The sequence below is a fragment of the Cnephaeus nilssonii genome, assembly GCF_951640355.1.
Source record: "Cnephaeus nilssonii genome assembly, chromosome: 1".
Lineage (NCBI taxonomy): Eukaryota > Metazoa > Chordata > Mammalia > Chiroptera > Vespertilionidae > Cnephaeus > Cnephaeus nilssonii.
In genome coordinates this window covers 80,081,613-81,235,045 of record NC_137072.1, presented here as the reverse complement: position 1 = coordinate 81,235,045, position 1,153,433 = coordinate 80,081,613, and the positions used below count along the sequence as shown (strand labels likewise).

Below are 1,153,433 nucleotides of genomic sequence, written 5' to 3'. Positions count from 1 at the left end.
TCTGTGTCTGTTGCTGCGGCCTCTTCTTTACTCCCTGTATCTAAATCTGACTCAGGTCCCAGGATGCTCTGCGCTGCTCCTCTGCAGACAACAGGGACCTCACCAGCGCTGCCATAGTCACAGTATGTGATGGAATAAGGATTTCTCTCCCAGCCCCACCAGGTCTCATCTGGAAAATATGCTTTAGATACCATAAAATCCCTTTTATGTTTTAGAAACTTAGAAACCAAGTTATATGGACCTATTATCTGCAGATAATAGGTTTTTTTTTCCCCTAAGGCATTTCTCATGTACTTTGTTGTACTAAATATGAAGAACAATTGCACTCTTAGCCCAGATTATAAAGCTTGACCAAAAGACAGACCAAGTATATGGAATTACTGAAATATCAACAGATGTTTTATTTTTTAAAGTTTATTTTTATTGATTTCAGAGAGGAAGGGAGAGAGAGAGAAAGATAGAAATATCAATGATGAGAGAGAATCATTGATAGGCTGCCTTCTGCACTCTCCACACTGGGGATTGAGCCAACAACCCTGGCATGTGCCCTGACCAGGAGTTGAACCGTGACCTCCTGGTTCAGAGGTCAAGGCTCAACCACTGAGCCAAGCCAACAGATGTTTTAAACAATCTTATCAGCTCTGTCATTGAGATGAGGCGAGTATGGCAGTCATCCTTAAGTGCAATTCCACCTTAAAAATGTACTTGCAACCAACAATAATTTAATAAATTTGTTTAAAAAAATAACTTGCTAAGCAAGATGTTATTTTAATGCATATACTTTCAAATTACTCTAGAGTTTAATGTAATGTGTCACATTACCTTTTTGTAGTCAACCCCACACTGGCCGTCCGCTGCAGGGAGAAAATGGGCTTTCTATAATTCCTATAATCACTGATCTCCGGATCGTTTCTCCTTCTCACTTTTATGCCTCCTGCAATAGGCACAGTAGGGGCTTCCTGTAATTATTGAAATTTAAGTAAAACCACATTTACCCCCTTTTGCTTCTCAAATCCTTTCAATACTTTTATCACCAACTTCTTGCAATAAATTCTTCTCTGTTTGAATATGTATCGTAGTTTGTGGTTTTGTCTGGACCATGACAGATGCGCTGAGGCAGTATGTGGGTGATAACTACCGTCATGTCATCTATATACCAAGAGGTTAAGAATAATATTTGCTAGTGTAAAATTAAATGGATTTTATCTTATTTGCTTACAAGGTAATTCTCCCAACACAATTCCATTTGAATCTTACAATGCTTGAAGAATAGGGTAATAAGTAATATTTACAAATATGTAAATGTATATGTATGCACCTCAAGATATTAATTGATCTGCTTAGGATCATTAAGCTAATTCATTTATGGAATAACTATGGTATCAAGCAAGGTCCTTAGATGTAAGCAAATGAAACTGACCCTGGATATTTTAAGTATTAAAATAGTGTATTAAAAGAATACTGGGTAACTCATAAGATTACTAGAAGGCTCTGGAACCAGGCTTGCAAGATGGGTAGGAGCAAACAGTCACCCCCTTTAAAGTCTATACCCCATTTTTGTTCTGTCACATCTGGAACTTCTCTTTTCCTGGATGGCAAATTGACTAAGCCCTCAGATACCAAAGCCGTGCTACCTGGACTTGAATTTCAACTTTGCCACTTAATATCTGCCTGATTTCAGGCAAATGGCTTGTTTTTCTGTTTCCTATTACTTCATCGGTGGAATAGGGATAAAATAGTGCCTACTTGAGGTAATTTTTATGAAGAATGAATGATTGTAATCAATACAAAATGTCTCCAGAACAGTGCTGGGGCCACAGGGAGAGCCAGTAAATATGAAACTGAACAAATGAAAGTCTTGCCAGGCGGGAGATAACAACCACTCTGTCTCTCTGCATTGGTTTCTACACTTCCCACCCCAGACGCTGGAGGCTGCCCTGGCACCACAGCACATCTGCAGTTGGGAGCCTGTGGCGTTCCCCTCCACCACAGGACCAGGTTGAATGCTCCATTTCCCCTGCCCCCATTGCTAAGCCCTGATTGCTGGTAACGAGTCACATATATATGCTTCAGATGTCATAAAGCTTAAAAGATCTTGCTTAGGCTCTATAATTGCAGATAGGCCCTTCCCAAACAAGGCCCATAGAGTAGAAAATACTCCAAACATAAGAAGGGAGTTTTTATGCTGAGCAGACCAAAAAAAAAAAAGAGAGAGGGAGGAGGTGGGAGGGAGGGAACAACTGTCCTCTAATGTCTTCTATAGCTACTTGGTACCAAAGACTAGGTTTTATCTGAGGATGAAAAAATAAGCAGTACCTTATTGCTACATCTTATCAGCAAGCATTTTGAGGGTGGGAATGGTAGATTACTCATCTTATACTAGTATATCACCAAAACATGTAATTCTAGAACCAGCCTATACTTAGGGATTCATATCCAAGTTCTGTTATTCTGTACCTGGATAAACTTTGAACAGATTAAACTTCATTTTTCTTTTTCCTTATCTCTTAGTATCTACCTTTACTCAGTTACCCCATATTTTTGGACTCTAATAAAAAAAAAAAAAAAGAGCTTATGGATATAGTGAGTCAAAATACAGAACTCTATTTTTCTGTCAGGCAATAACCAGTAAATTCAGTGCAATGGGTATAACTGCTGGGTCATATATTATTATTTCCTGGAAGACTGTTTCTTTACTTCAAAGTTTTCAGCCCAGATGAGTTTTATTACACATAAATAGTGTTGAACACCATTCTCTAATTTTATTCTCTTTTTTATCCCTTCTCTCAATATATGAAATGGATAAGGAGTATCTTGCATTCATAGCACATGGACATAAAACAGGACTCTATAAAGATGAGTATGATTTACATACAAACACAGTGGGCCTTAAACATACACAGAGGTGCTAACAGGCACCCCCTTTAAAGTCTATACCCCATTTTTGTTATGTCACATCTGAAACTACTCTTTTAAAAATTGACATCTTAGCCCTGGCCTGGTAGTTCAGTTGGTTAGAGGGTCATACCGACATGCCAAGGTTGTGAGCTTGATCCCCAGTCAGAGTTCATACAAGAATCAACCAATGGATGCATAGACAAGTGGAACAATAAATGGACATTTCTTTCTCTCTCTCTCTCTCTCTCTCTCAAAATCAATGAAAAAATAAATAAATAAATTATAAATTGCCATATCAATAAGTTTAGAGCCTATAAAAATTATTTTCTCTAAATTACATTTTTATTAATCATATAAAGATAATACCAATAATATAACTTTTAATTTTACTATTTATTAGACTTGATTGTGAATAATTTTCCAAAAATATGTAACCCATATTATAAAAATGATTTTTTCCACTAAAAAAAAAATGGTTAAAAAAAAATAGCCTTGCCTTCGGAAAGAATTCCTAAATAATTTTGCTGTGTGACTTTTTGAAACCGGTCCATTTGATCACGCCATATCATGTCATTGTATTACTCATAATATATAAAATGAATCTCATCACCTTAACACACATTTAATCTGCAACTGATTCAAGGTCAGATTGATTGTATCTGTCTAATCAGTTCTGTTAGTCCTCGTTTCTTGTTATCTAGCAATGCATACTTACGAACAAGAGAAAAATCTCATATATGGCCAGAGAGAACAGAAAGTGGAGTAGATGAAATAAATGATACAGTTCTACCATTAAGTAGGCAGCTATTTAACCCTAGAACCTTCACGCCTCCTGGCTGAATTTCTCCGAGAGACAACATCTTGAAAACTAATTCCATTTCCTTAGAACTCTCTAAAAGCTTCAATTAAATTGTGTACATACACAGAAGCTGAACCAAAGGTCACCTACCCAAGCAAACAGGGAAAACACATAATTGTAAAACATTCAATAAATGTGTTTTAAACAACTGCAGAATATGCCAGGTTAACTTCCAAATTACATAGTGGAGTAAGGACCTAGCCTAGAAAACTGGCACAAATTTGTTTTGTTCTCCTTCAACCTCCCTGTTTCTAATAGAGCCTATAATGTTTCTTAATCATTAAGAAAATCCCATTATTATTTAATGTGCTTCTTTAAATTCCAATGAATCATGTTCATTAGCTTCACCTAGAAAGAACATTAATGAATATAATTTTAACTGGCTTTGGACTTCTGAAACAAACAAAGAAATACATTAAATGAATATTTAAGTACCCAGTGTTTCATATTGTGCTTGGGTCACTGAAATATGAACCATGTTATAGACAAACAAAAACCCATTTCAACAAATTCAAGAGGAAAAATATAAATGACTAGGTAGAAAAAAACAACAATCTCTTTTCACAGCATTTGTTTCTACAATATTTGTAACATCAGAGAGCTGGCACTTTCTCCAAGTTTATTTGCAATATTTCTGTAGCCAAGCCTATTTTGTCACTTTATTTGTTGATGAAGTATTTGTTTTTACAAGGCCATGACAATAAAGACAAATAAAATATAACTATAATGCATCACTTTATAGGCCTACTAATTTATCATCTCACATATGACAACAGAAATAGAGCTTATATGTTAGTAAGTTAATCAATTTTTCATGGTACATAAATATGGGCAGTTTTATAAGCAAATATTGCACAGTTATTGTCCAATTACTAGAAAAAAAATGTGAGATAAAGTGATTTGGGAGGGGGGATAAGTAAAACTTTAAAAATAAAATCAAAGCTTAAATATGTGAAAATGAAAGATCACATTTGAAATTGATATTTTCAATTTAGAATATATTCCCTGAAGGTTTTGTTGATAGCCTGTGGACCCCTGTATGTTGAGTAAAAGATCACACAACATAATAATAAACTTGTATAAACTATTTTTCCAGAGAAGCCAGAAAAGAATGTAGACTTGAACCAGGAATGAAAATGAACAATACAAAAGAAATTCAGCAACAATGGGAATGACAAACCAGTGGGGGGACAGATCACTTTCTTCAATAATGTGTGCTAGAGGCAAGAAGAATGAGGGCAATGTGCCACGAGGGGTAAGGACAGAAAGAGATAGCAGGAGGAGGATGGAAACAGAGGTTTGCAATCTGTTTTTTCCTCTCCCCAGCACAGACCTCTGAAAATCTCACTGGGCCATTTCACCAGCCCAATCAGCAATAGCAGCCCAGATATAAGCACAGAAGTCTTTGGGAGAATTGTCAGGTAAGCACAAGCCCTGCTCCCAACCGACACGAGAAGTTGTAGGCACAGGAGAGCATTGACCACAAAACCGTGAGAATTCACTTCCCTTCAAAACCCCAGAAGGTCTGGATAATGATCTAGAGACAATGGCTTCCACGAAGTTGCTCTCTCTAAGGATTTATAATGATACCTAAGACAATTATTGGCATGTTGTGGCTATGGAGTCATCCATCCTAACACTCAGTGCTTACTTCCCCATAAATTCCACGAGACCAACACAGACTGATGACTGGCTTTAGCCTTTTCCAATATACAATCCCAACAGTGTGGCTGATAGTCCTCCCTAGAACGGCATAAAGGCACAGGTCAAAGTACATGGACACCTGAGGTATACAACTACCTTAAATATAAAATAACTTACAGGAAAGCATATTCAAAATATAGTTACTGAAATGAACACAATTTAAAATAATAATTATATGTAGTTTATTCTTAGGAAATAAGAAAAGATGAGCAATATTAAATCATAAATAGTAATGAATCAAAAAAGAAGAAAATTATATGAAACAAATGAAACACTATACTGGATAAGTAGTAAGGTGGAGTCAGCTGAAGGACAAATTTTAGTGAGTTAGAAGGTCAGATGCATGAGCTCTCCCAAAGGTAGCAGAAATGGATAAAGAGATATAGAGGATATACAGAGAAAGAGACTTGCAATATCAGATAATAGAAGTCCCAGAAAATAAAAAGCATAAAAAACAGACTGATGAAAGGTGAAAAATCCCAACTTCAAGTGATCTGTACATTGACAGAGCAAATAGTTAAGGTAAAAACAAAGATAAGAGATTCTAGAAGCCTACAGGGAGAGAGATCACCTACAAAAGTAAAAGGATCTTGTTCAATCTCTTTAGTTCTATGAGGTAGGTAGTATAATTACCCATTTTATAAATGAAGAAACTGAGACAGAGATGTTGAGAAACCTACCTAAGGACACACACAGCTAGTAAGGAATTGCACTGAGACTGTTTGGCTCCAGAGTACATGTTTCTAACCACATTATGCCAACTCTCCATTGATTCTAGGCCCCCACCCAATGCTTTTGTTGTTGTTGTTATTGTTCAGTGTTTTTATAGTAAACTAGAGGCCTGTTGCACAAAGATTTGTGCAATAGACCTTCCTTCCCCTGGCTGCTGGCACCAGTTTTCCTCCAGCACCCAGGACCCAGGCCATTGCTCTGGCCACCGCCCTCTGGCTGGAACCCTGCTCCTATAGCTCCCTCCACCCCCTGCCTTCGCCCTCATAGCAGGCGTCCTGTCCCGCCCAGCTGCCCCGCGCCTGCATGTGTGCTGCCCAGAGGCCCAGAGTGGCTGGGGGGCGGGGTCACTGCCATCTTTGTTGGGGTAATTTGCATAGTCACTCCTGATTGGCTGGTGGGTGTCACAAAGTGATGGTCAATTTGCATGTTTGTCTTTTATTAGTGTAGGTATCCTACATAATAAAGAGGTACTATGCAAATTGACCGTCATTCCAACACACAAGATGGCCGCCCCCATGTGGTCAAGGATGGCCTCCCCAAGATGGCTGGCAGGGGAGGGCAGTTGGGGGTGATCAGGCCTGCAGGGGAGGGCAGTTAGGGATGAAGAGGCCAGCAGAGGAGGGCAGTTGGGGGTGACCAGGCCTGCAGGGGAGGGCAGTTGGGAGAGACTCAGGCCAGCAGGGGAGGACAGTTAGGGGTGACCAGGCCTGCAGGGGAGGGCAGTTAGTGGCAACCAGGCCAGCAGGGGAGGGCAGTTAGGGGTGACCAGGCCGCAGGGGAGGGCAGTTAGGGGCAATCAGGATGGCAGGGGAGCAGTTAGGCGTCAATCAGGCTGGCAGGGGAGTGGTTAGGGGGTGATAAAGCTGGCAGACAGAAGTGGTTAGGGGCAATCAGGCAGGCAGGCAGGCGAACGTTTGGGAGCCAGCAGTTCTGGATTGTAAGAGGGATGTCTGACTGCCCGTTTAGGCCTGGTGGGATGGGGCCTAAACATGCAGTTGGACATCCCTCGAGGGGTCCAAGATTGGAGAGGGTGAGGACTGGGCTGAGGGACCCCCCCCCGTGCATGAATTTTGTGCACCAGGCCTCCAGTTTTATAATAAAAGTCAAGAAATTTTTAAACAGTACAAGGATCAAAGAAAGTCAGATATCAATGGATACAAGAAAGTATAATATTCCTAAAATATTAAAGGAAAAGAATAGTGAGCCAATCATATGATATGCACATGGACAGCATAATAATAAAAATCACAGACAAGGCCTTAAAAATGCCACACAGAGAACTGAATTAGAAATACTTTTGGAATAAAGACTCAACTAATAAGGAAACTCAGAAAACTTAAATATTTGAGCTGGTTTTTGAACCATAATCCATTTGTTTATAAAGTCCTGTTCTTTTCATGCCACCATACTGATTGTAAATTGACAGTAATATTATTTACTAGAGGCCCGGTGCATGGATTCGTGCACTGGTGTGGGGGCCCTCAGCCTAGCTTGCAGGAATCGGGCTGAAACTGGCTCTCCGACATCTCCCAAAGGGTTCTGGATTGTTGCAAGAGGGTGCAGGCCAGGCTGAGGGAAGAACCATGGTGCATGATCAGGCCTGGGAGGGACCAAGGGAGGACTCCAGGGTGTGTCTGGCCCATCTCACCCAGTTCCAATCGGCCAGACTCCAGCAGCAAGCTAACCTACTGGTCGGAGCATCTGCCCCCTAGCGGTCAGTGTGCATCATAGTGACTGGTCAAACAGTTGGACACTTAGCATAGGTTTTTATTACATACTAGAGGCCCGGTGCATGAAATTCGTGCATGGGGGGGGTGTCCCTCAGCCCAGCCTGCACCTTCTCCAATATGGGACCCCTCGAGGGATGTCCAACTGCCCGTTTAGGCCCGATCCTACCGGGATTGGGCCTAAACAGACATCCCTCTTACAATCCAGGACTGCTGGCTCCCAACTGCTCGCCTGCCTGCCTTCCTGATTGCCCCTAACCACTTCTGCCTACCAGCCTGATCACCCCCTAACCACTCCCCTGCCAGCCTGATTGATGCCTAACTGCTCCCCTGCCAGCCTGATTGCCTCTAACTGCCCTCCCCTGCAGGCCTGGTCACCCCTAACTTCCCTCCCCTGCAGGCCTGGTCACCCCCAACCGCCCTCCCTTGCAGGCCTGGTCACCCAAACTGCCCTCTCCTGATGGCCTGATCACTCACAACTGCCCTCCCTTGCAGGCCTGGTCCCTCCCAACTGCCCTCCCCTGCTGGCCATCTTGTGGTGGCCATCTTGTGTCCACATGGGGGCAGCCATCTTGTGTGTTGGAGTGACGGTCAATTTGCATATTACTCTTTTGTTTGATAAGATTAGATAGGATAGAGGCCTGATGCACGGGTGGGGACTGGCTGGTTTTCCCTGAAGGGTGTCCCAGATCAGGATGGGGGTTCTCTTGGGGCATGGGGAAGCCTGGGTGAGAGGCCTGTGGTGGTTTGCTGGCCGGCCACGCCCCCTGGTGACCCAAGTGGAGGCCCTGGTATCTGGGATTTATTTATCTTCTATAATTGAAACTTTGTAGCCTTGATAGGAGGCAGGGCAGGCCAGGGCAGGCAGAAAGCTTGGCTTCCTTCATTGTTGAGGAAACCCAAGCCTCCTGCTTGCTCCGTGGCAATAGCCATCTTAGTTGGGTTAATTTGCATACTCGCTCCTGATTGGCTTGTGGGCGTGGCTTGTGGGCGTAGGGGTATGGTCAATTTGCATATTACTCTTTTATTAGATAGGACTAGAGGCCCAATGCACAAAATATGTGCAAGGGCTTGGCCCTCGCAGCCGCGGTGGCTTGCCTCAGCCCTCGCAGCCTTGGCTTCATCCAGAATGTATCTGGATATCTGGAAGGACGTCCAGTCTAATTAGCATATTACATTTTTATTGTTATAGAGGATACTTAATGTCTTAGTATTTAAAGCATGGTATAAAAGCAAAAACCAAGACAGTGGTTTTATGTTCCTAATAGGAGTTATATATAATTATTTAAAATTCAATATATGTAAATTACATAATTTCTTTACATAATAATCAGAACACCTTTCACTATATTTATATGATTACTAGAGGCCAGTACATGAAAATGCATGCACTGGAGCGGGGGGGGGGGGGGGGGTCACTCAGCCCGGCCTGCCCCCTCTCACAGTCCAGGAGCCCTCAGGGGAGCAAGGCAACCCAGCGATCAGGGAAAGGCGATGCCCCATCATACCTCTGCTGCTGTCACTTCTAGCAGTGCAAGCCTTGAGTGGCCCTGGCTACCTGAGCCTCGGGTGGCTCTAGGTGGCTGGGAAGCTGCCTTCTGAGACTTGCCTGCACCTCTGGCCAGCCCTGGATGGCTGGGAAGCTGACATCTGAGGCTTGTCTGTGCCTCGGGCGTTGGCTGGGCAGCTGCCATTTGAGGCTTGCCTGCACCTCAGGCCAGCCCTGGGCAGCTGGAGGACTGAGGGGACTGGGGGACTCTGGCCTTTCCGCATGCCTGCTGCCCCAACAGGGCTTAATGGACTGGGTGCCGCCATATTTGAAGGTGTGGCAGTCAATTAGCATATACCCTCCTTATTGGCTGTGGGCGCCGCCATCTTTGAGGGTAGGACAGTCAATTAGCATATTCCCTCCTTATTGGTTGTGGGTGTTATCTTTGCTTCTACAGCAGTAGTCTTCTCTTTTCCCTCCATATAGACTTTCCTTCCTTCTATGTATTTCCTCATGGTCAGCTAGAGTAATCATTTGAATACTTTATCAGAGGACAGCATTCTCCCACTCAGTCTTCTCTGGTGGTTTCCCCTACATTGAAATGAGCACTTCCCATGTGCACAGCACTGTCCTAAGTGCTGCCATGCACTCACACATTGGTTCCTGAAACAATATCTATGCTTTTGTTAATGAATTAAAGCATAAAGATATGAAGCTTCTTACCCAAAGTCACCTAATCAGCAGGTGGGAGTCAATTTGGAATTCATGGTCTTTCCCTCTGCTTCAGTTCTATCCAACCCCTGATTGATGAATGCATGGTCCTCCAATATACTTTGTGTGCTGCCTTCTTAATAGTAGACTGCCATACCTAGAGGATCAACAGCATGTGTGTATGTGTGTGTGTGTGTGTGTGTGTGTGTGTGTGTGTGTTTAATTTGGATGCTTCAAATTTATGTACATATTGTCTAGCCTCTCCTGGGGCTAGTTATGGTCATGTGCCTCTTACACCATTATGGCCAAAATGGTGTAAGAAGAATTGTTCTGAGGAAGATAAAGGAGAAAGTTCCTCACCAGATGTCTGGAGGGTGCCTTTAACCCTTCCTTTCATTTTCATCTCTTTATCCTTCCTGATTGTGGAGATGCAAACATGATGGCAGGTGCTTGAGCAGACATCTCAGCACTGACAGAAGAAACCTACACTTAAGGATAAAAAAAGAAAGTTAGAAAGGGCCTGGGTACCTGATCATGACAAGTCTTGGATGTCCTACGTCCAGACTTTTGTTACTTAATGGAAAAATAAACTCTATCTTGCTTATGCACTGTCATTTGTGGGTTGTCACATGTGGCCAAACTAATCCTAACTCAAAAACAGTCAAGCAGATATAACAATTGAAGCCATTTACATTAGATATAAGATATATATATATATATATATATATATATATATATATATATATATATATCCTATCTAATAATAGACAAATATGCAAATTGACCATACCTCCGACACACCCACAAGCCACGCCCACCATCCAATCAGAGCGAACATGCAAATTAACCCAAACCAAGATGGCTACAGCCACAGAGAGCAAGGTTTCCTAGGTAACAGAGGAAGCCAAGCTTTCTGCCAGCCGTTGCAGGCCTAAGCCTCCACTCAAGCTACAAAGTTTCAATTATAGAAGGTAAACAAATTCAAACAAATGGCGGCAGAATGGAGCTTGAGAGAGCAGGCCAGGGTTGCCGCCGGCAATAGGGGAAGCAAAGCTTTCCACACACCCTGGCCGGGCCCACCCGCTTAAGGCAACAAAGTTTCAATTATAACCCCAACATAAATGGCTGCAGGCCTCGGAGGGAGCCCCAGGCTTGGCTCCGCTCCAGGCTACAAAGTTTCAATTGTAGAAGGAAAATAAATTCCAGGTACCAGGGCCTCCGCTTGCATTGCCAGGGGGCATGACCGGCCTGCAAACCACCACAGGCCCCTCGCTCAGGCCGCCCCATGCCCCAAGGGAACCCCCACCCTGATCTGGGACACCCTTCAGGGCAAACCAGCTGGCCCCAACCCCTGTACCAGGCCTCTATCCTATCTAATAAAAGAGTACTATGCAGATTGATCATCACTGCAACACACAATATAGCTGCCCCCATGTGGTCAAAGATCCTGCCCCCATGTGAACACAAGATGGCCACCACAAGATGGCCAGCAGGAGAGGGCAGTTGGGAGGCACCCAGCCTGCAAGGGAGGGCAGTTGAGAAGGACCAGGCCTGCAAGGGAGGGTAGTTGGAAGTGATCAACCCTGCAGGAGAGGGCAGTTAGGGGTAACCAGGCTGGCAGAGGAGGGAAGTTGGGGGCAAACAGGCTGGCAGCAGAGTGGTTAGGGGGTGATCAGGCTGGCAGGCAGAAGCGGTTAGGGGCAATCAGGAAGGCAGGCAGGCAAGCAGTTGGGAGACAGCAGTCCTGGATTGTGAGAGGGATGTCCGACTGCCCGTTTAGGCCCGATCCCAGGGATCGGGCCTAAACGGGCAGTCGGACATATCTTGAGGGGTCCCAGATTGGAGAGGGTACAGGCTGGGCTGAGGGACAACCCCCTCTGTGCACGAATTTCGTGCACCGGGCCTCTAGTGTGTGTATATATATATATATATATATATATATATATATATATATATCTATCTATCTCCAGGCTATACAAAGATGCAGAGATACTTTCAAATATAGGTAATGAATGAATATTTGGAATGGAGACAGAGATCATTATCACATCTATATATATAAAAGCCCAGCAACTGGAACAGCAAATGACCAGAACGACTGGTGGCTATGATGCCTACGGTGGCAGCCAACCAACCTGATCCAGGCCCCATTCAGCCCTCAACAACCTTATCCAGGCCCCATTCAGCTCCACCCCCCACCAGCCAAACCTCTTGGGCCCCTATCAGGATGGGCTGACTGGACCCCACCCGTGCGTGAATTCATGCACTGGGCCTCTAGTTTCTTAAACCAATTAGATGAATGGATGGATGAGATTATGATGTTTGGTTATAGTGAGATTCAGGATGTTTATAACATCTTTCCAACTTCTGAGATTGGTATCAAAGCTAATAATAATAAATAATATATATATTAAGAACTTATCATGTGCTGGGTACTGTTACACATGTCATAGGGATGTATTTATTTTATAGTCACAGCAACTGTATGAGGTAGTAGTATTTTTATCTTCATTTGTGAGATAAGAAATTGAGGCTCAGAGGTGAATAGCTAACCAAAGATCTAAACATCTGTAAGCATTGGAAGCTGGAGTTGAACCCCAATCAGCTGGCAGTGGGTACATACATATTTGATGCCTGTCAGAGACTACAGAACTCTTTTTTATCATTATTGCTTGTTTAGTGTTGGCTTTTCTTTCATTTGCAATATTTTCCAGGCAAAGGAAACAAACCTTATGCAGCAGTAACTTAAGAGTTAGTGAAATGCCTGACACTCAGGAGACACTGAATAGATGTTTTTGAATGAATAATGGAATTAACTGAATCCCAATTCTCAATTTCTTAAATATAGCTAAAGAAATAGGTTCTAAAGCCTTTTCTATTCCTAACATTAAACCCTTAAACTTTCAACATTTACATTATTTTTTTAGGCTGCAGTAAATCCATTCCTTACCACCAGAGAAATGAACTAACAAGTAACTCACATAGTACCCTTGCCTGACACAATCAAAATATTATCCTAAAATTTGTATTTAAGAATGCAAATCTGTAACCTTAAGCATTAAAGTCTGATTTAAATAAAAACATGTTCCTTGATTGCAAGATAATGTAAAGAGAAAATTTACATACATTAGGTTTTGGTTTTGTGAATTTGAATGACACATTGGCTTTCTTCCTCTTCTGAATCCATTTTTGTTTTTTTGTTTTTTTGTTTGTTTGTTTGTTTGTTTGCTTGCTTTGTATTGCTTTGCTTCATACAAAGGTGAGTTCATTTACTCCAGCCAAGATCTGAAAGATGCTGGGTTTTTTTGCTCATTGTTGCCTATTTGCTCAGCTTTATACCCACTTCCATGCATACATCCACAGAGACACACAGCTAGATTTTTGGAGATGCCAGTAAATTGCATAGTCCCTGCCTGGTAAATAAGAGGCCTCATACCTACGACTCACTACTTCCTTCTCTGCCTTTTTTGCAGAGTTGCTTATGGGAAAACAAAGATGACCAGTTTGTGTTGTCAAAAGTCAAATGCTTTCAAGCAGTTGCCCTGGCTCAATTCCTACCTCCCAGCAGATGTATGAATATTTTCTCAGCCCTCCATTACAAATCAGAACCTGCATACTGCCAAACAGAGCCAGACCCAAATTCCAGACCCAAATTCCAGAAACTGCAAAATGAGGGGATTCATGGAATTGAATAAAACCAAACTAAGGTTCCCAGTTTAATCCTTAACCAGTTTAACCTGAGCTATTCCAGGTAGAAACATCACTAACAAGTGCCAGGGACACGCTGGCAGAAGTAAAATAAAAGGGCATCCCACAACCCATTCAGAAAACTCTAATAACATCCTCATGACTTCTATTTGCCAAAACACAAGCATGATGAACAAATGTGATTCATTATACACATTGAGACAAGCAAAATTTCTAAATATGAGACTAAACAAAAAGTAGAAGAATGGGTTGCATGGCAAGATTTTTTTTTTTTCATAATAACTTGTTTAAAGTTGTGAGTACCCTATGATTACCAGATGAAAGACATTTGATTTCATTCAAGACTGGATGTTTATTTTCTTTCCTATTTTTTTTCCTTTTTCTGATTTATACCTTGAATATACACTGCCAAACCTCCACTAGTATTATCACTCACACACTTCAGATTCCCCTGAGGGACCCCTTTCTAAAGTTTTCTGAGCGGATCCATACCTAACATGTAGTAGCAACAATGCCTTTTAACACCAGCTCTTTCGCACTACTATTGTTTAGATGAAGTCCTAACCACAATTACATATGTTTCACCAACCTCTGAAAGATTGAAGCCAAGAAGTATCGAGGAATGAGTCTAGGCCTCCTCTGGCAAAAGAAACAACAATGGAAGGGATCTCTTATTAAGCACTTACAATGTGCCAGCTTCATTCTAAGCATTGTACTAAATAATCAATCCTCTGACAATCCCAGTAACAACAATATCATTGTTATTGTGATAGGTTGTTTTTTTTCAAACGAGGAAACTGAGTCCCAGAAAGTTTAAGCTAACTGCCTAAGGTCATAGCAAGTGATGGTGGATCAGGATTTGCATCCAGGAAGTCTCACTCCAAAGCCTGGTTTTTAACTACTATACCCTGTGGCCTCTCATTAATAATGATAGCTAACATTAATTAAGCACTTTCTAGATCTTTCCCCAATGCCTTATAGAAGTGGGTCATGGATAGCATTCTTTTTTCAAGGTCTCATCAGACTGGGAAAGAATCCTCCTGGTTATTCAGGTCATGTTAAAGTGGTGGAACCTGGTAGAATTGTCAGTCAATTCTTCAACATTGGATTTGAAGAATGAAAAGGCATATGTATAAAAGGTGTGTCCTTGGTTCACATTCTTCAAACCTTCCGTTAACCATGCCCTTTATAAAGCTAAGAAAAATAGTACAAGATTAGAATTTAATTCACGGTGATTTACTAATTTGTTAGTTGTTTTATACCCTTTGGCAATCTCTACTTGCATGCCCAATTTAATAGTTAAATACTAGAGGCCCAGTGCACGAAATTCATGCATGGGGGGGGGGCATTCCCTCAGCCCGGCCTGCACCCTCTTGCAATTCAGGACCCCTCTCACAATCTGGGACTAATAGCTCCTAACCACTTACCTGCCTGCCTGCCTGATCACCCCTAACCCCTCTGCCTGCCTGCCTGATTGCCCCTAACTGATCGTCTGCCTGCCTGATCACCCCTAACTGCTTGCCTGCCTGCCCGATCGCCCCTAACCACCTCTGTCTCAGCCCTGGCCATGGCTTCATCCAGAAGGATATCCAGAATGACGTCTGGAAGGTCATTCAGCTGTCTGGTCTAATTAGCATATTATGCTTTTATTATTATAGACTAGTGGCCTGGTGCATGAAATTCATGCATGGGGGTGGGGAGGGGTGTCCCTCAGCCCGGCCTGCATCCTCTCCAATCTGGGATCAATCGGGAGATGTCCGAGTGCCAGTTTAGGCCCAATCCCACAGTCAGGTCATCCCTCTCGCAATCTGGGACCACTGGCTCCTAACCACTCGCCTGCCTGATTGCCCCTAACCACTCTGCCTGCCGGCCTGCTTACCCCCAACTGTCCCCCCTGCTGGCCTTCTCGCCCCCAACTGCCCCCCGCCAGCCTGATCACCCCCAACTGCCCTCCCCTCCTGGCCTGATCACCCCTAACCGCCTCTGCCTCGGCCCTGCCACCATGGCTTTGTCTGGAAGAACGTCCAGAAGGTCTCCCAGTCTAATTAGCATATTATTCTTTTATTAGTATAGGTAACAGGTTACTACTTTAGGCCATGTGAAGGAAAAGCTAATCTGAATGCAATGTGGTTCATGTTCACCACTTTTTATACTGAGATTATTCAATAATGATTTAAATCACTGAGTTCAGAACTCTGATTCAAATTATAATTGGGATGAGGAAATGGTCAAGGAATCTCAACAAATAGGGAAAAAAGAGGTAAGTATATAACTAGAGATGTAGCAGGATCAAGTATTGCTTTTAAGGAAAGAAAATGGTTTTCACTGCTTTTAGTATAGTAAACACTTTGTAGAAACTTGCTGACTCCACATTAAGTTGAGAGTCTCAGGTCTATCTGAGCATGACTGAGAGGCAAGACACAGGAGATGAAATTTCTCTGCCTGAGGAAGTAACAGCAACAGCAATGTGGATGTTTAGAGTTTTGTAGTTCAGTGCAGTAGCAAAGGGTATCAGGTAAAGGAAGAGGCCCAAGGAGATGGTGATAAACTGAGGTCTATAGGAAACAATATAGTCAGCAAGAAATTCCCTTTGGCATGGAAGAAATGATAAATTTTTAGGACAGTGGTTTCTATTTAAATTTGAAATTTTTTCTCCTTTGGGCTTTAATTACCCTTTGCTACCCTTTGGTAAATGTCCATAATATGCAATAACCTCATGCGAGTGGTGATTTAGGAAAAACGAGGGAAGGATTAGCTGGCTGGGTCTAGCTTGATAACAGCTGCAGGACTTTAGAGTGATGATGAGAGTGAACTTAAAATGGTAAAGGCAGTTGCAGTGTCATCTTAGATGATTGTAGACCCCCTGAAAGGGATGTGATATAGGAGCGACCTCAGAAAGGTAGACTGATCTATCTATGGAACGACCCCCACTCCAAGAAAAGACAGAGGGAGGGGAAATGAGGGGGGAAATGAGACTATGAGAGAGAATATTCTTTAGAGAATTTTGATGATTTTAACAAAGGTGCCAAAAAGGAAGATGCCCACCCTCTCAGCTCTCCCCTCCCCTACAAAATAACTATAGAAAGAACTGAAATTTACACTTGCATTTAGCAGTGCAGATGGTTCCCACAGTAGTCATTGCACCAAAACAGAGACCAAGATCCCAAATGAGAAATGTGATTATCACATTATCATCTTTTCTCTAATACAAACAATGACCTCAATCCAGTGGTTTTATTCAAAATAGAGTGTGGAAAAAAAATAATGCATTAGGCCTGTAATTTGTTTAGTTTTGTCTGCCAATAACAAATAGTAATATCATGTACATGAATGAAAGGAAACAAACATTAAATAGAGTTGACACTTTTAAAGTCTAGCTGTGTGTCAGCTTTCATTTAGTGATCAGGAAGCCCGTGAGCACATGCATAAATGGAATAATAAGAATACATTTTTATCATATCTATATGAGAAGATGGATAGTAACTGAACCTATTGTGGTATCATTTCACAGTATATGTAAATCAAATCATCATGCTATACACCTTACACTGACACTGTGACATATCAATTATTTCTCAATAAAACTAGAAAAAAATACATATTTGAGCTGATGGTAGGAACTTTTAGGTATATTACAAAAAAATAGTCATGCACAACAGTTTTTATCTAGGAGATAAAAGGAAGGGAGAAGTACACAGTGTTATACAGAGGTGGGGCAGAAGTAGCTTTACAGTTGTTCATATGGAAAATAGGACAATCACTAATAAATAATGATACAAGAATAAACTCTTTGTTTCACATACTCACAACTGTTAACCTACTTTTGCCCCATGTTGTATTTACAGGGTCATGAAAACTGGGAGATATACCCCTAGCCAGTTTGTCTCAGTGGATAGAGTGTTTGCCTGAGGACTGAAGGGTGCTGGGTTCAATTCCAGTCAGGGACATATACCTTGGTTGCAGGCTCAATCCCTGGCCCTGGTTGGGGCAAATGTGGGAGGCAGCCAATCAATGTGTCTATCTCGCTGTCTCTCCCCCTCCCTTCCACTCTCTCTGTCTCTCCCCCTCCTTTCTATTCTCTCTAAAAATCAATGGAAAAATATTCTTGATTAAGGATTAACAAAGACAAACAAACAAAAAACTAGGAGCTATAGATAAAAACCTAGCTTTATGTATGTGTTAGACCAAAATAATAACTAGAATAGGCCATAACAAATAGACTTCCTGAACTCTATATTCTCTATATTTGAATTAGAATTGCATGGCTTAGACATCACCTTCCCCCCCCCCCCCACCCCCACCCCCACCCCAGATTGATGGTGTGTGTCTTAGCCTGTCTGTGCTGCTGTAACAAAAATAGCACAGACTTGGTGGCTTAAACAACATTCATTTCTCACAGTTCTGGACACTGGGATGTCCAAGATCATGGTACCGACAGATTGTGTCTGGTGAAGTACAGCTTCCTGGTTCATAGACTGCTGTCTGCTGCTGTGTCCTCACCTTGGCAGAAAGAGCAAGTGAGCTCTCTGGGGTTTGTTAAAAGGGCACTAAACCCATTTAGGAGGGCTCCACCCTCATAATGTAATCACCTCCCAAAATCTGTTTCAAATCATAATCATGTTGGGGGGCGGGGGTGTCAGGATTTCACCATATATAGTTTGGGAGTATACAAACATGCAGTCCATACAGATGGTGACGTATAAATTGACATGAAGTTACCATTTTCTAATGAAGGAAAATGTAGTTGAGTCAAAGGCTGACCTACCAGGGATTGCAGGACTGCCCATAGCATGGAGGTCAAACTGATTATTGAGTGTCATGTAACCAGGGACCAGGCCCTTCCTAACTCAGAAAAAACATGCCACTCAGTGGCTATAATTTTTCTTCATATTTCATGTTATTTAAAAATGATAACTTATATCCTGTCCATGTCCTGGCTCTTCCTTTGCTCTTGTGAGTGAGTGTTACAGAAGACTTCAGTTTCTGAAACTCTAAGAGAGTGCTGAGTACAGAAAAACACATGCACACTCTCTTTTCCAGGCTTCAAATATCATATACCAGCAGTTTTGTATTCATCAACCCTGGAAGGAATTAGTGTATCTTCTCAGTATATAAGACCTATGTTGATCACCTCTCTACACATGGTAATTTAAAAAATTTGTTCATGATAATTTAAATTTTATTTTACAAATCAATAACCACATATGCTAAAGCTACAGACTGTATTTCTGCCTCTGTTATGTTTAGGACTGGTTATGTACAACCACTTTGAAGAAAGATTTGGCGGCTTTTTATAAAGTTAAACATACACTTTCCCTATGACACAGCAATTCTATTTTTAGGGACTTTCCCAAAAGAAATGAATATATAATATGCCCAAATATTTTTAAATGATTATAGTAGATATATCAAAATTTTTGAACCAATGTACACAATCCAATGTCCATGTGGTACAATCATACAACAGAGTATTGCTCAACAATAAAACAACAACATAAATAAACCTCACAGACCATTATGCATATTCAAAGAAGCTATATCTAAATGATTACAAACTGTATGGATCCTGGTGCCCGTAATTATTGAAATGAGAACTCAACTGGAACAAGCATGCTTAAAAGAGGGAATTATGATCTATGCTTGAGGTATAGCCTTCTCCCCTATTCTTCCATTCGACATGAACAAATAAACATTACTTTCAATATTTCTAGCAGCCATTTTAAAGAATATGATGGGAACCAGTAACAATGTGAAATCTATGATTACGATGATAGAACAGAAAACTAGAAAAAGCTTTGGTGGTTGGACACAGTCTTAACTATTAACTCAACCACCTCTGGAGACTGGCCTACGCTGTACTACTTCACATAGGAACGTAGACACTTTCTTATCTTTACAGCAGTCCAAGATTATACTGCTGTAGGCAGCCAAAGCATACTCAACAAAATGATTCCATTCTCCATTGGGATTCCTGTGAAGTTATTTCACTAGAAAGATTATGGCATACATACAGGTTTTGCTATTTTATCCTGCCCTATATAATATTCCCTTGACTTCAAAAAACTTTTTATGCCCAAAACTTTTAGATTATATCCTACCCCAATCAATTACTAGACAAGAATGGTGGGAAATTTAACCTCTGTGACTTGAATTTAACCTCTGTGACAAAACCGGGTTGTCTTGAAGTTTTCCTCATCTATGTAAATGGAAGTATATTTTTATACTTCCACTTGCACCTGCCAAAACGTTTGGTAACATCTTTGACTCTTCCTCTTACATCCCACAAACAATCCATCAGGAAATCCTTTCAGTTCTACCTTAAAAATATTTCCATATTATTTTTATGCAAGCTATTCTTAGGAGCTGTACACTGAAGTATTTAGGAATAATATGTCATGATTTTTCTATGAGTTGGGGAAAAAAGTTGAATGTGTGTCTATGCATACATACATATTTACACATATTCTAAATAGTTACAGGGACATAAAGCAAGTATAGCAAAATAATAACAATTGGTAAATTTTGGTGAAAGGTATATGGTTGTTTACTTTACCATAATTTCAATATTCTATAGGTTTAAAATATTAGAATATAAAGTATAAGAGAAATGTTATATAAAAATATACAATATTTTCTAGAATCTAACTATTTCTCACCACTTCCAACAAGCCTACTTGCTGTTCTTAATAATTGTTTCCTTCTTCCTGGGCTACTGAAACGACCTTATAACTCTTCTCCCTGCTTCTGCTCATGAGCCTCTATAATAAATTAGTTGTAGCCATATTAATTATCTTCAAAACTATATTACTTTGCTTTTATGCTTAAAAAATCTTCCAATCGCTTCTTATCTCATTCAAACTAAAAACCAAGATTCTGACCTTAGCTCAAAAGGCTCTAGAACTCTACCAAAAGCTGTTTTCCTATTCTGTAGTGTAGTTGTTGCTGTCAAGTGGCAGCCCAGACATGGACTGCATTTCCCAAGTGCCCTGGCATTTAAAGGAACCATTGTGATTATATAATACTCAATGAAATGAGGGAGGGGGTAAAGTGAGGTTTGCCATCTCTATGCCTACCCCATAAAATCTCCTGTCATGCTCAAGGTAACATTGGCAACCACACTTTGAATATAGTAGAGCCCCCATTAGGCTGGGTCTCTGAATGACTTCAAGGAGCATTGTACCCACCCTGGCTGGGTGCAGCAGCATCCAGTACACTGAAAGGCTGTGGGTTCAATTCCAGGTCAGGGCACATACCTAGGTTTCAGGTTCGATCCCTGGTCGGGGGGCATACAGCAGGCAACAGATTGATGTTTCTCTTTCATTTTAATGTCTCTCTCATCTCTCTCTCATCTCTCTCTCATCTCTCTCTCTCTCTCTCTCTCTCTCTCTCTCTCTCTCAGTCCCCTCCCACCCATCTGCGCAAGCAGCTCCACCTGAGTTGTTGTGATGCAGCCTCCTACTGAGTGGTCATGACTCCTGACTAATTAGCACATTCCCTGTTTATGTATATAGATATGTAATACCATTTTATCCTTCTCACATTCCTTAGAGATACGTGTTATTTAGTAAATTCTTCAGGATCCAACAGATGTTAAGTGGCTGTGCCAGGATTTATGACCTGATGTGTCTGACTTTGAAGCCCTTTTGCTAAATACTTGAGAGTGATTTTCTGGTATGGTGAGATATGATGAGCCTAAGGATTAAGGTAACAGATATCTGTATGGAAAGGAGATAATTGATTAGATTATATGGTAAATTTGTGCTACCACTGGCAAATTTTGAAGAATAATTAGATATGGGAATAAGATACATTAATGTCAAAGATGACCTTGTTTTTAACCAGAATAATTATAATATCATTGGCAGAGATTACAAGAGAATAAGGATTAAGATGATGGAGGTGAGGTGGACAATGATTTAAAACATGTTTCTCAAAACATTCATTTCTGATGAAGTGAAGTGTAAATTACATTACAGCAGTTGGAGAAAAAAGGCAAAATTGAAGAAATGGAAGAGAATAGCTTGGGATACGTTAATAGGTTACATAAAGATGAAAGAGATATAAAACATAAAATTGCTCAGATAATGTACTTGTGCCTGTGTGAAGAGAAAAACCATAAATCCATTCACTGAAAGATAGTTTATAAGATGTACTACCTGACAAGTAGTATGAATAGAGTAAATGATCTATATGATATTTGTGGTTGATAATAATATTATTTGGGAAAAAATAGTAGTATCTATATCCAATATTTTCTTCTAAAGACATCCTAGGAATAAAGATTTACATTTTCCTCTCCTCCAACAAGCTCTGAATTCTAGCCTTAATTTTCTGGTAAAACAGCTCTTTAGTGATTAGACTTAAATGTTTTATATGTATAAAGCTAACTCATTGCTCAGGTAGAGTGTTAGGTCATATCCCCTCAGCCATAGGTAGCAATATTGTACAACAAATGCTATTTCCACACACTGATACCAATGTGCCCTTCTTAGTCAAACACGACATACATTCTGGCTCTTGATCTTGCTTGCCCAGGTCCATCTGTCATGATGGCAGTGTGCCCATTCACAAGACATAGCTGGACGAAGGTACATAGAAAGGTTAGAAAGAGAGTTTGTTAAAATGCAAATGGACATCCTAAGATAAGAAAATGTGCCTGATCCTTGAAGACACCGCATCTGAACTGTGAACACTGAAAACATTTCACACCATTTAGTCGGTACAAACAATAGCCATCAAAAAGCTTAAAGATCCAGTTTGTTCCCCAATATGTTAATCACAAGTCTCTTTCATTAAAACTGCAAAAAATTAACTGATGACTCTTCAGCACATCACTTTAGACATTTAAGAGCAGTAAGTCCTTGTAAAAGGAAATTTTTCATAATAAAAGAAAAGTTAATCTATAAAAGTAGTAGTGCCAAAGAAGAAAACCAGAAAACTCAAAATTAGTCTTTTTTAAAATTAAATATTTATTGCTAAAATTATTACATATGTCCCCTCCCCACACTCACTAACCCCCGCACCAGCCCTTTACCACTCTATTGTCTATATCCATGGGTTATGCATTCATGCATACAAATTCTTTGGTTGATCACTTTCCACCTACCCATCCTCCCCTGCCTTACAGTCTTTTTGACAGTGGCTAAATGATAGTGTTCAAACACTTGGCCATTCTGCATTCTTCAGCTTGTTCATATTGCTCTTTAGAATCATATTATTTCTTCACCCTGTTTCTCTATCATATGAGAACATAGGAATTCCACACTATAGAGATGTCACATAAATTCTAATGAAAATATAAACTTCACTTGAGTAATGTTTCACTGGAGACTCTAGTTGTCTGAGAGATGACCCATCCCCCTTTCTTTAAAAAAAAATGATGTTCTTTATATTTGGATAGAATAATTACATAGATAGCCAGTTATCAGAAATAAGTCATTATTGCTGGTCATCAGAATTAGATTTTATTGACTGAATAGCCATGAATTTCTGCCAAACTATAAGTTTTACTTATTTAACTGCTTTTATTTAAATATGTTAGTTTACATGTGATTATAAAATTTACCTAAATTTCTTAGTGTACCAAACACATTTTTCACCTTCAGACCTATAGAAAATTCTCATACTCTTACTAGCTAGCTTCTTTTCATCCTTCAGAGAACTGTTTCTGATCTAAATAGACTTCTTTTATTGTCGTTTCATCTCACTGAATTTCTTCATAGCTAATTATGTGAACAACTATTTGTTTACTAACTTGTTAATTATATCTCCTCCAATATATTTTAACTTCCATATCTAGGGCTGAAGTCTGTTTTGATACACTAGTTTATGTGCAGCATCTAACTCAATGTCTTATGCTCAATATTTTGAATGGATATATATATAAATAAAGATCTTATATTAAGAAAGTATAATGAGGCTCCTTTCTTTCAATGTTTAAAATTGCTACATCATGATTCCTATTATAGATAACAGAGTCCATTCTACTTGTTTTAACCAGAAGAGCTCTTATTAAAGATTACTAGAGGCCCGGTGCATGAAATTCGTGTATGGGAGGGGGGAGTGTGTCCCTCAGCCCAGCCTGCTGAGGGATGTCCATTTAGGCAGTTGGACATCCCTCTCACAATCCAGGACTGCTGGCTCCCAACTACTCACCTGCCTGCCAGCCTGATCACCCCCTAACCACTCCCCTGCCAGCCTGATCAACACCTAACTGCTCCCCTGCCGACCTGATTGCCCCTAACTGCCCTCCCCTGCCAGCCTGGTCACTCGTAACTGCTCTCTCCTGCCAGCCTGGTTGCCCCTAACTGTCCTCACCTGCAGGCCTGGTCACCCCCAACTGCCCTCACCCGCTGGCATGGTCCGCCCCAACTGCCCTCCCCTGCAGGTCTGGTCACCCCCAACTGCCTTCCCCTGCAGGCCTGGTCACCCCCAACTGCCCTCCCCTGCAGGCCTGGTCCCCCCAACTGCCCTCCCTTATAGGCCTGTGTCCTCCCCAATTGTCCTCCCCTGCAGGCCTAGTCGCCCCCAACTGTTCTCCCCTGTAGGCCTGGTTGCCCCCGACTGTCCTCCTCTGCCTCCCAGTCACCCCTAACTGCCCACCCCTGCATGCCTGTTCGCCCCCAACTGCCCTACCCTGCAGGCCTGGTCCTTCCCAACTGCCCTCCCCTGATGACCTGATCACCCACAACTGCCCTCCCCTGCTGGCCATCTTGTGGCAGCTATCTTGTGTCCACATGGGGACGGCCATCTTTGACCTCATGGGGGTGGCCATCTTGTGTGTTGGAGTGATGGTCAATTTGCATATTACCTCTTTATTATATAGGATTAGTAATTTAAGTCTAGGGAACTAAACTTGATGATCAACAACCAAAATGATCCAGCCATCATATATTCCCAATGCTACCACCAGAAACAGCACTGCTCTTTGACAATTATGAAAAGCAAAGATTCATACATTCATATATCAGATGTTGTAGGAATAAACCTCACAGACTATGTTCATGAAAGGGAACAACTAGTCTTTGTTCCCAGTGTTGATATTTTGCCTTCCTACTCTTATTTATGTGTGTCTATTTATTGGGGAAATGTCTCATTGGAATCCTGATGCACTGAAATCTAAGAAATGCAATCTTTGGCTTTTTAGCCTCTGGTCTAAAGGAAGGTATATGCTACTATGAAGATAAGCGGAGTTGAATGAAATAATCTACAATACTTTCCAGAATCTCTGTGACTGAAGAGAATATAATGCAATCAAAGAATGGAAAGAAAGCCAATGCAGCTGACACACTAGAGTGAGTGTGCTCTCTATACACATCTTCTCACAAGATTCTCACCACAATCATCTACATCAGGTAATCAACTATTTGAACCTATCTATTTGACTATAAAACTGTGTACCCCAAAACTCACCTGTATTTCTTTTACTATGATTGCCAAATATTAAATAGCAGAGACATTTAGCAACTACTTTCGTGTTACCACAGGGTTGGCAAAAGTAGGTTTACAGTTGTGAGTACACAAGTTTATTCTTATATTATATGTTTTTCCATATGAACAACTGTAAAGATACTTTTTTCCACCCCCTGTGTATAATATAGAGAGGTAAATGGATATCTCAGGACCTTAATAACCTTAAAAAATTCTCATAATATTAGAACTCATTTTCTAGTCTCCTAGCTGCCCTTAATTTTAGAAACTAAAGTTTAAAATCTCCATTATGCCCATTTGTAATGCCCTAAGTAGTCCCACATGATTCTAGAAAATTAGCTGTCAATGTTAGTTTGTCTTGTGGGAAGCAGTCCAAAAGTATTCTGTTGGTCTACTTAAATTTGGTCATGCATAATTTACTGGAAAATCACTAGTGTCCTAATCAATATCTCTATCTACCTACTCACTAATCCAGTTCAAGAACTATGTGATTTACATGCAACAGATTCAGGCCTAGCCTTTGGTAAATTGAAATCAGTCTCTGTTTACCAACTATCTTTTCCAAACTCAGACTGTGTTCTCATTATATTTAAACCAAAAAATGACTTCAGAGTTGTTGTTTTCACATCCTCTCTCTCAATGTGAGGAAATCAAAGGTAATAAAGAGTAAATGACTAACCAAAGGTCATTATATTAATGACAAGGTCAAAGGTAACATTCTATATCTAAAATATGCTGTTCCACAGCCCATAAAACTGCCCATGGACCGTCTGTGAGTCAGGGTCAGTTCTATAACATAGATCAACAGTTTAAAAGAGAAAATAGCCGAAACCGGTTTGGCTCAGTGGATAGAGCGTCAGCCTGCAGACTGAAAGGTCCCAGGTTCGATTCCGGTCAAGGGCATGTACCTTGGTTGTGGGCACATCCCCAGTAGGGGTTGTGCAAGAGGCAGCTGATCGATGATTCTCTATCATCGATGTTTCTAACTCTCTATCTCTCTCTCTTCCTCTCTGTAAAAAATCAATAAAATATATTAAAAAAATAAAAATAAAAAAAATAAAAGAGAAAATAAAATAAAAAATAAACCTTGCCAGTGTGTGATGGGATAAGTATGGTTATACCCATTCATTTAGTTCCAGCTAAAGAAATACACATTTTCCTTAAATCAGCTTTGAAAAAATCACTGAGTCTAGTCTGGCACAGATACTAACCAGTTCTTTTCTTGAGCAAGTAACTTCATGTCTCTGAGCCTTAAAAAGAAATTATTTATAAAACAATGAATTGAAAGCCTTTGAATTTCTTTTCAGCTTAAGAAATTCATTAAGCAGTAGTATTTCTACTATACCTATTAAAGATGACCTCAGGCTGCCAATGGCAAATTCACAGTATTTTACGTATGACAACCATCTGTCCTAGTTTGACCAAGACTGTGTTAGTTTACTCCTGTTGTTCTCATGTAGTTAAACACTTTCACTACAAAAATTATTCTGGTTTTAAATATAAACTGTAAAAATAAACTTATACATGTAGAAGAGGTTAATATTGGGTCAAGCTTATATATTTATAAGGCAAGTAGAGTAGTGATAATGATAACAATTTTTACACTTACAACAGCAAAGGAAGTGCTTAGACATTTTTTCTAAGTTATGCCATTCCAAAATGCTGTGTTGTTGCTATGAGGATGATCTCTTGGGTCAGACTGCTGGAATCAAACTTACCCATACATCCCAGAAACAGAACATATTTATGGAATAAACATTATCATATCAGAACATTACCACATTCAAGAAGCTCTTCTTGTGCCCTCTCTAATCACATGTCCCCTACAATGGCAACCACTATCTTGACTTCTACCACTACAGTATAGCTTTACTTGGTTTTGAATATTATGTAAATTGATTCTTACTGTATACATTCATTTGTGCCTGACTTCTTTTGTCTAACATTATGTTTGGAAGATTCATCAGCCTTGTTTCACTTTCTGGACATCATCTCAGAAATGCATAATCCTTTATGTCCACAAATACAAACAATTCTTATTGTTTGCACTATTTTTGTTTTACAAAGTTACAGGAAAAACAGAAACCATGAATACTGAATCATTTACCTCTAAGAGAAATTCAGAATTAGGTTCCTGTGAGCCTCAGATCACATTGTTATTAATCAATACATAACCTTGTATTATTTGTCTTTCAGTTTAAAGACACCTTATTTAATATATATTTTATTTATTAATATTAAACTTAGCAGCAGCATTATAACTCATACCTGAATGAATACATATCCAACACATGTATTTTCTCTTAGGACATGCAATAGCTTTCTTCCACTTAGAAATAATAGGCAGCATTTCAACACTACACCTAGGAATTATTTCAAACAATGAAATCACCAAAAAAAGGCACAAAAATATGCAAAGCATGGCACTCAAAGACCATGTACAGAACAGCTTTTTACATTATGAGAGCTGAAACCAAAAGGCAACTGAGAACAACTGTTTGACCTCATTTGGTAGTATAACATTAGGCAGCTCAATTTTTATTGTTGATGGGCACATGTGCATATCCTTGAATGCCATGAAAGAACCATGAGTATTAAATTTTAGTTGCTAGGAAAATCTACAAATACAGAATCCACAAATGAGGACTGACTATGTCTTTTTTTAAAAAATCTCTACTCTTTCATCATGTGAGGTTATAGCAAGAAGACGGCCGTCTATGAACTTGGAAGTGAGCTCCTACCAGGCATTGATTCTGCCAGTGCCTGGGTTTTGTACTTCCCAGCTTGCAGAATTGTGGAAATAAATTGTTGTTTAATCTACCCATCCCATGGTATTTTTGTTATAGCAGCCCAAACAAACAAAGACAGTTAGCATTCAGGTTTCCCACAGGTACCTCTAACTCAATGTATCTCCTCCAAACTCATGTCTTCCTTGGCATGCAATCTTATTACCCAAGACAGCAATTTGGGAGTTTCTCGATCTCTCCCTTTTCCTAAACAAGTTAATTTTATCTGTAACCTAGTGCTATTGATATATGTGAGTTTTCTTTTTCTAGTCTTCCTTTTCTTCATCTAAACTTTTACCACTAGCTCGACTTCCATCATTTCTCACCTAAATTCTTTCCAAGGTCTCTTAATTGCTTCCTCGTTTCCCAGGAATTGCTATTTATTTTCTTCTTACTGTTCCTGAAGGTAAAGATGTTCAGATAGCTTAAGAACTAGTGGTAGCACACAGATGTCATACTTAAGACTCCTAGACTCTCTTGCTTGAAAATAAAATTCACTAGCATCTCTCTTGTGTGTCTGACTCAATGTCACCCCCAAATATCCCCCCACATTCTTTTAGATTCTAACATAATTAAAGTATGGAAGTTATTATTTTACTTTTCAATTTTTCCTTTGAAAATACAAGAGAATATACTGGCAGCTGACCTTTTTATTCCAGGGCTAGTTTTTCACTAACCTTTCTTACATTATAGCATGTGTCATAGAGTATGTTAAGTCCTTTTAAAAAACAAAAACAAAAAAACCCACAACCTGTTTATCTTTATCATTACTGTATGATTTTCTTAAAGGCAAAACGGCTTTCCAATTTTATTTATGTGGCCTAGTTGATTATCATCAATCCTACCTAATAAAAGAGTAATATGCAAATTGACCCTAACTCTGCTACACCCACAAGCCACGCCCACCAGCCCATCAGAGCGAGTATGCAAATTAACCCAACCAACATGGCTACAGCCACGGAGAAAGTAGGAGGAAGGCTTTGGTTTCCCTGGTAACAAAGGAAGCCAAGCTTTCCACCTGCCATTGCAGGCCTAAGCCTCCACTCCAGGCTACAAAGTTTCAATTATAGAAGGTGAATTAACCCCAACAGAAATGGCTGCCGGCCATGGATTGAGCAGGAGGATTGGCTCCGCTCCAGGATACAAAGTTTCAATTGTAGAAGGTAAATAAATTCCAGATACCAGGGCCTCCGCTTGGGTCACCAGGGGGCATGGCCAGCCTGCAAACCACCACAGGCTCCTTGCTCAGGCTGCCCCACACCCCAAGGGAACCCCCACCCTGATCCAGGACACTGTTCAGGGCAAACCAGCTGGCCCCCACCCCTGCACCAGGCCTCTATCCTATCTAATAAAAGAGTAATATGAAGATTGACCATCTCTCCAACACACAATATAGCTGCGCCCATGTGGTCAAAGATCTTTCCCCCATGTGGACACAAGATGGCCACCACAAGATGGCCAGTAGGGGAGGGCAGTTGGGAGGCACCAGGCCTGCAAAGGAGGGCAGTTGGAGGTGATCAACCCTGCAGGAGAGGGCAGTTAGGGGTGACCAGGCCATCAGAGGAGGGAAGTTGGGGGCAAACAGGCTGGCAGGGGAGCAGTTAGACATCAATCAGGCTGGCATGGGAGTGGTTAGGGGGTGATCAGGCTGGCAGGCAGAAGTGGTTAGGGGCAATTAGGAAGGCAGGCATGCGAGCAGTTGGGAGCCAGCAGTCCCGGATTGTGAGATCCCCGTGGGATCGGGCCTAAACGAGCAGTCGGACATCCCTCGAGGGGTCCCAGATTGGAGAGGGTGCAGGCTGGGCTGAGGGACACCCCCTGCCCCCGTGCACAAATTTCGTGCACCAGGCCTCTAGTAAGTATATAAAATAATAAATTGACAATGAAGAAAATTTCCAATTTTGTGGGTACCATTTTTTGTCTTAATTACTCCCACACACCAAAATATAAACCAAAAGCAAAGGCCAACTTCCAAGGACATCTTTTACATAGATTTTTCCTTTGTACAAAACTCCTAGAATTTTCATGTTCATATAATTGTACTTGCCCAGTCTAATTACATTTTAAACCAGAGAGGTAAAACTTAACAGTTTTAGGGAGAGAAGTCTTTTGTACTAAGTATTTCAGAGACACTTTATACAAAGGAATAAACCTTTTTTCTTTTAGAAATTTGTTTTAATCCATTAAGCCTAAATTTCTATTTACCTGCTTTTCCATTGTTCCAAGTTGTTTCAATCCCTTAGTGTCTGTTTTTAAATTAAAACTCTATAATGGACCACTAGGTTTAAATTCTTTCCAGTTAGCATTTTCTTAACTCTGGAAGTTGATTTAAATTGGTAGAAATCAGCAATGCTCTCAGACAAGGTAAATGATTAGGGACAATAGCTAGTTGTTCTCTCATGTAACATAAAATAATACAAGTAAAACTGTGGAGGGAGAAACTTATGTAAAATAACAGAAAGAAGTATTACTAAAAGTTACATGATAAATATATTTTATAAGCAATTAATGCTATAGCCTGGAGTCAAAATTCTGGAGATATTTGGGACATTGGGAGATTGAGCATTCATCATGAGAATTAATTCCCTGGAAACTTCAATCTCCTCAAAGGTCTTGGGAGATTTCTATTGCCTCCATTTTCTCACCTCTCCCCAAGAGAATTTTAAACTCTTTCCATTTAAATGCTAGAGGCCTGATGCATAATATTCATGCAAGGGGCTTGGACCCCACAGCAGCTGCCTCTGCCTCTGCCCCCACCCGCTGAGGCTTCATCCAGAAGGACTCCGGAAGGACATCTGGTCTAATTAGCATATTACACCTTTATTATTATAGAAGTTAATCTGGCATGGTCACCACCATGATTTCTTCCCACTCTCATATAACATGAAGTCTCTGCTACATTCCTTTAGGAACTCTCCTTTCTTAGTTGTCCATGACACCAAATTCTGCCCTTTCTGGTTCTCTTTTTTAATTACTTGATTCCTGGTATGCACATAGTTATCACTTAAACTGCTTTCTTTTCCTTGCCATGCCCATAAATATTTGTATTCACTAATGTACCATCCTCAATCGCTCTTCATTCTTCATTATAAATTTTATCACTGTGAAATCTCATCTACTTTTGCATATTCAACTACCACAGATATGCTTGAGGCTCTTTCACAAAACACATAGCTATATTTAAACTATCTATAAATTCTCTGCTGAATGACTCACAGACATCTCCAATTCAACATATCCAAAAATTAGTTTTCCGTTTTTATTTGGGGAGGCATTAGAGTGTGGTGATTGATTAAAAGCTTGGTTCTGGAGCAACACCCCATCCATGCTGTTCTCCCAGCACTAGTTTGTTATCACCTTGAGCAATTTTTAAACTTGCTAGGCCTCAGTTACCATAGCTGCAAAGTACAGAAAGAATAGTACTAACTTCATAAAGTCATCATGATGTTTCAATAGCTTAATCCATATAAATTGATTAGAACAGTACATGTTAAACAACTCATGAAAGAGAGCCATTTTTATTGTTTATATTGTTAATTTCCTTTTTCAGTGAAAACCATCAATATCTTCCCATATGCCCAAGCTGAGACCTTGAACTAATTCTACCAAATTCCTCACTATCCAGATATCCAGTTGCTTACTAAATACTTCCACTTCCAACCATGTCTTGTGGATGTTGTCTTTTCCCCATCCTATTGTTAATGCCATAATTCCATCACTTCCTTCTAGCACATTTTTTTAAACTGTATAATCATGTCCTCTATATCCAGTCTCTCTTCTTCCATGAGTGTGTTATTTCTCAAATACAAGCTAATTCTGTTATTTTTCAAAACTTGTTCTACTGATTACTATAAAACAAATTCTAAACTTCATAACATGGTATATAGGTCATAATCTGATCTTTTCCTAGCCATTAGCCCCTGTTTCTATCAGTCCTGTTCACTTGAACCATGCCCTTGTAAGTCCTCCATGCCTAACCACTGTCTAAAGTGCCTTGCCTGCCTCACAAGTCAAATTTATTCTGTAGGCCCCATTCCAAAAATAGCTCCTTTCTATATAGCACCCTGACTCTCTGGACCACCCGCCCACTCTCACTCAGAAAAGTTACTTGCTTATCTGTATTTTTCACCCTATTAGAATGTTTTTCACATTATAGCATCATTATTATTTATTTTTTACTTATTTTGCTCTAAGACTTTGGTCTTCCTAAAAGACATAAAGAATGACTTCAGTATAATTTAGTAACTAGTAGGTCATTTGGCATTATATTGTTACATCTGTAATTAGTTGATGGTTTGGATTAATCAAAACAAATAGTCCCAAATTTAAACAACAGCTCAAACACAATATAAGTTTGTTTCTTTCTCAAAAAGAATTTTCATGCCACTAGTCAGGCTCTGCTCCACACATTGATTTAGGGACTCATATTGTCTGGAGTCTTTAACTCATGGCTATAAAACTGGTCATGGAAAAAGCACCCAACTGATAAAAAGGGAAGGACATGAAAAACTTTAAGAAAGTATCTTGTTTTTTTTAAATCACAAATCACTTATGCTCACACCACATTAGCTAGAATTTAGCCACATGACTACACCCAATGCAAAGGAGGCTGAGAAGCGCAATTTTCTGTTGAGGGCAATAATTCTGGTGTGTAGGTGCTAGAATTTATTGCCACAGAGACATGGTAGACATAGACACACACAAAAAGAGAATTACTTGAATGGCAAACTAGTCCTTCAAATCAGAATCTCCATGGAGCTTTTCTTAGAATACACATGCATAAGCCACTATCTGAAACCTTCTACACCTAAATATCCAGCTACAGAGTTAAGAAATCTGCATTTTGTAATTATTTCTAGTTATACAGTTGATTTTACTGTACAGACAGGGTAATCATTGTACAGGTACTAACTAACTAGTTTATCGAATAGCCATTAGAACATACAGAAATGGAAATAGTCATTATGGCACAGACTAAATCAGAAGGTTTAAAAAAATAGGTTAATTTCTAAATAGAACACATTAGTTGATCTATCTTATTAAAAACTCAATAAAATAAATGTTAGATTCAACACTACATTGTTTTGTATATTTTCTTAAATGTCATATTGTAACAAATACATACTACACATAATGAACTGAGTACAGACTCTTTAAGAGGACTTTTATTTTCTTCTCCAACAGCACCTCCAGCAATAATTAGTACTTTTGGGATCAATAAATATCAAAGGATCAACTTCTATCATTTTCCCTTTGCTTTGCAATAGGTTTGATTACACATAAATTAGTGAATGGCTTGAGAAAAAGGATAAGAGGCTTTACTTAACTAGTAATAATAGCCCCTTTGGTTACATTATCCATATGCAAATAAGCCTTCATATTTGTTTCAGCTTTAATCTGTGTTCCTCAATCACTTAAGGGCCACCTAATTAGTTTATAACCTGTAATCATTTTAGCCTTTCATTACCCAATGTGAAAATATTTATTCACAAGTGGTAATGATTAGCGAAGTCATACAGAATACTCCACTTGCCTATTCTCTGTGCGCTAAGTTGTCTGGCCTTTGGTCAGTTAACAGGAATACATTTAAAATTTGCACACAAAAATGAAATTTTTAAAATAACTAATTAAGCATAAGATAAGTTGTTATGTACAATCCAAATAATATTGTTTACTATACTGAAAACTATGAATCAGTAACAGGTTTATTTGCAATACCAAAAATGAGCTATTCAAATTTGCAAAATGATTATTTTATTTTTTGTTATGAGCTATGTCAAAGACTTCTACAGCATCTCTTTTTTTTAATATCTTTTTATTGATTTCAGAGAGGAAGGGAGAGGGAGAGAGAGAAACATCAATGATGAGAGAGAATCATTGATCGGCTGCCTCCTGCACAGCCCCCACTGGGGATTGAGCTATAACCGGGGCATGTGCCCTTGACTGGAATCAAACTAGGGACCCTTCAGTCTGCAGGCCGACACTCTATCCACTGAGCCAAACCAGCTAGGGCTCAACAGCATTTCTTGACATGGGAACATTTTACTCAGATCTATACTGCTGTTTGGATTGGTCCCAAAGTTACACACAGATGGGGTAGATCAGGTCCTTTGTGAAAACACTGTTAAGATATCCTTGTTTCATAGAGATGTGATATTGATTTGTCATTGAAGTTTGAAGACTTACATGGTAATGGATTTCTACTTTTTAGTCTAGATGATACTAAAACTGTGATTATAGAGACACTTTTTGTAAAAGGCTAGATGTTAGCAATAATGAAAAGGCTAAAGGAAATTGTAAAAAGATTACTGTAATAGAAGAGAGTCACATTTATAGTACATCTACGTACCAGGCTTTAGAACAGTGTTTGTTTTGTTTTGTTATTGTTTTTTTAAAACAGTTGCAGTTATGATGAAATGAGCCAAAAATAATATCTAAGGAGACTAAATAACACTCTGTTGAAACTTGAGGATGTAGAAGGACTTTGGTTAGTTTCCTCATTTAAAGATCCAGTCTTCAGCTTTGCATTTCCAGAAATTTTGGACCAAAGAACTGAGCAAGTTCACAGAATTTACTCTTGAAAAACAAGGCACAAATGGTAAATGAATAATAGAATCAAACTATTTTTTTCAATAGCTATAGGTGCATGAGTACAAGGCAATTAAAGGGATTAAAAATATTTTCCAGAATATCATATGGGAAGTATATATATATTATTCTTCATATATTATTGGTACAACTACTTATAAAAACTGTCACTGCATATGAAAATTGATCATAATATACTCAACCAGCCAGCAAGTCCACCTTTAGCTATTTACCCAACAATAATGTATGGATATGATCAACAACAACAACAAAATGTCAAAAATGCTCACAGCAGCACTATATGTAAGAGTCAAAAACTGAAAGCAATCCAAATTCCCATCAACAACAGAACTGATAAATTACAGTATATTCATACAATAGAATATTAAACAAAACAGAAATCATATGAGCAAACAAGTTACTATATAAAACACCATGAATAAATACATGAACATATGGTGAACAAAAAACTGAGACATAAGGGAGGACATTTTGTATGATTCCATTATGCAAGTTTAACCAAAGGCAAAATTCACACATGGTATTAAGAGTAAGGATACAGATTCCTTTGAGAACATGAGGGGGCTTCGGGAGGCTGATAATATTTAACTTCTTGATTGAGATTCTGAATATACATACATACAGTGAAACATACAGTGAAATGTTTTAACTTGTTGAAAAATTATTGACCTATATATTCATGATTTGTATACATCAATAAAATGCTTTAAAAAATGTTAATAACTTTGGGAGTATGTGGATGTAGGAAGGAAAACAGATAAAACAAAATTGACCATGAGTTGATAATTATTGATGAGGGTGATGCAGACATGACAGTTCATCACACCACGTTCCATTCTTTTGTATGTTTTAATATTCATAATTTTTAATGAATATCTAAAAATTAAATAAGAAAAAACATAGTAATCTTTGCGAACTGAGTTAGGCATTTATCTAAGCTATATACAACATCAGGAGTACAATTCATTAAAAATGATAAATTAGACTTTATAAAATTAAAAACTTCTGTCCTTTGATAGATTCTGTTAAGAGAATAAAAAGACAAGATACCACTAGGAGAATTTATTTGTTAACCATGTATTTAATATAAGACGTTTGTCCAGAATGCACAAATAATTCTCAAAATTGAATAATAATAATATTATAGACAAAACAACTTAAGAAATGGGCAAATTATTTGAACAGATTTTTCAACAAAGATGACAGAGGGGTGACAAATAAGCTCATCAAAAGATGTCCAACACCATTACACATTAGGGAAATGCAAATTAAAACCATGAGATGCCACTACACATCTATAGAAATATAAAATTAAAAATATTGAACCTACTAATGTTAGTGAGGATGTGGACCACTGGAACACTCCTACATTGCTGAGAATGTCAAATGTTACTACTGCTGGAAAACACTTTTGAAGTATGTTAAAGCATTATATATACCTACCTTTTAACTCAGTGTTTTCAATTTTAGGCATTGAACGAAAAGGGAAAAAAGGAAAAGCATGTCAGTATGCAAAGACTTGTGCATAAACATTCACAAAGTCTTTATTTGTAAGAGGAAATAACATAAAAATCAGTCAACAGGCAGATAAATAGAAACACAGTGGTAAATCTGTAAAATGGAATATTAGTCCACTGCAAAGAAATTAATAAAGTACCTACACATGCAACATAGATAATCTCAAAATAATTATATGCTTTTTAAAAATCATCTTTATAATTCCATTCATGTAAAATTATAGGAATGGACTCTAATGATGTTAATTAGCCTGGATGCTGAACTACACCCAGCTGCAACATGGAACGGAAGTTCTAAACACTGGCCTTGCTTTTGGCTCTGCTGGAACCCCAGCTTCCCCTCTTTCATGACTGGTTTCAGGGGCTTGGAAACTTACAACATGAGGAATGTAGCTCCATGCAAATAAAGCCTTTTCCTACATCTCATTCTCCCATGGGGGCTTCTCAAAATTCTTATTTCAGCAGTACCCCCATGAACCTCACTCTCACGAGCGATGGGGAAATTTGATTCTCTGGTAAGACTATCACTTTGTTATAATCATTTGCATTTTTTATGACATTTCTGAAAATACATTACAAAAACACTTGAAGAGGATGAACTACTAAACTCTATGTGTGGCAAATTATATATATTCTTATTCTTTACAGCAAATCAAAAGCATGTTTTGAAAACAAGTATTTGGAGATTTAGAAGACTCACAGATGTGAATCACCATACTCCATTTATTTCACTCATATGTTAGGTAAGAGGTAAAAAGATCAGCTACATGATCACATTTCCAGAACCTCCCTACCAGCTATAGCTGCTGTGTGGCTTTGGGCAATTCACAGCCAAGTTTCCACCTATTAAAATATGAGACAAGAACTAGATGTTCTCTAAGTTATATTAAAACTTAAACATCCTCTCCTGACTATATTACTTTTCCTATTTAAATAATATAAAATTAGCACAACTTTGGTAATTAATTTTATCCCACAAAATTAGCACTCTGTAGGATGATAAATTAATCTATGCCAACCACATTCACAGTGCCTACTATTGTAGAAACATAGTGAGTTGGCTTTTTCAGGTTAGTTGTTACAGGATTAATACTGGGCTGGGCAATTTTGAGTTTTGTTCTATATTTTCAGTGCACAGGCTCAAAATTATCAATTCAGCCAAAAGAAAACAAATCCCTGGATTAGATGAACTCTATAAAATTTAAACTCTGTAATGATTCTCTTTTCTGCAGCAACAAATTCTCTTATGACAGCAGTGCTGGAGGCATACAAACAACCTTGAATAAAATAAACCCCCTCCTATAATCACTACCTCATTTCCCTCCTCATTGGTCCTAGTATCACTTCTCTGTGTTTATATTATGTGGCCACTCAGCAGTATTTGGCTATCCTTTCTCTGCTGTAATTTATTTTTCTTCCACAAGCCCAGGATACCTCATTCCTAGCCCTCCTCTTCTCCTGCCTACTCCTCAGTCTCCTGTGCTGGCTTCACTCCAAGACCTCACCCTGTTCCTGGGTATGACCCAGACCCATCCTTTTCTCCATATCTTTGTTGACAATCTCATTTACCTCATGGTTTTAAATACAACGGTACTGGTATATCTTTGACCTCCAAGCAAACACATTCAGGCTTAAGGTCTTACACTTGAAACTGCAGCCTTCTATACCTGGCTGTCTATGTGATATATCTGTCTGGGTTTCTAACAGAACTGTCTTTACCCTACTCCAGCCCCACTGATGGACTTAACCTCTCATCATCTTTGCACTTCTCACCAAGCCATCATCTTTCATCTAGATAATTGCAAGAACCTTCTAATCTCTCGGCTTCCACTCTTTTCCCCTCCAATCCATTCTTAAAGGAGCAACCAGAAGGACTTTTTCAAAATATAAAGCAGATTGTATTATCCCTTAGATTAAAACCAAACAAGACCTTCCCTTTACACTTAGATAGAGTACATGAACATACAGTAGACCACAGTATCTATCCCCTGCCAACTTCTGCCCACATCTACTATTGCTCTACCCCTTCCTCAGTGCACTAATTTACTGACATTCTTTCTGCTCTTCAACTATATCAATATCATTCAAATCTTAGGGCCTTACCCTGGGATATTTAAATAAATGACTCCTCAGAATGATGTAATCAGTTTAAATATTATCTCCTCCAGGAGGCCTTATCTGTTCATTTATTTTAGCACATCCTCCTGTTTTATACTCAACATATCATATCCATTATTTTGTATTTATCTATTTGCTTACTGTCTGCCTTCCCCACTAAATATAAATTTTAGGCAGAACCTTGTCTATCCTCCTCCATTGTTTACTCCTAATGCTTAAAACAGTGTTTCCCTCATAGGAGACTTTTCACACATGTGGAAGGAAGGAAGTGCAAATATCTGTAGATGTGGCTATTCCCAATAGGCATGAACCAGCATCAGATAGTTGAGCAGAGCTCAGATACTCTTTTCAGGAAATTAATGAAATGGCAACTTGGCTTAGGCTAAAAGTAGATATATGTAATTTGATAATTAACAGAACTTAATAATTTTTAGTACCTGTGAACACCTTAGGACTTATGAAGTCTGTGTCTTTAGAACATGTGTATATTTTCAGACAGTAGGTCTCCCCACACCAAAGCAACTCTAACAGGGAAACAGCCACTAAAAACAATAGGCATGAGGGAAAAGCAGTCTGGAGGTCAAAAAACTGCCGGCCTGTTAAAGTAGGCACATGCTGTGACTTCTTAGCCAGGTAAGTCTGTGGCTCTGATTTAATTTGAACAGGAAGAACTGAATAAGACAAGCTGGCCCTCCCATTTCTACCCAGATTGCTCTAAGCTCAGTTTTGGAGAGCTTCAGGCACAGGCCTGACAGTTCCCGTTATTTCAGAGGTCATTTATGTGGATACAGCACAAATCCTGGGATTTGCACTAAGGCTATATTTCCTAGGCCAATAGTGAGTTCTTCTATTGTTTTTGAAATATCTAGAATTGACACTAATCATTTATGCCAGGCATATACTTAAGGATTATTGGTATTCGAGGACACTATTTCCTTAGGAAACCCCCTTCCCTGCTGTGTAACTCCTAGCCACACTTTGCAAAGGAAAACACTGGCAGAGAAAGGTTAGTCTTTAGCGGCCTGCATCTTCCAGGTACTTGCTTAAGTGACAGTCATCAGACAGAAGCTGCATCCCCGAGGGTTCCGGGACATTTGCCTACTGGCATTCTCAACCCTGCGGATGGCTCACCGTTAGACCACCATTTCCTTAAGGGTAACAGGGCATGGACATCCATCTTTTGTTTTCACTGAGAAATTCTCTTCCTCTCCTTATTCTTTTCCTCCCCAGTAAAATGAACCTGCTAATGACACAGTTCTTTAACAAGTCTACCCTCATTTATCAGTACATGTGATCTCATTTGGTTTCTTTAATTATTCTCCACTTTGCTAATTGTGATTATCCAGAGTACCACAATTTATCATATTTCTCTACCTCTTAAAAGACTCATTTACAGTTCTTGTTCTTTCATGGATTCTTATTAGCATTTTTAATTGCATCTGCTTTAGAGGAACTTTCATGCTTCCCTGTTCTTCTCAAAGCATAGCAGTATTTATCTTTAATGTCCCTAATCATTTTTACTAATTTATGCTATTCTCTGTTGCCTTTGTAAGTGTATTTCCTTAATCTAGGCCTTTCTACAAAAGAAATTTAAGTCTGTCATTGATTTTCTGTTAAGACAGTAATGGCATGAATGTCACCTTGTAGGAAAGTTAAAGCAGATAACTTCAATGTTCATTTAGTAACTAATAAAATGCACTGGACTCAATTCAATGAGTTAGATTAAAAACAGGCCCCAAATAAATAAGTAAATAACAACTAAGTTCTGCAAAAGAAACATTTATCTTACAGAACTCAGCATGCAATGTTTCTAATTTATCTTTCTTGACTTTTACCCATATCTATATTCCAGAAACAGATCATTTTCACTAATGATATTTAGAATGCTATTTTAATGGTGAGAAAAACCATAGATGAGTTCCTAGTTTAAATATATACCATCACATAGATATAACATAATATATAGAATAATACTGGAATATTCAATATGCCTTACGAAGTCAGCAAAATTTCTTCTAACTAGGAAATCATGGAAGACGTTGGAGAAGAGGAGACATTTGAGTTGGACCTTTAATAAGATTTGGAATATTTGGCATTGAGAGGAATATGACTGCCTGTATAATAAGAAAACTAATCTTATAGGGAAAACACCAGTTGAAGACTATTCTAATAGACTAAACTAAGCATGAACTAAGGTGCTAGGAGGGGAAATGGAAGCAAGCTTGATTTAATACTAAATTTAGGAGATAGAATAAAAATATTGGTAACTAATTAAACAAGAATAAGGCATAAGCCAAAGCAAGTCCAAGATTCTGCAACCAAATAACTAACAATAAAAACAATAGTATCAAACACTTACAAACAAGTTGCTAAAATTTAAGTGCCCCAAATGTATTGATTTATTTAATTCTAAAGACCATTCCTATGTAGCTAAGAAACTAGTGTACCATTAATAGAAATTAGAAAATGTGATGGGGGAATAGATTTGGAGTGAAGTATAAGGAGCTCTGTTTTAATTTTGTGGTTTTAGATATAGTTTTACTCAAAATAGGGTAAGCTGTGCTCCAGCAAGTTGTCCATCATATCTTAGAAATCAAACACAATGGAGGCTTATTTTTTCATGTGAATTAAATGTCCCACACAGATGTCTGGGGACTCTGCCTATATAATCCCAGGCTGATGAAGGTTCTGCCCTCTTTTAGCTAGTATTTGAAACCCAGAGCCTCTTAAGTTTCCACAGAAGCAAAAATAGGAATGGAGTAGGCACATACATTTTACTGCTTTAGCCCAGACAGAACTGACATCATTTCCACTCACAGTTCTTTGAACAGAACTAACCACATGGTTTTAACATAATTGCAAGGGGAGTTAGGATATGTAGGGGAACACATGTACTACTTGGTCAGCATCAAATTCACTACTTGATGAGCCACAGACACCATCTGTTCCTTTAAAAGACATGGTAGGGTAATAAAAATGGGGTCCAGGATGAAGTATGGGGTCCAAACTAATTTTTCCAACTATGCTAAGTTATTTATAGGTCTCAAATCTCACCATTTTCTTCATTGAACTCGGTCTTTCACCATTTGCTGAAAATTCCTTCTCATCCTTGTCTCTATAGTTAATTCCTACTCATCCTTCAAAATATAATTCAATATAATAAAAATGGTGCTGTGGTAAAATTGGTTATCTATATCAAAGGGAAAACACTCATCTCAAATAAAAATGGATTCTTGGTAAAAATAACAGTAAATATCAATTCAAAATATATGAAACACTAAAAGAAAACAAGTTAATATTTTGAGTACAGGTATAGGAGAAAAACACAAAAAAAGATCTAACTACATTTATTTCCAGATAAAAAAAATATTAAAAGATAATTATGAATAGAAAAAACACTTCAGAAAAAGTAAATATTAAAACTATTTAATAACCCTAAAATAAAAATTACAAATTACAAGCCAACTCATTAAATAAGTATAAATAACCACAAGACATCTTTAAAAATATAAAAAAAGGCTTACTATTAAAGAAATTTTAAAATGCTCATGGCAATGAAGTTTATTTTTACATCTCTAAAATCGTATTCAGAATTCTAGAGAATGTTTCTGAAATATATTTATTAAGTTCATTAATTCATTTCACAAATATTTGCATACCTACTCTGCACACTGTTGAATATACATCAAATAAAATAATAATAAAGAAAAAGAGTGTGCCTTCATGAAACTACACTCTAGTTGATGTCTCAGTTTGGATTCCCTCAGTAGCAGATGCTGAATAAAGTACTTGAGTGAAAATAATTTATTTAGAAGTAGATGATTTATTTAGAAGTAGATGGAAGGTATGATATTAGGCAATTAAATTAGAGATAAGATGGCTGCCAATCAAAGATGAATTGTTATGTCAATTATTATGATGGGCAACTCTCACTTAGTCTTGTACAGAAATTCTGGGAGAGAATACAAAAGACAACCTGGAGAATTATCCACAAGAGGAGTGAGAGAGCTGCCATATTTTCAAGACTAACATAAGATGGTTGAGAGCTGCTTTGAGGATGTTAATTTCTTTACACACTCAGTCTGCCACATGTAGAACAGCCTTCTATATATCCAAAGGGAAGACATAGAGCCCAGAGATGCAGATATTGGCACTTGGTCTACTAAGTGTAGCTAGGACATTGAGAGATATACTGTATTAAAAAAGACAATAAAGAATAAGCATTAGCCCAGCTGGTGTGGCTCAGTGGTTGAGCATTAACCTATGAACCAGGAGGTCATGGTTCTATTCCCAGTCAGGGCACATGCCCGGGTTGCAGGCTTGACCCCCAATCCTCAATGTGGGGCATGCATGAGACAGTTGATCAATGATTCTCATCATTGAGGTTTCTGTCTCTCTATCCCTTCCCCTCCTCTCTGAAATCAATAAAGATACTTTAAATAATAAAAAAGAATTGTATATCATTATATAAAAATAAGTGACAGATACAGTAAATGTTACAAATGCTATTGGTATAAAGAAAAGAAGTAGAGTAAGGTAAGAAGAATTGGTATATCCAGGCAGAGGAAAAGCCTATTTCCACTATTAAATGGAGTGAACAGGGTAGATCCCATTGGGAGGATGGGACAAGACTTGAAGAGAAATAAACCAAATAGATATCTTTGTAGAATTGTTATAGGCAGAAAAGACATTTAATCAAGGAACCACTGGATTTTGCCTGGGAAGTTTAAGGAACAACAATGAGGCTAATGTAATTGCAATATTGGCAACAGAGGGGAGGATAGGTAATGGTTAGGGAAGGATAGTGTGTGAATGTGTAGGACCTAAGAGGACTTGTAAGGCTGTTTACTGTAATGGAAATGGGGATCCACAGCAGGGTTTTGAATAGAGGGAGACATAAAATGTTTCCTCTTACAAAATGATTGCTCAGAACTTTCCTCTCTGATCATGAGAAAGTAACTAGTGTCAGACTTACCCTCCTGGAATAAACAAATAAAACACTAGACCAAATAGATGAGGTAACTGTTTTCATACATTAAAGAACAGGCAGCACAAGACCATGAATCTTGAAAAAAGGAAATTTATAAGTGCACATAAAAACACTTAGGAATGAATTTAATGAATGTCAAGTACAACCTCTACGCTAAAAACTACAAAGCATTGTTAAGAGAAATTAAAGGAGACCTAAATAAGGGAAAATATATACCATGCTCATGGATTGTGAAGCTCAATATTGTTGAGGTGTCACTTTTCTCCAATGAATCTATCCAATTCAATATAGTCCTAATCAGAAGCCTGATAAAAATTTTGGGAGCAAGCCGAAACCGGTTTGGCTCAGTGGGTAGAGCGTCAGCCTGCGGACTGAAAGGTCCCAGGTTCAATTCTGGTCAAGGGTATGTACCTTGATTTCAGGCACATCCCCAGTAGGGGGTATGCCAGAGGTGGCTGATCGATGTTTCTCTCTCACCGATGTTTCTAACTCTCTATCCCTCTTCCTTCCTCTCTGTAAAAAATCAATAAAATATATATTTTTAAAAAATTTGGGGGAGCACTTCAAAAGCAAATTTAAAGTTTATATATAAATGCAAAGCTATAGCATAAACAAAAAGACTTTAAAAATTGTTTCCAACTTTATTGAGATATAATTGACATATAACATTGTGTAAGTTTAAGGTATATAGCATAGTGATTTGATGTATCCATATATTGTAAAAATGATCATAATAACATTAGTTAACACATCCAACATGGTTACAATTTGTGTGTGCTGAGAACTTTTAAGACCTACTTTTAGTGACTTTCAAATATACAATACAGTAATGCTAACTATAATTATTATACTGTACATTATATTCCTAGAACTTATTCATGTTGTAAATGGAAAAACTTTATATATCTATAATAATAAAAGCATAATATGCTAATTAGGCCAGACGTCCTTCCGGACGACCTTTCGGACAAAGCTGGGGCTGCAAGGGCCAAGCCCCTTGCACGAATTCCATGCATCAGGCCTCTAATATATAGAGAGCTTTCACTTCCTGATTTTAAGAATTTTTAAAACGGTATTACAATCACACAGAGAAGTATTGGTGTAAGGAGAGGAAAAAAATTAAATAAACCCAAATAGTTCCGAAATAGAATCTCCAGAAACTTGATTTCCATCAACGATGCAACACAAATCAGTGGGGAAAGAGAATTCAACAGATGATACTGGAACTACAGGATAAACATATGAAATAAGACTAAAAAGATACCTTACACAATATACAAAAGTTAATTTGAAATAGATCACAGACTGACCCATAAAACCTAAAAATATAAACTTTTGGTGGAATCTACGAGAAGGTATTTATTACATTGGAGTAGACAAAAATTTCCTTGAGAGACTATTTAAAGCTATGACCATTTAAAAGAAATAATTTTGGTTTCATCAAAAGTAAATACTCAAATTTCTGTTTAAATATGAAGTATCACTACTTTGGAAAACTAATCACCTACCCTATGTCCTAATAATTTCACTTTTAAGTAATTCACTCAAGATAAATGAAGACATCCTACCTAATAAAAGGGTAATATGCAAATTGACCGCACCTTTGCTATGCCTAAGCCACGCCCACCAGCCACGCCCACCAGCCAATCAGAGCAAGTATGCAAATAAACCCAACCAAGATGGCTACAGCCACAGAGAGCAAGGTTTCCCAGGCAACGGAGGAAGCCAAGCTTTCCACCTGCCCCTGCTAGGCCTAAGCCTCCACTCAAGCTACAAAGTTTCAATTATGGAAGGTGAATTAACCCCAACAGAAATGGCTGCCGGCCATGGAGCAAGCAGGAGGCTTGGCTCCACTCAAGGCTACAAAGTTTCAATTGTAGAAGGTAAATAAATTCCAGATACCAGGGCCTCCTCTTGGGTCGCCAGGGGGCATGGCTGGCCTGCAAACCACCACAGGCCCCTTGCTCAGGTTGCCCCATGCCCCAAGGGAACCCCCATCCTGATCTGGGACACCCTTCAGGGCAAACTAGCTGGCCCCCACCCCTGCACCAGGCCTCTATCCTATCTAATAAAAGAGTAATATGCAGATTGACCATCACTCCAACACACAATATGGATGTCCCCATGTGGTCAAAGATCCTGCCCCCATGTGGACACAAAATGGCCACCACAAGATGGCCAGCAGGGGAGGGCAGTTGGGAGGCACCAGGCCTGCAAGGGAGGGCAGTTGAGAGGGACCCAGGCCTGCAAGGGAGGGAAGTTGGAGGCGATCAACCCTGCAGGGGAGGGCAGTTAGGGGTGACCGGGCCGGCAGAGGAGGGAAGTTGGGGGCAAGCAGGCTGGCAGGGGAGCAGTTAGGCATCAATCAGGCTGGCATGGGAGTGGTTAGGGGGTGATCAGACTGGCAGGCAGAAGCGGTTAGTGGCAATCAGGAAGGCAGGCATGCGAGCAGTTGGGAGCCAGCAGTCCTGGATTGTGAGAGGGATGTCCGACTGCCCTTAGGCCTAAACGGGCAGTCGGACATCCCTCGAGGGGTCCCAGATTGGAGAGGGTACAGGCTGGGCTGAGGGATACCCCCGCTTTCAGTGCACGAATTTCGTGCAACAGGCCTCTAGTCTGTACATAAAAAGAGTTATACAAGAATGTTTTTAGCTGCTTTATCCATAATCACAAACTAGGAACTACAGAAACGTCCAACAAGTAAATGGACAATATAGGTGGTACATGAATACATTATAATACTACTGAGCAGTTTACAAATTAACATCTAATTTAATCAACAACATGGGACAATCTTTAAAATGTTATTTTAAACACAAAAAAATAATGAACTATATTGTGATTGAACAATAAATGTGACAAGAAGGAATAAACTATCATTATCCTATCTAATATAAGAGTAATATGCAAATTGACCATCACTCCAACACACAAGATGGCTGTCCCCATATGGACACAAGATGGCTGCCACAAGATGGCCAGCAGGGGAGGGCAGTTGGGAGGGATAAAGCCAGCAGGGAAGGGCAGTTGTGGGTGATCAGGCCAGCAGGGGAGGGCAGTTGGGAGGGACCAGGCCTGCAAGGGAGGGCAATTGTGGGTGATAAAGCCAGCAGGGGAGGGCAGTTGGGAGGGACCAGGCCTGCAAGTGGGGACAGTTGGGGGCGATCAAGCCTGTAGGGGAGGGCAGTTAGGGGTGACCAGGCCAGCAGAGGAGGGAAGTTGGGGCGACCAGGCCTGCAAGGAAGGGCAGTTGCGGGGGACCCAGGTCTGCAGGGGAGAGCAGTTGCAGGGGACCAGGCCTGCAGAAGAGGGCAGTTAGGGGCAATCAGGCTGGCAGGGGAGCAGTTAGGCATCAATCAGGCTGGCAGGGGAGTGGTTAGGGGGTGATCAGGCTGGCAGGCAGAGGTGGTTAGGGGCAATCAGGAAGGAAGGCAGGCAAGCAGTTGGGAGCCAGCAGTCCTGGATTGTGAGAGGGATGTCCGACTGCCCATTTAGGCCTGATCCTAGGAGGGGTCCCAGATTAGAGAGGGTGCAGGATGGGCTGAGGGACACCCCTCCCCCGCCCCCGCACGAATTTTGTGCACAGGGCCTCTAGTAATTGAATAACATGTAAAATAAGAAGAAATGTCTGTGGCCTAAATTTCCTTTCATTGCAAATCTACACAAGAAAGGCAGAAGATGGCTCTCGAGTACTTTATAATGTCCTTTCAGATAAGATTATTCATATTACAATGTTTCTCATTCTGCATTTATGATGCCATAGAAAGCACTGAAATGTCTAAGAGAAACATAGAGTTATATGTAGTTTAGTTGCTTTCTCTCAGTATGACAATATTTCTGGGCTTCTTCTGTGTCTAAAACCAACTTTGTCTTCTGAATATAATTTAGGAGATGACCAAAGGGACATCTTTGTTGATCTGCAGTTCCTGATGCACACACGGAGGGTAGCAGAGAGAAAAGTAGGAAGGGGCAAGATGAGGAGTCCTGAGAAGAATCAGGACTAAGTGTTGAGTTTGGACTTTGGCATTTACTTGTTGAGGTATATATGCTCCCATTAACTCATCTCACCACAATTCATGTTTGGGTTGGTGTTTTCTTGTTTTCTTTGGTTGGGAGTGGGGCAGTGTGTGTGTGTGTGTGTGTGTGTGTGTGTGTGTGTGTGTGTGTATGTGTGTGTGTGTGGTGGAATGTAAAGGAAAATATCTGCTCATGAGCCTGTGATTCTTTCAAAGTTCTTATCACAAAATTGAATTCCAGATGAACAATGTGGCATTTTTATAAAAAGAAATGGCTGTTGAAGTTGTAAACAAAAGTCTCTAGTAAAGTCATATTTATAGTGCTCAGACCTATATTCCTGCTAAAACAGGCAAATTTGTTACAAATTAAAACTTCCTTTGCAGCCACTGTCTTCCACTTGAACCAAAGACTTGAATTAGGAGGAGCCATAGTTGATATAAATTATCCTAAACTCCTGGGACAAATCCTAATAAAAGGGATCATTGGACCCTTCCTTGTCCTGAATATATTCTTCTCTAGAATCAAGAATTCTCCTTCTATTCTTCCCAGTTTAAATAACTATAAATAGGGGTTGGAAGGTAAATGGATACTATTTCATTCTGTGGCTCTGCCTTCTGAGGTAAAAAGCCTCCAACTGAGGACCTCAGTTATTTATACTAATATATAAAAAGCCAGGAGCCGTCATGACCAAAATAACCGGATGGACAACTGAACAACAGGGTGCGTGGGGCAACAAAGCCCGCAGGGGGGTTAGTGAGGGATGACCAAACGACTGAACAGCAAGCTGCATGAGACAACCAGGTCGGCAGGGTGGTTACTGAGAGACGACCAAACAACTGAATAGCAAGCTGTGTGAGACAACCAGGTCGGCAGGGGGGTTAGTGAGGGACGACCAAACGACTGAACAGCAGGCTGCGCGGGGCAACCAGGCTGGCAGGGGGGTTAGTGAGGGATGACCAGGCCAGTGGGGGGAGCAGTTGGGGATGACCAGGCCAGCAGGGGGGGCAGTAAGGGGAGACCAGGCCAGCAGGGGGGGCAGTAAGGGGCAACCAGGCTGGTGGGGGGGGGCAGTTAGGGGCATCCAGTCCAGCAGGGGGGGCAGATGGGGGTGACAAGCCTGGCAGGGGGGCAGTTAGGGGTGATCAGGCAGGCAGGCAGGTGAGCAGTTAGAAGCTAGCAGTCCCGGATTGTGAGAGGGATGTCTGACTGCCGGTTTAGGCCCGATCCCTGTAAACTGGCAGTAGGACATCCTTCGAGGGGTCCCGGATTGGAGAGGGTGCAGGCTGGGCTGAGGCCCCTCCCCCCCGCCCTGTGCACAAATTTCACGTACTGGGCCTTTACTATATATATATATATTTCAGAGAGGAAGGGAGGGGGAGAGATAGAAACATCATGATGAGAAAGAATCTTTGATCAGCTGCTGCCTGCATGCCCCCTACTAGGGATTGAGCCCATAACCTGGGCATGTGCCCTGACTGGGAATGAAACCATGACCTCCACACCAGTCTAGCAAGATGGCAATTACTTTTAATTACAGAAAGTTTGGTCTGTCCACCATGCCCATTATCTCCCAATTAAAAACCTTTATTATGGTGAGCCTCCAGAGGAAGAGCACAGAATCCTAAAAATTTAGGCAACTGGGACTTGGCTCTCCAAATTGTAAATTCTTAAAGGAAAAAAAGAAAACTCACATGGGAAGAAATCAGAATGCAATGCTGCAGCTGCCTATAAAACCTGGGAAAGTATGTTAAGTGGGTGTCCTAACAAGAAGTTAGGTAGAAACACAAACTGTGCATACAACAGGATGTGCTTTTGATTTCCATGTAGTTTCAGCTATTGCTATTTTTAGGCCCACGGATACATACACAGGTGTTGCATCGAGGAGCAGCTGAACCAGAAGGGGTCCAGGCTCACTGGAGTTTATCAGTAAGGATCAGAGCTCCATGAACAGGATATGGAATTTCCAAGGGTTTATGACTGTCATTGCTGGAGCTTTCAGAGGCAAGCTGTTCATCTTCTGATGCTTCTCTTTCCGTTGTCCTAGGTTCCTTATATTTTGGGAATGCAAGGCCACTGTCATTGGTGAACAACATTCAAGGTGATTTATTGTTTTGCTGCTGATATTTAGACTTTGGCTGCTGTGTATTGTTGTCAAAAGCACAGATTTCTATCTGGCCTGGTGTATTCTGATGCTCAAAATGATCTGAACCAGAAAGACAGGGGAAAGTGGGTAGCGATGTGTCGTGGGCTGTAAAAGACAATTTTAACTCCATGGTAAGGGGCTGCAAAAGTTCATCAAGATCATCCTCTTTTCTTGAAACACAACTTAATCTGAAAACTTTATTTCTCTCATAATAAAACATTCTAAGGACTTTTAATAATCAGAAAGGCTATGTATAATCTCTTAGCAGTCTCAAAGCCTCCATCCCCAGCAAAAATTAAATTTCTTCCTCTCCTCTCCTCCTGCCTGTCCCTTCCCTGATAAAAGTGTGATACAAGTGTTCATCATCTCCATTCTTTCTCTCTATCACTGCCTCTTTCACCATCTAACATACACCCATACACAATTCTGCTAAAATATCTTGTAATATTTTCTCTTGAATATTGGTAGTAGAATAGTAGTAGCCTCAACAACATTGTTCTTTATGAAGTACATCTGGGAATACATATATATTATATATTAAATTATAATATCTATATATTGTGTATATAGATATACAAACATATCTGAATATTCTCTTTTCACTGCAAAAAATACAGATTTTCCCCAGTCTTTGCATGTGCAACACCAAACTCCCAATGGCATTGTTCTGGTTTTCCTCAAAAGGGGGCGGTAAATACAATGCCATCATCCTTCCTGTTCACTGCTCAATATTGTGCTAGGCTAAGACATATTACACAAGGGTGGGGATGGGTAATGGTGCCTGATCTTGGCCAGTGTGGATCCCATTACAGGGGATTAGGTTGACACTAATGGGGTTGATTCTGCAGCCTGTTCATCCTCTGTCTGCCAATAGTCAGAGTGAGCAGCCAGAGAACAGAATATCTGAGTGTTCCTGCCAAGACAACTGCAATAACTGAGGCTTGCTGCTATCAGTGCCTCTTCAGAATGGAGGCAGAAGGTAACTCGAACAAGAGAATGGCAACAGCAGGGTTTTCAGATACACCTGGTGCCAATGGGCAGAGAATGTCATGTGTCTTGTTCTGTGGTAAATGCCTCTTGTTTTGGGAAAGGTTAATGCTCACCCAAATATACCCCTCAGGCTATAAAGGTTGACTTAAGGGAAAGCCCAGAATTATCACATGTTTAATAAATAATATTTCTGCTAAGCTCATGGAGACTTTTCCCTGTATTTGGTGTGCTACAGATAAAATTGCATTGAGGTTTGTTTGTTTTGTTTTGTTTTTCCTGGCACAAAATCTAGCAAAGATACAGAATTTGTGCCCCAAATGAAAAGACTTTGTGTGCTTCCACATGAGCGTCCTTTGGTTCTATTTGCTGCAGCCAGAGCTGGTACCCACTACAGATACCAAGGGCCAATTCTCAGAAGCAAGAAGGAAGTACAATAATGTACAAATGCAGCTTCTAAATGGTTAGTCTCCCAAACTCTCAGGATGTAACAGAACTATTTGACAGCCCATACTCTTTGATTTATTTTCTAAGAGAGAAAAAAAAAGTGGCTTGTCTCAAAGCCAGAAAACCAAGATGCTAGTGTCTTGATTGGATAATTGGCATTTTAGGTTCAGGTCCTTCCTTACATGTCATTGTATTGTCCCACCTGCCCAGCCTTGATAAGTAAATAAAACTGCCACCCTGTCATATTAGTGTTTCTTCAAATAAGAACAAAATGTTAATAGTATTAAAAAGTAACATTTTAATGTTTTTAAAATGTCTATTATATACCAATTACTTTATGAAGTACTTAAATGTCATTATTTTTGGATGTAAGTATTTACATATCATTTCAGTATTTTACTGGAAATTTCTGAGCCCCCACTCAACTTTTGGATCAGTAATCATGACCATGACAAAACACCTTTATCCTTATGATATACAGTGTATTATTCAAAAACTTTTAATGAGACAACCACATCATATAGAAATTCATGCTGTATATATATATGGCCCCCCAATGCACGAATTTGTGCACATTGAAAGGTAATTAATTAGAAGAAATATTTTAATATCGCTATTTGCCCTTTCTCTATAATAGAAGTGTCAACCAAATTCATGATCAACAATGACAGATCTAAACACACGCATGCGATTGGCGCCAGAGAGAGCTTTATATGTATCACGCATGTATGAGTCAACTTAGCCTTTAATACATATTAAATAAATTTGCTTAATTAGACTTGCTTTCTGATGTAGCTAAACTTTTTCCAGCACAGTGAAGCACCCCAACTTCTCTTTCAGGTAATTGTCAGCAACACAGCAGTAAATATCAACATGAAGCAGATTATTATTGTAAATCATGCAGGGAGAACAAAGGGTAAAATATTTAACTGTAGCAGTGTTTGACTATGTTCTGCACAGTGAGAAAACCTGAAGTCATTTTCAAGGTCCACCATTTCTTACTTCTTTTCAGTCAGGTCAAGTTTCTAAGCTTTCTAAATCTCCGTTTTCCAGCTAATGAACAGAAAATAGGATTCCACTGAGTCTTCTATCTACCTACTCCAGGACTTCTGTGAGGATCAAATGAGATAAGGCATGGGAAAATGCTTCACAGACATTTGTTTAAAGTGTAAAATGTTTCCACCTGGCTATAAAGCAAGTCGTGTTCCTGGGCTGAAGAAACTCCAAGAAGGCTAGTCGCTAGGGAGAGGAAACCAGGTGTTGCTATGTGTCCCACTTGGGGGAAGCTGAGTGTTGCTTTGTGGGTGCCAGGTCCATGGTAAATTTATTGTTAAATGGCCTGTTGCTAGGGAGAGGAAGCTGGGCGTTGCTATATAACATCATTACCTGGTGCCCACAGCCACCATTTCTGGGCCAGGCTAGTCTGTTGGCCACATTTTGCGCCATGGGGTCTTGGCAGTGTAGGCCGCTATTTGGTGGGCTGTCGCTCTGGGGTGGTGGCGGGGCCTTTGTCCCACTTGGGGGAACTGAGTGTTACTTTGTGGGCACCAGGTCCACAGTGCCATTTCTCTGTAAATGGCCAGTGCATGTAATGGCAGCCCCTGCGTTGAGAGTCTGCCCCCTGGTGGTCAATGCACATCATAGCGACCAGTCAGACAGTTGGATGGTCGGACACTTAGCATATTAGCCTTTTATATATACACTAGAGGCCCAGTGCACAATTCGTGCACAGGTGGGGTCCAGCCAGCCCGCTCTGATGGGGGTCCATCAGGCCGAGCCGGCTGGTGGCGGGGGGGGGCGGTGATTGGGACCCAGATAAGATTGGTTGGCTGCTGCAGTGCATGTCATAGCCACTGGTCATTCTGGTCATTCCGCCGTTCCAATTGTTGGGTTTTTATATATATAGATCTGTGTGTGTGTGTGTGTGTGTGTGTGTGTGTGTGTGTGCGCGTGTGCGCACGTGCACGCGCTCATTCAATTGGGAGAAATACATTTGTAGTTCTTGTATTTGAGGGGAGAAGAGATTAACACAGTCAACAAAAGGTTAATACTGTGCCTACACCTGTTCTTGCATACAGTTTTAATTCTTTAAAAAATTCACATACACCTAAATACCTTTTATTAGTGCAGCAATTTCTATTCCTCAAAATATTTTTAGTTAGATAGTTTCCTATTTCTGTCAAAAAAACACATCATATAAGTAGGGCAAAATTACTATTTTACTATTTAAAGAGAAGAAGAAACAGTCAAATAAAAATCAAACATACTTGTATGAGTTTGGGAATAGCCCATACGACTGACTCCTTTTTTAATGCTGTAATCTCTTCATCATGTTTTCTTCTGCACTGCAGTCTTACTATATCATATGCCACTCATTACTCTATCTGGTCTGCAATAAAGAACCTCACTAAACAATTCCAGAACATATGAATGTGTGGCTAGAATGAGATCACTGTAAAGAAAGAGGTTGTTTGTTTGTTTGTTTTTACTAAAAAGTTGAAATGTGTGCCTTTGGGATCAACATTAAAAGACCACTTAACTTTTTCCTCCCATAGTTTTAAAGACTCCATTAGCAACTAAGATACAGCCGTGTCATTGCCTTAGACATTTTAACTGGCCAGTGCCAATGATTCGGTCCTACTTTGTTAGAATCCAGTTAGATAGAGACCACACAAGTTATAACATCTGATATGAATAATCGTTACGCAGGTATTAAAGAACTGGAAGGAAAAAACAGACACTGAAGTACCATGAACTAGCAACTGCAGAAGCAGATGCTACTCCAGCACTGGGAGAAGTTAAGGGCAAGGCTGAAATAATTGAAGCAGAATCTTGGAGAAGGGGCCCCGTGGCACTGGGACTCTGAGAAGGGGGCACTGCTTGGATATTATTGGAGCCTCAGGACCTCAGGGGAAGGTCCCTAAGGAGATGGGGTTCAGAATTGGGAGAGATATTGCTAATGAAGCTGGTTCTCTGATTGCTGCAAACACTAACGTGGAATGTGCTGCTTCAACTGTGGCAAACTGCTGCCTTAGTGAGGAAGCTGCATAGAGATGCTAACAGGAATAGAAAATGTCTTCTGCCTCCAACCCTCTAGTCTCCCTGTGGCACCCCCGCCCCCATTGGAAGAACCTGGCAATTTTACTCTTAGGGATTCATTCTAAGCTGCAAAGAGAAAACATGTTTTGTGGTATCTCAGTCCTAGCATCACAGAGTGTGAATGGGTGGGTTTGAAACAGAGGGACCAGAGCTTATTAACTGTCACACATGAAGAGAAGGCAAAGAAATTGTGAAGATATTCTGCTAGGTTATTTCACCAGTATTTATTCTCCCAATTTCCCAGAGGGAGGCTCAATTCTGCAGCTGCATATCTAAGGGCACAAAATACTTACTAATGAATTTCTGTGGTTTTCAACCCTGGTTAAAGATTATTAACCCCTGAAGTACTTTTTTTTTTTTTTAATGTGAGGGCTCACTCTCAACAAATAGAAGTGTGACCTAGGCATTATTGTGTTGTTGTTTTTTTAACTTACAAAGTAATTTTCATGTTCAACCAAAGTTAAGAATCATTGCTAAAACTAGATCAAATGAAGAAATATAAATTGTCAACAGTAATGCAACCTCAAAAATAAATAATACATAATTCAACCTCAATTATAAAGAATTCAAAATGTACAAGATATTTTTTACCCAACAAGTTGACAGTATTTCTTTTTAATGTAATCTCTTTTATTTGATAAGGATTTAAAATATATATATATATATATACTATCATTTATTGAACTAAAAGTTAAGACAATACTTATGAAAGAAATTTATCTGTTATTTTACAAAAACAAAACAAAACAAAACAAAAATACTTAAACTGTTATAATACTTGAACCAGAGATTTTACTCTTAGGGATTCATTCCAAGAATGTTCATTGTTATTTACCAAATTTTAGTGAAAGACTACCATGTGCTTGATGGAGTTAAAAGAACTGGGAACATAGCAGGAAAAACAAAGATAATGTCACTAGCAATATAGAGTTTGTATTCTAGAGGGCAAAGGTAGAAAAATTCAGTTCTATTCAGATAATATAGCACTTTAATGAAAACCATTTCAAACAGTGGGTTCAGAACAAAGTTATATTAGATAGGATAGTCAGGGATAGTCTCTGAGGAGCTGATATTTGTAAAGTCAATCCAAGCAAATTTGTTACAGTTGAAGAACAGGAAGAAGTTTAATGTGGCCAAATTCAACAGAGGGCAAAAGAAGTAGGAAAGAAAGAGTTATTTAGGAACTAGCTCAAGTAGAGCCTCAAAGGCCACCATAAGGAGTTTGAACTTTATTCTAAATCCAATGAGAAATAATTTGGAGAGTTTAAGAGGAAAGTGGCATAATCTAATTTTAGTTTTAAAATGTCACTCTGAATGCTGTGATGGGGAAGAAGGGGGTGGCAAGTGTCAAAATAGGGGAACTAGCAAGAACAATTCAGAGCTATCCAAGTGAGAGATGAGGGTGGTTCAAACTAAAGTAGTTGTTGCAGAAGTGGAAAAAGCGGACATATAGAACGTATATTGGAGCTAATGGATTAGATAATGAATGAGTAAAATATAGTTATAGTTATCAATTATGGTTTAAATAATTAGATGGTGTTGCTGTTTACTGAGATGGGATACTAAAGTGGGGGGAAAAAGCTTTAGAAGAAAAATTAAGAAATTGTACTACAGAATTTATATTTTGGAGCATACCCCAATATGATCACCCATAAAATAGTCTGGCAGTGGGGAGAGCAGAGGGAAAAGCATTACTTTGGAGTCCTTAGAAAACAAGGATAATCAAAGATACTAAAAATATCTTTACAAAGACATTCACTGTAACATTTTTTGTAACGGAAACCTTTGAAAATAATACACATAAACTAATTACTAAAATTCTGCGTCACACCAAAAATATATATTGTTTGCCGATCCGACAAAAAAAATAGGTGTAATTTTGATTCATTCACATCAGAAGGCTGTTGTAGTGTTGGCTATTGCATTTTTAAATTTGAGAATCCAAAGCAAAAGAGGTCAGTGACTATTTAGTCAGGGATTGTATGTCTTAAAAATTCTTGTGGCTGTAATTCTAAGCTGTAAGATTTCTAAAATAAATAAATAAAAAACATGCCTCCTGCATATAAGGAGCTATCAAAAAATAATAATGAATTAATAACTAGCTAGTAATGAAAATAATAAGTACAGAAATAAATTAAACATGGCACATTGAAATAAATTCAGGATTTAAAAGACGAGTTCTTTTTCTGATAGCATTTCATTCCCCCTTCTCGCCAACCTGCCTAAATCAATCTTGTTGTAAGAGAAGACGAGGGGACAATAAGAAAGAGAGAAGGAAAGAGATAAAGTAGGAGAGAAAGTTTCTTACTTATTTGATATATTTTGAGATAGCAAAGAAACAAGAAAAACAGGGCAAAACTATCTTCTTTATACATTATTCTCTCTTTTTCTAACACATGATTTCAAAAACACAACTAACAATAACTTCATTAATTAATCTCAGGGCTCATGAACTTTACTTTAGATATATTTCCTCTAGCTTGCAAACAATATTTATGAATAATGAAGGCCGCATGTTCAAGCAATCTACCATCGACCTGCAGCGATAGTTGGAGACTCACCTGAATGAGGCCTTTGCTGACACCAAGTCCTCCGCCGTGCTTGTGGAGCCCGGCATGAGCCTGCCTAGTGCTGGCCTCAGTGCCCAGGAGCAGTCCAGTGGCCCTGGTGAGGGCCTCTGAAGCTGGGCCCCTGGAGCCAGCTCAGCCTGGGTCTATAGTATAGACTCTATACTCTCACGCCCACCCTTCCCCTTGGGTGGCCTGGCTCCCACTCCTTGGTAGCTCCATTCCCTAGCCCCTTACAGTATGCTTTTTACTTCTGTGGATTTCACAAAAACTTCAAAGTGGCCTCACGTTGCAAACAGAACTATTTAATTCCTTAAATTAGCCCTGCCTCTCTATCACATATCAGATATATGAGTTTTCCTAGAGACACTTTTTTATATTCTTCTATATATTGAAGCAAAAGGAATGAAAATTCTGTATAAAGTGATTCAGAAAGAGAATGTGACAGTCTCTTCATTATATCAAAAATATTGAGAGATTATCTTTCATGTATGTGCAGAAACTATCTATATAATATAAGCCTAAGTGACCGTTATGGCGGAATGATGAGAACAACCGGTCGCTATGATGCACACTGACCACCGGTGGGCAGACGCTCAATGCAGGAGCTCCTCCCTGGTGGTCAGTGCACTCCACAGGGGGAGAGCCGCTCAGCCAGAAGCTGGGCTCACGGCTGGTGAGCACAGCGGTGGTGGCAGGAGCCTTTCCCGCCTCTGCGGTAGCACTAAGGAGCAGCGAGCCGAACAGTAAGGAGCAGCTAGCAGGCGGGTGGTAAGGAGTGAGGGGTCCCAGACTGCAAGAGGGCACAGGCCGAGGTGAGGGACCTCCCACCCCCGCCAGTGCATGAAATATACAATAAATCCATGAGCAGTAGCTCAGTCCCACAATTCTGTAATAGTTACTAATTCTCATCAATTATTACATAGATCCTTTAAAATTCTGGATTCATCCCAGGTTTATGAAAATACTGTCACAGTTCTCTTAATGTAGTAGTGTAAAACGGTGTTCGACACACAAAAACCTCATAGAGTGTGGAAGAATCTGCTCATGATATTTTAGAGCTACTTTCATCAACTAACGAATGGAATAAAACAAAATGACTGGGAAAAGAAAGAACTGAAAAACAATTGCTCCTTAACTCAGCTCAAGCTCTTGAAATTGAAAAAAACAGAGAACAATTTAAGTAAAACTTCCAATAGAAATGAAATATCCATTTTATTCATTCACTTGTTGAGTGAATTCTATAGTGACTACGGAGCTTATTTTCTGTGCACAATGTTATGAAAAACACAAAGAAGTCTTACTTCATTTTACTCTTAAGAAGTTGAAAATCTGGCTGAAGAATCTAAACATCTATATATAAATAAAAACCTAAGCAACGGTCCAACCGTTCAACTGTTCCACCAGTAGCTGTGATGCACAATGACCACCAGGAGGCAGATGCTCAATGCACAGGCATGGAAACATGGGACAGACTGATGAATCTCAGAGGGAAGGAGGAAGGGGAGGGTGGCAAGAGATTAACCAAATATCTTATATGCATACTAGAGGTCCAATGGACGGATTTGTGCACTGGTGGAGTCCCTTGGCCTAGCCTGTGGGGATCAGGCCGAAACTGGCCTGGTGCATGGATTCATGCAGCAGTGGGGTCCCTTGGCCTGGCCTGCGGGGATCGGGCTGAAACCGGCAGTCTGACATCCCCCGAGGTGCCCCAGATTGCAAGAGGGCTCAGGCCAGGCCAAGGGACCCCACCAGTGCACGAATCCATTCACTAGACCTCTAGTTGGAACATAAATGGATCAACTAGAAACAAAACAAATAACTGATACCATAAAAAAAGACACATAAGTGTATAAACTATAAAGAAAAAGGTGATTATTGCAGATTGAAATTTAAAATAAAAATTATTTTTGGCAGAGGTAAATATAAGATTTATTCATTCATATAACCTACCTCTTTAAGTATACTTTGATATGTTGTAGGGTTTTTTTGTTTGTTTGTTTTGTTTTTGCTAATCCTAGATAATACCAAGATGAATAGAAGACTATCATCATTGATGTTTCCATCTCTCTCTCCCTTTCCCTTCCTCTCTGAAATCAATAAAAATATTTTTTTAAATAAATAAGTAAAAATAAAGAATTAATAGGAGTTTTATTTTAACCATAACAGTGAAGGAGGGAAGAGAATGAATTTAAGAGATATTAAGAAGATAGACTCAACATGGCCTGGTTACTGACTGTATGTGGAGATATTAGGAAGAAGGCTAGAGATGCTTCTAAGACGGTAGTCTGGGTGACTTTTTAGAGATTAGTGCCATTAAACAGAATAAAAAAAATATAAGAAGAGGGGCAGATTTGGAATGTAGAAATGTATAATTTTAGATATAAGATCATTTATCATTGAGACAGAGCAGTCAAAAAGATTATTGGAGTCCTGGCCAGTGTTACTCAGTGGTTAGAACTTCAGCCCATCCACTGAGGATTGAGGGTTTGATTCCCAGTCAAGGGCACGTACCTGTGTTGCAGATTCACTCCCTGCCCCCTGGTCGGGGTGCATGTGGGAGGTAACATATTGATGTGTCTCTCTCATGTCAATATTTATCTCTCTCCCCTTCCCTCCTTCCCTCCCACTCTCTCTGAAAAGCAATGGGGAAAATATCCTCTGGTGAGGATTAAAAAATATATAAAAATAAATAAATAAAGATGATTGGAAATGTGAGTATGGAACTCAGAAAAAAAATGTTTAGTTTAGGCACTATAATTTGGGAATCATCAGCTTTAGACAGCCAGGTGAACTCAGAGGAGAAAAGGATGGAGGATGAAACTCTTCAGTACTCTATTATTAAGGAACATAGAACAAGGAAAAGTCAGAAAGAGTCTTACAAACAGTTGCAAATGAGGAGTAAAGAGAATAAGAAATAATATAGGCTTGGAAACAAGGAAGGAAGGGATTTCAAGAAGAAAGGAATAAACTATGTTAAATATGGCAAAGAGATTAAAATAGACTGGAGAGTGTGAACTAGATTGAACAATGATGTCATTGTTGACTTAACAAGAGCATTTTTAGAAGTAGAATATGGTTGGGGGGAAAAGCCCATAAAATAAAAATAATAACTGGAAAAATGAAATGAGCCAAGAAAACTAAAATAACAAGTAGGCAAATATGTATGGAACAGGCATTTCCCAATCTTTCTCCCTCTTGTTCCATCAAGACTTCCTCCACCAGTAACTTGCAGACACTTTAAAAGGAAGAGAACATCCAGGCTGGGAAACCCCTAATTTAAAAAAAAAAAAAAAAAAAAAAAGCTCTTATTGTTCTAGAGATTCATTACTGCTATTATTGGCTTTTTTTTTTTTTTTTTTTTTTTTACCTTCTATTTCCCACAGACAAGATTCCTTGTTTTAATTCCTTTATGGAACTGGTAAAATCAGGAAGACTTACCTATTGTTTCACTTTAAAGGTATATACCGTATTTCCACTGAGCTATTAGTCCATGGTATTTATCTATTTATCCATGGGGAATGTTTTTACAGAACACTGGGAGATCTTTAGCCCCAGAGTAGAGCCATATTAAGATAGGCAGAGCCATTACCCACAACTACACTGGGATATATATTCAGGGTATGCATGATACTCAGAGCAAACAAATCTCAGCCACCACCTCCCTACTTTCCCCTCCACTTCTTACACCTCTAAAAAACCCAGCATATTTATCTTCATCTTTTTTTCTTTTTCAGGACATCTTTTGCTTTTGTGGTTCTCATTCAAACAGTCCTGTCTCATTTGAGGATGGGGGGCTAGTATCTAATCAAGTAATTAGAGTATAAAATAAACAGAAATATAGATTAACATCCTGGGAATAGTTTTGTTCTTTACAGGCAAGGACAACATTTCTTATTGAAGCAAAGGGATTTCTAGTATTTTAACATAATTCAGAACAATTAAAAGTATCTTTATGGAAAGTGAATTTCATAAAAGAAATTATTTTTATGATCCCAAAGTTATTTTTAAAGTACAATTAGAGAGGGTTTTATTCTGTCAGTGAACACATTGGATCAATTTGGATCATTATTGTGAGTAGTGTAAATAAAGAAGAACATTAAAGAATTCTTATAAAGTTTTTTTTCCCAAGAAAAGCAAACCTGAAAATATCAATATGTTAGAAACTATGGATAGGGCATGCAGGATCAAGTGTAGTAATTTGTAATGAGTAAAATAATATTGTTAGCTTATTCCAGAAAAAATAAAATAAGATGGCCCTGATCTATAAAAATATATTCGAACATGTTCTGAGCCTCTGGCAAAAATGAGAAAGAAAACCCAAAGTAAACATAAAATAACAAGAGAGAGATATCGGAGAAGCACAATACAGATATTTGACCTGCTCAGGAATGAAAAAGAAAACTAAATCCCAATAGTTCTAAATCATACTAAACACTAGAAGTCTGTCTGGTTCAATAAGAAATGTAGATCTTGCTTAATAAAGAAAAAGCATAGTTCAAATTTGTGACAGATATACTAGTATATCTATCTATAGATAGAAAGAGATAGAGATAGAGATAACAGATAGAGATAGAAATAGAGATTATAGAGATAGTGATAGAGATATAGAGATAGTGATAGAGATATAGAGATAGAGATAGATATATTGCCAGCTTTGCTCATTAAACTAAGGCTAAAAAAAATAATTTAAAAAATGCCAGTGTTGAGGAGTTACTTCTAGAAGGGTTAATTAAGGGTCTCCTAAAATATGCCTTGTGAATATGGCTGCAAAATATTCAAAAAATACTAGGAAACTTTATTCCACTAACATAAAAAAGATTATACATCATAACCAAGTAGGATTTATGCCAGGAATGCAAGGTTTGCTAAACATACAAAATGAATCATTATAAAACACTATTTGACTAAACCAATATATATCAATGGATACAGAAAAAAAAATCATTTGAAAAAAATCCAACATTCTTTCCCAATAAAAACACTGAACCAACTAAGATTGATTGATAAAAGAGTATTAAGGAAAAACTCACAGCTAGCATCATAGTTCATACTGCAAATTTTCTAACTACAATAAGGAAAGAGAAGGGTTTCTGTTCTCACAACTTTTATTAAACACTAGTGGCTCTGTGCACAGATTCATGCACATTGAAAGGAAACTAATTAGAAGAAATATTTTAATATTGCTATTCGCCCTTTCTCCATAATAGAAGTGTCAGACATGAAATAAAATTAGTAAAGTGTATATGAAAATAATATATAAATTCATTAATAAATAAACAATAACAACATGATATAAAAACAACAAAAACATGATATAAAAACATTGATAAAAATAATGACTGATAAATTGATTAAACTTATTCTAATATCTCCCTGTATACCACATTAAGAGTAAAAACACTTTCAGAGTGCTTGACTAATTTCCCTTGTGAAGTATTTACAATTTTAACTTTAACATCACACACTCTTCAAACTGACTATGTTTGAAAACAGGTTCAGGTAGGAATATTTCTATTCTGTCTAGACTTAGTCTTTGTGATTTAATAGTCATGGCAAATACTGGCATCACGGGAAACTGTCTTCAAATTAATTTAAATGGGAGGCCAGTGTCAGATGGGGACAAATCAATTCTTGGAATCAGAACAACCTCTCCTTCCACAGATCCTGTGAATACTTCAGCTTCAATTACATTAGGTCACAATCTTTTGATAATAAATCTAGTACCATTACAAAGACCCCATTTACTATTAAGATTTCTCAGTAGCATGATGATTTCACCTACTTTCAATTTTAATTTATGACACGGCATTCCCAAAGGAATAATACTATTAAGAAATTCAATGGGAAAGTTTTCCTTTTCGGCATCATTCATTGAATCGATGGAATCATCACTCAACTAGGTGTGAAAATCTCCATTGAGTATATGCAAAATTTCTTCATTTAATTTATGAGCATGCTCATTTTTAGGACAAAGAATCACATGTTTAGATATATTTTTAATATTATCTATAGATATACTATTTCCAAAGGTAGCTTCCATAATAGATCCATTACAAATCATTTCACAGGGGATTTCAATAATATCCATTCCAAGAGCTTTATATGTATCATGCATGCGTGAGTCAATGTTTATTTTTAAATTGCCATTGTGCGTCATATGTACCGGCCGATGAGTCAGTCGGACGGTTGGACGTACATATGGTTGCTAACTTAGCCTTTTATATATATATAGGTTGTATTAGAGGTTCTAGCCAGGGCAGTTGAGAAAGAAAACTAAATAAAAGACATCTACATTTGGAAACAAAGAACTAACATTATCTCTATTCAGAGATGGCATGATCTTGTATTTAGAAAATCCTAAAGAATCTGCACAAAAATTGTTAGAACTAATAAACAAGTATGACAGTGTTCCAAGGTGCTAGAACAATTGTATTTTCTTACACTAGCAATTAACAATCTGAAAATAAAATTAAGAAACTAATTCAATTTGCAGTAACATCAAAGGAGTTAAAAATTGGGAATAAATTCAATAAAAGAAATGTAGAACTTAATCACCAAAAACTACAACACACCATTGAAAGATAATAAAAACCTAAATAAATAGAAAAATATTCTATGTATATAGATCAGAAGACCAAATATTGTTAAGTTAGTGTTATGGTTTTAATTGTGTCTGCCTAAAATTTCTATGTTGAAGTCTTGACCCTCAGCACCTCAGAATATGACACTATTTGGAAATGGGTATGTTGCAGATATAATCAGTTAAATTAAGATGAGGTTATATTGGAATAGGATGGGGTCCTAATCCAATAAATGTGGTGTCCTTATATTTTTAAAAATCTATATAAAGGGAAAGAGATACACATAGAGAAAGACATTGTGAAGACACAGGGAGAATGTCATCTACAAGGAACCTCATTGATATGAAATGTCTAGAATAGGAAATACATAGAGACAGAAATGTAGATTAGCAGTTGTCAGGAACAGGAAGAGGGGTGAATGGAGAATGACTGCTAATATATAAGGGTGGTTTTTTTTCAGGGTGATAAAAGTATTCTGGAATTAAATGATGATGGTTGTATAATTTTGTCAATATTCTACATTTGTATACTTAAATCATACAAATGAATTGTACACTTTAAAATCTATACTAATAAAAGGGTAATATGCAAATTGGTCAGGACGCCCTCACAGTAACGACCGATCAGCAGACTGCATGGGGCGACAAGACCGGCAGGGGGTGGTTAGTAAGGGACGATCAAACGACTGAACAGCAGGCTGCATGGAGCGACCAGGCTGGCATGGGGGGCAGTGAGAGGTGACCAGGCATGGTGAGGGGCAACCAAACGACCAAACAGCAGGCTACATGGGGTGACCAGGCCAGCAGAGAAGGGCAGTGAGAGGTGACCAGGCATGCAGAGGGGGCAGTTGGTAGCAACCAGGCTGGCAGGGGCGGGGCAGTGAGGGGCAACCAGGCTGGAAGAGGAGGGGAGTGAGGGGTGACCAGGCCAGCGGGGGGGGGGGGGGCATGAGGGACAACCAGGCCAGCGGGGGGTAGTTGGGGGCAACTAGGCCGGCAGGGGAGGCAGTTGGGGGTGACCAGGCCAGCAGGGAGGGCAGTAAGGGGTGACCAGGCCAGTGGGGAGGGGAAGTTAGGGGCAACCAGGCGACAGGGGGGGAAGTTAAGGGTGATCAGGCAGGCAGGCTGGTGAGCAGTTAGGAGCCAGCAGTCTCAGATTGTGAGAGGGATGTCTGACTGCTGGTTTAGGTCCGGACATCCCTGAGGGATCCCAGATTGGAGAGGGTGCAGGCTGGGCTGAGGGGACATCCCCCCCACTATGCACAAATTTTGTGCACTGGGCCTCTAGTTAATAAATAATAAAAAATAAATAATTAAAAAATTATTACGACATTGAGCACTACCCCAAACCCATGTAATCAGAATTTCAAAAGGTTTGCCAATTGTTAACTTTTTGGCAGCTCATAAATAATTTTTTTTAAAGTACCAGTAGCTCATTTCCTCATATTCAAATGTATAGAATGTCTTACTACATAATTACTTTGAGATACCTCCTTCCTAAATCAAAGTTATTTTTTATCTTAAGGGAAAATAATTATAAATGCTCAAAAATATTTATTTACTCATCATCCCACTATCACAACACAATTATTTTTATTTTAACATCCACTTCGATCCTTATCTTTTTCCATATATGTGCAATTATGGTATCTACACTAATAAAAGAGTAAGATGCAAATTGACCGTACCTTCGCAACATCCACCAGCCAATCAGGAGTGAGTATGCAAATTAACCCAGCAAAGATGGTGGGTTAATTTGCATACGCAGGCGCAAGTGGCCGGGGGCAGGGCGGGGCAGGATGCTGGTGTCATCGCCATGGTGACAACGCAGGCATTCCGCATTGCCCCAGCCGCTCTGGGCCTCTGGGCAGCATGGGAAGGTGGAAAGGCAGCTCTGGCCGGAGCGAAGGCGGTACCGGTAGCCAGGGGAAGGAAGGTCCATTCTTGCACGAATCTTCGTGCATCGGGCCTCTAGTGTGTGTGTGTGTGTGTGTGTGTGTGTGTGTGTGTGTGTGTGTGTATTACTATGCAATTATAATGTGCTGAAATTAATAAATAAATTTGCTACTACTAATCAAGTTAATATTTCTGTATTAAGCTAATGCTAAAATTAGAATCTCAGTACACCCAGATTTTCTTTCAGTTCTAAAATTTTTCCTTAAAATTATCTTCCAGAAGGGAGACTTTTGAGCCAAGTGCTTCACTATTTGTATGGCACAGGACTTTCCTTTCTAGAAAGAGTGGTACTAATATATATGACATTGGTGTTTATGTACAAATGTTGCTACCCTTCACAAGTATGTTATATTATCATGACAAAATTTTTGTAGTTTAATGGTAACAGTGTTTACAGGTCAAAGCTCTCTTATTTGTTTTGTTGTTGTTTATTCATGAGTGACACTAGGCCCTCCTACAGGATTGCTCACCTAGTGCCAAATGATAATATACAACCATAATAGTAGGTTAATTAAACTAGCAGTACTCCAGAATAATTTTTAATACCATCTGTTTTGAGAATCATCACAAACCTTCCAACCTACACACTACATTCACTAAATCTTCAGTAATGGGCCATGTTAAATTTATCTGATAGTCACCCTGTGGCATTCACAGAGTAGTTGTGAGTAAAATTAGGAAAACTGTAAGAATTGACTTCTCCCTAAAGGATCCTTTCCCATTTAGTGGCCCTCTTTTCTCACACTCTATTTTTCATTTTCATTATTTATTACATTTCATTACAAACCCATACATTTTTATTACAACAAGTAAAACAATGCAAAAATATATACATTTTATAAATTTTAAAAAACACATTTCTCTCCTTCTCCACCATCATGCCAGTCAAATCCCAACTGCATGGTGACCATTGTTAATAGCCTCGTGTGTATCCTTTAATTCTTTCCTTGATGTTCATACAAACATATACAAAAATATTTAGCATCTTTTTTTCAAAGACTGCTAAGACTCCCATAATCATTGCATAAGCTCCCTACTTTATAAAGTCCTTATTCTTTTCATTTACATGAATGACTAACTACTTAAGGCATTAATCTTATTTATTGTTAATAGGCCAAAAAGCTGTAAATTAGACATTAAATTCTAACAGCAGAATTGCAAGCATTGATCAGTGGGTAAAAAAGAATTGTGGATAGTTGGAGTCAGGGAAGGAGCAGAATATGGCCTTCCAGAACCGCAAAAATGTATTTGACTTCTTATTCTTTCTTACACATAAGGCAGTCTTTGAACAATTCTTGTTCATTAAGTGTGAGTGATCTGGAAGGTTTCAGTTTACTGAAAGATTTTGGCATAACCTCACACTCACACACATACATAAATATGTACCAGGTTGCTCTTTTATCCATTTATGGAATACACTAGTCCCTGCATGTTAATGAAGAGCTATACATGTTCATCAATGAAAAGTGTCTTTGTTGTTTATTCCCTGACTTTTAATATGAGGACAAACCAAGTGGAAATAACATGTAATGTATTAAACAATAAAGATCATTATGAAATAATAGAAAATAATGAGGAAAAATGAAGTAACACAACAGCAATGTTTAGGCAACTCCTCTCACCTCACCTGCCCCAGGTAATATGTGGGAGGAAGGAATGCAGGGGATATCTAAGCTTTGCTTTATCTGCAGCTTCAGCGTTCACACCTGCTTATTATACCGTTAAACACTGTGCTATACAGCTTAGGTGAATCAATTACTTGGGATTAGAGAAAAAAATAAACCCTCACAACACTATATACAAAACATCAGCAATTTTCTTTGTAATAAAATCAAAATTCCAAAATACTGTGGTTCTGGAAAGAGTACTGGAGATAATTTGAGTACTGAAATGAAATCTCATACAATGTCATTGTTTAAAGTCAAACAAGAAGGATAATGTTAGAAAAGAGATGACGACTAGTAACATTTCATACATTCCTCTAGGAATGTTTTTTACTTACATTTCTCTAGAGAAGGCACTGAAACCATTTCATGAAATAATCAACTAATTTATTGTACCACCATAAAATCAATATAAATATTTCATATTATAGGGAGCTGAGTTCAATTTGCTCATATACGTTTACATTCTAAGTACCACACAACACTGGAAGACTGATTTAATTACCTGTATTTTGCCTCTAAAAATGTTGCTGGTTATTGTGATCTTGCATTTATTTTTCTCGTCTTTCTTGCTTAATACAAACCTACTTTGGTTCAAGTAAACTAGTCAAAATCATAGTCAAAGAGGGACGCCAATGATGTAGACAAGAGAAATATTATAGACTAAAACCCAGGTGTAAGGGATGAAATAAGACCCATGACATTAACAGTGTTCATGATATTAGCAGCCAAAGGTTTTGGAAACAGGTTGGGATACAGAGCATAAGGCAGAATAAAGTAATAGTTAATATTGGTGACCGGGTTTATTATAAAAGAAGCAGAGGATGGATTTTAATGTCTGGCAGCAAACAGCCCTGGTGGACCTTCAAGGTTAGCATGGCTATAAAACTGGATTTCTATGTTAAATTAGGGCACTATTTGTGAATGCCCACTATTAAGCTTACTTGACCTAATAATTTATAGTCATTAGCATATTAAAAATTGATTTATTATGTAAGCTTTGAAAATGGAGCACAAAATAGGTGGTAGAGGTAAAGGTTAGGGCCAGAATATAAATCATACTTTAAGTGAGATATCTAAAATGTGGTGCCTGGGAAATCCTGGGGCAGCATGAGGCAATTGGGATCTCAAAGGACAAAATGTCAGCATGATTACAATCATCTTTTCCTGCACAAAAAATTAGATTTCATTCAACGTGTTCATAATAATAAATTTTCCTGAATAATTTTAGAACTGAAATAGGCTTAATAAAAATATGATTAGATCACAAAAAGAAAGAACTTGGAAAAATAATATTTTAAAAGAACATTGACAAATTTTTAAATACAAGTTTTTAAAAGATCAAGTTTCAGAATTACAGATATCCTCAAAATTTCAATAGAAAATATTGCAAAGATTTTAATGTTATTACAAATTGTTCTTCAAACAAAACAAACCAGAAATATGCACAATATCTAGTATAAATTCTAACTGAAATTAGGGAGGTTATGACTTAAGGAAGTATATACTTTAACTAGAATTTACCTGTCTGTCCACAGTCTTCATGCAAAAAAAATATGTTAGCATTATGTTTCACAGGAAAAAATTTTTTAAAATCTATTATTTCCTGATGAAATAGATGTAATTATCTAAATTTTAATTTACTCTTATCCATGGGAGGTAAATGAACACCCAGAGGCCAATGAAGAATTATAAGAATTAGAAATGTTTAAGCTTTGACACAGTTATCAGATTTTAGACATTAATGAATGGATCACATTATAAAAAAATAGGACTTGTATAATCTCTTAAGCAAAATAAATACTAATTATACAGAGCAATTATTTAACCTGAAATATTTCCAATTTTGATGAGCTAAAAAAGTTAGTATGAATGTGTAGAACAGCAAGTTGATGTTTCTTTCTCTCAAATCAATGGATTAAAAAAAATATTATTGAAAAATATTCAGTTGTATAACTTTTAATAAAAAATAACAAACTAAGTTAGCAAGAATTGCAGTTTATTACATTTTTTTAAAAATGTATTTATCATACCAAAGAAATGATCCTTTTACTCTTACGGTCTGATTATAATGAAATTACCTAAAGTTCTTAAAAGTAGTGGTGGTTTTTTTTTTGTTTTTTTTTAATTTCATTTTTTTTTAATGGTGAGTTTTTTAATGAGGGTATCAATATGCTCCCTGACACTGCCTTAGGCTATTTGCTTAAGGCTAGGCCTGGTACAGAAGGTCACAAGGGCAGAAAGCCTGGGTGCCTAGCAACAGGCAAACTAAACACAAGTATTGTAGGGTGGAACCTGGTCCCTTGGGTGATCTTTCCTACCCTAGCATACTGCTGGCCATGGGGTTTAGACCCCTGACCTTTCATATAGCGGGTTCTGAATTTCTGACACTCCCCTGACCTTTCCTTCCCTGGCATGTTGCCAGTCATGTGGCGGCGGGGGCGGGAGGAAGGCCAGAGAATAGCTTTATATGACTTCTATATAGGCCCTTGCATGACCACTTTCTTAAGCATTAAGCCCTAGAGAAAACATCTAGGCCTCAGTTGTGTTTGAGCTCCAGGTTCAGAAAAGCAGCAAAACCAGAAGGGGGATGCCATGGCTGACATCAGGACCTGCTACAGTAACTAATGACCCACACTGCTTCTCACCTACCAGTAGAGACCACGATGCTGAAAGACACACACCTGGAAAGCTGATGAATATTCTATTGAGATCTTCCCAGAAACCTCCCCTAAAATCCCTGCCTTTGGAAACGAGACAAGAGCTCTTCAGATGAAAGACTTTTTTCTCTCTCTCTCTTTCTCTCTTGAGCATGTCTGTGCCTTTCCCTTCTTCTACCTCTGTTACTTCGTAAATAAACTTTTGTTTGTATTTGAAAAAGAAAAAACAAGAAAACGCCTCTTCACAGGATTTAATTTAATACTTGTTTTATTATTACAAACAGAAAAACTTAATGGAACAATTGGTGCTAAGTCAGTCATGATATAGCCCTTGTTCCCATTACTACAATGAAGAAGCCAAATGTCATAAAAAAGGTCACTGAGAGAACATGTGGGAGAAGCAATCAGACCCAGGCATTCTTATTGTAGTTTGCTGTAATACTTTGGTCTCGTCACTTAATATTTGACTCAAATTGTTTTCATATATGCAGTAAGTGAATCGGATAAGAAAATTTATTGGGATTCTTCCAGCTAAATTGATAAAGTACTAATTGATGAAAAAGTATTGTAATAGGCTACTATTTGATTTAATAGTTTATTATACATCGATGACTTAATAAATCAACCAAGACAGGTGGTAATAAATACAATGTAATGTAAAACTTAGGCTTAAACTTTGATAGTTGCTTGGTACTAGTATATGTTTTAACTACATATTAAGTTGTCAGCTCTGGTTAGTACTATTTGACTGTGAGATTCTTTAAAATATTTAAGATAGAGGTTAAAAATCAGCAGCCTGTAAGTTAAACCTCTTCAACAGTTGACATTTAGTGCCCACTGGGTTTAAAAGAAAAAATATATACACTTTCAAATAGGAAACAGAATTTCAAAAATATGAATTTGTAACTTCTTGGGGGAAAATGGAAGATTCGGAAACACTAGTCCACTCATTAGTACAGAGAAACAATTATGTGGTGGTGAGTAGCTGAGGCCCTTATAGAGAGCAGGAGTTCACACCTCAGCCCCCACCCAGTCTCACTTTCTCGTTTACTCTGTAGGCTTTTGGTTTGTAAATCTTACCTTTCTGTTTCAGTGATTCATCAAGAAATTAACCGGAGTTAAGAGAATAAAATACCATAAGACTTGGTCCTAGAGCATTTATTTAAGGGGAGCTATGTCCTTCAGTAATTCCAGCAGAAGATTTGAAATCAGAACCTTGACTCTTACCTTTCTCTATGAGCCAACAAGAAACATATCATGCTAGTAATATGTCATCAACATTTCTTCCCCCAAATATGTGCAGACAAAAGGGCATTATCCCATTTTTTAAATTTGTTGGATAGAATATACAGTGGCTGAGCTGTATATAGTGTTGAATTGTAGCAGTAAAAAATTAGCTGTGCGAACAGGAACCAAGAGACAGACTGTGCACTATATTTCCTGCTCATATGTTGTCTCAGCTGTTTTGCACTTTATAGTTTCAGCTGAAGAATGTCCATTTATCACGTAATGCTAATCAGTTATCATTCTACTCTCCATTTTGTACAAAACATTGCTGGGAAGTCTGTTCTGGATTTGATGGATAGCCAGAATGGGACAGCACATAACCAAAAAAGGCATAAATACTCACAGATGTCTGGTCATACAGATGAGGTAAAAATCAAAGAAAATTAGAGCTGGATAAGACAGACGTGATCATAGAGCACATCAGGGGAACGTAAACTTGCTTTTTCTTCACCTTTCTCATCCAAATGGGGTTTCTTCTCATTAAAATAAATATTCAAACCAGAAGGTCTTTCATTTGTTTCCTTTAACTAGTAGAGTTTCCCCCCCCCCAAAAAAAAAATGTAAACCCCACATCATGAAGACAAAAAGCAGAAATCCTGTTTATTACCAAAGACATCCAAAAAGCTGTCCAAAACCAAGTTAGAGCATATGGTGCAAATCCCCCTCTTATATCCTTCAGCATTCCTTACCTCACCCCCTCATCCCTCATCTCTTCTGAGAAATCTGTTTATATTTCCTTATTCAAGAACCACTGAATAAGTCATTTTTGCTGTACCAAAAAATAATTATGTAGCTGAAAATAAAGCAGTACTTTCACTGTTTCAGATTCCATTAGTGATTTTGTATTTTTGTCAAGTGATACTTGATTGTAATAAATGTCTCTCATATGCTATTTTTTATTGTTGAATATTATTCTTTTCATATATTGTCATCTGCTTATCAGCCTTTTGTTTGTTCAGTCTATTGGTATCCTTTTCACATTGCCAACCACCCATTACTCTCATAGCACCTATTAACCATCTTAACTAGACTCAGCCTGAGCATATTTCTATAGTTTTAATATTTTTATCTATAAAATAATAAATTATTACTATTTTTCTCTTATAACACTTTAGTGAAAATTTATAATAAATGGATAGTAAGTGGTTGTTTTCTTCTTGGGAATTGTCCTTTTACATTGTGATACTTCAAAGTGCAAAGTAATATATTTTATTTGCATACTCTATCATATGATTAATTTTCAATTCACCCATAAATATAAACTTAGCCTTCTCAAAGTTGTATTAATTTTGAAATTTCTTGGTAGATTTATACCATAATAATATTTTACTGCATAAAAGATAACTTTAAAGTATTGGACATTTGTATAACAAATATCAAAATGTCAAGATTTCAAATAAAATGGTAATGGCAATCCAAAATAGAGAGTTGGAGATTAGGATTTGAACTCGCAACACTAGATTTTGAAAAGGCAGTCTGGCCACTGCAGCAGACGTGTGAAGACCAAGGGAAGCGTTATGTCAGAGAAGACAAAGTAATCATACACTTCAAATATTTGTTTTCTGAAATAATTTCTCCGCATAGATTCTGAGATATAAATTTATTTATATATTTTTTGAGTTAGAATTGCTAGCAGGACATTGACTTTAATTTATATATGACTATGCTTTTTTTCCAAGAAAAAAAAAAGCAAAATGCCATCACATTATTAAGCAGAAAAAAAAGTATTATTTTTAAAATCTAGCAGCCCCTTCCTCACATATGAGACCACTAATTCTATTTTCATTCTTGAACAGAATTATACAATTCTTTTCAATACTTTTAAGTGATTTAACAACTAAAGACCATCTCTTCTTCAAATTCAAATATCTCCCAAAAGATTATAAAATGTTGATGGCATATTCTACCTTGTGGATAGCAAATGATAAACGTAGGAGATAAAAAGAATCATATAAACATCTAAAATAAGCAAAAACTTTTGAATTTGACTCATCTTTTCAAATTTTTAAAATTTATCATCTGATAATTTATATAGAAATCTAAGACAGAGCCCACTTAGTTCATTTATTCATTTTTAAATTTTATTCAATACACAATTACTGAGTAACTCCTAAGGCATTCCAACTAACATGTGAGAACATGTTATTAGAACATCAGGCTTTTAGACTCAAGCAAATCAACTTTAGCTTGATTTAAGGGCACAGGGAATATGCCTTATTGCTTGTCAGTCAACAAAGAGTAGGTTTGGAGCAACCAATAACATAAAGTTAAGATCAATGTTAATTCACTGGTCCTGGACATACCACCAATAAAGGCTACCAATGAGCAGAGCACTATTTATCACAATATTGAAGAAAAAACAGATAACCTCAATGTTCCATAATAATGCCTTTTACTACTTTGAAACATCTTAAATGTATTAATTCATGACCAATTTATTTTGCAAAGGTTTATGGAGCATCTATGATGCATCATGTTTCTGTGCTGGCTGTGGTGAATAAGCATAAAGAGCCAACAAACCAGAGAGGAAGACAGACAAGAAAACAGGCAATCTATCTATATAATAGCCTAAGTGACCATCACAACTGAACGGACGACTGAACAGGCTGCATGGGGCAACCAGGCTGGCAGGGGGGCTAATGAGAGGCAACCAAACAACCGAGCAGCAGGCTGCATGGGGTGACCAGGCTGGCAGGGAGGCCAGTGAGGAGCTACCAAACAATCGAACAGCAGGCTGTGTGGGCAACCAGGCCGGCAGGGGTAGGCAGTTGGGGGTGATCAGGCTGGCAGGCAGAGGCAGTGTGGGGTGATCAGGCCGGCAGGGGGGCAGTTAGGGGTGATCAGGCATGCAGGCAGGTGAGCTGTTAGGAGCCAGCGGTCCAGGATTGTGAGAAGGATGTCCTGGATTGGAGAGGGTGCAGGCTGGGCTGAGGGGACCCTCCACACCCATGCATGAATTTTGTGCACTGGGCCTCTAGTTTCAATATAAGATAATTAATCAAGGAAGAGATCCAAGGGAAGTTGGAGAGGAGGGGTCATCCCTAGGGGTTTTAGATTTTATCCTGAAGACAATAGGAAGACACTGAGGGTACATAAGCTGTGAAGTAACTTGATAAGTTTTTTTTGTTGTTGGTTTTTTTTGGGCACCAGGACCAATGATCACCAGCCACCCAGGTACTAAAAAATTAGGCTTTTGAAATCTCTTGATGTCAATTCAGCATGTAGAGCAATCAAGCTGCCCTACATGTGCCACTCACAACAAGAGCCTTTTTTGATATGTTTTGTATTTTAATAAGATCACTCTGAAAATTTGAAAAAATGGAAAAATATACTAAAAAAATAAGACTGGAAACAGGAAGACAAGAGAAGAATTCTTTCAGGAAATAAAATGGAAAAGAAAAGTGTCTTGAATTAAAACCATTATTCTAATGATAGAGAGGAGAAAATTGATGCAAAGTACATCAAAAGAGATAGAAAAGAGATGATATATTGATTGATTTGATGTTGAGGTTGGTGTAGAGAATATTAAAGTTGACATTGAGAAATCTGCATGGTAATTCAAATTTACTATCGTAAGATTCATTCATTAACATGAACTCATTATTTCTATACCTGAAATTATCCTACTAATTTGATATATATATTATTCCACTCCCAAAATTCAATTCTTCAGTCATGCATTTATTTAGTTATCAATTTTCAAGTATTTATTGAGAATATCCTTAGTATTTCACACTTATTGGGATACCTAAGACATAACCAGTAGAAACAGACAGGTGAATAGAAGTGAAATTGGATATAAATGTGATAAGAGGGATCCAGCATGTACAATGAACTAAAGGAAGGTAGAAAATTAGAACTGAAATGCAAAGGATATATGATGCAAGAAAGAGTTGCTAGAGAGGCCATGCTGAGTCTTATAATCACTACTAGAGGCCTAGTGCACGAAATCATGCATGGGTACGTTCCCTAGGCCAGGCCGGCAATCAGGGCATCCCTTCCCCGGCAGCCGGCTGTTGGCCGGGGCCTTCCTTTTTTCCACGCCTCTCCCCAGTGGTCAGTGCACATCATAGCGAGCGATCAGGCCCCTGGTTGAATTCCCAGGGGACAATTTGCATATTAGGCTGTTATATATAGAGATATTCATCACCACTAACCCAAGAAAAACTGGCAACTTCAAAGAATCTTAAACAGAGGAGGAAAGGTAGTACCATTAATATATTTGTGTTTTCTAAAGGTTATTCTGATTGCATTGTGAAGAAATGGAGGTTGTTAAGAAGATTAATAAGAGAGTGCTTATAGAAGACATATTTACTGGTAATTAGCAACAGGATAGTGAAGTGAAGAATATGGAGCAAAATCAGTAAAAATATTTAGAAGATAAAAGCAATAAAGCTTATGGGTGAAATAAAAAAGAGGGGAGGAGAAAGAGAATATCAATATTTCTGGCTTATAATAGTATATGAATAGAACTACCATTCACTGAAATAGGTAACATTGAAAGGAGGGAGTTTTATTTGGAGAAAGATGGGGAAAGAGCATACTTTTGAGATTCCAGTGAGATCTAAAAGAAGAAAGATCTCATAGACAGTTGGATACAGTGTGTTCCAAATAGATTGGTATGTTTGACCTGAAAGAGATGAGTGCTTCTATTTTCTCAGTGATGTGGAAGATAAGGTCAGAGATGGAGCAGGAAATAAAGAGAATTGAAGTCTGTGAAGAATTTTTTTAAGTTTTATATAGTTGAATGAATGAATGAATGAATTGGCCAGAGAAATATAGTAAGGCTGACAATCAATGCAGAGGTAAGTGTCATGCATTTATAGTAAAACTTATACTCACTGGATTTGCTCTTTCAGTGCTGGGATACAGACAAGATATAACTGGGTTCATCCATGGTTGGGGAGTTGCTAAACAACTATAGTAAAAGAGAGAACGAGAGCGAGCGAGAGGAAGAGTGAGAGAAAGAGAGAGAGAGAGAGAGAGAGAGAGAGAGAGAGAGAGAGAGAGAGAGAGAGAGAGAGAGGATTTAGTATATTTGTAAAAGTACAACTGAAATTATTATGCATGAAATTTAATTTTGATAAGCGGAAAAATAAAGGAGAAAGAAACATAAATATTGGTGAAAATAAAGTTATAAGTGTTTTCTAATGATGCTGAGGAAGCATTAAAATGGGAATTGTAGAATAAGCAAAGTGGAAGAGAGAAGACTGAGATTTAATTTAGAGATTTTGGATAGAACAGTTATGGGTGACTGGAAGAAAGGAGCTAAAGGATTTTAAGAAACTGTATAAAACAGAGTATTGGAAGGTGAGACATTGATATGACTCTGAAATTATTCCAAATGAGGGCAAGATTTTTAAAAGGTGCTTACTCTTTTGCTAAATAAAGGAGAACAATCAAGTCAGATATCAAGAACCAAGAGAGAAACAGGTTGGCAGAAGCTTAATTTTCAAAAGTGTGAGAATGGGTAGGAAGGTGTTGTGGGCTGAATTGCCCTCCATGCCAAAATTTATATGTAAAAATTCCAACCCTCATTATTTCAGAATATGGCTGTCTTTGGAGATTAAAGTTAAAATAGGTCATTAGGATGGGCCTAATCTAATTGACTCAAGTCCCTCTGAGAAGAAGCTATTAGGTCACAGACCCCCACAGAGGGAAAATGATGTGAAGATCTACTGAGAAGACCGCCATCTATACATGAAGAATAGAGGCCTCAGAAGAAACAACTCTGCCAACATCCTGATCTGGAACTTCTAGCCTCCAGAATTATGAGAAGATACAGTTCTGTTTAAGTCACTCATACTGTGGTACTTTGTTATGGCAACAAACTAATACTAGGGAATTAGAGGAAGAATGGCCTGAAGCAGCAAAAGAGAATTACCAACCTCTCTTCTGGACGCTGAGGTTCATGAAATATGGCAAAAACCAATATCCATTTAAACATTATATAGGGAGAATTAGTCCTCAGGGTTTCAATTATGTAAAGGAGGCAGAATAGTACTCAGTAAAATGTTTGAGGATATAGAGCAGTGGTTCCCACAGGGGGGCAATTTGATTTTTAAGGGGGCAATTTGAGAACAGTGACTTTTTTTGCATTTCTTATGGTTCTACATGCCTCTTATACAGTATATAAATATACACTGAGTGGCCAGATTATTATGATCTCTGAATGCATAATAATCTGGCCACTCAGTGTATATCCTATATAATAAAAGTCTAATATGCAAATTGTGCCCTCTACCAGGAGTTCGACCAGTAGGCAGGCCGGCCAACCACCTATTTCCCCTTCCCCAGGGCCAGGCTGGCCGGACCCCACCCATGCACAAATTCATGCATAGAGCCTCTAATATAAATATATATACACTGAGTGGCCAGATTATTATGCATTCAGAGATCATAATAATCTGGCCACTCAGTATATATTGTAACATATTTATGCATTTCAGTTCTCTATTGTATTTTGAAACTGTATTTGCTCTTTTTATATCACTTTATATTATTATTATTTTTTAACAATTTCTTAGTGATTTCTTCCTCAGTACTTCAACTGTCCTTTCTTTCCTTTATTTTTCTCTTTCAAGGATGCCTTGTTCTTTGAAAGCTTGTTTAGACCTTAATGGCCTTTTAGGCTTCCTCCATGTGAATAGGAGTTCAGTTTTTGAATAATAAGAATTATATGTCACGGGTGGGGGGTGGTAATCAGGATTTTAGAGATGCTTAGGTGAGGCATGGCCAAAAAAAGGTAGAGAACCAGTGATCTAGAGGGTAATATGGCTAAATTGATCTCGATTCTGAGGAAGAAAGCAATCAAAGGAAATCAAATCCTCCTAGCATCTTAGGTCAAGATATAAGACAGTGGACATTAAGACTTCCAATAGGCACTCCTAAATACAATCTAAATAGTTTAATTAAGTGCACAATTTAGATCAATCCAGTTTTAGATAAGCAACTTAGATAGCAGTTGGTCTGGCATAGAACAGAGAAACCATTTCATAAAGTAGGCTGAATTGACTTCCCAAGAGGGAAGCAAGATGAAGAAACATTTGAGACTCTCTCTGAAAGCATAGGAAACCACTAATGATAGGAGCAATTGGGGAACTTATTTTTCATAATGAGTCAACTTAGTTAGATGATAATATATTTGATAAACAAAAGCTAGGAAGATCAGGGAAGAATTCTACTGATAACACTTACTTTATAGTTTCAAAAGGATTGAGTGATTGTACATAGACAAACAGTTGTGCCCTGTGTGAAGGTTAAGGAAAGGTGGGAAGAAGATATAGGAAAGACCAAATCCACTAAAAAGAAACCAGATGAAACAATTTGTCAAAGCCTATTATAGAAGTCTATTTCCTGTACAAAAATGCCAGAATCAGGAAGAGGATAATGGGCAGGTGTTTTGTTTGTTAAATACAACAGATGCTTTGGAGCAACCTACTACTCTTTGGCTCTTGAAGAAATGGACAAAGCAGAATATAGAAGAGTGTGTACAGGGAATAAATATTTAAACCCAAAACAAAGAAAAAGGAAAAAAAATTAAATCTACCAGCAATATGGTATTTTTCTTGTCAAAGACAGAAAAGAAATATTTGCAATTCAAAAGTAGATTGGATATTTTTAAACTTAAACTTTTGGGAGGATTAGGGTAAATCATTAAAAAAATGGAAGCTTTGAGAAAGAGAAGTTTTGCTTTAGAAGTAAAGGAAGTAGAAAGTGTTGTTGTTGTTGTTGTTTTTAATGCCGCAAAAATAACTAATAAAATATATTATGGCTTGGAAAATTAAAATCCTGAAGGGAATGTGGAGCAGCAATAATCTAATTTTTTTTCATCCTTTGAGTTGCTGACCATATTGTAAATTTAGAAATGTCAATAACAGCCCTTTAATCTGTTAAGAATGTCCCTCTAGTTAACTCAGTGAGGATACCAGAAAAAACAACCTTCTTGGAAGGTAGCAGAAATAGGCAAGAGCAAATCATGTGTGGAATCTGGGCAATTAATGTCACTCAAGGTGTTGAATGCTACAAAGGTGAAATACACTACTCACAAGTGAAGATAAAAACTCTGATATCAGATCTCACAATAAATCCAGTGCTGGAGTGTGAAGCAGTTGCAGAACTGTTTGATTTCTTGTTTACCCAGAGGGATTTGGGAACAGTGAAAAACAGGAATTAGAATATTTCCCCTTAGGAGAGAAAGAAAGCTCCCTTTCTTTCATTAAGTTACTAATGTTAGCATATAATTAAGACTTCTCTATTGCCAAAAGGGGTTATCAGTATGGATAAATTCAGGGTTTAACATCTTTGAAATTATATTTCTCCAATCTGGAAGGAAATTTCATTTTGTGTTATAATTTCTCACTGGAAATGTAATAATGAGGTGTGATTCATGTTGTTAATGGCCTTCTTTTACATGTCATAATTGGATTCATTTCTGGGCTCTCAAATCTGGTGGAGCAAGATGGACAGCAAGCTCTTGCTTTTTTTCAAAAGTTTAAATATTTAATCAAACAAGAATTAAAATTTCTGCCTAATCTACACTATGTCTTTGAATTTATTTTAATTAATGTCATATTAAGATATATTTCAAAGACACCTGAGAACAATGGAAATACCCATTTTAGTATTCCCAAGTGTGTTTGTGTGTGTGTGTGTGTGTGTGTGTGTGTGTGTGCGCGCGCACTTTTATCAATCAGAAGCCTCAGGTGGAACCAGGACTCCCTTTAAAGACTACCAGCCTCAAATATAAATAAGTAGATAGACAGACAGACAGACAGATAGATAACTATTGGCTTTTCTCCACTGTGCCGTGCCAGCACGGCCAAGGGTGAACGTGAGTGGGGGCGGTGAAGGATTTAGAAAAGACAGACAAGAGAAGAAAGCTGGGTCTGGGTGGGACGCTGCCCTCTCTGATGGAGAGAGACAGTGCCACAGCCTCTAAGCTGTCTCTTTATTTTATAGCCAGACCCCACAAGGCAAAGTAAGGGCGTGGTTACAAAGTTCTCGTGGGTTTCGAATCTACTCAATTACATGCACCTGAACTCTATCGAGCCCACATCACTCAGACACCTGGGGCCACGTGTTTGGACCATAGGTTCAAGCTTACAACTATAGCCTCTGGCTATAATTGTGCTGGAAGGGATCTGCCCTCCAAGCTGGGACTTGCACGTGGCAATGAGAGGACTGTGCCCTCTCATTAATCCGAGGCTTGAACCTGTCCAAACACTGTAGCCGCTCTCCACACTCCACCATAAAAAAAGTACCAAATTCTGGATAACCTTTATGAGTAATCCTAATGAGCTAAGCAAGTACAGAATGTCAGGGAATAGTGGGGAAGAATTCTTTTGTCCTCTCATAGCCTAGCAGAAAAGCCTGGCATAGTAAACCGAAACATAGTTATGATTCCAAGTTTTACAACTCACCAACTTTTCAGCCTTAGACAGGTTACTTTAGTCTCCCTCTGCTTAGATTTTTCATCTTCAAAGCAGGATCAATAAGTGTCTGCCACAAATAATTATCATGAGAATTAAATGAAGGTACCAAGTGTGTGATAAGGTCTCAAACAATTTTAAATACCATTAAAATTATTTTCTCATGTCAGATTAAACACACCTTGTGTCAAGCAATGCCAAATTCTTTTTCATCTGTTCTACCCTCATATTCTCCACCGAAGAAAAGTACGTACAGCAAAATGAGGGAGAGCACTGGCTCTGAAACCAGACAACCTAGATTCATACCCCAATTCATACTATGAGTTGGGGGCTGATGTCATTATTGGACCTCAGTTTTCTTCTGGCTACTTACCTAGCAGAGTTGTTATGAGGATTAATGAGTGGCTATATATGAGGTGCTTAGAAGATTGCATACTTACATGTTTTAGATTGCATAACATACACTATTTAAGCATTACTTTCCTCAGTATGATTGATAAGAACCTGCATCTGGTGGCTCTCATTTTACCACTGTGCCTTAAAGACCAAGGTTTCTGCTCCACCTTTCCTCTCGGACTTTGTGCACACTATGGTGGCTGTGGGGAAAATGTTCCTAAGTCCCTGACTCAGTCTCTCTCAGGCCTCTTTTGCACTCTGGGATTTCAATAGCAGTAGGAATATGGAAAAGTAGGAGATCCCACTTTGACCTCCAGGCATATGCCAAGGTTCTGACTCAGCCTTTTCCATAGTGACCTGCCTTAGAGGATTAGGAAGTTACACAGCTATTGAATAGTCGAGTCCAAATAAGTAAATAAATTCATTAAACAGCTCCTGTAGGAACTTCGTGGGGTTGAGGGAGAAGTATTTGGTAGGATTCATGGTTCAGGCATTTGTGAGGTTCCCAGGAATAACAGTACAGCACTAAAATCTCATCCTTAACTTTAGCTAACACAGAATCTCTGATGTTGAGCACATTTTTTAAAATTTGTAAAATTACGAAATCCCATAGAGGAAACATTGTATAAAATGGCACATAAAGTTAAAACCGCTAATAAAACAAACTTCCAGCCTTCATTATCTATAAAAAAAAATAGAATAGAAGGACCCTACATAACAAGATTTTAGCTAGTTTTCTTGAAGGAAAGGATACCACTTTCTCATCATAAAACTTTCTCTCCTTTTCTTTTTAAAAATGAAATGATAATGTTCAGTATTAATATATTCCTAAGTAACATAGTCCAGTCAGACCATTGAAACATACTCTGGATTTCAGTTCTTGGTGTAAACATAATATGCTCTCGGAACAAATTTCCCCAAATGATGCTATCCTTCTCTGCACATATTTTACACTTGAATCAGTAAAATCCATGCAATAGTCAAAGAACATAGTAAACACCTTCCATACTAACAAACCCCGTGGACTTCTGAATAGTTAGCAACGTGTAAAACCAAAGGTCAGTTCACCTCTCCGAGCACTGCTCCCTTGAAGTTTCTTGTCTGGAGGACACTACTTTCACGTTAAACCTCCCTATGTACCAAATAGACTCAAGAGGTTGAAAGGGCACAATCCTTTGTGTTCACCTGTGTAAACTGCTTTTACTAATTGGTCTCAAATATCCAACAGTTCTCAAAAGGTCTTCTTCCAAAAGACCACTGAGAAATATTTTGCACATGGAAGTGGAAACAAGGGGACGCTTTCTGGAGGGAAAATCGATCACAAGTAAAAAAATTAGCATTATATATTTCCTTGACTCTGTAATTCAAATTACAGGTGTTTTAACTAAATTAATACTCAGAGAAACGTGTGAAGAGATATATGGTCATCTGTAGCAGTTTTGTTAGTTTCACTACTGTTGTTAGCTGACAAAGTAAAAATAGACTCAATACCTATTAATAAAAATTTGGTTCATTAAATTATCATGCCTTTATACACCAAGATGCTACATACTAGTTAAAAAGAAGTTACAATACTTATATAATCATTCAAGATAGATTAATTGAAAAGAGAAATAGAGAACATATATAGTATGATTTCATTTCCATTTTTGCATATAGGAAAAATTATTGAAGGGTAGACATTAAACTGTTAATCGATGCTAACACTCGGAAATAGAACAATTTGAAGACTTCCACTTTTTTTACATTTTTATTGTTTAACATCTTTTAATTACGTGATTATATATTCCAACAGAGAAGAGAATGGGTCTCTGGAGATGAGCTTCTTCAGTCTTTTCATAGTCACTGCCATTCCGACACGGATTATGTAAAATTAACTGGTCAAAATTTAAAGCAATTTCATAATCTCAGAAAGATGGAGGAATGTATGTGGAACAAGTCAATGTGCAAAAGGTCAGGAAAACTGAATATTGGCTAGTCCTTGGTGAAGAAGAAAGGAGAGACGTGCGGTGGTAAGAGAAGCTTTGAGAATAATGTGTTGACACCCAATTTTTTACTGGTAGCTAAGCTTATTACTTAAATGTTGGGGTGTCTTACAACATGTTAAGGAACCTCTGCAAGCCAGAATTAAGAGGATGGGCTCTTCACATCAAAAGTATAAGCTGATGTAGCTCTCACCTATTTATCTCACACTAGTTTAAAATTGTATAAATTAATATCTTGTTTTTGTACCTATTAATAGAATAACAATCCAATTCCTTGCATTTTTTTTTTCTGAAATCCAGAATTAGCACATAGCATTTCTGCAGGCAGTTTCAACAGTAAAATGACATCAAGCAAGGTAATTGCGGCTTGGAAAAGCCAAAAGATACAGTTAAGAAAAGAATCGCACATGCGAAAAAGCAAATCAGGGAGAGAAAAATACTCTCCCATCCAACAACCAGCTTCTCACAGTTCACTTATGTTCCCCTTCCGTGTGGTTATCCTACCATCTAAAGTTCTATGTCTGAAACTCAACCTTAAATTAAACTATACACAGGCCACTAAATGCATGTCCTAATTTACCATGACTTCCATAGTTTAGGAATTTTCCTTTTTAACAAATGGCTTTTATTTGTACTATGAAAAATTGAGTTCTCATTATTAATCACTTCAGGTGTGTGTGTGTGTGTGTGTGTGTGTGTGTGTGTGTGTGTGTGTGTGTGTGTTTAATTTATTGCATAGAGTAGCACCAGGCATTAAAGAAAATTGTTCTGTTGGTCATTAAAAGCCACTGGCTTTAGACTAAATGGTTAATACATTTGCCTGTATGGCAAATAAACTTTGACTAGCATTAATTGATCTTTTCAAGATCTACGCATGAACTAGTCCTTAAATCTGCTTTCCCATTGCAAACCATACAGATATGCAAACGGTTTCGTATTTGGAAAAAGGGAGTGCATTACCGGGCAATATTGAGCTGCCTATGATGTAGCCAAAAAATACAAATAGTTCCACTTACTGAGACCTCTCCAGAGGATTTTAAAGACCACAATTTGCTGCCTTCTAATTCTGGATTTCTGGCATAAAAATAAGACATCTCTGGACTGGGGGAGGTTTATAATCTATCCATAAGTCTATTGCCAGAAAATAAAGAATATTTAATTTCATTTAACATTGAGAGTGGCATTGCTTTATGAGAAATTCAGTCCTACTGAAATTACATGGCAATATTTTGTTGAGTTTAAATCCTGTAGGAAGAGCTCATTCCACTGTGCATTCGTCTAATTGAATATTTTCCACTGACAGTCAAACCAAGATTGTATTATTTGGCCAACAGCCAGATGTAAACTTTTGAAGTATTGGAAGTGTCGTGTCAGAGCACTCCAAGACTGCAGTAAATTTATGAAGCCAAGTTTGCAAGACTAACATGGGTTCAGGAAATCTATTGTTGAACCTTAATGATCTGCCGTAACTTATACTCTATCCTCAAGATATGAGCTACAGGACTCTAGACAAAACTGTTTGCTATATCAGGTGATTGTCATTAGAGGTGCATTTCAATAATTAAAGGAAAGTATGAATTTTTCTCTCAGATGCACATTCCTGAACCACAAAACCACACTCATTAGACACACACACACATCATATATCGGTACCCATATGCACGTGATTGATGGAGCATTACATGGGATGATGTCAAAATATGTTTATACAGTGTGTGTGTGATTCATTATATGTTTTAAAATATACATTACATGCTCATATACATATATGCCTATATATGCATAGGGAATTTTGAAAAGACAAACTAGAAGTCATTACATAGAAAATACTCTGGGAAATATGACTAGGCAATAGGGTATTTATGAGAGAAATATTTATTTTTACCATATGCTTCTCTGTACTGTTAATTTTAAGTAGTATTTATAATTTCATAATTTTAAAAGCTAGTCATAAATACTTATATACAGATTAAAGAAAATATGTTATGAATCTTTATTTCTTACAGATGGGAAAACGTAGGTGTATAGTTATGAGTATGAGAAACAGTTTATTTCTATATTATTATTTATTAATTATTATTTTCCATATGAACAACTGTAAGCCTACATTTGCCCCACCCTGTATAAATATGCAATTGATTTTTATAAATATAACTCAACAAAAAATAATTCCTAAGAACAATTTCTGTCATATTTACAGATCTAAATCCACAGAACAAAAAATTCAGGGTCTGCTTTTCTCATGTTGTATATATTCCCTCAGTACAAATTTAACTTTTATATAAAACTTTTAACTTTTTTGTTGTTATTGTTAATCCTCAATTTTCACCTAAGGATATTTTTTCCATTGATTTTTAAAGAGTGGAAAGGAGGAAGGTGGGGAGAGAGGGAGAGAGAGAGAGAGAGAGAAAGAGAAACATCAAATGAAGAGAGATATATTGATTGGTTGCCTCCCACACACACCCAGAATGGCTGGGGATTGAACCTGCAACACAGGTAGGTGCCCTTGACCTGGAATTGAACCATGACCTTTTGGTGGGTGGACTGACACTCTAACCATTGAACAACACTGGTCAGAGCTAAAACTTTTAACTTTTCATAGGATATTTAACCTGGTGGCACAGGTTCACACAAATAAATATTTTGTCATATTTATGACAACCTTATCCTGCTCTCAGCTCATTTAGCAATATTATGCAACAGTGGAGTAGATACTCTTGGTCAACCATGAAAACTTCATCTCCTTGCAGAAGACTCACAAATGAATTAATGAAAACCAGTAGAGTTCTCAAGATAAAACTATTTTAATAATCTGAGGATAATTACCATAAGAAGGTGGCACAACAAGGGGGTAAATATGGTCAGAGTTGGGCTACAGCTGCAAACTCAAGGTCTTTCAAATATTTTAATAAAATAGCCTCAAGGGTAAAGTGTACAGAGTCAAGGGGGTTTGCCTCAATTTCACGGAATATACTCTGTGCTTTAAGGGATCATTGCGGGACATTAAAATGATTTCCCTTCAGATAATCTGTGAAGAGAGAACCCAAAGTACAGTAACAAAATACTGAAGAAGAGTAATATTCCATAAAGACAAGAAATCAGGCTCTATTATGATTCTTTGCAGCAAGATTATATTCCCCTGAAACTCAACCTAGAGACTAACTCCTTTGTCAGAGTCCAGAATCTCTGTGTCCGTCCAGTGGTTAACTCTGTGATTACAGGATTATTTCCAACTAGCAAGAAGCTACATTGATGCACTTTTTCTTTTCCAGAAGATTCCCTTATAACCCTTTTCTCTCCCCCCATCACAGTTTCCCCTACTATTAACAATGTGCATTAGTGTGGTACTTTTGTTACCATTGATGAACCAGCATTGATCCATTATTATTCGCTAAGTCCACAGTTTATATTAGGATTCACTGTGTTGTGCCTCCATGGGTTATGACAAATGCATGATGTCATTTATCCACCATTGCAGTATCAGACAGAAAATTTCACTGCCTTAAAAATCTACCCATCCATTCCCTCTTTCTCCCTTCCTTTCCCAAACCTCTGGCAGTCACTCATCTTTTAACTGCCCCTATAGCTTTGCCTTTTTCAGAATGTCAGATAGTTGGATCATATAGCATGTAGCCTTTTCAAGTTGGCTTCTTTTCCTATGCTCGTATGCATTTGAGCGCCTGTGTCTTTTCACAACTTGATAATTCAGTTATTTTTATCACCGAATAATATCCTATTATGTGGCTGTCCCACAGTTTGTTTATCCCTTCAGCTGTAGAAGGACATCATGGCTGTTTACAGATAAATGCACTTTTAAGTAAAATTGCCTTTCTGCCAGTCCTTTTTTTTGAGTTTAACTGCTGTTTCAGGTGGGTGACTGAGGGCTGCATGCCTCTTCTTCCTGCCTTTTGTTGGAAAATTGAGTTACGGGTGAGGTAGCTTTAGTTTCTCACGTGCAGTATTGGCCGTGTTTTCCTCATCCTTCCTGCTTTCTGGTACCGCCTGAGTAAAAAGACCTCCGCTGGATACACTTGGACCTCTGCCTGCTCCACAGACCACTTCCCTGCATCCTCACACGTTTCAATCTATGCTGGAGAATGGGGTAAACCTGCTCTTACAATATTCATGGAAAGAAATATGAGAACTCCTAATATTACCTTTGACTTTCTGGATTTAAAAGCATTCGTCTATGCTCACTGAAAGCATAAAGATAAGTCTTAACCTTGGATATTTTAAAACAAGACTGTAGAGTTTGGACAAAAAAAAATTATAGAAAAGGAAGTAAAAAAGAAGTAGCATAAACGTCAAGCCTTTCATTTAGATTTTAAATCAAAGGAGTTTGGGGCTTACAACCCTTGAGAGAAATTGGCCTGATGATAATATTTATTTGTCACTTAATAAATACCTATGAAATGATAATATATTTTAGCATAAGCCAAGTTCTACAGTAGATGAGATTCTATAGACAATTTTTAGTTCTGTTCTTAATGATTACCATGCAAATTAATCTATTAAGGTATTCTCTAATTGTTTTTAATAATTAGTATGTTACATATTAATAGTAATGTCTTGGTCACTATGGACACATTATCCTACATAATAAAAAGGTAATATGCAAATTGCATCACTTTGCTACGCCCACAATTGGGCCGGCTGGAGGCGCGGGAGGCGGGACTCAGGGTGGCCGATTGGCTGGCGGTAGGAGCGGGGGGGGGGGGGGGGGGGGCGAGGACTCGCGAGTCCCCGCCCCCCACTCCTCCCGCTGGCCTAAACTGCCGGCTCTGCGGAAGGACCCATGGGGCCAGCGGAAGACGCTGGTGGCGGAACAGAAGATGCTGGTGGTGGAACTCGGGGTGGCTGATTGCGTGGCTGCCGGCACCAGTTTTCCACCAGCAGCAGTTTTCCTCTGGCCACCCGCCAATCGGAGGGATTGGAGTTCCTCTCGGGGGTGGCCGATCGCGCTGGCTGGAGGTGCTCTGATCAGCGGGTGGCTAGAGGAAAACTGCTGCTGGCGGAAAACTGGTGCCGGCAGCCAGGTGAAGGAAAAGTCTATTGCATGAAACTTCGTGCAACGGGCTTCTAGTTATAACATAAGTCTTTGTACATATCCTCTACTTAAAATTTGTCACAGGTTGATGTGAGAGAGTTCAATCAATAAATATCGATGGCTTAGTTATCCTTTAGTTCCTGCATTTAAACTATGCTAAACAAGTAATAGTGGCCTATATTTGGAAATCAAAAATTTCCAAATACCAAGAAATCAGAAAAAAAAAAATCTGTTCATATCTTATTTTCTTATTACATGACATCACTCAATAATAGGCAAATACAAGAAAATTTACAAACTTTGGAAAAGGGATATGGTAGGCAGAATATGCACCACCACTACCCCTCCAACGCCCCTGCCTCAAAGTGTCACCAAGTTCTCATTTCTTGAACCTGTGAATCTATTACCTTACAGGGCAGAGGGGCGTGACAGACGTGATGAAGTTAGGGATCTTGAAAAGGGGAGAGTATCCTGGATTGTCCACGTGGGCCCAATGTAATCACGGGAGTCCTTATAAGAGGGAGTCAAGGCAGTCAGCTGTAAAAAAGACACATGAGGATGAAATCAGAGATCAGAGTCGGGCAGCCATGAGACAGGGAATATAGATGACTCCTAGGAGCAGGGAAAGGCAAGGAATACATTCCCCTCTAAAGCCTCCGGGAAAGCGCAGCTCTGCTGTCACTTTCCTTTTAGCCCTGTAAGACCCATTTCTGACTCTGACAGCCAGAACTGTAAGATAATAAACATATGTGATGTTAAGCCACTAAGTTTATGACAATTTGTTAGAGCAACAGTAAGAAACTAATACAAGGAGTAACGGCACCTGTCACTGATGTGCTTCCTTGCTCTCAGAGCCATCTTAGGCCTTACTCTATGTCCAGCTCCTTTTCCCCCAGTTCTGGGGAAATGTAGCCAACTCAAGGGAGGGTGTGTAGCTGGAGGGTGGGAGGAAGGGAGGATCCAAAGAACCGCCCTGTCCGATCCAGGAGAGCTCCCTCTGGGCTGTGTCCCTCTAGGGTGCCAGCTCCTGCTGGGTATTCTTTCTGTCTACTTAAAACTAGAAGTGATTATTCACATATTCCAGAAATATTAATACTTTGAGAGCAGATACTTTAAGATATTTGTACATTTTTAAAAATCCTCACAGAGGATATGTTTTATTGATTTTTAGAGAGGAGAGGGATAGGGAGAGAGAGAGAAACATTGATGTGAGAGAGAAAATCGATTGGTTGCCACCTCTAGGGGCCCTGATGGGGGGCCAAACCTGCAACCTAGAGATGTACCCAAACCAGAACCTTTTGGTGTATGGGACTATGCTCCAACCTACTGAGCCACCCAGCCAGGGCTATACATTTTTTTAATACTAGTTGACCAGCTACCGACTGTATATTGAAACCAAAGCAAATTGTGAAAACCTGCATGCTTGGTGACTTTGTTCAAAATGTCCCCTCAAATTTATCCCAGGCTTCTGCAATCTGCTACCGCACCAGATCTTTCATTATTCCAAATTCAGATTCTTGTGCTACCTAAGGTTGGATTTTTTAGAACTTGTTACTATTTTTCAGCTTGTTTTAATTTGAAATGTCCAACAACTGTCCTTCCTAGTTGGATCTGAGCTTCCATAATCTAGCACATCCCATCTCCTTTCCTCTTTAATGCCACCTTTTAACGGTCTGATGTATACCTCGAATTTGACTTGGCAACACTTTCAGGCTTCCAGTCCACTGAATATTATCTCCACCTTTCATCTTGGATGCTCCATCTAGGCACTTGGCCTTAAAAGCTATAACTCATGAAATTATTAAAAAGACATACAGTTTTCAAGCTGTTAATGTAAGTCTAGAGCAAAACACCCACTAATCTCATAAAATTATGATAAATTGATGAAAATGTACCCTTAAGTATTTCTTGATATTTTTACAAATAACTATTAAATAGGTATCTCTACAGACATTTTAGTAAAAAATAAGAACAACAAAAATAAAAGGCAGTAAGTCTGCAGATGTCAATGAATTGTCCAGGCCCTACATTTTGGGCAGCTTACTTGCCTGGTTTCTTTAAAATAACTTTTAAAAAATCTTAAAGATATCAATAATTTTGAGTAAATTTTACAGAACTCTTTAGAAATGAAATATTTTTTCCAATAATTTAAATGAAACATTTTCTACCAGATTTTTCTACTATAGGAAAGAATGTATTTTAAAAAATAGTTAATTATTTTATTTTTCTACTCACAAATGACTATTAGCCTTCCCAGTTATAAATTAAAATTCTATATTTTTAGCCCTGGCCAGTGTTTCGCAGTGGTTAAAGAGTGGTCCTGCTCACCATAGGATTGTGGATTCAATTCTATGTCAAGGGCACATACCTGGGTTGCAGGTTCCATCCCGGAGGCCCTGGTTGGGGCACATGTGGAAGGCAACCAGTCAATGTGTCTCTCTCACATCGATGTCTCTCTCTCTCTCTTTCTCTCTCTCTCTCTCTTCCCCCACCCCACTCCATCATCCCTTCCACTCTAAAAATAAATGGAAAAAAATATCCTTGAGTGATGTCTATATCTTTTTAAAAAATATATATTTTTATTGATTTCAGAGAAGAACGGAAAGGGAGAGATAGAAACACCAATGATGAGAGAGAATCATTAATTGCCTGCCTCCAGCACACCCCCACTGGGGATCAAGCCCACAATCCCAGCATGTGCCCTGACCGGGAATCAAACCATGACCTCCTGGTTCATAGGTCAATGGTCCACCATGTAACCACATTGGCTGGTCGAAGAATATATTACAGACTAAATGCATCATCAACAACCTCCACTTCCTTTCAAAGTGATCTGAGATTTCACGTAATAAAATCTCAAAAATTATTTTTTCCTTCATAAACCTATATGACTATATAATTGCAAAAAATAAAAAGTATCATTAAGCTGTATTCAATCTGAGTCCAATTTGAAGAAAAAAAAAGCTGAACAAAAAGTATTACGCCATTAACATAGTGCTTTAGGAAAAGCAGTAGGATGTCCAAGTATGATTGAGATTGGTCCCTAAATCACAAAATTACGTCAACTCCTGGAGTTATGGTTACTTTCAGCAGAAAGGTGAAAGTTGCCTGCTCAGTCAGATTACTTTCAGCAATATGCCATCGCTTGTTGGCCATATGTTTCCAGTTGTAAGATGTCCCGTTAGAGTTATGGATGCAGTTCTGCAGTGGAAAAATGATAGATTTCTCTCCCTTGAAGACATTAACTTTATCCCACTTTGTTCTAACACTGTGTGCAGACAATGAGAATGATATAGGAGTCCCCTGTTTTCTCAATGAGCATAATTCAAGAAGAGCCTACTGCTACATTCTCACATGGCTTCTGTCTGACCTTATGAATTCCAACTTACCCTCAGCCTTGTCTTCTACCGGTGTTGTCTCACAACACTCTCCTACTCATTACTTATTTATGCAATAATAGTGAATTACTCATTCAAGAATAAAGCATCATTTATTATTATTGCATGCCAGAGAAAAATATTCACCAGTTCAACTAGTCATACTAGACGTAGTGCACAAGCTAATATTAGGTATAAACTTAAACAGATGTCCTAAATCACAATTTGTGATCATTTTCATATAGAACATTTCACACTGATAATGAACTTTCAAAACATATAGTTGTTTTGATACCATAATTTGCATTTACATATTAATTCATGAGAGCATCCTGTCTTTCCATTCGAAATGCTGGAATGAATTTTTAATTCAAATGGACCTAACCCTTTAGCTTACATTCTAGGTCTTCCTAATTATTCATTTTCAAGCAGACATGCACTTAAGGATTTCTTGACCTCAGGCAATGCCAGCTCCCTTATCTTTCTATTTTACCTTAACATTTTCTTTCACTCTGCTGCACATTTTGCTTCTTTAGTGCATGTAAATTACACTGGGAATTTTTGTTGATTTTTTTTTTTTTTTTGCTATACCCTAATATAAAGATTTATCTCACATCCCCATCTTTAGAGAGGTACTTAATTGACAAAAATTGTATATCTAAATTGTACAACTTGATGTTTTGATATGTATATACTATATTTCCTTTTCTTAAATAAGGTATTTGTATTTGTCAGTATTTGTTTTATCCATTTAAAATCATAAACAGCTGAAGAGCACAACCATATATCAATTTTCCCCTTAGAGTCCACGTTTTAGCAGGTACTTAGTAAATGGAGCATTATTATGGTAAAAAGCAGCCTTTGGAAAGAATGCTGAGTCATCGTGAAGTTTGATTTATTCAACAATTACTGAACATCTGCTATGTGTCAGGTACTGTTAGAAGCATGGCACACATGGCAGAGATTATGCCCTGCCCTCATAGAGCTTGCATTCTTACATTCTAGTTGTAGAAGACTGACAATGAACAATGACTCACATAGAATTGCCACACACACAAGTTCAGATAGTAATACATCTTTGAAAAACATAAAACAAGATGTTGCGATAGACAGTGAATGGGGGTGGGAGACTACATTAATCTGAGGATGGAAGGAGGAATCTCTGAGAAGATGACATCTAATCTGATACCTGAATGATAAGAAGATGCCAGCTGCACAAAAATCTTGCAAATGAACATCCAGATATCAGGAAAGAACCTAAGGCAGAAGTAGTAGTACTTTTTAAAACAGCAACTGAATACAAAATCAATATATAAAAATCTGCTGTGTTTTTATACCTAATAACAATCAGAAAACAATCCCATTTGCAATTGCATTAAAAGAATAAAACCCTGCCCTGGCTGGTTTTGCTCAGTGGGTAGAGTGTGGGCCCAGGGACTGAAGGGTCGTGGGTTCTATTCCAGTCAAGGGCATGTATATTGGTTGCAGGCTCCATCCCTGACCCCCATTGGGGCAGGGGCGGGAGGCAACTAATTGATATGTATCTCTCACATTGACGTTTCTCTCTTTCTGTCTCTCCTCCTCCCTTTCACTCTCTCTAAAAAATCCATGGAAAATATCCTCAGATGAGGATTAACAATGACAACAAAAAGAATAAACTGCTGCTCTGGCCGGTGTTGCCCAGTGGCTAGAGCATCAGCCGACGCACCAAAGGGTCACTAGTTCAATTCATAGTCAAGGGCACGTACCTGGGTTGCAGGTTTGATCCCCAACTCTGGTCAGAGTGTGTGGGGAGGCAACCAATCAATATGTTTCTCTCACATCTCTCTCTCTCTATCTATCTATCTATCTCTATCTCTATCTCTCCACCGTCTTTTCCTTCCTCCCTCTCACTCTTTGTAAAAATCAATAGAAAAATATCCTCAGGTGAGGATTATAAAAAAATAAATACAATAAAATGCCTAGGAAATAATTTAACAAAGAAGGTAAAATATCTGTAAATTAGAAACTATAAGACATTAATAAAAATACTAAAGAAGACACAAATAAGTGCAAAGTTCTAATGGATTGAAAGAATTAATATTGCTAAAATGTCCATATTACCCAAAGCAATTTACAAATTCAATGCAACTATCAAAATTCCAATGATATTTTTCACAGAAATAGAAAAAACAATCCTAAAATTTGTATGAACCACAAAAGACTCCAAATAAACAAAGAAATCTTGAGAAAAACAAACAGGAGGTATTATGCTTTCTTATTCCAAACTGTATTACAAAAGTACAGACACATATATCAATAGAATAGAGAGCTCAGAAATAAACCCATAGAGATATGGTCAAATAATTTATGACAAAGAAGCCAAGAATATACAGTAGGGAAAAGACAGTCTGTTTAATTAGTGTTACTGGGAAAATTGGACAGTCACTTGCAAAAGAATAAAAGTGGACCACTATCTTATACCATACTCAAAATTAATTTAAAATGGATTAAAGACGTGATTTAAGACTAAAATCATAGAACTCTTAGAAGAAAAACATAGGCAGTAAGCTCCTTTATATCCTCCTTGGTGATGATTTTTTGGATTTAACACCAAAGCAAATGCAACAAAAGTGAAAATCAACAAATGGGACTACATCAAACTAAAAACTTTTGCACAGGAGCCCTGACAGGTTTGGATCAGTGGATAGAGCATCAGGCCCTGGACTGAAAGGTCCCAGGTTTGATTCTAGTTGAGGGCATGTACCTTGGTTGCAGGCTTGATCCCCAGTAGGGGGCGTGCAGGAGGCAGTTGATTAATGTTTCTCTCTCTTTGATGTTTCTCTCTCTCTCCCTTCCTCTCTGTAAAAAATCAATAAAAATATATTTTAAAAAATAAATAAATAAAAACTTATGCTCAGGAAAGAAAATCATCAGCAAAATGAAAATGCAGCCTCCTGAATGGGAGAAATATTTACAAGTTGTATATTAGATAAGGGGTCAATACCCAATATATATATATATATATATATATATATATATATATATATATATATATAAAGAACTCACTTAATTCAGTAGCAAATAAAAATTTCCAATTAAAATATGGGCAGAGGCTCTGAATATATTCAGATGGACGACAGGTACATGAAAAGGTGCTCAACATCACTAATCCTCAGGAAAATGCAAATCAAACTCACTCCTATTAGAATACCTATTATAAAAAGGATAAGAAATTAGTGGCAAGGATATGGAGAAAAGGAAACCCTTGTGCACTCTTGGTGGGAAGGGAAATGGTGCAGCCACTACAACAGACAGTATAAGGATCCTCAAAAAATTAAAAATAGGACTATCATATGTTCTAGAAATTCCACTTCTGGGTATTAAATCCAAAGAAGATGAAAACACTCACTTAAGAAGATATATGCAACATTCATCATCAGTGGATGAATAAATAAAAATCTTCCTATATAATAAAAGCCTAATATGCTAAGTGTCCGGTTGTCCAATCGGCCATTCAATCAAGCAAAGCATAATATGCTAATAATATGCTAAGGCTGCTCAATCTCTCGCTATGATGTGCACTGACCACCAGGGGGCAGAGAGTTGACTGGTTGACCAGTCGCTATGACATGCACTGACCACCAGGGGGCAGATGCTCCAACTGGTAGGTTAGCGGCTGATCTGGACTGAGCGAGATGGGCTGGACACACTGTGGAGCCCTCCCTCGGTCCCTTCCCGGCTGGCCCACCTCCCTCATGTCTCTATCTGTCCCCAGTCGTGCACCAGTGGGGTCCCTCAGCCTGGCCTGCACCCTCTCACAATCTGGGACCCCTCAGGGGATGTCGGAGAGCTGGTTTGCTGCAGGCCAGGCCGAGGGACCCCACTGGTGCACAAATTCATGCACCAGGCGTCTAGTTTTATATATAAAGTGTCAAAGGATACAAACTTCTAGTTATAAGATAAATAGTGATGTATTATACAGCATGACTATAATATATATAATATGAGAATATTATTCAGCTATAAAAAAGAAGAAAATCTTGTCATTTGAAACAACAGGAAGAAAACTTAAAGGCATTATGCTAAGTGAAATAAGTCAACAGAGAGAGAAAAACAAATACCATATGATCTCACTTATATGAAAACAAACAAACAACTAGTTCATGGACTCATAAATACAGACAACAAACCAGATTCATAATTGCCAGGATGGGGGAGAAATAATCAAAAGGTGTCAAAGGATACAAACTTCTGCTTATAAGATAAATAGTGATGTATTATACAGCATGACTATAATTAATAATTCTGTATTGCATATTTGAAAGGTGCTAAGAAAATAGACCTAAAAGTTCTCATCACAAGGAAATAAATGTAACTATGTATACTGAGGGATGTTATATGGACTTATTGAGGAGATCATCTATATATATAAAAGCCCAGCTACTGAATGGCAGAACGACCAGAATGACCAGTCAACCAGTCATTATGACATGCACTAACCACCAGGGGCAGATGCTCAATGCAGGAGCTGCCCCCTGGTGGTCAGTGCACTCCCACAGTGGGAGCGCTGCTTGGCTGACCAGGATGAGTGGTGCTCCCACAGCGGGAGCAGCTGCTCAGAGAGCGGGTCCACAGTTGCTCCACTGACCGAGATGAGTGGCGTGCCCACAACGGGCTGATCCCCACAGGCCACGCCCCCACCAGTGCACGAATCCATGCACTGGGCCTTTAGTTTTACAATAAATACAAATATCTAATCATTATGTAGTATACCTGAAACTAATATAGTGGTGTATGTCAATTAATACCACAATCAATCAACTGCAGTATCTAAGGCAGGGAAAGAAAAATACAACATTAAGATTGGAGGAGTGGGTAGATAAAGTCCATAGTAAAAGTATTAGTCTAGTCTAAATGTTATAAGAAGCCTTTAATAAAGTGAGGTGAGATGATTTGATTGACTTTTTTAAAAGGTCCCTTTGGAGAATGAAAGATGTGCTGGCAAGATTGAAACAAGAAGTTCAGTGAAGAGGTGATTATAACAAACTAAAATTTCAGGTACAGTAAGGATTGAAAAAGAGTGGGAGAATGTAAAATACATTTCACTGTAACACTTTTCCAAAGTCTTTAAATCCTCAGCACTTGACCAAATTACTCTCTACCTTGGAATAGTTTCATTTGTTAACCTACTGCTAAATCTTCTAAATCACAAATGAAATATTTTCCCTTGGTTTATATATTTATCACTGTTGTTGTTATTGCTGTTTTTTTGTTGTTGTTGTTTAGTTAAGTAAACAGTAGAATATGCATGTCATATTGATTATATTTTAAAACTCCAATCTCATACTTTCCTCTGATGCAGATATTTTTCATTTGTGCAGTATATGGAATCAGTTAATGACAGCAAATCATGGGCAAAGTATGACTGAAAAGAGAATGTCCTACTCAGTCTCAGCCTTCAAGTAGGAAATGTCTACCATACTTATTCACATTTTAGAGTCATGTTCAAGACCCAATTTTGTCTATTTTTATCTAAACATTTATATATTTTATAGACAAACTATCAGAATCCTTATTCTCTCTGTTAAGCTAATGTAGTTACAATTAAACTAGAGGCCCAGTGCATGAAATTCGTGCACTGGGGGGGGGGTGTCCCTAGGCCCAACCTGCTCCCTCTCCAATCTGGGACCCCTCAGGGGATGTCTGACTGCCAGTTTAGGCCTGATCCCACAGGGCCTAAAAAAAGCCCAGCTACCGGGATTGGGCCTAAACCAGCAGTTGGACATCCCTCTCACAATCTGGGACTGCTGCCTCCTAACTGCTCACCTGCCTGCCTGATAGCCCCTAACTGCTTTTATCAGCCAGTCTGATCACTCTCTAACTGCTCCCCTGCTGGCCTGATTAACATCTAACTGCTCCCCTGCTGGCCCAATCACCCCCAACTGCCCTCCCCTGTCAGCCTGATCTTGCCCCCAACTGCCCTTCCCTGCTGACCTGATAGCCCCTAACTGCCTCTGCCTTCCTGATCACCCCTAACTGCTCTCCCCTGCAGGCCTGATCTCACCCCCAACTGCCCTCCTCTGGCCACCAATTTGGTTCTGATTGGTCGGTTTCTATGCCAGTCAGCGTCAAAAGCTCTGCCTCCTAGGCATCCATTGGCTTCTCACAGTTGACCCAGATTTGGTTCTGATTGGTCGGTTTCTATGCCAGTCAGCATTAAAAGCTCTGCCTCCTAGGCAGCCATTGGCTCCTTGCAATTCACCCAGATTTGGTTCTGATTGGTCAGTTTCTATGCCAGTCAGCATCTCTGGGCCTGATCATAGAGGCGGGGCTGATTAGCGGCCACCCCAGGCTGCTGGTGAGTGGCTAAACTGCTGACCTCTGGGAGAGAGAGAGAGGCTTGGCTGCTGGCGAGGGAGAGAGAAGCAGGGTCTGATCACTATGCTTCTCTCTCCAAGCCTTGCCAGCAGCCACTGCTGTTGCTGATCAGCCCCTCCTCTCTCTCTCTCTTTGAGAGGTCAGCAGTTCAGCCTGCTCGCCTGCTGCAAGCGCAGCCTAGCAAACGGTGGAGCCTCCCGGTCATTGCGGATGTGATGGACCCAGGGTTTTTATATATTAGGATGATGTTTTTATACAGAAAATATTTTCTTATAAATTGTGTTCTTAGAAAGAAATAGATCTGCAAGCAAAACAGGGGAAAACTGGTTTTGTTTGGTATTAGATCTAGAACTCAAGCTGAAGATAATCATATTGGTTTTATATAATGACATCATTATGCCTTCAAAACTCAAGATTATTCATTTATGACTTTGAGGGAAAGGAAAGTGATTGTTCATATATAAATGCCACTTATAAACCTGAATTTTTTTCTCAACAATTTAACTTTCTTCTGAGGTTAGTTTATTTTCTTAAGGCAGTTTGATTAATCAAGGATTAGATCTTGAAACTGATGTGAAGTTTCCAACTTTTGTTCAAATCTTCCAATTTCATCTGACACGATGGGGAAATGAGGCAAGCTTTGTATAAGGCATAACGCCAAGACCCTCCCTGACATTTACAGTGATGACTAAAGCAGAATCAATTTCACATCCCTGCTAGAAGAATGGAACTGAGTAGAGTGGTATATTTGGGAACGAGGGCCAGACGGAGAGGAAGGGACTTTGTAGTGGAGGAACATGTAACTGGATTTAGTTACAAAGCTCTAATGAGGGCCAGGAGTCCAGGTGGAGGTCCGCTCTCAGGAGCAGCAATAAGTTATATCACAAGATTGCCATTGCCTTCTCTGTGCTGCTGTAATAAAGAATTTGCTGCAGCTAAAATTCAAACGAGATTGAAGTTACTTGGCCTCTTCTGAGACCCATCATCACTCTCTTTTACCTGACAGATACTCGGAACCCAAATTCTTCCATCCAGCCCACCTAGAGCGTTGACAGATGAGGAGTGGAGACATTCCCCATTCTTAAGTTCAACAGTTTCACGCAGATCTGGAGGAAGCTGCGCAGAACTGCTTTCCAATGAGGCAAGCACCTCAAGTTCAGAGCTGTCAGCCCTGAATTTCAATATACAAACACAACCAAGGGGGTTGTTCATTCACCCTGTTTGGTATTTTATGTTAACTCTTTTGAAAGAAACTGATAAGAAGGAAGACAACTTACAGGACCAGGTTAGTTTCATCAATTTGCTTTATTTAGAAGGAATGAAGGACTAGGCTGGTGACTTGATTCTGTTTTTAATTCATTCCTGAGATAAGGGTAAGAGAAACAAATGCTTCAACTATTTTTTTTTTCTTTTTCTCTAATTGATGTTGGTGGGAAAGGAGCCTTATGAGGTCCTACTGCAAATTAGTTGCTGAAACAGTGGTGACTAAAGTCGGTCCTGTTTTATAATAATAATAAATAAGTTCATAAAATTATAAAACCAATGCTCACTCATGGTGAGATAAGGTACAAAGGTGTATACAACTTTAAGGAAACATTTTCTTCCTTCCCTACTCCCTTCACATGACCTCTACTCACATATCTAATGGTAGCTATTAGTAGCACTTCCTAGTGAGTTCTTCCAGAAATTCACGATGCATGTTTGACATTTTAGAGTCATTCTTTTTTTCTGGAAATAATTAAATTAAAAACAGTACTTTAAACTTGCTTTTTTTCATTAATAACACTTAGAAACATAAATGCTCCTATGTTTCTATTAAACTAAACGGCCAAATAAGAAGCTACATTTATTTGTGGCTCTATCAGGAAGCAATGTTAGAAATTCACAAATGTAACTGAAATAAAGATCTTTTCAATATTTAAGACTGTATGATTTTTTTTTAAGTTAGTAAATCAGCTGAAGGGACAAGAAAAGAGTTTTGAACGTTTGGCCCAGAAAATACCAAAGAAGAAAATATAAAACTAACCCCTTGCCCACCATATGGCAAATGTGGAGATAAGTATCAATATGGAATTTTTTTAAAAATACTATTTTTACTGGGGTTGAAAAATAGTTAGCTAGAGATGTTGGCGAAATGAAGTAAGGAAAAGCTAATGACTCTACTGGTGAGATCCGCTAAGCCCATAAGTTCCTCCCCAGAAATTGAAGTGATTTGACAGAAGCATAACTCAGCATCCTGCAGCTGGAACACAGTCCCCGGAGCAAAATTTACACGCAGGATTTCTGGCTCACCATCAAGAAAACTTTTATCCAAATAAATAAAAAAAAAATTTATAGTGCTGGAAGGGACAATAAAATTCCCCCAAAGAAATGGAGACATTCCATAACTTCCAAAGGCATGTATGTGCCTTCTCTGCTTTCCAAAATCACCAGTGTTGCTAATTCTCCAATATCTTTGCGTGATGATGCAGTCCATAACCTCACGCCCTTATGCTTAGAATCAGATGGCTTTCTGGAAGTCTAATTGCAAATTATTGCAGCCATAATTCAGTCGATTCCTCCTCTGTTGTTAATGAAAGAGAACTGAACACAACCTCGCAGTTCATTTAGTCTAAGAAGATTATTTGCATGTGTCAGTCTGCAACATTCCCTGGAGAAATGTTTTTCCCAGTTTACCATAATGCAGCTTACAGTTTGAGCAATAGCTTTATACAAAAGCGTCAGCATTATTTGCATGTGCTGTATGCCCCTGGGCGAAAACGCAGTTTGGAGCCCTGCTCTAGTATCCCTGACATGGCAGGAAGCAAGAGAGAGCAGATAAAATGAGAGATCTCATCCCTGCCTGAGATCTGTTTACTCTGTGCAAAGGAAGAGGTAAAAGTCATTTTGAAATGTTTGCTGCTGCCACAGAAGAAATAAGTCTGAGATAAAATAAAAACAGCTGAAGAGCTTTCATTCTGAATGGAATCTGAATCTGTTGGTCCCAAACAAAAATTCTACACAAGGTCCTTCAAGAGTAACCAAACAAACTCCAGGAGGAAAAAGGCACAGTGGGATAAATATGTGCTCTGCTAAAGGAAATACATTGAAAAACAGAGTTGTAAGTGGAATAGAGCCGAGGAGCAAACATAAAATATTCATGGGTTGATTTCAGGGAATTCAAAGAAATAAACTTTTATGTGAAGTTGTAAATGAGCCATATGAAAGACCAGGGAAATGGAGAAAATGATCAAAGACCAAGAAAAAAAAAATGGTACGTAGGATATTAACCTTGCAGAAACAGCCTGTTTGATTTAAAGAACACACGAAAGCGATCCAGTAAGTAAAGGCAGAAAATGAAATGGGGAATACAAAGGGCAATGAGATAGAGGATAAAAGGTTTTTCAGATAAATAAAGCGACGATAAACTTATGAGAGCCACTGTTGTCTCTTGAGAAACCAAAAAGGAACTGGGTAATGGAAAAGGGAGAGAGGATGGGATGTGTTAACCCCCTTTACTCCATCAGAAAACATGTTGAAAGTAGACTCATTTCTTCCAGAGGAAATGAGACACTGAGAAAAAAAAATAATGAAAATTGAGAGTAGCTAAAAAAAAAAAATGTTTAAAAAATCACAAGCCACCTAAAACTAGAAATCTGAAAGGAATACTAGTGAGAGAATAAATATTTGCATGCACCGGTTAGAAGAGGAAAAGAAAATATGCACTTAAAGTATATTTTTATATGGGCTAACATTTTTTTCTTGCCATTAAACATAGTAATATATATTTAGATACAGTATGAGATGGTTTGTTAGTCAAAGAAAATAAAGTTTCCTTCTATTTGAAAGAAATGGAAATGAAGAAAAGATTGATGAAACATGTTATAGATACATTATTTTTTGAAGTTTCCTCATGATATCATTTGACTTCCTAGTTAGTACGCTCTAATTTTAACAATCTGGAAAAAGAATTATCAATATAAACCTTGCAGAGATGTCATGCAGACATGCGTAGCAAATATCTTTGTTAACTGCTTGCTAAATATTATTTCTATCACACTAAATTGTTTAGAAAAAAATCTCTATAAAATATCTGAATACTCTTCATTCCTTAATGTTCCACTTTAAATTCATTACAAATAAAAATAAAGGTAGTCAATACTGTATGTCAGTACGGTGAACTATATAAAAATATAGTGGCTTTTATTTATTGTGCTTCATTTCAGTCAAATCCATGCAGAGGACCAGAAAGCAATTATGTAGTTAAAGCTAAATTGCCAGTTAAAAGTCAGAATATGTTCTTTATATGCACGCTCTCTAGTCCACATCTCCACACCTCGTAATTTTCTGTATCTGATAACATCACATTTTCCTCTTCGTTTTAGAGGAATTAATTGTCTACATTGAATCCAGTGCTATGCACAAGCCTTATTTGATCCACACCATTGAACCCAGACATGTAAGGTTGTCTTCATCACTCTTTTTCAGCAGAAGCAAGAAAGAGATAAAAGGTTAGAAGTTTTCAAATCCTCACCACTTTTTCATATTAAAAAATAATTTATTACCTCATTGTTATATCCTATAAGTCCAAGAAGAATGTATTACATTGCATTCTGATACTTTAAATGAGAAACATCCATAGCATTCTCTTCATGACAGCATGAGAATACTGCAGACATATACCAAGTTAGCCGAAAACGGGAAAAGAACTCTAACCTATTCTCTAGAGAGTCACTTCAAGTATCTGCAAACCATTATCTGAAGGATGGGCTCTTTTTTAAATGATAAATTTTACATGCGATACAGAAAATGCTTTTGATTGCAGAATAATTGTAATAGAATCACAGGTATCAGGACATCAGTCCTTTCATCTCTCAGCCATGAATAATCTCACTAATGCTTGGAAGTGTCGCACTCAAAGAGAGGACCTCTGTTGACCATTCAATCTTAAATTATTTCCCATCGGTAAGTGCTCTATTAAGGTAATACGATTTATACAATCTACACTGCGGCACAGTGTTGATTCTAAATTGATTCAACTGTATAATGCATACATTACCATCAAAGCAAATATCCCCGAATGGATAGACTGATATAATGCAATGCTCTGTTGATATAATTAACAATATAAACAATTTACCCTGCCATGCCTTGCCATGCAGCTAGTAGATTCTGAAGGTATAAACTGATCATCTTCTGTAATGAAGAATGAGCATCTGACTTCCACCAAATATAGCATTGGTTACTGTGCCCAAATGACACAGAGTGCGGATTCTTTAGTCATCTTTGTTTATCAATGAGCTTACTCTCAGGAATATAAATTGTTGAGAAAGTTGTCTTTCTTGCAGTGGATGGTGTTGTTCAGATTTCTGATTTTACTTTTCTTTTTAATCAACAAGTTTCACTCGAGCTTGTAAATCACCTATTTCTAGCTTCTATCAGTTTAATAAGATGTGATGTAAGGCTGGCCTTGGCAAATTACACAAGAGGAATTATTTAGAAGAATACCAAGCAATTAGGAGCGGAATATTTTATAGTTTATGAAAAAAAGTTGCCACCCCCGCTCTGAGGAATCCAGGCACCTGGCTCTAAGGACACTCAGAGAGCCCTGAGGAGAGGCCAATATGGAGAGGAACGGAGTCCTCCGCCCACAGCCAATGCAGACTTGCTGGCCATGAGGGAGCCGCTTTGAAAGTCTCCAACTCCCCCTTAGGTCTTCAGAGGACGCAGCCTCAGCCGGTATTAGCCTGTCTCTCATGAAAGACACTGGGCCAGAACCATGGAGGCAAGCCACTGCCTAATAACAACCCACAGAAATGATAAAAGATCATGACTGACCCACAGAAACCAAGTGATTATTGTTGTTTTAATAATTCCTAGAAGTAGGCAGAATATAAGCATATAAAAATCTTCATCATCACATTGTACCTGCTGATTTCTAAGCTTTGCAGTTCTCATAAGATTTGAGGCATCACATTTCAATAAATGTGTAATAATCATTTTTTTTTAAATGACTCAATACTTAGGGAAACAAATAAAAAAACACACAGGGGTTTCTGGGGAAAAAAAAGTAGATATTTTTTGTTAAAGCAAAAGTGACCATCATCCGTTCGTCCGTCCGGTACATATGACACACTGGCAATTTTAAAAAAAAAATAAACGTTGACTCACGCATGCACAATGCATATAAAGCTTTCACTGGTGCCAATGTAGAGAGAGTAGGAATATTCCTACCTGAACCCATTTTCGGACATGATCAGTTATATGTTGCTTTCTCTTGAGTTCGAAGAGCATGTGGCATTAAAGTTAAAGATGTAAATACTTCATCACAAGGGAAATTAGTCAAGCACTCTGAAAGTGTTTTTATTCTTAATGTGGTATACAGGGAGATATTAGAATAAGTTTAATCAATTCATCAGTCATTGTTTTTATGAATGTTGTTTTTACATCATGTTTTTGCTGTTTTTATATCATGTCTTTGTTGTTATATCATGTTGTTATTGTTTATTAATCAATTTATATATTATTTTCATATACATTTTACCAATTTCATGTCTGACACTTCTATTATACAGGAAGGGCGAAGAGCAATATTAAAATATTTCTTCTAATTAATTTCCTCTCAATGTGCAGGAATCTGTGCACTGGGCCAGTAGTATTTAATATGGTAATGTGGAATATACAATCATGTCTCTTACAATGTCATTGAAAATTAAGCACATCAGAAATAATGCTATTAGCTGTGGGGGAGACAATAGATATTGTCTTACTTTGCATCAAATTTTATCCTCTTTCGCTAGTATCTAGAATACCCTACTAATTTTATATCACTACTATCTTTGGACGGATGTACCCACAAATAAGCAAAACAAAAGTGTGTTTACCCCAGTAATGTTTTAAAGCCCCAAGCATCTTTACAGTATGAAGCAAATCCAGGGTCCAAAATATTGCAAGAATCTCTCCCACTGATGGGCTCCTTGTGGTATGAGTCATGTTACCAAACATTCTATAAAGAGGCCAAATAATTATGGGTTGAACAGAAGCATATATTTTAATTCATCAGATGAATTTTAAGAAACATTTCTGTGCTATTTCAAAAATTAAAACTGTTGTTGAATGGGAACACCCTGTATTGCCTTTGACATTTCAAAGGCTGAGTTCCACATTCTGCATACTATGCTCAGCATATAAAATCCATGAGTAGAAAAGACCAGATTAGCTCTTTAATACCAGAGGAGCAGTTACGAGGGAAACCATGGTTAGATAAGTAGATAAGGATAAGATAAAGGTAGAGACACATCTAGGCAGTTCAAAAAGTACATATTGAATACATAAATAGCATACACAATTTCTTCTAAGCTAAATCCATAGAAAGTGCCTGGTGATACTATTTTTTTCTTCCCAGAGATTTGTGGTTAAAAGTATTCATTTAACATAAGTCTAACTTCCAAATGCAAACATGGAGAGTGACATTGTTTCCAGATGTAGTTTTAGTAGATCATGTCCTGAGTAATTAAGCACAGTCAGATCTGAAAAGACCAGTAATTGAAGCGGCATAGAATACAATTTATTGCCAAACAATTCCAGACACTAGGAGGAAAGTAGAATTAAAGTACTTCAAACATCAGACCCATGTTCTTGGAAGCTGCTTTTATGCCTTGAAGTAACAACATTCAGTTTGTTTTAATACACTGACACACACACATACGTATACCATAAATAAATAATAAAGTTAGTTGACTTGAAAAGATAGGGGAAGTTCATGGAAATATATCCCCTCCTGGGTATCCACTGTTTTAGTGTTACTTTGTTTTGTTTTGTTGTACATGTATATACAATATTATTTAGTGTCGTAATTGCACATATAATGAAAACTCTTCAGATGCCCACTTTACCCTGCCCTGCTTGGTCCAAAGGACAGACAGTTTGACTCCAAACTTGAACATCAGCTCTTAGCTCTCAGCTCTGATGTGCTCAAAATAGTTTATGCCCATGTATAAACTGAACCATCAGAAATAGTTCCTCAATCAATTAAAATGTCAGAAGATTAAGTTCACAGTGAGGCAATGGCTAAATTTCCAAGCCCAGAGACTACATCATTGTCAGAGTCTCCAGATTATTTAGGTGAGTTGATTTACTAATATGGCAGCTAACAAGATCTGTGTTCTTGGAGGTTGCTTTGTAAATTGAATTAATTGTGTTCCACACACTGTAAATAATATCTACTTAGAAACAAATATATTTTTTAAAGTTTATTTTAAATATTAAAACAAAACATACAGAAGTCTCCAAATATATTTCTTTGTTAGCGGGTAGATGTAAAAGCCAGGCAAGATCTGGTTTAATACATTCTCACTGGGAGGACCAAAATGATGAAAATAGATTTTTCTATTCTTTATAACTTTAATGTCTCATCTTAAAATGAGAACAACCTGCAAATAAAAGTAATCACAAGAAAGATATCTTTAAAACACAACTGACCACAATAGAAAAAAAATCATCAGAAATATATTTTTCTTCTACTTTATTATGCTCTTAATCATTCCTATGATTTTTAGAATTAAATATTAGTATCTATGAGCTTCTGGGAAATCTAGTTTATCAATTCAATGTATCATTGCTACTTATATAAATCTAGGGAAATCTGAGAATTTCTGTCCCATTATGGAAATCCAAGCATGCCTAACAGGTGTAGAGGAAAATGAAATCTTTATCATTTGTTTGAGCCCCTAGATCCAGGCATACCCAAATCAAATCCCTAGCTTATCTCATTATAGTAAACAATAAATTTCAATTTTTTTGCTCAGTAGTTTTTGTTTGATTCTTCTTATAACTGAAGGGATTTTGACTTATGCTATTATTAGAATACTAGAGCCTGGTGCATGAATTCATACACAGGTGGGGTCCGGCCAGCCCACCCCGATGGGGGCCCATCAGGCAGGGCCGGGGGTGGGCAGGCACAGGTGGTTGGCCGGCCGGCCCCACCCCCAATCAGAGTGTTGGGGGTGAGGCTGGTTGGGCGGGGGGCGGGGGGGGGGGAGGGGGAGAGGAAGGCGATCAGGGCCCAGATCAGGCTGGTTGGCTGCCGCAATGCGCGTCATAGCCACCAGTCGCTCTGGTCATTTGGTCATTCCACCATTCCAATTGCTGGGCTTTTATATATATAGATTAAAGGCCTGGTGCATGAAATTTGGGCATGGGGGGGAGTCCCCTCAGCCCAGCCTGCACCCTCTCCACTCCGGGACCCCGAGACCCCTCAGGATTGGGCCTAAACCGGCAGTCAGACTTCCCTCTCACAATCCGGAACACTAGCTCCTAACTGCTCACCTGCCTGCCTGCCTGATCACCCCTAACTGCCCCCCCCCCTGCTGGCCTGGTCACCCCCAACTGTCCCCTGTGCCGGCCTGGTCACCCCCAACTGTCCCCCTGCCAGCCTGGTTGCCCCTCACTTCCCCCCTCTGCCAGCCTGGTCGTACTTCATTGCCCCCCCCTGCCGGCCTGGTCGCCCAATACAGCCTGCTGTTCAGTCATTTGGTTGTCCCTCACTAACCCCCCTGCCAGCCTGGTTGCCCCAAATAGCCCTCTCTTCATTGATTTGGTCATCCCTCACTAACCCCCCTGCCGGCCTGGTCACCCCATGCAGCCTGTTCGGTCATCCGTTCAGTTGTTTCGGTTACGACGGTTGCTTAGGCTTTTATATATATAGATATGTGTTTAAGTGAACCGTCCAAAATTCATTTGTATTCATGGCTCTGCTCTTTGGTCAATCTATTGTGAGCTTCTTTTGTGTGTTTTTGGGATAGCATACATCACAAGATAGAAGGAATCCAGGAATGTACTCTTTCCATAATAGTTATTGATTTCTATGAGCCAAGGGAACTCCATCAACATGATCTCTGGTCTCAAAGAGTTTACGTTACAGAAAGGAAGATAGACGAAATAAAATTTTTTAAAAAGTAAGCAAAAAAAAGTTAATTTTGTAAGTTTTATGAAGTAAACAAGCAAGGTGTGTGTGTGTGTGCTTAACAAAAGGAAGACCAGTAAAGATCTCTCTGATGTATTAATATTCAAGTGGGGTCCTAAGAATGAGACAGAAGTCACCACTTGAAGAGAGAGGAGAAAGAATATTGTAAGAAGAAGGAACAATGTATGCCAATAGACTAAGGCAAAATCAAGAGTAGCTCATTGCAGGAACAGAGAGAAGTCTAGCATGATTGGACATGATCAGCAAGAGAGTGAATAATAGCAAGGGATGATTTTTGGAAAGAGTACAAAATTCACAAATCAAGCAGGATTTTGTAGAGCATCCATCATTCTTATTTAGGAATAACTTATTCTTACTATAGTACAAAACTCTTCAAGAATTTTAAGCATGGAAAACATGATTACTTTTATGTTGAATAAAATCACTCAAAATTGTGCAGGTGAATTTTAGTAAGTGTAAAGATAAATGAAGCAAGTCATAAAACTGTTTCATAATGGGGGGGATGATAATTTTCTAGAGTAAGGAAATAGCAGGTCTCTACAGGAAATATCTTGAAGATGAAAGTAATGGGACTTGTTCATGGACAGGGATATTAGAAGAGAGGAAACAATAAGGACCTAAGCTTCTAATTAATATAATTTTTGGGATTCAGGTACTCAAACAGAAAATACTCGGTGAGCGAAAGATTCAGGGGACAGGAGGTGTGTATGAGAGAAATGCAATGTTAGACATGTTAACTTTTGAAGTGTCTATAATTATGAATTGCTTACTATGAACCACATAAGCTCAATGTTTATATTACAGTGAAGAAAACAAAAACAAGTATACAAAAAATTAACTGAATTTTATAAATTTTATGAAGAAAATAAAAATGTATGAGGTTGGGAAATAGAGAGATATCACCTGAAGATATAAATTTGAGGGTCAGTTTAAGAGATTTGGCCTGAAGCTATAAATCTGAGCATATTCATCATCAAGATTATGTTTGAATTTGTGGCACTGGATGGGGTTACATTGGAAGAATGTGAACATGGAGCAGAAAATAAGCATAGAATGAAATAGAGAGATACCAATGGAAAAACTGCATATCACACCCCCACTAAGTCTATGCAATCAAGTACTTTTCCTGCCTATATTTCTGTTTTGATAATCCTGGAAATATCAAACAGTGAACTCTTTTGATAGAAACTTAGTCTTATTCCATAACATTTTTATAGACAATCTTTAATCTTTGCCCAATTAAAAGATATTTTAAGTATATTATTATCTGTGTATTTGACATGTCAGGTCCATATGAGTCAGAAAGGAGTCAGAACTAAGAGTTCCCAGTCCAGGTGTGCGGTATCAAAGACCAAAACATGAACTCTGACAACTCACTGTAATGTATTCATTGCCTAGATCCTATCTGCTTTTGAGCACCTTGTCATGCCTCCATTAAAGAGAACCAGATAATAGAATCTAATGAGCAGAATTAAGGTTCACTAAGCTCTTTATGAGATACAATTGGTTATTTTGTATATCCTATATAATAAAATGCTAATATGCAAATTGTCCCTTCGGGAGTTTGACGAGGAGACTGGGAGTTTGATCATTTGCTATGACATGCACTGACCACCAGGGGGCAGCGCAGAACATGGCGGGCGACCAGTGGCAGTGGTGGGGTGCTGAGGGAGCGAGGGGAGGAGGAGGCAAGGAGGCTGGGAGGTGGGGAACCTAATTGGCCCTGATCACCGGCCAGGCCTAGGGATCCTACCCATGCACAAATTTCGTGCACCAGGCCTCTAGTTTACTTATAAATTACTAGGCCCAGTGCACGAATTCGTGCATCTTGAAAGGAACTCTGGGCCGCAAGTCTGCGGTGGGCACAGGGGCAGGTCTCGGCCCATCCTCTGTGCCCCCACCCAGCCCCTCCCGCCACAGATCCCAGTCCCTTGTCTAATGGCAGCCCCACTCCCGCTGCTGCCGCTCCCACACTCTGACAGCGCTGGCCCTGGTCACACCCACTGATGGTGTGGAGCGATTGGGGCCGGTGCTAGCAGAGGGTCCGAGTGGGGCCAGCGCCACCAGTGGGTGCGAGTGGTGGGTGCTGCCCCAATCACCCCTCAGGAGCAAGAGGAGGTGGAGAAGCCCTCAGGGGCGATCAGGGCCAGCAGCCGACGCTGGCACCCACTGAGGGCACCGAATGATCAGGACCAGTGCTGGGAGCCAGCAGCAGGTGTGAGCAGCGGCTCCAGCACCAGGTGCGGGTGCGAGCGGGGCAGACACCAGCAGCAGGTGTAAGCACTGGGAGCAACCGTGGCATGCGGGAGCAAAGAATTTTCAGTAACCACCAGAGGCTCGCCCCAATGACAGCAATCGGTGCCCCCCTTGGTCTGGCGCCCTTGCTCACCTGTTCCACCATCCCACCACGCCCAGCGGCCACCATGTTCCATGCATGTCCCGTGATGGTCATTGCACGTCATAGCAACTGGTTGTTCGGTTGTTTGGTTGTTCCACCGTTTGGTTTATTTGCATATTAGCCTTTCATTATATAGGATTCTGATTTCTATATTTATAAATTGACAGGTCAATGGATTGGTTTCTGAACGTATAGTAATAATTAGGGTATATTTTTAAATATACATTATTACTAAACCACCAAATATATGTATTGACAGTATTGATACACACTTTCACTTCTAGCTGAGAACACTGAGGCACAGAAACTTTGCAGAAAGATTTGAGCATGAGGTCACATGTGGTAAGAATTATATTTAATTTTACAGTGTGTTACTGTTTAAAATGTATTTTATTCTAATGCCAAGTTTTAACATGAGCTATTTTATATATAAAACACATATAATATGTAAGCTATTTAGGAGATATTAATATGACTAAGGCTTATAGCATGCATTTTTTAAGAGATACAATTTTTTCTTCCTTGATATGTCTATATTTAGAAAGCCATTACCAAAACATCTTCAGTGTAAATAAATAAATATTAATAAATGTGGGCTAAAATACTCTAATTTGTAGAATTATGCTATAAAAACAGGATAGTGACTTTTAAATTGGATCACACATATTATAATTAATTTGTTGATTCTCATTATTGATAAATCTATAAATATGAAGCCAAATTAAATTATGTTTTCAGAGAATTCAAAGGAAGTTTTTAGGTTCATATGATGTTGGATAAGGCTTTATAATAAGCTAGTTCCCATTTTCAAAAGTACAACAAAAGATATTCAGCATAATATTTTAAAAAATTATCCATCTTCCACTAAAAATGAAACTAGCAAATGGTAGGTAGTGCTGGCTATTGTTAAGTATACCCTTCAAAAATTGATTTATAATTTTTACTCTTATAAAAAGACTAATAGAGAGCTATGATTCACTTAGGAAAGTATTGGATATCAGCACTAATTTACTTTCATTATAGTCTATATTCTCAGAAAGTCAACTGAGATATTCCAATTAAGACTCTGGCAATGACTATTTCACACCAACATGTCTATGTCTTGTTTTTTGATGAGTAAAATTCATAATGGTTTAATTCCTATTACACATCATCTAAAAACATCATTATAGTTTAGATCTGTGTAAAACATGACAACTGAGGACACTAAGATATAACATCAATTCATTTTTAAAAATATTTTTTATTGATTTCAGAGAGAAAGGGAGAGGGAGAGAGAGATAGAAATATCAATGATGAGAGAGAATCACTGATCAGCTGCCACCCACATAGCCCCAACAGGGATCAAGCCTGCAACCAAGGCATGTGTCCTGACCAGGAATCTCCTGGTTCATAGATCAATGTTCAACCACTGAGCCATGCCGGCCAGACAAAACATCTATTCTTGATGCTGATTCTGATAAACTTGAGGTATAAAGTTACTTTGACATGCATCCTAAGTATAAGACAATATCAAAATAAGTTTCTATGGCAAATTAGATGTTGCCATGAACACCAATATAAAATCCATAATGCTTTAAAACATTATAACAGCATACTGTATATTGCTTTTTTGTTTTATACTTCTTAAACACTGGGCTCATTTTCTGAGTCAATGTTCTTTACTCCTTTATATGCCTTTGGCAGATATTTTTTCTTCATGCTACTTACAAAGTAATTGCTGAATTTCCTTGTCTTTGAGATTCTTAGTGATTTTGTTGTTGTTGTGTGTTTGTTGTTTCCGTCAGTCTTTTTTTATTAAGAAAAAAAATGTTGAATCTGGGTATATTTGAGCTTATATAATGAAATATCTTAATGTCTTGGTTATAAATAGATACCTAAAATAATATAGAATACATTTAATCTATGAACACATCAATATGGTACATAGTTAGGCATTTATTCTATTTAGCATATAAGGACATACTTCTATACATTTTGCCAAATTCATCTTTCTCATCACACTCATTGACAATGTTTACTTATAATCTCTTATGCAAAATCTATTTTCTCACTTTATTCTCATCAAACTAAGCATTAATTATTTATGCAACATTAGTAATTCTAAATCTTATTTATGCTGTTCCATAGCAGTATTACCCCTGAGAACTTTGACTAATAGTGTTGTGTTCACAGGGAAATGCTGAATGCTGCAACATGAGAGAGGTGTATGGCGAATATCACTTCAAAGATGAGACCTAGAGACTTACCCAGAGTGGATGCTCAATAATATATTGCTATTATTTGTTACTACACCACATTTTATGTTTTATAATACTGTAACATTTATTATCTATCTTTCCCCCAAAAAAAATCCTTGTTATTTCATATGTTTTTGAAATTTTTCTGAAACACAGAGAACTATATATTCTGTCTAGATTCCCCGCCCCCCATTAATCCTCCTTGAGGGTCAATATTACAGGCAAGGACATATCTCTATCACCTAAATACATGATCAGTTACAAGGTAGTTGAAAAATCAAGCAAATGAACTTAATTGAGGATACCAACACATAGAAAAACAGGAGCTTTGTTCAAGATCACACTATTAAAAAATGAGAAAGCCCGAAGGTGATTCCGGAAGTTCAGACACCCAACTTCCAAGATAAATCATTTATCTGTGGGCTGGGGACTGAGGAGGGTGCTTAACATCTAAAAAAAAAAAAAAAAAAAGTATTTCTCATGTCAAAATCTAAGCAAAACAAAAACTGTGTTGTCAACCTACAAAATCTAAAGTAGAATTATTTTTAACAGTGTGTTGTCTCCTGGTGAATTAAGGGTACCTTATCAAGAACACAACTATGGTTTGGGGATTTATTTTCAGCTGATCGATCCACCCCCAGGTTGGTTGACCAGGGATCTGTCTCTAATTGTAAAGCATCTCAGCAGTCTAACTCTCCAGTAGGCTAAATCGCTGTGGCTGTATTTACATTATGGTCTGTGCTGCCTCCTCTTATTGCCCATTCTGGGATTGTTAAATTGATTAGAAAGTTGAGACACTAAAGAATTGCTCTTTCCATCACTTTGAAGACACTGGTGTCACTAGGACATTAGAGAATATACAAACTTAAAATGTGTTTACTTTCTCTTCATTTTCATTGTGACTTCTCATTTAGAGAAAATAACGTTATTCACTTTTTTTTTTGGTCAAATTATACCTTTAACTATTATTTATTAAAATATAAATTGGTGTTTTTAAGGGTCAAATATATAATTCAATCTAATATATTTACCCAGTGCCTGCTGAGTCACTTTATATGTATCATATAGCAATAATTACGATAAGAGCGTTGAATCTGAAATTAGACTGCCTGGGTTTAAATATTGAGTCTTCTACTTATCTAGTGTGAATGTCAGCATATTACTAACACATGTTTTATGTTTCTTCAATTTTAAAATGAAAATAATAATAATTCTTACTTTGTATGAATATTTTATATGTTAAATGTGTTAAAACTTATAAAGCAATTAAAACATGCCTGGATAAAAGTATTTATTAAATATATTAAATATATAATATATATTTATTATATAAATATATATTTCTAGAGATATTAACCCCATTTTATAGATATAGTAATTGATAACTTGACCATGAGTTAATCCAGTCCTTTATCAAATCTATATTGAAACTTTACATTCTGGATACCATGGTTAATGAAAGGATTTTACAGACTAGTGGAGCAGTTAAGATATGTGTTTAAAAAAACAAACAAACAACAAACTAATTTTATGAAGAATATGAGAAAGAAGCACAGAAAAAGAGGTAGTCTGAACAGCAATTCAGAAAACAATGCATTAAATGTTATAATTCATGACCTTTCTATTTTCACACAATTGCCAGAATATTTGCCTATCTATATTTATCACAGTCTAAGTGGTTATTAAACAATGCAGAAATGTTTAAAAAAATGGGCCTCCTGTAAAAAGGCCATTTTTGTAAACTATCTCTGAACATGAGGGCAGGATCAATGATGAGGGAAAATAATATGGTGACATCAAGTTGTACTCCTATAGTTGTATTTTTCTATTTATTTTGTTTTCTGAAGAGAAAATAATGAATTTGAGATCTGCTGGGGGTGGAGGGAGACAAGAAAGCTAAATGATTAGTGGCTGAATATGCATTTATTTAAAACCAGTGGTTCTAAAGCTTTACTCCCTGGGTTCAAGACCTAGTTTTTCCATTCACATGCTGATTGGCTTTGAGCAAATTAATTTACTCTTCTGTGTAGTTGTTTTCCCAATTGTAAAGATGATGATACTGATAATTAGGTTCTTTTTCTTTGTTTGCAGAATGGTAGAGTGCCAGATATAAAAGAGGTATTCAATAAATGACAAACAGCATAGCTTAGTTACTAAGAGCTTAGCTTCTGAAAAATGATTGGATCCAGCAATTGCACAATATGAAAAGTTCACAAATATTACTTAAAACCCTACAACTAGCGACCAAAATATTTTTTAAACCTACACATTACAAAGATTATTTTAAGGGTAGAGTGGAGAATTTTTATTTAATTTATGTTGAAAGAATCATTCAGCTCCAGTTCATTAAACTACAAAAATGATTCCATATTTAGTAGCTTAAACAGTAATAGACAAGTTTCTGGAAGACCATGTAGGATTGGAAATGTTGCTGAGACCATTTTCTGGACACTATAATCTACCACAGTCTACCTCTGTTCATAACAATTCATACCCCTCTCAAATGCAAAATACAATCACTCTTTCCCAAGGGTCTCCCAAAGTCTTATCCCATTATGGCATTAGTTTTAAGATGGAGGTTTAGGATCTCATCATCTAAATCAGGTCCAGTTATAGGTGAAGCACCTCAAGTGCATTTGTGTAGTATAACTTCTAGATAATAATTCCTATTGGTATGAAGAGCTGTTAGCTAAACAGTCAAGTTATCTGCCTGCCCCGCCTCCAACCCCAACACACCATGGTTAGACATGATGTAGATTTTTCTGTTAAAAAGGGAGGAAAATCTTAAAAAACAAAGGAATCACAGAAATTTTAAATTCCAGCTCGGTGCACATTACCATATTTGATTCTCCACAGATGTTGGCTTTGTTTTCTAGGGTTTTGGTATCATTCTCTAAGTTATTCTCCATTTGCCACAAAAAGAAAAATTGTTGGTTTTTGCAGATGAATTTTTTTGTTTGGTTGGTTTATTTTAGCTTATTTCCTACCTCAGAAGTTTGAGAAGCCAAAGGCTTCTTTTTCATTGGACACTACCTATGTCTTTTAGTCTAAACTGGCAGTGTTTCCACCAATATTATTCTCTTAAAGAGTCTATGGATTTCTTATAAATCTTATTGTAGTTTACTCCATTAGATAAAATCCATACTCATTGATCTCCTTGAAATAAGACTTTCTGTATTGTGATTTTTCTATAAAGATGTTTTAGGGCAGTGTCCTTAGTCTTAGAAGCCTCATTTTTCAACAGAGAGAATCTCTGAGATACTAAAAGGGGTTTCTGCCTGATTACTACTACTTTAAATACTTCTGAACTCTTAACAAAGGGTTATTTAGTTACATCCTTGTCTTTATCTATAGATCATGTTTTTATGACAATATATTGACACACTCTTTCTTAAATTTCTTAAACCTAGTATTGTTTTCATCTGGAGAGGCTGGGGAAAAGGAACAAGTTTATTTTCAAACCACCAAATACTTGTTCATTTGTATTTACTAGCTGCTTCTTAGCTCATATTTTTCCTCTTGAATTTTACAATAGGCAGTAAGGAAAGAAAAGAGGAGGAGGAGGAGGAGGAGGTGGAGGAGGAGCCAAGAAGAACCTTCATCACTCTGCCAGAATTTCCTTAGTTAGGTCATCAGTTCATTAGTTATATTTTCTGTTTCCACATCACTGCAGGCAACTGTTGAGAAACTTTCTACCACTACACAAGTTTACCTTGGCCTCCAGCTTCCAATAACATCTGAACTTACTTTCCTTTAAGCTATCAACAGCCAACTCAAATGCCATCAGGCTTTTTGCCTTTGTTCTACCAGTTTTTGCCTGCCCCACAACCCTAAATCTACATGACTAAGTGTGAGGTTTCATTAGATCAACACTTCTGAGGGGGGGAAAAAAGTATACATATATAACTCACAACATAATTATTAATTACTTATAAATTATAACTTATAAGTTATTGTAAATTATACATATACTTTTTATAATTATAATATATATTTATTTCTGGTTAGCTCTGGGGTCCTCTATTGACCATAAGTATTTATTTTTCTGCATTTTTATGCTCTGCCATCTGGGGCCCTGCTGTCTTCCCTTGGAGATGTTGCTAGCCAATTCCTAGGGATACTAAATAACTCAGCCTTGACTGTGCTTTTCAAATGCAAATTAAGCAACCCAAAGCCTACACTCCCAAACGGAGCCACCATTCCTCTTATCTAATCACCCTAGGGCCAGGTAACAGACAACTAAGGATGACATCTCTGCAGCAGAGCCCAAGGAAATATTCAAATTAGCCAATCTTAAACCTGCCTACCCTGCCCACTGCTTCCTGAGGAGCCACAATCAAGTCTCTTGCCCACACTTTCTCTGTTCCTTCCACCTCCTGCAGACCCTACTGCCTCACTGTGTGGCCCTCCGTGGCACGGACTGCCTGCCTCTTGGGAACTGTGTGTATAATAGTCTTTTCAGTGGCAATCCTCTCCTGATCTTTCAGCCTTGCCATACCTAAATAGCCATAAAACCTATATTTTAGAAGTTCCTTAACAAACCATACCAGGGTGGTAGCTTAAAACCACACACAAATTCGCTTGGTAGTTTGGTAGGGCCCATTAATTTAGCTTATAAATTACTAGAAGCAGCACAGGAAGAGTCTGTGGTGCCAGAACAGTGAGGGAGGCATTTCTGAGAAGTAATATCACCAACGTGGGTCACAGTTTGATGAAAAAGCTAACCTAAAAGATAAGCTATATTAATCTCCCTCTCCTGGTATCTCTACAAAATAAGTCAAGTAAGTGCTTGATATTCTTTGTCAAAATAATAATATTCTTAAACATCTGATATCTAGACTATCGTTAAATTTTGAGTTAGAGCAAATTATTATGGTTCATGAGACACTACACTCCCCTTGCAACCGCCACATCTACTTAATGTTTCAATTCTGGGTGTTTTAATCCAACACTTTCCCCCGTACTAATATATTAGATCATTTGTATACACTGGGAAAACTGTCCCTTTGTCACCTATATCCATATTAAGAGCTAGAAATAACTTTTATATATAGGTGTCCCCAAACAATGTATATACACTTTCAGTAATAATAAAGTCAGTGTTTATTAACATACAGTTCATTTTCAAAATTTAAAAGAATCTACAGAAATGAATAATTTTTTGTCAAGACCTGTTTTCAAACTGATGACCAGTTTGAAGCAATAGAACTGCAAATATCAAGAATGGTTGAGCTTTGACCCATGAACCAGGAGGTCATGGTATATGATTCCAGTTAGGGCATATGCCCAGGTTGTGTACAGGATTCTCAGTGGGGGGGATTGCAGGAGGCAGCCAATTGATGATTCTCTCTCATCATTGATGTTCTGTCTCTCCCTCTCCTTTCCTCTCTGAAATAATAAAATAAAAATAAAATAATCATTTTGTTCAGTATTTGTGCGCCCTCAATTTGTCAACTGTTGCCAGTTTTGTACCATAAACTTTAATCTTTAATGTATTCAGAAGGCTAAAAAGTGCCAATTCCAATGTAACCCTGATATTTGGGGCTAGTGATCTGAATCCAAGCCAGCAAGCTCAGTGTACATTCCTGATAACCTATAATTAAGTCCCTCTCTCCTTCCCAGATACTGGTATTGCAGAACCTGTTATTGTGAACAGTGCACTGCCCTGGAGGGAGGGTTATTAACGCTGGTGCCAGGCCAGACCATCAGATATGGCCTGGAGACCCCCAACACCTAGGGGCTTTCTTGCAAGGCCCCCCAAAAAAGACCGAAAGCATAATCCATGTTTGTGGGACAAAGACCACAGGGAGGGAGATATAAAGGAAAGCCCCATGGGTGTTCCGGCACTCAGATTTGGAAGGCTGTTCCCTGAGTCCGCCAGCGTATTAAACAGTGTCCCTCCTTTTTTTCTCAGAAGCGTCCTTGGTTTCCTTTGGTCTTCTGCAACAGCATCACCATATACAAGTCTAGTGGATAAATTGTCTTTGTTCAAAACTTAGTCTGACTTCACCCATTATTTCAAGTCTGTTAAACCTGAAAAGAAGTGAAAATTAGGTGAGTTATCAGCTGCTAAAGTGTTTATACAAAGTGTGTATATATTTTGGGGGACCATTGAATAGTTATAAAGGCAGTGTTTGTATTTCCATGTCCAGTAGCATTTTAGAATGAATTTCCTTTCATCAAAGCTTAGTCTGGCTGAAAAGAAGAAACATCAATTGGGCTATTAGCTGTTAAAGTGTGTACACATGTTTCTGGGACACCCTATATTTTTTCACTTAATCCTCTTAACTACCAAATTATTTTTGTGCTTCATTTTTTTCATCTTCCCTCTGGATTCACAAATGCTTATTATCCAACTTTGTCCAAAAATGTGATTCCATATAACAGAATCTTCCTGATAATTAAAGTTTCACCTCAAATGCTTTCCATTCATTTATTCAACAGGTGACAGTAACCATGTAAACAATGTTTTTCCTTATAATTTGGTACCTAGGATTATACAGATTATCATAGTTGGTTTTATTTTAACTCTGAATTCACATTTATCTATTAAAAATTTTGAGATTTACAGAGGTCTGATTTCAAAAGTAGTCATTTGATGCTGTTATATTTTAATTGGATTTAAGTTAACTTTTCCTGAAAAACTTGTGGGAATTTTATTTCAGCTCTTGAAATAATCAAACATCTTCTGGAGTGTGGCAATTGTAAGGTTCGAGGTGCAGGAAACAGGAGTTAGAGACCAAGACATATTAAAGGGGAGGTTTATTCCACAGTAACGAGCGAGATTCATTACGGAGGAAGTAGAGAAACGAGGATTAGAGGAGTGGGAGGAGAAGAAGAAGGGACCCAACCAGACTGCCTCCTGCAGACTGGAAGAGACAGTAACACGTGCTTGGGAAGAAACAGAAAGGGGTTGGGCCCAGGGCGGAAGGAGAAGGGGTGGGCCCCAGGGCACTCGGCACGCGCTGATTGGTAGTTCAATATCTCGGGGATGTGTCGGTGGCAGACTCAGGTAAGGACATAACTCCGCCCACCAGTTGGGGGGAGGGAGGACCTATCAGCAATAGCAATCAATTAACCATTTCTGAAATTACTATTGTGATAAAATTTTAACTAGTTTTTGTCTCTTTCTATCATCAGTGGTTGCTAGTATGATGATCACAATAACCTGTAGATTCTAAGATTTTTATTTACTCATATTTTCAAGAAGTATCTGGGATAAAGCAGTGTTCTGATTAGGCAAAACATACATACTTTTTTCTTGAAGAATTCTACATTTGTAAATTGTTTACTTTTAATGATGAATGCTAGAAAGATTCATTCAATTCGTAAGTTTAGCTTGTAAATTAGAAGTGAAATAAAATGGAAAAGAAGACTTTTTGATATTATTCCTCTACTCAAGCCTGAAAAAATAGCAATGAAAAACATAAATGTTGAGTTCTTATTTTGGGTAAATAAAAACACCTAAAAAGGCTTGAAATCATTATAAGAACTCTGATTTAAAGCTATCTACATACAATTTCTTTAAAATTATAAAATCGGTTGTTGATTTCTTTCTGGGATTTCCTAGTGGTATTTGGAGGGTTGAATTGCTGTTATTTTAAAGTATATACAGAAGGGGTAAAAATCGTTTTTTAAACAATAGAAATCATTTATTTAATTTGCAGGAGAAGAATAACACAGGCAGAAAACAAAATACTGACCTTTACCTATGAAGAGTAAACTGACGCAGAATGAATGGTATACTACCAGTCACATTCAAGAATTTAGCACAATGTGAGCTCCATATAAGATAATGAGTGCAAATCATGATAGCTGAGCAAGAATGTTAACATACCATGTCAATAGAAGAACCTTTGTTCCTTTTATGTGGGATCAATTTGTTTTGGGAAATTCATAGCAGAGAAATTGATAAATCAGCTTGTATTCAGGCACTGCTCTGAGCCAAATAGTTATACTTTTATTTCAGATGTGGTCCAATGTAGCTAATATATTTTAAAAGAAAAAAATCTCACTTATGGATACTGAGGGAATAATAGTTTCCTAATTATTTAAAATATTCTAGAATAACATTACTCTATTTCGAAACACAAAATAAACATGGTTAATGATTAAAAAATTAATTTTCTCATTTTTTTTTCTTGAAAATCTTCCTTTTCCTGGGCTTTCTTGAAACTACACTTCCCTCGTATTGGATCTATGACAGCAAAGGCCTGTTCTCATGCTGTTGCCTTGTGTTTCTACAAGGAATCTCTAAGTGCACTTATTTTCAAATATTCAAATGGAGGATATTCTTGTTTTATGTTGACATGAATGAGGAGAGCATTCACAGAAGTACAGATAAGCCATGTATAATCAAATACTGCATTTGAAGCAACCTACAGAGAAAATCCAACAATGCTAAATTTAGCAAAAGAGTCACAAAATCCAACTACCTTACTAAATCTCTTGATTATACCAAACCACTCTTCAGACCCAAAATTAACACCAATCTGAAACTTAAATCACTTTATATTATAGAACCATAGCATACACACTGTTCAGACTAAAGGAGGAACTATTTCCTTAATGATTTATAAGGAGTCTACAAAAACACCCCCAAAATCATGGATATAAAACTAAAGATATTCAGCTCAAATGTAATCATGTTACTAACCTACAGCTGCAAGAACTGGAAAGAAACCAAAATCTTACACAAGAGACTGGATGGCATTAAAAGCAAGTGCAATGGAAGATATTCTACTGGAATAAAACCAATTCACTCCAATAGATAATCTACGGAAATAATCATTGAGAAAAATGTCCCTACCAGAACTAGCAACAAACACCAACTTATGTAAGCCAACTATTCCAGATGTCCACCCACGGGCACAGAGCCGCAAAATCAGATGGTATGACCTGAGTGCCAATGAAAAAACCTTAAAAAGCACCATGAACAGAAAAAAAGGGCAGTTGATCTTAATGCCACACAACAGATGGCAATAGAATGTAGAAACAATTATTTTTTACACCTTGTGCCAAGGTTGGAGAAAAAAAAGGAGTCAATAAACATTCCCATTTGTGGGAAGAGAATATATTGTAGTGTCAAACCTAGAATATTCTGCAGCCCTTTTCAAAATAGAGTAAAATACTTGAGAAGTAAATCTTTATTTTAAACCAATCATGTATTTTAATTAAGCAGATTTATATACATTGAGGTCACATTTCTTTGCCTACAATCAAGGCATATATGTACAGGGTTTGATGCCACTCAGAAAACCATCTCTTAAATGTAACAAGTAACACAATGAGAGGAAAAGTGTATGGAATTTACTCTGGCCATAGGACAGATGGAATTTTTGATTCAACATTTTACTTCTTTACTTCATAATTTTTATAATATATTTAGCACCCATGGCATGCAGATCTCAGTACCAAAGTTTCTGTGTTGTGTTTTTTATTGTTCACTGCAGGTGGGCAAAGCCATACCACAGGCGCAGATGGTGCAAGACTACAGAGGGCCACTTTCACACCATCTTTGCGTCATTTGGTAATATGGATTGACAGGAACATACAATTTATTCTTAATGACCCAGATATGATGTGTCCTTGGAATTATTTAATAGTGCCCACTAATACTTTGGCACACAGGGTACTACCTTCTCTCATCTGTTGGTATCTATTCAAAGAAAGAAAAGTAATGGTGATATTTCTCAAAGCAAAATATCAATAGACAAATATAGGTACACTAGAGGCCTGATGCACGAAATTCGTGCAGGAGTAGGCCTTCACAGCTGTAGCGACTGCCTCAATCCCTTCCTCGCAGCCGCGGCAGCTGCCTGGATCCGGTGGCTACAGCCCCGGCTTGGTCCGGAAGGTCGTCCAGTCTAATTAGCATATTATGCTTTTATTATTATAGATAACGGCTAGACAAACACATAATGCATACCAAAACAAAAGAGCACAGCCTTCTGATTTGTCTGTTACTTTGATTATGTGCCATTGTTTTCCAGTGTGTTTCCTAATTAGTGTGTAATAATAGCAGACACAGTACAGGAAATGCTTCCTAAGTGCCACAGACATCATCTTTATGCTCATAACTATTTCTTTCTAGAAGAGGAAACTGATCCTTATTAAGATTACATAAAATGACCAAAGCAAGATAACCAATAAATCACATGCAAGATATCTAAAATTATCCATATATCCTATTAACCTAAGGAAAACTCAGAAACCTTCTATGTACCCAACTCTGAAATAATGACTGAGACCGGTTGTGTTTATATTATCAGTGGCAGCATGTTGTTAAAAATCGTTAGGACATCCAGTGGGGATCATTAAAATTCTCCCCAAATATTTTACCAGGTATCAATATTAATGATCTGTTAGGATATATATGGTTTGGAAATTGAGTTTTGTCCTTGAAGACTTAAATAGGCCAGATGGTTGATTCAAATGGACTGAATTTCTAAACTGAAAAACAACCCATATTCTTATTATCAAAAGTATCTCTTGGGCAAAATAAACTAATAGTGATGCCCCAGAAATGAGAGACTATAGGAACACTGTCTGTGTACACAAATAGCTTATGAGAAATTTAATGTTGTAATATTTTGCTCTATAAATGTCATTGCTTATTTCATATTTTAACATCTTAAGTAGCTTTGCAAATTGAAGTGCCTTATATTTACAGGCAGGAAATATTAATATGTAAATGGCCTGATATCTTATAATAAGGAGTGGTGAATATATGTGTTAAGCCTAAATAATACTACTCAAGGTATTTTTATCATTATTCTTAACTAATAATGCACAAATAATATAATATATTTATATGCAACACATATTACATATCCCATAGGTATTAATCTCATTTTACAAATATGTTAGTTAATAACTTGGCCATAAATTAATCCATGTATCCATAAAATTTTTTAATATTTACATTCTGAATACCATTGTTCCTGGAAGCCCATCCAGAAAGATAATTATGCCTTAAATGAAGACACCGCAAATAATTTAAGGATCTGGATATTTTATGAAAACTTCATTTGATTATCATTTGAGGTTTATACTATGCTTTCACTGTATACCCATATTTGGTATAATGCCTTGAACATCATAAGTTCTCAATCTGTCTAATAACTTATGTAAACATTTAATTGGTCATCTACTATGGTGCAATGCTAAGGATTAATATCAAGTTATGATTTACGAACAAAAAGGCGATATGCCAGCGCCATATATTCTCTAAAATATAATTTGTTCAAAGATTTCAGTGTCAATAATTTGGTTATGGCATTCACCAGAATATATTGGAAAATACTGAATAAAAAATTCTGAATGCTAAGGAAGAAGAGAATATAATAAATTGGTCTCATCCCAGTAGGTGCTATTTTATTAAGTATCATAACTTGTAAATAATTCAGTTCAGAATAGGCAATATAAGGTTAGAAGACTATAATCTCCCTGTTGATAGCTCTCACCAGTAATTGAAGCCTGCTTCATTCTGTACCATCTGTAGACTCCATGTGGTCCTAGAACATAGAAAGCAGAATTGGACCCTTAAGCATGGATTAATCAATGCTCCTCCATGGTTTGTCATAATTTACTGCAGGCACAAATGTTATGGCGGAAAACTGGTATTAAAATTTCTTTTTCAAATAAAACACAAAGCCAACATTATAAAGAGCAGTACTTTAAAAGCATGCCTGCAATTTCCAGCACATCTAATCTCTAAATTCTTGGAATATTTTTTCTGATATGTCGATTTTGTGTTTTCATAAAGTAACATTCCCTATTCCTCCTGTGTTTCCCCCAGCTTAGATGCCAGTCAATGCAATCAAGTTGGTTCGTTTCATTCCTTTTGTTCTAATTGCTGGTATCAAAGTCAGCTTTATAACAAAGGAAAAGAGAAAAGGTGACTGACTGGGAAGTTTGGTTTTTAACCCCCTTTGTGAAAGCTCTCATCTATACTTTCATTGTTTCTTATAAGAATAATCAATTCTCTGCTAAAACCCAGTACTTGTAACTCCTCATGCACACCCAGAATGGAACAGCTCATAACTACAGAATTTTACTTGGGATTCCGTGAGAAACAACTGCTCCCACTTGAGCTATTCAGAGATGACTACAATTATTAGTCAGCTTATTGGACTCCACAAGTTGCAACAATAAAAGAACATTCCACAACAGCTTGGAAAGTGAAAATATCATGGAGATCAGTTTGCTCCCTCTGCGTTTGAGTCCCTTGGGAAATTTTGGTCAAACACCCATTCCTAGCTAAAACATTCCTCCCACAGAACAATCACCTGGATAATTGCATTTCCACTCTGAAACATGCCAAAGGAAAACAACAAAAAGTAACACACAGTAATTCAGTCATTGAAAGAAACATTTCTGATTTTCAGTTTCATATTTACCATCATACTTATAAAGACCTTGGATCTTGAGTTAAACTGCATTGAAGCATGTTTTTCCTTTATTGTTGGAGGCGGGGAGGCGGGGGGCGGTGATGCTGGTGTTGCCAAGACATTGAATATGATAAATTACAGTAGGTAGACTAAAAGGAAAAAAGGAAACTTTTTTTACCATTTAAGTGTTGGGTGGATCATCATGAAGGGGGGAATTTCTCCTGCTCCAAAGAGGCATAGTAACCACAGGCCTGATGAGGAGACAGTAAACAAGCCTGCCTCTCATAGGCTGAATTCTTCCCCAGCAAGGTCTTAGTGAATTTTTATTTTAGTCCAGGTGCAAGCCATTACCCTGTTTTTGACAACAAAATGTGATTTTAGCCTGAATATTTACAAACGAGTACAGGTGGCATTACAAAATAGGCTTTGGAATAGATATTAGGAAGCAGAAAAACAGCAGTCTGTCAAAGAGATTCACTTCCATTGTTTTACTTACAATTACAATCTTTTGTTATTCAAAGACCAAACTTTCTGCCTGAAACCATTATCATTATTGACAACATTATTATTACATATAATTATTTATCTTATCATTACAAAAGTGTACACCAAAGCCATCATCAGTTGTTTTCATTCTGTTTATACAGATCAAGAAAAAGTTGCAATGTAATAAAATCAGAAATTTAGGCCAGTTTGAATGACTAGCCGTTTTTCAAGGTTATTAATCGTGCATAGAGCTTTGTTTCAACATAAATAATTTGAAGATATCAAAAGAAAAATAGAGGAAATAAATATCAGAAAAATGATTTTAAAATGGAGATCAATCATTGACCCCAATCCCTGTATATTGTTTTTTACCTCTTATTCTTCATCCATCGAACCACATCATAAATGTCTCATATAAAAAACTGCCTATCACTGTCCCTGGCAAATAGTTGTTGCACTACAGATATTATTAGTTCTTTTGCTCCCAAAGGGTATTATTCACATATATCCAGCTTTAATTTTTCCAAAAAATCTAATAAAATGTTCTTCTTTTAAAAATTTAGGAAAGGGCCCTAACCGGTTTGGCTCAGTGGATAGAGAGTTGGCCTACAGACTGAGGGGTCCCAGGTTTGATTCCGGTCAAGGGCATGTACCTTGGTTGCGGGCACATCCCCAGTATGTGCAGGAGGCAGCTCATCGATGTTTCTCTCTCATGGATGTTTCTAACTCTCTATCCCTCTCCCTTCCTCTCTGTAAAAAATCAATAAAATATATATTTTAAAAATTTAGGAAAGGTAATAGACAAAAAAGAGACAAAGACTATGTCTTTGTGTTTTAGAGACTTTACTAAAGATTATCTGGAATTGAAGGTGTATTGTCCAACTTTGACCTATAAATTTTCTTGAGAATCTAACTCAACATATTACACTACTATGAATATTCATATCTAAGTTTATAAAACTATTTATAAAATAAATGACAATGTAAATTAGCCCCAGACTTATAAATTTTGTTTTAAATTATGTTTAATGTCTGGCTAAGATACCACATTATTCCAAGAGCAAAAAAAAAGTTGCATTTGAGTAACTTTTTGAAAAATTATGGTTTTCTTCAAACATAAAAATATTGACTGCTCAAAACTCTGGATTATAAAATCTTAAATAAAAATAGTGCTTCACAGCTTGTGTGGGTCAATGGTTGAACATTGATCTATGAACCCAGAGGTAATATTTCGCTTGCCAGTCAGGGCATATATGTGGGGCCTAGGTTGTGGGCTCAATTCCCAGTGGGTGATCAGGAGACAGCTGATCAATGATTCTCTCTCATCATTGATGTTTCTCTCCCTTTCCCTCTCCCTTTCTGTCTGAAATCAATACAAATGTGTGTGTGTATGTACATATATATATAACATTAAAAAAAGAATAATGCTTAAAACTTTATAGCAAGACTCATAAAACATAAATTTCTAAGTACTGTTATATTAAGTAAACACTTTGTCTGAAGTTGACCTCCAAAATAAATACTTTTTTTATAAAAGATCAACACTATCATTTAATTTTAAAATTGCTAGAAAGGGCTATTCACTTTCTCACAATTTCTGGTTTCTATTTTTTATGACAAATATCTTTTAGATATTTAATATTTCTCCAAATGGTATGAAAAGGAACTTTTCAAAATGCAAAGGCACTACAAATTTTGAAAATCTTCTAAATAGCTTAAAATTATAATGTGTTCACATTATCTTTCTTATAATTTTAAAATATAAATATATGACTCACAACATAAATTAAAAATGAACCCAAATCAGAAGGTAAGGAGTCTAAGTAAACTCAGATAATTAGAAAAATCTCTCTCTCTTTTTTTTTATGATGCAACTTTTATTTAAATACATGAAACATGTGTTACATTATACATCATCCCAACTGACTCTGATAACAAAGACATTGCATAGAAAGCTAAACTCAGAGACTATTACAGGTATTTTATATCAAATTATCATTAGTTAGTTCATCTATCAACAAATGAAATAAATCTTATCTGTATTTCTATAAGGAGAAAGACCATGCCTTCCACTTAGATTTGTTCTCTTTCTTCGTTACATAAATGCATGTGTATCTCCACATTTATAGACAGAACTAGAGACCCGGTGCATGAATCCATGCACCAGTGGGGTCCCTCGGCCTGGCCTGTGGGATCAGGCCAAAACCAGCTCTCCGAAATCCCCTGAGGGGTTCCAGATTGCGAGAGGGCACAGGCCAGGCTGAAGGACCCCACTGGTGCACAATCGGGACAAGGGAGGGGCGTGGGAGGTTGGCCAGCTGGGGAGAGACTATGGGAGGGCTCCAGGGCATGTCCGGCCCGTCTCACTCAGTCCTGACCAGCTGGGCTCCAGCAGCAAGCTAACCTACCGGTCAGAGCATCTGCCCCCTGATGGTCAGTGTATGTCATAGCAAGCAGTTGAGCAGCCTTAGCATATCATTAGCATATTACACTTTGGTTGAACGGCCAACTGGACACTTAGCATATTAGGCTTTTATTATATAGGATACCACCAATTCCTTTCCACCATGATCATTTTAAAGACATTTTAAGAGGGTATAATCTTGATAAAATTTTAACAGAAAATACCATCAGTTGAAAATATCCATATTATTCAAGGATAATGCAACCAATGGCCAATAGTATATTTACATTAACAATAGCAACAACAACAAAGACAGTATACAACCCAGCAATTCCATTCCTAGGTGCGTATCTAATGAAAACAAAAACACTAACTGGAAAACATATAAGCACCCTTATGATCACTGCAGCATTATTTATAATAGCCAAGATATGGAAGTAACCTATGTATCCATCAATAGATGAATGAATAAAGAAGATGAGATACATACACACAGAGAGACACACACACAGACAATGAATATTACTCTACAATAAAAAGAATGACATTTTGTCATTTGTAACAACATGAACAGACTTAGAGGGTATTATGCTAAGTGACATAAGTGAGGCAGAGAATGACAAAATATAGTGTGGAATCTAAAAACAAACAAACAAAATAAACTGAAACAATCTCACAAATACAAAAACCAAACAGATGGTTGCCAAACAAACAGTGTAGCTCTGTTGGTAGGAGCATCATCTCCTATACCTAAAACTTTGGGGTTGGATTCCTAGTCAGGGAATATGCCTAGGGTTTTGGGTTCTGTCCCCTATTGGGGTGTATAAAGGAGGCAATCAATTGATGTTTATTTCTCTTTCTCTCTGTCTCTCTCTGTCTCTCAAATCAATGAACATATCCTTGGGTGAGGATTAAAAAACAACAAAAAATTGATGGCTGCCAGAAGGTGGGAAAGGTAAGTGAAAAAGGTGAAGGGGAATAAGAGGTTCAAACTTTCAGTCGTACAATCAATAAGCTACTGGGATGTGAAGTACAGCACAGGGAATATTATCAATATCATAATTACTTTGAATGGTAACAAATGTTTACTAGACTTATGGTGTGATCACATCATAAGGTGTAACACTGTGTTGTATACCTGAAACTAATATAATATTGTTTGCCAACTACACTTTAATAAAAAATACAAATTATATTAACCACAGCACATCTCACAAGGAAATTAACATTACTAACTGAATAGTTATAACAATAATATAAAGACCAATGTATAAATACATAAATTATGAGAAATACCGGTTAGAATAAAATAAAATCAACTATTCTCTTATAATTTGTCTACAAGATTTTCTAAATATTTTTTAAAAGTATTATATATGTTTTTATTGATTTATTGAGAGAGGAAGAGAGAGAGAGAAATATGGATGAAAGAGAATCATTGATTGGCTCCCTCCTGCATGCCCCCAACTGAGGATTGAGCCAGTAACCTGGGTATCTGCCCCCACCTGGAATCAGGAATCGAACCAACAACCTCTTGGTGCATGGGATGATGCTCACCAACTGAGCCACACTGTTGGGCTACAATAAGTTGGCTTTTTTTTGAAACTTACCCTTCAAATATTTATGAGGTTCAAATTCTTCTCAGCTGCAAATTTTATATCTTCTGCTGTACACTACTGTTATAAAAAAATTGATGAATTTACAAGTTTCCATTAAAATTACTAGCTGATTGTAACAATTGATATTTATATGAAATTATTTAACATATTTCAATTCACTTTTTACTATTTTGCCTTATTATTTCAAATTTTATATTCTCAGAAACATGAAGATTTTCCCCAATATGTAGAATTTGGAAATGGAGTTAAATAGATTGTAAAAGAACTACAGTAGAGAATTTTCAATTTGTCATTGAATAAAGTAAAAATAAGCCACAGTAATAACTTGAAAAATGTTTGTATTGTTAAAAAAAAAAAAAAGTGGGAATAGAATTTTTTTTTATTGTCTAAAGATTTACATATGTGTCCTTTTTCCCCACTTGACACCCCCCACCCAGCCATTCCCACCCTGAGAAAGCCCCCACCGCCCCAGTATCTGTGTCCATTGGTTATGCTAATATGCATGTATACAAGTCCTTTGGTTGCTCTCTAACCGCCCCCTGCCCTGCCATTTGTCTCTGGATCTATTCTTGTTCATCAAATTACTGTATGTTAATCATTATATCCCACATATGAGTGAGATCATGTGATATTTATCTTTCTCTGACTGGCTTATTTCACTTAGCATAATGCTCTCCAGTTCCATACATGCTGTTGCAAATGGTAAAAGTTTCTTCTTTTTTATAGTGACATGGTATTCCATTGTGTGGATGTACCACTGTTTTTTAATCCACACATCTGCTGATGGGCACTTAGGCTGTTTCCAAATCTTAGCTATTGTAAACTGTGCTGCTATGAACATAGGGGTGCATATATCCTTTCTGATTGATGTTTCTAATTTCTTAGAATATAGTCCTAGAAGTGGGATCCCTGGGTCAAATGGGAGTTCCATTTTCAGTTTTTTGAGGAAACTCCATACTGTTCTCCACAGTGGCTGCATCAGTCTGCATTCCCACCAGCAGTGCACGAGGGTTCCTTTTCATTGTTTATGCCTGTGTTCCTTCTTCCCTTTCTATTTCTTCTTTTTACAGCAGTCCCTTTAGCACTCCTTGCATTATTGGTTTGGTGGTAATAAACTCCCTTATTCCTTTTTTTGTCTGTGAAGCTCCAGATTTCACCCTCAATTTTGATTGATAGCCTTGCTGGGTATAGTATTCTTGGATTCAGACCCTTGCTTTGCATGACTTTGTATATTTCATTTCATTCCCTTCTGGCCTGATGTGTTTCTGTTGAGAAATCAGTCGATGGTCTGATGGGAGATCCCTTGTAGACAACTTTCTGTCTCTCTCTTGTGGCCTTTAAGATTCTTACTTTGTCGTTGGTGCTTGCCAATTTAACTATAATGTGTCTTGGTGTTGGTCTTTTTGGGTTCATCTTGTTCAGGACTCTGTGAGCTTCTTGGACTTGTGTGAGGTTTTTTTTCTTCCTAATATCAGGGAAGTTTTCTGTCATTATTTCTTCAAACAGGTTTTCTATTCCTTACTCAGTTTTCTCTCCTTCTGGGACCCCTATTATATGGATGTTGTTTCGTTTTGTGTTGCCCCAAAGTTCCCTTAGGCTCACCTCCTGTTTTTTACTTTTTTTTTTCCAATTGCTGCTCTACTTGGGAATTTTTTCCTACCTTGTCTTCTACCTCACTGATGCTGTCCTCTGCTTCTTCTAGTCTACTGTTGATGCTTTCTATTGTGTTCTTTATTGCAGCGATGTCATTTTTCCTTTCTTCTTGGTTCTTCTTCATTTCCTCTTGGTACTTACACATATTGTTGAATTTGTCTTCCAACCTTTTCAGTGTCTTTATGACCATTGCTCTGAATTCGTTCTCTGACATATTGCTTGCCTCTATTTCATTTACTTCCTTTTCTGGTGATTCCTCATTTTCTTTCATATTGGGGCTGTTTCTTTGTCTCCCTATGTTCTCTCCTCTCAGGGTTTCTGGTTATGTAGCTCTGTCTCTCCTGCATTGACTCTCTCCAGGCAATCTCTGACCTTTCCATCCACAGATTGCCTCACCAGCTGTGTTTAATTTGCCAATTCTGGGTGAACGTTATTTGATTCAGCTGTTCCTTCTATCTGGTCTGTGAGAAGGCACAGGTTCCGTCCACATATTCAGTGCCACTATGTCTCCCCCTGGACAAAAATTGTAGGTGCCCACAGCTGGGGAGGCTGGAGTCTTGGTGTTTGCAGCTGAGGCAGCTGGTCCCTGGGTGATGTAGTTTTAGGGTCCTGTGAGGTATCCAAATTTTCCCCAGTTGAAGGTAAGGCTGGGCTTCCAATCACAGCTGCTTTCCCCTTCAAGATGTCATGGTCTCTGTGGCAGAGCCGGCCGCTCTGGGAGAGTTTTTAGCAGTAGTAGAGGCTGCCCAGCCAGTGGAGCCTGGTCCACCAATCCCCAACAGTCCTGTGAAATATAGCCGTCCCTCACTCACAATTACAGACACTCACTGCATGTCCATGCACTCTCCTTTCGCTCTCTCACTCACACACTATCTTTCAACCTGCCATCCTGTTGGCCACCATCTTGGTTTGAGGTCTGGCATAGAATTTTTAATTCTACATTTTAATTAATGAATACAAGTAGAAGGTTATATAAACAGATAAATATTCCCTGATCTCATAAACTAGAAATATAAACCAATAGCTAATTTATCCCACAATTGTTGACTAGCATATGCTGTGCTCTCAGTTACATTTTTAAATAGTGTGTTTTGTCCCCGTTATATAAGGAAAACTTCTTCCTGAGGTGAGAAAATAGTGACAAATTCTGGAAGGAAGCAATACTTTGTCTATATTAAACTTAATCTGAAGGGGGGGGGGAGTTCAAATATCTATTTGCTAAATTTTAAAATTATAATCCTAGCTGCATACAGTAAAAAACATGTCAATAAGGAGGATGTGTAAAACCCAGCTACAAAAGTAAAATTATCTAGTGATTTATATATACATCATCTGCTCCCTGGGTAGATTTAACTATCAGTTAGCTTTTGGTGCAAAATAAACCTTCTAGGAATTTGGCGGCTTAAAAGGACAATCCATAGTTTCCATGTCTGTGGGTCAGCTAGGGCTGAACACAGCTAGACAGTTGTTTAGATTGCAGTTGGGCTCATTCACATGTCTGCAGGCAATGAGGCAGCTGTGCTCAGGAGGGTTGAATGCTGTGTGTGCATGGTGGGGGTGGGGGGTTGGAAACAGGGTATGCTGGGCCATGTTATCCTCATTATCCAGCAGGATTTTGATCAGTCTTGTCCCTGTGGTAACTGGATAGGTTTTCCAGAGAGACTCTTGTGTGTAAGGCCTTCCAAATCCTGTGCTGAGAACTGGCACAATATTGCTTATGTCACATTCTCTTATTCAAGGCAAGTTACAATGCCAAGTCAGATTCTAGGAATGGAGAATAGAGACTGCAACACATGATAGGAAAAGCTACAAAGTCATATTGCAATAGGTGTGATACAATTACAGAAAAATTTCTGGCCAATTCTTTTGCAAACTACTATGTTAGAGTACATATTTTAACTATCACATAAAGACTTGTTGACTGACTAAATGAGTGCGTAAGTGAATGTTCAATGGTGAAGAGAAGTAATCCACTTCTCAGTAATTCACTGGGAATCTTATAGATGTCAAAGTTGTTTACAATATTTTGTAGTCACTCTTTATATGAATAGACTGTGTTGACTAAATTTAGTAATTGTTTGCTTTTTCTATTTTATTTACATGCCATTTTTTGAGTTTTCATTTTTGATGCTGGTAATTCAATGATTACCAAGGAATATTATTGTTCAAACTCCTTTCTGAATAAAATTTTCAAACTTTTGTTTTATAGTAATTGACCTCACTGACTTAATCCTAGCCTTTAAATATTTTTTAAACTAAAAACTAATAGGGAAAATAGAACTATTATTTATGTTTTAAACAAGACTAACTGCTATCAAATGTAAGAAGTCTTCCATTATAAAAACTTACTTTCAGGCAAGTTTTCCCTATATTTTCAATATCTACTCTTCCTTCTACCACAAAATAAGAATTATTTGAATAGGACTTTTTAATCTAAACCATATCTTCATTTCTATTGGTATAGTTTTTTACAAAATGAAGAGTATTTAAAAAAAAACACACAACTGGAAATCATCCCAATTAAACATCTGCCACGTGTAACACATCTCAAAGGAAAGGCACAAATGTGTGAGGGCATAAGCAATGCAAATATAATTCAATATGTCAGTAATTCTCATATTAGCTCCTGAAATTTTGCTGCATAAGACAATGTAGACCTCAAAAGTGTGATGGTAGATACCGTTCAAATCCAAATGTGAAATGCATTAGTTTAGAATACATGAAGACTGTGAACTTGATTTTGGCTGGCATTCTACTTTGGTAGGTCCATATGTTAAGTTCAGTCTCATAATTGCACCTGCAGTTAGCATGGCAGCACAAAAAGATCAATGTTAGGTTATGGTTCAATCGCAGACAAGATACAGGGTTTTATTGTCTCTTAGTTTGCTTCACTGTGTGACGCTATTAAAATTTCCACAGAGCACAGCATTATACAGAGCTCAATCAGACAATGGGTAATGCCCTTTTGAGGGAGTTAGCTCATTTTCTTTTGGTTGTAATGTGTGTGGTGCCAAGCCACTGGTTTCATCTTAATTGCTTAAAAAAAAAGAAGTTCATCTAAGATGACAGATAAATTAAAAATGCAACTTTACCTACTGTATTTTCCAGCGTATAAGATAACTGGGCGTATAAGACGACCCCCAACTTTTCCAGTTAAAATATAGAGTTTGGGATATACCCACCCTATAAGATGACACCCGGCGTATAAGATGACCCCCAACTTTTGAGAATATTTTCCTGGGTTAAAAAGTCGTCTTATACACCAGAAAATATGGTACTTTTTTTTCTTCTGCTTTTCATCTATGAAAAAATTTAGTTTTGTGGTATAATAATCTTCTATTTGTTTTATTTCGCTGTAATGGTACCTCATGGCTGCCTCCTATGCCCTAGAGATGGTAGGGAAACAAAATTTGAGATTAGAAAGAATCTTAAAATTCTCTATCAATGAACCCATTTGAATTAAAACTTACTAGGAGTAACAAATTTTTTACAGAAACCCTCTAGAGAAACTATATATGCAGGCTATTGATATCATTCAGAAGTCCTCTCTGGCTACACATAGTGTGTGTGTGTGTGTGTGTGTGTGTGTGTGTGTGTGTGTGTGTACAGGTAGCACTACCTATATATACAAATTGGTGTTTATACACAGCAAATGCTCATTAATTTATTCCTTTACTATGGTTACAGACCTATGACCTCATGATTAAAAATGGAATTCTTCCCTCTAATTAGAGCTATAATATATTTCATTTACAATATGTATGCAAATGAATATATTTCTACTTGATAACCCCACTGGGGAAATTAATAATTTTAAATAAGTGAAGAAAAATTGTTCTATTAAATGGAATTCTCTGACGGTACCCACACAGGAATGTCAACCTGTGAGAAATAAGTGTATATATGATTGTTATTTTTTCAAAGAACTTGGAAAAGTAGACATTTATTAGTCTTTACATATGATGATTCTCTGATATGTGATTTCTCAAACCACCCAAGAATAAGTAATCAGAATTCCCTCTCTTTGCCAACCAAACTTTTCATTCAGCCTCACTGCAACAATCTGAAACATTGTGTTATCAATGTCATCTATGCTTTGCTTTTGGCCAAAGATCCGAATTACTTCAAAGCGATATTACTTAACATAAAATATCAACTTAATAGCTTTTTAACAACAAGGAAGAATATATTTTAGACACAGTATGTATTAGTTTATATAAATTATTAAAATCTATATTTTATTATATTTATTTTCCCCAGATTTATTGATTTTTAACCGATAAATAAAATGTAACTTTTATTATAAATGTTAATTTTCCCAAGCAGAAAATGATTTTTTAAAACATTGGGAGACAAGGAATCTTCAATATTGAAACTAACTACATATATTACCTGCTTGAATCTCCCATCCACTCTAGAATTCCCTTATACATGATCCCTAATTTCTGCTCTTAAAAATCATCTGGGAACAGGAGTCCGTTGTTTAGTTAGGAAGACCCTGATACTTCACTATTAAGGTCTTATATTGAGTTAATCTTAATCACTTTAAAGCCGAATGTACCATTGATAGTTCTGCCTCTGAAACTAGTTAGAGTTCTTGATTCATTTGCACATGAACCTCTTTCCAAATATTTAGTAGCAATTGTGTTAGCAACAATAATAGTAACTAAAATTTATTAACACATTCCAGGAAAGGTTCAATGTGCTTTGCATATATCTTTTAATGCTAACAACAATCCTACAAAGTAGACCCAGTTATTAATGCTGTTTTGCAGATGTGCAGAAATGGAGGAAGGATGTAGAAGTAATTTGCCGAAAGTTAAGCAACTTATCCAATGGCACTGGATCAAACACAAAGCCTGGTTCTACGGCTCTTAAAGCTAACTATTTTGCTGTAATAATACAACTTATATGTAATCTTTAAGTCTTTCCTTCTCAACCAAGTGCATTTTATTCAACCTCTTTTCATATATCAAGAATTAGAGTTTATCACAAGGAAAAAAATTGTAACTATGCATGGTCAGAGATGTTAACTGTAGAGAGCACCTGGGAAGGCACACGAGCATTTCTTTAATTATTGTCAGCTGAATCCAGTGGCATTGGCAGAGCCATGTCCTGGAAACATGCCTTGCCAGAGGCAGGAGTGTTGTCAGCTTGACCTTCAGCCCAGGTGCCAGGGGGTGGGCTTTGTTATTTAAATCCAGCCAAGCACCAGGAATGAATACGACTCGGGCCCACCCAAGAATGCACATAATCTCCTTTGTCTTGACTTTTAGAAAAACTTCCTAGTTTTTGCTGTGTAAAATAAACACGCTGTATTGGCTCTGGGTCCCTGTCTCTCCATCAGAGGACAATGGTCCCACCTGGCCCCAGCTTTTTCTTTCCATCTCTGTGTCTGTCTCTTTCTTTCATTTTCTCAATCCTCAGCAGCCCCTACTCAGGAACCAGACTGCTCTCTAGCCATGCAGGACATGGAAAAGAGAGAAATATTTACAGTTAACTAGACTTATTGTGGTATTCACTTCACAATAAATACAAATATGGAATCATGTTGTACACTTCACTAACACTTTGTATTTTCCTAAATAAACTGCAACTTTTCAGATTTACAAACAAAAGGTCAGATGCTGTGTCTCTGTGGTGCAGATCCTTGAGAAATGATTTTTCCCATTTAATGTAAGGACTTATACTAGTACTAATGTAGTTTAGGATGCCATGAGCTTAGGTTGCCAATTTCAGGAACATTGTTGCTGTAACAGGGTCCAAGAACAATGGTAAACCTCAAGACTCATACAAACTTGTGCCAATCAGATCACTATATCTTTTCTTTATAGTTATATTATTGGACCTATAAACAATGCTATATATAATAGATATGGTAAATTTTATCCCATTCAATTAAACCTGTCAAAAGCCTTTGAACTTGGTTCTTTCATCCTGCAATATCAGCTATCTTTTTAGCACTGTATGGTTTACCTTATTATCATTATCATCTAACAATTTCTGCTCATAAATATTTCATTCTTGAACTAAAACAATATTTTCAGTCTAATGGTCAGCTTAAGGTTGCCCACATATCTTATGTTTTATTCTCACAAAAGCAGTCAGGCAAAACTTGTTAAAGCTTAAAACAGTTTTGAGCACTAATTTGCCTCTCAAACATTCACTTTCCATTAAAGTTGCAAAGGAATAGCTTACTTGGTCAAGACTCATTTTCTGACTTATTTACCTATTCTCTTCCAATTCATTAGATTTCTAGATGAAGAACAAACTTCTCCTAGCAGGGAATAAATGTGGTTTCATCTAAAAGTAGGAAACTCTATTCTCACATGTGCTTTTATAGAAACCAACATTAAGGTTAGTCACTGTGACTGAAGAAATGTTGCTGGCTTTGTTGTTACAAACTCTCCGCAGAACTCCCATTGGCATAGTCATTTTTCTTTAAATCACTTGGAACTCTGATTACTTCTGTGGCCCCTTTCTGAGATTGTTTTAAAATACATACCAGTATGAGAAATAAAAAAAGTAACAAAACAAAAAAAAATTTAATCAGTATCTTGATCAGTTAGCATCCCATTTCCAAATTCTTTCCGTAATACTTTCAAAAAACATATTCATCTTATTCCGATGCTAATTCTTGGTATTCACCAATTAGAGAAAGAAAGATGTCAAATGCACTATCAGAAAATACAGGATGGTGCGGGAGGACCAGATTTTTATCTGATGTGAACCTGGCACACATAGCAATTCCTCATTGGATATAGAGGCCTAAAAAAATAAGCGACAATCCAAGTTTTAAATTAATGTATACCAAGAGCAATCTATTTTTTTGGTAGAAACTAACCTTGTGTAAACCCTTTAATAATATAATTAAGAATTCCACAACGCCTCTGTATGTAATTCACAGTTCCAAATGTCTACAGCTCTGACTCTGACCTTTCAAAACCCCATTAAGCTATGTAAATACAGTACAAAGAAATGTGCACTGAGCATAAACAGAATTCTAATGTCAACTACACAAGGACACATGGCCTCGCTCTGATTCTCAATACTTATAAGGGCACTATAGAGGCATTAATACATTTTGCTATTGATCTGTATATGACAGATCTACCAGGGGACTCATGTTTTGGCTTTCCTGCTCAATATGTGGTTCAAGGGTGACCCCTATATTATCCTGATATATTAGGACAGATTGTGATGGTTCATTTTAGGTGTCAATTTAACTGGGCTCAGGGATGTCCAGATAGCTGGCAAAACATTATTTCTGGGTGTGTCTGTAAGGGTATTTCTGGAAGAGGTTAGCATCTGATTCTAATAGACTGAATGAATGGATGGGCTCTCTCAAACATGGACATCATCCAATCTGTTGAGGACCAAATACAACAAAAAGACAAAGAAAGAGCACATTTCATTTTCTGTGTTCTTGAGCTGGAATGCCCATAGGTCCCTGCCCTAGAACACGGGGCTCTTGGATATGGAGCCTACAGCAGCTGCCCCTGGTTCTCCTTGTGCCTTGGAGTCAGACACAATCACACCACTAGCTTTTCTGGTTCTTCAGCTTTCAGAGGGCAGAATGTAGGAGTCCTGGCCTCCTTAACTGTGTGCTCTGATTCCTATAATCAAGCTCGTCTTATATATATATCTATACACATTCTCTGGGTTCTGTTTCTCTGGAGAACTCTGACTTATACACAAATATTACAAACATTTAGTAGTTCATTAAAAATAGTAACAGTGAAACATTTTGGAAAGGGAAAGAATAGTAAAGGTCCAGGACCTCCCATTATATTTCATAAAATTCTGGAAAATATTTGGTATTTTTGATGATTAATGAAATGTAGGTGATTTATATTTTTAAATTTCTTACAGGAAATAGTCATTGTGTAATTGTTACTAACATTTTGGTATTTACCTTGCAAAGTGTCAAAGCCTCATATGTGTATATAGTGTGTGTATGCATATCTGCCCACAATAATGTAAACACATATACAGAATAAAAATGAATCAGCTTTGCCCGGCCGACATGGCTCAGTGGTTGAGTGTAGAACTGTGAACCAGGATGTCACGGTTAGATTCCCTGTCAGGGCACATGCCTGGGTTGCAGGCTCGATCCCCACTGTGGGGCATACAGGAAGCAACCAACCAATGATTCTCTCTCATCATTGATATTTTATCTCTCTCTCTCCCTCTCCCTTCCTCTCTGAAATCAATAAAAATATTTTTATTAAAATTTTTTTAAAAGTAATAATAAGTCAGCTTTTTATGAAGATGGCTCCAGAAGCAAAGAAGGAAGCCCCTGCCCCTCCCAAAACTGAAGCCAAAGCAAAAGTTTTGAAAGCAAAGAAAGCGGTGCTGAAAGGCACCCACAGCCACACACAAACGAGAAGATCCACATGTCACTCCCCTTCTCATGGTGGAAGACACCGAGGCTCCGAAGGCAGGCTGAATATCCTCAGAAGAGCACCCCAGGAGAAACAAGCTTGGCCACTAGGCCATCATCAAGTTCCCCTGACCACTGAGTCTGCCATGAAGAAGATAGAAGACAATAATACACTTGTGTTCATTGTGGATGGCAAAGCCAAAAAGCACCAGATCAAACTGGCTGTGAAGAAGCTCTATGACATTGATGTGGCCAAGGTCAACACACCCTGATCTGACCTGATGGAGAGAAAAAGGCATATGTTCAACTGGCTCCTAACTATGATGCTTTGGATGTTGCCAACAAAATTGGGATCATTCTAAACTGAGACCAGCTGGCAAATGATAAGTACAAAATTTTACACTGAAAAAAATGAATAAATAAAAAATTATAAATCAACTATTAAATATATTTAGAACCTTTTAAAAAAATATGTTTTTTATTGATTTTTAGAAAGAGACGAATGGAGAGGGATAGAAATATAATTGATCAGCTGCCTCCCACAGCCCCCCACTGGGGATTGAGCGACATCCCCAGGCATGTACCCCAACTGGGAATCAAAGCAGGGACCTCTTGGTTCACGGGTTGACCCTCAACCATGAGCCACACTGGCCAGGTTAGAACCTTTTTTAAAAAAAATTAACAATATATTGGAACATATTTTTAAGTCAAGAAATATACTTCTAAAATATCATTTTGATGGATAATCCATATTACATTTTGTGTGTATCCCAAGCAAGACTCCTTTTTGTCCTGCCTTAAGGTTTACCATGTCATGTGATGGATTCAAAAGAAGCAACAAGTAGATTTTGTTAATGACTTGGCAAAAAATGTAAAAAAGATACCATTTTTGCAATTGTGTTAGTTTTCTATCTCTATGTAATAAATTACTATATACATGACAACTTCAAACAACACTAACCTTTTATCTCCTGGTTTTGATGAGTCAGGACTGTGAATTAGTAGGGTCCTTTGCTCAGGGTCTCAAAAGCTGAAATCAAATTGTCAACCAAGCTGCATTCTCATCTGGAAGCTAGACTCAGAAAGAACCTGCTTCCAAGTTCATTAGGGTTTAGGCAGAATCCACCTGCTGACACCTAAAGAACTGAAACCCTCATTTCTTGTTGGCTATTCTGTGGGTTGCTCTGAGGCCATATTGTTTCTTGACACATGGCCCTCTTGTGCAGTTGGAAACCTGGTGGTTTGTGTTCTCAAGGCCAGGAGGAATTTATCTCTCTGACTTCCTTGTCTGCCAAATGTCAAAGATAACTCTCTGCTAAAAAATAACAATAATAATAATAAATAAAATTACTTGATTAGGTAAGGCCTAATCTAGATAATCTAATTTTAGCTGTACAAATGACATAATCATGAAAGTGCTATCTCATTGTATTCACAGGTTTCACACACATTCATGAGGAAGACATTATATAAGGATGATGGTTATTGGGAATAATCTTAGAATTCTGCCTAATACAGTATTTGCTCAACTTACAAATAAGATCATATCCTATATAATAAAAGCCTAACATGCTAAGTGTCCGGTTGTCCGGTTGGCCATTCAACCAATCAAAACTAATATGCTAATGATATGCTAAGACCACTCAACCACTCACTATGACGTGCACTGACCACCAGGGGGCAGATGCTCCGACCGGTAGGTTAGCTTGCTGCTGGGGTCTGCTGATTGGGACTGAGCGAGACAGGTTGGACATGCCCTGGAGCCCTCCAGCAATCCCTCCCCAGATGGCCAGCCTCCTGTGTCCTACCCTGGCCCTGGTCATGCACTGGTGGGGTCTCTCGGCCTGTCCTGTGCCCTCTTGCAATCTGGGACCCCTTGAGGGATGATGAAGAGCCGGTTTCAGCCCAATGGCAGAACGACCGGTCGCTATGACACACACTGACCACCAGGAGGCAAACGCTCAACACAGGAGCTGCCCCCTGGTGGTCAGTGCACTCCCACAGGGGGAGTACCACTCAGCCAGAAGCCGGGCTCATGGCTGGCAAGCACAGCGACGGTAGCAGGAGCTTCTTCCCATGGGGAGCGGGCCTAAGCCATCAGTTGGACATTCCCCGAGGGCTCCTGGACTGTGAGAGGGCACAGGCTGGACAGAGGGACCCCCCCCAACCCGCGCTTGAGTGGATGAATTTCATGTACCAGGCCTCTAGTACATATATAATAAATAACTGGATATATATGCAATGTAATTTTACCTAAAACAAAAAATTCATATATATTCATCAACATTTTAATGTGGGGTCACATTATCTTTTTCTTTTTGGGAGAGTGGTTTGTTAAGGTATTCATTTTTTTAATTGAATTTATTGTGGTGACATTGGTTAACAAAGTTATGAAGATTTCAGGTATACAATTTTTATAATACATCACCTGTAAACTCTATTGTATGTTCACCACCCCAAGTTCCCCCCTATACCCTCTTCTAATTCCTCCATGCCTCCTTTACCTCTGGTAATCACCATGGTTTTCTGTGTCTATATAGCACATTATCTTTTTATTGATTTCAGAGAAGAAGGGAGAAGGAGAGAGAGATAGAAACATCAATGATGAGAGAGTATTACTGATCGGCTGCCTCCTGCACACCCCCTACTGGAGATCGAGCCCACAACCTAAGCACTTGGCCGGAATCAAACCTGGGACCCTTCAGTCTGCAGGTGGACACTCTATCCATTGAGCGAAGCCAGCTAGGGCACACACTATCTTTTTAAATAAATTATGCACATATCAAATTCTGAATGCTTTAAAATGAAGAAAAGCTTATCTTGCAATTAAAATTATAATTTGTAATTTCTTTTTAAACCAATAGATTTTTTGTCTTTTTTTTTCAAAATTAACTCATAATGTAACTGTATGATACAAAGCATGACTTATACAATCTTGAATTTTTATAATTTATTGGCACTTTCTTTGTGGCCTCAGAAGAAAAAACTTCATAAATGTTGTGCAGATGTTTGGAAGGGAAATGGAATTTAGGTTTTACAATAAAAATTGAGTTAACCTATAAAAGAGTGCTTTCCAATTACATAACAAATTTGTTATACATACTGCAGTATTATGACCACAGTAGTAGGTTAAAATAAATATATCTTCTATCTGGCCAAGCACTTTCAACACCCTCCTTTTCATTTACTTGTCCCTCGTTGTTTGTCTCCCACTGTCTATACTGCTCAGTCCCCTGTCCTCTGTGATAGCAGTGGAATGATTTTTAGGTGTATAATCTCTATTTTATCTTTTTAGCATTTGATCATCTGTTAAAAAACAAAACACCTCTTTCTCTTGTTTGGTTTCTCCTAGCAGTATGCGGTCCTCCTAGGAAACCACCACTAAATCTGACTTGGCTACAAATATTTGAGATCAGTCAATATCAAATGACTAACTGCTTGCTTATTTTCTAAAGAACCATCTCCCTAGCCATATACTATGTAAAAGACTCTCTAAAGGAAAAAAACAATATTTATTTTTTGTAGCTTTTCTCAGAGACCCGTCTAGCTATATTAATGCTACTAGGACTATCATTGCATTTCAACAATCCAAGAATTCTGAAAATGACAAAGCTGTCTGAAAGAATTTCACATTCTTACATAGAATTCAGTGAGAACAAGCAACTTCACACTCTGCGGGATACACTAGTACATCGTTGGTAATGTTTTGTACTCAGGTCCTGTGTATTATAACTCTATAGATGAAATGGGACTTTAAGACGCTATGGCTTTTGAATCATCTGCATATTAGGAATATTACTTAATAAATTATGAATGAAATACAAAGCATGAAATTGTGCTACTACTTGAATGGCAAATATGAAACCTCAAAACGGACTAGTACAGAGTTTAAAGTGTAAACTCAGATATGTTTTCCATTAAATTAAAGATGAGGCAAGAGACATAGTTTACTTGTGATTTTAAGGTTAACTGTCTTTATGCCAAGTACCCAGAAACAGACTTTGACTTGAGAATCTATGTGCGAGTGATCTGTGAGTTCTCTTGGGGAAACCATTAAGGCGTGAGGGGAAGCAGGAGAAGGAAGGGTAGGCAGGCTATTCGAGTCCATGTCCCAGATTGGAAGCTTCCGCCTGCCCCCACAGAGATATCCGGGCGTATAAGCTCTACTTTAGAGTGGTCCTGAGCCGAGACAAGGTGCTAGGGGCTGGCTACTCCAGCCCCCATCAGTCATTAGTTCAGGAGCATCATGCAGATAGGCAAGGCGGCCTCAACATGCAAAGGCAGTCCTCCTTAAACACCTCAAGCCACTGAAAGCAAAAGCAAACAAAAGGGTGCTTTCCACACACACACACACACACACAAACATGAGAGAACGGAATTTGAGGAGACAGGAGTGAAGCATGCAAAATTATTCTTATTTGTATTCTGAGAGGTAAATTGGGTCAATTATAACATTTTATATGACTAAAATTAGGCAGATAGAATGTACGAAATACTGCTGAAAACCAAATAATTTCCCAGTGGCTATTTGAAATATATATGTACATAGAGTTCTGTTCTCTCTCTCTCTTTTTTAAACAAGTAAAAAAGCTTATAAATCTACCAAAGACTCCAAAAAGGAAAGATATGATCAGATGTAATTAAGTTGTCTGTGAAACACAAATCAGTAATGCTCTCATGAAAAAAAATAAACACTATTAAATCACGGAATTGTTCACTGTGGTCTAGCTTTAAAACATTTCAACAATAATTTTCATTTTGAAACTGAAGGTGCCAAGGGAGGCATAGCAAGACAACAGCAGAAGCATTTGTCTCAGTGTTGGCCAGAGAGCATCATGAGCTTGACTTGCTTGCTTATGTTTAAGTTTTAAAATTAGTATGATTCATGTTATTGGTAACAACAGGGTCTTTATATCAGGCTGTTCGCAGGCACCTAGTAATTTATGTTACACTCTCAGCCCTAAAGGAACCAAAAGAACATAGGTTGGTCTGGCTCATTTTGACTTCCAGAGCAAATATGAAAAGGATGTAAATTTGTGAAGGCATATTTGCAATCAGAAGGAATATACTGAGCATAGGAATGGGCAATTTACTTTAGTTGCCTGGAAAGTTTTTTCTAATTAAGTAATTTTTAAAAATTATTTTAGAATTTATTTTTTCCCTTTCCTCTTTCTCTTTGATTACTCTAACTCCCCATTCTGTCACCCTGGCCATTCTGTATTCTTTGCCTCAGAGAATAGCTATAATTGCAGGTAGCGGAGAATAAGTATGTCTCTTTCTTTCTTTTATATTTCCAAAGTGTATAATTTAAGAAACCAGAAAAAGCACTTGATTGAGAAAAAGAAAAATGGTCATGCAGATGATAGCATATATAAAATGTTGAATAAATAGAGGATAGATATTCGAAAGCTTTTCAACATAAAATTTGATTAATAAAAGTATAGTACAGCCTGGCCAGTGTGGCTCAGTGGATGAGGGTCGACTTATGAACCAGGAGGTCATGGTTCTATTTCCAGTCAGGGCACATGCCCAGGTTGCAGGCTCAATGCCCAGAAGGGTGTGTAGGAGGTAGCAGATCAATGATTCTCATCATTGATGTTTCTATCTGTCTCTCCCTTTACCTTCCTCTCTGAAATCAATAAAAATATTTTTAAAAGTACAACACATAATTAAAAAGCCCAGAAATCTAATTTTTTTTTTTTTTTTTTTACTGTTGACACTATAACAGATGGCCCCCATTCCCCCTCCTCTGCCTCTGGCCATATCATTTTTGTTGGTTTGAATTCTGAAGTTCCTAACCATAATGAATTTTAGATATAAATGACTCAAAATGTTTATTTGCTAAAATGACTACCCTGTTTTAAACTCATGTTTATATACATACACACACAAGCACACACAGGCATAAACACATGCACATTTAAACTTTGTACCCAACAGTTAGAGAGTACATATTATTTTCAAGCCCAAGTGAAATATGACCATAAATTGGCCATAAATATATTCTCAACAAATTTCAAAGACTTGTCATAAAGATCACGTTTTATAACCATATAAACAAGGTTGGTGTGATGATTAATTTTAGGTTTCAACTTGATTGGGCCAGAGGTACCCAGACATTTGGTCAAACATTATTCTAGGTGTGTCTGGAAGATTATTCTGGAAAAGTTTAACACTTGAATGGGAAGACACAGTAAAGCAGATTGCCTTCCTTAAGGTGGGCGGGATTCATCAAATAGGACGAAAGGGCTGCTCCTCCCCTTAGTAAAGGAGGATTCTTCCTTCCTGACTGCTCCAAGCTGGGATGTGACTTTTTCTCTTTTTTTTTTAATTTCTTTATTGATTAAAGTGTCACATATTTGTCCTCATCCCCCCATTCCCATCCCAAACCCCTCCCCACGCATGCCCCCACCCCACTGTTGTCTGTGACCACTGGTTAGGCTTTTATACATGTATACAAGTCCTTTGGTTGATCTCTCCCCCTTACCCCCACCCTCCCCTACCTTCCCTCTGAGGTTTGATGGTCTGATCGATGCTTCCCTGTCTCTGGGTCTGTTTTTGTTCATCAGGGGATGTGACTTTTTCTGCCTTACAACTCCACTAAGCATGGGCTCTCCTGAGTCCCCTGCTTGCTCACTCACGCTGCAGATCTTGGAACTTGTCAGCCTCCAAAGTCACGTGATCTATACATACATCTTTTTTTGTTCCCTTTATGTGGAGAACACTAATACAATTAGATATTAATAACAATAAACTATAATTTTTAAAAATCCTCGTACATTTACAAAATAAGATATACATGACGAAATAATTCTTGAGTCAAAGAAGAAATCATAGTGGAAACCAAAATACTTAGAATTAATGATATAGATGATATCATACACCAAAACTTAGAAAATAATTGTGAAAAATTCTCCACTTTTTCTGGGCATCAAAATTCACCAAAGTACAAAAGTGCCAATTTTGTTTTTTATTTTAATGACCATATTTGTAGCACTTCAAAATATCTCCTCAATAATTGAATATTTGTTTCTAATTTCCATTGCTTGCTTTAGAAAGAACATGTGCTCCTATGCTACATTTTACTCCATGTTCACAGATTTTAAGCTGTCTGCTTTGTGTATTTCTTACTAAGAATATGAGCTTGACGAACTTGGAGTTAAGATTATGAATTATTCAACTTCTTTATCACAGCACCTAGCACATAGCTAAAACTAAAGTTAACTCACTTAATTGGACATAACTATTTTAAAATTATTAAAACATTATTCAGTCCTCTTGGGAGAATTGGGGGAGGGGCAGACTTGTGGGATGTGGTAAAGTCAGTACCAATGAACAGCCTTACCTGGTTATATTCTAAAAGGAAAAGATAGAAAATAAATTAAATATATCTAATAAAAGATACCCAAGACCAAGAATAGTATCTTTCTGATTGGGATGAGGGAATCATTTTTAAAATATGACTACCCACCCCCAAAAAAAGCTATAAACTTGACTACGTATATGAAACTCAGTTTGTAAAAAATACACCAAATAATGAAAAAATAAGCTACAAAGTGGAAGAAGATACTTGTGCAATAGATAACTGACAAAGATTTTAGTATCCAGAATAAAGAATGCTTACATATCATGAGAACAAGACAAATAGATTCCATTTTGAATCTACTTGCTTGGCAAAATTTTAGAAGGTCTATATTTGGAAAGGTTGTGGATCAATGAAAACATTTATACATTACTCATGAAATGCAATGTGGCATTTTCTGGAAAAATTGAGCGTTCACATACCCTACTATCCAGCAATTTGATTTCAAGACACATTCCAAGAAACTCATGTACAATATGGATTACAAAAATGTATAAAATATGGATACAAAGTAAATGTCCATAAACAAGAGAATAAATTAAAAATTACAGTATATTCACATATGGCATATTAGAGAACAGTGAAAATAAACATACTGCAGTCACATTCAATAGCATAGATGAACAATTAAAGCCTAATTTGGGGTTTAAAAATAAGTTTTAGCAAGTTTTGTACATACCACATATTATATGAGAGAGAAAAAAAAGGCACATACTTGGGAAAAACATAAGAAGGAGATTAAGGAGAGAGAATGGGTTCTGGTAGAAAAGAAAGTGGGAAGGGGTGGAAGGGATGCTGCCCCTGGAAGGAGAATTAATAATGAGACGTCTTTCTCTTGGCTATGAAATCTATGTTGATATTCAGGAATATAGTGTTTAACTCATGAATTTTAAAAGTACAATATTTCCAACCAGCCACTTAAACTGAATTACAGTGCACAAATTACTTAAGCTCTCAGTGTCTTCTTATCCCAGGCATAAGATGAGACTGATAACCGTATTTATCTACCAAGACTGTTTTCATAATTAAATAAGGTAATATATGTAAAGCCCGAAAAACAGTGCCTGGAATATAGAAAATGTAGGATAATATTATCATTGGTAAGGTAAGTATTTATATTTGTACCCATATTCATTCAACCTTTACTATGGTTGTTTTTGTTGCTGCTGTTATTATTAAATAGGGGTAAACAATGGTATACTTTCTTCATAAATGCTAGTTTCATCTATACTAATAAAAGGGTAATATGCTAATTAGACCGGGTCCACCAGACATCTTCCGGTCGTCAGGTCCTCCTTCTGGACAAAGCCACGGTGGCAGGGGCTGAGGCAGAGGCAGTTAGGGGTGATCAGGCAAGCAGGGGAGAGCAGTTAGGGGCGATCAGGCAGGCAGAGGGGTTAGGGGTGATCAGCAGGCAGGCAGGTGAGCGGTTAGGAGCCAGCGGTCCCGGACTGCAAGGGGGTGCAGGCCAGGCTGAGGGATCCCCGCCCCTGCCCCGTGCACGAATTTCATGCACCAGGCCTCTAGTCTGAAAATAAAAGGGAGGAGACTAAGCTATTTTTGACTTCCTTCTCAATCTGGTAGAACCCCTTTCACACAGGAAGCATCTATATGTGCCCAGCAGGGCAAGGGGAAAGCCAGGCCAACATGTTTCATCCTTGTCTGCTGTGTGTAGTCATCTCACTTCTGTTCATTCTTATATTTTTGGCTAAATAAATTAAGAAGTGATAGCTGGGCCTAGCCGGAGTGGCTCAGTGATTGAGTGTTGACCTATGAACCAGGAGGTCATGGTTAGATTCCTGGTCAGGGTACATCCCGGGTTGCAGGCTTGATCCCCTGTGGGGGGCATACAGGAGCCAGCTGATCAATTATTCTCTCTCATCTTGATGTTTCTCTCCTCTCCCTTCCTCTCTGAAATCAATAAAAATATATGGGGGATAAAAAAGAAGTTATAGCTGGTGTGTGGACGGTCCCTTTCTATCATTCCATACTCTATCAGATACATATTACATATGTAAAATACTCTTCTTAAAATAGTTGATGTAGTTCCAGACTTTGTAAAGGAGAAGTACTTTTTAAAGTCATAGCAAAATAATCTAAGTAAATATCTCTGAGTTATTTAAATTCCAGGATTTACTAGGTGGAGGTAGATTTTACAATTTTAGTTGCAAATATGCATTTATATAAAACTTTGCAGCTCAAGAACTCATGTGATCTCCCTAGTCCTTAAAAAGGATATTGATCCTTTACAGTAAAATAATCTCAAAGAGTGTAGTTTGCCAAATCACAATTTCTTGAGAGAAACCACCAGCCTCAAAAAGAGTAACTCTTCTCCATTATAAGAATGGTTTGAAAAACAGGACCCCCTTTCCCCAAGACTGATATAAAAATAGTAACTCTGCTGCAGCATGAGTAATGCAGTCAAGTTATCTATGTTACTAAATGGTGCTGCCTCCGGTTTTCAGAATTTGCTCTGAACCCCCAAGTCCCCTCAGCGGCCCACTTGATATTTTCTCTCCTACAATAACACTGGGAATAATTACACTGTTAAGAAGATTCATGATGAAGCAACAAAACACAAACCAATGCCAATATTTTATGCTCATTCTTATTTGCCTTCATTAGTATTTAAAGGTCAGAAAAACATTTACAATTTGGAAAAAAAGAATACAACATAAATGCTAATTTCCTCTTGGTTCCACTTGGGAAAATATTAACATTGTTCTGAAATGTAAACACAAAAGCAATTAAAAACAAGTAATAATCTTTAGGATTAATGTATGATGTATCATTCATTTGCAATTTTCAAAATTTTAAACCAAGAGCAACCATGATGCTAAATTAAGAGAATGGTAGATTTTAACCCTTATTCTTAAATAATCAAACAACTTCCCTTAAGTGTTATTTAGATTTGAGGTACACACGTTTTTACATGGCTGCTAGGATTTACATTTAATATGCTAACCTTTTATTGCCTTATTCAGATAAAGGCCATGCAGTCTAGGATAAAGAACTAAAAAGCTCCAGGCAAAGTGGAAGTTCTTGGTTAAGTCAGGAAACCAATAATTCCATTACTGATTTTGAAGTCTATTTCCTGAAATTTATTTCTCCATGGGTTTACTATCCCTCAGAAGCAATTCATTTCACTTGGGAGAAATTTATCAAAGACCTATTTCAATTAATACTGCTAGATAGTAAATGAGGTCAATTTAAAATGGCTTGTTCATAGCAAGCACTTTCATTCCCAAGTTATAATATATTTCTATATATAAGAATAAAATTCTAAACAAATTTCCAAAAATCACATCAGATGCTGCTTTTTTTCTAATTTATTCTTAATCTTTCTTTTGAGTACCAATAATATTTTTCTACTATATCTAATATATAATTATTCGATGAAAAACAAGCCACAGAATTCTACTGTGGGGAAAAAGATACATCCCAAAGTTAACGTAAGCATCATAAATTTTATTAACTCTACAATCCCTTTGAATTTTCTTAGAAGGAATTTAAACTGAAATTTATCTTAGTTTATCTACCCAATCCTGTTCAGATTCTATAAATGTATGGCATAGACAAAATAACTAGGGATTTTTTTAAAAAGCAAATCAAAGACCTTATTTTCAAGAGTTTCTCTAACAATTTACATATAGAAATATGTTAATTACAATATTTTTCTAGTTATCTATTAAAATAGTTCTCCAGTGGTTTGCACTCAGAAAAGTATTTTAGGCTAGTCAATTTTTTTCAGTTATTCCTCTGGGTAATTGCATGCCTCTAAAATTAAAATACTGTGTTCCTTTTCATTTTTGCCTAATTCAATTTTTAATTTATTAAAATGACCTTTACTACAAATCATCCTCACTGAAGAGAATTTTTATCAAAGCACTAAATAACACTTAATCTTCTTACTAGAACAGTTAAGAGTAGAAAATGTTTTGGGCCATTAAGGACACTTGAGGGTCCTATTTATTATTATTAGATCTGTACTACAATAACTAATGCCTTCTAATTATTGGACTTTTTCTTTTCTTTTTTTAAAAATATTTTTTATTGATTTCAGAGAGGAAGGAAGAGGGAGAGAGAGATAGAAACATCAATGATGAGAGATAATCATTGATCAGCTGCCCCCTGCATGACCCACACTGGGGATCGAGCCCACAACCTGGGCATGTGCCCTGACCAGGAATCAAACTATGACCTCCTGGTTCATAGGTCAACCACTGAGCCTTGACAGCCAGGCATTCTTGAACTTTTTCTCATCTCATTATGTCTCTTAGAAAGCAAGTCTAAAGTCTATTTGATTCTGGAACACAGAAAACCCACATACAAACCTCAAACAGCCAAATTCATTGCCAGTGGCTCCGCGCAGTCTTTGTGATGGCTAGTTTCATGTGTCAACTTGGCTAGGCCACAGTACCCACATTTTTCATTCTAATGTTTCTGTGAAGATGTTTTTTGGGTAGAATTAACATTTAAATCAGTGGCCTGGAGTTAGATTCCCTTCCATAATATGAGGTCTCATCCAATCATTTGAAGATCTTGAAAAAAAGACTGACCTTCACTCCACCGCACCCCTCATCCAAGAGAGGGAATAATTCGGCCAACAGAACACCTTCAGGCTTGAACTCAACTCATCCTTGGGTTTCCAGCCTGCAGACTTACCCTGCAGAGTTTGAACTTGTCGGCCTCCACCACAACCACTTGAACCAATTCCATAAAACCTCTCTCTCTCTCTCTCTTTCTCTCTCTCTCTCTCTCTCTCTCTCTCTCTCTCTCTCTCTCTCTCTCGCACACACACACACACACACACACACACACACAAAGATATATATGATGATTGTGTACACATCCTATTGCTTCTGTTTTTCTGGAGAATGCTGACTAGTACAATCTATAAAGGTGGGAAAAACAATTTATAAGAAAGTTATTTCACTATCCTCAGATATAATTGTTTTAAAAAGTTATTTGATTATATTAAATTGCATATTAAATTATATAAAAATGTACTGATCTTTTATCATTAGCCTATAATTATTTGTAATTATTTTAAACATATTTTAGCAAAGTTAGATTTTCCTTTCACCATATGACCATGATGTGGAAAAACAGTAGACTTAAAGCCTTTTATAATTATAAAATATCAGAAACAATTAAAATATCCAACAAATAAGTGGAATGGTTAATTAAAATTTGGACCTTCCATACAATAAAATATTTAAATGTAATAAATAATTAAAAACTATTTAGCAAAAAATGTTGATGTATTACATACAAAAGAGGCATTCTAATGTGTATGTAAAGTACAACCTTAACTCTGTAAAATATATAGGATATATATATATATATATATGCATATATATATGAAATTAGACATAAAGAACAGCATGTCAAAATTTAATTAAAAGTTATATCTAGATAACACATGATATTATATGTGATTATTCTTCTATTCCCTTTTATATTTTCCAGGTGATTTTCTTAACAAATTCTCCAATGACTTCAGATGACTCTGTCTTTCCATAGTATTTGTCATATGCCGATCTATGATAATCTTTATCAAGTGTACTGTAGTCATCTATCTATATATCTGTCTTCCATTATAGTCTATGAGTTTTGTCCGTGTATGCCCTCAGCACATAGCATAGTTCATAATGCTTTCATGATAGACAATACATAATGCCCACAGATTTTTAATACTACCAACTATTGAAAATTAGTAATTGAGTCATGGCTGTCATCAACAGTATTATCTATTTTCCTACCCAATAGTACCTTTCTTATTACAGTCTGCTGTTTTATGAAAAAGTACACAAGAAAACTGATAGTGGTTGAAGTAATCCTTAAATGATCCTCCTCTCCCCACCCCATACACCCATGATTTCCCACCCTAATTGCCAGGCATGGGAATGGGAACATGATGAGATATAATGCCTGTAATTATGTTTGGGTACATGACAAAAGCGATTTTGCAGATTTAATTAAGGTTACTAATCAATTGACTTTTAGTTAATTCAAAGGGACCAAATCGAATCACATGAATCCTTTAAAAGCAGAGTTTCCTTTAACTGGTAGCAGAAGAAGAAATCAAAGAGATTCAAAGGATGGGAAAGACATGGTTTGCCCTTGCTAGAGTGAAGATGAAGGAGGCCACGTGAAAGAATGCAGGTAGCTTCCAGGAAGAGAGTAGTCTTTGGATGACAGCCAGTGAGAAAACAGGTACTTCAGAACTACAATCCACAAGGAACTGGATTCTGCCCTCATTCTGAATGAGCTTGGGGTGCATTTTTCCCTATACCATCTAGATAAGAGTCCAGGCTAGCTGATGATTTAATTTCATCCTTGGGAGATGAAGCAAAGAACCCAGTTAAGCTTGCCCAAGCTTCTGACATACAGAACTATGAGCTAATAAATTTAGATTGTTTTAAGCTGCTAAACTTGTGATGATTTGTTCTAAAGCAATTGAGCTCCAATACACTAATAAACTATCCTTATTTTAATGCAGAGGTTTCCAATTATGAGACTGTTTTAACCTGTGAGTTATATTTTGCTGTGGTTATAGACCCAAATGAGTACAGAACATCACATAAACGTGAAATTTCTCACATTGTGCCTAGAGGTACATAGAAAAAGTTAGCTCCTGTATTCTCTAAACCTGGTCTAATCTTCTACCAAAGCGCATCCCGCATAGACGAAAACTTACTCCTGCCAAATAATAGTATGTCAGTTTCCTATATTCCTGGTTGTATACTTTACAGTCCAGATCCCTCAGAGAACTATTTTAAAGAGTTTTGTGTGTTTTTTTACTACTAAGAATTTCTAGGTCCATATTCCATCATTTAAAAAAATATATTCTTACTGATTTTACAGAGAGGAAGGGAGAGGGGTAGAGGGTTAGAAACATCCATGAGAGAGAAACATCCATCAGCTGCTTCCTGCACACCCCCTACTGGGGATGAAGTCCACAACCAAGGTTCATGCCCTTGACTTGCATTGAACCTGGGACCCTTCAGTCTGCAGGCCGACACTCTATCCGCTGAGCCAAACCGGTCAGGGCTATATCCCATCTTTACATTCTGCCCCTTTACTCTTTCCTTCCTCAAAGTGGGATATGAGTATATTAGGAGGCTCTCGTTGCTTTTAGGACAACAGAGTGAGGGAGTGCTGGAATGCTCTGGGTCCTTTGGCTCCTCTGGGTTCTGAGGAGGTTTCTTATGTGTCTGGCCTCTGCTCTCACTGCTGGAGTCCCCTGCTGTAATTCATAGCCCGGGTTCTGCAAGGCTTCCAAGACCTAGTGGCGAGGTCTGACTCCTAACGTCTCACCTCAGCCCAGGCTAGTTCTGGGAATCTCTTTGAATCTCTTCTACATCTGCCATCCAGAGCCTTAATTAGGCCACCCACCTCTAACCTCTAACTACTGCAGTGGGGTCATATCGCCTTAAAACTCCCCACTGGGAGCAGGGTCATGCAAGAATATTGCGTTCTACTCACATTCATAGATAATACAAGCAACTCAGGAAAGCTAAACCATACCTCTTCTTCAGCCTAACCATGCTGAGTTCCAAAGGTTAGTTTTTAATGGCCATCTGAGGAGCTATCTCCTTTCAGTTTCAGAAATTAGTTTAGGCAAGTACTCCTAGTCTTGGCAATTGTTTCAACTTATATAACAAGGTGTCCTTACGTCCAAGACAAAGTCTGAAAATGGAGATTGGGGACCAGGTTCTTCACTCCTTCACTTATTTGCCTTTCTCTCCCTTTATTTCTCAAAATTCCTTGGGATCAAAAAGGGTAGGCTCTGTGCTATCTATCTACTGATATTACATCATATCTTCTTACCATGGGTACCAAGACATAATGACAATCCATGGAGGTGGAAGTCGTGCCCTCTCTATATTTAGAGAAAATTTTTAAGAATCTGTGCCCTTGATGTTTGAGCATTATCGGTAAGTTAAGAAAATGTACATCATACTTACTCCAAGGTCTTCTTTCAAACCCATATTTTTTTGGAAAATTCTTTTTTGGTTTTCTGAAATTAAACTTTAATTCTATCTTAATCTTTGCACACCTGCTATAAAATTCCTAATCCCACTTACCCACCCTCTGAAACCAACAGAAGGTTCACTTTAGCTAGATAGACATTGTTATAAACAGAAGCCAAAAGACCATATCATAATAATAAAATCAAAATATCACCCCAGATACATGGAACACCAAAGTTGAGAACATAAATGATTTTTAAAAAATTTTTCTTGTATTTGATAGACATGAACCAGTTTACAGATTTGTAGAAATAAATTTTACCCGAATCTTACTGTGTCACCGGAGGGAAACAAATGTTATTTTACTTAATATCTACACTAAATACTGTAATGAGACATAAACCTAGTCTTCCCATGGCATTAATGACTTCATCAATAGTAACATTTAAAGAAATTTTCCATAGGATGATTTATAATTGATTTACATTATATCACCACTAGAGGCCCAGGGCATGATTGAATCATGCACTTGCAGGGTCCCCTACACGCTTTCGCTTTCGATCGCAGGGGAGCTGGGTGCCTGTCGGCTGGTGCACCAGGCCTTTCAGAAGCCTCCGTCGAGCCGGAGCGGACAGGCACCCAGCTCCCCCGCTTTTGATGGTCCGCGGCGGGACGTGAGCTCGCTGCCCCAGAGGCCCCTTCTGTTCCGCAGCATAGCCATGGCGCAGATGCTGAGCTGGCGCCGCCACTGGCGACGTGAGCTCAGTGTCCCGCTGGCCCAATCGGCTACCCCCGCCACCCCAAGTTCCGCCCCCTGCGCCTCCTGCTGGCCCAATCGTGGGCGTAGCGGAGTGATGGTAATTTACATATTACCATTTTATTAGGTAGGATAATATATAAATGGCCACCTTGGAAAAGGCTTCCTTCTCTAATTTAAAGCAATGGTAATATTTCCACATACTCAGGAGCCTTTACAACATCCAGGGCTACCATTGTGGACAGATAACAGCATCATGTGGGGCAGTTCCCAGCTGATATAATCTTGGATTGTAACTAAACCCTGGCTTTTTGTGAAATTTAAATGCTTATAAACTAAACATGTTGCTTTTACAGATGTTTCTCATATAGGTAGTGTTCATCCAGCGTTTTAAATAGAAACTTGGCTGAAAATATAATATTAAGAAACGACCTTTTCTCTACATTACAAGGCTATTAGTGTAAAAATACAATGAAGTAATGCATTGCCCTAATTTGTTTTTAATCCACTTGTGTGATTTTTTTTGTAGGACATTGGACACACCCTAGAGAGCTAGAATTCTGCACCACAGCAGATTCAACCCTGCCATTTACTCATGTAATTCTATAATTCTGAAGTTGCAGTATCTGATACTGCCAGGAAGTTCTCACAGTCTTACAGAGTTTGCTAAATGTAAAATCCCATTTGGTGCAGATAATTCCACTTTCTATGGAGAAATTTCAGTAACAACTTAATTTCCTCCTGTTGTGTGAATATCTTTCATCAACAAAATGTTTATAATCACATCACATTTTAGAATGCTACCTTTGGTTTAAACAGACTGAGGAGTTAAGTGAGAGAAAGAGCAAAGGGAATTGGAAAAAATTAATTGTGTGATAAAGAGAGATCAGTGACTACTAGCTGTGTATGAAAATGAAAAGTGTTTAGATGAACTGATCTGATACCATTTCTATCAGTCTCATTTATTAAAGCTGTAGAAAACTGTTTACCCTGCTGGTTAGCTCTTGCAAGAGTGACTCTGATCTCATGGATGTCAGCACTTGCCTTCCAGATTTCCCCGGCTTTCAGCCTGGGTACCTTTCTTGTCCAGCTCTTCAAAGCAAATAAAAGAAGAAAGGAGAAGGGAAAAAGCATCCAGTGAGAGATTACAACATCCTCCACAGGGAATCCCTCCTGAGATCTGCTGATTGTAACAACACATTGAGAGGAAGCTCAGTGTGCCATAATCCATTCTCAATGCGCCTGGAAGCTTCTGTGCAAGGTGAACCGAAGGTCACTCTGATGTCAATACAGAGTCCAAAGAGAATCCATATTTTGCACCTATAATTTCTTATTGTGAGAGACAAAGTCATTCTTTCATAAGGTATTTCTAATTTTTGCCAAATGAATTACAGCAGGACAAAATATTCACCTACAAATATTTTGTCAATAATATATGTGTGTTTTTTTTAATTTCAATACTTGTAAAACAACATCCAGCTGCAAGAATGTGTAACTAGATTTTGGAGTAATGTTTTAGGTAATCTCAGCTCTAGAGAACTCTCTAGAAAACTTGAGCAGCTTAATAGCTACCTTAAGGCAGAATCCATGGGACCATATTCTTATGCCATTCAATCTAGTTATTATAAGTCTACTTTATCTGAGCCCATTTAGTGAGAGGATATTTTATTACAGAAGGTTAGTCACTCTAATAAGAGAAGAACAAATCATTTTTAGGCAAATGTATACGTATAAGACAAATGTAATTGATTGGCAAATTCTAAGTAGGATATTTATCCAACAAATTGAAATATTAATCCTTTTTTGTTATGTGTCACTTCCATGTGTTCATTTCTCTTGTTCTTTTTATAGCATGCTCAATTTAAAGCTGTGTAATCTCTCACAATTATTTCAACAGCCCACTATTGAAACTAACTTCCTCCTCTCCTCTGTCCTCTCTTCATTTCCCACACCTCCACGCTGACACCACGCAGCTTTCTAAAATGTAGTTGTGATATCACTTCCCTATTGAATCTCTTATGGATTTTTGTTTCATACTAAGTAAAGTCCAAATAACCCACCATTCAAATATGTTTTCACAATCTCTTTGAACTATCTTTTCAGACTCCTCTATTCCTTCACAGCCACCCTCATTTACAAACTCCACTTACAATATGCTCACTCCTTACAACGTGCCGAAGACTAGCTTCTTTCAGTTACTTCACAGTTTTGCACCAGCAGACACCTTTCATCTCTATGCCTTTGCACATATCTTGCATACCCCAAATGCCAGCTACCTTCTCATAGTCTTAATCGCTACTTTTAGCACAAATGTTTTCACATCCCGCCCTGACCACTTCCTTCGGGATGTATTTCTCCCACTCCTATGCCCACTCCGAAGGTAATTCTTAGTTAGAGACCACACTCCCCATAGACTCTCACCTCCTTAAATCAAGGGGCTTGTGTTGTTCAAGTTTTTAAAATAGGAATTGTAGCAATGTCCATTGAATAAAAACATTTTAAAAATCTAGTAAACTAATATCTGATATTAGTCCCTGTGGATCTATCCATTTCAAAGTGTCAATACTAACTCATTAGCTCTAAGACAGTGTTAACTTCCATTAATACCTGTGATATAATTGCTGCATACAGCTATACTGCTCTAATTCCATGGAAATAAGTAAATTACAATCATACCATCTGTGATAAAAAAAAAAAAAAGACACCAGAACTGCCCTCACCAGTTTTCTTAGGGGTTAGAGCATGGGCCCTCAGAGCAAAGTGTTGTGGGTGCAATTCCCAGTTGCAGGTTCCCCAGCCCAGGTAGGGGCATGTGTAGGAGGCAACCAATCCATGTGTCTCCCATCTCTCTCTCTCCCCCTCCTTCTTCCTCCCTTCTACCTTCTCTAAAAATCACTGGAAAATTTCCTCGGGTGAGGATTAAAAAAATTAAAAAGACAGCAGAACTTTGCTGAGATCTTATTATTTCATTAGAAATTAACTAGAGGCCCGGTGCACAAAATTCATGCATGGAAGGGGGGGTTCCCTCAGCCCAGCCTGCAACCACTCCAATCAGGGATGCCTCAGGGGATGTCCGACCACTGGTTTAGGCCCGATCCCTATGGGTGGGATCGGGCCTAAACCAGCGGTCGGATACTCTCTCACAATCTGGGACCACTGGCTCCTAAGCACTTACCCACCTGCCTGCCTGCCCGATCACCCCTAACCTCTCTGCCTGCCTGCCTGATCACCCCTAACTGCCTCTGCCTGCCTGATCTCCCCTAACTGCCCTCCCCTGCCAGCCTGATCGAGCCTCCAACTGCTCTCCCATGCCAGCGTGATCTCACCCCAACTGCCTCTGCCTGCCTGATCACCCCTAACTGCCCTCCCTTGCTGCCCTGATCTAGCCCCCAAATGCCCTCCCCTGATGTCCTGATCTCACCCCCAACTTCCCTCCCCTGCCAGTCTGGTTGCCCCCAACTGCCCTCCCCTGCCAGCCTGATCACCCCTAACTGCTTCTGCCTGCCTGATCGCCCCTAACTGCCCTCCCCTGCCAGTCTGATCTCGCCCCCAACTGCCCTCCTCTGCTGGCCAATTTGGTTCTGATTTTTCAGTTTCTATGCCAGTCAGCGTCAAAAGCTCTGCCATTGGCTCCTCACAGTTGACCCAGATTTGGTTCTGATTTTTCAGTTTCTATGCCAGTCAGTGTCAAAAGCTCCACCTCCTAGGCAGCCATTGGCTCCTCACAGTTGACCCAGATTTGGTTCTGATTGGTCAGTTTTTATGCTAGTCAGCATCAAAAGCTCCGCCTCCTAGGCAGCCATTGGCTCCTTACATTCACCCAGATTTGGTTCCGATTGGTCAGTTTCTATGCCAGTCAGCATTTCTGGGCCTATCAACGGGGCCTGATCAGAAAGGTGGAGCTGATCAGCAGTCCTGTTGGAAGCCGGAGAGAAATGGAGGCACATCTGTTGGCCAGGCCTGGAGAGAAAGAGAGGCAAGCCCTAACCAATTTGGCTCAGTGGATAGAGCGCCAGCCTGTGGACTGAAAGGTCCCAGGTTCGATTCTGGTCAAGGGCATGTACCTTGGTTGCAGGCACCTTCCCAGTAGGAGGTATGCAGGAGGCAGCTGATTGATGTTTCTTTCTCATCGATGTTTCTAACTCTCTATCCCTCTCCCTTCCTCTCTATACAAAAGCAATAAAATATATTTTAAAAAAGAGAGGCAAGTTCTGATCAATGGCTGCCACAGAGGCTACAGATCAGACCCTGCCTCTCTGCAGGCCTCTCTCTGGGCCTGAACTGTAGTCCCCTAGGCAGTCAGTGCTGGGTAAGGGTGCTGGCAGCGGCCCCAGTCAGTGCTGGGTCACCACAGCAACCCAGCAATTACTTCCGGTCTGGTTGAGCCTTTGGTCATAATGGTTATTATTATATAGATTAGGCTGAGCTGATACAATACAGGATTTCTAGTTAGCAGCATTTTTCCCTATTTTTGGCAACATTATGTCGCTTTGCCTGAACAGTTTTCACAAATCTTAAAACATTATTAAGAACACCTACATGAAACAATGAGCATATATTTTTTAAAATATATTTTATTGATTTTTTACAGAGAGGAAGGGAGAGGGATAGAAAGCTAAAAACATCGATGAGAGAGAAACATCGACCAGCTGCCTCCTGCACACCCCCTACCGGGGATGTGCCCACAACCAATGTACATGTCCTTGACCGGAATCGAACCTGGGACCTTTCAGTCCATGGGCCAACGCTTTATCCACTGAGCCAAACCGGTTTGGGCACAATGAGCATATTTTATGATGTTTCACATCCAATGCTTTACAGATATAAACCTGTCCCCCTTTGAGGATAAGTTTTTTACAATCTCTGGTAAATTGAAGAAAAACACTTTTTTTTCTTCTATAATTGTATAGCTAACTATCTTCACTGTACTTTCATTTCAAAACATGGAGTCCATCCTATTAATATACAACAAAGGCAAAGTAAACAGTAATAATTATTTTGTTTATTAAATAATCAGTATTTGTTTTGAAAATTTTATTTTATTGAATTAACTTCTAAATTTTTCAACTTATTTCAGATTTATAAATAAGGATAAAGCACACAATATTTTTCTGCTACTTCCTTCTAGCAAAAAATTCAGTGTCATTTGATATGTAACTTTAAATATATTTGAACATCCATCTGAGAGAAGTGTTTAAGAGACTTTTATAAAGCTGTTTTAAAAAGCAATGTTATTGATCTTTAAAAAGTGGCAAATCTATGAAATGCTTACCAAATGATAAAGGATTTAAATTCTAGGAAAGACAGTCAATATTAAGACAATTAAACATGGATTTTTAAAAGGCATTCTACAATCCTCCTGTTTCAACTTCAAACTAAAATCAGTGACAGTGAAAAGTAGCAAAGAGCATGTTTTCATGTCTTTTGGCCTTCTGTATGTCCTCTTTGAAAAAGTATCTGTTTAGGTCCATTTTTTGATTGGGTTGTTTATCTTCCTTTTGTTAAGTTGTATGAGTTCCCTGTAAATGTTGGAGATTAAACCCTTATCAGTGATAACATTGGCAAATATATTCTCCCATGCAGTGGGCTTTCTTGTTGTTTTGTTGATGGTTTCTTTTGCTAGGCAGAAGCTTTTTATTTTGATGTAGTCCCATTTGTTTATTTTCCCTTTAGTTTCCATTGCCCTAGGAGCTGTATCAGTGAAGATACTGCTTCGGCATATGGCTGAGATTTTGCAGCCTGTGGATTCCTCTAAGATTTTTATGGTTCCCCATCTTACATTTAAATCCTTTATGTACTTTGAGTTTATTTTTGTGTATGGTGTAGGTTGGTGGTCTAGTTTAATTTTTAGCATGTATCTGAACAATTTTCCCAGCACCATTTATTGAAGAGAGTGTCTTGACTCCATTGTATGCTCGTGCCTCCTTTGTCAAATGTTAATTGAGCATAGTGGTTTGGGTCGATTTCTGGGTTCTCTATTCTGTTCCATTGGTCTATATGTCTGTTCTTGTGCCAGTACCAGGTACTAGTTGTACCGGTTAATAATGGCGATTTTGTAATCAAAGAAAACACGATAATTTCAAGAGAAACATCAAAAGTGCTTTATTCAAAGTAATGTCCATCACTAGCTACACATTTCCCCATCTTTCAGGTAATTTGTGGATACGTCCCGATAGAACTTTTCTTGTTTTGAGGCAAGCCATTCAGAGACCCCATTTTCCACTTCTCCATATGTTTTGAAATGCTGCTCAGAAAGTGCGTGTGCCATGGATCTAAACAAGTGATTATCTGAAGGAGCAAGGTCTGGTGAATACAGTGAGTGGGTTAATACTTCCCAGGCAAGATCTTTTAATGTGTCTTTAACTTAATGTGTCTTTAACTGGTTTTGAAGTGTGTGATGGTGTATTATCATGAAGCAAAATTACTTTGCTGTGTCTTCTGGCACATTCTTGTCCTTTCACAATCAAAGCATGGTCCAAATTGATTATTTGTTGTCAGTAGTGATGAGTATTAATGGTGTCACCTGGTTTTAGAAGCTCATACTACACCACACCTTCCTGATCCCACCAAACACAGAGCATTGTCTTCTTTCTGAAGCGATTTGGCCTTGCAGTCAATGTTGATGGTTGACCTGGATCAACCCATGATTTAGTGCATTTGGGAGTCTCAAAATAAATCCACTTTTCATTGCCAGTCACAATTCCATGTAAAAAAGACTTTCTTTCATGCCGTTGAAGCAACATTTTACTGACGACTTTTCAGTTTCCCATTTGTCTTTCGTTCAGTTGATGTGGCACCCATTTTCCTTCCTTTAAAATCTTCCCCATTGCTTGTAAATGATTGGAAATTGTTTGCTGAACAACGTTTAATCTTTCTGCAAGTTGTTTTTGAGTTTGACATGCATCTTCACCCAATAATGCTTGTAATTATTGGTCTTCAAACTTTTTTCAGTTGACCTGGAAGTTCTTTGTCTTTCACATTGAAATCATCATTTTTAAAGAATTTAAACCAGCGTTCACAAGAATCTTGAGATGGAGCATGTGCACCATAAGCTTCCCGAAGTATTCAGCAGCACTTTTCTTCAAAATAAAGTAATGAATTAAAACTTCCTGCAAATGCTCTTTTTTTTTTTTGGCAAAAATTTGACATTTTTAAGCATAAAAATATCTACGATGTTAACACCTTCAGAAAATTTGACATATGAAGTTTTGAAGTGTGCTGTCAATACAACAAAATAGCATACATATCAAATCGCATATATATCAACATATCTGTAACTCCATCTATTGAAAAAAATCTGCATTATTAACTGGTACACCTACTAGTTTTGAGAACAGTGGCTTTGTAATACAGCTTGATATCTGGTATTGATATCCCTTCTACTTTGTTCTTGTTCAGGATTGATGCAGTTATTTGGTGTGTTTTTTTATTCCAGATGAATTTTTGGAGTGTTCGTTCTAGGTCTGTGAAATATGCAGTTGGTATTTTAATGGGGAGTGCATTGAATCTATAGATTGCTTTGGGTAGTATGGACATTTTAATGATGTTAATTCTACCAATCCATGAACACGATATGTTCTTCCATCACAGTATTCCTCTATCACTTTTTTCAGTGTCCTGTAGTTTTCTGAGTACAGGTCTTTTACATCCTTAGTTAAGTTTATTCCTAGGTATCTTAATTTTTTTTGGGGGGGGTGCAATGGTAAATGGGATTGGTTTTTTTGTGTGTTTTTTTTGTTTTGTTTTGTTTTGTTTTACTTTCTTTCTGTAAGTTCACTATTGGTGTATAAAAATGCCATAGATTTCTTGGCATTAATTTTGTATTCTGCTACATTGTCAAATTCATTTACTAAGTCTAGTAATTTTTTGATGGAGTCTTTTGGGTTTTCTATGAACAGTATCATGTCATCTGCAAATAATGACAGTTTTAATTCTTCTTTTCCAATTTGGATACCTTTTATTTCTTCTTCTTGTCTAATTGCTATGGCTAGCACTTCCAGTACTATGTCGAGCAGAAGTGGTGAAAGTGGGCATCCCTGTCTTGTTCCTGTTCTTAGAAGAAATGAAGTTTTAGGAATCCACAGACAGCAAAATCTCAGACATATGCCAAAGCAATATCATCACCAATACAACTCCTAGGGCAATGGAAACTAAAGAGAAAATAAACAAATGAGATAGAAAAAGCTTCTGCAGAGCAAAAGAAACAATCAACAAGAAAGCCCACTGCATGGGAGAACATATATGCCAATGTTATCTCTGATAAGGGTTTAATCTCCAACATTTACAGGGAACTCATACAACTCAACAAAAGGGAGATAAACAACCCAATCAAAAAATGGGCAACAGACCTAAATAGATTCTTTTCAAAAGAGGACATACAGAAGGCCAAGAGACATATGAAAATATGCTCAAAGTCACTAATAATCTGAGATGCAAATCAAAATGACAATGAGGTACCATCTCACACCTGTCAGAATGGCTATCATCAACAAATCAACAAATGACAAGTGCTGGCGAGGATGGGGAGAAAAAGGAACCCTCGTGCACTGCTGGTGGGAATGCAGACTGGTGCAGCCACTGTGGAAAACAGTATGGAGTTTCCTCAAAAAACTGAAAATGGAACTCCCATTTGACCCAGTGATCCCACTTCTAGGAATATATCCCAAGAAACTAGAAACACCAGTCAGAAAGGATATATGCACCCCTATGTTCATAGCAGCACAATTTACAATAGCTAAGATGTGGAAACAGCCTAAGTGCCCATCAGCAGATGAGTGGGTTAAAAAACTGTCGTACATCTACATAATGGAATACTACACTGCTGTAAAAAGGAAGGAACTCCTACCATTTGCAACAGCATGGATGGGACTGGAGAGCATTATGCTAAGCGAAATAAGTTAGTTGGAGAAAGATAAATATCACATGATCTCACTCATTTGTGGAATATAATTAACAACATAAATTGTTAAACAAAAACAGAGACAGAGAAGCATTGATCAGACTGTGAAACCTCAGAGGGAAGGCTTGGGAGGGTGCGAGGAAGGGGGAGAGATCAACCAAAGGACTTGTATGCATGCATATAAGCATAACCAATGGACACAGACACTAGGGGGGTGAGGGCATGAGAGGAGGTGTGTGGGGGGCAATGGGGGAATAAGGACACATATGTAATACCTTAATCAATAAATAAAATAAAATAAAGTAGCAAAGAAAATTATAGTTTTTATTTGCTATTTTATGTCATTAGCATATCTCCACCAATTTTTCAAAACAAACTTTGTGTTACCTGTCAGGTAAAACATATTTAAATGATTATTCATTTATAACCAATCCATGACTTCTTATAGGATCATTATAGAGGGTGTCTCAAAAAATGTATATGCACTTTGAATGATTATAAAATCAGTGTTTATTAACATACAGTTCATTTTCAAATTTTAAAAGAACCTACAGAAATGAATACCTTATATGTCAAAGCCTGTTTTCAAACTGATGACCGATCTTGTCCAGGCACTGCTGAAAATGCGAAGCAATGGAATCGCAAACATGAAGAATAATTTTGTTCAGTATTTGTGTGCCCTCAATTTGTTTAATTTTGCCAGTTTTGTACCAAAAGCTTGATCTTTTATGTATCCACATAATAAAAAGTCTAGTGGCACTTTAGGAAAAATTTTATTTGTTCAAATCATTATTTCAAATCAGTTAAACTTGAAAAGGAGTGAAAATTAAGTGAGTTATCAGCTGTTAAAGTGTGTATACATTTTCTTGAGACATCCTGTATTTTCCTTTCACTTCCCCCCCTTTGAATGCATTTCTTTTTGTAATCTAACAGAAAATATTAAAGATGAAATATTTAAAAAATAAATGTGTATATCACTTGGTTATTAAAATAGAAGAACTCTATAATTTTGAAATAATACTGCAGGTTGGATGAAATCTAATTTGAAATGATACAATAGTTGGACCTAAACTACCCCCAAGATTATCATCACTATTAAGAAATACAGGATGGGCAAAAGTAGGTTTATAGGTTTCATGAAACAGGTTTCATTCTTGTATTATTTATTAATTATTAGGTTATTTTCCATAAGAACAACTATAAACCTACATTTGCCTCACCCTGTATTTATGAAACACTTGGGAGTACATGAAGCTACCCCTTTGGTTTCACTGGAATTCTTCAAAAGAAGCAATCTACTTTTAGGGTCACCCACTAAAATATTTTATTAGAATAACAAATGCAAGTAAATTAAATAATAAGTAATCAGTTGATAAACAAAAGGTTAGAGATAACTAAATTAAATCAAAGCAAAAAAAAATACCTTTAAGAATAATAATCAGTAGTAAAGAAGAGTTTTAAGCTTGAAAAAATAGTATGAGACATTTCAAAATGTGATAGGCATTTTCTGTGCATTTGAGAAACAGGGTATGTGGTGCACCTGTGCTTAAGCACAAATATATCTCTCATTTCATTTTCTATAAAGAAGACAATCAAATTATATGATAACTAGAGGCCTGGTGCATGAAATTTGTGCATATGAGGGGGTTCCCCTTAGCCCAGCCTGAATCCTCTCCAATCTGGGACCCCTCAGGGGATGTCCCACTGCCGGTTTAGGCCCAATCCTGGGAATCAGGCCTAAACCGGCAGTTGGACATCCCTCTCACAATCCAGGACTGCTGGCTCCTAACTGCTCACCTGCCTGCCTGCCTGATTGCCCCTAACTGCTCCACTGCTGTCCTGGTTGCCCCCAACTGCCCTCGCCTGCCAACCCGGTCATCCCATGCAGCCTGCTATTCAGTCATTTTGGTCGTCCCTCACTAATCCCCCTGCTTGCCTGGTCACCCCACACAGCCTGTTTGTTCAGTCGTTTTATCGTCCCTCACTAACTCCCCTGCCAGCCTGGTTGCCCCACACAGCCTGCTGTCCAGTCGTTTGGTCTTCCTTCACTAACCCCCCTGCTGGCCTTGTCGCCCCACACAGCCTGTGTTCGGTCGTCCGTCTGGTTGTTTCGGTTGTGATGGCCCCTGGCTTTTTATATATTATGATTTGCATGAACAAGAGCATTTCTCTCTCCTACTAATTTTAGTAGTCTCATCAGACTAATAAGAACCTTTGGAGCCAGAGCAAGTCAAGTGGCAGAATTTATTAACCTGGCTATCATAGTTGAACACTTCTTACAATACAATTTATCCTTTAACCAATTTCTCGTGCAATCATCATTCTGCATTGTAAATTAGCAATATTCTGGTATCTCTTGTATACTAAGTTTTCTTCATTATTTCCTTTATAATTGACTTAAACTTAAAACAGTTTTTTAAAGTTTACTTAGTGGTATAATTCAGTAGGCAACACATTTTATAGATGGACAAACTGAGGGACATGAATGTGGAGTCACTTATAGATAAATTTAGTTAACTCATCCGAAACTTAGAATTAGAATTCTAGGTTAAGGATAGAAAAATAATTAGCCCCAATGTCAGCATCACAAATGAAGTGAATAGGCAGCCATTATACATACTATATTAATCATTTTTAGTTTTTCAGAGTAATTTAATTCAATTAATAACTAAAAAAATATTTTTGGCCCAGCCGATGTGGCTCGGTGATTGAATGTTGACCTATGAACCAGGAGGTCACAATTTAATTCCTGGCCAGGACATATGCTCAGATTGTGGGCTTGATCTACAGTAGGGGCAAGCAGGAGGCAGCTGATCAATGATTCTCTGCCATCATCGATCTCACTCTCTCTCTCAGTCTAGCTCTCGCTCTCTTCATCTCCCTTCTTCTCTGAAATCAATAAAAATATATTTTTAAAATATTTTTGGTGAGAGAATGAGAGGGAGGCAGATAAGTGAGGGTACAGAGCTACTTAATTGTTTTGTTATAAATGTAGGGAAAACAGTAAGAATCAGGTGGGACTACTTCAGGGTTGTTTCAAGTCTTGTCTATAACAGCCTATTATAGTTAACTAGTGGCCCTGTGAATGAAATTCATGCACATTAAAAGGGAATTAATTAGAGGAAATACTTTAATATTGCTATTTGCCCTTTCTCTGTAATAGAAGTGTCAGAGATGAAAGAAAATGAGTAAAATGTATGTGAAAATCTTCCTCCTGTCAGAGTCTGGGGCTCACCATGGGACCCAGAGTCAAGACCCCGCCCACCACCCCCACGCGCTTCGAAAACGCAGGAGACCCAGAACCAGCCGGCCCCACCCTATTAGGTGAGATCCAGACCCAGCTGGCCCCACCCCCGCCAAGCCCCTCCGGGCCAGGGGTGCAGCCTCAGGTCCCCCAGCCCATTGCCGAGCAGGTGGCATAGCCTCAGGTCCCCTGGCCCGGCACCAGGTGGGGGCACAGTCTCAGGTCCCTCATCAAGCCCCGCTGGGTGGGGGGGTGCAGCCTCAGGTCCCCCAGCCCAGCGCCAGGTGGGAGGGCGCGGCCTGAGGTCCCCTGTCAAGCCCTGACAGGCAGGGGGCATGGCCTGAGGTCCCCTGGCCCTGCACTGGGGCAGGGGGCATGTCCTGAGGTCCCCTGTCAAGCCCTGCTGGGCGAGGGGTGCAGCCTGAGGTCCCTGTCAAGCCCTGCTGGATGGCAGGCATGGCCTGAGGTCCCCCGTCAAGCACCACCAGGCAAGGGGCGCGGCCTGAGGTCCCCATCAAGTCCCACGGGGCAGGGGGCACAGCCTGAGGTCCCTCACCCCGGCCAGGCGCCATGCAGCCTCAGGTCCCTGCTGTTCGGAGGTGACGTTACAGCATCTGGGGTAATTTGTATATTCCTCTATTATTAGATAGATGATTATCTCTAATACTCTGTAATTATTTTCTGCATTCTTATCAGTATGGATCACAAAAAAATGTTTGAACACTTCAAATTTATCCATTTCATAGTTACATCATCATTAGTAGTACCTCTCTGGTCCCTTCATTGATTACTTTAAGTGTTGAATTATTTGCTTTATTACTTTTTCTTTCAAGGTTACTTTCCTTTGCACCCATCTTCTTCCTGCCACTGAGACAACTTTAAGTTAACTCTGTCCCAAGCTGGGATCATCTTCACCTTCACCTACATGATTTTAAGGGTCTCTAGTTTCACAATCATAGGATTCAAGCACCCAGCTTTTAAATAGGTCCTTTAATTCTAGTTCTGAGTTATTTCAGAGGAAGTTTTTTTAAAACACCAAAAATAACTAATATAAATCCCATGTCTAGGATTATAGTATTATACCTTAATACTATATAATTATAATTTGTTATGTTTTCATAGCATAAAATTGAATATTTATAAATATGTAATTTATTTTGAAAATAGGTATTTTATTATAAAATTATAAAAACATTGCTCTAAGATAAATGATTTGACAAATATTTCTCTACATAATTAGAGGGATGCTGTGAAATTTATCATATCTCCATTTGTACACATTTATTATTTATTTTCCTTTATGGATGCTCATAATTTTTTTGAACAAACTATGGAGTTAAACTTTGTGCCTGAAGCTTTTAATCTCAAATCCTTTTAAATTTTAAAGTGCTAATAATGAAAACAGTGTCAGATACAATAGCAAATTCTCAAATACAAATGTTTAATAACATATATTTTGTTACCAAAACCTTCCTCTTTTATGTTAACATCTTAATATAAAGAATGTTACAACATTAATCTCAAACTGTAGAAATAGAGAATGATGAAAACTGTCATATCTTATTATATGAAGTGAAGAATTATTTATTAAAACAGCAAAATGAAATTCAGCTTTCAAATATAACTATATGGAATCAAGACTTGCACATTTCAACTAGGTTCTTACAAGTCTACTAAAAGCAAATACCTGCTGCATTTGAAACAATATTAAATAGAAATTAATGTTACAAATGGATAAATACATAGATTCCAAATTTACCAAAAAAAAAGTCAAAGAAGAGGTGGAAAATTATAGTCACACATTTTGAAAGAGCCTGGTGCAAGAGTGGGCATACAGGCATATTGACAGAAATCTTAACCTATTTCTAGATACTTCTAATGAAAGCCATATAACAGACTTTATGACAAAAACTGAAGGGCAGGGTGATGTTAAATTATCTTCTTTATGCTTTCTAACATTAAAATTCTCTTGTTTGAATTATACCTTTCAAAAACCAAAAGAATTATGTCATATTGAACATATAATTTTATATGGGTAGGGTGTTCTTCATCCATATTTTAGGTGAAATCTGCCTAATATCTGACTGATTTTATGATAATTTGGGAGGGGGCATTGTCTATTATTAAACATGTAGGGAGTACTCTAAAGTTTTAGAAGAAAAATTAGTCTCAAATTAGGTGATTTTCAATCCAAGCCAAGGAAAAACAGAAGTAATATAATGAAGAAATTGAACTTTCATGAACTTCCCACTACATGACATTGTTCAGAGTATTTTATAAATAGATCTACTTTATTTTGTTTCATTTTTTCATTGAATTTATTGGGGTGTTATTGGTTAATAAAATTATATAGGTTTCAAGTGTATAATTCTACCAATACATCTAATTTAAATCTTATCATAATCACGTGAAGTTTGTACTAATTTTATTGTCCCCAATTTACAGATGAGGATTTGGGCACAGAGAGGTTAAGCTGGCCCGCAGCACACAACTAGTGAGGAACTGATAGGTCTGACGTAGGCAGTCTGGCCCTGGAGGTCATGAGCCTGGTCAGTACAGGGCTCTGTTTCGTGTTATGAAAAATCACAGATACCAAAGAAAAACTGCAGTTTGCATCTGAGTATAAACATCAAGCTGCATATATTTTATTATACATCATAAAATCCACAGAGCACTTTATCTCTCCCTCTCTTAAGGCATTTATTTTACTCTATCTAGTACTATAAATACATTTTACATATCTCATCTCTCATAAGTTTACATCAAGACCATAAGCTCCTTGACATAAAAACTGAGCCTAACTTTTTATATCCTCCAAAACCCCTAGTAAATTCTTATATATTTGTTATGCCTTTGTATAGCATTTTAAATGATAAAAACACAAATATGTCTCCATTAAAAAACAGAAGAGAAAAATAGTTAACATAATGTGCTACAGATCTGGATTAAATTTTGACTCTCCATATAATTACTTCCCCCCAAAAAAATAAATAAATAAATAGAAATAAATATCAACTCTCCCACCAAGACTGAAGGCACTTCATGAAAACTGAGCAATATTTAAAAATATAAACTTTTAACCCAGAGTGCTCTTGTTTTTAATTTTTTGTAATTTTAAAAATTCAAAACCTACTATGTTTAAAATTTAGTACACTATTATTTAGTCACTAACTTCCAGTTTTCTCAATTTAACTGGTAAAAAGGTTTTAGAAATCATACAATTTTGGCAACATTTGCATTTTCAGTATTTTGGCACACAATGATAGGGAAATGGCTAAGGCCAAAGGCTAACCCAGATAGAAAATAGAAGTTAGAAACATCAGGAAGTCATGTTAATAATATGGTAATAAATTCATCATTTGGATGGTATGTAAGGAAATAGTAGGAAGTAATAATGAAGTGGTAGAGATTAGGGATAGAGATAGAACTGGCATTTAACCTCTTTTAATATAAAGACAGACTTTGAGTATTAATTATGCTTCAAGGGTGAGGGGATATATATGCAAAGGAAAGGAAGATATGGAAAAAGAACTCATTGGCATTCTAGCTTAGGTCATTTTTTAAAAACCAAGTTAACATGATTTTCAGGAAATAGGTAACAAGAAAGATAAAGTTACAAGTACTATAGAAGAATAATGAAAGTGAAAAGTACTCAGTTTTAGTAAATAAACATTTTTAAAGACTGTAGAATGGCTTTATTTGAATTTGGGAAGCTATATCATGGCTGGTAAAGAATGAGTATTGTATGAGTACTGAGAAAGAAAAAAATATATGTACAGATTGCTTTTTAAAGAAAGATGGTGATTGAGTGGTCATCCTAGAAGTATGCAAAATCATGTTCTGAGCATTAATAACCATTGTTAGAACTCCGATGAGAAGGAAAAGGATTTTAACTCAAAAACTTTTAAGTATAAACATTCTTGAGGTAGAAGTCATTGCAGTTTTCCAAATATCCCCCCATGATATATCCGATTCTGAAATACTTTTAAAAGGTATTACCTTTAGAAATATAATCTTATATTTATGTAACACTTCTGCTCACAATAGCCATATATGTAAGGAGAAGAACTGCCCCACCTTTTCCAATGAGGAAATATGTTTCCTGAGAAGTATTATTTGACCTCGCAGAATTGGTGGCATTGCTTGGGCTAGAACTCAGTGCATCGAATTCTAGAACTAGTGGTCTTTCTAGTAAAACCAACAGCATTCAGGAACAGTCGCCATCAAAGTTTATAACCAAGACGTGACTTAAAATACCTGGATAACTCAGATATGTGTAAATGTAAAAAGTTAGATACCCTTTCAATATTTCAAAGCAGTCACTGGCCACTCGCTTCTTATTTTTTAAATTATTCTCTCTCACAAAACCATTACTTGAGTTGATATAACAAGTGCTATTTTAGAGCAGAAATAAACAGAATAAGTTATTTGTATAGGTTCACAAAACAGGTCAGTGGCAAAACTGGCATTAGAATTTTAAAATCTTAATTTCTTATCCAGCTGCTCTTACTGAACAACCCTGTCCCTCATAAAACTAATTCTATTTATCATAACAGGTTTATTACCTTACAATGAATATGTGAATTATTATGTGCACTGGTACATGCATATACATTTATCAAATATTTGATTGTGTATACTTGAATCATGTAATTTTGGATTTTCAAGCAATCGGGAGGATCAAAAATTCTTCCCCTCCTAACCATACAAAAACCAAGAACCGAAACAGGCTGTCCTTCATTTTGTTACTTTAGTTAATGCACCCTGTTCTGATTTTGACTTTGCTGTCCATGAAGCTACATAAGCTGTCAGAAGAGCTAGTGGTATACTCACTTCAATGTGAGTGGAGGAGAGAAGTATGTAAATATGATAGATATAAGGAAATATAAGATAATTTAAGCTTAGACATTAAGTATGATTTCAAAATATAAACAATGTGGGTTCAGGTTGTCTGGCTCCTCATCATTATCTGGGGAAATAATGGCTCCCTGTAAGCATCCAGGACCCATGAAGTTGTAACAAAATATTGTTCAGAGACAGCTACTGATTGTAAAATTAACTTCATGGGGGAAAAACTGAATGTCTATTGCACCAAAGACTGAGAAAGCATAAAACATATCATATCACATTTACAGGGTACATAAAATCTTATTGGGTCAGTGATAAATATCTGTGCTTCAACAAGTTTACTATTTTACAGGCTAGCATCCTTGAGAATATTTACAAAGTACATGGACAACTTATTCATCAGTATTAAAACATAATCTGAAATCCTACAGCATGAAATGTGTGCAAAGCAGCCACTCTGAAAAATATTTAATTAATGGGATAAAATTCCATTAAAAATTATTTTCTTGGAATAAAATTCTCTTCACAGAGAGACAACATTTATGAGGTACATGGAGACTGGAAGGCTCTTGTTCAGAAAAGAATGTTATACAAATAAAAAGTGTTTTGCTTTTGATACTAATCACATTTTAGAATACATTGACATACACATTAAATATTGAGTAATAAGTTTTTATTATATATGACAGCCAGCTGCATTTATTTCTTCTGATTCCTGAAAATTTAAGTACATTGTTTTACTATTCTTAGTTCTTACAATTTCTGCCAATCAGGTTCTATTCTAGTGTTACTGGTTCACAGAATGTCAAGGAGCTATTTAATTCTCCATTTAATGCTCATGTGGTTAATTTGGAATGATGAGAGCATGCTTGTTATTTTATAAATAAATTATTCATTACTAAAGACAATACACCCATTAAAAAGCAAGTAGTGTTAATCAAGAAATAATTAGGGTCATAAAGCTCTCGTAAAAATAAAAAGACAAAAAGGAAGAAAATGCAAAACTTTTAAATGCAAGTAGCTGAAAAATGGGCAAAACCCTACATATCTTGAATTCTTCCTTAACAATCATGTATAAGTCATGACATCTCACAAATCTCACATTTCTAAGGATTTAAATTATTCTTTTACCATTAAAACTATGTGGCCATTGTATTAACAATCACCTCAGCCCACCCCAACATTCAAAACTAAATTTAGCTTCTCATGTCTAGTTTGGATTTAATAGAATTGTGACCCATGTTCTCTCCAAAGCAAATTCTTTCTAACCAAGAAGGCAGAACAATAGCTTGAAATATATTGATACCTGGTTATTTGGATACTGTTATTCAAATTGAATAACAATGTTAAATTTTAGGTAGCTAAACAATTTTAAAACTAATCCAAGACACTTTAGGCCATACTATTTTTATTTGTAGCCAGGATACAATGATGATGATGATGATGATGATGATGATGATGATGGTGGTAGTGGTGGTGATGAGGGTGGTAGTGGTGATGGTTAAAGCCATGAAAACTCTGCATATATCTTTTGTCATGTAAGACCTATGAGATAAATATTATGTCTGTTTTCCCATTGAGAAAATAATAGTTCAAATAAAATATGTAAGCTATCTATATATATAAAAGCCTAAGCGACCGTCGCAACCGAAACAACTGAACGGATGACCAAACAGGCTGCACGGGGCGACCAGGCCGGCAAAGGGGTTAGTGAGGGTCGACCAAACAACTGAACAGAGAGCTGTGTGGGGTGACGAGGCCAGCAGAGGGTTAGTGAGGGATGACCAAATGACCGAATAGCAGGCTGCGTGGGGTGACCAGGCTGGCAGGGGTGGCAGTTGGGGCAACCAGGCTGGCAGGGGGTGGGCAGTGAGGGGTGACCAGGCCAGCAGAGTGGGGCAGTGAGAGGCAACCAGGCCGGCAGGGGGGTGGAGGGCAGTTAGGGGTGACCAGGCCGGGGGGGGGGGAGTTGGGAGTGACCAGGCCAGCAGGGTGGGCAGTTAGGGATGATCAGGCAGGCAAGCAGGTGAGCAGTTAGGAGCCAGTGGTCCTGGATTGTGAAAAGGATGTCTGACTGCCGGTTTAAGTCGGACATCCCCCGAGGGGTCCTGGATTGGAGAGGGTGCAGGCTGGACTGAGGGGACCCCCGCCCCCCGCCATGCACAAATTTCATGCACCGGGCCTCTAGTTCAGTGGTCGGCAAACTGCGGCTTGTGAGCCACATGTGACTGGCAAGCCTTGGTTTGCCGCTCTATTGACTAATGAGTTTGCCGACCACTGACCTAGACTCTCGATTCCAATAATTACAGGCTGTTGTTGTTCCTTGTGATTAAGCCCCTATCCCAGTGGTCGGCAAACTCATTAGTCAACAGAGCAGCAAACCACGGCTCGCGAGCCGCATGTGGCTCACCAGCCGCAGTTTGCCAACCACTGCTCTAGTTTATTATAACACTATCAGTGTGAAACTGATTCAATATTTGAACCAAGATCTGTTTAACTGAACATACTGCTTTAGTTTCTTTTTATTTTGATGACCTATTTTTAAGGGGCTATAGTATAAGATCAAACATGGTAGATTAAATAATTACATTTATCTTTGCTCCCTCCAAAATCCCACTAAAATTACAATAAAGAAAAAAAAAAGCATAAACTCATGAAGACAAAGAGCACAGAGGAGTGAGATAATGAGAAGTAAATATCTGGGAAATGAAAAGCAGATGGAGGGGAACTGATATGACAGCTAGGCAAAAGTAAATTCCTCTTGGAAAGCCCAGAAAATATTAAAGCTGAAGTATGGGTCAGGGTTTTTTAAAAGATAATTGATTTAAAAAGGTTGAAAACTTTTAAATCCTCACCTTTCCCCTCACTTCCAAATCCCTTTACCTACATTTCCCATTTAGGAAATTATTCCGTCTCAGCCTAGCAGAGGACTCTAGTTTTAGAGAAATTAAACTTGAAGAAAATCTTCTCTTGAGAATGTTAGCACAATTTAGGGTGGAAGAAAGATGCAATCCTGAAAAAAGGGAGATAGAGAATTCACTTCCGAAATGATGAAGTTCCTCCCTGATGCATCTACCTGCAAGCTCTCAGAATGTTACCTAGGAAGCTTAGACCACACCAGTACCACCAAACCTGGACCCACCCTGTCCCAGGCAGGAACTGGAGTATTCCTCTCTTTTGGATAACTGACCAGCACCAGAAAAAAGCCCTTCAGTTACTACAATTTGTTTCTTCAGGAAAACAGTAGTTATAGTCTCTCTTTGGTTTTTCATCTATCAATTTATTTGTTTCAAGTCTTTTTCTCTGATTGTAGAATAATCAGTTTGTTTCTCTTATGGTTGCTATTTGCATGATACATTATTTACATCCTTTTATTTTCAGCCTATTTGTATCATTAAATCTAAAGTGTGTAGATAGCATATAGTTTGTCTTTTTTCATTTAATCTGATAATATCTAACTTTTGATTTGATTATTTAACCCATTCCTATTTAATTTTTTGTTACTATAGTTAGATTTATACTTGCCATTTTACATTTTTTCTATGTGCTTTATATCATTTTTGCTCCTTCTTCACTGCCCTCTTTGTATTAAATGGATTTTTTCTAGTAAAATTTTAATTCCTTTAATAATTTTAATTATATTTTACATTTATTTTCTTAGTAATTGCTCTAGGAATATATGGATAATCTTAATCTCCAAAATTAACTTCAGGTTTATATTAACTTGATTCCTGTAAAATATAAAATCTTTACTATTATATAGCTGCACCCTCCCCCATTATTTTACTGTTGTTGATATATATATATATATATATATATATATATATATATATTACATTGATATATGTTACAAACCCTATGATACATTGGTATGATCATTACATTTTATAATATTATTTATTTTAAAGAGAAGAGAGCAAATATATATTTATATAGTTTGTTATATTAATATTCTTATTTATCATTTATTATTCTCTTCATTTTTTTCCTGGGGATTCAAGCTAACATCTGGTGCCATTTCCATGCTCAAATAAAACTGTATTCATACCCGCCACCTTTGTGCTGTTTTTGTTAAATACATTACATTTCTATATGTTATATCCTCAACAATATAATTATACCAGTATACATATTGTTTTATGCAATGCTTTTAAAATGAGTTTTAAAGAAGGAGAGATAACATGTATTACACTGTCATGTATAATTACCTACATAGCTACCTTTACTGACACATTTTAGAAGTGTGTGTGGACTTGAATTACAGTCTGAATGTCACTTGCTTTCAGCCTGACATATTGCTTTTTTTTTTTTAAGTAGAATTGCTAACAAGAAATTCTCTCAGTGTTTGCCTATCTGAGAATGTTTTTATTTCACTTGAATTTTTGAAAGATAGTTTTGCTACATATAAAATTCTTGGATGACATCTTTGTTTTATTTTGTTCTTTGTTTTGTTTTTTTTTTACTTCATCACTTTGAATATATTGAATGTGCTGTGCCACTGCCTCTGACATCAATTTTTTAAGAAAAGAAGTTAGCCTCTGTTGACTAATGAGTTTGCCAACCACTGTCCTAGGGTAGTCTTTAAACAAAGCGTCAGAAAGCTCCCTGGCGAGAGGATTAACCGCTCCACCCTCTCTAGCTGCCAAGTCTTTCCACACTAGAAGCAGAACAAGAACCCCCATAGTTAAAGATGACAACGACACTCTTTTTCCTTGAGCCTGATTTTAAAAAGTACCTTTTGACATTTTAATTTCTTTATAATTTTGCCTTTTGATCAAATTCTTCCCCATTATGGCCTGGCTTGAAACAAAAGACATTCCCGCCCACTCTGGATCACGAATTCCAAAGCTTGGTAAGGGCTTTACACGCAGTGAATCTCCCCACCGAATTTTCTGGTGAACCCACCTTTACCAGTGATTAACTTCTTTTCTTCACTCTGACCATCTTCTTCTCCAGATGTCCCTTGTTGAGGTGCCATAAATGCTAGGGACTTTTCACTGCTAAGGTTCAGGAATCTGGAGAAGGGGCTGTGCATAAATGGATACACTAGACATGAAATATAAATTTGGGAGGCATGGGGGAGCCAGGGGAGGCTCCACTTTCTAGTGAAGGGGCTCCCTGAATCTCAGCTTTTTATTTGCTGGAAAAAAACATTGGCCCTTTAGGAACGCAAACAAGTAAAGTTTGATAAACAGGAAAATATCAGGTTAGGGGAAATTCCTTCAGCTATGCCACCAGCAGCAGGTAAACAGGAAAAGATTATCAGGTTAGGGGAAATGTCTACAGCTGTTCAGCAGCAGGTAATAATATGCATATTTTCAGCCCTGCTGAAGCCCTAAGATCCATCAGCCTTCTGATGAACTTCTTGCATAATTAGGACCTGCTGGAATTTGCCACCAGCGGTGGCCACAATCACTATCTGACGTATGCAAAGCTGATATCAACAAAAGATATGAAATAAAAATTTTATTTTGATTTACAATAGAGAGTATTTTCAGTTAAAAAATCAAAACACCTATAGAAATTAAAATTTTTTCATAACATTTCAAAGTTTTGCACTGTTTAGTTTTGCACTAAACATACATTATATATCTCTTTTTATTGGTGAAGAAAATGGAAGAGAAGTTGGAGTTCAAAATCTTAACAATACAAAAACTGAAAACATAAGAAGTTATATTATCACTTATGACTTGACTATAACTATCAACTCTATTTTATTTCCCTTTATTTAAATGAAAATTATTTTCTTAAAAAAATAAATGTATAAAAAGTAATATAATCATAGCTAACTAGCTCAGCTTAAAAATGAATACTAACACAGGGTGCACTTAAAGGAAAGTTTCCCTGTGTCCTAATAATGGTGTTACAGCAGTTCATCATCAGCTTTTAAGAAGCCCAATGCCATTTATCCCCCATGCTAAAACAAGGCAATTAATAAAAGCCTGTTACATAAAATGCATTGGTGAAGTGATGTTCTTTTTTTTCTCTCTCTCTTCCTAAATTCTGTATTAGATTGTATTATTCCTATGCTTAAATTCCTGAATGGCTTTTCTTAATTTTAAAAACAATTTGAAAGTCTTTGTTTAGCATTCAAAAACTTCTGAGATTTTTACCTATTCCTACTTTTCAAGGCTCACTTCATTCTCTGCTCCCTGCCCCATACACTCTCATCACCAGTTATATAGTGAGCTACTCATGACATTTCATATCCCTGCACCTTTGCACTTGCCATTCATTCTGCTGAAAATATCATCACCAACTCTGCTTCTCTAATTTTCACCTGTTCTTCAAATCTCCACCCAAAATTCACTCATCATATTTCTTGAATAATAAGTAGCAAACAGCACCTCTGTGCCTTTGTAAATGTTTTCTAGCTCAATAAGCAATATTAAGATCAGTTTCCCAAATTCTAAGACTGGATATTATTCAAGATTTCTTCCTCTCCTCTATGCCACTCATGAAATCAAGGTTTAAATTCCATCAATTCTACTGACAACATCTCTCCATATAGTCTCTCTTTTTCCTATCTCAATTGCCTATCTCAATCTCAATTTAGAACACTATCATTTCTCCTCCAGACTATTACAGCTCCTGTGTCTTTATTCCTGTCTTACCTCCTGTTTCAATCCATCATCCATACTAAAGTAGAGTGTTAAAGGGATTGTATGTTTCCTGTTACCCCAGTTCAGAGGGAAATTTCAAACTGACCACATCTAGTCCTATGCTGGACATTAAGCAAGTCTTACCTTTCATTTTGCCACTCCCACCAAATTGTCCAAATCTCCAATTTCTGTTCTAATAGAGGGCTCAGTTAAAATTGCCAGCCAATCTGCTTTTGGGTTCTTCACAAGTAATAGTATGATGGAGCTGAGGAGAAGCAAAAGCTGTGAGGCAAATGTCACTTTGAATTGATGGCCAATAGGGTGACTGCTATTTAATTCTCCCTGGACAGTTACAAGAATTGTCGGTCACTGGGTCAACTTCCAAGTAGCTTCCTAGTATTTTGTACCCTTTGCTAACTCAAAGTGAGGTCCATAGACCACTAACAATTGCATCTCCTGGTATCTTGGAAGAAATGCATATTCTCAGGCTTCATCTTAAGCCTACTCAATTAAAATATGTGTTTTAACAGTGTATCATGTGATATGTATATGTACATTAAAGCTTAAGAAGCTCCTCTCTAAAAGAAAAATTCTCTACTAATGGGCCCTGCCCCATGCTGCCCCCCCCCTTCCAGAATTATATGACATTCCTTCTCTTTCCATTGTCATGGCTTCTCCCTCACTCTCAATCCAAATCCTATCTAGTATCCAGATGTAGAAAAACTTGCTCTGCTAGCAGGCACCTCAATCTTCCCGTCTGGAACTTTGGGCAGAATCTTCTTTTAAGTCTCTGTTTGTGCTTCCAGAACCCATGAGTCATACTCATCAGAGTGATCTGGCTAGGGAAAAGGCCCTCAAGCTGCAGGTGAAAGAATTCTGATTTTCCTCAGAGTCACCATACCTCTAGACTCGTATAGTCTAGTATTAATAAGTAAAAAAACAACATATTGTAAGTGAGGTATTAAAAATCAATAAAGAAATTATGCTGAGAAACAAAGAATGTTGGGCAAATTAGCTAGCAAGTAGGAAAAATTCCCAAACAGATCTTCACCTCACCTCTTACAACAAAATAAATCCTAGATAAAGTTGGTAAATTTAAAAATTCATATGAAACCAAATGTTTACCTTCAACATAGTTAAATACATGTAAATTGAAACAAAAATGTCTTTTTTTTAGTAAATCTTTGTACAAATTATACTCTTCATTGCTGGAATATTATGTAAACAAACACAATGATATGCTCATTATAATATATTCTCCAATGATATAGGGAAAATATAAATAGTTACAGACAATTTTTTCAGAAAATGATTTTTTAGCATGAATAAAGAGGTTCAAAAAAGTTTATACCTTTTTATGCAGAAATTTGCCTTAGAGGAAACCAGAAATATGTACAAATATGCACATGCAAAAATGTCTAATGCTCTATAATTTAATATAGATTTTTTAAGTCTAAACATCCAAATATAAAAAATTAATCTTACAAAAAGAATGTAATACTTTCATTAGGACAAAAGTTATTAAAATAATTGAGTTATTTGAATACTTAAGTACCTCCTACAATTTTGATATATTTAAGTCATGCACAACTAAAATACCACCTTTTTAGAGAATGGTAATTTTGGATAGTTTAGTATAAGAGATTAAGTTTTTAGCTACACCATTTACTAGTTTGGGGACATTATACATAGTGTTTCTGCTTTCTGGGTTCTATTTTCCAGTAAGTAATGGGGCGGAGGGGAGAGCTTAACACTATAGTAGTTTTGAAGATTATATAAAATGGCTATAATAGACGTTCGCTATACTCCTCATACACTCCTCCTGAGGTTTTCTCTAGAGTTGTATCTAATAAAAATGTGTGCATGTGTGTGTGTGTGTGTGTGTGTGTGTGTGTGTGTTTTCCAGTTGAGTTGTATTACATTTACAAAGCATAATATAAAGGTAGACACCCAATTTTACTTAGGAGACAGTTGAGACCAAGAAAAATGATGATTTGTTTATGGTCACACAAGCACAAAGCAGCAGATCTGAGATGCGGATCCAGGCCTCCTGGATGACAGTTTATTGCTACAGAGCACCCATAAAATATCAATGCTGAAACTGAGGTAGCCTGTAAAAACCTGAATGCCCAAAGGATATCCTCCCACATTGTAACAATTACCTTCTTGTTTCTGGTATCTATGATGCACCCTGACTTGGATGTGCCCCAATTTATTGTCTTGGTTCTGTTGTATTTTTAACAGGGATTCCAATGCTGGCAATAATAAAGCTCTCTGATATTTGAAATGCAAGAGTAGACTTTTCTTGACCATCTAGATTAGGTACCTTTATAAGGAGGAGAATAATAGTAATGGAAAATGAATGCAAAAAAGGACCTAAAATGTATTTTAAAAACAGTGGGTGAACTGATCCCTATCAACTAAACTAAATTAAATTTAGAAACTGAATAACCCTAGGAATGTATTTGCTGAACATTTTAAAGGATCTTTTTTGACCATAAAGATTATCACAGCAGCAGCATCTTTGTATCTGCCTACTTATATTTTAAAAACAGGGATATAAAACTAAAATAAATTGTACTTCCTTCTGCATGATCTGTATGATTGTTTTGAGATGTGTGGGAGAGCCATGTGTGTTCTTTCTTGCATATCTTTGTAAAAATATATTCCAGTGATCCTGTCGGCCTGAGGAGCGGTGGTGTAGTGCCATGTGGAGTTAGTAGTGTGATGTGGGAAGAAAAGCTGTAGGAGGCTGGTGTGATATGTCGGGAACATGAATCGGTTATGAGTTAAGGATGAGTCAAGAGAGTTCCTAACAGTCAGTAAAATCTTTTGCTCAAGTGGGGTAAATTTTATTCTGGGTATACCTTGAATTAGATTTGAGCCCACCCATTGAACAAATCCAGGGAAATGCTTCCAATAGTATCTTCAGAGTGAAACATAAAGTGGAGGTAGCCATAGTAGCACAGGAGGCACTAATTTTCAAAGACATGGAAACTCTTCACTTCCATCATGTGGGAACCATGCCAGGTCCCCGGATAGTCAAGGCCGGTGGGAGCACAAAGGCCTTATTATCAATGCACCAAAAGGACTAAAGGCCGCTCTGAGCATGTGCCTAAAGGGAATGTTCAAGGACTCTGAGCCTGGGAATCCTAATCAGGCCAATATACCATGCGCGGGTGCAAAGACACATGGTATACTGTGCCCTTCAGTAGCCAATATGATTGATGTAACTATTGGCATGAAGCCTTCTTTGTCTAAATGGTATAAAAGTAAGTTACTGGCCAGCTAGTTGGCTGGAGTCGGCTGAGGATGGAGTGAGAAGAAGTCTGCTGGAGAGAGCAGCTGGGCAGGAAAGACAGGAGAAGCTGCTGAGCCAGAGAGCTCAGGTACTGCTATGATGTGAGGCGGTGAGTTCAGGAGGCAGCATGCGGCTGCTCAGGTAATAGCTGTGGGTACAGAGACTGATGCTGCTTTATGGGAAAGATATATGTTCACCAGCCAGTGTCCAGCTGCCTGCCTGCATGGACTTTGCTGAGGACTTTTCTTGTCTGATGGCTATTTGGCCACTGGCTTCTTCAATAAAGACTCTTTTTGTACACCCTCAACCTCTCATGGCTTCTCCGTCTAAGACCCGGTGTACTAGGAGGCCCAGCACCAAGCAGAGGGGCTCGGACCTAACACCTGTTACTAGTGAGCAGAGGGTAAAGGAAGAACTTGAACTAAGTTCCCAACAGTTAGTATAGCAGGCAGGGTTCGAGAATAACCAGCCCTGGCGTAGTCGGATAAGAGAATTTAGAAGAATACATGGACTCACTGCCACTCAGAGCCAGTCAGACCAGCAAGCTGTGTGGTGCTCTTGCTGCTGGCTCTGACACATCACTACTACAGAATGAAAGCAAACTTCCTAATTTACCTCTAATTTAGAAGCAGTGCTGTGTTTTAACATGCTGGCCACAAAAGAGCCTCAGTTTAAAAAAATATATATATATATACAGATGTCAAATTATAATGTTGTATACCTGAAACATATATATATATATAGAGAGAGAGTATACAAGATAAACTCAGAAGAATTTAGTATAGAATTGTGTCCATCTTAAACATTTAAAATTGGCTCTTAAAATTATTTCACATGACAAATCAATAGAAAATATACTTTAAATTGTTCATTACTACTAATAATATTGCTCAGAATTTATTCATCAATGTATTACACATTAATTGAGAGCCTTTTAATTGTTACTAGGTATCTATATATATAAAACCCTAATATGCAAATAGATTGAACATCAGAAGAACCGGTGGCTATGACGTGTGCTGGCCATCAGACGGTGCATGCACAGAACATGGTGGGTATCATCAGTGGGTGGTAGAGTGTGGAACATGGTGAGTGTCGGCTGCAGCAGGATGGTGGAGCAGGTGAGTGGGGGTGCCAGACCAAGGTGGGCCGCTGGTTGCTGTCATCGGGGCGAGCCTCTGGTGGTTACTAAAAATTCTTTGCCCCATGTGCCGAGGTCCCACCCACTGCCAGAGCCAACCCCCTCACACCTGGACCCACTGCCAGCATCTGGCACCAGTCCCAATGGCCCCTGAGGGCTTCTCCACCTCCCCCTGCTCCTGAGGGGCAATCAGGGCAGCAGCCACCACTCGCACCTGCTGACAGTGCCAACCCCACTTACACCTGCTGCTGGCACCAGCCCCAATTGCTCCATGCCATCAGCAATGGCAGCGGGAGTGGGGCTGCCGGTAGAGAGGGGTTGCCAGTGGGAGGGGCAGGGTGGGGGCAATGAGGATGGGCCGAGACCTGCTCCTGTGCCCACCATAGCCTCGAGGCCCACAGTTCCTTTCAAGGTGCACGAATTTGTGCACTGGGCCCCTAGTAGGTATATAAATTGAATAACATATTCTTCAAGTCCCATAGCCCACTGTAAATAAAATAAATTTTTAGTTTATATTTTTTACTGCAGCCAATAATCATCTCTATGCAAATATTTCACCTAAAATATTAAAATTTTAGTTTGCCATCTCTTTCGACAACTAAGATGCAAATTTTTGAGAGGAGGGATGATATAGTTTTGTTGGTATAACACTCAATAAACATTGATAAATTGAGTTCAAATAAAATGAATATGTAATAATGAAGATAGGAACTATGAAATATCATGAATGTAAAAAAAAAAGGAATAGGTAGACAAGAAATTATTTATTTAAACCATAGAAACCTAAGTCTTGATGGGTGAATAACAGTTTGTAGTACAAATCTTTCAACTCATTAGTCTTCCTGATACACTATTATATTAATTCCTATACCAATCTCTCAAACACGGTGCTCCTATCTATAGAAAGAAGGTATTTGGTAGTTGACCTTACTGGCTCCCCCATGGAGATAGTTTTCTGGAAGGAAATGTGTAGCAATGAGTCAATATTGAAGAATAATGTGAAAAAAAGCCAAACTCACTTTTCAGCCTTCAGCCACATAAAAAAGATGTCTCAAAATAAAATAAAGTAAAAACATTCTAAACGTTGATACACTAAATAATAATGTCTTACTTTAGCCATTCATTCATTTGACAAAATACATTATGCCCCTACCATGTACCAAGCACTATTCAAGATTAGAGAATGGGGAGACAGTTCTTTTCAAACTCCTTTTATTACTTTCTGAGGGCACACTGTGGGCCTGGGAACAGCATGCCTCATTCAAGACACTAAAGAGGACACATTTCTCCCAGTTTTTGGTAGAAGCCTTCTAAAAATTAACAAAAATAATTTCACAACAAAGACAAACCTATAAGCAAAAATGTATAGATGTTACAAATGTTTTGCCCTCTTTGCAGTTATCTAACCAAACTTGGGGGAGGGGGAGGACATCTACAGATCCTGTTTAACCTATTAAGATCAATAGTTAGTCCACTCAGCTTTGTGACATTGCAACTTTGAGTGACTGAAAATCTTAGTACCCACAAGGAATGTCTCCCAAGGTCTTCCCATAGCTAGATCTTATTTTAAGGACTCCTCAAAGTGACAATTCAATGAGCATACCAATAAGAAAAACCCCCAAACAACACACATCAGAATCGCCTGTATGTACTAGTATAATCTCAAATTGTATAGTGAAACACGCAAATTAGATCATTTTGAAACTTGCATGCAATCAATCCTTGTATAAGTCTAAGGTGTAGACCCATCATAACTGAATTCTACCACACGGTTGACACTCATACAGACATTTCCAAGTAAATTTTGTAAAAGTTGTACCTAGAACTTTCTGCTGGATTACCTTTTGGCAGTTTGGAAAGTCTCCCACTTTTATACTCATCCCAGTGCCACAGGGTCTGAAAGCCTGAGGACTACATTTCCCAGAATCTCTGGGTTATTTCCCACAAGTGACAGGTATTCCAGGAGATTCTGAAGGAAGAAGGAAAGCAGAATAGACTTTGCAGAAGCTTCCCGCGAATCATCCTGCTCACTTCTGGCTGTGATCATCACCAAGTAGTTTACTGCACATTTTAAAACTTCCAAACCAACTCAAAAACAATGCTATAATTTCCTATAAAAAAAATCCCCTGATTAATAAGAAAGATTTCTTGAGTACCTCCTCTATGAGCCAGGTATGGGCAAGGATCTGCTGACACAAAATTGACTAAACATTTCTATGCCCCAAAGGTGCTTATTATAATTTTTATAACTATATGACTACAACGAAAGACTCAAATGTACAGAGATTGATTTTCTCCCATTTGCAGATGGGAAGAAGAGGCAGTGCTGGTGTTCCTTGCACTGAATACTGAATGCAGGAATTTGATCCTGCAAAGTTGCCAAGGGGATGCCAACTGTCTATGACAGCATACGGGGGTAGACAGACACATATACAGACACAGTGATTTTGAAAGCATCCTTTATAAGATACCAAACTAAAAATAAAAGTTTTCATCAAGACTATATTTTATCACATTAAAATAGCCTAATTTGCCAGGCTTTGGAGAAGAGATGCATACCATTTCCGGCTGTTTGAAAAGTGATTTAAGTGTATTAGAAGATGCGTTTCTTTTACCACATGCACTTCAGAGTTTCCTCACTGAATAGTATTGCAGGTAGCATAAAGAACAGAATACTAATGTTTATCACACTCTTCATTCCTACATTACTTAATGGACACCCACTTCCTCATATCAAACTGAAGAAGACTATAATGAGGAAATGATGAATAAATCATTCAAGTCAATTACCTTTCTATATATAGTTTAAGATATGACTTTAAAACTAAAGTGCTCATAATCCGAAAGTTCTCTGGGCTGCACTCGGGATGTCAATTCTACATTAAATTCAAATAGGAGACACAGAGTTGTTTTTATAAAAGACAGACTGAGATAGCACTAAACTTTTGATGTCTTTTTACTGAAATCAATGAAGAAGTCAAAAGGAAACAGAATAATTTTTTTTTCATTTTGTATTTTAGTTTGCACATTTCTGTTAACAAAATGCTTTTTTCTTTTACCCCTATGACACCACTTAAACATGAATATTATATATAGAATAATTCATTAGGTTAACAAAGAGAATTAACAATAATGTATTCAGGAGAACTTAATGATAAAGAAAACCAGGGCTCAAAGTAATATCAGCCAATATAAGTCATTGACCTTTTCAGAACATAAAATTTCTCTGTATTAATGGCTCTGTGTGTTCTCCAAAGCCTTGTTCTAGCAACAAAAACCCTGCATTTTCCTTCTTCAACTTGTTTAGAAGGATCAAAACAATCACCTTTTTATTTAAAAGCAAAGCCAGATATACTACAAATCTCTAATATGTCAAGGTAAAAATGAGTCATTACTAACAAATTGGAGAATGTATCCAGGGCAAGTAAAAAAGTTTAGCTTTAAGTTATTGCAAAATAAAACCTAATGTTCTTATAGAATAATACTGTCATTATATGATATAATGGAAATATAATCACCAAAGGCAGGGATATATGAAAAAATGAAGTTCATTTCATGGCCATTGGATGGTTATAGATAATACTACCATAACTAGTGCCACAAGGTGGGTGCTTGGGAGATTAATCAATGCACTGCCATGATGCTTCCAATGAAGGCAACTCTCTTTAGTTTGATCCCCAAATGGAAAGTGACATTGCTTACTACAGTGCCTGAAATAGTAATGAATGGATGGATGAATAAATAAATGGATGGATAGATGAATCAATGAATGAAATAGTCCAAGAGCACACTGATACAGAAAATAGCAACCAACGCAAATGCTGAACAGCACACTCCCATCAGAAAGCAGCCATCCTCAAGTTAAATATTCATAGGCACTTTGCAGGAAATATCTTAGGGAATAAATATCCATGGAAAACTTGTGATAAAAACTCAGTGCCTGAAATGAAATATTATCAGAGACAAAAAATATGCTAAAAAACTGAAAATAAGAATGCTAACATAATAGCATGGACAATTCACAAAGGACCCTCAGAACGGCTGATTAATGCCCTGCTTCTCATCCTCCAGTGTTCATCAAATGCTTGGAGATGATCTTTTAAAAAATAGATTTATTAATATTTTGGAATAGAAAATGGCAGCTGAATAGGCAATAGTGTTGTGCATCTCCTCCTAGGGCCAGGCCAGAAAAGCAACTAAATCAGAGAACATCCACCCTGAATTAACAAATTAGACACAGCTGAGGAGACAATTTTCAATAAGGAAGGGCAGAGGACAACTAGAGAACGCCGCTTGCGAGCCATAACCCACCAGGAACCACCGCTGTGCCCTGGCAGTGAGTGGTGCAGTACCTCCCGGCAGGCTTCCCGATGTCTGCAGGGAGCACACGTGCTGCCAGAGTGAGCTACCACACCAGGCCTCCTCAGCAGCCCGCTGGGATCTGGCTCCAAGACCCCGCAGTGAGTGTAAGCCAAAGGGAAGCCTGTGCCCCACCCTCACCCCAGACCCCAGAACTGTGCTGCTAGCCTGAAAGGGAGCTACCCAACGCCTGCTCCACCCCCAAACCCAGAGCAATTCAGAGCATGCCCCAATCAGGGCCACAAAAGAGCGTGGACTGTGTGACCCAGAGCAACCTGTGTGACCCAGAGCAACCTGTGAATGCTCCACCAAGGCCCCCTGAACAGCCCTGCTGGCGTGACCCAGGAGGGGTGACCCAGAGCAAACCAGTGCAGGCCACACTCAGGGCCACAGGGGAGCTCTGACTGTGCAACCCAGAGCAACCTGCACCCACTCCACCCTGGCCCCCAGGATAGTCCTCATAGGGCTATCCTGAGCAACCCATCATGCACCTCACTCTGGGCGACAGGAGAGCATGAACTCAGTGACCCAGGGCAACCTGCTCCCACTCACACTGGGGAGGGGCAAACTGGAACAATCAAACATGCCTCTCACTCCAGGTGACAAAAAGTAAGGACTGAGCAACCTGCGCCCACTCCACCCGAGCCCAGGGCCTTGCTGCCGGGGGCAACCTGGAGTAACCCAGCATGCGCCCCACTCAGGCCACAGGGGAGCACTGCCCAAGCAACCCAGAGCAAGCCTGTGTGCCTAGCCAGGTGCCATAAATGCATTGCCAGAGGAACCTAAGGTATAAACCTGACACAGCTTCTGGGGCCACACAGATAATTGCATGCCAGAGGGCACTGGGTCTTCACAAGGAGTTGCACACCAGAGGAACTATGCACACACACCCACCACCCTGAGCATCTGAAGCAGACAACTGAGGGATCAGATCTACGGGATACAGGGATACAACTCAGAGCAGAGACAATAAAGGCGTGAGACAAAAGGCAGACCTGGCCTCTGGGCTAACGATTTCCAGACCATTGCCATGATTGGTTCTTCAAACTCTCAAACCCCAAGCAGGGTGCTCAGGGCCAGAAAGAGAAAGCAAAAAATGGAGAGAAAAAGAAACAACCTCCCAAGGAAAGAAAAGGTGGAATTGCCAGAAAAGGAACTAAATGAAGTAGAGGCATGCAATATGTCAGAAAAAAATTCAGAATAAACTGGATGGATGAAAAAAGCAACAACTTATGTAAGAATCATGAGGAAATAAAAATGATATAGCTATAATAAAAAACACAATGGAAGGTTTCAACAGTAGACTAGAAGAAGCAGAGGACCGAATTAGTAAGTTAGGAGATAGGGCAGTCAAACACACCCAATCTGAACAACTATTAGAAAAAAAAATTAGAAAGCAGGAGGAGAGCCTAAGGGAGCTTTAGGACAACATGAAACAAAGTAACATATGTATAATAGGGGTTCCAGAAGGACAAGAAGAGGAGCAAGGGTTAGAAAAACTATTCAAAGAAATAATGACAGAAAACTTTCCTAATGTGGGGAAGTAAAAGGTCATACGAGCACAGATAGTCTCAAACAACATGTACCCCAAAATACCCACACCAAGACAGATCGTACTTACAGTGGCAAACGTTAACAAAAAAGAGAGAATCTTAAAGGCTTCAAGAGAAAAACAGAGAGTTACCTACAATGGATCTCTCATTAAATTATCAAATGATTTGTCAACAGAAACACATCAGGACAAAAGGGAATGGAATGAAATATACAAAGTGATGCAAAGAAAGGGACAGAATCCAAGAATACTCTATCCAGCTAGGTGATCATTCAAAATTGAAGGTGAAATCAGGAGCTTCACAGACAAAAAAAAAAAAAAAGACTAAGGGAAGCTATCACTACCAAGCTAGCAATGCAAGGGATGCTAAAGGGACTGTTGTAAAAAGAAGAAATAGGAAGGGAAGAAGGAACACAGGCATAACGAATAAAAATGGCTACAAACAAGCACGTATCGATATTAACCTTAAACGTAAATGGACTTAATGCTCCAATCAAAAGACAGAGTGTGGCTGAATGGATAAGAAAACATGACCCATATATATGCTATCTACAAGACACCCACCTCAGACAAAGGACTCACACAGACTGAAAGTGAAGGATGGAAATATATTTTTCAGAAAAATTTAAATGAAAAAAGAGCTGGGGTAGGAATACTTACTGGTATATATGACAAAATAGACCTCACAGTGAAGGCCATAACAAGAAACAAGGAAGGGCACTTCATAATACTAAAGTGATTGATACAACAAGAGGCTATAACTCTGGTAAACATATATGCACCCAATGCAGGAACAACCGAATACATAATAAAATAAAATAAAATAAAATAAAATAAAATAAAATAAAATAAAATAAAATAAAAAACCCACACATCTGGAAGATATCAAGGGGAAGACTGACAGCAATATGATCATAATAGGGGATTTTAATACCCCATTGACATCACTGGATCCCATCCTGGGAGTCACAGAAGCCTTTAAAAGAGACACCAACAGCAAAAAGATGAATCTGGGAGTTGATGCCTACCGGGATGATAATGGAAAGCCTTACGTGTTCCCTAGTATCGGGAAGGCAGAGGCCCAGATTGCTGCAAAAAACCTGGACAAGGAATACCTGCCCGTTGCGGGACTGGCGGAGTTTTGTAAGGCACCTGCAGAGCTGGCCCTGGGCGAGAACAGCGAAGAGCTGAAAAGCGGCCGTGCAGACCATTTCTGGAACCGGGGCCTTAAGGGTGGGAGCCAGTTTTCTGCAAAGATGTTTCAAGTTCAGCCGAGATGTCTCTCTGCCCAAACCGACCTGGGGCAATCACACGAAAGGATGCCTGGGCTGTGTGCCACTTCATCGAACAGGACATTAATGTTTGCCTCTGCCAGTCCTATGCCAAGAACAGGGGCTTATACGGTGAGCGTGTGGGAGCCTTCACTGTGGTCTGCAAAGATGCCGATGAGGCCAAAAAGGTGGAGTCACAGTTAAAGATCTTGATTTGCTCCATGTATTCCAATCCTCCTATCAATGGGGCCCGGATCGCCTCCCCTGTCCTGAACAGCCCCGATCTGCGAAAGCAATGGTTGCAGGAAGTGAAAGGCATGGCCCACCGCATCATTAGCATGCGGACCCAGATGGTCTCCAACTTCAAGCAGGAGGGCTCCTCCCACAACTGGCAGCACACCACCGAACAGATTGGCATGTTTTGTCTCACAGGACTGAATCCGGAGCAGGTGGAGCAGCTGACCAAGGAGTGCTCGGTCTACATGACAAAGGACGGCCGCATCTCTGTGGCAGGGGTCACCTCCGGCAACGTGGGCTACCTTGCCCATGCCATTCACCAGGTCACCAGTGATTTCCCTGATGAGAGGAAACAGAGACCACCTCCCTGCCGACCTCTGCTGCTGTGAGATGCACAGGGAAGAAGAGGGAGGGTGGGTGGTGGTGGGCGGATCCTTTCTTTCAACCACAGTGCTTAAAACTCAGCGTTGGAATGGTTTCTCCGCAAAGGATGTGTAGGGAACTAGGCAGAGGCATCTGTGGCTGGTGCGTGGAACTTTGTGGCTCTAAACCAAAATCTCCCTCATCTGTGTATCTCCAGCTTTTCCGAAAGAGTTTACATGTACAGGAACGTCTCATAGCCAAAAACCTGTCAATCACACCATTGCAATATTCCAGAAGTTTTAACCGAAGCACTTGATGGTGTCAATGCCACGTATTCGAGCCTCTGTGAGAAGACCTGGTTCCAGCAATAATGGTCAGCCTCACATTTGTGCTCCCGGATTGAGCAGCCTCGCCAACAGACCACATTATGGAAATCGTGCTTCGTGAAAGCCAGCATGTTGGCTGCCACTGCAACAAGGAACAGGAAAAGATGCTATTTCCGGTCTTACTTAAGAAAAAAAGAGAGGAGGCTCTCCCTCTTGTACTTACTTGGGGGCATTTTAATGTCCCCTTCTGTTCATCAGCGCTGTTCTTTTCCATAGGCACAAAGATCTATAACCAGCCTAGATTTTCACCTTCCTCTACTGCTTGATTGACCGTCAACCCCACCCTATAGCACTTACTCATTTGAAGAATGAAGAACATAATTTACTGCTCACCCCACACCCTCACCTTTCTCAACAAAGAATGGCGGAGAATGGTTAGCAGATTATTGCAGCAACCTCTTCAGTGATGGCTTGTCTCCCGCGGGGATGTTGCCTCTGCCCAGTTGGACCTTGTACCGGGTGATGCTGGGTTGAACCAGGCAAGAGGATATTCAGGTTTTGGTTTTAACCTTTGTGCGTTCCAGCTGGGCTCGGGCTTCATTCACCCTTTAGAAAGATAACCACCATCTACTCTAATTGTGTAGACTTACTGCAGCCTGGTTTCTCTGTTACAATAAAGTTACTGTGACCATTCCCACCCACCCCCCCAAAAAAAAAAAAAAAAAAGAAATGATCAATTCTGAGGCCGCAAACATGAAAACAAAGGCAATCTAGTCTCTCTGGGGAAAGGGTTGGAAAATTGTCTGGCTCCCTGGCAGGAAAGCATTCTCAAAGGCCAAGGAGTAAGGGGGTTCCACCAATAGGCAGGGTCGTTCCTACCCCAGCCACAAACTACCACACACCTGCCAGCTTCCATGGCGCAGATTTGGGGAAACTGTGGGTTTCAAGCCAGAAGAACTGAGGTGGGGGGGAAGGCAACTCTTACCGAAGTATAGGAGATTCTAGAAAACTAATTGTGGGGGTCCAGGTCTAGGTCCAACCCTGTGATATGTAGGGTGCTCATGGGCCACATGTAGTGGTTCTCCTGGTGGCAATGGTGGCTGAAAGGAGGGACATGGTGGGGGAAGGACTAAAGAGTAAGCCCAGCAGAACCATGCCAGCCACAGACATGCCCGTCAGGAACCAGCAGTTAAAGCACTCCTAGCCCTTCAGGCTCTTGGCCACTGAACTGTTCTCGTAGATTCCACAAGTGTCCCAGCCGCTGTTCTCCTGGATCCAAGGCTCTAGGCGGTCATTCAGTAAGTGGCCTTCCAAGTTGCATCCGACTCAGCAATACCTGCATCTCCTTGTCTGTGCACTCCACCCGCAGTGCCCCGCCCAGGGAGGAAAAGGCCACCATGCGACCCCAGGTCACCCCATCCAGGGAGGGTTCACTCACTGTTTGCTCAAAGCTCTGCTACGCTGTCCCTGGGGTGATGTGGAGCTGGGATGTCAGGTCACCAAATGCCCGCTGGTACTTCAGTTCAAACGCATTGCCTGCCCCCCTCAGGGCTGGCGTCACCACTGCCATGAGAAACATTCTTTGGGTTTCATTAGTATGACATTTTTCAACTTAGAAAAGTTTGTCTCTTGTTAATAACTTAGCCTAAAATTACAATATCAAAAGAATGTCTCCTGCAAAATATGCATTTCATATGTGTTCATGTTTAAAAACAAATGTCAAAAAACCGTCAAAATATTTTAACATTTAGGAGATATTTGTATGATTGGCTTGAATATATTCTGCTTAGTCAAAACCGCCCGGGCATCCAAGCTCCTGCTGTGGCCAGTGGCTCCCTTCACCACGGGCTGTCCGCCAGGTGCCAGGATGGGCTGCCATCGATGGCCCTGGGGTCTCTGATTCAGTCCCTTCTGGGCCTCAGTTCTGTTCTTTTCCACATCACTACACTGACTCCAGCTGCACTCTTTCTGGGAAAGCTTGAAGGAGAGCAAGTCAAGCACCAGCTCCCGGCTGCTCTGCGACATGTTTGTAATAGGGACGGGCTCCACCGGGCCAGGGTCCAAAACACGTGCTCACTCACTGAGTCTGGTCTCTGGTTACTGGTTGTCTTCTGAGATCCAAAGCCAAGACAAGGTTCTGAAGGGAGAGAAAGAGCTGCAAGCCCAGCGAGCCATGGGGGCCACATTCCGCTCCCCCACCAGCCAGGTCGTTTCCAGACACTTGAGAGCTCTTCTCGGCCAAGTTCTGTGCCCACTGACCCAGGCCAGCCTACTTGACTGATGGCTCCCTCCATCTCTTTTGAACGAGCCGGCCTCAATTTCCCCTGAAGAGACCAGGGGAACTTGCAAACTCAGTCACTTCTGGTGCCACGCACAGCACCGCGCACAAGCCCCTGTATTTCATTACTGTAGACAATATAATAATCACAATATAATTTAGGATGCTGTAACAGAGATATACCAAAATGAGGTAGAAGCGTGTTTCTCTTTTAAGTAATAGCCCAAAATACAAGCTTGTACATTGGTACAGAGGCTCTGCCATGTCTGGTATCCAGGCTTCTGTTTCCCAAATATGCGAAGGTGGTAAGCTTTCTTCTGTATACTCAAGGGAAGGGAGGAAGGGGAAAAAATGACAGGATGTCCCTACCATTTAAAGCACAACCAGGAAGGTGCAACCACAATTTTTACTCATACTCTATTTAGCTAAGATTGGTTACATGATTATATATGGCTGTAAAGAGGGCAGAGAAATCTAGTGGTTATTGTGAAAAGCCTTGGCCCAGCCAAATCACGGTTTCTATCCTGTGAGAGAGAAGATAGTAATAGATATTGTTTCTTTGTTTTGGTTTCCCCCAAAATAAATGCTGATACAGAAGGGGATTTTAGATAGTGATCTCAGGAAGCAAAAATAAGGACATGGGAAAAGTAAGAAGAAAACTTCGAAATAATAAAGCATCAGTAAGCAGTTCACTTCTATGGACCGTGGGGTTCTAGTCCTCTGGGTACACTCAGAGAAACAATATGAATCATACCCCAGAGTCATCCCATCTGAGAATAAGAGGCTGAGGCAGTTATTTCCGACACCCATTCCCATTGTATGACTGTTGCCTGTAAGGATATTCACGTTCTCATGCGCCCATGTGCCATGGAACAAGCTTGCACCGTGCCACAGAACATCCTCAGGCAAAGAGAAAAAGAATAACATCCAACTGAGGTAGGAAGCCAACAGCACACTGGACATTTTACTGCTTTTGCTGGTAATCTCAGGTGAGTCACTGATATGGAACTCCAACAATATTTACAACAGGCAAAAAATGAGCATTCTTTGGGTTTCATTAGTATGACATTTTTTAACTTAGAAAAGTTTGTCTCTTGTTAATAGCTAGCCTAAAATTACAATATCAAAAGAATGCCTCATGCAAAATATGCATTTCATATGTGTTCATGTTTTAAAAACAAATGTCAAAAAACCGTCAAAATATTTTAACATTTAGGAGATATTTGTATGATTGGCTTGAATATATTCTGCTTAGTCAAAACCAATTTTATCAGGCAGTCACTTTTTAAGAGCAGAAATTGCATATTCTAGTACTTTTGAAAATATGACAAGTATGGTTTCAGAGTTAATATTAACTATCATGCCTTTATTACAGTTTTCCCAGCATTCTGATCTGTACATATTAATACCTTGATGTATTATTATATTATAATATTATTATAAAACATTTATAATATAAATATTCTCCTATTATTATAAAACATTTGAGGACAAGATAGTTGTTGTATAACATTTCTAATACTCATGGAGAAAAATCTACTCATTGTTCTCAATGAGTATTCAATTAAGGCTTGCAAAACTGAAAATGATCTCCCATTTTAAACTTCACTCACAATGAATAATGAATAAAATCAAAATCCTACCTCTGCAAATAGAAGTCTCTGACAGTGAATAATAAAGTAACAATAATATAATAATAAAAATACTATTACTTAAACTCGTAATACAAGCATAGAGAAGAATATTTTAAAAGAAAGCTTCTCCTGCTGAATTTTATCATTCAGATCCTGCCCTAAAATTAGTTCCTTAATGGGATTTGGTTTACATGTGGACATGATATTCCTGGCCACCTCTGCAAGTCATTATCATCATGCAAAGACCAAATAAATGGACTAGTATTTAGCTTGGAATCAATTAGCTGTGAGAGAAACTTACATATCCTCTACAGAATCTATAATAATAAAAGCATAATATGATAATTAGATCGGACAGCCGAATGACCTTCGGGACATCCTTCTGGATGACCTTCCAGACGAAGCCAGGGCTGTGAGGGCTGGCCGAGCCCCTTGCATGAATTTTGTGTATAGGGCCTCTAGTATAATAATATCAGGATAATCCAAAAAAGATTTTACATGAAGAATTCAATCACAGGTAAATCCATCTTGAATTCTATTCAAATCTTATTAGCTAAAATTGCAAAATGATCTTTTAGTTATGAAAGTAACAGGACATCATGGATCTGGAACAATACCATTGGTACTGCAAACTATAGTACAATTTTTTTTCATTTCTTTCTATTCTTAAATTGACTATTTCTAACACTATATGTTTTCAATTAAATTCACATCTGATTAAGAAATGTTCCATACTTTATTCACAATCCGACTCTGGGCTAGTAGGTAGTGAAATATATAGACAGGTCTCATGTTAAGCAGGCAAATAATGATGACAGATTATAGAAACCTATATAATAAAAGCCTAATATGCTAAATGTCCTGTCATCTGGTTGTCTGTTCAACCAATCAAAGTATAATATGCTAATGATATGCTAAGGCTGCTCAACCACTCGCTATGACATGCACTGACCACCAGGGGGCAGATGCTCTGACCAGTAGGTTAGCTTGCTGCTGGGGTGCAGCCAATCGGGACTGAGCAAGATGGGCCGGACATGCCCTAGAGACCTACCGCAGTTCCTCCCCGGCTGACCAACCTCCCGTGTCCATCCCCAGCCCTGATTGTGCACAGTGGGGTCCCTCCACTTGGCCTGCACCCTCTTGCAATCCAGGACCCCTCAGGGCATGTTAGAGAGCTGGTTTCAGCCAGATCCTGCAGGCCAGGCCGAGGGACCCCACTAGTGCATGAATTCATGCATCAGGCCTCTAGTCTATAATATTTATAGAACTGGGTCTCAGCCACACTCTATAATGGAATCACCTAAAGAACTTTTTTAAAGTACCTTAATGTCTGGTCCCCATCCCCAACCAAAAGAATTAGAATCTCTGAGGTGGGGACTTATTACTTTTTTGTCAGACTTCCCAGGCTATTCCAATGTTGCAGGCAAGGTTGAGACCTATCAAATTGGATAGAAAAAACAACTACCAAAAAACATAACATATTATTAAAGTAACATCATATTTCATTACAATTATATTATAAAGTTACAAGGATGCTATTCTATGATACAAAAGAATATTAAGCATGAAAATATAGAATGCAAAGTATCATATGAAAAGGTAAAACATGGAATGAAATAGTCTAATAATAGTTTCTTAAGGAGTAAATCTTCAAATTTTTATTATTTTCCTTGTGTTATCTGTTATCAGCTAGATTGAATTATAAATAACTAACTTACCTAGAGGGCTCTCAATAGATACGAGAAACTGCACCATCAAACAAGATGAGGTAATAGTTCTTAATGAGCAGTTTTCAGAAGTAATAAGTAAATTCAATCACAACATACTTTTCACTCTCCCCTTCTTTTAAGAATATTCAAAGTTTTACTTAAACAACCTTAAAATGAGAAATCAAAGTTATAAATTTATCTTGCATGTCTTTTCTTCTTTCAAAACCAGTGTTTATATTGTTTTAAAAGCTAAAAGCTATATAATCTCTTTTTATTTTTACAATATTTTTATTGTGTATCCATATAACTCAAACTTTTACATGTTTTTCTATTAACTATAACTCATCATATATATGAAATCTTAGGACTAAAGGGAACATCAGGTTCACTCCTTATTTTTAGTTAAGGGAAAAGTTAAGGATCAAAATAATGTCCTCAAGTTTACATAGAAGAGGAGTTCTCAACAAGGAGTCTCAGTACACTGTTGTCATTAGAAGTTTTGAACCATAGTGCAAGAAATGTGTCATTAATAATAGGAAAAAAATAAAATGTATGAATGAGTTTCAGATGTATAGAGCAAAGAATTTGTAAGCTTATATCTACACATACATTTCTCTTTCACCTGATAGACAATATGGTATTTTGAGTAGGTACAAAATATGAACTTTATGACTAGGATGCTAAAAATTGCATGTGAGAATGTAATTTTTATTTACTGTGTACATTTTGACATAACAAACAAAAATGTTGAGAACCTCTAATACAAAAAAAAATTATTGTATATTTAAGCTCAGAACAGAAGTTTCCGGATGTCTAATCAGTCATTTTTCTACTTTGATAAGTGATAGTCTATACTGTATATTTCAGTGTAGCATCTTAAGTGTATCCCTGTAATAGAATGCTAAAATTGAAGCTTTTGCTGAGACTCTAAGATAAGAAGTGTCAAATATCAAAGTAAGATGTCAATCTATATTCAAATCTCAAAGTACTTGGTGAAGAACCAGTTGGATGACTCATTGACACTGAAAATATAAAAGGGCTTCAAGAGTGGTATGCAAAGGAAAAGGGTTTTATTAAACAAGGTGTTTTTTTTCAAAGAACTTTCGGCATACTGTGAGGGGGAAAAAAAGTCCTGGAAGTTGTCCTTTAGCATAGATTTTGTCTCAGAACTCATCATATGTTTACAACCTGCTAATCAAGTGTGATGGAAAATCTGCCATGAGAGCCCAAAGAAAACTTTGAACTTGGATGCTGCATGTTGGATTGAGGTTCTAAAGGAAGGATCTTGCCCCTCACTAAGGTAAACTAAATTGAATCAATTCTCCCTCCGAGCAAAGACAGCAGTGCACACAACACCAGAGTAGACCCCTATTAAATTCTTTCTGTTTGATTGTGTTATTAGACAATAAAGACTATTTTACTGACTATTCTCTCCAGCTTCATATAATTCTGGAGGCCCAGTGTATGAAATTCATGCACGGGTGCAGTCCCTATGCCTGTCTGGCGATCGAAGTGTGAGCATCTGGCATGGAAGGGCAGGTCCCAGCTGACCTCTGGTCCCTGGGCAGCACCTGGGCCCCCGCTCGCACCTGCCTTGGCCTGGCATCACCCGCTCACCTGCTCCACCATCAAGCTGTGGTCCCTCTCTTGTCGGGGCCTATAGGCCCAGCACTGCCAGCACAGCATCACTGACGCCCACCATGTTCCGCACTGCCCCCTGCTGGTCAGCATACTTCATAGGGAGCAGTTGAACTCCAGGTCTCCTGGTTGAACTCCCAGTCAAAACACTGCCCGAGGGGACAATTTACATATTAGGCTTTTATTATATAGGATGTAATTTTGATATTCATATAATACAGGATATTAATGATTATTTTGAACAGGACAGGGCTGAGGGCACAGTTGTGTGGCATAATGTTAAATACATTAACAATACCTTCATATATTAATCAGATCCTCTAGGGAAAGCATTTCAACTACTATATTTCAATAATTCTGAGACATATATTTTTTCATCTTAACATACCCAAAATCAGAATAGTGGCTCATAATTACTGTTGGCTGGGCAACAATCAATGGTGTAGTTTCATTGCCAACTCTTGTAAATGAGCAACATGGAAAGTTTCAGAATGGGCAGCAGCTGTTTGGTAGAAAGTTCTGGAGACAACAGTGAAGGGCTATTTGATAATTACTGCATCACCAATTCTCTTGATGCTACAGAGGACAATATTGTGTGGAAAACTTAGACCCCCACTTTCTGGGCTAACTGTGATTCTGAAGAGTCAGAATGAGAAGACCTTTTAGAAATAACTAAAGAAATAAGGTAATTTAAATGTTTGCTTTAATATAAACATAAAAGTAAAATATGAAAAAAAATCTGTCAAAAAATAAACTAAAACAGCTTTTTCATTAAATATAATGTAACACTTCTTTGCAATAAGAAAGTATTGTGTTATAGTAATTGAAAATGCTTTTATTTTCTTTCTTTGTATTATAGGATGAGGAAATATACAACTAATGATATCTTAAATTCATAACAGATTTATAATATAAGCCTATATATTAATACTATTTTACTATTTATTTATATGTAATGTGTAATTACATATAGTGAAGGATAAAAACTATATGATAATCTCAATAGATGCAGAAAAAGTATTTGAGAAAATTTAAACCCTTTCTTGATAAAAATTCTTAGCAAACTAGGAATAGGAGACCACTTCAACATACTAAAGTTGCTATCTGACAAGCCTCAACTAATATCACACACAACAGTGAAAAGCTGAAAGCTCTTTTTCTAATGTGTAATTACATATAAATAAAATATAATATAATAATTATATTAAAAATAAATTAATTGGTAAATAATATTGTTTACATCACACCCTATATAATACAAGCCTAATATGCAAATTGACCAAATGGCAGAATGACCGGTGGAATGACCGGTCGCTATGATGCACACTGAGCACCAGGGGGCAGATGCTCAACGCAGGAGCTTCCCCCAGCCCGCAGGCCCCAGGCCAGCCAAGGTGGGAGCCAGCGGAGGCCCCCTGATCACCCCATCAGTCGCCCCAAAGATCAGTCTTGATCGCTGGCCAGGCCTAGGGACTCTATCCATGCACAAATTTTGTGCACTCGGCCTCTAGTATTAAATATTATAATAAAATATTTATAAACAAATATCTATATTATATTTATATTATAGATTAATAAACTAAGTCCAAATTAATCAGAAGTAGTAAATAGTAACGATTAGAACAAAAATAAACAAAGGAAAACATTAGAAAATCAACAAAACAGATTTTAATCAACATAATTAAAAAACCTTTAGCTAGACTTATATACATGATTCAAATAAATGAAATTAGAAATGAAAGAAGAAAGATTACAACTGATATTACAGAAATAAAAAGAATTTTGAGAATTGGCAATTACATGCCAAAAAGTTGGCTAACCTAGAAGAGATGAAATTTTTTTTTTAGAAACAACCACCTACCAAGACTGAATCATAAAGAAACAGAAAATCTGAAGAGGAATAACAGATTTGAAACAGTAACCAAAAACTGCTGACAAAGAAAAGCCCAGGACCCAATTGCTTCACTGAAGATTTCTACCAAATAGGGGGAAAAGGAGCACATATGTAATACTTCAAGAATAAAGATTAAAAACAAAACAAAAGTTAGTTGCATGTCTGTATACTAACAACTAACTATCGAAAAAGGAAATTAAGAAAACAATACCTATGTATAAACTTAAACAAAAAGACAAAAGATTTATACACTAAAAACTATAAAACATTGCTGAAAGAAATTAAAGAAAATACAAAAAAATAAAGAAATCTGTTCCTTTGAACCAAAAGATTTAATATTGTTAAAATGTTCATACTATCCAAAATGATCTATAAATTCAATGGCATCTATGTCATTATCCCAAAGGCAATTTTCAAAAAAATAGGAAAAAAAATCCTGAATTCATAGGTAATCACAAAGGATCTAAACAGTCAAAGCCATCTTGAGAAAGAAGAACAAAGCTGGAGGCATCATACTTCCTGATTTCAAAACATATTGCTAAGCTACTGTAATGAAAATATTGTGATCCTGGAATAAAGACAGACATGTAAACCAATAGAACAGAATAGAGAGCTTAGCAACAGACACATACATATATGGTCAAATAATCTTACAATAGTGACAAAGGCAACATGATGGTGAAATGCTAATCTCCTTAACAAATGATGTTGAGAAAACTGAATATCCACAAGGAAAAAAAAATAGTTGGACACATCTCATTCCACATACAAAAATCAATTCAAGTTGATTAAAAATTAAATGTAAGACCTGGAACTATAAACTTCTAGAAGAAAGCAGAGGAAAAGATTTATGACATTGGTTTTAGCAATGATTTTTTAGATGTGGCACCAAGAATACAGCTAACACAAAAAAATAAAAAGCTTCTGTACATCCAAAGAAACAGCAACAAGTGAAAGGCAACCAACAGAATAGGAAAAAATATTTGCAAAACTTACATCTGATAAGGAGGTATATCCAAAATGTATAAGGAACTCCTACAACTCAATTACCAAAAATCAAATATTCTGATTTAAAAATGGGCAAAGGAACCGAATAGACATTTATCCAAAAAAGACATACAAATAGTCAACAGGTATATGAAAAGATGCTCAACATCAGTAATCATCAAGGAAATATAAATCAAAACTACAATCAGGTTTCACCTCACCCTTGTTAGGATGGCTATCATGAAAGGAAGGAAGGGAGGGAGGGAGGGAGGAAAAATAGCAATAGCTAGTGTTGGTGGAGATGTAGATAAATTAGAATATTTGTGCACTGTTTGTGAGAATATAAAATGGTACAGCTGTTATGAAAAACTGAATGGAGGTTCAGTTTAAAAATAGAACTGCCATGAGATCCAACAATTCCACTTCTGAGTATTTACTCAAAAAAATTGAAAATAGATTCTCCATGAGATATTTGCATTCATTTTTCATTGCAGCATTACTCACAATAGCCAAAAGGTAGAAAATACCTAAATGTTCATCAATAGATTATTGGATAAAGAAAATGTGGTATACATGTACAATAGAATATTATTCAGCCTTTTTTTAAAAAGAAGGAAATCCTTGCCCTGGCCAGGTAGCTCAGTTGATTAGAGTATCCTCCTGATACACTGAGGTTGCAGGTTCCATACCTGGTCAAGACACATACAAGAAGCAACCTATGACTACATAAATAAGCGGAACAACAAATTGATGTTTCTCTCTCTCTCCAAAATCTATAAATTAAAAAAAATTTTTTTAGGAAATCCTGTCATATGCTACAACATGGATGAACAAAATAAGCCAGTCACAAATCCTATATAATAAAAGGCTAATATTCAAATTGACCAAACAGCGGGACAACCGGTTGCTATGATGTGCACTGACCACCAGGGGGCAGACACTCAATGCAGGAGCTGCCCCCTGGTGGTCAGTGTGCTCCTACAGGGGGAGCACCACTCAGCCAGAAGCCGGGCTCACAGCTGGTGAGTGCAGCAGTGGTGGTGGGAGCCTCTCCTGCCTCTGCAGCATTTGGACATCCCCCGAGGGCTCCTGGACTGCAAGAGGGCACAGGTCGAGCTAAAGAATCCCCCCCCCCCCGAGTGCACAAATTTCGTGCACTGGGCCTCTAGTAGACAAATAATGCACAATTCCACTTATATAATTCTCTGCAGTAGTCAAACTCATAGAAACAGAAAGTAGAATGGTGCTTTCCAGGGCTGGGGGTTGGGGAAGTAGAAATAGTGAGTTGCTATCCAATAAGTATAGAATCTCAATCAAGCAAAATGAGAATGTCATATAAATAATTATACTATTAATGCTTAATATTGATAATTGATTGACCATTATCAAGTGTCAAAGATGTTAGTAAAGCAGGTAACTGATTAATTGTTTCTATTAATTAAACCAACAGTAACATTAATTAATTAATTGTTTCTATTAATTAAACCAACAGTAACATTCCCCAGTGGGGTAGTATTTTGAAAGTTGCACGATGGTATCTTGGTAACCTACTAATCTATTGTCATTGTTAATCTTCGCTGAAAGCACCTGGCAAAAGATCTATTACTATTATTTATTATTTCCTCATACACTAACATTCAATTAAAACTGTTTTTCATACCTAATATCAATTTTCTTAATGACACAAATAGTAAACTGACTATATTAATACCATGCAACTATGTAGCATTAACTGAGATTATACATAGCTACTAAAACATGATCAAGAACATTTGGATTCTAGTTTGGATTTTCTCTCTTAGCTGTGTGACCTTGGGCAAAATACTTAACAAAATACTTCTCTTATTGAAAGGATTAGGATGAAAAATTGAGGTGCCTTCCAGGGCTAGTGTTTTTTCGTAAGTAACCTGAATACAACTGGGCCTTCTTGCTTCTGCCTTATGGCATTTTTCCATACACCATCCCATTCAACTGATACAAGGCCCACATTACAAATGCACTGAAATGTGTTTTTATTCAAGCTTCTTAAAATAGATGAGACATACATTGCAGGACACAGAGCAATATGCTCTAAAGTTTCTCTTTGCTACTTTTTGTTCCCAAATATCCACAATGGCTTGCTAAGAAAATCTCAAATCTCTTTTCTGACCTTAATTGATTTCCCAAAATCTTTCCTTCCAAAACTCCCTTTGGTGCATCAGCATTGGCTTTTATTATTATACGCTCTCTCTGCACCCCTCCAGACTAAGCTGTATGTTCTGTAGATCAGTTTAGCCTTTTTAGATTTCAATCAATTCTTTTTACCCATTATTTCCATCAGTTCCACAGAGCAAAGTAGGCAAACACTTATAACTTAATTCTTTTCCTTTTATCTGTATGAACTTTTCAAATGTTGCCAAAAATTCACTGTGTCCCAATTCTGATCCAATCATGCATAATCCCTAGGAATATCCTTATAAAGAGACTCACAGTTTTGGCAGTACCAACAGTAGCATTACTGCCAGACACAAGATGTGTAATTAAAATGGATGACACAATGCTTTTCCTCTTAGGCAAAAATGCTGGTTGTTGAAAGAGTACATTGCAGAGCCCAGATCCTGGCTAAGAAACAGAAAATAATAAGTGAGTTAGACTTATACTTTCTTCTGTTTGCGTGGAATTCTTCAATTGTGTTTTGGGCTCAAGATAAGATACCATCTTCTTAACCAAATTGCTTTTAAAAATGAGTTGCAACATTTGTTACCAAATATCACATTAAGCAAATTAATGGTACTTTTAAAAACAATCTTTCTCAAAATAGTCATTGAAAATAGTGATTGTCTAATCACTATACTGTATACCTGAAACTAATACAAAGTAATATAAAATATATAAATTATATACTTTTGATTAAATGAAAAATTTTGAGTATTAAAATTTTTTAAATGTAAGAAAAAATAATCTATCATTTGGCTTCTTTCATTTTCATATATTATGTATTTATCAGAAAACTGTTTAATTACTATTACCTGTACTTAGAGATACAGCCTTTAAAATAGAAATCCCAATGATATGGAAAAACATAACTGACTAGAATCATTAATCATGTTTCACAGAGATGAGCTATGTAAAGTGTATGTTGAATGGCTAGTACCTACATTTCCCCCACACTGGCTAATCTGGTTAAAAAACACTACTAGGTTTAATGCAAGTTTCAAAGATATTTTCAAGACAGTTGACATTTCTAAGCATTATTAACACTAGTTTTTGTTGAAATTGAAAATTTACCAAAGTTACTTCTAAATTATCATGAACATACCTTTAATCAATTCAGCTATTCAATAGTTTGTCCTTTAACAAATTGAGGAGGAATTTACAGACTTCTCTAAACTGCAAACTATTTTCTATCCCATGCCTAGAATTTCAGACTTCTGAAACAATACATGCTTTTCTTCAATAGTACAGCTTAATAAGCAGAAACACACACACACACACACACACACACACACACACACACATCCCCATTTCCTCTTATTCTCTGAAAGGATGTCTCTTTTACTCTCAATTATTCTGATTTTTTAAATTTCTTATTAGAAGTATGTACTAATCAACCAAAGGAAAAATGCCACAGAGCTGTGCCAGCATGCCAGTCCTGATGGCCAATACTCCCAAGGCTCCACTCATGTGAAACCCTTCTACTCACAGCTCCTGATGAAGGGGTGGCCCTAGATGGCCTTAAATTATACAATTTGCCTTAGCTCCTTCTTGGCCGAACCAGAAACAGATACTTAATTCAAGTACAGCAATAATCAATAAGCTCTTAGTAACCCATGAGGTTGCTGCTATTCAAGGTAAGGTCAATTAATCTGTTTTTCTCTGGCACGTCAGCTTTGAGAGAACTAAACAATAGATGAATGGACTAATGCTGAACAATTGCCTACAGCTGATCAAGAATTTATGAGCAGGGCTTAGAGGTAGGGAAGTTGAATCTGGAAATGAGCATCACAGAGAGCCAAATTCATGAGAACACAGAAGCTATGGGGCACCAAAAAAAGGAGTGGAGGAACAGAAATGAAAACTGAGTCAAAGCAAAAAATAGAACAGAAATAAGGAGGGTAAATGAGTAAATAATTAGACAGAAGCTAGAAGCTAGGTAGTGAATAACTAGATAGAAGATGCATGCCCTTTCCTATGTGGGTTACTGCAGTAGCATCCTTACTGCAGCCCTGTTGTTATGCTTGCCCTCTAGGATCCGCCCATTCTCCACACAGCAGTCAGCGTAGTCTTTAAGTCGCACATCCTACCACTTGACACCCTTGCTAGAAATCCTCCAAGAACTTCCCAGTGTATCAAGAATAAAACCTAAGGTCCCACATGAGCTACCCTGTTCCTACTGCTTCAACCCATCTTGCATCAGACTTCCCTCTTGCTTGCTTAGCAATTGTACCTGAAATGTTTTCTCTCCAGGTCTTTTCTTCATTTAGAGATCTAGTAAAATGTCAGCTCTTCTGAGAGGATTTCCCAGATCGCCTACTCCAAGGCATCCCTCCATACCCCTCAACCCCTCTCATAGTCACTCACCTATCACCTGGTTTTATTTTCTTTTGAGCACGTGTCCCTAACTGCAGTTCTCTTATTTGTGTGCTGGTTAAGGTCTATTGCCCTTCCCCTCCACAAGATGTAGGCAGAAACCTTGCCTGTATCCCCAGTGCTTAGAACATGGTAAGAACTCAATAAAATATTTAAGAAATATCAGGTTTTTTTTTTAAATGAAATGAGTGGGGGGAGAAAAGAAGGGAGGGAGGGAGGGAGGAAGTGAGGGAAGGCGAGTGTGAGAAAGAAAGAAAGAAGTTCCTCTTGAAGAAATCCCCGGTGCTGCTCTTATTTTAAAGGAAGTCTCTTTTATTTTAGATTCTGCTTTTCCTCCAAGAGTCCTTGGAGTTTTCTGTGGTTCCACAATTCCTGCTTTGTCTGGGACCTGATCATATTTTCCTGGTTGTCTGATTAACATAAAGCTTTATAATAAACAGGTATATGAATTATCTTGTATAAGTTTCAGTTCCTTCTTAATGAAAGAAGAAAAACCCTTATAAGCATAGCAATAATGGCATAGAGAAACTGATCACTTTAGGGGATAAAATTGTTCTAGTTATTTCTTCACTAATTAATAAGAACAAAAAATTCAATAATTATATATGTTTTTAATCTTTAATATCCTGTCAAACAAATTATTTCAACTATTAAGTTCCTTCTTAATATAAAAATGTGTTCATGTTGACATTTAGAAAATATAAAAAAGCACAAAGAAAAAGTCAAAACCTACCATAATCTTACCACCAAGTAAAAACTGGTAATGTTTTGGCATGCATTTTAAATAAAAATGAAATCATACTAGCCAGAATTATTTGTAACCTATTAAGATATTTACAATATTCTATGTCTTTAAATATTCTTCTATACCCCCTTTTTTCATGTCTGCAGTTTACTATATTTCACACAAAATGAATTATTTTATAGTTGCCATTATTTTAAATTTAAATTAGTTATAATTTTCACAAATATAAACAATGCTAAGATGAACTTTCATAAAATTAAATTTTTATATGTATTCATTATTTTTCCTTAGGATAAATTCAAAGATTTATTTTTTGCTATGTGTTATTTTATCTTCTGAGTCACAATCATCATATAAGTATAAAATACAAAAATTCAACAATCAAATGAAAATGAATTACTTATTGTTTAAAAAATTTAAGGGTATATTTGTATACATCATAAAATAGCTGGCTTTTTTTTTTTAACAATATAGTGCAGGTTAGATAGTTTGGGAAAAATATACTGCGCCAAAATATGCCCACAGGAGATATTAGCAGGACCTACATAAGCATTTTTAAATTACTTGGGTTGTTTTTTTTAAAAAAAAAAAAACATGGTAAAGAAAGAAATATAAAGTTAAGTTGCCAATCCGGTAACATATCGCAAAATTCTTGTTTACAATCATATATACATTTAGGGTTTGTTCATCAGCATATATTACCAAAAGTTAAAAAACAAAACAAACAAACAAAATAAAATGCTGAACCTTTCCACTGGCCTAAGATCACTGTCTATGATTCTTTAAGTTAGACAAACCAGAGGAAAGAAAAAAGAAAACAGATGGGGAAAGAAGCTGTCTTTTCCATACATTTTTCAAAGAAGCTCTAGGTTTGAAATCCAGTGGATGAAGAACTGCCTTGCAGTCTGAGAAGAGAATAGGCTCTCCTTAATCAGAGATGACACAAAATCAAGACTTTTCAGGGCAATACCTGCAGCAAAGGGTAAGTATTCTGACAGTGTCAGTGTCTGCAAACATCTCCTAATGCCACCAGGTAAAAAATAATCACCATCAGCAGTATCCAATGCTTATTCAGCTAGTCATGGACCTAAATGACCCTTACTCAGATTTCTGCTGCAAGATTTACAGAGATCAAGAAGCTGAAATTCAGCTAAAAAAGAAAAGAATCAAAATAGGATATATGATCACCAATAATCAATGGTTCCAAACTGTCAAATAGCAGGCAGTAGGTGGTAATCTTCAATTTACCATTTCGGATCTTGTTACGTGTTATGAAAAGCATTCTTCACATACATAGGTGTTATATATATATATATATATATATATATATATATATATATATATATATAACCATTATATATAATCATTAAACCTAGTAGAGTGCAGAAGTCAGCATGACAATTGATATTGACTATCACTTCCTAACTCTGCCTCTTTAGCGACATCATGTTGGCAGCTAGAACTTGTCCATGGCAAGAGTATTTAATTTATCAGTACAGGCCTTAAAAATTAATTATATTTTCATGAACTATATATTTAGATATACAGACTCTTCTGATGGATAAAATAAAGTATAGAACAAGAAAATAATTTGTGGCAGGCTATGCTAGTTAATGATGTTAATATTAGGCCCAGAAAGCAAACTTGTAATACAAACCATCAATGTAAGCAAAAGGGCACTTGATTTTTGCTTATCTACACTGTTTGCTAGAATAGTTTATAAATGTTATTTTTATGCTAATCTTATTTTACTGAGGTATCTTTAGCATAGAGTAAAATGCACAGGTCCTAATACAGTTCATGAGTTTTAACAGGTGTATAACCCATGCAACTAACAACAAAATTAACATTCCCTTCCCCTCCCCTGCACACGCTGCCCAAGCAACCATAGTTCTGATTTCTAACATCATAGATTGTCTTTATCTATTGAAGAACATCATCTAAATGGAATCATACAGTAAGCACATTTTTGTGCTTAACTTCCCTCACTCAAGATAGTATTTTAGATTTATCCTTGTGTTTTATAGCTGTTATTTTAAAAAAATACTTTATTTGGAAATAATTTTGAATTTATAGAAAGTTTACAAGAATTATTGTAAGAACACAAAAACCTGTATACCTCATTTGTGGATGACATTTATTTATTTGTGTGGGCTCTCTCTCTTGTTTTATACAAACACACACATACATATAAACACATAATGCATGCCTGTATAGAAACACTGTATATACATTTCATATATTTTCCCAAACATTTGAGAAGTTACACACATCATGGTTCTTGACCAGTGTACACTCAATAATCTACCTAAAAGAGATAGTCTCTTATAACATTACTAGAGGCCCAATGCAGGAAATTCGTGCAAGGGGCTTGGCCCTCACAGCCCTGGCTTCATCAGGAAAGTCGGTTGACTGTCCGGTCTAATTAGCATATTACACTTTTATTATTATAGATACTTAATAAATTTAACATCAATAAGGTTTTTAAAAAATACATATTTATTGATTTCAGAGAGGAAGGGAGAGGGATATATAGAAACATCAATATTGAGAGAGAATCATTGATCTGCTGCCTCCTGCACAACCTCTACTGGGGATTGAGCCTACAACCAGGCATGTGCCCTGACCGAGAATCAAACCATGACCTCCTGGTTCATAGGTCAGTGTTCAACCACTCTGCAACATCGGCCAGGCAAAAAGGTTCTTTGATGAAGTATACCATATTCTGATTTTTTAAAATAGACTCCATTATGTACTCTGCACTATCTTTCTCTCCTTTACAGGGTCTAGTCTAGGATGAAACTTCTTTTCTGAGAGAAGTATTCCTTTGTATGACATTGAAATTGCTCATTCTTTTGTTGAAGGACATTTGGGTTATTTCATATCTAAGGCTGTCATGAATAAAGCTGTCATAAACATTTTGTCTATGTTTTTTGAAGACATACGCTATCATTCTCATAGATAAATAACCACCAATGAAATTGTTGAGTCAAAAGGGTAGGAGGTGTTTGATTTCATAAGAAATTACCACACACTTTTCTAAAGCAGTTGTCTAATAGGCCCCAGAAATATATGAGCATTCTGGGAGTTCCATACCTTCACAAACATTTGTTTTTGTCCATCTTTAAACAATCTAGAAAAATATGAAGTGTTATCTTCTGTGGGTCTATTGAGCATCTTTCATGGCTTATTGGCCATTTTTTATACTTTCTTTTGTAATGATCTGCTCAAGCCATTTCCCATTCTTTTATTGATGTGGCTTTCTCTTTATTAATGACTTGTAGAAGTTTTTTATAAATGCTCATAAAAGTTCATTGTCAGATATATAGGTTGTATTTGGGTTTTTATTTTATTTTTGTTTCTTGGGTGTTTGGTTTTGTTTGTTTGTTTGTTTTTGTAAAGGTGTCTTTTGATTATGAAGTTTTTAAGGTTAATTAAATATATTTATTTATTTTTATCTAATTTTCCTAAGAAATATTTGTTTAATCTAAGGCCTAAAACTTTTTTTAGATTAAAATGGTTAGACCTATAATCTGTCTTTAGTTAAATATTAAAACTGGTATTCAAGAGTCAACACTCTTGTTTTCTTTCTTTTTTTTCATAGTTACCCAGTTGTTTCAGAAACATTTGTTTTAAAAGCTTCCCTTTCCCCTTTGGATTGTATAGGTTCATTTGTTTAAAATAATTTGATCCTATATAGTGGATCTATTTCTGTACTTCTACTATATGCCATTGATCTACTTGTCTGTGCTAATGCCAGTATCACATATCACACTGTCCTAATTATTGCAGCTTTAAAGTAAACATAAAAATTAGGTAATGTAAGTCCTCTTGCTTGTTTTTATTTGAGATATTTTGTTTAATCTGGGGCTTTTGCATTCTCCTATACATAATAGTATCAGCTTATTCTTCTCTAAAGAAAAAAGAAATCATTTACTAGGAGATTGTAGGGTTTTCCTTGAAACTATAGCTAAATTTGAGGTAAATTTATACCTTATATATTCAGTCTTCCTAAAGCAAACATAGTATATCTCTTCATTTATTCAGTTATTCTTTAATTTTTCTCAGTAATGTACTATACAGTACTGGGCAATGCAGCAATGTACTGTTGCTGGTATATAGAAATGCAATTATTTTTTATAAATTGATTTTATATCATGGGAAGATGCTGCATCTAATCTTTATGTTCTTCATTTTTCTTTTTGAATTATTGGACTAGTAGAACTTTCACAATAATGTTAAATACAATAATAAAAGCAGATATTCTTGCCCTTTTTCCTGATCTTAGGGAAATGAGTTCAAAACTTCATTAAGAATTATGCTAATTGTAAATTGTTATAGATGAGTTTTATCATATTGAGGACATTTCATTCTATTCTTAAATTGCTAAGAGTTTTTATTATTAAAATATAGTGAATTTTACCAAATCTCAAGGTTTTCTGGTGTAGTTTAGTTTTTTGTTTTGGATGTGGGGGTTTTTTGGTTGTTTTCTGTGGTGTTTTTGCATCTATTACAATGTCTATATGATTTTTCTTCTTTATTCTGTAAATGTGGTGAATTACATTATATGAATACTAGAGGCCCAGTGCACGAATTCATACATGGGTGGGGTCCAGTCAGCCCGGCCCCAATCGGCAGATCAGGGCCAGTGCCTGGGGGGTCAACCATGGGGAGGGGCTGTGGGCGGTAGGCCGAATGGGGCTGGGGGAGGGGCCATGGGAGGTTGGCCAGCCAGCCCCACCCCTGATTGGTGGGGTGGGGGGTGATTGGGGGTGGAGCTGGCTGGGGGGAGGGGCCGCAGGAGGTTGGCCAGCCAGCCCCAGCCCCTGATCGGCTCGTTCTCTGGCCACAGTGGGCATAATAGCAACCGGTCATTCCAGTCATTATGGCATTCCAGTCGCTGGCTTTATATATATATATAGATAAATAGATGATAGATAGATAGATAGATAGATAGATAGATAGATAGATAGATAGATACTCTGGGATATAACTTACTTTTTAAAAATCCAAAATTTAATTAGTTTGATCAAATATACTCAAAACATCATATAGCAGTAATCACAATAATAATATAGAACATTCCCATGATCCCAAAAGTTGTCTTGTGCCCCCTCCCTGCTGGAAACCAATTACTGTTTCACTAATAGAGAGATGTGGACAGGAAGCCAGGAAGGCTGTGAACAACATTAAATTGCTCTAACCACTCACCCTTTAGATTAAACATTGTTAGCTGAAGCAGCCTCCATCTCTGTTTATCTTTTGTATATTTCTTTTATTTCCTGCCTAAGATGTTTTCCCCATAGCCTTAATAAAAGGGATAGCAGGGCTAGAGCAGAGTAGTAGTTCTCCCGCTAGGGTTGGACTACCGCCTGGCCCCTCATATCGCCAAATTAAATTTTTTCTAGTCTCTTTTCATTTGTGTGCAGCCCTTCTCCAGAACTCGAACCCTGAACCGGAACCCTGGACCACGTGGGATGTGGAAAGGGGATCCCACACCTCCCCTCCTATCATCAAACTCCACCCTCACTTCAGGCTCTGTTAATCACTGACTGGTTTAGAATTTTATAAGTGAAATCATACAGTTTAGAATTTCGTGTGTTTGGAGTCTCTTATTAAAATAATAAGAGCGTCAGTGGTTGAGTGTCAACCTATGAACCGGGAGGTCATGGTTCGATTCCTGGGTTGCAGGTTCCGATCTCAGTGTGGGCATGCCAGAAGATGATTTTCTCTTTTCATTGATGATTCTCTCTCTCCCTCTCACTTCCTCTCTGAAATCAATAAACATATATTTTAAAAAATAATAATGCTTTTGAGAGAATACTTCCTTATCAAATTGAGTTGGCACATTTATAAAAAAAAAAACACTTAACTATACATGTGTGGGTCTGCCCTTTTCCATTTATCAATGGTATCCTTGCACCAATGCCGAACAGCCTAGATTACTATCATTTTATTTTCTTTTTTTTCATTTTAAAAATAATCTTAGAATTACAGAATTTTAGTCCTCTGACTTTGTCCTTCCAAAAATCATTTTGCAATGTCTAGAGCCTTTGCTTTTTCAAATAAATTTTAGTATGTACTTATCAATTTCTATTTTTAAATTTGCTTAAATTTTGATTAGGATTTCTTTGAATCTATAGATCAATTTGCAGAGGATTGACATGCTAATAATAGTAAGTCTTCCAATTTATGAACCTAGGATATCTCTTTGTTTAGTTAGGTTTTTAAGAATATCTCTCAACTATACTTTGTATTTTTAGTGTACAGGTACTTCTCATAGTTTACAAAATATTTCAAGGAAATCATATTTCTATGCATACTTACTTAGGATTGTTTTCTTGATGAACTGATTTATCATACTGAAACTTTCCTCTTTATCCTTGGCAATATGTCTTGTCCTCTTCTACATTGCCCAATATTAGTCTGAACAGCTCCTAATTCCTTTTGTATAACCTCTCCTATCATTTACTTTCATTCAGTCTTTTCCTTTTCATTCAATCTGTATCTGTATTTGTAAAGTGAATTTCTTTTAGCAGCAGCTAGATTTTGCTTTCTGTATCCGATCTGACAATTTCTGCCTCTTAATTGGAATTATAGATCTTTTACATTAATGTAATTATTGATATGAGTGGATTTCAATTTACCATCCTAATATTTGTTTTCTATTCATACCACTTGAACTTTGTCCTTTTTATTCTTTATGTTCTGCCTTCCTTTGGATAAATTGAGGACTTGGGTTTTATTTTCTCTCTACTATTCTCTTATTAGTGATATACTATTTTTGTCTTGTTTTGCTTTGTTTTAGTGATTGTCCTTGCATTTGTAATATATATATAATATTTTCAATTGTATGTTACATTTATTATATTATTTTATTAGAATTTTATATTATATAAATTTTATGTATGCATTATAATGTTTACATAATTTATATATCACATAATTTGTAACAAATATATTTATTTATTGCAATAAATACACTTATTATAGTCTCCCTTTAAATAATACTGTAGTTCTTGAGGTTTAGTGTCAGAACCTTACATTACATTTCCATTTTCTTTCCCCATCCTTTGGCTCATATTTTCATACATTTTACTTCTACATATAATTCCCACAATACTTTATTGTTATTTTTCTTTAAATAGTCAACTGTCTTTTAAAGAGTCTAAAATTATATGAAGATAATTTTTATATTTATATAAATATTTACCTTTTCCAAAGTTATTTTTTCCTTATAGACTCAATTTTCCTTTCTGACATTTTTCTTTTCAGATTGATAAACATTCTTTGGAATGCATTTCTAATTTTTAAATGTCATTTACCTAAAAAGTCTTTATTTGTAGAAGACAAAAGTTCAGTATACATAATTTAATTTTTTATTTTAGCAGTGCAAAGATGTCATTCGATTGTCTTCTGGCTTCCATTTCCTTTTTGTATGGTAAGTGAAACACGATTCTTCTCATTGCTCCATGGTAATATGTCCTTTATCCCTCTGGCTACTTTCAAGTGTTTCTCTGTATCTTTGGTCTTCAGCTCTCTGACTATGGCATTTTTATATGTATATTTCTTTGTATTTATCCTGCTTGAGTTTGGCTGAACTTCTTCAATCTGTGTGTTGTTATTCTTCAAATTTGTAAAATGTTTAAAAATAATTTTCTGCTTCATTTCGATTTCTTATCTTTCTGAAATTCTGACTATGCATACATTTGACCACTTGTTATCATCCCACTGGCTACACAGGCATAGTTCGTTATTTTTAACATGTTTTTCTGTGCGTTTGAATTTATAAAACTTAATACAACTTATGTATATATTTATTTATATATTTTACTATATACATGTATATATAACTTATATATAAATATTATATATAACATATATGAAGTGAATAATACACTACAATATCATTGCATTAGCCAGTGTTCAAGTTTACTGATTCTTTCTGTTGCAGAGATGTTTCCTCTGTAAATATAATCCTATCTAATAAAAGAGTAATATGCAGATTGACCATCACTCCAACACACAAGATGGCTGTCCCCATGTAGTCAAAGATCCTGCCACCATGTGGACACAAGATGGCCACTACAAGATGAACAGCAGGGTAGGGCAGTTGGGAGGGACCAGACCTGCAAGGGAGGGCAGTTGGGGGCAATCAAGCCCACAGGGGAGGGCAGTTAGGGGTGACCAGGCTGGCAGAGGAGGGAAGTTGGGGGTGACCGGGCCTGCAGGGAAGGGCAGTTGGGTGGGACCCAGGCCTGCACGGGAGAGCAGTTGTGGGGGGACCAGCCCTGCAGGGGAGGGCAGTTAGGGGTGACCAGGCCTGCAGGGGAGGGCAGTTAGGGGTGACCAGGCCTGAAGGGGAGGGCAGTTAGGGGCAAACACGCTGGCAAGGGAGCAGTTAGGCATCAATCAGACTGGCAGGGGAGTGGTTAGGGGGTGACCAGGCTGGCAGAGGAGGGAAGTTGGGGGCAAACAGGCTGGCAGGGGAGCAGTTAAGCATCAACCAGGCTGGTAGCAGAGTGGTTAGGGGGTGATCAGGCTGGCAGGCAGAAGCAGTTAGGGGCAATCAGGAAGGCAGGCAGGCAAGCAGTTGGGAGCCAGCAGTCCTGGATTGTGAGAGGGATGTCCGACTGCCCGTTTAGGCCCGATCCTGGTGGGATCGGGCCTAAACGGGCAGTAGGACATCCCTCAAGGGGTCCCAGATTGGAGAGGGTGCAGGCTGGCCTGAGGGGCTACCCCCACCCCCGCCCTGCACGAATTCCGTGCACCGGGCCTCTAGTTGTAAATAATATGAGATCATTTAACAAGAGATAATACTTTCAATTTGTACCTTATGATAAGTGGACCTTCTACTCAATTACTGATACCTTTTTAACCTATAAATATGGGTTCAGATATTTTCTTCATAGCCCATTACTACACGAACCTGTGTTTACCTCACGTTCCCTTTCCCAAAACAATTCTCTTTTCCTTCCCTCTTTGTGTCACTCCTGCTTTTTCCTCAGTCTTGCCTGTAGCGGTATTTGTTTCTCATTTTCACAGGTGGAGACTGGAAGCCTGGGAAACTGGGAAGTACTGGATTTTGTTTTACCCCCTAGGTATGTGAGGCAACTGATTCCTTTTCTGCTGCAGGGAGTCTCTAAAGTGGGAGACCAGCTGCTATTTGCACGTCTGGAAGCTACTGACTGTCAGTGTCTCTGGGAACTCCCTGCTGCATCAAGGGAAGTGTGCAGGGCCTACTGGGAAAGTGTTCCTTTTCCTAATGATGAAGTGGTTCCCTCCAAAATACATTCAGAGATCATTACTACCGGCTAGTGCTCTTCTCAGGAAATGGAGCTTTCCTTTCAACAGGATAACGACTGATACAGATAAATAAACTGGTTTCTCATAAAAGGACTCCATAGGGCTTGCAAACTTTTCTTTATTCGGAGTGATGGAAATTGTCAAGTTAACAAATGTTCTGATAGATGAGCATATAAAGTCACTCCATTCAACTCAACTGGTATTTATGAAGTATCTGGTACATCTTTAGAATCGTGTTAAGAGGCAGAAGTAGTTACAATTTTAAAACTGTTAATGCCCTGGAGCCAAACTTCCTATATTTGAAATTTAACACTTCTCTTTAATACATGTGTAAATAGGCAGCTTTCTAAGCCCCAAACTAATCATCTGTAAATAGAAATTATGATGTTACCTAATTCATGGGAGAAATATATATTTTACATAGAGTCATTATAATTATTATCACTTAAAATGTTTTCTAATATTGGAGAATTGTACGAAAATTTTCTGCCTTCAAGAAGCTTGAATGAAGCAAGAAATCACAATAAAAATAATATTTTATATATTTATGATATATTTATTAAAATTGACAGGCCCCATAAAATAAATCTTATAAATTATAGCACTATTAATATGTGTAATAAAAACATAGATAAGCACAAATTAAGTACAAAGTACATAAATAAAGGCAGGATATATAAGAAGAATTAAAATATTTGAGTATTTTTATATCTAAAAAATTCTAGGTTTCCATAAGAAGATATATGGATTTTAAAAAATAAATAGTCTATCATCAGTGAACTCATGAGCCCTAAATATCATCACTTTTTAAAAATATAAGTAAAGAAGGAAATGAAAAAGTAAGTAAACCTTGTTTACTGCTTCTTTAGTGAAGTCGTGTCACTATCTGATAGCAGAACAAAACTCCCTGTGTATATGGGTAAAGGTGAAAGTACACCAAATTATATATGAGCTAAGTGCTTGCAAAATGCATTGTTTTAGCACAAAGAGCTATTATTTATTCTCTGGTGCTTTAGACAATGTGTTTTGCTTGATTTTGTTTTATTTTTATGAACCATATCACATCTCTTCACTCTGAACCAATTACACTAAAACTCTTTGTTCTACACTTCCCTAAATTTTGGAGAATAGAAAGTACCCTTTCTAATTTTGAACAATTAGTAAACCAAAGTGAAATTAGAAGAAGATATGATTCATTTTTCCCACTGGTGAAATTGCCCCTCTCCTGTTGACTTATTAGTGGCTGCTGCTGGTGTTAGGTGACCTTGAAAATGATATAACATATACATGGAATGATGCCCATTCAGAAGCAGCTCTGTCACCTGATGCCTTCCTGGGGTATAGCTTCCTTTTTTCTGAAACTGACCGCTTCTTTCATGCAATTTAGGTGGGACAGTCCTTGGACAAGCACTGGCATATGATCTATACCAGGCCAATCACAATTTCTCTCCTGGGTGTTTGTGTCTTGAGCAAAATGACATGAGTTAAAAACATAGTTGAAGTGGTCACGTTTTTCTGCCACTGCGGTGTGTGCAGTTGATTCCATTCTTCACCATGTCTTCTCATGAGACTTCCAGGAACTAGAGATTGCTGGACAACAAATAAAAGCAGAATCATCCTATTCCCCAATGAAATCAGATGAAAACCAGTAATGAAATTGCATACAACAACAAGACAAGAGGTTGAAAAAGAAGTTGCTTCTATAGGGAATCTATACTAATAAAAGGGTAATATGCTAATTAGACCAGATAGACCGGACGTCTTCTGGACGTCCTTCCAGACAAAGCCGCGGTGGCTGCGAGGGCTGAGGGCAGGCGGCCACAGTGGCCGGCAGTGGCAGCAGCAGCAGAGTGATGGGTGCGGCACCTTCCCTTGATTGGCCCAGTTGCCTCCTGCAGAGGGAGGCCAGACTGCGGCTTAGGCCCGCTCCCTGTGGGCCTAAGCTATCAGTAGGACATCCCCTGAGGTCTCCCAGATCATGAAAGGGGGCAGGCCGGGCTGAGGGACCCCCCCACCCCAGGGCATGAATTTTTGTGCACTGGGCCTCTGGTTATATGTAAATGGCACACTATTTATATTGTATTAAGGTCACTAGCATCTTACCATAACAAGTTGAAAGGAACTTGAGACTTTCCTGATGCTTGAAACTGCCCTAGTTTCTATTCTTCCCACAGCTTGGTTGTTACAAATTTTCTGTCAATTTTGTGAGCTTCTCTATGTATTTTCAACAAACTAATCCTTTACTTAAATTAGATGAGTCAATTTCAATGTTTAGCAACCAAAGAGCCCTAATTGCACGACTGTACAAAGAATGTTTCCAAGTGTCAACAGAAAGCAAAAAAGAAAACAGTCAGATCGTTTTTATAAATAATGTCCAATAAAATGCAAACCTTGGACAAACAAACAAACAATAAATCTTATTCATGGCTAACATATAATATTTCATTGTGTAGATACAGCAAATGTTATTTATCTATAAATTAATTGATAAACATTTGATTTGTTTCTTACTTTTTGAGTGTTATGCATAATGCTACTAGGAATACTCATATTCAAGTTTTTGGGTGGAGCTGTTTTCAATGCTCTTGAGCACATATCTAGGAGTGAAATGGATGTGTCAGATGGTAACTCTATGTGTAATTATTTTGAGGAGCAACTAAATTGTCTTCCAACATGACTCTCATGTTAAATTAGAGTGGACCAATCGGTCTCTGAAATGATGCTTGCAAATGCTAGCATGTCATCTCTCTCTGATCCATCTGACCCTAAAGGATTCCCAGAAGACAGCTGTAGTGTTGCTAGAGTAGCTTGGTTCTTTTTTCTGTACCTGTCAGGAGAGGCCTTACAAATGAGAGACTCTTAATCTCTGTGATTGATCAAGTTCTCAACAACAATTTTCTCTTCTTCCTGTTATGGGCAGTTCTGAACATTAGATAGCTCTTTTTCCCCCATGTAATAAAAAAGTACCTATGTATTTATGATTGCAAATGATCAGAGTAGGAGGTAGAAATCAGACATTGGCAGTTTATCCATTTTCATTTGTTTGTGGATTGTTAATATCAATGTATACACATAGGCATTGATGCAAGTCAAAATATTTCTGTGAAAAAGATTCAGCAGTTCAACTTTATGATCATTATAAATAAACCTGTTAATTTTTCTGGACAATGCCAGCATTTGGATGATTTTTTTTTTTAAATCAAATTTCATATTGGTGGTAATCAAATGGTGTTTATCGCATTTTTATCATATAGTAGGTTTCATCCCTTCACTGTACATTTTTTTGAGTTGTTCTACATGTAAGTAGATATTTTTAATGTTGTCTGTCTTCTGTTATTCTTGTATGTTTGCTATCTATACTAATAAAAGGGTAATATGCTAATTAGTCCTACTGGACATCCTTCCGGACGTCCTTCCTGACAAAGTTGGGGCCCAGGCAAAGCCGCCGGGGATCCCGGGTGCCTGCAGATGGCCAGAAGGAGGGAGGCCTGGGTCCTGGGTGCCTGTGGCTGGCCAGAGGGAGGGAAGCCTGGGTCCTGGGTGCCTGTGGCTGGCCAAAGGGAGGGAAGCCAAGGTCCCAGGTGCCTGTGGCCAGCCAGAGGAGGGAAGCCTGGGTCCCGGGTGCAGGGGCCAAGGCAGAGGCGGTTACGGGTGATCAGGCAGGCAGGCAGAGGTGGTTAGGGGCGATCAAGCAGGCAGAAGTGGTTAGGAATGATCAGGCAGGCAGGCAGGAGAGCGGTTAGGAGTTAGTGGTCCCAGGTTGCAAGAGGGATCCCAGATTGGAAAGGGTGCAGGCCGGGCTGAAGGACACCCCCTCCCGTGCACAAATTTTGTGCACTGGGCCTCTAGTTAAAATATATTTAGCTATAAAAAAAGAAATCAGGTAGTATAATTATACCTTGTGATATTTTTATGTTTTAACATTATACATTTCATTTGAGTAAGCAGAAATGTATATTATAAATTATAATTATATAGTCCATCTACATTTTTAAGATGAACAATTTTACTGAATGACATTTAATATTCTCCCTGACTTGAAGAGACAACAAACTTTTCCAACTTCTAGTATACCTTCAAGTACAGGAAAGTAACTCTTCTAAACATTTTGTTGCTAGATATTTTACATATATGTCATATCTAAATAAACTCTAAACTCCTTGGTTGTGGAGGATGCAAAGGTAAGATTTAATACAATAAAGGGAGCACAGACCTGGGTAGATAGTTCAGAATCTGAATCCAGAGTCTGTTTCTTGCCACCTCAATAAATGTGGTCATGCACTCAAATTCTCTGATCCTCAAATTACTCAAGGATGCCAGGTATGCAATGATACCTTCCTCAAAGGATTAAACCTAAGGTCTTAGGGCAGTTCCTTGCATGGTAAGCACTGTATGCAGAATGATATAGTATTTCTTTGTAATTTTTTTAAAATTTATCTTTATTGTTAAAAGTATTACAGATGTCCCCCTTTTTTTCCCATTGACCCTCTCCACCCACACCTACCCTTCCCAGGTCTGCACCATGCTATTGACCATGTCCATGGACTATACATATCCTATAATAAAAGCCTATGTGGTCGTGACACCCTCATGCCATAATGAGCGATCACCAGGAGGCTGCGTGCACACGTGGGTGGTTGGAGGCTTGATGCTGTGTACGTGGCACAGAGGCAGGTCCCACAGCTCCATGTGGTGAGGCCGGGGGTCCCGCAGCTCCGCGTGATGCAGAGGCAGGTCCCGTGGCTCCGGCCTACCACTTTGGGGCAATCCATCGAGGAGCCCCAGATGGGTGGGAGGGGCCTACCTCTTTGGGGCGATTGATTGCGGGCTTCCTGCACTGTGAGAGGGCACAGGCCAGGCTGGGGGACCTCCCCCCCCGCCTTTAGTATGCATATAAGTTTCCAGTTAATCTCTCCCTACACCCCTACCCTAATTTTTCCTCTGAGATTTGTTAGTCTGTTCCATGCTTCTATGTCTCCGAATCTGTTTTATTCATCAGTTTATTTTATTCATTAGATTACATATATGAATGAGATCATGTGATAATCTTTCTCTGACTGGCTTGTTTTGCTTAGCATAATACTCTCCAGGTCCCTCTATGCTGTCTCAAAGGGTTAGAGAGCCTTCTTTTTTACAGCTGCATGGTATTCCATGGTAAAAATGTACCACAGTTTTTTTATTCACTCATCTACTGATGGGCACTTGGGCTGCTTCCAGATCTTAGCTATTGTAAATTGTGCTGCTATGAACATAGGGGTGCATACATTCTTTCTGATTGGTGCTTCAGGTTTCTTAGGATATATTCCTAGAAGTGGGATCACTGGGTCAAATGGCAGTTCCACTTTTAATTTTTTTCCTCAGTGGCTGCACCAATCTGCATTTCCACCAGCAGTGCACAAGGGTTCCTTTTTCTCCACATCCTCACCAGCACTTGTCGTTTGTTGATTTGTTGATGATAGCCATTCTGACAGATGTGAGGTGATACCTCATTGTCATTTTTGTTTGCATATCTCTGATGATCAGTGACTTTGAGCATTTTTTTCATATGTTTCTTGGCCTTCTGTATGTCCACTTTGGTGAAGTGTCTATTTAGGTCATTTGCTCATTGTTTAATTGGGTTGTTTGTCTTCCTTTTGTTAAGTTGTGTGAGTTTTTTATATATTTATCAGATGTATCTTTGAAAAATATGTTCTCCAATGCAGTGAGCTCCCTTTTCATTTTGTTGATGGTTTCTTTTGCTATGCAGAAGCCTTTTATTTTGATGTAGTCCCATTTGTATATTTTCTGCTTAGTTTCCCTTGCCCTAGGAGATGTGTAAATTTTGATCTCACAGGTGTATCATCACTAGTTCATTAGTAATTACTTTCTAAATTTTTTTCAAAGATCTTCAAATAGTTGCTATATTTAATGTGTCTTTCTGAAACTATTAATGATTAAAGTCAGTGATCCGTTGTCAAAAATATACTATTTTTAAGAAAAATAATACTTATTTCCTCATCAAAATGTACAACATAATTTTAGTACTTACTAGTGTGGACTCTAATATTTCTTATTCTTCTCTAGAGAACGAGGTAGAATTATACATCCCTGCCTCCTGGAAGTTAAATGTGGCTATGTTTTGGCCAAACAAATGTAAGCAGAGGTGGTGAGAATCACTTCCGGGTAGAGTTTGAAGGACAACACGCAGTTTTCCCTGTGCTCTTTCCCTCTGCCCTGACACCAGTAGCATTTGGAGAGCAGTGGTTCTCAAATCTGCCTGTGCCACCTCAGGGGTCGCTGGCAATGCCTGAAGACACTATTTGGTTGGCATGACTCAGGGGGTGGGGGTTGTTACCTGTATCCAGTGAGTAGAAGCCAGGTCTGCCCTAAATATTATATAACGCAGAGGACAACCCTGACTCCTCCCACTCTGGGCAACAAAAACTTACCCAGCGCAAATATCAATAGTGTCACTGCTGAGACACCCTGGCTTGGAGATAGGAAGACATGAGCAGTAGTTCCTAGCTGTCCATAAATAGACAGGAATCATACGCAAGAAATACACCTTGGCTGTTCTGGGCCATTAAGAGTTTCAGATTGTGTGTTATCACAGCATCACCTAGCTTTTCCTACCTGACACATTTATTTTGTAATTTAAGTAAAATTGGAACAAATGGCTAAAACATCATCTGTTGAATATCGGTGCTTAGGTTCTGTGCCTATGGAGGCCAGACATTTCGGAAACTTGGTAGGAAATATCAAAGTATCAGAGCAGGTTGGCGCTTCTAAGTCCTCCATAAGGTGCTGCAAAAGCAACATGCTTTGTTCTAAGGCAGGGGTTCCCTAAGTGTGGTCTGGGTCCAATAATATCAGCATCACCTGGAAATGTGCTGGGAAAGGAAATTCTCCAGCCCCACCCAGACCTACTGAGTCAGAAATCCTGGAGGTGGGGCCAAGCAGTGGGTGTTTAATAAGCCCTCCTGGTGATCGTGACACATGCTCAAGGTTGAGAACCACTGGTCTCAGGCACTAGTTCTCAACCCTAGCTGCTCATTAGAATTACCAAGGGAACTATAAAAAGTAGGGTTGCCATGGCTCCATCCTCAGAGATTTCTAGTTAATTGTTATGTTGTAGGGGCAAGCATTTTTAAAAGATCCCCAGGTGATTCAAATGCACAAACAGAATTGAGAACCAAAACTGAGGTAATCCAAACTGAAAGCAGAAATGGAAACAGAATGGAAATTCACTACAAAGGACTTCTTTTTTTTTCTGTCTTGTGGTCCACAACCCAAAACTGCTGAAGGTCAATCATGACTTTGGATGATGATAGTAGTTCGATTCCCTGTATCATTTCAAACTCCAGGTGAGCAAGAACAAGGAAGAAGGAATTCAAACAGAAGTGAGAACTAGATCCTTGATGGTGCCAAGAAAGTGAAGATGTCTGAAGCTCCTGGCCCAGACCACAGCGCAAGGCTCCGGACAAAGCCTCCCTGAGATTCACCCGGGGATATTGTTCCACTAGACTCCATTCCCAACTTTGCATGGCTCACTGCTCTCTGCTCTGAGGAAGAAGCCAGGGCAACGTGTCAGGAGAGTGTCACGTGCCCAGACTCAGGAGCCACAATGCCACTGCCTTTTATTAGCCCTAGAACTTGGGAAAGTAAGTGAATTCTTGTATGCCGCACTTTTCGATTCTAAAACGAGGTTAATACTATTTTACCCACCTCATAGGGATGCTGAGGAGGAAGAATGAATGAATGTAAGACACTTAAACCAGTACTTGACCCCTATTTTAATTAGAAATAACATTAAAAACAGAGCCTGTGATAGTGCTAGAAAACCAAAAAGGTAGGACAACGTTAAATGATCATGAGTTAAGCATTGGTTACTAGCTATAAAAATAATTATACATGCATTGTATGAAGTGTATAATTGCATGATTACAATATGTGTTATAATTATATGTGTTATGGTAGATAAAATATTTCAGACACCTCTCTAGAAAACAACGCACAAAAGAGAGAAAGCCTTATTGTGAAAAGATTACATTGTAGCATTAGTGGGGTTACAGAAAATAAGTAAGCAAATAATACATAATATCAGGTAAATATAAGCACTATGAAAAAAAAACCACACACAACATAAGAAATAGAGGGTGACATTTGAGGAGCAACTAGAAAGACATAAGGAGAGTCATGTTCACAGCTTGAAACAGACAGAACCAAGGAAACAGCGGCACAAAAGCCCTGAGGCACCATGACCTTAAAGTGTTCTTTGATGAGCAGCAAGAAAACCAATGTGGGTGGGATGGGCAGAGCAAGGTGAAGCCCACCAGAGAGAATGAAGTTTCAGAGAAGGTCTTGGCTCAGACATAGAGAGCCCTGCAGGATATGGCCAGGATTTCTAATTTTGCTTTAAAATAATTAGAAGACAGGCTTGTGAGAACAGGGAATTTTCCTTAATCTGATAGTAGATTTTAAACAAAATCTGTGTTAGCTGCTATGTAGTGAAATTACAGTGCTAGGTCAGGAGCAAAGGTGGGAGGCTAGTCTGAAACTTTTGCATAGGAACCTTCGAGTCCAGGCAAGAACCTATCCTGGGACCAGGATGATGGCCGTGTAAAGTGGTTCTAAGCAGCCAGCTCCAGAATAAAGTTGGATTTGTGGACATGACTTATGTGAGTATTCAGCCTCAATCACAGAGCCAGATACTAAGATGTGTAAAGACCCACTGTTTTGGCCTCATTAAATTTATACTTCCCAGGTGGAGGTTCTAAGGAGTTTGAAATGCAAGTCTGTTGCCCAGAGGAAACGTGTGTGCTAAAGACATTAATCAGGCTTCGCAACTGTATTTAAATCCATGAAAATACATGATATCAACTAGCAAGTAAGTGTAGATAGAGGGAGAAAATCCAATTGATTAGCAACCAATCAGTTATCTTAGTGAAATATTTGCCCCCAAGCCTGGCTATCAGAGCCTCTGACGACTTAATCCCCAAAAGCAATTCCAGAATTTCCCAAATTCATACATAAGAAAAGGACTCCCAAAGTGGCATTGTGCACAGTTGGGAATCGTCCCAATTTCCCTTTGAGGAGTCCTCATGGGGGACTTTGGGTGAGTAGGCTCTGACCCTTTTCACTTTTAGAAAATAACTATGGCTGCTTTCTGTAGAGCTCACTTTTCAGCCAGGGGAAAAAATAATTTAGCAACCATTATCTACTACAATAAAATCTGTATTCTGAAGTTCCTATCATCACATATTGCTTTCCATTTTTCCTCTTTCTAAAATGAAGGTCTAATTATGTTTGTCCTTGGCTTTTATTTTGAAATGGATATGTATAGGCGGTTTTACTTACCATTTTTCCCATAAATGGCCAGATCACAAAGTGGCCCATCCAGGCCTGATTAAGGAAACTTAACATTACCCAGAGATTCTAAATTCAGTAACTGAACAAGATTCTACGTGGTGTTCCAAGGGAAGAGAGTAAATGTGTTTTCAGTTCCATATGAATAAATTGTCTTATCTTAGCTATGGGCATTGTTGCAAGTTTATGTATTGGTGAAAAGGTGTAAATATGTCTACTTTTATTTTTACCAGTTTAGAAACTTCTCCCCTCCCCTTTCTGTCCCATCCTCTTTCCTTTTGGGAACTACTCCTTCAACTCAAAGGAATTCAATAACCCACCTTCCAGATTTAAAAGGTGGGCATATGCCCAGCCAGCATTGATCAGTGGTTGAGCATTGATCTATGAACCAGGAGATCACGGTTCCATTCCCAGTCAGAGCACATGCCAGGGTGCTGGGCTTGATCCCGAGTAGGGGGCATACAGGAGGCAGCTGACTGATGGTTCTCATCATTGATGTTTCTATCTTTTTCTCCCTCTCTCTTTCTCTCTGAAATCAATAAAAAATGTATTTAAAAAAATAAAAGGTGGGCATATGATCCAAGTCTAGATTCATTTTGACAATTCCCCTGTCAAGAGTGGTTGATCCAGGTTTGTTATATAATCTATACAGTCCAAACAGATTTCTTTCCTGGGGTTTAGTTAGTTAGTTAGTTAGTTAGTTAGTTAGTTAGTTAGTTTAACAAGAGGAAAGGGTCATTTCTCTTGAGGTCATGGAGTTTGAAGAATGTGAATTGGGGGCTACTAGCATTCACTGCTTTTCACTCCATATGGGAAAAAGCTGTCTGAAAGAAGGGAAAACGAAGCAAAGCAGAGGCAATCCCTGATGAGAGGAAGTTGGACAGAGCACCGACAGTGTCAGGCCTCTCATTCTGGGGTCTGACATGCCTCGATTTCATCAGCTGATACATAGCCTTGTATAAGCAAATTTGAGCTGCTTTCCTGGAACTTATAACTAAGAATTTTAACTAATACAGGTTAGTTATTCTTAATTCTATACATCAATCTATACAACTGTCCTTAATTCTATATTTCCAGTGCTGAATATACTGTATATGTATATATTCACTTTAAAATTAGTATAGGCATCTGCAGTGGTCATATTCACATTCATGTTGAAAGTCCTTATATGAGGACTGGAAAGGTGAAATACGTAACAGAGATAGAATGTGACCTTGATTTGGAATGCAAATACCCTGATTTTATACTAAACTAGTGTTTCCCAACTAGTAGCCCCAATATCAGTGGCTTTTATAAGATTATATGATGTGCTTCCAAAAATTATTTATTGGTTATTTAAATCTGAGAAACAAAATTAAACAAAGTTTGAACAAAGAAACATTTTTTTTTCTGTAACTTTTTCCCCCCAAAGCTTCTAATTGCACTATAATTCTTCGCTGTGGTGTAGAATAACCACAGTACCATCTATTCAAAGAAAACCATATCGTTTATTAACATCCCCACAGAACACAATTTGGGAAATACTGGACCAGTCTTATGTCTTAGGGAGGGAAAACTGTCCTTAGGAATCTTATTCTTATTGTATTTGTTCTGATTTAAAGTCTTATAAAGAAAGAAGAATGGAGCCAGTAGGAAAATACCATTTTTCCCCTGTGCAAAATACTCCCAGATAAGGATGCAAGCAAATTCAGCCTCCAAGCCCAACTCCCAGGTTGTTAAAATGAATCACAGAGAAGCAAAGCCCTAAGCCAAATAAACAAATCTCTAGTGATGGAGCCATAGTGACTTGGAGAGGCAAATCTGGAAGTATTTACAATAAAAGAAATTCCCTAGTTCTAAAAATGACTGATAGACCTAGATTCAGCAGTCTATGGGCCCTAACTGATAAACATCAATGCTCTGATAAATAGAAATATATTCAAGCTGTTTTAGGGGTTAAGGATCTCCTGATTGCTATATAGTTATGAAATGATAGTGATTTTGAGAGAATTGTGGTATCTTTAGCTTCTAGACTAATCCTAAAATATAAAGTAATCATTTTTAGTTTAAAGATAAACTAAAAAGAGATTAAATCGTAGGCTCTCAACCATTAGGTTTAGTACTGGCCTGAAAGCATGAAGATAGACTAAGAGCCTTAAAAATCCTTGTGATCAGTTTTCTAAGATAAAATGCATTGGTATTTTGCTTTTGATTGATATTTAGGTCACTTATTTAAGCTCTGCCCGGTTTTTTAAAGGGGTAGGTGGTATTTGAGAAGGGGGGGGGGAAATGAGTTGTACACTTAGAACTTGTGCTTGAAGGTATTAAATTTGCTCTAAGATTCCAACAATAAAATCCATACAAAATAAATGTCAGTAGCTTTGGTGGAAATAAACTCAGAAATTGTCTGTCTGTATATGTGTATATGTGTGTATATGTGAATGATAAAAGGAAAAACACACACACAGCTAAGTTGACCTAAGTGATATTTCAGAGAAGTTGAATTGTAATTTTCAAGTTTAAAAAGTGGGAATCAAATAAAATAGTTAGGAAAAGATTTGATGGAGAGAAATATAATAGCAGGATATAGGAAAATTATTCCAAAACAAGACTTAAGTTTGCAGTGTTTAAAAAAGCTACTATGCAGGTAAATCCCAAAATTGAGTAGATATCACTCATCAGTGTTATCTATGGCCCAGAAGAAATCTCTTCCAAATCATTTACTCTGACAGTTGAATCTATGCATAATAAGTCATGTTTGGATTACCACAATGACTTCCCACATATAACAAGAGGTGCTGTAATCTGAATAGAAGATGAAAAATAATCCAGTGTCAGGAAATGCCTATTTTATATGGTAACGTAATACATTCCCCAGGCCCTCAAGTCCTGGGTATAAAATGGGGACATCTTAGCAGTACATTTTATTAATTCTTGTTCTCACCTTCAGTTTCTCTTATTCTTGACAGATTTTTTTCTAGTTATATTGGGAATGCTCCAGCTGTCTTCATGTGCTCACACACAATTTTCCTCAGGAACCATGTGACAACACCATTTGTATGTTATTTGTTTTGGTTTGCCTCCAATCATGACTAGAGTTAACACCTCTTTCCCTGCTGAAAGGCAGGAAGGCACTTCACCACTCTCCAAAGAAGCAAAACCCAAGTTAAAGGTTCTTTTTAGTGGTGTTTTGGGAGAGTGCTGTTATGAGACGTGGGATAAGAAACATAGGACAGAGCATGAGGAAAAACTAAGCAAGGAAGTGTCTCAGCTGGAGACTAGCTTCCTTCAGTGAAGTTCTAAAGTTTGAATTGTACTACTGAGGTAGCCCTACTGTAGGGCAAGAAGCTGCCCTTTGACCACCCATGTCCCACAGTCATTGGCCAAGGTCCACTTGCAAGAGGTTGGGGGAGACGGCTTCTGTTTAGACAATAATGATTCCTGGGAGAAAGGGAGGGCTATGGGTTGTTCTTAGCCAACATCAGAGCAGCAGAAAGATGGGTATGTGTGATAGCAAAGGGAACCGGGTGAGGCACCAGCAACACCCATTCCTTTCATGACTCAGATCCACTTGTTTGTCACATTAAATGTATTCCATGTGGTCATAGCTTCTCTAGGATTCTGGTTAGTCTAATTTTCTGAGAAAACTTATAAAAGAAGGGTTAGTAGAATGAACTGCCTCTCCTGCTGCTGCAGCTGATCCTGAACCCATAACTGGAATCATAACTGAACCTAGAAAGGGTGTTACATCAAACACCATTTCTAGGTCCTCTTGCTTGCCAGCATCTCTGCTTAGCCTTGTGATGACCCTGACTGCCATTCCTGAAGGCCTTGAGACCCTTGGTTATTACACCTTTTTTCTTGGTTCCTTTACTTGCCCATTTTCAGTTACAGCTATAGAGATGTTCAGTGTTTAGTAGCAGCTAGGCCTCCTCATGATCAGGGTCAATGATCCCTGCAAGTAGGTTACTTCCTTTATTTGTTTATTTATTTACTGTCTTGAGGTGTGAAAAGAGACCTAGTAGTATCTGTAGGGTTAAGTTTGGTGGGAATCTTACTGTATCCTCTAGTAGAAGAGAGCCCTTCTGCAAATCAGAATCTCGATATCCATGGAGTCTAAAGTTGCAGGGAGAAAAATCTCAAATCCCTAAATAAGTCACCAGTAAAAAAGTTAGGCACTCTTGTTTCCTGTAACTATGTATTTTAACTATTGGATACACAGTCCACATATTAGTCTTTAGATTATAACTTAATCTAAAGGTATCATCTGAAGAACTCATCTCCAAACTGATTCTGTTAGGCCAGCACCTTTTGGGGGGTGTGCTCTGTGGATGCCATGGCCAGGATGCCATTGCTACAACTTCTTTATATAACATAAGTCCCTTGGTCCAAGACAGTGTTCTACAAAATCCCACATTGTTAGATCAGACACCATAAGTCCTTAAATAGTATTGTGGACGAAGGCACTACAGGAAAGAAAAGCAAATCTATATCTGAATCATGTCAATCCTAGTCAGAAACATTTCCATAGTGTGGAAGGTCTGTTATAAACCACTTGACAGCAATTTACTAGTTGGTCTCCTCAAGGAATGGTACCAGCCTAGCCTGTGTGGCTCAGTGGTTGAGCATCGACCTATGAACCAGGACGTCATAGTTCGATTCCCGGTCAGGGCACATGCCTGGGTTGCAGACTAGATTCTCAGTGAGGGTCCTGCAGAAAACAGCCGATCAATGATTCTCTCACATCATTGATGTTTCTATCTCTCTTTCTCTCTCCCTTCCTTTCTGAAATCAATACAAATATATTTTTTAAAAAAGCAATGGTGCCATATGGGGGCTCAGTGTTATCCGTTTTTGTGGGCAGGTTGAATATTCAGCCTTCATGAGAGGGAGCCCATGCTGTTAGGCCCATGCATAGTGCCCTTCACTTCACTGCCACCATAGTGTACAAGCACCGGCCTGGTCAAGAATAGACGCTGGCTGGTATCTACTAGCCCAGACATTTTGTCCACTTGGCTCTTAAATGCCTCTTCTGCAGTAGATCCTTTTTGGTGGGCATTAGCATGGGCTATAAAATGCTCACCCTTTGTGCCGACTCATATGATTTTCATCCACATGCCTCTTCCCCAGATCCTTTTGTACCTAATCTTCCAATCTTGCTATTCTAAGCCACTGTTCACAAGCAAAGCAATTTGAGACTGGTCAGGCAACTATATATACATTTGCCTCAGAACATGTCACTCTTCACAAAGAGTGGATGGGGTGCTACTCTTCAGAGTCCAGTATACACTTTCAACCAATGGCAGTTATGTGGTGATGTGTCCCTAGTAATTAGAATACATGGGTCTGGGAACCAAGGGGTAGAAGTCGCAGTGACCCAAATGAGGAATTTGTTTCCAGAAAGCAAAAGGAAGGAGTTACCATATGGACAATAATTGGCTGTGATTATGAGCTACTGCTCATCTGCACCTGCATATTAGGAATAATGAGGGATATGTTTGGCTGAGGGCAATTCTGCAAGTAAGGGAGCATCTGTGAGTTGAAATCAGATAATACTTAGTAAGTGGGAGATGTGTGTGCTAACCAGTAAACAGAAGCTGAGAAAGGTGCCAGCAGCATCTACTACCACTGCTTCCCAGAGTTAGAGAAAAGCTGCCCTCCACCTGTTCGTCCATTTCTGCCTGATACACCCTCTTCCACTAGGCATTGTTACCACTTTGAGTGCATACTGACCTCCATGCTTCTTCTAGGCAATGCTCCTGCCTCTGATATATCACCACTTCCACAGGCCACTACCCCATCTGAGACCACCTCCACCTCTTCTTCTGGATCCTATACTATCACCTCACCCAAATACTGCTGCCTCTTCGTTAAATACCATCAATTTTTTAAGGAAAAACTGATTCTTCTGGCATGTATTGATGTCTCCCTTCCCAATACTGTTGTTACATGAGAGTCCTTGAGAAGCCAAAGCTTTATCACAATCTTTGGCTGCAAGGAATAAACGTCTCTTCCCCTTTTGTTTCACATGTTTGAATATCTGGTTCCACTCTCTTCTGGCTTGTACAGTTTCTGTTGAGAAGTCAGATGATATTCTGACAGGTTAACCTTTGTAGGTCACTTCCTTCTTTTCCCTGGCTGCTTTGAGAAATTTTTCTTTGTCATTAATTTTTGACATATTTAATACCAAGTGCCTTGGAGAAGGCCTCTTTGTATTGAGGTAACTAGGTGTTCTGTTTGCTTCTTGTATTTGAGGATCTAGTTCTTTCCTTAGACTTTGGAAATTCTCATCCACTATTTATTTGAATAGACTTTCCATTTCCCTATTCCCTCTCTTCTTCTTCCGGAATGTTTATTATTCTAATATTGCTTTTTCTGATGGAGTCAGATAGTTTTGTAGAGCTCTTTCATTTTTCTCTATGCTCAGCTCTCCTCTTTTTCCCTCTGCATTATTTCTAGATTCCTATCTTCAATATCACTAATTCTTTCTTCCATCTGGTTGACTGTTCTCTATGTTCAGTAGTTCATTCCTATTCTCCTTAATTGCATGCTTCATTTCCAGGTTTTATAATTGATTCTTTTTTAAATTTTCAATCTCTTTGGTAAAGTACTCATTTTATTTACTGATTTATTAGAGGCCCGATGCACAAAATTCATGCAAGAGTAGTCATTCCTTCCCCTGGCTGCCCTCTGGCCTGCGGGCTTCCATCAGAGCCCCAGCTTCATCTGGAAGGTTGTCTGGAAGGACGTCCTGTATAATTAGCATATTACCCTTTTATTAGTATAGATTTTCTGAGTACATTGAATTGCCTGTCTTGTATTTTTTACATCTCAATGAGTATTTTCAGAACTACAATCTAGAAATCTATCATTTATATCACATATTTTCATGTGTTCCAGCTTGCTTTCTGGGGATTTTTAATTTATTTTCTGAGCATCCTCATTACCATGGTTATTCCTGGTATTTGGTGTTCTCCTTTATCTAGGCATGTAATTATGTCTATATGAATGGCCCTTCTATAGTAGCTTCTCTGAAGAGGTCTTTCTATTATTTTCCAGTAGATGGTACTGAATTACAAGATTTTTAGCTCTGTGATCCTAATTTGTACCTAATCTTCCAGTCTTGCTCTTCCAATTTTTATCTCTGTGATCTCCCAGACCTGACCTCCATGTCTTCCTTAAGACAATACAGTTGCTTTGTTTGGGGTGGGGTTGGTTTTGCCCTCATGGTAATGGTGACCCTGGACCTCCATGGGGTCCTGCCCTAAGGGCTGGACCTGGGAATCAGTCACAGAGGGAAACTGGTTCTACTGTAATAGCTCTTGGTTTACAGATAATGTGCTCCTCAACTGGACACCAAGAGCTATCTGAGATGAGTTTGGGCAGTCCAAGGGGCGTTAGGGCTCTGTGGTTCCCTTTCTGGGTCTGAAACACCACCACCAAATAGTGCACAGCAGTGTGGCAGAAGCCCCTATGCTCTGTCATGTGTCTGCTGGCTTAGTCACTGTGTGCTCTGCTCTCCCTGCTAGACTGCCCCCCTGCACCACCCTGCAGCTATCTGTTCCTCCTGGCTGAAGGAAACACCTCCTACCACTGGCTTCCCCCCACCTTCCTTCCCAAACATCTAGCTCCCTACTGCAGGGCTGAGTTTGTGGTCACCTGAGCTTTCCTCCCTTCTTGTCTCCCTGTTTATTCCCAGTTGCCCACCTTTAGATGTTTCAATGTGTGGGTCTTTCAGGCATTCCTCTGTATAGAGTAGGGAATTCTTTATTGAATTACAGTTGGTTAACTTGTTGAAATTTCAAGGGGAGAGGCCAAGGGATATATCACGCTGCCATTCCTCTTACATCACCTCTGTTCACCAACGTTATTTTTCTACTTTCTTTTTATGCAGCCAAATTTAGTCTTGAATGAGGGCTCTCACAGAAAGCAGATAAGCTGGGTTGCCTCTTTCCTCTACCCAGTGAAATTGATAACTGGAACAGTGGGCTGAAGTGTTTTTTTTTTTTTCCCCAGGTTCATGCCTGCAGACGCCGAAGAATGAGATCCATGGACCAGAAGATTTAAGCAAAAGTGTGAAAATGTATCATAAGCAGATTCCGTATGGGGAGGGGAGCCCAATGATGGGCTGCCCCCTTGAAGCCTTGTAGTCTAGGGGTATATATTTGCTGCAAGCCTGCTCTATATCTACCTGTGTCCTCACCTGACTGATTCCCTCAATTGTTCTTGCTCAGCAAGGGACCTGAACTTTCTCTGTTTCTTTGCATCAATTCACCTTATTGTTCAGACCCTCCCTAGTTTCACATTGCCTCCCGCGTTGAGTCTAAAATCATTTTTGTTATTCCTGCATGGTTGGTTTCTGTGGTTAGGCTTGCTCAAACTGCTGTGTCTGCCTCTGCCATGTTCCACCTGCCTGTGTTTTCCACCAGAACTCTGCCCTGCCTGCATGTCAAGTTAATTCCTCTCAAAATGTGGCAAGATCTGAGACCCATGTTATATGGAGAGAATGGGGGAAGGAGATGTGAAATAAAGCAGGCATTGTCCCATTACTTTGGTCTGAAAATATCTACCTTAGTAAACAGTAGTATTCCAGTGATCCAGTTCAAGTTATTACAGGAAAGGGATCTGGCCCTTAGCAGGTCCGGGGCTGGCTGGTAGTGACTCAGTACAGGAAAGATTTCACAATACAAGTCCAGGTGATTTGTTTTTATATTTTACTTTTGTTTTTTTAATTTTTCCACCCTCACCAAAGGATATGCTTATTGATTTTAGAGAGGAGGAGGAAGGGAAAAAGAGAGAGAAAACATTGATGTAAGAGAGAACATTTATTGGTTGCCTTTCTTACATGCTTTGACTGGGACTCAAACCCGCAACCTTTTAGTATACTGGAAAGGTTGTGGATTCGAAGGTGAGTCCACGTGATTTTTAGAGGATGTTTGTTAAAGTTGGGGACAGTGAGACAAGAAAGGGCTGGGGAAATGAGCTTAGGCTGGTCTGCTTTGGCTCACTAAGAAAGCAGAGAAAAGGGGGCTTTGGAGATAGGTTCAGGGGTTTAACCAGTATGAATTGCCACTGCCTATTTCTTCCCTGGTGGCAAGCATCATAAGGTCCTTTAGAGATCAGGAGATGCAAGCCTGTGGGCGAAGGGAAGGAGAGGGAGGGGAAAGGTGCAAAAGGTGCAGGTGTGTTCCCGGGAGAGCTCACACTGAGACCTTTGTTTTGAGGGGTTTTAAAGGCTTGAAGTTTAGGGGAGGTCTTAGGGGAGGATCTCAACAGAATATTCATTAGTTTTATGCTGATGTGCCAAAATGAGATGTATTCTCTTTTCATCTGTCCTTGGGTGTGGTTGGCAAATGTCATTAATTGGATTTTGTTGTCTGCCTGTGTAGGGTGATTTAAGCTATTTACCCTTTGGTTGGGGAGAAGTGCAAACCATTTACTCTTAAGTGTCCTTGGTTTAGGGAAGACAGGATTTACTAGATGGCTGCAAACTGCTGTTTAGCTATCTGTCTCAGTTTCCCTAGTCCACTTGCCAATGAATTTTTCTAGCTTCTTACTATCCTGACTCAAAGTTAACCAACTTTTCTGCATTGGAATTTAGGGAAAAGACAAATTAGAAAATTTGTTTTTGTTCTATTTTTTTTTTCCTGGGGATGGGCAGCCGGATTTGATATTTTTGGGCTCCTTGTTCATAAGGTCATTTAATCACTTAGATGCCTCCTTTCCTCTCCATAGCCCCAGAGTCTCACCAGGACTCTTTCCCTGAAGCTAATTAGAGTTGCTGGCACCTTGTGAGCAGGCAGTGTTTCTGATAACATACACTAAAGACAAGGAAGTTCTCTTTAGTCATAATAATTGGTCAAAAATATTCCTTGTGGATGCCAATCAGTTACCAAAAATAAAGAGGGTATTTTTAAATATATATTTAGAGTGAAGCTTTAAATAGTTCAGAATTAAGCAAGAAAGTTGAGAACATTTATCCAGTTTGATTTCCTAATATGAAACACTAGAAGCCCGGTGCAAAAAATTCATGCACTTGTGGGGAAGGGGGGGTCCCCTCAGCCTGGCCTGTGCCCCCTCGCAGTCCAGGAGCCCGCAGGGGATGTCCAGGACTCCTTGCTCCTTACTGCCCGCCTGCTCACTACTCCTTACCACTCGGCTTGCTGCTTCTTAGCGCTGCCTTGGAGGTGGGAGAGGCTCCCGCCACCACCGCTGCGCTTGCCAGCCGTGAGCCTGGTTTCTGGCTGAGCAGCACTCCCCCTGTGGGAGTGCACTGACCACCAGGGGGCAGCTCCTGCGTTGAGTGTCTTCCCCCTGGTGGTCAGTGCGTGTCATAGTGACTGGTCGTTCTGCTGTTCGGTCGATTTGCCTTTTATTATATAGGATAAATTTACCACCAAATGGATAGATCTCAAAGAACCAGTAATTATAACAAGTAGTTGTTTCTTAAATGACCATAACTTTGCTGATTTTCTCCACTGAACAAGATTCACTTTGGTTATGTGTTCCAGATAAATACTTCCAAAATTTGCATGGGAATTATAGGTCTAATCATAATGAATGATGATATTAGGTGAAAATATCTGGAATAGATATAGCTTGCCTATTCTCTAAAAATGTTAATTTTAAATACTGCCAATAGTGAGGACTTATTTGTAGTACACTTGGTCAACCCCTTATCAGAAATAATATTTCTTATCATTTTAATTAGCAATAACTAACCTCGTGGGATTCAGAAAAATCCACCAATGTATGGATCTTCTGTCACAGAGAAGACTGTTTCTGTTTTTTCCCTAGAGAACAAAAGTGGTGGAAGCTGGAGAGATCATATTATTTGAAAGACATGAAAAAGGTCCTGCCTAATCGAGACTGCTATATTCATAAACAGAATGAGACTGAATTAATCACTCCATGATCATAATTCAGTTGGTTATATAAGTACCCACTGGGCTTAATGGTATGTAGAAGTAAACCATCCTGAGAAATAATCTATAAAAGGGTGGGTCACACACTAGGGGAAACTCAAATTCTAATAAAAGTGACCAGGAGACATTCTCAAGGGAGGATACCTAAACTAATTTCCATGTCTAAAGCTGAGAGAAGAATGTGCTAACCCCAGGGAGATGGCCTGCATAGTTTAGAAAGGCCAACCCAAAGAAAGAAAAGTTGGCATATTTATGCAGTGTTTCCCAGGGAAAGTGGAAACTAGATCTGACTAGAGAAAGAATCCACTCTAGTCAATAAAACGCATGTTCAAAAAAAAGTTTTCACCCTATTTCATTTAAAACTCAGTACTCAAAGAGTTAGCAAGTTAATATTACTAAAATAAAGAGGAGGGTGAGATAAATGCAGTCTTCAATTTTATCCAAAGGCCACACCACTGCTTTGAACTGAGAGTCATCATATTAAAAGAAACTAAGAGCAAGTAAAGGACTAGAAACCAAAAATACATTTGGCAGCAGGAGAGTGAGAAGTGTCTAACTGCAAAAAGCAGAAATGAGGTAGAAAGTAGTATATTTTCAATACAATTGTATCAGCACCTGTCTTTATATCCTATTTCTATTACTTGGACAGAGAAGAGAGATGTAATTCAAAGGGTTATGAGTAGAGTATTGTATATATAAGGACATCCCCTCACCCTCAAACATACTGGGTCCAAACCCATGTACAGTGAAACTTTGATATAACGGACTAATTTGGGTGAGGAGGTGTCCGTTAAAGCTGAAAATCAATTATAAAATAAAGTAGGTTTTCCAAATGCATATGTTAAAATAATTGACAAATTAGTGAGTCTACTTATGTAGACACATTTTGTGTAATTAAAATGAAGTATGTATGAAAAGTTTAATACACAGAAAAGTTTTCTATATGCATTACTGTAATCTTAAATATATACTGAATAGGTCTAGTAAATGGGTGCATTCACCAGTCACCGTGACTAAAGAAATGCACATGGCTGGGGTGTGGCTTGGTGCATATGGAAACATCGGCCTGCACACATTCAAGCTGCTGCAGTGCCCTAGCCAGTTTGGCTCAGTGGATAGAGAGTCAGCCTGCGGACTGAAGGGTTCTGGGTTCGAGTCTGGTTAAGAGCATGTAACTTGGTTGCAGGTTCCTCCCTGGCCCAGTCGGGGCTTGTGCAGGAGACAATCAATCAATGTGTTTCTTTCACATTGATATTTCTCTCTGTCTTTCCCTCTCTCTTAAAATCAATGGAAAAATATCGTCCTGTGATAATTAAAAAACAAACACTGCTGCAAAAAGTCATGCCACATGACAACGGACCAATTACCGAGAATTGCTGTGTGATCACGTGCTAATCATTCCCCGAACATTATTTATGAGTGGTGACTCTTGGATTTAAATATGTAGACTATAGGTGTAGATATGTAATATTTATTTATGTCAGCAAAATTACTACAGTGGTGTGTTTTTTTTCCAAATATATGGCCTATTCGCTAAAATTGGCGAAGTTTAGCGAATAGGCCATATATTTGGAAAAAAACACACCACTGTTAATTTAATTATAAACAAATCTTGGTTAAAAGCATTTTAAAGTTAAAAAGGTGTTATTTTTTAAAAAATATATTTTATTGATTTTTTACAGAGAGGAAGGGAGAGAAAGAGGGACAGAGAGCTAGAAACATCGATGAGAGAGAAACATCGACCAGCTGCCTCCTGCACACCCCCCACCGGGGATGTGCCCGCAACCAATGTACATGCCCTTGACCGGAATCGAACCTGGGACCTTTCAGTCCGCAGACTGACGCTCTATCCACTGAGCTAAACCAGTTTCGGTGAGGTGTTAATTTTAATATATGGCATATAGACGAAATTTTGTCCATTAAACCTGAAGTTTATTAAATCGAGGTCTGCAATATTGAGGGTTTACTGTATTAGACTATCAGAATGAGAGAGAGAAGGAGGAAGGGGAAGGGAGAGAGAGGAAGGAGGGTAGGAGGGAAAAAGAGAATTTAACCAGTTTCTCAAGTATTCTGATAGTGAGGAATTTTGTGAGTAATGCAGTATTTGGATCTCATAATAAATTTCTTAAATATAATATTGATTGATTAATGTTTGCTTTATGAGATTAGGTAGCATGGGACCCCACTCACTGGAAGTCACTGGAGGGCAGGATCTGAGTCCCATTCAATATTGTTTCCAGCTGTGGTAGGCAGAGTAGCTGGAATCTATGATAAGTTATTTTACATAGCAAACGGGAGTTTACAGGTGTGATTGTTGTGGGTTAGGTAGGTGAGTCCCATTTAATTACATGAGTCCTTAAAAGGGGAGAACCTTTCCTGATTCGGAAAGTTGTGATAGAGATATTCCAACACAAAAGGCAGCTAAGGCATATAGGAAGACTCATCAAGCTGAGAACAGCCCTCAACTGATAGCCAGCAAGAAAATGGCAATCTCAGTCCTACAACCGCAAGGACTGAATTCTTCCAACAACTGAAATGAACAAGGGAACATTTTCCCCAAGAGCTTCTAGCAAGTAAGGCAATACTGCCAACACCTTGATTTTAGTGTAGTGAGACCCATGTCAGGCTCTGGACTACAGAACTGTATGATAACAAATTTGTAAGGCTTTAAACCTCTAAGTTTGTTGTCATTTGTTATGACAGCAATAGAAAACTAATGTACCAGCATTTAACATTTTGTCTGGCATATGAGAAGCATACAAAGCAAACTTTAATTAAATGAGTCATTCATTAAAAATATAAGAACATCCACTCAAGTCCCTTTACTTCTTAAACTTAACAAATATTTTCTAAAGTGATGTTGTTCAGAACACCAGTACCAACAAAGATTTTGTGGTGATGGGCAGGATTATAAAATAAATTGAAAGAGAGAAAATCCCCATGGATGATTCACAGTTTACATGAGCATAGTAAAACTCAAAGACATCCTACAAAAATAAACTTTATAAACACTATTTGATTTCATCTTTCTCAAGATTACTTGAGCTCAGAAGCTTCTTTTTCCCCCATAAAAGTGTGTGTGTGTGTGTGTGTGTGTGTGTGTGTGTGTGTGTTTAATAGGCTCTGAAATAAAATAAGGTATTGTCATCTTAAGCAAAACACTATCATTTGTCTAACTTGAGTCTCTTTTTTTCATGCTATAGGAGAATCAATAAACTTTCTTAGTAGAAAGAATCATAAAATGATCAACATACTTAGCAATTATAAAGGCCATATGGTTAGTAATAATGCCAAAAGGATAATGTGCTAAAAGAGCAGACTATAACATGGCATGTCCATTTGGTCTTTCAAAAATATCAAACCACAAAACCATTTATCTTTGACCTTTCCTTGGTGACAATTTTCTGTTTCTTGATAAATATACAGAAATATTATTATAATACCAATAAGTTAAGCACTTATAAAAATCCATGTCCAGATCTCATGATAATATTTTGTCACTAAAGTGTCTAATTCTAAAGGTTGAGAATTTTATAACATCTCAAAATGTGATAATACTGCACCAAAAGCAATAGACAATATTTTCCTATTTTTGTCTCTTCCAACACACATGATGATTTCTATTAGGAAAGGAAAGTTAAATGATATAGGTTCAAAATATGACACTATTTTTACAGTAAAAACTTCAGTTTGTTTTTACTCATTCATTCAACAAGAGGGGTTTAATTTGAACTAAATAAAATAATACATCGATCTGGTCTATTCATCAGACTATTAAATGTTAATTTTAATTTATAAAATAACTTGAAACCCAATGTATTGAACTGGAAATCATAAAAATGAAAATCTATTCCATGATGTGTTTTACAGTAGTCTTGCCTTCTTCTAAAGCAGATTAATATAATTGAAAGACAGAATTTTCAACTACAATTTCTTTCTGCCACTGGACTCATTTTACAATTCTAGATTCCATAACAAAACATTTATTGGCTGTAGTGGGGGAGCACCAGGCCCTCTCTCAAAAGTTCACTTAGACAAATATATTGTAAATGTAAGTGTTATTAAATATTGAAATTGTATTAAAGTCATTATTGCCCATATCCCAGAATTCCACATTTAATGCTACAATAATAGCATTAAAAATAGTACCAGAAAACAAACAAAAAAATACCAAAAGAGAATTTCAAATTAAAGACATTATAGAGAGATGGATAGGTAATACATTATATTCCAACAGAAATGTAACAATAGAACAGAAAAAAGTATTCATTTCTAAATTGAAAGTTTTTATCACAATTGCTTCAATTTTACCTTAGCCTGAAATGTTAGCCCCTCTTCTGTTCACATCACTTAAAGCCATGGTCGGCAAACTGCAGATCACAAGCCACATGCGGCTCTTTGGCCCCTTGAGTGTGGCTCTTCCACAAAATACCACGGCCTGGGCGAGTCTATTTTGAAGAATAGGCATTAGAAGAAGTTTAAGTTTAAAAAATTTGGCTCTCAAAAGAAATTTCAATTGTTGTACTGTTGATATTTGGCTCTGTTGACTAATGAGTTTGCCGACCATTGACTTAAAGTCCTGTCTTTACATATGAAATATATAAATTGTGGCAATTGATCCATTATTTCAGTCGGGATAACAGCTGATATCAACCACTCTTAGGCTGATGTAACCTGCATCAATCACGACAATGGCTAAAATGGATGGTTTTACCAGGACCTGGTGTCCTGATCAGAAGCTACAGAAAGACATGGCTGACTGTGGAGACTTGAGTGATCTAAGTAATTTCACCTCCAGACATGTATAAACTAAAATTAATTAAATTGTGCCTGGGAGTAGATTTGGATGATTTGGAAGGGACAGTTATTTTAAACATCTCAAAACATATTCTCTGAGAGACTGTAATTAACTCATATGGAAAAAAATCCTTTTTACAGATAAGAGAATTATCAGTCCAAGAATCACCTTTAGTCCTTGTTTCGTACAATCTTGACAAAGATAATTTAAGGATATCGAAAGGTTATCAGGGTGACTTTTTAAAAAAGAAAATTCTCTCAGAAACTTTATATTCCGAACACACAAATAATCTGAATCACATATTTGCCTGAGTCATTACGAACACTCAAGTTGAGGATGGCCATTGGACTTGCCCTTTCATCGCCAAACTTTCTGCTCTGCCTAAACAAGGCTGCACTGATGAGACGTAGCTTAGTAACCTCAGACAGTACTTTCTGTTTTTCTTATTTGCATGAGGGGTCAGGATTAAACTGCCTGTTCAGCTTCAGGCCCGGCTCCCAGACCCCAGGGAATCTAGCTCCAGCTGAGTGCTTACACCAATTAATCCTGGTAGAAAGTGGATGTGGCCTACCAGGAACTTAGTCCACTCACTAGCCACAAAAGCTGTTGGAACAGGAATATTGAAACACAGCCTCCCTGATAACAGCAAGAGAGGGTCTGGTGCTCCCCCACTGCAGTGATGGAATAGGGCTGAAGACCAGGGTTTGCCATTTGTTGAGGTTGCATCCCAGCTCCTGATTGTGCACGCAATGGAAGGGACTGGTGATCTCTCCTTAATCAGGACATTTAACAGATACAAGCCCACCTCAGACTTCTGGCAAAGACAGGCCTGGTTAGCTGTCCTTGAAGGTGATTGTCAACAGTAGACAACAGTGGCTCTGGTCTCTTTGAGTTTCCTCATGAAAAAGTTTCAAAGGGTCTATTCTCAGAATGCTATCTCACCACTCACCTTGTTTACCCGACTCGCCCCGACATCTGAAGTACCCTAAGCCTGTCTTGGTTTCTTGCAAGCTGAAAGCACACAATTTATATAATATTGTACGTAGTTCAAAATGAATGAAATTTCCAGACATTTTGGATGAAAACACAGCTCTTGCCAACAAAATAAATATTGGCAACAAAAAAGAAAGAGCTTCAGATTTTACTGGCAAAGTTTAATTTTAAGAACCTGACATTTCTCTGGAGAAATGTTTAATATTTTGGGTCTTTCACCAGAAAATAGTATGTATTCTCTTTTACAAAGCAGGAGGCAAAAGGATGTAGTCAAAAAAGCCCTGGATTAGAAGTCAGTAGACACAGATTGCAGACCAGCTCTGAAAACAAATCAACTGTATTACCTGGAGCAAGTCACTTAATCTTTCTAAAATTGTTGAAAAGAAACTTTGTAAAAGAAAGAGCAAGAATTGGCATGGCAAATGTGTAGTATCCATTCATCTACATTCAATGGCTTAAAACTTTGAGCCAATAGAGAGTGTATATTAAACAGTCCACTATGGCCCAAGAGAGGCACCCAGATATTTGTATTTTGAAAGACCCACCAATTCATAAATATAATGAAAACATTTATTTTATCATCGCTAGTTTAATATCTATATATCTAGTGCTGGATGAGAAAGCAGATAAGGACTATGTTAAAACCTTCCCCTGACATATAGAGTATATCCTGAAACTTCACACAACAAAATTACCTTGGGATTAATAAAGTTAGTGCATTTTTAAAAGCATAAAGATAAACACAACAAATAGGCACTGTCCTTCAATTATCACCTGACATATTTTGAGAAAATATTTAGATGCAAAGAACTTTTAAAATGTGTCCACTCAGGCTCTAACTGGTTTGGCTCAGTGGATAGAGCGTCGGCCTGCGGACTAAAGGGTCCCAGGTTCGATTCCGGTCAAGGGCATGTACCTTGGTTGTGGGCACATCCCCAGTAGGAGGTGTGCAGGAGGCAGCTGATCGATGTATCGCTCTTATTGATGTTTCGAACTCTCTATCCCTCTCCCTTCCTCTCTGTAAAAAATCAGTAAAATATATATATATATTTTTTTAATGTGTCCACTCAAAATGTAGTTACTCATTAAGTTCATGTGCCATTTTGTTTTTCTAAAGGACTCAAAAATACTTTGTAAGATTCCATTCATTCATTTCAAAGCTTTTGTTTTCCAAAAAGGAAGAAAGACACCCAGATATAAAATAGCTATCTTCGGAAAAGATAGTAGTAAGTACCACCTGAAATCAGGATTTCCATCTTATATTTTCCAAAACCATTATTTGGAGTCCTTAGAAGTTAATGATTTTCATATTTCTTAATTAATAATAGCAATAATAGCAAGTACTAAGTTGTTTATGTTTTAATTTTTAAAAAATATTTATTGTTGAAAGTATTATATATGTCCCTTTTTTCCCCCATTGACCCCATCCCTGCCCCCCTGCCCCAGGCCTTCACCACACTATTGTCTGTATCCATGGGTTATGCATATATGCATACAAGTCCTTTGGTTGATCTTTTTCCATCCTATTTTTGTTTTGTTTTAAATTAGAAGATTTGTTTAGTTTTTTGTTTGTTTGTTTGTTTTTTATTACTCATGGGACTAATTTCTCACTAAGAAGTATATTAAGACAGTTTGTTTTATTGACATTCTGGATATCCTCATACTCTTTGTCTTTTTTTTTTTTTTTTTTTAACCAGGAAGGTGGAGGGTGCAATGTAGACAATGGAAGTGGTGATAGCCAGCATGGAGTGAGAAGGGAGGACCCAGCGGTATCTGAATGTATGTGTATGTTCTCACAGGCCTTTGTACCTGCTGGTTGTCATCTCCTTTCTCAGTTTTCCTTTATCCAAATGCCATCTTTCTGCCGGTCCTGGCAAGGTCACAGATGTTTCACAGGCTGAGAAACACTGGGAAACAGCAGTACAGAGAAACACTGGTGTCAAGAAAAACAAAAACACACCCTGAGGAGGAGGACTCCTGTCTTGTCTTGACAAGATGGTGGCAGTACAGATTGGTTCTGTGGATCTTAGAGAACAGTTCCATCAGTGTTCCCGAATGGTCTCTGCATGGCATTAGCATAATATTTTCTGACAATGTCCATGTTAGTCTTCCCACACTGTTATTGAGTCCACTACCTGAAGTCCTTAGAAGTTAATGTTTTAAAGTACAGATTTGTTGTTTTTGTTTTGTTTTAAATTAGAAAGTCTATATCAGCTTACCAAATTAAACAGTATTCCAAAAACTTACAAAACACTATGAAATATATTTTCATATGTATTAAACTGAGTAGCATCTCTCCAGTGTCTTGTTTTAGTTAGCTTTTTGTCTTAATTCAAGAGTGATCATTTTATATAGTTTTATCTTTAACAGGAACAATATTTTATCCTAGGAAGACAACTGAGAAATGAATCACATTCTTTTATTTTGGAAGATATAAAAATCATCTTAAATAACTAATTATGTAAAAAGTAAGTAGTAGAGTTCTCAAACATATTTATTTCTTTAGAAGCCTTAATTACTAAGTGATAGATAAGCAAATCCTTTTTTTAAAAAAAATTCAGCGTGCTTTCAGAACACAATAATTTACTTATTTTATTTTAATTTCTTTTTTTTTAATTCCTGACCTGAGGAGTGAGGATATTTTTTCCATTGATATTTAGAGAGGTTGGAAGAGAGGGGAGAGAGGGAGAGAGAGAGTGAGGAAGGAGAGAGAAATATCTATGTGAGAGAGATGCATTGATTATTTGCTTCCTGTATGTACTCCAAAGGGAGGGTGGAGTTTGGGGGCGGAGATGGAACCTACAACCCAGTAACAGTACATGCCCTTGACCAGGAATCCAACCCACAACCCTTTGGCACCCAGGCTGGTGCTCTAACCACTGAGAAACACCAGCCAGGGCCACAATAATTTATTTAAATTGAGAGCTTCTTCTCCCTATTTCTGTATTGGCCAATTTATTGGTTCATTATGAAAAATACTGAGCACATTTGTCTGTACAAAGAACTATATTAGATGTCAAAAGTAAGAAACAGACTTTAGCTTTCAGAGACTTAGTCTCCTAGGCAGAAAGACAATAACATAAGATAGGAATAACTATAACAAAAGATAGAATGCAGATGCAGACACTAAAACATGTTTTAAGTGATAGAGAAATGATTAGAGAAGACTGATCATTTTTCATGATTCACCCAAAATATATTCATTTGGATAAAATCACGAAAAACTAACTGAAGTGGGTCTGGAAATACTGATATAATTATGCTCTCTTCAGATAGATGATAGAAAGTATTCTAAACAGAGGACTGAATGAGCCAAAGCTTAGAAGCAGTAAAGAGTTAAGCACTCTTATTCTACTGTGGGCCAGACACTGGCAATGAAATGAAGAATATTAAGGCATTTCCACCTTGTAGAGTTCACAGTCTGATAACAACCTGAGAAGAACAAGTAGAGAAGTTTTGCCAACAAGACCAGTAACACCCAATGGAAAGGAAATTATTCAGTAAAATGCTAGTGTGTGTGTGTGTGTGTGTGTGTGTGTGTGTGTGTGTGGCGTGTAAGAGTAAGCACTTGCACATATGCACGCAGGAACATTTTAAGCAAGCGGGAGACATTCATAGTTGTGAATTAGAAAGATTAATTTGGTAGAAATACTGTGAAGTTGGGAGAATGGAATTAATGAGGCCAGGAAGGAGTTTACTTTTGCATCTCAAGTTCACTCATTTTTTTTAAGTAAGGTCTTAGCTCTCTCCTCTTTAATCTTTTTTTTTTATTATTTGTTTGTTTTTTGGTTTTTGATTTTTAATGGGAGATGGATGAAAGTGAATACGGTCTTCTGCCTTTTCTTCACTTGCCACCTGCTTGGGTTTCTCTTATCAGATACCTTACACGAGCTGTCTGCTGCTTCTCACTGCTCGTTCCTGCACCATTGTTTCTACTGTCATCTGCTTTGTCCCTGATGCCAGTCCCCAGCATTCAGACACTGGCTGAATATATCACTGCCCACTTTCAAACTCTGATCTTTATGTTCTTGTGTGGGGGTTTCATCGTGGTTGGCAGTTCCATTTATAATAAGCAGAAATTATACTGACAGACTCATATATGCCGGCCTTTTCATTTTAAAAAATATATAAAAGAAAAATACTCTGGTGCCTCAGATAAAAGGGCTCCCCAATTACAAGGTGAAATAGGACCAGATGTATGACTGTGGAGAAAAAGGATTAGGAATCATAGTAGATAAGATGACAATGGGTCACCGGTGTGGGACTGTAGTTAAGAAAGGGAAGGTGATAGTGGGATACATGAGTAGGATCATAAAATGTAAGAACCATAAGGTACCCAGCATTAATCAGATCTGGGCTTAGCATCAAAAGAAGTGTGATGACAGGGCCTGCCTAGGGCACAGTTTCAAGGTAGTGAATTTGGCCTCAGCAGCTGCTGACCAAACTTTTCCACACCCAGCGTATCCCCTGAAGGAAGTTAGCACTCAGTGCTGCCACATGTGGCCCACGGCCTGGCGCTCTCCCACACTGCAATAAATACCATTCGGCTCTCTGGCTCTCGGTTCACTTTCCTCAAAATTTGGGGTTGGGATCCCAGAACTCAGAAAACTGCTTCAGAAGAGAAAGAATTTGTGTTTTCAATGGAGAGCTTAAAATCATAAAACAAGCCCAAGACAATAACACTGCAATGGTGCAGTTTCAGACAGGGTAGTACACAGTGCGGAGATATAGTGGGATGGGGAGATGTAGTAAAGAAGGCTTTATATCGTCTTGTTCTATAAAACATATTTAAACCCAAACTACATTATGCATGTAACTATCTACCATAATACATAAATCTGGCATATAATATTTTAGAATGCTTTAGGCTACTAAATGGGTGAAAAGATAACACAATTCATTTATTACTAAAGCATACTGCTCTATACCTTTTCTTGCTGAATTTTAATCTGTTTATGACCAGTTCTTCAAGATAATAAGGAAAATACATACAGGTTGGGGTAAAAGAAGGTTTACAGTTGTCAGTCCACAAAGCACAGAGTTTACTTTTATATTATTATTTATTTATTAATTACTCTGGTAATTTCCATACAAACAAGTGTTTACCATACTCTGTATATGAAAGTAAATATATATAATTTAAATATGTAAATATATTAATATATATAGTCACTAATATATTATTCAGTTTTAAATATGGGTCATTCACTAACATATTTTAAAACAAACTAATTCGGAGAGCAGTTGGTCTCATTCCTTTTTTCTAGACTGCAAAATAGGACCATACCAGTATACATGGAAACTCAAAGCCAAAACTCTCAAGACTTTTCTATATATCTCAGAATACACGAAAGTCTTCAGAAATATATTTTGGAAGTTTTTTGTATATATATTCACTTTTTTTAATTTTGGAGAGAAACAGAGAGGGAAAGAGAGATAGAAACATCAATGATGAGAAAGAATCATTGATCGGCTGCCTCCCTGCACACACCCTACTGGGGATCAAGCCCACAACCTGGGCATGTGGGCTTGACAGACCAGCACTCTATTCGTTGAGCCAAACTGACTAGGGCTGGAACTTTTAATCAATAGGGAGATTCCCATCACATCTAAGGAAAACAACTGAGAATTCCTTCTAAGTTCATGATCATTACAGCAGGTTCCATTTAAAGGTGACCACCAAAAATAGTTTGCCTTTATTACATTTTCTTACTAGTTAGTCAAACCTGCTCTATAAATATCCAAATTTATTAGCCAAATTTTTGTTTAATGTTTCTATATGGCAGTATAAATAAGATCAACAAAGTCTTCCCTTTCACGAAATTTAAATTCTAGTTGAAGAGGAAACAAAATGAACAAATACAATAATAAATATCATATGAGGATGGGTGCTCTGAAGAAAGTGAAACACATAGACAGGACAGTGAGTGGATGATGGGATGGCCCAGATCGGAGAGCAGCAAGGCCACTTTGTAGAGGTGACCTTGAGAGGAGACCTGAATTTCACCAAGGATCTAGCCATGTGAGGATCTGAAGGAGGAGCATTCCAGGCTCAAGGAAGAGCAAATTCCAAGTCTTTCAAGTAAGAACAAGCTTAGAAGATTTGAAGGTTTAAATGAAGGCTAATGTGCCCCTGGCATAGGGACCAAGGAGGTGAGCAAAAAGGTGATCAATGAGTCACAAGAATGGGGCAAGTGATGTAGGGCTTTTAGGTCTTGCTAAAGAACTCCGCTAAGATTCTGAGTGACAGCAGAAGCTAGTGGAGAATGTTAAGATGGAGAGTGAATTCCCTTTTTTCTTTTAAGGTTATTCTACCTTCTGCGTAAGGCATAGATGCAGGAGGTCAGGAGTGGTAAGAGGGACCAGCGAGAAGGCTGTTGCCGTTCTCAGGGAGAGTGTCAAGGTGGCTCAGACCAGGGTAGTAGGAATTGAATTGGGATAGAGGAAAATGGAAAAAAAATCAGTCTACATTTGGTGGTAGAGCAAACAGGGACTTGTTTTGTATTAGATGGAGGAGGGCAAAAAATCAAGTTTAACTCTAAATCCCAGTCAAGTAATGGAATGTATATATCTGTCAAAAAAGTAAAAAAACACACAAACAAACAAAAAAAAAACTAGATCATATTAAAGTCACTTATTTAACTAAACCTATTGGAAACAAAAACTCTTTTGATTTTAATACAATAGAATTCAATTCAAAAATATATGTTATGAGCCTACTATGTGCAAAGCACTTTGATAAGCCTTTCAGATGACACAAGAGATGTCATTTGTGTTCTCAGTAACCACTGAAAATAGGAGACGTATGATTAACTAGAGAACTATTTTTTAGATAATGCTCTCAAATCAAGTAAAACACTTATTGAATGCCTACCGGTAGTACAGCGCTGCTAAGAATAAAAAGGTGATTACACACAAGTGAACAAAATGTGCCACTGGCGGCAAGTAATTGAAAACCTAAATGAAAAACACAATTTCTCCTGGAATTAGCTACCAGAGATCATAAAGTCTACATCTATCCATTCTATCTTTAATAAACTGGGAATTATCATTGTATCACTTTCCAAATCCATCTCTCTACTTGCCCAATGATACCTAGTAGCCATATTCCTTTCCACTTTTATGTGATGGCTCAGCAAAACACACTGAAGGGACTACAGCAATCAGCACATTGTTTTCTTTATAGTCATAGTTTGCTCGCTTCACGCTGTTTTAGGTAGAGAAGCTGCACTGCTAAATTAAAAGGCTATGCACTCACAGCAAGTGGATTCTGATGACCTGAATGATCGGAGAGAGAGTAATTTGCTACGCCACCTGAACTCTGAGTGTGCAGAGCGGAGTCACGCATGGAGCACCGCTCTGCTTTTCTGCATTCATGCGCCAGGATTTCCCATTCCACATAATTAGTCACTTTATATTAAAATAATTAATAAGGATTTTAGTGCCTCACATGTTACTAATGGTGTGTTGCCACTAGCATAACAATGCTTCAAATGTATCTCTGGAATGCGAAAGTGTCTCGACTTAGCATGCAGCATTTTGGGGGCTGGGTGGGAGAATAGGGACAGAGGGTTTGGGCTTTCCATGACTGAAATGACCTCATCTACTACTTACAATTGTAGGTGTTAAATGCCAATAGTCTGTTTTCATTTTGAAGGGAAGTTTTGTATTATGTCAAAGCCAAAAGTACGTTTATATTCATGAGGTGTATGGCAAAGGTTGGCAGAAGTGCTTAAGGAGGGTAATTTTTGCAGACGGAAGCAATTGAAGGGCAGAACAGAATCATATAGGACAAACCTACTTTCAGAGGTTCTGCGTACAGCTGACTTTTCTGAGTTCAGATGAGTATCAAGAGGCTGGATCTGGCCCTCATCGTGATAAAAATAACATGCTCACACACTTATAATGATAGACACCTGTTATTTAGACAATTTCTACCAACTGCAAAAAAAAAAAGCAAAATTCTCATTGCCAGCACTTCCCTGTTCACAGCTGCTTCTTCTCCATACTAATCACAGCAAAGCAGACACGCATCCCAAGATTGACCAGAGAATGCAAATGGAAATAAAAATCTTCAGTTACGCATCTGAATATGATAACTGTCTGGCAACAGTGTTTAGGAAAAAGGGAAACATTTAAAAGAAGAAAGCGAACTGAAATGGAATCAGAAAAAGATAAAGTTTAACACAGTACAAATTGGTAAGTCTGTATTCAGATTTAAATGCCCTATACGTGTGTAAAAGTGAAGTTAAAGATATCTGAGAAGACATGTCTGTTTATCTTTTTCAAGATGACATTAATTTATTCACTTAACATTTAGAGAGTGCCTACCTGTCATGACAAAACAGAATTTGTTTCTTCTTGTTAGATTGGAATGTGGAAATAATGACATTTGTCCTGGGTCTTTCAAGAAGAACATACATATTTGTGTAGGAGAAAACCAACAGCCCTTTCCATCCCGTGGGCAAGTAAAAATTGATCAGGTTTTGGTGACCGCCTCAATCATACTTGGGGAAGCTCAATCATACTTGGTCCTTTCTCCCAATAGAGCTGGTACTGACTTGCATTGGCCGATTTTCCAGCAGCACTTGCTTTTGAGTTACCTAGAGCTGTCTGTGCCTTATGGCTAGGATTGTGCAAATCAAATTTCCGTTAACATTCTCTCCTGCCTGTTCTGAAACTGTCCAAATTGAACTTAGAACAAAGCAGGTGCTCAGATAGTCTGCTGTGTTTCACTTTTCACACGTGCCTCACCCAGCATGTGAGAATTATAAACATGGAGGTTTCAGTGATCACAAATTGGGCTGTTCTAGGACCAAGTTGTTGTTTGCATTGATCTTGTCTTACCACTTGGTATTCACCAAAGTATAAATAATCTGGTGTCATGGAAACATAGATGGTGAGCAAAAATGACTACTTTATAGATGTTTTCCTTAATATGGGATTTACTAAAAGTAACTTGCAAACTAAAAAATGTTATAGGAATGTAAAAGAGTAGGGACCAAGGGGCAGTAACATCATCAGGCTGTTGAACTTCCAAAGGACAAACCTACTTTGGGTCTCTCTACTTTTCATTGATAACATAGCATCAATAGACAAGGCATGTATCTCCACATGGTGTTCACATGTTATAGCTAAACCCTGCTGGCCATGGGTAGAGTTTGGCTGCTGCCACTTCAAAGCACATTTGACTCACTGAGGTCTAATTTATTAAGGTGGTAGTTGATCATAGCAGCATAGATGCTATCTTAATTGGACCTCCTCCCTCTAACATCAGTGAAGGGAGAAAGAGCTATGTGTCAATTTCAGTCACAAGCTCACAGAGTGTTGAAGGGACTTGAGACCACCTAGCTGGCAGGTTCCAACATGGGACTTGCATAGCCACACAAATTTTCTAAAAATGTTGAGAGAAACTACATTTTTTCCATGAATTAATACTACATATGGACACAAAAATAAATTACTTTGATTTGCATTTGAATTACACGAATATGTGAAAAAGAAAGTAAAAAAAATGATTCTTGTGTGATTTGTGATCAATTATTAACTAGTTTAATAGTTGCTTTTGAAATAAATCAAGTTACTAAATTACTAATTTTTAAAAATCTTTATATCTCTTATTTTGCCTTTTTCCTAATCCATTCTCTATGCTGCTAACACTATGACATTTCTAAAAGAACAAACCTGGTCAAGAGCCTCCTTATTTATTAGTAGACTAGTATAACCCATTAATGATTCTCCCTTGCCTAAGGGACAAAGCCCAAACTTCTTATCAGAGCAGACGAGACATTCAGTGTCCAAGTGCCAGCATGCCTTTTCAGCTACATTTCTCATCTAGCTTCTCATTTCCTTCCACCCCCTCACCCACCTACACTTCTCAATCTCAGACCCTATAAAACTGCAGGACTTGCAGTTCCTCAAAAAACGCCAGGATATTTCAGCTGCCTTGCCACTGCTTCCTCTGCCAGGCAAACAAACACCTACTCATCTTTCAAAACTCAGCTCATGCATTATCTTTTCTATGAAGAGTTTCCAGACCCCACCCTCCTGATTGTCTACCCCAGTGGACTCTCCCATCTATGGTGTACATATCATCATGTCACATTTAGCACCTGGCGCACATCCTCATTTACAAGTCTGCTCTTGCACTCTCTCTCCACTCTAACCCCCTTCCCACCACTGTGCTAAGGTCAGGAAATGTATCGTAATTATCTTAGGATCCCCAGTACCAGTGCCCTGCTATTCAGTGCTTGTGGAAGGAAGCAAGAAGGCAGAGAGGAGAAGATAAGGAAGCAAAGACAGAAAATCCTATCAACTGTACTAAAAATATATATTTCACACTAACAACATCTCAGCTGCTGACACTCTCACCATTGCCACTCTTATTCTGTAACCAGAGGCCCAGTGCATGGATTCGTGCACCGGCGGGGTCCCTCGGCCTGGCCTGTGGAGATGAGGTAGAAATCAGCTCTCCTACATCCCCCGAGGGATCCTGGATTGCGAGAGGGCACAGGCCAGGCCCAGGGACCTCACCGATGCATGATAGGGATGGGGGAGGGACCACAGGAGGGCTCCAGGGTGTGTCTGGCCCATCTCGCCCCGTCCTGATTGGCTGGACCCCAGCAGCAAGCTAACCTACCAGTCGGAGCATCTGCCCCCTGGTGGTCAGTGCACATCATAGCAACTGGTCAAATGGTTGGACACTTAGCATATCAGGCTTTTGTTATATAGGATACACCTCTTTCTCTGGTCTTTTTGCTTCCACTTTTGCCTTGTTTGATCCATCCTACATACAACTACCAGAGTAATCTTTCTAAGAAGCAAATAAAATCATATTACTTCTGTGATAAAATTTTATTTCAGACACAAGCTTCATATTAAAAAAAAAAAATAAGCAAAAAAAAAAGATCTTCACAAGCCACCTTGCCTTTTCAATCTTACCTTGCACGGTACTTCTCCTAACCCGGTACCATGCAGCCACATTGTTCTTATTTCTTTCTCACCAAGACATCACAGTTTCCCTGTTTCAGGCCCTTTGCACTTAATGTGTTAAGAATATTCTTCCCTAGATCTTCCTTAACCATGATTCAGGGTGAAGTTCAAATATAACTTCCTAAAAAAAGTCCTCCCTGACCACTCTGGTATGGCCTCCATTCCATTCCCAATACTGTAATCATCTAAAGGAAACTTACCACCATCTAAGATTATCATTTATTATTCACTTGGTTATTGCCCATGTCCCCCACTGGTAGGATAAAAAGAGCTTCATGTTGTTCAACACTTGATTCAAGTCTTAATAGCTATGCTTCCCAACACAATCAAGGGCTGAAGTTCCAGTTTAAGAAAAAAAATATATATTTCAGATTTATCCTACTTACCCTTAGATGTGTTTGAAAGTCACAGTGCCAACAGCACGTGGTCTAAAGATGATAGTGTTTTTAAGTTTAAGAAGATAAAAGATAGGTGATCTATTGAGGTGCTGAACCTAACAATTATTCTGAAAGGTGACCAATTTGCAAGAGCTGCTCTTCATGAAGTCTAGGGCTCTCACTATGAATAGAGTTAAAAGCTTCCCTTGCTTTCTGCTACTAAATAAGTAAAACAGAAGAGTAGAATGCTCCAACTGAAGAGCTGGGTCATCATCTGGTTAAATATCCTCCACAGCTATTCAGGAATGGAGCTTGAACTCAGGCACTTCTTCCAGTCCAGAGCTAGTGCCAGTATCCCCTAATGCCTCTTCCTAGGTGCATGTCCATCTTTACATGTACAAACAGGGATTATGAATGCGGGTTGTTGTTAACTGACGAGAAACCCGTGTTTGTGTGCAATGCAGGTGTGAAGAAATGTCACATTTTCTCCTTGGAAAAATAATATAGTGCCTCTGGCAAGTAATCCAATGTAAGTGTATTTTACCTAGAATTCCGTTGAAGTGCAACATCAATAGTGTTACAGCACCTAATCACCATTCGTAAAAGTACCCCTGTATGAAACAGTTCACAAGATTTTAACTCATTGAACTGAAGACACCGCAGCACCAGCTCTGTACACAAACAAAACAAAAACCAAAAAGTTTCTGCTGTGTCTACACAGGGAAGGTACATTACATGCAACATAGCCCCCAGAGTGGAAAGTGCAGCATTTCCTGGTAGTTGGGAAACTATGCTTTAATAGGTTTGCTGACAAGGCATTATCATTGACAGAATAATAGTTAATTATTTTCATACTTTAAGGTTTTAAAATATTTTAAAATAAATGCCAAGGTTCTCCTTAATTGGTAATATTGAGTACATTATGCATTCATTCTCTACTATTTCAGCTTTTGCATATGTGGTAGGCAGAACATTGCCCCTAATCCCCATATGTCCCAGTCTTAATTCCAAAAACTGTGAATATGTTGTCTTACCTGGGAAAAGAGACTTTTCAGAGGTGGCTAAGGTTAAGGACTTTGAGAAGAGCAATCATCCGGGATTATAATCATAAACTCATTATAATCACATGAGTTCTTAAAAACTGAAACCTATTCCCAGCTTTAGTCAGAAAAAAAAAACAAGGCTATGGAAATAGGGTCAGAACATTGAGACAGAAAAAGGACTCTACCCATTAACGTTGGTTTTGAAAATGTTGGAAGAGGCCACCAGCCAAGGCATGTAGTTGTCCTATAGATGCAAGGAAACAAACTGTTCCTTAGAGCCTCAGAAAGAAGCCCAGCCTGCTGACCCCTTTGTGTTAGCCCAAGGAGACCCATGTCAGACTTCTGCTCTACCTACAGAGCAATACATCTGTGTTGCTTTTAGGCCACTAAATATGTGGTAACTTGTTATGATAGTGATAGGAAGCAAATACAGTATTCATTTAGAAATATTTTTCTCACTAACTGTACACCAGCTATCACCTGGGATCTCCCTGTCTCTTAAAAATCAAGACTGTAAGTGCAGATCCCCAGTCCACTGACTGTAGGAGCCAGTCTCTCCTAAGGGTACTTCTCATGGCCATCTCCATCTGTGCCTGTTAAAACAATTCAGCATGGGAACCATTTCATCATTTCGCTCATCTATTCCCATTTTATACATCACAAACCCAAGTGGAATTTATTTGTTGTCCTATATTTCCACTAAACTATTTCGTATAAAATTTTACTGAAGGCACAAATCTTATGCTACAGAAACACAAACCAAATGAAAGCAAATGTGTTGTTGTTTTTTCAAAAACATTCCTTTATCTTTTCTTCACCTGAAATTTCAGAATCTAGTCATGTTTCTCTTCTATCAAACCCCGTTCTAGAGTAGTGTGTGACCCTTTATCCTACTGAACCTTACAAGTCTCAAGTCGGGGCCCTCTTTTCTCCACCCAGGAGCTTATCGAGAGCTTTCTCTGAAAAAAGATTTTGCACAGCAAAAGAAACCATCAACCAAATGAAAAAACAACCCACTGTTAGGAGAACATATTTGCTAATGATTCATCTGAAAGGAGTTAACATGCAAAATTTATAAAGAACTTATACAACTCAACACCAAAAAAACAAGCAATCCAATTAAAAAATGAGCAGGGGACCTGAATAGACACTTCTCCAGAGGAGATACAGGTGGCCAATAGACTTATGAAAAGCTGTTCAACATCACTAATCATCGGCGAATGGCAAATGAAAACCACAATAAGACATCACTTCACACCTGTCAGGATGGCTATCATCAGTCAATCAACAAACAAGTTTTGGCAAGGATATGGAGAAAAGGGAACTTTGCTGCACTGGGAATGCAGGTTGGTGCAGCCACTGTGGAAATCAGTATGGAGGTTTCTAAAAAATTTTAAAAATGGAACTGTCTTATGACCCAGCAATTCCAATTCTGGGTATACATCCAAAGAAACCCAAAACACTAATTCAAAAGGATATATGTACACCTATGTTCATTTCAGCATTATTTACAACTAGTAGCCCTGCGCACGAATCTGTGTGCCAGAAGCTCGCCAGTAGCTCGCTGCCACCCTCCAGTAGCTCTCCGCCCACTGCTCCACCCTCCTGTAGCTCCCAGCCCCCCCCCCAATAGCTTGCTGCCCTGCCCACTCCTGTAGCTCTCTGCCGCCTGCTTGTAGCTCGCTGCCCCACCCTCCTGCTGACCCATGATCTAGTCATTACGTGGTCAGTCATTACGCTTCATGGCGTAACGACCATTTGCATATTACATCTTTATTGGATAGGATAGCCAAGCTATGAAAGCAACCCAAGTGCCCATCAATAGATGAGTAAATAAAAAAGCTGTGGCACATATATACAATGGAATATTATTTGGCCAGAAAAAAAATCTTACCATTTGCAACAGCATGGATGGACTTAGAGAATATAATGCTAAGTGCAATAAGTCAGTCAGAGAAAGACAAATACCACATGATTTCACTTATATGTAGAATCTAAATAAGAGAATACATGAACAAATAAAATTAAAACAGACTCATAGATAAAGAGAAAAGACTATGATAGCCAGAGGGAAGGGAGATTGAGAAATTGGGTGAAAGAGGTGGAGGAATTAAGAAGTACAAATTGGTAGTTACAAAATTGTCACAGAGATGTAAAGTACAGCATAGGGGATATAGTCAGTAATACTGTAATAACAATGTATGGTACCAGTTGGGTACTGGAAATATCAGGGGAAACACTTTGTAAAGTATATGGTTGTCTACTATGTTGTGTACCTGAAACTAATACAAAATATTGAATATAAATTATAATTGGAAAAACATTTTTCAAGAAAAATAATTATTTAAAAAAGGTTATATAATAGAAAAAAATAAAAAATAAGAGTTTTCTCTAACAAAACATTTCTTCCCCTAAGAACTGCAACTAAGAGAATTATTTGTTACCCTTCTACATAAACTTTGACTATTTAATACATCCTCTTCCATAATCTATCTAAGGAAATATTCTCCATTCCTACTTTTCCCCACCTATATAAAATAAGACAAATATGTTATGGCCAAAGCTTAAACTAGGGAACCATTACGTTCTAATGATATCATGATTACCTTTCTCATGAAACAATGAAGGAAAATAAAAAGTTTAACTCTAGAGAGCTTTTTATTACATTGATTTTCTGTTGTTTTAACTTCACATACAAAAAAATGTTATCTATATTAATCCCCAATATTAAATTATGCCCCACTTGATCTATAAAGCAACTCATTACTGATTTGTAGGAAAAAGAGGCAATTTTATTATCAACTATGTACCAAGTACTTTTCAGGAATCATCTAATGTAACCAACACAATAAATAAAAATTATCAAATAGTGTTTGATACCACAAGCCAGCACAGTATTTTCTTTTTATTAATAAATTCATAAGGTCAATACTAATATCCTCATAATATAAATAAAGAATGTAAGGCATAGAAGATTACATCATTTTCCCAGTGGCAAAAAGTGATGAAACCAAGATTCATGTCCTGGGATGCTTGACCCAGAAATTCTATCCTGTAGGTTATAACATTGTACAATGGAGTTACAGAAAAACAAACTGAAATTTCAAGAATTCAGACAAGTTTCATAGAGCCCAACAACTAATGGGCCAAGGACTAGTTTTCCAAACTCAGTCCATGCAGCATATCAAACTTCATGCACTACTTGCTACTTCTTTCATCTGCACAGGTTAAGTACTTGCAACCCCAAGCAGACAAAATTTTGACTGAAAGATAATCACATTTTTCCTCCTCAGTTTTTGATGCTACGATATCTAAAACAAATATGAGATGTAAAATAATATGTTGGAGAGGCATCGTTTTATAGAGACAGTAAAAACTTTGCGGTGAAAAAGACCCAGTGTCATATTTAGCACTTACACAAAGTATTTCTGGAAGGTCCACAAGAACATAAACAAGTTTTGAGTCTAAGAAAACAAAAGTGTGTCTGAGAGATTAGGATATAAAATGACACTTGCACTATAGCAGTTTATAGTTTTAGAATTTCCTGTAATAGACCGATATATTAGCTACTAAAAACATTAATTTTAAAAGATATATTTAATGTGAAATATCTAGCATTGTAAATGGCACAAAGTAAGCACTTAATCAATGGCCTTTCCCCTTTCTGTCTTTTTTTAATTTTGTGTTTGTTAATCCTCACCCCAGAATACTTTTTTCCCCCATTGATTTTTTAAGAGAGTGGAAGGGAGGGGGAGAGGCGGAGAGAGACACATCGACTGGTTGCCTCCCACACCAGCCCCAACACGGGGCCAGGGGTGGAGCCTGCAACCCAGGTACCTGCCCCTTGACCAGAATCAAAACCAAGGCCCTTCAGTCTGCAGGCCAACGCTCTAACCACTGAGCAAAACCAGCTAGGGCGGCCTTTCCCTTTTCTGTTTTTTTCTTTGAAACTGTTTATTTTTTATTAACCTGATTTCTATTTTTTTGTTTAAGAGTTTGTGGAAGAACAGCGTCTGACCACTCCGCGGTCGCTCCTACCTGTCCAGTGGGCTGAGCAGTGGGGGCTGCGGAGCGCTCCAGCCTCCAGGTGGGAGCCGCTGGGTAGGCCCGGAGGCACCTGCGCTTCAGACCAGGCTGCGACCCCAGGTCGAGCAGCAGCGGCGCATTTGGGAACTGGAGCCATCACAGCCTTCTCAGGAGCGGCCTTCCCTGTGTTCACAATCTCTTCAGGATCGCTGCAGAAATAGAGATCAGGTGGGACCTCTCGCAGGTGCTCACAGGAGAGGGGGCCGCACATGCTCAGAACTTCCCGGCCCTGCTTCGACCACATCCGGGCCACTGAATGAGCTCCCTTGCAGTTGAAAGTGGAGGCAAGCTCCACCTAGCCCGGAGGAGAGTGTGACACACACAGCAATGGTAGACAGGTCAGCATTAGCCGCCTCCGTGAGAGGCTGGTGCTCAGCCCTGGGGTCGGTAACCACCAGGAGTCTCTGCCCCGAAGGCTGCCTGGATCTGGTTAGTGAAGGTTCCAGGGGTGAGGCTGGCAGCAGGAGGGGTGGCCCCAGTGGCAGCAGCAAACTTCAGCGCAGCTCGCCGGTGTTGCTGGCCAAAATGCCACTCCAGACACCAGCGGGGCTTTCAATGGCAACATGGCACGAGCTGCCAGCAGCGGCTTCGCCCAGCTTCGCTTCAGATTTACGATGCAGATGCCACCACCGTTCCTTTTGCAGATGTTCCATGTGGGTGTCAAGGTCGGTGCCACCTAAACGGGTTTCTGCTGCAAGGAATTCCAGGACCTCCTCCTCCTTCATTTGCAGAACAGCAAGATCTCTGGACATTGTGAAAAGTTTTCCTTTAAGTGCCAAGGGGAACCCAGAACAGTGTCACACCCCTCTCTGGTTATCACAGAAAGCTCCTCTTTTTACTCAGAGATGGGCAATATCGCCAACAGGATACAGAATTCCGAGAAAGAATTGTTTTAGAGCCAAATCATGCTCTCACTCCACAGATGCTGCTACTCAATAAAGGTTTGCTCTTTCGTCCCATACTTTTAAAAAGAGGCAATTTCTTAGGAATAGAGGTCTGAATGTAAAAGATGAACTGATCTTTATTTAAGAATCCATACTAAACTAAACACACACAAAAAAAAAAAGAAAAAAGGAAAAAAGAAAAAAAAGATGCAGGTTTACTATGTCCAATTATCACTAGATTTCCCATACAGACAGAATGAAAAAAATGCTTTTATGGTCAGGTTATTTATGAGACATGTGCTGAGTTGCTTAGTTCTTAGAGCAGATTTTCTCCAATCGGGTAGAAAAGAATAGTGAAGGTAGAAAACCAGAGCAAAAAAGGTATTATTTAGCTCATTAAAAAGAAAAGTCACTGCTCTACTTAAACAAAGTTGAGGTAGAGGTACTTTCAGAAAGAAAACAGAAAAGATAAAATATGCTTCTTTGAAAAACAATTCCCAAGAGACTAAATGTGCATAAAGTCCTTGAAAAAATAGAAAGAACAGTGAAGAGTTTCATATAATTTAGTAGTCATATGGCATGTGGCCAATCACCCTAATTATGAAATAGCCGATCCATGTTGATTCCTAAAGTGAAAGTCCTTTCAAAGACTAGGTAGCATCTAGTGTTTTTGCTTATTCAACAAATGCTTATTGAATATTTTCTAAGTCTGCGGTACAAGGAAAGGTGCTTTGAGTGATAGAATAACACACCATATCTAGTCCCTGACCACAATCACCAACAAAATCAGAAGAATAGGACATTATTTTTGCTGAAATGCAACTTAAATCCTAGTAGGGCAGATAAGAGAAGTAAAATAATTACAATAAGAGGCAGTATTTCAAAACTGTCTAATGACTACAACAAATAGTCTCCAATAGATGCTCAAAAGTAGGATGTAGCTAGATGAACAGAAAAAGCATAATGGAGAACAAGATAGGAGGCAAAGTATCAATCCTGCCATGGGCTTTATCAGCATCCCCTCTTGTGAGATGATAGAAAATCTTGGATTTCAGAGTATGATCTGGCTTGGTTTGAATGCTGGTTCTGTTCCTACTTGTGCAAGTGGGTAACTTTCTTATTCTCTATGAATTCACTTCCTTATTTGTATAGTTAAACAACATTCACATGCCTTTTAAAATTCCTTGTAGGGATACAACCTTCTTCTCTCTCTTTTTTTAAAAAATATATTTTATTTATTTTTCACAGAGAGGAAGGGAGAGGGACAGAGAGTTAGAAACATCGATGAGAGAGAAACATCAATCAGCTGCCTCCTGCACACCCCCTACTGGGGATGTGCCCGCAACCAAGGTACATGCCCTTGACCAGAATCGAAACAGGGACCTTTCAGTCCGCAGGCCGACACTCTATCCATTGAGCCAAACCGGTTAGGGCCAACCTTCTTCTCTTGATCATTTCCTAGTTCTTATCAGTCTGGTTTCATTCCACTTTAAAAAAGAAAAACTTTATTTTAGAGAAGGAGAGAGAGAGAAACATCTATGTGAGAGAGATACATGGATCGGTTGCTTCCTGCATGTGTCCCAACTGGGGATCAAACCCGCAACCTAGGCAGGTGCCCTGACCAGTAATTGAACTCACAACCTTCCGGTGCAGGGAAGGATGCTCCAACAAACCAAGCCACACTCACCAGATCTGGTTTCCTCCAACTTTTGATCACTGGAATCAGAACTGCAATAAGCACCCCTTAATTACCACTTTATGACTAAATGAATCTGAGGTCTTTTGACCATTACCTTTATCTCTCTGATTCTTTGTTGTTGTTTTCGGTGGCGGGGGGGGGGGGGGGTAATTAAATAATTATTGTTGAAAGTATTACATAGGTTCCCCTTTCCCCCCTTGACTCTGCCACCTCTTTGACTCCCTTAATCACTCATTGAAAGTTATTCATCCTAGGTCTTAATGACACTACACTTGCAGCTATTTTCCTTTGTAGAAGCATGTCTCAAAATACAGGTCAAGACTCACTAGTGAACTCAATTAGTAGGTCATCAACACAAATTTATTTTTTAAATAAAATAAAATAGAATTGACTTGAAATCAGATGCATCACACTAATTATAATAAGAATTGCTTGGTGACATTTATTTCAGGAGTGTGGGGGGAGTATGTGCATATATATTTGTATAGATGGGTTACTGTGTGTTTATAAAGTATATATTCCTGGCCAAAATATAAAATATATTTCTCATTCAAGTCATGTTGAAAATTCTGCAAGCCATGGTTGTAGAGCTATTTTTTCTCAGTTTAATTTGTTAGTTCCTATTCTTATACCCTCCTCTTTAATATTGATTTTCTTCTTCTCTTCTAACTAACTACACACCCTAATTATCTCTTTGGTAGCTCTCTCTCCTGAACTTCACAACCAACTTTTCAATACCGCCACCTGGTTTTTTATAGATACCTAAACTCATTATATATTATTGATCATTTTAATTGAGTGACATGAAGAAAGTGATATGTTAGCATGCTTAATCTGACAACAGGGTGAAGGTAGTTTTGAAGAAGGGGGACTGGAAGCAGTGAGGGAGTTATTGCTGTGATCCAGGTTAATGTGATTAGGGAATAATCTAAAGACAACTCTGATAGATACCAAGTCTAAATAATAGGAAGATTAGATTACTTTTCAAAGTTTGAAACCTGAAATGAAAGCAATTTCAATAATAATAATCACCAGTGGTAATACCATGTTTATTTTATTAACTATGCCACTTATGTAGGATACCACACCTAAGCAGTTAAAAGGCTAAAATCTACCCAGAACTAAGTCCAGTCCACAACTTATTTCCATAGAAATTTTAGTTTAATAAGTACTATATATCTCTAGTTAGATTTAACTTTGCACATCTATAATAATAAAAGCGTAATATGCTAATTAGACTGGACATCCTTCTGGATGTCCTTCCGGACGATCTTCTGGACAAAGCTGGGGCTGTGAGGGAAGCCCAGGTCCCAGGTGCCAGAAGGAAGCTGGTGCCGGCAGCCAGGGGGGAAGGAAGGCCTACTCTTGCATGAATTTCGTGCATCGGGACTCTAGTAGTTAATAAAAATAAATAAATACATATTCAGCAAAACTAACTCCTCTGAAATTCTAGTGCTAGCTGAACCCTTATATCTGTATTTGTGTCATAATCAAATATGTAAATAGGTCATAAGTTTTAAATTTTTCCAATAGTTCTTCACTTTATAAAAATTTGAGTGTAAAAATGGAAAATTTAAAATATTACTTGGATTTTTACACTCTACACTTATGTGTAAAGATTTTCCCCCAGTGCAATCCCCTTTAAATCACACTAAAAAGTCTCTTGCTCTTTTCTAGAAATCGTTTAACTTCCAAATTATGTGTCAACAAAAAAATCTGTGTTGCTGTTATGTCAGATAATTAATTCCTAATTTTCTCCTCCTTTTCAACTAAACTTCATAAAATGCCCTCTAACAATACTTTAACAGGGTGATGACAATTTGATTAGATCAAGACCTCAGCAAAGAAAAATCATGATGGAATTGAAGACAGTTATGGATTACAGTTTGAGGTTTTGTTGCCATTCTTCAATGAGTCCAGCAGCTACATAAAATGACTACCTAAAAAGTCAATGAGTGCTTATAAATTCATGTTTTTACTTTCTCACCAGTAAAAGAGTAAAAGAGAAGATACCCATCTATTAATGCACAACATCATTAAAAGAGAAGTGGACTTTAAAACACAACACACACACACACACACACCATCAGAGAGTTGGTGTGTGTGTATGTGTGTGTGTGTTGTGTTTTAATCTGAGTTCATCTTTAGTTAGTGATTTGGCCTTAAGGAAGTCACATAAAGCTCTCTGAAGCTCACTTTTTTTTCATTCTTTAAAAAATTAATCTATTTTACAACCTAAAAAGCACTGACACAAAAAGCACATAAATAACAATATTTCTCAATGTTTTCTGCAGAAATTCTCTATAAAACAAGCCTAAGGAAAAGGAGACAGACCAGCAAGTTAGCCATCAGTTATAAGAAAGAAGGTAAGGGAAAGAAGGTAATGTTTAGAGAAGTTTACTTAAAAATGATTCCTTGTGAGAAAGGCCAGGGGAACATAGTTCACACAGTAGCTCAAGGTACCCAAGATCAATAAATAAGAAAGGTTTTTAAAAAGGGAAGGAAAAAGAGGAATGGAGTTCACACAAATTCTTACATTGCAACAGGAAGCTGCATGCAAAAGTGCATAGCAAGCACATAACAATATAATTGGTTTCACAAATAAGAGATGCTACCAGTGGCATTGTTTCAATGTGGATATGTAAAACTATGTAGCTTATTTGAAATCATTTAGGAAAAACATGAGATTATAAGTCAAAAAGTAGGTAGACATAAAGTAGGAATGCTGTTGCAATGTTTGTATCCAAGAAGAATGGCATTACAACAATGCAGATGGAATATTATGAAAGACTCATATAAATTATATTTACGACTTGCTTTCTTATATTCCAGGTATGTATTGTGAAATGCAGAGTAGAGAATGCACTGGAGCATCAAACATCCCATTCTTATATAGCCCTGGTCAGTTTGGCAACTGATCAATGTTTCTCTCTCTCTCTCTCTCTCTCTCTCTCTCTCTCTCTCTCTCTCTCTCACTGCTCAGGAAGGGGATAAATGCACGTCTGCATCATGCTCTCAAAAATAGAAATAATCACCAGCACCAGGTTCACCATTCTCCTGAAGCACTCGTCTAGAGAGAAATATACTTTCTGGCGGCTAGGCTCCTCAAGAAAATATTTCCCCCCCCCAGAATTTTTAACATTAAACATCTCATTCCATAAATGATGTTGTTATCTGTATAATTAGCTAGTTATCCTATATAATAAAAGGCAAATATGTAAATCGACTGAATGGCGGAATGACTGGTCACTATGATGCACACAAACCACTAGGAGGCAGACGCTCAATGCAGGAGCTGCTTCGGGTTGGTCAATGTGCTCCCACAGGGGGAGTGCCGCTCAGCCAGAAGCCAGGCTCATGGCTGGCGAGTGCAGCGATGGTGGCGGGAACCTCTCCCACCTCCCCTGCAGTCGGGCATCCCCCGGAGGGGTCCTGGACTGTGAAAGGGCACAGGCCAGGCTGAGGGACACCCCCCCAAGTGCACAAATTTCATGCACTGGGCCTCTAGTTAATAATAAAAGGAAAATAGTGAAGGGAAGTCAGACATTGTAAGCATGGTCACTTAGGAAGCTTCATGAGGAAGCTACAGCTTCATATAGCATTATTCCTCCCAAGGAATTAACACCCCTCCCTTCCCCTATCTGGTACTGGGTTGTGAAGAGAAGGGGGACAGAGACACATGCACAATAGAAGTTGGGGTAATGTAGGGAAGGTGTTTGTCTGCTAGCCTAGCCTGGGGAACCATGGATTGCCTAAGGGGTGAACCTCATCAGAAGCAGGAGAAATCTTGAAAAGTTCCCTGGTTAAGCTCTGGTTAAACCCAGACAAAGGAGCTTTCACTCTCAAGTTTGCTCTTGCTCCCTCTTGCTCCCTGACCCACGCTTGCTTGTGTGCTCACCTGTTCTCTGTCCATAGTCATGTGGCCTAAAGCAACTGCAGGGCCCATGGCCGTGCAGACCCCACAGGCAATGGCCTACAGCTGAGAACACAAGCTAAGCTAGCCAGATGCTAGACTGGACTGAACTTTAATATGGAGCAGAAACTATGGTCTGTGCCTTTATTCTGGCCCTGCTGAAGACAAGATTACTTCTTCCATGGCGAGATGGTGGCCTCAAGAAATTCTTTTTTCTCAAGTCACCCCAAGAACTTCACTTCCATCGATAACAATGTGAGGTTGCTAAGCCCTGGGGGAACCTTACAGGGGATCCTTTTACCAGTCTGTCTATAATTCAAGAACATATATCCTTCCTATGAAACCAGATGTCTTTTATCTTGCATTGCATCTCTTGGAAACATAACTCAAAAATTATTTTAACTGCATGTTGAATGATCTTGTCCTCAAGGTAAACATGATGAACAAGAAGCAAGGCCATGGAACAAGAGTAGGAAACAAAGACTATGAGAGAGAGAGAGAGAGAGAGAGAGAGAGAGAGAGAGAGAGAGAGAGCAAAACAAAACAAAAAAGAAAGAAAGAAAAACCCTGACATTTCCTTAGGGCAAGGCTCTGAAAAACGGCCCAGTGTACAAAGAATAGTGCCCAAAGAGGCCATGGTTTGTACCAATAACCACCAAAAACTAAAGGACTCCAACCAGGCAAATAGGAACACAGAAATGGATTAAAGAAGCAGGCAAGACCTGAAATCATGTCTATAACAGGTTTCTGGTAGCAGGCTATCTAGCCATTCAAAAGATAGCAAATGGATAATGGCTATACCAGGAACAAAATATAGCTTCTTATGCTATGGCAGTACCATAAGCTAATCAACTTGTTAGAATTATTTTTAGGTACAAAACTTAACTCCTGGAGAAATGTAGTATTTACCAGTACATGAAGGCAGAATTGAGCCAACTGATGAGACCCCTATGGAAGATATTGACTGAGTAGGCAGGTAGATCTAAGAAATTCCTTGTAGACATATAAAATCCTGAATGAATAATATAAAAATATTTCTAGACCCTACCACATTGGTAAGATCAAAATAACACGTGTTCCTGGTATTCATCAACATGAGTTCGGAAGTTACATCTTCATAAAGAGCAGAAGAAAACATAGCTGAGTAGGAATAGGAAAGGCAGAAATTGCCATCAGCCCACATTATAACAAAACCTTTCCTTGTTCTAGGTCAGGAGATCCTTCTTATCGTAGAAACCTACATCCAGAGGAAGAGAGAAAGTGATAGAAAAAGAGGAAAGTAAGAAATTCAAGGTGTCCATCTTCTCTATATTTTTTTCTTTTCCATTATTGATTTTTTCCCCAAGTGAACTAAGTGTAGCCCATTCAGTTCATGTCCCTGAATAAAACCATATCATTGCAGACTTTTACTAGTGATGTTTCTAAGTTACATTGTATCTGTTTCTCTTGTTAAACATACTGTTTTTTATTCAGAAATATTTATGATAAAAAACTTTTAATTCACAGCATTTATACTAAACAAAGCAGCACAGTTCTCTTTAAAATGCAAATGAATTAAATATCTTTATTTTGTGAAAAAGGTTAACAAATTTGGGACCATGTCTGACTCTTGAGACCTTAGCAATAGAACTTTAACTTAGCTGGACTCACTTGTCCGCTAAAGGGGAGTATTTGTCACAGCTGTCATCATCTTTCTGGATACTTCTCATTTTAATCCTACTCCTCACAATTCTTTTTTTTTTAAATATATTTTATTGATTTTTTACAGAGAGGAAGGGAGAGGGATAGAGAGTTAGAAACATTGATGAGAGAGAAACATCAATCAGCTGCCTCCTGCACATCCCCCACTGGGGATGTGCCCGCAACCAAGGTACATGCCCTTGACCGGAATCGAACCCGGGACCCTTCAGTCCGCAGGCCGACGCTCTATCCACTGAGCCAAACCGGTTTCGGCTCCTCACAATTCTTAATCTCTGGTCTATTTTACTTCTACTATTTCATTTCTACCCCTTAAACTTTGTCATTTGTTTTCTACATTTTGACCCTTCAAAATTTTAACAAAGATTCTCACTCCATTCCTCCCCTCCATGGCTCACTCAAATACTTTAGTTCATCCAATGTTGAACTACTTATAATTACTATGTTGAAGCCCTAACCCCCATAATGGCTATATTTGAAGTAAAAATGTAGTTGAGGTGAAATGAGATCATGACAGGGCCCTGATCCAACAGGATCAGTATCCTTTAAAAAGAGACAGGAGTGAATTCTCTCTCTCTCTCTCTCTCTGCATACACACACAGAAGAAAGGACATTTGAGGACAAAGGGGTGGTCTTCAAGCCAGAAAGAGAGTTCTCATCAGAAACTGACCCTGCCAGAACTTGATCCAGGACATCTATCCTAGAAAATCATGAGAAAACAAATTCCTGGTATTTATTTCACCCAGTCTGTGGTATTGTGTTATGGCAGCCTGGGCCAACTAAGGCAGTCCTGGATTTGAAACACCACACCTAGACTTCTCACTACCACCCCACAATTTTCCCAATATGGGTCTCTTAAGCAAAATATGGAAAAGGGGAGGGGACTCACAGACAAAACACAACTCATAATATCAGAAACCATCATATTACATGTATTTTCTTTTTAAAAAAAGTTTAGTTAGTTATTTATTGGGATGCATGTATTTTCTTTGTTACTAAAGGATGCCAGATCTTTGGGAGAAAGCAATGCAAAGATCTCTAATTAAAAAGTGAGAGTTTGCCCTCCTCCTTCAACATTGCAATCAGGAGATAACAGTATCAATAGTGTGACTTTTATCTTTCTAGACATATTTTTGAAAGTCAAGAATTAAGAAATCAAGTGAATTTTAATAGTTTTCTAATTTGTACATTTGTAGGAGTTATCAGGAATTCTATCTTACAATATAGATTGTTGTGATTCATCTTTAGAAATTCTAATTCAGTAGATCTGGGGTGTGATCTAAAAATCTGTATTTCAAGTATCCAGTAGTTCTGATGATCAGTTCCAAGACCACATTTGGTCAAGCACTAATTGAAATATCCTAGCTATGGGTTCTATGTTTTTATTAATATTACTATATGTTTTAATATTGTTCAATTACTACATTTTCACCCTTCCTAAAAAAAGTACTCATTTTATGAGTTTCATAATATATTATTTGTGTAACAATCTCGAAACATTTATGATTCCCTTCAGAAAAATAGAAAATCATATTCTAATTGAGCTGTGAACTTGGATGCAAGCCTACTAGAACTCATAGGAAAAGGTGTTTCTCTGTTTTATTTTCCTTTTTATTAGTTTACAGTCACCAATTACCTATTTATTCCCACATTTTATAGTTGAACTAATTTGATCCCATAATCTCAAGGCATTCATAAAGACAGAGAGATTAGGCAAATAAAAGACAACCAAATGTGTTTTCCCCCCCTCTGATGAAATTTAAACTAGAGCAACTGTAGTTTATTGTAAACTGCCAGTGTTAAAGAAAAAATGCACTAGAAATTCATTTTATTAGGGGGGAATAGATAAATAGGAAGCACTCTGCTCCCTTGTAGTCACCATTGATACCTTTAAAGCAATTTAAAAATAGTCTATTAACAACTACAGGTGATTTGTAATGTGAGTTGAACATTGTTGTCATTGGGGTCAGTCAAGATAGATTTTCATTCAATTATCTATGCATCTTACCTCCCCAAGGATACTTGAAGGAGTCATCTGTACCAAACTCTTCAGTGATTTTTTTTTACTTGAAGTTTATTAGCTCAATGGCAGACTGATGTATTGCACTTAAATTACACTCAAATGTCATCTCTTTAAAAATCTACTAACACAGCTTTACACTAAGGAGTTAAATTCAATCATTCAATTTAGCTTTTGATTCTTTAGAGAAATTACTTTCCTTTATCAAATTTCAAGCTGCAAGGCTGCTAGAAAAGGTGTTAATCATGTCATTTGATACCATTAATGTAAGCTTTGTTTTTATCCAGTTCTCTGCTCAACTTCCTTTTGCATCATTTATTTTTTAGTAAGAGTCTTCCACTGTATAAATACTTCTGAAGAGAAACATATGTGCATTAGGAAACAAACTAAACAATCAATCAATAAATATTTGTTGAATATCTACCATGTTCCTGAAGAAGATCTGTGCCCTTCACTCAAAGAATTGATCATCTTATTGGCAAAATATGATTTACATACATGAAATGATTAGAGAGCCATAAAATAATGTGTTAAATTGTGTGATTTGAAGAATTATATGCTACACAAGGAGATCAGAGAATTTAAGCTGGGCTCTAAAAAAGAAGCAAGGTTTTGGAGGAAGAAGAGAAAAATGGAAACCATTACAAAAAGACTGAAAATGGAATGAGTGCAGAAGATGGGCTCAGAAGCAACGAGTGTGGTCAATGTGACACAGAGTGATAGGCCAGCCAGCCCAGACTAGAAGCTTTATGTCAGAAACAGTAGGAAAGATAGACTGGCTAAAACAGGAATAGCATTCATTAGACTGTCCTGCTGTAAAACAAACAGAAGAAGAAAGACTATCTTTGATCTCTAAAAGGGTACATTCCTTAGAGAAAGATAATATTTTAAGAATATTCCATCCTTGCTTCTTCAAGTTATTTGCCTACAGATTTTTTTTTCTACACTTAAATTTGATTCATTTCCCTCCATCACTTGATTGGCAAAGTACCAGAGAAGAATTTAAACTCAACTTTGTTTAAGCTTATTTCCCCTTTTTCTTTTTAGGGTAGGAAGTGATGGATTCAGCTCAATATAATCAGTCACTGACTGGGCATTATAATAGCCAGACATTTGTTATGCTCCAAATTCTGCATTGTTTTGAATACAGAATAACTCCCTGTGAGAATTATAAACTGAGAATTCTAGCAAAGAGGAAATTAATTAAGAATATCTCAAGCATACTGGCAATGAATTTACAATGCAAAAAGTATAATATTTTAAAATTTGGGAGATGACCATCAATTTCTCCTTTTCTTAGGAAGTTGGGAAAATCTCTTCCTGCCAATTCTTTTTTCACTGTCCTCTTTTTGAAAGTAAGTTTTGGTTTATTGTTCTTAGTTTCTCTGTTCTATTTTCTGTCCTGGTGCCATGTAGGAGGTTTGCAGAGACCCTTGACAGTGATGCATAGTCTAGTTAATCCTGACATTTGGGCTCTGTGGTCTCCCTAAGAATCCCAGCCACACCATCACCCCCATTCTCACTCTCCTTCACACTCTCTCTGGTACTGTTTTCATTACATGTATGTGTTAGGTAAAAGTGTTGGTTGCCAATTTAAACTATTTATTGTTTTCACTGATTCAGCTGCCACTGGATTTCTGAACGTTATCTGCCAATAACTTCCATGCAACACATGCTCGCTGCAGTTTTCACTCCGGTTGCCAGTTGCTGAACTCTTTGTACACATTCGCAATTCATTGTGTTCCCCCCTTCGTGCTGTTTCTGGCATCTGCCCTAACTGCTGGATTTTCCTGTATGGAGAGGTTCAGCAATTCTCTTTACAAACTCTCTGCCCAGTGGGAGGTGCTATTATTTTACTTTATTTGGGGAAATTGGCTATTCCCCCAGGAAATCAAACAAAACCCTTGTCTTTTATACTTCCTCATTTTCTCACTCTGACTAGAGTCAAAAGGTATTTCACCCAGGGGCTATGAGCATAGCAGGGACATTTATTTGTTTATTTTATTTAAGCTCCAGTCTTTCCACTAAATGTGGGTATAAAATCCAACTTCATGGAGTTTAGAGCTAGCTAATAGCTAATGTTGCCTGAGCACCTAAGTGCCAAATAATATGCTAATGATTCACATGATTTCTTTCAATTAATTTCCACTACAAACCTTTGAAATAGGTGCTATGATCCTCCTTATTTAGTAAGTAAAATGAAATTTTAAAAGCTAAATGAATTTTACCAAGTTAACAAAATCTGACTTTAAATATAGGTAGGTATAGGTAGTAAAGAAACTACCAGATGCCAATTTCTTTTACTTCTATCTTACATTGCCTCTCAGACCATCCATGACATGAGGAAAGAATCAGTTTAGAATGAGATCATGACCTCCTTGTCCAGCACCATTATTATTAAAAACAAACAACAAACAAACAGGCAACATTATGAGTGCCCAGGGCAAGATTAAATAATTTACTTCATATTATGCATATGTATTAATTAAAATAGGTAAAACTAGAACCAAGTTATTGTTACAAATAGAACCAAGCTTAGTTCAAATATACCAGAAGTTCATTACTCACTCACTTAACAGTCCAGAGGGAAGAATTTCGGTCAGCTGGGTAGATCTCCTCAGTCTGTTACTCAGGGACCCAAACTGATAGGGCTTAGTTATTTATCACAACAGTGTTTTCAATGTACCTGTAGTCACCTTTGAGTATCAACATTCCACGACAACAACAACAAAAATGAGAAAGGACATGAGCGGCACGCCTGGAAGTTTTTATAGCCAACCTCGGAAATGGCTCCCATTACTTCTACTCTGACAGAACAGTGGAACCATTGCAAGAGCATAGTCTCGTGACCAAACCTAAACATAAGGGAAGTTAGGAAACACTGTGTAGCTGGCTGGCCATATCCCAGACCTTCAATTAAAAGGAAAGAAAGAAGGAGCAGATTCTCAGGGACAGATAGCCATCTTCACACCGTCTACCTCTCTGACAATCAAACATCTGTATCTAGATGCAGTAGACTCATTCCCTTCCCAAGGAGACAATTCAAAGTCTTATCCAGTTGCTGCATCCAGTTCAAAGTCCCCTATCTCTGGAATGTGAAGTTTCTCTGCCAGGGCTACATTTTCCCCCCATAGCACAGACACCGAAATGAAGGTGTTCTGCTTGAGTCCCAGTCATTATATGTTGATGGAGCCGTATAACCATAATAAAAATCCCTGTTAAAAAGGAAAAGAATGTGTAGAGAAACAGAAACACTCTTTCATTACTAGTAGGAATGCAAAGTGGTAAGGCCATTTTGAAGACAGTTTGGCAGGTTTTTTTTAAAAAAGTAAACATCTTCTTACCATATGATCTAGCAAATGAGTTGAAAGCTTATGTCTACATTAAAACGTGCACATGAATAATTCATACTTGCCTAAACCTGAAAGCGGACAAGATGTCCTTCAGAAGGTGAATGGATAACAAACTGCCACTCATCTATACAACTAGAACATTATCCAGTGATTTTGAAAAAAGGAACTATACAGACATGAAAAGGCATAAAGAACCCTCAAATGCAGATTGCTAAGTGAAAGAAGCCAATCTGAAAAGGCTACACTCTGTATGATTCACTACAACTATATGACATTCTGGAAAAGGCAAACTTATAAGAAAATTAGTGGTTACCAGGGGCTGGGGCAGGGCAGGAGGTTAGGGGGTGGCCTGAGGCGGAAGGGAGAGATGAATAAGTGGAGTACGGGGAATTCTTATTGCAGTGAAACTATTCAGTATTATATCATAATGATGGATATATGTCATTACAGATTTGTCAAAACCCATAGAATATATAACACAAAGAGCAAGCCCTAAGGTAAAGTATTGAATCTAGTTAATAATGTATCTATCTTGGCTCATCAATTGTAAAAAATGTCCTACGCTAATGGAAGATATTAATAATAGGGGAAACTGTGGGCTTGGGAGTTGACGTGAGGGGGAATATGGGAACTATCTACATTTTCCACTCAATTTTTCTGTAAACTTCAAATTGATGAAAAAAAAAAGAAAAGAAATCTTTATTTTTTTAAGAGAAGACCAGCAAAAATACAGCAATGGTAATATTTGAAATGATATATTCCTGCTGGGTGGGCATATTGTAAGACCCTGTCCTGGTATTGGAGGGCATCCCAGACAGGCGTGATTCTCATTTGTGGGTGAGGCTTCAGTGTCCAACATACTCAGAGGCCCTGGGTTTGCCCTCTGAGAGGTTTCTCCTTCGCTGCCATCCTCCATGGCACATCTGCAATGAACACTGAGTGTATGCCCTTCTTACAGGTCAAGGAGTCAAAAGCTTTCACAGGTGAGGCTTATAGTTTTTTTTTGGCAGTACATTTCCCTCAAAAACTACGTAAGTTTGCCCTTGATGGTTTAGTTCAGTGGATAGAGCATCAGCCTGCAGACCAACGATGAGAGAGAATCATCGATTACCTGCCTCCTGCATGCCTTCTACTGGGTATCGAGCCCACAACCCGGACACATGTCCCTGACTAGAATCGAACCTGGGGGTCCTGGATTCGATTCTAGTCAGGGGCATGTGTCTGGATTGTGGGCTCGATACCCAGTAGGAGGCATGCAGGAGGCAGGTAATCAATGATTCTCTCTCATCATTGGTCTTTCTGTCTCTTTCTCCCTCTCTCTTCCTCTCTGAAATCAATAAAAATATATTTTTTAAAAACTAAGTAAATTTTGGGACAATTTATTTCCTGTCCCTTCCAAATACCAGTGGTTATATTCAAAATAATTTCTTAGACATAATTCTTTAGTCTGCTCCTTTTTTTAACTACCCTGAGGAGAGTGGATGTGCATGTGTGTGTGCGTATGTGTGTGTGTGTGTACATGCACAAGCACACACACACATACCTGTGTATAAATATAACGGACAGCAGCTACCTTGAGTTGGGTGGGAAGAGATCAGATTTTTGCTGGAATGGTAAGTACCTTACTTGAACTTAGACATCTTATTGGGCCTTTGCATTTGAAGCCTTTTTAAGTCTCATTTCCTGTTTGGGTTTCAGAAGCAGTTGGTTTTCCAACCCTGTGAAGCCTGTGAATTCTCTCCCTCCCCTTCCATCTCTGCACAAGCAAGCCAATTCTTGCAATACAGTGCCTTACTTGAAGCAATGAATAGCAGCCAAAACGTATAAACATTCCAGCTCTTTTCCAACCACTACACCTAAAACTATATGAGAATGTAGTCCGCATTCCAAGTCCTAGTTGGAGATAGTTTTAATAAATGTCAGTGTTTTGCCATGATATCATGTTTTCTCCAACTTTTCAGCCTGTGACACCGCTGCCCAAACATTACTTTCTGGATTGGTTACAACAGGCAAATTGGTTGAAACAGACACCAAAAATTCAGTTTAAAAAATATGTCTTTCTCACATAAAAGGGGTTGCAGGCCAACTCTGGCTTTTCTCCATGCAGCCATTTGGGCATTAATGTGATGCTGATTCTGCCCCTTAAATCACATGCAAGTCCCAAGATCTCTCTGGTTATCATCATGCCCGTTAGGTAGGAGGAGAAAAGAGCATGGCAAATGATCAGGGGGCTCATAGGCCAGGCCTGGGAGTGGGTCACAGCACTTCTGCTCACACCCCACCAGAGATACCTCAGTCATATGGCAATGTCTAACTGCAGAAACGCTGGGGAAAGTAGTGTACCTGGCCACCCATTTGCCCGACACTTCAATTCCAATGCCAAAGAGGAGAATGTATTTTAACAGGCAACAATATTGCCCTAATCCTAATAAGCCTTCGCTCCACTCCAGCCTACTAGCATGTGATAGTGACTGACTCTTTCCCCATCACCACTCAGGAGGGTGCCAATCCGCTTTCACCTCTAGGCACCCACAGTTCTTCTGTCAGGGCAAGAAAAGACAATGCCCCTTCCCCTTCACTTAAAGCGAAGCGTGCCCATTGCCCATCACTTCAAACATGAACGCTTATATTAGCCTTTGCTTCTAATGATAGTTGTAGGTGGGAAGGTTCAGGAACAGGCAAACCCCTCAGAGCAGAGGAGTGCAAATTACCATGTCCATCATGTGGAGAATAATCATGTGGAGAATCAGCAGCCAACTCCATGTTGCACTTGCAGCCCTGTACTTTCTACCTGGTCCTCCTACAAGCAGCAAGGATGGGACTTGGATTTCATTTTGCCATCTTCTTTCTCAAAGTACCCACCTCTCTGGGGAAAACAAAAATCCATTTACTGGCACAGTGTCATCTCAATCCAAAAAAAAATATTTATTTTTAAGAGCCGTGAGATTTCAGTATATCATCATCACTAATATTAAGTCACCTTCTAGGTGTGAGACACAAGTCAAAGAGGTTTCCTTGTAGTGTATTACTTTGATCTTCCCAGATATTATTGTCCCCATTCTACTGAAGAGGAAACTGAGGCTGAGAGAAGATCACTAAGCAGACACTGAGACAAACCATACATTGACAAAGAGTGCACAGTCCAAAATGTTTTTACTTGGATGAACAATTTCATCACATTTTTTTCTCTAAGACCAATGTATAACTCATAGGTGGTTCTTGCTTTACTTTTGTGCAACGAAAGACCCATTGAGGTTTACCCAGATTGAAGGAACAGTCAGCTTCAAAGCAGTATTCACGTCTTTACCCATTACAGAAGTTGCCTGTAGCCTTTACATGACAGTTTTTATAGCTCCTACCTACCCAGATTGCAGAACACACTGTTCGGGAACCTTGCAAGTGTACAGCGTTGCTCAGAAGCAATCTGAGCCTCACCCTACTTAATATTTGAGTCATCTAAAGTGACTTGTTCTAATTGCACACTTAGGAGGCAACTTTCTGATTTTGAATTGGCTTAGCATGTTATTCTACAACAGGAGAAAATGTGGTGACCTAAAGGATTTAGAGTATTTATGGTTGCAGTAATTCCTTATGGCAAAATTAGTAAGTGGCTTAAATTACAGAGTGAGTTCTCATGCCCATTGCTAAGAGACAAACTGCTATGATCATGCAAACTCAGGTGCTCTCGCCAAGTAATAATTAAATTTATCATTGAAAATTAATAACTTGATATTCTTGTATCCAGGAAAGAGGATTGAACATAGAAACCAGAAGTCCTCACTGGCTATATTATTTGGTTCAAAGATACAAGGCTAAGTGTAAAATATGAAAAAAAAGGAAAAGAAAAGCAATGAGAATGCTAGAAATTAAATTGTGCAGAATTCAGGTTTCATTCAGATATTGATTAGGAGGAACTATAGGATTTTAAGGAAGATGGGGAGTTGGCAAATTCAAGAAAGTATTTTTTTTATAATTTTACACCACAAAAGAGAAAATTTTTAGAAGATAATCCACAACAAATTAATTTGACATTTCCTGCATGGTGTTATTCAGACTCAGGCTCTAAGAAGAATGAAGAAATTGAATTTGACTGAAATCAATGCAAAGGCAAAAACTCAAGAAGCAAAGGCTAATGTGAGAGTTCATGTTTGAAAGCTATGGGAAATGGGTATGCTTCTAACAGGGGTAAAAAAGTCAAGTGAAAAGAAGTAAGTTTTTGTTTTCTGCAAAGCTGGGCCTCCCTCTGTTCAGATATGGATAGAACTGATTCTGACAGATGCCTGATGAACACCCATCTAAGTCTGGTGCTGTACTAGGTGCTGGATAAAATATGAGAGAAACATGTAAATGGTTCCTGTCTATATGACACTTTAAATATTACTGAATAAATACATCAATAGTTTCTCAACAAGACTGTATAAATGTGTGGTAAAGATTGCAAGCTCGGCTGCGTCCGGCCCATGTTCTCACGGCCATTGTGGTACATGGAGCTCCATGGAGACAGCACCAGGGCAAGTGCAAGTCAGATGGGCACTGGGCGACTCTGTGGTCGCTGAGGAAAGTAAGGAGACACGAGTAAGGGAGTTGCTAAGAAGGCCAGTGGCAAACTGTCATCATACGCTTTCTTTGTGCAAACTTGCAGGGAGGAGCACAAGAAGAAGCTCCCATATGCTTCAGGCACCTTCCCAGGGTTTGCTAAGAAGTGCAGTGCTCGGAGAGGTGGAAGACCTCCCTGCAAAAGAGAAAGGAAGAGGCCCTGACCAGTTTGGCTCAGTGGATAGAGCATCAGCCTGCGGACTGAAAGGTCCCAGGTTCGATTCCAGTCAAGGGCATGTGCCTTGGTTGCAGGCACATGCCCAGTGGCGGGGGGGAGGGGGGAGGGTGCAGGAGGCAGCTGATGGATGTTTCTCTCTCATTGATGTTTCTAACTCTCTATCCCTCTCCCTTCCTCTCTGTAAAAAAAAAAAAATCAATAATATATATATATTTTTTTAATTTATTTTTTTTAAAGAGAAAGGAAGAGGTGAAGACATGGCAAAGGTGGACAAGGCCCGCTTGAAAGAGAAATGAAAACCTGTGTCCCTCCCAAAGGGGAAACAAAAAAGACATGTAAGGATCCCAAAGCACCCAATCAGCCTTCTTTGGCCTTTCTCTTGTTTTGTTCTGAGTATCGCCCCAAAGTCAAAGGAGAGCATCATGGCCTGTCCATTGGTGATGGTGCAAAGAAGCTGGGGGAGATGTGGAGTCACACAGCTGCAGGTGACAAGGTGCCGAATGGAAAGAAGGCTGAGCTGAAGGAGAAATACGGAAAGGAGGTTGCCGTGTATTGTGTTAAAGGAGAGCCTGATATGGAAAAAAAAAAAAAGTCATCAAGGCTGATAAAAGCAAGAAAAAGGAGGAGGAGGAAGACGAGGAAGTTGAAGAGTAGGATGAGGATGAAGAAGATGAAAATGAAGATGATGATGATGATTCTACAGCAGTTTTTTTTCTTATGTATAAAACATTTAACCCCCCTATACACCTATACACAACTTACTCCTTTTTAAGAAAAATATTGAACTGTAAGGCTGTGTAAGATTTGTTTTTAAACTGCACAGTGTCTTTTCTTATATGGATAACACACCACCGAATGTGTCTTTTGATAGCCCTGTCCTGGTGGTATTTTCCATAGCCACTAACCTTGCCTGCTACAGTATGGGGGCTGTAAATTGGCTTGGAAATTTAAAGCAGGTTTTTGTTGGCACACAGCACAAATTAGATATATATGGGGATGGCAGGGGTTTTTTTAAATCTTCAGTTGTGTCTGATGCAGCTTATACAAAATAATTGTTGTTCTATTGATTGAATACCACACTGTAATTGCAAACAAACAATCAAACAAAAACATTGTAGCTGTTTTGTTGACATTCTGAATGCTTCTAAGTAAATACAATTTTTTTATTTAAAAAAAAAAAAGATTGCAAGCTCATTAGATATTCAGATATGAGGACTTCAAGAAAGATTTTAAGCATCAGTATCACAAGACAAAAAAGCCCAATCTTGTAGCAGCTGTGGGAGAATGCTTTGGGACCACAGCCTGCCCCTCGACCCCAATATTTATTATATATAACTAGAGGCCTGGTGCACAGGATTTGTGCACTGGTGGGGGGCATGGCCTATGGGGGATAGGCCAGCTGTGGGAGCGCCTCTCAACCCGGTCAGCCAAGTGGCGCTTGCACTGTGGGAGCACACTGACCACCAGGGGGCAGCTCCTGTATTGAGCATCTACTCCCTAGTGGTCAGTGTGCATCATAGTGACTGGTTGACCAGTCGTCCTGGTCATCTGGTCGCTGGGCTTTTATTATATAGGATTTTATATAAAAGTCATATATATATATCCTAATATGCAAATAGACCAAATGGCGGAACAACCAAACAACCGGCCACTATGAAGTGTGCTGACCACCAGGGGGTGCACGCAGAACAAGGCAGGCATCAGCAGCAGGCAGCAGAGTGTAGAATATGGCAGGCATCAGCCATGGTGGGATGGTGGAGCAGGTGAGTAGGGGCGCTAGACCAAGGCAGGGCGCTGGTCGCTGTCATTGGACAAGCCTCTGGTGGTTACTGAAAATTCTTTGCTCATGTGTGTCGCAGTCCCGCCAGGTGCTCACACCTGCTGCTAGCGCTAGCCCTGCTCACACCCACTGCTGGTGCCCAGCACCAGCCCCGATCGTTTGGCACCATTAGCGGTTGTCAGCAGTGGCGGCCGGCCCCAATCTCCCCTCAGGGCTTCTCCACCTCCCCCTGCTCCTGAGGGGCAATCAGGACAGTAGCCGCCACTCGCACCCACTGACAGTGCCGGCCCGCTTGCACCAGCTGCTGGTGCTGCCCCCAATCGCTCTGCGCAGTCAGCATGTGGGAGTGGTGTCAGCGGGAGCAGGGCCGCCAGCAGAGAGGGGACCAGGGGCCATGGCGGGAGAGGCCAGGCGGGGGTGCAGAGGATGGGCCGAAACCCACCCCTGTGCACACCACAGCCTCACAGCCCACAGTTCCTTTCAAGGTGCACTGGGCCCCTAGTATTTATTATATATAATAACATACAGGGTAGCCAAAACCAGTTTGGCTCAGTGGATAGAGCGTCGGCCTGCGGACTCAAGGGTCCCAGGTTCGATTCTGGTCAAGGGCATGTACCTTGGTTGCGGGCACATCCCCAGTAGGGGGTGTTCAAGAGGCAGCTGATCGATGTTTCTCTCTCATCGATGTTTCTAACTCTCTATCCCTCTCTCTTCCTCTCTGTAAAAAATCAATAAAATATATTTTTAAAAAATAACATACAGGGTAGAGCAAAAACAGGTTTACATTTGTATGTGAAATAGTTTAATATTGTATTATTTATTAATTATTATATTGTTTTTCATATGAACAACTGTAAACCTACGTTTGCCCCACCCTGTATATATATCCTCTTATTTATGTATGTAGAAACTCCTAAAAATTATTGTCAATCAAAAAGTATATCTAAGAAGTAGGGATAAGTGACTGGAGATTCCAATAGATATTCTCTAATGACCATCAATTATTAGAAGTTTGAGGATGGTTATACTGGGTGCCGAATTTGCTAAAACACACACATACCTTTAGAAAATAAAATTAAAAACCTGGAGCACAGGTGGTACAGTAGCAGCCCTCCCCAATAAATTTCAATTGTCTGCCAAGATGGGACCAATAAAATCTTAACATTTTTAACTGGTTTCCAACATCTAAAAATCAGAATGGATTGGCTAAAAATTCATATTCCCAGCTTGCATCTTTTTTGAAAATCTGAAAACACTGTATCTGCATTCCCACATGTAACCAACCCATCCTTTCATTTATCAAATATTCACAGAGCTCTGACGATGAGTCAGGCACTGCTCTAGTTTCTGGAAGTATATCAGAGAACAACAGGGGTAAAAGGGAAGAAAGAAAAGTAAAGAAAAGAGTCCATAATGTCACAGAGACTGTTTCAGTAGACCCTATCTACTTGAGCTAAGCAGCAGCTGCCTCCAGGGCCCTGCAGCTCCCATAGCTTTAAATTGGAGACGGAGAGACAGAGATTATGTAGAAAAGTAAATTAAAAAAAAAATTAACTCATGCCCTTTTTTATAAAATAAAATGAAATACTGATATCCCCCCCTTTTAAAATCTTTTCAATTGTTTATAGTTCTTGTCTGGTTCGTGGGACTCCTAGCTTTGGGAATTGTAGGATTCACTGGTTCAAGAGCTCCTACCTCTTACCTCTTAGAGACCTAGCCAAATTTGGATCTGAACCTTCATCTTTGAGCCTGTCACAGTTTAAAACCTTCCCAGCAATTTCTGCTTGTTGCTGCAACTTATTTAGTCATGGTTTTCTCTTCACCACGTCACATCTTTAAAAGTCCGACCTCTTGCCTTGAGACACCCTAGACACAATTCAATCTCTTAACCAATTTCCACATAATATCCCTTCACGTTAAGCATGTCATGACTTCAGCAGGCTTCATTCACGATTTGGAGGAGAGGGCCAGCATTAGAGGGGATCTGTAGTCCCTGGCATCATGGACTGTGCCCTGCTTCCCAGAACTTCAGTGGAAACCTCAGCCTCCCCATCAGCCATGTCTTCCAAGTGGGGCACTCAGAGTTTCAAAGAGGACCCACTGGGGTGGACTCCATAGCAGTTAACAGACTTAGTGCTGTGTCTTCCATTGCTTTGTTAACACTCCTTACCTCATCTCCCTAATTCTTCACATTGGACAGCTAGAATCACTTCCCAATAACTACTTACACCAAAGGTTGTGCCTCAGGTTCTTGTGTTTACTTTCTCTCTCTCTCTCTCTCTCTCTCTCTCTCTCTCTCTCTCTCTCACACACACACACACACACACACACACACACACACACACACACACACCGTTGTTGTTGGGGTGCAGGGTACTGAGACTATGTGTCATGAGTAGAGGTCTCATGACCATGACTTTGCAGCAGCTCACTGATTCCTCTTTTCTTCTTTTGCTCTCCCTGCCTTCTCTGATTTCTAGACTAGTCCCGCTCATTTCCTTCATTTTTTCAGACTCCTGTTCTACTTGTAAATATTTACCTGGTTTTCCCCAAATAAATATAGATTATTTTCCAAGAGAGATTTAGATGCCAACTGTTAATTACTTTTCCCATTTTATCACAAATAGTAATTGTATAAATATAGAAGCAAACAATATATATACACAGCTTGAAGCTGGCACTAAAGTCGTGAAATTCAGAAAAGATCATGAAATTCAGAAAAGATAGATTTTGAACTAGAAAATCTTGTGTATGATGCTGGGAGAGGCCACCAAGTCAGATTTCAAAGACCTTTCTGATTAAAATAACTTCTAAATGAAAATGAGTGGTAGAGGTAGTACTCAATTGGAAAAGTACTTACTTGAACACTGACCATAAAGTAGAAAATAACTTAGTTCAGCCTTTCACTGGATAGAAATGAAGCATAGGCAAATAATTGCCTCCTGGTTAAAATTACAGGACAAACCAGCCTTTCTGAGGAGAAAAATTAAGAAGAACCTGAAAAAATACTATACTGAGCTCACTGAATAAAGTTAGATGATATGGACTAATTTAATAATTTCTCTCTCTTCAGCAATTGTGAGTGGACCTCAAGATTCTTCACATTGAGGTAAAAATAAGTTTGTTCATTTTCAATGGCATATGTAACTTAGAGGAAAGAGATTCCTGGGGTAAATAAAAAAAGGGGAGTTGATTTCTCCTATAACCCCACCTACTTTACCTGCCCCCACTCCCATTCCTTTCAAAAGTTTTCAAAGAAATGTTTTTCTGAGCACTGGGATGCAGCTCATTTCTATTGGGGAGGAGTGGATGTGGCATATAGTGAGCAAAGAAAAGGGAGCTACTTTTAAAGACAGGACACACCCACAGATGTCAAGATGATTAAAAGGAGTACTATCTAAAATACAGTTGTTTTCAATGGGGAAAAAGGAAACATATGTAACACTTTCAACAATAAGAAATTAAAGAATAATAATAAATAAAATAAAATGCAGTTCACTTGCTCTGTAAACACTTTTAATGACTATTTAACAAGCAACAATTATATCTAGCAACCTCCTGAATTTCATTGTGTGCATTAAAAATACAATAAAAAATAATGGATAAGATTTGCTTGCCACTTCTAGAAAGATTACTGAGCCTCAGATCCGATAAACAGCAGTTACTTGGGGAAAAAAAAACACACAGAAAAACAAAGAACAAGTCATTGTGTGCCTGAACTAAACTACTTAATACAGTTTAAAGGTAAATTTGGAAATTCCCAAAGTACAGCCTACCTATGAATTTCTCATATATTATGCTAATAATATGGGTATATTTTGGACATTTGTCAAAATAAAATAATGGTAAGTTATCAGTTTACCTTTTTGATGTAGAGCCTCCCAGACTTGTTTCTATTCAAGTAAACAAGCCCATTCCGTTCCAGAAGCCACACCTCAGTGACTAATATGACCAGCAAACCAGCTACACGAGACAAAAGCTTGAGCTTTTGTGGAAGCAATCTTGAGCATCTCTTTCTTCCCTTACCAAATCCACCTCCACATTCTGTCAGTTTATTTCCTGAGTAATCTATTCACTTCACTCCATACCCACAGACACCACCGATGCCCAAAATCGTTGTCATCGCCTACCTGAAATAGTGCAATAGGTTTCTAATTTCCAGTTTCCTCAGCTACACTCCCACCCATTAATTGCATCTCTCTGCAACTCCAGAGCAACTTTTAAAAGATCAATCTGGTCATTTTATCCTGAATTAAAAATAGTCCATGGCTTTGCAAGGCTATCGTATTAAAGACAAAATTTCTCAGTAGAGCCTGTAAGACTTTGTGAGATCTATCCCCCAATTCTGACCCTATAGCCACATCTGAAATCCCATCCTCTTTCGCTCACAATTTGCAGCTACACTGGAGGCAACTTTCAATTAGAAGAATATGCCATACAAACTCCAACCAGATTCTGACACTGCTTATTCTAAAGGATCTCCTTTTTATTGCCATCTTCATTGTGATATCTCAGAGTGCAGAAAAACCTCAGCTTTTAATAGTTCTGATCCATGTTCAATGAATGATGCTTCTGGAAGTAATTAGGTTCAAAGCATTTGATCAAGAATGATTTACCTAACACATTAGAACTATTCCACTTTTATCTAAGGATAAAGAAGCCTAAAATGTACTCAAAATCACAATATCTTAGGCAGTACTCAAAAATCACAATATCTTAGAATTCATTCCTTTTTGTTGATAAATGTTTTGTATCTGCAATAAATAAACTTAAACATATAACTAATTTTAAGGTGATGAGAAATAGCAAGAAGTCACAAAGTTGAGTAATTTACAGTACATTTGATACCACTTTAAACTTCCATGTTCTTCAATTAAAAAGAAATAGTATTATCAATAAAATTACATTAAGGTGAATAAAAACTTGAAAAGTCTAAACACGTTAAACTCATGTTTTAAAAATACTAATATGCTGACTACAAATGAAACCAAGGTTAAAACACAACCTGAATGATCTTGGAGAAAAATAAAATGCCTTTTGAAATTTGAATTTGCACACTAAGGCTAGCAATCATATACAATATTGGAAAATCAAAGCTATCAAGCAAGAAAAAAAAAAAAGCTTTCCATTTGGAAATAATGTAACAGACTTTAAAAGAACACATTCAAGGTTAGTTAGGTGATTTTTGTGTCCTCTCTAAAGAGTTGTTATATTGTCAGACTCTTTCCCAAAGAAATACAGATATTTTATTCCCAATTTATCCTTTCTCTAGTAGGAGAAGAACAGGAATGGAAGAAAAGTAAGATGGTCCTGCAGTTTTTTTCCCAGAAACATGCCATTATACCTGTCTTCTAGCTCCTCTTTATAAAAGGAAAATCTAGCAGGTAAGTTGCTATTCTTCTTAAATCTAAAGGCATCCTGCATGGTGGGTCCTTGCAATAAAACTGCATTATTTGGGGGAAGGAATTATCAGTGTACTTACAAAACTTAAAATACCATATATATATCAATGTTTGGGGCATTTTTTTGTTCAATGTAAATAAGAAGACCACACCTTACTATATGTTAATGATAGATTAGATACATGAAATAAAGTGCAACATGTTAGGAAATAGGACGTGAATAATGTAAGTTGAATAATTAATGTGCTACTAAATCATGGCACAACATTTTCAGGCTTGCTTAGCCTAAAAATTGTTTGTACGATAGGAATGAAAGAAAAATATTCCTAAAGGAGGAGTGAAAACTCAATTCAGTCAGAAACCACTTTAGTGCTAGTCCTGGATCAGCTGCTCACTGTTTAAAACCCTTACACCCTGAATCTCAGATGTCTAATTCCAAAATGATGGACTCTGATAAAAATTATATGATAATATAATAATATAATATTTTGATAAGACCATTTTTATATGTGGCAAGGGCTTTAAATGTCTTAAAAACTAATTTAGGAAACTTGGAAATTTTAAAATATTTATAACTAAAAAGAGGACCAATTATATGGGAAAACGTCATAAAGTAATGTTTGTAGTTGTGTTTTTGACTCATTTGGAATAAAACATGTGTATTTGAGAGGGGAAAACTGCCCTCTTTAATATAATAAAAATTTAAGCACAACACATAGTTTTATTTGCTGTGTCTGTGTTTATTTTTATTTTACAATAAACTTATTCAGCTATTGTCACAATGGACTCACTAGTTACATCTTTCTGTTACAAACTTCACCAGTAAAAGTATAGCATTGTAGTCCCTACCACACAGTTATTCTTGTTGCTTAAATTTTCTTTTTTATTAGTACATATAAATCAGACAGTAATGTGGGTTTTCCACCCTTAAAAATAATAAAGATATACCAAACAGCAGACACTATGTCCTGTATTTCCAGAAATTTTATATAAGATATTTCTCAATCAAATGAATGTTTGGCAATATTATGTATTTTCCACAGAGAGATAAATAGTTGTTTTACAATGTGAGAATATCAGAGCTATATTTCATTCATTTAGACAGTGCAGCACAATCAATTCTTTGTGTAACATAGACTGGTTTAAGATTGATTATTCCTTTTATTTTTCTTCAGCAAAACAATTTGGTTCACTAGTCCAGCAAAAAGCATCTTAAGACCAGGCAAAATGGCTAACCCACAGATGTGAAAGGACCTCAAGCCCCTGGTAAAACCTTTATACCTAAGGTGACAGTCAGCCTTCAAGATGACCCCGAAGGATTCCCACGTTCTGGTGTCCATGGCCTTGTCTAGCTCCTGCCACCCTGGATAGAGCTGATACACGTGTGCAATGGGTATTAAGAATACGACAGTGTGAATGTCAAGACGAGCTGGTAAAAGGCATAGTGGCTCCTGTCTTCACTCTCTCAGACTGCTTACCCGGTGAGAAGCGAGCTGCCACCTTGTGAGGATACACATGCAGCCTACGAAAAGATCTAAGCTGAAAAAGGGGAAACAACCTGTCAACGACCGGTAAGGAACTAAGATTCCCAGATAACAGTTGCACTGGATGAATCACCTTGGAGGTGGATAATCCGGCCTTCAGATGACTACAACCCCAGCTGACATTTTGACTGAAACCTCCTGGGAGACCCATGTCAGAGCCACCCAACTAAACTTCCCCAGATTCCTGAACCTCAGGACTCTGTGAGGTCACAAATGTGGACAGTTTTCATTAGCTAATTTAAGGGGTAATTTTTTAGGCAGCAATAGGTAATAAATTACTTCATGAAGTTTTCCCTTATGAGAGGTCCTCTTTTTAGTTATAAATATTTTTAAATTTTCAGGTTTCCTAAAATAGTGTTTAAGACATTTAAAATTCAGGCAGCAATAATAATAACCTTTGACCTTTTATTTATAAAAAATATCTTGTCATTACTACCTCACCCCACACACACACACACACACACACACACACACACACATTTGTACACATACAAATGGAAACCATATTTGAAAAATTATTTTTCTACTCCAAATGCACTCAGAAAATATTCACCTTCTCTAAATAATGCCCTCTTAATTACTTTCAATACACATTAAACATTGCTACGATAACTTAAAACTATTGCTTTTTAAAGACAGGAGTTTATTCTACTGTTAAATATTTGTATATTATACAAAACTGAATTTAATCTAATAGTTGGCAACTACTTACCAAGAATAATTAGCCTGAACTCTATTGCATAAATGTATCAATAAAAAAATAAACCACTTTTTTTTTAAAATAAACCACTTTCACTCTCTCAGACATTAGGTGTTCCCATGACTCAGACAGTTTATGCTCCCAACAGAGACTTTCTTATTTTGACACACATAAAGGTAGTCTCAGGAACCACACAACACTTTGCACCTGACACTAAACATGTAGGTAATGTTTGACGTCAACACATTACGCTTCTTGGCTAAGGCCTCTCCCATAGTACATCAACAAATTTATAAAAGTGGGTTGTTTTTCCTGCTTCGGCTGGTTTGCCTGCTTGCCACAAAGAACTCCAAAGTGCAACATCTTGAAGACGTTCCTTATATTTAACTCCACAGGAAACCACTTTTGCACCTCCAATTTATTGTAATTTTTTTCAAGTGGGGGCACTACCGATTGGAAAAGCATGCAAGGGTTGTTTGCTTCCCACAAACTGCCCATCTTGCTGTGAATGAAGAGAAGCTCCCATCTCGAGCTTGTGCAGAAATGCACTGATTAGCACTCTGCTGACTCGAGCTTAAGCACAGCCGGCAGAAGCCTGATGGTAATTATTCTTGCTCCTGCTCTCTGTGCAGGCATCAGGTGCAGCAGGGCTCTCAGGGATGTGCTGTTCAGTATCAAAACCCAGCAGAGTTGGAGAATTCCCCTCACTCGTTCACTGGTAGGCAAGGAACACATTTAACATGGCTAAGTTGTTTGCAAGCCAAGTCAAACACAGCAGCGCTCATGATCGGAGCCTCGCCAAGTGCTCATAGTGGGTGGTCAAGGCACATTTGTCTAATTTAATAGAGTGATCACAGAGAGTTTTAAACTCAACTGGAGCTTTGAAAAAAGTTTCCATTATCGGCACCAGCTTTTAACACTAAAATATGGTGGCAGATTATGATCACATTCTCCGAATGTGATTACCAGGGTATTTCTGGAAACTTCCAGTGGTGTAGGCTATAATTAGTATCTGTGACCAGTGTGGTAACAATGGAAGCTTCCCACCAAGGTGTTTTAGTCCTCCTAGAATGAACTATCCAGAATCCTTTAAATAAATCCATTCTCTTTTTCAATTATCCAGAGCTATTGCTGTTTCTTAGCAGTGAGAATTTTGACTAATACAGAGGTCCTTTTAAAAATACATACATTCCAGAATTTTAACCTTTCAAGCCACTGAAAAAGAGAAAATAAAATTGCATACAATCAATGTGGATCTGGCAAACACATCATGATATTGGAATAGGATATTTCAATGTAATATTAATTTATATAATATTATAATACTAAAAAAGTAAGAAACAAAATTCTGAATTAGAAATATCTTTACATTTATGAAATTTACCTTCATGGCAAAGATAACAATTTTTATAGTGAAAATAAGGATTTGGGGAAAAACTACTCTAGAACATTCAGCCAAGGGTAGATTCCAAACTACCCCTCACATGCAACTTGTAAGCTACCATCCTATCTAATAAAAGAGTAATATGCAGATTGACCATCACTCCAACACACAAGATGGCTGCCCCCATGTGGTCAAAGATCCTGCCCCCATGTGGACACAAGATGGCTGCCACAAGATGGCCAGCATTGGAGGGCAGTTGGGAGGGAACAGGCCTACAAGTGAGAGCTGTTGGGGGCAATCAAGCCTGCAGGGGAGGGCAGTTAGGGGTGACCAAGCCGGCAGAGGAAGGAAGTGGGGGGTGACCAGGCCTGTAGAGAAGGGCAGTTGGGAGGGACCCAGGCCTGCAGGGGAGAGCAGTTGGGGGGGACCAGGCCTGCGGGGGAGGGCAGTTAGGGGTGACCAGGCCTGCAGGGGAGGGCAGTTAGGGGCAAACAGGCTGGCAGGGGAGCAGTTAGGCATCAATCAGGCTGGCAGGGAGTGGTTAGGGGGTGATCAGGCCAGCAGGCAGAAGCAGTTAGGGGCAATCAGGAAGACAGGCAGGCGAGCAGTTGGGAGCCAGCAGTCCTGGATTGTGAGAGGGATGTCTGACTGCCCGTTTAGGCCCGATCCCGGTGAGGGATGTCCCAGATTGGAGAGGGTGCAGGCTGGGCTGAGGGACACCCCCTCTTCCGTGCACGAATTTCGTGCACCGGGCCTCTAGTTTATTTCATATTATCCCCCCACAACTGGTCTCCTTTCATTCCTATGTAAAGAAATTATAATACACTTAAAAAGCATATCAGTCCATGAGATAGACTAGGTTAGAAAAATTCATTTTAAAAGAAATAGATCCAAAAATTTACCTATAGAGGCAATACAACTTCTATCAAAACTCAACTGGCTTTTTTTTTTTAGAAATTGGCAAGCTGATCCTAAAATTCAAAAGGAAATGCAAGGAACCCAGAATAATAATTAAAAAAAAAATACCTTTTGAAAGAGCAAAGTTGGAGATTTTCCACTTCTCAATTTAAAAGTTTACTGCAAAGTTACACTAAATAACACTGTGTGCTACTAACATAAGTATTATATATATATAGATTAATGAAACAAAATTGACAGTCAAGAAATAAATGCATACATTTATGGTTAATTGATTTCTACAAGGCAATTCCATGAGAAAAGAATATGTATTTTTTCAATAAATTATACTGGAACTACTGTATAGCCACATTTAAAAAAAAATTTGAACACATATCTCATACCATATGCAAAAATTAACGAAAAATGGAGCAAAGAACAAAGACCTAAAAGTAAGAGCTAAAACTATAAATCTCTTAGAAGAAAACGTAAGTATAAATCTTTATGACCTTGGGTTCAATAATAACATTCTTAGGTATGACACCCAAACTAAAGGAAAAAAAAGTAAACTGGATTTCGTCAAAACGTTCATGCTTCATAAAATACTATCAAGAAAGTGAAAAGACAACACATAGAATGGGGGGGGGGGACTTTGAAAATTATGTAGATGACAATGGTTTATTATCCAGAACAAGCACTGACCAACATTCCACTGGTTATGGTTGCATGATTGCTTCCATTTAGAAAGCCTTTACAATGCTATTTGGATCGGCCCTATGTGTGTACCGCTTATTGGTCAGCCTAGGACTTGAGTGGGAGTCTCTTAGTTCAGTTTTCAAAGTCATCGGTACGCTATTTAAGATCAGACCCATGCATACACCCCTCAGGGGTGATTCCAAAAGTTCATAACACATTTATGTGGGTTGGTTTTTCAAGTTCCTTCCTCTTCATGATTTCCCTGGTACTTGCCAGCTCCTTAGAGCTACCCTTTTCAGTTCTCCATCCAGAAAGCTGGGGTTATATTTACCTCACTCTGCCACACCCTTCCTGTGAATGCAGGAGGGTCAATGTAGGATGGAGAGATACCCAAAGCAACAAGGATTACCCCTCTCTCTCTTGAGAGAACAATTCCTTTGATCAAAGAGAAAATGTCCCATCCCTCTCAGTTTTAGACATCAGTGTGCCCCTGCTATCACCATCATTGCTGAAAGATCTCTTTCTTGCTCATCAACTGTGAAATAAGGTGCTTCTACATGGGAAAGAAAAAGATTAATATTTTATTGTTTGCATCAATAAAGAATTATTTCATTCAAGACTCGCTCATGTCATTATCCATATCAACGATGAGGGACTAAGACAAAATCCATATGAAAATAGGAGACTATAGGAGGTATCTGGACAATCTTCTTTATGATTATTTTCTACCATTATTTAAATCTACTCCTATAACAATTGTCAAAAAACATCCCCATTAGTTTCCTTTAAAAAAAAAAAAAAGACTATTAACCTAGATTTAAAAATCCCAAACATTTTACTTGGGACTGTATAATTTGACCCAATATTATAGAAACACCTAAGTTTTTACTAATAGCTTCCTTTCCCTTCTATTCAAACTAAGTTGCTGGGTGAAATTACTTCTTGTAGGTTTAGAAATAATTGCAAATGTCAATGTTTGTCTCAGTAATTACTGAAATCGTTTTAAAAATTTAAATCTAAATTTTTTAAAATATAATTTTTTATTGATTTTAGAGAGTAAGGGAGAGAGACAGAAATATCAATGATGAGAGAGAGAATCATTGATCAGCTGCCTCCTGCATGCCCCCTACTGGGAATCAAGCCCACAACCTGGGCATGTGCCCCAACCGGGAATGGCACCATGACCTCATGGTTCGTGGGTTGACACTCAACCACTGAGCCACACAGGCCGGGCTTAAATCTAAACTTTTTAATTGGTTCTACATGAATTCCAGGATAGTAACAGTTTATAAAAATAGAGCCTTTAAAAGATGACACTTCCACGCTCTCTTGGACTAAAACTATCTTGAAGAGCCCCCCAACAAAGACGTTGTTTCATCCTACAGCTGTATGTCCCTTGCTATAAATGAAAAAGCAAATCTCCATAATACAAACAAAAAGGAAACATGTAATAAAACTTGAGTAATGTATTAAAAAGGAAACTGCCCTTTAGAGATAATGGATCTATTCTCTACTCCATGCATGAATGCAACTCTCATTAACACTAATGGAACTTACGCATAAGCATCAAGAAAATATACCTGGTATAACGATTTTCAAAATTGGTAATAGCTTCTAATCTGTTCCTGGCATAGTTATGTCTTTATACAGCCAAACAAAAGTACTCTTGAAATTTGGGGATAGAGATAAGCATTTAAGCAACGTATTTTAAAGTACTAAGAAACTCTGAGAACACAGCAGTATCTTTGCATTTTTCTTCCCTCTTAAAATACTCCTGCCAATCACTTTGATTCCCTCTCTCCTGCCATTGCATGGATTTTAAGAGATTGCTTTCAATCTTTTTTTAAATTTTAAATATATTTTATTGATTTTTTACAGAGAGGAAGAGAGAGGGATAGAGAGTTAGAAACATCGATGAGAGAGAAACATCGATCAGCTGCCTCTTGCACACCCCCTACTGGGGATGTGCCCGAAACCAAGGTACATGCCCATGATCGGAATCGAACCTGGGACCCTTGAGTCCGCAGGCCTACGCTCTATCCACTGAGTCAAACCGGTTTTGGCTAGAAATCTTTTCTCTCTGAATACAAAGGTTCCTGGTTATAGATTACCATTGGTGTTTTAGTAGCTTAAGTTAGCTGCCTGAAGCCTTTTTACTGCAGAATTCTTAAAAATCAGATAGTCAAACATTCACACAAATGAAAAAAATTTAATTAGCAAATTAGAGATATAATTTATCTAATTTATTGAAAATAGTCAAGTTATATATCAACAAAAATTTCCAATGAACAAAATATACGTTAAAAATCAGGGCAGTTTTGTTACTCCTTCACCTAAGTATCTTCCATGATTTCTGTCCCAGATGTAATGTCAGAGTTAAACATCAGTCCTTATGTTCAGAAACACACCAAACAGCCTTGCTATATAGCTGGTCTGTGTCCAACCATATGACAGAAAATAACTAATTGTTTTGAAATAAACAACCTCACAGCAAATGAGCCTGGGTTTTGTTTAAAGGATTAATTACTCAGTTTATCTTAATGAGTTTTTATCCATTTCATGTATTGTTATTCCTACTGAAATTAAGTCTCAGAAGCTTCCCACTCACATTTCTTGCATCTTTTTCAATAAATGGGAGCTGCTTCTGGTCAACATGTAGATCTCTCTCTCTCTCTCTCTCTCTCTCTCTCTCTCTCTCTCTCTCTCTCTCCATCATCTCCATCTCTATCTCCATCTCTATTTCACTTTTGCCTTTTGCTTTCCTCCCTGTCAACTCTACATATGGAGTAAGTATTTCTCCTCCCCTTCTCCCACCTAACACGGTGGAACAAGTTAATTCTATTGAAGTTTTCAAGAATAGTGTATAAGATAGAAACCAAACTGGCTTAATGCAGGCATAAACATCTTCATGTTTTACATGAATAGAAATATACCATTGAAATGTTTTGAGAAAGAATGAAGCCATGCCTTTTGAGATAATAAAAAATTTGAGAAAAGAGGAAAAATTAGAGATTCTGACATGAAGTCTAAAACAGCAGAGATCAAACAAGTAGTGAAGGAGCTGGCAAGAAGAGAGCTAACATGATTGAAAATTTCTTATATGCCTAACGCTTGAACTATTAAGCATTGCTGCCATACACTTAGTATTATCCAAAGACATTGAAGCTCAGAGATTTCATAAAATTCCCTGAAGACTCACATGTTGCAATTCTTGGTGGCAGAAATCCTTATATACAAGTACAGGCATATGATTTTTTGTAAAGCCACTTTGGAGCAAAAAGAGTAGGCAATTATTACTATTATTATTATTTTTAACCAATAACAATTATGATTCTTTTTATATAACATTTTTTGGTGTGCTGCAGAATTTTAGTACTTAGTTTGTGTGCTATGAGATGAAAAAGGTTGAAAATCATTGCCTTAGCCAGATGTCCCCCCATTTTGATTAGTGTAATGGAATTCTGAGTAAGCCTAACAGAATTGCCTCCTGGTCTACTCTGAACCCACCTTGTACTAAGCCATGTTTCCTTTCAGATCTTAATAGCTAAACGTTGAAGTTGATGGATTAAAGCAATGCTTTTTTTATTAAAAACACATACTGAGAAATATAAACTTAAGGAAGAATAAAGATTGCTCTGAAAATTGAACACATAAAGCACATAACACAAAAGAGAATGGAGTTACATTAAAATGAGTATAATTTAAAAGTCAAATTTAAATATATGCAGAAAGCATATTGAAATTATGTGTATTTTAGCCATCAAGAACAGACAATATTATTTGCCTCAAAATTCTTAAGTTTCGGTAATGAAATAATATAATGTTTAAAATATGGGGAAAACCACTGTAAAAACTGAGTAGTGTTCCTATGGCAACAGAAAACCATTTAACTAGTCTTAGGCTATGAAAAGTGAAAATGGATTCTTGCTCTATGAGAAATAATATTAAAGAGGGATATGCAACATAGTAGTTGCACTTTGACTTCATAAATATTCTAGTAATATTTAAAAGCACATTTCGTATAGAAACATTACATTCTGAGTCTTTGGAATTATTTTTTTTATGAAGAAATGATAGCTCTAAAACTGAAGACAAAATTGATGTTTCTTGGGATAAGAATGGTACATCAATTTTTTTTTTCAATTTTTGCCTCATTTAACATATATTTATTAGCCTTCTATTATGCACTATGACCGGTACTGTGAATAAAAAGTGAACAACACACAATCCGTATTATCTTAGAAAGAAAAATGAAGTAAAAAAAAAAAAAAGACACTGAGCATTTAATCATATATATAATTATATATTACCATACAATATTTATGTATGTTGTTCCAGCTGATGGAAAGAAGGATAGAAAAAAAATTCCTGACGTAGGGAGAATGCATAGTAAATTCTGGAAACTGTTTGAAAAAATCCAATAGGGGCCCAAACATACAGGATCTTGTAAACAAGTAAAGGCTTAGGCTTTAGAAGGCAATAGAAACTATTGAAGTGCTAATTAAGAAATTAAGTGCTTCAGTTTTCATCTCAGAGAAAATTAAATTTCAGAATACATTGCTCAGTTTTGTTGTGAAAACAAACATTAAACGCTTATAAAACAGCAAAGTGTTTGTATGTGACTGGCTGCTGGTCACCGGCGGCTCAGTTCTGCCTGTCAGGCTACAGGCTGCTTTCCAAGAGTTTTTCATTTTTAGATCAGGCTGGAGGAGCAACTCCTATTTGGGACATGCTTTTCTTGTGGCACATCAAACATAGCTCCCAGCAACCCACAAGGTTCTACAGCATCTGGAGAAAGTGAAACCAGATCTTTTCGGCTCCAATTTCATTGGCTCCCACTAGTCACACAGCCAAGAGGGGTCAAGTTTCAGAAAGTGTAGGTACCTAACCAGATGACAGGTATGGCATGGGGATAGGAGGGGCGATATATAATCCTTCACTCAAGAAGGAATAGAATAGTTAGGAACAATTAAACAATCTGCTCAGAGAATTTTATGATGTACCCGTGTTTAAATACACTTTTGCAATACTAATCAATAAAAGCAAGATTATATAGCAAGGTTATATCATTCTTCAAATCACCTTGCTTGCTACTTAGTTATAAAGATACAGGTGGTAGATTTATCATGAAGTAAGCATTTAGAAGAGGTATTCAAGGATGACTACTTCAAGCAATAATTTGAAGGCATATGACAACTTTACAAAGTATGCATACTCCAATAAAAAAGAAAACAAAATTTTAAAAATCTCAGCAAACAGATTTCAAAGCTTGCATTTGTGACTCAGATGTATTTATAATTTTATTTCCTCCACATCAAACAATTTAGTTTTAAATATTTCATGACCAGAATATTAGGGCTTACCTCTAATTGTTTTGTCCCATACAGCACTATCTCATGTAAATAGGCATTAAAACTTAGCCAACCACTTCTAATAAAATGAATGTAGTTGATTCATGAACATAGTGAGTGTAATCATTTGATACTTAAAATATTAATCATATTTTATTTGAGAATTTATACTTTAGCTTCATCAGAGATAGATAATAAAAATATGTGTACTGACTAAATTAAATAATTTCTTCCTACTGTGTACTTTTTAATGATGAGGGAGTTTCTAAACTCGTATACAATTATTCCTTGCCATTGAAAAATGCGCCTAATGATCTGTCCTCCTGGGAATTTTACCAGTCTGTCTAGAAATTTGAACACCTCCTCTTTGATCAAAGTGTCCCAAGGACAGGAATTTTAATCTTTCTAAAAAAATACCTTAACCATACTAATAAATTCTAATTTTTGCAAGTTTTATTCCATGAAAGTTTGTTTTCATTAAGTATGCCCTATTAAAAATAACCTGATAGATCCTCCCTTCCCCCAACTGATGGACGGAGTATGACGTAAACTCCACCTGCAGCCGGACATTCCTGAACACCTTATATGGACTGTACATTGAACCACCAATCAGCACCTGCCATATACCCTAAGCCCCCAATTCCTAAATCCATAGGTGCCTAATCATGTGCCTTACATGACACCACCAATCAGCGTGTGCTGAGTGCCCTAAGCCCCGTCCCCTCTTTTCCTCCCCTTAAAAGGCACTCTCACCCCGGCACTCTCTCTCTCTCTCTCTCTCTCTCTCTCTCTCTCTCTCTCTCTCTCTCTTTCCCCTCTGGAAGGCGGCCAGCAGGGTGATCGCCAATAAAGCCTGTGTCCTGGTATCCCATGGTCTCCGGCCCTCTGTTTCATCTTTCATAACCCATTTGTACTGTAATTGCTTTCTATTGCTATATGTCATATTACTACAAATTTAGCTATTTGCAACCATATGTATTTATTGTCTTGCATTTTCCTTGGGTCGGAAAGCTATGTACAGGTTAGCTGGCATGTATGCTCAGAGTCTCACTAAGCCAAAATTCAGGTGGCAGCCAGCACTGCAATCTCATTTTAGGCATAAGGTCATTCCAAATGTTGTTGGCAGAATTCAATGCTTTGAGGCTGTAGGGACATTTCTTGCTAGCTGTAGGTCAGAACTCCCAGAGGCCACCCTCAGGACTTTGCCACATGCCCCCACCTCTTAAGCAGTTCACAACATCCTAGTTTGCTTCTTCAAGGGCAGCAGGATAATCTACTGTTTGACTCTCTGACTTCTTTTAAGAGCTCAACTGATTGTATCAGGCTCACTCGGAAAAATCTCTTTGATTAGTTCAAAGTCAACTGATTAGAAAACTTATTTATATCTGCAGAATCTCTTTTGCCATATAAGGTCACATAATCAGAACAACAATAGCCCATCACATTCACAGGTCCTTCCCACATGCAAGGGGAGGCAATGATTCTTCAGGACCATCTTAGACCGCTTCTGACCACAAATGGTTACAATTTTTTTAACTTCTATTTTTTATAACTGGCCCTGCTGATTCACTTAACATTCTAAAAGCATAAAAATACAACTTAAACTCAACACAATTAATTATAAGTTCAATTTGACAAATGATATGCCTGGGAGATACTTTAGGGGGAACAATCACAATATATACCATATTGAGAAACCATCTACAATGAAAATCTCACTTCCTATAAACCTATATTTTAAAAATTTTTACTATAAACAGTGAGTGAAACAAAGAGGTCCAAAAGGGAACTAATATTGGTTCTTTAATCATTCCACTCCCGCGAATTCCTACATTTCAGTCCTGGCCTTTCACTTATGACCTTTCTTCTAAAAATGATCCTGCAGGAACAGCAACAAGGCGAATCTCCATTAGCAACCTCTGAAGACAGGGAAATTAGTAAAAAGTATCATCTCAGGATACTGTAGATTTTCAATAAGCAAGCAAACAAATCAATAAAAGAGAGAGAAAGAGAATATGAGTTGGCAAACCTAATCATACTTCAACCAATGTAAAATTCTGGCATTTGTGTTTTCACCCGAATGCTCAGCAAATTCCAGTTATATTTATTTTCTTCTGTTTTAAATTCTTAGAATAACCTTTAATATTGAAAAATATGTAGATAGCTGAACCAATTTTTTTCTTTCATTAGGAGTAGAAATAGGTGAACATTGATAAATGTTAAATGATGAAGGAAATGGTTATTTTTGAATATAAGTAAAAAAGTTCTAAGGCTAATAAAAAATAAAAATCTTTAGACACAGTTAGAGTTGCCATTTTTGATGAAACAATCATCTAATTTTAGCATGGTATAAATTACAGTATAAATATTTAATTGTTTATCAAAACTATTCAAGGGAGAGATGGGCTTTTAGGTGGATTCTGCAGGCAGGCATAAAGAAATGCTGAATTACCCAATTCGATTAGAACTTGAAAGCTGCACACCGAGATTCACTGCCCAGGTGAGTGGATTGACATTTCCTTATTTTTCTGTGATACTTTTTAGTGTTTATAAGCTTCCTTCACTTTTATATAATTTACCCTAACATAAAATATATGAATTGGATTTTAAAGATTGGAGATCTGAGTTATAAACTATAGTTTTATGAAGTTGAATAAGATGAACCTGAATATACAAGAATAGAAAAAATTAATCAAAACATAACTTAAAAATATTGAACATGCTACCCTCCACAGTGGCAGAAATATGAAAAATGGATAGTAAAATACACTGAAATCTCACTATAATGCTTTAATCCTGAAAACTCACAGAAAAAAATCATCCTACATTTTACCAGAGACGTTTGGACGGTAAAGACAGAAAAAGAATCTGAAAACTGAAGTTATCTTTTGCTCTGATCCCTTTAGGCCTGTGTTATAGGAAGATTTCACAGTATCCTTTCAGTCATCAATAAAATGAACAGATATTTAAAGATTCCTGAATTTACTCATACTTCTAAGAATATTTTATCAACTCTTTCTACAAATCATTTAAACATTATTTTACCACTTAAAATAAGAACAAAAATTAAGACATGGAACTAAAAATCAAATCATAGTTTTAACCTTTTTTTTTTTCACTTTGCAAATTTACTTCAGGAAATTTTTGGTGTTTATTTCAAGACATTGTAACACACATACAGATTCTGGTAACCACCACACCAATCAGGGTTCAGAATAGTTCCATCACCCCTCAAAAAACTCCTTTGAGCTACCCTCTGTAGTCACAGCATGCCCCAACCCATGCAAACACTGACTTGCCCTCACTACAGCTTTGTTTTAATATCAGAATTTCATACAAATGAAATATGCAGTACGTAACCTTTACACGTGAAATATTGTATATTGGTATAAACAAGAGTAACCAAAACACACACACACACACACACACACACACACACACACACAACATAACTACAATCATGTAGAATTCATTAACAACTTTGTGGAAATATAGCTTAAATGTCTGCCCGCAGGTGTGGAGTTGAAGATACAACTAGTTCTGTAATACATGAGGGCAGAATGAAAGGATAGAGGGGGGCATCTGTCACCAGGCTAAGACAGGAAAATGTAAAGCTGTCCCCCAATTCACCTCTCAGTAGTATTTATCTTTTAGATATGTCTTACTACTTCAGAATTTATTTTGAACTGGCTGTACCCACTTCCCCCTTTGGCAGATGGGGCTACGCTACATCCACATGTTAGGGTCAATTAATTTGTGAAAGAGCTCCAACAGCTTTGACCAAAGCTCCTTTCCATTTATTAAGGCATCAGAGAGCTGCCATATGTTAATTGCTAATCCATTCCTCAGAATAGTGAGACAACAAAAAGGCATAATTTACATAGCATATTAAATTACTGTTCTTTTTCAATATAAGTGGATATTTCTATAACATTAAGGATAAGCTTTCCCCTAAGAATTTATTTTATCCCTTATTTGTGAACTTGTTTTCTCTAATCTAGTTTTTTAAGGGAAAAAATTATATATATATCCTATATATTATATATATATATCCTATATATTAAAAGGCTAATAAGCAAATCAACTGAATGGTGGAACTACTGGTCGCTATGATGCCCACTGACCACCAGGGGGCAGATGCTCAATGCAGGAGCTTCCCCCTGGTGGTCAGTGCTCTCCCTCAGGGGGAGCGCCACTCAGCCAGAAGCCCTGAGCCAGGCTCACAGCTGGCGAGCACAGCAGCAGTGGCGGGGGCCTCTCCTACCTCCGCTGCAGTGCTAAGGATGTCCGACTGATGGACATCCCCCGAGGGCTCCCGGACTGCCAGAGGGTGCAGGCTGGGCTGAAGGAACCCTTCAAGTGCACTAATTTCATGCACTGGGCCTCTAATGTGTGTGTGTGTGTGTGTGTGTGTGTGTGTGTGTGTGTGTGTGTGTGTATATATGAAAAAAGGACTTTCCAATGACTTTTTTTTTTTTTTTGAGCTAGCATAGAAAGATTTATTTCTGTGGACTTATGCCCCTGAGTTTCCAAGGTCCCATTTCCTTTTGTCCCACCAAGGAAAAAGTGTAGCTGGGGCTTCAATGGGGCTAGAATCAGGGGCAGCATGCTGAGTTTCCTTTCCATGTTGGAGCCTAGTCCCGTCCAGCATCAGGCTAGCTTAGCTTGTGCTCCCACTGCAGTCTATCAGCCCACTGCAGGTGAGATGGGCTGACAGACCGTCCGCAGGGCCACATGGCTTGGAGGAAACACAGGCGAATGCAAGGAAGCAGGAACAAGAGAGCCCCACAAGCCAAGAGCCAAAGTCATAAGAAAGTGAACTCCTTTGTTTGGGGGATTAGGTATCCCAAAATTTTCAGGGGCTCGTAGTGGCCCTGCCCATTCTGGCCAATGATCTCCGTTTCCAAGTTTGACTGGCAAGCACCTTCCCTAGTTACCCCAACTTCATTGACTTTTGATTCATCTTTAAAAATGGATTGAAAATCATGGTTATAATAATTTATAATATAGGACAAATCCATAAAATTAGTTTATGATGGAAAATGCATAACTTTATATTAATTAAGAGTTTGTCTTATTAGCTAGGCCAGTGGTCGGCAAACTCATTAGTCAACAGAGCCAAATATCAACATTACAACGATTGAAATTTCTTTTGAGAGCCAAATTTTTTAAACTTAAACTTCTTCTAATGCCACTTCTCCAAAATAGACTCGCTCAGGCCGTGGTTTTTTGTGGAAGAGCCACACTCAAGGGGCCAAAGAGCCGCATGTGGCTCGCGAGCCGCGGTTTGCCGACCACTGAGCTAGGCTGTTCAGCTAGTAAAGTGATGGAGTAGACAAACTAAATAAAATTATTGCAACTAGCTGGGGCTGTCACATCTAGAAAGTGATAAAGAAGGTTTCACTGGCAGGAATGCAGACTGGTGCAGCCATTGTAGAAAACAGTACGGAGATTCCTCATAAAATTAAAAATGGAACTCCCATATAACCCAGTGATCCCACTTCTAGGAATATATCCCAAGAAGTCAGAAACATCAATCAGAAAGGATATATGCACCCCTATGTTCATAGCAGAACAATTTGCAATAGCTAAGATTTGGAAACAGACTAAGTGCCCATCAGCAGATGAGCAGATTAGAAAACTGTGGTACAGCTACACAATGGAATACTATGCTGCTGTAAAAAAGAAAGGATTCTTATCATTTGCAACAGCATGGATGGATCTGGAGAGCATTATGCTAAGCGAAATAAGACAATCGGAGATAAATATCACGTGATCTCACTCATTTGTGGAATATAATGAGCAGCATAAACTGATCCAGAGACATAGAAGCATCGAACAGACCATCTAACCTCAGAGAGAAGGTGTTTGGGGGGCAGGGGTTAAGAGATCAACCAAAGGACTTGTATACATGCATATAAGCATAACCAATGGACACAGACAGTAGGAGGGTGAGGGCATGTGCTGTGGGGTGGGATGGCCAGGGAGAGATCAATGGGAGGAAAAGGAGACATATGTAATACTTTAAACAGTAAAGAATTTAAATTTAAAAAAAAAGAAGAAGTTTTCAGTCTTATTTGAATTTATGTGTTTCATTGGTTGGATGGTTTGAACAAACACATTGAATCTCTAGCCATAAGGAAAGTTAGTGAGAAAACCTCCAAAGTGTTTGATGGAGATAAGGCTTCTTATCAATTACAAATGTACTAGTATGTTTAAAAAATCAGTGATTGAAGAAAGGAATCAAAATTCAATTTATGCATCCTATTTTCTGTCAGTGTCTCTTTCCTAATATAAGACTTTAAAAATCTACCAGTTATTCATCCTAGTATTTACACATTGGTGAGACTATACTGATTCACATATACTCCACTGCCCTGGAAGGTTGTAAAGTATTAACAATGAAAGTTGCTCATATATAATAGCAAAGCTGTGTCCTGAAACATTATGTTTTGATCCTTGCAGCTTAGAGAGCTGTCACACAAAATTTCAAAGGCTAAAATCTGGCCCACAATCTGCAAGGCCTTGGAAAATAGCTATTTCCCAAATAAATCTCATAATAATATTTTTATTTTGTTCTTGTGTGCTACATACTCATGCTACAGCTGGTCCATTTCTCCACTAAGGACAATTAGACAATTCATGTATTTTCCTCTGTTGGGTCTTTTATTCCGCAAACTACTTGAGAAGTCATTGGCCTTGATTAAGAACAATAAACATTCACTGAGCCTCAGCTATGTGTCAGGTGCTTTATTAATAACACCTTTAAAAGAAGAGAGTCCAAAGCAAACATACCCAGTTAGAACCCCTACTTTCAATCCCTCTGAGGATTGTATCTGTCCAACCACTTGGAACATTCAGAACCTGTACCTGCTCAGTTGATGAATTTTGTGCTGCTGTAAATAGGATACAGAACAATCAGCATTGCATCTGCAGAGCTATCAATGTTTAGTAAACTGTCAGGAGTAAGTGTTCTTTAGGCGCTTACAAGTCAGAAGGTAACACCGGAGTGGAATGGGACTACGACAAAGGAGGACTGGGTTTGATCTGGTGAGGAGAAGAGAATAATCCATCCCGTGCAAAAGCATGAAGTGGTGCATGTTTTAGTGTCTGCCACTCCACGTTGCATTCCCTTTGGCTCCATGGAAACAATAATTTCTTTTCACTTCACATACCAGCAACTAGCATTTCTCTATCCACCCACTAAGAAAATTTGTTCTTGAAAAGAATATAACTTCCTTCACTCTAAGGTGTAAAATATAAAACTCTTCACATTCTATCCCATCTGTCAAGCAAATGCTGGAGATGAATCGGTGTATAATGTAAAGAGCACCCTCTGATCCTGCCACCTCAGGTCTGACTGCCTTTGCCTTCAAGATAAAAAGTTTAGCCCAACCGGTGTGGCTCAGGGGCTATGAACCAGGAGTTCACAGTTTGATTCCCGGTCAGGGCAAATGCCCAGGTTGTGGGCTCAATCCCCAGGATGGGGCGTGCTGCAGGTAGCCGATCAATGAGTCTCTCTCATCGGTGATGTTTCTATCTCTCTCTCCCTTTCCCTTCCCCTCTGAAATCAATAAAAATATATTTTTTAAAAATGTTTTTTAAAAAGAGAAAAAGTGTATAACCCAACTCAGAGCATCTTGTTCTCTTTTGGGGAATCTGGAATCCTGGGAAGAGGAAATAAACCAGTGCCAGGGAAAAAAAATAGGAGAGAGCAAAATATTAGACTTTTAATTATTCTTCTCTAGTGATTTCAGTTTTATCCCTGACTTAATTTTGGCTCTTGGTCCTATGCAGCTAACCTAGCATCAAGTCACTGTAAGCTCATAAACGCAAATCACAGATGACCACCAGGCAACGATGCAATCCCTGCATCCCTCTCCACGTGCAGTTTCTAGCCTGCCTCCTCGCACGATAGGCTCCTGGTTCCAAATTCTTGATTCCTAATGGTAACTTGAACACATGCCTCCAAACTTCACCCCTCTTGTTCTGGTTGGCTGGTAAACTCTAGCCTTTTGAACCCTAGTGATTCTCTACTGTTTTTGGAGTTACCTGTGGGCAGAAAAGGGTTAACTCAGCAGGCCTAAGTTATTGAAACCTTGGACATTCCAATGAAAGGCCTGTCTTCAGGACAGACCCTCTGCTGGCTCCTGTAAAATAATCTCTGAACGCCCCCCACCCCAAAAAAAGAGGTGCTTTTGTTAAATAGAGTTTTAATGGGCAGAATGAAAATAAATATCCATAGTAAAGTAGCATTTAAAGCTTTATACTCTAATCTATGCACGGTTTTTGGTTGTCTCTCACAGAATTTTGCTACCACCCCAACTTCGTATCTTTCTTTAGCAATAAAAGTTTACTGTGTACAAAGATATGCTGCCATGCCTCTGTGTCTCTGATCATGCTATTGCCTGTGTTTGGAAAATCCTTCCTCCTCTTCTTTATCTTTTGAAATTTTATTTATCCTTCAAAACTCAGTTCAATATAACATTTTTGATGACACCCCTCATAAGGCACCAGTTAAAATTACCTCTTTACTTTGTGCTGATTTAGGCAATCAGTTTACACTTTAATTATGAACTCACAGTCTTAGAGTTAGTTGTGTGTATCTGCTGTCCATCAGCAGATTAAAGATCAGGAAAAAGCCCTGGCCGGCATGGCTCTGTGGATAGAGCCTCCACCCATGCACTGGTTTGATTTCCTATCAACGGTGGGTGCCTGGGTTGCAGGTTCCACTCTTGGACCTGGTGGGAGCACATTGATGTTTCTCTCTCTCTCTCTTTCTTCCCACCCCCACCCCTTCCATTCTCTTTCCTTCCATTCTCTCAGCAACAGCAAAAATCAATGAAAAAAATATTTTTGGAGGAGGATTAACAACAACAAAAAAATGGGGGGAAAAGTCTTTTATTTATTTTTCTATTTACTAATTTGTGGCAGTACCCACGAGTAGCTGGAATTGCAGCCCCTACCATGATTTTTTCACTGTTCCCCATTTGTACCCTCTCAATTTATAATCTAAGAAGAAAGCAAAATTTTTATCCAAAAACAGTATCAAGACAAGGCTTCTGGCCTCACCTTCCCACCTAACTGCAACCAGTAAGCACAACCCATGTGGATATTCTGGAATCACTTCGAATTCTAGTGTTTTTTATCCTAATAAACAGTAAATATTCCAATTAACTTTGATCGAAGCAAAAAGATACCAAGTTACCCTTAAAATATTCTCGTTGACCCACAACTAATCATCCTACTAGTCAGTTGGCAAGTTGTTGAAAATTAGGGTTTATGTAACAGGTGTTTAGTCAAGATTGTAGGATGAGAGTATATGTAAGCATAGAGATAGATTTAATTCAGATACTTTATATATAATACAGAATTGCTTTATATGCAGGTCTAAAGAGCAGAAAGAATTCATCATTTGTCATGAATAAATGAATTATACACTGAGTGGCCAGATTATTATGATCTCTGAACGCATAATAATCTGGCCACTCAGTGTATATCCTATATAATAAAAGGCTAATATGCAAATTGTCCCCTCGACCAGGAGTTCGACCAGCAGGCAGGCTGGCCAACCACCCATGTCCCCTCCCCCTGGCCAGGCTGGCCGGACCCCACCCATGCACAAATGCATGCACTGGGCCAATATTATATATATATATATATATATATATATATATATATATATATATATTACACACACACACACGCACACACACATACACTGAGTGGCCAGATTATTATGCGTTCAGAGATCATAATAATCTGGCCACTCAGTGTATATTATACACGAAGCTATGACAAAGGTCACTTTTTTAAAAACAGCATATTCATAACCAGCATAGTTAGTTCTGTGACCATACCTATTGCTGTCTTTTCACAGAACTGATGACTGGATCACAACCAAACTTGTCAGCTGAATTCCAGCTACAGAATTCATGTTTCTCATAACTATATGAGAGGAAAAGGCGCACAGCCTCACTTCTAAGCCATCAGCTGAGAACACAGTGTCAGTTGGAAAACGATAAGATTTAACCTTTAAATGAGTTCCTTCTATATAAACCACTTAGAAAACATAAATATAAAACTTTATTTTCTGATACATTTCAGATTTCAGCCAAAGCTAGAAAGGGAACCTGTAATGTAACAGAAAAATTTTTCCTGCCTGCTGACATGCATATAGCTGTCTAAAATAATCTCACTAAACTGGTACATATCATGCAGTTACAGATTCTCATAACATAAATATTCAGTATACAGCAAAAATTAGCACATCAAAATTTTAAATTTAATTATTTAAATCATTTATTTTTGCCTTTACTTTCATATTTTCCCCCAAAAGCTGAAATATATCCTATTACATAGAAAAAAAATTTAATAAATATATGATGGATATTTTACTTTTATTTTTAGGTTCAGTCCTAGATTTGAAGACCTTTTTTGGGTTATAAATTTGTTTACCTTTTATAAATGCTGGTTTTAGAAAATTAAACAATAATAATGTTTAATTTTTAAGCATGTAGATGCAAAATATACCATTTATGGTCTTCAATAGCATGCCTACTAAATCTTCCTACCTCAACTTTTCTCTACTGTTGTAAAATAACAGGATGATTCAATTACATTGACCTCAGATTACTGTATAGTTCAATGACAATGTCTTTTGTATGTACTCTAATGAAAATCAGATATTAGAAAGGTTCAGACATGCAAATATCTGAGTTCAAATACCAGACCAATCGCTTAGTAGTTATGTAACCATGGCAATCTACTCAAACCTCCTTGTGCCTACTTTTCCTCCTGTATGATTTGGTGATAATAATAGTACTTAACTCACACAATTTTTATGAACATGAAATGAGTTAGTCTATGAACAGTGCTAGACAACTTGCAAATGCTCAGTAACAGTTACTTGGTGTTTTCGTCCAGCTTTGTCACTAGATAATGTGGATCATCAGGCAAGTCATTGACTCTCTTTTGTTGCCACTGGGGAATTATAACCCACCCACCCCACCCCTCGTTTGACATTGTTTCTGTAAATGCAGAAACTGACTAATATGTAGCTTGTAAATAAATAGCAAGTTTGTATAAGAATCCAAGAAACTAGGTACAGAAGGTACAGAGTCTGACCTTCGGTCATCTCAGTTTTAGGAGAATTGCTGAACTTCAACAATAAAACCAGGATTATGAACACCAGGATGACGCACGCCAGACTACCCCTTGACCAGTTTGAGATCCTTATCAGAGTGGACTGTGCTGGCTTGCACATAGAGAGCTTTTTACATCCCTCCCCTTGAGCTCTTTGTTCTGCTTTCCCTCTCCCTCCTTAAGAAAAGCTCGGCCTGCGCGGAGATGTTGAGATGGGCTTTGGACAAGAGTCTCCCATCTTCTCGGGTGGCTGACACTTCCATAAGCCTCTTTCCTTTTCCACCAGCATCTGTCTCACAGGTTTGGCTTTTGAAGCATCAGGCAGAGGAAACTTGGCTTCAGTTACACCCTCAGTGCAAGGTTTAAAAATTTCAGTAATTTACATATTAAATTAAAAGTATCTTTTAAATGTAAGTGATCAGTCTTAAAGAAAATGAAGTAAAGAGAGTTTAAAATGTGTTAAAAGGCCCGAGGTTGTTTTTCTCAGTGGTTAGAGCCTCAGCCCTTGGCCCGGAGGGTCATGGATTGGATTCCTGTTCAGGGGCACATATGGCCTGTGTGGGAAGCAACCGATTGATGAGAGACACATCGATGTTTCTCTCTCCCCCTCTTCCCTTCCTTCCACTCTCTAACAATCAATGAGAAAATATCCTCTAGGATTTTTTTTTAAAAAAAAGTGTTAAAAGTAGGTATAACAGTAGATGGAAAATATGAGAAGCAGAAAATAAGAGTGAGAGAGGATAAACAAAAACAGTGTCTATTCCTGAACCTGGAATTCTATAAACACTGAAACCAATGTGTGAAACCAATGAATGTATATCTTCAGATCTTACAATGTGTTTATTTTTATCTCCAGTTTACTAATTGGAAAACAGAAGTTCAGAAAATTTAAGTAAATTACCCAAGTTTCACAGCAGAACTACAATAAGGTTGGGTTGGGCTTCAAACTCAAGTCCTCTGCCAATAAATTTGTGTTTTTCTCTAAGATAATAAACTGCCTCTCAGTTGTCACTAAAGGTAGTCGGAGTGCTGGGGCGTCTCCTCCCCATTGGCCAAGATAGCGGCAGGGGGAGGTTCTTACACTGAGCGCACCAAAAGCTAGAGTATGAATGGATAGGGCCTGAGTGCGCCAAAAGCTATATGTGTGAAAGGATGGGATCAGAGCAACAGAAAGCTGGGAAGATGAATGGATAGGGGCCTGAGGACCCAAAAGTTAGCAAGATAATTGAATAGAAAAAAAGCCCTCCCCTCCTTAACCCTATAAGAAGGGACGGGATTGAGCAGGAAGAGGGAATTGGTCTTCGAGGCTGGAGTCTACCATTCTCCCAGGTCTTGTGCCTCTTGAATAAAACTTCTTTCCTTTTGTACAAGCACCTGCAAGCACGAGTTTGGCTTTCCTTGAGTCAGGCAGCCAAACAAAATCGGTTACAACAGTTGCGTTAAATCACATCACGAAAGTCTGTATGAGATAATGGTAGTAGCCTAGACTGAGCTAGCCAAACACTTCAGAAAGACTATGTTTCTTTTCCATTAAACACAAGTGGAACATATGGTTCAGGTAGCCAGACAAATTTAAGTGGTAACGGTGTCATCGGGATCCTAAAGGAAGAAGCTGAATAATAAATTGCCACTAGAAAAAACATTAACAGTGCAGAAGTTAGGAGAATTGACATAATCTTCTATAGGTTTGTATAAGGTCAACTATGTATACTGTATTTTATATTGTATTGTGTTGTATATATCAAATTGTATAAGGAATTTTAAGAATAGTTTTGGCAGGCACAATTTTAACCTTTCATATTGGCTTTAGAACCTAACATTACACTTCCTATCCACTAGTGAGAAGCAAATTTAATCTGTTCTCCCTGTGACACTCTGCTTCTTATATTTCCCACTAGAGGCTTGATGCACAAAATTCATTCATGGGTAGGGTTCCTAGGCCTGGCTGGCGATCAGGGTTGATCTGTGGGGTGACCAGTGGGGCAATTGGGGGGGGGCCCCACTGGCATCTGCCTTGGCAGGCCTGGGGCCTGTGGGCTGGGGGCAGCTGCTGTGTTGAGTGTTTGCCCCCTGGTGGTCAGTGCATGTCATAGCAACAGGTTGTTCTGCTGTTCAGTGGATTTGCATATTAGGCTTTTATTATATAGGACTAGAGGCCCAGGGCATGAAATTCATGCATGGGAGAGGGGGTGTCCTTCAGTCAGCCTGCACCCTCTCCAATCTGAGACCCCTCGAGGGATGTCCAACTGCCCGTTTAGGTCCGATCCCATCGGGCAGTCAGACATCCCTCTCACAATCTAGGACTGCTGGCTCCCAACTGCTCGCCTGCCTGCCTTCCTGAGTGCCCCTAACCACTTCTGCCTGCCAGCCTGAGCACCCCCTAACCACACCCCTGCCAGCCTGATTGATGTTTAACTGCTCCCCTGCCAACTTGTTTGCCCCCAACTTCCCTCCTCTGCTGGCCTGGTCACCCCTAACTGCCCTCCCCTGCAGGCTTGATCGCCCCCAACTGCCCTCCCTTGCAGGCCTGATTGCCCACAACTGCCCTTCCTTGCAGGCCTGATCACCCACAACTGCCCTCCCTTGCAGGCCTGGTCCCTCCTAACTGCCCTCCCCTGCTGGCCATCTTGTGGTGGCCATCTTGTGTCCACATGGGGACAGGATCTTTGACCACATGGGGGCAGCCATCTTGTGTGTTGGAGTGATGGTCAATCTGCATATTACTCTTTTATTAGATAGGATAGATGCCTGGTGCATGGGTGAGGACCAGATGGTTTGCCCTGAAGGTGTCCCGGATCAGGGTGGGGGTTCCCTTGGGGCATGGGGTGGCCTGGGCGAGGGGCCTGTGGTGATTTACAGGCCAGCCACACCCCTCGGCAACCCAAGTGGAGGCCCTGTTATCTGGCATTTATTTATCTTCTACAATTGAAACTTTGTAGTCTGGAGTGGAGCCAAGCCTTCTGCTCCCTTCGTGGCAGCAGTCATTTTTGTTGGGATTTATTTATCTTTTATAATTGAAACTTTGTTGCCTTAAGTGGAAGCCTGGGCCTGCCAGGGTGTGCGGAAAGCTTGGCTTCCTCCATCGCCAGGGAAAATCAAGCCTCCCTTCTGCTCTCTCTGTGGCCGCAGCCATCTTGGTTGAGTTAATTTGCATACTCGCTCCTGATTGGCTAGTGGGCATGGCTTGTGTGTGTAGCAGAGTGATGGTTACTGTGCATATTACTCTTTTATTATTTAGGATATTTGTGTAAGTAGGCTAATTGCATAGTCCACAAATGTCAAAATTTCAGCAGCTTACCACAGTGAACATTTATCTCTCATTCAAAATGCCTCAAATAGGTTTTCCTAATTAGTGGGTAGTTCTCCTTCAAGCTGAGATCCAGGGACCTAGGCCTCTTCCTTATTGTGAGTGGGCTCTTTCATCTTCTCCACTTGGCTTCTTCAATCTATGGACCATCTGCAACAAGGTGAACAGCATGAAAAAAGATATCATAAATGGGAGGCTTCATGCACCTCTTCTGGAAGCATTTCTACTACATATACATTCTACATTGTATACATTACAATGTATATGCAATATACATCCCTTTGGCTGGAAAGCTGTTACATGTTTACTCCTATATACAAGAGAAGATGAGAAAAGCAATCTAACTCTGAGCACAAGAGGATCTGCGAACAAACTCTCCAGCCTGAGACATAGACTCTCTACCTGAAGTTAATATCTCGTTCTGGAGTTCCACATATCCATGTTTTGAGGACCACTCCAAATGCAAGCTTCCTAAGAAGCTTGCTGGGCCTCCCCAACACAGATGTTGTTTCTGCCATATGTGAACCATTAAACAAATCTCTGGGGTTTTATTTTGTTTTTACATTGCTCTTAAGGAATTTACCCTGAAGGCAAAATAGAGAGGTTAAAGATGTGATTCAGGAACCAACATCACAATTTCAAACTCCAACAGGTTTACATATAAACTTCATGACCTTGGAATTTTACTTTAACTCTCTGTGACTTAGTTTCCTTATCCATAAAAAATACATATTCAAATCAAAGATTGGACAAAAGAGTCAGTTGGTGAGATACACAGATATGCCTTAGAGAAGTACCTGGCACATGGTGAATATTCAATAAATGTTATCAATTATCTTAAGTCTGTGATTTATTATCCATTTATTTATCTCATTACCTTTACTAAACTATAAACCTCCTGAGGACCATTATATACCTTACTCTCTTTAGGGTTTTTTTTTTATTATTATTATTATTTCTATTATACCTTAGAAATATTAGGCAATGAAATACTTATTGATGTAAGAAAATATTTTTTTGTTTTTTTTATAAAAAATTTATATGCACTGTCATTTTTATGTGATGAAAAAGATAATACACCAAAAATATATAATAATGCTTCATATTAAATTGTAAAATATTAAAATACATTTATAATTCTCCTTATTACTTCACACAGCTTAGTACATAAATGTCCACCTAAATATTAGGGTAGTATTTATGATTGCGCTTTACCCTATGTGCCCTTTATATTAATGTAAACTCTTGAACAGTGACCAAAAATCATTACAGCTTGATGTCTTTTCTGCAGCCAGGATGAAATGAATTGGTCTCAGTCCAATTCCTAGTGGACAAGTGTCTAAATCAAAAAACACCACCACAATTAGCATTACTTTAGTTAATAGTTTTAACCACTGAGGTCAAGGATAAAATGAATAATGAAATTTGAACTAACCTTGCAATGCAAGTTATAACTCCTTCCAATATATTGTTAGATAAGATTAAAGGAATATCTGCTAACTAGCTAATTTGCAGAATAAAAAGAAGACAGGGACTCCAATTAATCTGACTAGGAAGTTAGGTAGGTTTATGAAAACTAATTTTCTATAATAATCATTTATTTTACAAACTAGCGTTCCCATTGCAGGAAAAATCCTGCAATAGGGTTTCCTGCTGCACTCTACCCCGCCCCGCCTGCTCTCCTCCCTTGTCCCCCGGCCCGCCTTCTCCGCCAGCCCGCCCCGCTCTCCTTCCTTCTCCCCCAGCCCCGCCTCTGCTCCTCCCTTCTCCTCCCCCACTGGCTTGCTTGCTTCTCCGCAGCTTTGCTCCCTTCAGCATCTCTTGGCTTCTTTCTAAGCTGTCTTGATATGCAAATTAGCCGCAATGGTTGTTGGGGTAATTTGCATACTCGTCCTGATTGGTTGGTGGGCGTGGCTTGGCTGGTGGGCGTGGCTTGGGCATAGCGAAGGTGCAGTCAATTTGCATATTTGTCTATTATTAGGTATGATAGCCTTTAAAAATTTCCTTAAAAAAAAATACAGTTCTGTTTGGGTACTGGAAATATCAGGGGGAATACTTTGTGAAATATGATTGTCTAACCACTATACTCTACACCTGAAACTAATATAAAAATAATGTTGAATGCAAACTGTAATTGAAAAAAATTAGAGAAATTTTTTAAATCTTTAACTTAAAAATCTATATGAAAAATATTTAAAGTTCTACCCAATCTAACAAGAATTTTCTACCTACTATAAATTTTTCAAGTAAAGTTAAGAACTTAAATACAAGCAATTTTGTTTCATTTTGAAGTCACCATGTAGTAGACTCCCTGCCAAATTTCTAATAATTAGGAGATACACAAATATGCCCTAGGTTCCTTGTAGAAAACTAGGAGAAACTAAATGCCTGGATCCAAAGAAGTTTATCTAAGGGCTTCACAATAGAAAAGCTAAAGGTTTCTCCAGTAGCAAAAAGGTAAAACCTGAATATTCACCCCTTTACAGAGTGATGGGATTTTCTATATTTTAACAGATTCCAGATTTTATTTTTACATATGGGATAATTAAGATTCTTATAAATTGAGTTGATTTACCCAGTGATACACATTGATTTCCACTCTTTATATGGTACTTAGTATCTACCCTAAAAGATTATGCATGAATAAAAATTCTTATTTATGTATACACTAGAGGCCCGGTGCACAAAATTTGTGCATGGGGGTGGGGGTGGGGGAGTGTCCCTCAGCCCAGCCTGCACCCTCTCCAATCTGGGACCCCTCAAGGAATGCCCAACTGCCCGTTTAGGCCCGACCCTACCAGGATCAGCCTAAACGGGCAGTCGGACATCCCTCTCACAATCCAAGACTGCTGGCTCCCAACTGCTCACCTGCCTGCCTTCCTGAATGCCCCTAACTGCTTCTGCCTGCCAGCCTGATCACCCCCTAACCACTACCCTGCTAGCCTGATTGATGCCTAACTGCTCCCCTGCCAGCCTGTTTGCCCATAACTGCCCTCCCCTGCAGGCCTGGTCACCCCTAACTGCCCTCCCCTGCAGGCCTGGGTCCCTCCCAACTGCCCTTCCCTGCAGGCCCGGTCACCCCCAACTTCCCTCTTCTGCTGATCTGGTCACCCCTAACTGCCCTCCCCTGCAGGCTTGATTGCCCCCAACTGCCCTCCCTTGCAGGCCTGGTCCCTCCCAACTGCCCTCCCCTGCTGGCCATCTTGTGGTGGCCATCTTGTGTCCACATGGGGGCAGGATCATTGACCACATGGGGGCAGCCATCTTGTGTGTTGGAGTGATGGCCAATCTGCATATTACTCTTTTATTTGATAGGATAGAGGCCTGCTGGTTTGCCCTGAAGGGTGTCCCAGACCAGGGTGGGGGTTCCCTTGGGGCATGGGGTGGCCTGGGTGAGGGGCCTGTGTTGGTTTGCAGGCCAACCACACCCCTCGGCGACCCAAGTGGAGGCCCTGGTATCTGGGATTTATTTATCTTCTACAATTGAAACTGTAGCCTGGAGCGGAGCCAAGCCTCCTGCTCACTCCATGGCGGCAGCCATTTCTGTTGAGATTTATTTATCTTCTATAATTGAAACTTAGTAGCCTTTAGCGGAGGCCAAGACAGGCCAGGGCTGCAGAAGCTTGGCTTCCTCTATCGCCGGGGGCAACCCTAGCCTCCTGATCTCTCCAGCTCCGTGGCTGCCACCATTTTTGTTGGCATTTATTTATCTTCTATAATTGAAACTTTTTAGCCTTGAGTGGAGTCCTAGGCCCACCGGGGTGTGTGGAAAGCTTGGCTTCCTCCATCGCTGGGGAAACCCAAGCCTCCCTCCTGCTCACTCCGTGGCCACAGCCATCTTGGTTGGGGTTAATTTGCATACTTGCTCCTGATTGGCTGGTGGGCGTGGCTTGTGGATGTAGCAGAGTGATGGTTAATTTGCATATTACTCTTTTATTAGATAGGATGTGTGTATGTGTTTAACATTGTTCAAAGAACTGGAAAAAAACCATTAATAAACAAAATAGGCAAAACTCCTTGCCTTCATAACAGTGATGGGACAAAGAAAATAAATAAGAAATATATTTAATAATTCAATAATACTAGTACCAGGTCAGGGAAATCAGTTTTCAGTGGGGTGTATTAGTTTTCTAGGGTTTCCATTAAAAATGCCACAAACTATGAAGCTTAAATAACAGAATTTTTTTTTTTTCCTCACAGTTCTGCAGGCTGGAAGTCCAAGATGAAAGTGTTGGCAGGGTTGGTTTTTTCTGAGGGTCATGAGGCAAGAATCTGTTCTAGGCCTTTCTCCTTGGCCTGTAAATGACCATCTACTCTCTGGGTCTTCACATAATTTTCCCCTGTGCATTCATTTTTGTCAAAATATCCTCTTCTTTCAAGGATACCAGTCATACTGGTTAGGTCTCACCCTAGTGAACCCATTTTAAATTAATTATCCCTTTGAGGATCCTATCTCCAAATACAGTCACATTCTGAGATACTAGGGTTCAGAACTTCAACATTTAAGTTTTGATGGGCTCACAATTCAGCCCATAAAGTGATATTGGAATTTGAAATGGAATGATCAAGTTAGGGTTCAATGAAAAGGTTATATTTGGGTGAAGGGATGAAGCAGATAATTTACAAAACAAACAACTTAAGTTGCAACTTTGTAATAAAAAACAAATTTGAAATTAATGAGAACCAATTATAGCTAACTAACTAAGGTGAGAACAAAGTGGAATCTCAGAAAACCCAGGAAAGGGCCTTAGCTCAGCTTCAGGAAGGCTAAAATCACAACCCAGAAAGCCTCCAAGAACAGGGGCAATGCTATGTCTATCCACCCTTCCCCTCTGCTTCCCCTCTGATCATCTGCTTTATTTCTTCCTGCAGACTTCTCTCCACATAGTTGACAAAGGCTCCCCAAGGTTCACAGTAATACAAATCCTATTTTCAGCTGTTTGTAGAGACTTACTAGCTATTCCTAAATGTTAAATCCCAGTTCCCAGGAGAGGGAGTCCCATTGTCCCAGCTGACTGTGGACAAAGACCGAGGATCATGCAGAACAAAGATAGCTGTGGATCTCTTCTCTGTGGAAAAAAGATGAGGGTATGACTTGTGGACTAAGTAAATGCTTCCAACATATTCTGTAACAGACAGTAAAGGTTTCTTTGTTAGATGGCACATTATTATTATACTAGAGGCCCGGTGCATGAAATTTGTTGAAATTCATGCATGGGGGTGGGGGGTGGTATCCCCTCAGCCCAGCCTGCACCCTCTCCAATCTGGGATCCCTCTCACAATCCCGGACCAATGGCTCCTAACTGCTCACCTGCCTGCCTGCCTAATCGCCCCTAACTGCCCCCCCCTGCTAGCCTGGTTGCCCCCAACTGCCCCCCCTTTCAGCCTAGTTGCCCCTCATTGATTCCCCCTGCCAGCCTGGTTACCCCTCTTTGCCCCCCCTGCTGGCCTGATCACCCCTGACTGCCCCCCCTGCCAGTCTGGTCACCCCACACAGCCCACTGCTCAGTCATTTGGTCGGCCCTCACTAACCCCCCTGCCGACCTGGTTGCCCCATGCAGCCTGTTCAGTCGTCCGTTTGGTTGTTTCGGTTGTGAGGGTTGCTTAGGCTTTTATATACATATATACAGATTTTTAGAAAATTCATTGTTTCAATCCTTTTGCCTTTTACCACTCTCATACTTCCTTTATCAAAATTTACCAATTCTCTGTGAAGTTATTCTCAGAATTTCTTCTTTGGTGAGGAAAGGTAGAAAGCACACAGAAAGGGGAGTCATAAAATTAGGGAAAATCCTAAATGTCACATTACATAGCCTTATGATCTTGAACATGCTACTCTAAACCTCTCATCTGGAAAAGACATATCTTTTATCTCATTGCAGTATAATTGCTTGTTTATTTGAACCTCCAACTACTTACTCAAAATTCATTAAAATACATTAACTTTTTAAAAATAATATATTTATTATATATGAAATATATTTATAATATTTGTAAATTACAATAAAAACAATTTACTAATTTCTCACCGTGGGCCAGACACTCTGATAAGACAGAGTATCCAAAAGTGGGGAGGAGGACCTGACACATTATCAGCCCTTAGGAATTACAATAGGTTGAATGTTTGTGCCCACCCCCCCAAAAAAAAAAAATTCATAATCCCCAAGTAATAGTACTAGTAGGTGTAGCCTTTGAAAAGTGATTAGGTCATGAGGGAAGAGCCCTCACAAATGGGATTAGTGACTTTGTAAAAGAGGCCAAGAATGTTCACCCGATTCCTTCATGTTAGGTTACAGAGAGAAGAGGGCTGTGAATTGGAAAGCAGGCCCTCATCAGACGATGAATCTCCCAGCATCCTGAGCACCCTGATCTTGGACTCCCCAGCCTCCAGAACTGTCAGAAATAAATGTTGTTTATAAGCCATCGATGTGGTATTTTTGTTACATCAGCTTGAATTGACTACGTCAGAAATTATTATTATTTGCAACTTAAAATTCCAATCTGCTTTATGATAACTCTTACTTATTTCAGTAAAGTTTGCAGCAAGACCTGCCCATTAACGTGAAACAAAGGAAGTGGGGATTGAAACTGTAAGTTTCTAGAGTACAGGGGTTGAATCTTGCTACCTTAAATACTCAGGATTTCACAGTTTGTAAAATGACTAAATATTTTATAGAACGTGTATCCCATTCTTATATCTTGTATATATAAGCAACATAAGGAGGGACATTTCTGCTAAATGGATAACAGTGTGAATCCATGACAGACTAGTGAGGGATAAATCAACATGAAGATAGGACTGTGAGAGAACTGTGAGTAAGAGCATTGTGCTTATCATATACTATTCGTTTCATAACCTCTTTTAAACCTCAAGAGATGTTCAATCTCTTTACCTCTATATGGATTACCAAAAATTTCACATATGGTGATGGTTTTGTTTATTTGACCACTTATTTCTGCCTCTAACTTCAACATTCAGATCTCCCAAATGTAAGCAATCCATGAATAGCTACATAATTTAGGGTTATTAATTAGAATAAAGTTGGTGGTTTGACTGCAGAGTTCAGCCTGTTTTCTTGTGATTCTTTAATGCAGTTGACTGCCTGCAAACATTTAAATGATTCCCCTGCCACTTATCTATGTATTTAAGCAAATAGACTATTGCAAGAACAAAGACCTACTTGGTTTTCTAATTTGACGGAGGATAAAAGGCTTTTGCAGCTTTGTTTTATTTCTGAACTCATTTAGCACCAAGTGCATATCCACTTAGACTTTTTTGGAACAGGCTCATTATGAAGATAGTCTAATAACAAGTAGCTGGACCTCAGATTTTATCCACCCCTAAATGAGCCCAGCCTTGTTTCTCATCATTTCTTTGTTTTATAATTATGTTCTCTTTCAGCCTATTCTGTGGTCTCCTTCTAAACATGCTCTCTTTTGGACCGTTTTCTTTGATTGTGAACTTCTCATTAGATGTAGTAATTTCTGTTGCCGTCCTGACTATAAATTCATTAACTTGTCTCTACCTAGAGATCTCTACTTTTCTTAGATAACCCATTGACAATTTATAATATATGGGCTCGCTCAAAACCTATTACTCGTATTAAGGAAATATAAGTAAATAAGCCATTAAATGAAAAAAAAAAGAATATAAAATATAAATGTTTACAACCATGAGGCTGAGCTTTGTTCAAGCCAAAGGCTTGCTTGAAGGTTGTTTGTTGGGAATGTGACTCCAGGAAGCAGATCTGAGAGGCAGGGACAGGGAAACATGGAAGGAGGAAAAGTAATGTAAGATTACAGACATTTAAAAACACGTCCTCCTCTACTTCTGTGTAAGTGGGACCTTTTTTGTGGTGTCCTACAATTACCTTATATGGGCTCTCAAGCGATGATTGTTAATTTAAAGGAGTTTGGGAAGTTGGTTTTCAAATCATTGGTGGTTTGAAATTGGTCATGGTAATCAGCAAACACTTCTCATTAGGGAATTAATTTTTTCTCCTTAGGAATACCAGCCTCATATTTTTATCTGCTCTCTCTGGATCCACAGTATACAGTCACATGTTTGTCAAAAATGTTTCGTTGGAACACAGCCACACCCATTCAGTTATGCATTACCTGGTTACTGCTTTCACACAGCAAAGTCAGATTAGATTTGAGAAGTTGGGACACAAATTTTATGACCTACAAACCTTAAAATATTTACACTATGACCTTTTATGGAACAAGTTTGTCAGTCCCGGCATTAAATTAAGCAAAGTGAATTTTCTGCCTTAATAATACAAAATTCTACCAATTTCATTTACATCTTCGCTTCGTTTATCTGTGTGATAAGAGAAGCTACCCTTACTCTTCCCTGAATAAGGTTCATGTACATTTATCCCAATCCTTGTGCTTGGCTCCCCGTTTCTTGGTTTCCTAAATTTATCTGGCAGTTATGGAAATATTTTAATTAGTAGCAGATAGTAAGCTCACAGACCCTGGTATAATGTTCCAGAAAAACGAAAAACAGTGTAACACAATTCTCCATTCTGTGGATTTCGCCCCTTCCCCCCAGCACTGTATATATTTCTTTTTTGTGTAGCTGCTAACCTAACCTATGCCTTCATCTTAGCCTTCAGTTTTACACCATCCAAGGTCCCCACTACTCCATCCATTGCCTCCAGTATGTCTCTGATCCCAGAAAGCCAGGGGGGAACTTTGATCTTCAGACCAGTGATCTTAAGCCTCTGCTCCTTTACTTTTTTCTAGGTCTTTGTTGAACTCAGTTTCACTTCTCCTGTTTCTTATGTCCATTATTCCACCATGAAAATAAAATAGGCATAGCTCATACAGACCTAAGCAACATAGGAAGCTTTCCCTGTATTCTTAGGCTTTTTCTACATTTCTTAATTCTCAAGAATTTTTTTTGAAATGTCATTTAGTTCCATACTTGCATACCTATATTTGTTATTAAAGTATCACCGTTCTTTTCCATATTTAACTATTTCACTTCTTTACTGCCAATCCAAATATTAATCACAACAGCTGATCAGAATTTAATAAAATTCAAAAACATGGGAAAACACTTAAAGAATTAGATGCCAATGTAACTCATGCTGTGATTAAAATCTATTATAGTTTTTCAAATATATTGAGAAACTACATTGATCCAAAATGCAGCCCTAAAAACCAAAACTAAAAACACACATTAAAAATATGTCCCCCACTAAGGTTCTAAATAGAAAAGTGCCTCTTCCTTAAATTACTATGAAAAGAAAAAGAGGTGGGTTACTTCTGTTTTCATCATCAAAGCAGATTTTAGGTATTGCAGTTGTCAATAATCATGCAATAAATAAAAATACAGCTTAAACTAAGGTAAAAAAAAAAAATGGAAATAGGTCCAGCAGGGAAATCTGAATATATTTACCTAGATCCAGGAGTTTCTCTCTCTCTGTCTCTCTATCTCTATTTCTATCTCTGTCTCTATCTCTATCTCTATCTCTATCTCTATCTCTATCTCTATCTCTATCTCTTATCTCTGTTTCTTCCTCTGTTGGCTTTAGTCTCAGGCAGATTCTCTACATGAAACAAAAATGATATCCTATAACTGCTTTAAGCTTACATTTCATCTGTTAGGCACCAAAGAGTGAAACAGCCTCTTGACCAATAGCTCAAGAAAATGTGTCCCAGAGGGACTTTGACTGTCCCAGCCAAAAGACATACTTGTCTTTTCCTGACCCAATCAGTGTGACCGTGGAAAATGACACATTGTGATTGGCAAGGGCTGGATCACATGTTCTTCCCTGTGGTATTTGAAATAACATCACATATAATGCTCAAATAATAGTGGATCCTGTTAAAAAGACATAAACAACAGGAGAAGGGAAATAAAGGATGTTGTACCTACCAATGTCTTCTATAGACTATAAAAGCTGCTTGTTTCTAATGTGAAAATTCCCACTATGATGAAGTTGTGTACTGACATGAAATATAACTGAAATGTGAGCTTTGTTGCTCCTCTCTTACAGGGATTGCAGCAGTTCAGATGAAAGAATCATAAATAGGTGGATGAATGATTGAGTGAGTGATTAAGCATGACTCATCTTCTCTGCCGAGGGTAATTCCTACATTCAAGAACTTCAAGGTCAAACTGACCATCTGTAAATTCTTAAAAGAGGTGTGATCCACTGGGGGTTGAAGTCATATGTCCAGTCTTGTATCCACACCCTGGGATAGACTCAGAGAAGCCAATAGAGGAAGTTTGAGCCTAGGGAAGTGGCCAGGTTTGAACTCAACAGCAAAGTTCTCAAGAACATGGACTTTGAAGTCTTTCTTCAAATATCCCTTTAAAGACCAAAAGAGCTATCATCTGACTCATCCTGGATTTTTTAAATTGTCACACTTTTTGATGACTTAAAATCTCAATCACAAAAGACTTTCCACAATAAAATTCCTTACCATTTAATTGAATCAGCACAGAACATTCAATCACTAACTCATTCAACCATTTTTTTTGCCATGTTACTTTAAGCAAGTCATGAGTCACATTATTATTATTATTATTACTATTATTATTATTATTATTGGTATTTTTAAGGGCCCTAGATATTGTTTGCTATGATTTCAAATTCAGAATAGTAAAACTTCTCTTTCATTGACATGGGTAAGAAAACATTTTCTCTTTCTTTTTCGCTAAGACATAAAGGGGACTAGTATATTCTGTGGATAAAGGGAAGAGTAGAAAATGAGGCAGAGATATTTTACATCTAATGAATGTTTACATATCATTTTGTAATCGATTTGATTCCATATGAAGCAAGAAGAAAATATAATGTTAACTTAAGAAATCAGAAACTGGAAAACTAGAAAGTTAAGAAATTTAGGGCAAGTTCATGAATCAAGTTCATACATGAGTCCAGCCTGTGATATGTAGCAGGATTATAATTACAGAAAAGTTTTCCAGTCTCCTTCACTTACTAGTATTATTACATTACATTTAACCAGAAACATCACCCCTTTAAGCATCTTTTTTTTTTTCATTTTGAAGTAAAGGTTAAATGGCACCTACCTATTAACGTCATAGTGAGAAAAATGAAATCATTCATGGAAAGCCTGCTCAATACAATAGTGTTTGTTTTGTAGCCAGCAATCTCTGACCTCACTATGCCATCCTGCCTCATTTAAGAAAAAATGTTTGCCTAACATAGTAAGTGCTCAGTGAACAATAATGGTTAATTTTCATTTGAGCCAAATTCACATTGCACCCCTCTCTTTATGCAGATTTATGATAGCGCTTTAGTTTGACCTGAAGGTCAATTCTACTTTGCCATAGAGGGTTAGAAGTGTTGACTTAAAATAAGAATTTAACTTGGTGTACTTTGATGTATAGTTGGTGGATTGGTTTGAAAATAAAATGCTACATTGATTTCCTATTCCTAAATTATTTTATATTTCTAACAGATTGACATAAATTAGGTGGGTGTTATATTTGTAGGCTAACTACTAACAAATCAGTTTCAGACCACAATGAAGAGTTTCTACCCTATTTAAATATAGAATCAAAACCAAGAGATGTGTAAACATTCCCATATTGATTTTTGTTATCAGAATTCAATTTTGAAAGGGGCCACAAACGCTCTTTTCCAACCTCTGCTGGACCAGAGGCTTCTTTGGGAAACCATTAGTTTTGTCTTCCGATAAACAATACCAGCTCTATTAAATACCCATTTGAATCAGTGCTCTCTATAAAACAATGAAGCCAATATAGCCCCTGGGCTTCTAGGAGCCTTAATCTCATCTGTTATTATTATACAATATGGTTGGTGATTTTCTTCCTTTATATATAGACTGAGTTTTCAGTAATGTTTTTTGAACTCAATCTTACTCGATACTATAGAAGGCACTAATAAATTATACTTCCTTATGTGCAAATAACGACAGACATCTCCCTGTCTTTCACCTGTCCACCCATTACTGGATTTAGTATTGGAGCTGAGCTTGTGGCCATCTGGAACCACAATGATAGAATCAATTTTTGTGTGGGATGGCTGTGGGGGGTGCAGATTTCAAACAGTTATGGGGAGGTGTGCAAAAAAATGTGTTCACACAGCAGGCCTAAGACTGCCACCCTTACAAAGGCCTGTGTGCAAGGCCATTGGCTGTCATCTAGGAACTTGGATTTGGGGGGCGTATTTCCACCATTCATTAATTGATTAGAGTGGCTCGCTGTTCTAAAGGATTTGTGCTAAGTTCTTGCTTTCTTTCTGGGAATCTGGCAATTTGTTTTCTGGTGCATGCTAGGCAAAGGGTGCCGATGTGACTAACCCTCAATAAAAATCAGAGTCTGGGTGGCTAATGAGCTTCTCTTGTGGACAGCACTTTATATGTTTTGTCACAATCAGATGCTGGAGAAAGTAAGTGCATCCTGTGCGACTTCTTGGAGAGAGGACTCTTGAAAGTATGCTCTTTGTTTCTTGTGGACTTTGCCCCATGCTCCTTTTCCCTTTGCTGATTTTGGTTTGTGACCTTCAGGGTAATAAATCTTAACTGTGGGTATGACTTAAAAAAAGAAAGTTTGCCTAGAAAAGGTCCAGTAAAAGTGAAAAATACATATGTTGACATTGCTGAATAGAAGAAGAAACACACTAGAAAAATCTGCCTGACAATTCAGTCTGCAGACCAACAAGAAGTGTTACTGGCTGAGAATGGATTGGTTGCCATAGGAGAAATGGACTTGTGGCTGAAGATGCTGAAGTAGCCTCAGGGTAAGTTGATCAGGAACAGAATGCATGAACACTGAATGTCATTTCCCCTGAGACACTTGCAAAGAGGATGATTGAAAAAGTAGCTAGGACCCATGCTGGCCAATGCAAGGAAATTTTTACAGCCTCATAAAAATTTTCTATATTCAAATGCTAATTTTAAGGACTAGAACATTAAAGCACAGATTCTACAAAATAAAATTCTGGTAATATTGGTGCACTTTTAACATTCAAGTTGCTTGATATTTACAGACCTTTAACATTGGAAACCAAAAAGTCACTGCAGACATTTGTATGAGGTGTGAGGAGAAAGTGTAAACTAAGTATCTTAAGGTCTGGGTTTGCAATTTAGACAATTTTTCAGAGTCCTCCAAGCTTATAAGTGTTACAACTATCCATTTCGTTTAATATCCAATGAATGTTAACTTTAGATTGATCTTAGCTCTCATGAATTAACAGTTCTTCCATTTTAGAACGAAAATACAGACATTTTAATTGTTTCTCAGAGTTTATTCACATGATGTTCTTGCTGTAACTAGAAAAAAATTAATATCCTATCTAATAAAAGAGTAATATGCAAATTGACCATACCTCCACCACACCCACAAGCCATGCCCACCAGCCAGTCAGGAGCGAGTATGCAAATTAGCCCAACCAAGATGGCTGTGGCCACGGAGCTGCAGCAAGCAGGAAGCTTGGGTTTCCCTGGCAATGGAGGAAGCCAAGCTTCCCTGCCGCCCTGGCCGACCAATGCCTCCACTCAAGGCTACAAAGTTTCAATTATAAAAGATAAATAAATTCCAGATAACAGGGCCTCTGCTTGGGTCGCTGGGGGGTGTGGTCGGCCTGCAAACCACCACAGGCCCCTTGCCCAGGCTGCTCCATGCCCCAAGGGAACCCCCAATCTGATCCGGGACACCCTTCAGGGCAAACCAGCTGGCCCCCACCCATGCACCAGGCCTCTATCCTATCTAATAAAAGAGTAATATGCAAATTGACCATCACTCAAACACACAAGATGGCTGCCCCCATGTGGTCAAAGATGGCTGCCCCCATGTGGACACAAGATGGCTGAGACAAGATGGCCAGCAGGGGAGGGCAGTTGGGAGGGACTAGGCCTGCAAGAGAGGGCAGTTGGAGGTGATCAACCCTGCAGGAGAGGGCAGTTAGGGGTGACCAGGCCGGCAGAGGAGAGAAGTTGGAGGCAAACAGGCTGGTAGGGGAGCAGTTAAGCATCAATCAGGCTGGCAGCGGAGTGGTTAGGGGGTGATCAGGCTGGCAGGCAGAAGCGGTTAGGGGCAATCAGGAAGGCAGGCAGGCAAGCAGTTGGGAGCCAGCAGTTCTGGATTGTGAAAGGGATGTCTGACTGTCCGTTTAGGCCCGGGATCAGGCTGAAACGGGCAGTCGGACATCCCTCCAGGGGTCCCAGATTGGAAAGGGTACAGGCTGGGCTGAGGGACAACCCCCCTCCATGCACAAATTTCGTGCACCGGGTTTCTAGTCTATATTAATAAAAGGGCAATATGCTAATTAGACCGGGCGTCATTTGGACATCCATCCTGATGAAGCCAGGGCCGGAGGGGAAGCCTGGGTCCTGGGTGCCGGAGGAAAGCCAGTGCTGGCAGCCAGGGAAGGAAGGCCTACTCTTGCATGAGTTTTTGTGCATTGGGCCTCTAGTGTTTCTATAAAAGCATTAACTCACTACAGTAGAACAGAAGTAGGCAGACTATGGCCTAGGAGCCAAATCTGGCTCCTGCATGTTCTCTTACCACTCACAGAATGGTTCTCATTTTTTCAGTAGTTGGAAAAAATACCAGAAAAAGGAATTATATTTCGTGACATGTGAAAATTATGCAAAATTCAAACTGCAGTGTCTGTAGTAAACTTTGTGACAGCACACTCATGCATTTATGTATTGTCTATGGCTACTCTCACACTCCAGGCCAGAGTTGAGAAGTTGGAACAGAGACTGTATATGGCCTGTAAGGCCTACCATTTTTACTCTCTAGCCCTTTACAGGAAAAGTTTGCCAACCACAGCACTAGAGCAAAAACATAACAGAACAGAAGACCCCTCTGCCTCTGTCAGTTCCATGGATGCACATTAAAACCAGGGAAATGTGTTCAGTCTCGTGGACAGGCTGTATAACTCTGGTGGGCAGTTCCACAGGGGACAGCAGAGCACGGCATGGAGGCACAGAATTAAGTTAAAATGGAAGTGATTTGGAGTAAGAAATTCGTAAATTCAACTGGAATTCATGACTCCTTCAAAATCTCCCAGATTCTCCTTGGCGGTAAAGGTAGAGCAGAAGAGGATCATGGGAACAAATGCAAAGCTATCAGGAAAGTGCATCAACTAAAGAAATTCAAAATGAGATACAGGCATACATTTGATAAACCAAGAGAGATATAAGTTTATCTTTCGCTTTAAAGGATGAAATATCCCAGAGGGCTGAAACAAACAGGTTCTCCAGCCTTACTCAGAGGACTCCACCAGTTAGTTACAGGTTAGGATTAGACTTAAAAAGAATCACCAGGCTTGCTTTGCTGTCCATTCGGAACTCAACAAGGGCAGAATTAGTTACATATTGTCTTTTCCTTTGGCAAAGACAAGCATCTTTCAGTGGTAAATAACTATTAATATCATTACAGAGTAAATTAAAATGTCTTTGTCAAACTACTGTTCAGTGACACCTGGAAATGAGGGAAATAAATGGTTAGTCCCCCTTCCCAGTCTAAACTTAAAAGAGTGGGACTGTGGGGAACCCAATAAGGTTCTGCTTGACAGTGTTCCTGGAGATTTTTGAGATGAATCACCCAGCCTCTGCCAAGCCCTCCTCCTCTCCAGCCCCCAGTAAAAGCGTGAAAAGAAGGCTAGTCAATGTGTGATGGTTTGTCAATAAAAGGACCATCTGAAAGTCCCATTTAAATATTGGATTTGCCTGTAAGACTGACCAGGGTCAAAAGGGTGAAAATTTTAACTCATTAATTTCCCAGTCTTTTTAACCTCATTAAATAAAGAGAATGTTCTCTTTCCCTGTTTAGTTTTCTCCCTGCCATTTACTCTTGTACAAAGTATGTCTTTGTCAGAATATCATGATGCAGAATCACATAATAGGCAAAAAGAAGAAAGAAGCAGATAAAGTAGGGGGAAATCTTTTATAAAACACTAATTACCTACAAAAGTAATTAGAGATTAGAAAATAAAGAAAAAAGCTGCATTGATTAGGAGATATTGAAAAAAGGGTTTATTGTTTATTTACAATCAGATATATTGTGAAGCATTAATTTGAGAGGAAGACAGACTTCTAAGCAGCATAGAGTGCCAGAGAATTGAAAAGAAGAAGAAAGGGGTTGTTATCATTTATTTACACTCAGATATATTTTGAGGCATTAATTTGAGCAGAAGATAGACTACTGAGCCATGTAAAGTTCAAGAGAATTGGAGAGAAGAGAAAATGAGAAGAGTTCCAGAACTTAAAAACCAGAAATAATCATTCCACTTAGGAACCTGGATACCTATTTGAATATGACCAGGAATAAGAAGAGATCTGAAGTTCTAGGATCAAAAAGTTGATCCTTTCCTTGGGATAACACCTCATTCACAGGAGTGAGTCTGATTCACAGCCTAGGTAACTGTTCATAGGATTTTACTGCACACTAAATATTTGTAGTTGATCTGATTTAGCATGCCTTCTCAAGCATTCCATTGCTTTCTATATTAGTGTTGACAAATCAAACTATTTCTCTATAACTTTCCCTCTAATGTGTAGACCTGTAGCAATAAATCCTCATTTTTCAGGTGACACAATGACTATTCACTTCTCTGGAAAGACAGTAGAGTAAATTTCCTCTATTCTTGAGCATATCTTGACAGCATATTTGCCTCTTAGGCTCCAGAGGGATGGCAAATCTAATCAATACACAGTGAAATATTTATGCGTGCAATTGCATTCCTAAAGCATTATCAAAATATCTGTGAGCTCCACTTAAATAAAAGTTTAAAACATTGTGTTTCCCTAATCAGACAAAGAATATGTCACAAAATCTTTAAAATGGCAAGGACTAGCCTGTTTGTGGTAGCATTTCCAGATGCTGGTGCTGCAGGCAGACAAATCACCTCCTGACAGACCTCCCACAATTGAGAAGGTAATTTACGCTCAAAGATAAACATTTTTTCCTCCATCCTGAAAAAATAATGTTTTAAAAATTGTCTTTCCGAGGTATCCTGCTACTAAAAAGAAGAGTGAAGAGCAAAAGTTATTCCATTTTACTATATGTTTGCTCTTCACAAAGTGAAGAGCAAACATATAGTAAAATGGAATAACTTTTGATGATTAGCAATTACTCCTTCACTGAAGAGAACTATTACATCAAAGAATCAGCAACCCGGGATCCACATGCACACATTCAATTCAACAATCATTTATTGAGTGTCTTCTTTATGAAAGGCAATGTACTAGGTATTTGGGGTGCAAAGAAGAGAAAACCACAAGCTAATGTGAAATTAACATGTCAGTTTCTCCATGTTAATGACAAATGTGCTAGAGTGCCACAGTGTGCTACTACTGATGCGGGAGAAAATGTACGCTGACTGGAACTGAGGACAACTTCATGCCACAGGTGTGTTTAAGCTGGGACTTTTAAGACTGGTAACTAATTGTGACATGGAGGGGAAGTATGGGAAAAAATGGAGCATAAGAAGAAAAGTTCACAGGATAAGAGGTAGGGAGTATAGGTGTGAATGGACTAGAGGAACTAATTTCAAACACACTTCAGAGATTGAATTAATAGAGCATGTGACATAGTGGCATAAGATTTGGGTAAAAGAGTCACTACAGCTTTCTGCAAAGTAATGTCGTTAAGTGATACTGAAAATTCAGAATAAAAGGCAAGTTTTCAGGATAAGGAAATCAATTCTGTTTTGAACATAGTACATTTGGGGTGACTAGTACCAACAACTAGAAATAGCAAGCAAGCAGTTTAAAAATCCTAGTCTCTGGAACATTTCACTTAATTATTCATTCCTGAATAGGTATTGAGTACCTATAACGTATCAGGGACTATAGTGGAAACAGAAAGTATAAAAATTAATCAACCTGACCCCACTCTTTGGAAGCTTTCAAGCTAATGGTAGAGTTAGAGCTGCAAACACACAACTACAAATCAATGTGCAACCTGTCTCCTAAAAAAAAAAAAATTATGTACAAAAGGCAATGAGAAGGAAATGGGTAATTCCACCTGAGAAGAGAAGGCTGATTTCAGGATGAAGCAGGGCTAACTCTTTAAAAAGATGATCCTGTCATCTCATTCTTTGTCAGCCATCCTCTTTATGGACCTCGTTACATCCTGCTAAGAACTAGCATCAGGGTACCACTCCAAGGTAATGCTCCTTCATTGACTATATTTCTAAACCCATCCTTATCTGAACAGCCACACCTACCACTTACAATGAAAATCTTTCTCATAAGACTAAGGTAGGTAACAGTATATCAAAGACTATATATTATTTCAATATACGGTTTCCACCCCACCCCACACCCTTGAACTCCAAACTTGTACATATAATTGTCTATTTGTTATATTTACTTGGTTTCAAACTCATGATATTCAAAACAATTTTTTAAAATATATTTTACTAGCGTTCCCGTTGCAGGAAAAATCCTGCAATAGGGTTTCCTGCTGCACTCTACCCCACTCTGCCTGCTCTCCTCCCTTGTCCCCCGCCCCGAGATCTCCGCCAGCCCCCCTGTTTTTCTAACTTCTCCGCCAGCCCACTCTCCTTCCTTCTCCCCTGGCTCGCCTCCGTTCCTTCCTTCTGCCCTGGCCCTGCCTCCGCTCCTCCCTTCTCCCCCGGCCCCGCCTCCGCTCCTCCCTTCTCCCCCGGCCCCGCCTCCGCTCCTCCCTTCTCCCCTGGCCCCGCCTCCGCTCCTCCCTTCTCCCCCGGCCCCGCCCCTTCTCCCCTGGCCCCGCCTGCTCAACTTCCTTCTCCCCCGGCCCCGCCTCCGCTCCTCCCTTCTCCTCCCCCGCCCCCTGGCTTGCTTGCTTCTCTGCAGCTTTGCTCCCTTCTGCAGCTCTTCCCTGCTTTCTACGCTGTCGCAATATGCAAATTAGCCGCCATCTTTGTTGGGATAATTTGCATATCCATCCTGATTGGTTGGTGGGCGCGGCTTGGTTGGTGGGCGTGGCTTGGGCGTAGCGAAGGTGCGGTCAATTTGCATATTTGTCTATTATTAGATTAGATTGATTTCAGAGAGGAAATATTTTTATTGATTTGAGAGAGGAAGAGAGAGGGAGAAATAGAAATATCAATGACAAGAGAGAATCATTGATCAACTGCCTTCGCACGCCCCCTACTGGGAGTCCAGACAGAAACCTGGGCATGTGCCCTGACCAGGAATCGAACAGTGACTTCCTGGTTTATATGTGGATGCTCAAGCACTGAGATACACCGGCCTGGTGAGCATTGCATTTTCCAAGGTAGTTTACAGAGGTATCCATGCTGACATTCAGAGAGTCTTACTCTCAGATCTTCCTGTCAGAGCTTAAACTAGATGTAGGATTGAAATATCAGAAATGTTGAAATTAGAAAGAAAATGCATATATTATTTAATGAAGAAATCAAAGAGGCAAATTTTGCTTAAGATCAATTACCTCCTCTGTTACATTGGACTTTTCTCAATTATCAAATTAGAAGTAATCACTCCCTTTTCTGTTTTCCTAACATTATTTTTTTACTAGAGGCATGGTGCATCAGTGGGAGTCCCTCAGCCTGACCTGTGCCCTCTCGCAATCCAGGACCTCTCGGGAAATATCAGATAGCCAGTTTCAGCCTGATCCCTGCAGGCCAGATCCAGACAGGAGGGAACCCAATCCTGTGCGTTGAGCATCTGTCCCCTGGTGGTCAGTGGCGTTGCAGCGATCGGTCAACTGGTCATTCAGTCGTTCCATCGCTTAGGCTTTTATATTTATAGATAAGCACCTTATAGTAGTTCTGGAAGCCAGAATAACTAATTACATATTTTCAATTGCTTCTACCTGACTGTTAAATAAAGAGGGCAATGATAGTGTATCAATTCTCTTCCCAATCTAGCATACTACTTATGACATAGTAAGTCCTCAATAAATATTTACTGAATTTAATTGCATGGAGCATAGATAAATGTAAAAACCAACCTTAGAATTATAAATATACTCAAATTTAACTTTAGTAGGAGCTTCTATACCTCCTTCCCTGTCCTGTCATTTTGGTACAGTCAGATTTAAGTGAGTGATACAATCCTATATAATAAAAGCCTAATATTCTAAGTGTCCAGTTGTCCATTTAACCCATCAAAGCATAATATGCTAATGATATGCTAAGGCTGCTCAACCACTCGCTATGACGTGCACTGACCACCAGGGTGCAGATGCTCTGCCCGGTAGGTTAGCTTGCTGCTGGGGTCCGGCTGATCAGGACTGAGTGAGATAGGCTGGACACACCCTGGAGCCCTCCCACGGTCCCTCCCCGGCTCCTATCATGCATGGTGTGGTCCCTTGGCCTGGCCTGTGCCTCTCACAATCCGGGACCCCTCAGGGGATGTTGGAGAGCCGATTTCGGCCCAATCCCGCAGGTCAGGCCAAGGGACCCCACTGGTGCATGAATTCATGCACTGGGCCTCTAGTAAAAATATAAAAATATACATAGTCTTTGTAACCATGCCCTCAATTTCTCAGTCTTCCAGAAATAAAGGAGAGAGTTGGTCACAAAAAATGTATAGCTTTATCCTTAGAGGGACTGTGAGTTCAGAAACATCAATTTTCAGTCTCAAAACAATGTATGAAATAAGTTAATGAAAACAGGTCAATTAAAATTCTGATTATGCTAAGTACAATGGGACTATTTATAAGCATCGTTATATATTCAGAAACTCATTCTGGTTCCTGGAATTATTGCAGTGAGATACCTAAAACAATTTATAAAAATAAATAAAATTTTTGAATACTTATGTTATAAGGATATATATCTAATTGTCCAATGAATGAATGGTGGTCATTTTAAATTTGAACCAAAATTATTTTCCCAAAATGTCCATTTACCAAAACTTCCAATCCTATATAATAAGAGAGGAATATGCTAATTAGCCAGGATGCCCTCATGGGTAACATCCTGCAGGAGCAGGTGGGCGTGGCTGTGTGCCGCATGAGGCCGGGCACGTGAGGTTGCGTCAAATAAAATAAAATGCGTTCACATGCCCGAAGATGACAGGGTTCAAGGAGGAAGGGCTCCAGTTTTGTTTTCTCACACCCAGCTAGGAGGACTCCCTGGGGTGGCTCTTCCCTCCGAGCCCTGAGCAGGACGGGCGCTCCACTCCGGCCCGGGAGCCCCGAAGGGAGGCGGAGCGAAGTGCTTTCCCTCCTGGACCCCACTCTCCCTGGGAGTCCAGCACGGAAGGCGCTCTCCCTGGGACCCAGAAATTTGCCTCCTGGGCCGGTTGACCCTTGGAAAGGTCGACCTACCCATGCTGTTGTGTATGCTGGCAGAGGCCACACAGCTGCCATAGTTGGAGTTGTCCTCAATGGAGGAGCAGGGGTAGCAGGGATCAGAGTTGGCCATGTCGGCAATGGAACCCCAGCTCCATGCCAAATGACTAGAGCACACGGACCTCAAAGGTCCTTGGTCACTTCCTGAGCAGCAGTCAGCCCCAACGGGGGATCAAACCTGAAACCTAAGTAGGTGCCCTGACAGAATGGAACCCAAACCTTTGCTGTGGAGAGGAGCTCCGGCCCACAGCAGGGGCCAGGGCACGCCAGAGGGGTTTTGTTGAGGGGCCCTGACAGGCAGCCCGCAGCGCAGTGGTTTAGAACCTCCTCCTGATACAGCAAGGTTAGATCCTGGTCAGGCACACACAAGAAGCACCAAAGAGACCATAATAAGTAAAACAACAGACTGGTGTTTCTCTTGCTCCCTTCCTCTCTCTAAAATAATCAATCAATAAAAATTAAAATGAAAAATAAACCCTCTGGCCCTAACCAGTTTGGCTCAGTGGATAGAACTTCGGCTTGTGGACTAAGGGGTCCCAGGTTCAATTCCTGTCAAGGGCATGTACCTTGGTTGTGGGCACATCCCCAATGGGGGGTGTGCAGGAGGCAGCTGAAAAATGTTTCTCTCTCATCGATATTTCTAACTCTCTATCCCTCTCCCTTCCTCTCTGTAAAAAATCAATAAAATATACTAAAAAAATAAAATAAAAATAAACCCTCTGGCTTGCAGAGTTGCTAAAACAATTAGAAAGTGAAGTCCCATCCCTTCCCATTCATTCAACAAATACTTCATATGCTCCTTCAATAATCACACTGGGAATGGGTGTTTGTTTGTTTGCTTATTTTGGTTAATCCTCACCTGAGGACATTTTTGCATTGATTTTTTTTTTTTTTTTTTTTTTTACAGAGAGTCCAAGGGAGGGAGAAAAACAGAAACTAATGTGAGAAACATCAATTGGTTGCCTCTAGAGACCCAGCCTGCACCCTCTCCAATCTGGAACCCTTCAAGGGATCGGGCCTAAATGGGCAGTTGGACATCCCTCTCACAATCCAGGACTGCTGGCCCCCAACCGCTCGCCTGCCTGCCTGCCTGCCTGCCCCTAACCGCTTCTGCCTGCCAGCCTGATCACCCCCTAACCACTCCCTTGTCAGCCTGATTGATGCCTAACTGCTCCTCTTCCAGCCTGGTCGCCCATAACTGCCCTCCCCTGCTGACCTGGTCGCCCCCAAATGCCCTCCCCTGCTGGCCCAGTCACTTCTAACTACCTGCCCTTTCCTTATTAGATAGGATGTTCACAGCCCTTCAAGTGGGTCTTATTTTCCTATTTTTACGAAGGAGCACAGATGAAAAACAGATTCCATAGTCTGCAGCTCCGGCTCTCAGTCCACTGTAATACTACACTGCTTCAAAGACAGCAAATATAAGAAACTGTTTACCTCTCTGATCTTTTCAATAATGAACAATCTCCTGAAATTAAGAATAACACAAAGGATAAGCTGAAGATAATTATTGCAGTGCAAATATTAATGTGACTATATGAGATATTTGTGACTATATTACATATTGTTGTGAATATAAGACATTGGTATTGCTCATCAATATATTCCTTGCCTTTGGCATTGTGCATGCATATATATATATAATCTTAGGCAAATAAAAGCTAAGATTTCTCCTAACTATAGTTTATCTGCATGATCTTAGGCCCATTCTTTCAAAACACATTTACAAGTATGCTTTTACATTTACAAAATACAATATCTATACTTTCTTCTCAAATAAGTTTAAAATAAAATCTGTGTATATGAGGATAGTTATTATTGCAGTCTTACTAAAAGCAAAACCTCTCCTTATTTCTGCAAAGATTTTGTGGATGGGGGGGAGGGGAAGAGATGGGATAAATTGAAGATTTTAGCATTACAATGGTTATCCACAGAGCTAAGATTAAGAACCTTTGTAAAAGGAAATTCAAAATGAAATCTTTCTGGGGATCCGAAGCTAAGAAGATATCATTTGTCTTAAGAAGACAATGTCTAAAATACTTACTAGACTAGTATGTGCAGGTAGCACTTAATAAATACTATTTTAATGCCATGATTTGCAATGAATTTCAATGAGGCTTGCTATAAATAATGGGAAATTTTATATCTGCTTATGGCATTGTCACCTAAATGCCTCACTTTAAGATTTATAAAACATCTTCATATTATTTTATTCTGCTTAAGTATTGTTTCTATAGTGTGCTCCAGTGCAAATAGGATTGAATGGTACATATTTTTTTAATTGCGTACGTGCACATAAGGCATTTGGCATATATTCCTATGAATAAACACAGTACAAAAGTCAGATGTTCATATATAATGCACTGAATTCAACTGAGCTATAAGGATATACATAGCTAGAAAAGAAATTTAATTTAATTATTCTTTTTTTTTCAATTCCCTATCAAATTAATTATATGTATATGGGATAAAATATTGTGGCAACTTGCTTAGAACTAACTACTTTAGAACTTTAAAATAAGGCCAAAGGATCCTAAAATTCTGGCTAATAAATGTTACAGGCTGCAGTAGAGGTATAGAGGCTTCCACCCACACAACCTGGGGAAATGCAAGAAAAATTAATATTTTCTTACTGTATTATAACTCCAGGACTTTGCCCATTTCCTAAAAGTATATTAATTATCCCACTGACTGAGTTTGTTGAGAGAATTCATTTATTCCAGTGTGTACTCATCTTTTTTAAATATTTGTCTGCTTTCTAAATACAATTAGAGATATTTTTATTATTAATTGAGGCTTCAATTTCATTTGTTGAAACTGAAATTTATTTTAAATCCCAAAGTCTCAAAATCCCAACATCATTTTATACATATGTATTTGTGATGATAAACATTCATTTTTAAAACATTATACAACTATATAAAAATAAATGCACTAAAGCCCAACACAATCATATCTGACAAAACCAGCATTCTAATATAATGAGTTATACAGAGCCAATTACCAAGCCAAGTAATCATGAGATGTGTTTGCAAAATCAGTTTTTGTTTAGTGAACTGTGAGGTCATGTACATATAGAATTAAATCACTGGTCACTAATATCATTATAATTAGAAATTTATAGCTCAAGGATTTAAAAAAAATTGATAGGACTGTGTGCTTTTTTAATACATTTTTATTGATTTCAGAGAGAAAGGGAGAGGGAGAGAGAGATAGAAACATCAGTGATGAGAGGGAATCATCAATTAGCTGACTCCTGCACACCCCCTACTTGGGATCGAGCCTGCAACCCAGGCATGTGACTTGCCTGAGAATTGAACTGTGACCTCCTGGCTCACGGGTCGATGCTCAACCACTGAGCCACACCGGCCAAGCTTCTTTGCTATATTTAAAAATGGAAGGGCCAGCAGGCAGTCTCAAAGAACTAAGAGGAACCCCTGGGCAACATACCTGGGGCAAAAATGTTAGAGACGTCTGACCTGCAACTGCAAGCAACTAGATTCTTCTAACATCCTGAATGAGCATGAAAGCTGATCCTTCCTTATTCAGCCCTCCAGAGCAGCACACAGCCAGTGGACTCCTTGATGTCAGCCTGGGGAAACAGTGGAGAACTGTCCTGCTGTGTCCACACATCTGACTACAGAAATATAACCTCATCAAGGGGGTGCTGTATTAAGCTGCTAAACTTGTGGTAATTTGTTTTGCAGAATTTTAAGCAATGACAGAAGGCTGAGCGTCTTGTTACTTATACTGATGAAGGGCCATTGCACAGAGAAACCAAAAAAGCTTTTGGTGGGGGACTTTCTAGATCTTTAAATGGGTCGCTAGTTTCTGTATGGGATAGGGTACTAAAAATTACGTGGTAAACCTTAGCAGTGAACCAGAGGCAGACAGAGCCTTATCAGGGTAACAACCTGCCTCTACTCAGTAAAATCCCTGATGAATTAAGGGACCACTTTCTTCAACTAATGGAAAGGGTAAGCCCTTTTTCAGAGAAAGATAATATCACTTGGAATCTGCACAATATCCAGCAATCAATCAAACATAACTAGTCACCCCAAAAGTCAGGATTACTTGGTTAAAAAAAAAAACAACAGAAAAACAATAGACAATTAATAAAGATCCAACAGTGATACAGATGTTGGTTAGTTAACAAAAATATTTAAAGTAACCATTATTAATATGTTCTAGAAAATTAATGAAAAAGATAAAGTGAAGAATTTTACCAGAGAATTAAACTATGAAAAAACCTAGAAGTTTTGAACTTAAAAACATACACTAACCAAAATAAAGCATTATAGATGGTCTTCTATTATCTATGAGAAAATTCATGTCAGAGCTCTCTAAAATGGTTAAAAATATCCAAATACAGTAGGTCCTCGGGTTACGTTGGAGATCCGTTCCTATGGCGGACATAACGCGATTTTCGCCATAAGTCGGAACCCACCTACATAAGCACCTACGTCACTCACATGGAGCACATACACAGCAGTAATGAAGTGAAACAGTAAAAAAAATGTAAAAGAAAGATAACAATTCCTGACCTTTACTTGTGGTAAATAAATAATAATAAAAAACATAAAGCACATATGTACACACATCGAAATGACGGAACTTTTTTTTTTTATGAACAAATGGGAGATGGTGATGTAACCACAAAACCATGTACGTTGAATCCGACATAACCTGAGGACTGCCTAGTCATTTCTCAACTTGATTGTGTCATTTTAAAAAAATCTTTATTGTTGAAAGTATTACACATATCCTCCTTCTTCCCCCCATTAACCTCTTCCAGCCCACTTCCCCCGCCCAGCAGGCCCTCATCACCTCATTGTCTATGTCTACAGGTTATTCATATATGCATACAAGTTCATTGGTTGATCTCTTCTCACCCACCCTCCCCTGCCTTCCCTCAGAGGTTCAATAGTCTGTTCATGCTTTGTATAATGGGATTTTACCAAATGCCCCCTAAGAAACAATTTCCAATTCCTCATGGGACAAGGATCAACAGTGGTTGTTAGTTAAAAGATTTATGTCCAACTATACACTTGGGAAAAGTTTACTTTTTTGTCCTTCAAATCTGGAAAATAAAATATCAATTAACCAAGAGAGTATCCAACCCTTACCACTAAAGTTACTGGAATACAGGAGGCACAAGAATTCATATATTGGTAAGGTTTAGGAAGTCCTATAAGTCTAAAGCTAAGCTTTTCTGAGGACTTCAGATAAAAAAAATTAATTAATTAATTAATTAATTAAAGATTCAATGGCTACCTTGAAAGATACTCCTAATAACTGTATTTCAAATTCATAAAGCTTGTCATAAGGGTCCTATTATGAAATATCTCTTATTTCATTTCCCTCAGAAATGTGAGAAACTGGTCCAAAGATTAATGCCCAGTCATAAAAGAATTCAGAAAATGCTTCCAAATAAATAAGCAGCTCCATGAAAATTATATTCTACTTGATCCAAGAAAACAGATATTCACTTACCTATGAGGTACTGAATTCACTTACTATATACTAATTATTTTTGTTTTATTCTTAAATATAACATTGAGATTTTCTTTGAGCATGTTAACTAGCTAAACATTTTACATAGGCTTACAAGAACACGTGTACATTAACTTTTTCTTTTTTCTAATTCAGACATTTTTATATAGCCAAAATGATTTCAACTTCCTTTTGAAAGATTGGTTTTTATGAGTAAAAAACTATGTGTTGCAGGATTCTTGAGATAGTGTGCTAATAATGAGTATTAACTACTATTATTATTACAGATTAGACAGTATTAATACCCAAATAAAAATAAATCTGGGCAGCAATTTATTGACATTTAGTAATCAATCAATCAATTAACCAATAAAATATTTGCATGCTTTTAGTCAACTTTATCCCACAGGGTTTTAAAACATATTTTATGTAAAATAAAATTGTAAAAGATATCACAATAGTCAAGTTGAAATCAAACAAAATAATTTTAGAAATCATAACAAATGTACGTTTATAGTAAATTGTTATGAAATAATGAGATGACAGATGTGTTTATATATATGAATTATAAGCATTTATCCTTAAAACAAGACAATATTTTCTCTTTACAGCTACTATTGAATATACAGATAAGTCTCTGAAATGGGGTAAAATGAACTCTTTCTGCCACTGCTTCCTTTTTCAGTAGCAGTCATTAAAATGAAAGAAACCTGTGAAACATTTAAGATCCAAGCTTTCGACATCACTATGAATTACCTTTTCTGAATTTTGAACCCTTTCTATAATTCAACACTTTGTATTTATTTCAAGCTTGGCCAGTGTAAAATTTCACATTGGTATGTGAATGGTTTTCATTTCTGAACTAGATCTTAAACTGTGTACCACAGGTGTATGCTAAAAATGACTTGGCAAAATAAATAACACTGAGGTTTTCAGCTTCCCAGATCCTAATTACCAGGTTGAAGAATGACTAATAAACACTAAATAAATGAGAGAATATCCAAGAAACATATTACCCATATTTATCATGATTAAATATGGTGTATGGTTTATGTAACTTTCATGTCTGAGATGCCTAGGGCTTGCACTCTGTTCTACAGTAGGCAAGGTGAAGAAAAAAATGACATTTCGGTTAGCCTGAGCCTCTTTCAACACTTGGGGAAAAAGTACTTCCTTGGATTCAGCTTAATACAGATGAAAGAGAATGAGCTGTGGAAGAGACAGATCTTTGTTCCACTCCTGCTCCTACCCCTTGTTATTTCTGGAAACTAAACAAGTTAATTTGTTTTAGCCTGAGTTTCTTTATCAGTAAAATGATATACATGTATGTATTCCTACCTATTCCATATAATAAAAGGCTAATATGCAAATTGACCAAACAGCAGAGCAACTGGTCACTATGATGTGCACTGGCCACCAGGGGGCAGATGCTTAATGCAGGAGCTGTACCCTGGTGGTCAGTGCACTCCCACGGGGGGGTGGGGGGGGGGAGCGCTGCTCAGCCAGAAGCCAGGCTCATGGCTGGCGAGCGCAGCGGCGGTGGGGGGAGCTTCTCTCACCTCCGCAGCAGCACTAAGGATGTTCAAGGGCTCCTGGAATGCAAGAGGGTGCAGGCCGGGCTGAAGGACTTCCCTCATCCCCCTGTGCAGGAATTTTGTACACTGGGCCTCTAGTATAGAAACAGATATAATATGTTTAAAGCTATTGGCCCTTAATAAGCATTCAATAGATGGTAGATATTCCTGGATACCATGACCTTCCACTGGCAAGTATTCTATTCAGTGGTTCAAAAGAGTTAATTAGCCAAAAACATTAACCAATGGTAATCTGAGGTATGTGTAAGATGTCTAAACCTAAAATTTGCGGTATGCTCTGCCTCCTAGGACCAGTCCCACAATGAACATCTCTCATCTTACTTATGAATTTTTCCACAATGACTTTCATTGTGAGCCCTGCCAGGTCTTATCCTATAAACAACTCATGCTTTTAGGCAACTCAAGGCACTTTTACCTGAGGCACATCTCAGCCTTAGATGAGGGAAGCCTTTCTTTTGTCTCATAACATTACTGGATACCTTTGTTTTATCCTCCTTGCTCATAAAAATTAGAAAATGGAAAGCATGTCTAAGTGTATTTCTCCTTTCCAGCCTCTTCCATCACAAATATCAGTCTTTACCTTCTCTTTCAAGGAAAATCATTTTTCCTCAACACCTTTTTTGGCATACTTTGAAGTGTATGTTACTTTATTTCCATCATGGTTTTTATCTCTGATTTGGAGTTCATTTTCCAGATTGAGGATCCATACAAAATTTCTAGGGACCATCATGAATGAACTTATGAAATTATGTAAAATATGTGTTATTGCTAAATCTGACTCACTGAGTTCAGTGAAAAGGTCAACTCAAACATATGTTTCCTTAATCAGCCCAGCCCTCCTCTGAACTCTGATAGCAATTTATAGCATTTTCAGTTCACATCATAGTTGGCCTCATATGTAGTTTTTTATATGCATGGCTTCAGGTTTGGTGTTGTTATTGCTGTTTCAAGTACCTGGGAACAGAACGAGGGAGAAGAAAGACAATGGACTTTGGATGTCACACAAACTCAGGTTAGATTTCAGCCTCACAGTCACTATGTGGCCTTAAAATAGTTACCTTAATATTAATCTTGGCTCAATTGCTCACTTACGTATGACAGCTAACCTCTATGTTTCCTGGCCTCCTCATCTGTAAAATGGAGATAACAATAGTTTTCATTTTTACTATACAAGTGTTAGGATGAATACATCAGATATTTTCTATTGTGTTTAGAACAGTTACTCATACATGGTAAGTGCATAAAATATTAGCTTTTATAGTAATAATGACAATATTATATTATAACTAGAGGCCTGGTGCATGAAATTTGTGGACTCGGGGGGGGGGGGATCCCCCCAGCCTGGCCTGTGCCCTCTCACAGTGCGGGAGCCCCGCGATCAATTGCCCCAAAGAGGTAGGCCCCAGCCACCTATCCGGGGTTCCTCGATGGATTTCCCCAAAGAGGTAGGCTGAAGCCGGGGTCCCACCTCAGTGCCCACGGAGCCACAGGTTCCCTGGCCTCACTGCGCAGAGCTGCGGGACCCCCAGACCTCACCGTGTGGAGCCACAGGACCCCCAGGCCTCGCCGTGCAGAGCCGTTGGACCCACCTCCACACCGTGCACGCAGTGTTAAGCCCCTGCCCACCCGTGTGCGCACGCAGCCCCGCCCACCCGCCTGCACCCACTGTGTATGCAGCCTTCTGGTGATCACTTATTGTGGCGTGAGGGCATATGGTGTGAGGGTGTGACAACCACATAGGCTTTTATTAATAGGACTAGAGGCCCAATGCACTGATTCATGCACCAGTGGGGTCCCTCGGCCTTGCCTGCAGGGATCAGGCCGAAACCAGCCCTCTGACATCCCCCAAGGGGTCCTGAATTGTGAGAGGGCAGTTTTCGGGTGACGCACCCCAAAATCTGGCTCCCTCCTCTCTGGTTCCAGGTGCATCACCTGATAACTGCAGCTGCCAAGTCACCGCAGCTTGGCAACTCCTGCATTGAGCGTCTGCCCCCTAGTGGTCAGTGCATGTCACAGCTACCAGCCAGTTGGCTGGTTGGCTGGTCGGTCAGTCATTTGGGCTTTTATATATATAGAAAGTATCATTATGCTACCTAAATTTTAACTTTTATAATATGCATGATGCACTTCTCTTTAGGTTTATTATAGGAGTTAAGTGTGATATTTTATAAAAAGAATACACTAATTTCTGAAACTTAATGTGTATGCTGTAAATACTGGTCTATCTTCTATCCCAAACCCCAATTAAAATCTAGTTTTCTTCAGACCTACTTATTTCCAAAATTCCCAGGCTTCTTGTACATAACGTTATGTTTTTTTTTCCTTTATGTACCAAATTTTAATTATATTTTTATTCTTTTTTTCATAATGGTATTTCAATGAATGTTTGTTTAATCATATAAAATCAAGGCAGGGGTGAATGAGTGGGTGGAAAGAGATCAATCAAAGAACTTGTGTGCATATATGTGACACAAGCAATAGTGTGGTGAAGGCCTGGGGTAGGGGTGGGAGCAGGCTAGAAGGGGTCAATGGGGAAAAAATGGGACATATGTAATACTTTCAATAATAAAACTTTTTAAAAAAGCAAATCAATCAATCAAATTGAATTGAATTGAATTGAATTGAATAGCATTCTACCAAAAAAAAAATTGTTGGCGAAGTTGGTTTTTCACAGCAATCTTCAGTGATTTACCTTTTCAGATATTGAGAATTTGAAGATCATGACAAAAAGTCCTAATATTCACTATCCACATTAAATAATTTGAAGATTTTTCCCTCTTTCTCCAGATATTTATAGAAATTGATCTTAATCTTAAATTTCAATAGATAATCTATTGAAATTAAAAAATAATTTAGCTCTAGCTGGTTTGGCTCAGTGGATCGAGTGTCAGCCTGTGGACTGAAGGGTCCTGGGTTCGATTCCAGCCAAGGGCACATGCCTGGGTTGCAGGCTCAGTCCCCAGTGGGATGCATGCAGGAGACAGCCGGTCAATGATTCTCTCTCATCATTGATGTTTCTATCTCTCCCTCCCTCTCCCTTCCTCTCTGAAATCAATAAAAATACATTTTTTTAAAAAAGAGAATTTAAATGAAATTTATGTTATGTATTATACAACAAAACCCAGAAATACCTAAAGGAAAAACTAAAAGTTTCACTATCAAGTGAAGAAATTTTAATTCATTCAACCAAATGTTCTTGAATTTGTATTGTATTTACTTAGGTGCTAGACATTATAGGCCACAAATGCATATAAGAAATGATCATATTCACTTTGTAAGTTATCTAAATGTCTAATCACTATATTATACACCTGAAACTAATATAATAGTGTATGTCAAAAGTAATTTTAGAATAAATACATTTTTTGAAAAAGAAATAATTATTTTATATATTTAATAGGTAAGTTGTATTTTAAGTGAAATACTTAAAATGAAACTGAATGAATATTATATGAAGGAGCTGTTGACTTATAAGGTAGACAGAGAACAAAGTACTCCATGAGTTCTGAAAATAAGAGTATCTCTAGCCGAAAGATGAGAAAAGATTAAAACAGGGTGGTACCTGAGCAAAGTCTTAAAGCAAGTATAAATGTTTTGCTAAATTGAGATGAAGAGAAAGGTATCATCAAACTTTCAGAGTGAAGATAGTCTTAGTGCATTGAATTATGTTCCCCAAAAAGATATGTTCAAGTCTTAACTTCTAATACATGTCAATTTGACTTTATTTGTAAATTAGAGGCCTGGTGCACGAAATTCGTGCACTCAGGGGCTCTTCCAATCCGGGAGCCCTCGGGGGATGTCCAACTACCAGCTTAGGCCTGCTCCCCATGGAAAGAAAGGAAAGGGGAAAAAGGGGAAGGGAAGGGAAGGGAAGGGAAGGGAAGGGAAGGGAAGGGAAGGGAAGGGAAGGGAAGGGAAGGGAAGGGAAGGGAAGGGAAGCGAAGCAATATTTTTACCTCACTTTGCATACTTGAAACTTGGATTTTACAATACCTCTCTTTTATTTTGTGAATGCTAGTCATCCTCATGTCATCCCAGTAGAAATTCATTGAGAATAGCAAGCAAAAGGCATTATATAGTCCCACTTAATTACAATGCAAAATATTTCCAGATATTATTAAGTCAAAACAATGTTTCAGCAATGATGTGTGACAAGCAAAATAATGACTCAGAAGAAAACAGTGAAATGACAAAAATGGACAAAGTTATTGTCTCTTTTATGTAACTGATGTCATCCTGGAAATTCAAAATCCAATTTTTATAAAATCACTGTGAGCTAGTCCTCAATGTAATATAGAAAATCTCTGTTTAAAATAAAGATTCATTTTAATTATTGTTGAAGTAAGCTAAAAAATAGTCAAGTGACAAAAGCAGGAAATCAGACTGAAAACATGGAAGCAAAAGTAGTAAATTATATAGATCAGTAGAAAAGTATGGCGACTTAACATGAAGAAGTAAAAAGAATAGTGTATGAATCAATTTTAACATTTTACTGGGTCTTTCATCAGTTAATGAGTTAAATAAAATATTTGACACATGTTCATTTTATATTTCCATGACAGTCTTAAATTTATACTCTTAAAAACGCTCCACCAAGATGCCCAATGGTTTCAAGTGAAAGACAGTCAAAAAAGTGCTGCTAGACAATTGCACACTTAATGAATAGCTTAAACCCAGGCATATATTTTCTTAAACCCCAGATGTAAATAACAAGCATCAGTATAATTTTTCTATTCTCTAGCTCTTCTTCTCTGCTAAATTTTGTGTTTTATTTAGTTTTCAGTTTGCTCACAGAGGATAAATTATTACCCATTGAGGGCAGCAGTGATTGAGAATTTGGTTTTATGGTTTGATCATTTCTAAAAGTGGATTAATAGATTATAGAGATTTATTTTCTGTTGGGTGAGAGTTGACAGAGAATTGGGTTCATATGTCTTCCCTTATTTGTTTGTTTATACTGAGTTCAAATAAGTATTTCACGTCCACCAGAAGGGATGACAACACCTGAGTTGTATTTTGTGTTTCTTGTGTCTCTTTACCTGAAGTTAAAACTGCAAGTTTTGTGCTATAAAATGTCTCTGCCTGTTTATATGTCTGCAATTCAGAAAGAACTTACTTTCTTGTGTGAAATATTTTTCTATTTCCAGAGAGTATAAATAATAAGATTATAAATTATTTAAAGGAGCTCTGCTCTGATTGGTTTATAGAGATAAAATAGTGAACATACAAATTAAATATTACTAAAATTCCTAAAAGAGTAAGAAAATTTAACTTCATTATCTTAAATGTGCTAGACTTTAAGGTCTTCTTACAGAAACTAACTGGTAATATTTTAAAAATTCAAGTTCATATACTGGTAATATTTTAAAAATTCAAGTTCATATAAGGTTTACTTTAAGTATATGAACTTGGTAAACTTAAGGTAAGTCTCTGGCAAACAAGACTAGTTTAATAATTTTGATTTAAAAAAAACAACTATCTCTTTTCTCTGACATAGTTTTCAAGTATTGTCTGTTTTAAGTATAATGTAAGGATACATTTTAGTCTACTTGGGCTTGCTTTTCCTAATCAAATTTTACTTTTTAAAACCTGGTCAAAAAAACTAACTTTACTCCTACAAAATGTTTAAGATTATTAAAATGTAAATTTGTTTTAAACTAAAATGAATTGTTATTCTGACACTTTTGATTTCAACAGTAGTTATATTTTATAGTCTGTTAACTTAAAGGTAGTTTCCAAAATTGTTTAAGGTAACTTAAAACCTTAGATTGATATTAAATTAAGTTAATGATGAATATCTATTGGATACCTAATTAAATTATAAGGTAGAATACTGAAACATCTAAAACATTGATTCATACTCATAATTTAAAATTTATATGTTTTACTTTTTTTTCTATACTATAGAGAGGCTATGTCTTGGGTGATATTAACAAATGTTCATTTTTGCTACTTTAGGAAAGTGTAAAAGAGATGTGTAAATATCAAAATCATCATTATGTATTTATATTAATAAACTTTGCTAATCTATTAAGATGTTTTTGCAAAAGAGACAGTTCTCTATTACCCTCTGTTCGATTCACCCAGTTCTTTCTGTGAAATAGAAGTTAGTTTCTTCTGTTAAAAGTTATAATAAATATGAGTAGTTAAGACAACACTAGAATTGAAACTAAAAATTCAGCTTTTTTTGTTTTTTATAGAAAGAGTAATTTGTCCCAAAGCAAGAGTTTCTCAAACTTTTTGGTCTTCAGATGCCTATACATTCTTAGGTATTATTAAGGACCCCGCAAGAACTTGTAATTATGTGAGTTATGGTTACCAATATTTCCATATTAGAAATTAAAACTGATTGTATTTAAAATATTTATTTGTTACTCAATTGAAGATCGTAATGATGAATATACTGCATCTTGACATAAATAAAATATTAATATAGTTATGAAATTTATTTTTAACTGGTGGATTCCCTAAGGACTATCCTAAGGTAAATGTGTCAGTTCTAGAATATGAAAAAGCATACTAAAGAACAAAACTTGGAAGGCGCATTTTATTTGTCTTGAATTATAATACCTGGGTCTGAAAATAAACTATGAAATATATTAAAATTTAACAGTTTTTTCAACCCTGACTGGCTTGCTTACTTGGTTTAGTGATAAATACCTTCACCTCAATATGAAAGGTAATTCTTTACCTTCTGTGTAATCTACCTATATTGTAATATTCTACATTTCACCAAAATAGTTTTCTGTGCTTTATATTAACTTTATTATATCCTTAATTATTTAAGGGGGGGGGGGAGAAGAAAACCAAAGTTTTCACTTATCAAAAATTAATTTGGTTTACAAAACTATCATCTAAGATCTTTAGTAGATTATTGTCATTTTAATTAAATAGGTAATCATTTCTCAGTACCCATGATCCTATCTCAATCACATATCTAAATCTCCTCTGATTTTTTTTTCCTTTTACCTTTGAAAATCCAATTCTACATATAAAAATATAAGATAAAAATTTCTGGATCCTTTTACACCTAAAACTACCATAACAGGCTTTAATCAGAGGTTCCCTGAGAAATTATAAAGATTTGTTCTTTCACCTCTTAAAAATAGAAGCTAGAAGTATCTAATTAGGTTTATGTGATGACTTGTATGGGAACTATTGCCAAATCAGAAGAGACACTACACTAGGTCTTCTTCTCCTTTTTAATGTATACATATGCTTATTGATAAAGTTTTGGGTTTTTTTTACACTAGGTCTTCTTAAAGTTAAACTGATATTGGAAAATGTTATTAATGTAAATACTTTAGGAATATCATGCTTTATGGGAAGTGTTTGGGTATTTGTTAATGCCTTGCTTTCAATAATGTTTTAACTTCAGGGAAAACATTGATCAAAACTTTTAAGAAACAGCTTTTACAAGTTTTCCTATATTTGTCAGAGTTAGTGCTTTATCTAAATACTAGAGGCCCAGTGCACAAATTTGTGCACAGGTGGGGTCCCTTGGCCTGGCCGGTGATCAGCTCCTGCATTGAGCGTCTGCCCCTAGTGGTCAGTTATCTTCATAGAGACCAGTTGACCCATCGTAACAGTTGCTTAGGCTTTTATATATATAGATTAGTCAACAACAATATGATGTTAGCAGTCATAGTTTTACTTATTACTTAAAAGGTCCATAGGCTGTCATCATACTTCTTTAATTTGAACCTAGCATCTTTTGGGCCAGTGGTTCTCAAGAGTGATACACATCAGATTAATCTATATTTTATAAAAATACCGATATGTAGGTCCTACTCCACAGTTTACTTGATATTTTTGGTAAACTCTTGATATATATGCTATGTTTGAGGGTTATTATATGATACATCTCAAGATTTCTTTCATCTATAAAAAAATCCATCCATTTTTTAAAAATCAGAAGTCACTGACTTCTTTAAAAACAAACAAGCAAACAAAAAAATCAGTCTCCTTCAACAAAGGATAGTCTAAAATGCTCTTGAAAAGGACTGTACCAGGTACTAAAGCTATTGTTACTTTAAAGAACAGAATGTTGGGAACACTTCTGACCTGACATTATTTAGATCACTTTTAGACTTTACCAGTGGACTTTTAGGAGTCCCAGAACTCTTTTTAGTTAAGAAACAAATAGCTTCATGGAAATGTTGATGCAACATTCAAAAGAATAAGAATTAATTACAGAGGACTGACTGAACTGATGAGGGAAATTTTAATGTAATTCTTTTTTTTGGGGGGGGGAGTAAATATTATTAATATTACTTTAATGTTCTTTTTCCTAAATATATAAGAAAGTCTTTTCTCTTTGTTAAGCTATCTGAAACCAGAACTGAGTAAACTCTGCTTTTGTAAATTGAAATAAAGTATTTTAAATCATACTTATTCTCATTGATCACCCAATTCAGAAACTCATCCTACTTCTTCTTAGTTATTTTTTTTTAATTTTTTTAAAAATATATTTTATTGATTTTTTACAGAGAGGAAGAGAGAGGGATAGAGAGCCAGAAACATCGATGAGAGAGAAACATCGATCAGCTGCCTCTTGCACACCCCCTACTGGGGATGTGCCTGCAACCAAGGTACATGCCCTTGACCGGAATCGAACCTGGGACCCTTGAGTCCGCAGGCCGATGCTCTATCCACTGAGCCAAACCGGTTTCAGCGTTCTTAGTTTTTATGACAATATTTATTTGCATAGGTTTGATCAGAAAAAGCTTACTTCTTACCAGAATATAATAGAATAAAGTGATTGTGAAACCATGGCTTTATGGCAAGAGCAATGCTCATTTAATCAGAGATGACAAGCTGCTTTTCAGAAACAAAGGCTTGATACCTTCCTGCTAGGTCAAGAATCTTAGAAAATTTGGAGCACTATTAGAGAAAAAAATCACCCAAAGTTAGACCTAGTACAGGTGAAATACTATAGAGAGAATATCTTGGGCTTGTATCAGAGTCAAATCTGCGATTACTGATGAAAATTTCCAGACAAAGTTAACCTTGGGTGCTTGTAATTGTTAAATACTATCTAATCTAATAATAGACAAATATGCAAATTGACTGCACCTTCGCTACACCCAAGCCACGCCCACCAACTAATCAGGACGAATATGCAAATTATCCAAACAAAGATGGCGGCTAATTTGAATATCGCGACAGCGTAGAAAGAAGCCAAGAGCTGCAGAATGGAGCAAAGCTGCAGAGAAGCAAGCAAGCCGGGGGGAGGAGAAGGGAGGAGCGGAGGCGGGGCTGGGGGAGAAGGAAGTTGAGCAGGCGGGGCCGGGGGAGAAGGGGCGGGGCCGGGGGAGAAGGGAGGAGTGGAGGCGGGGCCGGGGGAGAAGGAAGGAGCGGAGGCGGGGCCGGGGGAGAAGGGAGGAGTGGAGGCGGGGCAGGGGGAGAAGGGAGGAGCGGAGGCGGGGCCGGGGGAGAAGGAAGTTGAGCAGGCGGGGCCGGGGTAGAAGGGGCGGGGTCGGGGGAGAAGGGAGGAGCGGAGGCGGGGCCAGGGAAGAAGGAAGGAGCGGAGGCGGGGCCAGGGAAGAAGGAAGGAGAGCGGGCTGGTGGAGAAGTTAGAAAAGTAGGGGGGCTGGCGGAGATCGCGGGGCGGGGGACAAGGGAGGAGAGCAGGCAGGGTGGGGTAGAGTGCAGCAGGAAACCGTATTGCAGGATTTTTCCTGCAACGGGAACGCTAGTATGGATAATGATTAGCAAAAAGTTTAAGAAGGCCTGTGTGGTAAATTAATACTCTTACAGCACCTATGTAAATAATCTGAACAAATCTAGTGAGACCAGTTTTATTTTGAAATCAAGAAAATCTTGATTTTCTTGGTAAGGGGAGACTTGTGAAAGAATTTAAAACGTACCACAGTGCCCAACCGGCATGGCTTAGTGGTTGAGCATTGACCTATGAACCAGGAGGTCACGGTTCCATTCCCAAGGGCACATGCCTGGGTTGCAAACTCAATCCCCGGTGAGGGGGCGTGCAGGAGGCAGCCAATCAATGATTCTCTCTCATCACTGATGTTTCTCTCTCTCTCCCTCTCCCTTTCTCTTTGAAATCAATAAAAATATATTTAAAATAAAAATAAAAATAAAAGGTACCACAAAAATTAGTAGGTATATTCCATGAAAAGCTATGTATTGTCTATAGCACAGCCTTCTGGGTATCTGATTCTATGGGGTTTACACTTTTCATAGTCTTTGACCTGCAGTATTTCTCTCTTACTCCAAGACCCTCAATGGCTGCTTGAAACCTCAGACAGCATCAAACCCTATACATACTCTTTTTTTTCTATACACACACACATATACCTATGATAAAGTTTAATTTAAAAATCAGGCACAGTAAGGGGTTCACAATAAGAACTAGTAATAAACTAGAACAATTATAACAGTGTACTATGATAAAAGTTATGTGAATGTGGTCTCTCTCTCTCTCTCAAAATACCCTATTGTATTGTCCTCACCTCTTCACCGAAAAGAAGCACTTTCCATCTCTTTGCCATACCTGAATTGTGACCATCACTAGTCTTGAGGCCATTCTTAAGCAAAAGAAGGGTTACTTGAATCTAAACACTGATGCCCAGACAGCAGATCTGAAAGCCCTCTGCTACGTAAGGGGCCAGAAGCGTGTCCTGGGTGGACATGTTGGACAAAGGGAGGAGTCATGTAGCTGGCCAGTCAAGACAGCCTGGGATTGCATCACACTACTTAGAATGGCACACGATTTGAAATGTTTATCTCTGAAATTGTCCACTTAATCCTTTTGAACTGTGGTTGACCGCGGGTAACAAACTGAGGAAAGTGAAACTGCGGATAAGGAAGGATAGCTGTATTTTATAATTTTGTAAATTGTAGAAATCAAAATAATGAGAATGATTTTAGTTAGGTCAGATAAAAAAAACTGAGTCGATACCCCCTGCCCTGGAAACTGGCCTTTGGACCACTTCACCAGGAACATTCTTTTTTGCTTAGATCGCATTCCACTTGCCAAAACCATGATCATTCCCCTTCGAACATTCCCAGATTCTGGACCTGCCCAGAAAAACCCCCGCCTAGAGTCCTTTAAAATCTCTGACTCCCAGTTCCTGGGTGCTGGCACCATTTTGGGGCTCAGCCCATCTGGTATCCAGATGACCTAATAAATTTATGATCCCTTCCACCTTGGGCCTCATGCATTCCTCCTTTGGTGACCCTAACATTTGGTGCTGAAACCTGGGAGGGTTCCATGAGGAAGGGGAGCCGTTGCCCAGGTTTTGGTCACCCTGAGTTTGCTACTCGGAGAGCAGCAGGCAGCAGCAGCTTGCCCTGGGCTTACCTAGGAATCCTACTCTAGTGACATGATCACAGGCCTCAATTAGGCCTCCCTCCCTTACGTAATCCCCCTCCCCCAGGCAGCCAAGGAGGACGCTGGATGGGGAACCTCTCCTTCTCCATTGCTGACCCTCCATCCCACACCGGCCAATCTTCTCTAGGTGAAGATTGTGGAACAATTTCCTAGTCTCTAGCCTTCTGCCCACTCACTTTCACTGACTTCTCGAAAGTCCTCTCGTCTTGAAAGTCCTTGTGCTAGGTGCATTCCTCTTTCAGTGACCTTAACAATTCTTGACCATGGAAGTGCAAATTAATTAAGTTTAATGGAATGTAAGTAATTATTGCTCTGTGGATAGTGACCAATTTTACATCTAATAAGCAAATTTATTTGAACATTCATTATGGGTTGCTCTTTGAGTTCTCCTGAAAACTGGTTATAAAATCCTATTGGATCACTCATTACTAAATAATTTATATAGCATTTTTTAAATGTGTTCCTTTAAAATATAAGTAGGTTATGAAAAGTACAATACTTGAAGAATAAATATGCTTCAATAAGCAGGAAGAGAGTGAATATACTGCCACAGTTTCAACATAAAGCATCTTAAATACATTTCAATATCAAATGTATAATTAAGTCTTCATTTTGATCCCACAAATGCTATGAAGAGAGAAGCCATTTAAAAAAAAAAAAGAGCTTAGATTTTAAAGTTTTATGCCAGCACATTTTTTATATTTTTATTTTCTATAAATTGGTTAGCCTATCTCTCAGAAACTACTTTTATGCGCCCTGTTCAGTCACGTAGTTTTATTGATTTAAATTGGGTAAAGGCGCAAGGGTGGCATTTCTGAAGCAGTGCAAAAGTTCTGTCACCTAAAAAAACACACGATATCTCTGAAATGAGAAAAAGAAAACTCCATATATTGGGTAGTGCATTCTTGAATAGATTTCTAAAAAACAACCATTTTTTTCAGACCATGAAATTTCATATTCCTGCTCTTGCTTATCAGTGCCATGACAAAAAGCGCCCAATGTAGACACTGCCTATGGTCTTAAGGAAACTTATGCTAAGACACCATCTATCAAAGTATAAGAGGCACTCATTTTAAAGAATGTTGAGAACTACTTCATGCAAAAAAGAATTCTGCGTCAATTAAAATTGGGAAAAAATATTCTCAATGAAAATCAGAATATTAGAAGTTCCGTGTATTCCTACCATTAAAAATCATACCTGTGAAATTTTAAGACAAAGTTTTCAAACCTTTGTGAGCATTTTCCTCCACAGATACCTATTAACAGTATGAAATAATAATGCTTAGAAGAATGGTTTAGGATATGCAAATACTATGTCATGAATCATAGTTTAGAGTGTCAGTAAACTGTCAATAAAACCTCAAAAAATAAGGTGTTTTTAAAGAAGGAAATTATAAAGGTTTATTTAAAAAGTATAAATATAGGCAAGAATAGAAATTTAAATCAGAGGTAATCCCATTTTTAACACTGTGCCATTTTTGTACATATTTCTTTCATCTTTATAAAAGAACAATCACACTGCATGTTCCTTTCCATAACCTCCATTTTTTATCATACACAGTGCAAACATATTCCTAGGCTGTTAAATATTCTAAAACAATTTTAATGGCTTCATTATATTCTATTTATGAATGTACCATAACTTTTTAGGCTAATATTATTAATGGGCATTTAAGTTGGTGTCAGTTTTTCACTACCATAAATTCTGCCATGGATATCCTATGGCTTTATCTGGGTACATCTATAATTTCTTCTTTAGGATAAATTTCTTCTCCAAACCGAGTGGATCAAATATATGCAAAATTCTGGTGCTTTTGATCCCTATAAGTGTTTGACTTCCAACCTAACTTGTGTTCTCCAAGCTGCATACCTGTATTATGTTTGTATTTTACTATGAGCTCCCCTTCCTGTGTTTTAAGATGATTAAATCATGACCACTCTATTTAAATCGTCAATTCTATTTCATCTCAGTCAGCTGACTCTATATTCTTCTTTGGAGAAAAATATTATCTTAACTTGCTTACCTAAAATAATTCTGTATCTTATTTGCATAAACAACAATCTTTTTCACTTTTCCTCAGATTAAAATGTAAATTTTTGTCCTTGGTTTTATTCTTTTGGGCTTTTCAGGAGTCCTTCATGTTCACTCATTTATCTGTTTTCTATTTTGCATTATGAGACATTGCTTCTCTACTGATTTCTTCACAATATGTTCTCCCAAATAAAAATATTTAGCACCACAGTCCACTCCAACTACTGCCTCTGCTTCTCCCAACAATCAAATTACTTCAAAATGTTGTCACTTCTCACTGTCCTCATTGTCTCACCTCAAGTTATAGCTCATTGCACTACAAGAATGACCCACCTCCCACCTCCATGACTCCTGAGAAAGTCATGTTTTTACTGATAATTCTAATAGAAATTTGTCATTTTTTACAATTTCATTTGCCCTCTCTGCAATATTTAACACTCTTGATTACTCTCCCTTTGAAACATTCACTTTTCTTGGTTTCACAAAAACATACTGTTCTGTTTTTCCTCCTACCTTTCTGATTCCCTGGATTCTGAATTCTGAATTTTTTATATTCTCTCTCTCTCTCTCTCTCTCTCTCTCTCTCTCTCTTTCTCTCTCTCTCTCTCTCCCTCCCTCTCTCCTCTCTGGGGGAAGCAAAGCGCCATGCTATAAAAGCCACATGTAGACACACAAATGGGAAGGAACTGATACCTCCACTCAACAGTCAGCAAGGAACTGAGTTTTGCCAACAGCTATGAGTTGGAGGTAGGTCCTATTCCACTCAAGGCTCAAGATGACCTTAGCACCAGTTAATAACATTATTGCACCCACATGACATAGCCTGAGTCAGAGGACCTGGGTTAACAGCTCAGATTCCTGACTCACAGGAACTAAAAGATAATAAATATGTGTTGTTTTAAGACTATATGGTTTGGAATAATTTGTTATGCAGCAATCTGTGCATATAAAAGCCTAAGTGACCGGCCAACCAGCTGACCATTCTACCGTCTGACTGGTGGCTATGATGTGCACTGACCACCAGTGGGTAGATGCTCAATGTGGGAGCAGAAACCACAGGCATGGAAACATGGAACAGACTGATGAATCTCAGAGGGAATGGTGGAAGGGGGAGGGCAGGAAGAGATTAACCAAAGATCTTATATGCATACTAGAGGCCTGGTGCACAAATTCGTGCACCAGTGGGGTCCCTTGGCCTTGCCTGCAACCTTTCACAATCTGGTACTCCTAGAGGGATGTCGGAGAGCCAGTTTCGGCCCGATCCCTGCTGGCCAGGCCGAGGGACCCCACCTGTGCACAAATCCGTGCACCGGGCCTCTAGTAGATAAATAATAAAATATCTGATTGGCAAACAGCAAAGATATTATTCTATCCAAAACTGGCATTCTGATGGAAAATAACTCCCTTCTAGATAAAGAAGCAGCAAAAAAGGTTTACTTGTATTTCTTCTTGTATTTTCCCTTTGGCTAAGCTCACTTCCTGCCCTTCAAAAAGCACCAGACTGCTAAATCAGGAATTCTCCTGTCTCTTATCTTGCTTCTCTAAGTTCTTAAACTATCTAAATTGTGCCCAACTGTCCCTCCATGATAATATATTTAATATTTCTTAATAGATTATCTTTACCATTAATGTTTAAAAGTACTTTCAATAATATTGTTATCATATAAGTAAAATTCATATTGATCATAGTTAATTTAGAAAATACAGGTAGTTAAGAAAGGAAAATAAAAACCACATGTGATGACATAACCCAGAGATCTATCATTAACATTTTGATGTATATCCTTCAAGCAGCTATTTTATAATTACTTAGGTATTCCAGTTTTCAACAATTTAGAAATAATATAGTGCCAAGTATTTTCCTAAATACTTCATATATATTAGCTAATTTAATCACCACAAGGGCCCTTTCTTATTGCCCCTGTGTTACAGATAAGTAAACAGAGGCTTAATATATGTACCTTCACAAACATTGTTTTTCTCACTGAGCAAACTGATATAAAAGTTGCTAGTATGAAACTCCTTAACACATCATTAAGCATATCTCACTTGTTTACATTTTAACAAAAGCCTTCTGGTGACACATTACGTCACACTCAAAGGTTTGAGTAAATAATGAAAGAATAGTAGAAAGCCTGACAAATCCTTAATTATTGCTTTTAAAACACACACACATTTCTTTCATTTCTGCATAAAGCCAGTCCGGAGGTCAGCATTTCTCTGAATTTACCCTGGGGTCTAGCTGCTGGAGAAGAGCATAGACCTATGTTAACATCAGCTAATTTCAGTAAAGGCCTGATGAGTTGAATCAGAGAAGGATAATACATCCATACAGGTTCATCTAATCAACTGTCAATTTAGCATAAAACTTCAAACCAAACTAAAGGGCTATCTACACTAATAAAAGAGTAAGATGCAAATTGACCATACCTTTGTGACGCCCACCAGCCAATCAGGAGTGGGTATGCAAATTAACCCAACAAAGATGGCAGGTTAATTTGCCTATGCAGGTGTTGAGCAGCCAGGGGCGGGGCGTTCCGCACCCCCCCCAGCCACTCCGGGCTTCTGGGCAGCGTGGGAATGGGGAAAGGCGGCTCCAGGCAGAGTGAAGGTGGTGCCAGCAGCCAGGGGAAGGAAGGTCCATTCTTGCATGAATCTTCGTGCATTGGGCCTCTAGTAAAGTAATAACATAATTTAAAACCAAAACAGATTATGTAAAAACACGAAGGCTACCTGCCGTGGGTTAAAACTGGCAGTGATGGGCATGTAAAAGGTACCTTGCAAAGAAATAATAAATAAAAGTCTGTCAACTAAAATATGGGGCAGACCACAGAAACAGAGCAGATAAGTGGTTAGCATTAATGTAAATACATACCAGCACTTCCTAATGGACTTTCTTAATTCTATTAATACTCACGTTTGTGAAAAATGTGTGTACATACAGGTGTGTATTCATACATATAGCAATAGACAGATAAGCAGAGAGGCTATACATTTAGATTTGGGGGCATCAACTCAATGGTAACAAGATCCCAGATGTAGATATGGCATTCAGAAGGACTGCTCCAATCTGGGAGGAAGAGAAGTTGTAGAAAAAGTTTGTCAAACAGAAAAGTAATCATCAGAGAGGAAGGGGGTGGGGAGAGGATGAATTAGGTAGAATGGGTCAAATATATGGTAACCAAAGGAAACAAGACTTTGGAAGGTGAGCATACAATAGTTTTTCCTGATTTATTACTTAGAAGAAATTTCAATTTTATGGTTTACCTTAAATTACCAGCAAAAATTTTTTTCTTATAATTGTTTAAGGAAGTTTTTTAAATTAAAAATTCTCCTTATAATATTTATACAGATATCTAGTTATACAACAGAAATTTATATAATTTTGTTATTCAGTGTTGCCTCAATAAATATAAATCTTTTAAAAGTTTGTCAAAATAACGGAATACTCCATCCCGGAGGAAATGAGTTATAGAGGCCTGCAGCTGTCCCAGCTTCTCCGAGTTGGATACAGAGCAAGAACTTGTTCAATGAATCAAGACAGAAATCATTAAGGTAAACTGAAGTAAACAGGGCAGAGCCAGGCTTGAAGCAAAACTGATGAAATGTTTAATGTTCTCACTTCTTTCTCTTTCAGCCTCTTTCTCTCTTTTTCATTCTTACCTTCAATGAGAAAGGGAGGCAACTCATAAATTAAGGTCACACATGACAAAACTGTGACATCATTTAAACAATGACAACAGACAAGTAATGATGAGCACAATAATCACCCAGACAATGGAGTCTAGAAAAACTATTTCTACTGTGCACAAAACCAAATGCTTATCTTTTAGGCATTCAAAGTAAAAGGGGAACATAATAGGACACGTTGATCTCAATAGCTAATAAGGTAGAAAACCAAGTTATCAGGAAAGAGATATTTCCCTAGCTCTGAAGTCTGAGAAGAAACAGTGGGTCTACAATAGGACGTTTTGACTCACACAGATAATATTGTGAGAAGGTCTTTTAGGAGAATCAAAAAAGAAAAAGATATAAAGAAACTTTGGAGAAATAAAGAATTCAAAGAAATAAGATAGAAAAAAAAAATCATCAATGCCAGTGAAGATGAGACTTATAACACTAAAGGAGACAGGTGAAAATAATCACAAAAGGTAAAGAAACACAGAGAAGATAAAAGCGGTAGAATTATTTTCACAGTTGACCTAGACATGACCAAATATAGATGTAAAAATGATGTAAAATCACATGGAACCCTATCTGTCACTGTACATGTCTACATTTTCCGTAAAAATGTATTCATCATTTCATATAGGTCTCTCTGGCAGGAATCATTATGGTTCAGAATTCTTGTTTTAATGTAGTAGTTACTGAATTAAAAATTTAAGCTATTTTATAAAAATTCATTATGTTATCTTTCAATGTCTTGCTTCATTCCTAAATGTCATATTACTTTGCAGAGTTGATCTTGTGCCCATGTGAAGAGGTAAGAGAGAGAAGGTAAGTTTTGGAATTAGACAGATCTAGGAATGAATTTAGCTCTTCAGCTTATTGGCTGTTTGACTTTGAGTGAGTTAATCAGCCCTGTTGTTGTTTTACTTATAATTTGGAATAAATAACTCATATCTCTGAATTGTTAATAAATGATAAATAACTCATCTATTTAATGTCCTCATCAAATTTTTAGGCAAGTAGTTAATAATGGGTCTATCCTCTGCTCTGAGGGGTTAGGGCTCCACATCTTAAATAGGTAAAGGACATACGTACATATCAGTAGTAAAAAAGAGACCTTCAAAAAAATTTCCTAAATATTTATACAATAAAAAAAAAAACTAAGAAAATAACCTATGTCTATCGTTTTTAAATTGTTTCACATTCAACAGTTTATTCATTGAATATCTACTCAATATGAAAACATCATGCTGGGTAATATATATACTAAAATAAATTGTGCATGCTTCCCCAACAGTCTAATGAAGGACAGACATATGTAACAAAATATTGAGTATTGGTCAAGTTCACAGGAAAACATGATACTGTTGAAGGTAGAACAAATGGCAAATTTCACAGCATCTCCAGAAAGGGTCAGAAAATAACCATGATGTTTCCTGAGCAGCTGTACATTTAAATAGTCTGCATATTATTAAATGTATGCAGCATTGTAATGATGTTTTGCCTCCCATAAAATTATATTTCCTCTCCAAAGGGCTTCAATGGTCACATTTTATCTGAAGAAATTCCTGAGTACCATGATTCTTTAATACAAAATAAGTAATATTTATACCCCTGCAAATTTCATTTCTGTTTTCCCAAATCAAATAGAAGGTATGATCTTTCCTTTCCTCATAAATACAAATCAAATTCAGTCATTCTCTGATCCTCACTCTCCCACCTGAGACCCACCAGCTTTCAAAGAGTTTAACAATTTTTTTCATTAAAATAAATCTCTGTAATGTGGCAACTGCCACATTTTAGTTCCATAAAATTATTTTTTTCCTAATGTATTTTCTTACATAGAAGATATTTCAATATTATGGTGGATCTCAAAGTACCAGCAAAAATTTTTTTCTTATAATTGTTTAAGGAAATTCTTTTAAAATATAAAACAAATTTTCTCATAATATTTGTAATAACTTCCTGCCAGATCATAGAACTCTTCAATGCACCAAAGTGGGCTACAGAGAAGTAATTTCTCCAGCTCACTTACCACAAGCTTATTATAAGCTTGGGAGCCATAGTTCCCAAGAGTTGTGTTTGGCTAGAGGCCTGTGGTTAGCTCACATGTTGGTTAACCTACTACAGAATTATTCTTGAAGTTTTCAGTGTTGAAGTGGAAATAGAGCATTCTAGATTAGGCCACACAAACCTGTTTTACTAAGAGATGAAAAATGAATTCTAATGGAAAATCACAATGATTTTTATCCATCCAGATGTGCAGGAAATGTTTATTGAGCATGATGATATACCAGGACCTGTTTTACTTGCTGGAGAAATACCAATGAGCAAAAAAGGACCAAGGTTTCATCCTCCAGGAGCCTCCATTCTGATGGGGAGTCAGTTATGAACCAGGGCCAACTTATCCATTATACGCAGAGCCTAAGGCCCATGATACTTCCCGGGGCCCACAAAAATGTTTTAATTTTAAGTTTTTTAAAACCAGAGCAAAAAAAAATGATTATTTTAATAATGAATCCATCCTGGATATTTTTCTTTATCTCAATGCAGCCATAAAATATCATTTTAAATATTATTTTTTTATGGAGGAAGAGGCCCATTAAGGCAAAAATGCACTGAGACCACAGAAGTCATATTGTAGATGTGTATAAACACAATGAATACGGGAATTATGTGGTATATTAGAAGGTGAGAAGTTCTGTGGAGGAAAAATAAAAAGGAAGTGTGCTCGAGTGTGGGATAAGGTTGACTGTAATTTTAAGCAGTGTTAGAGACAGCATCACTGAGAAGCAAAATTTGAGCACAAAATGGAAGGAGGTTAGGCAAAGAGCTGTGTGCAGGTCTCTAGGTAAAGAGCATTCTAGGAGCAAAGATAAGCAGATGAAAGGCCCTGGGATTGTGGAGTACCTGGCATGTGGAAGGAGGAGCAAGGATGCTATGATGGCGGCAGCACAGTGATCTGGGGGAGCAGAGCTGAGGCTCAGGGCATGGAGGTGCCAAGCTCAGACTGTAGGGTGCTTTGCAGGCCACTTTTGGTTTACTCTGAGTGACATAGGAGCGTGTGGAGGGTTGGGGGCGGGGTCACTGTTATGAGTTGAATTATGTACTCCAAAAATTATGTTGCTGTCCTAACCCCAGGTATCTATAAATATGACCTTATTTCTAAATAGGGTCTTTGTAAATATAATCAAGATAGGGCCCTAATCCAGTATGACTGGGGTCCTGATAAGAAAAGGCACCTGATGGGAGAATGCCACCTGATGACAGAGGCTGTGTTTGGAGTGATGGAGTTGCAAACTGAGGACTGACAGCCACCACCAGAACCAAGGAAGAGACAAGGAAGGATTTTATTCATTCTCAGAGGTGGCGTGACTCTGTTGATATCCTGGTTTCCAACTTCTAGCAGCGCTGTGAGAAAATAGATCTCTGTTGTTTTAAGCAATCCGGTTTGTGGTACTTTGTTACAGTAGCTCTAGAAAAGGAGTACAGTCACTCTGTTCTAAGATCTTTCGGGCTGAGAATGCACTATAGCAGGGGTGGGGAACCTTTTTTCTGCCAAGGGCCACTTGGATATTTATAACATCACTAGTAACCCATCGCGCGATATCACATGCAGTAGGCCGCCTGCGGCTTCTGTGGGAGCTGGGAGGGACCAGCACCGATTCAGAGGGAGGGAGCCACGCTGCTTCTGTGGGAGGTGGGCCCACCATCTCCTCTCCTGGCCTGCGCTCGGTCGCGGAGGCTGCGGGCTGGCCCCCCTGTCCCCCAGAGGCCCCGGCTTCTCTGTGCCTGCTGCCCAGAGGCCCTCCGCAGGGCCAGGGAGGAACACTGTGGCAACAAAGCTAGCATTCCACCAGGCCGCTCATGCTGCCCGCTCTCAGCGGCTGCCCCCCCCCCCCTCCAGGACTGGGGGACTCTGGCAAGGCTGAGGGAACTGGGCGCCGCCATCTTGTGGCTATGGGCACCACCATCTTTGTGATAGAGTGATGGTTAATTTGCATATTACCCTTTTATTAGATAGGATTTGCTTAATATAATTCTCTTACTATAAATTTATGTTGCTATGAAAATATCTCCTGGATTTATTAAATTTTTGGTCCCACTGGCAGTTGCCTTGGCAGAGCCAGACCAAATGATTTCTCGGGCCTTAAACGGCCCATGGGCTGGGCGTTCTCCACCCCTGAACTATAGCAAAGGCATGGGTAGGACGTAGGAGTCTACTTTGGGTCAAGTATCCTGGGAAGCAGATTCTAAGACAGAGAGTTGCAAACAGGTTTATCGCAGAGTGCTCTCAGGAACAACACATGTGGGCAAGGGGAGGTGAGGAAATGAGGGACTCAGTCTTGAGCAGATGGAAAAGTGAAACTGAAGTAGAGCCCTCAGGCAATCCAGTGGGGGCTCACTGAGCTGGGAAGGCCCTTCAGAGTCATCTAGAAGTAGGAAATGGACGTACTACTGTAAGTAACCTGTGGAGGACAGGTATCCAACGTGGGCTGACTCCCAGGAGCAGGAACATAATCTGAGTATGTCATCTCCCTTCAGCAGAGGGAGGGAAGTACTTGAGGAACTCACCTGTGAGCATCCTACATTCCTCAAGTGGTGGAAATGAATACTTTGGGCCTGGGGAGAAGGAATATGCATGATGCTTTGTAGCATCTCTAAAAGAAGATATTGCATTTATAGATATTTCATTTATAGGCAATAGTGTGGGAAAATTTGGGAATTAAGGGAGAGCACATGGAATTCTGTGTGTGTATATGGTGTAGGTGTGTGTGTGTGTGTGTGTGTGTGCACGCGTGCGTGTGTGTGTGCATCCTAATAAGGATCTTTCATTTGAATAACACTCTAAATTTATAATATAGTTAATTTGGTGGCCACAATAAACTTGTCACATAGATAGGACAGATATTTTAACATGCCAATTTACTGATGGGGGAAATAAAGACTAGAAATATCAAGTGGCTTGCCCCAAACACAATGATTTAGTGATAATGACAAGACTGAAAAAGAGTCTTCTGAATCCATGTCCTGAGCTCTTTGTACCATGTCATGGAGCCTAAACATTATTTCAATTATGTGGCAGCTATTGGTCTACACAATTCTGCATATTCTTTTATACTTCATTATTTCCAAACCACCAAGAAAGCAAGTGGCAAGAACTGTACGTAGTAGCTGTTTATCAAACTCATATCAATTTCTTCCTGAATCCAAAGCTATACTGTATTTACTGGCCTCTTTTACAGTTTGGTGTGGCCATATGACTAGGATCTTATGAATGGAATCTGAGTGGAAGTGAGAAGAATCATGCAGGCCCCAAAATAAAATGCTAAGAAATCATCCCTGTTCCCCATGATCTGCCCAGTACAACCTCAAAAGCCATGTGTTTTATAAAGACGGAGGAATCTTTATTAGCCCTCCTAATTCCGGTTTAAAGTCCTGATCCCAGATTATCTTAATCATGAGAGAATCAGGAACACAGTATGAATGCCTTAGTGTAAGATGTGCAGGATAAAGTTAGAATTTTATTTCATGACATGTATAACTAATATATTTTATTTAAATCTAAAATCAAATAACTTAAGGTAAAAATATACCAAGCTGTTGGCATGTATATGTGAAATCTTTTCACCATTTTGTGACATGAAGTGGGAGAAAAATTTTATTCTTTTTTTCTACTTGTTAAATCCCTGAGAGACAGTTTGGAAATAAATACATATATACATATATACATACCAGTACATACATACCAGTACATACATACTTCAGATTTACTAGTACACCACTGCCACTTGGAAACACACTAGAAAAAGAGGGAAAATACCTATATTTCAATGTTGATATATATTTTTTAAAGTGAATGGATAGGCTGGCAGAAGTTATCTGGCACCAATAACACATCGCTCTGTAAAGGTGATTACTATATTTAATTTGGCCTCATCATTCCCCTTCCCTATGTGGGTTGGATACTACAATGGATAGATCATCACCAATACATAAAGGGAAGAGAGAAAGATCACCCAATGAAGAGGCATGCCTTTTCCAGAAGTAGGAAGAGAGAAATGACCACACAAACCCCACTGATAACTACTCCAAAGTTGTGCTGGCTTCCTCAGAAAGGAGTGTCCTGTTGCACGAGGGCTGTTTTTCAGAAAAATGTAAAGAAATGTAGTTGGATCTCGGGAAGGAAATAGAAGCAGGGTCCAGAAATCCGCCAAAATCTCTGTCTGCATTTCATCTAGGCTCTTGCCAGTGCATGTGTTTTATGCTTCTTTCTTCAGATTAGCATTCTGTTCACTTTTGCTGGATATCTAAAAGCAAGTTCTACTGATGATAGAATAGTCCTTGTCCCCCACTGAGAGTGAAATACCTCTGATTGTTGAATTAATATAGCAGGGAGAAGAAGGCCATACCACAGCTTATGTTGGAACTTAGATATGGATGCAAAAGAAGAGAGTTTTCTGATTAAGGCAAGCAGGGTTATTAAAATCTGATTGAGTTTTTCAGGAAAATATTGTACCAAGTCAGGTTTAGATAGCTGCTTATAGCATAAAATGTGGCCATGAATAGCTACTGTGCCTCTTCCACCACCAGGGATGCATGGAGACCCTTTGCATAATGTAGTCTGAAAAATCCTGGGGAAGGATTCTGATTAGCCAAGCTTGGGTCAGCTGCCCTTGCCTGGACCAACCCACCACGGCCAAGGGCAAGGCAAAAGAATATGAACAGAGTCATCTCAGACATGTATGTGTAGGGACCACTCTCAGAGAAGGGAAATAAATTATGAGTCAGGTATCTATCTACTACTGGTATCTGGTATATAGCCTTAAAAGAGCAGGGCTGAGGGGCAGAGCCCAACGAAATGACAATAATTTACAGGGAACAAATAAGTCTATTTCCTTCCTTTCTAAGCCATGACCGCCATTATTGACTATCTCTGATTGCTCATGACATTTCATTTGTAAAATACAAGCACATTGGCTTTTATAAAGTGTTGGGTTTTAAAATATTTTCTTATTTCTGGAGACTAGAATCTAGACACTGTGATGTGATGCTTTTAAGTCCACTATGTTTGTGTGAGTGCTACTTCTGCAAAAGCCAGTGTTCTATCACTAACACTTATAGTAAGTGGCTGAAAGCATTCGGTGTCGAAACTAACTTGGAGTTATAAAAGGTAATTTAATTGTGGATCTTAGACAAAGTTGGAAAAGTTGCAGAAAAAAATAAAAGAAGAAGATGAATCTCGTTCCTTTCACAGTCATCTAGAACTGGCACGCATGTGTGCAAACATTAGAGAAATTAGGATAAAGAGTTTAATGGAGATGCTTCCATTGGGAAGAAAAAATGTCAGGATGTGAAAGAAGTTAACCATTTAGTTAGGAGAAGCTGTTTAAAAAAATATCTAGTTCTAGATTCACCTTATCTAGGTCTATAGGTAAGCTTCCAGGTATTTAAGAATATAGAATACAGCCAAGCAGGTGTTACTCAGTGGTTGAGCTTCAACCCATGAACCAGGAGGTCAGGGTTCAATTCCTGGTCAGGGCATGCCCAGGTTGCAGTCTCAATCCCCGGTGTGGGGCTTGCAGGAGGAAGCAGATCAATGATTTTCTCTCATTATGAATGTTTCTATCTCTCTCTCCCTCTCCCTTCCTCTCTTTGAAATCAATAAAAACATATTTAAATTATATATATTAAAAAAATATAGAATATACAGATCCTCTTTTGGATTGAAAAAGAATAAGGGTAAATTGCTTGAAGCAAGGAGACAATAGGTGATACCAAATTAGCAAGAGCAATATCTGGATAAGATTTTACAATCTTTATAAATGGTTCTTCGATGTATATTCTGGGGAACAGAGAGCATATCTGGGTAATTCTTAGACGTAAGCTATTCCATAGGGAGGTCAAATATGTTCTGATAGTCTACATAATCTATATTTGAGTCATTATTCCGAGTCTATTTAATCTATATTTGAGTTATTATTCTAGTGAACATAAGACCCTTTATAATTCTAATTATGCCATGGCATACTGGAATCTGAGTACTATGCTTTGCAGATGTCGTTTAACCCTTATTACCTTGGTTTGTCAGTGTAGCTAGGCCCAGTAATGTTTAAAATAATAGCTGTCTGCTGATACTTGATCAGGTATTAGGGAGTATTTTTCTTGATGGAAAAAGCTCAGTAATTATAAATCTTGTGAACATTTACATCTGGTTGAAGGTGATTTTGTGAGAAGATGGCATTGTCTGTGTCTGCATTAGCCCTTCATTTGGTTTCTGAAAACCTATTGTATGCAAGCTCAGCCCAGGGTGGAACATGATGTTAAGTCATAGGCTGAAGAAGGGCTAAATCATGAAAAAAGTCCTAATTTTCTTTTGGACACATGACTTCCTGGAATCGTCAACCGTTCCCATTAACCTTGTAGCTCAGTGTTACCCCCTCACCATTTCTGAGGATGAAATGAAAGGGGAAGTGGGATGTACAACTTTAGAAAAATGTCCTTGGATGTGAGTATGACTTTCTCTTCCTCTGTTGCTTCTTTGATCCTGCCGTGTAGACATGATTGCTAGAACTGGACTTGGGAATAATGGCCATAGGTGGCTGAGCAAGAAGATAAAGGTGGTGCCTGTTTCACTTTGTGATGCTTTGGAGGGCCATAACACCCCAGGATCACCAACTGCTAGACTTTCACTTGAGAAAAAGAAATGCACTTCTACCTTGTTTAGCTTGTTGTTATTTTGTGTTTCTATTGTTTGCAGCCAAAATAAATCCTAATTAATACTGAATGTATGAAACATTTAAAAAAATATTTTTTGCCTTAACCAACTATTTTTCTCATTAACTGAATAACTACCAATTCCAATCAGATAAGAAGGCTTTTACTGAGAAGAAAAAACAAGATCACTCGGAATGTCTACATACCTTATATATTCACTCCACTTACATAACAAGTATGACTGAGATGCATATCACTATGCAAAATTTTTGTCCATACCTCTGTTTTTTTTTTTTTTCATGTAGAAGTGATATCTGTAAAGAGAAATACTGGGTTAATGACATATATTCTATAAGGCAGTTGATACATATTGTCAACTTTCTTTCCAGAAAAAAATGTGTCAGTATACATCAACAGCATGTTAATGGACAGGTGGTATACCTGTCTCAACAAACTTTTGTTAGTCTAGTACTGTGGTCGGCAAACTGCGGCTCGCGAGCCACATGCGGCTCTTTGGCCCCTTGAGTGTGGCTCTTCCACAAAATACCACGGCCTGGGCGAGTCTATTTTGAAGAAGTGGCGTTAGAAGAAGTTTGAGTTTAAAAAATTTGGCTCTCAAAAGAAATTTCAATCGTTGTACTGTTGATATTTGGCTCTGTTGACTAATGAGTTTGCCGACCACTGGGCTAGTACTAGGGCACTGTTACTTTTCAGCTAACTTAATGGGTGTGAAAAGGCAAAAGGATAATTCCAATGTAACCCTGATGTTTGGGGTGGGGGTTGCAGGGAGGACTAGCAATCTGAATCTGTGCAATAACCTAATGTACATTCTTGATAACCTATAATTAAGTCACTGCCCCTTTCCTCCACAATCTGGTCTTGCAAAACATGTTACCTAAATGCTCACATTTTACAGAGGCCATAAACCATGAACAATACACAACCCCTGGAGGGGGTTATCACCACTGGCGCCAGGCCAGGCCCTTAGATATGACCTCAAGACCCCCATCCCAACCCACCGGGCTTTTTGCAAAGCCCATGAAAGGTCTGGAAGTCCCCATCCATACTTGGGGGAACAAAGAAACCAAAAGGGGATAAAAGAAGGGCTTCCACCATGTTGGTTTGCTCAGACTCTGGAGGCACTCCTCTGAGACCGTCGGCGTAATAAAACTGTGCAACTCCATTTCTCTAAGCGTCGCTTGGGTTTCTTCGGTCTTCTAACAGGTGAAACATGAAACATGATGAATCTGGTGATTGTATCTTTTTATGTATTGGACTTGTATAGGCAGGACATATTTCCTTAGTTTTATTGGCCATTTTAATTTATCTTGTAAACAGATATCCATATTCTTTTCCTAACTTTCATGCTGTTGGAAAACTTAGTGCATTTCTTTTAATCTGAAAAAAATATTTGGTTAGGAAATTTTGATAGCTATTAAAATATTTTAATTTTGATAATCCTATTTGATTAGAATCACTTTTTTAAATTTTGAGAAGTTCTTTTCCATTTAGTAGATATTTTTTTTTTTCAGTTTTAATGGAGTTAAAACCAACAGTGCCATATTTCTCAAAAATCATTCTAGCACACAAAGCGACCATGTATAATAGCATCTTTACTCAAACATCTGTGATGCTATCATGTCCCTGAGAAGGTGTTAAATATAGTTGTGTAGCAAAGAAGGCATAGGATTTACTTCACTTTATTTTTGTGGGAGGTTTGCCTTAAAAAATATTGGCAAGGGTAAAGGATTTACTGACAATAAAGTGAGATATTTTATATCTTAACTACTAAAGACTATGCTCATTAGATTAAAAATGATTTGGAAAAAGTATGACGTTTGAGACAAACATACAGATAGCTACAATAAAAATTGCTATCTTAACATTTGATTAAACCATATAAACAATTAACTTATTTTCTTTCTTTCCCTTTTTTAACCATTCGTTATTTTTACTCATTTTTATTTTTCATTTTTGGTGCTTTTGCCTTCTTTATTCTGTTTGATCTTTTTTTTTTTTTTAATTGCTTATTTGTGGTTAATTCCTCTTTGGTGAATACTTTTAAATACATATTTAACTTAAATGTTTACTTTTCAGTTAACATTTCATATTTAATTGTTTAACTTAATATGATTAGTTTTCAGTTAATATGTTACATATTTTGATAAATATATTAACTCCTTTTCCATATCCTTCCATACCTGTAAAGTTGTGATAAGGTTGATTTTAAAATTGTCCTATAGGTATTGTTTATATTTCAGCTGCTACCTGTAATAACATTTACTATCTATACAGCACCTTTCATCCTACATTCTATTATTTTATACTTTTCTACACATATCCATTTGGGAAATGAATTGAGTCGTTTCCATGTTGCTTTCTTTACAAATAAGAGCTTCTTGTCACAATTGGCTAGAGTCTCCTCTTTCCAAAATTATTCAAGTAACAAGTGACTCCAGCTGTCAGCTTATATTTTCTTTAAGTACTCAGGAGAGTTTATGGATGCCCTATATTAGGCAAATTCAAGTAGGCTAACTTGAGCCTGTGAAAATCTAGTTGGTCAGAATTCAACAATATTATAAACCCCCCTCCCATAGTTTTAAAAAAGGAATGACAATGTGCAAAATACTGTGGATACAGAGTACTATGATGTTATAAAGATGATTCTGTAATCTGAGGAGGCATATAGACATGCAACTATTTCAAGAAAAAGGTAGAATGAAATAGGTGGTTATTGTAGAGATACCACCAAGGTGCTATGGGAGTATAATGGAAGAGGTGATGATTTTAATTGGGGCCGATGAGAAAGGCTTTTTGGAGCACCTGGCACTGGGATTGAGCTCTGAAGAGCGAATGGGATTTTGATAGTCACTTGTATTGTGTATGGTCTGTGAATTCCAATGAGGTTTTAGGTTCCTCAGATACTCTGCAGTTACCTCCCTAAGAGCTCTGGAAGGGTATTAGATCATTCAGAATATATATATATATATATATATATATATATATATATATATATATATATATATTCCAATACAACTTGGATATAATGTGCTTGTTGTATGCACATAATACATCTTAGTTTCTCTCATAATCACACCATTAACTAGAATTTACTGATACAGAAAGTAACACCTTAGCCATTTCAAACCATAAAATTTTAGGTCAGGAAAAGACCGTAGAAATTATCTTTCGTTTACAAAGAAGGGACAAAGCCGTTCAGTAACTGACTTTAGGCAGACTTCTTCTATCGGAAGGCATTACTTTGGAGTTGGCACCTTTCACTGTCCATTATGATAATTTTTGGTGATACTGTCAAAGAAAATCATGGAATCCCTACATTCGATGATCAGAGGAGGGCACTTTAAACTCTGCAAGGAACTTGCACGTTGGGATAAGTTTGAAGGGACAGAAAATGGACCAAAGGCAGAAAACGCTCGGGGGCTCGGTACTCGCATAATGAAAATATGGAATAACCTGCACCTGGAAAAAGAGACACCGGCCGTCTTTTCCATCGGATGTCCTTTACTCACCTGGGGTGGAGTGGAGGCGGAGGAGGAGAGAGGGAAATGGTGACGGAGAGGGAGAGGGGCCGGAGAGGGACGCGGGGAGGTGGGGGAGAGATAGAGGGATGCCTCAAAACCGCCCGGCAGAGGTACCCTTTGTTTGACAAACCCTGAAAGGGAAGCCTCTAGGAGCAGCCCTCGCGTTCCCACTTCCTAGCGTTTGCCGAGCTGCTAGGTGGAGCCCGCGTGGCGGAGCTCGAGCCGACTCCAGATCCGGGTTTTGCCTGCCACCCCCCATTCCCCCCGCGCGAGCCCCCTCCCCGGCTCGGGGCGCTCTCGGAGCTCGCCCGCCCGCGGCTCATTCTGGCCTTGGCTCCGGCCCCGGCTGCACCCGCCGCGCGCAGGCTGGACAGTCCCGGCGAGTCCGCGCCCCGGCCGGCTCTCGGAGCGTCGCCCGGCCGCCCGCTCGCTCGGCACCGGCCGTCCCCGTTCCCGGGAGCGGGGATGCAGATGCTGCCGCTGGCCCGGGTGGGCGCCGCCGCCGCCGCCGCCGGCTCTTCCCGGACTGCTCGTTGCCTCGGCTCCCGCAGCTGCTGCTGCTGCTGCTGCCGCCGCCGCCGCCTGTGACTCGCCCCCTCCCCTTCCTTTCTTCTCTCTCGCCTCCGTCCTCTCTCTCCGGCGGTGCGCGCGCACGGGTTGCACGGTGGGCTTCGGCAGGAGCCCTGTCGGGGGTGCGCGCGGGTGAGTGTGCGTGTCTGGAGAGCGCCAGAGCCTCGCTCGTGCTCCCGGAGTCGAAGAAGAGAAAGAAGCCAAGAGGCGGCGGCGGCGGCGGCGGCGGGGCGCGGAGCACGGGACCGCGCAATGGAGCGCCCACATGCCCACAGCTGTCCGGCCCGCCCGGCCAGCTAATCAGCCATCCCCCCCGGGCTCGGGGCTCCGCGGCCCCCGGGACGCAGCCCTCGGAGGCCGGGCGCCCGCTCCGCCCGCGCGCCCCCGCCGTGCACCCGGGAAAAGGAGTTTGCGTGGCCCTCGCTCCGGCTCCTGACGCAGGTTGCGGGAGCGAAAGGAGACCCTCGGCGGGGAGAGAACCTCGAGCAGCGGAGGAGGAGGAGGAGGAGGAGGAGGGTTAGGCGGAGGAGCCACCCTCGGCCCTCTCGGCTCCCACTGCCTACTCCATCGCTCCCGCTCCCAGACCGGAGGGGGAGGACGAGGAAGAAGAAGAAGAAGAAGAAAGAGAAGGGGGTGGGGTGTGGGAGAACTGGATGTAAAGATCGGCTGGCGGCGGGGGGGGATGGTGGGAGATTTTTGGTCTCCTCGGCAGCGTCTTTTCAGAAGCGGCGGCGGCGGCGGCGGGAGGAGAAGCAGCCCCGGCGATGACTGCCGCATGTTAATCGCTGCCGCTCGGGTCCCTCGGCTGCTGCGGGAGACGGAGCTCGACTCCGAAGTTGTGCAACTGTGGACCGCGGGAGGCATCTGAACCCCCCTCTCCCCGGACTCGGCGTTTGGGCGCCTGGGTGCGTGCGAAGCCGGGACGCGTCCAGGAAGACCAGCGTTTGGTTCTTCTTCTCCCCTCACCCTCCATCCACCCCCTCTCCGTTTTCCATGGCTGTGTAGCAGAAGAAAGGGGTAAGGAGAGACTTTTTTTTGTTGTTGCTGTTTCCTTGACTGGGGTTTCCACCCTCCTGCTGCCTTCTCTGCGCTTGGGTTGTCCTCCTTTGCCGAGCGCGGCGGGGGCGTCCTCGCCGGGGCCGGGCGGGCTTGCGCCCCGGGCTCCATGGCTGGATGGTGGACGCGGCACCCAGCTGCAGGTTGTTGAGCCACTGATGGGACGATCGCAGGGACCTGCGGTTCCGGAAGGTAATTTATTCTTCTTACTTCCTCATAGTGGTGACCGGCGTCCGCGGGGCGGGCTACCTGGGTGGGTGGGTGGGTGGGGGGTCGTGGGGGATTCACGCACCCTCATCCTCCCACTCACACACTTGCACACACACACACACACACACACCACACACACACACACACACACACACACACACACACACACACTCATCCGATTGTGATGCGGGGCGGGAGGGGAGTCTCTTGGCTGGTGGGCGCTGGGGTTTGGCACCGGTTTTGAGGCTTTTCCAGCTCTTGGGAGATTTGGCGGCCAAGCGGGATGAAGGGGAGAGCAGACCCGGCGCCTTCGCAGTCCCAAACGCGGGGGAATAGGAACGGTTTCCACCCCGGGAATTTCCCCTCCTCTCTCACCCCAAGTGTCATCCTCTGGAGGGGGGGGGGGGGCTGAAAGCTGACCAGGGGGCGCCTTCTCTCCGCCTGCCCGGAGCGGGTGCCGCTGGAGGCGGGAGCAGGCTAGAGGACCCACAGACACCCGGTGAGGAGCTGGGCTCCGGGGTTGTGGGGACCACGGGGTGGCCAGCCTGCCGCGATCCTGCCTAGACACCTGCCTCGGAGCATCCTTGGCTGGGCGGCATGTGCCCCGGTCGCGCCCCGGAGTCGTGGAGCTGAGCTGTCTCCCCGCACCCCGCCCCTTGGGTCCCCTTCACGGCAGTTTGGTTTAGACGCGCTTGTCCAGGCTTTGTTAGGCGGTTTGGTTGGAGGAAGGTGCCACTTTCTTGGGTGGCCCGCGGCGGCGCGGTGTTGGGAGTGGGCACGGGTTGCGGGGGGGTGGGGGCTGTTGAAGGAATCCGGGTGGCGGGGGCACCGGGGCGGGATGGGGAGAGTATTGGTGGCCGCGGTCGGCTGGGTTACAGGTAGGACGGTAGGCGCCACGGAGGAGAAGGCGAGGCTCCAGCCTGCCTCGAAGCGAGGGTGCCCCTGCGCCCCCGCCGCTGGAGTCTGGAGCTAAGCGTGCCAGGCCGCCCCCCCCCCCCCCAGCAGTATAGGTGGGTGGGCGTGTATGTGTGTTTCTGGGGGCGACCTCCCTGCAAGGGTTAGTTGGCGGCGGTGCGGCGTGTGTGCGTGCGTTTCCGTGCGCTCAGGGGAGGGCCGGGAGGTGTTTGCGGGGATGGCAGAGCTGGATGCTACTTGAGCGGAGCTTGCTTGTCAAAATCTCCCGGGATCCGCTTAACTGGAAAATCTGGTTTGAGGAGGCCGCGGGGGCCCCGTGGGGTCTGCGGGGACGCCTCTCGGTGTCCCCCTGTCCCCTTTCCGCCAGCGAGGAGCACCTCCGCGGGATGCGTGCGGCGCGGGAGAGTCTCTGGTGCAGCGCGCATCGCACCCCGGACTGGCCCCGATGGGGACCAGCGGGTAGTGTGGCCATCTCTCTGGCAGACTCAAGTAACCGAGCGAAGCCGGCACAACCCCCGGTCCCTGGAATTCTCCGGCCACTTTCCTCGCTCAGATGGAAACATGTGCTGCTTTATTTATGGCCAGAGATAGCCTAGCAATTGGGCGAACTCCAGCGGGTGAGCCACCCCTGGGTGTCTCCTCCCGGTGCCTGCCTGGGATCCTGCCTGCAGTCCTTAGAGCACATTGTAAACAAGGGTGCCAGCAGCCCTGCCCCAGTCTCCTTCCCAGCGAACCTAGTGGTGTGAGTTGTGTTTACTTTCCTGGGTGGATTACTCATTAGGAAGTATAAGTCTTCTTGCACCTCTGATTTTTACATCCTTCCAGCCGGCGGCTGCTGGGGAAATGAGGAGACGCATAGACTCGGGCAGGAAGAAAAAAAACTGCCTTCTGTGTTTCGCTGTGAAGTAACTAGGCGGTCTGCTAATTTAGTGTCCTAGTGGGCTAGCAAAACTAGTTAAAAGAATGCCATTTTAGAATCTACAAAGACACGCTTCTTTAGTAATTGTTCACTTGGAGAATGTCCTTTATTTCCCTATGAGATTAAACAGAATTTAGCCAGTTTCCCCTGGTACATTTTTCAATCTGTCATGATACTAAATGACCTGGAGTTCCTAGCACCCAGTTTGTACGTGGATTACAGATAGACTTGCCAGTTCTTTTATAGTATAGCCCAAAGAGGTTTTCAGATAATTTGTGTGGAAGTTAAAAGGATATTTTCATGGAAAGATCTCTTAGCTTTGTTTCACACTATCTTTTTTTTTTTTTTTTTGTAACCAAAGCAAGGGTTAACAATATACAAAGATAATCAGTTTTTTAAAACTTGAAACTGCTTTTTAGTTTCAATAATTAAAAGATTAAATGCCTTAGTTGTAGATTACCTCTGGCTGCTTGGGTGTTTGTTGCAAATGGCTATGCTCTATTTTGTTCTAAAAACATAGCACGGCAAATCTAAAAGGGTACTTTGTTTCTAGGTACTATAATGTCTACACATTTCTTTCTCCTTAAAATCTTGACTTCTTGAAAAGCTTAGGTTGCAAAAAATAAAACATAAACAAAAAGGAATACAGAATCCCTGATCCCTGATTTTGATTGTTATATTTTTATGAGTTATTGTTAGTGGTGGTCACCTTAAAAGAAAACTTAAGAGAATTGTGATTCAATTCATGAGAATCCAGCGTCCTATATTTGCTTCATTTCTGGAGGGTAGGTGTTAAAGTCTTTAAACTTGCAAACATTTCTGAAGATGAAGGGATACTTGTCCTCTCATTTTAGGAGATCTAATTGCCATGATTCCAAGTCCATACATTGGAAGATTTGGTCAGGTCTGTTCTTTGTTTCCTAGCAGCATGTTTCCTAGCAGTCCTACATTCCACAGGTCCTGATGTCATGAGGACTGTGTTTGTCCGTGTACTGTGCTGTCTTTAGCTGAAGGTGAACATGTCAGAGTGCTGGGTTGCCATTCCACAGCACTTCTTGATCACTAAATGTCCAATAGCCTGCTCTATTGGTGTGCATGGGTAACTGGACTATTTCTATGAACTCGGGGTACAAGGAATGATTTGTGTAAAGGTTTATGTGAACTCTTTAAATCTTTCCGATAGACATGTTAGGTTGCATCGGGCATCCCTGGCCTGAAGAGCAATAAGCCAACATGGGATTTGTATGATGGGTAAATGCTTTTTAATGTCTCATTTTAAGTTGCTTGATCTGATTATCCTTCAGGTTGAGAGCTCTCCTCACAATATGAATGGAGGATGTTTTAGAAATGGTTGTCTTTATAATGATCTTCTTACATTTTGGAGATTTAAATACTCCTTTTCACTGGGAATAACAGTATGAGATTTACTGGCTCCAGCTACTATGCCTGGCATTGTTTCTGGTAATTAGGCAACATTTGGATGAATTTGATTATCTTTGATTCCTTGGTTAACTATAGCAAAGGAAATCCTAACTAGAAAATAAAAAGCTTATAAGGTCAAAAGGATTGAAGTTAGTCAAATAATATACACAATGCTAAACTGAATTGGTTTTCTGGTCTCATTTGGACCACTTTAACCACTTTTTAAAACTGTTTTTGAAAAGGAATGCCAAGTAGGAGTGACAGTTACTATTAGAAGTGGGTCATTTTTGCCTAGAATTCAGGAAAACTGGTTGTGATTTTTGTATTTAAGAACAAAGAGTGATTTTGAGAAATGCTATGCAGCCTTAATTTAGCATGGTATGAATGGCTAGAGCAGTTGGACTTAAAGGAAGATGCTCTTTCCTCCAATTTTGCAAATGGCTATTTTCCCTTTGATTTCTTAGATTTGCATTACATTCAAAATATGAATTTGCTCACATTGACAGAAGCTGTATTGTAATTTAGCATTTGTTTGCCTTCAAGGACATATTTATGCTTAGATTACTATTGCATCTTTGTCTTTTTCTTTTATGCAAATGCATTTCTTTATAGAATACCCAATTTTATAATAAAATGTAAAACATTCAAATTTGAGTAAGGTCCTTCTGACATTTATTTCCCCTTTGTTATCTCTGTGTGTGCATGTGTGTGCGTGTGTGTGTGTGTGTGTGTGTGTGTGTTGTTAGGGAGTTGTTTATCAGTGGGGAGAAAAATCTAGATTTTTTCCTTCATTGTGATTTTGATATTGTTGTTTATTCATCAGTTTGAGAAAATAGGTAAGTATGTGTCTTGATATCAATTATAAGTTCTAAGATGTGTATATTTCTCCCAACCATTTAATGATACAGTATTACCCTGGTCTGAGTGTCCATGTGGATTAAATGAACTCTACTACTGCAATGGTAGCAGGTGTACTGTTTTTTTCTCTCAGAATTGTGAAGTGTGTTGATGTATTCATGAGTACAAAATATATTTAAAAACTGGCTGTCCTACTCTGAATTAATGAACTTCTCCACTGTTTTAGGGAGTGGGTGAAAGGAGAGAGTTATTCCTATATTTGATCATGACAGATTCTATAGATCTTAATAACTTACGTCTTGTTCATGTCTTGTTGACACTGAAAATAAGAATTTAATGTTAAATGTCTTCATAAGAATGACTACATATATTAGAGGAAGTTAATATTTGGTCCATATTATTCAAGAATTTAAATAGAATGTTGTTGGTGGTAATCTTATTTATTATGAAAATTATCTCTGGGATGGAAAAATAAATCACCGAATTGAATATTTCTGGTAAACTTTTATGGCAGTTATTTTGTAGAGCAGACTACTCCTCTTCTCAATTTGTGTTCTGGGGAAACCTGTGGGTCCCTCTAAGACGCTTTCAGGCCTGTCAGGAGAAAACATTGTCATAATAATGCTAAGATGTGATTGGCCTTTCACTTGAACAAGTGTGTGTGTGTGTGAGGGGGGTGGGGCGGGAGGGGGGAGTTTCCAGAAGGTACATGATATGTGATTACATCATTGCTCTGATGGCATATGCCATGTATTTAAAAGTTTCCTCACTTTATGAATGCATAAGTATTGATAGTTAAAACCAACGTAATCTAAAGTTGTTTTAGGTCATTAATTTTTAAGCATGTAATAGGGTCTTGGGACCAGGGAGTCTGAGAAGTGTTCCAAGATCTGCCTCCTTGTACTCACAAGTCTCACCCCATGTAACCATATAAGAAGCCATCTGGAATGAGAAAACAAGTGGATGGTTCAGTTTTAAAAAGACACAAATAGGTTGGAGGTTTTATTATTTGTCTGACATTTTCATTATTTTCTTTCCATCGTAGAAAGCTTGTCTTGAACTGTTTTGATCCCCAGTTGGTGAAACCGAAGCTTTAAAGCTGCCACATCTCCAGCCTGATGTCCTGACAGTAGCAAAGGAGCTACTGGGAAAATTTAAAATCTAGGCCCCAGGTCTTGAAATTCTGATATCTGGAGAGGCAGAATGGTGTGGTGGTGAAGAGAAGGGTCTCTGGGGCGTGTTTGCTTAGGTTTGATAAGTTATTTGACTTTGGGCAAGATACCCAATCTCTCTATGCCTCAATTTCCTGATAATGCTTTCATGGGTATAACAGTTGTGCCTAATTCATAGGTTGTTGTGAAGATTTAATGAGAAGATATATACAAAGTGCCCCTCGTGGTTCTGGGCACATAATACATAGGCCCCTATTTGCTGCTGTCATTAGTTTTATTATTATCATTATTATTTACTAGGTCTCATGAGGGCTCCAAGAAACATTAATCAACTCCTCATGGGATTCAGATACGTGGTTATGTTTCGCCTCATTGCTTTGGAGCATCATTTAAAACATTATTAAATTTGAAAATTTCAAATAAAAGATAATCTTGGCTTTATTTTTACCTTCCCACTTTAAAAATAATGAGGAGTTGGTGGGATTTAAAAAAAAATATTATGAATTAATAAAATACCTTCCATAACTTGGGCTAAGTTTGCAGTTGGGTAGAGTAGGAATGCCCAATTAAAACTAGATTTCAAAGACCCTAATTGAATATTTATGTATCATGGGAATTATTAGGGAGGAAATCACTTTTCTAAAGTGATATCAAGACAACCCACTACACTCTTAGTCTGTTAATCACTATCGATGCACCACAACAGGCCATTTTCAGGGAGAAGGACCCATGGGGTAATTATATACTGTGGCTCCGTTTATTTGTGAGGGGTAATAAGCCTAATGAACAACAGAAGCTCCACACAGAGATTAGTTTTACTAGAATCTTAATTTTAAAAGTGAACTGTAATACTTCTGAATGGGACTTTGACATCTATTTGAAAATTTATATATATATTTATAAATTATATATTTGAGTATATTCACGACTAGATATTTCCCTTATCCCTGCAAGTACCATAGCACTTGTCTTTTCCAGCTCTTTGGTTAATCTTGATTTACAGTTGTGAAAACAAAATTATATTCTTCAGATGGGCATAGCTGGGTGTTGTCCCTAGTTATGAACTTTTCAGAAATGGCCTTTGGAATGAGAAACAACCCATAACTCTCTAACTCTATTGTTTTTTGTCTATAAATAAAGATAATGGGCCGAAACCAGTTTGGCTCAGTGGATAGAGCGTCGGCCTGCGGACTCAAGGGTCCCAGGTTCCATTCTGGTCAAGGGCATGTACCTTGGTTGCGGGCACATCCCCAGTAGGGGGTGTGCAAGAGGCAGCTGATCCATGTTTCTCTCTCATCGATGTTTCTAACTCTCTATCCCTCTCTCTTCCTCTCTGTAAAAAATCAATAAAATATATTTTAAAAAAAGATAATGGCATCTTCTTTGCTGGTTTGGGGTGAGGAATAGGAAGTAAATAGAAATGTACCTGATAGATTGAGCATTTAATGAATGGAACCTGTTATTAATAGTCATAGTATTATTAGAAATGTCCTTAACTACCATTATTAAAAAATAGCTAACTCAAATATTATTTTCTAAATTGAAGAGTTCTTGATGAGCCAAGAAAATTAATAGCATTTTCTTAAACAGCTGAGAAAGGTTTTATGTCTTTTCCAATTTCCTTTTTTTAACCTTTTCTTAAGTACCTATTTCTGAGCTATTAATCTTAAAAAGTTATGCTCTGCTACTAATTCCCCACCAAAAATCATAATCCTGACAGAAAAAATATTTTTGACAGCCACCAAGTATCGTGTCTGAAGATTGACTTAAATCACATATAAAATGAAAGTAGCAATTTAACTTAAGACATTTTAAATTAAACTCCTGATCATCTTTTCTCATGGCATCAGTAGCTCTTTAAGTTTGAACTGCATCAGAATTTTACACAATATTGTCACCAAATCAAGTCATCATAAACTTTTACGACTTAGGGATTCCAATACTTAAAAAACTTATAATTCCAAAATTCATGTCTTCATCAGAGTGTTATAAATGCAGATGAAGCCTTAAAATTCAGACCCCAAAGTTGCTTTAAAATAGTACAAGTAGGGACATGGTGATAAATACGTCTGAATTTTAGAATTAACATCCGTATTTCAGTGACAATTGCCAATCGAGACGTTCCTGAAACGTGTGACTTTTACCTATTATTACCCAGCATTTCTGTTAAAATGGAAAGTGTACAACATGGTAGGTGGTAAAAATGAATGAAAACATAAGCTGCACATTGGACAGCTGACTTGCTAAGTTGTACCAGACTTAAGTGTTTTAAAGTATAATTCAAGAAAATGAAAGTCAAGTAGAAAGGATACCCCCTTCTGTTTGATCAGTTTGTGTTGGTGTTTATACGTCCCACAGAGGCAGAGTGTGTTACTATTCAATCCAGCCCCAGCAACTCCACAGTAGCCTGAGCCTGTGAGAATAGGGGAGAGACTCAAGCCCAGTTTTTGATGTTCTGCATGGGTGGGTAACCTGAATACTAAAATGCATTCCATTGACAGCTGACCCTGGAAGAGGTTTTTCAACAGTCTCCAGTTTTGTTTTGGTTTGGTTTCTTTCCTCTTTTCCTTTCCTCAAAACTCTTCCAAATTCTGTTGGGTAAGAGGAATTGGTCCTGATGGGCGTCTTTTGTATGAGGTTTTATGTCCGGCATGAATGGAAGGGCTCAACTGGTTTACATTGATATCTTTTTGTTTTTTCAAATTTTTAGTGTTTTTGATTTGTCAATGGCTGATGGTGGTTGTCTGAATCTTGACTCAGAATACTGATCATGACTTCAGGAAGCGGACAAAGAGTCCATTGAGAAATAGTTTTGTGTTAACATGAGGCATGTGTATATCTAGACTTTCTTTTTTATATTGACTTCTAACTGTTGAATCTGTCAAGTTTTAATCATATTATTAACTGAAGTTGACTTTGGAAGAAGGCCTTAGGCAACTGTTTTCTTTTAAAATAACACACTCATTTTTAAAAATTTTAGGCACTTTCAATAGTTAAATTTTACTTCAATTTTTAATATTTTTTTTATGCACGACAGTTAAATATTATTTTACTGTCACTCCAAAATGCTCCAACATCTTAGTTGTTGTATGGACTTCAATTTATAAGATTTGGTAGACTGGGGGTAATTCATTGTTCTTCTTTTACTTGCAAAGACAATTACAACTATCTTTAGGCCAAATGATCAATTTATTGGGAGGTTATTATTTTTCTCACCTACAGAACCTTTGGTGAATGATGGAGGTTCCTCTAGGCATCAAAAATAAAAATAGCATCTTGACTACCACTAGGATGCTGCACCAGTTGCATGTTCCGACCCACTTTTCCTTTCCTCTGCCTACTAGATTCTTTCCCTTTCACCACCATCTGAATTAGGTCCCCAGTTTTAGATCCATCTATTATCACCAGCTTAGTGGGGTGGGTAAAGATATTGCAATTCCTCTGTGCATGGACAAATAGCTTGAAGAAGGAAAGGCTCAATTAATAGAGGGATCTTGTACACAGCAAAAAGGCAGAGGGGCTGATAAAACCTCAATGTCCTCGACAATAATCCTTTGTTAACCGAGACAGATCAGGCGTTGGAGAATTGGTTAGGAAAATCATTACAAATGGGTTTACTCTTCCTGTAAGCAGCCAATGTGATCTTGGAAAATGTTTTCTCAGTTGACCCAGAAAATCCAACAAAAACATGCAAATCAAGGGATTCAAATCTTCAGGTTCAGAAGCACCTAAGGAACTGCCCAAGTTATCAAGGAGGCTGTGCATATCTGAAAAGCCACGAAATATCTGCAAGATGTCATTATATAACAACATATACCATTCCATCACATGATGATGGTGGAGTTGCCATTGTACCAGTGCCAAATGGGCACTGGACACGGGGTTGGTGGTGCACAGAGTGCTGAATTTTTGCTACTCATGCCAGAAAAGGCAGAGAGTAATGCTGGTCTGACACGTTTAAATGTGGATTATTTAGGCATTGAGTACCTCCAGGTGAATAAAGCCCCTGAGATATGCCATTGGCTGTAGAGCTCATGTTTTAATTAAATCATGTGTGAGTTCCACCAGCCAATTTATGATGACACTTGATGGAAAGGAGCAACCAGAAGTGGAGGTTGCACAGAAGAAAAAGTTATCCCAGATGAAACTAAAGAAACAGAAACCTATTGAATAAGAATAAATGCAGCCCTCGCTGGTTTGGATCAGTGGATAGAGCATCGGCCTGCGAACTGAAAGGTCCCAGGTTCGATTCTGGTCAAGGGCACATGCCTGGGTTGTGGGCTCGATCCCCAGTGGGGGACTTGCAGGAGGCAGCCGATCCATGATTCTCATCATAGATGTTTCTATCTCTCTCTCCCTCTTCCTTCCTCTCTGAAATCAATAAAAATATATTAAAAAAGAATAAATGCAGCATAAAATAAATGCGGATAGAAGTAAAAGAAAAAATGGATTTGTAGGTATGAATCTATCTATCTGAGATATCTATTTGACTCCGGCTAGTGTACTTGTTATGTCATGCTACTGATGGGCATATGTATTTGTTCAAGTTAATCTATGTTTAGAGACAGAATATTCAAAAGTACATCAAGTAGGATATTTTAAATAATTGAGTTTGGATAACTTTATTAGTTATCTAAAGAATCCAGTGAAAACATACTCCAATCTATCTAGTAATAATGTTATTCAAATGGCAGACCTATAATATGGATCCATTATTACAAAATCTAGCATCTGGGTAGTGTTTTATGCTGACACCTGACTAGTTGAAGTGAAATGGTGTTTTAGAGATGTTATTTGTATAAGTTGGGAAACCTCCTTTATTTATTTATTTTTTATTACTCACAAAATTGTGTTGACTTTTTGTTTTTATTTGTAAGTGCCAACCCAATATAAAAAGTAACACATAATATAATTTGGTGAATTTTCAAAGGTTAGTTGAACTCCCACGTATCTCTCTTGCAAATCCTTGAAAAAGAAGGAGCACTAAAAATTAGAAGGCTGTCAACATTGTACTTTCATGATTTGGCATTATTAAGCAAACTTTGCGAGTATTTCTTTTTTTAGGTGCATTTGATTAAATGTGTGATCTTATCTTGGTGAAATAGCCTGCTGGGCTGCCGACAGTAGTGTTCAGAAATGAAATTTGCTGAGAGCCTCTGAGCAGACATTTATTCAAGGAGACCTTTCTTGAATAATGGATGATAGTGAGATTGCAGTGCTACGTGTGTGTGTTTTATTCCTTGAATATAGGGGTGTTGAGATAGAGCAACAACAACAAAAAAGTAATGGGATATGAAAGAAAACATTAGGTTCATAAATGAGAACTTAACCTACTTTATTACAAATGAATGTTCAATCTGTATGAGGGACTCATAGTATCAATGTCAGAGGATGGTATGCTAGTCCATCTGTTTTGTGTTAGTAATCTTTCTGTGTTATTTCCTGTCCTGCTACTCTCCCTTAGCTTGGTAGATATTACTCTGGAGTTCTTGCTGCTATCCCAGTGTGTATCATTTATGCAGCTCTTTTGATTCCACTTGGGTACTACTAATAGTTTAGATTCCCATTCATTCTTCTCCATGCAGCTTATTCTAGTTGAATGATGATAATTTAGTATTTTTTATTTCTGATTGTAGTAGTGCTCATCCTACCTAATAAAATGGTAATATGTAAATTACCATCACTCCACTACACCCAGGATTGGGCCAGAGGGAGGTGCAGGGGGCGGGACTCGGGGTGGCCAGGGTAGCCGATTGGGCCAGTGGCGGCGCGAGCTCAGCATCTGCACCATGGCTGTGCTGCGGAACAGAAGGGGCCTCTGGGGCAGCGAGCTCACGTCCCGCCGCGGACCATCAGTGCCTGTCTGCTCCGGCACCAGGCCTTTCGGAAGCCTCCGCCGAGCTGGAGGCTTCTGAAAGGCCTGGTGCACCAGCGGACAGGCACCCAGCTCCACTGCGATCGAAAGCGAAAGCGTGTAGGGGACACTACACGTGCATGATTCAATCATGCACTGGGCCTCTAGTGTTCAATAATTGTGAAATATAGAGATACTAAAGAAAAACAGAAATCATCTAATCTACATATATAAAAGCCTAAGCGACCGAACGACCGGTTGACTGGTCGCTATGATGTTCACTGACCACCCAGGGGGCAGGTGCTCAATGCAGGAGCTGCCCCCTGGTGGTCAGTGTGCTCCCACAGTGGGAGTGCTGCTCAGGTGAGTGAAGGGCGCCAGAGGCAGTGCTCACGGCTGGTGAGCACCTGCTGTGGTGGCATGATCCTCTCCAGATCAGAAATGACTAGGCGCAAGCCCTTGGCAGGCCCAGTGAGGCCTGGATGAGTGGGAGCAGCAGGCTAGAGTGGCAGGTGGCGATGGACTGCACGTTTTGGCCCTATCCCCACAGGCCATGCCCATGGACCCCATTGGTGCACGAATCTGTGCACCGGGCCTCTAGTATATTATAATACAGTGGTACCTTGCATTGTTCACAGAGATTATTTCACACATATTTTTAACTTGATTATCCATGTATTTTATTCATGAAATATCTGTATTTTATGTGTGTTTGTTTTAGTGGAATTAAAGTTAAATTAGATATATACCCAGTTCTTATAATTCTCTCCTATTTCCCTGTGCCATTATTTTTGAAAGCATCCTTTTTAATATTGTAAAATATTTCATCATGTGGATATACTGTGATTTATTTAAGCTTTCTTTATTCCTGTGGATTGTTGTATTTTGCAAGGATAAGCTTGGCCTATTCTCTGGTGATTTCTGTAGCACAGATTCCTTGAAGTACAATTACTGGGACAGAGAGTAAATAATTAGTTTGACTTTAACTACTTGGGTACAGTGATTCCCATGCATCATTGTCCTCTGTGTATATCTGGTCCTCCTAACTTTTTGGAAATTTTAAAGAATGCTAACTCTCAGTTATGTATAGGGAGAAAAGATTAGTAACTTAAATGGTGTGGCAGTTCTGAAGAATTACTAACTCATATATATCAATATATAAAAGCTGAGATCAGTAAAATAGTAGTAAAAATGAAATTTGCTAGCTGTTAACATTTTAAAATAGGATGGAGCCTAATGTCTTTGAATTTAATGTAATATTAAAACAAAACTATACAATGAAACTGATTTATGAAGAATTAAGAAATCCACCATCCACTTTATGTCCCCATAAACTTTCATAGTTAAGTCCTCTGCTCTGAATGGACGTCTTATCTCTTAAGTTCATCTAAAACATGAACTTAAAGTTCTTAACCAAAGCGCTTATGGAACAAGGAAATTGGTGGGCTTTGTTTGGGCAGTTCTAAAATTTAAGTACAAAAAGTAGGAGTACATTGTCAGTAAACACATAATAATTGAAGGTTGTCTATAGAATGAGAGGTCATAAAGAAAATGAAACAGAACATTATGGCTTATAATTAGTAAATATGACTCAACTTTTGCTAAGTGTAAGTTTAGTTAGAGATCTACCCATAGGAATAAGAGTGAAGTACAAAATATGAGGTGTTTAGTAACTCATAAGTCAAATGGGAAAGAAAAACAGCAGGTGTATAATGTGACTTTTTATCATTTCTACAATAATTAAGTACCTACTGTATTTGATTTCATTAGTTCATTCTTTGGCCAAAGAGACTAACAGTTATATTTTAAGCAGAATCTTTGTGACTTCTGCTTTCAATTATAAAGACATGTATTTAAGGTATGTTTCCAGCATTCAGATTGGAAGTCTATTCTTCTCTTTCTATATTTTCTTTAAATCTGCATCAGAACATATTTATAGGACAGTTTAATGCTTGATTAAGAAATGAGTGTATAGCTGGATGGATGTACTTCATGGACCTAGAAGAAACAACTGAATGTGAAAGCAGTTTTTGAAGTTACTATTGAAAGATAAATTCAAGTGCCATTGAAAATTGCTCTGTATCTGCTTGTGAAATAATGAAGGCATGGAAGGCATCTTAAGAGGCACATACTTGCACACTCATTTCTTAAACACTTTAAAAAATATTTTTAAAAATTTAAAAATGTCCCCATTTGCTAATCAAGAGAAATAAAATTTCATTTATGCAAGACGAGTAATTTCTAGAAATCTGCTGTATAATTCTGTTGCTGTAGTTAACAGTATTGCATTATATACTCATAAATTTGTTAAGAGGGTAGATCTCATGTTAAATGTACTTACCACAATAAAAGTTAAATTAATGTTTCAAGAACTGTGGTAACTTGCCCAAAAGGACATGGTTGGTTTATAGCTTCTGCTTTCAAGGAATTTCTGTCTTGCCCTTGAGGATTCCCATTTCTGATTTCAGGTATGGCATTGTCACTAAGTAGCTACATCACATCGATCATATAACTTCTTCAGTTTCTTTTGTAACTAGGGGATAGGCCTTGGGGTTCTTTCTCTCTAAAACAGCCATAAGATAAAATCCCATATAATAAAAGGGTAATATTCAAATAGACCGAACAGTGGAACTACGGGTCACTATGATGCGCACTGACCACCAGGGGCAGACGCTCAAAGCAGGAGCTGCCCCCTGGTGGTCAGTGTGCTCCCACAGGGGGAGCTGAGCTCAAGGCTGGGGAGCGGGCCTAAGCACATCCCCCGAGGGCTCCCAGACTGTGGGAGGGCGCAGGCCTGGATGAAGGACCCCCCCCACCTCACCCAAGTGCAGGAATTTCGTTCACCAGGCCTCTAGTAAAATAATAAAGCTCATTATAGTAGAATACCTCTGCTTGAAAGTTTACTTTATCAAAAATCTTAATGGGCAGTTGATTTTATAAAAAAATTCATATTACATCCTTGTTAAAGAGCTAACCCACAGTACTGCCTGTGGTAATAGCATATTTTAACAAGATAAAATAGGTTAGACATTTCTTTTGGTGGAAGTTTAAAAATAAATTGACACTAAATTATTTTACATTCTTTTAAAAAACATTAATATTCTAGCCCGGCCAGCATGGCTCAGTGGTTGAGCATTGACCTATGAACCAGGAGGTCATGGTTCCATTCCTGGTCAGGGCATATGCCTGGGTTGCGGGCTTGATCCCCAGTGGGGAGCATGCAGGAGGCAGCCGATCAATGATTCTCCCTCATCATTGATGTTTCTGTCTCTCCTTCTCCCTTCCTCTCTGAAATCAATAAAAATACATTAAAAAACATTAATATTCTAATAAAGTTTTCTCGCATTCCTCTACATTATAGTTCTCTACTATTACACTTTTAAAAAATCCTCACCTGAGGATATGTTTTTATTGTTGAGAGAGAGAGAGAGAGAGTGACATTGATGTGAGATAGGAACATCTATTGGTTTCCTCCTTCACTCATCCTGAACAAGGATCTTGCCCAGGTATAGTGCCCTGACCAGGAATTGAGCCCGAAAACTTTGGTGATGCTCCAATTAACTGAGCCACCCGACCAGGTTTTGTTTTCTTCCTTCCCTCCCTCCCTCCCTCCCTCCCTCCCTCCCTCCCTCCCTCCCTCCCTCCCTTCCTTCCTTCCTTCCTTCCTTCCTTCCTCTTTCTTTCACAGTAAATGATTATATGATTTTATATATTTTCTTATAACATCTTTCTTTTCTTTATGTTTACAGATAAAGTAATTCTATGCCCTGAGTTTTAGGTCGAGGGCACTGTTATCTTAGAATAAGACAATTACAACGTCTCTTCATTTATAAAACAGAAGTGTATACATTGAGTATTGAATACTCACTGTTTTCTCCCCCCCCCCCACAATTGAATTTACTTATATAAAATTATTACATATTATTTTAAGGTTTAAGGACCAGCTTGCATTAACCTAGTAGTTCTACATTAGATGATTTTTACTGAAAGTAATAAGAACAATGTAGAGAAATATAACATATAAAATAAAATGTATATTATTGAGAAGCAAAGAGTAAAGAAGAAGGGAGCCTAAGCTCCCTCTCTGTATGACCCTGGAAAAGTGACTCGGCCTCCGCATGCCTCAGTTTCCTCACGTGTAAACTGGGAATACAAATAACACTTGCCTTTCAGAGTTATGGTGAGGATGATCTGAGATAATGGACATAAATCATATAGCACATTGGTAGCTTTTATTGTTTGTGTTAATTTTTTTTAATCTGTTGTTGAAACAGATATCCTCTCCCAAATGGGCCTCTAATTGTTCTGCTTTTTTTCCTGCAGTTCTCTAAAGATCAGCTTCATTTAATCATTGTGTATTTTTTTTTTTCATTCACTATGTACTTGTTAGCATCAAATGCCTGCAGGATGCTGGGGATATGGAACATAGCATGGCAGAAAGAGCCTCTGATTTTATAGGAATTGCAAAATCATGGAGATAAAGAGATATCAAGCAGTGTATCTATCATTAATTAATTAGTTAAAATTGTGGCAAGTGCTACAAAGGTCAAATCCAGGATGCTATGAGAGTTATAGCAGCAGGATCAGACCTTGTCTGAGCTGGGGGGTGAGAGGGATATGGAAATACATCCCAGATCAAATAACATTTGAACTGAGATGAGAAGGTTGAGTAGGCAGCCCTCGAGACTGTGCTGGGTCACTGCTCCCTTCAAATTCTGTCATCGGAAGAGCTGATCCCAGTTCCAAGCCCGTTCTAGCCAAGGAGGTTAATAGAGCTGAGTAAAGGGAAGAAACTTGAGCATAGTTGCCTTGATTTGTCAATCAAGGCAACACACCTTCAGTTGTCATTTTACAGAGAGAGTGAATCAACAGAGTATGTTTTAATTATCAGTTTCCTGCCTGCAATATTAAATTTCAGAATTATCATCAAACTAGTGGCCCAGTGCACTAAATTCGTGCACATTAAAAGGGAATCAATTAGAGGAAATATTTTAATATTGCTATTTGCCCTTTCTCTATAATAGAAGTGTCAGAGATAAAAGAAAATTAGTAAAATGTATATGAAAATCTTCCTCCTGTCAGAGTCTGGGGCGCACTGCAGGACCAAGAGTCAAATCCCTGCCCACACTTCAAAAACACAGGAGACCCAGACCCGACCGGCCCCACCCCCATTGGCTGAGACCCAGACCCGGCCGGCCCCACCCCTGTCAAGCCCCTCTGGGCAGGGGGTGCAGCCTTAGGTCTTCCAGTCTGGCTCCGGATGGGGGTACGCAGCCTCAGATCCCCCGGCCCGGCACTGGGGTCGGGGGTGTGTGGCCTGAAGTCCCCTGGCCCGGCGCTGGGGTGGGGGGCACGACCTGAGGTCTCTAGGCCTGGCGCTGGGGTGGGGAGCACAGCCTGAGGTCTCCTGTCAAGCCCCGCGGGGTGGGGGTCATGGACTGAGGTCCCTTGCCCCGGCCTGACGCCATGCAGCCTCAGGTCCCTGCTGTTCGGTCATGACATTATGGCGTCCCAGGTAATTTGCATATTCCTCTATTATATAGCTAGATAAACTATTAGCTGACCATAAAGAATGATCAGACACTGTACATCTGAGATGAGAAAAATTCTTAATATCTATAAAGCGTGCTCCCTCAAAATGTATACGCACTTTGAATGATTATAAAGTCAGTGTTTATGAACATACAGTTCATTTTCAAAATGTAAAAGAATCTACAGAAATGAAATATTTTTTTTCCAATGCCTGTTTTCAGACTGATGGCTGTTCTGATCCAGGCACTGCTGATAACTGGAAGCAATGGAATCGCAAACATCGGGAACCGTTTCACTCAGTATTTGTGTGCCTTCAATTCATCGACCTTGCTGATTTTGTACCATAAACTTTATCTTTTATGTAACACCATAAAAAGAAGTTTAGTGGCACTTTAGGATAAATTTTCTTTGTTCAAAGCTTCACCTGTTATTTCAAATCAGTTAAACCTGAAAAGGAGTGAAAATTAAGTGAGTTATCAGCAGTTAAAGTGTGTATACATTTTTGCGGGACACTTTATCAATAAAGAAACCAAGATTTAGTCTTGGAGATATGAATCTGTGTGTTTGTGAATGGGAGGGAGTTTTACTCTAGATTAGAAGATTGGTTTCTACTCATTCTTATTCTGACTTCTCCCCACCCCCATTAACTTATTATGCGTCTGGTGTCTTCAGTCCTGAGGAACTCTGTAGAAATGGAGGAACTCTTTAGGAATACCGTTGCTAAAGTTTGGCAGTGTTATCGTTGTGACTTTCTACTTGTCAAACGACAGTAGTAAAGTATCAATCTGGGCCCTGGCCTAGTCGCTCATTTGGTTAGAGCGTCGTCCTGATATGCCAAGCTTGCAGGTTTGATCTCAGATCAGGGCATATACAAGAATTAACCAATGAATGCATTAACAAGTGGAACAACAAATCGGTGTTTTTCTCTCTTTCTTTTGTTAAGATAAATGTGGTATTTCCACCTAGTAGAGATAGTAGACTTTGTCATCTCTCCACTGCTAGTATTGAGCTTATTATTTAAAATTTTAGGAGACTTTGTCATCTCTCCACTGCTAGTATTGAGCTTATTATTTAAAATTTTAGGATGCTTTCCACAGCATGTCATAAACAGCTGATTCCATTATTATGTAGAATAAATCATTTAATACTAATAAAATAATGGCAAATTATGGTCTAGAAAAGAGATGATATTAGTTTAAGAGTTTGAGGAAAATGATGAATAAGTGTGGTTTAAGAACATTGTCTTACTGGAATAACATTTTTACTAGTAATATAGGAAAAATACTATAGTGAGAAGATAGTACATTTGGAATCAATCTTTTTCATCCATTTATCAACAAATATTCTTGCATGCTTCCTATGCTAAAAATATTAAAACAAGTGTGATAGATATTAGAAAAGGGAAATACTGAATTTTATGAGAACATTTGACTCAGAGATCTCAGACCTTCCAGATGAGAGGTTTTCTCATCCTGCTAAGCCCTAGAGGATATGCAGGAATTAGCCAAGGCCTCGAGTAAGAATGAGCTTAGCTCACGTGAGAAACTCAGAGAAGGTCCTAGTAGTTAGAATGAAAGGATTGAAGGAGGCAGTGACATGAAATTTGACTGGGAAAGTCAATGGGAGTCCAGGATTCGTAGTGCTTTCTTAAGGTAAATTATTTTGGACTTTATCTTAGGAGCAATGGGAAGTCATTAGAGGTTTTAAGCAGGGCAATAATAAGATCAGATTTTCATTTTACAAAGATCATGTTAGCTGTTCTGTGTAGATGTAATTGGAGGAGGCATCGGTTGGGGATGAGGAGAGACCAGTTAGATGAGTGCCCAAGATCCTGCCATGCCCCTTCTCAGCTGCAAAGTGTAGGCTAGAGCCTGCCTCTTTCTGGCCTCGGTGGGTTCATGTATAAAGAGGTTTGCATTCAATAATATCCTTTTCGACTCTGATATACTGCACCCTAATTTCATTAGAAAGACATGGAGGAGCTAAGTGATAGTGATCATTGTTCAAATGACCTTATCTGAACTTGTTGCTTTTACTGATCTTCCTATTGATACACAGTTTTAATGCTGTATCCAATTGTTTAATCAGGTTTATTTTTTATCTGAAAGTTAAAATTCATTCTTTGGAGACCTATAATATATGTACCTAGAGTTGATATGGAACGTTTGTATTTTACTTTATTTTTTATTTTTGTAAGCCTCATCTGAGGATATGTTTTTATTGATTTTAGAGAGAAAGAAAGGGAGAGGGAGAGAGGAGAACATTAATGTGAGAGAGAAACATTGATCGATAGCGTATATTTGTATTTTAAATGCTGCATACAAATCCAACAGTCAGATGTTGGAACTACAGTTAATTTGGTTAAGAGGGTTCAAACTACAGTTCTTTTCTTTTGGCCAAAGTGACTTACTTATAAATCCTCATTATTGAAGTCATTTAAAGCCATTTCTATTTTCACAATATCTGAAAAGAGAATAACACACATCTTAAAACACTACAGTGGTCTTATAGTCTGAGTGACAGATGCAAAAACGTTGATTATATATTATTTAAGGAATTCTAAGACATTTTACTCTTATATCTTTCATTAATAATTTAAATATTTTATCTTCCCCTTGTGTTCTGTCCTCTAATTCCTCGTAGCCCTTTGTTACCGTATATGTCTTTTATGGAATTATGACAGCCTACCATGGCTCTTGATTATTTCTCTTGCTTTATACCTCTATGGAAATGTAAATTCATTGAAGGCTGATGCTGCTTTTACTCTTCTCATAACCTGGAGTCCCAGGTTATGTAAATGTGGTTTGTGTTTTATGTTGATAGGTTGTTTCTTTTTAAGGTGGGGTGTATAATGTGTTAGATAAAGCATTGTACATGAAATGCATCTTGTACCATTTATTTATTTATTTAATATATTTCTTTATTGATTTAAGAGAGGAAGGGGGGGGGGAGAGAGAGAGGGGAGAACATCAATGATGCGAGAGAATCACTGATTGGCTGCCTCTGGCATGGCCCCTACTGAGGATTGAGCCCGCAACCCAGCCATGTGCCCTTGGCCAGAATCGAACCTGGGACCCTTCAGTCGTCTGCCGGCTGACTCTCTATCCGCTGAGCCAAACCGGCTGGGGCACATCTTGTATGACTTAAAAAATTAATAACACAGACACTATTAACTTGGCTGTGTTCATGAGACAGTAATTTAGGACATGAGCGTTAGGGTCAAATGAACTGGAGCCTAAATCTTGGAATTATTATGTAACACAAGTGCGACTTTTGGTAATTTTCAGAGTCTCAGTTTATTCTCTGTATCTTTGGGCTAATGATACCTGTTACACAGTGGGGTTGTGAGAATTAAATTAGTTCCTGTAATATAATGCACTGCCATAGTTTTGGTTATTATTTATGAGAATCAGATGAGAAAAACTAGGAGCGGAAAACAGTGACTCAAGCCATTTCCTTTTTTCCTTTGCTCCCCAACTTTTTGTGAGATTGACACCACATTTTATATCTGTTGCCTTCCATCTTCATGGTCTTCCATTTGGAATCATTTTGTCATGTTACTTCATGTAATCCACGCTATCTTTTCTACCTCTGACATATTCTGAAAGGAATGATTATCTAGCAATTTATGAGATACAAAACAGGCACTGTCAAATAAGGATGCAGAAATGCCTTTATTACTTACTAGAAACCTGGTGCATGAATTTGTGCACAGATGGGGTCTGGCTGGCCAGCTCCGATGGATGCCCATCGGGCCGGGCTGGCGGGGGGGGGAAGGGGCTAGTGGTGGTTGGCCAGCAGCCCCCCTGCCCCGATCTGGGTGTTGAGGGCTGATCGGGGGCCAGACCAGCCAGGGGGATGGCGATTGGGGCCCGGATCAGGCTGGTTGGCTGCCGCAGTGTGCATCAGCCATTTGTTGTTCCAGTCGTTCTGGTTGTTCCACCATTCTGGTTGCTGGGCTTTTATATATATAGATTTCTCATACACACACTGAGTGGCCAGATTATTATGACCACCCCATCAGTACTTTGTTGGGCCACCTTTTGCCTTAATACTGCGGCGATTCTTCTTGGCATTGACTCCATGAGATGTTGAAAGGTATGCGAGGAATCTGACACCATGCCTGATGAATAGCACTGTCCAGTTCTGTGAGATTTGATGGTTGTGGAACCAGCTGCCTGATGGCTCTTTTAACTTCGTCCCACAAATGCTCAATTGGATTGAGATCTGGTGATTGTGGAGGCCACTAAGCAAGGTAAAGTCTCCCTCATGTTCTTGAAACCACTCTTGCACAATATGAGCACTGTGGCATGGCGCATTGTCTTGTTGGAAGAAGCCATATCCATTGGGACATGCCATCAACATGATAGGATGAACTTGATCAGCAACGATACTTAGGTATGTTGTGCTATTCAGATGTTGTTCCACACGAATTAAAGGGCCCAAATCATGCCAGGAAAACATGCCCCAAACCATAACACTGCCCCCACCAGCCTGAAGGGTTGTACTCATGCATGTGGGGTGCATGCTTTCATGCTGTTTCCGCGAAATTCTTACTCTGCCATCTGCGTGATGCAACTGGAAATGTGATTCATCAAACCACATGACTTTTTTCCAATGCTCGACTGTCCAATCCTTGTGTTCCTGTGCGAATTGGAGATGTTTTATCTTGGTAACTGCAGACAGCGAAGGTGTTCGAACAGGCCTTCGGCTTCCATATCCCATACGATGTAGTGTACGGCTAATTTGCCTGCAAACATCAGGTGGTCATAATAATCTGGCCACTCAGTGTGTGTGTGTGTGTGTGTGTGTGTGTGTGTGTGTGTACACACTAGTGGCCTGGTGCATGACAATTCATGCATTGGAGGGGGGGTGTCCCTCAGCCTGGCCTGCCCCCTCTCACAGTTCGGGAGCCCTCAGGGGCGGGAGGCGACCTGGCGATCAGGGGAAGGTTATGCCCCATCACACTGCTGCTGCTGCCACTGCCAGCAGCACAAGCCTCAGCCGGCCCTGGTTACCTGAGCCTCAGGCCGGGCCTGGGCAGCTGGGAAGCCACCATCCGATGCTTGCCTGCGCCTTGGGCAGGCCCTGGGTGGCTGGGGGCTGAGGGGACTGGGTTCTGCCATCTTGTGGCTGTGGGCGCCGCCATCTTTGAGGGCGGGGCACTCAATTAGCATATTCCCTCCTTATTGGCTGTGGGCGCTGCCATCTTTGCGACAGCGTGAGGATAATTAGCATATTCCCTCTTTATTAGATAGGATAATAAAGTATAATTTGTATACTTAGTATTTCAGGTCAGACATAGTCTTCCCTTTACCCCAATGTGCATTACCCCTTAATCAACTATATTTAGGATTTGGAGAAAATTGCTTATTTGAAAAAAGGCAGTTTAAGAAAAACACTATTACCATCACCAAAAGTATGTTACAGAGGATAGAGTATGAGCTCAGAGTCCTTTATCTTGAATAAGTTTCTCTCATGTTGAATGGAGTTCAGTTTTACAAACATATATGACACAAGGAGGAATACTAATTAAGTAATATTAAGCATATTTATTGGCAATTTTAGAAAAAAAATATACCATTTACATGCATGATAAAAATGGTATAGTTTTACAAACGATTTGGAAGCCAGGTGTTCTGAAAGCAATTTCAGATGTGTGTGAACTAGGACTTGGTGCCCTTTGTACTTGGCCTGTGCAAACTTGCTCTTCATATGTACAGATATACTCTTGTAATATGATGTCAATATTTGTGTCCTCTTGAAGAACTGCTACTTCATTATAAGATATTCTCTGTTCTCTAATTATAGTATGTAGAAGAGATACATTTTTAAACCTCTCTTGACAGCTGAAAGGGCTTTTTGAAAGAACTTAAACACCCTTAAGTTATTGTTCTGGCTAACCAAACTTTACTTATAATCCTAACTTCTCTAACAGCGAATTAGTAATTTTTCCATGAGCTTTTGAGCCTCTTATTGGAATTAATACTTGCGTAATTAAATTGTCTTATTTTTTTCTGGATGTTGGTTTAAAAATTATTGTTAAACACAGCATGATATAGTTAAACATATTTTAAAAAACTTATTTTGAATGATTTTGGGTAATTGTAGCAAACCAGATGTTGCTAAATTCTTATTTAATTAGAGATAAAACATATTCTCAATATAGTTTTGTCTAGCTGTCAGATTAGATAAATGAATCCATTTCAATCAGCATGTTCCTAGTGGAAAAAAGGGGGGATAGAATAACATTTTTCTAGCTACATTTGTTGAAAATAACTATTCATCTTATATGTGGTTAAAATCATGCTGTGCCAATTCTATCATAACCAGGATTGCAGAGAAGCCTTTTAGATTTTTTATTTTTATGAATTTCACGTCTTTTTATCCTTCTGGAGGCATTGAATTAGATTCTACTTTTCATTTAGATTATAGGCCCATGTAGGTTTGTGCTAATCTTAAAGTATTTTGAAGCTACTTGTTGAGACACTATTGTGTAGTTTACTCTCCAAATATAACACTGTGCATAGTCAAGATTCTTTTTCCTCCCAAACCTAAACCTCTGTCTTTACCTTTCTTTTAAATCTGTTGTCATTCATGGGGGAAATTTAAATATGAATATTTTATGCATCCCCTGTTCTGTTTTGTCCTATAGCATTAGCTAAGACAAACTGTTTCCAGAGCTGTGCTTACTGGTCAGAAAATTGTGCATAACATAAAACACTAAAGGAAAACAAAACCCATACTAACCAAACAAAGTAAAATAAGGTATAAGGCCAAAATAATGTTAATTTCAAGCTCCATTAGAAATGCTAGTGAGAAGAATGGCAGGAAATCATGATAGGTACAGGGACTAAGTTGGTAAGGAATGAGTTTGCATATTCTAGTCTTCTTATTGTGCAGTCAAAAAAAGTGGGAAGGAAAACACACACCAGAAAGTGAGTATTCCCCTTAATATAGTATCAACAACCTCACTTTTTTTATAGTAATAAGAATTTTGAATTTAAATAGTCTTAGGGGCCTCCAGTATTGTTATATACAAGGGGTGTTATAGGTGTTTGATATTATGGGTGTAAGTTTTGTTTTTTTGTCCAGTGTACGGAAAGCTTGTAGGGAAAATGGTTAGCATAGCAGAAAACCACAATGAGCTGTGATAATTACCAGAGCTAATTGATTGTTCCAGTTTATGTGGATGTTTATCTAGGCTATTTACCGAGGTAATATAAGAAGTAAAGATTGAAGTTGGAATTTTATTTCCACCTTTAAGAATAAATCCTAAGAATGAGTCTCAGATTTTTTTTTTTTTAAAGACAGATTCTCTCTGTCATCTCAAGGTTTTTTTCATGTCCTCTTCAGAAAGCAAGTTTTGAAAAGGTTCTTAATTGGTGGATAGAACATTGGTTGGGAGCATTTCACAAAATTCTTTTTGGAAAGACATTAGACTGATAAGGAAAAGGGGGAAAATCATAGATATAGTTTTATTTCCTCTTGCTTTTACTGTGGCATTTTGAGGAAAGAGTAGAACACATAGATTGGCTCTCTGCACTGTTACAGATGGATACTACCTACAATGTGAGCAATGAGAAAAGAGTGATGCAAAATTGTCCTTTTATGGATTTCTCATTGGCCTTCTTGCTTCAGTGACTTGATGAATTAAAAATAAAACAATACTCTTCGGTTCTTCTGGAACACAGTGGTTTTGAATGTAGGTGTGAAACCAGACTGGTGAGCAGTGATGTCACTCAAATGCACATTTGTGTTTAAGATTTGTATGTCAGCATCGTGGGTGTTTTGCCCACACACTATGGGGTAACACATGTATTTGAGTTTTATTTTTTTTCTTAGTGTTGAGGGTGTGTGTCTCAGTGTTGGTGACTTAGTGATTATCTGTGCAGTAGTGGTAGGTTGTTTTGAGTTACCTTGTTATTCTTACCTTGTTTAGTTTCTGTCTGCCTCCCTATGCCTTGTGAAGAAATGACAATTTAGGGAGAAAGCTGTCAGCTTCCAAAATGCTAACAGATCCCAGACTTGAAATGAATGATTTGTGGCCATGGCCAAATATATTCAGAAATGTGAGTTCATAAAGTAATAGGTAAGTGTATTTTAATTTATTAACCTTTGCATTTTGATTTCTTGATGAATTGCTTACTTGGTCAATACTTTTCTACTCATGAAAAAAAATCTCTATTTTGGTAAGTGAGAACTTATTTTTGGAATAATTTTTAAAATTATACTTTAATTTTTATTTCCCCGAAGTTAACCTTTGTGTATACTTGAGTAGGTCTCACATTCAGATTAAATGAACTTTTTATATCTAAAATAAACTATCTTCATTATTATTTTTCTAGCTTTCAGAAAACTTTAAATGCATTTATTTTCAATAGCTGTAATTTTTTTTTGGGGGGGTAGGCATAAATATCTAAAGTGTGTTTATAAGCCTTTATTTGGATCTTTATTGACATTAAGATTTGTGCTACACAAATTTGGGAACCACTCTTTTATTCTTTTAAAACTTATTGCAATGTTGATATGGTCGTGACCAGCAACTTTCAATGTGTGAGTTTATTTTGGTCCACAAACTAAAAGTTTCCAAATTACACATTTATTGCTTCTTACAAAAGCATCTTGTATGGAGGAGAAAAGAATGGCCTGAGTCAGAGTCTCTCTGGAGGACACAAAGAAAAGTTGTGTTATAAACCTTTCATTTTTTAAAGCCAGAAAACAGTGTATGCCTAGGGAATGGTTGTGTTTAAAATGCATGAGTAGAGGTTAAACATTCACAGTAGTCACTTTGAGATGCAAAAATGAACACACAACTGCTCACTTGAGGCCACCTACTTGACCTCTGCAGACCTGGTCTGTGATCAGTGGCCTGGCTAACTTCTGTGCCACCCTAGGCTCATAGTCATGTAGGAACCCTAGTCAGAGCACTTGAGAGGGGAAGGGTGGACGCCAGGGGTCTGCAAGCACTCTGACCAGATAGTGACACTTAACCTTTTTGATGCCTTCTGAAAGCCAGTGGAGCTTGAAATAGTCTGTATACCAAAAGGGAATGGCCCTCCTACTCATTAAACTCCACCTTCCAGCCCGGGCAGCTGTGGCTCAGTTGGTTGGAGTGTTATCCCATACACCAAAAGGTCAGGGCACATAACCTAGATTGCAGGTCAATCCCCCATCCAGGAGCATGGAGGGGGCTACCATCCAAGTTTTTCTCACACATCAATGTTTCTCTCTCTCTCTCCTTTCCTACCTCTACAATCAACAAACAAACAAATAAACAAACTCCACCTTCTATGGTAAATGTAACCAGACACCCCTTTCTGCAGGAACTCCCAGACACTGTGGAGACCAGAGGAGGGCAAAGTGCCTGTCTTTCATGCCACTTTCAATCTCTTCTCCAGACCTTTCACTTCTTTAATTCCAGAGCAAACGGAAGGAAAAAACAATATCGGGTTTATCATTTCACCCCCAGGTTATAACTCATCCCTGGAATTTAGCAGTTTGCACTGGTACTTCCATTCTAGTTGAGTGGAAGTCCAACCCAGTGACCCCTGGGAGTGGTTGAACTGCCACCTTCTTTGGATATCGGATTGTAATCTGACGTTCTCTGAATGGTACTGTGGGCTAGTTTCCTACCAAACACACTTTCCTGGAGTATGGGGTAGCTAAGGGGGCCAATGGGTGGCCTTGCCATTTCTCTCCTTTCTTATCTCTATACTGATGAAGACATTGTTTTTCCTACCTTCTTCTTTATCCTCAGTGCTGACCTTAGGGGCATAAACTCAATATCATATAACTATCAACTAATATGATTCATTTTGCAAGATGTGTGAAAACCAGCCTCAATTCCATACTCAGGATTTATCTGTCCAGGTAATACAAAGTCCACATTGTTATTTAAATTAGCAAAATATAGATTACTATATTTTAACGGGCTTTTGTTTAATAAGCTTCTCTGTTTTCACTTCCTTCTGCTCTTTTAGTGATATGCAGTTTAATTACAGAGCTTAGCATACTTCATTCCTGGAGAGGCCAGGTCACCAGTCAAAATTGTCCTTTCAGTGACAAATTACCCTAGCGCACCACGTTCTTTGGATTTGGTTCTCTTTTCTTTCCTGGCTCACGGTCAGAATGAGAATCCAGTGACTAGTTCCCTAGTCTCCCTTAATATCTTTTCCATCACCGCTTTTAAAAATTCTTATTCTCTGAATTTTTTTCCTAAAAGCTCTCAGGTTCTCATTTTGCTGTAACAGCCTCTCAGAAACATCCCCCCCCCACCCCCCCCCACCCAACACACACTCCATGTCTTTCCAAGAATTACCATCTAGAATTTATGAAGACTCTTCTTCTCTTCTTAGGTGAGGGGTGTGTCACCTTTGCCAAGCTTAAATTTCATTTTCTTTTGTTCTTTTCATTTTAAATATTAGCATAAACATTAACATTTCTAAACCCATTTACAATTATCAGGGTTGCCATCAGACATTAGCATAGCCATTCCTCCTAGCTTGGTGAGGACTGTCTCAGAATCTATAGTTACCCACATGGCTGAGATTGATGACTGCTTTACAAGAAAATACCAGATTATTTTAGCATTAACTAGATAATCTTTCTAATTTGTAAGAGCAAATAATTTCATTTTGAAATGTTGGAGGCAATAATATTTTTTTTTTCTAGCTGTTACGTTGCTTCCCACAATGTCAGAAATCTCCTTTTCTCTGTGCAGTGTGATTATTTCCACTTTAGGGCCATTAATAGCAGCATTGAGATTTGATGAGTGGATAGCAGAACATTCATTTTATGAGACTCTTTTCAGATTCTTGGCCTTAGATGAAATACATGTAGCACTACTGGGGTGAATAATCTCTTAACTATAAAACAGAATATATTTGACCTTTGTTTATTGGCTATACTTTATGGGAAGATGGAGGAAGTGAAAATCCTGAGAGGTTTTCGACTACTTGAGGGACAATTTAGGTAGGACTGTGTCATGAAGTTGTAATTTCACCCCACTCTGGAGATAGTTAGGTGTTAGTTGGAGATTAAAAAAGAGAAAAAGAAAAAAAGAAAAACCTAATGGGAAAAGAAAAAACTATAAAATCCAACTCTTCCCTACTATTCCCAGAGTAAATAATAGTATATGAAATTTCATTCTCATCATAAATTGAACTATACAAACTCTCAATGAAGAATTGGAAAAGATATCCTACTGAGAAATCTTACTTGATTTCTTTTAGATATTTAGAACTATTCTACTAATATGTTTTATGAGTAAGTTATATATCTTTATGATCATAAAATGTTTTTTTTTTCTGGAGCTTAACATTAATTCCAGGGCCTAGCAAGCACATAGTATGTGCTTCACAAATGCATGTAGCATGAACAAAGTTTTGCCTTCACAAAGACATCTTGCCTAAGATGACTTGGGGAATTTTTGCTTTTTCTTCCGGCAACACGTTTTCCCATAAAGTGTTTCTTATCTCTCTGAATTATATTACAGTCATAATGGAAAAGAATGATCCATTTTTAATTCTTTCCTTGACTGAGCTGTGCTTTGGAATTTTATAACTAATGAAATACAATGTTTCTCTTTTCAAGTTCAAATGTAGATTTTAATTTTTTATTCATGGATCTATCTTTGTAAAACCACTCTTTTGTCAAAATTCACAGGTTAATAAGCCCCAATTGTTAAACACAGTGAGTAGGAGCTGTGATATGCTGATATTCTAAAGCTTTGAATATTTGAAATGGTCATCATTTGATGTTCCGTGACATCTGGACTGCTCAGCACTTTCAAATTTTATGTTAAAAGATCTGAGATTTTAAAAAAGAAAAACACACACATGTATTTCAAATCAAATTTTCAACTTATAAAAAAGTAAAAATAGTAAATAAATCCCTTCATCAGCTTTGCCTAATGTGTCTCCCCAAAATAATATACTAAAATCCTAAGGCCCCATGTGATGGTGTTAGAAGGTGGGCCCCTTTGAGCTGTTTAGATCTTGAGGGTAGAGCTCTCATGAGTGTGATCCTTGATGTTGCCCTTGCCTGGCAAGGACACTGGAAAGACAGGCAGTCCATGAACCAGGAAGCCCTTTCAACCACTGTATCTGTGTCACGATGTCAACCACTGTATCTGTGTCATGATGATCTTCCAACTGTGGGGAAGGTGTTTCTGTTGTTTATATAGTAAGCTACCATTTCTGGTATTTTGTTACTGCAGCCTGAACAGGCTAATGATAACTATACAAGTAATACAGTGATACAATCTTAAAAATTAACATTGATGCAACACCATTGACTAAATTCTGAATTGCAAATTGTGTTCAAAATTTGCTTGTTTTTTTTTCACTCATGTACTAGGGATATGTTTAAATGTAGAAGGACTTACAGTCTCTGTATGGAGCTATGTAAGATTGATAATTTCCGGGCATTATTTACATTGTTAGAATAGTAATGACCAAACTTCACCAAGCCTCTTTTAATGCATGATGCTATTAGAATGGCATTCCTTTTTGCTTATTCTGAAGTACACATTTGTATGCTAGCATATGAGAAAAGGAATATCATTACTATTTTAGGAAATGTTTAAATATTGCTGATATTAACATTTTACTTACAATCTCATGAAATGATTTTACTAGTAACGTAGCATGATATTTCCAAGTGGTAGTGGATATAGAGTCAAGTTAAATATTCTAGTTTGTCATTTAGATCTGTAAGTCTATAAAAGTTACATACTTCATTAATTTTATCAATTATAATAACCATTATTCTTACAGTAGAAGACAGTAAGTGGTAAAATGTAAATTTTCCAGAAATAAACAGGACTGAAAGTAACTTTATGCATCGTAAACCCTGATTGATGAAAATGTGGATTATTTTTAAAAGGTCTTCCTTAGTCCTTAACATGTTTAGCAACCTATTTTGTGGAGAAATTTGTCTCTATGCCTAAATGTATGCTGCAGCATAAATTAAATCCCTCTTATTTTGTCAACAGCAGTTAATAGATTGTCAGTTCATTGAGGGAAGGTTCATTTGCTATTTATCTTTATGTGCTGTAGCTGAGCGTGGTATCTGGCACAGGGACAGACACAATGAATGTCTGTTTACTTGAGGGAGATGGTGATGTAGAGGCCTGCTCTGTTATCTTCTAGCCTGTAGACCCAGTTCCTGACCATTTTTTTAGGTGATTTCTAGTACATTTCTCACTTCTACCCAATGGTATTATACTACCAGCTGCTTGCCCAGTATGCTAAGCCTTTCATGTGCTTGTGTCTTTCCTTACAGGCTCAGCAAAACCTAGTTTATCTGTTAATGAATAATGAGCAATTATAAAATGCCTATCCTGAGTGAGTTGTATAGATAGCAAATTTTTTTGTTGTCAATCTTTCAAATACTTATTAATAAGACAATGGAAAGAATTACTCTGGTAGCCCTATCTAGTCATTAGCTTTGTAATATTATCTGGAGAAATTTTGAATTTTTTCTTAGCAAGGATTTTATAGATTTGAATTTTAAATAAAATACTTCTTGATCTTGAGGTTAACACTTGATTTTTTCACTTAAATTTTTTCATTCAACCATATATGGGGTAATTTTAATTTTGTAAATGTGTGAAATAAAGCCAGGTTAACATCAAATGACTTTATGCATAAAATTCTAGAATATATTTTTAAAAATGTATTTCAGTCTCTGATCTTTAAGTGTTTATAACCATGAGGGGCTGGGTAGAAGAGGGCAAAGGGGGAGAAAATGGAGACATCTGTAATCTTGTCAACAGGAAAATAAATAATTTTTAGAAATGAAAAAAAAAAGGAATGGGTAGATAATCAGACAGTCATACCATTGTTTGGAGTAATAGGAGAAGTAGATTGATGGGAATAAATTAGGAGTGATCCTACCTAATAATAGAGTAATATGCAAATTGACCGTAACTTCGCTACACCCACCAGCCACGCCCACCAGCCACGCCCACCAGGAAACCGTCGCAGGGACGTTGGGGTGCAGCGGAGCCCAAGGCCGGGAAAGCCTCGGGCGGAGGCTTTCCCGGCCTTGGGCACCAGAGGGGAGCCTGCATGGATCACAGGCAACGACCAGGGGGTCGGCTCCTACGATCCTTAGCAGGGACGCTGGGGTGCAGCAGAGCCCCTGAAAGAAGGCAGAAGGCGGTGGCCACAGCCAAGGCCTGGGTCCCCGGTGCCGGCAGAAAACTGGTGCAGGCAGCCAGGTGAATGAAGGTCTATTGCACGAATCTTCGTGCAAATGGGCTGCTAGTATGACAATAAGAAAAGACAAAGTGATGCAATAAGGGTGACTTTAATAAAATTTCCCATTATTATCATAGTAGTAAAAATGCATTGTCTTCTTTCTGAAGCCATTTGGCCTTGCAGTCAATGTTGATGGTTGACCTGGATCAACCCATGATTTTGTGTGTTTGGACTTCTCAAAATAAATCCACTTTTCATCGCCAGTCACAATTCGATGCAAAAAAGACTTTCTTTCATGCTGTTGAAGCAACGTTTTTCTGATGACTTTTCGGTTTTCCATTTGTCTTTCATTCAGTTGATGTGGCATCCATTTTCCTTCCTTTAAAATCTTTCCCATTGCTTGTAAATGCTTGGAAATTGTTTGCTGACCTATGTTTAATCTTTCTGCACTTTGTTTTTGAGTTTGACATGCATCTTCATGCAATAATGCTTGTAATTGTTGGCCTTCAAACTTTTTTGGTTGACCTGGACGTTCTTTGTCTTTAACATAGAAATCATCACTTTTAAAGCATTTAAACCAGTGTTCACAAGTGTCTTGAGATGGAACATGTTCACCATAAGCTTCTGGAAGTATTCAGCAGCACTTTTCTTCAAAATAAAGTAATGAATTCAAACTTCCCACAAATGCTTTTTTTTTTTTTTGGCACGAAATTCAACATTTTTAAGTGTAAAAATATCTGTGATGTTAACACCTTCAGCAAATTTGACATATGAAGTTTTGAAACTTGCTGTCAATACAACAAAATAGCATACATATCAAATCGCATATATATCAACATGTGTAATTCCATCTATTGAAAAACATCCACATTATTAACTGGTACACCTAGTATAACTATGCCATACTACTGTAATGCCAGGATGAGACCAGAAGCTTGGAATAAGGGGATGAAAGGAACAGTGTTTGAGAGAAGCATTGCTAGACAGATAGATGAGGAAAAACTGTGGCGCTATGACCTTGTGCAGGTATTTAACCTCCCAGAGCCCCAGTGTCCTAATCTGGAAAGAGTGGAGAGAATGGTAGTACCTTCTTCCTGGGATTGGTGTCAAGGTTAAATGTGATGATGTATAGGAAGCATCCAGAATTATGTTTGTTACAGAGTAAGTGATCAAGTGTTTTTTATACAGATTATATCACTTATTCTTATCTGTCTTTACAGAGAGAATGTTGATTCTGGAGCCTGTTAGGTTTGAACTCCAGTTCTACCAGTTACTAGCAATGTAACTTAGGAAAATAAGTTTATTTATTTAAATTTGGGCTAATGACAGCACCTGCCTCACACGGCTGTGGTAAGTATTAAACTGCTTAATACATGTAAAGTGCAGTACAGTGCCTGGCTCTTAGAAAATGTGCTACAAGACACTTAGTTACCATTCTAGGTAAGCAATCAAAATATTATGTTAGAGACAGGACCTCAGCCTTCATCGGGGCACTCACCAGAGTACAGCCAAAGAGGCCATACTGCACTGTGGAGTGGTCTCGAGGACCACGACTTTCTCAGAGTTGTAATCAACCAGGATGACTTTGTTTCCTCCAGGCCAGCTTGAATGTGATAGTGTCAATGCCTATGTGCTTGAGTATTATAACTGATTTATTTTAAACTTATTTATTAAAGCATTTCTTTAAAACTTATTTTATAATTAGTACGGAAGTTCATCATGAAAAAAGCCATTTTCTAGTTTATTTGAATACATTAATGACAATGTAAATACTCCCTAATACTACTAATAAAATCTTATCTATACTAATAAAAGCCTAGGTGGTCCTCACGCCCTCATGTCATCACAAGATGGCTGTCCCCACGTCATCACAAGATGGCCATCACAAGATGGCCAGCAGGGGAGGGCAGTTGTAGGCAACCAGGCCTGCAGGGGAGGGTAGTTGGGGGGACCAGGCCTGCAGGGGAGGGCAGTTGGGGGTGACCAGGCTGTCAGGGGAGGTCAGTTGGGGGCGACCAGGTCAGCAGGGGAGGGCAGTTGGGGGCAACCAGGCTGATAGGGGAGGGCAGTTAGGGGTGACCAGGATGGCAGGGGAGGGCAGTTGGGGGTGACAAGGCCTCAGGGGAGGGCAGTTGGGGGTGACCAGGCTGGCAGGGGAGGGTAGTTGGGGGGACCAGGCCTGCAGGGGAGGGCAGTTGGGGGTGACCAGGCTGTCAGGGGAGGTCAGTTGGGGGCGACCAGGTCAGCAGGGGAGGGCAGTTGGGGGCAACCAGGCTGATAGGGGAGGGCAGTTAGGGGTGACCAGGATGGCAGGGGAGGGCAGTTGGGGGTGACCAGGCTGGCAGGGGAGGGCAGTTGGGGGTGACAAGGCCTCAGGGGAGGGCAGTTGGGGGTGACCAGGCTGGCAGGGGACGGCAGTTAGGGGTGACCAGGTCGGCAGGGGAGGGTGGTTGGGGGGGGAGACCAGGGTGGCAGGGGAGGGCAGTTAGGGGCGACCAGGCCGGTAAGAGGGGGCAGTTGGGGGTGACCAGGCTGGCAAGGGAGGGCAGTTGGGGGCAATTGGGCTGGTAAGACAGGGCAGTTGCGGGTGATCGGGTTGACAGGGGAGGGCAGTTGGGGGCGATCAGACCGGCAGGGGAGTGGTTGGGGGGCAATCAGGCAGGCAGGCAGGCGAGTGGTTAGAAGCCAGCAGTCCCAGATTGTGAGAGGGATGTCCGACGGCTGGTTTAGGCCTGATCCCTGTGTGATCGTGCCTAAACCTGCAGTCAGACATACCCTGAGGGGTCCCAGATTGGAGCGGGTGCAGTTTGTGCTGAGGGATACCCACCCCCCACCAATGCACGAATTTCGTGCACCGGGCCTTTAGTATTTAACGTATAAGATCAATGAACTAAACTTAGATTTTTACTTAAGTACTTCCACACATACTTTTACTTGGAACTGTGCCAACTATTTAGGCAATTGTGAATGATTGAAGTAAAGTGGGTTAAATTCTTCCAGTTCTTTTTCAAATAATCTCTTTTTTTCATTATGTTAGTTTCTGAGCTTCACACTTCCCTCTTTAAAGGCCATTCTTCTCCACCACTCTTTATACCATATGCCACCTTTATATATATATATTTTTTTTCTTCACTCCTTTAATTGCAAGATGTGTTAGCTGTTTTTCCCAGGCTTATATTGCTGCACTTTTAAACTGGACAGAATATTGCATTTACCAATCAAATCCTTCATTTCACAGACTAAGAAGTTGAAGTTGTTGAATGGTTAAAATAACTTCTCAGAATACTCACAGAGGAACAAACAGCAATAACAAAGTTAACATGAAAGGCTCTGTGTCTCCTGGCTCAGCTGAGTAGCCCGTGTGGCAGGCAGAAGGCTTTTTAGATTGGAGCTCATGGACCCCAAAGAAATAGATTGAGGAGAGTTCTGGGGGGTGGGGGTTCAGACAATATAGAGAAGATATATTAAGGTTGGTTGCCATGGTACTATCCATTTGGATGTCCCAGTGTTATATAAGTATCACATTTGTCATAGATTCCTATAATACTTATTAACCAGTAAATAAGAAACAAACAGGTGAATTTAAATTATGTAATCAACATTTAACAAACACATATTTGAGTACCTATTCAAAACCCTGATTGGTTTGGTTACATGAGATCATAAATGGATAACAGACAAAGGTGCTGTCCTCCTGGAATGTTTTTCTACAAGGCAAATTTATATATATACTAGAGGCCCGGTGCATGAAATCCATGCACGGGTAGGGTCCCTAGGCCTGGCCATCGATCAGGGCCCATCTGTGGGGTGACTGACAGGGTGATCGGCGGCCCCCACTGGCATCCGCCTTGGCTGGCCTGGGGACTGCAGGCTGGGGACAGCTCCTGCATTGAGCATCTGCCCCCTGGTTGTCAGTGTGCATCATAGCAACCGGTTGTTCCATTGGTCATTCTGCCGTTCGGTCGATTTGCATATTAAGCTTTTATTATACAGGAATGTGTTATAGAAAAAGCAGAGCAGGATAGGGAATTGGAGTGATAGGTTGGGGGAATGGAAGGCAGATTGCCATATTTAATAGGAGGTTGGAGTAAGCTTCATTGAGAAGGTCACATTGGAACAAAGACTTGAAGGATTTCAGAAGATACAAGGAAACTTAATTCAACTTTCTGTACAGCTTTCAATTGGATAGAAATTAGAAAACTAATAAGGAAATGAAAATTTATTACTCATTGTCTCTACCTTTTGGGCATTGTGACATATAATCCATAGTTATAGATATGAACCCGCCTTGTAGGTAACTAGTAGAATTTCAGGGAAAACTTTAATTGGCTGGCTAATAAGGAGCAAGGTAACTTTTACTGACAGAATGAGGATGATAGATGTGAGTGACCTGCTTAGGTTAAGAATTTTAGCATCATCTTTAGTTACACAATGAGAACAGTTCCTTTGGGGGAAAAATTCATTTTGAAAATTAAATTTCCATTAGTTTTATAATAAGTTTATTATATTGTAAATGTGTTTGGTATAATAGTTACTGAATATATTTTTAATTATATTTGCATCAATTTCGGTATCCAGTTTCATACGAAAGTGTTATCTGAGTGAATGCAAGGGTTCAGCAGCACATTCAAATTATTTTTTAACACTGGAAGCTATAAGCTATCAGAACTGTTTGCTGATACCTCTGAATGATACAGCCCCATATTCTGAATTTCCAACTTAAGTAACGACCACCATGTTGTAGGTGTAGGCGTGTGTCATTATGGTGAGCTAAAACTACTCAGTAACTCAGAAGTCCTGGTATGGTTAAGACTGAGCTCTGTTAATAGTGGTAGATGTTGATAGAAAAGCTCTTAAATTGTGACAGAGAAAAATATTGTCATACTACACTTTGTTCAGGATTCTTATTATGATGGTGGGTGTTGTGGTTTGGGAGTTGTAAGGCCCATCTTGAACTGGCAAAGTGAGAATTATCTGTTGACACTTAACTGGGAAGAGAACTTGGCAATTTTAATAATTATGCTGTGGTTTTAAAACACATTGTGGGTCATGTCAGTCAACAAGGAAGTTGAACTTAGGTTTCTCAAGACTGCATTAAGTGTTGGCTCAATGTGACACTGATCTGAATATTGTCCTATATGGTGTGGCAGAGAGAGTATGAACTTGTGAATAAATTCGGTGTGTGTGTGTGTGTGTGTGTGTGTGTGTGTGTGTGTGTGTGTGTGTGTGTTGGGGTGGTTTTTAGGAGGAGTCAGGAGGAATTCTGAGTATTACAGCTAGAGAGGTAGGTCTCAGCATGCTCCTGGGCCTTGACACTCTGAAAATGATTTACACTTCTTGTAGTTGGCAGGTGTAGGGTCTGGATGGAGAGCTTTTGTCCCAGAAGGGAGGCTGGATAAATGCCTCTTTGAAAGATGGTAAGGACTGAGTCAGGCAGTATCCATGGGGATGGTGAAAAGTGCACTGATGTATAAGATTCTAAGTAACTAACATATTCAGGAGTTGATGATTAAATTACAGGTGGATGGTAAGGGAGAAGTCAAGGTTAGTTTGCATATTGCTTAATTGGGGGATAGAGAAGATGGTGATGTCATTTTATGGTCTTACAAAACCATGAAAAAATTGGTGGGAAAGATACAGCATTCAGTAAAGGACTTCCTTCCCTTTACATGAGGGTGTGGGCTGGATACAGTGCTCTGGAGCTAATGGGAGGATTTGGGCTGGAGAAATAGATTTACTAGGAGAGGGCATAAAATGTGTGCATAGAATATGGCCAAGGATGAATCCGTGGGGAGTTCTCACACTGCTGTATAGAAAATATTAAAGGGAAACACAAAGAAATGGTCAAAGAGTTTGGAAGAGAAATAATTTCAGTTTAATAATGGCGGCAAAGAGAGAGTTTCAGAAGTTCTCCTTGAAATGTAGTGACCTTTTCCAGAGCAGTTTTAGTGAAAAGTGGTGCTGCCCAAAAGATGGCTGCAGTGGTTTGGTGATTGAATGAGGGGGAAGAACAGACAGCAAGTATAAATTATTTCTCCATTTGTTGGGAAGAAAACGTGAAAATTTGGCTCTGTTCAGAGGAGAATTCTAGACCCCTGTGAGGGTGGGTTTTTATGTTTATTGCCTTGCTCACTTGTGCTTTGAGGATGTGAGAGGCTGGGACATGATTCAGTTGTAGAAGTCAGAAGTGAAAATAGAAGCCGAAGAAGGACTCTCAACAGAGTAAGTTCCCAGAAGAGATGGAAGGGAGCCTTCGCTTGTTCTCCCGCCTGCGGAGATGTCAGTAGCTCTCTTATGGCTGTAAGGAATTAGAAAGGAAGCACGTCCTCCTGTATCTAGTGAAATGCTTAGTAGTCGCAGGCAGTCAGTAACAGGTTCATTCAGCCTCCAAATCCTCCATAAAATGAGCCTTGCTGATCTCTAGTTTGCACTTAGTATTGAAAGCATTCACCTGCATTTATGATAGGTCTAAAAGCATTGAGCAAGGTGATTTTTAATTTGCAGCCCAAACCTTTTTTTTTAAAAAACACACACATATTTTTATTGATTTTAGAGAGGAAGGGAGAAAGAGATAGAAACATCAGTGATGAGAGAAAATCATTGATTGGCTGCCTCCTTCAAGTCCCACACTGGGCATCGAGGCCACAACCTGTGCATGTGCTCTGACTGGGAATTGAACTGGGTGTGCCCTTTTGGTTCATAGGTCGATGCTCAACCACTGAACCACGCTGGCTGTGTCCAAACGTTTGATTAGGCTAATTTTCTTAAACCACATCTTTTCTGGCTAGGTCACTGATTGTATAAAGCTTTACTAATATAACGCTTATGGTTCAGAATGCATCATGTGTTAGAGCTTGTGGACCAAGATGTTGCTTAGAGAAGTCACACTGAAGGGAAATAAAAATTCTTCAAACAGTGAGATGAGCAGGGAATGAAAGAAACATAGGTGTGTAAAGCCACCTCAAAGTGACTGAACTGCTCCCTGGCTTGAAGGTTTTTAGGACTGGGTTGAATTAGTACTAGATCGGATGAAATAATATGTCACTCCAGAAGAGCTGGGGTGGACTGAAGACATATAGAAAATCAATTCAGCTCTCATTGCTAAGGCCATCACTTTTGTGAGATAGATCATCTGACTATTAAATCTTGACTATCAAATACTTTAAATACCCATTGAAGGCCATTGATTGCCCTTGTTCTGATTCCTTGTTTATCTGACTTCCCCTGAATTCTGTCTTTGGGGAGAGAATAGACTGATGGATGACATCTCTGGTATTGTCGTCACTGTGAAGGTTGTATCTCCTTGTACATTGATAAGGTGGCATTCTGTTTATGTGCATCTGTCTCTATGGGCTTGGAAATAGTGAGTCTGCTCTTGAGAGATCATTGATTTTCTATGTATGTAGCTTTCATCAATGCATTAATAAGCATGTGAAAATCCGTCTCTGGGAGATGTGGTCAATGAGGAGACACCTTACAGTTTCTTCTTTGGTGAACACATCAACCATTTTTTACTCTATGCATCATGGAGGTGAGAATTTATACCATTCAAAGCTCTTCTTGTTTATTCTTCGGTATTATAGAAAAAATGTTTCGTGCATATGAATGTTATTCTAATAAAGCTTTTTAGGGGTTATATATGAAATAAATTTTACGAACATGCATATAAATGCTATTTAATAGCAACCTATTTTTAGCCTTTATAACTGAGGTCAGTGAAGGATATTTAGGTTCATGTTGTCTGTCATAAGTTTAAGGAAAACATGGTAAGTGCTAGTAACAATTCCTTTGACTTGAAATTGTCACATGAGGTTGTTTTGGAAAAAGTACTATTTATTTCATAACTCAGTAAAGCGAACTAGAGCTAAATTTCCTCACTGGTATATATCGAAACTCTTTGTTTGCCCAATAAAATCATTATTGTAAATCTCTTTAAGCCTGCATTTTCCCCATCTTTTTAGATAACCAGGACTATGCATTTGACTTTCTATTTCAGTTATTACTACATTAATATCTTTTGTACTGCATATGAACTTACACATAATTCTTTACTCATTTTTTTCAAGATGAGGAGAAATGTTATTTACTTATTTGTAGTTGTAGTACATCTGAGTTATTATAGTTCTGTATTTTACATTATTGTTGTTGCTGACTAATAAAAAGTCACCATAGATTATTTTTCCCTAAAGTGTTTTCTTTTAATTCTTGAGCAATAAGATTATGAAAAAGTTAGGAACCCTACATTTTCCAAGTGTGTATATTCATTTGGGTTGCCAGAAATTATATATATATAATAAAATTTTCAAATTTAAGATATTGAAAGCATTCCATAAAATGTTTTCTGTATCTTGCCATCTCTTATCTATACATGTGTCACAGTTTTTAATTTTGCAGGGTGATTTTTCTGTTGGCCATTTAAATATCCTTTTAGCTAACAGAGCTAGGGTAGCTGTGTGTCCTTCCCCAGGGAGGAGTAACACATGAGATGGAAGAGGTCACTGCTAACAAAACCCAAGTCTTTTGTCTGTGACAACTTCATGGTAACACTGAGAAACATACTATGTTGTTGTTGTTTTTTTCTTCTTTTTTTTTTCTTTTACCTGAATTAGAACACCAGTCTGCATTTTAGGTGTTCTGCATATTGATAAAGATCATAAAAAAAAAAAGACCTGTTAGCTTTAAAAAAGCAAAAACAAATGAACACAGGTGTGAACTAATTTATGCAGCTGAGCCTTTCAGCAAATATTACTAATCTGGAAATATCTCACTAAGTTGTATTCGCTTTTTGAAAATTTTGCAACATCTATTTCAAAAATCTGGTCAGTAATTACATCTGTAGTGCATTGAATGTAAAACTCGGTCTCTTTAAAAGCCAGATGATGTGGTATTGCATCTAAAAACATTATGTGTTGTGTGAGTGGTTAGGGTGAAATAGGGGATACAGTTTGGGAGCAACATGTAACAATGTAAACCTTTTGCTGAGGCATGCGTGTTGACTAGCTAGCTCTCTTGCACTCCTCTGAGCTGGCTCTGAAGGCCAACAACTTTCTCCTTTCAGCCGATTGATTTTGAATTTTTCAAACTGATTAATGTTTTCATTTGAATGGTAATGCTGACTTTGCAGAAGATGTGATCTTTTAATTAGCAGATGCTGAGATTAGCATTAGGGCTGAACAGTAATTAGCATTTGTTCTTATGGTACAAGAGCACAAACTAAGTGCTGCAGCAAATAGAGCTACAGTGTCCTCGTTACATTACTCTTTAAGCTTCTTTATAAGAGTGGTTAAAAATTATCAACATACCTCATCCCTGTGGCACTAAAAGCATTTCAACAAATGGAGGATTCACATAATCAAAAAATATTTTCAATCCCTTTATGTTATCTCTGTGTATGTAGGATTCTGTTTTCAAAGCTTACTAAATATTTCATCATGGAATTTAAGTACTTTTGTGAAAGAGTAATTTCTTATTCACATGTGTATTTATATACATACATGTGTAATTATCTGAAAAAATGCAAAGTTTTGGTTTCCATATAGCACTTATTTCAGTAGCACTAATGCTCTTTCCAAAGCTATTATGAGAATCAGCTTAAAATCTATGAGCTCCAACTAAGACAGTAGAGTGAAGGGTTTAAGAATTGGCATTTGGGTTCAGGCAAACTTAAATTCAGATCCTTACTATGCCATTTCAGTTCTCAGTGTCCTTCTCTGTAACAGTAAAGTTGTAATAGAATTATTGTTAAGATTGAAACAGGTATTTTACATAAAGCACATAGAGTACATTAAATAACTAGTGACTATCACTGTTTTTAAAAACCTGCTAAGTATATTAATATCCATTATGACCTACACTTTTTAAAATACAGTGAAATGGTTTATCTTAGCTTAGTTAAGTTTAGCAGGGAAAATTTTTAAATATCTATAGAGTAACTAAACTCATTTAACATAAGATTTCCTTATCTGCCCATCTCTAAGCAGGACCTCCTGTTTCATAAGTTTATTATAAAGAAAAGTCCAATTTTCTTTAAAATAAGTAGAGCTTGCTTAACCATATATAAAACATGTAAAGGTCTTTATCTGTAATTTTTTTTCTTGCTCTTTTAGTGCTGCAGTAAAATTTAGTTGACTAGGTGACCATTTTTCTATTTTCTAAGTTCATATTTTATTAGCAAATTTTAGGGAAGTTGGTGAATATATAGAACTATGCACAATATATTTTTATATGGTTTTAATGAGATACCAGGAGTTTCTTCATAGATGCTCATTTCTTAATATATACCAAAACGAGTAACTTTTTGTTCATGACTTTATTGTTTAATGTAATAAATTTATTGTTTTATGAGATAACTCATTGTTTTTGTTCATGACTTTATTGTTTAATGTAATAACTTTATTGTTTTATGAGATAAATTTAATTTATCTTGTTCATTACAATGTTATATATAGTACATGCTTGATAAATTTTTGTTTGATTAATTAATGAAAGGATTCTTGAAACATGATAGTTATTATTTCCAAATATTATATTTATGCATTCAATAATACTTATTGAGCATTTACTATTACCTGCTATTTAATTTAAATCACACTAATTATGTTCTGTAATTCTTATTTTTAGATAAAAACTGTGTCTTTATACATACCCATATAAAACATATGTGGTCATATTTATAGTGCATATAAATATTCGATAATTTCTAGGAGTAACTCGATAAGTCACCTAATTGAGCACATATAGGTCATAGTGGGCCTTAAAGGTTAGAAATAATTTAGAGATGAAATGCAAAATGAGATAAGATTATTTATGACATTTATGGTAGCTTTTATCAATGTTTAGTATAAAAGTTTGTAGGAGACTCTGTAGGTCAAGATAGATTCCAGAAGATCTTGAAATGACAGTATAGGATTTTTACTTTATCAGGAAATTGGATGCCATGTAGATTCTTGAATTAGGCATCAATAAATTGAAACTACTTTCATCAATACTACCCATTTTAGCAAAATTAATCTATAAGTGGCTTGGAAATACTTTTGAAGGAGATTACCTTATTTTTTGGGTGGATATTATAACAAACATTTTTAAAAATGTGCTTTGCATTTTTGATTTTTAGAAAATTTATGTTATTTACAAATAGAATCTGTAGATTGAATTGGGAGTGACCTTTCTTCAACCTGAACCTTTCTGAGATTTTAGTAAAATATATTTTATATTTCATGACATATAAATGTTAAAAATTATTGAAGTTTCTAGTGTATGTAGCATATTTGAATTGTCAGGATGTATTTGATGATGTAATTGCCTTGCTTACCTCTCTTACTTAACCCCCCTTTTCCTGGATAATAGTTATGATTTTGTTTGCTTGATTATCTGTGCAATATTGAACTCTTTGCAGCAGTTGTAACCTCACTGAGGATGGGGATGGTGTCTAGTATGTTTCACAGCTGTAAGTCCAATTCCTCTAGAGGACCGGGAATGTAGTTGGTGTTCAGTAAATATTTGTCAAATGAGGTGAATGAATGTCTTCCAGACCCATGAAGTTTTGCTTCAGTGTTTGCTGTTTTTTGTTTTTTAAAAAAATATATTTTTATTGATTTCAGAGAGGAGGGGAGAGGGAGAGATGGAAACATAAATGATGATAGAGAATCATTGATCAGTTGCCTCCTGCACTCCCCCTACTGGTGATCAAGCCAGCAACCCTAGCATATGCCCTGACTGGGAATCCAACCATGACCTCCTGGCTCATAGGTCAATGCTCAATCAATGAGCCACACCGGCCAGGTACTTCAGTGTTTTTTAAACACACAGGATTGCTAATTGCCACAAGGAAGCCTGTGAATAGCTATTAGAGTGCCTCTGCAATTTTCCTTTCTTTTTTCGATTATTTCATAATTTGACTTATATTTGAATCAAAGGGCATTTGCATTATTTTAAACATTAAGTCTCTCATCTATATATAAGCCTAAAAGTAGGATTAATGTCTGAAATCCTAAGAAAATCTAGGGCCTCAGTTTATATCAGTGAAGATCTTTCCAGTGAAACATTGCTTGCATTTTTCATGAACATTAGAACTAGCAGAGCAGCAAATACATAGAAACTCCCAGTGAACAAGTTATCATTGCCTGAAGGCGGCTGGCTAACAGTTTCCCCAGAACTGTTTAGAAAGGTGCTCTTCTTTGTTGGGTAAATAGAATTTATGCGGTGATTTTATTTTTGCACACTGTCATTCTCTCCATACCTCATAAACATGTTCTTTAATTTTAATATTTTTCACATTAAGGAATATATGAATTTTAGAGTTTAACAAATTATAACTGAACACTCCTGTGCAAAACCCTGTTGAAAGGGCATACAAATCATTTATTGCCTCTGGCTTTAAGGAGTTGATTTGTAAGCTAGTAAAGAACTGGGTAAAGTGCTGTAAGCAAACTAGGAAGTGCCATGGGAACATTGAGGAGAGACAGTTTCAACAATTGCTTGAGTATTCATTAAAATAGGTAATATTAGGCATGAACATTTAAAGATGAGTAGAATTTCAGGAGGTGGATTGGTAAGAACACCTTGACCCCATTGTGTGTTTGTTGTAGGGAGTTGAATTTCAAGCTGAATGGGAATTACACACAAGCATCAGGTAGATATCAAACTGTCTCCTTTTCTATTGGTAGATCTCAATAAGAAACCACTGCCTAGACCTGCAGCCACATGGTATTCTAAACCCTTTTCCCCTGGAGTTAAACTTAACCTAGACCAAGAGAGAAAAGAGACCAATTCATGGGCAAACTGTGACTTTTTACACTTTTCTCTTGCTAAATTGAATGTAGATGTCAATGCCAGACTCTCAAGGTCTTACCCACCATGTGATCTCTGCTTCTCCTATGACCAGCAGTGACTTAAGGAATGAAGAGATGCTCAAATATGTTTTTCTTTTGGGAGCACAGCTTTCACATGAGAAAGGGGATTAGGGTTCCCCCTCACAGTATATATTTTAATAAAGACTGGCTCAAGTTTGAAATGATATGTACCTGTAATATTCAAATAAGGCTTTTTTAGTTCTAGTATTGGCTTTTCTTTAAAGGTCTATCATTTTGTTTTGAAGGAAAACTATTTAATATCCATTCTGGTTCCTTTTCCTTTAAATGGAAGCCAGGTTTATATTAGTGAAAATCTTTGGTAAATGCAATTAAAAGGCTATTATGTCTGATTTGTGAATGAAGCCCAAGGTTGATTTTAATATTGTCAGCATAAAATAAGTTAAAGGACATTATTTCACAGTGCAGTCTTATAAAGCTAACCACAATGTTAGTATTGATTTAAATTCAATTTTACTTTACTAAAATATTTTAATGAATTACTATACTTGGACTTAGGATTTTTTTTTCTGTAGTGAAGGTGTTTGTTTTGGACATTTGTAATACAAGTCTTCAATAGAATGATTAGATTAGGAACATTTGCTGCTATCTGAGATCTACCTAACTTTCCCAACATGTCATATTTTATAGAGCAAATATTTGTGGGTTGTGGATTTCAGTGTAAGACCTTTGGCTATGAAAGTTTATTAGCTGACTCCAGTTACAATGATTTATGCAGTAGTAAATATGATGAAAGGGGAGGGATTGATTGTGTTTTACTTATCAGAAAACAGATTGGGAAATAAACTTGAATTTGAGGTCATTTCCTCTCTGGGGAATATTCTCCTTATAAAAATGTCTTAATGCTGTAAATGCCCATATGATAGAATAGAAATAAAAGTCACTGCTGTGGTATTCTAGAAGAGTTGCTGAACTTGTTATTTTCTTCTTCGTGAGGCCTAAAAACTACACAAGTAATAAACATAAAACTGATGTTTCTCTTCTCTCAGATGCACGCATGTGTTAAATATATAACAACAGTAAGTTCTGTTATGTGAGTTTCTATCCATACTGCTGAGAAACTAAGCCTAGCATTTAATCTTTTGTGCAATAACAAAATAAACTCATAAAATATAGCCAAATAAAACCCATTCTTGGATTTCTTGCTATGGAGCAGATGTACCCTGAGTCAGTAATTGTGAACACACAGATGGAATCAGCCCCATAAAAGCCAGGCTCAAAGTTATGGACTCTCAGAGATAGAAGGGTATTAGGGATGTTTTACGGTGGCTGGAGAAGGAGGCAGCCGGACAATCTTCACCTAAATACCAGTTTTTGCACTTAACATTGTAACATGGCTTCGCTGGAAGATCTGTTCCATCTGTCTGCCTTTCTGCTCTGATTTCCCCACTCATCTTTGCTTATCGTGCCATACACTTTTTAAAACAATAAAAAGAAAAGGTTTAGAGAAGTGAAAGGTTTACTAAAAGCGGGCCCTGTCCACGCAGTCCTCTCCTTGCTGCTGCTGTGAAGAACTGGCTGCAGTCAGGTGAGTGGGTTAGGCAGTGGGAAATGGAGAAACAGCATCCTGGACATTTTTTCTCTTTCCTTCTTGCCCTCGTCTCTCTGAAGCACATTCAGTTTTGCTGTCTGTCTTCTGCTTTCTGTGGCAGACTGTCAAGGACAGCTGAAGAAAACGCAAATAGACTTGTGGATCAGCGTTATTACACAGGTGAGGTTTTTAGCTCCAGCCAAACCTTGAGTACTGCTCAGCACATCCCTTTCGCTGGCTCCCAGGCAGCGCCCCTTCCCATCTGTCTTGGTCTTTATATTTGCGTGTCCTATTCTTTTCCCGAAATACCTTTTTAAAAAGGTCCTCTTCAGATAAACCCTAGTCATCCTTCAAGACCAGCTGGAATGTGACGTTCATTTAGGAAGCTTTCAGTCTGCCCTCTCCTCCTGCCCCATTTTCTCCAGGTCTTGTCCCCAGCAGAATTACTACCTTTCTTTTGGGTGCTTTTAGCATGTCACAAGTAGCATTGTCAGCAGTGTGTATGCCTTTCTATCCCACATGTAATCCGTCCATGCCTCATTAATTTTTGTCTAGCCCAGTGCATGGCACATGGTTGACATCTGTATAGATCTGCTAAGTAATGTCAGTGCCTGTGATAGGTTGTTGTCAGTCTCAAAATGCAGCCTATTGGAGAAGCCAGAATCATCGTCATCATCATCATCATCATCACCATCACCATCACCAAATTCGTCACAAACATCTTCCTGTTTATAATGATAATACTTTATTTTAAACACATCACTACATAGTAATACCATGAAGTGATAAACAAATGAATAAGGACATTGTTTAAAATATAATCCAGTTTTTCCAATTTCAGGTAGGGCAATAGCATACCTTCAAGGAGATACCTTTCTCTTTCTATTCTATTCTTCTTTTTTTTTTAACAAAGTTTCCCAGGTTGTAGGTTCCTTTAACTTATGTGATTAGTTCCTGCTACACTTTGTTAATACCCATGTGCTATCACGTATATTAGCTTTCTCAAAGTTTCTTTTTTACCCTGACCACCTCTTCTTTTTTTTTTAAAAAAATGTTTTTATTGATTTTTAGGGACATGGATAGAGAGATAGAAATATTGATGAGAGAGAAGCATTGATCAGCTGCCTTTTGCACACCCGCTGCAACTCGGCATGCGCCCTGACCAGGAATCCAACCAGCAACCTCTTGGTTAATGGGTTGACAATCAACAACTGAGCCACACTGGCCAGGCTCCAATACCTCTTCTTTTTTCTACTCTCTGTTGCCATCTAACTATAATACTCTTCTGCATAAAATCTACAGCTATTTTCAGATCTCATTTTCATCAGCCACCTGCCAGCTGTTGAGGGAACAGCTGATTTTTGTTATCTAGTGAAAGGGTGGGGCCATTGATTCACAGCTGCCAAGCTTCTGGTTCTTTTCCCTTACCACCTTGAAAACCCAAGTTCCTTATTACATAAAAACGCCCAGCTGCTGTCTGTCTTGTAACAGGTGACCAGAGAAGTGTTTTCTTAGCATGGTTACTGCTGGGACTCGTTCTGGGGAAGCTAGGTGGTATCCAACAGAACTTGTATCAAGCATCGGTAAGAGGAATAAGCTGAGTTACTACTATACTGCTGCAATTTGGAACTCTTAAAGAGTATGATTTTATGAAAAAGTTCACAAATCTTTAAGACCTAATTTTTTGCATGTGCTGGAAGTTGTTGAGTTTCTCCATAGTTAAACTTAAATATGTAATTTAGGTTGGAACTTAGGAATATTGTCTTTTTTTATTTTATTTTTTTTCATTTTAATTTCAGGAATATTGTCTTTGAAGATGTCCCAGTTGGATGCAAATTTTACTTGTTTTTATTTTTTTATTTGTTATTTGTCTTATCTTTGGCATGTTACTTATTCAAATTTTGTTTTGTACAGAACAAATGAGGATTCACTATGCCCTAAATAATAGATTTATGAAACTAAAAGGAGGTGTCATTTTTTTTTTTTTTGGTAATAGATCAGAATTGGGATGAATGTGTTTTATTAGGATTTTTACCCATTGTGTGGCATCAAATTTTATTATATGGTTACAGGAAAGATACTCAATTTGCAATATACAAGACGACAAATTGAATGCTACTTCTAATTATCTTTTAAGCAAACACTGTATGTAATAATATGGCAATGTGAGATTGAAATGTTTTTTAAAGAAAAAGAAATAACTTATGGTCCTGAACATATTGGCTTTCAAAACATGATGAAAAGCAATCACTTTTAGTTTTAGCTGTATTCATTTAGCCATTAATTTAACATATATTTATTGAGTTCCTATAATGTTCCAGACACTGAGCTATATATCCTGGGATAGAGAGTTGAGTACAGCACAAAAAAAGCCTTCTTTATATTTTATTGCAATTTAAGGGTGTTTTATAAATAGAAATCTTTTGTGAATTAATAGAAATCTTACTTTCTTCTATAGGCAGACTGAGCTGTACATGGCAATTTGTGTTTTCTGAATTCTATAAAATGTTTAGCTCTTTTCTAAGAGTTTACGGGACATTCACTTATAGATAGTACAAATCATAAAACTTAGGTAAGTTTCTAAATTTTGTGATGGGAATTATAAAATTTCAAAGGGTTTATTTTCCCCATACTTCCTCCTTATGAATATAATTCACAGTTGTTTCCTTGCCCCAGAATGATGTTTAAGCACTGACTCTTTTCTGTCATATTTCAGTCAGTTGCAGGGGTTTCCAATTGAATAACATAAGAATATTTTTTCTACCATTTATATTCTCCAGAGTTTTAGATTTTAAATGTATTTTCACATTAAAAAAATCTGATTGCATCCTCCCAACTTCCCTGTAATATAAGTATACCAAAATTATTATTCCCCTTTCTTAGATAATAAAATTATGCTCAAAGATGCCAATAATAATAATGATAATAACAGTAGCTGTCATTTATAAATCGGGAACAAATGTTTGTCAGGAACTATCCTACATAATAAAATGGTAATATGTAAATTACCATCACTCCACTACGCCCACGATTGGGCCAGCAGGAGGCGCAGGGGGCGGGACTCAGGGTGGCCGGGGTAGCTGATTGGGCCAGCAGGACGCTGAGCTCGCGGCGCCAGTGGCGCCGCGAGCTCAGCGTCTGTGCCATGGCTGCGCCGGAGGCTTTCGGAAGGCCTGGGGCACCGGCGGACAGCCGGCCAGGTCCCCCGCGATCAAAGGCCAAAGCGGGGGACCTGGCCGGCTGTCTGCTCCGGCGCAAGGCCTTTCGAAAGCCTCCGCAGCAGCCGGAGGCTTTCGGAAGGCCTGGGGCACCGGCGGACAGCCGGCCAGGTCCCCCGCGATCAAAGGCCAAAGCGGGGGACCTGGCCGGCTATCTGCTCCGGCGCAAGGCCTTTCGAAAGCCTCCGCAGCGCCGGAGGCTTTCGGAAGGCCTGGGGCACCGGCGGACAGCCAGCCCGCTGGTGCACCAGGTGCATGATTAAATCATGCACTGGGCCTCTAGTACATTATAGTAGCCGTGGAATAACTTATTGACTTCTTTTTACAGTTGAGAACATTGAAGTTCTGGCATGGTAAATATCTTCCCTGTTGCTTGGCTATGTTAGATTTAAACCCAGATTTGCTGCTAATACTTCCTTGGAATGTCTTTCTACCATACATACTATTATGTCCCTCTTGTGTGAATTAACCCAAATCATTCAGCCAGTTATTATCAGACCTGGGATATACAGATCGTGTGGAACACAATCTGGTACATCATTCCCTGACTCACTATTTTTTTTTAATAATTCTGATTTTTTTAAAAAAATATATTTTTATTGATTTCAGAGAGGAAGGGAGAGGGAGAGAGAGATAGAAACATTAATGATGAGAGATATCATTGATTGGCTGCCTCCTGCATGTGTCCCACTAGGGGTCAAGCCTACAACCTGGGCCCCAAGCATGTGCCCTGACCGAGAATCGAACTGTGACCTCCTGGTTCACAGGTGGACGCTCAACCGCTGAGCCACGCCGACCAAGCCCCTGACTCACAATTCATTTTAAAATTACGTAGTAGTGCATGATGACTCTATTCCCATGATTGTTCCCTTGCTGATAGAGTTAATAGCAAGGAAGCCAACTTGAATTTCTAGTTTATTAGTAATGCTTTAAAAACATAAAACCATTAAAATAAATTAGTTTGCTTTATGTTTTAGACTTATTCTATTTACTCTAGGCCAGTGGCCACATGCGGCTCTATGGCCCCTTGAGTGTGGCTCTTCCACGAAATACCACATGTGGGCGCGCATATACAGTGTGATTGAAACTTCCTGGCCCATGCGCAGAAGTCGGTTTTTGGCCTGGGCGAGTCTATTTTGAAGAAGTGGCGTTAGAACACTCAAGGGGCCAAAGAGCCGCATGTGGCTCGCGAGCCGCGGTTTGCCGACCACTGCTCTAGGCTCCCCCCCACAAGGAGATGTAGTAGTAACTTAGTTTGAGTACCATTTAAAAGTTTGAGGGGCAAACTGCTGTATGTGTGAAACACAGTGTTGACTCACTGGATTGAAGCATTCTCATTTACTTGCCTTTGCTTCTTGAGCAGTTAGATCAAGTGCTGCTGTAAAAATTTTTTTGTCATTCTTATAGATTTTCACATTATCTTCTAAAGCAGACCCATGGTGAGTTGTTGAAATGCTTCATTTCAGAAGGTTACATATGACTAGGCATGCTCTAAATTGAAAAGTTAAATGAAATTACTACTTATGTAACATTTCTTTCCAAGTATTGAGTTTGATTTCCATTATTTACCAAGCAACTCATCAGTGATTTTACTTCTACTGCCTTAGTCCATTTATTGTTTGTTTAAAGTTCCTCAAAATGTTTATAATCACTTGGCTCAATGGTAAACACTGAGTTAATATAAAAATATTGATTGTTTTACCTTTTGGTAAACAATGTGATCTGCAATAAAACCCAGTCTGACATGATTTGTTTGTGGGTTGGTGACACATGGGCAGACATGATTAATGCTAAAGCATCTAAAATGATCTATCTTATATTTGTCTAAAATAGTCTTCTTTGAGACACTAACCCATTTTTCTTTTAACAGCACATCTAATCAATTTCAAAGTGAAGAAAAATAAAGCCTGAGCCAGTTTTGAAAATTATTCCTCCTTCAAATGATCTGAGCACTGGAATTTATTTTACAGTTCCAGCTAAGCAGGCTTCTAGGCTGAAAAGAAGGGATGAATAGTGTCTAAATCTGCTTTAGGAGAGAGTTTGTTTATCGAGCTACACCTCATTTTCCTTTATCTGTCACCGTGTAAATAATAGGTAGAATTTCTTGGTTGGTTGTGTTATACGTGCACAGCATGCAGCTTAGAGTCAACTAACTGTAGCATTTCTGATTCTTTCTTAAGCTGTCTTTTTCTTGCCAAGTTCCCTTCCCCACCTAACCTTCCTGCCTGCAATATGATCCAAACAGAATTATGCCATTTCGGCAATTATAATCTTCAGTGTCTATCTTTAAATGTGTACACTCAGTCTTGAAATGACGTATAGGTCCTTTGCAGGATGAAATAGAAATTACAGCAAAGTAGACTATTAGGTATAAATTGATTTTTTTTAAGGCGCTTTCAGCATTTTGTTTGGCAACATTTTTTTTTTTTTCTGTAAAGGTAATACATCAGGAAGGATTAGCTATGTCTACCAGCATTTATCCGAAAATCCAACATGTTAGGGACTTAGACAGTATAGAAATTTCTCACTCTTGGGAAAGAAGTTTATCAGTAGGCCGCACATGCCTCTATGTGGTCTCCACGATCAGAGGCCAAGGCTCCTGCCGCCTCCTTCAGTATTGAACTCTTGGCTTTCGTTCTCAGGGTCACCTCAGGTTACAAGATGGCTTCTGGAGCTGGCGCTATCTCATCTGCATTCCATATTGCAGGAAGGAATGAAGCAAAGCAAGGGGGACAAAAGCAATGCATTTTTGTTTTCAGCTGAGTAAACAAGCCCTCCAAGGAATTCCACATAACACTTCAATATGTCATTAGCGTGAACATGGCCACACCTAGCTGAGAGGGTAGTTGGGAAACCTAGTCTTTAACTGGGTGCATTGTCCCCTTAAATAAATTTAAAAAAAGGGGACAAAGATTTTTATGTGCAACTACTAGTTACTATCATGATATATGCCAATGGTTACTTCTCCAATGTTCAGTTTATCTGTAAAATGGGCCAAAGAGGATCATTGATGATACGTAATCCTGGAACACAGTGAACATTACTGTGGTTACTTTGCTAGTTTTAACTTCCCTTGTAATTATTGTAACATTAGAGCAGCAGGAAGTCTCAAAGCTTTATGGGGTCTTATGATATGATGACCCACGTGAACTTGTAAATCATTTCACTTTTGGGACTGAGATGTGCTTTGTTTGCAATTGGTGTCTCCTTCTGTTGTCTCTGTTCTGTAATGCCTTACACAGCATGGGTGCGTTCCATCTTCATGCCCTCTGTATCACTGAGAACTGGGGATTAGTCACTCTTTGATGTGGAAAAAGATTAGCCACAGCAGCAATTAATCTAGTCAGAAATTTGGGGGACTACAGAGTTCACTGAAACAGGCTATCCAAAGCAGCAGCCTGCTCTTTAGTGAAGGGCAGAGTGGGAGTCAGAAAAGAAGGGCTGCTTTGGGCAAATTACAGGGCTGTTCTCCTTGCCAAAGGGGGGATTGGACTGGCTGATCTCGGAGTCCCTTCGGACCTATTAAATAGTGTATTTGTAGGAATCCCATTCTCTTCAGGTACATGTAAGTTCTTGCTGTGTTTGCTACCACTTATCTGAAGATGGACATGGGCTAATCTGGTGGGCTTTAAGGAGTCCTTACAATCTTACACATGTGAGTTTTACTGCCTGATAGAGACGTTTTTCCCTGTCTTGAGATCTAAAAATTGCACATTATTCAGATTTGAACTACTCTAAATAAATATTTCTGAAAATGAAATAGTTTAGTGATACATTAATACCTTTTTTGTAAACTGGCTATAGGATTATGCATTATTTTTCTTTACATTCAAAATTTCAACATGCACTTTTATGAAAGGAACTAGACTATTTTTTTTCCCAAATGAGTAGTGCATTACAAGTTATTCTGGAGTTCTCCAGTAACTCCAGATTAATACTAGTTCTGTCATCTGTGAGTTCTCTGTCTTTGGGAGAGTGCTTATACTCTCAAAGACGAATTTCCTCTGCTGTAAAGATGGGAATGTTTATTATACTTGTTTTATAGGTCTATGAGAGAGAGAGTTAAATAAAATCATGAATGTGAAGCATTAACAATATATCTGAAGCAAGGAAGTATGACAATTATTATTTTATTACAGGTACTCCTATTATGGAAATGGACTTAGGTAACTAGCTAATTTAACTAGGGTGATGGTTCATTTATCTATCAGTACATACAAACTATCCCAAATCTGATGGCATAAAACAGCAACCATTTTATTCTGGTAACAGATTATGTGGACAGAATTCTGAACAGGACACAGAGGTGACAGCTTGACTCTGCTCCATAGGTGTCTAGGGAGGGCCTCAGTGGGGAAGATTCCAAAGACAGGGGTGCCTCAAGCCCGAAGCTTAGGTCATCGGGAGGCTCCATCACTCATCTGTCTTGTTTCTAGGCTGCAGTGACTTGAAGGCTGTGTCCTGCTGGACTGTTGACTAGAGAACGTACACATGGTGTCTCCATGTGGCCTGGACTTCTCCCAGCATGACAGCTGTGTTTGGAGGGGGGGCATTCAGAGATTCCCCTTCGTTGCTACTATATGGCATTTCATGACCTCACTTCAGAAGGCACATGGCATCACTGCTGCTGCATTCTATTAGTTGAAGCATTCATAAGCCTTCCCAGATTCAAGGGAAAGACCTTGTATGTCATTGGAAGGAGTGTCAAAGAACTTGGGGCCATCTCTGGTGCCCTACTGCTCCCTCTAGAAAGGTGAAAGGTGACAAAGTATAAACATAATTTGGTTTGGAAATAGTTTTTCAGTTAACTATTCTCAAAAATGATGTATTAATTCTAACCTGTCATCATCTAATATGGGCAAGCAGTTAAAGGTTTTCATGAAAGGTCTAAAATCTCTGTAAATGTAATCCTGGGATTTAATCTTGCTAATCTAGGGCACTTATACTAGTACTCTTAACTCCAGGATAAATCTTTCTTTAAAAACATTTAAAAGCAATTGTGGCTCTCAGGCAGGCATACTTTCTTTTTCTCATGTATAAAGTTTTTTCTTCCCAAGATTTTTATGAAGATTAAGTTGCCTGTTTTTAAAATGCTTAGAACAACAGTACCATGTTTACCATAAGTTCAATGTAAGTGTGTGTGTGTGTGTGTGTGTGTGTGTGTGTATAATCTCACTTTTAAAGTAGCATAAGGAATAATAGGAAGTAAATTATTAAGTTAATATAATATTTATCAATATTGTACCATTAAGATTACCACTAAAATAGTTTGTCCAAAGATTTGAAAAACAAAAGTGATTTTGAAAAATACTTTTAAAGGTCAAAATTCATTGTCAACTAATTAGTGATTCCTTTTTTTTATTCAATGACAGTGAACGGATATTCCTTCTAAGGGCTGGGGGTACAATTATATTTCGGGTGTTTGTGCCTCATTAATTTCCCAGTTGATCTCTGTTATTTACTTGGAAGCAAGAGCTTATCATCAGACGTAGTTAACAGCTTGATGGTTCGGATTGTTGTATTTTGGATCATTTCTCATTTGTGTTTCACTTGTCTAAAATTAAATGAACAGTTTTATGAAGGGCCCTGATAGCTTGTTTCAAAACCTGAGATTATAGCACCCAGTGGGTAATGATCCTATTCTAAACTCATTAAAAGCAAAAAGGAATATATTTACACCTCAATGACCATATTCTCTTCTGCTCACCATCCAGCCTGCTATTTCCTTTTTATTTATAGTGACCTCAATCTAGGCACCCCTTGCATAAGGAAGTCTACAAATGATTTGCCTAGCCAGGGCACATATGCCTGTTCCTGGTGCTCTTCCTCTCCGAGGGAGGTGAGGACACTGAGGTTAAAGTGTGTCAGGCTTCTCTTCCAGTTACTCCGTCTCAGCCTCAGCCAGCTCTGTGAGCAGCTCTGACAGTTAACCTTGTAAAACATTCAGGAATCTGACTGCTTTCTCAAAACATACCTGGGCCTTTAGGCAGGACTCTACAGGTGATTGCCCCTGGATGTTTGCCTAAAGATGATTTAGAAAATTGGTTGGAAGCTTTGCTCTTCCCCAGCTATCAAAAATTAACCTGCCAGAAATGTGCAGACACAGCAATGTTATGTTAATGATTCTGACTCATGAACAAGGCTTTTTCTTTTTCTTTTTTTCTTTCTTCTTCTTCTTTTTTTTTTAATGCTGGCTATTCCAGATTCCAAGGATTCAGCATTTATTATTTGGTAATTTACTTTTGTATTTACACCATGAATAGGGCATTCATTATCAGCCTCCTTGACTGATTCAAACCTCTAGGGTGTTGAGTGGGTGTAGTATTTATTGGAAGCAGGTAACCACCCCTTCTTACTCTAGGGGTGAACGAATTCTCATTTGCTGGGGAAAAACAGGGAAATCTTTGAGCCAAAGATTTAACTCCAAGAAGGACTGTTGTCCGATTTCCAAACAGGCCGGGGAATACAGTGTGCTGCAGGGTCCCATGGGTATTCATTAAAACATCCCAACTGGGTCACGGGGTGAGATCCCCGGAGCTGAGAGGAGCCTACTTTGAGACATGCATACCGCTTTGCTTATGCATTCAGTTTCACCTGTATTCGCGATTTAGTATATAGTCAGCCTTTTGATAAATTTATAAATTATAAGTTTATTTCTAGAATTACTAGGTACTTCATAATCAAATCTGCAAATGCTTTGAAATTTTGCGTGAGAGTTATTCACGTCTAACCCTGGCAGGATGGAGCCTGATGATCTCCAAAGGCTTTTGCAGCTCTAAATCCCGATGCGTCTGTGATCCTGACTGTTTTTCCAAAATTCAGCCTCTAATTTTATTTGTTACCTTTGCTTAATTCTAAATATTATCCTGATCAAAGTGCTGTACGATCAAGTAGCATCACAAATATCAACGGTTGAGAAAAGGAAAGCTTTCTACCTTAAGGCTTTTCTACTCTAAACGCTTCTCTACCTTATTGTGCATTTGTCCTTTCCAGTTACAGGGGTTCATTTACATGCAGAACCTTTGGGTTTGGTCCAATTGCATAAGAAACGTTCCCTGTTCGGTCCCTGTTCACTCCCATCATATTGAAGCGAGGTTGTCCTCCCGCAGTTTGAAAACTGGGATCCTAAGAAGCTTGCAGGGAGGATCATGTGGGTATCAGTAATGCGTTAGGCATATAGTGTGTATGTGTTGCCAAGTCCTCAGACTATTTTTCAAGAAACCAGAAACCCAGATTTTTATTGTTACATTTCCACCTCCTTAGTGCTGTTTGAAATTATATTACAACCCTGAATTAAAAAAAAAAAAAGTAATAAAAGCAATATGGCTCCCCAAGACCAGGTCTGCTTGTTCTTTCACCCCTACTTTACAGCCATGCTCTTTAGTTTCTTGTTGATAATCTATTGTGAGTCATTCCCTCAAATAGACCCTCCCCTTGGGGACCTGCACTCCTCACTGCTCTGCTGAACAAGTGGGGACTTGCCTGGAAACTACAATCACCCCTGGGTTTTTACAGAAGTCCGCAGTAGTGGTTACCATGCTTATTAAGTTCCTGGACAGATTTCTACCTCTTGAACATCAGGTTCACAGGCGCCCCGAGTTCATGCTGATGATCCTTTGGTTATCCTCACACTCAAAACTCTTCCTCCTGCCAGTCACTTTTCTAGCTTGTGGGTCCGCCCAGAACTTTTCATATGCTCTCTAATTTATTCTTCGCTCAGTGCACATCTCAGCACCAGTGATTTCCTTCGTTCTCATCGTCCTCTCATTTCTGTCACAGGATGTTCTTTCTTTGCTTTTAACACTCTTGCCCTTTTCTTTTTACATTAATGGAAAGGAAGGGATTTATAATGCCGCCAAAGTACTCAAACCCGTAGCATAGATATAGTGACCATGCATAAGTTTAAGGATCAATGCTATGGACTGCGATCAGAATGACATTACCTGACTGCTAAGTCCATTTGTGTTGGTATCCGTTGTTCATAAACACAGACTTACTCATTTCTGCGAAATTTTGAAGTGGAAACTTTCACCTTGGGCCAGTTGGCTCAGTTGGTTGGAGGGTCGTCCCATGCACCAAAGGGTCACAGGTTTGATCCCCAGTCGGGGTGTGTAAGGGAGGCAACCTAGTCATGTTTCTCTCTCTCTCTCTCTCTCTCTCTCTCTCTCTCTGTCTCTCTTTCTCACTCCCTCCCTCTCCCTTTCTCTCCTTTTCCTCTAAAATCAATGAAAACCATGTCCTCGATGAGTATTAAAGAAAAACCAAAAGAGTGGAAAGTTCTCAAGATAGGAGCTCCTGTTGTGAAACAGCTCTCCTGACATAGAAGTCCCAGGGTACACAGGCTGTGCACTGGGGCTCCGAAAGGCTCTGCTGGTCCTTGTGTGAAACGGTTTCTCTCCCGAAACATCAGTGAGATTTTATTTCTGTATTTGCCATTGTATGGGCATGAGTGATTTTGCCAATTGCCTTGTTGAAACCAGTTAAATACTACCTTCTGCATCTCTCTGCTGTCTATATCCCATATGATCTGAAAGGATGATATTATCGTTAGAGATGCCATTTTGTATTATTTTCTCTAAGAGAGACTTGTACTTATGTTTCCCAAGGACCTGTGAAATGTATGTATTTTTTATAAGAATGTTATGAAGGGGTGCTATGATGCCTTTTTTACAGAGGGGAACCAAGATAAAGGAGTGCAAATAACTTGCTCATGTTACACAGGTGGTAAACTAGTCTTGGAGGCTGAACACAGAGCTCTCACGGCGAACCATTCCACTTATACTGTGTGTCTCTCATTTCTTCAATTCAGATAATGCATGGTTAGTGTAGCCCGCGTACCCCCTGGTAAACAATAAATCCCTTTGTAGCACCATACAAATCAATTCCTAATAAGTTGCTATGGAAGGGTTTTAAAGAATAATGTAGAACGCTTCTGTCGATATTTTGAAAAACTTACTGCTCTCTTTTCTAAACTGAAAATGCGCTTGTCTGTCTGCCTGCAGTATTCTGGCCCATCTCCAATCTTCAGTTCCTTCAGAGATTACTGCAGTTGTTGGATCTATTTAGCAAATCCTCTCAAAAAATCAGGTCCTTAATCAAATGGTCCAGGTCCAGGAGATGGAATATTTTTCCGGCAACCGAGGGATTTCTCAAAACACATTTTCTTATCTGGAGCTTCACTTTCCTTCTGACCAGCTTCGAATCTGCTCTGTTCAGCCAAGTGGTCATTTTCCTTGACAGAGAATTCCGAGTCCAAATGAACATCAGTTATTTGGCTACACATTAGTTATCCTTTACCTTTTATGTGACTACTCTCAAAATACATATCTTCTTTCATTCCTTGTTTGCGGATATTTGTGTATTGTTTTACATTGTTGCAGAATTATATTTTATTTTTGTATGAAGCTGGTAAAGAACTTAAAAGTAAATCACAAGTAATCTTTTCTGCAAATCTGAGTAGATTTTACAAAAATTTCAAGAGCTGATACCAATAATCACCAACATTTTTTTCCCCTCAACATGAGCCAGTAAAAGGACTTGACATTTTCAGAAACATCATTATTATCTTTCAAGATAAATCTCCAAAGATTTATCTCTGGATAAATCTCCAGAGATTTGGCTTCCTTTGTTTATTTCTTTGTTTTGAGATGTATTGCGAGTTAATGAACACCAAATTAAACACAGGAAGCACATTTAGCTTTGTCAACGATTCACTTGATGTTAATTTTTACCTTCCATCAAGTATAATCTAGAAATTAAACTGAGTTTCTAAGTCTAAGGATGACTGAGAACAGTCAGGATAGAATCACATTGTTAACGTTCAAACCCAGTTGAATTTGTAGTGCATCTGTAGTCTCATATTCTATAATTTGTATTTTTGGAAAAGCTGACTTTAATGTTTATCTTATTGAAAATTCTAACATTTTTGATTTCCTTTTTTATTTTTTTATGTTTGAGACTTTTATACACATACACACACACACAGATATACACAAAATTAAATTTTAGCATGCATGAAAATTATAAAGCAGCATTTCCCAACTGAACACAAAAGCATATGGAAAAAGTTTTAATATACATTATATAAAGCTAATGACAAATCTTGGCCATAGTTCTTAGAATCAGTTTCATTGTAAAATGTATTCCATACTTTCACTTCAGCTTCTAATATCTTGAATTCTTCAGGATTGAAATGAGGTATTTCTATTAGATCTGTATTCCCAAGTCTATCCTTGACACATTTGCCCTCCTATGAATAATATCATTATAGTGTGATAGATTGCAATGTCAAGAAACTGATCTTGGTCCAATTTTTTACTCTGTTGGATGAAATAAAAATTTCATTTGCTTCCACATTTTGGAGTGAAGAATAAAGGCAGTTATTTAAAACAAAAGTTTAAATAATTTTTCATGCTTCCTAATTAGTGCTATTTGTTATTGTTATTTTTAAAATCATTATACAGGTGTCCCATAAATATATGCACACTTTGAATAATTATTAACTCCAATGAGTTAAACCTGAAAAGAAAGAAACATCAAATAAGCTATCAGCTTTAAAGTGTCTATACATTTTTGGGGGACACGTTATTCCTATGGTAGCATGTTTATATTTTGTAGGCGAGTGAACCATTTTCTTTAACTTCATAGACCAGATGTGTATTTAAAAAGATCCATGTTTTTTGAACTTGGTATTAGACATACTAACAAGGATAGCTCAGCAACACTCGAAATTAATACTCTGAGAATAAGGAGAGGTGAGTATGTACAAGTTAGGGTTCCCCCAAGGTCTCCATTTTAGCTACCACCAGCCTGCTTTCCCTGGACTAATATTTTTTAAACTAGAGGCCTGATGCACGAAAATTCATGCAAGAGTAGGCCTTCCTTCCCCTGGCTGCCGGCACCCAGGCTGCCGGAACTGGCTTCCCTCCGGCACCCGGGACCTGGGCTTCTCTCCTCTGGCCCCCCACAGGCACCCGGGACCTGGGCTGGCTTTCCTTGGGCTGTCCGCAGGCACACGGGCCCCGGGCTGGCTTCCCTCTGGCCCCAGCTTCGCCAGGAAGGACGTCTGGAATGACATCCGGAAGATGTCAGGTCTAAATAGCACATAACCCGTTTATTATTATAGATACCTTAGGTGTTAGCATTTCGATCCCACTAAGACTAAATACTGGAAATCCAAAGGGATCTTGCTCGTTAGCACTGAATGGACTCACAGACCAGATCCCTTGATAAATTGTCGTGTGGGCTCCAGTGAAAAAGGCCTCCTTCTTCCAATAGCAGGGAATCCCCAAATAAGGACATACTTTACTAGACTCCTCTCTACATATGGCTCTTGAAATATTTAGGACCCACTGAGACCCCCTGCTCTGTGTAAGCATGTGGCATATCTATGTACCGTATTTTCCGGCGTATAAGACGACTGGGCGTATAGAAGATTTTCCTGGGTTAAAAAGTTGTCTTATACGCCGGAAAATACGGTATATGGACGCCTAAGTGACCAGTCAACTGTTCAACTGCTCAACTGGTCGACTGGTAGCTATGACGCACACTGATCACCAGGGGCCAGACGCTCAACGCAGGAGCTGCCCCCTGGTGGTCAGTGCGCTGCTCAGCTGACCAACAGGCACCAGACACCAGGCTCATGGCTGGCGAGTGCAGCTGTGGCTACGTGAGCCTCTCGGACACTCTCCCTGCGTGTCCCTCCCCCATCTGGACTGGGACCGGGATGGGGACTGGCATCGGGACTGACTGGGCACGAGTCCACGGCTGCATCTTGGTCCTGGGTGCGCCCGTGTCGCCCTAGGATGGGCGCATGAAGACCGCAGTGGAGCGGCAGCGAGCCTACCAAGTGGTGGCAGAGGCAGGCGCAGGGGGACTGGGATGAGCGGGAGTGGGGGCACCCGCCCCAGGCTCGGGCTCCTCCCTGGCCGCCTGCCACTTTGGGCACTGCTACATCCCTTAGGGCAGGCGTCCTCAAACTACGGCCCGCGGGCCACATGCGGGTGTTTTTGCCGTTTTGTTTTTTTACTTCAAAATAAGATATGTGCAGTGTGCATAGGAATTTGTTCATAGTTTTTTTTTTAAACTGTAGTCCGGCCCTCCAACGGTCTGAGGGACGGTGAACTGGCCCCCTGTTTAAAAAGTTTGAGGACCCCTGCCTTCCGGGGTGTAGGACTGTCAGTCGGCTGATCCCCACAGGCCAGGCCGAGGGACTCCACTGGTGCACGAATCTGTGCACTGGGCCTCTAGTATTACATAATCTTAAGGTGGTTCATGGTGCGAAAGGCAAAGATTTTGATCGACTCCTCTGGGATATGTGATACTACTTTACTTCCCTGATCTCTTTCCTTCCTTGTTGAAGGGCCATACAAATAGTACCTGCCTCCTCATTGTTCTGTTCTGTTCAATAACACACTGCTTAGTTCTGTAAGTGCCCAATCAGTGTTATTGAAATCAATTAATTGTCGACACCTCTGAGATGTTGTCTAACCTAGTGAACCAATAAACAGAGAGTACTATTCATACTCATCCCTTGTAGCTTCTAAAACGATAACATTAAAGTTTCATTATAACTTTACCTCAGCAATATATCATCAAAATAAAGTAACTCAGTTGTGGAAGTATAATTAGATAATATTGAATATTGAAAGTGCAATATAAATGGTCTTCCTCAACTTTACTATCTTAAATCCTGTAGGTAAGATAGGAAGATACTGATTTGGCCTTTCCTCTCTCTCCACGATTTTAAAGTATTGCCATATATGCCTTATTAGCTCTCAATATCACTTCGTGAATGCTTCTCCATCAGTTGATCTTATCTCAAAACTAATTGATGCTGTATTCCAATAAAATCTTTCACCAGCATCTTCTTATTGTCACCATATTTAATTATTTTTTTTTAATCAAGGCAAATGGCATAATAATTTAATAGAAGACCATCATGAACTCAGACTTGGTCAGGCCTCTTCCTAAATCTAGGAACCAAGCAAAGCACTTTTCCTACAGCTGAGAGTCTTTGCAGTTCTATCTCGTGGTGTTTGTGTTGCTCAAAATCCCATTGCTATGGCGAGTGAAGGGAGGAAAACCCCAGTGTCGTCTTCTGCATCTTTCTCTTGTATTTTTTCTTCGACTATGTTTATATTCTAAAATACTCACTTTCATTGGAAATCTATGAGATTCTCTTATGAGGTGATGTAAATCAATGCAGACTCAAATAGGTTACCAAGATATATGCCAGTAACATATTAGATTTCCTTTTTTTCTACAATTTTAAAAAATCATTATTTTATGATTCGATTTGGAAAACTTTGAATAAGTTCTTGGTATCTCACACTGTGCCAGAGGCTTCAGGGATTCCTGGAGAAGTATAAAACGGTTTCTTACAATCAAGGAACTTCAGATTTTATTGGTGTTTATGAGATGTGTATGATTAAATGTCAAAATATATGACAAACATATGAGATATTAATACCATACGAAGTTGGAGTCGGGCGGGATTGGAATGATTCAGATAGTTGAAGCTGGTTTCATCAAATATTAACCTATAAAGACAAGAAACATTTGAAGGCTATTTGATACCTAATAATGGTTTGGTTGTTTAATACTATATGGTTGAGGGATATAATAAAGACGCAGATGAACTTTATAAATTTCAATATCTCCTACCAAAGCATTTATTCAACAGCTGTTCATAAGAAGAATCATTTCTGTTATTCTTTTCCTTGGGCATTGCTTGATTTACTTATGAGCAATGAAATTACTAAAGACAACAGTATAGTAATATAGTTTATGTCAGAAGTAGAGTGTAAAGGTAAGAACAAAAGCTTGGGTATAGACAATGTGGTTTTGAATTTTATTTTTAATGTCTACTACCTTTCTGATTTTGGAAAAGTAATGTCACCGAGTCTCATTTATTTTTTTTGCATCCACAAATATGTATTTCAGGGTGGTTGTGAGAAATAGATATGGAAAAAGCTCTTAGCAGATTGTCTGGCATAGGATGCGCCTCAGCACATAAATATTGAACTATGACTTGAATTAAAACACTTGTTTAGGTCCTTTGTATTCCTATGCAACGGAATCTAGTTTCTTCTTCTGTATTAAGAGAGAAATAGCAATTTACCAAGATTGTTTTAAAGATTTAAATGATTGGTATTTTGAAATTGGCCATGGTGTGTATGAGGCAGTGGTGGGAAATATCTGCTATAAAAATGGATAAATGTGTCCTAGCCGGGTGCTCAGTGGTTAGAGCATTGGCCAGGGTCAACTGAATGGTCAAGGGTTCTATCCAGTCAAGGGCATGCACCTCAGTTGCAGGCTTGATCCCCAGCCCCAGGCAAGGCACATGTGGGAGGTAACCAAATGATGTGTCCCATATTGATGTTTCTCTCTATGTCTCTTCTCTTTCCTTTTACTCTCTCTAAAAATCAAAGGAAAAAATATCCTCGGGTGAGGATTAACAACAACAAAAAAGGACAAACGTTACAAATCAAGGATCTTTATTCTTTCAAGAGCTGTTTTTTTTAAGCTTAGTGCTAAATAACAGAATAAAGAATAAAGAATATCAGTAAAGTGTGATACAAAGCACAACACAGTGTTTCAATGTAGTATTTACAAGGACGTTGGAACCAGCCAGCGAGGTCAAGGAGAGCATCTCCTTTGAAAAGAAGTAACATATAAATTGAGTTCTGCAAGATTAGGATTTAACAAGCGAAGTGAGAGGACAAAAGTATTTGTGGCAGAAAGAAGCATGTGTAGGGAATTGTTCTTTCAAATAACCACATTAGTTCAATGGGGCTAGATCTTAGACTTCTATGTTAGGTAGAGATGCGAGGGGAAGATGAAGTTGAAAATGAAAAACAGAGATCAGGGAAGGGCTTTGCAAGTTGTGGTTAGATTTGACTCCCAACAATCCACATTGCAGGAATCAAGAGTTATCTATGAGAATCATTTTAATATGCGACAGTCATAAATTATTTTTTATTTTTTAGCAGTGCCTTAGATTCTGGGAAATCTATGGTCATTCATATGTTTATGTGGTGTGGTCATTCTCTCTATAACTATGTAATGATAATACTTTTTTTAATGCATTGTGTGTATTATTTTAAAATAAAGTCCTTTGTGAAATTCAGTATGCTGAGTATCTGAATTCTGCCTGATAATAATAACTCTTTTAAAATTAGAAAAGGAAGTTAGTTTGGCATGACTTTCCTAGGAATTAGTTTTTTCTTCTGTAATGGCTAATTCTGTTTTATAGTTATTTCAGTTTTACTAGGAAAAAACATTAATCTCACAATTATTTCTAGACTCAACTCCCTGAAAAAATTTTTTGCAATGTATGTTTTCACATTCTCTGAATAGTACATTAGTAATCACCACTGTCAGATCTCTGACTGACCTGGGCTGCTTCTTGCTGGAGCCAACATCCTGAACTTGTTTAACATACCTTCCTTGGTTTCTTCCCATCATCTTTATTTTGGACCCCGGGTTCCTATCATGGTTGTAATGTCATAGTCAATAGTAAGAACATTTGCCTTGATAGAGAAAAGAGATGGAAAATGGGAGTTGAGGACTTCTGTCTCCTCTCTCTAATTTTGTTCTAATTTATGCAATGTCACCTTCTCACCAAGAACCATAGACTCTTACCTTCTTTATTTTGAATAAAGAGAAACCAGTTCATTATATTTGTCTTGTGATGCACTACCACGACTCATAAAAACTGCTGTAACTCAACCACAAAAGGTTATGTATTTTAAAATATTTCTGAAAAACTAACAGCACCCCAGGCCTCATGTAGTGAAAGGGAAGATTTATAAATAGTGCACAGATATGTACATATGTATTTATAGATGAGTTTAGACTCCAATGAGAAGGTGAAAAGTTTCACATTCGATATTTCTGAAAACTGTTGAATGCAGTCTTAATAGACTCAGTCATTAGGAGGATAATAGATAGCTACATTAATAAGATAGATACATGTATAATTGTTGCAGAAACATTTAATCATTAATTTGCTCTATGATGTATTAGTTTCTAAATGCAGTGTATACCATTTCATTAGCATTATTAATTAAAAACAACTGGGGCGAGATTCACAATATGTAAAATATTATTTAATAGGAATTGAGGTTTGTAGTAAAGATAGCCTTGATGTTCCCAGAAAGAAGGCATCTAAAATAAATAATGTGTTAATTCACTGGCATTTTTTAAAAAATGGGCTATTCCTAATGATGATTGGGGTTTAATATTTTTATTATTAGCTGTAGTTGAATATAAATGATTAAGCAGCTTTCTTTATATATAGTACATTAAAAAAGACCCTGGAAATGTCTGATGTGTATGAATTTTTATGTTTAATTTTAGCCCTTAATTTTGTAGGAAGAATAAATACTTCTAAACGTTTCCCATTTGGATGGAATGTCTGTCTACTGTGAGGTGCTAGAAAAAGACTTAAGGGATTTGTGATGTACCAGTCATCTAATGAGGCATTCAGGGCAATGTGATTATGACTACGATTGTGACATTTCAAGTTCTATCTGTCAAAATTGTGAGCACTTGTTTCTCAAATAATTTTAAAAAGTTTTCAGGTCCAGCAAGACTTGAGTACTTCAGTAGAAGTAATTGGCCAATAGCAAATGCAATGTAATTGTAGAGAGCTTCATGGTTGTGGGTAAAATAGGTGATGTTGATTTATACATTTAGGACAGATTTGTTAAAATTTGTTCCAGATTAATTTTAGCTTTCTTTGAAATAAATGGAAATCATTTTGAGATAGACTTGTTGGTATCCTTGCTTATCTATGTGGTGTCTGCATAAAAGAAGAAATAAGTAGTAGATTTCAGGAAGTTTCCATAATAGTTGCAGGCACAAACTGTCCAATATTGTGAATTACTGCTCCATAAATAATTGTGGCTGGTTTCTAACTTTGATTTTATTCAATCCAATAACAAGTATTGCTCTGTAGATAATTGTTGATGGTTGCAGACACTGATTTCATTCAATTAAGCTGGTAACCTTTTTAAGAAACTGCCTGGGAGAAAGCCAAGAATTCCAGTCAACTGATTTCTAGGGGAACTGAATTGAATTTGTCTTAGCCTAGAAAATGTTCCATGTAGGCCACAGCTGTGTTAATTAACCTTTTCCTTAAACTACCCTCTCTGCACAGAACTCCAAATGGGCAAACATAGCAAAAGACCATGTTATCTGGATTCAGGGTTTGCTCAGAAAAATTATAAAGTTGGAAAGACATTATAAAATATGTTTGAGACCTATAGTAAGAGTATAAAGGATGTTGTCTTTCTAAATCACATTAAAATTCAGATCCTCTTTCCCTTCCATAAAATCACTATTGTGTGTATTCAACAAAGATAAAACACAATCTGTTTAAAGTATACATTATGTCTGGGCGGGGGTGGGGGTGGGGGGAATGTTTCCGTCAATAAACAAAAGTTTCTGAGCAAGTAACCAATACAAGCTAAGAAGGCCAACATCACAGGTCTTGCTAACCATGTGTGTCAATAAAAGGCACCTATGTGTCCTGGCTACATCCAGTCATCTGCAGAGTTGTTACTTTGATCATGCTAGTAAGAGGCAAGAAAGCATTAGTGGACTTTCATAACCATCCTTCTCAACCTGGGAAAGGTAGAAAGACAAAATGACAAACTCTTCGAAACATGCTCATTTAACGAGTAGTATTAGATATTATCTTAATATACAGAATATTTGAGCTAATTTTATTAATTGCATCAACTTGATTAATATTTGTATATTTGTGGGAAGTTAAAATCTATCAAAGAAAAACTTGCTGCCCTAACCGGTTTGGCTCAGTGGATAGAGCGTCGGCCTGCAGACTGAAAGGTCCCAGGTTCGATTCCGGTCAAGGGCATGTACCTTGGTTGCGGGCACATCCCCAGTAAGAGGTGTGCAGGAGGCAGCTGATCAATGTTTCTCTCTCATCGATGTTTCTAACTCTCTATCCCTCTCTCTTCCTCTCTGTAAAAAAATCAATAAAATATATTTTAAAAAAAAAGAAAAACTTGCTAAAAACCATCGGTGTGACATTGCTACAGATAACTGGGTTTTAATACGTGAAACTTCATTATCTGCTGATGACCTTAACTCATCATGTTCACAACTCAAATAATTATTTCCAAGGTGGTTTTGAGGGGCTGACTTTTCCCCAACTCCATGGCAGGGTTGGCATATACCTGAAGATTCTAGGCTGTACCTTCTGGTTTTATGTTTACTCCATGATAGCAGCAGTTACTCCTCATCTCCCTGGGCTAAACAAAAGGAGAGTAGTTAATAAGGTGGCTTTGTACTGTGGCAAAAGAATGTATACCTCCTGTTGTAAATAACCCTAGTTCTGAGGGCAAAAGCTCTAACTAATGTAAGATGAAAAAGTGTAACATCAGGGTTTTGTTAGGAAGGAAAAAGTGAGATAATTGGCTAAAATGGAAAAGTCTTGAAATGTACTAGCCTTGAACATTGATGAAAAGTGCTGAATCAAACTAGCTTTTGATTCAAAGCAATATAACATACTGTGGAGGTCAGTCCAGTAAGTGAAAGGTTCTGGCACACACAGTAGGATAATAGGAAAAATTAACTTCAGGCTAAGATTTTTACCTTCAATGCAATTTCATTCAAAGTTAAGAAAGATTAACCTAAAAAAATGATCTTCAAAACATACATTTGAAATTTATCTTTTTTCAAGTCCTTGCAAAAACATATATATCCATGCACACATATTTTGGTAAAATTATCCACATTAGTGTCAACTTAATAAGGAATTCTGACCTATTAACTTTTGAAATTTATATCTTTAAAAAATATATTTTTATTGATTTTAGAGAGAGGAAGGGAGAGGGGGAGGGAGAGGGGGAGGGAGAGAGAGAGAGGGAAGGGAAGGGGAGAGGGAGGGGGAGGGGCAGAAACACCAACAATGAGAATCATTGATCTGTTGCCTCCTGCACGCCCCACATTGGGGATTGAGCCCACAACCTGGACATGTACCCCGACCAAGAATTGAACCATGACCTCCTGGTTCATAGGTTGAAGCTCAACCACTGAGCCATGCAGGTAGGGCTGAAATTTTACATTTATAAAATTTACATATATAAAATTTTCACATATATAAAATTTACATATATAAAAATTTCACATATTTTTAGTTTTGCTATAATTCCAGAATTTATAATTCCAGAAGGCAGTTATAATTTGATAACAAACTCACTGGTAATTTGTACCATTTCAGGCAAGCTGTCTCTTTTTTTAGTGAGTCTAAAATGATTCCATTTTCAGAGAGGTTCCCAGAGCTTCCTCTTTAAGCGGACATTGCACAACTATATCTGTCCCTGGACTTGGTTCTTCATTATATGGGCTTTTTTGCTTGGGACTACTTTAGACAGAGCTTTGTTTTCTAGGCTTTTTCTGTACTTCACTACTATATTACCTTTTGAATGCATTTAGTTATACTTTAGAAAGAGTAAATTGTGCTCATACTCTTGATAAGGCAGGATATAGTGCTGATTCTTTTATTGGGGGAATGCTTTTTTAAGAATAGGGATTCTAGACTCTTGAGAACATGCCATTGAATTTTAACATTATTATTATTATTTTTTAAAAATATATTTTATTGATTTTTTACAGAGAGGAATTGAAAGGGATAGAGAGTTAGAAACATTGATGAGAGAGAAACATCAATCAGCTGCCTCCTGCACACCTCCCACTGGAGATGTGCCCACAATCAAGGTACATGCCCTTGACCGGAATCGAACCTGGGACCCTTCAGTCCGCAGGCTGACGCTCTATCCACTGAGCCAAAACCGGTTTCAGCTTAACATTATTTTTATAGGAAAAAGACACTTGTCAAATATTGTTTTGATTCTCTAAATTTTATTGGATATTTTTTGGACAATTTGTGGACAGGGGATTTTCTGCAGTGTCTCCCATATTGAGATTTGTGGTACATACATTTTTATAGATTATTATTAAAAATAGGAATAAGAATTTTGAGGAAGTAATTTTTATGAATAGTCATTTAGGATTCAATGCTTATTTTTAAGAATGAAAATGATCTTATATGTAAGAAAATCTCATCATTCAAAAAAAAAATTTATACTTGACTCAAAAATCATTTTGGTCAAAATTAGAGTAGTCCAGTAAATAAAGTAAGCCATGAACTAATGTTCTTTAAAAATAAGTTCATAGGAACATTACTGAAGTAAGATAGTGGAAAGTGTTCACAATTATATTTTCAGTAAGGAAAATGTGTTGGACTATTGCTAATGAGTTTTAATTTAGTTTTGAATAGTATTTTTGCAAATATTTGTAATATTGCTGTATTGTATTTTATAAGTATTACTAGTGACCCATCGCGTGAAATTACATGAGACCCGGGACTCCCTCCCCCACACCCCGCGGGATGACCCCGAGTCCTGGAGTGCTGCCCCGATGCCCCGCCTCCGGGCCGCGCAGAGCGGTCGCCGGGCCCCGTCCCCGCAGTGTGCACGAGGGGACGAAGAAACCTTGGCAGAAGCTGTGCAAAGCGGCTGTTGGCCCAACCCCCGCTGCTCTGCCCCCGCTGTGCAGGCCACCATCTTGTGACAGCGTTACAGCGTGAGGGTCAATTTGCATATCAACTCTTTATTATATAGGATAATACTGAGTCTAATAATAATTTTGATGTATTTTATACCATATTTTAAAACATATTTAAGAGACTTAAGCAAACTCCAACAAGTTCTATAAATGAATGCAGTTAAATTTATAGTTGGAAAATTACTCCTTCAACTCTGGAATATATTTATAAGTTTTGGAATATATTTATAACTTTTTCTTAAGATGAAATAAATATATCATCTAATAAATGACTGGCATGTGATATTTAAGAGGCATCAATTAGAATTTTAAAAATATTTGCGACGTAACTTATTCACGCAGCTGCAACTTAGCCTGAATAAAAGTCTCTGTCCCCTTGTGTTCTTCCCCCACCCCCACCAAGATTAATATGTTTTAAGTAAGAGTCACACACAGAGATCTCAGAGACTGGCCAACCTGCAGACACCTTCCTACTTCTCACTGCTGCACCAGCGCTGGAGACTGGAGAAGGCCCAGCTTTGATTAATTTGTACCTGGTGTCAGTTTTCTCATCTTTATTTTGATTTTAGCTTCCCTAAAAAGCTACCTTCAGCCCTAGTCGGTTTGGCTCAGTGGATAGAGAGTTAGTCTGTGGTCTGAAGGGTCCCTGGTTCGATTCAGGTCAAGGGCACATGCCCAGGTTGCGGCTCGATCCCCAGTAGGGGGCGTGCGGGAGGCAGCCGATCAAGGATTCTCATCATTTATGTTTCTATCTCTCCCTCTTGCTTCCTATCTGAAATCAATAAAAATATATTTAAAAATTAAAATAAAATAAAATAAAGCTACCTTCAATGTTCCAGCACAGACTTGAAAGAACACTTAGTGTGAGTTGATAATATAAGTTTGGTCAATAAAGATGCTATTCCACTTCTAATATCATGGTTCCATCAGAATTAAAACAGAGGTGCCTTCTTTTCTCCTACCCTCTCTCTCAGGTACTGGCTCATCAAACCTTTACGCCACTCAGTTAAAATGCAGGCTGAATCTCTATTTCAGAGAAGGCAACATCTGTCTCAAATTGGAATAGGGTATGGAGCATTTTAGTTGTCTTTCTATGTCAATATTTTGATTAAAGTTTTGTAATTACACAGTGAGTAGTACTAATGTATCTACAAGGAGGTATTGAAATGCTTTTAAAAGCACAAAATCCTAATCCAGTGAACTTTGTGGAAGAATGTGAACATGCTTTTAGTCCAAAATCTTGGTGAGGAAAATTGATTACTGACCTTCAAATTCACGAATGTATATAGTTATGAGTTTAGCTTTCATGCAGTTTTTTATGATCTCATGTAAATGTATGATTGATTTTCTAAAACATATGGATTCACTTTTTAGAGAGTCCCTATGATGTGTTTTGCTTTTCTTATGAGTTCAATTTATTAACTGGTCAAATAGAGGTAGTTAAGGGAAAGAAATTGTGTCTCACGAAGTTAATATTGCTTCAGTTCTTTTGCAAGTTATTTGTACTTGGACTGGGCAAAGTCAAGTTCTTAGTGTGAAAGTCACAGGCTTAATATTCCAACTTGAAACAATTGGCATTTTTCTCTACTGAATTTATTTTCCCCTCTATGTACATGTAGAATATGAGTATAAACTTCATCTGAAGAATAATTATTCTTTTTACTTGCTGATTAATCTGACCAAATCTACATCTTCTTTTTTTTATTTTTTATTGATTACAGAGAGGAAGAGAGAGGGATAGAGAGTCAGAAACATCGATGAGAGAGAAACATCGATCAGCTGCCTCTTGCACACCCCCCACTGGGGATGTGCCCGCAACCAAGGTACATGCCCTTGACCGGAATCGAACCTGGGACCTTTCAGTCCGCAGGCCGACGCTCTATCCACTGAGCCAAACCTGTTTCGGCTACATCTTCTTACTATCAGTTGTGTTTTAGCCAAGGATCTAATAAAATGTATATGTCTTTATTGGACTCAGCCTTTTTCTAAAGGTAAATTCTATAGTGTAAGGAAGGTACTTATCTATCTTAATTTCCTATGGAAATGCTCTATGAAATATTTAACATCAGGTTTCTTGCATGCCTTTTTAGTGCTAATATCTTCCTCTAAAGAGAAAGAAATTTCCTTCCTTTTCATTTTATTCCAGTTGTGTGTGTGACATATTAAAATATGACATGCATTTGGAAAGAGAGATTCTATAAAATTAAATGTTAATCCTGTAATGCATCATTTATTAATTGGGCAAGATAATTTCTTGAGAAACACTGATACTGTGCTATAGTAAATATATGATCGAGTTTTTCACATGGCAAAACTATATTAATTCTTTAAAACTAAGGACATTTATTTGGAGAGCAATCTTGGGAAAACGAATACTTTCAACTTATTCTTTACATGCCCTTTCTACTTAGAACTTTAGGAAGTGAATGGTAAGTGATAGTATATCCACTGTTTCTTAGGCATTCAGATAGTAACTTGTTCAATTAAAAATTCTTGTTAGGTCAGACATAATGGATTCTTGTTGTTACTTTAGTATTTATTCAATGAAAGGGATCAATATTTTTGGCCTCAAGGGAGCCACACTGATAAGAGACTGTAGTAAGTCTCCCTGTTCATTATAAACTTCTGGCTGGCAGGTGCAGTGTCTGCTGTATGACTAATTTTAATTATAACATCAATGGGGAATGAGAGTTCAGATATTTTTCTTCCTTTTTAATAGCACATATGCTCTGTTAGTGCATTTCACATTCTCCTCCCTCTTCTATCGTGTGTGCTCCTTCCAGAAAGAGAAATTTGAGAACTATAGGTCTGATTTTGAGAAATTTGACTATCATGAACTTGAACTCTGTACAGAGCCCGTTTGTTTCCAATTTGAATAAATTAAATCTTACCGTGGCGGTGTACAGACTGGTTGTACCAAATAGGTAGATAAATAATCTTTCTTCCTTATCATAGTCAGATTTGCCAATTTTAAATGTATCTTGTGTTTAAATGTAATGAAGCTGATTTGTGATTTTTCTGAAACATGGCATTAAATAAAGCCATCATAAAAAATCTATTTTGCTTTTCTGCTTCAAGCACTTTCCAAATCTGGCCTAATGCTGGATTCAAGTAATAATGTCATTTGCAGAATAAGCTGTCAGATTTGACTAGCTCTAAATTTGGCTAGAACCATTATTTAAAAAATTAAACCAACAATGCAAGTAAGTTCTTGTCATTCCCCAGCAAAAACTTACTCAGACCATCACATTTAATCTAATAGATGATTTATTAACTTGCCATTTAATTCATCTAAGTAAAAGATTTAAGTGAGATCATTAATTTGAGAGCTGGCAGGAACCTTTACAAATCATTTAGTTCTGTTCCCATGTTTTACAGATGGAGAAACTGAGACAAAGAGAAAGTGAGTGGCAAGCATAAATTTATAAAAATCAAAATGTTGCCAGAAAATTTAGTTCCCCTAACTTGCAGTTTTCTTTTTAAAATATCATGTCAAAGTGATTTGTTACTGTTTATAAGAAACAGTAAGTGTTTAAAACTTATGTAAACCACTTTGTTTTCAGACCAAAATTTACTTAGAATTATCACAGTACACATAATTTAAACCTGTGGAGCTTGCAAGAACAATCACATTTAAAGGTCAGAACATATAAAGGTTAAATATTGGGAGCCCAGTAATAATAGTTATAGCCTCTAAGCCTGCATGTAAAACTGTAGGCTTCTGATTGCACGGACACTGTTTACTTCTATAGTTTTTTTAAAACAAAGCCTTAAAAATTCAAGTACTTACAGAATGTTGCCGCATGACTGATTAAATTCCACAGGGTGGGTGGAACTTGGAGAGCATTTTACATGAGACTAGTACCAGTATTTTCACACTGGAATTATATTGTTAGTACTAGAGGCCCAGTGCACGAAATTTGTGCATTGGGTGGGAGGGGGTTCCTCAGCCCAGCCTGTGCCCTCAGGGGATGCCCGACTGCCGGTTTAGGCCTGATCCCCGGCAGTCGGACATCCCTCTTGCAATCCGGGATGCTGCATGCGCCAGTGACCATACTTTTCATGCAGATGAAAGGCATCTTGCTGTTATGTAGGCCGCTACACTTTTTTTGGCCCTGATTATAAAAACTAGTACATAACATGATTCTTCTGAGGCAGAAGTACCATTTTCCCCATCTTATGGGTGGAAAAACTGAAGCAGAGAGAAGTTAAGTAATTGGCTTTGTCACACAGTTATAAGTGTCAGAATCAGGGCTGACCACAAAATGTGCAAGTCAGAGTCCATGAATGTCATCGCTGCATCAACCTGTTCTTTCAGTGTTAGATTAGCCTTGCCAGGTTTTAGTTTTTAAATCTAAGAGACTGTTCCCAATATATAGGGTAGGGTCCCTAGGCCTGGCTGATGATCAGGGCTGATCTGTGGGGCGACTGGTGGGCAGGGTGATCGGGGGGCCCCCACTGGCACCTGCCCTGGCTGGTGGCCTGGTGCTGCCTGCCGGCTGTCCCTGCCCCCTGATTGCTGCTGCTGGTCGCCTCCCTCTCAGGGGGCAGATGCTTAACTCCTGTGTTGAGTGTCTGCCCCCTGGTGGTCAGTGCATGTCATAGTGACTGGTCGTTCCACAGTTTGGTCGATTTACATATTAGGGCTTTATTATGTAAGATGACTTTTCAGGTAGTATTGCTAATGCGAGAAAAATTACGTTTACCTGAGATTAGACATTTCTGACAGCGTTTATCTGCCTAATCCTGAGCATCATAGGAGAGTAGGTTAGACCTGGTAACACTGGATCAGAGGAAAGAAGATTCAAGGCAAAGGCAGTTGGAGTGGTTGTCAGGAAATTAATGTTATAAGAAGCAGATTTGTACTGATGCTTCACGTTGACAGATGAAATGTAAGAATGGCCAAGACATGCAGATGTCCAGAATACTTGCTATTCATAATAGCTAATACATACAGTAAGAAAACACAGCATTTCCTTAAATATGGAGTCTGGTGCTTGCTATGCCAGAAATACCTGATATTATTTTTATGACTTTTTCTAATCAATTCCTTTGCTGACCATAGTTAGGTCAAGACTTAATTTGGAAGATCTGATGCTGGTGGCTTCTAAATTCTTTTTATATCATGCATGTATGAAATGGCAATATTTCTGTGGTACATTTCTTTCTAGAAAACTGGTATAGGAAACAACGGAAAAGCCACGACAGTAATTGAGTATTTCTTATGTGAGAGAAGTATTAGAGAATACTCTGTAAGGAACATTAGAGTATCTCTTATATGAGAGGAATATTCTTTTTCTAAGAAACCTCTGGAGATATCTATTAGTGTCCCTTTTCTATAAAATTAACACTCAGGGAATACAGCTAAGAAGTGGTAGAACTAGAATTCAAATCCAGGGTCTTAGGATCCAAGTCAGGACTGTAAACTCATGTCTTTAGGCAACAAAAACATACGGTAAAATTGTGAAATTGCAGTGGGTTGTAAATATTTGCTCTTCACTGTTGTATTGCATTGCATATCTAAGTCCGTGCTCTTCAGTATTTGACAGCATCAAATATTGTCCAATTTTTCAGACATATCTCACATGAGGTTACACTGTGGCATTGAGAAATACAGAAAGTGGGCAAAAGTGGATTTACAGTTGTGATTACGCAAAAACAGTTTATTCTTGTGTGATTATTTAATAATTATTGTATTATTTCCCATATGACAGACTGTCAGCCTACTTTTGCCCCACCCTGTACAATTACCCTAGAGCTTTTGGTGGCTCCAAGTAATAATGTTGCTCAAGATTTTAGTATTTCAGATCTTAATAAATGGGAAAAACTTACTAGACAAAATCGGTCTTATGTGCATAGTACTTTTATGTACACACCCCTGAGGAGTAGGTGTTTTATAAGATTGAATTTTGTGGCATTTAAGGAAAGGAAATACAGGACGGAAGGCAGAAATGGGGAAGGAAACTAGAGAAGCCCACTGCTCTCCTGGCCTCTTTACTGAAGGCAGCCCCAGAGCTCCCTGATCTGCGGAACCGTTTTCACTCTTTGGAGCTTCAGATTATTCAGAAGCAGCATTCGTGGCCAGCCCAGCATTAATGTGTAAGTGACCTTTCTCAGAACTGGGACAGAGGATAACGTCACTTATCGTTGGAAGAGGTAGGTTTTTAGATGTCACCAATGCCTCTTTCTTCTGAGTCAAATGGTAGCACAGTTTCCTTCCCACGGATATTTGTTCTCATTAGAGGATGAATGGGTGATACATAGTTCCACCCCATTCTAGATTCTTGCTGTTCATTTGTGTAATGCTTATTAATACAAAGTCCACGGGAATGAATTCATAGTCAACTCCATGTAATTTGGATATTTGAGAATTATTTAGAACATTTGATTTCTTTAAATAGTGGTTCTTACGGAACACTAAGACTATACTTTTGCATATAAATAAGTCATTATGCTGAAACAGAGCTACACATTTTTTTAAAAAAAGATATGATCTATGATACTGAGTTTCTAAGTTTTGTATGTCCATTTTGTTTTGTATTTGAGTGACATTTAAAATATTAATGAAAAAATATCTTCTGAAATATAGTTTGTTCAGAAAAAACTAAGCCAAAAAAATGAATCTCAAGAATAGGATACTATTTTAAGTTTTTCAAATAAAATGCAAATTAATTTATTGCTAAGAATAATGTTGCATTTACTTAGATAAATCAAGTATCAGAGTAAACCCTGAATTCTACATAACGAGGACTATAGGGCAGATTTTACTTTTTGAGTATCCTCTTTAGATGGAAAAAATGCAGTCCTGATTTGTATTAGGTGGCAATGCCCCAGGTTAACATTTCCTCAGACAGCTTGGGATAGATTGCTAGTGAGGATACTGCTATGGCTGCTGCAGAGACACCATGGCATCACTAACTAAAACCAACACGGATTTCTGCTGTTTGAGCGGCCTGTGTAATATTTAGAATGAAAAGCAAGTTTTGAAAGGCCATAATTGTCAACAATATTTAATTGATTTTGATAATTTGTGAGGAGAGAATCTTCATTGAAAGTAAAATTTTAGTAGATTCTATATAATCAAATGCCCATTGAAGAGCATTCAGATTGCAGTGAAAGGACTGTATATTCCACATAGTAGCAATCAAAGATAAATGAAGTTGTGTTAAGCTCTTCTGTGGTATTCTGGAGTTGTGTAGTTTATCATACCATGGATTCTAATGTCAGTTTGCCCGGGATTTGCTTCCTTTCTCTGCTTGTAGCTATAGGATTGGGCTAAGTTAGTTATACTCTCTAAGTCTTGATATCCTCATCAGTAAACAGGGGATAATGATAAAACCTACTTATTTTTGTTTTCTGTTCTTTTGTTCATTTGTATTGGGTAGGGAATGAGAAAGTGCATGTAAATGCTTAATACAATTTCTGGTATAAGTGTTTCCTCACTTAAATTATCTTTATTGTTGAAAGTATTACAGATGTCACCCTTGTCCCCATTGATCCCCTTCACCTCACCCCCCTCCCACCCTGCTGACTGCACTGTTGTCTGTGTCCATGGGTTATGCATATATGCATATGTGTTCTTTGGTTAATCTCTTTCCACCTCCCCCACCTCCCTTTCCCTCTGAGATTCATCAGTCTGTTCCATGCTTCCATGTCTCTGGGAACCCTAGTACCCTGCTGGTTGGAATGCAGACTGTGGCAGCCACTGTGGACCCAGTGATCCCACTTCTAGGAATATATCCCAAGAATCCCAAAACACCAATCAGAAAGAATGTATGCAGCCCTATGTCCATAACAGTGCAATTTACAATAGCCAAGATCTTGAAACAGCCCAAGTGCCCGTCAGTAGATGAGTGGATAAAAAAGCTGTGCTACATTTACACCATGGAAATACTATGCAGCCGTAAAATAGAAGGATCTCTTACCCTTTGAGACAGCATGGAGGGACCTGGAGAGTATTATGCTAAGTGAGATAAGCCAGTCAGAGAAGGACAGGTATCACATGATCTCACTGGCATGTGGAATCCAATGAACCAAATAAACTGCTGGACACAATAGGCCCTCACTTATTTTTGATGCTGCTGTTGTTTATGACAGAGAGAAAGGACACATGTTGGCTCACTCACTCAGGACCAGATTTTAGTTTACCGGGTTGAATTTATTTGATATGGAAAAGAAAGTAAATATTTAAATAGGACCACTGTTACTCGTCGGAAGCTCTCTTTTCCTAAGTAGGTCATTTGAAGGAGACTGTGCAGTATATTGCCCTCTGCAGTGGGCAGAGATGGGTTGCTGTCCTCTCCTGGGTGTGGAGAGAGCTCGCCTAATGCCCTGGACTCCCTGTGAGTGGCAGTCGCCACCCGTTCCCCACATGTGCCCATCCTCCCAGCCATTTCTGCGGAGTCGTGTAGAGGTGTCCTGTCGATGAAAAATAGGCTCATGTGGAAAGGCCCGTGGCACGGGTTGTGGCATTGAATTGCTACCATCTGTTTCTTAGCAGATGTTAAAAGACAAAGGAAAAAAAAAAGAGTGGCATTAGAAAATGGAAGCCTCGTTTTATAAAAGCTGTGGTAAAAGTCTTGTTTATAACCTCCACCCCCACCTTCTAACATGTGGCAGATGAGAGGAGAATGGCTTCACACTCACTATTTCAAATTTACCAATTCCCAGCTGCCTATTATAAAAACATTTAGAGGTTTTAATGAATACTTTCTCTGTTCACTAATGTCTGTCCCCCAAAAGGGAATTCGTGGTACACGTCTTAATGGCACTTTGATCTTTACCTAATCTATATTTTAACAAGTAGTTTAAAAATATTTCTTCCCACAGTTATATCTGTTCCTAAGCCTAAAGAATGCCATTTTAGGAGAAATCGACATAATAAATATGAATCATTTGAAAAGTTGTGAAAATTCTGACTTGTTTTCAGAATAATGGGAAAATCTATTGTTTTCAGCCATCTTTTTTTTTATTATCATAAAGGATGTTAAAATGACCTTCTTCTTTTTATTAAAAGGTGAATCTGGCTGCAACACAATGAATGAGCAGAGAATTAAGAAACCTGAAAGTGCGCTTATAGCAGTATTGGGGGAAGAAGCTGCTGCAATTTGAATAGCTTTGGCAAGAAGAAGTTAGCTAAAGTGTGGACGTCTGACAAATAGTTGATGACAGAGTCCTGGCACATGTAGTTTTTTCCTACCGTTCAACATGAAGAATCCCTAAGAGTTTAAGTAACAGATATAAAAATGATAAATGTTAACATTATTATAGAAGCCACGGGAGTGACTGCCGTCTCCAGTATGAAATTGAGGAGTTCCAAATTGTTTCCCATTAGGGGGAGACAAGAAGAGAAGAACATGTTATGAGCTTTAAGCTAAGTGGGCCCAGAATTGCAAATACCTAATTCCCCATGACACTGAATTTCCATGAGGGCATAACTATTTGTGCTTTATTTAGCAACTGAAACCCTTATATCTAGAACTCCTCAGTAAATGTCTTGAATGAAGACCGTGTTTATCAGAATGGAATGGTGGATTTACCAGTGACATGTGTAGGGTTCATACTGTATCTTTTCTGTCGGGCTCTTTGGCTGTGTAAGGGAGAGTGCTAGTCGGTAACTGGGCACGTAGAAACCTGCTCCTGGCTTTTCTGGTAACCGGTTTTGTGGCCTTGGGCAAGTCACGTTCTTTTTCTGGGCTTCATTCTCCTTTTTGGAAAACAGTGGTCTAGAGTTGCAACTGAGGGTGCACTTTTAGCCTTAAACGTTATAAAGAGGATAGAGGCAACCTGCCACACTGTTCCCAGGTGGTACATATTGTCGAGAGAGCTGGGACGAAGGGATTCCTCTGTTGTCAGCACAGCCTGCTGCACTATTTACCCTGCACTTCACTTCCTTGTATGATCAGATAACTATCAGATAACTACCCTCAGAAATTTGTAAGTTTTTCTGAGGGTAGGATCTTGCCTTATCAGCTTGGAATGGCATCTGTCATCGTGCTTTCTAAACCCGAGGAAACACTTCCTTTTTAGTAACAGCAAAAAGGTAGCTTTTGTTAATAACTACTTTTCTAAGGACACCTGCCCGCCGTGGCAGCTGAAGGGCACTTACTTCTATTCTGATAGGATGTGCATGCCAGGGTTCATGTTGACTAGGGGCTGACTGTCCTGACACTGTTACCCAAGGGAAGCACTGGACCTCTGGTTCTCCTGTTTCTCCAGGTATCTCAGCATGTCCTGCATGATCTCTCCAGCCTGCAAAGCTCCCCTGTCAGGGTTCTATACAGATTTGGATTGGATCACGAGAGAGGAGCATGCGAGTCCTAATGTGCCATAGCACTCACCATTGCTCCTCCCCAGCCTCTTGGCTCATCTACATAACCTGCCTTGCTCCTCCTGCAGGCCCTTGAGTGTGAACCGCGTCCAGACAGATGAGACTGTGCATTTGGTTGCTTAGATATCTAAAATAAAGTGATGTCTGCCGGCCTCCGGGGAGACCCTGTTGAATCTACTTATTTTCTTAAAAAGAGAAGTAGAAAATGAAATCAAAGGTGCAAGACGCAGACATTTGGAAGTCTACATTTTTCTTCTAAGCATTAGATCTGAGGCTGTAACACAGGCCAAAGACAGGTGTTGGAGAAAAGACAATAAGCTGGTATTGGAGTTCATGATATAAGAGTGGGGGCCAAAAGCAGAAAGACGGAGATTTATTCTGGCAAAATGAGGTGTAGGTGCCTGAGTGCAAAGACTGTTTGACGAAAGAAGTTGATTTTCCTATTCAGCAAACCAGTGCATTTAAATAAAGGTCATGCTGCTAGGCAGAAAAGAGTATATATTTCTTGGCATCTTCAAAATGTTGCTTTCTACAACAAAGAGGGCTCTTTCCTCATGGTAACTCCAGAGCTTTCCTGGCTAACTCCACTAAAGCCATGTCATCCATATGTAGAGCCAGTTATGTTTTTTGATCTTTACAACTTCTTGGGCTCATAAATGTAATGATTGTAGTAAATGATTGGTATTGCTTTGTCTTGATGAATGAGATACCGTCTAAAGTGCCCAGCATAGGGCATGGTCCATGTAGACACACATCAATGTTAGTTCCATTTCCCATTCCCATTCACTTATAGTATATATATATTTACTTTAAATACCTTTGTTGTTTTTTTTGGTAAGAGTTTCGGTTGCTTAGGAAGCGTCCATATATTGGCATAGAACTGCCTAGAAGCCCAAATCTAAAATCACAGGCATATAGTGGAAATAATGTTTAAAAAAAGAGTCTCAAAAAATCCAGCCCAAGCTGGTTTGCTCAGTGGTTAGAGCGTCGGCCCTCTGACTGAAGGGTGGTAGGTTCCATTCCAGTCAAGAGTACGTGCCTTGGTTGCAGGCTCCATCCCCATTGATGTTTCCCTCCATGTGTCTCTCCCCTTCTCGTGCACTCTCTCTGAAAAAAATCAATGGAAAAAATATCCCCAGGTGAAGATTAAACAAAAACACAAAGCCCCAAAACAAAAAAAACTTAATTCCAGTCCTAGAGCCACATCTGCCAGCTGTGTGGTTCAGAACAATTTATTTAACTTTCCTGAAATCCACCTCTCTCATTTATAAAAATGGGATAATGATAGTTAGCCTATGTGCCAGCAAAGAGGGTTGTGAGGATCAAATAAATTAATACATGTCAAAATGCATCATAAGTGCGACTGCACTATAAAAATAAACAGTGCTATTGTTCATGTTAGGCCAAGCACTGTAAATATTAGGAGAGAACCCTAAGGGAAAAGATAGATAGAGCTTCAAATCTGTAGAAGAAGCAGTAAAGGCCTAATCCCCAGAGGGAAGACAGCCAAGAATTTATACCTGCTGGGTAAATTCTCACTTGTAAGGCTTTGTGACTGTGAGCAGTCAACAATTTCCAAAGGGCTGGTCAGGAAATTAAGAGAACAGATTAAAGTAAAATTGGGTAATGTTTCCCCTGGATCTTTATACTTGAAGTTTTTCCACTGAGACACAGCTGATCCTTTCATTTTTTTTTTTTAAACTATTGCAGCTGAGTTTGGCTGCCTGTAGTTATGGCATGAATCATGTTTATATTCTGAAAAGATGGTCTCTTTCATCTGCCCTTTCTCTTGCCTTCCAACATGCAGCTAAGATCTAAAAGTATTTTTTTTTTCTCTCAAAGGTATTTTCTCCTCAGATCAAAACTCTGGAGTCCCGAGGAAACATATTAATGAGCAAGTAACAAGTTTAATTTTAGCTTTTCTAAGACTATCAAAATATTTCTTATGATATCTCTGGTAGTCTTTGGGTTGAAAATCAGAATCATGACATCAACTTGCAACATAATTTATGAAACATTGCAGTTTCATAACATACAAAACCCGTGGCCTGAACTGTTTTGAGCACATACATGGATGTTTCAAAGGGACAAGGAACACGGTAGAGACTGTTTTGAGCACATACATGGAAAGGAGCAGGTATGAGCACAGTACAGTATCAACAACCCGTTCAGGCCACGGGTTTTGTATGTTTTGCATAGAGACAAGCCAACTGTAGTTCACATTGAACCAAACTTCTTTAATAATAAAGTCCTTATGTGGCTACAATTTAGTGCCTTAAACGTTGTTGCTCCATGTCTGTTCATGATCATAAAAGAAAAATACTGTCAGACTCCAGCAGATTGTGTCTGTCTAGACTGGTCTCAAAAAGGATATTGCATTATTTGATAATGGCAGTTGTAATATTTCAGCTTAGAGGCAGCTCCTTTTAAAATATAGATCTATTTGTCCTGGATCTTGAAGCCAAAAGGTATCACTTCTGAAACATAGTCTACTGGCATGTAACAGAACTGCTGTATCAGAAACTGGGTATTCATTAAGATTTTAAAAAATAAATATATTTTATTGATTTTTTACAGAGAGGAAGGGAGAGGGATAGAGAGTTAGAAACATCAATGAGAGAGAAACATCTATCAGCTGCCTCCTGCACACCTCCTACTGGGGATGTGCCCGCAACCAAGGTACATGCCCTTGACCAGAATCGAACCTGGGGCCTTTTAGTCCGCAGGCTGACGCTCTATCCACTGAGCCAAACAGGCCAGGGCTCATTAAGAGTTTTGAGTGGTGTTTTGTTTTGTGATTATTAGATTAAAATGTTTGTTTCCCTGAACAAGATTCGTTTTCTCCTTGCAGCTGGGTGACTTGTCTTCCCATTCGTCCACTCTGAGCCCATTCACTGAGCACTTGTACAGGATCTAACAGGAGACTGTTGAGAGTGTGATGGAGGGAAGCATCTTTAAATAGATGACAGTTAAGCTCACACCGAAAACATGACAGCTAGTCTTTCGTCTGTGTAAGGATGGACTTTAGGATCTCTGAGGTCACATCTATGACGGCCTGTGTGAGTGCTATAATGATCTCCCGTCGCTGGCTTTCCCATGTTTGTTCACGGCTTTCTCTTCTAGTTTGAGGGCTTTCCAGGTTTCTGCTGCTGTTTTTATCCCCTTCCTAGTCCATCTGTTATTTATTTCATCTTCTTCCCCCGACACCTCTATTCTCGCCTCATGACAAAAACACTTGGATTTGGGAGATCAATGTGTTGTTCTTATATTGGTTCCATTAATAAATGTGTGATTATGGCCAAGTCACTTAACCTCTTTGGGCCAAATTTTCCTCATCTGTAAAATGAGGATAATTATGTGCTGTAACCACTTCATGGGTACTAGAAAGCAAATACCATTTCTGTTTTAAATGTACTACTACATACAAAGGGACTCTGAGAAGTAGAAATGATGTAGAGAATATAGTGTGTTGGGATACATTTACCATAGAAGAGGCTATATAATGCCAGAACCCCATCGATTTATTGCTCTTTATAATTAGTTTACTTTTTTTTTTTTTAAGAAAAAGGATAATTTAAGGGAAGTAAAAAGAGTTTTCTGTATAAGGTGTTATTTTCCATCCATGATACATCTAATATACTATGTTGCTCTTAAATACATGATGTCACTTTGGGACAGAGTAATAAGGATTAAATATTGGTTAGTAAATTAAATTCCTCTGCCAAATTATAGCTTTTTATCTGAGACTATTTTTCCTGAGAAAATTATTTCAGTGTAGTTGGTTTTCTAAATTACAAAGTGTTTTTTATTGTTTAATGATTAAAAGGTATTCTGTACCTTTTAAAAAGGAAATAGACAAGTAACCATGTAAATTCAATGTGTCATTTAATAGTAAGGTTTCAGAATCAATTTATGTAGCTAACAAAAAGAGATTAATTAAATATATTATGATAATTCCACTAAGTGGAATGCTTTGGAACAATTGAAAGTGTTGTTGTAAAATTGACACATTTAAATTTTTTTTTCTTTATTGATTAAAGTATTACATATGTGTCCTTATCTCCCCATTGCCCTCCCCACCCCCCCCTCCACTCATGCCCTTACCCCCCTGTTGTCTGTGTCCATTGGTTAGTCTTATATGCATGCATACAAGTCCTTTGGTTGATCTCTCTCCCCCTTACCCCCACCCTCCCCTACCTTCCCTCTGAGGTTTGATGATCTGATGGATACTTCTCTGTCTCTGGATCTGTTTTTGTTCATCAGTTTATGTTGTTCATTATATTCCACAAATGAGTGAGATCATGTGATATTTATCTTCCTCTGACTGGCTTATTTCGCAAAACATAATGCTCTCCAGGTCCATCCATGCTGTTCCAAATGGTAAGAATTTCTAAAATGGACACATATTGACCTGGAAAATAGCTGTAATATTTTACTGAATAAGAAAAATGGATCACATAATATGACCTACTTTTTAATAAAACATATTGATAGATATGATCATATAAAGTTTTGGAACACTGTACATCAAGATGTTACTTTTAGTTAAAAATATCAGAAATCATATTTTTATATATGCCTTTAGATATGTCTAGACTCTTGAAAGTTAACAAATACTGTTTATTGTCAGACAAAGCAATAAAGCTATTTTCAGCTTTTTTTTAAAGATAGGATTATTCAAACTACATTGTCTAAATAATGTGATAGTCTGAAGACCAGTAAGATCATGATATTGAAAACTAGATTTTAGTTACATGAATTTTTGCTTTTTTTTTTTTTAACCTATAAGCTTCCATTTGCTATGAATCTGGCTATATTATTTCTGACTTATTTGACACCTGGAGAGTAAAATCTCTTGCACAACAAGTGGTATTCTAATGAGGAACTAAATATTTTAAGAGAATTCATATACTCAGGTTTTTTCAGTAGAAGTTGTTAATCATTAAGAATAACTATGTGGATGTGATTCTTGGATGAAGCATTAAGTTATGAACAAGTGTGGAACAGAAAGCAAGATTTAGACTTAAGAAACTTCAGACTGAAGTACCCCTTCCCTTTGATTACTTCTAAATGCCTTAAGGCCAAGGAAGCTAGGGCAGGAGAGAATGGGGAAAGTAATTGTATAGAATTTCACTTTCAGACCAGGAGATGTTGGCTGACCTTGACTGAGCTTCAGTTGTTTGTCATATTTCAATCTTGTACAGAATTCCATTTTTTATATTGATTTGTGACAAAAAGGTTTTAATAGGAAATATTCGATTAGGAAAGTAGGTGTTTTTCAAAGTTAGAAAATCTTTTCAGTTTATTACTGTCACTGTCACCTTTCGACAGTCACCAAAGTGAGTATACCACTGAAACTACCCATTTTGTTTCTCTGTGCTTTGCTCATAGTCGGCAGGTCTTCTAACTCTGGGAACTATATCCAGCCTATTTTTCATTTTTTCTATCTAGATTCTAAATAGGGTGGTTGCTGTTTTTGCTTGCCTTCCTAAAATGGAACGTTAAAATAAAAAAATAAAAAAAGTGGTAACTTCAGTCTCCTGTAATCATTCCTTGAGATGAGGCTTGGGAATAATTTGCATATCTTGACGTGCTAAGTAGAAGGCTTCATAAGTAGTCTGTAAAGAATGCCATTCATATGCCTTCATTCTTTTTCTGAAATACTGACAGCTGATAATAGAGATTTTAGTTAAAGAGGATTAAAATAGGTAAGTCTGATAATTTTAAAGATTGTGTTTAATGGCTGTTTTCACAAGTTCAAGTAGTGTTTGGTTTTTGGCAATGAAAAAGAACCTACTTAATCTATAGAGAAAGAAAGAAATGTGACCCATGCTTTCTTTAGTATAATGCTTTAACCACATGTAAAAACACACACACATAGCTCCAGTTGTTAATTACAACAAAAGGTTTACCATCTGCACCAATTAAACCAACCTTCAAAATAAATTAGAAATTTATCTTATTAAGTAAAAAATACAGAATATTTATCTGTAGGGACCGGCTATTTGGTCAAGCCTCGGACTGACCTGTGGCAGGGCCACAAACAAGTCCCAGGTTGGAGGGCAGAGCCCTCCTAGCATAATTAAGTTGAACCTTCTAGTCCTCCCTAGTTCCTTCCTAGGTAGCCAATGGGCTGTGGGAGGTGCAGCAAGTGCTGCCAAAACAAGGTGAAACTCACAAGAACATTGTAACTATGTTGACCACTTCCTTGTTTTGCCTTGTGTGCTCTGACTATAAAATAAAGCTTCGGCTTGCAAGCTGGGTCACTGTTTCCTCATCCAGGCACAGTGGTCCGACCTAGCCCCAGCTGTATTCTCTTGTCTGTCTTCTTTAATCCTTCACCGCCCCCGCCCTCAGGCTCACCGAACCTGGCAGTGCTGGCATGGTACCTTTATCAACAAATGGGAGAGCAGACACATAGGGTTTTACTTCTCATTGCTGGGAGACTGCTGAATTTCAAGTCATTTGTTTATAAGAAAGAGAGAGACAGAGTGAGAGGTAGATGTGTATATAGCCTATAATTTGATGGTGGTTAGAAGTAGTTTAGTAATTTTATTGATCGTAAGCTTAAATATATTTTCTAAAGTATCAAATGTTTATCAATACTTTCTTTCAGTTTCCATGACTTTGCATGCACCTAGGTTGCCAACGAGCCCGTTGACTTGACCCTTTAATGTATTTAAGTTTTCATTGAGAACATTGTCCCACAGTCATACTTTGCAAATCCAATGTCAGTATCTTCCTCAGCACTTGGTACAATGTGTTCCAGGGATGGTAAAGAAGGATAGTCATTCATTGTTGTACCAGAGGTAGGGAACCTATATATATATTTTTTTTTTTTTTGCCAAGGGCCATTTGGTATTTATAATATCATTCTTGGGCCATACAAAATTATCAGGTTAATAATTAGCCTGCTAATATTTGGTCAACATTTAATTAACTCACCCTTAATGCCTTGGCAGATCCAGACTAAATGATTTTGTGGGCCTTATACAGCCCGTAGGCCAGTCATCCCCCACCCCTGTAAACATAAGCAAAGAAAAACTATGCGTTTTCTAACCTTACTTCTAATCTATTCTTGCTTTATTTGGAAGTTTAAAAGAACCCACTTTTGAGTCTGATACTATACTAGAAAGTGTTACAGATTTTGTGAAATGCTTATTTTGGTATTCTTACATTCAAGTGAACTGGAACTCATAAAACATTACCAAAAAAGCATAGAGAGACTAGTTCCTATTAGGAAATTAAAAAAAAAAAATCACTTGCTTTTACTTGATAGCTTTGACTTAGGCTTCTTCTTTACCTTTTCTGTTTCTTTTCCTTTTTTTTTCTCTCCAAGTCATTTATAGGAGATCTACAGAAGAGTGTTTAATTCTCTCAGAATCCTTTAAAAGAATGAAACCAGATCTTAAATATATTAAAATACTTTGATTTATTCTGCTGTAAAATTAATCCTCTTTGTGGTCAACTATTTCACAATACCTTGGCATAGGGATATATATAATGTATTTTTTAAAATATACTTATTTGAAATTTGATTTATTTTTTGGCTCAAATATTTGAGCCCATAGAATACCTCATATGGATTCCAATGCCAAATTCATGTCATCCTCAAAAAACAATAAAGTTCATTTTTTTATTAGAGTATGGAGTCACTTGTTTAGTATTTTTCCAACAATTAAGAATTTCACTTAGTTATGAAAGCTAGCTGGCATTGACATGAAATTTTAAAAGACTGTTTGATTTTTGACAGTCATTTATTTTGTTTTTGAAAGTACAATTTAATTATTTTTTAGAATATTTTAGAACATTTATGTAACTGAAGGTATTAAATAAGAAAAGATAAATTCACTGTGACACTCTAAGATGGCACAGTATTTATGTAACTGAAGCATATTGGCGGATTATACGTAATTATCCAGTGAATTAGGAAACTATGCAAGTAGTTAAATATAATAATTGTCTGACATGAATTTTTTCCCTTTTTCATTATGTATAGGGAAATAAAACCTAGTAGATGATTGTAAATTCATTTTATTTCTTGAATTTTTTTAAAAAATATTTTTATTTACTTCAGAGAGTAAGGGAGAGAGAGAGAGATAGAAACATCAGTGATGAGAGAGAATCATTGATCGGCTGCCTCCTGCATGCCCCCCACTGGGGATCGAACCACAACCCAGGCATGTGCCCAGACTGAGAATGGAACCATGACCTCCTGGTTGACAGGTCCACGCTCAGCCACTGAGCCACACCAGCCAGGCTGTATTTTCAAATTTTTGAGGACCCTCCATACTGTTTTCCACAGTGGCTGCATCAATCTTCTTTCTCACCAACAGTGCACTAGGGTTCCTTTTTCTCCACATCCTCTCCAACACTTGTTGTTTGTGGATTTATTGATGGTAGTCATTCTGACAGGTGTGAGATGATATCTCATTGTGGTTTTAATAGGCATTTCTTAAATTTTGGGTATTCACCCATTATTGGATGTGTTATTGGTGAATATGTTCTCCAATTAGTAGGTTGTCTTTTTGTTTGTTTGATTTTTAAATTTATTTTTTCTGTGCAACACTTTTTAGTTTGGTGTAGTCTCATCTGTTTACTTTTCCTTTTGTTTTCCTTGCCTGAGAAGATACATCAGAAAAATGTTTCTTTAAAAATTATAAAATCCATCATTTTTCTTTTTAAATAGAGGTCACTAGTTTTTTGTACATTTCCTTTTTGAAGTTTTATTTTCTTTTTTGGTAAACAGGATGTCTATATTTTTAGTAATTATAAAAGTCAAAGGCCTCTCTCAGTTTATTAGGAGAAAAGCAATGTCCAGCTTTACTTTCACTAATTCATGTTTAATGATTCAACATCACCAACAAACATGAGGTTCTCTCTCCTAGGGATTTATGGCTAGTGTCTTCCACAACTGAAAGTAAATCAGAGACGGTTCCTTCTGTTTTGTGTAGAGGCATTGAAGGAGGGGGGCAGGCCAGTCCCATGTTGAACACTTTGTACTGAGATTCACTTTCTCTGTTTTAGTTTTTGTACTTTTTTCAGTGATTTTTAATGTTTAGGGTAGTGTCATTTTAATAGAATATTTCATATAACAGTAGCTAGTTATGCTAAAGTTGTTATCCTCACATGCTTTTTCAACTAGGGCGCTAGTCCTAAAAACAGGATGGGTCAAAATAAATAAATAGTGCAAAATTTAAAATTATACATATACATGCACATATACACACAGTAGTGTACACATTTAAATATATATGTACATGCTATAATGCAGTGTGGAGGTATACTTTTTCATGATGTAGCACAACTGAGGAAATATAATAATTTAAAATAGCCTCATTATATTTTCATTTCCTGATTTCCAAGCTTTTCTTCTTTCAGAGGTTCAAATCGGTACCACTGTCTTTCCATTTGAATTATGTGAACAGTATAAGCTATTAGCAAAGAATGTTTTAAAATATTTTCCTCCATAGAAAATATTAGCGTCCTCTCAGAGAAACGTTTGCTTATTATATTTCATACTATCTTTCTGTTTTTCATACTTTATCTCTGACTAATGAGATACTTATCATTGTACCAGAATTAAATAATGATGACATAAATAATTTGTTTCACTGGTCATTTCCAACATTAGAAGACTATTAGCATGCTGCATAGTAAATTATAGGGATATATATTATAACAATAATTATCTTTATGGCATGGTCATAATTTGTATTATATTAAGACACCCATTTATAAGTTCTAACATAATAGTGTTGTTGTTTTTTTCTCTCATGTCATGATAATTAGAACTTTTAAATCAACTTTTCCAAATGTTTGAACTGGGAAAATATTTGAATACTGATATACCAAATATTCTCTCATGATTGCTTTCTTTGTTCAGGTTGGGTAGTTAAAAAAAAATTTATTGGTTTGAGAGAGAGGATGGAGAGAAAGAAAAAAAACATCAGTTGATTGTTCCACTTACTTATGGCATTGGCTGATTCTTGTATGTGTTCCCTGGCCTGGGAATCGAATCCATAACCTTGGCATATCGGGATGATGCTCCAACCAATTGAGCTACCCGGCCAGGGCCAGATTGGATAAATTTTTAAAAAGGAATAAAGGCAAATTTAGTGACTCCAATATAATGTTAGGAGATAGTAATAGGAGACTAAAGACAGAATGTCTAGGCTGTTAACACAGCTCACCACTTAGGAGCTTTGTGACCTGGGGTCACTTAGTTGAATTCTTTGTTCCTTGGTCTTTTCTGTAAAATTACTGTTATGAAAATTAAAATTATGTAAGTAATTAGCATAATGTTTAAAATATGGTAAATGTTTAGTAACTGTTAGAGCTTGTCATCATTTAATTTTTGCTAGTTGACAATACACTGCTTTTCTTTGTGGGAAGCATCAATTTTAAGCTCTGATGTAAAAAAAAAAATCACAGTTTTAATCATCATTAATTTTTAAATCATGCAGCTAATAAGGGAGGAGCAAATATTGCTCCCATTGGAGTAAATGTGATGGAAATTTTTTTTTTCTTCAGTGTCAGTTGACCTGTATAAAATTTGTAGTAGAAATATAAAGCCACAATTAATGCTGAAGTCAGCATGAACCTCAATAAGTAAACAGGTACAACTTATAGAGAGGCCAAAATCTATAATAATAAAAAGTGTAAAATGCTAATTAGACCAGATGTCCTTCTGGATGTCCTTCCTTCCAGACAAAGCTGCAGCGGGCAGGGGCCATGGCGGTGGGTGGGGGCCGGGGCCAAGACCCTTGCAGAATTTTATGCATCGGGCCTCTAGTTTCTCTATAATTAAAATAACCTTAATACTTTTGACATATACTCATTTTTCATTATGGCTGAAGTATAACATTTTATAATAGGAAAGAAAGTAAATTTAACCTGGTTTGTTTATTTCAATGGTAAATTCTTCTAAATTTGATGACAAAAAGTAATATAACAACAAAACAATCCTGGGAAGTTTCTTGGCTATAGTTATAAGAATAGTAACATTTACTACAGCTTATCTGGAAGGCCCTTATAGTGGTATGGGAATAAGATTATTGTTTAACTACTAAATAGTGAGCTTGTACATATTTGTAATTATCTTTTGTCTGTATAGAAATGTGTGTGTGTTTATGTATAACTGTGTATGCATAGCTTGAACATTTTTAAAAAAACTATGGATTTTTAAAATTGCCTACGACAGTCCATTCATGACTATGCTTTGCCTCCAATGCATGGTGGTCTTGGGGTTACTGATAAAAATGGCAGAAGGTATGCCTTGTTCAAACCAAAGTCAGAGACCTGAGTCAAATAGAGAAAATCCTGATAGCTGGGAGGTAGCCAGAAGTAAGGCAAGAAATACCCTACCCAGGTGGAAAGTTTTAGATGCTTTTCTGTGCATAGAAAAGCCTGTCTCAAAATGTTCTCCTTTCTTCAGTTTACTCCACTGGGAAGGCAAATAGAATTTCCTTGACCAACAAACTTAGAATCATTTAAACAAAATGTGTGCCTGAGTGGCTTGACTGTATCTCTGACCTGTGATTTAGTAAGATCACCTGTCCAGTTTGAGGCCCCAAAGAACAATAAGGAGGGATTTCACAGACAACCTCAGGTGAACCCTCTCCTTTGCTTCCTCTGTTCAGTCCCGTCTACATCTAGTTGTTAGACACAGAACACTTGCCTGGGAAGAGCAGGAATGAGGTGCAAACAGTTGTCAAGTTGCTGAGACACATTGTGCAGCAGCTGGAGGTTTTGTGATGCTGAAGACACCGAAGTCAAGTTCAAGTGTTGGATGTGTTGAGGGGGAAAGAGCCACCGAGCTGACTCACCAGAAGAAAGAGAGCAGATACCTGGAACATTTTGAAAGGGATCAGCATAAAACACAATTTCTGCTGTGTTTCTATTGAATAAAGTCTTCTTGATTTTACCTGAAAACCATATGATTTAAAGTAGTTGCTCAGACATTCCTAAATGGATTTATTTTCATTTCCTCACAATGATATTAAAAGTCTACCTTTTCCTGTAAATGGAAGTATATAAATAGCTCAGAATTCAGATTTATGACTAATTTTGCTTGTTATGATATACACATTTGTGCTGAATATAATCTGAACAAATGCCTTACCAATGTGTTCCACCTCACAACCTCATTCCTAAATCAGAAATTAATGGACTCAGATAAGAGTGTTCTGATTAATGTTGTATTGGTTGATAACACCCAGAAGACAGTGACCAAATAGTGAAGCATATTCTATTGGTTCCAAATGTTTGTTTACTCACTTTTTCTAATTTCAAGTGTGTTAATAAGAATTCAGATCTAGCAAGCACTAAGCACTGAGGAGGGGTCAACCAATGTAGGATTACTTTTAAATCCTAGCTCTGGTCTTCCTAGTTGTGTTACTGGTGCAAGTAACTAAATCTCTTTCTACCAGTTTCTCCACTTCATAGATATGAAAAGCTCTTTTGTGGTTTTTAAGGATGAAATAGGTTAATGAACTTAAAAGTTTCTCACAGTGTCTGGAACATACTATAATTATCCTTTCCAAGTTCTACATTATATACATATCTTAACATATCTGAAATTGGATGCATCATAATAATAGTCTATCAATTTAAATGACAACATACTTTTTTCCTCAATGGTACATAAAATTATGTTCTATCTTATAATAAGAGGCATCTTATATTTGTTGAAATATGATTAATGAGATACCACATAAAATAATATTCTGCCCTTTAATGAGAGGTGTTTTAATATCATATGAGTATGGGAATAGGTGCTCCCTATTGGTTCCCTTTCCTTTTCTGTGGAGCTATTATTCAGTGTTGTCAGCCGTTGTTTAATACTAATGGCTATCTAAGTATCAATCTAGTCTCCTTTTGTTTTCTAATTAAATAAACATATATGTACATATTTATAAATTATTTTTGAGAAGTAAAATATAGACCTCACAAATACAAAACAAATAATAAAAGTACTGAAATTCCTGTAACTGAACATCACGTTAATAATTGCTGTGATTTTGCTAAATGTATTTTCACACCTCACCAAGTTTTCTATAAAATAGTTGATCTGGTTATAATACATAGAGGTTTAAAAAGATAAGATTCCAGTATGGCATTGATAGTATATCTTATGTGTTTTTAAAGGGATCCTATAGTTTGTCATCTAAGGTAAACCAGTTTTTGTGGCTGAATAGTATGGATGTGTATAATTTACATATGTGGTACCTAAAGAATGTTGTGAAATAGGGGCTATTTAATTTTTCTGAGAAGACACCAAAACAAAACTAGCTTAATAACAATGTTTTTTTGCTGTTGCTTCGGCAAATTATCTGATGAGGGAGACCAGTGTTGGAGTGCAGCTCTGAAAATCAGAACCAGCACATGACATGTTGAAAGTCACAGGAAATGAAACACAAGGTAAAATGACTCTTTACACAGAACAAATCTCTCTGGTTAACTGAAAGTCTGGGGCTGGGAACAAAGACAAACTCATAACTCCTTCATGGTAAATGTCTGCAAGCCTAGTTATGAGGGAGCTTTTGATGCCCTAGTGTGCCTTTCAGCAGATTTGCAAATTCAGTAGATCTATGAAATCAAAATCAGCAGTTGGGAGTTAGTTTCTTGCTTTATATTTTGATAGATAAATTGCTTAAGGATTTAAAATCCATCTGCAGTAAGGATGATACATACTGAATTAGAATTAAGGGATTTATTTGGTCTTCTTTTCCCAGAAAACTAAGATTACTTCGTGTCAAAACAGTGTCTTGAGAAAGTGTAAATAACAAAGGCTTTACTTGAAACTTCATTTGGAAATGAAGACTCTCATATTTCCAAAATATATTATCATTATAACACATGATCTTGTGTACCTTTGTTTCTGAAAGTAAGTAGCTTGCTTTTTCACAAAGCAAATCTTGTTGAATTATGTTTATAAAATATTACTTTGTGAAAGTAGCAGTGCTCAAAGATATAATTTATATGTCTGTTTTACTTATGAGGTCAAATCAATGAGCCTGTTCTTAAATCTGATACTGTCTGTAGAACTTTTTGACTATAGTGGTAACAGTCTAGTTTAAAACTGTTCTCTTTTATTTTCTGGATAAAATGGAAGATTCTGATCTCTGAGTGGCAACACTGAAAACCATTACTGAGGAGATACTACAGATAGTTTTGGAAAAGAGAGTCCTTTTTTTTGGTGTTCCTTCAGTTGTGTTGAATAGCCTGCCCCTCAGTCAGTGTATGATTTTGACCCTCTGCCTTATAGATGCTACATTTTTTTGGACAGGCTCCTGTCAGTGGAATGTGGGTGTTATATGTACTTTGAAAAACTGGAAAAATCAAAAACACTGAGAGGTAATTTCTAATTTATTAATATTGTTGATAAAATATTGCCGTATTTTGAGTTTCTACCTTGAGCTTTGGCAAAGATTTAGGATATAGTTCTTATTCCTAAGAAAAGTTGCTTTCCTCCACCTCCTTCTGTTTTCAATCAAGTTATATCCCTTTAATTGAAAGCGTAGGATATCTTAGGGGAAAAGAGGCCTTTTGAGAGAAGTCACTAAATTTTTACCTTAGTCAGATTACCCTGTTCTGTTGTTATTGATGTGGAGTGTAAGGATGGAAAATAAATTTTCTTCTACCTTTCTGAGTTCTTAGCCGAGACCCCTGTAATAAAAGATTAACAAGAGAAAACCAAACAGAAGTTTAAGATGTACATATAGTGTACACATGTGAGATACCCAGGAAAAAAAATGAATAACTCATCAAGGTGGCTAAGAATTAGTCTTAAGTGCCGTGTTCATAGTGAAAGAGTAAGAGGATGTAGGCCTCTTAGGGGCGAGTGAATGAATTTCAGGAAAGATGAGCAGGCCTCTGGAAGAACTGATGAGAGGTGTGATGGTTTGTGATAGCATGTCTGGGTGTGCTGTCAACTCTAGTCTCCTCTCCTGATAAGTGTCAATCTTCCCTGGTTGATGCAACTTCCAAGGACAGCTGAGTTCCCCATGGAAGCTCTGTCTTCAGGTAGATATAGGGCATTTAGAGAAAGCCTCTCCCTGCATTTGCTGTTTTGTTTTTTTTCTGTGCATGCAGCTCAAAATAATCAGTATTCCAAAGCAACATATTTCGGGGTGGGATGTCCGGAACTCCTACAGTCATATTTTGGGGTAGCCTATTCTGCTATCCTTGGCTGGTTTGTTTTAATTAGTTTAGAAGATTCTTGTTAGGATTAAATAAGATATACTCTGAAATTGTACTTAGTACTGGTCACCACTGTTACCACAACCACTACCTCCACTGTCCAATATTAGAACACTTACCATTTGCCAAATTTTCTATTATGTGCTTTACTTGCCGAATCTTGCATAGTCCGCCAAGTAGGCATTTTGTATATATGGAAACTGAGATATAAAGAATCAGCTCCTCAAGTGTACATAGGTATTGTATCTATTAGCCAAGGATTCTAGCTAGTTTTTAAATATTTTTAATGACTTATGCCACTTTCATTACAAACTGAGTATATTGAATATTCTTGAATTAATTATTAACCTGTCCATGCAAAAGATATTTGAATGGCTTCTATTTCTATGTGCTCTCCTTTTTATTTCAAAAAGCATGAATACATCAAGAAGGCTGTCATGAGAATATCATAATAACGTTAAGGGGGATATTATCAAGTTAGTTCCATTTATACCATGTTCAACAGCGCACATTTGTGATTCATCTTCTTGGGCACACAGACTGCTGGCTGGATGGTGCGGGTGGAGATAACTGTTAATTCCTCTGTTCCCTGTTTTAGAATAATCTCATTACACAAACGCCTTTGAGTCTTCTTTTGTTGCTTAGAACAAATGGTTAGATTTTAGGAAGTGTAGCTACTTTTATTATTCACAAATTCCAGAGCCTTTCAAAATTTATCATTCACATTCTCTGCTCTACACACAATCAGTCATTATGTCAGCAGCTGCCCAGGGAGCCTCACTTCAATTCATTCAGCCAAATAATAACCATCAGGACAACCATTGCTACATTAAAAATAATAATAAAGTGAAATCCTTAAATAACAGAATCCTTTATTTCTGTAGTTAAACATTAATTACTTCCATTCAGTAGAAATCCCATTGTACATTTTGACAGGGAAAAGCAATATCTGTGTTGAAAATTAAATTGATTAGATTGATATGTTTTAATAAATAGGAAAGGTTACAAAGGGTTTCATTTCCAAATAAATGACTTCAAATGATTTATTACAGGCTATCGTAACTTAATCAAGTGTCGGCTTTTGTGTTTGTAGTTCAGTGACTGAGCAATCAAAAGTCTCCAGCCATTTGAATAATTACAGATTTTGAAATAACTTCTGTGCTCACGAATATCCCAAGTCCACTTTCCTAGATTAGAGAGAGTAAGCATAATACAGGTGGACTCTTTATCTTGCTTTTGAACATGTGATATATGTGTGATGAAATTAGAAAATAATTATTTTAAAATACAGGTTCAGTGTCAGTTCCCCTCTGTCCTTCTCCTGCCCCGTCCACCCTCCCCATCTTTCCTCCCTCTTTTCTGTGATATGTCAGTCCTGGTATTCCATGGCAGTGTTCAGAACATTGAATTCACACTTCAGATACTATAACAAAATATAAACATTAATTTATACAGCATCATTGTGAGGCTACATCAGAGACCCTTTCATAGAACTCAGTTGTGTCCTGTCAGGTTCTTGTTAGCTTAAACATCCTTGGCCATGTTATTGTCTACGAGGTGTCTAAAATGTAAGCCCACATTTCTGTCAGCATTCTCGCTTAATTTCCTTCTTATTCTAAGGATAAAGGAAATGAGATGTAAATGCCGACTCAGATGATCAGTTTGCTGGCAATGTGCTTTAAAGTCACATAAGGAATTAGAGGCGTCAGTCTATGCACAATATTGCCACCTTCTGCTGAACACTTTACATCTTAGAAAAGATGTGAATTACTTTCAGAGTCAGTGTCAGCTTGAACAAATGAGGAACTGTATATGAATTCAAATTCAGTTTGAGTTACATGGCAAAAAAAAAATAAATAAATAAAAAAAAATGCTGTGTATGTCACGCGACCCAAAAATTCGTTTTCTTTTTCTGTGATGTGTGTGAGGGCTATTGGTAAGAATCTCGATAACTTCCTTTAAGCATTTATGTTGTATATTTTCTCAATTATTGGCATGAGCTTAATAATTAGCAGTTAACTAGTTAGCAAATCCAAACTAATAGAGGTAATTTCCTAAAAGGTTACAACAAATTTTTGTTGTTTATAGTAAAAAATGCATATGGCATCTATTATTATTATTTTTTTTCCTTTCAAGTTTTCACCAATGCCTTATTTATCATCAAATATTGGGAGGGATCCAGTTTCCTATTTGTAGACAAAAGTAGCAGCATGCTGAAGAGTGTATTTATTTTAGGTTTAAGTTATATTTCTTTTTTTAAAATATAATTTTATTTATTTCAGAGAGGAGGGTACAGGGAGACAGAGATAGAAACATCAGTGATGAGAGAGAATCATTGATTGGCTACCTCCTGCACGCCCCACAATGGGGATTGAGCCCACAACCCAGGCATGTGCCCTGACTGGAAATCGAACCCTGACCTCCTGGTTCATAGGTCGTTGCTCAACCACTGAGCCAGGCCTGCCAGGCAAGAATATATATCTTTCACTTCTTAATAATGGGTAATTCTTACAATTCTCTTATTTATTTTAATGAAAGAGATAATTAGTTGAAAATTAACAATTTTTAGAAGTCATGTTCACCAAGTACCTCATCCTCATGTATAATCCCAAGATTTTATTTCCATGTAATCCCTGTTTATTGATGTCATGGCCTTCATTTATTGTTTCAATGCAAATGTTTCTAAAGGGTTACTATATTTTTGCAAATACTTTAAAATCTGCCAAACAACTACACATGCTCTAAATGCATAAATCTTCCAAACACATCTGATATAGGATTAATATGAAACTGGCCACTCTAATGAATGCCAAGCTTAATGTACAATCTACTTTTTGAATAAATCATACAAGAAAATTGCAGAGTATGTAAATTACAAAGCCATCATAAATCAATATCCTTTAGGTTGCTCTGCCTTTGGATAAAGGGTAGCACTGCAGAGGCCACGGCATATTTGAAAGTAAATTAGAGGAAAGCAGTTAAAGTGAGGGAGGAACACCCATTAAGGAAAGGAAATGCTCAGAAAATTGTTATAAAAGTTGAGTGCACAAATTACACACCCCTGGGCCGGGGTCATTGGATGCAGAGCCCATGTATGAATGAAATGGCTCATTCTGGTTTTCACAATTGTGACTGTTACAGAATTGAGTTAAGATATTGGACTTGTTCCTTCAAATTTGCCCAAATGCTTAAGAAAGGGTTTTCTAGCCCTAGCTCAGTGGATAGAGCATCGGCCCACAGACTGAAGGTCCCGGGTTCGATTCCTGTCCAGGTCACATACCTTGTTTGCAGGTTCCCGGCCCTGGTCTGGGTGCATGCAGGAAGCAACCAACCGATGTGGCTCTCTCACATCAATGTTTCTCTCTGTCTCTCCCTCTCCCTTCCACTCTCTCCAAAAATCAATGGAAAAATATCCCTTGGTGAAGTTCTCTAAATCATAATGTTAAAACTGTTTCTTAGTAAAGATTTTGAACTCATTGATAGAGCTGCAGACCATCATCTCTGTTCTAATCTCAATTAGGTGTAAGAAAATCAACTTTAATGAAGGTTGCTGGTAATCTCTGAAATATATTTTACTATGGACCATGTACTCATTTTATTTTATAAAAATGTACCTTGCCATCCACTTTACACTTATATTTGGCTAAATGAAGAAAAATGTTAGCGAGCAATAAAAAGATCGTGAGGTTTTTAAAAATATGGTCTATTCCGGAAAAACAAATTTTGTGAAGAAATGTGAACACTTAAAAAAAAAAAAAAAAGGAAAAAAAGAAGCCTTTTCTCAAGATCATATTAAATGCCAGGAAGTTTTGCCAAGCAGATTTTCAGGGGGAAATCGGGCTCTCCTAACTGTCCAAATGTTTTCTCACGTTTCAAACAAGCAGCTGCTGGGAGTTCCTGCCAGGACTGAACCTTTCAGGCAGAATGTGAGCAGCTGCCAATCTTGTGTCAATATTTTAAATTCACTTGCAACCATCTCAACTGGTGTAAAATGTTCTTTTCCCCCCACAAAAGGCCAACCCACAACTCTTTTTGAAGCTTTGCCTCCCTTTTACTCCCCTAGTGGTGAAATTGCCTCTTAAGCCCTTTTAGTAGAGAAAGAGCTTTCTTTGGATATTAGAAATAAGGACAAATCTCAATCTGTTGATAAGGACAAATTTGAAATAGCAGAAACATTGACGGCCATAAGAAAAATGTAAAATAATATGTAACTGAGGAATATTTTAGCAAATATGTGTGTAATGAATTTACTTATTTTGGGCTTGTTGCTAGAGCTTTTCTTCTTCTTCTTTTTTTTTTTTTTTTAAGAAGGAAATTCCAGATTTTGACCTTCAAAAACTTGCAAATCAAGATTGGTAAGGGCAAACAGTACATGCCTAAAAATTAGTTTTAAGGTATCTATTACATTTAAACTGGAGAATAATTACCTCCTTGACCCTTAGGTTACAGCCTATAGATTATATCATAATCTGTGCTCTGAAGGAGTTTTCTTTAAGGCAGATAAGAATGAAAAGTGCATGATATTATCACAGATATAAATTGGGAGGGAAAAATTGGCACATGATTGTGCTTGAGATGAGATTGGGTGTAACATTGTTTTCTAAACTAGGAAGATTTTACTGCAGCGGTGACGAGGGGTAATAGGTGAGGATGATGAGGGGAAGAGATGAAGGGACAGTAACATGAGGGTGATGTATAAGATAAGAGGTTACTTGTTTGCTTGGAGAATGAGTTTTGCCCTGAGCTAAATAAAGGTTACTCTTGGACACTGAAGCAAATGGTTGAAAATCCATCCTGTCCTTGTGTATTTTTACTTAAAAAAATGGGTAATTTGGAAATTTTTATTAAAAGTTGAACAATTTATGGAACTCTGCATTATTTATTTGAACAATTTTATTTTTTTATTTTTTTGTATAGCACTGAAGAAAATTCCTTTAGTCATGCAGGGTTTTTTTTTTTTTTTAATAAACATTTGCGATCACTTCTAAAGTTTTGTGAAATTTTACTATTCAGGTTAAAAAATGGCTAACATTTCATTATGCATATTAATAGTGTTTAAATAATATTCACAAAATAAAATCCAACTCATTATTCATGTTAGATTATGAGATATAACTACAAGGTAATGTGATTTAAAAAAAAAATCCAGAATTAGTGTGATTAATGCAAGGTAGGTACTCTTTTAAACTATGTCACACTTATACTAGTGATGAGGATGAGATATTGCTGAATCATTTTTAAAACTTCTCATTGGAATTGTCTTTATAACCAGTAATGGATAAGAAAGTTCCAGTGTTTTGCAAAAAAAAAGCTAAAATACGTTATTACTTTTTAATATCAACTCAGGTGAGTATCTTATAATTTTTCTTTTCCATGGAAGTATTTAGTAAAAGGCAAAAAAGATTTATAGACTCCGAAGAGAAACCAGAACACACATACCATTTCCTTATGGAGTTAACACAGCAAACATTTGCTTCTTTGGAGAGTAGCTTAGATACCAGTTGTGCCGTCGTTTGAGACAGAATGCCTGTTTTGAAGGCCCAGCTTCAGCCTTTAGTAGCTGCAAGGGAAAATCACTTAGTGGGAAAATCACTTCATCTTTCTGTGCCTCCGTTTCCTCATCTGTAAGTTAGGAATATTAATGGTGTCTCCCTTATAGGTTGTTTTAAAGATTAATAAATTAGTGCATGTGAAGTGCTTAAAGTGGGGCCTTGCATACAGGAAATGTTATCTAAATGTTGACAGTTATTAAGGAGTTGCCAGTCTTTTTTTTTTTTTCCCTTTCTAGCACATTTAATATTAAATGGTCCTATTTGTGATTTTCACCTGAAAGTAGTTGTGACAGAAACTTTCTGGAAAAGTGCTGTTATGTGACTAAATCTGTCATTTTCTTTGATTAATTGTTTGGAGTCTAACAGGTTTATAATAAACACTAATCAGATGTTTATACCTTTACTATATCAGGTGGCAGCGTGAAGTGTCTGAAATGTGGAATTTTTAAGGTTAGCACAGCTTTCTTTCTCAGGGTTTTAAAGTTAATTTTGTGGATTATTTTCATTTTTTTAAAATTTATTGGGGTCACTGTGGTTAACAATATTAAATAGGTTTCAGGTGCACAATTCCATAACACATCATCTGTACACTGAATTTTGTGTTCTTAAAAATAAGTGTTAAATATAATTTGTTTCTCTCATTTAAAAAATACCAAAGATTGCACACCAATTTGCATGGTCACAAGAAGCATGGATTGACAGAAAAAGGATATATTAAACCTTGGGAAAACCCACCATTTGAATAATTGTATTAACTGAACACAGAATGCTCTGCTCCCTTCACTAGGAGTCCTGTTCGGTATTAGTGGATGATAATGGATAGCTTGTTTTTTCAAGGGTGTGAACACGTCGTTCTCTGCCTGGGGTAGCAGCTGTGGCTGCTGTGCACAGATGTGACCGACTCCAGGTAAATGAGAGCTGCCGCGTTGTTTGTGTAGCCTCTGCTGGTAACTGTGGAATATTTGTGCAGTCGCCCTCCTACCTTGCTCTTCTGCTGCCTTCACGATGGCAAAGACTTCATTGTGTGTTTGGTTTTGCCTTCAGGTAATCGATTCAGATCTTGTTCCTCGTCTTTTTGGTGAAATGCATTTGATTTTCATCCAATAGTTGTACAACTCTCAAGGGGATACCCACTGTACAGTGGTAGATGAAGTTTTCTGTGCTGCAGGTCATGAGGCTCCCAGCCTGTTTGTTTATACTACTGGATAAAGTGATTACATACCCCACCCCACTGTTAGTTAGGTTTCCAAAAAATAAACTGCTGAATGGCAACAGGCACTGAAGGGGCATTTAAAAACATTTTTTAAAGCTTTACACTTAAAGATTTTTACTTCGTAAATTCTCACACTTAATACTGTATGAATATTTTTGGGGGGTTTTGCATACTTATTATTTCTTTTCTATTCTTGTGTTGGTTGTTATGATTTTCATATTTTTTTTTAATTTTAGAAGTGAGTGTGTGTGTGTGTGTGTGTGTGTGTGTGTGTGTTTATAATAACATGTTTGCTTGGTTCTGATTATGTCCGTCTTAACAAACTCCAAAGGCCTTGGAGTAACTTCTCTTGGGTGTCCTTTAAAACCGCATAAAGGAGTACCACTAATATAGTGAGTGCTTACTGAAATCCTAGCGCATTATAGACCTTTGATAGGAAGGTTCTTTCATCTTAAGATAAGAAGCACCATGATGTGAGTGTAGACAGTGGAACGGTGGTGTCTGTATGTGAACCTTGTGCCTTGGATGCCACTTTGCACATTGTAGGCAAAGAAAGCAGAGTTCTGGGGCACAGGTATAGCTCATTAAATTGTGAGACAAGATTGAATAGATTATGAAGACAAGGTTGTATTAGTCAAAACTAAACAACTAGTGTTTACCAGCAGTCATACACTTTGTGCCTTGCATGATTTTACTTTAAGTCTACAATCAACTAGATACACAACACTTAAACTGTGAAGAGTTTCCTTGGAAAAATGAATTTTAGTCCACATTTGGGCTTTCAGTAGTAGGATTCATGTGTTAGAATGTCTTTTTATTATATCGTTACAAAACTTGCATCGTATCGTGTTCCCCTTCTGAGGAGAGTTCAAGGTTAAAAAGTATCAAAAACACTATTACATGTGGTGCTGTAGAATGGATTGTAATATCATCGGGGCTTCTGTTTGCATACGTGTGTGTGGTTGGTGTAGGAAACACTAGAGTTGGTAGTGCCTGGGCAAACTCTGAAAGCTTTACTGATTTCTTCCTTGAGGGTCAGGGGGTTCACTCTTCCAAGATGTTCTGATTTTTAAAAAGTAGTAGGGTATCTAGATTTCCATGGGAACTTTCCCACTAAGTGAAACTTTTTTCTATATTTATTTAATAATAAATGGTTCATTGAAATAAACGATATACTGTGTCATTCCCTAAAGCCTTTTGGTTTTCTTTCTCTCAGATCAGTCTAGGTTTTGAAAGAGACATAATTAATATAAAATAATATGCACACCTCCTAAATGTCCAGGATTTTTGACTCTTATATACAACTGTGTCACCACCACCTAAAACAAGATTTGGAACATTCTCATCACCCCAAAAAGTTCCCCACTGACTCTTCCCAGTCAGTTCTCCATCTTCAAACTTGTGTAACTGTTTTCTAGACCTTTATTTTAAGTCCCATAGACTTCCTTCGGGGACACTTCACTATGCTTGTTCATTCACTTGAGTCTGCTGCTAATGTGTTAATTCATCCAGGTACCTTAACTGCATTTGAAATTCCCAATAAAATAAAAACCATCAGTGAAAGCATCAATCCTTAATAAAAATAAGCTCTGCAAATCTTATATTTTAATTAAAAATTGGGGGCTATTGGAAATGAAAGATTAATGGAGTCATAAAGTAAAAAAAATGCGTATGTAAAACTGAATGGAATAATAGTTCTGAAGATTTACCTTGCCTTTAAAGGATCTCTTAAACTTTCAACAATAGAGTGCATGCTGAAGGTCATGAGACCAATGAAGGAGGAAATTGCACAATCAACATTACTGAGTACATGAAAGGATATTACAGCGTACCGTCTTATTTAAAAAGATAATACAATGGAAAAAAATAAGATTCTATTTTTCCATTTTCTTTTTCTTTTCTTTATAATAAAGGAAAATGTATTTATTTTTGCTGCCCCTGAAGACAAGATTATTCCTTCAAAGTGGGTGGCTTTGGAATAAATTTCAAGAGATCAAAATTTATTTTGAGTCATGAAAATGTATAGCTTTAAATGTTCCTCATTTCTCCAGAGGGGAGAAATATGTGAGGAAAGAAAGGAAATCATTTCTGTCAGTTACTTTCCTGGAAATCTATTTGAATTCAGTAAATTAAGAGATGGCTTGGTCTACTATGTGGTCTACTATATGGTCAATATCTGAAGTCAAGACATTTGTTACCCTTTATTTTTGGCTCTGCCACAGTTGTACATGGGGATATGGGGGTTTGGGTCAAATTATTTGAAAATCTTTCTCTTCCTCCTCCTCCTCCTTCTTCCTCTTTTTTTTTTTTGTATCTGCCAAGCATCTACAAATTAAAATAGAGGCAAGTAACCACTGGGGTTTGTTACTTGCACCTGCTCTACTCATTATCTATGTGGGAAAATTAGCGAAATAATACTTCTGCCATAATACTTCCATATTGCTATGTAGAATTGATCATTTATCTACTTAAAAAAAAATCTCATCCTTATGTACACAGCTCTCCTAATAAATCATGTATAGCATAGCACTATCTTCAGATAAAAATAACAACTCATGGTTTAAAGAGGCTAGAAGGAAAAAGAAGGCACAGTAGATTCCTAATAATTCATTGGTCCAGAGTATTGTTTTTTAGTTGTTTTCACCAGTGGACCTACCATAGATGGACATTCTCCACAATATTCGACCCAAATACAATGGAAGATAGGATTTGGTAGTCCCATAAATCATCTTTCCAAGAAAGAGAGCTGTTCTAGCAACAGGATGGCAGATGGAGCAGCTTTTTTACCAGTGGGGGGTTTTGTTCTCTGCTGCCAAGGATATTGAGGAAAGAAGGAATTATGCTAATTTATCTGTTTTTCTTCTTTTCTAAGCAGTTTTACATATAAAGAACTCACTCATTTTGGGACCTAAGTTATTACTTTTTTGGCACTTGGTGCATAGCGCAAATTGTGTACTGAGTGTATGTGCACTGCTTAATCTTTAAACATTAGATATAAATGCAGTATCTGTTAAAGGGTCTTCTGCTTGCTGAATTACAAAACGTCACGGGACGGTTAAAGTCTAGAAACTATTCCAGGGAGTATCTGCCCAGTTTCTAAGGTTGTACACAGAATAGGAGAGCTCTTAGGAAAGTAGAGGTTTTCTTTTCCCTGGCTAAAACCTCATAAATAAAAAATATATAGAATTGGCTGACTCTTATTCTGATTACCCATTCAGTGATTATTTATTTATTAAATGACCAGCGTTATAGAGGAATATAGTGCGTACGCTCTTGATAAAGTACACTCACTGCTCTGGCTTATGATATATATATACAAACAGTTTAGCTCTCTCCCTTGACTTTATACAATAACTGCTTAAATGCAGAGCCTATATATTTTTTTATTTTTTTCATGCGAGGAACACCACTGATTTTTCATTCTTTGCCAAGGGCATGGGTTATTCCAGGACGTAGTCAAGTGATCTGTCCATAGGGACACACAATTATATCTTGCTCTTCGGTGCCTTCAAAGAGAATATTTTGCAAGAATAATTTGTTTTCTCAAGCATTCACACGTGTATTGAAATTGCAAGATTAAATCCAAAATCCTTTGAGCTTTTTGGGAATAAAGATAGCATATGAAAATGCTGAGCATCCTTATTACAATTACTACTTTCTAAGAAAGCCTTTTCCATGCCCTCTAAGATCAGCTCTTTTTTTTTTTTTTTTTTAAGAATCCCTTTGTTCCCTTTTCTTTCATCTGCTGCTTTTTACTTGTCCCACTTCAGGGGAAGAGAATTGAATCACCTCAGGCTGAGTGCTTGTGGACCCTACAAATTTAATGTCTCTAAATGAATTATGCATGTTATATACTAGTCAGAAAGAGTGGAATGGGTGTGCTTAGTGTAAGTTGTGATTGTGGATGAGTTAGTTAATACCTTTGACATCTTGAATTTTTTTTTTTATATGAAAGGACTAAAAAAGGATATCTAGATCCTAGGCAAGGACATTCTACTTTGTGCCAAATTTCAACGTTAGGTAAATAAGTCTGTTTTCTGAGCATCTCATCTTGACTGCTGGATGATGCTGACAGAAACCAAACAAACCCCACCCTATTGATTTTAGTGTATTATTCAGGATAGTATAGGCCAGTGGTCGGCAAATTCATTAGTCAACAGAGCCAAATATCAACAGTACAACGATTGAAATTTCTTTTGAGAGCCAAATTTTTTAAACTTAAACTTCTTCTAATACCACTTCTTCAAAATAGACTCGCCCAGGCCGTGGTATTTTGTGGAAGAGCCACACTCAAGGGGCCAAAGAGCCGCATGTGGCTCGCGAGCCGCAGTTTGCCGACCACGGGTATAGGCCATATTGCAGTGACAAATAAAAGGTTTTAACACTAAATATTGGCTTATTGATGGTATACAGTGCATATCGGGTGATTTTCTTGGGCAGTCCTTTAAGTCATGATGTGTAGGCCCAGGTTGCCTCTATGTTGTTGTTAGAAGAAGCATATGGCTTCTTCTAACGTTGCTGTGCTAGTAGTAGTTTACTCAAGCCCAGAGGTTCCCAACTCGGGGGGGGGGGGCAGATTTTCTCTTCAAGATATATTTGGCAATGTCTGGAAACATTTTTTGGTCATCAGAATTGAGGTGGGGGAGTATGAATGAAGGTCATAAATACTGCTAAACATTTTATGTGCAAGACAGACTCCTACAACAAAGAGATGCTCATTTCCAAATGCCAGTATAACTATGTTTAAGAAATCCTTCTTAGCCTTATTGTATTCCATGCTTTGCTGGAAATGGAATCTAATTAGCCTGGCCGGTGTGGCTCAGTAGTTGCGCACCGACCCATGAGTCAGGAGGTCATGGTCAAGCACATGTGTGGGTTGTGGGCTAGATCCCTGGATGGGGCATGCAGGAGGCAGCTCCACCCATGATTCTCTCTCATCATTGATGTTTCTATCTCTCTCCCTCTCCCTTCCTCTTTCTGAAAATTTTAAAACACATACACACACATATTTAAAGAAGAAAAGTGAATGGAATCTATTATCTAATTATCTACCTACTCATTAATTCAGTCATTGGATACTCATTGGATAAATACTGTTATAAAAATTCTAATTAATGTTTTTAACCAGGAATACACATATGGGGACTTGATATAACTAGGGATATCATGGAAGTCTACCTAAGTAAGGAATATTTAAGCTGAGTTTTGAAGGATAAGAGAGGGTTAAAGTTGAACGAGTGGCTTGGGAAGGGTCTGGAGAGGGAACAATGTTCAAAGAAGAGCTAACACTCCCAGAGACTGAAAAGAATCAGGTCTGACTTCTCAGGAAGAGAACCTGCTCATTCTTGACCAAAACCTTAACTCACAGGGGCCCTTGTTCCTGAATCCCATCCCTTCTGATCTGATATCTAGTCCCAAGGTTGGCCATGGACAGTAAGTGTTTGATTCTCTATCCAATTCTAGGACACAGTTAAGGACTGTGCTTCATAAGTTCCCCTAAACTACTCAAAGGAGTTGAGAGGACGTTCTGACATCCAATCTCCATCATCCATAGGCATTAACTTTGGCGGTAAGCCTCAGGATGTTAGGCAAGGCCTCTGTCTGAGGCCAGGAACTCAGCCTCCAAGGACAGCGTTAAAAAGTGTAGTTCAAGTGATCTTAAAGGAGGGACTGCAGAGTCAAGGAACCAGGTTGGGCTTGATTTTAGGTCTTGGATATACAGATTTAACAGGGATCTTCCTCTTACCAGGAACTGCTGGGAACCATGAAAGGAGGTTGGAACCGTCCTAGAGCCATAACAGGAGCCAGACTTGTTTGGGGTTTGTGGGGCTTTGACTTCTGTTTCCTAAACAGCCATAAAGCCATTTCCTATCTCAGTGTTAGTGAAGAGTCCTCAAGATGATAGTACTCCTTAGTAGCAAGTTAAATGTCTAGGAAATTTACAGTACAACTTTGTCTCATTTTCTCTGCATTTTCCATATATGTATCAGGTATAAACACAGTTCCAGAGGATCATAATTTAACCTTGCATGCATAGATACTCATTGAGCATCTAATGTGCCAAGTGTGTTTGAGACACTGGGTCATCACAGTGAAATGAAAGTGTATGACTGCTTTCATGAAACATAATTCTACTTGAGGGAGACAGACTATGAAAAAAATTATAAGTAACTTACTGAGTAAAATAATTCTAGATTGTGTTAAATCTAATTAAAATAGTGCAAGGTACAGGTATGTAGAGTGATAAGGGAATGAGGCTCACCTAAGATCCATTAAGGAGTAAGGTTTGGGATAAGACCCAAATTATAAGAAAGAGGAAGCCTCTTAAGGATCTGGAGGAATAGGAAATGCAAGAGCCCCGAAACACAAACACATTTGTCTCACTTCAGGGCCAGACAAAACCAGGATAGCTGGCATTTAGTGTGGTAGACCAAGTGGGGAAAATAAAATGTTAGAAAGACAGGCAGGGTCTAAATTAGGTAAGGGCCCAATATGGCACAGTAAGAAATTTGAATTGTCTTCTACTCTCTTGCAAACCATTTTGGTGAGTTATACAAAGGAAGAGTGACATCTGATTTACAATATAAAAAGTCATTCTGGTTACTGGATGGATGATGAACTAGGGTGAGTTGGAGTAAGAGTAGAGGGCAGAGGATCAGTTTTCTAGGTGGGAGATAATGATAAGTTGCTAGACTTGAACTGTGAAAAGAGCTAGTGTGATTAAGGCAGTGATTTGGTATCGCTCCATTCAGTTCTGTGTCATTTTCATGTTTTTAGGATCGTTTACCTTGGGCTCGTTTTGAATATTTGAGTAAAATTTTTGCCAACATATGAGGTGTCTGATAAATAACGTGAACTCTCCTCTCTTTCTCACTCTCTTTACTTCTTCATATTTCTGGGAACTATGTAAAGGGAAGTAGAGGATTTTAAGCCACTTTTCGAATGTCTCTTTTACAAGTTGCATTTTTTAAAAGGACAGTAGTAAAATTTCTGATGATACAGAAATTGAACAGTATAAACTGATTTCTTTTGAAGTTTCTTCTTAAGGCTTTGAAACTTTTAAGCTTCCACCCAGGACTTAACCTTTTGTGTGTGTGTGTGTATTATCTAGAAAGGTATAAGAGTGAAGTAAACCCTAAAACTTATAAATGACAGCACTATTGATTTCTAAATTCTCTTACAGCTCTGAAAACTTTGGTCACTACTTCTGATTGTGTGATTGTTTTGTTATAAACCACAAGGCAGAATTACATGCAGTTCTAGCATATTAGACTGTTTGTCAGAACTACGTCTGGGAGAGGATCTGGCTGACTGCTATCCTAGCTACTGGTCCTTGCTCCAGTAGCTGCAATTATTTTAACTTTTTCAAACATAAAGCATATTTTTTAGTGAAATCATATGCAAGTGCCTTAGTATATTATAAGGCACTTTTGACCCAGGGATTAATAGAATCCTTACAAGGGCTCCGCACCATCTCATAATTCAAGGAGTGGTTAGAGTACATTCATTACGTGCTGGCAGGGTCCTTCAGGGGTTTACAGAAAGGCTGGAAATGGATCTCCCTACATCAAAAGCTATTAACTTGTGTGGTTTTATTTTTTTTTTCTTCTTGCATTCGCAGGCTTTTCTTTATGTGTTGGGTTTGGTGCTTTTTGAAGGGCACAGTAAGGATACATTGTGAAATGTGAATGCAGATTAGTGGAGAGTGAAGTAGCTTGTTTCCCAGTCATATTTTGTGATAGGGGGAGGAAAAGCATAAGTGAAGACTGTAGCTTCTATCTTTATGGAGTAACGGGGGACTATATTAGCCTTCCAATCAGCTGCACTCAAGTGTTAGTAGAATAATATTGTGTCATCTTCTCTATCCTGATGTAAAAACTCAGAGAGCTATTATTTCTGTGCATTATAAAAGAAAATAAATAGAATATTATTGTAAATAAATGATTTTTTTTCAAATTTGATTTACTTAACCTGGGAAGAAGATTATTGGAGGTAATGCTGCACAAGGAGTCTGAAGAAAGGGATTTTAGCTCTGGTTTTGCTAATAGGCCCACATTTTACCTTCTCGAACTCCAGCTCCCCCAGCAGCAAAAGATGCCCTCATAATTGCTTTTGCCTTTATATCAAGTTTGTTTTGAGGATCAAATTAGTTAATGCTTGGAAAAGTTTATGCATTGTGAAAGAGTGTAATGCATAATAGTTCTCATTATTCCAGGCATCACTCCTTTTCAGAGGAATTAACTACATACGATGTCTGCTGAAATCTTCTTCTCACTCTGTTTTATGGAGTTAGCCCATGCCAGTCCACAAAATGACAACGGCACTATGAATACAGTCTTTAGATAAGCATCACTGGGGTCCTACATCACTCAATACACTACAACTACAAGTATAGTATGCTCCACAATTTTGCCCAGTTACAAACTCTGTAGGATTTTGAAAATATGAAAACTCCAGCAGTTAAATTTTTCTGAGCATTTTTGGGGCAAATTTAATAATTCAGAGGATTTAAAATATCATAAGTAGAATTATGTGGATAGTTACATTACTAATTAAATGTAATATTTAACAATTATTAGTTGTCAGATATTTGGCAAGTTCTATAAATTAATTATCTAATTCTGTCCTTATAAAAGTCTTGCATTATTATGTTTATTTTAGTTTAAAAATAAAAACCCACAAAACTGTGAGACTTAGAGATATTAAATAACTTGTCCAGGCGACAACAGATTTATAAATGGTGTATCTAAGAACCAGGCTAGATACTCCTCCTCCTTTCAACCCCAGTTCATATGTTGAAGCCCTAACTCCAGTGTCACACTGCCTTTGGAGATAGGCCCTGGGAAGGACTGATGAAAGTTAAATGAGGTCATAAGTTTGAGGCCCTAATCCAATAGGATTTATAAGAAGAGGGAGAGACACCAGAGCTCTCTCCTCCCAGTGAGGGCATGGAGAAGACAGCTGTCAGCAAGCCAGAAAGAGAAGCTCACCAGGAACCAAATCCAAAAGAACCTTTATGTTGGACTTGCCAGCCTCCAGAACTCTGAAAAATACATTTCTGTTGTTTAAACCACGCTGTCTGTGATATCTTCCATATATATAAAAGCCTAAGTGACTGAAAGACAAAACGACCGAACAACCGATCGACCAGCCAGTCGCTATGACGTGCACTGACCACCAGGGGGCAGACGCTCAATGCAGGAGCTGCCCCCGGTGGTCAATGCGTTCCCACTGCGGGAGCATAGCTCAGCTGATGGGCTCCAGACATGGGGCTCATGGCTGGTGAGCACAACTGTGGCGGTACAAGCCTCTCTTGCATCCACAGCAGTGCTACCGAGCAGGGCCTGGATGAGCAGGAGCGGTGTGGTGCCTGGCCTAGGCTTGGGCTCCTCCCTGCTGCCTGCCACTTCGCGCACTACTACATCCCTCAGGGAGGTCGGACTGCCGGTTTTGGCCCGATCCCTGCAGGCCTGGATTGCGAGAGGGTGCAGGCCAGGCTGAGGGACCCCACCGGTGCATGAATCTGTGCACTGGGCCTCTAGTTTTGTTATAGCAGCCAAGCTCCCTAATATACCCCCTTTGATACAGCAATTTACCTAAAAACAGTTGTAACAAATAGAACTAGTAGTATGTTGCTAGTAATAAGTTTTAAACACACACACACACACACACACACACACACACACACACACACACACGGAAGAGAGACAGAGTTGGCTCAGGATGGAGAATCGGGTAAGAGTCAATGTTGCAGTCTTGAGTGGTTACTAAGGTAGAATTCCAGTTCTGCAGCCTGGAATTCTTTATTCTTTAGTCTTTGCTCTAAGAGCCTTCAACTTGTTGGATGAGGCCCACCCATATTATGAAGGGATATCTGCTTTTTTTAGAGTTAGCTGATTGTAAATGTTAATCACATTAAAAAAAAAAAAAGCCTTTACAACAATATCTAGACTAGTGTTTGGCCAAAGAGATGGTCATCAGTTAAGATAACATTAACCAGTACACTGCTGTCACACATTACTACTAATTCAGTGGCTTAAAACAATACAAATGTATTACCTTACAGCCTAGAGGTCAGAAGCCTGGAATGGTTCTCACTGGTCTAAAGCCAAGATATTGATTTTATGGAGGTTTTAGGAGAAAATGCATTTCCTTGTTATTTCCTGGCTTTTAGAGGTTGTCCACAGCCCTTGGCTCATGGCCTCGACCCTCGATGTTCAAAGCCAAGTCTTTGTTTTGCCATCTCTGTAAATTCCGCCTGACCCCTCTCCTTCTTTCCTTTATAAAGGCCCTTGTGATTTTGTTGGCCCTTCCTAGATAATCTCCTCATGTAAAGGTCAGCAAATTTCCATCCTTAATTCCAATTACAACCTTAATTTTCCTTCGCCATATAAATAAGATATTCACAACTTCTGGGATTTAGGAATTGGACACCTCCTAGGAGGAGGGGGCATTCTCCTGCCTACCTCACTCTGTGGTCAAAGAAGCTCATTGTAATTCTTGAGAACACACCTTCTTTGTTGAAACCACCTGAGCTGGCAGCCTCAGCGCTTCCTCCCACTACCTGAGCTCATCTGTCAGGTGACTTCATTTTGCCTCCGTTTTCTCATCTATACATTGAACTAATTGAGAGGTTGAGTTGATAACTTAAGAGTGATTAGCAAGAAATTGACTAATTTTTCTGATATTATTTTGATTACAGATTTCAATTGTGATTGTTTTAAAGAATTAAATGTAATACAATTATTTAGGGGAAGGAGATCAATCCTATCTAATAAAGAATTAATATGCAAATTGACCATCACTCCAACACACAAGATGGCTGCCCCCATGTGGACACAAGATGGCCACCACAAGATGGCCAGTAGGGGAGGGCAGTTGGGAGGGACCAGGCCTGCAAGGGAGGGCAGTTAGGGTAACCAGGCTTGCAGGGGAGGGCAGTTGGGGGTGATCAGGTCTGCAGGGTACTGCAGTTAGGGGTGACCGGGCCGGCAGAGGAGGGCAGTTGGGGGCGGCCAGGCCTACAGGGGAGGGCAGTTGCGGGGGAACCAGGCCTGCAGGGGAGGGCAATTGGGGGCAATTGGACCAGCAGTGGAGCCGTAAGGTGTCGACCAGACTGGCAGGGGAGTGGTTAGGGGGTGATCAGGTCGGCAGGCAGAAGCGGTTAGGGGCAATCAGGCAGGCAGGCAGGCACATGGTTGGGAGCCAGCAGTCCTGGATTGTGAGAGGGATGTCTGACTGCCCATTTAGGCCAGATCCTGGTTCGGGCCTAAACGGGCAGTCGGCCATCCCTCGAGGGGTCCCAGATTGGAGAGGGTGCATGCTGGGCTGAGGGACCCCTTCCCCAACCTCCTGTGCTTGAATTTTGTGCACCGGGCCTCTAGTATAATAATAATCAGTTTCCTCCATATCTTTTCTTTAGATTTTGCACAATCCAGGATACCTCACTTTTTCAGTTTGAAGTTATTTTGATTGTGTCTTGACTTTCTCTTGATTTAACGAGAGAAAGATAAATATCACATGATCTCACTCATTTGTGGAATATAATGAACAACATAAACTGATGAACAAAAACAGATCTAGAGACAGAGAAACAGCGATCAGACTGTCAAACCTTAGAGGGAAGGGTGGGGTAAGGGAGAGAGATCAACCAAAGGTCTTGTGTGCATGCATATAAGCCTAACCAATGGACACAGACAACAGGGGGGTGAGGGCATGAGTGGAGGGGACTGGGGGCGGAGTAATGAGGGGATAAGGCCACATATGTAATACCTTAATAAAGAAATTAAAGCCATAACTGGTTTGGCTCAGTGGATAGAGCATCGGCCTGTGGACTGAAGGGTCCCAGGTTCGATTCCGGTCAAGGGCATGTACCTTGGTTGCAAGCACATCCCCAGTAGGGGGTGTGTAGGAGGCAGCTGATTGACGTTTCTTTCTCATCGATATTTCTAACTCTCTATCCCTCTCCCTTCCTCTCTGTAAAAAAATCAAAATATATTAAAAAAAATTAAAAAAAAAGGAGCTGGGAGTTTTACATAAAGATATAGTAAGGTAGGATGGATTATTTAGATTATATAGCACTATCAATAAATATTAAGTCTCATAAAAAATCAAAAGCCAAGTCAGATTATAATACAACATTAACTTCAGGCATAGATTTGAGTTTGTAACTTTATTGTTGGAAATGAGAAGTAATCTGCCAAATATTTTATTTATTAAATAGTGATATTTATGTATTAAGCTCAACAGGAAGATATGGAAGCAGCGGAGATGATATATCTTTTTTTATATTGAATGCCAGAATATTTACAGAACATTAGGTATGCATTTTAATTTTTAAGATTTTTGAGAGCAATGCCCACACATTAAGCATTTTTTTTTTTTTTTGCATTTTCTGTCCTGGCTCTTAATAATTACTGTTTATGAAAAATATTGTGAATATAATTTTTACATGGATATAGGTAGGGGGAAGCTACATTTTTACCAAGCACATGGGTAATATAATCTATGAAGTCATAGATGAAATAGAATGCTCAATTCTAAATGCCTCAAATAATAACCTTATTACCAAACTGTTGATTGAGTTCTTACTGTGTGGACTTCTGACTTTACAGAGCAGTTTACTGAATGCATTGCTTGTAAGTCGCATATACAGACTTTATAATGTATTTTCTATTTTCTTTCTTTATGCTGTAATGTAATAATTTGGATATTAACATGCTCATATACTAGGGCAGAAGTACTACTGAAATATGGGTAGAAATAACTTTTTCAGCAGCTCAGTAGAAAACTGGCATTTTGAAAGCTGCATGTGAATTCTCATGTAACAGGCTTTTTCTTTTTCTTTTTTTTTTCATTTAACAAATCATTTTTGAGCATATTTCCATACTGATCCTAAGTGCTGAGGACAGGTTAACAAAATAGAAAAGGTTCTGCCCAATGCATCTTATACTCCGGCCCATTTTTTTTTTTCTCTTAACATGGCAACATTTTTCTCTTTCCTGGTAATTTTAAGGTAGTATTTTTGTATTACTGGATATATGAAATAAATTAGATGAGTAAAAGTATGTTTAATATAATACATTATCATGTAAAAAAAAAAACCCCTAAATTTTAAGCTAATAGGATTAAATAGCTTACTGTGAAATAGGAAGAGAAAGGGGTTCATTGAGTGGATTAAATGTTATTGATTACTTTCATATTGCAGAGCATTATGTCCCTTTAGGAATATGAGAACCTAGTACATTGAAAAGTATAGCTTCTATGTAGGAAATTATGAAATAGGGCTAGAAGGAAACTTGGACCTAGAGAGTTCAGTTGTTTGCCTGTGTTTATACAGGTGAGGAAGCAGGGCCCCCACTGAGGCTCAAAACCTGGTGCTTCATTCCATCATCAGTAAGAACTCTTAACCCAAATGAAACCTGACATTGGTTTTGTAAGTTACTTGTTCTCTTGAGTGAGATGCTTTTAGTGTCTGCATGCTGTTTAGTATGTACTGTGTTCTGAGGCATTTGAAGTCTCCTTGGCCACACTGTTTGTTTGTATTAACACACAGAAGGAGTCCTTTGACCTCAGAACCATTATAACCTATTGGAATCCACATGCAGGTAAGAAATCAGACTCATTGTGTGTGTCTCAATAGGAATTCTAGGAACTATGCACTTACAAATATTTGAGAATAGTATTGGAAAATATGGCCAGCCAGCACAGCCATGGCATACTCAGCTCCACGTTGGGGGCCTTATGTGCAGCTCCAGCTCAGCCAGGTTCGGTGACCCTGAGGTGACCGCCCTGGTGAAGGATTGAGAAAAGACAGACAAGAGAAGAAACCTGGGTCTGAGTGGGACGCTGTCCTCTCTGATGGAGAGCCTCTGTGATAGAGAGCAAGAAACAGCACCACGGACTACAAGCCGTGTCTTTATTTTACAGCCAGATTCCAGGAGGCAAAGTAAGGGCGTGGTCAAGATGTTTACAACATTCTCATGGGTTTCAATCCTACTCAATTACATGCACCTGAACTCTATCAAGCCCACATCACTCAGCAACGTGGGACCACGTGTTCGGACCATAGGTTCAAGCTTACAACTATAGCTCTTGGCTATAATTGTGCTGAGAGGGCTCTGCCCTCCAAGCTGGGACTTGCACGTGGCAATGAGAGGACTGTGCCCTCTCATTAGTCCGAGGCTTGAACCTGTCCAAACACTGTAGCTGCTCCCCACAGGAAAACTTATTTATTACTTGTTTTTAATTGAGAAATTTAATGTTGAATCTTTGTAAGCATGAAATCATTTTCGGCAGTTGAAATTTACTCCTAACTTTTTATCCTTAATTTCCACATACATGGGAAAATTTTGTCAATGTAAAAAAAATTTTTTTATTATGTTAATCTAAAAAATGTTATATATTAAACAAAATTTTACAATCAGCACTTCTTGTGTATTTATGTTACTGGTAGAGAGAGGTCCTTGTCTAAACCTGTTGCTAGTGGGGTGGATTTCTTGCCATATCCCGAGAAAAGGCATTTTCTGAGACTTGTATGGGAGGATGCCATATTGTAGAGAGCTTTATTTCTCTAGAACCAAATCCCTGAGTTTCCAAAGTCCATTTCCCTGTGTCTCGCCATAGAAGTGTAGTTGGGGCTTCTGTAGAGCTAAAATCACAGCCCGTGTCCAGAGTTCCCATTCCATGTCTGCACAGTCCAATACAGCATCAGGCTAGCTGCAGTCCGTTAGTCCATTGCCTGTGGGGTAAGCATGGCCATCGGCCATACAGGTGAACATTGTAGAACCAAGAGAGCCTCACAAGCCTGGAGGAACCAAGAACCAAGAGAGAGGACTCCTTTGTTTAGGAGCTTATGTGTTCCCAAATTTTCAAATGCTTGCAGTGGCCACACCCATTCTGGCCAATGATCTCTGTTCCCAGAGTGACTGGTAGGGAAACCTTCCCTATGTTACCCCATCTTTCCTGAGCAGGCATTTTTCTTCACTTGGTTGGATCCCTTTCCCCAGCGTTTTGCAGGGAATAAGCTGGCAGACCCCTGGGGAGTGCAGAGTTGCAGCTTCCTGGTGAAGCTGCCCAAATGACATGCCCATAATGTCTGGCTCCCCCTTGGTTCCGTTCCTATTATCCATAACTACCTAATTACAATGGTATCAGTACTGATATCCAGCTAACTAGTTATCCAGTTTTCAAATGTATTTTCAAAAGAATTCAAAGCTTTATATTAGAATATATCTAGCCAAGAATAGTCTAAGAATTGGTATTATCTGAGAATGGGATTTTTTGCTAACCTATTTTCATATTTTATACAATAAGTTCTAACTTCAAATATGAATTTATATTCACATGACCTAAACCTTTGGAAAATATATACGACAGATATGAAGATAAAAGGCACAAAAACATGTTTAGTACTCTTTTTTTGTACTGAAGGTTATGGACAGTCAACAGAGAGCCACATAGTTAAAGCCTATTGTGGTAAGCACAAGACTATTAAGCCATCTCACATCACATTATTTTCAGTGAAATCTCTAAAATATTTGGAAGATTTTCACTTTGAGGTCAATATTAATGGGCAACAGAGCCATCATAGTTGAAAATTAACACTAAACTATTTTGGTTTTATTTTGAAGAGAAAACAACTAGTGTTAGGGGGAAGAATACCATTTTATCTTATAACTTTAAGAATGGTGAATGGGTAATTATACCAAAAGGGCAGGATTTGTGTTGCCAAATTTAAAATTTACTTCCTTTTGGGGAGCTTTCCCTCAGCTGCTTTGGGGTAAATTTTCAACGCAGTGTGTGGTAAGATTGAACCATGAAACTCTCATTGAAGTTAATGGGAATTTCTGGGCTAAATCTGCACATGCTGTGCTGAAAATGTACCCCCTAATGCTTGAGTAGTTTTTCGGCTATCATGGATGCTAAAATGGAGTTATTATGGTCCACAATATAAATGTATATTTAGATAGTTTTAAAATATTTATTTGATATAGGGTTACATGAATTGTTACATAGAGCTCAATCTAATACACTACCTCTTAATATTGAAAATAGTGGTGTTCATTGAATTAAACTATACATTTTGCTTTAAACAAGACAGAGATGCTATGCTTCATTTTGACTTTATTTTACTTTTTGCTATGATTCTGAAAAGAAGCCACTACTGTACAAAGTAAGAGCACCCAATGGGTTTGTTAATGTAATGCCATATGTTAGGAGTATTCTTAGAGCTTCCCTCTTTTTCCCTATTATCCTTATTTTTAATCTATGTACATCTAAGGCTTCAAAAATATTCTATCTAGTGTAAGCTAGACACTGAATTTCACTCATTATTTTTTCCTTGATTTTGCTAGATGATGCAAAGTTCTTATAAATATATCATGTGAAGGGTGCTCCTGGTTTTTGGTTTTTTCTTTCTTTCTATTTTAGTATAAGTAGATGTTTTATTAAAATGCTTTGCCATTGCTTCTTTTTTTAAATATTTGGTTTAGAGAAAGTCAAACCTATTATAAACCTAATTTATAGTATTTACATATCATGTTGTTTTTGTATGGTATTATTTAGTTAGGGAATCTTGTGTCTTTATAGTAAACAAAAAATAATATATTGATCATTGATGGATCAATGATGATAGAACATTTCTTATTCAGTACTTTATAGTTAACAGCGTTCAAGAAAGAATATTGTAAATTTTGCTTTGATTGTTAATGTTTTGTATGTTTGAAGAAACTTTGATATAGAAAGTTTCAGAAGAAATACAAAAAGGAAATGTAATCTGAAAATATATTAAATGTGAATAACATAATGATATAGCATTTTTAAAATAAGAAAAAGTAAATTGATCTTTTGAACCTATTATGTTGACTTTGGTAGAAGAATTATAAAATTATTCCACAATAGGTTTATTTTACAAAAATTAGCTTTCCCCATGTCAGGAACACTTTCATTCACAAATAATGTTATTGAATGTTACTATTTAGGGCTAACTCGCCATTAGATACTTTTTTAGAAAGATTAGTAAAGTACTTAGAATTAAAGTGAGATTATACATTCAAGATTGATATAAACTAGTTTGGATTTTTTGGGTTCCAAATGCCTCTATCTACACTAATAAAAGAGTAAGTTGCAAATTGACCATACCTTCATGACGCCCACCAGCCATTCAGGAGCGAGTATGCAAATTAGCCTAACAAAGATGGTGGGTTAATTTGCATACATAGGCACTGAGCGGCCGTGGCCAGGGTGATGATGCAGGCATTCCGCACTGCCCCAGCCGCTCTGGGCCTCTGGGCAGTGTGGGAAGGTGGAAAGGAAAGGCGGCTCTGGCCGGAGCGAAGCTAGTGCCCGCAGCCATGGGAAAGAAGGCCCATTCTTGCACAATTCTTTGTGCATGGGGCCTCTAGTATGCTATAAAGAAGTATCCTCTATTCATACTCAATTGGAAATCTGTTGTTTCTGGAGAAGTCAGTTTAAGGGACAGATTTTGGAGTCACAAGCATAGAAGTGGTAGTTGAAACTAGAATTAGAGTAGATCACTGAATAAAAGCAAGTGGAATAAGAGGTGGAAAGTCTGGAGAAATAATACAAATAAGAGAAAGGACACAAAGAGAATTTGAAGATTTAGGAAGAGATTGAGAAGATGATATATAAGGAAGAAACAATTTTAAGATTAATGAAGTGATCAAATACCTAGTGTTCAAGTGTTATTGACATATCAGCTGAAAAAACTCAATTTAATTTATTAATTCACGAATATGTTCAATAGTTTGAAAGAGGTAGAACTTAGACTCTAAAATTTTGAGGTGTAAATGGAAAAGTAAAGTATATACAATAAGCTCTGGAAGTTGTCATTAAGACTCAAAAATTGTGTCAAGCAATTGGCCATGAGAATAAGAATCAAGTACATTGGTACTGTGATTTATATCAGGAATTAAGGGAGAATATTTTTTGTTGACTTTTCTTGGTATGGGCAAGGTTTGCATACATTTTGAAATAGAAAAATGTGTTAATTTATAGTGCAAACTGGTTCACCTCTGACAGTGAAAAGGCTATTAGTATTTAGTCCAGGACAATGGGCATACACTGGAAACGTGCCCAGCAAACTAAGATATAATAGATCCTCAATTTATAGGTAGAGAGAATTAAGCCTAGTGATTTTTAATTGTGATGTGTTGGGTGGCTAGGCTGGGGTATCATAGGAAGCTTTTAGGATTCTGGATGATTTAGAGAACTGAAATATTGTGACATTTATTCCTGAGGTAACTGGATCCAGTGACAATTTCCCAATGCTTAGTAATAATGTGGAGGCAAAACTTTAAGGCCTATGCCAATTGTTTTATTAAATATTAAAGAGTATTTTCCTTGCAATGAAAGGGAAAGACAGAAACACAGTATATATAAAATTGTAAACAACTTTTACTAGTACATAGGCAAGTATTTACAGCATATAAGGGGATATGACAAAAAGAAGCAAAAATAGCCAGGATTAAAGGTAGTTTTTGTTGTTGTTGTTTTTTTTAAAATTTATTTATAGCTAATTTTTTTTCAGATATAATTTGGCCACCCAAGATTTAGATAAAACCTCCTTTGCATAATTGAAGTCACCTTTTTTTCTGAAGTAGAATATTTCCCTAGTAAATATGGTCAGAATGTTAGGTAATATGATTGGCCATTCTGTATACTAAGAGGGTCTCATTTGGCTCAGTTTGTTACACTATTGAATTCACCTAGTCCTCCTCCTGCCTTATTGTGTACTGTTCTCCATAGCCCCTGAAAATTGATCTCCAGTCAATAGTGTGCAGTTATTCGACCTGCTCCGTAATCAGCCCTGTTCTGTGAATGAAATTCACTGTGGGAGAGTTGATTACTATCTCTGTTACCACTGACCTGGTTGAAAGGGCTGTCAAGCTGCCTGAAATTTGGATGCTTTGGACGTTTGCCATAAGGAATTCTTTGCTCACCAAAAGAGCTAAATTGAGCGGAGATGAAGGACTGGTGTTTATTGATTTCTTTTCCCCCTTGCTTCTGAACAGCTAGAGGATGGGATCCAAATTTAAAAGCTTTCCCCTTAGTATTTCAGTAAAATACTCCTCTACTCTTACAAGTGTTTCTGATTTGATTTCATATCACTTTATCTAATAAATCAAGTTTTATAATAGAAAAAGACATATTTACCTAGCTAATAGAAACCCAAAGAAATTTTCTGTTGTATTTGTCATTGTTTGTACCTGCTCTTGAAAGCTGATAGTAATGTCAGTGTTTCCTTCCTATAGGAATCAGATGGATACCGTAGGTAGCTAGTTATTGGTAAACTAGAGGTACCTAGGCCTGGCCGGTGATTGAAGCGCAAGCGTCTGGTGCGGAAGGGTAGGTCCTAGCTGAGCTCTGGGCCCTGGGCAGCACCTGGGCCCCCGGACCACCGCATGCCCCTCTCTACCTGAGTCATCGGGCCCCCACCCGGCTCCCTCAGTGCTTGGGAGCGGGCGGCAGCCCTGCCCCCTGCTGCTGCCTCTGGTCACCATCTGCAGGACAATCACGCTTTGACCTGGTGCTGCCCACTCACCTGCTCCACCATCTCGCCTCAGTCCCGCTCTGCTCTCGTTGGGGCCCATCAGTGCCAGCAGCACCTCCACTGATGCCCACTGCCAGCACCCTGTTGCCAACACCTCCCATGTTCCGCGCCGCCCCCTAGTGGTCATCACATGTCGTAGCAAGCAGTTAAACTCCCAGTTGAGGGGACAATTTGCATATTAGTCTTTTCTTATATGGGATAGGAAGAGAACCACAGGGATCAGACATTGTTTTGCATGGTCAGCTGGAGACACTGAGCCCATTGGGTTCCATTTTCTGTTGCTGGTCGATGCAGGGTCTTGTGGTGTGATGAGAAAAAGCATTTTGGGGGACCCACAGTGGAGCATGAGGTCAGGTGGTAATAGTTACTTGTGATGCAAAATCAAAAGAATGCCCCTCTGATGTCCCATCTCTGTCCAGTCATGGAAAATTGGGGCCATAAATAGAGTCAAAGTCCAGACACTCTGTGCCATATTAAACTTAGTCCCAGGCGGCAGCTAAGTGGTCTCAGTTCCCATCCAGGTAGCTAAGTGCCTTTGTCAGCTTTAATACATTGCTGTGCTGCAGTATCCAGGCCTGACAGAAGCCTGCATTTGGATTTCCCAGGGCCAGTGGCCATGCAGCTGCTAGGGCCACGTGGCTAGAGAGAGAAAAGAGAGAACAGGTGAGTGCATGGGTAAGTGTAGGGGAAAGAGAGAGAGAGAGAGAGAGAGAGAGAGAGAGAGAGAGAGAGAGAGAGAGAGAGAGAGGACTTTTGTTCGCCTGGCGTTTTAACCAGGAGCTTTTTCAACATAATCAACTTCCCAAACTTTTGGGGCTTCTGGTAGGGTTCACCACTAGCCACTGATCTTTTCCTCAGGTGAGACTGACAGGCCTCCATGGTAAACACCTCACCCTGCACCATTGTGACTTTATTGTGCGTGTGCTTACCTCCCCCTTTGTTCTGACTCTTCCCGCAGTGATCTGCTGGGGGCAGACCTGTGGTTCCCTGGGTGGAGTGTGAAGCTGTAGCTTCCTGGTGAAGCAAACAGGCTGTGTCCCCAGCTGACCATGTCCACAAGGTCTGACCTCCCTTGCTCTCTTCCTCTTTATCAATAACTAGCTACCTAGGGCATCAAAACCATCCCTTGTTTGGAATGAACAGTCAGTTCTTTGATGTTTCACTGAGGATTTTCTTCCATTTGCTCTTTTCTTTGTATGTGTGTCTTAGTGTTTTTAAGTGTAGAAATTGGGTTTTCTTCTGATTTATATTAAAAAAAAAAAAGATAGATGCCCAATGTAAAGCTTGCAATACAGAAAATTATAGAGGAGAATAAAATCACCTGATATCTCTAAAAATACATTTATGTTAAATTTAGGTCACTAACCTTTTAGATATCTCTTTTGCTTATACATTGAATTGATGGTGTTCTGGAAGCTGCTTTTCTTCAGTCACTAGTATTTCATATCCACTTTCTAAGAGAGTAATTATAGGTCTGTGCTCTCATTTTTATGACTGCAGAGGATTCAGTTATTTAACTGATCTTCTAATGGTGGGCATATGGGGATGTTTTCAGTATTCTAATGTCATAAACCAGGCAGAGGAATAGCGTTGTCTCACTCAGTTTTTAGTGTTAGGAGATCTATTCACGTTGTCTTAGCACATTGACATGTGTTAGCAGAGGACAGACCCCTCTCTGGCAAATTAAGGATGTTCAGTAGAGTAGGGCCTTTTTTAGCACTTGGAATCAAAAAATAAATTGGGGTCACTTAAAAAAATTTTTTTAGAGAGAGGAAGGTTGGAAAGAGAGAGAGAAACATCCATGTGAAAGAGAAACATTTATTGGTTGCCTCCTGCATGCACTCCCACTGGCAATTGAATCTGTGGCCTGGGTGTGTGCTCTGACTGGGAATTGAACCGGCAACCTTTTGGTGCACAGGATGGCACTCCAACCAACTTAGTCACAATGGCCAGGACACATTGCCTGCTTATCACGTGTGGAGAATCTGAGGTTTAGAGAAACGAACTAAACTTTCTTATCATAATAGAGTTAATATGTGATTGAACTGTAATGTTAGTTTAGTTCTGTCAGAACTTTAAACTCCTTATTCCACTGAGTATAACATACATAAGTGATACCCTGTGCTCTAGCAACTTAGATTCTAATTGGGAAGATCATACATTTAATGGACATTTGCTATGCAGACCAGTCGTTCATATCTAGAAAGGCACCACCCTGGAGCACTTGAAAATGTGCAGGGACGTTTGCATTTGTCACATTGACTGGGCGCTGCCACTGGCTTTTAGTGATTGGGGTACAAGAATGTTGAACATTTTGCAATGATAACTTCAGGCCCGTACAACAAATAATTTTTCTCCCCATTTTTCCATTGGCACCCCCATTGAGAAACAATTTTTCATCGTGATATCTATGAGGGACATTCTTCTTCTTGCAGTAATACTGCTAGTGGAATGTACAATGCGTTTTATCTTTAGTTTCTTCATATATGTACTGAGAACTTCCTAGAGTCATAGCCACTCATAGGAGCAGCCATACAAATGGGAAAAGAGCTATTACCACCATTTACCATCTAACCCAGAGGTTCAATAGTAGGCACATTTGTTTACTAAGAGAATATCTAAAGCCTTCATGGTGTTATAAATTGTACCTCATAATCTGCTTATCTGATCTGATATTTTCCCTGTCATAATATTTCACTGATGATTTACTTCCCTTACTCTTACATTCTGTTAATAGTTAACTGCCAGAGGAACCCTGCCCTCATACTCTTTCATGTTACTCCCTCTTGAATCATGTTCTGTTCTCTTCTAGCAATGCCAGTCACTTTCCTTTACCTCAGCAGGTCTAACCCACTTTTTATTATTGAGTTCAGTCCATTCTCCCCCTGCAAGTCTCCCCTGAGCCCCAAGGTGTAGGGGTGAGTGCTCCTCCTCTGCCATTCCACGACATCCTATTCCTCTTGCTTCTAAGGCATTGACCACTGTACTTGTATGTCAATGTTCAGGTCTTGTTCTCCCTCACCTGTAAGATCCTTAAAGATATGGAACAATGTTTATTTCAGTAGATAAAAGATTACAGAGTTCTTCCCTATAATTGGAGTTAAATGATTATTTGAACTATTCTTGATGATTATGCCACCAACGTAAAATTGATTTTGCAGCAAGCTGTCCCTTGCACCAATTCAAAATATCCGAACAATGGATTGCGTGTTATCTTTCTTTTCACTGGAATGAACCTTGTAAAATTTTAGTATATGTCCCCTTCACCAAAGAGATATTTATCTGACTTTAAGTCCATTATGAATTTTTAAATCTATCATTAAGTTTGGCAGTCGACACCTTTTATGGGTTAATAAAGTTAATTTTTTTTGTTTCAATTTACATTGTGCAAGGGTTTTGTTTCAAAAACCATCAGTTAATTTGCTCTAAATAAGCAATTTAATTAAAGTAGAATATAATCACATATACTTTGAAAGTAAAATAGGAATAGGAATAAACAACCCTATATAGGAGAGAATACTTGGAAATATTTTAGTTAATTCTATTTCTATCTTGCATTACAATCATAAATTCACTTAAAAGTAAACTATATCTTGATTAAAACCCAAAATGAAAACTTTAGTGAGCCTGTGGCACTATTATAAAGAATGCAAATATTTGACATTCAAAACTACAAAAACTCACAAATGGCATTCGTGAATGATCAAGAAATATGAGGTTCAAATTGATATGTGAACTAGTTACCTCAGTTTTTCAGTTGTATTACAAATATTTCTAAAATGCTTAGGCAGATCAGTTTAGAACTAGGAAGGATATTATTAAATCATATCTCTTTAAAATTTATTATCAATGAATCTCTTGCTGTCTTATACTTTATTTTATTATTTTTATTGAATATTATTGGGGTGATATTGGCTAATAAAATTATATAGGTTTCAGGTGTACAATTCTATAATACATCATCAGTATATTGCATTGTGTGTTCACCACTGCAAGTCAAGTCTCCTTCCATCATATACCTTCTTTGATATAGGATCTTATATTGCCTGAGCATTTTTTGAAATATGAAGTTTCTAATTATAACTGTGGGTTATGAATGAAATTGTGTGGCTATATTCTGAGTCTGAGACCTACTCTGGATAATAGTGTTTTAAGAATAAATTTTAATGTGTTTTTTTGTGATTTATCTCTTTCTCTTAGAAACTAATAAAAAAGTGTTTAATATTTAAATTGGGTTTTTTTTGATAACTAAGTTTTAATGTATCTATGAAATACAAACTCCTGTACTCTTCAATGCTCATGCCCATAATGAGTATTTGTTCAAATAAGTAAATGGTTAGAAACTGACAGAAAAACTAACAGTATCACTTAAATTAATGAAGTGTTCTTTCCTATCTACACTAATAAAAGAGAAACATGCAAATTGACTGTACCTCTGCTACACCCACAAGCCATGCCCACCAGCCAATCAGGAGCAAGTATGCAAATTAACCCAACCAAGATGGCGGCGGCCATAGAGCTGGAGCAAGCAGGAGGCTTGAGTTGCCCCCGGTGATGGAGGAAGCCAAGCTTCCCACCTGCCCTGGCTGGCCTTGTCCTCTGCTCAAGGCTACAAAGTTTCAATTATAGAAGATAAATAAATCCCAGATACCTGCTTTCAGCCAGCCTTGGCCTTTGCTCAAGGAGGTGCTGAAAAACAAAAAAGAAAAAGAAAAAAAGGAGGGGATGGGAGCCATCAGCCCCTCAGCCAGGCTGGCCAGGCATCCCAGCAGGGACTCCCACCCTGAAGGGGGTGTGGCCAGCCTGAAAATGGCCCTCAGCCCCTCACCCAGGCTGGGTAGGCACCCCAGGGGGAACCCCCACCCTGAAGGGGGTCTGGCCAGCTTGAAAACAGCCCTCAGCCCCTCACCAGGCTGGTCACGCCCCGCCAGTGGGGACCCTCAACCCATGGGGGCATGGCCAGCCTGCAAACCACCACAGGCCCCTCACCCAGGCCATCCCACGCCCCAAGGGAATCCCCATCCTGATCCAGGACACCCTTCAGGGCAAACCAGCTGGCCCCCTCCCATGCACCAGGCCTCTATCTATACTAATAAAAGAGTAATATGCTAATTAGACTGGGAGACCTTCCAGACTTTCTTCTGGACAAAGCCATGGTGGCAGGGCCAAGGTAGAGGTGGTTAGAGGCCAAGAGGGGAGGGCAGTTGTGGGTGATCAGGCCAGGATGGGACGGCAGATGTGGGTGATCAGGCTGGTAGGGGGCGGGGCCGTTGGGGATAAGCAGACCAGCAGGGGGGCCAGTTGGGGGCAAGCAGGACATCAGTGGGGATCAGTTGAAGGTGATTAGGACAGTGTGGGGGGGCAGTTTGGAGTGAACAGGCCACCAGGGGGACAGTTGGGGGCGAGCAGGCCAGTGGGGAGGGAAGGTGGGGGTGAGCAGGCCAGCAGGGGTGGCAGTTGGGGGTGGGAAGGCTGGCAGGGGGGGCAGTTAGGGGCAGGCACACTGGCATGGGGGACATTTGGGGGTGATCAGGCTGGTGGGGGAGCATATGGGGGCAAGCAGGCCGGTGGTGGTGGGCAGTTGGGAGCGAGCAGGCCGACAGGCAGAGTGGTTAGGGGCAATCAGGCAGGCAGGCAGGCAGGTGAGCAGTTAGGAGCCAGCAGTCCCGTATTGTGAGAGGAATGTCTGACTGCCGGTTTATGCCCGATCCCTGTAAACTGGCAGTAGGACATCCTTCGAGGGGTCCCATATTGGAGAGGGTGCAGGACGGGCGGAGGGACCTTCCCCCCTCCCCCCTCACGAATTTCGTGCACCGGGCCATTAGTTATGTATATATCTGAACTCTGCTTTTACTTATATGTATGTGAGGAAAATCAAACTATTCCATAATTATACTAAAAATGGCATGCTATTATATTCTACTTTTTATATAATTGATTTTAATTGAAAAAAAATGCATACACTAAACCTCAATGAAAATAAAGCTGTCACCTGAAATTTTGGATTTTGTCTTGAGGAAACACTCAATATATGTTAAATCAAGGTTAAAGAATTTATTGTCTTTGAAGACTGACAGTTGTGGTGCTGGCATGGTGAAAGAATCTGTAATCCATTAGTGAGTGATAAATAGTATACTGTACAAAGGAGTGAAATAATGAAATGTATTTCCTCTGCTGCAGGGAAAGGAAGAAAGTTACATATGGGTATTTTGACTTAATAAGCTTTCTCCTTACACATAAAAATGTTTTGTTTTAGTCCAAGTCCTAAGCACATGACAATATTTATTGAAACTTTATTTCCTTTGGACCTTTGTGTAAATTAAATGAAAAAGAATATTGCTAACTATATTAGACAATACTAATATAGCTGACAGAACTAATGTCTTTATGATAAATTCACTACATAGAACTCGGTGGATATAATTTGAACTCTTACTTTTGAATTCTTATAATTATGAATTAATGGGATTCTACTTTATTTAGTGATCTATTGTTATGGGTACAGATAAAATAATCACTATATATACACATACATATATATACATGCATATATTCACATACATATATATATTATGTACACACACACACACACAGAGACGCACGCACGCACACTAGGGGCCCAGTGCACGAATTCATGCACCTTGAGAGGAACTGTGGACTGCCAGGCTGTGGTGGGCACAGGGCGGGTCTTGGCCCATCTTCCGTGCCCCCTCCCACAGCAGCCCCTGGTCCCTTCTCTACTGGCAGCCCCGCTCCTGCCAGCTCCCCTCCCACATGCTGATGGTGCCAGCCCTGCTCGCACCTACTGATGGCACAGAGCGATTGGGGCTGGTGCAGCAGTGGGTACGAGTGGCGCCTGCTGCCCCGATCGCCCCTCAGGAGCAGGGAGAGGTGGAGAAGCCCTCAGGGACAATCGGGGCTGGCAGCCACTGCTAGCACCTGCTGACAGCGCCGAGCGATTGGGACCAGTGCCAGGCACTGGCAGCAGGTGTGGGCAGTGGCTCTGGCACTGGTTGTGGGTGCGAGCGGGGCTGGCACCAGCAGTGGGTGAAAGTGGAGCCGGCACCTGCAGCATGTACAAATGCCAGGTGGGACCGCAGGGCGTGAGAGCAAAGAATTTTCTGTAACCACCAGAGGCTCGCCCCAATGACAGCGACTGGCACGCCACCTTGGTCTGGCACCCCTGCTCACCAGCTCCATGTTCCACATTCTGCTGCCTGCTGCTGACACCCGCCATGCTCCGCGTGTCCCCTGGTGATCAGTACATGTCATAGGTACTGCTTGTTCAGTTGTTCGGTTGCTCTGCCGTTTGGTCTATTTGCATATTGGGGTACATATATATATGTGTGTGTATATATATATATACATATGTATATATATACACATACATATATATGTATATATATATACACACATATACATATATATATGTATATATATATATGTATATTTATATGTATATATATGCATGCCTGGGAATGTACTAAATTAGAAGCTGCCTTAATTTTATTTGAGAGTGTTACTTATATGTTGTTTCTCTATTCTGGATATGTTTAATTCTTATTTAAACTCTCAATTTTATTGCACTTCCTGATCTTTGTATTACCCAAACCTCTTTCATTATAAAATTTCATTTGCAAAAATACTTTAAAAATATTTAGTTTACAGATAATTGAAATGTATTTCTTTATTCCGGGATTAGAATAGATTTTCTGGAACATTGCGAAGGAGGGAGAGAAGTAGTTCCACTCTTGGAACTTTTTGCAAATTGTTGTCTTCTCTCTGGTAATGAGGAAGGGAACTCTGAGAGAATACTGTGTGGTGGAGAGACGTTATTTGTAGGGAAGTTTAAAATGATATGTTTGGCCTGAGATAAAATTAAAAGGAAGCATTTTCACATTTAGATTAGATACCTAATGCTTTCAGAGAAAAAGGTCACTATCAAGCGTGCTATCATGAAATGTTGTCTGGGGCAGCCTTCCTGTCCTCATGCAGACTGATCCATTTCCACAGTCAGGAAGTGTGCCTTAGAAGCAGGTTTCTCCGGCAGTATTTAGGACCCTGGGAAGTCTTCTGCATTGTCTCAATTGGATTTTACTCTGTTAGTCTCATATTTTTGTTAGGAACAACAAACATGAATAGATTATTTTATAAATATATATATATATATATATATATTTATAAGACTGCTATACAAGACTATAAAATGTCAGTTGTGTTAGGTTTTGTGAGACAACTTTAGTAGGATTTTTTTATCCATCTAATTGTATTTAGAAAGAGAGTTATCATCCTAATAGTTTTAGGGGAAAATATCTAGTCTTAAGTTGTAATCTACTGTATTTTTGAAATTTTCCAAATGTGTATACAATTGATACAATATTTGCTTCCTCATTAAACACAAAAGAATGACTATTATAATTTATTTGACTTGAATTCATAACTTTTCTTTTGAAAACACATTAATAAACTCTTTTTATGAAAAAGATTAGTGATTTCTGCTTTTCTTGGAAGAGCTTGCTTAGAATAATAAAATAGTTTATTAAAAACTAATGAAATGTTGAGTTCATTTCCAGTTATTTATTTTTTGCTTGGAGAAAAGACATGTAAATGAGACGTCCTCACGGAGTGTGTGTGTTTGGGTTATGTGGATAGGCTTGTCCCTCCTAAATGAGGGCGACCTAGAAAAGCAGTACTGAATGCATAGATTCCTTTTCATCTGTTTTACTCTTTAAATTATTCAGCTTTTAAAGAAATATCATTACTGTTTAAGATTATCTGTAATGGGAAATCACAGCATGCATCTTGAAGAATGGTTCCACTTCACCCTTTCTCCTTCATCTCCCAGTGTAATTATAAATGCATGAGTGCAGTGTATGGCTATTCAGGTCAAATTCTCTTTCAGCACTCATGTTCCACTAATACAGTTTATCCATCTATTAACACCCCAAAATGTCAAAAGTTTCATTTTTTTAAGGGTAGAATGTCATTTCTTTTCTTCTTCTTCTTTTTTTTTTTTTTTTTACTTAGAGCAATTTACCCAGCAAAGAAGCAAGAGGTTTGCCAGTTGCCACCATCAGAGCAGAGACTGCCTGGTGATTGGAGGAAACAGCAGTAAATGTTCAAATACGTATCAGGGGACCCACAGTCTATGTTTTTATGACAACAATTGTGATAAAATGGAAGCACAGATCAGAATGATTGCACGTGTGTGTGTGTGTGTGTGTGTGTAAAAAAAAAAGCTGTATCTGATTCCTAAATTTCAGGTTTGAGAAATATTTCTTCATTCCAGTTAACTGTTTATATTAAACTCTTAAGTGACTTTTTTTACTGCAACCCAGTGTATAATTGTGATTGCATGGAAGTTTTTAGATGTATTATTTACATCTAAATATTTACAACTGTGATTAAATGCTTTTCATTGATAATTAGAATTTTATTTATTTTAAGCATATTAACAATGAGGGAAACAAGGATGTCATTTATATGTGGAAAAGATGTTGGCTAGAGAACAAAGATTACATATATTAATAATACAGATATATATTCCCTAAGTACTTAATTAAAATATGTAAAATGCATACTACAGCTACACCATTGAAATTGCTTTAAAATACTGTAGGTCTGAATGTGCTAACGTAATTGTAGTAATCATTTCATATTGTGTACATATATTAAGTCATCACATTGTACACCTTTAACCTTTTGCACTCGGATGTCGAGTGTGACTCGACACGGTTAGCATTAGAATAAAGGAATCGAGAAAAAAGCAAGTGAGTGCAAAGGGTTAAATTAAAAAAAAATACTGTGCATGTTATTCAGATCACTGAAAGACTACACAAGCTGCAGAGTTCTCAAGTTGGCGGTCAAAGCCAAAGCTTTCTGTCACATCTCTTGGAAAATTTTCCTCTTGTGAGAGAGTGAATTGGGGTAGCTCCTCTCTCCCCATTTCAAAAATCAGTTGCACCTGAGGAATGATTGGGTTGCTAGTCACACTGCATATGGATTGAAAATACCTTCCCACGTGCCATGTTGTGGGATTCCGAGGAGTCTGTGCTGACCTGTAGGGTAGGTGAAGCCGGGCCTCTGCTCCTTTCTGTGATTTCCATTCTCTGGTCGCACTGTGCTGTCCCGAGAAGGCCTGTCTGTTCGGAGTTTCCCATTCTAGTCTAAAAGCAAAGCAAAGAGCTCGGAGGGCAGCAGGTTATTTCAGTGGCTTGTTTTCCTCAGGGTGTAAGTGTGTGGGGAGGTGTGAGGGTGGAAATCGGGCTCATTATGCCTTTCAGTTTATTCGTTTGTTGGTCCCCTGTCAACCTGCCAGCCCTCTCGGTGGGATAACTGCTCTTTGTATAATAATCTGCCAACATGCATGGTGGCTGCATTCACTGTACCCATTCTGCTGTGGAACTCTATTACAACTGGGGTTTGAATGCAAAGCTTCATGATATCTGGGTATAAACAGTGTGCCGAGCCATAGAGGCCTCCTTTGTATTTCTTAGTCTTCTTATAATCCCCCTTGGAAAGAACAACCTAAAGAAACTAGCTTTGAAGAGGGGATTTTCTGGAAATAGGGAGGAAAATGCATGCAGTCCCTCTGTGCAGTCGCACTTTCAGATTGCCATGATTGGGAAGGGGGGACGTTTCTAATTCTGCCACCTGATTGGTTCCTAGGCTAAAGCGGGCTACAGAGAGGATAATGCTCTACCTGTGGCGGTGTGGGGGAACGGCCCTTTGCTTTCCTGCAGTTACCTGGCCTGGCAGGTGGCCACACTGATTGTTCTTGGCATGTGCTTCCCAAGTGCCTCTCTGATCCTCCTAAGCTCCTGCTTTGTTCACAGCGCTGCTGTAGGAGGCTTAACCCTGAACCCTCTTCTTAGAGAGAGGTGCCTTCTGACCTGTTTGTGGTTGGCGCCTCCCAGTCTCTTTTTGTTTATTCTCTCTTCTGTGGATGTGTGAGGTGGTTTTGAGATTAAAAAATGGCAGAATCCTCAATCGGCCAACAAGCGACCATTACAAATTCAACAGAGAAGGTTTGCTTTCCTTCCGTCCACACGCCCACCCATTGCTTTAGAGACAGAATCGAAGCCCTGAGTTACGAAGAGGAGCAACACCATTGGGGACCCTACAGCCAACCAAGGGCAAGGCCATGCCTCTGCTTTCTGTCCTTCCCGGCCCCTCCCAGGGAACTTGCGGAGGCTTTGTGAGGAAGGTCTAGGGATTCTTCCCCTTTTCTGTTTTGTTTTGTTGGAATATTTGACCTAGAGGGTAATGATATGTTCACCTTTGTGTGTGTGTGTGTGTGTGTGTGTGTGTGTGTGTGTGAAAAATCAGTGTAAACCGATATTAGATAATCACATTATAGGATTAAACATTTGGGAACTTGTCTGCTTCACAGGTTGTTTTCTCTTTTAACTGAACTTATATGACCATGAAAGTTGGTGTTTCCTTTGGAGATTCTTTGGTTTTTAAGATATATACTTCTATTTATATTATTGAACCTTGGTTGTTTGGGGAGAGCATTGACCTGCATAGATTTTTATTCTCTCTCTCTCTCTAGCAATGTCTGCTAATATCTTATTAAGTGCAGATGGATACAAGACAGTTCCTAGGTCTTTTAGCTAGCAATTAAAAGGAAAAAAAATGCTGTTATGTCAGTTCTTTTTAACATTGAACTTTAATATATCTTCAGAGTATTACTCTAAGGATTTCCATGACAATATAGAATGGAAGAATACTGTCTTTCTGTTTTTGTTTGTTTGTTTGTAGGTGGTGCTCAGAATTTAGTGTTACTATGTTTCATTTGTGTAATCTATGTATCTGTGTGTTTGTGTGTGTGTGTGTGTGTGTGTGTGTGAGAGAGAGAGAGAGAGAGAGAGAGAGAGAGAGAGAGAAAGAGAGAGAGAGAGAGAGAAGTTTGATTTGACTTAGCAGGTATTGTGACACAGAGATTTGCATGTTAAATAAACATTTTGATTTTCATGCAGGAAGCTACTCAGAAACCATAGTGTGAGGGTCTCTGAGAAAAGTGACCATGTGTGACATCTAACCTTATAAGTGTATCATTCTGCATTGAGGCTGTTCTCCTCAACTGTGCTGATTTCACTGTGCGTTCTAAATGTGATCACCAGATGAACACTTTAATCTGTATGTGTTCTTATTTTTTGTATCTATGTATTTAAATATTCTAGATAACATCATATATTGGTTTCCATTCTCATTCAAAAACTATTGAATGACCAAGTGAAAGTCAGTGTGTAAATCACAATGAACATTTTATATGAATGAATATTACTCTAGTCTTCTAACAAATTTTTGGTAAGCTAAAGGAAAATAACAGTAACAATTTGGTAGTTGCCAAATAGTCACAGGGATATAAAGTACAGCATAGGGGATATAGTCAATAATAATTGTCATAACTATGTAGGGTGCCAGGTGGGTACTAGAAATATCAGGGGGAATGATTTGTAAAGTACATGATTGTCTAACCACCATGCTGCTCACCTGAAACTAATACAAATTAATATTGAATGTAAACTACAATTGAAAAATTATATTAAAAAAAGAAATCTCCCAAAAAGGAATGTAACAGTTTTACGGAAATGTATTTTACATTAGATAGAGCTTATCAGATGGACACCATTTCTGGGTGTCACCAAGCTTGCCTCAGAATCACTCCATTTCACACATGTGCAGTGATTCCTAACCTGTGCCCCTGCTCTCATTAATTAGTACTAAGGGTAGTGTTGGGAAGACTTTAGAGTTTCCTTCACAGGCCCACCAGGATGGTAGTGAAGTGCTGTCCAGGCAGACTGACTCTAAGCACTGAGTGGTCCAAGCTCACTCTTTTCTAGTGTTTGCTCTGGATATTAACTTTCTCAGTACTTACTGCTGAACAGCTATAAGAATATCCCTAAGTCGGAGGTCTTATTTTGAGGCCTGATGAAAACATTATATGAACAGTCCTTTAGCACAGTGCTTCACATGTATGCTTCCTTCCACACATGATTCATTAGGTGGTCAGGAAACACATAAATCTACACATGTGTTGATTGTGGGTACCAGCACAGTTTTGTTTTATTTAGATGTTTGTTAACCTCAACAGTGTAGTTAAATTTAGTTTATTTTATACTAAAAGAGATCTGAGAGATACATACGTAAACATCCATGCCACCATCTTTCATTTCAGACACCCAGGAAAATGTGTACAGAATCATGAAGGAGTTGCCATTGGATTTGGTTTATTTGATCCAGATATGGAGTACACATCTTCAGGCCTCACTATAAATTTGAATGCTAAATTATGATGCCTTAACACACGGAGGTTGAGGTCATTGTCATCAAATCACACCCATTTGCTAATAATTTACACGGTGCAAGAGACTTTGTGTGTATTTTAAATAACGGGAGGAATATGAAATTTCCTTTTTTTGTACTTTTCAAAATATGCCTTGAACTTGTTCTAATAACATTTAGCTACACAGACATTTAAACAGCCTTGTTACTAAAACTGTCTTGCCCTTTGTGTATTAATGTAAATTGGCAAAGAAGGTTCTATGGTTTGGCAGTGGTTCTGCATGATGACGGAGCCCGAGGGACAATCTTAGATCTCCTGGTCCTTGGGTTTGGGGAGCTCGGGTGTTTTGGAGGTAGTCTGCTGCCAGCTGGCTTATTCTCAGAGGAGGTCCTCTGGCAGTAACTCTTCAGGCAGATAGAAGGAGTCAGTTTGGTCAAAATAACTGAAAAGCAACATTTTTGGAAATCCTGTTTGGGATGATTCCTCTTCAGCTGGCCCAGGTGGGGAGGGAGGGTCTCTTAACTGTGCTTGTCTGCTTTCCATAAAGCACTCCATCGGAGGACACAGTGCTTTACTTTGGCAGCTGTGATTGGCTTGTATTTCAGATAGGACATGCATCAGAGTCATCATCCCTCAGATTCAAACTTAATTGGACATTCTGCTCTAGGGAAGAATTCTCTTCTACTCGCATCTGACTGCTTGCTGTTTACTAGCGGGTGGCCTGATTAGCCCTATTAATCTTCGTTTTAAAGTCCAGTCCAAAATACCACCTTCTCAGCAAATCCTTTCTCACAGTTCTCTCTCCCACCGTATCTTCCATACTCCTCTTTATTATAGCAACTAGAGGCCTGATGCACAAAATGTGTGCAATAGTAGGCTTTCCTTGCTCCGGCTGCTGGCACCGGCTTCCCTCTGGCACCCGGGACCCGGGCTTCCCTCGCAGCCCTGGCTTCATCCAGAAGGTTGTCGGGAAGGATGTCTGGTCTAATTAGCATATTACGCTTTTATTATTAGAGATTAGTGCTTTCTAATTTTTGTCTCACTTTTTGGAGGGCATGGAGGATGAGGATGGGCTCTTTCTGTATGGCTTTATTTTTTTTTCAAATCCCCCATATAATGTCAGTGGCATATACTAAGTGCTTAATAAAAGTGGAATGAATGAATGAATTATTTGTATCCCGCTTTGTAAGGCAGACATTAATATGGTATCACTGGCTTTGCGTGAACAATGCTGCTGTTGTCTGCATTTGCTATATTAAGTAAGTCTAATTTACATTAAGACTCTCTCTTCAGCTATTTTTCTTGCTCTGAAATAGTGCTACACATCTAGAGAATTCTGCTCAATTTTCTCCTTTAAAGACCTTTTTATAAAGCTGGTTTTACCATAGTAACAACAGTAGTAATAAATAACAATTGGCCAATGCTAAAAATCTTTAGGTTTGTTGGTTAGTTTCTATATAATTTTTTTCTCCCTTTTGAATTATGTCTGTGTACATGGAGGTGTGGATGGCCTTTGCATTGGTGGAAATTATATTAGTTTGAGAAACCATGGTAACTTTGAAGTGAAAGATGGATTTAATAACAATTCTTTTAAAATAGTTGGCTTTATATGCACTCTCTTAGATGCAAAATAACACCGAGGTTTTAAATATATGTGTGTTATGTCTTATGTTCAATTTAATGAGTTGTGTGTGGGTTTTCTTGTTCCTTTTTTATTACAAAACTATTATGTTGAAGGTATAATCCATTGAAATAAATAATAATTTTGATAACTAACTATTTCATATTTTCAAAGCTATTAATCTATGGAGCTATTTGTTAACATGGGAATAATAGTTTCTATTTTTTGTTGTGTAAATTTTATTTTAATATATTATTACTAAAATAATTTATGAATACTTAGGGAATAATTAAAGAGTACAGAGGCATATCAAGTTAAAAGTATAAACCTCCAACACTTCCCACTGCCAATAAGTAAATGGTAAATGATTTAATATGATCTTTTCTAGACTTTTCTCGGTATATACTTAGTCATATATAGGATAGTGTTTTTATATATGCAATATGTGTATATGCATATCTATGGTATATATTTATTCATTTAAAATGAAAACATAGCAGTTATATAGAATGTTTTTGTAGATGTTTTGTGACTTCAAAACATAAAATTTTCTGTTAGTATGCATAGATTTCTTTCTTTTTTATCAGTTTTATAGTTCTTTATATATAAGGTCCATAATTTACTTATTCAATCACTTATACATGGACTTTTGCATTGTTTTCAGATTTTTCCTACTTAATATATACCTGCAGTATAAATCATGGACATACTTATTGGTGCACATATTTCGGGAGACTATATTTGTAAAGTAGGAATTACAGGGGGAATTATGAAATCCTATATAATAAAGAGCTAATCTATAATAATAAAAGCATAATATGCTAATTAGATCAGACAGCTGAACGACCTTCTGGACGTCATTCTGGACATCCTTCCAGATGAAGCTGTAGTGGTGGGGGCCGAGGCAGAGGTGGTTAGGGATGATCAGTCAGTCAGGCAGGCAAAGTGGTTAGGGGTAATCAGGCAGGCAGGCGAGTGGTTAGGGGTGACGAGGCAGGCAGTCAGAGTGGTTGGGGTGATCAGGCAGGCAGGCAAAGTGGTTAGGGGTAATCAGGCAGGCAGGTGAGTGGTTAGGGGTGACGAGGCAGGCAGTCAGAGTGGTTGGGGTGATCAGGCAGGCAGGCAGATGAGCAGTTAGGAGCCAGCGGTCCAGGATTGCGAGAGGGATCCTTGTGGGATTGGCCTAAACCAGCAGTTAGACATCCCCTGAGGGGTCCCCTGGATTGTGAGAGGGTGCAGGCCCGGCTGAGGGACCCCTCCCCCCGTGCATCAATTTCGTGCACTGGGCCTCTAGTATGCTAATAAGACTGGACGGTGGAACAACCTTCCAGCATGACCTTCCGGAATGACCTTCCGGAATGACCAGTGGGCGGGGCAGCGAGGCAGCCAGGGCCAAGCCCCTTCTATGAGTTTTGTGTATTGGGCCTCTAGTATATAATAAATAAAACACTCTCTAAAGAGTGGTTTATTTTAAAACCAGGAAATTGGTATTTCAGGGCAATTACTTTTTTCAGATTATAAAATAATATATATTTATTGTAGATATTTAGAATTATAGAACTGCTAAAGATTTTTATTTTTTTTTAGAAAAAATTACAATCCTACCATCTAGAAGCAAGCACTATTGCTATTTTGATACATTTACTTCCAGGCCACATTTTCCTATGCAATATTTTTACTATGTTGATATCTCACAATTTTATATTCTGACTTTCTTATTTGGCATTATAATGTAGGCATTTATGTAGGTATATGGCATTTTTATGTAGGTATATGCCATCTCTCATGTAGGTATCATTAGAGACATTGAAGTACCAACATTCTGATTACCTAATAGATTGCTTTATAACAGTAGCATGATACTTTCAATATATGTCTCTATTTTGTTTTGGTATTTAATGTCTTCATTTTTTGGTAATCATGAACAATAAGGTACGAAATATCTTTCAAGTAAAGCTTTCTCTATATTATGTATTGTCTCTTAGGGCATATTAAAAGTCATAGAATGTTAGGTTAAATTGTACTTATATTATCGTGGATTTTGATGCTCTTTGTGAAATTATTTCCCACAAAGATGGTACCAATTATGGTTCCTCCTGTAGGATTAGAGGATGCCTATTTCAGCATTCCCATGCTGCTGCTGAAGGGTTTTTATGATGCCTGAAGGGCTACAATTCATTTCACCTCTTTGAGTCCCAGGGTATTATTTCTTACTAGAGGCCCAGTGCATGAAATTCGTGCATGGAGGGGGGTTGTCCCTCAGCCCAGCCTGTACCCTCTCCAATATGGGATCCTTCTCACAATCCAGGACTGCTGGCTCCCAACTGCTTGACTGCCTGCCTTCCTGATTGCCCCTAACTGCTTCTGCCTGCCAGCCTGATCACCCCCTAACCACTCTGCTGCCAGCCTGTTTGCCCCCAACTTCCCTCCTCTGCCAGCCTGGTCACCCCTAACTGCCCTCTCCTGCAGGGTTGATCACCTCCAACTGCCCTCCCTTGCAGGCTTGGTCCCTCTCAGCTGCCCTCCCTTGCAGCAGGGTGCCTCCCAACTGCCCTCCCTTGCAGGCCGGGTGCCTCCCAACTGCCCTCTCCTGCTGGCCATCTTGTGGTGGCCATCTTGTGTCCACATGGGGGCAGGATCTTTGACCACATGGGGGCAGCTATATTGTGTGTTGTAGTGATGGTCAATCTGCATATTACTCTTTTATTAGATAGGATAGAGGCCTGGTACAGGGGTGGGGGCCAGCTGGTTTGCCCTGAACGGCGTCCCGGATCAGGCGGGGGTTCCCTTGGGGTGTGGGGCGGCCTGAGCGGGGGGCCTGTGGTGGTTTGCAGGCCGGCCACGCCCCCTGGCAACCCAAGCAGAGGCCCTAGTATCTGGAATTTATTTTCCTTCTACAATTGAAACTTTGTAGCCTGGAGCAGAGCCAAGCCTGGGGCTCCCTCCGAGGCCGGCAGCCATTTGTGTTGGGGTTATAATTGAAACTTCGTTGCCTTAAGCGGGTGGCCCCGGCCAGGGTGTGCAGAAAGCTTTGCTTCCCCTGTTGCCGGCGGCAAACCTGGCCTGCTCTCTCAAGCTCCATTCTGCCGCCATTTGTTTGAATTTGTTTACCTTCTATAATTGAAACTTTGTAGCTTGAGTGGAGGCTTAGGCCTGGCAAGGACAGGCGGAAAGCTTGGCTTCCTCTGTTACCTAGGAAACCTTGCTCTCTGTGGCTGTAGCCATCTTGGTTTGGGTTAATTTGCATACTCGCTCTGATTGGATGGTGGGCGTGGCTTGTGGGTGTGTCGGAGGTATGGTCAATTTGCATATTTGTCTATTATTAGATAGGATTTGCTACAGGCAGTTCTTTATAGTTTTGGCCTAAAGTTGCATGTTGGGTTATATCTCTGGAGCCTGCTAGTTGGCGAAAATTATTAGACAGCTAATGTCTGTTTACCTATTGTGTAGTTTTACATGCATTGTGGGGGAAACCAATGATAAACTATTGAATTACATAATTAATAGTGATAATGAAAAAATACCATATACATAAAATTTCTAATATGTGTATTTCTTGGTGATTCCTGAGGAGACCATGTCATCTGCATCAATTCTTCACGCACCCCATGTATATCTGGTGGGAAAAGGGGGTCATTGTCTCCTTAGGTTGGCATTTCCTCTTTCATACTTACCTTTTTGTGTGTGTGCATGTCAGGCTATATTCTTTTTTTAAAAAAAAATACATATTTTATTGATTTTTTACAGAGAGGAAGGGAGAGGGATAGAGAGTTAGAAACATCGATCAGCTGCCTCCTGCACACCCTAACTGGGGATGTACCCGCAACCAAGGTACATGCCCTTGACCGGAATCGAACCCGGGACCCTTCAGTCCGCAGGCTGAAGCCAAACTGGTCAGGGTGACAGGCTATATTCTTTTGAGACATTTTCCACTGGTCATCACCACCTTCTTTTCTTATTGCTGACATGCATGATCTTGTCATTTTCTCATTCAGGGAACATTCGAGGGTTAGTCTCATAGCTTTCCACTCACCAAATCCTTATCTTTGCTTCCAGTCACTTCCAACAGCCATGGTTTTAACACATCTTAGTGTTATGTTCTAACCACTTCATTACTTTACCCGTCTGTCATGATCATCCTAAATGTTGTGATCACCAGATATTTCAGCTTTCAAAACCACAAAAATCAGACCTGTCTCTCTGACTGTAGTCTCCCATTGTTCCAGCTTAGTTTTGCAGATAGCTTCATGGCATCCATGCCACTGTGCACGGATTTTCTTCCTATCCATGTTAGATGCGTGGGTCATCATTTTTCATACAGCCTTGAAAATACACGCAAATGCCTTGCTCCTTCTCCCCAGCCCATCACACCAGCCTGGAAAAGATGCCTAGCCTGTGTCAGAAGTGATATGTTGAAAGGACCCCATCCAGATACAACTGTAGTCCTTGCTCTCACGCTGGCTGGCAATGTGACCTTGGCAAGTTACTTCACTAATCTAGGCTATATAAATAGTAGTGTTTGGACTAGATCACTGTTTTCTAAAATATAATAGACCCCAGACCCAGATGTTACACAATAAAGAAGAAAAAGAGTTCCACAGTCAAATGAGTTTGGCAAGCACAGCATATTATTCCCTCTTACAAATACACAGTCATAATAACAAATTAAAGGCTCTAAGAATTCTTATAGGGAGGAAAAACCCTCCACACAGTTTAACATTATTAAACCTACCACTTCTCAACCTATTTGGTTAGGGAGTAACCCACACTTAATTCATATCTGCAGAACTTGGGTTCTATTGAACACACATTGGGAAATGCTGGGCCAGATTGTCCTTGCATTATTTATTTTTGATCTTTAATTTCATGATTCTGTAATTCACTCTATGTGGTGCTTGTTCAGTCACTAAGAATATCCAGGCTAGGTATACTTTAGGATCTTCATAATTCAGTGAGGCAGATTTATGCTACATATCACCCAGAAATAAAATAGTGCATTGACGGTTGTCCTTCTTTAGAAGCTTTCTTTTGAGATCAGCAGTATTTTATATGCTGTATCAGAGAGAGAGAGAAAGAAACTATTTGTATGATTTATTAACTACAGTGTGGCAAGTAATCTCTTATTCCACAGTCATCACTCAGTGAAAATGAAGGTTTTTTTAAGACCTTACTTCAAAGTCACTTAAATGAAAAAGTAGATACTTTTTTGTAGGGGCGTGGGAAATGTGTACATATAAGAATTGCCAGATACTTGCTTTGCATAATTTAGTGATTCTGATAGGTTGCTTGAGTATGTACAAGTTAAACAGATACATGCAAGTACAGGATTGTAGAGTTCAAAGGAAAAGCAAACTTGATTAACAAAAGTCACTGTCAGAAACTAATTGTAATTCTGCACCATATGAATCCTTGAATAATGTCCCCTAAAAGGTCAGCCAAAGTCCTGCTTCTGTCTACTGTTCCCTTAAAGAGAATTTTTAAATTTAGGCATTTTCTGGCATCATAGAAGTCAAGAGAGCTATAAGGCTTTTTTTTCTCTTTCTTTCACAAGTTAAAGCACCAAGAGAATGGTGAGAATAATAGTTGAGCCTTTCTGGTCCAGTAATTAAGAGATTTAGCTTTTAATTAAGTTAACTTAGTGTACTACATGTGAATTGGAGCTCTATAAATTGTATACATCCCCCATTTACTTTCTTTGTTTCATTGACTTAAATTTATTTTTTGATAAAATATTTCTAAATTTGAAATTAGTTATACATTAAGTTAGCATATTAAAGATTCATGCCAGTGTCATTAGTTATGCATTTTAAAATAATTATGTTGGTTTTATTATAAATATGGGATATAATTTCCCAAGAGCATAGCAGAAATAATGAATTAGTACTTAGACATTTTTTCCAGCTTTAATGATTAAATGATTGCTTCAATAGTGTAATTTTTCAACTCTACATAATTAATGACTCTGAATAAGCAATTAAATTATGTTTAATTTTGATAACTGTTATGATTAAATAATTACATATTTTGTTATTTCTAAAAATTAGTCACTTTATTGGCTGTGATGTTGATTGAGTTCTCACTCTCTTAATTTATTGATTTTTGTTTTATAGGAAACATTTTCTAAGTCAGGCAAAAAGCCCAGGGCAAATCTCTGTGTTTATTGTCCAGACAAGAATAGAATTTGTTGTCCAACTGCAAAGCCAGTTACTGATTCAAGAGCTTTCTCTAGAGAATAGTCATTATTGATACTTTCTGAAAAGAAGTTTTCTGTGGCATCCTACACTTTTCTGTCTATTTTGTCCTCTTATAAAATGTTCAACATTCCATGAATGAATGACTCAAAGCAAATTTCTCCATATTTATAGAGTACACTTATTTGGTAGCAAAATATTAAATTTCAGAAATAAATTCCAAAATTCATCTATGAAGGTTATAAAATATGCATGGTATCTTATTTACTTTCATTCGAGAAACCGTCTGAGGAATTACTGTGTTGGGATGAAGGAGGTTAGGAGCTAGCTCCTCAATGTGAGTAAGACTGAGGGGTTTTTATTTATTTGTCAAATCTGATGGAGGGCTTCCTAACATGTTAGGCTTAGCTGTTCCTGTACCCTCAAGGAAATCAGAATAACAGCAAAGATATACACAAATTATTGAAGTTCAATATTGTAGGTGCTCTGTCAGAAACAGGCTGTTTTTATGGGAACAAAATTAGTCATTTTAACCATGGGCATCAGTTTGGAAGTTTGAGGTTTCATTTACCTTACCACAACTTGACATTGTGGTGGTGTCATTAATGACATGAATACTCTCTGGAAGCAGGCAGGTATATTTATATCAAACCGAAAGAAACATAAAAATAGGCCCTGATTATGAAAAACTATGATAGTGAAGAAGTTCTAGATCCGATTATATGAAGAAATACTGAAAGACTGTTTAGCCAAAGAAGAGAATACTTGGGGGTATGGCAGCTCTGGATAGATGTTTGCAGATCCATAATATCTGCTCTTACTATTCTGTGCCTGCCTATAAATTTCTAGAGGTGAGAGTTAATGCGATTTTCAGAACATCCTAAGTTATATGCAGTGAGTATATTAGGAACTTTAAGCATCACCATTGGAATGTAAACTTTCTAGACTGGTAGAGAATTGGTTTAAACTCTCTGTGTGCTTTTCATTGAACCAAATGAAAATTTCCAGCTTCAGGAAGGGGACAGGGGAGGAGATACTGTTTTTATTTATTTATTCTTTTTGCTACAGGTAGTATGTTAAATGTGATTCTTCCTGGTGACCAAGTCACTTTCTACTGCTATAGGAAGGTTCATTAGCTCTTTAAGGCCAGCAGGTATCTTTTATTGCTTTATTGAAATAATAGAGCTTATTGTGTTATTAACATACCATTCTGGTTTTCAGTAAGTAACTCACAATTACTTAAAATGGTGTTTTGAACTACAGTATGATGTGTAAATTCCACAAAATGAAGAAAGCCGATGCAATGTCTGCCTATGTTAAACCCCTGATTCATAGGGAAAGTAATAACTTGATTCAAATGAAAGGACTTACCATGTCGATTTGCTTTTTGTTAAGTTAGGTGTTAGAAAATCTTGCATATTCTGTGAGGAGAAATGTTGAAGTTTTGTTCTGTGTCCAAAAATAGAATCAAAAGAGGATTTACCAGTATGACCCATTGTATCCTTTGCATTAATCTATATTTTGTACATCTTATACATGGAGAATTTGCATTTATTTTATGGAAAACATCAGCTCCATATACTCATTAAAATGTTACTAAAATTTTTATATCTTTATTCTTTCTATATCTGTCTAACAGGCTATATTAGGATCTTTTTTCTCATTTCTTAAAACAGACTTTGTTAGTGAATTATTCTACCCCTAATGAATAATTTCTTGTCTATCATTCATTAAAAGCAGACAAGTTGATTGGTTAATGTTTCCTCATTATCTAAAACTGCATGAGAGCACTCTTAGATGATTTTGTTACTTTTTATAAACTTGTAATAAAAGCAAATATTGAAAATATAGAAAACATGTATTACCAACAAGAAGAAACTAAATCAAAGGAAACCCTCAAACCCAGAGACCCTTTTTATTTCCATATGCACAAATGAATGTTTTAATCAAAATGATCATATTATGATTATTCTCCTTGTAAGTGATTCTTTACTTTAAATATACTTATATCATAATTTGAAATTGCTAGGAGGGTAATTTTAAAATGTGTATTAAGACATTTGTTAATCATTTTCTTTTTTGTTGAAAATTGTCACAGGTTGCTTTTTTAACATTCTGGAATTATTCTTCCCTGGGTACTTCAATGAGATCATGTAATACATAAATCATCTTTATTATTACAGAGCAGAGTTTTGAGGAAAGAACCATGGCATTTTCAAATGATATCCTAGTTGTATTGCCAGAATAAATGTATGTTCTTAAAATACAGTAACAAAGCTTATATTCGTTGGAATGTGGAAGCGTATTTCTCAAATTAAACTTTTACAAGACAGAATTAAGGTTATTTAATGGGCGAAAATAAATTTCAATAGTACAGAAAGCTTAAATGTGAGAAGAGGACTCGTCAATGGTGTAAAATATGTTAGATGTAAAAATGAATTTAAAAACCTTAGTAAATCATGACTGTGCCATTTTATTAGACATTTGTTTCATAAACTGGAAGATCTGGCAAACTGATAAATCTGCCTTTAAATATTCAGTGTTTAATTTTTAAAATAAATTATCCCTTTGTCTTCTACTGCAATAGTTAGCTAAATCTGTCTTAAGGAATGTGGAAATCTTCAGTCTCGGTAAATTAATAATTCAAATGTAAGTAAAAAATTCTGGACGTAAAAAAATCTGGACATAAAAATTCTGGACGTAACATAACCTATTATGTTAGCCAAATTTTTGGTGTAATTTCAGAAGAAATAATTGAAATGAAGGTGAAGGCACTGAGGGGTAGTTATTTAAGATATATACATTTAAGTTAACTGCCTTAAAATAATTACCTTATTTCCATAAGAACTGATTATGGTTGAGTGAGAATTGAAGTTTTTATGCTGTTACTAGTTGCCATCTATAAAATGGCAGCACCATTTAAGAAAATCACAAAACATTTTATATCTTATGAAATAGTGAAACTTGATAATTAACAGGCTTTTATTTTGATACTTAGAGATGTGTTCCATCAATGAGTGGATTTCTTTCCTCCACATTTTTTAACATTTAAAAAGTATTCTTTGAATAGCAGAACATAAGATCAGTTTAAAAAAATTTCATTCCACTGAGAACCATTTATATGTTTTTATTTTAAAAGTAATTAACTATTTGGTTATTGTTTCTCTGTAAGTGGTTATCGAAAATATAACAGCAATAATAACCCATGGCTATTTTAACCATAAATTTCTGCTTCGTAAATGTTGTACCAGAATTCTCTATAGCTTTGCTATGTAAGACTCACCATACTTTTTAACAGTGACCCTTTATAAACTTTGATCAATTCCAAACTCCTAACTGCATCATACACAAGGTGATAACTGCTAACCCATTTTATTTAATCCTCACTACAACATATATGTTGAAATGAAATAAAAATTAACAAATACCAGTATCTTTATAAAGAAATCACTGGGGAAAATGTTAGTAATTATTTTCCATTAGACTGTGGCGTCAATAGGGCTTTGTTCTCAGTGATGTTTATCCAAGGCTCTTAAAAATGTGCCTTGCCCATAGTTAATATTTGTTAAATGAATCAGTAAATGAATGAATGAATATAACATCTTGGGTGGAATTTTCACACTAAACCTTGCTCCTATTCATTTTTTAATTTGTCATTTAAAACATAGACATGCATTACTTCTTATATTTATTCTACAAATACTTATTGTGTAATCACTAAGAAACCAAGACATCCTTTGATGTCATCAGTAGGTTAGAATATATTTAGTAATTTCTAAAGTTTATTAGTTTAACAGATATACGTATATTGAATACTTAATATGTATGGGCCAGCTGTTGTAGAAAATCTACCTGTATATACATAAAAGCCTAAGCGACTGTCCGACTGTTTGACCGTCCGACCGATAGCTATGACGCGCACTGTCCACCAGAGGGCAGGCGCTCAATGCAGGAGCTGCTAAGCTGTGGTGACTTGGCAGCTGCAGTTCTTGGGTGACGCACCCGGAATCAGAGAGGAGGGAGCCTGATTTCGGGGTGCGTCACCCTAGAAGCACCCTTTCGCAATCCAGGACCCCTAAGTGGATGTCGGAGAGCCAGTTTTGGCCCAATCCTCACAGGCCAGGCCGAGGGACCCCACCGGTGCACGAATCCATGCACCAGGCCTCTAGTGTTTCATAAAGGAATCAGATTGGAAGAAGGGGAAAAAGTTCAAACACAATGCTGATATCAATTAGAGAAAATAATTTTGAGTTCTGACATCTGTGGAGCACGGCCCATAAGTGTAATATTCTCAGTTACATTAATACAGCCCATCCCGGTCCTTTATGGATTTTTAATTTTGAAATGAAGAGTAAATATCAAGTAGAGAGTATCATTTTTATGACAAAGTAGGCCTTTTCTAAAATATTCTGATCGGGTATATTCATTTTGCTTAGGCAAATCCAGACCTTTGTCAGAAGTATAAAATTAAGAGAAGTGATGCAGTGCTCTTTCTGTTCTTCCTAATTACTACTTTAGAACTTCCAGGCACCTAGTGATGTAAATAAGTTATGAATTAAAAACATTTAATGCCCCTTAGTGCTCAGCGCTTAATATGACTAGAAATAAACTGAGTCCGTCCCATCTATCTGACCCTGGTTCAAAAATCCCAAGAGAAGAATGTTTGCTTTTGCTTAGGGAGATGGGCCCTTGCACTTCCCAGACAGAGGAGTTTGCAGACAGAGGTCCAGTTGGTCTAAGTAATCATTTATGTGTGTACTGTTTTTAATAAGTAAATAAGTCTATATTTATATACAGGGTAGGGCAAAAGTAGATTTACAGTTGTGAATATTCAAAACACAGTTTATTCATCTGTTATTCTTTATTAACTTTGAATGACTTTACATAGAAGCAACAGTAAACTTACCTTTGACCCACCCTGTGTATATATAGTTGACCCTTGAATAATGGGAGGATTAGGAATGTCAACCCTTGCACAGTTAAATATCTGCATATAACGTTTGACTCTTTGAAATGTTTTGTTAAAAATATATTTTTATTGATTTCAGAGAGAAAGGGAGAGGGAGAGAGAGATAGAAACATCAGTGATGAGAGGGAATCATTGATTGGCTGCCTCCTGCCTACCCCCTACTGGGGATAAGCCTGCAACCCTGGGCCTGTGCCCTGACCAGGAATCAAACCATGACCTCCTGGTTCATTCAACCACTGAGCAACACTGGCCAGGCGTGACTCCTTGAAATATTAACTACAGTGGGCCCTTCACATAGGAGGATTCAACCAACCACGGGTTAAAAAGAGCATTTTTGATATGTGATTGAGATTCCATGGCTGGAATTGTGAAAATACTGTTTCCATCCATGGTTTATTGAATCTGTGAATGTGAAAATTTCAGATAGGAAGAGCCAACTTTATTTATTGAACAAAATCCACTTATAACATGGACACATGCAGTTCAAACCTATGTTGTTAAACATATATATTTACATGTATATGCATATGTATGTGTATGTATGAGATGCATGTATGGCTCTATAAACATACACATATATCTGTAAATGTATTATACCGTGCAAGTGTACACAGTTACTATTTTTAATGAATTTTAATTTGTTACACGTGTTTCTATGGAAATCACTGTAAAAATCCCATTGAGTTATTTAGACATTTGTGTACATGGATAAAAATATCATGTAAAATGACCTTTATTAATTCTAACTTTCATCCCAAGGAGGTGTCTTAATAGGTGGCTTTATCTTTTAAAAATATTTAAAAGATATGTAAAAGTCTATTATTTGCCTATGCATTTTCTAAGCAATTATGTATACTTTTCTGAGTTATGCACTTTTAACTTTGAGGACCAAAGCAAGCAGCTGATTTTGTGTTCCCACATAACATATTAATGTTTATATTTAGGTTTTGATATCATATTTGTTAAAGGATAGCAGGCAGAGAAGGAATTTAGTATGTGACATTACTGCATGTAATTAGAGTTGCAAAATTTAAGTGTAGGTAGATCTGTCAAACTTTGTGTTGTGATACTGATTTGAGAAGTTGTGGTTTTTCTGGTATGTGTATTAAAAAAAACTATAAAACTTCAAAACAAATGACAATAAGTTATGATTAGATCAACAAAGAGGCCTGAACAAAATATTGAATGCTTCAAAAATTCTAATTGGTGGCTGTGGTATATTAATAAACAAGTTGAAGCATAGCAAGTGAAAAGGATGAAAGGTAGGATGAGGTAAAATCTTGATGAGAGAGAAAGTAGGTTACACAAGGCTCCTCTCCTTACTCATGCTCTTCTTCCCCTGTCATACTTCCCAATAGAATTCCATTGAAAATTAAGAAGAATATTAAAATAAGCTAGAGAGAAAGACTAATTAACTGGTTAATGGTGTTTAAAGATTTCTGTAGTGAGAAAGGAAGGGAAGATGCCTTTAGACTAGCCTGCTGTTTGTGACACTAAATATGTGCTCAATAAATATTTGTTGGTGTGGTGGCTAGATTGCCTGAGACTTAGGTTTCTGTCATATAAAAGTAATCGATATGTCACCCTAACCTTGGAGAACGCAATACCTTTTTCATCTTTTGTTCACTTTACACTAAAGAATCCATTTCTGGAAATGCAAACAAAACCACAATGAGATAGTACCTCACCTGTTGGAATGGCTGTTATACAAGAGACAAAAGTAACACGTGTTGGTGAGGATGTGGAGTAAAAGAAGCCCTTGTGCAGTGTTGTTGGGACTGTAAATAGTGCAGCCACTATGGAAAACAGTATAGCGGTTCCTCAAAAAGTTAAAAACAAAGAAGGTCCCTGATATACAATGGTTTGACTTATGGTTTTTTTGTCTTTACAATGATATGAAAGCAAAAAACATTCAGTAGAAACCATACCTTGAATTTGGTCTTTCCCTGGACTAGCAATATTCAGGATGATACTCTCTTGTGATGTTGGGCAGGAGCAGCGAGATGATTTTGTCCAACCAGACTAATTCTCAGAGCATTTTCAGTAAGGCTGTGCTAAGCTATAATGTTTGGTAGGTTAGGTGTATTAAGTGCATTTTCGACACAATATATTTTTTTAAGTAATAAAGTTTACCTGTATGGTTTTCCACCTGTCTTTATAAAACCACAAATGGATTTAATCATTTCATTTTCATTTTTTTTAGGTAGAACCTATACTCAGCCATGCTTTGTATTTATATCCCTTTTTTGTTTTCTTCAGAAACTTGGAGTATATAAATAATAACTAAAATGTCAAATTGTTATTGGTTGTTTACTATGAGCTATGTGTGGTCTAAATCAGCGGTCCTCAAACTTTTTAAACAGGGGGCCAGTTCACTGCCCCTCAGACCGTTGGAGGGCCGGACTATAGTTTAAAAAACACTATGAACAAATTCCTATGCACACTGCACATATCTTATTTTGAAGTAAAAAAACAAAACGGCAAAAACACCCGCATGTGGCCCGCGGGCCATAGTTTGAGGACGCCTAGTAAATGATTGACTTTTGTTAACTCTTAATCTTTACAACAACCCTATGATATAGGTAATGATATATTATTTTTTCATAGGGGAACAAACTGAGGTAAAGAAAATTGTCATCATATGGGAGAGTCAGGAATGGGATCCCAGGCAGTCTAGCTCCATTGCTCATGCTTTACCTACTAAATTGTGCTGCTTCTATAAAATAGTTTGTTCCTAATAGCTGGAAGTTCTCAGTAAACTATGTGACATATAAAATGGACTTTCAAAAACAAAATTGTTTGAGAAAACTTTATGTTAAGAGCAATGCAAATAATTATAGGAATGAAGGCAGGTTTAACTTGAGAAGAAATTTTAATATCATGTTTTTTATGTGGCAAATGAACATGCAGGCTTATATTATACTAGAGGCTCGGTGCGCGAAAATTTGTGCAAGAGTAGGCCTTCCTTCCCCTGGCACTGGCTTCACTCCGGCACCTGGGACCCGGGCTTCCCTCCTCGGGCCACTGGCAGGCACCTGTGACCCGGCTGCCGGCAGGTACCCGGGACCCTGGCTGTTTCCTTTCGGCTACCCACAGGCACCCGGGACCTGGGCCGGCTCCCCTTGGACCGTCCGCAGGCACTCTGGACCCCTGCAGGCACTGGAACCCGGGCCAGCTTCCCTTGTGCTGCCCACAGGCATGTGGGACCCGGGCCGGCTTCCCTCTGGCCCCGGCTTGGTCAGGAAGGTCGTCTGGAATGACATCTGGAAGAGGTCCAGTCTAATTAGCATAATACCCTTTTATTATTATAGATACTTCATGTAAAGTCCTCTATTACCTAAGAGGATGATTTTTTTTGGAGGGGGTACTGTAGTAACCTAAATAGAATAGAGACTTTGAACTCTAACTCAATGAGCTATTGTAAGATATATAAGATTTTCAAAATTATTAATCGGGTATGGGAATGATCTGACTATTACCTCTGGGTTCAGAGAGGCCAGGACAGTGGGTTCTGAAGAAATTAGCATGATTTATTAGTAGTTCCAGGTCGTATTCATTTCAATTTATCAGCACGACCTTGCTAAGACTCTTTAAAAAGCCTCTGGTATTCACCTTGAGTTTCTGTTCTGCCTTGGTTTGAACAGTGGTATAGTTTTATGGCCTCTTTTCTCTTCTCAGCTTGTATTTGCTGGAGCGGGTCTGTCTCTGGTTTTAACTTTTGCTACAGACACCGTCTGAATTGATCAGAATATTTAAGGTCAATGGACCAGAATAATTTGTCCTTGGCCCATTATTGAGGTCCTTAAAAGTCAAAATATAAAGACTAGATTCATTTTTTGAAAATAGGAGTATAAAGACCTTTTCTAATATCAATGCTTTAACTGCATGATGGGTAATATTAAATGAGACAAAATTAAGGTTTATTGTTCTCATCTTAAAATTCAGTAAAATGAAATCTAATCTGTTTACTGTTCAGAAATGTAGTAAGGGTCAAGTAGGATAAAATATATTCATCAGCTATAAATACGTCCTGTGTATGTGTGCATTGTATTATTATAATTGATTTTTGTTAATATTCTTGCATTAACTTTAAGCCTCTTCGAAAAAGGCTTCCTCTCAGAGAAATGTATTTTACTCTCAGATGTATTTTAATCCATAACCCATGTCTTTTAATAATTTCTCAACCCTTCAATAATAATAATGTATTATTCACTCCACAAAAATTGAGTTGGCTCTTATCTGTGTATATAAAGAGGTAATATGCAAATTAGCCAGGATGCTGTAACAGTCACGACCAGCTCAGGAGGAGGTTGCATGTGCAGATGGGCGGAAGGGGACTACTTGTGCTGTGAGGCAAGCCATGGATGGCGCAGCCCCGGAGCGGAGAGGCAGGGGGGCGTGCCCAGGCCGCTGCCACTGGGAGACAGCGCCCCAGCAGGCCTGCCTCTGCGTGTAAGCTGCAGAGGAAACACCTTTTCTTATAGCTCACTGGCTAAGCTCCCTGTACACCACTCACAGTGTTCTTGATAACTTGGGTAATAAGAATCCAAGAAGCTGATCTAGGGTTTTTCCACCTCACTCCTGGAGGAAATAACGAAGGTCTGCTGCTGGAGGGGCTAAGAAATGTCTTATCCTGGCTCAGTGGATAGAGCCTTGGCCTGCAGACTGCAGGGTCCAGGTTCTATTCTGATCAAGGGCATGTACCTAGGTTGCAGGCTCCTCTCTGGCCGAGGCCCAGGTCAGGGCTCATGCAGGAGGCAACCAATCAAAGTGTCCCTCTCACATTGATGTTTCTCTCTAACTTTCCCTCTCTCTTCCACACTTTCTAAAAATCAATAGAAAAATATCCTCAGGTGAGGACAAAGAAGGAAGGGAGGGAGGGAGGGAGGGAGGGAGGGAGGGAGGGAGGGAGGGAGGAAGGAAGGAAGGAAGGAAGGAAGGAAGGAAGGAAGAAAGGAAGAAAGAAAGGTCATATCCTATGAAAGAGACATCTTGAAAATGCCTAAAGAAAGTTGTCATTTTTTTGTGGTGAAGGAACTGGATTCCGTGTTGATGAAAACACCTTGGCAGCTGGCAGTGGCAACAGCAGCGGGGTGATGGGGGTGACGCCTTTCCCTGATCAGCCTGTAGAGGGAGGCCAGACTGTAGGATATCCCCTGAGGGCTCCCCGACTGTGAGAGGGGGCTGGGCTGAGGCACTCCCTCCCAGTGCACAAATTTCGTGCACCGGACCTCTAGTTATGTATAAGCACAGCTATTGAACTTGGTTTAGAAGCATTTTTTTTTTTTAAGTTCTCAGGTGAAGGTATATATATCAAAATATGAAACCTCCATTTAAGCTATCTTTCTACAATTGGCAATTTGAAAATTAAATTGGGTACTTTTAATCTGTGGAGGGAATGTTACTTTGTCTCATGTCTATTTAGACAAATATACCTTGGCAGTCATAGAGGATATTGACCTGCTCTCTCTTAAAATATGTATGCTTAAATGTAGTATTTACTTGCTGACCATTTTACCTCTCAGCACAGCCATGCTAGCATTCCTAGGGGAGTAGTTATATATCTACCAGCAAAGAAAGAAATGGCAGATTTCATTAAATGTTGGTTAAATGAATGAAGACTAAATTTATGTTTCAAGAATAGTGTTTTGGCTTCAGAGATAATGTTCATCATAATCCTCAAGTTTTGAAGTTTAATCCTTGAATATATTAGTTAATGTGATATTAACCTGGTTCCTCTTGTTAAAATTTACTAATAATGATAATAATTTAATAATTTATAATTTGATTCATGCTATTTCCATATGGAAACTTTGACATTAGATTCATATATGTAGAATGGATAGAGGGGATTATTCAAATTTACATACTTTTAAAAAAAAATCTGTGATAAAGTCCTTCCCTTGCCTCAAGAAGAACATAAAGGTTTTGTCACTGCTTACACAGATTGCTAACCTATAAGTATTCTCACTGGTGTCTAGGTAAGGTTTTGATTTTTCTGTATTCCAAACAATGATGTTAGAAAAGAATGCATTTAAGCCCCAAGGGGAAAAAAAGGGTGAAATTCTGCAGAATGCTTACGGCAGTGTCAAATGCACTGTTTTTGTTACTTCATTAGTGAAATGGAACATTGTTTCTCTTAATGTGGTAAAAATGATTCCACATATTAAGACTAAGAATTCAATATTATTTTTTCTTAAGGAGAAAAAATTCTGTTATGTAACTAATGACCATATACAATAGCTTTTGTTCATTTCCATAATGCTAATCACAGTTTTTATTTCATTTTTAATCCTCTAGTGAAGCAAACACAATTCATTCCATGGAATATTTGACAAGGTCATTGCATTAAATAGCTTCTTCAGTTTTTGCTTAATTTTCTTTGCTTGGTCTCATTTTAAATTAAAAACAAACATTAATATTTTCCTTGCAGTTTCTCTTCATAAAGCCATAGCTTACAAATACATCTTATCATTTATCAATAGGCAGAAAAAGATACACGTAAAAAAATAACCAATTAAAATACCATTACTGCAAAGTCCTGCCCTGAATTGGTTGTTTTTTTTTTTCCTGTTTGACACATTGGGAACTTTTCCTGAACACTATCAGGTTGTATTTCATCTTAAGCATTGGTATTTGACCATTTGCTGATACAATTCACTGACAAAATATGGTACTTTGTGAGTGTGTTTTTTATTAAAATGTTGGTCAGATTATTTGTGCAAAGAGGATTGAATTAGTCAATTAAAGTGGCATTTATTTTATAGCCCGTTATTACAAACTAGAGGCCCATCGCGCGAGGAGGCACCCCGCGCATGGCAGGGACCACGCCTGACTTGCTCAGCACCAGCCACAGCGGGAGGGAGTTAGGCCGGCCCTGCACCTGACAGGCAGTGTCCCCCAGCCCCCTGCCTGTGTCCGCTCCGGGGCTGTGGAGGTACTGCAACTCCCCAAAGTCTGTGAATCTAATAAGTAGGAAACCCAGATAGAGCCCAGTGCTCCCAAACCTGTCCTGTTCTTTCTGCTGGCGGGTAGAATGCTATGTGACAAGGATGATAGGGGAGCACAGCTGCTGGTTAGAGTTCTTCATCAGCCCTGTGCCTTCCTAAGACTTTTAAAAATGTCTTTGGCCTTCATTTTGTATATCGATAAAGTGGGGTAGTTATATTTGTTGTATCATTTGTGAGGTGACTCACATATGGAAACAGTGGCTAGCATATAGGGAATATTCAGGAAGAATCAGAGAAGAATAGCTACAGGTTACGAGGAGAGAGAGGAAAGCTTCGTTTTGACTGGTTGCATGAGTGCCAAAAGCTTTATTGAAATATCTGCCTTTGATTTTAGCTCTGAAGTACAAATAGCATTAAACCAGACAAAGAAAGTAGAGAGCAAAATCAAGTGGCTAAGAACATGGGCTATGGGGTTAAACGGGCTTGATTTCTTGTCCAGGTCCTGCCAATTACTAATAAATTTCTAGGTCTCTATCGCTACGTCTTAAAATCAGGACAGTACTGAGAGCTGCTCTCATAATGTTGTGAAGAGTGGATGAGTCACTGTATGCAAAAGGACTTAGAACAAGGCTTAGCACATGGTAATGTTAGCTATTTTCATCATGAATTTACCCGTATTTTAGGATATTCTAGAAGCAGTATACCATATGAATTGGTAGAAAGAGAATAGGAAATGTAGAAAACTATGATAGACTCTTGTAAATTAAAATTAGCAAAAAAAAAAAAATATATATATATATAATGTTACTAAGAATATCAGAGAGTTCAGTGTTATTTTTAGGAATAAGCTCTCAGGACTTCTAACAAAATGAAGCATAGATATCCGTATATTCTTTATTAATAAACAATAAAGAACATTGCATAATCACTTCTGAATATATTTTTTATTATGCCCATCATAAAATACTTACTGAAATTTACAACTTTCAGTCTTTTGGATTAAGACTATAATCATATAAAATTTAGAAGAATGCATGGTCACTAGATGAAATTATGTACTTGTTTTTGTTTCTTACCCAGTTCATATTAATCATTTAATTAATTAATTAATTTCAATAGTTCATTAGTTTTAAACATATATATATGTATATATGTGTATATATATTCAATCATAATGAAATTGGAGAAAAAATAGCCAAAACAATGAGAGGAATTATGAGATTAACTGGGTGTGAGCTGAAGTAGAGAGGGAGGATAGTTTCTTTTATGGTACAAGTCTATATTTGAAAATGCTATTTTTATTATAAATAGAAAATATATGGTAGAAAAAAGGATTACTTCCTGGACACTTCTGCTGTAATATATTCTGATCTCTATTGTTAACATTTACTTTTCAAAGTTTTGCATAACCATTTACCAATGAAAATCTCATCCTCCTGTGTTTTAATTCCGAGCATAACCTATTGATATCATTGTCCCATGAGTAGCCCTTAACTGTCTTTGCCCTGAGTTTAAATTGTGTATTGTTGATACAACTGTCTAGCTTGGTGAATTGGAATTATCTCTTTTAGCACTGTATTGAATTCCTGTGATACTAGAATGACAGCTTCTCTGTTTGCACAGTTTGTTGGTTTGAGCAGCATTTGTCCTAAATAACATTAGTTTTAAAGGAAATACTGTGATAATCATCGTGTAAGCCTCGTTGTGCTCTTAAGAGGTCCTAGCTTCCTACTCCAAGGAAAATTATAGTTTCATTTGTTGAAACGATTATTGTATTTCTGAAATTATTACATTGTGTTGTTGAAAAATCTCGTAATTATTTTTTCTAAGGCTATAGAAAGTTATCAGCATAAATTTAACTAATGAACTATTGAAATTAATTAATTAAATGATTAATATGAACTGGGTAAGAAACAAAGAGAAGTACATAATTTCATCTAGTGACCATACATTCTTCTAAATTTTATGATTATAGTCTTAATCCAAAAGACTGAAAGTTGTAAATTTCAGTAAGTATTTTATGATGGGCATAATAAAAAATATCTTCAGAAGTGATTATGCAATGTTCTATTTTGTTTATTAATAAAGAATATACGGATATCTATGCTTCATTTTGTTAGAAGTCCTGAGAGCAAGGTCCCGATTTAAAAAAAATCAATTGTATAAAGCTAGTTATATTGAGCTATCTAGGACTTTTTTTCACATTTGAAAAAATTTTGCTCTTTGTTTACTCTGCCAGGTGTTTTTCTTTTTTTAGTAGTGATACTTATCCCTTGAAATGATTGTAAGCATATTGATTATGAGGCCCGAAATCATAGCCTTTTATTTCTGTCATTTTTGAATATTGTAGGTATATATTGTCATGTGACCCTGCCATTGAGTATCTCTCTCATGTTGATAATGTTTTATGTTCTTTGTGCTATAGAATCACCATCTTTTGAATGGTGATCATGTTATTTACTTTATCAGTTATAATTTCTAAAAACATGAATATAAAACACCAAGTGTAACATATATAGCTTTATTTTATTATTATTATTTTGTAATCCTCACCTGAATATATTTTTTTCATTGATATTTTAGAGACAGTGGAGGAGAGGAAGGAGGGGGGAGGAGAGAGGAAGGGGGGGGGAGAGAGAGAGAGAGAGAGAGAGAGAGAGAGAGAGAGAGAAAGGAACATGGATGTGAGAGAAAGACATTCTTTGGTTGCCTCTCACACTCCCCCTGACTGGACCTGGGAATTGAGCCTTTGACCAGGAATAGAACCCTCGACCCTGCATCTGCAGGCTGGTGCTCTAACCACTGAGCACCAGCCAGGGCCATTCATAGCTTTACCAGCTAAAAACAATTCTGTGCCTGTTATGTGCTAGAGACAGTTCTAGGGCTTTTACTTGGATTACTTTTTTTTTTTTTAATTCCCAGCTCTTTGTTTTATTTTTGTAGTCTGAAGCAGCACAGAAAATTTCAACCATCTTTTATGTGGGACAACTCTTCAAATAGTTCAGTGAATTACCTTCCCTTCACAGGTGTTTCCAAGCTTGGTCTTTGTTTTTTCCAGCCCCCCAATTCTGATACATCTTTTCCCACAAAACAAGCTCTTTTGCCTTTCTGTGCTCTCACCGGAACATTTTCCATGTGCCCCTTCTGGTTTTTAAACGTAGATCTAGCAAATCCCAGCTGAGCCCCAATCATTTCCCCAGGTTATCACATCTCTACCAGGGATTCATTCATATCTAGATTGGAAATTCCACTGATTAATTCCATCTAACATTGGGAAGGAAGGAAGGAAGGAAGGAAGGAAGGAAGGAAGGAAGGAAGGAAGGAAGGAAGGAAGGAAGGAAGGAAGGAAGGAAGGAAGGAAGGAGAAAAGGAAGGAAGGAAGGAAGGAAGGAAGGAAAAAAGGAAGGAAGGAAGGAAGGAAGGAGAGAGAAAAGAAGAGACAGAAGTAGGAAGGGGGAGAGATAGAGAGACAGAGGACGAGGAGAAAAGGAGAAGGGAGGTGGGGAGGAAAGGAAACAGGAAAAATATTTTAAAAATTTGCACGTGGACTACTAATCTTTTCAATGATACCTTAAGATAGCTCATAATTCCAATTTTATAGATAAGCAAGTTGAGGCACCAACAGTTTAAGTCGTTTAAATTCACGCAGCTAGTGTCAGAGTTAGAATTTGTAATTAAGTAGTCTGGCTCCAGGCCCAGGCTTTATGGATTAGTTACTATCATTGTATATATATTTTAAGAAACGTATATGTAAAATTTGTGATACATAACTGGGGGAGTGGTCAAAACAATAAATGGTAGGTCCTGCCTTCTAGAGGTTTATCATGAGGTGGATGATTACATGACATGTGACATGTTGACTATACAAGGCAACATTTTGTTACGTTTGTCTCACATAAAAACCTATTGTCCATCTCCAGGACTTTCAGTTCTTTTTTTTTCTTTCTTTCTTTTTCTTTTCTTTTTTTTTTTTTTTTTGTAAGTTTTTAAACAAACTATGCACCTCATATTTTTAAATATTTATTTACTCAACTGTTCCTCCACAGATCATTAAGCTTCTTAGAAAGCAGTGTTCTCATATCACACATATGATAGTGCAGTGGCTAGAGCCCAACTGGTTTTTAATGAATGTTGTAGAATGAATGAACCAAAAATGAAGCCATCAACATAAATGAAGAGGCAGAGGAGAACATTCTAAATTTGGCACACCTTCAGGTTTGAGTTAGAGATGAGGGTTTGAGGAGAGATCACCAAAATTCAATAATAGTAGTGGTTACTGTAATGTGTGGTTTGCGATGGTCTTTTCTCTTCAGCAGTAACCATACGAAAACATCCTCATCAAGTTTTGAACAGCTGTGTGGTACATGATGTTGTAATAGATGTAATAAAGAAAAATTCTGCTCTGATGTTCTTAAAACTGTGTAGCAATTATGACAAACCTTGCTTTAGCCTTAGATTGAATTTCTAGAGGGAACATTAAACAGTAGGATATTCTCTCAATGCTTATCTGGTAAAGGGAATGGAAGATGAGATGGGTATTGCAGACTAATGCCATTATGCCCAAGCCGTGAAACAACGGTAATGACATTATGATTATCATGCAGATGCTGCTGCCCAGGCATCCCACTAACTGAATTTGTTTGCTCTAAACAGAAAAAGTGAAACAAAAAGGAAACTTTCCTATTGAGTTTACTTGACTTTGGAGATCACAGCATCAAAGCGAAACAAAAAACCTTAATATAATCTACCATTCAGAAGTTGAACGGATTTCTCAAAAATGTAAAAATCTGATTTTTTTTTTTTTAGCTCCACTTAGACTGCTGAGGGGGTTAATATTTTGGGAAATGGGAAAGGCATGCAGGAGACTCTCTGCAGACACAGACTGCTTGATGTTTATGACCAGTAGAGCTAAAGGATCTCAACAAGAATGACATCGTCCGTTCCGTACGTTGGAGGCAGGGGGAGTATATCTCCCTGCTGGCACTGTCAGGTGGCCCAGGTGGAGTTTGCAGCAGGCTTGTCACATGTCAGGAACTCTGAGCTTTAGGATCAGCAGAAATTTTGAGGAGATGTGTCATGGCAGCAAATCTGAAGTTTCTCCCACTTTAAAACTAAAAGCAATTCATGGAACTCCTCAAGCTCTACAGCAGCAGGTTTTCCTGCCTAAAGTGTACGGATCTTGCAGAACTCCAGTCAACTATCCTTAGAAGCTGCAAATATTAATCAAAAAACCAATTTTCCTTATCTCCTCTTTCTTTCTTTCTTTCTTTCTCTCAAATAGAATAAAATAATGAGTAGTTCTATTTTGTGTAGTTGGAATTCTATGTAATGCCTGCACCATTTTCAACATACGATGAATGCAGATTAATGAGAATAATGATGAAAGGATGAAAGATGATATTTATAGGGCTTAGAAAAGCTATTATTTTAATTCTGTTGTGAAGCTCATTCACTTTCTCCACAAATGAGATGACTTATTAGATAACTGATTTGAATTCAGGCTTACAATTTGCAGTTTGATGGTATGCTAGCTACTTTTCCTGAAAATAGGGCAGCAGTTTTAGGGGGGAAAAGGAAGACATTTTATTTTTTTAAAGAAATGCTTTATTTTAAAGCAACTCTTTTCCCAATATGTCATTAAAGATGCTGAAAAGGTTCTAGATTTCTGTAAAGCCAAAATTTTATGGGACACATAAGAGGCAATAGTTTGGCTAGCTATACAATCAGCCCCAGAAACATCAGTGTCTATTGATACATTATACATGCACAAGTGGAATGCTGCCGGCATGCCGATGTATATGCTGAGTTCTCCTAGTGCATCTGTATCATTTTTCCCAGTGGAAAATAACAGGATGTCGCCTTGCAATTTTTACTACTGTATAATAAAATATAGCCATAATTAATAGCATCTAAGCACATAAAAGAGATTTGGACTGAATCCATTTAGCCTTCATCACTTGGTATAGCTCAGGCTTTTAAGTAGTTGTGTATACTAAATTGGCTTAATTTGATCAAGTTGCATTGGACTTGGACTGCAGTAGAGTAGAGACAGATTTTTATTTTTATTTGCTATTTAATGTTTAGGTCATATTTTAGTGTATTTACCTTTGGACTCCATTGTGCTGTTAACACAGTTTGTCCAGATGATAGTCTAAATTGTGCTTTGATTAAGTTAGCTGATCTCGGAAGCTATTATTGCTATAGTTTAGTTATTGTTACTATTGTTATTATTATTCCTAATGCTGTTAATTAGTTTCAAACCAAGAGTGTTGCACATTGTCAAGAATTTTCCCAATTGTCTGAGTTTCCTGGGAGCAGGAGTAATGTTTAATTAAGTTTTGTAGCTCCTTTATCTAGCCCACCTCAGTTTTACTATGGCTTTTAAGAAAAAAAATTGGATTGATTATTGATGTTCTTACTTGAAATCTAAATATATAGAAAAATTTGCTTTGAAAATGTATTTTACAATTTCATTCACTTTAATGGAATGAAGGTTAAAGTTCCAAGTTAAAATAAATAATTGAAAAGTTTTAGCCTATTAGTAGTAAGAAAAAATGTTTTTTGGGGGTAAAAAAATGATTTCAGCCAAGATGTTCAAACTTCTGCTCTGCTGCTCTCCTAGAAATACTTCATTCCTTTTTGATCTTCAATTTTTACTATAATAACATAGCATGCTATTCTTACAGTTATAAGGTACATATTTATCAGTTAAGAAAAAGTAAGTTTATGGCTGTGTTTTCTAAAAACATGATCTCTTGATTTTAAATACTTTCTCAAAAGAATAAGGACAGGTTAAACTTTATTACCAGTTATAGTTCTAGGTAAAGTTATATTTACATATTTTATCCCTATGAATTTCAGAATTTAACTTTATTGTTAATGGAAACATAGAAAAACAATAGAAGCAATATTTTCCTATTTTAACTATAGGTATCTCCTTTATAGGTCCTGAATGTATACTGTAAAATAAATTGGTTATATTCAACTAGAGGCTTGGTGTATGAATTCGTGCATGGGTGGGGTCCAGCCGCCTGCCCTGATGGGGGCCTACTGGGGCTGGGCCAGCGCGTGGGGGAAGGGATGCAGGACATTGGCCGGCCGGCCATGCCCCCAATTGACCTGGGGGGCTATTCGGGGGCCGGGCCCGGTGAGGGGAGCTGCTGTGGGAGGTTGGGAGAGGCCAATCAGGGCCTTGATTGGGCTGGTTGGCTGCTGAAGTGCACATATAACAACTGGTCATTCAGTCATTCCAGTCGTTCCATTGTTCTGGTCTCTTGGTTTTTATATATATAGATAACAATGTGAATTAATTCCATACCAAGTAAATTTTAAAAAAATCAATATTTAATATAGGTAACTAATTAATTAAAGTAACTAACTAAAAGTAATTTCTAGGGGATGTTGTTTCAAAGGAGTGATAAGCATTCCCCCTCATGGTTATGTGTTATGAAAATAACTTAAAATGACATATACATGATATATAGAAATAAAATAGATGGACTAAGAATAATGTCCACAAAAAGGATGGCAACATACACACACATATACATATTCTCTAAACTTCATCAAGGGTGTTAATTTTTAATTGTCTGTAATACCAGTATAATTTGAGCTTATTGCTTTATAATTAGTTGGAATTATACCTGATCAAAACTTCAGTTATAAGGAATCTTATTTGGGTGGGGGTTTCCTAGGGTAGATAAACTTTTCTAGAAACTTGAGGCAAGCATCCAAACCGTTAAAAGTGGCAACATTGCAGGTGTTTGGCAGTTGATTAAACTGTTCCCAGAGTTCTGTCCAGGTCGGCTCACTTTTCCTCAGAGCTGTAGGTACTAGGGGTGGTTGGTATGCCAGTTTGCTTTCTCTGCTTCTTCTGAACTCTCAGGGTTCGAACTCTATAGGAAACCGGGTCTTGATTGAAGGCCTCTCCCTGAGTCAAGTTCATTGGGTTTTAGTACAGGATGATTTTAAAAACAAACATATTTCCCGATATAGGACTATGTTAGATTGATTTGAATTCCAGATGTTGGAATCTCAGATAAAGGACTTATTACTGTGGAATATAAAGCACACCATTCTAAAGCTCTTGGTACTGAAGATTTCCTGCTTGAAGCCTTATACAAATGAGAAATAAAGCTTCATGCAATGAACTACAGGCAATGTAAGAATGAACAGGAAAAAGAGGAGAAAGCAGACTAATAGTGCCCTGGTCATCTGATATTTGATGCATAAACTAATCCCTTTTAGTTGTCCAGCCAGATTTCTTTTTCGCTGTGCAGAAGCATTTATTTTCTTCTTTCTGCCTTTTGATCCCACTGCCCCCTGCACAGTTGGAACATCCCCAAAAGACTTTGGCAGAGGTCACGTCTCAGAAGCTTTTTAAACTTTAGTTAGAATACATTTATTGATTTTCTTTTAATGACCAAAGGAATGAGGATTTTGGGATAAAGCTCATCTGAGAGCCAGTGTCTGCCTTGGCAATCTGATCTCTTTTCTACCTTTGAGAACACTTCATTAGATACACTGTTCTCCTCATCAGTAAAACTCAGGATTCTGGCATATTGGATTTTCCTTAGGATTGACAATTTGGCCTCTTAGACATAGAAGATAAAGATCATTTTTTTAGGACAGAGAGTCAGAAACTACCGAACTATATAAAAATTCAGTAACTCCTTTTTAAAAAATTCAATCCTGGGCCTGTAGAAAATATTTGGTAGTATGTGTTGGCACAATAACTTAATTTTAGACTTGATCTTAGCCAAAAGGCCAAGAAGCGATAATTTTAGGCTATTTTCTTTATATTTAACTAGTAGCCCTGTGCATGGGTGTGCGAGTAGCTTGCTGCCGCTTGCCTCAGCTGGCCACCCACCCACCGCAGCTGGTAGCTCTCTGCTGCTCCTTGTAGCTCACTGCCCCGCCCTCCTGGAGCTCTCTGCCTGCTGGCCCACCCTCCTGGAGCTCTCTGCCTGCTGGCCCACCCTCCTGTAGCTCTCCCGCCCCCTCATAGCTGCTGCCCTGCCCCTTCCTGTAGCTCTCTACCCCCTGCTTGTAGCTCTCTGCCCCACCCTCCTGTTGATCTGTGATCCAGTCCTTATGTGGTCAGTCGTTACACCTCAGGGCATAATGGATAATTAGCATATTCCTCTCTTATTATATAGGATAGTTTGAGTTTACATTGTTTTATTTGTCTAAATTAGCCATGACTGGAAAATACATTTTTGTGAATCAAAAACCCTGCTAATTAAGGGTAGGGTAATGTTTAAAGAAAAAGACCTTTTCATACTTTGACATTTCTGCTTCAATGCATTTTTAAAGTTTCTTGCTTAAATTTTAACATTGAATAAAACATGACAAGATTTCCTACATTTATAATTCTCAGGTAATTATCATATGAATCAGAAAGTGTGCTATCTAAGTCATTCTGGTTGATACTGTCTTGGCTCCCAGGTTCCACATTATGCTCTGGAGTCAAAGGGCAGGAGATATGGAGCAATGTTTAATAACACACGGTGTCAAACTGCAGCAGGAAGGCAGGGCAGGGTTGGTGGGGTAAGAGATCAACTGAAGGACTTGTATGCATGCATTAAGCATAACCAATGGACACAAGACACTGGGGGGGGGGGCGGTGAGGGCATGTGCTGGGGAGTAGGGGAGGCCACGGGGAGGTCAATGGGGAAAAAAGGAGACATATGTACTACTATTTGTAATACTTTAAACAATTAAATAAAATATAAATAAAATAAAATATAACCATTATAAAAAATAAAGATAAAAAAATAAAAATAATATGCAGTGAATGGTGGTTATTATGCATTAGATTTCAAAATTATTTAGAAATCATTTAAATAGCAAATATCTCCAATACATTCAAAGTGAATTTGTTCTTATACAACCTTTCAAAAACATATCTATTATAAAGAACAAGGAAGGTGTATTTTTTCTTTTTGTTTGTCCACCTTAAAAAAATAAAAACATGTATGTGCTTTACAATGCATATTCAAAGAGGCAATAACAACCAGTTTTGCATTTGAAAATTCTTTGTAATTTATGAATTGTACTTTTTATTTTAACAGGAATTTTGAGACCACTCTTTTTCCTTCTTAACTTGTCTGTATTTTGAAAAATATTTATTAAAAACTCACTATGTTGCTACTGAAATTGAAACATATGAACATTGATCTATATAATCCTCTTCTTAATTTAACATCTCAAATACTAAAATATTATACTTTCATTACTTTTACAGCAAATGTTCAAATTATTTTGGACTATTCTGTCAAAGAACATATGAATGTACTTTTTAAACAATTGTTATTTTATGATAGAAGAAATAGGGTAGATTTCAGTGTATCCTACCAGAACATGATTATTTAAAAGTATAGAGAGTAAGTATATTTTATTATAAATGAAAGAAACTCAATATTTTCTATTATTATATTTGGAAACCATGACTAGGAAGCAAATATATTATGTATAATTATAGTGATGACATAGCCATTTGTGAGGAGGGAAAACTATTAAATTGAATGATTGCTTTTTACTTTGACAACTTGAAAGCTATTTCTCAAGCAGAGGCAAACATGACTTCCACCAGAAGTAGGTTTACAGTTGTGAGTATGTGAAACACAGAGTTTATACTTGTATTATTATTTATTAATTATTATATTATTTTCCACACAAACAACCATAAACCAACTTTTGTACCACCCTGTACATGGCTGAGTCCATGAGTCTCTTAGGGGTAGAGCATCGGCTGTTTAAATCCTCTGGCCCCAGCCACTGATCCACCTTGCCCACATATAATCTCCTCTACGCAGCAAGTCCTTTTCTAGGTGTTGGTTCTAGCCTTCAATAGTCACATCTCTTGTACATTTTACCACCTTTTCTCCCATCAAAGGTGGCACCATCTCATTTTCCTGTGTACGGCAGAATGCTACAACTCCTGCCGATGGCACATGGTTCACAGCAGGTCACATTTTCTCCCTTCTTATGTCATAGGGCAGTAGCTGCATACATCTTTACATAGGAACAAGCTACTGCATCTGGCAATCAGTCCTAGCCCAGGCTCAAAGAAATAAGTGCTTGTGGGTATGAGAGGTTTAGGTGGTTTTGGATACTTGGAAGATAATAATGGCCTTGCACTTTATTATCTTCGTTAAGATGGAAGAGTATAGCAGAAGCAGACCCCTGGAAAAATTAACCACTCCAGTACAATGTCTTAGCCGAACAATGTCTCTGCTGGGATCAGAGTTCTGGTGTTATATATGCCACGGGCTTCTGATCAATCCAGGCATTACTACTTCTCTGTGGGCAGTGCAAAAACATCTCTGTGTAATGGAATTGTAAACGAAATGAAATAAGCAAAAGGCCTAGTCCTTGGTTATAATTTTAATAAATAGATGCTTTTCTCTATGCGGGCAGAATTTTATATATACTGCTCCAATCCTTGATATTACACAATGGCTGGGTATATAGTGGACATTAATTAAGGGCTCTTCCCTTCACCTTCCCTGTCCCGTCCCGTCCCATCCCATCCCATCCCATCCCATCCCATCCCATCCCATCCCATCCCATCCCATCCCATCCCATCCTCTCTATGTTGGACAGCAAACTGATTGTCAGCAAAATAGATTTCTTCTCTTATCTTAATTATAAAATTTTAATGTTCATTTATGCCAAATGTAAAAAGTTCAGCCTTTTGTAAGTAAAAAGTTAGGTAATACATTGATTAAGATTTGAGGGTTATTATCTGCAGTTCTTTCCCCCTAATAATAAACTATTGCCTGGCTGGTGTTGCTCAGTGGTTGAGTGTCAACCCATGGACCAGGAGGTCTTGGTTTGATTCCTAGTTAGGGCTTTATCCCCAGTAGGAGGTGTGCGGGAGGCAGCTTGTTGATGATTCTCTCTCATCATTGATGTTTCTCTCTCCCTCCCTCTCTCTCTAAAATCAATTTAAAAATGAATGTAATTCTTTTTGTTTAGACAACTAACTTTGTATAATTTAAATTATTTTAAATTTATCAAGATTTGTTATTATGTCTTAATAAAAAATGATTTGTTGTATGACCTAAAAGAATTTCCAGGACGAAATTCCACAGGATCTCTACTGTTATAACTGGAAGTAGAGTATTTTTTCTGGAATAAACTCTTCTTAATCTCTTGTGTGATGGTCATTTTTCCATAGTCCTGAAACTGTTAGTTTTGGAAATTTTATCGAGCTTTGTCATTGATTTAAAAATTTTGCCCCAAGGCACTCTCCTTTTTACAATGGCTTACTTTTGGGGGCCCATAAAACACCACACAAGGAAAATGTGGCACATTTAGCACTGAAGGTTGCACTCCCGATTTAAAATGCACCAGGAGTTTAGATGTGATTGTGTTGAGGCAAATTTCATGGGAGAAGGAGACCTTAGTGTTTTATTATTATGGTATTCAATGTGTAAGTAGAGACAAGTGAAGAGAGCATTCTTGGTATAGCCATTGCATTAACAAGCCACTGTGTCCATTATAATCGGTTTGAGGGGACTTTCAGCACCAGAAGCTGGCTGATGTAGAAATTCTTTTTGGTGCGGTTGTATCCAAAAAATGTTCGCAGCAGAAGAGAACATTCTTCCTAGAGAGGGTCTTGAAAACAAGGCTCTGGATAACAGTAGGGTGCTTTTGTGGATTGCTGAGCAGAAGACCTACACGAGGAAAACAAGGTCTCAGATTACCCTGTACATTTACCAGAATAGATTTGAGAGAGGACAGAATGATGCAATAAGAATACCATTGCAATATGCCAGGTATAGGGCCTATGGTGAAAACATGTAGTGGCAGGATTCCAAATGAAGAGGAAAATACCTTGGAATCGTATCTTGCACTATCAGTTGTTAATCACGGTAATCTTCATAAATTGCCACGTTGTAATCTATAAAAACAAAATATTTCTTTTCTGCCTATGTCACATGACTATAAGGGTTATGGTATTAAAAATGTGATGAAAAACAGATCTGAACACTCCATAGAGATAATATGAGAGTGCAATAAGGAACAAAAGTAGATATTTGAAGATAACCCATAGACTAAGTAGATAGACTAAGAAAAATAATTGGAAAAATAATTTGAATGGAATGAGTAAAAAAAAATGTTTATTTTATTCTAAAAAAATCTCAGTCTTTACAGATCTTTTAAAAAAGTCACTATAATTTTATACTAAAAACCATCTATTTAACTGACATCAGAATTATCTCTTAAAAATATATTTGTACATGTCACTTCCTAATTTCTTATGAACATTTATTGGGTAGTTCAGTAGAATAAGTCACCTAATTTTGTAATTACTGTCATACAAAGACAGTAAAATATATTTTTGTCTCAATTCCAGACTAATTTTTACTGGATTTTTTTGCAGTCTCATTTATATACCAGACTGGGAAGGTGCGTTTTAACAGTATTAAGTGTTATGAAATTCTGATGATTACTTTTTGAAAAAAAATTCAGGAAGTTTATTTTTTGCTTTACTTATGAATACTCTCTTCTTGAACGTAGACAGCAATAATCAGTATGGCGCTCTTTTAGAGCTGGAGAGTATAGACTGAGTTCGGGTCACTTGTGTTCACACTCTGGCTTTACCCTCAGGGTCTCAGAGTATTTATTTGTAAAATAAAGATCATCTTCGTATCGACCTCAATTTTTTTTTTTTGTAAAGGTTAAGTGAGGATATAAAAAGAGTGTTTCAATCCTTAAAACAAAATACAAACATTTTATGGTTAAGTGAGAATATAAAGTGTTCAAAAATAAAAGTGTTTAAAATTTAGAAACATTTTAAAATGAAAAACGTGTCTCTCTGTTTCTGTTACTGTCTGTCTTTCTCTTTCTCCCGTATTCTGTTCTTGCACACTATCTAGAAAGTAAGTATAAACGCTTGGAGTGTTGCTTTTGTCTGTTCATTTCACTGCCGGGTCCACAGCACCTCGGACTGTGCCTGGTCAATCAGCACATCTTTGATGGATGGATGAATGAAGGAATGAATGAATAATGAATGAAGTTGCTCTACTTTGTAAATTTGCTATCTCAGTATTAGAAAACTTAGCTTGAACATTCATTTTTACTGGTGTTTACATTTTAATCAGTGAATCAAATCTTATTTTATTTTCCATTTTTGATGTGTTTGCTTTTAAGGTTTTATGTAAAGCTTGGGTCAATTTAAGTTTAATTTTTAATCAAAACAGTCTAGTACTCATAACCAAAGTGTTTTCATGTAATTCAAAAGACCTAGAGTGAACCACAACACTAATTGCTAGGGAATTGCTTTTTATGTCATTTGAACAGTGATGAAAATATATTTGTATGGATTGACTTTTATCAGAAACACACCAAATGTTTATATCCTCAGTCAGCACTTTGTGACCACTTTGCTCAAAAAATAATAACAGTAGCTCCTTTCTACAATCCCTTTTAGGTCAATTTTATTAATTAGAAATTTACCTTATTAGTTCATATTGATAGACAGTATCATTTGATATAATACCTTCTTCTGACTGTTAGGTTTTCTATTTCTCTTACTATTTGTCTCCTCCCTTTTTCCTTTCCCATGTTTTAACTCAGACTTGGCCTGCTAACTCTTAGGAGGCTAAGGGACCCTGGGTGAGCTTGTTTTTTCACCTTTAAGTTGTCTGCTAACTCTTAAGTGCCTTAAGTGGATGCAGTTCAGAGAGTGAATCTCTTAGATGTTGACTAGTCAAACTGTAAATTGAAGATACTCTGTTTTTCTATTCTAAAAGGAAAGCAAAAGGTCCTATAAAGATAACTATACAAATTCAAAGGCACATATAATGGGCATTTTTGTTCTTGATTTCAATTTATGGGAGGCCAATATAAACAGTTTTCAATAATATTTTTAACCAAAAAATGTAAATGTTTTGTTTATCCAGTCAGCATTTTAAGGCCCCTTTAAAAAAATTATTTTTATTGTTGAAAGTATTACAGATGTCCTTTTTAATCCCCCCCCTATTGACCCCTTCCATCCCTCCCTTACCCTTCTCCCCCTAGGCCTTCACCACACTCTTTTCTGTGTCCATGAGCTGTGCATTCATGCATACAAGTTCTTTGGTTGATCTATCCTACCACCCACCTCATTGAGATTCGACAGTCTGGTCCATGCTTCTATGTCTCTGGATCTATTTTGATCATTGCTTTATTTGTTCATTAGATTCCATATATATATAAGTGAGATCATGTGATACTTGTCTTTCTCTAACTGGCTTATTTCACTTAGTTCTTAGTTCTGTAAGGAGTGGTAGTTCAAATTGAAAAAGTAATCATATTCCCTGTTCTCAAACAACTCATGTTACGGTAGAGGGTTCAGCATGAGCATCAGGGAAGATCTGATTGGTTATGTCTGTGGTAGGTCTGGTGATAAACGAAAAACTCTGTAAATACTAATGTTTGGATTTCAGAATGTGTTTCCTAAAAGGAAGTAAAAAGATCTAAAGTGTGAGGATATCTGTAGGAGAGTTTGCACTGTCATTACCCATGATTATCAGTTATGAGGAGTTATGCTTGGTCTTAAAAAACCAGAGAAAATTACCTTAGGTAAATAGCCAGTATTTATTGAATATGCTCTGTTTGTTGAAAGAATGGTTATGCAGGGAAATGCAAGAAGTTGACTAAAGAATTGCTTTCAATTGCCTGTTTAGTAGCAAGCCTGACTTTAAATATGGACTTAGATTGCTCATGTGGTAAAAAAAAAAAAAATTCTCACAAATTGGCCATGTATGGGTAGACACTAACTAGAAAAAATTCAGTGAGTTCCACTGCTTTAATATTTTCAAATCCTCAAAATATAATACGTTTAGTGAATATGTTCCTCTATTTGTGTGTGTGTGTGCAATTGTAATCAGTAGTGATTCTGCAAAGAGAACTTAATTTTTATTTTATGCTAATCACTGTCTGACAATATCAAATTCCTCATCCATAGATATTGAACTGTTATTGTTTGGCATGTATAGAGTTAATTAACTTCCTGCTAATAGCATAATACTCCTAATAGCATAAACACTAAGTACCATAATTAACTAATGCACCTGATGTTTGTACGAAGCACTATGACTCACCAGAAAGTTTAAAAATTGATGACTAGTTGATAGAAACATTAGAAAACATTGAAATTCCAAAGAAACACTCTGAATGACATCATGCTTTTTGTGTGTGAAATGTCTGATGTGTTGATTATTAGTTCAGTAAGAAAACAATAATAAAAGAAATACAAAAACATTGTGGAAATTTAAAGAAAACGAAGACAATCCCTCTTGTAAATCTCCCATTTAAGTAAACTTACGTTTTTTACTTATTTCTTTCTAATCTGATTAAAATCTGAATTTGTTTAGATTATTATAATTACAGCCTCAGTGTATGTACACATTAGTACATAGAAAATAGATATATGTGTGTATGTTTGTGTATATACCTGGTATATGGTTAGATAGCAAAATGTACTACGGAGTTGCCTAGTGTTTTGTGTTTTGTGCTTTTTTTTTGGTGTGTGTGTTTTCCTTTGTTTGTTTTCCACAGCAGTTCTCTCTAAGGTAAAAGTAATTAGATACATCCTAGGGTGTTAGCTTGAAGAGCCTGTTGCAAGATACCAGAATATTTATTGGAAATCTTAGAATATGTTTGAAAAAAATCATGTGTTCTTTTAATTAGGAGAATATTTAAATTTCTTATGTACCAAATTCTGAGTGAACAATATAGTGAAGTAGATCATGGGGGAAAAGGTGTCTTATGTAAATTGAATTTTGTTTTTATACCATGGTTTTTCTGCTATACCTTACGCATTATGGGGGAAAACTACACTGGCAAACAATGAGAAATATAAAAACCTACTCAAATAGTACTACAACGATAGCCATAAAATAAAGTACTTTTTCATCATTAATTTAATGTATTTTTGTTTGTTTTTACAGAAGTATTCAAATGTTCAGTAAATTGGAGGAAAAGAACATGGATGTTTAATAACTGAAAACCACATTAAGGTAATTAGTAGATAATTATTGCCAATCCATTTCTTAGTAACTTACAAGTGTATTTAACATATTTATATTCAAGTTAGTGTATTCTTTTATGAGTGTCACATTGAAAATTTATATTGTATAATGAGTTACTAGAGTTAAATTTTACATGTTCTGGAAAATCAATTGATATTTCTTGTGGACAAATACGTAAATAATACAGTTCAAAGTATTTGCTGTGGTGAGGAATTATATTCCAGCTATATTAAATATACATGAGCTACTAAAAATAAGGACACTTATGTAATACATTGATCAATAAAGAAAAAAAAGAAAAATAGTAATTTTATTGGCTCTCTACCTCTTTGGAAAGGCAAATAGCTATATTACCTTAAATGTCTGATAATTATTCAGAATTTTGTTTTTAATTGCTGCATGTATACCAATACAATAAAAGTTATTTTTGTTTAATTTATCCAGGTATTCTCAATTACATATCCATGACAATAACTTTGAATATTAGGAAATTGAATATTAACAAGTAAATTATTTTCAAAAGTAATGTTTTTATTTATCCCAAATATATTTATAGAGTTCGATATAGAAAGATTTTGAAGAACATAACCTTAGGCCGGCATACATATGTGCATGTTCTTCAGAAAATCATTTTGAAACCAAAAAATGTGGGTGTTTTGAGTCTGGTTCTTGTCATGAATGAAGTTGTGGACAAAAACGATTAATGGAACCAAAGTTTATTGGGAGAAGCTGGTCCTGGAAAAGGTGCACTGGGGCTCCAGGAGCAGGACAGTGTCCAGAGCCTCCTTTCCATGTTACAATGGCGAGTAGTTTAGCATCCAAGCTAATTAAAGTCTGTTAGTCCATGTGTGAAGGCCCACATGGCCATAAGCCACGTGGGTGCAAGGGATGTCCTCTCCTGCCATAGGAATGAACCTATTGCATGCTGGGGGCAAGAGGAAATACGCACCTTTTAATTTAGGGAGTAGAAACAGCCTTGCTAGCTCCTGATTGGTCTTTTCAAAGAATTTTGCCTTGGCAACATACTTGGGATTGGTTTCTACACTGTACTGCTTTGTGATTGGTCATCTCCATCTTCCTGTCTAACCAATATCCATACATTTTAAAGTTCATGCCTCTAGCCCTCCCTGCCCAGTTGGGATGCCTTAGAAACTCCACCTAGTTTTATTTTCTACCCCTCCCCCATCCCTGTCCCTGTCCACATAGCTTACCTCTACTTCCTCAATTTGAAGATAAAGTAGGCCTTTATAATAATCATTCAACAGTGAAGTTGAAATTTTCTGTCTTTTTGAAGTTACTGAAATTAATTTCTGGAGAGCGATTTTGTATTGTCTACAATATAAGTTATTGTAAACTAGAGGCCCGATGCATGAAATTCATGCAAGGGGCTTGGCCCCTGCAGCTCTGGCTGATCCTCGCAGCCCCTTGCAGCCCTGGCTTCATCCGGAAGGTCATCTGGAAGGTTGTTCAGCTGTTCGTTCTAATTCGCATATTAGCTCCTTATTATATAGGATACTAGAGGCCCGGTGTACAACATTCGTGCACTGCGGGGGGTGGGAGGGTTCCCTCAGCCCAGCCTGCACCCTCTCACAGTCCAGGACCCCTTGGGGAATGGCCTAAGCTGGCCGTTGGACATCCCCCGAGAGGTCCTTAGTGCTGCCGCAGAGTCGGGAGAGGCTCCCACCGCTGCTGCTACGCTTGCTATCTGTGAGCCCACCAGCTATGAGCCCAGCTTCTGTCTGCGTGGCACTCCCCATGTGGGAGCCCTGCTCAGCCAGAAGCCACGCTCGCTATTCCTTAGTGCTGCCTCGAAGGCGGGAGAGGCTCCCTCCACTGCCGCTGCGCTCTCCAGCCATGAGCCTGGCTTCTGGCTGAGCAGTGCTCCCCCTGTGGGAGAGCACTGACCACCAGGGGGCAGCTCCTGGTGGTCAGTGCGCATCATAGCGACTGGTCAATCCGCCGTTCGGTCGATTTGAATATTAGGGTTTTATTATATAGGACTAGAGGCCTAGTGCACGAAATCATGCACGGGTGGGGTGCAGCCAGCCTACCCCAAATGGGACTGATCAGGCCAGGCCAGTGGGGCGGAGGGGACACGGGAGATTGGCCGGCCAGCCCTGCCCCTTATCATGAGTGTGGGAGCCGATCAGGGGTGGGACTCGCCATGGGGAGGGGCCGCTGGTGGTTGGCTGGCCGGCCCTGTCCCTGTTATGGCCGGGGCCAGCTGTGGGGAGAGGCCGCCCCCCAACCAGGCCAGTTGGCTGGCTTCAGCATGCATTATAGTGACTGGTTGTTACAGTTGTTCCATTTATTCCAACTTTCTGGTTGCTTGGCTTTTATATATATAGATAGCCTTAAATTCGAAGTATTAACTTTATTATTCTTCATATTAAAATAACTCATGTTCATTTTGAATTACTGATATATGTTTTATAAATTATTATCAATACTAGAGGCTCGGTGCATGAATTCATGCACTCGGGAGCGGGGGGTCCCCTCCGGGACCCCTCTCTCCTTACTGCCTACCTGCAGCAGAGGCTAGAGAGACTCTTGCCACAGCCTCTGAGCTTGCAGGCCATGAGCCTGGCTTCTGACTGAGCGGCGCCCCCCTCCCCCCCGTGGGAGTGCACTGACCACCAGGGTGCAACTCCTGCATTGAGCGTCTGCCCCCTGGTGGTCAGTGTGCCAGTGTGCGTCATACACACCGGTTGTTCAGCCGTTTGGTCAATTTGTATATTAGGGTTTTATTATATAGGATGTTTTCAAAGGTTTTCTATTTTTCTTTTTAGGGTAAGGTAATGAGTAGCTTAGACTATTAAAATACTGTACTTGTTTTTGTAGGCACTAATTTTTCCAATTGTTATTCCTTCTTGTAATATTTTTATCTTAGTTTCATTGTCACTGCTTTCTTTCCACATTTATTCACAATGCAGATGATTAGTATTATTCCTATATTCCAGAGTAGATATGATTGAATTGATTTTATTTATATTTACTATCTTATTTATACATTAAATACATTTTCAGACATTCTGTTACTCACTTGCATATGAAATGGATTTTGGTACTTAGTGAAAGAAATAAATTAAACAAAAATAGGTTGCTTTAATCATTTTTAAAAAAAAAACTAAAGCCAAGCAAGACTTATATCTGATCTGGATGTTCTGGAGAAAATAAATGCTGGTGGGAAATTGAAACTCTATGGAAATTATTTTATATACTTAAAAAAAGTCAATGACAAACTGTAAGGAGACAAAAAGGTGGGGGTGTAGGTTACTTTAGGTGAAGGCTCTTAAAATTTCATGGAAGCTGTGAAATTCACTGAGGCGTTGTTAAGGCAGGGAAGGTGGGGTCATGCATTCCGGGCCAATAGAATAGCTTGTGTAAAGGGACATGAAGGAGCTAGGGATGGCAAATGAAGAATTGATATGTCTAGTGTGGCTAAAAGATCAGGCACATGTGGCTGGACAATGTTAAAAGATGAGTCTGGAAAAATAGGTTTGGAACAGTCCATGGAATATCAGATTTGCCATAATAAAGCTTAATTTTCCATCCTAATTCCTAGAATGGATTATTAACTTAATGGTACCCATAGAGTTTTGAGTAGAACATTTTAGAACCTCTCCTGGAGGAAAATAAAAAAAGAATTAAGATCTTATAACATTTACTATAATGACTGTTATAGTCCCCTAAATATGAAGTTTCTGTAGGAATCATAGGAATTTTTACAGTGTTGAATGATTTGCTTACTTGTTTTTTAACTGAAATATTCATATATCATAAATTCACCTTTTTATTGTATATAATTCAGTGGGTCTTTGTATATTCACAATGTTGTATGAGTATCACCACTGTCTAATCCAAACCATTTCTTTTTTTAAAAATATATTTTATTGATTTTTTACAGAAAGGAAAGGAGAGGGATAGAGAGTTAGAAACATCGATGAGAGAGAAACATCAATCAGCTGCCTCCTGCACACCTCCTACTGGGGATGTGCCCGCAACCAAGGTACATGCCCTTGACCGGAATCGAACCTGGGACCTTTAAGTCCGCAGGCCGACGCTCTATCCACTGAGCCAAACCGGTTAGGGTGAAACCATTTCTTTCATTCCTAAAATAAACCTTGTACTCATGAAAAGTTACTTCCCTCACCATGCCCTCCTCTGGCAAACTGATATACTTTCTACCTCAGTGGCTTTACCACATAAATGGAATTATACAATACATAGCCCTTTGTATGTTCTTTCACTGAACATAATGTTTTTAGGTTTCATCCTTGTTGTATGAATTAGTACTTAATTTCTTTTTGTGTCTGAATAACATTCCATTATAGGATATGTATATATCACATTTTTATCCATTTATTAGTTGATGGACTTTGGATTTTTTACACGTTTTGGCTATTGGTAATGATGCTGCTATAAGTATTTGTACACAAGTTTTTGTGTAGTTATATGTATTCATTTCTTTTAGATCTATACCTGGGGTAAAATTGTTGGGTGATATGGTAATTATATTTTACCTTTTGAGGAATGTCCAGACTATTTTACAAAGTGGCTGCACCATTTTACATTTCCACCAGAAATATGTGAGCGTTCCAGTTTCGCCATATCCTTGCCAAAAGTTATTACTGTCTGTCATTTGGATTATAGCCATCCAAATGGATGTCAAGTAGAATCTCATTGGATTTTGATGGCAACGTTTATTTTTAAGAGAGTATTTTAGTGTACTGATGTTACATGTGTTTTGATAAGTGCATTAACGGAATTATTATCAATTTTAAATAGACTAGTCCTCATATTTAGACAGTTGATTTTATGAAGTGTTAAATAAAAATTACAAAATGTAGATTGTTTGATTACTGCCCAAGTCTACAATTAAAAAAAAATAACAAAATTGACATTTTTCCTACTCCTATTATAGGATACTAGAGGCCCAATGCACGAAATTCGTGCAAGGGCCTTGCCTCCCCCCCCCCCCCCCCCCCGCAGCTGCTGCGGCCGCTTCTGCCTCGGCCCCCACCCGCCACCGCCTTGGCTGGGGTCTGCCTCAGCCCCGCCTGTTGCGGCTTTGTCCGGAAGGAAGGACTCCAGTCTAATTAGCATATTATGCTTTTATTATTATAGATTTTTCAGATTTATTATCCTATATAATAAAAGCCTAATATGCAAATTGTCCCCTCGGGCGGTCATTCGACTGGAGACTGCGAGTTCGACTGCTCACTATGACGTGAACTGACCACCAGAGGGCGGTGTAGAGCATGGTGGGTGTTGGCGTTGCACTGCGACCTCTCTCTGGCTACCTGGGGATGGGGGTGACGGGGTCTGAGATGCACTGAGAATGTGGGGTGTCAGCTGAGCTCACTCTCACTCCCCCTGCCTCCCTCCCCCAGGATGCCAGGGCTCGCATGCCGATGAAGCCCCTGCGCTCAGGTGCCAGACGCCTGAGAGGAGCCTGCTTTGCACCCTCTTCCGGGTGAGCCGGGCTGCAGCTGCTGGGACCGCAGGGGCCAGTTGGGCTCCCCGTGGGTTCGCGCAGGAGGCGGTCTGTGAGGCCGGCTGGGAGAGAGTGTGCTGCCCGCCTGACTTCTGTGCAGTGCCACTGGATGGCCCAGAGACCCACACTGTGCCCCGGTCGTGGATCTGGCCGCACTCACCATGTCTCCGCATGGGGACTCGGGCGCCATGACTCAGGCGGAGGGGGGCACGTGTGGGCCTCGGGGGCCAGGTGCTGCCCAGGGCCCAGAGGTCAGCTGGGACCTGCCCTTTCACACCAGACGTTCATGCTTAGATTGACAGCCAGGCCTAGGGACCACACCTGTGTACTAATTTCATGCACCGGGCCTCTAGTATGATATAAACATTAACAACCTCACATTTATTAATGAGCTAGCTAAAAACTTAAAATTAACAAGAAGATTGTAAAATAGGACTTTTTCTCTTATATCATAAGTGATTAAACTTGTCCTAAGTACATATTTTGTCTGAGGTGTAAGTTAATGATAGTATACAACAATAAGAATAGCCAAGACTATTCTTAATAAATTAATATCTGAAACACAGGTGCAAACTTCTCTGGAATTTTCAGTAATGTTTAAAGTCATATTCACTTGAGTCATCTACAAATTTCTACCCAACTTTATGATAAATGTTCAGAAGCCTTATTTAAGATTTCCTGCAGGGAAGGAATAAAGTCATTGGGGAAACCCTAGTTCTTCCTGCTGTGGTGAACTTGGCTGAAATCATGCAAAAACAATTGCATGGCAACAAATAAAGAGGTATTACTGTGTCAGCAAGTACTATTGGAAGATGGCATGAGGAACATTGCTTTAATCAGAAAAGATGAGTGTTAGAACATATTATGTAATATGAGACACTCCCTTTACATTTGGACAACATATATGCGTTTCCAACATGTGTCAATTTATAATACTTGCTGGATTATTTTTTAAAATCAGGTTTATTGATATATAATTTATCTATAGTAAACTCATTCTTTGTAATTCATAATTTTGTTTTCATAAACACATCACATTGTGTAAGTTACCACCAAAGTCAAGATAAAAAACATATCCAACACTCCCAGAACTTCTCTCATGCCCCTTTGTAGACTGGTCAACGCCTCCCCCCACTGTTAGCCTTAAGAACCTCAAATTCTATTTTAACAAGATACAAAAGAAAATCTGAGAGGAAACAGAGGAAAGAGGTGAAGTTTTGAAGACAGACCTTATTCTCTATGCTTCAACATAGCATTTGGAATAGAGTAAGTTTGGCATTTCTAAGAAGTACATATTTCTATAATAATTTCTTAAACCTCAAAGGAAAGATGTACTGGAGAAATATTAACCACAGTAAATGACCTCTTGGAATGTATTTAACCACAGTGTCAAACTAGTTTTCAGAATTACAAAGCCTATTCAGAAACATCACTCCGAAAAAAGTTTTGGTTAATGGCTCATTCATCCAAATCCTTAGGCATAAGTCCTTGGAGTAATGGTTGGATTTTCTTTCGCACATATTGCACATACGTCTGCACTTTCTCTCTGACTTCTGATCACCTCCTTGGCTACCACCGTGGTCCATATCACAATCCCTTCTCACGTGGAGAATTATAACAGCCTTTTGTTGGTTGTTGCTCCACTGTCTTTATTATACCTCACTCAGAGACATGTTCTATCTTCAACCTCCTGTCCACTCCAGCTGCCCTGTTTACATTGCAGTTTGCTGAACACACAAAGCCACTGTACTTTAGCCCATTGTTCCCCGTGCCAATCACATTCTCCCTAGTTGTTTCCATGACTTATTCCCTAGGCTTCAAATACTCTCTTTTCATGGCAGCCTTCCCTGAACATCCTATTTAAAATCGAAACTGCCTGGGTGCACCCTCTGTCCTCTTCCCCTGCTTTCTTCTCCAGAACACATATTACTACATTACATGTAATTTTGTTGTTTATCTCGTCCCTTTAGTCAGTTAATATATTCTAAATATTTTTCCTTGTAATATTTTTTTTAGTTTCTGTGGTTTCTTTTGTTGTTGTTGTTTTTTTGTTTTGTTTTGTTTTGTTTTGTTTTGTTTTTTGCCTTTGCTCATGGTTTTGGATATTAGAAATGTAACTTTGGAGGTATGTGGGTGACTGTGTGGCTAAAAGCAGGAGGATTATCTGGGAATATTTACAAAAACTCAGGTGAGGTATAATTAAGATTGGATTTGAGGCAAAAACATTGGGGATTGAGAGGTAATAACACATTTGAGACTTTTCAGAGGTCAAATTAGGAGGTCTTAGTGAATGATTGCATTTCAATAGAGAAAGTTGAAGTCTCAGTGGAATGAGTCTAAGGTTTAAAACTGGCACCCTGATTGTGGGTGGCATCGTTTACTGACCTGCAGGTAGCAGGACTCTTTGTGTGTATTTACAAAATAATAATGTTTATGCAGAAATAATCATGCTTGTTTTTTTACAAAAATAATACCCAGAGCGAGATGTTAATTTTTATATTTAGGTTTGAGTGATCTCTACAGGTATAAAACTTTAAACTGAAGGTATCTCACTTTTTTTACTCAGTGTTTACTGAATTCAAAAGGAAAGCTTTGGTTTGCTATGAAATCACATTTTCTAATTAATCTAAAAAATCCAGTCAGAAAGTGCAGAATGTAAAAACTGGCCATGGGCAGAGTAAAAGCACATTAATTATTCAGACAGTTATCCCTGCTTATTCCATTCTTGGAGATATAGTGGCTGTCAGAATCTGTCAGCTGTAGAGTTAGTGCCCTTCAGAATTTACACGCATAAATGGTGACCTTTTGGGAAATTTGCATAAAGATAAGCCTGGCATTGGAATGATAGCTGCCAGTCAGCTAAGCAGAGCAAACATTGTCAGCCACTGCTTACGCCACGGAATCGACTATGAAGCAGTGAACAGCAAATGGAGCACATGCGAAACCACAGGAATACAAAAATAAAACCCATTTCTAATAATTTTACAGCAGTTAAAGAAGTATAACCAGTTACTGAATATCCTTATATTAGAATTTTTGGTGCATATAGTTTTTCTCACTAAAGGTTTCTGGTAAAAAAAAAAAGTTTATGTTTTATAATGACTAAATTTTATAATCTAACTGTTTAACCATAAGTATTTAATGTTATATTATAAAATTCGTGTATACTCATTATGGAAAATTTAAAAAATGTTGCAAAGAGAGAATATTAATGTTATCCATTATCCCATCCCCAGAGAAAACCGTGATTAACAGTTTGGTGTGAATTCTAAGTTACCTTTTAAATAAATACATAAACATATTTATTGCTTTATAATATGGCCAAGTACCTTTTTGCGAGCATCACAGTCATCATAAATGTTACTGAGGAAGGCATATATTCATATACATCTTTTGGTACATACGTGATTATTTCCTGGGATAGCTGCTTATTGCAGTGTGATTATTTTAAAGCTTTGGATACACATGTAAAGAAAATCAGGGTTCACTTTCAGAAGCTGTCACTTCACCTGTATCCTCACCTTCTTTTTTTAATTACTTGTAAATGTTATATTTTAAATGTCTGATAAAAGCTTGTCATTTAGGAAATGTCTTATTAAAATTAAGGCAGAAAAATCATTTTCAATTTAAAAATACCATTTTCTTTGTATATTAATTACAAATTTCAATTTCTTTGTATGGTAGCATGCTCCTTATCACTTACCTCAGCCATCAACCTCAACTTGAAACATTCATATTTCATTCAGAACAATGCTGAATAGGGAGGCGTGTAGGAAGTATAACCTCTAAGATAATCATGATGTTCACATTCCATCATTTCTGATTTTTATGGATAAACCCTGAACCAGCAGTGGCCCCGACAGAAGCTTGTGTCCTCATCCTTGTACTTAACCAGATCTCCTTTATCTTAAACTGTCCTCTGTTGCCTCTAATTCATGGCATTGGGGACATTTTATTATGGTTCTGAAAAGGCTGCTCATTTTCTCCTGAATCAGGGATGCTATATTGAATAGAATGAGAGCTGCTCTATGCTGTAAATATTTATAGATTGGGGATTTTTTTGCCACAGCTAGAAGGTAAAAAGAGTCTATTATTCACACATTTTTTATAGGACAGGGATTTGTTCATGATTTTTTAAATTGAGTGTCCACTTCTAAAAATTTTTAGTGAGTATGGTCTTTAAAATTACCCATTGTAAATGAGCAATTTTAACATACTTATATACCCATGTAACTTTGACTGTAATCTGTCTGTCTATCTATCTGTGCTTGTGATTGTTTGTTTGTTTGTTTGTTTGTTTTTTTAGTTTTCTATGTATAGTTCTGAGATGTAAGATTTGATAGAATTGTGTTTGCTTACAGTATTTTGATCACCTAAAAATTCCCTCATGCTGATCCTTTGTAGCTATTCCTTGCCTCTGTCCCTAACCCCTAGCAACCATGTGTCTGTCTTCATTCCTATATTTTTATCTTTTCCAGAATGTCCTATAAATGAATCATATAGTAGGTAGTTTTTTGAAACTGGCTTCTTTCACTCATCATAATGCCTTTGAGATTCATCCTTGTTTTGCAGTATATAAGTAATGTATTTATTCTTTATTGCTGGGCAATATTCCATCTTGTGGATGTCTCACAATTCTTATATTTATCTACCTGTTGAAGAACATTTGTGTTGTTTCTAATTTTTTGGTGATAAAAAAGTTCCTATAAACATTCATATGCTTGTATGTATGTGTGTATACACATACATTTTTATTTCTCTAGGATAAATACCCAAGAGTTGGATTGGGTCATATGATAAATGTATATATTTATTTTTAAAATTACTTTTGATTTATTTCTCTTACCTTATTTTGTTCCTCCTTATATTTTATTTCTATTTTAGGTGCCATTGCTATTATATAAATTGAAGTTGTGCAAATATTTTAAACTCAAGTGCTGAGTAAAATAGTGATTTTTAAAAAAATACTAGCTTGACTATGGAAAGAACTGATTTTATTGGTCTCTGCATTTGAGTTGGAAAAATTACATCATCCAAGTGCAAAAAGAAGCTTTTATTAGTTTCCCTTTCTTGATATTCACTTTTTTTAGGCGTGTATCTTGATTCCTTTAGTGAATGATCCCAAAACAACTAACCACAGAAACTACAGCTTAACTGTTTCTGCTCCAGATGTATTTTAGATCTTTTATTCTATCTAAAGCTCATTTGCTTTTCCATAGAAAAGGCCCTCATTGAGAATATATTTTACAATGTGTTCTAACAGATGTGGTCACCTAGCATCTAAGACCCAGCAGATTAAGTTTACCAAATTACTTTAAAAAAAAAGAAATAGTGAAAACTAATATGAATCTAATATAGTATATTAAAGATAGGGAACAGATAAGCATTAAAAGTCAGAAAAATTTAGTAAATATAGCAGGCTGGATCTATTGTATATCAGAGCAAAGTTTCCTTAGGTATCTAAGAGGCTCTGACCTATACACATTTTGCAAATGTATTTTTTGTTAGGAAGAATGCTGGGTCAAATTTCCTTCACTCTAGGCCTGGTCTTGCCATTAACTTGCTGTGAGACCCAGGGCATATCATGTAATCTCTCTGGATTATAGAATTCTCATTTGTCCAATTAGTGAGAACAGCAATAGATTATCCATAAAGGACATTTTTGCTCTTAAAAAAAAATAGGATGCTGCAATTCTTTGATGATCTTGGGTCATTCAGAAGAAAAAGTTAGTGTGTGTGTTTAATATAACATGTTAGGAAACAAGGATATGTACAATATATTTTCAGAAACCTAAAAAAATATATATGATTTTGAAAATTAGTTTTTGTGCTTGGAAAAAAATCCACTAAGTATTCCAGAAAGCTTGAAGGTATTAGAATCATTGATTTCCCTAACTGTTTTTCAAAAGTTTAATAATTAAAAAAATTCTGGATGTTGCTTTATATTAATTATATACAGGGGTAAATGTAAACTTATAGTCCCATATGTTAGTATTATAGGATTTTTTTGAAAAAATTTTCAGAGTTTTCAGTGTAAAAAAAGTGTTTCAAATTAATGTCCCTCATTAATTGTGAAAGAGGTGTGATACTAAACTCTCTATTGTTTTTCAGAGTAAATATCCATTTTTCTAAACAATTTCAAGCTTATATACTCACAAGCAGAGGAAACTGATTAAAAACATCACCTTTGGTTATATTTGCTTAATGCAGAATAACTACTACTTCATTAAGTTAACATATTTCAAAGACTGAGGAATGTCATCATAAATCTTGACGAGGATGAAGATTACAACACAATTGTAATTTATGTAAACACTTATTTATTTAATACATCTTATATTAGTGTGTAGTGTGCATAAAACCGCTGCTAAGTTCTGGAGTAGTGATTATGCTATTCTGACCTCGAGAAGATCAAGACTAGTTGAGAGTAAAGCAACATGTATAATTAGCTCTACTGTAATACTAGTATGTTGAGAACCATAATAGAAGCATGAGAAAAAGCGAGTAATTAATTCAGAATGGAAGACCTTGGGAAAGTTTTGCAGAAGTGGTAGCATAGGAGAATGATTTTACTAGAGAAGAGAGAATAATGAATGACCTGTTCTGGGGAATATATTTTTTCCTGAGTGGTAGAGTATCAGGTAAAGATACTTAAGAAGAAATCTGAGGACATGTTAAAAGACCCTTTTTACATTATTATTATTACATATTATAATTATACAGACATTAATGTGATACTGTTATTCTAAAGAACAACACCTCTTAGATATATGAGAGATGCATTGCATTAAAGGTGGATAAGACTGTCTGATAAAAAAATATGAATAGAGGGCTAGAACGAATAGCTACAGTATTCTCTGAATTTTTCAAAACACCAGTGCTCTCAGCAGTACACTTTTACATACATCTTTGAAATATATACTTTTAGAAATTATTTGTCCTGGGAGGACTACATTTTTCTTCTTTAAAACATTATAAATGTTATACTTAAATAATAGTTTCTTTTATATCTTTCCAATCCATCTAATACTTGATATATGCATTTTTCCTTGGGTCCAAAATGTGTTAGTGAAAGAGAATTTAACTGCTTGAGAAGAAAAAAAAAATAAAGAAATTGGATTTCTTGGTTTGGTTTAGTGCTGCCTTCAATGTTCTGAGAACAATAATGCAATTAACTAAAATGTTTATCCACAAAATTTAATTCCTGGGAAGTATCTTCTCAAATTGCCTCTTACAAGTGTAATGGAAGCAAGTAATTGTTTGCTGGTTTTGTTGCCAAAAATTGTGAATGGCTAGATTTTTGTAAAACTTGGTTGTAATGCATGTAATCATGTAATCTCTCCATTATAAATTTCAATGAAGAAATTGAATTTTGTAGACACACACTTTTTGTTATATTGTATCTCAGTGTTCTCAGCCATGAGTAAAGAAATCCTTTTTGTTATTAATTATTCCACAAGTGAAGTTTTTAATAGATTTTTTTCATTTCAATTTAATTTCATCCCTGATTAAATATACTGGATTAGCAATATTTTTGGACTGTCAGTTTATGGATAATCTAGTGATAAGTAGTTGAAAGTTCAATGTTTATTCTCAGCATATACAAATAACCAAAGAAAGTTAATGTTTCTTATCATTACACCTTTACCAGTAAATATTTTAGGAATAATTCCCTCTGATACCACCTTTGAAAAGCTTTGCTAGTAGGAAAAGAGAGGTGGAAGTGTATTAAAAACCTGAGCTATAGATATAGCTTCTGAAAAGTTATCCCTGGGCAAACAGCTGTATAGATCATTTCTAATAACTTAGCTGTACTGTACTGTGCTATTTCAGGTGCATTTTATCTCAACTGGTATATTTTCTCTCTGAAGTTGAAGTATATCATTAGGTTAATCCTATACAATAAATATAACAAAAATATGTAGGTTATTATATGTTATTATATCCATTCAGCAAAATATCAAAACAAAGTTTTCTTTTAATAAATAGCCAGTTGTAACCCATTTGAAAGAGATAAGAAAATTAGCACTCGCCGGTTTTGCTCAGTGGATAGAGCATCAGCATGCAGACTAAAGTGTCCCAGGTTCGATTCCGGCCAACGGTACATGCCTGGGTTTCAGGCTCAATCCCCCCTGATGTGCAGGAGGCAGCCAATCAGTGATTCTCTTTCATCGTTGATATTTCTATCTCTCTATCTCTCTCCCTTCCTCTCTGAAATGAATTAAAAAAATTAAAAAAAAGAGAAAATTACAAGGTAGCTGAAAAGGTTTTAACTGGCATGGACTACAGTGAAATGCCAACAATATGCTTAATGTAAAACAATTTTTAAAAAATATATTTTATTGATTTTTTACAGAGAGGAAGAGAGAGGGATAGAGAGTTAGAAACATCACTGAGAGAGAAACATGGATCAGCTGCCTCCTGCACATCCCCTACTGGGGAAGTGCCAGCAACCAAGATATATGCCCTTGACTGGAATCGAACCTGGGACCCTTCAGTCCACAGGCCAACACTCTGTCCACTGAGCCAAACCGGTTAGGGTGCAAAACGACTTTTAAAACATTGATATGGAGGGGAATAGCTCAACTGTTAGTTTTGAAAGAGTGACACTCATAGGTTGTTTTCTTATCCCATCTTCTGAGAGAGCAGGTTGTGCTTACATTAAGAGGCAAATGAGGAATAATGAGCTAATGGTCTCCACCAAACTGTATTCACCATAAACTGAAGACCACATCTGACTTGAGAGAGATCATTTTTAAATTGCATTTACTATAGCCTATTTTTAGCTAAAGAGTGGAAGGATTTATTTGTGAAGTGCTACCTACAGTGTGCCTTCACCCACATGCTCGTCACAGTTCCGGTGTATACTTGATATCCAATGACAAAAACTCTTTTAGCTTTAGCTATAGCAGAAAGGGAACTGTTAATAAAGTTGTAATTAAAATCATGACATTTCTCCTTGATTATGTATGTATTAGTGTTCGAAAACTAGAATGCAGGCTCTGGCCAGATAGTTCAGTGATTTAGAATGTCTACTCAATACACTGAGATTTTAGGTTGGATCCCTGGTTGGGGCACACACAAAAATTAATAAATGCATAAATAAGTAGAACAACAAATTGATGTCTCTCTCTCTCAACTCAATAAATAAAAAATTCAATAAAATATAGAATGCAAACTCAATTATAATGCTGGTCCATTTCTGCCATTAAAGATAATAAGTTTTTAATTTAAAATAAGAGATTATTTCTATCTTTTGTAATGCTCTTGATCAATCAAAGTTGGGTATTTTTAACCTTGATGGGAGTAAACATATATCAAATTACATTGGAAGGAGAGACTTTTATTTTGACTTACATTTGCAAATTTTGCCAACTTGACTCATTTGAATTGATTTTTTGAGCATTTTATCATTTGAAGGCCTTTGTTCTGACAACATATTAGACAGGATAGGTAAAAATGAAGAATAACCAACACACCAGTCACTGTCTTTTCTGCACATCCAAGTTTAACTCATTAAGGAAGAAGCATATTTATTATTGTTATAGGGATATATAATGTAATTACTAAAATTTTACTGTAAATCTATTTGTTTTCTAGCTAATATATTAGTTTATAAGTTACACTAATGACATGCATTCATATTGGCCTTTTGATACTTCTCACATTCAAATTCACATCACTGAATGTCTGTTGTACATATTTTCATGTAATCTATACTAATAATAGAGGAATATGCAAATTAGCTGGGATGCTGTAACGTCATGAATGAACAGCAGGGACCTGAGGCTGCATGGCGCTTGGCCGGGGCAACGGACCTCAGGCCGTGTCCCCAACCCCAGCGCTGGGCTGGGGTACCTGAGGCTGTGCCCCCCGCCCGGAGGGGCTTGATGGGGTGGGGCCGGCCTGGTCTGGGTCTCACCCAATGGGGGTGGGGCCGGCCGGGTCTGGGTCTTCTGCATTTTCGAAGCGCGTGCAGGTGGTGGGCGGAGACTTGACTCTAGGTCCACATGGTTCACCCCAGACACTGACAAGAGGGATATTTTCATATACATTTTACTGATTTTCTTTCATCTCTGACACTTCTATTATAGAGAAAGGGCAAATAGCAATATTAAAATATTTCCTCTAATTAATTCCCTTTTAACGTGAACGAATTTCGTGCCCTGGGCCACTAGTTACTTGATAACTCATTAATCTAGTAAAGGATACATAGTTACTTTCACCACTGAGAGGAATGGAACTTTGATGTAGTAGAATAAAGTTTTACATTTATTTGTTTTCAATATAATATATGTATCTAAAACTATAAACTGTAACACTAATAGTGTAGTTTTTATCAGTTCACTTTTGTACAAAATATCAAGTCATATCATCATTCAGCAAGTATTACAGGATTGTATAAAGTTAGGACTTTTAAACAACAAATTTTTTTCTTACTTGCATATTAATACAGTTTCTTTTTTTTCTATAGCAATTTAGCCTTGTTGCTATTCTCACAAAATTTCCTGAATTTCAAATAATTTTATGAAATGAATTGAGGAATAGGACAGATGACTGAGGAGAGACTCCATTCCCTGGTCTGGTTAGCATTAAAAACAAATGCTTGAAAAGCTATCCCAAAGGGAAATGGGGCAAATGTGGCAATATGGAAATGTGAAAACACATCATTTTTGGAGATTTGATGGAATATTTTCATAAACCTCCAGAGGACTGTGAATTTCCTAGCATCTGTCTACCTCTCAGTTCTTAGTTAGCTCTGCTATTTCCTCACCTCTCTTGTAACAGAGCTAGAACACCAGTGTTTCTAAGATGCTGGCTGCCTGAGAATAGTTCTGTTTTGTTCCTGTATTTTCCAAGTGCTACATATGAGTACTTATCTCGGGAAAATGTGAAAAACGCAGGACTTTTTAATCTCCTGGGGGGGAAAAAATTGAAAACCGTAACGGATCTTTTCAGGCTCCTGAGGGTATGTTGAATCTCTTATCATTAAGAATCATTTTTTTTTTTCAAATAAGAGATTTTAAAGTTTAAATTAAAGATTTTACTCCTCTGTATTTTACTCCAAAAATGGGTTGAGTGTATAGTTCTAGAAATAGAATGGGTGAGTTATAAATTGGGCAGTGGAGAGCAATACTACTCTGTAGATTGAATTGGTACGTAAATCTGGATTTTGTAAATAGATGTTCTGTTGAAATATCTGAAGTGATCCATGCTTCATGTTATTTTAGAAATATTTTTATTACACCCAGCAGGCTAACCTCTGAATGATGAAATAATAAAGTGATTTAGCTTTCATATATTTTATTTTGCCTTGAGAAAAAAGATCATAGAACGATGTTTCACTAAAACTTTAATCCTAAAAATTTGTCAGTGTCCTTTTTGATACACCCAAGAATTTAAATGAAGGAACAATTGAATTTTGGATATTGATTGATTGAAAATATCCATTTTAAGCGAGCCCTCCTTAGATATCATGGAGTGAGAATTATTAGCCACTGTAAATGTATTGACAGTAAATGGCAGGACAGTCCACTTGAAGGATATATTCTTTTTCACTGAAATAAGCTCTCCCTTTTCCTTATCTAGTAACACTGAAAATATGGCAAATAATTTCATATTTAAAGTCTTCATCCAGCCTTGGTTCTTGATTAGCAAGATTAATTCATGATAGTTCTGTCAACCTTTATCTGATTCATTATTACTTTGTGAAATAATTTCTTCTATGCCTTTCCTGGCTTTATCCACTAACTCTGTTTATGGAGCCTCTGGTATAGAGCACCATCTTTTCTTGTTTTGTTTTACATTTTGACTTCATTGTTATACTCCTGAAATATGAACTAACGTGGTTAAAGGATCTTTCAAAGTCTAATATTTATTTTAAAACTGAGTCAGATGTAGAACACATGTAAATAAAGGAATCTCCTTTTCTCTTTCCTTTCTTCTTCGCTTTTACATGTGCATTTTCTCCTTCCACAAGTGTCTTCCTAACCTCTGGTTCCCTCCACACACATACACCCTCCCACGCACCAGTCCGTTCTTTATTCTTTCATACTGTAAAGGAAGAATAACTTGTACTAGGGTTACTTGAATTGATTCACACATTCTAATTACAAACAAAATTCCTGAATGGAGTATTTATAGAACAAGATAATCCTTCGCTTGTAAAGAAAACATATACAGAAACAGAAATTGTTCATAGAGTCAGACATTACTTAATTATTATTTATTCAAATGTCAAAATAGTATTTGAAGTAAAATTGCTTACTTCATTTAATAGATCTTAACTAATAGATAAATGACATTAAATGAACTGTGTGACACTCTAGAGATGATATTTATGTTATTCACAGTAGGAATTAATATTAATTAGTAAAGGGTACTCAGAGTAGTTTATAAATGATTTTAAAGTGTGTTTTATGGCTAAAGATCTAATCTTAAAAGCAGATTATACTCAGTATGAACTCAAATTTTTAAAATAAATTATATATATTATTAGTTATCCCTATTTCATCTTGTATGTTAATCCCATTAATTTTAAAGATCAATTTTACAAATACTATAAAGTAGTATTTTATTTAGGTTGGTAAATAAAAGTAGAAAAAGGGATGAACTAATAATAAAGAAATGTGTCTCTTCTGTAGTGAATGAATAAAAATTCTAAATGAATACTTAAAACTACTAGTACTGGTTCTGGTAATTCTTGACCTATTCAGGGTATCATTTACTTCTGTGGGCCTCACTTCTCCCCTAAAATTTGAGAGCATTGGACTTAATGACGAAGGTGTCTTCCTGGCTCTGAGTGTTTAACATTAAAATATTCCCTCTTGCTCTATAAACTTAATTTCCTTTGAGATTTTAGGAGTGGGGAGGAATGTCATTCATGTTTGCTCTTATATATGATAAGATAGACAAGAAGCTCTATCAAAATGACACAGTATAATTTCCAAATTTAAAATGTTGTTGTGACTAATGCAATAAATTTGACTTACTTATAGGTAGAGACAATGAGTAGCAGGGCCCATGACCAGCGCAAGTGTGCCCCCGAGACAATATAATTTTCTGCAACTCAAAATAAGCAGCAAGAGAGCATATATATTTCCTTAATGGAGTACCGAGAGCTTATCAGCTCCTATTAGAATGTTTATTTATTTATTTATTTTTAAAGTAAGAAAATGAAAAAGATCCAGTTGAATTTTGAAACCTCGGTTAAGTAAAAAAGGTTTTGCATACGTTATATCTTAATGATACATCTAGAAGGGTTAATTCCATGTTGAAGAGAGAAGTGTGATAATTGTAGAAATGAAAATATTTAATACAAATGGATTTGAGAAACAAAAATATCATATAGTTTCATTTATTTCCCTTGTATATTAGTCTATTATAAAAGTTTTTGCTCCAGTCCAACAGGCAAATGAAATATAGAATACAAATAATCTATAGTATGTAAAAAGAACAAAAACAATATACTTTATTTTCTAGAGGAGACTGGATAGTCAACTAGAAATAATCCCTCTGTTTGAATCCGGCTATTTGTAAAAGAGAACCATCACTATATATTGTCCATGAGATTCCCTGTGAATAACTGGCAATGTGAGGTTACAGTAGTCAGAGCTCTTTATTCCTTCCAAACCCGCTATTGTGCTGCTAATTAGAATTGGATATTGGTGGTAGTGGAAATGAGGGAGACTATCAATGTTACTTTGTGTTAAATTTTAATCACACAAGTTAGGACATTCAGAATTATGGTTTCCATGGTATCCACAACACTGAGCCCTGTGTGAAGGCATTACAGTGGGGGTCTTTGATTAAAAGAAAGTAAACCAGAAGTGAAACAAAATGCTCCATATGTGCAGCTAAAGTTACCAAAAAAAAAAAAAAAGTCCAGCTCCCTTGTCCTTAATTATATTTGCTTAATAATATGTCACGTGTTTGTGCAGTACACTGAAAGGTCTGTTGTAATTCTCATGTGGGTGCTGTGTTTTCATTAGGTTTTAAATGATTGCTCTATAGCACCTTTTGCATTTTTAAAAATTTATTATTTTCATTTTTAAACTATCTACTGAATTTGACTTTATGGAACTTAACACAATTCATGTGAAAGGATTTTCTTTCTTTCTTTCTTCCTTTCTTTCTTTCTTTCTTTCTTTCTTTCTTTCTTTCTTTCTTTCTTTCTTTCTTTCTTTCTTTACTGATTTTGTTGTTTAAATGTTTGGATAGAATTATACTACTGGGTTTTTGCTTATAAGCTTTCAGTTTGAATAATTGGGTTAAGAAAGCTATTAAAGGTTCCATTTTTATTAACTTAATTTTTAGCACCAACATGAAAAGGATCCCAAGCAAGAAATGAAATTAACTAATGTAGGGCATGTAGATCATCAGATCTATAAAAATATTGTAAAAGTAAAAAGTAGTTGGAGACACTAGTTACTAAAGATAAATGTATCTGTACAAGATTTATTTTCCAAGAATACATTTTAGTCAAGAATAGGTATAATAAATATTAAACCATTATGTTACATACCTTTCGCATTATTTATAGAAATATAATATTTAGTATACAGTATAATGAAAAGCAAATGTGTGTCATACAGATAAATATATGTATGATACAAGCATGATGGAGAAATCTTGTTTATCGTGTAGAACAAGAAGGCCTGTTCAGATAAGAAATTTTCATGTGGTATAGTGTTATTTACTGAGCATCTATTATGGGCTTAGGTGTGCTAAGTTTGTACTTGAGTTTATACCTTCTCAGTTTTTCTGAAAATAAGTAAAAAGAAGGACACATAATTTTTTACAATTTCATCTCTAAATATAGAAAATGCTAATTAGACTGAAAATTCTCATGGAATAGTTCCAAACGTGTAACATATATTCAGATGGTAACATGGATTAGGTACTTTTCTGTTCACATCTGTTTTTATAAATTCAACACAATTTCCATTGGTAATTTGAATATTTGATCCATTCTGTTTTGAAACAATGGTAATGTTATCTACATGGATTGATAGGGCCAATAAATAGCATGTTTTCTCCACATGTGCGTTTTAACCCAAGTGACAGCTAACAAGAATTTGGGTAGATGCAAATAAAAATGTTAATAAAGGGGTTGGAAAATGCAGCACAAATATGGCTGCAACGGGCTGCCTAACATGCATCTCAGAAATAAACAGCTTCAAGCTCAGAGGGATCCATGGGCCTCTCCATGTAGGGCGATGGCACTGTAAATTGTTTAGATGGAATAATACACCGGAATCTGTGTTTCCTGTGTGTGCCTGGCTGCCCGCAACCGGGAGAGGGAAAATAAACTAGCTGGGTATATCAGGTCCCTTCCCTACAGGTAGTGATATCGCTTTCTTCACTTCAGAGTGAGTACCGATTGGCAAATTCCAAGAACAATCATTAAATACCATTTCTCATGAAAAATGAATTTAGGGGAAAAGTTTTTTTTCTCATCATGTTTTATTCATTCATTTATTAAATCAATCATTCAACATGTCTTTTTAGTTACCTTATATATTAGTCTGCTCAACATACCAGAATAAATCCATTGTCTATAAAAATTATTCATTTGAATTTGAAACAACTTACCTGAAAAAAGTTTAGAATCACATCATTTGACACTTCTTTATCCTGGCTTTAGTATTTATTAATATTGAAGATTACTCGACTGGGTATTACTTCTAAGAAGTAGAGACATTCTTTCATTCCATCATTATTTTTTAATCACCACCCTGAATGAAAAATAAAAATCTTGATACTGCATATAAATAGTTTAGTCTAAATTGAAACTTTTATCCTTTGTAAAAAAAAAAAGTCTGGTAATATCAGTCAAAAGGGAAAATCTATGTTTTCAATAATCAAGTGAAAAAATATCAGAATCATAATTAATGCCAGACATAACAAGCTTTTGTCTTTTTAGAACGCTTGTAAATGTCAAGTTTCCGCAAATTGCAAACTGAAATCTAAAAATATTTGAAATATTAATGAGACTAACAGCGCATGATTGGATATATATATATCTGAGATATAAGCAAAGATGTGGTGAGTAGGCTTATAATGCTCTCCACTTGACCAGAAGTTCTTTGCTAAACCTTTTCCCAGACTTGATCTTGGAAAGTCTTCATAGCAGCTACTTACATCTTTGCAAGGAAATGGACTTCACGGAGGAGGGAATGTAGATGTCAAGAGTCTTTGGAACCATTGCTACTTGTATATTATGGAGAATACAAAAATATTGGCAGATTAAAAAACAATTATCATTTTAGACTGCACAAAGGATTCCTTCAGGAAAGGAAACAAAGTTTTGTATGCTTTGACAATGTTTTATGTGTCAGCAACTCAGTCTTAATTTTAATTGGTATTATAGTAACTACTTACATATACTAATACTGTATGTAAAGGGCACAATTCTGTAAGAGGTACTATTTGTAAACTCCTGATACTGAATCTTAATTATATTGGTTATGATCTACCTAGTCTAGATACATATCTGTAATAATATCCAAAGGGATTCTTTAATTTGAGATTTATGAGGAAAATAAAACCTTTAGATAAGACTGACTGAAACATTCTTATGGCATGAGAACGGTCCATTTAAGCTGAGTAGAATTCCAAACTGTATTCTGGTTCGTATCATTTATTGTAGCTGATTCAAATCTCCAGTAATCCAGAAGTAAAAAAAAGATAAAATGTAAAATTATGGGTAAATTTTGGTGCTGACTATGAGGTGGAGGTGTATATGTTTTAAATTTAGGGATGTGAAGTGCAATTTGGATCACAGATTTTGACCCTAACTTTGCCAAATTCTTATGTTGAAGGGCTTCTTTGTGTTATATCAGAACATGTTTTTCACATTGCCAAATGCTAAGCTTTATAAATAATTAACGTTACACAGTGGAGTGGTCTGCCACAACAGAAAAAGAATGCATTTTGATCTGTATAATTCAACATCTGATGGTTACTATAATCCTAAGCCTACCACAAATACACTTTGCCAGATATGATTTAGGATTACATTATATTTTATTTTGTTCATCAAATGTATTTGGAAAGACGTAAAATATATTACTATGAATAAACGAACCTTAGTCTGCTTATATATTAATTTACTGAAATGGCAAAATCATTCATAATGAAAATAGTTAACATTTATTGAGAAGGCCCTGGACACCTGCATTTGCATATATATTTCCTTGTTAATGTTCACATCCCCTCTATGAGAACATTGTATTTGTTATTTGTTGTAGAGATGAGGAAACCGAGGAAAATATATTCTGGATGGTCACACAACTAACATGTGGGAAAGCTAAGTTTTGAATTCTATTCGAGACCAAAATGCTACATAACACCTCCTCCATCTATATTGCTATAGTTTGTAGCGTATTTTTACCCTGAGTATAAGAATAACCTGAGTGGCTAAATTTGGCAGGTGAAATGACCTAATTCGTATAGGGACTACATTACATATATATTTATATGCTAGTATATGCACACACACACACATATGGAATTAAGGACGATAGATAACACATTTTATTAAAATGTCTTTCTCTGGAGAATATACAGATTTTATTTTACTGTGTTTAATATTATTTTGAATAGCCCGGCTGGTGTGCCTCAGTGGTTGAGCATCGACCCATGAACCAGGAGGTCACAGTTTGATTCCCAGTCAGGGCACATGCCCATATTGTGGGGTCAACCCCTAGTAGTGGGTGTGCACGGCAGCCGATCAATGATTCTCTCTCATCATTGATGTTTCTTTCTATATATATCTCTCTCTCCCTTCATCTCTGAAATCAATAAAGTATAATTAAATTTTATTTTGAATGTATCTGTGTTGTCAGATAGTGTACTTTCATACAAAATTATGTGAATATTGTCATTTCCATATTTGTATAACTTTAAATTTGCATATTTTTTCTGTTCTTATTTATGAAAACACATCAGGATAGATAATGCAGCTTATAAGTCATAGGAATTTATCAAACTTTTTTAACATTACACACATTTGGATAGCCATGGGAAGTTCAAATATTTTAACTGTAATGTATTTTTAGAAGAAAATGTTCTGTGCAACTTATTTGACATGTCAGGTCAGTAAAAATATAAAACACTGTTATTATTGTTTTTTAATAGGTAAGTTTATCTTCTAGAATGACTAAATGATGTCATTGGTATTTCCTTTACTAATAATAGTATGCTGTATGCCACAATTCATTCAGTGGTATCAGCTGTCAGAAAATAGAGCCTAAGGTTTTATATTACAACTAAGGTTAAAAAACAACTAAATTGAATATTATGGATATGATTACTTTAATCTGATTTATATAGGATTAATTAAATTCCTATGGCATTCTAAGTTGGGCAAGTAATTGTTTAAGTAATTCGGCAGGGTTTCTGGTCTTTGGTTTCAGTGGTAACATTTATACTCAATGCCTAAATTTGATTCAATGAAACCATATAATACTTTATTGTATTTTTTTCAGAATTAATAAAAATAATTTGAGGTGTTTTTTTTTCCAACAGGAAGCGAAGATTAGAGCCACATGAAAAAACTGTATTAAAGAATTACATTAGAATAATACATTTGAAAAATAACTTGCTTTGATATTGCAGAAGTGGATATGCCATTAATTTTTTACATTAATTTGCTTTTTGGCTCCAATCTATAGTGAGAGAATAGTCTCAGACCTTTAAGATTTTGACAAAATCTGAAAGTACAATACAATATATCAGTTAATCCTTTAATTTCCTTTCTTTGTGTTCTGCAAAGCCTTCAAACTTCAAGGTATGAGAGTCTTACAGTCTCACTTTACATCTTGATGGTGTCTCAGAGTGGTCCACAAGAAACAATAGAAAACCACAGCTGTGTAAATGAATTTTAAATTTACATTGCCTCTCCTTTTACCTTCCAAAGAAAACTCTATAGTAACAGCTTCTCTGTAATTGTTATAGAACATCTTAAAGGTTGGAAAAAGGCAACAGAGATTCAAATCCCAAGAGATAAAGAAGATTAGATTAGTTTATATGTACCATTAATTTCACAAGTGCCTGTATTTAAGGCTATAAAATTTATTTTGGATTTTCACTTGAATTCTCAACTATACATGTGTATATCCTATAATTGAAAGGGTGAATTCACGAATTCACTAGAAAAAGAGTGAATAAATAAGTAAATGAAGGGATTCTTCTGTAAGTCATATACTCAAAATTATAAATTAGTTTTTCTTAACAAACACATTGAAGACTGTATTTATGAGAAATGCATGTGGAAAAATAACCACTTAATTATGAAGGATGGTGAGTCTACATTACATATTTTTTTTGGAAAAGAAGATAGTGCAGGGGATGGGAATAGGAATGGAAAATAAGAGAACATATGTTTAAATGAAGAGTCCTAGTAATATTTATAAGATAGATCACTGGCTCTCAGAGAAATGTCACAAAATTAAACATCCCGGCAAGGGTATTTTAAAGATTGCATTAAATAACCATCGTATTCTTCTGTATGCTTTCTTTTTCTGGAAGTTTCCCCTTCTATTTGCCTCCAATGAATTCCAAATGTGCCAAACTTATTAGCTTGGCCCACACTTCTCTTGCTAGGCCCCAGTTGGCCAATGAGAATGCTATTTTAATCTACTGACCCTGCACCTGGGTATTTGCAGCCCGTGGAGGTAGTAGCTGCTGTCCATTTTCCTCCCTCTACTGCTTGTTGAAACTGCCTTGTAGCAGACTGTATAGAGAGATTCGTTTGATCTTTCCCTGCTTATGATAATAAGTTACCAGAAGCCCCACAACTATTTTCTAGCTCTTCCTGGTATGGCGGACTGACTTTGGATAGTAACCTAGTTTTCAGTCTTAAACCTAGTGAAAATGTCCCTTACCAGTATTTAAGGTGGAAATTGATTTTTAACTTAGACTATTTAATGTATTTATATAAAGTCAGTAATGATGCATTTTAAAATTGAATGGTTTTAGACTGAGGTTCAAATTTAAATTAAGTGATAGGTTACAGGTTGGATTCCAGGTCAAAAGCACATACCTCAGGTTTGGTTGCAGGTTTGATCCTAGCCCTGGTCTGGGTGCTTTCTGGAGGCAACCAATATGAGTCTTGTCTCTCTCACATCCATGCTTTGTCTCTCTCTCTCTCTCTCTCTCTCTCTCTCTCTCTCTCGCTCTCTCGCTCTCTCGCTCTCTCGCTCTCGCTCTCGCTCTCGCTCCCTCCCTCCCTCCCTCCAACCTTCCCTTCCACCCTCTCTAAAAATCAATGGAAACAATATCCTCAGGTGAGGATTAACAGCGACAACAACAAAATAATAATTGTATTTTTTGGTTGATTTTTATTAAAATGTAAATATTGACAATGATTGGCTCTTTAAGGAGGTATTATCTTTAGAATTTAAATGTACTTTTTGAATTCAACTTTTTGTAGAATTAAAACCTAGTTTGGAGCTTAGTTAAGGGATCCTAGAATGGCAAGTTTAGGATAGAGTTAGCATAGTAGAGTTTCATTTTGTCTATGAGCACAGCATACTAGTTTTTTATAATAAGGAATCCATGTTTTTGGATTAATCCAAAATGCTTAAAACAGCATTTTGGCCAATGTATGAGAAGGAAAAAAATTAAAGCTCCATAAGTTGTTTTCAGCTACTACTTTAAAAGAATTGGTGTTAGACATTTTTAAATAACTTGGGCTTTTCATAAATTTATATTTGCAACTCTATAAACATAAGTTATAAAATGAATAATATTCAGAGGTGAGCTAGATATGATTTTTTTCCTTTTAATTTGACATATTGCAAGAATTAAGAATTCTGTGTATCTTTTAATCACATTCCCCAAAATATTTAAATTTTATCTGTTACAACATTTGCCAACATTTGCCAAAAAACAACTTTTCTTTATTTTTTATTTTTTTAGCACAGGGGCTGGGCTACACATGCTTTCTCATCCCATCAGAACTCACAAGACAAATGCAGAGATAAAGTCATTAATGATTCAAGATGATTACTGAAGGACATTTAATCCCAAGTTTTGGTCCTTTTGAGTGTGGGGCTCACATGACTGCACAGGTTACAAGGCTATGAAGCCAGCCCTGTTTATAAACTTTATTCAGGTGTCAGCTGTCCCAAAATTTTCCATTATAGCAAAAGGAAATCACTAATCGTGCATTAATTATGCACCTTTAGTTTATTTCTTTACAACAGTCTCTCAGTCTTTTCTGTCTCATGACAGTGACACTTATAAATCACATAGGACAGTTATTTTACAGAATGTCTCTTGATTTGAGTTTTTCTGATGTTTTCTCATGATTATAAATTTTTGGACAGGAATACCACTGTCTTCTCAGTAAATCATTTCAGGAGGCCAGTGATATCCGGAATAGTAATTTGCCAACCCTCCTTCCTCTGTAGAGTCTATGTAACAACAGAATAGACACGATTCTTTCTTAAACAACTTGCCAAATTTTTATTTGCCTCTTATATGAATAACTGGCTATTTCAAATGGGATATGACCTTTGTGAATACTTAAGAACACTATTTGACTTCTAGGTTTGAATTGTTAATTCAAATTGAATTATTAATTCTTGGCTAATAAGTCTTTCTGTCTTTATCTTTTGCTGGAAATATTATCAATTCTCTTTTATGTATCATTAAATGTTTTCTCCACATTCATGATCTGTCAAAAATTGCAAGCACATTTTAAGCTTAGCTGTGCTGTAAGGACTACTTATATTTTACTTACTGGATTTCAGGAAAAATACTTGAGAGATTTGGATATTTCCACCAAATATTGAGAAAAAAATCATTTTAAAAATTCAGCTAATGAAATGATAATTCTCTTTGAACCCTCATTGGAATAAGCTCTTCTTTGTTATGGCATATAGCATATACATATGTGAATTCTAATTGCTAATATTTTGTTAGGGTTATATATATATATATATATATGTGTGTGTGTGTGTGTGTGTGTGTGTGTGTGTGTGTGTGTGTGTGTGTATTTATGAGTGGCATTCAACTGTAGATGGTTTTCTTATCAAAGTAATGTTAGCTTTATAAAATGAATTAAGAAGTATTCCCTCTCCTATTCTGTTGAAGAGATTGTGTAGAATTGTTAATTCATTAACTATTGGTAGAATTCTCAAATGAAACCATCTGGGACTGGAAATTCATTTTCTGGGAGCTTTTAACTTATAAATTCAAATTATTTAATAGTTAAGGAGCTATTTAAGTTATTTTATATTGGGATATTTGTCTTAATTTGTCTTTTTTGAGGGATCTACTTCATCTAAGTTGTCAACTTTATGTCTTTAAAGTTGTTTGTGTTATCTTTTGTCCTATTTATGTATATAGGGTCTTCAGTGATTGATATGTGTTGTTTCATTATTAATAATAGTAATTTGTGCCATTTTTTGTTGTCTGCTAAAGTTTGTCAATTGTAATGATCATATCAAAGAATAAGCTTTTGTTTCACTGAATTTTCTGTGTGTTTTTTATTTCATTGATTTATGCGCTTATCTATATTATGTCTTCCTTGTGCTTGTTTCAAATTTGTTTTGCTCATATTTTTCTAGGTTCCTGAGGTGGTAGCTTAGATTATCTTTGTGCCATTTTTTTCCTAAAAATATGCATTTATTACTCTACATTTTCCTCTCAGTACTTCTTTATCAGTATCCTACAAATGTTGATGTTATATATTTTTTATCTTGAATCTTCTTCTCTGCCTGTTTTATTATTTAGTTGTGTGTTGTTTAGCTTACAAGTGTTCAGAGATTTCCCTGTTATCTTTCTTTTATTGACTTCTAGTTTGATTTCATTTAATCAGAGAATACATTCTGCATGATTTCAATTGATTTAAATTTGATAATGTTTATTATATATTCCAAGACATAGTCTATCATTGTGTGTGTTTTATGGCTCTTTAACAAGAATATGTATCCTGCTGTTTTATGTTGAGTATTCTGCAATGTTATTTAGAGCATCTTGATTGAGTTTTTCTATGTCCTTGCTTATTTTTTTTTGCATAGTTATTTTATCGATTATTGAGAATGGGATTTTGAAGTCTTTAACTATAATTGTTGATTTTTCAATATCTTTTTAGTTCTGCCAGATCTTCACATACTTAGAAGCTTTGCTGTTTGGTATAGACACATAAAAGGATTGATATATCTTGTTGGATTGGCTCATTTTTATCATTATACTAGTAGCCCATTTGCAGGAAGAATCCTGCAAGTGGCCGCTGTGGCCGCGTCCGCCCCGCTCCGCCCCGCCTGGGCTTTCCCTTTGGCAGCCACCTTGCTTTCCGCTTTTCCTCCCTCTTCCTTCTAAGTTGTCTTCAGTCTTCACTCCTCCCTCCCTCAGCGTATGCAAATTAACTGCCATCTTTGTTGGGTAATTTGCATACTCACCCTGATTGGTTGGTGGGCGTGGCTTTGGCTGGTGGGCATGGCTTGGGCACAGCGAAGGTGCGGTCAATTTGCATATTACTGTTTTATTAGGTAGGATAGTGTCCCTTTCTGCCTATAATAACTTTTGTTGCTCTGAAATATTCTTTATGTTATGTTGATATAGTCAGTATTACTTTCCCATTATTTTACATACACCCTATCTATATTGTTTTCAGTGTTCAAAAGGCAAGGAAAAGGGGCGAATGCTTTTTGGAAACGTTTATAACAATTTGATATTTGTTGCAACATCCAAATGCAAGCTCAGTGTACTTGTTTTGTTGAGAGAGGTATATTTAATTAAAAAAGTGGCCTATATCATTTTATTTAAAAATAATTCTTCATCACAGATTATCTGTAAAGCACTCACTGGTTTAGAAAATAAAAACAATCCCCTAGTGTGGTGTGATTGTTTTATGTAAGGTTATTTTTGAGAAAATGTATAAAAGTATTTTATAGTGTTAAATAAAATGACAGATGTTTTAAAATTCCTTTTTATAAGAGCAGGTGTATGTAAATGTGATGGATTCTGTGCTTAAGTTGTGTCTACTCCATGAATGAGGGTTATGACTTATCAACATGTGTGAGGTAGAGAGTTTGGGGGGGAAACCTTTGACTTCTAAAGTAGTAAGTCCAAAGCATTCAGATTGATGGGTGGTAGAGCAGTGAAGGCTTTTAATAAACTCTTGTTGAAATATTTTTAATGAGAAACAAATTTTAGGCAAGTGTATCAGTTCAGTTTAGACCAAAATTTTAAAGATATATATTTTTTACAAACATGAATCATCTAGACACGGGATGGAAGCTGGTATGGTTTCAATATTCCTCAACTTTTCTGTTGTCCTTATGTGTGACCTTCATTTTCATGTTCGCAAATGGTCACTGTAGTGCCAGTCACCATGTTCTGGCTGGAAAAGGAGAAGAACAAGAAACAAAAGGCGTGTTTTATTTAAGATTGCCATTCATTTTGAACATTTTCTAGATGTTGCACTCAGCAACTTTTTCTAATATTTTATTCCACAAAAAGATGCCACATACTCTCCCATATCTGAAAGAGTGGAACTGCAATTTCTTTTTAAGGCAAGCACAGGGCTTTTGCTAAGAGTAAAAAGAATAGGAAATGGATATTGAGTAATCCCCTAGTGGTTTCTGCCTTGTTAGTTTTCTGATATTCCACAATTAAGCATATTTCAATCTCTGAACATCTGACCTCCTTTTGTCTTCAGAATGGCAGCAAATTTAGATAAAATGTTGTTTGGGGGATCTGTGTTATTACCTCTGTGTCTTGAGAATTGTTTGATCCTTTGTGTTTTCTTTTGGTACTTTAGTTTTCCTAGTGATATTTTTGGTGGGGTGGAGGTCTAAGAGTTGTATTCATTGATAAAATGATACAGGTTGATAAATTTTACAAAATAAAAGAACACTGAATTAAAACAGACAATTTGACTAGAGAAATAGCATTCTGTTTAGAAAATTCTCAAAAAGGCCCAATATTTGTTTTGTTCATTTCATGGTCAAATGTTCTATTCCTTCACATTAATCGGTGTTAATGAAACTATTATGGTTCAGTACTTAATTGTATTAACTGTGTTGCATATTCATGCTTTTATGAGGAGAGTTTAAGAAGAGATACACAATTGAATATACAGATATCACCAAGTAAATTTCAAAGGCTTTATAATATATAGGAAAAAGTATTAATTTAATTGAGATATTATTTACATTTTATAGGCTATAAATAGAAATCCTCTGTCATACATTTCAATAGCTTACTTAATTTAGAGTGTGGTTCTATGGTTTTCATGGCTTATAGTTCTCAAAATTCTTAGCTTAGGTGACAATTATTATGTTAAGAATGTGGCTATAATTCATGTATGATATATGCAAGTAGCATTATCACTATATTCATTTTGATGTAAGAGAAGTAAAATATATTTAGATATTTTAAATATTTTTTAACAATCTAAGATCTGGTTGGGAATAACTTAAATAATTAAAAAATTTAAAGCGATTCCTTTCTAGTCTCTTCATTTTTTTCTTCCATGATTATCATTTACATTAGGGAGTATTGCTATGTGAATATGCATTGGATTTCCTAATAAGCAATTTTAAAATACTTTGGTTTCTGTACATACACATTTGTTTGTGGTTCTTTGCACATTTTTATCATGATAAATCCTGGAATGATAAAAACATATTTGTACTTGATAAAAGTTTAGAGATTAGTTCACAGTGTCATTTTTACAGATGAGGAAACTAAAGCATGGAGAAATTTAGGGTTGAAAAAGCCACTTATTTGGTGAGATGAATTAGAACTTCATTTTCTAAATCTTTCTTGTGCTATCACCCATCTCAAAGAAGAAATTTGCTCACCAGATGAGAAATTCTACTCTAATTATTTTGAAATACTATATGGAAGCACCTATATTCAAGTTTTAGCACTGTCTCTTAAGAATTGCATAACCTTCGGCAAGATACTCGTCTGTTATCAGTTTTCTATAACACAGAGAAATGCCAGATTACTAACAAATTCACACAGTTGCTGTGAAGATCAAAAGAGAGGCACATGAAAAGCACTAGCTATCTAATAATAGTACCAGCAACAAGAATAATTTATATCTCTATGGCACTTTTAGAAAGTACTATTTATTATTGCTCTAGTTCCTTATTGATTTGACCTGCTTACTTTTCTTACATTTTATACAGAGAAATCATGCAAAATATTTCTACATACTGGGATGCTAAATACAAGTAGGAAAAATTACATCATGATCCTAGTGTGATTAAATTTAATTTACAAACATATTAACTTTGAAAGTTAAACTTAATTTATATAATTCTTGTGATCTATCCTATCAAATAACCAAATGTTAAGGACTTTATGATGCTAGATAATTCCATAAAGGTGATTGGTGCCTGTGAGCCTGAACACCTTGATTGTACTGATTTAAGTACAGTAGCCCACCCTTATTCCTGGTTTTGCTTTCTGAGGTTTCTGTCACTCATGGTCAGCTGCCGTCTGAAAATATTAAATGGGAAATTCCAGAAATAAACAATTCACAATGGTAAAATTACATGTTGTTCTGAGTAACTATCCGAGAACACAAATTTACCCTTTGTCCAGTGTTTCCACACTATGTACCTGCCTGAGCCTTAGTCACTTAGTAGCCACATGAGCTGTCTCAGTACTGTTCAACTCACCCTTATTTTACTTGAGAAAGTCCCAAAAGCATAAGAGTAGTGATGCCCACAATCCAAGTATTCCAAATAGAAGCTATAAAGTGCGTTATTTAAGTAAAAAGGTGATAGCACCTGACTTAACAAGGAAAATGTGTAGCATGCTGAGGTAGCTAAGAGCTTCTATTCATAAAATTCTGAAGAAGGAAAAAGAATTTTTGCTACTTTTCCTGTCACATCTCAACTGCAAAAGTTAAGGCCACAGTGTGTGATGAGTTTTTAGTTAAGATGGAAAAGGAATTACAGTGTGGCTAGAAGACATGAACAGAAAACGTGTTCCTATTGATGGTAATGTACTGCATCAGAAAGCTGTGAGCTTACAGAGACTTCAGCCACAGACCCTCTGAACCTGGTGACACCAAGCCATTTACTGAAGAAGGGGATGGTTACACAGATTCAGGAATCTATATATATAATATCTCTCGATATATATAATAGAGAAATATGGTCATTAACTGGGATGCCGTAATGGGTAGAATGGACAGGAGGAGGTTGCGTGTGCAGCGTCGGGTGGGGTGGCAGGGGCCTCTGTGCGCCTGCACTGGGGGAGGGCCTGATCAGCAGCAGCTGCAGCTGCTTCAGGGGCCAGAGAGCGAGGCAGGGCCGGACCAGCGTCTCGAGGGTTGTGATTTTGAATCGAGCGCTGGGCTCCTAGTCTATATATATAAAAGCCTAAGCGACCATTACAACTGGTCGCTATGATGCGCACTGACCACTAGGGGGCATACGCTTATGCAGTAGCTTCCCCCTGGTGGTCAGTGCACTCTCACAGCCGGCCAATGTCCCGGGGTCCCCCCCGCCACGCCTACCCATGTGGTCAGTGGACTCCCACAGCCAACATCCCACAGCTGGCCAACCTCCCACAATTCCTTCCCCTTGGCCGGCCCCGATCGGCCACCAGCCAACCTCCCACAGTCCCTCTGACTGGCCCTGGGCTCCGATCGGGATTGGGTGAGATGGCCCCAGCCGAGGGACCCGACCTGTGCACGAATTTGTGCACGGGGCCTCTAGTAGGTTTATAAAGAATACTGGAAGCTGTACCTGCCGCTGAAGAAGCTGCTGCCACATTTCTAGTAGAGCAGAAGAAATTGATTAAGGAGAAAAAAATCATAGTATGTATTGGGTTTGGTACTATCGGTACCATCTGGGGTCTTGGAACATATGTATTCTCCACAGATAAGAGGATAAGGGGGTATTACTCTGTCTGTTTTCAATAAGAAAAGATATAACTTGATACTGGGATAAGTATCTCTCATGTTTATAGCTAAATACCATTCACAATGTTTATAATGGAACTGTATTTTATGAGTTTTGATATAAAATTTGGTGGGGGGAGGCCTGGCTAAAACTATTTAAAATGGACAGATAACTAGACAGAGTTTTGAGGTAAAACTATATAGTTTTTCTGAGTTGAGCACCTCTTGATTACTCCCCAAATTTAATAATTTTACTTACCAAGCTTATATAGAATTTCTGTACAGCAGGAGTTGAGGATTCTAAGGAGAGGCATCTTGAAGTGGATTGTCAGCCACAGCAGTAAAGCAACTAGAAAAGCAACTTGATCATTTCAGTAAAGAAGCAGATATAGAATTATTAAGATTCTGATAGAGAAGGAATAAGTAAGAGCAGGACTCAGGGACCAGCATAAACAAAGTAAGAGGCCTTGAACTTTCCTGATATTCCATAGGATGTGAGTCCAATATGGAGATGATTAGCCCGAGATGAACTGAAAGATCTATTCAGGTTGAATTTCAGGAGTTATTGAATGTCACTGTAGGGAGTTTGGACTTAGGCTACTGCAACACCAAGTCGCCTGAGGCTTGATGAAAAAGCAGGGGCAGAGGATTTCAAATGGCCTGTTTGGCAGCAGCATGGAAGATCAACTAGGAGGCCAAGCATGAGTTTACAAGACCCTGAGCTTGTGGGATGCTAAAAATAGGAGGAAGGAGATGGTTTTAAGACGTATTTGGAGTGGGTTTAAAGGAATTCACATGCTTAGATGTGAATGTGATTAGTAGAATTTGGAAGAGGGAGGTCTCCTACGTTATAGCAGGATTTGTAATGTGGCTGACTAGAAGGCCGGTGATATTTTATTATATTGAAATCACAGGGAATTTAACAGCTGGTATTGCTGGCAGAGCAGTCATGATTGTGGGATGCTTCAGATTTGTAAAACCTGCTGAAAATTTGATTGTGTTTGTTGGTGATGTACATTGTTTTGGGAGCAGGGCCAACGTTAACTTGAGATAAGAGTTGGGCATGCTGTGTGCACAGTAGTCATAAGCCAAAGAAGGATTGCAGAGTATGAACATTTTCTAAAATGGGACTTTGATAAACACCTCCATTTAAAGAAGTAGTAGAGGATGAGGAATTATGGAAGCTGAGAAGGGTCAATATTAATTAGAGATTTAGAAGGAAACGCAGAAGGGGAGGACAAGGTCACAGGAGATACTGTTGAAGAGTATTTTGAGGAAAACAATCCATTTCAAAGGGTACAAAAGTTAGGTCTGAAAAGACTGTGCTGTCTGAAACTACAGATCATATTTAGATACTAAGTGGCAGTATATATGACATCCTGGCCAAGAGTTGACTTGAAAGCATAGGAAATAAAGATGATTGAGGCTTGACAATTTTAAACTGAGACTTAATCAAAGGAAACCGTGTTGCCCTAATGAGTATTTCTAGTAAATGGCAAAGTAAATACTCCTATCTCTATATAAAGAAAGACAATCTTCAAGTTCTTTCTATAGCACCATGTTGTCTCTCTAGGAAAGAAAGTATGGGTAAAAGCAAGCTGGAAAGTTAAAGGTGAAGAAGAATCAAGTATACATTAAGTAATTAGTTAGAGAGAGAAGACACTTTGGACCATACTCTTCATAAATATGTGGGTTGATGTATCATATTTTTTTCAGTATATTTCCAGGTACTGCACTTGATAATTTTACAATAAATTTAATTGAAATTGATTTTACCCTTACTGCTGTTGTTTAGAGTTGGGGAAAATGATTGTGGAGTTTTATCTGCTATTTCTTTTGTCTTTGAATATGTGAGGTAGCTCTATAAATTCTCATGTACACATTTTTGAAAAGCCAATAAATGGTTTTTAAAAGTTTCTGTTTTGCAGGCAGTGTGATTTAAGAAATTAGGGCATTAGCTTACCCAAGTATTGGATAGTCAGAGACTCTCAAACTATTATAAATTACAGTTCAGAAATATGAATGGGAAATAGTCATTTTAATTAGAAAGATACACTTGGAAATGAAGTAATTTAATTCCCTTAGTGAGTGTTTTACTGATTGCTTGAATTTATTTACCACACAAATATCACAGTAAAATAGGTAATTGTGGGGTAGTTTTTAATTAGAAATAATGGCTTGTAAAGTTGAAGTCATGAATCATTTTATCTATACGTTGGCTTAAGTGGCCCTAATAAAGGATGATCGCTTTGACAGCTTTGGAGTATCCTAACTGTATATTTTGTCTTTTAAAACACAACAACATCTGTCTTATATTTCCGCTTATATTCAAAACCTCTACATCAACAGTGAGGTAAAAAGATAATCAAAATATGAACCTGTGCTTTGGAAACAAACAGGTAATTTTGCCTTTCATCATAACTGAAGCACTTTATAAATTAATAGAAAAATAAGTTACATGGCTACATATTTCTAAATGTAAATGGGATTGGCTGGAAATCAACCAACCTTGTCAAATTTATGAGCATGAGTACAATAGTCTGGCTGATGAGATGGCTTTGCAGGTATGAAGGGTATGCCATTCAGAAGGACACATTGATTTGAGTTAGTTCTTTTCTGTTTGTTTGCATTTAATTATGTCCTAAAAGGATTGGTTTGGAGGATAAAATATACATGAACTAGCACTTGTGATTTGCAAAAGTATATCAATGACATTTCAATTTAGAGTGCAACCTCTGTAGGGGAATAAGACTGTGTACATGCAAATTGCATTTATAATATTGACTTCAAATGAAAATTTATTCCTATTTTCACTTAGCCCATATATTTCATTCTTACTGCAATGTACAGGTTAACATTGCTTGTACATAAAACCCACAATCAATAAAACAGATGCAAAAATATATAAAACTTGAAAAAAAGTAAGTACTTAATTTTATTCTTTGTTAGTTCTTAATAAAGCTGGTGCTACTCAATGCCCCTTACGCAGATAACTATGGTTTTAAGAAATTGAAAATACAACTGACTATGTAGAATGAAATTTTTTCTTGTGCGTGAACCAACATATTTGCTATGTTAACATCAGAATGTATTCCACCAAGTATTTTGATATTAAAGGTAGCAGAAGTTTAGTGACATTAAAACCTCGAGCTCAGGAAAGCCTCATGGTGGTTATTAAAAGAGTAATGAGTCTTAAATAGTACTTTCATACTCAGTGACTGATAATTCAAATAGTCATTGATTGCCAATATATCTATTCTAATATCATCTCCTTCCATAATTCTTGGCCTTTCCCCAAAAGTTTGAGCCACAGCCAGTGTAAGATAAACTAGCTCTCTCTTAATTATAAATGACTTGTCATTGTAATCATTATTATCATCACTTGCAACCGAAGACAAGAAGTGGATTGAGGGTGAAGTCTCTGTATAGTTTCTGTTATTTTAATTAAAACAATCTGTCTTTGTGAGGACTCTGAGGTGAATTGCACAGACCCTGAAATAAGATCTTAAAGGTTCTTTAAACAATCCCTCTATACAACCAGACCAATAGATGTGAGGGCCATCTGGCAGCAGCAGCTGCCCCCCACCCCCCGCCCTGGCTGCCCCATTTGGCTTCTCTCATTGGACAGTAGGCGCCCCTTCTTTTCAGGGGAAGTTGTCTCTTTAGAGGCCTAACACTCAATAGAAGATGGCCTACTGAGATAGAGGACAACTGTGTTTTGTAAGAGGGCTCACTCTCAGGTAACGACCTGTTTGCTGTCACCTCTAACAAATTCCATTGAAATTAAACCGTTCTAAAGGATTTAGTGTTGCACAGAGAGCAAACCAAATATCAACAAAATTAATTGGAATAGAACAAATTTCTGTTGTAAAATCACCATATCAGTAATGATTGTGATAGAAAGCAAGAAAATTTGAAAAGGCAGGTTAGTATCAAATCTCCCTCATATAGGAAGGAATTTTAAGTCATGTTATTGATGTTAATAATAGCTTATAATATACTTGTGTAATCAAGTCTTGTAACTCAAAATTTGTAAAATAACTTAAGCTTTTAATAATTTATCATACTAACAATAATACTTCCCACATACATAACCATAGATAAGTTAATGAATTTATCCTTGCTGTAGTTTCTTCATAAGTAAAATGAGAATACCAGTCGTTACTTCATAGTTTTGTTGCGGCAGTTGTGTCAATATATGTTGAGTTCAGAAGGATTCTAACGCAAAGTAAGTTAAATATTTGCTATTTTAAAAAATCATTAATAATAGCAAACTGGACCTACTTGGCTTTCCTTTAGCCTTTTGCAAAATCATCTGCTTTGTTTGACCAACCAATCGAGCTTTTCCCTGAAGAATTTGTGTAAGACCAAATTCTTGATACTGGCTTATTTCAAGATATAATTGAAATTGCCCTGCCACTTTTATGATTCTGTGAATGTCCTAAATTTTTGTTTATATTAATTATAAAGATAAAAAAAGCTGACTCTTTAAATCAAGTTAGTTTATCATGTTAACCTAGTTATGACTGTTCTGCCATGGCATATTTATTCCATGCTCATCCATTTTTCCCATTTCATATCTATAAATTACCCATCCTGTAATATGATTATAATATAAGGGCAGGCTTTAACTTTTAAAAGACAAGTGAGTCTGATAAGTAACAGGTACACTGGATTTTCTCCTAATCTTTTGTATTAAAAGTGTCTCATTAATTCTAATACTTTTCTTATGTGTGTTGTTTTCTGTATTTCTGGTACTTCATTTGGAAATAAAGTTATTAATTTCCTAAAGCTCAGGAGCAGGGTCTACTACAATACTAATAGCCATATAAGAGCTATTTTAACATTTAGATGTGGCAGTACTAGAGCAAAAGGCATTGAATAGAGAAATTAAATGATTTTTTTTCTGTGTTCCAATGACCCCTATACTTTTCAATATGCATTACTTATAACTGGTATTTTCAGTATTTCATATTTATATTTGTATTATGTTCTGGGTTCATTATACATAAAGATCGCAACCCTGGCCAGTTTGGCTCAGTGGATGGAGCGTTGGCCTGCGGACTGAAGAGTCCTGGGTTCAATTCAGGCCAAGGGCATATGCCCAGATTATGGGCTCGATCCCCAGTAGGGGTTGTGCAGGAGGTAGCCGATCAGTGATTCTCTCTCATCATTGATGTTTCTGTCTTTCTCTCTCCCTCTCCCTTCCTCTCTGAAATCAATAAAGATAAATTAAAAAAAAATCACAGCTTGTGTATGTTTCCCATTTGAATGGCCCACAGTAGATTGTCACTTAGTAGGATCTTAATAAGTTTGTTAGATATAATTTATTAATTTATACATAGTATATAAGATGTTCAGATTTTGTAATAGATGGTGAAATGTTTACAAAGGCATGACTTTTGATAATTTGTCACTTCAGGATTGTGAATAGAATTTCATTTAAATTAGTGTATCAAGTCACCTCTCTTCCTACTAATGCTAGAACTTCTCTGTTGCCAAATACGATGAATAATTTCTAGCCTCATCTTACTTAAGTCTCAGTAGTATTCAAAGCATTTAATGACTCACTTTTTTTCCTGAAACCGTTTTTATTTTTTAATGTGATGAACCAAGTCACGTCTCTTGCATTTCCTTTTTAGTTGTAGGCAATCTCATTTGATTTTCATCCTTTATCTGTTTGCTGAGCTCAATGCTTTGCTTTTCTGTCTTACCTGACCTCTTATATTTCTATTTTGTAAATACTGATGCTTATGTCACTGACTCAAATTTAGATCTTTATGGACTTTTTTTTTTTAGTTCCAGACTTATATTTCAGCTTAACATATCAATTTGGATATCTCCAGAGGCTTCTCAAAGTTAACATTTTCAAAAAGATTAAAAAAACAACAACAAAACTCCACTGTTCATCATATCGACATATAAGACTTCCATCATGCCCCAAACTACTGACTCATTCTTGAAAGCTCAGTCTTGCTCATTCCAGTAGCTATTCCTTCATCAGGTCTTATTAATCCGACTCTCCAAAATATGTCTCGAATGAATCCCGTATTGTTTTCCGTTTTTCTAAATATCATCTACTTAGTTTTCTGATTCAGTCTCCTTCACTAGAATGTAAGCTTCTTAATGGCTGGGATTAGATATGTTTTGGTTCTTGTCATCTTCCAAGTGATTAGTCCAGTATCTGGCTCCCATAGGTATTTGTGGGATGAATAGATTGATTGGGGCTTCCTGGAGGAGTTTCTTCTGCAATCCCTGATAAATGATACCTTGATAGGAAAAGTGCTGGCCAGTCTTGTACTAATTGACTCTGATATTGTTTCAGGTAAATTCAAATGACTTTTTTTTTTTAAAGTATGTTTTTATTGATTTCAGAGAGGAAAGGAGAGGGAGAGAGAGATAGAAACATCAATGATGAGAGAGAATCATTGATCAGCTGCCTCCTGCATGCCCCCTACTGGGGATCAAGCCTGCTACCCGGGCATGTGCCCTTGACCGGAATCGAACCCGGGACCCTTTAGTCCTTATACCCAACATTTTGATACTATTATTATATTCTTTCTGTAAGCACTCCAAAGTGGAGTGATAAGGCAAATGTGCCCTCAGTGGTCATACCTTATGACCGAGTGGAAATAAGGTATGACTATTTTAATACCCTTTTTAGGAATTTGCATGCAAAATCCATACAAAAATATAAAACTGTCTATAGGTATTTGAATCACTCTATCACTTTTGCAATTACCTATTTCATTTCCTTCAGAGTACTAAGTTTTATCAGAAAGGAACTTTTTTACTTATGTTGTACTTTTGTCTATTTGTTGTATTGACTGGGCTCTATAGGTGACTTGTTTGTCTTCACTACTATGTCCCAGCATCAGCTATAATATCTGGAACTTGATAAATAATAGTTGAATTAAGTAATCAATTAAGCACAACAACATGTAATGTTAATATCCTAAGACAGTGCCAACAGATATGTTTCTCTCATTCACTTGGTATTAAATTGAAGGAAAGAGGAACCCAGGAGAAATATATTGAGCTAAGTAAATTATACTATACTAGTGACTGGTGCACGGATTCATGCACATTGAAAGGAAATTAATTAGAAGGTGGCCTGGGCTAGATGGGCCAGACACACCCTGGAGCCAAACTCCCACGGTTCCTCCCCATTGTCTGCAGAGTAAGCGGGTTCTTCCGGTAGGTGAGGTCCCTTGGCCTGGCCTGTGAGGATCAGGCCGAAACTGGCTCTCCAACATCCCCCGAAGGGTCCTGGAGTGTGAGAGGGCCCTCCGCAAAGTTGCTGTCGTACAGGGTGTGGAACGCAAACACAAGTGTGCAGTAAACCAGATTCTGGGCCAACAGTGCCCCAGCAAGGACATAACCCACGGCCGAAGGTGGAATCATGAAGCCCGTGAGGAACCGGGCTCCCTCCTCTCTGGTTTTGGGGTGTGTCACCCGAGAACCGCTGCTGCCAATCCACTGCAGCTGGGCAGCTCCTGCGTTGAGTGTCTGCCCCCTGGTGGTCAGTGTACGTCATAGGGACCAGTCAGACTGTCAGACACTTATCATATTAGCCTTTAATGTATATAGATAGCAAAATCAAGATACTTGTGAAAGCATCGTTTTGTTGTAGTATAGTGTTCAATTAAAACTTCCTGATTTGGCCTGCATTTGGTAGGGAACCGTCTCTACAAATTTATCTGTGAGGTATTAACTCTGAGGTGGCTATACTTAGAAATTATTGAAAGAGTAAAATAGACTTTAGGAAGTTGAAAGGCAGTATTTGATAAGAACAACTTATTCTTAGCTTACACTTCTGTCAAGATCTGGTCTCAAGTACTGTTTGAGAGTGATCCCTGTATAAATCATAGGTGACATTTTTCTTGTTAAGGAAATAGATAGAAATAGCATATTTGCTGAACTGTTTTTGTCTAAACAGCTTATTTATTTATCTTAAGACTAGCGCTCAGTGCATGAAATTCGTGCACTGGTAGGGTCCCTAGTGGCTGGCAGTGGCTGGCCAGGTACTCCCTCCCTTCCCCCAGCTGCCAACTGCTGACCAGGGCCTCCCTCCCCCCAGCCTCCTGCCGCCGGCCAGCCCCGCCCCCTGGTGAACTCCTTGAAGAACTCCCAGTCCAGGGGACAATTTGCATACTATGCTTTTATTATATAGGATGACCCTTATAAGTTTTCAGGGAAATCTACTTTTTCTTTCTTTTTTACTCATCCTATACATTCACCTCTTTTTCTTTTTATGTCCTTACCTCTCATACACATATACACATACGTGGATATACACATATGTAGGTTTAATGTGCATACACGTGTCAAATGCAATGAAATTATTGCAGTTTTATCTATAGCCACCAATGATGTAACTGTCCTAGACAGTATTTCTTTTCATATAGGTTTATGGTTCTTGCATTTAGATTTTTTTTTTTTCACAATTCACTTGGAAACTGATAAATTTTAGAAAAAAGACTTAGTAATTGGGCTGCTCAAGTCATGTAACAGGTGATTCAGAGACTATTTATAAAGCACCATCTGTTGTCTCAAGGGGCTTTTCAGATTTACCAGCCATGCCAGTAGATGCCTTACAGTTTGTGAGTGGCTTTTCTTAAGAGAGCATAATGAGCGTGATTTTATGAGTATAACATCTGCAGATGGTAGAATATTTAGTTACTATTTGAAAAGTTTAAGATTGAAATATCTATAATCTATCTCAATATGTTGTCTTTAACACAGGATGTTCTACTCATTTCTCCTATCATGATTTGTATTATGCTGTGTTATCCTGATTCTCATCATTCCTTGCTCTCTCCTTTTTTCTCTTCCTAATTAATAGTAGTGGAGGTGATGATGATGATGATGATGATGACAATGGTGATGACAAGAACAGCAACAATAATAGAATTGCAGTTCTATTTTTGAGGTCCTAATATGTAACAAGTCATGTGCTATTTAATTTAAACACTATTCTATTTGATCCTCACAGCATTTCAAGACAGATGTTAAATTATTTGTCCAACATTATGTAACTGATAAATAGTAAAATGAATGTTTGAATTAGCTAATGTTTCCTGCTTTTTGTACTTTATTTTTCTTGTCAGACTGATATATTCTCCTTGCATCAATTTTCATCTCTTTGTAGCTAATTCTTAAACTGATACTTACAATCCCATATCTCTATATCTTCCAACTTCTAATCTGTATCTACAAATGTCTGCTTAATGCTTCTGCCTGAAATATTCTAGAAATAGAACTGTCTTCCTACCAGTATTTACCCTACATCTTTCTTGGTTAATATTTTCATTATCCTTTTAAGTATCCAGACTCATATCATTTTCTTTATTTCTGTTCTCTCTTTCAATTGCTATCTACAGTATCCCACAGATGCATAAAATTCTATTAAGTATCATTGCTATTCAAAATATTCTGCAAATAGCCTTACAAATTACTCCTACATTTTACTGCTGCTTAATATTTCTGAAATTATTATATAGATTCTCTTCAGACTCTAACAATCTTTATTGCTTACATATTGTACAAAAAGAAATATAGAATGCCTTCTTGGTATTCACTATATTTTTATAATTGCATGCCAACAAATATTGGTTACATCCAGAAATCCCCACAAATTATAAACTTTATCAGGTTAAGTAACTTTTTTTATTATTTATTATGGTGTCTAAGCCCTTGTTCATGACTCTTTCATCTCCCTTGTGTATTCTGTTCTCCCTACACCATTATTAACTGTCTTCCTGAAATCTTCCTTCATTCTGTTTACATAACTTTTCCCAATGGAAGCAAGGAATCTTTTTCTTGACTGGATGGACCATGCCTGATGCGGCCTCTCTTGTTTTTATTGTAGATATTCAATAAATATTTATTGAATTTAACAAACCTGATTCAAATTCTAAGCTTGGCCATTAAGATATAGATAATGTTGTAGTTATCCATTCACTTGAAGTACAGTTTTTGCTTGAATCATATTGATTTTGGTATTGATTTTGATTATGACTTCATTAGTTTAATATGCTTTCTTTGAATACATAGTATAGTTCAAGGTGATGTCCATAATATCCTTGTTTAAAAATTGAAAAGATTTTTTTATGCTACCCTGTGAAATTTATGAATAACTAGAGGCCCAGTGCATGAAATTCATGAATGGAGGTGTGTGTCCCTAAGCCCAGCCTGCACCCACTCCAATCTGGGACCCCTCGAGGTATCTGGCCTAAATGGGCAGTCTGACATCCCTCTCACAATCCAGGACTGCTGGCTCCCAACTGCTCGCTTGCCTGCCTTCCTGATTGCCCCTAACCGCTTCTGCCTGCCAGCCTGGTCACCCCCTAACCACTCCCCTGCCAGCCTGATTGATGCCTAACTGCTCCCCTGCCATGCTGATTGCCCCTAACTGCCCTCCCCTGCAGACCTGGCCACCCCTAACTGCCCTCCCCTGAAGGCCTGGTCACCCCTAACTGCCCTCCCCTATAGGCCTGATCCCCCCTAACTCCCCTCCCCTGCAGGCCTGGTTCCCCCCAACTGCCCTCCCCTGCAGGCCTGGTCACCCCCAACTGCTGTCCCCTGCAGGCCTGGGTCACCCCCAACTGCCCTTCCCTGCAGGCCCAATTGCCCCCAACTTCCCTCCTCTGCCGGCCTGGTCACCCCTAACTGCCCTCCCCTGCAGGCTTGATCGCCCCAAACTGCCCTCCCTTGCAGGCCTGGTCCCTCCCAACTGCCCTCCCCTGCTGGCCATCTTGTGGTGGCCATCTTGTGTCCACATGGGGGCAGCCATCTTGTGTTGGAGTGATGGTCAATTTGCATATTACTATTTTATTAGATAGGATAGAGGCCTGGTACATGGGTGAGGGCTGGCTGGTTTGCCCTGAAGGGTGTCCCGGATCAAGGTGGGGGTTCCCTTGGGGCGTGGGGCAGCCTGGGCAAGGGGTCTGTGGTGGTTTGCAGGCCGGCCATGCCCCCGGCAACCCAAGCGAAGGCCCTGGTATCTGGGATTTATTTATCTTCTATAATTGAAACTTTGTAGCCTTGAGCAGAGGCCAGGGCGGGCAGGAAGCTTGGTTTCCTCCATCTCCAGGAGCAACCCAAGCCTCCTGCTCTCTCCAGTTCTGTGGCTGCCACCATTTTTGTTGGGATTTATTTATCTTCTATAATTGAAACTTTGTAGCCTTGAGCAGAGGCCAGGACAGGCCAGGGCGGCGGGAAGCTTGGCTTCCTACATTGTTGGGGGCAACCCAAGCCTCCTGCTTGCTCCAGCTCTGTGGCTGCTGCCATATTTGTTGGGTTAATTTGCATACTTGCTCCTAATTGGCTGGTGGGTGTGGCTTGTGGGTTTAGCGGAGGTACGGTCAATTTGCTTGTTTCTCTTTTATTAGATAGGGTAGTTTCAACTAAAGAAATAATTTGAATTCCAGGGAGCAAATAGCTTCTTCATTAAAACTAAAAATATTTTATTTTATTTTATTTTATTCCTTATACAGTATTACTAAGTCAGTAAAACATATTGATTCAATTAATTTGAGTTTGAGAAAATATTTAGAGCACTTAGTGTGTACATTTTAATGAGTTCCTGGGAGATAAATAAGACCCTCTGTCTATGCTTAAAATCAAACATCAATTAAAGTATTAGGGAAATAGATGGGAAAGCTGGTTATTCCACAAGTCAGAGTTATAACTAAGTTGAGCCTTGAAGCATACATCTGAATGTGTCAAAGAAGTTACAAGTAAAGGGGAGAGTTTTAAACAGTTTTTGGAGGAATGATTACCTGTATTGTGCTAGGGGAAGTGAGTGGAACTGATGAGGTTAGAGCAGTGGTCGGCAAACTCATTAGTCAACAGAGCCAAATATCAACAGTACAACGATTGAAATTTCTTTTGAGAGCCAACTTTTTTAAACTTAAACTTCTTCTAATGCCACTTCTTCAAAATAGACTCGGCCAGGCCGTGGTATTTTGTGGAAGAGCCACACTCAAGGGGCCAAAGAGCTGCATGTGGCTGGCGAGCCACAGTTTGCCGACCACAGGGTTAGATTATCAGATACATGGAAGAAAAATGACGGGAGGTTAGGCTAAAAACTAGGTTGGAAATGGTAAAAGAGCCCTTAGAATTTACATTAGATAATTACAGATATCACTGTGAATGCTAGATTGAAGGGGAAGAATAACTGGGAAGGGGGGTTATTTAGGTACCATTCCAGTCTAGGAGAGAATATCATGTTTGGACTGGAATAGGGAATAAGAACTGAAGGAGGGTGGAGTGATTAATAAACAAAAATAGTATTTGACTGAGTGTGGGTTTAGGGGATGACTTAGATGATCATCTTGAACATTGGGAGGCTGATTATGCTGCCAATTTGATATAGAAAGCAGAAGAGTTTGCGAGAGGGAGCAAGCATGATGAATTTGTCACAAGCTTATTAAATAGTTAGGCTGATATCTAGGTTCCTTGAAGTCAAAACATGATTATGCATTTTAACAATTTGTACTTTAAAAATAAAAACCAACCTGGCCATTTTTAAAATTTTATTTTATTGTTTAAAGTATTACAAATAGTAGTACATATGTCTCCTTTTTTTCCTCATTGACCTTCCCCCAGCCTCCCTTACTCCCCAGCACATGCCCCCAAACCTCCGCCTCCCCTCCCCCCCCTCCCCCCCCCCCCCGTCTTGCATCCATTGGTTATGCTGATATACATGCATACAAGTCCTTTGGTTGATCTCTTACCCCTCCCCCATGCAATTCTCCCCAGCCTTCCTGCTGTAGTTTGACAGTCTGTTCGATGCTTCTCTGCCTCTGTATATATTTTTGCTCATCCTATATAATAAAGATGTAATATACAAATGGTCGTTATGCTGTGAAGCATAATGACTGACTGCATAACAACTGGATCACAGATCATCAGGAGGGTGGGGCAGAGAGCTACAGGAGGGGGCAGGGCAGCAAGCTCTGAGGGGGGCGGGGGGCAGAGGGAGCTACAGGAGGGTGGGGTAGCAGGTGGAGAGCTACTGGAGGGGGGAAGTGAGCTATTGGTGAGCTACTGGCACACAGATATATGCGTAGGGCTACTAGTCAGTTTATAATGGTCTTTATTATCCATAAATGAGTGAGATCATGTGGTATTTTTCTTTCATTGACTGGCTTATTTCTCTTAGCATAATGCTCTCCAGTTCCATATATTTCTTATTATAATTCTCCATCCCAAAGTTTTTGTTGTTGTTGTTGTTGTTTTTAATAGCCAAAAAGGGAGGAAATATAAAACATTATTGCTCAAGGCACTCACTGCTGTGGGGCATTTTTCAATTTTAATCCATTTTTGTCCTAAATTATGTTTAATATAATGTAACTTGGAAACATAATATGGACTGTATAACATTTTAAACAGAAGTAATAAAATCCAGATACAAAATCATTTTGTTCTAAATTTAGTGCACTCTTTTTGACCCGTGTCCAAATTTAGGCAGTTTTATATCAGTGAACTCATAGTTTTCTCAACTAAAGGCCATTTAGTCTTTGTTTTATGCAACACAGTCTGTTTACCAGCAACTGAAGTAATCTTCCAAATTCCATTGCAACATACACAGCTATGTTCTTTACAAATGCTCTTTACTCTTAAATGTTAAGTGAGGACTTATAGGAACTAATGCTAAAGAATATTTCAGTACTTGTTATTTAATCATTTTTGTCATTTTTTTCCAAGCAATTGGAGCCCTGTCATTTTGTCATTAACAAAAATATTAATTATCTATTTTTATACACTGAGTGGCCAGATTATTATGATCTCTGAATGCATAATAATATATATATTAGAGGCAAGGTGCATGAATTAGTGCATGGGTGGGGTCTGGCCAGCCTGGCCAGGGGGAGGGGATGTGGGCGGTTGGCCAGCCTGCCTGCTGGTCGAACTCCTGGTTGAGGGGACAATTTTCATATTAGCCTGTTATTATATAGGATATACACCGAGTGGCCAGATTATTATGCGTTCAGAGATCATAATAACCTGGCCACTCAGTGTAGGTATCTTATCTAAGGAAACCACTAAAAAGGCCCAAATAAAGTTAGTATGTATAACAGATAACACTTAAATCAGTTTTTTCATATTTTTTTAAATTTGAAGATATTACTTATGATATATTATGTGTACACTTCATGTGATCATATTTTTGTTTTGTTTTGTTTTGATTTTACTCTAGGAGCAGGATACACATTCGTAACACATTTTTGCTCTCTGTACTTCTCTATTCCTAATTGAAAAATCCTATATCAGTTTTTCAAAGAAAAAACAGGATGAATATAAACCATAACAAAATTCAAATATCAAAACCTTTCTTTGTAATTCAATGAAAGTGTGGTAGGTATAGGGACAAATGCCACCATAAATTATATGAGATTTATATGAAAAACTCATTAATTCATGAATTTCAATTTAAATGGTTTCATTTTCAATGGGTATCCTTTTAATCACATTGCAGATATATTTGATCCTGATGCCTGAATCAGAGTATGATATTAAATGAAGAACAGTAACCGGAATTTATTTTATATTTTGTAACATAGGCAGAAGGATTATATTTGCTGGAATACAAATAAGCACTCTTTGTTCACAATATCAAGTCACTTTTATGCATTTAATGTCATCGGTTTCAGGGATGTAATGCTATTCCATTTATGAAGACATATTTGCATTTTTCTTCACTTGGTGCATTTGTTGTGATTAATTCTATAATGTGATTAATTCCTGCAGATGAGCAGCTTTTAGGAATATTAGAGCTTTGTCTGTTTTGGCTGTGGTCTTAGGCCTTCGGTGCTGTTTTCCCAGCTTGTCAATTCTTGAATCCTTTGCCTTGATCTCCTTTTCAAATTCTTGGATTAACTATGGGCCACCCCACCCCACCCCGCCCCAACCAACCTTCAACAGATTTGATCAATGGCTTTTGTCTTGATATCTGGACTCAGCCTCTAACTTGAGTTCACTTTGTATCAACCTGCTTTTTGTTACTAAATTAGGCTTTTACTTTTCAGAATTAGACCTTGGCCTACCGTTCTTAGTATGTTCTCAAAGCTGACAACTTTTGAAGACCTTAAACCACTTTATGGTCAAGTTAGGTATTTTCTTATCTACTTTTTTTCCTTTTTCAATTCTCCATTTTCACCCAAATCCTCATCCACTCATTTTAGTTTCTGTCTCTGTATTTGTTTTTTGTTGGAGTGAAGTGTTGGTGGGACTGTTTATTGCTATAAGGAGTTTTTGTCATCGAAAGCACTATTTCAAGTTAACGCTAAAAATCTATTTAGTTAATGTCATTCATTAAGAATGCTTAGACAGCCCTGGCCAGTTTGGCTCCATGGATAGTGTCAGCGTGTTGACTGAAGGGTCCCAGGTTCGATTCTGGTCAAGGGCATGTACCTTGGTTTCGGGCACATCCCCAATAGGGGGTGTGCAGGAGGCAGCTGATTGATGTTTCTCATCTATGTTTCTGGCTCTCTATCCCTCTCCCTTCCTCTCTGTAAAAAATCAATAAAATATATTTAATTAAAAAAAAAGAATGCTTAGACAGGAAAAGTCTACAGAAGTAGAGAATTGTTAATTTGACTATTTATTGTACCACTACAATATTTCAAATACTGCTCCAGACATTCTACATACATTATATTGTATAATTCTAAGAGAAGTCACATGAGATTGGCTTTCTTATCTTCATTTACAGATGAGGAAATTGAGGTTCTGACGAGGATGATAGATCTGCAAAGAATTGTGAAGTTAGAAATGGAGCCAGGATTTAGTCATAGGCCTATCTGATAAAAAGAAAGCCCTTCATTTTCCTGCTATATTAAGCTGAGATTGGTGATAAAAGTCAATGTAACATTCTTTTATGAACTAAGAACTGAGGTAATTCATGGAGTTAGACAAATTACATAATAAGAAATAAAAAGGAAGTATAAGAAAGATTATTCACTATTTAATATTTTTACTAATTTGGATCCAGTATACAGGATAAAAATATGTAGTAAAGTGTGGGGGAGGGTGTCATAGACCTTGAGAGAGAAAGTGTTGAATTAGTGATCAGTGGGTACTAAGACTATAGTTTTAGGGATCATTTCCATAGCTTGAGATCAGTGAGTACTGATAATGTAGTAATGAACATACTATGTTAGGGAGGCAATTTTCATTGTAGTAAGTACTATAAATACATATTTGTCTACAACTCATCCTCACTACTTATTATAGATCTTCTGGATCTCACTTCTGCATTACTTCCTTGAGACTTTCTTTTATCCCCTCAACTAGGTCAGATTGATTTTCCATAAATGTCTTTAAACTAAGTATATATGTGACCTCTCTCTCTCTCTCTCTCTCTCTCTCTCTCTCTCTCTCTCTCTCTCTCTCTTCTTCCCTCCTTTCCCCCCTCTCCCTCTCCTCTTCTCCCCCTCTCCTCCTTCCCCCTCTCCCTCTCTCCATCCCTCCCTCCCTCCCTCCCTCCCTCCCTCCCTCCCTCCCTCCCTCCCTCCCTTCCTCCCTCCCTCCCTCTGTCTTTATCTTATATGTTGAAAGGTAACTAAATTTGTGTAGCTCTAGAGTGTATGATCACACCTCATTCTCATTTCATATCTATCTGATCTACTTTTAGCTTTTCCCACTTTTTTTCCTCTACCAAATATATTTATTGTTGGTTCTAGGTCAGTTGATCTGATGAATTACTTCTTTCTTATCTGTTGATGCTAATAAGTTAATGTCACATTGTGCAATGTCTTGTGTTTTAAGAAGGATTTACTATGTGGTAAAGAGATGAATTTGTAAGAGAGAGAGGAAATTCTCCCTAACCATCATAGCACACCTTCTACCACATCAACACTGAGGCTGAAATACCAGGATCCTGGTTAGAGGTCTTGCTGATGCTAAGCTGTTTTATTTGTGTAAATTAAGAAAATATGTGGGTTCATCCTCTCCAGAGAAACGCTCTCACAGTTTATGAATATGGAGCTCCAAGTCCAATAGATCACCCTGGGGATACATAGAGAGGTGGGCCTGCTAGATATCAATGGATATACAGAAATCAGCATCATACTTGGTAGGTGTTCAAAAAATGTTCGTGTTTGAACCTTTCCCCACTTTAATTGCTTTTTCACTTACAACAAAAGAGTAAGCATTGGATTATAATACAAGGTGGGTGGTCCAAGTTTGCTTGGGCAGCTGCCAAGAGTCACCAATCACAGTAACTGTGTAACCCCTACTTCTGAGCATATCGCTATTCCAAGTAACAAAGAGTCAGATAGCATTTGCTCATATAAAGGAATGGGTCCTAAAGGAATTGATTCTCAATTTCCTTACTCTAGTTTGTGCAAGACTGGATCCCCTGATGTTTGCTGGTTTCCTAATCTTCCTATAAATTCCAGGAATATTATCTTGGCAATGGATCTTACTTTTTGGTGTTGTTTTTGCATTCTGTATATTATTTACTTTTGTAATTTGATGTTTTATTACAAACATCCCCTTGGGTCACTATTTCTCAATTCAGTCACCCTGCCTTTTTTTTTTTTTTTTTAATGATTGGCTTTCAACCAACCCAGTGTGACCTATGTTGCCTCAGGCTGTGCCATGGTTGTAAGCTTATCATGAACCAGGTTTCATAATTTCCTTTTCCTCAGTAATCCCTGGATTCTTAGAACAGACATTTTGGATTAGGTTTCTTGAATCTGTGAGATAGGTTTGACAACTGACAAATGATTAAAAAGTGATGCTTTTATGTAAGATTTCCTTTAATGTTTTGTGTTCTGGATCTTGGAAGGAAACCTAGTCCTTAACACAGACTCAATGCTGGCAGCTCCACCTGTAGGAAAATATATCTTCTGCTTGTCCTGCCTGGGGTAGTTGGAGAAAATACAGATGAGCATACTGAACGTCAAAGAAGATTTATATAATGGCAAGGGCAATCTTGTTTTTGTTAAATGCACAGAATTTTGCTCAGTGGCGTCCACGGAGCAGTAATACGTATTGGTTGAAATCACTAATGGTGTGCTGATAAAATCTCCCCCTGATTCCTTCACAGCCATGAATAGCCAGGTGTGTATTTATTTAATTTCTTGTAAGCTTAAGCCAGAACAAAAAATATGTTTGCTGTTATAAAGCTGAAAAATAACTAAGCAAGATAAGTGGAAATAGGGACAATAATCAGAGATAAAAGGCTTGGGGAAGTAATTCTAAGAACAGTTAAGAATGAGTCTGTATTAACTTGAATACAGTCCATTTGAGTATGGGGACTTTGGGGCAAGTTACTTTACTTCTCTATGCTTCTGTTTGAAAATAATGAAAGTACTTATTTTATACATGCTTGCGAGGTTTAAATGGCAAAATGTGTATATGACATGCTTAGGACATTTCTCAGCATTTTCAGCATTTGATGAGTGTTATACCGTATGTCTTTGGACTTCAACTAATTAAGTTGTAATTTGATTTAAATGTAAATCATTAGCAGCCTTAAAGGGCAAAAATGGTAGTGTTGTTGTGTGTAGGGAAGCTGAGGTTGGCACTACATCTATTTTGCAGACTGCTAAGGGTATTTGGGGGTTTATGAGTTAACAAATCACTTAAACTGAAGTGTGCACTTAGTGTGTGTGTGTGTGTGTGTGTGTGTGTGTGTGTGTGTGTGTGTGTGTGTGTTAATTAGAACTAGATTCTTAGCCTTCTTGGTAAATATTTAGTAAGAAACCTTGAGAAATCACTTTTAGAATTTGAAAAGATTTTGTTGAATGTATCAGACCAGGTAAAAATGTACATGTAGGGAAAATAATATACTATTTCCTAGTCTTGGACCACCAGTAATAATACTCTGTAGAGTGCATAGTTTACTAAGAATAATGGAGTATGGAATGATAAGTTGCCTCTAATTTTCCTAAAATGAAACAAAAAGAAGGGATTTAAAAGTCTTTACAGAATAATTTTCTTTTTGAGTTTTTCTCTCTTTCTCTCTGCTGCTGTTCTATTTTATTTTGCTCATAGCTGTATAATTTCAAAGGCTATAAAGCAAATATTTAATTGTATGATATTTTTGGACAACTTTTTCATGTGCATTGCTGTGTAGCATTCACAGGATTGGAATGTATAGATGTAAAGTTTGTTTACTAGACAAAACAAGGAGGCAAATAAAGCCGAAACCCAGACTCTGCTGTAACTTCTCAAGGCATGTGCTCTGGTGTGTGCTCTGTGTTAGCACAAAGGGGGGGATCTTTTTCACATGAATTTGCATAAAGTTATCCTATTGGCTAGCAGCAGCCCTGAATATTTGGGTCTGATAATTATTTAGTAATGTACAGGAGACAATAGCATTAGATAATATATTTGAATTCTCTATCACAGGTATGTTGTATCTAAGTGTTATTCAATGGCAATTATAATTATTCCATAAGTATACTTGTATTAAAGACTATGGCTTGACCTTACACTCATCTTTCAGTTTTTTAAAAAATAACTATTCTAAGACATTTCATTATTCCGTTTACAATTTATGATATGTATCACATATATTCTGTACTGTGAATTTATATAAATGCTAGATTTCTATTTGTAAAATTTTATTTTTAACCCTTCCTTCATCTGTTCCCCTCCTAGAAGGCAGAACTCTTGGTAGACATAAGGAAAAAGCTTATGATTGGAATATTGTTATCATTGCTTTTTTCCCCTTCTCTTAGTGAGTTTTGGAATTTAAGGCTAGATAAAGACAGAGGCTTCTTTCTCTGAATGCTATTTTGTAATAAAATAGCAAAAATAGAAAATATAGATGACATGTATTTTAAAATTGAAAATCTAAAACATAAACGCACTGACCTGTTTTGAGGATCAGATACACTAGCAGGTGGTTCCATTCCACCCAAGCCCACATGCACACCCAATTCCAGTTGTGAATGGCAGCCCCTTAGCTAGAGCTGTGGGTTTATGGCTAGTTATCCTATATAATAAAAGGCTAGAGACCATAAGCGTAACGACTGGAACGACACCTCAACCAGTCTCTATGAGTTGGGGGCCTGCGAGGGGAACCGGGTGGTTGGTGGTGGAGGTGGGGCGGGACCCAGGACCGGTGAGGGAAACCGGCTGGCTGTCGGTGCGTGAGGGGGTGGGGACCAGGGACTGGTGAGCAGGCAGAAGATGGGCCTGATTGCAGCAGGCTAGGCCTAGGGACCCTACCCGTGCATGATTTCATGCGCTGGGCCTCTAGTAACTTTATAATGTCTTTCTGTTTTCCATAGGTTCACCTAAAACAAAGCAACACATTTGTACTGTATTTATTCTGAATTGCCAATTATTCTTATACATATATATCTGTGCATGTGTGTATAATCATGATAGCTAATATTTTTATTTAAATAGTTTTTTTAAAATATATTTTGATTGGTTTTGGAGAGGAAGGGGGAGGGAAAGAATGATAGAAACACCACCAATGAGAGAGAGAATCATTGGTCAGCTGCCTCATGCATGCTCCCCACTCGGAATCGAGCCTACAACCCCGGCATATGCCCTGACTCCTGCTTCATAGGTTGATGCTTAGCCACTGAGCTATACCAGCCAGGTTAGCTAATATATTGATTAGGAATACTAAGTTATTAATGCTCACAGTTTTTAATAGAATACTTTAATTAACAATTATGTGATTTGACATTAATAAAGGCTTGATTGAATAATTACTTTCAGGATTTAAAATCGCTTTTAACGATAGTAATAGCTTTCCTCTTGAAACTTATTGATCATTTTAGAATAGCATCCGATATGTAGACCTTAAAATTTTTTGAAGCTTGTGGTACGAAAAATCCAATATTGCTACATTTTTCTGGGAAGAAGTACTTGGTCGTGAAAAGACCTGAATGCGCGTGTCTAGACATAACAATGTCAAATTTCAATTTTCTGTGGAGAGATATTAAATACAAGCTATTCTTGAAAGGGAGCTGAATATGCAGGACAATATGAGTTTACACTAATACATAATTTGTAAGAAAAACTTATAATAGAGAAGTAAAATGTAGTGGTAAAGAGAATGTATATGGAACACTCAGGTTTCCAATTGTGACATTGGCATCTACTTGCTGATTGGTCTTGGCCATGTCAATATATTCCCTGTTCCTCAGCTTACTTACATTCAGATTAGGGATATTAAGAGTTCTTACTTTGAAAGGTTAGTGTGAATATTAAATGATGTAACATATATAAAGTGTTCAGCCCAGTGCCTGGCAGAAAAGAAGATTTCAGCTCTCATGGTTGCCTATCCTTGAATTGGTCTTTCTGCCCCTCTGAATAGTCTGAGGTTTTAATTAAGCAACTCCCATGACTAAGGTGAACCTTAACTTAGTGGCCTTGGAAAAGAAGTTAAGAAAATTTGTACTTCTACTCTCTGAATTCAGGTTTCCCTGAGAGAGGGAGAGGGAAAAGAAATAAAAGATATACTTCGGGCCCAGCCAGTGTGGTTCAGTGGTTGAGTGTTGACATATGAACCTGGAGGTCAAGGTCCTGTCAGGGCACATGCCCAGGTTTCGGGCCCAATCCCCAGTGGGGGTTGTGCAAGAGACAGCCGATCAATGATTCTCTCATCAATGATGTCTCTCTCTCTCTCTCTCTCTCTCCCTTCCTTTCTGAAATCCATAAAAATATTTAAAAAAAGATATACTTAGGAAAAGTAAGTGCTTTTTAAAAATGCTTGAGTTGTTTTCTATTTCTACATTTTTTATGGATAATTTTCAGATATCTTTTAAAAAGACACAAATATTTTACATTTTAAATTTACTTCAAAATAAAGATTTATTTTTATAACAAAACAATGAAACTAAATGCAAATAGTATGTGTTCTTTTGTGTGTGTGTGTGTGTGTGTGTGTGTGTGTGTGTGAAAAGTATGATGTATTATTACAGTGTACTGGAGTGTGAAGAGCTTGATTTATAACCCTTGATAGTTATATGAATAAATCAAGTATTAGAACAGTGAGCTGCTTCTGAGATTTAGACTACCTTATTTTGCATATAGTCAGAAGGAATTTGGCTCAGCAAGTGGGCTTTTTGAATATATACTCTTTAATCTTTTGGGGTTTTTTTTCTAGGTAGAGTCAGATACAAATACTTTTAAAGTCACAAACTAGACACTCAAACAAGTATATGATGGGTCAGAATGGAAGATTTTTCGCCCTCTTAATCTGAAAATGGGAGAACTATCTATCTTTGAAATTTCTTTTGTTTAGAGGTCACTTGACTAGGAGACATGAATTCCTTTCCCATTGGAAATCCTCAGTCAGTCACAATGGTATTATATATTAAAGAAATTTTATTATGTGACTAGTAATAAATTTTACCTGTTATTTAAAGAAAAATAGCTCTTAAAAAACACTTTAAAATCTTGAACAAAGTTTTTAGTTATTTTTCCTTTTGTGTACCTAAAAGTAACCACTCCAAAGCAGTGGTGGTGGTGTGGAGAAAAATTTTTCTTTAGATTTGAAACACTTCAAAGAGATTACTTTCTAACTAATGATGACTCTTGAAGCAAAAAGAAGATCAAATGAAGACTGGAGGAGTGGACAGCATAGTGGGAAAAGCATCAAAGCAGTATGATTAAAAGTGAAAAAGGAGAATTAATCATAACTTTGGAATATTTTCAAAGCTGAAAATGTACTCTTATGACAAGTGTTATAGATGAGGGCAGTTGTAACTAGAAAAAGTAAAAATTTGTTAGGAGCTTATCTGTATCTTAAGACTTGGTGCTAAGACCAGAGTATTCTAAATATTTATGTGTTCAACAAATTTACTGAGCATCAGCTATGTGCTAAGCCCTCAGGCTGTAGGTATGAACAAAATAATCTTTCGGAGTATATATTTGATTGGGGGAAGTAGATAATTATATACAGGGCTGGGCAAAAATACATTTATAGTTGTTCATATGGTAAAAGACATGCAGGTTATGATTATTACAATGCCTTTATTAACTCTGTGTTTTGTGTACTCACAACTATAACCCTACTCTTACTCATGTCTTTATAACAAATAGCATTAGTATATTAATACTCTACAACTATTCAAAAATGCTATTCTACTCTATTCTATTCTACTTCTATTCTATGCTATGCTATCCTACCCTGCTATATTCTATCCCATTTCATTCTATTCGATTCCATCAAGCCATTTCACTCCATTTTATTCTTTACTTGATTTTGAATTAAGAAAAACATATTTCCAGATAATAGACTTATTTTACTTAAAGAAATGTATTATTTTACATCAAAATATTTGAAATTGAATAAACGTATTATTTCAGAATGAGACATAAAGCACATTTAATCAGTATGTTTAGTGGTTTGTTCAACAAAAGAAAAACAATATTCACATAGGTATTAAGAGTTTATTAGTTCTACATATATTTAATAATAAAACAAACCAGATATTTGAATGAAAAATTATAAAACAAATGCTAGCCCTGGCTGGTGTATCTCAGTGGTTAGAGTGTCATCCCATGCACCCAGTTGTAGTGGGTTTAATTCCTAGTCAGGGTACATACCCAAGTTTCGGGTTTGATCCCTGGTCTTGATGCTTCTCTGTCACATCAGAGTTCTCCCTTCCCTCTATCCCTCTCTCCCTCCCTCCCTCCCTCCCTCCCTCCCGCATTTCCTCCCCCACTCCCTTCCTCCCTTTTCCTCTCTGTCTAGAATCAATGAAAAATCACATCCTCAGGTGAGGATTAAAAATAAATAAAATAAAACAAATGCTAAAGATGCCCCATGACTTAGTTATTTCACCAGCCTTCATTCCATCACAACTGCCTGTATTTGCTGTATTAATTAGGCAAAACAAATGTATAGTAAAACTCAGTTCCTAGAGTTGTGGGAACAAGTAAGAAAAAAACAAAATGATAAGTGGTTCAGATAAAACTAGAGATGCTATTGGGTTCAGAAGAGGTTATTAACAGTTTTGAAATGAAGTGCATTGCAGTGGGTCTCAACATATTCATAAGACATTATCAGAAGGCCCATCCTGCATGGCTCAGTGGTTGAGCGTCAGCCTATGAACCTGGAGGTCATGGTTCAATTCCCCGTCAGGGCACATGCCTGGGTTTTGGACTCAATCCCCAGTGTGGGATGTGCAGGAAGCAGCTGATCAGTGATACTCTCTCATCATTGATGTTTCTATCTCTTTCTCTCTCCCTGCTGAAATAAATAAAAATATATTTATCTCCTAAATATAATTTTGATGGTTGTCTACCAACGAATGTCATTTATTTTTATATATTTTTAGTCTTTAAAAAAAATATGTACTATAATTTGGATTTTTTTAGTCTTTTGAAAAAATATGTAATATAATTTTGATTTATTTTTTAGTCTTTTGAAAAAATATGTACTATAATTTTTTTCAATATATAGTTTTTATGGGCCAGAAAACATGAAAATTTTTTGTCTTTTATTTAAATTTATATATCCTATGGTATTCCCTTTGCCCTTAAATATTTTTCAAAATGCTATTCAATGGCTGTTTTCATTAAAACATATGTATATGAAACATATATATAATCAATCATATATACACACACACACACACACATATATATATATATATACACACACACAAACATATACATATATATATATATATATATATATATTGATTTTAGAGATAGAGGAAGAGAGAGGGACCGAGAGATAGAAACATCTATAAGAGAGAAACAACCATCGACTGCCTCCTGCACGCCCCCTACTGGGGATCAAGCCTGAAACCTGGGGCATGTGCCCTGGCCTGGAATCCATCAGGTGACCTCTTGGTTCATGGGTGGGTGCTCAACCACTGAGCAACACTGGCTGGGCTGTTTTAATTTTTTTTAACACTCTCCATTAAAGCACAATAGAAAAATATTGCCCAATTTAATAATTATTTTTTCTAAATATAAAATAGGATTATTTAGTAGTTAAAAAAGCTATTTTACAAAATTATATGTAGTCATTCTCAAATATTTAAGTCTGGCTCCTGGTAGTCATGGTTCTTAATTTGGAGCTTATGGGTAATTGATGATTAAGCATAAAGTAGTAAAATATATGTTTTTAATTAAATCACCACCTCATACATTAAGAAAATATTTGAGACAAATTTAAAATTAAAAAATTATATTCATTAGCTCATTCTTTTTTGTGAATACTGTTCTGATAGCAGAATTCGGAGTTTAAATCATGTAACAGTCTTGTTCTGCAGTAGCTTAGTTTGAAAACCTCTGTTATAATGCAAATTGCATAATGTTGAATAATGGGAATTCAATCCAATTAATAGGGCTTTGATTTACATTTTTAATCCCTTCTGACTTGTTTCTTGTCTTTATGACATATCAGATTCAGTATATTATTATAGAATGAGACCTGAACTGGCAATTAAGATTCATGTGTTCCCTGTTAAGGTCTGCTACTATATGTGTGAATTTTAGGAAAGTCATTTAACATTTCTTATTTTACTGTCTTATAAAATGACTAGAGGCTCAGTGTACAACATTGTGCACTCGGGGGGGCGGGGAAGTTCCTCAGCCTGGCGTGCACCCTCTCCCAGACCTGGAGCTCTTGGAGATGTCCGACTGACATCCTTAGTGCTGCCACGAAGGCGGGAGAGGCTCCAGCCACCGCCGCTGCACTCGCCAGCTGTGAGCCTGGCTTAGGGCTTCTGTCTGAGCGGTGCTCCCCCAGTGGGAGTGCACTGACCACCAGGGAGCATCTCCTACGTTGAGCATCTTCCCCCTGGTGGTCAGTGTGTGTCATAGCGACTGGTTGTTCCACCGTTTGGTCAATTTCCATATTAGCCTTTTATTATATAGAATGAGACTGGATAAGGTTGCAGTTTCTTAGTTATTCCTAAAGGCCTTCAGGTTCTGTATAGAATCATATATATACTAGAAGCCCTGTGCACGAAATTCGTGCACGGCGGGGGGTTGTCTCTCAACCCAGCCTGTACCCTCTCCAATCTGGGACTCCTGGAGGGATGTCCGACAGCCCATTTAGGCCCGATCCTGGTGGGATCGTGCCTAAACGGGCAGTCGGACATCCCTCTCACAATCCAGGACTGCTGGCTCCCAACCGCTTGCCTGCCTGCCTTCCTGATTGCCCCTAACCGCTTCTGCCTGCCAGCCTGATCACCCCTTAACCACTCCGTTGCCAGCCTGGTTGATGCTTAACTGCTCCCCTGCCAGCCTGTTTGCCCCCAACTTCCCTCCTCTGCCAGCCTGGTCACCCCTAACTGCCCTCTCCTGCAGGATTGATCACCTCCAACTGCCCTCCCTTGCAGGCCTGGTCCCTCTCAACTGCCCTCCCTTGCAGGCCGGGTGCCTCCCAACTGCCCTCTCCTGCTGGCCATCTTGTGGTGGCCATCTTGTGTCCACATGGGGGCAGGATCTTTGACCACATGGGGGCAGCTATATTGTATGTTGCAGTGATGATCAATCTGTATATTACTCTTTTATTAGATAAGATAGAGGCCTGGTGCACGGGTGGGGGCCAGCTGGTTTGCCCTGAAGTGTGTCCCGGATCAGGGTGGGGTTCCCTTGGGGCGTGGGGCGGCCTGAGCGAGGGGCCTGTGGTGGTTTGCAGGCCGGCCACGCCCCCTGGCAACCCAAGCAGAGGCCCTGGTATCTGGGATTTATTTTCCTTCTACAATTGAAACTTTGTAGCCTGGAGCGGAGCCAAGCCTGGGGCTCCGGCAGCCATTTCTGTGGCAGTTAATTCACCTTCTACAATTGAAACTTTGTAGCCTTAAGCAGGTGAGCCCGGCCAGGGTGTATGGAAAGCTTTGCTTCCCCTGTTGCCACCGGCAACCCTGGCCTGCTCTCTCAAGCTCCATTCTGCCGCCATTTGTTTGAATTTGTTTACCTTCTATAATTGAAACTTTGTAGCATGAGTGGAGGCTTAGGTCTGCAACGGCTAGGGAAAGCTTGGCTTCCTCTGTTACCTGGGAAACCTTGCTCTCTGTGGCTGTAGCCATCTTGGTTTGGGTTAATTTGCATACTCACCCTGATTGCCTGATGGGCGTGGCTTATGTAGCGGAGTGATGGTTAATTTGCATATTACCATTTTATTAGAGAAGATATATATATATATATATATATATATATATATATATATATATATATATATATATGATTCTATATATGCAGATTTTTGGCCTGGGTTTCCTAATTTCCAAAAAGAAATGAAAAAAACAACAACATTGTTTTTAAAGGCCTCTTGCAAATAAAGAATTAAACTTCAAATTTCAGTCTTTTTGGAGTTCTTCATATACCATGAAATGCTTTTTTGCCACAGATTTCTCAGGATGCTTTGTCAGTAAGTTAACATGTTGTAGATAGTAACTGTCTAAAAATAGATTGCATCGGAGTTCATTCTTTTTGTCATTATAGACTAGTGGCCCGGTGCACGAAATTCATGCATTGGGGGATGGTTCCCTCAGCCCAGCCTGCACCCTCTCCAATTGGGGACCCCTTGGGGGATGTCCGACTGCTGGTTTAGGCCCCATGGGATCGAGCCTAAACCAGTGGTTGGACATCCCTCTTGCAATCTGGGACCGCTGGCTCCTAACCGCTCACCTGCCTGCCTGCCTGATCACCCCTAACCCCTCTGGCTGCCTGTCTGGTCACCCCTAACTGCCTCTGCCTGCCTGCCTGATCACCTCTAAGCACTCTGCCCGCCTGATCACCTCTAACCTGTCTGCCTGCCTGCCTGATTGCTCCTAACTGCCTCTGCCTGCCTGCCTGATTGCCCCTTATTGCCCTCCCCTACTGGCCTGATCTCACCCCCAACTACTTCTGCCTGCCTGATCACCCCTAACTCCCCTCCCCTGTCGGCCTCATGGCCCCCAACTGCCCTTCCGTGCCGGCCTCATGGTCCCCAACTGCCCTTCTGTGGCGGCCTGATTGCTCCTATCAGCCTCTGCCTCGGCCCCCACCACCATGGCTTTGTCCGGAAGGAAGTCGGACATCTGGAAGATGGCCAGACAACCCGGTCTAATTAGCATATTACCCTTTTCTTAGAATAGATATATTATATAGGATAGGATTGCTTAAATGGGGGGGGGGAGCCTTTTTTGTCAGGAGGAGATGCTCTTGGCAGACAAAAATACATAATCCCTATATCTGAACTGATAGCCAGCCATATGCACTATACTGCCAAACCGGTAATAAAAAATTGAACTGCTTTCTTACACTATACACCAAACAGCTGTTGCCCTTAAAACTCCTCTTCAGCCCCTACATTAGGTTCAGCCTTCACAGTTCACCCAGATTTGGTTCTGATTGGTCGGTTTCTATGCCAGTCAACGTCAAAAGCCCCGCCTCCTAAGCAGCCATTGGCTCCTCACAGTTCACCCAGATTTGGTTCTGATTGGTTGGTTTCTATGCCAGTCAGCATCAAAAGCTCCGCCTCCTAGGCAGCCATTGGCTCCTTGCACTTCCCCCAGATTTGGTTCTGATTGGTCGGTTTCTATGACAGTCAGCATATCCAGGCCTATCAATGGGCTTGATCAGAGAGGCGGCACTGATCAGCAGCCCCAGTGGAGGCCCGAGAGAAAGAGAGGTGCGGCTGCTGGCCAGGCCCGGAGCCAAGAGAGAGGCAAGTGCTGATCAACAGCTGCCACCAAGGCTACGGATCAGACCCTGCTTCTGTCTCTAGGCCTCTCTATGGGCCTGATCCGCAGCCCCTTTGGCAGTCAGTGCTGGGTCCGGGCTCCTGCAGCTGCGGCAGTCAGTGCTGGGTCACCACGGCAACCCAGCACTGACTTCTGCTTGGTTTAATCTTTGGGCTTCTAGTAAATAAATATTATTGTTTAATTACTAATAATATGATGAAACAATTGTTAAATATCATGAGTTGACCTATAATTATTCAATTTTTGTTATATTCTTACTTTGACCTAAATGAATTACTTTGATATTCAAGAAGATTTATAAAGTAATAAATAAAATATTTATTAGGAATTGTTATGTCAAAAGGATGAATAATTATAAGACCAGAAATATCACCTCCATGCTTTGTAAATCTTTTTAAATTATAAGTACAATTTAAAATATTCTTGTTAGCTTTCAAATAATAATTTGTCTTAGAAGAAATGAATTGGAAAAATAATAGGAATAGAAGTTGATAAATTCCTGAAATTTATTCTTAGATACCAATTTATTTTAACTTTTAAATTATATTCATATAAAATGCTTTCTTGTCAAGAAACTAAATTTACCTTATCAAATTATTCAACACAAATTTTTTAGATTATCTAATATTACTAACATTAATTTTGTTTTATTTACTTTTTTCCTTTTTATTGAATTTATTGGGGTGACACTGGTTAACAAAATTATACAGGTTTCAGGAACACAATTTCACAATATATCATCTGTGTATTGTGTGTTCACCACCCCCAGTCAAGTCTCCTTCCATCACCATTTTTCTCCCCTATACCCTCCTCCACTAAAATTAATTTTAATTTATGTAGGAAATATATTTTAAAATATGAAGCATGTATTTCCTTTCCTGAACCCTGTTATCTCTATATATTTACTTTGAAATGGTAAAATTGTAAAGTTATTGCATAACACTAGGGTATCAGAATTTCAGTTATATTTTAGTTTTCTTTCTTATATTTATCACAGTTTCTTTTAAAGGAATTAATGCATGTAAATATTTTACATGCAAAAAGGTATTTTTTCAAAAACATGTTAATGGTTTTGACAACTGATGGTAATATTTTTTTGGAGTTCTGTTGACTATTAAACACAATACCAAGACTTCAAGAGTACATTCTTTTCTTTATGTCCTATTAAGTATAAAGGGAAACAAGAAAAAAAAAATCTGTACTCATGTTTTCTAAATGTGCCTCCAAAAGAAAAATATTTCTGTACAGACATTGCCTTTTAAACTACTTTTGTATTCAATTATTATTTAGTTAACAAATGTTTAATGATATCTGTTTAGATACTTTTCTGTGCTTTCCTAGAATGTATATTCTAGTTGGTAGGACAGTAGTAAGCAATATTTAGAAATAAAATAATATGATAGTTATTGAAAAATACAATGGAGGAAAATAAGATACAGTGCCTCATATGTAGGTTTAAATAAATGTGCATTTACTAAACTGAATAGATGAATTTACATCATAAAAGTGAATTTTAGTTCATCTTATTTAGCTTATGTTCTCTTGTATATGAATTACCTTTATAAATTCGTCACATTAAATGTTAAGGACACAAATTTAATCTTCAATTTTAAGTACATTCTCATTCATTGACACTAAAATTTTAGGCACTTAAAAAACATCATTAGGAACTCAATCGTTTCATTTTTCTAAGAAGAAATGAATTTGGGAAAATAATGGGAATAGAAATCTATAAATTCCTGCAATTTAATATTAGATACCAATTTATTCTAACACAATTCCTGCAGGAAAGCGATTAAAGCTTTTAGTAGCCAGCATATTGAATGGATCTGGATAAACACTGTAATGTAACAAAAAGGCCCAAGCTGGAGCAGTGATTTACCTCAAGATTATAGCAGTTTCAGTTCCCTGCCTCTTAGCTGGTATTTACTCAGCTCACAAGTGCATCCTTTATATTTAGTTATTAATCTGCTCAGAGAGACTCCCTTTTTCTAATTAAAAGGTAAAGTTATTAAAACATCAAACAAATAAATAATTCATAAATGCCTAAGAATTATTATTAACTGTGTGATATATAACACTTATATATGCAATTTTATAGCATCTTGTTAATAAAATTTATTCTTGAGCTTTCATTTTAATAGCCCTGGTTATCTCAGCAGAAAACATGATTTCATCAAGTGTTTCCAGTTTGGACTTGAACTTAAAAGTATAATAAATTGTTGTCTATGTATCATCATTTCAAGAGTGCCAGAAAGCCCCTGGATCCGCGAATCTCCCAATTTGCTGATGAGTGAAATCTCCAGTAAGATCCATTCTTCGCTTTTATGAAAATGCAGATGTTCCTAGGAAGGAAAACCAACTTGAACCCTGGCAAAAATTTATGCTTTATGTAAAGGAGTTTATCACACTGTTTCCTAAGTAAGGCAGATATGAAGGAGTAGGAGGTTGAGAAAAAGTGACCTCTGAAGGGAAAGGAAATATTAATGTGGAAACAGTAGCTCCACAGTACAGGAGTCTGGGCAACTTTGGCCTTGGTTTGCTCCTGTTCACTAAGTTAGAGAAAAAACTTTTTGTGAACTGAAATATAATTAGCAAAGGATATGATGACTTGATAGTGTTACTGTCCATTGACAAACTATTCCTTAAATGTCACTTAACAGAAGGAAGTAATAGAGCTGAGTGTTGTAGAGAAATAAAAAGAGAAAAAGTAGATAGAAAGCTGAGAGTTCTGTTTTAGACTTGGCCGAGGATATTGAGCGAGTCAGCCAAGCCAGGTGTTGCAGGGTTACCCAAGATAAATAGCCATTGTTCTGTGATTATAATGGCTGTATAGTACCTGCTTGTTGGCAAAAGATAGAGGGCCAGAGCTAAATAACACTATCCCTACACCAAAGAGATTAAAGATTAGTCACATTTGGGCCTATTCAGAGCTGTTGGAGGCCACTGCTCAAATCTTTGCTTTTTGGTAGAAAAATAGAAGCCTCAGTTACAGAGCTAATATTCTTCCAAAGGTGAATTCGATTAAAAATAAAGTGAATGAAGAAATGAAATGACATAAAGGAGCAGACATAGTCCCTCTTAATTTTCCTTTTCGTAGGTATGAGTAAAAGGGAGGTAGGGAGGGTGGGTATAATGAATGACCTGTAATATTCAGGACATACTTTTACTAAAAATGTATATGCTATTCATCTGAATTTTAAATATCACTTATCATCCTACATTTTTTACTTTAGTTATCCTATTTTGGGGGCATGACACTCAAAAATTTTATCAGTGACATTAATATGTGTGTGTGTGTGTGCGCACACGCGCGTGCATGCGCGCATATGCACAATAAAATGCAGTAAATATGGTGCTTTATCTGGTAAAAGACATGAATTGTGGAAGTGATTATCAGCTTAGGGCAGTGGTCGGCAAACTCATTAGTCAACAGAGCCAAATATCAACAGTACAACGATTGAAATTTCTTTTGAGAGCCAAATTTTTTAAACTTAAACTTCTTCTAATGACACTTCTTCAAAATAGACTTGCCCAGGCCGTGGTATTTTGTGGAAGAGCCACACTCAAGGGGCCAAAGAGCCGTATGTGGCTTGTGAGCTGCAGTTTGCCGACAATGGGCTTAGGTTTTTTTGGTGGGAAAGTCGTGGGTTTAAGGGTTATCTGAAATTGGATGGAAAGTTCCCAAACCAGATTTAAATTGGCATGATTCATAATATGCACAGTAAACTGAAGTCACTGGTAGACATTTGAGTGTGTGTTTGTGCATTTTGTGTAATGCTCTGCAGCTTGGTTTAGTTGAGTGTAGCTTAGTCATGTTTCCAAAGGCCCAGAGACGGTCTGTTATGATTGCTCAACTCTACCTTTGGAAGCATGAAAGCAGTCATAGACAGTCCAATTAAAAAAAATGGGCATGGCTATCTTCCAATGAAGTTTTATTTGCAAAATCAGGCCACCTGTTGGTTTTGCATGGGTTTGCAGACCCATATCTTTGTGTTTCTTGACTGCAAAATCTCACATAAGCAAATGCAAAAATTGCATTATGCTCAAATAGTTTCGAAAACACATCAATTTCTTTGTAACAACCTGATATTTTATTTTTTGAAAAAATATATTTCTTTATTGATTTCAGAGAGGAAGGGAGAGGAGAGAGAGATAGAAACATCAATGATAAGAGAGAATCATTGATTGGCTGCCTTCTGCACGTTCCCTACTGGGGATCTAGCCCACAACCCAGGCATGTGCCCTTGGCCGGAATCAAACCTGGGACCCTTCAGTCTGCAGGCCAACACTCTATCCCACTGAGCCAAACCAGTTAGGGCACAACCTGATGTTTTGAAAGTAAGTCTTATTCATTTTTAAGTTTGGCATTTTAGGATAGGGGTGCAAAGACTTGTAGCATGAGGATGAAACTTAAATAAGGGGTAATTAATGCTTGTCCTGGGAATGTAAATATGCAAAGTTGTTAGCTGAGATATTCTAAATGAGGTTCACTTTCTCTGTCAAATGGATTTTCATATTTTTTTGTTTTTAAATGTAATTTCTTAAATTTACCTTTGGTTTGCACTGTTTATTCATATATTTTAAAAATGCCCATGTACTCCAAATATCTCGTTAATGTGTTTTGCATTTAATGTAGACTTTTGAATAACTGAAGAAATACATCAATGAGAATTTCAATTGCATTGCATGTGTGAACACATATGTATGTGATATAAATGATGATGGAGGTAGATGTCCTTGGAGAACATTTTTTTAAGTGTACCAATGAAGGGCTCTCTTATTTAAATATGAAACACTTTGGAGTAGGTGATCTATAGTTTCCTGTCACAGTTTTTGTGAATATAGCTAAATCATCTCCTAATTATTTGACTTCTCATTATTTTATCTGTAAGTTTTGAAGATCTTATTTTCCTTCAATTTCCCTTTTTCACTAAAATATTTGACTAAGTCTTATTCTATCTATCTCTCAATTTTGATTTTTGAAACATTGAAAACATATCAATACCCACATATATTATCTTCTCTAGGATTATGGCTGCATGTCTATCTGTTTATCTCTGTCTGTTAATCACTGAATTGATACATACATCATGGAAGAAAATTGTCATCATTGCAAAAAATTATCTTCTTGTCACTTAAATGTGTTTTGTCACACCTTTAGTCACTGTCAAAGAAAGGCTGAAGTAGACTCTAGTTAAGGCAAGTGCATGGTGCTATCTTAGGTAACCAATTGAAAGGGTCCTGCGGAAGAACACAGGCGTTCAGAGAAGAGGTGATTTGCCAAGCATCACTCAGTTATCTTGCGTGACACAAATGCTCATATTTGAAACTGGAATAATGTGGCTGGTCAAAATGCCTCTTTTGTAGGAGGAAGATAGAGCTATAGAAACAAGGCATCATAAAATTTCTTAGGTTAATATGCAAAGCATACACAATGGATGTCATTTTGTCCTCTAAACTCTAACAATTAATAATCACTTCAATAGACTTACTAAATGTCATGTAAAAACTAAAAGGACAATCTGATGACTTTGATAGAACAAACTGTGCAATTTTTATAGTAATACAATAGGCAGTACAAACATTCCTTAAAATTAAAGAAGATTCTAATTCTACATGCTCTTTTTTACTCAAATATATGTACTGTAAGTATACTCAAGTTCGGGGGAAAATTAAAATGAACATTTATATGAGTGGGTCAGTCACCTAATTAAAAATATAAACTATATTTTAAAAACCAAAATTTCTCCCATATTTCCAGAAATATGTCTTTAATTTATTTCTATTTTGTATGGAAATTAGTTATTATATGTAAAGCAGAAATGTCCTGCAATTCTTATCAAAGAGTTTTGGGTTAGGGATGATGGGGTAGACCTTCTCAGGGAACTGAGATTACTCAAAGTTTAGGGACCTAGTAACATATTTTAAAAACTTAAATAGCATTAGCTCATTTGTAAATCTAATTACCTATCCTTTTAATTTTAGGGGAATATCTAAAATCAATATCCATTTAATATCTCTATTTCAAGGTGCCATGTATTCAGTTACATAAAAATTAAGACTCTATGAGGAATGTTTTATAGTATGAAAAATATTCTCCAGTTGTTTAAATACTACTATGTTGTCTTGTGTGAGAATGTTTGCTAATATTAAGAGCTACAGTAATATTGCTGAGGCTATTGCCTTTATTTTCCAACTTTTTGTAGTAATGTTAGGGAAAACTTGGTCTATAATTCTTTTGACTACTTTAAAAGGCTTGGTAGTACGATATGGAATGAGTAAATTGGACTTTACTAGAGATCTGAGAACTTGCCAAAGTGTTATTTGGATAGACTTATTTCTGAAATATTTGATTTCAGATCTTTAGTATTTAAAAAAACAAAAGAGAGAAGCATCAATCCCTATTGCTAAAGAATGGTAACCACCCAAGTTTTGATGCTTCTGTTAAATAACAGGTGTGATGGAAACATTTCTAAGTAATTCCTTGGTAGACCAAATTGGTTTAGGGGATTCAGTAGAAATTAGTTTATTTCTTGGCAAACTAATTGAATGATAATCACATCAGTTTTTCTCCTCATTAATAATATTTTCATTAACATTGGTATTTTGTCTTCTTTTAAATATTTTGGCAGGTTCGTTATAATTCTGCATGAGCTTCAAAATATTTCCAGATTTTAATGAGAATTTATTTATGATCTGAGGAATGTCATTGAGTATTGGTGCAAAAGTCCTAATTATATCAAATTATTTACCTTTTTAAAAATCTGTTGTCATCCTCACAAAATAATTCATTGTAAAATTCCCCATATAACAATTCTATGCTATGTACAGTGTGTACTAATTTAGGATTAAATCAAACATGTATGAGCTTATGTTCTGATACCTTCATACACATATTGCTTTCTTTTACTTGTATGCTAGGGAAGCAATAAATAGCCAGGCTCTAACAGGCTTTTCTCTGTAGTCTTTATAGTTATAAAAATCACGTTAGGCTAACAGCACTCTAAATCATTGCAGCATATTTTATAACAGGTGTTGCAAAGGAATTAAACATAAAAGGGAATTAAACAAAGTAAAAACCCCATTGTTGAAAAACGATTACCACTGGCATAATTTCTTCCATCCCTTCACTCACACCCTTACCCATAGAGCTGCCACCACCTCTTTAGCAGTAATTGGGTAACTTTTTTGTGAAACCATGTCTGTGTTTTACTGCCAGGCATATAAATACCAGGTACCTGGGCTTCAGCAGTTGCTTTCCTGACTTTGTGGCTTTGGTGAGTCTTTATGAGTCCAGCTGGCTGGATAGAGAGGGATCTCTCTCTTTTCAAGAGGTCTGCTTTTGTCAAATCACCCTGAAGAGGACCGTTTTTCTCTAAGGTTTTTTTTTTTAATGTCCTAAATATTCTGTAGTGTACAGCATGATTAGAGTTTAGCTAAGATTTCACTTTATCAAAACCTTAACCTCAACTGAGTTAAAAAGTATTCCCCTTTGGCAAAATAATAGTGTCTTGTGAATCTGCATGCAAATAGTGGAGAGAAGGGAGATTCTTGCAATACATACTGGAAATAGGACTAGGGTAATTATTGACAGGTGTGAGAAGCCGTTGTTTCTTTTTTACAATGAAATTTATAGGGGTGACATTGGTTAATAGGATCATGTAGGTTTTAACTGTACATTTCTATGATACAGATCTCTATATTGCACCGTGTGCCCACCACCCAAAGTCAGATCATCTCCTGTCACCATATATCGGGCCCCCTTCATCACCCCACCCTCCCACAGCCCCTTCCCTCTGGCAACCGCCACACTACTATTTGGGCCCGAGAGTTTCAGTTTTATATTCTACATCTGAGCAAAACCAGATGGTGCTTAGCTTTTTCTGCCTGCCTGACTTATTTCACTTAGCATAATATTCTCAGGCTCCATCCATGTTGTTGCAAATATCAGTATTTCGTCTTTTCTTACGGCCATTGTATATACGCGCCACATCTTCTTTATCCAATCCTCTATGGCAGGACACTTTGGTTGTATCCAGAGAAGTCATTGTTTCTTGTTTAATGAACTTAATAATAAAGGCTCCATTAGTGTCTGGCATAAAGAGAGTGAAAGTTGTTTGTTTTTTAGCAGCGTCTACACTGCTAAAACAGGGTACCTAATTTCTCTACTTCAGTTACTATTAACACAACTATTTCTATGTCTGACAGGGCTCCTCATTTCTCAAGTAATAGGTAAAATGATGGATGAAAGTAAACTCGTTTACTAAAGTATATAAATTTTGTTTTTATTGATTAAGGTATTACATCTGTGTCCTTATCCCCCCATTGCCCTCTCCACCCCCCCCCTCATGCCCTCACCCCCCTGGGGTCTGTGTCCATTGGTTAGGCTTATATGTATGCATACAACTCCCTTGGTTGATCTCTCCCCCTTACCCCCGCCCTCCCCTACCTTCCCTCTGAGGTTTGACGGTCTGATGGATGCTTCTCTGTCTCTGGATCTGTTTTTGTTCATCAGTTTATGTTGTTCATTATATTCCACAAATGAGTGAGATCATGTGATATTTATCTTTCTCTGACTGGCTTATTTCTCTTAGCATAATGCTCTCCAGTTCCATCCATGCTGTTGCAAATGGTAAAAAAGTTTTAATTAAACTCTTCCTACTTTGTGTCCCTTGAGGCAGACTCAGAGTTCTACACTGTACACTCTACTTGGCTGGGCTTGGTCATGTAGTGCTGTCTTGCCTCCAGGGAGCATTGCAGTATTGGAATTTTTCTGTTCTTAATGGGGGGTCCAGCTACCATGACACTAACTGACTCCTGCTCAGTGCTCAGATCTTAGGGCAGTACTGACTTGTGTTTGAATTCTGACTCTGCATTCACTACCTGTCTGTTGTGAATCTTTTATCCACTCCCCGCCTCACCATGTGATCTTGTGAACAGTGATGTCTTCTTGGGAATTTATTTGTTTTTTGCCTCAGTTCCAGAATCTGTCAAAAGAGATTATTATAATATTGGATAACTTAAAGCATTCTTGTAAGGTTTAAATGAATTAAACTTCTCCCAGTGTTTTGAACAAAGCTGAGCACATAGTAGGTATTCAATACAGGGAATGCTTCCTGACTAAGTGAAGACCTCTTTTATAAACTCTCAGAGCCATAGATTTCTCTTTAGAAGCATTGGCCAGAGTTGCAGTGTTATCTGTGGTGTGTGTGTGTGTGTGTGTGTGTGTACGTGATTCACGTTTGTCTTCATTTGAAGCTTATGCTCTTTTTAAAATATTTTTAAAATATATCTTTATTGTTGAAAGCATTACATATGTCCCCTTTTTTCCCCCATGGACCCCTTCCAGACCATCCCTGCCCCGCTCCCCTGCCCCAGGCCCAGGCTCTTGGATATTTCGAATTTTATTTGATATGATAATGTGTTTTTATATCATCCTAACAATGTTTATCTCATAAAATATTCTTATTCACTCTTTTGATGGTGATTCATATAGAAAAAGAAATAAGTACATTTGGTCATGTGAATCTTCTGCGTTCCAAATGTTATCCATTTTCAAAGCCATTTGTAGTTTACATGAGGATATTGCACAAAACACAAGAGAAAATATAATATGGGGACTCATTGAAGGTATCAGTGCAGATGATTTGTTTGAGAAGTCAAATATAACTTCAGGGCCCCTAACTGTGTATGACTAGGAAGAAAAAGAAGACAATATTTTTTAATCAAAGTTTATACCCAAATAAGAATTAATTTCATTGTGTTTTGTTTGTGTTTTTAAAGAACAATAATGTAATTAAACTGCTATGCTTTCTAAAAGCTGGATGCTTTATTTACTTCATTATTGACAATTCACACTGAATAGGTAAAGCTAATTTAAATTCAACTTTTTCTTTTTAATCACTTTGTTTATTTTTCACACTTTAAGATAGTACATGCTAGGAATAGACAACTGAAAGGAAAGCCTTTTTTTATTTAATCAGACAAACTTATTTTTAAAGGGGCTGAGGAGGAAAATCTTGATCCCAAGTACCTTACAAGGCAGATTCATTTTAAAAAAATTGTTCAATTTTAGGATCTGGAAGTTGATTATATAAGAAAATTGTCTGGAATCCCATACATTTTATTTTTTATTTTTATTGTTTTTTAATTATATTTTGTTTTTACTGTTGCCATTATTATCCTTTTAGAGGATCTTCCTGTATTCTCAGAGTAGACATACCTGAGTTTAAAGAGCACTGTATTAAACACTTAAGTAATAACTGTAACTAGTATTAGGACCAATAAAACAGGACAGTTTTTTTTAATCATCTTAATTTTTTAATTGACTTTAGAGAGAGAAGAAGAAGAGGGAGGGAGGGAGGGAGGGAGGGAGGGAGAGAGAGAGAGAGAGAGAGAGAGAGAGAGAGAGAGAGAGAGAGAGAGAAAGAAACATCAATCCGTTGCCTCCCATACTCACCCCTACTGGGATTACACCCACAACCTAGGTATGTGCCCTGACTGGAACTGAACCTGCAAACTTTTGTTTTTGGGGATGATGCTTCAATCAACTGAGCCACCTGGCCAGGGTTGAAACACTGCAGTTGTTATCTGATTGACGGCTCAGATTGGGGCATGTGCAGGAGGCAACCAATTGATGTAATTGATGCGTGTGTCTCTCACATCAGTGTTTTTGTTTCTTTCTCTCACCCTCCCTCCTTCCCTTCCACTCTTTCTCTAAAAACAAATTTATTATTGAAAATCAATTTTTTCTATTTCTGAACAATCTTATAAGATAATAATTCTAAGTTCTCACATGTCATGATCATAAATAGTAGATGGAAACTACTAGGTATCTTTGAGAAACAGTAAACCAGTTAGCACACAGTAGATGACTGTGGCTTTGAGTGCTCATGTAAATATTTGTAACTTATCATTGGTCTGCTGTTAAATTTAATGAGACATGGATTAATAGAAAAATCGTGGTGCCTGTGATGGTGTTGGAAAGATGAAGGAGTAGGACATACAAAATGCTTTGGGGTGGCGAGATACTTGAACTATTACAGTATTTTTTTTTTCAATAAGATTATATTAGTTACCATTGCTGCGTGAGAAAAAGTACTCCACAACTAGCATCTGATAACTGGCATTATCTCATAATGATTGTGGGTAATGAACCGGAAGTGATACTTAGGCAAGTGCTTCTGGCTCAGTGTCTCTCATGAGGTTGCACTCAAGCTTGTTGGCCAGAGCTGCAGTCTCTCTGAAGGCTCAACTGGGGAAGAATCCACTTCTAACTGACTCGGTGGGCCTGTCCACAGGGCTGCCTCATGACATGGCAGCTGGCTTCCTCCAGTTGTCAGACAAAACAGAGAGTGCTGAGGACGAAGCCACCATATTTTTATTATCTTACCTCAAATATGACTTTCCATCACTTCTATCATATTCTCTTTGTTAGAAGTGAGTAATAAGTCCCGTCTGCACTCAAAGGGAATAGACTACACAGGAGTGTGGATACCTGCAGATATTAAAGCCCAGGATACAGATTTGGTAGAAATAGAGATAACTATATTGACAAAACTACTGATAAACTTTGGAGAGATAGTCCTAAATATTAACCATGGCTCTGTGTCTAATTCAAGATATGCCCTTGACAGAATGTACCTTCTGTGGGGCATAGGTTTTCCCTTTACAAAGTGAGGTGTTGGTTTCAATTATACCTAAGGTTTCTTTATTTGGGGTTATTTCCTTTAATCCTTTGTGTCTGATTAAAGTTTAGAAGCCAAGGATTTGAATGGGTATCAGGGTCAGCAGTGCTACAAATAAATTTAGATAAGAGAATTATGACGAGGCCATTGGGTTTGACAATTATAATAAGGCCATTAGGGAATTTTTGAGATCATTTTCAGTGTGAAAGAGACAGACCCTGCACTAGAAATAATTAGAGATTGAAGTGGCTGTGAAGTAATGGAGCCAGCATTTCTTGGTTGTTAAGGTGAACATTTTGATAAAAAAAAGGAAAAAGCCACCTATTTTTATGTGCTTGACTGTGTGTATGTATGTGTATGTGTGTGTGTATGTAAAGCATGAGAGACTTTCATGTATTTCTGAGAAAGAGAGCAGGGATAAAATGAAACCTCAGTCTTATTCACTTTGCACTCTAGTTACTTTGTACAGTGCCTGGAGCAAAGCAAACATAGGGCAAGAGTCTGGTAAATGAATGGAAACAGCTTTTCCTTCTCTGATATTTGGAGGCAGTTTAGGTAGCCTGGAGATTGGTACTGCCTAGATTGAACACTGGCTTCAGCACTTACTCATTTGGTGACATATATTTGAACAAGATTTTTAAAGTTATTGTGTCTCAGCTTTTCCACATGCAAAATAGGTATAATTCCAGACTGTACAAGAAATAAATGAGAATAAAATTAAAAAAAAAAACAACAAAGACAAACACAAAATATATATAGTGTTTGTAACAGGGCATTAGGAAATGCTAAGAATTTAATACATAGTTTTATTTAGGAGAAAATATTTTTTAGGCATTTTCTCTCTGACCTAACCAACTTTAATTTTTCTGTTATGTGGAATCATAATCATTGGCTTGTTTTATTATAACTTAGTGAAGCGGACATTTAATGACCTTCTTAGACTCCAACCTTTATGCTAGTTGATGGCAACATAAAAATGAATAAAACAGGATCTTGCCCTTTTTGGTCTTATTGTGCAGAAGACATACATGTGTGAACAAATTAGAGTAGTAATAAAGTCTTCTTTATAGAATTGTGAATAAGCATTTTAAGGATTGTCAGGAAAACCTTTGCAGGGGGAAGATCCATGAATATTCTAGAAGTAAGGATTATTCTGAAGTAAGGATTAAGTCATCTAAGAAGTAAGAAAGTGTTATGATGAATAGCTCTTTTAGGACACTGAGATTATGTCTCTTTATTTATATTATTTGTTGATACAGGGGTTTGTACAATATTAGCTGATAAATTTATAAAACCAAAGTAGTATCATTATTACCCTAACGTGTTATTTTTTTTTTTTGAGGGAGAACAAGTTAAAATATTTATTTGTTTAACATGAAGGATCAGTGAGAACACATCAATTAGCAAAATAAACCAAAAGTGAGAAATGTCCTCCTGTGTTTCTTTTATAATATTTGAAATCTAAACAAGAATGAATATGTTAACTTCATCAGCACCTTGATAGATTTTATTTACAGTAAAAAACTTACATAGCTCATAGCTTTAGCACTAGGAATTACCAGCTCTGTCGTATCTAGAGCATACGTAGAGTTCACTTGAGTGTTATTTTATTATACCTATTTATCCAAATACAGTGTATCTTCTCCAGAGATAAATTATTTCCCCCTCAAGATTTTGTTGCTGGTTAAATTAATATAAGTTACTGTCCAACTCTCATTAAGTCATTGTTGTCCATCACATAAAATTACATTTTTAATTTAAAGTGATTAATCTCTCACCAAAAAATGTGTGTGTACTCTGTAACAAACTATTTTAGGCTCATCTAACTGCTTTAGAATGTGGAAGGAAATGTGAAATAAATATCTTCCGACTGTGCTCTAATCAAATATTCTGAACAGAGTTTTCACGAGCTTAAACATTTTTAAAGCTTCTTTATTATTGTTGTGTTATTGCAGGATTTATTATAACCCGCATTTCATAGGGTCCTTTAAGTCTCCGTGCAAAACATCATGATATTTGGCTCTGGTTGGAGTGACTCAGTTAACTGTCCCAAGCACCTAAAGGATCCTGGTTCAATTCCTGGTCAGGGCACATGCCTGGGTTGCAGGCTTCATCTCCCACAGGGCGAGTGCAGGAGGCAGCAATTGATGTTTTGCTCCTGTATCAATGTTTCCCTTTCTCTCTTCCTCTCTCTCTATAAATCAATAAAAATATATATTTTTAAAATAATGGTATTCGTTAGAATCACAAAATCTTAAGCATATTTTATTAGAACCTGAGCGGATGAAATAAACTGGGATGCCATTAACAAAATTTCTATGCAACTTCAGCCAAGAAAGAAAGAAAATACTTAATTCTAGGTGGATTCAGAGCTCATTTCTGAAAGTGACAAAGATTTATAGTTTCTTTTCTGTCAGTCTCGCTTAGTCCCCATGGTACTGCATCTTTCTTGAAGTACATAAGAAACAGTTCATGCTAATGGCAAGACATTTTCTATAAAGGCATATTTTAAAGGTGGGTGTTGGAAATGTTAGCAAAGCTACTCAGATTTTATGAAACTGTGATGAAAATGATTACCAAGTATAAGTCTTGATTAATATTTATAAAATATACCTTACGTTTTCTTTGTTTTGTTAAAATACCTGCCAAGATCTCATGTTAACTGCTATGACTATAGAGATTCCTCAGGAGCCTTGATAATATTTCAAGGATTAAAACTTCAATTCGAGAATATTAAATCAGGAATAAATGAAACTTCTAAATTCTATTATATACTATGTGAATTTAATGCTAAAATCTATATACATCATCTTATTCATTGTGAAGCAAATTTATAGATATGTACTGATGAAAAAAATGACAGCCTTCAATTTTAAAAAGTTCATGACGTTACTACACAGCATTTTAGTTAAGAATTGATACTTCACTCTTAAAAGATAAATTGACTTTTCAAAAAGTTTGAGTAGACTGGCAGCATTTCAATTTGTCTGGCCCTGGAACACCTCTGTGGGCTGTGCTCAGTTTGGGTCATAAGACTTCTCATATTTATCATTGTATTTATAAGTCAAATTTTCTGTTGTACTATTGCTATGCTATTCTAAACTGAGTGGCCAGATTATTATGATCTCTGAACGCATAATAATCTGGCCACTCAGTGTATATCCTTCTATTTAATAAAAGGCTAATATGCAAATTGTCCCCTCGACCAGGATTTCGACCAGCAGGCAGGCCGGCCATCCGCCCATGTCCCCTCCCCCTGGCCAGGCTGGCCAGACCCCACCCATGCACGAATTCATGCACTGGGCCTCTAATATATATATTATATATATATATATATATAATACACACACACACACACACACACACACACACACACACACACACTCAGTGGCCAGATTATTATGCATTCAGAGATCATAATAATCTGGCCACTCAGTGTATTTTATGGCGAATTCCTTTCTAAATTAAGTGTTCTTTCTACCCTTTTTTACCATAATAAGTTATTCAAGAAATATTCTTGCATATCAAAATTTTTAAAATCCTCAGTCGAGGATATTTTTTTCATTGATTTTAGGGAGATGGTACGGGAAGAGAAAGAAAAAAAAAATAGATGTTAAAAAGAAGAAACATTGATGGACTCCTTCCCATATGGGCCAGGACTAGGGATCAACACCACAACCTAGTGCCTTGAATAGGAATTGAACTGCACCCCATTGGTGCATGCGGCAATACTCCAACCAATTGAGCCCCACCCCCGTCCAGGGCAGGTATCAATAGTTTTTAAGGGTAATTATTATCATTAGGATTTTTCTTTCTACCTCCTACTTCCTACTTTATTTATTTATTGAATAAAGGACTTGAGCTCAGTTCGTTTGAAAACACTGAAGAAATATAGAGAAATAAAAAAAAATATTGTACCAGATCTTATTCTTTGTGATCTGAAAATCATTTTGCAGAAATATGTCTGATATGTACATATATTTTTAAAAATCTGCATTTAACAGCTTTTCAATCATTTTGAGGGTCAGTACTTCTAAATTAATTTCAGCTACAGTTTGGGCTTTGATATAAGTGACATAAATTTTTAAAGAGTCAACTGCACCAGAGAAATTAATGAGATTCCACATTATTCTGTTAGAATATTCATGGCCAGAATTTCCATCTTGCAACAGGTAAAATTTGGTGTGGTGGTCATTTCTGTATTACTTTTTAAAAAGAGTGGTATTTTATTTAAAATAGCAATGATGAACATTAAAAATTATTGAAAAGAGTTAAATAAAAAAATAATATTTTTATATGGTATTGATGTTCCTTGAATCAGTAAATTCTCTGGACAAAAGTTCTTGGTAAAAAAAAAAATGTGTGCAATCAAGAATTTGATACATACCCTTTAGCTCATTGTAAACAGAAAGTTATTCCCTAATAGTTTTTTCTAATTTCTTATTTTTCTCTTGGACACCTGGCAAATGTATCCCGGTAGTAAGAAGTATGAGTAGAGGAAGGATGCAGAGAGCTTAGGGAAGTATATAACATCTCCTCCTCACTTGACTTAAGGGATTTAAGAGGCTGTATATAATTGAAAATGTATATTGGATTTTATTTTGAAATTGGAATCAGTACATTCTGTCATAATACTATGATTTTTCCTTATCTTTATTATTTTTAAAAGTTTAATTATTTTGGCTCAAAATATTTTTGTACTAGAGAATTTGTGGAAAAATTAATAGCGTTCAATGCATTACATTTCTCATAAAAAAAAAAAAAAAGACATGGAGTATACAATTTTAAGAATTTTCCTTAGGCGTAGCTGGTATTTGCTCAGTGGTTGAGCATCTACCCAAGAACCAGGAGGACATAGTTCGATTCCAGACACATGCCCAGGTTATAGGCTCTATCCCCAGTAGTAGGGGGTGTGCATGAGGCAGCCGATCAATGATTCTATCGCATCATTGTTGTGTCTCTATCTCTATCCCTCATCCTTTCTCTCTGAAATAAATAAAAACATATTTTTTAAAAAAGAGTTATCCTTAGTTCTGATATGCCAAATATGGACTTTGTACTTTATATACTAGAGGCCCGGTGCATGAAATTCATGCATGGGGGGGTCCCCTCAGCCCAGCCTGCACCCTTTCGCAGTCCGGGACTGCTGTCTCCTAATGGCTCGCCTGCCTGCCTGATCACCCCTAACCACTCGCCTGCTTGCCTGATCACCCCTAACCACTCTGCCTGCCTGATTGCCCATAACCACTTGTCTGCCTGCCTGATTACTCCTAACTGCTCGCCTACCTGCCTGTTCGCCCCTAACCACCTCTGCTTGCCTGCCTGATGCCTCTAACTGCTTGCCTGCCTGCCTGATCACCCCTAACTGCTCGCCTGCCTGCCTGATTGCCCCAACTGCCTCTGCCTCAGCCCCTGCCTCGTCCAGAAGGATGTCCCGAATGATGTCCGGAAGGTCGTTCGGCTGTCCGGTGTAATTAGCATACTATGCTTTTATTATTATAGACATTAAACTATTGTAGTTAATTTCTCCATAAAATGTCTTAAGAGTCACATGTTTCATTTTTATTTTCTTATAAATTTGCTTGAAGAATAGAACATAAAATAATAATCACTTCATTTGGAACAAAATCTCCCAAAGCCAATAAAATGTTGATCTATGTCAGAATAATTTTTATGGCTATCTGGGAAGAACTCTATACTAGAGGGATTAATCTACATTTTTTCCAGGTAATTTTGTCTAATGTTTAATTTTAAGATACACAAACTCATATTGAGATATGTATTTGTATAAAAGCATATGCATTAATATTGGTGTGATCCTAGTAATAATGTTAGTGAACCTTTGCTTTCTTGGCTTATACATTGAGTCATCAAAGTGAAAGAGAAAGGAAAAGAAAAAAAAAAAAGAAAAGAAAACAGTGGGGTCATGTCTGAGAGTAGCTAATGGATGATTTTGGTTTAATGATGTCTGAAATGTATTTTTAATGCTTCTTAGAATTCAAAGAAACTTTTCCATTACATTAACTGTTTAAATCACTGGGAACACTGCTGTTCTCCAGATTGCCAATTGCATTTCTTTTTGGCCTCTCCTATATGTTTTCTTATCTGGATCTATAAAAACTTTGGAGAATCCAGCATGGGGCTATTTGACTCTTTCTATTAGAGAAAAAGAGGAATATTATTATATCTGTTACTTGGATCTGGATAATGAACATGTTTTACAGTTTGACACTTACTGGCAGTATTCAGAAAATTTGTTCTTAACTATTGATTTGCAATATACATTCCCTTCTATCTAAAATTTTTATATGTACATCTGTGTGTACTTGTTTTATTTATGTTCATGTAAAATAAAAATGAACTAATTTTATTTTAGGTAATATGTTTTCATGGTGAAGAAAAAGATAGTTATACTATAAAAAAGCTTTTCTATCTATAGCATAGGTCATCTAGGAAAATAATCAACATATTTTTGTAGTTTGACTTGGAGAAGTCCGAAGATATACTTCAGCTGAATTGATAGCTGAACTGAACCACTGAACCGAAAAAGATTTTCCCTCTATCTCTTCCTTTTAAAAATATATTATTAGCAGATAAACTCTAGACAAAATTGTCAAGGAGATGCCTCTTTAAACATCTTGATTCCCAACCTTTCTTTTTTTTTTGAACCAGACTCACAAAGAGATCTAAATTTTGCTTTCTATTAGAAGAAAATTGACAGTACTAAGTAACTACTCCCTGAATATACTAGTAAATCAACTACACTTGCTAGGAAATTTACAAAGTTAAAAAAAAGACCTATGAGAAGATATTTAAACATACATAAACTTTACATATGTGGAACACACAGGTGATTGGGCAGATACTTTAAAAGTATTTGGTTATATTGCCTACGTACCTACCTACTTACCTACCTACCTACATAACTACGTACCTTCCTATGGTGTTTTTTGCTGAAAATACCATTTGACCATGTGGCATTACTCAAGTCTATAACATTATATAATATGGAGTATCACCCTCCCTGGTGATTGATTGGAATGATTCTCAAAGGGAGCTGTTCTTTAGGAACCTTTCTAAAAATATGTATTACCATAAGTTAATATGAGAAGTGGAGAAAATATAAAACAGAAACTATTTATTGAGCTTACTATTATGCCCTGGTGCATAAGATGTGATTAAGGTAATTAAGGAAATTTGAGGGGTAAAAATATAGTGTAAATTCTCTAGAAAAATGTATGTCAAAGGTAATATGGCCATATAGTGTTTATATAATATTTGAAAATTTGTGATCTTTTCTGTTGTCTTTTCAGTCTCTATTTCATTTGCTTTGACCCTTCTTATTTTTCTTCCTTTTACTAAATTTGAGCTTTGTTTTTTCTAGGCCTTAATGTGTACAGAATTCTTAATTTTAAGTCACAGTGAATTACTATGAAAAATACTGACTTACTTGATGAACCATGTATCATTCAATTTGGTATTTTATATATAATAATAAATTATATAATTTATATAATGTACATTCTAATAATATATTGGCTGTTGTAATGAACAGTCATTTCAGACAACAAGAGTCAAATTATATAATTGTTATTGAGCTAATTAATATGTTTTAATAAGATCAGTAATGGGAATTAATCAAATTAAAGGATTTCAAGGTTTCTTATTCCATCCAAAATGACCTAGTAATCGCAAAGTTTTATTTGTAAAATGAGCATATAAAAGAATAACAAGAAAAGGCAAAGAATTGAAAGAAAAGTAATATCATGCTCTGTAAATAGCATGTGCTGATTAATGATGCTATTATGTAGGCCTTGGGTTTTTTTAGCCTCCTCAGGAGTAATCAGGGAGCTAGAGGAAGATGAACCTTCAAATTATTTAATTTTAAAAGACCAGTAAGATCCACTGCAACTGTGCCTATCCTTCCTGTGGGCAAAATTGATGCTGTTTGTTAGGATCAAAAACACTGATGACAAGCTTTGAAAAAACATTAAATACAATTCATGGGGACCTTTAAATTAGGAATGTTTAGGATTTATATATTAAACTAGAGGCCCACTGCATGAAATTCATGTACAGAGGGGGTTCCCTCAGCCCGGTCTGCACCCGCTCCAATCTGGGACCCCTCGGGGGATGTCTGACTGCAGGTTTATGGGATGGGGCCTATACTGGCAGTCAGACATCCCTCTTGCAATCCAGGACCCCTGGCTTCTAACCACTTGCCTGCCTACCGGCTTGATCGCCACCTAACCACTCCCCAGACAGCCTGATGGCCCCAAACTGCCCTCCCTTGCTGGCCTCATGGCCCCCAGCTTCCCTCCTCTGCTGGCCTGATCTCTCCTAACTGCCTCTGCCTGGGCTCCCACCTCCGTGGCTTTGTCTGGAAGGAAGTCAGACAGTAGGAAGATGTTCAGTCTCCCAGTTTAATTAGTATATTACCCTTTTATTAGTATAGATAAGGTCCTTTATCCAGACCATGCAGAAGTTTGAGATAAGATTTATTTTATTTTTTAAAAATATATTTTTATTGATTTTAGAGAGGAAGGGAGAGGAAAAAGAGATAGAAACATCAATGATGAGAGAGAATCATTGATCAGCTGCCTCCTGCAGGCCACACACAAGGGATTGATCCCGCAACCTGGGCATGTACCATGACCTGGAATCAAGCCATTACCTCCTGGTTCTTAGTTGACACTCAACCACTGAGCCATGCTTTCTGGGCCCTGTGTTTTATTTTAAACCAAATATTAGAATATATATTTTCATTAAAGGTAAAAAGAAAATAAGTCATATTATAGAGAAACAAGAAAGAAGGAATCATTATCAAAAGGCCACTATTTTAGTTGACAAATCTTACTTTCACAAACAAAGTAATTATTTTCCCTTTATTTTAACATTTTTAGAAAATACAAAGTAAAGGATATAAACTTTGTGTTTAAATTGTGTCATTTCATGCATAGCATTAAAAACAATTCATTGGTATATTAAATCTTCATAAAAGCAAGACTATATTTTCTTTCTAATGTAATTGTGTTGAGAAATTTTGGGAACACCTTATATTTTAAAACCATTTAAAAACAAACCAGTCTCTAAAATGCAAGGAGGAAATAATCTTTAGGTTTCTTTAAGTTGTATCTTATTCAGTAATTGCAGAGTTGCTAGTAAAGCAAAATCAGAAAACATAGATAAGTGTTGATTCTAAAACAGGTAAAAGAAAGTTTTTAATTATTAACTCATGAAATTTCTCAACTCTCCAAAAATTGATACAAATACAGGTATTAAATAATAAAAATAACCTAAAGATGTTTTTACATTTTTTATAGTGGGGAATTGTCTACTTTTACTGTTTATGTGTCATCACTGTGAAATAAATTATGAGTAAATGTAAATAAAGTGCTAGTTAAATAATATCCTGATAGCATATGTATAATAATCTGCCAGCTTGGGTTTGTCTGATGGATTTTCCATTACAGTTAGCCTCTGTTTCCTTACTTTACTTCTAACTAGGGCCAAGTGGTAAACAATTACAAAATATATCTTTTTGTACAGATAGGGAATTTTGGTTACTTTAGAAACTGTGTGCTCCTGAATTGTCCCTGTGAATTACCATTCTGCTGAGAAAGGATTGATTTATGTACTGAAACATCTATGTAATTTTTAAACTACATGACTCAAAGATATTTTTACCAAAGGTAGGGGAACTTTTTTGTGGGGGCCAAAACTGGTGTCTTTAAAGAAATAGGAGCAATTAAGCAATATTCGATTTCTTGATTATTAAAAAAATAGAATTTTATTTAAAAAGTGTCTTACAGGCATTTATCTTAAATAGTCTTTGTCGTAAGTACTTTAGACAGCCATTTTTACACTTCTCTTTTTCAAGTTTTCGTTCCTTATACATTTCAGTTGTATGATCTCTATTTAGACTGGGTTGCTGTTTGGCCTAAATTCATTTAAATATAACTTGGAGATAATTATATAACATATCCTATTACCTAATGGGAAATTAAAAAAAAAAAAAGTTACCCTATAGAATACTATCTTGCTCAAATCCATGAGATGATTTCATTGAAGTTTCTGGTTTTCGAAAAGATTGGATACCCAGAGAATGCAGTGTAAGGTGGGTGAGGTGTGTGGGCTTATTTTCTGTGGGTAGCTCTTTATACACTTCCACATTTTCAATGAGGCTATTTTTTTTTCAAGTATTATTCTTCCCATTTACCCAGAATTTCTTTTTCTTTTTTCCCAATTGTCCTGATTAGTATATTTGATCGACTTAATTACCTGTCTACCTCAGAAAATAAAGCAAAAAATTATATGGACTTATTTGTATGGATGTTTTTAGGAGTCTTTCAGTGTATCTTTTTAAATAACAACTGCTGGATATATTTTTACCATTATAAAATATACCAAATATACAGAAGGAACACAGAAAAATCAATTGACTAAATGATTGCTTCAAATTCTGTATTCTTAGATATTCTCTTGTACTAGGGTACTAAAATAAAAAAAAATTGAATTGCAATATTTATTGAATAAAAATACAAATGAATTGTATAATAAACATATGCTGTCATATGTGGTTATATAAAATATTAAATTTATGACTGAATAAATTAGTATATTAATTAGTAAGTATAGCATGTTCTGTTATAGAATTATTTAGTTATGGGAATCTAAATAGGACTTGGCTTATATGTTTATTCTCTGAATACATTCTTTATTATTCTGCAATTAAATACATTAGCCAAACCAGTTTAGTGATTCCTTTTCCATTCCAATAATTTTTACTTGGAAATTTCCCCTTCTCCCCTCCCTCCCTCCCTCCCTCCCTCCCTCCCTCCCTCCCTCCCTCCCTCCCTCTCTCCCTTCCCCCTTCCTCCCTCTCTTTCTTTTCTCTCTATTTCTTTCTTTCTTTCTTTCTTTCTTTCTTTCTTTCTTTCTTTCTTTCTTTCTTTCTTTCTTTCTTTCTTCTTTCTTTCTTTCTTTCTTTCTTTCTTCTTTCTTTCTTTCTTTCTTTTAAATGTTTTCTTTCCTCACAGCCTTTTGCTTACTTATCCTCAGACTTAATTAGCACTTTGATAGGACTAACAGAAACCGGATGAATGAAAGAAAAGGATATTTTCTTTCTGATTTCCTTTACTCCGTTTGCCATTTTGCCTATCTATTAAAACTCTAGAAGTCAAGGAGACATTTTTGATGGAAAAATAGGCTTCTTTAATCTGAAAGCTGGAATGCCAATAGCTCCATCTTGTACTTATCTTACCTTATAATCTTACCTTATAATAGACAAATATGCAAATTGACCGCACCTTCGCTATGCCCAAACCACGCCCACTAACCAAGCCACACCCGCCAACCACGCCCACCAGGAAACCGTTGCAGGGACATTGGGGTGTGGCGGAGCCCAAGGCCGGGAAAGCCTTGGGTGGAGGCTTTCCCAGCCTTGGGCACCAGCGGGGAGCCTGCACCCATCGCAGGAAACCACTGGGGGTCGGCTCCTGCGATCGGTAGCAGGGACGCTGGGTGCCGCCGAGCCCAAGGCCACCGCCCGGGGCCAAGCCCCGACCCTGAAAAAGGCAGAAGGCGGTGGCCACAGCCAAGGCCTGGGTCCCCGGTGCCGGCAGAAAACTGGTACAGGCAGCCAGGTGAATGAAGGTCTATTGCACGAATCTTCGTGCAAACGGGCTACTAGTTTTATATTAATACTAGAGGCCTGGTGCACAGATTGTGCACCGGTGGGGTTCCTCGGCCTGGCCTGCACCCTCTCACAATCTGGGATCCCTTGGGAGATGTTGGACTGCCAGTTTCGGCCCCATCCCCACAGGCCAGGCCAAGGGACCCCACCAGTGCATGAATCCATGCACAGGGTCTCTAGTATGCATATAAGATCTTTGGTTAATCTCTTCCCACCCTCCGCCCTACCCTCTTCCCTCTGAGATTCATCAGTCTGTTCCATGTTTCCATGCCTGTGTGTTGAGCATCTGCTCCATGGTTGTCAGTGGGCGTCATAGCTACCAGTCGAACGGTTGCTTAGGCTTTTATACATAGAGATAGCAAATTCAAGTAATGCATGTAAAATGAGAATGTTTTCAGTGTGTTAGCACCAATGAAAACCCCCTGAGAGAATAGCGGTAATGATGATTATTTTAGAAAATTATATGCACTTTATTCTAAAGATTAAATTGACTTTAGGTTTTTATTCTCTGTGAAGAATATACTTTGGATTCTAAGTAGCTTTCTTTAAAGTTAATTTTTGCAAAATGACCATTTTCATAATTTTATAACAACCTATAAATGTTCATTTTCAAAGCATTAGTATAAAAATGTATTGATTCACTGATATTTTTAATTTGTTGTTGAGGTTATTCTAAACCTTATTGTTGTAGCTATTGATTGTAAAACCATATATATGTATTTAAATAAACTCTCTGTCATGCTAAAGTTACAGCAGAAATATTGCATCATATGCTACAATCTTAGAAACTCTCCCTTGGCAGTAATAGTCTCTGACTCCCTTTGGGTGTTTTAGGCACTGATACTCCATAATGGGCCATTAAGGAAGATGTTTAATTTGAGACCTATCCAGGTGCACCCTACTGAGATGAGATAATTTCAAAACATGTGTGTTTTCTTTCCTGCATGGTTGCTACTGATATACTAACAGCAAGGAATGAAATACAGCAAAGCTGTATTGCAATACTTTTATCACAAAAGACAATACATTTCTATTATAATATGAAGGACAAATATTTAAAATATATAGATATCCTTTTTATATAAGGAGATTCTAAAATAATTATTTTTAGACTTTGCTATACATTTAAACTTTTTCCACTATTTTATAATAATCTCTTATTAATACTTGTTTAAACTGTGTTTGAAAATGAAATCTATTGGCATTAAGAAATGTGAATATCTGGGGTTTAAAGCCAAAATGTTTATATGAAAGAGATGAATGGGACTGACCAGTCTTGATAACCAGCCATGGTGAAACCCTGGGATAGTTATCTAGCTCGTAATGAGATTCAGCTTCCCCTGCATTCCTCTTGATTTGGAAAGTCTTCAAAGAAGGTATAAGTAGATGAGTGTTTTCTCCTTATCTGCCCAAACCAATTGAAATGGAATGAGTTTGACATTATTACCTCAATTCTTGTAGTTTTTCCGTTCTAGGCTTTATTTTTAAGTTAGTCATTTAGTATTTGTCATTGTTTTCAGAAGAATCAGGTGAAGAAATGAGGTAATTCTGAGTTCAGTGTCCTAAAACCATATTGTTGCTTGATAAGATTCTGGTTATCTAATTTAACATTTAAGGTTTATTGTCCCAGCTATGGAAATAACTTTTTCATCAGTCTCAACTGTAGTGCTATTTGGAATAATAATTATAAATTGTAGAATTTTACAGGAGAATATATGATTATTGTTGGTTTTAAATCAAACCCTGGAACTTCACTTATAACACAAACTTATAGTAGTTAAAACATATTGTCATGGTTGTCAATCATGAAGTACTAAGGTAATTTCAGTTATAAAAATGTTAAACAGAAAAAAATAAATAGACAGTACTAGTCTATCCCAATCACAAAGCATCTGGAGGTAATAAAAATCAAACAAGTATTAATGAAAGTTTTGAGGCTAGCTTGATTGATCATTTGTCAGTTTGATTCTTGAAGTTAAAATAAGTATGATAAAGTCACAAATAATTCTTCTTCGAAGATATATTTGCTTCTTCCTAATAACATTCAAAATAATCTTAATTCCTTTTTGGAAAAAAAAAAACACCTTTTTGTAACAAAATTAAATAGTCACACTGATTGGAATTAGGTAGATTTTGAAGTCTTTTAGAAATTTTATATGTGAGGTATTTTTTTAAATTTTTATTTCTTGGTTGTTTCCAACTTTTTATATAATTTAAGAAGCACTTTCTTGGCTCCTCAGAGCATCCAAGTTCATCAGTCCTGGTAACGGTTCTAATGAAGTTTCTGGTCTTGCCCCTCACTCAGCCCAAACAGGCATGGATAAAATGGTCATGGTATATATTCAGGTGTACAAAACACCTATCTGATGCTAGGTAGGAATTATTAAGAAGGGAAGGAAGGTAATGAAGACCTGCTCATTGTGGCATGATTCTCTCCATGTGGTTTGTTTGAATATTTTAGAGTATACCTATACCCTAGACCTTCATCTCCATGTAACCTACTAATCACACCTAGCCAAAAGCTCCTTACATTTACATACAGTCTGGTCCTCATGCAGACTGTTGTTACAAAAGTACCATTCTCTGGATATCTAATCAACAACAGAATATTTCTCACAGTTCTGGGGACTGAAAGTCCAAGATCTGATTGCCAGTGTGGCTGGGTTCTGGTGAGAGCCCACTTCCTGGGTTGCAGACAGACGTCTTCTAGATTTATCCTCACATGTGGGAAGGGGCTAGAAAACTCTCTGGGCTCTCTTTTTTTAAGGCCACTAATCCCACTCATGAGGGCTCAGTTCTCATAATCTAATCACATCCCAAAGGCATCACCTGCAAATACCATCACATTGAGGGTTAATATTCAACCTATGAATTCTGGGAGGACACAAGTTTGAATGTATGGTAGGTGTGCTGTGGAATAGAAGTGATGAGAAGCAGTACAATCACATCAATGAAAGCCCAAACCAGGGCTCTACAGTGTTTAGGTGCAGATCTGGGCTCCTTTATTTGTAGCTTTGTGACCTCACTAAGCTTTCTAAACCTCTTGGCCCCTCAGTTTCTTTATTTGTCAGTTATAAATGATAATAGCCCCCTTATTTGGAGTTGTTATATGTTTAGCAATAATGTTTATATATAGAATCAATTCAGTGAGTTAATATGTGAGAACTTTTTATAACAGTGCCTAATATAGTAAAAGCTAAATAAATGTTAACTATTGTTATAAGGAAGACTATTATTTGCCTAGTGGTCTGTAGATTTTGAATAGATTAGTATATTCCTCTTATAAATGGAATTATTTACTTTGAAGTAGAAATTTGTTATATTCAGAATTTCTTAACTGTAGCTTGCTTGCCCTTACTAATTTCTACTTCCCTAAGAACATAGAAATCAGTCCTTAATTATTGTCAGAAATTACATATTATAAAGTAATTGTTAATTTTTAATACAGTTTTACATAATACCTTTGTGCATTCAGACTTATTTCTCACAGTTAATAATGATGATAAAAGTTGACGTTTTATGAGTATTTTTATTTTTGAAGACCAAAGTAAGGGATCACATCTATTTTACACATCATATACAGTGCATGAGATCCATATTTTAGTTTTAATTATCTCATTTTAAGCAATCGAATTGATTTTCACACTAGTTCCATTATTGTAATTATTTATACTTAGCTTAACTTCAAACTCAGAGGTTTTATTTCATATTGAAAATATCAATGGCAGAAAATATTACCTTATTCAAAACCCATGGAAAACAAACTCCAACCAATGCTTTGTGGGATCTCTTGAAAGAGGTTAACTCAAGGACACTTCATCATAAGAAAATGATCCTGTGTGAAACATCAATCTATTTTATGATTAAATGATATGAAGCCCTAAAGCCAAAAATAGCAATGTTCATTAAATCCAAATTTGTTCCTAAACATTAATAGACACTTATTAGAAAGACAATGAGATGAGACTTTTACTCTAATTTTCTTATTAAAATTACCTTCCTAGATTACTTGTTTTCTAATGTAGCATCAAATTATGTTTAAAGTATAAGGGAATATGTGTTTTATTTAGCAATAAGAAATATTGTTTGTTAGTGTTTCTTAGAGTAATACTTTAAAAAAATTAATTGGATTCAGATAGGTTATTGCTCTCATCTCTCAGAAAGTTTTGGAGGAGATAGTAGGGAAAGAGTGAAGGGAAAATGTAGCTGGAGTGAAAGTTCTAGTATACATATAGTTTTCTTCCTGAACTACTCTCCCTAGTTCCAATTGGATTTAAAATTTTCCTGTATCTTTTGTACCCATCCTCTGTTTTTTCTATCCATTTTTTTGTCCTGATATTCCTTCCACCTCGACAAAACCTATAATTTACATTTCTACAACTTGAAAAATTGTTGTCTGGGCTTTCTTCAAATAATCTATATTTTAAATCACCATCTGAACTTACAGGTGACTGTGAACTCTGGCAAATACTGTTACTAACACCATCAGCCTAAGGTATTTTTCTTCCCTCCATTTTCTCCTGTAGACCACAATTTAATCCTCTAAAAGCATGGTGTTTATGATGTACCTTCTGATTCTGTCCCCCTTTTCACCCAGCTGCTCACAAATGCCTCTCAAACGTTCTTCTGTCCCATTCACTAACAAATGCCATACATACACTATTTATGACTCTACTGTTGAATATAAAACCCTTCATTAGCCCAGCCCATGTGGCTAAGTGAGTGTTGACCCAGGAACCAAGAGGTCACTGGTTTGATTCCTGGGCCAGGCACATGCCTGGGTTGCAGGTTTGATCCCCGGAGTGGGATGGGGGGAAGCAGCCAATCAATGATATTCCTCTCTCAATGATGTTTCTGTCTCTCTATCCCTCTTCCTTTCTCTCTCTCTCTCAAAATCAATAAAAACATATTTTAAAAAATCACCCTTCAGTAAATGAGAACAAGGATTTTTCTCACTAATGCCTAATTTTGCTTTTTGCTTTATATGAAATATATATATATATATATATATATATATATATATATATATATATATGTATATGTATATGTATATGTATATCTTATAACCACCTTATAGAATAAGTATTAATTTCAGATGTAAAAATTACAGCATAGAAAATTTACTTAATGTACCTGTGGTCATATGGAATACAGCTTGAAGAGAGAGAAATTAAACACCTTTTCTCACTCAAAAGTTCATGTCATGCCTTTTATTCATGATGCTCCTGATAGATGTGACTTATCTGATGTTTAATACTTAATGACAAAAGTTTAGAATTTTTAAAAATCTGTGAAGTAATAAAGGACTTTAAAAAACATGACCACATCCAGTTCTAGGACAGGTCAAATACATACTTAGTGTATATGAAATATCTTCCAGGTTGTATTTGACTTTAGTATATTATACAATATGTATCTGTACAGATAAGTAGTCCAATTATAGTCTGTTATTTGGTAGTAATACACTGCCAAATGGATAACAATACCATTGTATCTGTAAGTGTTAATAATTCTCTGGAATCAATATTTGATCTCAAATAGCATAATAGATGTTAAACAGTGTTATACAAGTTTGGAACCCTGAAAAAATGAAAATGCAAAGCCTGCATTATTTTTTTTTTGTGTGTGTGTGATGTCACATTAAGTACTAGCTAAATATCCTTAGTTTATTAATTAAATGGTTCACTTAATACCTCTATTTAATATAATACCTCTATTAACCCAGGCTCTCTATTTCAAGTCAAAGATAATTTACACAAATTAAATTAAGAAAAAAATGTTCAAGTGTTTAGGAGAAATTTAGAGGGTTATAAAAATTTTTAGAATATACTCACTATAAATATTTATCCTCAATCTTAAAAGACATTACTTGTATTGATTTTTGCATATTTATGCATTTTTGCCTTTAAATATTATAAAATATTATTTAAATATTTCAAATTGCAAGGTTTGAAACTAATCCACTTGAATTCAGATTTCTTTGTATATAACCTTCAAAATCCTTTCTATTCTGCCCGAATGGATCATCTGCTGTTCCTTACTTACTCAGTAGACCTGACAAACCTATTGCTTTTCTGTAATAGGACCTGTTTTTTATCAGTTCTTCACCTTTCTTCATAAAAATCCTTAACCCAAAATGTTCCTCCTTCAAGTACAGGTTAGCAAAATCATATTCATTCTTCAAATTCTAGCACAATTATCATTCTTTCTTTGAAGGTCTTCTAGATCTTCCAAGCTGTGTCATTTCATCTATTTCTTTAAACTCTATTCTTTATCATATTTGGATTTATATTATTTGTATTTCCTACATTATCTCTTCTCCTCTTCCATTTCCTTCTATTCCATTATGCCATAAGTATCTCATATACCCTCTAAGACCAGTTTACATTGTGTGTATTAAATAATGATCTCTGGGGACACTGTACCACAGAAACACATGTGGGTTTTGAATTCAGTATTTCTTGAAAATATTAAACACATGATGTTAAAATATTAAAAACACGATGATTGAGAATTTACCCTCTATGGTGAATCTTTAAAGGTATCTTCCACTATTTTAAAAAAAGGATTCATTGCTAAAACATTCAGCTACTTACTGCTGGTAGACTCAATAGGTAATATAATGTGCTTTAAATCCATAAATATTGAAAGGAAAGGACCTTGAATGTTATCCTAATAAGAAACTTTAATAAGCTTATTTAAATAATAAGCTTTATTTTTTAGAGTCAAAATGTTAAGAAAAATGTGTTTATTTTTTAAATGGCATGATCAGTAGTAGGACCCAAAGTAATAGTATACTTTTAATTTCATAGTATACTTACATAGTATATTCAAATGTCCTCACATGTAAAATAATTAATTCAAATTATTTTAGAAAATAATAAGAAAACATTAAAGAAAAGGTATTTTTCTGGGTTTCAGACATTGTCAGTTATAGCTAACATTTTAAAAAATTACATATTTTATTCTGTCTAAACTTGTCTAAAGCTCATTTTGCTTTTCTACCTGGTGATCATCACACCAAATATTTTTAAATATTATAGCATGGGGATGGGAGAAAGTTGTATTATAGTTATCTAATATTTTTTCTTTTTCCTAAGAGATAATATATTATAGATCTCCCATTCAGATCAGGAGTATTCCATATAGAACTGCTTTGGAAAGACATTTTTGTGACAAAATATGTCATCCTTCATTTCCCAGGGCCTAGACAATGAAGCATTGCAGTACATGTGCTTATTACTGTGCACATGTAAATCATGGAAATATAGCAATCTTCAATTTGAATAATGAACATTAAAATCCCCTGATTTAAGCATCCATGCATAATTACTACACATAAAATATATTTTCATTCTTATTGAATATTTCTCAGAAATACTTGGCTCTTTTTGGTTACTCTGGATGGGTCTTATTTATAAATGTAATGAGCTGTGTTCACATAAATCATAATTACTTAGATTTTCTGTCATGATAACAGATATTTGCTTTACTTGTTAAGGTAGTGATGAATGATAAAGTGTAATAACTACATAAATCTATTTGAAACTTATATCGTACTTCATGTGTTACAATGTGTCAATTTTATATCACTAAAAAGGTAATGTATGGGAAAGATTGTGATAAATACTTGATTTGTTAATGAATGTAATTTAAAATTGTTCTAATTTCAAGATACACAAAAATCACTGGTAGAATACAGATAACACCATGTAATATTTATAAACACTTCTAATGTAAGTCTTTAGTGTGTTTCTTGTTTGTTTAATTGTTTGTTTTTTTGTTAAAAAATTTAATTAGTGAAGTTGACTCAACTCACAAAGCTTCATAATCATCTTAAATATCAATGATGTAAAATAGGATAGTTTAATTAACCTTACTTTTTAATTTTGAATATTGTGAAGAATAGTGAAGTTAGGTAGTTTGGTTTGAGGATATAAACTCCAAGGTCCCAATCAAGGACTATACTAGAAAATCTTATCTTTCTAAGCTTTGGTCAGGATAACAGCTAAAACCAGTTGCCATATTGTGATGACTTTTGATAAGATGTAGAAATGCCATCTTTTGAGAATAATTTTGAAAACATTAACCTGTTTTTTAATGGAAATTATTAACATAAGTAATGTAGTATATTTTAAACAAAAGTGACATACTAAAAACCCTTTCTGAAATCTCACATTTAATATAAATTGTTCATCTAGAGAATTCTCAGGGAGAGTGTTTATATGTTTTAGTTCCCAAGTAAGTGAGGGGGTGAGTGGGACCTCAGGTCTATCCCTCATTTTGAAGCAATAAATGAAACAAAGGTAGTTGGTGAAAGACAGACATTACTGATAGACATGTGCATTCATGTGACAATCTCTACACCAGGCAATAAAGTATGTTATCTCTAATCCTCAAAATCAGCCTACAAGCTGCATATTGTTTTTTGTCTTATTGTTGAAGAAACTGAGACTTAGAGAGGTATGCCTGCCCGGCACCACGGGTCAGCGTGATTTAAAATCCCTTGCTGTTATACACAAAAGAAAATCTGACAGTTTTTTACTTTGTGTTTCTAGAACACCTCAGCATAACACATAGCACATTTTGCACAGCAGTGTAACTTATTGGTGAATATACCTTTTGCTTTCATATTTCACCGAAAGCTGTTTTAAAATGGTGAACACATTTTAGAACCATAGCCACACTCTCCCCATTTTGTCCCATAGTGTTAGCACAGAGCTTTGTACAGAGAGAAGGCTAACACTTATTTCTTGGAGATGGAAATTCTTTTTTTTTTTTTTGAACTTGACTTGTTAAATGCTTTATATCTTTAGTAAGTCTTTTTTTATGAGTATGAAACCGGACAACCAGTGGGTCCAGGCTGCCTATCACTACTTGAGCCAATTAAACAGAGACAGAGTTGGAGTATTTATTCCAATAATGCTGGCAGTATGGGAGAGCAACAGGTCATCCCTGAAAATCTGCTCTTGCTCCTCCTCCAAGCCAGCTGCCTAGGAGGGTGGAAGGACAAAGATTACACGGGATAGTAGGAACTACAGGCATGGGGAAGTAGGCAAGTTATAAAGGTTACAGGTTACAGGCAATGTGGGCTGGGGTCCCAAAGGACCGCTGCCTCTGGAAACAGAATGTTTTAGCAACAAGGTTGTTCATCTTTCCATGATGATAGGCAGTTGTTGGAACAGGAGAATGGACTGCATTCTGAGGTTAGCTCCCATATCCCAGAGCATACGACTCTAGCCAGGTTAGAATGTGCTTTCTCTAATCAGAACATAACAACCACGGTTAACAGAGCATGATTAATATCTCACCGAGCATGATTATTATTTCTTATGACGATAGCTAGTCCCCACTATTCTATTTCTGCCCCTAACAAGTAATTATCTTGTCATATGTAACTAAACGAGTCTCTAATGCCTTTTCTTGGTTGTTTTTCTCTATGTGTTTTTGAAGAGCTATATTTTAGAAGGGAGTTGAATGAAAATCCCTTTTATATGAATACTGATTAGTTTGATAAAGTGAATGACAACACATAAATTGGGGACAAAATCATTCCAGAAAATTTTCTTATTTTTGTTTTTGATGTTAGTATTCAGGGGGGAATCTTTCTGTAGATTATGGGCAGTCTTGTCTTTCATTTATCTATTAAAATTCCTATAGTTGAATTGATGGAATTTCATTATACATGCTCCCAAATTAGCACATTATTTTGTGGTGGTGCATGAGAGGTAGGCAGGAGGTGAGGCTGGAGTGTGAGAATGTGTCACCCTTCTCAAATAATAGCTTCTGCTCCTCCGAATTCCTTTTTCCACCTCTGTTTACACAGTAATCATGAAAACAAATTCCTATGCCGAAATCAAATGTAAAATATCATAGTGGAAGTGCCTTTGTGCCCTGCTGCAATATTTTAAAATAACCATTATTATAAATAATAGGTCAATAATTTTTATTCTTTTTATAAAATAACTGTCTCCCGTTGCTTTATCAATGTGAAAATATATAGCTTATAAAAGATACTATTTCGGTTTTCACTAAAGCCAGACTTCACAATAGCAATAATCATATTTCACTATGGAAATAATTTTCTTTAAACCTCCAAAGGGTACAATGTATAATTAGATTTTCTAAACCTGTCTTTTTTTTTTTTTCTTTCTCTTTCTTTTTGTCCTCTACTCCTATGCTGGTCAAGGTTCTCCACTTTTCAGAATCAAATAACATATTTAAGCAAGGCCTAAGTCTACTTCGGAAACTTGCCACATTGTCTCCTTGTTTTGTACAACTAATAAGCCTATTACTGTGATACAGTTTCTTGTTTATTTCTACTATAGAGAGAGGAAAGAGCACTGATGTTGAATTCAGATACTTGGTTTGAAATTCTTACTGAGTAAAAGGTCTGATTTTCTTCCTCAGTAAGCATAAGAGTATTATCTGCTTTAAAGATTTCTATGGAGCCCATTTCTATGGGATGATGCTCAGTTGGTTGAGCATCATCCATACATTGAAAGGTAGTGGGTTTGATTTCTAGTCAGGGCACATATCCAGGATGAGGTTTGATCCCTGGTCCGGGCATGTATGGGAAGCAACTGATCAATATTTCTCTCTCACATCTATGTTTTTCTCTCTCTCTTTTGGTCTTTTCTCTAAAATCAATTAAAAAAACACACACATATTCTTGGGTGAAGATTAAAAATAAATATTTAATAAATATTTCTATGGAGAATTAAATCAGAAAATTGTTTAATTTCTAGAACATTGGTTGGCATAAGAAGCTAAAGAAATATTAATTGTTTTCTTCTTCATGTGACTAAAGAAATGTTAATTTTTCTCCTCTTTATGTAACTTGATTGTGAGAAAACGTCTTCTATTTTATTTACATTTTGAAGAAATTGAGTATATATTTTTGAAATAATCCTATCTAATAATAGACAAATATGCAATATGACCATACCTCCGACACACCCACAAGCCACGCCCACAAGCCACGCCCACCATCCAATCAGAGTGAGTATGCAAATTAACCCAAACCAAGATGGCTACAGCCACAGAGAGCAAGGTTTCCTAAGTAACAGAGGAAGCCAAGCTTTCTGCCAGCCATTGCAGGCCTAAGCCTCCACTCAAGCTACAAAGTTTCAATTATAGAAGGTAAACAAATTCAAACAAATGGCGGCAGAATGGAGCTTGAGAGAACAGGCCAGGGTTGCCTCCAGCAACAGGAGAAGCAAAGCTTTCCGCACACCCTGGCCGGGCCCACCCACTTAAGGCAACAAAGTTTCAATTATAACCCCAACACAAATGGCTGCTGGCCTCGGAGGGAGCCCCAGGCTTGGCTCTGCTCCAGGCTACAAAGTTTCAATTGTAGAAGGAAAATAAATTCCAGATACCAGGGCCTCTGCTTGCGTTGCCAGGGGGCATGGCCCGCCTGCAAACCACCACAGGCCCATCGCTCAGGCCACCCCATGCCCCAAGGGAAGCCCACCCTGATCAGGGACACCCTTCAGGGCAAACCAGCTGGCCCCCACCCCTGTACCAGGCCTCTATCCTATCTAATAAAAGAGTACTATGCAGATTGATCATCACTGCAACACAATATAGCTGCCCCCATGTGGTCAAAGATCCTGCCCCCATGTGGACACAAGATGGCCACCACAAGATGGCCAGCAGGAGAGGGCAGTTGGGAGGCACCCGGCCTGCAAGGGAGGGCAGTTGAGAAGGACCAGGCCTGCAAGGGAGGGCAGTTGGAGGTGATCAACCCTGCAGGAGAGGGCAGTTAGGGGTAACCAGGCCGGCAGAGGAGGGAAGTTGGGGGCAAACAGGCTGGCAGCAGAGTGGTTAGGGGGTGATCAGACTGGCAGGCAGAAGCAGTTAGGGGCAATCAGGAAGGCAGGCAGGCAAGCAGTTGGGAGCCAGCAGTCCTGGATTGTGAGAGGGATGTCCGACTGCCCGTTTAGGCCCGATCCCACTGGGATCGGGCCTAAACGGGCAGTCGGACATCCCTCGAGGGGTCCCAGATTGGAGAGGGTACAGGCTGGGCTGAGGGACAACCCCCCTCCGTGCACGAATTTCGTGCACCGGGCCTCTAGTAGATAAATAATTTACGTGAATGGCTAACCATATTTTTTTCCAGTAGCTAAATAGTTCTCTATGTATTTCTCTTATTTATATTTGTTTTTTTGTATGGATCTGTGTGGATACACACATTCACTGATAACAATTTTTGACAATCATAAACCCAGTGGTCATAGGAAAAAAAAACCAATAACTGAATGTTGAGGTTGGGGTGTATTGTTTGCTTGTTGATCTATCAATCAATTTATGTATTCTTTTTTAAAATATCCATTAATTATCTCGTGCATGTTAAATAATATAATTTCATTTTTATTTTATTTATTTATTTAATTTATTGTTAACATTATTACACATGTCCCCACATCCCCCACTTTATACTCTCTCCACCCAGCCCCTGCCTTCACCACACTATTATCTGTGTCCATGGGCTATGCATATATGTTCTTTGGCTAATCTCTCCCTGTTCCTACTCTTCCTCCGCACCCTCCACCCCCCGCCTCAGGTCTATTAGTCTTTTCCATGCATCCATGCTTCTGGACTCTTTTCAAAAATTAATTTTGAGTCCTAACTTGTCTCAATGGATAGAGCATAGACCTGCAAAATGAAAGGTCCCTGGGTATATGCCCAGGTTGTTGGCTCTATCCCCAGTAGGCAGCCAATCAATTATTCTCTCTCATCATTGATGTTTCTATCTTTCTCTCCCCTCTCCCTTTCTCTCTGAAATCAATAAAAATATTTTTTAAAATGATTTTGAACAAAATAAATTAGCAATTTCTTTTAAAATTTATTTTAGAAAAGAATTATACACTTATGACAAGTTCTGAATGTTTTTTGGGTCTCAAAGTATGAATAAATGAAAATGAAATGAAAATGTTGCACATGATTCCTTTCCACGGTTTCTGTTTTATCTGAACCACATTTCCCCCTTGTCAATGCTTTTCCTATTTGTAAGAGGAAAATACTATGAGATTGTCTATTATAAGCTTCATTTTGTTTTATAGTCTTTGTGAGATTAAGCATAAAATTTGTATATGTTGTGTCCAAATGTAGTATTCTTGGCACCCATCTATACACTAGTGACTCAGGAAATATTCTTTAGCTAAATGATCTTGCTTCTTACACAGCCACAGTAAAAGGATAAAATTGAAACTAATCTTACCTAATAATAGACAAACATGTAAATTGACCGTACCTCCGCTACACCACCAGCCAATCAGGAGTGATATGCAAATTAACCCAAGAAAGATAGCGGTTAATTTGCATACACAGGCACCAAGTGTCGGGGGCAGGGCGCAGGCGTTCTGCCCCACCGCCAGTCTCTCAGGGCCTCTGGGCAGCGTGGGAAGGTGGGGCCTGAACAGAAAGAGGCGGCTCCAGGGCCTGAGTGGAAAGGGGCTGGGCCTGAGTGGAAAGGTGGTGCCGGCAGCCAGGGAAAGGAAAGCCCATTCTAGCACTAATCTTCATGCATTGGGCTTCTAGTGAAAGACATAAAGCTCTTATTACATGCCAGACACTCTTCTGGGCAATACATATTTTAATGTATTTTATATAACTCAAAGTTACAAGTTATAGTTCATTTAATGTTCTTATATCCATATGGATGAAGTAGTAACACTTTCCCCTACTAACTGATAGGAAACCAAGGCCTTGAGGGCTTAAATGACTAGCCCAAGGTTATACTTATCATGCTATAAATGATAGTGCCAAAAATTCAGATAAATCCATGTAATTTTGCCTTATAACCAAGGCAAATACTTCAGAGTATTTTGGAATTTATTTTGGCAAAATGAGGATTATAATACAATCTTTAGTAAACTATGTCTATTTTGAATGTCCATTCCCAGAAAAAATTAAATTCATACTCAAATATGAAATTATATTACATATATATTAATCACCAGAATACAGAGAGAGAGAGAGAAATGCAGTTTCTATTGATTGATCTTTTTTTTATTGTTTAAAGTATTACATATGTTTCTTTTTCCCCGATTGACCCTCTGCCCATGACTCCCATCCCCCAGGAGAAGCCCCCACCATCCCAGTGTCTGTGTCCATTGGTTATGCAAATATGCATGCATACAAGTCCTTGGGTTGATCTCTACACCCCCCTCCCCTGCCTTCTCTCTGAGGTTGGACAGTCTGTTCAGTGTTACCTTGTCTCTGGATCTATTTTTGTTCATCAATTTATGCTGTTCATTATATTCCATATTTGAGTGAGATCATGTGATATTTATCTTTGTCTGACTGGCATATTTCTCTTAGAATAATGCTCTCCAGATCCAAACATGCTATTGCAAATGGTAAAAGTTCCTTCTTTTTATAGCAGCATAGTATTCCATTGTGTAGATGTACCAGTTTTCTAATCCACTCATCTGCTGATAGGCACTTAGGCTATTTCCAAAACTTTGCTATTGTAAATTGTGCTGCTATGAACATAGGGGTGCATATATCCTTTCTGATTGGTGTTTCTAGTTTCTTGGGATATATTCCTAGAAGTGGTATCATTGGGTCAAATGGGAGTTCCATTTTTAGTTTTTTGAGGAAACTCCATACTGTTCTCCACAGTGGCTGCACCAGTCTGCATTCCCACCAGCAGTGCACGAGGGTTCCTTTTTCTCTATATCCTTGCCAGCACTTGTCATTTGTTGATTTGTTGATGATAGCCTTTCTGACAGGTGTGAGATGGTACCTCATTGTCATTTTGATTTGCATCTCTCAGATGATTAGTGACTTTGAGCATGTTTTCATATGTCTTTAGGCCTTCTGTATCTCCTCTTTAGACAAGTGTCTATTTAGGTCCTTTGCCCATTTTTTGATTGGATCGTTTATCTTCCTTTTGTTAAGTTTTATGAGTTCCCTGTAAATTTTGGAGATTGATCAATTTTAAAGGTGCATGAAAGACAGAATCATCAAAATGTGGGTCATGTTCCCTTCATATTTTTGCTCTATAAGATAAATCTGTGCATACATAAGCTGAAGCAGCTATATCAGTTTGATTCACTAACATGACTTTTTAAATGTCTGCCATAAATGTATTTAACCCTTTTAAGCAAGATTGTTCATTTTAAGCTTCAAGATCCTAGAAAATAGGTAGCATGTTTTATTCAGTATTGTATTTCTGATTTCCTAGTCCAGTGCTTTGTAGTTTAGTGGGTACTTTATAAAACTCTGTTGAATGAATTAATTATGTTTGAGCATAATTAATTAACAAAAATCTATGATCTTCACACGTTTACTTACAAAGATGCTTAGAATAGCAATGTAGGTAACATGTAGAATGATTTCTAAATGAATATCAGGGACTAAAATGAAAGTAAAACTCATACACTTAACTATTTTTATTTCAACCTCACAGCAATGACAATGAATTTTTATAGTAAAGTTAATAAAAATTGTATTTGTAGAAAATATTTTATACATAGTAAGTGCCAAACTTAGTTAATTATTATAAAAATAACATAGTATATTTATATTATTTTCCAGTAATACTGAATTATTTCAGTTCGTTTGAGGTGTAGAGATTAAATACTGATAATACATGCATAAATATTGTCCTTCAGGTTACACGTTTTTATATATGAATCCTCTACTCATTAAAATGAAATGAGGAGGTATAAGAGATATTTTAGTCAGGAAATAAACTTTCAAAGAGTTAAGAAAACCTCTATTTGATAACTTTTTTTTTCTTGTTTGCAGGATTCGAATTTGGGATATTGGTGTTTCTGTTTTGAGGAATATTTCTTTTTGGGTTTTTACTTTTTTTTTTTTAATCATCGGTCTTGGAGTACAGAAGAGGAACCAGAAACACTTACTGTGATTCACGTGGGAAACATTTACTCTTGAGGCACTCACGCCTGACTTCACAACCATGTGGCCATCACAGCTACTAGTCTTCATGATGCTCTTAGCACCCATAGTCCATGGTAAGCACTTTAATTAGTTTCTTTGTGTGATTCTTAATGTTGTCTCAGTTATTTATACTAGTTCCTTTCCTTTACATCTTTGCTCTAAGATTTAGCAGCTTTTGCCTACATATATTAATAGAAGTAAGAGTAAAAGGTCACATGTGTGCCTTAAGCTGCAATAAATATGAGTTAGAATTTTATTTCTTAAGGTACCTTTTAGAATGTATGTATAACCAAAGTTTTTGTTTGCTTAAAAAACAACTTTGCATGTTTTAGTCTTTATATTTACCACACCCAGGGAAAATCAGCTGACTCATTAACTATATCGCTTATTGTGAATTTTTTGGTTTACATATTTTTGTAATCAAAATTTTTAATATAGTAAATATTTGCATTTGAAAGAAAATACCCCCCAAAATTTGATTTCTCAAACTAAGTAATCATTTGTTTGTTAGTGTTTACTACTCTGTTTAATCTTTAGTACACAGAACAAAAAAAACTAAACTTTTCATTAAAGGAAAATTGTTTTTGTCATATAACTTTCAATGCAAAATAGGGGAAAAAACAACATCAAAATAATGTGAACATATGCAGAAAGGTATTTTTACAGAAACATGCTAATATACTCATAAAAAGAGAATGTACTTGTTCATTTAAACATCTTTGTATTGATAACCCAAATATGTAAGAAATTACATACCTTTGGACATTTTAGAAAACATATAAATATTCCATAAGTAAGCAAGACAGTTTCTATACAACTTAGTATATAATGCTCACTGAATCTCAATAAGCCCTGGCAAAGTTAAAGTCTATATGTATGTTCCTTTTTCACAATTTAAAGTTTCTTACTAATTACCCTTGGTTTTGCACTAAGATAAAAATGGTATAGTGCAGACACTATTTCATATGTTAATGGCAATTATAGCAAAGAAAAGGGGACACAGTTATATTTGCCAGTGCTTAGGAGGTCTCAGCATATTATAATCTTTCAAGCAACTTAAATGAATTTTCAGCCTCTTTCACTCACTTTTGGTTTTTAATTTATTATGAAATCTGCTGTAGTTCATGAATGATGCAGTTCCAAATTTGGCCCATGTCCCAAGTTTCAAATGGAATTGCATTCTGTTGTCATTTTAAGAATGGATAAAAGTTTTCTCCAAAGTTCCCCTGATTTAACAATTATATGTAACAAATCACTATAATATAAGGTAGTGCTCTTTTAACAAAAAGAAAGTAAAATTATATAACCATACATAATATAAATAAATTTTGTCAAAAATTTCAAAGTGTTTCTTTAATTCATATACTGATGCAGTACTTAAACATTCACATACTAGGGCACATGTGACATTTGTCATATGGGACAAAGATTTGTCACTTTAAACAATGCTTTTCTCATTATATATCTCAGGATGATTCTAGTTAGGTTTTTTATGTTATAAAAATGCCTCACTCATATGGTTCTTTTGAGGATTGAATAAGTAGCATATGTGAATCTAGCATAGTGTATGATGAATATTAAGTGGTTGAACATGTTAATTGCCTTCATCACACTATCTGTCCATCCAGTTTTGGTTCTAGTAAATTGTAACAACCAGGAATTAGCTGAGAAATTATTTTAACATGAGAGCTATTCCATTTGATGTTGATGCTCACACACACACACACACACACACACACACACACACAAGTATAATTTATTTTTTAAAAGTCAGTCTAAAATTATACCTGTTTGAGCAAGTAGATTAAAAATAGCAGAAATAGACATTCTATTAAAGACTGTTTTTATTGAAGTTTTTGTTCTCCAAAAACTGACACCTATGTATTTCACTGGGTCCCAAACATGGCTGAGCTATATATAGATCTTGGTTCTTGGATTTGGACCGGTACTGAACACACACACACACACACACACACACACACACACACCCCACATATACACACACACAATCTTTGGGTAACTCTGAGAAATATCTTAACACCCCTAGTTGGGCACATAAAAAATTGACCTGGTATATCAAATATTTTAGGCTAAAAAGTTAAGTAATCCTTTCCATTTTACGTGAACTACTTTCTATTATCTTTTCTTTGAATCATATAAAGCTAAACAACATGGAAGATTTCAAATTATAAACTTTATTCTTATTGCCATGGTTAGGTAATCTAAAACCTGCACCAGAGAAAATTCAAGTCAGTGTTGTCTACCTTCTATAGGAGGCGCCTCCATTGTGGTGCCACTTCTGACTTGTAAATCCAGGGCTTCAATGAACAGCCGTGTAGAACCAGCTTACTCATAAACAGAGGAATGCAGTAACCTTTCACCAGTGCTGAGGTCTACTCAATAGACATTTTTAGAGCCTCTACTAATCCTGGCTTAAAGGAATAGCACATAACTCAAAACCACAGATGAGTGGTTTAAAATGGATGTCACAATTATAGAAGTACCTTTTCCCACAAAACATCCCCTGACAACATCTCCTCGCCTATTGTTGTGAGGCCTAGCTTCATTTGCCCTCATGTCCATGGAGAATTTACTTTTCTGGGTATGACCTGAGTCTTGATTCTTTTCTCTTGAGCAAATAATAATGATAATTATTGATTTTATAGCTATACACTTTAATTATATAGGTACAATTAATCACAATATTCTTGTGGGTTTAACAATATTTATTATAATCTTTATCATTCAATATTTATGGTATAAACATTGAATATTGAGTGGTAAAGGAACTTGACTAATGTTCCACAAGCTATTATGAGACTCAGAGGGGACCTGGTTTTGTGAGCTCTGGTCTTACTGCCAGTAAGATGATCAATTTCTATCAAGGCCGTTCTTCCCAATAGAGGATCCCATCTCAGCTCTCCTGGTCATTGGGAGAGATGAGGCAGAGTGCAGATCACCTGCCTCCACTATGGTCTGGACACAGACGGACTGAGGTTTGAAATCTGACAAACCTGAGATAATATTCTAGCTCTACCATCTACTAGCTCTGTAACTCTATTACTTGGTAAACTAGTTAACAAGTACCTACATTGAGTCATAAAACTGTGCTAGCTGCTAAAAAATATGGCAGTGAGCAAAAAATATTCTTAATACTTCCCTCAAGGAACTTACAGAAACTTAAAAATGTATAAGTCTACTTTTCATCCGAAAGAATAAACACTTATTCCATGCAGAGTCATTTTAAGAATGGATAGAATAATATACTATGTATAGCTTCTAACATAGTGTGGGTATTTGGTAAATCTTTCTTGTACTTGATTTTTCTACTCTTAAATTAGCTTGAAATAGAGGGAAACCTCTGAAGGTTTGATAAGGAAAATGCGTAATTATCCTTATTCTTGCCTTGAGAATAGAAAGAAATCTTCTGCTTAAACCTCAGTATTCAGGTTTTGCCAGAACTTTCTTAATACTACTCTCTGAACATAATTATTATTAAATTGATATATATCAAAGCTTAGAATGTAATTTCAGTATATAAAAATATAATTATAGTACATAATTGTCAGATTCTAGTATATAATTGTCAGTGGTAGTGATATATAAATGGTAGTATGTGATGCATTTTTACATGAACTTTACATGGATAAAATTAGAAACCAAGCTAAATAATTAATTCTGAATAATGTTTACATTAGTTGAATGACCTGCCCATCATCCTAGAAAGTCATGCCAATATTTTACACAGGAAAACAAAAATCAATCAGTATATCCACATCATGTATATATATATATATATATATATACACAATTCTTTGAAATTAGGAAATGTCCGTAGTTCTTTGTTTATCTGTCCATATTCTATGTCTTTATGTGCCTCTGTATTTCCATATTCCATGACTGTATGCCCTTCCTGTGCAACCATACAACCCTTATCTATTATGCAATGAGAACTGGCAGAAGTCAAGAGAAGCAGTGAAAGCTGATGGCCAGTTCTTTGCTGTCAACTAATGTAGGGTTACATGAAGTTAAAGTGTTTTTTGTTCTATTCATGTGGTTGGAAACAAGGGAAATAGTGAGATCAGAGAACAATATCCATTGATAAACATGGGCACCGGGGCTCATGCTGACTGGCAGAAAGGGTAGTACCAAGGTTCAGTGTGGGACCTGGGCTAGGAGATCTGGTCAGGGTGTGACTACCCAAGCCACATAGGTTGAGAGTTGAGAAGGTGATTTTGGTGCGCACACACACACACACACACACACACACACACACACACACATATATATATAATATTGATTTAACTGTACTTATAGATTATGTCTTTATTGAAAAGATAGCATACAGGGATACAGGGTCGATTGAGCCCCTGGGTAATGGGAAACAATATGGTACATTTGCATAGAATATAGGGTTTTAGTATTTTTTCTATAACCAACATATGCTTACCTTTTCTCTATAATCCTATTTTTTGGTTGTGAAAGTTGTATGTGTGGTAATATATTCACTAGAGGCCCCGTGAACGAAATCATGCACAGGTAGGGTTCCTAGGCCTGGCCGGCAATCAAGGCCGATCAGGTTACCCGCCTCCCTGCCTCCTCCTTCCCTCGCTCCCTCAGCGCTCCACTGCCACCGCTGGTCACCTGCCATGTTCTGTGCCACCCCCTGGTGCTCAGCACACATCATGGCAAGCGATCTAACTCCCCGTCTCCTGGTTGAACTCCCAAGAGGACACTTTGCATATTAGCCTTTTATATATATAGATAGATTTTACAGGGTATCCTGCTATTTATTATATTCAAGGAAGTTAATTACAATAAAAAGTTCTTCGTAGGGACAAAAGAACCAATAGATGCATATATATTTAGTGCTATACATTTTTATGTAACTTGCACTTTATAATTAATCTATTTTAAAAGTTATAATACTATTTAATGTGTCAGTAATTTAAAATAATGCCCATATATATTTTAACTTCTAGTAAGAGGTGAAGATTGAGAAAGGATATAATTATATTTTACTACATAACATCTCACCATATAATTCTTTTTATGAAGTTTTGTTTTATAAGTGCAAAAAGTCAGGTTGACTTCTAAGCTCTGCTTAACTTTCTTATATTTAGAAATTAATCATCCTTGATGTGTTTATAATGCTTTCCAGCCTAGGTAATTCGTAATATTTTCAGTAATATCACTATTTGTATGGTCAGTTATGTTAAACAGCAAAACCTTTGTGGTCATGATATATGAGGTTTCTGCCAACACACCCAACACCATCTTCCATAGCGACGTGGTACTGAATTTCAAAATATATATGCTGTAAATTAACTATTCAGTCTCTGATATTATAAGATTAAGTACAAATGTGCATGGCTGGTAGCTTTCCTTTGTAAGAATAGGTTTAGAAACCTTTCTTACACACTCAGCATGCAGTTAGCAATTTGAAAAGACTCTTGCTTTCACATTTGCAAAACAAGTTATATGTGAATTTTATTTCGGTGATACTCATAAGTGACTTGTGTATACCTTGAGAGTGAAATAGTATTTTCTTATCTTCAGATTTTATATATTGTGCATATTTGGCGGGGGAGGGGGTTAGGTTCCTATCTTAGTATTTTTTTTTTTTTTAATTTCTTGGAAATGGGGTGGACTGTGGCGGCAAAGGGTAGTTGTATAGTTGAGGTTGAATTAATTTAAAAATCCTTAGGTATATAATATGTAAATACTTATCTGTTTTTCTCTTTTTTACATTGCTTTTTACTCTCATTTTCAATGTAAGACTGCTCTTACATTTATAATTTCATTTATAATTTCATATAGGTAGCCATGGTACACTTTTTCATGCATTTTTATTTCCTCCATTCTGATTGGGAAATTACTCCTTAATGACCAGTTAAAAAAATGAAATGCAATAGGAAAGATTCTCATTTATTTATCATGTAAATAGAGACTATGCATTGTATTATGACCTTTTTTAAAATTTGGAAGTTTAGAAGAAGGCCCTGTTGAAAAACATAATTAACTCATTCTCTACTTTTTAATTGATACATTGGTTTGGTGAAGTTAAGGACAATACATGAATTGGGGGAAAATCATTTTAGAAAGTATTTTTTTTCTCTTGTATTAGTATTGAAAGAATGAGGGTTTATCTTTCTATAGATTATAAATAATATTGTCTTTACATTTTGTAAATAATGACATTTTTATTTGATTTGCATTTTTATTTCCCCTATATTGCCATCATAGCAGAATTAGTTTCTTTAAATATATAGAAAATTGTCTTTCTCTAAGAAAAAAAATCTATTTTATAGGAAAGATTGATCAAATAAGCTAGATTTGTTAAGGTTTTGCAAGAGAAATATGCTGGTTGTACATACAAAAGTAATAGATACATATTTTTGTACAAAAATAGGCTTTCACAGTGGCATTTGATAAGCTTTCTATATTTATTTCATCTACACATATTATGGTTTGTGGTGACTTGAATGTTCTGAAGTCAAGGTTGTAGCTTACTGGTAAGGTACAAGAAAAGAACATAGTCTCATATATTTCTTTGTCATTATCAGGGTTACCTACTTTATTGTCACAGTATGTCTCCTCATAGAAATTTAAATTAGAAAGCAGAAATGTATTAATCCCATGACCCCATGATATACTTAATGTTAATGTTTGTTAGATTTCCCTACTGTTATGTTATGTATGCACATATATTTTTTAAATTGGAATAATGTAAGAAATAAAATTTACCTTTCACTTGACTTAAACTCAAAATGTAGACGTTTCTATGCTCTCATTAAAATTTTTTTAAAATTATAATATTGTTTCATATGAAGGAACCATTGTTTATCTAACCATATGATAATGACTCAACAGTGAAGGTCATTGATATATTACCATTACAAATAGCATTTTAAAGGAACATACTTGCATATAAATTTGACAATATCACTATACCCCTGGAAGAAAATATCCTGAGAAGTGGAAAATAAAAGAATTATTTCTTCCTACATTAATTAACAATGTTAAATGAATGCTCATAAATAGTCAATACCATCATGGTTGTTATTATTAGAATCGTTTTTAAAAATATAAAATTATATTTTATATAAATATAAAAATAAAAATATATTTATATATATTTTATATAAATATAAAAATATAAAAAATAAAAATAATAATTATCTTATATTTGAATACCTATTCTTCATATTTTGTTTTGTCATTTACTATAATAAACGACAAAACAAAATATGAAGAATAGATATTCAAATATAAGAATTATTATTTTAAGCAGTAAGGTGATATAATCAGGAAATAAAAACTCTCAGAATTGAGATCAATTTGAGTTCAGCTGTATGATTCACACATACCTACTGTGTGTAACTTAGTAACATGCATTTCAATGTTGATTTGATTCAAAACGGCACTGAAATGCATGACTTAGAAAGAAATAGCAAGAAATATATGGGGTGTATGAGAAGAAAATGCTGAAGTTTACTGGGGGTTATCAAAGAAGACATGCAATATACTAAGTTCCTATATGAAAAGACTGAAGACAGCAAAATTGACATATATCTCCAAATTAATTCCTTTAGATTTTTACTCAAATGCATTCATAGTACCAATATGAACTTTTCTAGGTAGAAATTCAACAAAAATATTCTAAAATATATATTGAATATTAAACAAGAAAAAAAGCTAGTAGAAATGAAATGAATAATAGGAAGTCACTTACCCAATTGATCATAAAATACATATTGTAAAATACAATAATTAAAGAAAATCTTAAAATAAAGCAAAATGATCAATTATAGAAATGAGATATCTGAAACAGCACTGTAGTTTATTTATTTGTGTTACAGTGTGTTAGGAATTACTTCTAAGAAATTCAAGTGTCTAGAACAGGAAATAGTCACGTTAGGATCAAATTGATTATGTGTGTGTTTCAAAATATATGTGATGAGACACACACACACTACTTTGAGTAACCTACATTAATCTCCATTTTTGGACATTGTATTAGGATAAGCTAGGCTGTAGCCGCAGTAAATTTCATAATTAATAATGGCTTCCAGAGAATATTAACCTGTTCACCAAACATTCCAAGAAAGGTTTCTGGTCAGTGTGTGTGTCAGGGGTGGATGTTAATTCTGTTGCTCTCATAGTTACTCAGAGACCTAGGCTAATGCCATCAGGCTTCCAAAGTCATTCTGAGGCATTGCCATTCCAGTCCACAGGAAGGAACATCGAGCACTGTGGAGATTCTATTGGAAAGTTTTTATGGATATTCTTGGAAGGAGTGTACATTACTTCTGTTTCCATTTTCCTTAAAAATCACACAAAACACTAAGCCTCATAGTCACACCTATAAAGGAGTCTGAAAAGTGTAGTCCTCTTGTGATAAAGGGAGAAGTTATTTAACACACCATGTAGCTTTACAAAAAGGGATCTAATACACTAATATTTTAATGCATAAATAGAATTTTTACAGCTTTATTGGGATATATTTAATATACCATTTCATGACTGGTGTGGTTCAGTGGTTGAGCATCAACCTATGAACCAGGAGGTCACAGTTGATTCCTAGTGAGGGCACATGCCGGGGTTGTGGGCTCAGTCCCCAGTAGGGGGCATGCAGGAGGCAGCCAATCAATGATTCTCTCATCATTGATGTTTCTACCTCTCTCTCCCTCTCCCTTCCTCTCTGAAATCAATAAAAATATATTTTTTTAAAAACACCATAAAGCTAACCATTTTAAAATGTACAGTTGAGTGGATTTCAGTGTATGAGCAGTTATACAACCATCACCATAATAAATTTTAAAACATTATTAATCCTCCAAAGGAAACCTCATATCCATTATTATTCACTCCCAGTACCCCTCAGCCCCATCCCTGGCAACCACTAATCTACTTTATGTCTCTATGGGTTTGCCTATTCTGGACATTTTTCCTAAATAGAATCATCATTTTTCTTATTTTTTTGTATGACTAACTTCTTTCACTTAATATAATTTAAGAATTTATGCATATCATAGCATGTATCAACAAATTCTTTTTTATTGCCGAATAATATTCTGTGTATGAATATGCCATATTATATTTATTACTTTATGGAAATTTGGATTATTTATACCTTTTCTCTATTCTACACTATTATGAAAACTCATTTACCAGCTTTTGTGTGAACATATATTTACTTTTCCACACCTAGGAGTGGAATTGCTCAATCACATGATAACTCTATGGTTAGCATTTTGAGGAACTGCAAAACTATTTTCCAGAGTAGTTATAGAGTAATACAGTCTCAACAATAATAAGAGGGTTCTCATTTTTCCACATCCTCACCCACACTTACTGCCTTTTTTGTTTTAACCATCCTAGTCTAGATGAAATAGTATTTCATGGTTTTGATTTGCATTTCTCTAATACGTAATGATGTTGAGCTTCTTTTCCTGTGCTCATTGGTCATTTGTATGTATACTTATTTAGAGAAATAATACTCAACAATTTCCTGATTTTTAATTTTTTATTATTGAGTTCTACATGTTCTTTTTAGAAAAGACTAGAAGATATTATTGTTAGAATACCTTTGGACGTAAGAGTTTTTTATTTTTTAAGATTTTATATTGATTTTGAGAGAGTAAGAGAGAGAGAGAGAGAGAGAGAGAGAGAGAGAGGAAGAGAGAGGGAAACAGTGAATGTGGCTCTAATTGGGATGGAACCCAAAACCCAGGCAAGTGCCCTGACCAGAATTGAACTGACAACCTTTTGGTGCACAGAATTATGCCCAACCAACTGAGCCACATTGGACAGGGCTAGATGTAATTCTTTAGACTACATATTCTAAGAGAGGCTTTTTGCCTGGATTTACCCATTTAAATCTTACCTATTTTACATGCATTTTGAAATCATATGCTATTTTTCTAGCTTCACTCAACCTTCTTTTGTACTTATATATGAGGTTCCTAAAAGTAATTCATTAATTCAGTTTTTTATTAAAATGATAAAATGTTGTAAGTGGCAATGATGGAAACTTCACTCATATATGAACTGTATAGCAGTGACATTCACTGGGTTCTTCTAGTAGCTTACAATGATTCCTTCCTAAGAAAATGATAAAGAACATTGAGCTTTAGTTATGGTGGCCAAAAAAATTATATTTTTTGTTCTTATTTAAATTCTTATTTTTCCAGATTTTGGAAGTCTTCATATTTACATCTTTGCTCAAATCCTACCTAATAAAAGAGTAATATGCAAATTAACCATCACTCTGCTACACCAACAAGCCATGCCCACCAGCCAATCAGGAGCAAGTATGCAAATTAACCCAACCAAGATGGCTGAGGCCACGGAGAGAGCAGGATGCTTGGGTTTCCCTGGAAATGGAGGAAGCCAAGCTTTCTGCCTGCCTTGGTCTGCCTTAGCCTCCACTCAAGGTTACAAAGTTTCAGTTATAGAAGATAAATAAATCCCAACAAAAATAGCAGCAGCCACAGAACTGGAGAGAGCAGGAGGCTTGAGTTGCCCCCAGCGATGGAGGAAGCCAAGCTTTCCACCTGCCCTGGCCTGCCTTGGCCTCCACTCAAGGCTACAAAGTTTCAATTATAGAAGATAAATAAATCCCAGATACCAGGGCCTCTGTTTGGGTCGCCGGGGGGGGGGGGGGGGGGCGCGTAGCCAGCCTGAAAACCACTACAGGCCCCTCACCCAGGCTGTCCCATGCCCCAGGGGAACCCCCACCCTGATCCAGGACACCCTTCAGGGCAAAACCAGCCAGCCCCCACCCGTGCACCAGGCCTCTAGCCTATCTAATCCTATATAATAAAAGAATAATATGCAAATTGACCATCACTCCAACACACAAGATTGCTGCCCCCATGTGGTTAAAGATGACTGCGCACATGTGGACACAAGATGGCCACCACAAAATGGCTAGCAGGGGAGGGCAGTTGGAAGGGATCAGGCCTACAAGGGAGGGCAGTTATGGACAATCAGACTAGCAGGGGAGGGCAATTGGGAGGGACCAGGTCTGCAAGGGAGGGCAGTTGTGGGCAATCAGGACAGCAGGGGAGGGCAGTTGGGAGGGACCAGGCCTGCAAGGGAGGGCAGTTGGGGGGCGATCAAGCCTGCAGGGGAGGGCAATTAGGGGTGACCAGGCCGGCAGAGGAGGGAAGTTGGGGGCGACTGGTCCTGCAGGGAAGGGCAGTTGGGGGGGACCCAGGCCTGCAGCAGACAGCAGTTGGGGGTGACCAGGCCTGCAGGGGAGGGCAGTTAGGGGCAAACAGGCTAGCATGGGAGCAGTTAGGCATCAATCAGGCTGGCAGGGGAGGTGTTAGGGGGTGATAAGGCTGGCTGGCAGAAGCGTTTAGGGGCAATCAGGAAGGCAGGCAGGCAAGCAGTTGGGAGCCAGCAGTCCTGGATTGTGAGAGGGATGTCCAACTGCCCCTTTAGGCCCGATCCAAGTAGGATTGGGTCTAAACGGGCATTTGGACATCCCTCGAGGGGTCCCAGATTGTAGAGGGTGCAGGGGCTGGGCTGAGGGACACCCCCCCCCCCGTTCACGAATTTGTGCACTGGGCCTCTAGTCCTATAATTTATATAATAAAAGGCTAATATGCAAATTGACCGAACAGCATAATGACTGTTCGCTATGACACGCACTGACCACCAGGGGGCAGACGCTTAATGCAGGAGCTGACCCCTGGTGGTCAGTGCACTCCCATAGGGGGAGCACTGCTCAGCCAGAAGCTGGGCTCACGGCTGAGGAGCGCAGTGGCGGTGGTTGGAGCCTCTCCCACATTCACAGCCGTTCTAAGGATGTCCAACTGACGGCTTATGCCCCAAGGCCTCTTGGACTGCAAGAGGGTGCAGGCCGGGCTGAGGGATGCCCCCCCTCTCTGGAGTGCACAAATTTTGTGCACCGGGGCTCTAGTTACGTTATAAATATTTAGTCTTTAATTTTATTTCCATAGACTGTTTCTCTAATATGTTCAGCAAACCATTGGATGCCTTTTATTCTATATCAAGAAAGTTACTCATTTCCTTGTCTCTTTATCAAACCTACCTACTGTATATTACTGACCCCTCACATTGCATCTACCAACAAAGATGATAATCAGAAGGAAACAGGAGATTGTATATGGTAAGAATCCTAGCAAAATTGCACTATTTCAGGCACATAGGTGTTTTTGAAATATTGCCATTTTTGGGGAAAAGTTTAACAGAAAGCTTACTACTCAAATAAAAGTAGTAAGTTACAAATGTTGATACTGAATAGTTCCTGTAGTATTAAGAAACTGGGAATGGAGGAGAATATCAGTATATATATATATATATATATATATATATATATATATATATATATATATATAGTAATATTTACATAAAGCCCTGAAGTTTACAACATTGTCTAATCTAAAATGCTTTAGGATCCTAATTTGCATGGTCCTGATGAATGAAAGAAAGATCTCAAGCTTTTGAGTTTAATTCCAGTTCTATTGCTTTCAAGATACATGGCCTTAACCCGTTTCACAGTTTCCTTCATTGTAAAGGGGTAATTAGGCCTACTTTATTATAGTATAAGGATTAAGTAAAATAATGTGTAGAAAGACCCTAACAGAAAGGTTCACACATAATCCCGGGAGAATGTAGTCATTAAAACTTACCTTTTGGAATTAGAACTAAAAAAAAAACACACAAAAAACAAAAAACAAACACACACAAAAAACAACTACACAAATGACTTGGGTAGTAAGCAAAATTTAAAATATAACACCATCTTGGGGTCACTTACTCTCCATAGAGTTTTTCAAAGACTGCATTGTATATCCTTAATCCCCAATTGTGACAGTTTCTCTAATTATGAGCCTATACATTTGTACACACATTCCATCATTATATTCTGGACTCACCCACTGGACTGTTACTAAGTCTTTAATGACTTACCAATGAAGATCTTAAGCTTAGATCAGCATTTAAAAAGTGTTAAAGAGTGTGGAAAAGCTGTTCAGAGTGCAAGCCTGTTGCTTTTAATTAGACTATAAGCCCAATAAAACTTCTGGCTTTACTATTCACCCTAGGTTTGAAGAACTTCAATAGTGAGTGAAACGTATCCCTCGCTTTGGTATTATTAGTTTAATGTAAAGTTTGATGGGGATAAATTCATTGAGCAAAATTGGAGAAATCATTGTTTTGATGAAATGAAAAGATAAAATAATATGCAAAATCAAAAGAGCATCTTACAATGATTTTTTGTTGGACTCAGATGAGTTTAATACAGATTAATTTTATTGTTGTATTAGAGAATAATAAATGGCATGGGAAAAAAGATCCAGATATGATTAGATCATGTAAATAAAAAATAACCATCTGTATTTATAAAAAGAATGAACAGTCAGCTTTCATGCATTACTGCTTCTCTGTAAGCAGTTAGTTACCATGAAAGTCGTAATTCTCCACACTACCTGAATGAGATCAAGACTATTCTGTTCTGTAGCTCTGGTTATAAATCAACAATGGTGGTGACCATTGAGCAATGATCCTTTGTTTGTTTTTTCCCTTTTGATAGTGAAGTTGTGAAACCATGTAAACCATATGGGCACATGATTTAATAATGAAAACAGATAATACATAAAATTCAAAGCAACAGGCTGGCATGATGCTATCCCTCCAGGGAACATTACACATTTGATTAAAAGGGAGCCTTTTAGATTAGTCTCAACAGCTCAGGACAGTCGGAATAGCTATGATAGTCCAGGTATTTTATAGGTTGCAGGCTATCCTTAAGAGGCAGTATTGATGCCCCACCTCTGCACACACATAAAAAACCATTATGCCTATTTTTAAAAGTAGGTATCCAATAATAATCATACTCTGTGTATGTACCAACAACATAAGTAATCATTCATTTTGACATGTGAGCTTGTTAACATATCTGCTTCTTTGTTAACCAGCATATTGCTTTCATTTGTGTGTGTGTTGAGGAGGGGATTGATGGGTTGAAAATTTCTACTACCAAAAAAATATAGATAAAAAGTTTTTAGTCTTCTCAACTATCTTCAGAGATGCCAGTTATGATTATCTTAGGATGGGAAAAAGGAACTCACTAACAAGACAGATCTTTGTCAAAATGTGTATTTTTTCCACTGTTTTCCTTCCTTCCTTCCTTCCTTCCTTCCTTCCTTCCTTCCTTCCTTCCTTCCTTCCTTCCTTCCTTCCTTCCTTCCTCCCTCCCTCCCTCCCTCCCTCCCTCCCTCCCTCCTTCCTTCCTTTTTAATTTTTTTTGCACACATCAAGTATTATTGGCAGTGGGATTAAGGGAAAGAGCCCCTTACGATAGTTATAAAGATTTTTAAAGAAATGGTTTACTTTACAACATTCTGAAAGCACAGCTTTCCTTATCATTAAGAATTTATATTCTTAAACAAGGGAGTAGGGGGAAAAGAAAAGAAAGTCAGTATTCTCCAAATAATAGATTTCAGAATTTTATTTTTGTTACCATGAATTTAAATCTATTTGCAATATATTTACATAATGGAAGGCATTTTTAGTTAGAAAAGAAAAACTATTAGTTGCCACTCTTTGATCAATAAGATATGTAATATGCATGTTGTATGATTTGAATGAAAATAATGTTTATGAGAAGCTGATTATAATTTTATAAATTTATATCACATAACAGAAACTTTATTCTCTGCTTACTCATTTTAACAAATGTTTGAGATATTTATATCACAATATTACAATCTAGGCAATTGTTAAAACAAGTTAGCCAAAATAAAATAAAATAAAATAAAATAAAATAAAATAAAATAAAATAAAATAAAATAAAATAAAATAAAATAAAACAAGTTAGCCACAGTTTTTCCCTCTATTTTTGGGACAAAGAAGATTCATACTTGAAGAACATTTCAAAGTAATCTTTCAATGTTGTTTCTTTTAACACTAGGAATAAATGTTCCCTATAACTTTACTCATAACCATGTGTTAGAATCTTCACTATTCTCAGAATATCTTATACAACTTTTATTACTTGATTGTTCAGTCTTCTGGTGACCAAAAGTTGAGCGAAAGTATGTTTTATTTCACTATAAAAAGCTATGATGTATAGAAGAAGAGTGAGGCCTACTTTGAAGGGAGAATTTATAATCCACATAGGGTATACCAACACTTTATAAAACAAGTCTAGTGAATGAGTCTATTGAGTTAAATTGAATAATATAATACTTTCATAGGAATACTATAAAAGTTGCTTCATCATACACAGGTGGACAATTAATCACTACTGAGCCATTTTCTTATAAGGGCCAGAATTGAAACAAATTTTTCGTGTTAGAACTTTCATGTTGTAATTTCTGCCTGGTGGCATCCTTAATCATGCACTTAAATTGGAACTTTTTATGACTTTTGTTAGAGATTACTACCCAGCCTATAAAGGAAATATGCAGTCCAGCCTGTGTTGCTCAGTGGTTGAGCATCAACCCAGGAACCTAAAGGTGACCTGTTCATTACCTGTCAGGGCTCAATAAATTGGGTTATGGGTTCAGTCCCCAGTAAGGGGCGTGTAGGAGGCAGCCAATCGATGATGTTTCTATCTCTCACTATCCCTCTCCCTTCTCTCTCTAAATATATATATATATATATATATATATATATATATATATATATATATATATATATATATATATTTAAGCAGTTATGCCTTAGGGAGAAGTCAGGAAAGATATAATCTTTTTATATTGCCAAAATGAAGGCGCTGGTGGAAAAGTAGAACCTTTCAGGTATGCATAAGGAAGCTCAATTGGAAAAAGTACCTTTACTTACAAGAAAAGTTGAAAATACCATATTTTCCAGCGTATAAGACGACTGGGCGTATAGAAGATTTTCCTGGGTTAAAAAGTCGTCTTATACGCCGGAAAATACGGTAATTCTTTCTATCTCTGCCCCCCTCACCCTCCCTTCCCTCATACCCCCCCTCCATGCATATATGGTAGTACAGAAGTTGGATTAGACATTTCCTATCAATCAGCCATTTGTTATTTCAATATAATTTCTAAATTTACTAGCACTCTGCTCTTAGCTGAACACTTTTGCACACAAGAGCTCAATGAATACATGTAATAATCCAGTGAGTCATAGATAGTAGTTCCTGTAGTACCTGTAATTTTAGGATGAAAAAATAGACTCAGAGCCATCAATCTAATGATGCAATGACATTTAAAATAGTTGTTAGTAAAAAACTCAGAATCTCCTAACCATCTTGTGAAAACTATTTTTAAAGATGTTTTAATAACCTACTGAGAGTTTGCCTTATTTTGTGGACCCATGATTTAAATTAGAAATAAACCAACCAAAACAATGTGTAGGAATTAGCTAGAATATTACAAAATAAAACAAGCAAAATTTATAAAATTTTACTTTAGAAAGAAAGAAATTTTTTGTTTGCTTAACCTTAAGAAATAAAAAAATAAGACTAAAATTTAAATTATTAGGAGATTTAAATTTTACTTTAAATGTAGATTTAGAATTTTGGACTGTAGTACAGAAATGAAGGGAAATAGTATGAAATTTGGAGATTAATATATATATTAGTATATAGAGAATAGCTTGGCAAAATTACGGGAAGCCTGAGCAGTAGGAAAAAGGGTTTATAAGGACACATATGTAACACCATAATCAATAAAGAAATTAAAAAAAGGATAATTTGAACAAAGGATTACCCAAGTATTTATAGGAGGATAGATATTGTATCTAAGAAGGTAATAATCAAAAGTAAAATTGAATATGTAAGTTAAAATCATATTTGTAATTTTAGTACATTTTAAACTCTATAAGAGTCATAGCTGGTTTGGCTCCTGTTGTGTCAGCCTGTGGACTGAAGGGTCTTGACCAGTGGATGTTTCTCTCACATCCATGTTTCTCTCTCTGTCTCTCCCCCTCCCTTCCACTCTCTCTGAAAATCAATGGAAACATGTCCTATACTGAGGATTAACAAAACAACAACAACAAAATAACTCCACAAGATATGGTAAAATATTACCCTAAAATATACTTGTGAGAAATATTATTAATATATGAAAGTGATATCATTTGTAACTCTGATAAATTAACTCAGTTGATATTTTGTTTTTACCATTCCTCTCACCTTAGAAATATCTTAGTAATGCAGAGCATTGTTTTGCCTAGATTCCAAGCTCAATATCATCATCAATAGATGTTTGGAGGAAGAAGCTAAATAGTTGACTGAATTATGTGGTGCCTCATCAAAGGAACAATAAAACAGAAATGGTTGAAATTGGTTAGAAACAATGCTCATTTACTATTTTAAACTTAATATTTATAAGTAAATATTGAACTCTGAAGGTATATACATTGAAATCTGATATTTTTGATACTTATTTCAATTATTAGTTCCACAGATAAGATGAAAACTCTGGAACTACCATCAGAAATACTTTGCCTTTTAACATGCTTTTTAGTTTTCCTTTTCTTCCTGCCTCATATTCGCCCGTAACCAATATCCAGGAACTTTGATTCTATGATGCTCTTTGATGTTGGAGACTATACATAAACATGGAAATATTTTGATCATTTCAGCAGGTTATGAAATATTAATTTCATACTTGCCACTGAGTAAAGCAGAATCAAAGTGTTTAAATAGTAAAACTCTCAGAAGTAATTATGTAGATAGTTTGATTATGACAGTAACTCATATTACTTATAATGAATATTAAATATTATATGATTAAAGCAATTCACTTTTTTTTTTTTTTGGTTAAACCTTACCCGAGGATATTTTTCCCATTGATTTTAGACAGAGTGGGAGGGATGGGGAGAGACAGAGAGAGAGAGTAACATCGATGTGAAAGAGACACATCAATTGGTTGCCTCCCACATTAATCCTGTTGAGGTATATGCCCTTGACCGGAATCTAACCGGGTCCAAGACCCATGCTCCAACCACTGATCTGAACTGGCTAGGACACCATTCTAATTTTTTTTTTTAAATAGTGAATCCTTTTTTTTAAAGAAATATGAAGTCTTAATTAGATATGTAATTTTTTACAGTTTTGTTGAAGAATAATTGACATAGCATTACATTTGCATTGTCTAAGGCATGCAGCATGATAGTTTGATTTACATAGGTTATGAAATGATTACCACAGTAGGTTCAGCTAATATTCATTTTCTCATACAGATACAATAAAATGAAAATAAAGTAGAAAAAAAAAAACTTTTTCTTTGTGATGAGAACTTTAGGATTTATTTTTTTAAACAAATTTCCTATACATCATACAGCAGCGTTACCAGGATTCACCATGTTATACATTACTTCTCTGGTACTTATTTATCTGATAATTGGATGTTTTTATTTTTTTATTGCCTTTCTTCAATTCCTCCTCTCCCAACCTCTGGTAATCACAAGTGTGCTCTCTTTATCTATGTGGTGTTTTGTTTTGGTTTCGTTTGGTTTCCACAGGTAAGTGAGATCACACAGTATTTGTTTTTCTCAGTCCAACTTTATTCACTTAGCATGGTGCCTTCAAGTTCAATCCATGTTAGTGCAAATGGTAGGGTTTCCTCATTTTTTAATGATTGAACAATATTGTATATATATAACAAAACTTCTTTATCAATTTATCCAATGATTGATCCTTAGGTTTTATTTGTCTTGGCTATCCTATATAATAAAAGCATAGTATGCAAATTGTCCCCTCAACAGGGAGTTTGACCAGGGGGCAGGGCTGGCTGGAGGAAGGGAGGGAGGCCCTGGCCAGCAGAGGCTGAGGTGCACTGGGCCTCTAGTTGTAAACAGTGCTGCTATGAACATGGGGTACAGATATCTTTAAAAGTTAGTGGTTTTCTTTTTTTCCTTTGGATAGATTTCCAGAAGGGGAATTGCTAGATATATGATAGTTCTATTTTTAATTTTTTGAGAATCATCCCTACTTGTTTCCGCAGTGGCTGGCTACACCAGTTTGAGTTCCCATCAGCAGCGTAAAGGATTCCCTTTTCTCCACATCTACACTAGCATTTGTCATCTCTTGTCTTTTTATGATAGCCATTGTTACAAGCAGGAGGCGATTTCCCATTGTAGGTTTTTGTTTGTTTGTATCTTTGTTTTTTGCTATTGAAATCTATGATTTCTTTGATATTCTGGAACTAATCCCTTATCAGATATATGGTTTGGAAATATTTGTTCCCATTCTGCAGGATGTCTTTTCACTTTCTTCATCATTTCTTATGCTCTGCAGAAGCTTTTTTGTTTGATGTAGTTCCAGTTCTTATTGTTGATTTTGTGCTTTATTCCCATGTTTTGTTCTAGGAGTTTCACGGATTCAGGTCTTATATTTAAGTCTTTAAGTATTTTGAATTGAATTTTGTGATTGGTGTAAGATATGGTGTAAGTTTCATTCTTTTAGATGTGAATATCCCATTATCCCAGCACGATTTATTAAAGAGACTGTCTTTTCTCCATTCAGTATTATTGGCTGACTTGTCAAATATTAGTTGAACATATATATCTGGCTCTTGATTCTGTTTCATTGGTATATTTGTCAGGAATTTTTTTTTTTTTTGCCAAAACCATACTATATTGAGGACTATAGCTTTCTTGTATAGCTGAAATCAGAAAATGTGATTCCTCCTGCTTTGTTCTTTCTCAGTATTTCTTTAGTTTTTCAATGAATAATAAAATTTTAGGAGTATTTTTTTCTATTTCTATAAAAACATCATTGGGATCTTTTGCATTGAATCTATAGATAGCTCTTGGTTATTTTAACAATATAAAATCTTCCAGTCTATGAACACAATGTACTTGTATGTTCCTCAATTTCTCTTATCAGTGTCTTGTAGTTTTCAGAATAGGCATCTTGATCCTCTTTTAATTTATTCCTATTTCATTGTTTTTATGCTATTGTAAATGGGATAGTTTCTTTATTTCTTTTTTAGAAAATTTGTTGTTAGTGTTACAGTTTTTAAAGGAGATAAGAATGAAGTTTTTCTCTCTTTAGAGAAGATTAGAAAGAAGAAAAAGATGTGTTGGCCTTATCATTACTTTCTGTCCCAGCACCAAATACTTGAGATACCTTAGAATTACACAAGACAGAGTTTGAAATTGTGGTCTCCAATGGAGATAGAAGAGTAGTATAAGGGGGGAGGATGGCTTGAAATTATAGTTAATGCTATAACATTCTGAGGTATTTTTGAATTTAAAAGGAACCTTTTCCTTTATGCATCTAGATAAAAAAAATGGGACATTTATGATGTGAAGGCTAGCTTCAAATATCTGAAGACAAGTGCCTTCTAGGAGTAGCTTGATCTGTTTTGCATAGCCCATTTGTGTAGCATTTAGATAAGTGAGTGGAGAATGCCAGGGTGTAGATATCACTTTTCTTGAATGAGCAACTTGCTGCCTCAAATGGATTTGGGTGTTTCAAGGACAGAGTGATCACAGACTTTTCGTGGGAAATTTCAGAGATTTTTAGCAGGGATGATCTGAGGATTATTATGTAGCATGTTAGTTGAATGATTCCTTCCAGACTTAAGATTCCATAGTCCTAATGGAATACCAGTCTCAAAACTCTGTTTATCTTGAAGACATATTTTTATAATAGCTTAAGGAAGAAAAATTAGATTTATATTTATAACTCAAATGTTTTCTCCAAAGTTATACAGTACCGTAAGGTTAACAGATACAATATTTTTTATGCCAAAAGTTAAGATTTTGGCTCTGTTCTAATAGCCCTTTTCCATATGGACAGTGTAACAACTTCCATTTTTGCTCTGACAGGTACTCTAGATTCCTTTCATAGAGATGTTTAACTTAAAGAAGTCTATAGACACAATATATTCCAGCTTCATGGAACACATCAGAGTCTAGTTTCCTTTAACACAGGACTCAAATTCTACTTTACTTCCTGGTATTTTGTATTCCTCAAACTTAATAAAATAAAATAAGTTTATTCTTTGATCCATACTTACTGTTTCTAAGTCTGTAGACCTTGCTTTCTTGTTCTAGTTTGAGCATGTTCTTATTTCTTGTTTAACTTAAGATTCTTTTATTAAATACAGACACTATTATATTTTTCAGGTAATTCTACGCTACATGCATTTTAAATCTATCTTCATTCTCTGCGGATCTAGAAATTTCTTGAAATAATTGATCTCTAATTCAGTAGAGATCCCTATTCCCATTCCCCACCCCCCCTATCGTACCCTATCCTTCCTTCCCAGGAGCTTTATTTAGTATTCCAAACAGATGCTTGATTGCCCCCAAAACTAAACTATTTGCCCACTTTTACAAAATCCATGATCTACTTATTGCTAACCTCTCCGATCTCAAGTCTTACAGTCTTACCATTCTTCTCCCAGTCTACTACATATAACAGCTTAACAGCTTCATTGGCCAATGTGCTATTTCATATATATATATATATATATATATATATATATATATATATATATATAACATTATTGATAGTTATTACAGATATATCCCCTTTTACCCCCTTCTCCCAGCCCCTACCCACTCCACCAGGTCTTCACTACCCTATTGCCTGTGTCCATGAGCTATGCATATAAGTATGTAAGTTCTTTGGTTTATCTCTTCTTGAACCCCCAAGCCCAGTCTGTTCCATGACTTCATGCTTCTGGTCTTATTTTGTTGGTCAGTTTCATTGTGTTCATTAGATTCCACATATAAGTGAGGTCTTGTGATATTTGTATTATGCCATTTCTTGAACCCACCAAGGTGGCTCCAGCCTGAGGGCTTTGCAGCAGCCTGGAGTGTACTTTACTACTGCTGCTTAGGATTAGCAACTTGAGATCTCAGTTTAAATTTTACTCCCATAGACAAGTCTCCCATAAACATTTTGTAAACAGAGTAGCTTTTTCTTTTACTGTCTGTCTGTCTGTCTGTTTATTTATTTATTTATTTATTTATTTATTTATTTATGTACTAGAGGCCCAGTGCATGATTGAATCATGCACATGTAGTGTCCCCTACACACTTTTGCTTTCCATCATGGGGGAGCTGGGTGCCTGTCCGCTGGTGCACCAGGCCTTTCAGAAGCCTCCGCCGCGCCAGAGGCTTCTGAAAGGCCTGGTGCCAGAGCCGACAGGCAACCAGCTCCCCCGCTTTTGATGGTCCGCTGTGGGACGTGAGCTCCCTGCCCCAGAGGCCCCTTCTGTTCCGCAGCACAGCCATGGCGCAGATGCTGAGCTCGCGCCGCCACTGGCGACGTGAGCTCAGCGTCCTGCCGGCCCAATCGGCCACCCCGGCCACCCCGAGTCCCGCCCCCTGCACCTCCCTCTGGCCCAATCGTGGGCGTAGCGGAGTGATGGTAATTTACATATTACCATTTTATTAGGTAGGATTGCATATGTGTCTTTATCCCCCTATTGCTCCCCCTAACCCCCACCCCCACTCATGCCCTCACCCTCCTGGTGTCTGTGTCCATTGCTTAGGCTTACATGCCTGCATACAAGTCCTTTGGTTGATCTCTCCCCCTTACTCCAACCTTACATGTTACCCTATTTAAACTTTCTGTAAATTGCTCATCTCTATATGGTATTTTTAAAAATTATTTTTTAGAATGTATCTTTATTGTTGAATGTGTTACAGATGTCCCCTTTAAAAATTATTTATCCATTTGTATAATCATTCTCACAAAAGAATGGATGATTTATTGAAGTAGGTATGTGGTCTGTTTTGTTTACCAAAATCTCCAGTTCCCAGAAAAGGAGCTGGCACATCATGGGAACTCCGTAAATACTTGTTGAATGAATGAATGGAGTACAATGCTTCCTCACTCCACATGTCCTTATTTGTTAACTTGGCTGTGGGTGAAATCTTTCAACTTTTTAATATCTGAAGCTTGTAGGCTAATACAGCATTCTAATCTTTTGCTAGATTTCATTTTTTTAAAAATATATTTTATTGATTGTTTACAGAGAGGGATAGAGAGTTAGAAATATCAATGAGAGAGAAACATGGATCAGCCACCTCCTGCACATCCCCTACTGGGATGTGCCCACAACCAAGGTATATGCCTTGACTGGAATCGAACCTGGGGCCCTTCAGTCCTCAGGCCAACGCTCTATCCACTGAGCCAAACCTGTTAGGGCTGCTAAATTTCTTTCATTGAATAGTTATAAAGATGTTAGGGAAAGCATGCGTATATGTATTTTGTAAAAAATAATTAAAAATTGGTCACATTGTCATTTGGGGCAATGAGGAGAGGGATATTTCATAAGTTAAAATATCAGAAGAGATATCACTGGATTTAAACATTAAAGGAGGCGCTTACTTAGAGATTTTGATTTTCACAACTTTTTTTGGCCTTAAAACTTGTTTCCTTCTTTGACACTTTTTTTCATTCACACAAATTATCAAAATAGCATTTAGACTATCTTTTGTCTGGTACTCATACATTGTAATGAGCTTAAGTAAACATGTTGTTTTCTTAGTTGTAATCTAAACTTTTTCATTATCAATGGATTGTTTGACAGATTTCTTTATATTATTTTTTGTTGTTGTTTTCAATAGGGTTGTAATATTTCTTGTGATTTGAAAGAAAATGTGTTTTCATTCTTAACTTGCAAATATTTTATGTATCAATAAATTACAGCCTCACTGTATAAACTTCCAGTGTTAGAAAGATTATAAAATTCTCTTGCATTATTGAATTTCTTAGTTTCTATCCTGACTATTGAATGATAGTCATGTAACATTTTTCACGTGTTTTAAATATACATAATCTAGTATGTTAAAAATAGTTGTGTAAAGCAAAATTTTCTTGTAAAGACTTTTTCTTATTTTGGCAGGAACATTTTTATTATCATTCCTATTTATTACACTAGTTGCAATTAGCGTAGAGAAATGTGTATTTTATGTGCCAATTCACCAGAAAAAAAAATCCTGTACTTAAATAGCTGTTTTTCATAGCATATGATGTATGACTGTTTTGTGAATTATTAAAAAAATCGTATGTGTGAAATTTTATTTTTTTCATTATTGTCTTGGTCTTTCATATTTACTCATTGATGTAATATGTACATTTGTCAGTAAAATCACTGTGTATGTAAATGGCAAAAATATGTGTATATCCTTTTCACCTTAATGTCCATCACAGATCTTAATACAGTATTTTTAAAAAAAATGTTAAATGACCTGAAACATAAATAAATATAAAACAATCCATGTAAGTATAAAAATACAATAAACAAAACTAAACTAATAAAAAACCACCTCTGAAACTTTTTTTCATTCGTTACCTTAAGAAGCTTTTTGTGTGAAAGTATTTAGTTCAGTAACCAATTTTTTTTACACTTATAGATATTAATGCCCATAATTGGCATCAGAATGCTGTAAATCTATAAAAATATAGACAGTATTTCCTTTTTTTTTCAGGTAGCTTTCTCAGTTTTTAATAATTTTGTCTAATTTTGTATTCCTCATTAAGGATAGGGTGAGGTGTTTGACTTACTTAAGGTAATGTTTAACGTGGACAGCCCTACATAGTCGTCCTCACCCTAGGGGCTAGGAGATAGGAACTCCTCAGGTCGGGGGTTGTCTTAATGGGGCCTGGGGTGGCTAGTGTATGGGGCCTATGGCCTGCCGCTGACAGCAGCCTTGGGAATAGCCTCTAGCAGGCTCCTCTGAGGCGGTCCTGAGCTGAGTGGAGTCTGATGGTGCCCGCAGGTGGCAAGCACATTGAGAGACATCCAGCCCTGGCTGCTCCACTGCGACATGCTGAGCGCAACCCAGGAGGCGCTCTACCACCCAGACATCTCCTCCAGCAGCCAACTGCAGAGCGCGCCACAGCTCATCGCGGACCAGGGCCCCGGGGAGCTGCCAGAGGAGTTCGTGGTCCAGGTGCCCAAGGAGCTCAGATCCCAGCCCAAGGTGCGGCCAGCGGTGGGAGGTGGGGAAGAGGGCTGGGGGTGGCTGGGCAGGGGCACCTGGAAGCTCAGCCCCAGGCAGGCTTAAAGGTGCCTTTTCATATATCGGTGGCTGATATTTGCACTTAGTTGTATCCTAGCCAGCTGTTTAACAATGCATGCTTATTCTACATTAGAGCGCCATTATTATTTTAACATGTTGACCTTAAATTTTGAACTGCCTTTGTGTTAACACAGGAAATTTAAAATTACTTTGAGTGAGAATTTCAGCTCTTATAGAATTTGAGTGGTTGTAAAATACAAGTTTTAACACATCCAATCATTTTTGAAAAAAATTCTCATCAATGGAAACTACCAAAGTTTTGAGATTAGGATGAAAACATCTTGGTTAGGAATTGTGTATAGACATTTTAAAGCATAAAATGGGATAGAAAAGTGATGGTTACAGGAACAAGCTAATTTTCTTATGAAAGTGTGGGAAATTCCTTTGTTTATAACGTTGTCTCTGCAGCTGATAAGTGGAATGGGAGCCATATAGCCCATGAATTTCCAGTGGAGAAAGTTACGTGATATTTGCACAAAATTCAATACTGCTTTTTCCTAATACTTTTATTTTATCTTTATATATATTAAGGCAATGCAACTTTTCTTTTTTCTCATTAAATTCCATACAGGCACTCTTTTCCTCTAAATTCCCCTAGGAAATATAATATACTACTATATAAATATATGGTGGGCAAAAGTTGTTTACAGTTGTTCATATGGAAAATAATAATAAATAATAACAAAAATAAACTCTGTTTTGCATACTCATAATCATAAATCTATTAACTATTATAAATACTTACAATTTTCTTTATGTTCCACAACATGAAAAAGACTAGGAATCATTTGGCTTGTTGAACCATAAATATCAAGTCTTGTTCCAAAACACAGCCACTTCTCCTAATTTCTATAAGGGGATATACATGTGAAAAATATTGGCAAAGGAACATGAAACACTACTTACTAGTTGAGCTTCTAAACCCATTTGGGAATTCTCTGATAAAACAAGTTGTAATACTTTATTTCAGTTCAGGGAATAAGAGAGATGCATCATGAATCCATTTGAGATTCAGCAGACCTGTGAGAGTTAAGCCTCACTCTGCAGTTACTGCAGCCACATAGAAAGAGTAAGTATATGGGGACCATGGCACTCACAGTGACCGTCCACTCTCAGTCACATCACTCAGTTGATGTCTGAGAATCTTTCTGTTCAGATTAGCATTTCTTCCTGGTGGTGATGACTGGGGAAGAGGCAGTGGTGGGGGAGAACATAAACTTCCACAGAAACATGTAGAATTGACTCAATGTGTTCTGAAAATTCAAGGAAATGCATAGTAAGCATTCTTTAAGAACTTTTTATTTTTATTTTTATTTTTGTGTTCTCTTTTGCAGAAATTGGGTGCTGTTATATTCCTCCCACAAAGTTTTCATCATGATTTTGACTTCTGATTTATACTATAAAATAATATAAAATTAATATTAATTAATTTACTCCAATGCAAATACACTCTCACAATTTCGAATACTAATGAAATAGAAGTCCATAATGAAGATTAATTTTTGAGTAGATGATATGAATATTTAAATCAGCAATGAACATAAATACAAACACACATGCGTGTGCACATGTGCGCACACACCCCTACCTACTGGGAATTCTGTCTTATGAAAAAATTTAGAATTTTAGTCATTTAGAATAGTTTTCCCCATAGAACTTTTAGTAACAAGTTGACTGAATTTAAAACATTCCCCAACTTTTGAAGCGTAATGCGATTTTTCTATATTATGAGGTTTTACTTTTTGCCATGTATGTGGGAGGTTGCGGTGTAGTAATGGGTTATGAATTATGTTTTCATATCAGTTTGAAAATGGAAAAGTTATATTCTGTTTTGGATAGAAATGGAAACGATGGTCCAAGGCAGCCTTCATGTGATCTCATAAGTGGATACTGAGGTAAATGTGATTTAAAAGGAGCCAACAGAATTGTGTTCATCTGTTATGATGAGACAGTACTTTAGGGAAGTTGCTTTTCTGCAAAACTAATTTTATCAATGAGACACAGGGCAGCTGAAGGTCATCTCTGAATGCTCCATAGAAAGAACAAGGAAGAACAAGCAAATGTTACAGGGCCATAATCTTTCCTAATACAGAAGATCCTGTTATCTGTGGGGTGCCCTCCAGGTCCTTACCTGTTGCTGCTGGAAGTAGGCGTATTTGGGGTGCCATCGGAACAAGAATTTCTGGGCCCCAAGGGAGGATCAGGTATCATGAAAAGCTTTATTGATGATGTGAAATTAAGGGGGTTCCCTTCCAAGGTCCCCTTTTCCTCCTTCTCACCATGGGAAGAGTCCCATTGGTCTTCAGCAGAGCTGGGATTAAAGCCATTGCCCAGAGTCTTCACTCTATATTAAGGCACAGTCTAGTCCAGCATCTGGCTAGCTTAGCTTGTGCTCCAGGCTCCAGTCCATTGAGTGTGGGGTCATGGCCATGCGGCTTCTAGGGGCCACATGGCAGGCTAGCGCAGGTCCCTGAATAAACAAGTGCAAGGAAGCAGGAGCAATGCAAGAGAAACAAGAGGAACGAGAGAGGGAAATTTTCTTTTTTGGGCAATTTTAATTAGGAGCTTAACAAATGAATCCTTCAGGATTTCACGTCCTTGCAGTGGCTCCACCCCTCTAGGCAATCCATGGTTCCACAGGCTAGACTGACAGGCAAGCGTCTTCCCTATGTCACCCCAACTTCACTGTACATGCGCCCATTTACCCTTTTGCTTGATCCCTTTCCCAGTATCTGCGGGGAATGGAGTGGTTCCTTTATAATGGAGTGTAAAGGTGCAGCTTCCTAGTGAAGCTGCCCAGAGGACCATGCTTATAATGTCTGGCCTTCCCTTTTCTTTTTTTTTAAATATATATTTTATTGATTTTTTTACAGAGAGGAAGGAAGATGGAGAGAGAGTTAGAAACATCGATGAGAGAGAAACATCGATCAGCTGCCTCCTGCATACTTCCTACTGGGGATGTGCCCGCACCAAGGTACATGCCCTGGACATGAATCGAACCTGGGACCCTTGAGTCCACGGGCTGACAATCTATCCACTGAGCCAAACCAGTTAGGGCATATTTTTTCTATTATTAATATTAATAAAATAGCTAGTTATGATGGTAACAATAGTACATAGAGCTAGAGCATTTGGATAGGTATTAAAAGTGAAATTGAAATAAAAGATACCATATTACCTTCAGCTCTTCAAATTGAAAAGACATGGAAGAATGCAAACAAAATGTCAGTAAACTCCACCCCTCCACACCTTTCTCAAAACAAAAACAAATCTGTTATAAAAACAAGATACTTTGCCCTGACCGGTTTGGCTCAGTGGATAGAACGTCGGCCTGCAGACTGAGGGGTCCCGGGTTCGATTCCAGTCAAGGGCATGTGCCTTGGTTGCAGGCACATCCACAGTGGGGAGTGTGCAGGAGGCAGCTGATCGATGTTTCTAACTCTCTATTCCTCTCCCTTCCTCTCTGTAAAAAATCAATAAAATAAATTTAAAAAAAGATACTTAAAGTTACAGAAAACTCATTAATATAAGTAATAAAGACAGAGATTAACAGAATCTGATTGAAAAATGAAATTGATTTTACTTTAAAAATTGTTAGCCCCTGTATGTTCTACAGATAGCCAAACAAGCAAATAAGAAACCCAACTAAAACACCCTTAAGATCTTAACAAAAACACACACATAAAAACCCTTTTATTGGTTTGAAAATTAAACTTTACTCTTTCTTCCCCTTTTTCATTCATTTGACTCCAAATAGCTAATAGCTCTTGAGAGTTAATGAGTGTTTAGATTCAGAGGAATTAGGACTTCACAGTAGAGCAGCAAAGCATAAGGAATTTAAGAAAAGCATTGTTCACAGAAGACATGTTTCTCTTTAGCATATTAAAGCAGAAGGAAGTCTGAGGGCAGATTGCCCAGTTAATGACTAGATATCAAGACTTTTCCTTGAAGCTAAAGGAATGTTAATGTGTTTTTTTATCAGCACTTTCTGTGCTTTAATTGTGATTTTCATAAGTTACATAAAAAGTTCATTGAGAAGATCTACAAATAACCCTCCTGCTAGGCACATGTAGTGTGCAGCAAGCACGTCAAACTCAAAGGCTAACACGGGCCAAATAAACAAGGTTTAAGTTTATGTGGGCTGCAAAAAAACAAAACCTTTAATTCTCATAGAAACGTAGGTTTATTTCGATAGAGACATGCTGAATACAAAGGGCTGAAATAAGTGAGTCCTATTAACAAAAAATAATAGAACATTTTAATAAAAATTAATATTTTTTCTTGAATATTAACTTACCAGACACTGAATAACTGCACAAATGAATAAGCATAACGCAAATGAACCTATTTTTCTCGTTCTCCGAAAGCGAAATATTTCCTGTTGCGCACACCAAACAAGTCAGTGCAAGACTAATGACGGCAATCGGCTGCTAAAATATTGGCTGCTAGGATTAGCTGAGAGAAATGGTGCCCCTGTGGGTAAGGCGAATAAGGGAAATGAATGCAACACGATTATAGTCATCAGTTATTAGCGAACATTGTAGTTCGTTATTGATAATTATGTATAACAGGATATTGTAAAAATTAAGTTGCGAAATTTTTATTAAAACATTTCTTACATACCCTTATACTGTATTGGCTGGGCCACAAAAAAATATTCATTGTGGGCTGCATGTGGCCCTTGGGCCGCGACTTTGACATGCTTGGTGTGCAGGGTCCATACAAGTGTTCTCTCAGAATACAGCTGAAGCATTTCAATCCTGACAAGTCATAGACTCTGCCTTTTGAAAGAGCCAAAATGCTTTTCCAAGAGGCTCCTAGAAGCTGTCAGTCTATAGAGAATCAAATAAAACTCTATAATCAATTTTCCCCATTTTCCTCCATGTTGGGGTTTTTGTGGATGGGAATGCTTTTATAATTACAAGCAAGGGGAAAACTCTATTTGATTTTCGCCCTCAGTTATCATTATTATTTTTTTAATAACGGGTTGAGTGCAAATGTCTGCTTGGTGTTACACTAGGTATCAGGAAAACAAAGATGGAGAATTCACAATTTTGATCTCTCAGTGGGTATTGGGAAACAAGAAAAGAGTACAATGTGGCAAATGCTTGTTAAAGGATACCCCTCCCCTGTACTCAGAGAGGCAAGAGACTTGTTTGTAAAAGTAATTAATAGAAGCGTGTGCGTGTGTGTGTGTGTGTGTGTGTGTGTATGTGTGTGTGTGTGTGTTTGAGGGGCAGTGCTAAATGTAGGAACTGTGTTTTCAGAATACATATTTCTTATGGGAATCTAGACTCTTGAGTACTGGATCTTTGGTATCAGTAAATAATATCAGGGAAATACCTTGCACCCTCCAAATGAGCCTAATTCTTCTTTGGTTCTCTAACTTTCCATCAGCTTAACATTGTGACTGTCACACCAAATTGTACACACTCCCCTTAGTACCAACCACCAACTGGCACTATCTTCTTACCCTTTAGTTTAAATTTCCAATATAGGAATTTAATCCCCCTTGGGTTAGGTCAGAATCCCTGACCTAATTATTCATGTCACTGGCCATTTCATGACCTTCACCCACACAGCAGTGTTTGTGTTGCAAAGAAGCAATAACAGGAACACCTCTTTCAAAGGTAAGTATAGAATACTATGGAGGGAGCATGTACCAGTCTCAGAGGGTCAGAGAAAGTGCTCCTAAATATAAAGGGTTATCTAGGCTGTGGCCTGACAGACAAGTAGTAGTTAGCCAAACACACAGGTAGAAGAAACATACTATTACTAGAGGCGTGGTGCATGAAATTCAAGCGTGGGTTAGGGTGTCCCTCAACCCAGCTTACACCCTCTCCAATCGGGGTCCCCTCAGGGGATGTCCAACTGCCAGTTTAGGCCTGATCACCGGCAGTTGGACATCCCTCTGACAATCTGGGACTGCTGGCTCCTAACCATTCACCTGCCTGCCTGCCTGATTGCCCCTAACCACTCTGCCTGCCAGCCTGATAGCCCCTAACTGCTCCCCTGCCAGCCTGATTGACGCCTAACTGCTCCCCTGCCGGCATGATCTTCCCCAACTGCCTTCCCCTTCGGGGATGAGGGGACTGGGGGACTCTGGCTGGATGAGGCGAGGCTGAGGGGACTGGGGGACTGAGGCTGGATAAGGCAGGGCTGAGGGAACTGGGCACCGCCATCTTGTGAGGGTGTGGTAGTAAATTAGCATATTCCCTCTTTATTAGATTAGATTATAGACAGAGGAAATGGTAGCAGACACACCTAGTTCAGTATGATTGGAGCATAGAAGTCCAAAGGATAATGTCTAGACATTAGCCCAGAATGATCTGGGAAGTAATCAAGCCCTTGGTCAGCATGGCATGATATAACATCTTGAGGAGTTTAGAATTTTGTGATGGCAGCAAGGGAATAATTAAGTAAATCTTAGAGGAAGTGAACCACTGCATGCATTTGAGGCTTAAAGACTGGAGATGGGGAAGTTATTCTGTTGATTTAGATTTAAAAAATGATGGTGGTCCTGACTCAAATAGTGAGTGACATTAGGACCAAATGTCAAGAATTTGAAATTCATTGGATGTGTGAATAATGTAGAGGAAAAATCCAAAGAGGACAACCAGGTTTCTGGCTTGAGAGATTACCATTTACTCAGCTAAGGAAGATAAGATGAGACAGAAAATATTGCTGAGGAAGGATGGTATTGTTACAGAAAAATTTCCAAATGAGTTCTTTAACATATTCCTTTGAACGGAAGCTCAACTTTCTGGCACCAAATTTAAGAAAATGTAATTTAAGTACAATATACATATATGAAAAAAATATATAATTAAAAGTGTTATTTGTTGGGCATAAGTTATTCTCATCTAAGAGAAAAAGAGTTATTGCTATTCTTTGTTACCCATTTTATTTTCGCTTAGGTGTGATAAGCTATTCTGCAACAAAAGAGCATCTGCAAGGATTTTCATTCAGTCCTTTCTACTTCACAGCAATACCTAGCAGGGCTGTAGTGGTGCCAAGATTAGGTCTGATTATGAGCTCTCCCGTGTTCCCATGAAACAGCTGAAAAGATTCTACTATATAGTATGTGCATTTGCAATATACACATTTAGCAAGGAGATAAATTGAACAAAGTTAAAGACAGTTGATCTGCTGGCCTGGATATATTTGATATTCATTTAGTTCTTAGTAGAATGTTCCATGTCAAAATCTGGAAGGCAGCTGGATGGTAATCTGCTCACATTTGCACTCATTAACAACATAACATAGCATATAGTTTAATAAAATAATATCAAAAAATAATCTTCATGTGTCTTTTGAGAGTGCCTCAAAAAAATGAATCTTAACTTATATAACTCTTGCCTACTTAAAACTAATTACTAAAATAGCAATATCCCTTGAAGACATTGTAAAGCAATGCTCTATCTTAAGGAAATGGTAATGTTCTCATTGGTTAAGAGACTAGGAAATGAAAGCTACACCCCAAAAATAAGCACTTTTAAAGTGGTAGCTCCAAGACCACAGTTGCAGAGCTCACCTAATTGTACACATGAAGGTGTTACAGTAAACTGTTAGAAGCAGGGAAGGGGTGACAAAGCTCATTTGTCGGATTACTGGTAACACAATGGTTTGGGAATGGAGCCAATTATTTTTTTATCCTATGAACTCGCCAATGTGATTAGATAATTTTGGACACTGGAATAAATGAAGAACAGGGAGAGAGAAATGCAGGATGCTTTGAGGCCTATAAGCCGCACATATACTTACAGTAAATTCTAATAGTAGGCAATACATTTTTCTCTTACTTCAAATCACATCCCATACATGTTTTACCCTTCAGCCCCAAGGAAGTTCTGTTAATTCACTAGACAAGCCGTGGTCCCTTCCTTCTAGATCATTGGCAAATGACATTATCTTTGCTGGGTGGAATGTGGTATACCACCTGGGTCCCCTTCAGCTCAGCTAAAAATTTGATATAGGTTAAATTGGATTGATTTTCTTCCACTTTCACCCATCCCTAGGCCTATTCCTAACAGAAAAATTTTTAATCTCCCTCTGATTCTGAATTAGAGTGGCCTGAAACATGTGTGTGCATGAGGTAAACAATTATCTTTACTTCCTCTGGCTTTCATAATTTTATTCGATACAACATGATTATTAGAAAATTTGAGACTTGTTACTCTAAATATGTTTTAGTGCTATTTATATTGACTTTGATGAGTTGAACTTCTGGCATGTTCTCATGTTCTTATTCCTCTTACTCCCAAATTTTTGGAAAAGCTGGTTCTAATTTTGTTATTATATTACAGTCTGAAGTGTGTAGGTGAAGTCTAGGAATTCATGGGGAGGTAAGGAGATGAAAGAAATTGTAACAGAAGAACAGAGATTAATGTTGTTACAGCAACTGAAATGAAAACCTTCCATTTTACAAGCTCAGCTTTTTTGATATAACTATTACTCCAAGAGAATAATATAATGTGGCCTTCAAAGTCCTTGTTAGCTTCTTGGTTTATATGACAATATAATATTATTTCAGATAAAAGCCCCTGTTCACATTTATTTGTATCTTTCAGAGATTTGCCAGTTCAGAAAAAATGTCAGGTGTAATTGATATGCAAAATGCATTATTTGTACATCATTTTTAAAATTGTTATGTAACATAGGTCCTTATATTTTCATGTGAGAAGAAGGGCAATAGGTATTTAGGGAAGTTAAAGTATTGAGGTTAAAAAAAAAAAGCTTTGCAGCCCTAAACATGATTTAAAAGCATTTCTTTAGGGTCTTGTTTCTTTGCTAAAAGTAATCAATACCAGAATGATGTATCCAATTGAAAATAATGTGTTAGTGAGTTTGGCCTTCGAGTATTTAACGGAAAATGTGATAAAGTCTTTTATTTTTATTGGCATAAATTACAATTTATTTTCCCTTTCCATCTGAGAAGTATGAAATAGCTTTTCAAAATACTTATGGAAATTATATTTCTCATCATTACATTTTTCTTTTCACAAAGGATATGAATAATGGAAAATAAATGCTAAACTTTGACATTTAATCCAAAAAAACACAACACATTTCATTTCCTGGATTTAATTAGGAGTGTATTGTAGGTTGTTTCATTAATATCTGCCACATGCTGATAATTGTATATATGATCCAAAGGAGCAAATTTTACACTCCCAGTGACAGATACTTTTCAGAATAAGTTAGCTAATTACTAGGAAGTCTCTTTCTTTTTCTTCTGTTTCCCTTCAAATCAAAAGATGTGTGGTAGTAAAAGAGATCTGAAGTTTATCTAGTACTGAGAGGAAACTTCCTTTATATTTATAGAAGCCTTAACCCCAAATTAAGATGAAAGGGAGGGGAAGGGCAGGTATTGTTGTGTATAGAACATCATGCTTTTATAGATAGGCTTATATCTGTGTTTTTAGATTTTGCATTATTCATAATAGGTCTACATACAGTACAGAAATTTTGTCAGACACTCTATCTTTCTTTTGTATATACACTGAGTGGCCAGATTATTATGATCTCTGAACACATAATAACCTGGCAACTCAGTGTATATATATATATATATATATATATATATATATATATATATATATATATATATATTAGAGGCCCAGTGCATGAATTTGTGCATGGGTGGGGTCCAGCCAGCCTGGCCAGGGGGAGGGGACATGTGCAGTTGGCCAGCCTGCCTGCTGGTCAAACTCCTGGTCGAGGGGACAGTTTCCATATTAGCCTTTTATTATATAGGATATACACTGAGTGGCCAGATTATTATGTGTTCAGAGATCATAATAATCTGGCCACTCAGTGTATAGTTAGTTAAATTGATGGTGTTTTTCCCCAATTATAACTTCTTAAGAAGCAATTTTTTTTGTTATAAGATATATCTTTAATTCTTTACCATTTTGCTTTTACTGCTACATAGAGGGTAGTAGTGGGGAATTGCAGTTATCTATATGAACTTTGGGGTTAGAGGGGTTTGAGTTCATTCACAGCTTTACCGTATATTAACTGTTTTAACCAAGACCAAGAACTTACATTTTAAATATATTTCCTATCTCATTTACATAGTGTGTAATAGAAGTATATATATTGTGATTATTATCACATATAAATATCCTAATATATAAAAACCCATGGTCTGTAACATTGAAAACTACCGAAGGCCTGACCAACCGGAAGTCAGTGCTGGGTTGCCATGGCGACCCAGCACTGACAGCCAAGGGGGCTGTAGATCAGACCCAAAGAGAGACCTCGAGACAGAAGCACCGTCTGATCTGTAGCCTTTGTGGCAGCTGTTGATCAGCCCTTGCCTAGGAGGCAGAGCTTTTGATGCTGACTGGCATAGAAACCGACCAATCAGAACCTAATCTGGGTGAACTGCGAAGGCAGAACCTAAGGTGGGGGCTGAGGAGGGGTTTTAAGTGCAACAGCTGTTTGGTGTAAAGTGTAAGAAAGTGGTTCACGCCGAAACTGGTTTGGCTCAGTGGATAGAGCGTTGGCCTGCGGACTCAAGGGTCCCAGGTTCGATTCTGGTCAAGGGCATGTACCTTGGTTGCGGGCACATCCCCAGTAGGGGGTGTACAAGAGGCAGCTGATCGATATTTCTCTCTCATCGATGTCTCTAACTCTCTATCCCTCTCTCTTCCTCTCTGTAAAAAATCAATAAAATATATTTTTTTTAAAAAGAAAGTGGTTCAATTTTTTAATGATCGGTTTGGCAGTATAGTGCATATGGCAGGCTATCAGTCCAGATATGGATTATGCATTTTGTCTGCCAAGAGCATCTCCTGCTGAAAAAGGATCCCCCCCCTCCCCATTTAAGCAATCCATCCTATATAATCTATCTATACTACTAAAAGGGTAATATGCTAATTAGACCGGGTCAACCAGGCATCTTCTGGATGTCCGACTTCCTTCTGGACAAAGTCATGTTGGTGGGGGCCAAGGCAGAGGCCGTTAGGGGTGATCAGGCTGGCAGGGGAGGGCAGTTCGGGGCAAGATCTGGCTGGCATAGGAGGGCAGTTGGGGGCAACCAGGCCAGCAGGGGAGGGCAGTTGGGGGCAAGATCAGGCCAGCAGGGGAGGGCCATTGGGGGCGAGATCAGGCCGGCAAGGGAGGGCAGTTAGGTGCGATCAGGCAGGCAGGCAGGTGAGTGGTTAGGAGCCAGCGGTCCCAGATTGCGAGAGGGATGTCCGACCGCCAGTTTAGGCCTGATCGCACAGGGATCAGGCCTAAACTGGCAGTTGAACATCCCCCAAGGGGTCCCTGTTTGGAAAGAGTGCAAGCTGGGCTGAGGGAACCTCCCCCCCGCCTCCCCCCCCCCCCCCCGTGGACAAATTTTGTGCACCAGGCCCCTAGTATTAAATAAAATTATGCATTTAGCTCTTAAGGCCTGGTAAGTGTTACCTACAACCATTTATACACTTTTTTTGGCTTTCTGTTTTGTAATAATCATACCAGAGATATATAGTGGACAATTCATAAAATTTTTTCAGTGAATTTATTTACTCATTAATGTTTCTGATTAGTTTGGGGCAGACACAAATAAATGTTCTAAAATCCTAGCTTTATATTTTAAGCATATTCATGGGTTCATAGCTTAGGTAAATTAACATTTAATATAAATGTTTAGGAAAGAAAATAACTCAATTTAATTCACATATTTGTTGTAGCTTTAATATACACAGAATGCTTTATAAGGCTGTCTTTCCTCCAGGAATTATAGTCCACTGCTGGTGACAGAGAGAATAGCCAAACCAGTATTAACTTGCCTCTAATTTGGTGAACTGTGGTGTCATGCAATTGCTGTAGTGCTTTAAAGGAGGAAAGGCATTCTTGGTGTGGGATGGGGATAGGGAAGAGGGGAGGATAATGTGATACCTTAACTAGCTCTTGAAAAAATCCCCAGGATCATTTGCAAGCACAGATGGGAGGTGCTGGAGGAAAGAGGATGCAATGCTCCCTAATTGAATTATGTGTGAACAACATTATAGCTGGAGAAAATTAAGACATTTTCATCAGACAATGAATAGTCTAGTTTAACCAACAGTAAGAACACGAGGAAAGAAGTAGTGAGCCAGAAAGTTTGAAAGAGAGGTTGTAAGTATTTTGTAGAGAGTCTTAAATGTCAGGGTAAGACTTTGTACATAATTTTGTCTGTGGTTGGGATTCTTTGGAAGCTCCAGATCAGAGTTGCAGTTTAGAACCTGTGAGGATTTTGTGGGGAATGTTAGGGTAGAGAGGGACTTGAAAGTGGAGAGATCAGTTAGGTTCTTACTGTAGGGCAGAAGGTAATGAGTGCCTGAACCTGGGAGATAGCAATAGGCATGGAAAGAAGAGGGTGATATGAGAAATGCACAGAGATTGGACTTGCAGTGCCTGGCTACTAATTGGACGCAAGAGGTGAGGATGAGGGAAGAATCAAAGACGCCTAGGTGACTGGGTGGTACCATAGACAGGATTAGAATTCAACAGGAAGCTTTGGTTTTTAATGGGGGTGGAAACGGTGAGTTTGGTCCAGGAAATACTGAGTTAGTGGTATAAATGTGAATCAAACTCTAACAAACTCTAAAATATCAATAGAAAAGAAATTGCTAGAATAGAAGTTAGGAATTTTCAGCATAATGGTGATAGTTAAAACCATTGGCATTTATGAGATTGCTAAAGCAGAGAAGAGACTGGGCAAGGAGATACCCTGGGGATACACTTACATTTAGAGAAGGCAAAACTATAAACTTCTGAAGGTGATCAAATCATAGTTTGGTACAATTGGTAAAATGAAAGAAAATCCCAAACTTTTCTTATGCATTGCCCTTCTAGCAGCTTCCTCTAATGCTAATCCACAGAAAATTCATCCATACATAATAAGATGATAGAAAAATGAGAAAATGAAAGTGTTTTTGAGTCTCAATGATAAATTAGTGAAACATCTTTCTCAAATGCTTGATATATAAGTAGAGCAAATAATAAAGGATTAGGTTTATGAGTATATATGATTGTATTGAGAAAATATGACTAAATTTAAGTGAATTTCTTCTACTTTTGAAATTTTTGTTGCCTGTTTCTTTTTTGATCATTGGTTAATTGTAAATCATCAGGCTACAATAGTGCTAGTGTGAACACTAATTAAAAGAATATAATAACATTTTAAAATGTTTATTTCTGTAAGGTTGTCATACTTTTTGAGATTAATAGAAAAATACTGGGATAGTTTTTATTAATTTCAGAGTAAGGTAAAGGAGAAGAGAGATAGAAATATCAATGATGAGAGAGAATCATTGATTGGCTCTCTCCTGCAAGCTCCACACTGGGGATCGAGCCCACAACCTGCTCATGTGCCCTGATTACGAATTGAACTATGACCTCCTGGATCATAGGTCAATGCTCAACCATTGAGCCACATCAGCTGGGCAAAACACTGGGATTTTTTTTTATCAGACTTGGTAATTAACAATTAAACTAAATGTTATACATTGTAATAAGCTTTTAGTGGATGGCTCTAAATATCTTTATATAGACTATAGCAAAAAAAGTGAAGACTTATTTAAATACTTAAATCATTTTAATATATAAGAATTATACTCTGGCCTGGCCAGAATGGCTCAGTGGTTGAGTGTTGACCTATGAATCAGGAGGTCATGGTTTGATTCCTTGTCAGGGCATATGACCGTGTTGCAGGCTCCAGTCCCTGTGTGGGGTGTGGCAGGAGGCAGCAGATCAAGGATTGTCATCATTGATTTTTTTATCTCTCCCTCTCCCTTCCTCTCTGAATCAATAAAAATATATATTTTTTAAAAGTATTATACTCTGGGAAAAATATTTATTAATGATATGTTTCTCAAACTAGCCTTAAAATATGAAAAAATAAATTAACATTATATGCAACACATTTTCTTAGCCACAAAAATAATTATATCCACCTTAATTACTTTGATAAAAAGAAAACCATTAAAACTTTTATTCTCTAAAAATCTTAGGGATTAAAAAAAATTGAACTCTTATTTTTATTAGAAACTGTCTTGAAAAAGTAATTTATTTCCACAGTTTCACTTCTGAAAGGGAAATTGTACCCTTTGTTCATCTAATATTTATAAATTTGGTTTCATCTATATTAAATAATATAATTATTTATAGCAGTAGAAAAATGTGATTATTTATAATGGGAAGATATTATTTGACTGGCCTATGAAGATATCCGTTTTGTTGGTTTATTCCTTACCTAATAAAATAAAAAATATTTTATTGTTCCTGTTATACAAATTTGTTTACTATCTTAAAATAAACATCTATGATCCCATAGTATTGTTGAAGAGCTGTATGTCTGAGTTCTGGTTTTGCATTTACCTCATTTTTAGTTGACCTACATATACACGGTGCATATCCATAGACTTACATATGTGTGAGATTTAAATAGTAGAAATGGTTAGGGGTAACCCATGAATAGAACTCTACTTTATTTTTATTATTTAAAATTTTTATTGTTTAAACTATTACATATGTCTCCTTTTTCCTCCATTGACCTCTCCCTGGCCTTTCCCACCCCTCACCAAATGCTCTCACCCCCTACTGTCTGTGTCCATGGGTTATGCTTATATACATGCTTACAAGTCCTTTAGTTGATCTCTTACCCTCCCCCCTCCCCTGCCTTCCCTCTGGGGTTGGACTAGACCACCAACTTACACCATACACAAAAATAAACTCAAATGGATAAAGGACGTAAAGGTAGGACAGGAAACCATACATATCTTAGAAGAATCCATAGGCAGCAAAATATCAGACATGTGTCATAGCAATATCTTTACAGATACAGCTCCTAGGACAATGGAAACTAGGGAGAAGATAAACAAATGGAACTACATCAAAAAGCTTCTGCACAGCAAAAGAAACCATCAACTAAACGACAAGAGAGCCCACTGCATGGGAGAACATATTTGCCAATGTTATATCCGGTAGGGGTTTAATCTCCAAAATTCATAGGGAACTCATACCACTTAACAAAAGGAAGATAAACAACCCAATGAAAAAATGGGCAAAGGACCTAAATAGACACTTTTTGAAAATGGAAATACAGAAGGCCAAGAGACTTATGAAAACATGCTCAACTTCATTAATCATTGGAGAGATGCAAATCAAAATGACAATGAGGTACCATCTCACATCCCTCAGAATGGCTATCATAAACAAATCAACAAACGACAAGTGGGAATGCAGACTGGTGGAAAACAGTATGGCGTTTCCTCAAAAATTTAAAAATGGAGCTCCCATTTGACCCAGTAATCCGACTTCTAGGAATATAACCCAAGAAAACAGAAACACCCATCAGAAAGGACATATGCACCCCTAAGTTCATAGCAGCACAATTTACAATAGCTCAGATTTGGAAACAATCTATCATCAGTGCCCATCAGGAGATAAGTAGATTAGAACTCTACTTTCGATGTAAATCCTTAAAAATTTTATTTGTTTTGTGTTGTAGTTCAGAGAATGTGGAATTTGTATGAGATGTTGCTGTCAATTAAAAGAAAACTTATTAATTGAACATTTCAAGGCTTGTTTATTTGGTTTTGGTTGTTCATGCTACATAGTGGTTATTTATTTATGTTTCCTTATAAGATTGTGATGCAGACTTTGACTTAGGGGGCCATGTGGCATGTGTGTTTTGGTAAGAGCTTTGGTAGTCATATTTTCTGGCCCTGCCAAATTGGGTAGCTTCATCTCTTAAATTCCTGGCACTCATGTTGTGTTCTCTTAAACTGTGGCAGTTGTCTTAGTTTGGTTCTCATTACCATGTACTTCTCACCTTTTTTGCCTTTCTAACTCCCAGTCATATTTTAGTTGTTGGCACTTGGGGTATGTGAGGCAGTGTAGGTTAATAATTAAGACGATGGTTTCTTGGGCCAATGCCTGGCTTTCTGTCCTGACTCCTCCACTTGCTAGATGTGTGACCCTTCCATGCCTCCCTTCTCTTATTTTATTTATTTTTTTCTTCCATTTTTTTTTTTTATTGTTTAAAGTTTTACATATGTCTCCTTTTTCCCCAATTGACCCCCCCACCCCCGCTCCCAGCCATTCACACCCAGGGCAAGCCCCCACTGCCCCAATGTCTGTGACCATTGGTTATGCTAATATGCATGCATACAAGTCCTTTGGTTGCTCTCTCCCCGCCCCTACCCGCCCCCCTTGCCATTTGTCTCTGAATCTATTCTTGTTCTTCAAATTATGTTGCTCATTATATCCCACATATGAGTAGGATCATGTGATATTTATCTTTCTTCAACTGGCTTATTTCGCTTAGCATAATGCTCTCTCTCCAGTTCCATCCATGCTGTTGCAAATGGTAAAAGTTCCTGCAAATGGTAGAAGTTCCTTCTTTATAGCGGCATAATATTCCATTATGTAGATATACCACAGTTTTTTAATCCACTCATCTGCTGATGGGCATTTAGGCTGTTTCCAAGTCTTAGCTATTGTAAATTGTGCCACTATGAAATAGGGATGCCTATATCCTTTCTGATTGTTGTTTCTGGTTTCTTGGGATATTGTCCTAGAAGTGGGATCACTGGGTCAAATGGGAATTCCAACTTTTTGAGGAAACGCCATACTGTTTTCCACAGTGGCTGTACCAGTCTGCATTCCCACCAGCAGTGCAGGAGGGTTTCTTTTTCTCCACATCCTGGCCAGCACTTGTCATTTGTTGATTTGTTGATGATAGCCATTCTGACAGGTGTGAGATGGTATCTCATTGTTGTTTTGATTTGCATCTCTCAGATGATTAGTGAAGTTTAGCATGTTTTCATATGTCTCTTAGCCTTCTGTATGTCCTCTTTTGAAAAGTGTCTATTTACATCTTTTGCCCATATTTTGATTGTATCGTTTATCTTCCTTTTGTTAAGTTGTATGAATTCTCTGTACATTTTGGAGATTAAACCCTTATCTCAAATATCATTGGCAAATATATTCTCCCATGTAGTGGGCTGTCTTGTTGTTTAGTTGATGGTTTCTTTTGCTGTGCAGAAGCTTTTAATTTTGATGTAGTCCCATTTGTTTATTTTCTCCTTAGTCTCCATTGCCCTAGGAGCTGTGCCTTTAAAGATATTGCTATGACATATGTCTGCTATTTTGCTGCCTATGGAGTCTTGTAGGATTTTTATGGTTTCCCATCTTACATTTAAGTCCTTTATCCATTTTGAGTTTGGTTTTGTGTATAGTGTAAGTTGGTGGTCTAGTTTCATCTTTTTGCATGTATCTGACCAAATTTCCCAGCACCATATATTGAAAAGACTGTATTGACTCCATTGTATGCTCTTGCCTCCTTTGTCAAATATTAATTGAGCATAAGGGCTTGGGTCTATCTCTGGGTTATCTGTTCTGTTCCATTTGTCTATATGTCTATTCTTGTGCCAGTACCAGGCAGTTTTGAGTACTATGGCTTGGTAATATAGCTTGATATCTGGTATTGTGATCCCTCCAACTTGGTTCTTCTTTCTCAGGATTGCTGTGGCTATTCGGGTTCTTTTTTTATTCCAGATGAATTTTTGGAGAGTTTGTTCTAGATCTTTGAAATATGCCATTGGTATTTTTTAAATACATTTTATTGATTTTTTAAAGAGAGGAAGGGAGAGGGATAGAGAGTTAGAAACATCGATGAGAGAGAAACATCGATCAGCTGCCTCCTACACACCCCCCAATGGGGATATGCCCGCAACCAACGTACATGCCCTTGACCGGAATCGATTCTGTGACCCTTTAGTCCACAGGCCAACGCTCTATCCACTGAGCCAAACCAGTTTGAGCTTGCCGTTGGTATTTTAATGGGAATTGCATTGAATCTGTAGATTGTTTTGAATAGTATGGACATTTTGTTGATGTTGATTCTACCAATTCATGTACATGGTCTCTTGTTTTTTCAAATAGGACTGATAGCAATAATAACTCACAGGGTTGTCTTAAATGAGTTAATCCACATCAGTTAACTAGAAAATACTGTAGCATGCAGTTGGCAATAAGTGTTAATGAGTTGTTGTTGTTTTTCTGTTTTTTTTTTTTTTTTTCTGTTCTATTTTCTCCTTTTCTATATTATCTGGTGTCACTTCCTCTAGGAAACCTTCCTTGATCCCTGGAGGTTGAGTTAGGGCAACACTATTATACCTTGTCTGTTTCCTCGTCTAGGACTCTGTTTAAAAACAAAGGCTGTGTTTTTTCATCTTTAAATTCCAAGCGCCTAGAATTGAGCATGCTATATGGAAGGTATTCATATTTGTTCAATGAGCATATTAATTAACGGGATTTTGAAGATATGTGCTGTTGTGTGGTGATTTTTTTAACACAATAATAACCTCTACATAAATGACCAGGCAAGCTGTAACAGAAGTCATGGAACTAAAAAGCCCCAGACCAAGATGCTAAGATTCTGGAAACTTGTGGTTTATTTATTCTGTAGTGAGCTTTAAGAAAATGCTCTTGGCTCTAACTGATTTTGCTCAGTGGATAGAGCATCAGCCTGAGGACTGAAAGGTCCCAGGTTTGATTCCAGTCACGCGCACATGCCTAGGTTGTGGGCTTGATGCCCAATAGGGGGTGTGCAGGAGGCAGCCAATCAATGATTCTCTCTCATCATTGATGTTTCTGTCTCTCTCTCCCTGTCCCTTCCTCTCTAAAATCAGTAAAAATATGGTTTGTTTAAAAAAAAAAAACGGAAAGGAAATGCTCTTGGATAGGTGTACAAGGTTAGGGTAGGGTCCATGGGATGGCTGGAAGGATCACACTTTGTTAACTCTGTTTTATGCAGTATCTCCTGATTCATTTCTGTCTCATCAAATTAATTCTGCTGATGTTGTAGCAAGGAAACTCAATAGTAAAATAGGCTTACTTTGTTGGAGAGATGCAGACACTCATAAACCTCTCCATAGCTGTAGCTCACTGTTTAACGTGCTGAGCTGCTATGGCTTCTGTCTGTGTTTCTCAAGCAGAGAACATATGGGGTCAGAAAGGAGCCATAATGGATTTCACTTTTGGAGGGATGAATAGCTGTCAATCTAGGAGCTTTATGAATATTTAAGGTTTATGGTCATTATATCCATTTCTAAATAACATTCTAATTTGTTCCATTTTTGTTATTGATATTCAACAGATCTACATTCCATTATTTCTATCATATGTCTGTGGGTTACTAACTTACTCTCTATTCTTAACCTTTTGCACTCGGATGTTGAGTGTGACTCAACACGGTTAGCATCGGTAGCCCATCCCTTCCCTCCTTCCATCCCTCCTCCTTTATTTGGGCTTTTCTTACATTAAATAAATAAGTTTGTATGAAAAGAAACTCCAGTTTTGTATTCTACTGCCGCACTGTGTAAAATCTGGGGTATTTAAAAAATTAAATCCCGAGTAGAATAAAGGAATCGAGAAAAAAGCAAGCGAGTGCAAAGGGTTAATACATCTTATGAATTCTGCCTATGTCTCCTGGGTTACTTGCCAATACATTATGTATATTGAACACACAGAGTTTATCTATCCTATTTGTGTCTTGTCTCTGTAGCAGATTGAAGATTCTCGGTTAAAACAGCAAATACGCATTGCATGTGTTATCGTTAGGCTAACCATATGTCCTGGTTTCCCCAGAGAGACCTGGTGTACACCTGTTGTCCTGCAGTCATCCCTAAGAGTATTTTCTTTCATTCTCAAAAGTGTCCTGATTTGGTTGATAATGTATATAGTCACCTTAGTATTAATCTACCATCTGCTACTTGTAGAACTATGTAAATTGAGGTAAATTATATTATATCCCATCTATAACATGAGTGGATTGGCTGTTATTTGCAAAGCCCTTGCCAAATCTAAGATTCTTTGACATTTATGAGAAATATTTAAAGCCTTTTACTTTCTTAAGTCTATTCACATGATTACTACCCTGAAGACAAGTGCATTTTCCCATTAAAAATAGATCTAAATAGAAGTTGGATATAAATGTATGCATTAACTGCTTTGAAATGTGTGAAATTACAGTTTTAATTTATACTTGGGGCGACATATCTGAGACATTGTGACTGTCGACTTTAAAGTTGAAAAACTAAAAGCATTTTTATTAATTTCTTTTTAAATGGAGTATATTAAATAAAAGGCTTTGAAATCATTGTATGTGGTTTTAAAAATATTTTACAGCTGTGTGTTCAACCTATGCATATATTCCTTATCTGTACATTGAATTAAATAGTTGGCAAGGAATACTGGTTTCTGAGGAGGTAATGATTTTAGTTTTCATGATGATATATTTCCAGGTGTTCCTGAGCCAGTTCTGTAGGGATTTTGAGAAAAATGGGAATTAAAGCAAATCAGATCTCTAGCAACAGATTTGGTTATCATCTGTAGAGAAAAAAAAATGCATCAGTGTGTGAATTGTTCTAGAAGGGTTAGTGTGGATGTGGAGGGAAGGGAAGAAGAAAATCTGGGTAGCGTTTCTATTTTGCTGGTCAGTTGTTCCTTAGGTCTTTCAAGATTGATCACCAAAAATTTTACAAGAGAGTAACGGGGTGTGCTCCCCCCTCAACAACAACAAAATCTTCCGGAATATATGGGTGTCTGAATTGTTTTTAGAGCAACATTGCTTATTTCAGAGTGTGTGTGTTTTTTATGGCTAGAAAATTCCATGGCTGGGTGTTGAGTTTGGTGAACAGACTGTGGGAAGTCAGATTTTGTCTTTTGGAATTTGGCACTTATGATGTGATCCAGTTTGAAAGGGATGGGATTAATACATTTATTCATTATTCAGGTCTCCCTGCACCCTGCCTAGATGATCCAATACTACTGGGGGGGAGGGGGGGCTGAGGTGGGGGGATGGTACTGCCAGCTTGCTTGGTACCACAGTAATTTAAAAAAATATCAAGAGATTTGATAGGGGATTAAATAACTTGGCTTCATGGAAACTTCCTCATTTTTGTAGATTTATGAAGAGATGAGCCATGAAACTGTATTGATCTGTGTATTATTGGCAGTTTCTAGGAATAGTATAGTAGATGGCAACACTTGGTGCTTAAATGCATTAGGTAACTTACCACACTATCGTGTTATAGCTGTGTATATATGTGTCTTTTCCTCCTCACTTGGTTATAAAATTCTTGAGATTAGGAACTGTATTTGCCAAGATTCTTAACATTATGGCTTATGGTACTTACTCAATAAATATTTCTTTAATTGTATGTTAATTATAAGGCAAACAGCAAAGTATTTATGATCTGTAGACTACCATCTATGAAAGCAGGAAGAAGCTGAATAAGTCTTGCCATGCTTGTATGGCATATCATGATGAGACTATTAACCCTTTGCACTCGCTTGCTTTTTTCTCGATTCCTTTATTCTACCCGGGATTTAATTGTTTAAATACCCCAGGTTTTACAAAGCGCGGCAGTAGAATAAAAAACTGGAGTTTCTTTTCATACAAACTTATTTATTTGGATTTTTTTTATATTTCAAATTATTGATACATTCAGTAACCGTCACACTCGACATCCGAGTGCAAAAGGTTAAGGAAATAGAAAAGAAAATGAGTGTACTTATTTTTGTTGGTGGTTTTTTTGTTGTTTGTTAATCCTCAACTGAGGATATTTTTTCCATTGATTTTTTTTTTTTTTTTTTAGAGAGATGGGAAGGGGAGAGATAGAGAGAGAAACATCGATGTGAAAGAGACACATCGATTGGTTGTCTCCTGCTCGCACCACAATGAGGGCCAGGAATTGAGCCTGCAACTGAGGTATGTGCCCTTCACTGGGAATCTACCCTGAGACCCTTCAGTCTGCAGGCTGGTGCTCTAACCACTGAGCAAATGTGGCTAGGGCAAGTGTGCATGTTTGCACACAGGTTCTTTCACAGACCTGAATCTCTAAAATGAGCATGTGCTTTGCTCTCACCTCTGCCCTGCAGGAGACAAGTTTTCCCTTAGTCTAACTTGCACTGCATTAACAGCGGCCATTGACTTGTTTGCTTCTGGGCCTTTTGGAAGCTGCTCGCTAATTCCCTTGGGGATGTTGAGGGGAGGAGGACAGGAGAGAGGTGAGTTTTGCATCATTCTGTGGCAGCCTCAGGGGTTCATTCAAGAGCCTTAGTGGCTTGCAGTGGTGAGAGCAGTGAACAGCCCTCCACTTGGAAAGACATCCTAATTAAAGCATTTCATTTCCTTCATTCAGCAAACTTTTATTATGAACCCACTGTGTGTAAATAAATGGCTCTGTTTAGATAAAGAATAGAAATATGAAGATTTCACTCCTACTTGGGAGGAAATTATAAATCAATGGATAAAATATAAAATGAAGCCCAGAGGAGAGCACCCTGATTTAAATCATCATTTGGGATGCTTGTTGGAGTAAAATCCCCATGTGCGATGCACTCTCTACTTTTCTAATGGTACGCCTAGTATTTCTTTATGTCTGCACGATTTTGCCCTTTATTTTTGAGCAAAACAGATAGTTCTTTTTATGCTCCTGTATATTTTTGTTATACTGTGGAAGTATTATTGTCACCTCCCATAACTTAACTTTAAAGTATGTAATATAGTGCCTGTGTTTTAAATGAAGGCGATATGTTTTCTACCACATGCATGTGAAGTAAGGAAAGGATCATTTGATTCTCTGAGTATATTCCTGATTTCATTTCTTTCAGTCTGTTTTATAGTTAACAAGCTAAAACAAAGTATTTGGCCGAGTTGATGATCTTTTCCCTGCGGGGAGATCTTGGAGGTAGAAGGTGTACCTTGATTTATGTGAAGGTCACCAGTTTACACTGAGTGTGTGGAGAAGGGAGGCAGTCAGACATGCTTGGCTGCATAGAGACAGGAAAAGTCTTGGGTTTATGGCCAGAGCAGCTCTTGGTATCTCTGAAGTTAGAATGAAAGCTTGTATGACTTGGAGTGAGAAAAAAAGTTTATCAGCAAGATCATTAATAACTTGGGACTCTGCTTTTCAAGTTACAATTAGCTGCTCAACAGCTGTGACCTTCAAGAGCTACTCGTTATTGTTGTGCCTGATTGTTCACTCCCACTCTGAGCTCTTTTCAGAAATAGTTTCTCTGACATCATTGACCCCGGGTCAGCATGAGAAATGGCTCGTCAAGCACTCATGTGTAAGTCTCCTTTCTGCAGGATGCTGTTTGCGTGCGCGCGCGCATGTGTGTGTGTTTGTGTGTGTGCGCACGCGCCTGTGTGTAAGGAACTCAGTGCATGTTTAGTGTCTCATTATAAATCCAGCTGTTTGGTCAGATCCCAGTTAGGATGTGATGCCTGTTCAATGAAGGGGCACTCCTGGGAGTAGCAAGAAGATTTAGTGGCCTCAACAACAGAGTAAAACTGATGGTAACACAGGCTCGATTTTATTTAGATGTTTCAAAAAAACGCTCTTAGTACACATGCTTGCCAAACTCTGTCATGCACTGTGTAGCATCTCAGCGGATCAGCAGGGATTTTCAACATGCTGTGTGTTTGGCATACACTGCAGCCCAAGGAGAAAGTGGGGATTAGAGCAACTGTAGTGAAGTATGAAATGAAAGCTCAGCTGGAGAAGGAGGACTGGATTATGTTCAGCTTCTTTGCCTCAGTTCCTTAAGAACATGGGGCTCTCAGGAAAAAGGGATCTGCTTTCTCAAGGTGTAGTTTCTCACCTCTATATTCTGAAAGGAGGCTTAATTAGGAAAAAGCCATGTGTCATAAAACAAAGAATGAGCAAATCGACAAGAAGGTTGATAGAATGTGTTATCGATAAGGGCTTTTCTGGCCAATTAGGTCTCGGAATTAAATCTTGTAGTCTTTGGGAAGTCTTGTCAGTGCAATGCTTATATGATGAAGCTTTCAACATGCGGTCTTGGCAGTTTCAACCTAAGATTTCAAGCATGTGAAGTCATCCTGATGTGGTGAATGGAATCTCTGCGTATAGGACAAGGCATTCTGGCATCTACTTCTGACTCATTTCCTTCCCAGCCATGTGATCCAGGACAGGACCTCTGCCCTGTGTGCTTCTGAGTTCTGTTTGTGGAAATGATGGGATTAGGTTAGAGTTGGATGATAGGTCAGATTCTTGGGAAACTACAATTCTTGGAATTGTAATTTCTCTTACTCTCTTGGCGCATTTGTACTTCCCTGTCAAATTAATTTTAACTCTCCTCGCTAGAGCCACTATTACTAGCCTCCGTGACCTTGGCTTCTCTACCAACACTATGATTTGTTTGCCATTTCTTATATCACATGTTAGCTTATCTATTTTGTGTGTGTGTTTTTTATGTCCCTGTTCATGAATTTTCTAAGAGTAAGGTTTCTAAAGTATGGCTTTGTATTCAAATATCCAGTAAGGTTCTCTTAAAAAATAACTTCATAATGATGAATTTGAAACCATCATTGATACTGTTAGCAAAAAAAGTAGTTACAGATGAACAACAACTACAGCAATAGCAATAGCTTACTAATTTAAAATGTACTATGTACCAGGTATACTTTTTTAAAGCACTTTATATATATTAACTTATCTCATCTACATAACCAACCTATGAGGTCGGCAGCATTATTGTTCCAAGAGGAACGCGAGGCACAACAAAGCTAAATGACTTGTCCAAAGTCATTGTGGAATTAGGATTTGAACCCAGGCCATCTGCCGCAAAGTCTGAAGTCAGTACCACCATACCGTATTTTAAAACAGTCATACTGAGTGAAATACAATGGACTTTCCTCTCAGATTCCCATTTGGTTAGACATTAGAATTATTAAACACATTCCTAAAACTGGATGAAATAGAGCAAAATCTTGAGGGAGGAGATTTGAGTAAACGGCAAAATTGTCCCATTGAAGTCATTGAAGATAAACCTGAATTTAATGCCTAGGTTAATATTTTTAAGGATATTTTAAAAATATTTGTTCTGTGCACACTGGAAGTCTATCACTGATATCTACAAATGATTAGTGACAGAAAGGGGCATCCTTGGGTGTAGAGAAGAAGGTGAACTATACAGCATTTTATTACTAGACTTTTATCAAAGGTTACATTTGGTATGAGGTATATTCTCAAAAAGGAAAACAAAACAGCCACACACCTTTATTCCCCTCGTAATTAGGATCAGCTGGACTGGATGGGGAGGTAATGACGCAGAGGCCTGGAAGCAGAACCCAGGAGGACATGGTTATCCCGGGCAGAGTGAGAGAGGAGGCAGCTCCAAAGTTCACAGAAACTGCCAGCAGCCCCGAGAGTCCCAGGAAATGAAAGGGCCGGGGCAGGATGGGCAGAAGGAGTTCATGCCCCCCCCCCCCCCCCCCCCCGCGGCAGAGAGAAAAGCACCGCAGCAGCTTGTCTGCTCATCGGGGCGCTCTTCATTTGCTTCACCCCCGGTGAGAGTTCATCCCGAGAGCACCTGGCCAGCAGGTGAGAATAACTGGAAACAGCTGGCTGCTAGTGAGGGCAGGGGTAGAGCAGATGCTATTTTTCTGGTAGAGTTTTTAGTTTTTCCCCGACAGCTGGGTAGGTCACATGTAGTTTACTCTTTCCAGCCACACCTTGTGAGGGTCCTTCTTCTCATCTCATGCCCATCGGCTGTGTTTCTTGTCCTTCCGGGCTGATGGGTCTAAGGAAATATAAATAAAGGATTGGGAATGAAGTACTCATAATCTTCAGTGAGGTTCTTTTGCTCCCATCTCATAGCTAAACTCCAAAGTCATCTTGACAGGAAGCTGTCATTGGAGAGAAGACTGCTCGCAAGAAAGCTGGAAGGAGTGTGAGGTCTGGTCAGCTTCCTACCTGGGGAGCAGTCCCTCTGAGCGTTTCCAGAGGGAGCTCTCTGCCCAAAGAACCACAGTAGGTGATGACCCAAGTTCCCTTGTGCCTGTAAGTGTGGCCTTCCTTTTAAACAATCTGTAGAGAAAGCTAACCAACCAGGCAAATGGATGTATTGAGCCTTAGACATATGTACAGCAGTATTTCAGTAGCTGAGCTGGTTGAGTTTCTGAAACCACTTTGGATTGTTTTCGTCTGTTCGTGTCTGTGAACTATTGGTGAGCTTGTGGCAAATTCATCCAAATTATATAAAACCCTAATGACCAGAAGTAGTCCAAGAGAGTTTGCTTTCTTCTCATAATTTTTTATTTAAGTGAATTATATAGAATTTTAAGTGAATTATATAGAGTAAATAAAGGTGACTCTATGAAATTAAGAACGTGCTTTGAATCTGGATATTCTCATGAAACGTTTAAGCTAGAAGGAACATTTGAGATCACATCTACCATCCAATTATTTACTAATGAGGAAACTCACCCAGAAGTTTCAAGTAACTTCACCGTAGTCAATGTGCTGACCACACTTATGGAGCTCAGTTCCATTGCCAATCAGGTTTTACAGTTTCTTTATTGTGAATGCATCACAATAAAACAGTGTTCGAAAGTGTTTTACAGTAGTTACAGTCGTATGATATCCTCTTAGAATAATTTACTTTATGTGCTCTCTATTTTGTGGCATTTCATTGTTGTATATTAAGAGATTTTTTGCATAATACAAATATATATTATAGAAGTGGCATTATGCTTTCTCACCATTTCCTCACCTCATGTTCTCTCTTCAATCAACTTTAATCCTGCACTCTTTGCTACAACTACACTAAGACTGCTTTTATTAACTTGTTCAAATATTTCCATTTTGCCAAATCTAGTGTTTGTTTCTTCTATCGTTATCTTAATTGACTTCTCAGTAGACACCCTGATCCCATACACCTGCTTTTTCCTGTTTCTTCTATTTTAGGACCTCAGGCACACATAATTGAGTTTACTTCATTTCTCATATTATCACTCTTCCCAATTTGTTCAATCTTTCTTTTTATTTATTTATTTATTTTTATTTTTCTCTGTGGTAGGCAGAATAATGCCCCTCCCCCCCAATGATGTCCATATTCTAATCCCTGGAACCTGTGAATATGTTACTTTAGATGCCAAAGGGGACTTTGCAGTTACAATTAAGTTAAGGACCTTGCCAGGTAGGCCCAAGGTAATTCTAAGGAGCCTTAAAAGTGGAAGGTGGGGGACTAACGGGGTAGTCACAGGGAGATGGAAGAAAAGCGCAAAGAGATGCAACATTTGTTGGCTTTGAAGACGAAGGAACAGGGTCTCTGGAGGCTAGAACTCTCATACAGAGTCTCCAGAAAGTACCACAGCCCTACTGACTCCTTCATTTTGAGCTAAAGAACTGTAAGGTAATACTTGTCTTCTTGAAAACCTTAGTTTCTGGTCATTTGTTACTGCAGTGTTAGAAAACTAATATCCTCCTTTCTTATACTCCTTCCACATGCTAATGTATCTAAGGTATATTATTTCAGTCATAATTTCAAAGTTTACTTAAATAAACCTGTATCATTAAAAAGTAGAAAATGTTTTGTTTTTTTATATATATATACATAAATATATAGGTTGTATTGTGCTATTCATCTTATCTGTTTATTGATTTTTTACTTAGTGCTGTTATTGAGCTCTATTCATATCATTATAATGTTTGCTCAGTAATTCTAACTGCAGTCATGTGATGCTGACTACAGTCACATGCTTCATAATGGCATTTCAGTCAGTGACGGACCACACATAGCATGGTGTTACACCATTTAGCCTCGGTGTGTACTAGGTACATGTAGTACACATCTAGGTGTGTATAGGCTCTGATGTTCCCACAAGCAGGAGAACTACTAACAACACATTTCTCAGAAATGTGTTAAGCAGCACATGACTAAACGTCATATTCTATTATTTGAGTAATTCATAGTTTCATTGTATTTCATTATATGTGTATACTACATTTTACCATTCTAGTATTCTAGTGACTTCATCTGATCATCTTAGCACATCACATGTATGTTTCATTCCTCATTTATCCAGTGATGGATACTTAGGATGCTTCAAATTCTTTATTTTAAATCCTCATCCTAGGATATTTTTTGCATTAGGATAGAGAGGAGAGAGGAGAGAGGCAAGAGGCAAGAGGCAAGAGGAGAGAGAGAGAAAGAGAGAGAGAGAGAGAGAGAGAGAGAGAGAGAGAGAGAGAGAGAGACATCGATGTGAATGAGACATATCAACTGTTTGCCTCCTGCATCACCCCGACTGGGACCAGGGATCAAACTTGCAACCGAGTACGTGTCCTTCACCGGGAATCAAACATGAGACCCTTCTGTCCTCGAGCTGAAGCTCTAATCACTGAGCCAAACCATCCAGAGCATTCAGATTCTTTATGGTCAAAGACAATGTGCCAGACATTGTCCAAGACGCCTCTTTGTGGATCAGTTTGAGACTTTCCTTGGGAATATATTTTGGAGCAGATGGCACGCATAAGTAACTTCACTAAACATTGACAAATTGCTTTTCAGAATGGCTGCAACAGTTTTCACTTGAAGAAACAGGTGAGGAGAGCCTCTCTTTATTCTTAGCTTCCCCAAAGCCAGATGGTAAAAGCCAGCTTTCTGATTTTGTCTGCCTGAGAGATACTAACAGGTATCGCATTGTTTTAATGAGCATTTCTCTGACTACTAGTGAGCTTGAACACCCTCCTCCAATACTAATTAGCTTTTTGGATAGCTTCTGTAAATGGACTCTCTACCTATTTTTCTCTTAGGTTGTTTTTCCCCGCTAGGTTGTAAGAACTCTTTGTATTAATCCTTTGCCATTTACAATTGTGGAAATATCTTCTTCCTGTCTGTTACTCTCTAGAAAACTTTGGGCAGAGATCTTGCATTGAGAAAGAATATTCCACTTTCTCCCTTTTGTTTTATGACTTGCAAAAGTGTTAGAAACCATTCCTCACCCAGTCATTAATATTTTACCTTTTGCATTTCTAATTACAAGTCAAATGCAAGTAGATTAACCTGAAGTTTTTATATAGCATGAATTAGAAAAACAACATTTTTAGATGTATTGAGTCATTATTTAAAATGCACATTATATCACCTAGTGCAAGCTCTAGCTAGTGGCTTGTGATGTTAACATCTCTATGACAAACATAGCTTCTTTATTCTGTTTCACTGGTTCATTAGCCTATATCTAATCCAGTATGCCAGAGTGGATTTGCAATATTGCTTAATACCTAGAGGAATAAGTTTCTTTTTTTTTTCCTTTTTTTTTTACTCTTTTTCAAAATTAGTTTAATAATTTTTAAACCAGATTGTCAAATTCCTACCAAAACTTATGGCTGAATTTTGACTGGAAATTTATTGAATTTAGATTGATTTATGTGAAACTGATCAAGGAAACCATACTAATATCCATTGAAAAATCGAGAAATCGTCTTGGATTTTAATTTTTCCTTTTCATCTCTCTCCCACATTGCTCTTCATGTTTATGGGGTCTAGAACTGAAGTGTAAATGCAAACCTGCATCTTACACGCCCTCGTTAAAAGTTATAAATTAAGCTATCCCCAGTACTTTTCCATGTTATCCTGAAACGTGGAGGCTACCTGAGTTCCCCTTCTGGTAAGGACAACACTAATAAGTCTAAAGGTAGGGATGTTCTGCTTGGTATGAAAAGGAAGGAAGATGGGTTCAGCTTAGGATCCACCCAAAGGTAGAAGTGACATAAACTCCTTAGGCAGTCAGTGGTGGGCAGTGCCTCCCCTCCATGTCTCACTTTTCTACTCCAGGATTTCTAGGCAGTTCTAGGCTTTTCTAAGCAGAGAGGAGAGAGGAAACTCTCTTCTTAGACATTGACTCTAGGTAATTTGAGAAAGACAGTTCTTAAGACAGAAGCAGCCATCTTTCCCCTTACTTTCTGCTGCATAGTCTATGAATTTTTCACGCAGTCTTTGTATTCCACTCCCCACTCCCACCCCTCTAGCTAGTTCTCAGACTTGCTTCCCTTGCTCTGCAGAGCACATGTAGTTCTTATGCCTCTCCCCGCAATGATCGTTGGTTATTGAGCTTTCAAGAAACTTATTTATGACCTATGAGGGAATATAAAAGATAGGTGGGCCTTTGTAGTCTGTTCTAAAGGCTGTGCTCTCTATCCATCAATAGGTCTTATCTCTACCTCCTAAACATCATTACAGCAAGTACATTCTTTCCTAAGCCCTCATTATCTTTCACCTGGACTTTCACAATAGCTTCTACCTGGTGTCCCTGCATCTGTTCTTACCTTCTTAGGTCAATTCTCCAGAGTACTGAGAGGGGACATATTAAAATACAAAGTGAGCCATACCTTTCTTCTGATTTCAACCCTCCAATGGATTTTCTCTATTCCTTCAACTAAATAAAAACTCCTGAATTGGTTTACAAAGCCATTGCCAGCTATGTCCCTCTTTACATCTGCCGCCTTATTTATATCACTGTGTGTGTGTATTGAGCCAGTGTGCTGGAGTCAGCTTGCATTGACCTGTGAGAACCAATTGATGAATTTTCAGGAATTGTTCAAACTGATATTAAAACCAATTATTAAAAATATTATGTAACCTTACAATTAAGTAAATCGCATTATACGCAAATGGAATAAATGCTCAAAGTTAATAATTCCTAATTATTTTATTGCATTTTACTACTCTCTATGGTTTTGGTTTATTTTATTTTAATATATATTGTACGTGGTGGAAATCTATATATATAAAACCATAATATGCAAATAGACTGAACAATGAAACAGCCGAATAAGCAGACAACCAGTCACTATGATGTGCGCTGACCACCAGGGGGCGTGTGCGGAACATGGCAGGCATCAGCAACAGGTGGCAGAACACGGAATATGGCAGGCGTCGGCCGTGGCAGGATGATGGAGCAGGTGAGCGAGGGTGCCAGACCAAGGTGGGGCGCCAGTTGCTGTCATTGGGGCGAGCCTCTGGTGGTTACTGAAAATTCTTTGCTCCAGCGCTGTGCAGTCCCGCCTGGCCTTTGCACCTGCTGCTGGCACCAGCACCACTCGCACCCGCTGCTGGCGCCTGGTGCCGGCCCTGATTGCTCAGTGCCGTCAGCAGGTGCAAGCAGCGGCTGCCAACCCCAATCGCCCCTGAGGGGCTTCTCCACCTCCCCCTGCTCCTGAGGGGTTATCGGGGCAGCAGCCGTCACTTGCACCCGCTGCTGGTGCCAGTCCCAATCGCTTCACGCCGTCAGCGGGTGCAAGTGGGTCCTGCGCCATCAGCACATGGGAGCAGTGGTGGTGGGAACGGGGCCGTGGTGGAAGGGGCCAGGCGGTGGCGTAGAGGATAGGCTGAGGCCCACCCCTGTGCCCACCGCAGCCTTTGGACCCACAGTTCCTTTCAAGGTGCACAAATTCGTGCACTGGGCCCCTAGTACTACATAATGTTTTACTTTTTGCACATCCCTTTCCCCTTCATGTACAGTGAAGTCATGGTGACAGCTTGAAATCAACCCTGAAGGGAGTATTTACACCATAGAAGTTGGCAAACACCACAAATCAGTGTTTACTTAGAGTTTTGTTGATTGTGTAGACATAAGAGAGTGTTGGAGAAATTTTTATTAATGCAAAGTAAACTTAACAGTGTGTTGTGTGTATCTGTTACATTGTGAAAAGCACAAAAAAGTTGAGTGTATATTTCAGTATTTGGAAACTATTGTGCAATATAGCAAAGTTACATCGCTGATAAATGAGTAAAATTCCAACATATGTCTTTGTTGTTTCACTTTAATCTTATTCATTAAAGCAAACAGAAATCAATCAACATTTACTCTGTAACTATACTCACTCATCAGTTATAACCATAGTTTGTCTATAGATACAACAGTTCAGCAAATGTTAGTAACAGCATTCTATGAGAGTAATTGGTCATACAGACTTTATGCCATAGGTCAGTGGTTGGCAAACGGCGGCTCGCGAGCCACATGCGGCTCTTTGGCCCCTTGAGTTTTTAGCAAAGGCCAGCTTAGGAGTACCCTAATTAAGTTAATAACAATGTATCTACCTATATAGTTTAAGTTTAAAAAATTTGGCTCTCAAAAGAAGTTTCAATTGTTGTACTGTTGATATTTGGCTCTGTTGACTAATGAATTTGCCCACCACTGCCATAGGTTATTGTCTATTTTATTATTATTTGCAAATGGAATGCTAAACATCTTTTATATCAGCAAAGTGTGTAATAAACTTAATGTATTTTTCTATATACATACATGCGTATTTCTAGAAAGATCATTAAACATTTATCAGGACACCACTGCTTTTCAATCCACTTCCCACTCATCCATTAAGATCTAGCATACTTGTTTTCCTTCCGTTTTTAACCTTCTCACTTTAGGGTCTTGCATTAGTTATGTTCACTGCCTACATTGTTCTCTCCTTTCTTTTTTTTTTTCATGGGTAGTTCTTCTGGAATCCTCAGCTTAATTGTCACCTTTGTAGAGACCTTCTCTGACAAAAACTAAACTAGTCACTCTTTTTAAAAAAATATATTTTTATTGATTTCAGAGAGAAAGGGAGAAGGAGAGCGAGATAGAAACATTAATGATGAGAGAGAATCTCTGATTGGCTGCCTCCTGCACACCTCCTACTGGGGATCAAGCCCACAACCCAGGCATGTGCCCTTGACCAGAATTGAACCTGGGACCCTTCAGTCTGCAGGTTGACACTCTATCCACCGAGCCAAACTGTCTAGGGCAAACTAGTCACTCTTTATAACAGAGTCCTATTTTATTCTATGTCAAAGGTTATATATTATTTTTCATGTTTCATCCCTGTAAAATATAAGATAGCACGAGACTTGGGATTCTATGTTTCTGGTTTAATTACTGGGCCTTGAACAATATCTAGCATTTATTAAGCACTAAAAAGTAGTTTTAACTAAATTAAATAATATAATTAAAACTAGTTAGATCATGAATCTCATGATTACTAAATAATGTGACCACTTAAGAAGGTGATAAAATTGTTTTTTCAAGCAATATAGATTGACTTAATAGACAACAAAAGTGACATCACAAATCAATGGAAGAATGACAGGTTGCTTAATACATGATGTTGGAGAAAAATATAAAAAACAAATGTGTTTGTTGTTGAGTCTTCTCCAACAGCAAACACATTATAGGAGCATTCCATATGTATGAAAAGTTAAATATAAAATGTAGTTACATAATTTCACAGAAGAAAATGGAGACTATTTTTCTGATTAATTAGCAAGGGTGCTTTTATTAAAAAGCAAACATAAAAACTGCAATATATTGATATAAATTTAAGTCTTGCAATATGTTCTTATATTTAAATACAAATTTTGACTTTCTATCTTTTCTGTCTTATAAGTTATAATTTAAGTATTAAATTTGATTTTTAAATTATCTGTAAATCACTCAAATATGGCAACATCATGTGTCAAAACTAATATCAACTTGAGAATATTATTCATTGAGTACATATCACAATGCCATGGGAAGATGTATAATTACCTACTTTTTGACAACGTACAGAAGTGTCTTGAAATATGTCAGGTGAAAGTTCATTGTGTCTTGATCTGTAGGAACTATCTAATATATTTGTTATGGAGTAAATTTATTGCATTAGGGACTGATTCTGGGCTTTAAGTATATCAAATATGTTCACTTTATCATATTATTTTTTAAATTTATAGAGTATCTTCATCTTTGCAAAATTATTTTTTGGTGAGAATAGTTTTGCTTTGGGATTCAGTTGAGATTGAGTTGAGGTTGAGAAGATGAGCAGATTCATGGAACTAGATTGTTGCTTTTTTCTCTTATGGCTTCTAGAATGAGAAGACAACTGGAAGGTTCTAAAAAAGACAATATTGTTAAAAATGACAGTGTCCACAAGGTATTTAAAAAAGCTCACTTCTCTTAGAAAGGAGAATTTAGAATTTGTGTACTTTCTCAGAAAGAGTCTTACTCATATAGAAATTCAGATATGCATGCATGCATGTGTCCATGTTTTAATTGGATATGACAATAAAATATGGGAGTACAGATTACTTCAATGTTCTATAATCTTTGTTGATTCATTTTATGGACCAACCGACAAGGTTGTTTATATACTTTGCTGTAGTGAGTGGTGAATCAGCGATATTGGCAGAAGACAAGATATAACAAGGGAAGGAATATAAATAAGATTCCAGAAGTATTCTTGCTTGTAAGCCAAATTTATTTTGAGAGGATGGCTACGGCATAGTTTTAAAGCCATAATATGTTTATTAATTTATGGATCATTACTCTTGGGAGCTGGCCAACTAAGTGGTTACTTTGTTAATAATGGCACTATAAATCTAGGTAATTCCTAAATATCTCACTACTTATAAGTTAAGCTAGTCACTGGACCTTTTCGTTCTCCACTGTCTGCTTGTGTGTGTAAGTGTGACTAGACACTTGTAAGTTTTTGGTTTGTTTTTAAATATGTTTTCATTGATTTTGTTAGAGAGAGAGGAAGGGAGCGGGATCATCAGTGAAAGAGAAATTCATTGATCCTCTGCCTCCTGCATGCACCCTACAGGGAATCGAGCTCACAACCTGGGCATGTGCCCTGACAGGGAATCGAATTAGTGACCCCTTGGTTCATGGGTTGACTGTGATAGACACTTATAAGTTTTTTGTTTGTTTGTTTGTTTGTTTTGTTTGTTTGTTAATCCTCATTTGATATTTTTCCATTGATTTTTAGAGGGAGTGAAAGGAAGGAGAAGAGACAGAGAGAAACATCGATGTGAGAGCAATGCCTAAACTGTTTGGCCTTCCTTTTGCTTCTTTCCCGTTATTTAATAATTGGGTTAAATAATAACAGTATCAGTACTACTAAACTGAGTTATATTTTTTATTTTTTAATCTATGGAAATACTTATATCACAAGTCTTTGTTATATGAAGGCCAAAACTATACTAGGATTTATATGCTTAAAATATCAAAAATTACTTCTTTGTCTATCATTCTGTTTTCTTATTTGTTCTTTGTATTTTGCCCTACATTCAAGCACTTACCTATTGCCATAAATAATTATGAAGAGCCTGACAAATTCTGGGAAACAAAGATATATACTATCAATCTTTGCCTAATAGGAGGGAGCAACACATGGTAACATTTAATGGTAACCTGTGCCACTTAACATATAAGCTGCCTTCAGTCACTTAGAAAAGGGCATAGATCATAGATGCATATTTCACATTCGGTTATGTCACTAAGTTTTCAGGTCAGATTTTGACTGCTCTTTCTCTATTTTCACTCTCCTTTAGTTTGAAATTCCAATGTTATGAATGTAAGCATCTCTGTATCTAAAACATGAAACTCAGATCAGAAGTAACAATAAAAACATGTATAAGTAAGATTCAGTGCAATAGACCAAATAGAAAAATAGATTTTTAGGCAGAGGAGAAAGGGAGAGGATTTTTCTTTTCCTTTTTCTTTTTTAACTAGATAAAATAGTACAACTATTAATTATGCTCCCACAAACAGACAGTATTTCCCAGAATGCTAAATAAAGAAAGCTAAACAGTTTAAGAGATTTAGCATTAAGTAGATTCAGACTTTCCAATTGATTACATAACTGGTAGGCTATGTAATTTTGAACCATTATTTAACTTTTTCCTCTCATATGAACTTAACTGATTATTGGTTGACCTCATAATATAATAAAAGGAATGATTAGTTATTAAGATGCAAAAGGAAAGTATAGACATAAAAGGAAATCACAATCATTCTAAGTCACTGGGCATTTTTCTTTCAAGTGCTTACTTATCCTGTTGTTCTAAACAGCTCACCCAGGGGAAATATTTGGTTAATCAGTGACTAGGAAACAGGATGTTTTATAGACTTGGACATTTTCTAAACTTCTCAATTACCTCCTCTAACTGATATCTTTAGGTTTTCAGATTCTCAAACTCAATGTTGAGTTAACAGCCCATTTTTGAATTAGTTTATGCAAATGAGTATTTGAGGTGAAGGAATCAGAATTTACTTATCAGTGTTTAATGGAATTTTCTTTAAATTAGTACATTCTTAATGCCTCTCTACATACTAGAGGACCAAGAAAAAAGTTTTTGTGCCTGGCCAGTGGTTGAGCATTCACCCATGAACCGAGAGGTCACTGGTTTGATTCCTGGTCAGGGCACACGCCTGGGTTGTGGGCACGATCCCCAATAGCGGGGCATGCAGGAGGCAGGCAGTAGATGTTCTGTTCTCATCAATGTTTTTATCTCTCTATTCCTCTCCCTTTCACTCTCTCTAAAATTAATTAAAATATTAAGAAAAAAAGATTTTGGGTGAAGGCTCTTAAAAGGGAAAAAAAACAATTATTTCTCCTGTTGTCAATCTTTGTTTTAGAAATTCATTGTATTTCTCATTAATTCATAAGATTTTTAAGAAATACATTTAGTCTTCTCCAATTTGAAATGATAGATCTTTAATAAAAATACCCTGTCAGCCGAAACCGGTTTGGCTCAGTGGATAGAGCATCGGCCTGTGGACTCAAGGGTCCCAGGTTCGATTCTGGTCAAGGGCATGTACCTTGGTTGCGGGCACATCCCCAGTAGGGGGTGTGCAAGAGGCAGCTGATCGATGTTTCTCTCTCATCGATGTTTCTAACTCTCTATCCCTCTCTCTTCCTCTCTGTAAAAAATCAATAAAATATATTTTAAAAAAAAATACCCTGTCAGCCAGCATAGCTCAGTGGTTGAGCGTCAACTTATGAATCAGGAGGTACTGGTTAGATTCAATTCCTGGTCAGGGCACGTACCCAGATTGCAGGCTCGATCCCCAGTGTGGGGTGTGTAGGAAGCCACCAATCAATGATTCTTTCTCATTGATGTTTCTTTTTCTCTCTCTCCTTTCCTTTCTGAAATCAATAAAAACATATTACAAAATAATAACTTCAAAGTCATATTGGTCTAGGAGAAAAGTATGGATGGTCTTTCTCTGTTGCTAGTGGGAGTGGGGTTCTTGAGAGTTCCACTGAAATAAGTAGTTACATAGGCCCCCATAGGAGGATGAGATGTGGTGGAAAGCTTTATTTTCGTGGAATTACATACTTGGGTTTCTAAAGTTCCATTTCCTGTGATCCAGTCCTGGAAGATGTGCAGCTGGTGATTCAGTAGAGCTAAAAGCAAATCCAGCGTCCACTGTTTCCTTTCCATGGTGGAGTTGGGTCTAGTTTAGCATTAGGCTAGTTATAGTCCATTAATCCATTGTGTGGGGTAGACTTGGTTATGGGTCATGTGGGTGAATGCAGGACACTGAGAGCAGGAGGAGAGCCCTGTAGGCCAGAAGTCAAGTACAACACCCCAAGAGATAAGATTATTAATTCCTTTGTTTAGGGCAGTGGTCGGCAAACTCACTAGTCAACAGAGCCAAATATCAACAGTACAACGGTTGAAATTTCTTTTGAGAGCTGAAAACCCACTTCTGCGCATGGGCCACGAAGTTTCAATCGCACTGTATGTGCGCGCCCACACGTGGTATTTTGTGGAAGAGCCACACTCGAGGGGCCAAAGAGCCGTATGTGGCTCGCGAGCCGCAGTTTGCCGACCACTGGTTTAGGGGATTAAATATCTCAAATCAGCCCTGGTCAGTGTGCTAAGTGCTTAGGACATTGGCCTGCTCACTAAATGGTTGCAGGTTCACTCCCTGCCCCTGGTTGGGGAGCATGCAGATGTGTCTCTTTCACATTGATATTTCTCTCCTTCTTTCTCTCTCCCCCCTCTCCCCTTCCCTTCTTCCCTCCTTCCTTCCCTCCCTTCTACTCTCTTGTTGAAAAGCAATAGAAAAAAAATATCCTCAGCTGAGGATTAATAAATATCTCAGATCTTCCCCGCTTACAGTGATCACACCTACTCTGGCCAATGACCTGTTCCGTGATGTGATTGATAGGTATATCCTTGCCCTATTTCACCCAGACTTTACTAGGCATTATTCTCCCCTTGTCCAGTCCCTTCCCCCAGGATCCTTGGGGAACAACCTGGGAAGTGTTAAACTGCAGTTTCCTGGCAAAGCTGCACCAATGGCATACCTGTACTATTTGGCCTTCCCTGTGCTCCTTTCCTGTTATTAATAACTAGGTTTATTACAAAAACATCATTATTAGCTACAGACTTTTATAGTAGACTAGAGGCCCGAAGATTCGTGCAAGAATGGGCCTTCCTTTCCCTGCTGCCTGCAGCACCTTCATTCTGGCCAGAAGCCAGAAGCCGCCTTTCCACCTTCCCACCCTGACCAGAGGCCTGGAGCAGCAGGGGCAGTGCTGAATGCCTGCGTCATCGCCATGGCAACTATGCAAGCATCCCTGACCACTCGGTGCCTGCATATGCAAGTTAACTCTCCATCTTTGTTAGGTTAATTTGCATACTCACTCCTGATTGGCTGGTGGGCGTCACAAAGGTACGGTCCATTTGCATCTTAGTCTTCTATTAGTGTAGATTAGAAATGGACCATTTTTTATATTTTAACCCTTTGCACTTGCTTGCTTTTTTCTCGATTCCTTTATTCTAATGCTAACCGTGTCGAGTCACACTCGACATCCGAGTGCAAAAGGTTAAATGTTTGATCTTATTTACTGTTTTCTCCTAATTTTAGGTGCTTGATCCTCTCATTCATATTTATATTTTCTGCCACCTATTTTATAATCACCATCTGTATTACTTTGTGTATGTCTGAGTGTGTGTGTGTGTGTGTGTGTGTGTGAGAGAGAGAGAGAGAGAGAGAGAGAGAGATAAGAAACATCTAAATCTATAGAGATATTTATGAGTTTATTTTAGCCAAACTGATGACATATACCAGGGAGCAAGATCTCAAATGCTCTGGTGACTAAAAGTTTTGAAGTTTCTTTTATGTTTTTGAAATTAAGGAGGGGACTTAAGGAAAATTGGAAGGTTGGGGAACCCAAGCTGGGGATTGGATTACAGGACAGTAAACAAGATGATTGTGCTTCCTGTGGGTTAATACTCACTTCAAGGGGGATTATCGTATTTCAAAGGTGTTTTATCCTAGATGCACATGAATAATAGACAAGGCTGGCTTAAAATATTTCACTAAAGAAGTTATATGCCTGAGGCATGACTACCCACTATGACCTGCCCAGTTAGGAGTTTATGAACATCATCTTGTGAGGTTACTTTCCATAGATTCCCTCCTCCATTTTTATCCACAGGGAACCTGAAAGGAGGAGGGAGAAAGAGGTTTCTTTCTATAAAATCTCACCCTACTTTTTTTTTTCCACAGAGAATCTGAAGGAAGGAGGGGGGGAGAGAGAGAGAGAGAACAAACAAAGGGAGAAAGACAAAGAAAGGAATACAGAAGAAAATTGATTTGTAATTTAAGTGTTTACAAAAACAATTACTGAGTAACACATGCCCAGGTTGTGGCCTCAATTCCCAGTAGGGGGTGTGCAAGAGGCAACAGATCAATGATTCTGTCTCTCATCATTGATGTTTCTGTCTCTCTCCCCCTCTCCTTTCCTCTCTCTAAAATTAATACAAACTTAAAAAAAAAAAAAAGTTAACTCCCACAAAGGAGGAGTTAGACCTGGAGACTTATATACCATTTTAACAAAAGGTGAAAAAATGTGGAGAACAGACTAGATAAAGTTCAGGGGTGCTTGGGCTTTGGTTGGGGTAACTGTGGGAAGGTGAGTAGGAAATGCCTGCTCACAAGGCTCCTTTAGGTGATAAAAGTTGCCTCAGGGGAAGTTCTCTAATTTCTGGGAAAGGAGAGGAGGACACCTTTACAGATGTAAAATTACTTTACAAAAGGAAAATCAGTATCCTGTGTTTACAAAGAGAGGCAAGGCAGAGAGCTCCTTCTGAGCTTGCTATTGCTTAATTGCCATTAGTTTAAAATTATCCTTAAGTCAAGGTGTTATATTTTGGGCTGGGATATTCTGATCCCCCTCAGTAGCTTTAAATTACCATTCAATGTCCATTAAAAGTATTTTCTCCCAATTTGTTTAGCATGTTTTATTTTTAACATATTAATATCTTAGCTCTTTATTTACCACCTAAGTTATCAGAAATATGTCATAGTAAATGTAAATGAAAAATAAAGCCATTGCTACAAACATTCTACATTTCTTTTCAGTAAATATTGAGTACCACTGTGTTCCGTAAGCTGTTCTAGATGCTGAGAATGCAGCACCAAGATAGGAATGAACAACAGAAAATATTCTGCCCTCCTGGGAAGGAAGTTTAAGGCCAACAGATAGAGGAAAAAGAATGAATATATAGTTTAAAAATATGGTATGTCATATATTCAACAGTGCTATGGTAATAAGTCAGGAAATGGGCAGGGAGATTGCTGGTATATGAGGATGTTGCAAATATAAAGAATATAAAAATCTCTGAAAAGATGATTTATGATCATTGACATATTTTGGAAAAAGCATTCTAGGTAGAAGGAACAAATAAAAGGTAATACAGGGGTGTATTTGAGGAACAGCAAGGCGATTGCTATGACTAAAGCAGAATTAGCAAAGGGGTATATGATTGGGGAATGGGTGAGTTATGGAAGCTGGAGTTATTATGTGTTGGGGAGATTAATTTGGGCAGAGTCAGGACTGTGGATAAGTGAAAAATGAGAGAGATTTGAGCAGAGCAGTAATGTGATTTGACTTCTGTGTTTCTAAGACTCATCCTGCCTGATGCAGAGTGAATAGATTGTAGTTGGGAAAGGTCTTCCTTGTTTTGAAATGAAAGGTTTTTCTATACCTAAAGCTCACAGATGCCTATAGGGCCAGTGTTCCTGAACCTCAATGTTGGAGTTCATCTGAGTCCCTGCATCAGCCAAAAGAAAAGCAGGAGCAGGAGTTTGCCGTGGAGAAAGGAAGGAGTTTATGATATGACTGACCGATTTGGAGAACACATTGTTAGAGTAGGCATTTAGTTAGATATTAACAAAAGAGGAGCGACCAAATGGACAGTAAACCCTGGGAAATAACTGGCATTGTTCCGCCAAATGGAGCAAACATGTCCTGTCAGGTTCACTAGGCAGGAAGATAGCCTTACAGCCACCCTGGGGGGTTGACCTGCATTGTTTCTGGATTAAGGGAGGGAGGAAGAAAATGGTGAGAGGGAATTCCTTTTACTAAGTGCCTACAAAGTAGAGGCCCAATGAGGAAGCAGAACTACGAGGCATTTACAGTAGGTGCCAAGCCGGCCACTGTAAAAGGGGGAGGGCACTAGCCTGGGAAACTTTGGGGAAAAAGAGATTGTCGAGGGGGAGGGCACAAGTACAAGCCCAGGAAAAGCCAGGAAAGAGATTGGATCGTGTAAAAGGAAAGCCTTCTCTTTCCTGAACCCGAGGAAATATATGGAAGCTAGACGAAGAACCCAGCGCCAGTGTGTGCACTCCTTGGAGCATGCCCACGCCCTTTCTTCCCTTGGGCACGTACTTTTTGCCTCTTATTTTCTTCTAAACTCTTAACCCTTTGCACTCGCTTGCTTTTTTCTCGATTCCTTTATTCTACTCGGGATTTAATTTTTTAAATACCCCAGATTTTACAAAGCGCGGCCGTAGAATAAAAAAACTGGAGTTTCTTTTCATACAAACTTATTTATTTGGATTTTTTTATATTTCCAATTATTGATACATTCAAAGAGTAGAAAAAGAGCTGCTACCGATGCTAACCGTGTCGAGTCACACTCGACATCCGAGTGCAAAAGGTTAAGTGTCCCCATGAGGCTTGCAACCAGGGGAGCAGCGAGCAGTGGCAGAGAACTTGCCTTTTGCCTCTGTAACTTCCTTTCCTGAGTTGATGCAGCCCCTGCCCTATACCCAGCCGCTCTCTGCCTCTCTGAGAGTATACTGTCACTTTTTGCTCTAATAAATGTTGCCTCTATCACTTAAAACTCCTCGTAAGTTAGTGTCCCTGACATTATTTTCCTGCAACACCGCTGAAGGACCCATTTCCTCCAGTAACAACATGAGCTTGTTCCTTGAAGGACCTACCTCCCCAATGGCTTGTGGGGTATAGATTACATAGGGCAAAATCACAGAACAACATGGGTTAGGGGTTGGGGATCATGTTAGGAGGTAATTTGTCATAGGGGAAGTGGGGGTTATATTTTATTTCCTCAGGTCTGGAGGACAGCTCTGAGGTCAGCTCCAGTGTCCCTTTCTCTGGTTTCATGGGAAAGTAGCCAGGGCGTCATTCCACCTTAGGGTTCAGGTGCTAAAATATAACTTAGGTCAAGATGTTATCATTAGTAAGCCAGGGACTCAACCTTGTGCTCTTCAGTCAGAACCAGCCTATTGTCCGCTGTTTCCTGGAGGGTTAATGATTGTCAAGGGGAAAGACTAGGTGTGTGATGTGTGTAGGAGGAAGGGGAAAAAATGATTTCTAAAGCTATAGTCACAAATCAACATTATGAAGGCCTTTGGTTTCATTAGTAGATGATGTAAAAGAGGAAAACATGGTGAACACAGCTGGATGTTCAGATGATTAAAGGCAAGAAGCTGCTGAGTGATGAGGATTCCAGGGAGTGATGGATGCTGCAGCAAATTGAGTGAGGGTGTCCATTTTCCAGGGCAGTCATTGCTCAGCTCTAGTTGTTACAGTGTGGCAACATGAGCCTAAGTGTTGCTAGGTCTGCAATTTTTTTTTTAAGAAAAGCCTAAAATATTCAATTTTATGTTAAATTTTTAGAAGTACAGCTATGCATTGCATAACATTGTTTCAGTCAAAGATGAACTATGTATGACAGTGGTCCCATAGATTATAATGGAGATGAAAAATTCCTATTGCCTATTTGATAGCGTAGCACAATGCATTTCAAAAATACTTACCATTGTAATACAATTGACAACAGAATTTGGTAAAGTCCATTTTAGAACATACAAGCCTGTTGAGAATTTTTGTGAGTTTACTTAAGCAACACTGAGGACATGCCAGGAAGCAAGATCTCAGATGGTTCAGAGGAGGAGAGTTGTTTTTATACATTTGGAAACTGGCTGGGCAGGTATTGGGAAGATTACATGAAGGTGGGAGAAGGCAAAGTGGTGAAATCTCTAGGTTTGGATTAAAATATAGTTATCAAGAATATATGTCCCCTTGTGGGTGGTTATGCCTCCCAGGGGTCTGAAAAGAGTATTGCTTCTGACATTTCTAAGGTATGTTAACCTAGATCAGTGGTCGGCAAACCGCGGCTCGCGAGCCACATGCGGCTCTTTGGCCCCTTGAGTGTTCCAACACCACTTCTTCAAAATAGACTCGCCCAAGCCAAAAACCAACTTCTGCGCATGGGCCACGAAGTTTCAATCGCACTGTACGCGCGCCCGCACATGGTATTTTGTGGAAGAGCCACACTCAAGGGGCCAAAAAGCCGCATGTGGCTCGCCAGCCGCGGTTTGCTGACCACTGACCTAGATGCACAAGAGCAATGGACAGAGCTTGATTCAGGCAAAGGAAAACTTTTTATAGGCTTGAGACATGACTACTTACCATGATCTCCCCAGTTAGGAATTTATGATCAGAGTACCATGTGAGGTTACTTTCGGTCACTGAACTTGTCCATAGCCTCTTTTTTTGTTCACAATAACATGCCATGCTGATTTATAGCTAGAAGCTGTAGGGAACAGAATTTTTCATCCCAAGATATGTCTCTTTGACATAAGGATAGTTTTAGGCTGGTTAGTTTGAAGAAACTGCATACATGGGAGAAGCTCTGAAAACCAAGGAAACATTACCTTTTGTAAAAGACATTTATATTTGTAAGGGAAATCTCCATTTGTAGGTTGTTTCCCAGCTGTGCCCTAGGAGTTGGGGTGATGGCTTGTCTAGAAAATCTTATCCCTGCAGAAGACAATAACTTACATCTGCATAACAACCTTATTATTCTTTACTGTGCTTTTCTTGGTAACCTCCCATAACTAAATGATTCTGCACACACACACACACACACACACACACACACACACACACACTCCTAAACATCTTCTTTTGTTTTTGGCGGAAGGTAGTATTTGAGATGATGGCTGCAGCCATTTTGGCTTGTTACTCAGTTTTTCTGGGTTTCCTCCATGTCTACAGAAGGTCTCCATGTTATTAAACCTTTGTGTTTTTTTCCTGCTGTTAATCTATCTTTTATTACAGAGATATCTCAGTGGAGATCCCATTAGCATTGAGAGAAAATAATTTTTCTTCCCCTGCAGAACAAATGGCTATAGGTGTGCAGTAGGTTATACCATCTAGGATTGTATAAGTCTACTCTATGATGTTTCCAAAATGAGGAAGTTGCCTCAGAGTGCATTTTTCAGAGCATATCCCTGTCCTAAGGAGGCACATGACTGTATAGATATTAACTCACTAGAGGCCCGGTGCATGAAAATTCATGAACTGGAAGGGGGGTTCCTCACCTCAGCTCGGCCTGCCCCCTCTCACAGTCCAAGAGCCCTCAGGGGCGGGAGGCGACCCAGCGATCAGGGGAAGGCAATGCCCTGATCACACCTCTGCTGCTGCCACTGCCAGCAGCGCAAGCCTCAGCCGGCCCTGGTTACCTGAGCCTCGGGTGGCCCTGGGCGGCTGGGCAGCTGCCATCTGAGGCTTGCCTGTGCCTTGGGCATTGGCTGGGCAGCCGCCATCCGAGGCTTGCCTGCGCCTTGGGCCAGCCCTCGGCAGCTGGGGGGCTGAGGGTGGGTCTGGCTGCACCGTGTGCCTGCCACCCCCCTAGGGGGCTGAAAGGACTGGGGGACTCCGACAGGGCTGAGGGGACTGGGCACCACCATCTTGTGGCTATGGGCACCACCATCTTTGTGATGGTGTGACGGTCAATTTGCATATTCCCTCTTTATTAAATAGGATATTTAAAACACTCCGCAGTCTAATACTGTTTTCTTGGATGATTAAGCACTTCTGAGGATAGGATTCAATAGAAAGCCTATAGTTTGCATTCTCTAATCTATGGAAGGATAAAGCAGATAGTTTTAACACTGGTAATTAAGAGGTGAGATAAAGATGGAGAGAAGGCAGTGCCTAAATTCAGATCCTTTCAGGTAAAAGTCTTATCAAAATGTTTTTAAAAAAATATTCAGATATAATCCAAAAGTGAGTATGATCTAAATTAAAGCATCTTTGTCTTAATGATTTCAAATTGGCTCTTGTCAATTTTTTTCTTAGACACATACTAGAATACCTAATTTTTCATAGCAGGACCACTCATACACAAATTTAATCTAAAACAAATTCCATTATGGATCCTTAATGGATGCATGGTATAGGCATTTACATTACAAATACATTATTGATTCACAGAAGTTAGGCACCAGAAATTGTTGGAGTCTGTAGACTCACTGTGTGGTTTGAGTAAAACGTAAAGCAGTGAACATCAATAACCTGTTTGCTATCAATGTGTACCTTCTATAGAACTGGGCTTCTTAATGAGGACATTGCCAGTTTCAATGTGTAGAGCTGCCTTACAGTGGCATTAATGTCATTACTAGTGTAAATTATCTAGCAGGCTGCCTGCCTGCCATTTACTCTGAACTGCTAAATTGCTTTAGGTCCCTAGAGTTGCAATTAATAAGAACATTCAAAAACTAACCTTAGGAATCTCTCACAGGGTGTGGTTTCTTTAGTATGAAGTAAATACCTTGGCAATTTTGCCATAAATCATTGATCAGATATTCAACATGCATACACGTGTTTGTGTGTGTGTGTGTGTGTGTGTGTGTGTGTGTGTGTGTGTGTGTGTGTTATCAGGAATATTAAAGAACAGATTGATTCCAGCAATTTTTCATGAGAAGGGAATAATAGGTTGCCTGAATAAGAATATGTACAAAATAGCTGACATAATACGGGTCTTTACCTTAGAACCCTATACAGAACTTATGGGTTAAAAACAATTTGATATAATGGCTTGTTTGATTTAAAAAGTGTCCCAAGATTTTGAAATGTCAGAATATATATATTGCATTTCAGTGCCCCTGTTGCGTTAGTTCAAAATATAAGGTTATTGATATATATTATTTCCCATTCAAGTATCCTGAATTTTCTGACTATAAAAATCTAATTATAGTCTAGTTGAATGGAAGTTTTGATAGCATTATAGTATAGTTAAATCATTTTTCTTATTTGTTCCTGGCTTCTTTCATCATGGACTTTTCCAGTCTGCCTTAGATGCCCATTTTAGCAGCTGATTAAGAAATATAGCACTTTGAAAATGATATTTAGCCCTTTGGTAAACCTCTAATCCATACTATTCCTTTTTGTTCCACTGCCTTTTACCAGTACCAGAGATAAGATAGATCTCTCATCTTCTTTCTAGATATCTACCTGTCCACATATCTATCTATCTATCTATCTATCTATCTATCTATCTATCTATCTATCTATCTATCTATCTAGGTTCACTGCCTTTAAACATAATCATTATTATTCAGTTGTTGTTTTAAAAAATCTGAAGATTGCTGCGATGGGACTATTTTATTTTAAAGAGGGATCCTATTAAGCTTCTGGCAGCAATAGGTACTGTTTTCTAGGTTATAAAGGTCACCTTGACATATCCAAATCTAAAAAATTTCCAAATACAGTTGTGAGCTCATGGATTGAATTTTCGAAGTCTTCTATTTCCATTGGTAAATCCAGATGACAATACCCCTTGGGTTATCATACGTGTTTAAGGACAATCAATAATGTGTAAATAATAATTGTATTGAGGATTACGTAAAAATGGTGCGTAACACAAGTATTAGTGCAGAATAAATGCGCAGTCATACTTATGCATTGTCATAAGTATGACATCATCACATTTTCTGTGTGTAAGAGATAGATGAGACACCAAGTTTCATAGTACACCAAGTGCTGCTCTTGAGCAGCATCATCACAGTGATGCTCTCTGCAAAGGTGGTTTCTTAATCATCATCATCATCCTCACCCTCACTATCTGTTACGTTGGCACTTCCCTACTATTGGTTCTTTGAATAATAAATAAAATAACCTATGGAAAAACGAATCACAGGTTATGGACTGTTTTACAGTTCCCTTTAATTTTTGTGTGGCAACTTGGACGTTTCCTGTCACTGCCCTCCCTTTACCGGTATAAGTTGCTTTTGTTATTGCCTGCCTGGATAGTTAATTAAAAATTAGAAAATTAAAAAAAAGTTTAAAAATAAAAGCTTGGGTTGGACCCAACACAGCGTTTAGTATGATTAGTCTGAATTTGGCTCTTGCTTGTACGCTAATAGTCAGTGCGTCTGACACATTGGCAGTAGGTTTTTCCAGCACAAATGTTCATGCTTTGTAATATTTTGTACTTAGTGTGTGGACATATTTGTTATGTGTTACTTTTTTCCTGGCAGTACTATAAGGGGTTGAAAGTGTGACTACAAAATGAAGGAAACAAGAAAAGCATGAGTAAAATATTTGTGTCTTTCTTCCCTATTTGCTTGTGCCCGTGTTAGTGTGTTTAAGTTATTGATTTAAAGAGAAAATGATACGGTATTTATGCATGGTCATAATCATGTTTTTATAGTCTAGTGTTATGCATGTTGTATAGAACAGAACCAGCTATGAAGGTGTAGAATGTGATACTTGGTGCTCCCTGCACAGGCCGCACTCATTCATGCCTATTCCCTCCACGTGGAATTCTCTTCTTTCCCTTTGCTACTTAACCATTTCCCTCTGATTCACTTGACAAACTCCTAATTATCTTTGAAGACTCAGCTTCAAGGCCCTGCCCTCTTTGTTCCCTTGCCTATGCTACAAAGTCCTATTATGGCACTTAACTTACTGTTATTGATGATTTGCTTCGAAGCAAAATAGAAATACAAACCAGGGAGAATTGTTGAATGCATTTTGTTGTTTTAATGCTCTGGTAACTAGTTTTTAATATGTAATAATCATTGGTTTTATGAGATAATACATGTTGACTATAATGGTTAAATAAGGTGTATTTTATGTATTCATCTATCACTTGGAATACAATATGCTTTCCCCACATTTCAAAAGAGTAATTGGAAAAATTAATGATAATCTGATGATATTTGAACTTTACATGACTAGGAGAATCTAAATTTCTAAGAGTGAAGTAATGATGTCCTTAAATTGCTGTGCTGATTGGTTTGTCTTTGGGAAATATGGGAAATAGTGGGATAGATTGAGTACCTAAAGTAGCAATGGTGGATCCCTGCCTTTGGAGGTCACTCAGTGTGTAGGATGAAGAAACCTTTTCCCACCCAATCTGCCCAATATTCCAAACTCTATTGAATTTTTCTGAAAATGTTATAATACTTTTTAAAAATGGAGGGTAATATACTCCTTTATAACAACCTAAAGAACTCTTTTGTCTCCATCTGGCTGATTCCATATGGCCTCCCACACTGCTGTAGGCTTTTTGTTGCAGACAGTGGGAAAGAGATAAGCCTGTTCTCCAGTTATATGTTTGTTATCATTATCACTAAAATTGAGATTCTCTGCTTTATTTAAGGTTGTAGAAATTTTTTTCAGATGAGATTTCATGGTAGCTTTGGTTGCAAACAACTTGAAAAAGGTCTATTTGTGGAGAAAGGGTATTATGTTGATAAGTAAACATGATATCTTTTAACTTTCTCTCAAACTACTTAAGGAATATGAGTGTTCTGTATTAATAATATTGATAAGTATTTATACTGCAAGCTCTTCTATTTCTTTTTTTTTTTTTTTGCCACCCAGGTAAAATTATTTCTGCCATTCAAGACTTATTTCCATTAGGATGCATTGCTCCATGTTGAATGCCTTATTTGGCAGTAGATAAAAGAGGCAATGATTCTGCTTGTCTTCCATTACCCAGGCATGTGCCCTGACTGGGAATCGACCTTGACCGCTGAGCAACACCAGTCAGGCTAACAATGCTATTTGAAAATAATTCTTAATGAACATGTATTTTATTCCCTGTCCTTTGGTTTAGGAAAGATGTGGAGAAGGCAGTTCATGTTTTGGAAGATGATAGACCTTTTTATTTATTGAGGTGTAATTATTTTAACCCATATCTTATTTATGATCTCATATAACTCTAGATGCATTAGAAGGTTTCCTGACATATATTTTCTTCTCCAGGAAGAAAAATAAGTAATTTACTGCTTTTTTTTTTTAACAGATGATTCAGGGGACTTAGGAAGAAGGAAAAACGAAATTCTCTTCAGAATACTTGACCTATTTTAAGATGAATTTTAGAATACCTGAAATTTCCATAGCCTTACGCTATTGGTCAAATCCTTACAGAGAAAGCAAAAGTGCTCTGCACATGTTTCTGTCCATTTTGAAACACACAGTCGTTCCATTCCCATTGCATAGGAATTCAGAAAGTACAGTCTATAAATCTCATAAACATCTATATAAATAAGAATTGATACTTTTTATTCTTAGTGAAGTTGAGTTTAGAAATTAATTTTAGCTGAGGTATCCCATTTCACGATATACACATATGCACACATGCACACATAATATTTATTTCCTGTATGTTTTTCTTATCTGGTCATATCACTTCTCTTAGTTTTAAAAACCTCAGTCTTTCTACCATCCAAATTTATTTCTCATAAAATGGCCCTAACTCTATCAGTGTTTTATGTAAACTTAAAATTTATATTTAATCACATACTATTTTAGCACTTTTAATGATGATATAGGATAATGAATCTTGTCCTTCCGACAATAAATTGGAACTTAAATAGAAGGCCAAACCAGTGGAACTCAGATATATCAGTTTGTGCCTGTGGTCCCTTCTGTTTACTTAGATTTAGGGATCTATTAATATCTGTTGTTTTACTACAAAAATAGTCATTTCCCCCCTTTTGCTTGATTTTGTATGGAATTCTAAACTGCTTTCTTGGCATTTATGATTTCCAGTTTATGGATTTGCAGAGAAAATCGTAAGAGCACATATGTTGACTCTAGGAAAGGGGGAAGAGAGGATTTGGCTCAAAACAGGAGGTTTCATAGTTTGCTAGGGCTTCAGGACCAAAGTACTACATTCTCAGGAGTTTAAACAACAGAAGTTTATTATCTCACCGTTCTGGAGGCCACGGGTCCAAGATCAAGGGACCCATAGGTTACGTTCCTCATAAGTACTGTGAGGAAAGGGTCTGTTCCAGGCCCCCCTCTCTCCTTGGTTTATAGATATTTGTCTTCTCTCTGTATCTCTTAATGTAATCTTCCCTCTATGTGTGTCTCTATGTCCAAACTCCCTTTTATAGGGACACCAGTCATATTGGATTAGGCCCTATCCTAATAACCTCATTTTAAGTTAATTATCTTTGTAAAGATTCCATCTCCAAATAAGGTCACATTCTCAAGTACTGGGGTTAGGACTTTAAGATAGGAATTTTGGCAGTGGACACAATTCAACAAATAATAGGAAGGAAAAGTTGAATTTCCACTATCAGGGCTGTACCTGCTATTTGAAGTTACTTTTTAAAATATAAACCCTTTCTCTTGGTATCTGTTGTATATTAGAGGAGATTAACAAAATATGTTTTGGCATAGACTCAATACTTTTAATGTGTCTGGTGAAGCTGAAACATGTATGATTCATAAATAAAATTGAGTTAAACATAATTTATAATTTTGAAAGTTTATGTAAGGAAGTTTGGCCTTACTGAAAAAATATTTTTAATACTTGATTATAAAATGTGTACTATTTATAGTATCATTAGCAATATATTTATGCCAATTTATTTTCTCTTTATTATTATTTTAAAAATAGGAAGTTTCTTTCTTTTCTTTCTTTCTTTTTTCTTTTTTTTTTTTTTTTTTTAGGAAGGCTGATCTATTTGCTCAACAAAAAATTATAACAGCCTAACTTATGTAACATGGAATTTCTCATACTGTGTCATCAATCACCCATTCAACTTGGTCTCTAAGCTTGAAGAACATTATTAATCATTTACTTCACTTCCCATTTTTTATGATAAGGAAATAGATTCCTGAAGCATAGAAGGGACTTGCCAAATGCTATGCAATTAGTAAAACTAGGGCCAGAACTCAAAACTTAAAAAATAAAAATTCAACAAATTTTATTATTATTTTTTATCCTCACCCATGAATGTGTTTTCATTGATTTTCTCCCAAAATATATTTTTATTTATTTCAGAGGAGAGGGAGAGAGGGTAGAAACATCAGTGTTGAGAGAGAATCATTGATCGGCTGCCTCCTGCATGACCCACACTGGGGATCAAGCCCACAACCTGGGAATAGGCCCTTCCCCAGGAATTAATCTGTGACCTCCTGGTTCCTAGGTCATTGCTCAACCACTGAGCCACACCAGGCTTCATTGCTTTTTTGAGAGAGAGAAAGAGACACCAATTGGTTGCTTTCTGCACAAGTTTGACCAGGAATCAAACTGGCAACCTTTTGATATACTGAACAATGCTCCAACCAACTGAGCCACCTAGCCAGGGCCAAATTTTCACAATTTTAAATGACTTTTAAGTTAATCAGCTTTGTAATTTTCCTGATGAGGGAACTAGGTCTCAGAGAAGTTAAATAATGTGTCAAAGCCATACAGCAGGTTCAGTTCTAAAATAAATATCAAAATGCAAGTTAAACTAGTGCACTGATTTTTAAATCAGTTCAAGCAAGGTCAGTGCCAAGGGATGGTTCAGGGGCCTTTAGATAACCTTCACTGATCTTCATGACCTCCAAATGACCTTAGATAAAACAAGCAAAATATTTAAGCAAATACACACATGAGTGGGAAAAATAGGCAGAGTATTTTCAGTCGCCATTAGTCACAGCTTAATTTGTACTAGTATTGGAGTAAGTGGCCAGTCATTAAGATGAAAAAAATAAAATATATTAAAGTTTGAGGACAAGACTCTCTGTCTTCCTAACTTCTACTCCAGCTATATTGGTATTTCTTAGCCACTTTGGAGCCTTCACTGAATATATTAATGTCTTTTGTATACTATTCTTGTTGGGGCAAAATGTAGATTAAGTCTAATTATTAATTCCGCGTGTGTGTGTGTGTGTGTGTGTGTGTGTTTTCACTTATTATGGTGCTTTATATTTTTCTCATTCAATTTTCATTTATCCTTTAATATATCCAATTATATTATTACTGTATTATCTCTCTTCATCTGAAATATTTCTTCTTTATTTGAATCTTATCTCCTTTCATTTTCAATCTTTTTGCAACACCTATCAGCAAATTAGCTACAAACATTTTTAAGGCTTCTCCACAAGACATGCTCAAACAAGCAAATAAACTAAAATATTTAATGATAATTTCTAAAAGTCTATTGACCATATTATCCTTCAACCTATTTTCTTTTGTTACTTTTTCTTCAAGTCATGCTAATCATTTGTAAATAAATTTATTCTTTATCATTAGTGAATCCAAATTCAGGTGTTCCTTTCTTTCCCACTATGCTATAGAACCAATCTTTCATAAATGGAAACAGTAGAAGAAAAATGTTATGAAATGATTGCTTACATTCATAGATTAATTGCTCTGAGGAATTGAGAAGTGTGTATACTGTGGTTATACACACTTAGAAGTGATGAAGTCAGAATTCTGTAACAAAGAATCTCTATATTTTCAAGACTGATTTATATATGTGCTTGAGATTTAAGGGCTGAATCTTTATTGAGTCTTTTTATATGTAAAGACTTACCTATAAGTAAACTTATTTTTGTCAAACTTTACCACAAATTGAATAACCTTGACATTCCTTTTTTTTTTTTCTGTTGCTATTACAGTCATCTCTATCAACTTTGGTACTATCCTATCCCTTCCTCCCATATCCTAAGAACTAACAAAATTTGGACTAATTTCCACAAGTCTCTTAGAGCTACATTCTCTAGAATCTTTACTAACATTGCATTTCCTCTTATCAGGGTAATTAAAATGATCACCTTTGATAATTTGTTATTCTTTCTACCATTTCCCCCCCCCCCCGCCCCCCCCCCCCCCCGCTCCCTAAATCCTCTCAAATCCATCTTGGTCATTTCAGGCCGATTATTCTTCCTAATGTGCACTTATAACCAAATCAAGATTCCACTCAGAGATATGGATGCCTCATATCTGAAACGCCTCCCTATCCCTGTAGTTTCTGTTTCCTGGATCTTTGCCTATGAGAGTAGTACTCTCAGCCAGGAACAACCTGAGGCACTCACCTGAGCTTGCATTACTTGTAGTGGAATGTTGTTCTTTTATTATCTCAGGACACACTTCAGCAACAGCAATCAGGAAACTTTGAGGAAAAAGATTTATTATTCACAGGTCCCGGAGGGTACACAGCACAGCCATGAGCCAAACGAGGTTGAGGGGGGAGAGAGAGAAAGAGTACAGAATAGGACTCTGCCCTTATTAGGCAGAGGTTATATGTCTAGGGTTTCTTGAGTTCATTCTTTATTAGCTCATTTAAAGCAGAAGAGTGGGAATTAGGGCTCAGGAAAGGAGAAGCAGGGTCACTCAAGCAGTGAGTTATGCAGGTTGTCCTGGGCTTTTTGAAAGAGGGTCCTTCTTGGGTAAGAGTGGTCTAATTCCTTATCTGGTTGTTTTGCTAGTAGCTGTGTCATATACCTTGACAATATGCTTATTCAAGACTAGAGGCCTGGTGCATGAATTCATGCACAGGTGGGGTGCCTCAGCCTGGCCGGTGATCGGGGTTGATTGGAGCCATCTCTCCCAGTCTCAATCAGGGCGATTGGGACCAGCCAGCCGGGGCGAGGGACCGCAGGAGGGCCCTGGGAGGTTGGATGTGGGAGTGCACTGGCCACCAGGGGGCAGCTCCTGTATTGAGTGTCCCCCCCTCCCCCAGTGGTCAGTGCACATCATAGCTACTAGCCAGTCATCTGGTCATAATGGTTGCTTAGGCTTTTATATATATAGATGATGTCTTAAAATGAATGCCTTGGCATTCAAAATTTAACATGTCAAGCACTTACACTACAATAAAAAAATTAATGTCAGGAACTTATACTATAGTCTATTATATTTTTCACCCTAACACTTACCACTAATGGATACACAATGAATTTATGGTTCATTTTCTGTATCTCCTCAATCAGGAATTAAGCTTCATGAGGGTAGATTTTCTGTTAGTTTACTGCTATGTTCTAGTTCTTTGGAGTACCAGTATGTGTAGGAACTTGATAAGTATTTGTTGAAGCAAAAACCAAACTCAGTGCTCTCTTTAACATAATCTAACATATATATTCACTGATGACATATTGTCTCTTATCTTGCACCACCAGGTATTGCAAAACTGGACTTTGTCATTTTCTGACTAAATCTATGTTTGTTTGTTTTTAAAATATATTTTTATTGATTTCAAAGAGGAAGGGATAAAGAGAAAGATAGAAACATCAGTGATGTCAGAGAATCATTGGTCGGCTACCTCCTGCATGACCCACACTGAGGATCGAGCCCACAACCTGGGCATGTGCCTTGACCAACTGTGACCTCCTGGTTCATAGATCGATGCTGAACTGCAAAGCCATGCTGGCCCGCTCTTAGTGTGTGTGTGTGTGTGTGTGTGTGTGTGTTTTGTTTTGCTTTGCTTTGTTTGTTTGTTTGTTTACCCCTGTGTTTACTGAAACCAAATGGAGAAATGGGTGAGCATGGAAATGACTGGGAATGAAGTGCTATTGCAGAGGATTATCAGAGACATTTGATCAAAGTTGTTTTGAAAGGTTATCTCAAAAGACATCTTTATCCTGGGCCAGTTTGCTCATTGGTTAGAGCATAGTCTAAAGGGTCTTGGGTTCTACTAAGGTCAAGGGCATGCACCTTGGTTGCAAGCTTGATTCCCGGCCCTGGTCTAGGCACATGCGGAGTCAACCAATCAATGTGTCTCTCTCACATCGATGTTTTTCTCTCTGTCTCTCCTCATCCTTTCCACTCTCTCTAGAATGGCAATGGAAAAAATATCCTTGCTTGAGGATTAACAATAACAACTACAAAAAGACATCTTTAAGCAATGACGAAAGGAAAGGACACAAGATAGGATCTAAGGAAAGTATAAAATCTAAGTAATGTTTTTATTGAAGAAGAGACTACAAGCATAAGATAGTACATTTGCCAACAAGATGAATCAAGGGCTTAGATCAGAAAAATATGGAGGTTTGGGGCAGCATGGGGGTAGATAATAATTTTATTGGAATCCTATGTATTTTTATTGCCCCCCAGATGGCTCTTTATACCTGTATTTGTGTAATTTCTTCTATTAGGAATTATGTTGTGTATACTTATTATGTTCACTTACAACCCTTGCAGTATCAAAACAGACTAGATATGTAACTTTGATTGACACATATTATATACTTAATGAGTGATTTATTTTCTCTGGAGGAGATTCAAATTATCCTCATTAAATATAGAATAAGCTCAGCCTGTGTTGCTCAGTGGTTGAGCATTGACCCATGAACCAGGAGGTCATGGTTGGATTCCATATCAGGGCACATGCCCTGGTTGTAGGCTTGATCGCCAACAGGGGGCATGCAGGAGGCAGCCAATCAACAATTTTCTCTCATCATTGATGTTTCTGTCTCTCTCTCTCTCTCTCCCTTTCCCTTCCTCTGAAATCAATAAAAACATATATTTTTTTAAAAAAATAATAAAACTTCAAAGATTTGAGAAAGTTGCTCATGAATAAATAGCTTGTGGATAGGAACCATAATATTTATATTCAGTACTTTCATGTTCATCTCCCAGAGAATAAAGCTTATTCCTTGGCATATAATAAAACTCAGCAGTTATTTGTTGAATGAATGGTTGAGTAGATAAGTAAATAAATTGTATTAACTTACAAATAATAAGAGGTTCACATGAGGTGATTTTTTCCCAAATAACTATTTGAGTATTTTGAAAATTTTAATAATATTGTTAGGGAGTTTTTAAAAATTCTTTTGGCTTGTTTTAAATCAATTTGCTTGGCAAAGCTTGCTTTAATAGATTTAGCGTTATAATAAAGCCTATAAACTATACTAAACACTATAATCATATAATTTATCACTTTTTTTAAAGTGTAAATATTATTACAGTGGGCTGATGGTTTCTCTATAGAAACTTACCAGGGAATCATAAGTGCAAAAGAAACCTTAACTCTTAGTAAATCCTATCTCTGGAGTTATTCTTGTTTCAGTGAAAACCACAATTCATTCAGCTTTTCGTGGTATTTTATTTTGTCCTGTGAACCAATTTATAGTTCAGTCTGTTCTTAGACCTAGAAGTGAAAATTCTTCGTTTATTTGAATGTTGTAATGTGAGAAAAGAAACAGTGTTTTAAATGAATGTATTTTGTAAGAGTAATTTATGAGGCATTATGAATTATCTAAGAGACTACAGATGAGCCTATTTTTAATATGTATGTTGAAAAATACATTTCTGAATCCTTAGAAAATTTAAACCATGTGACTGCTGATTATATATGTGTGTGTGTGTGTGTGTGTGTGTGTGTGTGTGTGTATATATATATATATATATATATATATATATATATATATGGCAATGTGGCATCTCAAAATACGATAAATTAAATAATATACCAGCAACATGTGATTATTAAAAATCTCACTTATTTCACAATTTGTCCCATAAATATTGCAATACTGCTGCATTAATTCGTGTCATGTTAAATTAATACTGTAGACATTTATAATTATTACGGATGTGAATGTTCCATGTATTTTTAAGACCCATTCTATGATCTGACCTCATCTTTGAGACCACCCAAATAAAGAAATAAAGAAATGCTTTTGGCACTTCGAATCCCCAAGCATCTTTTGCCAAGAGTTCAAAATTTTTTATGTGCCAAATTCCTGGACCACTTCTGAAATAAGATTTATGAGTCATCTGAATGAAATCCCTTATATTCGTGATAGAATAGTCTTTTTTCTAAATTGTTGATGTTCATGTAATATGAAATAGTGTTTCTGTGAAATAGAATGATTCATATTTTCTAATCAATTTATAAACTAGAATCTCTTTTTTTTGTAGAGATTTTAGACAAAGAAGCCTTTCAATTAAAAATAATAAATATAAAAAAATTAGAAAATACCTCTAACTTATATTCAACAAATATCCCCCTACAAAATTCCATTCTGCTTTATAGGTTTGGGCAAATGTAAAATATAACTGGAGAAATCATATGAACTGTGAAAAAGGAGATATTATTTAATTACAAAATGGTAGTTGAGTTTTAAAAGTAACCATTGATCTCTCTGTTTTTGAAAGTGTATGTGAAGGGAAGAAACAACACTAAATGTTGGCAAAATATATGTATAAAAATAAAAAATAAAGAACATTAAAAACCACATATGAACATTTTTTACACTGTTTGGTTAAAATTAAATGCTTTCATTCTCAAACCAGTGGCCTCTGTCATTCAACTTAACTCTATGTTATGACTGGGCATTTACTCATAACCAGTCACCTTGAAAACATACTTTACATCAAACTGTAAGAAAGTGTATGGATTCATCAAACCTAAAACATCAGCAGTCCTAGAAAAATAACTTAAAATTTCACATTTTTATAAAGTAACCCTATGTGTGTGTGTGTGTGTGTGTGTGTGTGTGTGTGTGTGTGAGAGAGAGAGAGAGAGAGAGAGAGAGAGAGAGAGAGAGAGAGAGATTTGTGACACCTTGTATATGTTGAAAAGGCAAGTATAAATAGGGAAAATAATTACCATAAAGTATATGTATATAATCATCATTCAGAAGTATTTATTAGTGTATCATTTTAGTACTTTAAGGATTAAGTTATATTTTAGTTTTTAAATAAAGATGGCAAAATGCCTCTGAATTCACTTTATAAATTTAGTGAACAAGATCTTTACAAAAAACAAATAAACAAGCAAACAAAAAACTTCCTCAAATATTAAGAGGAGAATCCTGTTTGGAGAATAGGGAAATAAAGTAACAGTAGTCAAGATTAAAAGCAAGGATCTTGTGCCCAGCTAGTGTCCTTCAGTGGTTGAGCATCAGCCCATGCACCAAGAGGTTGCAGGTTTGATCCAGGTCAGGGCACATTCCTGAGTTGCAGTCTCCAGCCCTGGCAGGGGTTGTGCAGGAGGCAACTGATCAATCAATATGGATGTTTCTATCTCGCTCTCCCTCTCTCTTTAAAATCAATATAAACATATTTAAAAAGATACAAAAATAAATAAAAGCAAGGACCTTGGAAATACTAGCAGATATCCAAGTGAGAATAAATATGAAACTAGATGAGCAGCAGGATATTAGTTAAAGTTCAATTCAATGAATCCAATATGGTTGACAGGAAGAAGTGTCCAATTAGGAAATAATTTTGGACTTATGTATTTCTAATGATGGGGTTGCTTCTTGGAGCTGGGCAAATTTCTAGGCATTACAAGGATTCTTTCATTAAAAACAACTTTAGTTTTACTTTGTAATCCTGAGATGGTAATTTGGAGTCTTATTAAAATCTGCAAGATATTTTTATTTATATAAACTCTTTAGAAATAGATTGGCAAATTCATATTATAATACATTAGTATTTTGTTAATTATTAACCCTTTGCACTTGCTTGCTTTTTTCTCGATTCCTTTATTCTACTCGGGATTTAATTTTTTAAATACCCCAGATTTTACAAAGCGCGGCAGTAGAATAAAAAACTGGAGTTTCTTTTCATACAAACTTATTTATTTGGATTTTTTAATATTTCCAATTATTGATACATTCAAAGAGTAGAAAAAGAGCTGCTACCGATGCTAACCGTGTCGAGTCACACTCGACATCCGAGTGCAAAAGGTTAATATTAGAGGATTCCCCTATGTTACTTATTTAAAGTAGTATACATTATTTATGGCTACTTTCTCAAGAAAATTTATCATATTTTGTGCCCTGATTGGGATCAAACTCACAACCCTTTGTTGCATGGGAAAACGCTCTAACCAACTGAGCCATGCTGGCCAGGGTTCAATTTATATTTTCGTTAAATGAGTGAATGAACTTAATCACGGATGTGAAGGATCAATATTGGTCGTTCAGGCATCTCAGAGTATGTATTTCTCAACCAGCACTTTGAAAATTAGTTTTTATTTCACAGTTTATTCTTGTAATGATTGGAGGAGACATTCAGTTGGATATTTGTAACTTTTATTTTAATCTATTTCAAAAAATTTACTGTGAGTCCATGAATTTTTATCATATTGATACTTTCTATTAATTTTTATTTTAGTAAGACAGTGTTTTACTAACCTCAGTAGTATATTTTGTAGTTGAATGTAACAAATATAATTGAGGGTTGTATGTGCTCTATGTCATGATTATTTTCCTACATATGAAAATAATCTTTGGGATAGACTTTATCACCTTTTTCCTGTGATTTAAAAAAAAATTATTTTGGAAGTTAGTTCATAAAACTTTAGAAACTTAAAGTTTGTGACCTGCTTTTCTGCCTTCAGAAAATTTCTGTTGTTTCAATTGCTGTTAGAGAGGAGATAAAAATCTATTCATTTTAGCCCTGGTCTGGTAGCTTAGTTGATTAGAGTAACTCTGCTAATCAAGGCACATATAAGGAACAACCAAATGAATGGAACAACAAATCCACCTCTCTCTCTCTTCCCCTCTCTCTCTAAAGTCAATAAAAAAAATGTTTTAAAGTCTATTCATTTAGAACAGTGGTCGGCAAACTGCGGCTCGCGAGTCACATGCGGCTCTTTGGCCCCTTGAGTGTGGCTCTTCCACAAAATACCATGGCCTGGGCGAGTCTGTTTTGAAGAAGTCGCTTTAGAAGAAGTTTAAGTTTAAAAAATTTGGCTCTCAAAAGAATTTTCAATCGTACTGTTGATATTTAGCTGTGTTGACTAATGAGTTTGCCGACCACTGATTTAGAATATTTTGGAGGCCTCCACTCAAAAGTGAGGAGAGGTGAGACTTCATTTCTGTCTAGCCCAAAAGATTTCACTTTCACTCAAAACATCTTCACTAGTGACCAGAATTATCCAATGTGTGCTGTTATTCCCCAATAGGATTTATAGTTTCATTTTGGCTAGAAATTTGTCATTCTGATTTGTTTTCTGCTTTGGAGAATGTCATCAGTGTTTATTTAAATAACACACAACTAGCTGTCCACTCTTTTTTGTTCCACATTTTGAGTATTTGCAGATATCAGGGCTTTATATCTGAGGTATGGGCTTGGCTAATATGTTCCTCATTTACCAACATTACTGAATAGAGATTCACTGTCTTTTATTTATTTGTTTGTTTGTTTAGTATTTGTTTATTTATTATTTACTTTTTGTTAATTCTCACCTGAAGATATTTTTTTCCCATTGACTTTTAGAGAGAGTGGAAGAGAGAGAGAGACAGACGGGGGCAGGGGGGAGAAACATTTTTGTGAGAGAGACATATTGATTGGTTGCCTCCTTCATGCACCCCTACCTGACCAGGATAGAACCTGTAAGCCAGCTATGTGCCCTTGACTGAGAATCAAACCCGAAACCCTTCAGTGCTGGGGCCGATACTCTTAACAACTGAGCCATGCTTGCCAGGGCAAGATTCACTGTCTCTAAAGCTAGGATTTACATTTAGTATTTAGTGTTAGTCAAATTCTTTGTGTTTTTTTAATTTATATTTTTATTGTTTAAAGTATTACATATATCTCCTTTTCCCCCTCATTGACCTCTTTTCCCTGGCTGTTCCCACCCCCCAGAACATGCTCTCACCCCGCTACTGTTTCTGTTCATGGGTTATGCATATATGCATGCACACAAGTCCTTTGGTTGATCTCTTAACACTCCCCCAACCCCCACCCCCGGCCTTTCCTCTGAGTTTGGGTGGTCTGTTTGATACTTCTATGTCTCTATATCTACTTTTGTTCATCAGTTTATGTTGTTCACTATATTCCACAAATGAGTGAGGTCATGTGATATTTATCTTTCTCCAACTGGCTTATTTCACTTAGCATAATGCTCTCCAGGTCCATCCATGCTGTTACAAATGGTAAAATTTCCTTCTTTTTTATAACAACATATTATTCCATTGTGTAGATGTACCACAGTTTTTAATCCACTCATCTGGTGATGGCACTCCGTCTGTTTCCAAATCTTAGCTATTGTAAATTGTGCTGCTATGAACATAGGGGTGCATATATCCTTTCTGACTGGTGTTTCTGATTTCTTGGGATATGTTTCTAGAAGTGGGATCACTAAGTTAAATTAAAGTTCCATTTTTATTTTTTTGAGGAAACTCCATACTGTTCTCCACTGTGGCTGCACCAGTCTGCATTCCCACCAGCAGTGCACGAGGGTTCCTTTTTCTCCGCATCCTCACCAGCACTTGTCCTTTGTTGATTTGTTGATGATAGCCTTTCTGACAGGTGTGAGATGGTACCTCATTGTCATTTTGATTTGCATCTCTCAGATGATTAGTGACTTTGAGCATGTTTTCATATGTCTCTAGGCCTTCTGTATGTCCTCTTTAGACAAGTGTCTATTTAGGTCCTTTGCCCATTTTTTCATTGGATTGTTTACCTTCCTTTTGTTAAGTTGTATGAGTTCCCTGTAAATTTTGGAGATTAAACCCTTATGGGTGATAACATTGGTAAATATGTTCTCCCATGCAGTGGGCTTTCTTGCTGTTTTGTTGATGGTTTCTTTCACTGTGCAGAATCTTTTTATTTTGATGTAGTCCCGTTTGTTTATTTTCTTAGTTTCCATTGCCCTAGGAGCTGTATCGGTACAGAGGTACAGATATTGCTATGACAGATGTCTGATATTTTGCTTCCTATGGATTCTTCTAGTCAACTTCTTAATGAAAATTTATTTGTTTGAAATTATTGCTAAGATATGTTTTCACTGGGAATAAAGTAAAGACTAAGCATTTCACTTTTTAAGCAGCATATTCAACTTACAACCTCATTTTTAACAGATACATTCTAGTGTAATGAATGCTAACTTTTGGCTGCTATAAACAGGCCAGAGAAAACAGGTTAGAAAACCTAACAATGTGGAAATAAAGACTTGGTCAGCCTCCTTATGCTTAGGCTTATCATTCTAAGCGCAGGTGGATTATATAGACACAGTTCAGCACTCATTGGCTATATGAAGCTGTTTTAAAGCTTGTGGGTAAAGGATTCACTGTTGTGTATGCTTTTTAATATTGAAGGTGTTACCCAAGAGATTAGTTTTACAAGGTTTCTCTCTTCTATAGAAAATGTACGCTGCTGAATTAAAAAAGAATTGTCTGATCATTACTTTGCTTATGGATAAAAAAAAAAACACAAACGATATATACGCTGCTGAAAGCTCTTTATTCTTTCCAATTAATTGTGTGTGTGTGTGTGTGTGTGTGTATGTGTGTGTGTGTGAGAGAGAGAGAGAGAGAGAGAGAGAGAGAGAGAGAGAGAAGGGAAAGAATATGAACATAGCTATTTTTATTCAAAACTTATGTTTATCCTTCATTAAATTTCCGGTATGTTTCTTCTGTTAAAATCTGCATGACTACCGATTTTCTAGGTTTCCCAATAAGAATAACAAATTTTAAATTTGATTTGCAATAAAGAAAAATATATATTTATATACTGTAAGAAAAGTAGATGACTAAATTTGACACTTAATGCCAAATTTTAAAATTAATGTCATGATTTTCCACCTTCATGCAGTAGATTTTCACACAAAGACAATCTTCATATCAATTTTTCTGGTATGATATCAATGTGTTAAAAAGTATCTTTAAAATTCTCAAAATAGTAATAGTATGTTATGTTTTGTGCTATTAAAATAGCCCTTGTCAGTGACAATAAATGGAGTATTTCCATTAACATTTCATATTCAGGAATTAGACTCCATTTCACTGAACTTTAAGATCATTGATACTTAGTGTGATTTTTCTCATAATTTCACATGCATTTCCTGAATCTAGCCCCCTTCTTTGTTTCTCTGTGTGAAGCACAAGGAGCATCTTTGCCTTTTATCTCTCACCTGTATGACTTTCCTTTATTTTATTTTATTATTTATTTATTTTTATACTGTACAGTCCCCTTCAGTGCTCACAGCCCAAGGGTAAGGAGGCTGGGCAATGGTTTGATGCTGCAACTTCCTCTGGCATGGGTCCACTATGAGAGGCCCACAGAGAAGGACCCCCCATAAATCATGACCATGCCTACCTGTATGACTTTCTTGTTCAAGCCTCCCATTCTTACCATTTTTGGCTACGCTGCAGCTTCCTGGTATATTGAAATGGGGGTGAAAATACTGCCAAACTGTTATTGTTTAGAGTTGGAAACAAAATAATACTTTTCAAGCACCAGCACTATGGGAAGCGCTTGATAAATGATAGCAATTATCATGGTCATATCACCCTAAACAGCTTATCACAATGTCTTCCTGAGTAATTCCCAGACTCTGTTATCTTCCACTCTAATCTGATTGAATAATCTACTGGCTAATGCTTTTAAAAATTAATGTTATAAATATCTTATTATGGTAGGTTATAGTGTCACCTTCCACTGTCCCCTATAATTGAGACTATATTCTTAATCTGATTTTGAGGTTTCTCTCAATCTGACTACTGTTTAGTTCTATCTCCAATCTGCTCTTGATTCTCTATTGAATATATACATGTATATGTTTTCCAGCTGTATTGAGATTTAATTATTTTGTATACATGTAAGGTATACAGCATGTTGATTTGAAACACATATATTGTGAAATGATAACACAGAAGGGTTAGTTAATGCCTTCATCACCTCACATCTTTGCCTTTTTTTTTTGTATGCTGAGAACATTTAAGAACTCTCTTAGCTACTTTCAACTATATAATACTGTATTATTTTTTAAAATATATTTTATTGATTTTTTTACCGAGAGGAAGGGAGAGGGATAGAGAGTTAGAAACAACAATGAGAGAGAAACATCGATCAGCTGCCTCCTGCACAGCTCCTACTGGGGATGTGCCCACAACCAAGGTACATGCCCTTGACCAGAATCGAACCTGGGACCTTTCAGCCCGCAGGCCGACGCTCTATCCACTGAGCCAAACCGGTCAGGGCAATACTGTATTCTTTTAAAAATATATCTTTTTTATTGATTTCAGAGAGAGGAAGGGAAAGGGAGAACCATCAGTGATGAGAGAGAGAATCATTGATCAGCTGCCTCCTGCCCCCCAATTGGGGATTGAGCCTGCAACCCAGGCGTATGCCTTGACCAGGAATTGAACCTTGACCTCCTGGTTCATGCACCTATGTTCAACCACTGAGCCACATCAGCCGGGACAGTATTCTTAACTATAATCACCATGCTGTACATAAAATCCCCAGAATTTAGTTATCTTTTAATTGAATGTTTGCATCCTTTGACCAATATCTCCCCATTTCCCTCAAAGTCTTTCCCCTGACAGCTACTTTTCTACTCTCTGTTTCTGTGAGTTTGGCTTTTTAAAATTTCATATATAAGTGATATCATGCAGTATTTGTCTTTCTCTGACTTATTTCACTTATAATGCTTTCAAGATTCATCCATGTTATCACAAATGACAGATTCCTCCCACCCCTCCACATGACAAAATAACATTCCATTGTATATGCAGGATTGGGCAAAAGAAGGCCTATAGTTGTTAGTATGGGAAATAATACAATAATTAATAAATAATAATACAAGAATAACCTATGTGTTTCACATACTCCACAACTGTAAACCTACTTTTGTCCTACACTGTATGCACCACATCTTCTCTATCCATTTGTCCATTGATGGACACTTAGCTTGTTTCCATGTCTTAATTGTTGATGCTAATGCTGTAATGAACATGGGGATGCAGATAGCTCTTCGAGATCCTCACTCAACACTCTGAATATACTGGTATCCTTCTTTGTTCAGGATTTCTGCCTGGATTATTTTGTCTCCTCTACTATATTCTCATATTGTTTTATTTTTAAAGGCCAGTTTAAGTTTGCTTCCTTCAAGAAATCTTTATTGAGCACCCAAACAGATGTTTATTACTTCATTACTCTTTAATCTATTCCACCGAATTCATTGTGCTTTATGATACTTTAAAACCTTGCATAGGTGTGTGCATTCTCCCTCCAACTTCAAGCTTCTTGAGTCCCATGGAGATATTTTGTAGGGTAAGATGCTCACCTGCTCTCCCCTGCTCAGAACTTTCGCCCATGTGATCTTGTCATTGCCCTGTAACCTTTTGGTTTCAGTAATTATGAATATCATCTCTTGGCTTTTGGGACTTTGTCAAACACATTTTTAGTCAGGTTTCTCCTGATTGTTTTCCAATTATATTCATGAGAGATAAAATTTCTAAAACTATGCATTTTTCACATGTCACAAGTATGTGTGTGTGTGTGTGTATACACACACACACACATACACATGAAGGAATTTATTATAGGGATTGTTTTATACAGTTTATGGAGGTTGAGAAACCCCACAACTTTTTGTCTGCAAACCAGAGGCACAGGAAAGCCAGTGAGGTTGTTCCAGTCCAAACCTGAAGGCCTGAGAACCAGGGGAGCCAATGGTTTATGTCCCTCAGACCTTACATCTGAGGTCAAAGGCCTAAGAAACGGGAGGACCAATGTCTGAAGGCAGGAGAAGATTGGTATCCGAGCTGAAGCTGAGAGAATATTTATACTTTCTCTGCTTTTTTGTCCTATTTGGTCCCTCAACAGTTTGGATGATTCCCACCCAAATTTACTAGTCTCCTGAAACAAAGGCTAACCATTTCAGAGATGCCCCACACACATAGCTGGAAATAATATGTTACCAGCTGTGGGATAACTCTTATTCCCATCAAGCTGACAAGCCATCACACATTAGTTTTTATTATTTTCTTGATTCTTTGTGATGACTCTAAAGAACCTTCTGACAATTTTGGAACCCCATTCTGTTCCTAGGCCTGAGATAATGCCCAATGTGGAGCAAGAATGTAAACAATGTTCACGTCCCCAGCAGCCATATTGTAGGTGATTAGTATGCATTAAATTGGCATATCTTTTCTATTTCTTTTGAATTGTGTAATTGTTTTTACTGGATTCTTATTTATCTTGAAATTATAATTTTTATTCTTAAGAACATTTGAACAGCAAGTTTGGAGTTTTTGACATTTAGAAAAATATGGGGATAATTGTGATATGTGAAATTTGAAACAAGTTTAGAAATTGTATTCCTCATGAGTATAATTGGAATACAGTGTAGAGTATAATTTTATTAAATGTTGAGAAGTTATAACAAGTAGGTATGAATTCATTTATTCAGACACTTGCAACATTTTTTAAGCAAAATTGTCTGTGTGAACAATTTCACTTGAAGGCCACCACTTTGTGTGTGTATCCTCAAAAAGAATAATTAATGTTATTCTCATGCTGAAGCTCCATAAGTCAAAAGGATAGCTGAGTAATAATTATTCTTATGCCATTCCATTCAATAGAGCTTTTAAATCCTCTGTACTTTCAGAAATTCTAAATTTCTTGTTTTTTTAACCTCAGAACATAATTGCTTTTCAGTTTTAATTGCCATTGTGCTATACTTTATTAAATCCTAAAATATAATTTAACTTATATGTATTTTTTGTTGAATTAGACTTGTTGAAATTCAATGTATTAGAAGTTTACTGGTAGCAGATGTACTTTTAAGGAAAATAGATGATAGGTTGATACTTCATTGGGTTTCCGATGTTATTTTTACTACCAAATATTTTGGAATAGATTTTCAGAGCCCACTTTAAAAGACTTATATAAATATGTTGGCATATAAAATGGCACAGAGAAATACACATATTTAAGAAAATTATGTTATAGGCTCTGCTCAGTCTTAAAACTGGGAATATTTACTTTTTGGCAGCATGTAAGTAATGAAGTATTTTTAAAAGGCATTGACAATAAATACAAAGCAGTCAACTTCTAGATGTGTAAGTGTCCCCCTCCATAATTAAGAAACTCATTTGGTCACGCCTCACTAATCCCCTGCTGGCCTGGTCACCCCACACAGCCTGCTGCTTAGTCGTTTGGTTGCTCCTCACTGCCCCCCTCTGCCGGCCTGGTCACCCCTCACTGAACCCCCTGCCGGCCTGGTTGCCCCATGCAGCCTGTTCGGTCTTTCCTTTCGGTTGCAATAGTTGCTTAGGCTTTTATATATATAGATTTACAATTTAGGATAAACAAACATATAAGGCAGGCTGGAGATTTCATTCTCTGTTAAGTGGCAATTAAGCGCCACCCCTTATTTTTTGAGTGAATCCTCAAGTATATAGAACAATCCATGGATAACCCAGATTTGAACAGGGTATTGATGGCTTGATATGTTTAAGTGCTTGATTCAACTGCCCTGCAACTACTTAAGTACATTCCTTTCAAAGTAGTAACTGGTGGGTTAGTCTGTTTAGTCAAAATCTTCCTCAAATGGATACACAGGCCCTTTGCTATGTAATGTGTGTGTGCGCGCGCGCGCGCACACACACACACACACACACACACACACCTTTATCCTGTGACTGACATTTCTTCCATGGCCACTGATATTCCAGCTGCTGTATTCATCATCTTCTGCTCTGTAGGCACTGATATACTTCACATTACCATGGTTTTAGCCTATATTCTACTCCTGTGTTCTAGACTCGTGAAATCATACTGATGACTGAACATTTCTGAGTGTGATTCAGACACCTTAAATTCAATATGTTTAAAAGTTAATTAATTATACTGGTTTATGCCCTCAACCAATTCACTGGCTGTTTGCCTCTTAGCCTGTGCTTAGTCTTATTTATTCTTCCAGATATACTTTTTTCCCCCTAAAATCCTGTGTCTCAAGGAAAAGTCCCTTCTTCAAAAGCTTGCCTCTAATTCCCTGGCATTATCCTTGACCCCTGCCCTGGAGATATAAGAAAATCATTTGACTCCTGTTTAGTCACCAGTTTTTAGCCTCCTGTCCCCACCTCCATCCAGTTCCTAGACTGGTGTTTTTAGTTATTGCCCACAATTTACCAGGTTTTACCATTTTGAGTGAAGCATCACCAAGCAGTAGGAGAGAGAGCCCAAGGATAGAGAAACAAAAACAAGATGTTTTAACAACAGAGCTTCTGAGGACTCAGAAAAGAAGGAAAGACTGAGAGTGATTTGTGCTGAAACAAGTGAGCAAGAACAGGGAGCTTTTTCTCTTGTTTAATCCATGGTAAGAAGCACTTTCTTTAGGCATGTGTTTGTCATGGAACTTGAGTACTTGCTGAGGTCTGGTCAACATTAGCGGAGCAACTCAGTTTTATTCATGATCCTTTTGGCCATGGACATAGGTAGTAAGTGTAGCATTCTACCAGAATGTTAGCCCATTTCACATCCAAAGCTTCTTCAATTTATTCAGCTAATATTTATTACACACTTAATAGATGAAACTCTGTGTATTGTTATACCAGAATAATTCATGGGATAAAAATGGGAAGGAGCTCAAGAATATGCCTTCTTCGCCCCAAATTACTTCTCATTGCCATTTTGCAATGCCCAATGCAGTATTATCCCACTACAATATACAATGGACTATGTCATTGACTATCCTGCATTTGAATGGTTGACATTTTCCATTTAGTCTTTTTATTTAGAAACAAATTTTCCCACTATTAGCAATGATAACTGAATGGTAAAACAAAACTTAAGCATATTGTTTTCATTGAAATTTGCTTGTTGAATAAAGCATTTAGTAATATAATTAAAAGTAATTTAAATAATTAGATAATTTTATAGTTTCAGTAATATATTCCTTTAAACAAAACATCCATCATGTAGCAGTGCGATTTATCACTGGGTTACTGATACAAATACAATTATTTGTTAAATGGTAGAGAGGTTGAACAAATCAACTCTAGTTCTTTGATAAAAGATGCCATATCCTTAACTTTCTAACACTTCTTCTAGGGCCAAAGTAAATATATGGAAAACTTGGGTTTTAACAGTCTAGTTGACTTTATAACTGTCTAGTGTCTAATTCTAAATTGTATTTTTGATAGTTAATACCCAAATTAAATCTATGTTTATGTATGCATGTTTTGGAAAAATTGACAAGTTTTAATCTACCCTTTTGTCCACTTATAGCCTAATAGATGCTTTTACTATATGATTTGGTTTGTAATTTTGTTAAATTATCTTTTTTTTTTTTTAACTTGATTGTGTAAGCAAACAAAATAGAGCCAGATCAGTTCAATGTTTGGAAGCAGTTTCAATCTGATTTTTAAAAATATTTTATACCAGAGTTAAGAAGCAAATTGTCTATTAGCAAATACTCAAATATATACTGTAAACATTCTGGAAAATTTGATTTCAAATACTTTTTATACAAAACAGACAAACAAATCTCTGATTCTATTTAAACTGACCAAAATTGTGAAACTGGATTCTCACATTGGAACATTGTTATTATTCAATGATTCCATTAATTAAAATACTAAAGACATTAATGAAAATGTTTTTATCCTTGAAAATAGACTCTTAATAGTAAAAAGAATTATTTTATGGTTAAACAATCATCTAATTTCTGAATGATGGGCAAACCAAGGATATTTCATTTCATTTCAGAAATTCATCGTCTCTTTATTGTGAGGATATCCTGTCAAAGTGTTGACTCTAAATCAAAGTTTAAAAATAATGTTACAGCCACTTCTAATTGTGTTGACTCTCTTTGATCAATGGTGTGAGTGTGCTAGAGGAGAGACCCAGAAAGAACGAGCAAGATTGAATGGCAACCTGAACGGAAGTGACTGCAGTACAGTTTAAGAACTTTAAGTGACCTGCTCACAAGTTATACTTGGGGTCTATAGTGCAGTTATCGTTTTTACAAAATATTACCGAAATACAGTAAAAAATGATGCAATTCTCAATTTTGAAATAATAGATATGGTTTTCCAAACCAAATCAATATTCTAAGTTTCAAGTGAAAATATTTATTGTAATAAAATTTCGCTTTCCCTACCCCAACTCATTTTTACTTCCTTATTTCACTTCTCCCTTATTTTCCTTTCACATTTCATGATGAATAAAAAAAAAGCAACAAAGAGAATTGCATGTATTTATTTAAATACATATTTTAATGTTTGTGTACATTAGTGAGTTAAACTATCAGTGCAGATTTATAGCTATCACATGAGTATCTCTAAAATTAATTCTCTTATGTGGAAATCAAGTCATTAGATGATTGCTGAACAACTTAGAATTTGACTTACATTCATTTTAAAAGACTTGTTACATTTTTACAATTACATATTTGACTTTCTTCCAGTAATGTACTGATTATGTTTATAGTCTTAGAGTAGAAAACTGTAAAACTTGACATGAAAAGATAGTTGGCTCTATAAAAACGAAATATATATGTTCAGCAAACATCTAAATTCAAACATGAAACTAGAAAAATATTTGCCACAAATATGAAGAACAAATTTTCAATTTTTGAGCTATACAAAGAACTTTACAATGCTAACTATAGATAAATGTGAGCAGGAAATTCATAAATAAAATAAATATGAAGGGTCAATAAACATGTGAAAATATATTTTATTTTACAAATAAAATAATGAAAATCAAAATAAGGATATTGTATCATTCTTTGTCTATCACAGTGGCAACATTTCAAGGAATTGGTACTGTGTAGTTTCGAAGAGAATAGTACTGCCATTGGAAGTGTATATTTTTATTAAATATTTTGGACATCTAGTTGTTGATATTTTCCAAACTTGAAATATATTTCCCGTTTGATCCAGCAATTTTATTTATAGAAATATATTGTTAAATATATTTGGATAATTTTTTTTCAAAAATATTATAGCCGTGGTACACAATATATTAATACTTATTTGCAGCTTTATGATACAAAAACTGTGATATTCCTATATGGCGATCAACATAAGATAATGAAGTAATGTTTTATATTTATATGTAATGAAGCCATTAGACAGGATGAATGCAATATAGAAATGAAAAAATTTCCATTATATATTGTTAAATAAAAGTATGAAATGATATGTGTAGGGTGATACAATCGTAGTAAAATTTCCTTGAGTAAAATAAAAAGAGGAATGGGAGGAAACATCTAATGTCTATTTGTTTTTATGTGGGATAGAATAATAGGAAAGTTACCACATTATTAACTGGTTGTCTCTTGACATTTGGGAAAAGGTGTGGGGAGGGAGCTAAAGACATTTTTAATTTTTTATATACATCTCATTTTCCTAAATAAAAAAAATATTCACTATTTCTATAACATACAAAGTATACAGATTGTTATTACTTTAAACTATATAATTGTTTTGAAATTGAAACTCTACTTTTAATATGTATATATATATTCAAGAACAGTGCAAATTTTTGGTAATCGTTTTTATAAAAGAACAAAATGCACATACAATACCCCTGAGGTTTATCTGAGATTCTTACTCAGCAAATTGGATATATCTTTTTATTTTTTAAATATATTTTTATTTATTTCAGAGAGGAAGGGAGAGGGAGAGAGAGAGATAGAAACATCCATGATGAGAGAGAATCATTGATCTATCGCCTCCTGCCCGCAACCTGGAATCAAACCCGGGACCCTTTATTCCGCAGGCTGATGCTCTATCCACAGAGCCAAACCAGCTAGGGCCAAATTGGGTATTTCTATATAACCTTTACTTCACATACCAGCCAAAGTTTTAGAAAATCCAGAGTGCTGTTTTATCATAAAATAAATTTTTGAAAGGATTTTAAGTAAAAAATATTATTGTTAGAATAAAATATACCTGTTACTAAAGTTGGAGATATTCTATTTGAATTGAAATTATGAACTGCAACTCCTTCATTCCTTGGTATTAGTTTACCCCAAACACTGGAAAAGCAAACACATGTACTTTTCCCTCGTATGTAATGAAGAGGACTTAACCTTTTTTCCTCCGCCTTCCCATAGCTTTCAGCCGCGCCCCAATCCCGATGGCTGTGGTCCGCAGAGAGCTTTCCTGTGAGAGCTACCCCATAGAGCTCCGCTGTCCAGGAACAGATGTCATCATGATTGAAAGTGCCAACTACGGGAGGACTGATGACAAAATCTGTGACTCTGACCCTGCTCAGATGGAGAATATACGATGCTATCTGCCAGATGCCTATAAGATTATGTCTCAAAGGTAGGATACTTCTAATATTCTTTTCTTTGTGCGTTTAATATAAACTCTCAACATGCATCTGTGTGACATATTCAGCACAAGTAAGAACAAAAATATATTGTGTTATTTTAGGATAATTTGAGCTACTATTTCAATATCAAACTATCCCCCATATCTCTGAAATAATAATAATAGGATTGCAAGTCGCATATGGAAATTATTAAAAATTTTTGGGTTATTTATTATGTTTCATGGTCACTGTGTATTCTCTAGAACTGGGTTCATTAAATGAGAAACTAAATTTATTTTTTACAGTTACCCCAAAATTCAGAAATTACAGAAAAATTACCTTAATGCCAACAATATTTTCTATCAGTGTAGGAAGAGGAGAATAATTAATAGGCAATTCTATACCCATTAATCAAAATGCAGTATAACAAAAGAATATTGATTAAAAATTATTTGGCCTTGGAAATAATGAAAAAGGTATTCTCTTAATAACTAGTATACAGGTTAATTCATTTAATACATTTAATACATTTAACTTTCTAAAATGTTACCATATTAAAATAATATAAATTAAGGTACCATGTAACATCACTGGATAAGAAAAAGATGATCTTCAACTCAAAAGGGATTGGTCAAGTGATCCATACTATAGAAGGCTTAAATTATATTAATTTCTTGATAAATGAGCTAAGTATTAAGTATATTTTAAATATTTGTTTACTATTAATGTGATTTCTTAGAAATCAAAGAGGAAGTCATTCATTTAGTATAAGCCTTCATGCTATTTGAGTACTTGGTCACAAAGTGATTTTTAAATAATCAATTATTTTTATTTAGTGAATTTTTATTTATTATGATTTCCTTTTTGGGGCATTTCTTTTCTTCTGTAATTTAAGGATTTCTTAATATATGGGAGAAATCATGGCATATGTAAAAATAACCACATTGGAATATTAAAGCAAAAAACAATATTAAATCATGCGTTGCTTTATTGTGCTTAAGAAAGCCTGACTTATTTAACCTTTTGTCTTCTTGATATACTTAAAATTATATATATGTTTGTATGTGATTAATAAACTAGTAAAGTCAATATCTTATATTTATAAATTTCTGATGTATCAATTAATAAAAGGAATTATCACATGCCAGGATTTTGATAATCAAAGTATGTGAGATATACTTGAAAGATAGTAGTGAGTGTTTATAAGAAATAAGATTTTAAAATTGGGGATACTATTTGATATCAGTTTGGTTGCATTTGGTTCTTCTTGTTATACATTCTCTCTTGTTATATATTTGACAGATACCAACTATGGTTAAATTCTCTAATGTTATGCCTAAAAGAATTCTAGTCATTTCATTGCGTATAGATGTTATGTTGTTGTGGTCTTTCAGGAGCCGTTTTCCATGAGTAGTAAGAAATGGGTACTGTATTTGTTTCTGCCAGACTACCAAATTTTAGAATCCAGTTGGGATGTGGTTTGAGGAGGAGATTGTGCTTTTCTGTGATTAGGTTTTCATGTAAAATGTAGCAGAAACATTAACTTCATAACTCTTTGATCTCTATATGATTTTCATTGAAATTGGCTTAATCCTTTCATTGATATTATTAATGGCTCCCCAAATAAGCCCTTAATCTTATAATTATCACACAAAAATCCTCTGGAATTACTGAATTTTATGGGATGCATCTATAAAGTGACAAACCACAGAGTAAAATTGTTTTAAGCACCTTCAGTAAATCATTTGTGGAAGCCCTCCTGGTGGTTTCTCAAGTATGAATTGTCACTTGGCCAAAATAACTGTGGTTAATTCTCCATGGAGGCAAGTTCTAAACTTGTATTTGGACAATTAAATATGCTATATTTACCCTTGTCCAAAATAAATGCTTTTGACTCTTGGAGAGAAGAAATCGGGTTCCACCTTGTAAGCTCCCAAGAGATAGAATCACCATGTCTGCTGAAGCTGCTTTATAATGAACTTTCACAGTCACGCCAATGGCAGAATGCTAAATAATGCTAATTATTACTAATTATGATATGGGCAGTTGAATGCATTTGAACTAATCATAATGGAAAACATATTTTCTAAAAGAGATTAATTATTGTTTTCTTTCATTTAAACTACTAGAAATATACTGTATCAGAGTGTAAACATTTTCTAAGCATGTCTCTAGGTAGGAGGATTATTAATAAAATATTATTTGTGTATCCTTGCATAACCTTGTTAAAATGGCTTCATAACTTCTTTCAGCTTCATAAATTAGACAGACGTGGAAGGCAAGGACAGATACAAAACATTTTACCCCATACAGATGTTAGCATACACATTGGACAAATGCATAAATACAACTGTATACGAGCATGTTAGTAAATGTGAAAAATCGGGGACTTGAATTGGAAAGTATGTGACCATTTATTTGCACATTTTTCCCCAGTAGAAAAGTGCAATCTGATATCTGCTCCAGAAAAGCCAGTTTTCTCCCTGCCTTTCAGAATGCACCTCCGGTTCTCCAATCCAAGCGTGTACTCCTGCCGTTCTGTCCGCACCTCCTGCAAATTTCCTGTGCTGTGCCTTTTCACCATTATTCTATGAGAAGACTGGCTAAGCTGTCAGAACACATTTATTTATCCTTCACAGAACTTCTGATCTCACTCATTAAAATCTGCATCCATCTTTATTGCATTTAAACATTTATAAATCTATTTTGTCACATTCTAGATGGTGGCCTTGTCTAAAGTAAATTGTAGGCTTCTAGAGGCCAGACTTTCTGTTCATCTTACCTAAAACGAACTTTTGAAGTTTAAATGAATGAAAAGAAATGCTCTCCAATTTTGTCATGTTACTTAAAAGCTTTCTTTTCTTTTTAAATGTTTTTATTGATTTTGGAGGAAGAGGAAGGGACAGGGATAGAGAGTTAGAAACAGTGATGAGAGTGAAACATCAATCAGCTGCTTCTCGCACCCCCCCACTGGGGATCAAGCAAACAACCTGGGCATGTGCCCTGACCCGAAATCCATGCGGTAACCTCTTGCTTCATGGGTCGACGCTCAACGACTGAGCAACACTGGCTGGGCTTAAAAGCTTTCTTAACTTTACTGATTTTTATTTTATGTTAACACACAAAATGTTAAAAAATAGTATATATAACTTTAGAATCTAAATCTGAAAATGACTGTTGATAATGGTAACTGCAGAAATTTTGCATTTTGAACTCAGCTGAGGTTTCATGTTATCTCAGGTATTAATGGAAGTATTTCCATTTTTGACTCCAACAACACTTGAAAGTCCATGATATGCAGTTCACCATGAGAGTTACTCTAGAGTTCTCTGAATAAGTAAGTCAGACATGGTTCCTACCTTGAAAACTAGAGTTTTTTGGCCGATAAAAAACAACTATATCACTTGCTCCATATTTTATTTTTATCTCATTTACATTTATTGAAGAGTTAAAAAAATAAAAAGCAGGAACATTCTTTCAGCTAGATATTTGTGGAGATATAGATGTTGTGGAAAGGAAGTGTTAAGCTGGTCCTTAAAGGATGATAGCATTAGTGGAACCAGAAGAGACCAAAGTGATTGTAGATACATAAGTGGATTAAGACCAAAAACAGGATATAAGGGAACAGCATCCCTTCAGTTCCCCTTCACCCATCTTTTTCTATCATGGCTTCACAAGCTTATTGGTGTTCCACCTAATCTGTATAATTTCTCTAAGGAGTCTTCCAAATGTGCCACAGCTTGAGGCCAACCCCCACCCCTATCTATACCCCCAAGTCCTCCCCAAGAAACCTTAATAATTCAATGATAAACTAGCTTGATGCCATCATTCCCTTTTTTGAAGTCCTTCTTATAAATTAGACAAAGGTGTGGAATGTTTGAATATCATATATCATGCCATTCTTATGCCATCTTTTGATGATTCATTTTAAATATGTTATATAACAACTTTACATAGAATGGAATATAGCTTTCAGACTTAAAAGGCATTTGTGAATGCATATGCAAATATGTTCATGAGTAGTTCAGGAAAATGTTGCATTTGTGCATATGTAAATGTACAACTCAATGACTTTTCACCAAGATCATCCAACTAACCACCAGATGAAGATGCCCCACCTTGTGCCCTGATATATTCCCCAAGAATTGCTCCTATTCTGATTTTTAACACTAAGTTAATTTGCCCATTTTGTAATTTAAATAAATGGATTCGAATAATATCTGCTTTTGTGTTTTTGGCATTTCTCATTCAAAGCATTCACTTTTTTATATAACTTCATTGAGTCGTTTTTATATACCACATAATTCACCCATTGCAAGTGCATAATGATAATTTTAGTAAATTTACCAAGTGGTACAGTCATCACCATAAGTCAGTTTTATAGTATTTCCATCATCACTGTAAGTACTGCATGTACTGTTAAACTCCATCTCCTTTCCCACCCCATGCAATGATTATTTTGTCTTCTGTCTATATGTCTATCCTCAGTGCCTTATTTTTTAGTCTAAAAAATGAGTATTTGAAGTTAAGTTTAGTGGACTTTTCAAGAGGAACAATATCAAATAAATATTAGTATTTATTTCTGGAGATATGAAGGTAAATACAGGATGGGGCAAAAGTAGGTTTATAGTTGTTCATATGGAAAGTAATACAATAACAAATAATAATACAAGAATAAACTTTTTTTGCAGGATCACAACTGTAAACCTACTCTTGTCCCACCCTGTTTGTTGCCTGCATTTCAAATTCTCTTAGAACCTAAAATCATGAATCTAGACATTTAAAAAATACTATCTTTAAAATTTTCTATCAAATAGAGATGTTAAATGTATAAAATTAGAGTATTTTTTTCTATTTAAGTGAGTGATTTAACTTCTTTTAGCAATACTACATATGCATGTGTCATAGTCACATTAGGAACATGCAAAAAAGAAAAGAGAGAATTGTTTCTCACATTTATGAAAAAGCTATATTGCAGTAATATCAGTATCACTGCAGGGGATTTTACAGTTTACAAAGATCTTGGTTTCTGTTGGATTCATTCCTGGTGAAGTTAAGAATAGTAGTAGAAGAAGAATATATATGGGTGGCGATTTTTTATGTATGTAGCTGAGTAAATGTTCTACAAAAACTGTGTATATACATGAGTTTTTCAATGGGAGTATCCTTTGCTTCTTTGACAGATTACACTATGAATTACACCATTTCTCTATTGAATCATAACAGACCAAAAAACCCGCCTCAAATCATGAACTTTTCCATTGACTCCATATTCTTTGTAGTAGAAAGAACAAATAGGCATAGAAATGATAGTCTGTATCTCAGTGCCTTAAGATTACTGTTGGATGCATGTTTATTTAAAAGGGAGGCGGGTAAGAAATGAAGGAAGGTAGATAACTCTCATTCCCAAAGCCTGAATATAGAGAATATGGAAAAACAGGAGAGTTCCTATCTGGTAGGCATTTATTTCTTTTTTTTCTAATTTTTGGCTCCTTGCAACTCTGAGAATATATTTCTATAACATCCTGCTAAAATGCTTCCTAGACCTCATAGCTATTAATTTAATTTTGAATGAAACTGTTATATGTGTGTAATTCTAAATTTAAAAGTATAGTAAATGATTCAAATATTTCAGAATAGCTTTGGGTGAATGCTTAGGGGCATTGCGTTGGCTGTTTCTTATGGGCCATAGGAAGTTTATGCCACTATTGTTGAATCTTAGTTCATGGAAACTTGGAATCCTGAGTGCTCTCTGGGAATAGCAGAAAGTCAAAACTATTTTCATAACAACACTGACCTATTCTTTGCCTTTTTCATTGTTAGTTGTAGGCACTGGTGGTTTAAAAGCAATGGTGGGTAAAAATGCTGGCATTTTAGCTGGGATAAAGGCAGTAGTAACAATGTACTTAAATTTTTTCTCAGTTTTAATTTTTGATATGGTAAATATCAATAGATATAACTCACATAAATGGATATTCTTTGGGAATCTTAATTTTTTAAATCCTCTCCAGAGGCTATGTTTTCATTGATTTGAGGGAGAGTGAGAGGAAGGAGGAGAGGCGAGAGAGAGAAAGAGAGAGAAATCATTGATGTGACATCTGTTGGTTATATCCTGGTGGGATCAAACCTGCAACCTAGGTATTTTGCCGTGACCGGGAATTGAACTCACATCATTTTGGTATATGGATGATGTGCCAATCACCTGAGCTACCCAGCCAAGACAAGGGAATCTTAATTTTAAAGAGGTCAAGAGACAAGAGTAGGAGAATTGATGTTTTCACAAATATAATTATTTTTCATTTCTACTTATTGGCTGAAAATTAGTCATCTATAATCTGTTCTTATTTTTTGCATTGCATAATTATCATTCTATTTGTCATAAATTCATCTAGTCTTTTTCTATGAGTGAATTATTTTTAAGAGCAGACTATCTGTATGTTGTATAGTAGTCTCTGTTACTACAGAGCCTATGGAGAATTAGACCATTGAAATCTGAAAATTAGTGTAATTTTCTATTCAGACATTCATGTGATTAATCTTTATTAAAATTATAAAAAACTAATTAAAATAAAAAATAAAATGACTAAAACAACAGAAATCTACGTGAGCTTATTTTTCAGTATGTACTGTATAGATTAATAGTATTTGGGGCAGGGGAGCCTGCCATAATATTATTCTTAATGCAAAAATGTTGGAGGAACTAAATTTATAAGTATGTATCCTGGATTTTTTTTTAAATTTTAAAGGATCATTGATTTTAATTTTTTAAAGTCAATATTGTAAAGACTGGGCTTGAGAAGTTTGGGGCAGTTTTTTCCTGGTATTCTTTAAAGCTTCTGAGTTCTTATTAATTTATCAGTGTTGGTGGTAAGTCTTATCCATTAGTTAAATGCATTGCCAAACCAAATAAGCAAAATAGACCTAAAAGTGACTTAAATATCAGTAGAATTAGTCCGATAGATTTATCTGGAATTTGTGTTCATTCCCATTTGATTGATAAAACATAAGGATTTTTTTTTTATTTAAAGCAAATGATTGCCTTGGTTGTTGCTTCACATCCAGTAATTTTATACTCTGTGGTCAGACTGTAGAACTTGACATCTTGTGGAAAATATTTATAAGATATTACTGAGAAAGGAAAGATAAGCAGTTTCTGAAAATTAGAGGAGATTGGATGAAAATAGTTGAGGTTATTATCTTGAGTATAGCTTAAATCCTAGTGGAAAAGAACTAAGTAGATTATGAACATAAATTATGTCACTGATTAGTTGGATATCATTGGACTCTGGAGGAAAATAAGTTATAATATTTAGCAGACTGAATAAATGCCTCAGTTTCTCTATCATTACAATTATTTTAAATATTTCTGGGACTATTAGGTGAGTAGGTCTCAAAGTATTTTGATTGCCTTTCATTTTTCATTTTACTGGTGAGGAGTTTGAGTTGCATGAAGTTTACGGCATTTACCTGCAATTACTCAATTATGATATGATAGCACAAACATTCCTGCTAGCTCTAGGTACAAAGTCTATGATTTTGTTTTCTATCATTTCTTCTTTTAACACTTAGAATAATTTTGGGTACAGGAAAGGTCTTTATTTACTTTTACTAGAACATCAGGAAAAGGGAGTGAAAGATTCAAGTACTAGTACATCCACATTTTATATAAATCAACATGTTGGTTAAACAAGAGTAAGGTGTTTGTTTGTTTGTTTTCTCCTTTTTTGATTTACTAATACCACCTTGTACAAAATGGCACTCAACCACTGAGCCACACTGGCTGGGCTGCTGTATGTTTTTCATTTGTCATATACCCTGGTAAAGAATATACCTTTCAATATTTAATTTAATCCTCCCCACAATACTAAGGAAATATATTTTATTATTACTTAACTAGAGGCCCGGTGCACGAAATTCGTGCACGGGGTCCCTCAGCCCAACCTGCACCCTCTACAATCCAGGAGCTCTCAGAGGATATCCTACTGATGGCTTAGGCCCACTCCCCATGGTTCTCTGCTCTCTCCGGGGCCTGAAGGTTTCCCTGCAGCCATGGAGATGAAGCCCCCATGCCCTGCTGTCACTCTCTGCCTGCTGCCGCCATGTGCCATGTGAAGGAAGCCCCAATGCCCTGCAGTGTGCTCTGTCTGCCCGGCCTAGGGGCTTCCCAGACATGGACACACTAAGGAAGCCCCCATGCCCTGTTGTCCAGGCTCTGTCTGCGGGACCTGGGGGTGTTCCCATCGCCACTGCCCACTAAGGAAGCCCTCAAGCCCTGCTGTCTGGGCTCTGTCTGCCATGTCTGGGGACTTCCCTGCCACTGCCGCACTAAGGAAGCCACCAGGCCCGGCTTTGCAGGGTCTGGCGGCTTCCCAGCTGCCGAGATCAGGAAGCCGCCATGCCCTGCTCTGCTGGCACTGGAGTGTTCCCGATCGCCTCAGCGACAATCAGGAAGACTCCATGCCCTGCTCCTCAGCTGGCTCCTGGCGGCTTCCAGATCGCCAGGCGCTGGGCCCAGCTCCTCTGCAGGCTCCTGGGCTTCTGATCACCACAGCGAGGGGTCCTGCTCCTCCGCCGGCTCCTGGAGGCTTCCAGATCGCTGCGGCGACAGCCCTGGTCCTCCACCGGCTCCTGGCGGCTTCCAGATCGCCGAGCAACAGGCCCAGCTCCTCTGCAGGCTTCTGGGCTTCCCGATCGCAGTGGCGATGGGCCCTGGTCCTCCGCCGGCTCCTGGTGGCTTCCAGATCGCCGCGTAACAGGCCCAGCTCCTCTGCCAGCTCCAGGCGGCTTCCTGGTCCTCCACAGGCTCCAGGCGGCTTTCCGATCACCACGGCGAAAGGCCCTGGTCCTCCACATGCTCCAGGCGGCTTCCTGGTCCTCTGCAGGCTCCAGGCGGCTTTCCGATCGCCGCGGCGACGGCCTTGGTCCTGCACAGGCTCCAGGCGGCTTCCTGGTCCTCCACAGGCTCCAGGCGGCTTTCCGATCACCACGGCGAAAGGCCCTGGTCCTCCACATGCTCCAGGCGGCTTCCTGGTCCTCTGCAGGCTCCAGGCGGCTTTCCGATCGCCGCGGCGACGGCCTTGGTCCTGCACAGGCTCCAGGCGGCTTCCTGGTCCTCCACAGGCTCCAGGAGGCTTCCTGGTCCTCTGCAGGCTCCAGGCGGCTTTCCGATCACCGCGGCGACGGCCCTGGTCCTGCGCATGCTCCAGGGGGCTTCCTGGTCCTCCGCATGCTCCAGGCAGCTTCCCGATCACCTTGGCAACGGGCCCTGGTCCTCCGCATGCTCCAGGCGGCTTCCTGGTCCTCTGCAGGCTCCAGGCGGCTTTCCGATCGCTGCAGCGAAGGCCCTGGTCCTGCGCAGGCTCCAGGGGGCTTCCTGGTCCTCCGCAGGCTCCAGGCGGCTTCCTGATCGCCAAGGCCACAGGCCCTGGTCCTCCGCATGCTCCAGGCGGCTTCCTGGTCCTCCGCAGGCTCCAGGCGGCTTTCCGATCGCCTCGGTGACGGCCCTGGTCCTGCGCAGGCTCCAGGCGGCTTCCTGGTCCTCCGCAGGCTCCAGGCAGCTTCCCCATCGCTGCGGCGACGGCCCTGGTCCTCCGCCGGCTCCTGGTGGCTTCCAGATCGCCGCGTAACAGGCCCAGCTCCTCTGCCAGCTCCAGGCGGCTTCCTGGTCCTCCACAGGCTCCAGGCGGCTTTCCGATCGCCACGGCGACAGGCCCTGGTCCTCCACATGCTCCAGGCGGCTTCCTGGTCCTCCGCAGGCTCCAGGTGGCTTCCTGGTCCTCCGCAGGCTCCAGGCGGCTTCCTGATCGCCACGGCCACAGGCCCTGGTCCTGCGCAGGCTCCAGGCGGCTTCCTGGTCCTCCGCAGTCTCCAGGCAGCTTCCCGATCACCTTGGCAACGGGCCCTGGTCCTCCGCATGCTCCAGGCGGCTTCCTGGTCCTCTGCAGGCTCCAGGCGGCTTTCCGATCGCTGCAGCGAAGGCCCTGGTCCTGCGCAGGCTCCAGGGGGCTTCCTGGTCCTCCGCAGGCTCCAGGCGGCTTCCTGATCGCCAAGGCCACAGGCCCTGGTCCTCCGCATGCTCCAGGCGGCTTCCTGGTCCTCCGCAGGCTCCAGGCGGCTTTCCGATCGCCTCGGTGACGGCCCTGGTCCTGCGCAGGCTCCAGGCGGCTTCCTGGTCCTCCGCAGGCTCCAGGCAGCTTCCCCATCGCTGCGGCGATGGCCCTGGTCCTCCGCCGGCTCCTGGCGGCTTCCAGATCGCCCGTAACAGGCCCAGCTCCTCTGCCAGCTCCAGGCGGCTTCCCGGTCACCAAGGCTACGGGCCCTGGTCCTCCGCAGGCTTCTGGGCTTACCAATCGCCATGGCGTCAGGCCCTGGTCCTCCCCCGACTCCAGGCGGCTTCCAGATCGCCCTGGCGAGGACCCGCTAGCTGAGGGGACTGGGCGCCGCCATCTTGTGGGTATGGGGGCCGCCATTTTTGTCGCGGAGTGACGTCTAATTTGCATATTACTCTATTATTAGATAGGATTGTGCCAATGAGATCATTAAAGCACTTAGAAATATACTTGCTGATTATTTTAACCCAACATATGATTTATTTGAGAGATTTGGGCCTCTGTTTAGTATAGCGAGAATGATTAAATAATAAAGTTTTAAGAATAGTTAAAACATGCTTCTGATCATGATCATGATGGTGCAAAAAGAAACATTTCCTCTCATGCAAACACTCAACCAAATATTGGATTGATTTGGCTCAGGTTTTATCAATATTCAATTACAGCCATACCAAATTTTATTATTGAATTTTTGATAGAAACAATTTAACATTATTGTGAATTTGAAACTCTCTAGCCTCTAAACCCTTTTTGTATTTTAATCAATTATGTTTATAAAGTGTTTTGAATACTGTAATGATTCTTAGGCAAACAAACATTGGTAGAATAGACCTGATTTGTATTGCTAAATATTTCCAGCTATAACCATATATTAGCAATATTTATCAAGAATAAGCCAGACAATGTTCTAAGCACTTTACTTAAATTAATTCATCTAATTCTTCTTTAACTCCTGTGAAGTATATACTGCTGTCATCCTTACTTCACTAATGGGGAACTAAGAATGGTTAAGTAACACTGTGATTTGCAAAGCTGCGATTTTAACCTAGACCCGTGGTCAGCAAACTGCGGATCACGAGCCACATGCGGCTCTTTGTCCCCTTGAGTGTGGCTCTTCCACAAAATACCATGGCCTGGGAGAGTCTATTTTGAAGAAGTGGCATTAGAAGAAGTTTAAGTTTAAAAAATTTGGCTCTCAAAAGAAATTTCAATCATAATGTTGATATTTGGCTCTGTTGACTAATGAGTTTGCTGACCACTGACTTAAACAGTCCAGCTCCAAAATCCATCATAACTACTCCAATCCATTGCCTTGTGAGCTGTGTTTAAAATGTGTACTGTTTTTCATAAATGGGACTGACCTAGAAAACAAGTATGAACCAGTCATTATTACTGAAAAAATATACACGTGTGTGTGTGTGTGTGTGTATGTGTACGTGTACCTGTGTGTTCATCCTCATACATATGTATTAGTGGTTGGTTATCATTTTCACATACAGCTATGAGAACATGGCATGAAGCTTATTAAATTATCTGACATTTATTTTCTGCCTTGGAATACATTTTTTGACGATAACACTCAAAATACTTGTAATACAAAAATTTTTTTTATACAAAAAATCTATGAAATCAGATGTTATTTTTCTTTTTTAGCATTTTGGAGTTCATGGGGATACAATTATCTATACAAATACTTCAGTAAAGGTGAGCTTCACCAGGAATAATGGGGGATGAGCTGAAATTTGCATGTGGAAATAAAAGAAAATTGATGTCACAATGTGCAAACTTTGGAACAGAGGACTCATGAGTTAGAAACTAAATACATCAATGATAACTTTTAAATACTTGTAAATGAAAAAAATGTGTCATTCCAGCCTTTCTTAATCAAGCTTGAATCTAAGTAATCAAATGCTTTAAAATTACTCATGCTTTATGTTATATAATGAGATTAAGACAGCATAAAGCTTCACAATCAAAGCTTTTACCATAAATTATAAAAATGAAAGTGGATCTTTATTTGTACCACTCTCTCTGTGGTAACTTTGTTTTACTATACAGATCAGCTCATACTGGTTTGTATGCTGATTTTATCTTCTTGTTTCCTGCAAGAATTCAGTTATGCTGAAAACATATCACTAAATTTTCCTCCATAAATACTCTACTAGACATAAGTTTAATTAATTCATTGTTTCATTATTAATATTACCAAATAAAGTATAGTTAATAAATCATTCTGTGTAATACATTTTGAACCTCGCTATGATGTGTTGATATGAATAGTTTAACTCTAAGATAAATGCTTTTTCTCAAACTCTTAGGGAATAGCTATTACTCTAATACTTGCTAATATGAGAAAAGTGCATTACTTGTCACTAGTTTCTGTAAAATTAGATAATTACTTTAGCACATGTTTAACATGGCTATATGTAAATCATATTTATTTGGAACCAGCTTTACCAAGTGATAAAAGCATAACATGTTTTTTACATGTGTATTGGCTGATTTGAATATATATGTATGAGTATTTTGGCTTGAAAGACTTGAGGTTTTTCCCCATAATGCTAGCATCCATAGCTATTAGTGCTATCAACCATATGAAAATAAACATTTGGAGCTATTTCTTGGACTTGTTAGTGTATTGAGGAAATAATACTTGGAAGAGAATGTAAATCCACAGGAATATTTCAGTATAAGAAGAAGACGACATTAAAAGTAATAAAAGGACAAGGAGAAGAGATGGCTGTTACAGAAAGAGGAAGCTAGATGATTATGGGTTCAAAGGGGGGTAGATGATAATTGAACTGAGCAGAACCTTTTCACTTAAAATTCTTATCATTGAATTATTTAGAGTCACTGATGTTTCCAAACCTTCACCACTGATCATCTAAACAACTGTATATTTTACATTTAACTAATGTACTCTTGGATATTCAAATTTATCAAATACAGTTTTATTAACTTTATGAGAAAGATTTATGATAGTTCTCTACCAATGTGAACATCTTATTAAAGATGAAAATCGATTACCCTTCCTGATTTAGTAACATTGACTTTTTTGTTTTATGATAATAGTAGTTTTTGTTTTAATTTCAGAATTACTAGTGGACCCCTGAAGCCCACCAAACCCTGGTTACACGCTACAGTGCTTGCATGTTTCTGTTACATGTTATATATGTGTTTCTGGTATACATTATACCTGCACATTTCTAACTTTATCTAGATACTAATTTTTATCATCTTATTTCTCTCTCCAAACCACAAATATTTGTCTTTTCATTATAATGTAGTATAAAAATACTCGTGATCAATTTCACTATAACCTTCTAGACAGTGAGATTATTTCTCTATAGGTATTTTAGAAATTAGAGTCACAAACATATACTTCTCCATAAATTAATCTCTGCAAAATTTGTTGTGATAAAAGGCCTTTCACGTTTCCAAGGAATTCAAGTAGATCATCCTTGCCTGAGGAGATAGAAGGATTCTGAATTACTTTCCAAGTATGGTTCTAAAAAAAGAACAAGGTCCTTCAAATGACTTTACATTCAGTTATTTCCTCCAATAGCAGGTTTCTGCTGTAACATTAAAAAATACTACCACTGTAACAGCAAACATCATGTGTAGTGTAATCTTTCACTGAGAGTCATAGAAGTGGAAAGCATCGATTAAGAAAAGCTGCATGAGCCCATATGGATAATAGAATGGAATATGAGCCACCTGCAAAAACCTAGAATAATGTGTCTCAGTTAAGGTACGTAATATGTACCTAAAATGTTGTACATTAGTGAATATAATGGAAAAAATAATAATGCCACGTGTTATTGGGAGAAAAGTGTATCTTTCTTTTATTGGTAAGATTTTTATAAACTTAGTTTAAAATGTTGGAAAAATAAAATTTCCTAATTATAAGAGGAAACACATTGAAAATTGCATAGTCAACAGTGATGTAAAGATGTCTGAAATTGAAGCTCCAAAATTGAATTAGTTCTAGGAAGATGCTTAAAAACCACCTCCTACTCTTCAAATACTTACGCCTTATCTTGTAGGTTCAGAGAATGTGCTTTGAAATCTTTGCAGCAGACTTTGGTGTGAAATGCAGGCCATGTGCCCTGGACACATTGGCACTCTGAGCAATTTGGAAGGCTCTGGTGAGGATGGAAAAAAATGTTTTCCAGATGAGTGTTACCACAGTGCTCAAGTGGTTATTGTTATTATGACTAGAGATATATATTTTATATTTCCCCCTATTGTTGAATAAGAGGCATGTTTCTGGATTTTTATGTTGTTTATTTTTCTATTAAGAGACGTGTTTAAAGAATTCCTGTCTTAGAAAGAATCTCTCTCCATTATATCTTTAGCAATATATCAGCTTCATATTCAAAAGAAATATGTTTAGATGTTTTCAGATTAGTCATTTTTTTCTCTATACTTATTTTTATTTTATGAACTTTGGAATAAGAGTTTGGGTCCTGGGAAAATCCTTATATGCAGTTTCCCTTTAAAAACAGGAAGTAATTTTTGTTTCTGGTGTTGTTTATTAATTTGGGGAATTTCACTTCCTTATATTCCAGGGCTCCATCCCTTTTTTAAGTAAGTTTTTCATAATATACTCTTTGTAGGTTTTTAGAGGAGGAAGGTTTAGAGATTTTTTTTTTGTGAAGTAGGTTACCAGTGTCATTTAATTCTGCCAATATCATTGAAAACATCTTGATAGATCACATAAGAAACAATTACCCACACACTGTTTACATTAGTAATTAACAGAGAGAATTTCAGGAGAGATTATAAGCAATGTCATTACTGCAACATTTTCCTCTTAATGAAACAACCAACACCTTGGGGAGCCGGCTGCATTTTTAAGCCCAGCAGGCTCACTTGTGGAAGAGAAACTGTTAAGCATCCAAGGGAAGGGTTTGAATGCAACGTTTGCTGCTGGTGAAATGATAAGAAGTACCCTTGTAAGGAAATGCCTCTTGGACAGTCCAGCCTAGTAGTTTAGAGAACTTGAGGAATGTTTTCAAATAAATATCGCTATGCATTTTCCAGTACAGACAGACACCTTGTGGGCTTAGAAACCAGGAAGCCTCATGGGATCAGATTTCCCTTTGCTGGTGGAGACCCTCCTTCACAAGACTAGAACCAGAATTACTTAAGTTGGCTCTCTTACAGATACCCACAGATTTGGGAATAAAGCACTCATCTCCCAGCAGTCAGAATATTTCCAGAAAGAAGCACTGAACAAGGAACAACAATAGCCCTTTGGGAAACTAATCTTACTAACTCCCCCTTTTTTCTGGCATCTGGCATTCAATTGAATGTCACCAATGGCTAAGAATGGTTCCAATACCAAGAAAAGCACATACTTTAAAATGAGGCAAGAATGTTCACTGAAGGTAAATCTGTGTGTTCTTGACAGAAAACAAGATAAATAGATGATGGGGAAATAAGCAAAACTATCCATCCCCTACTCCAAAGGCCATTCAGTATTTTATGTGGAATTCATAAAATGGTTTGCCCTTTACTAGAAATAACAAATCCAATTATAAAGAATCTGGGAACCTCACACGAGTCCCTGCAGCACCGCCTCCCTCCACAAAAAAAACAGTGTATGACCAACGTTGTTCCCCCATCATGGTGTTTCGATTTTGAAAAACAGAAAACCAGTGTGTTTCTCTGTTTCAGTCTTGTAGCCCTATGATCTGATTGGAGATCCTATATGAAAGAAGAGATATTTGGTAGTGACTAAATCTGAATTCAAAATTTAGTTTTGTTACAAGCTTTATAGCTTTGTCCTTTGTGAATTCTTCCTCTTTTCATGGCTGGTCTGTGGAGACTAACCATGAGGCCCCGGGCTGACGCTCTGCCCTGAGTGTGTGCTGCTGCCTCTGACCGGAGACCTGGATGCCTCCTTAATGTTCCATCTGCCCTGCACTCCGGTGGTTGGAGGTCAGGCTAATGAAAGAAACTGGATGTGGGAGCATAGGCCAGGCTTCCTACTAACCCCGACTTTTAAAATTAGCTTTAAACTTTTTAATCAACAATATGTTTGCTCTCAAGTAAAATGTTCATAAAAGGCAAAAAGAGAAATTGGCATCACATTTTGTTCTTGGATTGAAATAACTTGCAATCCCATCCCGAGATTTTTTAAATGTTTAAAATTTTGTATTATGAGTTAGCAGGAAAAAGGCTTAAAAGTATCTAAAATCTCAAACGATCCTTTCTTCCCTTTCCTTTAGTTGAAATTGCACTTTTAAAACTCATTAAAACAATTCCATATGTTCTACTATAAAAGTAATTGCTGCAGCTTTTACAGAGTCCCAACATCTCTAGTTTGTTAACACATATACTAAATGAACCATTGTTAGATATTGCATAGTAAATGGAATGATTCATTTTAACTGAAATATATATATATATATATATATATATATATATATATATATATATATATATATTACTTTTAGCAGTAACCAAACACTTCAAAATTATTTTTCACTTCAGTATGAATAAAAATAATAAATAAAAAGTATATTATAAACACATGAAGTCTATTAAATCTGCAAAAAAAAATAATGAGAACACTTTCATTTTAGGAAGAAACTGCCTTACACTAAAATGGAAATCAAAAGTTAACTATTCTGGTTTTTGCAGCCTTTAATGTTTCTGGTTTTTGTAACTTTTAATGTTATCCTAAGATGACTTTCAGTTCCACAGAAAAGAAGGAAGTAGTTTTCACAGAATTTGCATCCTCAAAAAGTAAATAATCTTTTTTCACTTTTTGAGTAAGGATTGTTATTTTTATGAGAGCTTGATGTTTCATAAGAAATGTCAATAGCAAATGTGTGTCTGCAACAAACTTTAATAGCTAATGTGATGCTGTTTCCTAGAAGCATCTGGCAACTCCACTTGAGTCAATCATAATAAATACAAGGATATGCACTCTCAAGCATTCCTGTTGTATATACATATGATGAAATGCAAGTAATTCTGCTTGTAGGCTAGGGATAAGATTAAATGATGGGTAGTTCAAGGTTCTTGATTGTAAACTAAATGTATGAGAAAAGCCAAAGTCTCTTGGTTTTGTTATGGCAATAAAATTACTTTGATGCAGAACATGCAAGTTTTACTTTTCAAATATCCAACAAATATCCAGGGTTTCTCTATTCCAGTAGACCATTCTTAAAAGCTTATGTATGTGAATTGAGTATTGAAAGCTGATACTGAGCAAGCCCAGGCTTGATAGAATGAGCTGACCTCAGATTAAACATAGAGATAATCTCTTGTAAAGATGCTTCCGCATATACTACTGTGCCAGGAATCATAAATCCCAAGCATCTGGCTTAGGAAAATAGATGCTGATACTGCTCTAGAAGAACAGCCTAGTGATTAGGGAATGATATCTGTAAGGTCTACAAAGCTGGACCAATCTCCCTGAATTGCTCCCTGCAGCCAGCCTCCCACATTAGCACACATAGCTTTGCCTGTTTGATCTTGTCTCTTTGTACTTCCAATTTTGCTTCTTCTTATCCAGACATCATGGTGTCCTTGAACATGACAGACACAAACCACCTAACAATGCTACTAATTCTTCCATTGCTCAAGTTAACAGCATAAGCATGGTTCCCATTAACTTGTGGTGAAATACTGTAGATGATTTAAAATATACACACACACACACAAAAAAAAAAAAACTTCTAAGTGTACACTCAGTATTATAAATAACAGGAGGAAAAATTTGCAAAGTTATTAAACAAAAACAGGCATATTTTAGAAATGCAAAAGGAAACAGCATTTTGCAAATGCATGCAATCGATGTTTGCTTGTTTATATATTTATTGAGATACAAAGATAAGCTCTGGTAGCCTAAGGGTGATAGATAGAACTCTGTTAAACTAAAGGTACCTATGCCATTTAGAGGATTTGCCCTGTTGGAATGCTAGCCATTCTCAGTTAGATCTTTTTATTATTAAAGAGAAGTCAGAAATTTGGTTTTTATGAAAATCTCTTAATTTCTTAGGTTTGAATCACTTGAGAAATATACTGTGTGGTTCAAACAAATTATACCTAAAGAAGTTATCTAGCTTGGTAACTTTTATTGGTATCTACTAGAATCCCAAGGGATTCAAATATGAATTATCATGGATCATGATTACTTCAAGTCAATGAGTGGGGCTCTATTTCCTATTTTGCTAAAAATTATTATAATCATTCAGGGACCTTAATTAGACTAAAGGATCTCAAATTCACAGACTAAGCAATATCAAAGGTTGTTTCAGTTTACTCTCAAAATCATAGCATTCACTGTGTTCCAAGGCCGTTTGGGTTGTGGTCTCAAAAGGAGAAGTTAAAGACTATCAGGGCACTTTGTAACACATCCTGAAATTATGTTTTTTATAATTAAACGTAATTAGGTTTTTATAATTAAATTTTGTCAGAGCCACATAGTAAAATAATAAATTATTATAGGCTTATTAGAAATTGTTTTTCCTCAGACATGATGTCATTAGAAATGGTATACCTTCACTTATTAGGAATTTGAGATGTTGCCTAATTAAATCAAATGAGACAGAAGACACATTATCATGGATTTTCATTGTTGAAAAATATAGAAATATTACTGTTTGTAAATATTCAAATATAACTTAGTTATTTTGTGCCAAACACCTCAGATTTGTTACTTACCTATTCTTTTGTATATTTGGCTGTTTTGCTGCCCTTTTTTCATATTTAACCGAGTGTGCATTAGGTATAATAAGATTGAGGAGGAGGTGACATTTCCATCCATTAATTTTATCCTTAAACGTGTGTCTGTTTTCTGTTTATGGGGTTACGTCTTTTATGGGAAAATATTTTATTTTATAAATTTTTTGGGGTGGGAAATTATTATTTCACTGACTGTGAACTTATTTGAAATTTGTTGCTTAGGATTAGGTGAAAATACTAATAGTTCTCTGTGGGTATGTGTGTGTGTGTGTGTGTGTGTTAAAATTGTCTCTCTGTTTTTTACAGTTAGCATTCTGTTAGAATGTGTGCTAATGCTTATTTGTTTGTGTTGATGTAGATAAGCCTTATCAACTGTGAAGCTATTAACTTTACAGAGGAAGTCAAAGCAGGAATGAGGCAGGAAAATTTTTGCCAACAATTTTCTTATTGTTTAGTCTGTTTGCCAATTTTACGTGGAAAAATATATGAGTTCCAATTTGTTTAATGTTGAGATTAATTAAAATTTACTCATCAGTATTCCTAGAGAAACCTACACTTGTGTGTTATTTCTTACCTTCTGAAATAATAAATTCTAACTTTGCCGACATATGCAACTACATTATTAATAAGCTAGGTATAATATGCTGTATATACTATTTTGGACTGCACTCTGAAGAGTATTTTAAAACCTTTATTAGGTTTCATAAAGTCACTTATGAGTAAGAATGTGCCTGATTAATTTTCACGGCTATTAATATTTAATAGCCTGGCTCTGAAAATTAAAGAAGTAAATAGGAATATTTTTTAAGTTACAGATGAAAGCACCCCAAATATCTGGGATTCATTTTTAAAGAATTGTTTCATATTTTAATTGACGTTATTTAATTCAGTTTCTCTGTATTTAGTAGAATTCTCCCTCCTGAATTTCCTCTTCTGTATTTATGTATCCAATCCTGATTATACAACCCAGCTTCACCTAATATTGTTATGTCTTAGTCCTTCTTTCCCTTGGGCATGCCCCATGTTATTTTCAAATGTGTAACACTGTGATAGCAAACATATTGAATTAGGATCCCCCAGCTTATCTGAATTCTAAAAATGGTCTATGTGTAGGTAGTTCTAATATACAGAATATCATGGGTATACATTATCCATGGATACTTCTAAAAACTTCAATAATATCCTATATAATAAAGAGGGAATATGCAAATTGACCATCACTCTGCCACAAAGATGGCAGCGCCCACAGCGGAGGGGGTGGGTTCCATAACACAAGATGGCTGCACCCACAGTGGAGGTCAATTTCCCGTAACGAGCCTTAACGAGCAATCAGCAAGGACCTGAGGCTGCGACCCCCCTCCCCTCCCGGTGGGGCTTGACGGGGCACCTGAGGCTTCATCCCCCTCCCGGCGCTGGGCCGGGGGACCTGAGGCTGCGCTCGCCACCTGGCGGGGCTTGAATGGGGACCTCAAGGTACGTCACCCACCCTGCAAGGCTTGATGGGGGACCTCAAGGTGCACCCCCTGCCCTGGCCCGGGCTGGGGGACTTCAGGCCATGCCCCCTGCCCTGCAGGGCTTGACAAGTGTGGGACCTGCCAGGTCTGGATCTAGCCTAAGGGGGGGGGGGGGTGGCCGGGTCTGGGTCTCGCGCAATTTTGAGGTGCCCGTGGGTGGGCGAGGACTTGACTCTGGGTCCTGTGGTGCGCCCCAGACTCTGACAGGAGGAAGATTCTCATATACATTTTACTAATTTTCTTTCATCTCTGACACTTCTATTATAGAGAAAGGGCAAATAGCAATATTAAAATATTTCCTCTAATCCCCTTTTAACGTGCAGGAATTTTGTGCACCAGGCCACTAGTATAATTACAAAACTATATAATATTATAAAGTATTTAATACATTTTCTCCCCAAAAGAAATTGAAATGATACAAATATACAGATGGGGCAAAAGTAGGTTTACAGCAGTGCATACATGAAACAGAGTTTATTCTTGTATTATTACTAGTAACTAGAGGCTCAGTGCATGAATTCGTGCATGGGTGGGGTCCAGCTGGCCTGGCCCTAATCAGGGTGGATTAGGGCCGGGCCTGTTGGGAGGAGGAGAGGTTGGCCAGCCGGCCCACCCCGATCAGGGCCTCATCAGGGCCAGGCCGGCTGGGGGGAGGGTCTGAGGGCGATTGGCCAGCGAGCCCCATCCCCAATTGGTGTGAGGGGCGACGATCGGGGGCAGAGCTGGCTGGAGGGAGGGGCCTCGGGCTGATATGACCAGGGTGGTAGGGGCCCATCAGGGGCGGGGCCAGCCAGGGGTGGGGCCGCAGGCTGTTGGCCAGCCAGCCCTGCCCCGATTGGAGTGGGGGGTCCAATCTGTGATGGGGCTGGGCGGGAGGAGGGGCTGTAGGAGGTTGGCCAGCCGGCCACACCCCCCAATTAGGCTGGTTTGCTGGCCGCAGTGGGCGTCATAGCGACCGGTCGTTCCAGTCATTATGGCGTTACGGTCGCTGGCTTTTTATATATATAGATTATTATATTATTTTCCATACAAACAACTATAAACCTACTTTTGCTCCTTCCTGTACCATAGGTACCAAAGATATGTCATATGTTGGGTGGTACATATTTTTGTCTAAACAAGGACACTTTTGAAAATGAAAGTAGGTGGTGTTAGGAATTATGTCAAGATCCTAAAGGGTATACCAAGAGAGTCCTGGACTAAGCAGGGCATGTGGATGAAAGCTAGCTACCAGAATTAATTATATTTTTATGAGCATTTCATGTTAAAATAAGTAAAGTGATAATATATGTGTCTCTTATAAACGAACCCAATTTTACTTTTAAGGCTAGGGAATCTATGATGCAAAAATTTAATTTATAGTTTTATTGACTCTCTAACCTAGTTATTTTCTTTGAGACGAGTATCATGTTTCTAAAATCCATTCTTAAATTTTAAGCTTATGTGAGTAATGCATTATTTCTTCATCTCTAATGGGTCCTATTGCTAGCAATTGCCCAGGGGTAGGTCAGCAAACTACAGCTTAGAAGACATGTAATTTCAAATTTTGACATAATAAGTCACCTTCTTATATCTGAACTGATCTTTAAAGGATGTGGTGAAGAGGAAAACATTATTTCAATCTTTGGGAAATACAACTTAATGTTTCAGTGGTGTAAATGATCTGGCAGATCAAAGGAATAACCTTATTCTATGTATTTGTTAAAGAGATCTCCTCTAGAAAGAATATCATAGAGATTATAGTGCAATGGTCAAGTGGCTAGAGCATATCATGTTTTTCCTTCATTTTTAGCAAGAATATAGGTACACATTCAGAAGTTCAGTTTATTTTCAGCTTCACCTCTGAAGAGTCTCCATGTGATGTACTAGTAGTCTGTTGAGAGACTCATTAACATGTTATCTGCTTTTCAGTGGAAAGAGAAATTTATTTCCTAGGGGTCAAAAAATAAATACTGAAGAGATAGTGAAATGAAGGATATTTGCATATCAGCAGTAGCAATTTTACTAAAAAGTGACAAAATTTTACTTATCAAAATCTTTTAATATTTTTAGTTACAGGGTAAGTATTATTTTCTCTCCCTCCCTCCTTCCCTCCCTCCCTTCCTTCCTTCCTTCTTTTTTCCTTTCTCTCTTTCCTTTCTTTCTTTGTTTTTGGTTGTCCTCCAGTCCATTATGTTACAATGTCTGTAGGTGCAGGACTATTCTGAATTAGGGGGATGCTAGATACTCTCATAAGTAAAGCCCAACATTTCAGTGGCTTCACAGAGAGATGTGTACTTCTTGTCTGTAAGATTTCAGAGTTGATGCTTTAGCAGGTAGTTTTCTTTCATTTTGGTTATTAAAAACAAACAAACATAGGATCGCTTCAACTTGTGACTCTCATTTTCCCTAGGGCCCAGGAGTTCACTGTATCCAGCTGTCAGGACAGACGGGGGTCATAAACTAGATGCAGAAGGACCCTAACAGCTGCTAAAGACCCTAGCCTAGAATGGTCATTCTTTGCCTCCAGTCATGATCTGCTGGCAAGAACTGATCACATAGCCTGATAAGGATTTCTGCTGGTCTGTTGTTTCTATAGGTGTTTACTTCCCACATTCTGGAATAAACAACACGATTTTTGTTGAATAACTAGCTGCCTATATGATAGCAACCATTGTAAATTTAATTTGGTAATGAAAAGCCATTCAAAGATACCTATTAACAGGCCATCAGTGTGGTAGGTACTGCCAGGGAGGTGAGCTGGGTCCCTGAGGGGAAAAATGTCTTCAGTGAAAATATTTTTAACATTTTGAATTAATGCCATGTACATGAATTAGTTGATTAAATATTAATCATATTTTTTAAATTTCTATGCATAAATTTAATGGAAAGGAATTTAGTAATCAATAACTCATCCACCCTGGTGTTTTAGTGTAAGCCATGTGCCCATTTCCTATTTACTTAATACATCACAAAATGGAAATTTGATCACTTAAAGAGAATACAAGTTGAAAATATGGACTAGCATTTGCTTAACTTTCCTATTGGAAAATGTCCCCACTAATTCACATGAAGAAAGAAAAAGAGCCCCTTTATTCTAGTTCAATTGAAATGTGGCCAACTTAAGCATACAATGAGTATTTTAGAAATGAAAGTAGATATAGCTCAAAACTTGGCAGGATTTTGATATCATTCTATCTTTCAGCCACGAGGATATTGTGAATTTTATCAAATGAAGCATTTACTGCTGGAAAGCCTGCTCCTTTCACCTCTGAAAAGTCTCCAGGTGATATAGTCTGCTAAAAGACTCATTAAAAACCAGAAACAATAGTCAAAGACTCACTGGAGGCTAGATGTGAAAGGAATGGTGGGTATTCCTGTCTTTTGTCCTGAAAATATACACCTTTACTAATTTGTTGGATCGACCAAAAATATGAAGGTATATCTGACCAGTTTTTAAAGAGTTCACCTTTACATAATGGTCTATTCCCTACTTTTAGAGGATGGTTACTGCCATTGGTAGATACAGTAACACAGCTTGAGAGAGAATTTTAAAAAAAAAGTATTTTAAAAAAACAACACCTTAAATACAAAAATTATTCGTTGTTGTTTTTTTTTATTGTTGGGAAAATGGATTATGTTGCTATGTACGAAAAGATGATGGGTTTAGGCTTTTGCAACCTAGGATGCAGAATAAAGGGCCATGTATAGATTTCACTAGTCTGAGCACTGTTTAATTGTTATGGTCGTTTCTGCGATGACTGAAACGGTGTGCCCACCATTTTGTTTTAGCCAACTTGAACACAGGATTGGCAGCCCCACATTAGGTTTTAGTAGCTGTAACCCTCAGGGTATGACTGGAAGCTGCTGCCTACTTTGGAGAGAAGAAGTCCTAAAGCTTCTTTAAATTTCAACAGAGGGATTTACTTGTTTTGTTTTCATCATCCTAACTAGCTATGTAGGACATCTATATGTAATTGCGATAAAGTCCCTATTCTCATAGAACTGAATTAATTTAGCAGAAGCATTAAAGGAACAGTTAGCTCTTAAAATTAAATCATATCTTGTGCCTTACCATGGCCTTCAAGACTCAATATGATGTGAACTACCAGTTGCCATCTAGTCTCATCTCATGCCATGTTCCCCCAACTCACCAAATTCCACCTGCCTGGTGCTTATGGTTATGAATCTGTTCTCTTGTTATTGTTCTTTATATTGGCATGGGGAATCTTTCAAGCGGACTTAAATCAGAACATAGCTTTTATTTCTCTTCTCTATTTTTTCTGTGTTGAATATATACTACCAAAAAAATGGTCTAGACATAAAACTGTGTTCTTTTGAAAATTTTCAGTTGTTTTCTAAAGTTATATGTTTAAAAAATTGGTCCAGGATGGGTCCTACTTCCATGTTGCCATAGATTTCAATGTAATAATGTTAATACATTGTTAAATGAAACATAACCTGAGAGGCAAATTGGTAAAAATGAATGGTGTGATAGCAACGCTGCAACTTGATGCTACTGAGTGCAAGATTTCAACTGCGAAGAAAGAGGCATATGTTAAATTCCTAAATGGTATACATCAAAATTATCAGTGTAAACTTGTTTAAAACTTATTGGCAAGAATAATTTATGGATAATGAATTCATTCCCCACATGTTTACTTTTTAACAAAGTTGGAAAAATAGTTTTTACAAAGGAAATAAAATATCTAGAGCTCAGGAAAATATTACAAAGTAAAAAGGTACGACTGCTAACTACATTTGCAATATCCCAGTCACCAGCCAGCACAGAAGTGAACGTTGTCACTGGAAGTCTCAAAGGCTGCCAGCATACCACTCAATAAAGTGTGCTCACTAATAGCATTATGTACGCTTACATTGAGAATAATCTCAAAAAAGAAATTGAATTTATCCCAAGTGGCAAACTTCAGAAGGCTCTCTTTCCAAACTTTGAAGCATGCAGTTTAGAGAGTGATTGATCTTATTAAGCAACTGCCTTTGTCTGCCACAAGGCAGCTGCTGCTTAAGGTCACTACTTATTCTGTGTTCCATTCATTTCTACTGCAAATACTTTCCCTGCAGGATATGAGTAATCAATTGGGATCCTGATGATTAAAATAAAAAGGGGAGTTTCTGATGGTCTCAACAAGCCACACTAGATTTAAAGCACCCTTTAGCATAGTAATCACCCTATTGCTAAGAGAATCAAGGTAAATTTGTCAAGTCTAATAGAGAGAGAAAATGCAGGGTGCCAAGAAAAGACATGTTGCACCTTGTGCTCACTTTGTTTAGTCTCTGCTTAACACTTACCTTGTGAAAGAATTATTTCTTAACCTCCCCGTCATCCCCACCCGCCGCCCTGTCCGTCAGACACACTTATTCTCTCTCCATCTGACTTATTTTTTTTCAGATGTGACTACTAGTCATTATAATGTATTAAATTTTTATTTATTTTAGTCTCACTCAACTAGAATATCAGGGTAGGGGCTTTGTCTTTCTAGCTCATGGTGATATGTCAGTGTTTAAAACAGTGCCCACAACCAAAAAGACATGAAAATGTGTGGAAGATGTGGACTAAGAAGAAATGTACTGTCCTCTTTTCTCATTGGAACCAAAGTAAGAAAATTTCTAGAGGCAATCTCAGAATATACAACAAGTTTTATTAATAATCTCTTCTAATGAAAGGAAGCTATTCATTTGTAAGAGAATGATAAGTACAGATAGAAAGGAAACAAAAATTGATATTAATTTGAGGTGTGAGTAAAGATGAAGATTTTAGGAATTCTATGGTTATCTTGAATTATGAGTGTTGTATTCATTTATAAAAAAATTATTGAATTATCTTTGTGCCTTACATTGTGCTAAACTATAGGCATAAAAAAGATTAATAGAGTTTATGCCCTGCCTTGCGGGGATTTACAATATTGAGAGACTGGAGAGTAACTAAAAAATATTTAATCGATAATGTATGTGCTCCACTATAAGTAGTACAAGCTCTATGGGAACAAGGAGGGAAGAGGTGATTTTAAGGTAAAGCTTTGAGAAAGTTGTACTATTTTTGAAGCTGACCACAGCACTTGTGTTAATCAACTCATCATAGGTTTCCTTAATTGAAGACATATATTAGAGTTTATCAGTCCAATTGTTTTTTCCTCATAATTAAATGCAATCAAGGTAGAGTTATGCTTAATATCTTTTAGAAACATCTTGATATCAGGAACAAACTTGTTCTATAGGAAATAATGGGTAAGAGACATTTGTAACTCAGAGAATCTGGGAATATACATTTCAATAATACTGGCTGTTCTCTTGAATCAAATGAGACATTAGAAATACAGTAAAGATCACATTGAAAATTATGAGGAAACTAAACAGTGAGAGAAAATGGTCCAAAAGACATTTATTTTTAAAAGTTGACAATATAAGTGGTAGGAAAAGAAAACATGGACTTAAATTATTTAAACAGAATAATTAGTAGATATCTAATAACTGTGACTTGGGCATATGTTGAAAACTCAAACATCATTAGAAATATTTTTAATGAAGTGTTTTACTGATAATATGAAAATATTCATAGTGGATGCCTAAAACTCATACAATTAACATTTTAAAGTATAATTTAAGGTCATTCATATTTTTATTTTAAGAGTGAAAGCTACTAAATAGTTTAGCTGGCAAAACAATTTCATAAAAACTAGAGATTGATTTTCACTTCAGGAAACAAGCAAAATAAATTTAAATTTTGCCGTCCTTAAAAGATGCAGAGAATTTTAAGCAACACAAAGACTGCAAGAGAAGGCTTGTTTTTCACAGCTTGATTGGTGGAAGATTCTTTTCTTTTAAACCACCTCTCCCCAACTATTGACTATAGCTTACTAGGTTGACAGGGATTCTCTTTATAAATAGGTGTACTGGTTAATAATGGCAGATTTTGTAATCAAAGAAAACATGATAATTTCAAGAGAAACATCAAAAGTGATTTATTCAAAGTAATGTCCATCGCTAGCTACATATTTCCCCCATCTTTCAGGTAATTTGTGGATACAGTCGCAATAGAACTTTTCTTGTTTTGAGGAAAATCATTCAGAGACCCAATTTTCCACTTTGTCCGTTTTGAAGTGCTGCTCAGAAAGTGTGTGTGCCATTGATCAGAACAAGTGGTAATCTGAAGGAGCAAGGTGTGGTGAATACGGCAGATGGGCTAATACTTCCCAGGCAAGATCTTGTAACATGTCTTTAACTGGTTTTGAAGTGTGTGATGGTGCATTATCATGAAGCAAAATCACTTTGCTGTGTCTTCTGGCACATTCTGGTCGTTTCACGATCAAAGAATGTTTCAAATTGATTATTTGTTGTCAGTAGCGATCAGTATTAATGGTTTCACCTGGTTTTAGAAGCTCAAAGACAACACACCTTCCTGATCCCACCAAACGCAGAGCATTGTCTTCTTTCCGAAGCTATTTGGCCTTGCAATCGATGTTGATGGTTGACCTGGATCATTCCATGATTTTGTGCACTTGGGATTCTCAAAATAAATCCACTTTTCATCGCCAGTCACAATTCGGTGCAAAAAAGGCTTTTTTTTCGTGCCGTTGAAGCAACATTTTACTGATGACTTTTCGGTTTTCCATTTGTCTTTTGTTCAGTTGATGTGGCACCCATTTTCCTTCCTTTAAAATATTTCCCATTGCTTGTCAATGATCGGAAATTGTTTGCTGAGCAACGTTTAATCTTTCTGCAAGTTGTTTTTGAGTTTGACACGCATCTTCATTGAATAATGTTTGTAATTGTTGGTCTTTAAACTTTTTTGGTTGGCCTGGACATTCTTTGTCTTTCACATCGAAATCATCACTTTTAAAGTGTTTAAACCAGCATTCACAAGTATCTTGAGATGGAGTATGTTCACCATAAGCTTCCCGAAGTACATTATAACTTTTTCTTCAAAATAAAGTAATGAATTAAAACTTGCCGCAAATGCTCTTTTTTTGGCATGAAATTCAACATTTTTAAGCGTAAAAATATCTATGATGTTAACACCTTCAGCAAATTTGACATATGAAGTTTTGAAACTCGCTATCAATACAACAAAATAGAATACATATCAAATAGCATATATATCAACATATGTGTAACTACATCTATTGAAAAAAATCCGCATTATTAACTGGTATAACTAGTAATTTTAGTCAATACCTGGAATAGGAAAGCCTGAGTTTCTTTTTACATATATATATATATATATATATATATATATATATATATATATATATTTTTTTTTTTTTTTACAGAGAAGAAGGGAGAGGGATAGAGAGTTAGAAACATCGATGAGAGAGAAACATCGATCAGCTGCCTCCTGCACACTCCCTACTGGGGATGTGCCCGCAACCAATGTACATGCCCTTGACCGGAATCAAACCTGGGACCCTTGAGTCCACAGGCCGACGCTCTATCCATTGAGCCAAACCAGTCAGGGCAAAAGCTTGAGTTTCTAATGGTAATTTGTGTCTTTCAATTCTGTTCCTAACATTAATAAAAAAAAAAAATCTTTGTATATTAACTCTTCTTAGGAAACCAACATTACTTTTCTTTTGTTCAGTAGTGCTTAGTTAATTCTTCCAAACAGCTAATTTTCCTTTTAATTGCTGTCACCAGGACAGCAGAACTAATTAATTTGAGTACAACAAGGCAGTTTCAGAATGTGTGCGTGTGTGTGTGTGTGTGTGTGTGTGTGTGTTTGATGTAGTTTTATTTTTTGCTGTGAAATTTGAAATTAGAGGGAAAAAACGTTGTACCTCTCCTTTACTTCTTTAAAAGGGGGAAAACCATTTAATTTTTACCTGTAGGATTTATTCAAATGAAAACTAAAGGTGGAAGAAATGGCTATTTTCATCTGTGTCTGTACTTGTGAGCAAAATTTTAGTCAGATAATTAGACCATAGTAATTATTCATCAAGAGGATGCCTTCATGTCTGTGGCTGCTGTAGAGATATTTATATCAAAACAGTGTTGCTTTCAACATTTTCTGAGAGTTAACAGGACCAAGTTTGAGGCAAGTGTACAAAACACAGAAAATTTGGGGACTGTATCTCTTTAAAATATTGCCAAAAAAAGTACTTCTTTGAAGGAAAAGAATGTTCTCTTTAAGTGTTAATAGATCTCATATCTTAGCATTAACATTGCCTCCCATTTCCCTTCAGCCTTACTTTACAAATTCAGTCTGATCATTAGGAGTTTTAAAATATATTTGTCACGATGATAATAATGAAAATAACACTAATAATAATATGATAATGATGATGGAATATAAAATGAATGGTTAACATTTATTAAATAGTTGCTCTGTGCCAGGCATTCTGGTGTTTTTATTTGGATAAAAACATTTTGCTTCCATTTAAAAAACTGGACCAGGCAGAATTATTAAATGTTTTCTAAAAAATCATATAACTCATAAGCTAAGGAGCTCCAATTGAAATCAAAACAGTCCTTTTCAAGAATTCTCTCTGTGACATTCAATTATCATATCATAAAGTAGCTGGGGTTAGGCCATTCTCGGGAAGAATTAAGCAAAAATTGAGAAAACTAGCTGTTCAGTCTCCAGTCTTTTCATTACAGAATGAAAAAAAAAAGATAAAAAATGTTTAGTATCTTATCAAGATCATGTGAATAGTCTACTAAATAGGTAAGGGTTTTAAAACTACCTTTAGATGATCTGCCTTTTTAACCAAGTACTGTGTTACTCTTTCCCATTGTGGCTTAGAGCAGCGATTTTCAACGGGTGTGCCACAAGAATTTTTATAACATGCAATACCTTACTATTTAGTTAAGGGCACTGACTTCTTTTTCCTTGGATTATCAAATAAAAAAAAATGACAGCAGCTCAGCACAATAGCCATCTGATGTGAATGAATAAAAATTATACCTATCATTTTGGTCAGGTGGGCAAAAAATATATTTTTAGTGTACCAAATTTTAGTAATTAGCTCATGTGTGCCATGAAAAAGGTTAAAAATCACTGGTTCAGAGTGTCATTTGTGCATTTTGAGGAAATGCCCCAGTCTGATCTTCTTCAAACCTTATTCTGCTCTTCCATTTTGCCTTTGTCACAGGATTTCTTTTCCCACCTTAAGGTCCTAAGTTGTTTTTCCCTGACTCAGTCTATCCCATTCAAACCTTCCTGATAAAACCCATACTTATTCACCAATATCTTGATTTTTTTTCAAAAAGCCCATCCCAGTCAGCATGCTGTGGACCTTTCAAAAGTGGGAAAAACAAAAGGTAACTAAAATAATAATAATAATAAAAGGAGGGATTATGTTCAAGCAGTGCTGTGTGGTAACACCATATATATTTTTAAAATATATTTGTATTGATTTTAGAGAGAGAAGGGGAGGGAGAAGTAGAGAGAAAAGCATTGATGTGAAAGAGAAACATAGATCAGCTGCCTCCCCTATGTATTCTGACCTGCTGAACCAACTGAGCCACACAGGTCTGGACACAAGCATATAATTTAGAAATGATTTTATGGGAATGCATATTTTAAATTCTTTGATAAAGTATTTGTTTTAAAGTTCAAGTGTCCTTAAGGAATTGTATGTATAATATGCTTTACTCAGGGCTGAACCCATTAAGTAATTTCATTTAACAGTATGCATCTCACTGATGGTAACTTTATTATAAATGAAGGATAAAAGTTTAAATCATACTGTTCACTTCTCAATGCGATAGCTGTAAATAGGTTGGGAACTGCTTTGCCAAAACTCAGTTCCTCCTTCAAAATACGGCTTAGGGACAGTCCTCTTTGAGAATCTCAGTATTAAAGAAAATAGAATTGGCCATTGCTCTTTTTGATTGTGTATAAAACCCCTGAGAATAAATGCTGCCAGGGCATGTTAGTGGGACTTTCTGTGTACATGCACCTGTTTCCACAAAGCAGATACAAATCTGCCTGCATGATGGCCGCTCAGTCTGGAATGTGAGACCTTGCTACCTTCCTTGACTAACAAATTGATGCTGAAAAGACGAGTGAGACGTTAGTGAGAATGATATGATTTGCAGATTAGCAAGGTGAGAATGAGTGAAACTTACCATAGACAGATGGAGACTCTTTAGAAAACTCTTTGCCTTAAACTTGTTATGGAGACAGAAAAGATTCATTTTCATTTTCCAGAAGGACAACTTGTAACACTCATACACAATTGATGCGGATACTGTTAGAAATTAGTGGAGCTCATGTTTATCTTCATGGCGATGTAGTGACTTATAGTTATTTCTACCGCCTTTATTACGTAGTGGACTTGTATTTGTAGTTTAACAACATAAATCTTTCATCTTTATTCAGGGCATCAATTTTTAATGTCTCAAGAACTACTTGCTTATCCTCCATTTTGATAAAAGTCTAAGTAATTGGATTCATCCAAAAAATCATAATGCAGACTGCCAGAATCAGAGTCATTTGCATTGAACATGTGTCCTAATTGTATCCATGTGTTGGAATGTTAGTCTGTAGAGACAAGTTCTAATCAATTCTGTCTAAACATTCTGGGTTTCCCATCAATTACTAGGCTAAGTCGTTGACAGAATTCATGCCAATCTTTGGGCAAATGCCTCCCAGTGCTGCCATTTTAACACCCCAGAGTGAGAGCACAGTGACAGATCTCTTCATCTATGTATTTTGCATACCCACCTTTTTTAAATGTGAAAGATTACTCCTGTGAAATTGGTACTTATACTTTCTATGGATCTTAGTATGTTATAGAGATTGGAATAGTATTTTATCTCAGTTTTCTGAACTGAATTGGGCATTAAATTATTATAGTGTATTTATACACATGTAATATTTCTGGCATACTTTAACCTTTCAAACTAATATAATGTTACTTAAAAGGTGAAGTAATGTATTTACTATTGACTTTATTAGACCTGCATATATGTAATAAGATCTTTTCATTTAAAAACAAACATTGTGTTGTCAACTGACTTCATATTATCCTGGAATAAAGAACAGTATAGGCATCAGGGACCCTGAAGTTACATGTTTTTCCCTTCCTCTCACATTCTCTGTTTCCCTTAATCACTTTATAATCCTCTCTTTTTATCACTCTAATTTTTCAGTGTTAAATATTCTGTACAGCTAATGTGTACATATGGCCAAAAAAGTCCCAGAGAAATCGTGTTTGCATATCTGCAGTTTAAAAAACCTGCCGAGGCTGGCTAGCCCAACACTCCGGAAGGAATGCTTGCGCTTGGTTGTAAATCGTGGTCATGAAGTAGACGTATGAATGTGTGCAAAGTGCATATAAAATGATGGTGCTTTTTGTGGATAGGCATGTAGATCATAGTTCTCAAAGAAGAGGTGGACAGGTATCCTGAAAGATGTCTACTTACATGATATTTTAGAGCATATCATTGTTCAATCATTAAGCTATAATGGTTGAACCAGGATACTAGTTTTTCCTTCACTAGCCACCTTCATAGCCTAAATAATCCTTAATGCTAAATAAATATGTATTGCATGATTAAATGACACGGTATTGGATGACAGGCATACCTATCAGTATCTCAAGCTATGTTGATAATTCCATTATTTTCCCATATCCCAATCTTAAAAAAAAATGTGGCAGTTACCTTTGACTAGTACTTTTGTGCTCTTTTCCACCACACTTGGAGGTTTATCTCATTGTTTTTTTCTTTGCCATGCTTAATGAATTTGCATCTCTCAATATTTTCAATCAGTGGCCTCTCCCTAAACCTGACACTTCACCTAGATCAGCACTTTCTAAATTTGGTTTTGTGAAATAGTCATATATAGTGAGATATTAATGAGTGTTCTGGGGGGAAATAATAAAAATGTTTCTAAGGTCAAATAAATTTTGGAAAGCTGCATACTGTATCACCCCTTGGAGACTTACAGTATAGATTTGTGGTTTGAGAAGTTACAAAGAAACATGTTTAATGTTGATTATGACAGTATCTTTAAAAAGCATTTGGCCATGAATCTGTTTTCATGGAATGTATGTTAGCATCTCATGAGACTGGTATTCTATACATCAGTGTTGGGGAATCACGGAGGGACACATTTAGAAGGGATTCTTAACTGCTTTATCCTGTTTATTGTCTTTCTTAGTCTCAATACATTGCTGAAATAGAAATTATAAATAGCATTATGTAATCGGCTATTTAGAAATTGGTTATTAAACCTATGTTGACTAGAAGAAGAAGAACATGAATTTAATTAAAATCAGAAATTAATTGCTAAAATGTAATATTGGTTACCTGAAAAAAAGCTTAATTTCAAAAAGAGTAATTTAAAAGAGTATCATTTTACTTAAAAACTATGACTTATAGAGCTGTATCAGTGAGGTGACCATAATGGAACTATAAAACAATATATCTAGACAGCTTCTTATAACACACATACGAACTCAATAATTGCTAATAGGACAAGTCACACTATAAATTTTGATCATTGCTTCTGTCATTTTTATTTCCTATATCTATATGCATTATTTTATTTAAAATGATGAAACTAATAAACGTTTTCCATTTTTAAATTCTTATCCAGAAAATATATATATATTATTTTTGTTGTCTCAAAATTTTAAGGCTGTAATAATTTTTCCCACGTTAAATAGAATGCCTGTATATACTGGGAAAGTCACATGAAGAATGAGGACATGGTACTGAGTCTTTAAATCTCCCTCAGTATTAGCTTGTTCTTTTAAGTTAATAAAAGGAAGCAATAGTCATCATCAAAGCATATATTGTTGAAAAATCAATGAGAGCACTGCCTTCTGTGTTGCTCTTTCACTTTAATTTTTTCTTCTCCTGCCTGGAAGCTTAGGAAGTCTTTGTGTGGCCTTTGGATGTACAGTCTGGTGTCATGCTGGTTAAGTCCATGATAAAAATGAACTGGTGCCCTAGTCTAACCTAGATACTGGTCCTTGATGTTTTATACCAGGAAGCTAATTATGGCCTCCCATTTCAGAGCCTCATTACCCCCAAACAACTTTTTGTTCTTGTATTTATTTTATTTCTCTTGCTAAGGATAATTGCACATAGTTCTTATTGCCTTTCCTAAAGGTGCAAACATAAATTATCAATACACTGTAATTATTGGCTGAGGCAAATGACCTTCCTGGGTTTCCAGAATGAGTTTCACCTTAGCTGATCTCCCATATATGGTTGGTATTGATGTACTAAATATGAGTCCATGCTATTGACAGTTTAATAGGCTCATTGCTTTTTTTAAGGATATAACTTTGATAGCTTTTAAAGTTTGGAGCTTCCCAGTAATAACATTAATGTTCATATCTTACATTTTTCAAGTCATTTACAGGTTTTCATATGGGCCTTCACATGTATTATCTTATTTGTCCCTTGCAGCAACCCTGTGGAGATTATAGATATTGTTCTATATAACAAAAGGGTGAACTGCATTTTTGGAGGGTCAAATACATTGTGTGCTCATATACATTGTAAGTTTTGGAGCTGGGACTCCAAGTGCTAGTTTCCCTTATTCCTTTGTTCCTGAAGTGATAACTTGATAAAACTGGACCCATGCTGTAATTTTGGGTTTTAAGTGAGGGCATTGTTAGGGCACTCATACTTAGGCTTCACCGTTATTTCAGGTACAGTCCCAAGTTTATTCTGTCTAAGCAGGGGTGGGGGAACATTTGGCCCATGGCCACTATAGGGCCCACAAAATCATTTGGTCTGGCCCTGCCGAGGCAACCACAGATGGGACTCGAAATTCAGTAAATCTAGGAGCTTTTTTCATAGCAGCATAAATTTATATTAAATGAATTATATTAAGTGAATGGTGTTATAAATATCCAAATGGCCCTTGGCAGAAAAAAGGTTCCCGCCTCTGAAAGTGTCCCTTTTCATAATGCAAAAATAAAATGGGCAGAATCCCAATATTAATGCTAACTGCAAATCATTTCTAAGTTACAGTGCTCTGTAAGCATATGAGTTCACATATTTTTAAAAATATGTCTATATTGATTTCAGAGAGAAGAAGGGAAAGGGAGAGAGAGATAGAAGCATCAATGATCAGAATCAGTCATTGGCTGCCACCTGCATGCTTCCTACTGGGGATCGAGCCCAAAACCCAGGCATGTGCCCTGACTAGGAAACGAACTGTGACCTCCTGGTTCATGAGTTGACACCCAAACAACTGAGACACACTGGCCAGGGCTGACTTCACATATTCTAATGCATAGGAAAGAAACAGGTATTAGTGTACTGGGAAGTTAAAATAGTATACCAGTCAAGAGCTCCTTATAAGGTCAAACCACCTGGTTTTAAATTTATCCCTCCCATGTTCTTTGCCCTTGCCCAAGTTACTTAAGACCCATTTTTCTTACCTGGAAAGGGGGCACCATTAAAATATTTTCCTGTTAGAGTTCTGAAATTTTAATGGTATGATATGTGTAATGCCCTTAATACAGTGTGTCCACTTAATAAACAGTTGATAATTTTTAGCTATGAAAAAAATAACGAAATGGAAACTTCAATCTCTATAGAGGCTACTATACTAGAACATCAAAACACACAGGCATGACGGAAAGAGGGAAACAAAAAGGTAAAGAAACAGGAAAATGAGAAAGGGCAATTAAAAAGAAAAGTGATAGGTCTGCTGTTTCCATCTAGGATATAGAATGCTGCAAGAGAGTGTCCTCTCTAGCTAATAATAAAGCAAGCTGAATACTCCACAAAATCAGTTATTTTAGCTCATCAAAGATTAGGCCCAAAGCAATTGAATACATTAAAATTCAAACTTTGGCACACCTCTCCTAGGATATACAGAACCTAAAGCTGCTTTCATTTTTTGAAATGTGGGAGGAGGAAGTCACTATAGATGCAGTAAAAATAAAACAGCTGAACTTTAAAATTTTTAAATGCTGAATGTAGGCTGGTGTAGGTGTTTCGAATTCTTAGGCTTCCTAGATACCAGGGGAATCTATACTTAGTTCCCAATTTTTTCACTGAGAGCTTATGAGAAAGAAGGGGGTGAGGGCGAGAACTGGGAAGCGTATCCAAGAGGAGCAGGCACACTAGTTCTGCTGTCGTCAGTGTCAAGAATGAGAACTGAGAGCAATGCCTTTGCATTTGGGCCTTACACTGAACACGTGGCAGGGCCAGTCTGTCACAGTATAAGGGGCAGAAGAGATCCACCCCCCTCCCCCTGCCAACCTCATGGAAGGTGCATTGGCGCTGAGTTGAGGGTGTGATGGGGGGAGGACTAAGAGAGCTTACCCTTGGGAGCAATGGGAGAACTGGGAGAAGCCCTGCAGGTACTCTTCGCAGAGGAAGTCAACATCTGTTTTCCACTGAGGAGGGAGAAGAGACTTGAGAGAGAAGCCCCCTGACACACAGATGCAGAGACCCTGCTGATTGAAGTCTGAAGAGGGAGCCCGAGGAGGTGCAGGGGTTCACTGAGGGTGGAGGTCAGAACTGGGAGAAATCCCGAACCCTGGGCCCCTTCATGAGCACCAGTGTTACTGACCTCGAGGGGTTCACCACTTGGGATGCTCTGTTCAAGGACCAGTCATGGTTTTTGCAAAGCAGTTTTGTTTACTTGCACCAAGTAAAGGAGTCGGGAGATTCATATCCAAAGCTCTTCTTCTGAGGAGGGTGGCTTAGCCATTGCTTATATACACTAGTTGGTCAATTACACATTGATTTCTCCTTTGTAGTTGGCTATACAGTAAATATGTACAGATTATATATATATATATATATATATATATATATATATATATATATGTGTGTGTGTGTGTGTGTGTGTGTGTGTGTGTGTGTGTGTGTTAAAGACATTTCTCTGATTAAGGAAAAACAACAGCAATGTAGTGTATTTGAAGCATATACAGAAGGAAAACATGATAAGAGTACAAAGGATCTAAGAGTGATGACTGTTCTTATCTTTCTTATGCACTAATACAATATTTTTTGAAAGAAGACTGTCATAAGTTAAAGATGCATATAGTAATGTTTTGAGCACTAACTAAAGTCAACACCGGGAGGCATTTTTATGAATGAATTCTGTCTTCTTCAGCCAAATGCCTATGTTTAAGTCCTAACCCTCTGACCTTCAGAATGTAGGATCTTGTTGGAAATAGCATCATTGCAGGTGTAATGAGTTAAGATGAAGTTATACTGGTGTGGATTGGACCCCTAACCCAGTATGACTGGTGTTAGAAAAAGAGGAAACTTGGACATGGACATGCCATGTCAGAATGAAGGCAGAGATCCGGGCGATGCTTCACCAAACCAAGGGACAGCAAAGATTGTCAGCAAAACATTAGAAGGCTGAGGAAAGGCTTTGAACAGGTCTCCTTTATAACCGTCAGAAAGAACCGACATCTCGATCTTGCCACTGCTAGCATCTAAAACACTCCTTGGTATTTTACCAAATGTATCCTAGAAATGTGAGACAATTTCTGCTGTTAAGCCTCCCAGTTTGTGGAGCTTTGTTACAGTAGCCCTAGCAGACTACACAGGCATGGATAAAAAGTCTGCAGAGGAGATAAAATGGAATAGTAAAAATACTATATTAACCCATATCCAAAACAAGGCCGGAAGAAGGAAGAGAGAAACAGAATACAAACCAGATGAAACAAAATTAAACACCTAAAACACCTGGATAGTAGAATTAAATTCAAACATTGCAATAATTGCATTGAATATAAATGTACCAAACACTCCGATTTAATGGAAGAAATTGTCAGGCTGGATAACTGTCATTCTCATAAAAATTAATATACATCAACTTTATGAACCAATAATTCTAAACCTAAATATTTGTCTATGAGAAATGAAAACACATTGCCACAAAAATACTTATACAAGGATGTTCAGACAAGCTCTACTGATAATAGCCAAATGCAGGAAATAGCCTAGATGTTCATCCATAGGTGAATGGGTAAGCCAACTGTAGTGTAGTCCTACAATGAGGTTACTCACCAATAAAAAAAAAGAATAAACTACTGATATATGCCACAAAATGGACAACTCCTGACGAAAGAAACCAGACACCACAAAGGATATAGTGTACGACTTCTTGGCAATAGAAATCAGATGAGTTGTTTTTTGTGCTAGCCAAGTGGGGATTGAGTAGGAATTCCTACAAGGGAACTGGGGTAATGAGAATATCCCATGCTTCACAGTGGTGTGGCATACAAATTTTTTTTAAAAATTGAGTTTATCTAAAGTGACCAATGTGCACCATGTTTGAATCTACTAGTACTACTACTATAAATATTTAATATTAATGTTTATACTCTCTGAGTTTCAGTTTACAAAGTATTCTATACACATAGTGTTTTATTCAGGCTTATAAATTACTCTCAGTTAAACAGGAAAGGCTCAATGTGGTTATCCCTACTTAACAGAGGGCTGCTTCTGCTCATGTGTTTATTTATCCAGAACCAGTGAGGTGATCAGTGGCCAAGACAAATCTTAAATGATAATATTTTGGCTTTGACTCACTTCAGGGAATTTATTCTACAAAGCTCTAGTATGCAAATTAAGTTTCCCCCCAACCCTCCTCACTTAACCTGCTCTTATATCTCATTCCTTAGGTCTCTTATGTGAAGTAGGTCTCTTTGAGCATCGGGTAACTTAAGGCTTAGTGCCTTGTTGAATTGACCATATGTTCTAAGCCAATCATACTGGAATTTTATGTCCCAGAATGAAGCCTGGTTATTGGAAGCAGACCGATAGATTAATGACAAGCTTGAGACTATTTTTTTGTGTACACAATAGATTCAGAAGTGGATGAATGCCAACTGAAAGTGTCTTTGCGTTCTTACATTGCAAATCCTTTCTTTTCAACCATATTTTCTGCCTTCCCCCTCCTCCGACCTCCTCAAGGTTGATGGATGTTCTGTGATGATTATGAAAGGAGCTTAGTTTGTGAGGCTTCGGGTCTCCACAGCTTTCTTAAGAAGAAAATAAGACTTTAGAATGATGTCCAATGTTTTATGTGAATAATTTAATGTCTTAATTAAATGATCATACACAATTTTTTGAAATTAGAAAAACTTTCTCCAAAAATAGGATTAAACATTACTGCTGTGTTCTGAAATTGGTTGTAAAAACTTATATCCTTGTGAGATCTCAGAAAGGACATTTCAAATGTTACATTTACAACTCAAGGTAGGAAAGGGTGAATATAAATTAAAATCTCTGGAAAGTAGGTTTATTATCCAAAAGAGGACTGATTCATTAGGGAAATTTTACCCAATTAATACAATATATTATATTTTGCTTAAGGCTCTACTGAAGCAAGTCAAGTAGCTGAGAGGTCATAAAATCTCATTAGAAATGGTTTTTAAATTTTAGTCTCAATAGTGGGTTAAATTAAAGAGAATATGTCCACATATTTCTCATTCAGAATGATGTGTTCACCACCAGAATTTCTAAACTTCAGTCATATAGTCTATATTAAGTTCTAATTAACTTTGACCTTTCCGAATATTTTTGTACCCATCTAGATTGTTACTTAGTCCTCATGTTACACATTATATGAAAAACAATTGAGACCATCTGTATTTCACAGAGGCTGATGATACACTCATTAAAGGAGAGTGGAATTGTCTGAATAAATTACTTTGACTTTCCTGCTGACAGCTCATATCCAAGGATTGGTTCAGACCAGATAGTCAGATTAGATCATGCTACTGCCACGAACTAAGGCTGTTCAACAAGCTGAAGATTAGGAAATAATTGGATATGTCTTGATGTTGAATAGTAAAAAAAAAAAAAAAAAAAAAAAAGCAAGAGTAATTAAATACAAATTCCATGTTTTTAATAGAAATTGTCTTTCAAGAGTAATTTACATAACAGACCACTCTGCCATTGACAACATCTATTGGAGGCTACCTTTGTCCTCTGTGGGCTGAAACGAAGACAGTGAATGGTGCCCCAAAGAAGATTCCTGTATCCATAGTTACCATACTTGCCTTTTAAGGGCAGACAGTCCCATGCTGTGGGATTTTGTGGCCAACCCCTTGTTCACTCCTACTATTCTCCATGTGACCTTACGGTTGTGATACATCTCCATCATCCTTTTTGACTTATTTGTTCACACCTCTTTTCCACGTAACATCTCTAAGAGTGTGGAAGCTGCTTTTCATTAGTTTATCTGTCAGTGATAGTGATCCCTGGCTCAGGCCTTGATGTATATTAGACAATAGGTATTTTTTTTTATTTGCATAAAACACTTTCTATTATTATTTTTTTTCTTTTTTACTTCTAGCAGTTGGTACTTAGAAGAGAACATTTTAAATGATTTTTTACACAATTTGGCTAATTGGTCTCATTGTCATTCTTGAGTTCTACTTGGATGAGTTCTTTTTTATTCTTTTAAACAAAAATGCTTTGTTTTTCTAGAATACATTTATTTAATTTATTGTGAATTAACTCAAGTTTAAGAGAACATGTATCCATTTAATGTTTTTAGATACTAAGTGTTTTGGATTAATTGATGCATCTTGTAAAAAATTTTTAAGACTTGATTTTTAAGGCAGTTTTAAGTTTACAGTGAAATTCAGAGGTACAAAGATTTCCTTTATACCCATGCCCCACCCATATAACCTTTCCCATTATGAACATCATTTACCAGATGATACATTTTTTACCTAGGGACCTGAATTGACACATCATAAAACCCAAGATCCATAGTGTACTTTAGGGTTCACTTTTGGTGTTTACATTATATGGGTGTGGACAAAAATATAATTTTTATCAGACAGAACATTTTCACTGCCCTAAAAATCCTCTGTGCTCAGTCTTTTCCTCCTCTTCCCCTCAGAAGCCACTGATCTTTTTATTGCCTCCATAGTTTTAGCTTTTTCAAAGTGGCATGTAGTTAGAATCCTGCAGGATTTAGTCTATACCAGTGATGGGCAACCTTTTAAGCTTGGTGTGTCAAATTTCACCAAAAAACTGAGCATAACTCGGGTAGTGTGTCACTTTGAGGAACAAACATTATTTCGCAAATGTTTCATCCTCAGGAGCAGCAAATGTTTCATCCTCGGCATGCGGCCGCCTCAGCGGCCGCGTGTCATCAGAAATGGCTACGCGTGTCAGTGCTGACACATGTGTCATAGGTTCACCATCACTGGTCTATACAGATTGTCTTCTTTCACTTAGTAATATGCATTCAAGTTTCCTCCTTGAATAACTCAATAACTCACTTTTTATCTTTGAATAATACTCCATTGTCTGGTGAATACAGTTTCTCTCTTCACTTACTAAAAGCCATCTTGGTTCTTCTAAGTGTCCTTAATTCTGAATAAAGCTGCTATAAGCATCTTTGTGCAGGTTTTGATGTGGACATAAGTCTTTAGCTCTTTGGTAAAATACCAAGGAGTGTAACTGCTGGTTTCTATGGTAAGGTTATGTTTAGTTTGTAAGAAAGCACCAAATTGTATTCCAATGTGGCTGTACCATTTTCTATGTTCAGTAGTAATATATGAAGATTTCCTGTTGCTCCCCATCCTTGTCAGCATCTAATGTTGTCAGTGGTCCAGATTTTGGCCATTCACGTAGGTGTATACTTGTATCTTTTTATATTAATTTACATTTCACTGATAATATATGCTGTGGAGCATCTTTTCATATGCTTATTTGCATCTTGTATATTCTTCAGTGAGGTGTCCATTAAGGTCTGTGGCTCATCTATTCTGTGTTTGTTTGCTTATTGTTTAGTTTTAAGAGTTCTTTGTATATAGGGAAGGGCAAAAGTAGGTTTATAATTGTGAGTACTAAAAACTGAGTTTATTCTTGTATTATTATATTATTGTGTTATGTTTCATACAAATAACTTTAAACCTACTTATGCCCCACTTGTATTTTGGATAATTCTTTATCAGATGTGCCTTTTGCAACATTTTCTTTCAGTCTGAACTGTCTTTTTATTTTTTAACATTGTCTTTGGCAGAGCAGGAGTTTTAAAACCTTTTAGACTTCTATTGCAGGCGTCCCCAAACTACGGCCCGCGGGCCACATGCGGGTGTTTTTGCCGTTTTGTTTTTTTACTTCAAAATAAGATATGTGCAGTGTGCATAGGAATTTGTTCATAGTTTTTTTTAAAACTATACTCCGGCCCTCCAGCGGTCTGAGGGACAGTGAACTGGCCCCCTGTTTAAAACGTTTGAGGACCCCTGTTCTACTGAGTAGTTTTTAAGAGTTGAGGAATGAAATTTGCATCTATTTTTCAGTTGAAGACAATCCTCAATGGGTGCTTTTTCCATGCAACTATGTTGGAATGAGACACATTCCTTTCTAGGTCACTAAGTTAATCAAATTAAGTGCATGCTAGAATTTGTCTCATTGTCATTCTTTTTTATTATATTTTTAATTATTTCAGAGTGGAAAGGAGAGGGAGAGAGAGATAGAAATATTAATAATGATGAGAGAGAATCATTGATGGGCTGCCTCCTGCATGCCCCCTAATGGGGATTGAGCCTGAAACCCAAGCATGTGCCTGGGAATCAAACTGTGACCTCCTGGTTCATATATCCACCCTCAACTACTGAACCACACTGGTCTGGCTAGTTGTCATTCTTATGCATCACAGATGTCATTGGTATTAGGTTTTCTGTTTTGTTTTGTTGTTGTTTACCTTTTAAAAAAGTCTTTTCCTGTGCTGAATATTCTTCTTTCAACTCTGTAAAGCCAAATGTATAAAATGTTATCTTTCTATTTTCTAATTAGAGGAGAACAAGCATTATAGAATATGAAACATTATTACTTTTCACTAATGACAAGCAGTGAGGAAAATGAGCAAACTGGCATTCGGTTAGTAGCCGCTATGTGCCCGACACTGTTAAGCACCTTACATATATCATTTCAAGTATTTATCATTTATTCTAGTCATTTAGATATTGTTACAATTTTATTGATGATGGAATTGAGGTCTAATGGATGGTGATTTTTTTAATATAGTTTTTCACCTTAAAGTGCTAGGGACACAATAAGGATACAGTTTCCTATGACTACAGTTATCCCTTTCCAATCTTCTATATACTATCTCTCTTTTAAGTTCCTTAATTTTAATGTTCTCAAACATCAAATCTGACTCCTTAGAAGTAACCACTTTTAACAGTAATATTTTAATGCTACATGGATTTACTACATATAAGAAAATGGGATATTACTATGTATATTGCTCTGCAACCAGATATTTGCAGTTAAAATACATTTTAGAAATGCATGCTAGAAATATAGTGCTATTTCATTATTTTTAATAGGCATAAGTGGATTTGCCATCACTTATTTATTCATGAAAAGATCAAGTTCGGGAGCATTTATCTCAGTCAGTTGAGATCTTGCTTCCAGGTGTATTCTTTGTTTGGCTCGAATAAATTTCTATAAAAATCCTCCAAAAAAATCAAGCTCATAAATTTTTATGATGTAATAAGCTATGTATCCCTCTAGTATTCAGTATTTTACTAATAAAATGTAGGTATATAATTAATTCATCCTTAATAGTAGCAACAACTAAATTTATCAAATAAAAATTTAAGGCTTTAGGTCTTCCTTTATTCTAGAATGTGTTTATCTTTTACTTGCATTCAGTCCTCAGTAAATTTATAGGTGGATCTTTGTCTTGCCTTTTTATATTGTGCTTTATGTACTAGAGGTACTTTTTTTTTTTTTGCTAAATTTATAGTTTATTTCTGTATTTTGTAGAAGGGTTTAGCCTTTTGCGACATCTCTTTATTTTAATGATCTATGCTTTATTTTAGCAATTAGAAAAACACAAAAGCTCTGCTGGGTTAATCCTTAAAAATTGGTTATCTTATTATTTTACAGCCTTTGTTGTTTAAGATGAGAGTTTTAGAGAGAGTTTAATCCCTTGTTTATAGATAAGATAATTATTGTATCAATCCCAAGATTCATCAACCTTCAGGAGCAAATTCAGGAGGAGAACAAGCACCCATGGTACAGATCCTGTGTCTGTTAGCACCTCTACAAGATGTTGACCTACGTGTGTGTGTGTGTGTGTGTGTGTGTGTGTGTGTGTGTGTGTGTGTGTTTGGATCTGAGTCCAAGTCTCAGTTTTTGTTTGTTTGTTTTTATTTTTGTTTTCTGTTATGGTGAGCCCTTATTTCAGTAGAAGTGACAAAGATTTACTGAACAAATAGAATTCACTGTGACCTTTTTTGGGATGGTCAGTAAAGCTGCATCCTATTGTCTGATTAGAAAGGTGTTAAACGCAGGTAACAATAATACATATTGTAAACGGCTAACAATGTGAAAGTAGAGAAGCAATTTACAGCAACTAAATCTAGCAAGAGAAATAAAGACTTTTAATTTTTGTTTTGAACAACAATAAATGTTTTCATAAATCTTCTATGTTATCAGGATTTACAATAGAACTTTATTAAGATAATTAATAAAATATATTTTAGAAATCATAATAAAAATTGGACTTTGATTCTTTCTCAAAAGAAAATTGTAATTACTATTAATACATACTCAGTAACAGTAGAAAAAGAAGCATATTATTAGGCTTCCAAAGATTTTATGAGGTTGATTATGCAGTCATATTATTAGCACCCTTACCTTGGCTAATGATTTTAAATTACATATTTTTTATAATGACATGTTGCTAAAATTTAAATAGTAAATTCCTATTATAACATTTTTTACTACAATGTTTATTTAAATAGGCTATTATGGTAATATTAGCCTTCATGTTTTTCTAATTTTTAAAAATGTTTTTCTTGCCCTAGCCAGTTTGGCTCAGTGGATAGAGCGACAGCCTATGGACTGAAGGGTCCTGGGTTCGATTCTGGCCAAGGGCACATGCCCTGGTTGCAGGCTTGATCCCCTATAGGGGGGCGTGCAGGAGGCAGCCAATCAATGATTCCCTCTCATCATTGATGTTTCTATCTTTCTCTCCCTCTCCCTTCTTCTCTGAAATCAATAAAAATACATTACAAAAAAAAAAAGCTTAAAAATTTTTTTTCTTTTAATATGTTTTCCACATTTTGTTCTTATTGTTACTTTAGATATTTTTTTTCCGTAAGTGCGTAAGTGCTAATAATTTGACTTGAGTCATTATGAATTGAAGAAGATGCGAATGAGCTGGCAAATCCATGCTTATTTGGTATAATGAATGATAAATAATTTAGGAAGGATATAGCTTGAGTATCTTTTTGATTGCCTGTTTAAGAAAAAAAGTAGTGATAGAAAAATACAGTCTGGGATCAATGAAGGGACAAATAAATTTAAATAACATAATTAACCTCAATCATTGTGATTCTTTGATAAAATTAATTATTTTTTCTACTAGTTTGATAGTTTTAAAATATTGAAAGGAAATGTTTCAGCTTATGGTGGCATTTTTCTTATACAAAAGAGGTTTGAAATCTTAGCAAATCATCAGTGATTCATTAGAAAGCAGAAATGACTTCTTTTTTGGATCAGATTGCAAGGATAATTGCAATCCCCAAACAACACAAGTAGGGTGATGAAAACTGGTAAATATGCACAATGAATGTAAGTCCTTTGTATTTATATGGTTTCCTAAATCACTAAAATTATAACTAAATATATTATAAAAATAAATATCACTGCATATATAATTATATAGCATTTATAAGTGCAATATAATTATGTCATTTAAATATCACTAAATGCATTATACATACTACTATTTCTTAAGCGAGTAAAAAGCAAAACAAAACACTAAATTACCTAACATTTCTGTGTCATTAATTGATATATGAGAGCACTTCTAGTTGCAGTTGCAAGTTTGAAAATACATTTCACAACTGCAAGTTTGAAAATACATTTTACCTGGTAGTGCTTTGAGATTTGAAATGAATCTCTTCATAGAGAGACTAGTATTTCTTTTAGGGATGGATTAAAATGTTTATTGAGTTATAGTTTTAAAATAAATTATTTTAACTTTTTAAGATAAATTTAATGTTTTAAAAATACACCTTTTAAAATAAATATTAAAATATTTATTATGTCAAAGAAGAAATGGCAATTAGATTATTTATTTTTAACCAATTCTTCTGACAAAATTTGCATAAGCATTTTTTAAAAATTCTTTAATATCCTCTAATAGAACTCAAACATGTATAAAAGAAAACAATATATATTTTATGTTTGGCAAACATGCAAGGGATGGCCCATAGTACAGACAACTTTATCAGAATATTACAAAATATAGAAAAGTTATTTTCATTTGTTTTTTAAATATCAGCATATGTATGGATGTAAAGCTATATAACTAAATTAGGGAATTTTTTTGTATTACTTAGTGATAGAATTCATAGGCTTTTAATAATTATTTTTCCTCTTATTTTTTTACCCAGTCTGAACATTAAAGATAGCTGTTATTGTTGCAATCAAAATAGAGGGTTCTTTGGATTAATTAAGTAAAGCAGAGGACAGCAAGCAATGGCCCTCATTCCCAATTAGGCCTGTTTCAGCACAATGTATTTGCTTGTTTATTGTCTGTGAGGCGTTCTTGGTAAAATGACACAGTTGAATAGGTGTCATCAACACAGGCCTCTGTAAACAAAGGAGGCATCAGTCCCATAAAACCTAAAATGTTGCTGAAACAGGTTTGGCTCAGTGGATAGAGCATCGGTCTGCAGACTGGAAGGCCCCAGGTTCTGCAGACTGGAAGGCCCCAGGTTCGATTCTGGTCAAGGGCATGTACATTGCTTGTGGGCACATCCCCCCCCCGTGGCGGGGGGGGGGGGGGTGTGTAGGAGGCAGCTGGTTGATGTCTCTCTCTCATGGATGTTTCTTGCTCTCTATCCCTCTCCCTTCCTCTCTGTGAAAAATCAATAAAATATATTTTTTAAAAAATACAAAACCTAAAATGTTTACTGTCTGATCTTTTATGTTGTTACTAGTAACCCGTTTGCACGAAGATTCGTGCAATAGACCTTCATTCACCTGGCTGCCTGCACCAGTTTTCTGCCGGCACCAGGGACCCAGGCCTTGGCTGTGGCCACCGCCTTCTGCCTTTTTCAGGGTCTGGGCTTGGCCCCGGGCGGTGGCCTTGGGCTCGGCGGCACCCAACATCCTTGCTAAGGATCGCAGGAGCTGACCCCCAGTGGTTTCCTGCCATCCTTGCAGGCTGCCCACTGGTGCCCAAGGCCGGGAAAGCCTCCGCCCCAGGCTTTCCTGGCCTTGGGCTCGCCGCACCCAGCGTCCCTGCTACCGATCACAGGAGCCGACCCCCAGTGGTTTCCTGCGATCGGTGCAGGCTCCCCGCTGGTGCCCAAGGCCCGGAAAGCCTCGGCCCCCGGGACCCCCGGGAGCGGCGGGAGGGGCAGGACCATGCCCTCCCAGGTGGACGATCAACCCCGGGACCCCCGGGAGAGGCGGGAGGGGCAGGAGGGGCCCGGACACGCCCCCCCGGGTGGCCGATCGCCCCCCGGGACCCCCGGGAGGGGCGGGAGGGGCAGGGCCACGCCCTCCCAGGTGGACGATCAACCCCGGGACCCCCGGGAGGAGCGGGAGGGGCCCGGCCACGCCCGCCTAGGTGGCCGATCGCCCCAGGCACCCCCGGGAGCGGCGGCATGGGCCCGGCCACTTGGCACCGCCATCTTGAACTTCTCAACGGCGGATATGCCACCCGGAGTCCCGCCCCCAGCCTCCTGCCAGCCCAATTGTGGGCATAGCGGAGGTGCGGTCAATTTGCATGTTTCTCTATTATAAGGTAAGATTGTTGTTGTTGTTAATCCTCACCTGAGGATATGTTTCCATTGATTTTAGAGAGAGAGGAAGGGAGGGGGAAAGACAGAGAGAGAGAAACATCCCTGTGAGAGAGACACATCCATTGGTTGTCTCCTGCCTGCATCCCTACCAGGGCCTGCAACCCAGGTAAGTCCCCTTGACATGGAATGAACCCAGGACCCTTTAGTCCCTAGGCCAATGCTCCATCCATTGAGCTAAACCCGCTAGTGCTTTACTATCTGATTTTTTAAAAAAACATATACTGACCTCTCAAAGAAATACATACATATATACATATATACCTTACCTACATCATGACCATGTTATGGTGTATTTTTAACATGATTTTAGAAAAATGTTTGAATACAGAATATATAAGGTCTTCTCATATTGCCTCCCTTTATGCTTCCCTGACCCTATTATATTTATATTTCTGTCATAATTATAATTCCCCTCATCGTTATGTAAGAGGATTTTTCATATATTGCCTATAAATAGAATGATTAATATATTAATCAGTTACTGAACATTTGCTATAAGTATAAAAAGTAAGTATTAATGATATAAAAGTAAATAATATTTTTCTAAATTCAGGGGTAGAATCACCGATAATATAAATCAGCGCATGAGTTGTATGCACAAGACATGATGTAGTCAGGCCTGAAGGAAACTCAAATGTTTTGAGGACTCTCAATGGCAAGGAGCTCAAGCTTAATTTAAGTGACTTACAGAAAAATAAATTACTCTTTTAACTGAAACAAAACAAAACAAAGCAGCTTTAATTGATGTTAGGTCTCTCCTCATTCAGGTTCTCAAGTGACTCAATCAGAAATCTGTCTCCAAATCCCTTGTCCTTTGTTCTGGGCCACATTGTAAGGTGTTAGCATGGTGATCCCACAGCACAAAGCTTAAGCGCTTGACCTTTCACTCTCAGTTTTAGGTTACCGACAATCTTTTTTCTTTCCAGCAAAAATTTCAAGTTTGGATATTATTGACATGCATTGCAGTCCTATCCCTGAACCAGTCACTGATCATGTGCTAGATGGGCAAATAGATGTGAACTATCTTCAATTATCCTGAAAAGTTGTTCCAAAGAAACTTTTAAATATGCACTAAGTTCATATACTTAGGATATCCTCCAGGAATCAATCTTTGTATTAGTTAAGATATCTTGGAGATCTCTTGAGCTAAAAAAAAAAAAAAAAAAAAAAAAAGTAACTTTTGTCTTTGGTAATATACATTGTAAAAGTATTCTATGGGAAAAAACTTTTTGGTAAAATTTTGATTTCTCATATTATTTAGATCCCAGTAATTAGTTATTTTAAGAAATTTGAAACTTCCAGTAAATCTTCTTGTTTTTTATATCCCTGGTATTGAAAATTTTTGTAATGAATCTGACTTTATTGCTAAGCAGAAAATTGTATTTGAAATTTGTTTTAGGACCAACAATTGCCCCAAAATTGAGGTTATGGTTAGTAGCAACCAAGGCCTTCATTTTTTCTGTAGATTGACAGATTCATCCAGAAAAGTTTTTAATCAGTGATTTCTATATACTGGTCACTATATTATGCTATAAAATGGCAAATTAGAGCTCTGTGTGGGTTAAGTTCCTAAATAATTTTTATTTTAGTTTCCTTCTTATGGAACTCTTAAGTATATAGCTGAATTTAATTTAATTTAAACAATATAATGTCATTATAGCTTTAGATTTTTTAGTTAAAACATGTATTTTCTTTGGATTGCTGAGATTCTAAATACATTTGAAATATACTTTACTCACTGGTAGAAAAGAAAAATACCTGCTAGTGTGTGAATGTTGAAATCAAGATTGGCAATTTACTTAGTCCCATCTGCTTGGTTTTCTCCAGTGGCTTTTGATGCATTTTCTTAATCACATGTTTGTTTGTTTTTTATCTTACCTAATAATAGACAAACATGTAAATTGACCATACCTCCACTACGCCCATGGCCAATCATGAGTGAGTATGCAAATTAGCCTGACAACGATGGTGGGTTAATTTGCATATGCAGGTGCGGAGCGGCCTGGCGGGGCAGGATGCCTGCTATGGGGGGTGGGGGAGCGGAGGGAGCTACAGGAGTGGTGCTCTGGCTGGGAGCGAGGACTTGGCGTTTCCTGGGTGGCCTGGGAGCAGGGACTTGCAGGCTCCCGGGCAGCTGTGAGTGAAGCCAGGGGAAGGAAGGCCTATTCTTTCACGAATCTTCGTGCAACGGGCCTCAAGTCTTAAAATGAAGCATTAAGTGTCCACTTCATTGCTAAAGGGGCATTCATTGTTTTGGGGAGGCATACTTTTCATTATTCCACAGACAGTGATAGAAAGTTTACAAATGTTCTTCCATGTTCTCTTTTTGTTGTCTTTAAAGGAACAAATGCCATATGATTTCACTTCTATGTGTAACCTAAAAAACAAAATAAATAAGAACAGAAAAAGGCTCACAGATATAGAGATCATGTTGACGGTTGCTGGATGACAGGAGACTTGAAGGATGGATGAAAATGAAGGGACTAAGAAGTACAAATTGGTAGTTAGAAAATAGTCATGGGGATGACTATTGACAGTATAGGGAATATTGTCAATAATATTATAACAATTATATATGGTATCAGATGGACACCAGATTTAACGTAGTGATCAATTTGTAAGCTATATAAATGTTTAATCATGGGGTTGTACACCTGAAACTAGTATAATATAGTATGTCAACTATAATTTAAAAATTACTTTTAAAAAGTTTACTATGAATCATTAGTTGTTTTTTCCATATGAGATTAAACTTACATGTGACCATTGCTGAGTGAAAATAAAAACACAGCAAACTAACAATAAAGATAGTACATAAATTGGTTGAAACTTGCAAAAAATTTATTCTGTTAAGCACTTTTCATTGCTGCATGCACTGAACTCAAGCAGTCTTTGAAGTTTATGTATTGGAATTCACACTCCTTAATTTTGGAATCTAAACTTAAAAACCAATGTTATGAATGACTATATAAATGAGTTATTTGGTTCCTAGGTAAAATGCAAGTCAATAAAAATTTAAAATATATATTTTTATTTTAAAATATTTTTATTGAATTCAGAGAGGAAAGGAGAAGGAGAGAAAGAGAAACATCAATGATGAGAGAGAATCATTGATCGGCTGCCTCCTGCTCTCCCCCTACTGGTGATTGAGCCTGCAACCTGGGCATGTGCCCTGACTGGGAATCGAACCTTGACTTTCTGGTTCACAGGTTGATGCTCAACCCCTGAGTCAGGCTGGCTGGGATAAAATATATATTGAATTAATTAGGTTTACATTGATTAAAAAATTATATAGGTGTACAATTCTATTTTTGCCTCACCATTTGTAAATTTTGTCAAGTTGAGGTGTAGTAGTTGTATGCTGCATTCCTAGTGTGGGTCTCCACTGATGGAAAGAAAGCCCATGTTAGATTTAGAGATCTGAAACAACGAATTTCCTAGCTTTATCTACTTCCACACTCAGCATATGCCATCATGCTTGCTAGTGAACTACTTCTTCATGTCTGTTTAAGCATTTTAGATTCAGCTAGCCATTGCAAAAACTTAATTTCTATCCCCTGCTATTTTCCTTCTTTGTAATCGTCCATTGCCTTTCTAAGTAGGCGTGTTATATTCATAGCAGTCTCTCAGTATCCTTTGCCCCTTGTAAAAGCAGCAAACATCCTTCAGTTTGTATTCACTTGCCAAATGTCTACTGTTAAGATACTTTTTATTTCTAAAAAGTGTTCACTTATCAAATGCATTAAAATGCTTGAAATATGGTAACCAGTGGAATGCATGTGTGCTTTTTCCCTTTGCTCTTGTCCATTCTGGACTTTCCTTTCCTTTCCATCATTTTAATGTAACTTGCTTCCAGCTGAAAAGCCATGAGAGCGGCTTTCCTTCAAGCTGATGCAACTATCCCTCTATAATTAGACCTCAGGGAATGCTGTGGAAGGAAACAGCCACCTTCGTGCCCTCCTTTAGGGACTATCATCTCAGCACATTCAAACTTAGATGTACGCCTTAGGTAAATAATGGCATATGTTTGAAAATAGATTGCCAACTGATGGTAGCTCAAATCAATATCTGAAAGTATGACAGTTTTATTCATATAAGTATTTTTCTCTCTGGAGACTCAAATCTTTAAAATATGGTGCAAAATTCCCATATAACAGTAAGAGCCCAGAACCAAGGTTGTCTTTTTAATTCTGTAGCTAACCGATTGACTAACCCATTTTATTTGCTCTTCTGTGTAATTTGAGTTTTCTAATTGTGAAAATGTCTCTTTCTTTGGAAAAAACCAAACTAACAACAAAAATCTGATTATATAAATCTGTATTATATAGGAAATGGCTAAATGTTTCAGACTATACAGGGTGTCCCAAAAATATATATACACACTTTGATTGATTAATTCCAATGGGTTAAATTTGAAAAGAAAGAAACAATAATTGAGCCATCAGATGTTAAAGTGTGTATACATTTTTTGGGACACCCTGAATATTAAAATCAAAGAAAGAATCGAAGTTATTTATTTTGACATCTGAGAATTAGGTTTATATCTTAATCTTATTGGGGGAAACAATAAACATTGGAGAACAAAACACAGGAGTGTGTTTACCAGAATGCTGCTTTCTGCTACTAAGCCACCAGAAAGCACAGCACAGGATAGCAGAGGAGCTGTGTATGTTGAAGACTGCTGGACAATTACCAGCAGCCACTAAGAGCCCCTACTGTGTGCACATGGACACACAACCAGTTCTTTCTTTGCCGTTTTCCCAATTAGGTCCAGTGAAACTTCTGCACCCCCTTTTATTCTCTGTCTTTGTGGATTGCACCCCCAGCCACTTAATTTTCAAACTAGAGTCTGCCTTTCTTTTAATTCCTGACATTCTAACTTATTATTAAGAACCTGACAATTTTATCATCTTAAATATTTATTGAGCTCACCCATTTTCTCTCTCTCTGTTATGAGATCCCTATGCCTGGAGGCCTGTACTCCACAGAGTTATTTTCTATAGAAATGACACATTAACCTATATCAAAAGCAATGAGAGCTTTTTGCTTCCTTGCTTATAACACATTCCATGGTTCCACTTAGCCTGATTGATCAAGCCCAGACTCATTTAATAACTAGTGTGATAACCTTTACATAAATCACATAACTACTCAAAGCCTTGGTTTTCTCCCTTAGACATGTACACAGCCCCACTAGGGTCACTGTGATGATGAGACAAGATAATGTACATAAAGCACTTTGCACAGTGGGGACACAGAGGACGCGATCAATATATGTTAGTTAGCCACGATCATTTATCACCATGCTATGCAAGATCTGTGTATTAGAGCCTCTCTTCTCCTACCTGCTCTCTTGTTAGCCTGTGCCTTCTACTCCAAAAGCACCCAATAGCTTCTAGATCTGTTGGAATTCTCTTTCTCTATTTTTTTTTTTTTTTACTGACATGTTTGTTCTATTTTCTCATTCATTTCACCAAGGTGACTTGTACTCATCTATCTCGTACACTCAATCCCAGTGTCACCTAGTCCAGGAGGCCTGTTCTGGCATCCCTATTTTGTCCAGGCTAGGTGCCTGTGTTTGTTTCCTAGGAAGACCTTAACAAAGTTCCACACACTAGGTAGTTTAGAACAACAAATTTATTCTTTCAAAGTCCTGAAAGCCTGAAATGCTAAGATCTCAGCAGGGATGCGCAGCCTCTGCGACTCTGAATGAATCCTTCAGTGCCTCTTCCTGCCTCCTGTGGTAGCCCTCTCTCCTTGGTCCTCCCTGGCTTGCAGCTGCATCACTCTAATCTCTGCCTCCATCAGAATATGATGTTCTACTGGTGTGTCTCTGTGTTCAAATTTCCCTCTTCTTATAAGGACACCCATCATGTTGGACTAAGGGCCCAGCCTACTGCAGTTTGACCTCATTTTATCTAATTACATTTGCAACAAGTGTAATTCCATATAAGGTCACATTCTGAGGTACTGCGTTTAGCACTTAGGCATATCTTTGGAGAGACACAATTCAGCTTATAACATTGACCTTTACTTACATGTACTTTCATATTACTTCTGCATACATGCATGTATCATTTGCACTTGATTCATTATATGTTGATAATCTGTTCATGTGTCTGACTCCTCTAATAGATTTCAAGTTCTTTAGAGCATGTGCCTTGTCTAATCTATCTAATTTCTCTTTGCCTTTAGCACAGGGCCCATGGTAGACTTCCAATACATGTCAATTAAATGAACAAATCATTGTTCACTCTTCTAAAAAAATAGGTCTTGTGGTACGAAAGATTACAAGGATTAATAATGTCCCATAACATTGAATAATCTCATTTTTATTTTTCAATTACTGCAAAGAGAACAGAGGAAGAAATACCATTATTCAGGAACAGCGAGAATTTAGTTCTTTTCCCAGGATCCTCATTGTTAGTGCAACCTTGGGGAAATCACTTATAGAAATTTCTTCATGCTTGTCTATAAAAAGAAGGGAAAGAAGTTACAGCTTACAGAGTCACTTTCAGATATTTATATTTTGTTATTCCCATTCTAGACCCAGCAGAGACTTAATTTAATCAGAAAGTAGAGGCTACTTATGAAGAGCTTGATATGTCATGTTTAACTTTTACCCTGGAGGAAATGAAAGGTCATGAAAATCAAGTGAGGATTATGAGAAAAGCTGAAGTAAAGCAGCAGTAATGAAGTTGGTTGGGAAAACTAGAAATGGAGGGGGCGTGGCAGTGAGCACACACAGGTCATGGGGCTGATTGGATGTTGGGAGGAAGGTAGGAGAGATTCAGGGAGCATTGTTGAATGACTACTATTGAACACCTCATCAAATGCCAAATATGATACTATAGATGCTGATATCTAAAATTTCACACCTTGATGGAATTATATATTTTATAAATGTTGGAGGCTTTACATGCCTATGTATGTTTGCTTCAATGAGACCTCTACTGAAGTTATTAAACCTTGTAATTATAAAATATGTATAATTCCCTCAGTGTTCCCCACTTCAGGTTACCTTTGATGTAGGGAGGTGAAGCCTGTTATACTTGTTTTACACATGAGTAAACTTAGAAGCATAAATGGTTGGCTTGCATAGTTATAGTTTTGAAAATAGTCTTTTGATTCAGAATCTTTTTCTTAAGGTATGTGTATAATTTTAATCTTACTTTCTATTATTATAACCATATCAATTCCATTCCTTTAGCTACAAAAAAAATCAATAGATGTTTCTTAATCATTATCTGTCTTCAGGGAGGTTTTCTATAAAGACAGAAATATTATTTGTTTTTGGAGATGGACATGGTGCAGCACAATTCTCCCCAAAGAAATGGTTTTCTATGTTTGTCTCTGTTGATTAAGAGTGCATTAATTAAGCTGTTCATGAATAAAATCAAACGGCATAGTGATATAAAGATCACCATTTATTAATCACTGTAGTTGATGGCAGCACAGTGTGAAGGAAGAGAGTGAGATGGAGAGTGCTAAGTGGCTTCTTTCTGCTCAGTTACATTCCTGCCTTGAACCTGATCAATTAAAAGTGAAACAATGCAGTTTAGAGGTAGATTGTTTGACTTGGTTGTTTAAACTTGTTTTATTTTTTTTTAAATATGTTTTTAGTGATTTCAGAAAGGAAGGGAAAGGGAGAGAGAGATGGAAACATTAATCATGAGAGAGAATCACTGATAGGCTGCCTCCTGCAGCCCCTTACTGGGGATCAAACTGGAAACTGGGCATGTGCCCTGACTGGGAATCAAACCCTCATCTGGTTCATAGGTCAACGCTCAATCACTGAGCCGCCTCAGCCAGGCTAAACTTGATTTACTTTATTTGGAATTCCAAATTAAAGACTTAAAAAAGACGAGTTTTTTAAAGAAACATTTTATTTTTAACTTTTTAATAATTTATTTCACACTATTTTTAGTAGTAATTATGACATTTAAAATTCAGTGGCAATGTTTATTGAGTACTTACTTACACTCTCCTGGCTTATATGTGGTATTGTCTTATACTAACATATTATTGCTTTAAAACTACAAATTAATCACAGATTATAATTACAGATAATTAGAAATTGAGATCCTGAGAAGTTACATGTCTTATCTTGTTTCTCACAATTTAATGGGTTCAAAGGCAGGCTTCTCAGTTTAATACTAGAACTCTCTATATCTCTGATGGTCTCTAACCTCTTGTCTGTGGATTGCTTCAGTATCTTTAACTATTTCATATTTCACGCATTGTCAGTAACCTGAAAAATGTCTTTGAAGATTTTGCATGTTTTCCAAATACATGTAAAATCCATTGTGAATAATATAACAGAAATCCACTTAAAATAATAAGGGTAAAATTATCACTTTTCATCATATAATTTTCCAATAAAAACTACCACTACTACTCTAAAGTAAAATTAAGTTTATCTTAAAAATGGAGATTCTAGTCTTGAAAAGATTGGAAACCATTGCCTTATATCTGACCATTCTCCTAATGAAGTATTATAATACTATATATGAATAGTGAAGAGTCTAGTGCATAGTAGGTACATAGTAGGTATTTGGCTTTTATTGTTATCAGAACTATTTATGAAATTTTGTTTTTCTAAAGGAAACAAATTTTAAAGAAAAGAACTATGTAATAACTGTTGAATAATATTATATTGATTGACTGATTATCTCTCAAGTTTGAGACATATGGTAAAGTAAAGATTGCATGTATGTCATTACAGATTTTTCTAAAGTGGTGCATTCGGCACCATTCTGCTATATATGTTATATTGTTTCATATGTGTGACTTCATAATCATAAAGAAAATTAATAAAATATTTTTCTATTGTGTGGGTTCAGTAATAAAAATTATTTCACTTAAACTTCAATTTGTATAGAATATTTATTAAATATCTATACGTATTTAATCTGTCTGTCTATCTATCTATCTATCCATCCTAAATGCAGGAAGGAACACCAAATGCCAGCCATTGAAAATGGCAAACAATAAAATAAGTACATTGTATTTACCTGTCTCTTAGTATTTTTAGAAAGCAGGAGGTGATACCAAATTTTTTGTTCCCTTTTCTCTTTCTTAACTTGTAGGTGGGTTTTTCAATCATGCATAAATTATGTCCTGGATAATTCATTGTGTTGGGTTAACTATTATAGTTCCACTTCAATATACTTCTGTAAGATAGGGAATAAGGACCACAACTTTGAAAAGATAAATGTGAAACACTCCCTAAATACAATGTCTGTCCTCATTATAAGATGGCATAAGTTGTTATCTGAGTCATTTTAAGATGGATCAACTAACACATCATCTTAATGCCCATTGCAACTGAAGCAGAAGTTAAGCAGTTGTGAATTATATGGACCAGCTTTATGGATATGTGGCAAGCTAGGTTCCCATTGTGCCCGACTTCCTAGGTTAACCTGTGCATTATCTTTAGAAAGGGGCTGTATCTCATGCCAATACTGAAAATAATGTAATGTTGTAGAGGCAGAGAGATGTGCAGTAAATATAGTATAATCTTTTGGGGAAATTTACAGAAAAATAATTTATATGAAAATTGCATTGTACAGATGTTATTATGTAAAAGTTAAAAGGTTATGAGAGAAATGGAGTAATTAATGTGGATAGTCCTGAAAAAATACTCGTTCTATTTAAATTTTAAATGTGCTTTGGAAAGATCATGACATAATAAATGTTCACTTTGTTTTAAAGGGAGAAAAAGTATTAAGGAACTGGAAAATTACAATTACCTCACATTTCACTGATGATCGCTATTGCTACAGATCTTTCATGGCTATTCTCTATATGCATGCATCCATATAGCCAAATAACTATTTTTAATGTTTTAATTTTAAATTTTTATGAAGGTTTTTTTCTCCAGGTTGATAAAGAGTTACTCCTTCCTTTTAATGGTTGTCTAGCATCACATAGAAGGAATGCATTTTAATGTCTTTAACCAGATTCTATACATTAAAATGCTTATGCCATAAACGTTCAAAGTAAAATATTGTATTTTAAATTTGAAAAAAAAGACGTCTTTATATGTCATTTTTTGGTAACCATGCGGTCAAACTTTCCAATATATTAAATATGAGGTGCTTTTAGCTAGAGAAGCAAACTTGAGGGAATGGTATGTCTCAAATATTGTTGTTTGCCTACCATAGACCCGCCCCCTAGTTGCACCCCTTCCTCCTGCTCACTTGCAGACCCTGATTTGTTCACTGTGAGGGGAGGGGCCGGGTGCTTGAGAGGAACCTGGATGCCTTTCTGTCCCTGAGATGATGAAACTTCCCTGGTGAAACCAGTTGCGTGGAGGTTACTCCCTTTGTGTGATTGCTTTAGGCAGAAGCATAGTCATTTGGCTCATTTTGGCCAATGTTGTGTAAGTGTCTTATGTTCTGCTGAGTGTTTCATGTGTAGAATATCCCTACTCTGAAAATCAGACTCAAGATAGGGACTTTATACATTTTCTGGACTTTATCTTCTTTGTGTAACACCTGCATATACAGTGGCCATCTTAGGACCATGTGACAGAGTTCAAGAGAATTTCATAGACTCAAAATCATCGCCATGACCTCGTTAACTTACTGGATTTACCAACGTGAATCAACCCGTCTTCCAAATTTTAATTGTGAGATAATAGAACCCTTATTTTCAGCCACTTTAATTGCATTTGCTGTTTTTGGCAGCCAAATCGTTCTGAAACAAATAGAAATCTTTGCAGTTTCTCCTGTATTTATTGCTTTCTGGTGATGCCATAAATCAAGGCAGACAGGATGCATGCTTGAGATGAGTCTCTGTTGGAAGTCATGAATGGACTTAATTCAGCAGAGCCAGCCCCAGAAGTGAGAGAAGCATCTAAGAGGAGAGGGACTAGCAGGGTGGTTGGTCTCAGTCAATGGCTCCTGTGGACTTTCTTTCAGTTTCTTATGAGCACCTTGTCCGTTACACATACTTACAAAGCATGAAGACAACTAAAATTATTTTTATGTAATATGTGCTTCTTCCAAAATCTGTGTATAAGGACAGAGTTAGGCACAGATGTTTATTTCTCTTTGCTGTGTATTCCTGCTCTTGAAGTCTGTGTATACTTGTGTGTGCATGTGGGCACCTGTATGTGCACACACAGATATTTATCAGTTTGCTTTCACTTAGAATTTTATTAAAAGCAAATATGAGGAAGCTAGAGGCATTTTTCCTCATCTCCTATGTTGTTTCCTTTATGGACTTTGATGTTAACTTAATTCAGTAGCCAACATTAGTAAAATTCCTTTTTCTTTCCAATTCTCTTTCTCATGGTTTGATTCTATTTCTTTTTATTTTTCTCATACATAAATAACTTGATTTGTAAATACCACATATTAACAAGAAAAAAACAACACACCACTAAACGACTCATTTTGACATTCTTCATCTCCGTGCTGTCATGCAGATTAGGACATTTTTGTAGCTCAGAGAAGAGAGACTCCCTTGCAGCATTCTCAGGAAGTATAAGTCTGTCTCTTATTTAAATAAATAAACAAGTAGTCCTGGAAAATAGATCCATATATTAATATCCTGGCTAACTCTCAGTGAAGTGGATGTTATCTTCACTTAAGAAGAATATGTACATATAGAATATATGCATATAAAATATTGTTCCTTTTTACTTAGATGAAAACAAGCAATACCTCTGTTTGCTACACTTTCAGATAATGGATACACACAGTCTGATTTATTTGGTTAACCATACATGCAAGTAAAGAATGTTTAGCTCTGAAATGCTGCCACAAGTAGGTGGTAATAAACTAATACAGTTGCAATTTCAGTTATCTTTAAAGGAGAGGTTTTTCATACTTCTAGAAAGCCTTTGTTATGGCATGCAACTATGACTAGAAGAATACAGCTTGGAAATTACTGACAGAGAAATGCTTTATCAAGCAATGTTTGTGAACATGTTAATTTTAAAAGCATATTTCTATTTATTTTGGATGCCTGCTTCTCTGAGTTGTACTCATGGGTCTGCCTTAGCTAATCATTTTATTTTTGGAACGGGATCCATGAATATTCTTTGTATGTTGACTGATGATTATGATAATTTGTTTTACAAAATATTACCCAGAGATTATGTGCAATATTTGGAAATTGGATTTCTTTGCAGTATTGCCACATTTTCAAACATATATCTGTATTTTTCGGAATATTATCAAGTTAATTTGAGAAATTCCAGGAATAAGCCCTTAAGTTGATAAAATTGTAAATTAAGAACTATAGAACTGAGAATTATATTATGATCAAATAAGACAAATATATAATGCCTTTTAGCCAAATTTTATTTGAAACATTTATTTGTAATATACTGTAAGTTAAATATGTAAACGGTGGTCTGTGCATCTTTTTAACAAATAAAACTGTATGTTATGAAGGCATTAAACCCCTTAGCCATGTCTCAATGCAATGACATGCATTTTACTCTGTAAGACTTTTCCAAGGTGACCAATTCAGGAGACACACTTTCAATATGTCTTTTTGCTCAAGTACTTGTAGAAGATGGAATAATGCCCCCACCCAATAATATCAGCACCCTAATCCCTATAAGCTGGGAATGTTACTGAATATGGCTAAAGGAACTTCGCATATGTGATGAAGTTAAGGCTCTGGAGATGGGAAGGTTATCTTGGCTTTGGAAGTGGCACTTCCGTATAATCATGAGGGTCCTTTTAAGAGGCAGACAAGAAGGTCAAAGAAGAAAGGCGGTGATGTCACATCACAATCAGAGTTAGAAGAGGTGACGTGATGTGGGGCCACAAGCCAAGGAATGAGGAGGCAGCCTCTAGAAGCTGGAACTAAACAAGGAAACGTCATTCTCCCCAGATCCTCCATATGGAACCAAACCTGCCCACACCTCTCTCCATTCCTCTCTCTCAATATCAATAAATATACCCTAGGATAAAAATAAAATAAAGAAGATTATGAGATTTTTTTATCCTGTTACTATTATTAGATTAGCATGCATTTGATCTTATTATTGCAGTCTTTTCTCATCCTATATTGTGGGTTGGTAAAATATTTTTTATATCAGGGACATTGATAATCACCTTTATATTTATATTAAAAGTAAGCCATGATTTGCATCTCTCAGATGATTAGTGACTTTGAGCATTTTTCATGTCTCTTGGCCTTCTGTATGTCCACTTTTGAGAAGTGTCTATTTAGATCCTTTGCCCATTTTTTGATTGGATTGTTTATCTTCCTTTTGTTAAGTTGTATGAGTTCCCTATAAATGTTGGAGATTAAACCCTTATCGGATGTAACATTAACAAATATGTTCTCCCATGCAGTGGGCTTTCTTGTTGTTTTGTTGATGGTTTATTTTGCAGTGCAGGAGCTTTTTACCTGTCAGAATTGGCTATCATCAACAAATCAACAAATGAAAAGTGCTGGTGAGGATGTGGAGAGAAAGGAACCCTCTTACACTGCTGGTGGGAATGCAGACTGGTGCAGCCACTGTGGAGAACAGTATGGAGTTTCCTCAAAAAACTGAAAATGGAACTCCCATTTGACCCAGTAATCCCACTTCTGAGAATAAATCACCCAAGAAATCAGAAACACCAATCAAAAAGAACATCTGCACCCCTATGTTCATACCAGCACAATTTACAATAGCTAAGATTTGGAAACTGCCTAAGTGCCCTTACTCAGATGAGTGGATTAAAAAACGATGGTACAACTACACAATGGAATACTACCCTGCTGTAAAAAAAGAAAAAAAAAAGAACTCTTACTATTTTCAACAGCATGATGGATGGACCTGGAGAGCATTATGCTAAGCGAAATAAGCCAGTTGGAGAAAGATAAATATCACATGATCTCACTCATTTGTGAAATATAATGAACAACATAAACTGATGAACAAAAGTAGATATAGAGACATACTGGTAGAAGCATCAAACATACTGACAAACCTCAGAGGGAAGACAGAGGAGGTTGGGAGGGGGTAAGAGATCAACCAAAGGACTTGTATGCATGCATATAAACAACCAATGGACACAGACAGGTAGGGGGTGAGGGCATGTGTTGGGGGGTGGGAGAGGGTGGGGAGAGGTCAATGAGGGAAAAAGGAGACATATGTAACACTTTTACTAGTAACAATAAAGAATTTAAATTTTTTAAAAAAGTAATTAATGAAACGAGTTTAAAGGACATGAGAACATGGGTGTTTTTTTTCTTTTATCATCTATATTATTTTTGAATGAATTTACTTTTGACAATTTTATTCTCACTGTAAAAGTACTCTTACTGGTGTAAATTGTTCACTGATCTTTAATGTATTATTAAAAATGATTTTATTTTGACTCACAATAACTGAAACCATAAAAGAAGAACAGACCTTTATACTCCTGTTTTAAAAAATGTAGCTAGTCTTTAAATAATAAATAATGTATCATACAGAAATAATATTTCAGAGATTGTCTACCTTTTTTCTTTAGTTTTTCAGAATCTAAAGCATTTGATATAGAAATAGTAATAGAGTTTTATGTTTTTGTGGAAAATGAAGGTTGTAAAGCATTTTTTTTCTCTTTAAAACAATGATGACAGTGACTGCTCTATGTGACTAGAGGCCTGATGCATGAAAATTTGTGCAAGCCAGTGCTGGCAGCTTTCCTTCCCCCTGGCTGCCAGCACTGGCTTCCCTCCTGTACTCGGGTCCCGGGCTGCTTCCCTCCACTAGCCGCCCGTAGGCACCCGGGACCCAGGCTGGCTTCTCTCCGGCCCAACTTGGTCAGGAAGGACTTCCAGAATGATGTCAGGAAGACATCCAGTCTAATTAGCATATTACCCTTTTATTATTATAGATTGGTATAGTGTGTTTTGGCTTATATACCTCTTCCCATACACCATCTCATCAATTAGAAGTCTTTTGCTTAACATTAAGATATTTGGGACTCACAACAGTGTATCATTTATAACAAATAGTTGCTTGTTTCACTTTTCTTGCATATACATAAATCATTAGTATTTTAAAAACTTTAGTAATATGTAAATTAATCGATGCACATGTTTAGATAATTGGATGGATGTGTATAGTGGATTTTTTAATCCAGTGTATACAAATATAATCATTTGAAATTCTTGATTCAAGACAGCTTTCTGTGAAATAAACACTTCCATAATTATAAATGTTAACCTTTATGCCCTGCTCATCAATGAATATTAATCTGATCTATTGATATTAAATATTGATTATTTAAATAATAAAAGATTTCTAATTAAATATTTCTGAAAATTACAAGAATGGACACAACTTCTAAATGAGTTTTATTATTTTATCTGTAGTAATTAGAAAATAAAAATGTTGATAAGAGGAAGTAAAACAACAATAGGCCAAAACCTGGAGATCAGCAATGAAAATATTATATTTACAGAATATTTACATATCATCAAATTTTATTGTGTACAGTTTTTTATTTTTGGTTATTTCTGCTTCAAATGTATTCCTGATAATAGCTAATTTTCTATAACAATTATAGAAATAAATGAGTTTATATAGCTACTTATTGTGGAAAATCCTGATTTTTGAGGGTTTTTTTTTAAGGTGTGATATGAAATTATGTTGCTTTAACTGCAAAAATCATGTCTTTTAACTTGACACAGCTTCTTAAAATGTGTTTTCTATGTAATAGGATGTGCTGCTAATTTTTCAAAAGTTTGAATACACCAAAATGTCAAGCTACCACTTTGCGGTGCATGTGTGAATACAGCCACCTGTACATTCATGTTATTAGATGATTGTCTGATAATCAATCTCAGACATTAAATCTACACAAGAGAACTTAGAACATGTTGACTCTCAGATTAACTGTATGCAAAATTGCCTGATAAGTATGGAATATTGGCTTTTATTAATCTTTTACTGATAACACAAAATATATTTTAAGCTTAAGTCATTCTCTAAAGAATCAATTTTAATTTAGAGACTAAATAAAATCCTCATTAAACCTGATAAAAGTAGACTCAAGTAAATACAAAGCATTTTACTCTAAATCAAAATGAGTTCTTCCTTAAATGCTCCCTACTCTAGCAGTGTGCTAGCAAGGAATCAGAGTATAGGTTATTTCAGAGATGAAATATCTCTTTAAGAAAGTAACAGAAAAATATAGCTCTAAGGTATAATATTTCTGAGATGAATAAACAATAATGTAGAGGATAACTAGAGTGTCTCATCCTGTACTCTTAGTGCCAATATTTTGGGTAGGAAGAATCATTATTTTCCCTCAGAAATGTCTACTAATTAATAAATTATTGAAATAGAAAGTTTATTAGTAATATTTACCACTGTGAAAAGGGTATCTTTTTCAGAATAGGAATCAACTTCATGACCTGTATTTACCCATGATTAAATCAGGTTCACTTGAATCTGTTTAGCCCTAATGCCATAAAGATGTTAGTTTGTATTTGTTTCCCTAGTAATATTTGATAATTCTCTGTGAAGATATAAAGTCATTTAAACTATAGGGTATTAGCATTAGTGAACAATGGTCTGTAAGATAAAGCTCAACACAAGAAAATGAGAATCATGCCCCCCCCCCATTTTTATTAAATTTATTGGGCTGAACTTAGTTAATAAAATTATATAGGTTTCAAGTGTTCAATTCTATAATATATCATCTATAGATTGCATTATGTGTTTACACCCAAAGTCAAGTCTCTCTCCATATATTTAACCGCCTTTACCCTTTTTTCTTCCTCCCTATCCCTTCCCTCTGGTAACCACCTTACTGTTGTCTGTGTCTTTCTTTTGTTTTTTAATTTTTTGCTTTCAGTTTTATTTCCCACATACGAGTAAAATAATATGGTTCTTGATTTTTCTGTCTGACTTATTCCACTTAGCATGATATTCTCAAGGTCCATCCATGTTGTTGCAAATGGCAGTGTTTCATCCTTTCTTACGGCTGAGTAGTATTCCACTGTGTAGTATATGTACCACCTCTTTATCCAGTCATCTATGGAAGGGCACGTTGGTTGTTTCCAGGTTTTGGCCACTGTAAATAATGCCGCAATGAACATAGGGGTGCATGTGTCTTTCCAAATAAATGCCATCAAATTTTTCAGAAGAAGGATTTCTGGATCATATGGTGACTTTATTCTTAATTTTTTGAGGAACCTCCATACTGTTTTCCATAGTGGCTATAACAGTTTAAATTTTCACCGGTGGTGAATAAGGGTTTCTTTTTCTCCACTTCACTGGCTATTAGGGAAATACAAATCAAAACTACAAAGAGATACAACCTCACTTCTGTTAGAATGGCTATTATCCACAAAACAAGTAATAACAAGTGTTGGAGAGGTTGTGGAGAATTAATTCTTAAAAATGGTTTTACTTATGCAGTTATTATATTCATTTTCATAAATAAAATTTTTAGATATATTTAAATATTAACTTTTTACTTTTTTTAGATTTGGCCCAAAGCTTTTCAACACCATATTTTCATTGCCTTTAAAATTATTGTCATGATAATCAGTAAACTTACTCTATAGGTAACGGAACTCTGTGGTTATATTTTCTTAATTTGATTTTGTAATGGGAGTAAGTCTTTCCTACTAAATAATTATCCTTACCTATCTTCACATTGGCAATATCCTATGGACCAGTGGATTTTGCTTAAGTGGTATTTAACTTCTAACTCAATATAATATCATACTGTGTTCAATCAAATATTAAATGAGTTAATATGAGAAAACTGATTTAATTGATTTTATGTCTAGTTTATTTTAAAGTATATGACAAAATTTCCTTGATAAGTCTAAAATCCTAAGTTGGTAAAATCTTCATTTAAATATGTGTAACAGGAATCAAAATAAAATTAGTATTGATTTTAATAAGGATGTAACTTTGCATAAGCATTTATGTCTTCTTTTCTTTTCTTTTCTTTTGACTTCAGGTGCAATAACAGAACCCAGTGTGCAGTCGTGGCAGGTCCTGATGTTTTTCCAGACCCCTGTCCGGGAACCTATAAGTACCTTGAAGTGCAGTATGAATGTGTCCCTTACAGTATGTATATTCCTATCATTTTTTATAAAGAGAAAATTAAGTAAGTTTTGTTTTGCATGCATTGACAAAATATTCAGTATGAAAACATAAAAACAATTACATAAATTGTGTGGAAAACATGGGTAATTTTAATTTTTTAGGACCATAAACCCTTTCCACCATTGGAAGAATTAGATGTTGCTTACATGTCCTGCAGCTTTTAATTTTGACTATACACTTCTGTACATTGATATCTATTCTAAAACTCTGAATGTAAGAATATGAAACATTTAGATGAAAGTTGAAAAGTGGTATGCCATACTGCATTCCTTCAGGTCCAAGTAAAAGGTAGTGAAAATTAATAATGTTATCACCATCTATATAGTGGTATAGAAATGGATAAATTTGAATTTGATGGAAGCAATTATAGCTAAGCTTCCCATGTTGTCAGTATTTCAGGAATAAAAATATATTTATCAAGTGGGAGCATACTAAAAAGAAAATATTCGGATTACTTGAACTAAAGCACTCTTCAGAATGTACCTTTTTCAGTCCCACGACGTAGGTCTTTGCAACCTTTATGTCAGATATGGTGTATACCAACTTATTTTTTTCTTCGGGAATAAATGAAGAATCAAACAGTTGAAAATGATACATTTTCTGACTTTTTTACTCAAGGGAATTATCCCCATCTCAAATAAACATATTTTTGAGCTATCTGCTTCATTATTCATAGCTTCACTAGTGAACCTCACGCCGGAAATCCTGTATTCTCCTATTAGATATTCAGCTTATCCCAGAGGTATAACACACCTGAGATCATAAACAAAACCTAAGTTTCAACTTCCTTTGACATCTAAGAAGAAGCCAAGTATCTGGGGATCAGCAAGATGCCTCTGCCAAGAGATAGCTGTAGGCTTGCCTCATTTCTGCTCATTTAAGAAGCAGCACATTGCTCATGAGCCATAAGTGAGCAATTCGACCAGCAAGAAATAGACTGAAATTTTAAAATAATAATGAAAGCAATCAAGAGAAAGTTTTATTTTTGCTTATTTATACTACATTTGATTAGAGAAAGTGTAGTGATGTTTTATAAAGCTAATGTCCTTGTTATAAAAAATGCATAAATGTGTAGGTTTGATTGAAATCTCAGTTGAGGTTATGCTTCTTACATTGTTCTCAGGGATCCTTCTATGAAAATATGAGGCTCATACTGACCATTTGTTCTTCATTAGTATCATTTAAAGAAATAATATTTGAAGTCCGTTTTAGAACTGTGGCAATTATATTTGGATTGCACGATGTGATCTTTGTGAAAAATGTAGAATAGCTGTTTCCAAGGCATTTTATAAAAATATACACAAAGGTATAGTTGCACCTCATTTTTAAAGACAGTCTTTGGAAATTTACAATTATATATGACATCGAGCTGAAGTAGGAATGTCAGATTATAGATCTTTTTCATAATTTTTAAAAGTTAAAGAATTTTACAGCTGTCTCTTCAATTATCTCTGTTTCTTCTGAATTTCTTTGTAGATAACTACTCCAAAATCCTCTGCCAAGCTTATTCTGGAAAAGTATCTACTTAAGTTATTTTAATAGAATTAAGAACTTGCTCATACTTGCATAAAATATTACTATTTATCATAGATCACTTTTTGCTCTTATAAACTACCAGATATGGACAATTTGATAGCTGAATATTTTATTTTGTAGGTTTCTGGTAGATTGAATATTTATTGATTGTTTTAGAAGAGTATTCCTATTATATTAAAGTATTTATCTGATTTTTTTATTAAGTAAGAATTTTAAACTTAGGTGCAACACTTGGCTAGTTTATACACCAGTTTAACTTACATGGTATAGCATGATTGCATTTATTTAAATTATCTTTTGTATATGTTTTAGTTAAAAGTATAATGGGTAATTTCTTTAGTAAATTTAACTTGTTTTTTTTTAAAAAAATGATCCAAAATAAAGTATAAACTATTCAAAAAACTACAGGGACTCATTTAAAAGGTAGGTTGATTTAGCCCTAGCTGGTTTGGCTCAGTGGATAGAGCATTGGCCTGCGGACTGAAGGGTCCCAGGTTCGATTCCAGTCAGGGGCATGTGCCTTGGTTGCGAGCATGTCCCCATTTGGGGGTGTGCAGGAGGCAGCTGATCGATGTTTCTAACTCTCTATCCCTCTCCCTTTCTCTCTGTAAAAAATCAATAAAAAATATTAAAAAAAAAATAAAATAAAAGGTAGGTTGATTTAGCAGAAACATTACCAGAAATCAGGAAGCCTGGGTTTAGAATATGGTCTTATTACAGAACGAATGGCCTAGGTCCATTAGTGTAGGTAAGCTATTAAAATTTTCTGGATCTCCACTTATAGACCGAACCTGATCTGTAGTAAATTATGATTTTGATCAACACTATGCTCTTTTTCTTGCCACTGGCGTAAAACAGATAGGTTTTCCAGTGCTGAACTGATTCACTTATTTATAATAGCTACCATTTGACACTTACTACATGTGATTTACAACATGGGTTAAATGTTTACATACATTATTTTATTTTATTCTCACAATATCCTCACTGTGTTACATAGGAATATCACCATTTTACCAGAGAGGAAACCGAGGCTCCATTGGATAAGTGGATATCTCTTGGAAAATGTAGAATAGCTAGAAAATGGCAGAGCCAAGATTTGATTTGTCATTAATAATTGTTCTTAAGGACCCAGCTATAGTTTTCCTCATAGATTTTTTCTTTATATTTTCATGAATTATTAAATCTCATTCAATATTTAATTCATAATTTTCATCAGTAAAGTAATGGCACATGGTGAAAGCAAATGATTTAAAAACCCAGGCCCAGTTCTTACGCTATTTACTTTTAAGAGGTTTGTATGTCTTTCTTAAAGCAGATGAATCACTGCAAACTTCTGTTTTGCACAAACACCTAATGAAGCTTTATGATTTAAAATAGTTTGTGCCATAAAAATGCTACCCACTGTTTAGAATAAGGCTCTTACCAAAGTAGCAAATTAAGAAATTGTTTAAGTTACCTGTATCATAAGAAAAAATTCTTGTACTTAATATACTTGTTAAAATACCCCTATTGTAGCCCTTGCCAATGTTCCTCAGTTGGTTAAACATAGTCCTGTGTACTGAGATTGCTGGTTTGATTCCCGCTCAGGGCACATGCCCAGATTTCAGGCTCAATCCCCTGTAGAGGGCGTGCAGTAGGTAGCTGATTGATGTTTCACTCTCATATCAATGTTTCTCTCTGTTTTCCCCTTCCTCTCTCTAAAAATCAATAAAAATATTTTAAAATCCCTATCATATTATTGGAAGAAAAACTTCAGTCTTAAGATTTATTAATGTTTGAACATGTTCTATTTGAACAACTGAATAAACAAACAAATAATATTAAGTTCTATTTCTTAAACAATTCACTAATTCCAAGTTTCATTTTGAATTGTAGACAATAAACTTCATGTATTTAGTGATATATTTAGTATTTGTGAATATTTTTTAATATTGGAATGTGGAAATATATTGTTATTTTCTTCCTTTATACATACTCTTTGTGTGCATTTCCATGGCAATACTAATTTTTAAGGGAATAGTTTTTCATGGAAAATAAAGAAAACTTTGAAATATAGAATGCAGAAAAAACTAAAATATGTAGGAAAACATATAAATATTAATGATGCGGAAGCATATAAGAGGTAAAAATTCAACAACTTCTTTGTATTACCCAAGAAAATGTCAAAAATGCTGAAGGTAAGCCTGCAATAATTTTTGCACAGATTTTTTTCAGTAAGTAGGTTCATAATTTAACAATGGCAGTTTTAGAAGCTTAGACTGAATCAAACAAACGGTATGACTTTTGTTTTTATTGAAATCATTTTTTATTTTTCAATTACAGTTGACAATACAATATGATATTAGTTCCAGGTATACACCTCAGTGATTTGACTTTATATAACTTACTAAGTTATCAGTATGACTTTTTTAAAAAGATACTGATAGAAAAGAAACTAAGAAAAATTAGTGATTGTAAACAATTTTGTGAGGCAACCTGCTGGGAGTGTTTTGTACTCAATTTTTTGGAATCACTGTAGTTATTCTCTTCTGTCCTTAGTTTTTCCTCTTGTCTGTACTGTCTTGTTTGTGTTCACAGATACCCTGTTTGTGACCAAATTTGTGACAGACAAATCAATATTTTTCTCTGTTCCTGTCACACCTTAGTTCCAGTGTGACTTTTATAGCCTTTGCGTTTTCTTTGAGGTTTGACTTTTCTCCTTAGCGGTATTTTCTCCCCAGGAGATGACCCAGATATTCCAGAGGTTAAACCTCAGCATTTACCAATGTCACATTTTTGCTCTATCTTCCTTCTCACCCTCCTCCCCATGCCTTCTGGGGTGATTGGGGATTGAAATTGTGGCATCTTCAAGTAGAGCTTCCTTCATTTAGCCAGTTTACAGGGATGAATTGTGTTAGGGAGAAAACAATAAAACAACTAACCACCTACTTAGGGTATTTCTGAGCAAGGAATCTTCACTTTGTATCCTGCTGACAATTTGTCTTTCTTCCAAGGCATACAATTTCACGCACATTAAACTCAAAAAGTGCTTATCTTTTCTCACAATCTAGCCTTTCTCTTCAGTTCTTTGTTTCTTCCTTTCAGAAATACAAAGCACATATTACTTATTCTAATAACCTTCTGTCATGGTGGATTTTCTGCAGAAATGGAGGGAGGAAGCATACAATTTTGAGCGCATATTAGAAATGAGTGTTTGATTAAACCGATATTATGTTGTAGAACTTATAGACTTTCTAAAGGCATTACATTAACCATCTGAAGACATGTAAAATAAGTATTAGAAAATTAATATTTACAAATAATTATATAATATTTTAGTTTAGTTTCTAACTATAAGAAAAATGCATTACACTTTTAGCATTTAAAACAAACATTTTAACTATTTAATTATAAATAACTACATTTTTGCAAATAATATTCTAATGAGTGCATATTTTAATGTATGCATACTTTGGTTCCTATTCTACAAATAATTACATATTTTAAAACTCATTGTGCTGAAATGAACCCATATGTTTAATTTTTAAAAGATCACAGAAATGTCAAGATGTATTCTGATTCCCAATATACCACAATACCTTTTTCAGTTTCTGACATATAGAAAACATTAAATACGCATATATTGAATGATTGAAAGAAAAAAGAAATTTAGTTAAATTGGGCCAGAAGTAATATATGCATTGCTAAAATGATAAATATAAGAAATTCTTTTCTACAAACAAGACCTTATTAATTCAAAAGGGAGATCTGTGATAAAAATATAGATTATATATTTTTTATTTTCTCCAAATTGCTTGGTGATTGTGATTATATCCCTCACTACTAGTAACCAATTTGTTTTTCATAGTCTTCTACATGCCTCCATATACTATACCAAGTTTTAGCTTCAAGCATTTCTCCTTCTATAAGAAGAGTGCCAGCTACCTAGAATATTTTTAACAAGAGGAACGATATTTTTTTTCTCCCTTTTCTCTCCCATCAGTTTCGCTCTTTCTCTGTCAAATAGTTTCTCCCTACTTCATAGTAGTTCATATAGCTTTTACAAATGTATCAGTGATTACTTAGTATTAATTTAAGCATTGTCTGTATGCCCAAAATATTATATATTCATAAAAGTTGCTATTATCACTTTAGAAACCAGGAAGGATAGTGCTTAAATATGATCTCTCTTAAGGGGTTGCTCTTTTGAAAGCTCAGTGATAACATCCAATTTACTGAATCCTTACTCATCCCACTGTGTTTCTTAGGCTCTGTGATCACTTACACTTCCTGATCTGCATCCCCTTTGGACCTGACCTGATGGTACTGATAATTGCATGAATCACACCCAAGCTTGCCATGAAGTTTGGCCATTTCGTCTTTTACTTTCTTACTAAATTAGCTTTTTGTGTTAGTTTATTTACCTCCAGCCCCATTTCTCCCCATAGATAGCAATAGATAAGGAGGAGCTAATCTCCTCAAATGTCTCCTCAAATGGTAGACCCTGGCCATGTCATTTATTTCAGTCAACAAATAATAGTTGGACCCCTGCTTTATTAATCTTCACAAACTGTCTTTAGGCAGTAACAGTGTAATTAATTATAAAGCGATTGAAACCCATCTTTTAAACATTTTATAGTTAGAGAACATGAGACCTAGAATAAATGCAATAGTCAATGATTATATAGTTAAAACTCATTCTTCATTGCTGGTTGAGTTGTCTTTCCATCATGCTACTTTGTTTCTTTGAATCTCAAAGTAGTTTTTTTTCTGTCTAGAGATGGAAAGAGTGATTAATGATTAAGACTTACTCTCAAACATATAAAAGATTATAATATATTCTCTTTAATTGAAATTTGGCATTCAAACCTTATTTTTCATTTTAATTCAAATTCTTACAGAAAAAAAAGTCAGGATTCAAAATGATGCTTGTGTGAGGTCTTTGTTTGCCTTCAATCCTATAATTAATGCAATTAATGATTATATATTGAGATATCAAAAAACCCACAACTTTCTCGATATTTTGAAAGAGACATCTTTTTGTGTATGTGTTTAGATTTAATCCTCCTGGCATTTTTCATAAATTGAATTCAAAAGTACCAGTAAGTAAACCATTTTAGAGAACATAGGATATGCAGTTTGCTTTTATGTTCTCTATATGCTAACCATTTGTTTTTGGAAGCCTTCATATATGCATTCAGATTTCTGTGGCAAAGTTTTTCTGATCTCAGTTTTTGGAACAGCTTGAAATAAGTACAGTACTCAGTAACATTGATTTTTCAGGTTCCAAAACTGTTTGCAGTTAAAAATCAAACAAAAAAAGCAACTTGTGGAATTATGGAAAGAAAAATGAATCTCTCCAAAAAGCAGAACATACCATTTGCTTTACTGTGATTTTCCTAGACTCGATCTCTCCCCTGTTCCCCTTACTCTTAGAGAACCCATCCAAGTTAAGTTTATCAAGACAACAGGGATAGCTCAGAAGGAATACAGCATTCTCATTTTTTGAAAACAGAATACATTAATTTTTCCAAGAAGACTTTCTCCTCCTCCCCCCCCGCCTTTCCTGTATTCATTATGATTGCTTATTGACTGCGTGTAGAACTCTTAGCCAGTTACTTATGTATATCAGAGTCTAACAAAGCTTGTTTCTTAAGACAGTGCTTTGATCTTATCCTTATCTATTACTCACCAAGAACTATTCATCCAGATTCATCAAGATTAACTTAAAAAAATTGCCTACCTAGTAAAAAATACTAGTGAGGCAAAACTCTAAGAATTCCTCATTTCACTTTATCATGCATTTGCTAATGCTCATAAGAAATGGGTTCAAATTGTTCAGACCATTAAACCTCAGGGGGAAGGTAGGGGAGGATTGGGGGTAAAGGGGAGAGATCAACCAAAGGACTTGTATGCATGCATATAAGCCTAACCAATGGACACAGACAACAGGGGGGTGAAGGCATGAGGGGGAGGTATGGGGGGTAATGGGGGAATAAGGACACATATGTAACACCGTAATAAATAAAGAAATTTAAAAAAACATCAGAAATTTAAAGAAAGAAAAAAAGAAATGGGTTCAAATACAAGCTCAGGCCTCATAAATTATGAATGACTGCTCTGCAAAAGATGGCAGGTGTTACTCTTTTTAAGAATAAGTATAAAGCAAGAAACATAATGCTATTCTGTGTCTTTAGAACTTGGCAATCCTTGCTATTTCTCAATATTTGCCTATATTTGTGATTAGCACTGATTCCAATACAAAATTCAAGATTTTATGATGAGTTTATATTACCTGATTGAAATTTATCTGCTACTGCTTCTTGGAGGTATCAAATGATATTTTCTAAGATGTTGAAATATATTATTTATTCTCAGGCAGTAGCTTGAACACAGTAGGAGCTGTTCCTTAAAAATCCTGTTACCATTGGTTCTAAAACCAACCTATAGCAGCCATTTTATTTTACCTAAGTAGTATGGAGCCAGGACCTTCTTTTCCTCTTTCATAGGTAATAGGATGAAGATTCTCGTTATTTACTAGAAAAATCCAAATGAATCTAATATTTTAAAAATATGATTAGTTTATTCCTTCAATGCAAGCACTGACTTCAAAATGTTTTTACCTATTCAACTAAATAATACACACAACAGAATTAAAATAGTTTCTAGCTCACATTAATGCTTAATAAAATTTGCTATTATTATTTAAATGTTTTCCACATGTAATGGGTATTTAGCTTATGGTTGAAAGCGCTAAATCATAAAATTCTGAAAACAAAGTTATACATAATATTTTACACTCCTTATTTAAGCTTCTGATATATTCTGGATGTGTTTTTAAGGGTTAAAATTCTGACATTGATCAGTATTCTTTTGGTAGATTATAGACTTTTTACAGAAACTGAGATCTAATTTTATATTAGTGATAGTTGCTAGGTAATGATTTGATGGAAATTAATCATTAAACATTTAAGAAGCTCATTCTCTGATTGGAGTGGAAGCTGGAGTGACTTAGAAGCTGATGTCCCAGGAAATAACTGATTGAGAAATAATATCTTGAGGTGTTTAATAAAATAGACTATAAGTCCAATACTTAAAGTTCTTCCTCTTTCTCAAAATCAAAAATGAAGGAGAAATTGCTAAAGAAAAAATGGGAACTCTTTTTCTAATATTAGATACTGTTCTCTGAACAAGTTCTGAGTACTAAAACTGTGCTTAATACCTTGTATATGTCATTTTGTTCCCTCAGAAAAATAAGGAAGTAAAAAATATAAATTAAGTCTTCAGCTTGTCCAAGTCTCCATTCTTGGTTACATGAGTGGGAAGGGGGAATAGGGGAAGTGGAATACAAGTCCCTTTGATTCATGTGATTTTGCTTTTTTTCATTCTGCTAAAGAAAGCAGCTAAAAATATCATCTTGTCTGAGAAAGGCTGACACCTATCTTTTGTAAAATATTTTGGTGCCCTCTAGTCTGGTACCTAAAGAGTGAAGTTGTGTGTGCTGGATTTAGCTTGACTTCAGAATAATTTTTATCAAGAGGTAGGGATCGGCCCTGACGGGTGTGGCTCAGTTGGGTAGGTGTCATCCAGTGCACAAAAAAAGGTTGCCTGTTCCATTCCAAGTCAGGGCACATGCTCAGGTTCCATACTCAATTCCCAGTAGGGGGCGTGCAGTAGGCAGTCAATGGATGTTTAGCTCTCACATCAATGTCTTCTTCTTCCTCTCACTCTCTATCTCCCTCTCCCTGTCCTTACCTCTCTCTCTCAAAATCAATTAAAAAATATATATAATATATATATTTTATAATATATATATATATAATAAAATAAAATAACAATTTTAATATATGTTTTATATATTATTAAATACAAATTTTAATATAAATTTTTAATATATATATTATATCTATTAAAATTTTTAATATATATATATTTTAAATATATATTTTATATTATATATATAATAAAATAAAATTTCATTATAATATCCTACCTAATAAAAAGGTAATATGCAAATTGACCGTACCATCGACACACCCACAAGCCTCACCCACAAGCCACGCCCACAAGCCAATCAGAGCAAGTATGCAAATTAACCCAATCAAGATGGCTACAGCCACAGAGAGCAAGGTTTCCTAGGTAACAGAGGAAGCCAAGCTTTCCGCCTGCCCTTGCCAGGCCTAAGCCTCCACTCAAGCTACAAAGTTTCAATTATAGAAGGTAAACAAATTCAAACAGAAATGGCAGCAGAACGGAGCTTGAGAGAGCAAGCCAGGGTTGCTGGTGGCAACAGGGGAAGCAAAGCTTTCCGCACACCCTGGCTGGGCCCAGCCTCCGCTTAAGGCTACAAAGTTTCAATTATAGAAGGTGAATTAACTGCCATAGAAATGGCTGCTGGCGGTGGAGGGAGCAGCAGGCTTGGCTCCACTCCAGGCTACAAAGTTTCAATTGTAGAAGGAAAATAAATTCCAGATACCAGGGCCTCCACTTGGGTTGCCAGGGGGCGTGGCTGGCCTGCAAACCACCACAGGCCCTTCGCCCAGGCCACCCCACGCCCCAAGGGAACCCCACCCTGATCCGGGACACCCTTCAGGGCAAACCAGCTGGCCCCCACCCGTGCACCAGGCCTCTATCCTATCTAATAAAAGAGTAATATGCAGATTGATCATCACTGCAATACACAATATAGCTGCCCCCATGTGGTCAAAGATCCTGTCCCCATGTGGACACAAGATGGCCACCACAAGATGGCCAGCAGGAGAGGGCAGTTGGGAGGCATCCAGTCTGCAAGGGAGGGCAGTTGAGAGGGACCAGGCCTGCAAGGGAGGGCAGTTGAGAGGGACCAGGTTTGCAAGGGAGGGCAGTTGGAGGTGATCAAACCTGCAGGATAGGGCAGTTAGGGGTGACCAGGCCGGCAGAGGAGGGAAGTTGGGGGCAAACAGGCTGGCAGGGGAGCAGTTAAGCATCAACCAGGCTGGCAACGGAGTGGTTAGGGGGTGATCAGGCTGGCAGGCAGAAGCGGTTAGGGGCAATCAGGAAGGCAGGCAGGCAAGCAGTTGGGAGCCAGCAGTCCTGGATTGTGAGAGGGATGTCCGACTGTCCAACCGGGATCGGGCCTAAACGGGCAGTCGGACATCCCTCTAGGGGTCCCAGATTGGAGAGGGTACAGGCTGGGCTGAGGGACAACCCCCCTCCATGCATGAATTTCGTGCACCAGGCTTCTAGTAATAAAATAAAAAAATATATAAAAATTATATATATATATATATATATATATATATATATATATATATATATATATATTTTTTTTTTTTTTTTTTTTTTTTAAGGAAAAGCGGTAGGGATCCTTGTTAGGAACCTAGTGTTGGAACAAGGAGGGATAAAAACTACAGTTGATGAGTGGGGTGACCACTATCACTTATTCTGTAACTCTTGCCCTGAACTCAATCTCATTTTAGTGATTTGTTGCTGTTAATGGGGAAGCTTTTGCATTAGTTTTCTTCTACTACTGTTTTAAACTGCCTCAAACACAGTAGCTTAACACAACACAAGTTTATACTACTGCAGGTGTAGAGGTTCAAAGTCTAACATTAGGATGATTGTGGGTGCCTTCCTTTTGGATGCTTCCGTGGAGAATCTGTGTCCTCATCTTTTCCATCTTCCAAAAGCCATCTGCATTCTATGGCTTGTGGCCCCTTCCTCCATTTTCAAATCACTTCCCTCTAACCTCTGCTTCTGTCCCCACATCGCCTCTCTGACATTGACCCTCTTGCTTCCCTTTCATAAGGACCTTGGGATTAGATTGGACCCATCTGGATGATTCAGGATCATCTCAAAATCCTTAATTTAATCACACCTATAAAAGTTCTTTTGCCATGAAAGGTGAAAAAAATTCACAGGTTCTGGACATTAGGTCATGAACACTCTGGAGGGCATTATTCAGCCTATGCCAGGTTTGCTTTAATTAAGTAAAATAGGTATTTTAAAAAGTACACTTCAATGCAGAACACATGAAAGATGTGTTTTTTAATGAGAAAGTATACCACCTGCTAACCAAGTGTCAATGATTGCAGAATGCTCATATAAACCTTTAGAAGAAAATGGACAGTCCCTGGCTTGATTAAATTACAACCAAGCCACTTACCTTATTCATGTATGATAAAATGTCTTGTTCTTTATGGTTACATGAATGAAGAATAAATAACAAATAAAAATACTACAAACTGTGTATAAATATGAAGGTAAAGTTTATTTGACTTTTTACCACTAGAGATAAATTCAACTAACTTTGCAATGACCATTCTTTTAGGACTTGCTTTATGCATATATACACCAAGTGTTATTATTTACAAGGATAGGAGTTATACACACACACACACACACACACACACACACACACACACACAATTTAGTGTATATTCTTCATAGTTCTGTCTATATGCAGGTGTTCTTTGGAGACCTTTACATGAATATAGATTTGTGTGTGTGTGTGTTCACAAAAACAGAATTGATCACATTATACACACTTGCTTTTCTCACTGTACAATATCTTGTGAATTTCACACAAGTCAGCCAATATAACTTTGATTGCTTTCAAGGGCTTTATAATAGCTTGTGGGTTGATGTAGACATGGATAGTGTATTAAGTAAATCATCTTTTAATGGTAATTAATTTTTTTTATTTTGCTTTGTATGTGATAAGGTGAATGATATTTCAGTCTTTTGGGGCAAGGTTATCTCTGTTGATCTACTAAGAAATATTTGCTTCATCTTTTCAAACAGCAGTGAGGCACTTGCCACTTGACACAGAAGAACCTGTCCACTGACTGGAGTTAATGATTCAAGCTATAGAGTAAAGCTGAATGGGATTGAACCTGTGACCTTTCATTCTTCACCAGAGTCTAACCCACACCACTGGCAATTCTTAGCCTTTTCCAATATTTGAGAAATGAGTTTTAATATCTGTCCAGTCACTTGACTTGGAGAGTTTTTATTTAATAAACGTTGGAAGTATCATAATATCTGTCACAGGTAGTATAGCTCACTTAATCAAGGTAACTTTGAACTAAGCAGTAAAGAAGGGACTGTTACACCTATGAATTCATTTATATAGTGGCAGCAAGGCAAGAAGTTTGTTTTTACTTTTTATCTGAATTATATATTTTAAGCATGTAGTAGCTGCCTCCTTGCAGTCTGTCTTTTTGTCCATGAATTTGCTGATAATTTTTTTGTCAAAAATCATCTGAAACTTTCTGTTGAGTCAAACGTTATTTTCACAGAACTCATTCTTTAATATCTCTGCAGTAGATGTGACCACTTACCCTCTTGGCCTTTACTAACCACTCCCTCTGCATTATATGAAAATGTTATCTTCTACATTATATCTCTCTAATCGCACCTCTCAGTTTTCTTTTTATTTAATTTCAACAATCCTTTCCTACCCTCTTCCTTGCACTTTCATGTGTTCCCCCCCCCCCTTTTTTTTTCCTCAAACCCCGTATAAAGAAGTATACAATCACAGTACTGGTTGTTGAGTTTTATTTGACTTCTAATTGACCATTAGTCATCCAGTTGTTTGCTTGCTCTATCTATCCATCTATCTGTCTATCTATCTATCTATCTATCTATCTATCTATCTATCTATCTATCTCATATTAATAGTGTCAACACTTTTTTGAAAATTTTTGAAGAACCCCTTCCCAATTGAATCTCATATTACAATTATTATTTTACTTTGTTTAATTTCTTACACTTTGAAAAATTCAGTGATCATAATTTTTCAACAAACATGTAGTGGGTGGTTTCAGTGTGTTTCTGACTAATCATGTTCTTGACTAGTAACATGGAAAAATGAGAGTTCTTATCTTGAATATTATCATGCTCCAATTCTTTTTATCCTTAACATCCCTGCATATCCCCAAACTATTGTATACCTTTATCTTTTATTATGCTTCTCTGTGTGAAAGTAATTTAGAACTCAAGGGAAAATGTCAAAATCCATGAATAAGAGTACTTAAAGTTAAGGACAGTTTTTTTTTGTTTGTTGTTTGTTTTTAATTTTTCCATTCTAGGTTTTGTAAGACTTAATGATCTCCACTTTTGTGAAAAGCAATAATTGGAATAATAACAGAAAAGGTATTCTTTCCTTCTATGCTATTCTCTTATCATGCTTAAACTCACTATTATCCACTGTTTGTTTAGTTTCCTACATTAAGTAACCAGATTAGCATATATTTGTATTTATTTATTTTTGTTATTCCCCACCTGAAGACATTTTTTACATTGGTTTTTAGAGAGTGGAAGGGAGGGAGGATAGAGGAAGAGAAAGAGAGAAAATCAACCATTCCATTGGTTGCCTCCCACACATGCCCTGACCAGCACCAGGGATTAGAACCTGAAACCCAGGTACATGTCCTTGACTAGGAATCAAACCTGCAACCCCTCAGAGCTTGGCCAGCGCTCTAAGGACTAAGCAACACTGACCAGGGCAGCCAGGTTAATCTTTAAACTATCACGTTCACTTTTCTAAAGCTTCGGAGGAAGTGAATCACTTTAGCTCCAACCAAATTTTACTCTAATTTTTTTTATGTGTGTTTTAGACAAACCTAAGCTATAACATGTTAGAATTCTAACTGGCCTCTAAAGCTAATAATGTGAGACCCTTAAAAATCAGTATTATTAAATCACCAAGAAGTTTTAAAGTGGTAAAATAATGATTGTGTTAAGTCTGAGATTAAGCTGTCACATCAGAGTAATTTGATTTTAAGTCTGGCTCCACCACCTCCATTAGTAATCATATCCTTGACAGAGACAAAGTTCATCCAATATGAGTTCTCAATGTGAACGAGTTATTGATGTTTCTGTGTTACTTTGGTCAGTCAATAAGGTTAAAAGGATAAAGTTTATTTAGTTTTAAGCATTACCGTCTTGAAGTCAAATGTCTATTTAATTAGATTTTCCAATATTTGGCAAGGAAGGACTGGTAGTGTCAGCTTTCTTCGGGTTGATATTAAATAGCATCTTGTGAAATTTGGTAAAGACATCTACAGTAATATGAAACAGATATACTGCAAGACTGCCTAGGAGAGCACTAGGATTTTTGTTGAGCTGATTAATAATTTCTAAGAGTCTCCTGATGCTAAAAGATTGAATAATGTCTGCGGGTCTCAAGTACGATATTTATTTTCTTACTGGCCTGTAATAATCTGTAATATTCTTCTTCAAATATTGAGCAAAAAAATGTACACTTTATATAATTCTTTAAATTACTTCTGAACCAAGCAGGTGATTATAACTTCAAACAGTATATATTCTTTGTACATTTTATTTGTTATCCAGGCACCCATTATATAATCATCCCATTTTTCTGCCTTTACCATGTTTTCTTTCTAGTGTAGCAAAAAGTCATTAAATATAAACAGGCATTGATGGTGTTTATGATAAATACGATAACAAAGGAAACTTCTAAAAAAAAACATATGTGTTGGGTGGTAAAACTTTTAGGGTAGAATTTTTATAACCTTTTTTTTCAATTCAGTTGTCATACATTATTATATTACTTTCAGGTGTCCAACCCAGTGATGAGACATTTGTATAACTTATTACCCTGATAAAGGTACTACCCATCTGATACCATACATAGTTATTACAATACTAGTAGCCCTGCCCAGGAATCCATGTGCCAGTAGGTCGCTGCCGCCCTCCTATAGCTCTTCCGCCCCCTGCCCCGCCCTCCTGTAGCTCCCCCCAAACCTCATAGCTTGCTGCCCTGCCCCCTCTTGTAGCTCTCTGCCTCCTGCTTGCTTGCTGCCCTGCTCCTTCCTGTGGCTCTCCAATGCCCCACCCTCCTGCAGATCTGTGATCCAGTCCTGAAGCAGTAGGTCATTACGCCTCAGGGCGTAAGGGATAATTAGCATATTCCTCTCTTATTATATAGGATTATTGACTGTGTTTCCTATGCTGTATTTTATGTCCTCATGACTATTCTGTAACTACTAATTTGCACTTCTTAATCCCTTCACCTTTTTTACTCATCCCTCTAACTCCCCTCCCATCTGGCAGTTATCAAAATGCTCTCTGTATCTATTAGTCTGTTTCTTTTCTGCTTGTTTGTTTATTTTGTTTTTTAAATTCTACATATTAGTGGAATCATATGGCATTTGTCTTTCTCTGTCTGACTTATATCACTCAGCACAATAGTTCTAGGTCCATCCATGTCGCAGAAGGCAAAATTTCCTTCTTTTTTATGGTTGAGTCATATTTCATTGTATATATGCATAGGATAGAATTCCTTGATTATTTATCACTTCAGAATATATATCTGATTTCAATCCACAAAATCACTTTCTGTTTCTGAAAGTATGATGCTTTCTACAACAGGCTTTTAGCTGCCTAGAAGTTGACAGTTACCTGCAAGTGATACTTAATCCTCAAGTTAATTTTCCTTCCTTAAAAGAATGGTAGATTAAATATAATTTTAATTATCTACTTTATTTCTTTATACCACTATTATTATGGATTTGAGTGATATTTTAGTAATTTAATTATTTAGTAGACTTGAACTCCAACTAGCTTATATTTCAATTATAATTGCAACAGATGCTATATCTTAAAATCCCAACTACAACAAGAAAAAAAATTATCATGTACATTCTACAAATATTCATTAAATGCCTTACATATGAACAATAACATATATTTCTCAAGTTCTAAATGGTCAGGAATAGTTTCTTATCTTTGTTCATATCCAATTACATGTTACATTGTCTAACATATATATTAGTAGATACTTAGTAGTATTAAGTGATTAATTGAAGACTAAATACAGAGCCACTATAAAAAAGAAGGAACTTTTAGCATTTGCAACAGCATGAATGGAACTGGAGAGCATTATGCTAAGCGAAATAAGCCATTTGGAGAAAGATAAATATCACATGATCTCACTCATGTGTGGGATATAATGATCAACATAATTTGATGAACAAGAATAGATCCAGAGACAAATGGCAGGGGAGGGGGGTGTTAGAGAGCAACCAAAGGTCTTGTATGCATGCATATTAGTATAACCAATGGATACAGACACTGGGTCGGTAGGGGCTTGCCCGGGGTGGGAATGACTAGGGGGGGGGGGCGGTCAATTGGAGAAAAAGGAGACATATGTAAAACTTCAGACAATAAATAAAATTTTAAAAATAACCTCAATATTTTTAAAAAGCTTATCACCAAATAGGTGAGATAATACAAATGCACAAATAACTATTAGAATGCTAGATGTGTAACATAAAAAATATCATGTACCGTGGTATATAGAAGTAGAGAAAAATATTTAAAAAATGAATATAAATGAAGATTTTAAAGTACAAGTAATGGTGGTGATGTGGATTAAAAAATAGACCTCAATAACATTTTTAAATCAAACATAAATAATATTATTTGAAAACTAATAAAAGTGGGAACATCAGAAAATTAAATGAAACATCAGAAAGTTCCCTATAAGAAGTATAAGTTAGAGGTTTTTGCAAGAAACACTGGGTTTCTGTGCATTTCTGAATTCTCCAGGAGCGAGCCTTTGGTTAAGCTTAGGGGACTTTGCTGTGTTTTTGAACTGTAACCAGTGCCCTCTTTTGGAAACCCACAAGATAGATAGAAAACTTCTGCACCAATTCTTCAGAGATCCTAAGCTATTAGCATGAAACCTCACCTAAAAATTTGTATTTTACTGTTTTATTTACCACTGAAATACAAAGATATTTCTACCACATACAGCCCAGGAGAGATCATTAGACTATTGAAGATTATTTTTATCTATACCCTTATTTCTCAGGCATGGAGTAATATTTAGAGTGAGTAAGTACTTTTCAGGAAACCTCCCACCGTTAGGAATTAGAAACCATAGAAGAGAATGTTGCTCATCTTAGTTTTCTCTGTTGGATTTCTGACTTTTCCTTTAAGACATTATTACCAAAACTTTCTTGACTATATGAAGTTATACAGTAATAATGCTCATAAACTTTATGATTCATTTAAAACACTTTTATGAATCTCCAGTGCTATATGCCAGACATTGGGTGAAAAACTGAGGTTAAAGAGAAAAAAATAGTTGGCTACTGACCTTACAGAATGGAAAAGAGTTCTAGTGAGATTCTCATTTAAGTTCTTATGACAGTCATTTAAGTTCTGTGACATTCTCAAAGTCCGCCAATTATGCATTAAATGAATTATTTACAGAATTTTTAGTAGTATGTGAGTTTATCTTAAGAAACATGTGTGATTAAATAATATAGAGAATCATTTTTTTTTATATAATGCTCCAGTAAGTCACTGGTATCACAATCTTTGATTCCAGCCTTTGCTTATAAACTGAGATAATTGCCAATTACATAGACTTCCAGAAAATCCACTTTTAAATTTTATCTTATGTAAATGGCAGAGAGTTCTTACGCAATAGGTGGCATTATTTAATCCAGTTAAAATTACTTTTTCTTTTTTTTTAAACTCTGGAGCTTTGACTTAAATTAGTTTATCTTGATGCTTCAGCGTCTCACGTAAACCATTAGTGCATTTCTCTCGGACTCCCATTTATACTTCCCATGCACAGTGTAATCCTATCAGAAATGGTAATAGTACTTTTATGCTTGGTAACATCTTTCATCAAACGAAGTCTTGATCACTTTCAAATATGACCTTGTTAATGTTTGTAGCATCTCTGAGATATAGCCACAAGCTGAGAAGGATTCCATCAGTTTTACAAATGAAAAGATTTGGTAGAGAAAGGCTGAGTTCTCCAAAAGCGATTTTAAGAGGGTACTCTGGTATGATGTAATGTGCATTTAAAAAATGATGGGAAAATCAAGGAGAGGAATAAACTGGACACTAAATATACTCCAAAGGGATGAAAGAAGTTTGTTGAAAGACTTAATGCAGGATTTGGATTTTTTTTAAAAAATTACTCTTTGTACAGAAAACATACTAGGATTTTTATTTCTAACATTGTATATTGGTTGTTTTTTTGTTCTTATCTCTTACTCACAGGCTCAGTGGTTCCTAAACACATAACTATCACTTATACAAATACATACAGTTACATAGGTATAAGTAATGTTGATTGTATTGAATTTTAGAATAAAATATGCTATTTCATTCAGTCAGGAGCTTCTTGAAAATTGCTTAATTGAAAGTATTATGAAAAAATCATGCTTGCAAGAAATTATACTCTGATAGGAAAGTTCAGATCTGTGCTCCGATAATAAGATTATATATACTTCCTGTGGGCAAGATAAGGTATTATGGGAATTTTGAAAAGAAACCATCACTTGGCAAGAAAATGACTGAAAATAGAAAGAGGCTAATATGAAATAATCCATGAAAATGTATACAAATAAATCCACCAATATTGTGTCTTTTATTTAACAAACATTACGGAAAGTGATAAGGAGGATATAGATATAAGACATAGTTTCTGTATTCAGGGTGTTCTTGGTCTGTTTGAAGAAATAATTACATTAAAACTCTGGTACTAAGCATAGTCCCATAAGTACCACAAAATGGGAACATGAAAGAATTTTAATTCAACTATAGAACCTAAGTAGATTTTACATTAGAGAATAGTAGAAAATAAAACAGCACATTTTGGTTGAAGAAAGAACAGATCTTCCTTTAAATGTCAGTTTAAAGATACTATGAGAGCAATTTTAGAGAATGCTATGGCTGGTGCATTTAGATGCCTTAGATTCTGAAAAGGATAGGTGGGTCAGTGAATTAGCAGATGAATGCTGCAGTCTAGATGCCAAGCAATTCTAATTGAATTAAGTTGCTGATGGTGGTGATGGGAAGAAATGAGAGTGAAGTCAGATGTTGAAGAAAATTTGACAGAAGTTACAAACACTTGACTGCAAGAAAAAGTCAGTAACTGAGGTTTAGCCATGGTGATTGTGTAAGTGCTGATACTGTTATTTAAAATAGAAAAACCCAGAAATTTTGTTTTATAAAGTTCAGTGATGTGGTGTTAAAAGTAAGTCTTAAACATATTGATGTGCTGGTGAAATATGCAGTGGTCAACAGTGATGATAGCATGAGGGTCAGAAGAGAGGTTGGGTTAGGAAAGAAGAATAATGGCTATGGAGTATTTGAGCCATTTTATCTGAAACCTAATTTAATTCTCAAAACTTGTTGAGAAAATGCTACAGAACTCCAACATCATATAGCTAGTAAATAGAAATGAGGTTTGATCATCTTCAGAGTTATTATACCCACAGGGTATGCTGCCACTGAGGAAGGAACTACATATTTGAGAAGTATTTGTATAGAGGTACAATTAAAATTTTGAGAATGGTGGCAATATCTATATGTATAAAAGCCTAAGCGACCTTTACAACCGAACAACCAAAACAAAAGGACCAACCAGTTGACCAGTTGCTATAACGTGCACTGACCACCAGGGGAAGATGCTCAATGCAGGGCTGCCACCTGGTGATCAGTGCACTCCCACAGCCAACCTCCCGCGGCCGGTCAACCACCCATGGTCCCCCCACCCCCACCCCCCGGCCAGCAGCCCGATTCACCTGCCAACTGCCTGCAGCTGTGGTGGCATGGCAGCGAGGGAAGGAGGAGGGTGGGAGGTGGGGAACTGTGCGGTGACGGGGCACCAACATCGGTGTCAGGCGTCAGTTCCGTCCGCTCTCCGTGACTGTCGGCCAGGCCTAGGGACCCCACCTATGCATGAATTCATGCACCGGGCCTCTAGACTGAAAAAAACTAAATAAGAGGTATAGAAAAAAATGTAGTTAAGAGAGAGGGCTGGAGAAAGAAAACAAGCTGAAGATCTATATAGAGAAGGTGTGGCAGAGTTGAAAGTAACTAATCCAAAATGTAGGAAAGAATCAAATATCATAAAAACTAGGAAAAAAGAAAAACCTTTAAAGAAAATGAAGCAGGCTTTTGCTTATGGAATTTTGTAGACCAGCATTTCTGAAAGTCTGTTCTCTGGACTATCAGACACACATTATATTTGATGGGGGTAAAAGGGGGGAAAGATTCCATCTATTGTCAAGTAAGTTTTTAAGACACAAAATAATGGGCTGTCACTGCTGCCTTCCCCTCATCTTCTAGGACCACAACATACATTTGCAAATTAATCAAAGAAGAGTATTAATGTCATTGTAGCTTAGGCATCATCTTTTATTTTTTCACCTAAAAAGTACAGATTTGAACGTATTTTTAGCAAAAGAATCATACTTAGGAATAGGATGAAGAATCTGAAAGGGGGCCACTCAAGTTACTAGGATCTGAGGAAGATTAAAGGGAATGATATGGAGATAAAATAAAAGTTTAAACCTGGGCATAAAAATTGAGGTGGGGAATAAAAAAACAGGTATGAAACAGACTGAAAATTGTGGTTTTTATAGAGTTAGAGTAAGAGGGTAAGGGCACTAGTTTAGTGATTTTGAGTTGTAGTTACCCTAAAGTCAGGTTGGGTACAGGGCTTAACACAGACTCACTACAGGGGCATATAGGAACACCAGGCCCTGAATTATTTCTTCTTGCAAATGACTCCAGTTTCCGTGTGTTGTTTTTCAGGGTTTCTAGAACCCACTCCTATCTGTTTTCAGTCCTTGGACTGGTCCATCTTGATGATGTTGCACTCAGAAGATGCTGCTCAGAACTGAAACAGTACTTGAGTTTTCTTTGATAGTCACTGTTTGTTTTATCTCTTTGTACAGCACGATCAGGGCTTGTTCCCTTGGAATTGTGGTCAATTTATTCAATATAGGTGAATTTACATAATTCTAGTAACTTTACAACTTTTGTACATGAATAAAACGCTATTTCAAGGTTATTGCATAACTTTACTTTAGAATTTGCATTTATGCTTCATTACTTCTCGCCTTTTATTCCTGCCAGACCGTCAAAGACTTTGTCTGATATTCATCCACACTTCTTTTTTATTAGAGCCCCTCACTCTGTGAATTGTAGATTTTACTTTCATGCTTTTCATAAAGACAGAGGTTTGTGAAAGCCACTGGGAGTCATTGTCCAACTTTAACTTACCTGGGAGTTTCTTTGGGTACAGCTAATAGTTGAGCTCAGCTTGTTAGGTACAGTTTTGAGTTTTTATTCTACAATCTGTCCACTTTTATATCAGCATAAACTTTGTCAAAACCATTTGGAGTCCAGTAAAATCTTTATTCCTACATTTCTTGATTTTTCATCTGTAAATAAATTGATATTAATTTGATACAGTTCATAAGTGATTCCATTTTCATGTAGGAGTACTCAGGAGCCATCCCATCATTCATTCTAGAATCTCGCAGGTGCTCTAACTTAATATCGCCAATATGTTTCTCTAAACATACATTTCCTCTCATTTTACAAAAGGCCCTCTTCTTTCTTTACAACATTCCTTTGTGTTTTATTATTTTATTTGGGAAGTAGGCTTTGCATTCATGAGTAATTTCCTTTATGTTCTTTGCCCCTCAGTTTCTGCATCAGTAACATGGGAATCACTGAAGTATGTACCTTATAAAATTGTTGTGGGAATTAAATGCCTTTAAATCTGAGAATATACCTTACATGGAGTAAATGCTCAACAAATCTTGGTGGTTATTGTTTCATTATCTAGTCTTGACTAAGAAGCATGATCTGTTTACAACCTTAGTTTCAAAATGCTTTTGGAACTAGAAATTGTTAAATAAATGCAAAAGCGTCTTTCAGTTACTAAGTTTGAGAACTGAAAGGGTTATGCTGGGAACTTAGTATGTAATTATTTCTACATAAACAGCTTGTGAGAGACATCTATCCAGTTAAAATATGCATAAATAGAGAGTTCTGTTTATCCATCGAACGTCTGAACATAACTTTCTGAATCTAAAGTTAAAACACCCAGTATCAGAAAAATAGAGTATGGTTTTAGGAAAAGTGGACCAATACATGAAAGAGATAGACATCCAAACTGTTATATCTATTGTTAGTGAGAGTGAATTAGGACGGTCTTGCTGGGCAGTGACTCAGAGAGACAGATGACAGAGAAAATGGGTGCTAAAAAAAGACCAAACCCTGTCACCACTACCTCCCCTTCCTCCACCAGGCTAAATCACGCTACCCTATGATATATTTCTTCTGCTGTTTGCTTTGATGTTTATTTTAACTACTTTCCTTTTTACATAAAAAGGTTTGTATAGAGGCCAGAATGGAGAAAATATGAAAAATAGTATCTGTGCTCTAGGAGGGGTCAGTTGTCATTGTGGGCTCACAATCACTGGCTTCAGAAGTGAGCAGGACACTCATTCTTTGGGATAGTTAGTACCTAGGCTCTCGGGGAAACCTAATGTATAACAGTCTTCAAAATCTAACGATCAGTGCTTCATGGGGCAACACTTTTACAGGCTGAAGGATTTTAATGGGAACATGAAAAATTGTAATTGCTAAAGAAAGTCAAGTTTGCCCAGGCTTTGTTATTGGATATTATAGCAACTCTAACATTGATTAAAAAAATTTATCAGAGTTTTTTCACTTAATAAGTAAACATTTCCATCAAACATGCCCTTTTATGAGTATCAATACTTGCAAAGAAAGGTAAAAAAAAAAAAGGGAGTTTTGATTTTAAAAGTGTAATAATGGTTTGTTGATATCTCTTTAATGTCTTAATAGCACTACCTATTCAACTAATTTTAAAGGTCTTTGCTTAATCTTGATTTCCTTAAGGCTGTGTTAGTTCAACCTTTTCAAGCATGTGTGAGTATTTTTAGTTGTCTAATCAGATCTTAGTAATACTTTTCAGCATGTGTAAGTATACTGAGATTTAAGAAAAACACACACACAAATGAATAATGATGGAAAAGAAATGAAAACCCCAGAGTTTCATGTACTTATCTCTGTCCCTATGTATGCCAGCATGTACCCTGTGGAATGTAAGATCATCCATGCTCAGAGACCCCCTGATGATAGGCCCATATGTGCTAGCTTACCTGCGACAGGCCTAACAGGACCCCCTTGCAAGCATTGTCCAGGGCTTAACTCACCATGTCCCTGCTTGTATTAATTTATTTCACACTCAGTGGGGGTCATCCTGTCTCATTTTTTGATTATTTCGCTTCTTTTGTGGCTATAATGTGTAATTGAACTAAATTTCCTTCAGAATGCTGCCTGAACTTACCCGAATTTTAGATGTTCCCTTCTGAAATTCAAGTTTTGTGGGTCACTTGGCACAGAGTTATTTTGGCTTATTTCCCAAATTGCCATCTCCCTTTTGTTTAGCATTGCTGACATTTTCATGTTTATTCATGAAAAATATCATGTGAATTTACACTGGCACTGGGAGAAAGTGGTCGCTGTGCCAACAATAAGTGTCATTTAGGATGTAGAGGGATTTAGAGCCATAATAAATTGTCTCATTCTAAGAAAAATAATGTATCAGAGTCATAAATCTTACCTTTCAAATTCCTTTCCTTAATTGCCGTTACTGGGTGCTTTTTTTTTTTTCTTTCTGCATTAGCAAGAAAACTTTGATTATTCTTAATGTTTCTAAAGGTACTATTTTTTAGTATGTCACTGCTTGTTTAAACTCTTAAGGTCTCAAATGTTTTTTAATGAAAATTTTGCAAGTTGAAAATTCAGAATTTCTTAGATGTATTTTTTTAAAAGTAGGAATTAGGAAAACTATATAAATTTAAAGAATCACATGATTTTTTAAACTTATATTTTTATCAGTTTTTAAAAATAACCTGTTTCATTCTTAACAATTCTTAAACTTGCAGTTGAAGCCCCACATTTCCCAGAGGACATTTCATAGAGTGTCATTGATCTTGATATTATATCCTTCTGCATCTGCTTCTTAAGCTTAGCCCGTTATTTTTGCCAGTTTATATTTAATATGGTACTTTATTTTACATTCAAACATTACTTAATTGGCCCATGGATTTAATTTTCAATGAGTACAAGTTGTGTATTTAGGAAAATTATAAAAACTGTGAAAGCAAGGAAACCCTGTGTTTCCTTGTTTTGTATTTACAATGAATCCTTCTTTAATGCCAGTCTTTTTGTATAGAATAACAACAACAACAGCTAAGAGTTACCAAACATTTACTATGTGCCAGACTCTGTTTAAGATTCACACTTTAAAAAAGAAAATAAAAAAGAAAAGGATTCGCAATAAAGCCAGAAAGGTAAGGACTTTTATTTATGCTTATTTTTAACAACAAGGAAACTGAAGCACAGAAAGATTATGTAACTCACCCAATGTAAAATACTATAATAATAGAGCCAGAATTTGAACCCATTTGAAACTATGTGACTTAAAACCCTATTTCAACCACTACAATACTCTGCCCAATTAAAAAAACTACCATCCTTTTTTTATTATTATTAAGGTATTATATGTGTACATGTCTTACCATTGCCCCCCCACACTCCACACCCATACATGCCCTCACCCCCCAGAGTTTTGCGTACATTGGTTATGCTTATATGCATGCATACAAGTCCTTCGATTGATCTCTTATCTCCCTCACCTCTCCCTAACCTTCCCCCTGTAATTTGACAGTCTGTTTGATGCTTTACTGTCTCTGTATCTATCTTTTTGTTTATCAGTTTATAATGTTCTTTATTATCCATAAATGAGTGAGATCATGTGGTATTTTTCTTTCATTGACTGGCTTATTTCACTTAGCATAATGTTCTCCAATTCCATCCCGGTTGCTGCAAATGATGAGAATTCCTTGTTTTTTTTATGGCAGCATAGTATTCCATTGTGTAGATGTACCACAGTTTTCTGATCCAGTCATCTGCTGATGGGCACCTAGGCTGTTTCCAAATCTTAGCTATTGTAAATTGTGCTGCTATGAACATAGAGGTGCATATATCCTTTCTGATTGGTGTTTCTAGTTTCTTGGGATATATTCCAAGGAGTGGGATTACTGGGTCAAATGGGAGTTCCATTTTCAGTTTTTTGAGGAAACTCCATACTGTTCTCCACAGTGGCTGCACCAGTCTGCATTCCCACCAGCAGTGCACGAGGGTTCCTTTTTCTCCGCATCCTCGCCAACACTTGTCGTTTGTTGATTTGTTGATGATAGCCATTCTGACAGGTGTGAGATGGTACCGCGTTGTTGTTTTGATTTGCATCTCTCGGATAATTAGTGACTTTGAGCATGTTTTCATGTGTCTCTTGGCCTTCCTTCTGTCTTCTTTTGGAAATATTCTGTTTAGGTCCGTTGCCCATTTTTTTATTGGATCATTTTTCTTCCTTTTATTAAGTTGCATAAGCTGCCTGTAGATGTTGGAGATTAAACCTTTATCAGTGATAGCATTTGCAAATATGTTCTCCCATGCAGTGGGCTTTCTTGCTGTTTTGTTGATGGTTTCTTTTGCTGTAAAAAAGCTTTTTATTTTGATGTAGTCCCATTTGTTAATTTTCTCTTTAGCTTCCATTGCCCTAGGGGCAGTGTCAGTGAAGAAGTTCTTTTGGCATATGTCTGAGATTTTGTTGCCTGTGGATTCCTCTAGTATTTTTATGGTTTCCCGTCTTATGTTTAAGTCCTGTATCCATTTTGAGTTTATTTTTGTGTATGGTGTAAGTTGGTGATCTAGTTTCATTTTTTTGCATGTATCTGTCCAATTTTCCCAACACCAATTTATTGAAAAGACTGTCTTGACTCCATTGTATGTTCATGCCTCCTTTGTCAAATATTAATTGAGCATAGTGGTTTGGGTCGATATCTGGATTCTCTATTCTGTTCCATTGATCTATATGTCTGTTCTTGTGCCAGTACCAGGCTGTTTTGAGAACAGTGGCTTTGTAATACAGCTTGAGGTCTGGTATTGAGATCCCTTCTACTTTATTCTTCTTTCTCAGGATTGCTGTGGCTATTCAGGGTCTTTTTTTTATTCCAGATGAATTTTTGGAGAGTTCTTTCTAGGTCTGTGAAATATGCTGTTGATATTTTGATGGGGAGTGCATTGAATCTGTAGATTGCTTTGGGTAGTATGGACATTTTAATGATGTTGATTCTACCAATCCATGAACATGGTATGTTCTTCCATCTGTTTACATCTTCCTCTATCTCTTTTAATGAAATATATTTTGAAGAAATTATTTTTAAATGGATAAATCTGAATTCTGACAATAAGGTTAGCTTAAACATGATTAAGAGTTGCAAACAAATTTCTGGCGTATTCAAGGGCATTAATACTTGGGCATAGAGGATTAAACAATATGAAAGTATGGAGTTTAAGTAGGCAAATGCATCTAACTGCCTGGGGACTGGGAGTCCCAGTGATTTTTATCAGGGGGTTAGCATGCTATCACCTAAATAACAATTATTTAAAGAAGCATATGTTTTTATTATAGCTTCTATAATAGTTTTACTATAGCAAAACTTGGTTTTGCTAGGGCTAACGCTTTGAAATGATTATCATTGAAAACATGCATATTTTTTTTCAACTGGAATTGTTTATTGGGAGCTACTCTTATGGGTATTTAAAAATGTGTGAGGTTCTTTGTCTTATCCAAATATCTAGACTCTGTCCTTAAAAGCAATTCTGAAGGCAGTGCCTGGATGGTAAATTTGTCCCAGGCTTTGGAGTCAAAACTTTTATGAACTTTACATTTCTATATGTGTAAGCGAAAGCTTATTAATGACTTTGTTTTTGAGAAACAATAAGTGATATTTACAGAAAAGAAAAGCCAGTGACTCATTATTGGGGCATGGACATTGATCTAATCTTTTGGGGCCTATCTTCATGATGCCCCTACTCTCCCGGAGATCCTTACCTGCAGGGTTCCAGTACCTCTCCACTAGAGCCATTACCTTTGTTGTGGATGGTGGACCCACTGATTTTTCTGTTCAGGTAGCAGGGCCACAGTTTGTTGAATTTCTGAATTCCTAAGTAGGATTTTGAAAGAATGACAGTTGGTCCTTGAACAAAATGAGTATTAGGGGCACCAATCCCCTGCGCAGCTGAAAATCCCCATGAAATTGTTGACCCCCCAGAAACTTAACTGTCAATAGCCTACTGTTGAGCAGAAACCTTGCCAATAACACAGATAGGTCTATTAGCATGTGTTTTGTATATTGTACACATTACTATCTATGCTGTATTCTTATAATAAAGTAAGCTAGAGGAAAGAAAATGTTATAAAATTATAAGAGAAAATATATTTTTAGTACTTACTGGGGGAAAAAAGTGCATTTAAATGGACCTGAGCAGTTCAAATATGTGTACTGTGTACTGAATAAAGGTAATTTAGGTAATGCTTAGAGTATATGTCAGTGGTCCTGAATTTGTATCTTTATATGGGTATATTTAAAACATGTCTGAATACAAGATTCTTGGTGGTTCTGTTGAATGGATTAAATTTTATTTACAAATACAGCACTATATATTCATTTAATTTGTTGGCCTCTCAACATAACTATTTGCTGACCTACTATACTTATATGCTTGTCAAGCAAAGTTCATACATTTCAAATAAATATAGCTGATTTGGGGTTTTTTGTTTGTATGTTTGGGATTATTTGGCATCATCAGTACATTGAGAAATAATACTCCATGTTACCTCTTGACTCCTTACAACTTACCATTCATCCAGCGGATGCTTCTAAGTTGTATTAACAATAAATTTTGCACATTGATCAAACTTTGACAGCACATCTGTGAAGAATTTGTGGTATATCATGAATTATATAGACATTTGTGGACTGTCCAGGAAAATTACCAACAGATGGACATTATGTTTAAGGGAAGATCAATCTCCAATTTCAATGACCTACTAGACACAGAGTTTCTTGAATACAGAATCTTCTTACATTAGAGGTTGCTTTTCTCAAAAAACACATATTGTAGCACCACTGTCAGCATTTACAGAAAATGTGACCAAATATTATTTGCCTGTGACAGTTTTAGAAGGAGAATACATTGTATTGCACTCTATATAGATGATATTTAGTTTGCAATGTTAACTTCTCCTATGTAAAGAATATGAAATGCTTAGTGGTGCTTCTTTATGTACTTTCTGTCCAATACTGAAATTAAGATCCATCCTGTAACAGAGGATGTTCTGAACCTTGCATTGCTAAATTGAAACATATGTTTTAGAACTCTGCTATAATAGTACAATTACAGAACTAATAGATGTCACTCTTTCAGTAAGTACAATACTACTGACAACAGTATCAATGAAAATCACATTTGAGATTTTTAGGAATCATTGCAAAGTAAATTATATTTTATTTTTTTGCATTTCATTCTATACTCTGTTATATCCACAAATAGTGGTATAGCATTTTTTAGCATATAGGTTTTGGAAACCTACAAATCTGGGTTGAAATCCCAAGCTTGTCAATTGAGATCTATGTGTCCTTAGACCAGTCACTTTGCTGAGCCTCTGATCCCTCATCTGCAAGATGAAAATAACTACAGATAAACAAATTAGTTTTATGTAAAGTGCTAAACACAATGCCAAGTACAAAGAAATCACTTCACTAAATGCAATTTAAAGATTAATTCACTACCCTGTACCCCAATTCCCACAAGTTTTTAATTATGGTTATGGAAGAGGAAAAAAATATTTTTCCTGCTACCCTTCTGTGTTCTCTAGAAGGCCCTGTCCAATGGAATGACAAAGGACATTGCAAAGTGGAAATCATGAAAATGTAACCTAAATTCTCTGTGACACAGGAGAGGAAATGGAAATGCAAAGGAGTGGTTAAACCTGAGTGTTTTCATTCTAGGTTTGATATGGAGCAGAAACACATGATAGAACCAAAGGGTATGAATTAAGGGTAGTAAATTGAGGAAACCTTAGGTCTGTTCTTGGATCCCTGTCAGCATCCCTCCAACTTTAGAGATAAGGATGCTCTTTTCTCCAGGGTATAGAGAGGACACCTCTCACGAGAAGGTCTTATAGCCTGCTTCAGGGTAGCAGAGGGAGGTCAAAGAGTCCTTCCTGTACTTGTTGCTTCTCCCAGCTCTTTTGATGGAAATATTTATTATGCCAAGGCTCCGCATTTTAGGACGGTATATTCAGATATTTAAAAAGTTCCATAACTGCTCTCACTCTGCGAACATACTTGTTACTATTTAAATCCAAGAGAGGGCTGCCATCTGCACGGAGACCAGGGATGCCGGATTCTTCACTGTGGTTTTGTTTCCTTTTTGTCTCTTGTGTAGATCTCTCCATATGCATGTAGGTTCTGTGTTTCTGCACTGAAATGTGTCATTTTAAAATTAAAATTGCCATTTTGGACAAAAATCACTATTATATGCTTTCAAGATTATTTGTCTATTAAACCTGGGTATGTATCTGAGTTGCACAACACTCAGGTTTGTGAAAAAATGATGAGGACTGATGTTGCAGCTACTGTCAATCCGCTCATTAAGAAGTAATTACATATACATGTAATGATGAGACTTCATCAATATTTAAGTATGTAAATATGAGTATATATTATTATATCACTGGCTTGATTATGAAGCCTACTTTTAATAAACATACTGTTGTTTTATATTAATTAGACCAGTTGTTAGTGCTCATTTCCTTCAATGAGAAAATATTTTGTAGCCAATTATGCTTGTACTGGTATGATGAGCCTGCAACCAAGGTACATGCATTTGACCAGAATTGAATCCGGGACCCTTTGGTCCGCAGGCCAAGGCTTTATCCACTGAGCCAAACCAGCTAGGACTCTATGAAGTATTTAAAAGACCAAGAAATAAGAACATAGAAAATAAGCCATGGTTTTTATGTAGAAAGTATTTTAATAGTTTCTTATGCATATATATATCTAATTACATTTTCTTACCAAAATAGGAAGGGCTATCAAGATAGGGCTAAATTTTAATGACTGTTGTTATAGCATAAAATAAAGTAGTAGAAAAGAATTATTACTTCTGATGAAGCTTGACTCTTCAGCTGTGTTTTAGCTGCTTTGACTCAGGGTACATGATGTAAGTGATTTATCTTTCTCTTGACATGAGAAGAGACAGGTCAGATAAAACAAGTTCTAGTTTTCCCCTTTCTATTTCTTTAGCAGAAGTTCTGTGGATGTGTTAAACTTTAGACTCCTGTCTCCCATGTAGCTGGAAAGGATGTAAGAAAAATAAGGTAATGATATTGCAGTAATAAAAAAAAAATATTGGAGAGAGTGAAGAAAACAGCCATGTAAAAAACTGAGATTAACAATATATTTGACAGTATCTCAAATTGAAGTGACTACTAAATAAATATAAAAGTCTGTTTTACTAGAAAAAGATTAACATCTAGACACTGTTTTGTTTACATATACACACACACACACACACACACACACGCACACATACACACACACACACACACACACACACACCCTCTTAGCAGATGCCTCTGGCACACATATAGTAGCCTCAACTCTCATTTTACCTAGACCCAAAGTAAACTATTTCCTGGGCAATCAGGACTCCTCATTTACCTGCTTTTCCCCTCATACTGCTTCTATTTGTCTTTTAGTGTTTGGCCCTCGGCTTTTTCCAAGAGCAGTAGCTGCTTAGCTGGATCCTCGCCATCTGCTTGTGTTGTGGGGAGCTTGTGCCAGGGACGATTGCCTTGACCTCTAAGGGGGAAGGGCCTGCGCACCTTCCCCTCAGCATTCTGTTGCTCGGAGGTCTGGGCAGAATTCCTCCTTGTCAACAGGCACCTTCGATGATAACATATATGGCAGCTGTTCTCCCTGCTCCTTCACACTTCTTCTCTGGGATCACCTCCCAGATAAACTAACCACGTTAACATTCTTATCTCGACCTCTACTTTCTGAAGATCTGAAATTAGGACACTATGCCCATAGGAACATTTGGATTGTGCCTGAGTAACTGAAAACATTTGTAGGCATCATCCATCAATGAGTATTTAACAACTATCATTTAATTAAGGGGGGCAGGAATTGAGAGGAGGGCCTCAGTGGGGGAGAAAAGAGGGACATCTGTAACACTGTAAAGATAAATTTTAAAAAGTAATCAGTGTTGTGAAAATATTACATAACCTTTTGTAAATCTGGCTTGACAAAATGTTAATCATCTAACCACCTCTTTTAACATTTAATATATTATCTACCTTCTTTTGGAGAGCAGCTGTAATCTTGTTGGGGAAGTGAGATTCACATGTTTGAAACAGTTGGCTGATATTATAGAGAATCTGCTCCTTTCTGGCATTGTACTGATTACTGAATTTCTTGTTAACATGCTAATTGGAGTGATGTCTTACTCCAGATCTTCCAAGGCAATCTCCCCTTTGCAGCAGAACTTCCTTCCAAAGGCTTATCTCTCCAAAGCAGGCTTTCCAGAAAGCTGTGGGTCACACAGGAAGTTGTTGAAAACTTCATGGAAGAGCAGGATTTCACCCATTCTTAGGTAAATGTATTGGAGATTGTGAAAGGCAGTATTACATGTCAAGTGCTGTGCACACGGGCACAGGTATAGGAGAATCAGTATGTTCCATTCCAGAAGAGATGGCTAGGGTGGGAGTGTCCCTAGAACCAACTTGTGTGTGTGCGTGTGCAAAAGGGGAATTTTATGTGTGAGAAAATAGTATATTAAAATGAAAGCAATGCATTCATTTATACATAACTTTTCACAAGTAAAATCAAATGCGTTCTAATAAAAACTGGCATATATCTACTGAGAGATATGTTGTATTTGTGGTAGGTTCATAAAAGATACAGTAGGGCATTTTACAGCTGTGGGCATGATCTGGTTGACTAAACATCAACACGTTTCTTCCATTGTATTGTCATAAGCAAGGATAAAGTGACTGTCACATGGACTGGGAGAGAGCAGGTCATATTTTCTTTGAGCATCTATTCTAAATATCGAATGCTTGGCCGATTGGTCAGAATGGCTCTAGGGCATTGATTACATAAGCCTAACCCACAATCATTTCCTGTGGGACGTAAAGGACTGGGCAAAGGAAGAGTTTGTCTTCAGAGTATAAAATTCTTTTTCTCTACGGTACTATAAAGAGAAGTGCTGACTGTTTTCAAATATTTCCTTTATTTCTCAATTATCAGCTTAAGGATAATGTATAGGACTAAATTTGCTTCTGTTTTTATTTGTCTAACTGGACATAAACTAGGTTTGCTAATGACCTATTTTTCTAGTGGTAAATTTTAAAAAGGCATTAAATTAACATCATAAAATCCAAATAATTAACTTAAGCTACCTTCCTTTTCTATAGTGAAGTGTGTAGCTCAAGAAACAATAGATAGACTCTTTTAAAGCCTTAACCAACTCCTCATTGACCCTTTTCTAAATATATCCACATACATATCAGAAGTATAGATCTAGTCCTATTACACTGCCATTGACTAAGGTTAACAACGTAGCACTGCTGCCTTGAAAAATAACCTCTCTCTCTCTGCCTTCTTGAAGTTTGCAAGATAAACATGCACCAATTTTAAATGAAAGTGAGCATCAGTGAACTAGACAGATTTATTGAGTTAGCTTGTAGCAAAATGATCTTGTTCCGTTTGCACATACTTTCTCTGGTAGTAAATGGTTTAATCTATTGATGCCATGGAGAGATGCTACATTAGCTATAAAACAGAAAGAGGGCACTGTTCAGTGACAGGAGCGATAATATGTGTGGTGCAGTAAACACTCTGCAAGAATTTAATGGCCCCGAATTCAAATAGACAATGTATAGTCTCCTAACCTGAAGATACATAAAGACTGCTAATTCCTCCAAATGCTTAAACTTAACTTAGACATGATATTAAGACATCCGTTTTAAGGTTGTAGAAGAAAATGTGTCTGGCTTCGAGAAGAAGGAAAACCCATTCTCATAGTACTGCCACACATCAGAATTTTATATTCTGTTCTTCCTTTCATGGTATAAGCATTTGATTTCTATTTTTGTTGCTAAGGAGTTACAGTTTTCTATCACATCTCCCACTTCTATAAAATTTGTAGGTGCAGTACAGCCTGATACCTCACAATGGTCTGAGGAATCCATGCTACGCATGTCACAAGAGAATTGATGTTAAGAGATTTGTGAGTTAAGATGTCATTCAGAAATCTAAGAACTCTAAAACTTCCCTTCACACTGTACAGTCAAAATTTACAACTTGAGATTTCATTCCAGATATCATACGTTTGGATCTGCTTTTCATATTAGTTGACATTTGAAGTAAGGCATCAAACTGTTGTGTTACTTCATTTCCCATGTGAGAAAAGTTCTAAATTGTAAGCACCTCATTAATATTATTCTCATTACTTTTGTCATCATCCACTTTCTTGTTTGCTAGAGAGCATGGCAGAGGTTAAAAGTGTAGACTCAGAAGTTCAAACACCAACTCTACTGATTGCTAGTTATAGGACCTCTGTAGTCAAAATCCTCACCTGTGTAATAATGACAATAATCTCAACAGGGTTGTTACGAGGATTAAATAAAATATTAAGCAAATAGACTGACTTAGTGTAAATGCTAAATAAGCAGGACCAAAAATAACTTGTTTCAATGTCAGTAAGGAGAAATGCCACAGAGAGTGCAAAATCTAGCTTTGCAGTTGATTGTAGAATAAATGTTTTGCAGTGTGGATGTATAAGTAGGTAGTGAGAGAAATAATGGACTCCATAGAGAGATAAGAAGTAGTGCCTCAGCACGATTTTATGTGCCTACTTAGCAGAAGTAAAAACCATCCTTTGCCATTGGTAAGATTTGTCTCCTCCTTTGTTCACATCATTGAACAAGCCAAGTTCATATGCGGAGCCATTTGTCTGTGATTTTAAAAGCATGTCAGTGCCAGCATTTACAATAAGACAGTTAATACAGTAAGACATTGAGTTAGATTAGAATCCGTGGAAGCCTGGGTGAATGATACAGGTGCTCTGCCTTCAAGAACCTCTAAGTACTTCCAGAAGAAGGACAGAGAGAAGGTAAAAACGCCAAGTGCCTAGAGAATAGTAAGTGACACAGTGTGAGGAAAATAAAAACGTAGATATTGGCAAACTGTGGCCATGGGATAAACGGCCACTGGCTTGGTTTTGTACTGGCTCATGAGCTATCTTTTACATTTTTAAGAGCTTTAAAAACAAGCACAAGACATCACCATTGTGCCACACAGCCTGCATGTGGCTCCTGAAGACTAAATTGTTCACAATCCAGCCCTTCGCAGAAAAACTTTGCAAATCCCTGAACTAGAACACTCCCTGCTAAATTATGTTGAAATTCGTTATTCAATATGGCTAGTAAATAAAGTAGTGTTCATGAGAGAATAATTTATTATCAAAAGACAGAGTTTGGCTTAACTAGGAAATACTAGTAAGAGGCCTGAGCGGCTCTGAACAGGGGCAACCATGAGAGCAAGAGTTGAGGAATAGCTACAGTTGTGGAGTGTATGCCATAAAAATGGAGACGCTGTTGTGAAACATATGATTAGCATATGGGATTAGTAAGGAATACATTTACAAAGATATTGTAAGAAACATACTTTTGGAAAGTTATAATAATGAATCTAAAGATCTGGAATGTACCCAGATGAATTGGTATTAGCATCTCAGTTTTATCAAAGACCAAAAAACTAAAGGAGTAAGGATCTTAAATTGACTTTTCAAAAGATTATGTTGTGTATTTTCTACTAGTGGATTATGAAATTAATTTTGTTTGTTTTTCTTTACAGTTGTGGAAATTATATTTGTATCAGTAACCTTGTTATTAACCAGATTACTATGAAATATAAACTATATCCTGCTCTTTGGCAAGTGTGAATCTACAAGTCCCAAGTGGGTGAGGTATTTGAAAGACTTCTACCCAGTGCTAGAGTATGTAGTAGCTCCTCAGATTCCTAACCCATCCCTCAGAATGTTGGCCGGAAGTAAAGGAACTTGAAATCTTTCAGCTTCTAGTTTATCCCATCAGTAAAATTAGGATAGTCATTCCTACCCTCAGAATACATAAAATTAAGTGAATCAAAAAAAAAGCACATCCTCTCTAATAAAATGGTAATATGCAAATTAACCATCACTCTGCTACATAATCCACGCCCACCAGCCAAGCCACGCCCACCAGCCAATCAGGGTGAGTATGCAAATTAACCCCAATCCAAGATGGCTACAGCCACAGTGAGCAAGGTTTCCCAGGTAACAGAGCAAGCCAAGCTTTACATAGCCGTTGCAGGCCTAAGCCTCCACTCAAGCTACAAAGTTTCAATTATAGAAGGTAAACAAATTCAAACAAATGGCGGCAGAATGGAGCTTGAGAGAGCAGGCCAGGGTTGCCGGCGGCAACAGGGGAAGCAAAGCTTTCCGCACACCCTGGCCGGGCTCACCCGCTTAAGGCTACAAAGTTTCAATTGGAGAAGGTGAATTAACTGCCACAGAGATGGCTGCCACCCCACAGGGAGCAGCAGGCTTGGCTCTGCTCCAGGCTACAAAGTTTCAATTGTAGAAGGAAAATAAATTCCAGATACCAGGGCCTCCCCTTGGGTTGCCAGGGGGCATGGCCAGCCTGCAAACCACCACAGGCCCCTCACTCAGGCCGCCCCACACCCCAAGGGAACGCCCACCCTGATCAGGGACACCCTTCAGGGCAAACCAGCTGGCCCCCACCCATGCACCAGGCCTCTATCCTATCTAATAAAAGGGTAATATACAGATTGATCATCACTGCAACACACAATATAGCTGCCCCCATGTGGTCAAAGATCCTGCCCCCATGTGGACACAAGATGGCCACCACAAGATGGCCAGCAGGAGAGGGCAGTTGGGAGGCACCCGGCCTGCAAGGGAAGGCAGTTGTGAGGGACCAGGCCTGCAAGGGAGGGCAGTTGAGAGGGACCAGGCTTGCAAGGGAGAGCAGTTGGAGGTGATCAACCCTGCAGGAGAGGGCAGTTAGGGGTGACCAGGCTGGCAGAGGAGGGAAGTTGGGGGCAAACAGGCTGGCAGGGGAGCAGTTAAGCATCAACCAGGCTGGCAGCGGAGTGGTTAGGGGGTGATCAGGCTGGCAGGCAGAAGCGGTTAGGGGCAATCAGGAAGGCAGGCAGGCAAGCAGTTGGGAGCCAGCAGTCCTGGATTGTGAGAGGGATGTCCGACTGCCCGTTTAGGCCCGATCCTGGATTGTGAGAGGGATGTCCGACTGCCCGTTTAAGCCCGATCCCACCAGGATCGGGCCTAAACGGGCAGTCGGACATCCCTCCAGGAGTCCCAGATTGGAGAGGGTACAGGCTGGGCTGAGGGACAACCCCCCGCCATGCACGAATTTCGTGCACCGGGCTTCTAGTACTTAATAATTATTTATATTGAGTTAAAAGTTGTGTTTTGTGGTTAATCTTAAATCTGGTTGATTTTTCCTATTTGTAAAATTTCAGGTGAGACTAAATGACACCCAAAAAGTATTTTAGCACCCAAACCCTGGATCTATCAATTATGAAGTATTTACTAAACATCTGGGATTAGATCTAGGTTCATTTCGAATATCTACTTTGTTGCATATCCAGAGCTGGAGGCATAGAACATAGTTATAAGAACAGTTAAGTAACATATATTGCTCAGGAATGAATGGACCATTTCCACAAGAAGTTTGATTTTATTCAAAGTGTTCTGTGATTCTAGCTTCAGCTTCTCTTAACAATTCCCCGTCTCTCTGTTGTGGTTTGTGTTAATCTCTTTACACAGGTTCCTTTGAAAGCATTTAAAAATAGCTTATCATTGGTAAATAAATATATTGAAAAATCTCAGTTATTAAGCTATAGGCATCCCTAGGGCAGTAGCTCAGTTTCTTCCTCTGTACCATATTCATACTCATACAAGAACCACCAAATCCACACAATTTCCTTGAGGATTAAATAAAGGAATCCACAGATGGACTATTCGCACAGTATGTGTTCAGTAACTGTTAGGTACTATGATTTATTTTTGTCTCTATACTCTCAGCTCTGAGAGCTTTGCACATAACAAATGTATTCAACAGATCTAATACGTAAGTATACATATGTAGTCTTAGCCATTCTGAGGGGACTTCCTCTTTGTGTTTTGTTTAGCAATTCTAAATGCCCTGTGGTTGTTGCTTAGTGGTAACTAATCAGTATAACAAGGTACATCCTTGAAAGAAATGAAATGTTGACTTTAACTCTTACCAATAATAACTTTGAAAAATATTATTTTTACTGGAGCTGTTGCCAATAGATTCTCAAAAGTCTCTTCTAATTAGCACCATTTTCTTTTAAAAGGATGAATTGGCAGTTTGAAAGATTTTATAGATACATCAATGGCTTGGAAAGTTTGAGTACAAAATAAAAGGCAATCTCAGTTTCTGCAGCATCTATAGATACTGTATTTAAGTATTTAAATTAGAATGTGTCTGGTGAAAGCATTTTATAAATTATTGGCATTTTCAATCTACACACTGTAGGTAGGAATTCATTAGGAGCTGTTAATTTTGGAGACACATATAAAGCCATTATAATGCAAGGTGCTTGAGTGGCACTTTTATTCACTGATGCATAGGTAATATTTGGAAAACAATTTAGAAGCTGAGCTGCAGCGATTACCTGTCTTTCATTAAATAAAGGATTAGTACTTTATTTACTGAAAGAGACAGATGTCTGTCAGAGTTTTTGATATGCAGTATACAAAAAAAATTAATGAACTCCACGGGTTTTTTTTTTTATTTCTATTTACTGAAGTGCTTCTGTATTTTTTTTTTTTTTTTGGCAGATGTGAAATTGAATAAGGGAAAATTTTTCTCTGTTTCAGAACAATAAGAATTAATAAGACATGCGGTTTTCAGCACAAGTTTGTTTCTGGTGATAAGAAAATCCTGTTTCCTTGGCAAAGAAATGAGTAACCCATTTTTCCCCCCAATTATTTTATCTTCTCTGGAGGGATGCATTGCATCACTGGTCTCAGAGTTAATAACACTGAAAAGGATGACATTCAGTTCTTTTCTTTGGAAGTACCACAGTGCAATTCATCATTGCATGGAGGAATAAAAAATATTAATTGAACTATTTCTATATGCTGGGCACTGGCAATGCAATAACGAGTAAGACCAAAACATGAATTTGAACTCTAGCTGGTTTTGCTCAGTGGTTAGAACGTTGGACCACACACCAAAAGGCCGAGGATTCAATTCTTGTCAAGGGCACGTACCTCAGCTGTAGGCTCTATCCCTGGCCCCAGTCAGGGTGTTTATGGGAGGCAACCAATTGATGTGTCTCTCAGTCTCTACTCCTGCCTTCCACTCTCTAAAAAAAACAATGGAAAAAATATCCTCAGCTGAGGATTAACAAAATACAAAACAAAAATAAAAACAAATATTAATTTGAATTCCAAATCTATACATATTTTTCCCAACTTTATTTTTATTGTTGATCTTATTCCAGATCTCCCCATGCACCCTGACCCCCATTTGCCACTTCCACCCAGCCCCAACCCTGCCCTCCCTCTGGCCATCACCACACTGTCAGTGTCTATGCATTATGCATATATGTTCTTCGGCTAATCTCTTCACCTTTTTTCATGCAGTTCCCTGCTCGCTCCCTTCTTCCATCTGACAGCTGTCTGTCTGTTCCATGCATCCATGCCTCTTTTTCTATTTTGTTTATAAGTTTATTTTGTTCACTAGATTCCACATATTATAAATGAGATCATATGGTATTTGTCTTTCTCTGACTGGCTTATTTCACTTAGCACAATAATCTCCAGGTCCACCCATGCTGTTGCAAAAGGAAAGATTTTGTTATTTTTTAAAACTGCATAGTATTCCATTGTGTAAATTACCATAGCTTTGTTATCCACTCATCTGCTGATGGGCACTTTGGCTATTTCCAGATCATGGCTATTGTAAGTACCGCTGCTATGCGTATATTCTTTTGAATTGATGTTTTGGCATTTTTAGGATATATTCCCAGAAGTGGGATTGCAGAAAGGTAGTTCTGTTTTTAATTTTTTTTAGGAAACTCTGTACTGTTTTCCACAGAGGCTTCATCAATCTGTTTTACCACCAACAGGGGGTACAAGAGGGTTCCCTTTTCCCCACATCCTCACCAGCACTTGTTGTTTGTTGCTTTATTGATGGTATCCATTCTGTCAGGTGTGAGGTGATATCTCATTGTGGCTTTAATTTGCATCTCTCTGGTGATTAGTGACTTTGAGAATTTATGTTTGTGGATGATGCACCATCAGCAAATTTTCATCCAAGACTGATTTTTTTTACTACTTAATTAGTTTGCATTTCTGCCATTTTTCTAGCTATCCAGCTACCTGTGATAAGAGTACCCAAAGGTATTTTAATGGTCTAAGCCAGAGTAGCCAAGAAAATAATTCTGTTTAAAATATGCTATATTTCAGTGAAAAAAATACATGTTTATAAGTTATTTAATACCTTATAGCCATCTTATGTTTTCTGTAAGTGGCTATTTATTTCAGAAATATAGAGGTATCATTGGATTATAAGTCTCTCCTCATTTCAACATTAAATTGTAGTTAGAAAATGTGCTGTATAACTTCATTTTTTTAAAATTAAGCTACATTAGAATTAGATACAATTTCATACTTCTCAGTTATGGCACTAACAATTTTTTGCACACACAATTTTATGTGTCTCTAATTCTCAATGCAGTTTGAAAAGGCTTGACAATGCATACATATGCTCTCTCATCCTTACCTTTTTAATTTAAATAACGCAATTCACAAGTATTCAATATGGTGCAGATATGGATAGAACTCATAACATCTTATTTTCTAAACAGTGACATGACTATATATTATATCTATTTTATGAACTGTTGGAAAATGAAAGGAGCTTAATACTAATCTTTTTCCCCATTTCTTCCTTTTATACAGAGTAAAATTACCCTTAGTTTGAATTTGTCATTTGCTCTAACCACAGGATATAGCTTATGACATTAAGTTTGACAAAGGACAACAATGCAATCGTTTAAAGAAAATATGTAAATATATTTGCAGAGGCCTAGTGGACAATGAAAATAGTTTGGGGATTAAAAGTGAAGAGAGAAAAGAAGAGAAACTAGTTCCAAAGAGGTTTGGAAATGAATAATGGCAGCCATAATGTCAGAATGCAGGAATTGGACGAGACAAAATGACAGCAGGTCCTGAAGAAGGCCTGGCACAATTGTCATCGTGCAATTCATTTATTTATGATCTTATTAGAGAGAGGAGAGAAGGGAATATTTTTACTCTAAATATTTAGATCATTACAGGCTACTTTGTAGCAACAAATTTTTCTTGTCAAATTAACTCTCAAGACCACCCATACATTTTTCTTCATTTCCTTTCTCTTCTTTCCAGTTTTTATGTTTAATGAGTTGTAGATACAAACTGCTTGTACAGTTTACTTCCCTCCTTGCCCATTGAAATATTTAAACATATTATGCAGATTCATGTTTTCCACATACGATTTGATACAGTAAATCCAGACTCTGTTTTACCACTTTTCTCTTTTTACTACATGCTTAAAATATCAAGAAGCATAAGTAATCATTTTTATTTGAATTATGTATTAATTCAGCAACTATTTACTGAGAATTTACTATGTGCCAGGCCCTGTGAGGTTGTAAAGGATACAGTGGTAAGCATGTTTTTCATACCCATGCAATTTGTTTGTGTATTTCAAGGGAGGGAAACTTCTAGAATCTGAATTAGATGATGGAAAAATGACTGGCTAATCCTAAATGTTACTAAGCTTTTCAATGACAAATTATGTTTGCCTTGCCAGTTTTTATTATGGGAATATGATTTGTGTATCCTTGTTTCAACTTAAATTATGGGATTGTTTTACTTCCGTCTTGAAAATAGCAAATAAATGATAAATGAGCTACAACCAGTCATGACATAGGCAAGACCATAATAATTTTCTCCAAAGTAGAACTGCCTAATAAATCTTAATTTTAAGTAACCACCAAGTAACAGAGCAAGCTTTGCTTATGCTATAGCTTATGCCGATATTTTTTTATTTTTATTTTTTAATATATATTTTATTGATTTCAGAGAGGAAGGAAGAGGGAGAGAGAGATAGAAACATCAGTGATGTGAGAGAATCATTGATTGGCTGCCTCTTGCACGCCCCCTACTGGGGATCGAGCCCACAGCCGAGGCATGTGCGCTTGGCCGGAATCGAACCTGAGACCCTTCAGTCCGCAGGCTGACGCTCTATCCCTTGAGCCAAACCAGCTAGGGAGCTGATATTTTTTTAAAAAATATATTTTATTGATTTTCTTACAGGGAGGGGGAGAGATAGAGAATTAGAAACATCGATGAGAGAGAAACATCAATCAGCTGCCTCCTGCACACCCGCTACTGGGGATGTGCCCACAACCAAGGTACATGCCCTTGACCAGAATCAAACCTGATACCCTTTAGTCCGAAGGCCAACGCTCTATCCACCGAGCCAAACCAGTTAGGGCTTATGCCAATATTTTTGAAATAAGACTAGACCAGAGAATTAAAAGCAACATTTCACCTAATGACAATTGAGAAAATATAGGTGCAAGTTCTTTGCGGGCACAAACAGTGTATTTGTGCATTAAAGTGTAACAGTATTTAAGAATATAAAACCTTATCAATACCTTCTATCACATATTCTATTTTCCTCATTAACCACCAAGAAATTAGCATATGTGCCCTTAACTATAATACCACTTAAGAATTCTATGTGAAATAAGACTAAAGTTGTGTGAGTATACATTTTATATTTTAGAATACCTTCCTTTATAATTCTCAAAAGGATATCTATTTAGAGCTGTTTCAAGGAATGAAATTAGTTCTAGAAATTTCTTTGCAGGGTAGTCTTTGAAAATGTCAACATTGGTATGACTTTTCACTCCGAGCCTCCACCTTGTCGTAATGGGCCTCAAGTCCAAACTTTTGAGACTATCCAGATATATAAAAAGTCAGTGACCATGATGCTGTAATGACTAGAACAACCAGTCGCTATGACGCCCACTGTGCCAGCAAACCAGCCGGATGGCGGAGTGGGAATGACCTGCCAACCTCCCTCGGCCCCTATCCCCCAGCCAGCCTGCCCCTGATCGGCCTCTCCCACCCACCCGGATCAAGGGTGGGGCAGCCCTTCTCCTCAGCCAGCCCCACCCCCAATCAGCCCACAGCCCCACCCCCAATCAGCCCACAGCCCATGATTGCCCCCCACCCCAATAGGGGGAAGTGCCAGCAGCCCAACCTCCTGAAGCCCCTCCCCCACCCAGCCCCACCCCAGGTTGGCCCTCCCACCTGAATCAGGGGCAGGGCTGGCTGGCCAACCGCCAGTGGCCCCTCCTCCTGGCCAACCCTGTCTCCAATCAGCCCCCACCATCCCGATTGTCCTGCAGCCCCTCCCCCAAGAATGCTCCACCCCTGATCGTCCCCCCCACCAATTGGGGGTGGGGCTGACTGGCCAACCTCCACAGCCCCTCCCCTGGCCACTGACCCCAGGACTGGCCCCCACACCCCATTCAGTGGTGGGGCTGGCTAGCCCACCACCCACAGCCCCTACCCATGGCCAACCCCACCCCCAACCAGCCCCCCCACCCCAATTGGGGGCAGGGCCCACTGGCCAGTCGCCCGCAGCTCCTCCCCCCAGCTGGCCCAGCCCTGATTGGGCCCCAATCAGGGTGGAGCAGCTGGCCAACCTCCCGCCTTCTCCTCACAACAAGCCCGGCCCCCAACTGCCCTAATTGGGGCCAGGCCAGCTGGACCCCACCTGTGCACGAATTCCTGCACTGGGCCTCTAGTTGATTAAATAATTGCTTAAGGTGCTTACTTATACTTCTCCTAGTTGTCAGCCTTGACTCAGGTTTAGCATGAAGTGCATCTCTTAGGTAAAGCTGTACAGTTACAGCCCAAAGAGCATTGCAATGACTCAGCAAAGATTAATTGAGGATGATGATAAATTAGAACAATTTAATAGTTTTTATGAGTCCTAGAAGTACTGTTAAAATAAGATTTGTATATTAGTAAGATCAGGAATCTAAAAAAGATAATCCCATTTGTAACTTCTTAAATATAATTTTATATATATGAATGATATTAAAGTTTCAAAAAAGTCAATGAAGAGAAATAAAGTGTAATTTTGATAATAATTAAAGACATGAGCTTAGCTAAGTCAAAGCATAAAAATCTCACCCAAATATAATTACCAAAACAATATTTCTCCCTTGTTTTGAAACTTTCCTGGAGTTTTAAATTTATTTATTGTGCATAATATCCCATTTTATTCCTTTCTCTGAAATTATCTTTGATTTACATCACTTGCAACTTGTGGTTTTTAAGTTTGTAAGATGAGCCCATTCTTTCCTGGCTCTTTTCCTCTATTTTCCATCGGGCTCATTTTCTCTTGTTGTGATCTAAGCAAATTGTTTCTGATGAGACACATAGGATAATGAAGATGCTACTTGATGTGCTTCATGAACATGTTATAGCTTCCCAGAATTTTCCCTGACTTGTATGGATTAGTACCTGAAAAGTACTAATAGAATCTAATTTGAGAGATATGTAAACATAACATGTTTGAGAATCAATTTATCCTTTCAAGAGCATTTTGAAAACTCAGTTCAGAATTTCAGAAAAGGCCAGAGCAGGTGACTTATTATTTATATCAACCTTCTAATACAGATTTTTTTCTGAAAGGCATTATTTTTTCCACAATAATAAAAAATATTGATGAGTGGGAGGAAGAGAGTATCTTCAAAAAGGATTCTAAATCCATTTTTCAGGATGTGAGCATTCCCTGTTAATGGGTTGCCTCATGAGGTGCATTTCTCATCAGGCTGACAGGCTATGGAAAATCTTAGGCCTCAGGAAATGAGTCACGGAGTCCTTTCTTCTGGAGAGATTCATTCTGGAGATGGATAAAAAGCAAGACTATTATGGTAAATAGTGATATAAACGTTAGTATTTCAAAAATGAATCTAGCCAAACAGTTTGAAAGTTTTCTGTGTATTTTACCAACCTGCCTTTCAAATGGAGATTTTGGTGTTCTTACTGTGAATATTGTATTTCCTACACCTATAGTTAAAAAGGATGTTTATTCAATCTTAGCTTGATTAACTTTTTTTCTTAGTTTTTCTGTTTGTATTGTAACTTTAAGCTGATAATATGATTTTGATTATATTTTAAAAAATAACTTTGCTAGAGGAATGGGTTTGTAAAAATAAGCCATATAATGTTCAATAAAGCAAGTATGAGTGAAATTAATTATATTCTTTCAGTTTGGAAGAGGTGAATAAAAAGTGCTTGGCCAATACCGTACCATTAATCTATTCTCTTTTCTTCTTTCTCTCTCTTTACTTCTCTCTCTCCAATAGAAGTGGAACAAAAAGGTAATTAAATACCTTTCATAAATTATATATTATTTATAGGCTAAGTTATTTAACAGTTTAACATTTAGTTAACATAATTTTGTTATTAATTCTTATCTATTTTATGAAAAATTATTTACTACTTCTGCTGCTCAACTTCACTTTAATCTGTTGGCTTGACCAGTGCTGGTTTGATTCTTGTATCCTGAGACAGTTTAATAGTGTAAAAATTTTAATTGTGTATTTTATTCCTCTTTATTTTTAAATAAATAGTTAGAAATCCAGTAAATGGTGATGGATAGTGATTGCTTTAGATTTGTTTTTATTTCTATACTAATTTTTCATAACTTTGCTGTTGTTTCCCCTGTTTCTTTATATTTTAACTATTGGGGGAAAAGGGAGATGAATTTATTGAAATATCTTAAAATAAATTACTTTTTAAACCAGGGGCTGATTATTAATTAATATAAAGTTTATATGTAATTTTTACAACAATGCCTACCCATCCTTTATAATTATATCCATCATATTAGAATCCTGGGAAATCCTTCTAACATCAGTTTTATAAATTTAATTGGCCCTCTGTCCTTGTTATGGACAAGTTTGATAGCTTTTCCCCAATTTTTTTTATTTCTCCAAAAGTAAAACTCGGGGCACTTTAATAATGTACTTTCCTTTTTAATAACCTCCAAATCCTAGCTCAGTTTCACTTTAGGCTGCTTCTGGTGGATCTAGGCTTATAGTTTCTATTAAACATCTAATTACTAATATCAAGAAAATAATACTTTTTTCATTAATCATTGAAATATTGGGTAAACACCCAAGTTCCTTGTGAATTTCTAATTCCTCACCCCAAAACACGTGTAATCATTTGAAACATAACAGTAAACTGCATGATTATTTTTCAGTGTGCTTGCTTTGCAAAAAAAATATTACAGCAGTGTTTCCCATAGCAGGTTCAGAAGAATGTTCCACTACAGAGAGGCTCTGTAGAAAGGATTCCATGATCAAACCAGTCGGCAAAATTTGCTCACCTTCCCACCTCTGCTTTGGAGATCCGCTAACGTACCTAAGCTATTGGAATCTCTGCCACAACTCTTTCTAGCATGACACGGGTTTATCCGTGACTAAGGACCCTTTCTTTCTTTCTGTGTAACTTCGAGCTATCCTCCTAGAAACAGGTGCTCTGAGGACCGCTCTTTGGGAAACATTGCTTGATAGCCCCTTTGTTGCAGATCAATCAGCCAAGCTTTCTTACCTCCACTGACGCAATGTGCTACTGAGTCATTTTAAAAATCACCTTAATCAGATACCTCTTACCCATTTTCAGCCTGAAGTATGAGCAGCAAAATATTATAGCAAGTATTTTAATGCTCTTCTCATGTAACAGTAAAAGGTACATGTTTTTAAGTTCCAATACTACTGTATTTAACAGGACATTTTTAACTGATTAAAATCTAGACCTTGGGTTCTGCTCTGTAACCTGTCACCTTTTCTTCTCTCCTTATTCCTTCTCTCCTTTCTTTCTCTTCCTTTCTCCTTTCCCTTCCAGTATTCATCCATCACTCATTTTTAATTGTCTGGGTTGCATGCTCTGTGGGCACTGTCGCAGCTTTCAGAGCTTCGTTTCCTAGAAGATTCAGTGGCCTGAATTGCAGGGCTTTACTTTCCCTTTGCTATTACATTTAATTACTATTGGATTTCTACATATTTCTTAATGACAAGTATTGAATAGCTGATATCATTGGAGTAAAAACAACCTGTTTTGAACATTTTAAATAAGGTACACAAAAACATGTATTAACGTGCATTTGTTATGTCTATGGGGTACATAGACATACAGCTCATTTGTATATGTATAACCAAAAATATGGTAATACATGTGTGCAAAGGTGGAAACCAAAGGAAAGCACAGCTACTCATAAAAGGCCAAATTTTTTCAGCCAACGAAATCGAAATGATTTTCAATAAAAGTCAAAATTAATGTGTATGACTACATTGTGTTCTCAGAAGAATGCAGCAAAAATAATTAAGTGGTGATGGGTATCTCTTGTTAGAGTCGCATTCCACTTGGTGGAAAATAAGAATGAGTGGCAAAATATAAAAAATTAATATATTTATTATCTTAACTCTTTTCCTCCCAACAGTTTTTCTTTGTCCTGGACTGCTAAAAGGAGTGTACCAGAGTGAACATTTGTTTGAGTCCGACCACCAATCTGGGGCATGGTGCAAAGACCCTCTACAGGCTTCTGACAAGATTTATTATATGCCCTGGACCCCTTACAGAACTGATACCCTGACCGAGTACTCATCCAAGGATGACTTCATTGCTGGAAGGCCAACTACAACCTACAAGCTTCCTCACAGGGTGGATGGCACAGGGTTTGTAGTGTATGATGGAGCTTTGTTCTTCAACAAAGAGCGCACCAGGAACATAGTAAAGTTTGACTTGCGGACTAGGATAAAGAGTGGAGAGGCCATCATAGCGAATGCCAACTACCACGATACCTCCCCTTACCGATGGGGAGGTAAATCGGACATAGACCTAGCAGTGGATGAGAATGGGCTATGGGTCATCTATGCAACAGAACAAAACAATGGTAAAATTGTCATTAGTCAACTGAACCCTTACACCTTACGGATCGAAGGGACATGGGACACTGCCTATGATAAAAGGTCAGCTTCCAACGCGTTTATGATTTGTGGGATTCTGTATGTCGTCAAATCTGTGTATGAGGATGATGACAACGAGGCCACAGGGAATAAGATTGACTACATTTACAACACCGACCAAAGTAAGGATAGTGTGGTGGATGTGCCCTTTCCCAACTCATACCAGTACATAGCAGCTGTGGATTACAACCCCAGGGACAACCTTCTTTACGTGTGGAATAACTATCACGTCGTGAAATACTCTTTGGATTTCGGACCTCTGGATAGTAGATCAGGTAAGTTTGACTTTTGAGGGTTCTCAAGAGGGAAAATGTTTACAGTTTATTCTCAATAAGTTTATTGTACATTTGATTCGACTGCTTTTGTGGTCTTTTTTCTGGCCTTGTACCTGAAATGGTTCATTGTCTTTTCATCTAAACAATGTTGCTATTAAAACCTGACTCTTTCTCCTCTGTGCAGCTAGTCTCCAGTCCTTAGCCCTTCTTTGAAGGGCATGTTGATCATCAGCTGATCAATTCTTCAGGTAGTGTAGAACGCAAAATCTCTACTGAGATAGAATGCTATTCCATCTAATTCATTGTGACTGGCCTTCAGAAGTGTTCATCACTTGGAAAACTTCAAACGGTTGGCTTGTATGAATGCTTTCACAGTCTTACACCAATATATTAACCTCATAGAAAACATAATATATGGCCACTTCTAATATTGTCATTTGAGTATAAATATGTCTATATAACTGATACATATAGAAAAATGTTCATAACTGATAAATACAAAAATATCTTAATTTTATTTAAAAAATGCAAAACACAGCTCTGAGTAAACTTGAGATAATATTTAATTCCCTGTGCTTTTTTTTATAATCACTAGGACATACTGTTTAATTTTCATAAATTGCTTTTTATTTTACTGACACAACTGAGCAGAATTATCTCAGTTTCGAAGCTAAATTATTTCAGACTAGCAATAATATTATTTCATATGGCAAAGCATAATGGAAAACTAAGATAAAGACATCTGAATTTTGATAGAAATATAGCAATTTGAAGTGTATTTTTTATTTCAGTGCTTACATGTTAACACTGAAATAACTGAAAACATTTACAGTTTATTCTCAATAAGTTTATTGTATATTTTTATTAGACTGACTTTTTTATTTTCTCTATTGCTTTTATCATTCTTTTACTATCAAACTATTCTGCTTTCTAGCTTAGGTCATTTTATACATCTCCTCTTATACAACTAGATTCTAAGTTCCATATGGCCAATAACCTTATCTCACCCATCCTTTCATTAGATTTTAAGTTGGCCATTATTTCTGCCTTCTCAGACACTAGTGTAATAGGTGGCATATGCAAATAAAGATTCAATAACTCTTTGATAAATGACTGAAGGAATGAATGGCTTTTCACTTCTTACTGAGATATAATGCCAAATTAGGTGGCATTTTCTCTAATGCTGAGAGGCTGCAGTCAGAGTAATAAGAGTAATAGCAATTCTTTCCATGGCCAGAAATGCAGATATTATGTTGAACTGTTTATTTTTGTTTGTTTGTTTGTTTGGTTGGTTGGTTGGTTTTTTGTGGAAGGAGAAGCCTAACTATTCAAGAGCATCAAAAATAACTTCTCGTTAGTCATTCCTCAAAAATCTTCTAACCCAACTGCAGTATCTGACTCACCTCTGTACAGGGTAGGTTTCTCAATCCAATGTGCCTTTCCATTGTAAACCTAAGGAAGAATCATCTGGAGAATTATGGGAAGATAATTCTTTCAGGGCTGTAATATTCTTAACCACAATTTATATTTTGACAGTGGAAACTCTGTCGATGAGTAGTTCTTAGCATTTTTTTTTTTACTTCTAATTGAAAGAGGAAGTAATTTCTACTTACCTCCAGAGAAATAATAAATAATAAGTCATCATTTTTAGATTAGTCAGTAAATAAAGGGCAGTAACATATTTTAAGTTTTATTTATTGGAAAGAACGTGAATTATTTTTATTTAGAACAATATGTAGGTTAAAATTAATTAACATTCCAAGATTTTTGTTGGATGGATTGAGCCAAATTCCTAACTTAGTTTTTATAAATTATCTTTAAAGGGTAGCTAGAGACTAGCGCAAAAAAAATTCCAACATATATGAATAAAGTTATGTGTGTATGTATCCATATACAGGGTGTCCCCAAAAATGTATGTAGCTGATAGCTCCATTTTGAACATGAAATATATTTTAATAAACACTGCCTTTATAATTATTCAAAGTGTGTGTATACATTTTTTGAGACACCCTTTACATAACAAGTCACTGTAATTGTGGATATAAGGAAACTTAAACCACTCGTTTAATTTTCTTCATTTGTTTACATCTGGGAGTTAAAATATAAACCATCTTGCCCACATGTACTAGGCTCATATTTGTTAAAAGGATGTTATTAAAGTGGAAAACATTGAGGAATGATAAAGTTCAGCTTTTGAAACAAATTCCTAACTTAAGCCAGGATTTTTACCCTTTTTAAACAACAATTAAGACCTCTGTTTTGCAAAGCTTGAGTTTTCACTCTTATTAAATGTATAAATATAATCATAAGATAATATCATTTGTCATGCACAAATGCTCAAATTAAAAAGCTAGTACTTTGGTGTGAACTTATACTACAGTTTTGAGGTGGAAAGAATAAGTGTGGGAAGTACATTCTATGCATGATGTGTGGATATGAGAATTTCAATTAGCATTAATAGATGACGTTAATCTTTTTTCACACAAACAGTTTCAGCTGCATGTTTTTCTTTGGTAAATTACATTGACATTTTTAAAAGAAATTGCCTTTAGTGAATTCTTATTATGGATCTTCTTGTGTAGAAATCAACTTACTATAAATATGTTAAGGTCATAAAGACTAATTCTGAGTATGTAGATCCAAAATGTATTTGCTGTTGCCATCTGTTAGAAGCAGGCTGAGTGTTTTTGCGCTGATTTTAAGTAAGTTCTAATCAATGAAAATTTACATTTTTGGAGGTTTTTTTGTAATTGAGTATTTGTGTTTTACTTCTACTGAATATAACTATTCTCTACATTAAATGATTTAGATGTTGGAGGTTAAGAGGCAAATCTGCTTCTCTTGGATATATAAAAATCCTATGGTGAAGAGTGCATAAGGCAGTGAACATGGCTTGGGAGTCTGAAAGACTTGGCTTTGAATTCTACCTCTAGTTTTTGTGGGCTGGTTGCTCAGCCTCTTAGTCTTGGTTTCCTCAGCTCTAAAGTGGGAAAAAAACAATACCTAGTTCAGAAGATTATTATTAGATTTTAATGAGATGATGCATGCAATAACACAACCTAATAGCTACACATCAACCCTACAAAATCATTATTATCCATATTTTATTTTATTTTATTTTTTACTGATTGATTTTTAGAGATAGAGGAAGAGAGAGATAAATATTGATTTGTTCCACATATTTATGTATTCATTGGTTGATTCTTGTATGTACCATGATCAGGGATTGAACCTGCAACCTTGTTGTATCAGGAAAACACTCAAACCAACTGAGCTACCTGGCCAGGACATCCATATTTTCTAAATGACGGATTAAGGTACTAAGGTTCATTCAAAAACCTCCCAGCTATTAAAGTGCAGCTGGACTTTAATTTTCTGCTCCCTTCTGTGACACTAGTGGTGGAAAAGTATGCTTACTGATGCTGTGTGTCTAGTTTCATTCATTGGACAGAAGTGATCCCAGTATCTCCATGTGCCGGACATTCTAGATGCAGATCTAATTTGTAGTTTTCTCAATTAGATAATTTCTATAGCATAGCATTCTAAAATATCATATCTACTCTTTAACCATGAAATCAGATGGATATTTATGACAAGCATCCATTTTAAATTATAAACTTTAAGGGAGTAGAAAGAAATACTTAGATTTTCAGAAATATTCTATAGAGTAGTTTCAGAAGTGATTCAATTCCACTTCTATATTTTTCCCAACACCCATTCTCAAAGTGCTCATTGTCCTGTCCTTTATCATGTTGGCTCATTTACACGAGATTTATGTTTTTGTATTCTTTTCAAGGGAAAACATCGGGGGAGTGGTAAATCTGTGAAAATGGTTATTTTCAACATAGCTATATAAGGAAATTCATTTTAATTTGATGATTTTAAACTTGTATTTCAGATGTTCATTGTTGAATATAAGTGAAGTTTCTTCTGAAAAGTTTTTTAATGGGCCTACTCTTCTGGACAAAGTTTTAAAAAGTCTGAAATTTGTTCTCACTTTTCTCTAAAAACATTTTTCAGAACATCATGCTTTCTTTACTTATTCTGCATTATCTTAAATGCATGCTTGCCAGCTTTTTTAAAAGTTTTCCAGCTTGAAATTAGTGGAGATATGAATCAGAACTTGTTTGATATTGCTATTCAAATAGCTTATATTTGCAGATTTTTCAGAAACAGTTTTTAATAATATAGTTAGATCTCACGTGTTCAAGAATATACAAGTGCAAATAATTTTCAGTTTATAAAAAGCTTTGTTCTGGAACTAATGAGACTTTGATTCATATTGAACTAATAATATTGATATTGTTTTAGTTGTTATTACTTACAATTCCTTAGTGAGTACCTAATATATAGCTGATGTGTCAGGATTTGTTGACTATTTTAAGAAATAAATAAATGAATCAATGTATATATGTTTAAAATCCTTCTTAATCTGAAGATTATGGGAGTGGGAGTATTAGTTCTAAATTTTGTTTTATTAAGAGTATATGAATCTTTACTCTTTGCCCACAATTAAATATAATCCAGAGGATTTAAAGTCACCCAGTTTTCTCCCATCCCACCACCCACACATAATTTTTTCCCTTTTTCACGTAGATTATAGTGAGCCTTCGTAACCTGAAGGAAGTTTAGCAGGTGATAAGGAGAAGTGCCAAAGCACAGTAAAACCTAATGGACTTCTTCTAGGCTGGTGTGGCTCAGTGGTTGAGTGCCAATATGAATCAGGAGGTCATGGTTTGATTCCTGGTCAGGGCACATGCCTGGGTTGTAGGCTCCATCCCCAGTGGGGTGCATGCTGGAGGCAACAGATCAATGATTCTCTCTCATTATTGATGTTTCTGTTGCTCTCCCCCTCTCCCTTTCTCTCTGAAATATATATTAAAACCTAATGTACATCTTTTCAAAAAGTAATTAAAAGAAATTAAAGTCAGTAGTCTTACAATAGGAAAGAAGGTGAGCAGCTGTTCAATGAATTTTATATTGCAGAACATGGTCTTAGATTTTTCAGTTGACAAATTGCAAGAATTTCTTCATATTGGAGAAAATGGAAAGTGTACTGTATTCAGAAATGAGTAGAAGTTTGTGTTCTGTTGAAAATAACATCCTGTGTGCATAGCAGGTGATTCAGTTTTGGACACTTATATCACACATGCTTGTAAGCATTAGCACCTGAGTAGGAAGCAAACGCCAACGTGCGTCCTCTCCTTCTTCTGAGCAGAGCTCCAAATCTAGAACTATCAGATCTAGTGTTTTATTGCAAAGTAAAAACAAACAAACAAAAAAAGTACTTTTAAATTAGCCTTTTCCCCATCACATAAAATATGATATAAACTATACATTCATTATTGCCTCCAATTGGCTATCTTTTGTAAGAAATATATTACAAACCAAGTAATGCTTGACTATTTCACAGGATATTTGAGTGATTCTCATGTTGTCATCATGACTCTAAAACAATATCTTGTTTTGATCTCTACAGTGTGAGAGGATCAGGGAATTCCATTCACTTGCCTTCAGCTATTATCAGTGGCTGGTATTGACTGACTGACTTTCACTATATAGTTCTTGCTCCCAAACCACTTTGTGCCAAGATCTTTGTTCATTATCAGATAGGAGTGAGACTTGAGGTATTTTTTTTTTACTTTTCCAGTTTGTTTCTAAACTCTCCATAGAACAATCTAAAGTTTCCCTGTCAAACATACAAATGTTTTCCAGTGTTTCCTACTTAAGAGGGCTGGGGTAGGCTCTAGTTGATAACAACAATAGGCAGAAAAGTCCAGCTCCAAAACTTTCCTAAAATTAGTGTCTGTAAGAAATAAAAAAATCTATTAGCCAAGATTTAGTGAAAGATATCAAGCAATATGGACAAACAAACCAATGATAAAGACACGTAGTTACTCCCTTGTATTTGCTCTTCTACTTCCTAAACAAGATCCACATTTTCATGAAAGCCCTTTGGGATTATTTGTAACCACTCTTGTATGTGCTGAAGATAGTAGACTCTAAAACAACAAAAAGCCTACACAAAACAGTTTAGCAATGCAGATAAGGTGAACCTTCTGTCCTTATAATATGCTAATTAAGTGCATTTGTCTCTTCAGTAAAAGCTGTGGCTATGTGGTGATGAATAAGAACTTTAAACACACATGACACCTCGTTAAAATGTAATTTTCACATCATATATCTGAGCCCTTTACTTTGACAGCTGAGTAATGTGAGTGCGAGGCAGAGAATCTTGGACATTTTGAAGCTGTCACGTGTTTAATAGGTATCCGAATTTGCTCCCTGAACGGTTTAGTTGGATATGGGGCACCCTAGACACAAAATAGAGCCAGAATGTAGCGGGATCTTAAATCAAACTTCTCCTTAGCCTCTGGGTTGTGATTGCTTCACAGTTCCACTTGAGGTGCCTCATTGTCTCCAAAGTTTAATTTACATCTCTCTGGGTGAACTTTACAAAAAGAAAAGAAGTAGTCAGCTACTTGTTGCTAATGTCATCCTGGTCTGTATTTTTATTCATCTGCAGTTTCCTAGTCTGCAGAGGAGCTCTCTCCCTTTCCCTCCAATTCTTGCTTCTTGTAGCCTATCTTGACAGCTGCTGCCTGAAGGGCATTGCTGCTGGTGCTTTTTCAGGGAGCAGAACCAACCTTGCAAATTTTGCAACAGCTATTCCATTGCCAGGTACCATCAGCTACATTTTCTTATGTGTGCTGTACCTTTCTTGCATTTTTCTCTCTTTATAATTGAAGGTTACGCCTTTCCACAGTGGCTCCTTCTACCTCTCAGGCTCTGAATATCGAAATCACAGTCCTGTATGTACAAGCAAAGCTGGACCTGGCTTTTGACAGCTGAGCCCACATTAGCCATCACTCTAACATCTAGGTGACCTTCCTAATAAACGAGGCAAAATGGAAGGGATAAAAAGGTTCACAAATGTTACTGATGTATTCATGTTTTCCCCACAGAGCGATGTCCCTGATAAATGTATAATTATTGGGAAAGTAACCAAAATTATTTTTTGCATGTAAGGCACAATCATAAAAAGATGACTTGCTGTGAATAAGCGTCCCATTCACACCAGCTGTTCTTCCTGTAGCCTTGTCATTGCTCATTAGCACATCCACCAGAGGGCAGGCAGGTGGAACCAGAATAGTTCTGCTGCTCATTATTAGCAACATCTTGCAAGGGGCTAAAATGAGATTTCTGATTATCCAGGTTAAATCCAGATGAAGAAACGAAGACTCAAACATTTAAAGTTACCTGCCCAGAAAAACCCAGTTTATAAATATAGATGTGGATTTCAAAGAAGCCCAGGTTTATTTGACTATATATCATGAAGCAGGAACACTTTATATTTACAATGGAAAAAAATTATAACTTACACAGCCATACAATAGAATGTGATATCATGGTGCATGGATTTGGTACAGTGTGTCTGTGTCTGCATGCGTGTGTTCTTGGAAATGCTTGAAGAAACAGACTGAATTATTAGAGGATTAGAAGACAGAAATTTTTCAGAAATTCTGAGCAATTTGAAAGACTTTAGAGATTTGTCTAAAGGGCTGGCTCTTTATCAGGCTGTATTATAATTGATAACTGTTATTTCTATTTTCTTAATCTGGATATATTGCTAGCAATACTTTCATCATTCCTTTCTCTGAGCAAGATTGGCAAAATGCTGAAAAAGTAAAATGAAGAAAGAAAAGGAAGTAGTAGGTGAAGAGAAGACTAAAAGGGAAACAAATATATTTTTTCTAAAAGTAAATGAATAAGAAGTGAAAGAGTTCCCCTTTTTTCAAAGGAAAATTTATGAAAGCACATGCATTTTAAATTCTCAAGTTATTTTACAAGATTTGTTTAATTACCTCAAGTGGATAAAGGTAAAATTAAGGACAATGTATTGAATGCTTATACCTTGCCGGTTGGAATATAAATTGCTATAACCACTTTGGAAAGCAACTTGACTATCATCTAGTACAACCTATGTCTAGATGATTAACTTACATTATATTCTACCGAATCCACTTCTGTGTTTCTGCCCTAGAGAAACAGTCATATTTGCATTCAGAGAGACTTGGATAAGGGCGCTCATTACAGCAATGTTTAAAATTATGTAGGAGTGGCTTAGTGGTTGAGCGTCGACCTATGAACCAGGTTCCTGGTTGGGACACATGCCTGGGTTGAAGCTCAATCCCTAGTGCAGGAGACTGCCAATCAATGACTCTCTCTCATCATTGATGTTTCTATCTCTCTCTCCTTCTCCCGTCTGTTCTCTGAAATCAATAAAAATATATTTAAAAAAATAAAATATAAAAGTGGAGTATACCGAACTTCCCCTCAGTGTGTGAAAGGACACAGGGTGTGGTAGGGAAGGAAGACAGAGCACAGTTTGTGGACAATACGCAGCCAAAATAGAAGATATAACAGACAACTATCTGTACTGGCGCCAGAGATTTTAAAATCCTGGTCAGTGTGGAGGCGGGAGGGAAGTAGTATATGATCAGTTATCCCATATAAAGAAATATACCAAGTATTGGTATCTCTCAAATGATAAGAAAAAATCTTACACTGGAATTTTCTTTTTCTAGTAATATACATAGTATAGTCTCATTTGGCCTCAAGCTAGCTTTAGTAACTCACAGAAGCCAGAATTGCAACTTCCCAAAGCACCAACAGCCTTTAACTCCTTTAACTCTTTCTATAAAATCATGAAATTGTCAATAAAAGAAGCCCTTTCTTGTCAGAAAAGGAAATTTTTGCTCTGAAATTTTGATTGTGGCATATAATAGTAACTACCATGTGTTTCTGCTGCTGTGCATACATAACAATTCTTAAGATATGATTGCTTAAAAAGTATTTCTAACATCATCTTCACAGGATTTTCCCTTGAGTGGGAATATATTGACTTGTCATACATTCCATAGTCTATGACAGTTTTTAGTGTAACTGTAATTTTGAAGCTTTCAGGAACATGGCAAAGCATTCAGTAGATGAACAAGACTAATGATTTGGCTGATTACATTCTAGAGCTAAGAATTTAAAATACCATGGCACGGGTGCAAGCATGGAAAAGCTAAAATTTTAAACCCTAACAGTGAAAATGAAGACTTACATGTAAATGATGGTGGGGGTTTTAGTTCTCTGATTTACTACTGCAAAAAATAAGCCAATCAGAATAGATGTGTCAGAAAATATTGAATTTCAGGAAAGAATTCACATAAGGAATGTCAAAAATAATCATCTGGTTGAGTTGAATTGTATATTGGAGTTAAAGTCTAAAGTCATGTATTAAAATAAAAATTAAACAATCAAAATTATGTTTCAAACTCCTGGAATAGTTTATAAAACATAGTGAGTTTTTTAAAAATGTATTGCTGTAGAGTACATAGGTAGTATTATTTATTATTGTGTGATGTATATCATACATAGTAAAAAGTACCTTTGTAATATATAATTATACAGTATTTTACTTACATAACAGAACTATTTAAATGCATGTAAATTAAATAAAAACTGTGATGCAACTTCTGTGTATTAACAAAGAGAGTTCCATAGGTATTCTGTGTTGATAAATCCTTGCTGTGAGAACTTTTCCCCCAAACACTACACTTATTCTTCTTGAATATATTGATCTCTACTTTCCATTAAACTCATACACAATTATTAGATCACTTATAAAATGTCTCAACAGTGTAACTAAAACAGTTATGTGGTATAAAAATATTTAATGATATGTGAATGTTCTTTATTGCTGATTTTTTTAAAAGCAGGTTTAAATGATTTAGAATTTAGATCATTATCCATTTCCAATGCTTTTTAAAAACTATGTAGGATAGGCCTATTTTTATTACATGGAGAACACATTTTAAAGAGCATATGATCCAAAGTTTTCATGGTAGTTAATTTCTGATGGTTCCAATTTGAGTTTTTCAGGTTTTATTACATTTCTGTAGTGAATATGTTCAGTCTTTGAAATAGCAAAACAAAGTTCTGATAATTAACCTAATAGTCCTCATGAATAGAAGAGTACTGCTAATCTATTTAGAATTCTGTGCTGGAATGTAAAAAGGCCTTCTAATTGTGTTCAAGATAATTACTCAACTAATGAGTTACCCAACTAACTAATGAGAACACCCTTGTGACTTGGACAAACAAATAAGAAAGTGCCGAAGTCTTATTGAGAGAATGAAACTGTAAGAGAGGAGCCTTACTCTATTTCTAGTGTAGTTTTCTTTGTTAAGAAAGAAATCTTTGTACTTCTTAAAAGTACTGGGTATTCATAGAGACTTTGCTTCTACCCCTTGATTATAGAGCCCTCCAGTGTGTATGTAACATAAGATCTAATCTACTCTGATATGGGAATATAGAATAACAGAGTAGGCTCATCTCTTATATCTGAGACTTAATAAATATTTCTAATGTCCTTTTACATTATTTGGTTTAATGTTTTTTTCTATCGATTTTCACTTTTCACTGTTCAAACCATCAATTTTCACCAGTTGTTTGTAAGGAGAAAAATTGAAAAGGGAGAAACATAAAAATGTTTCAATATACCAAGATTGAATTTGAATGGAAGGAGAGTCAACCATTCTAATCAGAGATGAAACTTAAATGTTTTGACTTTGACTTTGACAGTAAAGTAGGTAAATTTGCCAATTTGAAATATTCAATATTATTTTTATACAACTATACCCTTTTTATGTTCATGCTAATATTTCCTAGGAAGAGTAGGTAAGTATGTTTATTGAACATTGACTACTTTCCATTAAAACAAGATACCCAATGAGTATTTTTGATGAGAGAGAAGCGTCATTTTCATGGTGTAATGAAATTGAAAAATATTTGCAGAGAAAATATTAGAATGTTCTACCACAATTTTTTGTAATTATTTCCAGAGGCAAATAATGTTGCTCTAGTGATAAGTGGCTTTAAATACTTTGGTGAATTAGAAGCCCCTTTTTTTATATTATTGTATAATAATAAGTTAAGTATGTGCAAAAAATCATAGGTAACTGACTCCTGAGTTATATAGGAAAATGGATCTCAAAGTGCGGTCCAACAGGAACTTGTTATGAATGTGAATTCTCATGTCTGGTCCCAGATTGAATCAGAAATGCAGAATAAATCCCAGTTATCTATTTTTAAGAAGCTGCTAAATTTGAGAATTACTGTGTAGGCCATGATTCCTAATTCCTACTAGGTTAGTTTACACTACAGAGTGTAATAAACACATTAAACTGATTTTTCTTTTTCAAATTTCTGTGATTCGTTTTGTTGATTTCCTTTAAGTAAGTGTTTCCCAATCCCCCATCTAATGACTGCTACAAAGACGATGCATGAATCACGCAGGGAGCCGGTTCCATGCAGATTTTCTGTCTCTTCCTCCTCCTGATCAAATCAACGCCCTAAAATACTGACTCTGGATGTGAAGTGAGGCCCCGGGAGAGTATGTTTTAGAGGTGATTCCGGGTTTGGAAAATAATCATGACTCCAGATTCCTTCATGTTTCAATAGGACTTATATCTTAGCATGAGTATTGTCATAGTGCATTGGGAATCTGTGAGGCGATATAGACTCACTAGCCACTCTCTGGGCTCCGGCTGCTCTGGCAGTGAAACGCATCACTTTGTTTTATTAAATGACTCTGTGTTCTGTCCTCGCAGAATTAATGCCTGTGTGGCTGACAGAAGCGAACAGCAGTCTGATGCGGGATGGACATGTCCCCTCTCAGGCTTGTGCTGGCAAGGCAAGGTGCCATTCATCTTCACCTTGAATAGCTGGAATAAATTAACACAGTGAGCGGAGCAGTGAGGCCAGGCAATCATGCAGGGCTTTGCAGCCGCTCCTGGTCTCTTCTTGTGTTGGGAAACAACAGCAACAGCAACAACAAAAAAGGTGAAAAATGGACAAGAAGATAAATTGGACCTGTCGATAGAGCTAAAGGAATGCAGCAACCAGTAGACTCTCATCCTCACCATGATAGTGCCTCAGACTTCCATATTTTAATTGAAGGGAAGTGTGTGTGTCATACCCAACAGCAGGAGTAGGTAGAATTCTGAATTTTTCATTTGTTCATAATTTTCCAAGTATCCTAAGACATAGGCCATAACCCATTCGTGATTCCTTCTGTCCATCCCCGCTGACTTTCCTAAGCATGGGCAGATGCAGAACTGTTTTGAAATACTATGTTGCCGCCTGGGCGCAGTTGCTCTTTCTGCTGAGTTCATTTATTCTGGTTATTCGAGGCCAGCAGGAATGGCACTCAGCTCTGCCAGCTGAGATCTGAGTGAATGCAGAGCATGTGCCCATCCTGACTGAGGCTGATGTGTAACCTTTATTTGGCTCAGCCCCCTGCTGCTCTTACATTTCTCTCTTAAGACAGAAACATCTGGTGGCTCTGACCCAATAAGACTGTAACATTTAAAAGCACGTTTTCAAATATGAATTTGTTAAGTTAAACACTATGGTATGCTTTAAAAAGACTCAACAATTTTTATCTTTTTAATTTTTAAATTAAAATTGTGCATGGAACTGCTAACTCACTTAATGAAATAACGATTTTATGAGAAACTTTATGTTCAATTTTCCCTTTACTTCTTTTTTATAATATGTATTATTAGAGTTATCCCTATAAATATCTGTGTCCTTGACAAAGGTGATTAATAGTTTTCTCCCAAAGCGCTTTTGTTCAATTTCCTTTAGTTTTTAAAAATTGTATACCCACTCTTTCTCCAATTTAGAGATGAAAATATAGGCATTCATTCAGATTATGGGAAATTTGATTTACTTATTTACTAGTAGATTGTCCTCTATTGCAATTAGGATGTAAAGCAATTCTGCTCTTGTTCCTATTTAATATGAAATAGTCAAAGCAATAAGATGTTGTAAAGCCCCACACACCTTGCAAGTTTTTGCATTTCTGAACTACCGTATTTTCCGGCGTATAAAACTACTGGGCGTATAAGATTTTCTTGGGTTAAAAAGTCATCTTATACGCCAGAAAATACGGTAGTCCAATATATCTAATCCATTATATCTAATCCCATCAATATAGTCCAATATACCGTATTTTCCGGCGTATAAGATGACTTTTTAACCCAGGAAAATCTTATACGCCCAGTCGTCTTATACACTGGAAAATACGGTATAGGAAAAAGAAAAATCTGAAAGATGGATCCATTTCTTATTTCACTAATAGCCACATCATTATCTATTTTATTCTCTAAGTATATTTTCTATGAGATAATTCAGAGGCCTTGTAAATTTTCTAAATTATTTTATGTATAAGGCTAAATACTTTACATAATCTAGTATGTTAACAAATACTTCTTGAATTCTCAATTTTGTTTCCATCTCTGTACTCAAGATCTAAAGTGAATTAGAATGAATAGGTAATGGAATTGATTTTTTAAATTCTGAAGCCATTTTTTTTTTATTTTAAATATATTTATATTGATTTCAGATAGGAAGGGAGAGAGAGATAAAAACATCAATGATGAGTAGGAATCATTGATTGGCTGCCTCCTGCACGCCCCCTACTGGGGATTGAGCCAGAATCCTAAGCATGTGCCCTTGACTGGAATCGAACCTGGGACCCTTCAGTCCTCAGGCTGATGCTCTATCCACTGAGCCAAACCAGCTAGGGCTCAGAAGCCAACCTATCTAATAAAAGAGTAATATGCAAATTGACTGTCACTCCAAGACACAAGATGGCCGCCCCCATGTGGTCAAAGATGGCCACCCCCATGTGGACACAAGATGGCTGCCACAAGATGGCCTGCAGGGGAGGGCAGTTGGGAGTGACCAGGCCTACAGGGGAGGGCAGTTGTGGGTGATCAAGCAAGCAGGGAGGGCAGTTAGGGGTGACCGGGCTGGCATGGGAGGGCAGTTGGGGGGGACCAGGCCTGCAGGGGAGAGTAGTTGGGGGACCAGGCCTGCAGGGAAGGGCGGTTGGGTGGGGGAACCAGGCCTGCAGTGGGGGATAGATGGGGGGGTACCTGGCCTGCAGTGGAGGACAGTTTGGGGGACCCAGGCCTACAAGGGAGGGCAATTGGGGGAGTCCAGGCTGGCAAGGGAGGGCATTTCGGGGTGACCAGACTGGCAGGGGAGGGCAGTTAGGGGTGACTGGGCTGGCAGGGGAGGGCAGTTGGGGTAGATCAGGTCTGCAGGGAGTGTGGTTTGGGGTGACCGGGCCAGCAGAGGAGGGCAGTTGGGGGAGACCAGTCCAGCAGGGTTGGCAGTTGGGGGGGTACCAGGCCTGCAGGGGAGGACAGTTGGGGGGGGGGACCCAGGCCTGCAGGGGAGGGCAGTTGGGGAGGACCAGGCATGCAGGGGAGGGCAGTTGTCGGGGGGCAGGCCTGCAGGGGAGGGCAGTTGGGGGAGACCAGGCTGGCAAGGGAGGGCATTTAGGGGTGACCAGACTGGCAGGGGAGGGCAGTTAGGGGTGACCAGGCCAGCAGGGGAGGGCAGTTAGGGGCAATCAGGCTGCCTGGGGAGCAGTTAGGCATCGATCAGGAGTGGTTAGGGGGTGATCAGGCTGACAGGCAGGTGAGTGGTTGGGAGCCAGCAGTCTTGGATTGTGAGAGGGATGTCCAATTGCCCATTTACTGGGATCAGGCCTAAACGGGTGGTCAGACATCCCTCAAGGGGTCCCAGATTGGAGAGGGTGCAGGCTGGGCTGAGGGACACCCCTGCCCTGTGCACGAATTTCATGCACTGGGCCTCTAGTTTTTAATATTAATGTGGAATGATTATATTGCTTGAAAAGGGATGAGTAGGACATAGTTATCATTTGGCAGAGTACTGATGGGTATTATAGATAGAGGTACACGCTGTCTGCATCCTAAATACATGAGTCCTCTATTATTTTGACATGTACAGCTTATGCTAGATTTCTTTATTTTTCAATTAATGAGAAGGAATAATATTCACTTGTTCAGTCTGTAGCACTTGGCCATTATTTGTTGAGCTATATAAACAATGAGCAGCTGTATCATTGTTTGTATTATACTATTTGTTTATTCATTTAAAAATGTATGACAGTTGTGTATCTTAGCAGCATGCTTATGGTAATGAAGAATTAAATTAGCAATATTGAGCAAGACTTCAAATGATGTGTTTTAATGGGTAGTGCTAACAATATTACCGTAGTCAGCTACAGATAAACATAATACACCTCAGACAAATGGGGGAAATGGTCAGATTACAAGAAAATTCACGTTAGAATCCTCTGACTTTGATTTTAAAAGATTGGTACAGATATTCATTCACATATCGAGAACAGTCTATGTAATTTCCATGTTTTATTTTGTTTTTCCTCCTAACATAAACTACTGCAAGGGTAGAAAATAGAAGATTACTTTAATAAAACGTAAGCAATCATCTTTTAATAATAAATTCACTCTGATAGAAAAAGAACACTGCCAGTAAAGGAGTCAGACAGCTTACCAAGAATCCTGGAATTACATGAGCTTTCCAACCCAGAAATATTGACAGACATAGTCTGAGTGTGTTAGTCTGCTTCATTTTAGAGCCAAAGAAGTCTTAATTCAAGCACTAGGAAATCCATAATTGGAAAGAATCCCATAATCACTGCTGATATTTTCCTCTAATTGTAAGTGACTTTGCTGTTTCATAAGCCCACTTAAGAACTCTGTATTTTGCTTTAAAAAAAAATGTTGGCCATGTATTAGAGTGTCATATAGTATTTGATACAGTGATATAAAAATGCTAACATCAGAGTATTTTAATATGGCATCGATTCTGCCTGAGGGCCAAACAGGTTAAACTTACATTTCTTGAAATTAGTAACCTAGGGCATACTATTATAACTCATTTTTGGGTTTCATTATGATTGTGGCAGGCAATATTGCTTTATTCTTTTGTCATACGCCATCAGCAGTGTCTTCCTATCTGGGCCAAGCCAACTAGGTAATTCAGTATATATTCAGTTCCCATAGGCCCGAAAGGTTACTTTTAATGAGGAAAAGAGATTTTTTTCTTGTTTATAAATGTCAAATATGAATCTCATTTGAGTGGGAAATGCCAAAAGTTATTAAAGCCTAGAGAAGATGGATTAGTTATAGGAGATATTTTGAAAAGAGATAGTTCCGGGAAATCATATATAAAGCCTCTCAATAGAGATTCTTTGTTGGATGAGTTGTGACCACACTCAAAATATTTGATTTTATTTATTTGACATTTAGTGAGTGTCTATCATGTGCAAAATACTTTACTGAATGTTATGGGAGATAAAATAAGGACCTTGTCCCATCCTACATAATAAAAGGCTAATATGAAAATTGACCAAACGGTGTAATGATCAGTTGCTATGACGCACACTGACCACCAGGGGGCAGATGCTCAATGCAGGAGCTGCCCCCTGGTGGTCAGTGCGCTTCACAAGGGGAGTGCCACTCAGCCAGAAGCTGGGCTCACAACTGACGAGTGCAGCTGCAGTGGCGGGAGCCTCTCCCACCTCTGCCACAGCACTAAGGACCCTTCAGGGGATGTCCCAGACTGCAAGAGGGTGCAGGCAGGGCTGAGGGACCCTTCACCCCCCACCCCCGCCCCAGTATATGAATGTTGTACACCGGGCCTCTAGCAGGTAATAAACTTATAATTTAGTTAGAGAGGCAACACACTTGAATAAAGTCATGCTCTTGGCAGTAATAGGGAACCAGGTGTTAGACCTCAGTTCAGCAACCTCCATCCGTACTTGAGTTCTGGCTAAGAAAGAATTCAGAGTCAAACTCAAGCGGTAATAGAAAGTTTATTTAGAAAGTCACAGAGGTAGAAGAAGTGAGTCATGCATAGAAGAAATTGGCTCAGGAAGCAAGTTACAGAGACAAAAGAAGGGCCCTTGGAGATTAGGAGAAAGAGGGAGGCAAGGTAAATAAAAGGGGTGAGGAAAGGCACGGATGTGCTGCATAGAGAGAATCTTCCTGGGTCCCCATCCAAAGGGTTTTAAAGGATTGGGATTTTAAGGGAGGTCCCAGGGGAGGATCGCAATAGAATATTTATTAGCTTTCCAAGTGTATTCTTTCAGGGTCATTGTCTCCACTGATAGGTCATGGCCAGGGCTGGAGGTCATTATTCAGTGCAGCAGGTGCTGATGTCAGCCATGAGTTCCATAGTCGGTTTTCCCTACTTTTCTGGACCTGGAGCTGAAACACAGCTGAGGCCGGGATGTCATTTCTAGGGCTTAATGCTTAAGGGTGCAGCCGTCCAAGAGCTTGTGTGGGGATCTATGAGGCTATTCTCTGGCCCCCTTGTTCCTCCTCTAAGAGAGTCTACACATGACTGGCAACATGCCAGGGGAGGAAAGGTCAGGAGAGGGTCCAAACTGCATGACCAGAGATATGAAAGGTCAGGGGGTTTAAACCACGTGGCCAGTGATATGCTAGGGGAACACAGGACACTCTGGGGGCAAGGTCCTTGTTTTCCTAGTGCTGCCCATTGCTAGGCGCCCAGAGCTTTCCACCCTCATAACCTTTTATACCTGGCCCATCATCCTTCTCTGCCCATGTTTGTCTGATTGCCCACCACAATGCCAAGTAACCAATTTGTTTAGTTTTTTATAAAACTTACCAAATAAATAGTAAACATTAATAAATAAATAAAATAACAAATCTTGCAAAAGTCATTCTGGACATGGATTTCCTTCAATTTAAATGGGGCATTTTGCAAATTCTTATAGGACACTGTTAAGATGAAGTGATGTGGATTGGATTAGAATAGGTTAAATTATACAAAATTGCCAGTATTTGGCAGTTTTGATGTATAAAATTACGGTGCATATGAGTTGACCTAATATAATGTAATGTCTTCATAAGTGGCTTGAATTACCCAGTGAGATTAATAACATGTTGATTAACCAGAGTCAGCTTAGAAGGTGATTTTCTAGGCATGAAACAAGCTTTGTCATTGGCCCTTTCCTACTTAATATATTTTTATTGATTTCAGAGAGGAAGGAAGAGGGAGAGAGAAACAGAAACATCAATGATGAGAGAGAACCAGTGATCAACCGCCTCCTGTATACCCCCTCCTGGGGATCAAGCCCACAATCCGGGCCTGTGCCCTCACCTGGAATCTAACTGTGACCTTCTGGTTCATAGGTCCATGCTCAACCACGGAGCAACACCACCGGGCCTACTTAATATTTTTAATCAATAACTTAGATGAAAATATAGAAGATGTGATAATTTGCATTGCTGGATGACTGATTGCTGAGAAAGAATTTACTAATAGACCAGATGATAAAACCAGGAATCAAATTGCTAATGGGCAGTCTGTATCCATGATCTAACACAGAAAAGATGAAATCTAATACAGATAAATGTGAAGTTCTCTGTTTAAGTTTGTTTGTTTATTATATAATTTCAAAATGAGAAGATTGCTAGACAGTTGTTCATGTAAAAAAAAAAAACACACAAAACAAAAAGTCTTTAGTTCATTTTCAGCCAACAAATACCTATTAGTTGACACATTCTTTTTTAGTCACTGCAAAATATACTGGCGAGGCAATGACCCAAACACAGTCAGTCCCTAGCTTCACAAGCTTTCAGGATTGGGACAGGGCAGGGGGGAGGGGGCACAGATTAAATTTGTATCAATAGTTTGGGATATGGGATGGGATGGGAAAGATGAATGAAGTCTAAACTGTGTTGATGACAAGGAGGAGGAGTAAGGTGATGATCAGGCTCCTTGAATAAAGGAGAACATTTCATGCTATTTCCATTTGGTCAACCCATTTCCTAAGAATTTGGTTCAGAACTTCTTGGCACCAACTTTTCTGAGCAATGTGAATATGTGAGAGTTTGTCTAGTGAAGGATGCCTAGGTTGGCTTGTATATTCAGGGAACTATGTATGATTCATTTGGTGAAAGTTTGAAGGATCAGGATATTTAGCTAAAAGCTGTGAAATGTAATTAATTTGGTTTGAAAATGGCGCCTTCACTTACTGGTTTTGTGACTTTGGGCAAATTACGTGGCTTCTTTTTGTGTCACTATCCTCCATCTGTAAAACAGGAATTGTAATAGTACCTACATCTCAGGTTTGTTAAGAAAAGTAAGTGGATTAATATTTGTACACTGGTACCTCAGCCTAGCCTGCATTCTCTCACAATCCGGGACCCCTCGGGGGATGTTGGATCCTGTGGGGATCAGGCGGAAACCAGCATTCCAACATTCCCGAGGGATGTAGTAGTATGTGAAGCAGCAGGTGGCTGGGGAGGAGCACACCTTCCCGCTCCACTCATCCCGGCCCCGCTGCGCCTGCCACTACAACCACTCATAGCACGTGGAGGCGGAGGCGGAAGAGGCTCATGCCACCACTGCTGTGCTCGCCAGCCATGAGCCCAGCATCTGGCGCCCGTCAGTCACCTGAGTGGTGCTCTCACTGTAGGAGTGCACTGACCATCAGGGGGCAGCTCCTGCATATCATAGCAACCAGTCAAATGGTCGTTCAGTCATTTGGTTACTTAGGCTTTTATATATATAGACTAGAGGCCTGGTACATGAAAATTCATGCACTGAAGGGCAGGGTCCCTCAGCCTGGCCTTCCCCCTCTCAGAGTCTGGGAGCCCTCAGGGACGGGAGGTGACCCGGCGATCAGGGGAAGGTGACGCCCCCATCACACCTCTGCAGCTGCCACTGCAGGCAGCACAAGCCTCGGCCACCCTGGTTACCTCAGTCTTGGGTGGCCCTGGGCAGCTGGGCAGCCACCATCCGAGGCTTGCCTGTGCCTTGGGCATTGGCTGGGCAACCACCATCTGAGGCTAGCCTGTGCCTCGGGCCAGCCCTGGGCAGTTGGGGGGCTGAGGGTGGGTCCAGCCTCACCGTGCACCTGCTGACCCCCTGTCACCCCCACCGGCTGGGCTGAAAGGACTGTGGGACTCCAGCGGCAGGCACAAAGAGCAACTGGACCTGTGCACCGCGTGCCTGCCACCCCCATCCCCCCAGCGGGGCTGAAAGGACTGGGGGACTTCAGTGGGACTGAGGGAACTGGGCACTGCCATCTTGTGGCTATGGGCGCCGCCATCTTTATGACAGTGTGATGGTCAATTTGCATATTCCCTCTTATTAGATAGGATTACTTAAAACAATGAATGGAACATGATTAAGTGACATAAAAGTGCATAAGTGGCTAGATAGGAAGGTAAATGATAGATGATAGATAGATAGATGATAGATAGATAGATAGATAGATAGATAGATAGATAGATAGATAGATGTTATTGATAAATAAATAAGAAGGTTTAGGAGCTAAAGCAATTGGTGTCTTCAGCCTGGCTAGTATGGCTCAGTGGTTGAACTGACCTATGAACCAGGAAGTCACAGTTTGATTCCTTTTGATTCCCGGTCAGGGCACATGCCCAGGTTAGGGGCTTGATCCCTAGTGGGGGTTGTGCAGGAGGCAGCTGATCAATGATTCTCTCTCATCATTTATTTTTCTCTCTCTCTCCCTCTCTCTTTCTGAAGTCAATTTAAGAAAAAAAGAGAGGTGTCTTTATAATCTGTGGATGACTATTTATATTTCATTCTCCCTACAGAGAGCATGAACAGATGGTTAGGAAACAGAGTGGAGACAAATCATATTTTTTTTTATAAAATAGAAATTTAAAACATTTTTTCAAATATGTTTTTATTGATTTTAGCAAGGCAGGGAGAGGGAGAGAGAGACAGAAACATCAATGATAAGAGAGAATCATTAATTGACTGCCTCCTATATACCCCATACTGGGAATCGAGCCCAAAACCTGGACATATGCCCTGACGGAATTGAACCATGACTTCCTGGTTCATAGGTAGATCCTCAACCACTGAGCCATGCCAGTGGGACTAATTTTAAACCATTTAATTCAGTCAGTTTTATTTCAGCAGTGCTTTCCTTCCTTAATTTTGGTCGTTTCAAAAATAATGCAGAATTTGCAGGATTTGCATCAAGAACTCAGTGACTTGACACCTTTCATATGAAGTCAGTAGCAATGTTATTAAAATCTAAATATCATTTCAGAATTATTATCAACTAACATGTAAACAAAATAATGGTTTGGAACCTAACTCCGTCCATGTCGAGTTAAGGCTTGACTGCCTGTTGAGTGACAGTAGAGCTGACTTGTAGTGGAAACCAGAAGTCAGTCTGTTCCAGGAATTATCTGAATAAACTCAAGTAATTTTCTTCATCTCTCTTTTTCTTTAACCAAATAAAATCTCATCAAGGCAGTGTTATTGCTAGCATTATCAGAGATTCCTTATAGTAACTGATTATACTGAAGTGGCTTTATCCTTCACATAGTGCTTTATTATTCTTAATGGTTTTAGTGAAAACTATTTTGCTAACATTAATTTAGTGTAATGTTTTCAGAGTAAAACTATTGGTTATAAGGAAAGATTGGAACTTTTGGAATAGTATTTTAAAAAATTACTTCCTTAAAAGGAAATTGTTATTTTCCCTGGCACTATTTTGTGGCCGTCCAAAATAATCCATAATAGTAAGAGTGTTAGCACATCTCCTGACACTGTGACTCAGTGATACTAGGTGTGTAATCTATAATAATAAAAGCATAATATGCAAATTGACCGAACGGCCGAACAATGGAATGACCATCCAGACGACCTTCCGGACAAAGACAGGGCTGTGAGGGCCAAGGCAGCCGGGACTGCGAGGGCCAAGGCAGCTGCAGCTGCGAAGGCCTACTTTGCAAGAATTGCGTGCATCAGGACTCTAGTCTATATATATAAAAGCCTAAGCGACCGAACAACCGGTTGCTATGACGCACAATGACCACCAGAAGGCAGACACTCAACACAGGATCTGCCCCCTGGTGGTTAGTGCGCTCCCACAGCGGGACCGGCACTCAGCTGACTGACTGGTGCCAGAGGCAGGACTCACCGCTGTGGTGGTGCGAGCCTCTCCTGATAGGAGGTGACTGGGCACGAGCCCGCAGCAGGAACAGCAGGGCTGGGATGAGCGGGAGTGGCAGGCAGGAGCAGCAGGTGGTGTTGGAGTGCTGGTTTTGGCCCAATCCCTGCAGGCCACGCCGAGGGACCCCACTGGTGCATGAATCTGTGCACCGGGCCTCTAGTGTTATGTGATTGGACAACAAAGGTGTTTTTTTTCTTTATAAGTTGGAAGGCTATATACCTAAGTTTTATTACTAGCTGTATAATATTTACAGCTTTATCTGTAGAATCTTAGTTTCTGTCTCCACTGATACATATCCACATTCTTGCTAATATAGAGTTTCCCAAAAAACGTATACACATACTTTGAGTAATTATAAAGGCAGTGTTTATTAAAATGCTTTTCATTTTAAAATTGAGCTATCAGCTGTTACAGTGTGTATACATTTTTGGGGGGACACTCTGTAGAAAACTTTTCAACGTTGTTTTGGCTGTTGTTTCCAGAAAGACCAATTTCTACTGATAGAAATGTGTAAGGTTTGGGCTGTGATTGGTAAGCAGTCATTACTTAGCATTTGGTAAATAGTTATTTTCTTCTTCTTCCTACAGTTTAAACATTAACACATTGGTTCGTACATTTTGTTTTGAGTGAGGTTATTTGGTGGGATCTGTGTGTGGATTTAACATATCTATACTAATAAAAGGGTAATATGCTAATTAGGCCAGACATCTTCCAGATGACCTTCCGGACAAAGCCACGGTGGCAGGGCTGAGGCAGAGGTGGTTAGGGGCAATCAGGCTGGCAAGGGAGAGCAGTTAGGGGGATCAGGCCAGCAAGGGAGAACACTTATGGGGATCCTGCCAGCAGGGGATAGCAGTTAGGGGGATCAGGCCAGCAGGGGATAGCAGTAGGGGGATCAGGCCAGCAGTGGGGAGCAGTTAGGGGGATCAAGCAGGCAGGCAGAGGCGGTCAGGTGCGATCACACAGGCAGGGGAGAGCAGTTAGGAACATCAGGCAAGCAGGCAGGTGAGGAGCCAGCGGTCCCGGATTGCGAGAGGGATGTTTGACTGGTACTGGATTGGAGAGGTTGCAGGCCGGGCTGAGGGACACCCCCCCGCCCCCCCATGCACAAATTTTGTGCACTGAGCCTCTAGTATAAAATATAACTCTTGCCAAAATAAATTCAGTCCAGTGGGGGACACAGACTTTAAATGAATTAACCAAATAGATAAAGGATGGAGAAAACTTTCATAAAATGTTGAAATAATGCTCACAAATTTTAAAGACATGAGGGACCATGGGAAAGAAAGGAGATGTAAAATATTTGACCAACAAAGTATTACATTTCCCATAGATTTTGTTTGTGTGTGTTTTTTTTTTAAGCAAATCACCTGTCTAGAAAGGATTTGATATTCACAAAACTTGTGAATAACTCATTAATATCACAATTTTTGAATTCAAAAATTCTAGTTCTTTCCCACAGATGAACTCATGAACAAATAGGAGTTTTTGCCCTAAATTAGTTTTTGGTCTGAAACATATTCTAATGTTTGCTTATTATGCTTTCATACTTTTATTGTAGCATTTCTCAATTCATAGTTAGATTTGACTTTAAGACCCATTTAGCTTTTTGAAAAAAAGAATGGAATTTATCATGTGTTACCCAAAGTAATCATAACAATTGTAATAATCCATACATTTAGGACAAGCATATTAATTTATTGATAAAAGCAAATGTTTCATATTTAAAGACTCTCATTTTACAGTAACAAAAACAAAAATTAGATCTTTGTGAAGTTTTAATCTGATAAGTTGAGTTTCTTCAATATTAAAAAGAGAGAAGAAACTCACAAAAAGTGGTGTGCTAATACTGATGGCATTTATCAGCATACAAAAGATAAAGGGAAATCTGCCCAGAAATTAATTAATTAAAATAAATGTATTAACATTTCAAATTTCCTGTACTAGGTATGCCCTGGGAGGTAGTTAGAGGCAAGGGAAGAGGCAAGGGGTTGCTGTTTTATCCTGTAAATGACAAAATTTGTGAATAACTCATTAATATCACAATGGAAGGTGTCATTTATCTTTAATTGAATGTCACCTATGATGAATTATTGTTTTCCACTAATTGCATATGCTATTCAGGTATTTTAGACGTTCTACAATCCAGTAAAACTATCCAATTATTCTCACATTATTTTTCAATCATTCCAGCATTTAGTAAATATAAAAGTCATGGGTAAAAAAAGCATAGGCGCATATGATAGTAAATTTGAGTTAATATTTTGCCCAATCATATCTAGCAATGTGTTCTTTGAAATTTTATTGTATATTCTTTACAATATAATGGAGTGACAAAATAAAGAATGTTTGGGGGGATTTCAGTATTAGTTTATACCTGTGAAGGGAGAAAACCATACTAGTGGATTTTAATATACAAAACAAAACCCATTCAAAACAATTCTATTTTTCTTTCAGTTTACCATTAATTAAAAGCTTGCCATACACCTTAAGACATTTTATTTTTTATTAAGATCTTCCCTTACTCCTAAAATAATTTTTTCTTATTTTAAAAATGAAGTATAAATTTTATGCAGTAAAATTCACCCATTTTAGTGTAGGTTTCTATAAATTTTGACAAATACAGTCATAGATTCACCACCACAATCAAGATATACAATAGTTCCCAAAAAATCCAGAAAAGGGATAAGGCTTACATTGGTACATAAAACAGATTAACAGCACATGAATTAAAACTGAGAAAAACTAAGAAAAACAAAGATGAAATAAAGTGACGAAAGTAATGAAGTTAAAATGCATACTACAAAACTTTGTATCTGGCCACAATTTTGACAGTACCTGTTTCTATAAATAAGAGTATTATAAAAATTACTTATCTGAGTTATCAAATATTAGAGTTGGGAAAATGATAAATGTTATTCTCTCTAGCTCTTGTCCCTATACAGAAATACCTGTTGTAATTTCTGTGCAGATGGCTACCCTCTTTCTGTTTTGAATGATTTGGGTTCCATTTTTGAAAAATGGATTGTATTGTTGAGAAATGATTCTATTGTTCCAGTGTAAGAAGTTCTTCCTTAGACTGAATCAATATTTTTCTCTGTACATTTTACACAGTTATTTTTTCCCACTTCCCTTTAGCAGGATGCATTAAATCAGCTTCCCTTTAAATATAATAGCCCATCACAAATTTAATAATTTCCCCATTTCAGTCTTCTATAGTCTGTGCATCCTTAGTTTTCAACCACATATATTTTATGACATGGTTTTTAGACTCCTTATCTCCTTGTCTCCTTTCATTTTCAACACTAGGCACGACGTAAAGTTATAATGTGATCAGTGAAGAAGCAATTGGACTATCATCAACAGTAACCACTAAAATTCACTGCGTTTTTCCAGGGAACTTTGTTGTTTTATTTTTCCCATTTTACTGATAAAGAAACTGGGAGTTACAAAACTTGAACTACTCATTTAAGCATCCACATCCTTCTATTGACTCGTTATGAGTTTGTGGTTAAGAAAACCAGCTACAGCTTTCCAAAGTATGACTTATTTAGGTGAAATATCGAACTATGCCTCCCCGACCCTATATGTCTATACAAATCTATGTTTTAAAACTTAAATTTAGTAAAATTCTGGGATTTAAAATGAAGTCAATTCCTCACTTTTTAAATTGAAGTAGAGAATAGGAAACATTCGAATAAACTTTAATATTTGTATTTAATGATTTGTGAGAGAGAGAGAGAGAGAGAGATCAATTTGTTGTTCCACTTATTTATGCATTCATTGGTTGATGCTTGTATGTGCCCTCACCAGAGATCAAACCCACAACCTTGACATATGTGGATTATGCTGTAACCAACTGAGCTACCTGGCCATGGCTTTAATAAATTTTAATAGAAGCCATGATATTAGAAATTCATACATTTATGACATAAACACATGCATTAAAGTTTGCTACTTAAACTTTAATTTTTCACTTATTTGCAAAATGTTTTTGTTAAGATAATTATGCATTAAATTTTAGATTATACCTACCTACTATTGTAATGCAAAATATATCTTTATTTGAATTTGTGTTTTTTTGGAACAGTTTTAACTGAACGATACAAGGAAAAATGTGGATATTTGTTGGTCTTTATTCACAAAAGGAGAAACTCCCAGAGAGAATTAATATACTATAAGAGTTTTAATGACCCACTTAAAAACAGACCAATTATTGTCAAATGTGCTAAGTAATTGCTTTGTGACTTGCCAAAGGAAGATCTGATTCCACAATCTCTTTTTCTAGGGATTATCAAGTATATGGAAAATTATATATGATAATCTTATTCATCTTAAGCCTTAATTTTTTTTCTTTAGAAGTTAAAATATACTACTGTTTGTTTAGATTTTCTAATTATGCTTGGGATATTATTGCCAAGTAATAGTATAATAACCTTTCTTTTAACTGACAAGTTTGAACTTTAAATGTTTAATTGGTACTTCATAATAAAAATGACTGATAATCTGCTTTCAAAGAATTCTCTAAGGAATGAAATGTTTTCATTATCAGTCAGGTGCAATTACAGTAATTTTTAATTATTTTCACTTTTGCCAAAATATGTTTACACATTAGATCATACATTATGTAACTCCAATTCTAAAGGTTCCAAAAAGACACTGAGAAAATGTTGCATAATTAGAACTGGAATAGACAACATAAAGTGCAAATGCATAAATGAACCATGCCCTTTTCTCAGCAACTGTTATTAAAAATAGAATGAAAGTTTTCCTATTTGAATTCCTCAGAAAATGAGTCATTCAGAATAACTGAATTTTCTATCTAAATGGGAATGCTTAAGCACTAAAACATTTAAGACACATTTTAATCATTTTGGAAGATCATTTCTGTAATTTTTTTACAGCAAAGCTAAGTTAAACTTTTTACTTTTCCTGGGTCAATCCAGATTATCCTTATGCATGTGAGTTTTGACTTGCCCTACATATTTATATTTAAATTTCTGGTTTTGTCTGACCAGTGTGGCTCAGTTTGAGCATATCCACATGCACTAAAAGGTCACAGTTCCTTTTCTAGTTAGGGCATATCCCTGGGTTGCAGTCTCGATGTCCCAGTAGAGGCAGCCAATTGATGTTTCTCATCAGTATTTCTATCTCTCCATCTCCCTTCCTCTCTCTCTAAAATCAGTAATTTTAAAAAGAACACATTAAATTCCTGGTTTCAAAGTGAGCTATTTATACTATGACATTATGGGAAATTAGGTGCCCATAATTTAACACATATATTTGTTATAAACACTTATAGTTCTAAATTTAAATTTTGGAGTATCACATGATTCCTATGACAGGTTGGCTGTATGCAATCATAAATTACTTGAACAGCACCGAATTAATGAATTTGTCATATTATTTAAAATAAGCAAAAACAAAAGCTAGAACAGTGTTGAGACAGTAAAACACCCAACTTGCATCCATTCTCTTAAATATATGGCGTATTAGATTTTTTTATATCACAGATCCTGGAATCCCCCTTCACACCTCGCTGCATTGTTCAGTTCAGTCCCCCTTTTATTCTCTACTAGAGGCACAATGCATGAAGTTCGTGCAAGGCTAGGCCCTTGCAGCCCCGGCTTCGTCCAGAAGGTCATCCAGAAGGTCGTCTGGATAGTTGGTCCTGCTGTTCAGCTGTTTGGTCGATTTGCATATTACACTTTTATTATTATAGATTGGAGTGTGTGTGTGTGTGCGTGTATATGTGTGTGTGTGTTTGGGGGGGGTGTGGCATTATGGTATTGTAATCACGTGAACACATCCACATCAATAATCTGAAACCTTGTCATCCTCCAGAATTTCACCTGTTGAGAATGACTGCTGTGTGAGTTTTACCTTTGAGTATTTGGAGTCTGGGAAGCAGGAGAACTATTGGACCAGATTCCCAAAATCACTTGCCTATTCTCTTGCAAGAACTAACTGAACTCCCAACCTTGTCTCAGCACACTCCAGCATTCCCACTCAGGCTATTCTTCACACAGCTACTCGCTATTTCCAAAACTTAAAACAGTAAATTAAATCCTGTAGTCTATGTTCTTAACTCCCTATTGTTTTTATGATGAACCCTATGAAACATATGAGAAATATGACCTAAACATGTAGTCTGCAGCATAAATAATGAATAATAATAATTTCACCTAAATTTATGCTATCAATGGGAATATATTTTCTATTCAAGGTGGGGCAAAATTAGGTTTGTAGTTCATATAGAAAAGAATACATTAATTAATAATAAGACAAGAATAAATTCTGTTTAACATACAATTGTAAACCTGTTGCCCCACCCTGTAATTTCTAAAAAGAAAATTACTAATTTAAACTTAAGTAAAAAAATATTTAAAATATACCAAAGAGCTGGAGAAGGTAGAATAAACCCTTAATATATAACGATCAGCACACTGAATCATGGCAAGTCTATTTTACAAAAAAAAGAGGATGCTAGGTGCCATCTCCATGATGCTCTAACCTATTTTGCAGACACAGTATAGTTAATAGGATTATATTACCTTGAAAGAACCAGATCAATCATACTTATTTTCGTAGTTACAAGAGTCTTAAACATGTGACCTAGGTTTGTTGAGAATACACAGGATGTCATTTAGCGATTTCATCTACTTATAAACTTATTTACCAGTGGTGGTGGAAGGGTCATGGTGACCTGAACATTTGCCACTGGGACATTTCAGCCTTACAAGTTAAAGCGTAAGGGGATGAAGTATTACAGCATGCTTTCTTTAGTACTTTTTTCCACTGTAAGAGTTTATACCTCTGTGTCTCCTTTACTAATATATTCAAAACAGGAAAGACATTTCTGCTTGTAGTGCTTTTGGTTGGTTTTTAAACCGATTAATCTGTAAAGAGAGCACCTGTCTCTTCCTAAATAATGAGTGTGATGTTTTCCCATGAATTCCATTTGAGATAATGCTAATTGAACCGCCATGATTCATTCCTAGTTGTCTGTTTCTTTCAATTTGAAACAAATAAAGGCTTCCTGTTATTGAAGTTCCTGGAAAGGAAAGGAAAGTGATTGTTCACTTGCCTGTGGAGATATTCTTAGTGAAGAGGAACTCAGATGTACTCGGGGTGATTGATTGACTTAAAGAATAGGGTAGCAGAGCTCTAAGAGGCACTTGCTCATTTGTAAGTCCTAGAGGTAAATGAGGTAAACCGGTAGGTGATGGCTCCTTCAGTTTTCTGTCATGTTTGCTTGTGAACTAATGACCATTTTGAGCATAGATCTTAAGTGCAAATTTTCTAGTGAAAGTCACTTATTGCCATTAAAATTACTTCCACATGAATAACTTCTTATCTCCCAACCTCTTTTCATGCCTAAGCAGCTCAAAAAATTCCTATGCAATAAATGCATTTTACATGAATAGTTTTATGTCAGGCCACTGAGGAGAAACTGAAGAGCTATTCATTGGATCTTTCTGAATGCCTTACAGAAACAATAATAGCTATTTTCTAAAATAAAATGAAATAAAAAACTCTTTTTGAGCTTATCTTAGATTTAAAAAGGAACATATCAAGGATGATGAAGAGCAAGTGCTGATTAGAATTCTTTTAAGTTTCATTCCTTTCAGTTTATATGTGACCTTGACAAAATCATTTGTTCTCCTCTCCATTTAACTATGGCTACAGTACATATATTATTCATATTTGGAAAATAACATATATATCCATAAAGAAAATGCTCACTTTTTCAGCTTATCAACTACCATCTGCAAATGAATACTTTTCAGCTATTCAAGTTAAATATATGTATACATAAAGAAAAAGGAGTCACTTTTCCAGCTTGTCAGCTGCCCATTTCAAAGGAGTAATTTTCAGATGTATATGGGACTTCTACTGTTTCTGAGAAGTATGCTAATTTCAGAGAGAAACCCAGAGGAACTTCTACTTTTTCAAAAGGATCATTTTTAAAAATATATATTTCACTCCCTAAAAAAATTGTTCTGCAACCATGTTGGAAAATATGACCCTAATCTGATCTTGCTTACTATTATACTCATTGATTTTTATTTTTATTTTGAGAGAGAGAAGAAGGGAGAGGGAGAAAGAGGGAAACATGGATGTGAGAGCAAAACATCAATTCACTGCCCTCGGCCTAGGATCGAGCCTGCAACCCTGGCATATGCCCTGACCAGGAATCAAACTGGCAACTCTTTGCTGCCCAGGATGATGCCCAACCAACCGAGCCACACCAGCCGGGGTGTATCCTGCTTACTATCTTATCTCATATCCCACTTCTTACTCCTTGCAGTTTGTACTCCAACAAAATGAACTGTTGTGGTGCCTGTGTTCTTTCATGCAAAGAAAATGAAAGTAGCACCCACTCTCTTCTCACCCAGGAGGCAAACTCCAATGTACCTTTAAAGATTTGGATGATGATGTAGTTTATCTTTCAAATTGAGACACTTGAGAATAGATGAGCTAACCAAACAGGAAGTCTGAAAATAGGGCCAAATGGTCACATTACTTAAGACCCAGCTGGAGTTTATCTCTTCTGAGATGGTTTTACCACCACCACCCCCCACCCCCACCCCCCACACACACACACAAAAAGAGATGCTTGTTTCCTGTTTTGGTTGCTTTGTACCTCTGATATGACACTGAACACACACACTATAAACTCATATGTTGGATGCATGCCTCTCTCCCATTAGAATGGAATCTTATAGAGGGGTTCTATGCCACCATAATCATTTTTGGGGTCCTTATCATACATTTTTTCTACCCCAACGTATCTGAGGACTTCCTCCTCTCATCAGTATCTGCTTCATTACTAGAGTAATTATTGGAGGAAATGGAAATGTTGTCTCTCTGGATTTAAAATAAAGGGATCAGAATATAAACTGAAGTCAGTGCCCTTAAGATATTTGCAAATGCCTTGAAGGTAATTCTGAGGGAGATGGGGCTAGAGAATCACTGGCTTAACACATTATTTAGGGTTAATAAATATTTGTTGATGAATTAATAAAAGAGATGTCTAGTCTAATAATACTTGATTAAATTTATTATGCCTTTGAAAGCAGCTTTACTGATTTCTCTTTTACCTCAATTTTTTTCATGCTAAGTCTAAATTCCTCTTCTTTTTTGGCATTTGTTGTAGTGTTACTTTTTACACAGTATTGTTAGTTATTTACCAGGTATAACAGAATTTTTCTTTAGAATAGTTTAAACATTAGTGAATCTCATTCTAACAGAGTAGAAACCAATTTCAAAAGCAGAAAAGCAGTTTGCACTCTTTCTATATTTTGGGTTTTGTAATTGAAAAATATGATTTGGCGATGGCGTTGTTTTCCCCTTTTCTTTAGAATTTTTAAAGCTCATCATTTACAGCCTTCACTTTCTCTCAAGGTGGCTCTACCTTTGCTTCACAAACGCAACACCTCTTTACTTCTCCAAAGAATTAAAGAGATTTATTAGTAGCCCTTGCCTTTTTTTCTTTACCTGACAATTTAAAGGAAATTTGGTAGCACTTGCTTCTTTCAGTTCTTTGATAGCTTTATCTTCACAGAGAAGTTAAGCCAGGTAACTTTATAATAAGAAAATCATGGTTTTGGTTAGAACTCTGGTGTCTCAGAAGAATATTTAGACTTTATGATATATGATGACTAACTAATGTTTCCAAATATCAATTGTTTAATTTTAGACCAATATGGAAATTAAGTTCCCTACAAAAGTAGGAAAGTAAATCAAAGTCCTTAGTATTAATTTAGGGGTCATATTTTCTCTGAAAAGACTACCACAGACTTGAGGCATAGTATATGAGGTGAAAAACATAATTTAAACTGAGAGTTAGGTTCCTCATTGGCTAAATAGTAATGACTGATTTGTTGTGAGGACAAAAACAGAATTTAGCTCAGAGTTAACTATGTAGTCAACAAATATTAACATTATCATTATCATTTTTATGTTATTTCATAACAGTTTATTTTTACACAAACCAACTGATAAATCAAAACAAAAAAGGCTACATATTTAACCAAATGTTCATGTAACTACAAAAAAGAACCCAAAATACATATTCCTGTTTAGGTTAAATTTAACTATAATGTATACTAGTGGCCCGGTGCATTCACTATAATGTATACCAGAGGTCGGAAAGAGGTACTATCTGAGATAGATAAATACAGTTGTGGTCGGAAAGAGGTACTATTAAATTCGTGTAATCAAAGGGGTCCCTCAGCCAGGCCTGTGCCCTCTCACATTCCGGGACACCTCAGGGAATGTCCACCTGCCAGCTTAGGCCTGCTCCCTCCAGTCAGACATCCTTAGTGCTGCTGAGGAGGTGGGACAGGCTCCCACCACCGCTGCTGAGCTCACAGCCATCAGCCAGGCTTGTGGCTGAATGGAGCTCCCCGTGTGGGAGCACACTAACCACCAGGGGGCAGCTCCTGAGTTGAGCATCTGCCCCCTGGTGGTCAGTGTGCATCATAGCAACTGGTAGTTCCACCCTTAGGGTCAATTTGCATATTACCCTTTTATTATATAGGATGGATTCTCATTTTTTAATGAATGGATTAATTTTCTCTCTCATGTCACAAATAATGTTAAATAATTAATGTGTTGTCATTTTGGTTAGCTACTTTATTTTCCTATCTACCTCTATGGACTTGTTTGTGACTTTAGAAAAGTCAACGGAACACCCACCTATTAATATTGGAAGGCATAGGCTCCTATTACTAGTACATTTGGCAAATGGAAGGGTTAAGATGAATAATTGATACTTAGAAAATCTATCTCAATCTTTATTATTCACACTCTGTTTCATTCTTACCTTTGTACCTAATGGACAGAATTAGGAGTATGCATTTTCTGAAGCAACTAACTCCCACTCTCTTGTCTTGTGTTGTATGTACCGATTACTAATAAACAGCAAGAGAGACAACAATGACTAGGTTCAAACATTTCTCAGAGCTAGCCGAAACGGTTTGGCTCAGTGGATAGAGCGTCGGCCTGCGGACTGAAGGGTCCCAGGTTCGATTCCGGTCAGGGGCATGTACCTTGGTTGCGGGCACATCCCCAGTAGGGGTTGTGCAAGAGGCAGCTGATCGATGTCTCTCTATCATCAATGTTTCTAACTCTCTATCCCTCTCTCTTCCTCTCTGTAAAAAAATCAATAAAATATATTTAAAAAAAAACAACATTTCTCAGAGCTAAAATTATACTAAACCATATTGGAAACTTTTATTATTTTTGAGTCCTGTAGTATGTGACTGTCCCTTATGATAAAACTGAGCAAACAGTAGGTACACACAAAACAGTGCCCACAATATTTTCTGTGTGTGTGGTGTGTGTGTGTGTTTATGTGAATATATGTGCCTGAATGGTGATCTTTTATATAGCAATAATTCCTCATAAATGCAGCTATACTCTTTTTGCCAAAAAATTCCTGGCAAAGATAATATCATACATCCACCCCTGCCTTATTTAGCATATTTCTTTAACCAGGAAAAGTAGAAGCCTGTTGGAAGTTTCTTTCTAATGAGTTTAGAACACCATATATTTCCACATCAGCAGTTAAATTTGGCACAAGAAGAATTACTGCTTCCTTTACTGTGACATTTAGATGAAGGCTTAGAAGGTTAGTAGCAAGAATAATAACTATAATTATGCCAAGTCCTCTGCTTAGCATATTTCAAATATTGGCTCCTGTAATATTCACAGTACTTCACAGAGAAGGATCAGCAAACTTTTTCTGTAAAGGACCAGATAGTAAATATTTTAGGTTTTGCCAGCTACATATGGTGCTGCTGCTGGGCCGCTGGTGCTGGTGCTGGTGCTCCTTGTCCTCCTCCTCCTTCTTTTCTTCTTCTTCTTTTTCTTCTTCTAACCTTTTAATAATAGAGTAACAATTCTTAGATTACAGGCCACACACAGTCAGGGCATGGTGCAGATTGAGTCTGCAGGCCATCAGTGGCTGATCCCCGTTCTATGAAATATCTGTCACTATCCCTGTGCTACAGATGGGGAATTGGGACCTCCAGGCGGCCAGCCAGCTTGCCCAGTGTTCCTGTTAAAGGCAGAGCTTTGATCCTCAGCTGCAATTAGCATCTGTAAACACTGTGTCCTAATCACCAGGCTAGCATACCTTATGGCCAGAAGGGATTTGATGAACTGTGCTAGCATTATCGCATTTGCCTCAGAAGACACCAGTGTGAGATAGAGATGATACAAACGATGATGATGGTAGTTCTGCATCAAGGTGCTCATTATGTGGCGGGCACTTTGCTACATGTATACGTATATGATTTTAAATGAATATGTGTATTTTTCACAGATGAAGAAACTAAGAGTCAGTCAGGCCCTAGCCCATTTGGCTCATTGGATAGAGTGTTGGCCTGCGGACTAAAGGGTCCCAGGTTCAATTTAGGTCAAGGGCACATGCCTGGGTTGAGCGCTGGATCCCCAGTAGGGGGCACGCAGGAGGAAGCCAATCAATGATTCTGATCATTGATGTTTCTATCTCTCCTTTTCCCTTCCTATGAACCAGAAGGTCATGGTTCGATTTGAGGTGGGGGCACATGCCTGGGTTGCAAGCTCGATCCCCAGTAGGGGGCGTGCAGGAGGCAGCTGATCAATGATTCTCTCTCATCATTGATGTTTTTCTCTCTCTCTTCCTTCTTCTCTGAAATCAATAAAAAATATATTTTAAAAAGATATCTCACTTAGTCCCTGAACCCTTTTTCTTCTGACCAGCCCCTTTTCAGATACACTTCTTCCACGTGGCAGCAGATGACCACTGACATCGTCGAGCCTATATTTTTTCATGGAGCCCAGGTTATCATAAAAGGAGTGACCCTTCTCCCTATTAGCGCTAGCACGCTCTGAGGAAGAATCGGATTGTGTCTTCTGATATATTTAGTAGAACCTCTGAGTGGGCAAATATGGATGAACTCACATCTCAGATTTTAGAGAATACTATAGAGGGTCAGTCCTACCCCATGTATTTAAACTGAGCAAGATGAATATTGAATGCTGTATGTATCTTGAAACTGGGATGCTGGAAAAGAAAGTAGACATATTATAGGCTACAGTGATGTAACTGCAATTGGTACACACAGATCTTGTGTCTCTACAACCAGTGTTCTTACCCAAAGCGCTGCATTGCCTCACCACTGAAGCTCATGTGTTCTGGGATGATGTAACTTTGATTAAAGTTAGTGAGACCTATCTCAACTCAGCCCTGAAAGGTCTAGCAGAGACTAACCTTAATCATCTTGTAACAGTGAGCAAATAAGTGAAACAGAAATGGAAAGACACATGTATGTATGTATGCATGCATAAGATTTCCCTAGTGAGTACAGTTGAGGCAGAATGTGAGCTATCAGAATAAGATTTAGCAGGAATGACTGCTGTTTTGAAATACTGAGTGACATTTTGAACACTGAGAAAACTTAGCAAAACCTGTTAGCTAATCATTTAGATGGGTTTACTTTAGGGGGTTCATTCTTGTCTGCACTATCTTTTGGCTGTTCTTGATAAGAAGCAGAGTGGCATTTAGATAAGGATACTATCCTTGAGCTTTCCAACCTGAACTGAGATAGATACAGTTGTGGTTGGAAAGAGGTACTATCTGGCCATTCATGTACTGAAAATAATTGTCTCAGAAATGGGTTTATGGTAGTAGAGGTTCAAGGTAGAGTTAGGAATCCTGCACGTTGACTTAATTAACCTGCCAAATTCAAGGCATTAGCCTATAATATAACCAAAGATACTTGTTCGGACATTTTTGATGATTTTTCTAATAATGTCATTTCTTGTGAAGGGTTATCATGAGTAGCTAGGTTTGGACTGACCTCCTCTAGAGCCCTCTCAATATCAGAGCCAATTGTAGGCCACCAAACATAAGACTAAGGAAGGTTTCATGAAAATCATCCCTCCATGTGTATAATATCTTCAAGATAAAAAGTTATGACAATATTCTGGAATGATTTAATTTTTCCTTTAGAGTAGATAAGTCTAATTGCTTTTTTAAATTATATTTTTATTGATTTTAGAGAGAGAGGAAGGGAAAACGATAGAGAAATAGAAACATCCAATCACTACCTCCTACATGTCCTCTACTGGGGATCAAACCCACAACCCGAGCATGTGCCCTGACTTGGAATCTAAACGGAGACCACCTAGTTCATGGGTGGATGCTCAACCACTGAGACACACCAGCCAGACCCAATTCCTTTTTTTTGACCAACTTTACTTCTTCTGCCAGTTCTAGTACTGATCTCATCCTTTGTACCTGGTTTATGGAGATAAGTCTGCTGCCATACACAGTCAATGCTGCAGTTTGATCAGGTTGAAAAAAATAATTAAGAAGGTCCATTAGCCTCAAACCTTCCTTGAAGTTAGCACAGTGTCACCTCAGGAAAAATAATATGTATGTATGTATGTATGTATGTATGTATGTATGAATGATGGTCAGTGGCAGATGATTGAGCCCATTAGTATTTGACATTTCTTTCTGGGTTTTGCACCTGTTGATAAGACCTTATGCTCTTCTGCACAATAATCTACCTGAGAATATGTTTATTTTTAGAAATGAAGTTAGGCCCTGGCCTGTTTGGTTCAGTGGGTAGAGCGTCAGCCTGCGGACTGAAGGGTCCCGGGTTCAATTCCGGTCAAGGGCATATGCCCGGGTTGCGGGCTCGATCCTCAATAGGGGGAGTGCAGGAGGCAGCTGGTCAATGATTCTCTCTTATCATTGATGTTTCTCTCTCTCTCTCTCTCCCTCTCCCTTCCTCTTTGAATTCAATAAAAATATTTTTTTTTTAAAGAAAAGATTGTGTTTCTATTCTGTTATCAAGACTCTTATCTCACTTAGTCCCTGAACCCTTTTTCTTCTGACCAGCCCCTTTTCAGATACACTTCTTCTACGTGGCAGCAGATGACCACTGGCATCGTCGAGCCTATATTTTTTCATGGAGCCCAGGTTATCATAAAAGGAGTGACCCTTCTCCCTATTAGCGCTAGCACGCTCTGAGGAAGAATCGGATTGTGTCTTCTGATATATTTAGTAGAACCTCTGAGTGGGCAAATATGGATGAACTCACATCTCAGATTTTAGAGAACACTGTAGAGGGTCAGCCCTACCCCATGTATTTAAACTGAGCAAGATGAATATTGAATGCTGTATGTATCCTGAAACAGGGATGCTGGAAAAGAAAGTAGACATAATATTCTACACAACCGAAAACATCTAAATTTACACTAGATGTGTGTTTTTTTTTATAAATATGAAGTCATGTTTATTTTAAGATGTGTCTTAAAATAAAATTCTTTATGAGTGATGATACTTTAATCTCACTTGAGACAAGCTGAAATATCTTTTATTAGATGATGTTTTCTTGAAGTCTAAAGGAAAGGAAAATAAGACTGCAATATGCAAAATTTTAACCAAAATTGAGATATAGGATCTAAGAATTTGATTTAATCACCCATTAAATTGCAATAATTAAGTAGGATGGCTTTTTTAAAAAATATGAAAATATTTCTGTCTTTGAAAGAGGAAAACATAAAATTGTCAAATAACTTTGCAAATCACTTTTTAAAACTCTGAAAAATATATTTTTATTAAAACCTAATACATAGTATCTTAAAATCAGTCAAACTCTATAGCATCACTTTATAAATATTTTCACTTCTATGACAATTTTTACTCTTTGTAGATAACTACACTTAATGGATAACCACTACCTCCAAATTATGCTAATAGTGCTTCCTGTTCTTTGAGTGTAAAGCTGAATTCGAACTTGTTCAAATCCCTTTGATTAAGACTGCAAACATAAAAATTGGGTAAGTCTGTCAAAAATGAGCAATTTGCACACAGAGTTCAGATTTTTCAGCTGACAGCCTTTTCGCACACAGAGGGGAGATGTCGGAATTTTACTACAAGGAATTTCATTCAATACAGTGATATATTTTAGAGTTTGTTGAAAAGAATTGGGTGGTAATATTCACTGTCATCATCTGGGCGAATATCCATATCCTTTCACTTCTCCATGTGCCAGGCTGTTCTGCTCATGCTTGGGTCATTTGGATTCCTCTTTCGTAAGCCTCGGCGTGCAGTGCCCCTGCGTGGGCTTTTCTCATCTCAGGTCTGGGGCATAAGATGAGCTCTGTGAACTGAGTGAACATGCTGCAGCTCCTGCTGTGCTGGCTTCTTGAGAGAGCCTCACAGATCACAGGGATTGATGAAAAGGAAGAAGAAATCTGACCTAATTGTGGGGAAAATAAGTGTCTCCCTGCCTTTCTTAAAAATAACAGTTAATACCACAAATAAGCCTGGCCAGTGTGGCTCAGCTGTTGAGCATACTCCCATGCTGGTTCGATTCTAGGTCAGGACACATGCCCAGGTTGGGGACTCGACCCCTGTGGGGGGCATGTAGGAAGCAGCTGATGGATGTTTCTATCTCTCTCTCTGCGTCCCTTCCTCTCTCTGTAAAAAAAAAAATCAATATAAACATTTTAAATATATATATATATATATATATATATATATATATATATATATACACACACATATATATGTCACAAACAACATATATGTATACATATTCTTATAAAAACCTCCTTTGATTCTTTATCTTGCGGAACTATCCTATATAATAAAAGCCTAATATGCAAATTGTCCCCTTGGGCAGGAGTTCGATCAGGCAGGAGTTCGACCACTCGCTATGACATGCACTGACCACCAGGGGCCAGTGCATAACATGGCAGGTGGTGGTGACACAGCGCTGGCATCAGGTGGCTGTGGAGGCCCTGCCAGCCCCAATGGGCCCCTGACAAGAGCGGGACCATGGCGGGGATGGTGATGGTAACCAGGGGTGGTGATGGGGGAGCGGGGCTGGCGAGTGGGCGGCGCCAGGCTAAGGCAGGTGTGAGTGGGGACCCTGATCACCCCAATTGGTCTCCCCACAAAAGGTGACCAGTGGCGGCAGCGGGGAACGGGGCCAGCAGGTAGCACCAGACCAAGGCGGGATGCCAGGCAGGGCTGCGGGGCTGTGGAGCTGCGAGGCTGGGGGCGCGAGCTGGGGGTGTGAGACTGGGGACGTGAGCTAGGGACCAATCTCTGAAGGCCACCCCGAGGGACCCCACCCATGCATGAATTTCGTACACCGGGCCTCTGGTATCATTATACACATAAAAAAAATCAAAAAACAAAAAACAAAACTTATTTTCACATTGCACCTAAAAGGGATATGTTTGAATTTTTGTGTTGTTCTCTGAAGTAAGTTGAGGTACATTTAGTTGACGGTGATTTTTCTCTAAGATTTACGGATGCAGGAGCTGAGAGGGAAAATACCTGGTGAGCACCATTTGAGAGTAATGCACAGTGAGTAGCTTTTACTTTGACATCTGTATTGTCACACTGCTCCATTGATGTTGCTTTTTCGGTCAAGTTCAGGCTGCTACTTTCCACATCCTGGACCCTTCCTGGGGAGTGGAGGCTTAGGGAGAAGTGTTAGCATTTTCTTGCTATCCTCCTATTTCAGGTGCCTTTAACATGCTTTCCCATTCCTATTTTGAGTTAGTGTTACTGGATGTTTTCTGGACTATCAGCAGGGGGAAGAAGAAAATTTAACATGTTTTCTTAGCATGCTAGCATAGTCTTTGAAATCCAACTTTAAAAACATAAGCACAGCAGGCCAGCTTCCTGGCTCTGAACTCTAGGGAACAAACCTCTTTGTTGTGCATACCCTGGTCTATACTTCTCCTCTTGCTGCTTGCCCTGTGGCTCAAGGCAAATTTTCACCTGCTAGTTCTCCTTTGAAGTAATTCTCATATCACTTTTCAGGCACCATAAACTGTTCTTCTAAACACATAATTTCAATTTTTCTTTTATGGTATCAAATATTTTCAGTTCCATTAAATACAGATAAATAATGCAAATACAGTGCCAGTTTATCCAAGGTTTTCACTGTTTATCATGATGTAATTCTCACGTACTTAATAATTACATTATTGGGGGGAAATAAAATTGATGAAAGTACTTTTGAAGAGGTTTTTTTTTTTTTTTTAAGGGTCTACATTACATAAATGTAATTGGTGAAAGTATATTTGGTGGAATTAGTATGTATCTCATTTGGTAGAGTCATCAAGAACCCCATGAATGTTTTCTGCTAGAAATGAACAGGCTGAGAATTAACATAGTTATTGAATTTGTAACATTTCTCAATTAAACAAAATTAGTTGTACTATGGATTTGTTTCTGTTTTTGAAAGAAATTTTCCCAGAGTTTAGTATTTGCCTTGTTTACGATTTGAAGTATATCACTTTTAACATTTGTCTTAATTTATTTTATATCATTAATATGAATTTTCATAAAAAATTCACTGAGTTCTTACAATGTCTAAGAAATCTTAATGAGTCCTAGAATGACAGAGAAGACATAGAAAGTATCATTGTTATGCTTCCAATCCTAATGGAGTCTTATATCTAAACACTCCTATGTAGTATTCAGATTACTAGTTCAGTAAAGGCAGGTTAGAGAAGAGAAAGAACATTATTTATAAAACTAGAGGTCTGGTGCACAAAAATTTGTGCACTCGGTTCTGGGGGGGGGGTGGCGGTGGAGGAGAGGGGGTCCATTAGCCTGGCCTGTGCCCTCTCACAGTTTGGGACCCCTCGGGGGATGTCCACCTGTCAGCTTAGGCCTGCTCCTGCCCACTCCCTGGGGGATCGGGCCTACGCTGGCAGTCAGACATCCCTCTGGCAGCCCAGGAGCCCTCGGGGGATGTCCAACTTACAGCTTAGGCCCGCTCCCCATGCTGCTGAGGAGGTGGGAGAGGCTCCTGCCACTGCCACTGCACTCATGGCCATCAGCCCAACTTGTGGCTGGGCAGAACTCCCCCTGTGGGGGCACAATAACCATCATGGGGCAGTTCCTGCATTGAGCGACTGCCCCCAGGTGATCAGTGCATGTCATAGCGACCAGTCGTTCCGCCATTAGGGTCAATTTGCATATTACCTTTTTATTATATAGGACTATAGCCTGGCTGGTGTGGCTCAGTGGTTGAGTGTTGACCCATGAACCAAGAGGTCACCAGTTCAATTCCTTATCAAGGCACATGCCCAGGTTGTGGGCTTGATCCCCAGTAGGGGATGCACATTGGGCCACTGATAGATGTTTCTCTCTCATGGATGTTTCTATGTATATCCTTTTCCCTTACTCTCTCTCTAAAATCAATAAAAATATATTTAAAAAATAAAATAAAATTATAATAAATGTTAAAACAAATTTAAGAAATTCTAGAATAATTTGAGAGTAGCCAAGGTTTGTATGTGTGTATGTAACTATAAATACAAATATAAATATACACATACTTACTATTCACATTTTCCATGCAGTACACAGTTGCTGGAGAACACAAATTTTTAAGTATTAGACAAATTTTCATAACAAAAAATTAGTATAGTCCTAGTCCATGTGGCTCATTTGATTAAGCTTTGTCCCATGCACCGAGAGGCCTTTGGGTTGATTCCTGGTCAGGGCACATGCCCAGGTTGCAGGCTTGATCCCCAGTAGGAGGTGTGCAGGGATCGCTGATTCTTCCTCATCATTGATGTTTCTATCTGTCTCTCCCTCTCCCTTCCTCTCTCTGAAATCAATAAAAGCATATTTAAAAAAATAAAATCATTGAAAACACTTTTAAATGAGTATAAAGTCACACATTTTGTTTTCTAGAACTTGATATCTAGGCTATATGTTGAAAAAGGTTAAATAATTAGTATCTTTTCTTAATATTAATTTACCTGCTTTAATAGGTAAATTGAATTATAATTAAAATTATGGACTCAAAAAATCCATAGGCTATGCCATTTATGTAATTTTTGCCATGAATCAAATACCGTGAACAACACCTCATCTTTTTCTCTCTCTTCAAAAGTACTCCATTATCGGGGGAGTCATGATTCCAAATACCACAAGTGAGTTAGCAGAGTGAACGTAACAGATAAATTCAACCTCAGAGTCGCAGCATCCACCTTGGTTCCTTCCTCTGCCAGCCTTTCCTGAGTCACCCAGGAAATTTTGCTTCGCAGTTATCAAGGTTATGTTGTCTTTCTTATGGACAAAAATAACAAGTGTTTACTGAAAATCTACGGTGAGTTATACACATATTTATGGGCTCTCTTTACCTTGGCAAATGGATCTCCCAGTTGAAGCTCATAATTTTATACGTGACTATAAATTCCAAAAGTTGAAAGTTTACTGGTTTATCCCTGCTCTCAGTTACCTGGTAGGCACTTATTAAATATTGTCCTAGTGAATAAGAGAGTAATAGAGGGAATTAATGGAAGCTTATTCACAGTTCCTTTCTTATTCTTTTGTCATTATTTGGGTTTAAGGGTTATATTACCCTGTCTCTGAAAGCTACAGGATCAATAACTGGTATATGTAGAATGACTTATTCTTTTTTAAAAATTTTTTCTATTGATTTCAGAGAGAGAAAAAGAGAGGGAGCGAGATAGAAATATCAATGATGAGAATCATCGGTCAGCTACCCCCTTTTCTCCCCCTACTGGGGATTGAGCCCACAACCCTTGTTTGTGCCCTGACTAGGAATCCAATCTCTTGATTCCTGGGTTGAGGCTCAACCACTGAGCCACACCAGCGAGGCTAGAATGAATCATTCTTGAACAAGCTATACCATCAAGAAGATAACTACTTCATTATCATAGTCCTCCACAGAATATCATTATGTTGAAATATCTGAATATATACAAGAATGCAGCTTATATAAAACAAAGTTTGAATCAATAGCCAAGCTTGCCTATATTTCAATATACCACTACACAGATACTGTCAGAAATCATGACAAAGATTGATTCCAAAATCAACCCAAAATTATCAACTTAACTTCCTTTCACTGAAAATTAGGTAATACAAAACTTTCAGAAAATTATTATTATTACTTATGTTTGTCATTTTTATTTACTTATGAATAAGATTCCAGAAATGCATACCATGACAATAAAATAAACCAAAAGGAAATGTTTATTAAAGGGGTAGGAAGGGTAAAGAAACTCAAATGTAATGAAACTTTATTTGTACTAGACACTAATAATCATTATTTCACTATTAATTTCATTCTTACAGTAAATCTGACATGTATAATTTTTAAAAAAGTGAATTGATTCTAAATATTACTTTTATACAGCATTCTTAGCCTTATTTTGTTAGCCAACCAAGTTTCTACAATTTCTACATTTTCTATCATAAAAAAAAAAAGATAAAAAAGGAGGAGGGATGATGTGGAAGCACAGAGGAATTTTTAGGACAGTGAAAATGCTCTATAGCATACCAAACTGATAGATACATATCATTATACATTTGTCCAAACCCATGAAATATACAAAATCAAGAGTGAGCCCTAATGATGTGGTGATTATGATGTGGGTATCGATGTGGGTTCTTCAATTGTAACACATGTACCGTGGTGGTGGGGGATGTTAATGGCTGTAGCTGTTCCAGGGACAGAGAATATATGGGAAATCTCTGTACCTTTCCTCTTAGTTTTGCTGTGAATTTTAAATTGCTCTAAGAAAATAAAGTCTTAATAATAGTGCTTTAAAAGATAAAGAAACAGAGTAGTATGGAGGAAAGAATACAATATTAGGATTCGCATCATTATCCCTTATCTACCTCTGCCCTGAACTAGAGAGTGACCTTAGGCATGTCCTCTATCTTGTCTAAGCCTGTTTACTCCTCCTAAATTATAGAAGTTGAGCTAGATGATTTCTAAAGAAACCATTCCATCTCTGATATTTTGTTTTGTCTAATTAATCATCTCACTCTATGTAGTTGTTTTTTTTATGTTTATCATTTAGTTATAATCATCAAATTATTACATGGCCTTGTGAAATGATATTCTATTTCTGATTAAAATAATGTCTTATTTGTGCTATTGGTGACATTTTAGAACATGGTACATTTTTAATATTGTGGTATAGGGATCTAAATATATTAGAAAGGTATGGTTAAGCAGTTGAAATTCTAAATTACCTTTAAGAGCAGGTTTGGAAAAAATGCCGAATATCCATATGTTTACAGATGGCAACAATTCAGATAAATATATGTATGTTTGAAAAAGAGAGAGAGAGTTATAAGAGCGTAGAATACCTTTAGAAAGATATATGCCAGGTACTGGAGAGATTTCCTGTGGGAGGTCTTCAGGTTGGTTAGATGCTATAATTTTGTCCCAGTTGAATATGTATCATATACATGTATTAGCATTTCAGATAATTAGTACAGTTAATAAGAACAGGATTTTGTAGAATTAAAATGAATACCAATTATTAAGATGTATATTAGTTTTCTATCCCTGCTGGAACAAATTACCACATATTTAAAGACTTAATGCAAATTTATTATTTTGCATTTCTCTAGAACAGAATTTCAACATGGGGTCTCCTCAGGCTAAAATCAGATCTTCCTCAACACTCTGGGAAGGATCCTTGTCTTTTGCAGCTTCTGGACTTAGCCCCCATTCCTGGGTTCTTCCCCTCCTCCATCTTCAAAGCCAACAGTGGCTTATCTCCTTTTCTCCCCTTGTATTGGTCTGAAGGACTCTTCTGCTTGCCTTTTTGACTTCTAATAGCTCCAGCGTTTAGATAGTGTCATGTCCCCATCTCAACCTTGATCACATCTGCAAAGTCCCTTCTGCCAGGTGGGATGACATATTCACAGAACCTGGGGACTAGAAGGTGGGCATCTTTGGGGGATCATTAATCTACCTACCATAACTTGTAAGCAGAATAACCTTTATTTCTAAACCAGTCTTGTTCTTGCAGAGAAAGGAGGTTTAGGAATATCCTGTGGTAATTGACCAACTGGAATTATTGAACCCCTGTGTTCATACTAACATCATAGTTCTGCTAATTAAGTTTGCCTTTCTTACCCACATTTTTACATTTCTAATCTAGCTTTTCACAGCTCCCAACCCTGAATACTCACACCCTCAGTGGAATAGGCCTTAATATTAACTGATTCAATATTAAAGTATTTTCTTCTTACTCTGTGGTGTGCCAAACTGGGGCTTCCTACAGTGGTGGTAAAGAATAGGAAAGATGTCTGTTGATTAGTGTTGGTGAGGATGTGGATAAAACGGAACCCTTCTGCACTTTTGGTGGGAATGCAGATTGGTGCAGCCATTGTGGAAAGCAGTATGGAGATACCTTAACATATTAAAAATGGACCCAGTAATTCCACTTCTGGGAATATAGCTAAAGGATCCTGAAACACTAATTCAAAAGAATCTATGCACCCCTATGCTCATTGCAATAGCCAAGATTTGGAAGGAGTCCAAGTGCCCATTTATAGATGAGTGGATAAAAAAGGTGTGGTACATTTACACAATGGAATACTACCGTGCCATTAAAAAGAAGGAAATCCTACCTTTTGCCACAGCATGGGTGTACCTTGAGAGTATTATGCTAAGTGATATAAGCCAGTCCCAGAAAGACAAGTACCATATGATTTCACTTATATGTGGATTCTAATAAACAAAACAAACAAACAAATAGAAGCAGACTCATAGATACAGTGAACAGACTGACAGCTTTCAAGTGGAGAGGGGTTGGAGGACGGGGTGAAGAAGAGGAAGGAATTAAGCAATGAAAAAAAGTCTCATAGACACTGATAACAGTATGGTGATTACCAGAGGGAAAGAAGGTGGGAAGAGGTAGAAGAGGGTAAAGGGAGGATAAATGTTGTTGGATGGAGACTTGACTTGGGGTGGTGAACACACAATACAATGTACACATGATGTATAATAGAATTGTACACCTGAAACCTATATAATTTTATTAACCAATGCCGCCCCAATAAATTATAAAAAAAAATGTCTTCCATCTCTCAGAGCACTTCTTGGAAAAGTCTTCAAAATTGACAGGGACCTCTGAGTTTTTCTTCTGAAGTTCCTTTCTGCATGTCTGCACAAAAAAAGTCACTAGCAGATATCTTGCCTTTTGGCTTCCTGGGATCCTTTTAGCCATCCTGACTGTATGGTTCACTAGTCTGGGCAGCGCAGGGCATCACATGAGTCTCAGCACTCAGCACTCACAAGCCTCACGCCAGCTGCCAGCTGCCTTCACAAGAGCCACCTCTATTTTTTCTAGTTTTTTAATTTTTTTAAAGAGAAAAAAATTTAATATATATATATGATTTCAGAGATGAAGGGGGAGGGAGGGAGAGAGAGGAGAGGAGAGGAGAGGAGAGGAGAGGAGAGGAGAGGAGAGGAGAGGAGAGGAGAGGAGAGGAGAGGAGAGGAGAGGAGAGGAGAGGAGAGGAGAGGAGAGGAGAGGAGAGGAGAGGAGAGGAGAGGAGAAGAGAGAAACAGCAATGATGAGGGAGAATCATTGATCAGCTGCCTCCTGCACATGCAACCCTGGCATGTGCCCTGACCGGGAATCGAACTGTAACCTCCTGGTTCATAGGTTGATGCTCAACCACTGAGCCACACGCTCTAGTTTTTTAAAGTGTAGATTTAGATAATTAATTTAAACTCTTTTTTATTCTATAATATAAGCATTTAAGTGATACATTTCCCTCTAAACTGTGCTTTAGCTGTATCCTACACACTTAGACATGTATTTTCATTACCTTTCAACTTGAAATATTTTCTAGTTTCCCTTGTGATTTCTTTTTTGACCACAGGTTATTTATAAGTGGATTAATTTCTAAATGTTTGGGGATTTTTAAATATTTAAATTAATCTCAGATTTATTGCATTTTTCTTAAAGAATATACTTAAGATTTCAACAATTTTGTAACATATTAAGCCTGATTTTGTGGACCAGAAAATCATGTATCTTGGTGAATGTTATTTTGCTCCTAAAAAAGAACATATATTTGAAAGTTTATAACAGTAGGAAAGATGTGAGTGTATGTGAGGGAGTTCACTTCAAAGGTATTTTTTCCAATTTTTGGAAATCAAAATGACTCTAGGAGATATGTATTACTGAACCCTTTTGGAAACCTTATTTTTTTTTAAAATGCCAGGAGAAGGCTCATATACTTAACCTCTTATAGAATGTAACATTTTACACATTGTCTAAGAAAAGTAATTTTAGAACCCTGATTGTTCTGTGATTTAGTCTCTTAGTAATTTTAGGTGGCCTGGAAATAGAGAACTAAAATTTTCTTAAGTTTCAGAAATTATAGTCTATTTGTCTTCTCTTCCCACCCCCGTGGATGTATTTGTAGGATGTGGGGGCAGTGAGCTATATAGTGAGAACATTTTATCTGGACTTAAAACTTGATTCCCACACACCCTATTGTGTAACCTTGAAAATACACTTAACCTTATGGAGCTTTCATTGCTTAATATTTTAAATGGAAAACAATATTTACCTCACATGGTATTTCCTATTATTCAACTAGAAAATAAGCTTGTTTTAATGTGATCTTCAGTTTTCTAATGTGTTCATTCCTGTTTATTTTTGAAGAATTATATAAAAAAAAAAGAAATAGAAATGTAGGGAAGATCAGTGCTCTGATTTATTTTTTGTATATTTTCTCCAGTTAATTGTTGTTATGCTTTTGCTACAATAGGTTTTTGAGACTTCATGGAAGAATTTTGAAGCAATGCTGCAAAAATTCAGTGCTTGTCATTTAACCACCAAGTCTATTTTTCATGCTTTTGAAAGAAAGAGAAGCATTTGTACGGTTTTATTAAATATCCCTCTATATTTGTGAGCACCTGAAATTCACCATAAATATAAAGAATTCCTTAGTCCAACAAAATTTCAACACCAGGTCCAATGTGATTATTTTGCAGGCAAAGAGGGTTCATTTCTTGTTGTTTTTTTTCCTGACAATTGCTTTATTGAATTTTACATTAAATTCATTTTTCATACTCTTATCTTCTTAATGTTTAAGTATCAAAATGATATCATGGTTGTTTTTTAAAGAGCTATTTTATTTTATAAATACATACTCAAATAACTTAAACTTGAAATGACATGATGTCTGAGATTTGCTTCAACATATTCTTATGGGGAAGGAGGCGAGGTGAAGGGAGGTGAAACAGTATAACATTGTTTATACCAAATTAGCTGAATTGACCATTGATGAAGCTGATGATCGGCCTGTGTAGGGGTGGAAAACTTTCCCTTCCCCCCTTCGAGGTTGTTTGGCTGGTCTAATAATTAAGTGACATTAGGCAGATTAACAGGAGAAACAGGAGAAAAGCAAATTTGGTTTGTAATGTACAGGAGCTGCATAAAAATGTGAAACTCAAAAGAAGTGAACATGGAAACCTTTATACCTTTAGACAGAGAAACCATGAATTTGTGAAGAACTGACAAGACAAAGGAGTTTGGGCTTGGGAAGTAAATTAGTGAAGATGTACCAAGATTTGTTCATATGGCTTTCTTGGCCCATAACTCCCGATCCTTGTTGATAAAGATGCCTTCTGCCCTCCTGGTCCAGGGATGGTGCCTTTCACATGGGAGATTTATTTCCCACTTTCAGAGGGACAAATGGGGGTCAAAGGGTCCTCCTTGCGCTTGCTTTTCCTCAAGTACCTCTAATTCAAAATTAGCAATAGGCCAACATAGCATATTTTCAAGTGGCTTATTCTGCTCCCCTTCACATGTATTCATTATTCTTCCCTTTTTAGTACACTTTTGAATTTTTAAAATCTTTGTTTTTATTTTTCTCACATTCAACCTGTGGTTCCCTGAACCCTGTTCCTGTTACTCATCTGATCTGTCGGCATCCGCTTGTAATGTTCCTTCTCCTGCCCCTGCTGGCCATGCTCTTTGATCAGACTGCCCACCACTTGCCATCCCCTTGACCTCAGCTTCCTCAGGTGCTGTCCCTCACTTACCTCAGTTAGATGCTGCTGTTGTGCTCCTCTCTTTCATCTCTATAAAGGTGCCTACCACCATTCACAGCAATCTGAACCCTGCGTCTGGACTGAAATTTCTCAGTGGAGGGGTTTTATTTTCTTGTTCATAAGGGATCGTTAATACTGACCACAGAGTGGAAGTGGGTACGTGGGTACTGAAGAAGGATTTGCTCATTGAAATTCTCTCTCTCTCTCTCTCTCTCTCTCTCTCTCTCTCTCTCTCTCTCTCTCTCTCTGCAAGAAAGAGACTTTAGTTTCACATTGCTCTGTTTTCTGGGTAGCAGCCCATCAGTGACCTGTGCTCCTCCAGCAATGACTTCATAACCTCAATACGTCAAGCTTATAGTTGTTTCTCTGCCACCTCAAATTTTACTAAAGTCACTAAAAATAAGTAATAAGATAAGTAATAAGATGGAGGGGGAAAATGAGAGTGAAAAAATAGGTATCAAATTAGCAACTTTACAAATCTTTTCTTGGATGATCACTTTTGATTGGTGTTTACAGCATCATCTGAAAGCTGACTTTATAAATGCCCCATGGTTATCATCCGGCTGGGATTTGAAGGCAAAACAGGCAAAATGTTATAATGCTAGGCACGCCCAATATTCCATCAGCACAAACAAAACATTGACCTCTGGTATTTTTTTTATCAGTAGTTGAGATTATTTTCAACAAGGAAAAATACTTCTTTTCTCTTTTCATTTTTTTTTGAGGAGGCTTAGCTGCTCTAAGAGTATTAGAAAAACTTTGAAAAATTCCATATGCCATTCTTAAATGTAGTTTAGTATTGGTTCCCACATTCTACATGGAATTATGATTGTGGTAGGGCAGAGAAGTGCAGAGATGTAACTTGCTATCGCAAACAAATAAAACAAAGACATAAATTCTGCCAGGAGGGATATAAACTTGTTTATAACACTACATAGAAAATGAGGAAAATTTGAGTTGAAAAATGGTACAACTGGAGAAACCCATGGGGACTTTGTAGTAGTGAAATTTGATTTTACTTTATAAAAAAACCATGTGTTCATTTTTCCAATTACACACCTTCCTATTTTATTTATATCTTATCTATTGCTCACATGAATGCCTATGAATATGTGTAAAATTTGAATTAATTGTGTTAGGGAAAAGCATTTGATACTAGAATTTTTTTTTCTTTTACTCTTAGTTATTAAATTTAGGTTTGTTCCCTTATGTATAGTTTTATCTTTGTTAGTTTCCTGTGAAAGTCACATGTTATCTCTTGTCTTCTCTTGAACTCTTCAAATGCCGTGCTCACCCTGTTTAAAATTGCAACCTGCCCTTCCCAACCCAGATCCCCTTTGGCCTGTTCTCATTTGTTTCCATTGCCCTTGGCATCCTGTACATACAATATTATTGAGTTACTTGCTTATTCCCTGTCTCCCCCTACATAAGGATGTAGATCATCATTCATTTAGTTGTGTGATGTATGCCAACCAACTAAAAAGGCACCTCTCATGTATGAGGCACTCAAGTAATATTGATTAATGAATTAATGAATGAAAAGAATTAATGATAACAATAATAGTTAAAAATTCTAAGTACTGCCCTAACCGGTTTGGCTCAGTGGATAGAGCCTGTGGACTGAAGCGTCCCAGGTTCGATTCCCTTAAAGGGCATGTACCTTGGTTGCGGGCACATCCCCGATAGGGAGTGTGTAGGAGGCAGCTGAATCAATGTTTCTCTATCATTGATGTTTCTAACTCCCTATTCCTCTCCCTCTCCATTCCTCTCTGTAAAAAAAATCAATAAAATATATTTTTAAAAATTCTAAGTACTTTATTATGTACCAAGCACTGCTCTAATGACTTCATATGTATAATTTCATGTAGTCTTCAAACACATCCCTATGAGGTCAGTGGTCTTATAATCCCCATTATGCAAATGAGGAAATTGAGGCACATAGAAGTTAAGCAGCTTGATAGTTTCTGGCATTATGGCTAAAAAGTGGCGGAGTCCAGGTACCAACACAAGTAATTATATTCCCTGGGCATGATGTCACCTGTTATGCTAACCTGCCTTTAGTGTGTAGACAAAGCCTAATGGGGAAAAGATAGTGCATATTTTCATAAGTAAATAGCTCTAAACCTGTTTCAGCACAACTGAAAGATCATGCCCCACATACCTTGAAAACTATGGCGTACTAAGGAAGGTGTCACAGGTGAAAGGGACGAGGGTTGTGGGCAGTTTTCTGCAAGCAACTATAAAACATTCCTCTCTTCCTGTTCTCTGACATCACTGTTGACAACCACCACCTGATTTGCCTTTTGTATGTCACCAATTTCTCAAGATAGTTTCCTCATTCCAAAGTGTGGGGTTGGTACTCTAAGCTATCAAATGTCTTTCTCCCTCCAAATGCTGTGGTTCTAAAAATGCATTTCTGTGTTCTGATGTTCAAGTAAATTATTGACAGTACTGGTCAAATTTTTTCTATATTTGAATCTTAGTAGAAATTGCACATGGTTCCTTAATGAAGGAGAAATTAAATGAAAGTTGAAAAGGAGATTGAAGATAGAAAAATAATGGTTTTTCCAAAATCCATCATGGCCCTTGGGTTTGTGCTATAGTGCTGATTGTATTACCAGCACCCTTACAGTTTCTACATCTTTGCACACCTGACTCTGAATAGTTCATGCATTTTCATTTCAGGATGTGAGCTGTCCATATTTTGGGGAGGGCTAGATCATTTAATTTTTCTCCTCTCTCAGTGTGGATGAACTATACATCTTCTGACTCAAACCCTCTGTTTTACCTTTCTTGGGGAGATAGTTATTTGGAGAGATTGTTCCCTTCACAGTTTGTACAATTGTCTTAGTATTAATTGTGTCAAAATGTAATCAACCCTGGTTTAACTACACTACCACTTTAAAAAGCAAACAAAACATCTTCATGATATTGGAATTCTCACTCACTCCTAATGAGAAGTAAAATGATATAGCTTTTTTGGAAATCAGACTGACAGTCCCTTAAAAGTTTTCACATAAAACCTGGCCAGAGTGGCTCAGTGGTTGAGCATCTACTTATGGAGCAGGAGGTCATGGTTCTATTCCCGGTCAGGGCACATGCCTGGGTTGCAGGCTCTATCCCGTGTTGGGCGTGCAGAGGCAGATAGCCAACCAATGATTTTCTCTCATTCTTGATGTTTCTATCTCTCTCTCTCTCACTTTCCCTTCCTCTCTGAAATTAATAAAAACATACTTTTTAAAAATGTTTATGCATAGAGTTACTATATGAGCAGTTTCATTCCTGGGTATGTTCAAGAAAAATGCACACATATGTCCACACAAAACTTGTACATGAAGGTTTAGAGAATTATTAGACTACCTGACTATTCAGAATAGTCAAAAAAAGGGAATGATCCAAAATATCCATCAACTGATGTAAAGTTACATGAAATGTGATATTCTGTATAACCTATGTTTGTGATTGTTTGACAGCAAACATTTGGCCAGAAAGGGAAGGAAGTACTGGTCTGTGCTACCAAATGGATGAGCTCTGAAATATTATGTTGAGTGAAGGAAGCAGGTCACAAATGACTACATTTATATAATTCCATTTATGTGAAATGTCCAGAACAGACACATCTATATAGAGACGGAAAGTAGATGAGTGGTTGCCTAGAACTGGGGAGGAAGTGGTGAATGACTGCTAATGGGCTTTGGGGTTTTTTGTTCATTTGTTTGTTCTTTATGTGGTGATGAAAGTGGTCTCGGATTGATTGTGGCGGTGGTTGCACAAATCTGTAAATATACTAAAAACCATTAAATTGTATACTTGCAATGGGCCAATTGTATGATATGTAAAATTACATATCAATGTAGATATGTGACATCTATATGCAAATGTATCACTTACTTACACTAAAAATTGAATAAAAACTCATCCATAAGCTACCCAACCATTTCCCTATTGCCATGTTCTTCTGTACCCCTTAGCAATAAACCAAGAAACTTTTATTTTCTCCTCCCTTTTATTTCATTGTAATATTTTATGAATCTATCATTAAGCATTGTTTATTATTTTGTAGAGCTGTGGAGGAACTTACCATAAAATGAAAGGTGAATAGCAGTACCAAGAAACTCTGTTCCCTAAATTACATCTCTAAAATTAATCTTTAAAATTTAAATTATGCATCACAAAAGAATTAAATATAAAAGTAGTATATAAATGAATCTTAACTTGGGAGTATATTTTGTATAAGAAAAAGACAGATCTCCAAAAATAACAAATATTATTATCAATGTATCTAGCTCTAAGTAGCTAGGAAGGTAAAAGTTATTAACTAATAATTCTCACAATTACCATCAAAAAAGTTCAATGGAAGTTATCAATACATTTTTAAAAATTTGTTTTAAATTGGGAAAATAGAATACTTAAACCATGAAATAATATTCTTCTAACAAATATAGAAAACTTCCAAAATAATTTATTTCTATATATTAAAAAGGCAATTTAAACAAATACAGATCCATTTAAAAAATGAAGACAAAATATTTTAAATGTTTATTTTCCAAATCAATGTATAGATAAATTAAGTCAAATCAAAATGTCAATATGATTATTTTTGCTTAAAAATTCATGGGAAAAGTGAAGGAAGATTCAGGAGGAAAAAGAAGAAAATAAATATATATCTTTTTAATTTGGAAAAATGAGGGCAAACATATAAGCAGTATTTCACATATTTGGATATAAAAAGCTGCTGTAAGACAGTAGATCATGGGGGAATATGTGATGAATGAGAGAATGGGTGTGTTCCCTGAGAGAATTCTAGTCAGATCTTTAAAAACAATATATGTTTGCCATGCTTTTTACCTCCCTAAGCTCTTTTTGAACTGATCACATTTTTGTTGTTGTTGTGGTTGAATATTATTCACCATAAAGTCTAAGAGAAATGTTTACGGAAGTTATTTTTTGTTTTAACTGCAGTTTCGTTTATTGCAATTATTTGGCAGTAATTCTTAATGAGGGGGTGGAATTCTCAGTCACTGGGGCTGTTTATGCACAGCCCGTTCCCCATGTTCTGTTATTCTCACCTTGATGAAGAGCACTTATCCCTGAGAATCACAGCCTTAGCCAACCACAGGTCAGAATGGGTTTTATTCTCTCTATGTGTTTTCCTGGAGATCCATGTGGAGTACCACCGATCTAGAGTGAAATGGAAATGTTTTTTTAAGATTTTGATTAATGCACTCACTCCGCAAGCTCCATAAATTTTGGGTTTTATTTTGGATGTCAGAAATCTCAATCACCAGATTGAAATCCAGCACTGCATTTCTGACCGTCCTCTAAGTCTCCCAGTTTCAGTCGCCCCCTACCACGGTGGCTTTCCCTGCCACACCTCAAATCCTGCAGTTTGCTCGATTTCTCCTTGGAGAGAGAATGAAAATGATGGCAGTTGAAGTTCAAGACCTGGTTGTCAATAACCCCCATCCCATTCTACTGGCTCTTTGATGTCTCTATTCCCTTCATGAACATGCACACTGTGATCTCAGAAGTATCCATGCCGAGCACTTTTGAAGTTACATGTTTATCCCAAGACCAGAGACTAATGTGGCATTTAAAGGGACTCTTTACTTCAACCTGAATGTAGGGCTAACAGTTTCAAAAGCTGTACTTGTCAGTATTTAATGACTAAAATCTATGCATATTTCTTCTAGGTTTAGCATAGTGAGACGTTCTCTGAGAAAAATATTATGATATAGATGAAAGCACTTTAGATTTATAGTCAAAATGCCACTGGCCTTGCTCTTTGCTCGCTGCATGTGCTTGAGCAAGATGCTTAATCTCATCTACTTGTTTTTATATATATAAGAATATCAACTCAGTGCCTACCTTTAAATCCTTGTAAAAGGAGATGATGTGTGTATGAGTGCATGGCAGTTATCATTACTTGTGGTTAGAGCCATGTTCCTGGATTAGACAGGAAATCAGTATTATTTTATCTGATGAGGTTATGTTGAACCTATATGAAGTGAAAGAATCGTATTTTCATTTACATGATCAAAGTTTCAGACCAGTTCACTTGTAATGACACAGGAACTTAAAAACAAAAATGTTTTGCAACTAAATATGCAGCATAGGTAAACATCAGATGCTTTTGTAATTAAGATCATCTGAAGTTTTTAATAAGCTGTATTACACGTGGACTGCTAACAGTGCACAATCACTGTCTTATATCCTTTATAACAGTGCCTTTAGTGTTCCACTGAAACATGGTCAGTGAATGCACAATATTCTTACTTACAATTATGCGGGGCTCTGTATATTACAGCAGCTCCACTGTGTCTGCTGTTAGCTGGAAAAATGCTGGGAGCAACAGCAGCTACTATCAACAGGGAGCCATATTAATTATTTGAAATGTGCCTCATAAGAGGAATCAGCAGAGTTTATTACAAGTCGAATATTACTTGAAACGGGAAGGTTACTCTAACTGTTATCATAGTCTATGTGTCATTAACTTTCCTTGTTTAGGAAAAGAGATTAACAACCCTGTAAATTGCTATAGTAAATGTGTAAAATAGGACTGCATATCCCCACTGTAGAAGGAAAGTGGTGGGTCCCCACTTCCACCCAAACCTTTCTAGAAAGTAGCTTTAGAAGTGGAACTGACTCTGTAATTATGCTTTCCTGCCTTAAAATTCAAATTGCTTACTAGATCATATTGATTATACAAACTATAGCTGCTTTGAGCATTAGAAATTCTTTTGTTTTTAAGCTAGCAATTTTTTCAATCACCATCTCAGCATTCAAATCCACTTTATTACTTAAACTCACAAGACAGAAAGTATATTGCAAATACTGTATGTGAGCTAGCAGAATGCTTTGTAAGGAAGAAAGAATGAATTCATCTACCTGCTTTTTATATTGTGGTTATTTATTGTTTTTCCATCAAAAACAATAAGCATGTGGGGGTAGTATTCTGTTAAATAATGTAAGGAAATCATAAAAATAAAAATTAATCAGGGTTGTAAAGTTATCTAAGTAGATGTTACTCAAAGTGTTATTGGACATTGATGCCAGTCTGCACCCTGTTTCTTACTGATCTGCAATGAATAAGTGAAGAAATTGAGAGTGTTTAGAAACATTTGTAACAGGTTGATAGAGTTCTTAATGTCTGTTTAATCTAGCAATTACAAATTAGGTCTTGTATTTTGTATGTCTTTGTTTTTAGTTTTTCCATTTCATTTTTTTCTTAAATCACTTTAATTGTATTTTTAAGTGTCACTCCACAATAAAATTGTAAATTATCAACAGCAACAACAACAAAAAACCTGAATTTTATAAGAAAGACTGCTTTAATCAGTTGATGTTTGGATGGCACATAATGTTTCTGTGTTTGGATGGATCTGTCTACACTCTATAATGGCTATTAATTCAGTATGGAGAGAGATCACGTGACATCATAAAACAGAAAAGTAACAAGACATAACTACAACGTCTCTCTAACATTTATTTTTGGGTCCACAGGTCAGGCACATCATGGCCAGGTATCTTACATCTCTCCACCAATTCACCTTGACTCTGAGCTAGAAAGACCCCCTGTTAGAGGTAAGTGTTTGTTTTTTTCTTTTTTTTTATTATTTTTAAATTTTTATTGTTGAAAGTGTTACATATGTTACTTTTTCCCTCACTGACCTCTTCTAACCTGCTTCCACCTCTCACCCAGGCCTTCACCATCCTATTGTCTGGATCCATGGGTTAGGCATACAAGTTCTTTGGTTGATCTCTTCCCACACACCCACCATATCCCACCTTCCCTCTAAGATTCCACAGGAGACTTTATTTATTCTTTGATGAAGGCAATTAATTAAGTTAAAGGTGATAGTAAATATATATTTCAAAATGCAGTATCTGTTTAGAAAGCAAGGGGAGATGGTGTATAAGAAATCTGATGACAGAATGAGTAAGTCTTATTTATTAACTAAACATGTTAATAAATAAATGTTCCGATAAATGTTTGTAAAGCAAAATAAGAAATAGGGATGCATAGTGATTGAACTCGTGGGAGCCTAGTTGAAAGCCAACCTAGATTTAGAGATTAACAGCTAACCATTATTTTTTTAATTGGAACTTTCTTCTCCTATTATCCTATTTGTTTAATAAATTAAAATGGCTTAATCTAAGTCATTGATATATTTGTTTTATTACAATTTGATATTTTATATTATTTTAAAAAGTTATTTTATTATAAATAGTTTATTTTGTAATGTATAAATTAAAAATGTGTATTTTAAATGGATACCACCTATTTAAAGATTTTTTAAGAAACTAGTCATACAAAAGTTAAAATAACATTTATAATTATATAATCTAAATACAAAATGTAGTTTTCTCTTTTTAAGAATATTTGTTACTGATTTCCAAATGTTTTATAAGTATCCTAAGGTTAATTTTCCAGTTCCAAGTATTGCAGTATATTTTCTTATACCTTCAAAAGTATTAATTACTTGATATAATAAAAGTCTGTAGGTCTGACTTTTAGGAACATGTTTTCTCCAATGCTATTTCTCCTGTCAGGAGTCTCTTACCTTCTCTTTTCTATTCACTAAGTTCCTACCAGTGTTCCAAGGCTCTTCTCTATCTTCAGTTCCTCTGCAAGCTTCCCTGGGCCCTGCACTAGGGAGGAGCTAAGTGGATGCCTCTGTTCTCCAAGTGCTCCCCGGCGCCCCCCACCCCCACCCCCCTGTGCTTGCCTCCACCTTTTACACCTAAGACAGGGTCTTTTATTTTTCAGTGCACATGTTTCCCTTTCTCTTCTGTAAGGTCTTTGGGGGGAGAGAGTGTCAGAATTACTGTTCTCCTCCAGCCACTGGTCTGTGCGTGGCACATACTGGGCAGTCACAGGACACTTTCTAAGTGGCTGAAATTTAAAGTGACAGCCTAGATGCTGAAGGATGCATCCTCGGTGTTCAAGCAGAAAAGGGAATAGGGACCATAGGGGGATCCCACAAAGAGGGAAACAGATTGAATTGAAACATGGATATGTCAAAGTGGAGATATTTTTAAGGAAATATGCTAGGCACACAGTAAAATGGGAACAGTTTGAGAGGAAGAGACTGGAAAGATGCAATAGGGCAGATCGTGAAGGACTTTGTATCACACATGCAGAGGAGTTTGTATTTTATTCTGGAAAAGAATATGGAATACTTTTGTCTCTCTTTTATTTATTTATTTATTTATTTAAATTTTTTTTATTGTCTAAAGTTTTACATATGTCTCCTTTTCCCCAATTGACCACCCCCCACCCCCAAGCCATTCCCACCCCGGGCAAGCCCCCACCGCCCCAGTGTCTGTGTCCATTGGTTTTGCTAATATGCATGCATACAAGTCCTTTTGATGGAATACTTTTAATGTAAAAAATCACTGTTCCCTAGCCAGTGGGATGCTACATTGTACCATGATCAGTTCTTGATATGAGAAAAATACCTGTGGCGTCAGTGTAGGGGATGAGAGATTGGCAGAGGGAGGCTGTTGCAGGGGTACCGGTAAAAGATGACTGGAGAATTAGGTAGCAATGTGTCAGCGGCAATGGCTGGGCCTGAGAAATATTTTGAAGAGACATTTCAGTTAGCTGAACAGAACAGGGGGAGGAACAGAAATGCCTCCAAGGTTTCTATATTGATTAACAGCTTGGATGCGTATGACATAATCCCTCACCATGAGGAATAGATGCGTTTTACATTGATGCAATGTTTTAGATATGCTAATTCTTAGCAAAAGGTTGTTGCTCTGAAAGATGTAAACCTACTTAATGCAAGTTGGTGACCTCAATATAATTCAATTTTTCAGACATGCTCTCAGTATGATTTGGGAAGAGAACTGTAAGCTCTTGCATAGGATGTGCAATAATCCACTCCAAAAGTTAGTGGCTTTAAACAAGAAACATTTGTTGCAGTTCTCAGAGGCTGTTGAGTCACGTGAGTGCTGACTTGGATGCTTAGCAGTTGGCAGATGGTTGGTTTTGTGGGGGAGGGAGCGCACATGTGTGGTAGTCAACTTGATGTCATTTGGGGTGATGGCCATATGGCTCTCATTACCCAGCAGCCTAGCACAGGTGCATTCCCATGGTGATAGGATTTCCAGCAATATATAAACAAGTCCCAGAGTTCAGATGTTTTTCAGGACTCTGCCTGTGTCATGTTTGCTATGTCCCATTGGCCAAAGCAAGTGAGCCGACCCCAGGCGTGAGAGAGCAGAAATAGACTCCATCTTACAATCCAAAGGACCATGGATACAGATAAAGAGAGGCCTTTAGGGCAGATAAAGAGTAAAATAAATTTAGAAGGAAATAAGACAAAAACTAGCTGATAAAATGAAAGGGTTTAGAGCTAATAAACTTAAACTTGGGAGTTCTAGAACTTCCTTGTTTTAGTTTCTTCAACTACTACATAGATCAGAAATGAGAACTTCACAGTATCTTTGTGAAGATTAGGGGTAATACAGAATAAAGTCTGGCATCTGGTAGGCCCTAGATAAAATGTGGCTATTACCATGTACTTCTGGGTTCATTGCTGTGGCAAATGGGAAGAAATTGGGCTTTGGAGCCAAGGCAGACTTGCATGACCTTAGAATGATTGTCTTGATAACTTCCAGTTCTCATATCATTTATCTACTTACATTGAACTAGAGACACTCCTAAACTGCTTGGTGATTAATGCAATTGCAGCTATAGTCACTAGCTCATGTGCCATAGTTCTACAGTTTAAAAAAAAAATTATTAATTAGATAAAGAGGCTTATATAAATCACCAAAATAACGTTGCAGACAATCATGTGCTTTTTTCTTAAACCTAATATTTTATTTCTAAAAATATTTTGAAAATGGGATAGAGTTGGCATAATAGCATTACTTTGGAACAATAAAATATTTCCTTTTAACTTTAAACCATCACTCCTCACCTTTATTTACTATTTTTAATTATACTGTAAAGTGATGTTAATATTTATATGCAGTCAAATTATACAAATGAACTATATTATATCTATTGGTAGATAGATATAGATATATGAAGATACAAATATAGATAGATAGTTATTTATGTATAAATATAGGAACAGAGAGAGGGCCTCTCATGTATATTATAGTTTTTATTTTAATTAATACAATAACATAAATTATTTTTAAATAATTTGGAATTTAATCTCCAATGATTTTTTGTAATATTATATAGCAATATCCTCTGAACTGCCTGGATACTAACATTATTAGCTAGCCATTGTAGCTTTTATTTTTCTATTTTTTGCTAGAGTTTTATACATATTGCAAATATGATCAATATATCTAGATAGTTCCCTTCCCACATTGACCTGTAGCTCTCTGTATTTTCTTTCTTGTCTATAGGCATGTTAAATTTTTAGGAATTATTGCTTTATAGATTAATTCCTTGTGTACTTTATAGACTTGATTATATTTTTAATAGGAAAACTATACTTAATTTTTTAATATTCATCAAGCTAACCATACAAAACAATAACATTTAAGAACATAGTAATATAATCTATACTAATAAGAGAGAAATATGGTAATTGACCAGCACTCTGAGACGCCCACAGCCAATCAGGAGGGAATATGCAAATTAGCGGGACAAAGATGGCAGTGGCCACGGAGCCAGCTGGAGCGGGCGGGAGGCTTGGGTTGCCCCCGGTGACAGAGGAAGCGAAGCTCCCCGCCAGCCTAGGCCGGCCGCTGAAGGAGGGGCCTTTGGTCGGTGGCCACGGAGCCGGCCTGAGCACACAGGAGGCTTGGGTCACCTGGGCCGGCCGCCAAGGGAGTGGCCTGAAAATGGCCCTCATCCCCTCACCCAGGCTGGCCACACCACCATCTGGGTGAGGGTCCCCGCTGGGGGTTGTGGTCAGCCTGCAAACAGCCATCAGCCCCTCACCCAGGCTGGCCAGGCACCCCAGCAGGGATCCCCACCCCATGAGGACGTGGCTGGCCTGCAAACTACCCCAGCCCCTCGCCCAGGCCGGCACCGTCCCCAGTAGGGATCCCCACCCCAATGGGGGCGTGGCTGGCCTGCAAACCACCACAGGCCCCTCACTCAGGCTGCCCCGCCCCCCAAGGTAACCCCCACCCTGATCTGGAACACCCTTCAGGGCAAACCAGCCAGCCCCCACCCGTGCACCAGGCCTCTATATCTACTAATAAAAGGGTAATATGCTAATTCAACTGGGAGACCTTCTAGGAGACCTTCCGGATGTTATTCTGGACAAAGCCATGGTGGCGTGGCTGAGGTAGAGGCGGTTAGGGGCTAAGAGGCGAGGGCAGTTGTGGGTGATCAGGCCAGGATGGGACGGCAGTTGTGGGTGATCAGGCCATTGGGGGGGCCATTGGGGGTGATCAGGCCAGTAGTTGGGGCCAGTTGGGGGCAAGCAGGCCATCAGTGAGGGCCAGTTGGGGGTGAGCAGGCTGGCGGGGAGGGCAGGTAGGGGTGAGCAGTCTAGCGGGGGGGGGCAGTTGGGGGTGAGCAGGCTGGCAGGGGGGGGCAGTAGGAGGCAAGCAGACTGGCAGGGGGGGCAGTTGGGGGCGAGCAGGCCGGCAGGCAGAGTGGTTAGGGGCAATCAGGCAGGCAGGCAGGTGAGTGGTTAGGAGCCAGCATTCCCAGATTATGAGAGGGATGTCTGACTGCTGGTTTAGGCCCGATCCCACAGGACAGTCAGACATCACCTTAGGGGTCCCAGATTGGAGAGGGTGCAGGCCAGGCTGAGGGACACCCCTCCCCATGCACGAATTTCATGCATCGGGCCACTAGTTATCAATATTAGCACAGGGAACATGTCAATAGAAAATATGAACTAACATACAATAACATATCATACTGCTTCAGATATTTTATCACTTCATTCTGTTTTCATCTGAAATATTTTGGATAACTTGGTAATTTAAAAAAAATGATTGTACTTTGAGTATTTGAGACAGGGGTCTAATTATTGGTAACATTGAATTGTGTTTTAAAACCCTATTCTTAAAAATAATTTTATAATTGTTGTTCAAAATATAAATATAGATATAGACATAGATATAAATATGACAATTTCATTTCTTTTTTTTTGACCCCTCAAGTTCTATATCATATATGAAACATTTTGATTTTAAATACCATGTCACCATCCTTTCTCCTTTCAATTCTCTTGATTTCTTTACATTTTGTTCATTTTTTAGGGAAAAATATTTTGTGAAATTAATGCATTTGTTTGTCAAATGTATTTTTTCTTTGGTATTGTGCATCTTAATTGTGGCCAACATGCTTTTAATAACCGTGTAGGAAATGTAGAAGCAAGTTACCAAATAGCCTTGAATAAAAAGTTGTGATCTGCATCTTGAAGTGCCAAAATTCAGTGGCACTTACTGTTGAGTAAATTTGAGAGGTTCTGTTCCTTAAGTCTAATGTGACTATACATGGCATTTGGTCAGATAATTTATGCCTGTGGTGACTTTATGTGCATTCTTCAATTTACAGATTCTATTACTGAATAGAGGTGTAAATTCTGATAGTTTACTAGTGCATTAATGTCACAATACATTACAAGGTAATTAACCAGAGCTGCCACTATAAATAGAAAAATAGTCACAGCCCTCACTATAAACTACTTCATAAAAGTAAGATCCTGAATCAGCATTCACCATTATAGTGATTTTTCTTGCCATACGTCTCATTAATCAGGAAAACAGCTTCATCTAGAAGCACTATTATTTTTAAAGCTTTCATTATGAAAATAAAGTCATTATAATTTTGTAGTTAACTTAATGAGATTGATTATATATTTCCATACGCAAATAACTCCTATACACTTTTCAGACGTATTTCCCGATTTTATATATTATAATTGGAAATGAAAGACTACTTTGGTACTTTTGTAGCAGATTTGTCATAAGCACAAGGGAGTTCTTGGGAGGGTGCATTAAGAGTTGCAGTTCTGAAGGTCATGTTTCCTCACCAACTATCCTTTTTTCCCCTATCCTTTATTTTGCCTCCTAACTACCCACATGAAAACTATTCAACCCCAGAACTGTGTCTGTATTACAGTCAGGATCACTCAATGAAGATACTTGGGTGAGATTTTGTGTTGGAAGCTGAATCACAATCCTAAACAAAGGCTTATATTATTTGACAATCGAATATAAAAGTTGGGGAATACCCTTCAGTTGGAACTGTTATTTTATTTTTGGCTTTGTCTTGTTTCATTGTTTTCCTAAACAATTTGGTGATAACCTTAGCAGTCAATTATAGAACCCAACCTAGTAATTCTTTACAACCTCACTAGCAATTCAAGTTAGATAAATTCCTGCTAATTAGCAACAGAAGATTAACTTCTGAAAACAATTTCCATTTATATTACTAAAGATGATATTTTTATGTTCTGCTACATAAAAAAAAAAAAACTTGAAAGTAACCAGATATACTTCACCTTCCAATATGGTAAACCACTAGTAATAAAGCTGATGAATACAGCATTGTATTTAATTTGTATATTTTGTATAATTTTTCTTAAGTAGAGTCTTATATTTAATCATAAGTCTAATATTAACTATAATTTGTGCATTTGCTAATTGTTGACAGTTGCAATTTATAGTCAGAGAAAAATCTAAAATATTTGGGGACATTTGAAAAACTGCATCTTTTTTTCTCTTTTTTTTTTCTATAATAAACTGAGTAATATAAACATGGTTTCATTGGCACATAATCAATGAACTAGAATCATGCTAGGCATGAAGTTTCTGTGCAAATTGCGTTACACTCAGCAAATCTACACACTGAAGATATTTTTTAAAGTTTGAAATAAACAGATGGTCCTGCTTGATGCATCTATATTAAAAATAGGCTCAAGCCAAAGATTTAGCATCACAAATTAGAGACATTAAATGCGATATTATCCAGTAAAATGTAAAAACATTTGAAATTGATTAAAATAAAAAAGGAACTAGACATCTGGCATTCTTATTGAGGAGTTTCTAGGCCTTTCATATTCATGTAGTGTTTTGATAACTTATCTGGTTAGCAGACATTATATAGTAGAACATAATTCCCTAGCTTCAGCCACTCTTAACCCAAAGAAATAAAAAAGAAACTTGCACATAACAGAGTGCTTTGATTATGTTAAATAAACACCCCTTTCCTACACTTGTAAATGCCTAACATTTTTGCTGTGTTTAAATACACTGCCAACAATTACTAGACAGAAAAAAGTATAGCTCATTAATGTAAATTGTAAACAACACTCCCATTTATTAACTGTATATCTTGTATCTGACATGCAAAAAAATATTTTATACATATTGTCGCATTAAGTCTTACCAAGGATGCTATCACTTTTTCATTCAGACTTATTGTTTGTTCATCACAATATTTCTAGCACCAAGCATACTATTGTAATATTATATGGTAGTCACTGAATTTGGTTTGAATTTAATGGAAGTTAAATTATAAACTTAATGGTAAAACGTACATTTTTTTCAATATTCTTAGGAATAAGTATAAGGGTTTTGTAAGTTATAACATACTTTCCAAATATGTATGTTATTGTTTGCATTTAATGGTGATAACCCCAATTTGCTAACCATATGATCATCGACAAACCCATAGCCACAGCAACAACCTCTTTCCCAGGATTGTTTATGTATCAAACAGCAAATATAATAGTATATGTAAAATTACTACATACCCTATAGAATGCTCTGCAAATATAATTTAATATAATTTAGCAACAATACTGTATAGATCTAGTCTAAAACTGGGTATAGCTCATAAAAAAATGGTAAGATCAAGAAAATAAGTCCTCAAGAGAGTTTGCCATAGCCTTATTATCTTTAAATCCTGTTGGTTTAATTATGTTACAGTTTTATATGAAGCATAACCTTATTCTATACATTTAAAATCTCAAACATGTATCAAACAATAAAGCTATACCTCAGCCCTGGCCAGTGTGGATCAGTTGATTGAGTGTCCTCCCGTGAACCAAGATGTCACCAGTAGGATTCCCGGTCAGGGCACTTGCCAGGGTGGCTGCTGGATCCTCAACAGGGGGTGTGCAGGAGGCAGCCAATTGATGTTTCTCTCTCTCCCTTTCCCTTCCTCTATCTCTAAAATCAATAAAAATGTATATATTTTTAAAACTATACATCAGCTTTTCTCTGTGACCTCCTGAAAGAGTAACTTTCATTTTATATTTAACTAATATTTTCTGTGCAGTTGCATCTTAGGCATGGTTTAGATTCCGAAGTTAATGGGAGAGGATTAAAAATGGGGGGGAAAAATCCCACCTTGAAAAAAATCCTCTAAATTATCCTTAAAATATGGTATTTCCAATAGTGAGTTATTTCTTAATATCTGAACATGTGAACACAAAAATACCCCAAGTCTCTTTTGGATATGGAGATACTTATGTGCTGAGTGGTATAAGGAGACACACAACTGAGAAAACATTATCCTTACTCCTCCAGGCATGAGCTCCTTGAGTGAAATGGGAAGAGGAATCTTCCCCCAAAATCCTTTTGAATGTATATATTTAAATGTAAGTCAGATTAATTTTCATGTGACTCTACCATAGTGAGTTACTATTATGTGCCATGCACTCTACAGGGGACTGACAATGTAGTGAGGTACAAGAGAGAAAAGATGTTTGTCCTCATGGACTTTACCTTACCATGGGGGAGGTAAACAATATATCAGTTATGGATTAGACAAGATTATGAACAGGCTGTGATTAAAGGTATAAAAAAGATATAAAGGCAGATTATCAAGGAAAACTACTCCAGGGAGGTAACTATTGAGCTGAACTGAGAAGAATAAAAATAAGTTGGCCTTGACTAAGTTTGAAGGACAGTGAAACCAAAGGTCCTAAACTAGAAAAGTACTGGTTTGTCAATTCTTTTGTTCACTAAGGAGGGCCTCTGAGGAGCCAGTCCTTGATGGAATTGATCGGTTTCCTAGTCTGTCAAGAAGCCACACTCTAGACAGGGGAAAGAAACTATAAATTAATGAAAAACATAACAAACAAATGGGCATGATAATTTGTGGAACACAGTGGGAGTGGATGGGTTCTGGGGATATAGTGAGAGTATTTAGACAGGACTCAGATTATGCAGGGCCTTTTCAAAGAAAAAACAAACAAACAAAACAACAACAACAAAAAAAACACAGAGCTGGACAGTAGGCAAAGTGTTAAGAACAATTTTTTTTTTTTTCCCAAAGAGACAATAGTATTGAATGGCCATAGATTCCAAATACAGCATAAGTAAGTGAGAATTTATAGCCAAGGAACAGAGTTGGGGCAGGGGCAGTGTGGGTTCCTGGATAGAAAAATTACTAAATTGGGAGTGAAGGGGATTCTGGAACCACTTGATAGGCTTCTAGTTGAAGACAGGACAGGGTGATCAGATACCACCAGGAGGGGTGGAGGATGAGGAACCAGATCAGGTAGCCAGGGCTATCGGGTATCCAGGGTGGGGGGTTCTGGTTAAACTGCCTTAGCAGGATTCTTGCTAAAACTGGATTTTGCAGGGAACTGCATAGATGGGCTTAGGGGAAGGTTCAGGAACCTAGTCAAAGTTTGGTCAAGCAGAGAATCTTTGTGAGCTTTGTGGGCCATGAAAGCAGCTGGGGTTTTAAGAGCTATGAGAATCCCTGAGGGTTTTTACACAGAGTAATTCATAATCTGATTTCGATTTTCAAAAGATGACTGTTGCTACACAGAGTGGAGAATGGCTTAGGGAGAAGTAAATCCCGTCATACTGGAGTGGCCTTTCTTTAAAATTTCATTTACAAGAGGGAATTCTTTCCCCCTTACCACTTAAATTCTCTGAAGATTCTCTATTCCTTCTTTCCCCTCCATTTTCCACATTACTGGCTTCTTGGTAATGTGATTTCCCATCTCTGATCCAGAAGTAGCGGAAGAATTTGGAAGCAGGTGAATTCAGATTGCTGTGGGACGAAGATCTAAACCCCTTAGAAGCAAGACCTGAGGGAGCATATGCCTGGATTCCAGTTAATGCCCTGGAGCTGCAGTCCCTGCAGGGAGGAAGAGCATTGACTGCTCACAGATAAGCAAAGGAAAGATTGTACCTGCTGAGTCCTGAAGGATCAAATTCTCATGCTAGACACACTGAATATTGACCCCGTTAAAATGAGGATAGATATTGGAAGGTCTTCAAGCACAGAAGGCATTCATACAACTCTTGCGTAGACATGTTTGAATTACTCCAGTGTTTAGGATGGATTGAGAGCTGAGAGAATTAGTAGGTTATTTCAAGAAAGGGTTCTTGAGAATGTAAATCAGAAGACCGTAGCAACGGAATTAAAGGGGCCCTGGTGTCGTTGACGCTGCAGGTAAAGCGGAAAAAGTCTTGGTGATCGGTGGGATATGTTCAGAGGGAGTTAAAAGATAATTCTTTGATTTCTAATTTGCATCATTTGGGTAGATATGGATACTGTTCTGGAAGACAATAGTAATTCATATTCAAGATAAAAGTTATCCATTATTAATTCTTTGAAAATAATGTAACTTGAAATGTGGCTGGAAATAGTTTCCTTTCAAGTTTGTAGTTGATACAAAATATAATTTCAGAGGTATCAGAGACCTTTAGCCTTTTACAGGTCATCAGAACGACCCTTTTGCTACCAGGTGGTTAGTTATTTCAATAGGTAGTTTATTTAGAAAAGTCCGACGAGTAGATTTATGTGACACTGAGTTTGATGAAGTTCTTTTCTGGAACCTAAAAAGTCATGCCTGCCAGACTTTATTTAGGTAGTAATGAATGAATAAATGAAGCCGAGGCCGCAGAGTGAAAACCACCTCAGGTTCCCAAATGGCCCGTGCCTTTCCTTTGCTTCACTGTTTTGAGCAGATGTACTTCTCCGTTGCAGACGTGTGTTCATTCGAGAGGGGCACCTCAGGGCACACTTGTTTGTTAGACAAAACCAGTCTTGAAGACCGAGCCCAGAGCGTCCTGGCTGCCCTGCAAGCACATAAAACCCGGATTACCAGCTGGAAAGTGCGTTAGCCTTGTGTTTCTGGTTTCTTACAGTAAAAAAAATTAAAAAAAGCAGGCATTTAAGTTATGCTTCTATTGTTATCCCCTGTTATATAAAAATGTGATGTTGACATAGGAAATGGCTTTGCAGAAGCAAATGCTCAGTTTTAAATCTCCCCTCCAAGAAAGTCTGCGGTGTCATTTTTCTTTCTAAAAATCTCCCCTGCTAACATGTTTTCTGATGCGTTTAAATGCATAGGAACTATTCCTCTGGAGAATGGCTTAGTTGAGTACTTCATTTTGCACTTTATTGAAATGTGTGCTTTGAAAACATTGGTGCAATTTGCCATTTTCCACCTGGCACCGGCAACAGCTGGAGCCTGGACCATTTCCGAAGGCCTCCACTCTTACGGCGCTAATCTAAAGCTAATGCCACATTAAGAGCTACCTCCCTGCCCCGTGCTCTGTTAAACATATCCAAGGTAAAAGAAAGAGCGTAATATTTTCATTTAGGTGCTAGCTATTTTCCTTTGTCTTCCCTTTCCATTTCTATTACTCTAAAACTATTACTACCGGTCATGCTCTTAACTTTAAAATATTTATAGGGAAAAGATTTGTTTTAAATGAGCAGATGGGCCAGTTCGAAGACAAGCTGCTTTATTAATAAGCATGCGTGGTGCTTTACCAGCAAAGGAGCCTATTTTGACATTTCTTCTGGATGATTTGTATAGCCTATCACTATCGCACCTGGTGCAGGGACAATAAATGGGCACTTAATAGTCAAGCAGTGTGTGAACGCCGTCCATTATAACTTCATTATGTCAGATATAATCATCTATTACTGAATGGCAGGCACTTAATTTATAATCAGTTGCCCTCTGGAATTAGTGGCCATACAAATGAATGGTCCATTCATGTCACTTTGACTGTAAACTTCCTTCTCCTAATACTGGCCCCTTTTGTAAACACATGGAATTAACTTGCTATCCATCCCCCTTTGGGATTTTAGAATACAAGATGTTTTGTTTATAGTTATGAAATTTGAAAAGAGGGCAAGTGTGAATTACATATGATATAAAATTCCACATATTAATAGACATATCTGTTTAAAATAACAATGCAATTCTTAAGTTCCCTTTATTCTAGGACTTAAGTTTGATTTTGGTCAAGTGACAATGCTTTTGGGGGAAAAAACAAAATTCCCTAGCGATCTGCTGCACAACAACGTGCATATCGTTAACAAGACTGAAGTGTACATATCAAAACTTAAGAAAAAAAATTTCCTCTGATGTGTTTTTTTGCCACAACAAAAAATAACTTCTCCACCAGACAATATAAACAAGTATATATTCCACCGTGGCCCTAATAACAAGATATGGACAAAAGAGACAGTGAAAAGAAAAAGAAGCTGAGATTTGGGAGAGAGGAGCTGAGGGAAATAGAAAAATGGCCCGGGGATCCGTACTTTGTATGCTTTCAGAATTAATGTTCCCAGCCGGCATCTTCAGTCCTTTGGGCCTTTTTCTTCAGACTTAAGAAAACACAGTCAGAACTTTACCATGTCCTTTTTCAAAGTCACTGTTAGAGAAAGCTTCAGTCATTGTGAAGATTCCCGATTGAAATTACTCTCTGAAAAAGTTCCTTTCAGAGACGTCTCAGCTGCTATCTGATGAGGACCCTGGGACTGGGGTAGTGGTAGACCCACTCTTTGGGAAAAGAAATCTCAAAGACAGTTTGCAGTCAATGAGACTATTGGACCTTCCAGATTATGGGGGTTGGGGGGGTGGCGGGGAGGAGGGACTGAATGTTGCAAACAGGAAAATATTAACAAATGGGTAAGACAGTTGGATGGTACGAAAATTAATCTACATTAGTACCAACGCCATAGTATGGTTGTCTTACTATTTGAAAGGCTGAAGCTGCCAAAAAGAAGGCTATGCCTATATCATAATGTTATGATCCGGCAGGCTTTCACGAGTTTTAGCTTTCAATGTGTTAGCGTCACTAACACTGGAAACAGGGTGGCAGAAGATTATTCACGTCTTCGTTGGAGTTATAAACTTACAGAAGCCCTGCATTTTGGAAGGGATGTCTTACCGGAAAATGTCATCAAGGAGAAATAAGGGGACAGCAAGAGAGTTTATTCCGAATATCCGAAAGACTGAAAACGTCTGGTGCTGTGAAAGTATGCAGTTGCATGCAGTCTTGCTACATGGACACAGTTGTAATCGGCCCAGGCAGAGCTGCCTCTAATTTTTTCTCTCTATAGACACCAGGGGTCAATAGACACATCCATTGACCTGAGTGAATGGAAAGCTCATTAGGGAACTCGTATTGTAGACCACGATCTTTTAATGATGAATCCCAATAATATTAAGGTTTATTTGGTGAAAACTCATGCCAAGGTGACTTAGAGGGACTGTGGCTGAGAGGTTTTTAGGGATGCAGGCTTCCGGGTGAAGTGATCAAGACTGCTGCCTTTTACAGATCTGAACCCCTAGGCAAGTGTAACCAGAATCCAAGGGGAGCTGGCAGCAAGGCTCAGCTGGCTGGCAGCAGATCCAAAGCCTGCAGAGTAAGCTTCACGCAGGAGAGCCCTGAGCCAGTGCAAGCAGGAGCTGGCTGACAAGACTTCAGTGCCTGCTCTAAACCACCGGACTGGTACTTGGCAGGGGCCTCCGGTGTTGTACTCTCCTTCCCCTATTGTCTTACATGTATCTTTCTCACATCTTCATTGGACTTGCCATATGGAAAAATCTAGCTTTCTCATTTTGGAACCTTATTAGAAAATCTGGTTTTATAATGGCTTGACTAGCCCAGAGTCATTGTTTTTCTCACCTTTCCAACCATCACGTATATGTAGAGCCACATATTTCTCTGTGGTATCAAGATCTCCTGGCAAGATCTTGAGTGCTTTTATGAGCAAAATAAAAATTGTTAAGCACTATCACCATCTGAAAGTAAAAAGAAGAAATACGCTTTTATTTGTATCCTTATCCTCACATTCATTTTATTTTTGCTGGTTATGCCAAGACTGAATTGAGGATAGAAGCATATATCATGTTGCATAAGTGGTGGGAAAAAGTTGGGCTACACTGAATTTTTATGCAAAATAACTCGCATAATTCTTGCAAGGGCACTTGGTTCATGCTACATTAAACATGTGCAAAGGTGAACACTTTGCCTTTTCGTTTTCTGCTATATTTATGGTCTTTAAAGACCATATTAATAAGTAGTTGCACTTATTATACACACTGAAATTGAGCTTAACCCCTGCTAAGAAACAAAGCAAGTTCAAGAATATATTTTAAATGTTTAAAAAGAAAAGTAAACATGTTAATAAAGTTAAAATCTTTTAAAAATTAATGAAATAGCACATGGTAGAAAATAGTCTAACAGTAATTTATAATAGCAACATGGAGTTAAGCCCATGGTCTAATTATAATTTATTCAGTGTATCTGCTATCACAATGAAAAGCTAAATATCAAATTTAAAATCAAGAAACCTCATGTTTTAGTTTCTGAAAAATGCAGAGATATTTTAAGGCTGTTTTTACAGTGATTTAAATTATATTTAAATCTTACTTTGAACCCTAATCATTTAATAAATGTTTGTTGGATTTAATAGAAAATTTTGAGATATAGCACCTATTTTAAGCCATAGGGCAACAAAATGTAAATTGCTTTCAGTTCAGTAAAAATAGAGTAATTTTAAAAATGTAAGAAATTCTTTTCCCTCTTGGGTATAATTAGAATCATTATTTAATCAGATCCATTAAACAGCTGGGAATTTGGGAACAATAATAAGATTCATTTGCAGAAATTGATTGAAGAATATCTTATCTAAAGATAAATGTCATACAGTAGTCCCTCCCCGAAGTGGACATCTGACACTGCAAGGCAGTAGTGAATTCTGTATGTACTATGGTTTTTCTTATGCATACATACCTATGATAAAGTTTAATTTATAAATTAGGCAATTTCACAGATAGGAGATTCGTTCTTACCATAGAGCTCAGCATAAACGTTGTATTTATTTCCTTATTAAGTTGAGAACTTTCACCTTTTCACTTAAGCGAAGCACTTTATAGCTTCTCTTTGGCATATCTACCACTACTCTTGTGCTTTGGAGCCATTATTAAGTAAAGTAAGGGTTACTTGAGCACAAGCACTGTGATACTAGGACGGTTGATCGGATAACCTAGAGGGCTATTACGTGACTAGGGTGTAGGTAGTACATTCCTCAAGGATACACTGAACAAAGGGATGATTTACTTCCTGGGTGGGACTTTGTGGGATGGCACAAGATTTCAGAATGGTACACAACTTAAAACTTAAGAATAGCTTATATCTGGAATTTTCCATTTAATATTTTGCCATTGTGGTTGATGGCAGGTAACTGAAACCATGGAAAGCAAAACCATGGAATGGGGGTGGGGGAACAACTGTCAGTTTTTCAGAATTCACACTTCCACTGAGTTTATTCCTTTTAAATGTTTCACATAAGTTAAGGGACTTAATCTCTTCATATTCTAAACTAGAAAAACTATTCATTACATTAAAGATCCAAAATTCTATGATAACTAAGAAAAATGGTCTATAACTAGGTTCCTATCAAACTGGGTGAACTCATTATTGTGCATACTGCCGAGTAACATTCGTTAGGCAAACAATTGAAACCTTGGGAGAAAAGCCAAGTGGAACCTATTGAAATGCATTATTTCCATTAGAAAACCCACTAGAGTTTTTGGGGTTCTTTCTTTGATTTAGAGTAGATGGTGTTAAATGATTGATGTGAAACTTCATAGTGCCTTGTTCATTTTACCAATCAAATTTGAATGTGTGATATTCAGGACATTGTACATTTCTAAAACAATGTGTATTTGAAGTACCCGTAATTTCAAATCAAGACCCAAATGTCTTCCTTATGCTAATATTTTCCCTTGAATAACAATATTATTCATGAATGCTTATTATAGCACTTATTAACATTTCATTTTTAAATGACTGTATTTATCATGAAACAAATTTACGTCTGTTGAACTTTTTAATATGTTCTTGATTAGGAAAGGAATTGGTAGGTGATTTCCACTTATTCTGTCATGTGAAATCTTTGCCTTTATAAACACGTAATTTGAAATATGACTTTTACTCAGCTTCTGTGTAACTGTAATACTGAATAATGGAAGAAAAATTGAAATCCAAGATTTAGGACACATGTTATTAGCAAATAAAATAAGAACAAGAAAGGTCACCACTGACTGAATGGCAATTTTAAGCCTGATACACTATTTGGTTCTTCATATAGGTTATTTCTAATTCTTAGGAAAACCTGGGAAGGTAGGTGTCTTTATCCTCATTACAGATGTAAGAAGCTGAGGCTTAGAGAAGATGAAAGTGATGGAGCTGGGACACTGATAAAGAGTCTAAACAGTAACCATGTTTTTCTAGTCAGTAAATGATATGATAGCAATAGAGAAATACTAGTATCTCTTAGGAAATAACTTAAAAAATGACATTATCACACATTGTTATCAGTAAATAAGCCTGGTTTCCCAGAGGTGAAGCTTGGGAGAAGGCATTGCATTATTATTTTAAAGTTAAATGAAATTAATTGAATTTCATTTGTCATGCTGTCTATATGCAGTTAGCAGTAAGCTTTAGAACTGTGTTGTTTATTATTGACAAATTGTTTTGGTTTCTCATCAAACTCTCATTACTATGGATCACATTACCCAGACCCCAATCTGTGGCTAAATGTAAACCACATTGTGATAATATCCATATATATAAAACCCTAATATGCAAATAGACCGAATGGCGGAACAACCAAACAACCAATCTTTATGATGTGCGCTTACCACCGGGGTTGTGCGTGACACATGGCAGGTGTCAGCCGCAGCGGGATGGTGGAGCAGGTGAGTGGGGGGTGCCAGACCAAGATGGGGCGCTGGTTGCTGTCATCAGAGCGAGCCTCCAGTGGTTACTGAAAATTCTTTGCTCCTGTGTGCCATGGTCCTGCCGGATGCTCACACCTGTTGCCAGCACCGGCCACAATCCCCCCTCAGGGCTTCTCTACCTCCCCCTGCTCCTGAGGGGTGATTGGGGCAGCAGCCACTGCTCACACCCACTGATGGCGCCAGCCCCGCTGGCACCTGCTGCTGGCGCCAGCCCTAATCGCTCTGCGCCATCAGCAGGTGCGAGCCGGCTGTCAGCACATGGGAGCAGCGGCAGTGGGAGCGGGGCTGCTGGCAGACAGGGGACTTGGGGCCAAGGCGGGAGGGGCGGGGCAGGGGCATGGAGGATGGGCTAAGATGAGGCCCACAGTTCCTTTCAAGGTGCACAAATTCGTGCACTAAGCCCCTAGTTTAGTAATAATCACACTTGCTAGATTCTATCACAGGGGCAAAGAGGAAGAAATGTTCATGAACCACTTTGACCATCTCATAATACAGAAAGCTAAATATCAAATTTAAAATCAAGAAACCTCATGTTTTAGTTTCTGAAAAATGCAGAGATATTTTAAGGCTATTTTTACAGTTATTTAAAATCATTAACCAGGAGCAGTATGAACCTAGCTTTATAAAAAGGAAACAGAAATAAGCAGGAAATTTTTATAGACTTTCTCATGGTAGTTAATCTTTTGTCTTATTTATGGTTCTCTTTAATGTAGATTGTCAATTAGATAAAATCAAGGTCATTCTTCTATTTGTTGAAACTTCAAATTTGTTTATATGAAGTAAATGAGAACTATATATGAACATTACAATTGAGTTACTTTCCTGGGGGAGGAAAGCTTTTTTCTATTTTCCTAGGTTCTTTCAGCTGGTTTAATAGTTGAGTTGACATGAAACATGTCAACAAGAAAAAATAACCAAATTTTATTACATACATACATACTAGAACCCCACATAGCAGAGAGTAAGATACTCAATGTAGGAGATGTTCAGAGATAGAAAGGTAAAATGAAGTATACATGACATTCTGAGCCAAGGAATCAGGTGAGAGCCCTGAGGCTTCAGAGAGGAAGAGAGTAATTTATAGGATGATAAGAAGAGCAGATGTTCAGTAATTAGATGTTTACTCTGCCATACAGATAGGTCATAAAAGGTTATTTCTAGTAATAACTCTTATTGTGGGCAATGCCTCCAATTTAGAGACTTCTAGATAGTTAGAGGAGGGGTGGAAATTTCTCCTGTGTCCACAGGGTCTTGATTGCCTTCAGCTAAAAATAACCCACATGCCAAAGTGGAACGTTAGGGCAAGCATGTCAAGCTCAAAGGCTAACGCAGGCCAAATAAACAAGTTTAAGTTTATGTGGGCTGTAAAAAAACAAAAGCTTCAATTTTCATAGAAACGTGGTTTATTTTGATAGAGACATACTGAATACAAAGGGCTGAAATAAATGAGTAATCGTTAACATAGAATAATAGAACATTTTAATAAAAATTAATATTTTTTTCTTGAACATTAACTTACCAGACACTGAATAACTGCACAAATGAATAAGTGTAATGCAAATAAGCCTATTTTTCTTGTTTTTCGAAAGCGAAATATTTCCTGTTGTGCACACCAAACAAGTCAGTCCAAGACTAATGACATGGCAATCCACTGCTAAAATATTCGCTGCTAGTATTAGTGGAGAGAAATGGTATGCCTGCGCGTAAGGCACGTAAGGGAAATGAATGCAGCACGATTATAGTAATTAGTCATTAGCGAACGTCGTAGTTCGTTATTAATAATTATGTATAACAGGAATTTGTAAAAATTAAGTTATGAAATTTTTATTAAAATGTTTCTTACATACCGTTACATTGTCTGGGCTGCAAAAATATTCATTGTGGGCCACATGCGGCCCACGGGCCGCGAGTTTGACAAGCTTGCACTAGGGGGAAGCCTGTTCTGAACCCATTCCCTTTGGCTACATATAGACATCGACGTCTAATATATAACTATGTGTCCAACATTTTGCAGTAGGAAAATTGAAGAAACACCAACTTTGTTGTACTGAGGAATGAAATTTTATCACGTGAAAACTAACTTCTCTAGTTGAAAGTTAAAACAAAAAAGGACTGTGTCTTTTATCCTTTAAGAAAAGATCTGAAGATGCTGATTAATTTTTCCCTCTGTTATATTGTATTGTGCAGGAAATAAGGGGGTTGGTTCAACTTGATGAAAAAGAAAAGGCTCATTGTATAACTCCACTCTCATTAGTGTGTCTAAGTGCCTAGAGCAGATCCAATTGATCTTTTAAGAAATCTGAGTTGAATGCTAGTGAAGCTAACACAAAAGTGACCTGCAGAATCATATAGAGTTGTGTTGATAGAATGATTTTCTGTTAAAGAAATTTGGTAGGTAGGGTAGAGTAGTGGAATGGGAAAAAAAGGAAGAGGATGTGTTAGAATATTTAAAACTATCATACTTTGTGTAGTAGTTTTAAAATGTGTGTTGCTACCCATGTTATTATTTGTTTTTATATAAACACACAGTTTATAGTTATATTGTGATTCTTGAATTAATTAACAAGAAAATAATGAATTCACCTGGTATTATTTTTCTTCTTTTTTTTTTCCAATATGTATTTTATTGATTTTTTACAGAGAGGAAGGGAGAGGGACAGAAAGCTAGAAACATTGATGAGAGAGAAACATCGATCAGCTGCCTTCTGCACACCCCCCCCCCCCCCACATTTACATATAACAAAAGGGAAGCTCTAACCATTTATAATGGCAATAACACATTCTAAGTGTACTCTTTTTTGAATCTACCTCTGAGCTCACTCTCCTGAATCCATTAGCATCTGTACTGTCTTTAACTAGTCAGGCACTACTGAACTTCTCTGTCTTTGCTTTTCTCTTTTTCATTATTTATTTTACTAGTTCCTGGGGCTTTCGGGGGTTATAATAAAGGTGTTTCTTGTTTGTTTGGTTGGTTGGTTGGTTTTCTTGCTGCTCCCTCTTAAAATGGGATTTTTTTTCCTTAATAGAATGAGCCAGATAATTTTAGAAACAGCCAATGTTCATGAGTTTGCATCTGGATTTGGAAGGAAAGAGTTAAAAGATGGCTGCTTTTTCTGGATGATCTATCCAAACATACTTCTTAGAGGAAAGTTTCCCTCTTCAGTGAAAGGAGAGGAGATTGTTTTTTTGTTTTTGTTTTAAATTTTATCTTTTAGGCTTGCTTCCTTTTCTCCTCCCTTCTCCCTTTTATTTAAAGTCTAATCAAAATTTCCTCCCTGAACTTCCTCTAATCTCAAGGGAGTGGAATAACTTAACTCCAGGTGTACTTTATCAGTGTACACTGAACATTTACATTAGATAGGTTTATAAAGTCCCATAGCCCACATTCCCATAAGAGGCAATCCATTGGCTAGCCTCCTCTCACTCTTCTTTCTTCAGCTCTTGCCTTCCCTACACTAGGCCCTCTCCTTTTTTTCTCTTATTTTGCCTAAACAAAAACCACCATGACAACAATGAAAATCTTAGTTCACACTGTAAACACTGGGAAGCTCACATTATAATAATCCTCAGGCATAGCTGAAAATTGTTGATCTCCTTGCCACCTTTCCAACCAGCTGGGGACTCACTTATGTATTTGCATATAAATTATTCCGTTTCCTAAATTTCCATATACAGCCTTAGGCCTTACAAATATTCCCAGGTGATTTTCAAGTCAAAATCACAACAGTCAGTATTTTTAAGGAAGTTCTTTTCGAGTTTTCTATTCTAAATAGCGTTTCATCCACCCACTCATTGTAATTGACTCCAAATTTCATGTCCTCCCTACATGTTTGATAAAGATTTGGGGAATGAAAGGTGAGTAAAAAGAGGTTAAAGGAGACCAAACAGATTTGTTTGGAAGAATATTTCACACATGAAGGACAAATTCTCTCTGAGAAAAAAAGAACAAGCACACCTATGAGATAATCTCAAATTTGCAGAATAGAATTTTTTTTAATTGGACAGAGTGACATAAATTATTTATTATGAGGAAAAGTAATCCCCATTGCTGAATACCTGTATGAATAGTGAAATAATTTGTTCATGCCTGGTATTTTTTTTTTTAAGTTTTGGGCTCCTTGCTATCTAAACTTTACTCTTATCCTTGCACACATTGTTATTATAGGACATGCTTGTAGAGGGGAAGGGAGAGGGTATGAGAAGAGGCCAGCATGCATGGAGATAGATGACTGAAATTTGGCTTTAGTTGTCCATAGTAAGAGCCAGCAGCGTTGACACTGTGGGTATTTTACAATCATTTGTTTAATTAGCTGAAACTCCTAAGGGAAATTTTTCTGAAATGGCACACTCCCAAAGTCTAACTTCAATCCGTTTGTCTGTGTGTGACAGAATTTCATAATACAGAGACATTAGAAAGGCACCAGTGAATAAAACTTTACACAGTCTAAAACCTTTTAATACCAGAAGCAATATCTTAGAGAGCAATGTGAAAATAAATTATATAGGTGAAAATATCATTCACATGAGGGAATGAGGTAAATGTTTGCAGATGACTAAGAAAATCAGATTTGTGCTATGTAGATTTTTTTTACACCCTCTGTTTTGCCCCCTTTCTGGTTTCCTGTGGGATTATTATTATTTTTTTTTACATAGCTAAGTGCATAATTAAGTTTATATTCTGTTCTCATTTAATGTATTTTTCGATCTAAGATATTTGCTTTTGGAGCAACTGAAGGGATATCTCTAAAGGCTATGAGATCTTCATCATGCTACGTTGGCGCTTTCAGAGTTTAGATTTAGGTAACTCGGAATGAAAAGGCCAGTGAAGTAGGTTTTCTTTTGCATTTAGTTACACAGGCACAAAAACAGCTGCGGACTGTGAGTCATCTTCCCATGGGAGAAAAAGAAAAAGGGAGAGAGAGACAAAAAGCATCTGGCCAAAGAACCATCTTCTCAGGTGTTCTTGGTTGTTGTTTTTTGTTTGTTTATTACAGCAATAATTCACTGTATCATTCAGAAAATAAAAATGTTATTAATGTATTGATTCCAGATTAATGAAATCCATCAGCTTTGTCCTAATCTTTAAACTAGAGGGTGAATCTTTATAAACTCCACTTGAAAGCAGTTTGTGTTTTGCATGAAGCTGTATCCTCTGCCGTTTGCAATAGCTGATGACTTCAGTATAATTTTCTTGAAAAGACCAGCTAAATGGAGGCTTCCAGTCACGAATGCTACAGTCTGCGCTGCGGATGTAGTTTGTGCATTGGTGACTGGAAGCAGGTGTCCCAGCGCTGGTTCTAGAAGGGCTGTTACAAATTGCCTTCAGTGGAAGGTTATGAGAAAACGCAGGTAAGAAAAGAAAAGCACCAGCTTAGAATCCTTATGTTACTTCATCTATTACAAGTATCAAGTGACTCAAATGGAAAAGGGAATCAAGAGCACCAGGGGGTTAAATATTTCAAAATGTGGGCCCAGGTGGGAAGGGTGTGACAGAGACAGAGAAATGGAGACAGATGTGTTTTTCATGCTATAAAATTATTTAATTTCCGTGACTCTTAGAAAGTGGGTCAAGTTGATGTCATTTCTTAAATTATAAATATAAACTTATAGTTATGCAAAATCCACACAGCAAAGACAACCAGATGTTACAGTATCTGTGAGCCCTTTCTTCTGCAGTAATGGAGCCCTCATATCTAGCTGGACTCTTGGCACAGTTAATTCTATGTAATAAAACCCTGATATACAAATCAACTGAACAGCAGAACAGCCAGTCGCTATGACGTGCACTGACCACCAGGGGGCAAGTGCTCCACGCAGGAGCTGCCCCCTGGTGGTCAGTGCACTCTCACAGGGGGAGCGTCGCTCAGCCAGAAGCCGGGCTCATGGCTGGTGAGTGCAGCAGTGATGGCGGGAGCCTCTCCCACCTCTGCAGTAGTGCTAAGAACCCCTCAGGGGATGTCCGCCTGTCGGCTTAGGTCTGAGTGGGCCTAAGCCAACAGGTGGACATCCCCCGAGGGGTCCCAGACTGCAAGAGGGTGCAGGCTGGGCTGAGGGATTCCCCCACCCCCCAATGCACAAATGTCATGCCTGGGCCGCTAGTAAAGAGATATTTCTCTTGCAGCTAAGGTATGTCTTAGCCAATAATAACTTAAGGAGAGATGATGTGTGCAACTTTCAGGAACTGTTCTTGAGTGAAGGTGGCATTCTCCTTGCTGTTTTTATCCTTCTGACTGGCTGTTTGCTATATGCGCCATGATATAAGATCACAAAGTAGATACTTATGTATTAAAGGAAAGAACATGATGAAGATACCTGCTTCCATGCTAGGTTTCAGAAAAAATTGATTTAAGTCTATATATTTACCTTTTCCCCCTCTACAAATTGGGAAAAGCCTGCCTGAAAGTGAATAATGGCAATAAACGCAGTTTCGTAGTTTGAACACTATGCCTTTGATGAAGGCTTTATATGCATTCCAACTGTTGTTGCTTTTTTGAAAATCCTCTTAATCTCTTGTTTGTATGAGTCCAACAGACTCAAACTACATCCACTGCTTTTTGGACTGTTTTCTCTCCCTTCTCTCACCAACTCCCTCATTCTCTTGTGCTGGCATGTGTTTATATTACTGTAACGCTTAACCACACCCTGTGTCGTTTTTCCTTACACGTCAGTCAAAACAACTGAACTGTGTATCTAGATACACAGGGTATCTGTGTATCAGACTAAAGGGCATATTGTAGCTACTCATTAAATATTAGGAAAGAAAAAAGAACAAGGGAGGGTAGGAAAGAGGGAAGGGGTTTTTCTTAAAGCAGGGCAGCTCTCCCGGAATTCCAATTAGTTCATATTACAGAAGCACTGCAGCGAATATATTTTTATTTACTTTTAGAAAGATAGAAGGAAAAGGAGAGAAAAAAAGAAACATCGATGTGAGGGGAACACCAATCAGGCTGCCTCCTGCAAGACCCCTTCCGGGGGATCAAACCCACCGCCCGGGCATGTGCCCTGACTGAGAATCGAACCAGCAACCTTTTGGTACAAGGGATGATGCCCAACCAACTGAGACACACTGGCCAGGGCATGGTTACGTTTATTTAAAATTTTTTATATGGATAAGTACAGTCCTCAAATACATACCTAGTATGTATAATAAACTTATTACTATTGTGTTTTGATAATTTATTTCTTTGCATTTTAATTTTCTGTGAGGCATAAAATACCTTTGAATGCCCCCTAACCTATTCTTTTCTGGACTATCTTTTATATTGAGAAATAGGAAGAAATGACTCATGATGGGGGGTAAAGTCTCCAACTTTATTTTTTCTATTCTCTTTTATTAACAATTACCACTCCCTGCTGTGCTATGTAAAATAGTTCATGAAAAAACTGTCCACATCAATAAATATTTTTCTACAGTATTATTAATGTTGGTGTAGTATTTCATTTGTATTGGTGTAAGGTAAAGTATTAAACCAACCTCATTATGGGATACTTAGGATAATTCCAATTAGTTCATATTACAAATAGCACTGCAGTGAATATTGTTGCAAATTGGGTGATTATATTTTTGTGCATATTTATGATTGTGGTCTTAGACTAAATTCCTAGACAAAAAAATTTCTTAAAGAGTAAACAAAATGCTGTAACATTGTTACAGAATGTTAGACAGACATGCGCAGAGCAAGGACAATAGGGCAGACAGCCCCAGATGCCTAGAAGGGGCAAAACTGGGAAAACAAGAACCTCACCCCCAGCTAAACCTATCCTCCCCTAGCATGTTGCTGGACACGTGGTTCGGACCCCTGACTTTTCATATCATAGCCATGTAGTTTGGAGCCTCCTGACCTTTTCCTCCCTAAAGATAACACCTAGGCCTCAGTTGTAGTTCAGCTCCAGGCCCAGAAAAGCAGCAAAACCAAACAAGTGACGCTGTGGCTGCCTCAGGACCAACTGCATTAATTAACAAATCCTTCCCTAGCACCGACCAATCAGAGGAGACCAGGACCCTAAGAGCACACATGAGAAGCTGGTGAATATTCTCTTGAGACTTCCCCTAAGATTTCCACCTGCAAGAGAGAAATAAATTGACGCAGGATGAAGAACCCAGAGCATACTCTCCCCAAGGGGAGCATGCACGCCCCCTTCCCTTCCCCTTCTTCCTTCTGAGGGACCCCAGGAGACTGCAACCAGGAGAGCAATGGGGAGCAGCAGTGCACCCCAGGCAAACCCCCTGAACCTGTCTCCAAGGCCCCCTTTTCTCCGACTTCTCCGTGAGCCCGAGCAGCCCAGCCCAGGCTCTCCTGTTATTTCCTCTCTGCCCTTCCTTGCCTCACTGTCCTAAGTATGTTTTTGCTGCGGCCAATGTGTTCTTACTTTGCTACACTTTGTCTCTTGATTCAAATCTTTCCTTCAAGAAGACAAGAACCGAACCGCAGTCTCGTCATCTCCCTGGTAACAACATCTTTTAAAATGTTCATTGACAGTTGGCCCTCAGGCATATTATACCAGTTACAATCTAAGCCGCAGTATATGGGGGAGCAGGCTTTCCCAACATCTCACCAACTCTGCAGAGCCATTTAAAAAAAAATGTTTGCCAAATGAAAGGGAGAGAGAGAGAGAGAGAGAGAGAGAGAGAGAGAGAGAGAGAGAGAGGAACGTAGATATCCTTTTTCTGTGAAGAATCGGTACAATTTTGTCTCAGAGTTTTGTTGCTTTAAAAAAAGTCCCAAGTGAGAATGTATGCTACATGAAAATAAGATAATATTTAAATAATGATAGAGGGCAGAATGTTTCTAAATCATGTATCTAAAATGTTATCTTATAACCATAGTCTTATGTGTAGTAATGAGATACAGTAGCTCTTACTTCTAACTCTGAAACCATGTATTCTGGTTTCCTAGGGCCACTGTAGCAAATCACTACATATTTTAATGGCTGCAAACAACAGAAATTTACTCTGTCCAGAGTTCTGGAGGCTAAAATCCAGAACCAAGATGCCAGCTGAACAGTGATGTCTCCAGAGCCTGGAGAAGATCTGTCTTTGCCTCTTCAGGCTTCTGGTAGCCCCAGGAGTTCCTTGGCTTGAAGCAGCACACTTTCAACCTCTGCCCCATCCTTCCCATGGCTGTGCCCTCTGTGTGTTTCCATCTCTGGACACCAGTCATATTGGATTTAGTGTCCACCCTACTCAGGCATGACCTCATGTTATCTTGATTAGATCTGCAAGGATCCTATTCTCAAGGGAGGCCACATTCACAGAGACCAGGATTAGAACTATACCCAAGCTCTTTGAAGAGGACACATTTCAACACATAACCCCATGTATCTTAAATTTTATCCAATAAATTATAATGTACTTTGGGTAATGAGAGAATAGTAGTCCTTACTTGTAGGTTAATCATTTTAATACTATTCCCTTATGCAAGGAGAAATTAATTGAATGACCAAACTTTCTAAATGGCTTAACTTAGCATCCTCTGACTACTGTCTGTTTCAGAAATCCTTTTATATACAAACTAGAGTCCCGATGCATGAAATTTGTGCAAGAGTAGGCCTTCCTTCCCCCAGCTACTGGCACTGGCTTCCCTCTGGCACCTGGGACCCGGGTTTCCCTTGCCCACCCATCTCAGCCCACCAGTCAGTGGCCTGGGTCTCCCTCTTTGGGGCAATCTTGGATCCCCCCAATTGATCGCCCTGCTGGCTGGTGGCCTGGGCCTCCCTCTGCGGTTGTGATCATGGTGCAATGGCCAAGCCCCCAACCAATCGCATCGCAACTGCCTTGGCTGGCCTGGCATTAGTGGGTGTCATAGCATGGTCCCGGATGGTCATCCGGAAGGTTGTCCGGACAGTCGTTTTGTTATTCAGCTTCCAGTCTAATTAGCATATTATGCTTTTATTATTATAGATATGTAACAGCAACATGAAAATAAACAGGATTTTCTGAGACATGCTATTGATTGACAGGGGTCTAGTTCATGATGGAAAGCAGGGAAGAAACTTCCAGCTCCTTCAATCTTGGTCCATAGCAATATTTAGAGAAATGCTGTAGGAAGCTGTCTAAATGGTTCATAATCACTGAATCAACTCACATAAATAGGAAGCATTTCAATTTAGCCAGTTCAGCTTTTAGCGATACACAGAGAAGATATGATAAGAATAATGAGTTTTCTTCTAGTAAAATGTCTTAGCTACTGTTGTAAAGAAGTATTTATTTTAAATTGGTCAGATGGTTTCTTTTTCCTCTGCTTTAAGTTCTATCAATCCTTTTCTATCTGTGAATTTTTTTTCTCAGAGTAGCGTACTGTGAAATGTCACTTTCTTTTATTTAAGACCCTTACTATTATTTGTAAAAGTTCCAGCCTGCTTATAGAGATGCTCAAATTTCACTTGAAATCCAGTGATTTTATTTTTTTTTAGCATTGCATTACCAATGAAGTATTTGCTTCCCTAAGGCACAAGTTCCTAAATGTACGTGCTGTCTTCATTACCCAGCCTAACTTAGTGCTAACTCTATCTTTAGGATGGACCCCACTGTTTTCTGCTTTTCTGTGAAAATAGGTATATTTTATATAGTTTTTGTGGAATGTGGTTCAAAACCTGGATTCTCCCTTCTTTCATTGGGCACAGGCTGGCCTATCTTCACTCTTCCTGTGAAACCCCATGAAGCACTCTCTGCAGCACTTTTTTTTTGGGGGGGGTGTCTTTTTATCCATTTTATATAGAACTTACATGTAGGCTTTGAAAACAGTTCTGTATCTGCTGTTTTTTGTCTCTGATTTTAATTGTCTTTAGGTTAAATTTCCAATTCTTTCTTACAAATATTATACTCATTTAATATCTAAATGCCAGCTGCAACTTCAGTTCTTACAAACAAAAAGAAAAGGCAATCAACATAGCCAAACACATTTAGTTTGTTCCTAATTTGAGGACTGCTTAAAATATTTTCATATTTCAGTAAACATTGCCATGGGTATTTTAGGTATAAACACATTGCATGTAAACAGAATGCTTTTGCACAAAAAAAAAAAAAAAAAAAAAAACCACAAAAAAACAGATTGACTCGAAAAATATTCTGTTGAATTATATGGGATAATGTCTAGCATATTCAGGCAGGTTTTCAACATCATTTTCTTTTCCTCATTTCTCCTCTTGTGGACATCAGAACCTTCACTCCAAATAAATATATAGTGTCCTCTGTTCTAGCTCTTTATAAAAACAATACCTAGAGGAATTCTTTAACTCAGAACATCATGGTGGTCAGTCCACATTCTCAATGTTTATTGAGCTCACTCCATGGGCTACATGCACTCTGCTAAGCACCTTAGCAGATTAAAAATCATGTTAAAAATCAGTGGATAGGACTCGAGTTCCAACCACTGGTTTTTAATGCAAGATACTCTCCATCACTAGCTTTTCTGTTAGGTCCCCACACTCTTTGGTCTAAATCGTGATGGGTCCTTTTCCTGGCAGTTACATAGAATAAATGTAAACCAGTATCTATTTAAGGACCTGGTGGTCTTCACATTTTCATATGCATAAGAATTACCTGAGTTGCATTTCCTGGGGCCCATCTCTGAGATTCTGATTACTTATGCTTATGGAAGTAAAACAACATTTGCACTGTTAAGCAAATAGAGGAAATTTTGATCATTGTAGTCCTAATATGCTTATCTCCTTTTTTCCTCACAACAGTTTTGAGTTATTGTCATTAATGTGTTTTTTTAATCCTCACCCGAAGACATGCTTTTATTGAGTTTTTAGAGAAAGAGGAAGGAGGAAAGGAGAGAAAGAGAGAGAGAAAGAGAGAGAGAGAGAGAGAGAGAGGCAGACATCAATGTAAGAGAAACATTGATCTGTTGCCTCATGTACACACTCTGACTAGAGATCGAACCGGCAACACAGAAACTGAGCCCACAACCTTTTGGTGTATGGGATGATGCTCCCAAAAAATTGAGCAACCAGGCCAAGGCATTATTATTTTTTTTTAAAGTATAGACACTGAATCTTAGAGAAATTAAATAATCAAGTTTCTTGTACTACTTTTAAATGCTATTATCCAATTTACTGAATACCTACCATCAGTGAAATATAGAGAGTAAAATGAATTCTGTTATCAGTTTCTATTACCATTCTTAGTGAGATGATAAAGTTAACTTTAGTGACTAAGGGAATAGTACTGATCCATTTTAGATCCCTTTGCCTAATTTTGTTTTAGGCCAGAGTTTCAGACTTTGCAGGTGACAGATAAAATGGAAACTTAGATATGCTAGTTCTCTGGGATCTCTCTAGACAGCATTTTCCTTGCAGCATTTTCCTTAAAATAGATACTCTATTGGGACATGGCTATTACTTCTCGATATTACAGCATTAAATATCTTCCGTGTTATATAAGATTGTATTTTGGTGAAAATTTAAATATAGAAGGAAATTCTTAAAATTGTGTCAATATACTATTTATTTTTATTTATTTTTTATTTTTTTAAATTTCTTTATTGATTAAGGTATCACATATTTGTCCTCATTCCCCCATTCCCATTCCACACCCCTCCCCATGCATGCCCCCACCCCCCTGTTGTCCTTAAACACTGGTTAGGCTCATATGCATGCACACAAGTCCTTTGGTTGACCTCTCCCCTTTATCCCCACCCTCCCCTCCCCTCCCTCTAGTACCACCTGTGAAACAAAAGAGAAAAGTCAAAAAATAACTTTAGATAGAGCACATTTCCTGATAATAAAAGTAAATTTAAAAGTGAACCAAATGACATTTTGAATCATTCAATAATAGAAATTTGAGTCTAATGCTTCATAACTGTTCTTCTAAAACAGATGCAATTTTATCTTTTTATCTACTATTTTTATCACATATATTACTTTAATATCCAAGTTTTATTTATGTTTCTTTTTAAGTATAGTGATTTAACCAAAAATCCTATTTATGCAGAGAAATTGTGAAAGTCATTAGTAGTAACTTAAGTAAGCAAAGATGTAAAGTTCAGAATGGATATATATTTATTTCAGGAGTATTTATTAGGTACCTATAATGAGAATAAAATATTGAGGTTCTTGCTCTAGCCTGTGTGGCTCACTGATTAGAGTATCAGCCTGCAGACCAAAGGATCTCAGGTTTGATTCCTGTCAAGGGCACCAGGGCACATGCAGAAGGCAACCAATCAATGTGTCTCCCTCAAGTTGATGTTTTGTGTTCTCTCTCTCTCTCTCTCTCTCTCTCTCTCTCTCTCTCTCTTCCTCTCTCTCTCTTTCTCTCAACCTCCCCTCCTCCTTCCCTTCCATTCTCTCTAGAAATCAATGGAAAAAATACCCTTGGGTGAGGTCTAAAAAAGGAAAAAAAAAATGAGGTTCTTGATTCAATGAATTTGAGTATCATTTTTAGAGGACAGTTACTACAGAGTAACTTTGGTAGAGATGTTTTTTAAGAATTTTACTCTAGGCTAGTATTTCCAGAAATTAATATTAAAGTTCATTTTTTCTTTTTGAGTTGTTATACAGAATAAACCTTTCCAATGACATGTGAAACTGTTTATGTGTTATTGGCATAACAAAATGGATGCAGTGGGTTTACTTTTTAAATCTGGAAAGACATTGTCAACATACAAGAGTAAAGACTTGTTTGGCCATGCAAGTCAAAAAAAGAATGGCATAGCTTTTAGTTTGCCCGGAACTGATTATGTCGTTATGCATATGTTTATGGAAGAAAGAGTCAAAGCTAAAATATATATTGTTAGTGTCTAACTTGTCCCAAAGCAATTTAAAATTTAGATGTTACTGTTTACATGTTGGGAGGCCTCCAGGATGGAAAATAACAAAGTTGAGGGTGGCCATATTACTGTGTTTATCTTGGTTTCTCTAAACTCCATTGAGCTAACATTGATGTTACGTTGATGCATTATATAGTCTAATGAAAAAAAACTGTTTGGAGTGCAGATGCCATAGTTAGTTTATTTAGTCTGTTTATTGCATTCAATTAGAATGTATAAAATTAAACATGCTAAAATCTTTATGAGTCAAGTCTCCAAATATGTGGAATTACCAGGTAGAAGTTTTGCTCAGAGAAGAATCCTACTTAGAACTCAGCTTCTTAATTTTTAAAAACACATCTAACTCCCCTCTTTTGACATCATGATCTTCTGACTGTAAAAAAAAAAAAAAAAGAAAGAAACTTGGTTTGCACGCTACAGGAGTGTCCCTATTAGCAGCTTCTCCTTCCGTGATCTCCTCTCCTATTGTTAGTTAGCACCAAGTCTACAGTCTGAACTGTTAAGGGCAAAATTTAATCATCTAGTATTCACTGATTTCCTTAAGCAATTAGTATTTGCTTAAAGAAATGTAACTGCATGGAATAAATGTAAACCAGTACCTATTTAAGGACCTGTGTTCTTCACATTTTCACATGCACAATAATTACCTGGGCCGATCTCTGAGATTCTGACGATTTGGGCTTATGGCGGTAAAACAGAATTTGCACTGTTAAGCAAATAGAGGGAAGTTTGATCCTTGTAGCCCTTTTATCCCTCCGTTCTTGATTCCAATGTTACTTCTATTGACAGTTTGCGTTCCTGCTGTTTAGTAAACAGGTCATGTGCTGGGCAGCTCTGTGAGCACTTTGTCAAGTACTGTTTTTATATCCTTGCAACCACTGCATGCAGCAGGCACTATTTCTTCCTGTTTTACAACCAAGGTAACTGAAACCCAGACATTGTGGTAACTTGCCCAAAGTTACAACACTAATGGGTGAGTTTATGGAATTCCCTTGCCCCAAAATAAAACTCGTAACATTTATTTAACAATTAATTGTGATCCCAAGGGTTTTTCACAAGGTGGATGAAGCAAACAAAATAATAAAACATATTGATCCAATATACCCATTTTACACATGAAGTATAACATGTACTAAACGATGAATTCATTTTCCTCATTAGAATGACACTTAATGCAAAAATCAAACAGAGATACTCTCCATCACCTGCACAGCTTTTCTGTTAGGTCCCCGCACTCTGGTCTAAATCGTGATGGGTCCTTTTCCTGGAAGTTACCACTTCCTCACCCTCCGAGATGAGCACAGCCATCTGCAGGCCTCACTGAGACTCACCTGTTGCTAACTAACTTCAAAAACTGGGGTAATTGCATTGCTTTCAAGTGATAAAGAATGCCTGGTGTTTGTTATCTAGCTCCATGTTCTACCCTTGTTACATAATCTGTTGTCCTTGGCAGAGCTAACCCACACTACCCTAACAATCCCAATGACATGCCCTACGGGGATTCTTGTACTAGCCAACCTTAACCAGATAAATACATATATGCATACATAAGAGATGAGAAGCACAGTGTTGACAATTTTTTATACTACTGTCGAGTAAGGATATTAACTACACGTATATATATATTGCTTTACCAAAACTATTTATTACTGTCTTCATTTAATAAGAGGAAATCATATTTCAGATCCTTCTCCAATGTAGAAGAGGAAAATAAAGGTCATAATCTCAGAATAAAAGGTATTGTTTTGAGTTCTGGTAAAAAGTGAAATGGGTTGTTATGTGTTCTTGGGCTGGCATGTGGGAACCACTGTTTCAGGCAGTTACCTATGCTGTCTTGCCCTGAGCTTCCGACTTACTTGCAACAGGCTTTTATATTTATAAAAATGCTTTCAATCCAGTTTTCAACAATTTTGAAGTAACACAATATTTTAACATTCCATTTAGAGTTCAGAATTTTGTAGTATCCTAGCAGCTCCATTTCCTCTCTAAGTAGCTAGCCATGTGTATCCCCACAGCAGTGTTGTTTTAATTTCTGTGAAAATGTATTCCTAGTGTTTCTCTCTCAGTTTGCTCCTTTCTTTTCTTACTAAAAACACACTTCCAATGCTGTTGGTGCCTAATATTATTATTAAAGAAAGAGGAAGCTCTCAGTTGCAATTAAAGGTTTGTTTCCATATTGTTTGTGTTTTCTGACAATTAAATGCCCGGTAATTCAATTCAGTTCTAACACTAACTCCCAGAACAAGAGCAGACCCGCAGGTTAAAAGCCCAGTCCAAGAAGCCTGTCCCCACTTCACACGCCAGACACTGATAGGTGCCTGGGCAGCCACAGTTCCGCCCAGCTGACTACAAACTCTGGAGGTTCCGTAACTCCCTGCCCCCACCCCAGGTTCAGTAACTAGTAGAACAATGTATAGAACTCTGAGCTCAGGAAAGTACCCTACTTAGGATCTCACCTTTATGATAGATAAAGGGAACAAGTCAGGACCAGTTATGTGGAAGTGATTTATAAGGCATTATGAGGAGTGAGGGTGGTTCAGCAGAGCTTCGCAGGGCTCCCTGGCTGGGTGTGCCCCTCTCCCAGCACATCAGTATCAGAAGCTCTCTGAATACCCTTGTTTAAAAGTGTTATAGCCTACCCCCAGCTGGTTTGGCTCATAGATCGAGCATCAGCCCATGGACTGAAGGGTCACAGTTTGACTGCACGTACTGCTGTTGGAGGCTCCAACCTCGGCTCTGGTCAGGGGATTGTGCTCATCTCACATAGCTGTTTCTCTCTCTCTCTCTCTCTCTCTCTCTCTCTCTCTCTGTCTCTCTCCCTCCCTTCCACTTTCTTTAAAAAGCAATGGAAAAATACCCTCAAATGAGGATTTTCAAAACCCAAAAAGTTTTAGAACCTAACCCCTGGTCACCCACTCCCCTTCCAGGAGGTTGAAGGGTGAAGTTGAAAGGCCCCACTCTCTAACCATGCCTTTGATCTTTCTGTTAACTAGCTCTGTCTAGGGGCCCCACCCTGAGTCACCTCTTGAGTGCAAACTTCTCTGCGGTAGAAAGAGACGTGTTATGAATAACAAAAGACACCCCTATCCAAGGGTTTGGGGAACTCTACCACAGGAATTGAGACAAAGACCACATGTATGTTTCATTATACCACGGTTTGATTTCTGAGGAGAGTAGAATATTATTACCAGATTTTTCTCATCCAAACCATCAGTAAGGGTTCACAGCGTGTTGACTGTTCCATCGTCGGCTGATTTTCTTGTGTTCTACTATATAATTTCTCTTGGCTATAGCATAACGGCTATGAGAATCCTTGGAAAATTAAAAAGTGCTTTCTGTCTATAAAGTAGTATTATTATGTCAGTTTCTCTCCTCGAGCACTAGGAGAACATCGCTTCCAGAGAGAAGCTCTGGTGTCCTCTGCCTTCTATTCACCGAATGTCAAAACCACCTGCTGAAGCAGTTTCTCTTTACACAATTTGCATTTCTTAAATTGATGTTTACATATAGTTCCTAATATTTGAGATTTATTCATACTTTCCAGGATCCCCAGTCGCTGTCCCAAGGGACAGGTTTGTTTGTGAAATTCAATAAGGGAGAGCCAGGTATGGGAAGTATGAGCTCTAATGGTTCCTGAACACAATTGTTTTTCTTTATAGCCTCTTTTCTATAGCCTATATTTAAAAGATCTATTACTTGACATTGAGAGCATATTTATCTTTTAGATAGTAATGGATATTCTTACATTACAGTTATCATTTGCAGATGTGGTTTATTTCATGTCCTAAGAAATCTTCTCTCTTTGCATACTTATAAGCCTGAGTATCTGGGAATAGTAGAAATACATATGCATGTGAATATGCCGGTATTCGTACTCATTAGGAGTGATGGAATCTTAATGGAGTTCATCCAGAAAGTTGACTGGTCAATACCTTTCTCACAAATGTGAAGCTAAAATAAAAATTAAAAAAACCATCCAGCACTCAAGTCCTGGTTTGTAATGCAATTCTCCAATAAAATGAACCAGGCTCCTTGGAGATATGTCTGATTCTGGAGTTGGGGCAGAAAATATACATAATTCTGGATGATCTTATAAGGCCAGGAAGTAAGGAAATGTTTAAAAAATAAAATGATGGAGCCTGGCCAGTGTTTCTCAGTGGTTATGGACCTAATCAGGGTTTGATTCCCAGTCAGGGCACATGCCCATGCTGAGGGATTGACTCCCAGTAGGGGACATGGAGGAGGCAGCTTATCAATGATTCTCTCTCATCATTGGTGTTTCTATCTTTCTCTTCCTCCCCATTCCTTTCTCTGAAATCAATAAAATTATCCTATATAATAAAAGCCTAATATGCTAAGTGTCCGGTCATCCGGTCGGCCATTCAACCAATCAAAGCGTAATATGCTAATGATATGCTAAGGCAGCTCAACCGCTCACTATGATGTGCACTGACCACCAGGGGGCAGCCACTCTGATTGGTAGGTTAGCTTGCTGCTGGGGTCCGGCTGATCAGGACTGAGCAAGATGGGTCTGACATGCCCTGGTCCCTTCCCGGCTGACCAACCTTCCATGTCCCTCCCTGGGCCCCAGTCATCCACCAGTGGCGACCCTCGGCCTTGCCTGTACACTCTCACAATCTGGGACCCCACAGGGGATGTCGGAGGGACCCCACTGGTGCAGGCCAGGCCGAGCGGCCCCACTGGTGCATGAATTCATGTACCAGGCCTCTAGTATTAAATAAATAAATCGAATAAAATAAATAAAATGATGGGGATAGGTCAAAGAAGACCAGAGCAACCAACCCCAAAGAGCTCTCATGGCCAAAGCTAAAATAATTTGTGCAACAGATGAAATAATGTAACAATGAGACATCTTAACAGCACATACAATTGATATGAGGTGATCAAAATGGCTCTTTACCACTGTGGTTATCCTTCCAAACAATCACATTCCCATTCTCTCCATGAGAAATGAACATGAGAAAAGCACAAATTAAGGAATATTCCACACAATATTTGACCAGCATTCATCAAAATTGTCAAGATCTTCAAAAATAAGGAATGTGCAAGGAAGCATCACAGTCCAGAGAAGGCTGAAGAGACTGACAACTAAATGTAATGTCATCCTGGAACAGAAGAAAGACAAAGGAAAAAGCAAATGATATCCAAATAAACTGTGGGGTTTAGTTAATAAGTTATTAATATTGGTTTATTAATTTTGACAAGTATACCATAGTGATGTAAGATGTTACAAATATGGGAACCTGAGTGCTGGGCATATGGGAGTGGCAGTGTTATCTCTGCAATGTTTATGTAATAAGCTAGAAAACACTTTTTTATTGTAAAGTAAAAAGTTAATGAAAAATAAAAATAAAATTACAAGACCAAAAGTTTCACATTTATAAGAGTTAATGACTACGTTTTGTTTTGAAGAATATTTTCTAGAAACAATCAAATCCATTAACTTTGAAAAGTACTTTGTATTTGCTTGCTTTTCAATAGCTAAGTTTCTGATATAAAAGACATCATTTAGTGAGTGAATTGACTATTGTTAAAGAATATTGAGATTGATAGAGAATATCAATGAAGATTATTTTTCACTTTTAAATTTTGAAGAGGGGGGCTGTTGAAAAATGAGAGACTGAATTATGTTCCTTTAGATAGCAGCAACTTGTTCCCAATAAAATGCACAACTGGTCCACCTTGGGACTTTAATAACCCACCTTAAATCATTTAAAGTAGTTCTATGAGTGTTGTGAGCTATCGATGAAGAAAATACTTACCTAATAGTCACTGAAAGGTGTTAGATGTAATTCCTTTAGTTTTTGGTTTTTTTCAGTCAACATTTATTGAAGCCTGCCAAATGCTAGACTCTGGGGATACAAACTTAGTCCCTAATTTTGAGGAGGTTTCGGTCTAGTAAAGAACAATGAGCATATAATCAATACGAGTAATTAAGTGAACTGTTTGTCTGGATCCATTGAGAGCAGTGAAGAAGGAGTCATCAATTGCAGAGAATAGGGACAGTTGGAAAAAGCTTTGAAGAAGGAGTCATCAATTGCAGAGAATAGGGACAGTTGGAAAAAGCTTTGTAGAACAGGTGATCCCAGAGCTTCAACATATTTCACCACACCAAAAGAGTTGGGAAACTAGAGGTACGGTCAGAGGCTTGAAGCAGTATGTCAAATGTAGGCAATTGAGGAAGTTTAAGAATTTCTTGGTCATGCTGGGTGTAGAGATTTTATAATAGAAACGGTCCTATAAAAGAAACTCCTGGATGTGCAGGCATACAGGGGGTATTTATAAACCTGCCTAGAGTTTTAAATAAGGAAGTAAGATGATCACGTCTTTCTAGTTGCTTTTTCTCAAGGACAATGAGGGTGACTTGCCAATCAGAATGTCTTGGGGTGTATTTTAACTTCCTATCACCCTAGCACTGCTAATGTCGTCCACTGTGATGAAATAATATACCCCAAAGTGCTGTCACAGGAGCTCTTAAGTGTAATAGGACAGAAAGTTGAGGAAGGCTTTGGAGGAGCATAAGATTGTAGACAACTGAGAAGGGTGTTAAGTAACTGTTTTAATAGTCTTTGTGACAGAGAAAAATACAAAAAATGAGAAACATTGATGAGTCAGGATCATTTGAAACGTGATTATTGGTAAATGGAAAAAGATGCCACAAATGACTTTTCATTATTGAAACGAAAAGTTGTTTTGTGAAGAAAGGTAAAAAATTAAGTTTTAGCGTGTTGCTTTTGAGATACCTAGAGGATGCACAGGTGACATTCCCAAATGCTAATATATGAAATTATCTAGAGCAGGATGTGGCAGACTTTTACTGTAAAGGACCAGATAGTAAATATTTTAGTCTTTGAAGGTCACGTGAGTTCTCTATAACAGCTACTCAGTTTGGTTTTGGGGTCTGGGAAGCAGCCATAGACAGTATGTAAATGAGTGAGTGTGGCTGCATTCCAATAAAACTTTATGCACACTGTATTTTTAATTTAATATTATTTATATCATGAAGTATTCTTCTTTTCCCTCAACTATTAAAAACTAGAAAAAATATTGCGCTAATGGACTGTAGAAAACCACCTTGTAGGGCACATTTGGCCCAAGAGCTTTAATTTCTCACCCTGGATCTAGAAAAAAAGTTGGGCTTAGAACTAGGAATGTTTTGTTATCATTATTTATAGAAAAATCAGAATGATCGCTGTAAGTACCGTCATGTCTATGGATTAATGAAAAAAAAAGAGTTGGCTACGATATGGTTAGGGAACTGCCAGAATTTACAAGATAGGATTCAGTAAATGAGATTTGAGAACGAATCCTGTATTATGATGAATAATGTCACAATTATTATTCTGTACATATATTGTATGAAATATATGTGTGAAAGTATATGAAATACACTGTTAGCACCTCTGGGCTCATTCTTTTGTGTACTTTTCAGTGCAATAGAGCTGACATTTGAAAATGTGTAAGGGGTGAGTGATTAATAAAGGTTTTAAATATTCTATTTTGGACTGTTTAACACTGAAAGTTGTGGGCTCTTTTGTGGTTTTTTTTTCTACCTGTTTAGGTAAGCAGAAAGGTAACTAAATGAAATGCTTAGAGCTTTGAAATAATTTGCAGATCGAATCATAATAAAAATATTAGAAATGGTAATATGGCAAATTAGTGGCTACATTTAATTTTTTGCTACTCTAGTTATGATGGTATTGAATGTTGTTTGTTTGTTTTTCCTAATTCCTTGATGTTGAAAGTGATTAACTAAAAAAATCTATACTAATAAAAGGGCAATATGCTAATTAGGGCGGACGTCTTCCAGATGTCCATCTGGACAAAGCCACAGTGGCCGCGAGGGCCTAGGGCCGCCACCATGCAGGACAGCCAGGCGGGTCCGGCGCTCACGCAGGAGGGAGGGGCAGGCCATTCCAGGGCTGCGCGGGAGGGGCGGGCTGTTCCTGCATTCGCCTGAGGGGGGCAGGCCGGTCAGGCGCTGCCGGTCCAGTGCTGACGCCCCTTTTGCAGAGGCAGCAAGAAGGCGGCACCGCACCCCCTTCCACAAAGGTGACGTGGGACAGGCCACGGCGCAGCCCAGTCCCAATGCTGCCCCTTCTGCAGAGGCAGCCACAGAGGCAGCAGCGCGGGCCCGGTCCAGGAGCCACACTTCTGCAGAGGCTGGACGGGGTGCAACCTGCTGTGCCTCAACCTTCCCCAGTCCCTCCCCCAGACCCTCCTCCAGCCAGCCTGGACCCAGATCGCCCCCACACCCACCAGAGGGTGGGGGGCAGGGCCAGCGCTAAGAAGTGAGGGCCAAGGGCCTGTAGCTGTGGTGGCCAGCAGTGGCAGCAGCAGCGGGGTGATGGGGGCAGCACCTTCCCCTGATCAGCCTGGTCGCCTCCCTCAGAGGAGGACACCCCCTGAGGGATCCTGGACTGTGAGAGGGGGCAGGCCGGGTTGAGGGGGACCCCCCCCCCCCCGTGCACAAATTTCATGCACTGGTCTAGTTTATTAATAAAGACCCTAACCATTGAGTAGATTTTAGTGAATCTCATTCTACATTCCCTCAAAACATGTTTTTTTTTCTTCTTTCCAGTCTGTAAGGTGTTGAAAGCATGACCTAGAAACAACAATAACCTCACACAGTTCTGTAAGAAGTAGAAATTCAAATGTCAAAAACATTAAAAACACTAGTAGAAGTTACTAGTATTCATACTTTAGTTCTGATTAAACACTAGGACATAACTGCGATAATGGAGCTACGATAATGACCTGTGCTGCCCTTTGTAGAATTAAAGGGGCATTATTCTCACTAAGGAGGCAACCACTGCACAGGGTCAGGTACATCATTAGTGAGACCAATTTTAAGGAAAGCAAGTTACTGCCTGATGATTCATGTGAAAGGAATATAATGACATTATCTTTTTCTGATGCTTGTGTAAGTTAGAGAAATATGGTCACATTGCTCTGAGATAAGGAACACTAAACTAAGAGCTAATAGATGATTTTTCAAGGTAGAAATCCTTATCCTTACCTTAAAAATAGAAATAAAGATGCATCTCTAAGTTCATTATTTTGGAACAAAGCTTCTAACCACGGGGTATACTTCAGAATTATGTGTGAAGAGTTTGATTCAGTAGATTCAGGGTGGCCGGGCACTTAATTTTTAAAAGCTCGCAGGTGCTTTCTGACATGCAGCTCCAAGTTGAGAACCAGAGTCGGGTGCTTGTATGTGCATGCGAGTGCGTGTGCTCACGTGCTCATGTGTATTGTTTTGTTCCTTTTCTGCATCCAGCTTAAGACAGCCAGCCTGAAGGACAGTGCACTTTTCTACTCTTTTTTTTTTTTTTTGTCTTTCTCTTTAACAATATGGAGATAAATGCATGCCCTTTTATTCATTGGCATTGTCCAAAATCACATTATCGGAGCTGGAGTGAAATGTGGAGTTATTTGTGCTGCTGATCAGAAAATGAAGCAATTTGCCCACCAGCAGAGATAGGATAATAGCAGCTGCCAACTCATCCTAGTATCTCTCTGAATCTGGGTGGAGTAGCAAACCTTTACAATGCTGGCAATCAGTACAGCGTGCTGATGCCAATACCTGGGCCCCTTGGTTCATGTCAACATCATACAAATCTTGTCACCCACTCCACTCCGCCTGAGGCACTTACCCAGGCATCACTGAAATGCCCATTCTTCAAGTTAGTAACAGCTGACATGAGAGTGCATGTCATGTGGCAACTACTCTTGTGGGTACTTTTTATTTGCTCCTATAATATCCCAATGTGAAGAGATGGTTGTTGTTGCTATCATTTTCATCATCATCCTTTCATTAAATTTAGAAAACTGAGTCTCGGCAAGTGTAAAGTAACATACTCAGCAATAGAAAGTGATAGAGCCTGGATAAGACCCATGTTCAGTCTGATCCTAAGCAATGCTGCCAAATATTACTGTTTAAAATTGCTCATTTTTATGGCAAATTAGCAACTGTTTCCACATATAAACTATTGAAATCTGTTTTCTGGTATAGCAGGGATATAGGGAGCTGCTTTGTGTAGGAGACACAATTTCGAAATAGGATAGGTATACAGGCGCAATACCAGGTGTACCGGTTAATAATGAGGATTTTGTAATAAAAGAAAACACAATATTTTCAAGAGAAACATCAAAAGTGCTTTATTCAAAGTAATGTCCATTGCTAGCTACACATTTCCCACATCTTTTGGGTAATTGGATACCATCCCAATATAACTTTTCTTGTTTTGAGGCAAACCATTCAGAGACCCAATTTTCTACTTCTTCATGTTTTGAAGTGCTGCTCAGAAAGTGCGTGTGCCATTGATCGGAACAAGTGGTAATCTGAAGGAGCAAGGTCTGGTGAATATGGCGGGTGGGTTAATACTTCCCAGGCAAGATCTTGTAATGTGTCTTTAACTGGTTTTGAAGTGTGTGATGGTGCGTCATCATGAAGCAAAATTACTTTGCTGTGTCTTCTGGCACATTCTGGTCATTTCACAATCAAAGAGTGGTTCAAATTGATTATTTGTTGTCAGTAGTGATCAGTATTAATGGTTTCACCTGGTTTTATAAGCTCACAATACACCACACCTTCCTGATCCCACCAAATGCAGAGCATTGTCTTCTTTCCAAAGCGATTTAGCCTTGCAGTCAATGTTGATGGTTGACCCGGATCAACCCATGCTTTTGTGGATTTGTGATTCTCAAAATAAATCCACTTTTCATCGCCAGTCACAATTCGATGCAAAAAAGACTTTCTTTCATGCCATTGAAGCAACATTTTACTGATGACTTTTCGGCTTTCCATTTGTCTTTCATTCAGTTGATTGGCACCCATTTTCCTTCCTTTAAAATATTTCCCATTGCTTGTCAATGATCGGAAATTGTTTGCTGAGCAATGTTTAATCTTTCTGCAAGTTGTTTTTGAGTTTGACACACATCTTCATCCAATTTTACTTGTAATTGTTGGTCTTCAAACTTTTTCGGTTAACCTGGATGTTCTTTCTCTTTCACATCGAAATCATCACTTTTAAAGTGTTTAAACCAGCATTCACAAGTATCTTGAGATGGAGCATGTTCACCATAAGCTTCCTGAAGTATACCATAACTTTCAGCAGCAATTTTCTTCAAAATAAAGTAATGAATTAAAACTTCATGCAAAAGCTCTTTTTCTTGGCAGGAAATTTGATATTTTTAAGTGAAAAATATCTGTGATGTTAACTTCTTCAGCAAATTTGACATATGAAGGTTTGAAGCTTGTCAATACAACAAAATAGCATACATATCAAATAGCATATATATCAACATATGTGTAACTCCAGCTATTGAAAAAAATCTGCATTATTAACTGGTACACCTAGTATGTCCTCTTGTTTTTGTTTATTTGTTGTTTTTTAAAGCATTGTTTTTATTAAGAAAACTAGCTTCAGGATTACCAGAGAGGACCAGGGAAATTTGGGAGCAGAGGAATATAACATGATTATAAAACGCGAGGATTTGGAATGAAGCATGTATTTGAAGCAGAATCCGGTGCTTATAAAAATATCAACTTGGGCATCTGTAAAATGGGAATAATAGCACCACCGGATTTTGTGAAGATTACATACAATAATATAGATTATTGATTTAAGGCAGTGGTCAGCAAACTCATTAGTCAACAGAGCCAAATATCAACAGTACAATGATTGAAATTTCTTTTGAGAGCCGAAAACTGGCTTCTGCACATGGGCCATGAAGTTTCAATCGCACTGTACGTGTGCGCCCGCATGTGGTATTTTGTGGAAGAGCCACACGCAAGGGGCCAAAGAGCCGCATGTGGCTTGCGAGCCGTTTGCCAACCACTGATTTAAGGTAATACCTGATGAATAGTTAGTACATATAAGGGTTTGTTGTGAAAAATGTTTTTCTTAATTTTTATTTATTGACTTTTAGAGATAGAGAAAAACATCGATTTGTTGTTCCATTTATTTGTGCATTCATTGGTTGATGCTTGTATGTGCCCTGACTGGGGATCTCTGAAAGACTAGATTAGTGGGTTGGATTAAATCAAAGAGTCAAAAGGATGAAAGATTAAATTTAACTGAGAAGCAGCAGGCTTGAGCAGCAATCTTCACAGAGCCATGTCTAAGTCTGAACATGGATGATAGCTTTCCCATTAGACGGGGTTATGACTGCCTATTGGTGCATAATAAACCACCCCAAATTTAGTAACAAACTGTCATTTTATCCCGCTCATGAATTCTGGGGTCAGCCATTCATCCAAGGCTTAGTGGAATTGGTTTATTTTTGCTTCACTATGTCTATGGCCCTTGCTGGGGAGACTCGAATACTGGAGGTGATTTGAATGACTTTGAATGGAATCATCTGGAAGCTTCATTCCATGTCAGCTGCTGGGGCTTGATAACTTGAAGTCCAAACGTTCGTGGAACTGACAGCTGCAACACCTACATGCAGCTTCTCCATGTGGGACTGACTGCTCTGGGTGTGGCACCTGCTTTCTGAAGGAGAGTCCCCCCATCCCTCAGAACAGCACGTGTCCCAGGACAGTAGTAGTCACACAGCTTTCCGACTTAGTTCTGCAAATGGTGTAGCATCACTTCGGGAACATCCTGTTGGTACAAGGTGGTCAGAGAGGACAGCCAAGAGTCAAGAGAGATGAATTAGACTTTCCCTTTTGATGAAGAAATGGCAAGGAAGAGTGGCCAACCTCCTTGGTTTCCCCAGGACTTAGGGGGTTACCATGACATAGCCCTTTCGTTTTAAAACCAGGAGTGAGACAGGAAAACCAGGACACATTGGTTTCTTTTTAATAAATTTTTATTCTTATTTTCTCTAAATATATTTTTATTGATTTCAGAGAGAGGCAGGGGGAGAGAAACATCAATGATGAGAGAGAATCATTGATCAGCTGCCTCCTGCACACCCGCTACTGGGGATGGAGCCCACAACCCGGGCATGTGCCCTGACTGGGAATCTGACTGTGACCTTCTGGGTTGTAGGTTGATGCGTAACCACTGAGCCACCGCAACCAGGCACATATCGCTTTCTTTTTGTCGAGGTCACATTAAAAAAAAAAAAAATACAGTCTGCACCAAAGATGGAAACTGTGGGGCAGGGCTGTAACTATGACAGAATCTAGATCAGCCAAAGCACAACATTTGCATGTTTCAGCTGGCCTGACACACTTTTAACTAGAGCTGTTTGTTGACATTATCAAATGTGGGTGAGGAGAGAAGGAGCCTGGCCAATGGTAGGATACAGAGTAATCCGGCCCTGGGTGAAACAGAGCCTACTATTGTCCCCTCACACACGTCCTCGGGGGTATGTGGAGCATCTCTGCCAACGCTACCTGTAGAGAAACCTCTGGTCCCAGTCTCTGCAGACGCTAGTGGCCTCGGTCTCCACAGCAGCTCAGCTCACAGTGTGATCCCTGGACTGCAGCAATAGCCTCCCTTAGGGGCTCCTTAGCACTCCGATTGCATGGCCTCCATCCCAGACTGGCTGATTCGGAATCACTGGGAGGCGACCCAAGAATCTCTGTTTCAACAGCTCTGCAGGCGATTCTGATGTTTGCTAAAGTCTGAGAAACACTGCTACAGCACAACAGGACACAATGCACCTCGGGGAGTGGTTCTCATCCTGGGAGTGCGAGTGCATCCAAAGGGTTTCTTTTCCGGGGAAAGGAAGCATACCAGTACATTGTACATCAGAATAAATCCAGCCTCCTTGGTCCCATCAACAGGATGATTCTGAGTTAGTAGATTGGGGGAACAGAGGCATGGGCAAAGGAAGACGGGACTTGGATTTCAGAGACTGAATCCAAGCTCCCAGTCAGCACAAGAAGGCACATTAACCAGTTTTCTCCTCGATGCAAAAGTGTTTTCAGTCCAGCTTTGCCTCTGAGATATTGCCTGGCTCTGCTCGGAGAAGGGCAAGGTGAGCCAGATGAACAGAATGACCCTGTTCTGTTCTGACATTTGTAATATGCATGCTACCCTGAACCCACGGACAAAGTCCAATGCATTATTGACGAGGAAACATTCTCCTGCAGAAAGTGTCCGGATGTCATTCATTCTCAGGAATTCCTGTCCCTCGTCTTTAGAGGAGTGTGATAAAGTGGGCTGTTATGATAGTAGCAGTAAACACACAATCACACACATAGGTACACGTGACATTATTTTCAAACTTTATTTAACGCAAGTCTTATAATTATATCACACTAGCTGTGGGAGGAATTTAGATATTTTGTAACTGCAGGGAAGTAAGGTATTATTGGTGAGGAAAACATAAAAAAAAAGAAGATACAAAACCTCCCTGCAGCAAGAGGGCACAGTATGAAGCAGTTGAAATCATATAAGCATCACTTTGCAGACATCGATTTTGGGGTGATTTTTAAAGGATATTGTAATTGTGCTCTAATAGGTGTTTGGATTGAAATGCTGTACTGCAGTCATCCATGTGACGGTTTGGTCAGCATTGATTATTCTGTCGAGCCTTGCAAGAGAGCAAACGGAAAGTGGTTTTAAATAGACAAACCTTTATAGAGTATATTTTATATGGCCAGCAGTTAGGTTATCATCAAAACCTCGGAAACAGGAAAATAGTCTCAATATATTTAAGTGAGAGATGGTGTACACTGAGCAGTTAGAGGAACAAACTGTATCTATGTAGCTTTTCCTTGGAAATTCAATTCCTGAGTTAAAGTCCTTAGTTTTTCCAAACTTGAAATAATCCACTTAGATCTTCTTTTCAAATCAGTTAACTCACGAATGATTGCCATGTATTAACTCTCATCTATTAGTAAGTTGGCAGGAAATATCGAAAACTGATCTATAAAGATAACTTCTCAAAGCCAATAATAATTTTCCCGCTGAATCCAAGCTCCCAGTCAGCACAAGAAGGCACATTAACCAGTTTTCTCCTCAATGCAAAAGGCCTTCCGTGGGACTCCGTGAATACTGGCATGTCTAGCATAGAATCCTGGTTCTTCCCTATCTGACTTTTGATTGGAACATTTCAAAGCCCCAGAGAATCAGATGCCATGTTAAACTGAGCTCACCAGAAAGCCAAGCTTTTAGATGTTATTGTGACAGTCACTTACTACCTAAAACACATGCAGAAACCAGAGTAATACCGGCTGCAGAAGGTCAGATTTTTGATCTAGTATTCCCTTTTATTCGTGGTTTGAATAACTTTATACTACAGAGGCAACAAATACAGCGAAGGTCACCAGCAGAACCTGGAGCAAATAATGGAATTTCCAAGCAAGATTCTTTTGAATCTGCTGTTGAACTGACTGAGAAAAAATGTATTATACATTTATTTGAACTTAGTTCTGTGAATAGTGCCCCGAAGACAAATAAAAGGAACAGGTTAGAAAAACTGGTAGAATTGTGAAGCTGTTGGAATAAAAGGTAATAATCAGAAGCATAGTTTGTAATGTTTGATTTAATTGGATTTTGTTGTGGTTTTCTTTGAGGGACGTACACTGTCACGTTTTTGAGCCAGTTTGTTACTTTGAGCCGGAATGTCCCAAATATCTAATGATGCAGAGCTTAGTGGTTTTTAGGATAAACTACAGAAGCAATTATTTATGTATGAATATTCGTGATATGCTAAGTATTTTACTTAGATCTCACTGGGTGAGGTTGCTATAAACTAAGCATAAACTATGAAATAAAATGTTGACCATAAGAATAAAGTGAATGTTTTAGATGAGAAACTTGAATCTACCTAAGAAACAAACAATTGAAGGCATCATTTTCTTCAGGCCTCGTGTAACTCTCTGGTATCCTGGTATCACTTCACCCAAGATACCGATTGCCAGAAAGTCTGGCTGGCCTGGCCTGGCTCACCTCTGGATCAGGGAGGAGCAAGGCATCTTGAGTGGCATTTCATGAGTTTGTGTGCAAGTTGGCTGGATAGTTTCTCAAAGCAAAATTGAGATGCTTTTTCAAGAAGAGGGAGAAAAATCCAAGGAAGCAAAAAACAACAAATATTCAACCCAGAAAGCAAAGAGGAAATTACTAGTCCTACTACGGTAGAATAATTTTTTTTTTTTTATGAATCTCACATTTTCTCACCTCAGCTAACAGGGAGATTGCCAAATATCATTGAAATCACACACATACACACACACACACACACACACACACACACACTGTATTTGATAGTAAAAAGTTAATTCTAGAAAGCTTATGCCCTTTTCTTCACCTCCTTGCCTACTATAGTGTTTCTCAACATCAACACTTAGGGCAGGTACCCATTTGGCATTTTGATATTTGGGGCAGGATAATTCTTTGTTGGGTAGAGCTGTCTAATGCATATTGGGATGTTGATCAGTTTCCCTGGCCTCTATCTACTGGATACCAGTAGCATCCTTCCAATTTGTTAAAACCAAAAATACCTCTGGATCTTGCCAATTGTTCCCTAGGGGACATTTTCCCCCATTGAGATCCACTGAACTCCTAGACTATATTTAATGAAAAAAAATTTTTTCCCTAGTGAAAATAAATAGTTTGGTAATACACTTTCATTATTTAAAAGTAATTTCACATAGAGGAATATTGGTCAGTGTACTAATATTAACATTTCTTTTTGCAGTGGTTGTTTCTGGGCATGATTTTTTAGACATCATCAGTATTCTAAACCATTCAGGTCATAGTCACTTTTCGCTGGACCAAAGCAGTATCTGAGATGTGTTTGGTTCACTAATAACTGTAAATGTTAGCAGTTAGCAATTACCCACCCAGACTTCCACCGCCATCCTCCCAACAAACCTACTTAGAACAAATAAAACAAACAAACAAACAAAAGACATCCAAAACCTCAGATCTCAATAGCTTCAAAAAATTTATTAGGCTTTTTCTTCCACCGACTTGAAGCCTGTAGGTCTGTCCTCAAGTATTTTTAAAACATCATGTGTGTCTGGAAAGGCTGTGGTTCAGCATTTCAATCTACCAATGTAACCAACTGGACTGTAATCAGCATGTGAAATAAAGATTCAGAGTCCAATCATGGAACAACTTTATTTTAATAATGCCTCAGGCCTTCTCGCCCATATAGTTCCCATTGTCCCACACTAGTTCCATATTTAAAATTCAATGTATATTCCCATATGGCAGCAGAATTTACTTAGAATAAAGTTTCTTCAAACCTTTGCCTCTCTTAGTACAGTAGGTGGGAAGCTTGCAATGCAAAGTGGGTGCTTAGTGGCTTCCTCTCCATTTCCCCACGTGCTGCTCACATGGGGCTACACCACCTTGGCCCCTCGATGGTTAAGTGTGGGAGGGTAGGAGGGGAGGACAGGTAAGGCACACAGGAAAGTTCTTATGTGATAGGTTGTGATGGCATACAAAAAGAGTTTCTTTTAGGAAGCGTAAAGATGAGTCTCCAGGTTGGGCAGATTTTTGAAAGCTGAAAGGTCCCTCTGAGGAATATTTGTGCTTTTTAAAAAATAGATTAGTATTGTATTCAGAGAGGAAGGAAGAGGGAGAGAGAGGGAGAAACATTAATGATGAGAGAGAATCCTTGATCAGCTGCTTCCTGGGGATCAAGCCCACAACATGGGCATGTGCCCAGTCCGGGAATGGAACCATGATTTCTTGGTTTATAGGTCGACACTCAACCGCTGAGCCACACCAGCCAGGTTCCACTGTCCTTTGTGTGAACATGAATGATGTATGTTCTTGCAGCTGGATGGCCACTTACATTTCTCCTTCTGCCCCTGGGAATCCCATTAGACAAGTCTTCTGTTGATACTACCTTTTACCTTCCACGCCAGGCCCTCCCCTGGCCCCGGAGAAACTCATGCAGCCTTGCTTTCAGCTTTAGAGTAGAATTAGAGCTAATTCCTAATGTGTCTTGGTCTTTCCATCTCTGCTCTGTCCCCAAACTCGGGAATACATATTAAGCTCCCATGAAGTCTTTCTCATTAAGTTTAAGTGAGGGGAGAGCAAATACCGTGACCCTTCAAATAACTTCAGCAGATTTGGTGGTGGGGTATCTCCCCTTCTCACTGAGGTGGTGCTTTGTGGTTGCAGCATTTGTCCCAATGCGGGGAGCTTCCGCGGACCGACTGCATCTTCAGTGACATCACATGCGTCTGCTCTGGAGCTGGTCAGCCTGTCCTCAGCATATAGTTTTTTGTGTCAGGAGAAATTTAGATACTATTGGTACTGGCCCAGGACTATTTCATTCTCTTCCTGCCTGTCAACAGTGAGGCTGGAAAACACTCTTATTTCAATGCCTCCAAGCTTTCCAATGTGCTTTCTGCAACCTCATAATTAAGGAACTCCCTGTACAGTCAGTCTTTTGGCCGAAGAGTCCTTTCACTTCCTGGCATGAACTAAACTGCCTCTCTCCCCTGAGCACACCCCTCTTTGAGGGAATATTACTTTCTCATGGCTGGTGTAATTCTGTTTAGAGCTTAAAGGTAGTGTCACCCTGATCAATCCTCCACACGATGGTTGAATAACAAAATTAAACAAGACAAAAGAAAAACTCCTCTCTCCTCTCTTCTTCTTCTTCTTCTTCTTCTTCTTCTTCTTCTTCTTCTTCTTCTTCTTCTTCTTCTTCTTCTTCTTCTTCTTCTTCTTCTTCTTCTTCTTCTTCTTCTTTTTGCAATGTACATTTTATTTTTTTCCACCCTCTGCTCTTTTGAAGCTCATGACATTCAGCTGTACTCCCTGAGAGTCAACTGTGCCTACAGTGGAGATTATATACAGATTCTATGAGGATGTTACTGGCTTTGTCTCAAGGTTTTGATTACCACATGGAAAATTCTTGGGCACTTGGCCTTCAGATTCTGTTTCCTAGGTTAAAAATAACAGAAAGGGGATTATGTTATCAGCTCATATCGTTTTTTGACAGATATACTGATGAATATTTGCATTATTACTGGTTAGATTAAACCAACAGAAACTTATAGCTAAATGTAAATGACTTTTTGAGATAAGCATATCAGCACCCAATATTTAGTTAAATAAACTTAAAAGTTACTGAGGAGGGAGACCATTGTGAGAGAAAGAGAGGCAGGAGCCCCAGAGGTACTATCTGCAGATGACTTAGGACCCAAGTTCACCCAGTTAAGTAGAGAAGATTCACCTTCAGAGTCAGACAGGGTTTATTTTGATTCCCTGAAATACGATTAGGTGGTTGTTTTTGATAGTTACTAGAATCGCCCTTCCAAAATGGGACAGTAAGTATATTTTCCCAAAACATTACCAAACAAATAAATTTAAGGGAAGTTGATTTTAAGGAGGATCTAGTGGAGTCTAAGATCAGATAGTGTGTGTCCTTTAAAGTAAGAGCTGTAAAGTCCAACTTGATTAGTGCATTAATGCTACAGAATCTTTTAAGCAGCACATTAAACTAAGTGATTTACCCAGTGTTTATGGTAAAATGTGAGCAAAGAGTTTTGTTTGCTATGTGAAGCTGTTCCAGTAAGGAAGAACATTGTTATTCATTGTTGTTTTTTTAAGTCCTTTGAATAAACCTAATCTTAGAGTTTTACCAAATGCATTTGAAGTACCTGTAAGAAGTAATGTATATTTGCTTTTTTGATAAAGGTGAATTTATATCTTTTCTTCTTAATGGGAAACGTCACTTAAAATGGTGTTGTTGTGTGGTTTTAATGGTAGCATATTTGTATGGACATGGGCCATATTCCAAAAAAGGAATATAATTGAACTTATTTTTTTTAAAGGGTGTAGTAGAGAACCTTTTGAAAATACTTTTACATCTTAAGTGTCTTCCATAAATGTATTCTTTATTTAGGTTGGTGTAATATGTAAGAGTAAGGTTAATTTTTTAAGGGTCTTCTGATTCAATATATAGGATAATTAGTGATAATATACATGATATAAAGAAGTTACTGTATTGGTGTGGCAAATGTAATATTATTCTTGACACATTACTATATAAAGTTTTATCTATAAATATACTCAAAAATTAGATCTTACAGCATGTATTAGTATTTATGCTCTATTCCCATTCTATTCCAGTTATTCCATTTTTACATGGCAATAGCAATTAGGCACATGTTGGGTCTTGTACTTTTTAAATTTTTTAAAGTATTTTATGTAAACTCTTCAATATCTATCTATGTAGCTCATATACTTATCACTTTCAGTGGCAACAATCTATAGACCACTTAAATCATTCTCAAACTGTGCATATTTTTATTATTTGCATCTCCTCCTTAATATACACCACAAGTATACATCACTTTATATAAATATATGGATTTCTTTTGTAAATTTTTCTTATGTTATGTTCCTTAAGTGGAAATGTAAAGAGAAAGGATTTTAGCCCCTGTATGATTTTATTTATTTTATAGCCTATATTTCTGTTTACTGGAAACTTTGTAAATTCTGCTTTCGTTGTAGTTATAGAAAATCCAGCTTAGCTAGTGACTTAGATTTGCACAAGTAACAAAAGTAAGAATTGAAAGTATATGCTCCCAGGGATATATGGATGTCTGTTTTGCTTTGTTTGCAAATATATATATATATATATATATATATATATATATATATATATATATATATATATGTCTTTGATGTTTAAATGTCCTAGAACTATGAAAGTAATTCAGCGATTAAGTCTTTCAACAAAATTCTCCAACTTCTCTCATTTTTTAAAAATTTTTCTTTCCCTCTGGTTTTCAGGAAGTCTTAAATTTCAGTTCTGATTATTTTAAATACCAAGAAATTTCTCTCTCTTCCCTTTCTTCTTTCCAAACTAGCTTCATCTGTGTCCCCATCTAACCTTAGCACATTTGAATAGATAATTACCAGATCTACATATCTAACCCAGACTTTCTCTGAGCTCCAGTAATGAATTTCTGATTCCCTGTTTGATATCTCTGTCTGGATAAGAAACTAAAAATAAGAATGTATTTTAAAATGCATGCTACCTTTTTCCTTACCAGTGCCATTATGGTTTTAATCCTACTGTTTATTATAATAACCTCCCAACTGTTTTGCACTTCTTTTTTCTTTTTCTCTTATATTCTATATTCTGGAGCCAAATTAATTTTCCTAAAACATAATTTCATTCCCTGTTTAAAAAACTCAATAGAAGCTTTTATTTCTAACTAATTTAGTAGGTAATTAAAGCCCTTAGCAAGGCATTAAAAAATACTGAATTGTATCACTCCAGCTTACTTTGTAGCTTTGCAACCCAAATCTAAATGCCTTCCATTCGTACTATTAGTCAACAGAGTACAGCCAGTCATCCAAGAGCAATCTGAAAAGTCCTTCTTTAATTTACCAAACATTTACCAAGTGCCTATTATGTAGCAGGCTCTAGGAATTTCAAATATGAAAGAAAAACAAAACATAATTTCTGTTCTTAGGATACTCATTGTACTGATTTAAAATTTGAAACAACACAGTTCTATAATTATCAATTGAGTGAGCAGAATTTGTGTTTCTTTTGATGAGTAAGTGTATACCACACAGGAGAAGTTAAGGACAAGGCAATGCAATGGGAAAAGAATAATAGTCTTTTCCACAAATGTGGCTAGGATGCTTGGATATTCTCATCCCAAAGAATGGAATTGGACTCATTCTGTAACATATACAAAATTAACTCAGAAACCTAAATATAAGAGCTAAACCTGTGAAACTATTAGGAGAAAACACGGGAATAAATCTTATGGTTTTGGGTTAGGCATTGATTTCTTCAATATGACACCAAAAGCACAAGCAAAAGAAAAAAAATGGATGTATTTGGGCTTCATCAAAATGGAAAACAATTTCATTTCAAAGCTTACTTTCAAGAAAGTGAAAAGATACCCACAGAATTGGAGAGATTATTTATGAATCAAATATCTGAAAAGAGACATGTATTTAGAATATATAAAGAATTCTTACAACTATATAATAAAAAATCAAATAACCCAAATAAAAATTGGTCAAAGGATTTGAATAGACATTTCTCCAACGGAGATATAAAAATATCCAATAGCACATGCAAATCATCAACATTATTAGTCATCATGGACTTGCAAATCAAAATTACCATGAGCTACCATTTCATAACCACTAGACAGGCTACAATAGAAGAGACAGATAACTTTAAGTGTTGTTAGGGATATGTAGAAATGGAAACACTCATATGCCACTGCGGGATGACAGAACAGTGTGAGTACTTTGGAAAACAGTCTGACAGTTCCTCACATGGTTAAACAAAGAGCTACCATATAATCCAGAACTTACACGTTCTGGTGTATATCCAAGAACAATTTAAAGCATATGTCCACATAGAAAGTGTACACAAATGTTCATAGCAGATAAAAAGTAGAAACAACCTACATGCCCATCAACAGATGAATAGATAAATACAATGTGGTACATTCATAAATAGAATATTGTCCAGTAATTCAAAAGAATGAAGTACTGATTCATTCTGTACTGTCACATAAAGGAATTGACAGACACACCCAGATCTCAAACAACCTGGTGTGTTTAGACACTATGAAACACTGGGTCAGAGGATAGCTCATGGGTGTGATGATAAATAAGGTTATTGAGGAAAGGAGAACCCCCATTTATAAGGATGTGTTGTAGATACACAAAGGATATTGGGATATTCTATAGGGAGGAGAGAACCATAGAAGGGAGGTGAGCAGGGCTATGTAATGATCATTGTTAGTTGTGTTTCCTTCTCGGAGGCAGGGGATTCTTTCTCTCTCTCTCTCTCTCTCTCTCTCTCTCTCTCTCTCTCTCTCTGCTAGAACAGGTTCTCTGAAACTGTTTTTAGTTTTCCCATCCTTTCCATACTAATATATGTTATCATATACTTAGAGGTACTGGTGATATTTAGGATATGTAAAGATATATAATGTATTAGATGATTTACATATGTTTATTATTTCTTTTAGATTTTTTCCCATGATTTGGATCAAATTTTTATGTAATCTTCTCTCAAGTCAGTTTCTAGTCTCAGCATTTATCTTCTTTTTAAAAAATGAGTAGAAATTCCGACAAGGTAAAACATTTTGTCTTCAGAAAGAAACAAACATTTAAAAAAAAGCAGTACTTTTTGTTTTTCAGTTTACCTTGGTTTACAGCAGTATTTATATTTTCACACTAAAATCAGGGTAACTTAAACAATGTCCATGGGCAAGGTAAGAAAAGTACTAATTTTCTTTGTTCAGTTTTAAAATTATTATTTAATTCGAAAATCCTATATAATAAAAGCCTAATATGCTAAGTGTCCAACCGTTTGTTCGACTGTTCGACTAGTCTCTATGACATGCACTGACCACTAGGGGGCAAAATGCTCCGACTGGTAGGTTAGCTTGCTGCTGGGGTCCAGCCAATCGGAACTGGGTGAGATGGGCTGGACACACCTTGGAGCCCTCCCAGGGTCCCTTCCTGGCCCAATTGTGCACCAATGGGGTCCCTTGGCCTGGCCTTTGCCCTCTTGCAATCCGGGACCCCTCAGGGGATGTCCGCAGGTCAGGCCAAGGTACCCCACTAGTGCACAAATCCATGCACCGGGCCTCTAGTGTAAACATAAAGTCATCGGAAGTTTTACATTCTTAAGGCAAAATCTTTGTGTCAGTCCATATAGAAACCACAAACCCTGCTTTCCGTCCTTTGTTTAAAATGCACTTCAGTGCAGTATGATTTGCATGTGAATGATGTGAATCCAACTATATAACAAATGGGAAGGAGAAGATACAAACTAGTTTCAAAGATCAGATTTGTTTGTTTTTCATGATTCCTTCCTGAAGTGTTTAACTTGAGAACACATCTGTGAGGTATGCTTATGTGAAAGCTGTACATTTGTGATCATTGAATGGAGTGGCAATGAAGCAAGAAGTTTCATTCTCAGCTTTCTCACTCAGAAAGCCACTGGACACTAGAGGCATCTGAACGTCTTTGGGAGGCAAATATAATGTAGTCAACAAGAGGCTGGCAGGCAGCATTCATTCCATGCAGGGTAATCTCTGAAATCAGAAAGCATGAAGCCACTACAATTTCTCTTTCTCTCACCAACTCACCCTCACCCCACCCTTGACCCAATTCAAGCATACAATTGGGATGCATGTTCTTCTTAAGTAAAACAACAAAAGAAAACCAATTTTTAAATATTAATGTGTGGTTTGTAGAAGTATGTCTTAGAAGTATTTGAATCACTAAAACTGAAAAGGCATGATCTGTGTTTTCCGAAAGCCATTCAGTTTCCTTTTATTTACAGGCTCTGAGACACTCACAAATTGAAAAGCAACCATCCAGCTATTTCATGTTTAGATTAATATATATTTAAGAGATCCTAAAACCTTTAACAGCATGCAGTAGCCCTGTCATAAACAAATACATATTAGAGTAAATAAAGAGAATCCTGTAAATCTGGTTCTCAAACAGGTGATTTGCCGCTAAAGAGCATTGGGCAATTTCTAGAGGTGTTTTTGATTGTCACAACTGGAGGTAGTACCACTGGCATCTAGTGTATAAAGTACAAAGATATTGGTAGACATCCTACAATGCCCAGGACAACCCCCTGCTACACACACCCACACAACAAAGAATTGTGTGTCCTAAAATGTCAATAGTACCAAGGTTGGGAATTAATTTTCCAAATAAAAAGATAGGAAGATAAATTTTATATTCTAATTCACAAACAGGGGGGAGAAAAAAGAGCAAGGCTTGGATTACCTACTGGTATATATATATATAACAATGCACCCCAAACTTAGTGGCACATTTGTCATCTCAGATATTCGGGTCAGGAGTCCAGGCCCAGCCTCGGTGGACCTTCTATAAGGCTGCACCATAGAGTGAGGGGTTCACATTTGAATGCTCAACTGGGAAAGAAGCTGTTTCCAAGCTCTTGTGGTCCTTGGAGCATTCAGGACTTCGTGGACTGTCAAACAGGGGGCCTCCGTTTCTTGCTGACTACTATCCCCCGCCCCATGTACCCACTGGCCAACTCTACAGGCAGCTCACAAAATGGCAGCTTGCTTCCTCAAAGCCAGAAGGGAACATCTTCTCCTAAGACAAGCATGATAGGTAATAGTTATAGGTAACGTCAGTTGTGTACATGGTCACATATATCCCACCACCTTTGCCATGTTCTGTAGGGTAGAAGCAAGGACAGATCTCACCCACACTCAAGGGTAAAGAGTTACTTAAAGTGGGAATACCAGTAGGTAGGAATCATGGAGGACACTTAGAACTCTGTCTGCCAGAGGGGGGTTCTTGTCTATTTGCTTTTGCATTTTAAAAAATATGTTGCTATTTATTAAAATGTATTAGGCTGCATGTGAAAAACTTGCTGGTAAGATATACTTATTATCATTCAGGAAACTAGAGGGGGGACTACAGATGACTGTCACATAGTCACTATCACCAGACTTTCTATTTGTGTAGAATTTTGCATTAACATCAAAGTGCCCTTCTTCCCATAGAGCCATACTTTATCACTGTTTGTTTGCCTTCTCCTCTGGCTGTTTCATTTTCTAGCTCTGTATTAAGGATTTTCACATCATTTGGGGGTTGGAGAAGGGGGATTTTGAGAGCAGAAAAGCCATCCTGGGTTCTTCATTATTCCTACCAATAAGTAAAGATGCTTCGGCATTTAAAACACATATTACAAATAGGTTAAGTGGAATAACAATAACTGAAAGCAATATAAGTTACATAACAGAAGAATAGGCATTGAATCTCTACCATAAATTAAGTTTAGCTTGTGTTTAGAAAATTGTGTTTACTAAATTCTTGCTGGGAAACTTTCTCTGTTTACTTTTACTTTGAGTGTTTGCTGGATCTTTCCTTTGCCTTTAATACAATCCAGATTAATTTCTCCACAGTGTTGGGAATTAGTTTCAGTGGTGAGGTTGTAATATTAAAGAGACTCATTGTTAGGCAAGGAGGCAAAGGCAAATATTAATGAACAAAAATTATATGATTACATTGAATCTTTTATCCATTTGTGTTCTTTTAAAATGTACAAATAACTAGTTTCTTTCATATACTATTTGAGCTATTCGATATACTGTAAGGCATATTCTGTGATATTGAACACAGGTGATGACTGATAAAATTGCACTAGGGTAGATACAAGTGTACTTTTAACTTTCAGAGAAGAGTTCAGAATTCCTTTTTTATATAAGTTGTACTCATTATGTGTAATTCTTAGGGGCATGGAAATCATATAGTCAAATGGATTTTTTATTTCCTTCAAAGAACTTCCTTATATGTTTGCACCATTGGTGTATCTTATATACTCACAAGTGAACACAATATTTATTAAGCGCCCATTATGTGCCAGAAAACTGTATTGGATGTGCAATATTGCATTATTATTCATACATTTACTTTACTCAGTTGTTTATAAGGAACTAATAGTCATCCTGGCTTAGAGATCTGCCAGAGTTTCACACTAGAAAGTGGGGGAGCTGGTACTCATGTGCCGAAGTCCCTTCCTATGGCTCTGCCTAGCTAGTGAGATAAAAAATTATCACTCCCGGGAATAATTAAATCTTGAATTTTTATTCTAACTTACACTCTTAAAATAATACACATTTTGTGCAAATATGAGTATTCTAGAATAACAGTTTTATTTCTTTCCCACTGTCTCTCTGCAATCACTATAAATCACATATATTGAAAGGATTAGGGATTTAACCATGTAAAGGGGATGAGATGTGGAAGGAAGAATAGTTAAGATTGAGAAGAGAGTGTTTCTGAAAGAACCATTTGCATCGCTGAAGATGAGAAAGGGCCTTTTTGAGACTGTGGGAAGAAGGGAGAGAGCAGCGGCCTCAAGGCTTAAGTGGAGCCTTGAGAGGTAGCAGGGTGAGGATTAGAGGGCTTTTTAAGCCATCTTTAAGGATTTTGAATTTATAATAAGATCAGTTGGGAGCTTTTAAAGAGCCACAAGATCAGATTTGCATTTTTCAAAGATCACTCCAGGTACAAGGTGAAAGACAGATTATAGGCATTCCTAGATGGTGCAGGGAGATGACTTAACTACTGGCAGCTGCAGCTATCAGGGTGGACTTCAAGAGCAATAGTGAAAAAAATCAAACTCTAAAGGTTTCATGCTTATGGTTTTATTTATATAGCCATATTGAAAGGAGGAAACTATAGAAATGGAGAATAGACAAGCAGTTTCTAGGAGAAAGGAAGCTAAGTACTGAATTATTTTGGGAAACAGACTTGTTATATCCTATATGCCTCCAAATCCTCTCAAATTTTGAAATACCATATAGTAGTCCAGTGATCTGGAAGAAATACTTTTCTCTTTATTTACCTTATTCTTTCTTTTCTTAAAAATTGCTTCCCGTTGAAGTGCAAGTAATAGTTTGATATGTCTTCCTAAAGCTAGTTTGGATAAAGTGGGTGGTAGATTACCGGGTTTTTAATTGCCCCTCAGAGATTGAGGTAAAGATAAACTTTATTATTTTTACTTCTGTCTGGCTGTCTGTCTTCCGTTTTTATTATATCAATGCAGTAAATAGTTCACCTCCCTAAGTTAGATGGCTGCTTATAGCTCTCCTGAAACAGAGTTGATGGCAACTCGGGATAATTACATTTGATTGTAATAATGTGATTACTAAATATCTATTGTATGTCAGTGTTGTCAAAGTAAATATAGACATCCACATTTTTAAAGATAAGGAATATATATATGTATTTTACTTTCTAGAAGATACATTTGCCTAAAACTATACTTTGTTTAGTAGATAATTAAGTAATATTTGAACCTAAAGTCAATGCTCATTCTAGGACACCTCACTCCCTTTTTTTATTGTCAGTACAGTAGATGCAGTTTTATAAAGCTTTCAAAGTCTCTTCACAGGTATCTCAAAAATGAACAAAGTTCTTTTGGAGTAGAAGAGTCCAGTATAATCAATAGCTATTTTATTTACTTGTTTCCCTAGCAATTTGAAATATATATGTGATGTGATTTTTATAATTATTGTTGGGGGTTTTTTGTTTGTTTGTTTTGTGGGATTTTTTTGTAGAGAAACCTGAAAATCATTATCCTGTGGGCAGATTTTCCCACAGAAGCAATTGGCTTCATAGACTCATTTTTCATTATTTATGGAATACACAACTCCATTCCTTAAAAAAAAAAAAAAAAAGGAGAAAGTAAAGTGGGGTGGTTTTTATTACTGTATTATTGGAAGGTGATGAGTAGGCATGATTGGCATGAATGTTAAAAGAAAATAAATTATTTGGTGCATATGTGAGTGAGGAGATGTTGCTAAATTCTCAACTTGAGGCTTAATTGAAAACATTTGACTAATGTTTATTAGAGATAAACATTGGCTTAGAGATAAATGTCATCAATTCTATTCCTGAATCTCAAACAGAAAATACCTTGGCTAAATCACTGAACCACTTAATCCTCAGCTCAACATAGACAATTCATACCCTCACCTTTATTTTAGGTGAAAGTAATTATGAAGAAGTAGTATCTACATAAATATTTAAGTTTCTTGAGAGCCCCTAGGTCTATAATTTCTGATATTAGTATTATGGCTATTAGTATTGTATAAGTAAAAATTTGAAACTCTAGTATATTAAGTCTTCTTAATCTGGGTGGGTGATCAAATTCTTTAAACCAACTTTATCAAAATTTCAGTGTGATTGAGATACAGTAGTACATATATCCTGAAAATACTCATCAAAATACAACATAGCTATTTATTCTGTCTCTTACCCATCATGCATTATTGAGTGCTTAATGTATGTCAGGTAGCATATGTGCATAAAAAACAGTGGAATGTCAATTTTTTCTGCAGTCAGGAAAAGTTGTGGAGCAGTGATTTTCAACTGGTGTGCCACAAGAATTTTTAAAACATGCAATACCTGACTACTTAGTCAGGGGCACTGACCTCCTTTCCCTTAGGTTGTCAAGTTAAAAAATGAAAATATCAAACACAGTAATAGCCATCTGGTATGAATGCCTGTCTTGAACCATAAATATGTAAATCGTATAATAGAGTTGCATTTTATTGGTCAGGTTGCATAATAAGATTGTGTCTGATTGGTTAACACTTGGTACCAGAAATCCTTGAATTCAAGTATAGGCACCTGAATTTTTTTAAAAATCACTTAGGTGTAAAAGGGTAGTTAATTACTATTGTTAAGATTTTTATGTAGATCAAAATTATACCTATTTTTCTTCATATCTGCAAAATATATATATATATTTTTGGTGTGCCACAGAATTTTAGTAATTAGTTTGTGTGTGCTATAAGATGAAAAAGTTTGCAAATTTATGTTGTAGAGTATAAATGTGTTCTTTGCAGAATGACTTATCTATCAAGTTTATAATCTGTATGCTGATAAATTAGTGATCTTGAAGGAATTACAATATTTTTGTGGTTTTACTTGAAATTAAGAATCATTTATAAGCCAATTATGCAGCTCTTTTTAAAAATATATTTTTATTGATTTCAGAGAGGAAGGGAGACGGGGAAAAAGATAGAAACATCAATGATGAGAATCATTGACCAGCTGCCTCCTGCATGCCCCCTACTGGGGATCGAGCCTGCAACCCTGGCATGTGCTCTTGACTGGAATCCAACTCAGGATCCTTCAGTTTGCAGACCAACACTCTATTCACTGAGCCAAACCGGCTAGGGCACAGCTCTTATTTTTGGTATTAAATCACCTGGTAAAGTGAATTGTTTAGTGGCCTCGCCAGTGTTAGATGGTGGGCACATTGAAGAGCCAAACTTTGGCTTTCTACAACCCATAATCAAATGAGCCTGCCCACCCTATAAGCTCTTTGAGGAGAGGGACCATGTTTTATGCCACCTTCTTTCTATTCCCATTCTAGCAGCTAGTGGGATCTCCTGCTCATGTCACTCTTCAGTTTATTTGATGAAAAATCAGAGCTTTGAGTTGTTGTTGTTGTTTTTAAGAATTATTTGAGTTACTTAAAAAAAATATCCTTCTTTTTTTCTAGACTCTAACTATAAACAACAAAACAAATAATAATAACTACCCTGAAATAGGGCCTTATATTTTATCAGTTTCTTAGAAACCTATGCATTTGTAAAAAGGATGGGCAAATATATGTATTTTAAGCATCCGCCATGCATCAAAGTTACTAAAATTGCATTCTTAAAAACAGAGACAACAAAAAACAGGAGCTTAAATTATGAGCTCCTCTTTACTGTTCACTTTAAGTATTTCATTTCCAAACAGAGGATATTTTTTAAAAAAATGTAACTTCATACTTGTAAACAAATCATGCATAACCCCTGTATTTTGGGATTACTTTATCTTCATAGGCAAACTACATTTCACAAATTAATAATAAAACATATGTCACTGAAAATATCAGGAAATAACTTCAGTAACTAGGTAACATTAATGTCAAAACCAGGGGAATGAATTACAATATCAAAGCTAGAAGTAAGGAATTATTCTAAATCCTAACACCAATTCAACTATTTACTCACCTTGAATGTTTTACTGGTTGTCAAGAAGTCAGTAAACTCAAATTCAGTTGAATTTATTCCCCACTTCGTTTATATGGTTTTTCACCACCAAGGTTTACTTGATACTCCCATAAACGAACACTTAATAGAAACTTTACAGTAATGAGAACACCAATGTAACTTTGCTGGTTATAACTCAGGAATCCTCAGGAGTATTCTCATAGAAGAAATATAAAACTTCCTGTTTGATGGCAACATATATATGTGATTGTTTCCATTTTAAATAAATAACAGTAATTGAGAAAGAGTTGAAGAACAGTTTATATGAGAAGGTCTAACTCTTCTTTTATTAAAATGAAAAGAGAATTATCAGTTCAACCAACAATTATTGAGCACCTAGGGTATGCCAATGAGGATCATAGTATTCATATTCAAAAGCCATGTCCTCCTCTCTCCAGTATTTAATATACTAGAGTTTCCAATTTTTACTTACACTCTTTTTATCACCTCCATGCTCTTTTATATATGTACTAGAGGCCTGGTGCACGAAATTCATGTATGGGGGTGTGTGTCCCTCAGTCCAGCCTGCATCCTCTCCAATCTGGGACCCCTCTAGGGATGTCTGACTGCCCATTTAGGCCCGATCCCACCAGGCCTAAACAGGCAGTCAGACATCACTCTCATAATCCAGGACTGCTGGCTCCCAACCGCTCACCTGCCTAACTGCCCCTAATGGCTTCTGCCTGCCAGCCTGATAACCCCCTAACCACTCACCTGCCAGCCTGATTGATGCCTAACTGCTCCTCTGCCGGCCCGATTACCCCTAACTGCCCTTCCCTGTCAGCCTGGTCACCCCTAACTGCCCTCCCCTGCAGGCCTGATTGCCCTCAACTGCCCTCCCCTGCAGACCTGGTCACCCCCAACTGCCCTCCCCTGCAGGCCCAGTCACCTCTATCTGCCCTCCCCTGCAGGCCTGATTGCCCCCAACTGCCCTCCCTTGCAAGCCTGGTTCCTCCTAACTGCCCTCCCCTGCTGGCAATTTTGTGGCAACCATCTTGTGTCCACATGGGGGCGGCCATCTTTGACCACATGGGTGTGGCCATCTTGTGTGTTGGGGTGATGTTCAATTTGCATATTACCTCTTTTTATATAGGATGTGTCCATAACATTCTCATCACCATCATCACAGCCACTACAACCTCAGCTCTACAGCCAAGTAGATGATTATTCTCCCTATCTCTCTTCTCCCATTCAGTCTCTCTTAAACATAATAAGCCAAGTGACGTATTAAACCTAAGTCAGATCATGTCAATCCTCTGCTCAGAACTTTCCAGTGACTTCCCACTCCAGATAGCGTAAATGGCAAAGTTCTCACCATTACCTGTAAAGCCCTAAGTGCTGCTGGCCCCATCATCTCTCTGACCTCATTTCATACTGCTTTTCCCTCACACATTTTGCTCTAGACACTTCACTGTCTGAGGCTTTGCAGATGCTGTTCCCTCTGCCTGGAAAGCTCCCCAGTTATTTGCATCTCTCACTTACCATTTCCAGCAGGTCTTCCTTGTTACCTAGACCATGCCTGACACCCTATAAACGTTATAGTTCCCCTGCCCCAACACTTCCTATTATTTCTCCCTGCATTATTTTTCCCTCTTCTTCCCCTTAGCACTTTTTAAAATCTAATATACTGTATTTTAATTTTTTTATAGATATTGTTCATCTCTCCTACCAAACTGTAGGCTTTATGAGGACAGGGACTGGTTGTTGTTGTTGCCATCGTTTAGTTCATTTCTGTATCCCCACCATTTACAATAGCAGTTGGCAATCAGTAAGCAATCAGTAATTCTTGATTGAATTAAGGAATAAGTAGCAATATATTACTTATAGTAAATATTTATTAATCTGTTATTCTCTGTCATTTACTTTGCCAAGTACTTTAAATTTATACTGTCATTTTGTTTTCAAATAATTATGTGTATTATTATAGGCATACCTCATTTTATTACACTTTCCTTCATTGTGTTATGCAGATACCAAATTTTTGTAAATTAAAGGCTTCTGGCAACCCTATTCTGAGCAAGTCTATTGATCATTGATTTTTGATGTCACTATTGGAATTGTCTTGTGGCACCAGGAACCTCACACATATAAGGCAGCAAACTTAATCTACAAATGCTGTGTGTGTTCTCACTGCTTCACCAACCAGTCATTCCTGTGTCTCTCTCCCTCTCCTTGGGCATCCCTATTACCTATGACACAAAAATATTGAAATCAGGACATTTAATGATCCTACAACGACCTGGAAGTGTTCAAGTGAAAGAGTCACATGTATCACTTTAAATCAAAAGCTATAAATGATTAAGCTTAGTGAAAAGAGCATGTCAGAAATCGAAATGCCACCCTAGTTGGTTTGACTTAGTGGATAGAGCATCAGCCTGCGGACTAATGTGTCCTGGGTTCAGTTCTGGTCAAGGGCACATGCCTGGGCTGTGGGCACAATCCCCAGTGGTGGGCGTGAAGGAGACAGCCTATCAATGATTCTCTGTCATCATTGATGTTTCTATCTCTCCCTCTCCCTTCCTCTCTAAAAATCAATAAAAATATATTATTAAAAAAAGAGAAAGAAACCGAAATGCCAAAAACTAGGCTTCTTGTCCCAGTTAGCCAAGTTTATGAATGCAAAGGAAAAGATCTTAAAAGAAATTCAAAATGCTATTCTAGTGAAGGCACCAACTGATAAGAAAATGAAATAGCCTTATTGCTGATATGGAGAGAATTTTAGCTGTTTGTATAGCTCAAACCAGCCACACCATTCCTTTAGCCAAAACCAATTCCAAAGCAAGGCTCTGACTTTCTTCAATTTTATGAAGCCTGCTGGAGGTGAAAATGCTGCAGAAGGAAAGTTTGAAGCTAGCCGAGGTGGGTTCATGAGGTTTAAGGAAGGAAATTGTCTTCATTACATAAAAGTACAAGGGGGAGCAGCAAGCCCTGATGTAGAGGCTGCAGCAAGTTATCCAGAAGATCTAGTTAAAGTAATTCATGAAGGTGGCTACATACACAACAGATTTTTAATGTAGGTGAGACAGCTTCCCATTAGATGAAAATGCCATCTAGGACTTTCATAGCTAAAGAGGAGAAATCCATGTCTGGCTTCAAAGCTTCAAAAGGCAGGCTGACTTGACTCACTTGTTAGGTGCTAAAGCAGTTGATGACTTTAAGTTGAACCCAATACTAATTTAGCATTCTAAAAATACGTGGCCCTTAAAAATTATGCAAAATCTACTCTGCCTGTGCTCTATAAATGGAACAACAAAGCCTGCATGACAGCACATCTGTTTACAACATGGTTTACTGAATATTTTGAACCCATTGTTGAGACCTTTGCTCAGAAAACAGATTCCTTTCAAAATACCCCTTCTCATTGACAATGCACTTGGTCACTCAAGAGCATGGATGGAGATGTACAACAAGATTAATGTGTTCATGCCTGCAAACACAACATCCATTTCGAAGCCCAGGGATCAAGGAGTAATTTTGCCTTTCAAGTCTTATTATTTAAGAAATACATTTTTGTAAGCTATAGCTGCTATAGATAGTGATTCCTCTGTTGTATCTGAGCAAGTAAATTGAAAACTTTTGGAAACGATTCACCATTCTAGATGCCATTAAGAACATTCGTTATTCATGGGAAGAGGTCAGTATATCACCAATGACAGAAGTTTGGGTGAAGTTGATTCAAGTCCTCGGGGATGACTTTGAGGGGTTCAAGAATTCAGAGAGGAAGTAACTGCAGATGTGGTGGAAACAGCAAGAAAACTAGAATTAGAAGTCAAGCCTTAAGCCGTGACTGAATTGCTGCAATCTCATGATAAAACTTTAAAAAATGAAGAATTGCTTCTTATAGATGAGCAAAGAAAGCGGTTTCTTTAAATAGCATCTACTTCTGGTGAAGATGCTGTGCAGATTGTTGAAATGACAACAAAAGATTTAGAATATCATATAAACTTAGTTGATAAAATAGTTGCAGGGTTGAAGAGAATTGACTCCAATTTTGAAAGTTCTTCTGTGGGTAAAATGCTATCAAACAACAGTACATGCTACAGATAAATCATTCGTAAAAAGAAGTCCATTGATGCAGCAATCTTCATTATTGTCTTTTTTTTGTTGTTAATCCTCACCTGAGAATATTTTTTTCCAATAATTTTTAGAAAGAGTGGAAGGGCGTGGGAGAGAAAGAGAAAGAGAGAGAAACATCAATGGGAGAGAGATATCCATTGGTTGCCCACATGCGCCTGCAGCCGAGGTGTGTGCCCTTGACTGGAATCAAACCTGGGACCTTCAGTCCATGGGTCAAAGCTCTAACCACAGAGCTAAACCAGCTAGGGATATTATCTTATTTTGAGACATTGCCACAGTCACCCCAACCTTCAGCAACCATCACTCTGATCAGTCAGCAGCTGTCAAATGAAGGCAAGGCCCTCCATCAACAAAAATATTACAACTTGATGAAGGGTCAGATGATGGTGAGCTTTGTTTAGCAATAAAGTATTTTTTAATACTGGCATATACATTGTTCTTTTAGACATAATGCTATTGCACACTTAATAGACTACAGTATGATATAAACAAAATTTTTGCATGCACTGGAAAGCCATGAAGTTCTATGACTCTCTTTATTGTGATTTTAGCTTTATTTTGGTGGTCTGGAACCAAACCCACAGTATCTCTGAGGTATGCCTGTATGTCCATTTAGTGAAAACACAAACATAGAAATCTAAGGCACAGAGAAGTATTACTTATCCAAACTCATCATATCTCTTTTAAATGATTGAGTATGTATCTCATTGTGTTTATAAGGAGACATTTATGTAATTACAGTATTTTATGAACTCTAAGATTCTCATGATTTCACTCACCTTTTAACATTTCATAAGTGATATTATTTTTTGCTTTCCAAGTGGTACATAGAATAATTGATGCTGAATCTTTCATAAAATACAGTATATTAAAATCTCCTTCAGGCAGTAATCTTTGCTTCATTTCTGAATCCTTGATTCCCAGCACAAAGTATAATATAATAACACCAGAAAATACATATTAAATGAGTAAATGTAGTTAACATATTTCTCCTCTTTCTATTTCCTATCTTCTTCATTAGCTTTTGTAAAGCCTTTTAGAGAGGCTCTTTAACACAAGGAACATGATAACCATACTCAACATTTTATTCCCAGTACAATGCCTGTCACACAGCAGTTAATTAATAAATGTGGATGGAATGAAATAATCTTGTAATTTTCAGAGCTGAACTCTCTTATAGGAAAATAATCTATAATAATAAAAGCGTGATATGCAAATCGACTGAACAGCCAAACAGTGGAACGACCATCCAGACGACCTTCCAGACGAGGCTGGGGCTGGCTGCGAGGGCCGAGGCAGCCGGGGCTATGAAGGCCTACTCTTACACGAACTTCGTGCATTGGTCCTTCTAGTATATGCCATACTTGATACATTTTAAAAAAAAAATAACTTTAAACCTGTGTGAAGTTAGGAAATTCACTTAACCTCTCCATACCTCAAGTATGTATGGAAAGTGTTAGCATACTTCCTGATATACAATATAGACATGAGAAAAGCCAGCTATTATTTCACATTATTGTTTGCTGATTATTTATTGCCTATTTATATGCTGGACAATTTAGTAATTATTCTGGATTCTATAGTGTTTTCTAAACTGGTCCTGGATCCTTACTTCTGGAGAATTAGAAATGCCTTAAACAGAAAGAAATGATCCCAAAGAGATTCCATTCCTCCTCTCTCATCAGCAGTGGGCAGGCTGCTTTCTCGAGGATCAAGTTCAGTTTCTCAGTTTTCCCTGCAAGTTAGTGGTTAAGAGCAGGGTCTCTGTACAGTCCCTAGGTGATGTCCCTGTTATAAACTTTTAATCTTTGAAAATTTACTGAATCTCTTGGTGCTTAAGTTTCTCCATCTTTAAACTGAGGAGAATTAAGAGTACCTTCTCCCAGATTTGTTGCCAGAATTAAATGGGCCAGTTACTGTAAAGTGCTCAGAATAGTCCCTAGTCAGTAATAAGTGATCTGTAGATACCCAATAGATCTGGGCCCTGGTAAGATCGACAAAAGTATATGTGAGCAGTGTTTGGGACAAACTAATTTCCAAATTCATCAAGAGTTTTGACAGGTGTTTCTGTCATTAAGTGTTGCATAAATTTTTAAGTACAGCGCACAGTCCTAATGGAAAGGGATTTTTATCATTGGCCAGTTATGCAAGCTTGGGACAGTTACTCAATTTGATTTATTTCCTCTCCAAAATGAAAAAGACTACCTACCCAAAGGTTATTAGAAATACTAAATTAAGGCACTTATATGCCATATACAACACAGTTCCTGGCATGATAGGGGCCAAATATGTTGTAGATATCTTAATAAGATGCCCCAAATTCTATATTTTAATTTATGAACTTACATGATGAGGCCTTTGCAATTTCATGTTTATTAGAACAGATAGTTTCCTCTGTTTATAATAAGGATGTTATCCTGTGAGAGAATCAGAAAATAAAAATGGCTCAAATTACAGAAGTAAAGATACTTCCACATGGCTAATAACATGTGGAATTCTCACTGTCTCAAGAGACCACAGAGCCAAGTACTATAAATGTTTTCTGAAAAAAATTATCTAATTTCATAGCTAGTAATATTAACACTTCTTTTTTAAAAACTAAGTGTAATTAAATCTCTTGTTACCAACTCATATCCATGGGGTCAGGCAGAATTTGTTTCTTCTACCCCGAGCCCAGGGACAAGAAGCCATCAGCCACTTGCAGTGTTGTTATGGTTTTAGTTTTCTTACTTCCTCTATCAGGCCCTTGAAAAAATTTCTTTAAAATTGATTTTGAATTTAAATAAATACTTGGAGGATGCGGAGAAGGAAATGCTTCTGTAATCAGCCAAAGTTTATATGCCCAGTAAAGTTAACACAAAAGAAAGGTTTCTGAAGGGAAAACCATGAGGGTGGTACATATTTTAGAGAGGAAAGAAAAAAAAATGACAGATAATCCTAAAGAAAGTCCATGCACTTTATGAGTAGAAGGTAGACATTTATTGTGACCTTTATGCTATTTTTTATCCCAAAATCTTATATTCTGTTTTAAATATGACATTTTACAGATGATGCCTGTATTAGTCTGCTAGGGCTGCCATAACAAAATACCATAGACTAGGTAGCTTAAACAACAAACATTCATCTCTCGCAGTCCAGCAGCTGAAAGTCCAAGGTCAGGTGCTGGCAGGGCTAGTGCCTCCTGAGGCCTCTCCTTGACTTGCACACAGTCACCTTCTCACTGTCCTCCCATAGCCATTACTCTGTGTTCTTGGACCCCTCATAACTCTTCTTCTTCTATGGACACAGTCCTATTGTATTATGTCCCCACCCTTGAAATCTTAATTACTTCTTTAAAGGTCCTTTCTCCAAATACAGTCAGATGTGTGTCAGGACCTCAACATAGGCATTTTGGGTGAAAACAATTAAATGCATAACAAGGTCCATCCCAAATAATATGATTTGTGCTCAAGGATAGTAATGTTTCATTAGAATTGCTTTCTTACCGCCAGTCTCCTTTTAAAGCATTATGGAAAACTCACGGAGTGCATGAAATAATTCAGAATATCACTTTTCCCCCTAAGTTGTGGTATCATTTCTTTTACTATAAAGCGATCACGTTTACTTTGTAATAACAGCTTTGTCTATCCCAGTTTAAAACTTTTTCTGAAAATTAGGCAGGCGGCTCTGTGAGGCCCTCGGAGCTGGTTCCAATGCACCATTGAAGCCTCTGTTACCGTTTTCAGAGAGTTCAAAAGTGAAACAGTCAAAGGATCCAAAGACATCACAACTGTAGATCCAAATTTCAAAAGGGATTAACGGCACCTTCAGGAATTGCAGTTTAAAATTCCAAGGTGTAGGCAAATCCTTTTTGAAATGATAATGCCCTGTACTCACTCAATGGCTATGTGACCTTGAGTGAAATTACTTAATCTCTCCTGGGTCACTTCCTCACCTTCCCATCTTCTCACTGGGAGGGCCTGGACCTCGCCTTCAGGTCTTTCAATGCTCCCAGAGTCTAGTCCCCTGTCCTCTGGCTCCTTAAGGAGCTCCCCATCCAGATGAGATAAAGCACAGAAATGAAACTGTTGGAGAAACTGCAGGATCACTGCAGCATGTCCCCAGATACATTGCCTGAGCCTTCCGGCTCCCAACAGAGGAAGCGAGCCGAAGACCAGGGCACCACCACACCCACTTAGGCCAGTGCCACACCCATGCTCCCCCCGGTGAATATAATTGTTGATGGCATATTGTGAAAAACACTGAATATGGAATCTGGGGACACTGTGTATGTACTACATGTATGATTATGATGCATTGGACACTGTGTTTTTCTCCTTTGTTTTTTGTTTGTTTGTTCATTCGTTTGTTTGTATTTTTTTAAGGGAGGCCTGGGCAGAGGCCTGACAAATACCAACAATTTTTTAAAAATACGTTTTCATTGATTTTAGAGAGAGAGGAAGGGAGAGGGGAGAGAGAGAGAGAGAAACATCTATGTGGAACATCAATATCAATCAGCGGCCTCCTGCAGGCCCCCTGCTGGGGATTGAGCCTGCAACCCTGGCATGAGCCCTGCCCAGGAATTGAACCAGTTACTCTTGGTGCTTGGGTCGAAGCTCAACCATTGAGCAACACCAGCTGGGCAGTTTTCTCATTTACAAAATTAGGAATTCATAGTTACATTTACTCTGAATATTTTTTTAGATTCAATCTATAATAATAAAAGCATAATATGCTAATTAGACCAGACATACTTCTGGATATCCTTCTGTCCTTCCGGATGAAGCCAGGGCTCCAAGGGAAGCCCAGATCCCAGGTGCCAGAGGGAAGCCAGTGCCGGCAGCTGGGGGGAGGAAGGCCTACTCTTGCACAAATTTTGTGCATCAGGCCTCTAGTGAGATAATAAAGGTAAAGAGAAACATTGCAAGATGTAAAGCACTATAGAAATGTTGGGTATTTTTACTGTTTTTCATTAGTGTATTCCACAAACTATAACCTGTAATAGTATTGAAAATTATATCTGTCCTTTTTAAGGCAGACTGAAGGAAAAAAATTAAAAAGAAATCAAAATAAAGAGTGAAATAAGCCATGGGCGATACATTTCAGGGAACAGGATAATTAAAATTTTCATTTGCAAGCAGGTTAATTATGAGGGGGGGAAATGTTAATTGAAGTTTTGTTTAGTGAGTTTTGTAAAAGTGCTAATCTGTAAAAGCACAATGACAAAATGATGAGGAAAATTGCATCATTCTGATAAGGCTTTTTATGTGAGCAGTCTCTCACATAGAAAACTGTCTTTTACACAGTAAACTTTATTTGATATACAAGCCCATGAGGAACTTAATACCATATAATTTCATTACTAGCTACATCATCAGGTAAGATTCCATAACAGGGTCATAGAAAAAGTGTCATTTTACTTCTCCCTTCCTGGAAATAGAGGACAGACTCTTCTGGCATAGGATCCAGGCTGGAACCTGGCCAAAGTGTTTTTGCTGTGCCTCTTCAGTGAATCGAGATCCTTTCTCACAGCGTCTAGCAGTAAGACGAGTTCTTTCTGGGGCACTGGTGACAACTTGTATATCACCCGTACTTACTCTGCCAAAGCTGGCATTGAGCAGAGCCCTTGGGAGTCTTACACAGCAGTAAATGGAAAGGAAGAGATGAGGATCAGGGACAACTTTTAAATTTGACTTTTATTCCGCTTCGACTCAAAGGGAATGATCTGACTCTGCTTGTAGACATCTCTCTGTGGCACAGTTCCAAGGAAGTAAGTTCTATACTGAGCCTTAATAGGAGGGGGTCTGTATTAAATGAAGTCCTTGCAATGTATTTCAAATTGAACTTTTTAAAAATCTTTTTTGTCAGTATTATTGATTCAGAAGAGTACAGTCAGTTTAAATGAGGTCGTGCTAAGATGGAGTCATTCTGAGAAAGAGGGGGCTCAGTGTCCTCCCTGCTTGTCTCTGACTGAGTTGTCTGGTGGTTTTCTCAATATTGAGTAAATGCATTTATAAAACAACCTCTGCAGCCTGGCATCTGAAGGGACTCTTGGCTACCCCATTGGCTATTTCCCTCTATTTATCTTTTCCTTTCTTTTGTGAAATTGGACAACTAGGCCCTCCTTCCTTCCTTCTTTACCTATCCCTGATGTTCACTTATCTTGACTAAGAGCATATTTACTCTCGATCAGATACAAGGCTCTTAGAAAATAGTCTTGAGCAAACTACATGTGAGTAGAACCCCACCTTCGTAAATTTGAAAAGGCCCCTGGATGGAAATTTGGAAAGGCTAACCAGGAGTTAACCAGGTGGCAGTGTGCCCAGGAACACTGCAGCATATGCAAAGGCCCTGAGGTAGAAAGAGCAGGGTGCAGTTGGGAAATGACTGGTCATTTTGTACTTTTTAAGAGTGGACTTAAAAGATGAAAAAGCATTATAGATGAGCTGGAGAAACTCACCAAGGGCTTTAGGCACAAAGAAATGGAGCCTAGCCTTTTTTTGGAAGGCAGGCAGAAGCCAGTTAAGGATTTTAATCTGGGGAGTCACATATTACAATTTATACCCCATGAGGTGCCTCTGGCAAAAGATAGAGAATGGTTTTGAGACCAAAATGTGGTGTTTGAGTCCGAGTGTGTTGTCTCACAAAACCAAAGAATGGATCCGTGGACAAAAATGGTTAGCAGGAGCAAAGTTCATTGGGAGAAGCCAGTCCTGAAAAAGGTGCAGCCAGGGTTCCAGGAGCAGTCCAGGGTCCAGAGCTCCCGTTCCATGTTGCAGCCGGGTGTTGTTTAGTATCCAAGTTGTCATTAAATTTTCTTAATTGTATGTTTTCTTTTAGAAACATTTAAGTACTTTTATAGGCATACCATATATTAGGGTCATATTTTAACTGTATGTAATTTTAAGAATTCAATTACACTTACTTCAAAATATGTTGCTAAATTTTATATTTGAATTGTGTTAAATGTTTAATGTCAGTCATTTTATTTTGGGAATCCTGAATTTTTATTTTGCAAAAATAGATATTGAATTACCAGTATTGGCATTTTGCTCTACAATTACTGTCATTAGTGAAAAGGTTAGCTGCTGTTTTCGTCCATTGATGATGATGGGCTGAATAGGTAATTGTGACTGGGGAGAGAGAAGAAGAAAGGAGTGAGGCAGAATCAATAACACTTGAGAAAAAAGATACTCTGCTTTCATGTGTGAACTTTGAATAAATGCACTTCCTATCTAATAAAAGGGTAATATGTAAATTAACCGTCACTCCGTGACAAAGATGGCGGCACGCATAGCGCCCAGGCCGCAGAGGGAGGGAGGGCTGCGGACACAACGTGGGGCTGCTGGGCTGTGGGTGTGCTCTGAGCTGTCGCTGTGCGGCTTGGGGCCCGCCCCCAGCCCAGCGGACACAACGCAGGGCTGCCAGGCCCGGGGTGTGCCCCTGGTGGCCTCCATGCAGCTTGGGGCACGCCCCAGCCCAGTAGACAGAAGCCCAGCGAACAGAATGCAGGGCCGCTGGGCTGGGGTCATTCCCCGGTCCCTCTCACATTGATGTTTCTCTCTGTCTCTCCCTCTCTCTTCCAAGTTCTCTAAAAATTAATGAAAACATATCCTCAGGTGAGGATAAAAAAAAAAAAAAAGAAATGTCATATCCTAAGAAAGATACATCTTGAAAATGCCTGAAGAAAGTTGTCATTTTTTCGTGGTGAAGGGACTGAAGTCCATGTTGTGTTGATGAAAACCCTTGGTGGCTGCAGCATTGGGCAGGGCAGCAGCAGTAGGGTGATGGGGCTGGTGCTTTCCCCTGATCAGCTCAGTCACCTCCCGCAGAGGGAAGCCAGACTGTGGCTTAGGCCCGCTCCCTTCAGAGAGTAGGCCTAAGCCGTCAGTTGGACATCCCCTGAGGGCTCCCAGTCTGTGAGAGGGGGCAGGCTGGGCTGAGGGACCCCTCCCCCAGTGCACGAAGTTCATGCACTGGGCCTCTAGTATGAACTAATAAATGCTCTACTATTCACCTAGAGGAAACACAAGAGAAAGCCGTGGTAAGCTGAGAAGAGGGGCGGGAAACAGAACTAGCAGGAAGACAAATAACAAAGTGCATCACTTCAGAAAACACTGCAGTTTCAATGACTTAATGTTCCGAAAAGTGATGCCTACTCCCCCCTGCCATCTTCATACTGTTTTGGGAAGCTTTGTATACACCAAATACACTGTGATGGATTTAGCATCTCTTCTGGGAGAGCAGAGTCAAGTTCATGACATGTTAGAGAAAGCAGGCATGAATACCAAGCATCCAGGACTCTTTTCCGTTCCTTAAACATGAACTATTTTGAATCTGGCTGGAGTTAATGTCTCGAAGACTTACAGCCAGTAAGTGAGGATAAGAATAGTAGTTTCTAATTTTACAGTTAGGAATGCAGTGTATGTACGTGTACTCTTGCTTTCCTATGATGGGAATATGTGCCGGGGCTGACCAGCAGCCCCTGAACGACGGATGAACAGATTACTCAGACACAGTTTGACTGTGAAAGAGAGGGCTAAGGGGCTCCTGGCTCTAGCAGCCAGAGCAGCCTGGATTGCCTGCCTCGTTAGCCTTTTATTGCAGGTTTAATCTTTAGATACAATCAGTAGGGTGAGTAATCTTGGGAGGACACATGTGTTTACATTGTCCTCTAGGCAAGGGCATCCAGGGATTAAGCATAAGGATTCCAGTAAATATCCAGGGGTGTGCACATGCAGACTTGTTTGGAAAGGTCAAGGAATAATTAGGGGCATCACCTTTGACACTCCCCTGAGTTGGAATTCCAATAAACAGTGCAGGCTGCCTTCCACACACTTCCCTTTTCTCAGAATGTCCTCCTTACAAACTTTCCAACCAAGTCTCATGCTTCCCAACAAATATGAATATATTTCCCCCGGAAGATGACTTGTCCACGGTGATTACTTCCACAATATGGGTAGGACATTTCTTTGAATACATTACTGGCTTAATAACCTGTAATATCTGATCAAGAAACCTAACCACTTTTTTTTTTTAATTAAAGATTATGGGTCTTGAACTAAGAAAAATTGGATTTTATTTTATTTTGAATTTATTTTTATTGTTGAAAGTATTACATATGTCCCCATTTTCTTTCCCACTGGCCCCCTCCATTCTGCCTCCCCCACCCCCAGGCCTGCACCACACTATTGTCTGTGTCCATTGACTATGCATATATACATAGAAATTCTTTGGTTAATCTCTTTCTGTCTCCCCTGCTCCCCTTTCTCCCTTCCCTCTGAGACTCATCAGTCTGTTCCATGCTTCTATGTCTCTGGATCTATTTTGTTTGTCACTTTATTTTGTTCATTATATCCCACATATAAGTGATATCATGTGATACTTTTCCTTCTCTGACTGGCTTATTTTGTTTAGCATAATACTCTCCAGGTCCATCCATGCTGTCTCAAAGGGTAAGAGATCCTTCTTTTTTACAGCTGCATAGTATTCCATAGTATAAATGTACCACAGCTTTTTTATCCACTCATCTGCTGATGGGCACTTAGGCTGTTTCCAGATCTTAGCTATTGTAAATTGTGCTGCTATGAACATAAGGGTGCATACATTCTTTCTGGTTGGTGTTTTGGGTTTCTTAGAATATGTTCATAGAAGTGGGATTACTGGATCAAATGGGAGTTCCTTTTTTACTTTTTGAGGAAACTCCATACTGTTTTCCACAGTGGCTGCACCAGTCTACGTTCCTAACAGCAGTGCACAAGGGGTCCCTTTTCTCCACATCCTCATCAGCACTTGTCATTTGTTGATGATAGCCATTGTGACAGGTGTGCGGTGGTATCTCCTTGTTGTTTTGATTTGTATCTCTTGGATGATTAGTGACTTTGAGCATTTTCTCATATGTCTCTTGGCCTTTTGTATGTCCTCTTTGGAGAAGTGTCTATTTAGGTCCTTTGCCCATTTTTTATTGGATTGTTTGTCTTTTGTTAAGTTGTATGAGTTCTTATGTAATTTGGATATAAAACCTTTATTATCTGTATCATTGGCAAATATGATCTCCCATACACTGGGCTCCCTTTTCATGTTGTTGATGGTTTCTTTTGCTGTGCAGAAGCTTTTTATTTTGATGTAGTCCCATTTGTTTCTTTTCTCCTTAGTTTCCCTTGCCCTAGGAGAGGTATCCACAAACATATTGCTATGAGAGATGTCTGAGATTTTGCTGCCTATGGTTTCTTCTAGGAATTTTTTGGTTTCATGACTTAACATTTAAGTTTTTTATCCATTTTCAGTTTATTCTTGTGTGTGGTGTAAGTTGATGGTGTAGTTTCATTTTTTTTTCATGTGTCTGTCCAATTTTCCCAACACCTTTATTGAAGAGACTGTCTTGACTCCATTGTATGCTCTTGCCTCATTGGTCAAATATTAATTAAGTTTAATGCCTTGGGTCGATTTCTGGGGTCTCTGTTCTGTTCCATTGGTCTATGTGCCTGTTCTTATGCCAGTATTGGGCTGTTTTGATTACAGTGGCTATGTAGTATAACTTGATATCTGGTAACGTGATCCCTCCAACTTTGTTCTTTCTTGGGATTGCTATGGCTCTTCAAGGTCTTTTTTGGTTCCATATAAATTTTTGGAGTATTTATTTTATATCTGTACTAGTAAAATATGCCATTGGCATTTCAATAGAAATTGCATTGAATCTATAGATTGCTTTGGGTACTATTTTAATTATGTTGATTCTGCCAACCCATGAACATGGTATATTCTTCCACTTCTTTATACCTTTTTCTATCTCCTATAGTTTTCAGAGTATAGGCCTTTTACCTCCTTGGTTAAGTTTATTCCTAAGTATTTTAATTTTTTTTTGTTGCAATGGTAAATGGGATTGCTTTTTTATTTACCCTTTCTAAGAGTACATTATTGGTGTATAAAATTGGCATCAATTTCTGGTTGTTAATTTTGTATCCTGCTAAATTACAAAATTCATTTATTGAATCTAGTATTTTTTTGGTGGAGTCTTTAGGTTTTTCTATGTACAATATCATGTCATCTGAGAATAATGATAGTTTTTCTTCCTCCTTTCCAATTTGGATGCCTTTTATTTCTTCTTCTTTTCTGATTGCTGTGGCTAAGATTTCCAGTACTATGTTGAATAAGAGTGGTGAAAGCAGAACCCCTGTCTTGCCCCTGATCTTAAGGAAAACATTTTTAATTTTTGCCCAGTGAGTATGATGTTGGCTGTAGGTTTGTCATATATGGCCTTTATTATATTGAGATATGATCCTTCTATTCCCACTCTGTTGAAAGTTTTTAATAAAAATGTCGTGTTGGATTTTGTTGAATGCTTTTTCTGTGTCTATTGATATGATCATGTGATTTTTGTCTTTCAGTTTGTTTATGTGATATACACGTTTATTGATTTGTGAATATTGTACCAGCCTTGCATCCCCGAGATAAGTCCCACTTGGTCATGGTGTCTAATCTTTTTGATATATTGCTGGATCTGATTTGCTAATATTTTGGTGAGGATTTTAGCATCTATATTTCATCAGGAATATTGGCCTGTAATTTTCTTACTTGGTAGTGACTTTATTTGTTTTTTGAATTGGGATAATGCTGGCCTGGTAAAAGGAGCTTGGAAGTGTTACTTCCTCTTGGATTTCTTGGAATAGTTTGAGGAGGATAAGTATTAGTTCTTCTTTGAATGTTTTGTAAAGCTCCACTGTGAAGCCATCAGGACCAGGGCTTTTGTTTGCTAGGAGTAATTTTATTATTGCTTCAATTTCATCAATTGTTATCAGCCTATTCAGGTTTTCTGCTTCTTCCTGATTTGGTTTTGGAATAATGTATTTTTCTATGAATTTGACCATTGTGTCCACTTTGTGCACCTTGTTGGCAAATACTTGTTCATAGCATTTTCTTACAATTCTTTATATTTCTATGGTATCTATGGGAGCTCCTTTGTAGGTAACAAATTGCTTTTCTCTTGCTTCCTTTAAGATTCTCTCTTTGACTTTAGTTTTTGGCATTTAATTATGATGTGTCTGAGTGAGGGCCTATATGGATTCTTCTTGCTTGGGACTCTCTGTGCCTCCTGAAATTGTGTGACTTTTTCTTTCACCAGGTTAGGGAGGTTTTCTGCCATTATTTCTTTAAACAGGTTCTCTATTCCTTGCTCACTTTCTTCACCTTCTGGCCCACCTGTTATGTAGCTATTGTTATGTTGTCCCACAGTTCCCTTAAGCTGTCCTGTTTTTTTATTGTTTTTTTTCTTTTTGGTTTTCTGATTGAGTGATGTTTTACTACCCTGTCTTCTAATTTGCTGATCTGATCCTCAGCTTCCTCTAATCATTGCTCTGAACTCTGTATCTGATCATTTGCTTATCTCAATTTCATTTATCTCTTCTTCTGGAGATTTCTCTTGTCATTTCATTTAGAACTTGTTTTTTGTCTCCCCATTTTGGCTGCCTATTTGGGTTTGTTTCTGTGTATTAGGCAGATCTGCAAGGACTCCCAGTCTTTTTTTGGAGGGGAGGATGGGGTCTCTGGTGTAGGCCAATGTCAGGTGCTGTTTGTGACTGGCCCTAAATACCCTTTTTGGAGCTCTCAGTGATCCGCAGCTGTGGCTCCCTCAGGTGGGCCTGGGTGCATCTGGAAAGGCAGGAAACCTCTTCACTTTTATGCAAATCTGAAATACATGTTTCCGCTTTTTAAATAATCTTCCTAGAAAATAATTTATGGACACAACTAATTGGAAACTACTTAGGCTTTACAGTAGTAAATGTCAAGTTTGAAAGTTCTGAAAGGATGGGTCATTTTTAAGTGCATCAGAGTAGAGCATAGATCTACTCTAATTTGTGTTAAGGAGACTATAATTGCATGTCCCTTTTTAGTTCAGGAGCACTTTAACTGCTTTTTTTTTTTTTTTTTTTTTTTGCCTTTCTCCTATTTGCTGCATCTTTAGCAATGCAGGTTATACTTAATGTGTGGAGATTGTTTTTGCTCCCTCCCTGTCCATAGCAAGTTTGAAAATTCTAAGGAAAGGGCTTTAAGTTTTAATCCTCTAATTGTATAAAAGGCAGGAAGCATTAAGAAGCTTCCTGAAGAGTTGAATTGTGCTACAATTTGTTTTCTGTGGTTTGAGTTGAGAAGAACCATAAACAGGTCTATGTTTGGCATTGGTCACATGGCTGTCTTGGTACTTAAGCACGACTCTGATCCCTTCGTATTGGCTTATTTCTCCCAGGTGTAAGACTCTGAACTGTCCAATAAGAATGGTGTCCACATTCTAAGGACATTTTGAGATCCTACTATGAACAAGCGATGTAGGAATTTTCTTTTGAATTTTATTCCAGAAATTTCTACCACAGGACCTTTTGGCATGGGAAGCACCACCACCAGTACTACCCTTCGGACCACGACTTTGAGTGCCGGCAGGAGTACCACCCCGTCAATATCAGGGAGAAGAAACCGGAGTACCAGCACGCCGTCTCCAGCTGTTGAAGTGCTTGATGACACTACCACGCACCTGCCATCCGCATCGTCCCAAATCCCAGCGCAGGAGGAAAGCTGTGAGGCTGTGGAAGCCCGAGAGATCATGTGGTTTAAGACCCGTCAAGGACAGATGGCAAAGCAGCCGTGCCCCGCGGGAACTATAGGTAAGTCTGTCCTATAGAACTGAGCTAAAGATGTGTCGCTACTTTGGCTTGCTTTTTTCAGAGTTCTATTTTACCTCTCCATTTTTTTTGGTACTGCACATTTAATTAAAGTCTGAATTCAGCTAAATGACAACTTAATGCAGTGTATTTTCAGAGTTTCAAAATGCATTCTGAAGAAGGAACAGGTGAGAATTTGATGGGACTACATTGAGATCAGTACTTTTCATCCGTAGTGTGCAGTTTCTGGGTGGAGTTACACTTAGTACACTTAGGCCATGAATGTCCCTGCTACTCCAGAGAGGTAGTTCTTCTGCGTGTGTGTGTGTGTGTGTGTGTGTGTGTGTTTTCCTTAAAGAGAGAGAGAGGGAGATTTGTTGTTCCACTTATTTGTGCATTCATTGGTTGATTCTTGTATGTGCCCTGATCAGGGAATTGAACCCACAACCGTGGCCTATGAGAACAATGCTCTAACCAACTGAGCTAACCAGCCATGGCCACAGCAGCTCTTCTATGCAGCGGCCCAGACAGAAATCACCGGAATGCTGGAGGCTCGTGCTCACTTTTGTCACCAGCCTCAAATGGTCATTGCAGAAAGAAAGATGGAGCACTTCTCTGTTAGAAGACAGTCATTGAAACTACCTAAATTGTAACAAAAGAGAAGTTTGACTTTTTTTTTTTTTTTTTTTTTTTTTTTTTACCAATCAGTGTAGCTGTCCTTTAATAGTCAAAGGCTCAACAAGAGCAATCGGGCATTTTCTCTAAGGGACAATTAAGAAATAAACAGCTCTTTCCTCCTTCTTTTTTACTGATACGATTCATAATATCCTCAAGTGGTAACCATATGATTCGTACAATTTTTAAACCAGAAATGGCTTGATTTTCTTATTTTATATACAATGATCTTCAAGAAATTTTTCTTAATACGATGAATAAAATTTGCATTATTCCATAAGGTATGTAAATGAAGCAAACACACAATAGATGTCACTATAGTAGCATTTTGTGTTATTGATTTGATTACTTTAAGGAATCAGGTTTCTCTGAGAAAAGTTCCATGGTATATAAACTAATGGGAAGGCCAGAGGTATCTTGGTTTTTACAAAAGTTCCGTTTAATTTAATTTTTCCAGTAAAGTGTTAGAAACTATTCAGAAATCTATCTTGCCTTTATGAAGTGGGGTGATGTTTAGTTCTAAAGCCCTCTGTGGCAATGGAATCAGAAAACACTCCTAGCCCTGTCCCATTAGTTCTGAGGACCCACTGATATTATTACAAACCCCTACTTCTGGCGTTTGTTGTAAAAGTTAGTGAAATACTTTATGTAAAAGCACTTTGAAAACCAGAACTATGTCCTCATTGTTCTGTGAAAACTGGGAAAGAGATTTAAAGGAAGCCTTCTGAAGCTCTCCCACGTGCCTACACCGGGGTCTTATTTTTACCTTTCCTCTGACCCTCCTGCTGTGCACCTGTTGGGGCCCACACAGTCTCCCACTGGAATTATTGCAATAGCCCCCTCACAGCCTCCACGTCGCTCCCTCAAACTCATCCTCCATGAGGCTGCCACAGTGGCAGTTCTAAAACCTTAATCAGCTCATTTCTCATTTCTCTCATCTGCTTAATGATCTTCATTGATTTTTCCAGCACCCACACAAGACAGACAAGGGAGTTGATGATCTGGCTTTGCCTGCCTCTCCTACGCCATTAAACAACGCCCCTATCCTGTAGACCTCTGTTCAAAACATTCAAAGTCACCTAAACACAGCATATTTTTCCTCCACTTTTGGTGAATGCCCTTTCCCACGTTGTTTTTCTAAAAAGACCTGCAAACTGATTGCTGAAAGACTCAGTTGTTCCATTACCTCTGAAAATCAAGCAGTAGGCTCCCTGGAGACAGGTACCACATCCATCTAATTCATGAAGTATTTCCCCTACGTGGCATAGTTGCCAGCGAGTGCTTTAAAAATATTGAATGTTTTTGTTTGTTGTATTACATTTCTCCCTAGCCAGTTGCTTGCCAGGTACCGGGCATGGTGTTATAATAGATATTATCTCAGTGTAATGATCTCATTTTTGCTTATATCACAGCATAGCATGGATATACAGTCCTGGTAGTAAAAAATGGTTTGAATTTCTAAGACAGACATATTTCTCTCCTTATTTTAGGAGTATCAACGTATCTATGCCTGGCTCCGGATGGAATCTGGGATCCCCAAGGACCAGATCTTAGCAATTGTTCTTCCCCTTGGATCAACCACATCACACAGAAGGTAAATCATGTGACCTACAAGGAAGGTCTGCCAAACCTGGACCCTGTGTTGTTGATCATCACTGCTATAAACAGGAGTCAAAATTACAAAAAAAAAAAAAAAAAAAGTGGAAAGATTCTCTCATTTTTATTTAATTTAAGATTGAATGGCAACCTCTGATATTCTACAAACTAATTCTGGAATTTTGTTGTTCTTAAAGGGAAACTTCGAGAACTTCTTCTAAGCCAATTAGTACTACTCCTAATAATTTTATTATTAACTAGAGGCCCAGTGCACAAAATTTGATGTCCCTCAACCTAGCCTGCACCCTCTCGCAGTCCGGGACCCCTCACTCCTTACTGCCGGCCTGCTCGCTGCTCCTTAGCGCTGCGGCAGTGGCGGGAGAGGCTCCCACCACCGACACTGTGCTCCCCAGCTGTGAGCCCGGCTTCTGGCTGAGCAACGCTCCCCCTGTGGGAGTGCAGGGGGCAGCTCCTGCGTTGAGTGTCTGCCCCCTGGTGGTTAGTGCAGTCATAGCGACCAGTTGTTCCACCGTTCGGTTGATTTGCATATTAGGCTTTTATTATATAGGAATACAACTTCTGTGGTATTGTGAACTACAGATAAAAAAGTCCAAGAGATATTATAAATCAAGCAAGCAAAAGCTTCTGGCATACATACACAGAGATTTTCCTGTGGAAATAAAAATTACAATAAAAAAGTCTACCTTTGGAATCTTAAGCCGTTTGATAAATGTTCTGTAACCTAATCATTTATCAGTGTTAAAAGTATACACACGTGTGACAGCCTTTTGCAGACTCAAGTTTGCAGAGCTTATTTGGTTGCAATATGTCGAACATTTTTATTATTAATGCACTGTGGGGCTTTGCATTGATTTCATTACAAACAGAGACCAGATGTGCATTTATGCCAAAAGGACTATGGGATGAATCCTTATTATAGCAATTTGTGTGGATTTATGCACTCCCAAAATGGAGAGACCTTCCATGGCACATTAGCTATGCTAAGGAATTTCTATGAAAGATATTTTTCCTGAGAAATATTACAAATGATGGCCTTACTAAAAGCCTGTCTGTGCCATTTGCTCTTTCCTCTATTTGTTTTTAACTAGGCTGATCCTCAATAATATACTGTATAATAATCCATAAATATCTTACCCAGTAGATCATTTAGCAGATGAGCCATAACTATCTCTTTACCCTAAATCATGGAAGAACAGTGGTTACATTGACTCTAGTTACCCTCTTACATATGCATCTCCATCCTTGTTGCTATTCATAATGATGCTCCTCCAATTTCAGCACTGTTCCTGCCACAGTTTTTATGTCCTTTGATTTTATTACAGTGTAGCTCAGACCCCAGGGTGAATAACTCTGGCTGGATGTGATCAGATTAAGAGTTCAGTAGCCTATCTCCTTACATTAGCGTCTTTTAAAAAATACTCCCTACATACTTAGCCCAGGGGTTAATATTAATTTGGTAATAATTCACCTAGAAAGCTGAGTCGTTTTCAAGACAATTCCTGAATATGGTTGGACTATTTCATTGCAGAAATTACTGGGTGACTTTAATGATGCTTAATTCTTTTCTTTCCTCCGCAGACCTGCTAATCTTATGACAAAAGAGATAATTCCTTACAGAGGCCAGACAGCTGTTGTTGCCCATTTGATTTATGGATGGGGTGCTTTTGTTTTATAACAAATATGTTTTGTTCTGCCAGAGCATGTCTGTTGAATCCTATGGAGCTCCAACATTATGCTAGGTTATAAATTTATTAGGATTATAGAATGTAGGCAATTGGAATGTATAATGTTACCTTAGCTTGATTATACATTTATAAAATCTTCAAAAGTATAACAGGAGGCTTTGGTGCACACAAATCGGCTTATGTAACTAACCCAAGGTCAGTGTTAGCTGGTATTTTAGCTGGCTCTGCCTTTACCCAGACATCGTGCTCCGCCACCCCAACTGTGAATGAATTACGATCGCCTCTCTATCACATACTCACTGACCTAGTCTCTCTTCACTTTCTACCCTTTTGCCTGGAGTGTCCCTCGCACCTCCAAATGTTTATGCTACTCATTGACTATAAATGCTATTTGCACAAGTTTCTTTGCCACAAAGCTCCAACACTTTTAGACATTCACATTGGAAACTTCCAATATAATGAGTATGCAGTGTTCACGGAGTTATTTACCTGTATTTTCTCTCCCTTTTCTCCAAAGCATCTTCCTCCAAATTCATACCTTTGCTCATTTCCGCCCTCAGGGACAGAGTCCAGACAATAAACAGATGGAAGAGGGTTTGCAGTGGTATTGGGAGCACGAAGGTGAACTGCAAGAGACTGATCGGGAGCCCAGGGCTAATAATAGGAGTAGAGCTATTCCTAACCCAGGCCTGCGGTTGCTGGGTCCAAGGAATGATGAAAAGTTGGCAGTAGGGTGTCCTTGAGACGAAAGATGACTATAGACAAGAGACACAGCCTCGCCTCAAGCACTTTTTCAAAAAGAGATGTAGGGGAGTAAATCTCTGACCTCACTCTCCCTCCTTGTTTATTCTCCTTCCCAGCCTCCCCATTGGCCAAACCCCAGGGGAAGCCACACAAGAGGGGCATTCTTAATAAAGTACGCATAAGTCCACCTTCTAAGGCAGAGAACAGGATAGAGGAGGACAAAAATGGCCTTGAACTAACAAAGGGAAAGTACCCATCCTGTCTCACCATTAGCTCCTTCTCCTGCCCCACCTCTCGTTGCCATCACCCACTCTTCCTTTCTCCCTTCACTCCACCTCCTCCCTTCTTCCTTTCCCTTGTCCCATCCCTGTCCTCTGCTCTGGCCTCCCTAATTTCTCTAATGGATTTTGTAAATGTCATATTGGAAAAAAAGTGAAACAGGCATCTTTAATGATTCATTCCTCCTCCTCCTTCCTGCCACGATGATTGTAGTTCTGTGAACTGCAGTCTTTTAAAGTGAAGGAACAGCCTGGCCGGTGTGGCTCAGTGTTGAGCATCAACCTATGAACTAGGAAGTCACAGTTTGATTCCTGATCAAGGCGAATGCCAGGGTTGCAGGCTCGATCCCCAGTAAGGGGTGTACAGGAGGCAGCCCATCGATGATTCTCTCTCATCATTGATATTTCTCTCTCTTTCTCCCTCTCCCTTCCTCTCTCTGAAAACAATCCTATCTAATAAAGAGGGGATATGCTAATTGACTGCCACACTCTCACAAGATGGCGGCGCCCACAGCCACAGGATGACGGCTCCCAGTCCCCTCAGCCCCGCAGGGGAAGGCAGTTGGGGGCAATCGGGCCTGCAGGGGAGGGCAGTTGGAGGCAATTGGGCTGGCAGAGGAGGGCAGTTGCGGACAACCATGCCAGCAGGAGAGCAGTTAGGGGGCTATCAGGCAGGCAGGCAGGCAGGCGAGGGGTTAGGAGCCAGCAGTCCTGTATTGTGAGAGAGATCCCAGATTGGAGAGGGTGCAGGCTGGGCTGAGGGACACTCCCCATGCATGAATTTTGTGCACCAGGCCTCTAGTAAAATCACAATTAAAGAGAAAGGAAGGAAGGAAGGAAAGAAGGAAGGAAGGAAGGAAGGAAGGAAGGAAGGAAGGAAGGAAGGAAGGAAGGAAGGAAGGAAGAAAGAAAGAAAGAAAGAAAGAAAGAAAGAAAGAAAGAAAGAAAAGGAACACTTTTCATCCCCAATGAAAGCATAGATGAAAAAAAGAAAGGAGAGGGTCATTCTCTTCTTTAAACAGTGTATTCAGGTTCTCCTGCCCAAGGGATTGTGGGATAATGTAACCTGGAGTGTGAGGCACGTCCTTTATGGCTTCATGGTACTCTGAGGAGTCCTGAGGACATTAAAGGAAAGAACAGCTCTGGCTCAGTTTGCGTCTATACCATGTGGAGGATCATACTGTTGACTCACATATTCAGGCATTATAGACAACAAGTATACAAATAAATGGACCCGGACACTTACTTTACTTGGGAAGAGCACACTTTATATTTTCATTTTTGCTAAGAATTGAGCTATGCTTTTTCCCTTGCAGTCAGGCCAGGCGGGAGAAAACAGGCAAAGTATCTTGATGGTTTCTAACACACAAATTAATTCCGGCCACTTACATACTGGTGGCATTATAGATTAAACTTTGTGTGGTAATAGAGAGTAGATTACATTTCACTAGAGAAAAATGTAAGCCTTGAAAAGTGAGAATTATCATGAAGAAATTTATTACAAACAAACTAGCTAGAATACCTTTGTGAAGGAGAGATGAAATTTAAAGCATAATTTATACAGAAAGGGAAAGGCAAAAATTGTACAGCTCCCTTCACCCTAGCAACAATAGAGGGAGAGGGGGGGCAGGAAGACTGATAGGTGGGGGGATACATGGATGATAGGATGCATAGAAGGAAAGGCAGGTAAAAATAAATGGATGTATGGAAACATAGATACATCTTCATATTAATGTTTTAAAAAATATTTTCCCATTTTTATTGAAAGCCAACCAATTAAATCAGAGCTCTGTCTTCTCAAACCTATGTGGCAAAGTATCCTATGTCTCCCCTTTCTTAATGACTGCTTACCAAAATCACAGTCTCCGACTTCAGCTACATCTCTTGCTTAGACTCAGATTTTCAAAAAAGGAGTTTATATTTTCTGGTTTGGAAACCTTTAAAGAGTTTATTGCATTGTATAATCTCTCCAGTATTTTTCAGTGTAGAATTCTATGGGGTTATGGTTTTAAATAGCTTCCATATTTACACGTAAAAGGAGGTGTGCTTCCTACTTCATTACTTGGTCCAACTATTATACCGAAAAGCAATGCCTGAATTGGCACTGGGAAATAGTCTTTCCGTTTCTAGCAAATTGAAGCATCTCTTTTGTTTGTACACAAGCTACTGACAGATTTTGGGAGAAATGGGGTTCTTCCTGTAATTTTAAAAGAAGGGTGTGCAGATCTCAAAAATACTGCTGCTGTTTTACAATGTAAAGTAAGCCCGTTATTTGCCCTGAAAGACTAGGTTGAATCCTATCACCTAGGGCAGTGGTCGGCAAACTCATTACTCAACAGAGCCAAACATCAACAGTACAACGATTGAAATTTCTTTTGAGAGCCAAATTTTTTTAACTTAAACTTCTTCTAACGCCACTTCTTCAAAATAGACTCGCCCAGGCCGTGGTATTTTGTGGAAGAGCCACACTCAGGGGGCCAAAGAGCCGCATGTGGCTCGCGAGCCGCAGTTTGCCGACCACGGACCTAGGTTGTAATTTTCCCACTCCTTTCACTCCGTAGATCTAATACAAAAGGAAAATAAATTGCTTCTTAATTTTATCAGAGCTTGGTGGACTTTTCAAGACTTGAAACTTATTTAACCTTCTTTCAATTGTAAGATAGAAGCATTTGTTTACATACCTACTTGACTTAAATTTATAGCAGAATAATGAAATAGCAGCCATACACTTAAAACACTAGGAGTAACGCTTTTCTAAATTGTTTTGGCACTCAATTAATGTTTGATGTAATAAATCTCATAAAGTGTCAAGCTTATTTAAAAGAAAATTGTTTTCACTTGTGTAAATATTTGAAATGTAAATACTCTCCATCTCTGTTATAATTATTATACTTAACTAAAGCTGCAGGGTTTCCCCTCACCTAATTTAATCCTAGCTATAATCCCACCATTTCAGTACCTATAAGCATTAGTTTACTAATCCTCCGAAAACTCATAAGATTTCTCAGTGTGCATGTGCTTATTTCTGAGAAATAATTTTAGTAGAGTTTAGTAAAAGAAATGTTAGAGCTAGACATTTTAACGATGTCTGTAAGCTAGGGTATGTAGAATAACTTTATTTCAAGCTCGCCCTCTTGCATAGAAGACTTGAGGCAAATTAAAGAGATGTGTATAGCCCTGCTGGTGTTGCTCAGGGGTTGAATTGTTGTCCTATGAGCCAGGCGATCACGATTCGAATCCCTGTCAGGGCACATGCCCGGGCTCATAGCCCATCAATGATTATTTCATTATATATATATATATATATATATATATATATATATATATATATATATATATATCCCTTCCTCTCTGAAATAAATGAAAACATGTGTATTTTTAAAAGATACATGTGTATTTTTGGCTGGAAATAAGGTCATTGTAGTCCATAACAACAGTGGTGAGAGAGGAAATAGGAATATCAGAAAGACAGTAGAATAGCTTCCGGCTGCCAGTGGGAAGAATATGGTCAGTAAAGGCCTGGTCTGGAAAAGCAACCTGTACCTGAGCCATGAACGTCCAGGTGACAGAGGCTATGGGAGAATCTAGTTAGGGCACCACCATTGAGTTAGGGACAGGAGAAGCCTGGGCATAGCTCTGGGTGCCATCCCCTCCATCCCATTCCATCTCCAACCCCACAGCAGGCCTCTCCAGGTATTTGTAAATCTCCGCTGCTCCCCTCATCACAACAGCTGCTACCCATTGGCCTCACAGTAGGCCTCCTTTCCTTCACCCTGAACCCTCTAACTCCTGGGTTTGGTTTTCAGTATAAATCTCATTAGGCCACTCCTTAATTGTGTAGACACTTAAGGACCTTTCCTTGCGCTTAGCACAGTTCTCTGAATCCTGCTCAGGATTTGCTCACCTCCCCAGCTGCTTACACCCACTGCAGTGCCCCGTGCCCTTCATCTCTTCCCCTGAGCCTCCAAGTCCCTCCCTTCTCAAAGCTGCTCGCTCTGCCTGGAGGGCCACACCCTCATCTCAACCTAATCTCTTCTTTCCCCTTCCACCCCAGGAGAAACATTCTTCCTTGGAGAAGCATTTCCTAAATCACTCCCTAACGTCATGCACCAGATTAAAATGCCCTTAAACCAGGATTCTGTATTGCACTCCATCAGACGGAAGTGAAACACTTCTGCAGTTAATTTAGTAACAGCCATTCCTCCCTGATATGTAAGCTCCTTATGTTATTGGGAACCATCTTGTTCACCGTTGTTGTTGTTTTGAATTTTTTAGAGAGAGAGGAAGGGAGAGGGAGAGACAAAGAGAGAAACATTGATCATTTTCGGGGGATCAAACCCACAACCTGGGCATGTGCCCTGACCCGGAATCAGCTGGTTTTCAGTGCACTGGACGATGTTCCAACCAGCTAGGGCACAACTAGGAGTTTTATTTGTGCTCTTTATGGGTTTCTGAATATCCATTAGAGAGATTGCCCTAAAAAGAGAGGACCTTTCCATTTGTGATCCTAAGATCTGTATTGGACTGTACTTTAAAAAAAGGAGAAACACACACACACACATACACACACACACTTTTTCTAAATACTGACAATAATAATAATAATAATAATAATATATCCTACCTAATAATAACAAATATGCAAATTGACCGTACCTTCGCTATGCCCGCAATTGGCCAGGAGGCGCGGGGGGGCGGGACTCGGGGTGGCCGGGGTGGCCGACTGGGCCAGCAGGATGCTGAGCTCACGTCGCCAGCGGCGGCTCAAGCTCAGCGTCTGCGCCATGGCTGTGCTGCGGCACAGAAGGGGCCTCTGGGGCAGCGAGCTCATGTCCCACCATGGACCATCAAAAGCGGGGGAGCTGGGTGCCTGTCCACTCAGGCACCAGTCCTTTCAGAAGCCTCCGGCGGGGCAGAGGCTTCTGAAAGGCCTGGTGCACCAGCGGACAGGCACCCAGCTCCCCCATGATCGAAAGCAAAAGCGTGGGAGCTGGGTGTCTGTCCGCTCAGGCACCAGGCCTTTCAGAAGCCTTCGCCACACCGGAGGCTTCTGAAAGGCCTGGTGCACCCCCAGTGGACAGATACCCAGCTCCCCTGCGATTGAAAGCAAAAGCGTGGGAGCTGGGTGCCTGTCCGCTGGTGCACCAGGCCTTTCAGAAGCCTCCGCCACGCCAGAGGCTTCTGAAAGGCCTAGTGCACCAGCGGACAGGCACCCAGCTCCCCCGTGATCAAAAGCGAAAGCGTGTAGGGGACCCTACACGTGCATGATTCAATCATGCACTGGGCCTCTAGTTTACGTTATAATAGAGCAAGATATTTTTATCTTCTTGTTACCTAGAGCCATCTGATTTGTTCACATGATTATGGGATTAGCCTTTATCTCTTTGAATATCTTTGCCTTTTTGGCAATTTGATCCATTCTTGTAGAATAGACTTTAAAAGTTAGCATACAGTTTCAGAAAAGAAAAATGCTAGAAACAGCAATAATTTGCTACCTAGTGCATTGGGAGCAAAATATCTTATTAAGTAGGAAAGAAGATGAAGACCACTTTGAAAAGCAGAGATTTTATTTAGAATAAAATTTTCACAGTGTTAGCAGCCTGTGAGTATTCATTGTATACTAAGTTCTAAATTAGGCATAATGGAAAATGTCCGTACCTCTGAGAACTTAGAATATGGTTGGGATTCATAATGCAAACTCATCAACATCCAATTTAGAAACTCACAGAGAAAAATAATATGGCAAATAGACTTAGCCCCCCAAATGGCTAATTAAGGTGAGAACAAGTTTTTGAAGTAAGATTCCTCAGGAGGAGCTTCATAAAGACATGAATTTCAAGTCAGGTACAGTAGGGAGGGGAAAAAAAATGGATTAGCAGGAAAACTCCGGGAATGTTCCAGATGAAGATGGAGTTGAATAACTATTTCTTGGCTCAATGATTATAACTTCTATGCAAAACAGTTATCCACAGAGACCAATAAAATTGCTTATTTAAGATGGCTTTCCTTCTTATTCTGCTTTCAAAATTGCAGTTGAAATCTGGAGAGACAGCTGCCAACATTGCTAGAGAGCTGGCTGAACAAACAAGAAATCATTTGAATGCTGGCGACATCACCTACTCTGTCCGCGCCATGGATCAGCTGGTAGGCCTCCTGGATGTCCAGCTCCGGAACTTGACTCCAGGTGGAAAGGATAGTGCTGCGCGCAGCTTGAACAAGGTAAAGACCTCAGTTATGTCCACCTTTAAAGCTGCAGGAAAGGCAGTGAGACTTCCTTGGTTCATTGCTCTTTCAGATAAAATCAGATCATCCTAAAGTGCACTGCTAGTTGCATAGACAATTCAGTTCACTACTTCATTATAATTATGGCCCTGTTTAGCTTTTAACTCCCCGCCCCCCACCAAATAAATAACCTCTCCATATAGATTTTGAATTTACAATTCTATTTTTCATAATGTTTACTCTGTGCTGTGTGCTAAACACAAAATCAATAAATGCAATTTATTTTGTTTCTACTTTTTCCTTTCAAATTTTTATATTAAAATAATTAACAATAAAACAAATGTCTAATCAATTAGTAGATATTTAGAAAATAGTGACACTGAGAAAGGATGTTAGCAATTCGTTACATATATTTTAAAAATCAAATAATTTAATCAAATTAATATTACATTTCAAAACTCATGGGGCAGATAACTAGGTTTTCACTTTTATTTCCTTTTGATATTTTAATGGTATATAACTACCTTAAAAGGTTTATTGTATTTCAGCAAATTTGAATTGTAAATAATGAAAATAATTCATTTTATAAATTTCAGAAAACCTGCATTTTATATATAAATATATATGTGTACATTGCATACACATAGACATTTTATATGTATATTGTATATAACCTATATACGGTATAAGCTAAATACTTTATTTACATAAATATATAAAATCTATTTTACAAATTTTAAGTAATATAACTGATGTAACAAAATATCACAGGGTGAATTAACCTCATGATAAAAAATAATTAGAATTGCTGCTGTCAAATGACTTGTGTTCCTGGACAATATTTGTGTAGTAGAGAAGATCAGTTACTGAAAATGGATTTTAAAGCCTCGCATATGATAATCTTACTACTTAAAAAGCAAGAATTTGTCACTGACAGGAATTCCTTCATGGAATTCACTAAATGAACATTCCCCTTTAGAATGAAAAGCAACTTTCTCAGCATGGTCTTTAAAATAAATAGATTTAGTTCTTCTTCGTGTCTTGTTAAGCTAAGGGTCTCACCCATTAAGATGGAAGAAAATTTTCCAGTAGTGATGGTATGGTATAGGAAAGCCTAAAGACTTTTGTGCAATTTCAGCACCAGAAAACATACTCAGTTGTATCTTCTAGATACAAATTATTATTAGAATTTTTTTTTTTCATGCTGAGCATAAAGGAATTATTTTTGTCACTTAAATCCATGATAAAATCAAACCAAGCCCCTGGTAGAATATGCTCCACAGTTGCCTGTGTAATCTGGGCATGCTGTGATTTTAATGTGTTATTACCCAGGCTGACTGGATGCTATTAATGAATATTGCTGCCAGCTATTGTTATCATAATGTACTGCAAGTAGTAGTTTCTATTAATGTTACATATCCATAACATTACTTGTTATAGCGATACTTTGTATCTTTATTTAAAAATGGTGCTGCTGTCTGACAGTATCAGGTAAAGCTGGCAATTAATGTCATTTTCTAACTGGCTACAGCTAATCAGCTTGCCGCCTCTGAATATCAAATAACGACATAATGGGCAAATTTCCATCTGGGAAGCTTTTTAATGCGCTCCTTCCTCCTCCCCCCCCCCCCCCCCATTTGGCTCTTTTCAGTTGTTTATATAATGTGGTCTGTCATATGTTAATTTGCATGGTGGGGTAAGGAGATGGGAGGGCAAAGGTTATTCACATGCTTGCTGTCTTATTTTCATTTCCTATGACTCCCACTGTTCCCTGAGGCAGTTATAACCCATCATATTTGCAAAGCCAACTCCTTACAAATTAATTGTGCTCCACCATTGAAATTCTGGAGGGTTTTAGAGTCCTGCAAAGCCGAGATGCGAGTCAATGACCCAAATGACAGCACTGGCAATTACCTTGCTCGCACTCATTCCTCACTTAATTCTTTAGAGGAGTAACTGCTCTATGCTCATGAAGAATGCATGCATTAAAAAGTTCAGTGTTCGCCACACAAAAGGCATCACAGTAACTGCTTCTTAAAACTGAGTAATTTTCTCCATCAACAATCAAGGCTACGAAAGGGAAAAAAATAGGAAAGAGTAGGGAAACCACAATCTAATTTGTAAAATATTGGGTCATTTATTGAAACAGGTCATCCAAGCTTATTAATTATTCTTTTTCTTGGGCGGGGGGGTGTAGGGATGTTTGGGACTGAACATGACTTGCTATTAACCTTTTGGTCAGTAAAACATCCTTGTATATGCAAATAAGTAAACAAACACAGGCTTCTTCTTATCCCACACACAAGATTCTACAATGTATAAATTTTTATTTGGTCAAAACTGTCAAAAGAAATTCTTTAGGAAATAAAAGCAGTGATAAATCAGGATATTGTTCATATTTTTTTAATCAGAAGGTACTTACCTCTTGGTATATGTCCCTTAGAATCAAATAGTCATAATTGAATGGGCATTTCTATTTTTCAGGTAAACAGAATCTTTTGTATGTTTGAACACAGAGTTTGTGGTTGCACATTAAACATCTATATAGTTTGTAAACCACAAACAACATCCTATCTTTGAAAAATGGGTTCTAAATTTTTGTCACTTAACTTCATGTCTTTATTTGTGGCCCATGAATTAGTAACTAACCTGATATGAAATTAATCATTCACAATGAATGAAGTATGTTGATTTTTACTAATTTCTACTAAATTTATTCCAAGATTTCTTTCCATCATTAACAGCTTTACACCATCCAGTTTTCACTTTGGGCTGTTCTGACAGGGTGTTGGCCACTATTTTTCAAGCCATGGCTTACATTTTGCTGCTGCTTAGCTTTCATTCTCTTCTAGAAAGTGGTGCTCAACAAAATAAGGTGTTTTGTGTAGATGTGTTCTATTATTTTTCTTGTTCCTTCTGTCACTAACTTGTTTTTTCTATTCCGTGTTTAATCTGCTGTCTTATTGGATTCAGCTTCAGAAAAGGGAGCGCTCTTGCAGAGCCTATGTCCAGGTACTTTCTGCGTTTTTATAAATGTGTTAAGTTGTTGAATTGTCTCTGTTGGTGGTAGCATGTGTGGGCATCTGAGAGAAAAATTATAATAAACACTGTTGCATTAAAGGAATTTCTGGGCGGGCACTGAGGGTGGGAAAAGAAAAGTCACATGAAAGGGTATGTGCTGAAAAGATGTGGCCATGCCAATGCTCCTTCTTACAAGAGACACACAAAGATGGAGGTGCAACTTGGGTTGTGAGAATGTTGATCATCACTACAAGGTGAGTTGGGTGTAATATAGGACTCTCTAATTTCTTCATAGAGGTGTATATGAAAACACTTCATTAACGGGCCACCTAATATTTGAGTAGCAAGTCATTCAGAAATGACCATCAAGCCCTAGCCGGTTTGGCTCTGTGGATAGAGTGTCGGCCTGCGGACTGAAGGGTTTTGTGTTCGATTCCGGCCAAGGGCACATGCCCGGGTTGTGGGCTCCATCCCCAGTAGGGAGCATGCAGGAGGCAGCCAATCAATGATTCCCTCTCATTATTGATGTTTCTATCTCTCTCTCCCTCTCCCTTCCTCTCTGAAATCAGTCAATACACACACACACACACACACACACACACACACACACACACACATATATATATATATATTTAAAAAATGACCATCAAAATCATGTAAGGCAATGGATAGTTCAGGATACTTGGAATATCATGCTTCTATAGCAGAATATGCTGCCATTACCTTACTTTCCCACTCATTGTCAATGTTAACCCCAAAGTAAATGTAATTTTTCATTACTTATCATGTTGTAGTTTGTTTTTAAGAAAGGTAAAATCCATTCACATATTTATGAGTTCTGTATGAAAGAAAAAAAAATCCCAGAAACAAGCTTTATAGTTCCTTTTACAAGAAAGGAAAGAAGTCAGGAAGGCAGTGGAGGGGCAGAAAAACATTTCCCTTCTTCCTTTCCAGGTTCTTTGGCTGGGCTAATAATTAAATTGACACAAGACAGATTAACAGGAGAAAAAGAATGTTAATTATGTATGCCTGGGAGCCCCATGAAGACATGCGACTCAAAGGCAGCCCTGCAGTTGAGGTTTATATGCCATCCTGGGCTAAGGGAAGAGATGGGCCCTGGGGCTTCTTCCAAGGGGAGGAGTGGAATCTACAGGAGAATAAGGAACACAGATGTTTGGTAAACAGATGTTTGCCCTGCCATGTAGACAAGTCTTTCAGATAAAAAAAAAAAAAAAAAAAAAAAGTTATTTCTGTTAATAGCTCTCTTCCTGGTACAGGCTTCCTATCTAAATTCTTTTAGGTAGTTAAGGGAGAGGTCAAATTTTTCCTGAGTGCTAGGTCTTGATTGCTCTGAGCTCAAAATAATCCACATGCCAATGTGAACAACTTGGGGTGGTGTATTCTGTTCCCCTTCATCAGGAAGGAAGAAAATATATGAAACTGTGTGCCTATAAACTTTATTCTTTATGTGTATGTATCAGAATATTTTTATTTTAATACATTTTTATTGATTTCAGAGAGGAAGGGAGAGAGAGAGAGAGAGAGAGAGAGAGAGAGAGAGAGAGAGAGAGAGAAACATCCATGATGAGACAGAGTCACTGATCAGCTGTCTCCTGCACACCCCTTAGTGGGGATCGAGCCTGAAATCCAGGCATGTGCCCCGACCAGGAATCGAACCATGACCTTCTGACTCATAGATCGATGCTCAACCACTGAGCCATGCCAGCCAGGCTGTATCATAGCATCTTTAGAGGGGAAGGCCAGTTGCATTTATAAAGAGAGATGCCTCAAGATACAAAGTTGCTGGTTCTTATATTGGCAGTCTAGAAACTAAACCATATCAGTTTATTCACAATTAGGGTGTTTTGTGAGAAAGACATTTAAAAGGAAAAAAAATAATAATAATTTGAATATCAAACATATTAGGAAGATAAGCTTTTACTTTATATTTTGTAAAATAGTGAATGTGTATAAGAAACTGCTAAAGGTTTATTTTTCTAAGGTTTTGGGAAAGAAAATTACTTTGGGAGGTTAATACACTGTGTATAAGTGCTATCCTCTTAGTGTGTGTAACAGAGAAATGAAAGTGTTCTTTAGCACTGAAAGCTGAAGATCATTTTGAGCAATTTTTGGATTGGTTTTTATTGCAATCTATGCCGTCTCCTCAATGGGACCTTGGAGATAATTAGCCTTTCAGTATTTAAATCTATGAAATGCATGGTCATTCAAACACAAATCTCTGATGGAAAATTAATAGCACAGTTTATTCAGTGGCTGATTTCCTGGGGTTATAATTGACTGGCTACGGGTAAATGTTTCAGCTATTGACTAAACATCTTGATAACACCAAATGCACACAGAATATTGGTGAAGCAGAAATGCTGTGCTCATTAATACATGGCATTACTCCTGTTTGTTCTAATGTAGATCATTATTCTATGAATTATAGAGTGAACAATACTTTATACTTTAGTCTATTTGAATGTTAAAGACTTGTTTATGTACCCTATTGTTTCTATGTTCAGAGCATATCCTGAGCTCTCTATAAAATAGATATGAAATACACCTGAAGCACTTTATGTATTAGATTTAAAAAATATATCATTGTTTAGTCATTGAGATTCTTAAAAATATGCCCTTTCCACTTGTACAAATAATACTCTTCTAGGGTTGATTTTGACCATCTAAATCCATTTGGTTTTCAGTTTTCTAGAGGGCCAGTGTCTATTTTATGCATTAGCTAGATCTGTTATCAGTGGGGAGAGGTCCTCATCCCCACCGGTTGCTGGTAGGCGTGAGGTTCTTGTGATACCCCAAGAAAAGCAACTTTCTGAAACTCGCATGGGAGGATGAGGTATTGTAGAAAGCTTCACTTCTGTGGAATCAAACCCCTTCGTTTCCACAGACCCATTTCCCTTCATTCCCTCAAGGAAGAGGTGTAGCAGAGCTGGAATCAGAGCCACTGTCCAGAGTTTTCACTCCCTGTTGGAGCCCGGCCCAATCCAACGTGAGGCTAGCTTACCGGAGCTTGTATTCCCCACTGCAGTCCACCAGTCCATTGCATGGAGGGTCTTCTGGGCCACATCGCTGTGGAGGAAACATGAGGGCAAATGCAAGGAAGCAGGAACAAGAGAGCCCCACAAGCCAAGAGAGTGAATTCCTTTCTTTAGAGGGTTAGATATTCCAAAATGCTTGCTGCCTTGCAGTGGCCCTGCCTACTCCAGCCAATCCATGGTCCCAGGATTGACTGACAGGCAGTTTCCTGGTGTCAGCCTGACTCACTGAGCATGTGCCCATCTTCCGCTTTGTCCACACGCACATGTGCCCGTGTGTACACACCTGCTTTCCTTCCTTCCTAACTTCCTGTCTCCTTACTTTCATTCCTATTTTTCAAAGGAAGATGGCCTATGTGTTCTTTAAAGCTTACAAGTTATTTGAAGCAAGCCCTTCTTTAAATCTCAATTTGGAACTATAATTTGCTCATTTTATTTTTACTGGTTTTATTTGTTTTACCTTAATTAGACACTAGAAATCTTTCTCCTAGGTACCAGCAGGGCCGAAACAACCTCTATCTTCAACTGGAAAAATATCAAAAAATAGTTAACAACAAAAATATTCAAGACTTAATAGTTGAGCACATGTGCCCAGTAACCTTATCAGTACTGGGAATACAGTGCACATAGCACGCGAAACTCCTGCTCTCTTTCCTAGGGTAAAATTCCTAGTGGCAGAATATAAACAATACACTAAGTATAAGAAATATATGGTATATGGCATGATGGTAAATGCTAAGGAGAAAAAACAAAGTGTGGGGATGGGAATTTTTTTCTTCTACCCTTCTAGGTTCTTTGCTGGTCTAATAATCAAGTAAAAAAGATGAGCAGTAGAAAAACAAAAGTTTAATAACATGTATCCGTCCTATATATATGGGAGAACCGAGTAACTCACCAAAATGGCTGAAACTAAAACCTTAGATACCATTCTCAACTAAAAGCAATAGGAGAATCAGTCATGGGAGTAACCAAGAAAAGCACAAGGACAAGGTTTCTATGTAGATCTAAGTAATTGTTTTCTTCATTGTTAAGAGTTTGTAGAGATTGAGTCATCCTTGTCTTCCTGGTACAGAGAGGGAGACACCTTTACAATAGAGAGTTCCTCTATAAATCTAAATGTCTCTTCTACTCAGTTTTCAGAGCTTCTCCTATGCCTGCTGGTTCTTAAAAATAACCAGCTTAAAATAATTATTATGTTAGAGAAATATATTTTGGAGTGGCAAATTCTTCTCTCCTACAAAAGCAGGAACTACATCACTGAGGTGATATTTGAGCAAACCTCTAAAGGAGGTGAAGGAGTGAACTATGCAGAGTTTCTGTGGTGGAACTATGCCTGTGGTTCCATGAGGCCAGTACAACCAGTGCAGAGTGAAGGAGAAGGGGGTACTGGGGCATGAATCTCTGGGGTGGCAAGAGCCCCAGTCTGATAGACCATTGCAAGGACTTTGGTTTTTATTCAGAAAAACATTGTAAACCACTGTAGGTTTCTGACCAGAGGGATGACATGACCTGATAAGTTTAAAAAGTGGAGAGGAGATGATAGCAGGAAAATTAAGGGCTGAAACAGGGTGACCACTTGGAGTAGAATATGAGTGTGGGATGCTGAGATAATTTTTCACATTCTGCCTTTTTTTTTTTTTTTAAGTGGGCCTAACAGGATTTGCTAAGGGATTATATGTGAAGTGTCAGAAAGAGAGAACTTAAAATGATAGAAAGTGTTTTGCCTGAACAACCTGAAGGATGAAGCACCGTTTATTGAGATGGTCTAATTGGTTATCTGTTGGGCAGGGCACAAACACAATTTTATTTGGGGCATGTTAATTTTTGAGATTTCTCTTAGATATGCATGCAATCCTAGATGTTAAATATGCAGTTAGATATGCAAGCTTGAAGTTCAGCTGAAATGTCAAGCCTGAAATAATCATACTGTCTCATCTTATGTTGTCTTTACAACCAATGTTCTAGATGAATTCATCAAGGGAGTGAGTGTAGGGAGAGAAGAGGAAAGAATCTAGGATTGAGCCTCAGGACACTGGCACATTAAGAGGTCAGGGAGAAGAGGAGAAACCCAAGAGAGACCCAAGAGCAGCCTTAACGAAGGAGGAGGACCTGGCAGGGTGGCTTCCAGGAGTCTACTCAAGGTCAGGTTCTCAGAGAAGGACATGATGGCAGGTGCTGCTGAATCTGCCCAGAAATGCTGATACAGCTTTTCAAGGATAGAAGTCATGTCAACTGTTGATTAATTTAAAAATTCCAAGGCCTGGAAAGCTATTATTATATGTACTAGCTAAATATTTTTACCTATTCCTTTCCCTTTTTTTGGTCTTTAATCCAGACTTACTGTGAACCAAAGTTGCTACTTGCACTTTTGACAATGTGCAAATTGAATTATGCTAGTTTTACTCATGTGCCTTTGGTGTATAAGACAAGAAGGATTCTAACCTCCATTTATACTGCTACAAAGAAATTAATGAGTATTTTCGAGTTCCTTGTTTGGTCACTTAATTGGCTGTATGACAAAGAGCTCCGTGGTGCATGTCAAACAACTTTCGAAGTAGTCTAATGATTTGTGCTTTGCTTGACTTGTGGTACTCTTCTGTGTGGCCTGTCAGGCTGGATGTCCTTGTTAAAGTGGCTAGAATAAATTGGCTAGCAGTGTGCATACAATGTAGTATATTAACTACAGCAACAGGGAGTGCTTTTAGCAGCTCTTTCAAAAGATTTTAATGTTTGCCCATAAGCATCAAAGCCAACCCAAACTTTCATTTAATATAATTAAAAGGACATCTGAAAGTAGTTTGAATCACAGCAGGTTCTAGAGGTTTGGTAACCCTTTGTTAAAACCATGTGAACTTAATATATTTCACAGCTTGATAAATCTGCACTTGATTTGTGTCAGAAAGAGAGAAAATATAAATCTGCACCCTGCATGTTTCTTCAGCCCTGAACCTACTGCTAAAAGACATTGAGATCAAAGAAAGTGACTTCTGTCTACAAATCCAAAGTAGTTTCCTTTAGATCAAGAAATTATCATTCTCTTCTATAAGTTATAGTCATTAAATGCTGTTATCAGGCATTCGTTGACTCAAAAGTCTATAAAACCCTATGTACTGCAAGCAGAGTAAATTACACAGGTATTATTTAAGAGTTTGGACAGGTCAGTTTATAAATGTAATGATTCAGATACCTCCAGAGGACAGTGACAGATGTTGGTGATGGAAATCCTGCTCTGACATGCAAGAAAAATCATTCTGGGAATCTCTCAAAATTTCCGTAGTTAATGTGTCAGGCCAGGCAGAGATGGCTGCCTTACAAAGTCATATGTGACTGTCTCTTCTGTTTTGCACATTTCCTATAAACAAACAAATCCTGGCTTCTATTTGTATATACATGGTTTTCAAAAGCTTCAGAAAGTAATTTAATGAGGATAAAAAAAAAGCTCTTCTGTTTTTAAATAAAACATTTTCATCTAAAACAAAAGTATTTTCTCACTTCTTTTTACCAGGTGGTATTCTCTTCTCACTTATAAATTCCTGATCAAAGGCTGGATCATTACTTAATTGTAAAATTGTTTATTTAAAATCTATTCAAATAGACCTTACTTTCTGAACATGAGTTTACCTTCAGAAAAGTTTTAAATAAAAGAATATAAATAGATATTATTTCTATGCAAACAAGAGAATATACATCAATTTATTTTGCTATTACTTTAACAGCTTTTTGAGCACATAGCTAACCAGAAGAAAAAAAAAAAGACATTAAAAATAGTATTACAGATTTAAGATCCTGCTTTCTGGAAGTATCATTAACTTTTCTGATAAAGGTCAGAAAAGAAATGGAAATTTTAAGGGGTAATTTGCAGCAAAGTAGTTGCCTGATGGCTTGGAACCCAACAAATGATATTTTAGTACCACTCCCAACAGAGTTATAATTTTGCTATTTTCCCTTATCAAATGTATGAATTTTGTACAGCTGGTAGTAACAAACATAACCGTGGGCACTTGAACAAACCAGGGCTTTATTTTCACACATAAAAAAGAAATTCAGCCCTAGCTGGTTTGGCTCAGTGGATAGAGCATCAGCCTGTGGACTGAAGGGTCCCGGGTTTGATTCCAGTCAAGAGCACATGCCTGGGTTGTGCAGGCTCGGTCCCCAGTGTGGGGCATGCAGGAGGCAGCTAACCAATGATTCTCTCTCATTGTTGATGTTTCTATCTCTTTCTCCCTCTCCCTTCCTCTCTGAAATCAATAAAAATATCTTATATAATAAAAGGCTAATATGCAAATCAACCAAAAGGTGGAACAACCAACCGGTTGCTATGACGTGCACTGACCACAAGGGGGTAGATGCTCAATGCAGGAGCAGGCCTAAGCCATCAGTTGGACATCCTTTGAGGGCTCCCGGACTGCGAGAGGGTGCAGGCCAGGCTGAGGGATCCCCCCCCGCCCTGCCCCGACTGCATGAATTTTGTGCACTGGGCCTCTAGTATTAAAAAGAAAAAAAAAGAAAAAAGAAAATAAATGCAGACATGACAGTTCAGGATTAGCATGAAAACACATTAAAAAAAGTTTCATATGATTTTCTGCTCTATTATGTTTAGCACATGGGCTTCTATCCTCAGTGACAAGATAGCTACTGACATGATAGTTATTTAGGTTCCAATCATCACTTCATGCTAATCTCTGAACAGGAAGAAGGAGAAAGACAAGTAACCAAAAGAGGCATCTCTTTTAGAACTTCCCAGAAGTCTTACCCAACTACTTCTGACCATATCCCATGGGCTGTCATTCTGCACATGGGATATGGTCAGAACAAGATCTACCTCATTCTCCCTGTGGCTCAAGAGTATTCTATTATTTGGTGCAGCAGTTTATTCAATGGGTTTCCTACTGATGTTTTGTTAATATTAATAGGGATAGCTTTGCAGCTGGGCATAGTGTCCCGTGACTCTGTGTGTATGGTAAGAGAGTTATTGGACAACTAGCATTCTTACATGCAACCAGAAATACTTTTTCCTTATTTAATGATGCAGATAGATATCTTCATCCATGTTTGATGTACTAACATACCATAGATAGATTTATGCCATAGGGTTCCATTTGAACCCTATGTACAGATTAATATGTTGATTGTTTATAATTATTCAGTTAGTTATAGTCTAAGGGCAATCATTTTGTTTAAAGAATTCAACAATATATGTTTCAAATCATTCTCAGATAGCATTTTTACATGGTTTAAAATCCAGAAAGTAGGGAAACTGCATTACTATCTCTGGGGCATGTCACTGACATTGTGCTGTGTCTGTGTGGTGTTCCCTTGCAGATCCATAGTGCAACTTTACATCGTACCTCTCTCCTGGTCATTCAGCTTCCTCCTTCAAAGCAATCATTATCAGCCTCTTAAATATCCTACCAGAGAAAAGTTTTTTAAATCAATTCCATGTTTTTATAATGTTTCTTTATAAGTTTTCCCCATACAATCACAAGGTAGTGTTGTTCTTCTTGCCTAGAAAAAACAAAAACAAAAAACACACAAAACTTTGGGATTAGCTAGTGGCAAATAAGGTATCATTGTACTACTGAAAAGAACCAACATGTAGAGCTGATCACAAGGTGGATTGTATCATGGCTTATAACAACAAAACATCAGTAGGAAACCCATTGAATAAACTGCTGCACCAAATAATAGAATACTCTTGAGCCACAGGGAGAATGAGGTAGATCTTGTTTTGACCTAGAAAGATGGGTGTGATATATTATGAAGTAAAAACAAACAAGCAAGCAAAAATCAACAGTGAACAGCATGATTATAGTGATGGCATTTGTGTGTGTGTGTGTGTGTGTAAACATTTACCAGTCTAGAGGGAATACAGCAAAGTGTCAAAGTGATTCTTTTTGGGCGAGGTGGGAGTTGTTCCATAAGTAGACTTTCAGGTTTTAATTTATATACTTCTGTATTTTTTAACTCTTTATAAGCATTTACTGTTTACTTTTATTTTTTTGCTAAAGAATATTTTTTGGAACAGTTTTAGATTTATAGAAAAAGTGACTGAAAAGTAGAGAAAATTCGCATATATCCCCCCTATACATATAATACCCTCAATTATTAATATCTTACATTAGTATTTACATTTATTACAATTCATTGTATTTATTATACTTAATATTATGGTGTTCATTTATTACAATTAATCAATATTGATATTTATTATTAGCTGAAAGTGCATAGTTCAATTCCGATTTCCTTAGTTTTTACCTAAGTCCTTTTTCTGTTTTAGGATCCTACCCAGGATATCACATTCCATTCCATGCACACACATATACATACATAATGTTACAATTGTCCTGTCTCCTTAGGCTCCACTAGGTGTGATAGTTTTTCTAACTTCCCTGCAAGCGTATCCTTTTTAATGTCAGAAAGTATACTTTCCGTTAAAAAAATAATGAACCTCTATACTTTGAGAAGAACATAGAAATGATCTTTAATTCACTGACATAACTTCATGCACTGTTCAAGGTGCACCAATTCAGGTGAAGACAGAAAGGATTTCTACTCTTGCAGAACTCACATCCTAGTTCAGCAAACTGGAAATAGTAAAACCAATCAAAATAATAAAATAAAATGATGGCAGAAATGAAAATAGAGTCCTGTGAGTTCAAGCGACTAGTTGGTTACTTTAGATTGTGTTTATCAGGGAAGATGTTCCAAGCTGAGTCTGGGCATTATGGGACCAGCCATGTGCCTATCTGCAGAAAAAGCATTCCAGGGTCAGAGGTCACCCAGACCACAGGCGGTCAGCTGAGGAGGAGTGGTTGGAGAGTTCCAAAAATAGAAAGAAAGTCAGTATCCTGAAGCAATTGGTTGAAGAAGGATACAAGGATAGGAAAACTATGGAAAGGAGTCAAGATTCTGAATGCCATTAAAGAACTTAAACCAGGGAAATGACATATTTTTGCAAGATTATTTTGGTTGCAAGCTTAGTTTTCCTCTGCTATGCATTCTTTACAGCTTCAGCTATCACCTTTATGTAGGTGATGCTCAAAAAAACATTAACCAATTGCTTTACACATTTAGAAATTCTTCTGTTAATCCATTCTCCCTACTGCTGAATAATGTTTTAAAAATGCACATCTGATCATGAGGTAACCCCGCTCAAACACTCTCCATTACTCTCTTTTTCCCTTAAGAAAACATTTCCTTTTTTGGACTATAGTGTTTGAGAATTTGACTCTATTTTGTTGATTTCCCACACTTTTAACCATTGCCTCCCACATCCTTGGATTCTATACTCCCAAACCACATAAGTACTGGCAGTTCATGTCTCTCTGCCTTTGTGGTCATAATATCTTTTGTTTAAATTACTTCTAGATTTGTTCTCCTTTCTGATCCTTTCATCTCAGTAATTTTGACTTAATCTGCCATCACCCACTTCAAATGTCAGTTACCTTAAGGAAGCACTCTTTGTCCTAGTTAGTCTGGATAAATGCCCTCTTCTGTGAATTTACAACACCCTCAGTTTTCCTCTTATTATAGCAATTATCAAACTTTTAATATCTCTTCATTTTCCTATGTCTGAGCTCCTTGGGAAGGAACAGTGCTACTTTTATTTCTCTATCCTCAAGACCTTTTAAATTGTACTTAGCAAGACAAAGTGACTTCTAAATATTTACCATTTACCAGGCTTGCATTCTCATTGCCTACTGGTATGTCCATTGCAGTAGAAATCCTCAAAACACGTCTACACTCGCTATTGCCAATCCCTCTCCCATTTTCCCTTAAATTCACCTCATCAGTATTTTGCCCCCACCACTTTACTGCAACTGCAGTTGTTGAGGTCATTAATGACATGCTGCTAAACTCAGGAGTCAGTTGTCAATCCATTTTATTGACCAGTCAGAAGCATCTGACCGTTGTTTACCCCCTCTTCCTTGATACAACTCATTCTCTTGATTTTCCTTCTATTTTGTTGCTTTTTTCCAGCCTCCTCTGCTGGTTCCTTCTCTTCTCCCAAACCCTTAAGCTTGGAGTGCCCTCTAGCTCAATAGTTAACCCTCTTGTTTTCTCCTTGTGCAGTCACTCCCTTGGTGATCTCACTGGTTTAACAACCACCTATTTGCCTGTGACCCACACATTTTATCTCTAGAACAGACCACTCTCCTGAACTCCTAAATTAATTTTCAAGCTAATTTCCTAACATCTTTACTTTATTGGCTAATAGGCACCCCAAATATTCCATGGCCATGACTGAATTTCTAATCTCCACCCGCAAAGTAGTTTCACATGCAGTCTGCACCTACTCAGTTAATGTGGCTCATCCCCCCCCCCCCTAGTTTATTTTTGTTTGATCCAAAGGTGGCCTCCTTTGCATTTGGAGCATGCAAAGCATGTGCTCACTTGGCAACTTTCATTCAATTGTTCAATCTGCTTGGAATACCTGCTCCACATATCTGCATGGCTAACTTCCTCAACAACTTTGTGGTTTCTGAATTGTTGTCTTTTCATTGAGGCCTACTTGGATTATCTTACATGAAATCATGGGTCACCTTCTCCCCAACCCCTGACTCTAGATCTCTCTATCATGCCTTCTTAAATTTTATTTTACATGGTACTTAGCTTTTATCTGTCATCTCTCTATCATCTCTTTATCTATCTATCTATCTATCTATCTATCTATCTATCTATCTATCATCTATCTATCATCTATTATCTATCTATTTATCATCTAGCTAGCTATCATCTATCTGTCTATTTTTTAATTTCCTTGCCAGAAAGTTCAGTTTTAGGATTTATTTTTCTCAGCTTTGTTCAAATTATATCCCAAGTGTTTAAAACAATGTTGGCACATATTAAGTGCTAAAAAAAAAAACATGCACAAAAATTGTATTCAATGAAAAAATGTCCTACTTCAAAGTAAAGATGTATAACACTGAAATGATTATCCTTCAAAAGCAGATTTTCTGTGGTTTTTCTCTTTATTTTACAATCATTCTACCAATTACCCAGAAAGAAATCTGGTGTTATTATTATTTAAAGAAGAATGGCTTTTGGGATGCTTTTATGTTTGAGTTCATTTGGAAACTGATGGGAGCCCTTTTCCTGTGACTTCTGTAATACTAAGCTGTTGTTCTAGCTACTTTTTCTTCATCTCAGGTGTCAACTGTTCTTTCTGCATTTTCTCTCCTATTGTTAACATTTCTGGGCCATCAGTTCTTCTCCCTGTACTCAGTTTATCTGGGAAATGTCAGACATATCAATGGCTTTAATAAGCTTATGTAAATTTATGATGCCTAAATCTCAATGTCAGATATTTGAGTAACCTGAAGGCAGAAGGTATTAAGAACATTACCCCAAAATATGCTACATTGGCACATTGATTATTTTGAGATGAAGTCCATTGAGAAACAGTAAATATTCGCCCTCTTTCTGTCTAAAAGCAGATCATAAAATTTCCCATGTACCAGAAAGAGAACATTCTTATCACCAGAGACAGGCAGTCAATGCCAAAATGGATCTTTGAAAACAAACATACTAAAATAACTCTTATCGTCCATTTGATTCCCCTATGTATTTTCTAGTCACTTTCCCACAATTTACTGCTGCTAGAAGCTTAAACCTTTTTTATTTATCTTGCCACTTCACAAATTTGTCATTCTTTGTTTTAAAAAGTATATAAGCTCTCAGTCCAAACTGATTCTTCAGGTCTTCATTTTTTCCTATGAAGGTTCCTGTGTGTACATAAAAATATTAAATAAAATGTTTGTGCTTTTCTTCTTTTAATGTATCTTATGTCAGCTTAATTCTTAGACCCAATCACAGAACATAACAAGGAAGAGGTCAGGTTTTTCCTCCCCGACAAAGCTTATCTAGACCTTTGTAATTGGCAAGCTTCAAGTCCTTTGCATTCAAAATAGGCGCTCTGAATTCATCATGTTCAGCACCCTCTTCCCCCACATGCACTTATACTGTCTACCTTTCAATGAATGGAAATTTGTGCTCCTCTTCCTTTATTCCCATTTTAAGTGTCACCTTATTGCCTATTTCCAAATTCTGTGCACCGTACTTTTTTATTGCTGTCTCCAACTGACTTTAATTAATCAACAAATCATTTTAAATATCTTTGGAATATCAAATTTCTCCATCCGCAGAGCCAGAATGCATGAGTTTGAACCCTGGCTCTGCCTTATGTTAGCTAATTACCCTTTAGCAAATTACTTCTCTGAGTCTCAATTTTCTCACTGCAAGATGAGGATAATAATCATATCTACCTCATTGGGTTATTGTCAAAATTAAAGGAATTGATGCATAGAAAACATTCAGATGAGAGTCTGGAACACACTGATAAATATTAGCCATTATAACTTGTCACTTCCCTACTTTTAATTTTTCAGTGACTTGTTACCTTTAAGAAGAATTGCAAGTGTCTCACTTAACATGGCTTGAAAGCCTCTTTGACAATTAGCTTTCACTCACTAATCTAGCCATTGAACCCTTTGCACTCTTTGCTCATCCATAAGGAATTGTTTTCAGTTTCTCTGAGGCCTATTGTCTCTCACTGCTATACCTATAAGCACATGATCTACACCTTGCTTGTCTACTTAATGTGGAATTTAAACTTGGAATTATACTTCATGAGCCTTTCCAATACAGAGCTTGAACCCTGTGTTTCCACTATTATAATGCCTGTCATGCTGTCTTAATTATTTGTCTAATTGTCTGGCCTCTCTATATTGTTATAATTTTGAGGGAGAATGAATGTATCTATCTTTCAGCATTCCAATTGAAAACACTTTGTTAATATTTGTTGAATGAATGTTGAGTTAGCAAGAGTTTTAAATCAAGTTTATAGTGCCATTTAATTCCTGTAACACAATATAGATTTACTAGGGGCCCAGTGCATGAATTCGTGCACCTTAAAAGGAACTGTGGGCCGCGAGGCTGCGGTGTGCACAGGGGCAGGTCTTGGCCCATCCTCCTCACCCCCACCCAGCCCCTCCCACTACAGCCCTGGTCCCGTCTGCTGGCAGCCCCGCTCCTGCTGTTGCTGCTCCTACGCGTGGACGGCGCCAGCCCCTGCTCACACCCACTGACAGTGCAGAGCGAATGGGGCCAGTACCAGCAACGGGTGCAAGCAGGGCCGGCGCCATCAGCAGGTGCGAGTGGTGGCGGCTGCTGCCCCAATTGCCCCTCAGGAGCAGAGGGAGGTGGAGAAGCCCTCAGGGGCGATTGGGGCTGGCAGCCACTGCTCACACCCGCTGACGGTGCTGAGTGATCGGGACCGGCGCTGGGCGCCGGCAGCAGGTGTGAGCAATGGCTCTGGCATTAGTAGCAGGTGCGAGCACCAGGCGGGACAGTGGCACACGGTAGCAAAGAATTTTCAGTAACCACCAGAGGCTTGCCCCATGACAGCAACCTGTGCCCCGCCTTGGTCTGGCACCCCCACTCACCTGCTCCACCATCCTGCCACAGCCGATGCCCACCATGTTCTGCGCTCTGGCGCCTGCTGCTGACCCCTGCCATGTTCCACGCACGCCCCTTGGTCATCAGCACACATCATAGCGATCAGTTGTTTGGTTGGTTGGTTGTTCCACCGTTCAGTCTATTTGCATATTAGGCTTTTATATAGAGAGATTTGGCAGCGTTCAATCAATTTAAATATACATGAGATTTGTAAACTAAGTCAATTACAGCTTGCTAAAAATAATACATTTTTAAATAACAAGAGGTCTCTTGAAGAGACAGAGTGTTTTCTATGAAATTTTAGTTTTATCTTGTTCCACAGTTCTTCTTATCATATTAAGGTCAGTTGCAATCTAATTTTAATTAAGACTTGAAAATGCCAATACTTCACTGTAATATAAAAGGGAGTTCAGAGGTTAGTAGTTTTTAGATGCTTAATAATGTTAAATGACAATGATTATAAAAGGAACCTTAGGTTTATTGATCAGATGTGTAAATATCAATCATTCAACTTGACTTCTAATAAAAAAACCTGCAAGTTCAAAACTGTTTTAAAGACTCTCCCAACACTTGACCTTTAAAATTTTTATTTGAGTAAATACCTAAACATAAGTACACTGTGCCTATTCAGTAATGATTTTAAACTTGTGCTCTATTATATTTTATCCTCAACAGATAAACTTCATATCAAGAAGTAAAAAATGAAGAATAAAAGAAAAAGTTGTTTTATTTTTTTCAAATTATAACTAAATATAAAAAATATATAAATATAGTCAGAAAATAGGAGATGAGAGCAGAGAACATCTGAAAACTTATTTTTTCTTTCTCTACACATGCTGAGATTTTATCATGAAGAAAAATATTTAATAGCACTGTATATACAATATATAGTAAAACTAAAAGCAATGGTCAGCAAAATGATTTCAGTATATATTGTTAAAGAAATGTTGCATTCTGGAGAACACATAAAAAAAAACAAAGATGTGGAAATAGAGAGTAAAATAAAATTTCTAGGCATTGTTCAAAAGAATGCCAGCAATGTATTAATTTAAATTTAGTCATAAGAAATCATTGCTTTTAACTTTCTAATAGGCTGCCTAATAATATATAAAATTTTGTTTTGTTTTAACACATAAGAATGTTAAAAAATGAACTTATATAGAATTTATTTCCCATTTTGTTATTTTTCTTGGCTTCATAAATCAGCTCTCCAGTCATTCTTTGATATGTTTTCAGAGGAAATGTTGCTTTAAAAGAGCTCTAAACATATAATTACTTTGCGTAAAAATTTTTAATATCAGTACATTTTCTATGGTAAAGCCCCAAATTCTATCATGCTGAAGTTCTTCAAAGACCTGACTTCTACCTACCATTTTTCTACCATATTCACACTTTCTGTGAACCATACATTCTCCTTATCCCAAACCCTACTCATGTTCTATCCTTTTTTTTTAATCATCAACTTGCTTATTATGTCCTTTAGCCTCAAATTTCCTCATCATAATCAAGGCAAATTTATTCATCTTTTAGAGTCTAACTCAAAAGCAAACACCTCTAGGATCTTTTCTTGATCCTCTTCAGCAAGAATTTCTCTTTTGTTCCATCTGCAGTAAGTTTATAGCTCTATTTTGTGCTGACCTTTGGCCCTTAGGCAAATTGAGAGTACAGTGTATGTTTTCCATCTCTTTCCATCAAAGGGTGAATTCCCTAGTTCTTTGCATAGCATGCATATTTTACATATTTAATAAAACCTCATTGAATTATATTAAAAGTGAGCTTTGATACACTTAACATTTTGGAATATATTGTTACGCATAGTGGTCCACATTAACTACAATAATGTGTGGTTCTGTTTTTCTCTTTGAGCTCTGGTTGTCTCCTTAATTCCCTCTAATTTAGCTTGCTATCTTCCCATACCATGGTGGTGTATCTGAGCACTTTATTCTTTCAGAAGACTTCTTAGGAGACCTGGCAAAAAGCTCCAGAACCAGAAGAGGATGTTTTCAGTTTTCCTATTGTATATAAGGTCATTAATAATTCGATAGTAAATGTAGGTTATCTGTTTAGTGGGCATTTATTGACTACCCAAAGTATCTCAAGGTACTAAAATTTCCCCGGGGAAAACACAAATGAACAAGACCTCTTTCCTGTGAACATCATGGTCTAGTCAAAAGCCAGACTTTTCTTAAAGGACAGATCTAAAATAGTCATTTGGATAAATAAATATATGATACTTTAGATGATAACACGTGGTACAGAAAAAACAAACCAGGTAATAGATTCAATAGTGAGGGGATTCTTCCTAGATATACCGATAATGGAAGGCCTTATTGAGCAGTTGATAACTTGAGCTAAAACCTGGATGAGCTTATGATTAAAAAGCTTGTCTTTAGAAAAATCCAACAGTGGTAAAGTTATGTATCTTTTCACAAGGCATTCATTCGATTGGGATCTTAAGTTTGTTGGTTTTTAAGCGAAGGGCAAGGGAGGGGTGAGTTCCCCAGGTGATCCTGCGTGCCTCCTTTGAGATGTACTGCTCTCCTGGGTAGGAAGTGACACTGACGTTTCTCACCATAGATCTCTGTTTGTATTTTTGCTAAGGCCTCCTAGCCCAGTGGTCGGCAAACTCATTAGTCAGCAGAGCCAAATATCAACAGTACAACGATTGAAATTTCTTTTGAGAGCCAAATTTTTTTAAACTTAAACATCTTCTAACGCCACTTCTTCAAAATAGGCTCGCCCAGGCCGTGGTATTTTGTGGAAGAGCCACACTCAAGGGGCCAAAGAGCCGCATGTGGCTCGCGAGCCGCAGTTTGCCGACCACGGTCCTAGCCTATTTCACAAGCACATGCTCTTTGAATAATGACAAAAGTTGTTTTGGGGAAGATATATAGCTAGTTTTCTCCCCAAATATTTCACAATAGTTATTACAAATAACTAAATCCTCCCCCTTTTGAAATATGTAAAGTGTGATTATATAGTTTATAATGATTTAACAAACATACAATTACTAGTATATGAGTAAAAATAGTCAAATGATTTGCTTAAGATCTGAATAATTATAAGAGGTCTAAAAATGTTGTATAAAGCAAAAATATGTCCAGAAGGATATGGTATGTCCATGATTCTGGTTTGAATCTGATTTTTGACACTTTTTAATTTATATTTGATTTTTAGAAACAGTCAAAAGTCACTTTAGAGTCTAGTCAGTAAACTATATAATGAGAATAATATAATCTAATAGTGGATGTCCCTATCTAGGCTCATATTGAAACATAATCAAACTAATTTTCTTGTATAGTTGACACTTCGTTGATTAGTTAAAAAACATAAATTTGTCTGAAGGCACATTGAACTTTGGTGGCCGAAGTAGAATGCAAATTTCCAGCATCCATTTCCTATTTAGTTGCTGGTAATTTCTAATAGATAATGAGCCCTGGCCCAGTAATTCAGTTGGTTATAGCATCGTCCAAGTATGTCAAGATTGCGGGTTTGATTCCCATAAGGGCACATACAAGAATCATCAATGAATGCATAAATAAGTGGAGCAACAAATTGATGTTTCTCTCTCTCTTGCTCTCCTCGCTCTCACTTTCTCTCGAGCTCTCTCTCTCCCTTCCTCTGCCTATCTCTAAAAGCAATAAGTAAAAAATATATTTAAAGAGATAATAAAGTGAGTTATTATTTAGTTTCTGGCAAGGACATTGTTAATTAAATTTACTTCTCAAAATTTTAGGTTATTTCGATCTATAAGTGTCCAAACCATTAGGTGATTTTTTCCCCTCAGATCAACACATTGAGAATATACATTTCTTTAAGATAAATTCTGGACTGATCTTATTTTCTTCCAAATTTAGAATTTAAATTTTAGGTCAGAAAAATATTTATAGCAGCAAAGAGAAATCAGTGAGAGTTGTTGAACATTAAAATGATGTCCTAGTACCTCAATTTAAATTTCTTGAACATTTCCCATTCAACTTGGTTTTATGTATAGTTAGACTCATTTCTTTGTAACCAAATAAAATTAAAATTAACCTGTTTTTAAAGAGATGGTGTTGACCTTATAAAAGCTATGTAAATGACTAGTTTGACAAAATGTTTTATGATCAGAGATCATCATTTGTGCATAAAAATGTATAAATGTATACTGTAAATGTATAGGAAAACAAAATATAGATATCCTTTTATCATTGACTAGAGGCCAGGTGCACTAAATTCGTGCACTGAGGGGGGGGGGTGTCCCTCAGCCCAGCCTGCACCCTCTCCAATCTGGGACCCCTCGGGGGATGTCCGACTGCTGGCAGTCAGACATCCCTCTCACAATCCAGGACTGTTGGCTCCCAACCGTTCACCTGCCTGCCTGATTGCCCCTAACCGCTTCTGCCTGCCAGCCTGATCGACGCCTAACTGCTCCCCTTCCAGCCCGGTCACCCCCAATTCCCCTCCCCTGCCGGCCTGGTCACCCCCAATTCCCCTCCCCTGCAGGCCTGGTCCCCAACTGCCCTCCCCTGCTGGCCTGGTTCCCCCCCCCCCAAGTGCCCTCCCCTGCCAACCTGGTCGCCCCCAACTTTCCTCCCCTACAGGCATGGTTTCCACCAAATCCCCTTCCCTGCTGACCTGGTCGCCCCTAACTGCCCTCCCCTGCTGGCCTGGTCACCCTCAACTGCCTTTCCCTGTTGACCTGGTCGCCCCTAACTGCCCTCCCCTGCTGGCCTGATCGCCCACAATTACTCTCCTCTGCTGGCCATCTTGTGGTGGCCATCTTTGACAACATGGGGGTGACCATCTTGTGTGAGGGTGTGAGGGTCAATTTTCATATTACCTCTTTATTATATAGGATGAGTTGTGACTATTTAATTGGCCTTCATTAAATTGGTAACCGGGACATGAGAGCAATCGTTGGAAAGCTTAAACAAAAATGTTATTAATTATAATGTTATCATTAAGATTTACTTACTTGAGGGGTATCACTAGCAAAAAACAGGTTAGTTTGTTCACGCCTTTTGAACACACATTATAAACTATTTACTAGTAATACATATGTTGCTATACTTTCCCGTTCTCTGAGTTGATCAGAGTTGTTTCTTGTTCTTATTTTTTTTCTTTAATTTTTTAACTTAAAAAATGAAAAGTAATAAAGGCCAGAATAGAAATATTATTATCTTCAGAGAAATATTCCCTGGGGTGAGGTTAAAATGAATCAATGTAGGATTATTGGCTAATGTTAAAATGGCCGCTCCTGAAAGAACAGGAATAATTCCTGTTGCATGTGGGATTTTCAGTGCATTTCTAATGAATTCAGAGGATCATCCAATCCCAGAGAGAATACTTCCTTGCACTACAGAGTGGTGTTCTCTATTTGGCTTTAGAAAATACTGGACTACTTTTTATCTGTTTCTGTTCTATCTGGCACCACCTTTCGGCATATCCTGTTGGTGTCAGAGAACTTGCTGAAAAGCAGGTCATTTTGTTGTGATCCAGAGATGCTTTTGTCTGGCTTCCAGGTCGTGTTTTAAACTCAGAACGAATGACAGAGCTAAGCACACTAGGTGAAAATTCCCCTTCCTTAGACTCATGAGAGATTTTTTTTTTTTAAATGATACAAAGTACTCAAGTAGGACTATTACATAAAAGTCTAGTGAAATAGGTTTTTGGCCAGAACTTGGAATAGCTGGGAAGAATATCAAAAAAGGCCACTTTTATCAAAAGGCAAATGAGTTTTTGAAGCTGGTGTTAATTGGCAGCCAAGGTGTTTCATTATGAAGCTGAGTTTTTAACAGTTGTTCCTTGCTGACTATGAAAACCCCAGCCAGCAGAACACACTGCAGTGCATGCGTGTCTGTTTCTCCAATCTCTCCCAGCCCCTCTCCTAACGTGGCAATAATGGGAGTCCTGTTTTAAAGCTCCGGGTGCTGCCTAGAAAGTGCTTGTGTTGGATGTTTATTCAACTTTTATTTCTGGAGAAGATGGGTATTTCATAATCAAAGGGCTCAGGGAAGATCACTTTCAAACTTCAGATGTTGTATTTTTCTATTTTGCAATCCTCTGCGTTTGAATGAAACCTTAAGAAGATCTGACTGGGAGAACTGTTTTTTCTTTGTAACCTAGAGCATAAAGCTAACCGCAGGAAATATTCAAGTTATAACTACAGAGGCGATTCTTTTGGATAAAGCCATGTGAAATGTGGTGCTTTATCTCTATGTGTGAGTGTACCTACTGCTGCTTTTTTTAAGGAAAAACACCTGAGGGCCATACGTAGCAAGTTCCCACTGTTGATTCCCCTGCCCAACAGTAAACAGTGTGAAGGTTTCTCTCCACACATAACACAGCCAAAGCCCCTGGGAGTATGTATACTTTGATATTTTTCCCATTCTGACATTTTACCAGCTGGCTAAGAAAAAAAAAAAAATTGATTTGCTCAGTGGAGCCTCAACCTGTAGGCAACACATTCTTTTACTGGCCTATCTATGGGCATCCTTTTGATTTCTATTGTGTTCAGCATCTAGTTTTATGGTGATGTATAGAAAAAATATATATTTTCTGTGGGTGATGTGATACAGGTGTTGGTTTAAATCACTTGCCAACAGTTCACCAGCCAAATAATTTCGAGTCTTATTGAAGCCTTGCTGTCGATTCTAAGAAATAAGCATGGCTGTGCCTGTCGTCCCTTCAAAACAAAGGCAGGTTTTCCTCTTGCCTTGCAAAGCCTCAGCTCGGGTTTTACAGAACAAAATAATGGACACTCCTGCTGCGGCATGTCACAGGGGAGGCTGGGACAATGCTGAACTCGTGCACACCTCTGATCCTTGCTTGCCGGGCAACATGTACGCCTGGATCTCTGACAGCCCCGCGGGTTCACTGGAGACCTCTGTCATTGTGTTCATCCTCTTGCAGGCAATGGTCGAGACAGTTAACAACCTCCTTCAGCCACAAGCCTTGAATGCGTGGAGAGACCTGACTACCAGCGATCAGCTCCGTGCAGCCACCATGTTGCTTGACACCGTGGAGGAAAGTGCTTTTGTGCTGGCTGATAACCTTTTGAAGACTGACATCGTCAGGGAGAACACAGACAATATCCGTAAGTGGCCTTTGTTGTACAGAAGGGCCAGAGACCCTTGGACAGCAGAAGAGGGAAAAGAAAGTATCTATGGTGGCCTAGATATTATGAATAGTACTCTGTTCTTTTTCTGTCATTAAAAGGATATCACCTGTCATTGGCTTAAAGGGCCCGCATAATTATGTATGTGATCCTCCTTTGGACATTCCAGTATTGGGTATATTAGCATGGGATCACTTACGGTGAGGTTCATTTAATTTTTTTTTAATGTATATTTGTTTATATGTACATACATGTCTGTATCATACTATTTAAAATTTTATCTTCCTAAGACAGGGCTTATGGACTACTTCAGTCATAATAGGAATGTCTCTGAATTACATACTGTAAAGAAATCATTCATTAAATTAAGGGTTAAAATAATTTCTGATAACTGTGTTATTGGCTCATAGGAGTATAAATCTATTTTTATTGCGTATAAGGATGTACCTGACAGTTTTATTTCAGAAAAATTGATAAAGCTGTTTCAAACTTATTAGATTTAAATATAGATCAATATTGATATAATAGTGCAGCTCTAGATTTTAAAGGTATTTATATCTAATTCATAAAATAAAGATAATATTTTTAAAATAAACTTTAAGTCAATGACCACGTATAAGGATTTGAGCTGGAATTTTCATTCTATTTTTACTTTATAACTGATACAAATGTATTCGTATTTACCTGATATTCACTGTTTATTTGCTTTGATTATAAAATCATACTTTCTAAATAAAAGATTGAACTACTGTAAAGCATGACAAATAGAACATTAATTCCAGTATTTTGATTTCAGGACTTTTTCAGTGACCTAGAAAATTACCTCAGCTTTGCAGTATTTCTCAATAAGCGCTGATATCTCTTTGCCATTGACAGAGTTGGAAGTTGCAAGGCTGAGCACAGAAGGAAACTTGGAAGACTTAAAATTTCCAGAATCCATGGGTCATGGAAGCACCATCCAGCTTTCTGCAAATACTTTAAAGCAAAATGGACGAAATGGTAGGTTAGAGTCTACTTGTTAAGCTTGACAGAATTAAACTTAACAATGCATTGCTTCTTGGCTTGGAATTTTAAATGTGCCGTTCAAAACCTGATCTCCTACTCATCTGCTGTCTGTCTCCTCTCATCCACTGTACTCATTCTCCTGCTCTTCCTTCTCTTTCTGTCACCTGCACCAACAATAGAGAAATTATATGTGTTCTACAAAATTCTCAGATTTGGAAAGTGTTTTGTTACTTTTCAGTAGCAATAAAATGTTAGAAAGTTGAATATGAGGGAAATTAATGAACAACAAATCCAGATAACTTTTTTTCCTTGAAAGGAGTAACTGTTATTGACTTGTCAGATTGGCTTTCTAAAACTTGTAATGAAAATTTTACTTATAATTTTAAAATTATATGTTTTTTCCTTATTCACTTATTTTGGGGGTGTGTCTATGTTTTTCTTTCACAAAAATTTCCTGTGAGGAGGTGCTTTTGGGGAATGGAACTGGTAAAAGAGGTCAGTTTAGCGAACTGGGATAAGTTCACTGAATAATTTTAATTTGATTAAAATTAAATAAGTAATCTCATAAAGAAAGTATATCTCAAGCCTCCCTAATATTAATTTAAAAACTTATTTTGGCCAAGGAATTGAGAACCTTTAACCTGTTAGTGATAGTAAGACAACTTCAAGTTATAGTGACTAACTCAAAGCTAAGGTTTCAGATTGAAGGATGAATAACTTTGTTTTGTTTTTTAAATAGCCTATTAAATAATGTCAAAAAACAAATTATATTTGTTGTCAGCCAAACAAAATTTTTTTTAAGTGTTGGAAATCTTATAAGACTGAAGTTATAAATCTTTATTATGTTGCTAATTTGACAATGTGAAATTTGAGGCAGCAATAAGATCTCATATAAAACAAAATCAGATTCCTGTATTAGCTTCCTAACTGGTTTCCCTCTTTTACTCTTGCTCCCAAACATAAATCCTGTTGACAGAGGTTCTTCCCGAAGCATAAATGTTGCCAGTTGTATTTAGAATGAAATCAAATGACTTAACCAACCCTATCACGTGTTACCTGATCCACTTCCTTCCTGCCTCATGTGCCCCACTTCACACCTGTCTTTAGAGTGCACTCTGTAATCCAGGCGGTCTAGTTTAATTCTTTATTTTTATTGAGATATAATTGACATATAACATTATACTAGTTTTAGGTGTACAACGTAATGATTTGATATTTGTATATATTGCAAAACGAACAGTACAATAAATCTTGTTAACATCTATCAACACACAGTTACACTTTGGTTTGTGTGTTTTTGGTGTTTTTTTTTTGAGAACTTTTAAAATTTACTCTTAGCAACTTCCAAAATAGGCAATACAGTATTATTAACCACAGTCACCATACCGTACCTTTTGCTTCCCTTTACCTACCCTTCTATTCTCTTCCCCACCACCCACCGCTGGGAACCACCCTTCAGTTCTATGAGTTGTTTTTATCCTAAGATTTTGCATATAAGTAAGGTCATACAGTATTCCTTCTCTGTTTCACTTATTTCACTTAGCATAATACCCTCAAGATTCAGTCAAGTTGTCATAAATTATAATATTTCCTTTTCTTAATAACCTTAGTAGTCAGGGCAATGTCTGTCTCTTGTTGGCCCGATATGAGTTCATAATAGAAGACTTGACTTTTTTTAAGAAAGGAAATATGGGGCAAAAAGTTAAAAGATGGTTACTCTTACAGAGGATTGTCATAGGGAAAAAATTAGAGATTGTCATACGGGAAAAATAAGGTGGAAGGATATATGGAAACAGTGACCTTAATAGAACATAATTGAATTTTAAAACAGATAAAAAATTTGAATCTTTGTATTTATTTTTATTGCAATTGAGATGTAATTTACATATAATATAATTCACATAACCTTAAGTGTTTAGCTAGATGAATTTGACCGTTGTACTTATCCTCTGAAATATAATATAAGATACGAATCTCTTCTATTACCCAGAAAATTCCCTGGTGCCTCTTTCCGTTCTGCTCAGCTCCTGCCCCACCTGATGAAACTATTTTCTTTTCATTACTATTTGTATAGACAACTGTTGCCTGTTCTGAGATTTTATATAACTGAGTCATACAGTGTGGACTCTTTCCTGTCTGTATTCTCTAACTCAGTATTTTTGGGATTCAGTCATGATGCTCCATGTGTCAGTAGTTTGTTCTTTATTGATGCATAGTATATTCCATTATGTTAATGTACTATAATTTATTCTCCTTTTGATAGGTTTTTAGTTGTTTCCAGTTTGGTGCTATTATGAATAAAGATGCTATCAACATTCTTCTGCATGTTTGTTTTGTGAATTTATGTTTTTGCTTACCTATGAAGGGTAAATATATATTTATAAAAAAAACTGCCAAACATTTTTCTAAATAGTTGCACGACTTTATACTTCTTCCAGCAGAGTGCATCATACAAGAGTTCCAATTGTTCCCCATCCTTATCCACATTAGTGTGGACAGTCTTTTTCATTTTAGAGATGCTAGTAGGTATGAAATGGTATCTCGATGTGATTTTAATTATTTCCCTCATTAATAATGATGTTGATAATTTTTCATATCTCTTAGCCTATTATATATTATTTTTTCTCAAGTTTCTGTTTATAGTTTGCCATTTTAGTGTGGCATTTATTCTTTCGCTGTTGATTAGCAGACATGCTTTATGTATTCATGAGTCATAGATATTTTTTCTGGTCTGTGGCTTGCCTATTCATTTTCTTAATGCTATATTTTGATAGACATAAAATTTTAATTTTGACAAAAATCAATTTACCATTTTTTCCCTTTATGATTAGTGTTTTTGGGGTCCTAACCAAGTCATGTTTGCCTTCCCCAAGATTAGAAAGATATTCTACATTTTGTTCTGAAAGCTTCATATTTGACTTTTCATGTTTATGTCTGTGATCCATCTTGAATTAATGTTTGAGTATGGTGTGAGATAGGGATTGAGGTTCATTTCTTTTAACACTTATATGCAGTTCTTTCAGCATCTTTTTTATTTTCCTTTCCCAATGAATGACGTGGCACTTTGGTTAAAATGAATTCTTAAGATGTTGTGAGTATATATTATACAGACTTTATTACAATCTAATTAGAACTATCTAATGTAAGTAGAATGCACAGAAAGTAATCAGAGTTTCTCCCCAATTTATACTTCACATTTGCATTTATTTTAGGAGAGATCAGAGTGGCCTTTGTTTTATATAACAACTTGGGTCCTTATTTGTCCACGGAGAATGCCAGCATGAAGTTGGGAACAGAAGCTATGTCCACCAATCATTCTGTCATTGTCAATTCACCCGTCATTACAGCAGCAATAAACAAAGAATTCAGTAATAAGGTTTATTTGGCTGATCCTGTGGTATTCACTGTTAAACATATTAAGGTAAGAAAATGGCTTCTTAAGTTTAGTTGTCCACATTATCTATATTTGTTATAGCAAATATAGAATACAAAGTATATTAATTTTTTAATGTTTATTATTATTTGATATGTAGCAATTCAAAGTCTATTATATGATAGTGGTATCTTTTTTCTGAAATAAGAAAGAAGAATATTTCTTGAATATGTAAATTGCTTATGATAAAACATGCTACTATAAGTAATTATATCTTTGTGTGTAGATATAGTTTGGTTATACTACGATTGCATTGTAAATTTAACAAAGATTTCTAAAAACCACCCGTCTTTTGGAAGTTCATTAGAACAGTTTGTTGTTGTTGTTTTACTCTGCAGTATACTTTACTTTGAAATTAATTGATGTGATTCTGAAATACTGGTATTAGTATTCCTTAAATATATATTTTTGGAAAAGTAAACTCACCCCTAGTCAGGGGGATAGATAACAACAAATTTGCTTAGAATTGCTGAGTTCCGCTTCATAGGAAAACACTGGCAGACATCCCCACAAGAATTGTAACAGAGTATGAAGTTGTGTTGATGTAAAGAGAATGTCTACCTAATTTATGTGATCATAAAATAGTTATTGGTTTTATTGATTTTATTTTTACCCTGTAGCAGTCCGAGGAAAATTTCAACCCCAACTGTTCATTTTGGAGCTATTCCAAGCGCACAATGACGGGTTATTGGTCAACTCAAGGCTGCCGTCTCCTGACAACAAATAAGACACATACTACATGCTCTTGTAACCACCTAACCAATTTTGCGGTACTGATGGCACATGTGGAAGTTAAGGTAAGAGATATGCCAGAAAATAAAAAAGCTTACAATCAGGACACTAGCTGTAAAAAGTCTTAACTCTACGGATCAGTCTCACTGCTCACTTTAGAGTTTTTCCACTTCCATAGTGATTCTTTCTATTCAGGAACTCTGCTGTTCAACCCATATCCTCCCAGATGATTCGAATAACTCTTTTTTTTTTTTTTTTTTTACCATCAACGTAGTTCCTAAAATCAAAGTTTGCTTATAAAATTTCCTTTAGTGTCCCCTGCTTTTATATTGTATGAATAAATGTCAGACCTCATTAACAGGGCAAGGTAGGACCCCAGGACCAAAAGCCAGTGTGGTGAGATTAGGAACTGGGATCCGGTGTGTTGAAGACTAAGGAGCTATGTGTGGGTTTAAATTCTGTTAGAATGACTCTTGGGAAAGCAGCCATTAAGCACAATGCACAATGCATAGTAATGCAAAGAGCTTAGCAGTTCTAACACAATGTGATGGGTTTTGTCCATTCAAGGAGACACCATTCTAAAGAAGAATCCATATGATTGGTAGTTTCCAAAGTTGGGAACATCACTAACTTGGCTGCATTGGTCTTTTCCCAGCACAGCTCTGGCTGTCCTGGTGGATGTGGAGAGGATTTAGATTTTAGGTATATGTAGGACATAAAAATACAAAGTGCTGATTAACGTGGTTATAGAGATTGATAGATGAGTTGCTAACAAGAAATTATATACTTGTGAATTTTCTTCTCATCTCCCTGGTGTCAATAAATATAGAGGAAGCATGGCTGTCTAGCATATTTTAAAAAGGGAAAGCTGTAGCAAAGGTTTATCTACCTGTTGTCATTGATCCGAATAGTTTCATCCCAAATTTTCTTTGACACTGTTGAATTTAAAGATGGTACAAGTATCCCAGAGGGAGATCAAATGCAAGCCCAGTTACACCTTAAGAGTAAATTGCCTTAGCTATGTCAGCACAGTTCAAATTTTGGTCTTTAAACAACTGCAAGCACATTTTCTCAGGGCATCACAAATTGATCTAGCTTAGCAATTTGCCTGCACTACCAAATGTTAGATTTAAACTTGGAATGTGTTAGTATGGCTCTGGGATTCTATTTCTCAGCTTAGGGAATAAATTGAAACTCAGAAAAAAAATGGATCACATTTGAAATAACAACAAAATATCATTTTGCTCAGTTCATAGCATGACAACATCTAGCCAGTCATCTATTATACAAGAATCCCGACTGTGACCGTTATTGTGTCAACAAGAGATATAATAAATGGAAATCAATATTTTCCTTTAGTAGTCAGTCACACAGTATGTATGTCCTGGATTTCTTGTATCACATACTCTAAGTCAGTCCCATTTTGATTTCACAACTTCATTTTGACATTTGAAAAGCAGAATGCAAGCAGATCATACGCAGAAAGTTACACACTGACCAAACCTTCATTAGAATAATGTCTAAACCAAACCACTCATTTACTCAGGCAGAGTGAGAAACACAGTAGCCAAATGGGACAGTTATTTATGTTTGCAATTGTCACCCTCTAACTCTGCAGGTAGATCTGTAACAGAAACAAAATCATATTGGAGAATTTGGTTGACAATCTTGGAAAAGGAGCGAGAAGAGTTAGCTGAGTAATCTTGATAGTTATTGTTAGTAAACTGTGGTTCCCCAATCATGGGTCTTCACTCCAGGGCTCTGCCTGTGTACTGATTTGTCTTTATCTATCATCTATGTGATCTCTACTGTTCATTCAGTACTTCCTTCATTCTTTGATTAACATTTTTTAAATACCTGAGTAAAGGTATTGACAAGTTGCCTACTACACAGTAGGTTCTCAATACACATAAATTCCCCCTCTCGTCTCCCAGAGATATTTCTAAATTCCACATTACAGGAAAGCTTCTGGCCCTTAAAGAACTCATGCAGAGAAGTGAATCTGCAGTCGTAACTGTGATAAATATTATAATTGAGGTCAACACTGTGATGTGGGGACACAGAGGAGGATCATCTATCTAAGGCAGGCCTGCTCAGAGACAGCTCTTCAAAAAAGTACGCTGCTCCAAAGGATGAGTTGGATGCATTTAGTGAGGTAACTTATGGACAATTTGCATTTACCACATTCTTGCCACATTTTCTCTCCTTTGCCTCGGGTACACCATTCTCTCTTGTTTCTTACCTTCTTCAGCAACTGGTCTTTCTTAGCTTCCTTTGCTGTTCCTTTTCATCTCCATGACCTCTCCTAGTTGCTCTGGTCTGAGGTGTAATTCTAGATGTAGTCTAGTCATATGGCTCTAAACATCATCTCATGATTCCCAGATTTCTATCTCCATTTCTTAACTCCAGACTCATAGATTCAATTGCTGGCTTGCTATGTCCACCCAGACTTCTAGTAAGTTTCACAATTCTAGAACTACACTTTTGGGATTCTTTCCTCTGATTCCTTTCTTTCTTACTGTTGTGCTTCCACGTACCTTGGCCCCAAACCAAATATTCTATTTTTCCCCCATTCATACTCACACCTAGTCCTGGGAGTGTATCCTGCCAGATCCAGCATCTGACAAGTTCTCAGTATTTTCATCACTACCACCTAGGTTTCAGCCACTATCACTTCTCTATTTTTTAGTTCAGCCCCTTAGTTGTCCTTTTTTTCTTCCTTGTCCCCTTAAGTGTATTCTCAGCATAATGGCCAGAAGGATCCTCTTAAAATGTGAGTCAGACTGTGTCACTTCTCTGATTCATTCTCAAAAGCAATTTTATAACCCCTTTAAAATGCAAACCAGGTAGTTTGTACCTTTGATCCAATCTGAAGGACTTCTTACCTCAATAAGAGCAGAATCCAAAACCCGGCTGCATTATCATCTCTTGACTTCTTTTCCTACTATTCCTCCCTTTGCTCACTTGGCTTTAGCCACACCAGCCTCATCATCTTGCCATAAACATATCAGGGTGTTGTAGTTAGAACTGAAAGTCTCCCTCCTCCTACCCTGCAAAGAATCACAGGGCCAACTTTCTTGTCTCCTTCAAGTCTTTGCTCCATTATCACTTTCTCAAAGACTCTTTCCTTTTCCATCCTTTATAAAATTTCAGATTACAACACCCCACAAACCTAGCCCCAGGGATTCAGTGAATCAAGGCAGAAAAGTGTTTAGACTGATTTTTGAATGTGGTACTGAGAGAGATATTATAGCGAGGTCAATGTAGGCAGATCAAAAAAGGAAAGAGATGCTTCTACTCCACGGTGGCAATGCAGCTGGTTAATAACTTCTTAGCTCCCTCTACTTCTGTTGTCTAAGGAAACACCTAATTGTCTTTTCTTTTAGACAGAAAAATAATCATTACAGATACTTAGGTAATGTGATTTTATACTAAACTGAAATAGTATTTATGATATTTAAAAACCTTTCCAAAGGGTCCCGGGTTCAATTCCAGTCAAGGACATGTACCTCGGTTGCAGGCTCCTCCCCAGTCTGGGCCTTGGTCAGGGTGTGTGCAGGAGGCAACCAATCGATGTGATTCTCTCACATCAATATTTCTGTCTTTTCCTCTCTCTTCCACTCTCTCTAAAAATCAATAGAAAAATATCCTTGAGTGAAGATTTAAAAAACAAACAAACACCTTTCCATTATTGGGCATCATCTACAGGTTTATTTGTCTGTTGTTCAGCAAATTGTTAAATATGCCTAGCATGGCATCAGGAGGTCCCTAATGGGAATTACTAAGTTTGATAACTTGGTTAAATTTACATTCTATAGGAACCCTGAAATTTTTGTATTTAAGAAGTACTTGTGGAAACATATCTGCAAACTTTGTTTTAGTAATCTCAGTTTAAAAAAAGTACTATGCTTCATCCTCCATTCTTTATTTGTTCCTTAGTAGTTGAGTACCATCTTTGTGACAGGCAAAGCTCAAGTATATAATTAGTAATATAGGTAAGTAATCAGCAAAATCAGTATCTTGTGAGAAATGTCTTATTGTAGCAGAGGATAATGTGGGAATACGTGGGAAATAGCCTTGACCTGGAGGGTCAGGGAAGGATCTCCAGATGAAGTGATAGAACTGCTTAAGCAAATGAGAATGACAGGGTTGAAGTACATGAAATAAGGTTGGATTTTTATGGTTTCATCATATATTTTTCAGCAAATTTTATATTTTATTTTTAAAAAAGAGGTAATCCAGTTTATGGAGATTCTAAAAAATGGAGATTAGGTGAGGACTTCAATCCTCAGAAGGGCCCTTCCAGTAATAATGGGAATGGATATTTTATTTTATTTTTTAAATCCTCACCTTAGGATATGGTTTTATTGTTTTTAGAGAGAGAGGAATAGAAAGAGAGAGAGAAATTGATGTGAGGGAGAACTTATCGAGCCACCCGGTCAGGGCTGAATATAATTTTTTTAATGTCTACTTACACTAATGCATTTAATTCAAATCACAATAGATATTGTCATCATGATTTATTTGCCCAGTTTATAATCTGAATGGTAGGTAGTCAGAATAAGAATAACAAATCAGGACATTGAGGATCAGGATGGATTCCTCTTATTCTTAGGTAAATTATCTGAACTCCTCTTCCCATTAATTTTGAGATGACACTATTAAATATTTTCTAACATTATCTCATGATTATTTTAGGAATTGAATAACAAAATTATATTAAAATTATACACTTTTTTAAAAAATGTGATTTTTTAAATTCACATATTTGCTTCCTCAAGGCCCTTGAGCTCCTGATCCTAGTAGGGGTTGAGGAAAAGTTAACTGTCAAGGTCAAAATATTTAATTGAGTTTTTACTAATAAATAATCATTTATCAACCTGAATCAAGGTAAGACTTTTCTGAAAGAGAGAAGTTTAGGCTAGTGTTTTGCCTTATTTTTCAGAGCAAGACTTTTTTTCTTACAATGAAATTGTCAAATAATGGATTTAAAGCAAAATATTATCATAACGACATATAACTTTGGAACTCTTCAAAATGTTGGTTACATAGATATTATAAATTCCCACAATGTCAAAACCACTAAATTCGATTTTAAGTACAATCATTAGTCAATATGAAGCAATCTTTTTAATTAGCCGGGTTGCTTCTTAATTAGTGAGATGACTTTTAGCATTAACTAACAACTAAAAAAATTTTTTTTATTATTTTAACCATAATGGCTCTACTCATCCAGTTTACCCAGGCTTAAGAAAATATAATCAACCAATCAATCAAATGAAGCCAGTATTAAAACCTTTTCCATCCTAATGTTCTAAAAATATCCTCAAATGCTTATACTGTTTTTAGTAAGAACTAAATTGTTACTAAGTTGATGTGTTTACTAGCTCTATTTGTTCCAGGTCACAAAATTTTGCCTTTTATTTTTAAACAGTGATAGTATTCAGTGCTTGTTTTTGTTTTTTTCCTGGCCTGTCTCATTCCACTGTGTCTAGTAAATAAAGTGATAAAATGGGAGAACTACTGGACTCTAGAGGGATTAGGCTAGATTTCCCAAAAGTTATTTATATAACATTCTAAGCAGACAATAAGGTCAACCTATATAAATAATATTTTAAAAGCATTTGAACAAAAATATGGCTGAACTAAACCACTTTTCTTATGTTGTTATAAACAATTCAGGGGACTGCCAATTTCCTTTGTGTATCCTTACAGTGTAAGCATTGTTATTTAAAGACCTTCTATGGTTGGTTATTTGATAATTTAAAAGTCCAATTCATGGAACTGTGGAAATTTTAAGGTGTTAATTTTTAAAATTTAATCTTGGCCCCTACCTATTGTTTTTAGGCCTATGACATAATAGTTCCCATGGTTTTTATCTGGAAGATTTCCACTCTGTTTAAAATGTAATAAGTTTATTCAAGAGAATGGAAAAATGAAAACCTAGTAATTACTTTCTCTTTCTTTTGCCTGAAATTGCTTTAGCGAGGAAAATGGAATATGGAGTAAAAATGGGATGGGTGTGTGCACATGCTTGTGTACGTGTGTGTGTATATTTATATCTACATTATATTTTATTCAGTACCTGACACAAATTAAGCATCAAATGAATATTCTTAAAATCAACCTACCAAACTAGTATCAGGAGACATTACCCATTTTGTGTGAGAATCAGCAAGTTTGCTGAATGGTCCCTAGTAAATGTTGTTTTAATAAAACCACTGGTTTTAATTTCTGTACTCAAAGGATAGTGAAGAAAATTTTTACCTATGAAAGCCTAGCTCTGTCCAGTTCTAAGAAGCTTAGTATAATTGGGTCACAACAGGTAAAATAGAAGAGGATCTATGGTCCTCTTCACCGTTAGTGAAGTTGTTTAGAGCATGGAGTATTTGGCCTCCAGTTAGGGTGATCAACTTTTTAGAGAGCCAACTGGGAAATAGCACTACCAGATCAAAAGTGTATTTAATATGCATTAAGTAATTATTACTACTTAGCAGTGACAATTCCTAGTATCAGGCTTGTAGGAATGAATTTCCAGCTCTCCAAAAATGGCCATCCACTCTGTATCTATAGGCTTGCTCTGGTAAACCAGCTGTTTGTCAGTCAATTCATTTGCATTTGTGAATCATCATATAGGCTGTCAATATCCAACATGTTCATCATCTTTAAACACTTCCAAGCATATTGGATGTCAACATAAGGTAAAATACTGTCAGAGATAATGGTTTTAAAAGCACTGAGGTAATTTTGCATTATGAAGTCTATATTGAATTTCAAATAAGTTACAGTTTTAATAAAGAAATGAGAAAGTCCTATTTAACTTGACTGTTGTTTTTTTTTGTGTTTTTTTTTTCTGGTGCTACATTATAGAAACAGTCTTAAATCCCAAAAATAAGTCATGCTTTTCTGTTTATGAGTTTTTGTCCTACACAGAACTTCATGCATCTCAAGTAGAATCAATTCACCTTTTTCCAGGTTCCTTATAGAATCAATTCACCTTTTTCCAGGTTCCTTATAGAGCTCATCACACAGTTTTAGAGAAACATCATATAAATTTATTCTACTGTAATCTGTTTCTTCATTTTCACCTGTCATATATTTTAAGATTAGAGCAAGAAATTCTTCTCGCCTCATACTTTGAAACTATGATTTTATAGAAGGCCAATATTTTAACATTTTCCTATGACTAGACAATGATAGCAATCTTGGAGGTGCATGTCTCAGGAGAATGTCTTCTTCCATTTCTAGAAAGTTAGGAAGCCTGTTAAATACTTCTTCACATTTTGTAGAAACTGAAAAGTAACCCCAGAATTTCAGTTATTAAACCTCATTATCACAAGTAAGCAAATCACATCCATTTTTGGCAGCCTTGTCTATAAGATAAAAAGGACACTGAGTAGGTATGAACTGTTCATTTTCTTATGTAAAAGGGATTATAGGCTGAATGGAACTTTCCAAAATTTACATTTGCACTATCTGTTGAATATGCAGATAGATGGGCAAAGTCTACTTTATAGCTGACCAAGGTCTTCACAACATTTTGCTTTGAAATTCCATTTTTCACATTAAAGTACATAAGAACTAAGGAAAACATTATTCCGTTGCTATGATTCAACGTATCACTTGATATACTTTAGAAAGCATGATCTTTGGTAAGATCTGACAGAAATCAGCTCACATTATAAGGAGCCAAAATATTGGTTATCAAATTTTCCCCTTTTGTTTACCCACAGGACATTTTAGATGCATCCTCTGGATCAGAAAAAAAGTAACTTTACTCAGATGCATAGAAAAATCAAGGGAACAAGACAATAATAGTGCATGTTTATTCTTGTGGTCTACTCAAGGTTTTCCCACAACCATTAATTTCAACTGAGCATTGGTGTCTTTGGGGGGAAGATTTAAAAACACACACAAAAGAACAACAACAACAAAAAGAAAACTTTTGATTTCACAAAAACTTGCCTGTCTCATCCTAGACTTGTGAGATTCAGCCTCTGTGTGCACAGTCACACAACCTTCTCTGTCATGCCAGGTCCCGAAATCATTTCTGCATGTTGTCAGCATTGCTCTGTTTTGGCTACCTCGATAACCCAGTTTTATATGTCCTTCCATGAATCTTTAAAATAAAACATGTTTCCACTTCTTTTTCCAGTATTATCATGTTATTGTATTTTAGTCATTCTCAGTTATATCAAGCTATTAGAAAAAGAGGATTACAATATCACAGTGTTAGAAATTCAAGCAATACAGTCTTGATACAAAACCCAACAGTTAATCCAAAATCAAAGAGGAACTCAGGATCACAACTGTGTGGTGCAACAAGAATGATCCATGATTGCCAACATCAATAGCCTGGGGGGAAATCAGCAGCCATCTCTAGGGAAGGTGGATAATTGATACTACATCTATTTGACACTAAAAATAGTGTTGCTTCCAGTTTCTATTTTTAGGCTGTCATATGGATTTGTACTTTTCTTTTAAACGTCTGTACCCATCTCTGATTTCTGAGATTTTTTTCATGTCATGGAGAGGGCTTTCCTAGGATGCAAAATTTACTGCTAAAACTAAGATATTCTGAGCAAACCTGACAGTTGGTCACCCTATCACTAATTCTATCTCTACGGCATACTAGTTGAATGATCTTGGGTAAATTACTTATTCTCCGTGCTTCTGTTTTTTCATCTGCAAATGGGAGATAATAATAGTACCATATCATAGTGTTTTATAGGATTAAGTGAGTACCCTAATTAAATAAATCAGCATTCCTAATAGAATATGACATTTTGAAAATCCTCCTCCTCATCATCACTGTATTCACCTTAGAAATGCTAAGAATGGAATTTTCTATCTGCATAGCTTCATTTCTTGCCCTCACCCCAGATACTTTAAAAGTAAGACTCAAGATATTCCTATAATCTTTTTCTTATTTACTGCTTGATCATTTCCTTTAGAAATTTCTGAGTGATCGTTTTTTGTTTTGTCAACTTTAATCTATCTTTTTCTCCCACCTATATCTGCATTTAATTCTCAGCTGTTGTAAGATAGTAAATTCCCACATTTTCTACTCTTTCCTTTTCTGTTTCCTTCATTATGGATACTGCAGAGCTGGTTCACTAAATTTGGTGAGAGTTTAATTTTTTAAAAATTCAAACCAAAAATAAACTGATGAATAAAATAGAACCATAGGCATGGAGCACTGGAGCAGCCTGAGGGATATCAGAATGAAGTGGTGTGGGAGGGGCTGGATAAAAGAAGGTAAAGAGATTAGCCAAAGGGCATATATGCATAGTCCATGGTCACAGACAACAGTGGTGAAGGCCAGGGGAGATGGGTGGGGGCTGGCAGGAAGTAGGCAAAGAGGGTGGAAAATGGGGACATCTGTAATAGTGTCAACAAGAAAAATAAATTTAAAAAAATTCAAAGCAAGAAAAATCTCAATAACTTAGGGCATGCTATGCTATGCTTCTGATGTCAAAGAGATTTGCTCAATACCTTTTATTAAATCCAGAGGACAACTGGATATGAATGGTTTTATGTGATCTTACTTTGCCAGTATTTCTCCTTTAGCAATTAAAGCCTGAAAATATTTAGATTGCTTTTTCCCCCCCTCAATTTGACACAAATTTGAAAATTGTTGCTGAATTCTTTTGGTTAATTTACTGTAAGAATTATAAGAAATGCAGTCATATTGTTCTTCTTACTGTTACTCAACTTTGACCTTTATCCTGTTCTGACAAGTAAATCCAAATTTCCTCTGACCATTGAGCCCTTTATTTTTCCAAGCATTTGCAGGGTGACCTTTGTGTCTGATGACATGGTTCCCAAGATGCAGAGCAATGCTAGGAACTTATTTCACAGAGTTCATGTCACATTTTTCAGAAAATAGGCCTTTCCTAACCTTACTGGCTTCAATGAAATTCACAAATCAAACCAATGACTTAATGCTTATTTGATACAGTAGTAGCAAAGCAAGTGTTTATACGTTCGCAAAAAAAGGAAAAAACAACAACACTCATTTTAGCTATAGTACAAATATTTCAGAAAAAGATATGTTTAAGAGGCAAATTAAAATTCATATTATTGTGCTTTAACAAATTTGACTCAACATTAAAATAATATATTATTATGCAGAAAGTAAAACAGGTTCTTAATCATTACTCACCCAGAGTTAATAATTATTATAGGATGATAATTCTATCAGTGTCTGGATAGTGCAACTTTCTAAAAGTATTTTTTTAAAAAAGAATAAACCATCCAGAGGCGTCCAAAATTAATGCATATAGTTTGTGTCCCATCTGGAAACACTTATGCAATTAAAATGAAAACTATTTCAAATACCATTTTCCATATTGTTTACTGACTTGATTTTTGGACAATAATGTTAGTAACATTCAGATTTCCACAAAAAGTCTGGTGAACTCTCATTGAATTATTTGTAAATCATGAGGCAAAAAACACATTTTCCTATTCCATGAATTTGGTCTTATTTTCATTAAATGTACTTAAAGGTATATTTATCACAGTAACATGAAGCCTCAGTTATTTTATCTCTATGTGTTTGAGGCTTCTGATAGTCAAAGCCATAAGCAGTTTGTTAAAGGTAAAAATTGCAAACTTGGAGTGACAAAGTTAAATTCATGTGTATAGATGCTAAGACTTACTCTACAGTCCTCTTGCTTCCATAAATAGTTTTACCTTTATTGTCATAATTGTTTGATACCTTGACATTTCAACATATATGAAGATAGTATTGTAACAACCTTCTCATTCTTCAACTCTAATTTTCTTTAACTTTTACTCACATTTTTCGAGCAAGTGCTTGAAGAACCAGGTGTCCCCAAAACTGTACAATGGGCAGCATGATGCAACTTTTAGTGTATAATCTAAATCCATTATGGAAGAGGAGGATAGTTAAAGAGATACTCATTTTTTCAGTCAGCACATTATTTATCTACTTTAAGGTAGACATTTTTTTTGTAGGGGCTGGGGATACATTGGTAATCACAGGCAATAAAACAACTTTTCTCTTAGAGTATATTTCTAGTGGAGGGCACAGACAATAAACAAGAAATATCAATAAATATATATACTTTAGGCAAGTGCTAAGGAGAAAAAATAGTTCAGGAAAACTAATGGAGAGAATCAGAATGCAGAGCAGTTGTTTGCAATTTTAGATAGAGTGAATCAGGAAAACCCTCTGTGAGAAGGTGACCTTTGAATGAAGAACTGGAGGAAGGTAGCAAGTAAACCATGCAGATACCTTTTGAAAGAACATTCTAGGCCCAGGGCACACCAAGTGCAAAAGACTCTGGCTAGAATGTGTTTGACATATTCAAAGAACAGTGTAGGCCAACTGGGGTAGAATGAACTGAATAAAGGGGAACATGGGAAACTAGGCACAGGGGTACAGATGTCATAGTATGTTGCAGACCTTTGTAAAGATTTTGGTTTTTGTTTTTATTGAGATGGATGGAGACATTGGATGATTTCAGTAATGAGTCATATCTCTGACATATATTTTTAAAAATCTCTCCGTTCTGGTGAATGTAGAAGGGGGAGATATGAAGGTTAAAGTAAGGAGATCAATTAAGAGGCTATTAAAAAACATCTGGTGGCTCAAACTAATTTTCAGGTGCAGCTGAGGTGATGAGAAGCTGTCAGAATCAGAAGGCAGGACCTATAAGATCTTCTGATGGACTGAACGTAGTGTGTGAAAGAGAGGAATCAATGTGACTCCTAAGTTTTTGGCCAGAACACTGTAAAGAATGAAATTGCTGTTTATTGAAATGGGGAAAACAGGGAAGAGCAGATTTGGAAAAGTGGAGAGTGGTGAAACAGGATAAGATTAGGAGCTCAGTTTGGACATAAAATCTTTCATACCTTTTTAAACATTTGAGATTAAATAGATGCTAAAGCTATACTGACATAGAGGATTTAGCTCTAAGGCAACTTGGTCTGAGTGGTATTATGATAAACATTCAAACCCAAATATTTTTAAAGCATTTTTTATGTGTTAAGCCCAGCACTGGGTGGTGAGGTATATTAATAAGGTATAAGATTAAAATATATCAAGGCACATAGTGGTATACAGTTCCTGTAATAGGGAATTGAGTTGCATAGTGCTCACAAACATGGAACCTTGGAAATAGGAAAACAGTATTTTATCCATGTCACATTGTTAAAATTATACCCACGAGTTTTATTCAAATGGCCATCCTTTTGAAGGGGATGTGTTTCTTTTCATGGATTGGCCCCCTGGAAGTTCTAGTATGCCAGACTATTATGAAAAAGGCTATATTAACAGCTCTTATCATCGGCATTTCACCTCCATTGTTCTGTCCCTTTCTGTTACTAATAACATTCTAGTTGTGGGTTGCATTCAGAATGCTGCTATCCCAGTATAGTATACACAAGGTGTTGGTAGTGATGTTTTCTGAGCTAGACAGTCATATCTGAAAGTTTAATTCATATCAAAACATCACTAGACTGTTTTGTTTTCTTTGAGTGCTATGTACTTTTTGTACAATGTTTTGGCATCTGGCATTCTTCTATTAATAACTTCATGAGGGTTTTGAAGGACCTATAAAGGCACTGAGTAAAGTAAATACATTTCTAATAATGCAGCTACCCAGAGAAAAGCAGGAGTTTTGGGTTCCTTTTTCTTTCTTTATTCTTTTTTTCCCCCCTGTAAGTATTTTTGGTCTTTAGAATACATTTGAGAATGTATTATACCTGCCATTTTCCCCATTATGGAAGACTGCTGTGCTGAAGGTTGGTGCTTGATACTCAGTCACAGCATCTTTCCTTTGAGTCAAAGTAGAGAGCAAATAGGCCTCTGTTCAGGGAACCAGGTAGCATGGACCACTCTCCGCTCTCAAACAGTAAGAGTAATTTAAGCTATCAGAGACCCAACACTACTTTAGTGGTATCCCCTGGAGAACAATACAGTTAAAGCAAAATTTCATGTGGTTTTCTTTCATGATTTGAGCTCCTTCCGAGAAATGTATCTAGAGTTATGCAGGAATATTTCAAAACTGTTTCATTGACAGTGTTCTAGCAGAGTTTTCTTTTCTTCTTTTTTCTTTTTTTATCAAATAACAACTGTGAAGTCTTATCTGGCAATATGAGAAGTGCTATGATTCAGGTTACAGCACAGTACCTTGGTTGTAAAAAGAATTTTCACATTCAGAATAACCTTATATGAAGTTTGTATAAAACATAAAAGTGTGATGTTTGAATAAAAACAAGTAAAAATGAAAAACCTGGATATTTACTTAGGGGGAAAGTGACATTGTGGAAGACAACAAAATGAAGTATTTTCCATTCTAAATCAAAAATCTGTTTTTTTATGATTACACAGTTGAAAAAGGTGTCAATTAGAAACACATCTTTTTGCTTTCTACTAAAATATCTCCCATGCGTGTGTTATACTTTTAGTATTGAGGCATATATCTATAAAAATAAATGCCATTGATGTATTTTGATATTTTACATAGATAGTAGTATCATGCTGCACAGATCATGTTTCATTTAAAAATATGTAATATTAGGTGTTTGAGAAGTATCCGTGTGTGTGACTATATATATCCAGAACATTGATTTCCTACTACTCTTTAGACTATCATTCTATAAATTAACTATTATTTGTTTATTCATTGCCCTGCTGGTGAAAGTTAAGTCTTTTAAGGCTTTTCAAGAAACCTAAAAAGAAAAGAGGAATTGACAGTCATAGATCATTCATTTCTCACCTATGCTCCAACATCTCGGTACACTGATGTTTTGACCCACTAAAATTCTAAAGCTTTACAGAAGTGGTTTCTAGTGGAGGCAAATTACCATAGGATAGAAGTTAATTTGTACCCTATGGTTGTGCTCAGTATGCAACATTTGGTGAAGTTTACCATATCTTATGTAACATCTGGAAACAAAAAAAAGAATAAGGTTTAACCATAGGGTAGAATTAATAGTTGAAGTTCTAACTCTAAAAAGCAAGAAATGGAAAACTGTTTTATTTTCCATAAAGAAATCATTTTATTTCTTCTTAACCTGCATTTCAAACACCATTATTTCTTTTCATTTAGAAACCTTATTCTTGTTTTTGTTTCCTGATGTTACATAAGATATGGTAAACTTCACCAAATGTTGCATACTGAGCACAGAGTTTGAACCTTAGAACAAGTACAGAAATGAGATAGTGGATACACCAAGGAACATGATAGGTATGGAATTTATAGACTATTTTAATAGAGAAAGAAAATGCAGTTTCATACAGAAGTTTTCATGAGCTTTTACTTTTTCTTAGCACTACTATCTATCTGATGCTGTTATCGGGTATAGTAACTCTGAATGCTTATATTCCATCTGTGTATAACGGTCTCTATTCATGCAAAACCCTTCAAGGATCAAACTTCCTGATCTCCTTAAGCCATCCAATATGAATTTAAATCCCGGAATATCCTCATTCTTTTAGATCTTCCACTAAATAGATGGTACACATATGTTGGTCATTCACCAGAATTAACTGGGGATCATTATAAAAATGCATACTTTTTTTTAACTCAACCTTGGAAACTCTGATCAAGTATTTATAGGACGAAGGTAGGACAGAGGAACTATATTTTTAGTAAAAATCCCCCAGTGATTAAAAAAGCATTTCAGTTGAGATACCACTGTGTTAAGTGTATAGCTTAATTTGAAGTAAAATATTTCCATAGTAGGAGTTGTCAAAAAATGAGCCTAAAAAGTGATATGGGTTAAAAAAACAAAAAGCTTTTTAAAAAAATCTTTGGCCAGCTTTAAGTTGATTTGTTTCAACTAGTATTTATATTCTGAAAATGCATGTAGTAAACATTATTGACATCCTTGACTACCAAACTGATGTATACCTCAGAGGAAATATAAAATATTTTACTTATGGATGAGAAAACCCAAACAATTGTCTTATTCATTGTCTAAGTGGAGAATAGTAAATTATTAAAATTATACCTCAGGCCCTTATAACTCTTTACAATCAGTTATGCATAAGTGCAACTTACGGCTTTTCTGTTGTTTTTCCAGCACAGTGATGCGGTCCATGACCTTCTTCTGGATGTGATCACGTGGGTTGGAATTTTGCTGTCCCTTGTTTGTCTCCTGATTTGCATCTTCACATTTTGCTTTTTCCGCGGGCTCCAGAGTGACCGTAACACCATCCACAAGAACCTCTGCATCAGCCTCTTTGTAGCAGAACTGCTCTTCCTGATTGGGATCAACCGAACTGACCAACCAGTAAGCAGCTTCCATTGGCATGAGTAAAGGATGTCTCCCCTTCCAGTTATCTCAGATTGATACTAACTTTCAGATCTTATTCAGTTTTCCCCTTTTCATACCCCATTGTCATAAAGAAGCAGCGAATGTTATGCATGTATGAAAGTACATTTCTTCAGAAATTCTGTTTATAAACTTATCTTTCTCAAGAATTATCTCTCTTTAATAGCCCCCCCCCCCCCTTTTATAAACTACAGAGCTGAATAATAAGAAAGTTAAGTAAAATGTTTTGGGGAATGGAGGTGTGTCATTTCTAACATATAATTATTATTTTTTGAAGTTTATAATATACTTTATTTAAAAACAATGGATATTATATTAAAAATGGCATGCCTCAATGAGTTTTTCTAATTGACATATTTTGGAAAATAGCTTAAACTGTAGGTAATTTTTAGAATATCTAACTCTTCCCAAATTTTGTTTGACACTTTATATTTGCTCAAGTTCTGTTCACATCTTTAAGTGCCGACTTCATACTTTACTACTACCTACATTTCATGATATTAAGACAGAAAATTAGTGAGGGAGGGAGGATGGGAAAAAGGAACTGTACTAGCCAGTTGTTCTTGGTAAAACCAAAAAGAAAATATGAATAACAGATAATAGCTAATATATGAAACGGACTTCATGCCCAGTTACAATTTTTTTGTGAGGCCCTTGCACATAAGGAAAGTTTGTTCTCATGACTAAAACTGCAAATGAAAAGAAAACTCTTTTTTAGAAAACTCAGAATAGGCATAATCAATAATTCATTCACTTAATGCTGTTTTCTGGTATGTATGGAGTACTTGACAATAAAAATGCAGTTGGACTTGTATTTGTGATTACACATTCATGATTAATGGCTGTAAAGGGGACAATTATGCTGATTATACTTTTTATCGGTTATCATATACAAATGTAACAGCTTTTCCCATAAACACATACATGTGAATAAGCAATTAAACTACACATTTCTTTCACCCAAAAAGTAAAGCAGCCTGTTAACAAAAATTAATAGTTGAAGTTCTAACTCTAAAAAGCAAGAAATGGAAAACTGTTTTATTTTCCATAAAGAAATCATTTTATTTCTTCTTAATCTGCACTTCAAACACCATTATTTCTTTTCATTTAGAAACCTTATTCTTGTTTTTGTTTCCTGATGTTACATAAGATATGGTAAACTTCATCAAATGTTGCATACTGAGCACAACTAATTTCTGACAAAGAGCAGAAATAACAATGATTAAAATGAAACCTTGAGTAGGGTCCAGCTCAGCCCCACTTCTCTGTATGCTTATTGCTGGACAGCCGTCCCTCCTGCATCCCACACAGTGGGTAGGCTCTGCTTTCTCTCTAGCCCTCTGACATTTAACTACCTCATCTCCCTCTCCCTGTCACCTCTCTAATCCAAAGAAATTGACTTACTTTGTCTCAGTCTCAAGAACCATACTCATCATTGAATCCATACTAATTTGATAATTTCTATAAATTTGTTGCCCTTTTCTAGTAGGAGTTATAGATTTAGTTAGGACTTTTATAAGAAATGAAGACCCCCCAAAGGAGTGAAAACTTCCAGAACTGACAAAAGAAAATGATGAAATATATGGCCAGCTGAAACTTGTAGTACCTTACATAATGTGCCAAAGAGCCCTGGTTGGGTGGCACAGTTGTTTGGAGCCTCATCCCATACACTAAAAAGTGGCAGTTCAATTTCCCATTGGGGCACATACTAGGTTGCCAGTTTGATCCCTGGTCACAGCCCATATGTGAGGCAACAGGTCAATGTTTCTCCCTCCCTCCCTCTCTCTAAAAATCAATAAACATATCCTTGGATAAGGATTAAAAATTGATAAAGCAAATATGTGTTTTTAAAAATAAATAAATAAAAATAAAATATGCCAAAGAAAGTAGTTAAAGCAGTTTTGAACTATTGGCTGCCTTTTTTTGACCAATAACAAAAAACTGGGAGAAAAAGCATTTGCAGAATACTATTTTAACCTGATCTAATTTTACATATGTGTAGCATGAATTTCCCAATGCTACCATAGATCCTTTCTGAAACAAGACAGGGAAGAAATAAATTAGAAGTAATAGTAATGAATTAATAATCAATTACAAAATGCTGTAATTAATTATACTATTTAATTTTAAGAACTTTTATTCTCCTTGTTTTAAGTATTTTCTAACAATTAATACTTTAGTGCATACACAATTATGGCCAAGAGAAGAAATTTCTGAGTTTTATTTTTAAATCTTTAGACTAATCTCAGCAATAATTATCAGTAGGCTCTTAGAACTTTTCCCTAAATATTATAATCTTTCTTTATTATAATGCTAGGCTGTCATCCATCAGCCATTAGTAAAATGTTAACTATAGTTTTCAAAGATAGGTTATATTTAATTAGGTTTTAATATCGGTATTTTAAGAATCTCACCCAGGTTATTCTTCTGCAGACCTATATTTTCACTGCAGTATTGATAAATATATATATTTTTAATTTTATGGCAGTTGCTGATATTTCATTGAGTGGTAATTTGACTCAACCATTTTGTTCCTCTTCCTAGATTGCCTGTGCGGTGTTTGCTGCCCTCTTACACTTCTTCTTCTTGGCCGCCTTCACCTGGATGTTCCTGGAGGGCGTGCAGCTCTACATCATGCTGGTGGAGGTGTTTGAGAGTGAACACTCCCGCAGGAAGTACTTCTACCTGGTGGGCTATGGCATGCCCGCGCTCATTGTGGCTGTGTCCGCTGCAGTAGACTACAGGAGTTACGGCACAGATAAAGTGTGAGTTGCTGTTTTCTTTCCTTTTTCTTTCCTTGTAAATCTACTTGAAATAACAGAATTTTCTTGGAAGCTAAGGTCTTTTTATCAGCTCACAACAATACATGAAGGAACTGGAGAAGCAAATGGGGATCATTCAATTCATGGTTTGAATTTTTGTAAAAAGAAAAAAAATAGCCCTGAGAATCAGTATGATACGGTTTTCAAACAGCAGAACTTTTTCAAATGTAAGTCGTAACCTTGAGTAATTATAAGAAGAGCATTACTTTAATATTTTTTAGAGCATTGGGACATTTGTCAAATGAAGAACTAGCTCTATTAACCTGTGTTTTCAGAGAACAGTGCCGTCCCTGATATTGATGGCTTCTCTTCTTCCAGGCATGTCAGTTCTAGTCACGGGAAAGACAATTATGTCATTAACAGAAAGAAAGACTATGGGAACATAGGGAGTCTGCATTTTTCCCTAGGTGGGTATTGGGATATAGTGATGAATTGCATATTCAGAGTAACTTTAAATTGGCAAGAGATACATGTAGAGATGTCCAGCATACTAGTAAGGAGCTCAGTGAGAAATAGTTTTGTAATCCACATCAATATACCAGTTGGCATCCTGAGAATGAATGAAAGTTTCAATAGGAAAAAATTAGAAGTGTGACCAAGATAGATCTCTAATGAATACCCACATTTAGGCCATGGGTTGAGGATTGAAAATTGAAAATAAAAAGAGAAAAGAGAACAGGTGACCAGGGCCTTAGAAAGAAAACCACAAGATCGGGGTCAGGGAAAAGGAGAAATTTCAAGATGGTGTTTCAAAACCATAGTGTTTTATGTCAAAGATAACTCAAATAGGATAAGCAGTGAGGAAAAATCACTTGACCTTTGCAGCACATATTTTGATAAAGTGCTAGAAGCAGAGGTCAAATTGGAAGGTGTGAAAAGAGATAAGTCAGTCAAGAGTAGTCTTCATAGTATTATCTGCACCCTGAAGAAGTTTGATTGAGAAATAGTGAAAGTATTAACCCAGGTGATAATAGTAATAAAGAAAGGCTTTTTAAAAACGAAGTCCCAACCTTGTCTAAGGATGAGAAGCATCATGCTGATAAGAGGAGATTCCTAGACAAAATATCTTATGCCTCATTTGAATTTAATATATATATATATATATATATACATATATATATATATATATATATATATATATATATATATATATATATATATATATATAGGCTGAGTGAAAGGGAAGGTTCTAGAGTGGTAGAAAGGTCTCAGATTGGATATAAGATGAGGAAAAGCTTGATTTAGTACTGAAAGTGTCTTTTCTATTCACCAAGTCCAAGGTAATAATTTTACAGATGAAAACAATTAAGGACCAGATAAGTTAATTGCCTTGCCCATAATTATAGAGCTTGATAGTGGCAGATGTGTGACAAAACAAGTTAAGTTTATTTCCACTATACTAGGGTGTTTTTGAAATGATAAAATGAACCCTCTCTTCTGAGGTGAATGTGAAGTAAAGAACACACATGGGTTGGGGCAAACATAGGTTTACAGTTGTGACTCAGTGAAACAGTTTATCCTTGTATTATTATTTCTTCATTATTGTATTATTTTTCATGTGAACAACTGTAAACCTATGTTTGCCCCACCCTATAAGGTCAGTTTTGAAGTGGAAGAACTTCTTTTTATCAAGTAGGCAATGCTGGTTTTTGCTGAGTGATCAGATGAGGGCATGTTGACAGGACAGAAGATTTGAAAGCTTTGAAAGGAACACTACAAAAAATGCGGTAAGGAGCCAGTTAGACATTAAGAAAATGATTTTTAAGCAATCGTGGAGGACTGGGTGAAGTTAGATGACATCAATTTATCCAGAAGTTAATAAGCTAAATTTCATGCCCTTTCACCATCAATCAGCAGCCTGAATATGCTGGTGATAAAGCAGGTTGCTTCTCAGAAGAAAGGATTCTTAAGGCGGGAACAATGAGAAGAGGACTCCAGAGTTATTGGGAGCGTAGTTAATATAGAATATATGTTGATGCAGAGACACCAACAATACCATTAAAAGAAGACCATTTCACTTCTGTTGAATTTTGTTCTTGGGTACAGTGACAGGCTATATAGAAAGCTATTTGTTTAAATGTAACTAATAGCAATTCTTTTTATACATATTTTTATTGATTTCAGAGATGAAGGGAGAGGGAGAGAGAGAGAGAGAGAAACATCAATGATGAGAGAGAATCATCAATCGGCTGCCTCCTGCACACCTCTTACTGGGATGGAGCCCGCAACCCGGGTATGTGCCCTTGACCGGAATCAAACCCAGAACACTTCAGTCTGCAGGCCGAGGTTCTAACCACTGAGCCAAACCAGTTAGGGCAGCAATTCTTTTTTAATCTAACTTTACATCACAGAATTTTTTTTAAAAAAATCACCTTTTGTTGCTATAATTTACATACTATAAAATTCACTCTTTGTTTTTAGTATATTCACTGTATTATGTATTCAACATTGCTACCTAATTTTAGAATATTTTCATCACCCCCAAAAGAAACCCATTAGCAGTAGCTCCCTTTAGGTCATAGAATTTTACATTTTAATGAACAAATTTCCTCTCTAAGATATTAAATTGAATGATATACTTATTTGTCACCTTATACTACTTCCAATATTGTGTTTAAGCCGTCCAGTTTTGCTCTTTTGTAGTTACGGATTTGCTCTTATTTATATTTTATGTTGATTTTTTTTCCTCTTTGGATAGTTTCAAATTTTCCTGTTAGGGAACTGACTCAACTTGTTTGCTTTGTGTTTTAGTCATTTATTTTGAGAAAGATGTCATTTTCTGGGTAGTAGGAATCTATCTTTTCTTAGAATCAATAATGTGTGGTCCCTTGTGGCTTTGTTAAAGCTTTGGCCATCATTGCTTTAATTTCCTGCACCATAACTGGAAGCCTTCATTTACTGACATTATTACTGTGTGGGAATAGAGGCTAATTTATTTCCCAGGCACTGATTTAAAACAAGCTTTAATAATAGTTCAGGTTCGTAATTATGATTTTTCCCAACCCAAAGAAAAGCAAAACAGATAAAGATAAAAGGGAGGGTAGAGGAAAGAAAAGGGTAGGGAAATTTGCATTAACATTCTGTCACACACAGGCGCAGAACACTTAATGTCTCCATTACACCTTTTAAATACACTGTCCACAGAAGCACCTTTAGAACACATGGAAGAAGCTGCTTAACTTCTACCCTGTGGGGATTCATGCAGTCCAGTGTCTAGGCAGTGCTGCTTTGCCCGTTGAGGAAGCAGGTATTGCAAACAGAAACACCATTCAGTCATTTTCATTTACTTGAGGAGCTGAAATGAGCAGATCATGTTCCATCAGGAGTTTAATCAAGAATCTTCCCAAAGAAAAATGTAAGCAAGGAATTTTTACACAACTTGAAGGCCGTCTGTATATATATCTTGTTCCTTATTATTAAATCTGTCTTTGTTGTTCCAGCTTCTGTTCATTTCAACTGGTATTTTTCACTCCCTGCTTATTCATCTTCACATGATTTTGTTTTTTATGTAACTCTACTCTCTCGAGGTTTTTGTTTTTTTTGCTAGTGTTCCTATGTGCCACAATGAATTTTTATCACAAATATGTATACTTCACAGTCTTAAATAAGCTGGAATTAGCAAGAATTCAGACACATATTATCAGTCATTTTATGTACATTTTTCTTAAGGTTAATGATTTTTATGCCTTGAAAGTCTATTTCATTTATTTTTGGAATTTCATTATTATTAATATTTTACTCTTTAGTCTCAACTGCTTAGAATGCATAGAGAAGAAAACTATTCAATATATTACAATAATCTAAATAATAGATATGTCTCCCCATTTTCTCCTCTTAATGTACATAATTGTACTTTATTATACTGACAATGAGGTTTTTTTCTCTGAAATCTGTAATAATGACAATAGCTTACAAAAAGTAGAAAATCATACCAATGGTAGGAGATAAAATTGTTTTTGTAGGTTAAATATTTTTTGATACAGACGGAGGTAACTATCTTATTCCATTTGGCAGATTGGTTAGGATATGTTTCACTCTGAAATGTTATTAGGGCTGTTAAATTGATTATTATGTACAAAACACATATTCACGTACAAAGAATACATAATGTGATTTTGAGAAGTTGCATAGTTTGCCATCAATTTGCATTGCTTGTAAGAGATTCTTACTATTATTTTCTGCTGTTGCTTAATGAACTATTTTTATCTGTACTGATATTATTATTGAGAATGTACTCAGAATAACATTTAATCACAATAATCAGACATTAACAAAATCACTTTTTCTAAATCCCAAAAAGTGGACCACAGATCTAAATCACACTATTAATAATTGGCATTACATTTTATTTGTTTGTGTATCTTCCTTTCACTTACACCGTTATGTCTGGTCACCTAGTGAATCCACCTAATGTGATACTGTGAGAAGACATAGACTGGCACTGACGTTCCAATAATTCAAACAGGACAGACTTGGAAATTCAGTGCTAAATACTTTGATTTTATGACCTGAAAACTATCAGTTCATTTAATTACCTCAATGCAAAATGCAAACAATTTGAAGAGCTAATTTTTCTTTAAAGGAAAAAAATCAAATTTATAGTTTATAGCACTTACTTTGTAATCTAAATATGTAACTGAAAGAGCAGTGGTTAATGTGATGGGTAGATTGGAAAAGGACTGGACATAGGGTCCATGGAGGGGGCATGCTAGAAAGAAGTAAAGCCCGGATAATAGCCAAAGAGTTAACATATGGGCTCGAAAATTGGTAAGGGGTTTCTGAAAGATGTCGATTAGGTCATGAACATTTATAATGGATCAGAACATCCTTGAAGACTAAAAGCATAGCCGAGCTCTTAAAAATAATTGAAATCAAATTTTATGATCTGAAAATTATTATAAATCATCTGTTAAGTCAGATTTGTTTCCCCAGCTCACTAGCTTAAGAACAGCTCTTAAAAAGGTGGCTCTCAATATTTCTTTATTTTCATTATCTAAGTAGCATAGTCATTTGGTAGAAAAGTGATTATTGATTTTTAAAAAATACTAGATTATAGTAGTATTCAAGAAAGATCCTAGCCAAGGAACATTGAACTTACCTGCAAGCTGTATGCACAGCTTTATTTAATACATTTCACAATTTCTAAGCACTGCAACCCACTCATAGATAAGTATATATTCATTTGGAATATTTCTCTAAGCATATTATTATATTATATAAAATATTCTTACTTATAACATTTCATTGATGTGAAACATCTACCTTGTTGATATATTATCACCAGATATCTTCGACTCTAGCTTAGCCAGTGGGAAATAGTACAGATAATGGAGAAGTATTTTTTACTGACATATATCAAGAAAATCATTCAATATGTATGTGAGGAGTGCAGCTGCATGTTTATATGTTGTCTTATTAAAGGCCAACAGCATGTTTTATTTGTATGTGTAACAGAGATTAAGGTCTTATTGTAGCATCGTTTTAGCATCTAGGAACCCTATGAATGGACATAAAATTATCATCTTATATAAAAATTGTTGGTTAGGCCTAATTTTCTGTATTAAGAAGTTTCCCGTATGAGAACTGTATCAGAGAACAGCAGGACTGCTATCGTGTTATTTACTAGTACATTTAGGTATTGGCCATAAACTTGAACGTTAATTTAAGCGACATGGGACTATCAGAATAATTCCAACATTTACTTTTAACTAATTATAACAGAGTCCTATTCTTACCTTTGTAGTCCACCATAAAAATGTAGGATGTATTTTGCTGGAGAAATAATGAAACCCTTGGGTTTTTATTAAATAACATATTGGAACATGAAGATAGCGTAATCTATATTTGATGTATAGGAGCTAGTTTTGAATTTTAAGAGTCAAAACTGTAGCTTGTCCACAAATGCTGGTCTTGACCTACTGCTAATCACACTCTGTCCTGCATCACTCTGCCAACCTTTGCTCCAGTTCATGCAATTGTTCACAAAGTATTTCAAGGCGATGCCTGAGTGTGCTGTGAAGACAATGGCATTTCAAAAATTCTTAACAGCCCTCGCTGGTTTGGTTCATTGGATAGAGCATTGGCTTATGGACCAAGGGGTCCCAGATTCTATTCAGCTCAAGGGCAAATACCTTGGTTGCAGGCTCCTCCCAGGCCCAGGCTCATGCAGGAGGCAACCAGTCCATGTGTTTCTCTCACATCAATGTTTCTCTCTGTCTTTCCCTCTCTCTTCCACTGTCCCTAAAAAAATCAATGGAAAAATATCCTTGGGTGAGGATTAACAAAACAAACAAACAACAAATTCTTAGTTATATTATACAATAAGCTTAGAACTCAAGTAATTTTGCTTCAAGTTTGTATCTGTCACTTTTACTCTTCCTTTTTAATGACCCCAATTAGCTTGATTCCCTCTTTTTCTCTCTAAATCTTGCCCTATATATGTAGTACAAATATAGAGATCTGCATCTGCTATAGACAAAAAGATAATGTACTTTACACATCTCATAAGCAACCTAATATAATGAAGCCTTATAAATTCACTAATACTGACCAAAAATTGTTTACTGGGTACGTTTGATACTCACCAAGGAGAGTGTAGTCTGTGATTTAGGGTCCTATTGAAGATGAGTCAAATACCATTCTTAATTTACATTACATCAGAAAAACTGGCCATAGTCAAATGTTTACTTGGATGAGTGTTTTAAATAGGCAAGAAAATACAATATCCCAAAACATCTTAACGGTACCACATTAAACAAGCTAACTTTGAAGAAGGAATTACATTTGGTTACTAGTACCTGAAAGCATTGTGAAACATGTTTTGGGTGACATTTATATGTATGTACATGGGATAATTGGCCTAACCATTTTTCTAAGCACAGAATCATAAATGACTTATGATAATAAAATGGTGAGATGTAGTTAACTAGTAGAAGAGAATAAACTTTAGGAATATGGCTTCCTTTTTGTTTTTTTGAGAAATTAATTTGGTTCATTATTTAATTTTTCTCCATTTTGAGTAAATATGAAGGTGGTATTTGCAGGATTAGTAATTGACATTTTTATAGATTAATCCAGATATCAACATCTTTACCATTTAATTTGTCATGATGTTTATTTATTTTGGAAGGAGAATAATTCTGGAAAAAAATAATAATTTATCCTTGTGGATTAGCTCCATTTCTTTAGAGTGCTAAAATAATACAATTGTGTTAATGCAGTAAGAATTCATCATACATATAATAATATATGCTGCTTTCATAATTTTAAAAATGCTACAAAAATAATTTTAATGACATCTTTGTATTAGACCACATTTTTAAAAACTTAAGGTTTATGTATATGACAAGTGCTCCTTTGAATTCTGGAATATGTCTGTATCACAAGAATTTTTCTTTTATCAAATGCTTCAAATAAACATGCTATTTCAACTTCAAGTCATCTCTATTGACATGTACTACTGTGTAAACGTAAATTATAGATTATACACATGACTGAATTTCTTTTAAAAAATAAATAGACATCTTAAAAATTAAACAAGAATGGCTTGTTAAAGTTAATTATTTAACAAATTAAATGCAACTTCGTGGATAAAGGCGCATTTCAGATAAATCCTATTCTTCAACAGCAGGTCTATCTGGCCATTTGCAAGCTGGTCTTTTATTGTGCTTAGTTCAATTAGTAATTCCTCTAGTATTCATTTTACTAATCTGGCCTTGTCTTGCCTTAACCAGTGGTTTTGCACTGCATCCAAGTGACATTGAATGGCCTGGGCTTATAGAATACTATGAAGTGGGATATATGTGCCCAGGCATGTAATATACACCTCAGTGTCACATAACATACAGGTAATATACACCTCCTTCCCACAGGGATTCATACAGGTAGTTAATAGGAAAGAGAGGAAATAAAGAAAGCTTTTAGAAAGCCAGTGTGTGGCCAAAAACAACAGCAGGTGTGGCCATATGGTAATCAAATTAGAAAAGGGATCCTTGCCACACTGTCTTTCAGAAGATAGTGAAGCCCAGGCAAGGACCGTTTACTCAGCGCATTCGCAGTGTTTCAGATTGCCTCGTCCACTGCTCAGTTCGGAAGGGAATTTAAATCTATCATAGCAAAGAGATGCTGAAGAATATTCTTAAAGGATAAAAGTAATAACTTCTAATCTAAAGTGATGTTTCCACATTTAGAGACCACTATGCCAAAAGCACATACATTTCCAGATAAAGCATTTGCTAAGCTGAGACTGTTTTTTTTTTAAAAAAAGTAAAGCATCATAATGATAAAATTTAATTATTTGATTAAAATTTACAGTATTTCATATTAACAAAACATTTAGTAAGATTATTTATAATTTGAAATTCCCTACTTATGCCAAGATACTCTGTAATAATGTAATTTAATTTTTTTTTCCCTAAGAAGTTCTTAAACTTCAGAATAACATTTTCAGAAGTTCTTGAAACATTTTCATTTAGAAAGAATTGGCTGAAAATGTGTTTTAGTTCTCAGATTAGATGTCAAAAACGTGTTCGGCCTACAAAAGACAGGGTCTATACAATGGGCATTCATTCTTAAATGTAACATTAGTATTGTATCATGTTATAAATTCGGCAACATTCTTGGTGTGTATATGTGTGTGTTTTCTAATCTGGGAAAATGTCCATGCTTTATGCTTTGTCCTCTATTGTTCTTATCTTGAGGGGAAAAACGGTCTTTGTTGAGAATTTAGGGACCCGTAAATATTCCCCCTCCTCTGTCTCCACCCTGCCTATACACACTGTTATTAGGGTGGTAACAAACTGGCCTCTATCAGAATGAAGGCAGTGTTCATATTTCAACCTTACATTCTCTAGTTTGTGTCTGCTTATTGGCAGCACCACAGTCTTATTTTCTGTGGCCCGATTTCTTGAACAATGGCACAAAACAAGATGACCAACTACTCAAAGAAAATAATGGCTGGTAGTTTAAGTATTGATTGTTTCCCTAATAGTATTTTTTCAAATAGGATTATTATGTCTATTTTAAATAAAGTGAAATTATCTGTCTGTGTAAAAACATGAACTTGTAGTCAGTTTCTTATTGGAGCATAAATATTATACTTCTATTAAAATTATATAGCATATATTTATTTAACTTAATAGAAGTTATATATTTTATTGTTTTAAAATTGTGTTTTTTTTCAGGGAATATGGTTTGTTTTTTGTTTGTTTGTTTTTGCTTAAAAATGTAGCTTTGAACCTTTTATAAATTTAAAAGTCCAGAAAAAAAATTTTTAACATGTTTTTATTGATTTCAGAGAGGAAGGGAGAGGGAGAGATAGAAACATCAGTGATGAGAGAGAATCATTGATTGGCTGCTTCCTGCACACCGCCCACTGGGGATCAAGCCCACAAACCCGGGCATGTGCCCTGACCAGGAATCAAACCCCTCCAGGTTCCTAGATTGACACTCAAACACTGAGCCACACTGTCTGGGTCTCTATCACTCAGATGTAAAAAATTTTAGAATTTTGGCACATTGCTTTCAGGAATTATTAAAATAAAACATATGGCTAAAGTTCTTTTGATCCACTTGTATGTAATCCTCTCTACTCTCATGTGAGAGGCAACTACTAAATGAGTTTGGTTATTTTTCCCCCTTCAATTAAAAGAATATTACATACATATATGTATCTGTCAAAAAATGTGAGTATTACTTTAGGAATGTATATATACATTTCAAAGTTATTTGGTATAAATTATTCATGTTACTTTTTCACTTAAATTTAAGGACTTGTATGCATGCATATGAGCATAACCAATGGACACAGAAGCGGGCGGGGGGGGGGGGGCGGGAGGGCATGTGCTGGGGGTTGGAGATGGCCTGGGAGAGGTCAATGGGGAAAAAAGGAGACTTATGTAATACATTAGACAATAAAGAACTTGCCCTAACCAGTTTGGCTCAGTGGATAGAGCATTGGCCTGCGGACTCAAGGGTCCCAGATTAGATTCCGGTCAAGGGCATGTACCTTGGTTACAGGCACATACCCAGTGGGGCGTGTGCAGGAGGCAGCTGATCGATGTTTCTCTCTCATTGATGTTTCTAACTCTCTATCCCTCTTCCTTCCTCTCTGTAGAAAATCAATAAAATATATTTTTAAAAAAACAATAAAGAACTAAAATTTAAAAAAATTATTATTGTGACCTATCCTATTGATATAAAGAGCTACTGTTTCCCTTTTAACTGTTTTGTAACATTGCATCATACAAATAAAAACATTTTATTTACCTATTCCTCTATTGATGGACATTTACAAATTCCTTTCTTCATAGCTTTTCTTAGTATTCCATTATTCCTGAGATTTAAATAACATTTTTATTGAAAAAAACAAAACACACTATATTTACATATTTCGGACTTGCAGTTTTAGATCACTTAGCAAATCACTCTTTAATAGTTTCAACTGGAGCTATTTTATATTTAAATCATGGCTCAAATATAGAAAAATGGCAAATAATTCACGATATGATTTTTAACATCAAATGTAATTTGTTCAAAATTTACATTAATCTTTCTCATAACTAGTCACTTCCATTTTGTCTTCCTGTCATCCTGGAGAATGAAAATGTAATTTCCCAGAGGCTTTACGAATTGGGGGAGTATTAAATGTAGCTGAAATTAAGTGATTAATAATTTACTTTTGGGTCATGAATCAACTTCATGGGATGCTAAGGATCATTTGCAACCCCAGAAGCACTAGCAGTAACAATGCACTTTTGAAGATTCAAGAACTCTCAAAGGTTGGCTGCCCAACCTAATTAAACTTCAATCTTCTGATACCAATTTTATTTCTTCTTTGTAGAGAATTTCCTGAGATCTTCCTGACAGGAAAATGTCACTTTGCCTGACAGCTGATAGACAGGTTATGTAGCACCATAATTGAAGAGAAAAGGATAGCTTAAGGCTACTCGATTTAAAGGCTATGTGTATGGCTCTTTCTTTTCTTTTTCTTTTTTTTTTTAAGGTTTCTATGACAGACAAAAGGCCTTAGCAAATAGGCCCAGTGCCATTTTTTCCTGCTTCCTCCAGGGGTAATTATCTTACTCCATCAATAGCGCTGTCAGAAATCGGGCACGTAATTCAGCATTTAAATGAACAAGCAATGTAATATTTCCTGTCTCCCAGTGGAACGCTTTGCAGCTCACATTCTTCTCTGTCACTCGCTCACTCTTGATGTATGTCCCATACCCAGTCCTTGAATGCCTTCTCTCCCTTGTGTTTCATTGCAGATGTTGGCTCCGACTTGACACCTACTTCATTTGGAGTTTTATAGGACCAGCGACCTTGATAATTATGGTAAGAACTCCTAATTAACTATGTGGTTTCCGGGTCAAGAAATGAAACTTTTTCTGTCCCTATACTGACTATCTTTAATTTACATAGATTACTTTGGGGAAAGCCTGTACTTATTTGACCCCATAAACTCAAGCAATTAGACACTCATTATAGTCTACTTTTATATTTGTAAAACGCTTAATCAAAACAATTGCGAGAAGAGAACATGCATTTTCAAGTTTATGTACCGCTATGGTTCCTGAGAAGCCTGATCTAACATAATCCATTTGGTTTCATAGATTTTGAATAGTGATGACTTTAAGTTTGACCAACGTTACATTTCCATTCTTTTTTTCATTTGGATAATTTGAATTATGAATGGAACCAGAAATTAGAAAGTGGCAAAATATCTAACTATTCCTTACAGTTTTCTTTTTTCTATAAATCTTGAAAACTTTAGAATTTAAAATGATTTTATATAAAAATGCCTCAAACACGCATTCCAGAGTGATACCTTCTCTTTTTTTATTTTAGATGCATAATATCTTGATTTCAAATAGAAATTATTTATCCTCAGTTAGATATAATTGTTAGTATCATTTACAAACTTAACAATTTGAAATAAAAAGTTGCTATCCATTTTTTGAAAAAAATATAGCCTTTTGATTTTTAATACAGTCTCAGTCTACAACTCATTTTCTGAAATTCTTTGGGCCAGGTATATTTTGAAATTCAGACATTTTTCAAATGTTATCAAGGTAATATGGTGTCTGTACTGCATATGATATATTATCCCTAGTGAGAAATAAGCAGTTGCCCCAAATCAAACATAGCATCCAGTACTCACAGTAGGGAGTAGGCAAGACTCTGAAACCAAACAGCAATAATTCAGCAGAAAAAAAAATTATAGGAAAACTAAGATCAAATAGAATAAAGACATGAAGATCTTATGTCCATTCAAATCAAGCTCTCCCACCAAATGGGTTCTGTTCAGGCTAGGCTTTTTGTTACCCAATGAATTTTTTAAACTTTTACTTCTCAGATTTTTTGATTTCGATAAAGGATCGTAACCCCGTATTATTTAGAAGAGAATGTCTTAGACTTGGGGCTCACAATTGGATTTTCCTAGTCCCACCAACCCCAAATTCTGAAATATATAAACAAATCAGGTGATCAAGGGCAATTTGACATGTGGTTTTCTATACAGTTTATGTATATCTGATATATGGAATTTACACTGGAATTGGTTGTTTTGTATTGTTTTTAAATCAAATGCTCTCTCTGGCTCCAGTGATATAACACCCTCATTGGAGGTTCCTGCTACCTTAAGCCTAGTTTGTTTTAATATCACAATTTAACCACAATTTCCTAATTTTTTTTTTTTTTTGATTTGGTGGTTCAAAAATAGATCGATTTTAGTGTTTGTGTGTACTTGGCATAACAGTGCTTTGTACCTCCTTGGTATTCCAATCCCCAAACTGGCTTCTTGCCTTTACTAAAATACTAGGCAATCATCTATGATCCAATTCCTTTGAAAGTGTAGTGAGAGCTAATTTCCCAGAGCAACTCATCTGTTATTTTGAATAGACTTACTTCTTTTCTAGTCCAGTTATGCTACATAACAGTACCTTTTACATTCCAGCTTAATGTAATCTTCCTTGGGATTGCTTTATATAAAATGTTTCATCATACTGCCATTCTGAAACCTGAATCGGGCTGTCTTGATAATATCAAGTAAGTGATTTTTCTCTTTGTTTCTTTTAGGCTGCCTTACTTTGGTACACTAAACGCTCCCTGCTTTTAATTGCACTGAAATCTTATGACAAAATGATAAAAATCAGTGTGTTGTTTTTGCTGAATAAGATCATTTATTGACTATTAAGGTAACTTGATCTGCCTGAAAATGAGTATAATGAAGCTCTGTCTTCAAAGAAACTATCTCCCTCCCCGCCCCCCTGCCCCCGCAAGCTCTGATAAGATTTCAATATATACATTTATTTATTTTGTTCTGAAAGCAACTATGAGGTTTCTGGAACCAGGCAGACTATTACTTCTTAGAGCAATAAGCACATCACTTCTTAACATTCCATGTCCCCTTCAGAGCCTTGTGAAGAGAGGCAGATGGTGGGCTCTGCAAGCACCAGAAGGGAGATCCCACACCGAGGGGAAGAGCCCCTGGTTATCAACCTGGGCATTTCTGTAGGAGCTGTTACACAGCTGCGCTCCTCTTCTCCTGAGAGGGGGAGAGAAACCTCAACTCCCTAATGTAAAATCCTTTGGAATATAAATATATGGCTTCAGGCTTAAACAGCACCCCCCCCCCACACACACACACACACACACTCCATCCTTTGAAATGTTAACGTTTTTACCTCCCCCCTGGGAGGTAAATCCTTCCAGATGTCTCTCACTATCTGCTCAGTCACTCAGTCATCTTTTAACTGCCCAGGTTTCTTTTAACCCAAATTCCACTTGTCTCTGTTCAGAAAACCCTAGCCATGCAGAGATAGGAAAATATTCACAGTACTGTCCACACGAGGAGTACTTCCTTTATATAGAGAAGCAAATTTACATTTTCTGAAAAGAAATATGGTTCCTCTTTATAACCAAAAAGATTACCTTGTTCCTTTAGAGTCTATGACATTTGAGAAAGACAGGACTGTTAGATGTTCTTTAGCCATTAATAGATATTACGTATTAAATTGCATTTGTATATAATTTGCCTATGTGTTCACTTGGTTAAACGTTTATATTTAAATGAATGTACTTTCAGAGGTTTCCTGAAGTTACTAGTAATTTTCATGTGCTACGCACATTCTCCTTGATCTACCTCAGATAGCAACTGTGTCACCCATTTTCCATCTTCCTACATTGAGTGCCTGACCATAGTTCCTTGCCCATAGTAGATCCTCACTGAATGTTTACAGAATAAATGAACACTTTAAAGAATTCAGTGACAAAGGTGTATTGACATCAAATGGTTACTTTTGTTGAAGCAATAATCTGTCTAAATTAGTTGAAAAGGATAGCTAAATAATTAGAAAATCATAATATACTGGAGCAAACTAGGAATTATCTACTGCAAGCAAGAGTCTTTTGTAGGTCTTAATATTACTTAGTTGAGATAATAGTCATTATGTTGTTGATTTATGAACAATTAGACTACCCTTCTAAAATGTAGTGTTAATTCCTTGGACTATTTAATCCTGATAAAATTGAATTTGTGTAAATTAAATAAAATATGTTTTCTTTAACATATTGTACTTTTACTCACCTTAGTATAAATGACAACATCTTTATATCTATTATTCTGTAGTATAAAACAATATACTAGTAATACTTATTTATCTTTTATTATTTTTTAAAGTATTACCATAAAAAAACAAAAAATACATGGATATTTATGTAATAGCTTTTAACAGGTTAAAAATCAGAAAAAGGTCATGTACTTAGAAAATCACACATTTTTTAAAGATCAGTTTGTACTCTCATTATTCACATATATTCCTTTAGGTAAAATATGGATCAAATCTTTATGATATTACTGTTTAGAAAAATAAATGCAAAGGGAAGAATTACATTTAATGGCACTGATGGCATCAAGATTTATATTGCTAAGTAAAGCCTTAAATAAGAATACCTTGATTAGAATTCTATCCAAACTGTGTCATACTTTAGAAAGTTTATTTAACCTTACTAAGCCTTCCTGTCCTATTTAAAATGGACATTATAATGAAGCATACCCAAACATCAAATGAGCAGAGGAATATAAACAGCCTTTGATGATGCCTTTTAAAAAGTCAATAAAGCGAAGAGAGTTTGTTAGAAAGGCTATAGCAGGTGGTTTTAAGATGGAAGAAACATCAACATGGATATGTGAATGGGAAAGAATCAAGAAATGAGTGGTCTGAAATGTAAGAAAGGGGGGTGTTGTTAGAGGTGTGACTTGAATTGTAGGGAATAAGAACTGGAGCAGTGGTCCAGCAGTTCTAAGATGGAAGAAGCATCCATATGAATATGCTAACGGGAAAGAACCAAGAATTGAGTGGTCTGAAATATGAGAGAGGGGATTGTTGTTAGAGTTGTGACTTGAGGAATTGTAGGGAATAAGAACTGGAGCAGTGGTCCAGCAGTTCCACTGCATTAGATTTCATGAGGACATGGTTCCAGAGTTACCTGAAGCCAGGAAGGGGGACCCTTTTCCGCTGAGACCGGATGAAATAAATAATAGGTGTGATGTCGACCTGTGGTGGGACCAGAGAAGGGCAGTAAATTGAGGGATTTCTGGCTATTCTCCTCTATGAAGGAGGAAAGATGGTCATCTGCAGGATATAGGGGACTATGGAAGAGAGAAAATAAGAAAATATTCCTTAGAACTTTCCAGAAGCTAAAGGACGTTTCATTTTTATTTAAAATATGTTAACTATTTAAGAATTGCTTATAAAGAAATCAGCAGGGCATAGTTGATAAGGAAAAGAAAGAAGAATTTAAGAAAAGTAATAATGATTTTGAACATTAAACAAAACACAAAATCTGAAAATTGATTTTTTTAAAGTACTGTAAGAATTTATATTTTTAAATGGTATGTTTAATGTAAGACTATTTATTTTAAAGGTATAAATAAACAGTATTCATCTGAAAAGTATTCTTTTAGTACATGGGTGACAGCATAAAAGTTAATGTTTACTTGCTTTTGATTTTTGTAATTTTATTAAGTGATGAATAAGATCATTTTGTTTCATTTATTAAAGAGCAAAGAATACCTATTAGGCCTTGTCAAAGTTGTTATCTTTCTAAAACAATTCCTCCATTTACCAACTCTTTATTGCTTTTATTATACATGTTATTTCACACCTAGATCTCTCCTTTAACTAATTCACTGCCAACATTTCCTTTTAGGCCACCATCAACTTCTACAGAGCCACTTCTCTAGTCTCCTAACTTCTTTCCCCATATTGTCCTTGCCCCTGCCTTTATCAGCTAGAGTGATTCCTTGAAAAGTTTAAATCTGACCATGCAACTTTCTTGGGTAAAACTCTTCAATGGCTTCGTGTTACTCTTACATGAAAGCCCAGACCCTCTACCAAGGCCCACTAAGCGTTCCCTATCTGGTTGCACCTTTCTTTCTTCAGCTGCTTTTTAAGCCATGTGCCCCTCTGGCCATTCTAGATGTGTTCTCTTTGGCTTTAGGTTTTATCCCTGATATTTTATCTCCTAATGTTCTCTTCCCAAACACTATGCCTTGCTGACTTCAATTTATCTTAATTTAATTATCATTTTAAAAACTAATTTAATTACATTTTAATTCCTAATTTACTTCACTGTCATCATAATAAACACATTTTGATGTTAAGTATAGAACATTTATTTGGCGTGCTCATTACTATACTAAAACTAAACTCTGGAAAAAATTAATAAAGAAATAGAGTGAATTATGTAATATGATTAAAAAGGAAATGAGGTATGCCAATTTTCAAATTTCACTAAAAAAGTAAGTAAAATTAAACAATACATTTCTACTTGATGTTTGTTTATTTGTCCTTTGTCTCTTTTTTCATCAAACTAGGTAATTATATTTGGAGGAATAGAGTAATCCCAATCATTTGAATTTTTGGTTGAATTTCTGACAAGTTGAAATTGGAGCTTAGGGTAATCCTCGCAAAAATCTAACTTAATTTTGAAAATCTGTATGTAAACATGAATAAAACAATGACTGACTTGTTATCAAAATGAACTGATAGTGTCACTGAAGTATTACGATATGTAAACTTTAATTCTTGAGGAGCATTTAGGACACTCTTGAAATGTACCTTCAAAATAAAAAATTGACATTTCTGTAGTTATCAACTACATCTACTCTTGGAAAATATATCTAATAATATCCCAAGTGTTTTTGAAGAATGAAACATAATAATAAAGGTTTTTAGGGCTAAGAAAGGAAATTGGTGCCTATATGGAGGGACAAGGAATCTACTAGACTTGCCTTCTCTGTACCTCTCCCTTTGCTTTTGCCCATGGGCTGGCTTCTGTATGCAGACTTCTCATTTTGGCCTGGTCATGTTTTTCTTTGATTTCTGGTCTCCCCTCCTAACTTAGGTTTTACCTGAGTGATGGGTCGGCAAACACATTGTCACATGATTGAAAGAAACAACTTTCACTTGCCTTCGTTCTTCCCTGGGCTCTTATTTGCTAAAGGAAGACATTAGAGAGGAGGCAAAACTTTAGTGTCAGGCACACTTGGGTTTGAATTTCTGTTCAGTTTTGTAATGATTATGTGACCTTGCAAGATACATCATGGCTCGCAGTCTCAGTATCTCGCCTGAATTGGGAATAATTGTATCTACTTAATTAGAGTTTTGCAGTAATTAAATATGATCATATGTGTAAAGCATACAGTATGTAATTTAGTGCCTATACAGGATGGTTTCATTATTTTTAACCACTCTATGTGGAAATATAGTGCTTGCTGCCTTTGCTCTTTGTGCTTTGCATCATGAAATTTGCTCAACTCCTTATCAAAATCCCATTAAAATTTGACTGGCTCTGCTTACCATATGGCATCATTAAGAATTTGCATGACATGAATCTTTTTTTTTATTAAAGCCAAATTTATGGTATTATGAACAATTGGCTCCAGGCGTGAAATACTCACTTGGTTAATAAATAGCAAGTTCTGTAGTTATAAAGAAAAAAAAAAAGAAGTATCCCCGATGAGCTTGAATACCTACAGGATGAAAGGAACTCTAAAATGGCTTCTGAATACCTTCAGGAATGAATAGAAAATGTTTTAGCTTACCAGTGTCCATAATAACTTACTCTGTTCCTCTGGAAGCTAAATTTTATTTTGAGGACTGTGTCTAAATATTGGTAGAAATAGTTAAGTCAGAATTACATATAGCTTGACTAGTATTACGTTAGTCCCTTACAAAGTTAAGGGTGGTAGGGTTTTAAATATGAAGGCAGAAAAACAAATTGATACAATCTTGAAAACTGCAATAATCTCCCAAGAATATTTTAATGCTTCAAGTTTTATAATTTATATGAATATGATTATAATTGTTTATTGTACATTATATATCATATACCATATATAAGTGCTTATTATAATATCTTAATATATAGCCTGCTTTTCACAATGTATCATCTTTATACTTCAGTCAGAGCAATATTCTAAAAAGAGTGTGAACTTTTATGAGAACAATACATGTAGTTCTAAGTTGTATTTAATAAAAATATTCACCCACTTCAAAATTTTCTAGATTAATTTTGACAAAAAATATTTTAGTACTTTCTTTTTTTTTCCAAAATATTAGCTAGTGATATAAAATTTTGAAATATTAATTTGCATTTTTAAAAGGAAGTTCAATATAGTCTGTATAATCCATGCAGAGTTTTAAAAAGATAGCTTACATTTCCATTCAATTGATTGTATAATAGTTTACCTCTCATCACCAAAACTCTAAATTCAAATGAAAATTTCACAGATTTCAAATTATTTTATATACTAGAGGCCTGGTTCACAAAATTCATGCACTGGGGTTTGGTCCCTCAGCCCGGCCAAACCCTCAACCCCCCTCTCAGTCTGGGACACCTCAGAGGATGTCCGCCTGCCAGCTTAGGCCCGCTCCTCCAAGGAACGGGCCTAAGCTGGCAGTCAGACATCCCTCTCGCAGTCCGGGGCTCTCGCAGTCTGGGACCCCTTGCTCCTTACTGCCCGCCTGCAGCGGAGATGGGAGAGGCTCCCGCCACCGCTGCTACGCTCGCCAGCTGTGAGCCTGGCTCTGGGCTTGTGGCTGAGTGGTGCTCCCCCTGTAGGAGCACACTGACCACCAGGGGGCAGCTCCTGAGTTGAGTGTCTGCCCCCTGGTGGTCAGTGTGCATCATAGTGACCAATCATTCCACCGATCATTCTGCTGTTCAGTTGATTTGCATATTATGGTTTTATTATATAGGATAGATAAGGATCAGTCACTATGACATGCACTGACCACCAGGGGGGCAGATGCTCAATGCAGGAGCTGCCCCCTAGTGGTCAGTGCGCCCCCACAGGGGCTCATGGCTGGCAAGCACAATGGCCTGTCTCCGCAGCAGCGCTAAGGATGTCCGACTGACGGCTATGGGGAGCGGGCCTAAGCTGCAGTCGGACATCCCCCGAGGGCTCCTGGTCTGTGAAAGGGCACAGGCCGGGCTGAGGGACCCCCTCCCCACCGAGTGCACAAATGTCATGCGCCAGGCCTCTAGTGTTTAATAATGAAAATGAATATCATCTGTCTGTTATCTCATTTTCTCTAGTCTTCTTCCATGTTCTTGGTCTGTGGGTAAATGTCACTGGAAATGTGCCATAGCTTTTATCATAAATGATCCAGGTGTATTTGAAGTGTAATATAATCCAGACAGCACTTTTTGAAGTTCTGTGTGTTGTTATGACATCATTAGGTTTGCTTCAAACAAGTTAAGATCTTCTTTAGGTAATAGTTAGTCCTTTGCTGATTAACTTGATTTCAGCATTTAACAATCATTGTCTTTTGGAAGGTAAATTTTCGTTATTGATTCACAAATCTGAGAATTCTGCAAGTGTTGTTACAAATCTCATTGTATCATGCTATTTAGTTTGTAGGTATAAGTTTTCTGAGATATGAAAGGGTTGATCTCTTTTTTTTTAGACTTTTTCTTTAAAATGCATCCAAATCCTCATATAACCTTTCTAGAAACCAGGTGTTTTATGTATCACTGTATTCAATGTACTTCATACAGTGGGAGCTGACATTGGAGAAAACACGTTAGAAGGATGACTGCCACAGCACACTGGAATTGCTGTGCATTGTACCTTGAGATCAAATAATTGTTTTACTTTTCCACAACATAATTAGGTTTATATCAGATTTAGGAGAATCAGTTTTTGTCTAAGATTGAGAAAGGCTAAAACAATACCTGAGGGGAAAATAATTTTTCTTTATAATAAAAACAGAAAAAAACCCCAGCAGCTCCTTCATTCTATGTATGTGGCTTGGACTCAGAGTTCCTTGAATCTTACAGAAAATGCACATTCAGACTTTGGGAAAGCTTGATAATCAGAACTTTTTATGAAACCAACATTTCTTAAATAATTGTACACACAACAGCAAAATTAACCTAAACTAACTGTTCATAAGACTCTAGTTTTCTCCCCCAAAATGGTTATGTGCTAATTTTCATGAGTGGAAGAAATATGAGGATAATTTTAAATAAATAACATTTATGTTTCATATAACTTACATATTTTATTTTATTTTTTAATACATATTTTTATTGATTTCAGAGAGGAAGGGAGAGAGAAATAGAAACATCAGTGATAAGAGAGAATCATTGCTCGGCTGCCTCCTGCACGCCCCCCACTAGGGATGAAGCCCGCAACCTGGGCATGTGCCCTGGACCAGAATTGAACCCAGGACCCTTCAGTCTACAGGCCAATGCTCTATCCATTGAGCCAAACCAGCTAGGGGTTAATTTTTAATTAATAAGCTTTGATATTATTTTATCCTTTAATTAGTCATTAATTTAGTTAACAAATGAGAAGTGCTAAAATCTTGCATATATTTTAAAAGTAGAACATACAGAATTAGCTAATTTATTTTACATAGACTATGAGAGAAAGGGGTGGAGTGCAATTCCAAGATTTTGGGCTTGGAGTACTGGAAGAGTGAGATGTTATTACTGGAATGTGAAAAACTGTAGGGGAATACACATTAGGGTTTGATCAGAAGAGGTTTTCTTTGCAACATAGCTCTGAAAGACTTACTAAACATTGCATTGTACATGTTGAGTAGGCAGTTGGAATAGTGAAAGCTGGAGGTTTAAATTTGGAGTCATCAGTGTAGAAATTTTATTCATTCTATTTTATTTGCTCATAATTTTTATACTTAGTGTTTTTTATATTTTATTTTCAGCATTGATTTGTGGTTATATATCTTTATTATCCTATACTAGTAGCCCTGCGTACGAATCCATGTGCCAGGAGCTCTCTGTGGGGCCTGGCCATTCCGCGCCCACTGCCCAGAGGCCCTCCACGGCCCAGAGGCCAGTCCGCGGCCAGGCACAGAATGTTTGCCTCATCACCGTGGCAACGAAGCAAACATTCCGCCAGGCCGCTCACGCTGCCTGCTCTCAGCGGCTGACCCCCTGGGGCTGAGAGGACTAGGCGCCGCCATCTTGTGGCTAAGGGAGCCGCCATATTTGTGATGGAGTGATGGTTAATTTGCACATTACCCTTTTATTAGATAGGATAATAAAACCCTAATATGCAAATTGACCGAATAGCGAAACAACCGAATGGCAGAACAACTGGTCACTATGACATGCATTTGACCACCAGGGGGCAGACACTCAATGCTGGAGCTGCCCCCTGGTGGTTAGTGCGCTCCCATAGGGGGAGCGCCACTCAGCCAGAAGCTGGGCTCATGGCTGGTGAGCGCAGTGGCGGTGGTAGGAGCCTCTCCCACCTCCCCAGCAGCACTAAGGAGCAGCGAGCCAAGCAGTAAGGAATTTTACACACAACAGCAGAATTGTACACACAAAAGCAGGTGGGTGGTTAGGAGCGAGGGGTCTCGGATTGCAAGAGGGTGCAGGCCGGGCTGAGGGACCTCCCCCGCAACACACACACGAATTTTGTGCATCAGGCCTCTAGTTTTCTCTAGTGGCACATTTGCACATTCTTTTTCTTTTTTTTTTTAATTTGTCACTGTGATATATTTTCTTTTAAAACATAAAGCAGAGTAAGATGATTGAAAAAGTACTAATAGTAAAAGTATACAGATCCATATTGTGGATGCAAAGTATTGAGACAGTGATTTTTCAGCCAGACTGTTTCTCTCACTAGTCACTAGAATGTATGTTTCTGTTACGATGAACCCAGTTGTGTCATCATGGCTAGGAAAGAATTCAGAGCCAAGACCCAAACTGTAAGAGAACATTTATTGGGTAAATCATAGAGGAAGGAAAAGTAATTCCTAGAAGAAATGGGCTTAGGAAACAAGTTATAGAGGTAAAGGAAGGGCCCGTGGAGCTTGGGAGTGAGGAAGCTAATGGTAATGTTCCAGGGGCAGGGAGGGGGAAGGGTAAAGAAAAGATATGGGCATGTTCCTGGGAGGAGAGCACACTGGGCCCTCCATCCTAAGGGTTTTAAGGGTGGAGATTTTAGGGAGATCCCAGGGGAAGATCTCAATAGAATATTCAGTAGCTTTCCAGGTGTGTCCTTTCAGGGCCTAGATCTCCACTGATTGATTGGCAGGCACCAGGGCAGGGGGTCATTCTTCTTCTTCTTCTTCTTCTTTTTAATATATTTTTATTGATTTCAGAGAGGAAGGGAGAGAGAGAAAGAGGAAGTTACATCTATGATTTGAGAAAGTCATTGGCTGCCTCCTGCATGCCCTCTACTGAGGATTGAGCCTGCAACCTGGGCATGTGCCCTGATTAGGAATCAAACCATGACCTTCTGGTTCATGGGTAGACTCTCAACCACTGAGCACACCAATGGGGTCTCCCTCCCCATTTTTCATTAGCATACAAAAGACTCTGTTATCGCTCAAAAGATTCCAGGCATTTTAGGAGCCCAGTGCCAGGAAACTGGGACACAGACTAAATATTTATATTTTATTATACCATAGCAATTTTGAATTTTTGACACTGGTATAATGAATGTAAGGTGTGTGTTTTTTTTTTTTTAATGGCTTAGTTAGACATTATGTTCATAAACAGAGAGAAAAATCTAAGGATATCATTTTTCTGAAAGAGTTATCCTATATTTCTAACTACTGAAAAAGTGTTACAAAATCAAGTCTAATTTTCTATTGTGAATATGCTACAATGGGTATAGCTACATAATGACAATTTAATGAAGAGTTATGAAAATTAGAACATTTAATTACTATAATTCATTTGTCTCCAAATCCTTTGTGAGGCATAACTCATTTGATGTTTTGAATTGCTTATTTATATAATTTTAAAAAATTAATGGAGGAGCCATAATAGTTATGATTTTGAGATAAAATTTTTAAAAACTCACTGTTATTATTTTTGTTTATTTTTAAAAGTAATTACTATTTATTTTCCTTACATTTTAAACATTTCAATGAAGTTCAAACTTTTATTTTATTAAGTATAAATAAATATATTTAATAAAATCTCATTTAATTATATTTTGTAAAATGAAATCTGACACAGTATGGGCAAAACAAATATTATCCTAAAATGATTTCATTCACTTTAACATATTGAATTTAATATAGTTTCAGCTCATAAATAATTACACAAGGAATGAGTAATTTGGAACTATAGATTCCAAATATAAATAAAGGAATTTGAATCACTTTTGAATTATTTTCAGGCAGATCATTTATTCAATACATAAGCCAATTTTTATCCAGCTCCTCTGAGGTTCCTGCCATCAAGGTATTTGCTACCACCTTTTATTCTTTCTTTTTTTGGGTATCTGCTAACATCTCTAGACCTTCTGTAAATGCTCTTCTGTCTCTCCGTTTTTCACTATACACGACCCCCTTCATGTTCATACTTTCCTCCTTGGCCAGTGTAGATCCTACGGCCTCTTGAGAAAGGGTAAATTGAGTTTTGGTAGCGGCACTTCTACTCCCTGAAGGTTATGACAGAACTAATACTAGAGTTTGTGCAATCTTCATGGAAAACACTATCAGCAGGGGAAAATTTTATCTTAGAGCTTGAAGGTGACAAAAACGGTCATGGATGAAATTTAGGCTGTAGGGGAATTTGTTGATATTGGACTGTGAGTTCAAAGGACAAGATGGAATTTTTAGGGAAGAAGGGATATGGTGGAAACTTGGATTAGATTAAGAAATGTACAAAGAAATGTGAGAATAAATGGAAGGAATAACCTGTAATCAAATATTTTCTTACTATTTTCTCACTGTTAATTGCCATCTTGGTCAATAACGTCCTACCCAGATCCCCTAGTTGGGTGACAACACTACTTACACTCTGCCTTAGATGCATACTTGTTAACCCCCAAAATTCTAAAAAATAGCAAGATATTGTAGCTCAGGCTCTAATATTAAAGGTCATAAATAGATCATCCCTGATTGGCAAATTAAGGTCATAAGCTACTCACGCAGACTAAAAACTTAACTTGCTCTGGATGCCCCAATTCCAAGGGAATACGGCATTTAAGTAAAAACAACAAAAAGGTAACACTTTTCAGACCTTAACTTTTCTCATTCTCCTATTTTCTAGAAGTGCTTTCTAATAGAAGTGTTACTTTGTTATAAAATATTATTTTCTTTACCTCATATTAAAATTGGTGAAAGCAAGTAAGTCATAGTTACTTTACCGAAAAGACTATGTATTAAATCATTGGACTTGTAATTAGAAAGTGCAGACAGTATAGTGGAAAGTTAGGTGTCTTGAGCTGCTCAATCCAGACTTGAAAATTTCCTAATCTAATTTTCTCTTGGCTGAGTACCAATTGTTGGTTTTTCCCCACTACATATAATTATGTATTTTTTTTAAAAGGTCTGTCTTCAAAGGCCCTGGTAATTTATAAATGTGCTATTTCGGTATACATTCTAGAATCATGTGGAAATTGAGATTTTAAAAGACACGTCAATGTACTAACACAAAATTCCTCTCAATTCTGGAACTTAGATTGACAGTCTAAGGTTATAATTTAAAACTTTTTAATTATGCGATTAAGTAAACAAGCCATGAGCATAAAAAAGTAAAAAATTTATCAGCACAAGAGTTGACATTAATGGATATTAATATATTACATATAGCAAGATGTGAGTAAAAAAATGGCACATTTCTCTGTCATAGTCATTGTCAATGCAGTTCTCTGATTTTTCTGCCCTCTTTGAAGTTATCACATATTGTTCCATTAGCTGTAGAAAAGTTTCTAAAATTGCCAGATCTGTCATCATGCAATATATTGAAACAGCAAATATGCAACATCTCACTTAATACTCACAAGAGCTCTGCTAGTAAAATTATTATGCCCATTTGTTTCTACTAGATTTTCTCTTTTTTGAGTGTTTTCATTTTTTTTCCTGTTAGCTTTCCTGTACTTTTTTCCCCTTTTACTTGCTGATAAACAATTTGAATGCTTTTGTCATTGCATACATCTTCTCCCAGAGTGTCATATTTCTGTTAATTTTTTTCTTTGTTACAGGGAAATATATGAATTTAAATCATCAACATTTCCCTCTAGGTATATGTTTTTGAGGTCTTTTAACAATCCTTTTTAAAGTAGGAGTAAAAAATATTTCCCCTTTATTTCATTTTATTTCTATTACTTTCTTTTATTTGTCTTAGAGTTTTACAATTCACTTTAAGAACTTTAATCTCTTTGGAAGACATTTTGTTTTCTTTATATAATGAGACAAATTTCCAACATCATTTGCTAAATAATATATCCTTTTTCTCCAGATCTGTGCTGCCATGCTATCCTCTATGGAATTTGTTTCTGCACACTCTCTTCTGTTCCATGGACATAGACTTTATTCCTCTACTATTACCACATTATTACCAGAATATGTTTAATATCTGGTAGAATAAGTCCTTCCATTTTGATTGTCTCTTTCAAAATTGCATTATACTCATGGACTTTTACTATTCTTTCACATAAATTTCAGAATCTGTTGTTAAACTTCTTCTGATATATTTATCATTATGGGATAAATCTTAATCCTGATGTTTATGTACCATTTTATGATTCTATTTAGCAGCTTATATAGGATTTTTATTAAGTTCTTAGGCAAAATATTCTTATATTTTATTTTATTCTCTTAAACTATACTTATATGGTAATCTCATAAATTGTTTTTCTTCTTTTCTATTTAGTCCTAACCTATATGAGGAAAGAATTATTTGTTACTTGAATATTAAAAAGCATATTGTAAAATGTATTGAGGCTGGGGACTTGGGAGGATGTAGCAGCAGATAGATATGTACCGCATGCATATTTTATTATTGATTTCTAATTTAATTTCATTCATCGGAGTATATATTCTGATTGATGCTATTTCTCAGTACTTTATTGAGGCTGCCCTTTGGCCTAAAATGTGATTAATTTAAGATTTGTTATTTTGCTATTTAGAGCTTTGTTTGTTTGTTTTTTATTAACCCTCACCTGAGGATATTTTTTCCATTGCTTTTTCAAAGAGAGTAGAGGGGAGGGAGGGAGGGAAAAAGGAGAGAGAGGGGAAGAGAGAGAGAGAGAAACATTGATGTGAGAGAGACACACGGACTGGTTACCTGCCGCACGCTCCCCGTCTTGGTTGGGGAGTGAATTCCAACCCAGGTACATGGTGTTGACCAGGAATTGAACCTGCCTTTGGTGCAATGGATGATGCTCTATTTCACATACTGACCAGGACTAGAGCTTTTTATATATCAACAAAACTGAATTTATTTATTATATTGCTTAAGTTTTCTATAACATTTCTTAATTTTTCTCATGCAATATTACATTGACATTCATAGCAACAAATGTAATTAGGAACAGTGATATCTCACAGGGCTTCTGTATTAAAACCAGACTTGAAATAGAGATCTTGGGTCATTAATGAGGCCTAATCATTGTCCAAGGAACTAGCTTTTGTGCACCATCTATGCAAGGTGACTTCTTTACAGTGGACTTTCGCTGTTCATCTGAATGATAGATTCAAGAATTCAGAGTTCACTTCAATAGCTCTTACCAATTGATGATAACCTAAGGGTTATAGACTAATCTTTTCTTAGTTCCATTCAACCCTAAAAAGATGCTAGTGAGATTACTTTATTCATTCTGGAGGTGAGTAAACTAAGGCTTATGAAGGTTGAGGTTTTTCCCCCAAAATTAAATGAAATGTGTCTGCTTCCAGTTGTGTTTCAGGGCATCCCTTGGTTCCATTTACTGGAATCTTTAGTAAGTACTGACATGTTTTAAATACTCAGTCATGCTCTTTTATGTTTTAGTTATTCTTATAAGTAGTTTATAATAAGGTGTTTATTCACAGATGGGCTATGATGAATGTTTTTGTTACAAGTTGTGGAAACGAGAGGTGATGATACCATATGGTATGAGAAAGATTTTAACAGCAGTTCAACCTGTCAAAGCACATTCAGCAAAATTACGAAAAAAGTTATTAACTTTCTGACTTGTTTTTCTAAATGTAAAAGTTTGTGCATCTTCTAAGTTGAAAAAATAAATCATGAAAGAATGTAATATATTCGTTAAAGTACATCAACTCCCTGCATTCCAATGACCCCGTTTTATCAGTTCTGTAGTCATGTGTTCTAAAGAAAGTGTCAGTGAATTCTGAGACTTGATGTAAGTCTATAAAATACTGGCCTGATAATAGTGAGCCAGGAATTATTGTGATTCTGATTATAAGTACTAATAAGTAAAATATATCAACATGTTGCTAATATTTTATAGATTTTGAAACGTTATTGATTAAAGTCAGAGTTTTCTTTGATCATATGATAAAATATTTTGAAAAGAAATACAACTTTTTTCTTTATATAGACATATTGCCAGTTATTTCATATTTTTATTCAAGGTTTCAAATGTTCAAAAACTCATAAGAAAAACATTAATGAAGTTCAATTTTAGAACATTTATCTCTTAATGAATTTTAATGAACTGTTACTGTATGATATGATGTCTTCTTTCCCCCCTTACTTTATGGTCAAATGATTACATTTACAGAAACATTGCAGTAACTTAGTGGGCTTTTTGACACTGAGGGTACACTGTATTTATGAATTAAATTTAGATTTTTCATGTACTAGTAATCCAGAAAACCATGGGTTTCTAATTTAATGTTCATTGGGAATCTGGGTATACCTCATTTCAATTGAGAATGTAAAAATTCATAGCATTTACTAAACTTAAAGAAATCTTACAATGAAACATTATATAATCTGAGGCTTTTTAAATGTAAATATTAAAGATCATTTGAGAAAGAGGCAGACTCCCTTTTCCTCCTTGGACTTCTACTTGATATATGAAGTTCCAACACACTTAAAAGGAAACCTAATCAGAGGGTGTTTGTATTTTCCCCTATAGTCGCTTTCTAAGGTCAGAAGATCAGTATACAATATTGATTGTAATAGCAAATAATTCTATAGTACTTTTGTATATTAAATTTGTGTGTATTTGCTTATTTTTGTGTGTGTTCACGAAAGGCGCAAGCCCTTTTACTGAATATACACAACAGCTCTATGAAGAAAGTTCTCTATTCATCCTCATTTCACAAAGGAGGAATCTGAGGCTCAGAGCGGTTAAATATTATCCCAAGGTTGCAGAGTTAGTAAAACGCTCAGCTGGCATTAAAGCTCAGACAGGCTGATTCAGAAGTCCATAAATGCAGTTACTATGATAAACTATTTTCAGATATTAATATTAATAATCGTAAAGTGATATTACTTGCTTGCAACATCAGATTCTAAAATTGTATATCTTATTTTCATGAAACCTACCAATTCATTTTATAATATATGGAGGTACTAAATTATAATAAGTTTGTAGCTGTCTATGTAAAATATAATAACTCATTATTCATTTTTAATTGGTACCTTTTTATATATAAATTAGTTCTTTATCCATATTTTTTGAGTCATAAAAACTTGCATAACATTGAATTGTGGAGATAATATAATTAAAGTTTTATCAGTCATTGATTTAATATTTATTGATTCTGATTTATTATACTCAATTCTGCCTAATTTCAGATATCCAGTTCATCAGCAGTATGAAATCTGTGATTAAAAATTTAATATTGGTGTGTGCTCTCAAATATGCAATATTATTATCGGGACATTGAGGCATTGGAATGAGAATGTTTGTAATATATTTTGTCATTTTTATTTATTTGCTTCATTTTATTCTCTTAATAAATTTCATATGAACAAAATGTAGCAATATATAGCTTTTAGTACTAATATTTAATATCAATAAAATCCAGAGTTGAAATATAATCATCTTCTCTGTTGCTTATAATTTTTACATTCATGTTACGATTTTCATATTTTTCTAAGAATTTTTAATATATTTAATATTTAGTGATTTAAGCATATGACTGTAGTGAAACATAATTCACATTTTCCTCAGCAATGCTGAATTACATTCCAAATGACTTTTCCTTTTAATCTTCTTATAGTGGTTAAAAAGGAGAGAAGGTGGAAAATAATAATGTAATTTTAGGGTGATATAGTCCCAGTAATATAAAATACATTTGAAAGAAATATAAAGCAGTCAGGATTTCTATCATGTTGCTAATTGAACATTTTCCTCACAGTGAGGTGCAAACATAAAATTTTTTGATTTTTTTCTTTGATCATTACTCCTATAGCTGTACTATCCTAAATATCTCTTAACCACTGGGCAGCAAATTTCTTAATGCTACCTTAGCTGTTGCTACTTTGCCAGTCTATTCTGATTAGTAAATGCCTGACCAACTTGAAACTTGAATAACATCCATTAAAACACCCTTTCTCCATTGCCTGCTGAAATTTGTGGTTGGAGGATTAGTGTAAGTAAGGTGTATCTTTCCTTCCTCTTTCCTCTGTTTCAGATATTCTGTGACCTTTGCAATACTAAAGGGCCTTGTCTTTACTCTCCCAGACCCCTGGGTTGGTAGTATGGCAAAGCAAGGTCTCAGAGATAACTTCTAAGTGAAGTCTATTAACTTGAGTTGCTTCTGACTCCTTTTAGGATAGGGTTAACTGAATCCTCTTAGTCCTCAGGTTGGGAGGCTCATTACCTATTGAGGGGCAATAGGAAAAGCCCCCTCAACATACAGATAGATAAGTATTTATTGCCTTTTTTCCTTCTTTGAAGACTAAAGAGTAATTTTTATCTTGAGAAGCTCACCCATATTACCTTTATCATTCTTTTTTTTTTCTTTATTGATTAAGGTGTTACATATGTGTCCTTATCCCCCCATTACCCCACCACCGCCACCACCTCCCACTCATGCCCTCACCCCCCTGTTGTCTGTGTCCATTGGTTAGGCTTATCTTTGGTTGATCTCTCCCCCTTACCCCCACCCTCCCCTACCTTCCCTCTGAGGTTTGACGGTCTGATCGATGCTTCTCTGTCTCTGGATCTGTTTTTGTTCATCAGTTTATGTTGTTCATTATATTCCATAAATGAGTGAGATCATGTAATATTTACCTTTCTCCGACTGGCTTATTTTGCTTAGCATAATGCTCTCCAGGTCCATCCATGCTGTTGCAAATGGTAAGAATTCCTTCTGTTTTACCGCAGCGTAGTATTCCATTCTGTAGATGTACCACAGTTTTTTAACCCACTCATCTGCTGATGGGCCTTTATCATTCTTACCCATACCAAATTCAAGGGAAATGTCTTTATCTCTTTGATATAATTCATTTTGTACCAGGAAAAGTAAATTCAGCTGCATAGTGAAGCTGGAAATATTTGTATACTAATTGATATATATCATGATAGCTCTTTCTTGCTCTTCAACAAACTAGTCAGCTAATTCCCAAGCAATTCCAGAGGATCCCAGAATGTATTAATCTTGAAGTTGATGGGATCAACAAATCTGCTGTAGCCAGAAGCCATTCACTTTCCTTCACCTGTTGTGACTCATCAGTGACCAGGTCTTTTGGCTTGAGGATTAAATATGCAAATATACCTTTCATTACCTCATCTTTCTTCACACCAAACCTTACCCATCTCACTTTTTTTTTACCCATCTTATTATTTTTACCCATTTTGCTATACTATCTAGATATAATAGAAAGGAAATGTAATAAAAAAAATTTTAAACCATTTAAAATAACATGTCTCCTTTATAATAAATATTAGATTTAGAAAAACAATAGTTTAACTCTTAAAGTTAGAGAAAGTATATTGTATAACAAACTCGTTCCTGTCCCTTTATCAACTGTCAATATTGATATGCTATACTATGAGTCTTTACATCATAGCATTAATTTATGAATTAATATTTTAGTCAAGAAATCTATTCTCTTAAAGATGTATTTTGAACTATGCTTCCATGGGGAGTAGATGTTAATAGCCCTTTTTTGTGCTTTTGAATTGTTATAAAATATGTAAATATATGCATAATTATTATCTATGCAGAGACCCATAGAATTTTTAATTTTCATTCTAATGGTCACTTTTAAATAAAGTATGTGACATTAACATTTAAATAAAGTTATTAATTTTAGATGTTAGTAATAATAAAATGTTTCACAAAAGAAAAAATGTATTTGCCAAAGAAGACACTGTTTTATTTGTTTCTTCAAAATTGTATGACAGGTTACTTTATTTTCAGCAAATTACCCATTATAAATTATAATATGTGAGTTCCTGTTATCATCTGCTAAGAACATCTTAGGCCTTTGTGTCAATATTTTTATAAAATCTTTAAAAAGCTGAAGTAAAAATGGTTTAGTCATATATCCTGGAATGAGATTTTGTTTCTTTCAACCCGTATTGGTAAATCAGAATGAAAATTACTTAGCTTGATAAACTAGTTTCATAGGTAGATGTTTCTTTTTTAGAATTAAAATAATGAATAAAGAGTGTATAGCTTTGCCAGCATAACTGGTGGCAAAATTACAATCAATTTAATTTGGATTTGTTGGAGAGATATTATAAAGGTAGATTCTCTAAGCCAATAAAATATCTGACAAAATGATGGAAGGCTCTGACATATTATGGATAATCTTTCGTGATCTCCAGATTTTGAACCATTGTATATTATTTATGTCACTCTGGAAGTAATATTAATGAATGGCTCTTTTCCATTAGCATGAATATTTATATTGAATATAAATAATTGGGGATTTTATATAGCTAAAAGATAAAATTAAATGCTTTATTAATTATTACAGGCTAAGCGACTGTAAAAAATACTCTAAAATATAGCACCTTAACCTTATTTTATAAGACTTAAGAAGAAGGTGGTCTAAATCTAACATGGTGGCTCCACATCAATGAACAGTTTCAATTGATAGGTCTGAGGCTCTGCTGTCACTTTCTTCTAGCAAAAGGGGAGGGGAAAAGTGACAAGGGAAGCCCCGTTCCAGTCCTTTAATTAGCATGCCCCAGAAATGTCACAATTCACTTCTCTTCACATCCCAGTGGACACCACTTATACACATGGCTATAGCCAACTGTAGGTGGAGGTGGATTTACAATATTTGTTATTGACGGGTACAACTGGATGATCCCCACAATTGCCAACAGAAACTGCTGAATTGCACCCAGATATCTCTCTTTTTGATTTTTACATTAAAGGTAAAACACCTCACTGTGCAAGCATTGTATTCTATTTTTTGAAACATTTACATAGCTTAATACAGATTTGTAAGCCATTTTGGCATGTATTCCTATATGCTAACTTCTGTAAATTTCTTTGCTTGACATTGTACTATACAAATTAAGGTAGAAAGAGCCATTCCAATCATGAACTTGTCATCACAGATGGGATATACTGATGCGATGAGAATGCATGTAATGGAATAAATAGCACGTTATTTTCTATAACTTTTCAGTGTTACTACAGGCACAGTTCACAACTGTTCAATATGATCAATTCTTAGAAACACTTCTCTCTATATATTTCATACCTCCATGGCATTATTTAAATATCTCTTGGAATTTCACTTTCTTGCCTAAATGTTTTGTTTAGTGTCCTAGTCCAGCACTGTCCATTAGAAATTTCTGAGGACAATATGGCAGCTATGGAAGCTTTTGAATAATTGTAATGTGCCTAGTGTGACTCAGATCAAAACCTTAAACTTTATTTCATTTTAATGAGATAAACCCATGTGGCCAGTACTTGCCATATTAGACAATAGAGTCACTGCCTGTGCCATCACAAACTCATTTCCACCACATCTCTTTTACTGCATAATAATACTAAAATGTTCTCAAATGGATTTAGATACTCAACATTTATTATTTGGTGCTTTATTCTTTGGGGGAGAAATTCTCTATTTTCAGTGCGACTGTAGCTTTAAAAACATAATCACTATTAATATTTACTGAACACAGCACATATGTGTCAGGCACTGTTCTAGCACTTTATGTATAATATATCATTTCATCATCACAAGAAAGTTAGATGATGATTATCACCATTCTGTAGATGCATAAACTGACAAAACCATTGGTTGAAATGTTGCCTAGATCAACTAGCTGGTAAGTGGCTGAGCTAGGGTGTAAATCCCAGGCAAAATGGCTTCAAATCTCTAGCTCTCACTCCATTCTTTACTGTTTCATTTTTCTGGAGAGGGAGGTTTTCATCAGTAGTCCTCTTTATTCAAAATGCATCACAGTTGAGGCCTTTCTAAAAGCTTATTTGTATATGCATAATATCAGAAGCTATTGCCTCTGGCAAGAGGTATGAGAAAAGAGCAGATAATTTTTCTTCCTTTTCTCTCTCAATGCACTGAGCAGCATCTGTGTTTGTAAAAAGATGATCCTCAATGTTCCTTATCTTTACTAATCTAGCACTGGGGTCTTAATTTATCAGAATGATAATAAATTAGTAAACATAAGTAATAATGAACAGGTGCTGTATGTTTGCTCCTATTACCACACAAGATTATTCAAGATTTTTTCTTGGTGAACTAACAGAAAGAATTCTAAAGTAGTCAGGATCAATTATTTTCAAAGGGCTGTAATGTTCAGATTTAACACAGGTCAGTTATCTGCAAATTAAAATTACTTATTAGTAGGTGCATACTGTCCATAATGAAGTAATCTTACCTACCAATATTACAGAATAAGGATACCTTTAGGTGACACGGAATCTCTCATTTTAAGTATGCCCCTAAGCCTTTTTCAGATTGCTCATAAGATTTCTCATTCTCTAGAGAAATGTGATCTCTAAGAAATAAATGTCTCTGTCAAGTCACAAGTAATATGAGCACAGGATGAAAAAAAATGGATTTTTTTCGTCTCATAAGGGATATTACAGTTTTGTAAAATTGACTTTACTCCTTGTTATTTAAGCTCTCATGGTCATTTTAGGATTTACCTTTTGGATATAAAGGGAAAGTTATGATGCCTCTTAGGGAGGTGGGGGACAGAGGCCTTTGGGGACCAGGCGGATATTTTTTCATATGAAATTCTTTGTCATAAAATGCTAATGTTGGTGTTCTTGTCTTTATGTCTATGCATTCTTTAGCTATGAGGATAACAGACCCTTCATCAAGTAAGAATGACCTGAATGGCTGATAAATCCCATTTATCAGTGTGGTCCCATGAACCAGCTGTCAGATCTGTACTGAAAATTCATTAGAGCTTCTGTCATTCACATAGAGGCAGAAGAGCAAACTGTGCAGGAAAAAAAAAAAAACAACTCAGGCATACAACTTCTTTGCAGAATTCACATGCTGCAGGTGTACTGCCAAAAAAAAAAAAAAAAAATCTGCTTCACCTCTTTTAATTGGACATCCTGTGAATTCCGAGCCACAGTAATAGAAACTCATGTGGCACAGGCTCTTGATAGCTCTCCCTTCATTGTGAAGTGCTCCTCTGTACTGTCCGTCCCCATTTCTGTTGTTTGGTTGGACATCATTCATCTGAAATTGCTTTGCGATTTGGTAGCATATCTTTAACATGATCTATGGGTATGAAACTACCCAATTGCAACCGATATTAATGACTTTCTATTTTAACTGTCCAAAAAGGGAAACAATGCCTCCTTGAAAAATTAAATTTTACATTTGCCATATTATCTCTTTCAGTTTGACCCATGTCACTTGATTCATGATCTCGTTTTTTTTTATAAATAGAGTTTTTAAATTTCTGAAGCAAAGCTACAAGTCTGTACTCATCAAATAAAAGTGAACATAAATGTTCATATTTGGGCTTTTTTCATTAGAACATTTTTAAAATTGCATGCCCTGCAACACTCGCCATAAGATTGGCAACCTCTTGGTGACCTTGTTCCGGACTTTCAGTTTGTTCTTCTGGTGAAGAGTCCTTTGTTTTCATTTTCTCCAATGCCATTTCACTTATTTCTTCATGCTCTTGCTTATTTTTTTTTTCTTTAGAAATTGGGCTCATTGCAGTTTTATATTATTAACTGTTGGGCCCATAATGTGTTTTCTAGTGGATAATAGCTGATTTGAGTATTTTATCCTATCATTTTATTTCTAAATCTAAGTAGCATTTTGCCTGATTTAATGGCAATTCGTCCCATTTTTCCTTTTTCCAATGTCTGTAGAAGCTGAGAGTTTACCTTGAAAGTTCCCATATCTGGGTCTAAATTGTAGATTAAAATATAAATGTCTAAGATGTTTTCTAAACCATATAAGCATGCCACATACAATTGCAAGCTTCCTTTAGATATTCTTTATTTAAGAATGTTAATGCTAAATAGCTCCTTAATTATAAAGGCATCATGGCATATTTTATAGTAAAGCACATTTAATGAAAAAAAAGAATGTTAATGTTTTAATTAACACATGTTAAATTTAGTGGATCTTTAAATCTGAAGTATAGTGGCTCATGTTGTAAAAAAAAAAAAGGTAAATGTTTGAGATCAATTTGAATAAGACTTAAATCATATTTGACTACTTTGGGACCATATCTTTCTTAAGATGTAGTTCTCTGAAAAGTTCATTAGACCAAACTTCAGCTTATGGCAAACATATGTGATTTTTTACCCCTTCATTTTGCAAAGTTTTAATCCCAGTAAATAGTTCTTTCGTAGTGTAAGTGGAGGATAGCAGTCTGGTGAAAAGAACTATTAGGGCGCCCTATTTAAGGAAGGTGTGCTGCTGGGAAAGGGAAGAGAGGGTTAATTCATGAGTGTACAGCGATATAGACTGAGTTGGTCCTATTCTCCTATGTTCGTAGAGAGGAGTTGAGAATGATTACATTTTCAGTTATTGGATTCCTATCTATTGGAAGTACTCATTCTATGCTGATAGTAAATGCATAACACATAAGCACAAATATATGGACTTTGGCTACCCATTGATTAGTATTGTGAATGGCAGCTTGAAGGAAACTAGGGGAATGGAGTGAGACTGAGAATTTGTCTTTCATTCTAGCCTACTTTGTTCATACCACTCCATCCCCATTCTCAGCTTCATTTTTCTCCCTTGAGTTCACAGACACTTCAAAGAGATGAAGGTGCCTGAGCCTTTGAGCTTCTGTTCAACAAAGCTGCCAATTGCCTGATTTCTGAAATCTAGTCCAATGTAATGTAGAATATATATTAAATATATATACTGTATACCTACATACATGCTAATAGAACTTTTAAAATTCATACATGTATTCCATATACTGGTTCTTTCTAATAATAGTTCTGTTTTTATCAGTAAACACTAAAAATTTTATGGAAAAAGAGGAAATATGGAAAAATGGGGTAAAAGTATATCAGATGTAGCACTAATGGAAAGAGTCCAATCAAACAGATGTTGTTATACCAATGAGACCAGTGAAGACTATCATAGCTTTATAGACTTTTTTCTCCCTTGCCATTCATAATTACATCTCCATGTCATTTACCTATGTGCTGCAAATACATGAAAAATCTAATAGTGCAAGTCTGCTTTTGCTTAAATGAATTTCTGTGTTCATAACATTTTCATGTATTAACTCCTCAAACTTGAAAAATCGTTATCTCCATAAAAATCTTAAAGTACTTATACCACCTGTCTTGCATTTTCTGTCAATAAAACTTTCTGTAACATTTTTTCAGTGTCAGTTTTCTTGATATGATATGATTGTGTTCATTAAAAACCAATTATTTAATAACCCTTAATGTTTTCTTCTCTCTACAGGTCATGGGTTATAGGTGCAATAGCTCTGCTCTGCCTGCTAGGATTGACCTGGGCCTTTGGACTCATGTATATTAATGAAAGCACAGTCATCATGGCATATCTCTTCACTATTTTCAATTCTCTACAAGGAATGTTTATATTCATTTTCCATTGTGTTCTACAAAAGAAGGTAAGCTAGAATTCTCTATTTAAGAATAAATGGCCTATATCTTAGGATGGCAAAGCAACCATAACAAAAATCATTCTTGATATGTTTTCCTCTAAGAAGTATGTTACTTTATTGATTTAATTTTTTAAATAGTAAAGACAAAATATAAGCACAATAGTTGGTGAATGTGTTTAACTGAAAAAAAAAATCGAAATGTAGTTTGATTTGGACACTGCACAAAATTTTATTCTTGTAGACTGGAACTTATATTTCTGTTTTTTTCAATAAAAACTAATATTTTTATTGGCAGGTACATGAAATTTGTATCATAGGCAGTAACTTTTCTAAGATGTTATGGAGGTATGGTATATGTATACATACACACATTATGTATATATGTGTACATATAAATGTCATGGCATAGAAAATATATATTTTTTAGTTTCTTTAAAAACTAGTTTTTATGTACTAGAAAATATAAATTTATAAACATTTCATGATAAAATAATATGTATATATTTTTAAATATATTTTTATTATTTCAGAGAGGGAGAGGGAACGAGAGAGAGAAACATCAATGATGAAAGAGAATCATTGATCAGCTGCATCCTGCACGCCCCCTACTGGGGATCAAGCCCACAACCTGGGCATGAGTCCTTGTCTGGAATCAAATCCAGGACCCTCAGTCCACAGGCCAGTGCTCTACCCACTGAGCCAATCTTGCTAGGGCATATTTATATTTTTTAATGAATGATGTAGTACTTAGTAATGGTCTCTGTACTTCTTTTCTCTAAAAACATATTTTATAAAATCTAGGAGTCAGATGATTAGGATGCAATATTTAATTTTATATTGATCAACTTTGTGATTTTTTTTTCACATCTACGAGGACCTAAAATATTGATTTCCAAAATTAATTTTAGCAACTAAATACGTTTGTTAAATTTTTTTAACCTCAATATTGATGATCTCATCTTTACTCTTTAACTCTATTAAAAATGTGATATTTGACCTGGCCAGTGTAGATTGATCAGTGGATAGAGCATCGGCCTGCATATTGAAGGGTCACAGGTTCAATTCCTGGTCAAGGGCAAGTACCTGGGTTGCAGGTTCAATCCCTGACCCTGGTTCGGGCTTATGAAGGAGGCAACCAATCAATGTGTTTCTCTCACATCGATGTCACTCTCTCTCTTTCTCTCTCTTTTCTTCCCCCCCCCCCTCCTCCATCCCTTCCACTCTTTCTAAAAACCAATGGGGAAAAAAATATTCCTCAGGTGAAGATTTCTTTTAAAAAATGGTATTTATAGTTTTGAGCACATAGTTAAGACTGTCTGGGTCTGAATCCTAGTTACTCCTTTTAAAGCTTCTGTGACTTTGGGCAAGGTAATTAACCTGTCATGCCCCAGTTTCCTCATGTGTAACATGAGGTAATAATTATGAGATATTGAGAGGTGGGCCTGAAAGTGAAATGGCAAAATGTGAATATTTTTTTTCTAAGAAAGAGATAATACCTAAAATGTTTCTTTAGAAAATAAAGAGCAAAAATATCTCTCTCTTTAAATTTTTCATTTGAGAGACTGATGGGATGTAAAACAAAAATTGAGAAGGGTGTCTGCAAATACACATCACTGATATAACTAGAAATTGAGTTTGCTATCCAGGTAGAGATATTAAACCTCACAATCCAAATCTAAGTCTAGAGTTTTTAATATATTTAACTTATTTAACATTGAAATTTTCAAAACATATGTCAAGCTCGATTTCATGATTCATTAGAACAGAGTTTAGCAAACTGCAGCTCTTTGGCCAAATTTATTAAGCTGCCTTTAATATTTTACAGCCCATCAACCAAAAAATGACTTTTACATTTTAAGTGGTTATATTTAAAATTTAAAATAAGTGTGTGACAACATTCTTAGTTTTGCCTCTTGGGTTACAAAGCTTAAAATACTGATTGCCTGGCCCTTCATGAATAAAATAGTCAAATCCCTGTATATAAACATACTTTTATGATTTATAATAATATATAAAAGCATATTGTTCTTTCAACCATTCTGTGTTTGAAATTTTTAAATTTTTGTGGCATTTTTATTGGTATCAAGAACATGGCCCAAATCAGAGAACATAAAGAACATAAAATTATTGTCCTCCCCCCCCTCTTTTTTTTTTTTTTTTCCCTAAGGGAAAAAAAAATGTAAAAACACCAACCAGGGACTTCTCTGTGAAATTGCAGAAGTGGTCTTAGGAGATTTTTCTTTGATTCCTTTTTTTTTAAATTGAGATGTAACATTGTATAAATTTAAGGTTTACAGTATGTCCATTTGATACACATATGTGTTGTGAAATGTGTTACCTAATACCTCCATCACCTCAAATAACTTCTATTTCTTTTTTGCGGTGAGAACATTTAAGATCTCCTCCCTTTGCAACTCTCGAGTATACAATGGAGTATTGTTACTATAATCATCTTGTCTATTAGATCCCCAAAACTTATTCGTCTTCTAGCTAGAAGTTTATAGCCCTTGACACACATCTCCGCATTTCTTCAACCCCAAACCTCTAGCAACCACCATTCTACTATGTTTCTATGAGGTCAGCTTTTTTAGATTCCACATTTGAGATCATATAGTATTTATCTCTGTCTTAGTTCACTTAGCATAATGCCCTCTAGGTTCATCCATGTTGTTGCAAATGGCAGGATTTCCTTCTTTCTCATGGCTGAATAATATTCCATTGTATGTATGCACCACATTGCATTATCCATTCATTCATTTATGGACACTTTGGTTGTTCCCATATCTTGGCTATTGTGAATAATGCTGCAGGAAACAGGGGGGTGCAAATATCTCTTCAAGATTGTGATTTCATTTCCTTTGGATAAATACCCAGAAGTGGGATTGCTAGATCGTATGGTAGTTCTATTTTTAATTTGTGAGAAACCGCCATACTGTTTTTCATGGCTGTGCCAATTTACGTTCTGACCAACAGTGCACAAAGGATCCCTTTTCGCCATATCCTCACCAACACTTATCCCTTGCCTTCAAGATGATTAGTATTCTAACAAGTGTGAGGTGATATCTCACTGTGGTTTTAATTTGCATTCCCATAACTAGGGATGGTGAGCATCTTTCATACTGGCTATTTGTATGTCTTCTTAGGATCAATGACTATCCGTGACCTCCATCCATCGTTTAATTGCTATTGATTTGTATGAGTTCTTTATATACTTTGGATATTAACCCCTTATCAGATATATGATTCAAAAATATTTTCTTTCATTCTGTAGATTGCCTTTTTATTATTTGATTTTACAGAGAGAGAGGGAGGCAGGGAGAGAGAGAGAGAGAGAGAGAGAGAGAGAGAGAGAGAGAGATCAATTTGTTGTTCCATATATTTATGCATTCATTGGTTGAGTCTTGTATGTGCCCTTATCAGGGATCTAACCCATAACTTGGGTGTATTGGGACAATCAGTGTCTAACCAACTCAGCTACCCAGCCGGGGCTATTGATTGTTTCCTTTGCTGTGCAGAAGCATTTTAGTTTGATGTAGTTCTACTTACTAATTTTTGCTTTTGATGTCTTATCCATAAAATATTTACTAAGACCAATATCCAGGGGCTTTTCCCATGTGTATTTTTTCTCTCTGAGTTTTATGGTTTCAGGTCCATGTTTGTCTTTAATCCATTTTTAGTTAAGTTTGGTGAGTTGTGTAAGATAGGGATTCCATTGCATTTGTCTGCATGTGGTTTTCCCAACACCATTTAAGTGAAGAGATTGTCCTTTTCCTATTGAGAATTCTTGGGTTCCTTATCAATTATTAGTTGACCATATATGCAGGGTTTTATTTCTGTGCTCTCTATTCTGTTGGTCTATGTGTCTATTTTTATGATAATACCATACTGTATTAATATAGATTTATAGTATAGTTTCAAATCAGTAAGTGTGATGCCTCTTTCTTTGTTCTTTCTCAAAATTGTTTTGCTGTTAAGGGTCTTTTGTGGATCTGTACAAATTTTAGGATTTTTTTTTTATCTCTGTGAAAAATACCATTGGAATTTTGATAGAGATTGCATTTAATTTATAAATGGCTTTGAGTAGTATAGATATTTTAAAAATAATCATTCTTTTCAGAGGTTTTTCTTAAGCCATCTTTTTGAATTTCAAAAAATATGCCCCTGCTAATGTAGTTGCTCATACATTTTCATTAGAAAAATGTGCAATATTTTATTTTTGAGCTATTTTTAATAGGGTTCAACTCATTAACAAAAATCAAATGCTGAGTTGTCATTTTTTTCTGAATATGGATTGCATAATTGTGTCACTAGTATTTCCACTGATGATATTAAAGTTATCACTTTTTCTTTTGTTATGCATTAAATTATGTGTTACATCTCAGAGTTTCAGAATTATTTTATTTCTGATCTAAGTATATAAAAGAAATATCCCATTGGTAAGGCGTATTTTCTTTCCCATTTTCTTATTCTAAAACAACCCCACATTGAAATAATAACATATTTTATTGGGGTAAGGTGGAATATCATGTGAAATAATAGATTAGAATATGCAAATGATTTAACAATCAAATAACTTTTATTATAATTTAAATAAAAATATATAATGGACATGTTCCAGTAAGTAATATAGCTAAATGTGAGACTTGGCATCACTGAGTATCTTGATATGCTGATTATCTATATAATTAGTTTAGAACATTTAACCTTTGTTGGAAAATGTAAATAGTCCATGATGAATTCCTGTGGCTTATATAATACTGCTGCCTTTGTAATAGGAAGGAAAGTGTTTCTCTTCTCTCTCTTCTCTCTTTTCTCTTTTTTTTTCTCTCTCTCCAAAAATGTTTGTTTAGATTTAAATCACTTCATTAAAAAATACTTTCTCTTCTAAAAAGAGAAATTAGGAATTGTGTATATTAGGAAAAAAACAGTAGGATGTAGGTTATGATCAAAGTTTAGGTTCATAGAGATGCTTCATAAATTCAATACAAATTAATAAACTGTAATTGATAGTGCTTACCTTTGTGAAGAGATTATTTGAAGCTCTCTCAAATCTAATTAAAACAGCTGTCTTTTTTTTTTCCAGTTACAGAGAAGGAATAACCCTATTAGATTACTTTAATAATTATATTAAGAATATATAATGCCTTTTTGGTCATATATTAATGTTAGAAATGTGGTCTCCTAGAACTTTCTGATCACAGAACACCCATGAAATTTTGAGTTTTTCACATAAGGCACATTTCTTAACCTTTTTAGTCTTTCAGTTTACTTTTATTACTTAACATTTTCAGTGTACTTATCTGTAAAATGTAGGTAATAATTATATTCCAGAGTCATTATTAGGGAGGGGCCTAGTACAGTTCCTGTCAATTAGTGATTAAAAATAGAAGCATGTTTATTCCACCCTCCCCAAAACTCACACATATCCAGGATACTCATGTATATGGGCAAAAGCTTATTTCTTTACAAAATATGAATTGGCTGGTAACACTGAATAAAAATAAGTATTTCTTATTATTGACTAGAGGCCCAGTGCACAAAATTCGTGCGTGGGGGGGGGGTCCCCTCAGCCCAGCATGCACCCTTCCAATCCGGTACCACTGGCTCCTAACTGCTCACTTGCCTACCTGCCTGATAGCCCCTAATTGCCCCCCCTGCTGGCCTGGTTACCCCCAAATGCTCCACCTGCCGGCATGGTCGCCCCCAACTGCCCCCCTCCCCCGCTGACCTAGTTGCCCCTAACTGCCCCTGCACTGGCCTGGTCACCCCTTAGTGCCCCCCCCCATGCTTCCCTGGTCACCCCCAACTGCCCCCTGCCAGCCTGGTCATCCAAAACTTCTCCCCCCGCCAGCCTGGTCGCCCTGAACTGCCCACCCTGTGGGCCTGGTCGCCCCACGTAGCCTTCTGCTAAGTTGTTTGGTCACCCCTCACTAACCCCCCTGCCAACCTGGTCACCCCACACAACCTGTTTGGTCGTCCATTCAGTTGTTTTGGATGCACCGGTCACTTAGCCTTTTATATATAGAGATAAATGTAGCATGGAAGAGATTGATTAGAAAACAGATCAATACAATCTTAAGTATATTAAAGATATGTAATTTGGCATTTCCTATCAGAGAAAGGCTTCAAAGATTAGTACATCATGCCTCTCTGTTTGGCTCACATGCTCCTCAACACTTAGAATGCCTTTGTCTCTTTTATCTATCCTTTCCTTCAACCCAATCCTCTAAAATGGCTAATTCCAACCTATCTTTTGAAGAGTTTCTCAGAAGTCCTCTGTTCTGAGAAGCCTTTCTTGGTCCGCTGCCTGGTTACAGCAGACACTCCATGTCTTGACTCACCTGACTCCATATTCTTGTTCCTATTTCAAAATAGTCATTCCATCATGTAAGTTCTTCAACCAAATCTGAGTTCATTCTTTCCCTAATTTGCTAAATCTGTGCTAGAATAAAAGTTTAGAATATTAAGGTATAATGTTTTAGTTTTGATTACTAATTTTAATATATCATTCACTTTCTTTTTTATTATAAATAACATTCTTCAAAAAGTATATATTTATAATTACTTTGAAATAAAATTAGATTGGGATATTACATTGTCACAAGTTGTGGAAAGATGAACTCATGTGAAGTCAGTATATAAAGAGCTAAGAATAACATATGTACCGTGTTACTTCGTAATGAGTATAAATTTGTGGATGTATAACCAGCCAATAGCCTGTCCCAGAATGTGTTTTAGTTAATGGACTCATGGTTGGGATTATTTTTGTTGATGTTGGTAGTAGAGGTATGATTTAGGGCAGTTATTGTTAATTTTTGTGTGTTATTTTGAATGAATAGGCAATAATAAAAAATTTTAACATGATAAAAGTTTACACCAAATAGTTGACATAAGAGTTTACTGTTTGAAAACATTCACTTAAAAATATTTTCTCCTTTTTCCTGTGTTTTATACTATAATTGGATTAAGAATTTAATCAGCAGTGCCATAAAGAAAAGCAACCATATTTCTGTGATTATTGAATAGAACTATTTTAAGAAAATACATTTTAAATATTATGAATCTTATATTCTGAAGTTGCAAATTTGATCTCTTTTAAGAGAAGTAAACTTCAAAGAAATATAGTACATCCTATAGTACAATAGAAATAGTACATGTAAATTAAATGCTTGCCTGGCCAGTAGGGCTCAATGGTTGAATGTTGACCCATGAGGGTTCCATTCCTAGTCAGGGCACATGCCTGGGATTCAGGCTTGATCCCTAGTAGGGCGTGTGCAGGAAGAAGACAATCAATGATTCTCTCTCATCATTGATATTTCTACCCCTTTCTCCCTCTCTCTGCCTCTCTCTGAAATCATTTTAAAAAAAATGCTTAAGCCTAATGCATTCTTTTTTGCTGATTTTTAAATACTTTCTCTCTCTGCTCTCTTTCTCTCACTCTCTCCCTCCCTTTCTCCATCCCCACTTCTCTCTATATAAATTCCTTGCTGGACTTCTGGGTAAAGCCAGTTGCACCAATAGGATACTTCATATCAAATTTATGAGCCTAAAATAGCATCTAGAGGAGTCTTACATTTTTGTTCTTTGATCTAAGAGGTATATTGTTATGGTGTGATTGGAAGTGTGTGTTTTAAAAGTCTCTAAGCAAAATTTCAAGTTAAATGGTATGAATATCATTATTTTATATTGTAAAAATATGCTGAACAAACTTTCTTGTGTCTGTATGGCAAAGAAATAATTATATTATCTAAAAATAAAACTCACGTATTTTATACCATAGTTCCTGGCTGAAATGAGTGGCTTGCTCACCGAAGTGACTTTTTCATTGGCTAGGTACGAAAAGAGTACGGGAAATGCCTGCGGACACACTGTTGTAGTGGCAAAAGTACAGAGAGTTCCATTGGCTCAGGGAAAACATCTGGCTCTCGAACTCCTGGACGCTACTCCACAGGCTCACAGGTAAACCATATTTGTTAATTAAAATGAAATACCTTTCACCTATGTTTTGTTATGGGATGCCTCCCTTTCTTGATCAGCTATATTTTCTATCCCAAGTGTTTAACACAATCAGCTTTTAGTGTGTCTCAAGCAGACATGATTATAACAAAAATTTAAGAAACCAAATTGCAATAAAATCAAGAAACGTAGGGTCTAAGCTTGTGTAACAATTAATTGTTTCCAATTGGTTCAGTGGACTGAGTCCAGAGGTGGGAAAGGAATTGGGCATTTCAATCGAAATTCTAAAAAAATTAATATTTTACATATGTGATTCTTGAGTTAATTGCTTCTTTAAACCAATGTAATATTTCTCTATCACATACTAAAAGTATTTACTTGTTAAATGGTATGCTTAGTAAAAACAGTTATAACTCATAGCGTGTTGTTGGCTGATTACTTGAAGAACTTGTCGGGGGAGGGAAGGCTACTGTAACAGCTTCCTTGTTTAAACTAGTCTAAATGCTACCGCCATCCGCCCAACACGAGATAGAGTAGCTGCTCTGTCCCTCATCAGGGAAACTCTAAACTTTTAGGTAACCTGTCAGCCATTTGTCCCAGGCCACAGTGTTAGCCTAATGGTTATTATGTAGAAATTTCAGCAACTCGAGGAGACTAGAATGAGCCAGTTAGATAAAGACATAGCATTATGTGGATCATGAGTGGGTTTGGGTTCAGACTAGCAGGCTAATATTTTTAAGATTGCATTATTCAGTGGGAGAAACAATCATGTTTTCAATGTTGTTGATTAAAATTTTCTGAAGAAGACTTGAATTTAAATAAAGTTATAGATAAAGACAGTATTTTCTTAACTCCTTTAGCTCAACCAATAAATCAAATTATTTTTTGTAAATTTGGTAATTTTACATAACATAAGAAAGATCACTTCATTTGTTCTTTGATTATTATTTAATTGGTTTATAAATTTAGCAGATTAAATTTCCCTAAACAATTTAATTCATACACTTAGAAAATTAAATATCCTTGCCCTAACCGGTTTGGCTCAGTGGATAGAACATCGGCCTGTGGACTGAAGGGTCCCAGGTTCGATTCCAGTCAAGAGTATGTACCTTGGTTGTGGGCACATCCTCAGTAGGAGGTGTGCAGGAGGCAGCTGATCAATGTTTCTCTCTCATCGATGTTTCTAACTCTCTATCCCTCTCCCTTCCTCTCTGTAAAAAATCAATAAAATATATTAAATAATAAAAAAAGAAAATTAAATATCCTTGTAACCTTATTTTACACAAATATTTTTATTGATTTCAAAGTGGAAGGGAGTGGGGAGAGAGATAGAAACATCAATGATGAGAGAGCATCATTGATCAGCTGCCTCCTGCAAGCCCCACACTGGGGATTGAGCCCACAACCTGGGCATGTGTTCTGACTGGGAATCGAACCTTGACCTCCTGGTTCATAGGTTGATGCTCATCCACTGAGCCATGCAGCTGGGTTATCCTTGTAACCATTAAATATTATTTTCAAATTTGATATATCTGATTCTCTCACACACATCCACTGTACAGTTGTGCACACCTAACTAGCACTTGAACTTTTCTCATAAGTACTTTCCTCAAACTAATGCAATCCTTTTTTAACTTACAAATAAAACCACACATCTAATATCAATCTAAAATTTCGAACTAAACATTTTAAAACTAACATAACTAACCTATGAGTCAATCTTATCACTTAAATTAACTGCAAATTATGATTATGAAATATTCCTGCACTGGGGGTCCCTCAGCCCAGCCTGAGCCCTCTCGTAGTCCGGGACCCCTTGCTCCTTACCTCCGACCTGCAGTGGAGGCGGGAGAGGCTCCCGCCACCACCGCTGTGCTTGCCAGCTATGAGCCCGGCTTCTGGCTGAGCGGCGCTCCCCCTGTGGGAGTGCACTGACCACCAGGGGGAAGCTCCTGCATTGAGCGTCTGCCCCCTCATGGTCAGTGCACATCATAGCAACTGGTCGTTCTGCCTTAACAGTCACTTAGGCTTTTATTATATAGATATAATACACAATTATTAGTCATTTGAATTTGATTTGTCTTATTACTTCTATGCCTTACTAAGGTTTCAAATCAGGGGACCAGATATTGCAACTAGGTGGGCTGAGATTTCTTAGTTTAGAACTAAAAAATTGCGAATTAGAAATCTGAAGTCTCACGTAAGAGTTGGGGCACACCTAATGATGCTTCCAGCACAAGCCCCTAGAGGCCCAGTGCACAAAATTTGTGCATGGGGAGGGGTCCCCTCAGCACAGCCTGGACCCTCTCCAATCCAGGCCCCCTCAAGGGATGTCCGACTGCCGGTTTCGGCCAGATCCCTGGGATCTGGCCGAAACCGGCAGTCGGACATCCCTCTCACAATCTGGGACCACTGCCTAATTGCTCACCTGCCTGCCTGCCTGCCTGATCGCCCCTAACTGCCCCCCCTCCGCCAGCCTGATCACCCCTAACCGCCTCTGCCTGCCAGCCTGATTTCCTCCAACTGCCCCCCTCTGCCAGCCTGGTCGTCCCTTAGTGTCCCTCCTGCTGACCTGGTCACCCCAACTGCCCCCACCAGCTGGCCTGGTCACCCCCAACTTCTCCCCTCCCCCCCCCCGCCAACCTGGTTGCCCCCAACAGCCCCCCTCAACAGCCTGGTTGCCCACAACTGCCCCCCCCCCCCAGCCAGCCTGGTCACTCCCAACTTCCCCCCCTGCCAGCCTCATCACCCCTCACTGCCCCCCTCTGCTAGCTTGGTCGCCCCTAACTGCCCCCCCACTGCCAACCTGGTCGCCCCTCACTGCTGCCCCCACTGGCCTGGTCACCCCCAACTGTCCCCCCCCCGCCAGCCTGGTTGCCCCTCACTGCCCCCCTCTGCTGGCCTGGTCGCCCCACGCAGCCTGCTGGTCAGTCGTTTGGTCATCCCTCGCTAACCCCCCTGCCGGCCTCGTTGCCCCACGCAACCTGCTGTTCTGTTCGGTTGTTACTGTGAGGGCGTCATGACCAATTTGTATATTACCCTTTCATTAGTATAGATGATGCTTCCAGTCCCTTATAATACCTGATAGTTCCTATCTCCTCTTGTAGTAATCTTTTCCACAAAATTTTAATTGAAATGGCTGAGATTCTGTATATCATCCAGCTTGCTTAGGTCCTGCATGCTTTTCATATAATTGACTCACCAACAATCATCCTGTAGTCATTTTATTGAAATTTGCCATTAAGAAAACATGATATTGGGGACTTTCATTTATTATATTACAGCAATGTTGTGCAGTGTTTAGCAATACTTCTAAGCTACAAGATAGAGCAATGCAGCTCAATAGAATAATCATTAACTTGGTGGCTGGGTAGACCTTGTGAATACTATCTTTGCCATATATCTGCTCTGACACAAGTTACTTAATCTCATTGAACTCTCAGTTTTTCCATTTGTAAAGTGGTGGTAATAATACTGATTTCTTATGTTGTTAGGAATACTCAGCTAAGGAATACAAAATACTTAAAACAAAATGTGTGTGCTCAATAAACTGGAGCAGCTACCATTTTTAGTGTCATTATTACAGATACATATTTTAAAGTTGTATCATATTTTTTCACTTTTATCATTTTAACATCACAATTCTAATCTTGACTAAAAAACCATACATTATCTTCCTATGCTTAATGTAATACTAATTCTAATTAACAATGACACTCCAACCCAACATAAAATGAAAGTTACTTAAATCCAGTATGTTTAAGTAAAAGTAATAAACGTATTTCATATTAACTGACCTTTCATAAGCAAAATCTAAAATAATGATATTAAGGTAAGTTTTAGGAGTATGGATGCCTTTTCACATCAGAGAACTTCTAAAATAGCAATCTCCATATATATATATATATATATATATATTTTTTTTTTTTTTTTTTATTGAGAAATATTGAGTGTCTCCTGTAGAATACCAAGCAACCAAGCAATCTTCTAAGCTTTGGAGATTCAATGGTTAAATGACAAATAACTTCCCCTATGATTGGGAAGCTTCAATTCTAGTTGTGGAGGACAGAAAATTTATTAACAAGCCAATAAACCAACAGATGCCTAATGTCCAGGTGGCTCCTTGGATTCAGTGCTGAAGAAGACTATTTTGGAAAACGATGTGTATGCCAAGATTCTGGATGATAGGAAGGGAGTTCAGGGGGAAAGAATTCCAGATTTTGGAACATCTAATACAAAGCCCATAAGGTAGGGGAGAACTTGCAAATTCCAGAATAGAAGGATTGTCATTGGTTAAAGTGGATGAAAAAGTGATTGGGAGATGAATTCAAAGGAGAAGAGTAAAGACAGATCCATGGGTATTTGTAAGCACATGTGAGTGTAGATCTTATTTAGATTCCTTTAGAAAGTCAATGGGATGATTTAGAAAAGTAAGTGACAGGAATATCATCCACATGTAATAAAAATCATGTGGATACTTAGGTAGATAATGGAGGGAAATCCATTGACAAGACTAAAATGTGAAAATCTTACACACCGGTTGCTCCCCTATATCTACTTCCTGACTAATCACTTTTAAAAGTTTAGCAATACTGCCCTATCAGTGTGGCTCAGTGGTTGAGTGTCGAACTATGAACCAGAATGTCACGGTTCAATTCCTGGTCATGGCACATGCCTGGGTTGTGGGCTCGATCCCCAGTGTGGAGAGTGCAGAAGGCAACCAATCAATGATTCTCTCTCATCATTTATGTTTTTACCTCTCTTTCCCTCTCATATTTAAAAACAATAAGATAAAAGTTCGGCAATACCCATAATCACATAAACATGTATTCACTGAGATGTATTCACTGAGTTTTGGTTTGAGAGAGAGAGAGAGAGAGAGAGAGAGAGAGAGAGAGTGTGTGTGTGTGTGTGTGTGTGTAATAACTATGGATTGAGATATTGTCCTTCCCACTTTGACCTTCTTTTAATTCTTGTCATTTATATTTTATTTATTTTATTGACTTTTTAGATGAATTAATAACTCTTCTTATATGATTTGACACATAAAAATGTATATAACATTTATTAAATTGTGAAGCATAGTAATAAAATGAACATTTGTGAACTCAACATCCAAGTTAGGAAATAGAACATGTCCCATATGTTTGCCCCTTCGTAAGACTTCTCCTTAATCAATCTTTATGCCATTTCACCAGAGAAAAACTTACAACTTTTTTTTTCATTTCCTTGACTTATTCTAATAGTTTCTCCATCTCCCAAAAATAGATGTTCTTTAGTATACCTTATTAAAATCTTTCTTTTAATCACTGGCCAATGTGGCCCACTGGTTGAGAGCCATCCCATCCATTAAAAGGTTACTGATTGGCACAGGTTGTGGGTTGGGTCTCCCCAGCCAAGTGTGTATGGGAGGCAACATTTCTCTCTCTCCCTCTCCTTGCCTCTCTCTCTAAAATCAATAAAAACATATTTAAAAATATATGTGTAAAATCTTTCTTTTAAGTAATACCTTACTATATGCAGTCTTCTGTGACTTGCTTTTTTTACCTCCATATTCTAAGGTTCATTTGGGTTCATTCCATGAAATTTTAAGTGTTGGATTTATGTCACATACTATATACTTTTTCCTCTGCCATGCAATACTTTTCCCCTTTCTTCTGTTCCTATTCAACTCTTATTTTATACAGTAGAGTGAGTTGTTAAACTCCTAGAACAGAAACCAAATAACTGAGTTCAAATACTGGTTATTCTACTTATTAGGTCTGTGACATTGGACATGTTAATTACCCTCTGAAGCTCAGATTTCTAATGAATAAAGACTACCTATCTCAGGGAGTTCTTCTGAGGTTTCAAGGAGTGAATACATAAAAAATACATAGCATAGCCTAGAACACAGAAAGAATTGATATAAACTATATATTCTATATATCTACATATAATATTTATCATGTACCAGGCATTATTTCAGTTGTGTGATATATCAGTTAACAAAAGATAAAAATTCTGATTTGGTAGACCCTCCAATACAGGGGTAGGCAAATGTAGATTTATTTGTATGGAAAATATTGCAATAAATTAATCCTACCTAATAATAGACAAATATGCCAATTGACCATACCTCCGACACACCCACAAGCCATGCCCACCATCCAATCAGAGTGAGTATGCAAATTAACCCAACCAAGATGGCTACAGCCACAGAGAGCAAGGTTTTCTAGGTAACAGAGGAAGCCAAGCTTTCTGCCTGCCCTTGCCAGGCCTAAGCCTCCACTCAAGCTACAAAGTTTCAATTATAGAAGGTAAACAAATTCAAACAAATGGCGGCAGAATGAAGCTTGAGAGAGCAGGCCAGGGTTGTCCCTGGCAACAGGGGAAGGAAAGCTTTCTGCATACCCTGGCCGGGCCCACCCGCTTAAGGCTACAAAGTTTCAATTATAACCCCAACAGAAATGGCTGCCGGCCGCGGAGGGAGCAGCAGGCTTGGCTCTGCTCCAGGCTACAAAGTTTCAATTGTAGAAGGAAAATAAATTCCAGATACCAGGGCCTCCGCTTGGGTTGCCAGGGGGCATGGCCAGCCTGCAAACCACCACAGGCCCCTCACTCAGGCCGCCCCACGCCCCAAGGGAACCCCACCCTGATCCGGGACACCCTTCAGGGCAAACCAGCTGGCCCCCACCCCTGTACCAGGCCTCTATCCTATCTAATAAAAGAGTAATATGCAGATTGATCATCACTGCAACATACAATATAGCTGCCCCCATGTGGTCAAAGATCCTGCCCCCATGTGGACACAAGATGGCCACCACAAGATGGCCAGAAGGAGAGGGCAGTTGGGAGGCACCCGGCCTGCAAGGGAGGGCAGTTGAGAAGACCAGGCCTGCAAGGGAGGGCAGTTGAGAGGGACCAGGCCTGCAAGGGAGGGCAGTTGGAGGTGATCAACCCTGCAGGAGAGGGCAGTTAGGAGTGACCAGGCCGGCAGAGGAGGGAAGCTGGGGGCAAACAGGCTGGCAGCGGAGTGGTTAGGGGGTGATCAGGCTGGCAGGCAGAAGCGGTTAGGGGAGATCAGGAAGGCAGGCAGGCAAGCAGTTGGGAGCCAGCAGTCCTGGATTGTGAGAGGGATCCCAGATTGGAGAGGGTACAGGCTGGGCTGAGGGACAACCCCCCACCATGCATGAATTTCGTGCACCGGGCCTCTAGTAGTAACATAAGAATAAACTGTGTTTTGCACACTCACAACTGTAAACATACTTTTGCCCACCCCTGTATAATGTAGATATTAGACATTAGATGTTGAACATCTCTATATATAAAAGCCTAATATGCAAAGTGTCCCCTCAGGAGTTCAAAGCCCCGGCCAGCAGCCAGGGAAGGGAGACCCCGGCCCACAGCTGGCAGCCACTAGGATCCTACCTGTATACAAATTTCGTGCACTGGGCCTCTAGTTAAATATAAGAAACAAGTACATAATTATAATGTATAGTATTATAGTAAATGGCAATGTCTATGGGAGGTGATAATAGAGTCGTGTACCTGGAATACAGTCCTATATAATAAAACCCTAATATGCAAATCGACCAAATGGCAGAACAACCAGTTGCTATGAGCTCAGTGCAGGAGCTGCCCCCAACCTGCATTGAGCATCTGCCCCCTGAAAGGGTGGTGACCAGGGGGAGGGACTGGCCAGCAGGTGGCGCCAGGCTGCCAGCCAAGGCAGGTGCCGGCGGGGCCCCTCCTGATCGCCCCGCAGGTCACCGCACAGATCAGCCCTGATCACCGGCCAGGCCTACGGACCCTACCCATTCACAAATTTCATGCATCGGGCCTCTAGTTCTAAATAAGGTAGTCATGAGTTAGGTCTCTTGAAGGAGAAAATTTTTGAGCAAAACCCTAAAATTGATGGAGCTACCCATACCTGTATATGGCAGAAGAAACAGGTTTATCAAGTCCTAAAGCAGAGGCTTGTTTGGCATGGTAAGGAATGCTAAAGAATAGGTGTGGCTAGCCCAGGTAGAAGAGACTAAGAGAAGATGAGATAATGGGGGCAGCTCATTTAGAAGTCACCTAACAAATCACAATTTCATCAACTCTCAGTTAAGATGTCACTTCTTCAATGTAGTATCCTCAGTGTTTCTAGAAAAGGACATATACCCTTATTACATGCACTTTCTAATTTTTTAAGTTAAGGAGTATAACAGATAATCACAAAAGCTTAAAATACTTACTATGCCTTCCCAGTCAAATAATATCATGTTGGGGGTACCTCAGAAACCCTTTGAACCCTTCTCAGTCATTCACCTCCAAGTATAACAATTATCTGAACTTTTGACATTACATTTTGTTTTGCATATGTTTGATACTTATTCACATGAAATCTCTTTTCTCAGATATCCACATTGTTGCAGTAGGCTATGTTCCTTTTTTTATTTCATTGCTGTGTGTCATTCTATAATTTATTCATTCATCCTACCACTGATAGTCATTTGGGTTGTTTATAGTTTTGAGTTGTGGTAATTAATGCTTCTATGGAGATTTGTGGCTACATGATTAGACATTTTGGAATTGCGTTTCCCCTTTATATTTCCTAGGTTAGTATTTGGCATATAGTAGAGAGTATTTAATATTTTAATTAATTAATTAATAAAACCAATGTTCTCAATATTCCTTCTCCATATTTCAGTTTGAAGCAGCTGTTCCCAACATTTCAATTTGAAGCCTTGAAATATTTTCCAATAAAAAATATTCTCAGGTTATCAGGGTCTCAAATCCTGCACCAGTTTTCTTATTATGCTTTTTTTTTAAATTAGCTTTGCTGTATATGCGTGTGTATGTGCGTGTTTGCTGACCTATATAACATTATAGATAGTACTGCCGAAGGATAACCATGTCCCAAGATTCACAAAACCAATTTTAAGATTAGATACTCCCATTATTCAAGGAGTGCAAATATATTTGGAACATAACCCATTTGTGAGCTCAATTTCACCACTGGCAGTATAATAAATAGTGCTTATAACTATTTCATCCCTGGAAAAGCTTCTGAAAGATTTTGTTTTCTCCTCACAAGATTGTTAATACTCTTTTGATCCCTAACTCAATAAAATAACAAAATAAAATAAACCAGAAAAATAATCCCCCCAAAATGGAAAAATACCACATTGCTTTATTGAATTATCCAACACTTAGAATATTGCATTTCAGAATATAAATAATGATGTAAGAATTTTCAGTTCTCTATAAAACTTCCTACTGTGAAGCACTGAATAAGGGTAAATCTACTTCCTTTATCTCTTTCTTAAAAAAGAAACATCAAGATAGTTTGTAACCTTTAAAATTACATTGGTCTTCTTACAAATGAATGGAAATGTTAATTAAGTTCAGTAGAATCTTAATAATATTCTGTTATTTTCTTACCAAACTCTTTCGTACAAGATTTTTAATTCATGAACTAAATATTTTATTAATAAAACTGACAATGTAATAGAAATTTAAATATCCAATTCCCATTAAAATTACAATGAAAATAATTTGTTTTGCCTTGGAAACTAAAATTATTAAATTCTAACTGTGTCAAGAACATTTCTATATATTTTCAGCATGTTTAAATTGGTATAGTATGTTACATTTATTCCTTTTCACAGTTATAATTGTTTTGTGTGTAGGCACTTAGAATTATACTTAATAAAAACAAATTATTATCATTGATTTATTTTCTGATGTTCTCACGCCATTGTACTGCCAGCATGTAGACGTTGTGTATTTGCCAGATGCCAGAAACAAAGGTCTCGTATAACTAAGAAAGAAAAAAAATGATTTTTTTTTGTGAGAATTCACTACTTGGCGAGTTCATTTGCTTTTCCTTTCCCCCCATCAAGAGCCGAATCCGTAGAATGTGGAATGACACAGTCCGAAAGCAGTCAGAGTCTTCCTTCATTACTGGAGATATAAACAGTTCAGCGTCACTCAACAGAGGTAATTAGAAATGATTTTTCATATTTATTACTGTTGTGATTACTTTTAAGAAGTTATTAAATGCATTGCTTTTTTTTTTGCTTTTTTTTTTGGTAACTTCTGGACTTTTTTCCATGTAATAGGAATATTGCAAAGATATAAAACTCGCTTGAGTGTAGCAGTGTGTTCCATTATTCATAAGCCTTTTTTTCAATCCTGAATTTTCAGGAAATCTTTTCTGAAAGGAAGTTAGAAAACAAGAACTTTCTTTTTCTAGTCATCTGCCACTGCTATAAACTGGTGAGCTGTCAGGCCTCGTTGGAAGCAGTGAAAATGAGCAATTATGTGGCTATATAGTCTGCTAAGCATCATAGAGTTCCACATTGTCCCAGGTATAGAGCACTTTCATAGTCTTTGTGGAAGTAAAAATATACTATCTAATACACACTTAAGGCAACTTGTGTATTTGGAGGGGAAAAATCACATCCAATCTTAATATCCAAAAAACTTATTCAGATAATATTGGATATTTAAAGATCTTTATATATACATATATGTATATGTTATAATTATTTTATGTGTGTGCTTCAGTAACAATGTTCCTAGGTCATATTTTAGGTTTGTTTAAATGAACTTCACTTAATCTACCGTTTTGTTTATTGTTGATTTATTTTGTATTCTCTTTCTTACTCTCTCATATAGTGCATGTGTGCGTGTGATTAGAATTAAATTGACTACAATAAAAATGCATAGATGTATTATTTGTGGAGAGCTAGAATACACTAGTCAGTGCAAGAAAATATTTAGAATGCAATATAGTTTTATCTGGGAAGGTGATGATTGTATGAGTTTATTCCAAAAAATGTCTGCATCCTAAAAAAGACATTTCTGATGCATATATCCAGAACTTATTTTTATGATCAACATTATTATTTTTTCTTACCAAACTAGGATTATGAGTTTGGTCTAAACATGTTTCTGTCAGCTTCTTGTTACATTAAATGCTACTTAGAAACAAATAATTTAACATAGTTATGGCTTATGATTAAGAAAAATTCAGATGCTCCTGATCTTAAATTACTTTTTCTCAAGTAAATTGCATCCTATTAATATAAAAGAATTTAGGATATGTAGCGTCCAAGTTGAATTTGATACAGGGATCCATCTTATATATAAGCTTAACTGATTTTCATATGTTACTTGGCAGTGATATAGTAACTATCATCTAGTGATGCTATTAAGTATTCTACGTCTCTTTTGCTTAAATAACAACAGGGAGTACAAATATACCTTTGAATATGAAGAAAATAAATTAAAATAAAACAAATCACTTCTTGTATTTTGTTTCATTATTAGTGTATTTTTATTTATTGGAGTATATTGATTTACATAATATCGCTCAAGTATTCTTCCCTTTTAACATTTAATTTTTAATTTTAATGGTTAATTTGTAAAAATTTATTTAGATGTGGATACTCAAACGTTTTGACAAGTTTTCAAATTACAGAACACAAATGACTTAAAAATGCCTCCAAAGTTTAGGAACGAATTTGCTTCCATAGTGAAAGATTTTCTTTATTTTTAAAATAATCCCAGGTATAGAAAATTTATATGTATGCTCCTAGAAAGAAAACCATCCTTATTAATAAGATTTATTATTAGAAGTATCTTACATGTAATGATTACAGAAACCATAGAATAATTGTTGTTTAAATAAAACATGAGATACTATGATTTTAATGATGCACTGTTTATTTGCCTGCTGTGAAGATGGATAAAATATGTAAAACTATTTTGCCTAGCATCATGATCTAAATTTATATAAAAAATAGTAAGGTATGTAACTTTAGCAAAAACTTTCTAAATGCATATTTTATGACCTTGATTTTTAAGGTCAATCACGTTACTATATAATATTGCTGTACCATTTTTAGTTCCTTCTCAAGAATTTTACCAACTTGGAATATATAAAATATACATGACTGGATCAATTTGAAATATATTTAAAGAAAATAATATTTTATATTGACTGATCATCTGTTTAAATCTATTTTTAAAATATTTAGTTTTAAAAGATATTTCTTGAAGTTATTGAAGAAAGTATAACATTTCTTGTGACAGCCGATAAGTTACTTTAATGATGACTTTGGGAGAGAGTGACATTGAATTTATGATGTGAAGTGTGTGCAGGCAGTGATCTTTTCCTTCAGGATATATATTCTTCCTTTCACTCAGTGACTTTAATGGTGGTAGACATCACAGTGATCTTCTTGATTTCCTATATTAATTTTCCAGTCCCCAAGTCAGAAACTCCTCGTTTTATTCCCCTCTCATTATTTTTTACCTTAGATGAGGGGAGTACTTTAAAATTTTATTTCTTCATATTATATCTCTGAAGATAGTCTTTAACCTCCTTCTTTAATCTTGTCTTATTTCCCAGGGTCCTATCTTCCCTGCATTCAGGCGTGTGTATCATATTTAGGTAGGTGGCATCCAAGATTCACTTTCCAGATAAACACTTCAGTCACCTCAGCAACATAATTATTTACCTCTGTTTATTCAAAAGATTACATTCTCTATTATTTAAAAAAAAATTAGGTCCTGCATCTTTACATCTTCATATATTCTAACTTCCCATTCATTCTTAGTTTCTTATAACTAGCAATTTTTTTAAATTTCCCTTTCTAAGTTAGATAGATTAAATCTCTTATTTTTGCCTTTAGAACAGACCCAGCCCTTGAAAACCACAAAACATTGTCTAAAAGTAATCCTATTTTCACTGTAGGTTTTCTTTCCTATTCATATCACTGCCTAATTCATCAAAAGAATAATAGTTTTAAAATTATGTATGGCTTATCTATTCTTCTAAATAAGAAACTATCATTATCATCTCTGTGATCCATTAAGGATAAAGTATTTATCATGCAGTGCAGGATCCCTTCTCAATAGTTTTTATTTTTTAAAACCATTTCTAATATTCTATTCTTGAACCAATACGTTACATCTGACATATCCGATTAGCTGTTTAAATTTCCCAATGAGATAAACTTGATTACTATTGGGATTTTACTCCTTGGAATCATAGGAAACCTTGGAAGATTTATTAATCATTTTTAATTTGTGTACTCATTCTTGTATATTCTCTTTGGGATTTTGTTACTTGGACACCTCATCTCTTTAAAACTGTCCATTACATTTGTCCTTAGAATAGCTATATTTATGAAGATGTTTTCCGAATGTTCCCTATACATCTTCAAATATTTTCCCCCTGCCAACTTGATTGCTACAATGCTATACACTCACACAAATCCAGAACTTCTTGAGGTCATGCTGCTGTATACACAGGTAGCAAGAGCACTAAGGTGATGCTAAATTACAGAGTTTCAAGTAAGGTTACATCTGTTCCAAACCAAGTTTTCACAAACCCCACAGTAGGGTTTATTCATTTTTTCATTTGAATATTTACTATTTTCATGCACCTTAAAGTCAGTCCTCAATCCCCAAACTCCTCCTGTCAGGTCTATTGGAAACCTAATCCAAATTTCTAGTAGCTCCAATTGCCTGGTAGTAATAGAAACAATTTGTAGGTAGAGTAATCTTTTATACCTATATCCCCTACCCTCAGTGTCTGTTGGCCAAATCTCATCTTGAACAATTTAGATTAACATTGCCCCTAAAACATAAGTTTGACCCACAAATGAAGTATCTCCTGAGAAAGTTCTCTGGTACTTCATGTAATGGTTAAATATTTCCACTCTTTTTATAGATATGTGTAGAAATTTAGATAGTTTCTAAAATTAAACTTTAGTAGGCTTTATTTCATCATGAATAATATAATTGCAATACCCATTTTTTATTTAACTAGTTGAATCAACATCAGAAATTTCAGTTTAAAATCACGTTTTGCTAAGTAACTACTTATCAGTATCTTATAGTTGAGTGAATTATAAAAAGGTGCCCTCACCCCAACCCAGCTGTTGATTTGTTGCAAAAATATGCCCCATCTGAGTGGCAGATTTAGCAAAAAGGCATTTCTTCTTTTAGAACAATGGCTTGGTTAGCATCATGGGTTTTTATTTCCCCCCACGTCCCATCCTCCATCTCATCAACTTCCCACACAATGCAATTTAGATTTTTATGCATGGTGAACTGACCACTAATGCTGAATTTATTTAAGCCAAATTTGTTATATGGCAGAAGACTGATCTGTAGATGGTTAGCACTTCTTTATTAAAGCCAATGCATTTCCTCTAGAGGAGTGGTTCTCAACCTTTCTAATGCCGTGACCCTTTAATACAGTTCCTCATGTTGTGATGACCCCCAACCATAAAATTATTTTCGTTACTACTTCATAACTGTAATTTTGCTACTGTTATGAATCTTAATGTACATATCTGTGTTTTCCGATGGTCTTAGGCTCTACAGCAGCGGTTCTCAACCTGTGGGTCATGACCCAGAGGTTGAGAAACACCAGCAGGGTCGCCTAAGACCATCGGAAAACACAGGTATGTACATTACGATTCATAACAGTAGCAAAATTACAGTTATGAAGTAGTAACAAAAATAATTTTATGGTTGGGGGTCACCACAACATGAGGAACTGTATTAAAGGGTCGCGGCATTAGAAAGGTTGAGAACCACTGCTCTAGAGATTCAAAGTCATATTCACCCATACATGCATTCTCAGTAAACTTACGTAATCCGTAAAATTATGATGGCCTATGGCAATCCTTTTGTAAATTTTTAGGGTAAATTTTGACTCTCAGTGGCACACTACCTACTCAAAGGTGACCTCACTTGTTAGAAACATTATCAATACAAAGGGAAAGGTGCCATCAAACAGACATTTGTAAGTAGTTGCCTTACTCACTGCAATAATGTACTAGTACAATAGTTTTGAGAATGGAGCTTGAACCCAGTGATTTTGGTAAATTGCTTAACTTCTCAATGTCTATACAATAGGGATATAAATAATATCCCCTCAGGAGGACCCTGAGACTACTGAGTTACTTAATATTATGTTATTTGGTTACAACAGTGCCCGGAACATTATTATTGTTATTATTATTCTTTTATTCAGAAATTTACTTCTGTTTCTATACCTAAAAGCTGGTTCTTGTCAGTATTCTCAAGTAATCAGGTGTTAAAATTTATCATTTGCTCCCAAAGGTTTCCTTTCTTTTTTTAATTTTTATTTTCTAGTAATAGGTGGGAGGAATGATGTTGTTATCTGAATGCCAAGTAAAAGAAATAATAATTTGCCGAAACCGGTTTGGCTCAGTGAATAGAGCGTCGGCCTTCGGACTCAAGGGTCCCAGGTTCGATTCCGGTCAAGGGCATGTACCTTGGTTGCGGGCACATCCCCAGTAGGGGGTGTGCAAGAGGCAGCTGATTGATGTTTCTCTCATCGATGTTTCTAACTCTCTATCCCTCTCTCTTCCTCTCTGTAAAAAATCAATAAAATAAAAACAAAACAAAACAAAAAAAAAAGAAATAATAATTTACCTAAGATGGTGCTATCCTTGAGGCTAAAAAAATAAAAAAATAAAAAATAAAGAAGCTAATAAAACTGAATCGTCTCTTCTAAATCAGAAATTAAATGCAAATTACATATGCTTTAGTTGTACTTTTCACTTTTGATTTGTAACCATGTTTTAGCATTTAGGAAATAAAGGTAAAATATTTTTCTCCCTACCTTAGATAATGATATAAGCAAACACTGTCTTCTCTTCCTTCAAACCCTCTCCTACACTCCAGAACACTAGGTCAATTCACACACCCCTGCTAAATACCCAGTTCTGTAGCAGAGCAGGGCTGTGACTCATTCCTGTTTTAAACTCCTGTCTTCTCAGAGGCTGTATTGTCTGTCCAGGGAGGTTGGTCACTGAGACAGAATAAACTCCACAATAAATCACCTGCCACCTCATTAATATTCAAGCTACTAAGCATATTTTGTTTTTATGGTTTTAAGAAAATACAAATAAAAAGTGTAAGTGGTGTTTCACTATGATTAATGATTTCTGTAAATTAAAGCAACTAGGGTGAAACACTTATATTCATTCACTGTACTTTATTAATGTCAGTAAAACATAGTTTGGTTTATATGAATGATATATGCCGTATTGCTCCAAAGCTTTGCTCTTTTGAAGGATTATAAAATCCTTGTTTGTAAATATTAACTAGATCCTAATATAATCTGACACCTATTTGTGAAATTTTTAATAGCAATTAATGATGTGCCTAAGAGTACTTTGTATAGCTAACATATCAGATTGGCCTATATAATAAATTTTTGTTATGAGCAAGCATTATGATGATGAATGCAAATATAGTAAGTATCCTATAGCATGTATAAATTTTTTATTTGAGATTTGTCATTATATTTAGTATTTTTTACCTTTATTTTCTTGATTTAGAAATGAAGCAACCATGATCCCTGTTAATGTCTTTCCTTTGTACATGTCATCAATAAAGACAATCAGAAAATGTACAATAAGGAAATCTGTGTTAGAAAAAGCAGTTTAGTAGCACAGAAGAAAAAGAAGTACAGATCTTAAGTAAGATGCTATGTCAACAAGATAATTAAGCAATGCTATAACTATCCTGATTTCTAACACAAGGAGATGAAATAATTTTCAGAATGAACTCTCCATTGAAAAATAAAATATTGATTTCTAGTCAGAGGCAAATGTTCTTGCTATAATTTATTAGCAGGAACTGAAAAAGAAAAAAAACTTTTAAATGCTTGCCCAGTGAGTCCTTTTTGTGCTTTGCTTTTAATTTTCTCTTTGATACAAATTTTTTGAAATCATCCAGCCTCTCACAGCCAATTATACAATAGTAAAAATTATTATTATTATTATTATTATTATTATTTCCTTCACAGACTCCTTCACAAAGGGAGTTCTTTATGTAGCATAGATTTCTCATTTTAGGGTTTATTATCTTATTGTCATATATATAATCTCTTACCTATTCATCATCAAACAAGCTACATGAGATATCCTGTTAACCTCTAAATTTAGTGCTATGGGACATTTCTACTTAATCCTACCTAATAAAATAGCAATATGCAAATTGACCGCACATTCGCTACACCCAAGCCACGCCCACCAGCCAAAGCCACACCCACCAGCCAATCAGGGCGAGTATGCAAATTACCCAAAGGAAATGGCAGTTAATTTGCATATGCTGAGGGAGGGAGGAGTGAAAACTGAAGACAACTTAGAAGGAAGAGGGAGGAAAAGTGGAAAGCAAGGTGGCTGCCAGAGGGAAAGCCCGGGCAGGGCGGGGCGTGGTGGAACAGGGCGGAGTGGGGCGGGCGGCAGTGGCGAGCGGGTGCAGGCATGGTGGCCGCAAAGGCCACGGCAGCGGCAGTGCACGCGGCTGCAACAGCCGCTTGCAGGATTTTCCTGCAAATGGGCTACTAGTTTTGAAATATTACTTGTTTCATATAAGTTATTAAGCATATAATTTTTCAAAATATAATATTTTTTATAACTTAATGTGAATACTCCAACTTTATCTTCAGAAATTACTAGTATTATTTTCTCGAATAGAATACAATATGTCCTTTTATAGTTCATGGTAAATTTGGGATGTCTTCTTTGGCCTACACAGCTGTCATTTATATACTGCACACTGTCCATTATTCATTATCCATTTTCTTTATATCCATGAAGAAGTTGAGGTTTTTGGTAACTTGTCCAAGATCACATGTCTAGGAAAGGGCAAAGTCTAGATTCCAAACAAGGTTTTCTAACCATAAAGCCCTACTCATGATAACAAAAATTTTTATTCTTTTCTTATAACAGTTTCTCATGAAGGTTGCTGAAGCTTAGAATAAAGAAATTTTTCAAGAATTATTTCAAAATTATTTTTATCATCTCACGTGGATATAAGCTATTCTTAGCAGCACAATTATTCATATCTTTACTTCTTATTTTCCTTTCACTACTTTTTTTTTTCCAAGTACACAGTCCTTTAGTGTGGTTTTATCATATTCATTTTTTTGAGGTGGGAGCTTTAAAATATTGTGGATAGCCTGGCCCGTGTTTCTCAATGGTTGAGCATCAACCTATAAACCAGGTCACAGTTCAATTCTGGGTCAGGGCATGCCCGGGTTGCAGGCTCAATCCCTAGTAGGGGGTGGCAAGAGGCAGCCGATCAGTGATTCTCATCATTGGTTTCTCTTTTTCTCCCTCTCCCTTCCTCTCTGAAATCAATAAAAATATATTTAAAAAATAAAATAAAATACTATGCATATATGTGGAGATAGATTTCCCAATACATATTACTTTTACAAAACTATTTGATGTGGAAGGTGCTGAATTACTATACATTATTGTTCAATTGTAAGACTTAGGTTGCAAAAAGAATTTTATCATTATTCTTTCCTGGATGCTCTCAAGGTATTAGTAGGATCCTTTTATCTTAATTCGTAATTTATTATACTTCAGTAAAAGGATGAACATTTTAGGTAGGAAAGAGATTCTGTTAATAAATCAGGTAAATAACTTCTGCCTATAGTCACTTAGTAATAGAGCCAAAGATACAGCTTTTCCCAGATTGTTGTGCTCATGAACTGTATACTCCCTGAAACTGTGTTCTCTGTCAGGACAACATAGCAATGCCTAGAACAAGTAGAAAATCTATTTGAGCTGATTTCAAAGAGATAGTGATAATGTTAAACATTAAACTTCTTATTACTTTTATGTGCTAATTTGGTTTTAATAAAATGGACATGTCTTATAATTCAAAATTTAAAAACAAACAAAACCTAACTGTATCTCTCATCTGAAAAAAATGTTCCTACTGTATTATAAACATCAAGGTTATGATGATATAAATGGTATATAATTTCCAAAGTTAAGAGAGCGATCACTTTTGAAGTTATTTTTTCTAAGAAATATATTAACTTATATCTGATATTTTTGAAGTGCATAGAAATTCATTCAATGACATAAAAAAATAAAATGTGAAAGGAGGATCTACATTTAACAAAATAGAAAGTATCTACATTTAGAAAAAAGATAAGTTGCTATTACCAATAAGTATGTAGTATCCAATTAAAACAGTGCCTTTGGAATTGCATGCAAAGGCTTGCACTTTGTATAGCTCACCTTTATGTACTGCATGCTATTTGTAAGTAAGTGTTTATGTGATAGGTTCTCCTACGATTTTTATAATAGGCTTCTTCATAATTTATCATTATAAGGAATGAGGGTGCTTTAAAGACTAAGTTGCCCATCACATTCATACAAAGTAATTTATAGCCTCAGAACCCTACTACTAAATTAAGAAAGATTTGAGAGGAATGAAGGAAGATAGTTAATCTCAATATAGAAAAATATAAACAATGTAAGTTTCCTGAAACAGCCTCAATCTAAATAGAACAGATTTGATTATGATTATATAAGTCTTCTCTGAACAAGATTGTCAAGAATATCTTTATTCACAGATATCTTGTTTTAACTGATTTCTACTTTGCTCAGACATACTTTTCTCAAATTTAAAATTCAAGCTTTAGCTAGTATAGACCTTCTGCATGTAAGCTCATATAAGTGGCACAGTATAAGACAGTATGCCAATATAGGGCAGAGAATTATATGAAAAGTTATATTTTCTTCACATTGTTTTATATTGTTAAATAGTTATTATACTTTTCTTTGTTCTGAGTTTTATTTTATTCAGCAAAAATGCATAAGCAATATGTGACTTACAAATGAATACAGCTGTGGGATTGACCACATACACATACTATATACTATATTCTTATTAAAAATAATTGTGATTTACTGCTGTATTGCCTGTGGTTAAACAAACTTGGCCTGTTATCTTTAGGTTCAGTATTCTTTATGGTCTGTATTATGACAAAGAAATATTGGGAGAAAGTATAAACAACACAGAATAACGAACAAAATATTAGTGCCTACATTGTATAAACAATGTCTAAAAATTGCCCTAGCTGGTTTGGCTCAGTGGATAGAGAGAGCATCACCCTGTGGACTGAAGGGTCCTGAGTTTGATTCCAGTCAAGGGCACATGTCTGGGTTGCAGGCTCTAGCCCAGTGGGGGGTTTGCAGGAGGCAGCCCATCAATGATTCTCTCTCATCATTGATGTTTCTATCTCTCTCTCACTCTCCCTTCCTCTCTGAAAGCAATAAAAAGATATTTTTTAAAAAAAGGACGTCTAAAAATCGAATGAAATTCAATAGCAAAAGATAAGAGCAAGCAATTCACAGAATAGGAAACCCTTATGGCCAATAAACATGTGAAACATTATCTCATCTCTTTGGTAAACAGGGTAATGCAATGTATAACACTATCAAATTGGCAAAAATGTCAGTCAGACAATATCAAGTCCTTCCTAGAATCTGAGAAATATATACTGTTCATGGAAGTGTGAATTGGTATAAACACATTTAGTAGCATTTTGAAAATATGTTAACATAGGACCTCGTAATTTAACTTTTAAGTATTTATTGTAGAAAAATGTATGTGTCTGGACAAGAAGACATGTATACAGACAGTTAGTGCAAAACAGAGGAGAATAGAGTAGATAATCTCTATGGTTCACAACTCTAAAGCTCTGAATTACATATTAAAATAGAGGCAACACCTCTGGATTCAGCATATTTCATTTTTTATTGAACTAACAATAACCCAATCTGTACTCTGGAGAAAACATGTCATTGAAATCCATATTAATAGATTCCCAGTGAATGAATTAGCTATTAAAAGAAGCTAAAGTATTTCAGAATCATTTGAAAAAAAATTTAATAGGCTGGTTGATTAAATTTTAATAGCAAACTTGTTGGTTATTGAAAGTACACAGTGTGATAAATCAAGATGTCATCACTTCAATTTATGACTTCAGAAAAAAATGATGAAAGAGTTCTTGGCTTTCAAGAAAATATTTCTTCCTTGACACTTTGTAATTGAATTAATTATTTGAATACAAAGAGTAAAAAATAGAAAACTATGGTTTCTCTGGTTTTTAAAGTTACTTTAACTTTTTAAAAAATATATATTTTCATTGATTTCAGAGAGGAAGGGAGAGGGAGAGAGAGAAACATCAATGATGAGAGAGAATCACTAATGGGCTGCCTCCTGCACACCCCACACAGGGGATCCAGCCTGCAACCCAGGCATGTGCCCTGACCTGGAATTGAACCATGACCTCCTGGTTTATAGGTCAATGCTCAATCACTGAGCCACGCCGGCGGGGCACTTTATTTAACTTTTAAGTACAGCATGAAAATTATGTTAGTTTTATTATTATAAACATCTCAGTCTTGGTTTACGTGGCTGTCTCTGTTTTATAAAAAGACCTTTACAATTTAATCATTGCTTGCACTGTCTTTCTGTAGATTATTTGTTACATAGAAAAACAAAAAAAATGTTCGTATGGAAAATAATATAATAAATAAATAATACAAGAATAAGCTCTGTGTTTCGTGTACCCACAACTATAAACCCACGTTTGCCCCACCTGTATTTACTTGCACAAAATAAAGTCTCCACTATGGGCCAAAATTAAGGTGTGAAGACAAAAGCAGAGGCATTATTTAATCGTAACTCTGCTTTATCTATAACTGTGATTTATGTATATCAGCCAATGTATATAATGAAAATGACTCCATAAAAGAAAAGCATCAAATCAAGGGAGAGAGAATCAAGAGGGAATGGAATGAAGGATAATGTATCTTAAGGAAGAAATAATTGGCTGTTTAAAAGTGTTTTATTGAGGAAAAACAGAACATTTACCATCCTATATATTTATAAATTATAAGAATTTGAATATTGAGGCATATTGATATGTAACTGCTAAAAAAATGGCTGTATTGATTTGGTTCATTAGATTACTGCAGTCTTAACATACAAAATTTGGCCCATTCAGTATGATCAAATAAGAATGTAAGTATGTTGTTGTTTTTTAAATGAAGTGTGAGGAGCAGAGCAGAATGACAATTCAAGTTATTTTAAGAGATTTTCAGTATACCTTTGTTAGCCTGCTGTCAGGAAGAAATGTAGCTGGAATTATGTTTCTGAATGATATAATGCAGGTTCAGGTGGGATCCAACTGTCATCTTTCTTCAGATCTGTTCTTTACTTCAACATTTTAAAGCACAGTGATCTGCCTTAGATATTTTTCTCAGTCCTCAATTATACACTGTATGTGTCACATTGAACTCTCCTAGACACTGCTGTCATTCAGAGCCTCCCAATGTCAAAACACCTATTTTCATGGCCAGGCAATTGGTTAAAGTGTTGTCCTGTAAACCAAAAGGAGGTTTTGGGTTCATTTCCCCTTCAGGGCATGTACCTAGGTTGCTGCGGGTTCCATCCCCATTCCAATGTGTATGGAAGGCAACAGATGGATATATCTCTCTCTCTCTCCTCTCTTCTCTCTCTTCTCTCTCTCTCTCTCTCTCTCTCTCTCTCTCTCTCTCTCTCTCTCTTTCTCTCTCTCTCTCAAAATAACTAACTAACTAATTAAATAAATAAAGATAAACATATCCTGGAGTGAGGATTTTTTTAAAAAACACTTTTCTTAAAAGTGACTATGGCCCTAACCATTTTGGCTCAGTGAATAGAGTATCAGCCCGTGGACTGAAGAAGGGTTTCAGGTTCCGTTCTGGTCAAGGTCATGTACCTTGGTTGCTGGCTCAATCCTCAATAGGGGGCATGCAGGAGGCAGCTGATCCATGTTTCTTCACCCTTTCTCTCTGTAAAAATCAATAACATATATTTTTTAAAAATGGCTATGATTTTACACGTAATCTTTTTCAGTGGTTTTGGGGTCTGACTCAAGTAATTGTCAGAAAAAATGGTCCTAAGTTTTTCAAATGGAATATAAAAGTCCCATTTGCTTTGTATTACACTGGCATCAGAAATAAAAGATTTTGTGTAGGCCTTCTGTTGGCAGCTTTGTTGGTGATTCATGTATAATGAAATTCAATGTGAATTCCTTTTCCATAATTTTATTAAAGAACTAACCCTTGTTTCTTACAGCAAATAAGCAGGTATGAGTAGTCGATAGCCAGGATTTAGTGAGTCAGATAATTAAGGAACAACTATTTTTACATAGCCACTTTGAGCTTTCAGCTTTTTTTGCCCAATTTGAGCTTTATGTTTTGAGTCATGGGTTTATCCCCACCCTACTGATTATCTACAATTAGTATTGAGTGTTTATTTCTGCTTTAAACGTTTCAATATTATAGTACCTGGAATAATGTTAGAAGGAAATAAATGACATTAGGAATTGAATAATTGACACTGCTAAAAAAAGTACTCAAATTATAAAACTACATATAGTTCATAAAATGACTTTGTTTTAGTTTTAGATTCCCCCCTCCATGCCATAGAGTTCACATATGTGTTTTCCTTATTAAAGCAAATATTCATCAAGCTCACGGGACTATTCTGGACACTGGAAGTGAACAATGAAAAAAATACCTAGTCCTCCCTGCTTTCCTGGGGCTTACATTCCAGTGAAATTAGCACATAAACATTCTCTCACATAAGTAGGGTTGTAACTTTCTTCCTCCCCACCCCCAGCAGTAACTTACTTACATCTTCAAATTGACTAACCAGTAAGCTTAACTTTGCAGCTGAAAAACAGTGACAGATAGTCTGTAAACACTGATCTTCTTGGAAGTCTTCAGTGATTTCACAGCTATCAGAAGGGAAGTTTACAAATCAGAAGTTAGTTGGAGGGAAAAGGAGTAGACAGCGTGGACAGAACCTTGGAAAACAGCAGTCAGAATTCAAAGAAACCTGAGTAAATTGGGGAAACAACCAAGAAACAAACACAATAGACTTCAGCAGGCAAGCGAAATGCAGTGCAGCTCTAGAGAAAAGACCAAAGTAACTGCACATAAAAGGCAGAGCAAGACAGGTTCTGTGCAAGTTTGGCAACAAGATGTGTTTTTTGTTTGTTTGTTTTGTTTTGTTTTATTAAGCACGTGAGTGCCACCGTTCAAGGTGTCATTGACGTGCCTAAATACGAGTGGGGAGTACAGGGACCCTGTGGTAATAACTCCTAGGAAAATTGCACTTATTTTGGATGGGGACAGAAAGAATGACCTCTTTAGGTCACTGAAAGCCCTGAGTGTCCGTAAAGCATGAAAAAGGATTGACTTCTTTCACCCTGTGAATCAAATGAGGAACAATTGGTTGGTTACTCCAACACATCCCTCCTTTGAACTAGCAAACCCATAGAGGTTATTGGTGACTATTTATACTTCTTGTGAAACATGAATTCTCACACTTTATATTCTACTTTGGATTTCCTGTGACTGAGCCCTCACTTAAATTATAACTCTCCATTTTCAGGACTAAAGTTTCTTTCAGTGACATTAATTGCTTTGGTTTCAGATGATGGGTGAAGTATAAAAGTGAGTGATTGTAAAAAAGCAACTTAAAGTATGCTTCTGTTTCTATCAGCAAAGGGTCCTTAATAGCAACAATAAAAATGAAAATGTTTAAGTTTTAAGTTATTTTTGGTGAGGTTTTATGTGGTTTTGAGTTGAACAGAACACAGGTGGATCTCCCGTTATGACTGCATGTCACTCATTAGGGCTGTAGATAATGAACTGATTCTGGATTGCACCCAGTTTGGGGAAGCACCTTACCAAAGCCATGGAGCTGAGAGACTGAATATTGTTCTATTTAGCCAACATGGTGTCATAGCACAGTTGTATACTGATAGCATTTCTACTATTGTTGTTGGCCTTCTCACCTTACCAGGAATTGATCACAAATAAAATTAACTTTAAAAACTCAGTCCTTGACCTGGCTGGGTGCTCAGTTGTTTAGAGCGACCTCAGGTAAACAAATAGGTTGTAGATTTGATTCCTGATCACAGCACATACTCAGGTTGTGGGTTCAATCCCCAGTTGCCGTGCGAATGGGAGGCAACCAATAGATGTTTCTTTCTTACATCGATGTTTCTCTCTCCCTTTCTCTCTAAAACCAATAAAAACATGACCTTGTGTAAGAATAAATAATAAAATAAAATAAAATAAAATAAAATAAAATAAAATAAAATAATAAAATAAAATAAAAATCTCAGTCTTCCTACAAGTCTGCAAAATAGGAAGATCACTTGAATAAAACATTTTTAAGTTATATTTGGAGAAGAAACTCAGTCTTTATTTATAAAAGTACTTCAAAGTATATCCATATTTTTAAAAACATTTAGAAAAATCTAAAAAATAATTTTATGCTACAAAAGATATAACCAGATGGATTATCTATAAAAATTTGGATAGCTTCACTATAATTTTATTATGGAACTTCATTTTGGTATGATTACAGTTTATTTTGTTGTTTATTCTTAGATTTTTATAAACTGCATGATAAAAAAACAAAACAAAATATTGAGTCACCAACTTCTTGCTTATGCTTGATCCATCCAAACTCAATGGTTTCCTTATTTTAAAGCACAGATTATATTATTTTTAAAGTATTTTATATTTCATTTAATTTTTATTTAGATATAATTGACGTATAACATTATATTAGTCTAAGGAATGCAAAATAATGATTCGATATTTGTTTATTTTTCAAAGTGATCACCCCAATGAGTCCTACATAGTTACAAAACTTACTTTCTTGTAATGAGAACACTTGTGCAGATCATGGTCCTTTACATCAATATAGAAATACTAGAAGCCCGTTGCACAAAGTTTCGTGCAATAGACTTTTCCTTCACCTGGCTGCCGGCACCAGTTTTCCGCCAGCAGCAGTTTTCCTCTGGCCACCCGCTGATCAGAGTGCCTCCAGCCAGCACAATCGGCCACCCCGAGAGGAACTCCGATCGTGAGGTGCTCCGATCGGCAGGTGGCCAGAGGAAAACTGCTGCTGGCGGAAAACTGGAGCCGGCAGCCACGCAATCGGCCACCCCGAGTCCCCACCCCCTGCTCCTACCGCCAGCCGATCGGCCACCCTGAGTCCCGCCCCCTGCGCCTCCAGCCGGCCCAATCGTGGGTGTAGTGGAGTGATGCAATTTGCATATTACCTTTTTATTATGTAGGATACACTGAGTGGCCAGATTATTATGATCTCTGAATGCATAATAATCTGGCCATTCAGTGTATATCCTATATAATAAAAGGCTAATATGCAAATTGTCCCCTTGACCAGGAGTTCAACCAGCAGGCAGGCCAGCCAACCGCCCATGTCCCCTCACCCTGGCCAGGCTGGCCGGAACCCACCCATGCATGAATTTATGCACCAGGCCTCTAAAATACACACACACACACACACACACACACACACACACACACACACACAGTGGCCAGATTATTATGCATTCAGAGATCATAGTAATCTGGCCACACAGTGTGTGTGTGTGTGTGTGTGTGTGTGTGTGTGTGTGTGTATATATATATATATATATATATATATATATATATATATATCACATATGAGTATTTTATTTTATAAACAGTATGAAGCAAGAGAAATAGTAGCAGGCAATTTTCTTAGCCTACTGTTTGTTTTCCAGTTAGTTCGAATTAAATAATGTGTGGTAATGGAGAGAAATGTGTAGCTATGTGGATATAAATTCCAGCCATAAAGATTTTACCCCGTTATTTGATCTTTGAGAGAAAATAAAGAATATAAACAATTTTATATTTTTTAGATTTTTACCCTAGTTCAATATATTAAAATGCTTACATCTTTCATTTCCTATTTAAATGCTTATTTAGAGTAATTTTAGAAAGTAATTATTTATATTAGATGAATAACTTTCCTTTTTACTCCCAAAATAGGCTAGAGTAATAAATATATAGTAGCAGGTATAACTTACATGTAATTTGTTTTTTAAAAATATTATGTAGACCAAATCCTACCTCTAACTATTATTCTGAAATTTGTGTAACATCAACAATATCCATGTTTAAGATTTACAATATTCCATTTCTTATCTGAAAGGCACTATAGCCAACACTTTTTAAGCTTTACTTATTAATTTTTCATATATTTAATTTATTAATGGGAAACAATATCCTGATAGACCTATTATATGATAAATTGATTATCTGTCTGAAACATTACCTGTGTGAAAACATTTACATATACATGTTGTACAACTTCAGCAAATAGTCATCAAGTACTTAGTGAAGAATTCGATGATAGTTCTATGCTCATTCTTGGCAGGATGTGTAAGATGCAAACACATGGCTTATTTTCTGAAAGAATTGAAACTTTCCAGCTCTAGAGATCTGATAAGTTATATTGTCCTTTAAATCAAAAGGTGTTCACTATCCAATTTTGATGTTAAAATATTTGCTATATGACGAAGAATTTACTATGTGGGAAAGAGCTATAATTTCAAAAAAAGTTAAAACTCTCAGGCTAAATTTTCTCTTCTCGTTTTTTACCATTTTCTACAAATGACTAAATGTTCTTGTTTATTCATTCAGTATCAATTACTTTTTATTGAGACTAGAGACCCAGTGCACAAAATTGTACACTTGTAGGGTCCCTATCGGCTATTGGCTGCCGGCCGGGTTCTCCCTCCTTTCCCCCAGCTGGCCCCGCCCCCTGATCGAACTCCTGGATAACCTCCTGTTGGAGGGCACAATTTGCATACTACGCTTTTATTATATAGGATCATTGTGGATTCACTTGCAGTTATATGAAATAATACGGAGATCATTTACTTTTAACTAGGTTTCCCTCAATAAATATCTTGTAAAACTATGTTGTAATATCACAGCTAGGATATTGACATTAATACAGTCTACCCATCTAATTCAGATTTCTTCAATATTTCTTATATTTAATTGTATTTGTGTGTGTGTTTGTTTAGTTCTATGCAATTCTACCAGAAGAGTAAGTTTTTGTGTACACCACCACAATCAAGATCCAGAGTAGTTCTATTACCACAAGATGCCTCATGTTGCCCTTGTATGGCCATACCCACTGAAACCCCCTTCCATTTCTAACCCCTTTCAATCACTAATCTTTTCTCCATTTTATAATTTTGTCATTTCAAGAATATTATGTATATAACTTAATCATACAATATATAACCTTTAGGATTATCTTTTTTACTCAGTATAATTCCCTACTGATTCATGCACTTTAATATTATATTAATAATTTGTTCATTTTTATTGCTGAGTAGTGTTCGATGGTATGAATGCATCACAGATTGTTTAACCTATTCACCAGTTGAAGGACGTCTTGGCTGTTTCCCATTATGAGCTGTAACAAATAAATCTAGCATGAACATCCATATGCAGGTTTTTGTATAACTATCAATTTTCATTTCTCTGGGATAAAAGTCCAAGGGTACAACTGGGGAGATAGTATGGTAATTGTACTTTTAGTTTTAGTTTTATAAGAAACTGCCAAACCTTTTTCCAGAGTAGCTATACTGTTTTACAATCCCACCAGCAAAATATGAGTCATTCAATTTCTCATCAATCTTGCCATCATTTGATATTGTCACCATTTTTATTTTAAGTATTTTATTTTAAGTATGCCATCTTTATATCCTCTTCCAAGAAATGTCTCTTCATCCTTTTGGCCCATTTCTAATTCAAGTATTTTATGTGTGTATGTGTGTTATTGGCTGGTTTTTTTATTGTTGACTTTTGAGAGTTCTTTCTATATTCCAGATACTAGCTCTTTGTTGGATTGTAAATATTTGTAAGTTTGTTTGCAAATATTTTCTCCTCATCTATAGATTATATTTTCATTCCCTAATATATATGTATATTGAAATTAGCATATACTAGTGTGTTGAACCTATTCCTATACAACTTGTGTTTTCCTTTCCTCAGTCATTTTTTTCTTTCTTCATCATCTATCATAAATACACATTCTGCCTATCATTTCCATACATGCCCTAATTATATTTAATAAAACTGATACTCTAATTTTTTGCTTTATTGTTAAATGGCTTTGGAGGGTGGGAGGTTGCAACTCATAATGATGTTATGTTAGAAACTAAGAGTTGAAAAAATATAGTTTTGTTACTTTGCTCTGCCAAAGTCCAAACAACCAGTTGGAAAATGGAAAATATAATTATACTTGATACCATGAAGTTATTATTTTTAAATATTTTAAAATAATACCTATATTATCATTGTATCATATTTGTCAGTTCACCTAATTAGTATGCTATGGTGTACTAATAAGAGTGATTATTTTATTTTATTTCAATTTAAATAATGGCTCTTCCTAAAATTTTGGAAAATGTCAAATTCTTCTGTTGTGTCTATAACTGCTCTCCAAATGAATGTTTTAAATGTTGCCTTTTATTCTTTTTTTACTTTTATTGAAAACAACCCAGTGGTTTCTGTGTCTGAGGGGATGTTTGTTTAATTTTAGCTTTTCTTTCTTTGTTTTTAACTTTTTTTCAACTTTATTTTGTGTTTTGTTTGTATGGAAGGTGGTATTTTGCTTTATGTTATTTTATTTTTAGCAAGCATGGGAATATATACTTGCTTATTCTTTGGAAAAAAGAACACCCTAAATGTGGCTTAATCAACATTGTAAGTCATTTTATTTCTTCCCCATTGACTTGGATATGTGCATTATTGGAAATGTGTGCTTTAGCGGCATATATTTTTTTAGTCTAATTAGCTGCCTGCCTGTAATCAGGACTATATCAACTGTTGTCATTCTAAATGTTTCCTTTCTTTTTTTCAAACACATTTGCCTGATTGACCTGTTTTTTTCTCTGTCTTTCTATGGGGCTGCTCCAGGAGCCATGGCTAATCATCTTATAAGCAATGCTCTGCTTCGTCCGCATGGTACTAACAATCCCTATAATACATTGCTTGGGGAACCGGCGGTCTGTAACAACCCTTCTGTCAGCATGTACAACGCACAAGGTGTGCTGGAGTTTATCTTAATTTTTTTCAAGTCAGAGTCCCATTTTATGTAGCTTTTATGGCCACATTCTATTTTTCTTTCCTTCCTCCTGCCTTTTCTTTCTTTTGGAAGCAGACACACAGATTCCTTTCACCTTCTACCCCTCTTGGCGCTTTTATTTTCCATTTTCCTTAGGTTTTTTTCATAGTAAGAAACGGATTCCTTTCTTCTGATAAACAAATGCTTGATTCATCAATATGTGTTTGTTTCTTTGTAATGTTATAAAATGTGTTGTGGCTTGTTGGTCCTTTTCTTGTTGTTGATTGATTTTGAGAAATGTTGTATTTACCTCAGGTAAGTAAGATAAAGGGACGCTTGAACCACTAGTCTTAATGTTATAAGGTTAAATAAATAATCATACTCTGTTATACCGTGAAGCACACTCTAGGCACAAAGCTCCAGCACTGATGAAAGCATTCCTATGGACTCCAGGGGAAATTACATTAAACATGGAGGAAAGAACAGTGAACTGAACAGTAGCAGTTCAGGTTCTACCCCAGCTTTCTATGGTCCATATGAGCTGGTTCATGAAGGTCCCCAAATCCTTTTTCTATTGTTAAAAACGAGCCCTTTGAATATGGTTCCTCTGAATTCTATGGTTTTAAATGACATAAAGTTTAATTGTGCCCTGGCCAGTATGGCTCAGTTGGTTGGGCATTATCCTGTGCAACGAAAGGTTGCTCGTTCGATTCCTGGGACTGGAGACAGCAATTGATGTTCTGCTCGAACATCAGTGTTTCCTTATCACTTTCCCTTTTCTTCCTCCCTCTCTAAAAATTAATTTAAAATCTTTAAAAAAATTAATTTATCAAGCAAAAAGCATAAATCTCTTTAAAGAATTTATAATATTAAAGTGAAGACATTGAAAATACCAATATATCATATGTAAAGAGACCACAAGAAAATAATATCCAAATAAAAGTTTTATAATCCTAGTCAGATCTACTTATTTAAAGTTATATTTGAAAGAAAATTCACTATGAGACAGAGATGTCCAAGATTCCTTCAAGTTAGATGTGATAGATTAGGAGAATTTAACATTTCCAGGTGATTTTGAATAAAATGTATATTAATCCTCTGTGAGAATCTTTGTGGGAGGTTTTGGTTTGTTTTACCTTCTCAGTCAGAGGTAAAAGATTAGGGGCATAATTAGTGGCTAAAATTTGGTGTGAATACCCATTCCAGAAAAGTATGTTTGCTTCAGCATGGCCATTGGGTGTCTAAAACCATCTGACCTTCCCAGGTGACCTTGCCAAATAAAAAGGATGCTTTTAAATTGTTTCTAAATATCAAAGTCAGTAATCCAGAAGTGACTTCAGGAATACAGTCAAATTGTTTGTCAATTCGATAAAATAATTAAGCAAACTTTACATTTTATTGCCTTAAGGCCCATGCATCCAAGAAGCATAGAATTTTAGAATCAAAAGAAGGAACAGGTTCATTAGGTCCTCCTTATGACATTCCTAAAGTGCGTTCTCTAATATGGCCCTTCCCAGCTCAGGATTTCATATACTGTGACTCTTGAACAAGAGGAGTTAGAAGCGCCCAACCCCCTATGCAGTCAAAAATCTGCATATAACTTTTGACACCCCCAAAACTTAACTGCTAATAGCCTCCTGTATTCTAGAAGCATCAGCAATGGCATACACAAGATATTAACTCTTAGTGTGTATGTTGTATCAAATAGTGTAGTCTTACAATCAAGCTAGAGAAAAGAAAATGTTATTACGAAAATCATGAGAAAATATATTTACAGTATTTATTTTAAAAAAAATTCACTTAATATGTGGACCTACACAACTCAAATCCATGTTGTTCAATGGTCCACTGCATTCAACTGCTGAATTGCTCCTTTTGTTTTATATATTTTTTTTCCTTCCACCGAGCTGAAGTTTGCCTCTGGTCATGATGCTTGGATTTGCCCTCTAGAGCAAAGAGCACAGCATTCTGCTCCACGTTGCAGTCCTTTAAATACTTGAAAGCAGCTAACCTGTCTTCTTTTAGTCCTCTATTTCCCTGGAAAAATAACTCAATGCCATCAATGTGAAATAGTTTCTAGGTCCTTCTTCATGGTCACCCTCCCCGCCCCCCCACCCAAATTTTCTCTCATTTGTTAATGTCCCTATTTCATTGTAGCGCTCAATAAAGTATATTTTGCCCAATGCACCAGATGTAGTTTGGCAGAACTGTTTAGCAGACCTCATAACGGCCTTTTTTTAAAAATGTGAGCTATGTGACAGATAACTGTGTCATCATAAAGATTTTAAAGTGTGCTGACAGGAAGTTTTAAGTGATGCTAAATGAAGATTTATAGCACATCTGCAAATTAAACCTATTCCACATTCTTCACACAAAGACTTGTTGGAAATTGTTTTAAAACTAGCAACAAATTTAGGTAGCATTTTGTTTCAATTTTTTATTATTCTGATATAGTTTCTAGTGTCTTATATAATGAAAAATTTAATAATTATTATTCTATATGTTTTTCCTGATTCAGTATCTGCTTTCTTCACTTATTTTCTTTTTATTGCTCTCCCAAATTAGGAGATTTTTCTAAGGATGAAACACTTCTGTAAACATTATCAAAATGAAATTCCATGATGCAAAAGTTAAAATAAAATATATATATTGAAAGTTTATTTCTGTGGAATTTATTACTGGATATTGCTACTAAGATTATCAATAAATATACAAAGGATTCTTCTGAATGGATTTGGGGTTTATGCCAGTAAATTAAATTAATTCTACTGAATTTTCTTAATCATAAGATAGCCAATAATTTTATTCATGTTTTTCAGAGTCAGAAGTGTAATTGTTCAGCTATTTGATGCTTAAATATTTTTAAGATGTTAATAAACTATGGTAGTGCTTAATATAATTCTTTTTACAATTGACCCAAAATAAATCTTGGTGATTGTCATTTGCTACTAATCTTATGCTTTCAGATGAATGCACTTATATTCTTACTGGCAAGGTGAAATCTTACATGAAATATAGGTGGCTCGGTATGTACGGGAGTGGTTTATGTTGAAGTACCACTTAGTTCTGTTCTTTGGGTCCTCTGATTCAGTTGCACCAATGCCATCCAAGCAAAGAAGCATTCAGATTTAAACTACCCGTTTTTGTTTGTAATGCCTTTATTTAAAATATGTAAAGATGTGTTTATAATGGTACTGAAGCATATTGTTAGGAATAATGATGAATAATATTTTTTATTATATTGGATTTAGAATGTCTTTGGAAATATTTAAAACTTCATGCATAGTATTCTGGACCATTATCTTTTTGTCAATATTGGAAAATTCAATTTTTGTAAGACCAATTTCATTATATATAAACCTGTCAACAAAACATAATATTAGAGAGGAGGTCATGATTTTATAAAATAATGTACATTTTAAAGTAATTTAATTCAATTCTAAAACTTCAAAGACAGTTCCATCCTTAGGATGGGATATAGCGAAGAATACATTATACATTATAGTTGGTAAGAATACAAGGTCATATTATAAAATATATAAATAAATAGTCAAAGCCCAAGGCAGATGTGAAGAGAACGAGATGGCAGTATCCAGAGCAAATCCAGAAGATTTCCTTTCTGGTCCCAGTTCTGCCACTCGGTGCAGGGTGGTTAGATAAGGCGCGGTCTCTCTTTGGCCGCAGTTTCCCCATCTCTGAAAAGCAGGGATTGAACGTGTGCTTTCTAGTTCTAAAATTCTGTCACTTAAGGAGGGAGCTATAATGAGCCTACAAAGGATTTCCCCCTGTGCTTTACTGGTTTGGCTTTCTGTTTCCAGTTCTCTTTCTAAAGCTATTTTGAAAATGTAAAAGAAATTCCTCTGCATCTTGAAATATTGTTGGTCTTTTGCCGAGAACCAAATAAACATTTAAAGTACACACACCTTATTTCTAAAGCAGTGGTTAAATTCTAATAAGCCAGAATCTCTTGAAATGATCTAGCCCAGTGAATTTGCAGGAGTATTTGTGTGTGTGATGATGATTTAACCTTCCTGTACACAGAATCACAAAGAGCAGTTCTTTTGACCTGATTAAAATATGGGGTTTTTTAGAAACCTAATTTCACTAGGATTGTTTTTAATGGATCAGCTCAAAAATGTTTGATTGCATATGATTGTGCAGCAACCCAGAAGAAAACGATATTGATGGTGGTATTCCCCCCTCCCTCACATTTTCTTGATACAGAATAATGATTGGATTTAACCTTTTTCTTTCTCCATAGTTATACAACTTTTGAACATGAGCTCCAGAAATGACAGTATTGATCAGTATTATTCACAAATGATAAGAATCATTTATATAGGTACAGTAGGGGAAAGATAATCTTTGTACATGGAAAGAGAAGATAAGTACGGGAAAAATTATGAAAACCTTCAACTATAGTCTCTCTGTATATAAGCTAAAAACTTTATAATTTTGCTGAAAAATTTTTAAAGTTAAATAACATTTCTTAGATGTGGGAATTTTCTAACATACACACACACACACACATTCCTCAAATATTTATTTTCCTTGGTTGGTGTGGTAATCTTAACTTAAAAAAAAGTGTATTTGTTTGAAATTTACAAACTATAGAAACGCTTATTAAAGACTCATTTTACTAGCATGTTTTAAGGTGGGGTTCTTATTTTCTGACTAACATTTCAGTATTTTTAATTATGATAAACCATGTAACACAGACTCATGAATTTTGGGGCAGTGAAAATTATTTCCTTTGACTCTTTTTTCTGCATATCATCAATTTGCTTTTTACTCATGTTTCTTCTACTGTCGCTGTAAGCTTACTTGTTGTTTTTTCTTTCCTTTTCTTCATGCTGTCGTTTAGAGCCCTACAGAGAGACAAGTATGGGAGTAAAGCTAAACATTGCATATCAAATGTAATTTTTTTTAGTTCACTTTTATTGCATCACATATAGATGATGTAGTTATTAAAAACAGTTCATCTCACAATTTAAAAACTAAAGAACCTATGAATTGACTTATATAAATATATGTTAATAGAGATTAGACGCTTTTGTTGTCTGATTCTTTTACTGTGTCACATAATCAACATAGTTGTTAAGTCTCATGTAATGTTTGTGTGAGTTAAATTGTTTTTAAATTAAGCATTTGTTTTTGCTAATTCATAAACTTTTAATTTTTATTAGTACATTTCATCATACAAATATATGTCATAAGCAACATGACCACTTTAATTTTACTATGGCTGTTTTCAACCCGTACCTAATGCATTGACAACAGAAATAATAAACATGTTTCAATGCATCAGTCACGCGACCATAACCATCAAGCCTACCATAGCAGCCTCTGCAGCAGCCGTCACCCATCACATATGGCCCTTTAAAAAGCATTTACTTTTTTTTCCTTAACATTGTGGATTTGTCTACAAGATACCTTATAACATGAAAATAAATCGCTTCACCCTATGTCTGTGATGGCTGCTTTTTAATGTATTTTATGCACTGCTGTTCTTGAAAACTGTGTTACTTGAATACAGAGTATCATCAGAAGTCTATCTAAAAATTGACCAATTTGGGACACTTTATTTAAGCCAGCAGTGAACTAGTTCAGTTTTGATAAACAATTGCATCACAGATATAGAATGAATGCTATATTTTCACAAGTTAGCAGTACATTGAGAAGTTTAATGAATTATTCAATTAATTGTTCGATAAAGAAATACTCTTTCTTATTTACCACTATTGGTCGAATGTTTGTGTTTGATTTGCTTTTGTGGTTGCAATTGAAGAGATTTATGGAATTCTAGATTCTTGGATTTCTGTTCATTCAAGAGAATGCAAAAACCTTGAATAAGCATGTGGTCAAATTTATTTCACTATAGCAGTTTCTTCCCAGAATACAATGTTTAATCAATCTCTTTTTATACCTAAAGTTTAATATATACACAAAGTAATCACTCATTATGAAATGGAAACTTTAATTTTCACACTATGTCTTTAGGAACCAGATCACATTCTTTTGTATTATTATTTTAATGACCCTAAATAATTACTAATGGGTTAATATGTAATAGCAACCAAAGTGCTTATAGCAGGAAAAAAAGTAGAAAGTAAAGACAAATATTTTTCTTTTGAAAGTTCCTATGTGCAAATTATTTTGATGTGCCACTCATTTGACTAAACATGATTTTATGACTACCTCATTCTGACAAATTTAACATAATCCTTTTGTGGTTTCGTATGTTGGGATTACTTTTAATATTACAGAATTATATAACAAATTATTAGAAAGTGCTTGATTCATTTACTTTGACCAGTATATTCAAAGTACCACACAGGAATTATGTTACTATTATACCTATTCCAATGTTAAGACAACATGTAAAATTAAAGGTAACTAATTACTGAATTGACTTTGATGTGTATAAATTGAAAGCTATGAATGATTATACCAAAGTTTTGCTTTTTTTTTTTTTTCTAAATTGTAATTAAATAGGCTTCAGATAATTTTAGGCAATGTGTGTAAATTGCAAATTCATAGCTTTTTTTTTTTTCCTTTTTAAGATTTATTTTAAATAGTTCTTTTCCAATTATAAGATTTCTATCAATTGTCCAAGTATATATAGATGTGTACATTAAATTAGTGTGTTTTTTTTTTACTTCCAAACATTTTATACCTAAATAAAAATGCTAGCAATTTATACATACTTCGCAGTGCTATGTTTTTGCTTTTGTGTCTGTGTGTGTTCGGTGGCCAGTTGGCTAGCGATGTCATAGCGTCTTGTCCTGTTTTTCAGAGGGGCTTCTGAACAATGCCAGGGATACAAGTGTCATGGATACTCTACCACTGAATGGTAACCATGCCAACAGCTACAGCCTCGCCAGTGGCGAATACCTGAGCAACTGTGTGCAAATCATAGACCGGGGCTACAGCCACAACGAGACGGCCCTGGAGAAAAAGATCCTGAAGGAACTCACTTCCAACTACATCCCTTCCTACCTGAACAACCACGAGCGCTCCTGCGAGCAGAACAGGAACCTGATGAACAAGCTGGTGAACAACCTGGGCGGCGGCGGCGGCGGCGGCGGCGGCGGCGGGGGCAGCGACGAGGACGCCATCGTCCTGGATGACGCCACCTCCTTCAGCCACGAGGAGAGCCTGGGCCTGGAACTCATCCACGAGGAATCCGATGCCCCCTTGCTGCCCCCACGGATTTACTCCGCGGAGAACCACCAGCCACACCACTACCCGCGGAGGCGGATCCCCCAGGACCACAGCGAAAGCTTCTTCCCTTTGCTCACCAACGAGCACACCGAGGAGCTGCCGTCGCCCCCCAGGGACTCCCGCTACACCAGCATGCCCGCCCTGGCCGGGGTGCCCGCCGCCGAGAGCGTCACCACCAGCACCCAGACCGAAGCCCCGCCGGCCAAGGGGGGCGACGCCGAAGACGTTTACTACAAAAGCATGCCAAACCTGGGCTCCAGAAACCACATCCATCAGCTGCACACCTACTACCAGCTGGGGCGCGGGAGCAGCGATGGGTTCATCGTGCCCCCCAACAAAGACGGGAGCCCTCCGGAGGGCAGCGCCAAAGGACCCGCTCACCTGGTCACTAGCCTCTAGAAGATGACGGATGGACACCATCCACACTGCTCCCACCTTGGGGGGGGGGGGGGGGGGGCGGCCCCGAGGCGCTCCGAGCCGTGGGAATGATGTGTGCTCCTCGGTCCTGATGCTGTTCGTGAATGACAACCACAGACTGTCAGACTTCTTTCTTTCTTTCTATTATTTTTTCTCTTTTTAAACTGGGATTTTTAGGTCAGCCCAGGGGAGAAAGGTAACTGCTGAACGCCCCCCCTGCGCCCTCTCCTTTCCTGCCCTTTCCCCCCTCAGACGGAGACTTCATTATGTTAATGAACGAGATAGGAAGCAAACCTGTGGCCTTGTTGACCATGCTGTGTTGGTTCTAACATCTCTGATGCTCTGTTACTACAATGACAAGGACCTGATGTTTTGTTGTGTTGTTTTTTTTTTTTTTTTTTTTTTTTTAAAAAAAGGCCAGAAAGCGTTGTTTGAAATTAGTAACAGAGCTGCATCTAGATTGGAGTGCTGCACAAACAAACATAAAAGCAAAGCAAACCTGGATCACCTAGTGTTTTGTAGTCACGCACAGCCTGGGTTCACCGCAGCGGGAATAGCTGGGGTATGCAAAAGTCAAACAACACAATACATAGCGAAACGGAGGGGAATTCTAGAATTATATGCTAGATGCATATTTTATGATTTGCTGTATTAACTGATGATAAAACTAATGGCAGAAAAAAAAATTGAACAATTTCTATGTAATGTACAGATACTAGCATTGCACATATAGTCTGCTTTCTGTTCCTCCAGAATTTGAGTCCTGTTAATGTAGTGCAAAAAAAAAAAAAAAAAGAAAAAAAGAAAAAAAAAAAGAGAGAGAGACATTTTCTTTTTCTTTCGTGCTGGTCTTGCAAGTTTGTCTACCAGTAAGAGAGCAAAGTTTCCTTCCTTTCGCTTTTGTTTTCTTTCTTTCTTCATTTTTTTTTCTTTTCTTTCCTTTTCTTTTTTTCCTTTTTTTTGCCTATTTTCTTTAAAATGTCACCTGGCAAAAATAAACAAATAAATAAATAATAAATAAATAAATAAATGAAACTATCACTTTATAAGAATCATTTTCTAGTAATGCAAACAAATTATTTTTTACAAAAAAAAATAAAATAAATAAAATTAGACTTCCTTCCTCACTATATATCTTTATTCAGTCAGAATATTTCCAAGAGCATTTTTTTGCAAATTAGAGCAGGACAAACTTTTATGTTTACGGTGCACATCTGTTGTAATGCAAGCATATTTGGCAAGTGACTCATCACCATGACAGTAGCTATGGTTCTAGAAGTCAAGAGATGTCAATAGAACTAGGTGGGCTTCTGCATGTGAAAACAAAAAAAACAAAAAACACGGCATCCCATAGGCATTGGAGTGCTGAATGCTCAGTCTGATCCCCAAGTGGGCACCTGCACTACTGATTGTAAAGGAAATCCACCCCCTTGTAGTAAGAATCAAAAGGTCAAGTTATTTTGAAGTGATTAAAGAAAAAAAAATTCTCTTCTGTTTGCTAACAGGAACATTTATTTATTTGACAGGATTTTAAGTAATATAGGAATACAAGAGGTAAATTAGCAGCACATATAATTTTCTTTTTAAATTTACGATCCATTTTGTATGGTCTCAAAGTTGGATGACCTCATTACTAATATTTGTTGTAAAAGTGAAACTTGTTTGCCAACCAATAAACAACTGATTGAGATTTAGTAGATATTGTATTGATGTATGTACTATATGATTGATTAATTATTCTTTTTATTTTTCCCACCTTTCTTTCCCTCTGTTTTCAGTATACACACTTTTCCTAATTCTCTTTGGCCCAATTGAGCCATGCAAAAAAAAATTAATCTGCCTGAATGAATAACCTAAGCACAAAATTACACAGGTTTTTTTTTTCAGAGTAAACGAGAAAAATGGGATGGGCATGTTTATGTTGGCCGAAATAAGATGCATAACTTACTTTGGAGCACGTTAATATATAGGTTACTATGTGCTTATTTATAACACAGCTGCAGTCTCTTGAGCTTATTATAAAAGCCAATTCAATCAGAGATTTAAGTATTAAATTGGGGGGAGCGGAGGTAGATCATATCATTTCCTTCCTTGTAAAACTCCATTTTGATGTTAGAAATTTAAATCCACTTAATTGGCAAAATAACAGAGTAACAGCAGAGAGAATATCCATTTTGTAATGGTAGTATAAGACATTTTAATGCTAATTTTTTCTTGTTTTACATGTGGAGAAAGTGGAAGTAAAAACATCCTTCCAAATAAACTAGTTTGATCTCCAATTACTGAAGAACATGTACCAAGTGTGCAAGCATGGAGCCTCACCTAGGGCAAAGCTAGAATGAATTTGCCAAATTATTATTTCTCTTGCAGTATGTAATAACTTGGTGATTTCTTTTTCCTTTTCATTCCCCCCAAACCTAAACACCTACCACCTATATATTGATTTATTAAATGAAGATGGGAAGGAATAATTTAGAGAATAGCCAGTAATCTATAGTTTTAAAATATATGACAAAAGGAAACCTTTTGTGCCGAGTCAGAGTACATCCTAACCTTATATCACCTCAAGATATCTTATGCATCCTTCCTTTTTAGTCACTTGACATGAGTATTTTTTTAAGTCTACACATTTTCTTTAAATTGTAGGAGAACCACAAGCTTTAACAGAAGTTAACCACAAGCTTTAACAGAATTTAAAAGATGCCTTGGTTTTTTTTACCACCTTTGGTTGACTCTATATTTTACCAATTATTATTTCCTAGTGAAATGTTTTAATAACATTTTAGACTTGAAGTTGTTTTTCTCTCTGAGGTCCATTTTACATGATGAAGTTTTCTCATGCCACACTATGGCGACATTAGCACCTGAAAGGTGGTAGGTCTGTCTGGTATATAGAATACATTTGGTAATGAAAGAACCCTTGTTAGACATGTTCAAGGCAACTTCAGAAACACAAATGTGGTCTGTAAGTTATGGATACTGATGCTTGTTTTGCCAACCCAACAGTAATCTATATGAGAGCAACTCTGTCATTAAGAAGCTAGTTTCAAGATCAATGGGGAAACTACCTCAAATCCAGCTTGCTGATGCTGCCAATTCTGATTGACTGATGTTGCTACCTCCCAGGCCGTTATCTTTTGTGTTTCATTATATGGAAATTTGAAGCAGGTAGCCCCCACCCCCCCACCCCCACCCCCCCGCCAGCTCTCCATAGACCAAGTTGAAGAAAATCACTTGAATACATAAACGGGAGTAGAAGGCCATTTTGTACTGTCAGTTGCTACCAAGTTCCTAAGATGAAAGGGTAAGATTTTTGAAGTCTCATACATCATAACTGGCTTTTAGAGTAAACCAGAAAAGACTTAAGATCCTGAAGACTTTCACAAGAAGAGATTGTTTCCCCAAGTTTTATGTGACTATAATGAAAACAAACAGTGGATAAAGGAGTTAAATGTATCCATTTTGATAGAAATTTGTGTATATCTAACATACTCATTTAGTCCTCTTTACACTAGCAAGAGTTGCATTCCTGAACTTGAATCTTTTTTATGTGCATTTTCATACGTAACTATTGATAATTTAATAATTTTAAAAGATGCCTTTTTTTACCACCTTTGTTTGACTATATTTTTAATACCCTGTAACATTCATGACATTATCTGCATATTTTTATGTGTTTATCTGATTTTCCATTAAGAAGTAGATTGCATCAAACAAATATACACATTATCTGATAGCTGTAAAAGTTATGCCAATAAAAACAAACCAATTATTATTTCCTAGTGAAATAATGTTCTAATAACGTTTTAGACTTGAATTTGTTTTTCTCTCTAAGGTCTATTTCACATGATAATTTATCAGGGCATTAACTGACTGCATGTTTATTAGTTGATTCATAAACTGTGGGAATATTGCATAGTTCATGTTCCTAATTAATAATATTTATGGAGAAATCTAAATTTTGTGAAGGAGAAGTAGGTTGAAATTCCAATTAATTTTTTTATCATCCCTCTTTGTTTCCACATTATTAAAATTAAAATCATGATAATTGAATAATAAATTGCTATGCTAAAATGATCATAATGACAAAATAGAACTAGCATGAGAACAAATATATTGAAGTAAAAATAAGCAGGAAAGTTAATCAAATACAGGTAATAGAAATATCCTTAACTTCCTATAAAAAAATTCACAATGACTCTAAATTAAAATGTAGTTTATGATCTGTACTTTTTTAAATTCCCATTAATCTAAAAATGTTGATATATTGATGAAAATGTTTAAGAATTAATGTTTTTAACTTTTTAAGATTAACTTATTCATTGTGATGAGACTTTTCATGATAATGGAGATAAACATATGAGTAAATTAGTAATATTAACAAAGGACCCATAGACTTAATTTTGGGCAATAATTTTAGGTTTTTTCCCCTACACATGTTTGAATCCACTGACCAGTTTCCTCACTTTAAAAAATGGCATTAAAAACTTTAAAGACTGACTTTCTTATTATTGCAGAGACTGAAAGGAAGAGGAAAAATATTTTCTGGGGTGTCTAAAGACCAACTTCAAATTAATCAATAATCATCTCCTGTTAGTGAAAGGATAATTAGTTTTTAGAAGTTGTCCCTCAGTACTGGACCAAAGTGCCACTGCTTCGGATGTTTGAGGGGAGAAAAACAAAAAACAAACAGTACAGACCTACTATGCATGGCAGTTCAAATTTAGCGAGGGAGAAAAAGAACTCAAACCCTAATTTAATTTTGAGCAACTCTGAAAATATTGACAAGAATATCCTTTCTTCTCTAACAAGAATACTTGAGATAAAATAACATGTATGATCTTCCCAGAATATTGTAGTAGTGCCAAGGTATTAAGATTTAATTAGTTCATGTTTAGTAATTTATAACTATAACTTACCATATAAATAATTACTATGCATTCCTAATACTTTCCATATAAGTTAGACTTCTACACAGCCATAAAGTAGGAACATGGGAGCATGAGAGTGAAGTAGCAACACTGCAAAATAACTTCTGGAAGCATTTTTGTGCAGATGAATTCTAAGTGAGAAACTGCTTTGCGCCCATAAAATAAATTTCATGGATCCCAACTATGAATTTAATTTTGTAATCAGCAGTTATGTCCTTTTTAAACCATCTGAAAAAAATATTGTTAAATATTTAAATTATTATTTAGGCTAGAAGAAATTAGAAAGTGTTCGTAACTGCTTATTTCCTGCTTAGGTCATAAAAGAAATCTTTTCTATTTACTAATTAACCCAATTACTTCCTCTTTGCTTTAAAAGGGATATCACTTTTTAACTTTCAACTGTATACATACCTATCTACTCTGATTCCTTTTATTTACAGCTTGCAGAGGAAATAGCTGATTTACAATATCACAAACTATGATTTTTGCAATAAAGTAAGTAGTTTTTATGATTTTGCATATTGTCATTTGAAATAAAGTTATTGCTATTTCCTCTTTTTGAAAAAAAATTAAAAGTCTGCACTTTAACATCTAAGACCTATAAGTTATTATTCAAGTGTCTTTATTGCAACTATGTTTTGATGTTTCTTTCTCTCTGTTAATATTATATCACCCAAATTTTTCTCATTTAATTTGTGTCCCATTGGAGTATTTCAAAGGTAAATGCAAACTATGATTTTTAAGAAGTTATGTGAAAGGAGAACTTTGATTTATATGTGAGGTCAAAGAAGACAATATGAGAAAAAGCCTCTATTGTGATAACCAAATCTTTTCAGTCACAATATGAACAGAAGAGGAGCAGAATCAAGTTGGCAAATTTATGGTGAGGTAGCAGGTCCTAAATTAGAGTTCCAGATAAAACATCTCCAGGAAAAAATAATGAAATAATTTAGAGTGATAAAAATCTTAAACACTGTACCAAATGCTATTGATGTTTTGAAAAAATAAAATTGGAGTTTATCATATTGTAATTTTATCTTGCTGATTCCACAGGAAACTCTAAACACTTTTAACATTCTAGATATTTTTTTTGTCTAGCTGCACCCTCTCTGATGGAAACATGAATATTTTATCAATGTTTCTTAAATATAAGTATTTTTGCCTCAATTCACTTTCACCCTCTAATCTGCTTACTCTATTGTACGGCAACACAGTTAATGCAACTTGTAGCTTTGTACTTTTTAGAGCTTTATTATGAATCTTTCTAGTAAACATTAAATTAACTTGGAATTATGTACACATGTTGGAAATAACTCACAACAAAGCAATATTCATATTATCAGAAAATGCATTAGATAGAAGAATATTACTTTGAAGCTGAACAGATAATTACACTGCTGAAAATATTACTCTCAAGTTCTTTCTACTCAATTATTATAGTCACTTTATAAAATTCTACAGACAGTTGTACACATGATGTGCTATCAGAGTACTCCATAATCCAAACGTGTCTAAAAGTATTCCCAGTGCTACTTCACTCTAGAAAGCTAAAAGAAAGCCTGAATGAAGAGGAAAGTAAAGCTGACTTCCGAGGACCTAATTTGGATAAACTGTCATTCAGAATGAGTAATTTTAAATTGAGAATGTTTTACTCTGTAATCTAAGGGAGAGGTTAATAAAGATTCACGCTTAGTCCAGTATCAGAGGATTTAAATTTTTAAAGATGTTAAGGTTGTCTCAAAGGCACAAGATGGCAGAATTTCACACTGCATTTGCAAGGAAATATGTTTAAAATTCATACCTAAAGTAGCTTTTAAAGTTAAGAATTCCTCTGACTCTTTTCAAGGTAAAACTGGTGATAAGATCCTGGCTTCACAATAAAATGTATGGTTGACCTCTAAAAATGTTTGGCAAAATTCATGAATGTCATCAACTCTATAATCGTAGATAGAGGTCTTTGGGGATGGAATTTGGAATACAGAGACTGGAACGGAGTGTCCTCATGCTGACCACTGCCTAGGCCTCCAGAGCATATTTTTAATGCCTTGAATTTCAAGTGTCACAATGCTTATGTTTTGAATGACATTATAAATTAAGACAGATGAGGAAAACACATGAAGTTGGTTTTCATGCCTCATTTGAGAATAAAGATTTCCTTTACCATCCTAAGTAATACAAGATGCTATGTCTTGAAGCAGCTCTGGACAATCAGAAAGTGCTCATTTGTAAACAAGTCTTTTTGTATATTGTTACAGTGATCTTTGCCTATGAACTATAAAATTGAGGACAATTGTAGAAAGAGCTTGATTTCCTTTCATTTGGCTTCTGTGAATGCATTGGAAAGCAGGATAATTTGGAAATGTTTTTCATACTGTTTTCCCACTCGCCAAGCATTAAATCTAATTCAAGATATATCTTTTTTTTTTAATGGTACTTTATTTTTAAAACTAACAATTAATTAAGCTATTTCTCCTTGATAAGAAAAATCACTTTTTAGGAACAAGACTATTTCTATCGCAGGCTTTGGTCTTTTAACCATTCTCATATATTTACACATGGCATTAATCTTATACACCTACAGATTTCAATCTACTGGATTTTTTCCCCTTGTACAACCTTTCCAACCATTTTTTTTCTTAAATGCTCTGTACAATCACATGTAAAATCATGAGCTAAAAAACTCAATAAAAAATGTCAGTGAACAATAAGTGATGTAGTCACTGTTATTATATGGTAGTACCAAAATTTTGCTTTTGGGACAGTGTTTCAAACTTCCAGATGCTAATTGAAACTCGAACTCCTAATATATTTCCTCCGTCTTCACACCCTGCCACCCTCCTCTTCACATATTGAAAATAAAATATGAGGCCTCTTTTTTCTTTATGTTTTTAGGAACTGCTGTGATCCAGGGTGTCTCTAAGGCTAATTGTTCATTTAGGAAGTTAAATTAAGAGTGTACTGTTTGCTCCTAATGAGGTATAATCAAATGTAACCTTATATCTGCTCCCTGATCTTATTTCTCCTCATCTCAAACTGGGGAGAACAGTCTGTCACCAATGAACCTCTGTTCCAAAAGAAGAGTTCGGAGATCCCTGCTCTGAAATGCCATTCTTTCCAATAAAGGTCACAGTAAGGATCAGTATATCACCAAGGTAGGCGTTATATACTCAGTATTCTGAAGTGTTCCGGATCAGCAGTGCCTGGCTAGGATGTGCCTGGCACGTTGCATGGCTTCCTGTAACCTTCCCAATAAGATGGTGAAATTGATTTCTTCATATTCACTTTACAGAAGAAATTTAAATTCAGATTCAGTCATGGCGCTAGTGAGTTTTGAACCCAAAATCTCTTGGTCTAAAGTCCATTTTATTCTTTTTAACCATGTTTTACTGCATCAACTAAATGATTAGTTGAGAAGAAATTAACCCATCCCTTTTCATTTAAATAAGGGGAGAACACTGGCATTCAAGGAAATGTTGCAAAAGCATGGAGCCTGCTTTAAGGAGCTCAAAGTTTAATGTCCATTTTACTAAGCATTTGAGAAACAAAGAGATAGAGGGGCGCTTGAACAAATTACTTTTCTAAGAATAAGGTTTCTCAAATATAAGGTAAATACCATGTCTATTTTGTAGATGATATGTACTGTATTTGACATACACAAAATTCTCATCCAGAAAATTCTTAAACATTCTGTGTTGGTACTGAATAGACTCTGTGTATATGTATCTCCTTGTTTCTATTAATGCCCCCCCCCCCACCGCACCCCTGTAAAACATAATGGTTAGAGAATAATAGAATACCTCTAAATCAAATTCTAGTTAAAGTTCCACTCTGTTATGTATGACTGGTTCATTTCATTATCAGAGCATGTATAATAACTGCAAGTTTCTTAGTCATTTTGTATGCAATTTCTCAATATTTATCCTTACAGAACAGTTTTACCAACTATACTTCTAGTGCTCAAACGCAGAATTTTGTAATCTGTATTCAGCAGGTCTCATTTGTTGGGAAAGAAATGGTTCTGAGTTAAATATATTTGGGAGATGCCAGGGTAAATAAAGTAAAATGGATTTTTTATTGTAGGATTTCAGAGAATGCATTGAAAAACTAGAGAGGAGTATATACATATAGCTTTTTCCTAAAATTACTTGGCCCTGAAATCCTGAAGGAACCTGAAGAGCAATAAATTGACAAGTATTAATTCATGGAACTCACCACCCAAAATGCTTGTGCTACAACTGCGTTTTGTTGTTTGTTTGTTTTCTGAGTATTTTACATCAATGAAATGTTCGAGTTGTGACTTCATCAATGTTCAATTGGCTTTATGATTCATGATAAGATAATGTTCTAAATGTATCTCCACTAAATGTCTGGTTTCAATAATCAGGTGGGGAAAGTGCATATGAATTATAGGAGAATCCTGTGGAAATACAAATTAATTTGTATTAGACTGTGGTGGGTCTGAGGTTCTGTATTTTAAACAAGCTCTCAGGGATGCCTCCTAGTACTGAGGTCCTTAGACTATCTTTCTCTGTCTCTTCCTCAGAAACACACTATGCCTTACTATCAAAAATTTTTCCTCAGTGATTATTTTTAGGGAATATCCTATATAATAAAACCCTAATATGCAAATCAGCCAAACAGCGCAATAACTGCCAGAATGACTGGTCACTATGACGTGAACTGACCACCAGGGGGCAGATGCTCAATGCAGCTCCTGCTTGATCATCTGCTCCTCCCCTCCCCCCACCCAGAGGGAGGCAACCAGTGGCGGAGATGGGGGGAAGGGCGGGGCAAGCCAGTGGGTGGTGCCAGGCTACCTGCCAAGGCAGGTGCCAGCAGGGGCCCCCCCCTTGTTGCCCCGCCCACCTGTTGCCCCACAGACGGCCCTGATCGCTGGCCAGGCCTAGGGACCCAACCCTATATATTGGGAACAGTCTTTTAGATTTAAAAATTAAAACCTGGCAAGGCTACTCTAACACTGAAAAAACAGGATGATGCAGCGATGACAGGCATGGACTCTGGCTTGCACATTTTGTGGTCAGCCCTGATTCTGACATAACTGTGTGACAAAGCCAATTACTTACTTCTCTCTGCTTCAGTTTTTCCACCCGTAAGATGGGGAAAATGGTACTATGCCTCAGAAGGATCATGTTATGTACTAGTTTTTATAATCAGGGCAAAAAAATGTAGCTGCCCATACAACAGCAAGATGCCTTTCACCGGTATGAAATGTATGGTCACTGGTGCATGCAGTGTCCCAGATTGTGAGAGTGATGTCTGACTGCCAGTTTAGGCCCCACATCCCCCAAGGGGTCCTGGATTGTGAGAGGATTCAGGCCAGGCTGAGGGACCCCCACCCAATGCACAAATTTCATGCACCGGGCCTCTAGTATTATAAGAAAAGAGAAACAATTTCTAGATTGTGTTCAATCTTACCAAAAGATAAATCTGCTAATATTTTTGGAAGTATATAGAGAGTAGATTCATAAATTTTGTAATGGAAACATTGCTACTCTACAGTTATATATAAACATACACAGTGTATGTATACATCATAAATGTGTGTGTCTATATGTTTGCATATACATGTAAAACAGCATACATATATGTAGCAATTGCTTATTATGAAAGAAGATTTTGTCACAGTGATATTTTCCTTATAAACACATTTAAAACACACTAGAAATACTCATTAGAGAAGTTTAATTCTGGAGTAGTAAAAGATATTTCTGTTGCAATCAGAGATACTTGCTGTTCTATTTATATGCAAAGTGGTAAATAATAACATAGATTGGTATGGAAAAATGTGAAAAATTGAAGAATGTTAAGAAAGCAACATCATTTTAACATTTGTCAATGAATCAATTTATAAAAATATCAGTTATAGTCCATTACACTAAGTCCTCACTTAAATAATCAATAGATTCTCCAACCTTCAGCTAAATGACATAGAACAAAAGCAACAGTATAGGCTAATTGCTATTGACAGGAGTTAAACCTTTATGGCATCTCATCAATGTTATATGAAAACTAATGGCCCGGTGCACAAAATTTGTGCACTGGGGGGGTGGAGGGGGAGGGTCCCTCAGCCTAGCTTGCCCCCTCTGACAGTCCAGGAACCCTCAGGGGATGGCCTACTGATGGCTTAGGCCTGCTCCCCATGGCGAGCGGGTCTAAGCCACAGTCTGGCCTCCCCCTGCAGGAGGCAACTGGGCTGATCAGGGGAAGACACCACCCCCATTACCCTGCTGCTGCTGCCACTGCCGGCTGCCACAGCCGCCAAGTTGTTTTCATCAACACGGACTCCAGTCCCTTCACCAAGAAAAAAATGACAACTTTCTTTAGGTATTTTCAAGATGTCTCTTTTATAGGATATGACTTTTCTTTCTTGATTTTTTTTTTTATCCTCACATGAGGATATTTTCACATTGATTTTTAGAGAGCATGGAAGAGAGAGGGAAAGACAGAGAGAAACATCAATGTGAGAGGGACACTTTGATTGGTTGCCTCCTGCATGAGCCTTGACCTGGGCCCTGGCCAGGGAGGAGCCTACAACCTAGGTACATTGCCTTGATCAGAATCGAACCCGGCCCCCCTGCGGGTTTGTGTCTCCACTCCAGCCCCAGAAGCCCAGCGCCACAGTCGCGGGGCTGGGGATGGGGGCCGGCCCTCCTGTATGTAGTTCTCTCTGGCTCTGGGGCCGGGCACAGGCCGCCCTGTCTGTTGTTCTCTCAGGCTCTGGGCCCGCGCCGGGCCCCTCCTCCTGAGCTGGTCGTGACCATTACGGCGTCCTGGCCTAATTTGCATATTACCTCTTTATATATATAGATGAGTTAAAACTTAAACAATGTCATTCAAGTACCTGCTGTATTTATTCCATTGCAATACTATAATATTTATTGCCAGTGAAGAATCTTCTCTCATTAAGACAAAAGTCAACTCACTTTTCTCCACTGGCCTGAGATGCTTCATCCAGGACTTACTGTCAATCACAGCAGCAGAAAAAAATCAATGTAATATTTAAAAGTACCAAGGATGTCAATGTGCTCTACAGATTTTATGTATAAACTGAAATATAAGATTTTGTCCATATTGGTGAATGTGTGTTAAATGTGTTAAAATCAAAATGCATATTGATATTTTAAAAAGTGAATAATTATGAATTACATAATCCTTATAATGAACATGATCTTTCATGTAATCACAATTCTCTGAAAACAAGACTCATGTCTGAATTTCCAAAATATTAATCCGTATATTTATAACTGGAAAAAAACCCTCACTAAATCCTGGAAATTTATGCTTTGCTTACATAATATATAAGAACATGTATTTTATATTTAGATAAGATGTATTAAAATATAAGCCTCTTGTCTTGTACTTTATACTTCTTAAAGCTAATCATTTTTCAATCTTGAAGTATTAGTGTTAATTTCCACCATTTCATTTTAACTGATAATAACAGAATCCCATTAATTCTGTTAATGCATAAAAACAAAGAAGAAATAGATTCAAACTGGAAAAATATATGCAGACTTTCTTTGTAAGCTTAGTCTTTTATTTTAAATGTTTATTTTGAAGTGTAACATGCTATATTTCTATAATCTAAAATATTTAAATTAATCATAATTGCTTTACAGTTGTAACCTATGTGTACATAAATTGCCTAAAAGTTTAAATATAATAACTAATGATATTTTTTGGTTTTAAACATTAAAGCAGGAATAATATCTAAGATTGAGGAATCAAGACTAATTTGAATCCCTTGAAAAACACAATAATTTGTTGTTAAATTTTATTCATTTATCTTGAAAAGAGGATAAAGTTATCTTGCTATTTTCATGTTATTGTGAGGGTCAATAAAATAAATAGCTCATATTTTTAAAAAATAAAATACATATATATATTTTTTTTAAAGGGAGCATTTGAGATCTTATTTCCCCACATATGTCAGTTTGGTTCAAATAAACTCATAAAAATTCTCTATAGGTTTGGACATTTTTTACATGGACACTTACTTGGTGTGGTCATCAGGATCCTGAAGAAACCCACCAATGACTGCCCTTCAGACCAGACCGGTGCTAGGTGCATGTCAGGGCACACTATGTCCCACCGGCTCCGTGCTCTGCATGGGGTGAAGTTGGGTGAGTTTTTCTCAGAATTCCGGGCTTCCTTGCTTTAAGTAGCAGGCCAATATTTTGAGCTGTTCTTAGAAAATTGTCAAAGTGGGTAAGAGTAGAGATAACCCAGAGGGCAAAAGTAAAAAATAAAAAATAATGGGTTGCTGTTTTTAATTTAAACTTTTAATTGGATTGTTTACTGAGAGTCTGAGCAAAATTTTTGCTGGTTAAATGAGAGACTTGACTCTCTTTAGCTCTGTAAGAGCAAAAGAACACTGGCTTTCCCATCCTGAATAGCCAATGGGGTGATGACAGCTGATTCAGACCCCAAATAGGGAGTGACAGTGACGACATGGGTAACGCAGCCGATCCTGTGCACAGTTAGAAGAAGCTGGCTATAAAATCATGCAGAATTAATGGGCGGGGGAGGGGGGAGACTATTAGCAACTGTCTCACATTTATAATATTTATGATTTTAAAAAGAGAGAGAGAGATAAGTATTTAGTTAAATGAATCTACCTATGATGTTGGTTAGGTGTTAACCCAGTTCGTTGAGGTATTAAAAATGGCTGTTCCTATTTTAAAACTGGGAAGGTCATTTGGAACTTGACTTGTTAAGGACAGATATAAATTGTAAAATGCCTCCAAAACAGAACTTGGCTACAACTGTTCTCTGTTTGTGTCTCTGTGTACGTCTATATGTCATCAGAGAATTGCACAGGTGAAATTTCTCCATTGGTAGTGGGAGTGAGGTTCTAACCACATCTTGAGGAAAAGAATTTTCTAAGACACGTGGGAGAATGAGTGATTTTTATTTGCATAGAGTTATATCCCTCTGTTTGCAAAGTCCCATTTCCTTTAAACCAGTCCTGAAAAGAGTGTAGCTGGGAGTTCAACAAAACTGAAAGTAAAGCCAGTGTCAAAAGTTTGCATTCCATGGTGGAGTTGAGTCTGGCACCGCATCAGGTTAATTTTAGTCCCTCAATTTATTGTTGTGTTCGGGGCCCACATGGCTGTGGGCCATGGGGGTGAGTGCAGAGTGTAAGAGCACACTCCCAGGGAGCAAGAGGACCAAAAATGAGAGAAATCCCTTTGTACAGGAGCTAGCCCACATTCCGTGCTCTTGCCATGGCCATGCCTATTCTGGCCAGTGCCCTGCTCCCAGGCAGTCACGTTTCCTCCTTGGGCATGAGTCTACTCTTTCTTTGTCCAGTCCCTTTCCCCAGGATCTGCGGGAAACAGACCTGGAGAGGGTAAAACTGCAGCTTTCTGGCAAAGCAGTAGAAATAGCATGCCTAGATTATCTGGCCTTCCCGTGGCTTTTTTCCTGTTAATTAATTCGTAACTGGGTTATTTACAATGGTATCATATGTGTGTATGTTGTAAGTGTGAGATAATTTTCTACCTCTAGATGGTATTGTTAAAATTGATTTAAAGGCAATATCTTGTAAAGAGTGGGTATTCTTAAATTCTCAGAAATATAGAAACTAATTTAGCCCTGGCCTGGAAGCTCAGTTGGTTAGAGCATCATCCCAATATGCCAAAGTTGTGGGTTCAATCTCTGGTCAGGGCACATACAGGAAACAACCAATGAATACATAAATAAGTGGAACAACAAATCAATGTCTCTCTATCTTTCTCTTTCTCTCTTTCCCTCTACCTTCTTTTCTCTATAAAAATCAATGAAAAAAAATGGCATTAGTAACTAATTCAAATACTTTTCAATTTCATGTGGTCTAAGATTAATCTTCAGTAAATAAATTTGTTTAAGTGAAACAGACATGCCTTTATTTTGCTTGGGTTTTACAAAAATCAGCCCATCTTAATAATTGACTTTGATGTCTATAAAATATGTTTCTAGAGGTTATAAGATTTCTTCATATATCTGCCAAAAAGGCTAATTGGTTACTTCTTAGTTTTTATTAGACATTGAGGTCTTAAGAGTTAAAATCTCATATGTAGGAATATTTTTGTGGTCTTTTAAAAGTATCCCTGGAACACCCTCAAAAGATTTTAAATTGCATGGGAAACATTATAAAATAAGTGATGAAAATTTCTAGTGTATATTGTATGGGTAAAAAAAAAAAAATCCTTCTATCTGAAATCCAAGTCGGCCACTTGGTAATTCCCTGCTCCCTGAAAACCCTCATCTTTTTCTGTTTTTGTGTTTTTTTACGCATCGCAGTACATTTAAGCTGAAATTAGGTGAAGGAATTTATGAGCTGACATGATTGAAAGGAAACACCTTACCCCATTGCCAAGGCTTGTCTGATAGAGTCACTTCAGGAAAATGCCAAGTTGGTAACTGCTTCCTTTCACAGTGAGCTCCCAGGAGACACAGACCTTAAAGATCATTGAATGTCACCTGGAGATTTGTTTATTGGAAATTACATCCAATAAAAGACACTTTGCAACCTCATTGGAAAGGCCCTTATCAGGTGGACACCGACCCTTGTCTATGGACATCAGAGGCTCATTGAGGATGAGAAGTCACTGATATCAGAGGTAGACAGCTATCCCAAGACACCTCAAGGCCTGTACACCTACAGAACGATGTTGAACTCAGAAAGCGATGGTTTGATTATCTTTACCTGACTGCTAATGATATTAGTCATAATAATCATTATATTTGTTCTTTGGGTTTTTCTATATAATCCAACTGTATGATTACTGAAGATAACTGTTAATACTTTTTTTGGTGGTTTATGTAAATGTTATACTAAATGCCAAATACAGAAAAATGAGACAGAAGGCAAAACTCAGATCATGGTAGTTCAAAGGATAGAAATGATCCAGAGTGTGTGTTTTTTTCTTTTCACAACAAAGGCCTTAAGACCCAATTGCCTTGCATTTACCAGCCCTTCCATTTATTTATTTATTTATTTATTTATTTATTTATTTATTTTTCTTGTAATTTTTACCCAGGGATATTTTTTATTGATTTTAGAGAGAGAAGAAGGGGGAGAGAGACAGAAAGAGAAATCTATGTGCAAGAGAAACATTTATCAGTTCCCCCTATTTCCATATACACCCTGTCTGGGGATTGAACCGACAACCTAGGTATGTGCCTTGACCAGGAATTGAATTCACAACCTTTTGGTGTACAGCAAGCATGTCAAACTTGTGGTCGGCAGGCCACATGCCTCATTTAAATTGAACTCAAAACCTTTTGGTGTACAGGGTGGCATTCAACCAACTGAGCCACCCAGGCGAACAATCCTCCCCACCCCTCCCCCCTCTTTTAATCCTTCCCTTTTTTGAAAAATTCAGCCTTAACTCAGATCTTAGGGTTACAGTATTGCCCTATCCGCAATGGTTAAAAAAGTAACATTGATACTGAGACTTCCTAGGAATGAGCCTACTAGTGCTGTGAGACCACACTATCCGACCAAATGATTGGTCCTCGTTGCCTGTTTTGAGTTCATTTATGAACAAAAGAAAGAACTGTGGATGTACAAAAGGGGTTCTATGGAAGCAACCTCACTGGGTAATCTGATCATAAATTCCTAACTGTGCAGATCATAGTGGGTAGTCACACCCCAGGCATATCATTTCTTTAGTAAAAGCCTTTTCTTTGCCTTAAGCCAGCCCTGGCCACTGTTTCTGTGTATCTAGGTTAACACACCTTTGAAATAAGCAAAACCACCCTCAAGAGAGCACATAATCTTAACCAACCTGTAATCCAACATCTGCCTTGCTTTCTCCCAACTCCAAGTAGTTTTCCTTACATTCTGTACTTAATTTCAAATGCATAAAAGAAGCTGCAAAACTATTATTCTCTGGAGCATTTGAAATCTTGCTCCCTAGCATGTGTCATCACTTTGGCTCTAAACTCATAAAAATACCAAAAAAGAAAAGAAAAATAGCCCATGTCTCACTTCATACCAATTGAAACAGAATCTCTGGGAATGACACCCAAGTATAAGTCATTTTAAAAAGCCACAGGTAATTTAATGTGCAGTTTGGGCCGAGAATCACAGAGGTAGGTATTTAATAAATATTGGATAAACATTTGCATTAATCATGTTTAAATATTCTTAACTATTATAATTTAAGTAATATTTAAATATTATAAAACTTTTTAAAATTATGAAATATATATAGAAATTCCCAATACAGAAAATTTCTTATCCTTTTATGAGTCTAACTAATCACCTAAATGTAGTTTTCATTATTTAACTCATAGAACAAAAAATTCTTGTTCAAATCATCTGGGTTTCTATCACCACTTTCAAGATCCATGAATATTATCATAGGAATAAGAAGTCAGTGATTCATTTTACATGAGGCAGAATTCACAAACAGATATCAGAAATTATTTACATGGAACAAAAACCTCTTCAAGTTTTCCTTGGGTATTTGACTGTTATCAGACCATATAGCTAATTGGTAAGTAACACAGCTATCCAAAATTCTGCTGTTTGTAAAATGAATTGCCTGTAAATCCATAGAGTGAAGCTGTAAATTGATGGACAATCTTTTTTTATTATCAAAAATGCATAATAAACAATAAATGGAGTTTCTTCAATATGACTCCCAGGTTAGCTTCATATGCCATCTAATTCACATTCTTTACGTTTTAGTAAATGACTAATGACGATTCTTATAAGTTGCTCTAAATAGAGATGGTTTGGAGGACCCCATGGAAGGGAAGAGAGAAACCAGTAATAATTCATTAGATACAAAAACCACTTCTCTTGGATTCTCACACCTACTAGTTTTTTTCAGTGGTCAGTGATAATACATAGAATTAATACATCTATATCACCTAATTACTTAACACATAACTTTCATGGATAGAGTGATGGAATGTCAAATTGTTTTTACTCTAGTAAAAACAACTAGTCAAGTGGTAATGTCTGTTTGGAGCACTGTCTTCAGTAGGCTTCACCCAAGATTAATAAGAAAGAATTCCATGTTGGATTATTTATGTCTGCTGTGGTCAGGGTAAAGGTCCACAATGGGAAATGATCAACTCCTGTGCAATTTATGTATCATCTCTGCTATACAAGTTGTAAATGCTAATATATGACACTCATATTTTAGCTGAACCCAGAGCTTTACTTTTTTTTATGATAACGACTTCAGTTATGTCATGATAAAAAATATTTTCCAAGCGAACAGAAAAATTATTTATATCATTCATCCCACTTCGTATACATACTTGCTGTATATTACCTACTGGGCGAAGCATGAATAATATTCTTTCCTATTATTTTTCACAGAGTTACACTTAATCTTTCTTCTCCTCTAGCCAATGTTCACCGCCATCTAACCACATCCGTGAGCAGTCTCTCTCAAATCCAGGCTAACCTCATTCCAATCTCATAGAAATAAGATACCTCTTTTCACTTTTTAAATCTTTCCTACCTATCAGTTTCATTTTCAGTCTTCCTCTTACATTTAATCTTAGTTTTACACTTCCCCTCTTTGTTTCTGTGTGCCACAGGGTCAATCATATCTTATTTGATCTTTCTTTGCTCCATATATCAGCAGGATCTTCTCAGTCTTTTTTTTTTTTAAATTAAGTTTAATGGGGTGACATTGGTTAATAAAATTATATATGTTACATGTGTACAATTCTATAGTACATCATCTGTATATTGTATTTTGTGTTCACCACCCAAAGTTCTCACTCGATCTTGAGATTTACTCTCCAGACAACCCTTTTCCTGGTTTGCCTTCTTTCTCTTAATATTCGCAGGTCCACCTTTGCCTCAGTGCTTAACCAGATTTTTTTCTTTCTAGGTCATATTCATCCATATCTCTGGACTTTCCCACCACTAAACCGTTTGCGTTTTCTCTGCACAGTGTAAATTCACAGAATTGCAGACCTCAAACAACCCTTGAAATAACTTAGTCCAATCCCTTTACTTCACAGGTAATAAACTAAGGACAACAGAGGGCATGTGCTTGTTCAATGTCATACCTCATTCTTGCCGAAGCTAATTCTTGGATCAGTGTTTCCTGATGAGCACATTCTCTACTATGTTGTTGTTGATATACATATCTGCCAGATATATATGTCTGTCTCATGTATGATCCAACTTCCCCACTCTTATTAGAGCATTTTTCAAGATTCTTAGGTTTTAAATAGTAGAACTGATAACTGGAACTGTGAGCCAAGGGTATTTTCTCCCAGGGTTGTGTCTCACAACGCGGAAGAATGAGCTCCGTGAACCAGAAAATTTAAGTAAAAGTGTGGGACATTTATTACAACATGTCCAAATTCCCCTCACAAGGAGGGGGGCCCAATAATGGGATGCCCCCCTTTAAGCCTTGTAGTCCAGGGGTATATATTTGCTACAAGCCTGCTCTATGCCTACCTATGTCGTCACCTGATTGATTCCCTCATTGTTCTGGCCAGTAACAAACCAAGCTTTCTCTGTCTCTATGAGTTCCTACACCTTGCTGCTGCAGGCCCTCCCTTGGTTTCCATTGCCTCCCGCTCTGTGTCCAAAAATATTTGATTATTTCTGCTTGGTGGTCCTGTGGTTAGGCTGGCTCAAACTGCTGTGTCTGGCCCTGCCTATGTTTCACCTGCCTTTGTTTCCCACTGGACCCCTACCCTGTCTGCCTGCGTTTCAAGTTAACCCTCTCAGAACCATAACTCAAACAAGCTAAACAAATGAAAAACATCAAATATTTTAATGGGATTTATCAACTCAACCATGGAGGGAAAAGATGAGGCCGGGACTAATTGGGAATCTGGACAATGAACCTAGTAAAGACTTTCTCTGTAACTTATTTCTTTTTCCCTGTGTGCTAGCTGAATTTCTGTTCTACAAAAAGGCAGTACTTTATGGCAGGTAAGTGGCCAGACTGTGAATCTAGGCTGTGTGAGTTAAAAGCTTGCTCCCCAATCCTTCCCCCATTTTCTATCCTTGTGATTTTGAGCAAGTTCCTTTCTGTATCTCAGTCTCTTCTTCTGCGTGAGAATAATAATAACATGTACCAAATAGAGTCATTGGGATAATAGAGTTAAAATCATGAGTTACTAAAGTGTTTAGAACAGTGCCTGACACATAATAAGGGCTCAAGAACTGTTCCCTGTTCTTGCAACGGGAAAGTCTTTTTGTAGACAGAGTCATGTTTGGCAGCGGCTTTGAACTTGCAACCAAATAGCTCCATAAAAATATGGAAGACCTCTTTGGTTAGAAAAATCACAAGAAAGGATTCAGCTTCTCCTTGCTTGGTTCTTATACCTTACCTAGAGGAGACCAGTTTTGCTGAGGGGATTGAGTTCCAGGATTGACTCACCTTAGTTTACTTGTCATATCTCCAACTAGGGCAGCAAAATCTCAGCAGAAACTGGCTTGAGGGGAAGGCTGGATGGACACACCTTTGTTAGTATCAGTTCTTAAAATTCTTACAATACGTCAGTTTGCTCAGTCTATCTAAAACATGACCCTTTTAAAATTCACTCTTTATATTTAAACCAGGCTTCACATCCAAATGACCTTCACTTTTTGTTTATCTTTAACTCAGTTCCATTTCTATCTCACCAGTGTAATGCTAATCCAAAACCAAGTACTAACCTCACAATTCAATCTATATTACAAAGCTGCTCATTTCCATTGGTTACAATTACTTTCTATCATCTCCTTACTAAACCTTAGTTGTAAATATTGTAAACTTAGAATTGAATGTTAAGTTCTACACACTTTTCCCTCCTACCAAGGTCCTGAATTTTGCTCTGTAACTTTGAAAATTGCAAGTAAAGAAAGGCCATTTTTTTCTAAACACTTATGTGTCCTTGGAAAGATAATTAAATTGGTTTTGATGAAAACTCTTTCTGAAAAAAAAGGGTAGAAATGAAAATGCTATTAGGTTTAATCCAGGATTAGCAAGTGATAGCCAGAAAAGCTGTTATTCTCACTAAGCCTGAAGGCTCCGAACTAAAGAACACACCCCAATACAATGCATACATCTACATAAAAGAAAACATTTCAAAGAAAGATGCTGCCACCAGTTAGAGAGAGTCTTCAGATAAAATTGTAGGGACTTTTCTCAAGTTATACCGTTGCACTCAAGCATTTTATTTGCATATGGATGGCTCATCTTCTCTTCCAACACAGACACGTGCCTACATGTGCACATAATTATTGGGAGGGGGAAAAAGTGAACAAAATATATACAATTCTAACAACAAAACAAAAAATGAACCCTAGCATTTCCCCCAAGTTCATCAAGATTTGAGGAGGAATTTTTATGCAATACACTAGTACTCTGGTGGCCTGCCACATTCTTTTATTCTGCCACATTCTCTGAGACAAGAAGAAGACCCAGCCCTGCCCTGGTGGGTTTTGCCCAGTGATTAGAGTATCGGCCTGCGGACCAAAGGGTCCCAGGTTCCCAGATTCCATTCTGGTCAAGGGCACGTCACTCAGTTGCAAGTTTCCCAACCCTGGTGGGGGGAGGGGGACAACGAATCAATGTGTCTCTCTTTGGGTGAGGATTAAAAATAAAAATAAAAAAGAATATACAGAAGAATGCCCAGCCCTTCACATAATAATACCGTAAGATTTCCAACTCTACCAAAAGAATATTAGAAGCAAAAAACAATTACATTTCTGCCTCGTCTACTCCATGATCCCTATGTTTGTAGAGTCTTGCTATATTTATTAGTATCTTCAGGTTTATTCTAAGTGGAAGTGTTTACTGAGGTTTCTGTGGAAAAAACAAAACAAAAAAAACTAGAAGTGCCTCTAATTTTTTATTTTTTATTTTGAAGCATTTCCAGAAATAATAATTAAAAAAGCCAGACAAAAATAAAAATTATTTGAGTGCTCTCGTTTAAAAAAAAAAAAAAGTAGTTTGGTGTGTTCCAAATCTGAGATGCAGACACTTGGACATACATCAGAAGGAATTACTTATTCTTTCCAGTAGATTTAATTTAAAACAAGCTACAGGTGAGACCATCATAAGGAAATGATACAAATCTTTCATTAGGATAATTAAAGCCTAATTGTGATTTAACTACAGCTAAGATTAAATTTTGCCAAGTTTAAAATTTAATTGAATAATAATACTTTATTGAAGGTTTGCTAGATGTAAAAGCCTAGATTTCAGACATGTGGAACTTGTTCATTAAAAAAGATTCCAATTCCTTTGTTAATATAGATAGGCTTTATATTAAAGCAACAAATTAAAGCATGATTTCAGAACCTGAACATTTTGAAGGTGATAGAATGATCAACCATTTTTCATCATCCTACATAAATGCTAACAACATACAAAATCAACATACACAGTGCTTTCACTTTTCTCAGAGGAATAACAACTTGAAGAACAAACCAGAATATTGAGGATTAAGTTACACTTGGGACTTATATAGTCTGCATGCCCAAAGTGTTTGAAAATGGTTTCAAGAGACGGGAGTGCTTAAAAGGATTATAACTCTCAAGACTATTGTAACTAGGCACATTGTACTACACATAAATCCTGATGTGACTTGTACAGAAAAATAGGTGCTGTAAAGACCATCCTTTACAGGGAAAATACAAGCTGCTGCCTATGCAAATAATAAAACCTTTTTGATTAAATGAGCGGAAACTCTGATGTCTCCAGAGTTTTAGAATGCCATCCAGCAATTATGTCCCTATTGAGATTTAATTATCCCATTAGACATTTATTTACTACCACATATTAAGTATACAGTACACCCTTACAGCTGGTGGACTAATAAATACATAACTACTGCTAGATAGAAACAGCTTAGCCAGATAATTATTTCCAGATTATTCACAATCACTGAACACTACGCCCAGAACAGTGCGGTGCCCATCCTAGGGATTCGATAAATGTTTTTTTGAAATGAGAAGATAAACGACCTGCCCTGCATTTTATTAGACTGATCTTACTGATCGCCTTTGTAATAAACCTTATAGGGATCCACTTAGAACTTTAACTTGATCCCTAAACTACATTAAGCCGGCTTGGGGAAGGAAAGTAACAGGAAAATGGAAGAATGTAGAGGGTGGCTTATAAGTAACCGTCTTTTTTTTTTTTCTTTCTCCCCACACATCCTGCCAAGGTTATTTTTTCTGCCAAAAGCTAGGTCAGAGAACGTTGACTGTTTTAAAACTGAGACACATAGGACTAGAGGAAAAGCCTTTAATAACTTTCCACTTTGTAGTTCCTCAAAAGAAATGAAATAAAAAAAGAAAGATCTGATCGCAAAGTAAGCATTGAGGTTCCCCAGTAAATTGATGTTTATGTTACACTTTTTGTTTGAAAAGTTTAGAAAAAGTTACCAAGGCTTCAAAATAATCTCTAGCATGATGACATTTCCACAGCACTGAAGCATAAGAAAGTTACCTGGAGATTTAAGTCAGTGTTTCCCAAACTATTCTGATAAACTTATGTTCCTTGAGATACTGTATATATGGGGGAGGGGAAAGAGGGCTTTCCGTGTATCAAGTTAATTCAGGAGACGAGATTAAACAAATTCAAATGCATTTTTATAAACAGCAAGGTTCGCAGAAGCTAGGATATAGTAACCTTCAATGTGAGCCTCCTCAAATATAGCATAAACTGCTGTATTAAGAGGATAAATGATGGGATTTAAAAGAAGGAAATCAAATTAGCAAGAACATTAGAGGTCCATTACCATGCCCATGATCCATCGGTTTCTAACCCTAGTTCCCGATCAGCAGGATCTTAATCACGCCCAATTATAAAAGTGTGATGGTGGAGAGGATTGGTTGTCATTAGTGAATAAACAAGTGCATATTACCTGCCCAGTCCCTCTTCGAGGCAGGATCCGTATTTGCTGGGGGTAAGTAATACATGGCCCGAACCTGTTATTCGAGCACAGCCATGCCCAGACATTTAGTGTCACCTATGGCTGCTTCTGAGTTACAAGGATAGAGTTGTACAGAGAATGTTTGTCTAGCAAGTCTAAAATAATTTGGTAACTGCCCTTTTTTAAAAAAAGGTTGACAACCTCTGTTTGGTGGTTAGGGATACACACTCCAGAAATAGAAATCCAAGTTTCAAATCTTGCCTAATTCCAGACTGTAGGTAAGTTATTTAACCCTCAGTGCCTCAGTTTCTTCATCTGCAAAACATGAATAACAATTTTATCTACCTCATATGAAAACAAACTAATCTATGAAAATCACTTAGAACTTGTGATACCCATATGTGCCTGACATACATAAAATGTGTATAAGTAAGCTTATTACTAATAAAGCCCTGATATTATATTAAGGTTACAATTTGCCCAGCTA

General features: G+C 37.4%; 2 protein-coding genes and 2 pseudogenes across 12 annotated transcripts; 3 read left to right on the top strand and 1 right to left on the bottom strand.

The window, feature by feature from the left end:
- Positions 1–138,711: 138,711 nt before the first annotated feature.
- Positions 138,712–139,190, top strand: LOC307094458 (large ribosomal subunit protein uL23-like; annotated as a pseudogene). The gene has a single exon. The product of its transcript is annotated as a large ribosomal subunit protein uL23-like (transcript).
- Positions 139,191–190,144: 50,954 nt separating this feature from the next.
- Positions 190,145–190,765, top strand: LOC307094394 (aspartate aminotransferase, mitochondrial-like; the record flags this gene model as incomplete). Its single annotated transcript, XM_079763175.1, has 1 exon — positions 190,145–190,765. The coding sequence occupies one exon, from the start codon at positions 190,145–190,147 to the stop codon at positions 190,763–190,765; it is 621 nt and encodes a 206-aa protein (XP_079619301.1).
- A 1,359-nt stretch (positions 190,766–192,124) lies between these two features.
- Positions 192,125–193,090, bottom strand: LOC307094325 (bcl-2-like protein 1; annotated as a pseudogene). The gene is made up of 2 exons: positions 192,847–193,090; positions 192,125–192,628 (listed from the first exon to the last, which is right to left on the bottom strand). The product of its transcript is annotated as a bcl-2-like protein 1 (transcript).
- A 174,752-nt stretch (positions 193,091–367,842) lies between these two features.
- Positions 367,843–1,129,547, top strand: ADGRL3 (adhesion G protein-coupled receptor L3). 9 transcript variants are annotated; one of them, XM_079770921.1, is made up of 24 exons: positions 367,843–368,164; positions 539,349–539,417; positions 640,597–640,823; positions 665,455–665,658; positions 737,465–737,678; positions 803,658–803,767; positions 850,746–851,546; positions 907,872–907,952; positions 987,016–987,318; positions 989,481–989,584; positions 998,348–998,533; positions 1,001,510–1,001,548; positions 1,022,962–1,023,145; positions 1,024,043–1,024,165; positions 1,027,384–1,027,592; positions 1,028,225–1,028,401; positions 1,043,397–1,043,606; positions 1,046,193–1,046,413; positions 1,057,738–1,057,804; positions 1,059,426–1,059,517; positions 1,083,560–1,083,728; positions 1,091,556–1,091,681; positions 1,101,551–1,101,647; positions 1,128,304–1,129,547. In XM_079770921.1, exons 3-24 carry the CDS (start codon positions 640,769–640,771, stop codon positions 1,129,128–1,129,130), a joined length of 4,599 nt encoding a protein of 1,532 aa, XP_079627047.1. In that variant the 5' UTR covers positions 367,843–368,164; positions 539,349–539,417; positions 640,597–640,768; the 3' UTR covers positions 1,129,131–1,129,547. The 9 variants fall into 9 exon arrangements, with proteins under 9 accessions (XP_079627047.1, XP_079627048.1, XP_079627046.1 ...); XM_079770922.1 differs by having other exon boundaries at positions 367,843–368,395; positions 987,031–987,318; XM_079770920.1 differs by having other exon boundaries at positions 367,843–368,395.
- Positions 1,129,548–1,153,433: the final 23,886 nt, after the last annotated feature.

What these genes read in the sequence shown, in the direction of transcription:
- ADGRL3 (XM_079770921.1), top strand. Translation starts at nt 640,769, where the DNA reads ATGTGGCCATCACAGCTACTAGTCTTCATGATGCTCTTAGCACCCATA. An exon ending in CAGCGACCTTGATAATTATG is followed by an intron (nt 1,057,805 to 1,059,425) that starts GTAAGAACTCCT and finishes TTTACATTCCAG; the next exon opens with CTTAATGTAATCTTCCTTGG. An exon ending in ATTGTGTTCTACAAAAGAAG is followed by an intron (nt 1,083,729 to 1,091,555) that starts GTAAGCTAGAAT and finishes TTCATTGGCTAG; the next exon opens with GTACGAAAAGAGTACGGGAA.